Here is a 1153433-nt window from a genome sequence, read left to right as displayed (position 1 = left end):
CCGCATTGGTTAACATTGAAGCCTATGGGTTTCAGGAGCCAATGGCGAAGGGCGCCGGCGGTGGCGGTACGCACCGCCGCGGTACGCACCGCCGCGGACGTGACCGCCATTTTCTATCTACTTATCCACTTGCGACTTGAACTTTCACAGGAGAGGACCTATACTGCAAGTGTTGCTGTGACCTCGGTCTGGAAGGGACAATGGCTGCTGCGCCTGGGGAAAGGGCCCCTGCCTTCACTGGAGAGGAGTTGGAGAAACTTGTGGATGGGGTCCTCCCCCAGTATGCGCTACTCTACGGTCCTCCAGACCAACAAGTGAGTTTAATTCAATCTGGATTTGGGGCCACTGGCTGGCTTGGGGCCTGGCGGGGGGCCTGGCGGGGATGGGGGGCATGTTGGGGCTGGCGGGGGGCCTGGCGGGGGGCCTGGCGGGGATGGGGGGCATGTTGGGGCTGGCGGGGGGCCTGGCGGGGGGCCTGGCGGGGATGGGGGGCATGTTGGGGCTGGCGGGGGGCCTGGCGGGGGGCCTGGCAGGGATGGGGGGCATGTTGGGGCTGGCGGGGGGCATGGCGGGGGGCCAGGCGGGGATGGGGGGCGTTGGCCCACTGGCAACGAAAATGCAGACAAACTTGAACGTGGTATTTCTCCCTCCCTGTACGTGTCACATAGGTCCGCGCCCATGAGAAGATCGGGATTTGGCGTGCCATCGCCAAGGAAGTCCGGACCCTGGGGGTCCACCATCGACGGGGCACCCACTGCCGCAAGAGGTGGGAGGACATCCGCCGCGGGACCAAGAAGACCGCTGAGTCTCTGCTGGGGATGGCCTCCCAACGTAGGCGGGGTGCCTGCCGTCAACTGACCCCCCTGATGTTCCGGATCCTGGCGGTGGCCTACCCTGATTTGGATGGGCGCGTGAGGGCAGCACAGCAGACACAAGGGGGTGAGTCCAAGCATTATCTACTCTGTTGTCGCGCAGTGGAGGTGTCTGGGTGGGGGAGGAGGGCTGTGGGTCCCCCTAGGCCAGGGCGATATCTGTAGGCTGGGCACCCCCGTAAGCCCCTGTGTCCCCAGCCAACACCCTCAGTAGTGTGTCAGTACAGCCATCCCTGGTCCGTGTCATCCATGGGTGCACTTGTCAACTCTAGGCGTGTAGGGCATGTTCCACGGAATGCGTAACGGACCCCAAGTGCGCAACTTAGTGCAGGGGGCATCTGTGTCTGTCATGTCCGCTAACTGTACCGGAGATCCATGTACTCAATATCCCTTTATTTCTCTCTCCCCCCCCCTTTTTGTTTGTCTTTCTGTGCTTGTGTGCATCAGCATCATCAGGCGGAGGAGAAGTGGCATCGGGGCAGGAGGGAGCTGCATCTCACATGGCCCAGGAGGGCCATGCCACAGAGTCTGACTGGACCAGTGAGACGGAGGGCGAGGGGAGCTCCACAACGGGGACGACTGGACCCTGCAGCGACACGGACACGTCCTCGGAAGGGAGCTCCCTTGCGGGGGTGGCACCATCCGTGCCCCCCGCCATTACAGGTACAGCCGCCACCCAGCGCACCATCACCGCCCTCCCAGCAGCCCCTCAGCGTTCGCCCCGTGCCCGCTCTGCCAGGAAGCCGGGCATCTCCTTCGCCCCAGGTACCTCAGGCCCTGCCCCTGTTACCCCCGCTGCCCTCAGTGAGGAGGTCATTGACCTCCTCCGAACGCTCATTGTTGGGCAGACTACCCTTTTGAATGCCATCCAGGGGGTGGAGAGGGAGGTTCATCGCAGCAATGCGTACCTGGAGGGCATTCATTCGGGTCAGGCTGCCCATCAGCGATCGTTCCAGGCTCTGGCCTCAGCACTGACGGCAGCCATTGTCCCTGTCTCCTGCCTCCCTCTACTAACTCCCTCCTCCCAGTCTCCTGTTCCTCTGCCTGTCCCACCCACACCATCAGACCAGCCTGCACACACCTCAACACCCAAGAGAAGCTCATCCAAACATAAGCACCACAGATCACGCAGACATTCACACACGCAACATTCCGATGCAGACATGCCAACAGTCACTACCACCTCTGTGACCCCCACCTCTTCGTCTCCCTCCTCCCTCCCTGTGACGTCTACACTCACACCTCCATTCACCTCACCATCAGCCAGTGTTTCCATCACCAGCACACCCTCCAGTCCAGTCCGCACACGTGCAGTCACCACCCCCACTGCCATTTACACGTCCCCTGTGTCCTCTCCCACTGTGTCTGTCACCCCCTCTTCCACACCACACAAACGCAGCCACCCACCCACCCAACAGCCATCCACCTCACGACAGCCTATCCCTCCTGCACCTGCACCCAAAGACAGCAAACGTGACTCACCTACAACCACATCCTCTCCCTCCACTCCCATTCCCACTGTACCTACCACTCTCCATTGTCCCAAGAAACTCTTCCTCGCCACTGCTAACTTCTTTCCTGACCCTGAGCCCCCCCCTCCTTCTCGTCGGGGTAAGAAGAGCACCTCAGCCACCACCAGCCCTGCAGCCCCCTTGACAAGGGTGCAGGGGTATTGGAGCCCACCAGCCCGCATGTCTGGATCTTCGCCCAGCAGCAAGGGGACAGCCAGCCCACCCCCTGGGAAGAGGAGCAGAAGGCGGAAGGGGCGCCGCAGGAGCCCGGCTTCTACATCCCCCCCGGACACCACCCAGACACAGTCACCAGCCACAGCTCCAAAGGGAGGAAAGGGCCACAGACTCCCGACTAAGGAGGGCAAGGGCAGCAAGTCGGAGAGGTCAGGCTGCAGGCCTGCTGCCCAGGAGGAGCCCACCACCCCCATAGACGCTGGCCAGGGAGGACCCAGCCCAGCTGGCCAGGAGGGCCCCACCACCCACAGCCCAGGTGGGCATTGAAGGAGCACCATCCCCGCTGCCCAGGAGGGCACCACCAGGCAATGAGCAGTTGGCCATAGACCGGCCGCCGTCTCAAGAACCGCTGAACTGGGCCCCGCCGTCTCCAGCACCGCTGAACTGGGCCCGCCGTCTCAAGAACCGCTGAACTGGGCCCCGCCGTCTCAAGAACCGCTGAACTGGGCCCCGCCGTCTCAAGCACCGCTGAACTGGGCCCCGCCGTCTCAAGAACCGCTGAACTGGGCCCCGCCGTCTCCAGCACCGCTCCGCTGGGGACCGCCGTCTCAAGAACCGCTGAACTGGGCCCCGCCGTCTCAAGAACCGCTGAACTGGGCCCCGCCGTCTCAAGCACCGCTGAACTGGGCCCCGCCGTCTCAAGAACCGCTGAACTGGGCCCCGCCGTCTCAAGAACCGCTGAACTGGGCCCCGCCGTCTCCAGCACCGCTCCGCTGGGGACCGCCGTCTCAAGCACCGCTGAACTGGGCCCCGCCGTCTCAAGAACCGCTGAACTGGGCCCCGCCGTCTCCAGCACCGCTCCGCTGGGGACCGCCGTCTCAAGAACCGCTGAACTGGGCCCCGCCGTCTCAAGAACCGCTGAACTGGGCCCCGCCGTCTCAAGCACCGCTCCGCTGGGGACCGCCGTCTCAAGAACCGCTGAACTGGGCCCTTCAAGGCAAGACCCGCTGAACTGGGCCCTTCAAGGCAAGAACCGCTGAACTGGGCCCTTCAAGGCAAGACCCGCTGAACTGGGCCCTTCAAGGCAAGAAGCGCTGAACTGGGCCCTTCCAGGCAAGAACCGCTGGCCCTTTGGCAGACGTGGCAGGGCAGGATCTGTCTCGGGCAGGGCTGCAGGATGTCCTCTGGCCAACATGCCTCCTCCAGTGGCAGTGGAGTCTGTTGTGGACTGTTTGGACTGTGGCTTTGCTCTCCCCAGGATGGCCCAGTGGGCAGGCCACCCACTGTATGGACTGTATGGACTGTGGCTTTGCACTCCCCAGGATGGCCCAGTGGGCAGGCCACCCACTGTATGGACTGTATGGACTGTGGCTTTGCACTCCCCAGGATGGCCCAGTGGGCAGCCCACCCACTGTATGGACTGTATGGACTGTGGCTTTGCACTCCCCAGGATGGCCCAGTGGGCAGGCCACCCACTGTATGGACTGTATGGACTGTGGCTTTGCTCTCCCCAGGATGGCCCAGTGGGCAGGCCACCCACTGTATGGACTGTATGGACTGTGGCTTTGCTCTCCCCAGGATGGCCCAGTGGGCAGGCCACCCACTGTATGGACTGTATGGACTGTGGCTTTGCACTCCCCAGGATGGCCCAGTGGGCAGGCCACCCACTGTATGGACTGTATGGACTGTGGCTTTGCTCTCCCCAGGATGGCCCAGTGGGCAGGCCACCCACTGTATGGACTGTATGGACTGTGGCTTTGCACTCCCCAGGATGGCCCAGTGGGCAGGCCACCCACTGTATGGACTGTATGGACTGTGGCTTTGCTCTCCCCAGGATGGCCCAGTGGGCAGGCCACCCACTGTATGGACTGTATGGACTGTGGCTTTGCACTCCCCAGGATGGCCCAGTGGGCAGGCCACCCACTGTATGGACTGTATGGACTGTGGCTTTGCACTCCCCAGGATGGCCCAGTGGGCAGGCCACCCACTGTATGGACTGTATGGACTGTGGCTTTGCTCTCCCAGGATGGCCCAGTGGGCAGGCCACCCACTGTATGGACTGTGGCTTTGCTCTCCCCAGGATGGCCCAGTGGGCAGGCCACCCACTGTATGGACTGTATGGACTGTGGCTTTGCACTCCCCAGGATGGCCCAGTGGGCAGGCCACCCACTGTATGGACTGTATGGACTGTGGCTTTGCTCTCCCTAGGATGGCCCAGTGGGCAGGCCACCCACTGTATGGACTGTATGGACTGTGGCTTTGCTCTCCCCAGGATGGCCCAGTGGGCAGGCCACCCACTGTATGGACTGTATGGACTGTGGCTTTGCACTCCCCAGGATGGCCCAGTGGGCAGGCCACCCACTGTGTGGACTGTATGGACTGTGGCTTTGCTCTCCCCAGGATGGCCCAGTGGGCAGACCACCCACTGTATGGACTGTATGGACTGTGGCTTTGCACTCCCCAGGATGGCCCAGTGGGCAGGCCACCCACTGTATGGACTGTATGGACTGTGGCTTTGCTCTCCCCAGGATGGCCCAGTGGGCAGGCCACCCACTGTATGGACTGTATGGACTGTGGCTTTGCACTCCCCAGGATGGCCCAGTGGGCAGGCCACCCACTGTATGGACTGTATGGACTGTGGCTTTGCACTCCCCAGGATGGCCCAGTGGGCAGGCCACCCACTGTATGGACTGTATGGACTGTGGCTTTGCTCTCCCCAGGATGGCCCAGTGGGCAGGCCACCCACTGTATGGACTGTGGCTTTGCTCTCCCCAGGATGCCCAGTGGGCAGGCCACCCACTGTATGGACTGTATGGACTGTGGCTTTGCACTCCCCAGGATGGCCCAGTGGGCAGGCCACCCACTGTATGGACTGTATGGACTGTGGCTTTGCTCTCCCCAGGATGGCCCAGTGGGCAGGCCACCCACTGTATGGACTGTATGGACTGTGGCTTTGCTCTCCCCAGGATGGCCCAGTGGGCAGGCCACCCACTGTATGGACTGTATGGACTGTGGCTTTGCACTCCCCAGGATGGCCCAGTGGGCAGGCCACCCACTGTATGGACTGTATGGACTGTGGCTTTGCTCTCCCCAGGATGGGCCAGTGGTCATGGAGTCCCCTCGTGGATCTGGCGTCGTGTACTCAAGTGGCTGAGGTGCCCCCCCTTCCCTTCCCCCTGAGGTGCCTGTCCTATTTTCTTTCTGATGCCCCTGCAGTGTTCTCTCCGTGGAGTTCTTGTCGTGGGACTGGGCCTTGCCCCTTTGCACAGGACCCCTGTGGTCCACGGACAGTGGTTGGACTACATTTAGTAGCTGTATATATTTTGTACATAGTTTATTTATTTATTGGGATTACTGGTGTCCATATTTCAATATATCTGCCCGTTTATGATCTCTTCTTTTGGTCTTTGCATTATTTCGGAGGGGGGGGTTTGTGGGTTGTGACAGTGATCTGTGGGAATGCATTGATGTGTGTGTTGTAGTGGGTGTGGGTGGGTGGGTGTGTGCCGGTAATCTTTTCCCTCCCCTGTGTCGTAGGTGCAGTACTCACCGATGTCTTCCGCGCCGCCGGGCGTGCTCCTGGTACAGGAGCAGGTATAGGAGTGCGGAGATGACCTGCAACTCGGGTTCCATACTGCCGGAATCTCGCGTGGAGTGCGTAGAGGTGAGCGTTTTCCCGTTCGTAGTCTGTTTCCGCCGTGTTTTTATCGGCGGTGCTCCCGCCCCGGAAAAGGTGGCGGATTGGTGGGTCGTGATAGGGTGGGCGGTACATTGTCTGCCGCCTGGCTGTTGGCGGGGACCGCCGCGCTGTTTGTTTGTTCCGCCGTGGCGGGCGGAGTGTTAATGCGGCGGCCTGTGTTGGCGGTTCCCGCCAGGGTCAGAATTGCATATTTTGGACCGCCGGCCTGTTGGCGGCTTGGCCGCCGCATTATCACCGACCGCCAGGGTCAGAATGAGGGCCTTAGTCTTTATTTTGAAGTTTTTCTTCACCGGGACGAACCTGCCAGTTGAATCCGACCTCCTGGAGCCCTTGTCCGGATACGCGATGTGGGTTTCCTCGGTGGAGACTTTTACCTTCGGACTTAGTCGTTTTTTCGAGATGAAAATCCTTCGACCGGGGTAAACCTGGATCTTGATCCGACGTCCATGGAGCCCTTCTCGGATACGATGGCTGGGAGGTCCCGGTCAACTTTTTACGTTCGGACTTAGGGGGTTATTCTAACTTTGGAGGAGTGTTAATCCGTCCCAAAAGTGACGGTAAAGTGACGGATATACCACCAGCCGTATTACGAGTTCCATAGGATATAATGGACTCGTAATACGGCTGGTGGTAAATCCGTCACTTTTCCGTCACTTTTGGGACGGATTAACACCTCCTCCAAAGTTAGAATAACCCCCTTAGTCTCTTTTTTGGATGTTTTTCTTTACCAGGACGAACCACGAAGTCAGGCCGGGTCGCGGTTGAGGCAAGCCGGCTAGAATTTCCGCTGCGGGTCGGTCCCTCTCTGGAGCTTTTTTCCAAAAATTCTCAAATCTTTTCCAAACTTCTGGGGCTTCACCCAGATGTTCTTTTAAGGTTCTTTTGGGGTCCACAGCTCACCCCAAGGGTCCAGAAGTTCTGTGATGGTCCTTGGGGGGTGCGGACTTCAACTCCCAGAATGCACCTGCCGCAAACTCCTTTTTGGCCACTGGACAGTGGTCAGCTGGTCACTTTCTTCAGGAGTTGGTGCAGGGGACTCTGGTTTAGCAATTTTTCACCTGTAGCAAACAGGGAGTCCCTCCTTGAACCAGTTGAAGCCAGGCAAAGTCCTTCTTGTGGTGAAGCCCAAGTGTGCAGCTGGTGCAGTCCTTCTGAGTGCAGGGTCCAGGTGCAGGCCAGGAGTCCAGCAGGGCAGTCCTTCTTCTTCTTTAGTTCCTTTCTTGTTGAATTCTGGAGGGGATCTGAGGTGTGGGTGCAGGTCTGCCAGTTTTATCCTTGCTCCTGGGTGAAAAGCAAGGGGGCCCTGGTTCTCCAATCAGGGACAGGGTCGTCCCCCTGTGATGACCACTTCCTGGGAAGTGTGGCAAAAATCCATCCCAGAAGGCAACAGTCTCTAAAAATCCAACATGGATGAATCTGATTTTTGGAGGTTACATCTGGCTGAGCCCACCCACTGGTGTGGCTAAAAATCATAAACACACCCCTCTCCTGCCCTCTCCTAATCTAATCAAGGGGGCACCTAATTGTCTGGGGTTGCAGGATGTGGGGGTGTTGCTGGGTGCTCCAAATGTCCTTCTCTGCCTTTGAAGACCAGTTTGGCAGCCCTCCCCCTTCCTGCCTCACCATCTGCTGAGGGGAGATTCTCTCCCCCAAGCACATTCCTTTGTGTGAAGCCTGGCCACTTCACACCTCATCAAGGCAGCCTGGCAGAAGCTGCTGCAGGCTGGCCAATCAGAGCATAGCAGCAAAAACAATGCAGAGCTGAAATTGGCAACTTTTTAGGTAAAGTCTAAACTTTTTACCTGGACAAGTTATATTAAATCCAACAACTGGAAGTTGTGGGATTTATTACAACAATCAATTTGATACCAAATTCTTGGTATGTAACATTTAAGGAGACTTTAAAATTTAAAATAAAGTCTGCCCATTCTAGCCTATGAAGGCCATTTACTTCCATGAGGGAAAAACAAATTTGGCTGTTTTTACCTCCCCAGGGCTTATAAATCTATTTTTATAAAGTCCCTGCTTATAGTTACATGGCACCCACCCCTAGGGGCACATAGGGCACACCTTAGGGGTGACTTATATTTAAAAATAAGGTAGTTTAAGACTTTGGAAGTACCTTTAATTCCAAAGTCGAATTTGCATATAACTTTAATTTAAAAGCAGCCAGCAAGGCAGGCTTGCTTTTAAAATGACACTGGGCACCTCAGCAATGCACCTAGGTGTGCACCACCTATGCTGTGGTCCCTAAACCTACATGCCCTACCATATACTAGGGACTTATAGGTAGGTTAACTTAGCCACTTATAATTAGCCTAATTTGCATATCCATTTTACACAGAGCACAGGCCCTGGGACTGGTTAGCAGTACCCAGGGCACCTTTAAAGTCAGGAAAACACCAGCAAAAAGTGGAAAATGGGGGCAAAATGTTATGGGGCCTCTGCAATCAGCCCTGTTTTCTCACAAACGCTTCAAGAGAAACTGCTGGAGAGAATGAAGCGTGTATGTCAAAATATCCTCTCACAAATATCGTGTGTTAAATTGCATTTACGAAAGTAGCATTCCACCAGCTGTTGATTTTCTATTATTAACTCTAATGTGGCAATATTTTTGTACATAATGTTTAGGACATAATATTTATGTCGGATGTCATTCCAATTTCAACATTATTGAACCATACCAGAATGGGGAATCACCGGAGAAATCAGACACGGAATTACCAAATTCCTCATAATTGCTCAAGACGACTCCTCGATGGTTCAAACCCCCGCCTCCTCAACCCCCACCCCTTCCCCTATGAACTTCAGAATTGCAGAACTAACAACTCTGCATCCAGGGACCTCCTAATAGGGATTTAGCTTCTTTGGAGAAACAGACATCTAATTAATAAAAAAGCTAACGTTTTGCAGATGTATAGCTCGTAAAACTATTCTGAATTTTAAAAATGTATGTGGTTTGCATGGAATTAATGCTATGTTTGCTCTATTAAGGCTAAGACCACTCTTTGGGCGGAGGGTTCAGCAGATATTGCATAGGAGTTATCCATACTAAGAATGCGTGATACACTGTTGTTCTGGAAAATACCATAGTATGTTGATTTCTGGACTATGAGATATTTGCATAGTTTGTTCTACAAGTCTTTTTAGTTAGAATTGTTATGTCCCGAGAACATTGGTTCTGCTAAAAGGAATGGGTAACTGATTAGAGGGAAGCATGTATTAAAATATAAGTTTTGGTCTGTTTTCTTCTTTTAGGAGGTGGGGTCAGGCGAGTCACCCACAGATGATGAACAAAGGTTACAAACAAACAGAACAATACAGCAAACGAGACACAACACATGCAGGTGTTTGCTTTTTTAAATGGAAATGCAAGCGAGCTAGGCCCTTTGAAATGGGTAAAATATAGTTTTATGTGGTGTTTATTACTGTTTTTGTATACAGTACATGAGTACAGTTTAGAGCAGGGTAAACTATGACCAGTGCTTAATATGAGCCGGTGGTTTCCGGTCGGGCCCGCCGGCACTTATTTTTGGGGACCGGCACTTGTTTTTCGTCTTCAGACTCAGAGCAAGAGAGGAGGAAACACACAAACCGGAAAGGAGGACGAACAGAAATACAGAAAACCGTCACAAAGAGAGAATGCAGGGACCGGCTAGAGTGAGATAGCGGGACAAGGAGTGTCTGTCTGGAGGTGGAATAAAGAGGCCTAAGGTCGGTGTATTTAAAACTACACAGCGGTGGCGTTGATTGCGTCAATAGTTAATGGGATAGCAGCTGCTTCTGAGTAGAGCTTTGGACTCCCGCACCCATTCTTTTACAAATTAACTAATGACCATCACAGCGCAAACAGAAGCATCCTTTGCCACATGCGAACTGCCCTGTGAAGGAGTGAGATGATTAACCAATAAATTTACTGGATTTAGGAGGAGTGCAGGGAGGAGCGGAGCTTGGCCACGGGAGGGGGAGAGGAAAGGGAGAGTAAAGTGCACTAAGTGCGCATGTGTGTTTGGCCGGCCATCTGAGGCTGGCCGTAAACACACATACACACTTAGGTTTCTCCAACCCGGCTGTCTTGAACAGCTGGGTTGGAGAAGCGGCACAGACCCCAGTGCACTGTCTGAGCGGCAGTCCAATGTCTGAGAGGAATAAACAAGGTCCAACTACCAACTACACCTAGTCATGTGACCCTGGAGCAGGCTGCAGGCACTAAATAGCTGGGGAAGGAAAATGCCAACTTTCTCAAAGTGGCAATTTCAAAATTGTAACTTAAAATCAGTCTTTACCATTAAAGAGGATTTATACTTATAATAACTTCTCAGACACCAAACATAAAAATTTTACATGTTCCCAATCAAAAGTTAGGACTTATTAAATGTAATAAGGCAACTGATGTTATCCTCTAAAGAGAGGTAGGTTTCACACTAGTGAAAAACAAATTTGTGAGTTTTCCCTATCAGCACATGCAAAACTTAAAAGTAGATGTCCAACCTGTGAAGATTGTGGTGTATTATATGCTATGGTTGTGCAACCGTACCATATAATACACTTGCAAAACAGTTTTGGGTCCAATCAAGCTTGTTTGCACAAATCTCTAGCACAATCCTGGGTAGTTGTTGCTTTGAGCATTAAGACTTACACAAAGGAACTAGTGAAAAGCCTTTAGAAGCACCAAAAAACTAAATAAACTGCAAACAGCTAAATGAGAAAGTCACACAACACAAAAGAAATCCAACAATTTATAAAAATAGATTATATTTTTATTAATTTTTAGATGCTAAGATGAGTAAAATTCCACCAGAGGGTTCACGAGATATTGATTTTAAGGTATAAGGTAAATCTCAACATTTTAGTCCAAAGCACAAAACAAGTATTAGGTACCGTACAGTTTCGAAACGTTTGAAAAGTTTGAAAGAGTTGTAAAGTTTGAAAGAATTGTGTTGGACTACTCGGCCCAAGTGGGGCAACCAAATCCAGCAGGGAGAAAGTCAAGAGTGCCACTACAGAGTATTTGAACAGTTTTCTGTTCACAAAAAGCATCTCAAGTCCAGTTCCACTTGACATCAAAACTGCCATAGATGCTCACAAGTTAATGGAGTGACGCTGATGCTCGGGAAGAAGGATGCTGAGGTTGTTCCGGGTTTTGGGCAGTCAAGTGGGGTGTCCTTGAGGTTATTCGTCGATCCATGGATGAGGTGGCGCAACTTTAGTCACAGAGGTCGAGGTTCCTTGAAGTCCTTCTTGAGGCAGTAGAAGGCCAGCTGCTGCTGTGCTAACGGTCTCCGTACACACCGGGTGCAGTGATAAACTTTGGTTGAGGCTTGTGTCACTAGGGAGTGGCCAATCCAGATTCAGACAAGACTACTGTGTCTAGCAGGCTTGGGGGCAACCTTTGGCCATTGAGGACCAGTCTCTTGGGTGACCAGTGGCAGTTGGCGTTGATTCCAGGAATGTGGCTACCAACTTGCGGGATGAGGCTTCTTCAGCTTTGATGGCCCTGGCGCTGGTTCCAGGGTGTCAGTCAGTTGACCCTCTGAGTCATTTCTTTTGGGGCTCAGGAGCATCTTTTCCTTGAGCTAGGAGGCACAGTCCTCTTGCTGCTAACCCAATGGTACAGCATTAGAAGTCCCGCAGATGGTGTAGCCTCTCTTGACACATCCAGGGGTCAGCTGGGCAGTCCTTCTTCAGTGCTTTCTTTAGTTCTGTCATGACCTGAGGTTCAGGGTGCCAAGGGTGACATACTTATGTCCAGAAAGTGCCCTGGGGGGATGATGTTATCACTAGTCAATGGGCTACCAGGATCCCCCCACCCTGTAATGACTTCCGGCTATGTGTGGCATCTAGCAATCCTATGGTGCACTATTCTGCCCACTCCCAAGATGTCTGAACCCTTCCTTGTATTTTAGAAGCTCGGTAGACCACCCTAGAGGTGTGGCTACTTGTGGGCTATACACCCACAGAAAAAACGGTTTGGGCATTGGTCTCAGTCCTCTTTCCCACTGCCAGCCTGTCTACCTGAACCAAGGGGCAACCTTTCAGGACTATGATTGCCATTTGTCCCACCAACTGCGACTTCACTTTTGCAGCTGACCTTTTGGGCCAACACCGAGTGGTTTCCGACAAGGGGGAGTCATCACATCCCTCCATAGCAGCCTACCATTGTTAAGAAGCCTGGAAGTCATTCACACTACTCCCCAGGAGGGCAGAAGGCTGTCTGGTGGCCAGTGACTGTGTGTGGCCACTAAACAGACTGGGATACAGAGTGGCAAAATTGTAAAAGTTGCTTTCACATAAAAATTATATTAAATTTTACTTGGGCATCAAATCAGGTTTAATGTCATGATTAATTTGATACTGTGAAGTATCCATTTTAGTACTCCCATTCAGAAGCTACCTGGGCTGAGTGGTCAGCCGGTAACTCTGTGTAAACCAATGGGGCTACTAACTTCTAAACAGCAAAAACAAAAATTTGGAAATTTTGTTGTTAGGACACATAAAAAGTATATGCCCAACCTAAAAATACACAGCTCCTTGCCTCAGTGCTCCACAGACCTTCCTTAGGAGCGACTTACATATATTGTTAAGGGAAGTGGGGGCTTTGCCATTGGCTTAAATGGCAAAGTCGAACTAGCAGTTAAAAGCTACTCTTTCAAACTGCAGTGGCAGGCTGGAAGCCATTTTGTACTTCTTCACACAGTGTGGTACCAACAGTGCATCAGAACTGGGAAGACACTCTGGGGCTCATTAGGAGTTTGGCGTTCGGGCAAATCGACTGCCAAACTTGTGGGGATGAAGAGGCCGTCAGCCCAGCTGCCTCACCACAACCCCCAGTATGATGACATTCCCCCCTGTCAGCCTGGCGGGAACAGGGCTACGGTATTGGTCTTAGCTCCCTTAAGGAAGTAGAGGCCAATACTGTAGAACAACTGCACACTAGCAATGTGAACTGTTAGCAAAGCAGACAGTGCGCATTCCAAGGGTGCTGGGCAGGGGGACCCCCAGCACAGCCTTTCCATGGCAGTTGAACCACATGGAAAGGCTGCGGATAGGGGGCTGAGCATGAGTCAGACCATTGTCAGCCAGTCGGGAACCATGTTCCTGGCAGGTACGGAGGTCTGACCGCCAGGGTTGTAATGTGGCGGCCGGACCTCCTGGAGTGCAACGGTCCAACTGCGAGTCCGGCGGTCCCTGGACAGCCAGACTCGTAATAAAGCCCTCTGTCTTACTTGTTCTGGGAAGCCTTGTACTTATAAATAAGCCAGCATATGGAAATTGGGAGTAGCCAATTCAACTACACTTTGCAAGGGGTTATAACACTGGCACCAAGGTCTAGTCAGCATGCCTCAGTGCACTCTCTGAGGAAAAAAAACAGTAGTATTAGACCAAGACTTTGGAGGTGATCGTGGAAAAAAGAGACATTTCCTTACACAGCCTGGAAATGCCTGCCCAGTGGGTTACCTATGGCAGACCTTAGGGGTGGCTTCGAATAAAGGAGTGTAAGGCTTGGCACTGGGATATTTTGGCAAGTCCAACTGGCAGTTTAAAACTGCAATCAAGCTGCAATGGCAGACCTGGGACATGTTTTAAGAGGCCCCTTGAGTGGGTGCCAGAATAAGTCCTGCAGGTCCACAAATAGCATTTAAGTTACAGGCCCTTGGTATATGCTATACCACTGTATTAGGGACTTATAAGTACATTAAATATGCCAATCAGGTGCAAGTCAATTTTACCACATTTTATGGAGTGAGCAGTGGTAAAGAGTCCTACTACCAGCAAAAACAAATTCAGAAAAACAAGCACTGGCAAAGCCAATAGGCATGAGAGTTTGCTTTGCCAATTCTTGTTTTATGCTGCCAAGCTTTTGGCAAAGCTTTGTTGTTGGGGGAGCTGCTGGACCCTCATTAATCTAAAAAAAAAAAAAAGAATTGGCTAAAACAAAAATATTTTTAGTCTAAAAAACACACATTACCATATTAGTTCCTGACACTGAAGGGAACTGCTTTGTGCATGGATGTGCTCCTGGTGAAAGAGCAGCATGGTGTAAATCACAGTGAAGTCTGACAATGGCATAAGTGGGCTGACCCACTGCCTCATGATGCATCCCAGATTGAATGAAAGAAAAATGAGAATGGCAACAGACTAATGGATACTGTCTGGCTGAAAATCCCTAAAGCTATGTGTTACAGATAATTTTAGTAAAATCAAATGGTCTTTGCTAACAGTAGACCTAGAAAAGCCAATTGCTCTGGCATTGACTGCTAGCCTCTTGCCTTTGATAATGCTTTTCTGTCACGTTTTTGTAAATCTTTATTGCAAATCGAGGGTCAGGGGAGTAGCTTCATGGGGATGTCTGGGGTGTGATATCCCCCAAATAAATGCATTCTCAGCTTGGTAGCTGGATCGCAGACCCTGAGTCGAGTCTGCTGTCTCTGTGTTGTAAGCCAAGAATTAAAAACAAAACAGTGTCCTTTTGATGGAAACGGCAGAGAGAGAGAGAGAGAGAGAGAGAGACAGAGAAAGACAGAGACAGATATACCCATATGGTGGCTGAATTTCAAAACGTGAAACCCGATAACCTGGAATCAATGCTGGCTTTCCTGCTTGTCCAAATGGTGTGATTCTAGGCAAATATTGTATTTCACAAAGATTCCTTTATCTTTATTTTGACAAATGATCCCACATTTAAGTTCTTCAGTTTAGGATGTGTCCTGTACAAGCACCTTTTATGTTCATTTTAATAGACTATAAAGACGCTCCATCTACAATAAGAATCTAAGCCATATTTAAGGTGTACATGACTAGTGTCTTCCCTCTTAGTTCAATAATGACATTGTCACTGGGGGACAAGCCATAAATGTTTCTAAAAACTATTGCTTTTAATAACTGTCTACCAATGCAGTGATATAATCTGACATACTAAGGGTAAACACTTTCACATTATAAAGAAATATACTTTTATGAATGTTGAAGAGATTGTATCATATTTTTACTTTGCTTGTTGCACAATATACATTCTAAATGTTTTCGCGTCTCAGATCATGTATGAACCCTTAGAGCCAAGCCAGACCCCAGATCAGCATTGGCTTGTTTGTCCTATTATTTTTGTGCATCCCCTCCTTTATTTGTGACACAAGCTTAATATAAGGGGCTGTGAGTCACCTGATAAAATGAATGGACTATAAACATGAATGTTAGATCTAGCATCTTTAGGGTGGTCTTAGCCAATATTTTTTGTCTCTTACTTCCTGTTGTGCCAGTCGCAATCGCTCAGTGTAGCATCCCAACCTATTGTTGTTTGCCCACTGTGCCAATCCAGACAGTGGTCCACCTAAGACAAATCAATACTGAAAATGCTCCTCGTGGAAACATTTCATCCTGAACCCCGGTCATCTCACCTTTGCACCCTGTAGCCGACTGCTTTTTAGTTGGCAATTTGAGATTCACACTCCAGAATCTCACTGACTAAGCTATGCTCGATGAATGGATAGAAACATAAAGAGGCTTGAAAATACAGATAGGTATAAAGGGTTGTATAGAAAGACGGATAGTATTAGTGTTGCACAACTGGATAGATAGATAGATAGATAGATAGATAGATAGATAGATAGATAGATAGATAGATAGATAGATAGATAGATAGATAGATAGATAGATAGATAGATAGATAGATAGGAAGGATTTGGGTGTATTATATGGTATGGATGTATGACCTTACTCTGTAATACATACACAAACACCGTCTAGAGTCCAGTCAGGTTCATTTGTAGAACCTTAAGCTCAACCCTGGGTAGCTATGGCTTGAGCAGCAAGGCTTAACCAAAGTAACAAGTGTTAAACATTTAACAGTTATTAAAAACAAAATAAGAAAGCTACACAACACTAAAGAAACCAGTCAACAATTTATAAAACATTATGGGGGTCATTACGACTTTGGTGGGCGGCAGAGGCCGCCCGCCAAAGTACCGCCGTCAGAATACCGCTGCGCGGTCAAAAGACCGCCACGGTAATTCTGAGTTTCCCGCTGGGCTGGCGGGCGACCGCCAGAAGGCCGCCCGCCAGCCCAGCGGGAAACCCCCTTCCACGAGGATGCCGGCTCCGAATGGAGCCGGCGGAGTGGAAAGGGTGCGACGGGTGCAGTTGCACCCGTCGCGATTTTCAGTGTCTGCTATGCAGACACTGAAAATCTTGGTGGGGCCCTGTTAGGGGGCCCCTGCAGTGCCCATGCCATTGGCATGGGCACTGCAGGGGCCCCCAGGGGCCCCACGACACCCGTTACCGCCAACCAGGTTCTGGCGGTCAAAACCGCCAGAACCAGGCTGGCGGTAAGGGGGTCGGAATCCCCATGGCGGCGCTGCCTGCAGCGCCGCCATGGAGGATTCCTCAGGCCAGGGGAAAACCGGCGGGAAACTGCCGGTTTCCCTTTTCTGACCGCGGCTTTACCGCCGCGGTCAGAATAGGCCTGGATGCACCGCCAGCCTGTTGGCGGTGCATCCGCGGTCCCCGGCCCTGGCGGTCCATGACCGCCAGGGTCGTAATGACCCCCATATTTTTATTAATTTTCAGAGTCTACAAAGACTGGACAGAGGCACTGTCGGCACCTCAGGCAGCTGCTTTTGCAGCCTGACTCAGGCTGATCCAATTTGAATACCTCCAAAGGGTTTATTTCGCATGTCATAGACTCTGAAGTATGGGTTTGATTGCCTCCATGACCTGTCTCCGATGTGCTATTGGTAAGGGCACTTTCATTCACACTGTGTGGAGCTGTCCCGAGCTGCATAGATTCTGGCATGGAGTGACAGCTTGCCTAGGAGAAGTTCTCTCCGGGTCAATTCTGATGGGCCCCAAATTGACACTTTTTCATCTCACAGATGGATTGAGGAGCAACAGCTATCGACAATCCTATTTTTGGGCCTAACCTAGCTAACCGCATCATAGCAAGAGAGTGGTGGACTGAGACTTCTCCATCCCTAGCAGTTTGGAAGAGGGGACTAGATTATTGAATGGGGTTGGACATAGCAGTGTCCAAGGCTAGGGGTTGCCTTCAGAAACACCCTAAGATATTGAAGAGCTTGGCAGACTACAGGGGTATAGTGCTGGAGTACCCTGGAGTACATATGATCCAGGATGAAATCTGGACTTTTGAGGAGAAGAAGTGGGTGAGGGGTGCGCGGATGGTTTGTGCCAGGAATTTGCTGTGTTTTATTGCTGACCGTGGGATGTGCCATGGGGCAGGGTATATACCTGCAGGTTTTTATTTTTTTTCCTTGTGCTGTTGTCGATCATTTTATAGTTGTGTATATGCCCTTCAGGTCTCACCTTTTTTTGTACGCATCGCAGAATAAATAAAATGTGTTATTAAAAAACACTTTAGATTCTAAGAAGAGCAAAATTCACAGGAGGGTTCCAGAGATACGCATTTTTAAAGACAACTTACAGCCCAGTTTCACCGCAAACAAGCATTGGTAACCGTAGAGGCGGTACATTTTTTGAAAGTTTGTGAGAGGTGAGTTTGACTATTCTGGCTTGGGTAACTACACCCAACAGGGACAAGGTCTAGGGGGCCATAAAGGGGTATTTGGACGGTTACCTGGCCACCAAAGCATTTTCCAGTCCAGTTTCACACCTTACAGCATGACTATCATAGACTTTAATGAAGTAGCCCCGATGCTGCAGATGCAGGAGATGGAAGATGCTCAATGATATTCTGCGTGTTGTGCAGTCATCAGGGGGTGCCTTTGTGGTTATTTCTCAGTCCATGAGTCTGGTGGGGTGACTTTGGCTACCGAGATTGGAGTTCCTCAAAGTCCTCTTTCAGAGGGAGAAGGAGGCCAGCTGCCCGGGCCTTCCGGTCTCCATAGACAGCAGTCCCAGTGATATTCTTTAGTGGAGGCTAGTGTCCCTTTTGGGTGACCAATCGGGACTCAGACAACACTCTCTGGTCCAGCTGACTCATGTGCAACTTTTAGCCTTTCAGCATCGTTTCTCTTAGTGGTGATTCTCTAGAAGTGGCTATTAACTTGTCCAGTTGGACTTTTTCAGCTTTGGTGGCCCTGGTGTTGGTTCCGGGGGATCAGCCGACTAACCCTTGGATTCACTTCTTTGGTCTGGGGCTTAGGAACAATTTTTCCTCAAACCATAGGCACAGTTCTCTCTTCGTTATCCAAAGGTGAGGCAGGTGCAGTCCAGCAGGCAAAGCAACCTCTCTTTGTTAAGTCTAGGAGTCGGCAGGGCAGTCCTTCGGTCCTTCATCCAGTTTCAGTGTGATCTGAGGTTCAGGGTGCCATGGATGCCATATTTATTACTAGAAAGTATCCTGGGGGATGATGCAGTCACTAGCCAATGTGCTACCAGGTCCCCTCCCTCTTGGTGACAACTAGAGTGCACTATTCTGCCCACTCTCAAGATGTCAGGACCCTTGTTCGGATATTAGGAGCTTCGTAGTCAACCCTAGAGGTGTGACTACCTGAGGGCTACATGCCCATGGGACAACCGGCTCAGGCACTGGTTTCCCCTCTCTGTTCCCACTTCCAGCCTGTCTACCTGAACAGAGGGCAGCCCCTCAAGAGTGTCACTGCCATTTGCCCACCAAGGGTGACTTCGCCTTTAGAGCTAGCCTTTTGGGCTAACATCCTGAGTGGCTTCCTGTGAAGGGGAGACACTCCGTACCAGGCTGCTATTGTTCCTAAGCCTGGGAGTCAACTACACTACTCCCCAGGAAGGCAGATAGCTGTCTGGAGGCCAGTGACCATGTGAGGTCACCGGACAAAATGGGTCACAGAGTGGCATCTTTCTAAAAGTTGCATTCTTTTAATAGTGACATTCAATTTGCCATAACAACAAGGCCAGAGGTGTGAGGACAGAACATGCAAAGCATGGAAGTAACAGCTAAACTTGAATGGGGCAGCGGACTGTGCTAGCCACAGTGGGGGGATGCTAGGAGGGGCCTGGGGAGAGGTGAGGGGGTTGGTCCTCGGGTGGGCGTTGAGGCGTTTAGGTAGTGGACAATAACTGGCACCACAGCCACGCAAGGGCTACAGGGCCAGGGGTTGATTATGCTAGTCTGACCGGTAGGCACGCAGACAGGATCTGAGGTGCATTGTTGTAGATAGTCTGTTGTAAGCAGGGTAGCGGGCCTGCTGCTAGCCATGGAGGGAATGATGCGGAGGAGGCCAGGGGTGAGCTAAGTGTGTGTAATAAGGTGTAAGGGGGTGTCCAGTCATGTAGGGGATATGTCCTGGCTCCATAGTAGCGTCAAATGCATGTATTGCAGGGCTGTGTAAAGGGGTGTCCCTAATAACCATTTATGAAGAATCAACAACATGGGAAAAAAAACAATCAGTCAGTTTTAACAATCGGTTTCATGCAAGAAGATGTGGGCTGTAGTCCGGGTTAGAACTATAGTGCTCAGGAGAGTTGTGAGTAGAACCGTGTCTGTAGTAAGGGCTGTAGGGATAGGACCCAGTAGGATATCAGGAGGAGGAGGCAGAGGCACAGGTGACCACTATTGCCCCCCATGAGGAGGAGAGGGTGCAATAGAAAAAGGATATTGAGACCGGGCAATCATTAGCCTTGTGTATGCAATGGTTATAGACTTATCTGACCATTGGTGGGAGTCTGGAACTAAAGACTGCTGCAGAGGCAGTCAAAGCGGCCTGCAACCGCTTTTATTTGAGGATGGGGTATTCCGGGACAAGCTAGCTACCATGATAGATAATTACTTCATTGAGAATATCAGCACAACATCGTCACCACACACTGAATGGTAGGAGTTTAAGGTGGTGATAAGGGGGACATCAATTGGCACTGTGGTGCGGGCCCGTAAGACAGTACACTGAGAGCTTCTTTGAGTGGAAAATTATCTAAGCCCCGAGGAACCAGCAGAGCCAGGGTTGAATATGATAAACTGCTAGAACGCATACACATAATTGACTTTATGGCTTACTTACAAAAAACTCACTGTGAGGCTGGCAAATCTGGTGCATTACTAGCCCGGCTGGTTCATTCAATCCCACCTCCCACTCCTATATTATCAAATGCTATACCACAGAATACCCACGTCACTACCCACCTGGAAATTAATAAAGCATTTCATGATTTTTACACAACTCTTTATGCGGCCCCACACTATGTGCCCCCCAAGGATATCCAGTCCTTTCTACATAATCTGATATTACCCAAAGTGACAACTGAGGAACATGATTTCTTAGGGACCCCTATCTCCCCCAGTGAAATTAAGGAAGCAATTAAGGAAATGGCCTGGAATAAGACTCCCGGTACCGATGGTCTACCAATAGGATTTTATGCTGCATTTGCCACTTGTTTAGTCCCACACCTGAAATACCTTTACAAACATTCTCTATAAGTGGGTAGTCTACCTCTCACAGCAGCACAAGCCCTAGTCACCTCTCTATTGAAACCTTATAAACCCCCATCAGACATGACCTCATATAGACTCTTATCAATACTCAACATGGAATATAAAATCCTCAGTAAAATATTAGCCTGTAGAATACTTCCTATGATTCTAAAATTCCTCCATATCAGCCAGTGCAGCTTTGTTCCCAATTGTAATATCTCGCTCAACATACGCCGATTATATCATAATATTGATGCCGTCAAAGGCTGCCTCCTGTTAGCAGATTGCATCTCTTTAGATTTAAAACAAGCTTTTCATCCTCTTTTCTGTGATTTCATGGTGAAGGGCCTCCAGCGTTTTAATCTACATCCTACTTACATTCGCTGGGTGCAATTACTCTACACAAACCTCAACGCGAGGGCACAAATGAGCTATATATTTCTGACACCTCTCCGATTCATCGTGGCACGAGACAAGGCTGCCCATTGTCACCACTCCTATTTGTGCTGGCCTTGGGACTCTTGGCCTAACGATTGAGGCAAGATGTCCTCAAATGTAAAATCCCAATAGGGCCTAACACTCATGTAATATTGTTAAATGCAGACAAAAAGATAATATATATAAAGGATCTCAGCATCGATATAACAGATCTGGCAAGTCTACTAACTACTTTTTCAATGCTCTCCGGTCTACACGTTAATGTCAACAAATCATATGCTTTCTCATTTACTGATGCCTATACCATATCGTCTCTTGCACTGGGAGATATGAATTTACTGGTGACACCTCATTCTTTTCGCTACTTGGGGATCCAGGTATATTGAGACTTAAAAGACTTCCTGGAAAACAACCTTAAGAAAACTATAAAGGCCCTTCAATTACAGGTAACCTTCTGGAGTTCCCTACTGCTCTCTGTAGCAGGCTATTTGTCCATTGCCAAAATGGTGGTATTACCACGCTTGCACTACCATTTTGTTAACATGCCCACTGCAAACCCTGCTTCGACATTGAAACTACTTAATACCCTGCCACTTGATCTGATATGCGGCACCGTTTAAGATGGCAGGGAAATGGGCACCCCTGATTTTAAATCATATCGCATGACCGGACAACTGCAATGGCTCACCTATTGGCTGGCTGGTCACAGTCTGACCTAAATTGGTTATACTACTGTTATGTGAAATAGGGGTGAACTTCATTAGATATTCTGTCCAGGCTTTCCTCTAACAGCAAATATCCCATTGCTTTTTTGCGAATCACCTACTCATACTGGAAAATGGGATTGTGCTACTCTACCCCTTAGAAACAATACGCCCAAAACATACCATTACTAGGCCTGCCCACAGCACCTGGAACCCTCTCAGTGAGCAGGCTATGTCCCTGGATACAGGGTGGAGTCACCACCCTAGGGAACCTGTTGACTAATGGCCTCCTCCTCAATCAAACATATTTACAAATGTTCTTTGGCTTCAAGAGACACTCTTCCTAACCCATGCTAGTGTCTTTTGTTAGGTGTGTCTCCATTGCCTTGGATGGCGCTGAACCCCTATGCATGAACTAGTTCAGACACTACATACCATGGGGCATGGAAGACATTTAGGGCTATATGTATGAAGCCCTGCATTTGCGAATCCCAAAAAGTGATTATTACAGAATTGCTATTTGGAATTTGCAAAATGCAATGTAACAAGGCAATCGCAAAATATATTACGATTACCAAAAAATCACAATTGCACATAGTGATTCGGTAAAATAGCAAATCAGTATTTGGTAATCGCAAATTACGAGTTTTGGAGATGTTCCTGCACGAGATGCAGCAGAATCAGGGAGAAATGAGGAAAGCCAGCCATGATCTGAGACCAATACCATTGAGTCAATTACACCAGCACCACCCAGACACAGGGCAACAGTGGAACCACTCCATGAGTTTACTCAGGACTCTGATGACTTGCAAGAAGACGTGCAGACACCGCCTTCTGATGGTAGAAGCACCCACAGACATCAGTGCCTTTTCCAGCGCCAGTATACTGGCCTCAGGAGACATAGAGCAGATGTCAGACAGAGCTCAGAGGAAGGTCAGGGCCCATCTCTGTTTGGGGGTCTGGAGGCATCCATGTTAAAGGTGCAGTGCATACAATGTAAGCACATTAAATCAATGCACAGGCAGTTGGCGTCTCTAAATCACATGTCCCAGCTGAATGCAACAGTGCAGGAAGGACAGAAAGCTACAGCAGAAAATCTAAGGGAGCTGACAAATGCAATTAAGGAACTCTGCATTTTAATGCAGCAGGGCCATGTCATCCACCGTAGGTGCCATCACCAAATGATGGGTAGGTTGGATGGGTTCAATAGATCTGTAAATTGCCTCACTAATGCAGCTGCTTTTCTGTCACGACATGCAGTTAGCATGCAAGTAGAAATGGCAAATTGCAGTGGGGACGTTGCATGGGATTGGAGACAATGTCGACAGCCCAGAGTGCTGTGAACAGTGAGCTTGGTAGAGGGATAGTGAGGAGCTCTCTTGCCTCATTAGTGTCACAGCCCCTGTGATGGATCCTAGGCGCAGCAGTTCCAGACACTGTACTGTCTCAGAACCCGCAACAAGAGATGTAGCTTAGCACACTGAGGCCCTCATTATGACATTGGCAGTAAATCGCACTTACCGCCATGCTGACTGCCGCCAAAATACTGCCGCCGCGGTGGATATCCGTTCACCATATTATGACACACACACACCAATCCGTCACTATTCAGCCACAGACACAAGTCTGCCACACCAAAGGTCAGTGATAAACTGGCGGTATCAAAACCCACACTGTTACGTCAACAGAACAACGCCCGTCACATTATGATCCACGAATCACCACAGCAGACATTCAATGGTGGTAAACTATTAGCTGTACATACTGCCGCGCTCAAAATACACACACTGAAACAAAACAACACCACATTGGACAATTCAAACAACACAAACCTGACACCCATACACACACCACACCCACACCACTATAAAACACACACCAACATTACCCACAACCCCTTACGAATACAAACCATTGGCACGAGACAGACACCATGACTACAGACAAAACCAGAGCCACACACCACCTACACCTACACAATCACCCACGCACCCCACATCACACACACCAACACATCACCATACACACCCTCACCTACACAACTCACACAACACCCATGGCACTGTCGCGTGGGCTCTCATTATTCTAAATGAGACTACTGGATTTCTAGGTAGCAGGATCGATAACGGTGTGGGGGACTGAGTCTGACCCACGTGTAAAGAACTCTGTCACCCTAAATCTGTTTTTTGCTCCGGCTAACTAGCAGTGCCTCATTTCTCCCATGTGGAAGGAATGATTTGGCAGCCGAGCTCATGACATCTTTGGAACTTCTCAGGGAAGTCGTGGTTACTCAGATCCAAACCAACTCTCTTATTTCCAATATGATCTCATATACAAATGACAAAGACAGTATAAGTTTTATATAATGTTTTAATAAAACGACTGTATTTTAGATATTAAGGCGTGAGCCGCAATAACCAGAACGATACAACACAGTAGGATTGTAATAGTTACCAGGAGAGTAAAACATAAAAACAATGCTATCATATTGTCAAACAGTTTCTACTCTCCCTCTGCTTGTTCTATCTAGAGCACAGCATGTTAAGCTTCTAGCTTGCCTATTAGAATCACTGTGGAGATATCAGCCCTCATACCTGAGCAAAGACCTGTGATCTTGGTTCAGCATGTGCAACTAGGCAGTCAGCGTCAAGTTGTGGTTCCCTGGTCGGAATCTCCCTCTTGCGTGTATTGGGACAAGGAAGTGATTTTATAACTAACATGTCACCGTGATCACAAAATGTCCCTACGCAGGAATGCCAAGTCTAAACTCTTACCACGTCTATCGGCAATGTACCAGACTGTTATCCTTGACTGAAGCACAGAGTAAATATGTTATGGAGAACTCCAGTGCTGAAGTATGCAAAACAGTGTGATATGAATAAAAAACAACACCGTAGAACTGGCTATTTGAAAAATAACAGTACGAAGCCTAATAAAAAGCATGTAGAGCAGAGTGCACAGAGGCTCTAAGCTGTCAGCAAATGAATAAAATGTATTCAGGGCAAAATGCACAAAGGCCTAAAGCCTGAAGCTAAAGCGCAATGAATACGTAAAACTAACCACACTACACCCTCCCCTTGTCGGTAGCAAGTGGTTCCAATAATATAAAAGGATGCCCTAAATATAAATAATATCTAAAACAAGTATTTCGACAAGGTGAGAAGACAACAAAGTCATAAATTTAGGTAACATGCGAGCATAAATCCAAATTCAATATAGTGTCAATTTCGTAAAAATCCAATCGTCAGACAGAAGCAATAGAACGCAGGAGTTCCTCCACTTCGATATATGTCAATATCGGAAGATCCACGCCACAAAGTACCATGGAGCAGGTGTGATCCAAAGCCCCAAAACCATTCAGGGCGGCACCCCGTGCAGGGCCTATGAAAGAGACAATACCATCTTCCTCCAGGAAGGGAATCTCATAAACTGCCTCACGAAGCAAGCGCATCCGTAGTGCACAAGTCTGGGAATGAGCCCTAATCGGGAACATCAACAGATCAGTATCGACCATTGGAGGGCGCTGCAATGAGAGACAGAGAGCCAGTGCATGTTCAAACGAGCACCAAAGGCATCGAAACACGGGTTGCGCACAATCCAAAACCGGTCTGAATGACAGAGACCAGTCGCACTCCAAATGTCCCAGGAGTGTTGCTCCAAAATGCTGCATCATGCGTTCACGACACAGCTGCGCTGATGGGAGCAGCAGTACAGGATCTCGTTGTGACGGGACAGCCATTGCGAAAAAATAGCAACAACAGCAAGACTCCAGCTAATAAAGCCAAAGTAATCGGGAAACCCCCAAAAATGCTTCCGAAAATAGAATGTATAGCCGAAGGTATCAAACCGAATATGGAAGAGAAGGTATGAGCAAAACCAACACCAACGACTTTGAAAAAATGTGCAATACCAGCGGTGCTGGATGCATTAAATATACGTCCCACAAGTTCACCGAAGTGATTCGGAAAGTTAGTATTCAAAAGGGACTGTATCTCCGCCGACGACCTTGACACCTGAAGTGCGTAGGTCTCGCTAGCAGATGTAAGGGCCACATGCTTTTGAAACAATAAAGCTTTTAGCCGACTCAACTTGTCGAAATCAACCTTGGAAGTAGCAATATGAGGCCAGATGTCTGCTACCTCCCTAAATTGAGTGGGGGGAAACAACACATTCCCGCAGCACGTAACGGCCTTGTTGACAACGACGATGTAAACTATTCCGGCACGCATGCCACAGCAGCGTTCGCTGTTAAGAACAATGTAACTGCCGTTAGAAAGCACCTGGAAAGTGTTTTTAATAACTGGGACTGGAACTCCCTTCAGATAACAAGCTAAGTTAGCAATCGAAGCGTTACACGCCCCGTGCAAGGACAGCTGTTTACAAACCATTGAATGGATGACAGAAGCTTCGCATTCGCTGCCGCTAAGAAAAACCTCCTTCAAACCATTAACACATCTGTACTGAAAGGGAAGGTCCCACACCTCGTGTATGTAACTGTCTCCCAATAGTTCATATCTACCCACCGGAATGTGCTTCAAACACGAAGTAAATTGCAAAGTAGAGATAGGCAAATTAATACATAAACACGTTCAGAAAGGGTATGCATGCCATTATCAACAACAGACAAAGTCTGCATCAGATTTTCTTGATCAATCTGCCTCAACCGGGCTGCAGCCTCTTGTTGTGAAAGCTTCCAAATCTCATTATAAACCTTGTATAAGAACCTTTTCTTCCGTGGTACTCTGGGACCTGACAAAAAATCTTGTAAATCAGTATTATTAGACAGTAACATGAGATGTGACTTAACTGCATCCAGCGTGGATGACTTCAACCATTGCTGACAAAGCTTCCCCACACTGTATGTAGTTATAATATCAGCATGTTCTGGTGAAACATAACGAGGGTCTGCCCTACTAGTCCTGAACACCCCTGAAGAGGTGACAAAACGTTGATGACACTTATTAGTGTCTACAGGCCATAATAACCACCCGCCTGGATGTAACGATGAAGTGTTAAGCGTACCATTCTGGACCCAATGTGTAAAGTCACTGAAAGTAGCATTCACATAGTGCTGCCAATTTTTTAATTTAGAAGGGACAGGTATACTAGGCAAAGTTAACTCCCTAATCGTCGCTAAGCCCAAACAGTTAGTCTGTTGTACTGTGTCATTGAGGAAAATCATCTGCACAGGGATAATACATGCTCTAAATAACGTGTCCCTGCCTTGCATTTGCCAATTTTTCGTACCCCAAACACTTTTCAAGTCAACAGTTTTGAACCAGTATTCATATCCCTCGACCGACAGTTTAGATACAAACAAATTGGAATACAGTAATTTAGTATCGGTCAATAACATTTGCTTATTAGAATACGGTGTAACTTTAAAATAGTAGGACCTAGCATTACGTGGATCATGCCCAGCAAAATATGCAAATTTTTCATAATACGTTTTTGAACTCCCTTGTGGAGGAGTCGAGCAATGTTCCCATTGCACATAATTAAACATGGGCTTAGGGCTACTAGCTTTATGAATAAAGTGGTGTCCATAATAGTTGTAACAAAACATGTCACCATGATTATCTCTAAACTGGTAAGCATCTTCATCGTCATAGACCGTATAATATTGCAAATCCGTTAGCATAGAATCTACTGTCTTCACATCCCAATCGTCAGAAACAATGCCAGGTATAACAATATCATTCATTGATAATTTGAGGACATACGGTATTTGAATCAATTCAGTGGGACCATATATATCAAACATTACTTTATCCCACACAATTCCATCCGGAACTGGTATAGCAGAAATGTTCACTGTGGACAAGTCTCTTCGAACCATATGAGACGAAAAATGTGGTTTTAACACAGTCTCCACGTGCTCAATGTCAGATCGATCAGGAAGAAAATGACCATGTATTATCAGAAAAAAAGTAACCACAAATCCCAACCATAATAAAATAGTCATCACGGCCAAAAACAGCCAAAAATAGTTCCAAGGAAAAACAAAATATGTTCATTTAAGCCATCCCAGCAGCCGTCGTGGACCGTGGACAGAAGACATCGAAGACGAGGAGCCGGACCCATCATTATCAGCGTCGTTGAAGCAGCCAGAAGCAGTTCTAGCAAAAGGTGCAACTGTGAACGAAGAAGCAGACGGAGGCTCTCGCCGTGGCACGCTATAAACCACATGTTCAGAAACGTCAGTAGAACGTACAGCAATTTGATCACAAGATTCCATATTAATCGCCGTCGGTGGAACAATCGCAAGATCATCATCCACCCTCCCCAAGCTCGGAGAGGAAACAGTGTCGGAGAAAATCACCTGCAGCGGGACTTCTTCCCCAGTAGTGAGAGGGATTCCGGAACTACTGGGTGTCCCTCTTGGTCTGCTGTGCAGAATCTGCCACATGTTGTAACATGACATTATCAATGGAAACAAAGCGATTTCCTTTGGCCCCTCGCAGCGGCGGTAAAATCACAGTTCTCGTGCCGCTCACCCCCAACACAGGGACAGGTTCTCGATAAGAAGGACCAAATTCTTTTTTAACTGCTACCTTTTCACGCACCAGATCCCCAATCCTGGGTATCCAACCAGTAGGTGTTACTGGCTCATCCTTAATTCCTGAGGAGGCCGCACTGGCAGAAGAGTTAACTTCACGGAATTGTTGTAAATCCTGCAAAACAGTGACACGATCATTTATGTCAAAGGGCGTATCTGCCGCCTCCACACCAGGACCATCTAGATCAGGAACATACATTCGTGTTCCAAACAGGCACTCATATGAAGTACGACCCCCCAGTGACCTTCTAGGCAAGTTATTAAGTGCTCTCTGTACTAGATATAGGTGGGCTAGTCAACCACGACCCGTACCTATAACTCTGGCCGTTAAGGACTGCTTTAAATCACGATTTAAACGCTCCACGACAGAATTTCCCTCGGGATGAAATGGAGACGAGAATTGGAGTTGGACCCCCAACGAAGCCATGGTGTCCCTGAATGCATTAGAGGCAAAAGCAGGGCCCTGGTCCGAATGAAAAGCCGCAACTGCAAATATATTGACAAAGATGCGCAAATCTTTACTAACAGTTCGAGCGTCAGCCGAGCGTTGTGGCCATACCCATACAAATCTGGAGCACGAATCTACAGCAACCAATATATATTTGTATGCACTATCTGGTGTCAGCGGACCACAATGATCCAAGTACACACACTGTAATGGTTTGTTTGAAATCAGAAGGGGCGTCTGCTGCGGGCGTCTAGCCGACGATGCTTTAATTTGTTGACAAACGTCACAACAAAGGACATATTGCTTCGTCTCTTTATAGAGACCAGGCCACCAGTAACGAGCCTGTAAAAGTGAAATTGTGGCAGCCACCCCAGCATGTGCAGAAGCCACCCCCTCATGTGCTGCAGAAATCAATCGAGGTCTCTCAATTTTATTGGGAATTTCACGTACACCAATGCCTGGAATTGTAACAGTAGCATTTAGCGCACCATTCAAGCAGTAACTACATTTTGAAGGAAATCCTTTAGGAAAAGGCGTGCCATCAGCCGTAGCTTTTATGGCAGCTGAAATGTCTGTGTCTGGTTTGGAACTCGAACGAGTCACTGCGGCCACAGTGGCGACAGCCACTGCCGATTTCGCGGCTTCATCAGCCAAAGTATTACCAGCAACGTGTATTCCAACGCGCTGGTGTCCAAGTGTATGCACAACATGGACTTTAGGAAGCGTTTCCTTCAGATCTGCAACCTTACCCCACAACATTTTATGCTTAATGGTGTTGCCTTTAGTATCTCTGAACCCATTCATCTTCCAATAGTGTAAATATTCGTTGAAAGACTGCACACAGTAGTAGGAGTCACAGACCAGCAAGGTTAAAAGTGCCGGATCCGCGTGCTCCAACGCTAACAATAGAGCTTTGAGCTCAGCCAGCTGTGCCGTGCAATCTCCCAAGGTTTTAGTATAAGTATGTCGGGGGCAGAACACTTCCCCCTCAATAGTGCCGCTCACCACCGCACATGCAGCAGAATACTGTTGTTTAGTCCCAACCGCTGGTTGCGCAGAGCCATCAGTATACATGACCACTTCATATTGGTCAATAGGCAATGTACCAGCAGGAACAGGGTATTCTATTTTGTATTGAAGAAATTCTTGAGTCTGCAGTTTAGGGTCAAATACATAATCTACATCAGTGGCTGTCAAAGACGTAGCCCATTGTATCCATCGCGGGTGTAAAGCTTTTGAATTAGGAACACTCGCTTTTGTAACAGCCTCTAAGGCCGGAACCGGGGAAACGACAACTATGCGTTGACCCTGGGCCAGCGGTCTTTCTTTAATAACAGCCATCTGTACTGCAGTGAGAATTTTCTCAGTTTCTGCAAAACGTTGCTCTGCAGCAGAATACAAGTGAGACTTGTATGCAATCGGGACAGTCTCCCCTTCATTAAAGGTGACATAAGTAAACCCAACAGCCCCAGGTATCACCCTGATCACTAAATGTGTCTTATTGTCCCGTGTGTGTAAGTGTTTAACTGCTAAGAGATCACTCTGCAATTCTCGCAGTATGTGTGTATGTTCAATCGTCCAAAATGTACTCGAAAAATTTGCGCGAATCACCTCGTATAAGGGTTTTATACGCGTTGCATAATCAGGAATGTAAGTTCTGCCAAAATTCAGAAACCCCAACAATGACTGGAGCTTCCGAACCGTATTAGGAGGCTGCAATAAAGCACATTTCTCAAAAAAATGTGGCGCTAGGCTCTTGCCCTCACTCGACAACTCATATCCCAGGAAAATGACACTGAGGAAGGCAATCTTTGATTTCTTACAATTAAACTTATAGCCAATATCAGCAAACCCCACAACAATGCGCGATACATGCCTTAGATGTTGCAGAATCTCATCATCTGTCAGATATATGTCATCAACATATGATAATGCTTCAGGGTCGAACTCATGCAGCATTTCAGTTACACGAGCCGAAAACAGTCCTGGGCTATTCTTATACCCCTGAGGCAAACGTCAAAATTTTTTCTGAGAGCCAAACGCACTGAAACAGGTATAGTCCCGACTCTCGGGCGCAATATTCTGGCAGAAAAATCCATTCGAGATATCTAATGTTGTCTTGTATTTTTTACGCACTATATTATTCATAAGCGCTGCGCTGTGTGAATTCTGTATTGCATATGTGCGTGTATGACTATTTAAATGTCGGTAATCCACCACTATCCTATATGAATTGTCTGGTTTAGCAACCGGAAACAAGGGATTATTCATCGGCGAGACACTGGGCTCAATTACACCCTGATACTCCAATTGTGTAAGAATTTTCCTAACCGATGCCCTAGCTTCAAATTTGATAGGATATTGCGGTTGTGGCTGAGGTTCGCCCTGTATCGGTATTACATGATAAGGTGATTGTTTGTCCCACCCCACGTTATTTCGATACAAGGTGGGAGCCTGTGCTAGAGCCCATGATTTACTCTAGGACTCCGCGAGTTCTCTCGGAACAAGTGGTGAGAAGGAAGGTGTAATAACCTCCTCCCCAACTGGACAGTCGCGAACAAAGTCAGGTGGCCAATCTTGTTCGGCCAACAGAACATCATATGATTTTACCACATGGTCCCAAAAAATTGCCTTTATAACACGGTCAATGTCCCCTTCCAATCGCAGAGTCACTTCATATACTCTACCAGGATCAGAGACACGCATATCCGCCGTCTCGACTTGTATGAAGTCATCAGTTGCTTTCACCTCCAGATGCTCTAGAAGACTCCGGCGAACTATTGTGACCTCTGCCGCGCTGTCTAACAGTGCTAACGCCCATGTCTTGTTCGTCAAGAGAACTCTCTTCTTGAGCGGCATGTCTAACTGAGACAGCTGCCACTTTCTTCTTTTTAAATTGCTGTTTCTGTTGCAGCGGTTTCTCTTCTTGTTTAATAGAAACCTCCGCTGAGCGTTGTGAATCCCGTCTCGGTTTCACGTACTCCGTCCTCCGCTCTAACCGCCCACCTCTCTCACTTCTCTTTTCCGAGGAGTCCTGAAAGGAACGAGATTGGCGTGTATCAGTATATTGATATCTATCAAGCGTCTTCAAAGTATCCCTATTCCTGAGATTATATTTATTCTGTGGGGTCTCCGGTTGCGGAGACTGCCCACCATCATTCTTCGGTGTTTGCTGTTTCTTTTCCCAGCGCTTTTTCGAACCCTCAGGTTGTTGCTGTTTAGCATTTTCTTTATTATTTTTACCCTGTAACTGGGGTTTTTGTGGCCTAGCCCCTAGGCTATCACGATCAATACTAGAATATGTTTCCGCTATTATTCTCGGAAGCTCCCGCTCCTGATTAAGCAGCGGTACATCCCGAAGACGCATACGCACTGCTAGTGCTACTGCCTCTCCTTTGAGATTACTCAAAATAATAGAAGAAACTGTGGCAAAATTGCCCAGCAACTGCATGCCCAAATCCAAGGCAGGGGCAGCCCCATATTCATCCTGAATCTGTTTAAGTACGTCCGGTAAATTAGCTAATGTCGGTGTACCGTGTGCCGTAGTGTAGAGCGCGGCAAACACCGTGCCCCAGGTATTACAAAGGTCCACCGGAGGAACCATCCCGTACGGCAAACACATCGTCAAAATTCTATGTTTATCCTGAGGTCCCGTATGGGGAAATACTGCTTCCAGCGTATTAATTTTTTGCGCCAGCCAAAACGGAGTCTCCTCTCGTTTAGCCGGTACTTTACCCATAACCGAGTGTACAGTGGCCGGATTAAGACCCGGAACCACAGCCTGTGGGTTCGCTGGAGCAGCACGCGCTGCATTCGTATTTAATGTCTGCATCACAAACTGAACTAATCGTCTATATGTAGCCGTTAATTCTGTGTATAAACGACGAACTTCAACCACTGCCAATTGAGCAACCGCAGGATGTGGTGTATATGTAGCCAATAAAGGCCAGGTAGGACCATCATTACTCAGTGGACCTAACCTAACTTGTGCTATTGAGTGTGGGAGGGCGCCATCAAGCCAATTATGGTGTTCTTGATAAGATAGAGGTATTTCTAAATAAGCGTAAGCCCTGTATTGTCCAGGGACATTCGCAACTGTGTATTCGTGAAAAGTATTTGTTCCCCCATCCACTGCTGGAAATGAGACCCAAGAATAAAAAAGTTCCGTTCTATAGGCTGCATGGGCGTCCACCACAAAAGTGACTGGACCCCCCTGGACTGTCAGTCCATGTGTCAACAGATGTCCCGTGAGCGGATGTCGCATATTAATTGCTATGTTCACTACATTAGGATTCGCCATTTTATAAAAAACAGCTGCAGGTCAGAGAAGGCACACCAATATCGGGGTTTTTTCCTTTCAAAGTTCAAGCTTGAACAACCAACCACTAAGCAATAGGAAGCACCTATGCCGTGGCGGCGGAAACCCTCAGCCCCACGGACGTCTCCGTATACGGAACCGAGGAGTCAAAATATATATGAGACCAAGAGAGTCAGTCGGAGCTAATCATTAGAGCCAGGCCCCACGTTGGGCGCCATGTCGCGTGGGCTCTCATTATTCTAAATGAGACTACTGGATTTCTAGGTAGCAGGATCGATAACGGTGTGGGGGACTGAGTCTGACCCACGTGTAAAGAACTCTGTCACCCTAAATCCGGTTTTTGCTCCGGCTAACTAGCAGTGCCTCATTTCTCCCATGTGGAAGGAATGATTTGGCAGCCGAGCGCATGACATCTTTGGAACTTCTCAGGGAAGTCGTGGTTACTCAGATCCAAACCAACTCTCTTATTTCCAATATGATCTCATATACAAATGACAAAGACAGTATAAGTTTTATATAATGTTTTAATAAAACGACTGTATTTTAGATATTAAGGCATGAGCCGCAATAACCAGAACGATACAACACAGTAGGATTGTAATAGTTACCAGGAGAGTAAAACATAAAAACAATGCTATCATATTATCAAACAGTTTCTACTCTCCCTCTGCTTGTTCTATCTAGAGCACAGCATGTTAAGCTTCTAGCTTGCCTATTAGAATCACTGTGGAGATATCAGCCCTCATACCTGAGCAAAGACCTGTGATCTTGGTTCAGCATCTGCAACTAGGCAGTCAGCATCAAGTTGTGGTTCCCTGGTCGGAATCTCCCTCTTGCGTGTATTGGGACAAGGAAGTGATTTTATAACTAACATGTCACCGTGATCACAAAATGTCCCTACGCAGGAATGCCAAGTCTAAACTCTTACCACGTCTATCGGCAATGTACCAGACTGTTATCCTTGACTGAAGCACAGAGTAAATATGTTATGGAGAACTCCAGTGCTGAAGTATGCAAAACAGTGTGATATGAATAAAAAACAACACCGTAGAACTGGCTATTTGAAAAATAACAGTACGAAGCCTAATAAAAAGCATGTAGAGCAGAGTGCACAGAGGCTCTAAGCTGTCAGCAAATGAATAAAATGTATTCAGGGCAAAATGCACAAAGGCCTAAAGCCTGAAGCTAAAGCGCAATGAATACGTAAAACTAACCACACTACACCCTCCCCTTGTCGGTAGCAAGTGGTTCCAATAATATAAAAGGATGCCCTAAATATAAATAATATCTAAAACAAGTATTTCGACAAGGTGAGAAGACAACAAAGTCATAAATTTAGGTAACATGCGAGCATAAATCCAAATTCAATATAGTGTCAATTTCGTAAAAATCCAATCGTCAGACAGAAGCAATAGAACGCAGGAGTTCCTCCACTTCGATATATGTCAATATTGGAAGATCCACGCCACAAAGTACCATGGAGCAGGTGTGATCCAAAGCCCCAAAACCATTCAGGGCGGCACCCCGTGCAGGGCCTATGAAAGAGACAATACCATCTTCCTCCAGGAAGGGAATCTCATAAACTGCCTCACGAAGCAAGCGCATCCGTAGTGCACAAGTCTGGGAATGAGCCCTAATCGGGAACATCAACAGATCAGTATCGACCATTGGAGGGCGCTGCAATGAGAGACAGAGAGCCAGTGCATGTTCAAACGAGCACCAAAGGCATCGAAACACGGGTTGCACACAATCCAAAACCGGTCTGAATGACAGAGACCAGTCGCACTCCAAATGTCCCAGGAGTGTTGCTCCAAAATGCTGCATCATGCGTTCACGACACAGCTGCGCTGATGGGAGCAGCAGTACAGGATCTCGTTGTGACGGGACAGCCATTGCGAAAAAATAGCAACAACAGCAAGACTCCAGCTAATAAAGCCAAAGTAATCGGGAAACCCCCAAAAATGCTTCCGAAAATAGAATGTATAGCCGAAGGTATCAAACCAAATATGGAAGAGAAGGTATGAGCAAAACCAACACCAACGACTTTGAAAAAATGTGCAATACCAGCGGTGCTGGATGCATTAAATATACGTCCCACAAGTTCACCGAAGTGATTCGGAAAGTTAGTATTCAAAAGGGACTGTATCTCCGCCGACGACCTTGCCACCTGAAGTGCGTAGGTCTCGCTAGCAGATGTAAGGGCCACATGCTTTTGAAACAATAAAGCTTTTAGCCGACTCAACTTGTCGAAATCAACCTTGGAAGTAGCAATATGAGGCCAGATGTCTGCTACCTCCCTAAATTGAGTGGGGGGAAACAACACATACCCGCAGCACGTAACGGCCTTGTTGACAACGACGATGTAAACTATTCCTGCACGCATGCCACAGCAGCGTTCGCTGTTAAGAACAATGTAACTGCCGTTAGAAAGCACCTGGAAAGTGTTTTTAATAACTGGGACTGGAACTCCCTTCAGATAACAAGCTAAGTTAGCAATCGAAGCGTTACACGCCACGTGCAAGGACAGCTGTTTACAAACCATTGAATGGCTGACAGAAGCTTCGCATTCGCTGCCGCTAAGAAAAACCTCCTTCAAACCATTAACACATCTGTACTGAAAGGGAAGGTCCCACACCTCGTGTATGTTACTGTCTCCCAATAGTTCATATCTACCCACCGGAATGTGCTTCAAACACGAAGTAAATTGCAAAGTAGAGATAGGCAAATTAATACATAAACACGTTCAGAAAGGGTATGCATGCCATTATCAACAACAGACAAAGGCCCTCATTCTGACCCTGGCGGTCGGCGGAGAGACGGCGGTCGGACCGCGAACAGACCGGCGGTATTAAAAATGGCATTCTGACCGCGGCGGTCCCCGCCGCGACCGACCGCTACTTCTCCACTCCGACCGCCACGGCGGTCATGACCGCGGGGCTGGAGTTTGCGCACTCCGGCCCGGCGGTCGTCCCAAGACCGCCAAGGGTATTATGACCCTGCCTACCGCCGCGGTTTCTTGCGGGCGGGAACCGCCGTGCGAACCATGGCGGTAAGCACTATCGGGGCCAGGGAATTCCTTCCCTGGCACTGATAGGGGTCTCCCCCACCCCCCACTACCCACCCGAGTCCTCCCCCCACACCCTCCACCCCCCTGCCACCCCCCAGAGGTGGTACGAACCCCCTCCCCACCCCCACCCCGACATGCACATACATGTACCCCGACATGCACACACCCCCAACATGCACATATACACACCCCCTACACACACATACACAACGGGGACACATACCCGCACACATACATGCCGACATGCGCACCTGCCGAACAGCACACATTACCCATAGACACAGCAGCACCCCCCGCCCGCATACACGCACTCACACACCCCCTCTACACACTCACACGCACACCCCCATGCACGCCCACATCACACAACACCCCCCCACCCCCTCCCCTCACGGACGATCAACTTACCTTGTGCGTTGGTCCTCCGGGAGGCGACGGGAGCCATAGGGACGTGACCGCCAACAGAAGACCGCCAACAGAAGACCGCCACACAGAAATGTGGGTCGTAATTCTGTGGGCGGTGTTCTGCTGGCGTGGCGGTGGAGGTTGACCAGTCTCCACTTTCCCGCCGACCGCCAGTGTGGCTGCTGGCGGTTTTCCGGCGGAACGCTCCCAGCGGTCAGAATGCGCACAGCGGCACACCGCCGCGGTCGGCGGTCTTCACCGCAGCGGTAACTCAGCGGTCTTGCGAAAAGACCGCCAAGGTCAGAATGAGGGCCAAAGTCTGCATCAGATTTTCTTGATCAATCTGCCTCAACCGGGCTGCAGCCTCTTGTTGTGAAAGCTTCCAAATCTCATTATAAACCTTGTATAAGAACCTTTTCTTCCGTGGTACTCTGGGACCTGACAAAAAATCTTGTAAATCAGTATTATTAGACAGTAACATGAGATGTGACTTAACTGCATCCAGCGTGGATGACTTCAACCATTGCTGACAAAGCTTCCCCACACTGTATGTAGTTATAATATCAGCATGTTCTAGTGAAACATAACGAGGGTCTGCCCTACTAGTCCTGAACCCCCCTGAAGAGGTGACAAAACGTTGATGACACTTATTAGTGTCTACAGGCCATAATAACCACCCGCCTGGATGTAACGATGAAGTGTTAAGCGTACCATTCTGGACCCAATGTGTAAAGTCACTGAAAGTAGCATTCACATAGTGCTGCCAATTTTTTTATTTAGAAGGGACAGGTATACTAGGCAAAGTTAACTCCCTAATCGTCGCTAAGCCCAAACAGCTAGTCTGTTGTACTGTGTCATTGAGGAAAATCATCTGCACAGGGATAATACATGCTCTAAATAACGTGTCCCTGCCTTGCATTTGCAATTTTTCGTACCCCAAACACTTTTCAAGTCAACAGTTTTGAACCAGTATTCATATCCCTCGACCGACAGTTTAGATACAAACAAATTGGAATACAGTAATTTAGTATCGGTCAATAACATTTGCTTATTAGAATACGGTGTAACTTTAAAATAGTAGGACCTAGCATTACGTGGATCATGCCCAGCAAAATATGCAAATTTTTCATAATACGTTTTTGAACTCCCTTGTGGAGGAGTCGAGCAATGTTCCCATTGCACATAATTAAACATGGGCTTAGGGCTACTAGCTTTATGAATAAAGTGGTGTCCATAATAGTTGTAACAAAACATGTCACCATGATTATCTCTAAACTGGTAAGCATCTTCATCGTCATAGACCGTATAATATTGCAAATCCGTTAGCATAGAATCTACTGTCTTCACATCCCAATCGTCAGAAACAATGCCAGGTATAACAATATCATTCATTGATAATTTGAGGACATACGGTATTTGAATCAATTCAGTGGGACCATATATATCAAACATTACTTTATCCCACACAATTCCATCCGGAACTGGTATAGCAGAAATGTTCACTGTGGACAAGTCTCTTCGAACCATATGAGACGAAAAATGTGGTTTTAACACAGTCTCCACGTGCTCAATGTCAGATCGATCAGGAAGAAAATGACCATGTATTATCAGAAAAAAAGTAACCACAAATCCCAACCATAATAAAATAGTCATCACGGCCAAAAACAGCCAAAAATAGTTCCAAGGAAAAACAAAATATGTTCGTTTAAGCCATCCCAGCAGCCGTCGTGGACCGTGGACAGAAGACATCGAAGACGAGGAGCCGGACCCATCATTATCAGCGTCGTTGAAGCAGCCAGAAGCAGTTCTAGCAAAAGGTGCAACTGTGAACGAAGAAGCAGACGGAGGCTCTCGCTGTGGCACGCTATAAACCACATGTTCAGAAACGTCAGTAGAACGTACAGCAATTTGATCACAAGATTCCATATTAATCGCCGTCGGTGGAACAATCGCAAGATCATCATCCACCCTCCCCAAGCTCGGAGAGGAAACAGTGTCGGTGAAAATCACCTGCAGCGGGACTTCTTCCCCAGTAGTGAGAGGGATTCCGGAACTACTGGGTGTCCCTCTTGGTCTGCTGTGCAGAATCTGCCACATGTTGTAACATGACATTATCAATGGAAACAAAGCGATTTCCTTTGGCCCCTCGCAGCGGCGGTAAAATCACAGTTCTCGTGCCGCTCACCCCCAACACAGGGACAGGTTCTCGATAAGAAGGACCAAATTCTTTTTTAACTGCTACCTTTTCACGCACCAGATCCCCAATCCTGGGTATCCAACCAGTAGGTGTTACTGGCTCATCCTTAATTCCTGAGGAGGCCGCACTGGCAGAAGAGTTAACTTCACGGAATTGTTGTAAATCCTGCAAAACAGTGACACGATCATTTATGTCAAAGGGCGTATCTGCCGCCTCCACACCAGGACCATCTAGATCAGGAACATACATTCGTGTTCCAAACAGGCACTCATATGAAGTACGACCCCCCAGTGACCTTCTAGGCAAGTTATTAAGTGCTCTCTGTACTAGATATAGGTGGGCTAGTCAACCACGACCCGTACCTATAACTCTGGCCGTTAAGGACTGCTTTAAATCACGATTTAAACGCTCCACGACAGAATTTCCCTCGGGATGAAATGGAGACGAGAATTGGAGTTGGACCCCCAACGAAGCCATGGTGTCCCTGAATGCATTAGAGGCAAAAGCAGGGCCCTGGTCCGAATGAAAAGCCGCAACTGCAAATATATTGACAAAGATGCGCAAATCTTTACTAACAGTTCGAGCGTCAGCCGAGCGTTGTGGCCATACCCATACAAATCTGGAGCACGAATCTACAGCAACCAATATATATTTGTATGTACTATCTGGTGTCAGCGGACCACAATGATCCAAGTACACACACTGTAATGGTTTGTTTGAAATCAGAAGGGGCGTCTGCTGCGGGCGTCTAGCCGACGATGCTTTAATTTGTTGACAAACGTCACAACAAAGGACATATTGCTTCGTCTCTTTATAGAGACCAGGCCACCAGTAACGAGCCTGTAAAAGTGAAATTGTGGCAGCCACCCCAGCATGTGCAGAAGCCACCCCCTCATGTGCTGCAGAAATCAATCGAGGTCTCTCAATTTTATTGGGAATTTCACGTACACCAATGCCTGGAATTGTAACAGTAGCATTTAGCGCACCATTCAAGCAGTAACTACATTTTGAAGGAAATCCTTTAGGAAAAGGCGTGCCATCAGCCGTAGCTTTTATGGCAGCTGAAATGTCTGTGTCTGGTTTGGAACTCGAACAAGTCACTGCGGCCACAGTGGCGACAGCCACTGCCGATTTCGCGGCTTCATCAGCCAAAGTATTACCAGCAACGTGTATTCCAACGCGCTGGTGTCCAAGTGTATGCACAACATGGACTTTAGGAAGCGTTTCCTTCAGATCCGCAACCTTACCCCACAACATTTTATGCTTAATGGTGTTGCCTTTAGTATCTCTGAACCCATTCATCTTCCAATAGTGTAAATATTCGTTGAAAGACTGCACACAGTAGTAGGAGTCACAGACCAGCAAGGTTAAAAGTGCCGGATCCGCGTGCTCCAACGCTAACAATAGAGCTTTGAGCTCAGCCAGCTGTGCCGTGCAATCTCCCAAGGTTTTAGTATAAGTATGTCGGGGGCAGAACACTTCCCCCTCCATAGTGCCGCTCACCACCGCACATGCAGCAGAATACTGTTGTTTAGTCCCAACCGCTGGTTGCGCAGAGCCATCAGTATACATGACCACTTCATATTGGTCAATAGGCAATGTACCAGCAGGAACAGGGTATTCTATTTCGTATTGAAGAAATTCTTGAGTCTGCAGTTTAGGGTCAAATACATAATCTACATCAGTGGCTGTCAAAGACGTAGCCCATTGTATCCATCGCGGGTGTAAAGCTTTTGAATTAGGAACACTCGCTTTTGTAACAGCCTCTAAGGCCGGAACCGGGGAAACGACAACTATGCGTTGACCCTGGGCCAGCGGTCTTTCTTTAATAACAGCCATCTGTACTGCAGTGAGAATTTTCTCAGTTTCTGCAAAACGTTGCTCTGCAGCAGAATACAAGTGAGACTTGTATGCAATCGGGACAGTCTCCCCTTCATTAAAGGTGACATAAGTAAACCCAACAGCCCCAGGTATCACCCTGATCACTAAATGTGTCTTATTGTCCCGTGTGTGTAAGTGTTTAACTGCTAAGAGATCACTCTGCAATTCTCGCAGTATGTGTGTATGTTCAATCGTCCAAAATGTACTCGAAAAATTTGCGCGAATCACCTCGTATAAGGGTTTTATACGCGTTGCATAATCAGGAATGTAAGTTCTGCCAAAATCAGAAACCCCAACAATGACTGGAGCTTCCGAACCGTATTAGGAGGCTGCAATAAAGCACATTTCTCAAAAAAATGTGGCGCTAGGCTCTTGCCCTCACTCGACAACTCATATCCCAGGAAAATGACACTGAGGAAGGCAATCTTTGATTTCTTAAAATTAAACTTATAGCCAATATCAGCAAACCCCACAACAATGCGCGATACACGCCTTAGATGTTGCAGAATCTCATCATCTGTCAGATATATGTCATCAACATATGATAATGCTTCAGGGTCGAACTCATGCAGCATTTCAGTTACACGAGCCGAAAACAGTCCTGGGCTATTCTTATACCCCTGAGGCAAACGTCAAATTTTTTTCTGAGAGCCAAACGCACTGAAACAGGTATAGTCCCGACTCTCGGGCGCAATATTCTGGCAGAAAAATCCATTCGAGATATCTAATGTTGTCTTGTATTTTTTACGCACTATATTATTCATAAGCGCTGCGCTGTGTGAATTCTGTATTGCATATGTGCGTGTATGACTATTTAAATGTCGGTAATCCACCACTATCCTATATGAATTGTCCGGTTTAGCAACCGGAAACAAGGGATTATTCATCGGCGAGACACTGGGCTCAATTACACCCTGATACTCCAATTGTGTAAGAATTTTCCTAACCGATGCCCTAGCTTCAAATTTGATAGGATATTGCGGTTGTGGCTGAGGTTCGCCCTGTATCGGTATTACATGATAAGGTGATTGTTTGTCCCACCCCACGTTATTTCTATACAAGGTGGGAGCCTGTGCTAGAGCCCATGATTTACTATAGGACTCCGCGAGTTCTCTCGGAACAAGTGGTGAGAAGGAAGGTGTAATAACCTCCTCCCCAACTGGACAGTCGCGAACAAAGTCAGGTGGCCAATCTTGTTCGGCCAACAGAACATCATATGATTTTACCACATGGTCCCAAAAAATGGCGTTTATAACACGGTCAATGTCCCCTTCCAATCGCAGAGTCACTTCATATACTCTATCAGGATCAGAGACACGCATATCCGCCGTCTCGACTTGTATGAAGTCATCAGTTGCTTTCACCTCCAGATGCTCTAGAAGACTCCGGCGAACTATTGTGACCTCTGCCGCGCTGTCTAACAGTGCTAACGCCCATGTCTTGTTCGTCAAGAGAACTCTCTTCTTGAGCGGCATGTCTAACTGAGACAGCTGCCACTTTCTTCTTTTTAAATTGCTGTTTCTGTAGCAGCGGTTTCTCTTCTTGTTTAATAGAAACCTCCGCTGAGCGTTGTGAATCCCGTCTCGGTTTCACGTACTCCGTCCTCCGCTCTAACCGCCCACCTCTCTCACTTCTCTTTTCCGAGGAGTCCTGAAAGGAACGAGATTGGCGTGTATCAGTATATTGATATCTATCAAGCGTCTTCAAAGTATCCCTATTCCTGAGATTATATTTATTCTGTGGGGTCTCCGGTTGCGGAGACTGCCCACCATCATTCTTCGGTGTTTGCTGTTTCTTTTCCCAGCGCTTTTTCGAACCCTCAGGTTGTTGCTGTTTAGCATTTTCTTTATTATTTTTACCCTGTAACTGGGGTTTTTGTGGCCTAGCCCCTAGGCTATCACGACCACTACTAGAATATGTTTCCGCTATTATTCTCGGAAGCTCCCGCTCCTGATTAAGCAGCGGTACATCCCGAAGACGCATACGCACTGCTAGTGCTACTGCCTCTCCTTTGAGATTACTCAAAATAATAGAAGAAACTGTGGCAAAATTGCCCAGCAACTGCATGCCCAAATCCAAGGCAGGGGCAGCCCCATATTCATCCTGAATCTGTTTAAGTACGTCCGGTAAATTAGCTAATGTCGGTGTACCGTGTGCCGTAGTGTAGAGCGCGGCAAACACTGTGCCCCAGGTATTACAAAGGTCCACCGGAGGAACCATCCCGTACGGCAAACACATCGTCAAAATTCTATGTTTATCCTGAGGTCCCGTATGGGGAAATACTGCTTCCAGCGTATTAATTTTTTGCGCCAGCCAAAACGGAGTCTCCTCTCGTTTAGCCGGTACTTTACCCATAACCGAGTGTACAGTGGCCGGATTAAGACCCGGAACCACAGCCTGTGGGTTCGCTGGAGCAGCACGCGCTGCATTCGTATTTAATGTCTGCATCACAAACTGAACTAATCGTCTATATGTAGCCGTTAATTCTGTGTATAAACGACGAACTTCAACCACTGCCAATTGAGCAACCGCAGGATGTGGTGTATATGTAGCCAATAAAGGCCAGGTAGGACCATCATTACTCAGTGGACCTAACCTAACTTGTGCTATTGAGTGTGGGAGGGCGCCATCAAGCCAATTATGGTGTTCTTGATAAGATAGAGGTATTTCTAAATAAGCGTAAGCCCTGTATTGTCCAGGGACATTCGCAACTGTGTATTCGTGAAAAGTATTTGTTCCCCCATCCACTGCTGGAAATGAGACCCAAGAATAAAAAAGTTCCGTTCTATAGGCTGCATGGGCGTCCACCACAAAAGTGACTGGACCCCCCTGGACTGTCAGTCCATGTGTCAACAGATGTCCCGTGAGCGGATGTCGCATATTAATTGCTATGTTCACTACATTAGGATTCGCCATTTTATAAAAAACAGCTGCAGGTCAGAGAAGGCACACCAATATCGGGGTTTTTTCCTTTCAAAGTTCAAGCTTGAACAACCAACCACTAAGCAATAGGAAGCACCTATGCCGTGGCGGCGGAAACCCTCAGCCCCACGGACGTCTCCGTATACGGAACCGAGGAGTCAAAATATATATGAGACCAAGAGAGTCAGTCGGAGCTAATCATTAGAGCCAGGCCCCACGTTGGGCGCCATGTCGCGTGGGCTCTCATTATTCTAAATGAGACTACTGGATTTCTAGGTAGCAGGATCGATAACGGTGTGGGGGACTGAGTCTGACCCACGTGTAAAGAACTCTGTCACCCTAAATCCGGTTTTTGCTCCGGCTAACTAGCAGTGCCTCATTTCTCCCATGTGGAAGGAATGATTTGGCAGCCGAGCGCATGACATCTTTGGAACTTCTCAGGGAAGTCGTGGTTACTCAGATCCAAACCAACTCTCTTATTTCCAATATGATCTCATATACAAATGACAAAGACAGTATAAGTTTTATATAATGTTTTAATAAAACGACTGTATTTTAGATATTAAGGCATGAGCCGCAATAACCAGAACGATACAACACAGTAGGATTGTAATAGTTACCAGGAGAGTAAAACATAAAAACAATGCTATCATATTATCAAACAGTTTCTACTCTCCCTCTGCTTGTTCTATCTAGAGCACAGCATGTTAAGCTTCTAGCTTGCCTATTAGAATCACTGTGGAGATATCAGCCCTCATACCTGAGCAAAGACCTGTGATCTTGGTTCAGCATCTGCAACTAGGCAGTCAGCATCAAGTTGTGGTTCCCTGGTCGGAATCTCCCTCTTGCGTGTATTGGGACAAGGAAGTGATTTTATAACTAACATGTCACCGTGATCACAAAATGTCCCTACGCAGGAATGCCAAGTCTAAACTCTTACCACGTCTATCGGCAATGTACCAGACTGTTATCCTTGACTGAAGCACAGAGTAAATATGTTATGGAGAACTCCAGTGCTGAAGTATGCAAAACAGTGTGATATGAATAAAAAACAACACCGTAGAACTGGCTATTTGAAAAATAACAGTACGAAGCCTAATAAAAAGCATGTAGAGCAGAGTGCACAGAGGCTCTAAGCTGTCAGCAAATGAATAAAATGTATTCAGGGCAAAATGCACAAAGGCCTAAAGCCTGAAGCTAAAGCGCAATGAATACGTAAAACTAACCACACTACACCCTCCCCTTGTCGGTAGCAAGTGGTTCCAATAATATAAAAGGATGCCCTAAATATAAATAATATCTAAAACAAGTATTTCGACAAGGTGAGAAGACAACAAAGTCATAAATTTAGGTAACATGCGAGCATAAATCCAAATTCAATATAGTGTCAATTTCGTAAAAATCCAATCGTCAGACAGAAGCAATAGAACGCAGGAGTTCCTCCACTTCGATATATGTCAATATTGGAAGATCCACGCCACAAAGTACCATGGAGCAGGTGTGATCCAAAGCCCCAAAACCATTCAGGGCGGCACCCCGTGCAGGGCCTATGAAAGAGACAATACCATCTTCCTCCAGGAAGGGAATCTCATAAACTGCCTCACGAAGCAAGCGCATCCGTAGTGCACAAGTCTGGGAATGAGCCCTAATCGGGAACATCAACAGATCAGTATCGACCATTGGAGGGCGCTGCAATGAGAGACAGAGAGCCAGTGCATGTTCAAACGAGCACCAAAGGCATCGAAACACGGGTTGCACACAATCCAAAACCGGTCTGAATGACAGAGACCAGTCGCACTCCAAATGTCCCAGGAGTGTTGCTCCAAAATGCTGCATCATGCGTTCACGACACAGCTGCGCTGATGGGAGCAGCAGTACAGGATCTCGTTGTGACGGGACAGCCATTGCGAAAAAATAGCAACAACAGCAAGACTCCAGCTAATAAAGCCAAAGTAATCGGGAAACCCCCAAAAATGCTTCCGAAAATAGAATGTATAGCCGAAGGTATCAAACCGAATATGGAAGAGAAGGTATGAGCAAAACCAACACCAACGACTTTGAAAAAATGTGCAATACCAGCGGTGCTGGATGCATTAAATATACGTCCCACAAGTTCACCGAAGTGATTCGGAAAGTTAGTATTCAAAAGGGACTGTATCTCCGCCGACGACCTTGCCACCTGAAGTGCGTAGGTCTCGCTAGCAGATGTAAGGGCCACATGCTTTTGAAACAATAAAGCTTTTAGCCGACTCAACTTGTCGAAATCAACCTTGGAAGTAGCAATATGAGGCCAGATGTCTGCTACCTCCCTAAATTGAGTGGGGGGAAACAACACATTCCCGCAGCACGTAACGGCCTTGTTGACAACGACGATGTAAACTATTCCGGCACGCATGCCACAGCAGCGTTCGCTGTTAAGAACAATGTAACTGCCGTTAGAAAGCACCTGGAAAGTGTTTTTAATAACTGGGACTGGAACTCCCTTCAGATAACAAGCTAAGTTAGCAATCGAAGCGTTACACGCCCCGTGCAAGGACAGCTGTTTACAAACCATTGAATGGCTGACAGAAGCTTCGCATTCGCTGCCGCTAAGAAAAACCTCCTTCAAACCATTAACACATCTGTACTGAAAGGGAAGATCCCACACCTCGTGTATGTAACTGTCTCCCAATAGTTCATATCTACCCACCGGAATGTGCTTCAAACACGAAGTAAATTGCAAAGTAGAGATAGGCAAATTAATACATAAACACGTTCAGAAAGGGTATGCATGCCATTATCAACAACAGACAAAGTCTGCATCAGATTTTCTTGATCAATCTGCCTCAACCGGGCTGCAGCCTCTTGTTGTGAAAGCTTCCAAATCTCATTATAAACCTCGTATAAGAACCTTTTCTTCCGTGGTACTCTGGGACCTGACAAAAAATCTTGTAAATCAGTATTATTAGACAGTAACATGAGATGTGACTTAACTGCATCCAGCGTGGATGACTTCAACCATTGCTGACAAAGCTTCCCCACACTGTATGTAGTTATAATATCAGCATGTTCTGGTGAAACATAACGAGGGTCTGCCCTACTAGTCCTGAACCCCCCTGAAGAGGTGACAAAACGTTGATGACACTTATTAGTGTCTACAGGCCATAATAACCACCCGCCTGGATGTAACGATGAAGTGTTAAGCGTACCATTCTGGACCCAATGTGTAAAGTCACTGAAAGTAGCATTCACATAGTGCTGCCAATTTTTTAATTTAGAAGGGACAGGTATACTAGGCAAAGTTAACTCCCTAATCGTCGCTAAGCCCAAACAGCTAGTCTGTTGTACTGTGTCATTGAGGAAAATCATCTGCACAGGGATAATACATGCTCTAAATAACGTGTCCCTGCCTTGCATTTGCCAATTTTTCGTACCCCAAACACTTTTCAAGTCAACAGTTTTGAACCAGTATTCATATCCCTCGACCGACAGTTTAGATACAAACAAATTGGAATACAGTAATTTAGTATCGGTCAATAACATTTGCTTATTAGAATACGGTGTAACTTTAAAATAGTAGGACCTAGCATTACGTGGATCATGCCCAGCAAAATATGCAAATTTTTCATAATACGTTTTTGAACTCCCTTGTGGAGGAGTCGAGCAATGTTCCCATTGCACATAATTAAACATGGGCTTAGGGCTACTAGCTTTATGAATAAAGTGGTGTCCATAATAGTTGTAACAAAATATGTCACCATGATTATCTCTAAACTGGTAAGCATCTTCATCGTCATAGACCGTATAATATTGCAAATCCGTTAGCATAGAATCTACTGTCTTCACATCCCAATCGTCAGAAACAATGCCAGGTATAACAATATCATTCATTGATAATTTGAGGACATACGGTATTTGAATCAATTCAGTGGGACCATATATATCAAACATTACTTTATCCCACACAATTCCATCCGGAACTGGTATAGCAGAAATGTTCACTGTGGACAAGTCTCTTCGAACCATATGAGACGAAAAATGTGGTTTTAACACAGTCTCCACGTGCTCAATGTCAGATCGATCAGGAAGAAAATGACCATGTATTATCAGAAAAAAAGTAACCACAAATCCCAACCATAATAAAATAGTCATCACGGCCAAAAACAGCCAAAAAGAGTTCCAAGGAAAAACAAAATATGTTCGTTTAAGCCATCCCAGCAGCCGTCGTGGACCGTGGACAGAAGACATCGAAGACGAGGAGCCGGACCCATCATTATCAGCGTCGTTGAAGCAGCCAGAAGCAGTTCTAGCAAAAGGTGCAACTGTGAACGAAGAAGCAGACGGAGGCTCTCGCCGTGGCACGCTATAAACCACATGTTCAGAAACGTCAGTAGAACGTACAGCAATTTGATCACAAGATTCCATATTAATCGCCGTCGGTGGAACAATCGCAAGATCATCATCCACCCTCCCCAAGCTCGGAGAGGAAACAGTGTCGGTGAAAATCACCTGCAGCGGGACTTCTTCCCCAGTAGTGAGAGGGATTCCGGAACTACTGGGTGTCCCTCTTGGTCTGCTGTGCAGAATCTGCCACATGTTGTAACATGACATTATCAATGGAAACAAAGCGATTTCCTTTGGCCCCTCGCAGCGGCGGTAAAATCACAGTTCTCGTGCCGCTCGCCCCCAACACAGGGACAGGTTCTCGATAAGAAGGACCAAATTCTTTTTTAACTGCTACCTTTTCACGCACCAGATCCCCAATCCTGGGTATCCAACCAGTAGGTGTTACTGGCTCATCCTTAATTCCTGAGGAGGCCGCACTGGCAGAAGAGTTAACTTCACGGAATTGTTGTAAATCCTGCAAAACAGTGACACGATCATTTATGTCAAAGGGCGTATCTGCCGCCTCCACACCAGGACCATCTAGATCAGGAACATACATTCGTGTTCCAAACAGGCACTCATATGAAGTACGACCCCCCAGTGACCTTCTAGGCAAGTTATTAAGTGCTCTCTGTACTAGATATAGGTGGGCTAGTCAACCACGACCCGTACCTATAACTCTGGCCGTTAAGGACTGCTTTAAATCACGATTTAAACGCTCCACGACAGAATTTCCCTCGGGATGAAATGGAGACGAGAATTGGAGTTGGACCCCCAACGAAGCCATGGTGTCCCTGAATGCCTTAGAGGCAAAAGCAGGGCCCTGGTCCGAATGAAAAGCCGCAACTGCAAATATATTGACAAAGATGCGCAAATCTTTACTAACAGTTCGAGCGTCAGCCGAGCGTTGTGGCCATACCCATACAAATCTGGAGCACGAATCTACAGCAACCAATATATATTTGTATGCACTATCTGGTGTCAGCGGACCACAATGATCCAAGTACACACACTGTAATGGTTTGTTTGAAATCAGAAGGGGCGTCTGCTGCGGGCGTCTAGCCGACGATGCTTTAATTTGTTGACAAACGTCACAACAAAGGACATATTGCTTCGTCTCTTTATAGAGACCAGGCCACCAGTAACGAGCCTGTAAAAGTGAAATTGTGGCAGCCACCCCAGCATGTGCAGAAGCCACCCCCTCATGTGCTGCAGAAATCAATCGAGGTCTCTCAATTTTATTGGGAATTTCACGTACACCAATGCCTGGAATTGTAACAGTAGCATTTAGCGCACCATTCAAGCAGTAACTACATTTTGAAGGAAATCCTTTAGGAAAAGGCGTGCCATCAGCCGTAGCTTTTATGGCAGCTGAAATGTCTGTGTCTGGTTTGGAACTCGAACGAGTCACTGCGGCCACAGTGGCGAGAGCCACTGCCGATTTCGCGGCTTCATCAGCCAAAGTATTACCAGCAACGTGTATTCCAACGCGCTGGTGTCCAAGTGTATGCACAACATGGACTTTAGGAAGCGTTTCCTTCAGATGCGCAACCTTACCCCACAACATTTTATGCTTAATGGTGTTGCCTTTAGTATCTCTGAACCCATTCATCTTCCAATAGTGTAAATATTCGTTGAAAGACTGCACACAGTAGTAGGAGTCACAGACCAGCAAGGTTAAAAGTGCCGGATCCGCGTGCTCCAACGCTAACAATAGAGCTTTGAGCTCAGCCAGCTGTGCCGTGCAATCTCCCAAGGTTTTAGTATAAGTATGTCGGGGGCAGAACACTTCCCCCTCCATAGTGCCGCTCACCACCGCACATGCAGCAGAATACTGTTGTTTAGTCCCAACCGCTGGTTGCGCAGAGCCATCAGTATACATGACCACTTCATATTGGTCAATAGGCAATGTACCAGCAGGAACAGGGTATTCTATTTCGTATTGAAGAAATTCTTGTGTCTGCAGTTTAGGGTCAAATACATAATCTACATCAGTGGCTGTCAAAGACGTAGCCCATTGTATCCATCGCGGGTGTAAAGCTTTTGAATTAGGAACACTCGCTTTTGTAACAGCCTCTAAGGCCGGAACCGGGGAAACGACAACTATGCGTTGACCCTGGGCCAGCGGTCTTTCTTTAATAACAGCCATCTGTACTGCAGTGAGAATTTTCTCAGTTTCTGCAAAACGTTGCTCTGCAGCAGAATACAAGTGAGACTTGTATGCAATCGGGACAGTCTCCCCTTCATTAAAGGTGACATAAGTAAACCCAACAGCCCCAGGTATCACCCTGATCACTAAATGTGTCTTATTGTCCCGTGTGTGTAAGTGTTTAACTGCTAAGAGATCACTCTGCAATTCTCGCAGTATGTGTGTATGTTCAATCGTCCAAAATTTACTCGAAAAATTCGCGCGAATCACCTTGTATAAGGGTTTTATACGCGTTGCATAATCAGGAATGTAAGTTCTGCACAAATTCAGAAACCCCAACAATGACTGGAGCTTCCGAACCGTATTAGGAGGCTGCAATAAAGCACATTTCTCAAAAAAATGTGGCGCTAGGCTCTTGCCCTCACTCGACAACTCATATCCCAGGAAAATGACACTGAGGAAGGCAATCTTTGATTTCTTAAAATTAAACTTATAGCCAATATCAGCAAACCCCACAACAATGCGCGATACACGCCTTAGATGTTGCAGAATCTCATCATCTGTTAGATATATGTCATCAACATATGATAATGCTTCAGGGTCGAACTCATGCAGCATTTCAGTTACACGAGCCGAAAACAGTCCTGGGCTATTCTTATACCCCTGAGGCAAACGTCAAAATTTTTTCTGAGAGCCAAACGCACTGAAACAGGTATAGTCCCGACTCTCGGGCGCAATATTCTGGCAGAAAAATCCATTCGAGATATCTAATGTTGTCTTGTATTTTTTACGCACTATATTATTCATAAGCGCTGCGCTGTGTGAATTCTGTATTGCATATGTGCGTGTATGACTATTTAAATGTCGGTAATCCACCACTATCCTATATGAATTGTCCGGTTTAGCAACCGGAAACAAGGGATTATTCATCGGCGAGACACTGGGCTCAATTACACCCTGATACTCCAATTGGGTAAGAATTTTCCTAACCGATGCCCTAGCTTCAAATTTGATAGGATATTGCGGTTGTGGCTGAGGTTCGCCCTTTATCGGTATTACATGATAAGGTGATTGTTTGTCCCACCCCACGTTATTTCTATACAAGGTGGGAGCCTGTGCTAGAGCCCATGATTTACTATAGGACTCCGCGAGTTCTCTCGGAACAAGTGGTGAGAAGGAAGGTGTAATAACCTCCTCCCCAACTGGACAGTCGCGAACAAAGTCAGGTGGCCAATCTTGTTCGGCCAACAGAACATCATATGATTTTACCACATGGTCCCAAAAAATGGCGTTTATAACACGGTCAATGTCCCCTTCCAATCGCAGAGTCACTTCATATACTCTATCAGGATCAGAGACACGCATATCCGCCGTCTCGACTTGTATGAAGTCATCAGTTGCTTTCACCTCCAGATGCTCTAGAAGACTCCGGCGAACTATTGTGACCTCTGCCGCGCTGTCTAACAGTGCTAACGCCCATGTCTTGTTCGTCAAGAGAACTCTCTTCTTGAGCGGCATGTCTAACTGAGACAGCTGCCACTTTCTTCTTTTTAAATTGCTGTTTCTGTTGCAGCGGTTTCTCTTCTTGTTTAATAGAAACCTCCGCTGAGCGTTGTGAATCCCGTCTCGGTTTCACGTACTCCGTCCTCCGCTCTAACCGCCCACCTCTCTCACTTCTCTTTTCCGAGGAGTCCTGAAAGGAACGAGATTGGCGTGTATCAGTATATTGATATCTATCAAGCGTCTTCAAAGTATCCCTATTCCTGAGATTATATTTATTCTGTGGGGTCTCCGGTTGCGGAGACTGCCCACCATCATTCTTCGGTGTTTGCTGTTTCTTCTCCCAGCGCTTTTTCGAACCCTCAGGTTGTTGCTGTTTAGCATTTTCTTTATTATTTTTACCCTGTAACTGGGGTTTTTGTGGCCTAGCCCCTAGGCTATCACGACCAATACTAGAATATGTTTCCGCTATTATTCTCGAAAGCTCCCGCTCCTGATTAAGCAGCGGTACATCCCGAAGACGCATACGCACTGCTAGTGCTACTGCCTCTCCTTTGAGATTACTCAAAATAATAGAAGAAACTGTGGCAAAATTGCCCAGCAACTGCATGCCCAAATCCAAGGCAGGGGCAGCCCCATATTCATCCTGAATCTGTTTAAGTACGTCCGGTAAATTAGCTAATGTCGGTGTACCGTGTGCCGTAGTGTAGAGCGCGGCAAACACCGTGCCCCAGGTATTACAAAGGTCCACCGGAGGAACCATCCCGTACGGCAAACACATCGTCAAAATTCTATGTTTATCCTGAGGTCCCGTATGGGGAAATACTGCTTCCAGCGTATTAATTTTTTGCGCCAGCCAAAACGGAGTCTCCTCTCGTTTAGCCGGTACTTTACCCATAACCGAGTGTACAGTGGCCGGATTAAGACCCGGAACCACAGCCTGTGGGTTCGCTGGAGCAGCACGCGCTGCATTCGTATTTAATGTCTGCATCACAAACTGAACTAATCGTCTATATGTAGCCGTTAATTCTGTGTATAAACGACGAACTTCAACCACTGCCAATTGAGCAACCGCAGGATGTGGTGTATATGTAGCCAATAAAGGCCAGGTAGGACCATCATTACTCAGTGGACCTAACCTAACTTGTGCTATTGAGTGTGGGAGGGCGCCATCAAGCCAATTATGGTGTTCTTGATAAGATAGAGGTATTTCTAAATAAGCGTAAGCCCTGTATTGTCCAGGGACATTCGCAACTGTGTATTCGTGAAAAGTATTTGTTCCCCCATCCACTGCTGGAAATGCGACCCAAGAATAAAAAAGTTCCGTTCTATAGGCTGCATGGGCGTCCACCACAAAAGTGACTGGACCCCCCTGGACTGTCAGTCCATGTGTCAACAGATGTCCCGTGAGCGGATGTCGCATATTAATTGCTATGTTCACTACATTAGGATTCGCCATTTTATAAAAAACAGCTGCAGGTCAGAGAAGGCACACCAATATCGGGGTTTTTTCCTTTCAAAGTTCAAGCTTGAACAACCAACCACTAAGCAATAGGAAGCACCTATGCCGTGGCGGCGGAAACCCTCAGCCCCACGGACGTCTCCGTATACGGAACCGAGGAGTCAAAATATATATGAGACCAAGAGAGTCAGTCGGACCTAATCATTAGAGCCAGGCCCCACGTTGGGCGCCATGTCGCGTGGGCTCTCATTATTCTAAATGAGACTACTGGATTTCTAGGTAGCAGGATCGATAACGGTGTGGGGGACTGAGTCTGACCCACGTGTAAAGAACTCTGTCACCCTAAATCCGGTTTTTGCTCCGGCTAACTAGCAGTGCCTCATTTCTCCCATGTGGAAGGAATGATTTGGCAGCCGAGCGCATGACATCTTTGGAACTTCTCAGGGAAGTAGTGGTTACTCAGATCCAAACCAACTCTCTTATTTCCAATATGATCTCATATACAAATGACAAAGACAGTATAAGTTTTATATAATGTTTTAATAAAACAACTGTATTTTAGATATTAAGGCATGAGCCGCAATAACCAGAACGATACAACACAGTAGGATTGTAATAGTTACCAGGAGAGTAAAACATAAAAACAATGCTATCATATTATCAAACAGTTTCTACTCTCCCTCTGCTTGTTCTATCTAGAGCACAGCATGTTAAGCTTCTAGCTTGCCTATTAGAATCACTGTGGAGATATCAGCCCTCATACCTGAGCAAAGACCTGTGATCTTGGTTCAGCATCTGCAACTAGGCAGTCAGCATCAAGTTGTGGTTCCCTGGTCGGAATCTCCCTCTTGCGTGTATTGGGACAAGGAAGTGATTTTATAACTAACATGTCACCGTGATCACAAAATGTCCCTACGCAGGAATGCCAAGTCTAAACTCTTACCACGTCTATCGGCAATGTACCAGACTGTTATCCTTGACTGAAGCACAGAGTAAATATGTTATGGAGAACTCCAGTGCTGAAGTATGCAAAACAGTGTGATATGAATAAAAAACAACACCGTAGAACTGGCTATTTGAAAAATAACAGTACGAAGCCTAATAAAAAGCATGTAGAGCAGAGTGCACAGAGGCTCTAAGCTGTCAGCAAATGAATAAAATGTATTCAGGGCAAAATGCACAAAGGCCTAAAGCCTGAAGCTAAAGCGCAATGAATACGTAAAACTAACCACACTACAGCACCATAAATACACCCCACATTCTCAGAGGAGGAGCTAAGGGTCATGGTGGAGGAAATCATCCGGGTAGAGCCTCAGCTATTTGGAGCACAGGCGCAGCAGATATCCATTGCTAGGAAGAAGGAGCTATGGCGGAGGATCGTGGACAGGATCAATGCCGTGGGACAGCAGCCCAGAACAAGGGATGATATCAGGAAGAGGTGGAACGACCTACGGGGGAAGGTGTGTTCCATTGCCGCAAGACAACAACTGGCTGTACAGAGGACTGGCAGTGGTCCCCCACCTCTTCCCCCACAACTAACATCATGGGAGGAGCAAGTCTTGGCAATCATGCAGCCAGAGGGCCTGGCCGGAGTAGCAGGAGGACTGGACTCTGGGAAGTCAACTCTATACTACTATCGCCCCCCCTACCTGCATGCCATCACATATCCCAACCCTCACCCTCACTCCCATCACACCACCATCTCCCAAACCCCCCACCATCACATCTCACTCATCCCAATGCCAAGCCCTGAATGCCATACCCATACCTGGACACCACTCACAGACCTGCAGGGACACCTATCATTAAAGCATGCACACTAGACAGAACTAATCGTCCCACCATACACCAACGTATACAAGTGAAAGCTGCCAGGGCAAATACAAACAAAGAGGGCAACCCACTGATGCACACTGTGTCACACACAGAAACAATAACACTCCATTTACATCCCCACAGGTATCCCAGCCAATGTCAGCAATGAAGAGGTGCCAGCACAATCCAGTTCCCCAACTGAAGAGGCCCACAGTGATAACAGCAACTCTGGTCGCCTGGATCTGGATGACCAACCTGGCCCATCAGGGACCTCTGGACAGTCGGTTACCCAGGCCCAGTCACAGGAAACCACAGAGCCTCCCCCACCTGGAAACACCACCACAGCACCCACCCAGCGTACCCGTACCTCTGTCCCCAAGACGCGTCAATCAGCAGTGTGTCCACCACTACAGGGACCCCAGGGCACACCTCATACCCAAGACAATCAGGGACCTGGGGTCAGTGGGCACATGGTTCAGGGGACAGAGGCACAGGAAAACAAGGAAACTGGGAGGAGTGCTGTGCGCCAGTGGGAGGACAGGCCCAGGGAACCGACTCTCCAGGAGGCACTTGCAGAGATGCTGGGAGCCTATCAACATTCCCAGGATACGCTGGGCCAGATCCTGGACATCGTGCTGGAGAACAGGCAGTTGCAGGAGGGACAATACCAGGGGATTAGGGAGGACTTGCAGGCTATCAAAATCACTCTGGTCTTCATAGCAGGGGTGCTAGCAGACATGGCAAACATTATGAGGAAGGCATTCTCACAACAACGGGTCCCTGCCACTAGCCAGATATCTGAACTGCCTCCCACCTCCGCTGCAGTTAGTGGACAGGAGGCCCTGCCACAGTACCAACAGGCCGCCAGCACCCCTCCCCCTGTAGGAGGTGAACCACCCCACAAATGTTCCCTGAGATTCTGGCAGAAGCCAGAGACTATTGCCAAGACCCCCACCAGGAAAAGAGACTCTACTGATTGTCACCCTTGTGTCCCACTCTGTCACCCTGTCCATCTTGAACTGCCATTGCTCCCCTTCCTATGTCCCCTTGGACAATGCACCTGTGCACCAAATAGGCTGTTACAATACTATGGACTTTCCTCCAAGTATGGAGTATGTCACACTTATTTAAGTATGTATTCGTTTAACCCGGTTCAAACATTGAAATTCAACTGTACAGTAATGTTCACATAGGAAAGACCTGTAGTTGGCTGCAGTGATCACACCAGGAGCGATAGTGGGGCACCAGCATCTGCAAAATGAGTTGCCAAAGGGTACAGAGAGTGGGCATGGAAGTGGAAATAACACAATTCCAGTGCCAAAGATAAACTAAATAATGACAATGAAATGTGAAGTAACACTGTTTTACCTGTGTGTCATTGGAAGTATTGGCGAATCATTGCACTTCTGTTGTCCTCATCCTCAGCCTCCTCATCTTCACTGTCCACAGGGTCCACTGCTGCCACACGGCCATCTCCAGCCTCCTCCTCCTGTAGGAAAGGCACATGGTGTCTCAAGGCAAGGTTGTGCAACATGCAGCACTCCACAATTATCTGGCAGACCTTCTTGGGTGAGTAGCACAGGGAACCCCCAGTTAGATGGAGGCACCTGAACCTGGACTTCTGGAGGCCAAAGGTCTGTTCAATTATCCTTCTTGTTCACCCATGTGCCTCATGGTAATGTTTTTCTGCCCTTGTCCTGGCATTCCTCACAGGGGTCAGTAGCCATGATAGATTGGAGTAACCTGAGTCACCTCCAAATATCGAGGGACAATATTTAGGCCCACACTATCCTGTATGGCCCACACCATCCCATACACCAACATCTACTGGTTGGGAACCAGGGCTCACCTACTAGCTACACCCAGTGCTTCTGTAGTTGGCCATCACATTTGGGATGCTGCTATTCCTCAGGATAAAGGCATCATGCACCGACCCAGGATACTCAGCAATGACATGGGAGATGTACTGGTCCGCCAAGCATACCATCTGTACATTCATGGAGTGGAAACTCTTTCGATTTCTGAACACCTGTTCATTTTGCCGGGGGGGGGGGACAAATGCAATATGAGTTCCATCAATCGCCCCAATTATGTTGGGGATATGTCCCAATGCATTTAAGTCAGTCTTCACTGTGGCCAAATCCTCCACCTGGGGGAAAACACTGTAGCTGCACATGTGTTCAATCAGGGCAGACAACACTCTTGTCAGCACTATTGAGAACATTGGCAGTTACATTCCTGCTGCCAAGCCCATTGTCACTTTGAAAGAACCATTTACCAAGAAATGGAGCGCAGATAGGACTTGAATAAGAGGGGGTATCCAGATAGCAGATATCAGGTCAGGCTCCAGTTGGGCACACAGCTCTGTGATTGTGGTCCTGTCAAATCTATAGGTGAGGATAATGTGCCTGTCCTCCATTGTTGCCAAGTCCACCAGGGGTCTGTACACGGGTGTATGTCTCCATCTCCTATTCATCCGCAGCGGTTGCAGTCTAAGGGACATAAAAGTGAGGAACCGGTCCCAAACTGAACATCGGAGCTGCAACAGTACAATGCATGATGTTCATTTGTAATAATAGTTAAGTGGTATTTGTCCTATATGTCCTATTTTTAACTGTGACACAGTTATTATCCAGGGCCTTCCCTCCCCTGAAATGGTGTCTGCATGTCAGGTGGAAGTGAGGTAATTCCGCTGACGTTGTGCGCCGTGGCGGTAGGTGGTCAAGAACCGCTGTGCAACTCCTCATTGGTTAACATTGGGCCCTATGGGGTACAGTGGCCAATAGTGATGTACGCCATCGGTGACGGTATGCACCGCAAAGGACATGACCGCCATTTTCTATCTGATCGCTCACTTGCTACCTGACCTTCCATAGGAGAGGACCTACACTGCATGTGCTGCTGTGACCTGTGTCTGGAACCTACTGTGACTCATGTGACTGGGTAAAGGGCCCCTGCCTTCACCTCGGCGGAGTTGGAGCGACTGGTGGATGGGCTGCTACCCCAGTATAGACTGCTATATGGGCCCCCAGACCAACAGGTGAGTACACTGTGAGCACGATGCATGTGGCATGAATGCATGGAGTGGTGGGTGTGAAGGCCTCGTGTAGGGGGGGTGGGAGGATGTCCCCTGGGCGGCGTGCAGCTTGTGTGCTGAGCCATGTGTGTGCAGATGGCTATGTGAAGGGGTATGGTGGACCATAAGTGTAAGAAGCAGGACGGTCTGACTGATACCATTTCCTGTGTGTATTTCTCTGCAAGTCAGCGCCCATCAAAAGAAGGGTATATGGCGTGCCATCGCCAAGGACGTGCAGACCCTGGGGGTCTATGGCAGACAGAGCACCCACTGTCGGAAATGGTGGAAGGACCTGAGATGCTGGGCACGGAAGACGGTGGAGGCCCAGCTGAGGATGGCCTCCCAACGAGGAAGGAATGCCCGTTAAACCCTGACCCCCCTGATGGCCTGCACACTGACGGTGGTCTACCCGGAGCTGGTTGAGCGCTTGAGGGCATCACAGCAGCCACAAGGGGGTGAGTACAGTGCCCATCATTACAACCTACGCATGGTAGCGGGTACCTGGTTGGGGGATATGTGTCACTGGGTACCCCTAGGCTAGGCCTGACATTGCAGAGAAGGTCCCATGTTGGCCAGGGTTCTGAAGTGATAATCCTGCTACCCAGCTCGTAGGCATCCACAACTGGTCAGGGCTGTGTGGATCCCAGGTGTGCTGCATTTGCCGATATTTGCCCCTCCCAATGCCTTTGTGGCTAGCATTATAACTGGTAGTGCAATACATAGTGCGCAGGTCTGTTCCCTGTGTGTGACGGTGGCATGTAGGCCAAAGGTGGTGTTGGTGCAGCCATTGACCCAGTGTATCCTTTGTCTCTCCCCCCCCTTTTTGTTTTTTCACCTTGTCCTTATGTGCATTAGCATCATTTTGTCACGGTCTACTCGTCATTTATGTTTTGTGCCCACTGGAACTGCAGAAAGGTCTTGATACTTGCAGGTTCTGCCTTGGCCCAGGTAAGGGCAGCCCTTTCTGATAGCCACAGTGCTGCCAATGGAGGAACGCCAAAAAGAAGTCCATGCCCTCCAGAAGGAGTCCCAGAGGAAAAAGCCCCAAAGAGAAAAACCTCTAAAGCAGGAACACCCTGGAACAAAAAGAAGCAGAAAGATAAGTCTTCCAACAGGAAAATAATACTGGAAGAAGCTGGAACAGGCAAGGAATAAATAACTGGAGAAAAAGTAGCAGGAGCAAAGATCACCACCGAAGGAAGTGTTGCAGGGAAAGGAGAACAAGAATCACTCACCTTATGTACCCAAGAACAGGAAATGGCCAACAGGAAGCAAAAAGTCACCATATTGGATTGGGAAAGAAACATAGAAACATATAGAGAAAAGACACCATGTTGAAAAAGGTTTCTAAAGCATGCAAGGAAACAGAAGGCATGCTGGGAAAAAGAAAGAACATGGCTGCTGAATATGCTCCTAAAAACATGAGGAAAGGAAGAAAAAGAAAAGAAAGAAAGAAAGAAAAAGGACAGGCTCACCAGGTAAGTGACGGGTGTGGGGGAAGGTACCTGTGTTAATAATGAGGGGGCGTCGCACACAAGACTCGCTGAGGCCCCATGCCCAATTTGGGGCCTTGAGTGAGAAAATAGAGCACAGTAGGGGTGCAGCACACCCGACCGCTATGAACCGCGGCCGTGCCTCGAGCCGAATGCTCAGCTCGCGCCGCGGTCCGCAGCGGCGCAACACATCTGGCAGAGGAGCAGAGGCACCGGCGACGGAGGGAGCTGCATCCCACAGGAGCCAGGAGGCTGAGTCCACCGACGCTGAAGGCACCAGAGGGACAGAGTGCCAGGGGAGCACCACGGCGAAGTCAGGAGGGGACAGTTTGGACACAGATACCTCCTCCGAGGAAGCTTCCTGGTGGTGGCGGACACCTCTGTGCCCACCCCAGCTACAGGTACAGCAGCCATCCCGTACCAGCACCTCCCTCCAAGCAGCCTCTCAGCAGGTTGCCCGTGCCCGCTCACCCAGGAGGGTGGGCATCTCCTTCGCCCCAGGACCCTCAGGCCCAGCCCCAGTTAGCCCTGCTGCCCTGAGTGAGGAAGCTATTAACCTCCTGAGGTCCATCTCTGTAGGGCAGTCAACAATTGTGAATGCCTTCCAGGGGCTGGAAGCCCAGATGCAACAGACTAATGCATTCCTGGAGGGCATTAACACTGGCTTGGTGGCCCAACAGAGATCAGTCCAGGCTCTGGCCTCCTCTCTGATGGCAGCCATTGTCCCTGTTTCCACCCTGCACTCCTCCAATTTCCTCTTCCCAATCCCATTCCCCTCAACCCCAGCCTATCCCAAGCGCACAGGCAGACAAGCATGCACACAAGACAACACACAAGAGTGGCAGAGGCAAACTTAAGCACCACACTTCATCCCCCAGGCACTCACACAAACACCATCCAGATGCAGACATACCAACATCCACAATTTCCACTATCTCCCCTTCCTCCTCCTCCTCCTCCGCCTGCCTCCCAGTTGCGTCTACACTCACACCTGCATGCACTACATCCTCATCCACTGCCAGCATCACCACCACACCTAGCAGAACACATACCTCACTGGCAGACACCTCCACAACAGCCATGCACACGTCCTCTATGTCCTTTCCCACTGTGTCTGTCCCCCGCTCCCAAGATACACAAATGCAAGCACTCAGACACCCAACAGCCATCCACCTCACAACAGCATCCAGTCCATGCACCTGCACACAAACACAGCAGACAGATACCTCCTACAACCACTCCTTCTTCCTCCACCCCCAAACCTTCTCCCTCTTCCCACCCCAATGTCCCTAAGACGTTATTACTCTCCACCATTGACCTCTTCCCTACCCCTCCCCCCGTCCTTCACGTCTGGCCAGGGTGGCAAAAAGCCAGGCAAGCACCTCATCCACCCAGTCCATGGGCCCAGTAGTGTCCACACCCTCTCGTGGTGGGAAAGGATCCAGAGCACCAGGCAGCCTCAAGGAAAGGGTGCCTCTCCCAGCTGCTGCCCTGAAGGGCAAGGAGCCAGCCCCAGCTGCTGCCAGGAAGGACAAGTAGCCTTCCCCAGCTGCTGCCAGGAAGGGCACAGAGCCATCCCTAGTGCTGCCGGGAAGGGCAAGGAGCCATTCCCAACTGCTGCCAGGAAGGGGAAGGAGCTAGCACCAGCAGGCAGGAAAGACAAGAGGCCTGGTGCAGGAATTCAGACGGAGCCCCCACCACCAACCATGGTTGTGCAGCCGTCCGAGGCTATAGGGGATGGGCAGGAGCTTTCCCCCACCACCACCACCAGCAGCACCACCACTACCACCAGTGGGCATCCGTCCGATGCTGCAGGGGATGGGCTGGAGCCTCCCCCACCAGCAGCACCACCACCAGTGGGCAGCCATCTGAGGCTGCAGGGGATGGGTAGGAGCTTCCCCCCACCACCACCAGCAGCACCACCACCACTATCATTGGCCAGCTGTCCGAGGCTGCAGGGGATGGGCAGGAGCCTCCCCCCCACCAGAAGAAGGAGCACCACCACCAGTGGGCAGTCATCTGAGGCTGCAGGGGATGGGCTGGAGCCTCCCCCCACCAGCGGCTGCAGCAGCACCACCACTGAGCAGCCGTCACCGCTGGCGGACAGTATTTAGTCCTGCCTCCATGGGCTGCTGTGTGGCCTGCCCCCTGCAAATCCTGTGGGTATGACACCCAGCTGAGAGACTGTAACCTTGCACTCCCCAGGATCAATAGCACAGGGCACGATGCCTCCTCCAGAATCAGTGGGTAAGACACCCACCAAACCCAGCCTGCCCAGGATCAGAAGCACAGGCCACGATGCCCCCTCCAGAACCAGTGGGTAAGACACCCATCAACCCCAGCCTCCCCAGGATCAGAAGCACAGGGCACAATACCCCCTCCAGAACCAGTGGGTAAGACACCCTCCTCAAAGACTGTGGCCTTGCACTCCCCAGGACAGAGCACAGGGAATGTTGCGCCCTCCAGAGCATGTGGGCAAGTCACTCACTTGAGAGACTGTGGCTTTGCACTCCCCAGGACCAAGCACAGGGCATGTTGCCCCCTCCAGAATCAGTGGTCTTCTTCTATCTGCCGGCTTAGGTGCCCCCCCATTCCCCAACCCCCTGAGGTGCCTGCCTATTTTCTAATTGATGCCCCTGCAGTGTTCTCTCCATGTTGGTGCAGGTGACAAGTGGGACCTTGAACTTTGGCCTGTGGCCCAGTGGCCCACACACAATGAGGACTGGGCTGTGTCCCTTGAACTGTACATATGTATATACCTTTACATTGTATTTTCGTATTTCTAATGTGTTGTTATTATTACACTCACTTTTGCACATTCCTGTTGTCGTTACATTATTCCTCAGAGGTACGGGGTAAATATTTTTTATTACTGTAGCTGATTGTGTGTATCGTGTTGGGGATGGGGGGGGTGTGTTGCATGTGTGTGTCACTCTCTTTTTCCTCCTTCCCTCCCCTGTGTGCTAGGTGGCTATACTCACCATGGTTGTCTTCACCATCGTTGGTGTTCATGGTGGAGCAGGACGTAGAAAATCATTGGGAATATATGCAGTTCTGGCTCCATGGCCGCGTGGTTCTTGCCAGTGTCTCCAAAGGTGAGTTCTTTCCCTTCTGTGCAGTGTTTCCGCCAGGCTTTTGATGTCGTTGGTACCGGCCACGAAAAGGTAGCGTTTTTCAGGTTCTTAATATGGTGGGTGGAGCACTGACTTCCGCCTGGCTTTAGGCGGCTACCGCTGTGTTGCCTGTTGTTTCCGTCCTGGTGGTCGGTGTGGTAAAGTGGCTGTCTATCTGAGTTCTCACCACCATGGTCATAATTTGACAGTAGTTACTACCAGCCAGTAGGCAGTATTACCACCACTTTATCACCTACCGCCATGGTTGTAATGAGGGCCTAAATGTGATACCTGTAGCAAAAAAGAAACAAGACGTGTTGTTGTCATTACTTACATCAGAAATAGTTGTGTGTAATCTCAGCACGTCTTTGCCTGTCGCCTGCTAATCTGGATCAGCCTGCTGGGTGAAGGGGTGGTAATGGCTCATCCTACTCATCTGACTCTGTATCTGTGCGTTCCATTGGTATGCCTCTTGTTGTTGTGATGCTGTGCAACATAGCACATGTGGCCACAATCTTAAAGCAGGTTTGAGGACTGTAATATTGTAGTGCCCCTGCACTTTTGTGAAGGCACCAGAAGAAACTCCTCAGCAGGCCAAAGTTCTGCTAAATGACACTTCTCGTTCTTCTATGTGCAACATTTCAACGCCGTTCAATTAGTGTGGCTGGATTGAGGTATGGTGTAAGGATGAAGGACCGCACTGCATATGCGCTGTCTCCTACAATGACAGGAGTGAAATTTGAGTCATTGTGATCGCTGACCTTACCTGTACAATATGCTACATTGTTCTCTGTTACATTACCAAGTAGGTATCCCTCTCCAAACTCTTCAGCAAGAAGTTGTGGTACATTCCACTATGTCTGAAGATGTACGAATCATGTGTGCTACCAGGGAATCTGGCCACTAAATCAGTAATGATGTGTGAGGCACTGCAGATGACCTGTATGTTCATGGAATGGCTATTTTTTCTATTCCTGTACTCATTATCAGATTGCTACATGTGCCCCATCAATGCAGCCAATGACCAGTGGGAATTGGGCTACCCGGTAAAAATTTAATTTGGTGCGCTGCAATTCCTGTGGAGTGTTGGGGAATTTGATGTGGTGATTGATTTTAGGTAACATTGCATTGAGGAACGCATGGAAGAAGCATGAGAGCGCACTTTGAGACATACCTCCAGCTGCTGCTATAACCTCCTAATAGCCTCCTGAGGTTAAGATGTGTGGGAGCATAATACCTGCACATGAGTGGATATGGCATTGGTTCTGTGTGTGTGTGTGTGTGTGTGTGTGTCGCTGCAGTTGTGGTTGTAAATCTGCTATTAGGTCTAGTATCATGGCAGAATTCAAGCTTACTTATCAAATATCTCCTCCTTTGTTTGGTCAAAGTAATGGGTACTCTGAAAATGCGCTCCTGTCTCATCCTCCCTCTCCTCAAACCTGCCAGGATCCTCATCCTTCTTGTCATGACATAGAGTGCAGCCATTGTTGAAAAGGGCTGATGCACTCTGGGCCTCTTTTTATAGGTTGCACCTGATTGGCACCTGATTTGGGTTGGTAGTAAATCGCACATGCAAAATCCCCATTTTGCGACCATTCGCAATTTGCGAATGGTTCATACATGTAAATTGTGATTCCTTATTTGTAAATCGCAATATGCGATTCACAAAAATGATTCGAAATTGTAGGGAATCGCTATTTTAGCGATTCTTTAAAATTGCACTGTGAATGCCCTTAATACATTCAGTATGGCTATTTTGCATTCGCAAATGGTGGATTTTTGCGATTCGCACTGTTTGTGAATGCAAAATAGTTTGATATATCTGGCCCTTCGTTTTTTGGCTTTAATGCTGCATTCACACTCATCTGGGGGTCTCCCTATAACCACTGTGGACTAAATAGGAAGAGGAACCAGACTGTGACCTTAGAGATAAAAAAAGAATGAGCTTTCCTTTTAGAATATCCCCAAAACATTTAATGTAATTACCGTTTGAAGTTTATTCAGTTTTCCATCCTATATTGAGCTTATTTCACAACATACAAGCTCCACACCATCTTTCCCACAAATCTATCTACATGTCCGCGATGCCTTGCCACAGATGCCAAACTAATACATATGTTATGGGACTACCCATTAATCCCCTCTTGCGGAATCCACATCAGAGAGATCCTAGTTGATCTAATGGACCAGATCTCCTGGAACACTCTAGAACACTGTATACTAGGCCTGTTTCCTAGACCCAAAAGCCAAAGGGTGGTGACCCGATTCATGGATTTGGCACTGTTGCTGGCGAAACGCCTTGTGACAAGGTGCTGGAAATCCCCAACAGTGTCTCTGATCTCCCAATGGCGGAGGTGGAGAAATGGGAAGTAGGAGAGAGTGGATTGCTACACAGAGAGGAATACAGGGGACTGAGGAAGAGACCCCTGCACTGGAATGGGATGCGTTGCAGGAGTTCTTTGAAGCTATGGACCTCTCAGATAATTAATTAAATAGCATAACATTCACAACATTACACCATCCCTACATTCGAGGTATGATAACATTGACAAGTCAACACTACACCTACTCTCAAGTATTCTGTACTAGGACTTAACACCTCGACTCAGATACAGCTAGTGACATTGATTTAACTACAGTTCATAATGACAATGCATAGTTCAGAGAGAGGTGGTTTGGGTTGGGGTTTTGAGTGTTTTTTTGTCGCATTAATTGCATTCTTCTTGACAAGTAGTTTGTCTAAGCTACAAAATGGTTTATAGATTACTTGCATGCAAATATTAATATGCCATGTGACATGAACTACATTCCTTTCTCCTGTACTCTGTTATGATGTCTCAATTATTATGTATCATCGTATCCTATGACTAACAAGAATGCAAAAAAGTTTATGTTTAAAAAAAATCACACACAGGGTGGCACAATCAGTGTTGCAGCCCTGGGTGGGCACTCTGCCTTACAAGCCCTGGGTACCATATACTAGGGTCTTATAAGTAAGTCAGCCTCTGCCAGTTGGGGTAGGCAATTTGACATACACTTTGTAAGAGGTTAGAACACTGGCATGGAGGTCTGCTCAGCAGGCCTCGTTGAACTCTCAGAGTAAAAAAACAAGCAGCATTTGTACAGAAATGTGGGAGTCGAACATGCAAATAGAGACAGATAGATTTGAAAAGATAGGTTTAGATAGATGGGTTTGCACAGACAGACAAATAGATAGATCAATAGATAGTAAGATAGATGGATAGAAAAAACAGCAATGGAAATAAACTGCACAGCTTCAATAAATTATACATTAGCTAAATGTCGAAAACAAAGACATAAAAGGCACTCAGGGGTGTGGCCAGGCAAGATGGCTGCTTAGATGTGCCTCGTCGGAGCTCCCAACCCAACCTACATAATCCTTCCACCTTGTCACTCCCACCACCCTAAGACTCCAAGATGGGTGCTGAGGAGATGGGAGTCATTAGAACCCCAAATTTTATGGCCTGAACCCCACTGCATGCTACTGTGGTGGAAGCAATGTATAGTGGGGCCTCCTCAGCCTGCTGCTGCCAGACCTATGGGATGACATCAGTGGTGTATGGGGCGCTGCAACCCCGTGGCTGATAGAACTGGACCTCAGCAGTTGGTTGCGGCCCGCAAAGAGGAGGAGGTGATATCACATTGGAACTTGGGGTCCAGACAGTGCCCCCCCGGTGAGTAACACACCCTCTGCAAGCCAGAGCGAGCGTGGTGGTGGGGCACTAAGTGAGGGCTCAGGATCGCCAGTGGTTGTGAGCGGGGAGGCCCGGTTGCTATGTCGGTGGCTGGCTTGATGTTCTGCTTTCCCTCTTATCTCCTATCGGAGCTTACAGATCCTCTCTGGAATGCACTTCTGAGTTTAAAGAAGACATTTATTGTTGTTAATTCTCCCCCACCCACAAGTTCCTGAGAGACGAAATTAGTAGATTGGAAGCACACGTTTAAAAGTAGTCACAGCAATGAAAGCAAAATATATCAAAGTACTTCTCAGTTGCAATGTACACAGCAAATATAGGTGAAGACATTTATAGCATAACTGCACAGCAAAGCATAAAAGTCAATATTAATCACCATATGGGCAAGTAGGGCCTATATTCAGCTTCATATTTCTGCGGTCTGCAAGTTAATGACTCCGGTCAACTGCGAGAAAGAGATTCTCTACCCAAACAGGAGACTGGCAACTGATGTCTAGTTCCAGTCTGAAGTCAAGCAGATTCAAATCTAACTCACTGTAGCCCAGATTCATCCTTAAAAGAAAACTCAGTGTGAGAGCCGAATAACTTTGGAGAGGGTCCAGTTCTCCTGAGCAAATTCTCTCTCAGACTGGATTGTGAGGTAAACACAAAATCTACGTGCTCTTATCAGCTAAGGTCTGGTATGAAGAAAACAGCTTGATCCATCTTGTGGAAAAACACAGCTTGGAAAAACACAGACATCTGTAATGTCTCAACTGCAATGTCTAACCCTACGTTAAAGCCAATAGGCAGCTAACCTAAATATCAAATGTAATGTCATGTCAAAGCCAATAGGCAGCTAAACTGAATACAGAATGTAATGTCTAATGCCATGTCAAAGCCAATAGGCAGCTAAACTGAACAAAACATATAGGGGGTCATTCTGACCCCGGCGGGCGGCGGGAGCCGCCCGCCTGGAGGGAACCGCCAGAATACCGCTGCGCGGTCAAAAGACCGCCGCGGGTATTCTGGGTTTCCCACTGGGCTGGCGGGCGACCGCCAAAAGGCCGCCCGCCAGCCCAGTGGGAAACACCCCTCCATGAGGATGCCGGCTCCGAATGGAGCCGGCGGAGTGGAGGATGTGCGACGGGTGCAGTGGCACCCGTCGCGTATTTCAGTGTCTGCAAAGCAGACACTGAAATACAAAGTGGGGCCCTCTTACGGGGGCCCCTGCAGTGCCCATGCCATTGGCATGGGCACTGCGGTGGCCCCCAGGGGCCCCACGACACCCCTCACCGCCATCCTGTTCCTGGCGGTCGGAACCGCCAGGAACAGGATGGCGGTGAGGGGGTCGGAATCCCCCATGGCGGCGCAGCAAGCTGCGCCGCCATGGGGGATTCCCAGGGCAGCGGAAAACCGGCGGGACACCGCCGGTTTTCCTGTTCTGACCGTGGCCAAACCGCCGCGGTCAGAATGCCCTGCGGGGCACCGCCAGCCTGTTGGCGGTGCTCCCGCCGACCCCGGCCCCGGCAGTCCTTGACCGCCGGGGTCGGAATGACCCCCATAATGTTCTACTGGTGAACATTGAGCAACTAATATGCGCAGTGGCTAAACACAAAGTCATTGGTCAAACACAATTAATAGCATCACACTTGACTGGGCAGAAAAGCGAACACCATGCCCCCCGCAGCTTGCTGGTGGTAGCCAGCATTTGAAAGCATGGAGCACTGAAATTACAGTGACGAGATCCAGAGGCCTGAGACACCAGTAGAATAAAACATGCACTTACTTGTACCTGTATCCAAGAGGCTGGGTCATACATATGATTGGGGTCGGAAAATGGACAGCCATTGCTGAGGGGAACGGCGCAGCACTCTGAGCTTGACCAGAGGAGGAGGTAGGAGTCCCTCAGGCCAACAATCAGCAGAGGGGCAACAACTGGAGGCGCTTGGTGGTCCCGGCGATGGGAGAAGGCCGGCAACTGCTGAGACTGAGCCTCCGGCAGGACAGACGCAGTGGGAGTGCCCCCCATCCGACAGCTTCCTCCGCCCCTGAAGCCAAGAGCCAAGCACAATGAGCGTTGAGGTAGGCATGTTGCAGCAAGGACTGAGAAACACCCAAGGTACTTGATACGGGTGTTTCTCAGTCCTTGTATCCTTGGGCCAGAATTATCACACAGCTCCGTTGGAGAAACCTGACTAGCTGGGTTTCCGGTCAACGACGGTGGGCTGCATCGGGTGTCTGTGCCCTGGCGATTGCCTATCACGGGGAACGGGATTTAAGGAACTTTAGAGGTCCCCCATGCTACTTTGGCTCAGATACCCCTGGTGCTGGTTTTGTGGGGAGCCTTGGAGTGGAAGGGGTTCACAACGAGGACCTGCAATACACAAGGGGCCCGCAGCCGAGACTGAGCTTACCGGTGACAGCTGGGAAAGGGGCCTAGGGACTTGTTGGACACCATGATGAACGATAAACCCTCCAAAGGTACGCAAGCCAATACAATTCTGCAGTACACAATGACCGGTCGAGGACCCCAGGAAACAGATCCAGGGAAGCCTTTGTCTCTTGATCGGTGGGGGGGGGGCTAGGGTAAACAAAGCCAAAATGTTAGAAGCCATCCGGGGATCTCGTGAAGCACTAGAAAGCAAAATGGACACAATGGCAATGGTGTGGGAGGCTGGCCTGGTTTGTAGTGGGTACCAAATGTACTTACACCTGATAGCAGGACCAGTTATCCCTTATTAGTGAAATGTAGTCAGTGTCTAGAAGCCAGGCTGTCTAAAGGTAGCTGTAGACAGAGCAGCCAAGGCTGAACTAGGAGACATGCAAAGCTCTTGCAATACCACTGTAGTCACACAGTACTCATAAACAGAAAAGACAATACTCTGTGTTACCAAAAATAAAGGTACTTTATTTTAGTGACACAAGGCCAAAATACTTTAGAGACTATACTCCCTTAGGAGGTAAGCAAATTACACAATATATACACTAGTAACCAATAACAGCTAAGTAAATAGTCAGAAAATAGTGCAAACAGTGAAAATCACAATAGGTTGCAATGGGCCTGGGGTAACACAAACCATATACTAAAATAGTGGAATGCGAAAGCCGGTTTCCTACCTAGGCAAGTGTAGTGTGTAGAGGAGTGCTGGGAGTGTGAGAAAACACCAAAGGTAAGTAAAATACCCCACCCCAGAGCCCAGGAAAGCAGGAGTAAAACACAGCACGTTTCCTAAAACAGACTAGAAGTCGTGATAGAAGACAGTGCAAGAACCAGAAGAGACTGCAAGACACCAACAATGGATTACCGGATCTGAAGATCTATAGAAGAAGGGGACCAAGTCCAAGAAGCACTGAATAGTCCAGGGAGAACAGGAGCCCCTGCTAACCCGGATGAAGGTGCAAAAGAAGAACCACTGGTGAGAAGACAAAGTCAGTATTGCACCAAAGAAGATAGATGTGGGTTCCTGGTTGGTGCAGAAGATGTTCAACGCCGGATGGATGAATGCAGTCTGGTTTGCGTTGCTGGATCCCACCAACAAGCCTTGGTAAATGCAAAGCTTGTGGTTAGCGGAAAATGGCACTGCCGAGGATTAGGAGGGACCCGGTGGCCTCTACCCATGTGGGGGAGACAGAGGTACACTTAGAAACTCAGAGAGCCTTCAGAAGACCAGGCAGCGTGCACAGGAGTCCCACAGCATGGGGACAAAGAAGGTGCAAATGGAGGCCCACGAAGCACAACACAAAGGATTCCCACTCTGCCGGAGAACCACTCATAAAGCTGTGCGTCACAGGATGAAGTGCGGGGGGCCTAAGCTGTGCTGTGCATGAAGATCTTCTTGGAAGGTCGCACACAAGCCTGGCAACTGCAAGTTACGCACTGTACGGGGTATGGTCTTGCATGGGGAGGCAAGCTCTTACCTCCACCAAAGTTGGGCAGCTCGACGTTGTGACTGCCGGAGTCACTTTAGTCCACCTCCCGTGTTGCTGGATCCACACATGTCATCTGTTGAGAGGACCCAAGCCGCTGGTTGTCGCTGCAGAGAGGTGCCTGCTGAAACAGGGAAGTGACTCTGTCACTCCACGGGAGATTCCTTCGGTTCTTCTGGTGCAGCTGAAGACAGGCAGTCCTCAGAGGATGCACAACCTGGAAACTGTTGCAGTTGCTGGCAGGAGCTGAAGATACAATATTGCAGAAGTCGTCCTAGCCTCTTTGTTGCAGTTTTGTAGAGTTCCTGGAGCAGTCAGCGGTTGATCCGTTGGTAGACGATGAAGTAAAGGATGAAGAGGATTCCTGCTGGAGTCTTGCAATCCGAATCTGAAGAAACACCCAGAGGAGAGACCCTAAATAGGCCTGAAAGGGGAATTGGTCACCTAACCAGGTAAGCACCTATCAGGCGGGGTCTCTGACCTCACCTGCTGGCACTGGCCACTCAGATGCTCCAAGAGTTCCCTGACCATCCTGAAAACAAGATGGCAGAAACCAGGGACACTCTGGAGGAGCTCTGGGCCCCACCCCTGGGGTGGTTATGGACAGGGCAGTGGTCACTCGCCTTTCCTTTGTCCAGTTGTGTGCCAGAGCAGGAACTGGGGGTCCCTAAACTGGTGTAAACTGGATTATGCAAGGAGGGCACCATCTGCACCCTTCAAAGCATTTCCAGAGACTCTGGGAGGATACCCATTCCATGGCTGTAACACCTATTTACAAAGGGAGAGGGTGTAACACCCCTCTCCTAAAGGAAATGCATTGTTCTGCCTTCCTGGGATTGAGCTGCTCACGCCCCAGGAGGGCGGAAGCCTGTCTGTGAGGTGGCAGCAGCTGGAGCTGCAGTGAAAACCTCAGAAGGCTCGTATGGCAGTATTGGGGGTCCATAGTGGAGCCCCCAGAGTGCATGGAATTGTGCAACCAATACTAGAATCAGTATTGGGGTACAATTCACAGTTGTTAGACACCTTACATGGCCATATTCAGAGCTACCATTGTGAAGCTGGACATAGGTATTGACCTATGTGCAGTGCACACTTAAAATGGAGTTCCCGCACTCACGAAGTCTGGGAAAAGGAGCCTGGATGATGTGGGTACACCTCTGCTAGTACAGGGGTGCCCTTACACACAGGTACTTTGCACCGAGCCTTCAGGGTCTGAAGGCTTGACATATAGGTGACTTATAACTGACCTGGTGCAGTGAAAATGGCTGCGAAAAAGTGCATGCACTGTTTCACACAGGCTGCAATGGCAGTCCTGTAGAAACCTTTGTATGGGCTTCTTATGGGTGGCAAAAGAAATGCTGCAGCCCGTAAGGATCCCCTGGAACTCCAATTCCCTTGGTACCTAGATACCATACACTAGGGACTTACGAGGGGGGTCCAGTATGCCAATTTGGAGTGAAATACTGGGTTACCACTATGTAAGGACAAATTTGGAACTGGAGAGAGCATAAGCACTGGGGTCCTGGTTAGCAGGATCCCAGGGACACAGTAAAGCATACTGAAGAAAACAGTGAAACATACTAACAAGTAGGCCACAGACCATAAGCTCTGGTGTCCTGACTAGCAGGATCCCAGTGACACAGTCAAAACACACTGACAAACAGGCCACAAATGGGGGTAACAATGCTAGAAAGAGGCTACTTTCTCACATAAATCCCCCCCCAACGAAGGACAATAAGGCTAACCTTGGCTAGTTGAGACTTTATTGACTAATTGGTGATAAGTGGAGGGTAGATTTGCAATAGAGTGGTTACTCCCTTTATCATCCACTATATGGTTACTTTCCTCTGGGTAGGTGAACCGCCCTGTTTGGAGATTTTTACTTAGAAACCAGTGCATGTGCATACTCTTAGATTCCTTATTTGTGAGGATATTAAAAAGTTTTAAAGTGGGGCAGTGTAACTGTCCCTGTGATCCTATGTCAAGATAGTGCTGTTGTCCTAAGGATTGCAATTCTAGACAGGGATGCTGTCTCAGCAAGGCTAGAGCAGGGCAAAATGTTTGACCTCATGGCTCTAAGAGAGAACAGGGTTGCTGTTCTTCTTGGGTTGAAGCAGGACAGGGTTGCTGTCCTAAAGGCTCCACATAAGGACAGGGCTGCTGTCCTATGTCTATAGAAGTAGTGCAGGGCTGCTGCACTAAAGTTTCTCTGGTAGGGCTGGAGTGTTGCTCCAAATTTAATAAAGCAGTGCAGTTACGCTTATCTGTTTTAGTGATTTCACAGAAGTACTTTTACCTCTGGGAGTTTAGCTGAGGAAGCTATGGGCTCCCTTGGTACAGGTTCCACCCCAGGAGAGGTCTCTCCCACCACAGGAATGGTATCCTAAGTGGTAGGGTAGGGAAGGGATACTTTGATACCCTTTTTACCTGTGGAGCGAGGAGGATCCTGAGGCTTCAGGGCTCCTTCTCTTCATTGCTTTTTTAATTTCACTTAAAATGAGAGGAAGTAATTCCTCAGGGATACCCAGCATGGATGCATGGGTCTTAAACTCTACATTAGCCTAACCTGAGGCCTCCAGACCATTACCTAAGAGACAGTCTACAGGCAAGTTAGGTGATACCACCACCTGCTTTGGGCCCGTAACTCCACCCCAACTAAATTGCAATACATCTAAGGGGTGTCGAGACAGGGCCACTCACCTGAAAAGCAGGGTGTCTGCAGGGGCAATGGTATGCCCCCGACCTCCTGGAACACCTCTCGGCACTTCCTGGCGGACACAGAAACCCCGGCAGGTGTCCCAAAAGGAAACGGGGAGTGGAAGAGAAAGAGACAAAACACTGCCACGTCTTGACGGTCCAGCCAGGCACCCTGTATCTTCGGGGGCAGGTCGTTGTTCACAGAGTGATAGTAAAGTTAGTGCACTCAACTTCCTTCAAATTGAATATCTCTTTCTGATATGGGCATGGGAGCGGTAAAAGAACACTGGGATGCTCCAGCACTTTTCTTGGATAATATTAACCGTTGCCACAATTACTAACACTGCATTACTAAAAACCCAACCTGAATACCATAACAACAAGTTCAGCGATAGTAGGGCTGGCTTCACAGAGATTCACTGTTGCACACTACAATTACAACTGTGGTTGCACTTATCATGTACAAGAAAGACAAACAAGGGTATTAATTATGTCACGTATAACTTTCCTGCATGCAGAGGGTTAAACTAAAAGGAACAAAAACAATCCAAGAAATACAAATGGCCACTCTAGGTTTAAACAGTTAGGGTGGCACAGTTTGGTTTGGTTTCACTGTGTGTGTGAAAAACCCTTTAAAAGCAAATTCCTCAAACATGAAACACAGGCATGAATGACACAATTTAAATCCAAGAGTTATGCTATTAGAGAAAGAAAAGTCATGTAAATGCTCTTTTAAAATTGCAATGTCAGTTTTTGTAGTACTTGAGCTCAGGCAGATTTCCTGAAGCACATTTAGGCAAGTAACTACAATAATAATATAGAATGTTCAGAAATGCATTTGTCTCTTCCAGATAAGCATTCTACCAAAATACGAGGTCTGAAATACACCAGCTGTTCTAGGAAAGCGCGGCGCTCAAAGAACAAACTCCCTGGAGAATACTAGTCACTTAGCTGCAGTCTTTTCCTGAGTGCTGGAGGAATGCCTGGTGTCAGCTGGTACAGGAACGAAGAAATGAACTGCCTCAAAAGTCCTGACTACGAGGATGACAGCAGGGGCTGGACTGCCAAATAAGATGCTGATATCAGGAAGCAAAACAAAGCCAAGCAGGGAGGCATGCTTCACTCTGCTATTTATAGCCAATCAGGAAAGCAGTTGAGTTTCCACATGTGGATGAGTCACCACACCCAATTAGAAGCACATGTCTACACCACACCCAATTAGAAGCATATATCTACACCTGCTCACATTAGCAAACAAGCATTGGTAAAACAAGCATTGATAAAACCAACTGTGTAACACAGCACATTATGTTTACTTAGAAACATGAAGGTTGAACCGAGAACAGAGATATGATTTAACCCTAATCCCTGGGGATGCTGACAGATAACGCTGGAGGCACCTTGGGGATTCCTGACAGTCCGCCCCACCAAGGACCCTCTCAAAGGGCGGAACTTGAATGGGTGCAGGAGATGGAATTATTTTGTAAGACGTTAAGCATGAACTGTGGTCGCGGGTTCCCAGGAATTGTCCTCAGGCCCATAGCCTTTCCAAGCCAATAAATAGTGTAGAACACCACAGACACGCCTGGAGTCAAGAATTTTGGCCACTTCAAATTCCCATTGCCCGTGTACTTTTACCGGGGGAGGTGGTGGGGCATCGAGGGTATCAGGGGAATAGGGATGGAGTAACGACCCATGAAACACGGGGTGTAACTTGAAATCATCTGGCAATGTCAGTTCTACCACCACAGGATTGATGATTTTGGCAATAGGAAAGGGGCCTAGAAATCGGGGTTTAATTTTCTGGATCCTGCAAGATGGAGATTTTTTGATGAGAGCCACACCTGATCTCCTATCTGATAAGAGGGAGCAGGTATCCTTCTTTTGTCTGCTTGGTTTTTTTACTTGAGCTTGGTAGAGTTTTAAATGGTGTTGTACTTGTTTTTGAATCTCCTGTAACTCTTTATGGTGTTTCTGTACTGATGGGACTCTTGTGGATGTTTGGTACCCTGTTATAGGTAGCATTCTTGGGTGCAGACCAAACAAACAGTAAAATGGGGATACTCCTGTAGCCATGTGGACAATGTTGTTATATACAAATTCAACAAGAGGTAAAGCCATATCCCACTCAGTAGACCATGCGTCAATGTAACATCTCAGGATTTGCTCCAGCGATTGGTTGGCACGTTCCGTCTGCCCATCCGTTTGTGAATGATATGCAGAGGACAAGTGGACGTCCATCCCAAAAGAGGAACAGAAGCTATGCCAAAACCGTGATATAAATTGGGGGTCACGATCGGAAACAAATGTGGTGGGCAACCCATGCACCCATACAATGTGTTGGACAAACAAATCAGAGAGCTTGGAAGCCGTAGGGAGGCATTTTAATGGAAGAAAATGAGCCATTTTAGTTAGGTAATCTACAACCACCCATATGACAGTGTGTCCATTGGAAGCTGGGAAATCAAAAATAAAATCCATACTTATTTTATGCCATGGGGCCACTGGAATTGGCATGGGAAGTAACAATCCTGTGGCTGGAGTATGTGGGGTTTTAGCCCGAACACAGGTGGAACAAGTCTGGATGTAGCTTCTGACATCTTGCACAAGTGTGGGCCACCAAAACCATCTTTGACAGAGATCTAACATCTTTTTCAGGGGACCTGCGAGGACAGAATCATGTCCCCAATGTAACACTGTATCCCATAATTCTGTAGTAGGGACATACAACTGATCAGCATGGTATAGTAAACCCTCTTTTCCATATACATCAGTTGAACAGGGAACCTTGTGTTGGGCTACCCTTATTTTCTCAAGGAACTCTTGGGAAGTGCACACAGCCACAATTTGTTCTGGGGGTATAATGCTTCTAACCTGTTCTAGTGCAACATCAGAGGAGAAACCCATCCTAGACAACGTGTCTGCCTTTTGTTGTGTAGTACCGGGCTGATAGGTGATTACAAAGTCAAACTTGTTAAAGAATAGGAGCCAGCATAATTGACGAGATGTCAGGCCTTGGCCGCTTGAAAAAACTGTAAATTACGGTGATCTGTGTAAATAGTTACGGTGTGTCTAGCTCCTAGTAGGTGGTGACGCCATTCTTGGAAGGCAAGCTTGACGGCCAGAAGTTCCCGCTCTGCCACCGTGTAATTTTGCTCTGCGGGTAGCAATTTCTTTGAGAAGTAAGCTACTGAATGGAAATGCCCAGACTCAGGATCTCGTTGGGACAAGACACCACCCACTGCCATTTGGGAAGCGTCTGCTTCCATGCAAAATGGCTGAGCCGGGTCGGAATGATGGAGAATGGGTGCTTCAGTGAATGTGTTTTAAGATGTTGGAAGGCTTTCTCAGCTTCTGCATCCCAGGGGAACTTAAACCCCTTTCGTAGGAGACAAGTTATGGGAGATACCACGGTAGAAAAGTGGGGTAAACATTTTCGAAGCCCAAAAACTGTTCCACTTCCTTGATGGATCTTGTGCTACCCAATCCAGGATGGCCTCTACCTTGAACCTATCAATGGAAATTCCATCGGGAGTGATCACATATCCCAGGAATTCTACAGTTGTAGCGTGAAAAACACATTTTTCAAGCTTGGCGAAGAGATGATATTCACGAAGCCTTGTAAAACCGCTCTTACTGCCCTAAATGTTCCTCAGTGGAAGACGAATAGATAAAAATGTTGTCTATGTATACCACTAGACAAATATCCAGAAACTCCTGCAGAACTTCACTGATGAAAAATTGAAACGCTGCAGGAGCGTTACACAACCCGAAGGGCATCACTGTGTACTTGAACAGTCCGAATTTAGTTCAGAACGCTGTCTTCCACTCATCCCCCCTTTATCACTCGGATCAAGTGGTAGGCACCCTGGAGGTCGAGTTTAGTATAACTGGTCAACTGACGTACCGGATCTAAAAGTACCGGGATCAACGGAAGTGGATACTGATTTTTTTATGGTCACTTTGTTCACTGCGCGATAATCTACACAGTCGCACAACTCGCGATTCTTCTTGGGCACGAAGAACAAAGATGACGATGCTAATGACGTTGAATGACAAATGAAACCCTTAGCCAATAGATCATCCAGGTAGTCTCGAGGGTATCGATTCTCAGGCTCAGAAAGAGCATACACCCTACTACATTGTAGCGTTGCCCCTGAAATCAAGTCTATCCGACACTCGTATGACATATGTGGCGCCAGCTGGGTGGCCTTCTGTTCACTAAGGGCATCATGGAAGTCTTTATACGGTGCAGGAACGGCCATTGTGTCATCCGGCTTGATAGTCGTACTATGTGGGGACCCACAATGCAAGGGTGTCACTAGTAATGGTTTGTCTTGGTAATAGGAGTGCCAGCAATGCTTAGAGTCTAATGTCACTGTCCTTGCGGCCCAGTCAATTTTGTGATTGTGTAACTGAAGCCAGGGTACCCCCAAAATGGCTCCAAATACTGGGATATCTAAGAGGTCAAACTGAATTTGTTCTGTATGGTTGTTTGCACAAAGCATGGACAATGGTGTTGTTTGATAAACGATAAGCCCGGAGGAAAATTCTGAGCTGTCCACGGCTCGGACTGGTTCAGGGACATCTTTTCTGACAGTCATAATATTTAGGGATTTAGCCAAACCCAAGTCTAAAAGTCAAGCAATTTGGGAATGACCTTAGGAACCTGAGAGGACAACACTAATGGCACAATAAGAGTTAGATGTTGAGGTACTGGACTGGTGGCATTAGCCAGAAGATGTGAGACCATATTGAAAGAAGTGCTCGATAAAATGGTCCTTGGCATTTGCCGCCAAGGTCCTAATGAGGGTCCATGTCTAAAAACTAAATCCAACCCTCTACGGAATAAGGCAAATCCTGCAGTCCTGCTGAAGGGTCAGACACAGAAGCAATTATTTACCTTCTGGGGAAAGGAGAAAATCTCATCACCGGAAACAAATGGAGTAGCCCCCTCCAATATAATTTCTGACTTTGAGCATCCCAAGAGGGAGCCCTCAAGCAAGTTTTCATTGGAGTTACTTCAGGTGGAGAAAAGCCAGCAAAATGGTTTTGGAACAGGGTCACTCAGTGCCCTCTGTGGAGACTGAAGAAAATGTCCGGCGTGCTCAGCTTTCTCAGAGTCTGTCCAGGCCACCCTCCCTCCACACCCGCCCGGTCAGTCAATTCATTCTTGTTAGCTGGCATGGAAAGTGGTGCCATTTTATCAACAGTGTCTGCAGCCATTGGGCCTCAAGACATTACACTGCAGGATCTGGATTTAGATCTATACCAGAGATGTGGTAATAGCACCCCTTCTCTACATGACTCATTGTGCCCCCACTCCCATCTATCAGCCTCACCTGCTCTAGAAGTAAGTGGTATCCAGCCCATTCAACCCTTTGAATCTGAGGCTAGGCTCTCAGCCACACTGTTTAGCCTCGAAAACCTTCTTGCATCAATACTAAAGTTCCTGGAGAAATTTGTAGGGGGCTCTGATTGCATTCTTGACTCTGTAATAGCAATCTTATTGGAATTGCCTAAAGACAAACAGGGGGACTTTATTTCAGATCCTCTTCGGAACAGTGCTGCCGCCTCACAGTTACTTAAGGTACAGAGGTCTTCTAGTGTGATCCCTAGGGAGCCCTCAAGGGTGCGCCCGAGTGAGGATGTGAGCACGCAAACTGGTAAACCTCAAAGCAATGGCCCCAGCAAGGCAAACACACTGCTGGATATCCCTGTAGATTTAATTCGATTTATCTTTGATACTCCAATGTCGAAGCGCAAGCAATTAGTAACGCCTAATCAGCCTACATCCAAGGTATTCTCAATCTTCGAAAAAAATTCCAACCAAATTTATGATTCCAGGGAATCTCCTTCCAAATTATCTATGGAAGATGGCGTTAAGAAGGGAGACAATGTTAAAGGCAGGAAAAGAACCAAAAGATCGAGAAAGCTAAAATGACGGATTACCAAGAAAGGCTTTCTTTCCTGAGGTGCCAACCTCTCCTCAAATACGTATGGAGGAACACACGAAGTCCTCTTATTTGCTCCCACCTCCAAGTATCTAGCAAGGAATCTGGAAGGGTGCATAAAATTGACTTCTTACCAACTCCAGTGTTAAATCCAATAGCTACATCTTTCTTGCCTCCTAGGCCGGTGGACGACTCTTATGACATCAATGTCTCTTCAGCTAGGGAAGGAGCTCCTTTATTAGGTCATAATGCGGATACTCATAGTGTAGACTTGCTACCTATCTTTGATGCATACTTAGGGGGTGTAGGAAAGTACCATCTTGCCTGGCATGTGACCCCCATATTTCACTGTATATATGTTGTTTTAGTTGTATGTGTCACTGGGACCCTGCCAGCCAGGGCCCCAGTGCTCATAAGTGTGCCCTGTGTGTGTTACCTGTGTTATGACTAACTGTCTCACTGAGGCTCTGCTATCCAGAACTTCAGTGGCTATGCTCTCTCATTTCTTTCCAAATTGTCACTAACAGGCTAGTCACCAATTTCACCAATTTACATTGGCATACTGGAACACCCTTATAATTCCCTAGTATATGGTACTGAGGTACCCAGGGTATTGGAGTTCCAGGAGATCCCTATGGGCTGCACTATTTCTTTTGCCACCCATAGGGAGCTCTGACAATTCTTACACAGGCCTGCCCTTGCAGCCTGAGTGAAATAACGTCCATGTTATTTCACAGCCATTTACCACTGCAACTAAGTAACTTATAAGTCACCTATATGTCTAACCTTTACCTGGTAAAGGTTGGGTGCTAAGTTACTTAGTGTGTGGGCACCCTGGCACTAGCCAAGGTGCCCCCACATTGTTCAGGGCAAATTCCCTGGACTTTGTGAGTGCGGTGACACCATTACACGCGTGCACTATACATATGTCACGACATATGTATAGCGTCACAATGGTAACTCCGAACATGGCCATGTAACATGTCTAAGATCATGGCATTGGGGAGACAATTCCATGATCCCCCGAGCCTCTAGCTCAGACCCGGGTACTGCCAAACAACCTTTCCCGGGGTTTCACTGCAGCTGCTGCTGCTGCCAACCCCTCAGACAGGTTTCTGCCCTCCTGGGGTCCAGCCAGGCTTGGCCCAGGAAGGCAGAACAAAGGACTTCCTCAGAGAGAGGGTGTTACACCCTCTCCCTTTGGAAAAAGGTGTTAGGGCTGGGGAGGAGTAGCCTCCCCCAGCCTCTGGAAATGCTTTGATGGGCACAGATGGTGCCCATCTCTGCATAAGCCAGTCTACACCGGTTCAGGGATCCCCCAGCCCTGCTCTGGCGCGAAACTGGACAAAGGAAAGGGGAGTGACCACTCCCCTGACCTGCACCTCCCCTGGGAGGTGCCCAGAGCTCCTCCAGTGTGCTCCAGACCTCTGCCATCTTGGAAACAGAGGTGCTGCTGGCACACTGGACTGCTCTGAGTGGCCAGTGCCAGCAGGTGACGTCAGAGACTCCTTCTGATAGGCTCCTCCAGGTGTTGCTAGCCTATCCTCTCTCCTAAGTTGCCAAACCTCCTTTTCTGGCTATTTAGGGTCTCTGCTTTGGGGAATTCTTTAGATAACGAATGCAAGAGCTCATCAGAGTTCCTCTGCATCTCTCTCTTCACCTTCTACCAAGGAATCGACTGCTGACCGCGCTGGAAGCCTGCAAAACTGCAACAAAGTAGCAAAGACGACTACTGCGACCTTGTAACGCTGATCCTGCCGCCTTCTCGACTGTTTTCCTGGTGGTGCATGCTGTGGGGGTAGTCTGCCTCCTCTCTGCACTAGAAGCTCCGAAGAAATCTCCAGTGGGTCGACGGAATCTTCCCCCTGCAACTGCAGGCACCCAAGAACTGCATCACCGGTCCTCTGGGTCTCCTCTCAGCACGACGAGCGAGGTCCCTTGAACTCAGCAACTCTGTCCAAGTGACTCCCACAGTCCAGTGACTCTTCAGTCCAAGTTTGGTGGAGGTAAGTCCTTGCCTCCCCACGCTAGACTGCATTGCTGGGAACCGCGTGTTTTGCAACTGCTCCGGCTCCTGTGCACTCTTCCAGGATTTCCTTTGTGCACAGCCAAGCCTGGGTCCCCGGCACTCTACCCTGCAGTGCACGACCTCCCTAGGTGTCCTCCGGCGTCGTGGGACCCTCTTTTGTGACTTCAGGTGAGCTCTGGTTCACTCCACTTCGTAGTGCCTGTTCCGGCACTTCTGCGGGTGCTGCTTGCTTCTGAGTGGGCTTTTTGTCTTGCTGGACGCCCCCTCTCTCCCCTCACACAATTGGCGACATCCTGGTCCCTCCTGGGCCACAGCAGCATCCAAAAACCCTAACCGCGACCCTTGCAGCTAGCAAGGCTTATTTGCGGTCTTTCTGCACGGAAACACCTCTGCAAGCTTCTTCACGACGTGGGACATCCATCCTCCAAAGGGGAAGTTCCTAGTCCTCTTCGTTCTTGCAGAATCCACAGCTTCTACCATCCGGTGGCAGTTTCTTTGCACCTACTGCTGGCATTTCCTAGGCATCTGCTCACTCCCGACTTGATCGTGACTTTTGGACTTGGTCACCTTGTTCCACAGGTACTCTCGTCCGGAAATCCGTCATTGTTGCATTGCTGGTGTTGGTCTTCCTTGCAGAATTCCCCTATCACGACTTCTGTGTTCTCTGGGAAACTTAGGTGCACTTTGCACCCACTTTTCAGGGTCTTGGGGTTGGCTATTTTTCTAACCCTCACTGTTTTCTTACAGTCCCAGCGACCCTCTACAAGCTCACATAGGTTTGCGGTCCATTCGTGGTTCGCATTCCACTTCTAGAGTATATGGTTTGTGTTGCCCCTATACCTATCTGCTCTCATTGCAATCTATTGTGACTGTACATTGCTTGCATTGCTTTCTATTGCTATTACTGCATAATTTTGGTATTGTGTACATATATCTTGTGTATATTTGCTATCCTCATACTGAGGGTACTCACTGAGATACTTTTGGCATATTGTCATAAAAATAAAGTACCTTTATTTTTAGTATATCTGTGTATTGTGTTTTCTTATGATATTGTGCATATGACACCAGTAGTATAGTAGGAGCTTCACACGTCTCCTAGTTCAGCCTAAGCTGCTCTGCTATGCTACCTTTTCTATCAGACTAAGCTGCTAGACACCCCTCTACACTAATAAGGGATACCTGGACCTGGTGCAAGGTGTAAGTACCTCTTGGTACCCACTACAAGCCAGGCCAGCCTCCTACAGGGGGTCATTATGAACACGGCAGGAATCCCCGCCGTATTCATGCTGGTGGTCTAAACAAAGACCGCCAGCCCGTTGGAGACCCCGCCGGCCACATAAACAAAATTCTGCTGGGCCGGCGGGAGGAAACAGTGTTTCTGCCCACTGGACCAGCTGAATGCTGGGCCAGGACATTGCCGATGACTCCATGCCGCAGTGCGGCGGGTGCAGCAGCACCCGTCGTGCACATGACCTGCGCAACGGGGCTGTGCACGGGGGCCCCTGCACTGCCCATGCCAAGTGCATGGGCAGTGCAGGTGCACCCAGGGGGGCCCCGGAGCAGCCCTTCCGCCAGCCTTTCCCTAGCGGGGGAACAGTCAGGGACAGGCTGGAGGAACGCAGGTTCTTTATCCAGAGGGCAGCGCTGCTTGCAGTGCTGCCCTTTTGGATAGAGAACTCCCCAATTGTCAGGCTGCCTGGCGGCGGTAGCCTGGGGGTGGTGGAGGGCCGCCTGTGGCGGTCCCCCAGTGTTCGTAATATGGCGGTCCAGACCGCCATGCCGGTGGCGGTAATTTCCGCCACCGCCGGCATGGCGGTCTGGACCCCCATGTTCCTAATGCCCCCCTTATTCTTAAACAGATCCACTTTCTAAGATGCTTCTTAGATTCCAGCTCACTGAAACATATTACAAGCCCAGACATTGATTTTGTTTCCCTATTGCCGACTAACGCAGGACTTAAGGCAAGGATCACCTTCCGCTCTATGCGCTCGGCGAGCCTGGTCCTTTCACGTGCAGATTTTTTTCAGTGTTGTGGGATTGATGTTAGCCCTTGTTTGTCTTACTCTATTTTCCATGGGGATAAGGTAGTGAATCAGGACCTTAATAGCCCCTTATCTCCTGAGCATTACAAATGTATCGATCATGCAGTGTTTCGATCTAGAATAGATCTACAGGCTCTTAAAGCTTCCCTAATTGGGAAGGATAGGCAGGTGCTATTGCAAGAATTACGATCTGCACCCAAACAATTAGCCACTAATGCAGAGAATGACTGGGGTTGGCTTCCGGGTGCCCTTCCTCAAGAGCGGGGGCCCAAGCTCCCCTCTAAATCCGCCTCCTGAAAGGTTTAAAAATTATCTCCTGGAATGCAGCAGGGGTAAAATTCAGTAGGGAAAATTGATCCAACCTTAGCTCGTTGTCTCAAAGGGGGCATGCTAAAGGAGCATAGTCTGCCTATTGTCCAATATACTTAAATGGGATTATTTGGTGTTTGGTTATTCATCCCACTGTCTATTGGAAGATTTTAGGGTTATAAACACCTCCTATGGCGACCATAATGTGCTTTTAATTACATTAGAAATAAACATTCCATCTATAGAGTCTTGGAAGTTTGGTGGACTAAATCCAGAAGCCTGTCTTGACAAACTGACCAGGCCCTATCCATCCCTTTTTTAGGGTCCTTGCCATACTTAGAGAAAAATAGGACCATATTTGGATCAATAGAAGGAGTGGAAGTAATATTGTGAGGAAGAGAGGGACGGGGACATTTGGAACGTAATTTGTTTCTAGCGGATTTATCTAATGAATGTCTCAAATGGAGAGAAACATAATTAGCCCCATGGTCAGACGGGAACCATTCTGAAGAATTTGGGTGGTGTATTAAGGTAGGATCAAACATTGGTTCCCAATACAATCCCGAACAGTGAAATTTGCGTTATTGGATGAGTTATCCAAATCCGATAGAGACATTTTGTGCGTTTTCTCCAGAGGCCCTTGCCAGAGATTGTCAGAATCCTGGTCGTTATCATCATCTACATCATCAAAATCCATATCATCATCAGTGTCCCTCAACAGGGTAATATTCAGTTGTGAGGGACCTGTGTCCACCGTATTAGTCTCCTTACGGGGGAAGGACCGGAATTTTGGGAAGAACTTGTAGTGAAAAGGATAGATTGACTCTTAGAAAGGGTACGTTTCTTCCCTTTATTTAAATCGAAAATATTATAATTTTGGGAAGCAAATTTAACAATATATTTAAGTAAAATTAATTATGTATAAATATAAGTAAAGAAATAACATAAAAGTTGTGTAAAAAATATTATTAAGGAGAAAGGCTGAGGAGGGTTTAAGGAAAAAAAGAGACTGGGCAAGGGGCGTGGTCAAGGGGAGTGTTCCAGAGAGAGACACTCCCCTAAAACCACGAAAAAGGCTGAGAATAGGCGGAGTGAACAGAGCAGACTCTGCCTTGTGGGAGGGAAGGCCAAGAACTAGACGAATCGGGCAGAAGACGCGCTGAGAGAAGCGGCTTCAACCCGAAGAACGTCAAGCGTGAGGGAGCTCCGATGAGAAGCATTTCCTCAGAAGACGGTGAGCGCAGATAGGCGAACGCTCAAGAAGAGCGTTCGTCTCAGAAATAACAGGAGTGAAGCGCTTCTGCATCCAACAGACAGCACGTTTATTAATGAGAGATTATTAACACTTCAATGCAAAAAGTCAACACACCAATAAATAAATAATTACGAAAGCATGCACATGAAATATAGAAACTTATCTTGACTGGGAGCTGCAAGAAAAGTGGACTTGTTGCTCGCAGTTAAGACATTTATCGCATATGGGGCCTCCCTATTGATTATTTCTTTATTACTTCATTCATTACTTTTTTCTTTCATGGGTTCATGGGAAATGTAGTATACATTTTAATATCTTGGCTGCTATTTAAATTAAACCAAGAAAAGGAAGCATAATAGAAGCCTCCAGTCTTGTTATAAAATCTAAAATTCTTGACGCCAAAGCTAGAATATTTTTTAGAGTTGGTTTACGAGGAGCCGAGAACCAGTAAATAACGACATAGAAACAAATAAGGGACTAACCCGATCCGAAAAGTGTCGGGGACGTACACTAGTGATGTACGAAAAAAGGCTCCTCGCGAAACCAAAGAACGAACTGTTTTAAAAGAAAGGATGAAAATGCTAGCGGAGAATGCTGCGAAAATGTAAATATCGGATGAGGACAACAAATAGTAAAAAAAAAAATAACTATGTGAACCCATATTGAAATCTAAACAGCATTCATAATAACATTCTCACATTTTCGGATCTTATTAAAAAAATATACGTTATTTCGTCTGCCAAAAGTTTCCGTTCTTCTTAATAACAGGCAAAATACTATTCACATAAAGCTCCCTCGGTCCCGTGAACGGGTGTGTGGGCGGCCAGTTACATCAAAGGACAATTTTTAGTCCTTCCTCCATATCAACAGCTGAAATTGTGAGTGGAAGCAGCTTGCCGTAAATCGTTTCTATTTGCGACACGTGTTTAGAGTAGGTTGCTGTACTCCTGAGAAATTGACCTTTCAGAGTAACAGACAGAAGGGGTTGCACTGGCTTAGGGACCCGATGTATCACAGAGCCCCCTCCTAAACTTCACTTCACTTCACTGGATACTGCAGCTCTGCTAGTCTTACAATGGTAAGTTAGCTTCAAAGGCTAAACCTGCAGCGCATCAGGACAAAGAATGCGTGGTCTGTCAGCCTAGCTTCAGTGCATGTTTGGAGGAACTTTAAGCAAGAGCTGATGGCGAAGCATATGCTTCTATGACATGCTCATTTATTTAAATAACACTACGATCATTATTATTTTAGAAACAATAATATGATCAATTGTATTCATGAGTTTAACTCAGTTAGTACATAAGTGTTTGTAACTTTACATGTTTAAGAGAATCCTGCGTTTCCCTCACAAGCCGTGGAGTCTGAGGCCAGTGCTTCTACTGGACAACGCTGATATACTTTTAATAACTTGACCAGTGTTGTTGACTAAAAAGCCAACCCTTGCACAGAGATCAGTGTTCACATGTTGTTTTGTAACGCAAAAGCAAATAGTTATCCTGAATTTAAGCGGAAAGGATCCTGTCGGCTCGTCAACAATGAATAACTGTCTTTAGAATGGATCCCTATTGTGTCCTATATTCTCTTGGCTGTAAAGCCCTTTGAGATAATCCAGAAGTTCATTGATGCAGATCTATTAACTTTTTTTTCATGGTTTACTTCATTTTACATTCTAAAAAAGCATTGGCTTTTTCCAGATACTGTGTTTTTGTAGTTTTTTCTTACAACTTATGACTCTTGTATAGTGCGTACTATGAACGAAGTGGCTTCAAGTTGTCTGGCTAAGATCAGGCTGTGGCTAAGATTTCATTTCAAAAACATGTTTTTTGGAGTATGGCGGGTGATGGATGTTAAGCTCATTTATCAAAAATCAAAGTTTAATGTTTTTAAGGTATGCTGATATTTTAACCTACACAGCCGCATACGTGCCTGTAGTGTTGCTGTGGCAACACCGAAGCACACTCCCTGTTGCTGAGGTAGCGCGCATAGCCCATTAATGGCTGAGCACCTTTCGTTCATGCTGGCAAACGCGCTGGAAGCAGTAACGGAGACCACACAGTCAACTAGTTTCACTCGCGCTCCGGTGGGTCGCAGGCCGTGCTACTTATTCCCTCTTGTGGGCTGACCCGGGGTTGGACGCACCTTGGCTGAAACCGCAGGGGTGTTCCTGTCACACCCATGAGAGAGCTCGCACATGCGGCTCTCCCATGACGCACAATCAATGAGCTACAGCGCACAACATTACATTCCTGCCCAAAATAAATGTAACAAAAACTTTATGACATAAATGCGGGGCATAGGCTAAAGTCCCACAACAGAGTACCGTTTATAACACGTAGTGTCGTAGTAGAGAAGATGGTGTAGGGTTTGATCTCAGATTGTAGCGGGTCTTCTCACTCCGATGGACATGGGCTGTTGAATTGCTTCGGGGGCGCTATTTCTTCCACTGGAGCAAGAAGTCTCTTAGATGGCTCGTGGTCCTCGCTGGGCCTAGCCCCTTCGGAGGGTCTTACTGAGGAGGGGGCTTCTGAAGGACCATCTGAGGATCCCTCACCGTCTCCCTCCTCGGAGGGTGGCACCGGGCCGTAGAACTTCTTGACATGTGAGAGATTCCTGAATATCTCTTCCAAACCTCTCCTCACTGTCACTTTGGTACCAGAGAGACAAGCGATATTCCAACGGCGTTTTTTCAAAAGGAAGTTGGAATTTGCTGCTTGGGCATCGGCACTTCAGCAGCACAGCATCTCCTACTTGGAGTCTCAAAGATTTAGCTTTGCGGTGAAAACTTACTTTGCAATCTGACTTCTGACGCTGGTAGAAAGATCTTCGCGGATCCACTGCGGCGGGGGTCCAATTGGGGTGATGTGGGATTGAGTCATGTAGCACTCGACCCATTAACAGGTGCCCAGAGGCCTGACTGGTTGTGGAATGAGGCGTTTGTCTATACTCTGGTAGGAAGGTGTAAATGGCCCACTCATGTGGTTGGAGGCTGGCATGAGCAATTCTGATTACCTTATTCAGGGTGCGCATAAACCTCTTGACTTCTCCGTTTGCCTGCAGCCATCGCGTGTGATGCAGTGGTGGATCTTCCACGACTTCAAATACTTGGCCAACTCGTGGCTTTGGAATGGAGGTCTGTTATCAGTTCTCAATTCTTTGAGTAACCCACGAGTGGCCATTATCTTCTCCAGTTTGGGCAACACCTCCTGAGCTGAAAGTGACAAAAGGATTTCCACTTCGGGATACCTGAAGTAGTCGTCTATTACTACCATGGTGTGTCTTCCGTCCGGAAGACTGCCAAAATCAAGGCTGGCGCATACCCAGGGTTGTTGTGGTCCTTCTTCCATAATCACAGGTTCTGGAGGAGATGGCGGTCCGGTTACCTGGCACCGCGGATACGTCTGAACAAGGGTCTCCACTTGCTCGTCCATATAGGGGAACCATACCTTAGCTCTCAGTCTATTTTTAGTTTTCACCATGCCTTGGTGCCCAGTGTGGGCCGGCTGTACCACATTGGAGTGGAGGCTAGCTGGGATTACCAGTCTAGGGCCTCTTAAGACACATCCTCCGGAATCAGCTACCAGCTCTTGTCGAACATGAAACAGGCTATCAAGTATGCGCCGGGCTTCCGGGGACTTGTGTGCCCAGTCTTCCTTGAACTTATGCCACCTGTTGGTCTGGATGGTTTTCAGAACGTGTAGCAGGCACTCGTCTTGAGCTGTGACCTGTTGTATGTTTTCCAGAGACAATGGAATAGGGCGAGAACGGTCCACGACAAAGCAGACATACTCCTCAGTCTTTAGGGCTTCACCTTCCTCCGCTGTAGTAGCTTCTCGGAGATGGCGAGAGGGATAGTCGGGGGGGGGGGTTACTTGATCTGGAGCGATATTCAACCTGACAGTCATATTTTTGTAGCTGAAGCAGCTACTTCTCTATTCGCGGGGTGGTTTTGCGGCAGTGCCCCAGTACAGGGCTATCAGCGGCTTGTGATCAGTAGTGACGACAAAGGGCCGGCCATAAACATATAGGTGGAAATGCCGGCATCCCCAATGTACGGCTATGGCTTCTTTCTCGATTTGAGAATACTGTTACTCTGTACTTGTGAGCGATCTGCTCGCGAATGCCACTGGGGCCCACTCTCCGTCAGCTGGTTGTTGCATCAGCACTGCACCTAAACGTTTAGGTCCTGCATCCACTGCGAGTGTGGGTTTCTTCTGAGGATCGTAGTACAGCAGAATGGTGCCTGCCAAGAGGGCAGTCTTAGTGTCTTCAAACGCTTGCTGTTGTGTGGGACCCCACTACCATGGAGTGGGGTCTGGTGAGATTTTGCAGGGGTTGCGTCCTGGTCGTCAGGTCGGGGATGAACCTGCCCGCAGTAATTTACCATCCCCAGAAAACTGCGAACCTCTGACACGGTGGAAGGAGCAGCGGCCTCTTTGATGGCTCTGACTTTTTCTGGGTCAGGAGCTATTCCATCAGCTGAAAAGGTGTATCCAAAGAAGCTGATCCATTGCGTTAGGAACTCGTACTTGTCTCGGTGCAGAGTGAGTCCTGACTCCTGCAGATGTTGGAGCACTTCCCTAATCCCCTAAGTCGACTTTTGATCTCTGGGAAGGACTTTGCATATATCAATATATCGTCACTGACGTTGCTGACTTCAGGCAATCCCCCAAGGATCTCGCAAATAGTGTTCTGGAAAACTTTGGCAGCACTTGAGATGCCAAAATTCAGTCTGCGGTATCTTCGGAGTCCTTTGGTGCGTTGAAAACGTTGTAATGTAACACAACTCTTCAGCCAGCGTGATCTAATGGTATCCGGTGCGTAGGTCTACTTTCGAGAACCAACAAGCACCGTTCAGTTCCGATAAGAGGTAATCAATGGTGGCAGTTAGGTGTCGCTCTCGCTTGATGGCCATGTTGGGTAACCTCATATCTACACATATGCGAACCTCGCCGGGCTGCTTCGGTTTCTTTGCTACGTCGATGGGAGATAGCAACGGGGTGGGTCCGTCCACTCTCTCGATGATTCCTTCTTTCTCTAGTTTGGCTACCTCCTTCTCAACTTGGGGCCTCAGGTGGAATGCGATTCTTCCGTGCCTTTAGGCCACCGGTCTCACTGTCTCGTCAATGTGAAGGGTTACCTCTTTGTCTCTCAGGCATCCGATCCCTTCAAACACACCAGGGAATTTGTCCAGAACGTGCGTGACTGTTTCATGGTGTACCCCTAGGGCGACAGTGACAATCTTGAAGACTTCTGCCGTTTGGCACCCTAATAGCATTCAGTGTCCGTCTCCTGGGACGTAGATAGTTGAATCGCATACCTCCGACTCATGCGTGATAGGCGCACAGAACTTCCCGTACATGTGTAGAGATTGGCTCTGTCCATACGCAAAGACTTTCACTGCTGTCGTGCAGTTGAGGAGTAGGGCGTAAACTGTCATATTTCTTTGGACAGCAAGTTAATGGAAGCTCCTGTGTCTACAGTCGCCAACACTTCTTGGGTGCCCACTTGCAGATGGCACTGTGGGAGACGCAGGTGCTTCCCCATCTCTGTGCCTACAGTGAAGATGCTGTGAACTGTGTGCTCGAGTTCATCATCGTCCGTGTCACTTTGTTGGTCTACTGGCGAGTAGAGACGTGTCAGGGTGGCTCTCTTTTCCTTGGATCGGCAGACCTTGGCGAATTGGTTGAATTTTATGCAGGCCACACACTTTTTTCCTTTGGCAGGGCAATTCGTCATGCGGTGGGGGGCCGCAGTACCCACACAACTTTTGCGGTGTTGTCTTCATGGGTGTCTTCCTGGGCTTGTCTGACGCAATGGCATTTATGGTTTCCGTCTTGATAGGTTTGTTGAGGACGGCTTCCATGTGGGAGGCTCGGGCTTTTGATAGCTCTTTGTTCCTCCCCATCATCAGAATGTCAGTGAGGGGCTTCCCTGGTTCATCTAGGATGCGTTCCCTCAGTTTGGTGGAGGCACACCCTTGAATGATTTGTCCTCTTTTCTCCTCACCCTTGTCCGCGAAGCCACACGTGCTTGCTGGTTCTTTGAGTCTGGTGTGGAATACATCAAGTGACTCGCTCTCTTGCTGTCTGGCCTGTCGAAAAATGAACTGCTCGTAGTCTCGGTTCACCATGGGTGCAAAATACGCATTGATCGACGTTATAGTGCAACGTGCATCTTGGGGTCAGCCTCCGGGAGTGTCTTGGATATCCTTGCAGCACTTTTCCTCCTAGATGTAGGAGCAGGGCTCTCTTTCTTTCATCCTCAACATTCATGGCGTCAAAATACAGGGTAACTCTCTTTACTCAGTCTCTCCATCTGGAGGCTTCAGCTTATGGGGCCCTTTCAATGATGAATGGCTCTATGGGGGTTATATTTGTCATGATGGGCAGCCCTTTGCTTGTTTGCTGCCTTTGTGCACTGGTGTGTTGGTGCAGGTGGGTGTTGTACCTGGCTTGGCTTTTATTGGTGCTCCCTCGTTTCTCTTTGCGCTAGGGTTGATGACTCACTTTGTGCTCCTCTTGCTTCTGTTGCGGCCTGTATCAGCTCGTGCCACGTGTTGCTGCCCAAGTAGTCCGACAATTGTGCAGCAGCATGCGATCCCATCCTCGTCGCTAATTTGTAGTGTTGCCGTGACAACACTGAAGCATACTCCCTGTTGCTGAGGTAGCGCGCGTAGCACATTAATGGCTGAGCGACTTTCGTTCGCGCTGGCAAACGCGCGGGAAGCAGTAACGGAGACCACAGTCAACTAGTATCACTCGCGCTCTGGCGGGCCGCACTAACCCCCCACCCCTTCGGGTCACGCTATTTATTCCTTCTCGTGCGCTGACGTGGGGTCGGGCGCACCTTGGCTGAGACCACAGGGGTGTTCCTGTCACACCCCTGACAGAGCTCGCACATGCGGCTCTCCCATGACGCACAATTAATGCGCTACCGCGCACAACATTACAGTGCCAACAGACCCAGCTCAGACGGGAGACCCCCGATATTGTAATCCCAAAGTTGCTTAATTTTTGTTGTTTTCCCCTAAAATCTCATCCGCTTCAGTGTAAGCCAATGGGGAAAATTAATTCCTCTATTCCGATTCAAAGTCTCCCTCTTACTTGGTTCGAAATGTTGGCATGAATGCAGACTTATTACAGAATTATATTTCAGGTATAATTCATGCAGTGTTTTGAAAGCAAGAGGGCACTGGGGTATCTTCCTGTATATCACACGTGTGATTCCTTGTTTTTTTTGTATTTGCCTAGACTAGAGTGTTATGCTTAGAATGGTCAGGATCGCTACTTGTCAGTTACTCCAGTGTTGTGGTCCGCATCGATTATCCCCGTTGGAACGCTTAACTTTTGTGCAATAAAGCTGCTGCTGACACTACTTCATTCCACATCATGCCCACCTAACACTGTTGCTCTGTTTTATGATTTTTGTGACTGCATTTCACCATTCTTAGGTCGAGCGTGCAAGTGCCCTGGCCTTTTGTAATCTATCTGTGGGCTTTAAACTGTGCCCACCAAACTCACTGTCACTCGTTGATGGGCTTGCCTTTGAAAAATCCTTTGTTTACATTGGTAAATGTGTTACATTTGTTTGTCCTTGGGGCAGTTTTGTCACAGCCTTGGCCATCGACCTTGTTAGATGGATAATTACAGGTTTGCTGATACGTTTGACTGCGACCGAGCTTCTGCTCCCTTTGGGGTCTCCTTCGCACTCGTGCTAATAGCGGCCATGGTGCTTTGAATCGGCTTGCTGTTATACTTTTCATTTTATGTGACACGAAAAGTGCAGCTAGGAATTTACAAAGCTAATAGCTGTATTTCGAGCAAACGTGAGACCTGTTGCATTGCAAATGCTTGTTTTTAAACTTTCTAGGACAGTACTACTGCTGTGTCAGGCCCGACTACGTAAGGGTGGTGTAACCTGTTTGCTCTTTAAACCTGTAAGAATTATGAATGAGCAGTACTATTGCCATATGAGTATGTAGGATTTGTTTTGCATATTGTACACATTTGTCTCTGGTATGTATAACTGACATTTCCATAACATTTATTTTTCTACCCTTCCAATTTGCTTCTCAGTCATAACTTGTAACACATGACTGAGAAGCTACGCTTAGACATGACGAAAAAGTAGATCAGATAGGTGTAAACAGTATGTGCCCATTCATACACTCATTCATAAACTAAATTGTTCAACCGTTTACCATTGGCTCACCCGTTCTCCTATCCTGCTCTTCAGTCTCTCATCCAGCCATGCATTAACTCATTCTCTTGATTACCTACGAATCCACACACAAACTTGGCAATCAGTTAAGAAACTCTTTCACTTAGAAAATAGCATTACTCATTCACCTCACCGATGATTGTTTAAAGCAGTGGTTCCCAACCTTTTGACTTCTGTGGACCCCCACGTTATTACTGCAACCCAGGGACCCTCACTGGTTGGGAACCTCTGGTTTAAAGAGTTAGTGAGGTGAAACCAATTGGTTTCCAGGATGGAGACACTTTTAGATGCTGGGAGCAAAACCAGGGAATGACTGGTTAAAGATGGATTGCTTTTTAGGTCTGGGTTGACAACCCCACTGTTTCCATACCCTATATTATCCTGAGAGAAAGAGGTTTAAGAAATACTACTAAGAGAGGGGCTTAAGGTCAACTTCTTGTTGAGATTTCTCTCTACAAACTTATGATTGGGCAAAATGTTTGTGCATCCACGAAAAAGAATAACTTTTTTGCCTCATGGGAAAGCTTCTGCTCAATATAGAGAGTATGCCTCAGTTGATTAATAGTCGAGCCTGCAAGTGCATGTGCTACCGCACGCACTCACTTGCAAGACACTATTATTTACAACAAGCATTGGCAAAGCCAATAGGTCTCAGCAATGGGTGACCTAATGCCTTCGGAAATGGGGAAGGGTGGTGGACGGCGTGGGGGTGATGAATGGGGGAGGAGTGGGAGGGTGGGTAGGAGGTGAGACATGGGCACCCCATGTCCTTCGCTGTTGCAGTGCTTAGGGCAGAGCACATATGGGGCAATGCGGCAACACGGCCTGCATTTAGGCCCCAGACATAGTCATGCCTGTACCCAGTACTCTGCCGTCAGCATCTCCCTTCCTGTGAAGGGAGACCACAGAGGGAATGCAACAGTAAGGGGCACTTTACCTTTCCCTTACAGCCAGTGGTCAGAACGGCCAGGACCAATCTGTGAATAAAAGTGGCAGCAAGACGTGAACAGCACTCCCAGCCTGTGGCAGGACAGTCACCCATTTGCAAACAAAAAAAGTAGCCCCAAACAATGCCAGAAAATGCCAACTGCAAATGTTTAGCAGTAGTTGGGCGGAGCGCTTCAGGAGGGCTAAATCCTGGAAGAGGCATGAAGTATGCACGCTCTTGCCAAATTTGGAGTCGGAGAGCTCTTGGAATTGTCAATGTTAATGTCTTTTAGCCACGTGTTATGGAGTGTACTGGATGTATGTGGTGTTAAAAGGAATTCTGTGGGTTGGATTTGAATTATTTGGTGCGGAAATGTGTGGCGTGGAATTCCTGTGTGTGGAATTGTATGATGTTGAGGGGACTTATGTGTAGTGGAATTATGTGGCATGGTGTGCAGTGGAATTATGTGGATCGTAATTATGTGGTATTGAGTGTACTGGAATTATGTGTAGTAGGATTGTGTGACATGGAGTGGAATTATGTGTAGTGGTATTGTGTGGTGTGGTGTTGAATTTGGTGGCATGATGTGGAATTTTGTGTTGTGGATTGGAAATATGTGGTGTGGAATGGAATTGTGTGGAGTTGAAATGTGGTGTGTGGAACTGTGTGGCATTCAGTAAAATTATGAGTGAAATTATGTGGCCTAGTGTTGAGTGTATTTATGCGGATTGTTATGTGGCATTGAGTGGATTTTTGTGAGGTTTATGCATGTGGTATTGAGTTGATTGTAATTATGTGGAGTGGAAGTATGTGGTGTGGAATTATGTGGCGTGTGGAGTGGAATAATGTTGAATTTAATTATGCGCCAAGGTGTGGAGTAGTATGTGGCATGGAATTATATGGCATGAAGTGGAATGCTGTGTAGTGCAAGTGTGTGTAGCTGAATTGTGTGGTGTGGAATTATGAGATGTTTAAATGTGTTGTGTGCAATGGGATTATGCAGCATATATTTGTGTGAGGACTGCATGAGGGAAGTTTTTACATCCGACAAATGCACTATATCATTATACTGGTTTCATATTAATTTATTTATCTTTTCTAATCACAGTTCTGCCGGGGTCCACGCACCCTTTGAACTTTTGGGCATTGATTGAGTGCACATCAGTAATTATTGCAAGGCCATTGCAGCACCTAGAAGCCTGTGTTTTACAGACATTTTATATTATATTTATATAGAGAGAGAGAGATAAATAAAGTCATTACTGGCATGGGTTCTTTATGAAAGCTAAAATGTGGGGTTGGTTAATAGTGGTTTTACTACGTCTTGGACCGTGTGCATCCGGGTTCACTCGCGGCAAAAGATTCTGTCTGCAGTAGTACCTGTGGGGTCTATGGGCACATATCATACTCCCTGGACGGCAGCAAGATGATGGACTGCCAGAGACCTGGAGCAGTGGGGGTAATGGAGGAGCAGGGGTCCTATCAAATGATCAAATAACAAGCTGCTGGGAGAGGAAATGTAAGGGGAGGAGGATGGGCAGGGAGGGTGCAACAGGCAGACTGTCTGAAAGCTTCAGGGAGAGAGCTCTGCAACTAAATCAAGCTTGTGAAGGGGACTGTCAGTATCTATTTCTTTTTTTTTATTATTATTATTTTTTTTTTTTTTAGATAATGAAACACCATAAACAAGTAACAGAACAGAAACAACATGATTAGGTGAATAATAAAGCTGATCTTTTGAAGGAAAAGAAGCAGCAGGGTTGGGGCAGGTGGGGGACTTGTAAAAACAGCAGCACTTGTTGCGAGTGTCCAAAGAAAAAAGTAGCCCCTAAGATGGGAGGGGTGGAAGGACACAAGTACTTGGGAAAATCTCTATGGGGAGGGCTAAGCACAAGACGAGACATGACCATGCATGTCGTGGACAAATAGACACATAGAATACAAGAGCGACAATGGAGCAAGCAAATGGTAAGACTATGGACGGGCTGAAGCCCACAGATTGAAAACTACATGTCTCATCAAGACAGCACTTGCGCTGTCCAGCTGAGACCTAAAAAGGGCTTGTAGCTCACATATTGTTTACTGTTAGACCTCACAGCCTTAGGGTGGTCACCCCTAACTTTTTGCCTGTCTCCCTCCACTTTTTGGACACTGTTTTTACTGGTTTTAGGAGTCTGCACACTTTACCTCTGCTAACCAGTGCTAAAGTGCATATGCTCTCCCTTAAAACATGGTGACATTGGTTCATACCGAATTCGCTTCTTCAATCTACTTGTAAGTCCCCGGTAAAGTGCACTACATGTGCCCAGGGCCTGTAGATTAAATGCTGCTAGTGGGCCTGCAGCATTGATTGTGCTACCCACATAAGTAGCCCCTTAACCATGCCTCAGGCCTGCCATTGAAAGGCCTGTGTGTGCAGTTTCACTGCCACTTCGACTTGGCACTTAAAAGTACTTGCCAAGTCTTACAACTCCCATTTTTCTACATATAAGTCATCCCTAAGGTAGGCCCTAGGTATACGGCAGGGTGCTATGTAGGTAAAAGGCAGGACATATACCTGTGTAGTTTATGTGTCCTGGTGTTGTGTAGCCATTTTAGTTATAGCTCTATGCACGTTATTTTAGCATACTAGGCCTGCCGCTGTGCACTTTCACCAAGATATATTTTATTCAGCTTTGTTTATTATTCTTACATTAGCCACTTTTGCGGTCTTGTTTTATTTCTTTCTATCTAGCTGTTTTTGCTTCTGTGGGGAAAAGTAGCGGATCTGAAGGAAACCTACCAAATGCCCATGTTGTATATACACTTGGACACCAGCGCGTTGGAATGCACGTTGCTGGAAAACACATTGGCTCGTGAAGCCGCTATGGCCACTGTTGCTGCAGTAACCTGTTTAGGTGCAAAACCGGACAAGGACATATGGGCTGCCGTGAAAGCTACGGCTGAAGGTACCTCCTATCCAAAAGCATTTCCTGCTAACTATTCCTACTGAATGGGAGGCTGCCTCAACTCTGAGGTAAAATACCAGGCGTACGGGTTTGAGAAGTTCCCAACAAAGACATAGGACCAGAGTTGATTAAAGCAGCGCATGAATGGGAAGCATCTGCCCATGCTGGTGTGGCGGCTACAATATCATTGTTACAAGCCCGTTTTTGGTGGTCAGGCCTGTATAAAGAGGCTAAGCTGTACGTCCTTTCTTTGTGACATCTGCCAAAAATTAAAGTTTCCACTGCTAAACGCCCACCGCAGACACCCCTCCTTATTTCAAACAAACCATTAGAATGTGTGTACTTGCACCATTGTTGTCCCCTAACACCGGACAGTGCATACAAATACATCTTAGTCACTGACTCTTGCTCCAGATTTCTATGGGAGTGGCCACAACGTTCTGCTGACGCTCGGACTGTTATTAAAGATTTGCGAGTCTTTATTGGTACATATGCAGTTGCGGCTTTCCACTGGGACCAGGGCCCTGCTTTTGCCTCAAGGGCATTCGGAGACACAATGGCTTCGTTGGGGGTCCAACCCCAGTACTCGTCTCCATTTCATCCCAAGGGAAATAGTGTTGTGGCAGACCTAAACTGTGAATTAAAGCAGTCCTTCACAGCCAGAGTCTTGGGTACGGGTCGTAGTTGGCTTAATCACCTGTATGGAGTCCAGAGAGCACTTAACAATCTGCCTAGAAGGTCCCAGGGGGGGGTCGTACTTCATAACTTCATATGAGTGCCGGTTCGAAACTCAAATGTATGTTCCAAATCTTGATGGTCCTGGCGTGGAGGTGGCAGAAACACCCTTTGACATAAATGAATGTGTCACTGTCTTACAGGAATTGCAACAGTTCTTTACGACAATGCTTCTGCCAGTGCTGCCTCCACAGGCATTAAGGATGTACCTGTAACGTCTACAGGCTGGATTCCTAAAGTTTGGGATCTAGTACGTGAAAAGGTCGCTGTGAAAAAGGAGTTTGGTCCTTCCTATCGTGCACCGGTCCCAGTCTTGGGAATACATGGTAGCAGAACTGTCATTTTTCCACTGTTGGCTGGTGCTAAAGAAAACTGCTTTGTATCGATCGATCATGTCAAGTTACACCATGTGGCCAATCCTTCACAGCAGCCGAAAAGGAACAGCCAGTAGTTCCCGAAACCCTCTCACTACTGGTCAAGATGTTCCTTTACAAGTTGTAAGCAGCAGCACTGATACCTCTCCTAGCTTGGGGATGGTGGAAAATGATCTTGCATTGGTTCTACTGACATCAAACAATACAGAAATAACTGATCGATTTGACACAACTTCAACACAAACGGATGGCGTCATTTATTCTGGACCACCACGGGAAACACCCACTCCACCTACAAACACGGCTCCAGCTTTTGAACGAATTGCTTCTGGATACTTTGCCGACATCAGCGACAATGTCTCGGACTCATTGGCCTCTCCGACACCTGAACTGTCAAACATGTAAGCTGATAAATTATATTAAAGCAACTTACTTTATTCTTCCATGGGACTATCTGTGGCTTTCCTTGACTGTATTGGCTTTCCTGCTTTGGATTGGGTTTATTATAACATTCTTTTTACTAATACATGGTCATTTTCTTCTTGAAAAATCGACCGTTAAACTGGTGGATGAGGTCCTAAAACCACATTTTTGTTCTCACAAGGTCCATAGAGACTTGTCTTTTGTGAACATTTACGCCATACCAATTCCTGATGGGATTGTTTGGGATAAAGTAACATTTGATATATATACAGCCCAACAGAGGTCATTCAAATACCATATGTGTTTAAACTTTCAATGAACAATGTAATAATAACCCAGAGTTGTTTCTGATGGTGGGGATGTGAAAACAGTTGATTCTATGATGACTGAAGTGCAGTATTACACTGTATTTGAAAACAAAGATGTTTACCAATCTAAAGAGAATTATGGTGATAAATGTTGCTACAAATATTATGGGCACCATTTCATCCACAGAGCAAGTACCCCCAAAAATGTTTTTAATTACACACAATGGGAACATTGTCCAACTCCACCACAAAGGAGTTCTAAATCATACTCTGAAAAGTTCACATATTTTTCTGGGCACAATGTTAAAAATGTTGAGTCATATTATTTTAAATTGCCATCAATAGAAAATGTATGCATATTAATGACAAATAAGAAATTTATTTATTTGTATTCCTTTGTTTCCTAGTTGACTATAGAGGGCTATGAATATTGGCTGAAGTCGTCTGACTTAAAAAGTGTGTGGGGAACTAAACATGGGCAAATACGGGGGAAGGAAGCTTTTTATTAGAGCATGCCTAATACCTGTTCAAATGATATTTTTAAATGAAACTGTACAACAGACAAGTTGTTTAGGCTTAGCCAAGATTAAGGAATTAAATGTGCCCAGTATTCCTGCCCCTGCAAAGTTTCATAAATGGCAACAGTATATCAATGAAACTGAAGATCAGCTCAATGAATGGGTACAGAATGGCACATTTAATGCTTCACTGTCGGTGGTTATTGTGGCCAATAGATGGGTGTCATAAACGTTCTATGAACTCCACGGGAGGTTTTAGAACTAATAGGCTGGACCCTCACTATGTCATCCGAACATGCGGGTATAGTGTAGGGAAACTATGCCCCTTTGGTTAAAAAGTTCCTCACTAGATGCGGTTAAAGAACACCTCAGTCTCCTGTCCAATAACACTGACTTACAGGACTTCTTGTTAGGCTCTAGAGACACAATACAGAAAGCGCTTCTTATATGCAGTATATAATGAAATTTGGAAGCTTTCCCAACAAGAAGCTGCTGCCCGATTAAGGCAAATAGACGAGGAAAATTTTACAGAAGGCATTAGCTGTTGCAGATAATGGGATTAATACCCTGTCCGACCGGATATACACCCTAAATAACATTGTCTCTTCTGCAATAGACATAATACGACTGATATGTCTTGGTTACACCATGGACAGAGTTGGGTTGGACACTTCAAACATTGAAGGCAAGTCGTGTTCCCTGGCAACACGTTAGCGCAAGGGACATATTTTCTACATTCAATTTAACGCGACAGCAACAACTAACGGCTAAGAAAGAAGCGACTTATGTCATGGTAAACATTGAAAAATTAGATAAGTTGCCTTTTACTGTGGCTGAAATACCATCTGCTGAGTGGTTAATATCCGGGGTCATTAATCTGCCTATTTCCTCACTTCAATTCACGTCCTGTTTAAAACACATTCCGGTAGGCAAATATGAAAGGCTGGGAGATAGCTACATCTATGAGGTGTGGGAGCTACCCTTCTCCTACAAATGTCTTAGTGGCAGAAAAGTCTTTCTTAGCGGTAGCGAATGCGAGACTTCTGTCAGCTATTTGATGGTTTGTAAACAGCTTACTTTGCACGGGGTGTGTAGTGCGTCGTCAGCGAACTTGGCTTGTTGTCTGAAGGGAGTTCCAGTCCCCTTGATTAGACCTGCGTTCCAGGTGCTTTCAAATGGCAGCTATGTTCTCCTCAATGGTGAAGCCTGTTGTAGGATGCGAGCCGGAATAATTTGTTGTTCCGGTCTCTAAGATTGTTACATGCTGCGGGAACGTACTTTTTCTTCCCACTAGACTAAAAGAGGTAGCTGACATCTGGCCCTATATACTTCTGATGTGAATTTTGACAAGTTGAGCAGACTCAAGGCCTTATTGTTTCAAAAACATGTGGCCCTCACATCTACACGCAAGACCTACGCACTTCTTGTGGCAAGGTCGTCAGCAGAGAAACAGTCCCTTTTAAGTACCAACTTTCAGAGACACTTTGAACTCGTGGGACGAATATTTAATGCATCCAGTACTACTAGAATAGCAAATTTCTTTAAGGCTCTTGGTTCTGATTTCGTTCACACCTTCTCCTCCATATTCGGTTTAATACAATCAGCCATCCACTCAATACTTTCCAGTATTTTCGGGGGATTTCCAATAACTTTGGCTATAATAGTTGGCATCTTGCTGTTGCTACTTTTTCTGTGCAATGGCTGTCCCACTGCAACAAGGAGGAATGAAAGCGCTCCCACCAGCACAGCTGTCGTGAACGCATGATGCAGTATTTTGGAGCAACACTCCTGGAGGAATTGAAGTGTGACTGATCTCTGTCATTCAGACCGGTTTTGCATTGTGTGCACCCTGTGTTTCGGTGCCTCTGGTGCTCGTTTAAGCATGCACTGAAAGCTTGCCCTTCTACGCAGCACTTGCTTTCATTGGACGCTGATCTGTTGATGTTCTCGCTGAGGGTTCATTACCAGACATGCGCGTTGAGGTTGCGTTTGCTACTGGAAGCTGCTTATGAGTTGCCCTACCTGGAGGATGCGGCTCCGAACTCATTACTGGGCACACCATGGAACGCTGTTGCCTTGGCTCAGGCTCAGGCTACGGAGCACGACTGTTGCTTGGTCCTTCTCGGCGATGCCTTTCCAACCTTAACACCTGCCAAAGTGGAAGATTTCCTGTCGTCCATTGTCCTGGAATTTTCAAAATTACTTTGACTCTTGATGCAGTCCCTTTTTATGCCACATGTTAACATTTTAATTTGTCCTTTTATATATGCTCATGCGTCCTTTTAACTTGTCATTATTGACATTTTTTACATATATATCTTAGGTTGAGTTTTAGTAGCTTTTATATACACGTAGGTTTTGAGCCACCTTCAACCGACAAGGGGAGGGTGTTGTGTAGCCATTTTAGTTATAGCTCCATGCACATTATTTAACATACTAGGCCTGCCGCTGTGCACTTTAACCTAGATGTATTTTATTCAGCTTTGTTTATTATTCTTACAATAGCCACTTTTGCGGTCTTGTTTTATTTATTTCTATCTAGCTGTTTTTGCTTAGGCCAGCACTACGTTCTCAAACAAGACATTCTTGTTCACTCTGTGCTTCTTTCAAGGCTGCGGTAAGATAGGTTGCCGGTGAACGTGGTAAAAGCTTTTTCTCTGGTATTCATAGAAAAACACACATCCTTACATAGGGACTTTTTCTTAGAAAATCAGCTGTTTTATTATAAAAGCACTTCCTCGTCCCTTACACGTTAGAGGGAGATTCCAGCCAGAGAACCACGACTGTATGTTGATTGCGGAACGCTTTGCTACAGCTGCTTATGCAGACTTCAGTCCTTTGCTCATGTATGGGAATGATGTCTTCTCAGGGGAACCTGAAGGGCAGAACTAGAGCTTAACATTCTGTGCTCTATTATAGCCTAGGTAGGAATTAGTCTATTGACTCTAGTGACAATATGGTAGCGTTATTTCTATGCTTCACTCTCCTTGTCACAATTCTAATCTTGTCATGCTGTATGGTCCTGGTTACTGCAGGACATGCTTTGCCATCTAAGATGCAGTTGCTTCATTAAAACCTTATTGAAACATATACTGCCTCTGTTTGTCATTTTGTATGTGAGACCAATGTAACTGAGAGAAACAGATGAGACCTGAGTGACCTTGATTTCCCTGAGAAATCAACTATGTCATGCGCTCGGCTGCCCAATCATCCTTGCCCTTGGGTAGAGATGAGGCACTGTTAGTTATCCGGAGCAAAACCAGTATGAAGAGCGACAGGTGTCACTTGCAGTGAGTTAAGACTCAGTCTCCCACACCGTAGTTGATTCTGCTGCTTAAAATCCAGTAGTCTCATTAGATTAATGAGAGCCTACGCAAAACTGGTAGTGTAGAACACCTGAATTGCTTTTACACTGCTGTGAGGCATGCTCCTTTTATAGGCTAAAACTAGGGCTCCCCTCATATACTGTTTGAGTGGTAGATTCTGATCTGAAAGAATTAACAAGGTCATATTTAGTATGGCCAGAATGGTAATACAAAATCCTGCTGACTGGTAAAGTTGTATTTAATATTACTATTTTAGAAATGCCACTTTTAGAAAGTGAGCATTTCTTTGCACTTAAATCCTTTTGTGCCTTACAGTCCACGTCTGGCTAGGTTTACTTGACAGCTCCCTTGTGCATTTCACTCAGACAACCCCAAACACACGATGCTCAGTCACACCTGCACACATCTGCATACTCAATGGGTCTTCCTGAGCTGGGAGGGTGGAGGGCCTGACACTTACATGTCAAAGGACAGTACTGGGACCCTGGCAGACAAGAAGGAACTGAAAGGGGACCTTGTGCACTTCCGCGTTACTCTTTGAAGTCTCCCCCACTTCAAATGCACATTTTGGTATTTCAACAGGGCCTCTGACCCTACCAACTCGGACACTTCTGGACAAGTTACCACTGGTGAAGAAACTCTGAACCAGAACCTGCAACCTGCCAAGAGGAACTGCCTGGCTGCCCAAATGACTCACCTGACTGCTTTTCTGTAAAGGACTGCTGCCCTGCTGCCTTGCTGCCCTCTGGCTCTGCTGAGAAGGCATCTCCAAAGGCTTGGATATAGCCTGCCTCCTGTTCTTGAAGTCTCAGGACCAAAAAGTCTTCATCCTGCAAAGAACTTCTTGTGTGGCGAAAACTCGACGCACAGCCTGCCAGAAACTTCGCACAGCCTGTATCGCGGTGAAAAAATCACCACACGCCGAACCGGAACGACGCAGTCCAGCATTGCTACTGGAACTTTGAAACAAGACCCACTGGATCGAAGCATAGCCGAGCCGGAACAACGCACCCTAACTTCCTGCAAGAAGAATCGATGCAGCGCCTGCCATGCAACAGAAATTTCCCCGCATCGCCCACCAGATCGATGCAGCTCTTGTTGACTTCGTCCTGCACGCCCAGGATTTCTCTGCATCATTCCCGGGGCGTCCGAATACCCCACAACCCAAAGAGGATCCAAGACAGCAAACCAGAAATCGATGCAAAGCTTTCCCTGCGTGGAAAATTATCAACACATCATCCGTGTGCACCCGGAGCAACCGACGCACACTTCCCTGTTTTCCATGCATCTCCTCCTCTGCTATCCCTTGCAGAGAATTTGAACTCAAACCAGGTACTTTGTGCTTGCAAGAGACACTTGTTGCCTTTTAAAGATCAGAGACTCTTTTTTACCATTTTTTAAAGTGATATTTCAAGGTGTTCTTATCAAATCTTGATCGTATTGACCTGCATTTATCCAAATAAATATGATATACTTTTCTAAACACTGTGTGGTGTATTTTTGTGGTGTTGTACTTTGTTATTGCAAGATTTATTGCACACATTTTTTACACATTGCCTTCTAAGTTAAGCCTGACTACTCAGTGCCAAGCTACCAGAGGGTGGGCACAGGATAATTTGTATTGTGTGTGACTTACCCTGACTAGAGTGAGGGTCCTTGCTTAGACAGGGGGTAACCTGACTGCTAGCCAAAGAGCCCTTTTCTAACATTGGTGATCAGTGGTGAGGATAGGGCTTGTACTTGTGCAGTGACATACAATAGCTTCGTGTACACTACCTACCCACTGTTGAAGGTCAACTTGATTCTTTATCTTTTTCTGCAATTTTGTTTTTCTACCTTACATTTTAACTAAATCCTCATTTAACAAGTCTCTGGCTGGGTCTCAAGCAGGAGCTGATGATTTTTACCTAGCCAAGCTGGAGACATACACTGTTAACCAGCTGAAGAGGTTCTGCAAGGGGATGGGAGTATCTTCCCAGGGTGCCTCCAGAAAGGAGGAATACTGACAGGCACAGAGAGCCTGGGCAGAAGCCCATTCAGATAAGAATGTTGAGGAGGAGGGTCCAGAGGCGGGCCCCTCAGAGGATTTTTTGCCAGTAGTGGGGGATGTTACCCCTGAAATTGTGCCCCCTAGTAAACCAGGGAGCCGTGTCTCTAGCCATGGCCTGACCGCAGAGGAAAGGAAGAGGGAGGAGAGAGAATTTCAACTACAAATGGCAAAGTTAAACATGGAGGCAGAGGAGAGGAAAGTAGAGAGAGAAGCCAAACAAGCTGAGGCTGAAAGGGATTTGACTGAGAAGAAGATTCTTCTGGCTCATGAACTGAGTCTCAAGGAGCTGGATATTAAGGCGAGGCAGTCTGAGTCCAGCAGTGATAGTGGCAGCATACATGCACAACCTTCTGGGGAAAGGAAGGTTCGTATACCCAAAAATGTAGTTCCAAGTTATGTGGTGGGCAAAGACATTGATAAGTGGTTGGCTGCTTATGAAGTTGCATTAAGGGCTCACGGGGTCTCTGAAATGCAATGGGGGCAGGGTGGGCTGCCTTGTGGTGGTATGTACCAGTAGTGGGGAGGGGGACACTCCTTGCTTTGGATCCTAAGGATCAAAACAGATACGCACCCATGAAAACTACTTTGCTTGCCAAGTTTGGGCTGACACCTGAGAATTACCATCAGAGGTTCAGGGACAGCACCAAACTCTCCACACAGAACTGGGTAGACGTTTTTGATTTCTCCAGTAAGGCACTGAGTGGATGGGTGTGGGGCAGTAAAGTAAATGACTATTTGGGGTTATATAATTTGATCCTGAAAGAGCATATGGTCAGTGTTTGCTTTACGTAGTTGCGCCAGGACCTAGTTGACAGTAAGATGACTGGTCCTAGGAAGCTTGCTGAGGCGGCGGAACTCTGGGTTAGCACCAGAGTGTCCAAGAAGGTACCTGGGGGGGCACACCCACAAAGGTGGTCAGGGTTACCACCAGAAGAAAGTAGGGGGAGAAAACCCTAAAAATAAGGAGTTCTCAAAAGGACCCGAAAACAATTCCCAGGGGGATGGGGGTACCCAGTCCCAGCCTGAGTCTGAGAAGAGACCGGGATTCTTTGACAAGAAGAAAGGGAAGTTTTTCCGCAAATGCTTAGACTGCTTCAAGTTTGGACACTCTAAGGGCGACTCCCAGTGTCCCAAGAGGGCACAGCCCACCATTGAAGGGCAGACACCTGGGTTGGCTAGTGTAGCGCTCGGGGGGCAAGATGGTCCCAGTTAGCTTGGGGGAACTGATAGAGGAATCCCTAGTGTTCCTGGGAGATGAGAAAATGGGACCAAAATCCCACAAGCCTGCCACTACTTCCAAGTATAGGCAGTGGGCCACCATTGATGGGCAAAGGGTGGAGGCTCTGCGTGACACAGGAGCCAGTATGACTGCTGTAAAGGGTCAGCTGGTGTCAGCAGAGCAAGTCATCCCTAATACATTCCACCAGGTCATAGTCGCTGACAATCGTGAGAGCCACCTACCAGTCACTCTGGTTCCCTTTGAGTGGGGGGGATCTCTGGTACTCTAAAAGTAGCTGTGAGTCCTGCCATGCCTGTAGATTTTCTGTTAGGCAATGACCTTGAGCACAGTGCCTGGAAGGAGGTAGAGCTCAGATCCTACCTGGAGATGTTAGGTTTGCCTGAATGGGTCTGCATGACCACACGGTCCATGGCTGCCCGGGAAGGAAGTCAAGGGTGTCTGGAGCTTGGAACAACAGTCCAGACAGCTGCACAGAGGAAGGGCAAGGGGTGCGAGAAAGCAGCCTCAGATATTCCTGCAGTGGTTGACGGGATTCCAGAGGAGGAGGCCCTTGAGCCAACTAGGGAGGGTATTGCAGACCTGGGTAACCTGCCCGAGCTTGCTGGCTGGCAAGTGGAGGGCAGGCCAACCAGAGAGAAATTCTGCAAAGTGCAGAAAGAGTGCCCTGCTCTTGAGGGTCTGAGGCAACAGGCCTCAGCCCAAGCAGCAGGTTAAACCTCTGGCTATCACCACATATATTGGGAGAATGATCTCCTTTACAGTGAGCCTAAGGTACTGGCTGCTGGGGCAGGATGTATGCTGGTGGTCCCCCAGTGTTATCAGGCCTTCCTACTGGGCCTGGCTCACGACATCCCCATGGCAGGACATTTGGGGCAAGACAAGACCTTTGCCAGGCTTGTCACCCACTTGAATATGGGTGGCCTCAGATGCGTTCTGTAGGTCCTGCCCAACCTGCAAGGCTAGTGGGAAGACAGCGAAAAGGCTTAAGGCCCCCCCGATCCCACTCCCCGTTGTTGGAACCACTTTGAAAGGGTGAGCATCGATGTCATTGGTCCCTTGCACCCCAAAACAGCCTGAGGCAACATGTTTATCCTAGTTTCGGTGTACCATGCCACCCGCTATCCAGAGGAAATCCCTCTAAGGACAGTGACTGCACTGGTGGTGACCAGAGCTCTGATGGGGATATTTACCCGGGTGGGGCTCCCAAAGGATGTTGTCTGACAGATACACAAACTTCATGTCAGCGTACATGAAAGTCCATGTAGGATGAGTGTGGGGTAACCTACCGGTTTACCACCCCTTACCATACTCAAACCAATGGGCTTGTTGAGAGATTCAACGAGGTCCTGAAAAGCATGATCACTGGCCTACCTGAGGCCATGAGGCGTAAGTGGGACGTCCTCTTACCATGCCTTCTCTTTGCTTATAGGGAGATGCCCCAGAAAGGGATGAGGTTCAGCCCCTTTGAACTTCTCTATGGTTACCCGTCAGGGGACCACTAAGCATAGTGAAGGAGGGATGGGAGAAAGCTCCCAAGAAACCTTCCCAGGATGTGGTCGGTTACATGCTGGCCCTCTGCAACCAGACACAGCGTTTCTGTAAACAGGCCAACAGCAACCTTGAGGCCAGTCAAGAGGTGATGAAGGAGTGGTATGACCGGAAGGCCACTCTGGTAGACTTCTCACCTGGTGTTGGACCTGGCCCTTTTACAGGGTCATTCCCCAGACTTTTTGCTTTTGCCTCATTATTTTTCTGACCCTTGTTGGCTGACGTTTTGACTCTGAGCACTTGTTCACTGCTAACCAGTGCTAAAGTGCATGTGCTCTCTCTTACAAATTTGGTATGATTGGATTATACCTGATTGGCATATTTAATTTACCTATAAGTCCCTTGTAAAGTGGTATCCCTATACCCAGGGCCTGTGAATTAAATGCTACTAGTGGGCCTGCAGCGCTGTTTGCGCCACCCACTGAAGTAGCCTGTCAAACCTATCTAAGGCCTGTTAGCGCAGAGCCTGTGTGTGCAGTTTCCTGCCACAGGGACCTGGCATCTAAAGTTACTTGCCAGGCCCAGAACTCCCCTTTTACTACATGTAAGTCACCCCTAAGATACGCCCTACCTAGCCCTTTGGGCAGGGTGCCATGTATGTAGAAGGCAGGACATGTGCCATGTTGCGTGGCCTGTCCTGGTAGTGACAAACAGCCTAACTTGGTGTCTCACTACTGTGAGTGCTGCCCTCTCATAGGATTGCATTGGAAATGCCCTGCCTTATGTGTAAGGGGTATTGTCTGATTTATGAGGGGTAGCATAGGCATGTTTGGTATGGTTGTGACAGTGGTAGGAAATGCTGCTTACTGGTGTAGGTGTATTTTTTATTACTATCACAGAAATGCCAGTTCTAGAAAGTGTGCATTTATCTGTGCTTATAACTTGGGTGTTTTGCAGCTTGTCTCCAATCAACATCTGGGCAGACTGACAGTTGGGGATTTGTGCATACTTCTCAGACAGCCTGAACACAGGGAGGGTGGAGGTGACTCACAGGTGCATCTACATATTGTAAAGCCTTCCTGGGCTGAGAGAAGGGAGAGGCGGGGCACACCTGCATTTGTAAAGACTGTGCCCTGGCCTCACACAATAGGGTCGTTAACCCCCCACTGATGTTTGGAGCCTGTGCTGAAAGGAGAGAGGGGACACTCCCAGAACCAGTTGTAACTGGCTGGAACCTCCTCTCCCTACCATTGAAAAACACTGTAAAAATTGACTAGAAGTACAGGTGAATTTTCCCCACAATTGGAACATTCTTGGAACTTGAAACTACACAGAACGCTGATGAATGGACTCACCAGGAAACCACCTTTGACTGCTGCTGTTGTGCTGACCTGTGACCTGCCTGGTCACTAGGAGGAACTGCCACCATCTGCACCCCATGTGCTGGCCTGTAGCTGGGCCCCCACCAGCCCTGTGCACCTTCTTGTTTTGGTTTGCTCCCAGGGGCAGGGTGCTGTGGCCCCTCACCCCTGCAAAACCCTCTCTACAACTTTGCCCACAGCGTTGTTCCAAAGTTGCTCTTTATTTCCAAAGGAATATCACTGCCGCCACCCAGGCGGCAGGCCTGGCTCTAGCGCTGTGAGAAACGCGCCTTATCTGGCCTCCCGGATCACCGCCGCAGCCTGGTTCACTGATTACCTTGGAGCGCGGGGATCGCGCTCCTCTCTGTGCCCCCGGGGCACAGCAACAAAGGAATTGGAGCAAGCGTGCTCCTCGCGGCTCCCCGAGGCACCTCCCGCTTCTGGGAGCGACCCCGGGGCACCAGCCACCTTCCATTTTAGAGGAAGCCTCCCGGCGGCTCGGGAGAGGCTTCCCTCACTCGCGCACCACATCTGGTGCGGGCGAGTGTTCCCCCGGGCCCCCGGAGGGGTCCGAGAGTCATCCCTTACAGACGGCAGGACTCGGGGAAGGCGCAGGGAGCGCCCCCTTCCCCGGTCTCTGCACCAGGAGCAGGACGCTCCTTTTCTTTTACGGGGACATTTTGTTGCAGCACGAGTTGAGGAGGGAGACCACGACGGAGGTCCCTTACCCGTTTTTGGCCCCAACATTGTTTAGTGGGCAGTGCCCGGCCCCCACCCCACAGACGGGGTGTGCGGAGGCTGGCCCCCACCCCGAACGGAGGCCCCCGGAGGGGCCCGTTCATGAGGAGAGGATGCCAACCGCCCCTCTTCACCCCAAAACATCGTGTGGCCCCCTGTTTTGCGCGCCGGAGCGCCGGGGGCCCCCTACACTCCCCTTTAGGCACTGGAAGTGCCCACTTCTACCAGGAACCAGGTACCCTTTAGGAAAACTAGGCTCTAGTAGCCTAATACAGACTTACAACTGTTTACTGTTTCCTACCTGTTTACTGGTTAGCATATATGTGCTAATGTTCCTTTTTCTAGGCATGTCTAGCTGATATGTATGTATATGACTTGTGGTATATTCTCTAATGTTCCTTTCATGGGTATTTAGGAATGGTTCATGACAAGTGCATATACTCTTTACTATACGTCCTGACTACTGCTTATGTTACAGAATCCTGAGCACTTACATGTTCTAATGTGACAACTGCATATTCTTGCAGAGTATTAGTAACTTGTGTAACCCTCTGACAACTGCTAAGGTAGCAGGGTATTACTTACGTGTAATGTTGGTCTAATTATTTTTACATAGCTCAGTGTTGTGTTTACTTTATGGTGTACATTTTGCATCACGTGTGTTGGTTGATGGAGCCAGGAGAGCCTAGAGCTCTACAGGACCGCTGGACTGGCCCATTCGAAGTCTAGGAGCAAAAGGGGGAGGCCACTTGCCTAGTGGGCCTCAAGACCCCTAGCAACCCTGTAAGGGTTCTTCACCATAACAGACTGAAGCCTCATTTTTAGAGGTCTGACGTCAGTATGCTTCTTGTGACAGATGAGGGCATGGAAGTGGAGAGTGAACCTCTCCCCGACCTCCTCTCTGCCAAGGAAGGTGATGGGTCAGTGGAGTGTGTTAATCTCTCTGACTCCCTGACTCTAGGTCAGAGGGGAGACTGTTAAGAGTTGTTGGAGCAGTTCTCTTCCCTGTTCTCCCTCACTCCTGGGCTCACACACTTGTGTGTCCACGACATTGACACAGGAGACATTCCACCTGTGAAGAAAACAATTTACAGGGTGTCAGACAAAGTGAGGTCCAGCATCAAGGATGAAGTTTCCAAGATGGTGGCTCTTGGGGTGATAGAGAAGTCCAGTAGTCCTTGGTCCAGCCCAGTGGTGTTGGTTCCCAAGGCTGCTGCTCCTGGTGTCAAGCCAGAACTTAGGTTCTGCTTGGACTACTGGGGTCCTACCTCTGTCACAAAGACAGATGCTCACCCCAAATCCCGAGCTGATGATCTCATAGACAGACTTGGCGCTGCCAAGTTCCTTAGTACCTTTGACCTCACGTCAGGGTACTGGCAGATCGCCTTGACTAAAGAGGCTCAAGAGGGATCAGCTTTCTTTACTGCTTAGGGCCATTACCAGTTCAGAGTAATGCCATTTGGATTGAAAAATGTCCCCGCTACCTTCCAACGGTTGGTTAACGGGGTCCTAGCTGGCAAGGATGTCTGTTGCGCAACCTACATAGACGACATTGCCGTCTACAGTTCCAGCTGGGAGGAACATCAGCTCCACCTCAAGGAGGTGCGTCAGGTCCTGCAACAGGCAGCCTGACCATCAAGACCAGTAAGTGCCAGATTGGGCAGGGTTCCGTGGTGTACGTGGGTCACCTAGTAGGTGGTGGCAAGGTGCAGCCTCTCCAGGCCAAGATTGAAACTATCCAGGCCTGGCAACCATCAAGAACCCAAACAGAGGTGAGAGCCTTCTTAGGCCTCACAGAATATTACTGCAGATTCGTTAAGGGATATGGCACCATAGGAGCCCCCTTAACAGAACTGACATCCAAGAAACGACCTATGTTGGTGAGTTGGACAGAGGCTTGTCAGAAAGCCTTTGACTCCCTGAAGGAAGCCATGTGCACAGCCCCGTGCTCAAGGCCATACCTGTTTGGGACTCACTTCCGGGTTCAGACAGACCACAGGCCGCTCAGATGGCTCATGCAGATGAGGGGCAAAAATCCTAAACTCTTGTGGTGGTCCATTTCCCTACCGGGGATGGACTTTACGGTGGAGCACCGCCCGGGGATTGACCACGCCAAAGCTGATGGTCTCTCAGATACTTCCGCCTTAGTGATGAGAGCTCCTAGGAGGTTGGGTAGCTCTCCCTGCTTTCAGCTGTGGGGGACACATGTTGGACCTGACAGCCTTCGGGTGGTCACCCCTAACTTTTTGCTTTCCTCCCTCCACTTTATGGAAACTGCTTTGCTGGTTTTAGGACTCTGCACACTTTACCACTGCTAACCAGTGATAAAGTGCATATGCTCACTCCCTTAAAACATGGTGACATTGGTTCATACCCAATTGGCTTATTTAATCTACTTGTAAGTCCCCAGTAAAGTGCACTGTATATGCCCAGGGGCTGCAGATTAAATGCTACTAGTGGGCCTGCAGCACTGATTGTGACACCCGCATAAGTAGCCCCTTAACCATGCCTCAGGCCTGCCACTGCAAGGCCTGTGTGTGCAGTTTCACTGCCACTTCGACTTGGCACTTAAAAGTACTTGCCAAGCCTTAAAGCTCCCCTTTTTCTACATACAAGCCACCCCTAAGGTAGGCCCTAGTTAACCCATAGGGCAGGGTGCTGTGTAGGTAAAGGGCGGGACATATACCTGTGTAGTTTATATGTCCTGTTAGTGTAGAACTCCTAAGTTTGTTTTACACTGCTGTGAGGCCTGCTCCTTTCATAGGCTAACATTAGGGCTACCCTCATATACGGTTTGAGTGGTAGATTCTGATGTGAAAGGAGTAACAAGGTCATATTTAGTATGGCCAGAATGGTAATACAAAATCCTGCTGACTGGTGCTGTTGGATTTAATATTACTATTTTAGAAAGTGAGCATTTCTCTGCACTTAAATCCTTCTCTGCCTCACAATCCACGTCTGGCTAGGTTACCTGACCGCTCCCTTGTTCATTTCACTCGGACAACGCTAAACACAGGATGCTCAGTCCCACCTGCACACATCTGCATACTGAATGGGTCTTCCTGGGCTGGGAGGGTGGAGAGTCTGACATTTAAATGTCAAAGGACAGTGGCCTGCCCTTACACAATGGACTTCCAAACCCCCTCCTGGGACCCTGGCAGACAAGATGGAACTGAAAGGGGACCTGGTGCACTTCTAAGCCACTCTTTGAAGTCTCCCCCACTTCAAAGGCACATATGGGTATTTAAACAGGGCCTCTGACTCTACCAACTCAGACACTTCTGGACAAGATACCACTGGTGAAGAAACTCTGAACCAGAACCTGCAACCTGCCAAGAGAAACTGCCTGGTTGCCCAAAGGACTCACCTGATTGCTTTTCTGCAAAGGACTGCTGCCTTGCTGCTTTGCTGCCCTCTGGCTCTGCAGAGAAGTGCTTCCCAAGGGCTTGGATAAAGCTTGCCTCCTGTTCCTTGAAGTTTCAGGACCAAAAAGAATTCATCCTGCAAAGAACTCCTTGTGCAGGGAAAATTCGACGCACAGCCTGACAGAAATGATGCACAGCCTGCATCGCGGTGGGAAAATCACCACACGCCGAACCAGAGCGACGCAGCCCGGTTCCCCGAGAGGAGATTGACGCAGCGCCAGCGTTGCCACTGGATCATTGATGCATGGCCCACTGAATCGTCGCATAGCCGAGCCGGAATGATGCAGCCCAATTTCCTGCGAGAAGAATCAGCGCAGCACCTGCTGTGTGACAGAACTTTCTCTGCATCGCCCACTGGATCGATGCAGCTCTTGTTGCCTTTGTCTTGCATGCCCAGGATTTCTCTGTATCGTCGCTGAGGTGTCCGAATAACCTGCAACCCGAAGAGGATCCAAGACAGCGTGCTGAAAAACAACGCAAAGCCTTCCCTGCGTGGAAAATTATTGACTCATCGTCTGTGTGCGCCCAGAGAAACCGATGCTCACCTCCCCGTTTTTCCACGCATGTCCTCCTCTGCAGTCCCTTGCAGAGAATTTGAACGCAAACCAGGTACTTTGTGCTTGCAAGAGACACTTGTTGCTTTTTAATTACTAAAGACTGTTTTTTTATTAATCATTTTCTAAAGTGATATTTCAACGTGTACTTATGAAATATTGATAATTTTGACCTGCATTTATCCAGATAAATATTCTATATTTTTCTAAAAGATGTGTGGTGTATTTTTGTGGTGTTACACTGTGTTATTGCATGATTTATTGCACAAATACTTTACACATTGCCTTCTAAGTTAACCCTGACTGATTAGTGCCAAGCTACCAGAGGGTGGGCACAGGATAATTTGTATTGTGTGTGATTTACCCTGACTAGAGTGAGGGTCTTTGCTTGGACAGGGGGTAACCTGACTGCCAACCAAAGACCCCTTTCTAACACTTACGATTTCTTGACCACAGTAGCACTCTTAAATGCAACTTCTTTTATTAGGCAGCATAAGCCAAATGTCCCTTCCATGTAGGAGGGACCAAGCATATATTGATTAAGCTTACTCAGTGCCCGTCTGCTGCTCCTGATGTGAAGCACCATTTCTTCTCTCCTCACAAACCAGCTCGGGTTTCGCTGGCCTCCTCCTCGCGTACAGAGATTTCTTCTTGACAGCTTTCTTTTATAATGTCTAGCAACATGCCGAAAGTTCTCGATATGATACTTATTTACTGCCAATAGCTAGTTTTACGTCACAGACGAAGTCGGGCTATTTCAATGTAAACTGTTTTCTTCTCAGTAGTTTCACTTGCTGTCTTGCGATTTTCTGGCTCTAGCCGTCTAGTTGTTACGGCGCTGACTCCACTTGTGTGCTGTGCACAGCCATACTCTTGTTTATTTTTTATTTTATTTTATTATTTTGTTGTTATCGTGAGCAGCTGTGGATTCCAAACCAGCAAGGCAGAGCGATCCAATAGGTGATCGCATTGTGGCGTAATAGACATTTTCAGGAACCTATTTATTGGACAATGTTCACTTCAAGATGAAAAGCTGCAAGGAGTCGAATGCGGCACCAAGTGTCTGGCCTAACAGGTCCTGGTTCAACAGGGAAGATGTGGCCTTTGCATCAGACCGTAACAGCAGTACTTCGATTTCGTTTTGGCCATAATTCAGGCCATTGTGCAGGATGATCTCTCAGCCGTCATTACTGATTCTTAGGGTCGATAGCCGTACCAAGGGAGTACATACTCGCAAAGTCATTAATTTAAAACAGGCCATAGGTTAAATTGCATATCTTTCTTTAATGGGGCTTGAAGGTGCACCGTCCGCCATTATCCCATGTTTGGTTCCACTGCAGGGCGCAAGTTCACAGAAAGAAAATACATTATCTGACTGAAGACATGATAGGATATATGCTTTTGATGGGATCGTATTGGGGGGTTAGCAAAAGGACCCAATTCACAAAACATGCTTGAATAGTAATTCTGTACGTCTAACTGATAGCACACTGCACATTGTCCTACTAAATAAGCATTATCTAAGTCAATACACGATTTATTGGCTTTGTCAATATATTTTAACCATGTTGCATAGCAGTGTGGACGCTCCACAGCACCACTGAAAGTAAACAAGCATTGGTAAAGCAAATAGGTCTCTGTAATGCAAGAGCTATTGGCATGGTCAATGGATTTTAGCCATGTGGTTTAGCAGCACGGCTGCTGTGCAGCATGGCTGGAAGTTGAGGAAAATTACCAGTTAAAGAATATGTCATAGCAAAATTTAGGAATCTGGCCTCTTGTGTATGCTCTAGGCATCAAGGGTATGCAGGGAAGTGGGTGCATCTGATGAGTGTATTGAAATCTCTTACATCACTGCTTGCGTGCAGTTTTGCTGCGCTGTAGATATTTTTTTGATGAAGCGGAAGGAGACAGTTTGCTGAGGCGTAGATGAGAAATAATAGCTCAGTATCACTTGAGAACATAATATGAATCGAGAGGGGTGATCATGATCGGGCACAACATCAACTGTGTCGTAGCAGGCCTGCTACCTGGAGCAGAATCATAGCAAACACTCCATGGGGCAATTGCAAGGAATGTGTATACCTATGATTTAACCGGACCGTTTACATCATATTGACATTGACGGAAAATCCTCTATGCCCACATGCAGCTTAACCATTTTGAACAGAACAGCATCATATTAAACTTTTTAAAAGTAAAAAAAAAAAAAAGGTTAACATTTGCCTTTGAACATACGTGTATTTATTCTTGACTAACACATCATACGGTTGTTTTGGATGTTTGTTGGAGAATATAGCATGAGAGGCCATGCTGCAACTGCGAACTGTAAGCTTTCAAGCTGCTTTGTATACGCTTACCTTCTCCCCGATGCTACTCTCCTCACTTCTATAAAGAACACTTGAGTTTATTAGCAAAATTTGCTTTACTTAGTGATTATACTTCATGTACGAGAAAGACTGAGAGAAAGATAGACTGGTGTGGGAAGCAGTTATGAGATACTTGGAAGATGCACAGAAAGAGTCTAGGAGATACAAACGAGCATCAATCTGTGCTTTGTTCATGCACCGGAGAAGAAACAGGAAGTCTGACTGAGAGTGATTCATTTGCTACAAATTGTTCTTTGTGTGACGCTTGGATTAGTCACAGGTCATATGACTTCCATAATGTAACATTTATCACATCCCCCACACTCTTAAAATGGTTCTAGCACCCCTGCCTCTAAACTGGTCACCTGGCAGCAAGGCTTTTCTTACGATCAGTTGCGATGGGTTACAAGCCAGTGTAGAGGCTTCCTGCAAAGTCAATGTTCGCTTTCTCTGCTTTGGACGTTTCTGATGGTGGCTGTGTGTGAATCTCACACACTTGCAAATAAACAGCGACCGTTTCAATTTATGTATGCTACTATGACCTAACCAGAGATGGTAATGAGTGTTGGTCACTGCCGGCAAGTGGAGCCTCAGGATCTGTGTTATTGTAAGTTTGTTAGTATGGAAAATAGACAATTTCATTAAATTGCTAATCAATCAGGTATTTATAAAAGCGCGCTTATCACCCGGCGGGGCTCAAGGCGCTGGGGAGAGGAACATGGATCTGTCAAAGAGCCAGGTCTTGAGGTTCTTCCTGAACTGGATCAGCGAGCGGGATTGCCTGAGATGGAGAGGCAGTGTGTTCAGGTCTGCACCGCAAGATAGCTAGGGGAAGATCCTTCTCATGAGTTCTTACAGATCCTACAGGTGGAAGCGAGGGCCAGCTGTGCGGAGCAGAGCTGTCTGGTGTGAGTGCAGAAGGAAATGCAGTGATTCAAGTAGGCATTGATTGAGCTAGGCGGGTCCGATGTTGTGTAGGGCATTGTATGTGTGTGTGTGTGTGTGTGTGAGGAGCTTGAAGGTGATTCTTTTGTTGACCTGTAGCCAGTTAAGGTCTCTCAGGTGTGCGGTGATGTTTTGGTGCCCGAGGATGTCCATTATGAGTCTAGCCGTGGTATTCTGGATTCTCAGGAGTCTTGTTTAGAGTTTCTTAGTGATGCCGGCATAGAGGCCCTAATTCCGCCAGGGTCGCGAATGACGGAAGCACCGCCAACAGGCTGGCGGTGCTTCAATCGTCATTCCGACCGCCGCGGTCGCCCAGCCGGGTCCGGCGGTTTCCCGCCAGATTTCCCCCGGCTGGGAGAATCCTCCAGGGCAGCGCTGCAAGCAGCGCTGCCTTGGAGATTCTGACCCCCTTCCCGCCAGCCTGTTTCGGGCGGTTTTCACCGCCAGGAAGAGGCTGGCGGGAACGGGTGTCCTGGGGCCCCTGGGGGCCCCTGCACTGCCCATGCCACTGGCATGGGCAGTGCAGGGGTCCCCTAACAGGGCCCCAGCCTGCTTTTCACTGTCTGCCTGGCAAACAGTGAAAAGCACGACGGGTGCAACTGCACCCGTCGCACACCTGGAACACCGCCGGCTCCATTCGGAGCCGGCTTCAGTGTTGCAGGCCTCCTTCCCGCTGGGCCGGCGGGAAAGTTGAAATGTCACCAGCGGTCTTTTGACTGCGGTGCGGCCAAATGGCGGTTCCCGCCAGGCGGGCGGCAACCGCCGCCCGCCGGGGTCAGAATGACCCCCAGAGTGTGTTGCCGTGGTTGAGTTTGCTGCTGACGAGTGCCCCGGTGACTGTTCTTGCCTCGATGGAGATCCATTTGAAGATTTTTCGGAGCAGGCGAAGTGTGTCGAAGCACGATGATGAGACAGCATTGACTTGGTGGGTCATAGAGAGCGAAGAGTCGAGGGTAATGCCGAAGTTGCTTGTGCGGTCGGTGGGTGAGGGTGTTTGTGCTCTAAGGGTTGTGGACCACCAGGCATCGTCCCAGGCGGAGGGGGTACCGTACAGTCTGCAATGAAACAAAATGGCCAACTACCATAAGACGGTGCTTTAAGAACATCTAAACGTGAGATGAAACTAAAATGCTTACCTTGAAAATGACACACTAAAATGGAAACGGATCCGTAAATAATGTAGGGTTTCTCATTTCGCACCGAGAGCACTGACCGCACACAGTGTTTTTTTTTTGTTTTTTTTTTTAAGCCTCGTGCGACAGTGGTGTGCCCGCAGGCAGACTGAGTACTTGTATTCAAATGTCTTTGCGCAAAGTCTCGCCCCCGAAAACAGACATGCAGCCCTTCCTTAAAAGCACAAGCTTCGATGAGTGAGGCGCGGGGGCACAGAACAGGCGCCCTCTGAAAACAGTGACATTTGATCTCAGTCTTTGAATGCCCTGCAATTGTGAAGAGATAAGAACAAGATTCACAGGCCTATTTACAGAAATGGAGCGGAGCTCAGAGCAAGTGAAAGCAGGACCGATCGTGTGAATTGCTTTTCAAAAAGTAGTTCCTAAAAGAGATGCTAAAATGGAACCAGTGGATTGATATAGTAATTGGTTATGCTCTTGGGGAGGGATAAACACAGGAAAATGCATGATGCATGCATGCCATGGACAAATGGGGTGAAAGAGTAGGAGAGCAACAATGGAGCCAGAAAATGGGAAGCCTATGGGTGGGCGGAAGCTCACAAAGAGTATACAACATGTCTCGAAGAGAAAGCACAGGCTCTGTCTAGCTGAGACCTAAAAAAAGAATAAAAGCACGATGATGTGGCAAGTGTTGACTGCGTCATACCATTTTCATTTTCTTTACTTTCAGCCATGTTGCACAGCTGCCGAGCTTCTTTGCAACACGGGTAAAAAAATCTTGACAAAGACAATAGATCCCTTAAAAGCAAGACCCATTTGCATGGTCTATGCTTGATATGAAAAGTTATGCACCATGTCATAAGTCTAATCTGTTTATTATGAAAAGATACGACTAAGGCAAATGGCATGATTAATTTAATGTGAAAGCATATGTTACATAAACTATGCATTTAGGGGGATTATTATTACACTTTATTAAAGCCTGTAGACAAGTATTTAGTTGAATGGAATCTCATAGATTAATGTAATAGGCAAGGGTTTTGGTTCCTCTTTTCTCTCCCTGGATGGGTTATACTGTATATTGTTTTGCAACTGTTGTTTTGATTTGTGATTAAGCTTAATCTCGACACAGGAGGCCTGAATTGGTTATGATGTCAAACCAATAGTTAAGGCATAGTGGCCTGATTGGTGCATTAAGAAAACACAATGTCAGCGTATATCTGATCCTTTTATAATGAAAAATTAAACATAGTAGGGCTGGCTTATTTATTATGAAAAGCATCTGTTAAACCCAGTAGGCCATTAAAGGTGAATTTTTATTACATTCTAGACTGGTATTGTGTTATATGGGGGCTCACAGAATACTGTAGACAGGATTTTTAGGTCTTAGTCAGCCCTCCTAACAACCACCTGGTTGTTGAAGATTGTGAATAGGGAACTAGACCAGCCCTTTCAAACACTAGCTGTCTTGCACATCTGTCTGAAAATGAGTGCACTTCAGTGCCAGAACTGGTAAATCAGTTCTCTAATTTTTTATTTCCTACTTTTATAGGTTGCTTTTGTTTCTTTTATTCTTTTTTCCTATTCCCCGGACAGTTTTAACTGACAGTTTTCTCTTATTACTCATTTAATCTGCAGTGCTATGCATCTGGCATGGCCACTGATTCTAAACTTGGGATTCTTTTTAACTGTATAGTCCGAAGTGTATCATTGTATTAAGGTTAGACACTATTCAGGGGTCATAGGGTATACCAGGGCTATTGGACCCCAACTGAGGTGGTTGAGGTCATTTGACACTAGTTTCCTGGAATTGCTCCTAATGCGGCTCTGCAAAGTAGGCCACATGCACCCTTTCCGCACTTGGCTCTCAGGGTAGTAATGTCAGGGAGTCAACAGCTTCTCTGGGAGTTTGTTTGGGAGGCAAACTCAGAATGCAACAGTCATACAACAGATGAAACGTATTATTAGCCCACCCTATGCTCAGCTTTTACTTAAAATAAAGCTCTTTAATCATAGAACACAATGAAATACTGTACACCTCAAAGGTGGCAGAGTTACCGAATTGGCAGTACCCCTACAAGTCTAGTTAAATGCTGGTACCCTCTGTAGTTCATGCATCCTCTCTCCATTCTCTTGGGAGTTTCCTTCTATTTAGAGTAATAATGTAGGCAAAGAAGTGTGGAGTAGATTAGGCAGGGGTACAGATCACGGTTAACTACCCTAGTGCTAGCTCATAGATCAGTTATTTGTTTTTGTCTTTCAGATCCATAAATTTTATATTGGCACAGGTTAGTGTTCTAACAGCCATCTTCCTTTTTACACTTATAAGCCGTACATTATCTGCTCATGAATTGTGGGCACTCACTAACACAGGCCAGTGCATTTAGCAACTTCGTCCCGCAGGCTTCAGTATTGGTGACAGGACTGTGGACAGTGGTCTTATGCTTCTCTATACTGCTTAAGTTGAACAGCGCGTTCTGATGGCTCACCTGTAGTTGCAGCCTCTCGGCAGATGCAAGTAATGTTGAACTTCAGCAGCTGCAAACCCAGAGTGGAGACAGGCAGGCACTCGTCTTCAGCAGTTGTTCTTCATGGCTGATGCAGACAGGCACTTGTCTTATGTAGTTTGGCTTACAGGAGCATACATCAGCTCATGTAGTAGCAGCAACAGCACCAGGCCTTCTGGGTCAGCGATGGGAATGCCAGGGAGTACAATGATGATTTGCTGCTCAACGTCTGAACGGAGGATTGCTCACACTTTCTGTTAGTACCTGCTTCACTCTCTGTTGGTAGGCGGCTACGTTTTGGTGTTCCACAAGTCAGAAACATGCTGGGCTTCTCCTCCTTGACAATCTTTCCTTTTCAGGACCAGGCGCTCTTCACGCTCTAGGTAGGCCTGCCAGGCTTTTATGTGTCCCTTTGTCCTTTTGAAATTCTAAAGTCAGCCCTGTCTCCATCCTACCTCACTGCAGTGTCTGGATCTCTGTCATCCAGCCACAGTAATGCATGCAATTCACATGCACTGTTTGTGAAACCTCTACCCATTCTCCTTCTTGTGCAGTGCTACCCCAGGGGCTACAGAAAAGGGATCACACTGGCCTAGAATTCAGATTCTCACTACACACAGAGTCCTACTACTTCTTCACAGGTTACTTACCTATTACACATATATGCACGTGGAATGTCAAAACAAGGGCCGGGGTTCACATACAGAACTGACGTTTACACAAGTGAGGTAGGTAGACTGCTAATTCCCTTGACAGAGAGAAAGGGGTATGATCATAATAAAGATTCACAGTAAGTCGGTACACTTCCACCACCATTTTATGTGACTTACCCAGGACATGAACAGTAGTCATATGCACACTATTAGCGCATGCTTTGAGCGCCCCTCAAGGTCACAGAACCCGTTCTGGACTTCACATTACCAGGAACAGGCCTAGGACTATGTGCGCAAGTAGATTAGTGTGACACCAGGGCAAAAACTTCAGCATATTGTCAGCAGTTCCGGAGTCCGAGCAGGAGTCATCAGACCCTTGAAGTCGCATGCCTTGCGGATCGAACTCCGGGCTGAGAAAGTCAGGAACGCTGGCGTGGATGGTGTTGGGGCTGTGGTGCGAAGCAGGACGATGCAACCTGCAGTGCCCACAGGTCACGGTGCAGGCAGCGGCTCTGTGACGGCATCCAGCAGGTCGGTGAGACCAGAGCTGCGGTGTGAAGCGGGGCAGTGCGACGTGCGGTGTCACCAGGTCACGGTGCAGGCAGTGTCGTCGTCGTTGCTTGAAGCGCTGTCGTTGGTAGGCCCAAGCCAGCGTTGCGGGATGGGACGATGCTTCGTGACCCTCATGAGCAGTGTCCACAGGCCAAGGTGCGGACAGGATGTCTGGTGAAAGCACTGGAGTCGATGATGCTGGCGTGTGTGGACCGGGGCTGTGGTGCAGGACTGGACGGTGCTTCGTGTACCTCATGAGCGGGGTCCTCAGGTCAGGGTGCAGGCAGTGGCGTCGGTGTCAGCAGGAGCGGAGTCGTCTGGGATGCCCAGGCTGCGGTGTGAGCAAGCGATGCCGGAGTGCGGGGCCCATAGGTCGCGGTGCGAGCAGTGGCTCGGTGAAGTTGTCCAAAGACTGCGTCGGTGAGACCAGGGTCGCAATGCGAAGCGGGGCAGTGCGGCTCCATGCGGCGTCGGCAGATCAGCTGCGTCGTTGGCGGCGTCACAGTGGTTTCTCCTCTTGAACAGCACAAAACATACAGTTCCTGGTGTTTCAGGTCTAGGAAACTGAAGTCTTTGGTGTCCCTTAGACTTCCAACAGGAGGCAAGCTCTGCTCCAAGCTCTTTGAGAACTTTCTCAAGCAGGACACACAGCAATGTTCACCCTTTGCACTCTTTTCAGGCAGAAGCAGCAACTGCAGGCCAGTCCAGCAAAGCAACACAGCAAAGGGACAGTACTCCTCATGCAGCTCTTCTCCTGGGCGGAGGTTCCTCTTGATTGCAGAAAGATTCTAAAAGTCTGGGGTTTTTGGTGGTCTTCTTATACCGTTTTCTGCCTTTGATGTTGGCAAACTTCAAAGCAAAGTCTCAAGTGTTTGCAAGATCCTTCCTTGTCCAAGCCAGGCCCAAGACGCACACCAGGGGGTTGGAGACTGCATTGTGTGAGGGCAGACACTGTCCTTTCAGGTGTAAGTGACCACTCTTCCCTCCACTCTAGTTCAGTTGGCTCATCAGGATATGCAGGCTACACCCCAGATCCCTCTCTGTCACTGTCTACAGGGAATTCACAACTGCCCAACTGTCAAACTAACTCAGACGGGGAATCCACAGATAGGCAGAGTCCCAGAATGGTGTAAGTAAGAAAATGCCTACTTTCTAAAAGTGGCATTCTCAAACTCACAATCTTAAATCCAACTTTACTAAAAAGATGTATTTTTCAGTTGTGAGTTCAGAGACCCCAAACTTCATATTTCTGTCAAAGGGAATCTGCGCTTTAAAGTTATTTAAAGGCAGCCCTATGTTAACCTATGAGGGAGATAGGCCTTGCAACAGTGAAACCTGATTTTGGCAGTATTTCACTGTTAGGACACGTAAAACACAACAGTACATGTCCTACCTTTAACATACACTGCACCCTGCCCGTGGGCCTTAAGGTGCCTTACTTGTACAAAAAGGGAAGGTTGAGGCCTGGCAAGTGTGTACACTTACCAAGTCGAATTGGCAGTTTAAAAGTGCACACACAGACACTGCAGTGGCAGGTCTGAGCCATGCTTACAGGGCTACTAATGTGGGTGGCACAACCAGTGCTGCAGGCCCATTAGTAACATTTGACTTACAGGCCCTGGGCATCACTAGAACGCTTTATTAGGGACTTACCAGTAAATCAGATGTGTCAATCATGGCAAAACCAATCAACAGTACAATTTACACAGGGAGCACTTGCACTTTAGCACTGGTCAGCAGTGGTAAAGTGCGCAGAGACAATAAACCAGCAAAAAAAGAGTCCAATAAACCATAAAATCAGGAGGTTAGAAGGCAAAAAGAAAGGGGAGAAACACCAAAGAAGCAGCCGGGTCTAAAAGGTTCCAACATGGACACTGCATTTAGAAGCATCATGATGGCCTTCTTTTGATTGGTACAATTATAGACTGCACGATACCCTTACAAGATGGTATGGCACTGTGTTGCTTAATGAATGGCCATCTTTGAATAATATTGTGTATATTCTCATATTGTTTTACTGTCCACAATAGCCACCACATTTAGAAACAATTTGGAGGTTGTTTTGGAGCTGTAAATCAATGAAACATTACTGAGAATGTCTCTTGAAGAGGGCCATCCACTGCAAGGTTAATTCATTTAATTTATTGCTTTGGAAGGCATATACCTGTCACATTTAGTTAGCAGTATATTTCCCCTTTTCTACTTTAAAAATATATATATATTTTGCATATGTTTTTAATATTGTGTTTTTTAGTGGGGATGAGTGAGTGGGTGAATTTAAAGATGAGTGTATGCCTGTGTGTGTGGAGAATGGATTGATGAGTACAGGATTGAATGTCAAAGTACATTCATGATGACTTACTGAGTGCATAAGTTCACCACTGACTGAATAGGGACTTTGCGTTACAAGCTCGACCCTGACCCCAAGATATTTCCAATTCCTGATAAAAGTTAGTGTGTCCAACTTCATCACTGGGAATTAGATCTGTAAGTTTCCAGAAATACATGCCTGAAATGTAAAAATAAAAATAAAATAATATTCTTTCCTTTATTGCTTTACAGGCCAGTACTATGATAGCAGCAGGCCTGACCATTGCTGTGGCTGGATTTGCAGGTTAGAAGATGAAGATAATGGTTTCCTTACATTGTGACCCTGGTTATGTGTACTAATTGTAGTAACAATTTTGTTCATCTTGTTTTTCAGTAGGCATATTGTTCTCCACAAAGATGTTTAATAAGGACAAACAATCCATGTACTTACTTTTTGAGAAGTCATAGTTGGGACAAAAATAATATTGAGGGTTAGACATTGTGGGTAAATAAAGTAGAGGCCATGTTTGAGAATGTTGTAATGTAGTATGAGTTCTAGGTTGGTTACTGTCAGACTAAAGGTTAAAATAGGTTGACTGCATCACTGCAGTCTCTCAATAGGCACTTGTGTCTGACGTTTTCTGGTCACTCTACAGGAAACATCTCTGGGTATGTACTAGGGGCACTAACTTGATAAAGGAGGCTTTCTACTCCCTGTTCACTAAAATGGTAAGATCAGAATCCCTTAACTCAAATGAAATTAGTTGTGACCAATATTGAGCTGCTAGGGATTGCAGATCTTTCAATGAATACCCAAACTATGTTCTCACTCAAACTCATGCTGTCGCTAGATGGAAAGCGGTTCAAAAGACTCTGATAGAGAATGGTAATAAAATACAACATCACTTATAAAGTGCTCATCTGCCACACAAAGGCATCCAGGCGCTACAAACAAAAATATAGGCCAACCTCGTTGACGCTTACTGGCTGAGGTCTTAAATAGTTTTCTGAACTGAACGTCAGTTGAAATTCTACAAAGGGAGGGAGGAAACTCATTCCATGCCTTTGTTGCCAAATACCTGCAAGAACAGCCACCCCTGGACTTAAGACAAAATGTAGGGGGCATCAGCAGCAGAGCCTCCTTTGATCTAAGGGGCACAAAGGGGGTAAGCAGGTACATAGGGACAAAACCTCTAACAAACATACTTAAGAGCAACCCCATGAAAGGAGCAAAGAGCAATCACCAGTGCTTTAAAAGCGATATGCTTCTCAGTAGGAAGCCAATGTAATTCTTTGAGGTGAACAGTAATTGAATGGTTTCTAGGAACCCACACGCCCCCCCGAAGTCCGTCTAGCTGCAGAATTTTGAACCACTTGCAAATGTTTGATAAGATCACCTGTTAGACTGAAAAATAGAGCATTAGCATAATCCAGTCTTGAGGTAATTAACGCATGTACAGTAGTTTTCCACCTCTGAAAGGGAACATAGTTTAGTGGCTTCTTCAACAAATGAATCAGAGCAAAACTCGTCCCTGCCTGGGAAGTGATGTGGGGTTGGAAAAAAAAAACTATCATCAATCTTTACTCCAAGAGTTTTTTACAACAGATGCAGAGGTTAGGGCCATGTCCAGCTCAATTGGCCACCAGTTACTAGACTATCCAATTATCTTGTAGCCAAAAAGGAGAATCTGTTCTAGAGGAGTTACAATGTAAACTGTTCTGATGCATCCACTCCACCACCTTCAGTATACAGTGCTTAAAAGTCACCTGCCCCACTGCAGGGTTCTAACCTATAGAAAAAACAAGTTGAGTGTCATCCACAAAGTAATAATTGAAGCCAAATGTGACATATACACATTAGATAGAGTGGGACACTGGGACGGACCACGAGCATCCCTAAATTTAACGGCTGTAGCAGAGGAGAGAAATGGCTCCAACCTGACACTTGCCATCTGTCTGACAAAAAGGACTGGATCCATTGCAAAGCTGAGTACTGTGGGCCTCATTACGACTTCAGCGGTCCTTTCATAGGACCGCCGAAGCCGCTGCAGGCAAGAGACCACTAGTAATGGAGGTCTTTTGCCTGCCATATTAGGAGTGTTCCGCTGGGCCAGCAGAACACTCACAACAATATTGACGCCGCCTCGTAATTGACCAAGCGACAATGTTGTGGTGCGTCTGGTGCGACAGCAACCGTCGTGCATTTCACTTCCCCTAATTCGGGCAATGAAATGCACGATGGCTTTGTCCATGGGGGACCCTGCATTGCCCACGCCAAGTGCATGGGAAGTGCAGGGGCCCCCATAGGGCCCCCCAACACCCCTTTTCTGCCAGTGTCTGCATTGCGGTGAGACCGCCATGCAAAGGCTGGTGGAAAGGGGACTCATAATCCCCAGGGCAGCGCTGCTTGTAGCGCTGCCCGGGCGGATTGCGACCGCCAGGCTGTCGACAGGCGGCAACCTGGCTGTGCCGACGGTCGGACCGTGGCCCATATGCCACAGTCATATTCGGGCGGTCGGACATCCCTGTCTGCGGCGGTCCAACCGCCATTGCGAGTGTGGTGGTCTTGAGACCGCCACACTCGTAATGAAGGCCTGTCTCTCTGGTGAAATCCTTATTGAGAAGGACGCAACAGCTCATGGTGTTCGAAAAAGGTATTTAATTGCTGATTCACTAACTGCTCAAGCATTTTAGGAGTGGTGGTGAGCAACAAAATAGGTCTAAAAATTTCCAGACTTGGGACGTCATTATGACCCTGCCATGGTGGTATTTTGACTGCCACATTACGACCGAGTCGAAAGGTGGCGGGTTGTAGCATCATTCTTGGGTCTGGGGAACTCTTGAGGTACAAGCTTTCAGCTTCAAAAAAGCTTTTTGAACTTTAAAAGTTTCCTTTGTAGAGTTATCAGGTTCTCAGATTTTCTTAGAGAAATACACCACCCACGTTATGTTCATAGATAATTTTATCCTCTGGGAAGTAGATTCATCTCCATTTCCTTTACACCTGTTTACAATGTATTTTAATAAGCGGAAGTGCCAGAGAGAACCATGAGGCTGAACAGTGAGGAGAGTGAAGAACTCTGCTCGGCAAACTTTACCCATAGCTGCCAAGAGCCAGCCTGAGACAAGGGCCCATTCATCTTCCACACACTTGACAACAGAGGGCAGGAGGACTGTTTGGCATCATGAAAATCTGCTTTGTTCACAAACCTCCAAGAGCACAAAGACCTTGGGATAACTATCACTTGAATCTCCCTAGTTGATACAGGCAAGAAGAAAGGAATAGGCCAATGATCCATCCAAGCCAGCTCACAAGGGTGGGCTAACCCCATATGATCCAAGTTAGAGAAAACAAGGTTAATGGTATAATCAGTCTTGTGAGTGGGCATTTTAATGAGTTGGCAAAGATAGAGTGAAGCCAGCAAGTTAATAAGACAGCAATCCAGAGCATCCTTTGGATCATCCAGATGAATATTAAAATCCCCTGTCGCCATAAAATGAGTGGTCTTAAAACATAAAGGGGTGGGTGGACGAGGTCTAGCCACAGGGAAAATGGCTGCATGATTGTTGAGCTCCGCGGGCCGGTGTGTTCTTGGGGGCAGTGGCAGAGCTGAGGGGACATTGCGGGAGCCTCATCCTTTCTTCGGACGGGAACAGGGGCCTCCAGGGTGCTTGCAGCAAGACAGAGGAGCCTGTGGCCGACAACGTGCAAGCAGCCGAAGGCTCGATTTCTGAGTCAGCGGCATCTCGGCTATGTGCACTGGAAGAGGCCCAATGGGGAAGTCTCGCGTGCGGCTGCCGCAACCCACAGAGTGGCAACGGAGCCCAACTTTCAGCATTTTCAGGACTTTCAGGATTTACAGGACTTTCAGATTCTTCAACATTTCCAGTGCTTATCAGTGATTTTCTGAGTTCTTGGAAATGGCAGCGCGTACTGGACGAGGCTCGTCGGAGGGGTCTCACGTGTGGACGCTGTTGACACGCACCCCCTACTTCTCCCCCCGTTACTAAACACATCTCACACCTGGAGTGGTTTTGCTGGCTTGTAGCAGTGTGCAAAACAGCAGGCCAGACTTCTCTAACTTCTACCCACGCTTCCTTCTCTGTCTCTACCCGCTGGACAACACCTTTGCCTAGGGTGGACGCTAGCATAAGGGCTATCGGCTGGGGGGCTGACCGACAATCTGGAGCACCCTTCCACCTTCTTCTCCCTGCTGGTGGGCTGCATTGACCAATGCAACGCCACACTGGTCGCCCCGCAATGGTCCTTCATAGCCCTGAGTCAACAAGGACGCATCTCGCCAGGAGCACCACCCTCTGCCCCACGAACACGTATGTCACCCCACTGAAAGCCCCGATGGAGTAATAGACAAGCCAACTACATCCAAATAATTTTCAGGGTAGTGTTTTCCTACGCCTTGATCCACTCTTCCACCCTCAGAAGACGGTGTTGACCTATAACAGTTGCCGGGGGAACAAAGGGCGGCTGCTCCCATGCAGTAACTTGTCCATCATTGGACTGTGGACCAACGGCCCTCATATCCAGGATCTTAGTTTGTTACAGCTGCTACCTTCACCGAATGTGTGATCCTCAGTACTGGTGAGTCACCCTACCCAACCTTTTTGAGGCAGGACAAGTGTAGCTGGGTGACACAGCTGTGCCCTGCAGATATGATAAAGTTGGGATGTTTGACCAGACCTCGGACCCCCACTGAAGCTGCCATCGCTCTGACACTGGGCCTCTGGCTCTGGGCTCCGAAAGCCCTCTTGGCGCCATCAGTCCACCCCTTTGTGGAGATGCCCTCCGGCAAACCATCTCATAAATCTACGCAACAGCTGCTCAATGCCCTCATCCGCTGTCACTCTTGGCCCCAGCTCTAGGGATGCCTCAATGGACACCCGCTCAGTCACTGCCATGGAGTTTATTCTGCACGGAATTTCCGCAGTAGGCCGTCACCTGGACGCCATGGACTCCAAGATCACAGACCTGTCTGCAGACTCAGTCGATCTGTGCGGACATAGCTGGTTTCCTTGACAAAGTCACAGATCTGGACCATTGCATGAATGCTGTCGAAAGTAGGATAGCAATCCTGTCGAATAATGAACCAGAACTACAATTCCTCTGACACAAACTCACGGACCTAGAGGACAGGAGCCGGAGAGACAGTCTGTTTTTTGGCCTACCGGAAAAAGAGGAGGGTTCAGATCTGAGGGCCTCCCTTAAAGACTTAATTACTACTCTCACATGCCTTACTTTTTTCCCATGCTGGAATTTCAGCAAGTCCTCAAGATTGGCCCCCTCCACAAGAACACTGCCGGGAGGCCCCGTCCCATCACGGCGTGCTTCCTATGGCATGAACAGATCCGCCAGCTGTTACTAACTGCGAGGGCCCATGGCCCATACCACAACGACAGCCATGAAATCTCTATTGCTGCGGACTTCTCACATGAAACGAATGAAAAAAGAAAAGGGTTCTTCACACCTAGGCCCCAATTGCGACATTTGAACACTAAATTTGAACTCTTCGAGCCGGCCCGAATGTGATTAATAATGGATGGTAAATCCAGGGATTTTTTTGAGCCTACGGATCTGCGCTCTTTCTTGGATGGCCTTTCTGCCCAACTCATGGACCACGGGTCCGCAGACCTGACGTCAAGCCCCTCCACGCTAAGGGCCAGATTTACGAAGTTCCGATATTGCGAATCGGAAATTGCGAGTCGGTGTGACTCGCAATTTCCGAGTCGCAATATCGGATGCAGAACGGTGTCTCAGACACCGTCTGTGACTCGCTATGGGGTCGCAAAGACCCACCTCATTAATAATGAGGTGGGTCGCATTTTGCGACCCCATAGCGAGTCCCTTCACTCACAGGGATGGTGGCCTGCTGAAGTCAGCAGACCTCCATGTCTGTGACTGCTTTTTTAAATAAAGCAGTTTTTTTATTTTATTTTGCAGCCCGTTTTCCTTAAAGGAAAACGAGTTGCAAAATAAAAATAAATAACGAAACCATTTGGTTTCGTTTTTTCAGAGTAGGCAGTGGTCCATTGGATCACTGCCTGCTCTGAAAAAACATTTTTGGCAACATTCACAAAGGGGAAGGGGTCCCCTAGGGACCCCTTCCCTTTTGCGAATGGGTTACCACCAGTGTGACACTGGTGGTAACTGCGAATTGCTTTGCGACCGCGTTCGCTGTCACAAAGCAATTTAGCATAGCGATGCGAGTCGCAAATAGGAAGGGGACACCCCTTCCTATTTGCGAGTCGCATTCACAATTTGCGAGTCTGTACCCACTCGCAAATTGTGAATGAGCATTGCGATGGGCATTTTGCATGGGACAAACTGCGATTTTTGCAGTTTGCACCATGCAAAATGCTTGCTACATCTGGCCCTTAGTGCCTCTACTCTACACATGGACATCGACCCTGGTGCCCTCCACATTTACTCTGCAGCACAGAAAAGGGGATGGTTTTGTGACCACTGAGATCTCAGGATGGCAAAGACATGGCCCTTCAGGCGGTGGCAGACATCACTCAGGGGTTGCACAGAGACAAATCAAGGTCCCCTTTGAAACCTCTGCCCCCTGCTGACTGATTGATTGACATGTTTCCGGGGGATAATTGCTGGACTATCTGCTGATCACGTGCGGGCAACCAAAATGACCATCTTCTGAGCGTTAAGTGCCATGCATATATACCTTTGCTACCATATCATTGCTATAGCTGTTCTTACTGTTGTTGTTACTGATGTTAATGCTGCATCAATCGCCCTGGTGTGGATATCCCCCTGCACTCTATCTGGGCATCCCTAGGCCCGGCACATAGGGGTCATAGTGAACCTAACATTCTATTTGACACAAGTCTACTGTTTATTATTGTACTGTTCTCCTATGAGCACTATCTGCTTCTATGATCAAGGTTCTGCTTTCATATAAGGAAGGGTGCCCCTCAATCCGTTCGCTCCTGCTGGGCTATCTATCCCCTTGTCCTACCCGACCAGTGATTAGGGAGAGCCCCCTCCCCCCCATGTTCCTGAGAATTTGTCTACTTTTTCCATCCACGTGGCCCTATCCATCAACATGTATCTGTGAGGGCATTTATGCTGTTTACGAAACACCCTTCAGGACACACCCTTTTCATCCTGGTTTGACATAACCTCCATTATCGCCAAGACCGAAGGTCCCATCTGTGACCAAACCACCCCCCACCCTCTTTTCTCTTAGACCACCCCTTCCTCATCCCTTTCACTTCCCTGATAGTTTTACTCATCTTGCCACTGCTACCCCTAGTCTGCGTTCTCCTATAATCATCCCCCGATGGTGCCACTATCTCTGCGAGAGCTCAGAGGTCGGGCCTTCATACTCAGGACACATCCCCCGCCCCCTATCGTCTCCTTCCCTTGCCGCTCTCTTCTTCTACCCCTCTACCCCCGACTCTTGGCATCCCCACCCTTGTTCTGGTTTTGATATGTCTTAGTTTTCTTCTCATTGGCTCCCTGCCTCCCTCCCTCGTAACTGCCTGGCTGTGGGTTTCACAGGATTAGACCCACAGTTTAACAGAGTTTAGCTCACAAAAGGTACTCCTCCTGATCCCAAACCTAACCTCAGTTACCGCCTCCTTTTTCTCTGTGAGCCTCATAACTATCTCTCCTTCTCTCTCTGCTTCTAGCTTTAGTCTCTTCCCCCCCCCCCCTCTTTTCTTTCTTTTCTCTGACTGGTCTGCATCTTCTGAGTGCAACAGCGGTTCCCTCCCCCCATCCTCATTGCCATCTACTCCAACATAGATAGTCTGAATCGCCATTCCATGCTTCATAGACCCGATAGTAACTATCTTACCTCTGCAGACCCACATGACTGCTCCGAGAATGAGGACTGCCCTCCCATTGACTACTGTATCGTGGAATGTTCATGGCCTCACGCACTACATCAAAAGAAAGAAGGTCCTATCCTATTTACAATCCAAACGTACAGATGTTGCCCTCTTGCAAGAAACACATCTATCATCCTTAGAATCTGAAAAAAACGAGACTGGGTGGGCCAACCTGGCTGTGTCGCGGTTTTTGATGGGACGGGCAGATTGGATATCGGCAATAACGCTGTCAGAGCACTGTGGGAGGACGTACTGTCGGACCATGGGTTGATGGATCACTGGCGCCTTTCACATCGGCTCAATCTTGAGTATACCTTTATATCGCAGGTCCACGGGACGCAGTCTCGGTTGGACTACTTTCCTATTGCCCATAAATTGGTTCTCACGGTTAGGGACTCCTAGATACTGGAAGCAGCACTATCTGACGATGCACCGGTTTTCTTAGCGCTAGACTTAGGTTTTGCTTCCCAAGGATGTAAGCCATGGTGCCTGAATGTATCGCAATACCGTACGCTGCATGGCAAGGATCAACTACACGCCCACGTCTCTGCCTACATAACTGGCAATAAAGGCTCGGTCTCTTCTCCTCAGGTTTTCTGGGCAGTGGCAAAGGCAACACTAAGACGGCGACTTATGAGAGACGCCGCTCTCGCTAATGCCCAGAGACGCTCTCGCTAACTAGAGCTGGAGGGAACTACAGCAACTTGGACCCGCGACTACATCACAAGTCCCTCCCCGGCCTCAAAAATGGAGCTTAATGCTCTCTATACCTCCCAGGCAGAGTACGCACTACCAAGGTTGAAGGGTAGACATTAGGAGCACGGAGAAAAGGCAGGCCGACTCTTAGCAGCTCAACTACGTCAGCAAGAGGCAGCGCTAGCCATTCCTGCCATACGGGATGTTGATGGTACACTCCCCACACACCCACAGGATATAGCTGGTGCATTTGGGTGCTTCTACCGGACCCTTTATGCTCCCGAAAGGGAAGCGAACCATGGCATACTCGCTGAGTTTTTTTGAGGCGGCCCATGTACCTAGTCTCAGTGCAGAGGGAAGAGGGCTACTGAGGGGAGAGATCAGCATAGAGGAGATAATGCAAGCCATATCCAACTTGCCCTACCACAAGGCCCCTCGCAAAGACTGATTCCCGGCGAGAGCGTCAACAGTAGACTCACTATATGAAGCCTTCCGGGGTGCGGAAAGTACAGGCTCCCTGAACCCTATTTTTAATAGGGTGTCCATAACGGTCCTATCGAAACCAGGGAAGGACCATTATTGTGCGGCAGCTATCAACCCATTTCCCTCCTCTATGGGGATGTCAAAATAATGGCTGGCATCTTGGTGGCCCGCCTCAAAAAGGTTATATTGTCCCTTATCCACCACAACCAGGAGGGATTTGTACCTGGGCGGTCCTCTAGGAACCACCTCAACACCCCAGCACATGCACTCTGGACCACCAGAGACTCTAGCGAAGAGATCGTGGCTCTCTTCCTTGATGTTGAGAAAGCCTTCGATAGAATCAAATGGTGGTATCTCTTTGAGACCATGAAACGCTTCGGTTTGGGAGATGAGTTCATTTACAAAGTCCGTTGGTTGTATGACTCACCTCATCTGCGGGGGATTCCTCTCTGGCGTGTTTTCCGTTAAAAGAGGAACTCAACAAGGCTGCCTACTGTTGCCGCTGCTACTTCTCTTGGCAGTTGAGCTTTTGGCAGCTCTTATCTGACGGTCACCCCTCATAGCGAGCATCCCCATACCTACCTCTATTCTGATGACATACTACTCACTCTCACTGACCTTACACGCTCCCTCCCAGCGCTACGGGCTATTCTGGCAGAATTTGAAGCAATATCTTGGTATAAAATCAACTGGGATAAAAGTGAAGCTCTGCCCCTGTCCCCGGTGACTACGAGCGCAGCTCTAGTGGCCTTTCCAATTTCCTGGAAACAGTCGCACCTTAAATACCTAGCGATACTCCTCAATAGGGGCCTGGATGATCTGGTGCAAGATAACCTGGAACCACTGCTTGCTCCCATCAAATGAGATTTTGAAAAGATGGTTCCAATTGGGGCTCTCCCTTTGGGGGAGAGTGCAGGATGTATCATTGTTACCTTGCCACGATATACATGTGTCCTAGGGATATTACCGCTACAAGTACCTCTGCCAATGCTCAGGAAGGTAGATAACTGCATACGTACATTTGTATCGGGCTCCATGAGACCACGGCTCTCCAAATCTAAACTCATTGTGCTTCGGGAATGCAGAGGCCTGGGATTACCTTCTGTGGAACACTGTGCTCTGGTATTCCACCTTTCTCAGCTGGCCTTCATGCTTCCTGCTGTCCCAGACCTACCCCTGTGGGTAAAGGCAGAACGCACACTATCACATATGCCATGGGGCCTAGATGTGCTTTCTGGCGCCAGAGCTCCCCCGCCCCAACCCGCTCATCCAGTGATGCAGGACATGCTGCACTCTCGGCGCCGGGCTCACCCCCTTCTAGGAGTGGACCCTCAGATTCATACTTATGCGCCACTCTGGGGCTATGCTGTTTTACTAGTAGGTGGGGGAAGTGGTTGATTGGGAGGACTGGCGGACTAAGGGCAGCTTAACTTATCTATCGATCAACTCCAAGATAATGGGATGCTGAAGCCGTTTCCAGATTTAAAAGTTGAATTTGTGCTCCCCAGCCACTATTCCTGGCAGTACCGGCTGCTCTCACACTACCTTCATAGCGTATGGGGACCTGCCCATGGCACCTACAGTGTTCCCCAGTGCTCGATTTATGAACCTTGGGTTCCTTCCGAGGAGTGGTGTCTGGTCTGCACAACCTACTAAACCGTCACCTATTCGCTATGCCCCTCCTAACCTCCCTCAAGGCCAAATGACAAACCCATATCACATTCTACCTGTAATTGGAAGAGTGGACTGCCCTATTGGATGCACAGTAACGGAGTGCCCCGGAGGCCCGAATGAAATTTGTCCTTTCAAAACCCTGCATGACTGTTACTGGATGCCCCAGAAGTTTAGAGCAGCAGGACTGTTGCCACATACGACTTGCTGGTGCTGCCCCCACCCGCGTTGCGACCTACTACATATACTCAGTGATTATCCAAATATACAACCATACTGGGAGGCAGTTGGGGTTACGCTGAGGGGGGTCCAGGGCCTGCCCCGCACGCAACTCAGACTCCTGCATACGGCGCTGGCTACGGCTAAACTTTGTATTCTTTGACTCTGGCGAGTAGCATTGCCCCTTCACATGACGAATGGTTGTCAGCAATGTTCTAAACAGCTGCCCATGAATGCCTTATTTATACAGGATAGGACAGAGGTATTTCTGCAAACATGGGCCCCTTTCCTCCAGCTCACAGATAGCAGAACCTACAGCTCATTCCTTCATCCCTTTCTTCCCTTCTATGCCCCCCTCCCCTATTACCCACCGGTCGCTCTCTCTTTCTCCCATTCTCTCTCTCTCTCTCTCTCTTTCTTTCTCTTCCTCGCTCTATTTCTCCTTCTCTTCCTATCTATCGCTCTTACATTTTCTCTTTCCTTCTTTCTCTTTCTTTCTCTCTTCCTCTTTCTCTTTTCTCTTTTTTTCTCTCTCCCTGCCCTCACTGCTTTCTCCCCTCTATCTCCCTTTCTTTATCCCTTCCTTCCTCCTCTTCCCTCACCTCTCTGCACTTCTTTCCTCTGATCCTCTTCTGTCCCAACTTTGTATTTTATTTCTCTTACTTTCCTAGGAACCTGATCCTAATTTTCATTCCTCCCACTCTTCATCCACTGCATAACCATCTCCTCTCTCTCCATAATAAGATAAGAGCTCCCAGCGATTGCTGTTGTCCTTCTGACACGCCCTTGTTTGCACCGCTGTACTCTGCTGTGATCCCCTCCTACCAAGGATCCTAGATCTGTTAGTTACCCTCTCCTCCCATCAGGTAGGTAAACTAGAGATCCCTTGGGTCCACTGTCGATACACAAGTCCTTGCGTTGAGCCTTGCTCTGCCCCCCACCTGCGGTCGGCATTGACATCTTATGGTACCATGCCTTTTCCTCGGTTGGTAAAGCCTAGGGCCTTGCACATGCAATCATATATGCCCATGCTGTTAACTTCTTGTAAATTTGTGGCACTGTATATCACTGCTGAGGTTTTGGTTATTACTAAAGTGCTGGATGTACTAATGGAGAAAGCTCGTTATTCTCCTTTGTAATGTCATTGTTATGCATGATGCTGTTTCCATGCTTATAATTTTCAATAAAGAATTGCAAAACACAAAAAAAAAAACATAAAGCGGCAGGAACCTCACCAAATGAATTAACATCTTCTACTCCCGGCCCAGATGGACAATAAATGAGGGCTCCAGAAAGAGTGAAGTTAGGGGAGATCTTTAAAGAGAAACTCACCCCCTCCACCTGCTGCAAATTGTGTAAAGGAAAGGACAGCCCCTGATATAAGTATTTAAATATATTAGCAGCCGCTCCCTGCTTGCGAATGACCCCATCCAAATAGATTCTGAGGTAGCCCACAGGGAGGGGCAATGTAATCTCAGGATTTGAGGACTCACTAAGCCAAGTCTCAGTGAGGAATAATAGGTCAAGCTTCACATCAATAAAAAAATTAAAAATATCAATAGAATGTTTAGGAAGCGAAGAAGCATTGATGGGGAAGGCAAATAGCTTAATGGGTGTGCACTGAGCAGACTAAAGCCCAGTCAAGGAAGTTACTCACCCAGCAGACCTCTTCCATGACCTTTATCCCGTTTTTTCTTAAATGGCGTTGACTCTTGGGAATCCGCTTGCTTAAAGTTCACGGGACATGAAGATCCTTTCTATTGCTTGATCATACCCCAGCTGCCTGTAGTGATGTTCACAGGATAGCGCTCCAAGTAATGTAATAAACTATGTTTCTTCTTGTAACAAGCACTACCCTTTGTGAACCATGGCTTCAAAAATAAATGCATGGACATGATGCATCGATGGAAACTAACAACAGCAAAGACATCATTTATGTCTGGGCTGAAAGGGCTGTATTTGTATTTGACCACACACATCCTTTCCCTTTGACCTTATGTGTACACATAATTCATGACCTTGCTGGATGCAAATAATAACAGTGAAACTAGCTAAAAACATGCATGTAAAACACAGGCACCTAAAACAAACTGTTGTATCCTACATTTTAGATGGTAGGATCCGTTGTAGGAGTTGCATCTCCTTTGAAGCAAGGTATTTATTGTGTGTAGAAGCCATTGTTCATTTTGCTTCCGACATACTTGCATACCTAACATGCTTCGGTCTGACAATAGGCTATATTCTTACATTTTGTCCTAGAATATCTTTATAGAGCCCTTCTTTCAGGACAATATCAAGCCTAGTGATATTTCTGGCGAACAAACCCCATTTTTGTTGTTTACTGTTGTTAGAATGACTTAAGGCAAGTCCTCTATCACCTTCTAGTTAGATATATTTTAGTCATGTTATGTAGTTCTTGCCCAAAGCAAACAAGGGTTGGTGGCATATGGACCTGGTTACAGAATTGTTGCAGTAAGTGTTGAGTTTTTATTATTGTATGATGACATGCAAGGTCGGCATATTTTTTTCTTGTGTTGTCTTAAGGTCGGTATGCCTTACAGGCCATGAAGCAGATGGAGCCTCAAGTAAAGCAAGCCTTTCAGAGCTTACCAAAGTCTGTAAGTGATTCTTCAATATATGTGTCAGCTGTTGCTAAATGTACATGTTCTGTTTGACAGGTTGGAGTGTTGCATTCATTTCTACTGTATTTACCGTATGCAGTAAGCATCCCTATGAAAGGTGATATAAGTCTAGCTCTCCAGCGTATGTTCTCAATCTTCACTGGAACCTCTCATACCCATGGTGCGCTCAGCAGCTATGTTAGTCCACTCTGCCAGTAACGTTGATCACATTTCACCTATATTTCGCAAGTTCAATTAGCTACATATTTGGGTTAGAATCAAATATAATATCTGCTGCCTTTCCCACAAGGCGATCTGTGAAAGTAATCCACCTTACCTGTCCAGTGTGTTCAAGATCTCCAGCAGTCAAAGAAGAGTAAGAGTTTAATACATTTCTTTCTGAACCCCCAGAGTTGAGAACTTCTACTGCTCAAAGCAGTCCTTTAGTGATGCACCTTCTGCAGCCTGGCACTCTCTCCCTCCAGCCCTCACCCCTTTAAATAAAACGTATTCTCATTGTATTGCACAAATCTCATGAATTATATTTTCATATGCTCTGTTTTAAATGTTAAATTCATTTATTTAATGACCGGATGTTTTTCCTCTTCTCTGTCTCAATGTAACTTTTTATTCTAGAATGTTTCGCTGTAGAGCGCCCTAGTACTGATTCAGTCTAGGTGCACGATGTTAACGTTTAAAGTAAGTAAATATGTTTGAAGTTGTTTTATATCAAAGGGCATTTTTAGAATAACAGTCCAGATTAGAAGAATCCTTAGGTTTTGGTTGCTAAATGCACTCAAATACCTCACCTTCAGAAGAGAGAAAGGATACTTCCGAGTGTCCACAAACCAGAAAGATAAAAGTTTATTTTATGAGAACAGAGTTCTCCTTTTGAGTTCGTGTTGTAGAGGCGTGTAATTTCTTAACTGATAATAGTAATCTATATACTTCCAGAATCGGAAGGAAACTATAGCCAAAGGCACATTGTTCTGGTATAGTACTAGAGTCCATGCAAAATCCCCAGGCACCATTTGCTTTTGCAGGATTAAGGAAATTTAAAGTGACCTTTAAGAAAGCTTTTATGTTACACTGATGTCTCAGCTTGAAGATGACAGGCGGTGTTCTGTTACATCCTAGCGCGACATCAGTGAGTTGTTCAAGTTAAAACTGGTTAGTGGAACAGACCTGAAGAAATAGGTATCCTAGTTCCATGTTTAAACTTAATGGCTAGACTGATAAATTTTCTTTCACAGACTTGTAATTCATCTTCATTAAAGATCGAATGTAGTACAATCTCATTGACATACTGGTGCCTTAAAACATTTTTGTTTTAAATTGCAAACAAGTTTAAAATCCGAATAAATACAAATATTTTACCATTTAGAGAAATAAATAGTTTTTGATAAATTGCCTCTCACCAACTTCAGCACACTTCTTCTATCTAGACTTCTGTACCCAGGGTGTCCAACTTAGGTCTGGGGCCAGATTCATAAAAGGCTTTCAGGATCACCACTGACTTTCTGAATTATTTTGATTAAGATAAATTCTGTATAAACATAGTGTATGTCTATCCTGTAAATCTGACGTGGATCTAGCCGTCAAAGACCTACATTGTACTCTAAGGTGAATTGGCTTTGACAATTTGAGGTAAGAAACATTTCCTTTCCGTCGTTCAATCTTTAATAAAAGAGAACCTTTAGGATAGAATAGCAAGCTGTACTACCACAAGTGTAGGGAACAGGCTAAAACATCAATACCATAACGTAACTGGCTTTTGAGGGTAGGAGCACACCCTGATGGTTTGTTTTTGTTAAAAAGCTTTGCCAAACCGTCGATTGATCTCCTTGTAACATCCTGGGCTGTGATAACTGTTTTATCTGTAGTGAAAGCAGATTGACGTTTTCTGAGAAATCCCCACAAAGTACTGCTGACCTTTTAAAGCGCTCATAAGGCAAGTCTTTTCTTTAAAATGATTTTCAAATAATTAATGGGGGGCACACTTCCAAAAATGCCATCCAAGCACCTGGTTTTCTCAAGGTATTGTAGGTCACAGTATTCCATTTGTTTTTAGATTCTACCACGCCATACTTTACATTTCGTGCTTTAAGCTTTTCTCTGCTTCTGTAAGGTTTGGCGGCCACTAAACACCCACCAAGAGTATTCACCAACTCCTCCTGTAGAACCTCATGCAACTGATCGTTGTGGAAGAGATGTGAGAGACAGCATTTTCACAGTACACTTCCCAGAATCATTTCTGGACAAATTTACTTTCCAGATATTTATATCTGACTACCAGTTTTAGCTGTTAGCTCTCCTGCACTAAGTTGCTGATCATTTCTATCTATTGTTTCTTTGGTAGCACACATTCATTTTTAAGTAAATCTTCAATGATTTAATTTGCTTCCAGCAGAGAGGCATGTGCATTTTTATATTGCAAACAGAAAATCAGTTAATTGACCTCTGATAAATGCTTTAAAGGCTTTCAAGCACATCCCATATACTGCTGTACCTTGGTTTGATTTATGAAGTCTATTTTATTTATATTAGTTTTGAATGTGTCACCAGTTGAAAATTAATTGTCCTGATCCAACCAGTGTCTTCGTCACCATCTTAACAGCAATCTCAGTCCATTTATGATTTAGGCAATGGTATACCCAACCGCCTATCTTTGAACTTCATTGACACTATCTAGTTGAAGAGACATAAAGCAAATTCTTGAACATGATTTCCATCTGTGTGCAAGGACGTAATTCATAACGTCTTGTGTCCATTTCAAGCGACTTGTCTCCCAAAATCCTTGTGAAGGTTCTAGAACAGGAGAACAAATTGGGTACTAGCATCTCTCTCCCTGATATCTTGATGTCTTTTGATGATGGGAATGCTGAAAATAACTTGAGATACAGTAATGTTGTGTATATTATTTCCCAGTGATAATTAAATCAACCGGAAGTTTTATTTTACTACTGCATTCAACATTATTTTACTTTTGCAGAGAGGAGCTGCATTAAATCATCTTATACATTTTAAAAAGTAGGAGTTAGTTGTACAAATAAAACAGATACTCCTTAGTTTTCTTAGGTGTAAGGTCTCCATGAGGTTGAATAGCTCATGTGTTTAGATGGACTCCCCATGCTATTATGGAAGTAAACACTGCACATTACCCAAAATTGATCTTGCCCAACATCTTGTTTCCAAACTGTACATTTCTGATTCAACACCATCTGGTGGACCAAATTATATTGTTTTAAAGCATGCTGATGTCTCTGATTTAAAAGAACATGCTTACTTCCCAGAAAGAAAGAATACTATTTTGGAAATGTAGTAGGTTCCATTTATAGATAGTGGTTTACATCCGGGTTTACAGTGCTTTACATGGCTTTAATTTATGTTTTTCTTTTTTCCCCTTTAGGCCTTCAGTGCTTATTACAAAGGTGGATTTGAACCCAAAATGACAAAAAGAGAGGCTGCATTGGTACTAGGAGTGAGGTAACTAGTTATTTTCTATAAACCACAGCAGGTGTGTTTGCATATAGGACAGGCCCTTTGGAGCTTCAATTCTTCAATCTACTTCGTCAGCTTAGACCTATTCAGTTCACATGAAACTGCCTAAAGAAATGCCATTTCGATTAAGTGACAACTTCACATTTTAAAAAGTCTCACTGAAAATGTATTTACTTCCAAGGTTCTTTTCTTTCTCACATTAGTGTTGTTATATAATGGTGCCCTATGCTATTTAGTATCCAGTCAATATTTACAGTGTTCAGGTGTTAGACGGTAACGGCCAAATTAACTGAGATGTACTGTGTGGCATAATTGCACTTGATAGTCTGGGTTTAGCTGGGTGCATATCTGTATAATTTTATAGTCTGTGTGTACCTGTGTGGGGGCTGTTCTCTCATGTTTTCCTGAGAAAATGTAGATTTTCCTTAGCTCTGGTGGACAGAAAGTCTAGGTTTTTATTAAAGACACGTAGGCTAATATTGCAATCTCCTTTATTGCCACTACTAACAGCAGCTCCATGAAAGAAGATGGAACTCAACAAAAGTTCCATCATATTAGATAAGACTTTATTCAGTATGAAATAATTCAACCTTTAAATCACGTAGACAACAATAAATAAACTGAGATAGCAATGAAACAATAATATAACAATAATCATAAGATTAAAAACAAATAAAACCTCATTACCAAGGATAACAATCTAAAAGATTCTTAACAAATCTCTAAATTACTGTGCCAAGTAATGGCTCCCCTCAAGAACAATCCCAACCCCCACCACACCAATGCATTTGAAGCCATTTGCAGCCACATAAAAGCAGGACGGTATTGCACAAAACCCTTTGGCCTCAACATGGGTAATAAAAAACGTCTTCTAAAAGGTGCATAAAAGACACAGAATAATGTAAAATGGGACAAGGTCTGCAGGGACACCCTGTCACAAGGACAAGGTCTGATAGATTGTTCACCATACTGGCCTAATGGGAAACATAGATTACTTCTAATGATCCCCAAGCGAAATCGAGTGATGAGTCCTTTCCCTCAAATCATTTATCGCTAAGAGATAGGGCTCAGGACCCGCCCCTATCTTTAACATAACAAAATGCCTGACCGTGTTTTTTTTTTTTTTTCTTCCCCTAGTTCCTTCCCCTCTCTTTTAGCCCCCCGGATTCTCAAAAAATTATCCTTTACCCAATTTTTATCACACCTAGTCAGACCCTCAGGAGTGTCAAACAAGTCAGGCCGCCCCAAATCATGTGCTGCCTTTCTTATATACGTCAGCCAGGGAATATATTTTACATTGTCACAGGCCAAACAATCCCTTAAAATCTCTCTATAAAAAGTGGCATATTCATTACTCCAAATCGAGATCCATAGCAAGAGGGGAGCCAACTGAATAGTGTCTTGTACACACTCAAGATCTAGTTCTAGATGCAGGCAAAAAACAGAGGTATTTTGACCAACACCCAATAGCCTTCTACAGAAACGATTTTCTTCAACAGTGTGGGCTCGGGTATCCATATACGCCCAGAGTGCTGCACCATACAACAGGACAGGGAGACATTTTCGCCTGTAGATTTCAAGCAGAGGCTTAATAGGTTTACTTCCTACTCCTACAGCAAAATCAAAAGTGGCACCAACTGAGGCATGGAAGAGCATACTCCTTCTGGCAATACAGGGTTTGCATTAACCTTTATCATCAAAAATCACCCCTAAATGTGGGAATTCATGAACCCTGCTAATAATTTGATCTTCAACCTTTAGCTCCCCCACTCTACTCAAGGCTCTACCACATACCATAAAATGCAATTTCTTATAATTAATCTCCAGACCCAAGCCTGACATGTAAGAGGCATAAGCTCTAACTACTTTACGGAGGCCATTCATAGTGCGGGCCCTACAGTGTTCCACCAAAAATTCAGACAATCCATTGGTATATAAAAGGAACAGAGTGGGGGCCAAAACACACCCCTGGCGAACGCCTTTTGTGAGCTTACAAGCCTCTGAACAGTCCCCGTTTATCCCCACCCTCCCATTTGCAGCCGATCCTGAGTGGAGAATACCGGAGCAACTCTACAATATTAGGATCCATCCCTAACTCACTTATCCTTTCCCGCAGCATAGACCGATTTACCTTGTCGAAGGCACAACTGAAGTCCATAAAGGCAAGATAGAGGGTGCCCTTCCTGGCTTGCGTATAATTCCCAGTCATCATCATCAGAAGATTACGGCACTGTTCACGCGTGCCAAGACCTTCCCTAAATCCGTACTGGTCCCGGCTCAAAATTTCCTTTTCTGCCATCCAAACCTCAATACGCCTTAAGATGATCCGTCCCAAAATCTTCACAGAAGAGTCACATAGGGAAATGGGGCGCTAAGACTTATGATCATTTCGATCCCCCTTTTTAAAAACTGGGGGGGGCGTGGCCATCATGGCGGCGTGAGCAGACGTGTTCTGTCTGTGCTCCGCCGCCCGGGCCTCTGAAAATAGCTTTGCGGCCCCAGATGGGCTGACGCCGGGGGTCCGATGGAGTGTGTCGGATGCCCCAGACGGTGAGAAGCCCTAGAGGGCTCGGGACGCCTGCACTCTCACCTAGCGGAGCCGCAGGGCCTGTGCTGACGCCCGGAGTAGGCGGGCGTGGCCTGTGGCGGCTCGGGCTGCGCGGCGGCCCTTGAGCCTTGCGGCTTTGGGACCAGGAGCGGTGCGGCGGCGACCCAGGAGGGCGCCTTGCTGCTGGTGCCCTGCAGGGCTGCATTGAGCACCTGAGGAGTTCGGAGTGCTAGTGCCTGGGACGGTGGGAGCTGGGCCCACGGCAGGAGGCACGGGTCGGCTCCCGCTGAACCAGGCATCTGGATTGGGGTATCTAGCAGCCCTTGAGGAGGTGGGGCCCTGGGCCTGTGCATCGGCGGTGCAGGCGGCCCGCGGAGGATCTTACTTGCACCGCGATTTGAGGAGAGGCCGGGCAGCGAGGTGAGCCACCATTGTGAGAAGAGGTCAGTGGTGATTGGTGGCGGAGCTGAACCAGACATTTAGTTCCTGGGCGGTGGGCAGCCCCTGGTGAGACGGGACTCAGAGCCCATTGATCGTCGGGGTAGGCGGTCCTCGGAGGTCCCTGTTGGCGCCAGGAGATAAGGAGCGGCTGAGAGGTGAAGTGCCTCGCCACTTTGAGAGGAGGTTATTGGTGGTTGGCCCCTTCACTGTGCCTGAGGTGATCTGCGGACGTACTCCTGAAGAGGCTTAGATTGACCTCGACGCCCGACGCGGCAAGGGTGCTGGAGTGATGGCGTCTGTTAAGGGCAAGAGAGAGCGGACGGTGAGAGATATGCTCACGGGGCCCGTCCGGTGCCGGGCGGAGCTCCGGAGGAGCCACCTGTTGCGAGGGCTCCGAAAAAGAGGGGCAAGGTGGAAGACAACGAAGGGGCCCCAGTCACGAGGGGCTTTCTTGCCTCCCTGTTCGGCTCACTCAGGAGCGATCTTCAAGAGCTTCGTCGGGACATCTCCCATGAGGTGAAAGAACTGATAGCAGAAGTCAACTCCCTCGGTGAACGGGTGGCACAGGTGGAAGATGGTGAAATTTCCCGGGGAGAGGAGGTGGCGGATCTCCAACAAGAATGCATCCGCTTGCGGGAGCAACAGGATCTCCTCCAGCTTACGGTGGAGGACGCAGAGAACCGCTCACGCCAGCATAATATCTGCATTAGGGGAGCGCCGCCTGTGGCAGAGAAGGACGACATTGGAGAGATTGTGGTGGAACTATTTCGCTCAGTTCTTGGCCTAGAGGAGTCCCGAGAGATTACGTTGGATAGAGTGCACCGGGTGGGTCGGGCTCGGAGTTTGGGAGATCGCCCTCCGGACATCCTGGCTTGTGTCCACAATTATGGACTTAAGGACGGTATACTGCAACGGGCACGCAACCGGCCGCAGATCCAATTCAGAGGGCTCCAGCTTCAATTATTTCAGGACCTTTCGGCACGAACTCTGGAGAGACGTCATTTGCGTGCTCAGGACGTCTCATATTCTTGGGGTCACCCGTTCCGCCTTATCTTTCGCTGGGAGGCACAGCTCCATCAGGTGAAATCCATATCATAAGCAAACCGGATCCTGGGCCTGGCGGAGGGGGGCCAGGATTTGAGCATGCAACCGGGCCCAAGTGGAGAGGTCCGACCGAGTTGGAGGAGAAAGGAGAAAAGGAGGAAGCGACAGAGACCTACCGCGTCGGAGCAGTTATCGGAGCGGAAGTCGGCAGTGAATAATGTGGCAGCTGGGACTAATCTCTGAGTCTGGGGTGTCTGATGACGACTGCTTAGCACTGGGTCGCATACTTGTTTGCCTATGGGTTGACAGGGAGGGGCCTGGGCGGCGGGGTGAACGGGCTTGGTTGGTGAACTTGAGGGGGTTCCACGGCCCAGCCGAGACTTTTTCCTCTTTGGAGAAGAGTGTGAGAGGACTATATGGTTGTAAGCACCTGTTGTGCGCAATGGTTGTTTGTTGTTGTGCTTCCCTGGGAGTCCGGTCTGAGAGTAATCGTGGAGGTGCACCCTTGTGTCCCCTTGCCTTTGGGTGACCTACCCTCGGTGACGACATGACAGTTAAATGTATAAGTTTGAATGTTCGGGGTTGAACAACCCAACCAAACGGCTAGCGGTTCTTTTGAGTCTAGAGAAGTTGGGGGGTACATTTGCCTATTACAAGAGACCCACTTGTTACATAAAGATACGTTCCGCATGCGCTCACGATGGTTCCCTAGGCAGCTTTGGTCCTCAACTACTACGAAACATGCGGGGGTGGCGATAATGCTTTCGAGGACATTCCCGGGGGAGATAGTTTGGAAGATACACGAAATTCCAGGTAGGTTCCTGGCCATCAAAATGCGGCTTGGGGCGTTTTTCTTTACCGTTGCTTCCCTTTATGCCCCGAACGCCCAGCAGGAGGCTTTTTTGAGACAGTCAATCTCCCCGGTCCTTAGCTCGCCAGATAGCGCTATCTTAATAGGGGGGGGGTTTAATCTATTAATGGACAATGAGCTTGATCGCTCGGGCCAACGCTTTGGACAGACTGGGGCAGTGTCGGAGATGGGGCGTCAATGGTTGGCGGAGTGTGGGCTTGAGGATGTCTGGAGGAAGTCCCATCCGACTCTGAAAGACTATTCTTTCTATTCTGTGGCGACCAAGACCTATGCCCGGCTTGATCTTTTCTTGGCTTCGCAAGAGTTCATGTCGCGGGTTAGAGAGGCTACGATTGAGCCCCGGTCCTTGACTGATCATGCCCCTATTTCTGTTGAGCTGGCTATGGAGGTAGGTCGCGTCGGCACACCGAGCTGGCGCTTTAAGGACTCCTCGCTCCAGTGAGTCAGCAGTGGAGGCGCTTCGTCGTGCGATTGTGGATTACATTGCTTTTAATGATGACGGCAGCACCTCTATGGAAATTGTTTGGGAGGCCTGGTTTTAAAATGTATTACTTTGTTTTACTTTGTATTTATCAGGATTTATTCAATGGGAAAGATGAGAACTTATTCAATCTACGACATTATGTATTAAGTATGGAAAAGGAACGGCCCTGAGGAAGGCGGCTTTTCAAATTTGGTGGTCTCCGCCGAAACGCGCGTAGGCTTTGTTCCTACTATTATTTGTTTTTTGTATGGACCCTGAATTTATGGGGTTAAAATAGAAATTTTTCTCTTATCAAGGAAGATGGAGACATAATTAGGAATTGAATAACAATATGACATTCATGTGACTATCTTTTCAGCTTCAGAAAAATAAATTGTATATTCTTAATTTCTATTTCACTGTACTGTAAGATAATTTATGTGTATGTTTATGTAGTGTCATGGTCTGATTATCTTCATTGTTTTGTCTGATGTGTTAGGTTGTCTCCGTTTATTAATTCATGTATAGGTGTAAATATTTATGGAAATATTTTTTTGTCTTTCCATGTTTATCTTTATATAATTGTATATTTGAATATTGATTTATGCCGTTGTTTGACATACATTTGTAATAAATATTATTTTTTTAAATTTCGTTACAGCTTTTTTCTATGCTAGATATAAGTGAATGTTGATTGTACCTCATTGCTTTTTCTTGTATTCAAGTATTATTCCCTGGATGGGCTACTTATCAAACCAGGGACCCTCAATAGTCTTTTTTCCTTGGGAGGCACTGAAGGCAGTGGTGCGAGGAGAGGTTATAGCATTGTCGGTGAGGGATAATAGAGCGAGGAGAGAAGTGAGAGAAAGGCTAGAGCAGAGAGTGGCTGTCCTAGAGCGTTCCCATAAATCGACTGGTGCGCCCAGAATTTGGCGAGAGCTAGAGAAGGCGAGACAGCAGCTGAAGCGATTAGACTGGGACAGGGCGGAGTACGCAGTAGCACATCTTAAGCACAAGTATTATATTGGGAGTAACAGATGTGGAAAGCTGTTAGCCCACCGGTTGCAAGCGCAGCGCGCTGCGTCGACAGGTAAACTGATTCGTTCCCCCTCTGGTGATGTGGCCTGTGTGAGTGATCAGATTGCTGAGGCCTTCGCTGGGTTTTACCGGGGTTTGTATGCGGCGGATGCGCGGCACGAGGTGGCTCTGGACTCTTATTTGGAGGGTGTAGCGGTCACCCCTCTTGGGGAGAGGGAGGTGGTGTCACTGGATCAGGAGATAAGGCTAGAAGTTGTATCTGCGATTTCCCGCATGAAGAAAGGGATGTCCCCCGGCCCAGATGGGTTCACGGCGTTGTTTTATAAGACCTTTTGTGTTGAACTCGCCCCGGTACTCACCCGACTTTTTAATTCCTTTCGGACGACGGGGACCCTAGCGCCTAGCATGCTTGACGCCACTATTACTCTTCTACATAAACCGGGTAAGAACCCAGAAGATTGTGCTTCGTATAGGCCGATCTCGCTTCTGAACATAGATGCCAAATTATTTACGGGGATACTTGCCTTCCGCCTTAATCCTTATATGCCGGGCCTCATTGATCCAGATCAGTCAGGTTTCATTCCAAACCGACAATGTGGTGATAATACGAAGCGGCTTTTACATCTGATAGACAAAATGGATAGATCTCGTAGAGAGGCGCTTTTTCTTTCAATTGACGCTGAAAAGGAGCTCGATAGGGTCCATTGGCCATACCTTTTCTGGGTCTTGAAGCGTTTCGGCCTGGGTCCGGGCTTTCGATCTTGGATCCGATGTGCTTATCGCTCTCCTAGGGCGGGGGTTCGAGTCAATGGTGTGCTCTCTGCGTCGTTTCCAGTTGATCGTGGGACTAGACAGGGATGCCCACCTTCCCCCCTTTTATTTGCGCTATACATGGAGCCCTTTGCACAGCGCTTGCGAGATAGCCCCCTGGTTTCTGGCGTGATATTTGGTGGAGATCACCACCTTATTACTTTATACACAGACGATGTGATTCTCACCCTTTGCGGAGCCTCTTTACCTGCGTTTATGGAGTTGTTTGGGTGAGTTTAGCCCGGTTTCGGGATTTAAAGTGAATATTCAGAAGTCCCAGGTCCTTAGTCTGTTTTTGAGCACGGATCATGTGGAAGATCTGCAAGCGTGGTACCCCTTTATTTGGTCGTCTTCGCATTTTTCCTATCTGGTTGTTGAGTTAGCGACGTCTGCTTAAAAAACGGTGAACCTAAATTAGAAGAAACTGGTACGAGATATACAGCGGGATCTGGAGGTATGGGGGAAACACAAGCTATTTTGGCTGGGAATGGTGGCTGCGGTTAAGATGACACTACTGCCACGAATATTATATATATTTCAGGTGCTCCCGTTGACCCCGCCCCCCGGACGATTGCTACCCTCCAATCCGCGGTTTCGAGATTTATATGGGAGGGTCGCCCGCCGCGCTTGGCGAGGCAGGTTCTATACCGTCCCAAGAGCAATGGGGGGCTGGCGATCCCGTGCCTTCTGAGATATTTCCAGGCAGCCCAACTCCGATTTCTTGTAGAATCGAGTCGCCCACTTACGGAGAAACACTGGTGCCTTATGGACCAGGCGGTGGCTGGCTCTCATATTTGGAAGGAGCCTTGGCTCCGGCATAGACATAGGGCTAGAGGTCTCTATCCTTCCCCGATTACTGGGACAACGCTGCAAGTGTGGGATGCAGTGGCTTGTCGTTCGGAGCTGACTTCTTTTCCCTCCCCGATGACCCCCATAGGTGCGAATCCTGATTTTGAGCCTGGACTACGCCTGGAAGGCCTTAGACGTTGGTAAGAAGGGGGTTGTAGGAGAGTGGGAAGTCTCTTTGACGAACATGAGGTTTTGTCCTTTGATCAGATGGGAGAGGCCTATGGCTTAGTTGAGGCGGATAGGCTAATGTATTATCAGGTTCGGCACTGGGCTCTCTTGCCGGCGAACAGAGCGTTGATGGATAGACCTCTTACGCCATTTGAGAAATGGCTGTTCCTAAAGAAGGATGATAAGAGAATTATCTCGGAGCTCTATCGCCTTCTACAAGGAGCGGGCCGTCCACCGAAGTCAAAGGGCCAGCTGAGATGGGCGAGGGAGCTAGAGAGAGACCTCTTGGACGAGAAATGGGACTGTATATTCTATAGAACACACCATACAGCCTATAGCGCGGCAGGGACAGAGACATCATATAAGATCGCCTCCTACTGGTACTATACTCCGGCGCGGTTGCATGCATGGGATCATGCTAGGACAGACATTAGCTGGAGAGGCGGTGGAGCTACGTGCACACTGGTACATTTGCTTTGGCACTGCCCCAAGTTACATCGTTATTGGGGAAATATTATAGATGAGATAGATGTGGCGTTCCAGGTCACGATTCCGAGGTTCCCAGCGTATATCTTACTGGGACTGCCTAACCCCCTTACTTTTCCGTTACGATCTCTAAAGGGGAGGCAGATAGCTCTGGCGCTCAATGCAGCGCTGCAATTGATTCTAGCGCTTTGGGGAACATATAGGGTTCCGACTCGTGTCTCATGGCTCCAGAAGCTCTGGTTTATCCTCACAATGGAGAAACTTACGTTGGCCACCCAGCAGCGGTCAGAAGACTTGGGTGCACTGTGGAAGCCTTTTATTCAGCTTCTCTCTGTAGAATTTACTGAGCTGACATGCCCGACCTATCTGAGAGTTTTGAGGTTGATCTGAATTACAGGTTGGAGTGCGGGAGGGGGTGCTGGAGGGGAAGTGCGATTGATAGTATGGGGTCAAGGAGGAGAAGGACAGATGGACGACACAGTCTCTTGCGGAGGTACTGTTGTAATGTTTTTTCGTTGTTTTTATTTATGTTTGTGTGGTTCTTAATTGCGGGGCTGATATTATCGGGGTCTATTGGTCATCGCCATCGGATACACGACTTAGTAAGGAGGAGATCCTCCGGGGGTCCATACCAGCATAGTTTGGGGATTTAAGAGAGGAACCCTTGTATGAAACTATGATGTGCCATTGTGCTGATGTATATCATTTCGGCCCTGGGCTGCGCGGTGTTTTGTATGTTTTGATGTTTTATAAAACAATAATAATAAAAAGATTTGATCTTAAAAACTGGGATGATTCAAGCCCTTCTCCAGGAGGCAGGAATTCCCACGGTAACTGCTGCATTAAGAACATTTAAGAGAACAGGTGCCCATAGCTGGGGACAAGATTTGTACAAATCCATGGGGATGGAATCCGGGCCCGGGGCTTTATTACTAGCACTACCCTGGAGTGCATCAATAACCTCCTGGAGCGAAAACCTGATTGCTAGATTGGGAACCACAACACACTCTTTTTCCCAGTTATTTCTTAGGAGGATTCCCTAAAAAATTCTACAGAAATAATTTACCCAGGCCTCCGGGGCAATATTACAGCCCAAGCCCTCAGATGTCTCTGTTGCACAAGAACCTCTAATAACCACCTTCCAAAACAGACCAGGATCCTTCAGGACTGTAGCGCACTCCAACTCTTCCCAGGCCTTTTCTTTAAATTTTATCTTACTCTCCCTCACAGCCCTTTTATACTTAATCCTTGCTGCTTTCACAGCGGCCCTATCTCTGGGGTATTCCTTAAGGGCCGTTTTCATATTTGCCCTAGCATCGTAACAGGCCTTATCAAACTACCCACATCTGCGCTCGTTGGGACGACTGTCTATTGAAGATAAACAGTCTCTAACTACTATGTTTACTTCAGCTATTTCATCCATAACTTCCTTAGGGCTCGGAGTCTCTCTCAAAAGTATATCCATAAACGGGGGTAGGTTGCCCCCCACCACCCTCTCTATAACTTGTTGGGCATCTACCTGTTTCCAGCCAAGTCACCTACCCACGTCTCTTATCTCCACAGATGCAGGTCCACCCCGTCCTGATTAACTTGGAGCACCTGGGAGTTTAAAGCACACTGTAAGAGGATTATGATCCCTTATACATTCCACAAGCACCTCTCCTCCAATTATCAAATCTTTCAATAGTGGAGACACAAAAATGTAATCAATTGTGGTGCCAGACCCTCTACCCACAAACGTTGGGAGCTGATGAATATCTACTACTTCAGTGTCCCGGAAATTCAGAAGGCCCAACTTCCTAAGTTTCTTAATCAGAAACCTGCCTCTGGAATCCTAAACATCATCTGCCGAGTAATCCACATAGTCATACTCGAAGGGATTTACCACTGTACTAAGTCAACCCAACTTGGCATTGAAATCTCCCGACACAATGGCACAGAATTCCAGCCGCACCTCCTCCATTCTGCACTTCAGCACCTGAAGAACGGAGAAGAGGATCCCAATTTGACACCCCCATCCCAGCATTATAAAATTTACCAACAGAATATTAAAATCATACTAAAAAGTCAGAACACTGAGCCATCTTCCTTCTTTTTTTAGCGTACTGAATCATAACAAACATGCACAAAATAATTTCAACAAGCAGTCCTCCAGAACTTCCACCGACTTCCCTCATCCTCCGTAGATACTGTTGTGCTCGAACTACAAAATAAATAATAACAATTAACCCTGGGTTTGGTAAATGCGAGGGATAATTTTTGCCTCCGTGTCTTTAGTAACATTTAGATTTTCTGTCCACCAGAGCTGAGGAAAATCTACATTTTATGGCAAGACTGGAGGCTAACATTATTACTAGTTTAAAGCCTCCCCAACAAATAATTAGCCACACTTTCAGCAGGCTTAAAATAAAACCTTTGAAATATTGCATCATTTGACCAGTCTGCACACCTAAAATGTCTTGCAATGCACTCCCAAGCATGAAAGCTTTCAAAGCTGACACATCCCTCACAGAATATACACCAAACACGCCAACAAGCAAGTGTAGGTGAAGATACTGCTTTATGTGGATGTGCTAAAGAAATAAGCAACTTATTCTCAGTTACAGCCCTTAATTGTGCTGTTCTCCTTTTATACTCTTTCACACCATGTACCACACACAAATTCTCATGCTCGTCAATATATGGAAAGAAAATAGACATCAAATTTGTTTTTGTTCTTTTGTTCAAATGAAAACACACTCCCTAGGGGGAAAGTATCCTGCTTGGAATGTCTAGGGCTCTGACATCAGAAACCCTCCTAAAGGAAACTAGACAAAAGTTGACAACTTTGTTGTGAGACAACCCTTTTAAACTCAAAACATCATTGGCACCTAAACCCTGTAAATAATCCAAAACCTTACACAGATCCCTTACTAAATTAAATCTAGAACCTGGTGGTTTTGAAATTCTTATACTCGACAACCTCTTCACCAAAACATCCTGACCTACCGTGATTCCATTATGCAAAGCATGTAGTACAGCAGTTGCTGACCTATTCACATTAATAATCCTATAAAATAAAATTCTATCACAGAATTCCAACAAATAATTAACCACTTCCACAGCATCCACTGTAATGGGATCAAGATCCCTCTCCACACATCAGCAAACCCGTTTCTGCCATGACAATCTATATATCGTCTTAGTGCCTGGTGCCCAAGACTCTTTAATAAGATCTTTAGCTTTTCATGAAGGCCCCAGGACCTCCCAGACACTCTTCAAATTCTCAAGCCACAAGTCTCAACTCCTCTGACATGACAAATTTGTGTCTCTCTCCTAAAGGACCCAGTAGAATTTCCTGAAATGTTGGTGATAGGGATGGTAATTCCACTAAAATTTTTAGGAGTATTTGAATGCAAACTTGTGACTCCCAATGTGGCGTCACTAACACTAGTGTCTCCTTCCACTTGCACACCATCTAAGTCATACAAGTAATCAATGAAAAAGGTAGGAACGGATAAGGCCTGAGGCCCCTCCAATTCAGTCAAAATGCATCTAACCCTGCTGATTCCGGATCCGAACGCCAACTGAAATATCTCTGTAACTGGGCATTCATCCTATTCGCCAATAGATCCATCTGACATGGACCCCAGACATCCATCCATGGCAGAAACACTGATCTGTTCAGCGTCCAATTGCTAGAATCCCTGTAAATCCTTGAAGTCCAGTCTGCCTCTACATTGCTCAACCCTGGAATATGCTCCACTTGGAGCGAAATATTCTGTCTCAAGTAGTATTCCCAGAACACTTTCACCAGATCAGCAAGATCCTTTGGTTTTTGGACCTTTCCCACCCCCCCAAACCCGACCAACAGTTCTAGACAATTAGTATAAAATCTGCTCTCCTCCTCTGACAATACACCAGCTGTTGTAATTGTACCACAACGTGCTCCCCAGCCTGCCAAACTTGCATCTGATTCTCTAATCATTTCCCCAGAAATAGCTCTTCCATTCCATACCTCCATATTCCTTAACCACCAAACAAGTTCCTCTTTCGCCTCCTCTGTGAGTACAGTCTCCTCTGAATTCTTCAGACTACCCACCTAATGTTTCGCTTTTAATCTCTGAAGGGCCTGATAGTTCAAAGGACCTGGGAAAATAACCTGCATCGTAGAAGACAACAGTCCTACCACTCTTGCTTACGTCCTCAATAATATCTTTTCTAAATTCAGTACCTTCCCATCTGAACAGAAGAAACCTCTGATGTGGTTCCCAAATCTGAGTTGTCAGGTAAGCGTCTTTCAGATCTAACCATGTCAATCAGTCCCCTGTCCGCAGAACATCTCCTGACAATGGCCTGCCCTCAGTCTTGAAATGATGGTACTCCACCCAGTCGTTTAGACTCTTCAGGTTATTACTGGTCTCCACCTTTGTCTTCTCCATCAGAAATATATTGCTTACGGTTTTTTACTTCCACAATCGCTTTTTGATTCCAGTTCTTGAACCTCCTTGTGAACCAAGGCTGATAGTTCTACTTTGAACCTTATCATTCCTGGAAGATGTAGCTGTACAGGCTCCTCTAGAAAATCTTTATGATAACTTTCCACCGTCACCACGACCCAAGGGTCTCCTGTTAAGCGAGTCCAGTGGTTGAAAAATAGAGCAAGTCTGTCGCCCAATTTTAATGGGATAACAATAGAGACTAGTCCTATCTGAGCCTCTGGATCAACAGTTGTCACTTTCTCTTCTGCTTCTACATCTTTGCCTTTAGGGGTAGAACTCCACTCACCTCTCCTGCTTGATATGAGGTCTGATATGACTGGGCCTAAATGATACTCTAGTAATTTCCTGTCCATGGCCACAAAATCGACCTCTTGTTCTCCCTGCCCCATTCCCCCGCCCCCAAAAAACACGGTTATCAAAAACATTTTTTATCTCCTGTAGCGATGTCTGCAAAGAACTGAAATATCCTGCGTATTTGGACATTTCCTTAATAAAATTATCTCCAAACAGCAAACCATTTGCAGCCCAACCTGCTTTGTTATTTGCCAGCTCAACTAATTTAGGATTAATATTTAGTAATATGCTTTATGCTTTACAATATCGCTGTATTTGCATTACCAAGTAAATATACCGCACTTTGTATCCACTCCCTCAACTCTTCCACATTGAATGGCCATATCAAAAGTTTTTGCTATGGGAGCTGTCGGGTCCAACAACCTATCTTGACACATCTTAAGGCCCTTGTCAAGCCCTTTTCTGGTATCTTGTCCACCTTTGCCTATAAAGGCTAAAATCTTAGCATCAGGGTCTGGTGTCAACATAACCTTAATAGCCAGACTAGGACTCGGGCACTGCGACCTCAGTCGCAGCCTGACCTCCTTTGGGCTCTGCCTTCTCAACCATGTCTCCACATATTGAGCCACATGGGCTGCCGGGGCCACTCTGGAGAGTGTAAATGCGTTATAAGTGTAGGAGGCTGGCCTGATATGTAGTGGGTACCTAAGGTACTTACACCTTATACCATGTCCAGTTATCCCTTATTTGTGAAATGTAGTCAGTGTCTAGAAGCCAGGCTGTCTAGAGGTAGCTGTAGGCAGAGCAGCTAAGGCTGAACTAGGAGACATTCAAAGCTCTTGCAATACCACTGTAGTCACAGAGTACTTACACACAAGAAAGACAATACTCTGTGTTAAAATTAAGGTACTTTATTTTAGTGATACAAAGCTGAATATATCTTGGAGGCTATACTCCCTTAGGAGATAAGTATTATACATAAAACATACACTAGTAACCACAATCGGGTAAGTAAAGAGTCACAAAATAGTGCAAATAGTGAAAATCACCATAGGTTACAATGGGCCTAGAGGAAACGCAAACTATAAACTAAAATAGTGGAATGCGAATGTCGATAGAGTGCTGGGGACCTGGGCTAGGCTGTGCACAAAGGATTCCTTGGAGAAGTGCACAGAAGCCCTAGAAGCTGCAAAACATGCAGTGCACAGGGGTACTGTCTGGTATGGGGAGGCAAGCTCTTACCTCCACCACATTTGGACAGTTGGATCTTTGGACAGTCAGGGTCACTTCGGTCCACCACCTGTGTTCCAGGATCCACCCTCGTCGTCAGGAGAGGGGACCCAGAGTATCGCTGCAGAGAGGTGCCTGCTGAAGCAGGGAAGTGACTCCATCCCTCCACAGGTGAGTCCTTCAGTTCTTCTGGTGCAGGAGGAAGGCAGGCAGTATTCAGAGCGTGCACGACCTGGAAACTGTTGCAGTTGCTGGCAGGAGCTGGAGTTACAGAGTTGTAGTAGCCGTCTTGGATACTTAGTTGCAAGTTGTAGCGTTCCTGAAGCAGCTCTGAGGTTGATCCGATGGTATAAGGTGAAGCAAAGGATGCAGAGGAGTCCTGCTTGAGCCTCGCAATCCAAATCTGTGGAAACACACAGAGGAGAGATCCTAAATAGCCCCGAGAGGGGGGATTGGTCATCTAACCAGGTAAGCACCTATCAGGAGGGGTCTCTGACGTCACCTGCTGACACTGGCCACTCAGATGCTCCCAGAGTTCCCTGACCATCCTGAGAACAAGGTGGCAGAACCCAGGGACACTCTGGAGGAACTCTGGGCTCCACCCCTGGGGTGGTGATGGACAGGGGAGTGGTCACTCCCCTTTCCTTTGTCCAGTTTCGTGCCAGGGCAGGGACTGGGGGTCCCTGATACGGTGTAGACTGGATTATGCAAGGAGGGCACCATCTGTGCCCTTAAGAGCATTGCCAGAGGCTCTGGGAGGATACACCTCCCATGCCTGTTACACCTATTTCCAAAGGAAGAGGGTGTAACACACCTCTTCTAAAGGAAATGCATTGTTCTGTCTTCCTGGGATTGAGCTACTCAAGCCCCAGGAGGGCAGAAGCCTATCTGTGAGGTGACTGTAGCGGGGGCTGCAGTGAAAACCTCAAAGTTGGTATGGCAATACTGGGCGCCATGGTGGAGCCTCCAGACTGCATGGGATTGTACAACCAATATTGAAATCCGTATTGGGGTACAATTCCCATTTGTTAGACACCTCACATGGCCATATTCAGGGTTACCATTGTGAAGCTACATATATGTATTGACCTATATGTATTGCACACTTATAATGGCGTTCCCCGCACTCACAAAGTCAGGGAAAATAGGCCTGGATGATATGGGGGCACCTCTGCTAGTGCAGGGGTGCCCTCACACAGAGGTACTATGCACCTAGTTTTCAGGGTCTGAAAGTTAGATATATAGGTGACTTATACGTGACCTGGTGCAGTGAAAATGGCTGTGAAATATTGCTTACACTATTTCACTCAGGCTGCAATAGCAGTCCTGAAGAAGTGTTTGTATGAGCTCCTTGTGGGTTGCAAAAGAAATGCTGTAGCCCATAAGGATCTCCTGGAACCCCAATGCCCTTGGTATCTAGGTACCATATACTAGGGACTTATAAGGGGGGGTCCAGTATGCCAATTTGGAGTGATCTATGGAGTCACTAGACTATAGTGACAAATTTAGGAACAGAGAGAGCATGAGCACTGGAGTTCTGATTTGCAGGACTCCAGTGACAATTTAAAAAACTGGTAAGCAGGCCACAAACCATAAGCACTAGGGTCCTGACTAGCAGGATCCCAGTGACCGTCAAAACACACTGACAATCTGGCAGAATTTGGGGGTAACCTGCCAAGAAAGATGGTACCTTGCTACAATAAGCATAGGATTGAACATGAATTCTCCTAACGGATAAGTTAGAGATTCGGCTTCCTTGCTTCTCACACCCAACACGGGCTTTGATTTTAAAACATTCTTCCGTTCTCACCACCTGAGTCTAATTCAGACAAACAACTTAACTCCACCTCTCCACTGCCCGAAGACTCATCACGTAGGACGGTGGAATGCAATAGGCATGGGCCCCATGGCCAGCCCCGCTGCTTTTCAGACAGTGAACATCGCAACGGGTGCTAGTGCACCCTACTCCCAACAGCATTGCCGCCGGCTCTATCATGACAATAAGGAGACCATGCGGTTGTGCGTTTCTCGCTGGGCCAGCAGGCGGAAACATGATTTCGGCCCACTGACCCAGTGGGACACTCTTAATGGGGCCTGCGGGAAGGCAGCCACACTGGCGGCAACCTGCCCGTCGGGACTTCAGGGAACGGTGTAAACCATCCACCGAAGTCGTAATGACCTCTTTAATCTTTTAAACATGTTTGTGATCCTCCTTAAGGGGTTTCCTTTTTGTACTCACCTTTCCACTTTTTTCTCCATCAGACCCCCCTAACCGGCCAACCAAAACTTCTCTTCCTGCAAAATTTCTTTTGCCTGCAACATATCTTCCATTTTGTCATTAAAATCTGAGGAGAATTTATTTAATATATTTCAAATTCTCTTCTCCAATGAGGCCTTCATACTCCCCAAAGTACTTGGCTTAGAAATTCTCACATATCACAATATATATTCAAAATTATGATATGCAGCTTAAAATACCTCACTGCAGCAAAACTGCTTCCTTCTTTAACTTCCGTATCACCTTGTTGATATTGAAAAATTTGATGACGATGCACACAATGATGCATTCACATAAAAGAATGAAATTGCATCACTATCAGCAAATTCATCCGTAATGAACTCTATATGAACCTTGCCTCCGAAGTTCATGTTCAGGCAGGCTCTGAGACCTAGGCCTCAGGTTACTGATGACAGGTGGGGTGGCATGAAGCCGGCAGACAAACGTGCAAACGGGAAAGTCAGATCAGTCCCACAGACAGGCCCAGTGACACCACAGTGGTCCGAGGAAATTGGCCCCACTAAAACACACATGGCCAGAGGTGTGTGCGCATTCCCAAAACACCACAAAGTTAGATGCCACATGAAGTTAGGAACACTTAGCCAGTCAGAACACAGCAATCTGCAGTGATAACGCGCCCCTAACTCCGGACATCTGGACATGTTACCCTCTGGCCCACATTGTGTCCAAGCAGGGTCGAGGCCCACCTACACTTATCAGGACCTTATTTATGACTCCAAGACAACAGCCAATATTCCTTACCTACAAAGGAATGCTGACATTGTTTTATAGTGCTCAGAGAAATGTATAAAACACCGCTCAGATCGATTGTTCTTTGAGACATTCTTCAGACCCCTTTTCTGTAACTGTTCTCCCGGCTGTAATGTTTAATTAAACCAACTGTTTCTGTTTTGCCAAACGCCTTTTGCTTTTTGATTTTTCAAGGTAAGTTCAATTTAGAGCAACGTTTTGGAGAGCCAGCCAGGAGCTGATTGGTACCTCGAACCAGACCTGCAGCTGAAGGAAGGGGATCCCACCCAGAAGGATTCACATTTGTGCTACAAGGAAATGTGAGCAGATGCCACTATTGAGTGGAAGTTCTGCTGAGGGTTGGGTATCAGAGGATAAGAGACTACATCAGAGACTAAGTCCAGCGTTAGGCGTATGGCAAACTAGGAAGAAGCATAAAAATTTAACCTGAGTGCCCTGCTACTGACAAAAATCTGCCATATTACTTATTTTATGTGTTGATCTCCATGATTGCAAGGCGGCCTCAGGGGCGTTCACGCAGAAGTCACCTTTTTTTGGAATGCTAAGAAAGTTGAATGTTGTTTGTTTTTGTTCGCTTGGACCACTGGGCGTGACACACATGATACGCTTGTCCCCTGGGTGTGTTACAGGATTGAGACTCGTTTGCTTGAACCGCTGTGTGTGACACAGCTGGTACATTTGTACCCTGGGTGTGATACAGGGTTGAGACTTGTTTGCTTGGACTGCTGGGCGTGACACAGATGGTACGCTTCTCCCCAAGGTGTGATGCAGGGGTTGATACTTGAACCCTTGGGCCTGTCACAGATGGTATGCTTGTTCAATGGGTGTGAAACAGGAATTAAAGCCTCACTGCTTGGTTCGCTGGATGTGACACAGATGGTACACAAAGGCCCTGGGTGTGATATAGGGCCCGTACCTTAACCTTATTTTTTAGTCTAAAGTTTTTTTTTGTGCTATTGGTTTTCTTAACTCTGTTGGTATTTGAAAGAATTGAGAGGTGTTGTTTGCTTGGACTATTGGGCGTGACACAGATGGTATGCAGGACCCCTGAGTGTAATATAGGGTGTAATGCGGAAAGTAGGGAAAAAGATTTGGATCTTGGAGATTAGGAGTAGCCTGTGTTTGGCCAAGAATGTCCAGTGTATTTTGAGTTATTCCTTTTTTCTAAGTAAATTGTTGCTATCTTTGTCCTGGAGACGATATTGACAAGACTGTCTGGCTCACTTAGTCCCATGTATCACGCAGAGCTTCCCCTGGTCACAGGATAGCATGCACTAGGAGCAGGCCAGAATATGTTTGACAAGGTCATAATTTTTTCTCTGTCAGTTTTTCCTGTTTAAAATTGATGATAATTGAAGTATCTTTGATGTTATGGTGCTGTGTTTGTCAATGACTTATGTGCTATATGAAAGCGTTGCTATTTCTGACAGTCACTGTTTTTAATACCAAAGTTAAGTTGGCTATTTGATGCCAAATTTCATGATGTTGAATTAACAATTGCACTTTCTTCTACGTTGTGACCCTTTGCTATTTGTGTTTGTGAAATGTTCATGTTGATGCGTCTATAAATAACTCTGAGCTCATAATGAAGCAGTTAGAACTTGCAATCCCTGAGTATATAATTCCCCAATACCAGAGCAGAACTTAAGGTTCCCTAAAATCAGAAAATCTAAAAGCATCTGTCCCCTTAAAAAAAACACTGCCCACCTTATCATGGAATCTCCACTAAAGCACATGTAAACTAGGGTTCCCACACAGGCCAAAAAACGTAACAAGTTTTCCCATGAATGACACACACATACCCTAAGGCACACTTATTTCCCTGGCCAAAGGAGGGAACCTTTGGCACCAATGTAATCAAACACATGAGAATACGCATACAAACTAAATATGCAGGGCAACAGAAGGACAAGAGAGAAGCACTATTGAAATTATGGGCCATCTTCGAGGGAGCCCAGACTGATGACACTACCGCACAGTAAGCAAGGTGCCTGCACCTTCCCCGCCAAATGCAGGAATGGAGGTGCTCTGCCCAATGCCCGCTATCCCCTCAATAGGTTATACCAATCTGCCAGTCAAGGGAGCGGAAGGGTCCCCTACCGAACAACAAACTGTTAGGTCCAGGCATGACCGTCTCGCAGGCCAGTAGGCCCAGTCAATCCCAGTACCACCTCAGTACAGCATTAGAGCTCGCCAAAGTCTGACTCAGACCCCCTCACCCACACAGCCCCTCCCTCGGTCCATCGCAGTCAGCCCATCAAACCCTAGTGGCATGGAGAACATGCACTCCCACCATAGCAGATTTTCTGGATGGGATGAGGAAATGATGGGGACAAGACACAGGACATCCATGGACCCATATGGGCCACCAGGTTGCATTTTTATTTTATTTTTACAATATCCTCAAAAAGGGTCTGCCCACCGAAATACAAAGCGGGTTGGACAGAAATGTAGGGCTAGATAAAAAAACCCTGGCGGGAGATACACGCTCACATATTAAACAATCATAAAAAGATACAAGAAAAGGGCCGGGAATGAAGGGAGCAAGCCCAGAGAGAACCCGCTAAGTTGGTCCAACACAAATTGAAAAAGACCACGCTCTAAGGGGCCTCGTTGGCCTCGAGTATGCAAATGGTTCCAGTTTTGAAGGGAGTTCCACAACAAAACCCAGAGGGTTTCAAACTAGCTGGAACGGCAGAGATCAGGGAGTTTGGCAGCAGCCAGACCTTGGAGGATGTTACTATTGCCACAGAATGGGCCACGTGGCCGACGGATGCTGGATAAAGGCATATCACGAACAGAGGTCGACGACCCGGGGCCAGTCCCTGCAAAATTGCCATCCACAAAACCAAGCACAGGGAAACCCAAATGCACCTTACACTCAGGAAAGTCAGTCCACCGATGCACCACAGCACAGCAACAGGGGTCAGGTGGTTGGACAAACCCATGGCAACAGCAACCACAAAAAAGAAACCCAGCCCAACAAGGACACAGGACCACAACTCTGGCAGGGAGGGGTAAGTGTTTGGGGAAGCAATGTCTTCACACAGATGCAGATCCCAAATGTGCAGTAAGTTAAAACCCCCAATTTGAACCATCCATTTTACTCACACCTCAAAATTTGTTGTACTAAAACTCAAAAGAAGGATCAACGAGACAAAATTACAGATTCAAGCCTTTACTTAAATTCAGGAAGCTCAGAGCCGCTGTACTTGTTCTGTCAATCGGGTATCCTCACTAGAGTCCGCCATTAAAGGTGCGTTCAAGCACTTAAGTCCCACTCTGCTGCTGATACCCCAGGGTTGGGTTAGCTGGCCACACCCCAAGGGGAGGGCAGTCTATCAAAGAGGGGCAGGGCGGGTCCCCGAACAGTACTTAAATACAAACACCCAGGTCCCCGCACCCACAAGTCAGTTGAGACTGGTTCCAATGACCAAGTCAAAAGGTCCCCGTTCTCACGCACTCAGCCCGGGACCTCAACATTTCTTTGTGGCATGTGGTCCCTACAGCACCCCCAGAAAGCTAACTGCCTACAGGCAAATTGAAGTCCACTTCCAGTTCCAAAACAAAGCTGCCCTCCAGCATCTGGAGCCAGGTTTCCCGTATGCTTGGGATAGTGAATACACCATAACCTCCACAGCACGTACAAAAAGACCAACAGATTGTGGAGCACCGCATGGTGTTGAGTCAGTAGATGGGGTTCATCAGAACAATCAATCGTCCCAGTCCATTACCATAATTTTGGCAAAATTTGACGTGTTCTTGGCCTTGCATCAGACTCTCCATGCTGGGATATTTTGCCTCTTCCTTTTCCGCAAAGATATGTGATCCCCCCTTTTTCACGACAGTTAAGATAACAGATCATGTGAAGGTCTAGGGATGCACCCAGTAATCAGTATAAAAAAGCCAAAAGCTAGCTCAAAAGTAGGCCCTAGAAAAAGGGCTTATTCAAGACAGGTGGTGCCAGCAGGGAGGGTCAGGTTGCATGCGCATGCCAAGACTAGATGGTCATACACATGACCTGAGGGCATGCTGCAATCGTTAACAAACATTCAGTGCGACACGCCTACTTTTTATATATCATCCCGCGCATGTGCAGATCAAAAAACACCACCCACACTTATGGCATCCACATGCACACTAGGATACTGGAGGGCTGGCATCACCTACAGAGCACTAGTTAATAGCTAAATCACCCATCTGCCCATGAGAATAGCCTTTAAAAATGCTTTACTGCCGTGCACCTAGTCAATCACGGAGGGGGGGGGGGGGGAGGCCAGCAACCCATAAAATTAATGTGTGCTCATTATTTTTTAACTCACTTTTTGAAATAGTTTTCACAACAGATACCCCGAGTAGGGCCATCCTCCGGTGCCTCACTAAAAATTGTGCGAATAAAGCTTGAAAGACCCCCCCCTCCACCTTCCTCCCAAGAAAGGCACAGGAACTCCTAAGAAATGGTTGGCGACAAAACATGCAAGGATGAGTTTTTCTAAAATAACAAACCAAACCTAGCTCTTATCCAACAGGTCTGCAATCGAGCCTCCAAGTACACCACCTTTACAGCAGACCATCACTTTTCAGCGACCACATCAATAACCACAGCAGGATCAACCGCACATTAAACTTTTATCTTGCACTGCACCACATCCATAATCCCAACAAGATCAAGAACTTGGAACTGCACTGCAAACTTTTTAACTGATTAAAACTGAGAAACCCCTAATCATTAGAGGACTGCATACATGTCCCCTGGATTCATCCCAAGACCTGCAGTGCTAAATAAGTTATGTATTGTTGCACATTTGTATACCCTCTGTTTATTATGGGTGCTGCTGCATTCATTTATTGCCAAAGAACTGCAGAGTCAAATAGAGTCCATCCAGAAATTGTCACCGCGCTTTCGTAGGGACCTCTCCTTTGTCACCTATAGTTACACCGCACCCAACACTAGCATTCCATATGCACTACACAGTGCCCTCTTATACATCACATGGTATCAGCATATGACCGCCATGGGCTCCAAGACATCAGCCAGGTCATGTTACGTCGGTTCACTGAGACCACATGCAGTAGGGGCAGACAGGCTTTACTTTTCCCACAAGGTAGGCCCTGAAAAAGCAAAATACCTTCTCCATCTAGATCTATGTAGGATTAGGGCCAAGAAACAACCCAACAGAGTAGAACCCCATAGAATAATAGTGAATCTGATCCAATACAAGACTAATCCCGCAACACTGTACCTTCTCACCAAGCCTGCAAGTGGGGGTTTCCTGCTGTAAAAATGGAGTCTTCAAATTGGGCCGAATGCAAGTAGTTAGAGAAGTAGTAAATGACAAAGAACAAGCCCCCAATAATCTGACCGTCATGAAGTATGGGTTAGATGGTGTAGTTGAAAATCCAACAGGGGCGAGGGTGGGGGGGGTGGGAGGGGAATGTTAATATTGAAAAAGTTGATGTTGATGCACACAATGATATGTTCACATATAAGAACGAAATCACATAACTAGTAGTGAGTTCACCCCTCATGAACTCTCCATCAACTCTGGCTCAGACGTACGTGGTCAAGAAAGACCCCAAGACCTAGGCCTAAGGTTACGGATTGACAGGTCACAGGTGGGGTAGCATGTAGCCAGCAGACAAACACGGGCGCAAGAAAGTCAGATCAGTCCCCCAGATGGGCGCATCAACACCACAATGATCCAAGGAAATTGGCCCCATTAAATCACACATGTCCAGAGGGGTGCACACATTCCCAAAGCACCATAAAGTCCGATACCACATGAAGTTAGGAATATTTAGCCAATCAGAACACAGCAACACTCAGCGATCACTCATCCCTCAGGTTGGATATCTGAACATGTTACTCACTGGCCCACATTGTGTCCATGCAAGGTCGAGGCCCACCTGCATTTGTTATCACAACCTTATTTATGACTCCAATACAAAGGCCCACAGTCCCTACCTAAAAAGGAACACTGAAATTGTTTTATGGTGCTAAGATAAATGTATAAAACATTGCTCAGATTGATAGTACTTTGAGACAGTCCTCAGACCCCATTTCTGTAACTGTTCTCCCCCCGTAGTGTTTAATTAAACCAACTGTTCCTGCTTGACAAACACCTCTTGTCTTTAGTTTTTTCAAGGTAAATTCACATTCGAAGCTCAGTTCACTACCCTACACGCAACACCAGCTGACTGAATCCAAAGCGCAACCGTAAAAAAACTGCTCCCTACATCCCAACCTGTCAAGTATATTTTCTCCTTTACTAATACAATTGATTCCCAACTTCCTAAAATGGCCACCTTCATTTTGCGTTTTATGTGAGACGGCCAAGCTAAACAAGCCCTTCCTTTTATTCCACTAATCCATGCAAGCCGTCGCCATTTCGCAGTCTGCCCATTGATGTCAATGCCAGTCGGCTACAAACTGCCCAACGTGCAAATGCTGCATCTGTCGCCACTCTTCCAGTAATCGGAAATGCTGACCGAACCGTACGCCATGCCTGCCACCAACTTCAGCTTCAGCACGCATACACAACACACACCTAACAAGCGCAGAAGCTCTACTCCGCTCCACATGCTGAGAGCCCAGCATGCTAGCTAGCGCTCAGCGGTTGTATCCACCAACTAGTTTTTAAAACACACAAGTGGTAATCCTTATTTTCGTGTAATGTCATTACAATGAGATAAATAAATGCAAACGCTTGTGGAAAAAAACAGTTTTTAGAGGAAACAATAAATCTCCTAACCCATGACAGAATCATATAACCTTAACCACACAAACTTAAAAAACAAAATATGTATATGTATATATGTGTGTGTGTGTGTGTGTGTGTGTGTGTGTGTGTATATATATATATATATATATATATCTCATAGTCTCACATAAATTATGAACTAAGGTGAAAACTTCCAGTTCTCAGGTAGTCAAAAGCTGTACACACACTTCAATACAGAGCACTCATTAAAAGTACTTAACTGAATGAGCAGCAGCAAAAAAAGAAGGAAGATGGCTGGGTGTTCTGACTTTTTATTATGATTGAACTTTTGTTTGTGTTCCATATTCTTTAAAGGTACTGCTGTGAGTAGTGGCAATGAAGGACATTGAAATAATGTTGACCTCTAGTCTTGCCATAACACCCATTTGCCAGGATTTCAGATTTCATTTTTAAAGCATCCAGGCACAGGTCTAATTTGTGAGATGCACCGTGTCAGTTCGGACCAATCATTTCACATTCTTCTACTCCAAATATGATGCAAACTTTGTACTAAGTCTGAACTTATAAAGGGCAGATAATACGGAAGGTGGTTGCCCTCTGCAGGTCGAGAAACTACATGACAGTGTAATTGTCCATTGAAATCCTATCTTTGACAATTTTTTCATCAGAAAAACCCAGAGTGTTTCAGAGAGACGAAAGGGACCTTTTATTACAAGCAAGTGACATAACATGTTGTGTCCTCAAGATGCCAAAATCTGTGAGTTGAAACTGAATGCATTGACCTCAACTGGTTTTTAAAGAATTATTTTGTCATTGTCCGAAGGGAGGTTGAATACTGGATAAAGCAGTCTTACATAAAGAATCTGATTGAAGCTACCATAGTATTCACAGTCGAATTATCTGTGTTATCTCTTAAAATTCAATGCTCCCCTTTCCAAAAAGTAAGTTGCAATTATTGGTTATTTTTCTGAATTTCGCAAAGGCAACAACACGAGCACTATTACGCTAAGAATCCTCTGTAACCAGTACATAGCTGTAAATAAGCAAGTTTGAAAATGTAGTTTAGGGCTACAATTCCTAGCGGGGTGAGGCCTAAAGAGAGTCATACATTGTCTAATTAGCAGCATGTTTTGAGCAGGAAAAACCTAGGAATTTGGTTAATGGGAACCCTAGATTGAACTGTGTGCATCCCCGAAATATCTCTTAGCCCTCGTTATGTCAAAAAACGTATCGAAGGTCGACCTGCTTCAAACTCTTTACTGGACCGAAGGGAAGAAGTAGTCTCCCAGGGATAGTGCCCCTTTGAGCCGTTTGCAATTATGTAGGCCTGCAACCTTTTCGAACAGCTGGTAATGTTTTTATCTTTTTCTGTTATGACCCTTTCTGTGTATCTTTATTTTTCAAATCACTGATGGAACAGCCTAAAATGCACGTTTTTCATTTGTGCATAATTTTAGTAATCCGTGAAATTTTAGGCAAAACGTGTCTGACTTGTGTCGCCAATTTTAAAGTATAATTACCTCTCTGTAATCTGCCTTTGAAAAGTTGGTAGGGTTGGGGAGCAGAAAGTTTGCATAGAGGACCGAGCATCAGCCATGGTAGTCACAGCTAGTTCTTCAGTATTAATAAACAGCGATTCATATGCATAGACTTGAGAGCACACATGTATGACAAAGAGAAACCCTGAAAGACCCAGAAAGCAAAATCTTGCTGGCTGAAGAGCCGGGACAGGCTAAAGTTGTCATACATTCCCTGGGGAAACCTGGCAAAAAAATAATTTAGCTATGAGGATAATCTGTGAAACACAGGCAGATTTAGAGCACTTCCTGTCACGCTACAGCAGGAGTAAACAATAGTTGACTACAGATCAGGATTACTTATAAAGTAGTGCTGCGTAAAGGTCAGTTACATGCCAGGTTTGCATTTAGAAGTCTGGTGGTGATTCAATAGACCAGTGACTGAATTAGTTATAGTCTTCGGGCCACCATCAGTCCTATGTTGCTTGCATTTGAAAGAAAGATGGAGTTGGAAAAAGAAAATTGCGTTCTTGGCATTCTCAAGCATCTGAACGAATCCACCCTGACACAACTGCGTTACATGATGGAACTAGGATAGAAGTAAAAACAGAACACTGGTAACGGTAGCATGCACGTTCACCCAGCGAAGTTTCCTAGACTGTTGTCATATGATGAACCACTGTATCCGAGGTAGATCTCTGCATTTAGATTACTCCATCGAGCAATCAACCTAGGCTTACTACAATAATTTTAACAAAATGAAAACTCCGTTAACAGATTGAAAAACCTGTTTTGTTATATTTATTTTACTGGTACGTCAAGAAAGGGACGTCGAGCGGAGCCTATGTGGTCTTATAATTTTAAGTTATTGGAACTGTAGATCGAGTGGCAATTTATTGATTTTCCAAAGATAAGTGTGTGTGTCAGATTAGCTGAAGACATAGGATGACTGAGCAGAACAGGGTGCCGCCTACCAGTCCTCCAGGTAGGGCTAAAGGTGAATTTCCTTGCAGCAAAGATACACAACTCTTCAGAAACCACATTTGCAGAACCTTTGATTTTGAGACCAAATTGCTTAATCTCCACTTTTTAACAGTGGATTTTTCCATTAAATCCTCATTTATATAGAACAGTCTTTCATAACCCCTTCGCTGCCAGGCGTTTTCCCCCTCCTGTGCCGAGCCTTTTTTTGGCTATTTGGGGCACTTCGCGCTTATGCCCTCATAACTTTATGTTTACATAACCTACCCACTCCAAATTTGCGTCCTTTTTTTCCAACATCCTAGGGATTCTAGAGGTACCCAGACTTTGTGGGTTCCCCAGAAGGAGGCCAAGAAATTAGCCAAAATACAGTGAAAATTTCGTTTGTTTTTTTTTTTCAAAAAAATTGGAAAAAGGGTCTGCAGAAGAAGGCTTGTGTTTTTTTTCCCTGAAAATGGCATCAACAAAGGGTTTGCGGTGCTAAAATCACCAGCTTCCCAGCTTTCAGGAACAGGCAGTCTTGAATCAGAAAACCCAATTTTTCAACACAATTTTGCCATTTTACTGGGACATACCCCATTTTTACGATTTTTTTTGTGCTTTCAGCCTCCTACCAGCCAGTGACAGAAATTGGCATGAAACCAATGCTGGATCCCAGAAACCGAAACATTTCTGAAAAGTAGACAACATTCTGAATTCAGCAAGGGGTAATTTGTGTAGATCCTACAAGGGTTTCCTACAGAAAATAACAACTTAAAAAAATATATATTGAAATTGAGGTGAAAAATCTGCAGTTTTTCTCTACGTTTTACTCTGAAACTTTTTCCTGCAATGTCAGATTTTTGAAAGCAATATACTGGTACGTCTGCTTGACTCTTCTGGTTGCGGGGATATATAGGGCTTGTAGGTTCATCAAGAACTCTAGGTACCCAGAGCCAATAAATGACCTGCACCGTGCAGTGGGTTTTCATTCTATATCGGGTATACAGCAATTCATTTGCTGAAATATAAAGAGTAAAAAATAGCAATCAGGAAAACCTTTGTATTTCCAAAATGGGCACAAGATAAGGTGTTGAGGAGCAGTGGTTATTTGCACTTCTCTGAATTCCGGGGTGCCCATACTAGCATGTGAATTACAGGGCATTTCTCAAATAGACAGCTTTTTTACACACTCTTATATTTGGAAGGAAAAAATTTAGAGAAAGACAAGGGGCAATAACACTTGTTTTGCTATTCTATGTTCCCCCAAGTCTCCTGATAAAAATGATACCTCACTTGTGTGGGTAGGCCTAGCGCCCGCGACAGGAAATGCCCCAAAACACAACGTGGACACATCCCATTTTTTTACAGAAAACAGAGGTGTTTTTTGCAAAGTGCCTACCTGTAGATTTTGGCCCCTAGCTCAGCCGGCACGTAGGGAAACCTACCAAACCAGCACATTCTTGAAAACTAAAGACCTAGGGGAATCCAAGATGGGGTGACTTGTGGGGTTCTGACCAGGTTCTGTTACCCAGAATCCTTTGTAAACCTCAAAATTTGGCTAAAAGAACACATTTTCCTCACATTTCGGTGACAGAAAGTTCTGGAATCTGAGAGGAGCCACAATTTCCTTCCACCCAGCGTTCCCGCCAAGTCTCCCGATAATAATGGTACCTCACTTGTGTGGATAGGCCTAGTCCCCAATAAAGGAAATGGCCCAAAACACAACGTGGACACATCCCATTTTTTTGACGAAAAACATAGGTGTTTTTTGCAAAGTGCCTACCTGTAGATTTTGGCCTCTAGCTCAGCCGGCACCTACCAAACCAGCACATTTCTTAAAACTAGACACCTAGGGGAATCCAAGATGGGGTGACTTGTGGGGCTCTGACCAGGTTCTGTTACCCAGAATCCTTTGCAAACCTCAACATTTGGCCAAAAAAACACTTTTTCCTCTCATTTCGGTGACAGAAAGTTCTGGAATCTGAGAGGAGCCACAAATGTCCTTCCACCCAGCGTTCCCCCAAGTCTCCCGATTAAAAATGGTACCTCACTTGTGTGGGTGGGCCTAGCGCCCACGAAAGGAAATGGCCCAAAACACAACGTGGCCACATCACATTGTTTCCCAGAAAACATAGGTGTTTTTTGCAAAGTGCCTACCTGTGGATTTTGGCCTCTAGCTCAGCCGGCCCCAGGGGGGGCAGAAATGGTCTAAAATAAATTTGACCCCAACAACAAACAAACAAATTGCCCTGGCGCCTAGAGGTTTCTGCCCCCTGGGGGCAGATCGGCCTGATAACAATAGGCCGATCTGCCCCCAGGGGGGGCAGTAATGGCCTAAAATAAATTCCCCCCCACCCACCCCCCCAGGGAGCGACCCTTGCCTACAACGTCGCTCCACTTGCATGACGGCACGAAAAAAAAATCCCTGGTGCCTAGTGGTTTCTGCCCCCCTTGGGAGCAGATTGACCTAAAATCGGCCGATCTGCCCCCAAAGCGGGCAGAAATGGTCTAAATACAATTTGCCCCTCCAGGGGAGCGACCCTTGCCTAAGGGGACGCTCCCCATCTGTAAAACAACAACAACAAAAATCCCCAGTGCCTAGTGGTTTCTGCCCCCCTTGAGGGCAGATTGGCCTAATTAAAATAGGCTGATCTGCCCCCCAGGGGGGCAGAAATGGCCTAAAATAAATCCCCCCCCGGGGAACAACACTTGCCTAAGGGGTCGATCCCCTTACATGAAATTCACGAACAAAAAAAAAAAACTCCCTGGTGTCTAGTGGTTTCTGTCCCCCTTCGGGGCAGATTGGCCTCATAAAAATAGGCCAATCGGGGTAGAAATTGCCTAAATATAATTTGCCCCCTTTGGGAGCAACCCTTACCTAAGTGGTCGCTCCCCACCTCTAAAACAAAAAAACTAAACAAAAACATTTTTTTATTTTTTTATCCCTGGTGCCTAGAGGTTTCTGCCCCTCCTGGGGGCAGAAAAGGCCCTAAAAAACCTTTTCTGCCCCCCCTGGGAGCGACCCTTGCCCAAGGGGTCGCTCCCTTATGTCAATTTCATTAAAAAAAAAACATCCCTGGTGTCTAGTGGGCGTTTTGACAGCCGTATTGCTTTCAATCCGGCTGCCAAAGCGCAGAGAGAGACTTCAAAGGGAAGGAAATAACTTTCCTTCCCTTTGAAGCCTCTCTCAGCCTCCCCCACGTGATCGGAAGAGAAATGCAAAGCATTTCTCTTCCGATCGCGCTGGAAGCTGAGCTTCAAACGCGATGGGAGGAGGCTCTGTGACAATCAGCGCGTGCTCGCGCGCTGATGTCACAGGGGAGGGTGCGGGGGTCAGGGGTGGAAGGGGAAGGGCTTCCACTTCCATCCCTGACTTGGGGGGGAACCCCACAGAGGGAGCGCTAGCGCTCCCTCTGGGCTGTGTGCCCAGGACGTAATGGTTACGTCCTGGGCACAGCAGCACTGTGCCGCAGGACGTAACCATTACGTCCGCGGCACAGAAGGGGTTAATGGGAACCTGGAAATAAGCACTTCTCAGTGAACAGATTCCGCCATTAATGAATTGTGTAGGTTTTTAGTAGATGTATGGTGATCTTTTGAAGTAGTTCTGGTGTGACTATCTTTACATTTTAAGAATAGACTGCACTCATGGAATGAGAATAACTCTAATGAATAAACCATGAGAACCCAAGGATCTTAAGTGATCCGTGCCCACTGATTGTAAAACTTGTACTAGTCAGAAAACTTAAGATGTGTTTCTTAATGACAACGTGAGGAATATTTGTAACATGCTGGTTGTAGTCAAACATAATTTCTAAAGCCAGGATTAAAAATCACTGAGGAAGCAGTGGGCTTGGCCCTCTGACATGCTGCTTCTTTTTGTTCAAAACATTGTCGTAAAACGTGTGAATGGCAAACAGTATTGATTGATTAAGTGGAATATCTGATCACAGTAGTATATGCATTGACAAAGCCAATAGGTCTCTGGTGCAAAATGTTAGACAGAAGCTATTGCTGCTGAGAGAGCGTAGCTTACATACTTAGAAATGAACATGAAATGTTTATGAACTAATGCGTAATAATGCTGCATAGAAAATGTACGTTTAGCAAAGATATATTAATACATTTGAAATGTGCCCACGGGGACTAATGAAACTGACTAATAATGATGAAATGTTATGTTAAAATATGATTTTTCACTAATATTAAAATGTTATATGCTAAAGCTCTGCTAATAAATCATTAGGCCTTAGTTGGCATGAGTCCAGGCCTAGCTGCCCGGTTTCATATTGAATGTGTTTTTCTAACGTACAGTGTGCTGACTTACTGAAGGACATGAACTCGTATTTCTCCAGAAGTGATGAATGTAACTGTAGTAGATCCCTTCTCATAAAATTCGACTTGCTCAAGGAAACATTCTTGCTGAATGCAACAGTGTAGACTACTCGCAGGTACAAGGTCGCCTGAACCGGTACAGACAATGGAACCACTGACTAAAGTTGCAAAGAGGACCACAAGAAATTCCATCTGCTGAAGACGTCAATCATAAGGACCAATACACTACGTGAGGACTGTTATGGGGTGACAATTTTGATGAAATCATTCCAATTCCATTGGATGGAGATAGTGGGGTACCAACCCCAGCCAATCAAATTTTAGGGGACACTACAACCGAAAAGGGATAAAAAACCTATGACACAACGAGCCTTTAGGAGATGCTGTTGCGAACTTTTGCTATGACCCAGACACTTTGTCACTCTGCATAGAGATTTTGCTGTTTGGTTCTTCAACGATACTTGCCCTTATTTTGCCCGTCTTATACTTTTCTTCCTTATGAGGGAAGTGGCCCTTTCTTACCCATTTTGCTGAATTCTCTGTCTGATGGCGAATCAACTGATGTCCTGAAGACGAAGACTAAACCTGTATGCTGAGCCAAGATGGAGGGTAACTATATGATGATGAAATTGTGATTGTCTGTTTGCCTTTCCTTTCTAGGTACCAACTGCTTCTTTTAACAGAGACCATAGTTAGATGTTTTCCAAACGAGTGTTACCACTTTATTTTGCATGAAGCCCGACATGCCAATCCTAATTCGAGTTTAAACAAGGGGTCCACTAATCAGACGCAAATAGACAAATGACTGAATCTATGCTTTGTTGAATAATGCGATAATGACACTCTGCTAAGGATAACCTATGTTGACGTCGTGTTATGTTCTAATATTCGTGATTCTTGCTTTGATCAAATCTTATCAGAGTTGCCATATTGTGACTATGCTTATGTGTTTCTTGGTTTTGAGATTAATACATTTGCTAGTAGAATTGTAATCAATAGGGAATAAATATCACAAACACGTACTAGACTGATGTGGTTATTCATGACTGAAAGGTCATGGTGGTTTCTGAGTCTTATTAATGTCTTTGACTAATCTGAATTGTTTTATTATGGTAAATATTGATGACGTCATTGACCTGTGGATTGACATGTTAATCAGCTTTCTCGTCCTAAGGTGTCTTCAATCAACTCAAAAGATTCATTGGCCTAAAACGAGTCCCAGAGTGAATAAATTAGTCATAAAGGACGCGTTAACACTGCATTAAAAAATAGCAATTCTGTGCCTTGCGATGTACTTCCTGTGACCCTGTTTATGAGAGCGCCATGTACATTAGTGATGGTGCGTTCTTAGAGAGGGCTAAGTCTGTTTTAGGGTAAAGGCCACATATTTAGAGTACCGATGCCAGTGGCTCGTCTATTGTTGTGGTAGTTATGCCTAACTTAATACACAGTGCTGCTTGAACAGTATCCAAAGTGGTTATTTGTTTTGAAAAGAGAGTTGCTTCTTTGAAAGCATTGACATGTTTTATTTTGATTTTTATATGCTGTCCCCTTGTTCGAGGCCATGCTTTATTTTATAGCCTATGTTGTTAACACATGGAAGGACAGAAAGTTTTGGTGCTTCCTTTGTCATCTTGTAATTTCGAGATGGTAGCTTTCTTAAAGGTTTACCTTTGGATGCACGAACTTAGGTGGGTGTTTTTTTCAGTGTCTGCTTAGTTAGTGTAACTTGGACTGCATGACCCTGTAACCTCCCCTTGATTGGCTGTTGTTTTGGGGTCTCTTACTCACCCTCTTCTTGAAACCGACGTGGAATATTGCACAATGCTTCCAGCTGCTGTTTTGTAGGATTATTTCCTTTTATGACCAGATTTGAGATTATTTTTAGATACTCAGTAGGCATTAACTATTGACTGTTGCGCAGATATAAACATTAATTGATAACGTGACTTAGGGCCAGATGTAGCAAAGGTTTTTACCCATTCTGTGTCTATGGGAAAAAGTGTTCGTACATAGGGCAGTTAGATTCTTACACAGTATACGTTTATACATACTTTAAACAACTGTAAATAACAATTTTAATTGATATTTGAGATCGGTGTTTGTAAACTGACGAGCTTGAGTGTTTTGCCATACTCTCAATGTGAAATAGGTTTTAGCACAGTAGCGCATTTGTGTCATAAATTGGCGCTTTAGTGGTGGTAATGGGCAATGTGATGATGTTGGAGGAACAGTGTTAAGTGTAAAGTAAAGCAGTGGCGTGTTCCTATCACAAGATGGGGCTGAAGCGCTACTAATGGTGAACGTAGTACAGTGGGAAGAATAAAGAGACTGGAACGTGCTCATCTTGCACTTTTCCAGATGCGGGCCATTCTGTATTTAAGTAATTGTTGATGCAAAGTTAAAATAATATAAACAGATCTGCCAACTCTTTCGGTGCCATCCTTCTTTTTCTCGTCACAAAGTCACAAACCGAAGAGCCAATATAACATGATGTGAGGTGGAACGCCTACTCTTGGCAAGTTTCTGTCTCGCCTTTTGAGGCTCAGGTCTTTTGCAGCCCATTATGGTCTGCGGCACTTCCCTTGGACTCGTGAAGGGGCTTCAGAAGCATTTGTGCTCTTGGCCCAGGTGGGAGTAGCCACTTCTTATGTGAGAGTAGCCACCCCTTCTACAGCCCCGCTCTCTCCTTAACCGTCTACCCGGAATTTAAAGTAAACATTTAAAAAAACAGATAAAATTGGCGTGTAAAAGGACTCTTCCTTGTGATACATGAACTCAATGTACACGATCCCGTTCTGAATGGCGCACTGTATAGTAGAGAACAGGATGAGAGTTTCAAGGGAGAGTGTAGATTTTCCTAGTAATTTATGAAGGAAAGTCTTAATTTTATTAAAGACACAGAGGCGAGTATTATGCTGTTTCTTGCTTTTAATTTGAATAGCAGCACAGTCAAGAAATGAAGAACACCAATCCCATAAAGGCCCGAAAAGGTCTGGGCCAATGGGAAAAAATAAAGACTAGAATGGACCAATCAGAGCCCAACATAACCAATGTATACCTATCGAAACCACGAGCAGGCCTCTTTTCTTGAGCGAGAAGTCTAGTTATAAGAAAAAAACATTGGGAAAATGGAACTAACAATCAGAAAGGCCAAAGTCAAGGAAAAACAGTCCTGAACAAGGTGAATCCAATGGAGACCTTCATCAGGGAAGCGACGATGGTTTGAAGTGGAGATCTGTGAAAGGAAATACCATGATATGGTTTCAGGAGTACTCCAATCTTCATGCGTTGTTTGCTGAAGAGGCAGAAGGTGTAACTGAAGGGTGGGAAAGAGAAAATGATTAGCATGAGTTTTTGTGGTGGGATAATACTCGCCTCCGTGTCTTTAATAAAATTAAGACTTTCCTTCATAAATTACTAGGAAAATCTACATTTTATGTGAAGACCGGACGCTCTTATTATGCTTTTTCAAAGCGTATCAATCGCCACCGAAGTAACTGAATCAATAGGTTTGCAATAAAAGGTCCGAAAGGTATTGTCATTAGACCAATCTGCAGATCTTAAAATGTCCTTTATGCAAGATCGGGCCCAAAAGGCTTTAGAAGCCATAGCACCCCTGGAAGAATGAGCACCAAATTTGGAGGTATCAGTTCCAGCAAGGGACATGACCGACTTGACCCAACGGGCTAAAGTAGGAGATGAAACCGGCTTGTGAGTTTTTTTGAGAGATGAGAAGTTGTGAAGCAGAGGACGTTCTAAGATGTGCTGTATTTTGTTCATATACTTTTAAACAATTTCCTACACATAATTTAGGTTGGTTTGGAAAATAAGGATAAAAAACTGAAAAGATATTAGTTTTGGTCTGTCTGTAAATTTTAAAGAGGATACCTGTGGGTGTGAAATGACGATCAGAAATGTTTAATTCTTTAATATCATATAATTGTTTTATGGAAACTAAACTTAACAACATTGTCAATTTGGAAGAAAGCATTTTAAGGGATACATATGTATTTTCTGGCCAGGAGAGCAACAGTTGTAAAACCACATTAACGTCCCATAATTCACTATATTTGGGAATAGGAGGATTAGAGAATTTTACTCCCTTTAAAAGTCGGCAAATAAGGAGATGTTCTCAGACAGGTTTTCCATTGACAAGGTCATGATTGAGAGAAATTGCAGTGCGATAAAGATTAATGGTTCTGTAGGACTTACCTGAGCTTGATTGGGCTGCAAGAAAGTTAACGATTAGAGAAATAGCTGCTGAAAAGGGATCACAAGATTTTCCCACACACCAGCTATGCCATAAAGACAATGCTGATTTATAGGCCTTTGTGGTTCTGGGAGCCCATGCTTTAGAGATATAATTTGAAGCTTCCTTTGAAATTGTTGAACAAGATTGGGAAGGCCTGATATCTTCCAAGCAGAGAGGGTGAGAGAATTGTTGAGAATTAGATTGTGAGATTGGCCTTCGGGATTGAGGAGGAGATCTGGGAACACAGGGAGAACTATCGGAAAGTCTGTGGTTAGCTCCAGAAGAGGGGGATACCATACCTGAGATTGCCATAGAGGAACTACCAATATGAGCGAGTCTTGTTGGCGCCGGACCTGAGCTAGAACTCTGTTGCTCATTAGGAAAGGTGGGAAAGCATAATTGATTGATTGGGACCAATCTTGTTGGAAAGCATCCGTTGCCGGGGCAAGAGGGTCTGGTCTCCAACTGAAGAACTGAGGTAATTATGCATTTAGACGTGATGCGAATAGGTCTATGTGTACGGGTCCCCATTTGTGAAGTAGAATTCGGAACGCTGAAGGATGGCGCTTCCAGTAGCTGGAATCGATCAGAAAACGAGAATTCCAACCTGCCACTCGATTGAGGTTTCCCGGCAAGTATTCTGCCTGAACCAATAGTTTTTGGTGTAGACAAAATTCCCAAAAACCTTTGGCTAGTTCCGCCAAAGGTTTGGATTTTGTACCTTCCAAATGGTTGATGTACCGAACTGCCCATAGATTGTCCATGCGGAGGAGGCTAGAACATCGAACTTTGTTCTTTGCGAGGCTTTTGATTGCAAAGGAGCCCGCAAGCATCTCTAAACAGTTGATGTGCAATGAAGACTCCTGTAGAGACCATGTACCTCCAGTCGATATTTGACCACATCTTGCGCCCCAACCGGTCAGACTTGCATCTGATTTTAACACAAGATCTGGGGCTGATGCAAAGATAGTTCTGCCGTTCCAAGCGTCGAGGTGCTCCAGCCACCATTGAAGTTCTATATGAGATTCTTGATCTAGGAGGATAGAATCTGAATAAGCAAGACCCTTGCGAAGATGTCAAATCTTTAATCTCTGGAGGGCACAATAATGAAGAGGGCCGGGAAAGATCGCTTGAATTGAGGAGTAGAGTAGACCTACAATCCTTGCAAGAAACCTCAGGGAGATAGGAGGAAGGAGTAAAGAGCGGGTTATTTCTGATTTTATGGCTTTGATTTTTGATTCGGGTAACTGGAGAGTAGCTTCCACTGAATTTATGAAAAAGCCGAGGAACTCCAATTTTTGAGATGGAACGAGGACTGATTTTTCCCTGTTTATAAGAAAACCCAAATCTATGAGAAAGGAACAAGTCAGATGTATTTGGGAAAGTAGGGATTGAAGATTCTGACCCATTGACAGAATGTTGTCTAAATAAATGATGAGACGTATACCCAGGGTCCTGAGAAATGAAACCACAGGTTTCATTAACTTGGTAAAGCACCAAGGAGCTGAAGAGAGACCGAAAGGGAGGGAGGAAAACTGGTACGTTGAACCTTGCCATTGGAATTGAAGACATTTCCTGTGGTCTGGATGAATAGGGATGGTGAGGTAAGCATCTTGGATATCCAAACAAACCATCCAGTCGCTTTGTTGGAGAGTATCCTTGAGATGTAAGATGGTCTCCATTTTGAAATGACGATAGACTATAAAACGGTTGAAACCTCTTAGATTTATGACTGGTCTTTATTTTTTGTTTTTCTTGAGAACTAAGAAGATGGAGCTTAGAAAAGCACAGGGGTGTAATAGAGTGTGTTGAATTGCATGTTTTGAGGGAGAGACTGAACTTCTTGGGATACTAGAGAAGTTATTTCTGCCGAGAATTTTAAAGGAAGAGGAAGTGATGTTTGAAAAGGAGTGTCGTAAAAATCGATAGGATAACCCTGAACTTTACTTAGAACCCATGGGTCTGAACTTATCGATTCCCATTTGTGAAGAAAACATTTTAGACGACCCCCATCGGAAAGATGGGCAAAAGGTACACTTACTTGCTGGTTGAGAGGATCTTTAGAAGCGTTGATTCCTTCCCCTGAAACCTCTGGTTCTCTGGGGGTAAAACTGGGAACGGAATTCCTGACGGGAGGAATTGTAGGAGCCTCTGAAACCCTGAGATCTTGGGTAGCGGCCGGTAAAGCGACTCCTGCCTCTAACAGCCCTGGCAAAAACACGATTGGTAAAGACTTTCTTTAGAGATTGTTGGGCTTTATCCAGTGATGCAAAAGTTGTCACATATTTACTCAATTCCTTGATGGAGTTGCCAAATAATAGTCCATCAGCTTTGATGCCAGGGTCCATTGAAGCTAAATTTGCTAGTTTAGGGTCTAGCTTAAGGAGTAATCCTTTACGCCTCTCATGGGTCATAGCTGAATTGGCGTTACCCAACAAACAGAAAGCTCTTTGGACCCATAAAGACAATTCCTCCAAATCGATGGACAAATTGTCTAACCTGGCTGTTTGGGCCAAATCAAACATTTGTGCTAAAGGACCCACAATATCCAACATTTTATCCTGGCACACAGACCAGGCCCTATCCACTCCTTTACGTGGATCTTTGCCAAATTTTGTAAAGAAAGTTACCATAGAGGGGTCTATAGAGGGAGTAGCAGTTATGTGAAGAGGAAGGGCAGGCCTAGGGCATTCTGCTTTGAGTTTTGATCGGGTTTGTTTGTCTAAAGGTGTGCGTAGCTTTGCCGTTATATAATCTCCCACATGAGATGACGGAAACCATTCTGTGGAATTAGGGTGGTGGATAAGATTAGGGTCAAACATAGGATTACGCTCTGAGTCCAAAATGGATTTGGCTGAAGGGATATCATTGCCGACCACCGGCTTTTGTCTCTTAGGAGGAGGGGTAGACCAAGAGTCGGAGAGAACATTGTCCTCATCATAATTATTGATGTCTGAATCAGGAACAAATTCGTCATCCATATCATGGATGGTGGAATTTACAATCTTTTGTGCACTATTAGTGTGCTTTACTTTTATTTTGCTCTTTTCCCCTGAAATGTTCCCTTCCTTGTTTGGAGGCCTGGGAGGAACTTCGTCCTCAATCTCATGTGAGATAGACTCACCATCCAAAAGCACAGATTTTTTAGGAGTTTATTGATTTTTAGAAGCCACCCTGGCTTTGCGCTTTCTGCATTCCCCCGCAGATAGGCCGGTGTAGATTGTGACATAAGGGATAAAACAGAGCTTTCCAGATTTTTTGTGACCCTCTTCATAGATAGAGAAACGGCTTTGGCCACAGAGGACTGAATAAAATCATTTACGTTAGATTTAAACTCTTCCTCACTGTCATTGCCTTGGAAAAAAAATTGAAAAATCCATTCTTTAACAGGAAATGAGCAAAAACAAGGAAACCAGGAAGTAAAGGGTTAAATTTGAGGAGAAACGAGGAGCGGGCATGTTTAAGGGCAAAGCCGCGCCCTTAATGGGAAAAAATAAGGCTGGACACACCCAGCGATGCTGAGAATTTATGTGAAGTGTCGGAGAGGGAGCGACATGTGTTGCCGATAAGGGGAGCCTGAAAAAATAAATCAATGAAACGCGGCTAAATACAGCCGAAACAGGTGAATTTGACGGTGCATAGCGAAGGGGAGAGTGGCTCCCGAAAAGGAGAGTTTCTGTTTTGAGGTGTTTAGTACGCCGGCGACGAAGGAGTGGGGCAACGGGCGCCACCAAAAGAAGCCGCGGGCGGGTAAACAAAAGCGTACAAACTGAAAGTCAAGTTATGAACTATACGTATAATGAAAGGAAGAAACAAATAACCATGCATGCAAATAAGAATCAAAGCAGGCACGTTAAAGAGAAACATATAACCAATATGTACTTATCTTGACTGCGAGCAGCAAGAAAAGAGGACTGCTCATGGTTTAGATAGGTATATATTGGTGATATTGGGCTCTGATTGGCCCATTCTAGTCTTTTTTTTTTTTTTTTTGTCCCATTGGCCCAGACCTTTTCGAGCCTTTATGGGATTGGTGTTCTTCATTTCTTGACTGTGCTGCTTTTCAAATTAAAAGCAAGAAATAGCATAATAAGAGCCTCCGGTCTTGAAATAAATTGTATTTTTTCCTATATAAAGTTTAAGTTGCTGTTATCTATTGAATCGAAATGTGAGGGAACCAGTTCGCAGTACCCCAGCGTATGCAGGGAGCTCTGCTGCTACTCCTCAGTGTCATGCTCCCTGGTTAGCAAACGCAAAATGGCTGTAACCAGTGCTTAATTTGTGCTTGTTTCAGTCGCGGAGCAAGAACACTTATTTTCTGCCTCAAGCATTTACTGCGAGCAAAAGACACATATGAGAAACACGAAGGAAGAGAAAAAAGAAAAAGCGTCATAATGGGACAAAGCCGAAAGCTGCAAGAGTGAGCCGAAGGGGCAGTGAGTGGCTTTAAATGGATTGAAGAGGCCCGAAGTGGCCTCAGGATTACGCTGCCTCAGTATTCTGTGTTCACACATTTAATTGAAGCAGCCGCATGTTTAAGAGGAGTGCTTTGGCTACCGGCACATTTTTACTTACAAATTAAGCACTGGCTGTGACAGAAATGTCTACGAGATTATTTGCAGAGGTTTCGTTTTTTTTTGGTTCCATGTGGTGTGCTGAGCAGTATGGGCACTAATCAATTTAAATCCAGAGCTGTATTAAAGTGTTTGTGAGGTGGCGGGGGAAGAGAGCAAGGACACTAATGCACTGCCATAGTTCTGACAGACAAAATAAAATAAATATTCTCGTGGAGCGGTGCTAGGATACAAACCAGTCAGCCAGAGCAATGAGGCTGAAATGCCACTTGACAGGGCAAACACAAGACTAGGGTGGAAAGCCATGGAATCAAAATCAGAAACCTGAGATAGTCCACAAAGCCATTCAATTCTCAGCAAGTGGCAGGCCCAAAGCTCATGGTTTTTTTCAGAATATCTTGGATCGAAAGCGAAAATAAAATGTTGCCAAGGCAAGTCATAGTCCCCCCTCTTTATTATCTTTTTGACTGCAGCTTGTAAGAAAGCAAGAATGGCTTCCAGTATAAACTAGGTTTATTTGAAGTTGCCGTAAAATGGACTGTTTTTGAAAGCCAATATGGACCCATGTTACAGTTAAGGACGTTCTAGCAGGAAAAGCTGGGAGGAGCAATAATATGCTGGAAAGGTGAAAGCACATTAAAGTATGTAGTTTGCCAGGCACTCCTCCCCTCCAGTCCCCAGACTTAAAAAATAAAAGAGAAAATCTGTCGAGATGGGGTTTCTCTTTTACCCTTGACTTTTCTAACAACAGACTGGTTAAACTTTATAAGGGACCAAAATAATAACTCCTTAGGGGTCTTGTAATTCACAACCTTGGCTTGAACGTTTTACTTCTTTCTTCTTGCCCAATTGTACATTGTGATGGAATGGAAACGACCTGTTCACTTGGGAAAAGTGGTGCTATCCTGTTTTTTCTTTAGTTAATCTACTTAGCCCCCCTCCCTTTGCAGAGGATTCATGAGTTTTCAAGTCCACTCATAGTGCCCACCATTTGAACCAGAATTCCCCCAATCATAGCAAGGCAAGGGTAGCTACTGCGCCATTTACCAAGGCTATGAGGGGGACAGGTGGTGACAAAAATAACCATGTGGGACAGGTAACTTTATCTGCACCCCGAGTGGGTAAGCCACCAACTGGCAATCTCCTTTAGAGGTTCCAAGCTCCCATACTTGTGTTTTATTGGTTTTTTTTTGGGGACCAACTCTAATTGCCTTCCATATGGCACATACAGCATGGTGTAAATGAACCTTCCACGAGGTCAGGGACTACTGCTCACTTTGTTCAGGTTATACAGAATGGCGACTCACCTGTGGGTTTCTCTTTTTCCATTGTGGACATGACATTCTGCTTGCTCCTTTATCCTTAGCAACCTACCCAAAGCTGCTTGACTAGGGGGTCAGTAATCATTGCCCCTTCCGTTGTAGAACCTTTTTACCTCCTCTCCACAGAAACTGACCACTCTCTCTTTGTTGTGTTGTGCAGGCCTGGCACCTAGAGCTCTGTAGCATTACCAGTATATCTCTAATCCACAAACAATCCTGACGACTTTGAGGCAAAACTGTCTGGAAAAACTTACCAAGGTGAAGCCAAAGTGCATGCATTTGGCTTCTTATGACTGCAGAAAGATTTTGAAATTTAAAACAGTCTTGAACTTTGGTTGGCTCAGGCACGTTCTCTGTGCCCCAGAGTAGGATAAGGGCTAACCCCTTCTAGCCAGTAACATCTGCTTCTTATGAATTTAATGTAGACATGCTCCCCATGCCACTGGAGTCAAGCTAGCCTAGCTGATGAATGGTGATACCCTGAAACCGGTCCTAGGATGCTTGTGTCCAGTCCAGGGAGGTCCTGGCTTGGCAGTTCGGGCTGGACCGTTCCCATGGGGAACAGGGTCAAGACTGATTTGCATATAGGTGGGTCCAAACTGGAACGGCAGGGGTAGCAAACAAAAATGGATTAAGGCCCAGCATTCCGTCCATTACTTGTTCTTTTTCCATTTAAAGTAGACTCCACATAGATGTTTGGCACTAACAGAGCTTGCTGTTACTTGCCCTCCAGGAGGATGGAGAACTCTGGGAAAAAAAACCTTTCTATGATGACTAACCAGATAAGTAACACAAACTGCCCAGTATTCAATGTCAGGTTCCAAAGTGTAAGACATATTTGCATAGGGCCCACTGGACAGAAGTACTGTTAGAAGGTCACCTTGCTGGAGTGAGTTGCTCATAAGCCACAATTAGTTGTGAAATAGCTGGCCACGGACAATGAGGCAAAGATAATTAGCTGAGGTTGTGACAACACAGAGGGGGTCATTCTGACCCTGGCGGCCGGTGGCCGCCAGGGTTACCGACCACGGGAGCACCGCCAACAGGCTGGCGGTGCTCCCACGAGCATTCTGACCGCGGCGGTTCAGCCGCGGTCAGAAGCGGAAAGTCGGCGGTCTCCCGCCGACTTTCCGCTGCTCGGGGGAATCCTCCATGGCGGCGGAGCATGAGGATTCAGACACCCCCTACCGCCGTCCTGTTCATGGCGGGAAACCCGCCATGAACAGGATGGCGGTAGGGGGTGCCGCGGGCCCCTGGGGGCCCCTGCAGTGCCCATGCCAATGGCATGGGCACTGCAGGGGCCCCCGTAAGAGGGCCCGCAAAGTATTTCAGTGTCTGCTATGCAGACACTGAAATACGCGACGGGTGCAACTGCACCCGTCGCACCCCTGCAACTACGCCGGCTCAATTCTGAGCCGGCGTCCTCGTTGCAGGGGCATTTCCTCTGGGCCGGCGGGCGCTCTTTTGGAGAGCGCCCGCCGGCCCAGAGGAAATGTTTGAATGGCCGCCGCGGTCTTTTGACCGCGGTGCGGTCATTTGGCGGCGGTACCTTGGCGGACGGCCTCCGCCGTCCGCCAAGGTCATAATCACCCCCAGAGTTGCTTACCTTCCGCCATATGTACCAAGCCTGCAGTGGCCCCGACTGGTAGGATGGCTGTCAGCCCACCCAACCAGCCCTAGCAAGACAGTGGTCATCCCACTTCATCTATGTCACGGGGGATTTGTGCCATTAGCAGTGGCTGTTTAGTCTCAAAACAATCATACTGAATACAAATCAAGTAGAATATCGTAGCCAATCAAATAATCATTTATTCAAAGCAACATGTATTCCTTTGGGAAAATATACAATGGCACAGTGGGTTTGAGTAAAAGAAACCCTGCTTGGTGCTCTCTAAGAGCTGTGGTACACATGTAAAAAATGCCAATCATAAGCACTTATCAAAAGGAAAAGAACAGCACGACCCATTTACAATAAGTATACATTATAGTATAGGCTCCACCGATCAAGTCAACATTTTGATCTCCTTCTGATTGAGATTCTCTAGAGGATAGCACTATGGGCTGATGGATCAGTGTTTTACCCGTTTTGTACCAGTGAGGAAATTTGTTGATACAAAAGGGTATATGCTTCTCCCTTGCATTATTATGGAGCCAGTGTATGGCAAAGTATGGACAGAATAACTAGCCTCTGGATCCACGTGGTGCCTCCAGTCCGGCTGGTACCTATGCCACCCTAAAAGCGTGAACGCCACCAACTAGTTTGAAGCTAAGAGTGCTTGAATTTGGTCCTCTCTGCAATACCTTTAGGGCTCTTCATTCTCCCTGTTGTTGTTCACCACTGAAATTAAGTGAGTGCTTGAGACCTCTTGGGTCTAACAAGTAGCTATTGAGACCTTTATAGCACTGACTTTGACATCCTAAACTGGCCTCTTACCTGGATGAGACTTGTTTGGCTCACGTAGTGGGCTTTTGTGGCTCTCAAGTCCAAAGCCCACTAAGTTGTGTAGGCTTTCACTTAGACACTCGAGGGCAGACAGATCATATTCAAACTGTAAACATGGTGTTTTTCTGACTGTTTATGAGCATTGTAATAAACACAAGTAGTCCAGGAGGTAAGAAAACCTGAACATATTCCCATGGGGTGATATTAGCCTTCAGGCATAATGTTCCTTGAAACCGAATACATAACATATACCCACAGATAATGCGTTTGAAGTTCTTTCATAGCTACAGAATGTGATAGCCCCTTCTGATTTTTATGTAGATCATAATTTGACCCTCCCCCTTGCATCTACCTGTTAATAATGTCCCATTAGTCTCAAGTTAAAGTACTATCTGCGACTAAGTGTGTGTGTGTGTTATTTTCTAATGTTATGCTGTATCAAGAGTTTCTATCATTTACCACCTCCTGTGTCAGCCTAACCGCTCTTCTTTGCTACTTCTGGAGCATCAAGTGATGAAAGGGAGAAATATGGTTATCTCAGTGGCCCAGGGATACCTGTGGTAAACAGTGCTGTTCAGTAACCACTGAAAGAAAGACCCCAGGTCCCCAAAAGGTCCTTACATAGATAGAATTTGTGATGGTGCTGTTATGACAGGAGGCATTAATTGCAAAGTTTACTTTTTTTTGGATGATGATGCTAACCATGTTCCGGAGATGTGACTCTCGTAATCCTTCACTCTTTGGACTTAGTTGAAAAACCCATAAGGATGTTAATGTGATGCTCAATTCAATACCTTTTATAGGTCCTTCAGAAGAAATGCAGTAACTGTCCTTCTGTTTATCATTTTAAAAGGATCTGGTGATCAAGAAGCACAATGTTTTGATTCTTCCATTGCATGCAGAGTCCGCATTTAAGATCTCGGGTTAGGCAAAGAAAATGCAGATCAGTTAGGAATAGTGGAGGGCTGAGCTGTGCTACCAAGTACTTATGCTACCACTCGCGTCCAGGTTTAGATTGATGATGCCTCTGTGCTATTTTCATTAGTCTGGCATGGAAAGTCCCAGGGACTGGATGTGTGAGGGCTCTTGCTCCTAACATATAGGTTTCCCAGTCGTTTCTGTTTGGAAGAGTGTACTCAATTATTGAGACTGATTATACCTGGAGACAGTTCACTGGACCATTAATCTCCCTGTCCCTCGTCTTGCAGTATGTGTTGCCCAATGCGCATGTATGTGTAAGGCAGCTGATGGTAGCAAGTGCTATTGGGTTCCAAAATGGCCATTTCATTACATAGTTGGGCTTTCCTAGATGTATGTTCAGAGGTCTGTTTTAATGTTATTGCAGGGTTTGTGGTAGAAAGTTCTGGTATGAAAGTGGAGTAGAATGTTGAGCCAGAACGTTAGTTGGTCGGTGGGTGAGGTAAAGATTCTGTGGGGAGCAGTTGCTGCCGATTGTCATCTTTTCAGTTATTGATTGGATAGCTTGATAATGCTGTTGTGAGCACAGTGACACACAAAGATACGGTGCCACAACACTTGCATCCGTAATGTTGCTTCAGCGCATATGCCTAAAAGTGCAACATGTCATAATAAGAACTTTGCACAAGTATTCATTATGGCTACTAACTTTTACTGGTGTCTGGAACCATTTTGTTGGAGCCACTCAAATGCGCCTTTGTTTCTACCAGAATTTCTTTGACGATTTGTTCATAATTCTGTCTCTCTGAAATGGGGTCAGGGATGGGCGTTCTTCATCCACTGTATTTCGATAAGACCTGTAGGCAACTGCCAAGGTTGTCAATCTTCATCCATCTTCTTACCAAAGTCTCGAACAAATTACTGTTATCTGAGAGATGTGTGTGTTTTACTTTCTGTTGAGTGGTAAAAGTTGATATATTACATGATAACTAGAAAGAACTAGCAAACTTGTGTTGCATGAAATGTAATTCTTGTCAAGATTCCAATTATTTTCACTGTTACTACTACATCAGTGCAAATCTAACCTATTGTGACATTAATATCTAAGGCTGCTCTGAAGTCTCAAGACTTGCAAGGCTTATAAGAATACCCTAATGCATATACTTTACATTGAAAATACTTTCTTACTGCTTGTTCTGTTTTTGTGATTTCTTTTAGCCCCACCGCCAACAAAGTAAAGATCAGGGAAGCGCATAGAAGGATAATGCTTTTGAACCATCCCGATAAAGGTAATGAAAGGCAAACTTCGGAGGAGTTAATGTCCTGTGTGCAAAAAATTAACAGCTTCACGAAAATTGAGTATTTTATTCACTCATTTATTATTATACTTCTACAATGCAAAGATCGAATTCCAGTTTATCATCACAATTAAGAGAAATTGACATGAGAAAACACTGTTTCCTTTCTCACAGATTACATGTTACAATCACCTTACACATGGAAACAACTCGCCTACAAGTTAAAAGCTTCGTCAGTGTGATTTTACCTTAATGCCCAAATGTAACCCCTTAATTGTAGCTTTGGTTAAATACCTCTTTAAAACAAATATATCAGGAAAAAATGCCATGCTGTAAATCATATGCGCAGAAGTGCATAATGCAATATGCTATTTAATAAACTGTTCAGAGAAGGGGGGGACATGTTGACCCAGTCTCCTGAGAGTGTTGCCTCTCGTGAGTCAAGCCCTATTCCATCTCAACAATGGTAATCAGTAGTATATTACACTCTGCGCATCTGCATCTATAAATGCCCCCTTTCCCACTCACACAGTCATATTGAGGAGACGTTGAACTTTTCCTGCAAGTATAACAAGCATTTGTACTGCATTGGGTCTCGCATTTGCTCGACTTAGAGCTATTAGCGTTGTAAAGTCCTAACCAGACTTTTATTGCCACATAAAATGAAAATGAAAAGTAATACACCTTTACATAAGCGAGCCGATTTAAAGTGCCACACCATGAGTATGAAGGAGCACACAAAATGAAACAGAAGTTCGCTCGCAGTCAAATATATAGGCAAATGTGCAGCAAGATCACGCTGCGTAGGAAATAAAAAGAAAAAGTAGTCCAGAAACCATGCTGAAAACATGGAGCCTCGCATGTTTTCAGTAGTTGGCAGGTGCGCTCAAGGAGGGCTAAACACCAGAAAAGGCATGACATATGCATGCCTTTCAAAAATAAAATCAAACCTTTTTTAAAATGCAAGCCCACGAACCAACAAAACTGATGGGTGTGCGATGGGAGTGGTTAAAAGCCCACAGAGAGATTACAGCAAGTTAGAGTGCTTGCGCTCGACCCTAAAAAGAAAAAAAAACACATTTCCATTAACAAACAAACTGTAGGAGAAATAAAAGAATGGAAAAAGGAACATCATAAATCATCATAACACTTGTACATAACTAGATGGAAAAGGAACCACAAAGAGATGGAAAACACAATAAGTGGTTATAGCTCAGTTTATAGTTTATGCAAAAAAGATACAGTGGCCATCGATTCCTGCAGTCATCAAGCTAGTGATAAGGGATGTTTAATGAGCAACCCCCTGAGCCATTGAGATCTCCCAAATACCTTGCAGTAATTAAGAAAAGCAGTGAGTTTGCCTGGAGTTTGACTACTACAATCAACCCTAAGGCTGCTCCATGTCTCATTCCAGACCAAAGATGTATTGCATGTTGAGCTTATTTTAAGAAATATCTTAGACCACTAAGCGATAAAATGCAAACAAGAATATCAAATTGGCATCAGTGGTATGACACCTGGTACGTTTACCTGTTGCCTTCAAGTTTTGTTTAAATGGCTAACTTTTCATATAATGCATTCTTGGAAGAGTGCAGGGGCATTCCGTGTGCTGGTTAGCAGGTTTTATTTAACATACAATGTTACATAACATATATAACATAATGTCCCTAGAGGCACAAAAAAGTCTGATTTCTGCTAAATTGAGCAAAAAGAAACTTTTGCCCCACAATGGTAATTTTTGTGTCATTTTGTGAGCCCAGTTTCTCTGCACCCTAAACAGCGCAGTGAGTAAAAGTCAAAGAAGGTGGTAAGATCACGCTTGATAGAACAATTCTTGTAATTTTTTGTTTGTTTTTTAAGCGCTCTTTCCCTACCCGTGTGTGTTTATATTCCGATCCCTGTTTTTCTGCAAACTTGGTATTTTAAACTGCTGTTTTGTTCTACCCGTGACTATCTGAATTTACCTCTTGTCTATCTGCAAACTGGGTACCTTTAAACTGCAGTTTTTGTTCTATCCGTGAAGGTATGAATTTCCCTCCTAGTTTTTTTCAAAGACTGCATTAAGCTTCACCCCTCCCCCTTAAAAGGTTTAAAAAAGGCTAAATTTACCTCAGTAGCTAACCAGAGTGTGTTTAAGAGACTGCTTAATCTGCTTTGTGGTTTAAACTGTGCTTGGAAAGTGAATGCAGCACTTGTTTTTGGCTTGAAAAAGTGATTACTTTAAGTGCACGAAAATCAGTATCTCAGTGGTTTCAAAAGTGCCCCTTACCTGAGAAGGAGAATCTGGTAGCTAGAAAATGTGGATTGTGCCTGTCTGTTTCCAAAGAGATTCTGAATAGAGGAGCACCTCCCTGTCCCTTGACGTAGCAGTCTGGGCTTAAGGTCACTTGACCCTTATATACATTTCTATTGGTTGTTTCATCTTTTGCTGTGATTGGTTGCTAGTTTTTCAATTGGATTATGGGCTTAGGGTTTGAGTTGTGATTGGCTGTTCGGGCTAGCGTTCTGATTGGCTGCTAGGTATTCCACTGGACTAAGGGCTTAGGGTTGCAGTTCTGATTGGCCATCACTGCTAGGGTTCTGATTGGTTAGTAAGGCTGGTGTTCCTGTTGGATTTAAGGATTAGGACTTTAGTTTTGATTGGCTGTGAGGGCTAGGGTTCTGATTGGTCAGTGTTAGGGTTCCTATTGGACTTGGGGCTTTGGTTTTGATTGGCTGTTAGGGCTAGGGTTTTGACTGGTTAATCAGGCCAGGTCCCCCATTGGCTCTAGGGTTAGGATTCTGATTGTTTAGGGTTAGAGTTCCATTGGCCAATAGGGCTATTTAAGCCTAGGGTTCAGAGCGTCTCAGCCCGGGCATTGAGGAAAAAGGCGGAGAGGACTAGGGCAGTTGCCGGTTCGGGCATTTTGTGCCTAGGACCAGAGATGCGGCCCAATTTCTCCTTTATCAGCTACCACCTTAATCCCTCCACATCTGCCAGCTTCCAAAGACATTATCAACAAAGGCATTCTACTTATGCACCACAAATAAACCTCCTAAAGATTTCAGTGTCTCAACAACCACTACACAATCCCACAAACCACACTTATACACAATTCTACTACAACACTATGCCACCTTCATTCTCCCACAAAACACAACTCTATCCTATACCACTAACACATCCACACATCACCAACACAACACAAAGCCACATTATACATAACTTTAATGCATCCACACACACACACACACTCCCTGTTCATACGAAACAAAAGCTCTATCTTCTACTTGTTCCAAACAGACCACTTTTCATCATGACGAAATCTATACTCAGCCTTCCATTACACCATCTACCAGCACCCTCCTCTTTTTACCAATTACACACAACTATACAATCCTTACACTGAACCAACCGACATATAATATCTTCGAGTGATCACATCGAGCACAAACATTGATAACTTGTCCATCCCCTCTTAACCCCTTCGCTGCCAGGCCTTTTCCCCCTCCTGTGCCGAGCCTTTTTTTGGCTATTTGGAGCAGTTCGTGCTTGGGCCCTCATAACTTTTTGTTCACATAAGCTACCCACGCCAAATTTGCGTCCTTTTTTTCCAACATCCTAGGGATTCTAGAGGTACCCAGACTTTGTGGGTTCCCCAGAAGGAGGCCAAGAAATTTGCCAAAAAACAGTGAAAATTTCGTTTTTTTTCAAAAAAATTGGGAAAATGGGCTGCAGAAGAAGGCTTGTGGTTTTTTCCCTGAAAAGGGCATCAACAAAGGGTTTGCGGTGATAAAATCACCAGCTTCCCAGCTTTCAGGAACAGGCAGACTTGAATCAGAAAACCCAATTTTTCAACACAATTTTGGCATTTTGCTGGGACATACCCCATTTTTACGATTTTTTGTGCTTTCAGCCTCCTTCCAGTCAGTGACAGAAATGGGCATGAAACCAACGCTGGATCCCAGAAACCGCAACATTTTTGAAAAGTAGACAAAAATCTGAATTCAGCAAGGGGTAATTTGTGTAGATCCTACAAGGGTTTCCTACAGAAAATAACAACTAAAAGAGAAAAATATTGAAATTTAGGTGAAAAAAACATCAATTTTTCTCTACGTTTTACTCTGTAACTTTTTCCAGCAATGTCAGATTTTCGAAAGCAATATACCGTTACGTCTGCTGGACTCTTCTGGTTGCGGGGATATATAGGGCTTATAGGTTCATAAAGAACTCTAGGTACCCAGAGCCAATAAATGACATGCACCCTGCAGTGGGTTTTCAATCTATGCCGGGTATACAGCAATTCATTTGCTGAAATATAAAGAGTAAAAAATAGCTATCAAGAAAACCTTTGTATTTCCAAAATGGGCACAAGATAAGGTGTTGAGAAGCAGTGGTTATTTGCACATCTCTGAATTCCGGGGTGCCCATACTAGCATGTGAATTACAGGGCATTTCTCAAATAGATGTATTTTTTACACACTGTCTTACATTTGGAAGGAAAAAATGTAGAGAAAGACAAGGGGCAATAACACTTGTTTTGCTATTCTATGTTCCCCCAAGTCTCCCGATACAAATGATACCTCACTTGTGTGGGTAGGCCTAGCGCCCGCGACAGAAAACGCCCCAAAGCGCAACGTGGACACATCCAAATTTGTGAAGGAAAACAGAGGTGTTTTTTGCAAAGTGCCTACCTGTAGATTTTGGCTTGCAGCTCAGCCGCCACCTAGGGAAACCTACCAAACCTGTGCATTTCTGAAAACTAGAGACCTAGGGGAATCCAAGATGGGGTGACTTGTGTGGCTCGGACCAGGTTCTGTTACCCAGAATCCTTTGCAAACCTAAAAATTTGGCTAAAAAAACACATGTTCCTCACATTTCTGTGGCAGAAAGTTCTGGAATCTGAGAGGAGCCACGAATTTCCTTCCACCCAGCGTTCTCCCACGTCTCCCGATAAAAATTATACCTCACTTGTGTGAGTAGGCCTAGCGCCCGTGACAGGAAACGCCCCAAAGCGCAACGTAGACACAGCCAAATTTTTGAAGGAAAACAGAGGTGTTTTTTGCAAAGTGCCTACCTGTAGATTTTGGCTTGTAGCTCAGCCGCCACCTAGGGAAACCTACCAAACCTGTGCATTTCTGAAAACTAGAGACCTAGGGGAATCCAAGATGGGGTGACTTGTGTGGCTCGGACCAGGTTCTGTTACCCAGAATCCTTTGCAAACCTCAAAATTTGGCTAAAAAAACACATGTTCCTCACATTTCTGTGGCAGAAAGTTCTGGAATCTGAGAGGAGCCACAAATTTCCTTCCACCCAGCGTTCCCCCACGTCTCCCGATAAAAATGATACCTCACTTGTGTGGGTAGGCCTAGCGCCCGCGACAGAAAACGCCCCAGAGCGCAACGTGGACACATCCAAATTTGTGAAGGAAAACAGAGGTGTTTTTTGCAAAGTGCCTACCTGTAGATTTTGGCTTGTAGCTCAGCCGCCACCTAGGGAAACCTACCAAACCTGTACATTTCTGAAAACTAGAGACCTAGGGGAATCCAAGATGGGGTGACTTGTGTGGCTCGGACCAGGTTCTGTTACCCAGAATCCTTTGCAAACCTCAAATTTGGCTAAAAAAACACACGTTCCTCACATTTCTGTGGCAGAAAGTTCTGGAATCTGAGAGGAGCCACAAATTTCCTTCCACCCAGCGTTCCCCCACGTCTCCCGATAAAAATGATACCTCACTTGTGTGGGTAGGCCTAGCGCCCGCAACAGAAAACGCCCCAAAGCGCAACGTGGACACATCCAAATTTGTGAAGGAAAACAGAGGTGTTTTTTGCAAAGTGCCTACCTGTAGATTTTGGCTTGTAGCTCAGCCGCCACCTAGGGAAACCTACCAAACCTGTGCATTTCTGAAAACTAGAGACCTTGGGGAATCCAAGATGGGGTGACTTGTGTGGTTCGGACCAGGTTCTGTTACCCAGAATACTTTGCAAACCTCAAAATTTGGCTAAAAAAACACATGTTCCTCACATTTCTGTGGCAGAAAGTTCTGGAATCTGAGGGGAGCCACGAATTTCCTTCCACCCAGCGTTCCCCCACGTCTCCCGATAAAAATGATACCTCACTTGTGTGGGTAGGCCTAGCGCCCGTGATAGGAAATGCCCCAAAGCGCAACGTGGACACATCCAAATTTGTGAAGGAAAACAGAGGTGTTTTTTGCAAAGTGCCTACCTGTAGATTTTGGCTTGTAGCTCAGCCGCCACCTAGGGAAACCTACCAAACCTGTGCATTTCTGAAAACTAGAGACCTAAGGGAATCCAAGATGGGGTGACTTGTGTGGCTCGGACCAGGTTCTGTTACCCAGAATCCTTTGCAAACCTCAAATTCTGTCTAAAAAAATGCATTTTCCACACATTTCGGTGACAGAAAGTTCTGGAATCTGAGTGGAGCCACAAATTTCCTTCCACCCAGCGTTCCTCCACGTCTCCCGATAAAAATGATACCTCACTTGTGTGTGTAGGCCTAGCGCCCGCGACAGGAGACACCCCAAAACGCAACGTGGACACATCACATTTTTTCATTGAAAACAGTGCCTACCTGTAGATTTTGGCCTCTAGCTCAGCCGGCACCTAGGGAAACCTACCAAACCTGTGCATTTTTGAAAACTAGAGACCTAGGGGAATCCAAGATGGGGTGACTTGCGGGGCTCTGACCAGGTTCTGTTACCCAGAATCCTTTGCAAACCTCAAATTCTGTCTAAAAAAACACATTTTCCACACATTTCGGTGACAGAAAGTTCTGGAATCTGAGTGGAGCCACAAATTTGCTTCCACCCAGCGTTCCCCCAAGTCTCCCGATAAAAATGATACCTCACTTGTGTGGGTGGGCCAGGTGCCTGCAACAGAATAAGGCCCAAAACTTGTAGAGATAGAGGGGATAGCACAGCAAGTTTATAAGGACATATTCTTTTATACATCTTTAGACTGACTCTGCTTTGGGGACCCACATAAGTGAGGTGTCATTTTACTTGGGAGACTGAGGGGAACACTGGGGAGTAGGAATTTTGTGCTGGAGTGGTGATCCTACGAAGAAAAGTAAGGAAAATATGCTTTTTTAAGCACATTTTGAGGTTTACAGAGGAGTCTGGGTAAGAAAATGTTGGGGGATCCACGCAAGCCACACCTCCCTGGACTCCTTGGGGTGTCTAGTTTTAAAAAATGTCTGGGTTTGGTAGGTTTCCCTAGATGAAGGCCGCACACAGGACCAAAAACATAGGTGCCCTCTCTCCCCCAAACACAGGTAGTTTTGTAATATATCGTTTTGATGTGCCTACATACGTCTGTGATGTGCCAAACACTAACATTTTGAAAAGAAACACACTTAGGTTATGTGAAAAAGACCCCTCACCCACCAACCAAGTTGGTGGCATGCTTCATCATCGGGGTCCCACCTGAGGCACCTAGCGTGTCACAGGTGTGCTGCGACGCCTGATTACAGCGGAGCAGGTTTTGTCATTTTTACCACACATACTGGTTGGATTTGGCACGAGGGTGAGTGATGGTTCAGTGGATCAAATTTTACTAACAAGAGCTTTCACAAAAATGAAATGCACTGTTAGTAACTGAAAGGCAAAAAACTGAAGCAATGACTCACAGCTCGTGAGCTGTAAAGCCGCGACAAGGCACCAAGCGCTTTACAGTCCATTCACACAACTTTCATACATGACACACACAAGGCCATTCACACCGCCAGCCACGGGCCCAGCACATTACAACACTCACATCGACAGACAGCGCCACTCAAGGGCCCATCACTTACATACGCCCACATGCCTGATACAACAATCACACCAGCTGATGGGAGTGTGTGGACTGGTGTTTGGCTGGCAGTGTGTTGCAGTAGCCAACAGCAAGTCAATATGTACACTCTCAGCCAAGCCCCACTCCACACGCAATGTCATCATTTCTTTTTTTTTTTAACAGAGGAACCCCTAACTAAGTAGAAAGAATTACAAAACTACAAACACAAAAGCTCTAACTAAGAACATGACAGAAATGCTAACCATGAAACTAAACACATGAAAATACAAAACAGACATGAGTTTACACTCATGGTTGTTCCCAGAAATTCTTCTGGGTGTGGTAATTCTTAAAACAAGCACCGACACACAGTCCAGGCTTTGAAGGACAATCTGGGCAGTACATTCGAGTCTCCCTCCGGATACCTCTTCGAAAACACACTCTACATTTCTTAGCTGGAAAGTCTTTTGTGGGTGTGGGAGGAATGTGCTCAGCAAAGTGGCGATCTTTCAATCTAGCCACATCCTCCACCACTGCTCCTCTAGGAACTCTAGCCTGTTCCACCACAATAAGGCTCTCTATCACGGACTCCTGAAATTTCACAAATGTCATCTTTGACTCTGGAGACCTATCCCTAAACACAATAAAAGCATTGAAGGTTGCTAAGTGGAAGAGGTGAAGTGCTAACTTCTTATACCAAACGTAAGACTTATGAATAGCAGTATAAGGTTCCAACCTCTGGTCAACTCTATCTACACCTCCCATGTGCTTATTATAATCTAAAATGCACACAGGTTTGCGCACTTCAGCAACCTGGCCCCAAACAGTCACAGGGGAAGTACTCTCATCATGGATGGTACTTAGCATGTAGACATCCCTCTTGTCTGAAAATTTCAAAGCTAGCAGCTCCTCGTTCCGCAAGGCACAGCACTGTCCTCTCTCAAGTTTTTTTTACAGACAAGCTCCCTTGGATAGCCTTTCCGGTTAGAACGGATTGTGCCACAAGCAACTGTGTCCACTTTAAATAATTCCTTGAACAATTGCACACCAGTGTAGAAGTTATCTACATACAAATGGTGACCTTTATTGAACAGTCGTCTACCAAGATCCCACACAATTTTCTCAGTAACTCCAAAAGTGGGAGGACAACCAGGGGGGTCAATATTGGAATCCCTACCAGTGTACACACGGAAACTATACACATATCCTGTCCTACTTTCAGACAGCATATACAATTTAATTCCATATCGTGCCCTTTTGCTAGGAATGTACTGCCTAAAAACCAAACGACCCTTGAAGAGGACCAAAGACTCGTCCACACTTAACTCTTTGCCTGGAACATAGACCTCCGAAAACCGATCTACAAAATGATCAAGGACAGGCCTAATCTTAAAAAGACGGTCAGAATCTGGGTGATCTCGTGGCAAGGCTAATGCATTGTCAACAAAATGCAGCATCCTAAGAAGAAGCAAATACCGATTACGACTCATGGTCGCTGGAAATATAGCTGTTGCCATCAAGGGACTAGTAGACCAATAAGAAGCCAGTGACAGCTTCCTTATCAACCCCATCAAAAAAGTCAAACCCAAAAACTTTTTTAACTCCTCCAAATTTGTGGGAATCCACTGGGCAGCTCTAGAGTGTGGCCTAAGTCTAGCAGCGTTGTCCCTCAAATGCTGCTCCGCATACAAATTAGTCTGCTCTTCCAAAAACATATCATCCATGAATAACTCAAAGAAATTGATAGGCATAAAGTTCTCTGTATTGGCGTTACACCCCGGGAGACCAGTAAAGGTAGGCAACTCTGGCTGCTCCATGTTTGGGGCAACCCAGACATCAGGTCTTATAACGGGAAACCTTTCAGCCCCAGGTTGCTGCACTATTGGCACATCAATGTCCTCCTCTAAAACAGGCCCTTCATCTGCACTGAGTGTGGCTTCATCATCAGAAGATTCCCCTCCAACAGAAACATCACTGCCAGAATCTCTGACTTCCTTCTCTGCCTCAGATGCAGAGTCCGTCTCATAGTCCTGATCAGACTGTGACTCAAAAAGCATACCAACCACCTGCTGAGCGGTCATCCTGCGGCTAGCCATGATCTCTCCTGCTAAAATTAACTGGACAAATTCACCACCAACAACCAGCACTGTGTAAGACAAGTAACAAAGTGTAGCTTTGTTAGTAAGAGTTATAAACTCAAAAACTATACCGCTCACTTGCCTGAAAAAGCTTGATTCACCAGCAACTACACAGCAATCACCAATGATATCCCACTAAAAATAAAGAAAGAAAGGCAAATAAGAAATAAGACAAAACAAATATCATTGTGCACAAACCTAAGGACAATTTCACACACAATCCTGCATTTAGTCCACCCCCTACAAACATGTCATTCATGCATGGCAACAATACTCCTTTGGAGTAAATTGTTTTTACTTACCTAAAACATGCAACTGTGCAAACTGCAGGTCAACCACTGCCAAAACCGCAAGGAGCCACAGCAAATAAAGCAAAAGCTTTGAACTAGAACAAAAAGGAGGAAAACATTTTTTATCACAAATGCAAAGACTTCTTCAGTTGACAAACACCCCACCATCAAACATTTAGAAATTGGTGCCTAAGTGGATTCTGCCATAGGGGCAGATGGGCCTACTAAAAAAATAGGCCTGTCTGCCCCAAGGAAGCCAGAAAATACCTTTAGTAGTGTGTCCCCATGGAGAGCGACCCTTGCCAAAGGGGACAGCCCTCAAACAAACAAAAAAAGAAAAAAACACACACAACACTATCCCTGGTGCCTAAGTGGCTTCTGCCCCCCTTGGGGGCAGGTGGGCCTAAGAAAATAGGCCCATCTGCCCCCAGGGGGTGTAGAAATGGCCAACAGGTCAATGCCCCCCTTGGGGGGGCGCCTCGTGACCAAGGGGACGCCCCCCCACAAAAATAAACAAATAAAAAGAAATCCCTGGCGTTCTAGTGGTTTCTGCCCCCCTTGGGGGCAGACCAGCCTAAAAATAATAGGCTGATCTGTCTCCAAGGGGTGCAGAAATGGCCTGGGTACATGTGCCCCCAAAGTGGGGGGCGACCCTTGCCCAAGGCCCTCCCCCCCATCCACTAACACACACACACACACACACACTATCCCTGGTGTCTAAGTGGCTTCTGCCCCCCCTTGGGGGCAGGTGGGCCTAACAAAATAGGCCCATCTGCCCCCAGGGGGTGTAGAAATGGCCAACAGGTCAATGCCCCACTTGGGGGGGGGTGCCCCGTGACCAAGGGGACGCCCCCCCCACAAAAAAAAACAAATAAAAAAAAAAACTGGCGTTCTAGTGGTTTCTGCCCACCTTGGGGGCAGACCAGCCAAAAAATAATAGGCTGATCTGTCTCCAAGGGGTGCAGAAATGGCCTGGGTACATGTGCCCCCAAAGTGGGGGGCGACCCTTGCCCAAGGCCCCCCCCATCCACTAACACACACACACACACTATCCCTGGTGTCTAAGTGGCTTCTGCCCCCCTTGGGGGCAGGTGGGCCTAACAAAATAGGCCCATCTGCCCCCAGGGGGTGTAGAAATGGCCAACAGGTCAATGCCCCCCTTGGGGGGGCGCCCCGTGACCAAGGGGACGCCCCCCCACAAAAATAAACAAATAAAAAAAAAATCCCTGGCGTTCTAGTGGTTTCTGCCCCCCTTGGGGGCAGACCAGCCTAAAAATAATAGGCTGATCTGTCTCCAAGGGGTGCAGAAATGGCCTGGGTACATGTGCCCCCAAAGTGGGGGACGACCCTTGCCCAAGGCCCCCCCCATCCACTAACACACACACACACACACACACACTATCCCTGGTGTCTAAGTGGCTTCTGCCCCCCTTGGGGGCAGGTGGGCCTAACAAAATAGGCCCATCTGCCCCCAGGGGGTGTAGAAATGGCCAACAGGTCAATGCCCCCCTTGGGGGGGCGCCCCGTGCCCAAGGGGACGCCCCCCCACAAAAATAAACACATAAAAAAAAATCCCTGGCGTTCTAGTGGTTTCTGCCCCCCTTGGGGCAGATCAGCCTAAAAATAATAGGCTGATCTGCCCTCAAGGGGGGCAGAAATGGCCCTAAAAGACATGCCCCCCAAAGGGGAGCGACCCTTGCCCAAGGGGGCGCCCCCCCCATCCACTACACACACAATCCCTGGTGCCTAAGTGGCTTCTGCCCCCCTTGGGGGCAGATGGACCTAAAAAAAATAGGCAGATTTGCCCCCAAGGGGGGCAGAAAAGGCCAACAGTTCTCTGCCCCCTTGGGGGGGGCGCCCCTTGCCCAAGGGGCCACCCCCCCCCCACATAAATACACATAAAAATAAAAAACCCTGGTGATCTAGTGTTTTCTGCCCCCCTTGGGGGCAGATCTGGCTAAAAAGTAGCCAATCTGCCCTCAAGGGGGGCAGAAATGGCCCTAAAAGACATGCCCCCCAAAGGGGAGCGACCCTTGCCCAAGGGGGCACCCCCCCATCCACTACACACACAATCCCTGGTGCCTAAGTGGCTTCTGCCCCCCTTGGGGGCAGATCTGGCTAAAAAGTAGCCAATCTGCCCTCAAGGGGGGCAGAAATGGCCGTAACTAATTGCCCCCAAAAGGGGAGCGACCCTTGCCCAAGGGGCCGCTCCCCGCAAGCCAGAAACACACAAGTAAAACAAAAAAAACAAATCCCTGGTGTCTAGTGGGCATTCCTGCTGCCCGATCGCAATGCGATTGGGCAGCAGGAATGCTCAAAGAGACACCGGGGGAAAGGAAAAGCCTTTCCTTTCCCCCGGTGCCTCTTTAGCCCAAACCCCCCACCCACCGGGAAGAGGAACTCACCTCTTCTCCGCTCGCCGCACAGGAAGCAAATGGCTTCCTGTGCGGCGAGAACCCCATAATGAAGTCAGCACGCGATCGCGCGCTGACGTCATTATGGGGGGGATGGGGGGGTCGGGGGTGGCAGCAGAAGGGCTTCCCCTTCCATCCCTGACTTTGGGGGGTGGGGGGAAGCACACAGAGGGAGCGAGAGCGCTCCCTCTGGGCTGTGTGCCGAGGACGTAGTGGTTACGTCCTCGGCACAGCAGCACTGTGCCGCAGGACGTAACCACTACGTCCGCGGCACAGAAGGGGTTAAACACCGTATACACTATTCTCCAAAATACATCACCACCCCCTCTACTGTTCAAAACCACTCATCAGCAGTAACTCGCATACGAATCCTTCACAGAAAACCACTACATCAATATCTCCTCTCACTACTCCACAAACCAAAATACACACACACACACACACCAGCACATCAAAATCACACACACTTTCATAATACTTACCATCACACTCATTATGACTCTCATGACTGCCCAAATAATACAAATCCTGAACCAACTTTACTCCGAAATTCTCAATCTTCACCAACATCTACCACAAACATCCCAGCACTGCAACATTCATTCACCCACCTCTCAGTCATTGCACAATTTAGAGCCTTAAAAATATGATCCACCACCACCCGTAAACCATACTCTTTCCACCCTAAACAGACACAAGCAAAATAACATGCCACTCTTCATTATTTTGCATCCCCATGTCTATTGCACAACACGACTGCTCTACAAAAAGAACGCAACTCAGCATGTCCCTTTCAACCACCATCTCTACCACCGGCACACACAGACGCAACAAAATGCCTTTTAAACCTGCTGGATAAGGAACACAATATAGAAAAAAACACTATTGTGGCCCTCATACAGTTAATATCAGCACTAATGACACCTGCTACAAGTTAAAAACATAATGGTCACCTTTCTACAAAACAAAATCACACCACCACCAAAACACAATCTCTAAACTGCAGACTCATAAATGCATGATCACTCTCTAAAAACAAGTACCACATCTACAACTTACTCACTGACATACAACCTGACTTACTCTTCATTACTGAGTCATAGTTGGAAGATGATACAGCCCCAGTGTTGCATGAAGCCATTTCTCCAGACTATTGAACCATCACACAAAACTGTATAGGCAAAAGAGGAGGTGGACTAGCTGTTATATTCAAACAAGCAATACATCTCAGCAAAACAGACATCTCCATACAGTTTTTGAGGCCCTCATCACCAGATGCAATCCTACACAAACTTCTCCTGCAACTTCCTCCTCCTTTTCAGACACCACCTAGCAATCCAACATTCCCAGACACAGTTTCAAACCTTAAAACACTATACTCCAACCTATGCATTCTTGGGGACATAAACATTTGGTTTGACAAACCCAATATGCCCTCATCCAAAAGCTATCATCACCGGCCTCATCACATTGACCTACATCAGTTTGTACACAATCCCACACACATCGCTGGACACATCCTAGCTGTCATTTTTGCAAACCCAGAGCTAGTTACCATTCAAAGCATCACACCAGTTACATGGTCAGACTACCATTTGGTAACTTTCCAACATAAAACACCACAAATCAACACAGCGAAGACCACCTTACAGACATCCACCTATCGACCATGGAACAAACTAAATTTTGAATGCCTAGAAATGACAACAGCCAAAACAGATGTAGACACAATAAATTCTGTTAAAAAAGTTTGAGTGGCTATAGGAAGCTTTCAGCATCTTAATACCACTCAGAAACACAAAACAGGACAAAAAAACAAGCACCTTGGAAAAATACAGAACTAAAAAAGATAAAACAACAAATCAGAAGGCTGCAATGAACCTGGCTCCAAACAAACAACATTCAAGACAAACTTCGCCTACACAGTCTTAAAAAATACATACAAATCATCAATCATAAAAGCTTGAAAAAAGGTACTACTCAGACAGAATTCAAAATGCTACATCTGCAAATATAGAATTTTATAACATTCTTAACAGATTTCAAAAACCTAAGTGCATGGAAGGAACTCATCCCATTACACAAGAACTCACAGGCAAACTGGCAAATCATCACACAACCAAGGCAAACACATTGGACTCCTATTTAAAGCAATGGAAAATCACCAGCACCATCCCGTTTCCAAAAATCCCTACCATGAGTAAGACAACCCAGCCTCTGCACTCCTTCAAACAAATATCACAAAATGAATTTTTGGACCTAGTCAAAGCAGGCATGCATTCCAGCTGCCCTTTTGACCCTTGTCCTCCAACCATCTTCAAGAACATACTTTTATCTACCTCTGATGCCACACAAGTAAGAACCATCAATAATTCTTTAACTACAGGAATCTTTCCTTAAAAAGGCATACATATGCCAATTATTAAAGGAAACAAACCTGGACCCGCATGACCCCAACAACTACAGACCCATTACAAATGGACCTTTCCCAGGCAAACTGATAGAAAGAGCAGCTTTCGCCCATATGACACAGTTCATTGAAGATAACTCCATACTTTTAGACTACCAAAGTGTATTCTGCCCAGGAAGAGGTACTGAATCTTCCCTTATCGCCATCTGCGATGACCTTAAAAGTACAATACACCACAGTGGAGTTGCTGCACTACTTCTTCTGGGCGTCTCAGCTGCCTTTGACACAGTTGACCATGACACCCTAATACAAAGATTCTACGAAGTCAGCATAGAGGGGACTACTCTTGACTGGATCACATCCTTTGGTAAAAACAAAACAAATGTCATCCATACTCTCTCTTTCTCGTCCAAACCTTGCTTCACAAAAGCAGGGGTCCCTCAAGGCTCAATCATCTCACCCATGCTTTTCAGCATCTACGTGATGTCATTACCGCCTGTGATCAATGAATTTCAACTTACATGCTACAACTATGCAGATGACACACAAATACTCCTTAAACTGGAATGCCCCAAAGACATTGGAAACTCACAAATCTTCAGTTGCCGCAGAGCTGTTGACCAGTGGATGACGGAGCCATCTCAAACTGAATGCTTCCAAAATGGAAATACTCGCATGTGGGGAGTGGAAAAATTATGATCCACTCTGCATCTGGCCTGGCGATCTGGGACCACCTCCTAAAGTATCTAAGGAAGTTAGAAACCTTGGATTTACCATGTACTCCAAGTTAATGCTCAAGTGGACAAATTAGCAAGATAAAGCTTCATTACCATGAAAAATCTGCAGCGCATTTTCCCCATTGGGATTTCCACACACAGTGCAGGCTACTATCGCTCTTGTTCTATCTAAACTGGACTACGCCAATGGCCTCTACCATGGATCATGTCTATCTACTATGAAAAAACTACAACACATTCAGCACTCCGCTGCCATACTAATTCTAAATGTAAAGCTACAAGCCCACATCGTCCCTGCCTTGAGGGCCCTACATTGGTTACAGGTTACCAGAAGATTCACCCTCAAGCTGCTATGTATCGCACACAAAGCAATACATGGAACAGGACCGCTTTTCATCAGAAATAAAATCACCAGATACGTTGATTAAAAAAACCTTCGCTGAAGATTGGCACCCCACCTCAAAACACCACCATACAAGAAAAAGACAATAGGTAGTACATCTTTCTCTGTTCAAGCGGCCAAAACTATGGAACTCATTGGCCCTAAAAATAAGATGCACAGATAACTATCTTATCTTCAGAAGATTTCTAAAGAGTTGTCTCTTTCCTACATAAGCACCATGCTCAAACATCAAAGGACTGTATATCCCTATGTGTGTAAACATTTATAATGTCAGTATATGTATATATCTAGATATGTGTATTTCTTTGTACAAATATATAGAATTATTTTATCTTAAAATATATTCATATTCTTTAGGCCTGTTTAACAAATGTATATTTTACTTACTGTTAAATGTGTATATATATATATATGTGTAGGTGTATGTATAAATACATTATGTATATGTGTATGAATGTATATATATATATGTGTATATCATTTTATGCTTGACTTGGTCATTGCATAGTTTCTATTTAAGTTGTTTGATTAGATGCTTATGAGTCTGTTTCTATTTTATCTATCACAATGTGTAAATATTATCTTAACTATTTATTTACAAGCATTTCATTACTGAAGTATTGGGAAAAGATAAAATAATGTTATAAAAATACACAAATAAATTAACGTCAAATACTGCAACACTTGAAAGCCTGTTTTTATACAATACAACTTTAAATCTCAATATATTATATTCCTTCCACATATATTCCATTACTCCATATATTTACTACTTTACTCATCTGTACAAGAGGAAAATAAGTTACTCTCTCGAAAGCTTTACTCTCACTGTCACTCTATACCTCTATCTCCACTCTGATTCATCCCAAACCCATTCTACTACTATTATCTTCAAAATAATCCTCCTTAGACTCTTCCCTCCTGGGTCACCCCAAACCTTAGTTTACTGCTATGATCTTTCAGAAAACCCTACTAAATTCCTCTCATTTACCTCTTCCTTTGCTCATCCCAAACTCCATTTACTACTATGTTCTCCCAAATCCGTATCTACAGACTCTTCCATCCTCCATCTCTCCTTTACTCATCACAAACCTCATCTTACTACTATGATCTCCCAATTAACACTTCTGGATTCTTCCCTCCTCTATCTGTCCATTATTCTATTCGATCCAACTAACACACCCACAAGTCCTCTGCTCAAATGAACTCATACCTCCCTATTAAATCTCAATATATTATATTCCTTCCACATATATTCCATTACTCTATACATTTACTACTTTAGTCCTACTGTACAAGAGGGAAATAAGTTATTCTCTCGAAAGCTTTAATCTCACCGTCACTCTATACCTCTTTCTCCACTCTCTGATTCATCCCAAACCCATTCTACTACTATGATCTCCAAAATAACCCTCCTTAGACTCTTCCCTCCTCTACGGTTCCTGGGTCACCCCAAACCTTTGTTTACTACTATGATCTTCCAAACAACCCTACTAAATTCCTCTCATTTACCTCTTCCTTTGCTCATCCCAAACTCCATTTACTACTATGATCTCCCAAATCCATTTCTACAGACTCTTCCATCCTCCATCTCTCCTTTACTCATCCCAAACCTCATCTTACTACTATGATCTCCCAATTAACACTTCTGGATTCTTCCCTCCTCTATCTGTCCATTATTCTATTCTATCCAGCTAACACACCCACAAGTCCTCTGCTCAAATGAACTCATACCTCCCTATTCTAATACTGTACTCATATTTCCCTATACTAATCCACCACTAATCCTTTGAGTTCCGGAGTAGGGTGCTACTCGCCAACAATTGTTTTAACACCTCATCAAGGGGAGTAAGTAATATATATAAATATCCAGCTTCAGTCACAATGTATGCCTTCCTGATGGCCTGGCATCTGTAAAAATACTTTGGCCCTCATTCTGACCCTGGCGGTCGGCGGAGAGACGGCGGTCGGACCGCGAACAGACCGGCGGTATTAAAAATGGCATTCTGACCGCGGCGGTCCCCGCCGCGACCGACCGCTACTTCTCCACTCCGACCGCCACGGCGGTCATGACCGCGGGGCTGGAGTTTGCGCACTCCGGCCCGGCGGTCGTCCCAAGACCGCCAAGGGTATTATGACCCTGCCTACCGCCGCGGTTTCTTGCGGGCGGGAACCGCCGTGCGAACCATGGCGGTAAGCACTATCGGGGCCAGGGAATTCCTTCCCTGGCACTGATAGGGGTCTCCCCCACCCCCCACTACCCACCCGAGTCCTCCCCCCACACCCTCCACCCCCCTGCCACCCCCCAGAGGTGGTACGAACCCCCTCCCCACCCCCACCCCGACATGCACATACATGTACCCCGACATGCACACACCCCCAACATGCACATATACACACCCCCTACACACACATACACAACGGGGACACATACCCGCACACATACATGCCGACATGCGCACCTGCCGAACAGCACACATTACCCATAGACACAGCAGCACCCCCCGCCCGCATACACGCACTCACACACCCCCTCTACACACTCACACGCACACCCCCATGCACGCCCACATCACACAACACCCCCCCACCCCCTCCCCTCACGGACGATCAACTTACCTTGTGCGTTGGTCCTCCGGGAGGCGACGGGAGCCATAGGGACGTGACCGCCAACAGAAGACCGCCAACAGAAGACCGCCACACGGAAATGTGGGTCGTAATTCTGTGGGCGGTGTTCTGCTGGCGTGGCGGTGGAGGTTGACCAGTCTCCACTTTCCCGCCGACCGCCAGTGTGGCTGCTGGCGGTTTTCCGGCGGAACGCTCCCAGCGGTCAGAATGCGCACAGCGGCACACCGCCGCGGTCGGCGGTCTTCACCGCGGCGGTAACTCATCGGTCTTGCGAAAAGACCGCCAGGGTCAGAATGAGGGCCTTTGTGTTGAATAAAATTTTATTGACTTTCAGAAAATGAATGTGTTCTCTGTGGCAGCCTTGAGTGCTCTGTCCACCTTGACCATTCTCTCAGACCTGAAACAAGTGCTGGACTGAAAGATGCAGGTAGAGACTGCATGTTTACATTTGGAGACCACTTTGAATGCTCCAACCAAGCTAAGACACCATGAACAAGTGTGGTTCTTCTAGAAACCTGCTCTGCCAGCATGCTCATAGCATCGGCCCAGCAGTGCTCTCTGTAGCCTCCCTTTTAAAGTACAGAGAGGAAGTAGATGGAGAGCGATCACACAGTGCTATAAAGGAGGAGAAAATGGATGTCACAGCAAGACGACAGAGAAGGAATGGCAATTGGGGCAGCAGGGAAGCTTAAAACATGAGGTAGCGCTCTGCCTTTCATTTCTCATCCTACCCTCCCCCAGGCAACAAAGTTTAAATATAAGGGCATGAGATTTCACCCTTTTCCTTCCTCTTTTAGTCTCTCTTACTCTCCTCAAAATGTTTTTGTCTCATTTTCTGTGAAAATGACTATTAAAATTGTTTGTTTTTTTCATCAGAATTATTTTGAAGCAATACATTGAACTTGATGTAAAATGGTATTTTCAAATTCTTCTTTACATATCACTTTTAATTTAAATTTAATTTAGATTCTCCATAGAACCTATTTGGGTATGTACAAAGGGAATAAAGGAATCACTCCTCTCTAGCCAGGCCTGGAATAAATTGAACAAGCATTTAAAATCTTGCCTTGTTGCATATTATTAGGACCAGTGTTGGGCCCGTTTGATTTTAACTAGAGCCACTCTGGGTGCAATGGTTGTGCCATTTGGTATATATCACTTCGGCTTTGAAGGACAGATTAAAAGCATCACTCCAGTTTTTTTTGTTTTTTTTTTGTGTTTTTTTTAATTATTCACTGCATAATGTTTCAGACACAATTTCCTTGATCATCTCTACGAATAATCCCATCTAAGGTTTGTGTATGGCTGTTTGAAGCTCATGTAAAAAATGTACTGATCATTCGCCCACATTATAACCCCGTCTACCACAGCATCCAAGGCTACTCAGTCTTTTCACAAGTCCAAAATCATGCATAGTATCGAAAGCTTTACTATAGTTCAACTAGATCACAACAAATGCACCGTACCATGAGGAATTTAACGCATCAACAAATCAAAAAAGTAATCCGTTCTGTCTCATGAATATGTTTTGTAGAGCATTCTTATCTTTTTGTGCACCAAAGTCTTCAATGTTTTGTAAGTATTCTTTCTTTGCTAATGAACCAATTATTCATGTCAATTACTCATGGCATTGACCATTCTCTTGGTTAAAGGGTATGATGGTGGCGTGGGTGAAAAGCAGCCCAGAATCTCCAGACCTCCCCTTTCCCCCCCCTCAGGACTAATCAGCATTCAATAGGACTAGATATCCACTAGGAATTTGTGAATATATCATTGTGTATGTGGAATATGCAATGCTTTTTACAACCAGTTCGTATCAATCATATGTTAAAACGCATTGAATTGTTTGACTGAAAAATATTCACATACTTTATCGTAATACTTGCTTGTTCTTTTTTTTAGGTGGTTCTCCTTACTTGGCAGCCAAAATTAATGAAGCAAAAGATTTACTGGATGGTCAAGCGAAAAAGTGAAGAAGTCAGGAGAAGATCAACACCTAACTAATAAAAATGGTAGTCTCCTTGAACTTTTGTGAATGTCATAGTTAAACACGTGAAGAAAACGGATTCATTCTTCCACACAAGGCAATGAAGTAACATCAAGTGATACTTTTTGTTATTTTGTGATGGATTTGAGCTCCACTCAAAAACTTGGTTGCACGCTGTTGAAGATGTTAATTTCATTGTGTTGGAACTATTATTTTTCTGATCAGGATTGCTAAATCCTTCTGTTGGAGTAATTCAGATTTGATCACAGATTGAATGATACAGCACATAGAAACGTATTATTAAAGTCCAACTGTACCTATATTTTTTACTGAGCCAATTAAAATTGAGACACATGATTGTAAGAATTAATGCTGCTGTGGTTCTGTGCGCTGAAGGGAAGAAATGACCACTGGATGTAAAAAGCATTTTAAGAAGCCACACTTTTTAGGTGTTCTTATTTTTTAAGCTATTTAGATTAGCAGGAGGTGGCCCTTTACTAAAATATCCAAATGTAGTTCTGCCAATAAAGATAATACCAATCTAATGTTTCTCCAAACCCTCCCACACTTTATTGTATTATCCTCTCAGATTTTGTCTTGCAACCATGACTGACTGGAAGAACCAGTAAAGATGTAATTGACAATATAATTCCTGATCTTTAGTTAAAACAAAATTTAAGTTTGTGCTGCATAGGGAACGTTATCGCATAAGATTGGTGTTAGAAATGGTGTCTCTAGTTGGCAGTGGTTTGCACCCTGACCAAGTAGGGACCCTCACTCTAGTCATGGCCAGGGAGCCACACAGCTAAGATAACCCCTGCTCAACCCCTCCCCCAAGCAGTCAGGCTTATCTCAGAGGCAATTTGTAAGGGTTTTGGACACGCACACACACCCCACCCCCAAGGACTCCACACCAGTTTAGAAAAATAACCACTATTTATCGGAATTAAACAAGACCAAAACAACAAAAATCCAAACATTCACAAGTAAAGATATCACCTTTTAAATGTTAAAACAAGTCCTAATCCATAGGAATCCATGATTGTATCTTTTTAGCACAAAGTACCTGGGATGTGTGAAAAGCAAAGATGATGCGGCATGCAGGGGCCTTACAATGCAGGATAGGTGAAGCGTCAATTCTTTCATCATTGGAGAGGCGATGCGCCGCTTCCTTACTGGCAGGGGAGACGATGCTTCAATTCTTTCCTCACAGGGGAGGTGATGCATTGATTTCCAGGCATGCAGTCTTGGTTCCTTACTGCTGTGTGGGGCTGTTGAAGAATTGACGCCCCGGGGACGATGCATGGAAAATTAAGACATGCAGTGTTGATGCTGCTGTGGTGAAACAGGCGCTGTGTCGATTCTGCAGCCGCAAGACAGGTGCTGCGTCAATTTATTTTTTTCTCTCCTGCAATGGCACATCGGTGCATCGAATTTCTCTTTCAGGTCACCAGCTTACACATTCAAGGGCCCAGGGACTGGGGTTGGCACCACTTGGCAAGTCTGGACTTTCAGCAGAAGAGGCCAGGCACTGGCGAATGAAATCTTTGATGTCCCCGAAACTTCTTAACAGGAGACAAACTCAGTTCAAGCCCTTGGAGAACCTTGGAAAGCAGGATGTAGAAAGCAAAGTCGAGTATCCAGTCCTTTCACTCCCAGGACAGAAGCAGCAAGCAGCAGGCCAGTACAACAAAGCAATAGGCAGAGTGGTAGTCCCTCCTACAGCATCAAGCTCTTCTTTGTTGCAGAATGTCCTTAGTCCAGAAGTGTTCTAACTTTGTGGGGTCAGAGGTCCAGTACTTACACCCATTTCTGTCTCTGAAGTAGGCAGACTTTAAAGAGAAGCATTTGAGGTGCAGAAGACCCTGCCTTTCCCTGCCCTGTCCCCAGAAACACACCAGGGGGCTGGAGACTGCTTTGTATGAGGACAGGCACAGCCTCATTCAGGTGCAAGTGTCCGCTCCTCCCACTACTCAAGCATAGGAAGACCCTCCAGGAAATGCAGGGCACACCTCCGCTCCCTTTGTGTTACTATCTGGAGTGAATTAACAAACAGCCCAACTGTCGTCCTGACCCAGACATGTAGTCCCCATACAGGCAGAGGCACAGAATGCTTAAGCAAGAAAATGCACACTTTCTAAAAGTGACATTTTCAAACTTACAATTTAAACACACACTTCACCAAAAGATGTATTTTGTGAGCTCACAGACCCCAAACTCCGGTCTGCTCTGCTCCCAATGGGAAATCACACTTGAAAGATATTAAAAGGTATTCCCCATGTTAACCTATGTTAGATAGAGTCCTTACAGTAGTGAAAAACATATTTAACAGTATTTCACTAGCATGACATTTAGAACACACCAGTGCATGTCTTACTTTTTAAATACACTACACGCCGCCCAGGGGGTGGCATTTGGCCTACCTTAGGGGTGACCTACATGTATTAAAAAGGGAAGGTTTGGGGCTGGGAAGTGGGTGCACTTGCTAGGTCGAAATGGCAGTTCACAACTGCACACACAGACAGTGCAATGGCAGGCCTGAGACATGTTTGCAGGGCTACTCATGTGAGTGGCACAATCAGTGCTGTAGGCCCACTAGTAGCATTTGATTTACAGGTCCTGGGCACACCTGGTGCATTATACTAGGGACTTATTAGTAAATCAAATATGCCAGTCATGGAGAAACCAATCACCAGTTCATTTTAAATAGAGAGCATTTGCACTTTAGCACTGGTTAGCAGCAATAAAGTGCCCAGAGTCCTAAAGCTAACAAAAAAGGTCAGAAAAAATAGATGGAAGAAGGCAAAAGTTTGGGACTAAACCTGCAAAAAGGGCCAAGTCCAACAATTGGTGAGTGGACAGTGTCCTTCAAAATGGTCAACTGTTTGTGTGATGCTTATCTAAGGGAATTGTTGGGCTGCTGTGCAATGCAATGGAACAGTATAATCACAATGTAATAAATATGCAATGAATGTGCTGGAGAAGGTTCTTTTTATATAGAAAGTTGTCTGGCTTGGTAACAGTGGTTAATAGAACACTGGATTTCTGGGATGTGAATAATAGTGAAATTCACAGAGTGAAAACTAAATTTACCAAAAAAAATACACTAACTGTGTTAAATCTGGCTTGGACACAACTTTTAAAGCTGCAAGAGCTTGGACATTTTGTTCTAGGTGGCTTTTCAACTAAACAACTACGTGAAGCTTTATTGCCTCTTATCCAATACCTAGGGTCAGGTACCTCTCGGTAAGTGTATCAATGTAAGCTGTTCTAAATTATTTTTGGTATCTTTTCAAACATTTGGAATAAGAAGCACACATATTGACAATGTTTTTAAATTAGCACAAGGACTGAATAAAAATGACATATTTACGGAGTCCAAGAAAAATAGGACTTCAGCAGAACCCACTTTCCATTCTAACCCAGTCACTAAGCCAGTGTGATCACTTGATATATTATGGTTACCAGGACTAGTGGAGTTCTTGAAGAAGTTGAATGACAAATCAAGAGTGAGAGGCACCAATAGGGAAGAGGATATATTTTTAAACCTAAAAGTTAGTACATGTAGTTTTGTACGTGTACATGAATACCCTGTTTGCTTTGTCTGTGGCCTGGCCGCCGATGACAATGTCGTCTAGCTTCTGGTTCCTTAAAAGTAGAGTAAGAAATGCAATTCAAGTGGGTTTTGAATAGATGAATAAACCAAGGACCTGATTTCAGAAATTTTAGAGGCCACCAGGCCACCCATCACCCCAACTCCTTTTCATTAATGTGCGTCTCTCTTCACAAGACCTGAATATGGGGTCTCTTGATCTAAAGCGGGGGTAATTTGATTACTGTCCAGAAGACAGATGTGCATCTGTTTTGAATGTTGATTCCCTCAGGATGTGTCATGGAGGCTCAAGCTTTTAATGCATTCTTAAATTGGGCACAAACTGGCTACAGAGCCACTCGCCAGTAGGTTGCAGCCCCGTTTCTTTGCAAAGTGAACTAACAAATCATGCCACAGTGTCTGTCAAATAAACAGTCCCAGAGACAAAATCTGAGGCTTAACACTAAATACACTTTAGTGTTCCTCAAATTCATCTGCTCCAGTTGCTATGCAACAGGCTTGGCCAATGTGATGCTATAACTGCCAGGAAATTTGTAAGTTTGGTCTAGCTCGTGAGAACAAGTCTTAAAGCTGACCATTATTAATACAATAGTGTGCCAGCAGGAATAAGCATTTGGTATTGATTGCTGTTTAGAGGGATGCCCTCTTGCAGAAAGAATTTTAGCATTTTCTGATCTATGAAATTTAAGGCTGATGAGCCCACTTCTTTATAAAGTTTTGCAGTGCAAGCGAGGAAGCCCTGTGTGTGGCCCTTAGTTCCACCCACCCATCCTCTGTTGTCCTTGTGGTTGCCCTAGCCCCTCATCTAACCATCTGTTGTCCATCTGCTTGCCCCCCAAACCGCTCCCACCCTCTATCAATTGCCTGCCTACTGGCCACAGCCGCTCCCACTCATCCTCTGTTGTTCATCTGCTTGCCCCAGCCCTTCTGCCCACCCTGTGTTGTCCATGTGGTTGCAGCCCCCAGCCACCCTCCGTTGTCCGTGTGCTTGCAGCAGCTTCCCCTCAAACTCTCTGTTGCCCATCTGCTTGCCCATGCCCCTCCTGCCCACACTCCATTGTCTGTTTTCTTGCCCCAGCTGCTCCCACCCACCCTCTGTTGGCCATCTGTTTGCCCCATCCCTCGCGTCCTCCCTCTGTTGTCCATGTGCTCTACCATGCCTCTCACGTGTCTTCTCCCTCCAACAGTGTCCTCCCACCCTTCCTTTGTGTCTTCTCAGCAGCACACAGCTAACACAAAACCTATTACGCTTTGGCGTGGGCTGTTGTTGCTTTTCTTATAAATAATTTTAGCCATATTTCTCTACAGCATGGCTACAAAACATTGCCACAGCCATCAGCCCTCATATGCAAGAAATGTTGGCTTTTGCCAAAAGCTTGTTTCCACCGTTGTTGTGTTTGGGGAGTCTTTCTCTGAGGTTGTGGGACATCAGATCTCTCTGACAATGGACACATGTAGACATGTTTGTAGAAATCCCCAATATCCAAATCTGTGGACTTTTTTTTTCGTGTCACGGGTATTCCTTGATACCAGATAATCCCGACCGTCCCTCTTTATTAACGAAGACAAGGTTAAAATGCATCCAACATATCTTACTGAGACAGGTTATTGGGATATTACAAAGTTATGGGTAGGCTTAAGTAGGAGGTTGTAGTTGCTAACCATGCCTTGTCCTTCGCTACCTCTGGCTTTTGCTGCCCCTGGTCCGTGTGGTCATGAAAGCAAGAGGAGAAATAAAAGGAGCTCTCTTTATTTTCTGTAGATTTCACATATCGTGTTTGGTGGTACACCTTAGCATCAAGTTGGTGGCTTTTGACTGGCCTAGGGTAGACCAAGTTGTCAAGTCTGTGATGTGTTTGAGACATAGGGGGTATAATTTCATTTGTGCTCCCACTGGTATGCTGGTGGATCAAATAACCATGAATAAATACAAGATAATAAAATAGACAATCCTGCCATATAGGAACATTTTCAGTTTAAATTCTTACAAGACTGAATTTCTAAAGTTAGTATTGTAGCACCTACTGTTTTTTATGGCTCTCTTATTTTTTCGTTTAGAGTTTTACTGATTGGTCATTCAGAGCTTAATAGAAAAGCCATGTTGCCAAAGTTGTTCAAGTCTGTAATTTTTATTTGTTTCATTTGTCAAATCAGTCCACTTACCTCTTTTGATGTTAACTCTACTGGTTAATTTGGGTTGGATGATGGTTTTATTGTTACTCCAAATAGGTGACTGTCAATGGTGCTGCACTGTTGCTGGTGAGTGTTAAAAATATGAGTACATCAGTTCTCTTATGTTTTTGCCTCACTGACTTCTTGTGTACTTTTGCTCTTGCTGCTAACATGCTTTTAGGTCTAAGCCTACCGGACAGCACAGTTGTCTGGTTTGCTAATACATCTTGGGGACATTCAGAAAGCTTCCCTGGGCTTTGTGGTTTGTAACACTCATTTTCTGGCTTTATTTGTTTTAGGTTGTTTAGGTTCAGTTTGTTCCTCCCAAGGAGTAAAGCCTGTTCACGCTACTTCTCCTTGCACTCTTTCACGACTGCTCCTTTCTGTTACCAGGCCTGTACACCTTGCTGTATCTTGTTGTGCATTCAAAGACAGAGGACAAATGTCAGGCTCTATCTTTCAAAGGTGCTCAGTGTTTACTTTTCTTTCTCTAACTTTAAAGTGGGAGAATTTATGACAGTCTTGCTGGATACTGGAGGGAAAAAGGAAAGGGTTTCTTTCTGACAGACAATAACATTTAAATGAACTATGCCAATATTTCAGAATATATCAGAATTAAGCAAAGCACAAATGAAGCACATTTTTTGTTAATTCTGAAGTGTGTTGAAAACAAATGCTTTAATATGATCAAAACAAATCAGTACACTAGGTGATGCCATTTCCATATGTTACCATTTGCGCCCTGTATAGTTTTACTAGTAAAACTATTTATATGTGCAAATGTAATGGCCATTTTAATCAAGTTTCTGTTTGTAATGGCAGTGTGCTGCCACACCATGCATACTCCACTCTATGCCACTCCACTCTATTCTACTCTACTCTATTCTGCGCCACTCCACTTTAAATCACGCCACTGCACTTTACTCTACTTTGCACCCCTCCACTCTGCCACTTCAATCTATGCCTCTTCAATCTACTCTGCACCACTCTATTCCACTGCACTCTACACCATTCCACTCTACATGACTCCAGTCTAGGACACTGCACTCTGCTCTTGACAACTCCACGCCACTCTGCAACACTGTACTCTACACCACTGCACTATATTCCAATACACTGTATGGCAATACACTCTCCTCTGTACCATTCTACTCAACACCTTGCACTCAATGCCAATCCACTGTACACCACTCTAATCTACTCTGCACCACTGCGCTTTATGCCACTGCACTCTGCACTACGTTACGCCATTACTCTATACCACTCTAAGCCACTGAACCTGACCCTGCACCACTCCACTATACGCCACTCTCCTATACTCTGCACCGCGCTCCTCTAAGCCACTTCACTCTACTCTGAAACAATCTGCTTTATGCCTCTGCATTCTACTACATCTTGCGCCACTCAACACTGCCACTCTACATCACTACACTGCTCTGCACGACTGTAGTCTACGCCGCTGCATCACTGCTATCTTCGCCACTCTACGCCACTGCTCTCTACACATTGCCACCTCTATGCCTCCCTACACCACGGCCCTCTATGAAATTCTAGTCTGCAACACTGCACTCTCTGCCACTCTGCTCAGCACCACTGCACTCTATGCCAATTCACGCCAGTCTACTGTGCTCTGCTCCACTCTACACCACTGCACTCTAATCCTCTCTAGTCTGCACTATTCTGTGCCATTTGCACCACTGCACTCTATGCCACTGCACCCTTTGCCACTCTACACCACTCCTCACCACTGCATTCGACAATGTACCACTATAATCTATGCCACAGCATTCTAGGATGCTCCTCTGTATGCCGCTTAATTCTGTTCCGCTGCACTCTGTGGCACTATACTCTGCAACATTTGATGCCAACACACACTACACCAGTCCACTCCACGCCACTCCACTAAACTATATGCCACTGCACTATACTTTGCCACTCTATTCTACTGCATGCCACTCTACGCTACTGCACTCTATGTTACTGCACTCAGCTACTCTACACCACTGCACTCAACACCAATGCAGTATTACACTACTCTACACCAAAGCACTCTACGACACACTAATTTGTAACACTGCATTCTATGTCCATGCACTCTACTCAGCACTCCACTCTATACCACGGCACTCTGTGGCACTATACTCTACTCTGCACCACTCAACACCACTGTATTCTGCACCACTCTATTCTACTGCACTCTGTCCCACTCTACTCTTCTCTACTGCACTCTGCCACTGCACTTCTACTATGCAACACTTTAATCTATGGCGCTGCATTCTAAGAAGTTGCATTGTATGCTGCTGAATTCTATGCCTCTACTGTGTACTCCACTTTACAACACTCTATGCCAATCCACTCTACACCAGCTAAGTCTTCTCCACTGTACTCTTCGCCACTTCACTCTGACACCCTACACCACTCTCCTCTACACCGCTAACTTTTAGTCATGATGAGCAGTAGCCACACTGGTGTACAACATGGCTTAAACACATTGGCAAAGCCAAAGCTCTTTCAAAGGTGAGACCTTTTAGCTTTACCGGTGCTCATTAAATAGTGCTTTGGGTACTCTGCAGTGCACTTCCTCCGTTTAGTGCCGTAGGTAACAGGGGTTAAGGAAAACAGACAGCATGTTAAACTCGCTCAGCAATATTTGAATGTATAGCTCATTGAATCTGGCCTGACGTCTTGGAGACACCTCAGGAAGACAAAAGGAAACTTAACTCTTTCACCGTCTGGCTCATCAGACCAGTGCCACATGCTTTTGGTGTATTTTTGTATTTAAAGACTGCAATATATAAAACTGCAGTTGAAAACCATCAAGGAGACTTATCGGACCGTGATCACTATCACTTTAAATTGTTTTAAATTATTATCACTTTGTGTCATTTAAAGCTGACTACCCCTTGATATCTGAAATAGATTAACAATGGGCAAACTTACCTATAAACGTTTTTCCCATTGCTGTGTGTGATAATATCTAATTTAATGACACTTAAAGAATGATAGCATAAGAGTGTAAAACATTTTAAACAAATCTTTCCATTTCATGTCCATTTTACTGCAGAGCAAGTATGATCAAATATTTGTGTCTGCATAACTTTTAAATGTATGCCCATGCGTCAACTCAACATTGACCACTGCTTTTCAGTAACAGAACAATATGTGATGTATGGTTTATATACGAACACACTTAAGGACAACCGTACTCTGTGGCACGAGGAACTACAGGATAGCTCCCCCTGACGTCGTGCTGTGCTCGTGCCCGCCCACACGCTTCGGAAGCTGAGAACAGGAACTGGAATGCGGTGGAGTGCGCAGTGAGAGAAGAGGAGAGGAGCCCTGCGGACGATCAGTGGGGTTGTTGAGGGCTGGTTGCCGCTTTTTTCCCCCAAGGACCCATCACAGTTGTTGGCCTTTGCTCTTGCTGCACCGCATTCCAGGGTTTCTCTATGGCCGGTGAGTGCCTTTGAGGGCAGCGCAGTTCAGGAAAGGCTGCTGTTGTCTCACGGACGGCGCCATTGTTGGCTGTCTGTCTGCCGGTCCTTGTGTACCCGGTTCGCTCACAGAGACAGAGGTGGGCAGACACAGGTGTATGATAGGCGGGGAAGCAGTGGGAGAGCAGGATGGTGGGCGGGGCAGCCACGGTGATGCAGAATGGCGCTGATTGCTCCGCAGTAACTTACTGACACTAACTCTAGTTTGCTGTTGGTTGTTTCCAACATCTGTTTTTCTGCTTGCATCACCATTCGCCATCATTGGCTTCATTGACTTCAGCTCTGTGGGTGGAGGTGGTGGTGACTCAGTCAGATCAGGGGGAGGTAAGATGATCATCCTCATTGTTGGCTGTGCTGTACATCTGTTGTCTTGCCACTGCTCACCTCACCTCTCCTGACCAGACGTTCTGTATCATTGCACTACCGGTTCTGGGCATGTTGGGCAGAGAAGTTTATGTGGGATCACTGCCTGGGGGTGTGCTGCCCTAGCTTCACCCCGACTTACATACAAATATAGGAAAGCATGACATAGATAGGGAGCAGGATAGTACCCAGGCCAATATTTGTTGACATGGAAGGGGTATAGCAGCAAGATGGTGACCAATACGCCTTGGACCTCACTTTGTTCCTTGGGGTTCACTGAATAAGGCAAGAACTCACTCTGGTAGTACCGAGGGCCCCATTGTCGTGACTGTCTAGTCGCTTAGGTTGGAGAATAAGCTACACAGGGAGGCTCCACCAGAACCAACAGTGTGCAAATTTCCCCCAATTACTGTAAGGGAGGATACTAAAGCCATAGACTGGATCAATCCAGGAAAAGCGCCAGGCTTAGATAAAGTGCCTGGGGAACTGTTTAAGACAGACAAGGTAATTTGGGGTCCACACTTTGCTAAGTTCCTTCATTGCATTCTGGAAGACTTATCCACCTACGCAGGGGCTGAGATCGTACCAATTTACAAGAAAGGTTCACGATCCCTGCCATCTAACTATCAGCCAAGCAGCCTTATTGACAGTTTCAAAAGTTTTTCTGTTGTATACTGTTAGGCTGTGTGAGTGAGCTGAGGGCACAGGTCTTAAAAGCCCCCTATAAGCAGGGTTTTGACCAGGGACCAGTACCATCGACCAAGTGTTTCGACTACAACTTATCTCCCGGAAATATGTCGTTCTGGGAGATGGTCTGCTTAATATAGTCTTTGTTGACTTCCGCACTGACTTTGACCTTGTGCCAAGGGAGGCCCTGTGGAAGGTTGTAACTGAACAGGGCATCCCAAGTTATCTAGTTCATGTCATCAGGAGGTTGCACCAAAAGAGTTATGCGTGGGTCAGATATGCCAAACATGGGGAGTTGACAACATTGTTACCAGTCAAGAGTGGGTAAGACAGGGCTGTGTTCTTGCCCCAACCCTGTTTCTATTATATATTAATGATCTGGTAGCCCAATTAGAGAAGCGCATTCATGACGTCCTGAGCATAGGAAATATGAAAATCCCAGCCCTCCTGTTCACTGACAACACCTTACTGGTATCCAAATCCCCTATGGGTATTCAAAACCTCCTGGACCAGTTTGGTGTCTTCTGTGAGCAGAAAGGACTTGAGATTAACCTACAAAAGACTAAGTACAGGGTTTTTAATCCCAGCCATAGGGCTCGCACAAATCCGTCCCTGTACGGTACTCCTCTTGAGAGTGTCTGCACCTTCGAGTACCTGGGTCTCACTCTGAAGGACAATTTTGGCTGGTCCTCTCAGATCCACAAAAGCAAGTTGAAGCTTGAACATTATTCAGGGGGTGTTTTGCGAGTTTTTAAGGTTCCCGCTTTAGACTGGTATCTCCAGCCATACAAATTTTTAACCTGCAAGCATTAGGTGGGTCTTTTTATTGGGGAGAACTGTGGGGACACGAGAAGGTCACAGCACTAGAGGTGGGTGAGACCCAAGTCATACCATCTTTGACAAATCTCCCTACCACTACCTCACTCCTACCATTACGGCTGGACTTAGGCCAAAGGACCATTGCCCATAAAGCAGCCCTCAGACCTTTTCTATATTGGAGGCAGCTACGGGCGTCAGTGGACCTAGTTACGTATCAAGCAATATTGGAGGAGCTTCTTTGGCAGCTGGGGCCTCCAAGATTCCTTGGTTACAGCATATTAAGACCTTCCTTATAAAGGTTGGCTTGTGAACACCTGTGGACTAAGCCGGAAGCTATGGCCGGCATGTCAAAGGCTGCACTTAAGGGGATGTACTGGGGGTATATAGATGGAGAACTGAGTAGGAACAGGAGTTTGGGCACTTTGACATTAGCCTTTTTGGAATTCAATGACAGTTTCCGGATGTAAAAAATATTAACTTCATTGAACCCCCATTGGCAAAAACCTTGGACAGTGATCCAAACCTGACCTGCTCCCTTTGTCCCCAGGCGAAGGAGTACATTAATCACATATTATTTTTCTGTCTGTGCTGTTCCAACAATAGAAAGCAGTGGGTACTTCTGTTTTGTCAGAGTATGGGGATTAGGGACTTTAGAGTTGTTTGTAGGATCCTGAAATCTAACACAACACCCTTGACCGTATTTTCTCTGTCTCGCTTTTTAATGGGTGTATGGAGAATCAGACAGTTGTTGGGAATGTGACCCGTGTAAAATTTTAGCCCTACCTTATAATTTATTGTCCTCCCGCCTCCCTGCTAATGTTGTGCTTCTGGAATCCAGAAGTACCAGCAAATGGCTCCACTGTAAAATGTTATGACTAGTAATGCTTTTTTGACTAGTGTGTTATATAAGAAATGCTTATCAATGATTTTAACATGGTTTTAAGAATTTTACCAATTTTATTGTTTTAAAGCTTCATGTGGATTGTATCTATGTTTGCTTTTATGGCAGCATTTGCCAAAGAAAAATAAGATAGATGGTAGATGTTTGAACATGTATGTCTATGGTATGCATATTTATATGTATTCAAAGTAGATATCTATGGAACTTTGCACATCAGTTTCAAATGAAGGGTGAATAGGGCTTCAACATCTCTTCCTGTGCAATGTGACATCATTGTTCATTTACTAGACTAATTAGCCCCCCAAATATTTTATCATTTATTCACTGGTTTTCGGGATCGAGGTAGGGCAGTCTAGGTGCCTAGAGCTTGTTGGTGGGTGCTATAAACAATTAACAAATTAATGATTTACATATGATTCTTGGGATTGGAAGAGTGTGAAACCCATGGCATCCCCAAAGGTCAGGTAAACCAACTAGATCAAAGTAGCCATATACAGATAACTTGGTAATCCGGGCTTCCATGGTCAGTGTCTGCGTGACCAGTATTGTCAGGTACTCAGGGCAGCCTGGCCTATACTTCCCGGGCCTTGTGTTGCCTGGAGTTACATTGCAGAGAGGGGTAGGGAGGCTTGCACAGCGATCACATCACAGTTAACTCAACTTTATAGATAAGCGGCCTAAACAGACCCAGCATGTCCAACAAAGATCAGGAAGCTGCAGCCTTGGTGCTTTTACCTTTGATACATTTTTAGAAATATACGTTTCTCCCAGGAAGCTGCCAGAGTTGCATTCTGCCTCAGTGGTATGTTGAATGAAGAGGGTTGGGTTGATAGTGGGGGATTATTTGATTGTAGGTTTGAAGTCTTGCCGTCAATTCACATATTAAGCCATTATAAGTCATATTTAACGTGGCAAAATGTGAATGAAACCAAGCTGGGCGCTAGTGAAGGCACATTAGTGCTTCACCCATTTAAAAGACCAGATAAGTACAGAAGATAGATTTTTTGGGGGCATTTTATATGTGGTATCAAACAAATACATAGATTTTCTTTACCGCAAACTACAAATAAAGAGATATGTATTATTATTTTGCATTATGCATGGTCCTTACTAAAGTTAAATGCAACCTTTTACTTTAAACCTTGCATCAAATCAATGAGGTGCAATGCTCCTTAGGTAGCATTTTATCACCTGTGCCCTTTCACCCTATAGAGTACAGTATACAGTTCTCCTCAATATTAAAACTGAAATAATGTTGCATACTGTCAACATAACATCTGGCCCTTTCACCTGCTAGAATACTGCCCTTAATCCTTATTATAGACAAAAACTGCCTATTTTAAAATCCCCAATTCACTAACCTATAACATATGCTTACTACCCTACCCATCCTTAAAGAACAATTTCAGATGTGTCCTTTAACTGCATATTTATAAAGGCAGACACCAACTAATGGAGTTGGTTTACCTGTTTTAAAACCATCACTGTTAACATTAGAACTAAACATGGCTATGTGTATGGATCAAAACATTTCTGTCTCTATGCTGCACCGTTTGCTTCAGCCACAAGATTAGAACTAGGCTGGTACATACCAGCACTGCAAGTCTGATTTTTTTTTAAATTTATATATACACCACTCAATTTTCTGGACACAGCTGCTTAGCCTTTATGAAGTCTCTTATGATAGTCCCATATGACACAACCTACAAAACCCTCTGTGATAAGGCATTTGCTGACAGTACCCATCTACATAAATCTTACATCCACCAAATTCCAGATTTGAGTATCGACTCCGGCTGTTTCCATCTCTCTGAAAGTTTTCACTTAGCAATGGTGCATGAGAATTCTTGCTGCCTTCCAAATTACAACCTAAACAATTAGCTACATTTTGGCGATTCATATCAGTGCTTTCCTGCACAAAGAAAGTCAATACCGATAAAACCCCCTCATTATGTTGCTCACTTTGATATTCATATAGAATGCTGAGCTAAACTCAATACCCCCAGTGGATACTCCATAATCCCACCTTCCTTTTGGTCAAAAGTCTATAAGGGCAGTACTTCTGTGGATACCCCACATCTCTGTACGCATACAGATACACATCGTGGAGCTACAGAATCATACTTTGAACGTTTTCACTTAGCAATGATGCATGAGAATTCTTGCTGCCTTCCAAATTACAACCTAAACAATTAGCTACATTCTGGTTATTCATGTCACTGCTTTCCTGCACAAAGAAAGCCAATACTGATAAAACGTTAACCAGTCAGTCCCCCTTCCTACACATCTCCAGATAACTTTGTCCTCATTATGATGCTCACTTTGATACTCATTTAGAATAGTGAGCTAAACTCTAAGATCCAAATGGATACTCCATAATCCCACCATACATTTGGTCAAAATCCTATAAGGTCAGTACTTCTGTGGATACCCCACATCTCTGTATGTATGCAGATAAACATTGTGGAGCTACTGAATCATACTTTTCAGTGACCTTGCTCTAAACATTACTTGGTATTGGTACAACTTGTGTTTCATACAATTGAATATACAATTTTTCAAATAAATGTCACCATCTGTACCAATGAAATCACTATGTGATGGTCCTTCAAGTATAATGAACACATACTTGCACGCACAAACATGCATCAAAATACTGAGGCAGGGTCACACACAAATATGAACATACACAGATTTTCACAGTTCTGCGCACACACACTTACAAATTCAGACACACAAACACCTGTATACACATTTGCACAAACACACACAGACATGCACACTGCAAGTGTCCATGTTTATTCCACCCCCTTCCACCCCCAAATTTAACAAAAAATACTTTCATATCATCTATCACCCACCCAAATTAAAGTTAAATTAAGGCCTCACTTTAACTTTGGTGGGCCCACCACAGGACGACCAAGCCCTGTGGAGGATGCCATGGTGGTGGCATCCCCCCGCCCTATTACAATGTTCCCACTGGTTTGACTGACGGGAACATTGCAATAGAGCATTCCTGCTATTCAAAACGGCAGGAACAGTGCTACAAGATAGCACTCAGGTCCCCTAAAGGAGCTGAGTGCTACATTCCAGCACAGAGGGGGTCCAACCAGCACCCTCCAAATGCGCGCAGTGTCTGATAAGCAGTCAGTGCGCACTCTGATGGTGCTGGGCAGGGGAAACTGCCATGGAAAGGCTGGTTGTGGGGGGAGTTGTAATCAGCCAGGCGGCACTGAGTTCAGCGCCAGCTACGATGAGTACAATTCTGACTGCCATCGGGAACCATGTTGCCAGCGGGGACAGCTGTCCCATGGCGGATCCACCCTCCAGGGTTGTAACTGGGCAGTGGGACCGCCTGGAGTATGGCGGTCCGACAGTCAACGCAAGTGTGGCGGTCCTTAGACCACCACACTCATAATGAGGTCCTTAGTTTATTAACCAGATTGGCAAATGTTCTCTTCTAAAAACATATGCCTAAGAGATTTTAATATTGATCGCAGAAACTCAAAATGAAAAGAATAACACAACCTTTATAACCTGGCATGTACAACATCTACAGCAATGCTTCTTACTACCAATTCAAAATAAGCTCAAATACTTGACCTCATTTGTTTTGAACTATCACTACTAAAGTGTCAAACTCCTTTTGATGTCAGTTCATTTGCATGTACCATTTTTCATTCCGCCTAATAACCAATCTCAATCGAAATAATATCGGCAATATTTTTGATTCAGCTCACAATTAAAATTACTGAATCTATACTCCAGAAATTCTTATAACTGAATTATATTGCCGCGCCCATCATGAGCTCATACGACAAAAACATTCTGGACATTGTAAATTCTATTCCCCCTGTGAAGCTCAAAGCTGTAAATTGAGCCAACCAAGGATAACATAATCCATTTTCAAATTGAGAAAAAAGTCTACACAGAACAGAAACAGCTCAATGAAACTCATCCTCCCTTGTATTGCTGATCATATTCAAGGCTTCAGGAAAAGGCTACAAAATTGTTATACTGACAGCACAAGCTGATTGCATCCAGAGTGAAACCTCCTCCCAATCCAGCAGGCACTTTTTTCAAATATATCCATGAACATACACCTGCAGAATTCATGCCAGCTTCGTCAGGCAAATGCATTAAATTACTCTAATTCTTCACTGAGGAAATGAGTCTCCAAAGAAAAGAATACACTCATTTACTCAAAATGTTGACTAGATGGAACATTTTTCAAATTATATTATAACAATGAAGAATTATTAGAAATAATAAAGCCGCTTAAGCCCTTGAGCTATTATTACAATATCATTTTAACGCATATGATCAATGGAAGCTTTCACTTACTTGACAAAATGTGGTATTTCTTGATAAATACCTTTCTTTGTGAGGCTTTCTTTTTTTTGTAATTCCCTTAAAACTGGTTCAGGTCACAGCCCTCTTGAAAAACACAGACCTAGACATGGACATACAAGCAAATTTCAGACCTAGCACTAATTTATCATGGCTCTGAAAAGCCATTGAGAAGTACATGTCAAACCAATTCACCAAATATATATTTGAAAATTATCTCCTGCCATCTACCAATCAGTTTTCAGAGCTGGTTTCAAAACAGTGACAATTTTACTTTAATGTTTCTCAATACAATGGAAAAAATAAGGTTATCCCAGCCTACTCGTACTTGCTCTGCTTAGCAGCAGGATCTGACAGAGCTGGTCCTCACAAATTATTGAATCTAGAATGGGCTTCTGTAATTAAATCTTTCAAAATTTCTACACATTCTTGCAATGCTACCAGTCAGTGCAAGATTGGAAACCACCCCTAATGTATTGCATATTTGACTGTGGTGTCCTCCAAGTCTTCATCCTAGCACCAATACTATCCAATTTCTATCTAGAATCGCTCCCAAATTCTTTGGAATCTGAAGTAAAAATATAGTAGGAAATGCATGTCATTACCACACACACACACACACACACTCACTCTCACTCTCTCACTCTGCCAGGGCTGCGGTGGCAGTCTGACCGCTGCCAAAGCGGTGGTCCGACCACTTTGGCAGCGGTCAGACCGCCACATTATGACCGTGGCGGTTGGGCCACTGTCAGACCGCCAGCTTCCCTTTACTGGAGGATTACGACCCCCCCTCCACCATCTTTTACATGGCGGTTGCACCGCCATGTAAAAGCTGGTAAAGATGGGGTGCAGGGGGTCCCATAGGGCCCCTTCACTGCCCATGCACTTGGCATGAGCAAATCAGTGGCCCCCACGGACAGCCCCATTGTTCTTTTCACTGTGTGCATTGCAGACAGCGAAAAGCGTGACAGGTGCTATTGCACCCTACACACTGCAACATTGCCGCCGGCTAAATTATGAGTCCGCATCAATTTTGTGGGCTGTTCCCCGCTGGGCCAGTGGGAAACCCCTAATGGGACCCGCTAGAAGGCAGCCACACTGGAGCAACCTGACCGCGGGAGGCCGTTTCCACCCACCAAACTCGTAATGACCCCCTTTGTGTCTTGTTAAAGTTTAGCAAGGAATGTCTAATAACTTTCTTCAGCTAAAGCTGCAAAAACTGAAACCATCCTTCTCATCCCCCAAACAAACACAAATTTTTACCAAGCAGTGTTGAACAACCTCAGGTTTGAAGATTTTAAGCCATCACTCTCTCCCTATGTGAGTGTTCTTGGTTTCACTATCGATGATACTTAACTTTTCCACCTCACATCAACAAGTTAGTAAAATTCTCAATACTTTTTCTACATTAGCTAAAGAGAATCAAACATCTGTGGACACTAAGGTGCATATTGATGAGAGACTTGTGCCGGCCTTGGTCAGGTAGTATGAAAATAACACATCTTTAAAAATGCAGTTTTTTAAGGTTTGTGTGGGGCAAAAGCTGCACTGTATTCAGCTGTGTCACGCATTATTTAATATATGCAATGTAGGCGGTCCCCCACAAAATTCAATACAGATGTAATGCAGTGGTGTTTATGGGTGTAGCACTGCGTCACACGTCATGTGGAAGCGCAATGCAAAGCTAGAACTGCACCAAAATTGGTGTGCGTTGTTGAACCAGGTGTAGGAAATGACACAGTGGCTGTGGTATAAAAATATCAACATCACAAATCACTATGGCAAGCTCAACTACGGCTTGGTGGTCATCTTATTGCAGCTTGGAGTAGCTAGGAGACCACCACCACATAGGCAGTGAAGGAGGAGGTAGAATGTTTTTCTGCAGCGCAAATCACTCAGTGATCTGAGGGAGGAGGAGGTAATACAGTTCTACAGACTCAAGAGGGAGTCAGTCCTGGAATTGCTGGAGATGATTGTGACAAGTTGCTAGCCACCAACTGCAAGGCCCAATACCATTCCACCACATGTTAAATTGATGGCTGTGCACCACATGCTGCATCAGTGTCCTTCCAAGTCACAACAGCCAGATCGGCAGGAATTTCACAGGGAGCATTTTCTGCCTTTTTCCCCTTGTTGTGGATGCACAATTAAACTCACACCCACTGCCATCTCTTCCCCAAAATACAACAACGACTGGATACTAAGCAAGGATTCTAAGCCATAGCTGGATTTCCGAATGTTCTTGGTGCTATTGATTGCAAACACATGCAATTGGTGCCCCCTGCTGCAACATCCCACCTGTACAGAAACTTCAAGCACACCTACTCCATCAATGTCCAGGCCATAGTGGGCCATAGTGGGCCATCAGGGAAAGTTCATACATGTGCTGGCTAAATATCTTGGGAGTGCACATGATGCCTTATTCTTCCACTACAGTACACTCGATGATCGGTTTCAGAACGTCAGATATGGGAAAACCCTACTCATTGGTAAGGAAAGCAATAATATATATCATACTAACATATATTGTAATGTATGACATAATAGCCACCTCTGTGTTTGTGGATGGATCTTGTGTCGTGCACATAGTGGGAATAATTTATTCCAACATGTAGACACTGATGTACCATTGTGTTATTCCCTCCCTAATCCTGCAGTGAAAGTAGCAATAAACAACTTTTAGAAGTATTGTCATCTCACACTGTGTGAGTGGACAGAACCACATTTTCTGCACTGTTTAACAAATCAACACAATAAATCATGTGGTTCACAAGTAAAGTCAATATGAGTAGAAAGGGTAAATATTAGCTAAGTTTGGAATATGTGTATGTTCAAGGGTGTATCTAGTATCTGTAATTAGTTAAGTTCCACTAAAATAACGGGTATTGAACACATCATGTGTTCCTTAGTAAATGTGTCACATATGGCAGAAAACGTGTTTGTTGACCTAAGTATAAGGAGCACTAATGGAAGAAGACATAGTCAATTCCATTAGTGTCAAGCACTGTATGTGTAACTTCAAATCGCGTGTACATGTCAAATGTAGGTAGATATGTGGTACCAAAAGTACACATATGTCTCAATCATTTCTACACTCTAGCTCCAAACATACACATAGATAAGAACCTACATTGACATACTTTATTAATGTGATAGATGACAATTTTGGTGGCTCAAAGTGCCTACTTTTGCTGCATCTTAGTAGGCCATCAATGTAAAACAGACACAGTCAATTATTAAGCAGTCCGATATGTCATAAGCTAGTAAATAGCATCAAACGAAAAGCAATCAAGATAAGCAATCACAGTGTACTCCGTATCCTAAACTGAACACTCTCTTGCCACATCCATAATGTCATAATCAAGGCATATAAGTCCTGAATCACCTCCAAGGCAAAATCACATACGTAGATGTGGAATCCGAAAGTGTTGTTGATAGGTCTGTAGTAAAAAGCTGCCTTTATCAGCATCAATTTGTCCCATATGATAACAGCCTACATTGCCATACCTATGTATCAATCTAAGTTCAGTATGACACCTTGCCATACAAAAAGCATTAACTGTTGGAAATGTATTACATGTAAATAGCCTTGCTAAATTAAGTAAACAAATCAAAGGTTGTGCTAATGCCATATAGGCAAGCAAGGACATCATAGGTGACACAAGGACAAATGTATGCGGGTGTCAAACATGTTGGCACTGCCACTGCCTATATAGAGCTGAATGTATGCAAGAGATTCTGATCATAATTTTGTAACTTAGCAAACACAGTGAGTGCAAACTACAGATGTTAAAACATTCCGAAGTTCTTATCATAGTGATCTATTGCCTAAACGTGAAAGTCAGTATGTAGAAGTGTGACAATATGTGCAATGACACATAGAACTTGAAGGTACATGTGTAAATTAATGGTCAACAATACCTAACACATCTGTTAAAAGTGAAAGAAATGTTTGAGTTTGCCAGCATACATAACACACATGGTCAGTTGTGTCCAAGTAACTATGTACAAAATCATTTACTGTTGTTTTTCCCACTTTTCAGGTGACCAAGGATATGGGTTGCAGCCATGGCTCATGACCCCATTCAACAGTCCTCAGACGGAGGCAGAAAAACTGTTTAACACTGTTCTGACCAAGACAAGGAACATTGTCCAGACAAACTTTGAGGTCCTAAAGTCCTGGTTCCACTGAATGGACATGTCAAGCGGAAGACTATTGTACTCACTCCCTATGGTGTGTAAAATCATCCTTGTATGTGCAATATTACCCAATATCTGCTTAAAAATAGAAGTGCAGTGGGACTATGAGCCACAAAATCCAGAGGACCTGGAAGAGGATGCAGGCAATGATGGAGATACACAGCACACAATGACAGATCAGCAGAGACGCAACCAAATAGTATCCAATTTTTTGACTTAATCAATAGGATTTCATAGTATTACTGACAGAAAATATGTCAACTTATCATCCAATAAATACTTTTTTGGAACTCATACATTGTGTTGTGTATGTGTAAAAGTCAGTGTAAAATGTAGTCACTCACATCTTTACAACTACATGTAGGCCTCAACATGTATGAATCGTATTGTCTGAGCTATTGATCAACAGGAGGCCATAACTCCACATAAGACAAAAACAACGCACCAAGCCAATGTGATGCAATGCACTGCGTGAAAGGGACAGCACAGGATTGTCACATACCTAGATAGAGATGGGTAATTCCTGTCCTCATGCTCTTAAGCAGTTTAGTGCAGCACAGCAAGCTGTGTTGCTGTGTTCTGCAGTATCAAAGTATGCTCCATATGGTACTCAGCCTATGATAGCTCACAATTCGCCAAAAAAGTCAGTCCCTGAGGCTAGCTCCTAATTATAGTGAGTCTCACATATGAACTAGCATGCAGAATGGCAGCACTGTGCAGGAGCAAATGTTGCAGCATATACACTCACACATGGGTGACAACTGTCATGGCCAAAGGCCTAGTCTCAGGTGTATATGTCAAAATGTCATTTGTAAAGAATGCATTCATGCATGTGTGGAGATCCACAAAACCGCATGTTTCACCTTTCCTGGGCTCATTGATGTAAATACTACATCTGGCCACACTTTATAGAATATGCATCGACCATGCTTTGCACAGCAATGCAAGGAGAACCAAAGGTCTGTAACAAAACATAATAAACTGCTGAAGTAACAATGTGTGGTATTAACCAGAGAAGTAACACAAGAGAGATGTTTGCCAACCATCACATCCTATCATGAAGATAGAGATAGTTAATGTGTGAAGTGTGAATACACAATTTTATTGAACATGGTGCAATGGAGGTGTTGGGTAGGAAATTTACCCTGCATGGTAAGAGTAGTGAACCCCTGGCCTGAGTGCCCAACTGCATAGTTGTGTGGCTCACTAATTTTGATATATTCCCAAAGGGGAACATCAAATATGTATATGTGTATGTGCCATGACATACAAATATGTGTATGTGCCACAAATATGTGGAGGGCCACACATAGACTAGCCCTCATAGTTGATATAAGCTACTGCCTTCACCAGGAGTAAGACAGATAAAGTGGGGGCGGCATATTGTGTAGTGAACAGCAGTGATGAACATGATTATTCAACACTGATCCCTGCAGTGAGGCCTACTGGCTCACTCACATCTTCTAAAGTTCTGTTGATGTGCGTTTCACTCACCCCTGCCCAACATCAGGTTGATTTGAAAATGTGTGTATGAAAAAATCATGTGTAGAATGCATGTGACTGTGCAAGACATAAATGACATTGTCGCATGGGCTCTCAATATCCTAATGAGGCTGCTGGGTTCAGGCAGTAGCATCACGTGAATTGTAGGGGACTGAGTCCAATCTGACACCATGTGACAACTGTCACATGCGTAATATATGCTGTTCCTACCTAAGCTATGTTAGAGCACAGCACAATACGCTCTAATCTGCCCTTCAGGATTTCCTCCTGGGAAGACATCATCCCCCATACCTGAGCAAGGAAGCCTGTTGTCTATAGAGACACCATCCCCATGTAGGCCAGGGAACAGGTAGTTTCAGCAAGCAGCTGTAGCAAAATCAAACAGCATACGGTTGTGGTCATCTGGCTGGAATCTCCCTCTTACGAGCATGGGACAGAGAAGTTTTTTTTTATAATAAAAAAGCTGTTGTTTTGAGAAAATGTCCCCACATTTGTGTGTGTTTCTGTGAACAATGGAGGCGCAGTGTACCATTTGTGCTGGCTACCCTATCTCGCTGCAGCCTTAAGAAAAGTACAAAGTGCAAAGAATGTCTTGCTAAGAAGCGGAATGCTTTCCTAGGTGAAAGAACAACTGGATAAAGAACATAAAACAACATCACAAATGTGGCCTATTATGAAATAATAAAAATGAAGCAGAATAAAATGTAACTGGGCTAAAGAGCACAAGCGGCAGGCCTAGTTGCTAAAATAACATGCCCAGAGGCATCACTAAAATGGCTATACAACAACATAAGTTGAAATGTGGAATAGTGTGCAGATGGTTAATGTATGTGCTGGTAGTGTGTGTTCAACATGACACGCTAGTACGGTACACAAAGACTATAGAACTAAACAGTGTGTGCAGAATGAGTATTTGTGCTGCATGTCAGAATGCTAGTGGTATCGTGATACATGTGGATTTCATTATTGGTCATTGAATATTGTGTGATTGTAGACTAAGTGCATAAGTGGCTGCCCACTACATTACATGGAGGACCTTGGCTTTCTTTTTGTGTAAAACAGGGCTGCCTTGTCAAAACAGGAGGATTAGAGGAATTACAGCAGATGGCGTTTGAAAGTCCAGCAAAGTTGCAAGCTGAGTGGGACATACACTGGAGTATGGTAGAGCCAGCCGGTCTCTGTGTTTCCTTAAGTGTGTGTTGCATCCATCAAACATCACACATTGTGGGAAGAGAGAGACTGGGCTGAATTAGGAATCTTAAAAAGTGAGGCATAGGCCCCAAGGTCAAACTTTACGTGCATATGACTGTGGTGGACAACCAGGTGTGTACCCTGGTAACGCATATGAAGATTGATGTGTGAGCATTCAGCTCTGGATTCCTGCCTTGCTGCACTGCCTGCTGTTCCCTGGCTTGGTGATCAGGCCTGCATAGGCATCCCTTAAACCCAGAGTGACTCCAAGGGCAATGTGCCTGGCCTTCTGCATTGAAGTCTCATCTCAGCAACATGAAAGACTTCAAACAACCCATCTTCAGCACCTGGACAATGCCATCTGTCCCTCCACCTGCTAAGTGGTGCCACCCCAATCCTGGACCAATGGAAGTGTGCCTAAGGTGTTTGCCCCAGCTTCTACTTTTTATCCTGCCCCTTGCCCCTGTTGCATGTTTTTGAACCCACGCATTGAATCGGTTGCATGGATCTGAATCTGTGATTCACACCAGTTGCACGGCTCAGAACCCATGCATTGCTGTCATTGTGTGGAACTTACTGTGGCTGCAGAAGTGCTACTGCATAGTGCATCCATCACACACTGTACAATTACATGGCAATGTGTCAGAAAAATCAACACAAATATTGTAAACCTTCCAGGTACACCAGGGAATTGCACAATGGTTGTGGCAGGCTGCATCCTAGGAAGTGTGAAATTAGTTTCACTTTCTGTTAGTTTGAGCTGGTTGGTGGTGGTGTTTGGGGAGTCTCTCGTGGATTATTTGCAGTTTGTGGTCTAGTCAGTGTTTGGTGTATTCTTGTCTTATCTTCATTGTGTACTTTTTGTGTCTTTGTCTAGTAATTTGTATTTGTATTGTAGCACCTTTGCAATTGTTATCCCTTTTTGGGGCTTTTGGTTATTAGGGGTAGATAGTAGTTTAAGGGGTGTTATTTAATTTCATTTCATTTTAGGCTGTTAAGGAGGGATAGGGTCATGCCTGGAAATGGTAGAGGGAAGAATTACAGTGAGGGAAAGGTTGGAGGACTCATATCGCTGATCATGCACGACCTGCCACAGATAGTGGTGGCCGGGGGTAGGGTGAGCCAGGGTACCCCACAAAGGATCCGAAGGACAGATGGGCAAGGGTGCAGGCCAGACAGTCAGCTAGATCAAGCACCGTTGGGCAGATATGACAGCTTGTGAGGCGGATGTCATGGACCTTTTGGGTTTGGAGAACCTGCAGGTAGGAATTTAGTTAGCTTCAGCATGTAGTAATGTGTCTAGATTAGTCATGCTAAAATGTATACGCAAAATGTTGCTGCAATGTGTGGATGCCTTGTGACACATAAGCCATTAGTGAGAGTTACACCATGAGGCAAAAGTATCTAAGGATCACACTAAGCAGCACACCTTGCGTAGAACCTGTCTTGCATTAGATGGAGCTACCAGTCATGGGGCCAAGAAATGGCAAGCAGCACTTTCACCGACTGAGGGTTAATGTTCACTAGTAATCTGCCCTGATTAATGTATTGACATGTCAGTTAAAGGTATACATGATTTATTGCTGTTTTGGCTCACTGAGTTCACGCAGATACTGCACACTATGTCGGATAAACTTTGCCTATGGCTAAATTCACATTACATATCACCATCCACACTGCACACAGTATAAGGTAAGTGTGTGTGACAAGGCTAGTATGTATATGCCAAGTTTCATCTTTATTGTTATAACGCATAGCACAGCAACCCACCTTTCTGTGATGCGCAAGAGTGAAAGGTCAGGAATGTATCATATTCAACCTTAATGCACATTCCTGTCTTTTCCCATTGCAGGAACACTTTTGTATGGCTAGTGCCAATGGTTGCACCCTTGTGTCAAGGTGCAAGATGGCCAGTGATGATGCTGGCCAGCAGTACGTAAACATGACATGCCTGAAGCATGATTTTGCCGTGAGTTGTGAGATAACTCTGACCTTGTACCTACAGTCAGGACTGCCCTGCAAGCTGTATTCTGTGTTCTGGCAATGTACACGTATGTGCGTAAGACTGTTGAAATGTGCCATTACACTGGGATGTCATTGTGCTTACATTTGAGTTTTAACTGTGTGTGGTAGCACCGTTTGCAATGCAATTTCTAAATAAATGTCTTGCAGGTGCACATGTGTCTTTCACCCGGGGAGAGGCGGACAGCTTCCAGGACCCTAATGCGTCAAGTGAGTGTAATGAGTACTAGGTAGTAGCTTTTGACACCTGTGTGTGATCCATGATGGTTGTAACAGTGTGATGTGTATGTGGAGGTATCCATCACTATGCAGTTAATGCCTATCAGTGTGCTAACACAACAGTCCTTGTCCACATAATCTTTTGGAATTGAGGAGGCATGTAAATGTAGGGTCAATGTGGGCAGAGCCACTGGAGTTATGCAATTGTGCGCTGTGGCAAATTTGGCATATTTATAGATTAGACACATTTACAACATTAACCATCATTTGGCACATAATCGTCACCTGTAAACTATAATTCACATAGATTGGCATATCAGTGCTAGCCTCATGGCTAGTACATCCCCTTTGGACATTTCTGTGATGTACTCATACAATGCTAGGTGTGAAAAAAAGTTGCTGCACAGTGTAAAAGTAAAAATGCTGGATGCACAGTGAAGCCAGGATACAGCTCAATACTATGCTTTCCTTTTGGTGGTGTACTTTGGCCTGGCTAGCACCAACGCAGGCTTAGTTCTATTATGGTGCATTGTAAGCAACATAGTGTTTGGCCAGGTGAGTACTTCTGCCTGCATACACACATTCCTGAAATACGTTGTCATTTTCTTGGTGCACTGATGACTGCACCACTAGGAGAGTGGGTGTACAGAAAATATCAAAATCTAAAGTTTTGTCTGGTGTTGGTACTGGTACAGGATGCATTATGTCACATCTCCAGGTTAATAAATGAAGCTGAGTTGGTGAAGTGTTCAAAACGAAAATCTTGCAATAGTTAGACACCCATCCTCCTGCTATTATCGAGTGGCTTCCAGATGCAGAGGAAGGCAAGCCAGCAACATGTGCTGCCTTGCGTAATTCCAGATTCATAATTAAATGCAGGGTAGAGTTACAGGAGCTGGACTAGCTTACCTTAACACCCCTCACAGAGGTTTTGAGAAGGTTTTGTCTCCCTTTGTATGATGCATGAGCAACAACAAAAGCAAACATATCTGGACCATGGCTAGATTTTACCATTAACACATTGGAATGAGTGTGAATCACTGGTATGAGTGACATATGTAATCTATTTGTGACTACATAGATATATTGCACAACTACCTCACTTGGGTCAGTTTGACATATTGTATTAGAAGATGTCATTGTACTATAGGTATATTGTAAATATATGTAAATCAAGATTTGGTGTCAGTGTAGGTGGCCACCTATGATTGCATGTCAGTGTCACACTAAATTTGGAAAATGTCCTGTATATTTGCAACTTGAGCTAATGTGTGTTAACATTCATTCCCTAGATAACATGACAGCAGAAATGCTTAAAACATTTGAGGGTTGATAAGCAAGCTATGTCCACGCCCGGAAAATAGTTCATGGATTCTGAAAATGGCACAGATTTATGAAAAGGAAAAAGCGAGTGGAATCTGGGGATCTGGAAGGAGGGTCGGGCTACAGAAGACCCCTGTGGCGACAGTGAGCCAGGATGTCGGGCAGCAACTGACCAGCACACAGCTTCTGGGACCCTCAAGCAGATCAACCAAGACATTCTCTTACTGGTTATTATTATATTAGAATGTTTAATTTTATTAGTAGGCTTAGTGATAGCTAGGGTCTGATGTAGGTTTAGTTCAGATAAGTTTTATGTAAGTAAGTAGTTTATAGATAGTAGATTTTAGTATGTTCTTAGTAGAGTAGGATTGTTAGTGTGTGGGGGTTGATGTTTTGTGTGCAGGATAATAAATTAAAAAAAATACAGAAAACAAACAAATATATATTTGTTTAGGATAATATGTGTAGTTAGTAAATATTTCGGAAACAGTTAATATTTGTATTGTACTGATCTATGTGTATTATGGGGGCTGAGGGTTGATGTTTAACCTGTCATGTGTGAATAGTGGATATGGTTGGTATGGAGTGAGATAAGTTAGTATAGCCCAGTGGTAAGGATAGTTGAGGATATGTAGGTTTTAAATAGTAGTTTTACTAATTTAATAAATATCTTTCATTGTTTTCTAGTTGGATGTTATTTTTTAACAAACGTTAGCACCATTGTGTTAGCTGAGTAGAGTACATGAATGACAAGTTCATTGGTGGTATATGTGGCTTTGTCAGAGGCCCCTGGCCAACTGTAAGTATTCCTCTGATTTAAGTCCTGCATGGAACCATACCCACACTTAAGACACTGAAAGTGGGGCTGATAAAGTGAGATAACACACTGCAGAACATAGGTAGCCTCCTACTATAGCACTTTGTGTGAAAGGGAGTTGGGAGATAAGTGTTTAATTGGAATTTTGTGTACAGTTTGCTGCTCTTTGCCTGCATTGTGACCTAAACTGCTGCACAACACCAACGCTAACACCCGTGCACCATTGTGCAAGTAGGTCTTCATTGCTGTGTGGATTTTTAATGTTCAGGAAGAGGCACATGGCTGTACACTATCCAGCATAATTTAAAATTGCTGCTTGCTTTCTACGGCACATCATGGAGCTCTTTTATCATTTCGAAAAATAAATGCCATTCTTACCACAAGTCTTCCATTTACCCCTCCCCTGTGGAGGTGTAGCACTTATACAAGCTCACTAGTGTCCCACTGATTTGATAATTATATGTGAAAACGTTTTGCTATGTGGATGCAATCACACTCAACACGTGACAGATTCTCAGCATACATTTATTTGAGCCTGTGTTGAGTTATTCTGCACTTATCAGTATACACAGATGAGGTAAAGTTTACTTGCATATTTTGGGAACTGTCCTTTACAGTACTGACTTGCCCTTACACATCCTTCTGTGGCACAAGTACAATGCTAAGCCATGTCAACTATGGCCATAGCTCTCTGGCTAGTATAGGTACAATAGTTAAGACTTTGATGTTGTTTATTAACATTTTGTAGACCAGTGATGTTTACTAGTTAATAAATAATGTAGTGCTCTTGCCATTGCTTCATTATTAACTGTAGTTACACTGTTTTAGCTCACATGCCTCACACATCCCACGTATATGTGAAAATAATGTGTGTACTTTGTCAGTAGTTTTTCATTGTGTGTCTATCAAGAAACTCCATCTTGTTGATACATTCTGACATGACAATGCAAAATTACATATTACTAATCAGGACACTGCAATGGGTTGATCTGGTCTATGTGCACATACCAAGGCACCTTGTCTAAATCTGTGTAGATTCACAAATGTCATATTGGTGTATATCTTTTCATTATGTTTGGAGACTTTTGAGGCACAACCATACAATACATAACATGGTTCTGAAAAACGTATTATCTTGTAATATGTGAGTAGGTTTGGCCTCATAGAGTAGCACATACACATTGTTAAAAAGGATAGAATGTGGGTCTAGTTACAATTAATTTTACCTAAGGGATAAATTATTTACATTTGTGTCATGACTTTTATGAGGAGGATAGCATTGCCATTAGGGGGGTGATGCTTTGGCTTTTGGGGCCCAAGTAGACAAAAACACTTCTAAATCAATAAATAATACTGTTCTGGGCTCACAGGAGGGTGGCATGATGTCAAGTACAGGACATATCAGAAAACTGGCCAGGGGGCACTCACAAACGTTCATTTGGATATTCGCCTTTGAAAACTGGGGAGATCAACATCTTCCTCCTCTTGTGGAATTTGAATGGGAGGCCCACACACATCAGGGGCAGAGAATGTGACTCTGGTGTTCCCAACAACATTTGTGAATGCCAGTAAGGCAGCATGGTCGTCCTTGGCAAGGCTTGCTGGTTTGCAAACAAAGCAACATTGTTGCTGTTGAAGGCACCACTGTTGCTATGAAGGAGTCTAACTTGGCCTCCAGGGTCTGGATGGAATTATTATTACCCACTGCTGCCCAACAACCTCACTGGTGTCAGATGTAGAAGTTTGGTGGTGTTGTCCTTTCTGCATCATGACACCAGTGATGTCAGTTAGGGACACATCAATCCATGGAACCAAGTGTAGGTGCCTGTGGTGGCCGTTGACAAACCCCTAATAAGGCTAAGACACCTTTGGACTCCCTCATGAGTGCCCACTATGGTCTTCATCCCCGCCTGGATCTCACCAGCCATCTGCTGCTGGACTCCTACCACTCACGGTTGAAATGTAACTCGGGGGTCCTTGGAATCCTCAGCAGTAATGTCATTGGTTGATGGCCCATGTTCTGTGTGTGTCGGTTCATCTGGAGACTCAACAACGTTGACTACCCTTGTTGTTTCTGGAGCAGAATTGTCAAAAGAGTCCAGGTGCTTTTGGAAGTTGTCATCATCCATGGGGGCCCGGTGGTGTCCTAAACAGGCTGGTCATCACGGACAAGCTGATCTCCAGGAGGTGGTGTTAGATACCCTGGAAAAAAAGGTTATGTTTAGTTGATTTCCTAAATGATCATGACATGTTATTTCTGAAACATTCAGACAGTATTTGTCTTCACTTTGAAGTACACAGGGATATGTGGAACATATGTTTCTACAAGTGTATATGACCATGTTGTACTATAGTTGCTTTTCACATGGCAAGACGTGCGTTCTTCACGCAGTGTCAGTATTCACTATGGGGCCCATCTGTGTCACTTTCACGCAGCCCAACACAGATAACCAGCTTGCTGGCCTGCCCTGCCTGAATGAGTGAATGCAAGTATGGGACACATTGTAAATGTTTGTTCTGTCTGCCTGTACTGTAGCAAAATTGGCTTCCTGGCACCAGTGCAGAGACCAGTCCACTATGTAGCAAGAGTGCCTGCATTTTCGGTAACCGTCTGTTTGCAGGGCAGCACTGATCAAGACATTCCAATTGTTACTTCAACTCGCAATATCCTGCACTCTGCCATTCACACAGCACTACACACTAAGCTACCTTGGTGTAATGCCTTGCATGCAATATTTGACCCTAGAGTTCGTCTTTCAGATACAGCCACACAAAACTACACATCAAGCCACCTTGCTGCACTGCATGTAAGGGGAAGATCCTGCACAAGGCCTTAATCCACATTTGACTGGAGAATTCTGTAGTTTTACAACATACAGAGACACCTCCAGACTCCGCCACACTAAGAACTAAGGAATATCTCTCAAGTGAATAGCCTCTTTCATATTTGGTGGTATGCAGCAGCTCATGCTCAATCCATTTCCTCAGAACCCAGGGTTTTCATCTCCAGGGTCCATTACGTTGCTTCACTTTGCCCCAGTCTCGTGGACATGCAGATAATTCTTCTGGCAATCATTATTCAGACCAAGGCACTTCACTTCATCTCATACACTGAAACACCCAGATCAGACACTAACACTCATGTGACACAAACACCATCAACAGTAGTTAACATATGCCATTGATCAACATGGCTACCTGTATGTGAGATGAGTGGCTCATACTCAACATGACAAGATAGCAGTTTTAACATTCTGCAGCGTCTTCAAAGTGGTTGCCCCCATGACGACTCAAAACCCTCACCCTCCAACCACCACAGACACCTGTCCATCATCCTGGACACGTACCTCACCATCAAACTTCAGTTTGGCACAATCACCGCCACCCGCTTTCACTTTATTTTCATTGGCAGACATTTTTACATATGGCTACCTCGACACCTGTGTAACCATCACCCAGGCCTTCGTCACATGTTGACTGAAATACACCAATGACCTCTACTACAGAATCTCTGCATACTTGCTACACATGGGGCAAATATCCGAGACACCACTGCCAGACTACTACACAGCCTACCTTATGGCACACACATCACCTCAGCAATTTACATTGCCTGGCCATTCAGACACACTGGCAGTTCAAGATGCTCAGTCACACATCTACGCTTCCACCAAGCAATCATGACCCTCTGCTGTGTGTCACTTCCACTCAGCCTTACCCAATATTCATATAATCATACCAAGAGGTAAGGTGTTTTCATACATGGCAGGCTACACCTCGGACAACCTCCATCAGCACATCAGGTCAGCCTCGTCAAATATAGATTTATAGTAGTAGGTTAGCATGTGGCTATTTGAGTGATACTGCTTGCAGTGCATACACCTTCTCAGCACCTAGAGACCACCTCTACATAGACACAATGACTACTTTTACACTACATTACACTTTGGGCTACCTGTGCCTAACACAAGCACAATTGTGTGCTGGTAAAGGGGGCCTGCAATGGCACTGGCATATCAGCCGAGTTTCCCAGGTCCGTGCATGATGTGCTACTCCAGTCCAGGTTTTGTATTATGTAACTTGTAGTTCTGTTTTGTGAAGGAATAAATGTCAGTACAAGTCCCTGAGTTGAGAGGAAACCCCTTGACTGGGGAGCACATCACACATGGACCTGTGAAAGTTGGAAGGGCTGGTAGCAAAGATACTGTCCGTGCAAATGACAGTGATATGCAGAATAATTTGGCATTTGGGGCATTCCTTCCCTTTCCCTTTCACACAGCACAGCACAATGCAGCGAAGTGTATTGCTACATTAGCCTTGATGTCACTTGGTTATATATGATACCTTGTTTTGACTCTCCATATAGTTGTTCCTGGTCCTCCATTTCAGACTGTCCTGCCCTTCCACTCCAGCAACCAACTCTGTTGAGATTAGGAATGCCACCTGCTCTTCCATGGATCCAACCCTTCCTGGACATCAGGCCCTCTTCCGGTCCTCATGGCTACCTTAAGGTTGCTGGCCAATTTTTCTTTGGTCCTGCACTTATAATCATGCCACTTCTTCTTGCACTTCAGAATGGACCTCTTTGCCTGTGCTACACAGTTGATTTTGTCCACTACAGATCGACCAATGGCCTCCTTCCTCCCTAATGGCAATTTTGAGGTGCCAAAAATGGAGATGTTCATTTTTTTGTCTCATCACTTAATAATATCTGTTCTCCTCCTCACTGAGGTTTGACTTCCTCTTCCCCAGGAATGCTGGCAAGTCTTCTGGTTTGAGGCTGTTACCCTCCTGGCTTCCTGAGGCTCCTTACATGGTTGTGAGTATTGTGGAGTATTGCTGGGTTGAATGTGTCGTTTTTTACAGTGCTCCCGCGATGCAAAGCACTCCTGCATCACGCAGTACTGACTTGCGGCACCTGAAGGTGCTTTACGTCCCACGGCTCAGCTTTGTATGACATAAGGAATACTTGCGCTGTGGTACTTTGCACTATTCCCGACATTAGTGTCTGGAATCTCTGACTCGTCTTTGATCTTTGCCCTATGGTGGGCCATACCATAAACACGGTGCATCCACGGGGCAAGGAAATGCCGCAACAGCACAGTGCTGCATCACAGCGTTGCATCAGTTCTCATAAATATGCCCTTAAATCAGTTAAAAACTCCCCCCATGCACTAGCCTTTGTTACTACATTAGCTTACAGTCCAGGTAAGAATACAATTCAAAATCTGCTGCCTGATGTACAAGGCATTGTCGGGGCGCACCACCACAGCTGGCAAGATTCTTAAGCATAGCTGAAGGACTAAAGGGTCTCCAAAACAAGGACACTCTTCAATTGAAAATTCTGAATTTTAAAACATCTCTCAAACTGAAGCAGTCTTTCTCTCACAGGGCATCCAGGCTCCGTATCTCTCTTCTGCCCCAACTCAGAACTTAACCAGATTTTATTTCCTTTAGGAAACGGTTTAAAACACGTCTGGTCTCATCCCACCTGTTCTAATGTGCGTCATTTTTATTTATTTCATATTACCCCTCTGCCTTACTGCCTTTCGTCTATGCTTTTGTACTTCCTTATCAAATGGTAAACTTTATATTACTATTTTAATTCATTTTAGGTATTGCAGTGCTAGAGTAATATAATAATTAATAAATAAAAAACACCCCTGACACTGTTGACCTCACTGATGAATCTGGCCCCTATGACATGCTCAAAACAAGGTTTTGATTCCTTCACATGTGCTCTCAAGCATAAAAGCACACCTACATGAACACCCCGCCACACACCAATGAATAATCATTACTGATCAAAGGAAGGAACATGCACCTACATATAAAAGTACAGTTGCACAATCCAAACACACATATATAGCTGATAACTTTTGTACACATGTACACTTACTTGCTTATATGCAAGCACAAATAGACAAGTAATCAGGCATGCAACTGTTAACTTACAAAGTATGTGAATGGCTCCCATATTTACTGAATTGATGAGGCTGATAAATACGAGTCGCTTAAAGCTATAATCTGCAATTACTTCGTACTTGAGAAATATATTGACCATAAACATTGCATATTCCTCATCATGCACTAAAACACAGGACAGGCCATGGGCATTTGTTGAGTTTCCCCAAAGGCAAGCATGCAATACTGCAACTATGATAAGTACTCTAGCGAGAAAGCCTCAATTTTCCAGAAGCTAAGAAGGAAGAAAGCCTAGCAGTAGGTCATGCGGCCCAAGCAGCCAACATTTATTCTGAGGTCCGAGACAATTCCAAAGCTGTATTTCAACTATTGAGGACTGTGTATTGCATTCTGTGGCTTTGAATTTCCTCATTAACTCAGCTGCCCCAATGACCAATGGTGTGCTTATCTATCCCTTCTAGAGCTTCTGCAAGCCATCGAAATACGTAAAGCATGTCAAGAGACTCAACTGAATGATGCCCTTCAACTCACTTTAAAAAGAACATGTACCTAATCAGACACATACTTCGGAAGATGGAAGCAAGTGGAGAATCAAGCACTAAAACACGTTTTCCTCCATGAGTGGATGTCTTAGTAGAAATGGCTTTAAAGTATAAGCCAATAAGCTTTCAATAGATACTGTTATGAAGGCCTGATTCTCAACATTCACATATGAATAATGTTGTTCCACATTGATATGAAGTGAAGGTGAACATTACGTTGAAGCAGCATAGGACGCTGTTTGACCACCTCCTCTGACATTGAGCAACACCAGTCTCAATCTCTTGTCAAGTACATTTTGTTTTTTTAACTCAATCGCGGTACAAGGAACAAGGTAGAGACTGAAATGCATATAATTGCCGCTGTGGGAAACAGTCGCTGTGTTCTCGGCTTCAGGTTTGTCGGTAAAATGGGCCTACTTTCGTTGGTACACATTCATATCTACAGAACTTTGCTGAAGGCTGCGACAAAAAAGTTTTAGAAAGTTATTACTAGGTCTTGGAAAGTTCAGACAGGCAAATTATGTAGCAAATTGAAGAGTTTAAAGGCCTCCAGCACGACACTAGTGAGGGTTGTCCTTTAATATTCTAAAGTGGTTAGAGAAAAAAATCTACAATCTACGTGTATTCCTAAGAAAAAGATGACAGTGTAAACTTTATGTGACCGTGAAACAACCCACATTCTATCTGACACATGAGAACGTCTAAGGGGAGCCACAAAAATGATGATACAGAAGATTTAGTGCATCTCTTTGGATAAATAGGAATAACAAACCCTTATTGAGCATCTTATTTACTAGAAAAGCGGTTCTGGTGCCACTGAACCACTGCAAATATGTCTGTTCCCTCTGTGCATTTGGAAGATGTTTCTTTTTACTTCTTTGGTCAACTGCTTTCTGGTCTGTACTTACTTGTAGTCATTGATGAACATTCAGGATTTCCCGAGATATTGATAATTTGTAGCAGACTAGAGGTTGTTGTCATGTCGGTGCTTCTCTCTAGCTATGCGATACTTGTGGCATTAAAATTAGGTATTAATCCACTATTCAATAGCAGAGAATTTCAGTAGACTGCTAATTATCTATACTTAGAGCACAAGAAAATACCATCAAGCTGGCCTCAGGTTAAAAAAATGCTGAGTGTTTTAAGGGCACTCTGAAGAAGGCTGTACATATGGCTCAGCTCTTCAAAACAGTCATATCACAAGTGTGTCTACAAACTACTGTAATACCCTGCACAGCACCACCAACAGATGCTCGTATGATCTGATTTTTAGTGAGTACCTCAGATTCTCATAGAATCAGAGCTCCCTTCCCGAGCGGCTCCTGACCCCAAAAAACAACATCGAGAAATACTCCAAGATCTCACTATGCAGTCTTGCTGCTGTAAACGTTTTAGCGACACAAACATGCTGAAATGAAGGTTCTTCTTGGATAATCAGACCTCTTTCGACCGAAGAAGCAAGCTCAAGCAGGAGGCCATCTCCAGTCTTAAGATGGTGCCCATGACAGCTGTATGGCGCTCAGCACATGCCCAAGTCAAAAAGGAAGATCTTCCTGGAGTCATTCTGAAGTCATCCGATGACTTCAGCTGGGCTATTCCTGTAATTATCTGCTGAAGTCATCCCAAGCCATCCTGAAGTATGTGTATAGGGCGAAATATTTAAATGGGATGACTCCAGAGTAATCACAACAACTACTCCAGGATGATGTTGTGATTACTTCCTTGGAAAACGTGTGATTATGTTTAACTACTACAGGATGATTGCATGACAACTAGGGGATGACAGCAGATTATTTCACGATGACTCCTTGACATCTCAGGGATGAAAGCAGATCTCTTCACAATGACTCCATGACAACTAGGGGATGAGAGCAAATTACTTAATGATGACTCCACGATAACTAGGGGATGACAGCAGATTACTTCACAATGACGCCTTGACAACTCTGGGATGAAAGCAGATTACTTCACAATGACTCCATGACAACTAGGGGATGGGAGCAGATTACTTAATGATGATTCCATGACAACTAGGGTACGGGAGCAGATTATTTCATGATGACTTCATGACTACTTCAGGATGTATTTGCATTACTGTAGAATAAATTAATGAGTACTTCAGGGTGTGGTTTAATTGCTTCAAGGTGACACCGTGAGGACTTCTGGATGTGTTTTTTTCTACTTCTAAGAGAATCCAAGATGATTTCTTTAATTAATTCTCAGTGTTAGGTTTCGCTCCAACTGAAGCGTACTCTTATGCATAAACATACAAGGCCTCAACTAGTTCATGTCAGAAACCACCTGACATACTGTTGTACAATTCCACCAAGTGTATGCAAATTTCATTGGGGAATAATATGCTTTTAAGTGTGGTTTGAAAAGTCAGCCCCATTTAAAGTTGCATAGTTAGCAGCAGCTTTCAGTGAAGTAAAATAGTATCACTGAAATTCTAAATTAAGTCACATCACTTTACACTAAAATGAAATAATCATGTTAAATGTATGGAATTTCACATACTGCATAAACAACACGTTGTTTTGCACTTACAACAATTTTTACGGGGGCCAGAGAGAACTAAATATCTTTAGCATACTTATCTCAATCTTAATAACCATCCCCTCTTGTAGTTCTTGTTGGCTGACTGTGACCAGTGATGGGTAAATGGTAATTACAGTGGGAGAACATTGAGAAGCCATGAGTGAAAGGGTATGGATAAGCATTGTTAGTGGATATCAAATTACTTCTGAATTCGCCCAGTAGTTAATACTGTCAGTCTGAGTGGGGTAACAGATGTGAGTTTTGTTGTGAATAGCTATGGATGAGGCGCTGGTCAATTGACCTACAGGTTTCTGTGGTTAAGTGAGTTTATGGGGTGTAGTAAGATATGTGAAAAGCATTGTGTGTGTCTTTAAGTGGATAGCGTGAATAGGGAAAAGAGAATGGTAGTGAAAGTGAGGGATTTGAGTGGTCAGATTAGAAGAATGTGAATCACTGAAGAGTGGTCAGTGGGTATTTCATCATTGGGTGCTAGAGACTGGTGTGAATTAGTGGTGTTCAGAAGTTAAGAGAGATACTCAGTAACTGCAATGTGAGCATTGATGCACTGTTAAGTTTACAGACTGAGCGACTGAGGAAAATGGAGGTGTAGCGAGTGGTTATGGGTGTTTAGTGTGAATGGTGTGTTGTAGTAAATGGATGGAATGAGTAAGTAGCATTGGTGGCTGTCTGTTAGTTTAGAGTGTCAGGGAGTGGTACTGTAAGTACCTCTTCGCAAATGGTGATAAGAGTGGCCTATCAGGTAGTGCTGTGAGTGGCACTGCATTAGAATGAGTGAGTGGCAAGCATTTCACAGAAGTGGCTGTAGGTGAATATGTATTACATGTGAGTAAGGGTTAAGTACTGTGGGTGATGAGTAAGCAGCGAGAGTGCTGTGCAAGTACCTGACAGTGAGCTACGCTGTGAAGCGTTTTAAATGGTAGCATTTAAATGGTATAATTCTTTATGTGATCTTTACTCAAGACTTGGTTTTAATTGCAAGTGGATATGGTAAAGTGTGAATGATGATCTAGACAGGGTTTAAGATAAGAAGATGTGCTCAGAGATGCTTAGTAAGTAGTGCCTAGTACGTTAGCAGTAAACTAACAAGCATCTTTCCGACAAACTTACCGGCTTTAATAAAGATAGGAAAGTGCAATTACATTGTGCTGGGTGATTGCTGAACAACCCGCTTCTGTCTTATGGCTTCTCCTTGTAACCACGCTGAAGGCCTGTTTCAATCCCTAAGATAGCACCTATACTTTACTACGCTGCGCCCAACGAACTGAAAAATAGCAGCCCCTGTGGAGTCCAACGAAGGCTGGAGGGTACAATTTTTCTTTTACCGCTGATCAATCATTGCTTGCTCTACCGTCACCCATAACAGTTACTCTATTATTCTGCTGCATTGAGGGGAAGAAACCCTCACCTTATTTTACCTCAGAGGATATTGAGGCATGCTTATATACTGTATATGCCGTCTGATCAGCTACAACTGCTTTGCCACCCTCAGCTTTTACCCCACTACGTTACGATATATAGGTGGAGAGGCGTTCCCCTCTTTTCATCCTAGCCTTGTTGCTGAGGCCTACACACACCCACTACGCTGAGTGGACATGCGGTCAAAAAATGACATCTGGAAGTGAACCACCAATGTCTGCCAACTGAATGCCAAGGGAATTCATGATCACTGCACCTTAGCATAACACCAGCACTTTCATAGCTTTTTCAAATGCCAGCATAATTGTAGAACAATGAAGAGACAAGAGACAAGCCTCTATAAAAGAGTCAAGCTATATCTTGTGTATGGCAATAAATATATTTTTTGTTTGCTGCATTTTCCTTTACTGTTGCTTGGATTGAAGTTACAAGGGCTCTTGCAGGGTGATAATTGGGCAGCAACAATACTGAACTGTCTTAATGAGCTGGTTCAAGACATTTCTTAACATGGTGGACACGAAAGAAAAAGATTAAGGAGGAGAAGGTGGTGTCTCTAGAAAGAGAAATTTGTGTTGTGGAAGACAGAAACCTGAGTGGCAATCTGAGAATTTTTGGTTTGCCAGCGAACACGTTAGAAAATGGGTCTCTAGTTGGCAGAGGTATACACCCTTGTACTAGGAGGGGCCACAATCCTAGTCAGGGTACGTCACTACACAACCTAAATTATCCTGAGCTCGCCCTCTGGCTCCTTGGCACAGAGCAGGCAGGGTTAACTTAGAAGGTAATGTGTAAAGTATTTGTGCAGTAACTCATACAGTAGCACAGTGAAAACACCACAAAAAGTACTCCATACCAGTTTAGGAAAATAGATAATATTTATCTGAATAAAATAAAACCAAAACGACAAAAAAACAATATACACAAGTCAAGATATCACTTTTGAAAGGCGGAATCCATCAGTCTCAATCCGTAACAATCAATGGTTGCATCCTTTTAACACAGTGCAAGGGATGCGTCAAAAATAAGAATGCCCGGGGGCCACAGAGGAACAGATGCATTGAAAAATAAGGCACAGCGTCAGATTTTCTTGCATGGCACAGATAATGAGTCATTTGTTTCCACGCTGCAAGGCGATGCATCATTTTTCAGGAGAGCAGCCTTGGTTCCTCACTGAGATGAGGGGATATTTTGACACCCAGCGACAAGGTGTTGAAAATCCTTGATGCGCTGTTGAGAAGGATAGGTGCTGCGTTGATCTGGTAGGCGATTCAGCAATTTTTCAGCTGCAAGACAGGCACTTCATCGATTTCTGCATGAATTGCGTCGATGTTCCGAAACATGGAGATTTTCTTCTTTTTGGTGAAGTCTTTGTGGCCCTGAGACTTCAGAACAGAAGGCAAGCTCAATCCAACCCCTTGGAGAGCACTTGCGGGGAAGGCAGTGTCCTTCCAGCACAGTCAGGGGCCAGCAGGCAGCAACCCAACAAGCAGGGCAGTAGTCCTTCCAGAAAAGCAGTCAGATGAGTCCTTTGGGCAGCCAAGCAGTCTCTCTAACAGAGCCCAGTTGTGGATCCAGAAGTGTCTAATTTTGGAGGGTCACAGACCCAGTATATATACCCAAAAATGCATTTGAAGTGGGGATACTTCAAAGGGTGGTTTTGGAGTGCACAAGTTCCTCTTTCCCTCCAGCCCTGCCTGCCAGGATCCCCGTGGGGTTATCAGTCCTTTATGTGAGGGCAGGCCACTGGCCTTTGAAGTGTAAGAAAGACCCTACACCCTTCCTGCCCAGGGAGACCCATTCAGTACCCAGATGAATGCAGATGTGACTGAGTGTCCTGTGGTTATGGCTGTCTGGGTGGAATGTTCAAGTTGAGCTGTCAACCAGCTCACAACCAGACATGGTTTGGAGACAGGCTGTAAGGCACAGATGGCAGTAAGTGCAAAGAAATGCACACTTTCTAAAAGTGGCATTCCTATAATAGTAATATTAAATCCAAGAACACCAGTAAGCAGGAATTTCTATTACCATTCTGGCCCTACTAAACATGACAGGGTTTCTCCTTTCAGATCAGAATCTACACTTAAAAGTACATTAGGGCAGTTTAAATGCTGGCCTAACAAATTTGTGAGTTTTTCAATACCAAGACACATAAAACAGTATGGGGGTGATTCTGACTATGGCGGGCGGCGGAGGCCGCCCGCCAAAGTCCCGCCGACAAATGACCGCACCGCGGTCAAAAGACCGCGGCGGCCATTCTTACATTTCCGCTGGGCGCTCTCCAAAAGAGCGCCCGCCGGCCCAGCGGAAATGCCCCTGCAACGAGGATGCCGGCTCCGAATGGAGCTGGCGGAGTTGCAGGGGTGCGACGGGTGCAGTGGCACCCGTCGCGTATTTCAGTGTCTGCATGGCAGACACTGAAATACTTTGTGGGGCCCTCTTACGGGGGCCCCGCGGCACCCCCTACCGCCATCCTGTTCCTGGCGGGTCGGATGGCGGTAGGGGGTGTCAGAACCCCCATGGCGGCGGAGCGCGCTCCGCCGCCATGGAGGATTCTCCCGAGCAGCGGAAAGTCGGCGGGAGACCGCCGACTTTCCGTTTCTGACCGCGGCTGAACCGCCGCGGTCAGAATGCTCGAGGGAGCACCGCCAGCCTGTTGGCGGTGCTCCCGTGGTCGGTGACCATGGCGGTCACCGACCGCCAGGGTCAGAATGACCCCCTATATGTCCTACCTTTTACCTACATGGCACCCTTCCTTATGAGTTACCTAGGGCCTACCTTAGCGGTGACCTTTATGTAGAGAAAGGTGAGTTTAAGGCTTGGCAGGTAGTTTTAAATGCCAAGTGAAAGTGGCAGTGAAACTGCACACACAGGTTTTGCAACGGCAGACCTGAGACAAGGTCAAGGGGCTACATATGTGGGTGACACAATCAGTGCTGCAGACCCACTAGTAGCATTAATGTACAGGCCCTGGGCACATCTAGTGCACTTTACTACGGACTTACAGGCAAACAAAATATGCCAATTGGGTGGGAGCCAATGTTACTATGTTTAGGGAAGAACTCACATGCACTTTACCACTGGTCAGCAGTGGTATAGTGTGCAGAGTCCTAAAATCAGCAAATACAGGGTCACAAAAATGGAGGGAGTCAGGCACAAAAGTCGGGGGGTGACCACCCTAAGGCTATCAGGTCTAACAACACAAAACAGTAAAAAGTTGTGTGTGGTCTTCCTCGATTCATGGTTCTCATGGACACTGGAAACATTGTTTAAAAGAAACTTTGAAATAGAAAGGGCACACAGAATTCAAACATATGTGACCACTGCTCCATTTACTCACTAAGGGGCCCTTTTTTTTCAGACCGCTGAGGTATCAACACAGAACTAATTTTGGATTGCAAGAGAGCGATTACATTAATTGACTGGATGAGTCATAAAGTAGGCATTTCTCAGAACTATGCCAAGCCTACGGTGCAGCGGACGAAGAAAGTCCTTCCACTACATTCTGAGCTCAGGTATTTAAACATCACTTTTAATGTTATAGGCCCAGCAAGGATGAAGATTACCCACTGTGGCCACTCACAGATTATGATGACCCAGATATTTTAGGCCTTTGTGAAGAATTTGATTGACTCCAGTATAAGTCTCTGATTCTGTCCTCCATTTCATGGGTCCAGGCTAGGAGTTACACCTTGATCTTTTCTGTTACTAACTCACATTGGATAATATCCTTTCATTATAAATGTTGCTTCTTACCTCTGTTCAGATAATTTTAGATGAGGTATCAGTCATTTGCATGGAAATAATGTACTTGAGGTGACTCATAGTCACAGTATCTCACACCACCTTCATATCATCCTTGACAGAATAGTGCAAAAATGCAGGTTTTTTTGTCCTATATGAGTTCCTGAAGCTCCTGATACAGCCAGTTTTTGTTTATGCAAGTATTTTTACCTTTTAACTCGAAAAAGGATACACTGCCTGTTATACAATAATATGTCATTCAGCCTACTCTTGCTGTTTAGATATGATGTATTTAGCTAGGGGTTCTGTTGGTATTTTTCAGCACTTCAATGAATGTTTTTTTATAACCACTGTGCTGTCAGGGTCTAGAGACCTTTCTTTGGACCGAGCACCTGTTTTTTTAGGTCTTCACGGTCCCCTTTTCTCTTTTGGGGGGTGGGGGTGGGTTTTCAGGGCGATTTAGGGTCGTGAGGGTATGGTTTGAGGTATGGTGTAGGGTTTTAGATTTGTTTTCAAGCACTGTGAGATTATACTACATGATATGGTTTTTCTTGTCCCTTCTTTTTCTTTTGTTCTCTGTTTCTTTTCCCCTCTGTCACCGCTCTAATTTTCCTCTGCTTTATTCTTCTCTGAAGAGTGATATTATTCTCCTCCAGGAGACCAGGGCTGGGCAGGTACAGGCTCATAGTATGCAACACCCCTGGATTTCTGAGAGCTCGTGCTCCCCGGTACCCAATAGAAAGAATAGAGTATTTACCCTGGTTTCTAAACAAGCAAGGTGCTCAGTTGATACTCTTGCACACGATGATGAGGGTAGATGGATCCTGTCTAAAATCACAAAAGACGTTTTTTCATTTTTTTGGACAATCAGTGGTATTGTTTTGTATATGAACTACATGTCACATTTCCATATTATACCATTTGTACTCAAGGATTTCAACAACCACAAGTTACTTAGGTCCATCGACAAATATATATCCTGCATATCGTTCCTACTAAATCACGGCCCGACCTCTGTCTCGCCTTCTTGGGCTGCTGGGTCTTTTTCCAGCCCTGTACCATCCAGCCATTTGGACCAAATCTTAGTGTACTTCTGCGGGCAACCCGTGCCATGTAAACCAGCCGTTCCATCTGAGCATACCAGTCGATTCCATCTTACATCTCAAAAGTGCAGGAGGGGTGGGAGCCTTCCAGTGTGCAGCAATGTCTCTTTTGGCAACTAATATTGCTATATTAAATAACTTCTTGTCCGCTCTTGTCCCTCCCACACCTTTGTCTACCCCCAGCAAAACAACAAGAGGAGAAAGATCCTCACATGATTCAGATTGTGTCGCTCTCCAGTAATGTGGAATGATCGGGCAGACCCATGTCATGTGAAAGAAATCAGCTGAAATGTGTGAATTGGGGCAGAGGCCCTTTTGGAACAGTCTGTCAGGGGTGAGATAAGAGCAATGTCAATAGTACTTTTGAATAACTCGCAGTCTGGCGGAGATTGTGATCATTCTGGGAGCCATTAATATGTCTCACCAGTCGTCATCCTCAAGAGGACCAAGCCATGTCTCCCATTTAGATCTGAGAGCATGTAGCTTTGCATCTGCGTTCAATACGATTGAGCGGTATATCTGGGATACTCCTCCCTTGCCTTTGGCCCCCATCATCACTTTCACCTCAATGGGGCTGAATTTGAGTATTGGGGTGTCATGAGGAACATGAACCTTCAATACTTGACGTAACTGTAGGAATTTGTGAAATTGCGCTGCAGGTAGGGAGGAGGTCAGTTGAAGGTCTTGATATGTCATCATGTTTGAGCTGGACCACATGTCTCCAACCAGGGAGATCCCTATAGAGTTCTACCATGAGAAGCTCTCCAATTTAGTCACACCCCTCAGCCATGTCCCATACCATAAGGTAGTGTGTTGGGTAATTTCCCCCCACCACCCTATGTGTCGCAACGCAGACCTCCAGCTGTGAAACACCGCCCTAGTGACCTCAGGGATATTATAAGAGATGGGGCCCTGGTACAGCAGTTCCATTGCCCTGGAAAACTCGTAAGGGTGAGTTCTAGTCTGTACATGGAGCCGACCCAAGGGTGTGGAATTTACTAAAAAATCTATTTGTCCATGGGACAGGTTGCTTTATAAAACTACTTATCCTGTAACAAAAACCACCTGTCCCATTGGTGCCATGTAGTGTGGTTACAAATTTTGGCAACAATCTCATTATATAAGGGCTCTGATAATAGCCTGTCTGATTATGTCAGGGCTCATACTATAGTAGGGTTTGAATGCTAGCAAATTCCTTATTTTGCCACCTTTCCACAGATGTACATACTGCGGCTGAAGGTAGCAACAGCTCCCACAACAATAAAGTTTAATAAAAACCAAATAAAACACGCATTGACAAAACCAAAAGGCTGATGACCAAGATTGAACCTACTGGCTTTGCCAATGCTTGCTTATTTTCATGTTTCCCATAATATTGTTGAAATTGGTTACAATGATTTTTCCATTATGGATATATTTTTGAAAATACTAGCATGCATTAAAAAAATTTACTAAATGATAGTTCAAAGAAATGGTTCCTAAAATTTCACAGTAGTTTAGCAAAACTTTTGTTTCCTAGTTGCATTTTTTTTTAACGCTACGATTTTAAAAGCAAAGAATATTCAATATTGCTTTCAAGCTTCTGCAAATATTTGCATCTAATTAAAGAGCATTCTGTGAGCATTATAGGTAGCCTCATGTTGTTCAACTTTGCAAATGTGTCTACACATTTTTAGGGTTGAGCGCAAAGCGCTCTGTCCCTGGTGTAATCTCTCTATGGGCTTTTAACCACACCCATCAGATAGGTTGGTTTGTGGGTTTGCCTTTCACAATTCGCTTCATTTCATTAGTGAAAGGCATTCATATGTCATGCTTTTTCCGGTGTTTAGCCCTCCTCGAGCGCACTGGCCAACTACTGAAAACATGCGAGGCTCCATGTTTTCCGCATGGTTTCTGGACTACTTTTTCTCTTTATTTCACAGGCAGCGCGATCTCCTTGGGCAGTAGTCGTGCACTTTGCATGACATCGTCCCTGTTACATGGCTAATTGCACTTTTGCCGGTTACATGGCTAATTGCACTTTTGCCGGTTCCATGGATTATTGCACTTTTGCTGGTACGTTTCACTGCAAGCTAACTTCTGTTTCCTTTTGTGTGTCTCTGTCACGCTTCATCGGGGATGTGGGCTCGCTTATGTAAAACTGTTTTACTTTTCAGTTTATGTGGCAAGAAAAGTCCGGTTAGGAGTTTAAAATGCAAATAGCTCTAACTCTAGCAAACGCAAGACCTGTTGGATTGCAAATGTTGTTTATACTGGAACTACTATCAGTAGTGCAGTCTGAGCTTACAGCATTTACTTAGTCTACTCACTCTAATTCATAACAGCTTTCCATTAATGAACCATAAATACAAGTTCGAACAGCATTAACATATGGACACAAATGTTACCAACATACAGACACAAATGTTACCTTTACTGTAGACAATGTCCTTCCCTGATCCATAATGTGGCAGTGTAAATGGGCAGAAAAACGGTTTGTGCTGAAGGGGGTTCGGTCTACTTGTTCCAAGGAAGAAATAAATATGAAAACTTGTTGCCCTTGACCCCAAATAATATGTCCTGGGCATCGGCTATAGGAATTCCACATCAGTCATTAATGACTAGGATCTGGGAAGCCAGATAATGATAATGAAGGTTAGATAGACAGAGCCCCCCTTCGTATGTGTGACATTGGCAGATGCTCAGAGCCAGATGTCATCTGCCTGCTGCAAAAGAAAGGTGCCAGTCAGAGAGTGCATCTCCTTAAACCGGTGTTTCAGCATGTTAGGTGGGAAGTTTTGAAGTAAATATGAGTAGCGCAGTAGTAGATCTTTATTAAGAGTGCAACGAGTCTCATGATATTTAATGGTAATGACTGCCATCTTTTAAGGTCAGCCTTGACCCTGCAAACCAAGGTGGTTACATTGAGGGACCAAATCCTGAATGGTTCAAGTTCTGCGGTGATACCTAAATATCGAAAGCTTACGCATCAGATCGGAATATTAGATTACAAGTCTGTAGTCTTGCGGTTACCCACCTGGGGCACCAGAAAGGACTTTGCTGGGTTGATGATCAGACCTGAGGCTTCCGCGAATATTTGTAACAGACGGAGGTGCGGGGACTGCTGTCCGCCAGGTTTGAAAGGTACAGCAGGACATAATTGGCGTACAGAGCTATACAGTCTTCGTGTCCTGTCCCTCATCTCCGTTCCATTACCTGGACGTCACTCTGCACAAACTGAGCCAGAGGTTCTATGGGCAATCCAAATAGGATAGGAGATAAAGGGCAACCTGGCGGGTGCCTCTAGTAATGTGGAAGGCCTCAGAGACCACCCCATTGATCTGTACCCATTCCACTGGCAAGGCATAGAGTAACCGTATCATACGCCTTAACTGAGGGCGTATGTCCATCCTCTCAAAAGTGCTGAACATGTACTCCTGTCCACCACATCGAACGTCTTTTTGAAGTCAAGCAGAAATAGATCTAATGGGTCTGAAATCTTGTGGTGATGAGCTAGTGCCACATGTAGGCATCACAGGCAATGTTTGGTGATTCATGCAGGCATAAAGCCACATTGATTGGAGTGGTTAAGGGTCCCTATGACTCTCAGTAAGCAGGCCGTCAGGACTGAGGCATTTTTATCTCTCCATTGACAAGAGAGATAGGGAGATACGTGGCACAGGAAGTGAACGGGGGTTGGGTCTTGGGTCAAACCACTGTGGTCACCTAGTCAAGGTCACTGAGGAAGGTGCCCTTTTCAATCGCCTCCTCATATAGGTTGAGAAAATGGAGATGGAGGATGTCCTGGACCTTAACATAAAATTCTGTATGGTATCCGTCTGGGCCCGGTGCTTTCCCCGTTTCACATAGCAGAAATTGCCTTTTGGTGCCCACTGTTAGATGTGGCAGCGAGTATCTCATCAATCAGAGGGATGGCTCCCTTAGTTTCAGTCTGAGACTTGGCCTTGTACAGCTTGGCATAGTAATCAGCAAATGCTGAGACTATATCCCGGTAGATGGTTTGAATGGTACTATTGGCATCTGCTACTTCCTGTATGATGTGCCTTAATCGTGGACCGTTGGTGAGCCAATACAACATTTTGCTGTTTTTGTCTCCCAAGCCATAGATACGTGCCTGGGAGATGCACCAAATCTGTTTTGCCACCTCTAATGATTGGGCTCTGATTTAATTGTACACTAAGGCTAGGGTTCTGGCAATTTCAGATTGGTTAGTGGAGTGGAGTTGTGCTTCGAGGTGGGGACGCGGGCCTCCAACTGGGTCAAGTAATCCTGTTGAGCCCTTTCTTTGCACCTGTGGAGCGCCTTGGCATGTCCTCTCACTATAGTCTTACAGTCCGCCCATAGAGTTCCTTTGGAGGGCACTGAACCAGTGTTGTTAGTCAAATAGGTTTCAAGTTCCTTCCCAAAATCTTTAATATAGACATTGTCCTGTAAGTGCCAGACACAAAGGCGCCACATGGGGCGTCTCGTACAGTTTGGGGAGCCAATGGTGAGCAGTAAAGGGGCATGATCCGAGATCCCTCAGGCTAATATTTTTATTTGCTTGACTGCCAATAGGTCCGTGGCTGACATAAAGATTGTGTCTATGCATGCATGTGTATATGTTAGGCTGCCGAGATGTGAATATATTGCAATGTTCTGGGATACCAGGCCCTCCATACATCCCAAAGACCCAGGTTCCCCATCCAGCCACACAGTAAGACCCATCTGGAGTGATGCGCAGTTGATGGGGGCCTGGCGGAATCCCGCTCAGGTTCAAGAATGGCATTTTAGGTCAACTCCAATGAGAGTGAGGCCGGCAGGGAAATCAAATATGATCTCTGAGAGTGAAGTGAGGAAGGCTTCAAGCGCCGCGTGATGGGCGTAAACGTTCAGAATATTTATTGGTCTCCCCTCTAGCACTCCCAGTAAGGCTAGATATAGGCTTTGGGGTTCGCCCTCCAGGGGAAAGGAATGGCGGATAAATATAGCTACTCCTCGGGCACCACGTGTAAATCCAGCATGTTACACTCAGTTGAACCGGTAACGTGGCAGAAATGGGCAAGAAGCCCCATGAAATGGGTCTCCTGGAGTAGTAAGACTGAGATAAGGAGTTTTGGTGCAATTTGAAGGACTGCTGAATGTTTAATTCAGTCTAAAAGGCTGTTTACATTCCAAGATAGTAGTGCGTATGGTGCCATGATGGGTGGTGGCCTAAATATGTACAGAAGCGGTCCTGATGTGGTAACATTGGGAAATTCAGAACTCAAGTGTCATGCATAAACAGGTGAGTATGTGTTTGATACCTTGGGCATTGTGACCATGTGATGAAAAAAACATACGTAAGCCAAGAACTGCAAAAATTCTGTGTTAACAAAACAGTAACAAACCCAGGAATCCCCCCAACTGCCCTCTCCCTATACTTCCCCCTTTAAAGCATCTTCAAGCGGACTCCTCGTTTTAGGATCAAGGAACCAACTTTTGTGTCAGCCAGGGAGTGTATGAGAATTACTCTTCCCTAAGTGGGAGCGCAAATTTGTGTTGTGTTATTTCTGATGTGGAGTTCCGGTGGACCTAGAGAGGAGAAGATGTCCAGCTTAGCTGATCTGTCTCTTGGGTAGCTTTCTGTTGATCTGTGTTGGTGGCTGGAGACTGCTCACCTCACTTTCTGGTGGGGGGACTGAGGAGCCCAAGCTCACTGACCGAGACCCTGGACGTGCTCGCATTTTTCCTCTTTGTTTTCGGGATCTTGTTTGAGCTCATTTGAATCAATCGTTAGTTGTGCCTTAGCCTGTCAAGGCAAATTCAGACCGAGGTGGGTAGGATAAATGCGACCAGCTCCGTGAATCCGCCTCTCCTCATTCCCAGGTAGCCTCCGGAGTCTCAAAGAAATGAGTCTTCCCTTCGTATATCATTTTAAGTTGGCCAGGAAACAAAAGCTTGGAGGATATATATAGGGCTTGTAACTTCTGTTTCACCGTCTTGTAGGTGCCGCGGTGGGCTTGAAACTCATGAGTATAGTCCAGGAAAATAAGGACCCTTGAGTTTAGATAGCGAAGATCTGGGTGTAGGCGTGCCACCTGTAGGATACTGTCCCAGTCTTTAAAATTGAGGAGGTGTGCAACTATGGGCCTGGGTGCCTCGTCTGGAGGGGGCTTGGATAGAAATGCTCTGTGGGCCCTTTCTATAGTGAACCAGGGGGAAAGTTTGTTTTTTGTTTTGGTACCCAGGATGTCAGCCAGTTCTCAAGGAATTCCGTTGACTGTGTGCCCTCCTGTCAGAGTCACCAGATCCTCGGGGTCTGTGCACGTTCCCAACACGTCCACCATTGAACAGCTCCAAGACTCTGATAGATGAATCACAGAGACTGAGAGAGTTCAAGAGGGGAAGAGGTGATTAGGAAGGGAACAGCTGGGAAGGAGACCTGTAGTAAGAAAAAGGTTAGAACACACAATATGAAAATTATATCTCCTGAAATCAATACTAGACTATGATTCTAAGCCTAGTCACTCTGAAAACATGAACAATCTAAGAGTTCAGTTTAAAATAACTAAGTTTCAAGATGGCTGGATACCTGTAGGGGAATCAAGATGAATTAAATGAAAACTTTCTTATTCAAGTACTTTCCTTTACATGAGAATCAGAAAAACATTCTGACTACATTTTAAACCAGTCATATAAATCCTGTTTTGAGAATGTATACTAGGACCATACAATATTGCATCTAGAAACTCTGGCCTTCTGTATACTCTTAAAATGTTTCAACACAAAGTGCGCATATTGCAGATATTTATATATATATATATATATATATATATATATGTATACTAAACACCATAAAAGGATTGTGCACCATGAATAACACAATATGGATTCAGGAAACAAATCACATAACTTGTCAACTCGAATATTACATAATAAATATCTTAGAATAGTGGCATACAATAAACAACATGAAATAAACTCGAGGAGAGAATCGCGCGTCTTGCCGATTCGAGTGTTACCATGTAAAATACCAAGAAATGGTAGCACGCAATGAATATCAAAGTCAAATCATCATTAATCGAATCGCGCGTCTTGCCGATTCGTAAAACACGATGTAAATGTCAAGAAATAACAGCTCACAATAAATAACAAGATCAAAGTACAATGAAACGAATCGCGCTTCTTTTGCCGATTCTTAAGCCACCATGTAAATGTCAAGAAATGGTAGCGCGCAATGAACAACAAAGTTAAATCCTCATGAAACGAGTTGCACGTCTTGCCAATTCGTAAAACATCCTGTAAATGTCAAGAAATAGTAGCGTGCAATGGACAACAATATTTAAACACCATAAAACTAATTGCGCGTCTTGGCGATTCTTAAGCCACCATGCCAATGTCAAGAAATGGTAATACGCAATGAATAACAAAGTCAAACCTTTATGAAACAAATCGCGCGTCTTGCCTATTTATAAACTACCATATAAATGTCTAGAAATGGTAGCGCAAGTAATCTGTTACTCATTTAAGAATTAAACCAAGAATATTAAAATTCTCAATAACGGGCTCAGGACAGTCCAACCACCGTCTTACCGCCTGGAACAATGATCACCAATGAAGGATGAAGGGCAGAAGACAGGAAGATCCAAATAGGCCGCCAGGACAGGAGCTCAGGAAGAAGCTGCTGCTCTGCACCGGGACCTCTGAATAGTGAGCACTGGGAGTTGGGCTGGCTCTCTTTTATAGAGTCTTGGCCCAGCCCAGAACCACGCCCAGGAATGTTGCAGAGAAAGTCTCTGGAAAGCCCTGGAAAGGGGCCACACCCTAACACACTCTGAAAACCTGCAGCAATACATTGCAAAGAAACAGTATTTGTAAGCATATTAAAAATACGTTTTCAGGATTGAACTCTGCAATGCAAAAGGTTAAACCACAACATATCAGCACAATGCATAAATTACGTTGTTTTGAAAGTGCTGGGTTTTTGTATTTTTGTCGCCAACAGAGCGCGTACTGCTCTGGTGTTGACAGTACTCCCCTCTCCCAGACGCGCTCTAGGACCTGGTTTGCTTGGATTAAGACGATGAAAGCGTCTCACAAGTACTAGAGCATGAACATCAGATGCGGAAACCCATGAGTTACTTTCAGGACCATAACCTTTCCATGAGATTAAGTACCATAGATTACGCCCTCTCAGTTTAGAATCCAACAGTTTCTTGACTTCGTATTCTTCTTCCCCTTATACTAGAACAAGAGCTGGATGAGGGTGGACCTTTTGGACTGCCTTTTTCAAGAGGGAAGTGTGGAACACTGGATGAATCCGTAAGGATCTGGGCAATTGTAGTTTATAGGTCACCGGATTGATTTGCTGAAGGACAGTATAAGGACCTATGAATTTGGGGTTAAACATGTGCTTCTTCTTGATGTCTATATGTTTTGTGGAAAGCCACACTTTGTCACCTGGTTGATATTGCGGTCCCTCACAATGTTTCTTGTCATAATGCCTTTTATATTTTTGTTTGGCTTTTTCTAAATGCTGTTGAATCAGTTTCTGGGTTTGATGTAAATGCTGAAAGGTTTCTGACACAGCTGGAGTAAGAGAACTTTCTTGAGGAATTGTGATGGGCAAGGTGTCAGGATGATAGCAAATAAACAAAAAAGGGTGTAACGCCAATAGAAGTGTGGAATGAGTTATTGTAAGCTAACTCAGCTAACCAGAGCATAGATGTCCAAAAATGAAGTGCCTTTTCAGCGTAGGCACGTAGGTATTGTTTCAAAGTCTGATTTAGTCTCTCCGTTTGACCATCTGTTTGAGGATGGTGACTATTTGATAGCGTAGATGTCACTTGGAGTGTTTTACACCATGTCTTCCAGAAATTGGAGGAAAATTGTGACCCCCGATCGGAGAGGATAACCTTTGGCAGTCCATGATAACGAACCACTCTGTTCAGTAAAGTAGTTGCCAATTCACTAGAAGTGGGCAATTTTTTACAGGCGATGAAATGTCCATATTTCGTGAGACTATCTTCTACCACCAGAATTACTGAATGCTGTTGAACCACTGGCAGACCGGTAATAAAGTCTAAAGAAATGTGCTCCCATGGACGACTTGGGGTTGGAAGTGGATGTAACAACCCTTTTGGTTTTGAATGACTTGTTTTAATGCGAGCACAAACTTCACAGTTGTTTACCATTGCTTTTACATCTTTTGTTAGGGTAGACCACCAAAAATAGCGTTGGATCAGTTCAAGAGTTTTAGGAGTACCTGGGTGACCTGCCGTAGGTATAACATGCAACCAATGAAACACTATCTTGCGAAGTTTGGTAGTGGGTACGAACAAACGAGCGTCATGAAAGGGTAAACCTTGCTTGATTGACCTTTTGGGATCTGCTTGGGCCCAGGTTTGCCATTTTTCAACAGTGAAAGAGTTGCGAATTTCTTCAAAGAAATCTTCAGTTTTTATGATACATAGAACCTTGTCAGGAGCAATGATAGCTCTGGAGGCTTGAAATGCAGGCAACGTAGTAGACTCTTGACGGGACAAGACGTCAGCCTTGCGATTATCTTTACCAGGCCGGAAGGTTACTACAAAATCAAATTCGGCAAAAAAATGCATCCAGCGTAATTGCCGAGCGGTCAAAAGTCTGGCAGAACTCATGAATTGAAGATTACGATGATCAGTATATACTGTGACAGTGTATTTGGCACCCAACAAATGATGTCTCCATTCTTTAAAGGCGTCACAAATCGCCAGAAGCTCTTTTTCAGCAATTACATAGTTCTGTTCGGCTTCGTTCAACTTCCGAGACATATAAGCTACAGGATGAAGTTGACCAGTGTCTTTATTTCGTTGTGATAAGACGGCTCCTATTGCTACATCTGAAGCAGCAGCTTCCACTATGAAAAGTTGATTCGCATCAGGATGAGTCAAGACTGGGGCAGTGGAGAAAGCTTCCTTCAAAGTTGAGAAGGCTTGATCACCTTCTGGGGACCATACAAACTTTTCTTTCTTTCTTAGTAGCTTAGTGATTGGAGCCACTGTCTGGGAATTTGCAAACCCCAGGAAACATTGTACATCACGAACAGTCTTTGGGGTGGGCCAGTCAGATACAGCTTTTACTTTCTTTTCTGCCATCACCATACCTTGAGGGGTAAGAATAACCCCTAAAAACTCAACTGTGGTAACATGAAACTCACACTTGGTTAGTTTGCAATATAAATGGTGTTTTCAAAGGGCTGCAAGAATTTTCTTGACATGTTGGACATGTTCGTTTTCATTGTCTGAGTAGATCAAAATGTCATCGATGTAGACTATGGCAAATATGTTGAGGTACTCTCTAAGAACGTCATTCAAGAAAAATTGAAATGCTGCTGGAGCATTACACAGACCAAAAGGCATGACGGTGTTTTAAAAAAGGCCATATCTTGTCTTGAACGCTGTTTTCCATTCGTCACCCTCTCTCATTCTGACCAAATGATAAGCACCTCGAAGGTCAAACTTCGTGTAGATTTTTGCTCTCTTTACTTGTTCCAATAAGACCGGAATTAGGGGTAAAGGATATTTATTCTTGATGGTGACTTTGTTCAAACCCCTATAGTCGATGCAAGTTCGAAGTTCTCCATTAGCTTTTGTAACAAAAAACAAAGGCGAAGCTGCAGGAGACTTAGAGGGGCGAATGAAGCCATTCTCCAAAAATTGATCTAGGTATTTTCGTAAATGTTGATTTTCATGTTCTGACAGGGCATATACACGACAGTTGGGAAGTATCGCACCTGGGGCTAGATCAATTTGACAGTCCTAAGATTTATGAGGGGGTAGAGTCTCTGCTCCTTTCTCATCGAATACATCTTTGTAAGATGAATACTGTTTGGGCAGCTGAATTTCTTTCTCTGCGGCAGTAGCTATGTAAGAGTTGCAAACTTTTGGTACTTGAATCTTTTGGAGACATTGACCCTCATTACAACATTGGCGGTAAAAGGGGCTTACCACCGTGCAGAAGACCGCCAAAACACCGCCGCGGAATTCCCCCACAGCTATTATGACCCACAGCTTGGAATTCGCCGAAATTCAGACACCCACACAAGACCGCCACACCAAAGGTCAGTGATAAACTGGCAAAAACAAAACCGCCAACAGAAACACGCCCATGCTATCACGACACACGAATCCACGCGGCGGTCTTTCAACCGCGGTATTCCATTGGCGGTACACACCGATGCGCTCAAAATACACACATATCTCCAAAACACCGCGACATTGGACAATTCCAAATACACACACCTGATACACATACGCACACCACTCCCACACACCCAACACAATATAAAACACACACCCACATCACCCACAAACCCCTATGACCAAAAATTAGAGACGAAGGCGACAGAGAGAGCACAGCAACAGACAACCCCCCACACAGAGGCACACCACACCATCACCCACACAACATTACACGCACAATACACCACACACCACTACACATCACCACACACATCAACACTTACACCACCCCACACATCACCCACACCACCCCATGTCACGCCAAAGACACCCCAGGTTTTCGGAGGAGGAGCTCAGGGTCATGGTGGAGGAAATCCTACGGGTAGAGCCACAGCTATTTGGCTCACAGGTGCAGCACACATCCATAGCCAGGAAGATGGAGATATGACAAAGAATCATGGACAGGGTCAACGCAGTGGGACAGCATCCAAGAAATCGGGATGACATCAGGAAGAGGTGGAACGACCTACGGGGGAAGGTGCGTTCAGTGGTATCCAGACACAACATCGCGGTACAGCGGACTGGCGGCGGACCCCCATCTCCTCCCCCACAACTAACAACATGGGAGGAGCAAGTCTTGACCATCATGCATCCAGAGGGGCTCAGAGGAGTCGGTGGAGGAATGGACACTGGTAAGTTAAATCTCAACTATTATATCCCCCACCCTACCTGCATGCCATCACACACCCCCTCCCCTATCACTCCAACTCCTCACTAATGTACTCATAACACAAACCACACATCCCAACACCAAGCCCTGCATGGAAAAACAAAGCATGGTCAGCCCTCACCAAAGCATGCTCACTGCACATACCCATAACAACCCCCTAACCATCATCACACAAACCCACACACAGGAATGCTTGCACTGGGGTACACAAACATCCCCCCATTGCACACCATTACTCACACACATGCACTAATCATGCTCTTATATCCCTGCAGGACCACTACGGAACGTCACCACACCGGAGGGTCCAGACAACTCCACTCCATCCACAGAAGAGGCCCACAGTGACGACAGCAGCTCTGCCCTACTGGATACTGATGACCAGCCCGGACCATCGGGGGCCTTGGGACAGTCGGTTCCCCTTGCACAGGCACAGCCCAACACTGACCTTCCACCCTCTGGTAACACCATCACAGCACCCACCCAGCGGGCCCATACCTCCTTACCCAGGACACGTCAATCAGCGGTGTGTCCACCACTACAGGGAACCCAGGATAACCCACCACCCCAACAACAACAGGGACCTGGGGGCAGTGGTAGTGGTAGTGGACACACGGTCCAGGGGACGGAGGCACAGGAACACAGGGGAACTGGGAGGGCTGCCGTGCGACAGGGGGCGGACAGGCCAAGGGAACCCACCCTCCACAAGGCCCTCTCCTCCATCATGGGAGCATACCACCACTCCCAGGAAACGATGGCGACGGTACTGGCCAAGTTTCAGGAGACCCAGCGCCTGCAGGACGAACTGTATTTGGGGTTCAGGGAGGAGCTCAGAACCATCAGCTCCGCCCTGGGCACCATTGTAGGGGTGCTGAAGGACATACAAAAGACCATGAGGGACACCGTGGCACTCCAAGGGGCCCCTGACACTAGCATGGACGATGAACTGCCCACCACCTCCCCGGCGCTAGTGGACAGGACGCCCGCCACAGGACCACCACACCAGCACCCCACCCCCTGCAGACGGACAACCACCACGCAAGCGGTCCCTGAGAACCAGGAACAGGACAGAGCAAGATGACAAGACCCCCGCCAGGAAATGAGACCACCCTGATTGTCCTCCCACTGTTTCACTTTGTTACCCTGTCCCGATTGGAACTGCCCCATCTCCACTTCCTATGCCCATATGGTCAGTGCACCTGTGTGACTAATGGACTGGACTCTGCCATGGACATTCCTCCACCGTCCCCCATCACCATATCACTACCCCCCTCCATTTGTGAGCACTGAAATAAACACCCTTGAACCACAAAACAATCTGGAGTCAGTCTGTGATTTGGTAAATATGTATAATCAATGACAGTGTCAACATGCTTTCCATTTTTATAGCCAACATACCTATGTCACACATCACAAGTCCTTGAAAGATGCAAGAAGATGACATACGTTGCTAACCACACCTGTGAAACCGTAATGGAAAGGTACAACTCAGTGACCAAATACTGCTATGAAATGACAGACAGGTTAGAGGTAGAAGTGTGAAAGTGAATGTAATGGTAAAAAGAAAACTGTTCTCACCTGTGTGTCACTGGAAATATTGCCGTATGACTGACTCCCTGTTGTCTATGTCTTCTTCCTCAGCGTCCTCCTCATCACTGTCCACAGGCTCCACAGGCTCCACAGCTGCCACAACACCGCCATCTGGACCATCCTCCTACAGAAAAGGCACCTGGCGTCGCAAAGCAAGATTGTGAAGCATCGAGCAGGCGATGATGATCTGGCACACCTTCCTTGGTGAGTAGAAGAGGGAGCCACCTGTCATATGCAGGCACCTGAACCTGGCCTTCAGGAGGCCGAAGGTGCGTTTGATCACCCTCCTAGTCCGCCCATGGGCCTCATTGTAGCGTTCCTCTGCCCTGGTCCTGGGATTCCTCACTGGGGTCAATAGCCAGGACAGGTTGGGGTAACCAGAGTCCCCCAATAGCCACACCAGGTGCCTCCGGAGTTGACCCATCATATAAGGGATGCTGCTATTGCGCAGGATGTAGGCGTCATGCACTGATCCAGGGAACATAGCATTTACCTGCGAGATGTACTGGTCTGCCAAACATACCATCTGTACATTCATGGAAAGATAACTCTTCCGGTTCCTGTACACCTGTTCACTCCTGTGTGTGGGGGGGGGGGGGGGGCAGAGCTACATGGGTCCCATCAATAGCACCTATGATGTTGGGGATATGTCCAAGGGCATAGAAGTCACCTTTCACTGTTGGCAAATCCTCCACCTGAGGGAAAACTATGTAGCTCCTTACGTGTTTCAGCAGGGCAGACAACACTCTGGACAACACGTTGGAAAACATAGGCCCCAGCCATCCCTGATGCCATGGCCACTGTTGTCTGAAACGATCCACTTGCAAGGAATGGAGCACTGACAGCACCTGCACTTGAGGGGGGATTCCTGTGGGATGGCGGATTGGTGACATCAGGTCTGGCTCCAACTGGGTACACAGTTCCAGGATTGTGGCACGGTCAAACCTGTAGGTGATGAGTAAATGTCGCACCTCCATTGTCAACAGGTCCACCAGCGGTTGGTACACCGGAGGATTCCGCCATCTTCTCAAATGTCCGAGCTGACGGTGCCTAGGAAGGACAACAGCGACCACAGAGTCACCACAATCCCAGGTATGTACCCACAGATACACAGAAAACGACACCAAAGACAAAAATCTTACTGTATGTGTGTCGAGTGTAGGCCCAGGTATGTGTGACGCAGTTGCAAATTAAGCCATGTGGGCCCCTGAAATGGCAGCTGCCTGACCTCTAAACTGGGACAGTGGGATGTGAGGTAACTGCGCTGGCGTTGTACACCGTCGCGGTAGGCGGTCGAAGACCACGGCGCAAAGCTGCATTGGTTAAGATTGGACCCTACGGGTCCCAGGAGCCAATAATGAAGTGCGCCGGCGGTGATGAGACGCACCGCTGCGGACGTCACCGCCGCGGACGTGACCGCCATTTTCTAGCTGTTCAATCACTTGATACCTGATCTTCGACAGGAGAGGACCTACACTGCAAGTGCTGCTGTGACCTCGGTCTGGAAGAGACAATGGCTGGTGCGTCTGGGGAAAGGGCACCTGCCTTCACTGCTCAGGAGTTGGAGAAGCTCGTGGACGGGGTCCTCCCCCAGTACAGGCTACTCTATGGTCCTCCAGACCAACAGGTAAGTACACAGGGAGCACGCTGTATGGGCTATGCCTGGGCAGAGAGGGCTGGTTGTAAGAGGGAAGGGGGCAGAGTGCAGGGAACATGAAGGACTGTGAATGCATGTGCCACATGGCAAGGGCAGGGATGGGGGCCACTCACTTCGACGGTGCTCTTGCTAATGACTTCTCTTCTTCCCCTGTGCATGTCATGTAGGTCAGCGCCTACCAGAAGAAGGACATTTGGCGTGCCATCGCCAAGGACGTCCGGACCCTGGGGGTCCACCAGAGACGGGGCACCCACTGCTGTAAAAGATGGGAGGACATTCGCCGCTGGAGCAAGAAGACGGCGGAGGATCAGCTGGGGATGGCCTCCCAACCCACCTGATGTTCCGGATCCTGGCGGTGGCCTACCCTGAGTTGGATGGGCGCTTGAGGGCATCACAGCAGACACAAGGGGGTGAGGACACAATCATTCTGGTGACTTTGCGCGCAGTTGAGGGGTCTAAGTGTGGGAGGAGGGCTGTGGGTTTCCCTAGGCAAGGGCGACTTCCATAGGCTAGGCCCCTCCGTAATGCAGGCCATGTGGCACTCCACCCCACCGCAGTAGAGTGCCAAGTACAGGTATACATGCCCCTGTGGCATCCATGTGTGCAGATGTTCACCATAGCGATGTAGGCCATATCCCAGGAATTGCATCTGTAGAGGCCAGGAGCACGGCGTAGTGCAGGGGGCTGCTGTGTCTGTATTATCCGCCAACGGTAGCGGTATGCCATGCACTTAACCTGTCTTTCTTCTGTCGCCCCCCCCCTTTTTCTGCTCTCCATGTTCTTTTGTGCATCAGCATCATCAGGCGGAGGTACAGAGGCACCGGAGCACGAGGGAGCTGCATCCCACATGGCCATGGAGGGCCACACTACGGACTCAGAATGCACCAGTGGGATGGAGGGCGAGGGGAGCTTCACGTCAGGCACCGGATCACCAACCAGCGACACGGACTCGTCCGCTGATGGGAGCTCCTTTGTGGTGGCGGCATCATCTGTGCCCCACACTTCTACAGGTACTGCCGCCACCTCCCCTCCCAGAACCGCCCTCCCAGCAGCCCCTCAGCGTTCGCCCTGTGCCCGCTCACCCAGGAGGGTGGGCATCACCTTCGCCCCAGGCACCTCAGCCCCTGCCCCTGTAACCCCTGCTGCCCTCAGTGAGGAGGCCATTGACCTCCTCAGGTCACTCACTGTTGGGCAGTCTACCATTGTGAATGCCATCCAGGGTGTAGAAAGGGAGTTGCAACACGGTAATGCATTCCTGGAGGGCATTCATTCTGGTCAGGCTGCCCTTCATCGAACCCTGCAATCTTTGGCCTCAGCACTGATGGCAGCCATTGTCCCTGTGTCTAGCCTCCCCCCTCCAACTTCCTCCACCCAGACCCAATCCCCTGTACCCCAGCCTATCCCAAGCACACCAACAGACAAGCATGCACACACCTCAACACACAAAAGTAGCTCAGGCAAACATAGGCACCACACATCCCACAGGCACTCACACAAGCATCAGACACATACAGACACAGCAACATCCACTGCCTCCACTGTGTCCCCCTCCTCATCGTCTCCCTCCTCCCTCCCAGTGTCGTCTACACTCTCACCTGCATGCTCTACACCTACAGGCACTAGGACTCGCACCAGAACACCCAGCACCACACCCCGCTCACCTGCACTCACCACCCCCACTCCCATTTACACGTCCCCTGTGTCCTCTCCCAGTTTGTCTGTGACGCCCCCTCCCAAAGTACACAAACGCGGGCACCCACACACCCAACATCCATCCACCTCACAACAGCCTCCAGTACCTGCACCTGCACCCAAAACACCTAAAGTGACACCTCCTACAACCACCTCCTCTTCCTCCACTCCCAGACCCCCTCCAGCTACCCATCCCAGTGTTCGTCATAAACTCTCCCTCAGCAACATTGACCTCTTTGCCCCCATTCTCACCCCTCCAATTCATAAGTCCCGTAGTAGCACCTCAGCCAAAAAGACTCCAGTACCAGTGGTGCGTGTTACAGGTGTGTGGAGTGCACCGGCCACCAGGGCAGGCAGTGTGACACGGAGCCAAAGCACTGCCAGTCCACCCCCTGTAAAGCATCTCAAGTTGGAAAGTGGCCGACGGGACAGGGTGAAGACTCTGGGCGGCAAAACTGCTCACAAGGGTCACAGGGGGATTGCAGAGTCAGCTGTGACTCCTCCAAAGGTGGTGAAGGGCCAGAGGAAGTCTGCACAGTCTGGTGAGAGCAGCACGGCGGAGAAGGGCGCCATCCTCCCCGGCGGCCGCGATGCCACCGCCAGCACCGTCGTCACTGGTCAGGAGAACACCGCCAGAGTCATTGCCCAGGAGGGCACGAGTATCGTCACTGGTCAGGAGACCACCGCCAGAGTCATTGCCCAGGAGGGCACGAGTATCGTCACTGGTCAGGAGACCACCACTGGAGTCAGTGCACAGGAGGGCCCCGGCTGCCACAGCCCCGCTGGAAAATGAGGGACCGTCATACCACACACCAATGCACAGGTCAGAGACCGCCATGGCAAAGCACCACTGAACAAGGGATTCACTGCCATGGTAAAGACCGCTGAACAGGGCACAGCACCGCTGAACAGGGCAGAGAACCGCTGAACAGAACAGAGACCGCCATGGCAAAGCCCCGCTGAACAAGGGAATCACTGCCATGGTGAAGACCGCTGAACAGGGCACAGCACTGCTGAACAGGGCAGAGAACCGCTGAACAGATCAGAGACCGCCATGGCAAAGCACCGCTGAACAAGGAAACACCGCCACATCAAGCATCGTTATCTCATGTACAGCTGGGACTTTGACGGTACAGGAACCGTCATGGGGAGCTAAATGCAGTGTGGGCACCATTCCCCCTCCAGAACCGTTGGAGACTGTTATCCACTTGAGAGACTGTGGCTTTGCACTCCCCAGGATTGTTCAGTGGGCAACCCACCCACTGTAAAGACTTGAGAGACTGTGGCTTTGCACTCCCTAGGATTGTTCAATGGGCAACCCACCCACTGTAGAGACTTGAGAGACTGTGGCTTTGCACTCCCCAGGACTGTTCAGTGGGCAACCCACCCACTGTAGAGACTTGAGAGACTGTGGCTGTGCACTCCCCAGGATTGTTCAGTGGGCAACCCACCTACTGTAGAAACTTGGGAGACTGTGGCTTTGCACTCCCCAGGATTGTTCAGTGGGCAAACCAACCACTGTAGAGACTTGAGAGACTGTGGCCTTGCACTCCCCAGGATACATCAATGAGCATGGAGCCCCGTCGTGGATCTGGCGTGGTGCTCCCCCCTTCCCTTCCCCCTGAGGTGCTTGTTGTATTTCTATCTGATGCCCCAGCAGTGTTCTCTCCGTTTGTGGACAGGTATCTATTGTGGGCCACGCCCATGCATTTTTTGACCAGTGGTGCACGGACATTGATATGTGCATACCTTCACTGCTTCTCGTAATGTATATACTTTTGAAGGTGTATATATATATATATATATATATATATCTGTATATATTTGGTAACTGTATTTTGATACATTACAATTTTTCGACTGATTTCCTTTGGTCTTTGCATTCTTCCGGGGGGGTTGTGGGTTGTTACTGTGATGTTTTGACATGCATAGCTGTATGTGTTATAATGTGCGAGGGTGGGGGTGGGGGTGGGGGTTTTGCGTGTGTGTCCCCCTGACATTTGCCTCCCCCCTCCCCTATGTCGTAGGTGCAGTACTCACTGTTGTCTTCGCCGCCGCCGTTGCTGGTGTTCATAAATGAGCAGGAAGACAAGAGCAGGTAGGATTTGTAATTCCGGCTCCATGGTGTCCTCCTTCCTCGTGGAGTGTGTTAAGGTGAGTGTTTTCGCATTGCAAAAGCTGTTTCCGCCGTATTTTTTTCCACGGTGAATCCGCCCCGGAAAAGGTGGCGGATTGGCGGGTTGTGATACTGTGGGCGGTACATTGTCTTCCGCCTGTCTGTTGGCGGTGACCGCCGCGCTGCTTGTCTGTACCGCCGTGGCGGTCGGAGTGTTAAAGTGGCTGTCTATGTTGGCGGTTTCCGCCACGGTCATGATTCCCTTTTTTTGTCCGCCGGCCTGTTTGCGGTATTACCGCACCTTTAACACCGTCCGCCAGGGGTGTAATGACCCCCATTGTTCGTTACATAGCGCAGATGAGAACACGATTTTTCGCTCTGCCCAATTGATCTCCGGATTGTGATGAGTTAACCATGGCAAGCCGAGGATAATCCCATATTGGGGAGCATGGATCACGTCAAGGATGATTTTCTCTTTATGTTTCTTTCTTTGATTCTTATCTTCACAAATCATCGACAAGGGGATAGTCTGAAGAGTTACCGGACCTCCAGTCAAGAGTTTTCCATCGACTGCCTGGATGATTTCTGGGGTCTTCTTTTCAATACATGGGATCCCCCATGCACGAACCAATTGGACATCAACAAAGTTCCCAGTAGCCCCAGAATCAACAAGAGCTTTTTTGAAATAGATCTTTTTCTTGACCTGAACTCTTATTTCCAGTTTAAGATGTCTAGATTGTGAAGGGTCCACGGTGACACCCAAGAGCAACCCTTCTCTGCATCTTGGGTGTTTTAGTTTTCCAACTCGACTGGTGCATTGGCTGCGACCTTCTGAACTGGACCTTGCTTGTTCTTTGGTTTGATTGGACAATATTTGGCAAAATGACCTTTTCGTCCACAATAAAGACATTGTCCATTTTTTCTGCGTAGGTCCTTTTCATCTTTGGTCAAAGGTCTTCTGATGGTTCCAATTTCCATTGGTTCCGGCGTTCTTTCTTTCGGAGTTCTTGAGTCTCTGTTATCATGAACGCGCCATGAATATTTTTCAATCTTTTTGCACGTTCCTTTACATTCTGCTAAATGATGATCAAGTCTCAAGACAAGATTTATTAATTCTTGACAGTCTGTAGGTTGTGGGTCGATTTGTGCTAAGATATCTTTTAGTTCCTCTTTGAGTCCCTTGTAAAACAAGACCGCTTCTTTTTCCTCAAGCCAGGATGTCTCGGCAACCAGCCGGTTAAAGTTGGCTAAATACGACACTAGGTCTTGATTCTCTTGGCGTAAATCTAATAATTCACGATCTGTTGAATGTGTTACAGTTCTACGATCAAAAACTCTCTCAAATTCACAAACAAAATTTCTCCAGTTGTACAACAAGGGACTATTTTTACGCACAAGAGGAATTGCCCAAGTAGCTGCATCCCCAGACAGATATGATAACAAGAAAGCTACTTTGGACTGGGCATCGGGGAAAGTATTTGGTCTGCAGGTGAAGTGTAGTTCCACTTGAACCAGGAAAGATTGCGCTTTCAAAGGGTCACCTGAGAAACGTTCTGGGGGAGCTAAAGGAATTGCAGAAGGAACATTTAGGGAAATCGGATTACTTTGAAGAAGCCTGAGAAGAAGTACCTGGCCAAGACACACCTGTGGGACTTTGTTCCTTCTTCTCTACCTTATCTTGCAAGTGACTCACTCTCTCTGCTAAGCTAGTTGTCAATTCTTTGGATGATACCACCTCTGCTTGGAGCTGGGTGATAGCCTTGACTAACTCGTCTAGCGTGGCCATGCTGAGAACATACACAAGCCAGGAGGATAATAATTTGTGGGCTCACTATTCTGTCAGAGTCACCAGATCCTCGGGTCTGTGCACGTTCCCAACACGTCCACCACTGAACAGCTCCAAGACTCTGATAGATAAATCACAGAGACTGAGAGAGTTCAAGAGGGGAAGAGGGGATTAGGAAGGGAACAGCTGGGAAGGAGACCTGTAGTAAGAAAAAGGTTAGAACACACAATATGAAAATTATATCTCCTGAAATCAATACTAGACTATGATTCTAAGCCTAGTCACTCTGAAAACATGAACAATCTAAGAATTAAGTTTAAAATGACTAAGTTTCAAGATGGCCGGATACCTGTAGGCGAATCAAGATGAAATAAATGAAAACTTTCTTATTCAAGTACTTTCCTTTACATGAGAATCAGAAAAACATTCTGACTAAATTTTAAACCAGTCATATAAATCCTGTTTTGAGAATGTATACTAGGACCATACAATATTGCATCTAGAAACTCTGGCCTTCTGTATACTCTTAAAATGTTTCAACACAAAGTGCGCATATTGCATATATATATATATATATATATATATATACACACATATATATATATATATATATACTAAACACCATAAAAGGATTGGGCACCATGAATAACACAATATGGATTCAGGAAACAAATCACATAACTTGTCAACTCGAATATTACATAATAAATATCTTAGAAAAGTGGCATACAATAACCAACATGAAATAAACTCGAGGAGAGAATCGCGCGTCTTGCCGATTCGAGTGTTACCATGTAAAATACCAAGAAATGGTAGCACGCAATGAATATCAAAGTCAAATCATCATTAATCGAATCGCGCGTCTTGCCAATTCGTAAAACACGATGTAAATGTCAAGAAATAACAGCTCACAATAAATAACAAGATCAAAGTACAATTAAACGAATCTCGCTTCTTTTGCCGATTCTTAAGCCACCATGTAAATGTCAAGAAATGGTAGCGCGCAATGAACAACAAAGTTAAATCCTCATGAAACGAGTTGCGCGGCTTGCCAATTCGTAAAACATCATGTAAATGTCAAGAAATAGTAGCGTGCAATTGACAACAATGTTTAAACACCATAAAACGAATTGAGCATCTTGCCGATTCTTAAGCCACCATGCCAATGTCAAGAAATGGTAGCACGCAATGAATAACAAAGTCAAACCTTTATGAAACAAATTGCGTGTCTTGCCTATTTATAAACTACCATATAAATGTCAAGAAATGGTAGCGCTCAAGTAATCTGTTACTCATTTAAGAATTAAACCAAGAATATGAAAATTCTCAATAACGGTGTCGGGACAGTCCAACCACTGTCTTAACGCCTGGAACAATGATCACCAATGAAGGATGAAGGGCAGAAGACAGGAAGATCCAAATAGGCCGCCGGGACAGGAGCTCAGGAAGAAGCTGCTGCTCTGCACCGGGACCTCTGAATAGTGAGCACTGGGAGTTGGGCTGGCTCTCTTTTATAGAGTCTTGGCCCAGCCCAGAACCACGCCAAGGCATGTTGCAGGGAAAGTCTCTGGAAGGCCCTGGAAAGGGGCCACACCCTAACACGCACTGAAAACCTGCATCAATACATTGCAAAGAAACAGTATTTGTAAGCATATTAAAAATAAGTTTTCAGAATTGAACTCTGCAATGCAAAAGGCCTAAACCACAACATATCAGCACAATGCATAAATTACGTTGTTTTGTGAGTGCTGTTTTTTTGCATTTTTGTCGCCAATAGAGCGCATACTGCTCTGATGTTGACAGTACTCCCCTCTCCCAGACGCGCTCTAGGGCCTGGTTTGCTTGGATTAAGACGATGAAAGCGTCTCACAAGTACTGGAGCATGAACATCAGATGCGAAAACCCATGAGTTACTTTCAGGACCATAACCTTTCCATGAGATTAAGTACCATAGATTACGCCCTCTCAGTTTAGAATCCATCACTTTCTTGACTTCGTATTCTTCTTCCCCTTATACTAGAACAAGAGCTGGATGAGGGTGGACCTTTTGGACTGCCTTTTTCAAGAGGGAAGTGTGGAACACTGGATGAATCCGTAAGCATCTGGGCAATTGTAGTTTATACGTCACCGGATTGATGCTGAAGGACAGTATAAGGACCTATGAATTTGGGGTTAAACATGTGCTTCTTCTTGATGTCTATATGTTTTGTGGAAAGCCACACTGTCACCTGGTTGATATTGCGGTCCCTCACAATGTTTCTTGTCATAATGCCTTTTATATTTTTGTTTGGCTTTTTCTAAATGCTGTTGAATCAGTTTCTGGGTTTGATGTAAATGCTGAATGGTTTCTGACACAGCTGGAGTAAGAGAACTTTCTTGAGGAATTGTGATGGGCAAGGTGTCAGGATGATAGCCAAATAAACCAAAAAAGGGTGTAACGCCAATAGAAGTGTGGAATGAGTTATTGTAAGCTAACTCAGCTAACCAGAGCATAGATGTCCAAGAATGAAGTACCTTTTCAGCGTAGGCACGTAGGTATTGTTTCAAAGTCTGATTTAGTCTCTCCGTTTGACCATCTGTTTGAGGATGGTGACTAGTAGATAGCGTAGATGTCACTTGGAGTGCTTTACACCATGTCTTCCAGAAATTGGAGGAAAATTGTGACCCCTGATCGGAGAGGATAACCTTTGGCAGTCCATGATAACGAACCACTCTGTTCAGTAAAATAGTTGCCAATTCACTAGAAGTGGGCAATTTTTTACAGGTGATGAAATGTCCATATTTCGTGAGACTATCTACTACCACCAGAATTACTGAATGCTGTTGAACCACTGGCAGACCGGTAATAAAGTCTAAAGAAATGTGCTCCCATGGACGACTTGGGGTTGGAAGTGGATGTAACAACCCTTTTGGTTTTGAATGACTTGTTTTAATGCGAGCACAAACTTCACAGTTGTTTACCATTGCTTTTACATCTTTTGTTAGGGTAGGCCACCAAAAATAGTGTTGGATCAGTTCAAGAGTTTTAGGAGTACCTGGGTGACCTGCCGTAGGTATCACATGCAACCAATGAAACACTATCTTGCGAAGTTTGGTAGTGGGTACGAACAAACGAGCGTCATGAAAGGGTAAACCTTGCTTGATTGACCTTTTGGGATCTGCTTGGGCCCAGGTTTGCCATTTTTCAATAGTGAAAGAGTTGCGAATTTCTTCAAAGAAATCTTCAGTTTTTATGATACATAGAACCTTGTCAGGAGCAATGATAGCTCTGGAGGCTTGAAATGCAGGCAACGTGGTAGACTCTTGACGGGACAAGGCGTCAGCCTTGCGATTATCTTTACCAGGCCGGAAGGTTACCACAAAATCAAATTCGGCAAAAAAAAGCATCCAGCGTAATTGCCGAGGGGTCAAAAGTCTGGCAGAACTCATGAATTGAAGATTACGATCAGTATATACTGTGACAGTGTATTTGCCACCCAACAAATGATGTCTCCATTCTTTAAAGGTGTCACAAATCGCCAGAAGCTCTTTTTCAGCAATGACATAGTTCTGTTCGGCTTCGTTCAACTTCCGAGACATATAAGCTACAGGATGAAGTTGACCAGTGTCTTTATTTCGTTGTGATAAGACGGCTCCTATTGCTACATCTGAACATCAGCTTCCACTATGAAAGGTTGATTCACATCAGGATGAGTCAAGACTGGGGCAGTGGAGAAAGCTTCCTTCAAAGTCGAGAAGGCTTGATCAGCTTCTGGGGACCATACAAACTTTTCTTTCTTTCTTAGTAGCTTAGTGATTGGAGCCACTGTCTGGGAGAAATGATTTATGAACCTCCGGTAAACATTTGCAAACCCCAGGAAACATTGTACATCACGAACAGTCTTTGGGGTGGGCCAATCAGATATGGCTTTTACTTTCTTTTCTGCCATCACCATACCTTGAGGGGTAAGAATAACCCCTAAAAACTCAACTGTGGTAACATGAAACTCACACTTGGTTAGTTTGCAATATAAATGGTGTTTTCGAAGGGCTGCAAGAATTTTCTTGACATGTTGGACATGTTCGTTTTCATTGTCTGAGTAGATCAAAATGTCATTGATGTAGACTATGGCAAATATGTCGCGGTACTCTCTAAGAACGCCATTCAAGAAAAATTGAAATGCTGCTGGAGCATTACACAGACCAAAAGGCATGACGGTGTATTCAAAAAGGCCATATCTTGTCTAGAACGCTGTTTTCCATTCGTCACCCTCTCTCATTCTGACCAAATGATAAGCACCTCGAAGGTCAAGCTTCGTGTAGATTTTTGCTCTCTTTACTTGTTCCAATAAGACCGGAATTAGGGGTAAAGGATATTTATTCTTGATGGTGACTTTGTTCAAACCCCTAGAGTCGATGCAAGTTCGAAGTTCTCCATTAGCTTTTGTAACAAAAAACAAAGGCGAAGCTGCAGGAGACTTAGAGGGGCGAATGAAGCCATTCTCCAAAAATTGATCTAGGTATTTTCGTAAATGTTGATTTTCATGTTCTGACAGGGCATATACACGACAGTTGGGAAGTATCGCACCTGGGGCTAGATCAATTTGACAGTCATAAGATTTATGAGGAGGTAGAGTCTCTGCTCCTTTCTCATCAAATACATCTTTGTAAGATGAATACTGTTTGGGCAGCTGAATTTCTTTCTCCGCGGCAGTAGCTATGTAAGAGTTGCAAACTTTTGGTACTTGAATCTTTTGGAGACATTGTTCGTTACATAGCGCAGATGAGTACACGATTTTCCGTTCTGCCCAATTGATCTCCGGATTGTGATGAGTTAACCATGGCAAGCCGAGGATAATCCCATATTGGGGAGCATGGATCACGTCAAGGATGATTTTCTCTTTATGTTTCTTTCTTTGATTCTTATCTTCACAAATCATCGACAAGGGGATAGTCTGAAGAGATACCGGACCTCCAGTCAAGAGTTTTCCATCGACTGCCTGGATGATTTCTGGGGTCTTCTTTTCAATACATGGGATCCCCCATGCACGAACCAATTGGACATCAACAAAGTTCCCAGTAGCCCCAGAATCAACAAGAGCTTTTTTGAAATAGATCTTTTTCTTGACCTGAACTCTTATTTCCAGTTTAAGATGTCTAGATTGTGAAGGGTCCACAGTGACACCCAAGAGCAACCCTTCTCTGCATCTTGGGTGTTTTAGTTTTCCAACTCGACTGGTGCATTGGCTGCGACCTTCTGAACTGGACCTTGCTTGTTCTTTGGTTTGATTGGACAATATTTGGCAAAATGACCTTTTCGTCCACAGTAAAGACATTGTCAATTTTTTCTGCGTAGGTCCTTTTCATCTTTGGTCAAAGGTCTTCTGATGGTTCCAATTTCCATCGGTTCCGGCGTTCTTTCTTTCGGAGTTCTTGAGTCTCTGTTATCATGAACGCGCCATGAATATTTTTCAATCTTTTTGCGCGTTCCTTTACGTTCTGCTAAATGATGATCAAGTCTCAAGACAAGATTTATTAATTCTTGACAGTCTGTAGGTTGTGGGTCGATTTGTGCTAAGATATCTTTTAGTTCCTCTTTGAGTCCCTTGTAAAACAAGACCCCTTGTTTTTCTTCAAGCCAGGATGTCTCGGCAACCAGCCGGTTAAAGTTTGCTAAATACGACACTAGGTCTTGATTCCCTTGGCGTAAATCTAATAATTCACGATCTGTTGACTGTGTTGCACTTCTACGATCAAAAACTCTCTCAAATTCACAAACAAAATTTCTCCAGTTGTACAACAAGGGACTATTTTTATGCACAAGAGGAACTGCCCAAGTAGCTGCATCCCCAGACAGATATGATAACAAGAAAGCTACTTTGGACTGGGCATCGGGGAAAGTATTTGGTCTGCAGGTGAAGTGTAGTTCCACTTGAACCAGGAAAGATTGCGCTTTCAAAGGGTCACCTAAGAAACGTTCTGGGGGAGCTAAAGGAATTGAAGAAGGAACATTTAGGGAAATCGAATTACTTTGAAGAAGCCTGAGAAGAAGTACCTGGCCAAGACACACCTGTGGGACTTTGTTCCTTCTTCTCTACCTTATCTTGCAAGTGACTCACTCTCTCTGCTAAGCTAGTTGTCAATTCTTTGGATGATACCACCTCTGCTTGGAGCTGGGTGATAGCCTTGACTAACTCGTCTAGCGTGGCCATGCTGAGAACATACACAAGCCAGGAGGATAATAATTTGTGGGCTCACTATTCTGTCAGAGTCACCAGATCCTCGGGGTCTGTGCACGTTCCCAACACGTCCACCACTGAACAGCTCCAAGACTCTGATAGATAAATTACAGAGACTGAGAGAGTTCAAGAGGGGAAGAGGGGATTAGGAAGGGAACAGCTGGGAAGGAGACCTGTAGTATGAAAAAGGTTAGAACACACAATATGAAAATTATTTCTCCTGAAATCAATACTAGACTATGATTCTAAGCCTAGTCACTCTGAAAACATGAACAATCTAAGAGTTAAGTTTAAAATGGCTAAGTTTCAAGATGGCCGGATACCTGTAGGGGAATCAAGATGAATTCAATGAAAACTTTCTTATTCAAGTACTTTCCTTTACATGAGAATCAGAAAAACATTCTGACTACATTTTAAACCAGTCATATAAATCCTGTTTTGAGAATGTATACTAGGACCATACAATATTGCATCTAGAAACTCTGGCCTTCTGTATACTCTTAAAATGTTTCAACACAAATTGCGCATATTACAGATATATATATATATATATATATATATATATATTAAACACCATAAAAGGATTGTGCACCATGAATAACACAATATGGATTCAGGAAATAAATCACATAACTTGTCAACTCGAATATTACATAATAAATATCTTAGAATAGTAGCATACAATAAACAACATGAAATAAACTTGAGGAGAGAATTGCGCGTCTTGACGATTCGAGTGTAACCATGTAAAATACCAAGAAATGGTAGCACGCAATGAATATCAAAGTCAAATCATCATTAATCGAATCGCGCGTCTTGCCGATTCGTAAAACACAATGTAAATGTCAAGAAATAACAGCTCACAATAAATAACAAGATCAAAGTACAATGAAACGAATCGCGCTTCTTTTACCAATTCTTAAGCCACCATGTAAATGTCAAGAAATGGTAGCGCGCAATGAACAACAAAGTTAAATCCTAATGAAATGAGTTGCGCGTCTTGCCAATTCATAAAACATCATGTAAATGTCAAGAAATTGTAGCGTGCAATGGACAACAATGTTTAAACACCATAAAACGAATCGCGTGTCTTGCAGATTCTTAAGCCACCATGCCAATGTCAAGAAATGGTAGCACGCAATGAATAACAAAGTCAAACCTTTATTAAACAAATCACGCGTCTTGCCTATTTATAAACTACCATATAAATGTCAAGAAATGGTGGCGCGCAAGTAATCTGTTACTCATTTAAGAATTAAACCAAGAATATGAAAATTCTCAATAAAGGTGTCGGGACAGTCCAACCACCGTCTTACCGCCTGGAACAATGATCACCAATGAAGGATGAAGGGCAGAAGACTGGAAGATCCAAATAGGCCGCCGGGAAAGGAGCTCAGGAAGAAGCTGCTGCTCTGCACCGGGACCTCTGAATAGTGAGCACTGGGAGTTGGGCTGGCTCTCTTTTATAGAGTCTTGGCCCAGCCCAGAACCACGTCCAGGCATGTTGCAGAGAAAGTCTCTGGAAGGCCCTGGAAAGGGGCCACACCCTAACACACTCTGAAAACCTGCAGCAATACATTGCAAAGAAACAGTATTTGTAAGCATATTAAAAATACGTTTTCGGGATTGAACTCTGCAATGCAAAAGGTTAAACCACAAAATATCAGCACAATGCATAAATTACGTTGTTTTGAGAGTGCTGGGGTTTTGCATTTTTGTCGCCAATAGAGCGCGTACTGCTCTGGTGTTGACACCTCCATCTCTTCTGGAAAGCTGATGAAGCACAAGTTGTTGTGCCTTGAGCCTTTCTCTGTGTCTTTCGCCCGCTGTTGAAGTTCGTGGGTGCGTGAGTAAGTGGTTTACTTTGGTTTTGAGGTCTGCAGCGTTGTCTTCAGTTGTGGAGATTCTCCCCTCTGCCTCAGTAAAGCAGCTGTTTGCAGTTTTGAGGTCTTGACGCAGGAAGGCTATGCCCACTCTAACCTCCTCTATCCTGGTTTCGACTGCTGATTGGGAGGCTTGAATTGCTTGCAGGATTTTGTTGGTGGCTTCGTCTGACATGGCGGGCATCACTGTAGACTCCTCACCCTGTGTGCTAGTCAAGGTGGTGAAGCGGTCAATGCGAGACTGGAAGGAGGAGGGCTTTGCTGGTTTGTTTTTGCCCATGATGGCGTAGTCCAGATGGGAATGCCAGATGTAACCACCCAACTCCCCCTCCTCAGTGGCGCAACCTATTAGGGGTCTGAGCAAGACCACGGTTCTGTTACTACAATCTCAATGTGTAATGGGAGTAGACCCAGAGCCCGCCAAGTGTTTATTGGTCTGAGAGGGCGCTTCTTCAAGAGCATGTGGTCATGAATAGGTCTGCACTAGGTTGGTACGGCTAGATGCCCCCCTTTGTGTCTGAGCCAGCTCTGGCCCCCCAGTGCTTCACAGCAGGCACCTTTAAGCGGGTGGCCCGCAGTGTGAAGTAAGCTGTCTCTGGTTTGTAATATGGTTGTTCTCCTAGGAGTCCTGCAGAGCTCCACCCTCCTTTCCTCCATTGGGAAGGGATTCACTCCGCATTGACGCTTTGTGGAGTTCAAAAGCTCTGCGGGCCATAAGTCATACACGTTGGGCACCTCAGGTCTTCTCAGGTGTGTGTCTCACCTCCAAGGGGCCCCTTACCCTTGGTGTGGTGGCGGTAGAGCCTTCATCACCTGTGGAAGTGAGGAAGTCCAGCCGCAACCTGTTTCTAGATGCAGCGCACATCATCCTTCCTTAAATGTTCGGCCTCGTGGCATCCTGGCCAGACTCACCCCCAAGCCCTTGCAGCCGGCTGGGGACCAGTGGGCCCCCCTGCTGAGGTCTCGAATTCAGGTCCGTATCATCTCGATAGGCCACCCTCGTACAATTTGCCTGTCCAGCATCTCAGGGGCTGCACTTCTACAATGGAGTGGGCCTCAGCGCTGCCTGGCCCTTGATGTTCATTTGATTTGGGTTTGCATGCCCTCTCTTGGGGCACTGAGGGCTTCAGCTGCCCATTCTCAGTGGCAGTCTCGGGCTATGTGCCTTTCTGTTCTGTTTCAAGTTCTATGCCCGGCCTGTAGGAGGCTGGCCTGGTTTGTAGTGGGTACCTTCGGTACTTACACCTTATACCAGGTCCAGTTAACACTTATTAGTGAAGTAGTATTGTTCTAGCAGCTTAGGCTGATAGAGGTAGCTATAGCAGAGCAGCTTAGGCTGAACTAGGAGATATGCAAAGCTCATGAAATACTACTTATAGTTACACAGTACTTATACACAAGTAAAGACAATACTCATTGTTACCAAAAATAAAGGTAGTTTATTTGGGTGACACAGTACCAAAAATATCTTAGATGCAATACTTCTTCTGGAAGTAAGTATTATACACAATATATACACTAGACACCAAAATAAGGTAAGTAAATAGACATAGGATAGTGCAAACAGTAAGAAATGCTATAGAATGCAATGGGAGAAAATAGGTCTAGGGGCAACACCATATACTAAGAAAGAGGAATGCGAATCACAAATTCCCCCCTAGACAAGTGTAGTGTGTGCAGAATCGCTGGGAGAGTAAGAATACTGCAAAGGTAAGTAAAATACCCCACCACAGAGCCCAGAAAAGCAGGAGTAAGGTACTGCAAGTTTCCTTAAGACACACTACACCTCATGATTGGTATAGTGCAGTAACAAACCAGGTCTGCAAACAACAACTGTTGGATTCCTGGACCTGAAGACCTGCAAAAGAAGGCGACCAAGTCCAGAAGTCGAAAGAAGTTCCAGGAAGGACAGGAGCCCTTGCCAACCCAGAAGAGGGTGCAAAAGAAGATTCCCCACTTGGACGAAGACTGCAGGAATGCACCCTAGGAAGATGCCAGCAGGTTCCTGTGTGATGCAGAAGATGTCCCATGACGTGAAGATAGATGCAGACATGATTTCGTGTCAGAAGTCTCCAACAAGCCTTGGTTATAACAAATATGCATTCCGTGTCAAAATGGCGCTGGCTGGACCCTGGAGGGACCTGGGGGCATCAACTCTGTGTGAGGAGGAAGAGGGGGCTCTTAGCACTTTAGAGAACCCTCAGGATGCCAGACAGCACCCATGGGAGTCCCAGTACAAAGGGACAAAGAAGGTGCAAAATGCAGTTGGTGCAGCACATCAAAGAAAGGTCCCACGCCGCCGGAGAACAACTCAGCGAGTTGAGCGTCGCAGGATTGAGTGCTGGGGACCTGGGCCAGGCTGTGCACAAAGGAATTTTGCAAATAGTGCACAGAGGCCTCAGGAGGTGAAGAAGATGCAGTACATAGGGGTACCGTCGCTCTCAGGGAAGGCATGGTCTTATCTCCTCCAAATTGCATCAGCAGGACCTCAGGACAGTCTATGTCAATGGGGTCCACCCTCTGTGTCCTTAGGAGCATGCATGTTTCTATGAGAGGAGTCCAAAGGTACCGGTCGTCATCTTGGAAGGTGTCTGCGTGAGCAGGGGAGTGACTCCGTCACCCCATGGAAGATTTCTTCGGTCCTTCTGGTGCAGGATGAAAACAAGGAGTCCCCAGAGTGTGCACACCATGGAAACTGTTGCAGTTGCTGGCTGGAGCTGAAGTTGCAGAGGAAAAATAATCCTTGTGGATACTTTGTTGCTGTTACAGCGGTTCCTGGAGCAGGCTGCGGTTGATCCGAGGTCAGAGGATGAAGTAGTAGTTGCTGAGGATTCCTGAAGGAAACTTGCAAGCAGAATCTGAAGAGAACCCACAGGAGAGACCCTAAATAGCCCTGAGAGGGGAATTGGCTACCTTATCAGGTAAGGACCTATCAGGAGGGGTCTCTGATGTCACCTGCTGGCACTGGCCACTCAGCTCCCTCCAGGGTGCCCCAACACCTTGCAAAGCATGATGGCCGAAGTCTGGGACACACTGGAGGAGCTCTGGGCACCACCCCTAGGGTGGTGATGGACAGGGGAGTGGTCACTCCCCTTTCCTTTGTCCAGTTTCGCGCCAGAGCAGGGGGAAAAGGGGTCCCTGAACCGGTGTAGACTGGCTTATGCAAGAAAGGCACCATCTGTACCCTTCAAGGCATTTCCAGAGGCTGGGGGAGGCTACCCCCTCCGCAGCCTGTAACACCTATTTCCAAAGGGAGAGGGTGTAACACCCTGCTCTCAGAGGAAATGCTTTGTTCTGTCTTTCTGGGACTGAGCTGCCCAGACCCCAGGAGGGCAGAACCCTGTCTGTGAGGTGGCAGCAGCTGTAGCTGCAGTGCAAGCCTCAGAGAGCTTGTTTGGCAGTACTGAGGGTCTATGGTGGGGCCCCCAGGATGCATGGAACTGTCTCCCCAATACCACATTTGGAATGTCGGGACAATTCCATGATCTTAGACATGTTACATGGCCATATTCGGTGTTACCGTTGTGAAGCTACATATAGGTATTGACCTATATGTAGTGCATGCATGTAATGGCGTCCCCGCGCTCACAAAGTCCTGGGAAAATGGCCCTGAACTACGTGGGGGCAACTTTGCTAGTGCAAGGGTGTCCTCACACTTAGTAGCTTTGCAGCTAACCTTCAGCAAGTGAAGGTTAGACATATAGGTGACTTATAATTTACTTAAGTGCAGTGAAAATGGTTGTGAAATAGTGTGTGCACTATTTCACGCAGGCTGAAATGGCAGGCCTGTGGAACAGTTTGTCTGAGCTCCTTATGGGTGGCAAAAGAAATGCTACAGCCCATATGGATCTCCTGGAACCCCCAATGCCCTGGGTACCTAGGTAGCATATACTAGGGACTTATAAGGCGGGTCCAGTGTGCCAATTGAAATTGGTAAATGAAGTCACTAGCCTACATGGAAAAATTTAAAAGCAGAGAGCGCATAAGCACTGGGGTTCTGATTAGCAGAGCCTCAGTGACACAGTTAAGCACTATGAAGACACTTACATTAGGCCATAAACTATGAGCACTGGGGTCCTGACCAGCAGGATCCCAGTGAGACAGGCAAAAACATACTGACATACAGGTGAAAATGGGGGTAACATGCCAAGGAAAATGGTACTTTCCTGCACGGCCTCAGTCTTCTGCGCCAGGGGCAACTTGTCACTCTCTTTGTCACCTGGGGTGCCCGCTTGGGTAGTGGGAGGCTTAGTGGTCTCATGTGCTGAGGTCTTATGGGGCGGTGCTCCTGGTCCAGCTGCCTCCTGATCCAGCTGCATTTCCGCTGTGTGTCTCTCCACCGAGGGGGCCTCTTACCTTTGGTGATGGGGGGGCCACCGGTGAATGCAGAGGCCCGGTTGGGCAGGTCTCAGTCCGTCTCCAGGAGCCCCAGGCGTCTCTCTCTTCAAACTCCTAGTTGCTCGGTTTTCGAGCCCTGCACACCTTTGGGTCCATGTGGCCGGCCGGGGCTTAGGGCATCCCCTCTCATCAGACCAGGCCTGAGCGGGACTCGTCGCAGCCTGGTCTGCAATCAGGTAGTCTGGGCTGCATTCTCTCTCTGGGTGTCGAGGGTCCTCACCACTGGCCCCCAACCACTGTCGGGGGCCTGTGTCACTCCAATGCCCCGACACACGGACAGGGCCCTAGTTGTGGTGCGCGTCTGCCATTTTGAGTGACCGCGCCGCGAGTGTCTTCTTCCCTGCACTCAGCTCTATAACACCCCGGTGCATGTCCACAAGCTGCCCGGTATATGCTATAAGTGTAGGAGACTCCGCACAGCCGGTTGGGTTTCTGCTGGAGGCTGAATGTTGGTGTGGATTACGGTGGATGATGCAGGGGTCCGGAGCACTCTCAGAGTGCGACTGCCATCTTGATGCCTAAAACCACACACATTTTTTCATTTTTTATTGCACACATGTATGCTCTGATGTCAGGCAACCCCTCCTTCAGGTCTTCTCTAAATCATAAATTACACGACCTCCCTAAGGACAGTAGACTAATTCTGGTGGGAGATTTTTATCTTCCGTACAACAGTACTCTAGACAGAATCTCATCATCTCCTTACAGTCTTAATCACTCCCATAGATAGCATCATACATTATCTAAGGATAAAGAACTGGTTGACATCTGGAGACTTCACAATCCGATGGGAAGCAATTTCCCCTTTTACTCACACACTCACAACACCATGTGCAGAATTGACCCTTTCTTTGTGAGTAAAAAAGTGGTCCACTCAACCACTGATTCCACTATCGAGCCAATCCTCATTTCGGACCATGCATGTATCACACTAACCATGAATTTATCCATACAGCAGCCTAAATCATGTTCATGGAGAATGAATGATGACATACTCCCCGATCAAGATTCTAAACACCAGATTGCCAATGTTCATTTCACTTCTTTAAAGAAATGCCACCATAGGTATGGATGTTATAACAATATGGGACGCTATGAAAGCAACTATCAGGGGTAATATGATTAGCATTAAATCCATCCAAAATAAAGGGCTAAATGCGAGACTGAGGCCCTCATTATGACTTTGGCGATATTTTTCAAAGACCACCGAAGCCACAGGCACCTTCAAACCGCCAGTGCTGGCAGTATGATAGCTGCCCTTTTAGGAGTTTTCCGCTGAGCCAGGGGATGAAAACAGCTTTTCAGCCCGCTTGCCCAGCAGAAAACTCACCACAACATTGAGCTGGTGGCAATGTTGAGGTGCGTGGGGTGCAGTAGCACCCGCTGTACATTTCACTGCTCGTAATTCATGCCAAGTGCATGGGCAGTGCAGGGGCCCCCAAGAGCCCCCAAACCCCCATTCCACCAGCCTTTCCATGTCAGTGTTTACAATCATGGGATGGCTGGCAGATGAGGACATGTAATCCCCACGGCAACGCTGCTTGCAGCGCTGCCCTTGCGGATTACAACCACTGGGACCGCCAGGCTGCAGGCTGGCTGAAGTCTGGCGGTGTCTGCGATATAACCACGGTGGATCAGCCAGGGTCATGATGGGGCAGTCGGACCACCCTGTCTGCTGCAGTCCAACTGCCAGCCTCGTAATGAGGGCCTGAATCTTTTAGAGATACAAATCACAATCTTGGAAAAAGGTAGGATATTAACCCCTTCGCTGCCAGGCCTTTTCCCCCTCCTGTGCCAAGCCTTTTTTTGGCTATTTGGGGCAGTTCGCGCTTAAGCCCTCATAACTTTTTGTTCACATAAGCTACCCACGCCAAATTTGCATCCTTTTTTTCCCAACATCCTAGGGATTCTAGAGGTACCCAGACTTTGTGGGTTCCCCTGACGGAGACCAAGAAATTGGCCAAAATACAGTGAAAAGTTTGTTTTTTTCAAAAAAATGGGAAAAAAAGGGCTGCAGAAGGCAGCTCGTGGTTTTTTCCCTGAAAATGGCATCAACAAAGGGTTTGCGGTGGCAAGATCACCATCTTCCCAGATTTCAGGAACAGGCAGACTTGAATTGGAAAACCCAATTTTTCAATACAATTTTTAAATTTTACTGGGACATACCCCATTTTTACTATTTTTTGTGCTTTCAGCCTCCTTCCAGTTAGTGACCAAAAAGGGTGAGAAACCAATGCTGGATCCCAGAAAGCTAAACATTTCTGAAAAGTAGACAAAATGCTGAATCCAGCAAGGGGTCATTTGTGTACATCCTACAAGTGTTTCCTTCAGACAATAACAGCTGAAATAAAAAAATATTGAAATTGAGGTGAAAAAAACTGCCAATTTTCTCCACGTTTTACTCTGTAACTGTTTCCTGCAATGTCAGATTTTTTAAAGCAATATAACGTTACGTCAGCTGGACTCTTCTGGTTGCGGGGATATATGGGGCTTGTAGGTTCATAAAGAACTCTAGGTACCCAATAAATGAGCTGCACCTTGCAATGGGTTTTTATTCTATACCGGGAATACAGCAATTCATTTGCTGAAATATAAAAAGTGAAAAATAGGTATCAAGAAAACCTTTGTATTTCCAAAATGGCCACAAGATAAGGTGTTGAGAAGCAGTGGTTATTTGCACATATCTGAATTCCGGGGTGCCCATACTAGCATGTGAATTACAGGGCATTTCTCAAATAGACGTCTTTTTTACACACTGCCTTACATTTGGAAGGAAAAAATGTAGAGAAAGACCAGGGGCAATAACACTTGTTTTGCTATTCTGTGTTACTCCAAGTCTCCCGATAAAAATGGTACCTCACTTGTGTGGGTAGGCCTAGCGCCCACGAAAGGAAATGACTCAAAACACAATGTGGACACATCACATTTTTTGACAGAAAACAGATGTGTTTTTTGCAAAGTGCCTACCTGTGGATTTTGGCCTCTAGCTCAGCCGGCACCTGGGGAAACCTAGCAAACCAGCGCCTTTTTGAAAACTAGACACCTAGGAGAATCCAAGAAGGGGTGACATGTGGGGCTCTGACCAGGTTCTGTTACCCAGAATCCTTTGCAAACCTCAAAATCTTACCAAAAAAACACTTTTTCCTCTCATTTCGGTGACAGAAAGTTCTGGAATCTGAGAAGAGCCACAGATGTCCTTCCACCCAGCGTTCCCCCAAGTCTCCCGATAAAAATGGTACCTCACTTGTATGGGTAGGCCTAGCACCCACGAAAGGAAATGGCCCAAAACACAACATGGACACATCATATTTTTTCACAGAAAACAGAGGTGTTTTTTTTACAAAGTGCCTACCTGTGGATTTTGACCTCTAGCTCAGCCGGCACCTGGGGAAACCTAGCAAACCAGCGCATTTTTGAAAACTAGACACCTAGGGGAATCCAAGATGGGGTGACTTGTGGGGCTCTGACCAGGTTCTGTTACCCAGAATCCTTTGCAAACCTCAAAATTTGACCCAAAAAAACACTTTTTCCTCTCATTTCGGTGACAGAAAGTCCTGGAATCTAAGAGGAGCCACAGATTTCCTTCCACCCAGCGTTCCCCCAAGTGTCCCGATAAAAATGGTACCTCACTGGTGTGGGTAGGCCTAACGCCCACAAAAGGAAATGGCCCAAAACACAACGTGGACACATCACATTTTTTCACAGAAAACAGAGGTGTTTTTTTTACAAAGTGCCTACCTGTGGATTTTGGCCTCTAGCTCAGCTGGCCCCAAGGGGGGCAGAAATGGTTTAAACACAATTTTCCCCCCAGGGGAGCGACCCTTGCCTTGCCTTCCAACAACAAAAAAACACAAACAAAATTTGCCCTGGCGCCTAGAGGTTTCTGCCCCCCTGGGGGCAGATCGGCCTAATAACAATAGGCCAATCTCCCCCCAGGGGGGGGCAGAAATGGCCTAAGATAAATTTGACCCCGCCTCCCACCCCCCGGGGAGCGACCCTTGCCTATGGGGTAGCTCCCCTTGCAAGACGTTGGCACAAAAAAAAAAAAGATCCCCAGTGCCTAGTGGTTTCTGCCCCCCTTGGGGGCAGATTGACCTAAAATCGGCCAACATGCCCCCAAAGGGGGCAGAAATGGCCTAAATACAATTTGCCCCTCCAGGGGAGCGACCCTTGCTTATGGGGTTGCTCCCCATCTGTAAAATAACAACAACAACAATAAAAAAGCGGTGCCTAGTGGTTTCTGCCCCCCTTGGGGCAGATCAGCCTAATTAAAATAGGCTGATCTGCCCCCAGGGGGGCAGAAATGGCCTAAAATAAATTTCCCCCCCAGGGGAACGACCCTTGCCTAAGGGGTCGCTCCCCTTGCGTGAAATTCGTGGAAAAAAAAACCTCCCTGGTGTCTAGTGGTTTCTGTCACCCTTGGGGGCAGATTGGCCTCATAAAAATAGGCCAATCTGCCCCCAAGGGGGGCAGAAATGGCCTAAATATAATTTGCTCCCTAGGGGAGCGACCCTTGCCTAAGGGGTCGCTCCCCACCTCAAAAATACAAAACAAAAAAGAAACAAAAAAAAAAATCCCTGGTGCCTAGAGGTTTCTGCCCCCCCCCTGGGGGCAGATTGGCCTAATTATAGGCCGATCTGCCCCCGGGGGGGCAGAAAAGGCCTTTAAAAAAATGCCTCCCCTGGGAGCGACCCTTGCCCAAGGGGTTGCTCCCCTTGCGTGAAATTTGTGGGGAAAAAAAAAAACTCCCTGGTGTCTAGTGGTTTCTGTCCCCCTTGGGGGCAGATTGGCCTCATAAAAATAGGCCAATCTGCCCCCACTGGGGGCAGAAATGGCCTAAATATAATTTGCCCACTACGGGAGCGACCCTTGTCTAAGGGGTCGCTCCCCACCTCAAAAATATAAAACAAAAAACAAACAACAAAAAAAAATGCTCCCTGGTGTCTAGATCGGCCTAATTATAGGCCAATCTGCCCCCAGGGGGGCAGAAAAGGCCTTTTAAAAAAAATGCCCCCCCTGGGAGCGACCCTTGCCCAAGGGGTCGCTCCCTCATGTCAATTTCCTAACAAAAAAAAAAATCCCTGGTGTCTAGTTGCTTGCAATCCGGCTGCTAAAACGCTGAGAGAGACTTCAAAGGGAAGGAAATACATTTCCTTCCCTTTGAAGCCTCTCCAGGCCTCCTCCACATGATCGGAAGCTGAGCTTCCAGCGCGATGGGAGGAGGCCTTGTGACAATCAGCGCACGATTGCGCGCTGAAGTCACAGGGGGGTGGAGGGGTCGGGTGGAAGGGGAAGGGCTTCCCCTTCCATCCCTGCCTTGGGGGGGGGGTGGGGGAACCCCACAGAGGGAGCTCTAGCGCTCCGTCTGGGCTCTGTGCCCAGGACGCAATGGTTACGTCCTGGGCACACGAGCACTGTGCCTCAGGACGTAACCATTGCGTCCTGGGCACAGAAGGGGTTAACTTTAGACTCCTTAACTATGTTCAAAATTAAACAAGTTAAATATGAATATAACAAAATCTTATGTGAAAGCGCCCACATATGGTCTTCCAAAACTAAAGCTAAAAATCATATGGAAAGTAATAAAAAGGGCAGACTCCTTGGGTTAACTCTTAAAGATGCAAAAAATATATTATTGTTCCAGCTAGTAAAGACGGTATTGGTTTGTTGAAAACAGACCAATCAAAAATAGTAACAGCCTTCCAGGATTTTTATACTGGGCTATATAACCCCCTCAGACTGGGAATAAGACTAATTTGGAAGCATGTAGATCGTTCCCGAAATCCCTCCAGCTTTCCAGACTTGCAGCAAAAGATGTAGAAGCTCCTAACAACCCAATCACACAAGAGGAAACTACTTAAGCTGTTAACTCCCGTGAAACAAAAAAGGCTCCGGACCCTATGGTTTCCCCACCTCTTTTTATCAAAGATACCAGCACATATTATTACCCCATTTGTCTGATCTTTTCAATACCTTTGAAATGCGAAGCAAACTTTCAGGTTGTACTTCGGAGTTTTAAATTTGGTGATACCAAAATAGAGTAATGACCCATTAGAGATTAAACATTTTCCACCCTATTTCTTTACTTAATATTGACTACAAAATATATACTAAACTTCTGTATCTGAGATTAGAAAACGTTCTTCCATCTCTTGTTCATTCCATACATACAGGCTGACTTTAAGGGGAGACTGGCGGCTGACAATATCAGATATTTTTGCAATGTGATTGAGAAAGCTAAACAGATCCCTTCAACCACTATGGCTATGGCCGTAGATGTGGAGAAGGCCCTTTATTTTTTATAAGGTCCCTTTGACTTTCCTAAGGTCAGCACTAGAGAAGGTCAATTTTGGTAATCATTTTATACAAATGGCCATGGCAGTTTATCAGAAACCATTGGTGCATATATAACGTACAAGTCAATTATCAGATACATTTTGTTTGTCACTGGATACCAAACAAGGATTCCCCTTGTCCCCTCTCCTGTGCTTGCTCTCAATTGAACTGTTCCTACACTCCATCAGGATTAATGATAATGTTAAGGGTATCCCCTTCAAGAGTGGCTCCCAAAAATTAGTGTCCTACGCTGACAAAGTTTTGATCTTTTCTACTGAAGCTGACACTGCTGTCCCGGAAATTCTCAAGATCATTGCCACTTGATGTCTCAGGATACCCTTTAAACAAAGAAAAAAACTGAAATCCCTTTGTCCTTTGTCTACCTCATGTAGCCATCAAATCTAATTTAAAATGGCAACTGATTAGATTGAAATATCTTGGTCTTCAGTTTGCAGGCACAGTAGAAGCTACCAGAACCCATATAGAGAAGACTTTACTGGCCAAAATTGGAAAGCTGAATGACGCATAGGCCCCAAAATTTATCACATGGTGGAGTTGGGTTGAAATGGTTAAAATGATGCTTCCTCCACAAATACATTTTTCTTAAGTATGTTTCCAGCCAGCCTTTCGACTTCTTTCCATAAGACAGTCAATGCAAAATGATTATCTTTTATAGGAGGGGTAAGAGAGCGACGATGTTGTTGTGGAAATTACAAACAAATAAATGCCAGGGTGGCTTACACCTACCTAATTTTAAGAATTATCAAATAGCATATATGGCCAAACAAACCATCTTTTGGCTTCACCCAAAGACTGTCAATTGTCCTGTATGGGTTGATATTGAATCAACCCTCTTTTGCTTATTAACACTTTGATAATTAAACAACTTAAAGTCTCTAGTTCTTTTCTGATAGTTAAGGACTCCGTTTTAGCTGTAAAATACCTGGTGTTTTCTTAACCAAAATTAAGGGTTCACAAATTGCCTCCTTATGGTTTAATAATGCCATAAAATTAGATCCTATTGTATCCTTTTGGAGAGAATGGGAATCCCTGGGTATTCTCTATGTTAGAAACATTGTTTTTCCTGATAGCCCTATATCTTTATCTATGTTAAAGTCGGTTTAAGGGACATCAGACACCCGCACCCAGCAGACTACTTACTCTTTCTTGAGAAACTTTTTTCCAAGACTAATGCTGCTTCAATAATTTACAGGACTTCACAAAAAACTTCCAAACTGGAGACGGTTCGGATTCAGCGGGTATGGGAGGATTTGTTTTTTAAATCTTTTTATTGAGTTTTTCTATCTCATGCAACAAACATAAGATTATGCCAGCAATTGTCATATATTTTGTTACAGATCACAAGTGTTGTACCATTACAGAGATGCAAACACATATAGATTTAGCTAGGTCATCACTTCCTGGAATGTCAGGGTGACGAACATACTAGGACTCCTCAGGGAGTGACAGTAGATAGACAGTAACTGGCTCCGGGTATGGGAGGATTCAGACATAATACTGAACCCATTCCCTCCACATTGTGGGACAATAACTGGAACTCTCTTTTGCATCACAAAATTTCCCTTATTATACTACAATGTAGGTTCTGGATAGCTTATAGATTTTATTGGCCCCTGAGCGTTTACACAAACAAGGGCTCTTGTCATCAGCTGCTTGCTGGCAATGTGATCACCCTATAGGTGACTTTGACCACTTGCTATTTTTCTGTAAACATATTGTAACAGGTCGACTGTGACGGGGTCGGCCTCGCAGTACCCCTGGGGCACCAGGGCGTCCAGTTTCTTTGACCCAGATGCAGTCCTGTCGGGAACCAATTGGAATCAACATCCGGGTGACGAAGGGGTCTGTAAACCCCTTCTCGACGTAGCCCGTAAGAGACCAGGGGAGATGGGAGCAACGGAGACAAGGAAGGAAGCTGTGGCAGCAGGAGAGACAGCAGTGGGCCCTGAAGCCACAACCAGGGAGAATCCAGAAGCAGTGGACTGAGGAGAAACGCTTAGAGATGTCGGACGAGCCGTTCAGATTCCAGCCGGCCCAGCAGACACCGAGCGACGCTCTACGAGAGCGGATTTTTCTCCGCTGCAGCAACCAGAGGGTCAGGAGGCAGCAAACTGCAAAACCCGGACACGCTCAGGGGAGAGCGTGGCCATGGCAGGTGCCTCCTGAGACCTCATCTGCAAAGCAAAAGAGAGAGAGACAGAAGAAGATGAAGCAACTGTGAATCCAAGAGACAGTGAAACAAGAATCAGAGACTCTAAACTATACCATAATAGCACCTCAAAAATAAAGACATTTTTCACCATATATCGCTGGCTACGGATCATCATTATGGTATCCCTTTCACAGTGGTGTCAGAAGTGGGATTTTTTAGACTTTCCCAATTGACAAGGAACCGTAATGAAAGATAAACCCTCCCTCGTCGATGATAGCCCAATTGGCAGAAGGACAGAGGCACCTCCAGTTGGTCTGGGAGCAGCAATTGAAAGAGGCGAAGGAAGAATGAGAAGCACTGCAGACTGCTTTAAAGAGGCAGGCCACAATTATTGCAAACAACCAATTGGTACATTAAACCGCTCTGGGAAAACTGACAGAAACCATAGCTAATACTAGGGTACACCCCAATGTTCCGAGCAGTGTCCTTCAAAAATACCAAGTTAGTGAGGACCCGGATTCATTCTTTACGAATTTCGAGAGGGTCGCCAGCTCAGCCAATTGGCAGACCGAGAAATGGGGCCAATATATTGCCCCATTATTATCGGGCAGTTTACAGGCGGCATATCAGGCCGTCAACCCGGGAGGAGTAACTCCCTACAGCGAAATCAAGAAAGCTATACTGGAGAGAATTAGGTTGGACCAGGAAAGTTATCGTGTTCAGTTCCGCCAAACAAAATGGATACCACAGGAAAATCTCCGTACTCTATATTATAGGGTTTATTATGAGGGAGGGAAACGCCTAAACCCAACCGAGACTTCTAAAGATGCAATGTTTGAAGCAGTTATTTTGGAACAATACTTAGGTGCCCTCCCTCCCACCACCAGAAATTGGATCAGACAGCATCCTGACCTCAGTAATCGTACTACAATAGATCTCGCCTGTGCTTTCCATCGAGCTCCTGAATTCAGAGGGGCTCATCCGAAAAATACGCCTACAGACTCATGAGTTCCCATTCCCAAGCCCCTCAATACCAAACCGATAGTGAATCCTATTAGTGACAGGTCCAACATCTCTCATCCGGCCCCATCCAAAGAATTCATGACAGGTCCACAATACTTTCATTGAGCATAGTGGGGCCATATAGCCAGGCACTGTCCTTTGAAAAAAGAACAGGAAGAGCCAATGGAGATAGGGATGACGAAGGGTCGTGTCTTATGGTTGGGACACAACACGGCAAAGTACACCACATCTATGTGGATCAATAAAGAGAAGGGGACTGTTCTTATTGACTCCGGGTGCAGCCAAAGTGTAGTGAAACAGAGTCATGTACAGCCAGAGCAGTGGGTCCCCAATACCCAAGTGTTAATTACATGTGTTCATGGAGACCGGAAGACATTCCCGGTGGCTACTATCACGATTAATTGGAGGGGGCAAGAGGAGGCCCTATCCGTAGGGGTAATTCCAGAGTTAGTGGAAGATATGATTATAAGAACAGATTATTATGCTTTTTTTCACCTACTAAACAAGGTCACTCAGGACCACATAGCAGATTCGTGGTGGAAGGAGGCCCCTTTCGTAACCTCACATATAGAGGAGCAAAGTCCCAGAAGAAAACTTAGTAAAAGCCAAAAACGTGAACAAAAAAGGTCATATCTGAAGGAGATTGTTTCTACTACAACCCCTGTCTCTGTTTTTCCAAAAACTGTACTGTCCATAGCAGGAGAATTCCGGCAGGCTCAAAGAGAAGATCCGACCCTGAAAAACTCATGGCAAATTGCATTGACCCCTGATAATTCGTCGGTAGGTCCTACTTTTACCCTTACCAATGAACTGTTGTATAGCATATGCCCCGACATCCCTAAGAAAAAAACCCAGCAAGTAGTACCTCTATCCTACCGAGAACAAGTCCTCCACTTAGCACACGGGGACAATGGGGAAGGTCACCTAGGGAGGGAAAAAACCGAGGAAGCTATCATCAAACGGTTCTTTTGGCCAGGTGTATACGGCGATATTAGAAACCATTGTATTGATGATGCCCAAAATGTCAGCTAATAAACCCATCCCACGATCGCACCATTCCCCTACAACCCTTACCTATAATTGATGTCCCATTTACCCGGGTATGGATGGATTTGATGGGTCCATTCATGCCATCCGTAAAGGGACACCAATATTTGCTAGTGATAGTCGACTATGCTATCAGGTATCCTGAGGCCATTCGCTAGCCAGCATGACCACCAAAACCATAGCCCAGGCCATGATCGAGTTCTTCGCACAAGTAGGTTTTCCCAAAGAGATCCTCACCGACCAGGGTGCTCCTTTCATGTCTAGACTGATGTCCGAGATATCTCAAACACCTGGGGTGAAACAAATTCGGACATCCGTCTATCACCCCCAAACAGATGGTTTAGTGGAACAATACAATAAGACTATTAAAACACTGTTAAGGAAAGTCATAAGCGACTCAGGAAGGGATTGGGAGAAAAAATTACCCTTAGTCTTATACGCACTACGAACCCATATTCAGTCCTCTACCGGACACAGTCCTTTCGAGCTTCTATTTGGTAGACAACCGTGCACTTTATTGGAAATGTTGGCCGAGCAATGGGAAGATTCAGAGGATGAGATAAAAAAAATTCTGGCTTATATAAGGGACCTCAAAGGAAACGTACACAAAATATGGGAGAGGGCGCATAAAACATTGAGAGAAGCCCAAGAGAAACAAAAGACGCATTATGATGCGCACAGTAGCCCCCGTAGCCTGACAGCAGGACAAAAAGTATTGGTGTTATTTCCCTCTGCCGAGAATAAACTGCTGGCACGTTGGCAAGGACCCTATACGGTCCTGGAACAGGTCACGCCCACAACCTATAAGATTGAAATACCAAACGGGTCTGGTAGAGAACAAATATATCATATTAATCTGCTTAAAAATTGGTATGAGAGCACAGAATCCACTACAGATATGTATATAACCACTGGAGGTGAAGGCGAAATACAATTTTATCCCACCGACGCATGTACCGAAACTGAGAGGATAATGCCCCAAATGAGTGGGACACTCTTGGTAGAACAAAGGACCCAACTAAGGGATTTAGTTCAGAAAAGCGTAGATGTTTTTCCAAGACACCAGGCAGAACACACCTGATTCAGCACCACATACGTACACTTGGGGATAGAGTGGCCCGACAACGACCATATAGAATACCAGGATCCAAATGACAGGTCGTAGAACAGGAAGTCAGGAATATGCTACAAGCTGGTATTATTGAACCATCCTCCAGCCCTTGGTGTTCTCCCATAGTCTTAGTGCTGAAACCGGACGGGACCACCAGATTTTGCATTGATTTTAGACAAGTGAAGGCTTTGTCTCATTTGGGTTCTTATCCAATGCCCCGGATTGATGAATTAATGGAACGTTTAGGACAAGCTAAATATATGTCAACCTTAGATTTAACGAAGGGATATTGGCAAATTCCCCTTAAAGACAAGGATAAAGAGAAAACGGCTTTCGCCACCCCCTCAGGTCTTTATCAATTTACAGTCCTACCATTTGGGCTCCCTGGGGCACCGGCTACTTTCCAGCGCCTTATTGATATGGTCCTACGGCCCTTTCAGGAATATGCGGCCGCTTAGTTGGATGATATTGTAATTTATAGCCCTACATAAGAAGAGCATATCGTCCATTTAAAACATGTATTACAAGCCCTCTGCACAGCCAATCTCACAGCCAATCCTGAGAAATGTAAGTTAGGCCACAGGTCCATTAAGTACCTAGGGTATATTATAGGAGATGGGAGAGTACGGCCCCAAGTGGAGAAAGTACAGGCTCTCACGCAACTTCAATGTCCACGTAGAAAGAAAGACGTCAGGGCTTTCCTTGGAATGGTAGGTTATTACAGATGTTTTATACCCCATTTCTCGGAGATTGCTGCCCCTCTCACTGATCTATTGGAGAAAAAAAAAAAAAACATATCTCCTCCCTCACAGACGAGGAAAGATCCAGTTTTGAGCGTCTGAAGACCCTGTTCACCACCAAACCCATGCTCTGTTGCCCTGATTTCCATAAACCGTTCCAGGTTCAGACAGATGCTTCTGAGCTTGGGTTGGGGACTGTCGAGTCCCTTTGGTATTATTTGGCTGGGTGCCCCTTCACCTTGCTTACTGATCACGCTCCTTTTGCCTGGTTGGCTCGTCATAAGGATTTGAATACTAAGGTTCTCCGGTGGTTTCTGTCACTGCAATCTTTCTCCTTTCAGGTTTGCCATTCTCCGGGTTCCCAGCAGGCTCATGCAGATTTCCTCTCCCGATATCCTTCAGCTATGTGGCTCTATCAGCCACATTCTAGGGGAGGTGAATGTAACAGGTCGACTGTGACGGGGTCGGCCTTGCAGTACCCCTGGGGCAACAGGGGGTCCGGTTTCTTCGACCCGGATGCAGTCCTGTCGGGAACCAATTGGAATCACCTTCTGGGTGATGAAGGGGTCTGTAAACCCCTTCTCAACGTAGCCCGGAAGAGACCAGGGGAGGCGGGAGCAACGGAGACAAGGAAAGAAGCCGTGGCAGCAGGAGAGAGAGCGGCGGGCCCTGAGGCCACAACCGTGGAGAATCCAGAAGCAGTGGACCGAGGAGAAACGCTTAGAGACGTCGGAAGAGCCGTCCAGATTCCAGCCAGCCCAGCAGACACCGAGCAATGCTCTACGACGGTGGATTTTCCTCTGCTGCAGCAACCAGGGGGTCAGGAGGCAGCAAACTGCAAAACCCGGCCACACTCATGGCAGAGCGTGGCCATGGCAGGTGCCTCCTGAGACCCCATCTGCAAAGCAAAAGAGAGAGAGAAGAAGATGAAGCAACTGTGAATCCAGAGACAGTGAAACAATAACAAGAGACTCTAAACTATACCATAATAGCACCTCAAAAATAAAGATATTCTTCACCATATATCGTTGGCTACGGGTCATCATTACGGTATCCCTGTCACACATGTACAGCCTCGATAGAAGGATATTGAGTCCACTTAACTCATTTGGTCGTCACAATGAAAATACATGCCTGTTCCGACAGGTCTTTGGTAGAGTCTTTATCTAGCTGCGATTGCTTCCTCATTGACATTTTGCTCTCTATTGTTATAAAGACCATACTCTCCAATTGAAAAAACTACAATAACATTTCCTATCATACATGGTGGGCATGGGTCTGTTTTATTAGGAGTGTGGATAATACCAAACACAATGTTATTTAACAACAAATCCTCACGCCTCTTGTGATCGAAACTGGGCCTATATTTAAAAAAACATTAATCCCCTTTGAGCTCTCAAGATGCTAGTGACGATTGCTTACTTGATCCTGCATCCTCGACTCTTCTTTCTATTCCCTTTTTTGTTGCTTTCTTTTTCATATTCCTTCTTCTTCTCTTTCCTAGGCTATGAGGGACTCAACATATACTTTTGTTAATATAAATTTATAAGCATCTTTCCAAATGATTTGACCAGTGACATGATGTAGTTAACTTACCATATATGCCATTAATATTGTAGTGTATATGGATGAATTTCCTGTACAGTAAAAAAATTGAAGTTAAAAAATAAATAAATAAATAAATGGGAAAGCAGATCGAAGACCTAGCTGTCTCATCTCACTTTAGGTTGCCAACACGGATTTGTTGAGAAGGCTTCTGTTCAATAAGGTTACATCATATTATTAGCATTATCCAGTTATTGACACAGAAAGCAAAGGAAGTATGATCACTTTGCTGCAAGTAGCACAACTATATGGAAGCCCAATGTTAGTGATTAGTCAGGCATAAGGGTTGTAGTTTGTCATTACCATCATCATCATAATAACTTTATTTCTGCCAAATACTTGTGGCCATAAAAACACAGAATAAACATTGAACACATAGAATTAATAAATATAAATATTTCTTAAAATACATCATAAACACCATAAGAGGCAGAACATCCTGTTATACAGTTAAGGCACACATGTTTCCTAATATTTGAAGCAGCAACAACATAGCTAAGAACAGCAGTGCAGACTTCAGGCGTTGCCAGGCTTTTGAAAATAAACCAGCCCTTTTCTGTGCGATGTAAAGTGCTTGTGTAAAAGGTTTGGGCGCAGAAAGGTCTTGAAGTGAGGTATAGTGTACAAAAACAACATAAAGTGCACAGTGGATTGGGCTGCAGCAGCATCGCAGGGGCAACATGGGAGTGGGGCAAACCAAGTGCCTACTGCAGGAAAGGCCACTAAAAATGGACCATACTTAATCTAAACCTAGTCAGATAAAATCTACACTCTGGGCTGGTGATCCAGGATAAATATGGGTCCATATCAGAAGTGGTAGAAATCTGCATGTAAGTGATGACTGAGCTCATGGCAAGCAGTCTTTAAATTCTGTTTTACTATCTGTGTGGTACATAGCTTTGTTTCCCCTCTTCTTTAGATTGTAGGCCAATACTATCAGGTGAGTCAAAAAGATGCTTATGTCCCAAACTTTAAAAGGTGTGCTTAACATAAGTCAGTCAAGGAATAGCATCCATGTTGTCAAGGTTTAATCAGTCATCCAGCACCTGCCTTGAAATCCATGCCAGGGAGCTACCCCATAACTTTTGCCACAGTAATAAGGGGCCTTGTTGACTTTGTCCTCCAGGGAGCCCATAGCCAGTTCCAGATGTGATATGAAACTTGATGTACTCTTGGGGATGGCTCTTGGGGATGGATAAAAGTCTGCACAAAAACGTATTTTCTACAGCCTGTAATTTCCATGGTGCAGTGTGGCCCCACACTCCTGCCCCTTATGTGCTCATAGAGAGGCACTTACTCCTATGAAGCTGTGTTATTTCCTTGATTGGTTTACAGCCCAGCCTTTTTGCAAATCTAAAGATCATGTCACCAGCTGCCTCAATCTTTTGTGATCTTTGATTGATTAACCTATTCCAAATCCCATTAGCGTCCAACAAAATACCTACCTAATTAAAAAACTTAACCTTGTCTATCCATGTTCCCCCCCAATATGGGACTTTTTAGACTGTGCTTTTGGGGCCACTGATCATTACAAATGATTTTTGCTGATTAACCCTGAAGTTTAGATGCAGCATGAAATTGTTAAAACCATTCAGCAATGTCTGGAGACATTACCTGTTAATTCTAAAAGGATGGCGTTGCCGCTGTAGGAGGCTGGCCTGGTTTCTAGTGGGTAACACAGGTACTTACTCCATATACTATGTCCAGTTACCCCTTATTAGTTTATGTAGTCAGTGTCTAGAAGCCAGGCTCTCTAGTGGTAGTGTGGATGATCAGTCTAGGCATAGGAGACATGCAAAGCTTGTGCAATATCACTACAGTCATACAGTACTTACACACATTAAAGAAAATACTCAGTTGTACAAAAATAAAGATACTTTATTTTGGTGACACACTTGCCAAATTTACCTTTTGAAACTATACTCCCTTAGGAGGTAAGTAATATACACAATATATACACTAGTATCCAAAAACAGGTAAGTAAACACTCAGAAAACAGTGCAAATAGTGAAAATCACAATAGTTAGAAATGGGCCTGGGGTAAAACAATAAGAAATGGAATGTGATAGTCAGTTACCCACCTAGGCAAGTGTAGTGTGTAGAGGGGTGCTAGGAGTGTTAGAAAACTCCAAAGGTAAGTCATAGAACCCACCCCAGAGCCCAGGAAAACAGAAGTAAATTATAGTAAGTTTCCTGAAACACACAAGAAGTTGTGAGAGAAGATTATGCAAGAACCAGAAGAGACTGCAAAACACCACCAATGGATTCCTGGACCTGAAGATCTGTGGAAGAAGGGGACCAAGTCCAAGAAGCACTGAAGAGTCCAGCCAGAACAGGAGCCCCTGCTAACCAGGATGAAGCTGCAAAAGAAGAACCACTGGTGAGAAGACTAAGGCCCTCATTACAACCCTGGCGGTCGGTGATAAAGCGGCAGTAATACCGCCAACAGGCCGGCAGTAAAAAAAATGGAATCACGATCATGGCGGAAACCACCAACACAGACAGCCACTTTAAAACTCTGACCGCCACAACGGTAGAAACAAACACCGAGGTGGTAACCGCCAACAGACAGGCGGAAGACAATGTACCGCCCACTGTATTATGACAGGCCAATCCGCCACCTTTTCCGGGGTGGTACCAACGCCATCAAAAGCACGGCAGAAACAGTCTTTGGAACGGAAAACACTCACCTCTCGACACCCAACGAGTAACCAGGACGCCATGGAGCCCGAGTTACAGGTCCTCCCCATGTTGCTTTACCTCCTCATCTACCAGGAATATCAAAGACGGCGGCGACGACGACGGTGAGTTCTGCACATAGCACACAGGGAAAGGGGGGAGGAAAAAGAGAGTGACAAACACATGCAACACCCCCACTCCCCACCCACAACAGACACACACACACATCCAATAACATCACAGATACACCCGTCACTCCTTGGAAGAACACAAGGACCAAATGAAATGAGTTTAACCAGTGTAATATTCGAACAATCAGGTAGCCCAAGATAACTTTAAATTATCAGTATATACAGATGTTTACAGCAAGTACACAAGTCTGTAGACTGTTCCATGAAATGTCCGTGGACCAGTGGTCCCAAAAAGCATGGGCAAAGCCCACACATGACACCTGCCCCAAAACGGAGAGAACACTGCAGGGGCATCAGGTTGAAAAAAACACAGGCACCTCAGGGGGAAGGGGAGGGGGGGGCACCTCAGCCGGATTATGGGGCGATGCCACTGCTCCTCGAGGGGGCTCCATGCCCACTGCTTGGTCCTGGGGAGTGCAAAGCCACAGTCTCTCAAGTGGGTGGGTTGCCCATTGCTTGGTCCTGGGAGTACAAAGCCACAATCTCTCAAGTGGGTGGTTTTCCCTCTGCTTGGTCCTGGGGAGTGCAAAGCCACAGTCTCTCAAGTCTCTCAAGTGGGTGGTTTGCCCACTGCTTGGTCCTGGGGAGTGCAAAGTCACAGTCTCTCAAGTCTCTCAAGTGGGTGGGTTGCCCACTGCTTGGTCCTGGGGAGTACAAAGCCACAGTCTCTCTCAAGTGGGTGGTTTGCCCACTGCTTGGTCCTGGGGAGTACAGAGCCACAGTCTCTCAAGTGGGTGGTTTGCCTACTGCTTGCTTCTGGGGAGCGCACAGCCCCAGTCTCTCTAGCGGATGCTGTTCTCCACTGGTTTTGGAGGGGGCTTTGTGCCTAGAGTGCTTCATCCTGCCAAGGACTGGGGTAGTGGATGCTGTTCTCCACTGGTTCTGGAGGGGGCTTCGTGCCCAGAGTGCTTCATCCTGCCAAGGACTGGGGTTGTGGATGCTGTTCTCCACTGGTTCTGGAGAGGGCATGGTGCCCAGAGTGCTTCATCCTGCCAAGGACTGGGGTAGGTGATGCTGTTCTCCACTGGTTCTGGAGGGGGCATGGTGCCCAGTGATGCTGCACCTGGGGTGTGGCAGTTCCCATTCCCTCACCCGGGTGTCTGAGCCACGAGATTTTCAGGGAACAGGTAGCATAATACTCCATGGAGGCAGAGCCACACTCCACCCTGCGGCGACTTAGCCTGCCAACTGCTGGTAGTGCCAGTGCTGGTTGTGGTGCCTCATGTAGTGTGTGCAGGGTCCAGGACGTCTCCTGCAGCCTCAGGCGGCTGCCCACTGGGGATGCTGCTGATGTCCTATGTAGTGGTACTGGCTGGGCATGTCACGGGCAGGTGGCGGTGTCTGCAGCGGTATCTGTGGCTGAGATGCTGCCGGTGGTGCAGGTGTCTGCACTTGTGGAGGGAGACACCAGGCCATCTCCTGCAGTGTCGGAAGGGTGCCCACTGTGGATGATGCTGGTGACTGTAGTAGAGGCAGCAGCTGTGCAGGTGGTGGCCACCGCCGTACAGGTTGCTGGTCTGTCTTGCAGAAGGGGTGACACCAGTCCCTCACCCGGAGGCTCTGTGCCCTGAGCTGACTTCCCTTTGCCCGTGTGTCCCTTCCCCACCTCGGAAGTCGCTGCTGGGACCTTGGCACTGTCCTCTTTGGTTCTAGAAGAGGCCTTGCTGGGTGGTTGTTGCGGCTTTTCTCTTCGGCATGCTGACCCCTTCTTTACCTTGGCAGGTGGCGGAATAGGGTGGTCCTTAGCCTCACTAGGTGGCACACTGGCAGCCCTGATGGGTGCCCCCTTCGATGTTCCCAGACTTGCACGGACCACACTGGACGAGGTTTTGGTTGCTGAGGTGCTGGGCTGGGATCTAGACATCCTGGCCCTAGGGGAAGGACGGTGGGGGAGGTGTAGGGAAGAGGTCAATGGAATCTAGGAAAAGTTTTTTTAGACACACTGGGAAGGGAAGATGGGGGGGTTTGGGAGTGGAGGAAGAGGTAGTAGTTGTAGGAGGTGTACGTCTGCTGAGTTTGGGTGAAGGTGCATGGGCTGGAGGCTATTGTGAGGTGGATGGCTGTTGAGTGGGTGTGTGCCAGCGTTTGTGTACTTTGGGAGGAGGGCTCACAGACACACTGGGAGAGGACACAGGGGACGTGTGCATGGTAGTGAGGGTGGTGATTGCATGTGAGCGTTGTGTGGTGATGGGCGTCCTGGTAATGGAGGTAGTGGCTGAGGATTTAGTGCATGCAGGTGTGAGTCGAGGCGAGACTGGGAGGGAGCTGGATGATGTGGAGGAGGGGGACACAGTGGAGACAGTGGATGTTGGTGTGTCTGCATGGCTATGGAGCTTCTGTGAGTGTCTGTGAGTGCCTGTGGGATGTGTGGTGCAGATGTTTGCCTGTGCAACTTTTGTGTGTTGATGTGTGTGCATGCTGCTCTGATGGTGTGCTTGGGATAGGCTGAGGTAGAGGGGATTGGGTCAGGGTAGTGGAGATTGGAGGGGGGAGGCTGGACACAGGGACAACAGCTACCATCAGTGCTGAGGCCAGAGCCTGAAATGCTCTCTGTTGGGTCGCCACGCCAGAATGAATACCCTCCAGGTATGCATTTGTTTGTTGCAAATGCCTCTCAACACCCTGGATGGCATTCAAAATGGTTGACTGCTCAACAGTGAGGGATCTCAGGAGGTCAATAGCCTCCTCACTGAGGGCAGCAGGGCTGACTGAGGCAGGGGCTGAGGTGCCTGGGGCTACGGAGATGCCCACCCTCCTGGGTGAGCGGGCACGGGAAACACACTGAGGGGCTGCTGAGAGGGCGATGCTGGTAGGGGGGGTGGCAGCTGTACCTGTTGTTGCGGTGGGCACAGAGGTGCCTGCCACCGCAAGGGAGCTCCCATCAGAAGAGGAGTCGCTGTCGCTGGTGTCCCCTCCTGTCCCCCGTCGTGGAGCTCCCCTCGCCCTCCATCGCACTGGTGCCTTCAGACTCCGTACATTCACCCTCCTGGGCCATGTGGGTTGCAGCTCCCTCCTGCTCCGGTGCCACTGCTCCTCCGCCAGATGATACTAATGCACACAAGGACAGGGTGACAAAACAAAAAGGGGGGGGGCGAGACAGAGGAGACACATGGTCAATGCCAGCAACACCACTACTGTTGGTGGACACAACACACAGGGAGCAGCCCTATGTACTAGGCCATGCACTAACAGTTCTTAGGAAAATCACCTGCCCATGGGGGACTATACCTAAGCCCATTTGCTGCACACCCGGAACCCACAGGAGCCTGACTAGGTGTAGATGGCCACTACCACTATTGGGGTTGGAGTGCCACAGAGCCTGCCTAATAAGGGACCTACCCTACCAAGTTCGCCCTGGCCTAGGGGAACCCACAGCCCACTTCCCCCACCCATACACCTCGTAAAGCGCACAGAGTCAGCTGAATGTGACTGTACAGTGATGCCCTCAAGTGCCCATCCAACTCCGGATATGCCACCACCAGGATCTGGAACATCAGGGGGGTCATGGTGCAACGGGCACCCCTTCCACGTTGGGAGGCCATCCCCAGCTGGGCCTCTGCCGTCTTCTTGCTCCAGCAACGCAGGTCCTCCCTTCTCTTGCGGCAGTGGGTGCTCCGTCTATGATAGACCCCCAGGGTCCGCACTTCCTTGGCGATGGCACGCCAAATACCCTTCTTCTGGTGGGCGCTGACCTACAGGAAAGGTAAAGTAAGAATGGATTTTACTCCCCCATCCGGTTATTCTTACTCATTGGCCATAACTTCCCAACCATGCCCTGAAACACATACACTGACCATCCTCACATGCAGGCCACTGCCCCCACCCATGTATCTTCTATCCATGCCACTCCATACATTAATGTCCATCCACCATGCACACAGTGTACTCACCTGTTTGTCTGGAGGACCGTAGAGTAGCGTGTACTGGGGGAGGACCCCATCCACCAGGATGTCCAACTCCTCCGCGGTGATGGCAGGGGCCCTTTCCTCAGACACTGGAGCAATTGTCGCTTCCAGACTCAGGTCACAGCAGCACTTGCAGTGTAGGTCCTCTCCTGTTGAAGTGAGTGAAGAGATAGAAAATGGCAGTCACGTCTGAGGCGGTGCGTACCATCACTGTCGGCGTACATCGTCATTGGCTCCTGGAGCCCATAGGGCCCAATGATAACCAATGATGAATTGCGCAGCGGTCTTCGTCCACCTACTGCGACGCTGCACAACGCCAGCGCATTTCCCCTTGTCCCTCCTTACAGGTCAGGCAGCCACCATTTCAGGGGGGCACATGGCAGGGCACCTAACTGTGTCACAGCACTTTTGGGCAGGAATACAGACAGACAGCGCCACACACCGATTAAATCACAATAGTGCAAAACACCCTTGTGCAACCTATGTGGTATATGACCCTCTGCTCACCATTCTCCTCCATAGGGCACATCCGCTGGGGCAGATGATGAGATGGTGTCATCCTCCATTGTACAGACCCCTGGTGGACCTGTCAACAATGGAAGATAGACACATCATTATCACCTACAGACTTGATCGTGCCACAATCCATGAACTGTGTGCCCAGTTGGAGCCAGACCTGATGTCAGCTATCCGCCATCCCACAGGAATCCCCCCTCTAGTGCAGGTCCTGTCAGTGCTCCATTTCCTGGCCAGTGGTTCCTTTCAAACAACAGTGGCCATGGCATCAGGGATGTCTCAGCCAATGTTCTCTAACGTGTTGTCCAGAGTGTTGTCTACCCTACTGAAACGCATGCGCAGCTACATCGTTTTCCCCCAGGTGGAGGATTTGCCTACAGTGAAAGGTGACTTCTATGCCCTGGGACATATCCCCAACATCAGGCAGAAGAAGAAGATATTGACAACCGATACAACATCATCATGCAATACTTCCAGTGAGACACAGGTAAGAGACTGGCACTGCTCCTCTCATGTCAGACTCCTGTAGGACATTGCATGATTCTGCCTTTTCACCTCTGTGTATGGACCCTGACAGTTCACTTTGCCTTTCCTTTTCACAGATCTGGGTACCACATTCTGGCTTCTGCTATGTTTACTGCTGCCCAACAACTGTCATACTTTGGTATGTGCAAATGAACATTGTCATTAATATTTGTCAAAGAGGTTGCAATTAAACATTTGTGAAAGTACAGACTGACTCCAGATTGTTTTGTGATTCAAAGGTGTTTATTTAAGTGCTAATCAGTGGAGGGGGATCTGCAGTGGGCTGGAGTGATGGTGGAGGAATGTCCATGGTAGAGTCCAGTCTCTTTGTATCACAGGTGCATTGTCCAAGGGGGCATGGGAAGTGGAGCAACGGCAGTTCAAGGTGGTTAGGGTGACATAGTGGGACAGAAGGTTGACAATCAGGAGAGTCTTATTTCCTGGCAGGGGTCTTGGCAATGTTCTCTGTCTTGTGCCTGGATCGCAGGGACCGTTTGCGGGGTGGTTCTTCTTCTGCAAGGGGTGGGGTGCTGGTGGTCTGTTGGTCCTGTGGCGGGACCTCCTGTCCACTAGTGCCGGCAGACGTGGAGGGCTGTTCATCGTTCCAGTTGGTGTGCCACTGTCTCCCTCATGGTGTTGGCCATGTCTGCCAGCACCCCTGCAATGGTGACCAGGGTGGTGTTAATGGACTTCAAGTCCTCCCTGATCCCCAGGTACTGTTCCTCCTGCAGCCGCTGGGTCTCCTGAAACTTGGCCAATACCGTGCCCATGGTCTCCTGGGAATGGTGGTATGCTCCCATGATGTTGGAGAGTGCCTCGTGGAGAGTGGGTTCCCTGGGCCTGTCCTCCCCCTGTCGCACAGCAGTCCTCCCAGTTTCCCTGTTGTCCTGTGCCTTTGTCCCCTGAACCATGTGCCCACTGCCACTGACCCCAGGTTCCTGATTGTCTTGGGTTAGTGGGTTTGCCTGGGGTCCCTGTAGTGGTGGACACACTGCTGATTGACGTGTCCTGGGGACAGTGGCATGGGCCCGCTGGGTGGGTGCTGTGGTGGTGTTTGCTGAGGGGGAGGTTCAGTGATGGTTTGGGACTGTGGCAGGGGAACCAACTGTCCAGAGGTCCATGATGGGCCAGGCTGGCCATCTTGATCCAGGCCTGCAGAGCTGTTGTCGTCATTGTGGGCCTCTTCTGTGGGGGGACTGGATATGGCTGGCACCTCCTGTCCGGTGACGTTGGGTAGGGGTCCTGTTGGGGTGTGAATGCATAGTTATTGTATCTGTGTGTGCCATCTTGTGCAATGTGTGAGTTTCCCTCTACTCCTGTGCTTGCATTATTGCCTTGGCCCTTGTGCGAGTGGTGATTTTGTGGCCTGGGTGAGTCTCTCTACTGGACATGCTTTGGTGATGAGTGTCCATGCAGGTCGGTAATGGGTGTCAATGCATTGGTGTTACATGCAGGGCTTGGTATTGGGATGTGTGGGTTGTGAGAGTGGGGTATCTGTGAGATGTTGGGGTGATGGGTGTGAGGGTAGGGGTAGGAGTTTGTGATGGCATGCAGGTAGGGTGGGGGGGATATATTAGTAAAGATTTGCCTTACCAGAGTCCAGTCCTCCTGCTACTCCTGCGAGGCCCTCAGGATGCATGATCGCCAAGACTTGCTCCTCCCATGTTGTTAGTTGTGGGGGAGGAGGTGGGAGTCCACCGCCAGTCCTCTGTACGGCTACCTGGTGTCTGGATACCACGGAACACACCTTCCTCCGTAGGTCGTTCCACCTTTTCCTGATGTCATCCTGTGTTCTTGGGTGCTGTCCCACTGCGTTGACCCTGTCGACAATTCTCTGCCATAGCTTCATCTTCCTTGCAATGGATGTCTGCTGCACCTATGATCCGAATAGCTGGGGCTCTACCCGAATGATTTCCTCCACCATGACCCTGAGCTCCTCTTCAGAAAACCTGGGGTGTCTTTGAGGTGCCATAATGTGGTGTGGGTGATGTTTGTTGTGCTGTGTGATGTGTTGTGTTGGGTTGTGTTCTTTGAGGTGCGTGGATGTTGTATGAGTGATGGTGTTGTGTGCCTGTGGATGCTGGTGCTGTGTTTGCTATTCTCTCTCTCTCTGCTTCTTCCAAAAATGTCATTGTAAGGGGTTGTGGGTAATGTGGGTGTGTGTTTTATAGTGGTGTGAGTGTGTGGGTGTGGTGTGTGTATGTGTCTCAGGGGTGTGTATTTTGAATTGTCCCATGTGGTTGTGTTTTGTAAATGTGTGTGTATTTTGAGTGTGGCGGTGTGTACCGCCAATGGATTACCGGGGTTGAATGACCGCCACATTGATTTGTGGGTCATGATACTGTGGGCGTACTCCTGTTGGTGTGACAGTGTAGGTTTTGCTATCGTCAGTTTATCACTGAGCTTTGGTGTGGAGGACTTGTGTGGGTGTCTGTATTGTGGCAGAATATGAGATGTGGGTCATAATACCTGTAGCGGATTTCCGCCACGGTATGTTGGCGGCCATCAGCACGGCGGTAAGCGGGATTTACTGCCAGGGTTGTAATGAGGGCCTAAGTCAGTTATGCACCCAAGAAGACAGATGAGGGTTCCTGATTGGTGCAGAAGATGTCCCACGCCGGATGGATGATTGCAGTCTAGTTTGTGCCACTGGAGCCGGCCAACAAGCCTTGGTAAACGCAAAGCTCGCGTTTAGTGGTAAATGACGCTGCCCAGGCCCAGGAAGGACCAGACTGACTCTACCCAGAAGGGGGAGACAGAGGGGGCTCTCAGCAGTACGGAGAGCCCGCAGAAGACCAGGCAGTGTGCACAGGAGTCCCACAGCACGGGGACAAAGAAGATGCAAATGGAGGCCCACACAGCACAAAGGGATCCCACGCCGCCGGAGAACCACTCAGGGAGCTGTGCATCACAGGATGGAGTGCTGGGGGCCAGAGCTGTGCTTTGCATGAAGAACTTCATGGAAGGGCAAAGAAGCCTTGGCAACTGCAAGTCACGTGGTGCACGGGGGTACTGTCTTGCATGGGGAGGCAAGCCCTTACCTCCACCAAAATTGGAGAGCTCGACTTCAGGACCGTCAGGACCACTTCAGTCCACCACCCGTGTTGCTGGATCCACGCACTTCTTCAGGAGAGGGGTTCCAAGCCACCGGTCGTCACTGCAGGAGGGTGCCTGCTGAAGCAGGGAAGTGACTCCGTCCTTCCACAGGAGATTCCTTTGTTCTTCTGATGGAGGCTGAAGACTGATTATCCTCTGAGGATGCACGACCAGGAAACAGTTGCTGTTGCTGGCAGGAGCTGAATATACAAGGTTGCAGAAGTCTTTTTAGCTTCTTTGTTGCAATTTGTAGAGTTCCTGGAGGGTCCAGATGCAGTTTCTTTGGTGAGAAGGTGAAGTAAAGGACGCAGAGGATTCCTGCTGGTGTCTTGCAATCTGAATCTGAAGAACCACCCAAAGTAGAGACCCTAAATAGCCCTGAAAGGGGGATTGGACACCTAACCAGGTAAGCACCTATCGGGGGAGGCCTCTGACATCACCTGCTGGCACTGGCCATTCAGATGCTTCCAGAGTTCCCTGCCCAACCTGAAAACATGATGGCAGAACCCAGGAACCCTCTGGAGGAGTTCTGAGCACCACCCCTGGAGTGGTGATGGACAGGGGAGTGATCACTCCCCTTTCCTTTGTCCAGTTTCGAGCCAGAGTTAGGGAGTGGGGGGGTCCCTGAACTGGTGTAGACTGGATTATGCAAGGAGGGCACCATCTGTGCCCTTCAAAGCATTTCCAGAGGCTCTGGAAGGCTACCCCTCCCATGCTTGTAACACCTATTTTCAAAGGGAAAGGGTGTAACACCCCTCTCCCAAAGGAAATCCTTTGTTCTGCCTTCCTGGGCTTGAGCTGCTCAAACAACAGGAGGGCAGAAACCTGTCTGTAAGGTGGCAGCAGCTGGGGCTTCCTGGAAAACCTCAGAAGGCTGGAATGGCTGTCCTGGAGGTCCACTGTGGAGCCCCCAGAGTGCATGGGATTGTACAACCATTACTGGAATCAGTATTAGGGTACAATTCCCCGTTTTTAGACACCTTACATGGCCATATTTGGAGTTACCATTGTGAAGCTAGACTTATGTATTGACATATGACTAGTGCATGCATAAGATGGCATCCCCGCACTCACACACTCTGGGAAAATGGGTCTGGACTATGTTGGGGCACCTCTTCTAAAGCAGGGGTGCCCTTACACACAGGTACTTTGCACCTATCCTTCAGGGCTGGAAGGATAGACATATAGGTGACTTATAAGTGACCTGGTGCAGTATAAATGGCAGTGAAAGGGTGCATGCACCATCTCACACAGGCTGTAATGGCAGTCCTGTAGAAGCCTTTGCCTGGGCTCCCTATGGGTGGCAAAAGAGATGCTGCAGCCCATAGGGATCCTCTGGAACCCCAATACACTGGTTACCTAGGTACCATATACTAGGGACATATAAGAGGGGTCCAGTACGCCACTTTGGGATGAAATACTGGGTTATCAGTATGTAGTGACAAATTTGGGAACAGAGAGAGCACTGGGGTCGTGGTTAGCAGGACTCCAGTGACACAGTCAAGCATACTGGCAAAAACAGTGAAACACACTGACAAGTAGACCACAAACCATAAGCACTGGGGTCCTGGCTAGCAGGATCCCAGTAACACAGTCAAAACACTCTGGCAAACAGGCCAAAAATGGGAGTAACCATGCTAGGCCCTGGGCCAGGACAGAAGCCATATTGAACTATTGAAAACAAAGAATTGGCCCCTGCCCAGATCTCTAATTTTCCCAAGCTGACCCACATACAACCTTTACTGTTGAATCAATTAACGAGATTGGATTGTAACGTGAGAGAATTCCGGTCACCTTTTTTAAAGACTGGGACTATGATAGCCTCTCTCCATGAATCAATGAGGTCACCACTATCTGCTGCTCTAATGGGGCCCAGAAATCTATAAATTCAAGTAGCCGGCACTTGTCAAAGGGTACTGTTAGAAATCGGTTCTCTAGTTGGCAGAGGTTTGCCCTCTGTCCAAGTAGGAACCACAATCCTAGTCACAGCAAGTAAGATATACACTAAACGTTTACCTATGCTCATCCTCTGGTAATTTGGGAGAGAGCAGTCAGGCTAAACTAAACTAAAGACGCAATGTGTAAAGTATTAGTACACACTCACAAGAAAAACACCACAAAAGGACTCCACAACAGTTAAGAAAAATAGCCAATATTTATCGGTCAAACAAGTCCAAACAAAAAAAAACCAACATACACAAGTCACGTTATGAATTCTCGAAGATTAGATCAAAATACAGTGTTTAGAGGCCAACAGCTCCAACCGGAACTATCTGGTTGTGCTGGAACGGGCCAAATCAAAAAGTGCAGTCACATTGTGATGGAGCGTGGGCCGGGTACAGGAGTCACGTAGACCCGCTGACAGTACCTTTGTTGTGTTGATGCTCAGTGACGAAGCGTTGATCCAGAGAAGGGGATGCATCTCACTTGCAGGCGATGCTTTGTTTCCTGATTGGGCAATGTCGTTGATACGTTGATGTCCAGAAGCAATGAGTACTGGTTCTGATGCGTTGGATCTGTATCAGCCAAGCCGGGGCTGCATTGTAAGTTGGGGTCATTGTGTCCCGCAATTGGCGAGCGTTGTCTAGTGCAGCCAGCGGCAAAGCAGCGTTTCTGCAGCTGGATGCATCGGTTCCGATTGATGCGCCATTGTTATTGCATCAGTGCTTTTGCTGCAGAACCACACTCACCTCAAAGGACAAAGTACTGGATTTGGCAATACTTTGCAGCGCAGGACTCTCAGCACAGGAGTCCAGGTGCTGGTAGGAAGATGATGCAGGTGAAGTCTATGATGTCCCCGAGACATCAGAAACAGGAGGCAAGCTCAGTCAGGCCCTTGGAGAAACTTTAGCTTGCAGGATGTAGAGAGTTAAGCCCAGTCCTCTCACTCCCAGGCAAGAAATGGCATGCAGCAAACAGCAAAGTGGTAGTTCGTACTGACAACACTGTAATTCTTCTTTCTGGTAGGATGTCCTCAGGCCAGATGTGTTGTCCCATGTGGTGTCAGAAACCCAGTACTTATACCCAAATGTGCCTTTGAAGTGGGGGAGACTTCAAAGAGTGGGTTTGAAGTGCCCCAGTTCCCCTTCAGCTCAGTCCTGTCTGCCAGGATGTCTGGTGGGGGGTTATCAGTCATTTGTGTGGGGTCAAGTCACTACCCTTTGAAGTGAGTGAGAGCCCATCCACCCTTCCTGCTCAGGAAGACCCACCAATATTCAGATGGAATGCAGGGGCAGTGGAGTGTGCTGAGTGTTACGGCTGTCTGGATGGAATGCACAAATGTAGCTGTCATCTAAACCTTACAAAGGCCAACAGTGGATTGGAGGCAATCTAAGGCACAGAATGGTTGAAGTAAGCAAATGCCAACTTTCTAAAAGTGGCACTTTTAGACCAGCTATTTAAAATCTACCTTTACCAAAAGATGTGTTTTTACATTGTGAGTCAAGCGACACCAAACTCCATTTTTCTATCTTTTCCCTGCCCTGGACACTCCACTTAAAAGATGTTTTAAGGCAATCCCCATACCAGTCTATGGGAGAGAGAGTCCTTGCATTAGTGAAAAGCAAATTTAAGAGTTTTGCACTACCTAGACATGTTAAACTTAAAATCACATGTCCAACTTTTTAAATACACTGCACCCTGCCCTTGGGGCTAACCCGGGCCTACCTAAGGGGTGTCTTACATGTAATAAAAAAAAGAAGGTTTGGGCCTCGCAAGTGGGTACACTTGCCATGTTGAACTGGCAGTTTAAATTGCATACACAGGCTATGCAATGGCAGGCCGCAGACATGTTTGACAGGCTGCCTTAGTGGGTTGCACAAACACTCTACAGGCCCTCTAGCAGCATTTGACTTATAGCCCTGGGCCCACGTAGTTCACTTTACTATGGACTTACTAGTAAACCAAATTTTGCAATCATGGAGAAGCCAGTGTCGCCATGTTTTAGACGCAGAGCACATGCACTTTAGCACTGGGTAACAGTGGTAAAGAGCGCAGAATCCTAAAGCCAGCAAAAAAGAAGTTCAACACACAGTCAAAACAGGGGGTCAGAAAGCAAAAAAATCAAGGGAAATCATGCTAAAAGATGCCTGGTCTAACAGGTATGGAACCTGCCCCAGTAATCCGAGGCTGCACACCCTCTTAATTATTTGGGTTAAAAATTAGGGAGAAATGATCGAACAACTCCTGCTCTGGGATATTACACTCTATACTGGGTTAAGGGCTGTCGAAAAAAAGGGGAGGCTTACAGTTTCCCAACAGACACTACTGTCTTTTAGGCTAGCCGCTTTTTCTGAGTTATCCCATGCTTTAAATCAAACTTCTTGCTTTCTTTTCTCAATGGCTCTCTTATATATGTGCCTCGCTTTCCTAAAATCAGCAGGATTATGTGGGAATTTATTAGTGACAATTTTGAGGGCTTTAAGCCCTGCAGTACATTCAGAACTAAACCACGTGTGGGTGGGACACTCTTTTGATGCTTTATTTGAATAAAGGCCACATGAAAATGATTTACAAATTCCTACAAAGATGTCTCGAATTTCTTTTAGGATCAGCGTCCTAAGAAAGACAACATGCAATGCCATTGGGAACCTCATTGATCAATTCTTTCAGGAATTTGTTAGGGTTGATGGAGCTCAGTTTAGCCTAACCCCTTTATTTTCAGGGTAGGTAAATGCGGGCTTTGTCATACCTGATGTACCATGGGGGAGAAAAATTTAAAAACGTAAAATAATGGGGGGGTGATCGCTGTAAGGGAGGGGGCATACTTCATAACATGCAAGATTATGTGCCAGATCAGTTGTAAGAAGGATGAAGTCTTTTGTGCTACCTGTAACTCTCCCTGTAAATGTGTCGGAGGGGGTTAATCGCCTGGTTCTGGGTGTCTGAAGAAAAAGTCAAATTGTATGTTAAGATTATCTGATTTAGGGCCTCGCCGTAAGTCGAGTGTATAAAGTGGGTGATGTCGAACCCTTGACCATTAGAAAACCCACATATACGGCGCCCACTGTGGGTACATTGGTAATACTAAAATCGCCCGCCTATATAATTGAGATACGGTGTCCCTATGCATGTACAAATTCTGAAACTGACTTTCCCAGTTCCTGAATAATGCCTACAGGTTGTGCAGCGAAAATGTTTAAATAAAAGTTTATTAAAACTATAGTAAACCTTTTTACCAATCGAAGATTTTAACTTTGATAGTGTGGTTTTCACGCTAGAACCTTCACCTTCAGGTTTCTAATACAGCATGACACAGAAGTGGCAGAGGCCCCTTGCGTGTTCCAGCAACTGATGAGGTAGCTGCCAAACAATACGATTTAAACCCATTTATAAAAATAGGGTCAAATGCCCAAGTTTCCTGGCAACATATTATATCAGAATCCTAAATAAATGTCAACCTGTCTTCATTAGAAAGTTTCTGGTGAATCCCCGCTATGTTCCAAAATATAATTTGCATGCCTTCCCCATATGCATTGATGGTGTGTGAGTGAACGTTAGCCCCAGAGCATGCTGTGGCAAGAGGGCAATTGTTCTCCTGTCTGTGTAGTCAGTCTATTTCTTCTAAATCGGAGAGGGACATGAATCCATTTTGGAGAGCAAAAACCCTCACCAAAAAAACTGTCTATCATAGTACATAAGTGTGGCTGAGGACCCGTGGCAGCCATTGGGGTAACCTTCCTTTTGCCCATGGTGATCTCAAAAACTGAAAAAAATAATACTTCACACGGTACCTTGTAATGGAGGCAATCAGATCTTCCAGCAGGGGAAAATGAGCAAGAACCAAGGGGCCAAGAAATTAGGCTCTGCCCGGCCTCTTCCAGCCAATGACGGGCAAAGATAGGCCTGCTCTTGGCTCAGACTTCGCCCAGGAGTGTCCCGCACTGAAAGAAACTCGCGATCACTTTGTAGCGTGATGAAGTAAGCCCCTCCTCCTCAGGGCTCAGGCAGTTATGGGGCAGCGAGTACCTGTTGGTTCTAGCACCCCTGGCACAAACAAAAGTCCCGCTGGAAACTCATGAGCACTTTGTAGCGCAATGAAGTAAGCCCTTCCTTCTCAGGGGTCAGGCAGTTATGGGGCAGCAAGAGCCTGCTGCTTCCAGCGGCTCCGCACAAACAAACGTTAGTTAGTCTTGCTGTTGAGAGACTGAGCAGGTTCTACACAGAATATGAATTTCATCTACTGGATGCTTTATATTCAGAAGAGCCATGACATCATACACTTGGGGAGGCCTCTGCAGCAGAAAGGGGTGAAACTAGACAGTGGCGCAGACAATGTGCAGGCGTGTAGCTTGGGGGTGTGGGGGGTGTTACACCCCCCCTTATAAATGTATTTTCTGCTCAATAGTTGGGTACAGCTGCCCTCAGCCAGGTATTTTGAAGGGTCGGTGATTTCACAAGACCTTTTTTCTGTACACACACACACACAGACAAAAATGCACACTCACTCTCTCTATGTTGAAAGTCTTCAAAAATGTTGTTTTTTCTACCAAATATTGTATTTCTCTCACTTAGTACCCACACCATACCATTTTCTTCTACCTTTTCACTGACCTTAAAGCACCTCTCATGCTCCCTCCTTGTCAATAATGTATGCTAACAAGATAAGCGGGAGTGATTGTTGGGAAATCTGAAGCTCACCCAAATCCCACCTCCCACCCATCTTAGTGACCAAGCTGCGCCCTTGCCAATATGTCATGGGCTCTTGTACAAGGAAGGAATTCGGATCCCTGGCTACTGTTTGAATTGCAAAATGCTTCAAAAAACAGGGTTCATTTGGCCCCTCCGAACTCTGGGCCCCGGAGCGGCCTGCACCAATGTAAGCTACCCCTGAAACTAGACACAACTCTGTGGGAAAGCCATGAGCCGAACTGGTGCGCCTGAGATCAAGGTGACTGATTATTTAATTTAAAAAAAAAAAAAAAAAAAAAAAAAAAATCCGGTTAATTTTAAACCATTTGAACGCTGTACATAATAAATAAAAAATACAGTTATTCCACATTAATAATAACCATATAATACGTTGGCTGGATTTACGTTGTGTACGTAGCCGATTCATAACACATTATACATGTTGGATATTTGAACAGAGGTGTCGTTTTCCTTTTATAACATTAAATATCTAAAATAATCAAATTCCTAAATGGTACATGTATCTGTTACATTTATTTTTACTTCGTATTCCTCCAGCGCTTTAAGTATCGTAATTGTAAGGACTCTAAAACAACACCACAACACAGTACTTGGTCTGGAGATTTACAGAGTAGGGGAACACACTAATCGTAGACATGAAAGAAACGTTTTACAATAGGCTCTGGCTTGCAGAGATCCCGGCTACGTGCATTCTTGAAGTAACCAAATGGGGGACTTCAATAAGCTCTGGTAAGAATAAACAGATGATAAACAGCCACTCTGCCTTGGGGGCAGACAGTTAAGTGCTTCAGCACCCGGAAGAAGGGATCATTGCTCAAACTAACGGAGGGTTTGTAGGTTAGGAATTGTGGACATTAACAAATGTAGGTTCTAATAGAAGCCTTTGCCTACCTCGGTCCTTCAATGTCATACTTACCCAAACTGGCCACTGAGTGGTTTGTATCAACTATACGTTGAAACACAGTTACAATTCTGTTACCTAAAAATGTGTTCAACAGCTGCAGTTTTTCAGAAGTCCCGTTTTTTCTTCGGACTATACCACTACGCGTGTATTTAGCGGGGGGATCTGGTGGATGTTATAAACACTGCAACACCTTATTATGTTAAAAGATACTTCGCATCCGTTTGTAGATAAGAGTCCACTCTTTTCTATGGACAGAATCCGATATCGATAACACAGGAGACTACTTTTTCATTGAACCAATTTATTTATTTTGAATCCCATCCCTGTCCTACTTGGCTGCCCTGCATTGACACGGTGTAGCAAACACACACTGCTCACAATAGTCTGCGTGCGTTGGGAGGGGTAAGTCGTGCTTTCTGTTATCGTTGCTCGTGAGCTTAAAGTATAAAGTTAATGAATTGAGAGCAATTTTCTAGTTTCGTAATGTTTAATTGTGCTTCTGTGTTAGCTGGTTGATAATAGCTTAGGCACACGCACGGAATGTCCAATTCTAGAAGATGGCTGCTTCATAGATGTGCTGTTAGCACTGTGGACCCGTTGGTTCGTAATGAGACGGCTCCTTTTCTTTAACCACAGCCCTGTACTTAATCGTTCATTTTGTGTGTGCGCACGGTCTACCTCTTCGCCGTCTAACTTCCGTAGTTACTTGTCTTGTAAAGCCTGCATCTATTCTTCACAGACTCTCATCTTCTGGGGCATATTTTGGCGCAATGTGATATAGAAGGCAAAAAACACGCTCTATATGTAAATCGATGTCCATCGAATTTAGTCCAATGTAGGGTATGTGAATGACGTCAGCCACGTTTTATATACTAGCCATGTGTAAGATAATCAAACTTGATTCATGGCCCTCCCTTCAAAAATGAAATACTTTTTTATGGGCACCGCACGATGCTTATATTCCTTACAGATATATATGTCACCCTTATAATTTGTTCATGTTTTCCGGACCCGGAAGTGCCATAATCTGGCTCTTGATTGAGACGGAGCTTTTAAGTTTGCGAGGTCCATGCTTGAGCACTTCACCCAATCCATGTTTTTGGTGTGCTTTATGGGACTTGCAGTCCTGATTTTGCAATGTCATAAATAGCAGTAATAGTTCCAGAATGGCAAGTCAAAATCTGACCTGGATGAGCTACACATGAACTCGAGAGAACGTGAGTGATCTAATCAGAATTGGGTAGAATTTTCTATTTTAAACATGCTGATTCGGCCTCTGTTTGTTTTAATAATCAATTAGAAGTAGTCTGACTAGCTCAAATACATTTGTAGTGGTTTCTTAACGTGTTTTCAGCATGACATTTATACTTCATTAATGCACTTTTTTTTTTTTTTTTTTTTTTTACCGTCCTGTACTTTGGTTCTTCATATGTTGCCCTAATATTAAGGTGTATTTGTTATTTCCGTTGCAAAATACTTTTGTTTGCAGATACAGTTTTAGACCTGTTTTACGTGGTTGTCACAATATCTTTTTGAGACCTTATTACACTTTATAATGAATACACTACTGCTAGTTAACATCTTCCGCTTGTATAATATGAGTGGTTGGATGAGTGAGAAGGAGATACCAAAGAACAGCTAAGGTGTTTGTACTGGGAGTTGCCTAGGTAGATTAAAATGCAAATCCTCACACAAACAGAATAACAGTGAGAGGTCCATTCTTTATAGTAGGCACACTAGTCTGGCCCCTCACACACGAGATGCAGCCTTTTGGACAGCTCAACAAAAAATAAAATAAAAATAAAAAGTAGAATTCCATTAAAAAAAATGAGAGGCTTTATCATATAAAGTGTGTGACCGATCAATGAAGGAATTTGGTTATAAGTGAATGAACTACAATAAGCATCAGTTAAAGCAGCAAACTCATATTTGCTGGAGGGGATGCAGTCGAGTCCATTATTTGAAAAAAGGCAGGTCTTTATTCCTCCGATTAGTACAGTAGAAGTAGATAGGGCGTGTTAGGGTGGATGCTTGAAACTATGTGGAATACAAATAGAGCTTAATTGTTGAACCAAACTAGTATCAGTATTCTTGACCAGTAGGCACAGTAATGGCATAAAGCAAGTACAAGACTTGATGGGGGAGGTTGTCATTTCACCCATCAATCCTGCATTCTTCTTAAATCCCAGTCTCTCACTCTTTTGTCCCTTTCCTTGACTTTCTCCCTGAATCCCACATACAGTCTCCACTGACCTCGCACTAGTCATTGTTGCCTGAGTTCTGCCTCTCCATGCTGGAAAGTTTTGCAGCTGGTACGTTCCCCTTGGATTGCTTTTCATCTGGTTTGTAGGTTGTATGACTTTACTGCATATGCCATTTCCATGCAGCCTTCATCGGATAGATGTCACAGATGTCTTTACCAGGCATGTCTGTACCATGCATGGTAAGTGCATGTAAGGTACATTTTAAACACATAAAACTATATATAAACAGTCCGCTGCATCCCGTGCTCCCAGTCAGTAGTGACGCATAGTGTCACGTGCGGCTACCGACTTTTGACTACCAATCTACTTCCAAGGTAAGTAGTTATGTATAATTTTACTTGTTTAACTTACCTTACATACACTTACCACGCATGGTATAGATATGCGTGGCAAAGTCATCTGTGACATATATATATATATATATATATATATATGTCACAGATGTCTTTGATATTACATTTACCCCCTTGTTTTTAATATATCCTTACACCTCTTTACTGCTGCCCACTCCTAAACCTTACAATTGCCTCCCTTTACAAATTAAAAAAAATGTATACACACACTTACCATGTCTGGTGAAGGCATCTGCGTGGTAACAGATCCGTGGTAAGGCATATTTAGTTTAAAGTGTATTTTTTTTTTTTTTTTTTTTTTACCTCCTCACTGCACTTTCCCATCTCTCTACTGGTATTTTGATGTCCCTTAATTTTGAAGCCTGTTTTCAGTGTGCTCCAGTGGTGAGAGACACTGTGCTTTCCTGCCTTCTGAGATGACAAGACCGCTCTGCTGCGAAGCAGTTCAACCACTTTTTTTATTCCTTTTTTTAATCTCTATTAAAACTGATGAAATGCATTTCCCTGCTTAACAGGAACTTCATTCTTATGAAATTTTGTTTTCTTTTGTTCTGACTGAAGGTGGTCTAGATTGAGCATTTAACACCTGTACAACTGCTAATTTGATATCATTACGTAAGGTTTACATTCCTCTTTTTTCCAAACCAATCTCTCCATTTTATATGTGTATCTGATGGGCTCCTATGTAAAGAGTTCTATTAACCTGCATGGTTTACAATGCACAAAACATCAGTTAAATAATATACCGCAGATTGTAACAACTAATTTTAGCTCTAGGAAATCGTATTTATATTTTTGTACAGTAGAGGACCTCTTTTACATTCAACATTGCATACTTGGCCCCTGTGTCTCACACACAAAAACTGTATCCGTGTATGTCACATATTTCTTTCTTAGTTTTTCTAGTTTTCTCAGTATTTGGGACAAGATCAACACATATAATCCATGAACTCCGTTTAAATAATGGTTTGTACTCATTTATCGTGTGTGACAAACATGCTAGGTGGCATACATCTGTAGGTTGATGGCTAATTATGACTTTTCCTTATCTAACGTCTCTACTGGCCCACCTCCCAACTGTCCATCTCCCCTCTGATTTACCTTCCCTCTGACTCAATTTTTCTCTTATTTCCTTCCTACTGCCGCATGTCTTCACAGGCTCACCTCCCTCTTTGCCTATCTTCTTTCCTCCTCACTAGCTCACTTCCTCCCTAGCTAGCCTCTGACTCCCCTGCTCCTGACCCAGCTCTTCTTTGGCCCACTCTCTGGACCAGTGTCTCCTCTCGCTCATCTCTTTCCTCAGCACACTTTTTACCTGGAGCACCTTAAACAATATTCTACCCTAAATGTGTGCTTTAAGACCTTGGCAGGACTAATAGTTACTTTGCAAGATTTTTCATTAGAGTAGAAAAAGGGTATTGATGGCTAGACAGTGGCAGATTTTGTCCATTGTCCAACCCTTTATTTTTATAAGAGACTAGAAAATGAGTTTTTTATATATATATATATATATATATATATATATATTTTTTTTTTTTTCTTTTTTTAACTTTGACTCAGTTTCACCAGGCAGACCCTTGTCCAGGCTAAGCCACCCACGAGTTAGTGAATGAATCAGAACCATAAACCTGATGGGTAGTAAGGTGGAATGAGCTTGATCAAGGCTCATAATAGTTTGCTGCCACTTTGGTAGACGACAGGCAATAAAAATGCATGAAGTGCAGTTTATACATCCACTCAGAAGTGTTTGTGCTACCAAAATACTACTATTCTATTACGAAATGTTATGGGCTTGAAAATGTCTTTTATTTTTACCTTTAGTGAATGGGGCACTTTAACCTACATTATGTTTCTCTTTGCTCTGCTCGCATCTCTTGGCATGGGTTCCAAACGCCACTTAATTAGAAGTTGGAGTATAGAGCAGTTGCAAAACAGTGTGCTCTTTTCCTACAAATCTTAATAAAACCATTGCAAGATGTCTGTTCTGACTTCATCATCACCTCCCAACAACTGCAACATAAATTGGTGAGGATTGGACAAACCCTTTCGAGGTACTCTGTTCAAGGAAATACTGAAATGTCCTTCGTATTACTTTGCGCTCTCATCATCAACACATAGCTTTATTCGGTTACTTTCAACCATAAAAGCAAAACAACCAACAATTGAATGAAAAAGGAAATAGAAATTAGGTTAAAAAGGATAAGAATAAGATAAAAACATATATTTCAGCCTTAAAACACATAAAATTATTTTCCTTAGAAAAAACACCTAACCCCCTAATACCTAACATTTAAATTAAACATGGGGTTTTATTTCAGTCTAGGTGTGTAGTTAAAATTTAGCAACTAAAACACTTTTTTTTTTTTTTTTTTTTTTAAAACATTTGGTCCTCATCATCATTATTTCCCCAAAAGTTTGGTACGTATATGCCAAGCAGCTACAATATACTTGCTAACCGCACAAGATAGAGGGAGAGAAGTTTCCCTCATCATGATCCTTAAGGCAACAATACAATGTCTTACCCCCATATTACTGCACACAGGTCGTAACCACTTCCGTCACGCAATCAAATAAGCAGGGCATATAAACATAAAATGTACAATAGATTCTGAAATTTGATTGCAACTCGGACAAGTATCAGGACTCGGGGTCGCACTCCGCGTACTGCCATAGGATTTAAGAGGCAGACAACCATATCTGAACTGAATATATAGACTCTTACTTAATGGATCAAGAATTGTATCCATAAATGGTTCCAGATATGGATACCATTTAAAATCAAAGAATTGTGACGTCAATCTACCGTGTGTTGAGCACAGCAGGTAGTTTTCCCTGACATGTATCCAGTAAACAGTTTTCAGATGATTCTTCTGATCCTTCCTTATACTTTCTGGATGACTCCAAAACTCACTAAGACCCAATCTATGAAACCATTTTGAGATGTGGTTAAACCAGGAAATGGTAAGGACATTTGGTCTATCTAGAATGTCTTGAGTAGACTCCTTGTATGTGGATAGCTCAGGGGTGGTCCATACACGGACCCAGAAAAGCAATGGTCGTAGGGCAATTACATCTGAGATGCGTGGAAGGCCAAGGTCCCAGAACATTGGCAGCAGTGGGGTACTGCGAGGACAGGCCAAGGTTGACCGTACAAAGTTGTTTTCCCCCACTGCTAGCTTGCCAGTGTTCGAGGACCCCCAAATTTCTGCCCCATAGACCGCAGTGCTCTGTGCCTTTGCTCAGTAAATTTTAATAGTTGGAGTAATCACTCTCTCAGAGGTAGACTTGTGGAAGCGTAAAATGGCCCCAGATCTCTGTGCCAGAAGAGCTAAGCTTTTATCGATTTGGGGCCCCCAATGCAGGTTGTTGCTAATTCTCACCCCCAAATAATCTATGGAGTTTACCATACCTAGGGGGGTTCCATTATAGAAAATTGAGTATCTCTTAGTGGGGCCACAGCCCAGGGTCATAAGTTTAGTTTTGCTATGGTTGAGTTCAAGTCCATAATCAACACAAAACGAACTAAACTTATCCACAAGTACCTGGAGACCCATAGGAGTTCTGGAGATCAGGAGGGAATCATCAGCAAATAGCAAAATTGGAATTTTGTGGTTATTCAAGGATGGAGCATCATTTTGGCAGTTGGTAACGACTTGCACCACCTCATTGATAAACAATGTAAATAGCGTTGGGGCAAGAACACAGCCCTGACGCACTCCTCTCCTAATATCTATTTTGTCGGTGAGTTCCCCCTGATTACCCCATCTGACTTGTGCAAATGTTTTTTCATGTAATCTTTGAATTAAATGCACTAAATTTCCTGGGATACCGATTTTGTTTAATACTCCCCATAGTTTCTCTCTTGGGACAAGATCGAATGCAGATCTCAGATCTACAAAGGCAACATAAAGTTTTTGCTTGGATAAGGTAACATACTTCCAAAATAGTAATGACAGTCTGAAGACTTGGTCCATGGTATTAGTTTTAGGCCGAAAACCGGCCTGTAAGGGGGATAAAATTTGGTTGTCTTGGATCCAATCGGTAAGCCTATCTAAGACTTGCTTAGCAAACGTCTTCTGAAGGATATCAATAAGGCTGATTGGTCGGTAGTTTACAGGTGAACCTACATCACCCTTTTTATAGATTGGTATTATTTCTGCGCCACGCCAAGAATCTGGAATAGGGCTACCAGCTGCTATGGCATTAGACAATAAATTGATGTACCATGCCCATATCTTTGGTTCTGATTTAAACAGGTCCCCTGGGATCTTATCTGGACCAGGGGCTTTAGCTGGCCTCAAAGAATTGATTGCAGCTGTTGTTTCGGCTAAGGTAAAAACAATGCTCTCAGTCGAAGTCATGTTAACAGCCCAATACTCATTGTATCCAGGATCCTCCGGAGCTTGCGGTGCAGGCAGAGCGTATATTCCAGAAAAATAGGACACCCATCTTTCGGGCTGTATGTACATACCAATGTCATCATTACCCCTTTTCGAACTAGAGGTCAACAGCCGCCAAAAGGAACAATCATCTTTGTATTTGACTGCTGCAAGCAGCTTCTGCCATATCTCATTATCCCAGTCTTTTTTTGCTTGTTTCAGGGCATTAGCATACCTACGTCGGGCCTCTTTAATAGCCACTTGGGTAGAGTTTTTTACAGCCTCGTTTAAATTAGATCTTGCTCGCACACAATCCTGATTATACCAATCCCTACGGGGGGTATCAGCAGGTCTCGGTTTGGAAGGGATTTCCCTATAAAAGATACCCTGTAGGGAATCCACCAATTTAATGTGGATAGCCATAATGGGAATGTCAGAGGCTTCTTGTTCCTCATAATCTACGAAGAGTTTTAAAAATGATGAATATATTTCCCCAATCAAGTACGGATTGGATTCAACCTTTGGCCAACAGACCCGAGAACGTCTATGGTTCAGGTAAGGGAGTGGGACATTAGTGATCGTTGTGTGCTGGACTCTTAAAAATGCATGGTTGGTCAGTACAAGGCACAGAGGATTATGATCGCTATCCAAGCGAGGTAAAATTTCCATGTCCAGTGAACTTGACCATAGCCTAATGTCCACCAGAATATAATCAATAGTACTAAAGGAAAGCCCTCTCTTGAAAGTGATGGCTCGCTCTGAATCAGATTTAGTGCGGCCGTTACATTCTCTCAGGCCATATTTCAGGCAAAGGGTAGACAACTGAGATGCAACACAGGAAACGGGAGAAAAAGCCATTTCCTTAGATTGGGGAATACCCCAATGTTCGTCCTCTTCAGTAGTCAGATTGCTGATGGTGTTGTCCAACACAAAGGAACAGTTAAAATCGCCTGCTATAATCAGAAGATCTGAAGGGTCCAGAAGCTCTATGTAGTCCGTCAGCTGGGTGAGAACAGTTGATTCTGACCCACGGGGAACGGATCTTGCATAGGTATTCAGAACTATCAACCTGAATCCAGGTCGGAATGTGAGTTGCACACCCAGCAGATCATAGGAATTAAACTTTATCATAGAGTGGTCACATTCTAGCTTGTTGTTCAATAAAATCATTAACCCTCCTATCTGTCTTCCAAAGCCACCGGAGGCAGGTTGGGCAGCAGAAAAATAGGTTGCAAAGCCTTGTATGGATAACTGTTCTGCAGTCCATGTTTCTTGAAAAAGACAGATATCTTGTTTATTAACAAGGCTTACCCATTCCGTGTCATCCAACTTTGACTTGATTCCTGCTACATTCCAAGATATAATATTGATTTTAGGAGGCGTAGTTATTAATTTGGATTTCATTAGAGAGGCGCTCTCATTTTCAGGTGAGTGGCGCATATGGAATCCCTGAATTAATTTTATTGCAATTTCGTCACCGTACTTGCGTAATGAGGCAGCACAGATACTTTGACTGGGTCACCTCTGAGCTTTCTCTGCACGTTAGCTATATGCTCACAACAAGGAAACTACTAATGTAGGCGACTCTTTACTATTGGCTGAAAGGACAAGAAGGATTAGATGATAGCATGTTTGCACCTCCATGATTGGAGGATGATTCTGGCTCAAGATTTGACAACAGGCACTGTTTTTTTCTTTCCATTGTTTGTCACACCACCTTCCTTGTTAAAGGTTTTCCTCTACAATTTCTTAAGTGATGAATGGCTTGTAATTTTAAAACTTCCTTTGCCCGATTTTCAGCAGTCTACAGTTTCTCTGTCTCTCCTTTAAGCATCTCCCTTCTAAAGACTACAGAAAGCGTTCAAGATGTAGGCAAACTGTAGTAGATTACATTCAAGAGTTGCTGTAAACTACGACATGGTGTCCTTGGTAGATCTCAGTGGTACACTAACAAGTTTTAGACATATTATCATAAAATGAAGAATGTAAATATAATATTCCAAGTTCATTGTTTCTCTGTGTGCTCTGCACAGCAGAAGGGGAGCAGAAGAATCTTACCACATATTGCGACGCAGCATTTGGGCTTGCACCTTCTGTGGGCCATTGGGGGGCCCAGTAATTGCCTGTACGTAGCAGAGGAGCCCCGGAGGAGACCCGCTGGTGCTGACATGCCACCTTGCTGCCTCGCGCCCCATGCCAGTGGAGACTCCTGTGAAGATCGGTATGTTGCAACCCCCTCCTCCTCAGGAGGGGCTAGCAACAGCAGCAAAGGCACAGGGTGCGGTGGCAGCAGTGAATAAATGGCTCAAAGTGATAAAGCAACAGTGGAGCATGGTGAGGCGGCCTTCCTGGCCCGCCCTCACCAAATCAGCAATTAAGTAATTTATCTGCGGCCTAACCCTCCCGCTCCCTCTGTAATTTCTGCTCCATATGCTTTATAGCGTAGAGACTTTTATTTTGGACAGTTTGCAATTAAAGGGCTGGACAAGCCCGACAAGAAGTCTTCAAGAACTTAAATAGGCTTTGAGAAGGTAAAGCTCAGACCTGTGGGTCCATGAGGTGGAATGGAAGCAGCTGGCATTAGGCCAGTGTGGCCTGTTCTTCTCAGGGGGGCTGCCCTCTTCAGACCTCTTCTAAAAGTCCCCTTTGCCTGGTGCTTGGAGCATTTGTTTCCCTGGAAAAGATTTAAAACGCTCAGTACTTTTTATATCAGTTTGTTGGCTAATCCTTCAAGGCGTTCAATCTATCAGGGTCTCGGTCGAGGAAGACTCAAATTTTTTAGCATGATGGCCAAACGCCTCTGAATGGGTAGAGCTTTTCTTAACCGGGCATGCAAAAAGACTAAGTCTAATCCCCTTAGAAATAAGGGTATCCCTCATTTGAAAACAGAAAGCTCAAACTCCATTCTTCCTCTTTTTCCAAAAGGAGTCACCTGATGAACCGGTCTCCAAGGAGGAAGCTGGTTCAACTGCTGGAATCTCGGACACAATTAAAAAGGATGTGAATTTTAAACTCTTTGGCTAGAAAGCCTTTCTTTTTTCGGGGACTCTGTGTACAACATTTCTCCCTCAACCAATGTGATATGCATTCCTGGAACATGGAATTTTACCCTTCCCGATACTGAGGTGAATGGTGCTAAAGGTGGCAGGAGTCTTTCTGACTGTTGTGAGACCACACCTTTGGATGGTAGAAATAAATCCCCCGGTCTAAGGCTCTTTAGTACTCTTTCTCATCAAGCATTCTCTCCACTTCTGTCATCCTTGACCCCTGAGAACTTCCCCAGTGACCCTCCGGACCAATATATAGTAATTTCAGAGTCCAATAAATGCCATGAGAGAATTTTATCGTCTATTTTGGCGCTATTAGAAAAATAAACAAATAACTTTGATCATACCCAAGACATACTCCTGGTTATATTAAGTCTTGATGGACCAAAAGGAGGACGGGTCCGTTCTGGATGAGAAAGTCTTGATGGCCACAAAGGAAGATGATAAAAAAAAATTGTGGTGCCGTGGTTCCAGGTTATCTTTGTTTACCCATAATACATGCTCAAATGCAAACTCATTTAAACAACCTTACCGCACAGACTAGGGAACCCAGGCTGGCAAACCCCAAGTGCTCCTTAAATCTCCGAACTTCAAGGAAATCCTCTACCAGGATAGTGTTGATTATTCTCTGGAAAATCTCTTTTCAAGTCCCCTCATTCCTAGTACTCCAGATCCTGTCATCCCGAAAAAAGAACAGAACTCCATGGTGTCCCCTTTCCCATATTGCGACCGCTCTCTAATGTACAATGTGATCATTTGATTGCAATGAATAATGGGAATCTGGCCACTGAGGTAGACAAAGAGAGGACAATGGGAAAGGAAAAAAAAGTGGGGGGAAAATGGTGAATCTCTGAAAGGAACCCAAGAAAAGTCAAGTTCGAGGACTTGGGATCTGCAGGAAATTCCTCTACCAGATATGAACACAAACCGGACCCAAGAAAGGACAGGTTAGAAGACTTGGGAACTACAGGCACTTCCCCTTTTAGGGAAGAATATGATCAGGTCCCCTTGTGGGCTCCATACCAGGATAAGCCCCTTGTTGTTGTAAAGAGGGTTTTGTGTTCCCTAAATCCATGCGCTGATTCATTCTGCAATGTGAAATCTAATTCAGTGTTACCAAACTCTATATCTGATCATTTAAGTTGTGTAAGGAGGAGGATTACTTATGGTATACTGAGACTATTGCATGTCTAGAGTTTTCTGTATTATTTGATCCTATTTAATTGTGCATCGCTAACTTTTAATCTCCTGTTTTACAGATATAGATGAGTTAAAATTAATTGAAAGCAGTGATATCTCCTGTGTGTATCTAGTACAAGGTTTAGGAGCAGTAAAGACAAAAGTCTGATTTTATCCTAAAACCTTTGCAAAATTGATTTTAGTCAACTGTGAGCAATTACAACATAGAGGCATAGATGAGTGGTCCCGGTATGGGCAAAAGACCCCACTTTTAATAGGCAGCAGCCCCCCTTTGCACAGTATTTGAACGGAAGTAGCTCCCACCTCGTGCGTGATCCAACTTCTTCTCCTCTGGAAAATGTTAAGGTTTCTCTCTTCCATGGAGAAAGAGTGGTGAAGTTTGTGGAAGATGTCCCTTCTCAACAGTTAGGTTTTAAACAGGACAATTGGAGTTGGCTGACGGGGGCTTTAACTAGTACTCGGGCAAAGGGTAAGGCACTGCAACCAGGCCATTAACCCTAACTTCCATGTAGTCTCTTGGAATGCTGCAGGAATAGGGAACCAAACTAGAATATTTTATCATATTCGTTCTCGACAGGCTGATCTAATCTGCATTCAAGGGACCTCAAGTTTAACTGATTTCTCTTGTTCTGGGTACACGGTACTATGTCAAAAGGCACAGCTCTCTAAGAAAGGGCATGCAAAAGGGGGAATTGCAATGCTTTTAAGTAGTAATCACAAATAGGCGTATGAAAGCTTTCCAGTCCCACTAAACCTTTACCAGGTAGTGAGTCTATCCAACTATGGAGGATGGTAGGAGAACGCCTATGTTAATAATAAATGCCTATATTCCCCTTGATAAGGACCATGATAAAATGTTATTACACATGTTCAATTGCATTTCTTTCATCTGTTCAAATCCACATGAAAGCATATACAAGGTATTGATAATGGTAGATTAGAAATTTTACAGTTTAAGTCCATCTCTATCCATATTTTGTGACATAGAGAGGGAATCTGTTTTCAATATTCCTCCCATTTTATTCCCTCGAAGAATTTGGATGGAAAAAAGGGGTTGCATTCAATTAAAAGGTCTGAGGGAACTCTGCTACATAATCTTAAATGGGCAATTCACTTGGACTCCCCCTGCAGCTTTTACACATAAATCTCTACAGAGTAGTTCCATTATTGACAATTTTTTGGCTTCTTATGCTATTGCCTATCGGTGAAGGACATGATAGTTGGTGATACCGCATTCAGTGACCATAAGATACTTAGGGCCAGATGTAGCAAAGGGTTTTACCCATTCTGTGTCTATGGGAAAATGTGTTCATACATATGGCCGCAAGTCTCATGATAAAACTTAATTTGTCCTAAATAGAGACATGGAATTTTAAGGGCCGGGATATCAACTTTAACGGGAAAACAGTTAGAATCCATTGGTCACCTTCAATAATGTTATCTGTGAAAGAATTGTTTGAAGTGACCATGATAGATATTGATGACTGGAATGGGGACACACTTAACTGCTTTACTGTATTTATGAGAAATATAATTCAAAGCGGTCAGCCAAAGTGTATTAAGCCACCACAAAATAAATTAAGGCTATCTGTTTTAACCCCTTCGCTGCCAGGCCTTTTCCCCCTCAGGTGCCAAGCCTTTTTTTGGCTGTTTGGGGCTGTTCGCGCTTAGGCCCTCATAACTTTTGTCCACATAAGCTACCCATGCCAAATTTGCGTCCTTTTTTTTCCCAACGTCCTAGGGATTCTAGAGGTACCCAGACTTTGTGGGTTCCCCTGAAGTAGACCAAGAAATTATCCAAAATACTGCGAAAAGTTTGGTTTTATTTCTAAAAAATGGGGGGGGGAAGGGCTGCAGAAGAAGGCTTGTGTTTTTTTTCCCCCTGAAAATGGCATCAACAAAGGATTTGCGGTGCTTAAATTACCATCTTCCCAGCTTTCAGGAATAGGCAGACTTGAATCAGAAAACCCCATTTTTAAACAGAATTTTGGCATTTTACTGGGACATACCCCTTTTTACCTTTTTTGTGTGCTTTTTGTCAGCCTCCTTCCAGTTAGTGGCAGAAATGGGTGTGAAACCAATGCTGGATCCCAGAAAGCTAAACATTTCTGAAAAGTAGACAAAATTCTGAATACAGGAAGGGGTAATTTGTGTAGATCCTACAAGGTTTTCTTACAGAAAATAACAGCTGAAATAAAAAATAAAAAATTGAAATTGAGGTGAAAAACAGCCATTTTTCTTCACGTTTTACTCTAACTTTTTCCTGTGATGTCAGCTTTTTGAAGGCAATATACCATTACGTCTGCTGGACTCTTCTAGTTGCGGGATATATAGGGCTTGTAGGTTCATCAAGAACCCTAGATACCCAGAGCCAATAAATGAGCTGCACCTTGCAATAGGTTTTCATTCTATACGGGGTATAGAGCAATTAATTTGCTGAAATATAAAGAGTGAAAAATAGGTATGAAGAAAACCTTTGTATTTCCAAAATGGGCAAAAGATAAGGTGTTGAGGAGCAGTGGTTATTTGCACATCTCTGAATTCCGGAGTGCCCATACCAGCATGTGAATTACAGAGCATTTCTCAAATTGATGTATTTATTTACACACTGTCTTACGTTTGGAAGGAAGAAATGTAGAGAAAGACAAGGGGCAATTATACTTGTTTTGCTATTCTGTGTTCCTCCAAGTCTCCCAATAAAAATGGTACCTCGTTTGCATGGGTAGGCCTAATGCTCGCGACAGGAAACGCAACATGGACACATCACATTTTTACATTGCAAAAAACGTGTCAGATTTTTAAGTCCCTAGCTGTAGATTTTGGCCACTAGCTCAGCCAGCACCTAGGGAAACCTACCAAACCTGTGCATTTTTGAAAACTAGACACCTAGCAGTATCCAGGATGGGGTGACTTCTGGGGCTCTCACTAGATTATGTTACCCTGAATCCTTTGCAAACTTAAAAATTTGGCCAAAAAATACTTTTTCCTTACATTTTGGTGACAGAAAGTTTTAGAATCTGAAAGGAGCCACAAATTTCCTTCCACCTAGCATTCTCCCAAGTCTCCCGATAAAAATAGTACCTCACTCGTGTGGGTAGGCCTAGCGCCCGCGACAGGAAATGCCCCAAAACACAATGTGAACACATCCCATTTTCCCAAAGAAAACAGGTGTTTTTGGAAAGTGCCTAGCTGTGGATTTTGGCCTCTAGCTTACCCGGCACCTAAGGAAACCTATCAAACCTGTGCATTTTTTAAAACTAGACACCTAGGGGAATCCAAGATGGGGTGACATGTGGTGCTATCACCAGGTTCTGTTACCCATAATCCTTTGCAAACCTCAGTTTGGCCCAAAAAACACTTTTTCCTCACATTTCGGTGACAAAAAGTTCTGGAATCTGAGAGGAGTTCCATACAGGGAAACCTACCAAACCCAGACAATTCTGAAAACTAGACACCTGAGGGAATCCCAGGAGGTGTGACTTGCGTGGACCCCACAGTGTTTTCTTACCCTGAATCCTCAGCAAACCTCAAATTTAGCTGAAAAATCAAATTTTCCCACATTTCTGTGTGGGATCACCTCACTGGGACAAATTTACTACCACCCAACGTTCCCTTCATTCTCCCGGTAAAAATGATACCCCAGTTGTGTAGGTGGGTCAAGTGTCAGTGACAGGGAAGAGCCAAAAACATGTCGAAATCAAGGGGGAACCAAAGCAGGTCCAAAGGGAAGTTTTGGAAAAAAATAAAAAACACATTTTTAGGCTGACAAGTGGGCAGCATTTTTATTGGTATAGGCGAGACAATGCTAGTTGGTAGGAATTGTGTGGATTCCTGCAGCTTCTAGAAGGTTTCATCACAAAAATGTGTGATTTCCAGCAAAGTAAGAGGTTTGCAGGGCATTGTGGGTAAGAAAAAGGGTGTGGGGTGCATGTGAAGCACACCACCCTGGACTCACCCAGATGTTTAGTTTTCAGATGTGTCTAGGTCTTGTGGATTTTTCTAAATGGCAGCGTCCCAAATTCCAAAAAGTTCAGCCCTCACCATTCCAAGCTGGACGATTTTGAGTTAGCCAGGCTGTCATGGCCCAAATGTAAAACCAAAATAATCAAATGTCCTCTTGCTTGCCTGGGATAAGATGTTTTGGTGTGCGGGGGGAGAGCTGAAACACTGTTACCCCCTTCAGTTGTAGTGTGGGCATAACCATGCCCATACAGGTTGGTCAGCTTTGGCCCCATTTATTTGGGGTGGGGGTATGGCCATACCCCACCCTCTTATTTTGAAAAACATATCTTCCCTGGTGGGTTTTCTGCCCCCCTTGGGGGCAGATGGGGACAGATATGGCCAACAGTAATGTGCCCCCATGGTGAGCGACCCTTGCCCAAGGGGCTGCCCCCTAAACAAAACACACACATACATACACACACCAGTCCCTGGTACCTAAGTGGTTTCTGCCCTGGGGGAAGATCAGCCTAATAGAAATAGGCCGATCTGCCTCCAAGGGGAGCAGAAATGACCTAAAATAAACTTGGCCCCCCAGATGAACGACCCGTGCCTTGGCGCCTCAGCGCCGCAGCCAAGGACGTAACTGTTACATCCTTGGCTGCGATGGGGTTAATATTGAATAGGGAATTCAATACATTGGTTAAGCTACAGTATGTGTGGAAGTCAAAGGATAGGAGTAGAAGAATTTCCCTATTAAAGAGAAGAAGAGTGCGAATGAAGATAGGCATAAGGAAGTTAGGAGGCCGAACAGAGGTGGGTAGCCCTGAGGGAAGCTGCTGCGACTAAAAATGCCTGCAAATTGTGGACAATCTTTTCTGAAGGTTGCGGGTCTCGTAAATCCTCTCTTGCCCCACCGATAGCCAAGGCAGAATGGAGGGAGTACATACTCTCCCTGTATGCGGAAAACAGGGACACTGAGTCATGTGAAATGGACCTTATTATAGGTAATAAGGCTGAATCTGATAGTTACGGCCCCCCTTCAGTGATTGAGATTGAGGGGTTTATAAGGTTAATGCAGGCTTCAGGAGCAATGGGCCCTGATGAGGTCCCTATGGCAATAATTAAACAAGATCCCCTGCTTTGGGCAAGGATCCTCTACCCCGTATTTTATTTCAGCTACTTAAAAGGTATAGTCTTGGACTGGGAGTGTCATAGTTCCCCTGTATAAAAAGGGCAATAGATCTTTACCTATAAATTATCATCAAATAGTTCTGTTGGATGCAGCCGCCAAGATTTTTGCTAAAAGTATACTTGCGCACTTAACGTCCCGGGTTGAGGAAAACTCGATTGTTCCCTTGGAACAAACCGGTTTTAGGAAGGAACACAATACCTTAGATAACATCCTGTTGATGCAAATTTTAAATGAAAAATATGGGCAGATCACGGGTGGAGTGGTATATGCTGCATTAATAGACTTTTCAACAGCTTTTGACAGGGTAGATCGAAATAACCTATGGAAGAAATGATTTAACTTGGGCGTCCCAGCAAATTTGTTAGTTTGGTCATAGCCTTCCACTCTTCCACTTCTTTTAGGCGAAGAGCAGGGTCTGCCTTCAGATTTCCCCACTAAAAATGGATTGAAGCAGGGTTGTCTGTTGCCGCTGCTGCTTTTTTCACTATATGTCCATGATCTGCCTATCGCTTTAGGGAACACTGAAGGCTTTGCACCCAAAATCGGAGGGCGTCCGATCTCCTGCCTTTTTAAATGCTTATGATATAGTGGTGATTGATCTCACCCGAAAGGTCTAAATAGGCACTTGGCTGCTCTAAATTATTACACTGAGCAGCATCACTTAAAAATGTATGCATTAAAGTCTCAAGTGGTATGCTTTTTAGGGGAAAATCATGTAAAAAATTAAGTTCTCTTGGTCCCTGGGTCAACATTAGCTGGAGCGGGTAAAAACGTATTGCTTCTTCGGAAAAATCTTATCCTGTTTACTCAGCGACCAAGATCATATTCACAATAATGTCAGTAAGGCTCTCTCTCAGGCACAAGGTTTAATGGCCTTTTATAATGCAGCTGGCCGGCGGCATTTTACTCATTAACTGACAGTTTATCGAGCGAAGATCCCGGCCACTCTCTTGTACACCATGGAATGGATAGAGATTTCCAAATGGGAGTTTTTAAATAAGTTAGAAGGGCATATTTTAAGATGCTTGGTTTCCTTTAATAACTTAGCATCTGTGGCAGCCTTAAGGCTTGAGTTTGGTATTAAGAGTGCCTATGTACAAGGCCTAGCGGCGGTAGTCCGGAGGGCTTATTGCCTAGTACACAGTGCAGAATCTACTCCAAGATATAAATACATTTTTGGCACGCTAAGAGAAAAATCAGATCTCCAGAAATTATAACCTTGCTTTGCAAATGCTTGAGTTCGACTCTGACCTTACTTTATCCCTACCGCCCCTTTTATTTAAAAAGAGCCTAAAAGAGGTTATAATGCGTAAAGGTTTCTCACTGGACATAGAGTTCTGTCGCCAAAAGAGGAGACTTGTGGCCTTAACTAAATCAGTGATCTTTAAACATTCTCAACCATACTTATCTTGGAACTTACCACATAGGGTGAGGCGCTTCTATATTGTGTTGAGAATAGATAGGCTGCCACTCAAAGATGTAACCTTCAATTGGGATGGATCTTCAAAAATCTGTGATTTCTGTCAGTTGGGGGTGCAGGATTTTAAGCATGTTCTATTCGTTTGTCCCTATTTAGTTACATTGAGGAAAAAATGGCTGAAACCGTTTTATCTGAATTGCAACATTCACTCAGCAGGAGAGGTTTTAGAATCGATGTATAATCCATCGAATGAAATATTCTGTTTTAGGACTTTCACATTTTCTAAGTCATTTTTAAAACTATATTGATTTTATCATTGATTTTATAAGAATGTATTTTCCTAATGAACTATCTTTTTACACATCACAAGGCACTGTATAGAAATTGCACTCAGAAACAAGCATGAGTGGTTGAGATTGGAATGCACTGTATAGAAGGTTTTTTTTTTTTTAAAGGATTGGTACACTATATGTCCAAACACTAAATGGGAATGACTTTGTAATACATTATTGGGCAGCGATTTGGAAGTATTGAATTGTACAGATAGCTCATCTTTAATATTCTATTGTGGATTTTATCCCTATTTCATGTATTGTACTTTATGAATCTCTTGTGTATGTGGACCTCTATGGAGTTCCAAATCATGAAATAAATACATTGAATTGCCTGAACCAGGAATGCTTGGAGTGCATTGGAAGCATTGGTACCAAACCTTTGACAGCCACACAGTAGCTATTCATTGTGCAATATTTGATCCAATAAGGAAAAAATGCAATGTCGTATAAATGCCTGGGCACAGAGGGTCAAATCATTTTGAATCACTTATCAGAGGTGACATCACCCACTCCACTCATATTGTATGCGTTTGTGGAAGTCATAAAAACGCTGTAGAATCACTTTGAAGATGATCCAGTTCTAATTGAAGAACTACAAGGGTCTTTACAGAAGGTCAACTCCAACATGACAATTTTCCTGCAGTATTGAGTTTTAAACTCTACTTGTGAGTTGTAGGGAACACTGGATAAGTACATAAAGGGTTTGTTGGTGATTAATTCTTATGACAGTAGAACATAAAGGCTATTTTGCTGCATTAATTCCTACACTTTGGGAAACAGTGGAAATTGCAAAAGACATTGAAAGATCAGTGTTACCAGTCAGCCTTAAAGTGGTCTTCCCCCAACTTTTGCCTTCCTCCTCCATTTTGTTTTGTGCTGATTTCGTTTTTGCTGGCCTTAGGACTCTAGCACTAGTTAGCAGGGGTAAAGTGCACAAACATAATAACAATGGCTTATCCCCAATCAGCATATTTGATTTACTTCAAAGTCCCAAATAAAGAAGTACTATATGGACTCAGGACCTGTAATTTAAATGCTGCTAGTGGACCCGAAGCACTGATTGTGCCACCCCCTTAACTAGACCTTTAAACGTATCTCAGGCCTGCCATTGCAGTCTGTGTGTGCAGTTTAAACTTCAATTTTGAGCTAGCAAAATAAACCTTTTGCTAGGTCCAAACCATCATTTTTAGTACATACGCCACCCATATGGAAGGCCCTGAAAAGCCCAAAGGTTAGGGTGCAATGCATGTAAAAAGGTAAGACACACGCTTTTAAGTTTTACATGTCCTGGTAGTGAAAAACTCTTAAATTTATTTTTCACTACTGCCAGGCCTACCTCTCCCATAGGATAACATTAGAGTAAACTGATTACACTTTAGAAGGAATTTCCAAATGGAAATAAGTACCCAAGTCACGTTTTGTGTCTCTGGATCCTAATTTACAATCCTAACATATGGTGTTTGTTTTCTTTCAAGATGTCCATTAGATATCATTTTGGATGGTCTTTGTAGAGGTGGAGTTTGTGACTGGACTATTGATGGTGTGTTTGTCTATTGAAAATGTAATTACTCAGCAAGAATGGGAACAATGTTGTGTAAGTGTTAAGTGTAATACGCTACTCAAGAAATGTATCAGTCACGGTTGGCCCAGAGAGGATTGTGTGGCTAATGAAATAAAGGCATATTAGAAAGTAAAGAATGAATTGAGTGCGGAAGGTGCTGTTTCTCCAGGGCAACATGTTTATTTTCCCAGCAGAACTGAGAACACATTTAATCAGGTTTGCTCATGAAGGGCATGTGGGGTCCTACGGGCCCAAGAAGAGGCTTAGGACATGTTCAAGGCCATTGATATTATGCGAGAAGGGAGGACCAAGTTATGTGGCAGGGTTGAATAATTATGCAACAGGAAAAGAAAAATTATGTGGCATAGTGCGGTAATTTTGGTGATAGCATTAGTTTATTATTTTTTAATTTTTAAACTTGTTAACAGTGTCTGGGCATTGGGTGCTCCTCATTGGTACCAATGTAACACCCAAATATAGCAATAAGCAAATAAATGTAACTAGTCAACCTTTGTAAAGGGCCTTGCACTGCACAGTAATGCGTGCCGCTCCGTTTTTATTAACTTTTGGACTGTTTGAGCTAGAAGCAATTTTTTTAATAAGATTTGCAGATTATGTGGGAAAAGATGGATAATGTGGCAGAAAGTATAATTATGCGAAAATCTCCACACAATCTCATAATTCCAGTGGTCCTAGTCATACTGTTTATCACCCAGGATTAATGCAGAGGTGGAGATGTTATGGCAGGTTGTACTGAATGTAATAAGGCATTTAAATCACTTCACACATACAATGCCTTATGTATCCAGAGGACATTCTGAATCCCAATGTAAGAAACTAAGCCTGGACTTTGTGGGACCTCTGTACTGTTTGAGAGTGAACCTTGGTATGCTCTGGTGGTTGATGACCATCAGTCACAGTGGGCTTCATATACATGTTTGAAAAGAACTGACCACTAGTAATGTTATTGAGTTTTTACGATATTTATTTTATTGTGAATGAGATCCAACGTTCTTGGCAAAGAATAATGGAGTGCAGTTTATATCTTATCAAATAGACCACTTCCTTTCCTCCTTAGGCTTTAAGCATCTATCGGCTGTTATATACAGCCCTAAAGGTAATGGCGTTGTGGAAGGAGTCAACCGCATGCTAAAAGCAACCATCCGGTTGACTCTCAAGCCAGGACTGAATGTACAGGAGGTGGTGTCTGAAAGATTATGGTGTTGTCATAATACTCCTCAATCGACTACTGGATGGCATATTTCTTGTTGTGGGGAAGGCACACGTCAAACTGTTGCTGAGTTGGGTCCTTAAAAAGACATATGTAAATGATGTACATCCATGTTTGAGTGAAGTGGGTAATGGAGTGAAAGTTAATCAAGGAAAGAACTATATGAGGTATGGCAGACTGAAAAAGTCAAGGGAGTGAATTTTCAGGTTGTACGTGTAGTCCACATCAGAAGCCCCAGCCCCCCCTAAAGATTTGAGGAAAGGCTCCTAAAAAGTCTACCCCAGCACAACCAATATTCAGTTGCAGTATGCAGTTATGGTAGAAAATGGGAGGTGGTGGAGCAAGTGGAGCATGGCTAGAGCTCCGAGTGCTAGCTTGAGTGAGTCAGGAGAAGGACTAATGAAAGATCAGTCAAGGATGTGGCAAGTGTCCGCAGGGTTGAGTCTAGTTGTATTTAGGCGAGCGCACAAGCGCTCTGGCCTGTTGTGATCTATTTGTGGGCTTTTAACCATGCCCACCGCATGCCCATCACTTTCACATGTGCATGGACTTGCCTTTCAAAAATCCCTTGTTACCATTGGTAAATGCTTTACGTTTATACCTCCTTGGAGCAGTTTTGTTACCGCCTTGGCCATCGACCCTGTTACATTGATAATTGCAAGTTTGACTGCAAGCAAACTTTTTTTTCCTTTTGTGTGTCTCCTTCACCCTCATCCTTATGGTGGCCATGTCATGTTGAATCAGCTTGCTTATGTCAACTGTTTTACTTTTAATTTTCAATTAATGTGGCAAGAAAAGTACAGTTGGGAATTTTACAACGCTAACAGCTCCAACTCGAGCAAGCCCTAGACCCATTGCATTGTAATTGCTTGTTTAATATTGCCATTGATGATACCTTGGTGAGAATCTTGGGGGCTTGGTCTTCTCATGTGCATCGCATCATCCAGTAGTGATTTGGTTGAAGATCAACACTGACATAACGCATCCTAGTTTCACAACAGTCTTGACTTGGACGTTATACTCACTATTACTTACCCTTCTGATTGAAATTATCATGAAAGCTCTTGATGAGGAGAACTATTTGCTGTGGTATGCCATGGTCTCTCGGTATATGCCAGATGCTGTCATGGTTAATGCTGTGAAAGGATTTCTCAAAATCAATGAAGTTGATGTATAATGGTCTCTCCCAATTGGTGCACTGCTGTATGGTGTTGCGTAGAATAAGGATCTGCTCAACATAACCTCTGCCCTTGTGGAACCCAGCCTATTCTTCCCTTAACTGCTTGTCCATGGTATCAGATGTGCTGTACAATGAGTTTTGCTTTGATTTTACTTGTGATTGAAAGAAGGGTGACTCCATACCAGTTTTTAGAGTTGGTTAATGCTAATTTCTTTCTAATCTTGACAATGACGTCTTGGTTCCAGTGGTCTTGTACTTTTTCTAAATCTCAAATCGATGTCAACAGTGGTTGGAGTATCTTAGTAGATGTTTCATGGTCCAACCTGAACATTTCTGCTTTCAGGTTATTTTGACCCAGAGATTTTCGGTTCTCAAGAGATCGAATGGGAGTCAGAATGTCTTCTTTCTATGTTGTGATGGTGTTCACATCGAAATCTCTCTTCTTTTTCTTGTTGGTACTGGTCGGTTGAAGACTTCTTATAAGTGCTCAGCCCAGCATGCTTCCTGTCTGTCCATGATAGGGGTGTTGTATGTTGTACATGATTTGCCATTGACTGTTCTCGTGATCTTGAAGACCTTTCTGTGTACTCCTCTACTTGGCTAGCAAAGTGATCCATGTACACCCACTTGTCTGCTTTTGTCTTTCTTTTGGCTATTCTGTCTGCTTCTTTATAGTCTTGCTTGTACTTCTCCTGCAGCCTCTTAGATTTGGTATCCATGAATTTTTATTTTACTGCTCTCCTGTTGTCAATATCTTTCAATGTGTCTTGTGTTATCCATTCTTTCCTCTTTATTGTCTTTTTTGCCAGGCATGTTTCACTGCTCTTCACATATATTGAAGAAACCTATATCCATTCTTGTTGACTGCACCTGAAACTGGCTCAGACCAGTAGTCTGTGTTTGCCACAAGTTAGAACCTCATTTTGATTTGTAAGACGTATGTTTGCTGGGTCTTTGAGTTCTGTAATTTTGCCACATCGAGGTACTGTCATCCTCATTTTTGCATTCTGTTTTTTTAAACTTCAGCTTTACAAGAGTGGCCACTAGTTTGTGGTCAGTGTCAACATCCATGCCCCTCCTCACTCTGACCACCTGAGGACACATACTGCAAGATGTCAGTCTGGTTTCTGTCTCTGTCATTGGTTGAGCACCAAGTTAGTGTCTCAATATTACGGTGGAGATGGGGGAGGGGAGCAGTAGAGCCCATTTTATAACTAGATGATTTGTGATGCAAAATTACAACAGTCTTTTACCATTGTCACTCATTGCCCCACACCCTACCTTTACAATGGCTCTGTCATGGTTCGTGTTGTGATTTCCCACATTATTATTCATGCCCACCCCCATCACAGTCTTCAAGTTATGGTTTGGCACTGCTCCAATCTCAGCTTGCATCAGTTGGTAGAATGTGCCCTTGACTGTTTCCTCTGCATCATTTGTTGAAGTATATCACTGAATAATGGTGGTGGTGATGTATCTGCCTTTTAAAGTGGCTGTCACGAGTCTACTGTTTACTGTCTTGCACTCAAATTATGCATTTCTTCTTGGGATGATGTCTACTCCATTGTGATGTCTCAGAGTAAAGTACAATTTCTCCTGTGATGTATTTAAATTTTCCAGATCCGGTCCTCCTACTTTCTCTGACCCCCAGAATGCATTTCAGATGTTACTTGAGCCAGCATTCCTATGGCACACATAGTCCGTACTTTTCAGAATCAGATTCTGGTCTTGCACTAGGCACTCAGAACGTCTGTCATCCTGTCAGTTTATATGCATTTCACATGAATATGAATATCAATATGGCCCCCGTCTTGAACTTATGACAGCATTGCTAAATGAAATCAGACCGTACTGAGATGAAAAGAAAAAGTTTAGTGATTTGTGTGAACCGGCTGAGTAAAAACAAATGGTTCAATGCGTCTAAGCAGCAGGAAACTATACCATGAAAGACATGGTTCATGTAATATAAATGCATGCATTGCTCACGAATCTGCATGCCATGGCACAAGATGTCTCCAAATAGAACTTATAGCGGCACCTTGAAGTGTGAGTACATAAAATTAAAGACTGAGTACTCAAAAGAAAAATTGAATGATCGAACCGAACACTAAAAGGATAATATACGGGGTTGTGGAAATGAACTCCGTAAAACAAAATGTGTACAGTTATGTCTGTCACATGGTGCTGCTGTCCACCTTAACGACAGACCTATTGGAATGTGTCGTACGTGAGTTAACGCACGAGGCCGGAGGGACAGAGCTAGTCTGTCTTCTATGTTTAGACGCCTCATGACGCCACGACCAATCTGTAACGAGGACGGTCGTGACGTCAGGGGGCGGCGCGGCGGAAAGGCAGAGGCGCGAACAAAGCGCGGTGTTGCGGCCGGCCGGCTGCTCGTGGGCCTTATTTCTTGTGGCAAGAATAAAAGATATTAACATGAAATCTGCCTCCCTCGCATCCTTCATACTTGCCACTACAAATGGCGACGAGGGTCACAGCTTCTACCAAGGCCCACGAGTGTAGCCCACCTTACCTGGTGTTTCGGGAGGCCAGTGGAAAGCGCTGATATCTCTTCACTGGGGACTACGTGCAACCCCTAAGGCGCTGATGCTGCGGCGAGTGGTGGTATGACATGAACCGGGAAATTGAGGCAGAATCTGATGAGAGATTGAGAGTCAAAGCAAGAATAGTGGCCAAACAGGAAAACAATAAGAGGTACGCTGACATGGTGAATAGAGCCAAAACTAAAAATATAGCGCAAGGGGATTGGGTATTGGTGAAGAAACCCAACAGGGTGATGAAGGGGGAGTCTGTGTTTCAAACCCCGGTGCGTGTGCAAGGAGTGACAAGAGGGGCAGTCTGCCTGGAAGGAGCGGGGTGGCGGAGCAAGGACGACATAGTTAGGCTCAAGGCTGAGCAAGAGAAAATCATCATGAAAGATGTCCGTGTGGATGGGGCCGAAGGCACGGATGATGTTGATGAGTGGCAAACTCACGAAGCCAGGGATGTAGTCATTGATGAGGAGGAATGTGTGAATACGCCTTCCAGGCCAGGAATAAGTGGACAGGCGAGTGCGGAGCGATGCGAGAAGGCATGGCGTGGCTTGACGGCTGCCTCAGGACAGAATGGCTGCAGGCCCGAATCTGTGGAGAGCGACAGTCACAATGTAATGGGGTCAAGCCTAGAGGATGCGTGCGCCGTCAAGGCGAATTCACTTCAGTATGTTACTCCGAGCAGGCCAATTAGGCGTATCCGAGCACCCAAGAGGTTTGAAGATTTTGTTATGAGGTGAAGTTCCTTAAGTTTCTTGTTCTGTTGAAAAGGGAGATGTCGTACGTGAGTTAACGCACGAGGCCGGAGGGACAGAGCTAGTCTGTCTTCTATGTTTAGACGCCTCATGACGCCACAACCAATCTGTAACGAGGACGGTCGTGACGTCAGGGGGCGGCGCGGCGGAAAGGCAGAGGCGCGAACAAAGCGCGGTGTTGCGGCCGGCCGGCTGCTCGTGGGCCTTATTTCTTGTGGCAAGAATAAAAGATATTAACATGAAATCTGCCTCCCTCGCATCCTTCATACTTGCCACTACAGAATGGTACCTTACAAAATAAAAATGCTAACTGAACGGACGTGTGATTGAACCCGCCTTCGCATTAACCGCAAGGGACAACGTATCAAGAAAAAAGGTAAAAAATCTCTTGGAGGTGCGTAATACCGTTGATAACCATGTTTACTTAGCATTCTCTCACCCCAATAACCAACCCCACCCATACATAGTTCTTTCCATTCCTGGCAAATAGACGTCAGTACTTGCAAATGGATATTTCCAATGCCCCACCCTTTCCTTTTAAAACACAGGCTCCATGTCTGCACTCATTTTTTGTGTGGATCGTTTTGCCTTCGCCTGACCTGACAAGACGTATTCCACTAATATACAGCAGCTAAGCCATTATATCTTCTAGTATTCTCATAATTAAATGACAAATGAAAAACTTCCTATATTTATTTCAGTCATGGATTCCAAAAGCATACTTAAAACTGCTACTCATAAAAACGAACAGCATTCTCTTTTGGGGGAGTAGATTATAAATAGAAATTAAAAACTGTCTAGGTGCCGTGCAGATTAACAGATCGTCATGCATTGTTGCTGCAAATGCCAAACCCCTATGCTTCCTAATTGACTTCTGCCTTTCCTTCGAGAAATGTAAGCTATTGAAATTCCAGCTTTCATGGTAAAGATCAACCTTCTGTGCAACTTTATAATCACCCCTGTGCTAGTGAAAATCCTTGCACAATTCTGATCGGTTAATGCCTAGGTCAAAGGACTTCCTGAACTTCAGCTTAACTCTACTGAAATCCACCTTTCCCACATGATCACTGTTCAATGCAAACACAATCACATCACTCTCGCTCAATATATGTCCACTTGCTCTAAACATGCATGCAATTAAATTCATTTGCACTATTTAATTAAATTCATTTGCACCATTTACACAGCAGCCCACACCAACAAGCTCAACCAGCAAGCAAAATCTTTCACAGGACGTGCTCTTTGCAAAGCAGTAATGTATGGGTATTAATACGGCACAAATATATCTAAAGCAGTGGAGCACGCAAAAGCAGAGAGAGGGAGTAGAACTTGAGGGCAAATAAAACTTGCACTTAAAAAATAAATCCAAGACAAGCATGAACAGTCCCTGCTTACCCTTCCTCACACCATTGTGCAGGAGAATTCCTGGTTCATTGTATACTTTTTGTATAATTGCTTTTATTTTTGTGCTCCTCCTAAAGTTGCATGCCTGTACATGTATAATTAGGGCGAAGCCTAATGGCCAGCGGAGCTGGCTGGTTAGCTAAAGACATGCTGGGCACATTCGGAAAGCGTCCCAGATAATCCATTCCACCCGTTGCCTATTGGCTTTGTATCTCACATGTGCATCTTTTTATTTGCGGGCTGTAGTTTATTTTAGGCTGTCCAGCTTGAGTTTGTCCCTCCAGTGGGACATAGACTATTTACTGTATTTTTCCGCAGTGGTCACTTTCTGTAAACAGGCCTTTAAATATTGTTCTTTTCTTGTCACTTTTGCTGTGCTTAATGTCAGGTCTAATGTCCGGCTCCGTCTTCAGATAGAGCTTGATGTTTACTTTTCTTTCTCTGACTACAAAGTGAAAGGCCATATGTGACAATTTTTTGCTGAGAAAGGAAATGCTTTTTTTCTAGCTCACAACACAATTGAAATGGCTAAGTGAACTGTGTAGATATTTCAGAATATATCCATGAAAGCACATATGAAGAACTTTGTTTGTGATTCTGAAGTGTGGTGAAAAGAAATATTTGAATACGATCAAAACAAATCAATGCTTTAGGTGATGACATTTCCATTATTGTTTTTTCAGTTTCCGGTGAAAATTAGATGTCTGTAATGGCAGTGTTGTGCCGCACCATGCATACACTACTGTACAGTACTCAACTCAGCACCACTCTATGCGGCTGCACTCTACTCTGCACCATTCCACCCCATGCCACTCCACTCTACTGTACTTCTAATGTTTATACTCTTTGCCAACAAATGCTTTGCCACTCACATCTGCACTCTTCACCACTCCAATCTAGACCACACCACTCTGCTCTGCCTCACTGAACTCTGTTTTGCAACACTACACTATAAGCCAAAGCACTGTATGCCACTGCACGCCAATACACTCAACAATGCACTCTACTCTTTACTACTCCACTTTACCTTGCACCACTCTGCCACTTCAGTGTACTCTGAAACAATCTATTTTACGTCACTGCACTCTGCTCTGCACCACTCCACGCCACCCTAGTAGTACCATTATATCCTATGCCAATGCACCTTAGGCCACTCTAACCTGCATCACTGCACTCTTTGCCACTGCACTGAACACCACTCTAGTGTAGGCCAATTTACTCTGCACAACTCCACTCTATGCCACTCTCCTCTTCAACACTGCACTGTATACCACTGCGCACTCTGCCACTGTACTCTTTGCCACTCTACACCAGTGAAATCTACGCTGCACAACACCACTCTGTGCCGCTCTAGTCCATTCTCTACTTTATGCCATTGTACTCTACAACAGTGCATTCTACACCACTCTACTCAAAACCAGTGCGCTCTATGCCAATCTACTCTGCACTCAGCGCCACTACTCTACTCTGCCACACTCACTCCACCCCAGTCTCTACTCTTCAATGCTTTACACCAGTATGCTGCATTCCTCTCATGCCACTCTATTCCACACCACTCCACTGTATGCCACTCTACACCACTCCACGCCTTTTCACTCTACACAGTTCCACTCTGTGCCATTCTACCAGAGACCACTCCTCACAATTCCACTCTACTCTATGCAGCATCACTCTACACTGCTCCAAGCCATTACTATACACCATGCCACACCACTCTACTCCAATCTATGCCACTCAACTCTATGCCACTCTACATCACTCTATGCCACTGCACTAAATGCCACTCTACTCCACTCCGTGCCACATTACTCCACTCTACTGTATTTCCCTCCACTCTGCTGTGTAACACGGCTATAAGACATTTGGAAAGCCAGTAGCTCTTGAATGGACAACACCTATTGGCTTTGCCAATGCTTGTCTTCTTTGTAAAGCACTTGAAGATAGTACATGTTTATCTCCCTCCCCTGTAAGCCTCTCTACCCATTGTCCCTGTATTGTACCCATTGCTGACTCTTACTCCTGTGTTTCTTCGGCGACCTCCATCCTTCAAAATCTTCTGTTTTTTTTATTTTGTTTTTTCCTTGCCATCCTGTTGCTTTAGCCCTTTCCTTCACCATTTTTGCCATGAAAATGTTATTTGTAAAAAAATGTCTCTGCACTATTTCACTTTTTTGCCCCTCCTGCAGAACAACTATCTTGCTCTAACAAGAAGTGTATGGGGAATTCTTTTGTCTTAGTGGTTTTAGTGGGAAGTCAGGCTTGTACAAGCCTTGCTGGAGGTTAATGGGCGAGAATTTCCGACCTCCACACTATTCTTGCAAGAGACCTGCATAAATCTCCATTATGCAGCAGTCCTTTTTTTGGTTGGATCCTATTAGACACCACAGCTGTCTGGTTTGCTAAAGACATCTTCTGGGCATTCTGAAAGCTGATCTAGGAATGCATTTTGCTTGTCATTGGCTTTGCGTTTTGTTACTCACATTTGCTTGCTTTCGGTTTGCTGGCTTCATTTGTTTTATTATGTCCAGCACACATTTGTTCCTTCTATGGAGCTCCGTGTTTACTATATTCTTCCCAGAGTGCTCTCTCTCTCTGTAAATAGGCCTTTAAATTGTGTTCTTATCTTGCCACATTTGCAGTGCATTCAAAGACAGAGGCCAAATGCCAGACTCTGTCTCCTGAGGGTGCTCAATGATTACTTTTCTTTCTCTGACTTCACAGTGAGAGGATTTATCTGACAGAAAGAAGCCTTTCCTTTTACACATCAGACTAACACCCAACACAATTTAAATGTATATTAAAAACTGCAAATATTTCAGAATATATCAGATTTAGGAAAGCACAAATGAAACACACCTTGTGATTCTAAAGTGTGATGGAAACACATATTTTAATACAATCAAAACATATCGGTACACTAGGTGATGCTGTCGCCACACGTTATTGTTTGTGTGCTGTAGAGTTTTATCAGTAAAACTGTATGTCTGTGCAAACGTACTGATTATTTCTATTGAAAATGTTTGGTCTGTAATGACAGGACACTACCACACCATGCATTCTCCACTCTGCCACTTCACTCTGTGCCCCTCCACTCTACATACTCCATGCCACTCCACAATAGTATAGTTTTATCAGTAAAACGGTTTGTCTGTGCAAAGTAATGGTCATTTTAATTGAAAATATGTTATCTGTAAAGGCAGTGTGCTACCACACCATTCTTACTTCACTGTGCACCACTCTACTCCACTCTGTGCCTCTCCACGCTACGACACTCAGTGCTACTCTACTCCACAATACTATATGACCCTCCAGTCTATGACCCTCCACTCTGTGGCACTCAACTCCACAGTCTATGCCACTCCATGCCACTCGATTCTACAACACTCTACACCCCACCTCACCACTCTACTCTACAACACTATTCCACTTTGCACCACTCCACACCTCTGTGCCACCCAACTCTGACACTCTACGCCCCTCCACTGTCCGCCCCTTCTTGCCACTCTACTCTACAACACACTACCCTGCAACAAACACTTCTCCATTCTACTGCATTATACTCCATGTTATGCCACCCCACTCTGACACTGTGCTATCTCACGACACTCTTCCCCACTCTATGCCCCTTCAGTCCACACCCCTCCAATCTATACCCCTTCACACCACTTCACTCTCCAGCACAACACTCCAACCATGACATTCCATGGCCTTCCACCTTACGGCACTCCACTCCACTCTTTGACGCCCTAATTTACGCCATGTCACTCTGTGCCACTAACATGAATAGCAGCCACACTGGTGTACAACATGGCTAAAACACATTGGCAAAGCCAATAGCTCTTCCATAGGCGAGACCTATTGGCTTTGCCAATGTGTGTTTTTGTGCTGCTCTTGTAAACACGCCTGTATATCTGCAACCTGTACAGTGCTTTCTTATTAAGGTCCACACTTTATGAATAAAAATACAAAAGTAGATTGTGGCAATTTTGCTGATAAGTGAAGAGAAGAAAATGATTTTTTTTAAATCGCATTGTCTACACTAAAGTCAAACTGCTTTCTTTTGATGCAATGTATGAGAATTGATCATGCATACTTATCTAGTTTTGATATGTTATTTAATCATTACAGTGATGTCCACAGACTTAAGGCTTCGACGAAAGGAAAGGGAGCAGAATAATGCTGCACCAGAAGAGAAAAGAGGCAAAGAAAAAAGTGAGGAAAAAAGATCATGGAAAATGTGTTCTTTTGTTATACGCTTCTTCTTTCTGGTTTTTCTCATTATGGTCCTTATGTTGGGAGTCAAGTTTTATTATGATGATCAGACTATACGGCGGCATGAGGCAGCTCTGCAATCCCTGGGGACGGAAGGATTCTTCTTGTTCTCATCACTGGATGCTGACAAAGATCTCTACTTAAGCCCTGAGGAGTTCAGGTCAATAGCAGAAAAGCTGACTGGTGTTGCTCCTGTTTCAGACTACGAAGAAGATGACATTCTGGATCCTAATGGGGAGACGCTGTCTGTAGTTGCTAAATTTCAGCCTCTAATAATGGAAACTATGACAAAGAGTAAAGACGGCTTTCTGGGAATTACTCACAATGCCTTATCAGGACTACGAAATTGGACAACACCTGTGACACCTTCCAGTGTTTTTTTTGTCAGTCAGTTCAGAGCCTTCCTTCCTCCAAAAAACAAGCTGAACCTGGGGGATCCCTGGTGGGTGGTCCCCAGTGAACTCAACATCTTCACTGGGTACCTTCCTAACAATCGTTTTTACCCTCCAACCCCCAGAGGGAAAGAGATTATTATCCACAAGCTCCTGAGCATGTTCCACCCACGTCCTTTTGTCAAAACCCGATTTGCCCCTCAAGGAACTGTGGCCTGCATCAGAGCTATCGACGGCTTCTATTATGACATTGTTTTCAGAATACATGCTGAGTTTCAGCTGAATGAGCCTCCAGACTTCCCCTTCTGGTTCTCGCCTGGACAATTCACAGGTCACATTGTAATTTCCAAAGATGCTTCGCATGTAAGGCAATTCCACCTTTTTGTCCCTAACAACAGGTCACTTAATGTTGACATGGAGTGGTTGTATGGAACAAGCGAAAGCAGCAATATGGAGGTTGACATAGGATACCTGCCCAAAATGGAATTGCAAGCTACAGACCCTTCCATCCCTTCTGTGATTTATGATGAGAACGGCAATGTCATTGATAGTAGGGACCCCTTGGAAGACCCAATTGAGTTTGTGTTTGAAGAGATAAACTGGCAGTCAGAAATCAGCTGGACGGAAGCAGCAAACAAATTGGAAGTGGCCATGTATCCATTTAAGAAGGTGCCATATCATCCTTTCACTGAAGCCTTTGACAGAGCTGTGGCAGAAAACAAGTTGGTCCACTCCATTTTGCTTTGGGGGGCATTAGATGACCAGTCCTGCTGAGGTTCCGGGCGAACTCTCCGGGAGACAGTCCTGGAAAGTTCGCCCATCCTCGCCCTGCTGAATGACAGCTTTATCTGCAGTTGGTCCTTAGTGAAGGAACTAGAAGTACTACAGAGTAACAAAGACAATGGCCACTATGCAAAAGTGGCAAAATTACACCTAGAGAAATACAACTTCCCTGTAGAAATGATGATCAGCCTACCCAACGGGACAGTTGTTCACCATATTAATGCCAACTATTTCCTTGACATCACCTCTATGAAGCCAGAGGAAGCAGAGAGTAGCATCTTCAGTTTTACTGCTTCATTTGAAGACCCCTCCACTGCCACTTACTTGAAGTTCCTGAAGGAGGGGCTGGAGAAAGCAAAGCCATTTATGGTTACATAAACTGCTGAGTATAACAGATCCAGAAATCATGTATTGACATTTGTATGGTCTTCATTTCAGCATATTTTTCAAATACCTCTGCAGATATGCACATTATTTGCCCAGCATTGATAGTGTGACTGCAGAAACACTCAAATATACAAATAGATTTTAATCCACTTTTTCCTTGGCCTACCAAGTACAACATGGCAATTTTTTTTTTTTAACACTTGATATTTTTATTTTTGGTTTGATAATTCCCACATAGTATCAAATGTTTAAGTAAGCTGCAGCAAACTTACTGTAAATAAGAACATCACAACAAAAATGTGATCATTTTGTTTTTATTGAAAGGTTTTGTGCACAAAGATTTATGAAATAATGGAAAGTTTCAAAATCACTCCAATAGCTGAGTTGATACTGATCTTTAAATTCTGCACTGAGTAATCTGGGTTTTAGATTTTCAGCCATCTCCTTTGTAAAAACCTGTGATCACCAGCTTTCTATCATTCAAAACAGTGCAATTTTCGAAGACTGTCCTTGGATTAGGACATGAGTGGGCGAGCAGAACAAAAGAATAAAGGAAGCACATATTGCTTAATAAATGATTAAGAAATTTAGATATTAAGTATGTTCCTGCTGAACATAGCAGACCCATTCAGGCTATGACAAAATAAATATATATTTGGAAGAAGAGTATTGAGTAGAGTTAATTTGATAAAGTTTGAAAGGAAAATCTCAAATCTGAAGAAATGTCAACAATTAATTATGAAGTCTGTTGAGAAATATGTTTTGTAGGGGAATAGCCTCATCTGTAACCATTTTCAAAGGACATGGCACAATACTATTGTTTATCCTGTTCCAAAGCACTCCCAATTTTGTTAGACAACAAAACAGAGGTTCCGGGACGTAACACAGTTTTTCAAAACCATACAGTTCCATCAAGTTTACAAGGCCACATCAGGTTTGCATGTCATCTGCATCCATGGTTGACAACTAGATTAGAAGATTCTTGCTTCATGTACTTAACACTTTTCCTTTTTTAGAACCCAGTCGCTAGGTTAGGTAGCTTGATGACAATAGGAGCGTAATATGAAAGGCAAATAACCCTTTGAATTATAATCTGTGCAGCCTGCAGCTGCATTTTATTCTACAATTTCATGAACAATTTAGAGCCATGAGGAAGACAGAAGGCACAAGAGAAGCTGAAAAGGCTTTATTTGCCTCTGATTTCCTCATGATGGGTGAACTCAAACATTGCCTTAAACCTGAAAGGCAAAAATTACTGCGCATCAATTATTTTAAGAACTCCCAACTCCTCCTGTTGTTTTTGATTAATTATTTTAACGCACAAAGAGTTTTTAATTTTGAAATTAGGAAATGCTAAATGATGCCGGGCCACATGATCAGTTCCTTATTTATTGTAACCATCTGATGCACCGTGCCTTTGAAAGTGTCACAGTGAAATCTTATTCACAGTTTTGAAAATGTTAAGTTGGAAGTCAGTAGAGATGGTTGTACAAAGATCATTAGATACAGTGGCTGGAAAGGCAAGTATTAAGAGAGCACTGCAAATTGACATATGCCTTTTTTCACATTGACAGTTTGCCAAAATTGATTCACAAAATGTAATGAAAATGGAATTGCAGTTTTCCATCATCATACTCTGAGCAGGATTATTGCCAGACAATTTAGAACTGACAGCTGTTAAACACCAGCCTAGTTTTGCTGTTCTTTCAGTACACTTTATGGTGGGTGAACCAGAATGCAATGCCACTACTCTGTGCCTTATAGTCTCCTCCTCAGGTCTTGAGATTACCTAGAGTTATTGCCAAATTAAGAAGGCACGTTTACTGCTCTATTTTGTGCCAGTGGTAGACCAAGATTATTATAACCAGGCTTATCTGACAAAGTAAGTGGGTACATATGGGGTGGACCAAAGATGCACATGTTAACTGGCGAGACATGGGCTTGGCAGATACGGCAGCCCAGCACGGTTTGACACTACAATGAACACTACATTGCTGAATTGCGTGAGGAAAGAGGTGGTGTGGCAGGTGTTAAAGGCCCCTGTCAATCCACACTGCTAGCAATCTTCATGTAAGCAGGGAAAGAGGATGAACAACAGGAAAGGAGGGTGTTGTGGGCCTATCCCTAATCAGATACAATCGTGAAACAGAAGGAGGACCAAAGAAAGGGTTAACTTTACCCCTCACCCCAAACCTGAAAATAGGTCAGATTTAGACCTTAGTGAAAGTGGTGGGTGGAAGTGCCCCCTTAATAGGAGTGTAAGAGGACAAGATGAGCCTAGTGGGTCACAGCCAGTTTTAAAAGTGTTCCTATGAATAAAGTAAGATATTTATTTCTACCTTAAATTGACTACTGTCTACTTGCACTTATTTCCCAACTTGCACACAAAAGTTGAGTATATTTGGAAATTAAGCAGCAAGTATGGACATAAAAAACTGTTTCCTCCACCCAGGATATTCAGCACATGAGAAGGCATGCAGAAAATAAATTAGTAATCAAGGCGTACCATATGACACCAACAAATCTTGGTTACATTCTACCAATATTAATTCTTCTGTAGTCAGTCAGTCAAATGGAAATAACTGATACTTGAACCATGCACTATTCCATTGTTATTCACTGTGGGTGCTAATTGCTGTATTAAACATTAAAAAATTGTTTAACTAGTTAACGTAGTGAATCTTTATCAATAAGCTGAATGGCTGTATTGCAGTGTTCTTGTACACAGGAAAGTCTAAACCATCATCTGATTATAATACTTCATTTGCCATATTTTACAGCTAAATAGTTGAAGTGGATTAATGGACACTTTCTGTGCATGTGTGTCACAGTTTCAAGATCTTACTTGTACTCAAAGTCAGAATATTGACTGCCAGCATATCTTCAAACAAAACATGCATAGTGAAGTATAGATTCTCTATTTCTAACTCCACGTGTACTTAATTTTGACAATGTTGGTAGTCTAAGTTGTACATAGCAAATATGACGTGCGATAGTAGAGAACAATAAAATGAAAAAATACAGTACAAGATTTTTAAGTGTTTTTGCTTATTGTAAAATTCTGTCCAGTTGACATCTTGGCTGTACAAGATATTACACTTCTTCAAATATTATCTAATGTTTTAATTTGTTTAAAGTAACATAACAAGGTAATTGATGTCTGCCAAACATTTCACTGCACAAACATAAGCCATTGTATGCATTTTATTTGTACATGTTAAAAATGTTTTTATTGTAGTTGAGGACTTTTTAAATGTTGATATATTTGTAAAGGAGGAGGGACGGAAATGCATTGTTTCTCTTGACCTTCTGTTTTTCATGATGATTCAGTCTTAAAGTTAAGTAATTAACAGGCCGGGTCTGATTTCCTGACAGTTGCACTGCAAGAGACAAATATGTTTCTGTCTCTCCTCCTCGGTAGTGTCTTGCTATTTCTATTGTCCGTATTTACGTACACTGCCACTTCTGTTTTTTCAGACCAAAGTTCTTAATTCCATTTTAAACATGATCTCAGATGGGTGTGGAGATTCTGTCTAAGAAATATGTTTTACTCTCTTGGGGAGCCATCAAAAATTTAATTTCAATCTGATCAATGATAAGTACGTATTTGTCTAATCTGCCCTTCCTTCATCTCGAAAGAGGCTTTTGAATATTGCTGCTGTATTTTATATTGCTATTTCACCGCAACTGCAGATCAAAATACTGTACCAGAACCTTTAAAAGCAGTATTACGAATAAAAATGCATTGGTACTAAAACGCAACTAGACACTGTCTAGATAGCTTGCTTTAAGCCCCAGTGTCAGAAAAGATTCCCACTAATAAAAACAAGATGGCATTTCACTGCCAATATACCCATCATGTCAGAAAGTAGCATATTCATGACCACATAAGGGTGTGTTTTTCAACATCAAGGTTCGGCAGGAAATATTTGCGATGTGGATTATGTCAACCTGTGTAATACTGAGTACTTAGTTTATCTTTCTGTGATTCTCTTCACCTCGGACCAAAACCAAATAAGGTGTTTGAATCAAGTACACCTCTGAGCAGACGTGAGTAAAACAATTGTTGATTCAAGTAACAGAGAATCAGTTATGTTGGATGCTAATTCCTCACTTTAAAAATTCCCTTGTGTCCAAAATGAACATACTAACTAGAAATCCTTCACATGTTCTTGTGCCATTTTCCTTTTAGGTTGTCTAGAGTGGCTCCACTTTGAATTTGATTGAGACTGATGTAATATGGGTCCCTGAGAGATTTACAGTCATCCTAAGTACATATAGGTTCTCAATGTGAGTGGCCCAGGGAATTATGCCCCCTGCATAAATACCTGTTTGCGTAAATAAGTTTGTCTGAGTTTACCACACCCGGTAATTATTAGGTATGACACAAATCAAACCTAGTTCAAACTTGCCATTATTTAAGAAGTAATAAATGCCCCCTAGACCTGAAACATTGGGATTTTTAAGAAAAGCACAAAACTTGGCATGTTTTCCATTAAGACGGTGATCCGTTGTAATAGATAGATACATAAATAGTGTGTCCCCCACTGGGCCACTCGTATTGAGAGCTATAGTGTATCAGAGAACCAATACCCAATGTTAGACAGCCAAAATGGATATTTCTAAACAGTTTGAGCCACACTTATCTTTTTCCATTTCCCATTAGGCTTAACTTGGCAGGGGATAGATGTTCTCATCTGCTCAATAAAATGCCATGCTATTTTATTTTCATACCATAAAACCGTTTCCGCAGTCTTGCCTGAAACAAACGTGTTAAATAAGGACTACTGAGTGAGACATTCAAATGGATAAATGAAAAACAAACTTTAATCTGAGACGTAAAATGGTCGAATGAACATCTCATACTTCCTTGTAAACAACTAAAACAAACATTATACAAATCAGTATTGTTTTTGGCTGTATCTGCAAATGTCTTTAATTTATTGAACATTTCTGTATTTAGATTGCATACTAAAAGACATACTAATGACAATCAGGTGAATCTTTGCATCACCTAGTGCCATTTACATGTGTACTGTTTTTACATTTTGTATCGGTTTCATAAAAATATATTAAAATTTTAATTTAAAAAGTCTATTTTTTTAATTCTGCAAATGAAATCAGTTTTTATGCATTATATGTACATTCTTTTTCTGCCTTCCTCCATCAACTGCACCCCATATCATTATTTTCTACATTTTAGTCACTCTATCATTCTTTGTCTGCACTGTCCCTCTCTCTACCTTCATTCTTTCTGTCTCTCTCTCTACCTTCATTCTTTGTCTCATGCTCTCCCTGACCTGTGTCTGATGCCACTCCATATCCCTTGTCCTCCTTACCACCGTCCTGTCTTAATGATGGTCTGTGGTAGCTGCAGTTTCATGTGTGGTGATAATGGGTGTAACATGTGCCCTTTCTACGGTGGAAGTGTGTGAAAGGAGGTTACTTAAATTGCCATTATATACTGACAATTGGGAATGTCATGGGAGACGAAGGCATGTGGAGGGGTTCTGTTGATTTATTGGTACTGGTGGAGGTCTTGACGTGAGTAATATTTGAAGTATCATGTGGGAGGAGTCTTTTTAAAATAGCAGGATAGCTCCACGAGTTGATCGATAATTGATCGAGATGCCTCCCTTGTGGAGGCATAGAGGCAGGATGTCAATCAATCAGGGAATTCTTAAAGTGCACTACTCACCAGTGAGGGTCTCGAGGCGCTAAGGGGGGGCTGCTGCTGCTTGAACAGCCAAGTCTTGAGAAGTCTCCTGAAGGTAAGGAGGTCCTTGGTCTGACACAGGTGGGTGGGAAGAGTGTTCCATGTCTTGACGGAGAGGTGGTTCTGCTGATGCATGGGACGGTGGCGAGGAAAAGGTCGGTGGAACGAAGCTGTTGGGTCGGTGTGTAGAAGGAGAGCTGTCTGTTGAGGTATTCTGGTCCAGTGCCTTGTGAACGTGGGTGAGGGGTTTGAAGGTGATTCTCTTGTTGACCGGGAGCCAATGTAGGTCTCTCAGGTGGGCTGTGATGTGGCGGGGGATGTCCAGGATGAGGCGTGCTGAGGCGTTCTGGATGCGTTGCAGTCTTTTCTGGAGTTTGGCTGTGGTTCCATTGCTGTAGTCCGGTTTGCTGCTTACAAGGGCTTGGGTGACTGTTCTAATGGTTTCAGTGGGGATCCATTTGTAGATCTTCTGAAGCATGTTGAAGCAGGAGGAGGAGATGGCGTTGACTTGCTGGGTCATAGCTATTGAAGAGTTCAGGATGAATCCCAGGTTGTGTGGGTATTGGTGCGGTTCCCAGTGTGGCAGGCCACCAGGAGTCGTCCCATGCGGAGGGGGTGGAGCCGAAGATGAGGACTTCAGTCTTGTTGGAATTCAGTTTAACGCAGCTGTTCTTCATCCATTCTGCAATGGCCTTCATTCCTTCGTGGAGGTTGGTCTTGGTGGTGTCCTTGGTGAGGGAGAAAATCAGCTGGCTGTCATCGGCGTATGAGATGATGTGGAGGTTGTGAGATTGGGCGATGTTAGTGAGCGGAGCCATGTACATGTTGAAGAAGGTCAGGCTGAGGTATGAACCCTGGGGTACGCCGCAGATGATTTTGGTGGCTTCAGAGTGGAATGGAGGGAGGCAGACTCTGAGTTCTGCTGGTGAGAAAGGAGGTGATCCAGTCCAGGGTTCTGTCACAGATTCCTGCGTTGTTGAGGCGTGTGCGTAGGGTATGGTGGCAGAAGGTGTTGAACACAGCTGAGAGGTCCAGGAGGATGAGGGCCGTGGTTTGGCCATCTTCCAGTATGGTTTTGATGTCGTCGTTGGCGGAGATGAGAGCAGTTTCGGTGCTGTGGTTGCAGCAGAATCCGGATTGGCATGGCTCCAGAGGTCTGTTCTCCTCGAAGAAACAGGACAGTTGCTTGTTGACAGTGTTCTCTGATTTTTGCCATGAAGGGGAGAAGGGAAATAGGCCAGAAGTTCTTGACTTCCTTTGGGTCCGCTTTAGGTTTCTTGAGGTGGGCGTTGATCTCTGCATGTTTTCACCTCTCCGGGAAGGTGGCGGACTCAAAGGAACTGTTGATGATCTTGCAGAGTTTGGTTGCGATGACGGAGCTTGTTTTGACGAAGATGTGGTGAGGGCAGGGGTCGGATGGTGTGCCAGAGTGGATGGTGTTCATGATTTCGATGGTGTTGTTGACTGGGGTCCAGGAGAGCAGGAGGCTGGTGAGTATGTGGTGTCGGTGGTTGACTGGGGGGGGGTCTGAGTGCTGAAGCTGTCATGGATGTCTGCGTTCTTGCGGTGGAAGAAGGTGGCTAGGGAGTCGCAGAGGTCTTGTGATTGGGGGGGGGGGATGTCGTTGACGTTGAAGCCGGGGTTGGAGAGCTCCTTCAAGATGTTGAAGAGCTCCTTGTGACTCTGTGCGTTGTTGTTGATGCGTTCTTTGAAGGCGGTTCGGATGATTTGGTGGTGTCTGCGGATGATGTTTTTGAAGGCTTTGTGGTTGTCCGGTGTCTGATCTTGGTGCCACTTCTTTTCGAGTCTTTGGCATGTTTGCCTAGATTCTTGAAGGTCAGCGGTGAACCAGAAGGCCTTTCTGTCAGTGCCTCTGTTGGAAGGATTTTTGATTGGGGCGAGAGTGTTGGCACAGTCATCGATCCATTGCCTGCGGTTGTGGGCAGCTGTGTCCGTGTCGGTGGTGTCGATGGGTGTGTTCTGGGAGAGGGTAGTGCTTAGTTGGTCTACGGTGACCTTGTTCCAACTGTGTGGGCAAGTCAGTTGCGGGTGATGGTGTGTTGTGGGTTTCTCGAAGGAGAAGTGGATGCAGCGGTGGTCGGTCCAGTGGAGTTTGGTGGTGTGGCTGAAGGAGACGTGTTTGCTGGCGGAGAAAATGGGGTCGAGTGTGTGTCCTGCAAAGTGGGTGGGTGTTGTGATGAGATGTTTGGGGCTGAAGTTGGAGAGGTTGTCGAGCAGGGTGGTAGAGTTGTTATCGTTGGTCTTCTCGAGGTGGAAGTTCAAGCCCCCAAGGAGTATGTAGTATGTGGATGCGAGAGCGTGCGTGCTGATGATGTTGGTGATGGAGTTGCTGAATGCTGTCGCGTCTGTAAATGAGGGTTCCTCGAAGGGTGGTGTTTGGGTTGGTGTGGATCTGGAAGTGCAGGTGTTCGGCGGTGATGAGGGTGTCTTCGGTGTTGGTCGTGATCCTGAGGGTGTTCATGTGGGCGATGGCGATGCCTCCTTCTGGTTTGATGGAGCGGTCCCTGCGGGTGATCTTATAACTGTCCGGGATGGCTATCGCGATGTCTGGTGCTGAGGAGGGGTTCATCCAGGTCTCTGTCAGGAAGGCGATGTCTGGGGAAGCTGAGTCGAATAAGACAATGTTAGCAAAATGGGTGTTTAGTCACCACCTTCTCTCCTTACACAATTTATTGCAGTTCGATCACCTGCTGGCTACACTCCATTCACCTTCTCCCTATGTCCTGCGCACCACGCTCTTCCAAATTATGCCTTGCTCTGGATAGCACTGTTGCGTCCAGACTACTAACTCTATTATGCGAGAGAGAGCCAGAAGGTTTTGAGAATGTTCTTTTTGTTTCTGAGAGATCAGGCTGGGAAGGGAGCTGGAGGAGTTTGGGGTGCCAGTTTATCGATGCAGAAGATCACGTGTTGTGAGTTGTACCCAGAACTCGTACTTAAAAAGAAAAAATAAAAATAAAAATACGGAAAATAATAACACTCCATGATCATTAAGAGGCATACAGCTGTAACACTGTGCAGAAAGCCTGAACTGTTTTGTGAGGCATGGTGGGCCCTTGCTCTCTTGTAACTTTGCTAGAGATCAGCTTCTCACTATGAAGTCCACACTGCATTATGATTGGCCTTTTGGATGAATTATACAGTGTCTTTGATGTTCATGATGTATTTCGCTTCTCTATGGCAATCTTGCCCCATTGTGCAGAGGGACACATCTGATGGTTAGCACACAGCATAGTCACCTTGTTTCTGCCAATAGCCTTACCTGCTGTGCGAAAACGCTTACCCTGGTGAGCTGGCAGGCTGAGCAACTGTTAACAATACAGGCTACATCCAATATTATCAAATTCTTTAAGGGCAGGTGAAAGCTCACTCCTTGCAGAATAAAGAAAATGAAAAGGGATAACATTTCATGGTATTTGAACATTTGCTTAGGAAACCACCTGTATGATTTGATTACACCTAACTACTTTTCACTTCCAAACTAATCTGCCCAGGAACATCTCATCTCCAGCACTCAGAAATCCTTCACACCTCCATTCATTCTTTCTACCAAACCTCCTCCCGGTCTCTCCTGCCATAGAGTGGTTCGTATGAGCCTCTTGGATTACACATGACTATCCGAACAATGCCCATACAAATGCATAGAGTGTCCACAAAGAAGTGGTCACCTTTGGCTTTTTGTAGCCAGAGGCCAGGGATTAACCACTACAAGACTATCCTGGTGTGGGTGATGAGAAGCCTAGATCTGGCCTTAAACTGCCGGTGCACTCAGCCCTACATTTCTCAGATTTAAGATTTTGTACTTCTCACATAGGCTATTTAAGTAGTCGTTTCCCCCTCGCCCTACAACCTTCCGACCATCTTCCTTTCTTCTCCTTTCCTTCTCAATTTCCTCTCTCCAACAGTGTCTCTGCCTTCCTCCTCCCCTTCTCCCCTACAGCGCTTTGCTTTTTTCCCTCACCTCCATCTTTCTATGTACTACATTTTTAGAGCAGAGCAAGAAAGAACAAAAGTAACACCCTGAATCCTCAGTACATCCACTTGTGCTAACATGAACCCTAAATTGACAACACCAAGGTACAAAGCTAACACAATCTATGGCACATCTGGAATCCACACCGAGAACTGTTTTGCTCAGCACTTGCATTGTATTTTTTTTTTAGATATCTTTTATTGATTTTTAACCATGAACAGTAAATCCCCAAATTCTCGCTGTTAAACCCCCCACCCCCCATATTGCTCTTAAATCAACACATTATATTACTGAGCTGACAGTTCTTGATGGTTTAAGCAGAGTATCAATCGCTACCAAAGTTCTATGTTGTGGGTGTGGGGACTGCTTCTGGTTCGGAGTCTGAGGCCGTCTGATCCTTTTCAGGTATCGGGGAGTCTAAGTTTTTCAAACTTTCCAGTATTGAGTCCCATTGTGTAGCACCCTCTCTCAGCCTCCGGCCCTGTAGCGCTTCTTTTAGCAGCACAGACCCCTCCACTTCCGCCCATTTTTATAGCGCTTCTTGCCACCTCTTAACTTGCGGGCCTACTGAGTCTTTCCAGTGTGAGGTGATTTCTCTTTTGGCCAGGACTAGAGCCAAGTCAATACATTTATTGGACATTTTGTGGGCAGTAGGGCGGGGGAAGTCTCCTAGCAGGGCCTCTAGTGGGGACAGGGTGATCTTCCTGCTAGTGCTGTCGGAAATTCTCCTAAATATCTCTGACCAATATGATTTGAGTTGTGAACAACGGCACAGCATGTGTACCAGACCTGCAGCTGTTTCGGTACATCTAGGGCATCTCGCTTCGTTTGTATTGTATATTTTAGTTATTATTTGCGGGGTTAAGTAGGCCCTATGATAAATGTAAAGATTTATTAATTTGAATCTGGCGTTTCTAGATACAGAGTAAGGATGAGAAGTGATCTTTGTCCATTGCGCATCTTCCATTGTTGTGTTTAAATCAGTCTGCCACTTGTCTCTGAGTTTATTTAGGGGTGTGCATGAACTGCTTTGTAATGATTTATATATTTCTGAGATCATTCCTTTCCTTTCTCCTATTGTGCAGAGGATGTTAAAGCCACTGTGAGTTGGAGGTTCGATAGCTGCCGACCCCCAAATTTTTTGTGCGGTTCTGGTGACTGCGTTATATGTAAGGAACAAACCCGATGGGAGATTAAATTGATCTTGGAGCTATGAGTAAGTGCGGAGTCTCCCGATATTGTAAATGTCACCTAGTTTTGTGATGTGTTCTTCCAACTTATTGAGACCCCTAAGAGTGTGGTCTCCCAAAGCATAATTCAAGCATCCCAGGGGAGCCTCCGGTGTGTATAGGGTTTTTGTACGGGTTCTTCTTAGGAATTGCTCCCAGCAGTGTCTAGTTGATTCCCATTCCACTGGTAATTGTGACCTAGATTTCCTAGGAGTCCGTACTATCCCTAGTATCTTTTTAGATGGACAGTTCAGTGGAATCCGTAAGTCTGTCGCACCTGGGGGTTCGCTGATACGTTTTGCTAGCCATTGTAGTTGACCTGCCCAGTAATAGATTTCTAGGTCTGGGGCAGCAAGGCCCCCTTCTGCAGTGGTTCTCTGCAATGAATTTAGTGCGATTCTGTGCCTGCTCGATCCCCATATAAAGCTCGTGATCTTAGAGTCAGTGCTTCTGAATACTGCTTTCGGGATTACCAATCGGATGGTAGAGAAGTAGTATAGCATTCGGGGTAGCACTATCATTTTAAGTAGGGCAATTCTGCCGGACACTGTTAATGGTAGAGTCTCCCAGAAGCGCATGCTAGCTCGGACTCCTCTGATTGCTCTATAAAAATTTCCTTCTAGGAGGTCTTCTGCAGTATGGTATATGTTTATTCCTAGATATTTAAAAGTGTTAGGAGAACAGGGTAACTCGTCTCATTCGGTTCGGGTGTGCTACTTGACATGGGGAATATAGTGGACTTCCTCCAGTTGATCCGGAGGCTATTCCGTATTTCTCAAGCATGGTTATTACACCTGGTAGATCATCTCCTAGGTTACGGAGAAAAAGCACCATATCGTCGGCATAAAGGGCGATATAATGTGTCCAGTCGTTGATTGAAATGCCTTGGCAGTGCTGCCCGGTTCTAGCCATTTGGGCCAGGGGCTCCACTGCTACTGCGAAAAGGAGAGGGGATAGTGGGCAACCCTGTCTAGTTCCTCTGCCAATCGAAAATGAATCAGATATGGTGTTACCTGTTTTCACCCTAGCAGTGGGATTTGAATATATCAACCTAGTCCAACATGTGAATCCCTCTCCAATCCCCATTCTCAGCATACCCTGTTCTAGGTAGTCCCATCTCAGGCAGTCGAATGCCTTTTCTATGTCGACCGAGATAATCGCTGCCTGAGTCATTTCCGGAGGCATAGAATGAAGAACAGACACCAGGCGTCTAATATTTTGTGCGGTGCTACGTTGCGGGATAAAGCCAGACTGATCCTGGTGGATTACCGAGGTCATGTGGGGCAGTAGTCTGTTCGCAGGAATCCTACTTAATATTTTATAATCTATATTAAGCATGGATAATGGACGGTAAGAACGGACATCCGTTGGGGGCCAATCGGGTTTTAGTAGGGTAATCATGATGGCTTCATTAGTAGATTGTTGTAGGTTGCCCCCGCTCCAAGCCTCAGTATATATTGTGCTGAGATGCAGGGCTAACAGGTCCTGGTACAGGAGATAGAACTCCAGGGGAACTCCATCGGATCCTTGGACCTTACCTTTAGCCATGCCTTGGATTGCTGTTTTAATTTCTGCAATCGATATTGGGGCTGCTAAAGCTGAGCTCTCTTCTTCCCCAAGTTTGGGGAGGGCAAGGTCTTCTAGGTCATGTAATTGGAGGTTAGTTAGTGTCTCAGTGGGGGGCACATATAGGGGGTCATTCTCGCCCGCCAAAGTCCCGCCGTCAGAATACCGCTGCGCGGTCAGATGACCGCTGCGGTAATTCTGAGTTTCCCGCTGGGCTGGCGGGCGACCGCCAGAAGGCCGCCCGCCAGCCCAGCGGGAAACCCCCTTCCATGAGGATGCCGGCGGAGTGGAAGGGGTGCGACGGGTGCAGTTGCACCCGTCACGATTTTCAGTGTCTGCTTGGCAGACACTGAAAATCTTGGTGGGGCCCTGGTGGGGCCCTGTTAGGGTTTCTGTACCTTTCACTGTAGGGGTTGGGGGTTCCTCCAGTGTCTCTCGCTGGAAGATTTAACCTCACGGCTCTTCTTTCCGCTGCAGGTAAACCATTTGTGGGCCTCGGCCGGTTCCTCCAGGGCCACGGACCAAGATGATTCACTTCGGGCCGACACTCCGCTGGGCCTCTGCTATACTGCCTTGTTCCGTGGGAGCAGGGGTAGCCGCCGGGTCGCTCCTGGGGTGCGGGTGATCTCATCTCGCTTCATTCAGGTTTTTGGTCTCTCCGCTTCGGGGTCCGAGCTCAGCCGTGCCAGGGCCCAGAGGCTGCTGCCATCTTGGTTCCTCGAGGTCGTCGGGGCGAGACGGCGTTCACCTCCTCAGCCGCTATTCTTTTCTTGCCAGAGTTTACACCGCATTTATCGGGCGGGACTCCGCTCACCGGGGCCTATCTTGCCGATCATTTTTGGGGTTTGGAAGTGCTATTATTTCGGCCGAGCCCCGTTTACAGCACCGGAGCACCGCGCTAAGCGTGCAGCTTCATCGGCCGCAGGCCACGCCCTCCCAGCACTTGCATTGTACTGTATAAATCTATAGTATTCTGACGATTCCAAACTCCCTTCTGCATAGAAGTGACTTCACTTAACCACCAACTCCCCGATATGCCCATCTAATCCCTTTACAAACCCTCACTACATCATTCCACTGTAGTAAAGCAGGATACTCCACCAAAAAAAAAAACCTCAAACCTGAGCCCACTCCAGCTCCTTAATGAGTGCACACATTGCTGTGCCAGGCTTCTAAACAATCAGCAGTTTTTTTTTTTTCTTTTTCCTCCACTACTAGTGCTGCCCAACCTCAGAAGTGTGGCCTTTGTCATCTTTACTATTCATCCTTGTGCGCATCAGGGCAAAAACCATCTTCCACATCAGAACCTGGAAATGGCCTGGTTCCTAAGATCCTGCTCTTCAAGCCCCTCCTTTTCCCTGACTCATCATCAGTTGATTTTTCCCTTTCTCACAAATCCAGATACATTGGTTACATGGGTTCCAGAATTTCACCGCACTAGTGGGTTGCACCTACCACAGCACCTGGATTAAACCCATGGACCCTGTAGAGGTGTCTGACTTGCACTACCACCACTGCTGTGTGTTACACCATAGCCCATCTACTTGTGAAAGAGAATGTCCCCATCTTGATGCGGTGAGACGAGGTATTGTAGTCCACTGCCTTTTTCCTGCCATTGTGCGCTTATTGACAAGGAGCGCATCTTTTCTAATCATGCGTCTGCTAGGATTATGTTCCTTTTAACATGCAAACTTCACAGATTCCTGAAGTGATTTTGCCACAATACTGAGTCAATTGGGGTTATTACAGGGCTGCTAGGACCAGATGCAGGTTCTCCCCATTATGCCTTTTGGAGTCAGTTGTTTGGGGTGCAAGTCCCCCCGTGAGTAGATTCTATTTATTTGCACTAGTGGTGTAGTGCACTTGGCACTTAGGTTCGTACTTTATGTCCTGCCTTTTGCCTACACAGCACCCTGCCCTATGGGTTACCTAGGGCATACCTTCGGGGTGTCTTATATGTAAAAAAAGGGGAGTTTTAGGCTAGGCAAGTACTTTTAAATGCCAAGTCGAATTGGCAGTGAAACTGCACACACAGGACTTGCAATGGCAGGCCTGAGACTAGGTTAAGGGGCTTCTTAAGTGGGTGGCACAATCAGTGCTGCAGGCTCACTAGTAGCATTTAATCTACAGGCACTGGGCACATATAGTGCACTGTACTAGGGATTTATAAGTAAATTAAATAGTCCAATTGGGTATGATCCAAGGTTACCATGTTTAAAGGGAGAGAGCATATGCACTTTAGCACTGGTTAGCAGTGGTAAAGTGCGCAGAGTCTTAAAACCAGCAAAAATAGTATCCAAAAAGTAGAGGGAGGTGGGCAAAACGGTAGGGGTGACCACCATAAAGCTGTACGGTCTAACATTTTGGAAACCTTTATTTTATATATGACATTTTAATGTATATTCCTTTTGTAGATTGTTGGTTCCCCTCTGCTTGGGACATTTCACAATTTTCAATGAACTTTGCACAAATATATAGTTTTAAAGATTGATTATTGGGTCTGGCCTTATTCTTTATACTAGTGTGTGAGACAGACTCCCCTCCTTATCTTTCTACTATGTTGTTACTTATGCCATTGAGCTTTTATTTAATTGAAAATATATGTATATTATTGACAAGAACCAATGTTTTTTTTTTAGAAGATGAGAAGAGTAAGAACATAATAGCAGTGAAACCTGAGAGTAAGTGTGCTTCAATCATGCCTAAACCTGACAAGCGGTTTTATGAAAATCGTGTCTTAGTTTCTATAATGCAAACCTCTATCTTGGTATTAGGTGTGGGCTTATGCATTAATAAACTGAATACGGACTACTGCTGCAGGTGATGTGGTTAAATGGTTTGGCATTTTACTGGGACATACCCCATTTTTACTATTTTTGTGCTTTCAGCCTCCTTCCAGTTAGTGACAGAAACCAATTCTGGATCACGGACAGCTAAACATTTCTGGAAAGTAGACAAAATTCTGAACAAAGCTAAAATAATAATATATTGAAATTGAGGTGAAAAAAAGAGCCATTTCTGTCCACATTTTCTTCTATAACTTTTTCCAGCTATGGAAGATTTTCGAAAACAATATACCATTACGTCTGCTGGACTCTTATGGTTACAGGGATATATAGGGCTTGTAGGTTCATCAGGAACCCTAGCTACCCAGAGCCAATAAAGGAGCAGCACCTTACCATGGGTTTTCATTGTACACCGGGTATACAGCAATTCATTTGGTGAAATATAAAGAGTTAAAAATAGGCATCAAGGAAACCTGTGTATTTCCAAAATGGGCACAAGAGAAGCAGGGGTTATTTGCACATCTCTGAATTCTGGGGTCCCCGTACTAGCATGTGAATTACAGAGCATTTCTCAAATAGACGTATTTTTTTTTACACACTGCCTTACATTTGGAAGGACAAAATTTAGAGAAAGACAAGGGGCAAGAACACTTGTTCTTCTATTCTGTGTTCCCCCAAGTCTCTTGATAAAAATGGTACCTCACATGTGTGGGTAGGCCTAATGCCCGAAATAAGAAACGCGACATGGACACATCACATTTTTACATTGAAATCTGACGTTTTTTTTTAAAAGTGTCTTGCTGTGCATATTGGCCTCTAGCTCCGCCGGCGCCTAGGGAAACCTACCGAACCTATGCATTTTTTAAAACTAGACACGTGGGAGAATCTAGGATGAGTTGACTTGTGGGGCCCTCACCAGGTTCTGTTACCCAGAATCCTTTGCAAACCTCAAAATTTGGCGAACAAAATACTTTCTCCTCACATTTCGGTGATAGAAAGTTCTTGAATCTAAGAGAAGCCACACATTTCCTTCCACCCAGTGTTCCCCCAGGTCTCCCGATGCAAATGGTACCTCACTTGTGTGGGTAGGCCTAGTGCCCGTGTCAGGAAATGCCCCAAAACACAACGTGTACACATCACATTTTCCCAAAGAAAACTGACATGTTTTTTTGTAGAGTGCCTAGCTGTGGATTTTGGCCTCTGGCTCAGTGAGCACCTAGGGAAACCTTGCAGACCTATACATTTTTTTAAACTAGACACCTATGGGAACCCAGGATGGGGGTGACTTGTGGGGCTCTCACCAGGTTCTATTACCCAGAATCAATTGCAAACCTCAAAATGTGGGCCAAAAATAACCTTTTCCTCATATTTCGGTGATGGAAAGTTCTGGAATCTAAAGGGAGCCACAAACTTCCTTCTACCCAGAGTTCCCTGAGGTCTCCCGATGAAAATGGTACAGCACTTGGGTGGGTAGGCCTAGTGCCCGTGACAGGGAAGGGTCCAAAACACAACTGGGACATAAAAAATTATCTATTACAAAACTACCTGTTTTTGCAATGGGGGCACTTGCGTTTTTGGTCCTGGGCTTGGCAGCAATCTAGAGCAACCTATCAAACCCAGACATTTTTGAAAACTAGATACCAGGTGGAGTCCAGAGAGGTGTGAGTTGCGTGGATCGCCCAACATTTTCTTACCCAGAATCCCTTGCAAATCTCAAATTTAGCTAAAAATCAGGCAGTTTGCCCTTACGGTAGTTCCCAATAATTCTTTTGGGTGTGGTAACTCCTGAAACAGCCAGCCACACACAGCCAAGGCTTAGAAGGACAATCTGGGCAGTACATACAAGTCTCCCTCTGGATACTTCTTCGGGCACAGACTCTACATTTCTTAGTGGGAAAGTATTTTTTGGAAGTAGAAGGAATCTGATCAGGAAAGTGGCGATCTATCAATCTAGCCACATCCTCCACCACTGCTACTCTGAACTCTTGCCTGTTCCACCACAACAAGGCTCTCTATCACGGACTCCTGAAATCTAACAAATTTCATTTTTGGCTCAGTGGAACCATCCTTGAACACAATAAATGCATTAAAAGTTGCTAAATGGAACAAATGAATAGCCAACTTTTTATACCAAATGTAAAATGTACGAACAGTATTGTAAGGTTCCAACCTCTAATCTACTCTATCGGCAACCCCTGTTTGATTATTGCAGTCCAAAATGCATGCAGGTTTGTGCACTTCAGCAACCTGATCCTAAACAGTCACAGGGGAAGTACGCTCATCATGGATGGTAGTCAGCATGTACACATCCCTACTGTCTGCAGATTCCAGAGCTAGAAGCTCATCACTATGCAAGGCACTGCACTGTCGCCTCTCTTTTTTTTTTTTTTTTTTTAACAAGCAGGCTCCCTTGGATATACTTTCCGGTTAGAGCAGATTGTGCCACAAGAAACAGTGTCCACTCTGAACAATTCCCTGAACAACTGCACTCCAGTATAGAAGTTATCTATGTCAAATGGTGACCTTTGTTAAACAGTCTTCTACCAAGTTCCCACACAATTTTTTCGCTAACTCCAAAAGTGGGTGGACAACCAGGCGGGTCAATGCTGGAATCTCTACCAGTGTGGACCCAGAAATTATAAACCTATCCTGTACTACTCTGACAGCATATACATCTTAATTCCATACCATGCCCTCTTGCTAGGAATGTACTGCTTAAAAACCAAACGCCCCTTGAACAGGACCAAAGACTCACCTACAGATATTTCTTCCCTTGGAAGATAGATCTCTGAAAACGATCTACAAAATGATCAAGGACAAGCCTAATCTTAAAATGACGGTCCGAATCCGGGTGATCTTGGGGCAAGGCTAAAGCATTGTCAACAAAATGCAGCATCCGAAGAAGAAGCAAATGCTGATTACGAGTCATGGTTGCATGAAATATAGCCGTTGCCATCAAGGGACTAGTAGACCAATAAGAAGCCAGTGACAGCTTCCTTATCAACCCCATCGAAAAAGTCAAAGCAAAGATCTTTTTAATCTCTTTCCAGAATTGTGGGAATCCACTGGGTAGCTCTAGACTGTGGCCTAAGAAATTGACAGGCAAAAAGTTTTCTGTATTCACTATACACCCTGGGAGACCAGTAAAGGCAGGCAACTCTGGCTGCTCCATGTTTGGGGCAACCCAGAGTTCAGGTCTTCCAATGGGAAACCTTTCAGCCCCAGGCTGCTGCACTACTGGCACATCAGTGTCCTCCTCTAAAACGGGCCCTTCATCTGCACTGAGTGGCTTCCTCATCAGAAGATACCTCTTGGACAGAAAATTGACTGCCAGTATCTCTCACTTCCTCCTCTGTCTCAGATGCCGAGTCAGTTGTCTAATCATGATCAGAAGACAACTCAAAAAGCATATAAACAACCTGCTGAGTGGTCACCCTGTGGATAGCTATGATCTTTTCTAAGAAAAGTAACTTGACAAATGTGCCAACAACCACCAGCACTGTCTAAAATAAGTAATAAACAAAGAAACATACAAAAAAATCTTGCCCTCAGGGCAGTGACCCTTTCCCAAGGGTCACTGCCCTAAAACCTAATTATAATTTTATCCCTGGTGGCTAGTGGGTTTCTAACCTAAACAACGGCTGACCTAGTTCCCAGAGGGGGCCGAAACACGGATCCTTGGTTACCCCCAAGGGAGCGATCCTTGCCAAAGGGGTTGCCCCCCTAAATCAACTACAAAACATCTCTGGTGCCTAGTGGGTGGATTCCTGCTCCACGGGCCTCACCCATGATTGTTAAGCAGGAATCTATTCAAAACAGGCACAGACAGAAAGGAAAAACTCTTTCCTTTCCCCAATGTCTGTTTCCCCCCACCCCCGAACAACCCCCAGAGAAGGACTCATCTCAAAGGCATCCTCTCTCCAAACGAACTGGAAGCAAATGGCTTCCGGCGTGTCCCCGGCAGCACTTGATGTCAGTGCAATCGTCGAGGAGGGATCTGGGTGGAAGGGGAAGCGATTCCCCTGCCATCCCTGCCAGTGGGAGGCCCACAGGGGGGGCACTAGCTCTCCCCCGTGTTACAGGTGCAGGTCGAGCTGGTCTCATCCTCTGCACACGGCAACCGTGGCCAAGACAAGTTTGTCCTAGGCACCCGAGGGGTTAAAGAGAAAATTGATGTTTCAAGAGGCGCTTGATGCCTCTCCACCTCCAAAGAAGCCCACCAAAGATAAGGCTCCCATCTTTTACTCAGCCTTCTCCTCAATCCTCTCCAACTCCTTTTCCAGCTCCTTCTCCTCCACGAACACACCGCCCTCCCTTGGGATTTACACTAGAAAGCTCACCCTGCACATGGGTCTCATGATCTACGAGACAGGTTAGATGACCCAGATCCGTGGGACACATATGATCTGGATCCTATTACACCCATTCATCCAGATCTCTACCCTGCTAAACCATCACCACCTGAGAATTCCACCATAACAGCAAGTCAGAGCTAGAGTGGCAGGATTTTATAATAAACCAATGCACACTGATCCTATTAAGGAAGACTTTCTATTTGACACCCTTGCCACAACAAATGAAGAAAGTCAGTTCCTTCCCATGATCTGGCACGTTGATGAGATCTTTAAGGAGCCAGTAAGAGCACGTGTTATCACTCCCCGAGTTGATAAAAATTATAAGGCTGAGCCCACAGACCCTTTGTTCATAAAGGCTCAGATTCCTCCTGATTCTATTGTTTACTGCCTGCAAAAGAGCCAATAGTCAATCTACAGGAGACACTCCACCTCCTAACAAGTAAAGTAAAAAGTTAGCTGCAGCAGCTAAAAGGGTTGCAGCTCAGGCATATTGCTAATGCACAGGTGTTGCTAGCACAATATGACAGGGTACATTGGGACGCCATAGAAGAACTCCTCAGTATTTCACTGAGCAGCATCGTAAACTGGGTTGCGAAATTGTGGCAGAAGGACAAACTATTACAAATAATTCTATTAGTTGTATGCTGGATGCTGCTGATACGGCCGCATGCAGCATTGATACCAGCATAATTATAAGAAGACATGCTTGGCTGAGGTACAACAGGCAGTGTTGAACATGCCTTTTGATAAAGAGCACCTGTTTGGCCCACAAGTCAACGCTACCTTGGAAACATTTTAAAAAGGTAATGAAACCGACAAAGCTATGAGAGCACTCCAAGCCACTACACACCGTAGTACTTTTCATCACCCAGGTTTCAGAAGAGGGTTTAGGTCATCCTTTACAGACCAGTCTCCCACACAAACCAAGGCCACTTCTCAATCCCATACCAGAGGTTCTTATAGAGGTTCCAATAGAGGGAATAATAACCGAGGCAGAGGAAATTCATCCACTTCTAGAGTCTCCGCCTCCACTGTCAAACAATGACTGCTTCCACCTTCCACTGCCACACACCTCTCCTGTAGGGGGGAAGACTTCCAGCATTTTTACCCACAGTGGTCAGATACCAACACCAACCAGTGAGTTCTTTCAATTATCCAAAATGGTTACTCCCTGGAGCTCATTGCCACTGTCCCAAACATACCACCTTGCACTCACAGACTTTCACAAGAACACCTCACTCTTCTCAAAGAGGAAGTGCAATCTCTTCTCCTCAAAGTGGCCATAGAGCCAGTTCCATTAAAACATCAATGTTCAGGAGTATACTCCCTGTACTTTCCTATACCCTAAAAAGACGGTTCACTTAGACCAATTCTAGATCTCAGACCGTTAAACCACTACATTATATTAGAGCATTTCCATATGGTCACTCTTCAGGATATCATTCCCCTTCTTCAGCAAGGTCACTTTATGACAGTGTTAGATCTAAAAGACACTTTCACATTCACATCCATCCAAAAATCCACAAATACCTCAGATTGGTCATTGCAGGAAAGCATTACCAGATCAAGGTCTTACCTTTTGGGGTCACAACTGCTCCCAGAGTATTCACCAAATGTCTTGCAGTAGTTGCTGCACACCTCAGGAGACAACACATTCATCGCTTCTCTTACTTGGATGACTGGCTTATCAAACCCAGCACCTTAACAACAATGTCAACATCACGCTCAACTCACAATCAATCTCCTACACACTCTGGGATTCGCAATGAATTCTCTCAAATCTCATTTCCAACCGCTTCAGGTACAACCTTATCTAGGGACGGTTCTCAATACACAATTGGGGCTAGCGTTCCCTAGCTCAGCCCATGTTCAAACATTTGGCACATTGATTTCTCTGTTAACAGAGAACTATTCAAATGCAGTGAGGACTTCCATGTGCCTGCTAGGGATGATGGCTTCCTGTATTGCCAAAGTACCACATTCCAGACTTCACATGTGTCCCCTCAAACGGTGTCTCTTGTTGATTTTGTCAGGCACAGTGTCAACTGGAAGTTCTAGTCTTGTTGGACCACCAAGCTCTTCACTCTCTGCAATGGTGGAACACCACCAACCTTGTAAAAGGGTGGCCCTTTTTGGACATTGTGCCTCAGATCATTCTCACTAAAGACGCATAACAAACCGATTGGGGAGCTCATCTCCACAACCTCACAGTGCAAGGCCTATGGGATATCACTCAACAGTCCTTACACATCAATCACTCGGAACTGCAGGCAGTCTTCCTAGCAATGAAGGCGTTCCTTCCTCATTTGCAATACAAAGTAGTGCTAGTATGTACAGACAACATAACTGCCATGTACTACCTTAAAAAAACAAGGGGGGGGGACACATTCATCTCAGCAGTCCAATGTTGCACAGACAATATGGAAATGGGCAATTCATCACCACATTCACATAGTGGCACAGTAACTCCCAGGAATGGACAATCAGTTAGCAGATCTTTTTGGCAGGATGCAGCATCAAGTCCATGAACAGGAACTCCATTCACAAGTCATTCAATAGTATTTTCTAAACTGGGGAACACCTCAAATAGACCTAATCGTCACCACTCAAAACACAAAATGCCAACTCTTTGCATCCAGCTGCCCTCACTCTCAATCCAAGGGCAATGCTCTATGGATGAGTTGGTCAGGGATATTTGTTTATGCTTTTCTGCCTAGCCCACTCATTCCATTTCTAGTTCGCAAACTCACAGGCTTCCCTCACCATGATACTTCTAGCTTCCACATGGGCACGTCAGCCATGGTTCACAACACTTCTGGATCTCTCAAGTCACTCAACCTAGCAATATGGCTCCTGAGGTCATAGAATTGGGATACTTAGAGCTACCGAAGGTATCCATGCACATTCTTAAAGAAGTGCATAGACCCACAACTAGACAGTGTTATGTGGCAAAGTGGGAACGCTTTGACTGCTACTGCCAACCACAAAACATTGACCCTCTCAAGCCAACGGTTCAAAAGATTATTGTTACTTACTCCATTTACAAAAAAGCTAATTTAGCTTACACATCCTTTTGACTTCATTTAGCAGCTACAGCTGCGTTTCTTCAAAGCAGACAGCATACTTCTTTATTTAGGGTTCCAGTCATTAAAGCATTATTGGAAAGACTTAAGAGTCATTCCACCAAAGGTTCCTCCGGCACCATCCTGGAACCTTAACATTGTTCTCACAAGGCTCCTGGGTCCCATTTTGTAGCCACTACATGCATGTCCCTTGCAGTTCCTATCATGGAAGGTAGCTTTTCAGGTAGCTATCACTTCCATTAGACGTGTGAGTGAGCTCCAAGTTTTTACGTTGTAAGAGCCAGTCAATAGAACTACCAGTTTTCTTTTCCCAACCGGACTCTGTGTTGGAAAGGGCTGTACACACTCTTGATGTAAAAAGGGCTCTTGTGTATTATATAGATAGAACCAAACAGTTTAGGAAAAGTAAACAACTTTTTGTGGCCTTTTCATTGTCCTACAAAGAAAACCCAATATCAAAAACTGGTATAGCTAGGTGGATAATTAAATGTGTTCAGACTTGCTAAAGAAAAACAACACTTCCCTGTAACACCTACAGCATACGCTTCTAGCAAGAAGGGTGCTTCAATGGCTTTTAAAGAGGCAGATATTTTTGAAGCAGCTACATGGTCTATACCACATACCTTTACAAAAAACTATTGTGTAGATGTACTAGCAAGGCAACAAGCCAATGTTGGCCAAGCAGTGCTTAGGACACTTTTCCAAACAACTGCGACTCCTGCACGCTCGCCATCGCTTTATGGAGGGACTGCTTTACATTTTATGCACAGCATGTGTGTCCACAGCCATACATGCCATCAAACGGAAAATGTTACTTAGCTGTAGACATCTGTTCATGGCATGTAGTGCTGTAGATTCACATGTGCCCTCCCTCCTCTCCGGACGGCTGCGGCCGTTGCAATTATGTTAATCTATAACTATTATTTATTTATATATGTAAAAACATTGTGTTGACATCTTTCTCCCTTACTCTTTTCACACTACTTTACTCTCCCACCTGCAGAGAAAACAGTCTAACAAAGGACTCTATGCCCATGCGCAGTATCACCGAGCGGAGGAGTCACTCGATCCTGTGACTCGAAAAAACGTATTTGAAGAAAAACAAGTTGTACCACTCTGAACCCAAAACAAGATGGCGAGCTTATGCTCGGCATGCATGCCATGAACAGATGTCCACTGGCAAGTAACATTTTCCTTAACAATCCCCTCCCTTATGTGCTTCACACAATCTTTAACTCTTGTATATTTATTTAATGTTCTGCCCTTCATCTTGCTCCCTATCAGCTTTACACTTACATTTGTGTCCACATCCTTTGAAGTAAGTGATGATGTCCTATTCCAAGTACCATTTGTTCAATCCTTTAAAACCTGAAACAGAAAATAAGTGACTAGTGTAGCCTGCAAGTTCTGAACATAACCATTCCTGTTTTTACTACAGTTGCACTGATTAATGTCTACAATGCAAAAGCCTGTCCACATGAACCTTACTTCTTTAATCACTGTTGTGAGCTCATTGATGGCCAATAGGCAAGGCCTTGCAAATCTAATTAAAATTAAAGTGGGAGACTTCAATATCAGTCTTTGTGAGAGCCCTCTTGAACCAATAAACAACTTATCTAAATGTACTGTAGTGAAGGGGTTACACATGGATCATTCCAGGGAGAGCTCAAAACTTAATGAAATCCTAAATAATTATAATCTTGACTTTTACCTGGATAAATTAATTAGCTCTGCATGTTGCCAACCTTTACGGAAATGGGCTGTTCATCAATAATTGGTTTTATTTTTGTATCGGCATCCCTCTATATGATAATTCCCTAGCTCATTTAGTGACCATAACCCACTTTCTCTATCATTCGTGACTGAGGTGGTGAAGTGGAGCCGAGGCACTTTAAAAAAAAAATAAAAAGACAAATAATCTCTTTGCGACGTTCGGCCTGTTTCCTGGAGCTTTTTACTTGCCTTGATCTGTTCTCCTCTAGTGGGGCGGTTCTAGCCGCCTAAGAAGGCATCTCTCACAAGGTGTTCGCTTTACTTAACACTCCATCTGTTAATACTGGTTCATCCGACCCAAAATGGTTTGATCACAACTGCTCTAAGGCATTAAAAAGATTATAGCAGGTGTTAAACATTCTTCCAGAGAACATGAATCTATAGCTGCCCGCAGAACGTCTTATAAAATGGAACTCAAAAAACGTAAAGCTACCTTAAGAGTGGCATAGTATGACCTATGCAAGCATGCACCAGTAAAGATAGCTCTTAGTTATGGCACATTATTAATCAGCAGTGTTTTTATCATCTTACAGCTAGCCGGGGGTTGCACGTTTTGAAGAAGGCTTTTATTGCTCACCTATCATTGTAGATTGTAAATTGCATTTGCCCTTGCTACTGAGATCTAACTTCATCTTCACTCCAGACGTAGTCAATAAGGGTATTTTAGCTTTGTCATGAAATAAGGCCCCCTGCCCTAATGGTATTTCTCCCGGATATATTAATGGGAGATATTGAAATCTGGGGCCCAGCTCTGATGTTGGTTTTGAATTCAGCAGTTGAAAAGGGCTTGCTTCTCTCATGGCCCACCTCGGTCATTGTCCCTGTTTTTAGGATTGCGAAATCTTTTGTCGATTTAAAAAAAAAAAAAAAAATAAAAAAAAAAAAAATCTGAAAAGGGCTATGAAATCCGCCCCTTATTTTCCTAAGTTGGCCATTGGCTTAGTTCAACGTTGCTCTAACTTACGTGCTTCTGATGATTGGCCAGCAAGTCACCTGCTTTGACTTCCTGTTCTCTGGTTTGCTGTCATGCCATCCATGTCGTCCTGCCATCCATGCCATCATGTGGAGCTGGGACCAAGTACTCCTTCAGCCCACTGGCTACTGGTCAGTGCCCTTCCACTGACCACATGCTTCCCAAGGACTTTTATTATTATTATTATTTTTTTTAAACTTTTACAGTGTACGGGGCTGTGTGAAGTACATCCTGGAGGTGCTCAAACCTCCACCAGGCTGCTCGAGACATTCAACTGGGCTGCTTGAGACATTTCACTGCACTAATAGTGACAATTCAGCCTGATTGCTCAAGACACGAGAAGCAATAATGTAGAGTACTAATTACTTGTGAGAGAAACACAACTGCAGGAAACATATCAACCGGTTAGTGTTTTTACAAGTTTTTAGGAAGCATTCTGAAACATGGCGAGGTAAACCTCTCTGTCAGATGCACCCTGGCACCCGGCATTTTTAAACAGATGGCACATGAATTTAAACATACACAGATACATGTTTCTAGTATAAAACAGTCATTTTGATATGAATTATCATGAAGGGCCTGCCTCCTTCAAAGCACAGCCGAGTGAACATTGTTACATGGCCACTGCACTTGGGGAGAAGTCATACTCCATGTGAAAGAAAATGATTTTTACAAGTTATGGGGTAAGTTTAAAAAAAAAAAAAAAAAATGGGTCAGGTTAAGAGATTTTGATATGGTAAGAGAAGTCTTCATGCAATTAGCTTGGGCATGCAAGTCTATCCGTTGGCATTGGACAGATGTTGAAAATGCCCAGAGTTAAATGACTGATACCAAACTCACAGCCTGATCCTTACTCTCTTAGAATACACAAACCACCTTGGCTCTTTGTTGTAGCACTAACATTATTTTCTTGGAGACGCATTGCTTGCCGATGGGATGGGGGAGAGCTCCTAAATTCAAGGAATGGCAAACTGAATTAGTTTATTACAACAACCCGTTAGATCTGTATGGTGAGACCCTACTGCTACAAATCCAGACCAAAAGATATTTGAAACCCCCTGCACTATTTGTTAATGCATGCACTCTACTTTGGACACAGTCAATGTCGAATCGTAATTGACACTAGAGCGGGCTTATGTGTTCACTAATTAAAATTCTAGGATGACACCTCATTAACTACAAAAAGGCAAATGGAGATGCCACGTATATAGCCCAAGCATTATACTACTTCAGCTCATATTATGGCATATATACCTCCACCTGATAGACTTGTCTAGCCAACATACCACTGCTTTTCTATAGAATTATTTTAGATTGTTAATGCAGATGTGATGAGATGGTATATTCTCAGGATGCACAGAATATAATAATTTATTGGCGTCTGTAGTGACGATGTAAGCTATCGCAAACCACATGATGCACTTGTGACCTGTTTTTTTTTCTTTTTTTTTTATATGTTAAAATTTATAAATAAATAAAAAAAATAAAAAAACGGTCAGGTTGCGTTAGCCTTTAGTCGTTATCTATTGTATTTCCTTCACTCCCACATCTTTTACACCCACAAACGCACAGCAGAAACACAAGTGTCCTTGCCCTTTTAAAATCTGCAACATGCTGGAAAGATTTGTGAGGCACATGAAGTCACGGTGGCCGAGTGGATGAAGTCTGCCTCTCCGTACATCTTAAATGGCAAGCCATGTCTGAACATACATGGTGGGCTCACATGCTTCAACCCTTCACTCTACCTTCTGCAGTCTCTCCCTTTTCCGAATCCATACTTTCTCATTCACTCGGACTCTCTTCTGTCTTGCTCTTTATGCTTCTCTCTCATAAAAACGCACAATATTTCTCCCCTGTTTCTCTTTACTTCTCTCTCCCCTGTTTCTGTTTACTTCTCTCTCCTACAGCCCTTCTTGCTTTGTTACCCCTTTTTTATCTTTATCTCTTTCTCGGTTTTTTTCTTCATCTTAGTCACCCCTAGCTGTCTCTCCTCTATCTGAATCTGGTCTAGTGGAATGTATGAAACCCATATATATGAATCATGTTCTTACTATTATCTTATATGTAAAAAGGGTACTATTTAACCAATGTCTGCCACAAACTGATATTTGACTTGAGTATGGGTTTCTGGCATGGGAGTATAGAAGACCTGATGGAATTTTCATGGAGCACCCTCTCAGTGAACTGATGTATGGTATATCAGATACATCTGATAGAGACTTCTAGCTGCAGCTTCCTTACCTTAGAATTCCCTGGCGTCAGCTTCGAATTCGGAGTTTTTTCTGAGCAGTACCCTGTGCGCGCGTTGTCGGGCGGCATTGATCGGATCCGCGTGCGTCGTCTGCGTCGTTGGAGCCGTCTATGACGTCATGGTTGTCTATATAGACGCCGTCTCGGCACGCGTACGTCAGTTCTTTTCCTTCCGCGCCAGTTAAGCGCAGTTTTGGAAAGAGCTACCCTGCTTCGACCGTTTGTTGACGCTTTTTTGGCTGTTTGGAGTCATGTCTTCGAGAGACAGGATTCAAGCCGTGTGGTGCGTGTCATCGCACCATGTCGGTGACGGATCCGCACCGAGTTTGTCTTTGGTGTCTGGACAAGGACCTCGATTCCACCTCGTGCTCTGATTGTCGGGCTATGGCGCCGAAGGCCTTGAGGGAGAGATCCCTTAAGCTTCTTGTGGCCCGACATTCGTCTTCGGTCGGCGCGACTCCGCACAGTAGGAGGAGGTTGCGGCACCGCTCCCGGAGCCCCAAGTCCCTTTCCTTGCATTCGAGGTCATCGCAAGGTAAGAGGCACAAGAAGAAGTTCAAGCGGACTTCGTCTTCGCCATGCCTGTCGACCGACGAGGCGTCTAGGGAACGTAGATGTTCCAAGCGCGGTTCTGCGGAGCCGGCGCCAGAGTCAACTCCGCGTCTTCCCCCTTTTCCGGGGACCGGATCGACCCCCGCTCAAATAAAATAACTCTACGAGGCCATGCGTCTCGTTTTTGAGCGGGCTGTACCCTCGGGTGGGTCTTTTTGGTCAGCAGGGGCCCCTTCGGATTCGGCGGCTTCGGCGGCTTCGGCCTCGGCGCCGTTGGGGACCTCAGGATCCGATAACGGATCTGGACTGGCGCCGGTCTCTCACAGTCGACCTCCTTCGGCGCCGGGTCCGACGTCGAGGATTCCGCCACCGGCGCCCACCGATGGTAGCCCCATCCTTATTTCGGATGATCCGGAGCAGGAGCGACGTCGTACGACGTCGACTTCGACGGAGCCGATTCGGCCCAGATCATTGTCTGAGCATTATTTGGAACAGCCAGACGCAGGAGAGGAATGGGAGGGGCCTGAGGACCCTTTAGAATCAGGATTGCAGAAGTACTGGTATGAGGATCTAGGGGAGGCCAGTGGACTGGACACATCTCCAGATACTGGTATGCTCTCGCCTCCTAATGTGGCTACGGAGGAGGGGGCTTCTTTCGCTATGGTGGTGCGTAGGGCAGCTGAGGTCTTGGACCTAGATTTGCCTACGGTGCCAGTCAGGACGAATAGCCTGACAGAAGTGCTTCAGCTGGGGGTGTCAACATCGGAGCTGTTGTTGCCCTTCAATGAGGCTCTTACAGACGTCCTTCTGGGTACATGGTCCAAACCCAGCACAGGGGCTCCTGTGAATAGGACGGTCGGCCGCCGCCATAGACCCGCTCCCAGCGACCCTAGTTTCCTGACACAACACCCCACTCCTGAGAGCTTGGTTGTCCCAGCCTCTACTTCCCGGGGTGCCTTCCCTTCCGCTCCCCCGGATAGGGAATCCAAGAGGCTGGATCAGCTTGGGAAGGAGATGTTTTCTTCCTCCAGCCTGGCATTGAGGTCTATAAACACCTCTTGCCTATTGGGCCGTTATTCCCATACTTTATGGGATACGGTGGCCAAGTGCTGCCCCAGGTCCCGGAGGGCGTACAGGACACTCTCACCCAGGCTGTAAAGGATGGGAGAGATGCAGCCAAGTTTACAATCCGGTGTGGCTTGGACACGACCGACTCGCTGGGCAGAGCGATTTCATCGTCAGTGGCCCTACGTCACCACGCCTGGCTACGTTCTACTGGTTTTTCAGGGGATATCCAGTCCAGCTTGATGGACATGCCCTTTGATGGCTTTCGCCTTTTTGGTAAAAAGGCAGACTCCGCGCTTGAGAGGTTCAAGGATTCTCGAGCCACGGCCAGATCCTTGGGCCTTTCAGCGCCGGCACGACAGCAGTCGACTTTCGCCCCTTCCGAGGCTTCGGGAGGGGCTTGGTACCACGCCAGCCACAGTTTAGCCACCGTCCTCAGGCTTCACAGCATCCCGGAAGAGGACGTGGTCGTGGTACCATCAGACCCAGAGGGTCTGGCCAGAGGTCGGCCGCCACACAGTCCCCCTCCACTGTGCCCAAACCCTCCTAGTGTGGTTCTGCGGGATCATGTCCGTCCAGTTGAAGGGAGGATTCATTTTCATCTCCCTCACTGGCTTTCTATCACCACGGACAAATGGGTCCTGCAGATCATACGGAAGGGCTACTCCCTTCCCTTCCAGTCTTTTCCTCCTTCTATCCCTCCGACAAAGGAATGGCTGATGGAGGACCATCTGGCTTTGCTACGCCAGTAAGTTACAGCTCTCTTGGCCAAGGGAGCCATAGAAAGAGTCCTGATATCAGAAGTAGGCAGTGGTTGTTATTCCCGCTACTTTCTGATTCCCAAAAAGAACAAAGGCCTTCGCCCTATCTTGAATTTAAGGGACGTCAATCTCTTCCTCAAGAAGGAGAAATTCATGATGCTCACTCTTGCTCAGGTTTTGTCTGCCCTAGACCAAGGAGACTGGATGGTAGCGTTGGATTTGCAGGATGCATATTTCCATATTCCTATCCTGCCAAGCCACAGGCGTCACCTGCGGTTCAAGGTGGGCCACAAGCACTTTCAGTTTACCGTGCTTCCTTTCGGTCTCACCAGTGCCCCTCGGCTGTTCACAAAGTTGATGGTGGTGGTGGCAGTTCATTTGCGCAGGTCAGGGATTTCAGTCTTCCCCTACCTGGACGATTGGCTGTTGAAGGCTCCTACGCCCCAGGCTCTCGTCACCCACCTCCAGATGACGGCGGACCTCTTGCATTCGCTGGGGTTTACTATAAATGTGCCGAAGTCACATCTGACTCCCTCTCAGAAGCTCTCTTTCATCTGAGCTGTTCTGGACACAGTGCAGTATCGAGCTTATCCGCCCGATCAGCGGGTTCAGGATATTCAGGTTATGATTCCGATGTTTCGGCCTCTATCCTGGATCTCGGTGAGACAGACTCTGAGGCTGCCGGGACTCATGGCTTCCTGCATCCTGTTGGTCAAGCATGCCAGATGGTGCATGAGGGCTCTGCAGTGGGACCTGAAGTTCCAATGGGCACAGCATCAGGGAAATCTTACCGATGTGGTTCAGATCTTGGAGAGGACTGCGGAAGATCTGCAGTGGTGGTTAGTGAACTGCGAGTGGGTCAAGGGCAGAACCCTCTCCCTTCCCCAACCAGATCTAATGGTAGTGACAGATGCGTCACTCCTGGGATGGGGCGGCCATCTGGCGGAGGTGGCGATCCGAGGTCACTGGTCTCCGGCGCAATCCGGGCTCCACATCAACTTGTTGGAGCTTCGGGCGATCTGGCTAGCATTAAAAGCATTTCTTCCTGTTGGTAAAAGGAAGGTGGTGCAGGTGTTCACGGACAACACTACCGCAATGTTGTACTGCAACAAGCAGGGCCGTGTGGGGTCGTGGACCCTTTGTCAAGAGGCTTTACGTCTCTGGACATGGCTGGAACAGCAGGGCATAACCCTGGTGGTTCAACACCTGGCAGGTTCTCTGAACGCCAGAGCAGACTAACTCAGCTGAAAATGCTTAGAGGATTACAAATGGTGTCTCCATCCGGAGGTGGCGAAAGGACTCTTTCAGCAGTGGGGAGAGCCTTGGTTAGATTTGTTCGCCTCTGCAGAGAACACGCAATGTCAGCAGTTTTGCGCATTGGAGTTTCCAAGGGGGCTATCACTAGGCGACGCTTTTCGTCGCAAGTGGAGTTCAGGCCTCCTGTACGCCTTTCCGCCTATACCACTTCTGCCCAGAGTTCTCAAGAAAATCAAGAACGACCGGGCCCAAGCAATCCTTGTGGCTCCGGATTGGCCACGGAGAGTTAGGTGTCCAGAGCTTCTCAAAATGAGCATCGGTCCTCCAATCAGGCTGCCTCTTCGGCAGGATCTTCTGTTGCAGCAGCAGGGGAAGGTTCTCCACCCGAACCTGTCAACTCTGCGCCTTCATGCATGGAGATTGAGCGGCGACAGTTGATGGTTTATGACCTCCCTCCCGAGGTCTGTGATGTCATTCTGGCAGCCAGGCGTCCCTCTACTAAGTTGATCTACGCCTGCCGTTGGAAACGTTTTGTTTCATATTTTTCAGAGAGGTCTATTTATCCTCTTTCTTCTTCTCTATCTAACATCCTTTTGTTTATTTTGTCTCTCGCCCAGCAGGGTTCCTCCTTGGGGACTCTCAAGGGCTATCTTGCAGCCTTATCGGCTTTTCTTCAGTTGCCTGATAAACCATCTCTGTTTAAATCACCTATAGTACAGAGGTTTTTGAAAGGGCTTGTCATCTGTTCCCGCCTGTGCCTTTCGTTATGCCCCAGTGGGATCTTAATTCGGTTCTTACCTTCCTTATGTGTGCTCCTTTTGAGCCTTTGCATAACTGTCCTCTCCGGCTGTTCACTATTAAGACAGCATTTTTGGTGGCAATTACATCTGCCAGGAGAGTGAGTGAGCTGCAGGCTTTATCTTCTAAGCCACCTTATCTCATGATATATCCTGACAAGGTGGTGTTAAGAACTTGTGCCTCTTTCCTCCCCAAGGTGGTGACCCCTTTCCATCTGGATCAAAATATCACCCTGCCCACCTTCTTTGCACCCCTGCATCCCTCTAAGGAAGAGGCGCGTTTCCATCGACTGGACCCAAAAAGAGCATTATCGTTCTACCTTGACCGCACTAAAGAGTTCCGGGTGGACGACCAACTCTTTGTGGGGTACGTTGGTGCAAAGAAGAGTCAGGCAGTACAGAAACGATCCATTTCGCGCTGGGTCATTCTCTGTATTAAAAATATGCTACGCTTTGGTGAAGAAGCAGCCTCCCGAGGGCTTGAGAGCTCATTCCACTAGGGGGAAAGCTGCTACCACTGCGTTAGCACGTGGCGTACCAGTGGTGGACATCTGTCAGGCCGCAACGTGGGCTTCTTTACACACGTTTGCGAAACACTACTGCCTGGATAGCCAGGTGAGAAGAGAGGGGCATTTTGCCCATTCTGTCTTGCAGGACTTCCTAGTATAAAAAAAAAAAAACTCCTTCAGACCCACCGCAATGGGTTATAGCTTGGGTATCTATTCTAAGGTAAGGAAGCTGCAGCTAGAAGTCTCTATCAGTTACTTGCCTCCGGTAACGAGGTATCTGGTAGAGACTCTATCTAGCTGCAGATTCCTTACACCCGCCCAAGCCTCCCCACTCTGGGGAAATTCTTTCTCATGTGGATATGTGTTTATATATGTATATATGTTTCTGTGTGTACATATGTATATTTTTGATTTTGGCAACTTTTGCCTTTCTTTTAGGCATGAAAGTGTTTTTACTCCAAACAGTCAAAGAGGTTAAATGTATATTGGTTGGTTCTTCCATGACTCTGCGCTTCTGGCGTGGGAAGTTGTGGAAAAGGACTGAGGTACGTGCGCCGAGACGGCGTCTATATAGACAACCGTGATGTCATAGACGGCTCCAACGACGCTGACGATGCACGCGGAGCTGGTCGACGCACGCGGATCCAATTGACACCGCCCAACGGCGCGCGCGCAGGGTACTGCTCAGAAAAAACTCCGGATTCGAACCTGACGCCAGGGAATTTTAAGGTAAGGAATCTGCTGCTAGATAGAGTCTCTACCAGATACCTCGTTACCGAAGGTAAGTAACTTGTTTTACTGGAAGGCTGCAAAATAGTGACATAAAGCATAATATTCTTAGGAAAGTCTTCCCCACCCACCCATGCGATTTGTCTGCCCCTCCCCTCTTCCTCCCCGTTGTTTCCTCGCAACCCCCTCCCCGGGGCTATTTTTCTTTTTATTGCACAGCAGTGTGGGCTGTTGTGCAACATGGCTTAAAAGGAAAAAGTGATATGTCACTGTCAATGCTGACCTCATCGAAGTGCTTTTTAGGTCGAGCCTAGGGAAGCTCTGTTCGACATGTTGTAATCTGCTTTTTGGGCTTTCACCACACCTGTCACTTTCATTCCTTCCTTGGCCTGCCTTTCAAAATTCCATTGATTTTGTGGGTAAATGCTTTGTTTGTCCTGCCTTGAGGCGGCTTTGTTACCATCTTGGAGACTGACCCTGTTACATGGGTTATTGCACGATCGGCCATATATCTTAGTGTGGTGCACTACTTTTTAGGTTGAGCGTAGGTGTTCGACCTGCTTTATAGTTAAGTATACTTGTACTGAGAGTTAAATCGATTTCATTTGTTGGTTGCATTGTCCTTTAAAAATTCTTGCTCGCTAGTAGTCAGTTCTGCATTTTCTCCCTTCTTTTTCTGTTTCAGAGCAGTGACAACTACTGTATTTTTAGACTTTAGTTTCTTTATCTTTTGCTGTGATGGACTATTTTTTTTTACATTTCTTTGGTGGTCCCCTTTCACTGTGCGCGGTTTAGGCTGGTAGCTACCTGCGTTTTATTGCAGCATTCATTCCTCCTACCTCCTCCCATGTCCCTGACATTTGTTTTGTCCTCATTTACACAGCACCTAAAATATTTTACTAAATAAATACCATATGCCCTCGCATCGCAGAAAGTCTCTCTCTCCAGGGCCCCTCCCTGCCAGCACTCATGACATCCCACACAGGGCATTGCTTATCTCCTTTATTGGTTCATAAATCTTAGGCTGCTCTGCTAACTTCACTAGAGCTTTGTTGAAATGTGAAGCAAAAATGCTTGCAAGACTATTAATTAAGTTAACATACACTTTAGAAGCGCCCAAATGGAATTTACCAACAATGGCACTAGGGAAAAATGACCCAGGATAAAGGTGGGGACCAAAATTAATCTTCAGTCTCAGAGCAGGACAAGGAAAGAGGCTGTTCTTATCAGGCTTTGCATCCTACTATAATAATTTGTATTTTACCCCAGCTCCATCTTGACCACTGACTCCATTTTGTGCTTAGCTTAGCATCAAACACCGTCTTATTGGTGGTGCAGGTATTTTTTCTACACACAACTTATGCAACATGTTTTTCACTCCTCTCGCTCTCTTTCTCACCAAGGCAGGGACATAATATGGAGGAGTGAGGGAGAGATAAGGATGTACCAGAGAATGTTTATGGTACGGCAGGGAACAGTTTGGTGTTAGGCCACATACCAAGGTGTGCTCCAATCTCTAAATGTGCTCTTCCAACACAGAGCTGGTACAAACAGCATTTGAACAACAAACGGAAGGGGGGAGTTTCTAGAATTCTCCTCTCCAGCTTGTTTAAACTATACAAGAGGAAGCTTGGCGATCGGGGTTAGACAGAACTCCTTTCCGGGAGGGGGTGCCCTTGCCTCGATTCCAATTGTGGGTAGTTCTGTCTTTTTGTGGTTGTCTAGGTGCACGGCATGAAGCTGGCAAAGAGATGATGTCTGTGACACGTCCCAGGGTGAATCATTTTTAATTCTTATTTTCATCTTTGTATTGTGCATGAATATATAACCACTATATAAAGATATATTCTCCATGGTTGAAGTAGTATATTTTCTTTGTTTGTGTCTGTGATCATCATTATCCTACTGCTGTGATTATTTTCAGAAGTGTACTTGTGTTGCTGCATTTGACCTACAAGCTTTCCCTGTGCAAACCTTGAGAAGCACCTTAATAACTTCATTACTCAGACTAAGAGTGCTGCATTTTGGCATTCCTTTCATTTTGTCTTCTCTCAGTCTGAAGTATAGCAAAACACTTCGGAGTAGTCAGAAAGGAGGGAAAGGTTGAAAAGGGTAAGATTTAAAAGAGAAATATATTTGGTAAGAAGTCAAAAGCAGCTTCACAAATCATTCCTAAAATTGCATGTGAGATTACAGGGTGGATCAAAGAACCTTATAATGTTTTGGTGAAAGAGTGGTCTTGTTTTTCTGGGCTTTCTGAATCCTGGGATGAATGTTTTGGAAATGCAGAATCCCAAAATGTGCTTCTATGTTACAAAAAAAAAATAAAGGTACCTTTTGAACAAAGTGGTGATTTATCTATTTTAGGGCAGCGAGGGTGGATACTGCTCTCTGTCTATAGAAAAATGCATGAGAAATGCAAGCAGTTAGAACAGGAGAATCAGCAATTAGAAAGGCAGGTAGTTGAAACTAAAAATACTGTAACTATGCTGTCTTGTCAAAATAAGCTATTGCAAGATAAGGCCCATACCGAACAGCCTGTGGCAGAGAAAACCACTGTCAAAGTTGCGCAGAACAAATTTCAGAAACGCAGAGGTAAAATAAATAAAAAGATAGTTCAAGACGAAAAATACAGGGCACTCCACAGAACCCGGGAGTAATTGAAACGCATTCCTTAGAAGATTACACTCTGCAAGAAGTTAATGATATTATGGACAGTTTTAAACAGAAAAGTGGGGAAGCACTGCTTACATGGATGATGAGGTTATTTCACACAGGTGCTTCAGGGGTGACATTCGATTTGGGAAATTCAAGGAAGTTTTATACTCAGCACTGACCCCCCTAGAACAAGCTCAATTTAGGAGTTACGGGAATCAAGAAGCGCCCAATTTAGTACAATTGGCAGTCATGGTATGTAATCAAAAATACCATACTGAATCAGACCGGCCGACAAATTAGGTTTTCGTACTCATTGAGAGATGTTATGCAAATATTTAAGGAAGAAAGTGAAATCTGCTATTCTATTAGATAAAGCTCACAATTTGTTAGAGGTTCCACTGAACATTTCAGTGCGAAATAAAATAATTTGCCTTACTCCTCCAGCTTACATGCAAGTAATAATGACTCTCCTAATTAATCAGACAGGGCAGAGAATAAAAGAGGTGCTGGAGGCAGTTTGCGAGCTAGGAGATTTTGAGTAAACCAGAGAGAGCCTCGAAGTCAAAGGGTCGCACAGATTACAACTGAGTATCTAGGAGAGATATGTTCATGGGATTACTGAAGGACGGTGTCAGTAAGGAGCAGATTGATGTAATAGATACCAAAAGCCTGTGGGAGATGTACCCTAAACGAGGCCTGGGCAGAAAAGAAGGTAGCAAGTGGGTTCACAAGCAAGATAATAAACGTGCAACTCTGAGCCAGCCCCAGAAGCAGGAGGATGGAAAGGAAAGGGAGAAAAATGTATCTTCACAAGGGAAAGAGGAGGAAGATTGGGAGACCGAGGGGTTAAATGTTAAAAGCATGGAAGGAGGAGAGCCTGTTCGCAGATATCCAGTCCTGACTTCAGCAAAAGTTGACAGGTTTAAATCAGTCTAGGAATCTGGCCACGCTCCTGTACAGGGATGGGGTAGTAAAAGATAAGACCCCATGTTTATTTAGAAATACAGTGGAAACACAAAAATGTGCAAAGAGTCTGAGTATTAGTTGACACTGGAGCTGAGGCCTCTTTAATTTATGGAAATCCCCAAAAGTTCACTGGTTAGCACTACATCATCACAGGGTTGGGTGGAAAACAAACCCCTGTCATGCAGACAACTGTTCAAATGAAAATAAGGAGAACACCAAAAAGAGAATACACTGTTTTGATTGTTCCCCTTCTAGAATAAATACGGGAATTTACATTTTAAGGGAATGCCTTTGTGTTTGGATGATGGTTGTTATGAATTTGGCTCAAAGAGATACACTTCAGTGGCAGCTATGAGGGTGGGTCATGTGAAGATGCCGACAGTAAAGGAGCCCCCAGCAACCAAGGTAATCCGCTTGAAGCAGTATTGCGTTCCAGGAGGGCAAGATGAAATAAGTAAAAGCATCCAAGAAATTATTGAGGCTGGTGTAATAGCTCCAACCACCACTGAATGGACCAACCCTCTGTTGCCCGTATGCCAAGCTGATGTGCGCTATGAAATGACCATTGATAACAGCGTCCTGAATAAATATACACCCCCCATTGACAGCTGTGATCCCTGACACCATCACTTTGATTGAAGGAATACAGAAGCATGCAAGGACTTGGGCTACAACCATCAATATTATTAATGCTTTCTTTTCTATACTATTGGCCCCTGAATGTCAAGCACAATTTGCTTTTCACATTCTGGCAGACCATTCCAAATGTTATCCTTGCCTATGGGGTATATACATAGCCCCACCATCTGTCACTGGCTGGTGGCAGAGCACCTGGATGAAGTATCTGTCATTTCAAGAGTGCAATTGACCCATTACATTGATGACGTGATGATTCAGGGAGTGATACATGAACAGGTGCAGACTCAGTTGGAGCGGATTGTGGAGCTTTTGCAGAGTCAAGGGTGGATAATTAATCCAGAAAAGACAGAGGCACCCTTTCAAAATGTTACATTTCTAGGAATTCAGTGGAATTGGGGACTTACAGAGGTGTTGCTGCAGGCAATACAAAAGATTTTGGAGTTTGCCACTCCCTGCACTAAGCAGGAGACGCAGCGATTCATTGGATTGTTTGGTTTTGGAGACAGCATATTCCGCATTTGAGTCAGATTCTAGCTACTTTGTATAAGATAACAGGAAAGAAGCATGAGTTTGAATGGGGTGCACAGCAGCAATGTGCATTTGATTTGGCAAAGTAGGCGATTCAACAGGCTTTAGATTTATGGCCAGTACAGGAAAGAGACATTGAGTTGCATGTAACAGTTCAAGGGCAATATGAAAATTGGAGCATGTGGCAAAAACAGGGAAGAACGAGGGTGCCCCTGGGGTATCTGGACTAAACATTTACCTGCTGTGGGGAGGGATATACTCCCTTTGACTTACTTTCATGCTACTGGGCTCTAGTGGATACTGAACTAGGTCATAATGTGATTTTGAGACCTGAGATTCCAATAATGCAGTGGGTGATGAGTTTACCTAAAACTCACTGTATAGGACATGCACAAGAAGCTATCATACGTTGGAAATGGTACATACAAAACAGGGCCCGGGTGGGACCAGCAGGCACAGCAGCTCTACATGAACAGGTGTCACAAGCTCCTGTGCAGGATGAGGAGAGGGTGCAGGAGGTACCACGAGAGTCACCAGTGAGATGGAATGAGCCATTTGAATCCTTGTCCCCTAAGGATAGGAAGCATCTATGATTTACCAATAGTTCAGCCAAATATGTGGAAGCTAAAACACATTGGAAAACAGTTTCATATAACCCAATCACCGAAAAGTTGTTAACTCTTACGGGAGAAGGAAAGAGTAGTCAATATGCCGAATTGTATGCTGTGTATCAAGCCCTAAAACAGGAATTACTTGGAGTATGTAATATTTACACTTATTCTTGGTCCACTGCAAATGGGTTAGCCACCTGGCTTCCCACATGGCATGCACATAACTGGCAAAGTCATTCCAAGGAGATGTGGGGCAAAGAATTGGGGCAGGAAATTTGGGAAATGCTTGAGCAAAGTAGTTACTGTGTATCATGTAGATGCTCACTGTCCCATTGATTCACTAGAACCATGGTTGAAATTGCTTGCAGACAACAAGGCCAAAATCTCAGAGGCAGAAGTGGTGACACAGGATTCTGACTTGGTGGGGATGGCTAGATGGGTGTACCAAAAAATGTGGACACCTGGGAGAGAAAGTCACTTACAGGTGGGCAGTGATTAGAGGGATGCACATCCCCCTAGATTTGATGAAAACTGTAACCTTGCAATGTCCTATTTGGCAACACACACAACAGAGATCAGTCCCTCAAACTGTCAAAGGACAGTTAGGAAGAGGGAAGTTACCAGGACAGTTATGGCAAATTGATTACATTGGGCCACTACTGATTAGTCGTGGGTGTCAATCTATTCTAGTTACCTGATTGCTGTCCCTTGTAAATGTGCCACTCAGGACAATATCATTCAAACTCTGGACCTGCCAATGTTATATTATGGAGTCCCATTCCCGGTCCAGAGTGACAATGGGTCACACTTCAAAGGACAATTGGTGCAAGATTACTGTGTAAAACACAATGTGGAATGGATTTATCACATTCCATATTATCCACAAACCTCAGGACTGATTGAGAGAATGAACAGCTTGTTAAAAGCCCAATTACGAAAATAAAATTGTCAGATGGAACTTTGAAAAACTGGACAGATCATTAAATGAAGCCCTCCAAATTTTGAATACCAGACCACTAACAAATGCTGAGACTCCCTTGATGAGGATGTTAATCCCTGAGTTACAGATACAGCCTCATGTGGCAACCAACACCATCATGTATTGGGAAATAAAAGCTCCTTACAGAGCCACACCAGAGTCTGCAGGTCTTGACCTACATGCCTTAAAAGCTTACACCTTGAAACCAAGAGACATGGCACTCTGTGAAACAGGTGTTGGAATACAGATTCCCCTGGAACATTTCTAATTGATTGCTCCCAGATCTGGGTTGGCACTCAAAGGTATTCAGGTCTTGGGAGGTGTGATTGATGCAGAACACCAAGGAGAAATTCGGATTATCCTCTTGAATAGTGGAGTCACTGATTTGATGCTAGAAGCAGGAGATAGAATTGCTCAAATGTTACTCATCCCAGTGTATGGAGGAAAAGTGAGAAAGGGGACTGTCCCTGCCCTTCTTTTAGTACCTGGGGAGGGAGGTTTTGGTTCAACTGATGAAAACCCTGGTGCTAAAGTGTGGGTGGAGTCCCCAAATCGTCGTCCTGAACCAGCAGAAATCATTGCAAAAGGGAAGGACAATATTCTTCTGGTTGTGAAGCTCGGGGAGAAAAATGGGAATATGTTCCAGCTGACAAATGTTATTTGCAAGAATGGCCATACTTCTCTCCTTTACAGATCATACTGAGAGGTGTCTGTGAGCTGACTGTGCAGTGTGGTCTCCTTTTGGGTGTCTGGGGTCAAGAGGGACCAAAGACACCCAACTACAAAATAATTGATCGACCACGTTGAGTGACACCTTTACTGTACTCGACTGAAACTGTGTAGACCCACCTGGCACGAGTCGTACTCAACAGGTCAGACCTCCATGCAGAGCAGGGTGAATGTCATTTCCACCTGCCTTGTGGCTGTCCCTGCCCCGGCAAACATTCTACTGGATATCTTAAATTTCACCATTAAAGACAGAAACGTGCAACAGACTGACGTGTTATCCCATTTTGCACTCTGAGTTTTGTAGGTTTTGCAAGATACAACGGATGAAAAGTGGGACAATCTCATGCAACTAATTACCTACAACATCAACCCCAGTGACGTATGTTTTAATTTCACCTGTAATTCATGTCAAATTGGAAAATGCGCTCAACTGCTCCTTGATGCAACAACTGGATCTCCTCAAGAGATACAGTGAGAACAAAAAATACTCTGTCATTACCCCACAGATAAACATTGCAAATGGATGGATAATCCAATGTCCTATCTTCACATAGTGACTGCTACCAGTCACATCAAGCATGTTAAATTACCAGTGGGCTAGTTATCATGTGGAAATCTCACTTTCACCAACATTCCCGCTAATATAACTGGTGGACTGTGTAACTTCAAACGATTAGGACTCATGATGTTTCCATTTCATTCTATCATACTCGTTCGCCAAGGAAAGCTATTCAGTTAAATGAAGACTGTGATCCTGATATGCAATTATTAGCTAAACCAGAATATATAAGCTTGAGTCTCTCTATTGTAAGCGTGCCGGGATTAGCCGTTTATAATACTCGAATGATCAATAAGTTGCCATGCTTAATAGTTAAGAATATTAATCATACTTCCATTGCTTCATCTGGATTTTTACTAGATATACGTGGTATTAGAAAAGCTGCATTGTAAAACAGAGCCGCTATTGAATATTAACTGCTAAAGCATGATCACGGTTGCTCTGAATTTGAGGACACGTGCTGTTTTAATTTGTCAGATCATTCTAAATCTACTCAATCCCCTATTGCCACTTTACTTGAATTAAAGAAAAGAGTAAAAAAGATATAGACAAAGGGCGATGGGACTGGTTGTTCTAGTGGTTACCCGATTTTGGACAATTACGCAATGTTTTGGGTGGGATACTTGTAGTAATTTCTATAGTTATAACTTCGGGTTGCTGTGTACAATGCATACCTAATTTGCTTACAATGTTTAGACCAGAAAGAGTTAATTTCACACCAACATTTTACGGAGTCACTGGTCAAAGGGTGGAGCGTTGTACCCCCAGCTCCATCTTGACCACTGACTCCATTTCGTGCTTACCTTAGCTTCAAACGGCATCATATTGGTGGTGCGGGTATTTTTCCGCGCACAACTTATGCAACATGTTTTTCGCTCCTCTCGCCCTCTTTCTCACCAAGGCAGGGACATAACATGGAGGAGTTGTGGAGAGATAAGGATGTATCAGAGAATGTCTATTGTACGGCAGGGAACAGTTCAGTCTTGGGAGCGCACCTTGGGATGTTGCCAATCTCTAAGGGTGCTCTTTCAACACGGACCTGGTACAGCCAGCGTTTGACCAACAACAACTTACTGTATGGGAGGGAGGAGTTTCTAGAGTCCTCCTCTCCAGCTTGTTTAAACTATACAAGAGGAAGCTTGAAGACCAGGGTTAGACAGAACTCATTTCCGGGAGGGGGATGCCTTTGCCCAGATTCCTATTGTGGGCAGTTCTCTCTTTTCGCGGTCGTCTGGGTTCATGGCTTGAAGCTGGCAAAGAGATGATGTCTATGTCACACCCCATGGTGATGCATGTTTAATTCTCATTTTTATCTTTGCATTGTGCATGAATATATAATCACTATATATAGATATACGATCCATGGTTGAAGTAGTGTATATTCTTTGTTTGTTTCTATGATCACTATTATCCTACTGCTGTGACTATTTTCAGAAGTGTACTTGTGTTGCAGCATTTGACCTAAATGCTTTCCCTCTACGAACCTTGAGTAGTGCCTTAGTAAATTCATTACTAAGACTAAGAGTGCTGCATTGTTGGCATTCCTTTCATTTTGTCTTCTCTCATTCTGAAGTATAACAAAACACCTACTTTCTGTGAGGTTCTGACAGCTATGCAAACACGACACTCCGCATGTCACGAGAGATTACACAACAACCAGGTAGTACTGTAGTCCAAAGACTAGGAATTATTTATTTCTATAGTATCCAGTATCTAAAATATTCTCTGTCAGGAGCGCTGAGGGGAGGAACATGAGCAGGGAATGCACCCGACGTGAGTCGGGAAGGGAGGAGCACTGCTGAAGCCTTGTGCTACCCTGGACAGGTCAGCCAAGCTTCAGTCACCTGAGCTGTCACTTGAATATGCTTGGACGCTGCACCTGGCCGTCACTGTCAGCACTGCCATGGAGGTACTTGCATGCTTCTTCTAATAGAAGGTGACCGCATCGATGCAGTTTCAGGTTAAAAGTACTGCTCTATGAATTTTTTGGGAAAGGGCTATATTCTTAATAGCTTATTATAATGACGAACAACTCCTTTCCCATTTGCTAAAATTATAGTCCCAAAAAACACTTTACGTTGCTGTGATAGCAGTGGGGTGTCAGCTGATAGTAATTGTATTGAGCTCTCGTAGTACTTCAGCATAGCAGGCCTCTGCTAGTTTTTTTTTTCTTGTAAAGTTGGGTAAACACATTGAGAACTAAATGCTAAGCAGGGTGGGAAATGTAATTACGACAGGGTGCGAGTCCCAATCCTAGTCCTAGGATGAGAGTAGACCAGTGTTTAATATGTGTGTTTTTTAAGTCAGTAAAAACAGCAGCTGAAGAACTTTGTAGCATGAGCTGCGCCGTCTTGAGCTCAGTGTGCAGGGGCACTGCAAGGTTTGAAACTACAAGTTGTCCTTGCGTTCCAACTGTTCATTCTTGCTTTAGTGAATTTGTGCTCTTTGACTTATTCTACTTAACTTGGTAAATATGGGAGTGAAGTTTTTGATGACTCCTGCTAGAAATTCTTCTGTCCTTTGAGCTCTGTTAAAGATCTACCCCAATTAAGAAAATGGTCTTTACTCTGAGAAAATGGATAGAAACAATTACTATGAAACAATGACCATGACAATGGCAGCTTTAAGAAGAAAAGGAAGGCCGTTAAGAAACTGATCTGGAAAATACAGCCAAGCTGAAGTGAACACTAATGGCAAAAAAGGGAATGGGTGGACGGATTTCGAATGCTTCAACTTGCAACAGAAGTACACCAAGAAACAAACACCCATACTGGCTCATACATGGCTTCATGGGTGAAGCAATTACAAAAGCCCTAATTCAAAATCATGAGAAAATGTAATTTACTCCTCTAAATCTAGGAGTAATTCATAACCAAATCAGGAATAGGTCACATTTTCATGAAAAACATTGTCTTTCAAACCTAGTGTGTTTAAATGGGTAAAAAGGAACCTCATTTAGGGGTCGGCGACCCCCCTGGCTTGACCCTTGCTTTTAAATGTATGTTGTGTGTGTGCTAAATGTATGTTGTGTGCGTGCTTGCAGGTGTGTGTGTATCAGTCATGGCTCGCGCTAGCTGAAGGGGCGGGGCGGCATGCACAGGGGGGTGAGGAGAATTAAATTAAATACAAAAATAATCAATAAAAAAAAAAACCACCTCCTCCGCCACTCCTCTCTCTGTCCCTCGCCGACTGCAGCTCCCAGCCTGCCCTGTGGCCAATCCTGACACTACTTAAAGCAGCATCAGGATTGGCTGGGAGCTCCCAGCCTGGGCACTCCCAGGCAGACTGGAAACTGTGTTGCTGGGCAGGAGAGAGCCCTGTGCGCATGTGTGTTTGGCTGGCCCAAGACGGCCGGCCAAATACACATGCCCTCAGTGCACGTCACCCCGTGGCCCCACCCCTTTCCCCCAAAAACAATCATAAACACAGTTTGTGATCTTTTTTTGGGAAAAGGTTTGCAGCTGCTGCTGCTGGCGTGGGTGACCTCCTATGCCCTTATGGAGGAGCCGCCCCTGGTGTTTAATGAGAGAGTGTGTGTGAGTGTGTTTAAGCACATGTGTGAGAGTGAAATTTAAGGACAAAGGATGAGTGATGGGTGTGCGATGTCACTTCCGCTACCCCGGCATTTTGATGAACTTACGTTAATGAAGGAAACTAGGGTGAATAATTTAGAAATAATTTTAAAAGCAGGCCAAACCTTAAGATCTGCATGCTTATTAAAAAAATAAAAAGGAAAGTCAAGTGAGCCAGGCTTTCCCCACTGAAGTGCTCTATTGGCCTCCCTTTCTGGTCATATTGGAGTAATCACTATTTTTTCCTGTCTTTCCGGCAACTGGATGAAAATTCACTAAACTAATCTGCTGATCCTGCTGTGTTTTTTAACAATACAAATACATATACTACCTGCCGCCAGGCCCCTTTTACAACTGCCTGTACCTGTGAGGCCATCATTTTAAAAGAGTTGGCTGCAGGTGGTTCCCAAGACAATGCACTGATCTTAATGATCCCTTTAGATCACTTCTCTTGATGAAGCATCAGACAGCTCAGGGCAGTGGTACTTTCTGGTTTTCTGCTACGCTCAAAGTAGCTCTTTCATGTAAGGGATGCCTTTTGGTGACCTAAACAAGTTGGGATCAGACAGACCTCGAACAGTAAGATATCTGTTCAGTATTCGGGCTGATCACAATGATCCTTCACTCACCTGCTCTCTTGCTGCTGTCCTGTATTTTAAGTGTGTCAGTTGTGAAAGGGGCAAGTTTTCGGTACTGGTTCCACAGTTTTAGAGTCAGTTACCCATGCCCTTTCCTAGCTAACAACTCTTTTTACCTTTTTCAGGGCACTCTAGAATGAACTCTTTTAATCGATATCCATTTTTTTCCCCTGTGGCTTTTGGGCAGTTCATGTACCACTATGCCTTTTGGAGAACACTTGCAATTAGAATGTCTTTTCTCTTTTACTCTGCTAGGGGAGAGGGGCCTTAAAAGAGACATTTTCGAGGTAAAAGTAGAACGAGTGTCTCGAGAATCTTTGAGACTAGATCTGCTCTTTGTGGTCAGGATTTTAATAGATGTGGGTGCTCACTAACTTACTGCTCGAAGCCTATAAAATCTAGGGAGTATTTGTACTGCAGTGCTTTGACAGTTCTTTTCCCCACTCATGGCAAGAGTTGTCTTTCTTATGTCATTATTGGGAGTTCAAAAATAAATTTTTCCCCTCTTTTAGGTCGAGCGTGCAAGCGCTTTGTCGTGTTACAATCTGTCTGTGGGCTTTTAACCATGCCCACTGCATGCCCATCACTATCACTCGTTTATGGGCTTGCCTTTCAAAAATCCTTTGTTATCATTGGTAAATGCTTTACGTTTGTCCAGCCTTGGGGCAGTTTTGTTACCGCCTTAGCCATCGACTCTGTTAAATGGATAATTGCATGATTGTCGATTCGTTTGACTGCGAGCAAACTTATTTTTCCTTATGTCTCTCATTTGTGCTCACGCTCATGGGGGCTGTGGCACTTTGGACTGGCTCGCTTATGTCAACTGTGATCCTCGCGGCGAAGCGGAGCGATGCGACGTGCAGTGCCCACAGGTCACCATGCAGTCAGCGGCTCGGTGAGACCACAGCTGTGGTGTGAAGCGGGGCGGTGCAATGTGCGGTGTCCACAGGTCACGGTGCAGGCAGCGGCGGCATTGTTGCAGAAGCACGGTCGTCGGTAGGCCCAAGCCAGCGGTGCAGGACAGAACGGTGCTTCGTGACCCTCATGAGCAGTGTCCACAGGACACGGTGCAGGCAGGGATGCCTGGTGATGACACTGGAATCGATGGTGCTGGCATTGGTGGACCGGGGCTGTGGTGCGGGACGGGACGGTGCTTCATGTTCCTCATGAGCGGTGTCCACAGGCCACGGTGCAGGCAGCGGCGCCGGTGTCAGCAGGAGCAGTGTCGTCGGGTAGGCCCAGGCTGCGGTGTGAGCAGGCGATGCCGGAGTGCGGGGCCCACAGGTCGCAGTGCGAGCAGCGGCTCGGTTCAGTCATGTGATGAAGGCGTCGGTGAGACCAGGGTTGTGGTGCAAAGCGTTGCAATGCGACTCCATGCAGCGATAGCAGATCACGGTGCGGGCAGCGGCTTCATTGGCGGTGTCACAGTGGTTTCTCCTCTTGAACAGCCCAATACACACAGTTCCCAGTGCTGCAGGTTGAAGAAACTGCAGTCTTTGCTGTCCCTGAGACTTCCAACAGGAGGCAAGCTCTACTCCAAGCCCTTGGAGAACTTTCTCAAGCAGGACACACAGCAAAGTTCAGCCTTTACACTCTCTTAAGTCAGAAGCAGCAACTGCAGCCAAGTCCAGCAAATCAACACAGCAAAGGGACGGTACTCCTCCTTCAGCTCTTCAGCTCTTCAGCTCTTCTCCTTGGCAGAGGTTCCTCTTGGTTCCAGAAAGATTCTAAGAGTTTGGGGTTTTGGGTCTTCTTCTTATACCCTGTTCTGCCTTTGAAGTTGGCAAACTTCAAAGCAAAGTCTCAAGTGTTTGCAAGATCCTTCTTTGTCCAGGCCAGGCCCCAGACACACACCAGGGGGTTGGAGACTGCATTGTGTGAGGGCAGACACAGTCCTTTCACGTGTGAATGACCTCTCCTCCCTCCCCTCTAGCTCAGATGGCTCATCAGGATATGCAGACTACACTGCGCCCCCTTTTGTGTCACTGTCTAGAGAAGAGGTGTGAACAGCCCAACTGTCAAACTGACCCAGACGGGGAATCCACAAACAGGCAGAGTCACAGAATGGTTTAAGCAAGAAAATGCCTACTTTCTAAAAGTGGCATTTTCAAACAATTTAAAAACCAACTTCAATAAAAAGTGTATTTTTACATTGTGAGTTCAGAGACCCTACACTCCACATTTTTATCTGCTCTCAAGGGGAATCTGCGCTTTGAGGATATTTAAAGTCAGTTGCCATGTTAACCAATAAAAGAGAGATAGGCCTTGCACAGTGAAACTGAATTTGGCAGTATTTCACTGTTAGGACATATACAACAGACTAGTATATGTCCTACCTTAAATAAACACTGCACCCTGCCTATGGGGCTACCTAGGGCCTACCTTACGGGTGCCTGACACATAGTAAAAGGGAAGGTTTAGGCCTGGCAAGTGGGTACACTTGCCAAGTCGAATTGGCAGTTTAAAACTGCACACACAGACACTGCAGTGGCAGGTCTGAGCCATGGTTATGGGCTACTAATGTGGGTAGCACAACCAGTGCTGCAGGCCCACTAGTAGCATTTGATTTACAGGCCCTTGGCACCTCTAGTGCAATTTACTAGGGACTTACCAGTAAATCAAATATGCCAATCAAGGATAAACCAATCAACAGTACAATTTCTATAGGGAGCACTTGCACTTTAGCACTTATTAGCAGTGGTAAAGTGCACAGAGACAATAAACCAGCAAAAACAGACCTGAAAAAATAGGAGGAAGAAGGCAAAAAGTTTGGGGATAACCCTGCAAAAAGGGCCATTTCCAACAGGAATTTACAACGCTAATAGCTCTAACTCAAGCCAATGCGAGATCCATTGCATTGCAAATGCTTGTTTCTTTTGTCTCTCCGCTTCGCACTCTGTGGTTGGATATTGTTTCTTCCTGTTTTTGGGCATGCCGATGTTTCTTTGTGGTGTCTGCACCCAAAGGCTGCAAACTGGAGGGGGATTCTTTATTTTTATTTTATTTTTTTAAGTTTCATATAGTGCGAACTCGATCAGAGGCGTGCTTTACATGAGCACAACTTACATATGTGAAGTTTCATATAGCGCAAACTCCATTGGGATAGCGCTTTACATGATTATCACTTGCGTAAAAGTATAGGAGTTGAAAAATAAACTAACTGGTGCATTTAAAACTGGAAAAAAACACCAAAATCCTCAACGTAGCACTCTCGGCACAGCGGCGAGCCGATACTACAATATTCACTGCACTTGGGAAACTCACCACATAATGCTTTGCGGGACATATCTTTTTCAAAACATTTTGGCATAACTCAGCCTGTGGTGGTCCTACCACAATGGGACCACCACCAAACCGTTCAGCACAACACACTCTTTCTGCCTAGGTCATCCCTGGGAATCCACACTAGGTTGGGGGTACCCCAAAATAGTAACCTCTCCCAGCACTCAGTGTCTTTTTAAGCTCTCTCTTGGGTGGAACTTTTGTTTTACTGCAGGGAGTAGTTTGTGTTTTTAAGGGCCTTCTTTGTAATATTTTGCACTAGGCATGCTAGGCCTGTTAATGTGTACAGCACTACTCCTTCTAGGGGCTAAATATATGGTTACATTGAATTAATTTCTGCCATTCTGTTTTCATGTGGTTATACCTCTAGGGGCGGACTATATGGTTACATGACCATGTTTCTTACAAATGCTATGTTTATTGTGGTGTTCTCTACGGGCTATTCTTAGCATTACAGTCAAGATACTACAATATTCCCTGCACTCAGAAAACCGCCCCATAATGATTTGCAGGGCATTCCTTTTACAAAATATGGTTGCCAATAACTTACTGTGTGGTGGTCCTTGAACAATGCAACCACCATCAAATTGTTCCACACACCTTTTTTGTTTAGGTCATCTCTGGTCCCCACTCTAAATTGGGGGGACCCCAAAATAATAATATAAAATAAATATAATAAATAATGGCAATATTTTTATTTTTTGCTGCAGATAGAGGAAAAGGGTAAATGGAAGTGCTTTAGTTATATGCAGGGTCACTGGATTTATATGGCAGAGAGGACTAAATTATGCGGCAGGGTTGACCAATTTATGTGGCAAGAAAAGTCTAGTCATGCATTTACAACACCAATAGCTCTAACTCAAGCACATGCAAGACCTATTGCATTGCAAATGCTTGTTTTCTACTTGAAGCCATGTCGTACAGCAGGTCACGCTCTGTACAACACGTCTGAAAAACATTGATAAAACCAAAAATTTTATATAGGCTAAACCTATTGGCTTTGCCAAAGCTTGTTAGGAAGGATGACAAAGATAATCCCCAATGCTACTGACTGATATCTTTGATTGACTCTGTTGTGAAGGTCATGGGAAGGGTACTTTTGGATAGGATAGTGTAGGAAGAGGAGAATAATATGGTGCAGTATGGCCTCAGGCCTGACAGATCTACAACCGATCAATGCCTGAACTTGTATATGCTTATCAACAATTGTATGGTGTGTATGTATGTGTGTGTTGGAAAATGGGTTATTGGTAAGGGCAGGTAGGTACCTACACCTAGCAACAAGCCACTAACCTCCACCTAGGTACAGTTAGGTCTCAGTAAATTAATCCCAGCTCAACCCTTGGTAGCTTGGCAACGAGCGTCAAGGCTTAACTTAGGAGACAGTGTGTAAAGCATTCAAATATCACAAAACAGTAATCAAATAAAACACAGGAAACAGTTTAAAAATTCAAAACCAATTTATAAAAATAGTTTATATTTTTATCTTTAAAATGACACAAAAACGAATAAAATCGGATAAAGGGAACCGGAGATATGAATTTTTAAAGAATTATTACTTTTCTAGCGCTTAGAAACAAAAAGCGCCAATCGGGTCATCTGGTTGCACCAGGACCGGGGCAAAGTCAAACTTTCAGGCCGACCGCGATGGAGCCCTGCTCGGCTACAGGTCGCGGGAGGCCTCGGTCAAAAAGTTACCTTCTGACTTAGTCTTTATTTTGAAGTTTTTCTTCACCGGGACGAACCTGCCAGTTGAATCCGACCTCCTGGAGCCCTTGTCCGGATACGCGATGTGGGTTTCCTCGGTGGAGAGTTTTACCTTCGGACTTAGTCGTTTTTTCGAGATGAAAATCCTTCGACCGGGGTAAACCTGGATCTTGATCCGACGTCCGTGGAGCCCTTCTCGGATACGATGGCTGGGACGAACCACCAAGTCAGGCCGGGTCGCGGTTGAGGCAAGCCGGCTAGAATTTCTGCGGCGGGTCGGTCCCTCTCTGGAGCTTTTTTTCAAAAGTTCTCAAATCTTTTCCAAACTTCTGGGGCTTCACCCAGATGTTCTTTTAAGGTTCTTTTGGGGTCCACAGCTCACCCCAAGGGTCCAGAAGTTCTGTGATGGTCCTTGGGGGGGTGCAGACTTCAACTCCCAGAATACACCTGGCGCAAACTCCTTTTTGGCCACTGGACAGTGGTCAGCTGGTCACTTTTCAGGAGTTGGTGCAGGGGGACTCTGGATAGCAATTTTTCACCTGTAGCAAACAGGGAGTCCCTCCTTGAACCAGTTGAAGCCAGGCAAAGTCCTTCTTGTGGTCAAGCCCAAGTGTGCAGCTGGTGCAGTCCTTCTGAGTGCAGGTTCCAGGTGCAGGGCAGTCCTTCTTCTTCTTTAGTTCCTTCTTCTTGAAAGTTGGTGGGGATCTGAGGTGTGGGGGCAGGTCTGCCAGTTTTATCCTTGCTCCTGGGTGAAAAGCAGGGGGGTCCTGGTCCTCCAATCAGGTACAGGGTTGTCCCCCTGTGATGACCACTTCCTGGGAAGTGTGGCAAAAATCCATCCCAAAAGGCAACAGTCTCTAAAAATCCAACATGGCTGAATCTGATTTTTGGAGGTTACATCTGGCTAAGCCCCCCACTGGTGTGGCTAAAAATCATAAACACACCCCTCTCCTGCCCTCTCCTAATCTAATCAAGGGGGCACCTAGTTGTCTGGGGTTGCAGGATGTGGGGGTGTTGCTGGGTGCTCCAGATGTCCTTCTCTGCCTTTGAAGACCAGTTTGGCAGCCCTCCCCCTTCCTGCCTCACCATCTGCTGAGGGGAGATTCTCTCCCCCAAGCACATTCCTTTGTGTGAAGCCAGGCCACTTCACACCTCATCAAGGCAGCTTGGCAAAAGCTGCTGCAGGCTGGCCAATCAGAGCACAGCAGCAAAAACAATGCAGAGCTGAAATTGGCAACTTTTTAGGTAAAGTCTAAACTTTTTACCTGAACAAGTTATATTAAATCCAACAACTGGAAGTTGTGGGATTTATTACAACAATTAATTTGATACCAAATTCTTGGTATGCAACATTTAAGGAGACTTTAAAATTTAAAATAAAGTCTCCCCATTCTAGCCTATGAAGGCCATTTACTTCAATGAGGGAAAAACAAATTTGGCTGTTTTTACCTCACCAGGGCTTATAAATCTATTTTTATAAAGTCCCTGCTTATAGTTACATGGCACCCAGCCCTAGGGGCACATAGGGCACACCTTAGGGGTGACTTATATGTAAAAATAAGGTAGTTTAAGACTTTGGAAGTACTTTTAATTCCAAAGTCGAATTTGCATATAACTTTAATTTAAAAGCAGCCAGCAAGGCAGGCTTGCTTTTAAAATGACACTGGGCACTTCAGCAGTGCACCTAGGTGTGCACCACCTATGCTGTGGTCCCTTAACCTACATGCCCTACCATATACTAGGGACTTATAGGTAGGTTAATTTAGCCAATTATAATTAGCCTAATTTGCATATCCATTTTACACAGAGCACTGGCCCTGGGACTGTTAAGCAGTACCCAGGGCACAGCCAAGAGTCAGTAACCACCAGTACCTATCCAAAAAGTGTGGGGGTGATCAGGCAAAAAAGGAGGACTTTCCTACAGTATATATATACACATATAATAGTGGCAGTCGCCACTGGGTAGTAGTAGTTAGGTCAGCTGATCCATAGGAAAAATGCTTTTTGTGTGGCTAATAACTTTGGTCCTGTTTAACATATGTTCACAAAACTTTCCGAAAGAGTGCCACTTTATGACTAGTTTGTGCATGGAGAGTTGCAGGGTGATCCGTCAGGTAGGGGCTGAGAAAAAAGGGAGTACCAAAATGCAAAATTCCCATGCTTTTTCAATAGACTTCTTTAAAAAGGGCTACAGTGAAAAAACTGCTTAACAGAATTGCACCAAATTTTGCAGGAAGCTAGATCTTGGTCTGCAGATTGAGCATTTTGTGATTTGGCGTAAATCCATTCAGTAGTTTTTAGAAAGGAAGGGTAAAATATGTTTGGTTATCTGGACGGTTGGGTCTGCAAAAGGCTCAAGAGAGACTCACAGGTGCACAAATTTAAAAATGGAGCATTCTGATTGACCCAGGGAGCTTTTTTCTTTGGGCCAATTCACTACTGACTCTCAGGGGAGCAAGCACTCTAATTGGCTGCCAGCAACATCAGAAAAATGTTGCTGTCAACCATTACAGGACTCTGGGACTTAGTCCCCTGTCCTAAAGTAATAAATTAAATAAATATAAGGGGGCAGGGTAGGGATACCCTGCACCCTTTAAGCCCCATGGGGAGGACCTGGAGGGACCCCCGCCCGGGGCCAATAAAAAAAAAATTGCATTTTCTGCCACGATCCGATGGGACTGGAAACAAAACCCTCAAAATTCAAAGGTTCAATAATTAAGTGAGGGAGGCACGCAGTCTCACTCCAAATGCCATGATAGGCCCCTGGTGAGTCCATTCCTGGGGACTCATTTATTAAAGGGAGGGGGCACGAGGTCCTCCTCCCCAAGCTATTATAGGCCCCAGGGAGCCCACCCTCTTGGACAAAGTCCTTTTAAAAGGCCCCCATTCCGAGCCATAATTGACCCCCGGAAGTTCATACCTGGGCTGAAAATCACCAAAAGGGGGAGGGGCTGTGTGACCCATCCCCGAATCTTGAATAGGCCCAAGGGACCACACGCACCAGGGCAGCTAACTCTACAAAAGGGGGGGGCACACTGCTGCCTTCCCTGAGCGATTAATGGCCTGGGTAACCCATCCCCTGGGGCCGGCTCATTTGCTGTGTCCTGGGGAGCACACTCTCAGGACACGTCAGTTTTCCTGTACGCACCAGTCTGGGTAGGGACACTTGTGTTTACTACCACCTGTCAGAAGCATTTTTAAAACTCCTGCAAAACTGGAGCAAACAAAAAATCTGGTCCCAGTAGGTGGGAGCTTTAAAAAACACTCCTGCCGGCTGGGAGCAGACTTGTATTGTTTCAATTTTCTTTTGCCCAGAAGGACTAGCTATTTATGCTGCTCCCTCTGCGTGAGACCAATCGGTAAAGACTATTAAATGTTAGCCTTTTTTTTGTTATTCAAAGAGGACATATTTGGTCTTCAATCCCTGGCACCAAAGGGGGACCACTTTATTTTGCCTATGTGCAAATTGTGTTATAATGCCGTCACTTACAGTGAGGGGAAATGGATGACCCATTGCCTTATCCTGTGGTGGGCAGAAGCAAAATGTGAATGACATTGCAACAGACCAGAGGGATGACTGAAAGCGCCTGTATTCATATATGTATTTTTATAATTTTGAGGAAAAACAAATGGTCTTGCCTGAAACTAGATATAAAAATTTAATTGATGAACAGCTTAAGAGCTGCCAAACTGATAGAGGACTAAGCTTTCCAAAAAAATCTTGAGCTTTCGCAGAACATATTATTGTGAAACGTATTAACAGAAAGGCCGTAGTAACTGGGCAGAGCCTGCTACCTGGCTCTATCCTAAAAATACTTTCCTCACAATTGCACACTATTTTGGGAAAATGTCCTGATTTTCATGTAGGACAGTCTACCTCGCTTGCGTAACAGGGTAACTTGAACAATAAAGCCAGGAGAACAAAGTGAAAAACAAAGGAATGGAAAGACAACTAGATAAGATAACTGAGTGAAATAGAAGGCATTAGAAAAGAGAGGAAATTATTAAATAATGTATGAGGAGCGAGTTGGGAGAAGATAGAAAAATAAGGTAGAAAGAGTAATGACAGTGTGTAAAAGACCGGCTCCAGCAGAAAGAAAGATAAGGCAGAAAGAGGAAAGTCAATGTGTGATCAAATGGAGAGCTAGGGGCACAAAAGTAAGAAGGCATGAGCGGTAAGAGAAAAGCAATGAAGGATATTAAGGGACAGAATATGTCATAAGTGTTGTACTTGGACCTTTTTACAGGGTCATCCCCAAACCTGTTGCCCTCCTCCTCCTATTTTTCTGACCTCTTTTTGTTGGCTTTAGGTCTCTGAGCACTTTACCAGTGCTGATCAGTGCTATAGTGCATGTGCTCTCTCTAAACTTGGCATGATTGGCTTACTCCTGATTGGCACATTTAATTTACCTGTATGTCCCTTGTACAGTGGTATCCATTATATCCAGGGCCTGTAAATTAAATGCTGCTAGTGGGGCTGCAGCGCACCTTGCCCCACCCACAGAAGCAGCCTTTCAAACCTGTCTCAGACCTGCCACCGCATGGCCTGCATGCGCAGTTTACTGCCACAGTGACCTGGCATCTAAATTTACTTCCCAGCCCGGAACTTCCTTTTTACTACATATAAGAGGCAGGCCCTATCTGGCCCTCTGGGCAGGGTGCTGTGTATGTAAAAGGTAGGACATATGTCTTTGTCACTACTAGGACATGTAGTACATAAACAGCTTTTTTAGTTTCTCAGTACTGTGAGTTCTGCTCCTCTCATAGGATTGTGTTGGAAATGCCCTGACATGTGTTTGAGTGGTATTCATGGATCTAGGAGGGGTGGCGTAGGCATATTTGGAATGGTAGTGAGAAATGCTTCTTACTAGTGTAGGTGGATTTTTTATTACCATTGTAGAAATGCCACTTTTAGAAAGTGGGCATTTCTTGGTGTTTAGCAGCTTGATTCCAATCCACGTCTGGGGAAGAGACTTTGCAGACAGCCTGTACACAAGGGGGGGGGGGGGGGGAGAGAAGGTGTCACAAGAGTACATCTGCATCTTGAATGGTCTTCCTGGGCTGGGAGAGGTAGAGGCCGGGCACACCTACATCTGTAAAGGCTGTGCCCTGGCCTCATACAAAGTGTTCATTTACCCCCTACTGATGTCTGGAGCCAGTGCTGGAAGAGAAAGGGAACATTCCTCATACTCGTTAATGCTGGTTGGGACCCCCTCTCTCCCTTTGTGGAAGCTGCACAAAATGAGTATAAGTACTGGGGGTCCCTCACATTTTGAGACACTGATGGATAATGAACTGGACACAGGATGCTGCTGGCAGGACTTGCCAGGAAATGCCTTGGGACTGCTCTGCTGTGGTGCTGACCTTTGACCTGCTAGATTACTGAGAGGGACTGCTATTCCCTTTGAACCCTTATGCTGACCTGCTGCTGGGGGTGCCTGCAGCCTAGTGCCGCCATTGCTGTCTCCATGGGCTGGGTGGTGTTCCTGCTTTCCCATCTGCCTTTCTCCTTTCTCCAGCGCAGAAAGGGCGCTTTATGATTTACTGCCCAAGCGCGAGGGAAGCACTGGGTGGGCTATTTAGGAGCCCGGGGAGCATTCCATTCTCTCAATTCAGCACGTGAAGAGCGCTTTATTTCCTTTCATTTATAGTAAGGGAAGAGCGCTCCAGTCTTTGTCCCTACAGCGAATGGAGAGCATTTTTTAAACTTTCATTAGTGTCCAGTGTGAGTGCCAGGAAGCGCCTGTGTCACCAGCCGTGTGGCGGCCCCCTATCCCCCTCTGCCGAAGGAGAAGCATTAAGCCGGAAGGTTGCCCCACAACCAAAGAACCGCCACAAGGAACCCGCGTTTCCAGGCTCAGCCCCGGGGAGCCATCCACATCTGTGTTGCAGCTGATTGCCACTCCCTTGACTACCTGAAGGAGGAGACCAGCATTGCCCCAGTTTGCCGGCTTGGTGGGAGCGAGCATGGCATGGTGCCCAAACCCAGGGAGGCCTTCTTGCCCGGTCCGGTGTGTGTCCCTGCACTCCTGACAGGTACTGCAGGGCATGGCTGGCATGGCCCCTAGGGAAGGGAGTAGCTGCTGGGTTGAGGAGCTGCACGGCGGGGAGAACCAATGGAGGCCTCTCCCGCAAGGAATCCACAGCTGCCCCCGCTTCCTTATCTATTTTTTGCATACAGGGGACCTGCTGAGGTTTCCACCACCAACTGAGCATGAGTTGCCCTCCTTTCTCCACCCCCTTTTAGTGGAGGCTCCCTTAGTGCAGGAGCCCCGGTGTGAAAAGGATAATACGGGTCCTGGGTGTTCACTGACCCCCGGACAGGGTATTTTCTGGGTCGCGACCACCCGTGTCGGAAGTGATAGAGCGTTCCGTACTAATAAATTACCTGTATTTGGACGCTCTTAGGTCGATGAATCTTTTGACCAAGTGGGACACTCTTCACCCGAGATTAGTCAATTTAATCAAATCAATAATCAATAACGAACATAAGCAATGCCCTGATCAACATAACACTTCACAATTAATCCAGAAAACATTTCGGCGAATCATGACCTTCCGGCCATAAATAACCACACCAGTTTATTCAAAGTTAATGCATTTATTTCCCTATATTAACAAAGCTAGCACAATATAAATGTGTCTCAACACCAAATGATATATGTAAATGAACATTAATAGCTGTCCATAACGGCGGAAAAGATGCAATCTATGCAGCATTTGAATAACAATGCATTCGATGATAGCAACGCAAACCACTAAAACTATAATCTGTAATGAGCTAATTGCATACATTAGTCAGCATAACAAGGTCTCAAATTGCATCGTGCGACAAATGAATCCTCATCTAACCTCAAATTAGCATCTGCATGTGGGACTTCATGCAAAAACAATTTAGCAACATTAATTTGGAAAACTCCTAACTAGGGCTCTTATCAAAAATCAGCAGTTGGTTACCTAAAAAGAAACACAATGCAATTGTACATTTTCCTTTCATATTTACCAAATTCAATCAGCATTCAAGGAAGTCTTCGTCTCACATGTACCGGTTTCGATCAGCATGGGTACCGGTTTCGATCAGCATGGGACGGGGCAAAGGGGCAGGGTGGACGGGGCAATTGCCTCACAGCGGCAAGATAAAAGGACAAAACTACTACTTCATGCAAAGGGGCAAATCGAAGTTAAAGTCTCTAGGGCGAGAATTACTTAAAGTCTCTTTCTCTCGATTAGAGAAAGCATCAAAGTTCTTTTCAAAATGGCGTCGCAGCAAGATGGGCCATAGTCTGCAATATCCTGCAAAATGGCGGGTAAAAGCTGGTAATGGCGGGTAATGGCTGCTTTCTCCTTGTGCACCTGGTTTAAATAGACAACAGTTCAAGTCCAGTAGGGTCTTCCATTGGAGGGTTCATAGGTTGGCTTCAAATTGTCCAATCAAAAACAACAGTTCACAAGCTTCTACCTAGGCATACATTATCCTTGGAGTCGGGAACGTAAGTTGCAACATATTTTACCAATTAACTCACTTTCAGAGCTTCCATTGTCTGCACCTGCAGATTGACCTTGGAGCAAAGAAGAAGATGCCAGGCTGGCACGAAACCTTAAAGATAAGCATGTGAACCGATCTCACTGGAAAAGTACAGCTTCAAGCAAGAATACACGTTTTATTAGCACATTGGAAAAACACGAGCATCTAAGCCGTGAGACAAGGCAACTAGGCCAAAGCCTCCACTAAAGTTATGCTAAGCTAAAACATTTCAAACAAGCAAATCATGGCACACGTTTACGGTTATGCCAAATTAATACAATTCTAATACATCACGTTATATAAAGCACGCTTATAAATGTTGGCGAACTACTCTGAGGGCACATTTGTCCCCGTACAATCTTTATTATTTTGGTTAAAGCCACACTTGATTATTGCAGTACTACGTTTATGCGCTAATAAATGTAAAACCTTCATTTCTGCGTCATCAATCCCTCCTCTGATGACTACTTGTCATCACACAAAACCATTCCCACAAATTTTATTCCATTAAAATTCTGTCAATTCTCTTTGCCTTTTAGTTCCCCTTGTTCTTGCCTTGTATTCTTCTGCCATTCTTTTCATAATTTTCTCTTCCTTCCTTCTTTTAATTCTTTCCATTATCATTATTATTCCCCTTTTTATTCCCCAAATCCCAAAAATGCAAATCAGTACTATTAATATTCCCTGTATTATTTTTAGCAATATTCCATTCCAAATGCCACCAAGCCAATTTCCCACTGAAGCAATTCCCTTTCCAACCTTCTCCCAAACTCCTGGTTCTTTCAATTCCTTCAAGTCTGCACTCTCTTTCGTTAAATTTGCAAGCATTGTTTTAATTTTCACACTGTTGTCTGGTATATACGTGCAACAGTGACGCACACCAAGCATTTTGCAAACGCCGCCATCCTTTGCTAAAAGAATGTCTAGGGCAAGCCTGTTTTGAAGAGTCATAGCTCTTTCTGCTGCAAGTTCAGCATCCATCAGGATTATAGCACCTGAAAACTTTGTCAACATGTTATCCACTATAGTAGACAACTTTCTTATTTTGATGGAATTCAACACAACTCCCAGTGAAGGAATCGTGGCTCCAAATATATCTCCTACCACAGCAGCTGCGGTCTCTCTTTTCTGGATACGATGAGATCCAGACGTCTTTGGAATCACCGATAGGTCATCCAGTTGATAAACCTTTGGGAACACTATACCCAAATAACATCTCCCCCACCATCCCTTTGGAAGACGATAAGAGGCATTATGCCCGCAAATGTAATATACACCAGGTATGACAGGGTCAAGTCCGTTCAGCATGAATGTCCATTTGGCCTTAAAGATAAACGTATGTTTACATTCACTCGCTCCCACGAAAATGTTATCATAATAAGATTCACCACGATATATACAAAATTTCCCTACATGCCAAGCATCTAAAGCTATTCTCCCTTGTGTTTTGATTGCGGCAAATGCATAATTATCTACTGAAGTCCTCTTGCTTAGCTCTTTTTCTAATTTCGCATTCATTTGTGCCCTTCTATCATCTGTGCGATCTAAAAAGTTTATTTCTACTGCAGTGAGCGAGCAGGTAAGATTTTCCCTATGAGCGTGAGCTGTTTCAAAAGGTTGCATTGGCTCGAAAAATTCCCTCATTATTTTAGCATCCCAATCTTTAGCAATCTGGCTTAGCTGCGTGATTATAGGAACATATGCAAAGGTAACATCATAATTCGAGTAAAAATACTGTATGTTGGTTTGACCATAAAATCTAGAAGCTACTATACTACATGTAATCCCATATGTAAGAGGCATGTGGTGATAAGTCACCCCTTCCTTTACCGATGTCGGTATCTGTGTACACACATAACAATCTTTCGCATCCATAGTCTCAACATATTCTGTTAGCAGGCGATAGAAAACATTATACGAAAGCTCCTTCTTATCATGCAAGTGTCTCTCATCTAATTCTAGTCTTTTCAATGCGGTTAGTTCAGTGACAGTAACAGGAGCAGAAGTAGAAGCATCAATTTTCTCATTCTCACCCTTACCACGCGTTGCAAGCACTATTGCCATTATTATTAGTACACATGCAGTTATCAAGCCTATACACGCATATTTACAATATTTCACTCTACTGTTTTGTGTCATGATCTGTATAGAATCAGAGAGCTAGAAGCACCTATAAAGAAACGATTTAGCAATCAGTTACAAAGCTGGACGAGCGCAATGTTCACACAGTTTTCTTCAGGAGCCCAGTCACTTATCGGTTAGCAGCATTTGTCTCAATTCGGCAATAACTCAGTCTTTTTTTTTTTTTTCCAAAGATCAATATCTCTCCCCTTTTTTTTTTTTTTTTTTCAAAGTTAGCAACGTTGTCTCAAATCGGGTTTAAGAGTCAATCAGGTTATCAAAGTCTTATCAAGTTAGCAAATGTCTCATCCGGTTTAGCAATGTCTCAGCTGGTTGTATCACGTTAGATTATAGCAAGCAATGTCATTTATCAGTTTTTCAATCAATAGTGTCCATAAAACTTTTCTTTTCTATTGGTATCTCTTCTTCTTCGTTCTCGAGGCTAAGAGATACAAATTCGTCAGTCCAATCGTCATTAACTACATATGCCCATTCTGGACCGGAATATCTCCTGTTTGGTATCCTTTTTCTTTTCAATTTTGCATCTCTCTTTGATTCTGCCTCACTGATACTTTCCTCTTTGGCCAAGTCTTTTTCTTCACTTGATGTTGGTATCACGACAGACACTTCCTTTCTTTTCTCTTTCACTCTTGGCCCTTCACCGTCGTTCAACGTTTCTCTAGTCCTTATTTTTACTGGTGATATACTTGGTCTTCTCTTTGCACTGTGTCCACTTGATGGACCTGCGATCTCTTCTGAAGAAGTTTGAACAGTTTCGTTCTGTTCTGCTTTGTCCCCTCCTTCCGGGGAGTCAATCAGGTTTTCCTTTTCTTTTTCTGTACCGTCTGCTTCTGGGAAAGCCCTCCTCTGATCAGGCTCTCCTGCTTCTCCACCTCTTTCGAGCCCTTTGTCACCGTTACTTTCTTCAGGCTCTTTGTCACTTTCAGCTGCTTCAGGCTCTTTGTTACCCTCAGCTGCTTCGTCGCTGTCTGAGGTTTCTCCTTGGTCTTCCCCAAGTGAATCGGTTGCTTCGTCCTCAGAGAATATTTCTCTCTCCTCTATTTCTGCCTGTTCGCTTCTAGTTCTGTTTTGCTCTGTCTCAGCGCTTGGCACTGCGTTATCAGGTACTGGCAGTTTCAGCGCTTCAACTTCCTCATCTGCGGGACACAACACTTTCTTTGTGTGACTGGCATGGATCCAGTTGGGAACTCCCGCACACTTCACAGCGGTAGTGGTCGTCAGGATCACTTGGAAAGGGCCTTTCCAATGGGGTTCCAGACACGACTTCCTCACGTGCTTCTTTACCACGACCCAGTCACCTGCTCTCAGTGTGTGTCCTGGACCTTGGATCGGTGACAAGGTGGTTACTTCCACCTGGTGAGAGAAAGAGCGAACCACGTCAGCCAGACCTTTGCAGTAGTCTAACACCATATCATCTGTAATATTCAAAAGCGCGTTTTCGGGAACTGCAGGAAGTCTCATGGCCCTGCCCATGAGAATTTCGTGCGGGGACAATCCAGTCTTTCTGTCAGGGGTGTTTCTCATTGACATTAACACCAAAGGCAATGCGTCAGGCCATTTCAAATTTGTCGATGCACATATTTTCGCCATTCTTGATTTCAGTGTACCATTCATTTGTTCCACCAGTCCTGAGGCTTCAGGGCGATAGCTACAATGCAGTTTTTGCTCAATGTTCAGCGCTGCGCAAAGTAACTTTATCACCTCGTTATTGAAGTGACTTCCTCTATCTGATTCTAAAGAGATCGGGAATCCGAAACGTGGTATCAACTCCCTCAACAATAGTTTTGCGACTGTAAGGCTGTCATTTCTACGTGTGGGGTATGCTTCAATCCAGTGACTAAAAATGCACACAATCACCAACACATACTTCAGACCTCCATGCACAGGCATCTCAATAAAGTCCATCTGCATTCTGCTGAACGGGCCACCTGCCCTACCGATGTGGCTCACGTTCACAACCGTTCCCTTTCCTGGGTTCATCTGCTGACAAATGACACAACGATGGCAAACTGCTTCTGCAACTTGACGGAATCTGGGGTTAAACCAATCAGTTTTGAACAATCTTATCATGGCATCTCTCCCTAGGTGAGCCTGCCCATGATAGAACCGCGCTAGCTGCGATAAGAGACTATTTGGTAAAACACATTTTCCCTCATTTGAAACCCATAACTCATCTGGTCTCTTTGTACATTGTGACTTAATCCAGGAAGCTCTTTCCTCCTCCCTGACGCTATTCTGTAATGCTTTTAGTTCATCCATTGTATCCACGACCTTCAAGGCAAATGCTTCAGCTGGTTCGAGCTCTGGCTCACTTATCAAATTCCATTCATCCCTGAGCAATATACAGTTCAAGGCACAAAATCTTGCGACCTGATCTGCATATGCATTTCCCAGGGAAACATAGTCCTGTCCTTTTGTATGAGCACTACACTTTACCACTGCAATTTCGGCTGGCATCTGAATGGCGTGTAACAATTCCCTTATTCTCTCCCCGTTTTTCACTGGGGACCCTGAAGAAGTCAGGAAACCTCTCTGTGACCATAGTTGCCCAAAGTCGTGCACAATTCCAAACCCGTACTGACTATCAGTGTAAATGGTAACCTTCATCAATGAAGACAGTTGGCATGCTCTTGTAAGGGCTACGAGCTCTGCTACTTGTGCGGAATAAACTCCTTGAAGCCAGGATGCTTCCAAGACACCTGTTACAGTACATACAGCATATCCTGCTTTCAATATTCCCAATGCATCTCTTAAACATGACCCATCAACAAAAACAATTTGGTCATTTTCATCAAGCTTAGTATCCTTAATGTCAGGTCGGGGTTTTGTGCAAAATTCAGTCACCTGAAGGCAGTCATGCTCGACGTCTTCAGCGTTCTCAATTTCAGCATTTTCACCGGGAAGCAAGGTTGCTGGATTCAACGTAGTGCACCTTTTCAGCTGCACATTCGGTGAGCCCAGAATTATCGTTTCATACCTTGTGAGTCTTGCTCCAGTCATGTGTTGCGTTCGGGAGCGGGTCAAAAGTATCTCAACTGAGTGAGGGACCATGACTGTTAATGGGTGTCCCATCACTATTCCTTCACTCTGAGTGAGGCTGATACCAACTGCTGCTACGGCGCGCAAACACCCGGGCAGTGCTGCTGCGACCGGATCCAAAGTAGCTGAAAAATACGCTACTGGTCTGTTTATGCCTCCATGGGCTTGGGTCAATACAGACAAGGAACATGCATCACGTTCATGACAAAACAATGTGAAAGGCTTTGTGTAATCAGGCATACCTAAAGCTGGAGCCCTGCACATGCATTCTTTCAATTCAATAAAAGCATCCATCTCATCTCCTTTCAGCTCAATTTCATCCAAGGCATCCTTCTGGGTCAGTTTCAGTAAAGGCTTTGCTAGAGTTGAGAAGTTGGGAATCCACTGGCGACAGTAGCTCACCATCCCCAAAAACTTCCTCACCTCTCTCCTCGTCTTTGGTGGACTCATTTGAAGTACACTTGTTATTCTTTCCTTCATTATTCTCCGTGACCCTTTCTCTATTTGATGACCCAAGTATTTCACTTTCTTCTGACAGAACTGCAACTTTGAAGGAGACACCTTGTGTCCATTCCTTCCCAAATGGTTCAATAGGGCAATGGTGTCGGCTGTGCAGCCACTTTCTGTCTTAGATGCAATCAGTAAGTCATCAATGTACTGTACTAGGGTTGACTCGAATGGCAATTCTAACTCTTCCAAGTCTTTCTTTAGAATCTGATTGAAAATTGACGGTGACTCAGAAAACCCTTGAGGAATTCGACACCAACTGTAAACTCTGTCTAAGAATTTGAAACAAAAGAGAAATTGGCTGTCCTCATGAAGAGGCACCGAAAAGAATGCTTGTGACAAGTCGATGACTGAGAACCACTCGGCATCACAAGGGACTTGAAACATTATCACAGCTGGATTCGGTATTACAGGGCAGCATTTAACTATGATGTCATTTATTTTCCTCAAGTCCTGCACGATTCGGACCTTTCCACTCGGCTTTATTAGTCCCATTATTGGTGAATTACATGGACTGCTTAACACTTCTTTCAATACTCCCTGTTTTACAAACTCGTCAATGAGTTGGGCGACTTTCATGAGGGTGTCTTGTGCCATGTGGTATTGTGGGGTCTGGGGAAAGGTTACATTGGGTTTTACGGTCACTTTCACTGGTTCCACTCCTTTCACCAATCCCACCTCTTTTCCTGTCATATCCCACACTTCCTTTCCGACTGTTTCTCGTAATTCAGCTGGAATATCTGCTTCAGTTATCATCGGAAAAAGGTTAATCAGAGGATATTCTTCATCAACAGTTTCCATCTCATCCCCTTCTACACTGTCCTCTTCTTCCCCATCACTGCTCGTCTGAATTCTAATTCCATTGTTCGAACACATAATCGAACATCCCAATTTGCACAATAGGTCTCTCCCTAACAGTGCTATCGGGCTTGAGTCACATACCACAAAATTATGTAACCCTTGATAGTTACCAATTTCGACTTGTACTGGATCTGTGATTGGGTTCGTCAGGTGCCTGTTCGCTACTCCCACTACTTGAACTGTTCTCCCTGAGAGTGGCAAATTTGGTACTTCAATGCTCCTAACAGTTGAACGTGTGGCTCCTGTGTCAACCAAGAATGAAACACGATGACCCATAACTCTTCCCTCCACATACGGACCCTTTTGATCAACTTCCAAGGATGCTGCAAGCACACAATTTCCCTCCTCTTCTGAACTTTCACTCTCCCATACATTGTTTATTCCATTCTCACTGTGTAGTGGGAACTGTTGTACTGTGCCATTTGTACTCATCACCTGACCCGAGACCTGTGGAGGAACCATCACTTGCTGCTGACTCACTGGTGCCAAGGGTATTTGCATTTGCTGATTAGGTACCATGGGAAACTGCTGTTGCATTGGCTGCATTTGCGTCATCTGCATACGGGGCATCTGCATCTGCTGCGGCTACATGGGCTGTAATCCCTGCAGCTGATTTATGGTCTGAAAATTTGGGTTTGGACCTCTCATTTTCGGTCCCCTCATTGTCTGGAATGCATTGACATCATTGTTTTGCTGACCAACACCTGCACCTTCCTGCACCACCATCGGGCACTCGCGTTTCCAATGACCGACTATTCCGCACACGTGACACGGCATCACCCATTTCATTGCCTGCACACCATTCGGAATCACAACAGTGTTCAAATCCGGACCATTACTCCCAAAGCCTCCTCTGCCTCTGCCTCTCGCCTGTGGCTGAAACATCATATTTCCCTGTGGCTGCGGCTGCGGCACCTGCTGTTGGAACCCTTGCAACCCTTGCAAACCTGTCTGAGCTGCTTTAAGTTGCATCACCATCACTTTCTCTTTCAACCTTTTCTGTTTCACTTCGATTTCGTCACTACAGTATTTCACATAATTCAACACCTCATCAATCGGTTTCGACTGCCAACAAATCAAATGCGTCTTTATCATCTGACTTATCTCTGGTCTCAGCCCTTCCACAAATCTAAACACAAAATGAAGCATGTCCTTCGCCTCTATTGTTTCCGTACCACTGTAGTTCTTGAATGCCTTCAACAACCTCTCATACTAACCATGAATCGACTCTTTAGCTTCTTGGGCAGTTCGATCAATCTTCTGCCAATCCACATTTTTCGCGGGAACCTTCGTCTTCAAATGCTCAATCACCTTATAGTACAAGCTCATCACCATAGGTGATGGTGCACCCGTATCCCTGTCTCTCTCTGGTTCACTTGTCGGCCAACCTACAGCCCTTTTGCAGTCTTCCCACAAATCTGCCGGAACCACAATCTCAAAGAGGGTGTTCAGGTCTTCCCAAAGACATTTTGCAAGCTTCACAAACCTATCAGTCTGTTGATACCATTCAATCGGTCTCTCTCTCAGTTTGGGAAAATCATCCGTAAAAGACTGAATGTCGCTTCTGTGCCACGGTACATGTATTAATTTTCCCCCTGCTGTCTCCCTCATTGGTAACATGGTTATTGCATCACTACTCTGTGGTCTTTTCTCGTTGTGCTCTGGGACACTGTCTTTCCTCTTTTCCTTTTTCTTTGCCCATCTGCTTTCCCATTTGTCTAAGCACCTCCACACTTGTGCGCTCTGCAACAATTCTCTAAGGTGCGTTTTCATGCCTGCTGACCTCATGTGTTCAAAGTCTGTGGTCCCGAAATCCAATCTATAGCTCCTGCTCAAGTGTTTTGTCTTGTCTATCTCAACCCCGTTTTTGTCAGCTATTTCTTGCAACCTTCTATGTACCTTGTTCACTTCTCTCGTAATCCTGGGACATAGATACCTCAGCTCTTCTTCCGAGTAAGACTCTAACCTAGTCAAACCCATAGTCCCTTCCACCAATTCTTCTGCTTCCATGTTCAACCGTACCCTATTCAGATAGTCTTCTCCCTTCCCACTGGCTGGGCTTTGTGTGGAATGCAGGCTGTTGAACCACTGTGTTAGCTGTTGCGCATTCAACCCCATCAGTGTAGTATTCACATCGACTGCCATTGATGGTTGCGGCAACTTTTCAGTGTTCGATGATAGCGGTATCACCAGTGGGGGACTCGACCTTACCAGTGTTGACTGAGCACATATGGGACTGAACTCCATCAAGGACCCAGATCCAGTTGGCTGAGCCGCTATCGGAGTTGTCTCTGGAGTGTTTTCTATGCACCTCCTTTCCGTCCCATTCTGCACCACTGATCCCTGACCGCTCATACCTGAGTTAGGCTGAAAGTACAAAGGTACCGGTGGACCTACAGTAATGGGTAGGGATATCGCATCTGGGTTCTGTCCATTCCCCAGGTTCTGAGGCATGTTCATTCCCACACTATGGGTCATCATTGCCGGCATGCCCGTCTGACTCCCCGTCATCTGAGCATGTGCGGTTCCCCCCTGCATCTGCTTTTGAGGCATCAAAAACTGGGTTGATTCAGCTTGTGCCAATATTGGGTTGCGACCATTCTGTACTCCCATTACGGTTGGATCTAGAATCATTCCCATACTGTTGTCACTGCTGTAGTACCTTGGGACCTGCGGCTGATAATTTTCTGCTGTTTTCAATATAGGCACATCTGGATATATTCTCCTAACCTGCGGTATCTGCGGGGTGAACAGTAAACTCGGGTCCTTAGATCCTGATGGCGTTTCTGAATTCGGAGTTCCATTATTCTGTACCGGTGCCAGAGGGGCAGAACTGGTACTTGGACCTTGTTCACTCTCTGCATAAGGTGGTGGACGGTCGTTCAGCAATTGTATGATGAACTCCTCATCCTCTGACTCGTCTTCCTCTCTATCTTTGGAACACCTCCTGTTTGTCTTACAGGTAGCTTTCTTGCCTGTCGCCTCTTCTTCCTTAGCAATTGCGGGAAACAATTTTATCCCCTGCAATATATCTGACCTCCACACCTTCTGTGCATTATCCCACCTAGCGTCCGCTAGTGTCTTTTCTACCTTTCTTATCCTGTTCTCGAACTTCTTTTGCTGTTGCTGTCTAGCCATTAGTTCCCAAATCGCTAGAGCCTCAAACTGTGCTGGCCTTGGAGGTACCTTCATGTCGTACATCGCAAATCTCAAATTCTCTAGGATCCTTATATTGAATGTCCCATGGATCGGGAACGCTACGCTCCCATGTTTCTCTGTCAGCTTGTGCCATTGCTTTAGCCAAAGGCACGGAGCTACCCCCCTTTCCTCCATTACAATGTAAGCGGGTGTACCTTCGGGTGGCGTCTCCTCTCCTACGCTCGCTTTAATGTAAGACTCCCCTTTCATCGCACTCTTTAATGCTTTAAAAAATTTCATTTTCTCGTCTTTTATTTCACAAAATTTGTAATCAATAAGTGACTTTAATTCCCGGAATACTCTTCGCTTGCCTTTCCCCTTCCAATCGAGCCCCACCGACTGCGTCCAATCCGTGCGCGACCCTTCTCTGCAACCAACCTATCCCAGCGCGGCTCCTAGTGACGTCACACTCACACACACTGCGGCTGACAAAGCCTCGCGGCTAGTCCTCCTTCACTCAGCTCCTCTCGTAACAACTTCTAGCATGTATCGCGAGCAACCAAATAATAATAAAACAGATCTGTCGGTTTACTACAGGAAGGGTAACACAATCGCTTCAGGACCTTAGGGATTTTTCACTAGCCTCTGCAGTTATTCCATCTTTCTCGGTCCCCACTTTCGCAAGCAAATCTGACCCGCAGACTCTGCTCTCAACTTGTCAATGATCTATTCTAGTGCACTTAGAATTTGTCAAAGCCCGAAGTCGAAGTTTCTTTCACTCCCTTAACACACGTACCGACCCGTTGACCACGCCCGGTCAACCTATTAAACCGACCAGACCACAACATAAAACAAGTGTCTCATACACTTTTCAACATACTCCGGAGTCTCTTGACCTCGCAGGGCCCGTCTCAACAACAACAACCACGTGGACCTTTTTCTGCACAAAGCGCCACATGCACATGAAGTTCGACGACTTCCCTACTCTCACACTCGGAGTCGCACCTCCGCTATTCTCTAAAATCCTCGTAACCTTTTCAAACAATCTGCGGCAATAAGCTGTGCAAGCGCAAAATCCTAACTTCACTCATACCATCACTAGTACCGCCAACGCCGATTTCACACCTCCATTCTCTCCATTCGCAAGCTCCGAGATCCCGGGAAAGTCGCGGGGGACTTAGGGCATTATCATTCTCTCAATCTGTTTTACCCAAGAAAAATCTAATTCAACACCATATACCTCTCGAGTGGGGTCTCAAAGAGCGCAACCGTTACCTCTCGAGCGGGGTCCCAAAAGGCGTAACCGTCAATTCAACACCATATACTTCTCGAGTGGGGTCCCAAACGGCGAAACCGTCCTCTGCTACCATCTACTGATAGAGCGTTCCGTACTAATAAATTACCTGTATTTGGACGCTCTTAGGTCGATGAATCTTTTGACCAAGTGGGACACTCTTCACCCGAGATTAGTCAATTTAATCAAATCAATAATCAATAACGAACATAAGCAATGCCCTGATCAACATAACACTTCACAATTAATCCAGAAAACATTTTGGCGAATCATGACCTTCCGGCCATAAATAACCACACCAGTTTATTCAAAGTTAATGCATTTATTTCCCTATATTAACAAAGCTAGCACAATATAAATGTGTCTCAACACCAAATGATATATGTAAATGAACATTAATAGCTGTCCATAACGGCGGAAAAGATGCAATCTATGCAGCATTTGAATAACAATGCATTCGATGATAGCAACGCAAACCACTAAAACTATAATCTGTAATGAGCTAATTGCATACATTAGTCAGCATAACAAGGTCTCAAATTGCATCGTGCGACAAATGAATCCTCATCTAACCTCAAATTAGCATCTGCATGTGGGACTTCATGCAAAAACAATTTAGCAACATTAATTTGGAAAACTCCTAACTAGGGCTCTTATCAAAAATCAGCAGTTGGTTACCTAAAAAGAAACACAATGCAATTGTACATTTTCCTTTCATATTTACCAAATTCAATCAGCATTCAAGGAAGTCTTCGTCTCACAGGTACCGGTTTCGATCAGCATGGGTACCGGTTTCGATCAGCATGGGACGGGGCAAAGGGGCAGGGTGGACGGGGCAATTGCCTCACAGCGGCAAGATAAAAGGACAAAACTACTACTTCATGCAAAGGGGCAAATCGAAGTTAAAGTCTCTAGGGCGAGAATTACTTAAAGTCTCTTTCTCTCGATTAGAGAAAGCATCAAAGTTCCTTTCAAAATGGCGTCGCAGCAAGATGGGCCACAGTCTGCAATATCCTGCAAAATGGCGGGTAAAAGCTGGTAATGGCGGGTAATGGCTGCTTTCTCCTTGTGCACCTGGTTTAAATAGACAACAGTTCAAGTCCAGTAGGGTCTTCCATTGGAGGGTTCATAGGTTGGCTTCAAATTGTCCAATCAAAAACAACAGTTCACAAGCTTCTACCTAGGCATACATTATCCTTGGAGTCGGGAACGTAAGTTGCAACATATTTTACCAATTAACTCACTTTCAGAGCTTCCATTGTCTGCACCTGCAGATTGACCTTGGAGCAAAGAAGAAGATGCCAGGCTGGCACGAAACCTTAAAGATAAGCATGTGAACCGATCTCACTGGAAAAGTACAGCTTCAAGCAAGAATACACGTTTTATTAGCACATTGGAAAAACACGAGCATCTAAGCCGTGAGACAAGGCAACTAGGCCAAAGCCTCCACTAAAGTTATGCTAAGCTAAAACATTTCAAACAAGCAAATCATGGCACACGTTTACGGTTATGCCAAATTAATACAATTCTAATACATCACGTTATATAAAGCACGCTTATAAATGTTGGCGAACTACTCTGAGGGCACATTTGTCCCCGTACAATCTTTATTATTTTGGTTAAAGCCACACTTGATTATTGCAGTACTAGGTTTATGTGCTAATAAATGTAAAACCTTCATTTCTGCGTCATCAGAAGCGAGGTCGCAACACTTGCCACAAAGGATGTACCGCATGGAAGATAATAGGAGCACAGGAGCTCCAGCTTTGGGCGTATGAGTCCTGGGTTTACTGCCCATGTCTTATATAAGCACAGGTGCGCTGTAGTCATGCACTGAGTTCAAGTGTGGGGCGGTATCGGATGATTCCCAGGCCATTATTGTTACTTGCTGCACATCCATGTTCCAATATTGATGCATGTTGTGCTTCCCACAGAAAGAAGCCCTGAATACGGTTGTAGGTGCGGAAATAATGTGTGCAGTAAGGTTTCATTGGTGATGTTTTTATCCTGACGTGTGATATGGATATGTTTCTTCTCATTTGGCATTCATGATGATGTCTTGGCATTCATGATAACGTGTTTCTCCTGACAGGCGCATTTACTACGGCGATGATGCTAATAATATTTTCATGATAATGCTGATAAGATTTTCCTGATATGTGCACTTCTGGCGATATTGATGACCTGACTACTGCTTGTGTTGCAGAATCCCTGTAACAGTTGTTTACCTGACTACAGCTTACTTTTGCAGAGTACAAGTAACCTGTGTGATGTGACAACTGCCTGACTGCGTGTGCCAAACTACCAAGGTGGTGAGCAGGGGTTGTTTTGGGTGTGTAACTCCCTTATCTTGCCTAAAGTGGTGGCCCCTGCCTGGCTGAGGTGCTTACCCTAGCCAATCACGAACCCAGTTTCTAACAATAAGCGTAAGGGATAACAGCGAAGAATGTAGACAAGAGGGGCATTTTTTTAAGGAAAGAGTTGGTATGAGGTAACAGCAGACGTAATGTGAGGCACAAAGGTATAAGAGCAGAATTAAATGTCAAAATAATTTATATCTAAAAAAAACAATGAGAGAAAACATTAATATGGAGAGACAAATTATGAGAATGGAAAATGAAAAAGGAACAGTAATAAAAGTAAACAGAAAGAAAGAGTACAATAGCAAACAGAAAGAGATGGACGGACATATCACAGCTAGTTGAGGAGAGGTGATTTTAAAAGATGGCAAGAAAGTAAAGAAAAAAGATAAAGGAATTATATAACCAGAGAGAAAAGAATAGAAAGAGAAATTAGGAGAGGACCACGCCTCCCTGACAATCCCATGCTCCTTTCCTGCCTAGCAGATGTTCTAATTCCTGCGCTTTACAGCACCGAGCATCAGCGTTTGAGTACGATTTCAGCTTTCCTGAACAAGCGTGACAATCATTGGAACTTATTTTACCGTCTATTAAATAATATACTAACTGTAAAATGCCACTGCTAAACGTAGCTATGTGGCAAAACTCCCTGGAGCTGAGACTACTATACTGGCACCACGTGAGAACGGTAAAGGGGGAGATTCAGAATATAATACATGGAGAATTCAATTTCCCCATAACTTGCATTGAACTGCATGAATCATTAAGTAAGAGAGAGATAAAGTAAAGCTATTGTAGCTTTGAAAATTGGTTGTTTCCGGCCTAAATCGAGCTAAAGGTCAATATAATATCTCTTATTCTAATCTATCGATTATGCTTACATGCTCAGGGTTGCTGTAGTTTTGCTAACCCCCCTGCATTAGTGGAAGTGTATGCAGATTGAGCGGGTCATTATGCTGGGTGGAGGTAGGGTGGCATGCCCTTTTAGTCTGGATTTAGGTCAGCGGCGCAACAAGTGTGCAAGGGGTCCCAAAGCAAGCAAGGTAAATGGGCCCTCAAGGTAAATGGGCAAGCAAGGTAAATGGGCCAGCAAGGTAAATGGGCCCTTGATGTGGTAGTAAAAACAATAACATCTACAATGAGCGTGCGGTGTATCCCCAGACACGCATCGCCCGGTGCCACTGCACCTGCTTCACTGCTCGTAGGACATGATGGTCTAGATTGAATTTACCGTTGCAAAGCATTGGGCAGCAACATGAAGTACAGAGCAACAAAAAGTACTGCTTTTTCTGAATACCATGAGAAAATACTGATTGTCAGACCACTTGCTCTGTACTCAGTGGAGAACGCTATTTGATCCTCAATTAAATTAATATGCAAGCATCTCCGCAGGCCAGTTTCTTTAAGTGCAAACCGGGCACCACAAGAGTCCTCCTAGAAGAATCTTTGAATGCTACATAAATACCATGAGCACCTTTTTAAATATATCAGAACGGTTAAAATTCAAAGCAGGGCACGTATTGTCAAAAATTGACAACGAAGGCTATGTTAACAGATTGCATTCCTCTGTTCCTTTTCCTGCCAGGCCATCTCAGCTGTGGCGGCTCCCAGACTACATTCCCAGACTGAGACTGACACAGTCAGCAAGGGGAGGAGCTCCTCCTCCAGGAAGCCGTGCTCCCTTGGAAACAGAGCCATGACAACCCTTCCGACAACAGCCGTTCAAAGCTGCAGTTCGAATCTGCTTCCTGGAACACTGCGGCCTGCAATGGCCGCCCCCAGAGCTGGATAGTCACCTGGCATGACTTGAAAGATCAATGTAAATGAATGAGAGAGCCCCACACGCCTCTGGAGATGACGATGGATAATGCCTTTGTGGAAGAGGTCGCTGCGTCATTAGTAAGAGAATTTCTCAGTAGGAAGGTACTGTAAGCTCACGTATTTTTTATATCTCGCTACTCGAATGTCTAAAAGGACAGTGATAGATAACAGGCAGAGTCGTAATCGACCGACCCCCGTTTGCATGAAAGAGCATCAGGCACAACCACTAGTAGTTTTTTAAAGATCTTTAGTAATTTTGTTCATGCAATATTGTAAAACGATAGCTAGTATGACAAGAGAGGGCGAGCCGACTACATCTCCCAGAAGGCAACATGTTTTGAACACGAGAGGCGTACCTTCATATTCCAGTCAACAAATCGCCAGTTTATGTTTTTGAATGGGTGCATAGTTGTGTGTTTGGAAAATAAAATTCCTTAGCTGTATCTGAAATGTGTTTTTTCTGTTTTGGCTTGAGATGTATAAAGCCCTTGGCTGTACCTGGAGCGTGGTTTTTTCTGTTTTGGCTTGAGATGTATACTACCGAAAAGAAGTTGTGGCCTCGTATCTAAGGGCCACATGTACTAACGTTTGGAATTGCGATTTCCTAATTGCGATTCCAATTGTGCGAAACTCCATTGAGTTTATTTTGCGGTTCCCAGTGGGTCGCAAATAGACATAGCTGATTATTATTAATGAGGTAGGTCAATTTGCGATCCACTGGGAATCGCAAAAATCAAAGGGAAGGTGGCCTGCTGGGGTCTGCAGACCACCATGTCTATGATCGCTCTTAAATAAAGCAATCATTTTTTTTTAAAATTCAGCCCGTTTTTCTTAAAGGAAAAACGGGATGCGTTTAAAAAGCAAAAAATTAAATGTTTCATTTTTTACGAGTAGGCAGTGGCCTATGGGACCACTGCCTGGAAAGGGGCTCTTGGGGACCCCTGCCCGTTTGTGAATGGGTTAACACCAATTTGAAATTGGTGTTAACTGAGATTGTATTGCAACCAAATTCACGGACACAAAAAAATCAGTACTACTACGAGTCCCAATTAGGAATGGGCGCCCTCGGGATGCCCATTCCTAATTGCGAGTCGCAGACCCATTTTGCGAGTCGGTAAATAGATGACTGACTCACGAAATAGGTATTTGTACATAGGGTAGCAAATTTTTTTGGTCGCAAATGGGCCGATTCTGCAAATCATCCTGTTTGCAACCAACAAAAAGCTACATGCATGTGGCCTTAAGTTCTCAGGAGATTCACTCTTTTAGGGTCACGCGCTTTTCCCTGCGTTACCCATCCCTGTTTTGCTAAAAACATCTTGTTAAGTAGCAGATTACCGGACATCACAGCTCTTGGGGTTTGCTAAAGACATCTTGGGGACTTTCAGAAAGTTGACTAGGAATGTATTCCACTCATTGATTACCATTGGCTTTGTGGTTTGTAACTCTCTCTTTCTGGCTTTCCTTTTGCTGGCTTTATTTGCTTTATGCTCTCCAGGTTCAGTTCATCCCTCTCATTGCTTAACCGTGGTTTCTGTATCCTTCCATGAACTCATTTCTAGTCACATGCCTTTGAAACTTGTTCTTATCTTGTCACTTTTACTGTGCATTCAAAGACCATGGTCAAATTTAAGGCGCAGTCTTCCAAGGATGCTTGTTTACTTTTCTTTCTCTGACTTCCAAGTGAAATTCTTTCTCTTACTTCAAAGTGAGAGGAGGATTTATGTGACAATCTAGATGGATACTGGATGGTAGGAAAGATTTGTTTTCTAGCACATAACATTGTTTAAATGAACTGTAAGTATTTCAGAATACATCAGAATTATGAACGCACAAATGAAGCACATTTTTTATTTCTGAATTGTGTTGGAGGAGCATACTGTAATATGAGCAAAACAAATCAATAAACTAGGTGATGTAATTTCCACATATTTTTGTCTGTGCACTGTATAGTTTCCGTAGTAAAACTGTATGTCTGTGAAAATGTAATGGTCATTTCAGTTGAAAATATTTTGTCTGTAATAGCAGGGTGCTACCACTCCATGAATACTCCACACTATGCCACTCCACTCGACTCTGCACCACTCCACTCGACTCTGCACCACTCCACTCTGCACCTCTCCATATTACACCACTCTATGCCACTGCACTTTGCAGGACTCCATCCGCCACTACACCCTACACCTCTACCGTGTACCACTCTACTCTGTTAGTGCACTCTTTGCCACTCTACTCTACACCACTGAACCCTTAGCCACTGCATTCTACACCACTTCAGTCTAGGCCACACCAATATATACTGTGCACACCTCCACTCTACGCCACTGTACTATACGCCACGCTGCAAAACTGAGCTCTACACCGCTGCACTCTATGCCAATACACTCTATGCCAGTTTACTTTACACTCAATTTTATGCCCTTGCACTCTACTCCAGTCCACTGTAATCTACACTACGCCATTGCACTCTATGCCACTCTATGCAGCTGCACTCTACCCTGCACCACTTCACTCTAGGCCACTTCACTTTACACTGAAACACTCTACTTTACTCCACCGCACTCTGTTACTTTACTTTGCTCAACTCCACTCAATGCCACTGCACTCTACTCAGCCACTGCACTTTACGCCAATGCTGTCTACACAACTGCACTCTGTTATTGCATTGTGTGCCACTGTACTGTGCCCTGCATCACTGTACTCTGTGCCACTATTCTCTATGCCACTCTACTCCACTCTACACCTCTGCACTCTGACACTACGCTATCCGCCACTGAGCTTTACACCACTCTACTCTTCACTACTCCACTGCAATATATGCCACTGCACTCTGTCACTATACTCTGCACCACTCTGCTATACTGCTCTGCACCACACAAAGCCACTGACTCTATGCCACTTGAATCTCCTCTATGCCACTGCCCTCTGTATGACTCAACTCTATGCCACTCCACTCTGCACCACTATATGCCACTGCACTCTAGGCCACTCTATTCTGCACCGCTCCTTTCAAATATGCACCACTCTATTATATGCCCCTGCATTCTACGATGCTGCATTGATTGTACAATGCTGAATTCAGTGCTACTGCATTCAATACCACTGCACTCTACACCACTGCACTCTACACCACTATACTCTGCAACACTCTACGCCAATGCACTCTTCACCTGTCCACTCTGCTGTATGCCATTCCAGTGCATGCCACTGAATGTGACTCCACACTATGCCACTCCAATATACGATACTCTCTGCCACTCCACTCCGCAACACTACCCCAGGTATCGAAACCTCTCTGGCTGTATCGACAATCTGGACGCCCATGTTGTGTTTGTCGGACAGGCGGCTATTGGGTAAATCACTGATTTGGGGGATTAATATGTAGCATAGAGTACGTACCAGACACCTCTAGTATCTGCAGCACCCGAGGCCCAGCCGATTCTGGAGCCCCCCAAGTACAGGAGCACATTGTCCGCATATAGCTGTATTCTGTCACTCACTGTATCCTCTCATTGGAAACCTCTATACAGGGCATCCATGCGTACCTATGCAGCTAAGGGTTCAACCTCCGCCAAGAATAACAACGGGGACGAAGGGCAGCCCTGACATGTGCCCCTTAGCACTGGGAACCAGTCTGATACCACTCTCCCCATGTGTACCCTGGTTCTAAGGTCTGTGTGTAAGAGCTGTATAAATCTGATAAACCTGGGGCCACACCCAATCCTTTCAAGTAGGGCAAACATGTACACACAGTCAACCAAATCAAAAGCTTTCTGGAAATCCACTTACAGTAAGGCACTATGCTCCTCCACCAATTCAGCTGCGGCTATTGCGTTATGCACACACCATAGGCTGTGCAACATAGCCCGTCTCAGCATGAACCCAGATTGGTCCGGCTGGCCCAGATGTTGAATGACTGTTCCTAGGCGATTAGCCAGTGCCTTATCCTGTGCCTTTACCTTGGTATTCAATGATGAGATAGGTTGAAAATTCTCACATCATGTGCCATCCATGTCCAGCTCGGGCAAGACCACAATATCTGCAGTACTGAGATCTTGGGCCAAATTGTCATTCCTCAGTGCCTCCATGAACATTTCTAGCATCAACTGACCTGTTTGTGACAACACCAGGCACCAATAGTCGGTGGGAAACTATTCTGTCCCAGTGCGTTGCCCAGTGTAGTTGAGCCAAGGCCCTCCCCAATTCGTCAGTGATTATTTCCGCCACCAGCGATGCCCTGTCCTCCGAAGACAGACTAGGGACCAGTCCTCAGTGTGGACTGGAGGGCCGCTCCATGTTTAATTTGATCTAGGACCCCATTTACATTTCACAACAGCATTTTGAACGTTGCTGGTGAGATGGAAGTTGAACTGTCAGTCCCCAAGAAACTTGTATCCACCAAGAGAAGATGTGCCTATAAATTGTGTCTGCCGCCATTGAGTAGGTGCTGTGTGTCCGTGTTGCAGTTCCCTAACTAACCTGTTCAGGAGAGACCCTCACTTCCATCAACCCGCCCTTCACCCACTCCCAATTCCCTCCTCATACTTCCCAAACAAGAAATACCTGTTTTGGTGCATCTAGGGACCTAGCCAACTGAGCTTACCAGTGATGGACAGCTCCCCTTTCACCAAACCCCCCCCCACTCCCGACAACACTCAACCCCAACATAACAGATAGCATAGCAATCATTACAGTTGTACTTTGACCCCCCCCTTTTTAGAATTGAGCCTGTGTGAATCTTCCATATCCCACTCAGTCTGCTTGTCACGCAATGGGCAGCGGTCCCTGCACTCGCTTCTTAGTATCTGCATCTGAGTCTGGACTTGCCAGGGAGGTGGCTGCATTTTTCTCCACCACCCCTAAGGGACTGTGTTCCTGTGAGCATGCTCTCCTCCTCCTCTCCTCCCCCTCTTCCGTGTTTGTTACAGCACCGCCATTCCTTCAACTCCCCACTGTTGCTGTCATCTTGCACCGATTGTTGGGAGGATAATGGTTGTGGAGATTGCTCCTCTATCCAGCTTCAGACTGCCTCTGGTGTGTCAAAGAAGAGCGATTGTCCTTGAAATAGAACTTTTAGACGGGATGGGAATTAGAGCATATATCTTAGGCCCATAGTCCACAACGTCATTTTAGCTTACAGAAAGGAGTGCCTCTGTTGCTGGACTTTAAGCATATAGGCCCTCAGTACAACCCTGGCGGTCGGTGATAAGGCGGCGGTAATACTGGCAACAGGCCGGCGAAAAAAAAAAATTGAATCACGACCATGGCAGAAACCGCCAACACAGACAGAACACTCAGACCGCCACAGCGGTAGAAAGAAACACCACGGCGGTAACTGCCAACAGACAGGCGGAAGACAGTGTACCGCCCAGTGTATTATGACAGGCCATTCCGCCACCTTTTCCGGGGCGGTACCAACGCCATCAAAAGCATGGTGGAAACAGTCTTTGAAACGGACACCGCTCACCTCTCGACAACCAACGAGGAACCAGGACGCCATGGAGCCCGAGTTACAGGTCCTACCCATGTTGCTTTACCTCCTCATCTACAGGAACATCAAAGACCGTGGCGACGACGATGGTGAGTACTGCACCTAGCACACAGGGGAGGGGGGGAGGAAAAAGAGAGTGACACACACATGCAACATGCAACACCCCCACCCCCCACCCACAACAACAGAAACACACACACATCCAATAACATCACAGATACACCCGTGCCCCCCTGGATGAACTCAAGGACCAAATGAAATGAGTTTAACCAGTGTAATAGTCGAACAATCAGGTAGCCCAAGATAACTTTAAATAATCAGTATATACAGATATTTACAGCAAGTACACAAGTCCGTACACTGTCCCATTAAATGTTCGTGGACCAGTGGTCCCAAAAAGCATGGGCGAAGCCCACACATGACACCTGCCTTAAAACTGAGAAAACACTGCAGGGGCATCCTGGGAAGTGCAACGCCACAGTCTCTCAAGTGGGTGGTTTGCCCACTGCCTGGTCCTGGGGAGTGCCAAGCCACAGTCTCTTCAGTGAATGCTTTTCTCCACTGGTTCTGGAGGGGGCTTTGTGCCCAGAGTGCTTCATCCTGCCAAGGACTGTGTTAGTGGATGCTGTTCTCCACTGGTTCTGGATGGGGCATGGTACCCAGTAATGCTGCACCAGCGGTGTGGCAGTTCCCTTTCCCTCACATGGGAGTCTGAGCCACGAGATTTACCGGTAACAGGTAGCATGAAACTCCATGGAGGCACAGCCACACTCCTCCTTGCGATGACGTAGGCTGCAAACTGCTGATAGTGCCAGTGCTGGTGGTGATGCCTCATGCAGTGTGTGCAGGGTCCAGGACGTCTCCTGCAGCCTCAGACGCCTGCCCACTGGGGATGATGCTGATGTCCACTGTAGTGGCACTGGCTGGGCACGTTGCGGAGCAGGTGGTGGTGGCTGTGGCGGTGTCTGCGGCGGAGATGCTGCCGGTGGTGCACGTGTCTTCACTTGTGGAGGGAGACACCAGGCCGTGTCCTGCAGCCTTGGAAGGCTGCCCCCTGGGGATGATGCTGGTCACTGTAGTAGAGGCAGCAGACGTGCAGGCGGCGGTGCAGATGACGGTGCAGGTGGCGGTGCAGATGGTGGTGCAGGTGGCGGTGCAGATGGTGGTGCAGGTGGCGGGCGTTGTGGTGGTGCCAGTGCTTAATTTGTAAATAACAAGGTGCCGGTGCTCAAAGCCCTTCTTTTAAACACGCGGCTGCTGCAATTAAATTTGCGAACACGGAATACTGAGACAGCGTAATCCCGAAGCCATCTTGGGCCTCTTTAAGCCATGTAAAAACACTCCCTAACCCTTCAGCTCACACTTGCAGTTTTCTGCTTTCTCTCATGGTGACGCGTTTTCGATTTTCTCTTCCTCCGTCTATCCCAAACGTGTCTTTTGCTCGCTGCAAATGCTTGAGGCAGAAGACTAAGCACCGGCCTTCAAAAATAAGTGCTGTTGCTCAGCACCGGAAACAACAAGCACAAATTAAGCATTGGGCGGTGCCCACCGCTGTACAGGTTGCTGGCCTGTCTTGCAAAAGGGGTGACACCAGTCCCTCACCCGGAGGCTCCGTGCCCTGAGCTGACTTCCCTTTGCTTCTGTGTCCCTTCCCTACCTTGGAAGTCACTGCTGAGACCTTGGCACTGTCCTCTTTGGTTCTGGAAGAGGCCTTGCTGGGTGGTTGGTGCAGCTTTTCTTATCAGCATGCTGGCCCCTTCTTTACCTTGGCAGGTGGCAGAATAGGTTGGTCCTTGGCCGCACTAGGTGGCACACTGGCGCCCTGATGGGTGCCCCCTTTGATTTTCCTGGACTTGCAGGGTCCACACTGGATGAGGATTTGGTGGCTGAGGTGCTGGGGTGGGATCTAGACATCCTGGCCCTAGGGGAAGGACGGGGGGGTGAAGGGAAGAGGTCAAAGTTAGCTAGGAAATGTTTTTTAGACACACTGGGATGGGAAGATGAAGGGGGTTTGGGAGTGGAGGAACAGGTAGTGGTTGTGGGAGGTGTACGTCTGCTGAGTTTGGGTGAAGGTTCATGGGCTGGAGGCTGTTGTGGGGTGGATGGCTGTTGAGTGGGTGTGTGCCAGCATTTGTGTACTTTGGGAGGAGGGCTCACTGAAACACTGGGAGAGGACACAGGGGATGTGTGCATGGTAGTGGGGGTGGTGATTGCATGTGAGCGGTGTGTGGGGATGGGCGTGCTGGTGATGGAGGTAGTGGCTGAGGATGTAGTGCATGCAGGTGAGAGTGGAGATGAGACTGGGAGGGAGGTGGACGACGTGGAAGAGGGGGACCCAGTGGAGGCAGTGGATGTTGTTGTGTCTGCATCAGGTATGGTGCTTGTGTGAGTGCCTGTGGGATGTGTGGTTCTTATGTTTTCCTGAGCCACTTTTGTGTGTTGATGTGTGTACATGCTGGTCTGATGGTGTGCTTGGGAGAGGTTGAGGTAGAGGGGATTGGTGCCTGGGTAGTGGAGGTTGGAGGGGGAGGCTGGACACAGGGACAATGGCTGCCATCAGTGCTGAGGCCAGAGCCTGACATGCTCTCTGTTGGGCTGCCACGCCAGAAAGAATGCCCTCCAGGTATGCATTTGTTTGTTGCAAATGCCTCTCGACACCCTGGATGGCATTCAGAATGGTTGACTGCCCAACAGTGAGGGGTCTCAGGAGGTCAATAGCCTCCTCACTGTGGATAGCAGGGCTGACTGGGGCAGGGCCTGAGGTGCCTCGGGCGAAGGAGATGCCCACCCTCCTGGGTGAGTGGGCACAGGGAACACGCTGAGGGGCTGCTGGGAGGGCGGTGCTGGTAGGGGGGGTGGCGGCTGTACCTGTTGTTGCAGGGGGCATAGATGTGCCTGCCACAGCAAGGGAGCTCCCATCAGAGGAGGAATCGCTGTTGCTGGTGTCCCCTCCTGTCCCCGTCGTGGAGCTCCCCTCGCCCACCATCCCACTGGTGCCTTCAGACTCTGTACATTCACCCTCCTGGGCCATATGGGTTGCAGCTCCCTCCTGCTCCGGTGCCACTGCTCCTCCGCCAGATGATGCTAATGCACACAAGGACAGGGTGACAAAACAAAAAGGGGGGGAAAGACAGAGGAAACACATGGTCAGTGCCAACAACACCACTACCGTTAGTGCACACAACACACAGGAGCAGCCCTATGCACTAGGCCATGCACTAACATTTGTTAGGAAAATCACCTGCACATGGGCGACTATGCCTAACCCCATGTGCTGCACACCTGGAACCCACAGGAGCACTAGTTGTTGATGGCCATTACCATTATTGGGGTTGGAGTGCCACAGAGCCTGCCTAACAAGGGACCTACCCCAGCAAGTTCGCCCTGGCCTAGGGGATCTCACAGCCCACATCCCCACCCAGACACCTGGTAAAGTGCGCAGAGTCTGAATGGCTGCTGTGATGCCCTCAAGCGCCCATCCAACTCCGGATATGCCACCGACAGGATCCGGAACATCATTGTGCGACGGGCTCCCCTTCCACGTTGGGAGGCCACCCCCAGCTGGGCCTCCGCCATCTTCTTGCTCCAGCAGCGCAGGTCCTCCCATCTCTTGTGGCAGTGGGTGCTCTGTCTATGATAGACCCCAGGGTCCGCACATCCTTGGCGATGGTACGCCAAATACTCTTCTTCTGGTGGGCGCTGATCTACAGGAAAGGTGAAGTAAGAATGCCACTGTAGACGGGTCCCGGAGGCCGCATCTAACTCACCTCGAATCCGCCATCTTTCGGCTGGCTCCACAGAAACGGCGCGGCGTTCCCCTGGCACGAGAGACGAGAAAGCCGCCACGACCCAGGAGGGTCGTGGCTTGACAAGGTACGGTCCCTCCTAGGGACAGGAAGGGTCACGGGGAGTCTCGGGCACGGGGAAAGGCACCAGGGAAGTGGGAGGAAGTACGGGGAGGGTGAATAAGAGACAAGGGAAGGGGCACGAAGGGAACCAGGCACGTTGTGGACCCCAGGAACCCTAAAGCCCACCACTGATCAACCCCTCACGAACTTACCCGCTTGCTGCCTTTTCCCCTCACGAGCACAAGACCCCACCCAGTACCTCAGAAATACTTACCTGTTCCTTTTCTGTGATTTTTCATTTCTGCCGGGATTCGAGGGAGACGCCCACATCCTTTCACAGACCGGAAGAGACCAGGGAACGAGGAAACCTAGGAGAGAAAAGAAAGGAATTGAGGAAAGCAGAAACCCCAAGACTTACCAAAAAAAACTTCGAACAATGATTAAGAGAATAACCTGTGAAAAAACAGAGAATAAAATTTCAAACATAAAAGAACCCCAGTCTTTTGACTCTACTTGATACGCTCGTAAGACAGCCTGCCACAGTGGTGTCAGAAGTGGGATCTAGTCCTCAGGTGGTCTTACGAGCGTTCAATCATGAGTGAAGTTCCATCCCTTGAGGATATGATTAAACAACTTGCAGAAGGACAGAGGCATTTGCAGTTGGTGTGGGAAGCACACCAAAGAGAGGCCAAGGAAGACCGGGAGGCCTTACAATCAGCTTTAAAAAGTCAGGCTACAATCCTAGCCAATAATCAACTAGTACATGAGACTGCATTACAAAAGTTAACCGATACGATCGCGACCAGTAAGGTACATCCAAACGTTCCCAGTTCGGTTCTCCAAAAGTACCAAGAAGGGGAAGACCCAGACTCCTTTTTTACGAATTTTGAGAGGGTAGCCTCATCTGCTCAATGGCCAGAGGACCGCTGGGGTCAGTATGTGGCCCCCTTGCTTACGGGATTCCTGCAGACTGCCTACCAATCCGCAAACCCTGATGGTTCTACCCCCTATAAAGAGATAAAAAAAAGTAAACTGGGGCGAGTCGGGCATGATACGGAATATTATCGTTTACGATTTAGAAAAATAAAATGGAGTACGAATGAGGACCCTCGCTCCTTCTACTTTAGGGTGAAAGACTTGGCTATAAAATGGTTGGGACCCATAGGGACAACCCGGGAGGATGTCATCAAGACAATTACTTTAGAACAGTATTTGGATTCCCTACCCCTGAGTACTAAGAATTGGATCCGACAACATCCAAAGGTGGACACTGAGATTTCTATTGATTTGGCTTGTGCTTTCCATCGCTCCACAGAACTTAAACCCGTGGCCCGAGACCTTTCCAAAAAAACCCCATCCCTCCACCAAAACTAGTTCCCAGGTATTTCCCTGAAGAAACACGGTTCCCTAAACCCGTAGAACATCACCCTATGCAGTCCCCACAATGTTTCCACTGCGGAGAATGGGGACATATTGCCAGAATATGTCCCAGGAAATCCGAAGGACCAGAACCCATGGAAATTGGGGTCACACGACGTAGAGTTCTATGTACAGGGAAAGGGAATGAGAAATTTAGATACCTGGTCACCATAAATGGACGGGTCATTTCGGCACTAATTGATTCAGGATGCAGCCAATCTGTAATCCGGAAGGATTTAATCCCTGGGGATACTTCGGTCACTAACCGCTGGGTATCCATATGTTGTATACATGGAGACAAAGGAACTTATCCCCTCACCACGGTTCAGATAGAATGGGGTCCCTTTCAGGATATGGTTTCGATAGGGGTTATGGATCGACTAATCGAGGACTGTATTATCGGGACTGATTATAATCGATTCTATGACCTATTAGATCAAGTCCGTGGACCCGCTGAGACTCCCGAGTGGTGGACCGAAGCCCCTTTTTCCAATGTCCCCATAGAAATACCACCGCTGCGAAAGAAACTTACACGAAACGAGAAAAGACAATATCAGGAAACCCGAAAGACAAAGGATATTCCTAAACTAGTAGCAGAGATTAGTAGCAGGCCCATCTCCTTCCCAAACAGCCAGAGAGAAGATCCTACCCTTTCCCATGCCGGGAGCTCGGCCAAAACAGAGATCACTAATGAGGTGGGTCCCTATTTTCTTATCAAGAAACACCTCCTATACCGAATAACTAGAACGGTAAAAGGGGAAACCAAGCAACAATTAGTAGTTCCAGAACCATTTCGAGCTCATGTACTGTTTTTAGCCCATAATCAACCCGGGGGAGGCCATTATGGTCGGGACAAAACTGAAGAATATCTGATGCGAAAATTCTACTGGCCAGGAGTATATGCTCAGATACGCAGGTACTGTTCCCAATGCCCTAGATGCCAATTAACTCAGCCAGGAATGCCCAGGAAAGCACCATTATACCCTTTGCCCATCATTGATATCCCTTTTAAATGGGTGGGCATGGACCTGGTAGGACCCCTCCTTCCCTCTTCTAAAGGACATACCTACATTTTAGTCATAGTTGACTATGCAACTAGATACCCAGAAGCCATACCCCTCTCCAGCATGACCACCAAAACAATAGCCCAAGCCATGATAACAATCTTTTCCCGAATAGGTTTTCCCCAGGAAATCTTGACGGATCAAGGTACACCCTTTATGTCAAAACTCATGAAACAGGTATGTCAGTTATTGGGGATCACCCAGCTACGCACCTCGGTCTATCACCCCCAGACAGATGGGCTGGTAGAACGATATAACCGTACAATAAAGACACTGTTAAGGAAAACCGTGGATGAATCCGGTCGCAACTGGGATCAGAAGCTTCCCTTGGTCCTATATGCCATAAGAACCCACGAACAGTCCTCTACGGGACATAGTCGCTTTGAATTGGTTTTCGGGAGGCAGCCTCGCAGTCTCCTGGATATGGCTGCCGAGACATGGGAGGAAGAACAGGAAGAAGGGAAACCCCTGATGGACTATATCCATCAACTTAGAAGTCAGTTACAAACCCTCTGGGAAGATGTTCATAGTCATTTAGTCACGGCTCAGAAGCAACAAAAATCACACTATGACAAGGGAAGCAAAATACGTTCCTTTCTCCCTAATGAACAGGTCCTCATTATGCGACCTACATCTGACCATAAGCTGATTGCTAAATGGCAGGGACCCTATAGGGTTATTAGATCAGTCTCCCCTGTTACCTATCTATTAGAGATGAGTACCAACCCAAGGAAAACCCAAATTTACCTCATAAATTTGTTAAAACAATGGAAATCTGCAGAAGAAACTAAAGACCAGACAGATATCGGCTGTTTGGTCTCTTATACCAAAGAACGAGAACTAGAGATATGTCCTATAAGAATAACACATCCAGAAGAAAAACCCAGTATTAATCAAAAGCTAACTGATACAAAAAAAAAACAATTAGACACCCTAATCGAGCAACACCCCCATTTTTTCTCCAAAACACCAGGAAAAACTTCATTAACATATCATCACATTAACACTCCTATAGGACACGTAGTACGTCTTTGTCCTTATCGCATCCCTGAAGCACGAAGACCTATCATTGAAGCCGAAGTCGAGGCAATGTTAGCCTTAGGGGTTATTGAACCCTCCAATAGTCCCTGGAATTCCCCCGTAGTGTTGGTTCCTAAACCAGACGGATCGATAAGATTTTGCATTGATTTTCGCAAACTTAATGAGATTTCCCTTTTTGATACATACCCTATCCCCAGAGTGGATGACATCTTAGAGAAATTAGGAAAGGCTCGTTATTTATCCACCCTGGACTTAACCAAGGGATATTGGCAAATAACCCTCCACCCCGATGCCAAGGAAAAGACAGCCTTTTCAACCTCTTCCGGCCTTTATCAATTTACGGTTTTAGCTTTTGGTCTTCACGGCGCTCCCGCGACTTTCCAGCGTCTGATGGATCGAATCTTAAAACCCTTCCAGGCTTTTACCGCCGCCTACCTAGACGACATAGTCATTTTTAGTGAAACCTGGCAAGATCACTTAGTACACCTAGATACGGTCTTCTCCGCTTTAACGGAAGCCGGTTTAACTGCCAACCCCAGGAAGTGTTTCCTAGGAAACACTGAAATCTCCTATCTGGGTTGTATCATAGGAAGTGGCACTCTACAACCACAACAAAACAAAGTTGAGGCCATATTACAAACAGCTAAACCCAAAACAAAGAAAGACCTACAGTCGTTCCTAGGCTTAGTAGGATACTACCGCTGATTTATCCCCAATTATTCCACCATTGCTGCCCCTCTGACTGACCTCCTGACCAAACAGAACCCCACAAAATTGGCTCCATTTACCGACTCCCAACAGAGTAGCTTTGAACGATTGAAACAGTCCCTTATCTCAGACCCAATACTAAAATGCCCCGATTTCTTCAACACTTTTCACTTGTATACTGATGCATCGGACGTAGGTCTCGGAGCCGTACTCACACAGCCCGACGACGAGGGTTTTGACCACCCGGTAGTTTTTCTAAGTAGGAAACTGTTTCCACAAGAGACCCATTACCCTACGATCGAAAAAGAATGTCTCGCCATTAAGTGGGCTGTGGAATCCTTGCAGTATTATCTTTTGGGTAGGTCCTTCGTTCTGTTCACTGACCATGCCCCTCTCACCTGGCTTGCCTCTCACAAAGACTCCAACTCCAGAATCTTGAGATGGTTCCTAGAACTGCAACCCTTTACGTTCCAGGTTCGCCATATCCCTGGTTCCATGCAAGGTCCTGCCGACTACCTCTCCCGGTTTCCTCCTTCATCGGACCTCGAACAGCCCCGATCAAGGGTAGGGGATTGTAGACGGGTCCCGGAGGCCGCATCTAACTCACCTCGAATCCGCCATCTTTCGGCTGGCTCCACGGAAACGGCGCGGCGTTCCCCTGGCAACGGGGAGACGCCACGTCGTTACAGCATCGACGACTTCCGGTCAAGGGGATTGAAGAAGGACGCGGATCCGGAAGAGAGACGCGCGACGGACAACCAGAGAGGAGAAGAGAGGAGCACGACGAGAAACCAGGAAGGAGAGAAGAGGACAGAACCTTTGGCAGCCCCGGCGAGAAACCAGGAGGAGGTCCACAGGGGAAGCGCCGAAACGCGAGAACCGGAGAAGCGAGGGACGTCGGAGAGACAAGAAAGCCGCCACGACCCAGGAGGGTCGTGGCTTGACAAGGTACGGTCCCTCCTAGGGACAGGAAGGGTCACGCGGAGTCTCGGGCACGGGGAAAGGCACCAGGGAAGTGGGAGGAAGGACGGGGAGGGTGAATAAGAGACAAGGGAAGGTGCACGAAGGGAACCAGGCACGTTGTGGACCCGAGGAACCCTAAACCCCACCACTGATCAACCCCTCACGAACTTACCCGCTTGCTGCCTTTTCCCCTCACGAGCACAAGACCCCACTCAGTACCTCAGAAATACTTACCTGTTCCTTTTCTGTTATTTTTCATTTCTGCCGGGATTCGAGGGAGACGCCCACATCCTTTCACAGACCGGAAGAGACCAGGGAACGAGGAAACCTAGGAAAGAAAAGAAAGGAATTGAGGAAAGCAGAAACCCCAAGACTTACCAAAAAAACCTTCGAACAATGATTAAGAGAATAACCTGTGAATAAACAGAGAATACAATTTCAAACATAAAAGAACCCCAGTCTTTTGACTCTACTTGATACGCTCGTAAGACAGCCTGCCACAGCCACTTACTCCCCCGTCCGGTTCTTCTTAATCATTGGCCACAACTCCCCACCCATGCCCTGAAACATAAACACCGACCATCCTTGCATGCAGGCCATAGCCCCTCTTCCCCCATGTTTCTTCTATCCAGACCACTCCATACATTCATGTCCCATCCATCATGATCACAGTGTACTCACCTGTTTGTCTGGAGGATCGTAGAGTAGCTTGTACTGGGGGAGGACCCCATTCACCAGTTTGTCTAACTCCTCTGCGGTGAAGGCAGGGGCCCTTTCTCCAGACACTGTAGCTATTGTCACTTTCAGACTCAGGTCACAGCAGCACTTGCAGTGTAGGTCCTCTCCTGTTCAGTGTCAGGTATCAAGTGAGTGAACAGATAGAAAATTGCAGTCACGTCCGCAGCGGTGCGTACCATCACCGCCGGCGTACATCGTCATTGGCTCCTGGAACCCATAGGGCCCAATGATAACCAATGCTGAATTGTGCAGCGGTCTTCGACCGCCTACCGCGATGCTGCACAACGCCAGAACAGTTACCTCATGTCCCCTTGCCCCTCCTTATAGGTCAGGCAGCCGCCATTTCAGGGGGGCACATGGCAGGGCACCTAACTGCATCACAGTACATTTGGGCAGGAATACGGACAGACAGCGCCACACACCGATTAAATCACTATAGTGCAGAACAACCTTGTGCAAACTATGTGGTATATGACCCTCTGCTCACCATTCTCCTCCATTGGGCCCATCCGCTGGGGCACCTGATGAGATGGCGTCATCCTCCGGTGTACATCCCCCTGGTGGACCTGACGACAATGGAAGACAGACACATCATTATCACCTACAGACTTGATCGTGCCACAATCCATGAACTGTGTGCCCAGTTGGAGCCTGACCTGATGTCAACTATCCGCCATCCCACAGGAATAGCCCCTCTAGTGCAGGTCTTGTCAGTGCTCCATTTCCTGGCCAGTGGTTCCTTTCAAACAACAGTAGCCATGTCATCAGGGATGCCACAGACAATGTTCTCTAACGTGTTGACCAGAATGTTGTCTGCCCTGTTGAAACACACGTGCAGCTACATCGTTTTCCCCCAGGTGGAGGATTTGCCCACAGTGAAAGGTGACTTCCATGCCCTGGGACATATCCCCATCATCATTGGTGCCATTGATGGTACACATGTGGCATTTGTCCCCTCCGCAGGAATGAACAGGTGTACAGAAATTGTAAAAGCTACAGTTCCATGAATGTGCAGATGGTGTGTTTGGTAGACGAGTACATCTCTCATGTGAATGCCAAGTATCCTGGCTCTGTGCATGACGCTTACATTTTGAGGAATAGTAGCATCCTTTATGTGATGGGCCAACTCCAGAGGCATAGTGTGTGGCTAATAGATGAGCCCAAGGTCCCCACACAGTTTGAATAGGTGTCTGGGTATGGTGGAGTCCCTAAGGGTCGGTGTATGTCTAACAGATGCCCGTCGATATTTGCAGGAGACTCTGGTTACTCCAACCTGTCATGGCAACTGGCCCCAGTGAGGAATCCCAGGACAAGGGCAGTGGAATGCTACAATGAGGTACAATGGGCGAACTAGGAGGATTATAGAGACGACTTTTGGCCTCCTGAAGGCCAGATTCCGGTGCCTCCATCTAACAGGTGGCTCTCTATACTACTCACTGAAGAAGGTGTGCCAGATAATCGTGGCATGCTGTATGTTGCACAACCTGGCTTTGCGACGCCAGGTGCCTTTTCTGCAGGAGGATGGGCTTGATGTTGGTCTTGTGGCAGCTGTGGAGCCTGTGGACAGTGAAGATGAGGAGGCAGAAGAAGAAGATATTGACAACCGAAACAACATCATCATGCTATACTTCCAGTGAGACACAGGTAAGAGACTGCACTGCTCCTCTCATATCAGACTACTGTAGGACTTTGTATAAGTCTGCCTTTTTACCTCTGTGTATGGACCCTGACAGTTCACTTTGCCTTTCCTTTTCACAGATCTGGGTACCATATTCTGCCTTCTGCTATGTTCACTGCTGCCCAACAACTGTCATACTTTGGTATGTGCAAATGCACATTAACATTGATATTTGTCAGAGAGGTTGTAATAACACATTTGTGAAAGTACAGACTGACTCCAGATTGTTTTGTGATTCAAGGGTGTTTATTTAAGTGCTAATAAGTGGAGGGGGTGTGCAGTGGGCTGGGGTGATGGTGGAGGAATATCCATGGTACAGTCCAGTCTCTTGGTATCACAGGTGCATTGTCCAAGGGGGCATAGGAAGTGGGGCAATGGCAGTTCAAGGTGGTCAGGGTGACATAGTTGGACTGAAGGGTCTTATTTCCTGGCGGGGGTCTTGGCAATGTTCTCTGTCTTGTGCCTGGATCGCAGGGACCGTTTGCAGGGTGATTCTCCTTCTGCAGGAGGTGGGGTGCTGGTGGCCTGTTGGTCCTCTGGCGGGACCTCCTGTCCATCAGCGCTGGCGGACATGGAGAGCTGTTCATTGTTCAGGCTAGTGTCAGGGGCCTGTTGGTTTGCCACTGTTCCCTCATGGTGTTGGCCATGTCTGCCAGCACCCCTGCAATGGTGACCAGGGTGGTGTTAATGGACTTCAAGTCCTCCCTGATCCCCAGGTACTGCTCCTCCCGCAGCCGCTAGGTCTCCTGAAATTTGGCCAGTACCGTGCCCATGGTCTCCTGGGAATGGTGGTATGCTCCCATGATGTTGGAGAGTGCCTTGTGGAGAGTGGGCTCCCTGGGCCTGTCCTCCCCCTGTCGCACAACAGTCCTCCCAGCTTCCCTGTTGTCCTGTGCCTCTGTCCCCTGAACCGTGTGCCCACTGCCACTGACCCCAGGTCCCTGATTGTTCTGTGTTTGTGTGTTTGCCTGGGGTCCCTGTAGTGGTGGACACACTGCTGATTGACGTGTCCTGGGGACAGTGGCGTAGGCCAGCTGGGTGGGTGCTGTGGTGGTGTTTCCTGAGGGGGGAGGTTCAGTGGGGGTTTGTGACTGTGGAAGGGGAACTGACTGTCCAGAGGTTCCTGGTGGGCCGGGCTGGCCATCTTGATCCAGGCGTGCAGAGCTGCTGTCGTCACTGTGGGCCTCTTCTGTGGGGGGACTGGATATGGCTGGCATCTCCTGTCCGGTGACATTGGGTAGGGGTCCTGTTGGGGTGTAAATGCATAGTTATTGTATCTGTCTGTGCCATCTTGTGCAATGGGTGAGTTTCCCCCTAATCCTGTGCTTGCATTATTGCCTTGGCCCTTGTGTGAGTGGTGATTGTGTGCCCTGACTGTGTCTCTCTACTAGACATGCTTTGGTGATAGGTGTCCATTGCGGTCTGTAATGGGTGTCCATGCATTGTTGTCACATGCAGGGCTTGGTTTTGGGATGTGTGGGTTGTGATAGTGGAGTGTCTGTGAGGTGTTAGGGTGATGGTGGTGAAGGTAGGGGTTGTTGTTTCTGATGGCATGCAGGTTGGGTGGGGGATAAAGTAGTGAAGATTTGACTTACCAGAGTCCTTTCCTCCTGCTACTCCTGCAAGGCCCTCAGGAGGCAGGATCGCCAAAACTTGGTCCTCCCATGTTGTTAGTTGTGGGGGAGGAGGTGGGGATCCACCGCTAGTCCTCTGTACGGCTCCCTGGTGACTGGATACCACGGAACACACCTTCCCCGTAGGTCGTTCCACCTCTTCCTGATGTCATCCTGTGTTCTTGGGTGCTGTCCCCCTGCGTTGAACCTGTCGACAATGCTCTGCCATAGCTCCATCTTCCTAGCAATGGAGGTCTGCTGCACCTGTGATCTGAATAGCTGTGGCTCTACCCGGATGATTTCCTCCACGATGACCCTGAGCTCCTCCTCAGAGAACCTGGGGTGTCTTTGAGGTGCCACTATGTGGTGTGTGAGGTGATGGATGATGTGATGTGATGTGATGTGTTGGGTGGTATGGTGGGGTGTGTTCTTTGAGGTGCGTGGATGTTGTATGAGTGATGGTGTTGTTGCCTCTGGATGCTGGTATTGTCTTTGCTATTCTCTCTCTCTCTTCTTGTTCCAAAATGTTCGTTGTAAGGGGTTGTGTGCAATGTGGGTGGGTGTTTTATAGTGGTGTGAGTGTGTGGGTGTGGTGTGTATGTATATCAGGTGTGTGTATTTTGAATAGTCCAATGTTGTTGTGTTTTGTAGATGTGTTTGTATTTGAGCGCGGCGGTGTGTACCGCCAATGGATTACCGCGGTTAAAAGGCCGCTGCGTTGATTCGTGCTTTGTGATAGTGTGGGCGTATTCCTGTTGACGTAATGGTGTGGGTTTTGCTATCGGCAGTTTATCACTGACCTTTGGTGTGGCAGACTTGCGTGGGTGTCCTTATAGTGGTGGATTTCTAGATGTGGGTCATAATACCTGTAGTGGATTTCCACCGTGGCCATGGTATGCTGGCGGCCGTCAGCATGGCGGTGAGCAGGATTTACCGCCAGGGTTGTAGTGAGGGCCATTGTAGTCGATTGATTCTTTAATGGTTGTGTTTTCCTTGCAGCCTGGAGGACTGCATCCCTGTCAGCACAGTTGAGTAGTTGTACAATAAATGGTCTTGGCGAAGCACCAACTGGTGGCTTGGTCGTGAGGGCTCTGTGTGCCCACTGTACAATGAAACAAGCTGAGGCGTCATCGTTCAGAACCTAGCTTTTCAAGCAGACCCACTTGAGTTTTGTAGGTGTGTTGCCTTCCGCTTCGTCAGGGATGACCACACTTAGGTTGTTTTGTCTGGACCATCCCTCTGCATCCTCTGCCTTAGCCTCAAGTTGACTAACCATCCATGTCCTCCGTTTCCAATAGGCGGCCTTCCACCTCCATGACTGTGTGCGTTCTGTTTCATAGATCCTGTCTGATCAGGGCCAGGTTCGCTTGGAGTTCCCTCATTCTTCCCTCCAACTGTGACCTTCAGATCGTTGGTGGCCTTCAATATAGCTGCCGTTGGGAGGGACTTCTTCCTGCACAGGTGCTCTGCCAGCCACTCCCTGTCCTCCCCAGACATACTCTGTTTAGCATACTTGTCAGTCTTTTGTTGTGCAGCTGTAGAGGGCGCTTTATCCTGTACTATGGTGAGGGCAGGCCACTCAGGTGTCTTTCTGTTCTTTAATGCAGCACCCCAGGCTCTGGCCAGATAGCTCTCAAGCACCTCTGTGACCTCTACACCTATCAGCAGATGAGGGCTTGACAAAGTGTATGCAGTCCTAGCCCAGCCAGAAGGTTTCAGTTTGCTCTTTCTGCACAGCTAGCAGTCCAAAAAAGAGTGAGTTCACATCACACCAGACAGCCCCACAGGAGAGTGTTTTCCCCAGCAATTCTCCTCAGAGCCATCACTCCTGGGCTCGATGAGACAGGCCCAGCAGAGTGATGTAGTGTCAATATGACATCTAAGTCAAGGTATCCCCCATGTTGCCACCCAGCGTGACGCTAACCTGTGACTTCATAAATGATGGGGGAGACAAGAGGCTCCGGGCTCCAGCAGTGACTTCAATATAACATCCTCAATCCAAAGCTCCCCATTTATTGTGTCGCTCACCTCCTGGTGTTGCCTCCAAGTTGTCCAACTATTACAAAGCAGGCCTCTCCTGCCGCCTCCTGGCATCCACGTCGAGCCAAGCAGCCAATATCCCATGCATTGTTTCACCGCCGCAGCCCATCTCCTTTGACATAAAAAGCTCCTCCAATTTATGGGAGTGTCACCTCTCCCCAAGCCTTATGCCACTCTTGCTGTTCTTCTTGCCAATCTCCTTTCCAGTATTGATGTGTTCTACCGTGCACAGCTCTAGTCATTGTCCCACAGTTTCAGCCCCGGTGGCAGGTAAGGCCTGAGCCGCTCCAGGCCACTCACCCACGTGGGGTGCTAGATCTTCAGCCCAGTGTGCCACCCATTTCAGGACACTCCTTCTCTTGCTGCAGGGAACGCCACGCCATATTTAAGTCTTTCGGCCTCCGGGTGGTATCCAGCGATGGCGAGGGAATCACTGGGCCTCGCCAGGGTCTGTCTTAATCTGCACCCCAAGCCTGTTTCAGATGCCAAGCCCTGTGGCCAGGATTCTCACTAAGCCACGTCACTGGGCCGGATCAGGCATACACGAATCCGGTGCCGTTCAGCAGGTCCAGGCCTTATCCCACGAATCGGGCCCGGCATACCCTAGGCACTTAGGCTTGCCACACAGGGAGTTAAGTTTCAGCAAACGGCTTACCTAGTTCATCCAGTCTTGCTGTGTTCTGTGTGGTCAATTACAGGACATATTAATGGATAATATTATGGATGGTGGGGGATAGGGTTATTGTGCCACCGCCAACTTTCTGGGCAACTAGCCACGCCCATCATACTACTTCTTAATGCTACCGTTAACTGAACCAGAAGATGACTTACAACCCCTTGATGAAACCCTTTGCTTATCCGTAAAAATACTTAACTACTGCTTAATGCTATTCGTCCTTCAAACCTTAAAACATCTTACTACCCCTTAACGCTGTTCTTCTCTAAAACATATAAACCCATATTACCTCCTTTTTCCACACATCCCTTAACCATAAAGACCCTTACTAATATTTAACACTATTCATCGCTGAGCCCCCTGTGCTATTTTGCTACCCTTCCCTAAACCCTAAATATTTCTTACGACCCTTTAACACTATGCTTACCTCAGCCTTGGAAACCTTTACTACCCCTTAATGCTATCCTTCTCTGAACCCTAAAACTCAGTGCTATCACTTAACGCTACACTTTCCTAAACCCTACAAACCCCTTATTATCCTTTAAAACTACTCATTCCTTAATGCCACCCTCCCTTGAAACCTAAAAGCTACTTACTACCCCTTAATGGTACCCATCCCTGAATCTTGAAAACCTCCTACTTTCCCTTAACACTACCCATTTGTGAACACTTCACACTCCTTACTATCCCTTAACGCTACTCCTGATAACTTCAAGCCCCTTGTTTCCTCTCAATGTTACACACCGCTTAACCATAAAATCCCTTGCTATTAATTAACACTACCCTAATGTGAACCCTAATAACGACTTGCTACCCCTTAACACCACTCTTCTCTGCACTTTAAGAATCCATTACGCTCCCTTAATTCCACCCTTCTCTGAAACCTAAAACCCCCATATTACCCTTTATGTTGCCGTTCCCAGAAGCATAAAACCTCTTACATTTACCTTTCCCTAAATGCAAAAAACTATACTACTCCTACTGAACTGGTAAAACTTAAGACCCCTTAATGCTACCCTTCATTTAACTCTAAAATTCCTAATTACTCCTTAATGCTACTCATCCCGATAAACATCTTACTACCTCTGAGCAATGCACTTCCCTGAAACCTACAAATCCATACTACAGCTTAACGCCACTCATCCCAGAACCACAAAAAAAACCTTGATCCCATTTAACGCTATCCATCCCTGAACCCTAATAACTGTTACTATCCTTTTTGCTACCTGTTCCTAACCCTAAAAAATCTTTACTAAACCTTAACACTACCTTTCTCTGCTCCTTATACCGCTTTACTACCCCTTAATTCTACCCTTCCCTGAACCCTAAGAACCCTTGATACCTCTTAATGCCATCCTTCCCTGAACACTAAAAACCCCTTACTACCCGTTAACGATGCCTTTCTCTGAACCACACAAAACCCTCAACACAGCCTTGCCCTGAACCCTGCAAACTCATCCCCGAAAGCTAAAAACCCTAACTACTTGAAACACTACCCTTCATTGAACTGTAAAATGTCCTTAATACCTCTTAACACTATCTTTCCCTAAACCCTAAATGCCCCTTAATGCTTCACTCAAGAACTCTCCCTGATGAAAGAAGTGTGGGCCTAAAGTGGAAGTCTGGGATGAAATGGGAATCAGACTAGTGTTTTCCCAGTAATTCCAGATTTTTATGGTGAACCTTATAGTCCCACTTGTGATCTCTGTTAGTGGTGTCCCTACCTCCTTTCCTGCAGTTTTCAATGCCCCTGGTATCGGGACCTCTAGGGAGGAGTTACTGGGTGATACCATGCATATTACTATAAGGCTATTTGTGGCTTTGGGCAACACAGAAAAGCTTACCTCTTTAAAGAGTTTGAAGAACTTTTTAGGGCAGCGGTGAAACCACTTTCAGGACTACTTTCTGCTCTTTACATAAAGTGGTGCGATGCTGCATTGCCATTTGTTAAAATGAACATCGCCCCTTTAGTGGAAGTCGTGTACAGAATATCGTATGTTGTTCCACAATTTGGTAACAGTGTTACTACTACCAGTTACTATGACATTCCTGCAAATTTATGGATAAACATGCAAGTATTGCTTCTTCCTCTTTTTATGTAATTATTGGTACAGACTAAGCACCAGTGTTTTGCCTTTTTGCTTGTGCTGTGATACTGATAGGCACGAATACAATAATGATCTCTTAATTTTCATATAATGTTAAATGCATCGAAAATCACTTTTCATACTTTTCATTGCATTTTTACAGCTTCCTCACAATTTCTAAATTACCCCAAAGTAGCCTGTTCACCAATTACAAAACATTATTGCATGACTATTTTTTTTCTCTTCATAATGGCCTATCTAGGTAAGGTAAACCTTCCTTTTTAGGCCTGGCTTAACAATGCAGCGGTCTGAATAGTTTATTTTTTAGCAATTATTGAAAATATGCATGGAGTTGGCTTCGGTTTGACTACATCCACAGGAGTAATACTCTCTCACCTCATACTATCGTGATATGTGTCATTCTGCCTTCTTGGAAGTGCTGGCATTAAAATGCATGAGAGATTATTCTAAATATGAAAAAACAAACTCAACAATGCAGTTTGTCCAATTCAGTTATTTTTCTCTTGTATGCACTCTATACAGCATGCAACGTTTTTTGCTACTTTTTCCCCAGCATTGTCAAAACACATAGGGCAGGCATTAATGTGATCAACAACATTTGTGCATGCAATGCTCACAAACTGCATTTTCAATGCTTATATTTGCATTTGTTGGTACACCCCCATAAGTGCGGGTGTCCTGCATACTCTCCCTGGTGCTGGTCACCCCAGGGAGTGTGTGTATGTGTGTATATATATATATATATATATATATATATATATATATATACATATATGTATTTATTTTTTTCAAAAAAGAGAGTTGCTAAAATCCTCTCGCCACAGCGCAGCAGACCAGGACAGGGTAGCAAACCCCTATTTAATACACGGAAAAGTTTCTTACTCCCAACGACAAAATATCCGCCGGTTGGAAAAAGAAAGTCATGGTCACATTGTTGCTTGTTGCTGTTGATTTAATGGCACACATACCACTCAACGCATTTCGGAAAATCACTTCCCACCTTTTTCCAGCCGGCGGATATATTGTCATTGAGAGTAAGATAATTTTGCGTGTAATATATATATATATATATATATATATAAACCATACCCACATATAAAAGTGATCTCTTTTATATATATAATTATATATATATATATATACATGCCACCAGTTCTCTTGCAGCTTGCGCTTCAAAGCAATGCACATACTTCAACTGACGCTGTTCAACTGTAGCTTTTAGGCAGTAATAAAAAATCAAGTAACTCTTGTGATTATGTTTCTGCTAGGAAAAGGATCTTACTTTTGTCTGGTGGCAGTTTTGATGCCATAAAGTAGCACAGAAGGTTATACTGCAAAGATCAATTCTGTATTTTATGTGAATAGCTGAGTGGATTAGTAAAGCCTGCCATTACCTGCGCTATATTACAAATGAAATGTATGTGCGAGGGGGGCTATGGAGAGATGAGGGCACTTTTGCTGGGTGGTAGTGAGGGAATCCGAGGAGGAGGTCATGGGAGTTGGAGCACCAAAAATGATTGTTGGATTGGGCGCCAGAGGCGCTAAAGACTGTGACAATTGGTATGTGTAGGAAAATGCCACTGTTGGCATGGTTACCCCTTAACTTTTTGCCTTTTGTTGATGCCAGCTTTGATTGAAAGTGTGCTGGGACCCTGCTAACCAGACCCCGACACCAGTGTTCTTTCCCTAGAACTGTACCTTTGTCTCCACAATTGGCACAGCCCTGGCACACAGATACACCCCTTGTAAAAGGTACCCCTGGTGCCAAGGGCCTTGTGGCCAAGGAAAGTCTCTAACAGCTGCAGCATGTATTATGCCACCCTGGGAGCCCCTCAATCAGCACATGCACACTGCCCTCACAGCTTGTGTGTGCTGGTGGGGAGAAAAAGACTAAGTCGACATGGCACTCCCCTCAGAGTACCATGCCTACAACCTACTGCCTGTGCGTAGGTAAGTCTCCCCTCTAGCAGTCCTTACAGCCCTAAGGCAGGGTGCACTATACCACAGGTGTGGGCATAGCTACGTGAGCCCTATGCCCCTACAGTGCCTAGGCCAATTCTTAGACATTGTAATTGCAGGGTAGCCATAAAGAGTTTATGGTCTGAGAGTTTGTCAAACAGGAACTACACAGTTCCATAATGGCTGCACTGAATACTGGGAAGTTTGGTATCAAACGTCGCAGCACAATAAATCCACACTGATGCCAGTGTGGGATTTATTGAGTAATGCACACAGGGGGCATCTTAGAGATGCCCCCTGCATGCCAGCCCAACTGCTAGTGCTCGGCTGACCGGTCTCTGCCAGCCTGCCACTTCCAGACCAGTTTCAATAATGATGACTGTGTGACTGTAAAATGCTGTCCCAGCTACAACTTTTCATAAAAATAACCAGAATTAAAAAATAAGTTTATCAATAAAAGCTTTGATGTTTATTGGTCGACAATTTAAAACAAAACAAGCATTGGCAAAGCCTCCAAATCTGGCTTTAACCCCATAGCTGCTGGGCTTCCCAATTCACCAACCCCCTTCCCTCACCCCCCAGTGCTGAGCCCTCTTTTGGCTATTTGGGGTACTTCACGCTTAGGCCTTCATAACTTTTTGTCCACATAAGGTATCCACGCCAAATTTGCATCCTTTTATTCCAACATCCTAGGGATTCTAGAGGTACCCAGACTTTGTGGGTTCCCCTGAAGGAGACCAAGAAATTAGCCAAAATACAGCTAAAATATCATTTTTTTCAGAAAAAATGGGGAAAAGGGCTGCAGAAGAAAGCATGTGTTTTTTTACCCTTGAAAATCGCATCAACAAAGGGTTTGCAGTGCTAAAATCACCAGCTTCCCAGCTTTCAGGAACAGGCAGACGTGAATCAGAAAACCCAATTTTTCAACACAATTTTGGTATTTTACTGGGACATACCCCATCTTTACGATTTTTTTCTGCTTTCAGCCTCCTTCCAGTCAGTGACAGAAATGGGTGTGAAACCAATGCTGGATCCCAGAAACCTAAACATTTCTGAAAAGTAGACAAAATTCTGAATTTAGCAATGGGTTATTTGTGTAGATCCATCCTACAAGGGTTTCCTACAGAAAATAACAACTGAAATAAACAAATATTGGAAATGAGGTGAAAAAAACTGCAATTTTTCTCCACGTTTTACTCTGTAACTTTTTCCTGCGATGTCATATTTTTGAAAGCAATATACCATTACGTCTGCTGGACTCTTATGGTTGTGGGGATATATAGGACTTGTAGGTTCATCAAGAACCCTAGGTACCCAGAGCCAATAAATGAGCTGCACCTTGCAGTGGGTTTTCATTCTATACCTGGTATACAGCAATTCATTTGCTGAAATATAAAGAGTAAACAATAGGTATCAAGAAAACCTTTGTATTTCAAAAATGGGGACAAGATAAAGTGTTGAGGAGCAGTGGTTATTTGCACATCTCTGAATTCCTGTGTGGCCATGAATTACAGGGCATTTCTTAAATAGATGTCTTTTTTACACACTGTCTTATATTTGGAAGGAAAAAATGTAGAGAAAGACAAGGGGCAATAACACTTGTTTTGCTATTCTATTTTCCCCCAAGTCTCCCGATAAAAATGGTACCTCACTTGTGTGGATAGGCCTAGCACCTGCAACAGGAAATGCCCCAAAACACAACGTGGACACATCACATTTTTTCAAAGAAAACAGAGGTGTTTTTTGCAAAGTGCCTACCTGTGGATTTTGGCCTCTAGCTCAGTCGGCACCTAGGGAAACCTACCAGACCTGTGCATTTTTGAAAACTAGAGGCCTAGGGGAATCCAAGATGGGGTGACCTCACTTGTGTGGGTAGGCCTTGTGCTTGCAACAGGAAATGCCCCAAACCTCTATCTGGACACATCAAAATGATCAAATACTAAACTACCTGTTTTTGCGGGGCGGGCCATCTGCGTTTTTACTCCTGGGCTCAGCAGCCATCAAGGGAAACCTACCAAACCCAGACATTTCTGAAAACTAGACACAGAGGGAGTCCAGGGACGTGTGACTTGCGTGGATCCCCCAATGTTTTCTTACCCCAAATCCTCAGCAAAACTCAAAGTTAGCTAAAAAATCAAATTGTTCCTACATTTCTCTGTGGGATCACTGCACTGGGACGAATTTCGTACCACCCAATGTTCTCCTCAGTCTCCTGGTAAAAATTATACCTCACTTGTGTAGGTGTGCCAGGTGGTTGTAACAGGGAAGAGCCAAAAACATGTCGAAATTGGGGGGGAACCAAAGTGGGTCCAAAAGGGCAGTTTGAAAAAAAAACATTTTTAGGCTGACAAGTGCCGCATAATTTTTATCGGTATAGATGAGACAATGCTGGTTGGTAGGAATTTTGTGGATTCCTGCAGATTCTGGAAGGTTCCATCACAAAAATGGGGAAAAAATGTGTGATTTCCAGCAAAGTTGGAGGTTTGCAGGGCATTGTGGGTAAGAAAATGGTGCAGGCTGCATGTGAAGCACACCCCCTTGGACTCACCCAGATGTTTAGTTTTCAGATTTGTCTAGGTCTTGTGGATTTTTCTACATGGCAGCGTCCCAAAATTCAAAAAGTGCAGCCCTCACCATTCCAACTGGGACGATTTTGAGAGTTAGACGACCTCTCATTACCCAAATGTAAAACCAAAACCTAAAATAATCAAATGTCCTATTGTTTGCCGTGGGATAAGATGTTTTAGTGTGCGGGGAGTGCTGAAAGACTGTTACCCCCGGCACCGATCAGCACATTAATCCTAAACCTATTAGCACCTATTGCACCTCACTACTGTGAACCGAATCAGACAGGGACGCTAGAACGTCATGTAACCGCTGTGAACATCATCTGAAGGGAGGAAACAACTGCTAGAAGTTCCATGCTGTGGTCCTGAACCAGCTGTGATGTTTTAACCAAAGGCGCTAAACTAAAGAGAGACTGCCGCAATACTGAGATGTGCACGCTGTGCCACCTCACCACCTGATCTGCGTAAATGCATTGTGATGTGTCACTGCAATCTGAGCAAAAAGACTAAGATGTGCTTCATCAGTGTTGAGATTAGTGCCTTGAGACTTTCTGGTCAAATTGACCAAGGGGTAAGAATAACTGAGGTGTGCTCGAAGCTCCACGGAGTAACAGTGCTAATCAATATCTGTGCTTAATTCATGCCTCCACGACAAGACACGACTGAGTTCTTAAGGTCACTTGGATGGAGATAATATATTTAAGCGGGCAGGTGTAGTGCCTTCTGTAAAACGCAAGTGGGATACAAGCCTATATTTGCTTAATATAAATTGAATTGTGTAGTGTTTAATTTTGTTTTGTGTTTAAAGTACTTGCTTTGTCTAAAATACCAGCACTGAGGTGTACATTACGTTACTGTGTCTGATTGTCGATTGTTCTTTTCCGAGCCCTTGACACTCACACTATTTCTCTGAGAAGTCTGTGCCTATTGGCCCTGGCTGCCGTAAGAGTTAAGTGCTGAAAGGTTTATGCTCGGCCCAGTTTTCATAGCCCTGTAACAAAGGGCCCCAGTACATCAGTGGTAAAAGGCCTCCATTATCATGGTTAGGTACCAGTAGCCACTGACTGCCTTGTAGCCCCACAAATGGGGTCTGACAAAATGTAATGACCTAGTGTGGATTTTTCGAATTTCAAAATGGCCATGAAACTCAGTTTAGAAAGAACATGTCAAATGTGAGGACTTCAAATTCCTGCAAACTTGGCACACATCTGGAGGGCTTTAAATGCAATTCAGATTAATGAGTGTAGCTGAAAATGAAATATAAGCAATATTTTCAAACAATAATTTTTTACTGTAATTTCTTAATGTGTCTTACATTTTTTCGTTTTTTGAAGTATTTGTGGTTAGCACTACAGATGCATGAACTAAAGGTTCCCTGTGGAAAACAAAGAGCCTGAGAGTGTGGCAGATGGGATACTCTGTCAAATCATGACAGAAATCCAGTTCTCCTTATTGCCAGTCAATTATATGTCGAAGCCCATGTTATAAGACGGACAAGATATCCATCACATGTGTAATAGAGTGCCAAACACTAAATCACACTTTTGGTGTCACAGAAGGAATACAAAGATTATGTTGCCAGTCATTAACTTATTTTGTATTTGATCTTGTTTTTAACAAATTCTTTGTATTTGGAAGAAAGACATTGAGGAGCAGCCACAGCTGCAGGTCTTTCTTTACTGGCGTTGATCCCTTTCTCAGGAGGCTTTCTATATTACATGAAATACTGAACTTTAGTCAAAAAACTGAATAAGCCATGAATTGCACCTCACTTACCTGCTCAACCACCTTCTCATCATCCTCTAGTGCCCTGATGTTTTACCCACCCACTTGCTTTTGAAAGCTCATTTACTCACTGAAGCATGTCTCCCTGTTCTCTCACCTGCATTATGCATTTACCAGGAGGTGTTAAGAGATGGCAATTGAGGCTGCATCTATTGCTTTGATCTGGGAGGTATGTTAACTGCTTGTGCTTCTTGTAGGTGCTTGTTTTTATCGTGTGGCTTCCTTTTTCTGGGCATAGTTGGGGATACTCAAGAATGTTGGGTGATACTTGATTTGTGTCCCCCAGTCTTCTGTATAGCACAGGTGTGTTAGTAGTCTGATCCTGTTATCTCTGTGATTTGCAGTTACATTGCTGTATGAGCTTGGACCATTGGGGAAGGTAAGGCTTGTCAGGCAATCCTCAATTATATTGGAATATTTTATTTGTCCGCTTGAAATAAAATTATTGTTATACAGCTTTTGTGAAATGTTTGCTCTAAGAAGTACTCTTTCGCCTCTTATTTGTTCTTAGAGATAAGGAGGTCAGGCTTGCATATTTCACTACGTCAACTCGAGAAAAGTTATTTATGCCTCACACACCCCCAGAGCCTTTATGTTCCTGTAGTGGTTTGCATTTTTTTTTTTACTCTGGTGTTAGACAAGACCCTTTGAATTTTATAATATTATGTACATAATATACTTTTTAGTCACCTTTCTTCATCCATTGGTCTGGAGTTATGCCGTTGACAATTTTATTCCTCCCTCTTCTGCATACAGCATAAGGCAGTCGATCAGCCCACTTCAGCCATTGGCTAACTTCACTGTGAGCAGCGACATTCTGCTCTTTCTCAAATAGCACAACCTCACACGCGTTTCCCTTCGGTACCTGGGACTACTGTTGAAAGTATGCTATGTGTGGCCAAAAAATATTTTTGTTTTTAACCTATGTACATTTTTTATACTGTTGTGGTCTCGGCACTCCTCAAAACTAAAGCTTCACAAAAACCATAACAAAAAAAACCCACAAACATTCACATTGCCATTAGATTGTCAGCCTGTGCCAGGGCTATTGGCTTTGCCTATGCTTCTTTTAGTTTTCTCTTCCTTTTCAGAATGTTCATAAAAATAAGTCTTCCCTCTTCCAGCAGCTTATCGTCTCATCCCAATACATCCTCACTGTTTTTATTTCCTGTTTAGTTGATACCTTCAACTTTGGAAGTGGCGTTTTAGCAATCTGAAAGATTTGAATCAAGAATAATTCTTTAGTTGCTGAAAAACATCATTTATTGACTCTCTTTTTTTAATCCTTGAATTTTCTATGTGCTCTAGAAACTCATAGTCCAATTCACAAAAGCACACAGTAACAAGTAAGAAATCTCCTCATCTTGCGACAGCTGCTACACCTGGAAAAGGTTTTGGCTTTACTAGGAATCGTGAAGTAGTCCAACAAATCTTCAAAAGCCATAGATATCCTGGGGCACCTTACATAATTTATTCCTTCGGCAGCTGGCGTTTGCAATTGCTGTTTGTGCCCGTGGGCCCCTTTGGTACTATAGAAGGGGCACCGGACACTTGTGCGGCCCCTTGTGTGAAAAAGATTACATTGGTGCTAAATGTGCGCTGGTGCAGCCCTAAGGCAGAGTGTCCTTAGAGCCTCTGAATAAATCGAGAATAATTAGACAATTCAAGAGTGTTACGTGACTCATCTAGAAGTGCCAAAAAGAAGGAAAAGCATAAAAAACGAAAAGTCTTTTCTCATGGATTGCTCTAACTGAGTCAAAGTAGACTCCAGCATTTCGAGATTTGAAAAGATGACATGTGGCACGCGCAAGAATCAGTTCTCTCACCTGTCCTTTTAAACCTGTACATCGAACCGCTGAGCTTACTGTTAGGAAAGTCCAATATAAAACTACATCAGTATGCACACAATACCCACATCTACTGTAACAAACGTCTTAACATACTCAAAGATGGCCTTGATGCATTTTTCAGTTTCAAACGCAGTGAAACTAAACCCTCAAAAAACTGAGCTCATGCTTCTTTCATGCAAATCAGCCAATGACTAGATCCTTCTCTCATATCTCTGCAGGTGAACTATGGGTGCTCACCTTCTCCTGTTTTTGTGATCAAGTCCCTAGGATTCCTCATAGACAGCAAACTTTCTCTCAAACCTCATGTTCATAAACTAGCCCAAGCAGCAAACTTCCACCTAGACAACTAAAAAGAGTAAAACATTCTCTCTCCAGTGATCAACTGAGAACTGTATCCCAAGCCTTAGTGATCTCCAGAACTGACGGGAAGGAACGGCATACTCTCCGGGCTGCAAGCAAACAATATCTGCCCATTGAATGTGATTCTCCACACATTTCGCCCATAAAAATGACCTACACTGGCTTCCGTTAGAAGCCTGGGTAAAATTAAAAAATGGTTGCATTGCATTTAAAGAACTCCATTCATGCTGGCAGGCTACCTCTTGGATCTGTTGAAAAGTTTGGGTAGTATCAGAAAATCGCAGAGCACAGTCTACCTCCTACTAGAACATATGAATTTCAAAACATCTTTAGCTCAAAGACCATCTTTCTTCAATGTCGCTCTCATTTTATGGAAGTCCTTACCCACCCAATTAGGACTAGTGCCCAACATTCTTTCCTTTAGGGGCAACTTCAGACTTTTCTATTTAAAATATTTGTCGGCCAATACTCAACAGCTCTATCCCCTTCCCTGTTATTTTCCACCCCTTTAACTCAGGAAATGCATCACCCAAACTCTTAATATATTCTTCACAGTGAAAAATATATTCACTTTTTTATTTTTATTTAGCAAGACCCCTCAAGGCCCCCCTCATTTGTTTATTGGAGAGACCCCTCGAATTTTTAATCATGTTAAAAATATATATTTTCTTTTTGGCAGCAGTGGCCCATCTTTAAGGGTGGAGGGGCCACTCCCCTACCCCCTTTGCACATAAAGAGAGTCTTGTCAGGTTAAACAAAGGTCAGCCTGAAATACACTCTTTATTTTCAAGTCAGACAGCCAGCAGTGGGACATATGCTAAATGTGCAGGCTTCTGACTGCCTGAGCTGAACTTTGCTGGGCTGAGGTGGTCGCAGCTCCTGTGGGTGTGACCTCCTCAGCTTAGCTAATGTCCTCAAGGTCCTCCCGCTCCTGACAAGGGGGAGCATCAGTGATAGCCTCATACCTGGGAGCTTCAGGTTGAAGCCCTGAAGTGCCCAGGTCCGAGCGTCTATCACTGACAACTCGCCACAGAGTGGGGCTGGGGGGGCAGTAGTTTCTCTGATCCCATCCTACTCTGTGACAAGGTAGGGACTACTGCCTCCCCGCATTGTCTAATCTAAGGTTAGCCAATGAGGGGAGGCAGCAGTACTAACCCTTATGGCACCCCTGAGACTTCTCTTTCCGAGCTGCAGTGCAGGTAAGTGTTGGTTTTCATTGACTGTTTGGTGCAAGCGTGTATGTTTGAATGTATTTGTATTTGTAAGTGAGTGTTATGAATGAGTGTTTGTACGCATATCTGCATGTGAATTCATGGGTGTAAGTGAGTGTGCATATGTGCCTCCCCACTTCCAGCCCCCTCTCATTTGGACTTACCGACTGCCACTTCTTTGGTAGGGAGTCCCCCAAATCCTCCCCCCTTTTTTTTCCGTATCTTTACCATCCTGTTCCCTTACCCACCCTTAAACCCCCAAAATATCCTTACCACCCAATACCCTTACCAACCCCAAAACCATAAAAACACCCTTACCACCCAATACCCTTACCCACTCCTAAACCCTAAGTCACCCTTGTCACCCTATACCCTTATCTGCCCCTAAAACCCTAAAACCACCCTTATAGTCCTATACCCTTACCCACCACTTAACCCTAAAAACACCGTTACCAAGCTATTTAAAACCCTAAATTACATATATCCACTCTCTCTCTCTGACCTTTTTTTCATTGTAAAGTCATGTGTGATAAAGGCAATGTGTGGTAAAGGCATTGCGTGGTAGAGAATGCATGGTAAACGCATATTGGTGTAAAGACAGCACTATAAAAGCTGTTTTCCTGGTTTGTAATATGTATCTGTTGTTACAATATAAAGTGCATTAATACCACTTGGTGAAGTAGTGCTGTAGAAAAATACTATAAATAAATAAATCTGTCGATAAAACTAATACCTCCAAACATGATGTGTCTGCCCTAAAGATCCTTATTTCAGTTGATACATAATTGCATTTTTGTGCTACTGAACATCCGTACAGAGTGGCTGAAAAGGTATCACTAGATACTTTTGTTGAAGATTGCTCAATTTGATTAGTTTCCTCACATGATACTGCAACCCAGATAAATTATTTAATTAGTGCTGTGTTGTTGCACAGAACACTGGTATGTATCTCAATTTATCCATCCGTAGTCATGGAAATATTAAGCCTGACATGACTCTGATAGCTGCTGTTACTCTAATTAGATCTCAAAGCTTAAGTTCAGTGGAAAACTACATGATCGCAATGATAATTATGAGCATGACTAAAAATTACTCCAAGGTGGAAATTGTTGATATGAATTTGACTCCTCCTGCACCCAGTTTTCTTTTAGGGTAGTACTGATCAGTGTTACCCAGGGGCTAGCACAAAAACATAAAGACTACTCATTTATACATCTTTTTACCTCACAATGGGCCAGATGTAGGAAAGGAAAATTTTGCGACTTGCAAATTGCGAGTCTGACCGACCCCATAGCGAGTCCCTGCACTCACAGGGATGGTGGCCTGCTGTAGTCAGCAGACCTCCATGTCTGTGACTGCTTTTTCAATAAAGCAGTTTTTTTTTCTTTTTGCAGCCCGTTTTCCTTAAAGGAAAACTAGTTGCAAAAAGAAAAAACTTCCGAAACCATTTGGTTTCGTTTTTTTCGGCATTCACAAAGGGGAAGGGGTCCCATGGGGACCCCTTCCCTTTTGCGAATGAGTTACCACCAGTGTGACACTGGTGGTTACTGCGAGTTGGTTTGTGACCACATTCGCGGTCACAAAGCAACTCAGCATGGCGATGCAGTCGCAAATAGGAAGGGAACCCCCTTCCTATTTGTGAGTCGCATCCTCAAATTGCAAGTCGGTACTGACTCGCAATTTGAGGATGAGCATCGCATTCAGCCTTTTGCATGCCGCAAACTGCGTTTCTCACAGTTTGCGACATGCAAAAGGCTTCCTACATCTGGCCCTTTATTTCTAAAGGTCAGCACAATATTTTAGATAGACACTTTTATAGTAATTCTAAAATCTTGGAACAGGGGACACACTTTTTAATCAAAAGAATCTCTGTCAGTGGGTTTTCTTACTTCGGAAAACCCACAGCATTGAGAAATATTGTGTGTTAAATTCCACTTTCAAGTCCTTCGGAATCAGATACTGCCAACAGTGTGGCCTTCAGAATTTGGGTATGACAGTGGTAGAAGACGGGTTCCAGTCTTAACTTGCGTTTATCCATTTGTCATCTACGGCAAAGAAATACATCTCTGCAGAAAAATTCATTTCTTATAATTCATTTGATAGCAGCAGTGCACACATGTCCTGGGAGGTGTCCAGAAAAAATTTCAGGAACAGGGATCCTCCTATCCATTACTGCGTAATTCATTATATCACCACGTCTGGTCTCATTCAAAGGCTGCACTCAAACAATGGGAACATTAGTTGGACCTGGGTAGCATTCTAATTGACTAACATGCAACATCTCAGACTCTTGTTCAAGTTATTTAGAGTGACACAGCCAACACCTTCACAAACTATCTTGTTAATCACTAACACACATTTCTAAGTCAATTTAATCTATTGCTGTTTGGAGAGTTTTATCACAAAACATTACCAGCTTTAGGAGTTCACAATTAGAGCCATCATTACCAATGAATGAGTTGTAATATCATGTTGTTTGCCTACTCGAAATATCAAAGGATTACATGCTTTAAATTATAATTACTTGGGGCAACCTCTTGCTACTAGTGTGTAATTTAATTGGCACTCACTAACTTCAGCCATAAAAATCCGATAACTCACTCTACAGAGTTGGTTTAAAAATCTGCTAACTGACGTTATAGCTACATTATATTTCTTGGGAGAAAATTGCATTAAACTCTATGGTTATTTTTTATTTTTCATAAAGGGAGCGTCCCTTTATTATTGTAGGCCATTTCTGCCCCCCTTGGGGTGCCTTTTTTATTAGGCCCATCTGCCCCCATGGGGGGCAGAAACCACATAGGCACCAAGATTGTTATGTGTGTGTTTTGTTTGGGGGGGCGGCACCTTGGGCAAGGGTCGCTCCCCATGGGGGCACAATACTGTTGGCTGTTTCTTCCCCCCTTGGGGCAGATCAGCCTCTTAGGGACATAACACTTAGGCACCGGGGATTGTTGTGTGTGTGAGTGTGTGTTTTATTTGGGAGGGACAGCCCCTTGGGCAAGGTCTCAGTCCCCATGGGGCCACATTACTGATGGCAATTTCTGCCTCGGGGGTAGATCGGCCTATTTTTATCAGGACCCTCTGCCCCCAAGGGGGCCAGAAACAACGTAGGCACTAGGGATTGTTTTGTGTGTGTGTGCGTGTGTGTATACTGTTTGGGTGGGCGGTCCCTTGGGCAAGGGTTGCTCCCCTTTGGGCGAACATTAATTTTGGCAGATCGGCCTATTTCTGGAGGGCCCATCTGCCCCCAAGGGGTTAGAAAGCCCAGTTTAAACCAGGGCAATAAAAAAAAATTAAAAGAGAGTGGGGGTATGGCCATACCCTCACCCCAATAAAAGGCGTTCTGCCCACTGGGGGCAGTTGGGGTAAGGTAAATACCTCCAATCTGCACCGCAGGGGGGCAGAAAGGCCACTAGATGCCAGGGAATTAAAAAAAATAGAGGGGTGGGGACTGCAACCACTATGGGCATGGTTATGCCCTCACCCCAACTGAAGGGTCTAACAGTCTTTCAGCCCACCCCTTCAAACTAAAGCATCTCACCACAATAGCAAGCAAGAGGACATTTGACTTTTGGGTTTTGATTTTACATATAGGCCGAGAGAGCTTGGCTAACTCCCAATATTGTCCCACATGGAATGGTGAGATGCTGCACTTTTTAGACGTTTGTACGCTGCCTCCTAGAAAAACCTACCAGACGTAGACACTTCTGCAAACGAAGCATCTGGATGAGTCCAGGACGGTCTGTTTCACATGCACGTTTTCTTCCCCACATTGCACTGCAAGCCTCCAACATTGCTTGAAATCACTCATTGTCCCTACATTTTTGTGATGGAGCCTTCTGAATTCTGCAGAAATCCACAAAATTCCTGCCACCCAGCATTGTTGCATCTATACCACTAAAATTTCTGCCCCACTTGTCAGCCTAAAAACATTTGGAAAAAAAAGAAAAAAACTGCCCTTTTGGACCCGCTTTGGTTCCTCCTCAATTTCTATATGTTTTTGGCCCTTTCCTGTCAAAGGCACTTGGCCCACCTACACAAGTGAGGTGTCATTTTTATCGGGAGAGTGAGGGGAACGCAAGGTGGCAGGCAGTGCTTAATTGTAAACAAAAACATGCCGGTGCTCAAAGCCCTCCTCTTAAAAATGCGGTTGCTGCTATTAAATGTGTGAACTCGGAATACTGAGGCAGCGTAACCCTGAAGCAATCTCTGGCCTCTTTAATTCATTTAAAGCCACTCCTGCCCCTTCAGCTCACTCTTGCAGCTGTCTGCTGTCACCCTTTGTGACACTTTTTCGTTTTTCTCTTCCTCTGTCTTTCCCATATGTGTCTTTTGCTCGCAGTAAATGCTTGAGGCAGAAAATATGTGCCGGCCCTCAAAAATAAGTGCCGGTGCTCTGCACCAGAAACAACAAGTTCAAATTAAGCACTGGTGGTAGGACATTTGTGCCGGTGCAGTGATATCACACAGAAATGTGAGGAAAATTTGATTTCTTTTTTTTTTTTAGATAAATTTGAGGTTTGCAGGTGATTCTGGGTAAGAAAACGCTGCGGGATTCACGTATCTCACACCTCCCTCGACACCCTTGGGTGTCTAGTTATCAAAAATGTCTGGTTTGGCAGGTTTCTCCAAATGGCTGCCAATCCCAGGCCTAAAAACGCTGGCACATCCTTTGCAAAAACAGGTAGTTTTGTAATAGATAATTTTGATGTGTCGATGTTGTGTTTTGGGCCCCTCCCTGTTGCGGGCACTAGGCCTACCCACACAAATGAGGTACCATTTTTATTGGAGACATGGGGGAATTCTGGGTAGAAGGAAGTTGGTGGCTCCCTTCCGATTCCAGACCTTTGCAGCACCAAAATGTGAGGAAAAAGTGTTTTTTAGCCACATTGTGAGGTTTGTAAAGGATTCTGGGAGACAGAACCCAGTAAGAGCCCCACAACTCACTTCATCCTGAATTTCCTAGGTGTCTAGTATCCAAAAATGTATAGGTTTGCTAGGTTTCCCTTGGTGCTGGCTGAGCTAGAGGCCAAAATCCACAGCTAGGCACTTTGCAAAAAACAGCTCTGTTTCATTGGAAAACTGTGATGTGTCCACGTTGTGTATTTGGGCATTTCCTGTTGCAGGCACTAGGCCTACCCACACAAGTGAGGTACCATTTTTATTGTGAGACTTGGGGGAATGCTGGGTGGAAGGAAGTTTGTGGCTCACCTCTGATTCCAGAACTTTGCAGCACCGAAATGTGAGGAAAAAGTGTTTTTAGCTAAATGTGGAGGCTTGCAAAGGATTCTGGGTGACAGAACCCAGTGAGAGCCCCACAAGCCACCCCATCCTGGATTCCCCTAGGTGTGTGTAGTTTCCAAAAGTGTATAGGTTTGCTAGGTTGCCGTAGGTGCCGGCAGAGCTAGACGGCAAAATCCACAGCTAGGCTCTTTGCAAAAAATAACATCTGTTTTCATTGGAAATATGTGATGTGTCCACGTTGTGTTTTGGGGCATTTTCTGTTGTGGGCACTAGGCCTACCCAGACAAGTGAGGTACTATTTTTATCGGAAGACCTGGGGGAATGCTGGGTGGAAGGAAGTTTGTGGCTCCCCTCAGATTCCAGAACTTTGCAGCAACCAAATGTGAGGAAATACAGTTTTTTTTAGCCAAATTATGAGGTTTGCAAAGGATTCAGAACCCAGTGAGTGCCCCACAAGTCACCCCAACCTGGATTGGCCTAGGTGTCTACTTTCCAAAAATGTACAGGTTTGCTAGGTGTCCTGTTAGAAATGGGGTCTCTAGTTGGCAGTCGGTTTGCACCCTGTCCAAGTAGGGACCCCTCACTCTAGTCAGGGTAAGGGAGATACCCAGCTGAAATAACCCCTGCTCACCCCCTTGGTAGCTTGGCATGAGCAGTCAGGCTTATCTCAGAAGCAATGTGAAAAGCATTTGTACCTAACACACTGTAATACAGTGAAAATACTACAAAAGGACACCACACCAGTGTTAGAAAAATAGCCAATATTAATCTGAGTAAAACCAAGACCAAAACGAGAAAAATCCAACCTACAGTAATGAAGATGTGAATTTTGCAAGAATTCCTTTAAAATACAGTTCCTTGAAGTCTATAGCTCCATCTGGGTCGATCATGGCATTATGAACAACGAATCCAACAGTTCAGTCCAGCTGCGGCATCATGTGGGGATGACCCACAAACAGTACCTTGGAAATGCAGGGTGTCGTGATCCTTGCAATGAGATCTGGAGTGTGGCGTCGCTGGCGTTGGTGAGGGGGTCGTCGGGCGCTTGAAGTCACATGCATTTCAGATCGAACTCCTGGCTGATGATGAAGTCAGGAGCGCGGGCGTTGATGGCATCGGGGCTGCGGTACGAAGCGGGCCGGTGAGACGTACGGTGCCCACAGGCCATGGTGCAGGCAGGGCTCGGTGACCGCATCCTGTGGCGTCGGTGAGACCGGGGCTTCGGTGAGAAGCGTGGAGCATCGCCGTCGGGAAGCCAATGCTGCGGTGTGAGCAAGGTGATGTGGAGTGTGGGGCCCACAGTTTACGGTGCAAACAGAAGCTCGTTGACGGTGGCAGGTGGCGGTGGGACCAGGGTTGCGGTGAGATGTGGGGCACGGCTTCGTGCTGTGTCAGCAGGTCATGGTGTAGTCAACGGCGTCGCTTGGTGGCGTCACTGTGGTTTTTCTTCTGTTGCAGCACAAAACACACAGTTCCCAGTGCTGTAGTCAGATGAAGCTGAAGTCTTTGATATCCCTGAGACTTCCAAGAGGAGGCAAGCTCTACTCCAAGCCCGTGGAGAAACTTCACAAGCAGGATACACAGCAAAGTACACAGCAAAGGTCAGTCTTTGTCCTCTTTAAGGCAGAAGCAACAATTGCAGGCCAGTCCAGCAAAACACACACAGCAAAGGGGCAGTACTCCTCCTCCAGCTCTTCAACTCTTCTCTTTGGCAGAGGCTCCTCTTGATCCAGAAGTGTTCTAAAAGTCTGGGGTTTTGGGTCCACTAATGTATACCCCTTTCTGCCTTTGAAGTAGGCAAACTTCAAAGGAAAGTCTCTGTTGTTCACAAGATTCTGCCTTGCCCAGGCCTGGCCCCAGAAACACACCAGGGGGTTGGAGACTGCATTGTGTGAGGACAGGCACAGCCCTTTCAGGTGTAAGTATCAGCTCCTCCCTCCCCACTCTAGCCCAGGAGACTCATCAGGCTATGCAGGCTTCACCCCAGCTCCCTTTGTGTTACCGTCTATGGGGAATTCACAACAGCCCAACTGTCAGTCTGACCCAGATGTGGAATACACAAGAAGGCAGAGGCACAAAATGGTTTCAGCAAGAAAATGGCCACTTTCTAAAAGTGACATTTTCAAACTTCCAATCTAAAAACCAACTTTACCAAAAGGTGTTTTTTTTAAATTGTGAGTTCAGAGACCCCAAACGCGCCATATCTCTATATGCTCCCAACGGGAAACTGCACTTAAAAGGTATTTAAAGACAGTCCCCATGTTAACCTATGAGAGAGATAGGCCTTGCAACAGTGAAAAACGAATTTGGCAGTATTTCACTGTCAGGACAGGTAAAACACATTAGTGCATGTCCTACCTTTAACATACACTGCACCCTGCCCATGGGGCTACTTAGGGCCTACCTTATGGGTACCTTACGTGTAGTAAAAGGGAAGGTTTGGGCCTGGCAAGTGGATACACTTGCCAGGTTGAATTGGCAATGCACGACTGCACGCACACACTGTAGTGGCGGGTCTGAGACACATTTACAGGGCTACTCAAGTGGGTGGCACAATCAGTGCTGCAAGCTCACTAGTAGCATTTGATTTACAGGCCCTGGGCACATGTAGTACACTTTACTAGGGACTTATTAGTAAATTAAATATGCCAGTCATGGTTAAACCAATCACCAATACAATTTACATAGGGAGCACTTGCACTTTAGCACTGATCAGTAGTGGTAAAGTTCCAGAGACAATAAACCAGCAAAAACAGAGTCCAGCATACCATAAAAACAGGAGGTCAGAAGGCAAAAATATAAGGGAAACATGCCAGAAGGCGCCAGGTCTAAAATTTCCCTAGGAGCCAGCTGAGCTACAGCTAGGCAATTTGCAAAAAACACAACTGTTTCCATTGGGAAAATGTTGTGTCCATTTTGTGTTTTGGGGCATTTCCTGTTGTGGGCAGTAGGACTACCCACACAAGTGGGGTACCATTTTTATCGAGAGACTTGGGGGAGCACCGAATAGAAGAACAAGTGTTATTGCTGATTGTCTTTCTCTACATTTTTGCCTTTGAAATGTAGGCCAGTGTGTAAGAAAGAAGTAATTTTGAGAAATGCCCTGTAATTCACATGCTAGTATGGCGACCCCCAAATTCAGAACTGTGCAAATAACCACTGCTTCTAAACTCCACATCTTGTGCCCATTTCAGAAATACATGGGTTTCCTTGATACCTATTTTTTCACTCTTTATATTTTACCAAATGAATTGCTGTACACCCGGTATACAATGAAGACCCACTCCAAGGTGCAGCTCATTTATTGGCTCTGGGTACCTAGGGTTTTTAATTAACATACAAGACCTGTATATCCCTGCAACCAGAAGGGTCCAGCAGATGAAACACTATATTGCTTTCAAAAATCTGCCATAACTGGAACAAATTACGGAAGAAAACGTAGACAGAAATGGCTGTTTCTTTTTACCCAATTTCAATATTTTATTTATTTCAACTGTTACTTTCTATAGGAAAACCTTGAAGGATCTACACAAACGACCCCTTGCTGAATTGAGAAATTTGTATACTTTTGAGAAATGTTTAGCTGTCCGGGGTTCACCATTGGTTTCACACCCATTTCTGTCACTAATTGGAAGGAGGCTGAAAGCACAAAAATAGAAAAAAAGGGTTATGTACCAGTAAAATGACAAAACGTTGAAAAAAATTGGGTTTCTGATTCAAGTCTGCCTGTTCCTGAAAGCTGGGAAAATTGAGATTTTAGCTCAGCAAAACCTTTGTTGTTGGCATTTGCAAGGAAAAACACAGATGCCTTCTTCTGCATCACTTTTTTCCCATTTTCCTAAAAAAAATAAAGTTTTAGCTGTATTTTGGCTAAATTCTTGGTCTCCTCCAGGGTAACCCACAAACTCTGGCTACCTTTAGAATCCCCAGAATGCTGGGAAAAAAAGATGCAAATTTGGCGTGGATAGCTTATGTGAACAAATAGTTATGAGGACCTAAGCGAGAACTACCCCAAATAGCCAAAAACATGCTTGGCACACTGGGGGAAAACACCTGGTAGCGAAGGCGTTCAAGAGTACACTGGACTCAATCTCGAGTTAGGGTTAGATTGGTGCATGTGCTACAAAATACTTAGATATTGTTGTAAGGAGATTAACAACTGTTTTTCAAGTAGGGATCAAACATTGTGGGGTTTCTAAGATACGTTTATTATTATACTAATTTGCTGTTGTTTTATGGGCCCAATGCTAATTTACTGTTTGGTTACAAATCTTTTTATTGAGATGCTAATGTACTAGATGTATATACTGTCAAATCATACATTAGATTTTTTTAATGTATCCTTTTATGTTTTTGTTTGCCTTTTTTTCCTAAACAGCGTTCATAAAATTGAATCAAATTAAATCACAGAACCGACAATCATGGATCAATCTGCCTAAGCAACCTCGGTTGATTCATCCCTTGTCAACCGAATGCCCCATTTACCCCTACACATCAAATCAGTACTGTTTGCTGAACTGTAGTTCTCTGTTGTAACTTCCATATCAGTCCTCAGCGAAGACTGTAACTGTGATGCTATTGCACTCACGGAAATCTGTTCCTGCTCATCCTCCATGCCACAATGTTAAAACTAGGATACCATTTCCTGCACCTAGATATAGGAGAAAAAACAGTACGAGGGTTGTCTTTATGCACAATGAGTCATATAAATGCAAATTGATTAATCCCTCAAACAATTCTTTGAATAGCTCATTACAAACGCAGCACCTAAAGAGCCGAGGCTGAACATCTTATATTGGCCTGAATTGTTTTATTGCTCTGATCAACACACCTTTGGTGATTACATTTTCTTTGGAGATTTTAAATTCCACTGCAAAAAACAAGAGGAAACCCACACATCCACTCAAATCCTTCCTATGGGAAAACAACTTTCTACAAGATTGTATCTTTCCGATCTACATTTAAGGCATTACGCTGGACCTGAGTTTTATAAATAAACATCACATACACATATCTAAGCCGCTCAAACTGGATTAGGTAGACCGCTCTTTCATTCCTTTCAAATTTCTGGCCTTAATGCACCATCCGTTTGCTTAACCAGAGTCAAGAACTGTAAAATATACAGCCCACAAACATATTGATATCAAGAGTTGGCAAAGCCATTAGGTCTGGCGCTAATGTGCTAGCATATTCAAATACATACATGCAAATGTGTGTAGACTATTTCCGCTATGTCTGTGTTCAACCAGCATCTTTTGGTGCCACCAATGTATGCACCCTGTTTTAATTCTCTAAGCTTACAGTGCTGCTTTTTGCTCTAGAAGCTTGCAGTCCTGGTGCTGTAAAGCACTGTAAAGTGTAGTAAATACAATTAGGATTCAGACATAAGAAATACAAAAAGGATGAGGTTCATCACAGAGGCGCAGCACAAATGGTCTGGGTGCATTTATGCATATCTGTGTGTTCACATTAACACCAGACTGATTGGCTTTACCAATGCTTGGTTTTCTTGGGTTTGGGTACTTTTCGAAGGGTCATAAGACAAATGTCTCTGTTGTTTGTTTTATGATAAAAATTAGTTGCAAATGTGCAATATGTCTATATTCCCAGCAGATGTGGTTTGCTGCGCCATTTCATCTGACAATGACAGGCACAGAGACTCCACACCATAGATTTTCTGATGAACGAGTAACATTGCAACCAATGATGATGGACAATTCAAAGGATAGAATACACATTCTGATAGCATAAAAAAACATTTAATCTTGCCCACACTTTTTCTGGTAGTAGAACATTTAGCATTGATCTTTCATGATTTTATTATTATTGTGTGCAGCGTAAAGTGTTATTGTGCTTTGTATGATCACTGATCTCTGCGCAAGCTGCTTAGCTCAGCAAATGTGGGCTACAATGTGAACGTCTCCTAAACAGATACACACATTCATGCACCATAGCCATACGATGGTGAAAGAGAGACTTACATTTGTAAAAGTGTAATGGTGGCTCAGACAGCTTTCTAGGAAGATCCCACCTGAGAAACAAAATTAATAACCTTTCCCAACTGTTATAATTGCACGGATGCGAATGGTTAATGAATAACGTGGGTCAAGGTTTTTTTTTGTGGTTTGCAGGGTTTAAAAAAGACTATTGACGTCATGGACCAAGAACTTCCACGTTCAGATCGGAGCATCAACAATAGAAACGAACTAAGAAAACTGTTGAATATGGAGTTCCTGTATAAACAGAACAAGGTAAGGAATATGCAGTTGGTACATCTACCAAAGCATGTTTCCCCGCTAACGTCTAGATATATGGTGGAAGGTCGGCGACATAGTTCATAACTAGAGATGTTAAAAAATCTGCTTTGTTGTATTGCTCCAGGATGGCATGATTTGCGCAGCCATAGGTTTTCTAGATTTAGTCAGTGACAGCGCTAATATTACTTATGGAAACACCCCAGAGATGTTGCTTGTGTTAATTATTAAGGAAATACCCTTATAAATAGCCAAAGTGAAGATGAGATTAAGGGAAAATGTATTTTACATACAACTGATTAGAAAGAGTGATTTTCTCTTAATTCTTAATTTGACATATGGTTGATTTTGTTTGATTGTAGCCGCTACTGGAGTTTGAGCTGTTCAGCGCCTGTTAAAAATGAGCGAATGTGGTTATACAGCAGTCTGAAAAGTGTTTTCTTTTTCAGTTGATAGGCTCCCATGCCATCTAATCATGTTTTTTGGATAATTATCAAAATAAGTTGTTTTTATATAGTATTAAAGCAGATAATACCCAACTTATTGCAACAATATGCCGTAATGTCCCCAAATAGTTTCCTTTGAAAGTGTGCATCATTGTTAAACGTCAGACGATGCAACTGTACCCTAAAGCAATATCTTCAAGTCAAAAACTCATATGCCATATTGAGTTGGTCGTAAGTTTATTCCAAAACATTGTCTTACAGAAACTACTGAACTGAGTGAAAAACAGCTTACTATAATGCTGGAGTGGTCCGGCATAGATTCCTGTCTGAGTAAAGAAGGCTACTTGTATTACAACTGCTGTATGAACACAGGAGTACGACCCAAAGTCCGACCACTGTTATCATTCGTACATTTCCTGCACCCTGTTTCTGTGATGGATGATGAACACCTAGACTGTGTTTCCTAGAGAATAACGTTGACCATCTAAGACAAGCGCCTAAATTCGACATGGAAATATGAGCAATATAATAATTTGTCACGGGTTAAGGTGCAATCAATGTGTTAAGTCGGTCTTAAAAAAAAAAAGACAGAAAGAAAAAAACGAGTATGCCAGAATAAATACAAATAATCAGAACCTTAGTGGAATTTCTGCCATGTTTGAGATTTCATATTATGAATAAAACTGGGTAATGTGATCAGTGATTAAAATTAAATATTACCCATAGTGGAACAAGCGACTTTCACAGCAAAATCATAATAAGCTTCGCAGGATATCACACATACCCTCTTTTTAGGTTTTGCCTGCATGCGCGCTTGCGTGCTGCTTGCAAAATCTATTATTAATTGTTCATTATGTTTACTTTTCTAATATTATCTTGATTAAGACGGACAGACTGAAATGCACCAGTGATCTGAAGGGTGATTTATGAATCCCATAATACAGTTAAAGAACGTTTAATTGGAACAAGTCTTGAGTTTCACTGGCATATTTACAGTGCATGTAGAATGCATAAGCATGTATTCTAATTTTCCAGATTTTCAGACCAGAGCATGTAAATATATGACTTTCACGACTTGATGATCCAAACTTGTGTCATGCTATTGGGATTCTAGCGGTTGTTTCCTAATCTCCAGTGGTTCAGAATAACTGTCTATCTCCCCTTTCTGTTTTTCAGCATCTTTCTCGGTTCTTTCTGGACGTATCGCATTCTCTCCAGTCTGGGTTTCTGTTTTTTTTAGTTTCTGTTTTTTTTTAAAGTGTGTGGTCTGTTCATATATTTAGATATAAAGATGTATAATCCACCCCTACTACCCAACAATCTCTTGCCCTCTTTCACTTGATCTTTTAGCCCAGACCACTACGATTGTTCTGCGAGTGCCTCAAATGAGAATTCACAATTGTTATTTTAGTGTATTATAATTGCATTTATGTAGTGCTTACTACCTCTGATGAGATTTTGAGGTGACTGTAGGCACAGTTATCTGTAAACCCAAGGTTAATGGTTAATCAAGTGGTTAACTTTTCATTATCCTAACATGCTAACCAAGGGAACATTTGGAAGAACTCACAAAGTGATGTGTCCATACTGGTGCAATATACGAACTGCGAATGTGTGTGCGTTCCATACAATGAGCAGTGTTCTGTGTAACACTGCACCACGGTTTCTCACAATCTCAACAGGCAATGACAAAGCCAGTAGGTTTCACCTTTATTTTTTCTTTTGCATTCGATCTTACTATCTAACTGGATGATAAATATTAGTAAAAGGTTATAATAATGTTTGTTTTAAATTTGATAACCCTTAATTTTTGTTTACATCGTGATGTATGTTGAATTAATAAACATCATAAACCACTATTAACGGTTTATGAAATTTAAAGCAAACATTACTATAACCTTTTCCTAGTATTTATAATTCAGTTAGATAGTAAGATAGAATGTTAAGAAAAAACAAAGGCAAAACCTATTGGCTTTGCCAGTGCTTGTTTACATGGTAGATAACTAGGGCAGGCAGTAGTTGAATTGGAGTTCAGTTATGTCTGAGTTTTACCCTGTCCTCCAAAGGTTAAGATTTTGATTACTCAAGGTGGACTGTTTCAGCATGCCTTTTATATTTCTTTACCTGCTGCTCACTGCTCTCTGCTCTGCTATGGTGTTCTTTGTACAGCTGTCTTGCAAAGATAATGTATACTGAGTCGAGGAAGGAGATGGCGATGAGTTGCTATCTAGCAGTGACATTTCCAGAAGGTCCTTGCCTGCCAGAAGAGTCGCTATTGGGTAGTTCTTAATCTCCTTGTCCACCCTTGACCCAGTGGCCATCTTCTTGACAAGGAAATGTGTTGGTCCTTCGTTTCACAATTTCTTTTGCCGTCTTACATTCAGTGGCAACTTTATTATAATGATTGCTATTTACTGTTTGTTTTCCTTTGTTTGGCAAGACAATCACTATTTTTCCTTGAGATGTTGACATGTTTGTTCTACAGTACATTTGGAAAATAATATAGCGCATGCACTCAGTACAGCACAGATGTGCCTTAAATTATGGTGATGGGGCTCCAACAGTGTCAACAATAATACAACTTCTGCAGGACACATTAGCTAGAACTTTGAGCACATAACACAATACAGACATACCTTATATGTGTGTGTTCAAAATAACAGTGCCACCAAAGACATACCATGCCCCACCTTCCAACAGCCAACCTTAAGACATAAACCTGAAAATACATTCAGCACAACCCAAATATGAAAATAACTGTTTGTCAATGAGTACTAGAGCTACTTGATGATATTTGTGAATGTTTTGGTACTGATCTCTCGACGTACCTCCCAAAAATATCACAAATCTTTAAAGCTAACATACTTATCACTCCAACCCTAACATACTTATCACACCCCCAGAACCACTTCAAAATGCAGTCCGTTTTTTAACCATTTGGAAAGCCATACACAGACAAACTTAAGGTGTTATGGTTCCATGATAATGACTGTGTGTGCTATACATGTGCTAATTATCAGTGTCAATAACATTAAACATTAACAGGCAGGAGAAGGGATTATAAACCTTAGATTGAAGTCAGATGTTTTTAAGTGCCACTTGTGTTTTCTTAGGAGGGAAATGTGGATATAGAAATTTTTTTCTTAGGTTCTGCTGTGTCTTTCACAGAAAACTGGCATCTTACCTTGCAACCGTAGAGGAGATAGGTGCATACCAGCAAATGCTCATTTTATGGCCAAAACCTACGAGACAGCACAGCTGCCTGGTTGCTAAAGACTTCTTAGGAAATTCCGAAAGCTGACCTAAGAATGCATTCAGCACCATGCTTTCCAGTGGCTTTGTCGATTGTACATCACATTTGCTTGCTTTCTATTTGCTGGCTTTATTCGTTTTAGGTTGTCCAGCGTTTCTCTGTCCTGTGTAGCACAGCCTGTATTCTTCCACGAGATATCACTTTATATAAACAGGCCTTTAAATTTTGTTCTTATCTTGTCACTTGTGCTTTGTAAAAGTCAGAGGTCAAATGTCAGGCTCTGTCTTTCGAGGGAGTTTGGTGTTTACTTTTACTTTCTCTGACTTCAAAGTGAGAGGTTTTATCTGACAATTTGGGGGTGTGGTTTTCTAGCACGCAACACAATTTTAATGCCTTTCAATAAACTGTGCAAATATATCTGAATAAGGAAAACACAAACTAAGCAGATTTTTGTTATTTGGAAGTGTTCTGGATTCAAATATTTGAATATGATCAAACCAGTACACTAGATGATGCCATTTCCACACATTATTGTTTGTGCGCTGTATAGTTTTATCAGGAAAACTGTATGTCTATGCACATGTAATGGTCATTTCAGTTGAAAGGCAGTGGAAGTGCACTACCACACCGTGTATATTCCACTCTACGACACTTCATTCTACTACGCTCTATGCCACTCTACAACACTCTATGGCACTCTACCCTACTCCACTCCAGGTTGCTCTACTCTACACCACAGCACTTTAATCCTGTCTGTACCACTTCATTCTAGGACACTCTACACCCATCCACTCTGCAACACTTTACTGCACTCCACTTTACGTCCCTCCTGTCAGGTAGGGAAGGCAGGACAAGAACAAAGTACGATCAAAGTAACTGTGTACTGTATATGAACAAGAGATGAACAAGATATCTCTCGGTAATTTAAGGAAAGCCCTTCGGACTGACACCAGCAGACTCCCTTAACAACAGTCATACTGAGAAGTCATAGTGAGGCTTGCTGTATAGAGACTGTTGTACACAGTGCAAAGTGGATCGAGACTGAAAACAGCACTGAGACAGGTAAGACTCCAAATGAACTGGGCACAACAACAGAAGTCTTTTCCTTACCTGATCGTAACAGAGACCAAGCCAGAAGCCATACTGTAAATGGATATGGACTGCAACAGACAGTGGTCCGAATTTGGAATGGAACAGAAAACCTGAGTGGAAAGAATACCCAGAATACAGGACAAACAAGACAACAGTCAGACAAGGAAACAAATAAGACAAGGATTTATGAACAGGGCTTCAGAAATCAAGAACAGGAATACAGGAATCAAGGGCAGGCTGTACCCAACAGGCACTGGAACACGTTATGCCCTCCTGGTACATGAGATAGACACAGGAGTTTAGTACAAGGATAGAACGGAAATTCAGAACAAGGAAATAAAGGGAACCACTGCCATCTCATGGAATACGTGGTCAGAAGTTCAACAGGGAAAACACCAAAATCAGGATAGCAGGCTAGAAAGGAAGATAAGTCTGAGAAACAAGGGAAACACATAAGCACAATGCTCCTCAGAGCAGCCGCAGTAAAGTAGGACACAGCAGTAGCAGGAATCAGGAACTCCTCTCAACATTTCAAGGATTCAGCAGTGCAGGAAACTGGAAAGGAAAGCAGGATCTTCCAGCAGTGGCAGTTGAAGCACAAGTCCTGAATGCAGAAGACAGGCTTAAATCCCTCCTCCCAGCTTGCAGCTACAAAGGGTGATTGAAATTCAGAACAGGTGTGAGCAGGCTGCATCACAGTGCAGATGAGAGAAATGTCCGTTACCCAGCTCTCTGCCTGAAGGAGTGCACAGATGTTCCAGGAAGCAACCAGTAGGCTGAATGAAAATCCGGAGTGTAGCATAGATCAGATCTAGTTTAGTAATATGACCGGAATTTGTGCAAAAGAGAACATGATTATGCTGTAAGAGGTAAGACAAAGTTCCAAGTATAATATGATTCACAAAAAGTCTCCTCTCCACCACTCATGGTAAGGTAAGGCATACAAGTATCATAATGCTTTAGTGGTTGATGATTAAACCCTGGTATGGAATATGGAGTGGATCTGATTTCCAAGACAGTTCAAATTATAAAATTCAGAAAAGGGTCCAAACTAGTATTCATGATGGCATCAGGCTTGCAGAAGGTCCTCATGTAGCACCACCCGAATGCACTATTCTCACACCTCCACTCTGTGACGCCCAGCTCTATGACCCCCTGACCCTCCACTCAACGACACTCTACAACACTCTTCTCCACTCTATGCCACTCCAGGTCACTCTACTACCATCTACAGCACTCTACTCTACACTCCAAAATGCGACACTCCATGACACTCAACTCTATCCCACTCCACTCTGACACTCCATTCTACAACACTTTAGTCCACTCTGCTCTGCTCCCCACCACTCTATGCCCCTTCTCTCCATTCTACACCACTCCACTCTGACACTCCACTTTGTGCCTCTACTCTACACCACTCTACAATACTTTATTCAACTCTACAACACTATAATCCACTCTACAAAACTTTTCTCCACTGAACGAAAGTTACTCCTCAACACTCTACGTACTCCACAGCACTCCGCTCTTTCCATCTGCACTCAGCACCACTCCACTGTACCACCCAAAACTCCACTACATGCCACTCCACTTTACCACTCAGTATTCCACTCTATGCCACGTCTCTCAACAACACTCTGCCCCTCCACTCTATGCTTCTCTGCTACTCCTCTGTATGGCACTGTACTCCACTCTACAACACTTCTCTACTCTGCACCACCCTACACTACTCCACACTATGCCACTCTATTGCACTCTATCCCAGCCTACTCCACACCACTCTACGTCACTCAATGCCACTCCACTCTATGCCACTCTATTCCACTCCATGACTCTCTACGACCCTCCACTTCACTGTACGACACTCCACTCTGACACTCCTCAACAGTCCATGCCACTGCTCTCCACTGTACACCACTCTACTCCATTCTGCAACTTTGTAGTCTGTTACTCCACCGACTCCAGGCCCCTCCACACCGCAACACTCTGCTTTATTCTATGCCACTCACTCTACTCCACTTGAAACCACCTTATTCCATTCCTCTCTACAACACTTCACTCCATTCTACAGCACTTTATTATACTCAGTGAAACTTTATGCCAATCCAGAACACACCACTCCACGACACTTCACTCTGTCCCATTCCACTCAACATCACTACACTCTACAACAAAACACTTCACTTCACTCTATGCCATTGTACCCTGTGGACTCTACAACACTTTAATCCACTCTACAAAACTTTTCTCCACTGAACGAAAGTTACTCCTCAACACTCTACGTACTCCACAACACTCCACTCTTTCCATATGCACTCAGCACCACTCCACTGTACCACCCAAAACTCCACTACATGCCACTCCACTTTACCACTCCGTATTCCACTCTATGCCACGTCTCTCAACAACACTCTGCCCCTCCACTCTATGCTTCTCTGCTACTCCTCTGTATGGCACTGTACTCCACTCTACAACACTTCTCTACTCTGCACCACCCTACACTACTCCACACTATGCCACTCTATTGCACTCTATCCCAGCCTACTCCACACCACGCCACTCTACGTCACTCTATGCCACTCTATTCCACTCCATGACTCTCTGCGACCCTCCACTTCAATGTACGACACTCCACTCTGACACTCCTCAACAGTCCATGCCACTGCACTCCACTGTACACCACTCTACTCCATTCTACAACTTTGTAGTCTGTTACTCCACCGACTCCAGGCCCCTCCACACCGCAACACTCTGCTTTATTTTATGCCACTCACTCTACTCCACTTCACTCCATTCTACAGCACTTTCTTACACTCTATGAAACTTTATGCCAATCCAGAACACACCACTCCACGACACTTCACTCTATCCCACTCCACTCAACATCACTCCACTCTACAACAAAACCCTTCACTTCACTCTGTGCCATTCTACCCTGTGATATTCTACTCTATGCCATGACTCTCTACAACATTTTATGCCCTTCCACTCCATGACACTGCACTCTACAACACTTTACTCCTCTCTACGGCACTCTACAACACTCTTCTCCACTGTACGTCACCATACTCCACTTCACACTACGCAACTCTACTCCATTCTACACCGCCCTGCTGTACACCACTACGCTACTGTACACCACCCCACTCTGCACCACTTTTCCACTCCACGATACTCTGACCCTCCATGCTACAACACTATACTACACTCCATGCTGACATTTCATGACACTCTGGGGGTGATTCTGACTTTGGCGGGTGGCCTCTGCCGCCCGCCAAAGTCCCGCCGTCAGAATACCGCTGCGCGGTCAAAAGACCGTCGCGGTAATTCTGAGTTTCCCGCTGGGCTGGCGGGCGACCGCCAGAAGGCCGCCCGCCAGCCCAGCGGGAAACCCCCTTCCATGAGGATGCCGGCTCCGAATGGAGCCGGCAGAGTGGAAGGGGTGCGACGGGTGGAGTTGCACCCGTCGCGATTTTCAGTGTCTGCTTGGCAGACACTGAAAATCTTGGTGGGGCCCTGTTAGGGGGCCCCTGCAGTGCCCATGCCATTGGCATGGACACTGCAGGGGCCCCCAGGGGCCCCACGACACCCGTTACCGCCAGCCAGGTTCTGGCGGTCAAAACCGCCAGAACCAGGCTGGCGGTAAGGGGGTCGGAATCCCCATGGCGGCCATGGAGGATTCCCTAGGGCAGCGGGAAACCGGCGGGACACCGCCGGTTTCCCGTTTCTGACCGCGGCTGTACCGCCGCGGTCAGAATGCCCATGGATGCACCGCCAGCCTGTTGGCGGTGCATCCGCGGTCCCCGGCCCTGGCGGTAGTCAACCGCCAGGGTCGGAATGACCGCCTCTATGCCACTCCACTCAACACTTTTCTACTCCACTCTTCTCTACTGTATGCCACTCCACTCTATGCCACTGTACTCCACTCTAGGCCACTCCACTCTGAAACACTCTCCTCCACCTCATGCCACTGCATTATATGACACACTACTCCATTCTACTCAGCTCCGCTACTCCAGTTTACTCTACTCTACTCTGCTCCACTCTACTTTGTGACAACCTACTCCACTCTACTTTACTACTCCACTCTACACACATCTTAGCCATCCCACTCTATGAGACTCTGTGCCCCTCCACTCTGCTCCATGGCCTTGCCATCTAGGCCCCTCCACTCTTTCATACTACACCACTGCAGGCTACACCACTCACATTTACTCCATGGCACTCCAGCTCTACTCCACAATAATCCACTCTACTCCATGACACTCCATGACCTTCCACTCCATGACACTTCACGCTACTTCACAATACTCTACTCTATGACACTCCACTCTGCGACACTCCATGACACACCTATCTACTCAACACCACTCTACAACCCTTCACTCCACACTATGCCAAACGCGGACACTCTATGCACTCCACTCTACACCACTCCACTCTGACACTCCACTCCACGCCACTCTCCTCTGTGCCACTAACTTTTATCCATGCTGAACGGCAGCCAAACTGGTGTACAACATGGCTAAAACGCATTGGCAAAGCCAATAGTTCTTACACAGGCTAGTCCTAATGGCTTTGCCAGTGCTTGCTGTAGTAGTTTAACCCTCAGAATGTAGTTTACCTGGACTTCTTTTTAGCTGTTAGGCTGGCGTTTGCTCACCTGATGCCTAGGATAAATGAGGTGAGCTGGTTTACAAAGATGACTGCCTGTTTATTGGTCATGTGAGACAGTTTTCTTGTAGACGTTAAACATTATGTGAAGTACTATGTGACACCTGATCGCCCCAAAAATGAATACAGTAGCTAGCACTGGCTTGTGAGCACGAAGAGCATACTGAGTTTATATTGTTTTTTTTTGTATTTGCAGACCAGGGAGAGTCCTTTAAAAACTGCAATTGAAATAATTACAAGATACTTCCTTGAACAATTTGGAAAAGCTGCATTAGTGGGAATACAGAATTCAGCAACTTCTCTAATGCACAAGAAAGCATTTTCGGTGAATGAACCAGATAAATCTAACCTGAACATTTATGATATCTCTGACAGTGAGGAAGGGGGAAGCACAGCAGTGTCGGAGACAAGTAAAACAGAGATTTACAGGTATTTTCTTCAGAGTTTGAGCTGAATGACATAAATTACTAATAATTAATTATGTTCTTTCCATTAGTGCATAAAATAGTACATGCCAACAATTACAGAAGCTCAAAACAGAGGCAAGAGGTGAACAATCACTGATATGTTCTTATTCACTCTGATAAATTTAGATGCAGTATAGATGTTCCCAGATATCTATCAAATATCGCAGGTTATGCCTTTACCCTGGTCAGACCATTTTGTTCCTATCATTAGATCCTCCTTCCTTCGGGCAATCATTCTTACAGACAAAATTCAGTCATCTATAGACCTTGTTATAAAGTCAGTCCCCATCTGATCTCAGATGCCTTTGCAAATCCCCTCCCCCACATTGCTTTTTAATCAGAAGTAAACAGAAACATTCTGCCTTGTTTACCTCCACTTTATGTAGTATGGAATGCGAAAGCAGAAAGCAAATGGCGCCCATCTTACACTTGAAATTGCAGAGCAACTTACAAAGACATACATGTATAGAAAACAGCCATTTCCTCTTACCCGGAAGAATATTACTCATCACATTCTAGCTGCCATTCCAAAAAACATACCAGAAATTCTGCCCTGTTCCCAGACTCTTTTCCCTCAACAAAAAAACACATTTTCCACTCTTTGCATTGCCTCGGCAATAGATACTATTAGTCTGTCTGCAAATTAGGCTCTTTTTTACACCCTAATCCTATTAAGATCTTGCACCTTAAACCACCAGATCTAACAGAATCCATACGAAATATCATCAATCTTGCCATGACCTTTGGAAGTGCCCTGTTTGAAATGAAAGGGGGATTGTATAGATGCTTATCAAAAATCCGATTTAGACCTTACCATTCCATGTAACTACAGACCCGTCACATTTCTTCAAGCAGTTGCTAAACTTCAAGTTTGACATGTTGCCTCTCAATTATATTGCTTTTTATTAGCAAGCCACATAATAGATGATGTCCAAATATGTTTTACACCCAGTAGAAGTTCGAAGTTGGCCTTAACTGTTACAGTCGATCTGTGTAACATCTGTGTAGAGACTTAAGTAGCGTGAACAAGGCCTTAGGAATCTTTGAAAGATGCTCATGCAAATTAGCTCATTCAAAAGTACCTTTACCAAGTAAAATAATGGAAGGGACTACAGATGCCTTAAGATCAACATGGACAAAACAAGGGTAATGATTGCAGGTAAGCAATCTCTTTACCTTTTACTCTACATTCGTATCCACTTCGTACATTTCCTGCCCACTTCCTAGTAACATGGATAAAAGCCTAGGAGTTAAAATATCGTCAATACGTAAAATCGAATCTCCTTTCTCAACAGTTATTTCCTCCTGTTACCTTCAGAAGAGGGAAATTAGACATAGTCTCTCCTCCCTTACTCAGGAAGGCAGAAGAACATCTGCTCTGATCAGTACGAGCTTGGATAATTGCAATGCTGCCTATATAGGCATTAATAAAACCTTTTTACGTCATCAATCTAGTCAAAACCAAGTCACCCGTCTTACTGTTCCAGCTCCTCGCTTCATGAGAACCAACCCCCTTCTAACACAGCTACTCTGGTTTCTTGTAAATTCCAGGGTGTGATTCAGAGTGTTATGCTGTGCACACATTTGCCTCTTTAGAGCTGGGCTGGCATACCTCAACTTCAAAATATGCAGTTTCTACCCCGTATGGAATCTCAGCTCCTCTCATCTTAATCTATTAAAAATACCCTCTTTTGGAAACCCCTCCTATAAGGAACTTGCTATTTCAATACTTGTCCTTAAACTTTGAAAATGGTTGTCACTAAACATTAAATATATGAACTCGCACATAATATTCAGAAAAAATAAGAACTCCATCCTAAGTTCATTATTCCTTAAGCACCAAGAAATCTTCAGGTGAAGAAACACTTCTATAAATGCCACTTATCTTAACATAATCCTTCATACAGATTCCCCATCATGAACCAGCTTCCCAGATTTCAGAATGGATCTTTTAGCAATGCTAATGCACCAGTGCTACATAGAGCTGTGTGGCAGCACATTTTCAAGTTATCAAACCAAATACAATGAAAATGTTCATAAACAAGATGACTTGTTGTTTCCCAGACTCATGTTACAACACGTTACAGGGATGTGGAATTTTGTCCTCGGGACAAGTAGGCTCAACCCCCTGCAGCACAAACCCTTTGGCTGCCAGCTTAGAGAGAAGAGTACTGTCTGCAGTTAAAGTAATATGTGTGCCCATAAGTTAATGCTGTTCAAACTTGTATTTATGGTCCATTAATTAAAAGCCTTCATTATTAGTGTGAGTGCTGTAAATAAACGTTTTAAGGTCACACTGCACTACTGACAAGTGGTTCCAGTAAAACAAAATGAAAAAATGTAGACAAGTTTGAAAAATTTAACAATATTAGGCTAAGCATAATGCTCTCAGAATGCTCTCTGATTAGATGCAAATGTTTGCCCATGCTTGTAAGCAAGAGTGATGATTCTTGGCTTTCAAAATAAAATGTGTAGGAAAAAATACAAGTAGGAAAAAAAAAGGTTTCGCTACTATGAAATTATAGGTTCTGTTTCTTTGAAGCATCATTTAGAAAATGTGTTGATGCATGCTAGTATTTCCAAAAAGTATTCCTAATGGAAAATCAGTGTAACCATTTTCAACAATATTATGGGAAGCATGAAAATGAACAAGCACTAGCAAAGCCAACCGATCCCACATTTTTGAGAGTCTTTTGATTTCATCAATGCGTGTCTTACTTTGACATGGCCTTTGTAACACTTTAGTGTTGTGGGAGCTGCCAGGCCCTTGCTATTGTAACAAACGCTGGCAAAAAGAAAATGGTTTTAGTCTCAATAGGCACACATTGCCACCAGTGAAGTAACAAAGGCCCCTCAGCCCCTCCATGTTCTTTGCAAGGGGGGCCCCTCCGGTTTTGTTACGCCACTGATTGCCACCATAGTTCCTGCACTGAACAAAACTACTTTGTGTGCCAATGTGCTCCTTGTGGAAGTGTGGAATGCGATCACTTACAGTAAAGCCAGCCGATAGATGAAGAAATGGAAGTTTAATAAAAACAAAATGTCTTTGTTAAAGCCAGACCGAATTAGGGACCCAATTCTTAAAGAAAGTCACAAAAGTGCACCCATGGTAGATGTCTTTGAATTAGTGGCTTTCATGAATTAACAAGAACTTGCAGAAGTAGACCAGGAAATCGTACTCCTAGAAAATATTTGTGAACTGTATTTCCGAGCGAGCAACTATGCGTGTGTGGACATGCTCATGTGAAAATCTGTTGAGCGTTTACAAGTTCACTTTCCCTCCAACTACTTTTTTCCCGACCTTGGAAGAACTTCTACTTCTGTCGTTGTCAGGAGTAAATCTCCAACCTTTCTCATTATGGGAAAAGATCAGAGAAGAGCTGGTGAAAATCCTTAAAACATGCAAGTTAGTAGGTTTTCAGACTCCAAGGCATTCCAACTCCAGAACTATTGCTTACTGCTTCCTCCAGCCCAAGTATGTAGAGCTGCAGAAAGGTGGCAAAATAAGGAAATTGTCATAGTAGGGCTTTGATATTGCAAGTATTCAAGCCCTACTATAGTAGTAGCCCTGGCATAATCAGAGAGGCTATTATCAGAGCTCTTACATAATGGGATTGTTGTCCTAATTTGTCGCCGCACTACATGGCACCAAAGGGACAAGTAGATTTTTACAGGACAAGTAGATTTAAGAAGCAACCTACCCCATGGACAGGTAGATATTTAATTACATTCCACACCCCTGCATAAAGAGGAACTTTGGGTAATCCCCCTTCAGCCACTGGTTTGCTTTGAGTTGACCTCCTTCACCCATTACCTCATGAAACTCTTTTAAATTTGGATCACATCACCGGGGTATTGCACAGTTTTATCTTTTGCTTTGCTGATTGGGGAAGTAGTCCTTGTCTGCAATCACACTTGTAGTATTGCAGTTGGTAGCTAACAAGTCAGGAGCATTTTGCACGAGGAGCACTGAACATACTTCCTCCATGTGATTGAACTAAGCACTTTCAGACAGTGCTGAAGTTTGCCGTGCATGCCAAAATGCCTCTTGCCCATTGACACAGAGGTCTAGGAACATCACATTGCTTTGGAATGATAAACTTCTCCTTTGTGCATCATGTTGTTGACACAATGGGCATCTTAGATGAGGAGGGTTTTAATGTTGTCTCATGAAGCAGCATGCACCACGACATGCCTCACTCTGCCTTGTTGTTTGTTTCCCCTAACAGTATAGTTGCCTCTGACAAAATAACTTACATAGACGCAAATACTAAAATTACTTAAATACTTTCTACCAATATGACAGCTTTTACTGCGTGACCTCACATACACAAATACATTCTGTTGTGACATTTCTTTTAACCCACTGCATCAGCTCCCCACATAGCTGTTCAAAGACATTGTGTGTTGTCAAAAGGTAACTTTTGTACACAATGAACACCACACCTGCCACATGATGTCAAGTATGGTAAACTGTGTTACTTTTTGCATGTGTATCAGAGTTACATTTTGGGCCACCCTTTGCAATTGGTTCCTAGATTGCATGGTGACATGTGATCAATGGAAGGATCTATAGATCAATATAAGGTTCTGTAGACCTCTCAGTTCCCCATATCTATTATAGCTGCTATCAGAATGTTCAATAGGGAGCATAGATGCGGGTTAGTATTAATTTTGCATCTGTCCATCCTTTTACTTGAAGGGCTATTTCCAGATAATGTTGCGTATTTCATACAGACGATTACGGAGGTCAGTTGCCAATCTTGCACCTGGCCACACATCAACACAAAAACTCTCTCCAGTGCTAAGTTTTGGAAGGCTGTGGACTTCAATTTTCTCATGTAGGCATGCATTCCAGTTTATTGTGGTATATTCATATGGTGTGATAAAAGAGCAATTACAACTTGAAACATGCAGACACATTTTTATGGAGAAGAGAACACTAGAGAAAAGTTAGTGTTCTGCTTGGTCTTTATATTCTGTGATGGTGGCATGCACTGAGTCGTGGGGGGGAGAGGGGTCACATCACCTTCTTGTAGGGTCTCTATCTCTTTGTCAAGAGGAGGGCACAGAAAAAAACTCCCAAAAGAAGAAGTGCAAGGAGAAAGAGAACACAGCAGTCAGTTATTAGTAGAGATGAACCATCCCTCTAGTACGACGGACACCTAGATAAAACATAAATACAAATATTGAACGTGTGCTATAGTGTGTATAATAAATATATACACTTCTTGTTACTCATTATTCAAACAATCAGTCGGTCAGTAGATTTGTAAAGCGGTTCTTGTCACCCGTCAGGGTATCCAGGTGCTGGCGCGGTCCAGTTGTTTAGCCAAACTGCCAGGTCTTGAGGGACTTTCAAAACTATGGAAGAGATGGGAAGGTCTGAAAGGGTAGCTCGTTCCATGTCTTCACTTTTTATGAAGGAGAAGGAGTGACCTCCACATCTGCTATGTCGGGTGCAGGAGGTGAGGGTTAGAGAAAGGGAAGTGGAGCGGAGGTGTCTGGTAGGATGATGTTAGTTTAGTCGGTGGTTCAAGTAGGCAGATCCGCAGTTGTGTAGGGCCTTGTATGCAGCTTGTCTGCCTGTATTTTATTTCTCATCTCCCTGTTTTTCTTTACCTCAGAAAGTATCTGAAAACAATCTGAAAATACATAAGAAGACCGATCTACAGCCAGTGAATAGTTTAGTGGTACCAATTGAGAAAATAACACAGGGGATGTCGCTTTCCATTGAAAATGTATTTTCGACTTACCTATAACTTTTGACCCTTTGGACAGATTTCAACAAACTTTTACAGATCTCCCGTTCAAAAACAAATAAAGCGAAGGAAAATGAAAAAAAAAAACAGTAGATAGTAAATAATTATCCTACATATGACCTTTGATGAAAGGTTCATTTGTTACAGCGTTTGTGCCAATGAACTTTATTTTGAAGTAGATTTACAATTTTTTGTGAGGAATTCAAAATTGATATATTTGTTTCTCACTCATGTTATCACGTCAAAAGTAACAGTGCCTTTGAATTTTAAAAATGTTACTAGCAGCCAGATTAATACATTATAGATGCCAGCACCTGACAGAGACTGCAAATCCCAGGATCCTTTTGCACTGCAAACCTTTGGCCTGTTATTTGGACCACCTAATTCTCTTCTTAGGAACCTGGGAATGTGATGCAGATACTGCCCAGTTGACTTATAAGATATGCATGTTCCGCACTGCTTACCTTAAAAGTTTTTACCTTGTATTGGGTAAAGGCTACCGGCAGTGTTCGTAGCCATTAAAGTAATTTGAGTGAGACACTAAAATGGTAACAGTTTGAATAATTTGTTGAAAATGGGGAAGAGGAAATCAGTCACTAGTCCCCAGGATGAGCGAAACAAAAATAAAAAACAGCCAAGCTTTCTTCAAACAACTGTGTGCTGGATGAAACTGAGAACTTAATCAAGGAGGTAGACATCGTGCTGTGCACTAAGGGGAAGCTCTCTAGGCATAATGTAAAACACAATAAAGTCACAAAAATCTTTGAAAAAAAGAAATGGGGTGCTGCTTACAAAAAGGTTTATTCCAGTGTTGCAAATATTTTTCTAAAGCCCCCATGTTTCAATAGATGTTAACTGCCCCCAAAGAATGCTCCGCCCAGGTTATAAATGTAGTTTTCTCAAATAGATTTAGACTTTTTGCAGCAGGAAGAAGCTTGCCTTACACAGGAGACGATGCTGAGCGCCATGTTGATAACAAACAGTGTAGAGACTCAAACTGAGCTTATAAATCAGGGATTCTTCATTGCAAATTTCAGTGAAACTGGTAACTTGATCATCTTGTTGAAAGCAGAGATTGAGGCACTATAACAAATAGTAGCAAATTTAACTGGCCTTTTTATCAAACATGATTTAAGAAGTGCACAATATCCTGCACTTTCAGAGGGTTTTACATCTTATTCTCGACCCAATACTTTGACATCTGATTAATCTACTATACCCAATGAGGTGGACGGGTGATTGGCAATGGAATATGTTGCTAGAATACTTGGAAGCCTCCCAGTATTACCGAGGATAATCCTATAGCATAACAGGGTAATATGCGTATGCATAGGACAACCCACGTGCTTGAAGGAAAATTAGTTGATGAGACAAACCCAGAACAGTGGGGGAGGAAAAGAGTATTAACCCATACTTGAAATGTAGACAGCCTGCTAGTGTGGTTTCCTCGACCTCTGGATTAAAATGCCCTAACCCACAGTATGATAAATGGGGTTTTAGGAATGCTGAAATCTAATGCGATAACGTCAGCTCACTATGTGACATGGGTCAAAAGTTCTGTTCTAACTGAGAATCACGTCGCTATAACTAACGTTCCAAAATTACGCCCTAGAATGCATGAAAATCCCAAATCCCTAAAGAATAAGGATGTACACCTGATACCACTGGAGATTGAGGCTATATCAAAATTACCTTAAAAGATGCTAGATTGGTGAAAGGGTTGATAGCCCTTAAATTAGGGCAGATCCTCCTCAAGGCTTGAGCATTTAATTCGAAAAGAGCACCAAGTAATACTAGAGAAAGAGGGAAAGGGGATGAGTCCTCAGAGAGGCTCCTACCACCCCAGGCTAGCCTTGAAAGATTCCTGGCAGTTTGGTAAAGGGTTAGTGTGACTCAAACTAGTGGTTAGTATATTTCATAGCAATAAAGTGTTTCCACCTCAAACGCAACTCTCCTATCCCAGTCAAAAAATATTTATACTTGAAGATTGTTGTCAACCGAGTAGATTCATAGATTAGATTCCACCACTATACACCACCTAGCTGACTCTGGTCACCTTTTGACTAATCAAAGTGTGTTGTTGGATGTTTCCTTTATAAACTGTGTTTTATCTCCTGACTCACTTATAGATCTTATGGGGGAGGAAATAAAGGCCATAGACCCCCCCCCATACTCTGCAGAAAGAATAGTGTCTATTCTTAGTTGGAACATATCAAGCATAAAGACTACATTGGTCCACAAAGACTTGGCAGCTTTGATAGAGTGCTTTAATGTATGCATATTACTAGAAATGTGGGCCACTAGTGAGTTACATAGACTATGCTACGGAAATTACCAAGTGCTTGCTAAAAAGTGTACTATGGGCGGACCGTCAGGTGGCTTAAGTACATGGATAAAGAAGTCTCTGCCTTGCAAGCCCTATGGATTATTCCCCGAAACTAGAAAACTATTGTCCTATTTAATGTATATAATAGAAGTACTGCTCACTCGTTAGTCAGAAACATTAGTTCATTTGAGAATTCTTTTAAGTTCACATAGAGGGAAATCGGCAATTATAATTTGGGAAGTTTTCAATACTTCCTTTGAGCCAACAGGGTTACCAATAGAGATAACTAAAAAAGAAAATGACTGTTGGGGTACCCTGGATTTGCTAGCATCCTCGAGAAAGAAGCCACCCAAATTGGCCTAGCAACTGGTTAATATCTCCTTATTCTTTGCTGTTCGTGCATGCAGCTGCAGTACTTCCTCAGATAGCATAGCGGTTCCCAGGTTTAAGAGAAGATCGTATAGAAACAACATTGATTTTATATTATTTGATGTGACCTTATGGGATGAAATGAAGGATATGACGGTATTAGTTAGACATAAGAGTGACCATGATCCTTTAACGCTATACCTAAATGAATCCCTAAATCCCTGATCTGATGGAGGGCGGTAGATCGATATTAGACCCCGTAGTTGTTTGAACTATCATAATAATGTAGAATGGGCCAGAATTAGTAGTACAAATTCTGTCATGCGTTCCATTTATGAAGTAGCTAGCAAAAAACTGGAAATCGTCCGTGCTAATATAGACAATCCCGTGCTTTTATTACATGTACATGACTTATTGTTCTAAGACCTCAAATGCTTTTTGAAATCGGGATGCCGAAGAAACTAAATGAATGGTTCACAAAGGACTATCGAAATAAGAAGTTAGATCGTATTGCCACTATTCTATCGGGTGAAAGGGACCAAGTAAAAGTCTCTAGGACTTTGTATAAAAATATAACAGTTGCTGGAGCAAATTGGAAAGCAAGGATTTGTGATAATCTTCTCGAAGCTGTTAAATGCAAAGATTCAAAAACATTTTGGCACATAGCATCCCATGGAGGGGCGTAATACGCTAATGACATCAGAAATACATGCACAAGCAGATGAATGGGTAACTTACTTTGGAAACCTTTGTGGTGACATCGTTAGCACAGCCATTTCTGAGTCCAGCCTTGACACTGCCCACCATGGATTTGGTACTTCAAATAAGCATACACGTCTTTTTGTCCTTAAATTATATAGTGAAAGCTATAGATGTTAGGTAAGCAAGTAAAGGGCCAGGCATTTTCAAAATCCCGGTTGATCTTTTTAAATCCAAAATAGATATGTGGGCCACTTACATTAATGCCTTATCTAATACCATAGCTGCAGGCGTTCCAATCTCTGAAACATGGAAAGGAACATTTATTGACCCCATACCACAACAAGCATTTTCAATTCAAAGCGGCTCGCATTTGTTCGAATTAGAGCTATTAGAGCTGTAAAGCCAAAAAAACACGCAGCGCGATAGATAAAGTAGTCCGGACCCCAGGCTGAAACCATTGAGCCTCGTATGTTTTTAGTACTTTACCGGTGCTGTGTAGGTGGGCTAAATACAGGAAAAGGCATGATGTATGCATGCCTTTCACAAATGAAAGCAAGCGGATTTTAAAAGGCAAGCCCAAAAACCAATGTAAGTGACTGACGTGGCATCGGCGTGTTTTCAAGCCCAAAGAGAGATAACAGAATGGACCGAAGGGTTACAAACTAAGCCTATAAAATACACCTAATCAGCGCAATAGGTAGCCTGCAAAATATCTTCTGTAGACAGGTGTTGGATAAACTTACAGCTTGGCTAATTGAACAAACCATCATCAGTCAATTTCAAGCTGTGTTTAGACATAACTACAGTTTGTAGGAAAATAGAGTATTATGCAGTGAGGCTCGTTAGGTCTCCCTATGCAATACAGTGCCCCAAACCAGGCACTTTGGTTTTAAAATAATAAATCCCTAGCTCAGTCATGGTTGTGTGGCACTCAGCAGCCAGGCTTTACTAGAGGCACATGTGTTAAGCTTTTCAGAGTACCAATATGGACGATAAGTAATTGACACAATTCGAAAGAAATCTGACACCAGTTTTTAAAAATGGAGCAGATTTTTCTATAAATTTAGACACCAAAACGAACATAATCAGAAATGTATAACCGCGGTTATGGATTTTAGAATGAAAAACAAATCAGTGCATTTCACTACTGACAAACATTAGGATTGCGGTCAATGAAGAAAACAACTAGTGACAATTGGTAATTAGCAATTTTATGGAGTAAGATCGGGGAGTCAATTTTTAGATTTATTTATGTATATTTATTAAATTGGATGCGTGATTCTAGTTCTTACTCTATAGGATATAGATATGGGTTCATTATATTATTAATCATTTACTGATTTATGGAACCAGTCTTTTGCGGAGTGGACCTTTTTTATATCAAGAGGTGTTCATCTGGCTGTTCATTTTGTTTGATTCTTAAACATTTTTATTATCTTTTTATAAATTTCCATTGTGTTCTTATTTTTAGTATCCTCTTGCTCTCAAAAAAGTTCTTTTTTTTTCTTCCTTGATGTGTATTGTACTTTTATGGTATGTTTTTTACTTACCGAAATAAAGTTAAATGAAATGATGATGACAATTGGTAACTTGCAGGTTGAGGCCAGCGGAAACCGATGGGTCCCAGGGCTGGGGTTCAGCTGTAAGTACAACTTTACCTGGCTGTTAGGGCCTGGGTTCATAGTGGCTAGATGTCTTTGGTGCTAAGAACGGAAGCCGCGAATGCTGGAAAAACACACTTGTAATACTCGGTCACTTGCAGTTCGAGAACGGGGGAACCCACTGTAAGTTAAGCTGGTGTTGGTCCCTGGACCAAGGTTCACAAGATAATAGAACTTTACCTGGCTCGTACGGCGCAGGTGCAGAGTAGTTCTTCCTGTCCTTTGTGCTGAACAGAGGAGCAGTTGGTGCCGGATTTACCACTTAGATGGTGCTGGAGAAGAAATTGATGCAAAAGCTTGACAACTGAACCACTGAGATGGGTGTTTGATGCTACTGCGGGCTTCCCTCGAGGAGCAGCGTTGAACAAAAGTGGAGTTAGCCTGGCTGGCCACTGACGAGCCTTGGCAGCGGCAAACATAATAATAAAATGCCTTGAAGTCCAGGGGAAAACAGTAGCGGCCTCAAACTTGCTGGAGGTCAGGACTACATTTCCCATAATGCACCAGGGGCCCGATTGTACTATGGCCTTTGGCGGTTGCAAACTGTAAAAATCTCCGCTTGTGACTGCAAGATGGGAAGATACAATGTACCATCCATATTTTGTGAGTCATTCGAAATTACTGACTCGCAAAATAGGAATTTGCAACATGCAATTAGGAAGGGGCGTTCTGAGGGTGTCCCTTCCTAATTGGGAGTAGCCGGAGAGTGTATGATTGTTTTATGACCCCAGTTGCCACCGCAAAACAATCGCATTTACCACCAGTTTCAAATTGGTGGTAACCTATTCGTGAATGGATGCAAAAATATTTTTTCAGAGCAGGCAGTGATCCCATGGACTACCGCTGGACCACTGCCTGCTCCGAAAAAATGAACAAAAGCAGTCACAGACAAGGTGGTCTGCTGTCCCCCGCAAGCCATCATTCCATTGAGTGCACCCATTCCTAAATGGGTCGCAAATTGCAACCTACCCCATGAATATTCGTGAAATAGGTCATTTGCGACCCCACTGGGAATCGCAAACTATGTGAGGTACACTGTTGTACATTAGGTTTTGCAACTCGCAAATGAGTCGCAAATTGCGAGTTTCAAAACTCTGGGTCGTACATCTGGCCCCAAACCATTTACATTTAGGAGATCCCTTGACAGGCCCGATTGCCAGTGATTCTTTGGCTGCGGAGTGCGTTGGTTACTGAGGACTGCAGGGGACTAGTATCTCTAGTACAAGGGTGTTCTGGGGTTGCCTTTGGTGCTCAGAGAAGTTCCTCTTCCACTGGTCTCTGGTCCAGGATGAGTTGCAGTTGTGCAGTCGCATGGTGGATGCCACAGGTGCAGAGTTTTTTGCTGTTTCTTTGTGCAGGTCCTGAAGAAGCAGAGCCAGGTATCTTCTACGTCCTTGGGTGCAAGTTAAATCAGATTTGAGGTTGGGTTGTCAGGGGTGCCCCTTAAAATCTAGATGTAAGGGCATTATGTGTGTGGGGACAAGTGGCCAATGGGTTACTAGCCCCAGCGGCTAATTCACCTCAACACCTCATCCGCCTGTGAGGTGACCACATCCGTGGGTGGATGTCACCTTTTCTACCCAGAACCCTCTATTTTGCCACTTTTCAAAATGGCAGAACGCATCCTTGGCTGTTCAGACCAGGTAGCCCACCCTAGAGGTGTGGCTAGCCTTCTAGGGTGTACCTCTCCTGACTACCTAATTTTACCACCTGCCCAGGTGCAACTGTGCCTGGAGGCAGGGGGGCGGCTTTGTCCTCCTTCTACTTGCATATCAGAGGTGGTATGCTCTTTGAAGCTACTTCACTAGCCATCCTGCCAGGAAAGGAGGTGACACTTCCCACCCAGGCAGGCCTTTTTTCTGACACCTGGGAGTGTTCACACTTCCTTGTAGGGGGTCAGATTCCTGTCTTGGCAGCAGCAGCTGCAGGATGTCTGCAGAGGCATAGGAAATGCTGAGGCAACCAGGTGGGCATCCTCTAAGGTAGCCCCTTGGGTGCATGTCACATTGAATATGGCTTTGGATATCAGTCAGGTTACTGAGCCAAGCTGTTTGATGCCAAACGCGACATACTTCAGCAGAGCCATAAAGGAGTTGTCGACCTCGGGATGAGCAAGTGCCAGTCCTTGTTAGCCTATAGACCGCTGGCCACTTACAGTGGCCTTTAATGGAAAAGGCTGCTGTAGGGACCTTTAAGCTTACACTTATATGTTTATATGTTTTATATGTTTCACACTTCTGGCTGGACCAAACTAGAAAAAGCAGATCCCTACTGAAGCATAGGGCATCATCATTAATGAGTTGTGCAAGGAGAGTCACTAATCACCCAGTAGTGCCGACTTTAGAGGTTTATAGCCAAAGAAGTAAGTGCAGTTATGTATGGTTCCTATCTGTGGGGTAACTGTGATGCTAAAAAGTTAGAGAGGGCACAGAATGGTTTTACTCAATCTATTTTGAGACTTCCACAGAGTACCCCTGTGCTGCCAATTTGATTAGATTGGGCCTTCAAATCTATAGCAGATTATGTGAAACTGATGCCAATTTTAATTGACTATAGGTGTGGATAGTGGAAAATCTTCTGCCCTATAAAGTGGGGACTAATAGATATAATGGGTAATTTCAGTATGTTTAAGATACCCTGGTTAAGGTATGTAAAGAAGTCACTCTTAGAGATGGGTCTCGAAGACTTTTGGTCTAACATAGTGTCTCTAACAGCTAGTGCTAACCATGTCATCCAGGAAAGGTTTTGGCACTGGGCCCTGGAAAACAAGACAGTCAGCATCCCTTATGGGTAGATTGGCAAATGAATTCCTATTAATTAAGTGGGACTACATATTTGAGGATTCTTATGTAAAACCCTGGTTACCCATAACTCTTTATATTTAATTTAGGTTGGTAATCTTACTAATAACTTCTTGTACTAGTTAATGACTGCTGTTTGGTCAAATGGTTAGTAAATGCCCAGCCTACATGTCCCAAGAAGAGTCAGAGGGTTATATTTTATTTGTTTGCAAAGCATATAATAGACCAAGATCCAAGTGAGTAAAGCCGCTTTGCAGCCTATATGGGATTAGGCGTTATCATGTTGCTTAAGAATATACTTAGACTGACACAAATCCTACTGTTGTCTTTGCAGTTTCCAAATTCTTATATTCTGCATGGTTCATATGAAACAAAGTACTGAATACGGGTACATGGAATGATCAATTTTAATAGTTGTATTAATAATGAATTATTGTATGAGGGTTCGTTTATGGATGAAGGAGGTTCTGTGTCTTTACTTATTCTATATATACTTTAAAACTTTATATTTGTGTTTTTACTAGATACTTCACTGTTTTCATTTTTGTTGGTGGGCACTTTTGACTGATCTGGCTGTGAATAAAAAAAACTAAGGGCCGTATGTACGAAAGCTTTTTCCCATAGACACAGAATGGGTAAAATCCTTTCGTACATCTGGCCCTAAATTTAGTAATTTCACTAGACTTGGAACATGTGCAGCAAATTCATTGCAGAAACACACTAAAGTATTATTGTAAATAGTGGATAAATGTATTTTTCACAATGTTCATGAATTCACAAATGTAAGAAGAGAAAATTAAGCATTAGTAGACCTATTTAAAAAGCTGTGTTTTATTATCAGACAACCCTTCACAAGAATTCTAATTCACTCTTGCTAGAATACTTCATGAGGCTTCGAAACAAGGATGGGTTACTTCAATAACAAAGAGATTTCTCACAAAACACATCAAATGATCCAGATGTACTAAGAGAACCACAATGGGCTTATGACTGCAAAATCTCTTTTATTATGAATATTATCCTGTGGTACTACTGCCTGCTCCCCCCGCCCCGAAGTGTTTCAAACTGGAACAACAGAACTCTAAAAAGATGTTTTCCGCTTTGTATTGTAGTCGCAGGGATGGTGATCTGCTGTCCCATGTGATTGTAAAATCACTTTTGCTGTGTTTTCAGCCAATCACAAGGGGTCGCAAAATGCGTAGTTATTTGTGAATATTAATTTGGCATGTTATTTTGCAGTCCCCTGTGAGTCATTATTTTATGAACCAATATATTATTAGTAAATAGATGGGTTATAAAAATTCTGATTCGTTTTGCAAAACGTCTGTGCTTGGTGTTCATTTTCTGACCGTTTTTGTTCAAATTGAATCCTAATAAGTCAATCCCTTATTATTTATGGCCAGAAATGCATAGAAACGTAACTAACCTAACGTGCACTTGCATAATTTCGTCATTACAGTTGTTTCATCAATCGGAGAATACTTGGATTATATTTTGTAACGAGCAACAACATGTGAAGTAAACTCCTGGGTGCATTGTACCTACTGCAGATATCTTGACAAAAATAGAAGAAAGGTATTTTTTTAGGATGGTACTGCGTGTGCTAAGGGCATAATGGCACTATGTTTGTCTGCATCCCATGGTAAAATAAAGTGATATAATAGTCTTTATTAAATCATGGCTTAAGTGAAACAAATGCAATATTTATTCTGCAACTGCTAGAGTTAACTTTATACTACAACTATTTTAGAAAGATGAATATTAATTCCAAGTTTCATGGACCTGTAAGAGTTCACTGGCTGCACCATTGTATGCAAGTTTTTATGAGGAAATGCAAAGCATTTACAGAATTAGGAGTAGTGAAACGTTTAACAATCTTAAAGTCCAGGCCCAGCTGGTGGCTTGGCTTATTTTGTTACAGACATAAGTAGCTTTAGCTTGAGTCAAGCATTGTTTAAAATGTTTTAGCTGATTCGGGTCAGTTCACCCTTTCTTGAAATAATAGTTGGAGCAAAGCATCAGCTGTGTGTTTCCGAGAGGCCTGGAAGTAAGAAATACATGGTCAAACATGGTTTGATGACAGGCTGTGATCCTTTGAGGCATAATTTCTTGATTTGTTGATTCCTCAGCAAGGCACAAATTCTCAAACACTGAAGCCACATGTTCCTCAATAAATTTGTTCTGGGGGTTTGTCTTGCCAAACCTAGGCTAATGACCAAGTGCGAAAAATTGAATTGGAAGACATATCTCAAACTGAATGAAAAACTAATCTATCCAAACCACTATTATCAAACTTTTAACATGTAAAAGCACAGATAGGACAAAATCAGATCCAAATTGTTCCAGGTGTAGTTTGTTTTCCCTCCACCCTCTGAAACATTTCAAGGTACTGAAAAAGCCCTGGGACCATTCGAGCCTCCTTCAAGGAGTAGATTCAGTCCAAAAGTTAAAGTTCCCCAAAACGTGGACCTTATATAACTTAGCAACAAAACAGTTCACCAGGTCTAAATATTTGTGTTGCTAATCTCAAGAGGTAGAAGAGGGCACTAAAACAGTATTGAGGGCACTTAAGAAGTTGGCAATGCTGTCTTGAGCAAACCAGAATCTCCGTCAGACTTACCTCTACATCATGCTCTGGGGAGATGACTAAATGTGATTTTAAAAAAAAATGCCTCCTGCAGATAATGGCCCTCTCTATCACTTCACAGGGTCTTGTAGTCCTCTTTGATGATTGGGCCAGCATCAGCATCAGAATTAGAAAATGTATTCAGTCTTTCTTATGTGTGAATTAAAAGAAGCAAATCTGTTTATGATACAGCAGAACCATAGATGTTCTATTTCCTGCTTCCTAGAGTTTCTTAGCAAAGGTGCTTTACCTTTTCTTATTATTTATTTTATTTAGCATATTTGTTTAGAGTTGACCAGTCCAAAGGTATCACCTTTATCCAGTAGAAATCTGCTCAGTATATACAAATGTAGGATAAACTGAATGCCCAACAACACAAAAAGACTGCTGTAAAAATTAGAAGAGTAATCAAACCAAGCTTCAGTTTGAAAATGGATCAAAAAGACATATTTTGTAGCTATATAGATATTATTAACATTAAATGGTAATTCAGCCTCCACTCCCCGTGCTCTCACATTCCTCTGATTCTCAGGGTGATAAAATCTTTTTTTGAGTATGTACAGCCCAAATCATACTTGCGAAATTGAACCTCCAAGGGATCTCCTGACAATGCTCTTTTGTCCTATGTGTGTTGGATGTTATTCAATGCCAAATTGGAAATCAAGGTCAGCCCTGGCAAAAATGTTTAATCCACCCCACACCACACGAGGTTGCAACTAGAATGGGTGAAGGGGCAATGGCAGGCCTTTGTGCTCTGAAGCCTTCTACTTAGCCTGCAGCCCACTGGAAAAATGCTGGGGTGACAGAATCACCATTCTGTCTGAGACAGTATTCCTTGCAAATATGCATACTGTAAACCAGCATTCTGAAAATAAAAAGGAGGACACTCAAGATTTACATCCTATTACTGGAGATCCTGAATGTAGTCTGACTGCCGAGAGACCTTTCAATGAGTTGGTTTGCTTCATCAGATTTTTTGCTGTATGGTATGTGTAAAGTAATAATGATGATCTGGCTAGTAGCACCACCTCTGTATGGTTGTGCTGCCTGAATATTGAAAGCAGAATTTTGATGACACAGAATATTGATGAAAACATATTGAAAATGAAATATCAGCAAGTAAGTAAGTTTAGATTTTGTTTTGTACCTCAGCTCTATATATATATATATATATATATATATATATATATATCTTCAAGGCATGTAGATGTGAAGTTAGCAATAGTAGATCTGTACTTCCCTAAATGGACTCGCCTTTCAATATTTTTTCCCTCGCTATTCTGTCCATGATATTTTTTGTAGACTGATATCAGTCGATATTCAGTAGTCATCCTTCTGTTATTAAACTTGCAGTTTCCTTTGCTAGCAATAGCCTTAATGTTATGGCCAAAAGCAGTTTGGCTGCATTTCACACATTCATTGTCTCCTCCAAACTAAGATTTTTGTTCGACCTTTCCACCAACAGATTCTTCTCATCATTTCCAGTTCCCACTTGAGATATAAAGATGATCTTTGGATATCTTCGGGTTTGCCTTTGAGCCTGCGCATTTCCTGTTCAATTAAAAATCTGGAATTTGGAAGATAGTTATTGCTGTTGCTATCACCTCATCTATAGGAGTAGGAGCATTGAAGGCACTTACTGAATGTCCTCCATTTATGACCTGTAGCCCACATTAGACACTAGTTAGAGTCCAGCCTTTCTTTTTCCCAAAAGTGACATGGGCATTCTGCATCCATCATAGGATTTCTTTGCCACCCTTTTCTATCTAAATAACATCCAACCAAGATGGAGAAGTGTTTTGGTAGCTTATATCATAGAAGGGCAATGAACTTTCACTCTGAGAGAACAACATATTTTAAGATTGAAGTCCAGGTAGTTATTTGTGCCCAAAATGCACCACCTTTGTGCACAAACAGACAACTTCAGTGTGGGTAACCCTATGCTAGAATAAGGTTACAAATTTGCCAATGACAAAATCCTGGAGAGGCTTAGTTCATATCCTTCAAGGAGAAATTGCCTCATTGGCCCTGCGAAGAGGGCTTGTAATGTGCATCTGTTAGCATTGGCGATACTTCAAAAGAGCATGCATATCTTACTCTAATTCCATACAGCCATTTGTGCAGAGTTAAATCAAGTGAATTCTCTATGCATATCTCAAATTGAGAAACAGAAATTCTATAATTTTCAATGTTCATTCATTTTATGTGCCTTTAGGGGTATTTTACTATAGAAATGTGTTTAAGGATAAAGGATTCTTTCGCATTATAGCTACAGATGGGTTTATGTTGTATCTCCGCCATTTTCCATGTAGGAATATGTACCTCTACTTAAACTATTTTGTGTAGGTTAGCATGAAACATTTGTGCGTATGAGATGGGGTGGGAGCTTGCAACATCCACCTTTTTGTGGATTTTTTTATTAACAGAAAGCCCCAGCTTTGTTTATGATGTCTCTCTGCTTTGTACAATGCTCAGTAGTTGTGAGTGAGGCAGTGAAAATAGATGAAATACTTAACAATGCCACAAGATAGAACTGACATCCTTGCTGTGATTGCCCCCCAAACATGTTGCCTTCCCTCCTCTAGTTTGAATTTGTTTTTGTTGGCTTCAGGACTCCGCACACTTTGCCACTACTAGCCAATGCTAAAGTGGTTGTGCTTACTCCTCTAAACATGGTAAAACTGACTAGGACCCAGTTGACACATTTAATTTACTTTTAAATTGCTAGTAAAGCAGCACTACATGTCCCCAAGGCCTGTGTTTAAATGCTACTAGTGGACCTGCAGCACCCATTGTTCCATCAACTTAAGTAGCCTTTTTAAACATGTTTCAGACCTGCCATTGCAGCCTGTGTACAGTTTTAAGATGCCAATTTGACCTGGCTAAATAAACATTTTGTCAGGCCTAAACCTTCTTTTTTTTACTATATATAAGTCACTCCTAGGGTAGGCCCTAAACAGCCTACAGGGTAGTGTAAGAAAATGCCTCTTTGGCATGGTTACCCCCTGACTTTTTTGCCTTTGCTGATGCCAAGTTATGATTTGAAAGTGTGCTGAGGCCTGCTAACCAGGCCCCAGCACCAGTGTTCTTTCCCTAAAACTGTATCTTTGTTTCCACAATTGGCACACCCTGGCATCCAGGTAAGACCCTTGTAACTGGTACCCCTGGTACCAAGGGCCCTGATGCCAGGGAAGGTCTCTCAGGGCTGCAGCATGTCTTATGCCACCCTGGGACCCCTCACTCAGCACAGACACACTGCTTGCCAGCTTGTGTGTGCTGGTGGGGAGAAAATTACTAAGTCGACATGGCACTCCCCTCAGGGTGCCATGCCAACCTCACACTGCCTATGGCATAGATAAGTCACCCCTCTAGCAGCCCTAAGGCAGGGTGCACTATACCATAGGTGAGGGCATAGGTGCATGAGCACTATGCCCCTACAGTGTCTAAGCAAAACCTTTGACATTGTAAGTGCAGGGTAGCCATAAGAGTATATGGTCTGGGAGTCTGTCATACACGAACTCCACAGCACCATAATGGCTACACTGAAAACTGGGAAGTTTGGTATCAAACTTCTCAGCACAATAAATGCACACTGATGCCAGTGTACATTTTTAGTGTGAAATACACCCCAGAGGGCATCTTAGAGATGCCCCCTGAAAACATACCCGACTTCCAGTGTGGGCTGACTAGTTTTGCCAGCCTGCCACACACCAGACATGTTGCTGACCACATGGGGAGGGTGCCTTTGTCACTCTGGGGCTAGTAACAAAGCCTATACTGGGTGGAGGTGCTTCTCACCTCCCCCTGCAGGAACTGTAACACCTGGCTGTGAGCCTCAAAGGCTCACCCCCTTTGTTACAGCGCCACAGGGCATTCCAGCTAGTGGAGATGCCCGCCCCCTCTGACCACGGCCCCACTTTTGGCGGCAAGGCCGGAGGAGATAATGAGAAAAACAAGGAGGAGTCACTGGCCAGTCAGGACAACCCCTAAGGTGTCCTGAGCTGAGGTGACTCTGACTTTTAGAATCCCCCAATAGGATTAGGGATGTGTCCCCCTCCCCTCAGGGAGGAGACACAAAGAGGGTGTAGCCACCCTCAGGGCTAGTAGCCATTGGCTACTAACCCCCCAGACCTAAACACCCCCCTAAATTGAGTATTTAGGGGCCCCCAGAACCAAGCAAGATAGATTCTTGCAACCTGAAGACGAAGAAGGACTGCTGACCTGAAGCCCTGCATAGAAGACTGAGACACCACCTGCTTTGGCCCCAGCCCTACCGGCCTGTCTCCCCACTTCAAGAAAAACTGCAACAGCGACGCGTTCCCCAGGGTCCAGCGACCTCTGAAGCCTCAGAGGACTACCCTGCATCTAAAAGGACCAAGAACTCACGAGGACAGTGGCTCTGCTCCAAAGAAGAAACAACTTTGCAATAAAGAAACAACTTTTAAAGGACTGCACGTTTCCCGCCAGAAGCGTGAGACTTTTCACTCTGCACCCGACGCCCCCGGCTTAACCTGTGGGGAAACAACACTACAGGGAGGACTCCCCGGCGACTGCGACCCTGTGAGTAGCCAGAGTTGACCCCCCTGAACCCCCCCAGCGACGCCTGCAGAGGGAATCCAGAGGCTCCCCCTGACCACGACTGCCTGCTTCTAAGAACCCGACACCTGGTAAAGACACTGCACCGCAGCCCCCAGGACCTGAAGGATCCGACCTCCAGTGCAGAAGCGACCCCCAGGTGGCCCCCTCTCTTGCCCAGGTGGTGGCTACCCCGAGGAGCCCCCCCATTGCCTGCCTGCTTCACTGAAGAGACCCCTGGGTCTCCCATTGAACTCCATTGCAAACCCGACGCCTGTTTGCACTCTGCACCCAGCCGCCCCGTGCTGCTGAGGGTGTACTTTTTGTGCTGACTTGTGCCCCATCCCCGGTGCCCTACAAAATATATTTTTCTATACAAAAACCTATTGGCCTGGAATTGTCTTTGAGTGTGTGTTCCTCATTTATTGCCTGTTTGTGTTCAACAAATGCTTAACACTACCCTCTGATAAGCCTACTGCTCGACCACACTACCACAAAATAGAGCATTAGAATTATCTCTTGTTGCCACTATCTTACCTCTAAGGGGAACCCTTGGACTCTGCATGCTATTTCTTACTTTGAAATAGTACATACAGAGCCACTTCCTACAGGAAGGGTGCATTTTCTAAAAATATTAGACATGTAGTTGTAAGTTTGACATGTCCTGGTATTGAAAAACTCTTCAAACTTTTCAATACTGCAAGGCCTACCTCTCCCATGGGGTATCATTGGGTTACCTTATTACATTTAATAGAGAAGCAGGCTCTGGAATAAAAGAGAGTGGTTAATCAGAGGAGCCTGAAGGTGCTGTCCCTGACAGCCAAGCACACAGCAGAGTCCAGCAGCAGTGGTGGCAGTAATACCCCAGTGCCCGTTGGAGACTGGAGCGTCCACATCCCCGAGGACCTGGTGCCTAACTTCGGTGTGGGGGACGACATAGATAAGGGGTTTGAGGCCTGTGAGGTTGCCCTGCACAGAGTCTCTGTGGAGGATTGTTGGACCAGTCTGTAGAGGCTCATTCCAAATGACCAGAGGGGTGCACTGCTAGCCCTAGGGAAAGGGGACAGGATGAAGTATCCACTCATGAAGGGCGCTCTTACTAGGAAATATGGTCTCGCACCTGAGAAGTACAGTCAGAAACTTAGAGTCAGCCAGAAGTTGCCCCATTGGTCCTGGAGGATTACGTGGATTACTTTAGTAAGGCTCTAGATGGTTGGATGAAGGGCAGTGATGTGAGCAATTACTATGTGGTGTAACAATTTATTCACCAGGGAGAACATGTTCAGCAATTGTTTTCTAGAGCTGCGCCAACAACTAATGAATAGTAAGATTGCTAACTCCCAGGGAGCTTGCTAAGGAGAGGGACCGCTGGCTCAGTTCCAGAGTCTGCAGGAATGTATTTATGGGGAATCACCCAAAGGGTTGACAGTGTCTCCAACAGAAGAAAGAGGGGAAAGGAAACCCTAAATTTAAGGAGTTCTCCACAGGCCCCCATAATAGTTCCAAAGCTAAACCTAACTAGTCCCAACCTGATCGGAAAACAGGGAGGTTTGTTCCCCAGTATGCTGAGTGCTATCAGTGTGGGTATGTGAAGGGAGACGCCAAATGCCTCAAAAGGGTAAAGACCCCTACTGGCAAACATTGGGGTTGCGCAGTGTAGCACTTGAGTAGATGGTCCCAGTTAGTACTGGGTAGAGAGCAGAATTTACCTTAGTGTCCAGCGGTGACAAGGAGATGGCCCCTAAATCCCATATTCCTCCAGATACTTCTGAGTACCGGAAGTGGGTCACCATCAGTAAGCAGAGGTTGGAGGTTCTAATGGACACAATAGCCAGTATGACTACTGTAAGTTGTCATCTAGCATCCTCAGCACAGAAAATACACAATACATTCCATTAGGTTGTAGTAGCAGACAACTGTGAGAGTCACTGTCCAGTGGCTCTGATTCCCTTTGAGTGAGGGGTGGTCTCAGGTTCTCTAAAGGTAGCTGTAAGCCCTGCCATGCCTGTAAAGTTTCTGTTAGGCAGTGATCTGGAGCACACTCTGGAAAGAAGTGGTGCTCAGGTCACACCTGGAGATGTTAGTGTTGCTTGAGTGGTTGTGCATGCCCATACTGTCCATGGCTACCCAAGAGGGGAGTCAAGGAGTCCTGGATCCTGGAAAAATGGTCCATGCTGCTTCCAAAAAGAGGAGGAGCAAGGGGCGTGGGGAGGCAGCCCTTGATACAGACATGGTAAAGAAGGAAGCAGAACCCTGGAATGTACCAGGGAAGACATTGCTGCCTATTGAGACCTGCCTGAGCCTGCTGGATGGCAAGTTGACGGTGGGCTCACCAGGTAGAAATTGTGTAAAGCACACAGAAGTGACCAAATCTAGAGGACTTGAGGTGGAAGCTGAGGCCCAGGCAGCTGGTGGCACCTCTGGAGATCTCCTCAACTATTGAGAGAATGACCTCTGTAGAGAGCCTAAGGCTTATGGGCCTTGAGCAACTCGTGTGTTGGTGGTCCCTCAGTGCTATAGAGCCTTCCTACTGGGTCTGGCTCATGATATACCCCCGGCACGACATCTAAGGAGGACAAGACCTTTGCCAGGCTTGTCACCCAGTATTATTGGCCCTGGTTGCATCTGCCTCATATACCTTTTGCAAGTCATGTCCCACCTGTCAGGCCAGTGGGAGGACCGAGGAAAAGCTGAAAGCTTCCCTTGTTCCCTTGCCTATCGCTGGCACCCCCTTTGAAAGGTTGGGCATCAACATTGTTGGGCATCATGACTGCCCTAGGTAGCAGATGTATCCTGGTCTTGCTAGACCATGCCAACAGATAGCCATTGGCCATACCTGTGTGGTGTGTGACTGCACCCACAGTGGCCTTTACGGATATTTATCCGAGTGGGGTTACCCAAAGAAGTAGTCTCTGACAGGAGCACTAACTTCATGTCTGCATACATGAAGGCCAGGAGGAATGAGTGTGGAGTAACTTACAAGATTTCCCACCCTATCACCCTCAGACTAATGGGTTTGCTGTGAGAGGCAACAAGACCCTAACAGGCATGATTTTGGGACTGTCTGAGCCAATGAAGCAGAAATTGGACATCCTCTTAACATGCCTGCTTTTCACTTACATGGAGGTGTCACAGAAGGGAGTTTAGTCCAGCTCCTTCATACTCCTCTGTCTCCACCCTGTTAGGGATCTCATGGTTTGGTGAAGGAGAGGTGGAATCAAACTCCCAAGAAGCCCCACAAGATGTAGCCAATGGCATGCTAGCACTCCAAAACCAGATGCTGCTCTTCTGAAAGAAGACAACTACCAGTCTGGAAGCTGCCAGGACGTGATGAAGCTCTGGTGTGACCAAAAAGCCACTTTAGCTGAGCTTCCACCTGGCCTATGGTATGCGTTATGGAGCCCATGCAACCCAGGGCCCTACATAACCACTGCTCTGGGCCGTATAAAGGGGAAGGAGTGGAAGTTTGGGGTCACCTACTTGGTGGTCCTCAAGATCTCTAGGTACAACTTAAAGGTGCTCCATGTAAACCGTCTCAAGCCACATTATGAGAGGTCTGAAGTTACTATGCTCCTAGTGACAGATGATGGGGTGGAAGAGGAGAGTAAACCTCTCCCCGACTTCTTATCTTCTAAGGAGCAACATGGGTAAGTGGAGGGTGTCAACCTCTCCCCTACCCTGACTACAGAATAGCAGGGGGGACTGTCGCCAATTGCTGGGGTATTTTGCCTAACTAATCTCCCCCACCCCAAGGCTTACACTTCTGTCAATCACTCAGGCACTTGTAAAGCGCAGTTTATTGTCCATGGTGTCTCAAGACGCTGTCGTGGGCGTGCTGATCACTCGAAAAGCCAGGCCTTGAGATTCTTCCTGAACTGCTTCATCAAGAGGCCTGTCTGCGGTTTAGTGGGAGTGTGTTCCATGTCTGGACCTCAAGGTAAGAGAATGATCTGCCTCCATCTGTGCTGTTCCTTATTCTGGGGATGGTGGTGAGTGGGGAGGATCAGAGTTGCCTGTTGGGGGTGTGGAAGGTAAGGTGGTAGTTGAGGTATTCCGGTCTGATGTTGTGCAGTGCCTTGTAGGTGTGTATCAGTAGCTTGAAAGTGATGCGTTTGTCAACTGGGAGCCAGTTAAGGTCTCTGAGGTGGGTGGAGATGTGGCAGATGCCAGGATGAGTCTGGCTGCTGTGTTCTGGACTCTGTAGTCTTGCTTGTAGCTTCTTTGTGATGCCAGCCTAGAGTGCGTGGCCATAGCCCAATTTGCTGCTGACAAGAGCGTGAGTGACCATCCTTTGTCTTGGTGGGAACCCACTTGAAGATCTTCCAAAGGAGACACAGAGTGTGGAAGAATGACGATGAGAAGGCATTGACTCTCGGTCAGAGAAAGCATGGAGTCCAGGATGATGCTCAGGTTGCATGCTTGGTCAGTGGGGGTGTTTCCTAGGGTGGTTGGCCACAATGATTCGTCCTGGGTGGAGCTGAGACTGAGGATCTCAGTGTTCTCTGAGTTGAGTTTGAGGCAGCTGGTTTCCATCCAGGCGGCGACTGCTCTCATTCCGTTGTGAAAATTTCTCTTGGCTGTTTATGGTCGTCGGTCAGGGACGGGACCAGTTGGGTATCCTCTGCGTAGGAGACAATGTTCAGGCTGTACTGTCTATTGATTTTAGTGAGCGGGACCATGCAGATGTTGAAGAAGGTCAGGCTTAGTGAGGATCCCTAGCAGCAGCAGGTTTCTTTTGGTGCTGAGGTGGACAATGGAAGTCTGACACTCTTGGTTCTTCCTGTGAGGAAGGATTGAATACATTCCGGTGCTTTGCCGCAGATGCCAACGATGTGGAGTCTGGTGCAAAGTGTGGAGTGGGAAACTGTGTCGAAAGCGGCGGAGAGGTCGAGGAGGATGAGGGCAGCCGTGTCTCTGTGGTCCAGTATGGCACAGATGTCGTCGGTGGCAGCGAGGAGGGCTGTTTTGGTGCTGTGATTGCTCCTGAATCCGGACTGGGAGTGGTCTAGGATGTGATTCGGCTCGAGGGATTCTGTGAGTTGCATGTTGATGGCATTTTCTGTTACCTTGCCCTGAAAGGGGAGCAGAGACCTGGGTCTGTAATTCTTCATCTCCCATGGGTCAGCAGAGGGTTTCTTTAGGAATGGGTTGATCTCTGCATGCTTTCAGATGGATGGGAAGGTGGCGGTTTTGTTGGAATGGTTGATAGTCCGGCAGAGCTCCGGTGCAATGGTGGTGCTGGCTAAGCTGAAGATGTGATGTGGGCACCCGTCCGAGGGTGCCCCTGAATGGATGGTGTTTCTGAGTTTCTGGGTGTCTTCTGTGGAGATAGAGGTCCAATGGTTAAGGGACCGGTGCGGCATGGGGGTCCGTGGTGATGCTAGTGAGGCGGGTTTTGGTTCTTGAATCCTTTGTATATGTCCTGGATTTTCTGGTGGAAAAAGGTGGCAAGGTTGTGGCAGAGGTCTTTAGAGGGAGGGATGTCTGAGGTGTCTGTTCCAGGATTTGTGAATTCATTGACTATGGTGAATAGCTCCATGCTGTTGTGTATGTTGGTACTGATGCATTCTTGTATTTCAGCTTTCCTGGAGGCTCTGTTGGGCGGGCTGGTGGTGCATGGTGACTGCGTCCGTGTACCCATGATATAGATAATGGAGACTGCATGCCTATAAAGAGCAAAATTTACAGACTGTCAGACAAGGTGAGGGCCAGCATCAAGGCGGAGGTATCCAAGATGTTTGAGTTAGGGATGACCGAGTACTCCAATCATCCCTGGTCCTGCCCAGTGGCGTTAGTACCCAGACACCCCACCTAGAGCCACCCCACAACTCAGGTTCTATGTTGATGAGATGGGGCTCAAATCAGTTCCCAAAACTGATGTTCATCCCGTCCCCATGAGCTGATGAGCTAATCTGGAGGCTGAGAGCTGCCAAGTCACCGAGCACCTTTGACTTGACTTTAGGGTACTGGCAAATTGCCCTGACTGAAGGGGTCAAAGAGAGGTCAGTATCTTCTACCCCTAGGAGACACTTCCAATTCAGGGTGATGGCTTATGTGGAAGAATACCCCTCCCATCTTCTAGTGGTTAATCAACCGGGTGCTGGCTGGGATCCAGGCATTCTGTGCCACCCACCTGGTTGGCATAGCTGTCTTTAGCTCCAGCTGGGAGGAACAACTGTTTCACTCCAGGAAGTGCTTCAGGCCCTACAGCATGCCAGCTTTCAAGGCCGGCAAGTTCCATTTAGGGCTGGCATTGGTGGTGTATCTGGGACACATAGGGGGCGGAGGCAGTGTACAACCCTTCCAAGTCAAGATAAAGACTATCCTGGCATGGGAACATCCAAAACACAGACTGACGTGAGTACCTTCCTGGGCCTCACTGGAATTTATAGACGGTTTGTCAAGGGATATGGCAACATTGTTGCCCCCTTCACTGGGCTAACTTTCAAGAAGCAGCCCAAGAATGATGCTAAAGAGCATGGCATTGAGACTGTTCTGTCACAGTTAAACGAGGAGGGCCTAGCCCATCTTGTAGTGTTCATCAGTAGGAAGTTACTTCTCAGGGAACAGAAGTGGAGTGCTATTGAGCAAAAACCGTTTGCTGTGGTCTGGGCACTGAAGAAGTTTGAGACCATACCTGTTTGTGACTTCTGGGTTCAGACAGACCACTGACCCCTCAGATGGCGCATGCAGATGTGGGGTGAAGAATCCCACATTGTTGAGGTGGTTGGTCCACCTCTCTGCAGAGAATGTACTTCAGAGTGGAACGCTGCCCTGGCATTGACCACATCAGTGCACATTGTCTTTCCAGGTTCTTCTGCCTTAGTGATGCGAACATTTTTCGTGAAAGTTCATTTTGTGTACAAGGTTATTTACCTCTGCAAATGTGCTTAAGACTAATGGTTTCTTTCATGTTATAGTTGCGGATGTGTCTATGGTATATGGTCTATGTCTATGGTATAACCCTGCCATTTCCCATATAAGAATATGCAGCTCAACTTAAATTATTTTGCATAGATTAGCATGAAACCTTTGTGCCTATGAGATGGTGTGGGGGCTTGTAACATTCACTCTTGAGTGGCATTTTCTTAGCAACAGAAACCACCACCTTTGTTTTAGATGCATCTCTGCTTTGTAGCAATGGTCAAATGGGGTGAGTAACCTGTGCTTAACCAGTGGTTCAAGTCCAGGTTAATTTAGTTACTTTTTGTTGTTCACCTTGTCAAGGATTGGGGCTGTTGCTTGAGAAGGGCCCACACCCCCTTCAACCAACAACCCAATTTCGCACACCACCTGAAGGTGCAGATCCAGTATTTCATAAAATGATGCCAGGCTTTGCTAATGATGGGCACTTCGTTTATTTGATGCTTCCAGAAACATGTTTTGCAGTGTAGCACATATAATAGCAGTGGCAGTGAGATGAGGGTCACACATTGCCTATTGGTGACTTTATCATGAAACCATGCAACTGCTTGACGTGTCAGCTGCTTTTCCACAAGATGGAGCAGAATGACCAATCCCCATAGCACAGGGGCTTAATGAGACCATTGTGGGTAAGATACAACAGCCATGGTCACTGACCTGTATCTCAGTTACAAGGAGCCTTTGAAGGATGACAACTTCTTCCACCCCAGTCTAGGGAGGGCATAATGACCCTTCTAGTCCACTGCCAATTCTGTAGTAGTTCACACGAGTTACGTGACTCAGGGAATGCTATTTCTACATTTCTCCCAGACTGGACTACAAAATATGTTTCTGAGACAGTGTTTATTGCAGTGGCATAAAAGCTGGACAGCCTTGAATGAGGAAACACCCCATAAATATACATATGCTGTAATATTACATACATAAAAAAAATAAAAAAAATCAGTATTGTGGACCGTCCTGCACCCTGTGCACGAAGAACAGGTACAGAATAGCAAATGCATCAGGTTTGCTTTTGACTACATGTTGTGTGTCATTGACCTCCATAATCATTTGTAATCTGTTCTGTACTGAAAAGGAAACCTTGTGTACCTTACTAAAGTTATAATCAATACAAACAGATTGAACATTGTACTTTTATAATCTTTTTTATGATAGATCTGTTGGTGATATTTCTGTCCTGTCATTGAAAAGCCATGCTACAATTAAGGAATCTACAATAAGTGCAGTAAGCAGTGGCTCGTCCTCAGAAGGAGAGACAAAGGAGAAAACTAGCATTAGGAAAACCACAGAAGATAACTTGAAATCTATGGAACCCTCGGTAGAGATGAAGACAGCAGATATTCCTAAGCCAAGGTCTGGCCGGATCGTTCGTGGAATGATGGCAGGTCCCATTTCCAGTTCACAAGAGGTGCCCATTTTTTCCACACTTAATACAACCATTTGTACAGTCAGTGTGGCATTTCATCTGTGGATATATTTTTCTGAACTGTTACCTGTTGTTATGAAGAGATACACCCCATTTCTAAAATGCATGATTTTTATCTTTACGTTGGTACTTCGCACAGCTAACTTTGGGAATAGTGGCCACTCTAGATCCTCTTGGGGACAGACAATTCAATAAAGTTCTTTCTGTTTTATTGTAAGTAAGTCACAACTTTGTTTTTATTACATATTTACATTTATTTTTATGTAGAAAATTAGTTAACCTCTATTTGTCTGTTCATTGCTGGAAATATTTTAATGTGATGTTTTGAATATATTATGTAAGCCAGTAAAGTGTTCTTGTGCTTCTCATGCTATAACAACTAAATAAACATAAAACCTCACTAAGCAGCTTATCACTTGGGGCAGTCTTGCTGCCAGGATGAACATGTAGCTGCGCATGTATTTTTGGGTCCTGATTTTGAATATCCTTGAATGCTGACCCTAATGTCTGCGATGCCACGAGATGCTGGGCCCTATTTAGAAAGATTTGCTGTGTCCTACTGTTGCAGTACTCCTGATTTACTCCTGAACTTCAAGAGCAAACGTATAATTCAGGATTAGGCTGGGAGCGAGTCGCACCTATTCATACCAAAATGCTTGTAAATCTGTCCCTAAGTGTTGGTGCGAGGAGGCAGGGTTGTACACACAGCCACCTACTAACATCATGATTTTTGGGACTACCTAATATTACATTATTTTTTAACTTGCTTTGCTAAGAGGATTTCAGAGCAGGAGTTTGAAAGACATTGGTGACCTTTATTAATTTATTGTATCAAATGTAAAATTAATAAGTAATAAGTCATTGTTTTAGACATGTATTTTGTTATCTCTTACAAATGTAACTATTGTATGTGATAGAGACTTCTAGTTGCAGATTCCTTACCTTAGAATTTCCCCCAGGTGTCCGACTGGATCTGGAGATTTTTCTTCGAGCAATACCCTTGCGTGTCGGTAGGTGGCGTCGGTCGACTCCACGAGCTTCGTTGGCGTCGTAGTCACCATGATGACTTTGTTAGTAGTACATAGATGCCGGCTCAGCCCAGTGACGTTAGTTCTTTTCTTTGCACGCACATGCTGATCCGAAGAGAGCTACCCTGGTCTCTTTTTGACTGATTTCAACCGTTTTGTCGAGTTTTGTAGTGAGTTTTTGGTGCATATAGGATGTCCCTGAAGACCGGGTTCAAGCTGTGTGAGAACTGTCACCACATGATGTCGGTAACTGATCCGCATCGGGTTTGTTTAATGTGCCTGAAGCACGGAAACAATCTGAAGTCATGCTCTGAGTGCCGGGCCATGCACCCGAAGGCCTTGAGGGAACTTTATCTCAAGCTCATGGTGGCCCGGCGCTCGACTCCGTGTAGATCCCGGTCTCGCTCGAGAGGAAGGTCTGGAGACGATTCGCTAAGCCACCACCACTTGTTTTCCTCCAAATCCAAGGGTACAGTTAAGAAAAAGAAGAAGTCAAAACGGTCTCATCGCACTTTGACTATGCCCCGTCGCTCGGCTGATGCGACGCGGGAGGAGCATCGACGCTCAAGGCTTCTGTCCTCGAAGCCTGCTTCTGGGTCTGCTCTGCGCTTCTCTGAGTTTCCAGGAGGCAGAGCGACCCCCCCAACCTAAAGAGTTCTATGAGGCCATGCGCCTCATTTACCCCGAAACAGCGCCTTCGGGCACAAGGGATTCGGTTGAGGGCCCTTCGGGTTCCGCACCGGCGGCTTTGGCTCTGGCCACCAAGGTCCCCTCCGGATCCGCTCGCGGATCTGCACCGCTCGCACCACTCGCACCACTGAGACCTTCCCCTGCGTGATTGTCGACACTCCCAACGTCGGTACTGCCCACTATCGACGTCGACCTGATCCTTATCCCGACAACTGTGAGTCGGAGTGGTGTCTGCTGACGCCGTCTCTGTGTTCCATGGGGCCTACTCACTCCAGGTTGGATTTGGACCCTTTTTCCTATGGGTACGAATTTGGGAAGGATTGGAGGGTTCCCTGGACCCTTATGAATACCAGGATGACCCATCTTTGGACTGGGGACAGAAATTGAGCGACGCCACTGGACTGGACACTTCTCCAGATGCTGGCATGCTGTCTCCTCCTACCGTGGCTCCAGTGGAGGGAGCGACTTATGCTATGGTGGTCAGTAGGGCAGCTGAGGTCCTTGGCCTTGAGCTACCTACTGTAGAGGTCAGGTTCAACCTCCTGACAGAGATGCTTCAACCAGGGGCTTCCACATCTGAGCCCCTTTTACTTTTCAATGAAGCCCTCACCAATGTCCTTTTGGGTACTTGGTCCAAACCCAACACAGGGGCTCCTGTGAATAGGACTATTGCACGCCGCCATCGGGCCGACCCCAAACTACCCTAAATTCCAGTCCCAACACGCCACGCCTGAGAGTCTTGTCATCTAGGCTTCCTCTTCCTCAGGAGTATTCCCCTCCGCACCCCCAGATAGGGAATCAAAAAGGCTGGAACAATTTGGGAAGAAGTTGTTTTCTTCCTCCAGTCTTGTGCTGCAGTCTGTGAACACTGCATGCCTTTTGGGCCGCTACACCCACTCTTTTTGGGATACGGTTATGCAACTTCTGCTGCAGATACCGGAGGAGGCCCGTGCTATTGTCTCCCAAGCTATCAACGATGGGAGAGATGCAGCGAAGTTCACGATCCGATGTGGGCTGGACACGACCCACTCTCTGGGCAGATCGGTTGCTACAACAGTGGCCTTGAGACACCACGCCTGGTTGCGTACTTCTGGTTTTTCGAGGAATGTCCAACATTCTCTCATGGACATGCCCTTTGATGGCTCCTGTCTCTTTGGAGACAAAGTGGACTCAGCCTTGGAGAGATTCAAAGATTCCCAGGCTACGGCTCGGTCCCTTGGCCTTTCCGCTGCCCCTCGCCCCCAGCAATCCACTTTTCATCCCTTTCGTTGCCACGGAAGGGGCTCCCTGTCGCATCCCCCACCCAGCCACCATGCCACCCATGCTGTTCAGCCACTGTGTGGCAAAGGACATGGAATCCTACGTGGGACAGAGTACCAGAGGTCTGCCCAGTCCACCTCTGCCCTCGCTGCAGCCTCCAAACCCTCCTAGTCCGTCCCCTAACTCCCATCCAGTTGGCGGCAGGATTCGCTATCACCTGCCCCACTGGGAATCCGTCACTACGGACAGGTGGGTTTTTCAGATCATTCGAAAGGGCTACTGCCTCCCTTTTTAATCTGCCCCTCCGGCCATGCCTCCATCACTCAGCCAACTCCCGGAGGATCATTTGGCACTTCTCAGCCAGGAAGTCGAGGCTGTCTTGGCCAAGGGAGCTATAGAGAAGGTACCTGTGCCAGAAGTAGGTTGTGGTTGTTATTCCAGCTACTTTCTGGTGCAGAAAAAGGACAAAGGCCTACGTCCTATTCTAGACCTTCAGGACCTCAACTACTTCCTCAAGAAGGAGAAATTAAAAATGCTCACCCTGGCTCAGGTTCTGTCTGCCTTAGACCCAGGAGACTGGATGGTAGCGTTGGACTTCCAGGACGCTTATTTCCACATCCCCATCCTGCCTGACCACAGACGTTACATATGATTTGTGGTAGGTCACAAGCACTATCAGTTTACCGTGCTCCCCTTCAGCCTTACCAGTACCCCTCGGGCGTTCACGAAAGTGATGTTGGTGGTTTCAGCTCATCTGCGCAGGTTAGGGGTATCAGTCTACCCCTACCTCGATGACTGGCTGTTAAAGGCGGACTCACCCCAGAAAGTTGTCTCCCATCTTCAGACTACGGGAAGCCTCCTGCACATGCTGGCGTTCACTATAAACATGCCGAAGTCACACCTGACTCCCTCTCTGATGCTTCCTTTCATCGGAGCTGTTCTGGACACAGTGCAGTTTCAGGCTAATCCTCCCGAAAAGCGAGTCCAAGATATTTGGGCTATGATGCCAATCTTTCAGATGTCTTGGTTTTTGGTGAGACTGACTCTGAGGCTGCTGGGACTCATGGCCTTCTGCATCCTGCTAGTGACACATGCCAGATGGCATATGCGGGCTCTGCAGTGGGATTTGAAGTTCCAGGGACCCAGCATCAGAAGAATCTCTCCGACATGGTCCAGATCTCGGAGGGGACTGCAAAAGACCTGCAGTGGTGTCTTTCGAATCTGCACTGGGTCCATGGCAGATCAATCTCACTTCTCCAACCAGATCTATCTATAGCGGCAGATGTGTTGCTCTTGAGTTGGGGCGGCCACCTGGGAGAGGCGGAGATCAGAGGCCTCTGGTATCCGGCAGAGCCTGGGGTCCATGTCAATCTTCTGGAGCTCCGGGCGATCAGGCTTGCATTGAAGGCATTTCTTCCCTCTCTCAAAGGGAAGGTAGTGCAGGTGTTCACGGACAATACTACCGCCATGTGGTACTGGAACAAAGAGGGTGGAGTGGGGTCCTGGACCCTTTGTCAGGAGGCACTACGTCTCTGGACATGGCTGGAACATCAGGGCATAAATGCCAGAGCGGACGAACTCAGCCGTCGATGCACAGCCGATTACGAATGGCGTCTCCATTAGGAGGTGGCACAAGGTCTTTTTCAGCAGTGGGGTGAGCCTTGGTTAGATCTCTTCTCCTCCGCAGAGAACGCTCAATGTCAGCTGCTTTGCGCGTTGGAGTTTACAAGGTGGCACTCAAGACACTTTTCATCTTGAGTGGAATCCTGACCTCATTTATGCCTTTCCGCCTATACCACTTTTGCCCAGAGTTGTCAAGAAGATCATGAACAACCGGGCCCAAGTCATCTTGGTGGCTCCAGACCGGGCACAGAGAGTATGGTATCCAGAGTATGATTATCGATCCTCCACTCAGACTGCCTCTTCGGGCGGATCTTCTGTCGCAGCAGCAGGGGACAGTTCTTCACCCGAACCTGTCCAATCTCCGCCTTCATGCGTGGAGATTAAGCGGCGCCAGTTGACGACTTTTGATCTTCCACCCTAAGTCTGTGATGTTATCTTGGCAGCCAGGTGTCCCTCCACCAAACGGTATACGCCTGTCGTTGGCATAAATGTGTGGCATGGTGCACCAACAAATCTGTTGTTCCCCTCTCTGCCCTTCTATATGAGATTAATTTGTTAATTCTTTCTTTGGCTTAGCAGGGCTCTGCTTTGGGCACCCTTAAAGTGTATTTATCTGCCATTTCGGCCTTTCTTAGATTACCTGATCAGCCCTCACTCTTTAAATCTCCTATTGTGAGTAGATTCCTAAAAGGTCTCACCCATTTATTTCCTCCAACTCCATTTATCATGCCACAATGGGACCTCAATTGTATCCTTACTTATTTAATGTGTACTCCCATTGAGCCAATGCACAATTGTCCCTTACGGCTCCTCCGCTTAAAAACTGTCTTTCTTGTTGCCATCACTTCTGCTCACAGGGTGAGTGAGCTTCAGGCCCTTTCGTCCAAACCTCAATTCTTGTCTGTGCACCCTGACAAAGTGGTGTTGAGCACTAAGGCTTCCTTCCTTGCCAAGGTGGTTATGCCTTTTCATGTAGGCCAGTCCATCACCCTGCCTACTTTTTACACACCTCCACATCCTTAACATGAGGAGGAGATACTCCACCGTCTGGACCCAAAAAGAGTGTTGACGTTCTATCTTAATCGTACTAAAGATTTCCAGGTGGACGATCAACTGTTTGTTGGGTATGTGGGTGCGAAGAAGGGGAAGGTGGTGCAAAAACGAACCATCTTTCGATGGGTACTTCTTTGCATCAAGATGTGCTATGCTTTGGCCAAGAAGCAACCCCCTGAGGGCTTGCGTGCTCATTCCACCAGAGTGACTGCTGCTTCCATTGCGTTAGCACATGGAGTTCCTGTCCCGGATATCTGCCAGGCAGATACGTGGGCGTACCTGCACACGTTTGCTAAACATTTCTGCCTGGACAATCAGGTCCGTTGGGACGTCTACTTTAGTCATTCGGTCCTGCAGGACTTTCGAGAATGATCTTGGTTCGCAGCCCACCTCAGAGTATGGCATTGCTTGGGTATCTACTCTAAGGTCAGGAATCTGCAACTAGAAGTCTCCATCAGATGTAGAAGTTACTTACCTTCAGTAACAAAATATCTGGTAGAGACATATTCTAGTTGCAGATTTCTTACCGACCCACCCATCCTCCGCTGCGACTACGACACCAACGACGCCCACGGAGTCGACCGATGACACCTAGGCAAGGGTATTGCTCGAAGACAAATCTCCGGATCCAGTCTGACGCCTGGGGCAAATTCTAAGGTTAGGACTCTGCAACTAGAATATGTCTCTACCAGATATTTTGTTACCAAAGGTAAGTAACTTGTACAAATGGACTGAGGAGATAATTCATTTGCCTTCTTTTGACATTTGTCTACCTAGGATTCCTTAAAGAAACGGACAGTAAGAAGACCCCCAAGTGCCACGAGCATCACACCTTCTAAATATGAAGCCCAATTAAAAATGAATTCGGAGGTTCCAGTTGCAATTGTTCAGGATCGTGTTGAAAGCTCTAGCCATAGTGGCAGCTCCTCAAATACTGCCTTCAACCTCGGCAAGGATTTTGCTGCTAGAGTCCTGGCAGAATCTCTACCGAACAGTGCCTCAGAGAAAATGCGAAGAGTTTCGCTGGGGAGAGAGGATCCACTTCTGAGAAAAACGTCTGAAAGGGATAGAAGTGGTACAGATGATTGCTTCAAGAAAAATCTTGATCAGACAGAGGTCAATGAGGGAAGTTTCAAATATAATTATTCTCTTGAAAGTGCTGGAGATGGACAGGAGAAAAGAGCAAGGGGAAGCAAAAGAAATGAAAGGTGAGTCTATTGTGTAGAACATTGGTTGAACCTGTAAAGCCGCCTACATGCACATAAAATAAAGAATGTCCTTTTGCGAAATCGTTGAGAATGACCTACTAATATTACATGTTCTAGGTTTTAGAAGGTGCTCTTTATACATTAATTTCCTCTGGAAACGTGCTCTGTAAAACTACAAAATATTAAAATATTATTAATGTAGATTAAGTACTACTCAGTCACCAAGGCACGTCTCTTTTTTGTTTTTGACAATCTTATTATTATGGCCAAGTTCCGTAGTCGTTCTCAGCCTCCAAAAGTGATGTGTGCTCTGCACGATCACTTATTGGTGTGCCACTGGGTTAGATCCAGACTTATTCCGAATAGTCCCAAAAACCAAAGGATGCAGCATAGAATAATTTATGCTTGGATGATGATGTTTCCACATGGCATCTGGAACAAATGTTTGGTGTGTGGAACAGAAGTCATTTGTAAGTGCTCATGGATGACGGCCAGATATGGAAAACCATCTTCGCCACCATCTTGCAGTGCCTATGTTTGATGGCTGGGCTGAGCCAGGGGTCGGAGCTCTCCATTGCTGAGTGGAGACACCGAGAAGGAAGATGCGGCATGACAACTCCGTGGGGGCTTGTTTATCATGCCTCATACACATGAAGCGCCCGGCTACAATGGCTAAAATTAAAAACTCGTTATAACTGCCATTAGGGCATGAAACGCTAATACACCGAGACCTGGTAGGAGGGATATTTAATCCCCTTTGTTTTCCTCTCTCTTTGGAATGGACGCGTGGGGAGCGGATTGTGAACAGGGAGCAGGGAGCAGGTGAGGAATGTAGACTGTGGGATCATTAAGAGCGGCTGGCTCAATATCTTGTCTGCAGCCCCCGCAACGGTGACTGAAACCAGAAAATAAAGGAGAAGCACCCAGTAGCTGTGACTGCTGTTGGAGTTATTATTGCTTGATCGGGTGAGTGAAGTGTGGCCCCCTTTTCTTTTCTCGACTCCCTGTTTTATCACCTTTTTCCATCCACATATGAAACCAACAACGCGGCGCAATTACCCATGTGGGAACAAGCTCCATACAGACTCTAAAAAGCTAGTAGGCTTATCTGGCAGTGAGGAAGTGAATTTTAGGCTGGTGACCACAAACTAAAATCGAAAAGACTTCTCATGCACTATGCAGAGATGTTGAGTCAGGAAAGTTTTCTGAATACCAGTCCTGCTGCAGACCTGATAGATCATCACATCCTATCGCCTACATTACTGATAACTCAGAAAGGAGGAAGCTGATGAGCTTAAAGTTCAGGGTGAGAAGCAGCCCAGAGAAAGGCAGGAAAGCCAGGCATATCTCCATTCACTAAATACTCAGATATGATGACCATTAATAAAGACAGAGACAAAGACAAATGCAAAGACTCTGGTACTGCTCAAGCCTCCTGTTATATTTATTGCGGGTGCTTTGGTGTTGAATTGGCTGCATGTTAACATTCCATTAGAATTGGAATGTGGTACTGCGATCGTTCTTATCAAGTCAGTTGAAGTATGGCTGGCTGAAGGTAGTAACGCGCTTGTTCCAACAGGAATAAAACTTCAATTTATACATTTATCACAAGCTCTGGTGTGTGGCTCCCTTACTTCATCTCCTATAACTATCACAGCTTCATTTACAAGCTCCAGCACCACAGATGACTCAGTACTCCTCAGAAGGCAGGACATCGGCCTATCCCGTCTACCCTGACTACCTCTGCTAACTTAATGCCCTGTTCGGATTAATGGATTTAGCCCTGCCTCGGATCCACACAAGTTTAATAGAGCCTGCCAAAGACTCCTCTCCTGCTCCCCAGTTTTCCACCCAACTGTTGGAGATAATTCTACGGAAGATCAGAGTGCTCAAGACTTCGTACGAGCTGAAGTGGGCAAATATAAAAGATCAACTGGCTGGGATTGAAGCTAAACTTTTGCTTATCACAGTTCGGCTTGAAGAAGTAAAGCAGATAATATCTGATCTCATAGATCAACAGGGTCAGTTTATGAAAAATACAGAATACTTTCAAAAGAATAATATGCTTTGAAGGAAAAGCAAAAAGAAGAGGATAATCACTTGTGCCACTCCATTTTATGTTTCATGGAAGGGCTGGAAAATATTGAAGACCTGGAAGGAGCTGCCCCGCTGATTGAGAAATTGTTTGAACATATATTTTGCCTTGACTTTGCAATGGACCTCACAAATATGAGTTGTGTTCCCGGACAGATTCGGAATACACAGTCAAAGTATCTTCGAACAGTCTTGGTGAACTTTTTGGATTTTCGTATAAAAGAACAGATTTTATTTAAAGCCAGGCAACAGAACTCCTTTGGTGCACCAGAAGTGTTCTCTTTTCATGTTTTTCCAGATATGATAGCAGCAGCTTTTAAGATTCACTGAGATTTTAGAAACCTGTTAGATCCATTTAAGTCAGTAGGCGTACAGGCCCAACTTGTGCAGCAGTCTAAGATGAAAGTCTTGACCCAAGGGCAACTTTGAGATTTTCTTCTCAGAAGAGCACCCACAAGCATTCTAGAAATCGATTGAGAGTTTTGAGAGCTTGAAGGAACCTCTAGAAATGGTTAACTAATTATCTCTAACTTGACTGTTAGAAGATTTGAATGACTAGATGGTTGTTGAAAATAGAAAGCGCCAGATACAAGGACCTGTCAACAATGCTAGATATTTACAGCAGATGGTTTCAAAGCCAGGGAGGGCATTATGCTAAGTTCACAATAATGGTTGGGTAGCCCCTGCCCTTTTGAGAGGCCCAGGGTGCAGTGCCAAGGCATCTGCTAAAACAGAGAACCACCTCTACCCCCAGGGAGAAAGGCAGGCATCACGCCTCAGGTGTTTTTAAAGGTCAGGGTGTGCCGGGGTTCAATGGGATGGGCAGGACAGTTGGGAGGGGAACACCTTAAGGAGATGACATGGAGACATTTTTCAGAGTATGAAGATACATAGAGGGCCAAAGACACAGAAGGTCCCTTTAGCACACACAGATAAGAACCAAGATAGATATCAAGTAGTCAAATGTTTGCCGCATTTAAGCACTGAAGCACTTTGCAAGCTCGTTTGCACTTTTTCCCACTTTTTGCACTTTTTCCCACTTTTTGCACTTTTACACATTGCACATTTTTCACACCATTATCAGGGATTATTGATCAGAGGTAATTGCGCTTTTAGGATTATGATTGGCCCTATGCACTGTGCACTTTTTAATACCCTGATTATATATCAGTTGGAATGGGGTGAAAAAAGATAAAGGTTCTTTCACTTAACACATATGGACTAACTAACAAGAATAAGTTGGCAGTAGAGAGTCAGATATTGGAGCACCCCGTGGTTATAATTTTTATACAAGAAACTCATATTCTGAGAATGAAATTGTCAAATTTTAGTATGTTCTCCAAGTGGTCTGGATTTGTGTGTCACTCTCTCTCCAATTCCGCTTAGAGGTGTGAATATCTATGCTGATATGCATTTACAGTTAGAGATTCTCGCCACACAAGGTGATAAAGATGGTAGATGAACCTGGGTTAATGGCTCAGTTGCATGCTTTAGTTGTACATTGACAACAGTCTACGCACCTATTTTAGATTGTCCAGAACCATTGGTGGAGCTGTTTCCATCACTCATGGTTCTTCCGGGTCCAGTTATCTTAGGTGGCAACTTTAATGTCCATTACAATCCAGGTTTAGACTCCACAGCAAAGAATCGTAGGCAAAGTAAAATGAGAACTGTAGAGGTCTAATCAGAGTGTAAGAAAAGCCTGATTTTGCTTGATCCCTGGAGGGCGAAATTCCCCAAGCAGCATAATTACAACTGTTTTTCAGCTAGATATGGATTTGCAGCTAGACTGGATCTTTTCTTAATTTGTGAGAACCTGGTGCTTCAGAAATAGATGTAATCCCGGTGGTTTTTCAGACCTAGTGATGCTAGGTATGCATATAACTAACATTGAACAGCCTTCTCTTTTTCATAGGTGGGTCTTCCCTAAGTGATTACTTGAGGATGAGAAATTGGTGAAAGAAATGGGGAGTGAAATCTCAGTTTTTTCGGTCAAATACAAAATTGCCAACCTGGAAGTGGTCTGGGATGCCTTTAAGGCAACTCTAAGGGTGATTATTACATCTAAATATATTGTTAGGCAGGAGGATTTAAGAGTAGAAAGACAAAGCTTGGTGGATCGCCTAAGATACGCTCAAAAGACTTTAATTCATAGTAAAAATAGTCATACTTGTCATCTATATGAGCAGGCTGAGGATTTTTACTGTAAAGTGAATAATACAAATAATAGAGCATGTTAGCAACAAGTGTATGAAGAGTAAATATGTGGGGCATTTTTTAGCATGACAGGCCTGGGATAAAGATTCTAGAAACATAATCAAAGTGTTAATTGATATGGAGACTAATACACGCTTTGTTGATTCTAAGGGAATTCAAAATAAAGTGTTTCTGTGTTATAGACGCATATAAGATCACGCAAAACTTCAGATTTGGATAGGATGCAAGCCTTTTTTTAAAAGAATATTTCCATACCCGCTTTAGATTAAGAAGGCAGACGTTCTATCGTATCCCCAATAGAAGAATTGGATAATGTGGTTAAATCTTTAGCAAATGGCAAAGCATGTAGTGAAGACAGATTACCTGCTGAGGTTTTTAAGAAACTTGCCAAGATCTTGAATCCATAGATTGTATTATTAGTGAATCATATTTTACGAGGTTGGGGTTATTCCTAAACCTTTTAATATGGCAGTGTTGAGCTTTTTTAAAAACAAATAAAGACCCAGAAAATTTGAACTCACAGGTCAATCAGCCTACTCAACTCAGATTACCAAATCAACAGGAAGTTCACTCTATTTTAAACCCAATTGCACACCAGTTGATAAATAGAGAGCAAAGTTAATTTATCACAGGCGGGCAGTTATCAACAAATACACATTTTTTTAATTGAGGCTCTTGACTTTTTTTTTTATACCAAACAGATTCCACCTTACTTTTTGTTCTCAATGCTGAACTGTCTGCTGAGAAAGTCTCTTCTACATTTTGGCAAAGTTTCAGCTTCCAACACAGTTTATTACCACAGTGAGCCATTTTTATGAAGGTGCATGTGCACAACTTATTGTAAATTCTGTGGAAGCTGATATCTGTAAAGTGATATGAGCGGCACAACAAGGATGCCCACTCCCTTCAATTTTATTTCAGTTTTTTTATAGAACCATTGGAAAAGCAATTAGAGTAGACAATCAGTTCAAAACTCCTTTTAATTGAATCCCTAAAATTAAGCTGTACACTGATGATATGTTAATTTTAGGTCCCAGGGTGGAAGTTCAGTCCTGGGTCTTTGAGTTGTTTGCCCAGTTTCAGGAATTAGGTGGGTATAAGATTAATAAAGGGAAAACTGAGATTTTATTATGCAATTGCACTCTAGAAACATTAATGTCAGAGCTACTACCATTAATTATCCCAAATCCTAAGCCCTTTTTAGTGATTGTTACAGTGGTCAATATGGAGGATTTATACAATTTGAATTTTACTGCTTTGGTTCATCATATTAAATCCCTATACTCTGAATGGAGCCATCTTCCCCTCTCTGTTATGGGTAGGATTGCTTTAAAAACAATATTGTTAATCCTGTTATTTAACTTCTTATTCTCGTTCTTAACCTGTTTTTTACACAATACATTTCTCAAGCAGATGGAGGGTCTAATTTCCACTTTTATCTGGAATAATAAATTCCTGCAGTTGGCTCGTGATATAAGTGCTAATCGAAGAGGGAGGGCTTGGGCTTCCTGACTTAAAGCTCATTATAATTAAAAGCATGGGTCAGGTCTGCCTCCCATTGCACTCGCAAGGGGTCTAGAGAAACGTGTAGATGGGTAGGTAACCCTTTATAGAGCCATTTAATTAACTATATACCAGAACCCATTTCTTAGATGGCTTGGATCAGTGTATGTGGTTCAGGTTCAGACCCCGAAGGCGACCTGTGTATACGGACATAACGTATTATATTAGCATGCGTTAGAAAAAGGGAATTAGAGAGCCACAAAGTTGTGTGAAGTCCTGATGGATCATCAATACCCCCTCTGTAAATAGATCATCTATCGTCGTGATGCACTTATCCCCCCACAGTCTCAATTTGATGGACGTGAGCGTGCCCACTGGTGTAGGCAGGCCCCTCAACAGTATGTCAGGGGAGAATTGCGAGGGTGAGTTTGCATAACGGAGAATATTTCTCCAATATGTGATAGCATTTTTAAGCAGATGTAGGAGATGACAACAGTTTATGTAATGTGCTCAAACTCAACTTTCAGGGAGTATAGCCAACTTTGTGTAAGTGAATCCCTGCTAGCCAGTAGGATAGCCATTGGCAGGCACTATACTCGAATGGTACAACACTCCCATCTATCAGAACATTGCCCATTTCCTTTAAATAATGCTGCTATGGGTTCACATAAGAGGGATGGACCACCTTTCCTCAAATCCAAATACTGAAAGAAGAAATTGGTTAACCCAACCAACAGTGAGACATAACGATTTAATTTTCACGAATGAATCAATCAGTATTCAGAGTTCTTGAAATAAGTCCAATAGTTTTTATTATATGCTTCAAAAACATTGTTTTATGAGACCTAAATAGGGTTTTGAATGAAACAGCCTCAAGTGAAGCAGTTGACACATGTTTTGCCCCTTAAACGGTTTGTGCACCTGGGGCTTCTTCAAGGCTGAAATCGTATAAGCAATAGGTTAACCAAGAGCTGGATCTTAAAGAATATGACCATCACCCAAGAAGTTTAAACCGTGTAAAAATGTGAAAAACTACTAGGAATTTGTGCACATTAAATGAGTAGTGGACATAAAGACACACCTCCTAAGTAGCATGATTAAGAGAAAAAACAATGGGAACAGCAAAAGGAGTCCCAAAGAATAATTCAAAATTCACGGATTGGCTGAAAGAGGGATACTAAGAATAATTATAAACAGAGATATCTTATTGTGATAAATTAAATACCCAAGGAAGCACCCCACTGTGCAGAAGATTGTGATAAAAAGATTTGTGATAAATGAATCAACAAGTCAAAGAACTATTTAAAGAGGAACCTCAATTCCACACATATACCTCCAGTATCATACCTCATGATATACATTATAATGTAATTCATTTCTGATTTGCACAGGGTATATGGAAGACTGGTCAAAGTTGCATCTGTACTAGCAAACAAATATGGTGGTATAACATTAAGGTTCAACTTACTTATCCAACATAACAACCAATGAAAAAGGAAAAGCTAATTTCAGTAAACAAAAGTTACCAAATTTGTTAATAATCTAACCGTGTAGCTCAACAAAGAGTCAGTTCCGAGTACAACCACATGGTACCAAACTTCTGGCACCACGAATAAAGGGAATCCTTGGTGACCAGTAGGGTATTTTTATTTAGACCTCAGTAGGATCTATCCTCCCGTCAGCTGGTTGAGCCCACCCTGGCCTCTAGGAACTAGGGAGGACCCAGTGATGAAGCATGCCAATGCTAGAGTGGGTGAAGGTCACTAAAAAAGAAAGAACTTATTTCTTCAAGTGGAAGGGGACCACGTTGTGATGAGTGGTCATAATTGTGACTGGTGACTAGGTCCAGGATTATTTATTGTGATTGGTTATTGAATTGGGAGGGTGTATCCCTGGGTGGGGAGAAGACCCCCCCCCCCCCAGAAAAGAAGAGTTCCTTCCAGCCCTTCGGTACTTGAGAATTAACTGAGTGTGGGTGGTTTCTCAATGCTCTACGTATAAATAATTCCAATAATGTGCACATTATTGCGGCGTGCACAACCCCTGCATCTTTAGCTCTGTCTTGCAGAATAGTGAGTTGTTCACGGAAGTCAGCAATAGCAGTAGACTGCGATCTTTGTTGAGGGGCCAGCATTGACAGTGTTGTTTCAGCTTTATTTGATTAAAAATAGTATTTATTGATTTTTTTTTTTTCTTAAGTAGAAGTACAACAAAACTTCCATCACATGTACAACATTTCAAATTATAACCCGGGGAGAGCATACATGTCGCTTCACAATCAACATTTTGATGAGGGGCTGTGGTTTCATTCAAGTATGTCCACATAATACACAGTTGCTTAACCTTGCAAGCTGTTCCGCTGCATATAATTGTACACTGGTCTTTCTGTCACAGTCAGGAATCCAGGCTTGGATCAAGTTTATAGTAAGCAATCCAGGAATTCCATATTTTCTGAAATTTACACGGGCACCCCCGGCTACTATATACATTTTTCTACCACCATATAGAAGGCCATCCCTCGTTTCCACTCCCTCAGGGTTGGTACCTCAGGCGCCCCCAGTGCCTCGGCAGATCCCTTTTCGCTGTTGCCAGTCCAGGGTTACACAATACGAGTTTCTTCTGCGGTAAGTCTACATCATTAGAGATGCCCAGTAGCACATTCCTCGGGTCCTCCGGGATCTCTTCCTCATGTATTTTGCCCATTTCAGTCAGTATGGTTGTCCAGTATACACGTATCACTGGGCATCCCCAAAGGGTATGAAGGAAGCTCCCCTCCTGCAAAGAACACCGCAGGCACTGCGGGGAGGACGCCCCTCCCGTTCTTTGCAGACGCACTCTATCATAGAAAATTCTATGAAGTATATTGAACTGAATGAGGCGGATTCGGACTTTGATTGCCACTTCTCTAGGGAACATTAGTGCCGCCGTCCAGTCAGCCTCCTCCAACTCACCCACATCCCCCTCCTAATGTCGTCTGAGTTTCTGCAGGTTGTCAGGCCTATTGTTAGTGAGGGTTTTATAGATTGTGGAAACTGCTTTTTCATGTATTTCCCCCATCACTAGTCTGCTCTCGATGGGAGAGTGCTTCGGCAGCTCATTCGGTAGTGTTTCCGCTCCCCGTGTGTGCTGTAATTGTATGTATTTAAAGAATTGTGTGTCAAGGAGTTGGTATTCTTGTTGGAGCAATTGAAAGGTTCTAAGGTCACCCCCCTCCCAAGATATTCCTGTGATATCCCACTCAGTGAAGCCATGTATTTTCCTGATTTCCCTTAATTTCCTGCCCTCCCCCAACGGAGTTTCTCTTGTTATTTTATTTGCCCAACCTATCCACTCATTGGCGCTACGCCACACCTCTATTACCACTTGCATGGCCGGTAGTAGACTTCTTACTCCTGCCCCTCCATAGAGATAGTGTATATAAGAACGCTTCTCAAGTTGTGTTCTTCCAAGTGCGTAGGTGGGGTGAGTTCCCACCACACATCCCCAGTCATTAATGACCATTAGATGACTAGTCCAGTAGTATGCCCTGAGGTCCGGTAGTGCCAGTCCCCTATCGTAGCAGTTTTGCTGTAATGTTTGCAGACTTATTCTGGGATGTTTTCCCATTCCATAACATCAGAGGGAGTTCTCTTTCCACCATATTAAACAGATCATCCAATAGTTTATAATATGTATTTTTCAGGATATATAGGAACTTGGGAGGCTAATCATCTTAAACAGGGCCACTCTGCCCATAAGCGTAAGGGGGAGCGCTCTCCATCTTTTTGTATCTGCCTGGAACCCTGCTGTGATCTTGCCTATATTTTCTGCTAGGTGTCGGTCAGGGTTGCTAGTTGCATAAACCCCTAAATACTTGAAAACGTCTGTCATAACTTTTAGTTGCCCCACCAACTCACGGACCGTGATGTTATCTGCTGCAGACTGATGGGGTGAGTAAAGTATAGATTTTGTTCCCCAGTTTTTTCCCCAGTTTATGGTGTATCTTGAATATGTCCTGTATGCCTCAAAGGTCTGTAGCATGGCTGGAAGCGACCTAGCCGAGCAGGTGAGGTACAAAAGTATGTCATCAGCATATAAAGAAATCTTTTCCTCTCCCAATAGTGAACCAGTGGCTCTAAAACCTTCTATGTCAGGGTTTTTACAGACTGAACAGTCTAACAGTTCCAGCACAAGGGGCGAATAAGAGAGGGTAAAGAGGCAAGCCCTTCCTTGTGCCTCTCCCTGTTGAGAATTCATCTGATAGCTTCCCATTTACCCAAACTGCTGCGCAGGGCTCTGTGTAATCCAGGTCCAAGTCGCATTCAACGTAAGACCCCCATTATGTTAGGCCAATGAACAGTGTCAAATGCCTTTTCCGCGTCCAATGAGACAAAGACGTGCAAGTCAGGGTGGGAAGCCACCAACTCCATCCAGTTATGGAGGCAGCACAAGTTTCCTCTAGTTGAACGCCCTGGCGTAAACCCTGTTTGGTCATTGTGTACCAAGGGTGTCATTACCTTTGCGAGTCTAGTGGCAAGTATCGTGGCCAAAATTTATGTCTCCACATTAAGCAGTGATATTGGATGAAACGATCCCCAGCTTGTGGGGGCCTGCCTAGCTTTTGTATGACCATTATTGTGGCCCACCTTTGGTCTGGTGGTAGAATTTTCTGTTCTTTCGCTGCCATATATAGGTTTAGGAGCTCCGGGGCCACTAGATCTGCCTGTGCTTTAAAAAAGTCCGCTGGAAACGCGTTGGGTCTTGGTGACTACCCATTGGATAATTTAGTGATGGCATCTTTCACCTCCTCAAGGGTTAGATCCTCATCTAAAGATTTTGCATCTTCCGCCAAGAGTACCGGCATATCTATGGCATTAAGCTGTGTGTCTATCTGGGATCGAGTGATTAACAGTCGCTCGCTGTAAAGAGCAGTATAGAAGAATGCAAACTCCCTTGCCGCTCCTTCATCCGTGTCCCATGTCTACCCCTCCTCACATTCTATCCGCGCCTCCCATCATGCCTCGACTTCTCTGTAGCTTAACCATGCCAGGAATTTCCCTGCCTTATCTCCTGCTTCGTACAGTCGGTGCTGAGTGGCCAGGAAGCAGGAATTGATTTCATCAGTGGCTAACGTCTTATACTCTGCCTTCAAGGCATCCATTTGCCTTATTGTCAAGGGGGATGGGGTCACATACATTTACTGCCTCTAGGGCTGCTAATCTATCCTCTATATCTTTTTGTGCCTCGAGCTTTGACCTCTTTTTATAGGCTACCATATTCGGCGTTCTGCCTCTCATTACTGCCTTATATACTTCCCACAATGTTGCTGCCGAGATAACAGTAGTTTTTTTTTTTAAAGTACAGTTCTGTTTCAGTTCTTATTTCCCACAGGATTGAGGCATCCTGTAGCTCCCAGGCATTCAGTCTCCACCTATTCAGGCTCCTTATGTGGCGCATAGTAACCCACAGAGGGTAGTGGTCAGACAAGCCCCTTGGTAGGTATTCTACCCTTTGTATCATTCTCACTTCTCCTGCCACTGTGAAAATATAATCTAATCTGGAAAAAACTTTATGGGCGCCAGAAAAATAGGAGTAGCCTCTTACAGTGGGGTTATGGCGCCTCCATAAAACGGTCAACCCCAGTGTATCTGCTAGTTGCTGCAGTGGTGTTGTTTTAGCCGTTGCTGCGGCTGTGCCTCCTGTTGTTCTGTCCAGTACAGGTGCCAGTACGTCATTGAAGTCGCCCCCGCTAGGCAAACCCAGCATGTTCTAGCAGTATGTATATGCCGCGGGCCAGGAAGTGACAGTGGTTCGCGCGGAGGTGCGTCTCCTGCAGGAGAACTAAGTCTGGTTTCCCCACTTAATAAAGGTCGTTACTATTCCTTTCTCAACTTTATTTCCCAACCCGTTAAAATTCCATGTAAGCGCAGCTCTTGCATCTATCTCCGTATTATGTGTGATCATAGCAGCAGATGTAACCTGATTTCACATGTCCCCTCAACATCTCAGTGCATCTTATGCACAACAGTGTGACTCCCAACTTCTTGTCAAACCAGTAACAATACTGAAGAAACAATATGTACATCAACCAACTATCCCTTCCCAACCATCCATCTGCATCCCTCACACCACTCCTGCACGTGTACTGCCACATTTTCTCATGTGATGATCCCTTCGCCGGGTCAGGTTCAAGGGGTCTGTAGACCACCCAATCCCAACTATACCCTCTGTTAAACAGTTTAATTTGAACAAATACTGTCACTCCACTCAGTCCTCCCTTTCAAAACTGTCTCATAACATCGGTGTTCTTTAGCCAGTGCCCTCTGTCGTGTATTGCTTCTTGGCTCGAAAAGCATGCACCGCATTCATACGTACATGCCCTGAAGGAAAGAGAAAGGAGGAAAGGGGGGGAAAAGAGAAAGGAAAAAAAAAGGAATTGGGAAATGGTATACGGAAGGGGCGGAATGAAAGAAAAGGTGGTTTTTAGGGGAAGATTAGGCGGGACACCCACTAAGAACCAAGTGGAGGAGAAAGGGGGAGGAAGGAGCACCCGGGCAAGGCAATTTCTCCAGCCGGCCTTCTGTGTCTCAGAGCCCCGGCGGGGCACCTTCAGTAATAGAATTGGTTGCCTTCGACATCTTCTCTATTCAGAATCTCCATTTATCTCTTTAGTTGACTTTGCAGTTTTCTGTGCAGTACATGGTAGGTGCATCTCCTCTCTGGAGGGGTTCTCATCTACTTCCAAGTCTGTTTCACAGCTTCTTTCTTCCTGGATTTGAAGGGTTCGGCGGCCCTCCCAAGGACGGGCTGGCAGCCTCCCCTTAACATCAGTGTCTGCTCCTGAAGATAGATTATCTGCTATGTGCTTTCCTGAACTGAGCCCCTGGGAGCTAGCTCGGGCCCTTTTGGGATTTGTTCACCTTTTACGTATTGTGGTCCATTTCTTGGGCTTGGCTCCCAGACGTTGTCTCCATATTCCTAAGGGGGTGGTCGTGATCTGTGGCCTCTCTTCCACCCAGTTCCATGCCTCCTCCGGGGTGTCAAAAACATATGCTTTCTCTTAATGGATCACTTTGAATTTGACTGGGAATAGCAACATGTATTTGAGTTGCATTGCCTGAAGCTTAACTTTGACTGCATCAAAGGATCAGTGCTTCTTTTGTACATCACAGGAGTAATCTGGGGGGGGGGCGTGGCTAAGCCACCAAACATGGCGGGCGCGAGCTGTTGGAGCTCCACGCCACGGCTGGCCAAAACAGAGTTTAGGGGGAGACGCGGGGGTATAACACCGTCGCTGGTTGCACGGGAGCGGGGGACACGCCTGTATCGTTTGGAGCATTGTAGCTCCCCGGGCGGCCTTGGCGCTCGGACCTGCGCGGCGAGCCGTGCGCTGGAGCCGGGCCGCGGGGTGGTGCCCGGGTGAAAGAGAGGACGACTGGCACGGCCGCGACTACATCTAGGAGCTGAGACGACCTGACGCACCCACGCGGCGGCCGAACACAAGCTGAAGGGAGGCGGTTTGTAACCCACTGGAGAGCGACGCTGAGGCGGTGAGTGGGGACAGGGGGTGCTGACCGCCCCCTCCCCTCCCCCCCTTCTTCCCTCTCCAGCCCCACGCGGGGGAGACAGTGAGACCGTGAGGACTGGAGGCCCCGTTGGGCGGGGAAAAACCACTGTCTCGGCTGAGACTACGTGCCAAACCTGTGGCGACCCCCCCGGGGCCGGTGACGCCCAGACCCAGGCTGCGGCGGTGTCCCCCAGTGGCGGGGACTGGTCTTCTGGCGGCCTTACTGGCGGACTCTGGCTACGGCGCTATGACCGCGCCTGGAAACCAGACCCCGGGGAGGCGGTCGCGCGGGGAGGGGGAGCACCTGGAGCGGCGCACTGGAGCCCGGACGCTCCTCTCCCATCTACAAACCAATATATCCATGTGAAGGACGATAGACCGGGCCTGCCGGGCGGCCGCTGAGGGACCCAGGTGCTGCGGGGAAGGGGAATGCCGCGACCGCAACTGGATTGCTGCTGGCGGTGGAGGGGCGAAGCGAAAATGTAGCCCACTTGCACCCTGCGCTGCATATAAAGCTGGGTCCTGATGACACACAAAAACATCTACTTGCACTGATGTGACTCGAAAGACCCGGCCCCCCACCAGCAACAGAAACGTTTCGAACGAAGGAGAGTCCTCCCTGATAACTGGGGAACAACGCGAAGCAACTGGAGAGACATAGTTTGGGACCCCCCCTCAGACCTGCTGAGGCCGCCCGATGTAAGTGGAGCACCACGAAAATAGCGGTGAGCGGCGTAGCACTCGCAGAAAGAAAGGCTGACCAACCGGGCTGCTCGTGCTGTCGTGGGGCTGTGATCCAGTGACCCCTGACAAGCGGGCCCGACCCTCCACGCATAAACACTGGTACATAACTGAGGTGGAACAGCACTGAAGCCATGAAGCCTGTTGATGATTAAAGACAAATGAAAAGCTCCCGCGAAGCCTATACTAAGCGCAATCCTACACGAGACCAGACACGGTGGGAATGCCACACTAAAGATCTGGGAATGACCACCGACAGCTAAACCTCCCACCAAACAGTTGAAAAACACCAAAGAACAATATACCCGTCTCACACCATCTTGACGGAAACTGATACTTGTCCTGTACTGCGAGTGAAGACTAGTCAAACGGAAAGTGCTGGCCAGAAACCAAAGAGCTCTCATTAATAATCCGGACCCTGGCTGGAACTGGACGTCTCCACTCCGGAGCTGGAACTGGGAAAACGCAAGACCCCCCCAACCCAAGACAACCAAAAACTAGATGCAGTGCTTGCTGCAGTGGAACGGATTGGAGACTCACTGGAGCGTGCCCGCATGTCATTGGAAGCCAAGATAGACTGGGTGGCAAGTGATCTTATCCTTCTGCACGCGGACCACCGCAAACTAACAGACAAGACTAACGAGATCGAAGCCACAGTAAAGGAATTAACGCCTGCGACCACCCAGCTGAAAGCAGGAATAGAAGACATACAAGCTAGAGTGGCGGAACTGGAACGCCGAGCGGAAGATGCGGAAGGCCGCTCCAGAAGAAACAACATTCGCGTGGTAAACCTGCTGGAGGGCACGGAGGGCCGAAACCCGATGGCCTACTCGGAGAACTGGCTGCGCGGGCTGGTCCCAGATGATACACTTACCCCCTTTTTCTCTGTAGAACGCGCGCACCGAGTCCCGGCTCGGGCGAGACCGCCGGGAAGCGCTCCACGCCCATTCATCATTCACCTCCTCCACCATGCAGACAGAGATATAATACTGAGGACTGTAAGGGCTGCACCACCGCTCCGGATAGACGATACGCAAATACTGTTATTCCCAGATTACACCCTGGCGGTGCAAAGAGACCGTGCCTCCTACCTCCTGCTGAAGCGTAAGCTACGGTCATTGGGCCTAACCTACTCTCTGCTGTTCCTGGCCAAATTGCGAGTAGTGATGGAAGACAAAACGCACTTCTTCCCCGTGCCGGAGGTGACCTGGGAGTGGCTCGAATCGTCAGGGCTATCCACTGTAGATGCCCCGGAGCGTGCTGAACAGATGCCCCGGACCAAGCGCAGCCGAAGCAGACGGGATCGGAAAAGAAACACAACCCACACAGGGCCAACAAAATGTGCACCGGACCTGGAACAACTAATCCAGGAGAGAAGAGAGGCGATCCACACTGCGGCGGCGATGGGTATGTCTCCCCCGGGCTCGAGATCTGACACCGAAATCTCGCAACAGATCAGCGACCGTCCCCCCACACCGGATCGCCTATCAGAATTGGGCCTTACGAGGGGCTACCTGCGACACCAGCCACTGCAGACGAAATTTTCTAAAAAGTCTCTTAAACAAAGCAAAGAGTTAAAACACCGCAAGAAAAATCCAACTAGAGACGTCCACATAAATTATCTTAAAAAACGAGCAAACAACAAAATAACAAAGAAATACCCACGCCGGCCACGTGGGAGCTGCGATCACGTATATAGAAGCAGTGCAGGACATTGCATGATGCGTTCGCCCCTTTCCTTCTTTTTTCTTCTGATGAGCAAACGCGGCTGAGGCCCCCGTGCTCCCACCTATTATCTTAATTATCTGTCACAGCCGGACAAAAAGGCTCTAGGCTACACCATTTCCCGCTACATTTGGTCTACCCCCATACTCCTATCAGTGGAGCCACATAATGTACAGACACCCAACTGCAAGTTATTATTATTCTTGTTGTAGTGTTTGGGCGGTGACCCGTTGTCTAACTGCTCTGATGGTATTGATTGTGTTTTGTTTTTGCCGATGGTCATGCAATATCCCCAGAGTCTTAGCTGGAAAGGTAAGGATAAGGAAATAACGCAGTGCAGGGTGCGCAGGAGGGTAAAGGAGAGGGAAAAAGTCCCAATGCCCATGATATAGCTACATACACAACAATCACCTGGAACGTAAGGGGCATACATACCCCCAAGTGACGCTATGCTATCTACTCCTACCTTAAAAGACACTCAGTTCAACTGGCGCTTTTACAAGAAACACATCTATCAACTCATGAGATCCCCCGGCTACGCCAGCGTTGGAGAGGGCAACTATACGCAACAGGTCACTCGGCCTATGCCAGAGGCGCGCTTATCTGGATTAGGGCAGGCACTCCCTTCACGGCTGAAGAACAGATTATAGATCCGCAGGGTAGATTCGTACTCGTTAAAGGAAAACTGGCGGGTCACACAATTGTATTGGGCTCTATATATGCCCCAAACACAGACCAAACTACCTTCCTACATAGTCTATCACACCACTTAGCAAACTGGAGTACAATACCGTGGCTACTGGGGGGAGACTTTACTAGCGTACTAGACGTCGAACTAGATCGTTCCTTCCCACTGCTGCCCACATCCCCAGTGGTAACTGCCTCACGCGGTCTGACAGACTGGACACAGTGGTGGCAGCTGGTGGATGTGTGGCGGCAGAGACACAGAGAGGAAAGAGTCTACTCCTTCTACTCCGCCCCACACTCCTTACACGTACGCCTAGATAATATATTTTGCACTGCGAACCTTGCTCCGGTGGTGGTGAGCTCGGAATACATGGGTCGCACACATTCAGACCATAACCCTCTGATAGCACGAATGCGCTGGGGATCCCCTCGTGCGCCCATTCCCACGTGGAAGTTGAGAACGGAGCTCCTAGAGGACACTGATTTTAGAGCATCATTAAGTGCCGCAATTCTGGAATATTTTGAGCAGAACGAAGGCACGGCCAGCTCGAGGTTGATCGAATGGGATGCATTCAAGACCTTTACTCGAGGGCACTGTCTGGGAGCCCAGTGTAACATGCGACGTTCTATCGAACGCGACCTGACCCGAATAGAACGGACTTTACCGCAGTTAGAAGACAAAACTACTAATAACCAAACTGAAAAAGCAAGACTAGCAATAATACGTGCAGAACATCAGACACTACTAGAACGTCTGAGATGTCTTAACTACACTGCGCACTCCGTGAGAACTCATGCATCAGCAGATAAAGCAGGTAAATTACTGGCTTGGCTGATACGTCGTGATTGTGAGCGAATTTCCATTATCGGTTTCCTCTCACAAACAGGGGAGTTAGTATACACGCCCATGGAGATACAGGCCGAATTTACAAGACACTATGAGACACTTTACACCTCAAGGACAACCACTGGAGGAGACCCCAGTGCTGAACTCCTTGACAGGGTGACACTTCCACACTTAGAAAATGACCAGATTGAGGCACCCCTCGACCTTGAGGAGATTAAAGCCAGTATTCGAGAACTTGCGTCCGGCAGGATGCCGGGCCCAGACGGGTTACCGGTCGACTTTTACAAAGCCTTCGTGCTACAGTTGGCACCTAAGCTACTTCAGATATATGAGAACGCTGAACAGGAGGGCCACTTGTCAATCACACAAAGGGAGGCACTACTGATATCCCTTCCCAATCCTGGAAGAGACCCAACAGACATGGGGTCATACAGACCGCTGGCAATTTTAAACACCGATTATAAAATATTAGCCAAAACCCTGGCGACAAGGCTAGCGCCTAACGTGTCAGAACTAATACACCCCAACCAAAACGGGTTTGTACCAGCTATAGACACTTCTCATAATATCAGAAGACTATTCCGGGTTATGCAATATGCGAGACGTGATTGGCCGCGGGCGGGCTGCCTCGTCCTTGATCTAGAGAAGGCCTTTGACTCTCTGGAATGGCCATTCCTGTTCAGGGTTCTGCAACAATACGGCTTGGGACCATCCTACATTCGTTTAGTTAAACTATTATACACCAGACCAACGGTAAGGGTGGGACTGGGATCCGAGCTATCGGGACCAATCCGAGTGTGTAGAGGTACGATACAGGACTGCCCCCATCACCATTATTATTCTCACTTGCAATGGAGCCCCTGGCGGCGGCCCTGTGCAAGGAGGGAGACAATTGGGGAATCCCTCTGGGAGACGGCTTACACATAGTGTCACTGTACGCTGATGACCTCTTGCTATATTTCAGAGATATTACACCGATCCCACATAGAGCCAGTTCGCTCCTACTTCGCATCAATATCAGGCTTGAAGGTCAACTGGTCGAAATCATGCCTCTTTCCATTCGACCCGGGCTTGCCGGACCCGAGACTTGTGCTGGCCGGAAATCTGTCCCATGGCAACCAAATACATTCAAATATCTGGGCGTCCGAGTCTACCATAACGAGGAAGACATATTTGAGGGCAACCTTGTAAGGGCGGCAACCTCGGTTAGGTCCCAAATGGTGTTCTGGAGGACATTGCCACTATCCATTGCAGACAGGATAGCACTCCTAAAAATAGTGATACTCCCACGGCTTCTGTACTTCCTCTCTAACCTCCCACACTACGTCCCCCCCAGTTTCTTCAGGGCACTAGAGACAGGGCTAAGGGAATTTATATGGAACGGCAGCCGCTGTAGGGTCGCCCTTAAAAAAACTGTACCTACCGCCTGATCAGGGCGGGCTTGCAGTCCCCAACCTAGAACAATACTATCTGGCAGCTCAACTTCAATGGATATCTAAATGGCTGGCTGGTATGCACCTCGCAGACACAGCAACAGAGGAAGGGCCACGCCTGCTCCAACAAATACAGCATTTATTCCATCCGCTCACACGCGCACAGACCCCACGGCAACTGTTTCTGAAAACAGCTCATAAATGTTTCCGTAGATCGCTCTACCTCACGAGATCAATGGTCCCATTTGCGCCTGCCTTGGCGCTGGCGGGTACACCAAGGGGCCCTAGGATCACGTCAGACGCCGTACTACGTGCATGGCACGAATTAGAAATACATACGCTGGGTGACTTTTATGAAGAAAACCAACTGCTGCCGTTCGCTAGGCTCCGGGAAATGGACTCCCGTCTGGTCAATTCCTATTATACTGCTCACTGGTGAGGGATCTGAACTCCAAATGAGATATCACAACAGCTCCACCTACCCACCTGCTGGTCCAATATCTACAGGTGGTGAGCTGCGGCCAACACCAGATCAGCTGGCTGGCGGACGCCTTGAGAATCCAAACTGCCTCCGTCAACGATGCGCTACGTGTAGCGTGGGAAATGGACACAGGTGATCACATTGCGATTCCGCGATGGAGATCTGCTATCTCAAGTCATCTCAACATACCACGTAACGCGCGATTCAGACTAATCCAATATTATATAGTGAACAGAGCCTACCTTACACCTGCACGAATAAACAAATACTTTGCTCGTCAGGACGCGACCTGCCCCAGATTCCGCAAGATTGGGGCGGATATGCTGCACATGGTGTGGTCCTGTCCCAGCTTGGACACCTATTGGAGGGCGGTAATTGACAACCTATCTAATTGCATAGCACAACAAATACCATTCACATGGGAGACATGTATTCTGGGACTATTCCCAAGAGATAAACAACACAGAGCAGAGACGCGATTCACAGATCTAGGACTCATTGTTGCGAAGCGACTAGTGACCCGAAGGTGGAAGTCCCCAGACCCCCCGCCAATACAGGCCTGGAGACGCTCGTTTGAGGTATGGGTGGGTGCGGAGGGCTTAGTACTTACACGAGAAGAAACTCTGGGACTACGACAGTTTCCGATCTCCACCTGTTGGAAGGGGTTCTTACTACAGCTAAATAACACAGAAGCACACCTGATGGAAGAGGGGCTAGATTAAGGCGAGCCAGTATTTATGGGTGAGAAGACCACACTATATAGGAAGACAGAGTGCAGAACATTACTGGATACACTATGGCATTGAGGAAGTGGAAAACAGCATGCACTAAACCTGACACACGACCCCCTCCCCCACCTGCAAACAGATCTGTCACAATAGACCCACAACCTGACATGAAACCAGCTAAGCCTGAAATAGCCACATAGATTTTGACCTCGGCACACAAAGTTACTATAGATGTTTTTTTTTCCCTTTTCCTTTTCCTGTTCTTTTGTTAAGGTTAACTAATATAAAAATCTTATTATCTGCTTTTATCCCCCTTTAACCACTGCAATAACCAGATATTTGCGACAGTAAAAATGGTATCCCAATAAAAGTTGCGAATATGTTGAAAAACTGAATAACTACAGAAGAACTATGTAATATATGCAATATAACCATGTTGTCGTTATTCCAACATCGTTTAATAATGTGAATACTACAGACTAAAATATGCTGTACTGAAACGAACCCCAACTATGACAAAATGTAAAGCTTTAACAAAAACCTAATAAAACAGATTTATGAAAAAAATCACAGGAGTAATCTGGGAAGATCAGTATGGTGGTGGCTTCATAATTGATTTTGTCTATTTTACGTGCCTCTTGGAGAATAATGTCCCTGTCATGGTAATTTAGGAAGCGTGCAATCAGGGCTCTCGGTGCTGCACCTACTGGAGGTTTTGGAACCAACGCTCTATGGGCCCTCTCTATCATGAAGCATGTGGAAAAGCCTGCAGCGGGGAATTGTGTTTCAAGCCAAATCTGCAAGAATTCAGGGGCATAACTCCCCTCTACCCCCTCAGGAAAGTGCAGGTTGTTTCACTGTGTGGGTTTTTCTGCATCGTCTACCAGCCAGAGGAGGTCTTTCGTCATTGCATGTATCGACTGCAGTTCCACCCCATGTTCATTAGTTGTGTCTTCCAACTCAGTAATCTGTTCCTCCATTGCGGTAACTTGCTCTGCGACTTTGCGCAGGTCATGTCTCAGCAGTGAGACCTCGGTTGCCACCCTGGGGCTACACAGAGGAGTCAGTTCGAGTAGGCGAGCCCATTGCCTTGGTATATTTGTCTATCTTACCTTGCTTGGTTGGCTTCAGCTCCCTGTCCTTGGTCATATCACAGTGTGGCATATGAAGAGGGGTTGCTGCCGTTGTGTCAGGTCCGCCTCAAGCTGAAAAGTGCCTCTCTCGGGGATCTCGGTCTCTTTGCCCTCTAGGATGTCATGTTCATTTCTTGATGACCTCCACAAAATGCGGCAAGTCAGACCTCCTATGAGCCACCCCGGGCGCAGGTGCCTCCTCCAACGGTGTACAGATCTCACCCTCCGCTGCCGCTTCGCTTCCTTACCGGAACGTAGATCCGAGTTCTGGATCTCGTTCACTATTGGCCTCCCTTCGCGCTCTGTCTGCCACCTTCAATCTTCTGCCTCCGTTTTCCGCTCTCACCGCTCCTGATTAGGATGAGTGAAGGCCTCCTCCTCTGTCTCGGATGCAGTTCCGTTCCTCTGGCTCTGCACCCTGGAAATCTCCTGCGCTCCCCGCTCAGCGCCCTAATCACTCGCTCCCCCACCAGTCTCACCTACCAGCAGCACCACTTTGAGCCTGTGGCGACCGCTCGAGGCAGTGCAAAGGGCGGCCCAGCTGTGCTGCTCCTCCACTCCAGTCTGTGACCTCTCATCTCCCCAACCAGTCGACTGATTCAGTCCCTGGTGCAGTTCCCGTGTTTTACTCTCCTGGCGGCTGGCTCCTTCCAGACCCTAACAGCCTTCCTGCGTCTTGCCGCCATTTTCCTCCTGGGACTGCAGCTTCATAGGCGCTTCCTTCCCCCTGCTCCCATATCTGCGCTGCCAGTCCTTCGCTTTCTTCCCCTGATTGCCACCTCCAGGGGCTTCGGTCAGGGTTGCAACTTATGTGTCGAAGGCAAGGATTACTGCAGGATATCAAAAGGCCCGTCCGGAGCTCATCTCGGACACGTCTAGCCTGCCATGTTGTCAGCCACGCCCCCCCTTGTTGCAGCATTCTGTCAATGCGATGCTAAGTGGCAGATGTTGTGGAGGAAACCAGCATTCACAGTATCCACAATATGTTACTGGGTTCCCAGCAGGTCCGACCAGGCTGCCAGAAAGCCAATATAGTTCCCCAGGGGTGGCACCTCTTGCCCACTGCAGTCGGGGACTCCCGGCATCTCCCTCGCAGGCCGTACTGCTCCTGTAGGTGTGTACCAGCGCTAGAAGGCCTCTTCTATTCGCAGACTGGGCAGTAACGTGTCTGGGGAAGCCAGGGATGGTCCTTTGTGGATTGCAGCGACAGTAGTCACTCACCAGGGTTCCACAATGCCGGGCAACAGGGAGGAAAAAATGTGGTTTGCCAAGGCTGATTTGCGTATTTCTGGACCGCTCTCTGCATGGCTCATTCAGTGCATGGTTTCTCTCCAGGCTTTTCTGTGGGCAAGCATTCAGAAATGTCCCCAGGGGGCGTAGAGTGATGTTCCCCCTGCAAGGGAAATATCACAGCCTCTGTTGCAGCATTATTAATGCTGGTTGATGCATATTTCTCAGGCACCTGGTGGGAGCTCTAGGAAGATGCCACCGCCATCTGTGGCATTTAGCATGCCCCCCAAGGAAGACAGCTATATATTTGAAAGTGGCCCAGAGGTGGGAAGCCCAAGAAGCTATAACAGTCTTTCCAGGAGTATGGAGAACAATCATTAGGTTTGACTTCATGATTTTAAAAGCAGCATAGTTTCACCGGATGCAATTTTACACAGAATGATTATTATGTCGAACACCAACATTTTTACTTAGGATTATGCCTCAAATTTTACATACCTGCTTTAGATGTGTGTAAGAAGGGGTAGGTAATTGGAGGCAGATTGCTTTTCATGTCATAAAAGAAAGGCATTTTGGCAGGATATTTAACATTACTGTGGTATTCACCTAGGCCTGCCGTATCCCTCAGATCCTTAATTAATTCTACTGGGATATTCGCAGCATTGGCATATTATAATGTATATAATAACTTTAGATGCATACTCTAATTTTGTAACATTGGTGGTCTTCAAATATTTCTTCCATTGAGCAATGGAATGTCAAAATGTTGTAGGTTAAAGAATGTGAAAAATTATATGCTTTAAGGTCTGGGTCTATGCAGAGATTGGCTGAGTTGTGGGATTCTTTCATGTGGAGAACTTTAATGCTTAATATAAAATAGAGAAGGATAAGATAAGCTTTTAAAGTTTTATGACTCTTCTGCCCATGGATTCCTTTTTTATGTACATTGAATGTTATTTTTGATTTCTCCAATAAAACATATTTAAAAAGAAATAGGCGAGGCACAGAGAGCAAATTGTATTGATTTCACTGATTTCAGTATACTGATCTATAAGCATGTATTGTATATACAAATAGTCAGATGTAAAATTTTGATGATGCAATCTTTGCTTTATTTTCAGTGGTCACTTCCATAATTTATTTATACTTTTTTATTCATTCTTTGTTTTATCTATCGCTTTGCTTTATTACAGTTATATAGCTTTTACTACCCCTATGTGGGATGCTGCAGCGCTTGCCTATATGGATTTCACTCTACTCTGTATAGAGTATATGGTTAGAAAGGTGTTGTGTTTGTTTTGACGCTATGTGGGAAATGTTCCCAAGTAGTGCATAATGATCTCTGAGGTGCGATTATCATGCTGGTTAGGGGCATGGCACTCTGTACCCTAATTACACTCCCCTTTTCTACCTTCTTGAGCTATATCAACTTTTACTATTACACACTGCCCCACTCCTGTCTGCTATAGCGTTTCAGTGCCTCTCTGATGCAATGCACCATAAATAACACAATTATGCAACTCTCTCATTGTGGATTGTGCTGCTCTTTAAGATGGAAACAGTTCTTTAACTGAGGCATCAATCACTGGTCTTATTTTCACTATTTTTGTTAAGCAGTGTTGTCTTCGTAGCTTAATTATTTAAGTTTAAATACAAACATGTTACTATGCCTAAATAATAGTTGTGTATGGAAAAAGACAGATTTGGGTGCCAAAGTTGCATGTAATTCTCAAAGCCAGTTTTGCTTGAGAAAGTGTCACTTAGCATGAAGAAATATCTGTATTTTGTAAATGGAATCTGGAACACCAGTTGTGATAATTTCAGAGTGGGTGCATTGAGGATTGCCTCATTATAAATGTGACACAATTGTTGCATTATAAATATGCTTGTTGCATGCAATTTATTTATAGCAGTGTTTTATAATTATTTAACGTAGGCATGTGCCCAGACATTTACTAGTGAATAATCTATTCAATGAAAATTAAGTGGATACCCACAAACTCCTAACTGTGAATGCAACCAAATATTGCAATGCCTTCCAGACTGAATGCCTCAGGAGTGTGTCTAAAGAGTTTTAAAAAAAAATATAGACCAGACATGCGTAGAGTCCCATCTCCATAAGACGTCTAGCTTCTGAGGAACACCATGGTCCCTGGAGTGAATGAATGCCGCAGCGCTGTTATAAAATCTGGCCCTATGGGCCATTATCGCCTTGTCAACGAACAAGGAGGTCTGCAGGGTGCTCCTCCCACCTCTTTGCCTTTGTGTGGGGGAAATCAGTGCACCTGACCTGTATAGAGAGTTGATGCTGCTCCTTCTCCCAGCCCACAGGAGTGGGAGCATATAGGGATGCCGGCTCCCACGCTGTGTGTATGCAGAAAGGCAATAGGAGCTGCAGGAACTGTGGGCACCTCCTGCGGCCCAAATGAACAATATTGCTGTGGGTGTCCTGGTTAGGATCGCAGCATCAATTATAGCTGCATCACAGGACTGCCACAGGGATAGGGTCAGCTGGGGCCTAGAGCGTACTGTAATCCCTTGCAAGGGCTACTGCCTAATTTGCATATTCCGTTTTAGTGCCTTAGGGCAGGGCACCACAATTACGTTACTGAATTTTTGTGGGTCTTCCATGAGTGCAGCAGTCACCACAGGCGCCGCATTAAAGTTTTTTTTAAATTCACCCAAATTCTTCTTGGGTGATCAATTAGTGGTCCCAAGGGAGATTTTTTACAGTCTTAATTACACCTTTTAGCGTATGCCCAGACGATTTAGGGTGGTAGGATCCAAGGCTGCACTTGCAGCCTGTTGAAGGCAAAAGAAATGCTCATATTGTTTTGCAATGCTTTATTATCAATGACAATATTGATAGTCATGCTTTATACATTTAAAAAAAAGTCATAAGAATGTTTTATCAAATATCACCAGGTTAAAAGTGAGTCATTGTAAGGTGGCGTCACCCCTTAGTACTTTTAATGATGTTGCATTTGTCTTATATAGTATGTGTCTGATTTTATGAATGTGTTGACACCCTGACAAAGTCAGTAGGTCTGCCTTTTGATAACTACATCCACTTGTATTGTGTCTATTGTGAGAGGAGTCCTCTTTTTGCATGGTTAGCCCCCACTTTTTGCTTGATTTTGATGTGCTCTAGAAGTTGGTAGTGCCCGGGGCCCCTGCTAAACAGGTTCCCTGGGCCAGAGCTCTTTCCCTAAATCTGTTGTGATGCTTGGCACAATTGGATGCGCTCTTAAATACCCCTATAAGTCTCTAGTAACTGGGTCCCCCAGTACCCAGGGCAAGAGATATTAACAGTAGAACCCAGAGGGCAGCAGCATTGATTGTGCCGCCCCCAGGGGTCCTGCACCCAGATGCACCCAGCACTGCCATTGCAGGCTGAGTGTACTGGGGCAAACCTAAAAAGACAAATTCAACATGGCACACGCTCTGTGTGACCTGTCAACCCTATACTGCATATATTATGGATAAGACACCCCTCTGGCAGGCCTTCCAGCCCTAAGGCAGGCACCATGCTGTATGTAAGGGCATAGCTGCATGAGCAATATGCCCCCACTGCGTCCCTGCCAAACCTAGGACATAGTGAGTGAACAGAGTAGCCATTTTAAATGCATGTACTGGACACTGGTCGAAACACGAGTTTCCCAGTTACATGATGGCTACTCTGCACCCTGGTTTGTTTGGTATCAAACAACTCAGAATGATAAATCCAAAACTGGTGCCAGTATTGGATTTATCCCTAAATGTACCCAGGGGTCACCTTAGAGGTGCCCCCTGCAAAAGCTAACCCTAACTGACAGAGTTGCTGACTGGTTTCATCTAGCCTGGCACTCCAGACACCCAATCTACAAACCTGGGAGAGAGCCATGGCTCTTTGGTTTGTAAGACAATGCCCTTCCTGGGTGGAGGAGCAAACCCCCCCCCTCCCTCAGGAATGTGCAACACCCTGGCGGTGAGCTTCAAAGGGCTACAGCTCCTGAAACTCGAGCTCCAGCCCTGCTGCTAGCAGCAGAGGGCTTCCCCCCCCTTTGGGTAGGAGCCAGGGCAGGAAACCAGACAAAGGGTAGGAGGAGTGGCCTCACTGAGCATGCACCATCCCTCAGGGCAGGCATGCAAAGTGGACTCTCTGATTCAGTTTTCTTCATCTTGGAATGGAGGAAAACGGTCAATGAGGTTTATGGAATTGACCCTTCCCACAGGAAGGGGTCACTGTAGTGGTTGTAGCTCCCAAGGGTAAGTGTCTCATTGGATACTACCAAGTTCCCCCTAAGACGCCCACTAAATTCAGTATTTATTGGGCTCCCCTAGACCAAGGATTTAGATTTGAAAAGGATCCCAAGAAAACGAGAAGACCAGCCCCAAAAATCCGCCAGGAAGAGAACAGAGAACCTGCTGCACCATAAGAGGCTCCAAGACCCCTGCTTTCCGCCCTAAAAGTCATGACAATCGCGACTGCGGAGGAGCTGAACACTGGACGGACCCCAAAAAAACTCAGGGGTCCTCCAGGCATCAAAGATCACCCCAGATCTCCCTCCGAAGTTGAGGCACTACTCAAGAAAAGCAAGAAACCTGCAAAGGACCAACACACCAGTGAGGGTCACTTCACTGAATCGACGATATCTCAGCGACCGGGAGTCACAGCCAGACTCGATGACACATCAACGACCGCCCGAAAGTGCCCCACAACTCTGCCAAGTTTGGTGGCACTGTGCCCTCTAATGGCTGAGATACAGCAATACCCTGGGTACTGGTCAGCTGACACTGGACCAGTGAAAAACCAACTCCCCCAGAGCTGAAAAAAGGATCAGGAGGAAGCCCCACTCGAGGGACTTCAGGAACACCCTGGACCTCCGACCAGAGTGCCCCGGTTGTCCTGTAAGTCGCCCACAAAAGAGACTCACCTCTGGCTCCAGTGGACTTCGTTGCGCACAGCATCCAAGACCTCGAAAACACCCTGCGACTGGCCGCCCTGGGCCTTTCTTCGTGGGATCTGCTGTGTGCCCCATGTCCCCAACCTCTTGCGACCTCATCAGCCCAAGGGGAACCCCAGGCACCACCTTTAAATCTTTAAATCAGCTCCTTCTCCAAGTGGCCCCTCCAGGTGGCCTTGTACCTGTGCCAAGAACCTCTCCAATGCTGCTCCTGCCGGAACCGGGAGCTACTTGAGACTCTCTAGTTGGCACAGTGTGCCCACCGACTGTTGCGACCACCCTGCAAAAGAAGAGACTGGTAACTTAACTGTGCAATTTTAATGCATTTTTAAAATTGACTGCCTATTGATTCCTATGGTGCGTAATTACGCACAGAAAGACTAACTTTGGTAAAACTTTCAAAAGTCATAACAAGAAAAGTACTTAACTTATTCTAAATATCTTGGTCTTAAAATGTATATAAAAGTCTGAAGTATTTTTTATGAATTCTAGTCTTGAGTTATTCATGATTGGATTCGTGAGTGCAGCAAATACTTAGCACATCTCCTGGATTAGCCTAACTGCTCGACCAGCTCCCTTAAAAATTGGAGCATTGGTGGTGTGATTTTTACCTCTGGAAACCAACGTGTGGTTGCTGAACCCTCTGGATAGTGTTCTCGATTTGGTATGCTGCATAGAGGGCCAGTCTCCAACAGTGACACCCTGACAAAGTCAGTAGGTCTGCCTTTTGATAACTACATCCACTTGAATTGTGTCTATTATATGTGGGGTTGTGGCAGCTTTCTGGTTCAGGGCCCGCTAGGTGTACTGTCTGTTACAATGATGTTTTGTAAATTACTATGTAGTAGTCCTTGCATGGAGATTTTAAAATTTGCATATTCTACTTGCAGGGCCCCAGACAGGGTAGGTTCACCACTGATGTGTTCCTAATTGTTTACAGGGCAGCAGTTCCGATTGTTTCCAGGCCCCACAAATTTATTTTTCCTTTTAACTGCCTTAAGCCTTTTCAGGGGATTAATTAGTGGCCATGGCAAAGTTTTTACACAGTTTAAAGCACACCTAAAACCTCAGCTTTTGCTCCTCAGAGGCTGTGGGGACCCTTGTTGATGGGTCCTGTTCAGCCTGTTGAAAGTAATAGAAAGACATATGCTCGGGTTTTATTTAAATTGTAGTTCTTTGTTGAGAGTGACAAAATTAACAGTGTTTCTTTGTATGTCTTAATGAAGGTCAGTGGGATCTTTTCATTATCATCACCAGGTTAGCAATGAGTCATTGCAAGTTCTAATGAAAGTCATTGTCTTTTGCAGCTTTAATGGTGATGCACTGGTCTGTTACGATGTTTCTGCTTTTATGAATGTGGTGACACCCTGACATACCCAGTAGGCCTGCCTTTTTATAATGCCACCCCTTTATACTGTGTCATATTTGAAGGGTGTAACATGATCTTAGGGTTCAGGGCTCCCTAGGGTTGTGGACTGTTAGGAGAGTGTCACCATGAATGTTTCCACCTGCTCACATGTACATATTTGTGAATTACTACTTAGTGTGTGCATAATAAACTACTTTTTATTTTTCATTAGTTAAATGACTGTCTGGCCAATGATTTATTGAGTGTTGTTTGTTGCATTCCTGTAGACTTTGGGTATTAACCTACACCATTTCCCTCAAGCAGGACTTGGACTGCTCTGCCTTGATACCCTGAGACAGTCAAGTGCTACAATCTGGCACTTGGTTTCCAGTAGATGGAAGGTTGCAATGTATTACCTGAGAAGGACTCCCACCCTTCCCAAAGAATACCCATTTTATTACATTGGAGGGGGCTGGGTGCCCTGCGCCTCTAATCCCTGCTGTGCCAGGGGCGGGGGGGCAGTTGCTTGAGGGCTTTTGGTATATGCTCAATTTAAAATATGATAAGAAAACACATAATATTACTGAAGAAAACACATTTTAGACTGACGTTTTAGTTAGATATGATAATAAGATCCTAGCTTACATTTATAACAAAAAAGAAATTCACTGAAAAAAACAAGGATTTAAGTGACATTATAGTTAGGTGATAAGAACTACCGTTTAAAAACTGAAAAACCACGGAAACTCACCAGTCGTAGTTTAGTGAACTAACTATAACTTGCACCACTCCGTCATACTCTTTTAAAGCTTAGAGGTACTCTGTGTACACATGTGGGTGCAAAGAATGTAAACAGCGTAAACCCTGAAGGGGACATGGTTGTGCTTGTTGAAAGTTATATGCTGCTCCCTTTACGAACCAGTTAACTCGTTGGTGCAAGTAGTACACTGTGTTGAACAAGGTACAGACTGAGCACACCTAATGTGAGTTGCAGAGGCATGTTTCAAATTAGGTTGTGGCGTTAAAGATAAAGCATTTTGCAAATAATCTGTGAGAAAAGCCAAAGCTTCTGTTGACACTAGATTATTCACTAGTGGATGTCTAGGTACATGCTAAATAGTGTAATACAGTGCTATAAATAACTTGTATGTAACAATGACATTTATAATATGTGGATGTTTATTTCCAAAACGTTGCTGAACATTTTGAGGCGTTACAGATTGTTGAATAATATAGAATGTAGGATAAACCTACTTAAAGGTAGTTTAACTCATGACCTTACAGCCATGCTTACAACCCACTCTGTGACATGGGCTCATCCTAAACATGTGTGAAGTATATTGTACAAAACTATGGATGGTGGTCCATACGACCTTGCAGAAAACATCTTCAGTGGCAAATGCATACATGTCAACTTCTTTACTTAAATTTGTGGGTCATGTGAAGTCTTTGAGAGAATGATCCTGTTACGGTAAATAGAGTACAAATAACATCATTAGAGGGTGTTCAAGGTTTCAAAAGGGGGTGACCTCATTAAATTCTACGGAGACACTTTGTTTGTTTAGTAGGCGAATACCGGTATGAGGGTAAAACCCACCAAATGTGGGTAACTTGACAGATATGCCATGTGCCAAGCATGTGGTCAAAGGTTATGTCAAACATTACTTGATTGGTGAGTTAAGCGGAGCTCATTTCTTCTGAGTGGTCACAGAGGAAGCACTCTAAAAGTATAGAACTGTGCAGAAGCATGTTTTTTGTTTTTTTAAATTGTGACCTTAAGAGTTCCAGTTCCCAAAAAAGCTTTATTCGGTACTTAGACCATCAAAGTTAATACCGTGCATCATATTACATAATTAATCACACTATAACACATATAAAAATCTTACTATTAAAATTCAAAAAATGTATTAATGAAACCACCTTAAAAATCATAATAAGAACGTTTCAAGATGCTTGATACCAGTACACCGGGGATACCTACACAAGATTTAAGAAATGTATCAACTAGACGTCTTGTGTCCCTCACTCGTTGATCTTTCTCTGGGGAAACAGCCATGACAATAATTCAATTCATCAGCATCATTCTAGTTGATAATAATTGCAAAAAGGTATATGCATTGTAATACCCATATTAATAATGCCTTATACAGACTAGTTTATATTGCTCACAGTTAATACACTACTACAGTAACAAAAATAACTTACAAAAATCAATCAATGTTATTCTCATCATCAGAAACACAGCTATAATGACAATTTTAGTTAATCCTTAAGATACACACACAAGAATAAAAACCAACATTTGATAAAACAACTAAGACACATTTGATAACCATACCTAAAACTTCAGTCAAAACCCATTTATCAATAAGGAACACGCAGATAAAGCACATTACACAAAATAATATCCTTTTTGCATTTATCACAACCTGGGAACACAGTACGTTGATGTAAATGATTTTTTAACTCCACGCGCTTTATCCAGATATTAAATAGAAATGATTGATGGAAAATACACCTGGAATTGATGCACCAGGCCTCAAAATACACTGGGTATCATAACGTTGGGTGACCCTAGCCTTAAACATAATGGACAAAGCCATTTCCTACGCAGATCACTGTACTCTGGGCATACAAATATTACATGCTCTATTGTTTCGGGGGCTGATCCACATACCGGGCACGATATAGATGCTGGATCTCCTTGCTACTTTGCTGTAACTGCTCTAGTTGGAAAGCTACCAAGTCTAAATCTCACATATAGGCACTTAGCCAGTGATGGAGTAATGAGATCCAAATTGGGTTCAAAAGCCGAGGCTGCTTTAAATACAAATGCCCTATTGTCTCACTATTATTAATATAATTATTAACGTAAGACCAAAAACCCGTTTTAAAAAGTCTTGCATCCCTTTTGAAGTAGACCGTGGGGCATCCCAAATTCTAGATAATCCCAACTTCGTAACCACCCTTGTATAAAACTTAACCCTGGGATCTTTGCTGCTTCCTTATGGGCTAGCAGATCTTTCAAAGAGTCCCTCTAATCCTTTAATTCAGGAGTCGACCATATCCGGATCCAAAACTGCAATTGAGCCAGATCAGCCACTTGTCTCAGACCCAGATCAAAAAACAGTGGAATGACAGGGGTACTTACTGGTACAGAAACCAGAGCTCTAAATAAACGGTTTTTTGCCACCTGCAGCTTTTGCAAATCAACATAACCCCAGATTTCTGACCCATATAGGACAGCACTATGGACTTCAGTCCTATAGGCCTCTATTGCTGGAGAAATTGAATGGGAGAAGGTATTCTTTTGAAATTGAAGTCTGGCTTTCATCTATTTGAGATTAACAATGAGCCTTTAATGATCTGCGACCCCCAATCATATTTATCTATCAGGGCCACCCCTGTACCAGCTTTAACAACATGGCTTCTGCCTGCATTTTTGCCGTAAAACATAAACTTGATTTTGGTCGTATTTAATTATAGACCCCTGTTTTCACAAAACTCCATAAATGTATCCAGCAGAATTTGCAGGCCCAATGGGAATCTAGGTATTAAAGCCAAATGATCGGCGAACAATAATATGGGTATTTTAGTCCCATTCAAAATTGGAGAGTTTTAATACATTCCAATAGCGCCTTAACCACATCATTGATGTATAATGTCAACAGGGTAGGTGCCAGTACGCACCCTTGGCGCACCCCCTGTGAAATGGCAATGTGCTTTGTCAATTCTCCATTACTTCCCCACTTCACCTACGTAAAATTCACCTCATGCAGTCTAATTATAAGCACTAATAAGCTCTTCGGGACCCCCAGGCGTTCTAATACACTCCAGAGTGTTTCACGCAGGACCCAAAAGTTATGACCAGCAGAGGTTGTTGCAAGGGCTAGTGCTCACCACTAGAGGCCATGTGGAGTGGTGTCGTAAGTACTTAATTTGAGATGGTGGTTGTCAGCGGGCGGCACCACCACTTACTTGTGGGAGTCAGCACTCTTACAAATTGGGCCCAAGGGCAGCATTTTCCTGTCCTCTAATGTGTAAGTTTAAAAAAACGCATGGTTCTTTTTTTGGCCCTCTGGATAATGAAGATCTAGCCATTATTATTACAGGTGTTGTCCTCATCTCTGGGTGTGTGCAGCACTGTAGAGTCTGTTAACTTCAGCCAAAGTTAATTGTACAAACCGTCACTTGTGCAACAGCCTTGGTCTTGAGTTTTAGTTCCGGTCTGTGTCCCACCAGCTCGGCAGCATATATTGCACAGTGAAACCCTGCGCAGTATGAAGCCACATCGTGCTGAAATACCAATATCTGCCTCTGCCTTCACCATTTCGCGAATGTTGTCACTCATCAGACGGGGGTTAGCACTGTGGGCTTAGGACTTGACACAAATGCTCACACACACAGAGGAAGCTACAGAGTAGTGCAAAGAGCAATTTTGTTCTTCTCCTCCAATCTACTAGAGGATTGGAGATCCCTGGACATTCTCCATTGCCTAGCCTCCATTTCATCACGAGGTTATCAGCAGGTGATCACTGCAAGTCAGAGACCGTAAACAGTAAGTGTACAGATCAGAGAAAATGAAAAGACCGGACACTCGAAAGTGTTTGATTCTCTTTGAATTTGCTTCAGCACTTACTTTTGTCTTGTATTGTTTTCTTTAGAGGAGTAGGTGCATGGCTGCATTTCACTAAAGACCTTGAAACCAGTCTCCCTCGCCCTCTTGAACCAGAATGTATAATCCTCGAAAGCAGTGGTTCCCAACCTTTTGACTCCTGAGGACCCCCACAGACTCTTGACTGGAAGCCGGGGACCCCCAAGCAACTTGTACAATTTAAATTTCAAACATTAAAACAATAATTTGCAAACAATACACAAACAAGTACACACCAAACAAATACTCGAATTATGAAAGATATCATGATTTTATATTGAAAAAATATGCAAAAATGTAAACATTTTAATGGAAAGGTTGGTGCTGCATCTCCACGACTAACTTTTACATGTTTGGTTTTATTGACTCCTCTTGGTGCATTTCCCAAGTGATTTCTGTGTTTATCTTTTAGGTAGATAAGATCTCAGAAAGTTTTTTTTCCTATGTGGTGGGGAAAGCAAGTAAAACCATAAGGATCTTTCATCTCTCCATAGACTCTCTGTCACATGTAATTCATTTGTTTTATCGCACCTCTCATATCAGTGTGGGATTTCGGAGTACTTTACAAGGGACTACAAGGTGTAGGATTCACATGTCATCCACACAGGTAGGCATTTTCTGAGAGTGCTTGATATGAAGAAGCACAAACTCAGGATTCAGAACATAACACAATAGTTAGCATTGCCTTTTAGCAGCATAAGGAAAATGAAAGACTGGTAAGAAACATAACTTTCCAACTTGTACCATGCAGTTTGCATGCAACTCTTTGATGGCAATTAGTAGCTCACTGTGCTAGGTTACAATTGTAACTGAAGAACTGCTCAGTAACAAAAGAATCTCTGTGGCAAAAACAGTAACCCACAGTGCTATTCATACTAAATAATGTTCTTTGCATTATACATGTTCTTTGCAGCAAGCATATTAACCATCTGTGCTACCTTAGACGAGTCATAACTGCACTGGACAAAACTCCCATCTCTTTCCAGCATTAATCACCAGAGTTATCTTGACGCTTTTATTTTTGCCCAAACGATGCTTGATGTACAAGGAACTTTGCAGTGCTTTTAACACTGCTGTACTAAGGAAGTAATAAATATAAAATACACACTTTTCTGTCAGGGGTCCCAGCTGGAGAAGTGCCTTCCTGCCAGCCCAGGCCTGAAGACCCCCTGGGAATATGTCACTGGCCCCCGGAGGAGCCACGGACCGCAGGTTGGGAATCGCTGCTCTAAAGCAGTGGTGCCCAACCTTTTGACTTCTGTGGACCCCCACTTTATCATTACTAGTACCCGGGACCCCCACTGAATCATAATTGGAATCCGGGGACCCTCACGGAGTCATTACTGAAAGCTGGGGACGTAATCTGTTAATATTATTTAATTTTCTAAGCAGTCGCTGAGCCCCTGAGAAGGTTTTGTGGACCCCCAAGGGTCCCCGGACCACAGGTTGGGAACCACTGCTCTAAAGCATCGAGCACTGCTCTTCTTGAATCTGCCCACCTAGGATAGAAACATTTTGGAGAAAGGAAACTGTCTTATAGTACCCAAGAGAGAGGCAGATAGAAGTGAAGAGAGATAAACAAAGTGAGACAGAGAGAAAAAGGATGAGAGAGAGGGGTGAAAAAGATGGATAGAAAGTCAGGGAAGAAAGCAGCAGAAGAGGAAATAATAGTGGCAGAGAGGACAGGAAAGAGAGAAATGAGGAAAGTGGCAAGGGGGAAGTAGGAGATTTAGAGGCAGAGAGGCAAGCAAGTGGGTAGAGAGGAGAAATGGAGGGAAAAAGGAACACTTGGAAAGACAAGGATAGAGGGAAAGAAAGAGAGAGGAGTTGTACGTTTATAGTGTGCATGTTGAAGGTAAAATGTGCATTTCAGTGAAGTATTCAGACATCACTTCATTTCTGAGCAAAGAGTTGGGAAAGAGGGGTGTTCCTTTCACAAAATAACTTTGTTTTAATATAAATTCAGCTTTAATATTTTGACTAATAGGCCCTTGGTTTATCTGAAAGGGAACTAATGAACTCTTTCAATGCTTTTCATAGCTCCCACAAACACTACTTCCTAATAGCAACAACTCATTCATGTGTATACTGAAAAATTAGGGACCTGATGCAAACACAAGATCAGTCAAATGAGTTTGCACCAAACGGAAGCAGTCCTAATCTATTGTATTTCAGTAAATTGGAACAGAAAGGGCTCTTTTGCACATGCACTGAGGACCGCCACCCTTAGTTATTAACAAGCAGCAGCAGGCAGTTTACTCTGCTCTCCTATCTTTCATGTTATGAATTTTGAAGCTGAAATGTTGGTCAATGTGGCTTGAGAGTGTACAAGGTTATAATATAAAATACATAAAAAGAAAACCATTAAAACCCATAACCATACCAAAATAAAACCCACCCGGAGGCTGAGGGTACACAATACAAAACAAAAGTCGAGTTAAAACATTTGAGATTGCCTGAACTGTAATGCACATTTAAGGATGATAGCAATACCCAAACAGACCTTAGGATTTGGGAGGGACTGTAAATACAGGAGAGCCAGGATATGGCGAGAGATAAAAGCATTCCTTCTCCTCAAAAGAAACAAAAATCTCCTGGCATAGCTGTTATAAAACCCACAGAAAAAGGTAAAATGAGCTAGGGTGTGCAGGGATTGCACATCACATCACAGGGACAGACCAGCATTTCCTTTGGGTTGAAAGGGCCCAGAGGGAGTGAAAGCTGACAACTAATCTGGCCCAGCCTGAACCTGGTGCGGAGGAGCCTATCTCTAGTGTTTGAAACCATAACCAGGTATGGTTCCATGCCCGGAGTTGTTTGTGCAGAAACGTACTCATTGGCAGGTTTCTGTAATTCACAGGCTTTGCTTTCCTTGACCATACATTCCCTAAAAGCATCTTTGAGCCATTTTTATCCATTGCCATAAGTTGATTAGGCAAGATAAATATATCTGGCCTGCCCAGCCTATGACACTTGTCCCTCACATAGCTTACCCACGGGATGCAAAGGCCCATGTCACAGCCTGGTCAGTTCAGGATGATTTCTCTATCCAGCTCACCTCGTGTGTAAGCCTAATAGAGCACCATAGCATCAAGAGGGCAACTTAATGATATCCGCCACAAACGACAACCCCAGTTCTTCTTGAATGGTGTAACTGGATGTCTCTGGGTACACACCAAGTAATCACCTGCAAATCATGTTCTCTTCAGCTTGGAATCCATTGATGGCTTTATAACCCCACTATCCAGCACCAAAAGTGAGGGTCGGAATACATTTATTACCATATATCTCAGCTAAGGTAGTCACTGACTTCTTATTTTGGACACCAGGCCAAAGGGAAAACCCGCAGAGTTACAATGCTTCACACGCCTATGTTTTAGGCATGGTCCCCAGGATCCATATTAATAAAAAATGACATCAGGGTAGGGAAATTCATAAACTAGGCCCCAGGGAGCACCCTGGAGTGCACAATGGCGAGATTTCACTTGTTTCCTCCCTCATGACATAACAAATGTCTTGGTGTGATTCATGCGCAACTCCAAACTGCTCATAAGGACAGCAAAAGTGTGCTTTAAGGCCTGAGGCAATTTGGTGTTTGAAACATTAAAACAGCGTGGTCAGTGCACAAGAGAAGGAGACACATCTGCCCTTAACAGTTGGTAGGTCCCCGCCCCTAGCTGTCAGCTCTGTCTCCATTAATTTATAAAAGGAACAAGATAGGAGCGAGTACACACCCCTGTCGCACCTCATGTCCCAACTCAAAGCTTCCTGTGCTTTTGCCCCCATGCCCAAACCTGACACAAGAAATTAAATTGTGATGATGAGCACGTAAGAAAATTACCAAGCCTGAATCAAGCCCCGGGAGAGACGAACCTCCCGAAGTTTGGACCTGACAACACTATCAAAAGCACAACATGCCAAGTCCATGAAAGCAAAGATAAATAGGACCATCTTTAGCCACAGTGTATTTGCTGATAAGGAGGTAAAACATTACTCCTGAGTTCCCAAGCCAAGTCTAAAGCCGTACAGAATGTCAGCAATGATTTAGTTATCCACGGTCCAGGACAAGAGCCTATCCATGATGACCCTACTGATAATCTTGACAGCAAAATCGAGAAGGGATATGGGCCTATAGCAACAAGGAGAGGCCCTATCCTTTTTCTTGAAGATAGGAACAATTATAGTGGAACTCATGTCCTAGGCAACCCTACCTGGCAAGCGATGTTAGCGTAACTTGCTAAAATCGAGGCCCAGATGTCAACCGCCCCGTGGCTTTTGCGCTGGACTATTATTAATCGCCACCACTGTTTCCCCAACTGTGAACTTGATATTCAGTGGAAAAGTGGGTGAAGGCACCTCAAGTTCAGAGCAATCATCTGAGTGGTAAACCTGCCTAAAATGTTTGACCCATAAAGCTGCACTTATATTATCACAGAGATGGTTACAGTTGGTGCTAGGCCGGTGAAGATGATTAACCATCTGCCAAAATAAGCCAGGTTTGCCTGATCTACTGGCCAATGCCAAAGTATCCCAGGCCTCCTTAAGCTCGACCTTCCTTCTCTGAATAGCTAACTTATAATCTCTTCTGCAGGCCGCGACTACAGCTGCGGCCTGAGGAATAGTTTTCAAAGCCTGCATTAGGCGTCTGCTAGTTTCCCTGCAGTTCTCATCAAACTAAGAATTAACTTGATTTTTATGGAGAAAAATCAGCTTAAACAGAACACCTTTGATGGTAGACCTTAAAAGGTCAAAAACACGGGTTCTACTGGCTAAGGGATAGGATAAGTAAAGACAATCAAGGATCCTACCCAAATGATCCTTACAAAGGCTATGCATTACCTCACTCATATCGGCTGACTTCCAAACCAATCAGCCCATCAGAGCTTGACTGCGAGTGCACCCCCCCCCCTCCACACTGCAATATCTCATTCTTCAGATTTTGGATAAAACAAAGTAACGGCAAGTTGGTTATAGTCATTAAACGAAAAGGGGATAACATTACCCTCACTCACTCTGTCACAGAATCTCCTACCAACTGAAATATTGTCAATAACAGACCAACAAAAGTGGGAATTAGTAAGCAATGAGGAGCAACCAGCTCGAATGTGTTACATAGATCGTACCTGGCCAGATAGAACATGAGCTGCTGTCCTCTGTTATCACTAGGCCAGATGACATCTTTAGTGGTACTGAAGTCTATGAAAAAGGCTTCAGATTGAACAAAAACCTATACACCCCAGAGCCAAGTTTGGAATTAAAGTCTCCAGCTAGGACAATATGTGTATCTCCATCTTGTGCAATAACCAATTTCTAAATCACAAATAAAGTCAAAAAGTGTGATTAAAATTGGGTTAGCCCTAGAAGAAAAATTATTGTTCTAACAATTAACCAACACGGATTTAAAAGACGTTGACCACTTGACCAGAAAAGCTTGAATTAACATATTATGTGGGGTTTGGGACAATATTACAATTGAGGGAATCTTTAACCCAAACAGCCAGCCCAGCCCGAGCCCTGCCCACTCCTCACGAAACAGCGGGGAGGGAATAGCAGATAAAACCATTGCAAAAAAGTTCCCTGGGTGACCAAATATCTTGTAGCATCACAATATCAAAAGAGGAAACAAAGTCAAGCCAAGATGGGTCGAGAATCTTGGCTGCTAGGCCATGTTCCAGCTCAACATTTTTACCCCCAGGATAGAATCTGGCTCAGTAAGTGTGGGCACCATACTGGCGTCCCTTTGGTGACTCTGAAGTGAATAGGATCAGGTATAATATCCCTACATGGTAACTCCAAGCCACGGTTATTTGCAGGACAGACTATCCCCTCAAGGCTTTCGAGGTACATGCACTTTTACAAATTAAGCACTGGGGAGGGTATACTGTCATGGAAATTGGAAGCAGTATATCATTAAAAAAAAAACAGAAATGCGATGAAAAACTAAGATTAAGGTGATGTTATTATTGTTTTTGGTTATAACACCTTAACATGTGCTTAACGAAACTGCAGAAATTCAGTACAAATCAATGGTTAAGGTAAAGTTATGAGAACAAAGTAAAACCAACAGACCATTGCCATGCAAAAAATAACTTGCACACTGAATGCAATTCTTATGATCTCACAAGTTTTCTACCAGTAATTAACAACACCTAGAAGCAGACTAATTAAATAACAAGACATAGCTCAATCAATAAATAACACTACATTTGTAGTTGCCCCTTTCACAGTCTTAAGAGGAGTATAATACATAATTTCATCTGTAAATCTATTTAATGTATTTGCAATACATCTGTCAAAACAATGAGTACTGCGCAAGTCATGGTTTGCAAGCAAATAATAATGTGCAAATGCCAGTGCCTTTTCATTTGTAACTGTTAAAAATGGGGTTTCTAGTTGGCAGAGATATACACCCTTGTCCAAGTAGGGACCACAATCCTAGTCAGGGTAAGTCACACACAATCCAAATTATCCTGTGCCCACCCTCTAATAGCTTGGCACTGAGTAGTTAGGCTTAACTTAGGAGGCAATATATAAAGTATTTGTGCGTCAAATCATACTGAAAACACCACAGAAAATACACCACACAGGTTTAGAAAAATAGATAATATTTATCTGAATAAAATAAGGTCAAAACGACAAAAATCCAGTAAGCACACGTTGAACTATAAATTTTAAAAAGTTTAAAAGAGTTGAAATCCTTAGAAATAAACAGTTGTCTATTTGTTGCACACAGTACCTGGCGTGTGCCAAAAATAACTTCACCCGGAGACTGCAGAAATGAAGATGCGTTGAAAAATTAGGTGTGTATTGGATTTTCCGATGTGGCACAGACGATGCGTTGTTTCTTTACACAGCTGCAAGCGGTTTGCATCGTTTTTCGGTATGCAGTCTTGGTTTCTCACTGCAATGTGGGGATATTTTCACACCAGGGGACGATGCGTGAAAGTCCTTGATGTGCTGGAAGAAGGCACAGGCGCTGCGTTGATCTGGTAGACGATGCATCAAATGTTTCCATTGCAAGGTAGGCCCTGCATCGAATTTCCAGTTGGGAAGTCATCCTGTATCATTCTAATCGGCTGTGCAGCAATTTATCGGTCGCAATGCAGGCTTTACGTCGATTTCGGTAGGCCTTGCGTCAATTTTTTGACACACAAGGAATTTTTTGAAGAAGTGAATGAAGCCTTTGTTGGCCCTGAAACTTCAGAAACAGGATGCATGCTCAGTCAAAGCCCTCGGAGAGCATTTTCGTGGGGAGGCAGAGTCCTTCCAGCAAGGTCAGAGGCAAGCAGGGCAGCAGGGCAGTTGTCTTTCTCAGCAAAGCAGTCCTGATGAGTCCTTTGGGCAGCCAGGTAGCTACTCCGACATGGTGCAGGTGTAGGTCCAGAATTGTCTGAGTTGGTCCGGTCAGAGACCCCGTTTATATACCCAAAAATGCCTTTGAAGTGGTGGAGACTTCAAAGAGTGTCCAGTCCTGTCTGCCAGGGTCGCAGTGGGGGGTGGAGGGGTTATCACTCCTTTGTATGAGGGCCTGCCACTGGCCTTTGAAATGTAAATGTCAGGCCCTCCACCCTTCCAGCCCAGGAAGTCCCATTCAGTATGCAGACGAATGCAGATGTGGCTGAGCGTCCTGTGTTTGTCTCGGTGAAATGCACAAGGAAGCTGTCAAGCTGTCAACCAGCACAGACCAGATGTTGATTGGAGACAGCCTGTAAGGCACAGATGGTTGTAAGTGCAGAGAAATGCTCACTTTCTAAAAGTGGCATTTCTAAAATAGTAATATTAAATCCAACCTCACCAATAAGCAATATTTTCTATTACCATTCTGGCCATACTAAATATGACCTGGTTACCCTTTCTTTCAGATCAGAATCTACCATTCAAAAAGTATCTAAGGCAGTCCTAATGCTAGTCTATGAAAGGAGCAGGCCTCACAGTAGTGGAAAACGAATGTTTTCAGAACCAGGACCTATAAAACACAGACATACATGTCCTGCCTTTTACCTACATAGTACCCTGCCCTATGGGTTACCTAGGGCCTACCTTAGGAGGGGACATGTGTTGAAAAAAGGGGAGTTTAAGGCTTAGCAAGTACTTTTAAATGCTTAGTCGAAGTGGCATTGAAACTGCACACACAGGCCTTGCAATGGCAGGCCTGAAACATGGTTGTGTGGGTGGCACAATCAGTGCTCCAGGCCCACTAGTAGCATTTAATTTTCAGGGCCTAGGCACATGTAGTGCACTTTACTCGGTACTTATAAGTAAATCAGATATGCCAATTGGAGATATACAAATGTTACCATGTTTAAGGGAGAGAGCACATGCACTTAAGCACTGGTTAGCAGTGGTAAAGTGTGCAAAGTCCTAAAACCATCCAAAGAGTGTTAGAAGAGTGGAGGGAGGCAGGGAAACAGTTGGGGGATGACAACCCTAAGGCTGCCAGGTGGTCTAACAGTAACCATAACTATACTTTAAACTGTAATTTTTAAGTAAAAAATACATATATATGTATAAACAAGTATACATGTTAAAGGGGTATGGCACTAGAACGCACCTGTGACTTATCAGATCATGTGTAGGTATGGAATTAGAAGTGTACCCTAATATTTCATTTCCTGTCTGGAATACATGATCAAGGTGAAGGGGACAACAGTGATATAAAACTCAATTACTCTATTGGGACACCTTATTCTGCTCTAATTAGTGTACGTTTCCTATCTGCTGCATTCAAATCAATCCTCAATTCCATAAAGGCAATATTGAGTGGCATGTTTTATATAATTCACAGGTTTTGCAGTAGTATTTAGATGTTTAGGTTTGACTGGATACTGCACTAGTTGTTTTGCAAGTTTATACTACCTTCAGACAGAAAAGGGCTAAATGCCTTCTTCAGTCATTGGTTGTTGTAAGTGCATTCATCAACAACCATCAGCCATTTCTTGATTGTAACTCATTGCTGCCTGCTTCTGGGATGGGGAAGGCTGGTAGTCCCATTGACTGAATCCTTGCTTTGTAGGAACCTCAACACAACTAAAAAATAATGTCGTATGAAAACAGAATTACACACGTTCTGAAGAACTCGTTTTCCTACATTTAAATCTCCCTTGTAAAATTAATTACAGAATTTTTCCAGTGCCGGATGCTCTGACTAATCAGAGCAAATATGGTTTCTGCTAATGCACACCACTAAATCTTCCAGCTTTGCCTGCTATGGTGAGAAACAAAATGCCGGCTAGAAAAATCTTTCTCTTGTTAACTAAAAACGGTTATAACAAAATAGGAGGCAAGCTGATGCTTGCCAATGTTGATTTATTTTTACTAACAACAGTATATTGGTACTTTGATCCCTTTGCATATTTATTCTAGAAAAATCATATATTTCTCTGTGCATCGATTAAGATGTTGTTCCCATGCCACGTTTGACCAATCTGTTTGTTTCATATATTGTTTCCTTTCATCCACTTCTTAACTGTGGGGTTATAATTTTGTAGTATGTAGAAAGACATGATTACAAAGTTAGTGTAGTTCACTGTAGGAAAAAACGGTTCTCGTTAAACAATACTGCGTTTCTAACAATCACCGTCAGCAAACGTTCTAGAAGCACAAAAATTGCTTAAATTTTCTGATTTGATCAATAATAGTAAATATATTTTGTCTAAAATGGCTATACTCCGCGTTTTGACAGGATGGCTATGGATGCTGTGCCTTAGAAATTACTGCTGGATACAGCACTGGATTATCAGCATTAAAAATAGGTCATGTGGTACACGATACCAAAATAGCAAAGTCGACTTTGACCAAGCACAGTTGCACTAATATTCATTGTATTTTATGGCAATATAAAAAGGTGTATAAACTCAGCTACACCAATTTCATCAGTGTTGTTAATCGAGTACTTTAGTAGCTCCCAGGTTAACATATAAAAATACTCCGGGATGTATGTGTACATGAAAATAAGTGGTGAAAACTCGAAAGTCGGACATACTTAAAGATAATTCAGTATGACCAACACTCCTAATTGATTTATAGGCGAACACTGCCACCAAGTGGTATAGCTAAAAAACGCTCATTGACAAAAATGGAATAGCAAGCAGCTGAGTACAAATGTTTTGTTCCCAGTCGGTCCTTAAACCTGCAATATTAGAACACAATCTCAATACATAACATTACACCTGAAACGTGCTATTTAATATCTGTAAAATAACTTGGGAATGACCTTTCTATATAGAAGAACAAAAGGAAGGAGTATATTTTGTTTTAAAATAAAATATTTTACAATGATAGTGCATGTTCATATTGTAGGTTCCTGTTCACACCTTCAACGTGCACAAAAACATTATTTAAAATATTATAGTCTGTGCTGTCCTATCACTTATATAAAAAAAAAAAGTCAAACCTTACTCACAAAGGCAAAGATTTAGGGCAGCGATCATTGGAGCTGCAGGCACAACGCAAGAATTTTATGTAAAGCAAAAAACACTCGGTGTGCTCTGCAGTTGTGTGGCAGCCAATCGTGGCTCGAGGCTGGTCTGGACCGCGTATCTGGATCTGCCCCGGGCCAGGGACTGGTGAGCTAAAACAAAACCAAGTGAAGCAACCAAGGCAGGGTTTGGATTTTTGGTGGCCTAGGCAGAAAGGGAGTGTGCGAGGACCCTCTAATTTGCATACAACCTGACACGTTCAGGGCTGTTTGTATCTCTATAGATGACTCTACTCCTGCAGCTGCTTTGTACAGACCCCTCTTAGCGCAGACCCCCCTCAGCCATCTGCAAGAATCTCTTTTACAGCTTATAATGGACTAAAGGTGTGAGGTTTGCTTGTAGGCTTAAAACTGCTGGGACACTTAACTGTGGGAGGGTGGGCGTCCCAAGGTGCAGCAGGACAGGAGGCTTGACTGCAGGAGAAACCTGCAGAATGTGTCTCCTTCAACTGGGATCATGGGGGTCTCGCTACACCATAGCATCAAGGCCCAGGGGAAAACGGGGGCACGTCCGTGGACACATTTACAATAAGATACTTTGCTCTCAATTAGTTGAGCAAGAGGACCGGTGTGCCGTTGTCTGGCATTGGCATACGGTGTACTGAGTGTGGGGCCCTAGGCAGGTGCCCACACTGCCCGTGCCTAGAGCTGGCTTGCACCGGGGCCTTTTATTTTCCCTCTCTTACTCGGTCTTTAGAATGTAACAACTATTAAATAGTGCAGATGAATATAATCTAAAAGGGTGTTTTTCTGATGTAACTAAAAGCAGAATATGCAAGTGAATGTCAGAAGACAACTGATAATGGCTCGTGTTGTGAAGGTCTACAACCCCAAGAGCAGTTTCACTTGGATCTCTAAAGCTGTTTTATCTAATTGGGACATAAAATACCCAATTCTAACGAAAAAAGAAAGAACATTCTCTGTGACGTCCAAGTGCACAAGCAAACCAGACATTGCATCCTTCACCATTTGAGTTGTAGCTGTTTCATTATGAAACCCTAGTTAAAACCTAACTGATAGGACAGGTATAAATGAAGCTAAGGCACTACCCATCTTTCAAAACACTTGCAGAGAAAGCAAAATGCAGTCATTAGGTGGCTGTTTTCCAGATCTGAGCACTCTAGTATTGTTTTTATTGTCTAGCTTGACCGCACCAATTGTCGCCAGAAAACTATATGAGAACCGCGCAGACAGGGCCTTTGACCAACATGTTGGGAGCCAGGAGTATATGTTTTGATTGGCCTAAAGTTATGTGCTTCTACAAATAGGCGCTTTCCCTCCACACAGCTGTGATCATTTTGTCTGTTATCAAGCTGCCTGAGCTTCAACTTTTAGGGACACACATGTGACATTGAAATTATATTAAAGTGTATTAGATAACTAGGTAATTTAAGGTGTTTTTCTCTGGCAGCAACCCATTTTGGAGGAGGATAATCCATAACCTACTTTAATAACAGCCATATGCTTGATTGGTGTGCAGTAAATGTTATGCCTGGTTCAGTGTTCTGGCCTATGAAAAGTTCCTACAAAGGCATCAGACCCAACCTATTTATTTGGGAAAGCATATGGGTAAATCCAGTATGCCTCTAAAAGTGGATTGTTGTAATATATTACAGGCTATAGAAAGGTATTTGGGGCCATATGTACAAACACATTTTCCCATAGACACAGAATGGGTAAAACCCTTTTGTACATCTGGCCCTTGGTTACTTGTAATCTCATAGATTACCATTGTAGTCTAGGGTCATGGTGTTGGTCACCCACTCTGATAAACCCCAGGAGTCAAATTACACTGGATGATTCTTGTTAGGCCTTCTTGAGAGGGGCCCTATATTGTTCTGGCAACTTTAATTTTGTACATCTTTGTCATTTTATAAATGTATGCCAGATAGTTGCCAGCATCTATGCAGTTTTGCAGACCTTTGTTGTATATCATTTCAAGCCATTGGTATAGGATAGAGGCCTTATCAGTTCTCTGGGAAAAGTTATGTCCGATTCCGTAGGTGTGATCTGTTCGTAATGGAAGATCATGACAAAGCAAGTGAGCCTTACGTGTTTATTATGAAAGGTTGTGTTAATGCCTTAGCTTTTAAGTGTTTGTTGTTATTACTTTGTGCTAAAGCTTGTAGGCAGGCATTTCGTTATGTGGAATCTCTCTGAGTACTGTAGGAGGCAAGGGTTTTGGTGCTGTTGAACCACCTGAACAAATTATGAGGAATGACGATTTGCACTGTAATAATTCTTCATTAGGATCTGTTAGTAGGAGGCTTGTATTGTTTTGACATCTGTATTTTGTACATATTAGTCATTGTATTACAGTATACGTGATGGTTGCCTTGAGGGAAAGCTTATTAACCAACACAGTCGGTCCAAGTTGCTTATGGTGACAAGCCAATGATAAAGGCTATAGGTTTGATTATTTATAATAAAAAAGATATGACAATGGCTGTAGGCCTGACATTAATTGTGAAAAGCATATGTAAAGGTCAATAGGCATTTCAAGCTGGATTGTTATTACTCTGTATAAAAGCCTACAGATAGGTAGTTTGTTAGATGGAATCTCACAGATTACCATAGTAAGCAAGCATTTTGCTGCTGGTTAAACCCTCTTACAAACTGTGGATATAGAAGATTAGTACTGTGAGAATCCTTGTTAGGCCCTCTCAGGAGGGTTAGTATTTTGATTTGCCTACTGTAATTTTGTATCCTGTGTAATATTATGACAGTATGCCTGATGGTTGTCTTGCAGGAAAGCTTATGCTCAGTACAGTTGGTTATCCCCTTCTGTGCCCAGGACGTAATGGTTACTTCCTGAGGCACAGTGCTCGTGTGCCCAGGAGGTAACCATTACGTCCTGGGCACAGAGCCCAGAGGGAGCGCTAGTGCTTCCTCTGTGGGGTTTCCCCCAACCCCCCAAGGCAGGGATGGAAGGGGAAGCCCTTCCCCTTCCACCCACGATCCCCACCCTCCCTGTGACGTCAGCGCGCAGCACGATCGGAAGAGAAATGCAAAGCATTTCTCTTCCGATCACGTGGAGGAGGCTGGAGAGGCTTCAAAGGGAAGGAAAGGAATTTCCTTCCCCTTGAAGTCTTTCTGAGCATTTCAAAAGCCGGATTGTAAAGCAATCTGGCTTTTGAAATGCCCACTAGACACCAGGGATTTCTATTAAAAAGGAAATTGGCCTGAGGGGAGCGACCCCTTGGGCAAGGGTCGCTCCCAGGGGGGGCATTTTTTTTTTAAGGCCTTTTCTGCCCCCCCGGTGGCAGATCGGCCTATTATTATGACGATCTGCCCCCAGGGGGGGGGGGGGGCAGAAACCTCTAGGCACCAGGGATCATTTTTTGTTTTTGTTATTTTTTGTTTTTTTAGAGGTGGGGAGCGACCTCTTAGGCAAGGGTCGCTCCCCTAGGGGGCAAATTATATTTAGGCCATTTCTGTCCCCCTTGGGGGTAGATTGGCCTATTTTTATGAGGCCAATCTGCCCCCAGGGGGGACAGAAACCACTAGACACCAGGGAGGTTTTTTTTTTCCGTGAATTTCACGCAAGGGGAGCGACCCCTTAGGCAAGGGTCGTTCCCCTGGGGGGGCAAATTTATTTTAGGCCATTTCTGCCCCCCTGGGGGGCAGATCAGCCTATTTTAATTAGGCCACTAGGCACCGGGGATTTTTGTTGTTGTTGTTGTTTTACAGATGGGGAGCGACCCCTTAGGCAAGGGTCGCTCCCCTGGAGGGGCAAATTGTATTTAGGCCATTTGCAGATCAGCCGATTTTATGTCAATCTGGAAACCACTAGGAACCAGGGATCTTTTTTTTGCGGCAACGTTACGCAAGGGGAGCGACCCCGTAGGCAAGGGTTGCTCCCTGGGGTTTGGGGGGACAAATTTATTTTAGGCCATTTCTGCCCCCCCTGGGGGCAGAAACCTCTAGGCACCTGGGCAAATTGTTTTTTTTTTTTAGAGATGGGGAGCCATTAGGCAAGGGTCGCTCCCCTAGGGGGCAAATTGTATTTAGACCATTTCTGCCCCCCTCGGGGGCCGATCGGCGGATTTTAGGTCAATCTGCCACCAAGGGGGGGCAGAAACAACTAGGCACCAGGGATTTTTTTTTTTTGCGCCAATGTCACGCAAGGGGAGCGACCCCGTAGGCAAGGGTCGCTCCCCGGGAGGGCAGGGGGTGGGGGGCAAATTTATTTTCGGCCATTTCTGCCCCCAGGGGAGGCAGAAACCTCTAGGCACCAGGGCTAAAAAATGTTTTGTGTTTTTTTTTTTTTTTTTTTTTTTTTTTTTAGAGATGGGGAGCGACCCATTAGGCAAGGGTCGCTCCCCTGGGGGGGGGGGGAATTGTATTTATACCATTTCTGCCCCTCTTGGGGGCAAATCAGCTGATTTTAGGTCAATACAACTAGGCACCGGGGATCTTTTTTTTTTTTGCGCCAATGTCACTCGGGGAGCGACCCCGTAGGCAAGGGTCGCTCCCTGCGGGGGTTGGGAGGGCAAATTTATTTTAGGCCATTTTTGCCCCCCTGGGGCCGGCTGAGCCTGAGGTCAAAATCCACAGGTAGGCACTTTGCAAAAAACACCTCTGTTATCTGAGAAAAAATGTGATGTGTCCATGTTGTGTTTTGGGCCATTTCCTTTTGTGAGCGCTAGGCCTACCCACACAAGTGAGGTACCATTTTTATCGGGAGACTTGGGGGAACGCTAGGTGTAAGGAAATTTGTGGCTTCTCTCAGATTCCAGAACTTTCTGTCACCGAAATGAGAGCTAATAGTGTTTTGTTTTGTCAAATTTTGAGGTTTGCAAAGGATTATGGGTAACAGAACCTTGTCAGAGCCCCAAAAGTGACCCCATCTTGGATTCACCTAGGTGTCTAGTTTTCAAAAATGCGCTGGTTTGCTAGGTTTCCCCAGGTGCCGGCTGAGCTAGATGCCAAAATCCACACGTAGGCACTTTGTAAAAAACACCTCTGCTTTCTGTGAAAAAATGTGATGTGTCGACGTTGTGTTTTGGGCCATTTCCTTTCGTGGGCGTTAGGCCTACCCACACCAGTGAGGTACCATTTTTATCGGGATACTTGGGGGAACGATGGGTGGAATGAAATTTGTGGCTCCTCTCAGATTCCAGAACTTTCTGTCACCACAATGAGAGGGAAAAGTGTTTTTTTGGTCAAATTTTGAGGATTGCAAAGGATTCTGTGTAACAGAACCTGGCCAGAGTCCCACAAGTCACCCCATCTTGGATTCCCCTAGGTGTCTAGTTTTAAGAAATGCACTGGTTTGCTAGGTTTCCCCAGGTGCTGGCTGAGCTAGGGGCCAAAATCCACAAGTAGGCACTTTGTAAAAAACACCTCTGTTTTCTGTGAAAAAATTTGATGTGTCCACGTTGTGTTTTGGGCCATTTCCTTTTGTGGGAGCTAGGCCTACCCACACCAGTGAAGTACCATTTTTATCGGGAGACTTGGGGGAATGCTGGGTTGAAGGAAATTTGTGGCTCCTCTAGGATTCCAGAACTTTCTCTCACCGAAATGAGACGAAAAAGTGTTTTTTGGTCAAATTTTGAGGTTTGCAAAGGATTCTGGGTAACAGAACCTGGTCAGAGCCCCGCAAGTCACCCCATCTTGGATTCCCCTAGGTGTCTAGTTTTCAAAAATGTGCTGGTTTGCTGGGTTTCCCCAGGTGCCGGCTGAGCTAGAGGCCAAAATCCACAGGTAGGCACTTTGTAAAAAAAAACCACCTCTGTTTTCTGTGAAAAAATGTGATGTGTCCGCGTTGTGTTTTGGGCCATTTCCTTTCGTGGGTGCTAGGCCTACCCACACCAGTGAGGTACCATTTCTATCGGGAGACTTGGGGGAACGCTGGGTGGAAGGAAATTTGTGGCTCCTCTCAGATTCCAGAACTTTCTGTCACCGAAATGAGAGGAAAAAGTGTTTTTTGGTCAAATTTTGAGGATTGCAAAGGATTCTGGGTAACAGAACCTGGCCATAGCCCCACAAGGCACCCCATCTTGGATTCCCCTAGGTGTCTAGTTTTAAAAAATGCGCTGGTGGTAGGCACTTTGTAAAAAAAAACCTCTGTTTTCTGTGAAAAAATTTGATGTGTCCACGTTGTGTTTTGAGCCATTTCCTTTTGTGGGCGCTAGGCCTATTCACACAAGTGAGGTACCATTTTTAACAGGAGACTTTGGGGAACACAGAATAGCAAAACAAGTGTTATTGCCCCTTGTCTTTCTCTACATTTTTTCCTTCCAAATGTAAGGCAGTGTGTAAAAAAGATGTCTATTTGAGAAATGCCCTGTAATTCACATGCTAGTATGGGCACCCCGCAATTCAGAGATGTGCAAATAACCACTGCTTCTCAACACCTTATCTTGTGGCCATTTTGTAAATACAAAGGTTTTCTTGATACCTATTTTTCACTTTTTATATTTCAGCAAATGAATTGCTGTATACCCGGTGTAGAATAAAAACCCATTGCAAGGTGCAGCTCATTTATTGGCTCTGGGTACCTAGAGTTCTTGATGAACCTACAAGCCCTATATATCCCGCAACCAGAAGAGTCCAGCTGACGTAACAGTATATTGCTTTAAAAAATCTGACATTGCAGGAAAAGTTACAGAGTAAAACGTGGAGAAAAATGGCTGTTTTTTTACCTCAATTTCAATATGTTTTTCTTTCAGCTGTTATTTTCTGTAGGAAACACTTGTAGGATGTACACAAATGACCCCTTGCTGAATTCATAATTTTGTCTACTTTTCAGAAATGTTTAGCTTTCTGGGATCCAGCATTTGTTTCTGACCCATTTTGGTCACTAACTGGAAGGAGGCTGAAAGCACAAAAAATAGTAAAAATGGGGTATGTCCCAGTAAAATGTCAAAATTGTATTGAGAAATTGGGTTTTCCAATTCAAGATTGCCTGTTCCTGAAAGCTGGGAAGATGGTGATATTGCCACCGCAAACCCTTTGTTGATGCCATTTTCAGGGGAAAAAACATGAGCTGCCTTCTGCAGCCCTTTTTTCCAGTTTCTGTGAAAAAAACAACATTTTCACTGTATTTTGGCTAATTTCTTGGTCTCCTTCAGGGGAACCCACAAAGTCTGGGTACCTCTAGAATCCCTAGGATGTTGGAAAAAAAGGACGCAAATATGGCGTGGGTAGCTTATGTGAACAAAAAGTTATGAGGGCCTAAGCGTGAACTGCCCCAAATAGCCAAAAAAAGGCTCGGCACAGGAGGGGGAAAAGGCCTGGCAGCGAAGGGATTATAGTAATAAGCCATTGATAATAGCTACAGGCCTTTGGGCCCATTCTGTTCTGTCATTGGTCTGTCTGAGTGTCACTTACACTCTACTTCTATCCATGACAGTGAACTGCTTGTGGTAATAGTTCAGTCTGCATAAATAATTGGCTCTTTTGCCCTGGGAATGATGGTATTTTCTGATCACTTCTGCATATCCACCTGAAAATGAGTGTGCTTCAGTATAGGACTGATTGGCCAGACTTTAATTAGATTTTTCTTCTGTTACAGTTCACCTTTCATTTCTTTCCTTTTACTCTTGTTATTTTAATATTTCCTTAGAGGTTACTACAGCATGACAGGCAGGGCCAATGGGTTGCTTGCGTGCCTCTCATTTCATTTGCATTGCACCACATTCCATGTTCAATCAATCAATCAATCATAGTATTTATAAAGCGCGCTATGTACCCGTTAGGGTTTCGAGGCGCTGAGGTGGGGGGGGGTGGAGAGGCTGTTTAGCGGTCGAAGAGCCAGGTCTTGAGGAGCCTTCTGAATGTGAGGAGGTCCTGGGTCTGGCGTAGCGGAGTGGGGAGAGAGTTCCAGGTTTTGGCGGCGAGGAAAGAGAAGGATCTGCCGCCGGAGGTCTTGCGCTGGATTCGGGGTACGATGGCTAGGGCGAGGTTGGCGGATCGGAGTTGGCGTGTTGGGGTGTAGAAGTTGAGTCTGGTGTTGAGGTAGGAGGGTCCGGTGTTGTGAAGCGCCTTGTGAGCGTGGGTAAGGAGTTTAAAAGTGATCCTCTTGTCTACTGGGAGCCAGTGGAGTTCCCTCAGGTGTGGGGAGATGTGGCATCGGCGGGGTATGTCGAGGATCAGTCGGGCGGAGGCATTTTGGATCCGTTGGAGTCGTTTGATGTCTTTGGTAGGGATGCCTGTGTAGAGTGCGTTGCCGTAGTCAAGTCTGCTGCTGACGAGGGCCTGGGTCACCGTCTTTCTGGTTTCTGTTGGAATCCACTTGAAGATTCTGCGGAGCATACGAAGGGTGTTGAAGCAGGAGGAGGAGACGGCGCTGACCTGTTTGGACATGGTGAGGGCGGAGTCCAGGATGAAGCCGAGGTTTCTTGCGTGGTTGGCAGGGGTGGGCGGGGGACCAAGGGCGGAGGGCCACCAAGAGTCGTTCCAAGCCGAGGGAGTGCGCCCGAGGATGAGGACTTCCGTCTTGTCGGAGTTGAGCTTCAGGCGGCTGATGTTCATCCAGTTGGCGATGGATTTAAGTCCCTCGTGGAGGTTGGTTTTGGCGGTGAGCGGGTCATTGGTCAGGGAGAGGACGAGCTGGGTGTCGTCGGCGTAGGAGATGATGTTGAGATGATGTTGGCGGGCCAGTTTGGCGAGGGGGGCCATGTAGACGTTGAACAACGTAGGGCTGAGGGAGGATCCTTGGGGGACGCCGCAGATGAGGTTGGAGGCTTTGGAGCGGAACGGGGAGAGGCGGACTCTCTGAGTTCTGTCGGAGAGGAAGGATGAGATCCAGTGGAGGGCTTTGTCTTGGATCCCAGCTTCCTGGAGGCGGGTCAGTAGGGTGCGGTGGCAGACTGTGTCAAAGGCGGCGGATAGGTCGAGGAGGATGAGGGCTGAGGTTTCGCCCTTGTCCATTTGAAGTCTGATGTCATCTGTGGCGGCGAGGAGAGCAGTCTCAGTGCTGTGGTTTCTTCTGAATCCGGATTGTGAGGGGTCCAGGATTGAGTTGTCTTCGAGGAAGTGGGTGAGCTGAGAGTTGGCGATCTTCTCGATGACTTTGGCTGGAAAAGGGAGGAGAGAGATCGGTCGGAAGTTTTTGAGGTCGTTGGGGTCAGCCTTGGGTTTCTTGAGAAGGGGTTGGATTTCTGCGTGTTTCCAGCTGTCCGGGAAGGTGGCGGAGGAGAAGGAGAGGTTGATGATCTTGCGGAGTTCGGGGGCGATGGTGGCGTTTGCCGAGTTGAAAACATGATGAGGGCAGGGGTCCGTAGGGGAGCCTGAGTGGATGGTGTTCATGGTTGTTATGGTTTCTGCATCGTCCACGTGGGTCCAGGCGGTGAGGCGGCAGTCGTGGGAGGAGACGCCGGGGGTGGGGTCTGGCGGTGGGCTGGAGTTGAAGCTGTCGTGGATGGTAACGATTTTCTGGTGGAAGAAAGTGGAGAGGTCGTCGCAGAGTTTCTGGGAGGGCGGGATGTCGTTGGAGTTGGCTTTAGGATTTGAGAGTTCCTTCACGATCCCGAAGAGTTCTTTGCAGTCGTGGGCGTTGTTGTTGATGCGTTCGGTGAAATGGGTGCGCTTGGCGACGCGGATCCGTTGGTGGTGTTCACGGTTGGCGTTTTTGAGGGTGGCGAGGTTGTCGGGTGTGCGATCTTGGATCCATTTCTTTTTGAGCTTCTGGCAGATGCTTTTGGAGGTTGTAAGGTCATCTGTGAACCAGGCTGGTTTTTTCTTTCCTTGGATGGCGGTGTGTTTCTTTAGGGGGGCGAGGGTGTTAGCGCAGTCGAGGATCCATTGATGGAGGTTGATGGCGGCTGTGTTCGGGTCGGTTGCGTCGGGTGGAGGGTTGTTGGTGAGGGTGCCTGCCAGTTGGTCCTGGGTGATTTTGCCCCAGCGGCGGTGGGGAGGTGGCTGGATGCGGTGATGTTCTGTGATTTTCTTGTAGGTGAAGTGGACGCAGTGGTGGTCGGTCCAGTGGAGTTCGGAGGTGTGGCTGAAAGCGATGTGGTTGCTTGAGGTGAAGAGGGGGTCCAGGGTGTGTCCGGCGATGTGGGTGGGAGTGTTGACTAGTTGGCGGAGTCCGAGGTTGAGGAGGTTGGAGGTCAGTGAAGTAGTGTTGACGTCGGAAGTATTTTCTAGGTGGTAGTTGAGATCTCCCAGGAGGATGTAATCAGTGGATGCTAGGGCGTGGGAGCTTGCGAGGTCTGCAATGGTGTCGTTGAAGGGGGCTCTTGGTCCTGGAGGGCGGTAGATCAGGGTTCCTCTGAGGGTTGTTTTGGGGTCCGTGTGGATCTGGAAATGGAGGTGTTCGGCTGTTTTGAGGGTGTCGTCCGAGTGGGTGTGGATTTTGAGGGTGGCTTTGTGAACGATGGCTATTCCGCCGCCGATCCCGTTGGTCCGGTCTCTTCTGGTGATTTTGTATCCGTCCGGTATGGCGATGGCGATGTCCGGAGCAGAGGAGTCGTTCCACCAGGTTTCGGTCAGGAAGGCCACGTCAGGTGTAGTGGTGTCGAGCAGGTCCCAGAGCTCGATGGCGTGTTTTCGTGCGGAGCGGGTGTTGATGAGGATGCAGTTCAGGTGATTGGGGTTGAAAGTTTTTGTAGTTGGATTCGTCGTTCTGGTGCAGGAGAAGTTGCAGGTGCGACAGGAGAAAGGTCCTTTAGTGAGCTTCGGGGATGCTCGGAAGCATTCAGTGGAGGGCCCGGGGTTGAGGGCGCGGAGCTCTTCGGCCGAGAAGTGGGCGCGGGAGGCGCGAGGACCAGGGGGGGTGGCGCTGGGCGCGGTACAGGCGCGGACGGGCGCAGACGGGCTTGCCTCTGGCGCGCCCGCTGCGCGCGGACGCGCAGCGCCAGCCATTAAGAAGGGAGGGGGGAGGGGGGAGGGAGGAGCAGCTGGGAGGCGGGAGGCGGGAGGGAGCGGCAAATGGGGGCGCGAGGGGGGCGGGGCCGCAGGGAAGCAGCGGCTGGGGTCGAGGAGCGCACAAGGGGCGAAAGGCACAGAAATCGGGCAAAAACAGTCACAAATGCAGGAAAAAACACAATATGGACACAATACTGGCACTAAATACGATCGGGGAGACAGCAATCAGGGGGGCACAATGGGGCAAAAAGCGCCGGCGGCGAGGCGCAGAAAAGCGGAAAAAAAGCTGAAAAACAAACTTACGGGACGGCGGAAGCGGCACTCGGGTCAAGTGAGCCCACTAGCCACCAGGGATGAGGCGCAGGAGGATGCCTGCGGGTGGAGGAGGGCCTCGAACACGCAGACGGCAGCGTGGTCGTGGGGCAGAGGCAGAAGGCAGCAGGTTGGTGCTGCGGTCGTGAGGGGCGAGTTCAGGACCTGAACCAGGTCCGAATTCGCTCACTGGCGACGCGCAGCGCCAGCCATTAAGAAGGGAGGGGGGAGGGAGGAGCAGCTGGGAGGCGGGAGGCGGGAGGGAGCGGCAAATGGGGGCGCGAGGGGGGCGGGGCCGCAGGGAAGCAGCGGCTGGGGTCGAGGAGCGCACAAGGGGCGAAAGGCACAGAAATCGGGCAAAAACAGTCACAAATGCAGGAAAAAACACAATATGGACACAATACTGGCACTAAATACGATCGGGGAGACAGCAATCAGGGGGGCACAATGGGGCAAAAAGCGCCGGCGGCGAGGCGCAGAAAAGCGGAAAAAAAGCTGAAAAACAAACTTACGGGACGGCGGAAGCGGCACTCGGGTCAAGTGAGCCCACTAGCCACCAGGGATGAGGCGCAGGAGGATGCCTGCGGGTGGAGGAGGGCCTCGAACACGCAGACGGCAGCGTGGTCGTGGGGCAGAGGCAAAAGGCAGCAGGTTGGTGCTGCGGTCGTGAGGGGCGAGTTCAGGACCTGAACCAGGTCCGAATTCGCTCACTGGCGACGCGCAGCGCCAGCCATTAAGAAGGGAGGGGGGAGGGAGGAGCAGCTGGGAGGCGGGAGGCGGGAGGGAGCGGCAAATGGGGGCGCGAGGGGGGCGGGGCCGCAGGGAAGCAGCGGCTGGGGTCGAGGAGCGCACAAGGGGCGAAAGGCACAGAAATCGGGCAAAAACAGTCACAAATGCAGGAAAAAACACAATATGGACACAATACTGGCACTAAATACGATCGGGGAGACAGCAATCAGGGGGGCACAATGGGGCAAAAAGCGCCGGCGGCGAGGCGCAGAAAAGCGGAAAAAAAGCTGAAAAACAAACTTACGGGACGGCGGAAGCGGCACTCGGGTCAAGTGAGCCCACTAGCCACCAGGGATGAGGCGCAGGAGGATGCCTGCGGGTGGAGGAGGGCCTCGAACACGCAGACGGCAGCGTGGTCGTGGGGCAGAGGCAGAAGGCAGCAGGTTGGTGCTGCGGTCGTGAGGGGCGAGTTCAGGACCTGAATTGGAATTTTCTCTAAAACAGGAGAAGATTGTGGGATGCTTTTGTCCAAAGTGTATCATTGTTGTACCATTCCAAGATGGCCAAGGCACTGGCTATAAATATGATGCTGAATCTTGAAATGTAAAACAATTATAGACTATTTAGAATACCTTTGCAAGATGCACATCTGCTGCTTAGTTTAGTTTTGTTATTCCGAACGTATGCCCTATATGTTTAGAAGGTAGTATGTTTCCTTGTTTTCTACTTGTATTCTTCTAATGGATCTCGCATATGTTTTTGAGTTTGTGTGTGTTTTATTGCAATCATGTCAGATGGTGAATGAGAGGATGAGTCAGTGGATTGATAAATGGATGCATCATTGCAAAGATTAGTGACAGCGCATATACATAAAGCCTTATTGAGGGTCTCATTACGAGTGTGGCGGTCTTCAGACCGCCACACTCACGATGGTGGTCAGGACCACCGATGTTGCGGCGGTCCAACCGCCAAATTAAAACCCTAGCCGTCAGACTGCCAGGGAACCATAAGGATCCATGATCCTGGTGGCGTATAGGTGGCGGGGATCGTAATCTGCCAGGGCAGCATTGCATGCTGAACTGCCCTGTGGATTAAGGCCTTGTTCTCCACCATCCTTTTCATGGTGGAAATACCGTCATGAAATGGCTGGCGGAGAACAGGTGTGGGGGCCACAGTGGGGCCCCTGCACTGCCCATGCACTTGGCATGGGCAGTGCAGGCCCCCCCTGCCCAGCACTGTCACAATGTTCACTGTCTGCTTTGCAGACAGTGAACATTGCGAAGGTGCTGTGCACCCTGTGGGCTACAGCATTGCCGCTGGCTCGATCATGAACTGGAGACAATGCTGTAGCCTGTTTCTTGCTAGGCTGGTGGGCGGAAACTGAGATTTCCGCCCTCTGGCCTAGCGGTAAACTCTTGATAACTTTGGCAGAGTGGTCGCACAAAGGTAGCGGCAAACATGTCGGGAGTTTGGGGGACGGGCTTTCCGGTCTGCCAAACTCAAAATGAGGCCCTGAATGTCTATACATATCAGTGACACAGAAAGGCACTTTCATTCGTAAGCCTTATCTATTTGCATTGCCAATGCTTGCCTAAGAAGTGTTTCAACCTAATTAGAATTATAGACATAAAGGATGTATCGATTTGTCAAAGAAGAGTTAAGTAAAGGGAGAGAGGTAAATGAATTTGCAGATTAATAGCTTTTGTGAATTTTACAAGAATATGACCAGCACTGTGTAAGTTGGCTTTCGTGAAAAACACGAGAGGCAAAAAAGTGAGATGAAAGTGAAAAAAAAACATTTTAAAGGGAACTGTTCTACGTGAGTGAGATGTAAGAGGGCAAGGGTAAGGGGGAACACTTACATTCAATTTATTATAACAGAATTATTACGCTTTTCTTTACTTTCTTTAACAGATGGTTTAACAGACTGATTTAAGATATTAAATGAGGACAGTTGGCAGGTGTAGATTTAGACAGCAGTTGGCAAGTGGAAATGCTCTTGGTCAATTCAAATAATAAAGTGAAATGTTTTGGCAGCCCAGGTTTCATATATTTTCTCCACAGACAAGAAAATGTAAAAGAAGCGCTTTCACCCCGCTACGCCAACTGCTCAGCACATCATTCTGCCAGGGAGCTGATGACATTGCATGTGACTTTGCAGCTTGTAATAATGAGATTTTATCTGCAATGATGCAAGCTCCTTTTTGACACTGCATTTTGGCCTATAGGAACTGTTGCGTATGCTCTCATTATTCTAATGAGACTACTGGATTTTGGGCAGCAAGATCGTCCACGGTGTAGGAGACTGAGTCTGACCCACTGTGGGTGACACCTGTCGCCCTAAATCCGGGTTTTGCTCCGGCTAACTAGCAGTGCCTCATCTCTAACAGCAGATAGGGATGATTAGGCAGCCGAGCGAGTGACATATTAGGCTTCTCAGGGAAGTCGTGGTCACTCAGGTCTCATTCAGTTCTCTCATTCACACTTCGGTCTCATATATAAATGACAATAAGAAGCAGTATAAGTTTTAATGACTGGTTTAATAAAACAACTGCATTTTAGATAGCAAAGCGTGAGCTGCAATAACCAGGATGACACAACATGACAATATTAAAATGGTGACGAGAAGAGTGAAGCATAAGAATAACGCTATCATATTGTCACTAAGATTTATGGACTATTTCCTATCTAAGTCATAATCTGAGCACAGCATGTTAAGCTCTAATTCCGCCTTTCATGTTCTCCCGGGAGGACATCAACCCTCATACCTGAGCAAAGGCCTGTAGTCTGCGTTAGCATCTGCAGCGAAGCATTCAGCAATCAGCATACAGTTGTGGTTCCCTGGCTGGAATCTCCCTCTTAACGTTTAATGGGACTAGGAAGTGTTTTTATAACAACACAGCTGATGTTCTAAGAAAATGTCACTACGTAAGGCTGTGTATTTTCTACGAATGTTGGAGACTAAACTTCTACCATGTTCACAGGCCATGTACCAAACTGTAGCCTTGACTGAAGCACAGAGTGGACTAGTGTGTTAAACTAACGTGCATGGAGCTATAACTAAAATGGCTACACAACACCCTCCCCTTGTCGGTTTAAGTGGTTCAAAGCGAAAACTAAAATTTCATTGCTAAAAGCTCAACCTAAGATATATATAAAAACCAGGTAAATTTTGACAAGTTAAAAGGACACACAAGCATACTACGTGGCAATTTAAAACATGAGCATGTGACTTATAACCAAATTCAAAGGACATGTCAATTTAGAAAAGTTCCAAACTAAGTACGAGCCATGGAGAACAGGAGATCTTCCACTTCAGCAGGTGTCAGAACCGGAAAGTCCGCTCCAAAAATGATCAAGGAGCAAGTGTGTTCCATAGCCCCAGTGTCAACGAAGGCAGCTTCCCGTGGAGTGCCCATTGATGAGTTGTCAACAACTTCCTCCAGGAAGGGTAACTCATAATTAGCTTTACGTAGCAAACGCAACCTCAGTGCGCGTGTCTGGTAATGAACCCTCAACGAGAACATCAACAGATCGGCATCTATTGCTGGGGGGCGCTGCTGTGAAAGACAAACTTCCAGTGCATGTTCGAAAGAGCACCAGAGGCACCGAAACATAGGCTGCACACAATACAGAACCGGTCTGAATGACAAAGACCATTCACACTCCAATTGCTCCAGGAGTGTTGCTCCAAAATGCTGCATCAAACGCTTATGACACAGCTGCGCTGATGGGAGCGCCGTCATTTCTCCTCGTTGCGGCGGGACAGCCATTGCGCATAAACAACAACAACAGAAGGATGCCAGCTAATAAACCCAAATTTATCGGAAAACCCCCCAAAATAATACAGAAAACTGAGTGGATACCTGAAGGTATCAAACCGAATGTGGAGGAGAAGGTGTGAACGAAACCAGAACCAACAGCTTTGAAAAAATGTGCGATTCCAGTCGTGCTGGGCGCATTAAATATTCGTCCCACGAGTTCACCAAAGTGCCTTGTAAAGTTTGTATTTAACAGGGACTGTATTTCTGCTCATGACCTTGCCACTTGAAGTGCATAGGTCTCGCGTGCAGATGTAAGGGCCACATGCTTTTGAAACAGTAAAGCCTTGAGTCTACTCAACTTGTCAAAATTCACGTTTGAAGTAGCAATGTAAGGCCAAATATCAGCTACCTCCTTAAATTTGGTGGGGGGAAACAGTACGTTACCGCAGCATGTAACGACCTTAGAGACCGAAACAACGTAAACTATTCCGGCCCGCATGCCACAACAGCCTTCACTATTGAGAAGGACATAGCTGCCATTTGAAAGCACCTGGAATGTGGGTCTAATCAAAGGGGCTTGGACTCCCTTAAGGTAACAAGCCAAGTTTGCAGCTGAGGCTTTACACGGCCCATGCAAAGGCAGCTGTTTACAAATCATCGAATGGCTGACTGAAGTCTCGCATTCACTACCGCTAAGAAAGACCTCTTTCATGCCATTAAAGCATTTGTACAAGAAGGGAAGCTTCCACACCTTATGGATGTAACTATCTCCCAGCTTTTCATATCTGCCTACTGGAATGCGTTTTAAACAGGAGGTGAATTGTAGTGTGGAAATAGGCAGAATAATAACCCCATGTATTAACCACTCAGCCGATGGTATTTCGCCCACGGCAAAAGGCAACTTTTCTAATTTCTCTATGTTAAGCATGACATAAGTCGCTTCCTTTTTAGTCATTAGTTGTTGTTGTCGCATTAGATTAAAAGAAGAACATTTCTGATGGATACAGCTACCTGTGGATTCCTCACCTAAAGAATTTCCCCCACGCGCCAGCTTTCAATGGAAATTTCTTCTAGCTCTGCACGTCGACAATGACATCACAATTTCCCGACTCCCACGCAACGCCGTATGACGTCATCCAGGCAATAGGAGGTCCTCGTCGACGTGCAGATGTCAGTTCCCTTTTTTCCGTGCCGTCGAGTAACGTTTTTATCTTTGAGGCTACCAGGGAGCTACAGTTTCTCTTTGGTGCAACAATGTCGCAGCCAAGGAAGTCAGGTTTTAAACTCTGTAGGGAGTGCGGAGGTCGGATGTCGGTCACGGACCCACACGAGAATTGCTTGTGGTGTCTCAGTTCTGACCACGAAGTCGAGGCGTGTGGTTCATGTCAACGCATGAATCCAAAGGCCCTGAAGGAACGGTAGGCCAAGTTGTTCCTGGCACGGTCCAAGAAGAAGAAGGAGAAACATCATCACAGGAAATCTTCTTCTAAGTCCTCAAGATCTCATCGGCGTCATCGAGACTCTCGGCGTCGGCATGTATCACAGCGCCGATCGAGCAAGGACCGCTCCTGTTCGAGGTCGGCATCGGCTCGATGTCGACCGACTTGGGAGGTCAGCCCAACTGTTACGTCTCCGCCTCTGACGACTCCAGCTTCACCGACCTCTCCTCTGTCAGTTTATGAGGTTGATCCGCATCAGGAGCCGAGGTCTTCTCCGGGGCAGATGGAGATGCCTGAGCCGACGCCTGCTTCACCCCAAGCACCAGCTCCACAAAGTTATCCGGCGTTCCCGGTGCCGGGCACAGACCTGGCTGCATTCCCTAATTCAATGTTTAATAGCTTCGCCACCCTGGCGCCGGGAGGTGTTCATGCGGGGCCGTCAGCTCCATTGGCCTTCGACATGGGTGTTCCGACTTCTTATAGACCGACGCCCTTCATGCCCTTTCTTCCTTCAGGGAGTACTGGTTCGGCGCCGGTACCTATCCTATGGCGTCGCCTAGAAGACCGGTGACACCGATGACATCCGCCGCCCCGGCGCCGAAGAGTTCGCCACAGATCCAATCGACATTAAAGATGCCTGTGGCACCGAGGGATCCGGCGTCGGATGACTCCGAGGATCAGCACCGTCGGAGGTCTTTGGCGTCGGGGATCCAATCAAGGCTCCGGTCCAGAAGTTTGGCTCTCAGGGTGTTAGAGGAGCAGGAGTATGAGAAGCAGCACTTGGAGGAGGGAGAGATTATGGAGCCGTCAGGGGACCTGCAAGGATTGGACACGGCAAGTGGCCTAGACACTTCCCCGGAGTGGGACTTGGCTTCTCCGGGGGAGTATTCAGAGGAGGCTGCCTCTTTTCATGCCGTGGTGCGAAAGGCAGCTGACTTTTTGGACCTTCCTCTTCCAGCTGTGGATGTCAAGACCAACATCCTTACTGAGGTGTTACATCCAGCATCAGCTGTGGCGGAGCCACTTCTTCCATTCAGTGAGGCACTTATGGACCCTATTAGGGAGGTGCAGAAGAAGGCTGTGACTTCGACTGCCGTGAACAGGTCGGTGGCAAGAAGATATCTAGGTGATCCAGCGTTTTTGTCCAAGCACCCGACTCTGGAGAGTTTGGTTGTGCAGGCTTCGTGTTCCTCTCGCTCTGCTCTGGGATCTTTTCCAGGAGTTCCCGCAGATAGGGAGTCTAGGAGAATGGACCAGTCAGCTAAGAAGGCGTTCTCTTCATGTAGCATGGCTCTGAAATCCACAAATGCTACTTGTATTTTAGATTCAATCTGGAAAAGACACCTCGGACTTGGTGGCCAGGGCTATGGATACGTCCATAGCGACGAGGCGGCATGCCTGGCTGCGATCGTCAGGGTTCTCTCCTGATGTACAGACAATACTGCTTGACCTGCCATTTGATGGAGACAAACTTTTTGGAGCGAGCAGCACACTGCCTCTTCCTCTTCCTCTACCACTACCAGTTTGCGGTCCTTCCATTTGGTCTTACTTCGGTGCCTCAAGTCTTCACAAAGGGGATGGCGGTATTTGCAGCAGAGCTCAGAAAAAAAGGGATAGCGGTATTTCCTTATCTGGACGATTGGTTGATCAAAGTCAGGTCTCCAGAGCTCTTGCGGCATCACTTGCAGTCGACAACTCAGTTGTTGTTCGATCTGGACTTTTCAGTGAACGTGCCCAAGTCTCACCTAGAGCCCTCTCAACGCCTCCTGTTCATAGGGGCAGTACTGGACAAAACATTGAATCAGGCCTTTCCTCCGCCGCAGCGGATTCAGGACATTCAGGCGTTGATTCCAATGTTTCAGAATGGAGCAGTTGTTCCAGTCCTCAAGGTCCTTCGTCTGCTCGGTGTGTTCGCTTCTTGCATTCTGCTGGTCATTCATGCACGCTGGCACATGAGGGCTCTTCAGTGGTGCGTCCGCAGGCAGTGGTTTCAACACAAAGGAGATATCGAGGACTCAATAAGGATCTCCAGAGACGCTGCAGCGGATCTTCAGTGGTGGGCTGTGGTCGGCAACCTTTCGCAAGGAAGGCCGTTCTCGCTGCCTCCTCCGGTGGCCACAGTTGTAATGGATGCCTCCACCCTAGGGTGGAGAGCTCATCTGGGGAACCTGGAGGTCAAAGGTTATTGGTCTCCAGTGGAACAGAGGTTTCACATTAATCTGTTGGAACTGCGGGCGATACGTCTGGCTCTCAAGGCCTTCCTCCCTTCCCTTCGCAGTGAGTCGCTTCAGGTCCTGAAGGAGAACACTACCGCGAGTTGGTATATAAACAAGCAGGGAGGAGTGGGGTCGTATCTTCTCTGCAGGGAAGCTCTACGGCTCTGGTCCTGGGTTCAGGGCCATCGGATTTGCTTGGTAGCAAATCATTTGGCGGGATTTCTGAACGTGCATTCGGACGATCTCAGTCAGCGCATCTCAACCGATCACGAGTGGCGTCTTCATCCAGATCTGGCCCTTTACATGTTCCAGAGGTGGGGATACCCACAGATAGATCTGTTTGTCACTCGGGAGAACGTGCACTGCCCGTCGTTTTGCAGCCTCCAGTATCCGATGCAAGGAGCTTTGGGGGACGCGTTTCAGATGTCCTGGAAGGGTCAGTTGCTTTACGTGTTTCCTCCCATACCCTTGATTTCTCGGGTTCTGAGGAAGATCCGCCAGGACCGGGCCCAAGTCATCTTAATAGCTCCGGATTGGCCAAGAAGGGTGTGGTATTCAGACCTTCTCCAACTCTCTCTGTGCCCTCCGCTCTGTCTCCCTTACAGGGCAGACCTCCTCTCGCAGTCGCAGGGGCAGGTTCTACACCCCCACCTCCAGAGTCTGCACCTTCATGCCTGGAGATTGAACGTGGCAATCTGAGTTCCTTTTCTCTCCCGCCTGAGATGGTGGAAGTTATTTTATCATCCAGGCGACACTCCACCAAATCGAACTATGGAAGCAGGTGGGCCAGATTTGTGAGTTGGTGTGGAGAGAACCAAATTGATCCCTTGAGGGCCCACTTGTCTGACGTCTTGTTATTTGCTTTATCCTTGGCACAGAAGGGTTGTGCAGTTGCCACTGTTAAGGGTTATTTATCAGCGCTGATGAAACGAAGGTAAGATCCCACTTGAAAAGTCTTTTTAAAGTCAATATGCCATGGGTTCAATCTATGCAACTTGCAAAACAAACAGTTGTTTAAACATTATTCCATTCTGATTATCTCCCGGGGGGCGGCAGCGTCAGTGGTGGAAAGCACTTTTGCAAGTTGCATACTGTATACATGCCTTGAGAAAGCCCTGGCTTACGCGCCTTGGGGCGAAACACGTGTTGGCTGACCCTCCATTTCTTCAACAAAAAAAATAAAGAAATCAAAATCCCCATTGGAGCAACAAAGGCTCTTTTTTTGTTATTTTGTGCACAAATCTCATTGAACCCATGGCATATTGACTTTAAAAAGACTTTTCAAGTGGGATCTTACCTTCTTTTCATCAGTGTATTTCTTTCGGAGGATTTGGGCCCACGTCCTCTGGCTAAGCTCCCACATCAACAAAAAAGGCATTCTACACAGGAAGTTTGTATCTTTGGACCCTCTCCTTTTCTGGAGTACCCCTTGGTTATTTATCAGCGCTGTCAACTTTTCTGTGTCTTCCAGATCAACCCTCCTTGTTTAAGTCGCCTATTGTATTGAGGTTCATTAAGGGTCTCACTAATAAGTTTCCGCCTACTCCGTTTGTTATGCCACAGTGGGATGTTAACTTAGTATTGGCCTTTCTTATGGGATCGCAATTTGAGCCAATGCACTCTTGTCCATTGAGGCTTTTGGTTTTTAAAACTGTTTTTCTGGTGGCTACAGCATAAGCTAGAAGATTGATTGAGCTCCAGGCTCTTAGTGTAGAACCCCCATATACTTCCTTTTACAGGGACAAAGTGGTGTTAAGGACCAAGGGGGCTTTACTTCCGAAGGTAGTTACACCCTTTCATTTGGGACAGTCCATTACTCTCTCTTCCTCTATCCTCCACCTCATCCATCCAAGGAGGAAGAGAGGCTTCACCGACTGTATCCAAGAAGAGCGTTGAGCTTCTTCGTCGACAGGACGAGGGAGTTCAGACAAGACGATCAGCTCTTTGTTGGTTACGTGGGGAAGAGGAGAGGCAAAGCTGTCCACAAGAGAACGCTGTCCAGGTGGGTCATTCTTTGCATCAAGTTATGTTATTCTTTAGCAAAAAAAAGAACCTCCTGTGGGGCTCCGAGCTCATTCCACCAGGGCTAAGGCTGCTTCATCGGCCTTAGCTAGAGGTGTTCCTGTGGTTGACATCTGCAAAGTGGCAACTTGGGCATCCTTCCACACTTTTGCCAAGTATTATTGTTTGGACTCTGAAGTTAGGAGGGATGGTCATTTTGCACGCTCAGTGCTGCAGGATTTCTTGGTTTGACCATTCAGGTACCCACCTCCGGGGGAGGTACTGCTTTGGGATTCTATTCTTTAGGTGAGTTATCCACAGGCAGTTGTATCCATCAGAAGAACAAGTTACTTACCTTCGGTAACGCCTTTTCTGGTGGATACACTAGCTACCTGTGGATTCCTCACGGTCCCACCCGCCTCCCCGTTACCTGACTGGTCTTACCACGAATTCCTTGGGTGAGTGCCCGTATATTGTACATCTGTATATACTGATGCAATTATTTATATATTTATTTATATAGATATATATATATATAGTTCTTTCTGTATATATAGTTTTAAAAAAAAAGAGAGAGAAAACGTGTATGTATGTTTATGCACACATTTCGTATTGGTTATGTTTCATATTCTTGAAATAAATGTTGGTATATAAGTTTCATTGATGTGTTCATATCACATCTGTAATGTCAATGTTCTCCTGTTCGCCTCAAAGGCACGTAAAAAATGGTGATAACTGACGTCTGCACGTCGACGAGGACCTCTTATTGCCTGGATGACGTCATACGGCTTCTCGTGGGGGTCGGGCAATTGCGACGTCATCGTCGACGTGCAGAGCTAGAAGAAAACTTCAGTCAAAAGCTGGCACGTGGGGGAAAATTCTTTAGGTGAGGAATCCACAGGTAGCTAGTGTATCCACCAGAAAAGGCCTTACCGAAGGTAAGTAACTTGGTAATCTCCATTGCACTGACGTGCTGCCATTGAACGCGACCCGCCTTCAGTGTTTGAATCGTCCACCCCAACTGCATATTGGACCTGATCTGACTCTGTCCATAGTGTAAGGAAGACATATCGGATTGTATAATGTCTATAGCAGAAGAGGCAATATTATTAGTGGTATATATCCGGTTGGACAAAGCGTTAATCCCATTATCCACAACAGCTAATGCCTTTTTAAAATTTTCCTGGTCTATTTGCCTTAACCGGGCAGCAGCACCTTGTTGGGAAAGTTTCCAAACCTCATTGTATACTGCATATAAAAAACGCTTCTTACGTGGTGTTCTAGGGCCTGACAAGAAATCTTGTAAGTCATGTGTAGTTAGACAGGAGATTGAGGTGTTCTCTAATCGCGTTCAGTGAGGATGATTTTAACCACTGTTGGCATAATTTTCCCACACTATGGCCCTCATTCCAACCCTGGCGGTCTCTGACCGCCAGGGCGGAGGGCAGCGGAAGCACCGCCAACAGGCTGGCGGTGCTTCCAGGGCTATTCTGACCGCGGCGGTAAAGCCGCGGTCAGAAAATGGGAACCAGCGGTTTCCCGCCGGTTTTCCCCTGCATGGGCTGGATTTCCATGGCGGCGTTGCTTGCAGCGCCGCCATGGGGATTCCAACCCCCTTCCCGTCAGCCTGTTTCTGGCGGTTTTCACCGCCAGAACCAGGATGGCGGGAACGGGTGTCGTGGGGCCCCTGGGAGCCCCATACAGATTTTCACTGTCTGCTCTGCAGACAGTGAAAATCGCGACGGGTGCCACTGCACCCGTCGCACCCCTGCAACTCTGCCGGCTCCATTCGGAGCCGGCTTCCTCGTTGCAGGGGCTTTCCCGCTGGGCCGGCGGGAGGCCTTTTGGCGGTCGCCCGCCGGCCCAGCGGGAAAGCCAGAATGGCATCCGCGGTCTCCTGACCGCGGAGCGGCCATTCGGCAGTGACCAGTCGCCGCCCGCTGCGGTCAGAATGACCGCCTATATGTTGTAAGTATATCTGCATGCTCTGGTGATATATAGCCAGGGTCTGGCCTACTCATCCTAAACCCCCCGAGGAGTTAATAAAACGTTGGTGACACCCATTTGTATCTATTGCCCACAATAACCATCCGCCTGGACGTGTCAGTGAAGCATTAAACGTACCATTCTGGACCCACTCATCGAGCTCATCTTCAGTGGCATTTATACATTTTTGCCGTTTGTAAAAAATTTTGGGGCCGGTATACTGGGCATGTTTAATTCCCTGATTGTTGCTAAGCCTAAACAACTCGTTTGTTGCACTGTTTCATTTAAAAAGATCATTTGTACAGGAATGAGGCATGCTCTAAACAATGTTTCTTTTCCCTTAATTTGCCAATTTTTTGTTCCCCAGACACTTTTCAGATCAATTGGACCAATATTCATAGCCTTCTATCGATAACTGGGAAACAAAGGATTCCGAATATATAAATTTTGTATTGCTCTATAACATGTGTATATCCTTAGTAGATGGTACCTTAAAATAATGTGACTCAGCATTCTTTTGATTGTGCCCAGAAAAATATGCAAACTTTTCAGAATATGTTTTGGAACTCCCTTGCGGTGGAGTTGGGCAATGTTCCCATTCCGTGTAATTAAATACAGTTTTGGGACTGCTCACTCTATGTATGAAATGGTGCCCATAGTAATTATAGCAAAACATATCGCCATAATTTTCTTTAAATTGGTAAACATCTTTGTTTTCAAAGACAGTATAATATTGCAATTCAGTCATCATAGAATCAACTGTTTTCACATCCCAATCATCAGAAACAATGCCTGGCATCACTATATCATTCATTGATTATTGGAACACATACGGTATTTGAATAACTTCAGTGGGACCATATATATCAAACATTACTTTGTCCCAAACAATCCCACCAGGAATTGGCACTGCGGAAATGTTCACAAAGGATAAGTCTCTTTGGACTTTATGTGAAGAAAAATGTGGTTTCAAAACCTCTTCCACCAGTTCATCTGTCGATCTTTCAGGTAAAAAATGACCATGTATTAACAAGAAAAAGGTAATGACAAAACCAATCCATAGTAGAAAGGCTAGGACAGTCAAAGAGAGCCATAGATAATTCCATGGAAAAATAAAATACGTTTCTTTAAGCCAGTATGTTATCTTACGTTTACTTGACAGATCAGCTGTCGAAGAGGCGAATGAGTCTGAGAAATCATCGTTGAAGTAGGCAAAATAACCAGAGTCAGTTCGTGCAAATGGTGGAGCCGTTGTCAGTGGTGGAGTTGGTGTTTCCTGTGGTGGCACATTTTAGAGAGCACCATCCGTTTGGCTTGAAGTCGAGTTGACTTGGTCAAATGTTTCTAAATTAGTTGACGTTAGTGGAACTAATGCAAGATCATCTTCCACCCTCCCCATGCTCGGAGAGGTGTTGGTGTTGGTGTAAACAACTTGTAGAGGAACTTCTTCGCCAGTAGTGAGAGGAATTCGGGAACTACTGGATGTTCCTCTTGGACGGCTGTGCAGGATTGGCCACATGGTGTAGTTTGACATTGTCAATAGAGACAAAACGATTTTCTTTGGCACCTCCCAACAGTGGTAGAATAACAGTTCTGGTACCGTGTACCCCAAGTACAGGGACTGGTGCCCAATAAGAAGGGCCAAATTCCTTTTTTACTGAGACTTTTTCACGTACAAGATCCCCAACTCTGGGAAAAATTCCTGTAAGACAGTGACACGTTCATTTATGTCTAAAGGTGTTTCGGCTGCCTCCACGCCAGGACCATCAAGATCCGGAACATACATTTGAGTTCCGGAAAGGCACTCATATGAAGTACGACCCCCAGGGACCTTCTAGGCAGGTTATTTCGTGCTCTCTGGACTCCATACAGGTGATTAAGCCAACTAGGACCTGTACCTAAGACTCTGGCTGTTAAGGATTGCTTTAAATCACGGTTTAATTGCTCCACAACACCATTTGCCTCAGGATGAAATGGAGAAGAGTACTGTACTTGGACCCCCAACGAAGCCATGGCGTCCCTGAATGCCCTTGAGGCGAAAGCAGGGCCCTGGTCCGAATGGAAGGCCGCAACTGCATATGTACCGATAAAGATTCGCAAATCTTTAATAACAGTCTGAGCGTCAGCCGAGAGTTGTAGCCACACCCATACAAATCTGGAGCATGAATCAACAGCAGCTCAAATATATTTGTATGCACTATCTAGTGTTAAGGGACCACAGTGGTCCAAGTACACACATTGTAATGGTTTGTTTGAAATTAAGAGGGGTGTCTGCTGCGGGCATTTGGCAGTGGAAACTTTAATTTGTTGACAAATGTCACAACAAAGGACATACTGCTTAGTCTCTTTGTAGAGACCTGCCCACCAATAACGGGCCTGCAAGATCAAAATTGTAGCCGCCACACCAGCATGGACAGACACCACCCCCTCATGCGCTGCTTTAATCAATTGTGATCTTATGTCTTTGTTTGGGGTGTCTCGTACACCTACGCCTGGTATCTTAACCTCAGCGTTCAGCATACCTCCCATACAATAGTGATATTTGTTAGGAAATCCTTTAGGATAGGACGTACCATCAGCTGTAGCTGTCACGGCAGCCCAGATGTCTGCGTCTGGTTTTGAACTCAAATGAATCACTGCAGCTACAGCGGCCACAGCCACTGCTGACTCTGCTGGTTCATCAGCCAGTGTATTTCCAGCAACGTGTATTCCAACACGCTTGTGTCCAAATGTGTGTACAACATGGACATTCGGTAGCGTCTCTTTCAGGACAGCTACTTTCCCCCACAGTAGTCTGTGTTTAATGGTGTTGCCTTTAGAATCTCTGAACCCATTCGGGCGCCAATAATGCAGGTATTCATTAAAGGACTGGACACAATAACATGAACCACAAACAATCAGCGTAGGCTGTGCCGGATCTGTGTGTTCCAGTGCCAATAGCAGAGCTTTTAGCTCAGCCAATTATGCTGTACAATTCCCTAAGATCTGTGTAAAGGTATGTAGAGGGAAAAATGTATCTCCCTCCATATAGTCACTTACGACTGCACAAGCTGTAGAATATTGATGCTTAGTTCCAATTGCAGGTTGTGCAGAGCCATTGGTGTACATGACTCTATGATACTGATCAATATGCAAAGTATTTGCTGGAACTGGATATTCTATTTCATATTGTAGAAGTTCCTGAGTTTGTAGCTTTGGGTCAAAAATGTAGTCTACATCAGTGGCTGTCAAAGATGTAGCGCATTGTATCCAACGTGGATTTAACGCTTTTGCGTTTGGAACGTTAGCTTTTGTAACAGCCTCTAGAGCTGGGATCGGATAAACGACAATAATGCGTTTTCCTTGGGCAAGAGGTCTTTCTCTAATGACAGCAATCTGTACAGCAGTAAGAATTTTCTATGTGGGAGCAAAGCGTTGTTCTGCTGCAGAGGATAAATGCGATTTATATGCAATCGGGACTGTCTCACCTTCATTAAATGTCACATAGGTGAAACCGATGGCCCCAGCAATTACTCTGATGACCAAATGTGTTTTGTTGTCCCTTGTGTGTAAATGTTGTGCTGCAAGCATGTCTGTCTGCAACTTTCGAAGAATGCGTGTATCTTCCATTGTCCAGAATTTACTTGAAAAATCGGGACGTATTAAGTCATATAAAGGTTTTATGCGTGTAGCATAATAATGAATGTAATTTCTGCCAAAATTTAAGAAACCCAATATTGATTGGAGTTTTTGGATCGTATTCAGTGGTTGGAACTGTGCGCACTTCTCGAAGAATTGTGGCGCTAGGCTCTTCCATTCACTTGACAGCTCGTATACTAGGAACAGGACGCGGAGGAAGGCTATTTTTAGTTTTTTTAAGTTAAATTTGTAGCCAAATTTGGCAAACCCTACAACAATGCGGGCTACCCGTCTTAAATGTTGTAGTAGTTCATCATCCGTGAGGTATATATCATCTACATAGGACAATGCTTCAGGGTCAAGCTCGTGCAATATAGCAGTGACACGAGCTGCAAACAGTCCTGGGCTGTTCTTATACCCCTGAGGTAAACAACAGAATTTTTTCTGGGAGCCCAGTGTGCTGAAACTTGTTAAGTCTCTACTCTCAGGCACTATATTCTGGCAGAAAAACCCATTGGAAATGTCTAGTGTTGTCTTGTATTTTTTACACACTATGTTGCTCATTAGTTCTGTGCGAATTTTGGATAGCATAGGTGCGTGTATGACTGTTTAAATGTCTGTCGTCTAAGACTGTTCTGTATGAATGGTCTGGTTTAGCTACTGGGAATAATAGGTTATCATTTGGTGAGACACAGGGTTCAATCACACCCTGGTACTCTAATTGCGTTAGTATTTCTCTCACTGGTGCTTTTGCTTCATGTCTTTGTAGGATACTGCGGTTGTGGCTGAGGTTCGTTTTTAATTGGGATTACATGGTAGGGGGATTCTTTATCCCACCCACGTGATTTCTATACAATGCAGGTGCTTGTGCCAAAGCCCAATTCAATGGAATAGGATTTAGCGAGTTCCTCTGGAACAAGGGGCGAGAAAGAAGGCTTAATGGCATCTTCACCATATGGGCAGGTACGGACAAAGACAGGCGGCCAATCTTCTTCGGCCAACAAGACATCATATACTTTTACTATGCGATCCCAAACGATTGCGTCTATTGTGCGTTCAATGTCTCCTTCTAACTTTAGATTTACTTTGTACACCCTATCAGGCGTGGAGACATGCATGTCCGCAGTTTCTACTTGTATAAATTCACCAGTTGCTTTCACCTCCAGATGCTCTAGAAGATTCTGGTGAACTATTGTGACCTCTGCCGCGCTGTCTAGCAAGGCTAGAGCCCAATTCTTGTTCTTCAAGAGGACCCTCATCCTGTGTGGCATATCGGACTGCGACTGCTGCCACTTTTTTCTTTTTAAATTGTTATTTTCGTTGGGCGGGTTTCTCTTCCTTTTTAACAGAAACCTCCGAAGAGCGTTGTGATTCCTGTCTTTGTTTCACGTACTCTGTTCTTCGCTCTGATCGCCCACCTCTCTCATTTGCATGTATCAGTATATTGATATCTATCAGGCGTTTTTATATTATCTCTGTTTCTGAGATTATACCTATTTTGTGGGGTCTCCATACACTGAGATTCTCCCCTCTCTTTCTTAGGAGTTTGTTGCTTTTTATTCCAGCATTTCTTATTACCCTCAGGTGCTTGCTTCGGGGTATCTTTGTTTAATTTACCCTGAAATTGAGGTTTTGTGGTCTGGCCCCTAAGCTATCTCAACCAATATTTGAATAGGTCTCCGCTATTATTTTAGGCAGCCCTCGTTTTTGATCCTGCTGTGGAACGTCACGAAGCCGCATGCACACTGCAAGTGCGACTGCTTCCCCTTTAAGGTTACTTAAAATGATTGAGGACACTGTGGCAAAATTGCCCATCAATTGCATCCCCAAATCTAGGGCCGGGGCAGCCCCATATTCATCTTGAATTTGTTTCAGCACTTCCGGTAAATTAGCAAGTGTCGGTGTACCGTGTGCGGTTGTGTAGAGTGCGGCAAATACCGTGCCCCAAGTATTACAGTTTTCTACTGTAGGGACCATCCCAAAGGGCAGGCACATCATTAATATTCTATGTTTATCCTGAGGTCCCATATGGGGAAACACTGCCTCCGGCGTATTAATTTTCTGTGCTAACCAAAACGGAGTTTCCTCTCATTTGGGGGGTACTTGACCCATAATTGAATGTACGGTTGCAGGATTTATACCTGGCATTACTGCATGTGGATGTGCTGGAGCAGCACATGCTGGGTTTGTATTTAGTGTTTGCATCACAAATTGTACTAATTGTCTATATATCGCTATTAATTCAATATATAAGCAACGAACCTCAGCTACTGCTAAATTTGCAGCCGCAGGATGTGGTGTATAGGTGGCCAATAAAGGCCAGGTAGGACCGGCATTACTTTGTGGACCTAACCTTACTGGTAATATTGTGTGGGGTAGGGCGCCATCAAGCCAATTATTATGTTCTTGATAAGATAGAGGTATCTCTAAATATGCGTATGCTCTGTATTGTCCAGGCGCATTCGCAGGTGTATATTGGTGAAATCTATTTGTGTTCCCATCAACTGCTGGAAATGTGACCCAAGAGTAAAAATGTTCTGTTCTATAAGCTGCATGGGCGTCCACCACGAATGTGACTTGACCTCCCTGGGTCGTTAGGCCATTTGCTAGTAAGTGTGCTGTTAGAGGTTGTCTCATATTAACAGCTATTTGTACCTGTTGGGGATTCACCATGATAGTAACACTATGAGTTCAGAGAAGGCACACCAAAATGGGGTTTTCTTTTAAAGTTCAAGCTTGAACAACTGCCAGTTGTAGTAGGATTACCTACACAGCTGTGGTTGAAATCCTCAGCACCACAGACGTCTCCGCATACGGCATTGAGGTGTCATTATATATAATGAGACAGAGATACTCCAGAGGACTCGAAAATTAGAGCATGACCAAACGTTGGTGGTGACATGTTGCATAGGCTCTCATTATTCTAATGAGACTACTGGATTTTGGGCAGCAAGATCATCCACGGTGTGGGAGACTGAGTCTGACCCACTGTGGGTGACACCTGTCGCCCTAAATCCAGGTTTTGCTCTGGCTAACTAGCAGTGCCTCACCTCTACCAGCAGATAGGGATGATTGGGCAGCCGAGCGCATGACATATTAGGCTTCTCAGGGAAGTCGTGGTCACTCAGGTCTCATCCGGTTCTCTCATTCACACTTCGGTCTCATATATAAATGACAATAAGAAGCAGTATAAGTTTTAATGACTGGTTTAATAAAACGACTGCATTTTAGATACCGAAGCGTGAGCTGCAAAAACCAGGATGACACAACATGACAATATTAAAATGGTGACGAGAAGAGTGAAGCATAAGAATAACGCTATCATATTGTCACTAAGATTTATGGACTATTTCCTATCCAAGTCATAATCTGAGCACAGCATGTTAAGCTCTAATTCCGCCTTTCAGGTTCCCCCGGGAGGACAACAACCCTCATACCTGAGCAAAAGCCTGTAGTCTGCATTAGCATCTGCAGCGAAGCAATCAGCATACAGTCGTGGATCCCTGGCTGGAATCTCCCACTTAACGTGTAATAGGACTAGGAAGTGTTTTTACAATAACACAGCTGATGTTCTAAGAAAATGTCCCTACGTAAGGCTGTGTATTTTCTATGAATGTTGGAAACTAAACTTCTACCACATTCACCAGCAATGTACCAAACTGTAGCCTTGACTGAGGCACAGAGTGATCAAGAATGTCTTGTTTGAGAACACAGTGCTGGGCTAAGCAAAAACAGTTAGATAGATGAAAATAAAACAAGACCGTAAAACTGGCTATTGTAAAACGAATAATGCAAAGCCGCATAAAATATATCTAGGTCAAAGTGCACAGCGGCCTAGTGTGTTAAACTAACGTGCATGGAGCTATAACTAAAATGGCTACACAACAGAACCAGCAGAAGATTTGGAGCCATTAGAAAGGAGGCCTACTTCAACACCTTTGTAACCATTAAACATATACTACACTTCCTAACCTTTAACCTACAACACAAGGAGACGTGATTCTTCTGGTGCTTTCTCAGTGGTAGGTGGGTGGATTGAATATCCACTGGAGCCTTCTGTTTGGCAAAGGTTGAGTGAGCCTTCCTTCAAATCTAATGAGTTCATCATGTTAATCAGGCCAATTAATCAGCCAACTCATCTTCTGCCTGTAAATTTTAAATCTGTTCTCCTCTGCTTTATGCATGTCCACTGGCCCAGAATTGAGCTAAGATACTTTGCCTTGTGTAAACATTTTGTTCTGTATAAACTAGGATCCAAAGTCCTTACCAAGGAGGTAGAGCTAAACCTGCTTTGCAGATGCCAAAGTCTACTACCTATGACGTAATTTGGAGCCACCTGGCACGATGCAAGAATTCTACAAGCATTTGCAATACAATAGGTCTCACATTTGCTTCAGTTAGAGCTATTGGCAATGTAAATTCATACCTGGACTTCTCTTGCCACATAAAATGGTTAACCCTGCCTCATAATTTTGGTTCTTTTCCTGCCATATAATTCCAGTGGCCCTGCATATAACTAATGCACTTCCATTTACCTTCTTCCTCTATCTGCAGCAAAAACGGAAAATGTTGCAGTTTAGCATCCTAATTTAAATCTGCCATGCTAATACCAATAGAGTACTACTTTACCACCCCACCATCAGAATTGCTGGCTGGCTAACACAACCCCCCCCCAAAAAAAAAAAAAACACGAGCCAGCCACAGAGGAGAAATAAACTAGAAGGGTCACCCAAACATATCAAGAGTGTTCAAACAGTCATAGTGTAATAAGGATATTAAGTTGGCCTGAATTAAGGTCATAATTGTAATAAGGAGAGATTATTAAAACATACAATTATCATATAAACCTTTATCAGAAATTAACTTTCGGCATTAGACTGTAATGCTCAAAACAGCCCCTAGCGGGCAACATAACGAAAATATCATTTGTAAGAAACATGCTCATGTAAAAATATTGTTAGCCCCTAGAGGGGATAGCCCATGAAAAAAAACAGGAGAAAGTAATGCAGTGTAACTGTGTACTTAGCTCCTAGAGGGTGATTTTAGGGATGGAGGCCTACTACAATGATATTTCGAACAAAGCCTTTAAAAAATAAAAAAAAACTTATCCCAACTGTAAAACAAAGGTGGTAGCCATGATAAAGCTTAAAAGACATTGAATAGTTGGAGGGGGTTGTGAATTTGGGGTCCCCACTAACCTAGCCCAGAGATGATGTAGACAAAAAAAGCATTTTGAAGGTGGTCCCTTTGTCCTAGGACCATAGCAGGCGTTTTTTTTAGCAAAAATGTTTCATAAAAGCAAGGACCTGCAAAGCATTATGGGGAGAGTTTTCATGCCTCAAATATTATAGTATGTCAATCAATCAATCAATCAATCCAAAAAATGTATAGAGTGTGCTACTCACCCGTGAGGGTCTCAAGGCGCTGAGAGGGGGTTGGGGGGGTGGGGGCAGGGAGGGTCAATGTTCGAAGAACCATGTCTTGAGGTTCTGTTGACTTCAATGCTCAGAACACCCACTATAGGACACCACAATAAAAATAGCATTTGGACGAAACATGGTCATGTAACTATACTGTCAGCCCTTAGTGAGCATAACCACATGAAAAAAGAATGCAAGAACGTAATGCAGTGTGACCATAGATTTACCCCCTAGCTGGCATAGTGCATTACACAATTTCAATGCTAGCAGGACTATTGTAATGACATTACAAACAAGACCCATAAAGTATAACTTTTCCCCACTGTAATACAAAACTTCTAGCCATGAGAAAGCTTAAAAAGATAATTAATGGTGGTAGGGGTCATTATTTTGGAATCCCCACTAACGTAGTGTGGGGACCCTGAGATGATGTAGACAGAAAGAGCACATTGTGGTCAATGTTTGGAAGGTGGTCCCATTATCCCAGGACCACCACAGTTATGAGCAAAAATGTTTTATAAAAGTAATGCCTTGCAAAGCATTATGGGACAAGTTTCTGTGCCATGAATATTTTAATATGTTCACTGTAATGTTTAGAACATCCTCTAGAGAACACCGCAATGAAAATAGCATTTATAAGAAACATGGTCTTGTAACTATATAGTTAACCCCCAGAGAGCATAACCACACAACAAGAACATTTAATAAATAATACAGTGTAACCATACATTTAGTTCCTAGACAATATAGTGCATTACATATACTCAAAGATATCACACTACTATCAGCTACAAAACGATAGTTCCAGCCACGACAGAGCTTAAACAGACACTGAACAGTGGGAGGGGTTATTATTTTAGAGCCCCCACTAACCTAGTTTGGGGATCCAACGATTACAGACGATAGACAGAAAGAGCACATTGTCGTGAACATTTTGGTGATGGTCCCATTGTCCTAGGACCACCACAGGCTGAGTTATGAGCAAATTTTTTTGTAAAAGTAATGCCCTGCAAAGCATTATGAGTCGCGTTTTCCTGAGTGCAGTGACTATTGTATTATCAACTCTCCCGCTGTGCTGGGAAAGCCACTTTTACTTTGAGGATAACTGTTTTACTTAAAGCATTTACCAATTTCAAGTGTTTTAAGGGGAGAATCACAAGAAATTACTCTGATTAGGTAACTGTGAACAATGTGACCAGCGCTCCAATACTGCCGATCGAGTTCATGCTGTTGTGCCTTTTCGTGTGGTGAGCACCATGGCCGCCATTCAGCACCAAGGGGAGAGACAAAAAAAATAGTTCGCCCACGCTGGAGTATATTGGCAATCGTGTAATAATACATGTAACAGGGGTAGTCTGCAAGGCGTGAAAAATGTAAAGCAATTACCAACAACATCAAGGGACTTTTGAAAGGCAAGCCCAGGAACGAGATAAAGTGATGGGCATGAGGTGGGCATTGTTAAAAGCCCACAATACTTACAGTAGGTCAAAGCGCTTGCACCTTTGACCTAAAAAACAGCTGTGTTCACATGCTTCGATGCTCTCAGCATATTTTTTTCATTAACCACCTAAAATCCTATGTGGCAAGTAATCTCCTAACAAATCCTACATTTCTTAGAAGGGCTTCCTGCGAATGAGGCAAGGTAAAGAAAGAGTGGAAGGTGCATGAAATTTGTAGTTACCAAATGAATTATAAGTTTAATATTAAAAGTTGTTTTGAGACCAACTCTACCATTGTCTTTTTGGGCTTTTGTTTAAAATATTTGGTAAATATGGAGACTCAGCAGTTTATGACTTGGGGAAGAACTCGCCTGTCAAATCAGTAGGCAGCATTGGAGTGAAATATGAACATGAAAATCCAAAATAGAGAACACTTGATCTATAGAAAGCCCCTGACTTCACCAAATGATTTAGATGATGAACTCATGCAAAGACAACAATGTGCTGAAAGTAGCTGAGAGCGGAAAAAATCTTACTAGTGTTATTGATGTAATTGGGGCATTAAATGGATGGTAGTGCCCATCTCTTATTATCACGTTAATTCATTTTTGAGTACTGCCCTTTTTTCTATTGCGAAAAAACGTGCTTATTCTTGCCTTAATACATATATGTTGTCTATGAAAATGCTAATGTTCATGTCTGCGTTAACCTGCACTGTTAAGTTATGAATCAATTCCAGTTTTTTATACTAACCTGATCAGTGCTTAATTTGTAAATATAAAGGTGCCGGTGCCCAAAGCCTCCTCTTAAACACACGGCTGCTGCAATTAAATGTGCCAGCACAGATTACTAAAGCAGCCTAATCCTGATGCCATCTCAGGCCTCTTCAATCCATTTAAAGCCACTTCCTGCTCCTTCAGCTCACTCTTGCAGCTTTCTGCTTTCTCCCATTGCAACGCTTTTTTGTTTTTCTTTTCCTCCGTCTTTCTCATATATGTCTTTTGCTCGCAGTATATGCTTGAGGCAAAAAACATAAGTGCCGGCCCTCAAAAATAAGTACTTGTGCTCCGCACCGGAAACAAGCACAAATTAAGCACTGAGCCCGATAGTCACTAAAACCTTAGTATTGTTGCACATTTATCTGCATTTTAAATGTAATATGGCCCTGTTACTCCTTTCATGTTGTACATTGCATATTTCTGCTGAACCTTGTTGGCAAAGCCTAGCCTCGTTTTGAAGGTTGCATAGCGAAGCAAACATTTTAGAAAGTTGTTGAGTCAACTCCTGGTATGTTAACTGTAACTTCTTCCAAAGGACTTCTCACATTGCTTCATGTGGGAAGATTCTGGCACCTGCTCATTAGTTGCTTCCAGTTGGTTCGACTCCTGTGATGTCTTCTTGCTTCCAATCACATGTATTGAGAAAAATTGTATAAATATGATTAAACCATGTATAGTTTTTAAAGTTGCATGTTCCAGTGGATCAAGAAAGAAGCTCTAATCCATTGAAAAGGCAGTTCACTTACGTTATTTTCGATTGCTTGCTGACTATTTTACATTAAACGCATGTGTAACTCAGTGTTTAGTTTGTAAATGAAATCGTGCCAGTGCCTAAAGCTCTGCTCTGAATCATGGGGCTGGTGTAATTAAAAGTGCGTGCACGGAATTAAAAAGCTCTGTATTCCTAAATCCACGCCATTCATCTTTAATTCACCAACAGACCTCATTCGCCTTTATATTACTTCTGCGGGGTCTGCTTTCTCCCTTTGTGACAGTTATATGTCTTCCTCTTCCTCCGTCTTCCCACTTTTTTTATTTTCTGTTCTCATGCTTTCTGTAAACCTCTAATGCAGACAAATAAGTTCTGGACCCCAAAAACAAATGCTGGTGCCCCCGCCGGCAACCACCAACTCATATTAAGCACTTTTTAAACTGTTTGTCATCCCCAGTGATGTGTTTATTTTATCTCAGCATTGGAGTGAGCAAAGATGGTGTTGTACAAGCAATGGGTGGCATAGCAAAAGGAGGGAAGGTGTGGGTGCCTGGGTAAAGGCAATACCAGAAATGAGTGGGCTAGAGCTAGAAAGGGATTGTTGAAGGTGATGAGATGCACGGTAGGGAAGACATAGGCAGTATGCAGGTACAAGTATGGAAAAGAGCTGGCATGGTGTAGCCATAGGTGAGGGTGAGACAACGTAGAAGGACACAGCTAGAAGTGAAATATGCTTTCCTTCTGGACATCTAGAGATAAATGTATGTGCTTCTCCCCATTCCAATGTTCCACTGGACCCCACAGCAAGTGATAGATAATGCTCGTAGCCTCCAGGAGGCCTTATTTTCTCACCATGCATGATACTCAGGCCTGCGTTTTATCTCACTGCACCTTCCTGTAACTTCATTAAGTTCCAGATTTCCTTGTTTAAGCTTTCTTAAAGTGATTTAAATTAAGACTGTGGTCTCTGAGAAGCTATGCTGGGGAGGAATCACTCGTTGCCAGTAGCACGAATAAGTTTGACTTTGCTATGGGTGCTTGAAAAATATTAATTCCCTTAGTGGCAGCGTTGCATGGTGCCTTCTGTTTTGTTACTCACCTTCTGATTGGGCGATTTCTGATATCTTACTAGGTCTCTGTCTCATCTATTGCACCCTATATCAACAGGCCGATGAAAGAGGCCATGAGGAGGCTTTTCGTTGTTTGCATGCATTTACTTTCACTTAAAATGATTGTTGCTCCTTACTTTAGTATTTGCCTTTTCTGTGCATAATAATTTTCAATCATCTACTGCCAGTGACATGGACCTACTGAAGGACTGGAGATCCCAAAGTTGTCTCTTGTACAGACCCATTTACAGCCTTCTGTAATGATGATTGTCATTTGAATATTTCCTTCTTTCATTTATGTTATTCTCTTAATTCTGAATAAAACTGAGACATTATTTTGATTTTGCCTTCTAGACCTCATGCCTTTAGTGAGAGGGAACAAGTTCCTTCAGAATTTCCAGCAATCTGTACTGTACTATCCTCTGACAACAAGGCAATCGCCTTTGAATTTCCCAGGCGTCAAACTGGATCCGGAAGAATTTTTGTGTGAGCATTACCTCTGCACACCGATTGGTGGCGTCTATCGGATCTGCATGATGTCAGCACCAGAAGTGATATTGCGGTCACCTTTATGGGTGCCACCTTGGAATGCTCGCATCAGTCCTTTTCCTTCTGTGCCAGTTAGCACTGATCTAGAGAAGAGCTACCCCGCTGTCATTTTTACAAGCTTTTTTGACATTTTGACAAATTATTTTTCTCCCTCCTGGTGTGTCGAGGATGTCTTTAAGGAAGACATAAACAGTGTGGTGTCTGTAACCATGCCATGTCAGTTACGGACCTCCGTTTGGTCTGTTTGTGGTGTCTTGAGTGCGACCTCGACTCCAAATCGTGCTCAGACTTCCAGGACATGGCACCAAACACTTTGAGGGAGCGATCCCTGAATCTTCTAGCTGTCTGGCAGCAGACACTGCATCGCATGTCTCCTAGGAGGTCTCGGTCCTGATTGAGAGGAAGGTTGCGAAATCGCTCCAGGAGGCCCAAGTCCTCTTTTTCCCACTCCAAGTCATCAGGACATTTGGGAAAGAGGCATAAGAAGCACAATAAATCGAAGGGTGCTTGTGTTCGGAATATCGGCGATCAAGTGAAAGTTCTGCGGAGCCATCGCCAGGTTCGACTGCCCGCCTCCCTGCTTTTCTGGAAACAGGAGCTATCCCCGCTCAGCTTAAAGAGTTTTATGAGGCCACGTGCCACATATTCGAGCAGGCCGACCCCTCTAGAGTGACTTCGACCCCAGGGAGTTGGAGGGGGCCCCATTGGGTTCCCGCACCCGTGGCTTTGACCTCGGCTCCGATGGGCTCCCATGGAACCGATCACAGATCCAAACCGATACTGTCCATGTCACTGCAACCTTTCCCTACGCCGGTCCCGATGCACCTGGCAGTGCTGCCGCTAGCCCCATTTGAATCCCCGAATCCGCCACGGAGCCAGAACAGAGTTGACCAACGCCAATTGCAGCATCAACAGGACCCACATATCCTAGGTCAGCACCGGAGCCTTATTCTGAAGGGCTAGGCTCTGCGGAAGAATGGGAGGAGCCACTAGACCCTTTAGAATACCAGTTGGAAGGCAAGGAATCCATGAGCTGGTGTGAGGAACTGGGAGATGCCAGTGAACTGGATATCTCTCCAGATACTGGTTTGCTTTCTCCCCCTATTGTGGCTACGGAGGAGGGAGTAACAAATGCTGCGGTGGTGATGAAGGTGGCTGAGGTCCTAGACCTTGAACTACCCTTGGTGGCAGTCAAGACAAACATCTTGACAGACGTTCTTCAGCCAGGAGGTTTCTCATCCAAATCTGTTCTTCCCTCTAACAAAGCACTGACTGATGTCCTGCTGTGAACACACAGTCCAGCACAGGGGATCCTGTGAACAGGATACTTGTCTGTCACAATCACCCCACCCCTGGGGACCCATCTTTCCTCATCTAAGTCCCCACCCCCAAGAGCTTGGTTGTCCAAGCCTCTACGTCTTGTAGCACATTTCCTGCTGCTCCCTCAAACAGGGAAACCAAGAGACTGGATAGTTTAGGAAAGAAGATGTTTTTTTCCACCAGCCTTACATTGCAGTTGGTGAACACCGCATGTTTATTGGGCTGTTACTCCCACACATTGCGGGACGTGGTTGAGCAGGTGCTGCCACAGGTCTCGGAGGAGGCCTGGGCCTCTCTCACCCAATCAGTCAAGGACAGGAGAGATGCATCAAAGTTCACCATTTGATGCGGTTTAGACACGACTGACTCACTGGGCAGAACGGTTTTATCAACTATAGCACTTCAACGTCACGCCTGGCTGAGAACTTCTGGCTTTTCTGGGTATGTCAAGGCTAATCTCACCGACATGCCTTTTGATGGCACACGTCTTTTCGGTGAAAAGGCAGACTAAGGAATTGTGGGCTTCAGCCAAGGTTTTGCCCCACGTCCCCAGTCTGCCTTTTGCCCCTTTCTTGGATACAGAAGAGGCGTTTCACTGCACCAACCCTATGCCAGCTACCGTCCTGCGCATGCTCCCCAAGCTATGTGTGGGTCAATCAATCAATCAATCAATGAATTTATAAAGCGCGCTATGTACCCGACAGGGTTTCGAGGCGCTGGGGAGAGGGGGGCTAGCATTCGAAGAGCCATGTCTTGAGGAGTCTCCTGAAGGTGAAGAGGTCCTGGGTCTGGCGTAGTGAGGTGGGGAGAGAGTTCCAGGTCTTGGCGGCGAGGAAGGAGAAGGATCTGCCGCCAGAGGTCTTGCGCTGGATTCGGGGGATGATGGCGAGGTTGGCAGAGCGGAGTTGACGTGTGGGGACGTAGAAGTTGAGCCTGTGTTCAGGTAGGTGGGTCCGGTGTTGTGTAGTGCCTTGTGTGCGTGGGTGAGGAGTTTGAAGGTGATCCTTTTTTCCACGGGGAGCCAGTGGAGGTCCTTCAGGTGGGGGGAGATGTGACATCGGCGGGGTATGTCGAGGATCAGGCGGGCGGATGCGTTCTGGATGCGTTGGAGTCGTTTGATGTCTTTCGTTGGGATGCCTGTGTAGAGTGCGTTGCCATAGTCAAGTCTGCTACTGACGAGGGCTTGAGTCACCGTCTTCCTGGTTCCTGTTGGAATCCACTTGAAGATCCTGCGGAGCATGCTGAAACAAGAAGAGGAGACGGCGTTGATCTGTTTGGACATGGTGAGAGCGGAGTCGAGGACGAAGCTGAGGTTTCGTGCGTGGCTGGCTGGGGTGGGTGGGGGTCCGAGGGCGGTGGGCCACCAGGAGTCATTCCAGGCCGAGGGGGTGCGTCCGACGATGAGGACTTCCGTCTTGTCGGAGTTGAGCTTCAGGCGGCTGTTGCTCATCCACTCGGCGATGGATTTTAGTCCCTCGTGGAGGTTGGTTTTGGCGGTGAGCGGATCTTTGGTCAAGGAGAGGACGAGCTGGGTGTCGTCGGCGTAGGAGATGATGCTGAGGTTGTGTTGACGGGCCATTTGTGCGAGGGGGGCCATGTAGACGTTGAACAACGTTGGGCTAAGAGAGGAGCCTTGGGGGACGCCGCAGATGAGGTTGGTGGCTTTGGAGCGGAAGGGTGAGAGTCGGACTCTCTGGGTTCTGTCGGAGAGGAAGGATGAGATCCAGTTGAGGGCTTTGTCTTGGATGCCGGCTTCGTGGAGACGGGTTAGCAGGGTGCGGTGGCAGACTGTGTCGAAAGCGGCTGATAGGTCGAGGAGGATGAGGGCTGAGGTTTCGCCGTTGTCCATTTGTTGTCTGATGCCATCTGTGGCGGCGAGGAGTGCGGTCTCAGTGCTGTGGTTTCGTCTGAATCCAGATTGAGAGGGGTCTAGGATGGAGTTGTCTTCTAGGAAGTGGGTGAGCTGTGCGTTGACGATCTTCTCGATGACTTTCGCTGGAAAAGGGAGGAGAGAGATCGGTCGGAAGTTTTTGAGATCGTTTGGGTCAGCCTTGGGTTTCTTGAGGAGGGGTTGGATTTCTGCGTGCTTCCAGCTGTCCGGGAAGGCGGCGGTGTTGAAGGAGAGGTTGATGATCTTGCGGAGTTTGGGGGCGATGGTGGCGTCGGCTTTGTTGAATACGTGATGTGGGCACGGGTCCGTGGGAGAGCCTGAGTGGATGGAATTCATGGTTGTTAGGGTTTCGGCGTCGTCTACTTGGGTCCAGGTGGTGAGGCGGCAGGCGTGGGAGGAGTCGTCGGTGGTGGGGTCTGGCAGAGGTGCGGTGTTGAAGCTGTCGTGGATGGCTGCGATTTTCTGGTGGAAGAAGGTGAAGAGATCGTCGCAGAGTTTCTGGGAGGGAGGGACGTCGTTGACGTTGGCGTTAGGGTTGGAGAGTTCCTTCACGATGCAGAAGAGTTCTTTGCAGTCGTGGGCGTTGTTGTTGAGGCGTTCTGTGAAGTGGGCGTGCTTGGCGAGTCGGATCCGTTGGTGGTGTTCACGGTTGGCGTCCTTGAGGGTAGCAAGGTTGTCGGGTGTGCGCTCGAGGATCCATTTCTTCTTGAGTTTCTGGCAGGTGCGTTTGGAGGTGGTCAGTTCGTCTGTGAACCAGGCTGGTTTTTTCTTTTCTTGGTTGGCGGTGGGTTTCTTGAGTGGGGCTAAGGTGTTGGCGCAGTTGAGGATCCATTGATGGAGGTTGATGGCGGCGGTGCTCAGGTCGGTGGGGTTGGGTGGTGGGTATTTGGCGAGTGTGCTGGTTAGTTGGTCTTCGGTGACTTTTCCCCAGCGGCGGTGAGGCGGTAGAGGGATGCGGTGGTGTTCGGTGTTTTTCTTGAAGGTAAAGTGGACGCAGTGATGGTCGGTCCAGTGGAGTTCGGAGGTGTGGCTGAAAGAGATGTGGTTGCTTGAGGTGAAGAGTGGGTCAAGCGTGTGGTGCATACTTGCCCAGTGGGTCAGGTAGCAAGAGGTCTACTACAACCACCAAGCCTCCGGTAGCTGGAGCATCCAAGCCCTTCTAATCTTGCTCTACAAGATCACGGGTGTCCAGTTAATGGCAGAGTCCGCCATCACCTCCATCACTGGCAGTCATTAACATCGGACAGGTGGGTCCTATAGATCATTTGGAGGGGCTACTTCCTCCCCTTCAAATCCCCCCTCCCTTATACCTTGTGCATGCTATGGGCTGACAGAGGATCATCTGTCCTTGCTCCGCAAGGAAGTCAGAGCTCTCTTGACCAAGGAAGCCATAGAGCGGGTTCTGATATCAGAAGTAGGCAGTGATTTTTATTCCTGCTACTTCTGATACCCAAAAAGAACAAAGGTCTTTGGCCTATCTTAGAACTCCGAACCCTAAATACCTTCCTCAGAAAGAAGGATGCTCACATAAGCTCAGGTATTGTTTACCCTAGACCACGGAAGCTGGATGATAGCGTTGGACTTCCAAGACGCATATTTCCATATTCCCATCCAGCCTACCCACAGGCCTACCTGCAGTTTACGGTAGGCCACAAGCACTTTCCATTCACCATGCTTCCCTTTGGAATGTCAGTCTTCTTCTATCTCAATGATTGGCTGTTAAAGGCAGGTTTGCCCCATGCAGACATCCCCCAACTCCAGACTACGGCAGACCTCCTACATGTGCTGGAATTTACTATAAGCGTGCCCAAGTCGCACCTGAATCCCTCTCAGTCTCTCCCTTTCATCGGAGCTGTTCTGGACACAGTGCAGTTTCGGGCTTATCCTCCAGAGCAGTGTCGCCAAGATATTCAGGCTTTGATACCGATGTTCCAGCCTCTATCATGGATTTCAGTGAGAATGACTAAGGCTGCTGGGCCTCATCACCTCCTGCATCCTGCTTGTGTCACATGCCAGATGGCATGTGCGGGCTCTGCAGTGGGACCTGAAGTTCCGGTAGGTGCAGCAACAGGGGAATCTCTCCAACATTGTCCAGATCTCAGAGGGAACTGCAGAAGACCTGCAGTGGTGGCTAACAAACCAAGATTGGGTCAGAGGCAGACCCTCTCTCTTCCCAACCAGATCTCACAGTGGTGACAGATGCTTCATTCCTGGGATGGGATGGCCATCTGGGAGAAGTAGAGATCAGAGGACTCTGGTTTCAGGCAGAATCCGGACTCCACATTCGTTTGCCGGAGCTCTGAGTGATCTGACTGACATTGAAAGCCTTTCTACCCTCCATCAAAGAAAGGCTAGTGAAGGTGCTCATGGATGGCACCAACACCATGTGGTACTGCAACAGACAGGGTGGGGTAGAGTTGTGGACCTTTTCTCAAAAGGCCCTGAGTCTCTGCACATGACTGTAACAGTAGGGCAAATGCATGGTGGTTCAACACCTGCCAGGTTCTTTGAACTCCAGAGCGGACAAACTCAGCCAGCGATGCCTAGCGGATTACAAATGGCGTCTCCATCCGGAGGTTGAGCAAGGTCTCTTTCAGCAGTGTGGCTGCCAAGAACGTCTAATGTCAGCAGTTTTGCACGCTGGAGTTTCCAAGGCAGCTATCGCTCAGAGATGCTTTTCATCCTGAGGGAAGTTCAGGTCTCCTGTATGCCCTTCTGCCCATACCACTCCTGCCCAGAATTCTCTAGAAGATCAGGAATGACCGGGCCCAAGTTGTCATTGTGGCTCCAGGCTGAGCACAGAGATTCTGGTATCCCGAGCTTCTGCACATGAGCATCGATCCTCTGATCAGGCTGTCTCTTCAGGGGGATCTTCTGTAGAAGCAGGGGAGGATTTTCCACCTAAACATATCAACTCTCCACCTTCTTGCATGGAAATTGAGCAGCGACAGTTGACAGCTTTCAGCTTTCCTCCTGAAGTCTGTAATGTCATTCTGGCAGCCAGGCATTCCTCTATCAAGGCTAAATACACCTGCCGATGGATGGAATTTGTAATATATTGTACAGAGATATCTATCGACCCTGCTTCTACTTCTCTATCTTATGTCCTCTGTTCTGCTTTGGGTACTCTTAAGAGTTACCTTTCTGCTCTGTCTGCCTTCTTGTGGCTCCCTGACCAACCCTCCTTATTTAAGTCCCCAATTGTAAATCATTCCACCAGAGCCAAAGTTGTGACCACTGCGTTAGCGCGTGGAGTCCCAGTCCTGGATATCTGCCAGGTAGCAACGTGGGCATCTCCGCACATGCTTACTAAGCGCTACTGCCTGGACAGTCATGTCAGCAGGGACAGTCATTTCGTCGGGTTGGTCCTGACGAACTTCTTAGTTTAGATACACTTGTCCACAGCCCACCGCCGCAGATGGTATTGCTTGGTAGTGACAGATGCTTCATTCCTGGGATGGGATGGCCATCTGGGAGAAGTAGAGATCAGAGGACTCTGGTTTCAGGCAGAATCCGGACTCCACATCGGTTTGCCAGAGCTCTGAGTGATCTGACTGGCATTGAAAGCCTTTCTACTCTCCATCAAAGAAAGGCTAGTGAAGGTGCTCATGGACGGCACCAACACCATGTGGTCTGCAACAGACAGGGTGGGGGTAGAGTTGTGGACCTTTTCTCAATGGGCCCTGAGTCTCTGCACATGACTGTAACAGTAGGGCAAATGCATGGTGGTTCAACACCTGCCAGGTTCTTTGAACTCCAGAGCGGACAAACTCAGCCAGCGATGCCTAGCGGATTACAAATGGCATCTCCATCCGGAGGTTGAGCAAGGTCTCTTTCAGCAGTGTGGCTGCCAAGAACGTCTAATGTCAGCAGTTTTGCATGCCGGAGTTTCCAAGGCACCTATCGCTCAGAGATGCTTTTCGTCCTGAGGGAAGTTCAGGTCTCCTGTATGCCCTTCTGCCCATACCACTCCTGCCCAGAATTCTCTAGAAGATCAGGATCAGGCTAGAAGATCCTCTGATTAGGCTGTCTCTTCAGGGGGATCTTCTGTAGAAGCAGGGGAGGATTTTCCACCTAAACATATCAACTCTCCGCCTTCTTGCATGGAAATTGAGCAGCGACAGTTGACAGCTTTCCTCCTGAAGTCTGTAATGTCATTCTGGCAGCCAGGCATTCCTCTATCAAGGCTAAATACACCCACCGATTGATGAAATAATATATTGTACAGAGATATCTATCGACCCTGCTTCTACTTCTCTATCTTATGTCCTCTGTTCTGCTTTGGATACTCTTAAGGGTTACCTTTCTGCTCTGTCTGCCTTCTTGTGGCTCCCTGACCAACCCTCCTTATTTAAGTCCCCAATTGTAAATCATTCCACCAGAGCCAAAGTTGTGACCACTGCGTTAGCACGTGGAGTCCCAGTCCTGGATATCTGCCAGGCAGCAACATGGGCATCTCCGCACACGCTTACTAAGCACTACTGCCTGGACAGTCATGTCAGCAGGGACAGTCATTTCGCCGGGTTGGTCCTGACGAACTTCTTAGTTTAGATACACTTGTCCACAGCCCACCGCCGCGGATGGTATTGCTTGGTATCAATTCAAAGGTAAGGCATCTGCAGCTAGATTTCTCTGTCAGATGAACAAGTTACTTACCTTCAGTAATGGATTATCTGGTAGAGACAATATCTAACTGCAGATTCCTTACCGGCCCACTCATCCTCCCTGCTCTGCAGACTGATTGCTAAAGCTAGGGATACTCCATTTCAGGGCCCTAGTTTGGAATTACCAGTGTCAGTGCACTTTATGGCTCCGTGCTCCTGGCATTGAAAATTGTGAGAAAGTAACTGATGTCAGCACGCCAAGGTGGTGCCTACATAGGTGACCGCAATGTCACTTCTGGCGCAGATGCCATGCAGAACTGATCAACACTATCTACCATCTTGCAGGGGTGCTTCTCACTCAAAAATCTTTTGGATCCATTCTGACGCCTGGGAAATTCAAAGGTAAGGATTCTGCGGCGAGATTTTGTCTCTACTAGATAATGCATTACTGAAGGTAAGTAACTTGTTCTCAAGGCTCCTTCTGCCAGATGAATTGCTACTTCCTGTGATGTTAGAGGAGCCCAGCCTTCTGCAAGTATTGCTGCTCATTCTCAATCACTTGAGAAGGAGGATGATAGAGTGAAATAGTGATTCCAGCTTGAATCTTTATTCTTAGGCTTTGCTTTTCCTCCATGACAACACCTGACCAACAAACCGGATGGAAAGCATATGTCCTGTGCCAACATGCATGTCAGAAAGGCATATTAGGAGCTGGGAAGGAGTGGCTGGCGTTACTTAGGTGCTGGTGGACATGGCATGTAAAGGTGGGCAATTACACTGGGCTCAATCTCAAGTTCTTAAAATGACAGCATAACTTTAAGAAGCTTTTCCCTGTCCTGCCGGTGGAGCAGGCACTACCAGGCTACTTGTGTAGTTTTTAGAGAACACGGCAAGAGTGGAAGGATCACCATAAATTCATTTTCACACTAAAAATATGGTTACTGTGGGAAGGATTAGGATACAAATGGTGGGAGTGGAGCTGATGCTGGAGAGTGGGAAGAAGAGAGCAGTTGAAGTAGAGAGTGGAAATGAAGGAGAAAGAGATAGAAAGGAATGGAATGGAATGGAAAAAAAAGATAGGAAAACCCAGACAAAAGGAGAAGACAGTGATGAAATAAACCTTGCAATAGTGTTGATAATGTAAATGGCAGTCTGAGTTAAGCTTTGAACTCAGCATTTTAATTAATACCGGGGCTATTAACGTGCCAAGACGATGTGAGATTATCCTATTATCGCCTAAGCAATCTCGAAAACCTGTTTGACTTCAGCTGTGCAAATAATGATCTGCACGGCAGGTGGCAGCAGGTCCGCACAGAATTAACACTGCTGTATGTAAAGTAGAAAGGAACAGTTTGTCTTTTCTGAAAAAAAACCATACGCGCGCGCGCACACACTCACATTCACTTAATAATTTACAGATGAGGCGAAAATAAAGTGAGAGGATGAAAGTCACCTAAAACATCAGAGTATTAGAACTTTCAGAGGGCTTACTAGTGCCATAGCAAAGACAACACACACTAACAGTATCAATAGTTTTGCTTTGGAGTTTCTTTCTTGCTGGAGCATGATGTTTGAATGATTTCAGTGTGTGGCAGTGTAGATGGAGTGAGGTAGTTGCGAGTCACAAATGGGATCAGGAGCTGTTACAACCAGCTGAAGACATACCTTTCCATCCATGCACATGTAGACAACAGACATAGGGACACAAAGACCTTCCTTGTGAGTGACCAGCTATTGTCCCCGTAAGATTACCTTGTAGAGTTACCGATACCTTGGGTACTGGTAACTCCAGAATGCAAAGTGAATAATGAAAAAAAGGCAGTCCATGATGGTTCCCTGAGAAATGAGGAATTACCTTGAAATTTATAATTCCTGATCTGATTACCCAGAATATGCCTCATTTTGTCCCTGAGTTTCACACAGATAATGAAACTTCCATTCTCCATGCTCGTAGGTGCCATACTTAACGATCCATTTGGCCATTTGAGTCCAGTATTGACCACTGGAACTTATGTGTATCAACATTTTAATGTATTGTGCAATTTCTACTAGAATCTCTCTCTCTCACTGTCTTTCTTTCTTGTGTAAATATATATATATATATATATCACTTAAAAAAACAAAGGTTACAGGGAAGTTATTGTTAGGTTCACATTTTATAGGTACGATACCATAGAAATTCACCTGTTATAGTTAGTTATTTCAAGCAACTATAACTCGTGCCCCAAGGTAACTATAACTTGTGCCCTCGCTATGCACAGTTTTTTATGAATAATTTTACAGCAAAAGTTACAGTGATATTATCAATGATGATTATAAAAGTTGTCATTAGCGCTGTAATATCTGGCGAGTGATCCTAGGGAATCCTGGCCCACCCACATGCGGTGGGTTCCGCAGACCCAGGTCTCAGGCCCTCAGCAAGGACATGTCTCCTTATCCGGTCCATCATCCTCCGCTAACTCACTTGTAGTCGTTGGTAACTCCCATCCATCCACCACTCTCTTCTTGACTCAGGCCCAGAGGGTGACATCCTTTGTCCAGGTTTCTAGCCTAGTTGCCCCAGGGAATTACAGGACATGGCAATGCATTGTTTGGCCAGGGCCAGTGCCAGGTCAAGAAACCTGTTCCTTACCTTCTTAGGGCTTGGTCTGGGGAAAATACCCAGGAGGCAGACTTCTGGAGTTTTATTAAGGATCTTGTTAAGTTTCATCACAACCTCATCACAGAACCCAGAGAGTCTAGGGCAACCCTAGGTCATGTGTCCGAAGTTAGAGTCTAATGGTGCATATTAGGGGCACATCAAGGGCACCCTCTGGGGTCCCCACCATAATGGCCCTGATCCAATGTGGGGTTAGGTAGGTCCTGAGAGTGTAATTGTATTGAGTATACTTGAGGCATGAATTAGGGGAAACTTTTTGGGAATAGGCCAACACCCTCCCCAACTCAGCATCTGTCAGATCCCGATCCAGGTCCTCAGTCCAGAGGGCATCAAGTGGTCTCAAGACCGGATCGTTCCGTGCCTTATAGAACCATGTGATTGAGTGTGTGCCGGATCCCAATGTCAGTAATCATTGGAAGATCATGTCTGTGAGATTCCATTAAAGCCAACCCCCACAAGTCTTGGAAAGTCTTGTTGCCTCACCCGCCTGCCGCACTCCGCGCCACCAGCAGAACAAGGCCGTGGCAAAAGAATACCTGGGTGGGGAATCCTCATGACTGGCTTCAAAAGTTTGGCCAGTAACATCCCTTGGTTGGGCTCAGTGACCCTTGGGCCACGTTTTGCCAGCGCCTCTCTTTCCAATCATTTGGTTATCCACTGGAGTTGAGCCGCTAAGAAATATAGTTCAGAATCCGGCACTCCCAGATTCTTCGAGTGGGGGCCGGCAGATTGTGGCCAATGTGGCACTGTGGTGGCCGCATCCCAGATCAACTCCTGAAGGAGCACATCAAGTCTCTTGAATTAAACTGCCGGAACTCTCACCGGGAGCTTTATGAAGAAGTAAAGGAGCTGTGGGAGCATGATCATTTTAGAGAGCGATATGCGAGCCATGAGGGCAATTTTGAGTGTGCACCAAAAGGCTGCACAAGACTTGAGAGATCTGAGAGCCTTCCCCTGGTTACCTTCACGTAGGTCCACATGGTTGTAGAAAATCTGAATGCCTAGATATTGAAAAGTGCTGAGTGCCCAGAGTCTTTCGGGTGGGCAAGAGGTGGGGCAGCTTGTTCCACTGACCACTGGAAACACACAGATCTTGCCCTGGTTTGTCCGAAGACCGAGTAAATGTCAAATTCTTTGAGAAGCTGCAGCACCTGAGGGATATCCCTCTTGCCGTTCTGGAGATAAATGAGTAAGCCGTTGGCATATGGTGAGATGACATGAACCATCCCATCCACCTCTATGCCCCATCCCATGCCCTCTGCCCAGATCCTCTCCACCTGGGACCCAATGGCTATGGTAAACAATAAGGGCGACAATGGGCATCCCTTTCTAGTATCCCAGAACACCTTGTAAGCCTCAAAGACCATTCGCCCCATTTTAACCCTTGCCATTGGGCAGGTGTAGAGCAGGCACACCCTTCGAGTTCATAGAGCGCCCAGTCCCCTTCGCAACATGGTGGCCTCTAAGAAGTCCCACCTCACTGTGTCGAAGGACATCTTGAGGTCCAACGATATGATCATTGCAAGAGGGCTGAAGGGTCGGTTGCGGGTGTAAAGGACAGATAAAGTTGATGGAGGTTAAGGGAAGTATTACGAGTCAGTATGAACCCATTTTGATTTTCATGGATCAATTCTTGCATGTGGGGCAATAATTGAGAGGCTAGCACCTGTATTAATCATGGAGATAAGTTGACAGTCAGAAACCAACTCTTCGAGGAAACAGCTTATGCAGGGGGACCACCAGGGCTTCCCTGGTCGTGGCTCGGAGTGTTCATGCCTCGTAAACCTCTGTATACATTTCTTCTAGTCTCAATGCCAGTAAGCTGGCGAACACCTAGAGCTCAGAGGAGAGTTCATCAGCTTCTGGAGCCTTCCATAGCCATGGACTTAATGACACTTCGGATTTCCAATTCCATAACCAGGGCCCCCCAGCATCTCCTGTTCAGCAATGGGGATGCTCCAGAGTGACAGGCGGGTTTAAAAATGGGCCAAACATCATGGGAAGGCCAGCCTCTGGTGGCCGATAAAGGGAGACATAATAGTCCTGAAATGCCCATTAATTTCTTTTGGGGAGAAAAGAGTGGCCCTTCCCAGGGTCAGCAGGTGGATAATATTGCCCCCCCTGCTCTCAGGGCAGACCAGCCAGGCCAGGATTCCCCCCTGACTTCCACTCCTCTTCATGGGCTCGACTCACATAGATCTTATAGTCATGGCACCGGAGGCACTCCAGGGCCACATTGTATAATTCTCGAGCCTCCAGCAATTGCTGGAGAGCATCCAAGTCAGTGCCCTGTTCGTTGTCTTGCGCATGGTGGTCATCCTCCAAATTTAGAAGTCCTGTTCAAGGTCTTGGCGGATATATATTGACTGACCCAAACAGTGCCCCCTCACCACTACCTTAAAGGCCTCCCATTCATATTATTGGCTTGGTGCCGTCCTAGGGTCCAAGGCAAAGTACTCGGTCACCTGCTCTGCTGAAGCATCTCTGAAGGGAGCATCCTCTAGGGCTGCCTAGTGCAGCCGCCATGGTGGGAATAATCGTGCACTTGTCGGTCAGTTGTAGGAGGAGAGTGCTGTGGTCTGAGAGGGTACGGCCCAGGTACTGTGTGCGTTACGCAGCCAGTAAGGGTCATGGAGTATTGCAAGTGGTCAATCCTGGTGTGTATCAGAGTAGAATGAGTAGTCCGTGTCTTCTGGGTGTTGGGTGTGCCATTGGTCCTCCATGTCCCAGTGAGTTAGCCAGCTGTTCAGGTTGTCAGCCGTCCTATGGGTCACCGCCCCAGGCAATGTGGAAGTAGAGCGATCTAGTGTGGTGTCAAGTACGCAGTTGAAGTCACCGTCAAGAAGAACCCCACCCCACCCCCCTTTTGGCAGGCTACTTAGCCATGCCGGCAAGGCATGGAGAAAGGAAGCCTGATCCTTATTCAGTGCATATATGCTACCTATAACTAGGGGTCGATGGCAGAGCTGTCCCTCCACCAAGACGTAGCGGCCCTCCTTGTCTATCTCAGTAGCTAAGGCTATAAAGGGGGCTCCCTCTCTTACCCAGATCAGTGCCCCTCTTCCAATAGGTAGTGGCATGGATTGGACCCCACCATCACCATTGGAGGTGTTCAGCCTCCATGCTTGTGAGGAGCATCTCTTAAAGAAGGGCAATTTGGACCATCCTTCATCTAACATACATCAGGATTTTGTGAGCTTGGCTGCTGACCCCAACCCACGTACATTCCATGTCACCCGTTTGTAAGTGCTAAGTGTGGAAGTCATGGCGGGTGTGGTGCTCCTGCCAAAAGCATAGCAATCCACAAGTCCTCCCCCTCAACCCCCCACCCAACAGTCACCCGCCATACAACCCTTTCTCTCCCAAGTTAGTATTAAACAACAAAGAACAACAAGAGTCCCAACTTCCCGACCCTTGCGCAGCCCATAAATGGCTGGCCACCCAAACTACTTTCATGAAGGCTATAAACACACAGCACCACCATTCTGGGATAACTGGAACAGTGAAATGGGCGATGGGGGCAAGAGCAGGTTTGTTTTGTGGCCCCTGGTGGCCATGCGTGGCACAGGCATAGTACTCAATGCCCACACTGGGGATCAAGCAAATGCAGTAGAGTGGCATAGTTTAAACTCTGTCTTCTGCAGTGTGGGGAGTCACCCTCTGCATTTCTTCAACTTCAAGTTGCATTGAATCCGAGTCAGAGGTGCCCACTTGGTGCTCCAAGACACTACTATCATGGGTGTTGAAGGCCCCCACCTCACAGAGTGATGCCACTGCATGCAAGGCTGCCACGTTATAAATGTCCAATTGTGTCTAAGTGGGCTTTGTCAGTACCCATCTCTGGGGGAGCCCGGCCCCATTGCTTCACCTATGTTGTTCCATGGTCGGTCGGCCCTGGCCCATCAAGTCTCCAGCCACAACCAGGCCTTGTCGGGGTCCAGACAGAAGTAGGAGTTATCATCCAGCATGAACTTCAGCTTGGCTGGGAAAGTAAGTGACATCTGGATCCCCTCTTCTAGAAGCATCCATTTCACCTCCAGGAAGAAGGCCTGTGTGCCCTAAACAGCAGCTGTGAAGTCAAGGAACTTCAAGACCTGGCCGTTCCCCATCCGGAATGGGCCTGCCTCCCTTGTATGTTGCAGCAGCAAGTCCCTGTCTTTGTAGTGCAGGAGTCTGGCGAGCACGGTTCTAGATGGAGGTCCCTGGGCTGGTGGTCGAGCGGGGACCCGGTGTGCCCTCTCCAGGGCGAAGAAAGGTGTGAGCTGGGTTGGGGGCCACCACAAAGCGCTGCCAGGGTTCCAGGTGGGTCACTATGCCGGACCCCTCAATGCATTCTGGGAGGCCTACTATATACAGATTGTGTGTTGTTCAGGGTCTTTTCCTTGGCATGCCAATTGGTGCAACTGGTCTGTTAAGTGACTAAGTTGGGTCTTCATGGCTTGGTGCAAGAGTTGAAGGTCAGTCAGGGAGGTTTCAGTGTCTTTGACTCTGTCTGCCAGCTTCTGATGGCTAGCACGAGCATGGCCAGTTCAACGGTCACCATCCTCATCTCCCTTTGAAGGGTGTGTTTTGAGTCATTGATGAGCCCCAGTATTTTGTCAAGGTTAACTTGCAGGGCCTGAGGGAAGGGATCAGGCGGCATCTAGAGGTCAGACAACTCTTGTTGCAAATCCTGCAGTACCGGACGTGTGCTGTGTGCCCTGGCTTTTAATCTGCCCATGATGCTGCCTAGTATTGTTCCCAGGGGGAGGCACTTTCTTCTTGCTCTGATTGGAGTCCCTGCTTCAAGGAGCACTTCCCACCAATCCTGTCTGCTTGGGTGTCCCTCCCAGTGGATCTGTCAGGTGAGTTGAGTTACATAGCCCATGGCAAGTAAAGAGGATGGACACCGCACAATAGGCCTCAAGGCTTTGCTGATCTTCAAACATCCCTCATTAGTGGCAATGCAAGGGAGTGAGGGGGAGAACTATGGAACACCATGGTCCACAGCCACAACGACAAGTTAAGCAGTATGTTGGCTGCAAACTGCTGGATAAGAAACTTCCGCAGGAGCCACTGGCTGGTGTCACAGTGTAGGTGAGCCTTCCTCCACCTACAGTAAGGCGGTACTGCCAGGAGGGTGGCGGGTCACCTGAGCTGCAGTGACACAGTAAGTGTCCACTGATACAAACTCCTCTGGGTTTTCTGCAGCATCCGCTGTGAAGGCCAATGCAGGGCTGTCTACCCCAGTCGTGCAGGTCCTGGGGCCCTGGATTGCTACCGTTGACTTAGGTGCAGGTGTCAAGCAGGGGCATCTGACCAGATGGGCCCCTGTGAGCCACCTATAGTTGTCAGATAGCTGGCTCATCACTCGGCTCCAAAAGCAGGGTTTCGTTATCTCCCCCAGCAGTCCCAAGCAAAGGCCCCAGCCCCACCAGTTTTTCACACCTATAGGCCTGCGATCTTCAGCCTGCAACATTCACTAGAAGTGGAGGGGGACTTACCTCGTGTCACACTTGTTCCTGGGTCGTCCGTGTCCTAAGAGTCAATGGCGCCAAGTGGGGAAGCAGTCTAAACAGTGACCCACGGGGCCGCAGGTCCTGGGTGCAATGCAGGCCTGCCAGTGAGGCCCACCGTCTTGTGCTGACTGAGCAACACTGTTGAGGGCCGCTACCTGCCCAGTACATCTGGTACCTGGGGTGCTCATGCCCCACTATCAGGAGCTCCAGCGAGGAAGGCTGCCCATGGGATGTCTCACAGGCGTAGGTTCAGGTAGCAAGTGTGTGTCGGCACTGGCCTCTACCATGCACCAGTCGCGCCACAGAGGCGTGGGCTGCCGCTCATCTGTCTCTCTCCGGGCCAATCTCTCACCCCCGCTGACTTGTTCGCTCATGTATGGCAGGGTTGAGGAAGCCGGAATGTCATGGCTGCCTCCCTCCAGAAGTTGTGGCTGAATATGGGTTGCTCCATGTTCTATAGGGCCTCAGGCCACTTCTGGCGCCAGCTGCTGCAACAGGGGATGGACACCTCGCGCACGGCGACTTCTAGCCTCCCCTCTCTGGAAACGCTGGCAGAGGAGAAAATGCCCCATATGTAGGGCAGATAACCCCTCGATAATTTGATGCCAGCACAGAGCACTAAGCTCACACACCCGTCCTGTTGGCCCTCTTGCCCACGCCCCTGGCCTACATATTGTTTTTTGTAGCTTTGGGGTTGGCACTGAATCACATAAATAGTTCATGTTGAATGAAATGTAAGATGCTATCTTATTCCATAAGTCCTTCTTGAAACAGAACTAGTTAACATGTGAAATATTTTTTTATTCTTTGGTGAGTCCATTTGCTTGAGTCACTTTTTGTAGGAGGCTGGACTGGCTTGTAGTGAGTACCAAGGGGTACTTGCACCTTGCACCAGGCCCAGTTATCCCTTATTAGTGTATAGGGTGTCTAGCAGCTTAGGCTGATAGATAATGGTAGCTTAGCAGAGCAGCTTAGGCTGAACTAGGAGACGTGTGAAGCTACTACAGTACCACCTAGTGTCATATGCACAATATCATAAGAAAACACAATACACAGTTATACTAAAAATAAAGGTACTTTATTTTTATGACAATATGCCAAAGTATCTTAGAGTGTACCCTCAGTGAGAGGATAGGAAATATACACAAGATATATATACACAATAGCAAAAATATGCAGTTTAGTCTTAGAAAACAGTGCAAACAATGTATAGTTACAATATGATGCAATGGGGACACATAGGGATAGGGGCAACACAAACCATATACTCCAAAAGTGGAATGCGAACCACGAATGGACCCCAAACCTATGTGACCTTGTAGAGGGTCGCTGGGACTATTAGAAAATAGTGAGAGTTAGAAAATTAGCCCTCCCCAAGACCCTGAAAAGTGAGTGCAAAGTGCACTAAAGTTCCCCAAAAGACAAAGAAGTCGTGATAGAGGAATAATGCAGGAAAGACACAAACCAACAATGCAACAACTGTGGATTTCCAATCTAGGGTACCTGTGGAACAAGGGGACCAAGTCCAAAAGTCACAAGCAAGTTGGAGATGGGCATATGCCCAGGAAATGCCAGCTGTGGGTGCAAAGAAGCTTCTACTGGACAGAAGAAGCTGAGGTTTCTGCAGGAACGAAAAGGGCTAGAGACTTCCCCTTTGGTGGACGGATCCCTCTCGCCGTGGAGAGTCGTGCAGAAGTGTTTTCCCGCCGAAAGAACGCCAACAAGCCTTGCTAGCTGCAAATCGTGCGGTTAGCGTTTTTGGACGCTGCTGTGGCCTTGGAGGGACCAGGAGGTCGCAAATTGGACCAGGAGAGAGAGGGGACGTCGAGCAAGACAAGGAGCCCTCTCAGCAGCAGGTAGCACCCGGAGAAGTGCCAGAAACAGGCACTACGAGGATGCATGAAACGGTGCTCACCCGAAGTTACACAAAGGAGTCCCACGTCGCCGGAGACCAACTTAGAAAGTCGTGCAATGCAGGTTAGAGTGCCGTGGACCCAGGCTTGGCTGTGCACAAAGGATTTCCGCCGGAAGTGCACAGGGGCCGGAGTAGCTGCAAAAGTCGCGGTTCCCAGCAATGCAGCCCAGCGAGGTGAGGCAAGGACTTACCTCCACCAAACTTGGACTGACGAGTCACTGGATTGTGGGGGTCACTTGGACAGAGTTGCTGGATTCGAGGGACCTCGCTCGTCGTGCTGAGAGGAGACCCAAGGGACCGGTAATGCAGCTTTTTGGTGCCTGCGGTTGCAGGGGGAAGATTCCGTCGACCCACGGGAGATTTCTTCGGAGCTTCTAGTGCAGAGAGGAGGCAGACTACCCCCACAGCATGCACCACCAGGAAAACAGTCGAGAAGGCGGCAGGATCAGCGTTACAGAGTTGCAGTAGTCTTCTTAGCTACTTTGTTGCAGGTTTGCAGGCTTCCAGCGCGGTCAGCAGTCGATTCCTTGGCAGAAGGTGAAGAGAGAGATGCAGAGGAACTCGGATGAGCTCTTGCATTCGTTATCTAAGGAACCCCCTAGAGACAGAGACCCTAAATAGCCAGAAAAGAGGGTTTGGCTTCTTAGGAGAGAGGATAGGCTAGCAACACCTGAAGGAGCCTATCACAAGGAGTCTCTGACGTCACCTGGTGGCACTGGCCACTCAGAGCAGTCCAGTGTGCCAGCAGCACCTCTGTTTCCAAGATGGCAGAGGTCTGGAGCACACTGGAGGAGCTCTGGGCACCTCCCAGGGGAGGTACAGGTCAGGGGAGTGGTCACTCCCCTTTCCTTTGTCCAGTTTCGCGCCATAGCAGGGCTAAGGGGTCCCTGAACCGGTGTAGACTGGCTTATGCAGAATTGGGCACATCTGTGCCCAATAAAGCATTTCCAGAGGCTGGGGGAGGCTACTCCTCCCCTGCCTTCACACCATTTTCCAAAGGGAGAGGGTGTAACACCCTCTCTCAGAGGAAGTCCTTTGTTCTGCCAACCTGGGCCAGGCCTGGCTGGACCCCAGGAGGGCAGCTGCCTGTCTGAGGGGCTGGCAGCAGCTGCAGTGAAACCCCAGGAAGGGCAGTTTGGCAGTACCAGGGTCTGTGCTACAGACCACTGGGATCATGGGATTGTGCCAACTATGCCAGGATGGTATAGAGGGGGCAATTCCATGATCATAGACATGTTACATGGCCATATTCGGAGTTACCATTGTGAAGCTACATATAGGTAGTGACCTATATTTAGTGCACGCGTGTAATGGTGTCCCCGCACTCACAAAGTTCAGGGAATTGGCTCTGAACAATGTGGGGGCACCTTGGCTAGTGCCAGGGTGCCCTCACACTAAGTAACTTTGCACCTAACCTTTACCAGGTAAAGGTTAGACATATAGGTGACTTATAAGTTACTTAAGTGCAGTGTAAAATGGCTGTGAAATAACGTGTACATTATTTCACTCAGGCTGCAGTGGCAGGCCTGTGTAAGAATTGTCAGAGCTCCCTATGGGTGGCAAAAGAAATGCTGCAGCCCATAGGGATCTCCTGGAACCCCAATACCCTGGGTCCATCTACTAGGGAATTATAAGGGTGTTCCAGTAAGCCAATGTAAATTGGTAAAATTGGTCACTAGCCTGTTAGTGACAATTTGTAAAGAGAGAGCATAACCACTGAGGTTCTGGTTAGCAGAGCCTCAGTGAGACAGTTAGGCACCACACAGGGAACACATACATATAGGCCACAAACTTATGAGCACTGGGGTCCTGACTAGCAGGGTCCCAGTGACACATAACAAACATACTGAAAACATAGGGTTTTCACTATGAGCACTGGGCCCTGGCTGGCAGGATCCCAGTGAGACAGTGAAAACACCCTGACATACACTCACAAACAGGCCAAAAGTGGGGGTAACAAGGCTAGAAAGAGGCTACTTTCTCACACTTTTTTCTTAGATATCTGATTTCTTTGATTTTTTGGGGGACTCCTTGTATCCTTTAGGATCCGGATTTTTGCCCTGGCTGGCTGTTGCGTTCTTGTGATTCTTCATATTCTTGTGTGTGTGTGTATGTACATATATATGTATATATATGTGTGTATGTATATATATATATATACAGAGAGAGAGAGAAAGAGAGAGAGAGTCACTGAAAAAACAAAGGTTAGGTGAAAAATTCAATAACAACGTAACTATTTCAATTAAAAAAAAAACTACTGAAATTCACCAGCTATGCCAGTTATAGTTATCTCAAGAAACTATAACTCGTGCTCTAAAGTAACTATCCTTGCCTTGCTTATTGTCACAGTTTTCAGTATATTTAGAACAAGGGACTGTGTACTCAGTGTTCTGTAATAGTCCCAGCATTTTCTTTCATGTTATGGCCTGCTAATCAGAGTGTTTTTTTCCAAGAAAGCCTCACTCTTGCAGGAGTGAGGTACCCTAAGGGAAAAAAGTTAACTAGGCCAATCAGAATGCTCTATTTTTTTAAGTTGAGCTTGCTGGACTCTTGCAAGAGTCCCTCAAACCCAGCTGTCCATATGTACAAATATTTTTGTATATTCTTTTCTTATAAACTACTGAACTGATATACACCGAGTCACAAAAACACACTTTTTGTACTAATGTTCCTGCCAAATTTCTACCTCCCCGGAACAACATTAAAAAAATCTATGGGGTGGCTGCAGGGACCCCTCTGGGCTCCTGGGACCACTGCGTTCCCGGGACTATGTTTTATAAGAAACAGAATAATACAAAAGGGGCCAGGGTACGAACACCCTGGCCCCTTAGCTCTGGTGCTGGGGTCCCAAAGGAACAACCCCCCGGCTAAAAAGTATTAAAACAAAAAATTACAGCAAATTCGCGCAGGGTCTTTTTTAACTAAGCCCCTGGGTAGACCAGGTCCCCTCGCTATGCACTGCTAATTACCCCATATCAATGATAATATAAATGTAATATTTGCTGTCAAAGTTTTTACAAAAAGCTGTGCATGATGAGGGAGAGAGTTATAGTTACCTTAGGGCACGAGTTATAGTTACTTGAGGTACCTTTAACTATAACTGGTGAATTTCAATGGTTTTATACGTTTTAATGATGCATGGTGGTTACACTGTAGAAAACACTAACTTTAATTTAGCAGTACAAAACATGAAAATTAACTGAGCTATAAAATTTTCACAACAGTACACACATCTTCCTATGCCATCAAATATTAACACACAACATATACACCTTTTGCAAAGAAAATGTAATGTAAAGAATAGCTAACATTTTCAATTTAATCCAATGCCATCCCTGCCCCAAATGAAGTTTTTAAAACATGCGCCATTTCATGCACTTATGACTACTAGTACTGGGCCTACTGGCAAGATAGCACTCTGGAAATCTAGGCCACATAGTAAAATAATATTGTAAATGTTACAAACATGTTGAAAAGGACAAGTATAAGCTGTGCAACAATTTTCCTTCACAAAAGATGAAAAATCAATGAAACACAAAATAAGTAATTAGGCCCATAATTAAACTCCAGGCCACCCACCACTCTAAATCAAGTTAATGTGCAAAGAAATATTGGTTCATGTCCAAGCAAACAAAAAAAAACCTTATTCAATAGTTTTGGAACATACTTGTGTGATTTCACCAAAACTAAGTCCTTAATCCCAAAGGTATATCCAGGAGACCAAGAGAGTGATCCTTTCACTCCGAAATCCAAGTGAAACATGGACAAAGCACTGGAAGGAGCCTGCTGGACATGAACAGGAACTTGAAATCTCTGGGGCCTTTCCATCCTGTTTGGAAAAAAAAGGCTTATCAATCTAAAAAACAACTTGAATGGTCTATTGGAGAAGAAAATCGACTTAAAAAACACTTTTTTACCTGATTTAATAGTATCTAGATTAGAAAAATCTACTCCAGGTCCATTTGCGCTCACGAGCGGGACTGTTGTGGCCGTCCTCACAGCCAGAAGCTCCACGATTAAACGTGAAGTCTTGCGTGCGTGGCCAGAAACAGCACGATTAAATCTCCACAAGGCAATTTTTTTAAAAGTTGTTAAAATTGACACAGGTGTTCCTGGTGTTGTTTTATATCATTTGGAAGACATTGCCTTGTGGGGACCTGATTTCAGGACCCCACAGTGCAATCAAGTCCCCACAGCGTGAGTGTGTTATCACACCCAAGTCCCCACAAGGATAGTAACACAAACACATACACACACTTTATCTCTCTCAAGCTATGTCCCTCTCTTTTCCCCATATCTGTCTCTATTGATGCCTTTCTCCCGCCTCTCCCTTTGTAATTGAATTAAAGGTGCCCAACCTTCATTCCGCTGCATGTACTGTAGTCGAAATATAACTTTTCTAAATTTTACTCTGGATTCCTTGACACTTAGGGCCTCTAAATGTTCAAACTTCATTGGCTTATGCCATTGATTATTTTATTAATTCTCTCTTTGAGATTTTATTGGTCTTTGACAGTGTACCTGGTGTATTTATGATTGCTTCGATTGTTTTAAATATGGCTTTGTTTCTGTTTAAACAAATTCTCCATGCTGTTTCTTCTGTAACTGCTCTACATACCTCTGGAATCTGCTCTACATACCTCTGGTATCATCGCAGTGCCAGCACCCTTTCTTCTGCGGGGTCTAGTTTCGGCTCCACCTATCACCTATTTCCCCAGCATACACATCCATCTTACATGGACCACTCCTGCCACATTCTACACAGTTAAATAATGTACTTTTTTTAATCTTAGTTTTCGATTAATGAGAGAGCAAGACGTAACGAAAACAATGATGAGTGTGACTACAGTGAAAATTGAGTAACCTCAATTTAGGTTGCTGCTTTAATGATAAAACCCTGCAGCAATTTATGACTGCACATTTCTGCCATTAACAGATTTAAGGGATGTAGTAATGGCCTGGTTATGTTGCATCACATTCTGGAAGACTTTTGTTTATGAACTGTAAATAGAGATTGAAATAAGTTTGGTAGTGTTTTTACTATACATTATTCCACATAAACTTTCAACTCCAAATTTGTGATAAGATTACTGTGACAAGTGGGTATACCCTGGGATACAGCATTTTAATTAGGCCCCGGCAAAATCTATCTCCGCCGTGTGATTAGCTTAATTTCGGGAATTTCATTTTCTTCTTGTTACACGAAATTCCCGAAATTCTGCTATTATGCCTATTATGCCACATCACGTAATTACTCGCCATTATTCTCCATTCGTGATAAACCTGTATTGCCAATGACAGAGCACTGCTTTATAATTTATGCACTATTTTTTAAGCAGGAAATGTGTCCTTGGGTCCAAAATAGACATGAGGACGAATTGTGCGCTAAAATGAACTGCTAAATGGCAGTTTTGTGTAACTACGCGTTATTGCACATATTTTTTTGAAATTCTGCTAAATGATGCAAAAAGTAATTGCATGAATTTCACACACCTCTAATTCTAACTTGCATAAGGACCAGAGAATTTACGTGCTGTTGCTGATCGTCAGTTTAGCCCTACATTAAGGCTTGTGTGTGGAAACAATGTAGATCTTTTAAGAATAGGTGGAAATTGAGACAATGTAGAAGAGGTTACTTTCGCGGTAACGAATTCTTCCATTGACATAAACAACGTGCCCTTCGGACTTTTGTGTCCCAGGCAGAGACAAAAATTTCTTCCACGGTGTTGCTTTGCTTCCCTGGCAACAGCTAGATTTCTCTTGTTTCTGGCACTTCAACAGTGTCCTGAAATAATGTAGTATTATTTGGGAGTGATATTGCAGAAGATTGCTTAACCGTAATTGCCTTTAAGGTGAATATCTTTCATTTTTAAATTCACGAGAGATAAAATTAAGAATACTTTAAATTTTTGGCTTCAAGATCTACTAATGTTTAAGAGAACACCCCGTGGTGTTTTAATGTCTAAATTAGAACCAATGGATTCATCTGTTCGCCTGTGTAATTAAACAGGGCATCTAGTTTTATTACAGAAATTAAAATTCCTTTTGGCTTAAATATATATTTGATGTGGATCGTATGGTACAATGGTCAGATTAAAGCAGCAGTTTTATAAAAGCATGAAAGTGATGGAAATGCCTATTTACTTGTCCAATGTTTTCTTTGATGTAGCCACTCATTATCACTCAGTTACAAAATTTAGCAGTGGAAATGTTAATAGTTTGTTTTTATTTTGGAGCATACACTATCATATTTTAAATGACAAGTCTCTGTGAGTTTATCCAGCCATTAGATTTTGGATGTAATCTCACCATACTTGTAGAGTTAGCATTTAAGAGAACGCGCACCATTGAAATTGCAGCCAAACTGAATGTCATGAATGACTGATCATTAAACAATGGATTTACACATATTGTGGCAATGGAGGATGTAGGAATTTACCTTTTTGGATACTCCGTTTTTAATGAAACCCAACAATTATCAAATGTATGTATATGAGTAGATTGGAATAATTGGACATTGTCGCCAAAGAGGAAAACCTATATTTTTAGGAGTTTGTGAAAAGCTTCATATTGCCAGATCCTCACATTCATGGCAAACGTTTGCTCATATGGGCTTAAAGTCCAGTAACCAACATATTGCTGGACAGCTACGTGAAATAGTCTTTTTAATCTATACATTTGTCCACTACTACACTCCCTTAAGGAAATGCAAGTTAGAATAAATAACTATGCAAATTATATGCAGTTGCTATTTACCATTAATAACTCTTTTGAATCCATGGAAACCTTTCAAGACACCATGTTGTTCATACGAGACTGGATAAATAGCTACCACTAAAACTTAACTTTGATAAGACAGAGACTGTCATCAATCATAATAAGCTTGATCTGTGGAGTTACTCATTCTGGCCCCATACAATGAGTACACCCCCATAACCCAAGAACTCTGTAAAGAGTCTTGGAGTCCTCATTGACAAGAACCTGTCCATGAAACCACAATTAGGAGTGGTCATGTCCTCCTGTTTTTTTCATAGCTGTGTAAAATTAGGAAGATTAGCACATTTTTCACGTTTAAATCCTTGGTTGAGGTAAATATGGCTATAGTCATTTCTAAGTTAAATTATGCTAACTCTTTCTCTTGGCCTTCCCAAAAGCCTCAATCGAAGACTTTAATTGGCACAGAATCAGGCAGCTAGACCAATCTTTCAACAGCTTGGATGCTCCCACATCACCCTCTGTTGAGAAATCTTCATTGGCTACCAGTAGAACAGCAATCCATTTTTAAAACAGGCTGTATCGTTTTTAAATCCCTTCACAGCAAACACTCTACTTTTATATCATCCAGAACTAAACAATACACCCCCAGTAGTAACCTAAACTCCACTCACATAAGTTGCCTTACAATTACCTTATTTAAAAAGAAGAGATTGGGAGGTTCCAGATTCTTTGTTCTCATCCCCAGTCTCAAACTATATGAGATTTCGGAAACTCCTGAAGACTTGGCTCTTCAGATAAGTCTGTGATTAAGCTTTTGCAAGCAATGTGCAGTGTCTGTTACCTAGCACCAAAAAACCTACCAGGTGAACAAGCGCTCTATAAAACCTAGTAACATGACATATTAATATCTGCAACATCCTAGAGTTATACCTTCTTTCATACCTGTTTTGTAGATCTGCGGCCATATTACAGAAAGTGCCTTGGGCATAATGGGTGTTTATGTCCACTTTGCATGCCCCCGGGACACTTTGTTATTACACAGGTAGCGCCCGCGCTATTGAGAGAGGGTGTTCTCTCATTTGCATGGGAGCATAGCTCCCATGCAAATGATGGAATCACTTTGCCTCTCCTCCATGCTGTATTACTGATGTGGGCACAGGGACAAACATGCCTTTAGGAGGTGCACTGAAAGTTTGCCACAAAACGTTAGAACACTGCCAGTGTGCCCCCTGAGAGCAGCCCGTTCAGGGGGTTAAAGGGAGTCCCCTGCTCCACACCCCAGATATCCCCCTGCAGGCGGGGCAGTCATTCACTGCACCCGCTTGCAAGGGGATCTCTAATCCCTTTTGAAAATGCTGGTGGGTTGTCGCCTGCACAGAGTTACATGAAGCAGCTTTTAAACAGTTTCTCCGTATTTAGTTTGCGGCTGCCCTGAGTACAGTGCATTCTTCATAATAGGGCGCTGTTTCCCTTTTTGCACCTGGCACACCTGCTTAAAGGTGCACTGTGGCACAAACAGGGAAAGTACACCCTTTCGGTAATACGGGTCCTGGGTGTGGTACACATGTATCCTTTCTGAGATTTAATCCCTTATGCTAAGCTAAGTACTTATTTTCTCACTATGTTAACTGGTCAGAGCAGAAACATTCAGATACCTTTATTTACATCAGTTATTGTATATGAGATTGTATTTTCCAAACACAATAGAAAAATATTGGTAATAAATGCATGCACATTCAATAACATTAACTTACATTTTTTATTCATTTTCGAAAGGTGACTGTCGTAAAAAATGAAAACGGCACAATTTGCAATTGTATCTGATTTACATATGCTCTTTTTAGTTCTTACCTACAGACAGTAGTACCTGTATGTAGGGGACCTCATTTTACCACAAACCATATATAGAGAATATAAGAGTGGAGTTTAGGGAACTCTCTTTGGCCATTGGCTGTTGCCATTTTTTCAGCCATTTGTTACTTGCATTTTTTTTTTTTAAAGTTACCTTTAACAGGATGAAGAGACCTTAAACCCATGCCATGTTGTGGACTGTTACATGGGTTTTTATTTTAGTTACCTGTGGTAGTCTCTCCATTTTGTTACCACCTCCCTCAATGTCTCTTTTTGCACTCCCCCACCCACCCATTTTAGCTTTGTAAGTGCTTATTAAATTGATTTACAAGCATTGGCAAGCCAAACCATTCCAGAATGGCCCCCATGCAAGTGTACGCATATGCACTGACCATCTTTTTATTGAGTTTTAAAAACATATGTCACTCCTTTAAAATATGTCTGCCAAGCATTTTGTAAAGGAGTTTCTCATTTTTTAAAACTCTGTTACAAGATCGCTACCCTGCATTCGCACACAAGCAAGGCTGACATCTTGTAATGGAGTTTTAGAACAAAACACATGTGGAGAGGGGAAGAGAGGGGCATGGCAAAGCCGTTAGATTTCTGCCTGGTAGCAAAGGCGAAACGAACAGCCTTCACATTGCTGGTTTTGTCTTTTATTTTTGAGGCGATTAATCATGCTAACAGAAATTGCAAACAGGGCTTCTCAGTGACCCTGTACACAGGACAGGGACCCTCATTAGATCCAACCCAACATCACCCTATAGGAACGATGGAAGAAATATGTCCTTCACTCAGCCAGACCAGACTATTGTCCCTTTCATCAATCAAGATCAGATCTTCTCTTGTTTGATATAGGGGTGAAAGTTAGGAGTTCTTACAATACATAAGACCTGGTGGTCTTGTTCACCAACAAGCTCTGAACTGTTAACTGATCTAAAGTTTCTATGACCGCTGACAAAGCTTACATTCTTTTAATGCAAACTATAATTTTGATAATCCTTTGTGGAACCATGCTGTTGGGATGGAAGTGTCCCTTGCATGGTATACGGGCATCTTCCCCTGCCGAGTGTGCCTGACTGCATGTATATTTGGCATCCTCTCAGTTATTTTGGTCTTGTGTCATGCTAATCTTCAGTGTGAGCCGAGGCCTAGGCCTGTCCCAGACTATGCAAAGTTCTTGGAAAATAGTTATAAGGGGATTGCCTGTACCAATGAGTGTAGCTCAAGCAGGGAATGAACCAATGTAGCGAAAACTACTATATGAGCTACTCGAATACATATGAAGATACCATGATCTTCATAAAAACAACAATAAAGTTAAGGATAATACGACCTAAGTATAATAAGCCAATGATACACATATGATATCGGACTGCTATATACTTATTATTAGTTACAGATAAAGTAATCCCATTATATGATTTTATATATATTTTTTATTTTTGTTATTTGTCATTCAATAATAATACAATTATAAAAGAATTATTTTTAATTATATACATCATTTAATAAAGAAAACAAAAATATCTAAATCAGACATACCACTCACATACACTAAACACAATAGGTAAGAAAAAAGTCTTATAAACTAATGAAACATAATATCAATGAGGCTAATCCTAATATCATAGTGAAGCTAAAACAATTTTTAATAATGAAGATATATTGACATAAATTCTTCTAATATATTATTGATAGTCTAATACATAAAAGGAAAAGATAATGCTAACGTGGTTCTATCTGAGTGGTACCGTAGGGACCAAAAGGCCTACGCGCGTTTCGGTGTTTCGTGATGTTATAGGTCATCTTCTTCAGGGCCGTTCCCAGTGGTACTGTTCAATAGTGATCTAGTCTTAGCAGCCAAATCTTCTGATATATTTGATTTTAGATGTGTAGTATGTTCCTTGATAATGTAGTCACAGAGTCTGATAAAGAAAATTATATGGTAATTTATATAAATGATAGTGCTAGCATATTAGGAGTCACCTATCTCTATTTTTAGATATATATCAATCAAAGGTGACGTGTCATCATCTCAGGATGAATGCCCAAAAAGTCCGAATGAGCTTTAGGTAGTGTAATTAGTAGTAAAGCATAAAATATAAAGTGCTAAAAGGTGCAGACATTTAGTTAGAAAACATAGATTGGCAGGTATTTTAATAGATGACAATAGTATATCATGAACATAGCTTACAAAGCCAGTGATTAGTAAGTCATAATTACATGGTGCCTTCCTTTGTGTTACCAGCATTCTTTAATTCCCCTCGGTGGGTACATGCATCTTGGTGTATGTTAACTAGTACAAGTAATAAGTTCACATGCAGAAAAGTCTTACTTGAAAGATCTCTTCTAGCTATTTTGCATGGCAAATGTTGTCCCGGCTGTCTCTATCTCTTTATAGGGCAGATATTAATTGGTAGACCAGGAGATTAGCTAAATAAATGACCGAAGCCACAGGATAGATAGATATATCAATTGATGTTAGAAATGTTCATGGTATAAATAGATAAATGAATGTTCCTGGTATTGTTTGTAAAAGCCAGAATTCACCTGTACACCTGCTGGTAGCAGTTGTTGAAGTTAGGTCCTTGTATTAGGTTTTGGTAAATCCTTAAGATTGTAACGATATAAAGGGTGAGTCCAAGATATATTTATCTAGGTATAGTAAACAAAACCGTCATTAATGGTAGAAAATAAACAAAGAGTAAGAAAACTCAAACTATATGCTATAAACCACATGGATCGTTTGATTGTATACTACAATGAAGTAAAATGAAAGCAATATGGCTGGAAAAGGAAAAGATAAATAGTTAGAAAAAGTACCGATAGCGACGCTCGATCGTGTCCCTTCTGCTGACTAGGGTCGATTGCCGCAGCGTCTGAGCGTTTTTATACGGCTACCAGATGGAGTAATTGGTAGCACTGGACCGCAGATGTATGAAATAATTGGGCGGGCTGGTACGGGCGCCATATTGGAAGTACGTCGATGACGTAAATAGACGTTTAGCACGTTATAAGTGAATATGTTATACACTGTCGAGTCTAGATACAATGAGGCTAATGATACAATGTTCAACGATTCTTATTGTCTCTGATAGTTCCTTAAGATGCATACTCGGGTCTGCTGATATAGCATAGTAGTTACCAGAGTATGTTGATATACTAATAAGAAATGAGCTCTAGTAGAAACGTCTTCCAGTTTATGGTATAAGCTACTAACCCGGGTATTAGTAGAGAAAAACTGAAGAAAAGATGAAAATGAATAAAAAAATGAAAATATTAATAACAGAAATATGAATATACATGAAAATAGCAATGGAGATAGAAATAATACTGAAAGATAATTACCGTAAAAATCTCCTGGTCTACCAATTAATATCTGCCCTATAAAGAGATAGAGACAGCCGGGACAACATTTGCCATGCAAAATAGCTAGAAGAGATCTTTCAAGTAAGACTTTTCTGCATGAGAATTTATTACTTGTACTATCTAACATACACCAAGATGCATGTACCCACCGAGGGGAATTAAAGAATGCTGGTAACACAAAGGAAGGCACCATGTAATTATGACTTACTAATCACTGGCTTTGTAAGCTATGTTCATGATATACTATTGTCATCTATTAAAATACCTGCCAATCTATGTTTTCTAACTAAATGTCTGCACCTTTTAGCACTTTATATTTTATGCTTTACTACTAATTACACTACCTAAAGCTCATTTGGACTTTTTGGGCATTCATCCTGAGATGATGACACGTCACCTTTAATTGATATATATCTAAAAATATAGATAGGTGACTCCTAATATGCTAGCACTATCATTTATATAAATTACCATATAATTTTCTTAATCAGACTCTGTGACTACATTATCAAGGAACATACTACACATCTAAAATCAAATATATCAGAAGATTTGGCTGCTAAGACTAAATCACTATTGAACAGTACCACTGGGAACGGCCCTGAAGAAGATGACCTATAACATCACGAAACACCGAAACGCGTGTAGGCCTTTTGGTCCCTACGGTACCACTCAGATAGAACCACGTTAGCATTATCTTTTCTTTTTATGTATTAGACTATCAATAATGTATTAGAAGAATTTATGTCAATATATCTTCATTATTAAAAATTGTTTTAGCTTCACTATGATATTAGGATTAGCCTCATTGATATTATGTTTCATTAGTTTATAAGACTTTTTTCTTACCTATTGTGTTTAGTGTATGTGAGTGGTATGTCTGATTTAGATATTTTTGTTTTCTTTATTAAATGATGTATATAATTAAAAATAATTCTTTTATAATTGTATTATTATTGAATGACAAATAACAAAAATAAAAAATATATGTAAAATCATATAATGGGATTACTTTATCTGTAACTAATAATAAGTATATACCAGTCCGATATCATATGTGTATCATTGGCTTATTATACTTAGGTCGTATTATCCTTAACTTTATTGTTGTTTTTATGAAGATCATGGTATCTTCATATGTATTCGAGTAGCTCTTATAGTAGTTTTCTCTACATTGGTTCATTCTATGCAAAGTTCTTGACCTGTCCTGTGACCTGAAAGGGTGCACCAAGTGTGTGACCTCATAATGATGGCAATCACACATAAAGGGGTGGTGGTGGCATGCTGGGTTTTTGAGTTTGATAGTATGACTAGACATTTTTATCTTAAGGAGATTGTGTCCTAATGGCCCCTCTTGTGTGAAGTTTTGCTGTTAAGCCCAGAACACTGCAGATGCATACTATTTGTATGTTGAATTTGTGTATTTGTCATGTGCTGTTATAGGGCATTGCGTGTGAGTGAGCTTGAGTACTGAAGCCACTGGTCCCATTTTAGATGACCTGGCTTGTCATGACACAAGTTGGACGATGAGGAAAGCTCTCCCAGATAACCCAGATAATGGATGTCTATTGCTTGTATTTCTGTAGCTATAGGTATAAATCCAGCCACTGAAGTGAGGAGAATGAAGGCAGAGCTCTACTTTGAAATTCAATGAGGACTTGTTTTTAGCAAAGAATTGATCATTAGTTTTTCCTGAGCACTGCCATTTGTTTGATGGTGGAGTGAGGGGTGGGACTGAAGTTTATAATGTGCAGGGTGTGGAAGTTTCTAGATTCGACTTTCCTCTTTTGTCTATCCCGGATTACTGCATCCGAGAGCCTGATGACAGCCAAGTGCCGAAACCTAACACTCCATTGTGCCTGTACTATGGGTGCTCCAGTTTTCAGGCAGTAACATTGCTACCTCATATGAGAAGCATCATTTTATGCAAAACTGTGTCTAGAGCATTGCCTCAGAAGGACAATTAAAAGAGTATCAATGTGCTGTGTGACAAGAGCTAGTGTCCACCTGACTGCAAGTCTCCCAGATTAGTGGATACATCCTGACGGCTGCAGTTTCTTCTGAAGGAGCAGGTGGTGGCTGTGGTGCCTAGAAACACTGGCCTGCCTTCTGAGAGACAGAAGACGTCTCACTGACTTTGCAGGTGAAGAGACTGTTTACGAGGATAATCACAGCATGCTCCCTGACTGTGGGACATCTGTATGAAGCGTACTACCTGAGAGCATGCCAGAGTGACCTGAGCTGCAGAGTCCCCTTGGTCTCTTGAACCTGGTCCCTGATGGGAACAACTGTAGACAACTGCCTGTTTCAGTCCAACTGAGGCTGTGTCTCCTTTGTTGATGACAACAACCTGATCAGGCTACTGCTGTGTTTTTTTCATCCAGTTGGGGATGTACCTGTTATATTGACAGTAGTAACTACCTGCTTTGGCTTGATTGGGGCTGCACCTGCCGTTAAATGATAGCCGCCTGATTGGTGATACAGTTGCCTGCTCCAGCCCAAGTGGGCCTGCACCTGCCGTATAGATGATAAATGCCTTATTAGGACTCAAATTACCTATACTGGCGCAGTTGGGTCTGCACCTGCCATATGGACAATGTCGGCTGCATCTGCTCTCATAACCGGCAAAGCACAGTCATTGGGCAAAACATGCTTTGAGGTTGAATTGAGCCTCAGCTGCCCCACTTGCATGTTAGTGCCACCAAAGCCACTGCACCAGGAAATAATAACCTTGGTAGCTGCACACATAGATGCAGCCATGTCTTCCCTTTCTCAGCCACCCCCAAGCCCGTCCTTGCTCACTGTGGGTCAGCCTGCAGATGGAATACAAGGTTGTTGGATACTCCCCAGGGCTGTACATTTTAGTTGCTGGGGCTGTTGGGTAGTTGAGCTCTTGCATCCCTACACTACCTCTCTGAGAAACATGTCACTGTTTGTCTTCACTACCCCGAGAGTCAAGTACTTAAGGGGTTGTGCTCATCCCAGTTTGTAGAACCATTGTAAAACAGGCCCCAGGACACAATGGGCAAATGACCTGTCCTACCACTGTTGGCGGCCAATAGCCCAGCGCTGGCCTGTGGCCCCCAAACATTGACTTGACACCTACCATTTTTAGATCATAAAGGGCATTTTATGGGAATGCTTTGCTAATTAAAATTAATTACTGTACCCTGGACATTGTGGCTGCCTGAGCTACCTGAAGTTTTTCAGTTCCTTCCCTTGTCTGGAGGTGTGGGTACATCTTTTATAGCTTATAAAGTTAGATGTTAAGTGTGCCTCTTTTCTGCATTGCATCCCACAATAGCCCATAGGATATTACCATGACATTTTGTTCCCATGTACTCATTCATAATGGCTTTATTATATACCGGGGGCACTTTGAAGGGACTATTTGCAGAAATAGGCTGCTTGGGAGTATGGTTTCCGGGATGCTGCCATTCTGTTAAATCAAATCGCCTGAATCCATCTCTACTCTTTTCTTACAGTCTCTGACTGGCATTCTATCCCTTAAAGTTAAGGATGTTTTTTGCTCTTATTATAAGTAGTGTTGCTCGACGGATGCAGATTTTTTTTTTATATTGAATGGTGACAAAACAGAAGTTCTGTGGCTTCCCCAGAAATCCTCCTTATGAATGCTCTCCTGTTGGCTCATTGAACTAGATGATCCACTGGTGCCTGTGTCCTCAGTCAAGAACAATAAGATCATATTTGATCAAGATCTTTATTTTGCCCTTCAGATTAATCAAGTGGCAAGGCATTGTTTCATTTGTTTTAGGATGCTAAGGAAGATTTTGCTTCCTCTCCCTTTGTTGGCCCACAATTCAGTTTTCCACTGTTTGGTTACATTATGCCTCAATTGCTGCAATATCTTATTCCTTGTACTCCCCAATTGTCTCACTCAACACCTTCATATCATTAAAAACTCTGCTGCTCCACTCATTTGAATCCTTCCTACTGCTGCTTCCATTTGTTCACATCTAAATTACCTTCATTGGTTAGTTTTCAAACAACGCTCCAAATTCAAAGCCCTATGCTTAGTTCGTATAACTTTATGTGATATGGGTCCTTCATATCTTAGAAACAAATTCCAGCCGTATCTTCTGCTTGCCGCCTCTTCTCCTCCTCAGCTAAGCATATTTTGGTCCCTCCAATTAGAAAACCCTTTGGGGCCTGTTCCTTTTCTCATTGAGCATCCAAGCTACTGAACTCTGTCCCTCTGAAATCTAAATTGGACCTGTGTCCTTTCCACAAAATACTAAAAATCTGCTTCTTTCTCAAATCTGACTCCAGTTCCTGAGGTCTGCCCTAGTTCCCAGTACCTAACGTTTAGTGCTAGAGTGTCCATTGGGCATTTGCTGCATTCTAGAAGCAACAATAACAACCTGGGACACTTTGACAATGAAGTCTCATTTTGCAACGAATTTTAGAATATCGGAATATGCACACATAAAACAGCACAAAGTAGACTGCAGCCTGCCCCATGCCACTCAGATGATTTTAACCCTATGTAAACTTTCCTTCTTTCATATGTTGCGTCATAGCTAAATTAACTGAGTAGCACTTTATTCTTTGTATTATGCCCACCTACATCATCGTCCTGTCTAGGAAAAGAAACCCCACCAATCATGCTTCACGTTCACAATAACATAATAACACACTTAATTGTGGTTCCTCACTGTCACATCATAACAGTGGATTCCTCTGGTTCTACCAAGCTTATTGGATAGAGAATACAGAATTGATTTCATCCTCTTCAGGCATTGAAGACAACTATGGCAATTTAGTTGACAGTCAGTTTAGAACAAGAAAATGCAAACTTTCTATAAGTGCACTTTCAGAACTGTGACTTAAAATTTGACTTTACCATTAAAGAAGATTTTAAAGTACAACTCCTTAGAGACCAAACATGACATTTCTACTATCCCCAAGCAAGGTTATCACTTATTGAATGTAATAAGGCAACCCAATGTTATCCTATGGGTCAGGTAGGTCTGTTTTAGTGTAAGAGGAATTTAGAGATTTTTCAGTACCAGGACACGTAAAACTTAAAATTACATGTCCAGCTTTTTAAATACAGTGCACCCTGCCCTATAGAATGTTTGGGGCCTAGACTAGGGTGACTTTTATGTATCAAAAAGAATGTTTAGGCTTCAGAAGAGGTTTATTTGCCAGGTCGAAATGGCAGTTTAAAACTGCACACAGACTCAATGCCAAGACTGAGACCCATTTTGAAGGGCTACTTAAGTGGGTGGCACTATAAGTCTTGCAGGCCCAATAATAACATTCAATTTACAGGCCGTAGTACATATAGTACCACTTTACTAGTAAATTATCTGTCGATTAAATGTGCCAATAAGCTTTTATCCAATTTACCATGTATAAAGGAGTGAGCACAAGCACTTTAGCACTGGTTAGCAGTGGTAAAGTGCACAGAGTTCTAAAGCCAAGAAAAACACATTTCAGCAAAACAGGAGGGGAGAAGGCAAATAATTTGGGGGAATTTAACCTTATGGTTCTCCATTAAAAAAGAGTCTAGTATAAAAGAACATTGCTGGAGCTATTCAAGTAAGCAAATTGCGACCCACCTCCTTAATATTTTAGAGGTGGGCCTTTGCGACCCCCTTGCGACTCACAGCTGGTGTCAGGGACACCATCCTGCATCCGGCATTGCGACTTGTGAATTGCGAGTCGCTCAGACTCGCAATTTGCGAGTTGCAATGCCGGAATTTGCTACATCTGGCCCATAGTTCTTTCAAGTGAGAAGAGAGACCCAGCCTGGACTTTCAGTTAATAAATTGGTGCCTTCGAGGAGCTGTGATCGTCAGCCAGCGGAAGTAATGCACCTCATAATGATTTGCAAGGCGAATCACCTGGCGTGAAAACATGCTAGCTCCACTACCAGGACACTCATCAGTGCTCGAATGTGAAGGGAGCCAATTTATAATCAAAGCCTTATTCATATTATTGTCACCCAAATAACCCTGTGCACTAATACACACTACACGTCTCCTACAACAGAATTCATAGAACTCTGCTCACACATCCAACACTGCCCGAATATATAACTACTCGAGTACTAGGAATCCCAATAATGTCCTCATTATGAATGGGGAGAGGCTGGGGGTATGGTGGCAGCCACCATGATGATTAACTGTCACTCCAAGTCTGTGCTTTCAATGGAAATATGGCAGTGCAGGTACTCACTATTTAGAGTATATGTTTGCTCCTGAGAAGTGCAAGTACTCTTCCATTAAATGTATTGTATCTGTGCTGGAAAGTGCAGGTACTCTTTCTTTCAAATTAAAGAAAGTGCAGGTACTAAGTACTGGACAGTACCTGCCCATTTAAAGCACTGCTCCTAGTGAGGACCAAAGTTTTACACATTCATTTAACAAAAACACATTCCTTACCCTAATGTTATCAGACGTTTGCAATTCTATTGAGACTTTGGTCTGCAATGATAATCCCATACAAATTTGGAAATACAATGAATGTGCTGTAGTGCCACACTACTGGCCGAGTGCGCACTATGTAAGTTCCAAATAACCATACCAGTAGTGTTCAGTGAAACATTGGAATGGTGCAGCCACAGTTTAGAAACGCAAATACCTAGAAATATTGCTTTTTCAAACAAGCAGGGGCGGCTGCCGCAAATATCATGGGGAGGGACAGGTGGCGACGGGGACAGGGAAACAAATAATACAATTTTAAAAAGACTTACTGTTCCTGTCACCGTTTCCTGTTGCCTAGCTCGTCGCTCCTTTCCTGTTCTAATGTCCCTGCATTTACTGGGACACTAGAACAGGCTCAACGGCAATCCTGGCACTACTTTCATGCTAAACCTAGCATGAAAGCAGCATCAGAGTTGCTCTGAGCTGCTCGGGCTGCCGCTCAGACACAATCCTGGGGCCTGTGCAGTTTCTCCAGCTGGGCTGTGTACACAGCCAGGCTTTAGAAACCTAAGTGCGCATGTGGGTTTGGTCAGCCTGAGACGGCCGGCCAAACACACATGCGCACTTAGTGCAGTCCATTCCTCATCCTACCATCCATAACCCAGCCCCACCCCTCCCTTCACATGCTGGCTCATAGCCAGGGGGGTGACACTCCTCCGCCATTGCAGAGGAGCTTCTCCTGCAAACAAGCAGAGTATGATGGCTGCAGTTTGTGAGTGCCACAGATCTGTCTAGTATAAAAGAACATTGCTGGAGCTATTCAAGTAAGATGAGTGCTGTGGAATAACATTGGTCCAGCCAGTAAAACCTCTGAATGTCCAAGTTGACTTTGTCCTCTTTAGGGGTTGAAGCATCAGTGACAAGCATCTTACTGATACCATGTCACCATCTAAAGACAGAGAAAAGGAACAAAATTAGTTAGTCACTTAATTGAACTGTTAGAATTGCAGATGGAACTAAACGTAAAGCTCAAGAGGAAGGCAAGGATTTATCTTGAACATGAATTTAAAAATTATTTATTTAAAGACTGAAGATACATGTATCTTAATACAAGACACAAATGTAACAATATAAAATAAAGAAGTCGAAGTTAAACATCATTGCTCATTTTTAGGTGAAATATCTAGAGAGTGTCCCAACAATACCCTTGAATGCTAACCGTGGCTGCACACTTTTTTAAATCACTAGAATACTGGCTATTGTGTTCCCTTTCTGCTGCAGTTCATCAGAGAGCTATGAATAATTCTTATGTCTTTTTCTACTGCTCTTCAACTCAGCGGAATGTCAACAGATATTTTTCAAAACCTTGTTGATTCATAAAACAAAGAAATGTAGACACCCATTATTTATAACCAAACATTTTTATTTTATAATGCCTTTACATTTGATCATATAAAAGTTCGTACTGCAGTAATTGAGTGAGGTCGACGGTTTTACTACTGTTAGTAATGTCTTCAAGTTGTGCATTGTCTTACATTCCATATGTAGTGATCTTGACAGCGATGACACAACCGGGGGCATCTACAAACATAGGGGCCTACATGTAGCAGGGCTTTTGCGCCTCGCAAACAGCGAAAACCGCTGTTTGCTAGGTGCAAAAGCCACCTAGCGATGCCCATTCCCATTTTGTGAGTCGGTAACCTGGTTACCGACTCGCAAATAGGAAGGGGTATTCCGCTTCCTATTTGCGAGTCGCATCACGATGCAGAATTGCTCTGTGACCGCGGTCACAAAGCAATTCGCAGTTACCACCAGAGTCACACTGGTGGTAACCCATTCGCAAAAGGGAAGGGGTCCCTATCGGACCCCTTCCCCTTTGTGAATGGCCCTGAAAAAATTAAACTGACAGATTCATTTTTTCGTGTGTAATGCAACTCGTTTTCCTTTAAGGAAAACGGGCTGCATGACAAAAAAAAACTGCTTTATTTAAAAGCACTCACAGCATGGTGGTCTGCTGTCTCCAGCAGGCCACCATCCCTGTGAGTGCTGCGACTCGCAAGGGGGTCGCAAATTGCGACCCACCTCCTTAATATTTATGAGGTGGGCCTTTGCGACCCCCTTGCGACTCACAGCTGGTGTCAGGGACACCATCCTGCATCCGGCATTGCGACTTGTGAATTGCGAGTCGCTCAGACTCGCAATTTGCGAGTTGCAATGCCGGAATTTGCTACATCTGGCCCATAGTTCTTTCAAGTGAGAAGAGAGACCCAGCCTGGACTTTCAGTTAATAAATTGGTGCCTTCGAGGAGCTGTGATCGTCAGCCAGCGGAAGTAATGCACCTCATAATGATTTGCAAGGCGAATCACCTGGCGTGAAAACATGCTAGCTCCACTACCAGGACACTCATCAGTGCTCGAATGTGAAGGGAGCCAATTTATAATCAAAGCCTTATTCATATTATTGTCACCCAAATAACCCTGTGCACTAATACACACTACACGTCTCCTACAACAGAATTCATAGAACTCTGCTCACACATCCAACACTGCCCGAATATATAACTACTCGAGTACTAGGAATCCCAATAATGTCCTCATTATGAATGGGGAGAGGCTGGGGGTATGGTGGCAGCCACCATGATGATTAACTGTCACTCCAAGTCTGTGCTTTCAATGGAAATATGGCAGTGCAGGTACTCACTATTTAGAGTATATGTTTGCTCCTGAGAAGTGCAAGTACTCTTCCATTAAATGTATTGTATCTGTGCTGGAAAGTGCAGGTACTCTTTCTTTCAAATTAAAGAAAGTGCAGGTACTAAGTACTGGACAGTACCTGCCCATTTAAAGCACTGCTCCTAGTGAGGACCAAAGTTTTACACATTCATTTAACAAAAACACATTCCTTACCCTAATGTTATCAGACGTTTGCAATTCTATTGAGACTTTGGTCTGCAATGATAATCCCATACAAATTTGGAAATACAATGAATGTGCCGTAGTGCCACACTACTGGCCGAGTGCGCACTATGTAAGTTCCAAATAACCATACCAGTAGTGTTCAGTGAAACATTGGAATGGTGCAGCCACAGTTTAGAAACGCAAATACCTAGAAATATTGCTTTTTCAAACAAGCAGGGGCGGCTGCCGCAAATATCATGGGGAGGGACAGGTGGCGACGGGGACAGGGAAACAAATAATACAATTTTAAAAAGACTTACTGTTCCTGTCACCGTTTCCTGTTGCCTAGCTCGTCGCTCCTTTCCTGTTCTAATGTCCCTGCATTTACTGGGACACTAGAACAGGCTCAACGGCAATCCTGGCACTACTTTCATGCTAAACCTAGCATGAAAGCAGCATCAGAGTTGCTCTGAGCGGCTCGGGCTGCCGCTCAGACACAACCCTGGGGCCTGTGCAGTTTCTCCAGCTGGGCTGTGTACACAGCCAGGCTTTAGAAACCTAAGTGCGCATGTGGGTTTGGTCAGCCTGAGACGGCCGGCCAAACACACATGCGCACTTAGTGCAGTCCATTCCTCATCCTACCACCCATAACCCAGCCCCACCCCTCCCTTCACATGCTGGCTCTTAGCCAGGGGGGTGACACTCCTCCGCCATTGCAGAGGAGCTTCTCCTGCAAACAAGCAGAGTATGATGGCTGCAGTTTGTGAGTGCCACAGATCTGTGTTCACCCTCTGTTGCATGCCATTGCTTGAGCTGTGAACATGTCGGTGTGGCTTACAGTTATGTGTAAGGTTAGCACTTGAACAGGAGGATCGGGATGGCAGCGGTCAACTGCAGAAGTGGCGCTGCGTGACTTGCTTGGCACACATTCCGACTCAGCTAATTCTCCTGGTACTCTCTTTGAAACAATGGTCACCCGACATGCGCTGACTTACTGACACAAAGGACACGTTTCTCTTCAAAATGTTGCTATTAAAAGTTATACAAGATTCTGGAAACTCCACCTGGGCAGCTCGTTAAACAATTAGTTCGATTCCCTTTCCGACTCTATTGTAATGAATGCGTGGCCTTTCTAAAATGGAAACCTCAGGACAGTCCCACTGTGGAAACTAAAACAGGGCGGGCGTTATTATTAAGCAGTGGAGCCGCGTGGCATGTTTCCAAACGTATTTCTTCACTTTTAATTAATTTTAGAACAGGACTGCGTGAATGACATGGTGGAAAGTCGTAATGTTAACGTATAGTCGTGTGAAATGGTGTTGGGGTGCAGAACATTTGAAATGGAATGGCTCATAGTATCTTGCAGGGATACTTTTTGAGCCCAGTTATCAGCTGTAGCACGAAAAAATGGAACAGGTGCAGCATGAAATCTGGCAGGCTCTGGGGTTATGAGTGCAGAAACGTTTGGAAGTTGTTGTATTTTTGGTGTGAGTTAAATGTTGTCACCTATGTAACGGCGATATATTCTTGACAGTGATGAGACCTGTAAACCAGAATTAGCTCTGTCATGCCTGAGGCACGGAGCACTCTTGGCATCTGAAAGCTTGGTTTAAAAAAACTGCGATACTTGTAGATACTGTGAAAATGCGTTGAAACTTTTTAGGGAAACCTGTTCTCGGTTTCTCCAGCTGTCCTGAGCTTATCCCGTCACTGCTTATTAGAATGGTAAAGCTAATGGACATTTGACCATTTTAGGAAACTACTGAAATGAGTACACATTTGTGTGCTACCTCTCCTCAGGGAGCTTGACTTATATCCCCTACTCAGTTTTTGTATCACGTCTTTTAAGAAATACACTGTGAAACTGAAGCGAAAGCTGATTACTGAAGTTTTCTTTGGAACTGGACTTTAAAGGTTGTGTAAAACATGCATGTATGTACGACTTTGGTATTGTCAGTAAGATTTCCCGTTTGAGAGTGATCGTGTCTGAGGTTCACGTGGAGCCAGCAGACTTGTGATTTCCTCACACCTCGAGTAAGATGAATTCCACTCACTCAATTGCTAAAAGCCCCATTCGAAATCAGCCCCAGCACTTGGCTATAATTCGGAACACTGATATTCATAAATGGGTATAGGTTATGTTAAAAGGATCCTTTAAAGTGCTCTCTAACCATAGCAAGTCTGCTGGTGCTGAGGGCACCGTTGGAAAGCTTGAGAGGGAGCAGTACTCCACCTTCTGTATGACGCAGAGAAAAGATCTCGTCACACTAATGACTCACAAAACTATGCACGCTTCTACCACCTATAGTCTTATATGGCTATGCCCCGCTTTATGCACCTTCTCAGGTCAGTACTGGTTCTGAACTTGCATTATGAGGCACAAGTCTTGGCTCTATGCACATGCTATATTCGCGTGACACTGGAGCCAAATGAAAAGTCACAATACTAGTTTCACATGCTGTCAGGCACTCAGGGCGGGGATACACGTCTGATTACCATGCAGGGTACATTCCCATCCCAAAGATGGGTTTTACTGCCAATAGTTCTGAAATAGGACAATCTTCTTGTGTGTAGGCCTTGTTGGATCCCAGTGCATCCCACCCCTTGAAATGATGATGTGGGTTGTAGCTGTTCCTCCCCAAAGCCACCTGACACTAGGCCGGCATTAAAAAGTGTATTGAAATAAATAACCGACATACTGTAATTTATCTGCCGAAGTGCATGTTGCAACACTACACAGTTATTGAACTAGAAAGCATAATATTTTATTCCACACTTATAATTTATCTCTCTGTGTTTTAAAGATAAGAAAAGTAAACTATGGGCTAATGGCTTGTTGGCTGATATCTCAAAATAACATATCTAAAAGCCTAAGCATTTACGTTTTAATTGTGGGATCTAGTGACTTCATATTTAGACCTCAAGTGTAATTTTTCAAAACTAGATTTAAATGTTTCTTTTTTTTTTTAGTTATGGGCTTTTTAATAATTCCTTTGTGTCCAACCATAACTGAATTGAGGAGAATAATTATGGGCCAGGTGTACTAACATTAGAAATACTGATTTCCTAATTGTGATTCTCTCCAAATTGCAATTAGGAAATCGGTATTCCTCTTTTCAGCTTCATTAGCGATTCCCAGTGGGTCGCAAATAGACCATTATCATGCATATTAATGAGGTCAGTCGCAATTTGTGACCCACTAGGAATCACAGCCATCAAGAGATAGTGGCCTGCTGAGGTCAGCCCTAATCACTGTGTACCATTCTGAATTCCCAGTTTATGCCTCGCCAGACCAAGCACTCTTAAAAAATGCCTACCAGTATGGATGACATGTGAATCCTACTCCTTGTGGTCCCCTTTGTCTTATGTAACATTTTCAATAGACTCATTCAGACACATATGATTCATTGTCTCTGTATGTTTGTGATGTAAAGTGCTACACCCTATGCAGGTAACAGAGGTGCTATAAAACAAATTAAATACATGTGGGGGATGGGCTATGGAGAGGCCAGAGGCACTGTTACAGGGTTATGGTGAGGGAATCATTGAAGAACCCCAATAAAGTTTGCCATATCTTGGTGCACCATAAGGTCAACATTTACTATGCTTTAAAAAAGTAATACAATTGAATGTATAATGAAAAATGTGTTGTAGAATGCACAGTTTTCGCCATTTTGTCTCACATTTCTTGTGGGGGGAAATCCTCCCTCCCAAGGCTCGCCCCCTACGCACCCTATAGGGGCTGGGCTGACCAAATTTGCCAGGTCTGCTTTAGGTTTCAGTCCGGCACTGTCACTGATACCTACCCTGGTGTATCATAGACTAGTATAGATTTGATCATTGTTTCCCAGGAGATAGTGTGGCCTGATACAAGCCCCCGCAGTCCCCACAGTACACTGGGTAGCGGACCCCTGGCCTCAGAACTCCTGACTGGGTCAGGGAGGAGGGGCACCCCTTCATGTACTTTGCTGTAGGGTCCCCTCAAATTTAATTACGCCACTGAGAAGATACTGCAATGTTTCCTCTTCGTAACATTTACTTTGAGATCCAGAGAAAGAAAGCACTTAGCATCATTCTTGCATACTGAGTCTTAACTCATGGAGCCCAAAGTTACTCAAAGGCATAAATTAAGCATTGAAAGGGTGGTGCTGTGTTACCTTTACTATCAGCTGCTGTAGGGTGGAAATAATGAGTGCACCTCCTGCTCTTCATCTTCTACCGGTGTTGCATCCTGCTTGTAATTTATTGGTGCTCTGCACAATTCAGACCCCATTGTCACAGTCACCAGAAGCCTGGACCTTTGGTGAAATGACTTCATTAAAAATCAGTGGGAACCATGCTTATTAATGATCTCCTGAGTAAGGTGGTGCAGGTCATTTCAAACACCTTTGGCAAGAAAGTGAACATGTATGTGAAGTGATGAATGTGTTTGAGATTTGAATATATGCCACATCTGCTGTGTACCTATTATGTTAGGAATGAGTTGGACCCTTTAGCCTGATCCTGGAATATTAAATTCTGACACTGTTTTGTGGAATCAGGTGTTAAACCTGAGTTTCCTCCAAAATGACAGCTTCAGGAGGGGAAACCATTGACTATTTCTGGTATTCTGGTATCTAAGTAGGCACCCTCTTGATGGCCCTGCATTGACATGTGCCTCATCAGGGTCAGCGAGTGGGCTTTGTTCAAATTATGGGATGCACTACACACTAAAGGATAATTATGTGGTATATATGTGCCAAGTAACAATTGAACCATGCTTATATGAGTTTGTTGCAGGTATTGATGCACATTTTTAGGTGGTTCTGGTGCCTCTTACGTGTCCCTTACATGGCGCACTGTTGCCTAACACCTCTTTAGTGCATGCATTGCTGCTATTCATATTTTCATTTGGCAGGAAATCTGTTTTCCATCTAGGTAGACCTACTCCCCTGTAGATATTTCCAAGGACATAGATCCGGGGAACTCTGACGATTAGAAAGATGCACTTTGCAAAGTGCAGGGGACCAACCATAAAAGTGCCCTGGAGAGTCAGTGGTCCTGTGTGCAAGTTGTATTTGCCATTGGATCACTTTGGTATTACAGAAATGGCTGCAAATGCTTGAATGGCCTCTTTTATGATATGACGGATTCAAAACATGTGCCTGTGCTTTCATGAGTGAGTTTTACTTCATTATCATAGAAATAAGGAAACCTTTTGCTATTGTGTTCATACTATATTACAGATGCAAACACAGTGACAAAGAAGCTGTTAGGTGTGGTCCACACTGAGGTGGTTCATAGTCAGTCGCTTTCAACTGTGCCCCTTGGAACATGAGAAAGGAGGACCTTGTACCCTCCAGAAATCCCCTACAGGGTGGGGCAGTCACTCTGCCCTTGCCTGCAGGAGGATCGCTGCCCCTTTCCAAACTGATGTCAGGTCTCTCTGCAGTGGCAGCAGACTTGCAGCTTCAAACAGCTGGTCCACCTTTCGCTAATATGCTGTCCAGAGTCCAGGCACATGTTTGCATTGGCACTCTGAACAGCTCATTGACCTTCATAGGGTGCACTGTCCCAGTTTTCACCCAGCATACCCAGTTAAGGAGGTGGAATGGTGCAGACAATTATGGCCTTCAAGAATATGTCAAAAACAGGGCACCATGAACTGTCTGGAACCTTCTAGCACAAAGAAGGGGCTGCCCCTGGGCTCACTCATACAAGTGAACTTAAAGCGTTGATGAGAATTCATCTCATCTTCCAGAGTCCCGTACATGCCAAGTTGCGCAGGTTGTGTTTTTAACATCAGTTAATAACATCAATCAGTTCACATCTTATATACTTTGAAGTGCACTTCACATCATTTGACATAAATCCAGACCATCACAAGCAAGACCTACATAGTGTCTCTCAAGAAAAGGTCTTATGAGACCTTCTTCATAGGACACTTTCTCATCAAGACAGACCTGATGCCTAAGGCATGCTGTTGCCTCCTGAATTCTGACCTTGAGTCTTGCTGACTATATTCACAAGCAGTTCAAACCAATTATGTCTTACAACTCTAGATTCCTTTAATGGAAAACAGTTTTTCCAGTGAGCAAAACATAAGCCAAGTGAATATGGAGCTTCAGGTTCCTTGCACTTCGGAACCATCAATTTTTCACATGGACATGTTGGTTCTCAGAATTTAACCCTTCTTTGTTTCAAAATTATTGTTGGACTTCCATCTAAATGGGAAAAAAATATTCTCTCAACTTTCTCTCCACACTCTGCCTCCTCGGCTGAGGATACTGCATTATTTAGATGTCAATGTGCTTAAAGCTTTTTATCTGGATTGGACCACAGACTATAGGTGTTTTACCAGCTTTTCAGGACCTCTAGGATAAATAATGATGGCTTTGTAGCTGCTAGGGCCACCATTGGAATGGATAACCACTTTATTCACCCACACTTACTCTCTTCATGGAGCACATCGCCATCTGATGTGAATGCATACACCATCAAGGTTGAAGAGGTGGTGGTGGTAACATTCTCCAGGCATGCTTCTGCCACGTATGCGTGCTTTGTGTCTAAGTGGGCTACTCCACATGCGTTCTTCTGTCACTACTCTCTTGAGGCTCCTTTCAGAGCAAAGCAGAATTAGGCAATGAAGTTTTCCAAAACCTATTCATTTAAATCTAAGGTGCCTGATGCTTGGTTTCACCCTTTTCTTTTGCTCATTTCCTCTGGCATCTACCCAGATGTTAAGGATAGGTGGGGGGGGCAGAATCCAGGAGTAGGATAAAGCTTCCATCATGATGACTCATTCACTCTTAGTCCATAAATGGTTCACATTATCAAATTTCTTCTGCTGACCCAGGTGTAGTCGATCGGAAAATGCTCACTGACTGGCGCTTGAATGCTGTCTCATCTGTCTGACCTAGGGCGGCCTTCCTCCAAACTTTTTGCCTTCACTCCTCCTGTTTTGCTGAAATTTGTTTTTGTTGGCTTTAGGACCCTGTGCACTTTACCATTCCTAGCCAGTGTCAAAGTGCTCACTCCTTAAAACACTGTAAACTTGGTTTCCACCCAATTGGCACATTTAATTTACTTATAAGACCCTAGTACAGTGGTACTACATGTGTCCACGGCATGTATATTAAATGGTAATAATGAACTTGCAGCACTTATAGTGCCACCCATTTAAGTAGATCTTTAAAACATGTCTCAGGTTGCCATTGCAGCCTGTGCGCAGTTGTAATTTTCCAGTTTGACTTGGCAAAATAAACCCTTTGCCAAGCCTAAACCTTATTTTTTAATGCATATACACCAGTGCTAAAGTAGGCCCTGACCAGCCCATAGGGTGCAGTGCGTTGTATTTAAAAAGTAAGATGTTTGAAAAATTCCTAAATTAGTTTTTCTGTACTGTAAGGCCTATCTCTCCCATGGGAGAACATTGAGTTACCTTATTACTTATATTAGATGCTAACTTTTTATTGGGATAAGGTAGAAATTTCATGTTTGGGCTCAAATGGTTTGTAATGCCAAATCCTCTTTAATGGTAAAGCTGGATTTTAGAGTACTCTTTTCAAAATGCCACTTTTAGAAAGTTGGCATTTTAATGTCTGACATTTCTGAGGCCTTTTAGGAGTTTCCAGCTTCCTGGGCCTGCTAATTGCTCCCCAATCAATAATGCATGTTGGGCCCAGACAGTGAACAGTAGAACCTGGGTGTAGCTGGGAGAAGGCCCTCTTGCCAGAATGTGAGCTATGCGCTGTTCCTGCTTGACTTATATTTTAGCAGAGCTGCCTCAGCACACTCCAAAGAACTTGACACTAGACTTTTGTCACCTCAGACATGTTTGGGCCTGGACGGGCAGGAAGGAAATTTCAGAACCATTTGTGGGAGGGAAAACTCCAGAATTTTATTCCACATCAAAGCTGGCACCAGGTATAAAATAGTAGATCCACTCTTCTGTTTCGCACTGGATCTGTGAAAGACTACAAAATAACTGTCTTCTACTCCAGAGGAATGCCCTGCAACTTGAGACCTGCCTTATTTCTCAGAGGACTGCCCTGCTTCTTGAGGCCTGCCTTATTTCTCAGGGACTGCCCTGCTGCTACCAGAGGACTGCCCTGCTGTTTGTGGCCTACCTTGCTGCTTGGAGAGAGGAGTATCTCCTTGAACCCAGGACTACCAGAGTGACTCCAAGGTTCAGTTAGGTGACCTCCTGTTCTAAGCTACAGGGGCACAACAAGCCCCTGAGTCCTCCCTGTAACTTCCCAGCTGACTTGCTGCAACTGGTGCTGCCTGAACCTGTAACTAGACCCACTCAAGGCCTGCTTGCCTCTGCTGAAGTGAGGTCCTGATCCTCAAGAGGTAACTCCCCAGCTGCTAGGCCCTGGCATTAATTGAGCTCTTCCTGTGAAATCCTGAAGTTTTGAACTCTGTGCGCAGACTTTGAGAAAGTAAAGTTTTCAGCAGAACTAACCTGGTCCTGGTATCCAGCCCTCACTCCATCATGATTGGCCTGAACTTATGACTTTGCCCTGGTCTAGCACGACCAGAAGTCCACAGTTAGCGTTTTCTGCTTTTTGGTCCTGTTTTTACTTAAACCTTTTTTTAGTTGAGGAGAAAATCACAATATACAAATGCAAACCACAGACAAAAAGGAAGCTCATCAAATTGTATAAATTACATAATGACAGTAAAGATGATGCTCATAAAGTGCAGGGTGCATAAAATAAAAAGTGCAAATAAGTATTGAATGATACAGTACCTTATGCTAATGAATCTTGGCCAACAAAAGCCTCAAACATCCAGACTCTAATCAGATCCCATATGCAACTCAGACTAGCCCATCTCTTATCACTTTCTAAGATAGACATTTCAAGGAAGCAGGCACTTAGAAACTCCTGCCAACAGACTTGTGGGTGCAGTGTTTCAGTAGACAGTCAATATCGCACCGGAAGCAACCTAGTCAAAGAAATGGCGAAAACATAAATCCCTGCTACCTTTAATGGGATCAGTAGTGAATGTCCTCATATAATCATCCTATGATTCCACATGACTCCCCATAAGACAAATCCTATTCAGTTTCCAGAAGATACAATCCCAATACTCACATACACTGCGACAGGAGGCACAAATATACACAATATGTGCCCTGTTGACACACAACAGAAACATTTTCCATCTTGCCTTACCTTAATTTTAAATAGGTGTTTTGGCGTGCAATACAGATCATTCAGGAATTTAAAGTGATGGACCTTGATACGAGAGACATTCAGAACCGTCTGAGCGAGGATATTACTGTTCTTGATTTCATACCCTGTAACTGCGCCCCCACCCCCTCAAGTAACTCCTAATTTATCCACTATAAATTGGAGTTCATCTACTTTCCCCTAATTCTCGGCGGCAAGAATAATTTTATAAGGCAGAATTATGTTACCATTAGAGGTTGCTCTTATTAGATAATCCAAATAACTATTCTGAGACCAGTTAACATTCCCTGCTGGCAGCTGTTATAAACAATTGCATAGTTGAAGATATCTAAAAAAAGCCCTGACGAGGGATGGAAATCCAATGCAGAAGTGCTTCATATGATAATAATGAAGAACCCCCGAAGAATTGTCCTAACACATAGATGCCCAACACAGACCAGCACTGGAGAAAACTATTATGGACCGATAGTGGTACATTCAGATCATAAACCAGAAGAGTGTACTGATTGTAAAGGGGGATGCTAGGAAATAATTTCTCTAACCACGACCAGATTTGACAATACACCCGTAGGGCCTTAAACTTTGTCCTCTTAAATACATAGTGCCAGTTAACCCAATACTGGCTTGGCAACATTACCTAGGGGTAAATGTTAGACCTGACAGCCTTTGGGTGGTCACCTCCAACTTTTTGCCTGCCTCCCTCCACTTTTTTTACACTGTTTTTGCTGGTTTTAGGACTGCGCACTTTACCACTGCTGAATAGTCCTAACGTGCATATGCTCTCTCCTTTACAACATGGTGAAATTGGCTCATACCCAATTGGCTTATTTAATTTACTTATAAGTCCCTAGTAAAGTGCACTACATGTGCCCAGGGCCTGTAGATTAAATGCTACTAGTGGGCCTGCAGCACTGGTTGTGCCACCCACATAAGTAGCCCCTATACTATGTTACAGGCCTGCCATTGCAAGGCCTGTGTGTGCAGTTTCACTGCCAATTCGACTTGGCATTTAAGAGTACTTGCCAAGACTTAAACTCCTCTTTTCCGAAATATAAGTCACCCCTAAGTTAGGCCCTAGGTAACCCATAAGGCAGGGTGCTGTGTGGGTAAAAGGCAGGACCTGTACCTGTGTAGTTTATATGTCCTGGTAGTGTTAAACACCTAAACTCGTTTTACACTGCTGTGAGGCCTGCTCCTTTCATAGGCTGACAGTAGGGCTACTGTCATATACTGTTTGAGTGGTAGATTCTTATCTGAAGGGAGTAACAAGGTCAAATTTAGTATGGCCAGAATGGTAACACAAAATCCTGCTGACTGGTGAAGTTGGATTTAATATTACTATTTTAGAAATGCCTTTTTTTAGAAAAGTGAGCATTTCTCTGCACTTAAATCATGTGCCTTACAATCCACATCTGGCTGGGTTAGTTGACAGCTCCCTTGTGCATTTCATTCAGACAACCCCAAACACAGGATGCTCAGTAACACCTGCACACATCTGCATACTGAATGAGTCTTCCTGGACTGGGAGGGTGGAGGGCCTGACACTTACATGTCAAAGGACAGTTGTCTGCCCTCACACAGTGGACTGCCAAACCCCCTACCAGGACCCTGACAGACAGGATGGAACTAAAAGGGGACCTTGTGCACTTCTAAGTCACTCTTTGAAGTCTCCCCCACTTCAAAGGCACATTTGGGTATTTAAACAGGGCCTCCGACCCTACCAACTCAGACACATCTGGACAAGATACCACTGGGGAAGAAACTCTGAAGCAGAACCTGCAATCTGCCAAGAGAAGCTGCCTGGCTGCCCAAAGGACTCACCTGACTACTTTGCTGAAAAGGACTGCTGCCTTGCTGTTCCCTGCTGCCTTGCTGCCTTCTGACTGTGCTGAGAAGTGCTCTCCGAGGGCTTGGATTGGGCTTGCCTCCTGTTTTCTGAAGTCTCAGGGCCAAAAAGACTTCATCTCTGCAAAGAACTCCTTGTGTGGCGAAATTTTGGCGCACAGCCTGCCAGAAACTACGCACAGCCTGCATCGCGGTGAGAAAATCACTGCACGCCGATCTGGAACAATGCAGCCTGGCTCCCCGGATGGAGATTGACGCAGTGCCAGCGTTGCGACCGGAACTTCGACGCACGGCCCACTGGATCAGCGCATTGCTGAGCCGGAACAACACAGCCTGAATTTCCTCTGAGAAGAATCGACGCAGCGCCTATCGTGCAACAGAAATTTCCCTGCATCGCCTACCGGTTCAACACAGCTCCTGTGACTTCGTCCTGCATGCTTAGGATTTCTCTGCATCGTCCCCAGGGTGACCAAATACCCCGCAACCAGAAGATAATCCAGGTCCGCGTACCGGAAAGCTATGCAAGGCACTGGCTACGTGAAAAATATTGACGTATCATCTGTGTGCGCCTGTAGAAACTGGCGCACACCTCCCTGTTTTCCACGCATCTCCTCCTCAGCGGTCCCTTGCAGATATTTTAGACGTAAACCAGGTACTTTGTGCTTGCAAGAGACACATTGCTTTTAAGAACTTAAGACTCTTTTTAACATTCTCTAAAGTGATATTTCAATGTGTAATTATCAAATCTTGATTGTTTTGACCTTATTTTATCCAGATAAATATTCTATATTTTTCTAAACCTGTGTGGTGTATTTTTGTGGTGTTTATACTGTGTTATTGCATGATTTATTGCACATATACTTTATACATTGTCTTCTAAGCTAAGCCTGACTGCTCAGTGCCAAGCTACCAGAAGGTGAGCACAGGATAATTTGGATTGTTTGTGACTTACCATGACTAGAGAGAGGGTCCTTGCTTGGACAGGGGGCAACCTGACTGCCAACCAAAGACCCAATTTCTAACCGTAAATAGTCATAGAAGATTGAACTCAATGGCCAGGGTTCCTAACCCATAATCACAGTGACTTGAGGTATAATGGCAGTGATATAATAGTGATAGCGATATAATACACCTGCAATGTGTAGAGACATACCTCCTATATCCCCAGGTAGTTGGACGCACTGAATCTTGCACCGGGCTTTCTGATAACACCAGATAAACTTCTGCTAACTGGCTCTCACCTCGTTAAAAAAAGGTTTTGTCGATATATAGTGGTATGCACGTGAGTACGTACAATTAACAGGGCAAGATAACCATCTTAATAATAGTACATCCCGTGATCAAGTCCGTAGGGAGGCGGTAAGGCGCATTGGGTAAAAGAAAAATTGGAGCACCCCTGTCTTCTCAGCCACTAGCGGCAGGTACTTTTGTTGCCCTCTCTTAGGCAACTACTGATCAGTTTATACGTCCCAGTAGCTCCTCACAGGTACTTGATCTGGGAAGGACTGAGAAACAAAACACGACTTATCAGTCTAATAGTATTGGTGCCACTGGTATAGAGGTCATCAGATCCGCCTCGACTCCTACTCCTGTATCGATACATGTGCTTGGAGCCACAACCACGCTTATGGCTTTATCAAATGAGATTGTATCTAGTAAAAAGCTCTCTGACCACAAGGTTCCAAAGATCTGTGAAGGGGTTGGGAGTTTTGCTGATGAGGACAGTTCTAGTGATGGCACATATTTGGTAGCAGGGCAGTCGATTAGCCCTGCTTGGGAGTTTTTGGGGGGTTGGAAGTCGCAAGCTATACAGCAGGGTGGAGATTCTCATAAAGGAGAAGGGGGCAGAACATGGTCAGTGGAATAAGTCATAAGTTCGACCCTAACTCACTGGAAACTGTTGAGGCTTTTTGAGGCTGACAGGGTGTCTGATGGTGAGGATTTCGAGCCCGGTTCAGATGACGTTACAGTGAATTTTAAGGAATACCTGTTCGCAGATCAGATAGCCCAGCTGGGAGGGCTGCTGCCGCGACCGATCTCAAAGGAGTGGGCTTCTGACAATAATGCAACTAGAGGTTTTGGTATCTAACGTTTTTAGCCAGCAAGACCTGGACATGAACGGAAATGTCTATGGCCACTTACAACTGCTTGGGGTATTGGGCTATTAATAATCAGCTCAATAGTCCTCATTTTATTGACCCCAAAGGGATGTAAAGCTTAGCTGGTCCCTGCTGGATTCGAGTTTGAAATCATTAGGTGCCACAAAGACCTCGGCAGCAACATCTGTAGACAGTGAAAACAACTTTATTGTTCTGTATTTCGGGAAAGTGCAGGTCTGGAAACGTATTTCCCACGCCCAACATGCGTGAGACAGTCTGAGCGGATGAGTTCGATCTCTTAGGAACACATACATGCGAATAGGGAATTTCGCATAAGCTGCCAGTACAAATCGTGCTTCACACGTTTCCTTTGTGGGTATTTTCGTCCAGGAATACCTTGTGGGACACATAAGGAAAGCGATCTGACACCAGACGTCAGTGTCTGTCAACAGAATGATTGATGTCCCGGAAGTCCTATGTAAACCGCTCCCTCCGCAGCACCTGTGAGATTACTTAAATACAAATTGGAAGTCGCCTTCAAAATATCTCCTTTAAAAGAGTGTTATCTTATTTTGACAAGTATGACATGGTGAGATAAGCATATCCCCGCGCTCTAGTGTTTATTTTTTGTTCTGTTTTTTCAGGAAGATGATCTGTTTGCCAAAGTATAGTAAAGATGCATTGTTTTCAGTGCATTTGCTCCAGTGCTTACAGGAAACCCCTGTTTGGCTCTCCACACAGGGCAGGGAACAGGGCAATTTCCCATGTCCGTTAGACGAATAAGCATTGCAGAGGATCAAATGAAGCCAATGACAGTCTCTCGAAGAAGGAAGGTGGTGGCATTATTTAAAAGCTCCTTTAATGCTTTTCAAGAAAGGGTGGAGACGCTAAGGGAAAAGTTTAGTAAATATGTATATTTTGGGGCAAATGTCAACAGTGAGGCGTTTATTCAGCACACAGCCACCAGCATAACTTAGAAGAGCTGACTCTTTTCTAATTGTTTGTTTCACCTCACATGTTAGAGCGTAATACCCTACTCACAAAGAACATCCTCTAATTTAAATTAATCAAAGTTTTGAATTGTAACAGCTAATAGGGGACCGGGTGACTTTTGCGAAATCTTTCGTGGTGTTCAACTACAGTTTTATTAAATTTTGATCCATTCGAGCTGTTATTTTTTAACAAAAGTTTGCAAATTAAGTAACAAATGGTGGCTTAAACAAGAGGTGCGGCACATATGGAAAACGCTTCCAAAGAAAAATGCCATAATTAAAATGTTCATTCATGTCTTGTACTAACCATAAGTAGACAGTAGTAATCAAAACGATTTATTAGGAACATTTTGAATGGTATACACGCAAAACTTAATAATCTATGAGAACAGCTAATCAGCGATTTTTCAACAACGTAAAATATTGATATGGCATGGACATTCATAATTGTGACATCATGAGCACCCACGCACTGCCAAGCGATGTATTTGTTGAGTATTTTGAGCCAGAATGTAAGACTTAGCCTTTGGCACACTTATTTTTTTGGACTTTCCCATGACTTTTGGGGACCATCACAGTTCAACCCAGGGTGTAAAATCCTAGCAGTAACCCCACCACTTGGTAGTAGCCTAAACATTGAACTTGACCTTTTTCACACCGTTGGCACAAGGGTTTGAATGTAGCAACCTGGTGCATCGACCTCAGTTCACGAGACCAGAACCTCAAAGAACGTCATACATTGTATTACACGTTATCACCCATATGTGTGTCTCTCATACTTTCTTCTCTAACAGTCACATTACGTTAAGCCATATTTCTTAATCAAGCCACAATCCACAGTATACCACGATATTATAAAAAGCATAGCGTCACACAATCGCCTATTTTTCTCATGTTCACATTTAGAAACTGTAAAAGTGCTGTATGATGTGCGTCATAAAAACATATTATAATTTGACATACCTTCAAATTGCAGATAGTACACATCACACGTCAACCACCGCATTTCCATACACTAAATCATACATCAATTACCACACTATATTCCACCCGTATCAATCAACATCACATTTTACATCTTGCCTTGTGAACAACAGAGCATACCACATCCATATATAGAGGACTCTCTCATTCTCCCGAATTTTAGGATACTTAACTTTCTGTTGATGTTTTCACCTGTCACCACATTTGTCCCACGTATTGTTTTTGAGAAGGGATTGTGAGATTAGAATTTGAACTTGAGACCAGTAATTTAAAGCATGTTTTTTGCAACTCTTATATGTTTATTGATATAAAAAATATATTGTTCTTTATTGTATCTACGGTTTGGTTTTTCTTTTAGGTCTGGTTTTTTCTTCTCTTTTATTTATTCGTTATTTTAATCTTTTCTCTTTGTTATTTTATCATTGATTGAATTGCTTTAGCCAAACTTTTATACACCTTCCATAGAACAAATGTAAAAAATATCGCATAACATTACACATTTGCACACAACACTGCTTCACATTTCATTCTAGCACAGCACACACCACATCACCAATAGGGTGACATATGTAATAATGACCCCTCATTAAACACCTCCATATGTCTTGTCACTCCATCCATCTTCCCTTATGAGATTCGATGAGGCACCTTAAAAACATCCTACCATATTTAACACCCAACCCTCTTCAGTTCCTCATTACAACAGCCAGCATTAGCAAGAGTATGCCATACTTGACTGTCCGCCATCCCACACTAGAGCGCACAGCCTATCAAAAACCTTACAGCACCTTACCACATCAAGCAATAGCATACCCTACAGCTTGCCATAAAATGCAAGGCACTTGCAGCATAACACATCACACCATGACATGCACACTGCACGATATTACATTTCACACCTTATCCAGTGTAGCACCCCATAGTGCAACATGTTTCCGCGCGTCAGCTTGCATTGTATGACACTGCAACTTCTACTCCTAAACCACAAAATACCTGAACACCCAGCACAAATCAGCACTTCAAATTCCCCGAAATCTCACTTTACATAACCAATCTAACACCATTACTTCAAATCACACCTAAGTTCATGCTGCTCAATGCTACTCCAGTCACACCAAGAACATCTCTTACAGTTCATTCCAAACAGCTCTAAATCATAGTGCACTTACAACGAGTCAATCGCTAACTCCTCACTGGAGAGGAACACCATGCTGCTCACCCCTCCCTCCCATTCCATAACAAGAAAGAGGAGGCAGACACCAAGGTGTGTTTTCTACCAAGACGTAGCTGTTTAATCTATTAAAATTCAACCCAGGAATGGAATACATACATCAGCTATTTCGGAAGCAAATAAATGCATCATACAAATTGTACGTCAAGTGACACTTGACAATATGTTAGATCAAAATACATTCCGCCATGACTCAGCAGTGGTCCACAATTCAGTATTGAGGATCAACTCCCCCAGTTACATGCTCCTACCAATGGTTGCAAGGTAGACAAGTCATCTTCTATTTACATCCCCTACGGGTATAGGCAACTCTTGCTACAATTTACCCTCTCTGCCAAGAGTCAGAGGCAAATAAGTGCATCAACATTCACTTTTAGAAGTCCTCACTTGACTAGATGAGCTTTGAAAATGACATACAAATTAATACAACACCAGGGAACTGCATAATGCACGCTACCTTCCAGGGCAGCTGTGCCCTGACCAAACTCCAAGTGAAGTCTCCATCAATACTCAATCCCAGGCAACCCAATCTAGGGCTGAAAGGTCCAGGTCCACCAGCAGGTCAGTCCCCCTCCAGCCAGCCCCATGCCCAGATACTCATTACCCCATCAGGTAATCAGGTGGGCAAAGTAGCCAAATGTGTCCGGTATCCCCCTTCTTTTCTGCAAAAAGTTACATCTCTTGCTCCGGGTGAGGGTGAGTGGGTGGGTGTTTCGCAAAGCGGCTTCCAGCTGTCGGGTCTGTGTGTTTGGATCCTCCATCCATCGAATTGCTTGGCCAAAGAACAAAGAGATGGCTTCTCGATCCTGTGGTGTTTTTAAGCTCCTGTTGTGCCCCGCCCCCATGACATCACACCTTGTACCTGCGCAAAGCTGTGGATGGAGCACCCAGAAGCGCACACTGAGAGAACTTAAACACAACCATTATGGCCCCCACCGCTCCACCTGTGGATCGGACTAAAGGTGACCCTTTGCTAAATGCAGGGATCTGCATCTCAATTCATACAGCCTGTTTTGCCTGCACCACAATAATATGTTTTATAAGTGAAAGAATGCGAGGAGCACTTGTTAGATTGTAGTTGAAGATGAGCAATTCAGTACTCATTGTTCCTGCTTGTACTTGCTTAAGTTAGGCAAAGAAGGGCAGAGAATTTATACAAGTACTTAAAAGAGCAAAGAGAAGGTTCTATTGCAGACAGTGGTGATTTATTACAAAACCTTGCTCTGAATGCATACCATACTTCAATGACTTGCATGCTCATAGATAGATTTATATTTTTTTTTAGGGAACAAGATCGTTTTGAACCATTGATAAAAATGCATGTTTAATGAACTGGAATCCTTACTTTAGGTCTGTAGGCCTGCATGAGGAGTTGGGTAGAGAACGCATTTTTATGATGCTGTTTTACAGGAGAGGACTGGAGATTTTCTCTGTACAGTAGGATATTACATTGCTGACAGAGTCGGACTCTCCTTCTTTTGTGCCAAGACAGTGAGGGGAAACTCACAGATGTATTATATAAACCAAATGATTTAGATGTGGAAAATATTCCTGTAACCACAAAATAGAACAAGTGTTGGCCGAGCCACTAGACCTGGCTTCGGCAAGCTGTTGAGATTTTTTTTTAAATCGCAAACATATGCCACAAAAAATGAAAACATGCTGTCCTGTAAATGTGTCCGCCAAATGCTTTCAATAAAAAATGTAAAGTTAAAAAATCCACTGATGTTGCCCTTTTAGTAATTATGTTTTTAAATAACAAGTCTTCCAGCTATGCCATATCGCTTGTGGAGTAGACAAGAATAAATCACTAGCTAACGTAGCATTCACCTAAAGACAGCTACAATTGCACTTTACCACATTTTAGCAGCAGCTTTTGTAAAGAGTTGGAAAAAAATCACCATAGAATTGGGCATCGAAGCGTAGGCAAAATAAATGGTTATTTACATAAATTATGAACCAGGTTTGTTACTAAAGAGAAATTAACTATTTATTGATGGTTGTGAACAATGTACAGATCGTTTTAAAGTCACTCAAAGTGAAGGAAGTCAGTGGTCCAAGGGTGATGACCCCTTGCTCCATGCTGTATCCTGTGGTGGGTAGATACAAAATATGAATGACAATGTAACAGACCAGTGGATGAAGCCCACTGACCAGAAAACCCTAATGAAGATATATTATGTGTGATTAAAAAATAAATAAATAGTGTAGCGTGGCAGCTAAAGATGTCTCAGAGGGCACATATAACAAGCATTGGCAAAACCAATAGGTTTCACCTTTGGGAAAGCTCTTGGCTTTACAATTGTCTTTTAGCCATGTTGTACAGCAGTGTAGAGTGAAGTACATAGAGCAGAGTATAGTGGCATGTCGTAGAGTGGCTTGGAGTGTCATAGAGCGAATTGACATAGAGTAGAGTGAGGTGGCGTAGAATAGAGTTCAGTGGTGGAGAGTGGACTGGCACAGAGTAGAGTTGTATAGCATGGTGTACAGTGGAGTGAGGTAGACTAGACCGGTGTAGAGTGGTGTGGAGTAATGTAGAGTGGCATGGACTAGAGTGGCTTGGAGCAGCATAGAGTAGAGTGGTGTAGAGTGACATTGTATGAGTGGGATAGAGTGGAGTGGTGTGGAGACGAGTTGAGTGGACTGGCGTAGAGTGCAGTGGCACAGAGTGCAGTGTCATAGAGTCGAGTGGTGCAGGGTAGAGTAGAGAGGCATAGAGTAGAGCGGCACATAGTAGTCCAGAGTAAAGTGGCATATAGTGCACTGTGGTAGAGTGCAGTTGGAAAGAGCAGAGTGGTGTAGAGTAGAGTGATGTAGAGGAGAGTGGCATAGAGTGTGGTGGCGTAGAGTGCAGTAACATTGATTGAGTGGTGCAGAGTAGAATGCAGTACCGTATAGTGGTCTAGAGGAGAGTGGTATGGTGTTGAGTGGTGCAGAGTGAAGTGGAGTAGCGCAAAGTGCAGTGGTGTAGAGTGCTTTGGCACAGAGTGTAGTGGTGTAGAGTAGAGTGCAGTGGCGTAGAGAAGAGTGCAGTGGCTCATAGTGATGCAGAGTGTCATACAGTGCAGTGACCTAGAGTACAGTGATGTGGCATAAGGATCAGTGGCCTAGAGTAAAGTGTCATAGTGTGCAGTGGTGAAAAAGTGCAGTGGCGAAGTGGATGATGCAGCATAGGGTGGTGTAGAGTGCAGTGGCCTAGAGTAGAGTGATGTGGAGTAGAGTGCTGTAGTGTAGAGTGATACAGAGTGAAGTATCGTAGCGTGCAGTGGCATAGAGTTGTGCAGTGTAGAGTTGAGTGATGCAGAGTGCAGTGGTGTAGAGTCCAATGGCCTAGAACAGATTGGTGCTGGGATGAGAAGAGTGGCGTTGAGTGGTGTATAATAGAGTGGTCAGAGTAGAGCACAGTGGCATAGAGTGCAGTGGCAGAGAGTAGCCTGCACTTGCATTAGGTGCAGGAAAGGAGGTGGGAGTGAAAAGAAACAACATGTTAGTGGGACTGATAGGAGGGAATAGAAACTACATGGATGGGGATATGGAAGACGGACTGAAAACACAGACACTCATATGAAGTGCTTGAGCACAAAGAAAAAAGTTGCTCCAAGAACAGGAGCAGTGGATGGACACAAGTATTTAGTCTTTGCTCATGGAAAAACCCAAGAAGAAGACATGACACCAATATACTGTGACCAATGGGAACAAAGGAAATGAGAGCAGGGCTGAAGCTGACAAATGGTAATCTGTGGGAGGCTGTAAGCACGCTGCATGTACACAACATGTTTTACAGAGGCAGCGTATGCGCTGTCTAGGCAAAACCTAAAAAGGACAATGACTACAAAAGGTAGGGGAAATCAGTCGGGCATTCCCTGTGTGGAGGTGGCAATTGGTAATGTAACCACGTATATACAAGCAATAAAAAGGTAGCCCTAATGCAAAGTATGTGAAAGACAGGGAATCTGTTAGGGGTGACAGTAAGGATTCTTGTACTGAATACTAAAGTTGAAGAAAGAAACAAGTCATCTGATAGTTGAGTGGAAATTGGAATCATTAAATCAATTTAATTTCCAAGAAGGTGCAATGTGAGAAATATGCAAGGAAATGAGTTAGAAAATTCACCCTGTGTCAGATGCTAATCCAGATGCTAAGAATTTAGGCAGAAGAATGATGTTTAATTACAGACAATGTAAGGGGGAGAGTCTATGAGCAAAATGTAGGCTGCACAAAGAGAAACACACTTCTTATGCTGGTCCCTAACACTCATTATCAAGTGAAAGACTATAGACAAAGCTTTATTGATGCACAAAAGCAGTAGGTAGTGGTCAGTCTGCTGGTCAAGGGTGCAGAGGTCAGACAGGAGGGAGGAATCTATGGATGATGATGGATGACCAGAGCTCGCTGGTAAGTTAGGATTTATACATAAATTTATATTTAAATTGGGTGTAATCTACCCAATAAACAAGGTGAAGGATACTCTGATTAGAATGTCACATGGTTGGATGGCATGAAATTTATAATCTTGTCCATGGCGGGCTCCATTAGTCATGGCCCAAAAGGCCAGTGCAAACGTAAGGCCAAGCATGGATTTTAGCAACCTTGGTGGGTGCATCCCAATTCATAGCCTTTTCCAAATGTATCAGAATACTGTACTGACTGACAGTGCCACAGTATTAAGATCTATAGCTGTAGCAGCTGTGTCTCAACAGATACTTTCTTTGTCCAAATGAATCCTCCATCTTAAAAGACCATGCTTTATTTTTAAGATGATGTCCTGGTTCTGGGGGCTTCCATGAAGGAACATAACAGGCTGGATGAGGTATCAAGAGCCATGCTGGAAAAAATATTTTCAATAGAAATTACAGAGTGGAATTTTACCAGGGTTTTTGAGACATGAGAGTTGGGGAGATGGAATAGAAGCAGAGGAAACTTTGGTGGAAAAGTTATTGAAAGCTGATTTGATGTGCTTTCATAGTTTCACAGAATTATATTTTGCCTGGGTCTCAAACTTTCCTTCAGTAACTTATCCTGGGCAAACCTGGATGAAGAAGAATGTGCAACTTCAACACTTGTTGGCAAACTTTTGTTCAGGGTTAGTTTTCCATAAGTCCTAAAGTGGAGCGTCAGTGTTTAAGGGATTTGGTTCAAGTTCGAACACAGACAAAATTGTGATATTTTCTTCTAAGGCATGAAGTCCAGCTAAAGAAAGCTTTTCAGTTATGGAAAGGGAAACATTTCCATGTGTGTGTAGGGAGTTAAACATTTTCATTGTTTCATTTGGAGCAGTTAGCACATATTGAGGTATGATCTCTCAACAATGTGTGGTATGTTGGAGGTATTAGAATGCATTCATTGTATGCATGTTGATGTGACTGTCAGAACATCTCTACAATGTTCAGAATGTGCTGGTGCAGAAACTTTATTGATATGTTTTAGTCAAGGATACTGTTCCAGGAGAATTGTGTGTTAGAAGAGAAGATTGGGATACATGCCTGTTTGCACTAGTGAAAAGGGATTGTGGAATGCTGTCACCTGTGAGGGTTAACCCTTCCAAAGGAGGTGTTGTGTTGGCCTGTGTCATTAAATGTACTACAAAGGGAATGTCTGCAAATAAAAGTTTTAAAACCAGCATAAGGTCACACATCCAGTTGCACAACTAAGAGATGAGTTTTATGTTAAATTCTGGTACCTTACTATCAACATTTTAAAGGATCAATAACTGAAGGAGGACTTACACGGTGAGACAGTACGCAAGTAAAAAAAATCACTGAAGTAAAACCAGGTTCCAGTGAGGTGCCTATGTATGTCTTAGGAGAGGTGTGCCATTGATAGCTTGGGGCCTGTACATTCTGAATTTAGTGGTTACAAATTTGTGAGCTTACTGGTGCATTATTTGAGTAAGTGGCCCAAGCTGAGTGTGGCAAACAGAATTCCTGTAACAAAATTCATAACAGAGGTGTTCCACATTCAGGGCTTTTGAGAAGACATTTGTCACCTGGAATGCAACATATTTATTCTGTCAGGGACAACCCAATACCCTGAATGGGATGTGGCCACAGAGTAGAAAAAGAAGGACATTGGCTACAAAAGGAAAGAGACACAGACACAGCATAAAATAAAGAAGAAGTGTGGTATTTTTTATTTATGAGGCCTTGCATTCTGTAACATTAACACATAGATATGACTAGGCCATTTGAGAGGGGAAGTATAAGAATTTGATTCCTTGGACACTTATTTTAGTGAAATTAGTACTTCTGCGCTGTAGGATCTTCATTGATAGTCATGAGCTTAGAATAATTCCTAGCTGCTTGCGCAGCCCCGGAACACCTCCTCAATATACATAAACAGTTCAGGAAAAGGGCACTGAAGAATGTTCAGCACTGAAAGTTATTTTCTATATAGTCTCATTGTAGACTGTCAGTGGTGTATTTTCCTGCTGAGTTCTGTAGGAGAATTGTTAGACAAAAATTAGAAGAGCCTCTGAATGATCAGCATTTTGTCATGGAAAAAGGCTGTCTGTACATAGAAACAGCATGAAGAAGGAAAACAGCATGATAGGTTATCACTCAGGAGATTTGAAAAGAGGCCTACACCCTTATGAACCACAGAAGCACCCTATTCCACAATGCACTATAGTGGCAGCTTGCCTGAGAGTGTCATTTCTTTTTTACTGGAATCCACCAATATAACTGTACTCTGACAGCCAGGGAGGGTCATTTATGACTTCAATGAAGATTACTTTGATGTAGAACTAGGACTATCAGTACGTAACTTTCCATTTTGCATCACTGGATCTTCGTCGTTAGTCAAACTTTGAATAGAGTAGCAAGCTGATAGAAAAAAAACACAACGCGGTTTTCAGGTATATTTAAGCTGTGGATACATAATGCGCTTTAGCAGATGAAAGGTCGCACTTCAGTGGATAAGTGGCAAAAAAAATCTATTTGAACAGGTTTCTCAACGTTTCCTGTCCAACTTTTGTCTCGGCCTGAGTATCGGTGTCTAGACAATAGTGTCTTGTAAGTGTGTGGTGGAAAGATCTCCAAGCAGGTGCCATGCAAATATCTAAGATTGGAACTTGTCTGAACCAAGCTACGGCTGCAACCTTTACCCTTGTAGCGTGAGCTTTGGGTTTGCCTGACAAATGTTTGTTTGCAATTGATAGCACAAAGAAATACATGAGATTATCCATCTTGCTACGGGTTGTTTTCAGATAGCTAGTTCCTGCCTTAAAGGACCATAGTTTATGAATCAGTGGTTCGATTTTCATATACCTTTCAACTTATCTAGATAAAGCCTCATAACTCTTAATGTCGAGAGAATGTAACTCGGCTGTATTTGCAGGCTAAGTAAAAAATGTAGGGACTGTGGCAGATTGGTTAACATGAAAATCTGATATCACTTTGGGTAGAAAAGAATGGTGTCTACGCAGAACTACCCTATCATGAAGGAAGCAATTGAATGGTTCTATAGATGATAAAACCTGCAACCCACAAACTCTATGTGCAGAGGTAACAGCTACTAAAAAATGAAGTTTTCCATAACTAATGTTGCAATGTTTACTTATGGATGTGTTCAAATAGAGGTCCATCGGTTTTAAAAAGACCAATTTCAGTTCCCAAGGAGCAGAAGATTTCCTTACTGAAGGAAAACCTTTCTTCAGATCTTCCAAAAAATCTTTGACTGTTGGACTTTTGAAGAAGGATTGTTGTGTTGGGGATTTCCTGTATGCAGTAATGGCGGCTAGGTGCACTTTAATGGTTGAGAATTGTAGGCCTGACTTGGCTAAGTGAAGCAAGTATTGGAGGATGACGTTCCCTTGTACTTAATAGGATTGTATCCATTGGTATGACACCATATAAAAAGCCTTTCCTCTTCAGGGCACAACATGATTGTGTAGATTTTCATTCCTTTAAAATGTTCATACAATCTTCAGGAAGGTTCCGATGTCTGTATTGAGTGATTACAGAACCCATGCTGCCAGTTCAAGGTTTGGATCATAAAATGTAAAATTTTGTCTGAAGCCTGGATAGGAGATACGGCCTGAGTGGAAGGTACCTATGACATATTATGGATAACTGTAGGAGTGCCCTTTTCCTGAATTGTATGTGTATATATATATATATATATATATATATAAGTATATATATATATATATATATATATATGTGTGTCTTTCTGTATGTGTATATATATATATATATATATATATATATTTATATATATAAATAAATAATAATATGAAGATTCCTGTTATGCAGAACTAGGACTACAGGTATGTAACTTTACCATTCATAGTACCTATCAGTGCTGATGTCTTTCATTTGACGAATCCAAGACCTTCACCCACTTTGTGTCATGCTACATCATTGAGCCTGCTCCTTACACTGAACTTGATATTTTTAGAAGGTGTGCTCCTGAATGATGCAGATTTCTTTAAAGGAGACTTGTTTAATGATTAGGCAATAACAGAGCCTTCATTCCTATTTGTAACCACCTGCTGAGAAGTTGTCCTTAAATCTTCCTTGCTTTTGAGAGCTTTGGAAACTCTAGTATTTGTTGTAAACAACCTTGTGGAATACAGTGATATTTAATTCTACTCTCCCTACAGTAAGGTTAAAATCAAGTGGGAAACAAGAGGTAGAAATTATCCCTCAATTTCTAGGTTACCATTTCAGCCATATTGCAAGCCAGAAAGTGGATCCTTGGCTTTCTTCAGGACCAAGGCCTCAACTATTCTCCTTACCACTTGCCCATGAATGTACGTTTCTAGGTGGAGCAGGATGCTGCGGTAATTTGGCACAACCTATAAACAAAGTATGAAAAAGAGAATATGCCTAGAAGTATTAAAATGATAGACCATATTAGGTATGCATTTGTTTGCTTCTTGTCAAACAACATAGCGACAAGACGTCTTCAAGACAGCCTAGCCATGAAATATTTTTCTTAATAGAAAACGGTCATCCTCTTCAGTAAAAAGTTTGCTAATAAACCCCTTTCAATTCGCTATGCTCCAGATACTAATAGCAATTGTAATTTTCTTAATTGACAAGGGGACGTGTGGCACGTGCACCCACCTGGCACAGTACTTCTCTATGGCTTTGTGCACCGGATGATCACTGTTTGTTTTGCAAGGTGTTGAAGAGTATTATGCTTTGACCATTTTTTCCTTGATTGTCTCTTGCTTTGAGATGCTACTAGAGTAACACCTTCTGATGTAATCAGGGGCGGCTCCTCCATTAGGGCGGAGGAGCATTGCCCCCCCCGCCAGCAGCAGCAGATGCAAACCTTTTACCAAAAAACAATAATAAACTATGTTTATTATTGTTTTTTGGTCAAAAGGACGGGGCCACAGGCTGTGACGTGCACTAAGGGGGAGTGCACAGCACTCCCCCTAACTGTGCATGTATGTTTGGCTGGCCGTCTCGGCCCAGCCAAACACACATGTGTAGTAGGGTCTATCCAGCCTGGCAACACAGTTGCTGGGCTGGTAAGAGCCTGCACAGGCTCCCAGTCTGCCTGGGAGCACCCTGGCTGGGTGCTCCCAGCCAATCCTGATGCTGTTTTGAGCAGCATCAGGATTGGCCGCAGGGCAGGCTGGAGGCTTGTGTCTGCAGGCTGTCGCAGAGGAGAGGAGCAGCGCAGTCGTGAAGGCGGCGGTGGCACAGGTACCTTTTTTTTATTTATTTTTATTAATCACCCTCCTCGCCACCGGTGCGCTTGCACCACCCTGCCCCTTTTAAGTATTGCAAACCGCTCATGGATGTAATGCATGATTGAGCCATTTTTTTTTTTTTTACCAGAAAGCATGTTCTGATCCCTATAAATAGATGCTGTCAATAATTTTGAAAAATCCCATTGTTAAAACTGGATCTTTAAGCTGCACTTGGAAATTTAGAGAGCCCAAGTCACATACAGTATGTCACTGCAGGTATTCATTGTCTTGTTTGGTTTATATAATATACTATATTTTTCTTTCTGTGACTCCTTTCTCTATGGATTTGGTAATACTTGAGTTTCCTTGTATACCACCATCTGCTGTGAAAGGACTGCTTCAGAGTATTTTGTTGATGCTATAAATAATGTGGGCTTTAGTCACAGAAATGGTGCCACCAATTTATTGTAGACCTTACTAGGAAGGTTGCTCAGCCTTGCCTTGAGTGGTGCTGTCTGCTATGGGAATGTGCCTGTTCAGGATTTTACATCCTAGCTAGGCACTGTGGGCCTGATTATGAGTTTGGCGGGCGCCACTCTTCTGCCTGCTGTCCCTATTATGAGTTTCCGGCTCGGCCAGCGGGCAGCATTTCTGCCTGCTGCCTAGCGGCAAACTTCCCACACATTGACGCCGGCTTGTAAGCAAGCCGGCAGCAATGTGGCGGTGCGTCGGGTGCAAAAGCACCCTTTGCGCTTTCCACTGCCTGTAAGTCAGACAGTGAAAAGCGTTACAGGGCTGTCCTGTGTGTCCTGATTGACGCAGTGGCCTGTGTGGGTTTATGGATTAAGGAAGGTAGAGCTGGAGTAATTGAGAGAAGCCTTTGTATAGTAAATTCTGTGTACAGAGCGGGGAGCCTTCTTGGTGTGACGAGAAAAAAGCTGACCGTGAGAACTCCTCCTGTGAGGTATCTTCCAGATAATTAGGGCATTATGGTTTAGCAGAAATGCGGGGTCCTATGCTAATTCTTGAATTTATAATGGTGTATTGCCTGTTGAATAGGACATATCATTTTTGGTAAATTTTGAAGCAAAACTTGGTTTATTTAACCTATGTGTTTCCAATTCTGACAAAGAACTTCGGAAACGTGACTAGATTGCAATCAAAATACATGTCCACAATAAATGTAGGGTCTCTTTCACTGAACCATCATTAAAAATAATTTGGATTGGAGGGAGACATGGTTCTGATTAATGTTTGCTCAGATATGCTGTCTATAAATTTGTGGCTGGACCCTTGTTGAACAGTTTTGGATCATGTGTAACTTTTCAGAATAAATGAGGAAACCCAACTATGTGGAAAACTGAATAAACATTTTAAACCATAGATATATTTGTACGTGACAATTACATATGGCTTCAAATAATGCTTTTTCAAAGTTAACAATAGCAAAAAGCAATGGCTGTTATTTCCTTGTGCTTATTGCGCTGGGTTAATAGGCTGCTCTAAATATTATCCATATCAATATTAAGTGGCAAGAAGAGACTTAGGAGAGGAAGAGTCCACGGTGTACAGTATGCGAATGGGAACGGGAAGTTGTTCTTTGAAGTAACAGGTCTCCAGCTTTTCTTTGAACTACACGAGAGGTGGTTCAAGCCTGATATGGGGACCTTTCATCTCAAATATCAACAATGCCCATTTGCCAGAGCAAGGTGAAGTAGGCCAAAGCAGAGTTTTCATTTTCATCTGAACAAATACAGGCATGAGTTAAAATATTTATAATGTCAGGCCTACAAACATATTTTTTTAGTAATATGTGTATGACATGGAAAATACATTGTCAGTTGTGTTTATTATATTTGTGTGTCTCAGTTTAAATTAAAAGTAATTGAATTGCGCATCCAACAGTGTTTAATTTGAACTGGTGGAGCCCACCAGCTCTACTTTTTAGGGACTGACACGTATTTTCCCTAATTAGAAATTTCCAGAGAGCAAGAGAGAGACAAATGCACAAAGTAGAAAGAAGAAGAGAAGAGAAGGACGGAAAAACTATTGCAAAGGGAGAAAGCAGGAGGAGATAATATTGAGGTACAGGAGCAAGCATTGTCTGGTAGTGGATTAAAGCAGACTGTGGAGGATTCAAGACTATGTAGCTTTGTTATTCAACATGCTGTCATTTAATAACGCTGACCACAGGCCTCGAAGTAGAGGTTTGGGCATCGTCACGTATTCTTTTACAATTTACGCACTAGAATCCAACGTGAGGCTAAAGCACAGCAAGAGCCAAGCATTGCCGATGAGTTCATTGTTGTATGAAACATAAAGGAACAATGGCTAAGCCTTCACACAGTTTACCAATCTCACACAGTGCTATGCAAGGAAATAAAATCCTAATCTAAGTTTATGAAAGACAAACAAGATGTCAATACAATCTTCCCATTGTCAAAAGGCAAAGAAGGGGCCCTCTTTTTAATGGTGGAGCCACGTTTCTTTCTTTGTTCTGTAAATGTTGCCTGGAGAAAAGTCGTACTTACTGAGCAGTTTAGTATGACTATGTAATCATCAAGTTTGTTTGGTATTTAGGCAGTTATTGTATTTTTACTGATTCGCCATCACGGTGCTTTGATGAAAGCTCTTTCATTTGTTTTCTTCACAGTGCAAATTCATAGCGTTGATTTGGGCCAACATCTCATGGATTTCAAGCACTCATTACAACTTCAGAGGAAATCCTGATTAGGGTGGAAACAAAAGTTTCCACTCCAATCGGTATTAAGAGTTTCCAAGGAAAACCTGACACTTTCAGGTTTTCTCTGGATAACTTTTGCCATTGAAAACCTGGTACAGTGTATTTGGGAAAAGGTGTGTGGAATAAATGTAAACATGCAGAAATGAGTGCACAAACACTGATTTCTGTGCTTAACCCCTTAGCTGCTGGGCCGTTTCCCCCCCCCAGTGCTGAGCCCTTTTTTGGCTATTTGAGGTAGTTCGCGCTTAGGCCTTCATAACTTTTTGTCCACATAAGCTATCCACGCCAAATTTGCGTCCTTATTTTCCTAGGGATTCTAATGGTACCCAGAGTTTGTGATTTCCCCTGGAGGAGACCAAGAAATTAGCCAAAATACAGTGAAAATTTCGTTTTTCAAAAAAATTGAAAAAAAGGGCTGCAGAAGAAGGCTTGTGGTTTTTTTCCCTGAAAATGCCATCAACAAAGGGTTTCTGGTGCTGAAATCACCATCTTCCCACCTTTCAGGAACGGGCAGACTTGAATCAGAAAACCACATTTTTCAACACAAATTTGGCATTTTACTGGGACATACCCCATTTTTACTATTTTTGGTGCTTTCAGCCTCCTTCCAGTTAGTGACAGGAATGGGTGTGAAACCAATGCTGGATCCCGGAAAGCTAAACATTTCTGAAAACTAGACAAAATTCTGAATTCAGCAAGGGGTCATTTGTGTAGATCCTACAAGGTTATCCTACAGAAAATAACAGCTGAAATAAAACAAATATTGAAATTGAGCTGAAAACAACAGCCATTTTTCTTTATGTTTTACTCTGTAACTTTTTCCTGCGATGTCAGATTTTTGAAAGCAATATACCGTTATGTCTGCTGGACTCTTCTGGTTGCGGGGATATAAAGGGCTTGTAGGTTCATCAAGAACCCTAGGTACCCAGAGCTAATAAATGAGCTGCACCCTGCAGTTGGTTTTCATTCTATACTGGGTATGCAGCAATTCATTTGCTGAAATATGAAGAGTGAAAAATAGTTATCAAGAAAACCTTTGCATTTCCAAAATGGGCTCAAGATAAGGTTTTGAGGAGCAGTGGTTATTTGCACATCTCTGAATTCCGGGGTGCCCATACTAGCATGTGAATTACTGGGCATTTCTCAAATAGACGTCTTTTTTACACACCCTCTTATATTTGGAAGGAAAATTGTAGAGAAAGGTAAGGGGCAATAACACTTGTTTTGCTATTCTATGTTCCACCAAGTCTCCCGATAAAAATGTTACCTCACTTGTGTGGGTAGGCCTAGCGCCCGCTCCAAAACACAACGTGGACACATCCCATTTTTTGACAGAAAACAGAGCTGTTTTTTGCAAAGTGCCTACCTGACATCGCGGCGCGCTGATGTCACAAAGGGGCAGGAGGGGGGCGGGATGGAGACGCGGAAGATCTTCCGCGTCTCCTACGGGTAAAAAAAATAAATAAAAATACTCTGGTGCATTGCACTGGAGGATTTTTAACCCCCTCCCTGGTGTCGGCCACTGGTCGTGACCGCACCAGGGAGGGAGTGTGGGCGTTGGCCAGTGGCCGACGTCCGCACCGAAAAGGTTAATCCTTTTATAGGTTTCGCTTTTCCCTGTGAAATCTGTTGTTTCAATATAACTCTTAAAAGGGTCTCACATCCCGCCCTTGCTTTTCATTGGTTCCTGTGCTTGCCACTTATTTTCCTCCCGTTTTATTGGCTGTAGCATATTTCCTGCATTTACCAATGCTTGTTCCTCGTGTGATTGCTATTGTCAGTGTCCTGAGGCCCAAGTACTGTTTTTCTGTGCTTTTGGGGAACTTTTTTTTTAATGTTTTGCCTGCACAGCGCTTGTGCTGTGCTTCTTTAGATAATCTCCCCATGGCTGCACGCATTTCAAGCATGCTTGTTTTCATTTCATGCTGGCACGTGATGTCCACTGGCATGTGATGTCCACTGTTACAAAGTCTCCTAGTTTTACTTCCTGACATGCACACTGTACTTGTTCTTCTTATGTCACTACACTCCTAAATTGCTGCTTCTTCCCAGCAAACCCCAACAGACAGCACTGCAGATTTGAATGACAACTAGGAAACTCCCTCCTGCCAAGTTCATACTGTAATGAGAACACACAGGTCCCTCTCATCCTACCTCCATTTTTACATGCTGTTGGTGTGCTCCCTACCCCTTGCCATATGTAGCACCGTCTTGCTCACAGGCTGCGTTGGCATTTTAATTCAGATATGTGCCGTACTCTCAATACTAACTTAAAATTGCAAGGGCGGCTTAGGACCCATGTGTTCCAACCTGCACACATTGCAGTTGTTTGATAAGGTTGAAAGAAGAAGCCCTATTGTGCGCTATTACATGAAAAGGCATACGTACAAGGTGACTATCCTATAACCCATGGGTACTTGAACACATTTTCCCAGGGGCCAAAAAGTTTGGTCTATGATGTGCCCGGGGGCCGCACTGATGCCAGGGCAGTGGCAGTCGGTGGGGTGGCTGGGGGGATTGGTGGCAAGATAGGTGTAGGAGAAGCGAAGGATATACATCTAGTGGCTGAAATAAACAATGGGAAACCAGAAAACCTGGAATTAATCCTGGCATAGCCACTTTTCTAAATTGTGTGTGCCTAGGCAATTGTTTAATATCACTTTCCCTCCTTTTTCTGCAATATCACATATAAGAGGACCTCAAATTACCTGATTTCATGGTGTGCGCTGCTTCTAACCTACTTCTATGTTTATTTAATAAACTATAATGTTGTTCATGTATGATAGGAACCCAGGCCACCCCTAAAGTGCACATACCAAGTGACTTGCCTCTTTATTTTACCATTGGTGCTGTTCTCAGGGTAAGGGGATGAATTAATGTTTCCAAATTTATATTTGAAAACTATCACTTTTAAATGAATAAATCTCAATGCACTGATAAAAATAAATTGTACTAAGGTGAAAAGGTTCTGTATGTTAACTCAATACACTTTTTTCATTTTGAAGAGACGTCTTAGTTTATGACACTTATGCTGCAAGATGTCTTTAAAAATGAAGGTGTTTCTAAAGTTAAGTGCAGGAGTCCCTAGTTATTTCCTTTCTTTTAAGTTTGAAATAAATGATTGTGTGTCTATTTAATATTTTTGTTGTTAGTGTGGAGTCCAGCAAACAGGCATTTACACGAAGGGGAGATAACGTGGTGTTACTGCCAGAGCGGTCTACTTTGAAATTTGGGAATCGGGTTCGATTTCTGATATCTACTCAATATCCTGTGATTCTGGGAAAATCACTTAATCTCCCTGTACATCAAAAAACAAAAGTAAACTTGTGCCTTGCGTAATGTAACTGGTGCTCGTGTAAAACACTTCAATACACTCGGGTCGAGTCAGTGCTGTATAAAAAAATGCAAAAATAAAATAATAATAAATTAAGGCGGCCGGTCATGCTGCCATGGCTTCTGTGTACAAACAACGCTAGGTTACTGGATAATACTGGGCACAGGGCGAATTAAGACGAGAAGTGAAAGCTCCGGTCCTTTTAAATGGCTTGGTTCATCTGGATTTTTGTCTTTAAATTGCATTTTTTCCAGCAGTGATGATCGAAGCTGAGCATTGCACAACTCTTCTGAGAGCCCAAGGATGATGTCAGGGCCTGCGTCAATGTACAGCAGCAGGCAAGATGAGCCACTTAACCAAAACAGATGAAACGCTTCACTTCGGCATTTCATGTCTACCGTCCCTCAGCTCACTTTCACACAGGTGCATAAGAAGCTGAACCATGGAAATAAAGGGGCTTGTTTGTTTTCATGTACAGTATTGTGATTACTTCAGCAAAGGGGCGGACATCCACATGTTTGCCTAAGATATGTTTACACCATCGTTTTGTTAAGAAGGCCCACAGCTTTCACGTTTGCTTTTGTGCCTCATTTAAACATATTTTATTTATATTTCTGTTTAGTGTGTTAATATGTCCTAATTGCACACTTATAGATACCTCAACCCCTCACTTTGCATACTTTGGGGACAAAGTTCTCTCTGTTGTGATTCAGAGTGCTAAAGAGAGACGTGCAGAAGTTTCATTCTTTGAACGAGCATAGGCTTATAAAATGTTGTAGATGTTTGTATTAAGCAAGTGTACATGTCCCAGTGTAGAAAAAAGAAGTAGAAACTCTTTGGTGGGACTCCTCAATTGCTTATGTTCCTTTTTCCCACGGTATCCCAAAGGATCAGTGTCATATGATCGTTCCCAACCAGAGAGCCCGCCCCATATTATATATAATATGTATAGTCTTCTGCGGTCAGCTTGACATTTTTTTGCAAATTTTTTATATAGCAAGTACTTGACCCGAAGGTGTTGGGGTGCTTTACATGAGCACCGGTTACATTACACTTTATTTGTTTATGCAAGGGGAGATTATGTGATTTGCTCCTAATCCTCAAACAATCATTGGCAATGCCAATTGGTTTTGCCTATGGGTGGTCTATAGGCTTTGTCAATGTTTTTCGTTATACATGTTTCTTTGCAACATGACTTAAAATAAAGGAAAAAGTATATGAAAAAACATCATGAGGCCACCAGGATTGAATGCGTCATAGCGCTATTATTTTCTTTACTTTTAGCCATGCTGTGCAACATGTCAACAAAACATTGTTAAAGGCAATAATAGATCTCACAAAGGCAAAACATATTGGCTTTGCCAATGCTTGTTATGTATCAGAAGGTGTGGGAACCCTGATGTCCCGACTTTCGAACTGAGGAACCTAGTTATAGTCTAGGCATCGGCTCAATAGCCTATGAATGCATCTCATTATCAGGAGGGAACTGAGAACCCTCTAACCACCGGGTGTCAGATTTTAGACCTGATTACCTTTGGTTATGTTTCTTCCCTGTCAGGAATGCAGAAATAAGGTTGATATGGGTCTCGTTGTACAAACTTACGAACTGAGATGCAGACATAGTGCACTGTTGTTTTACCCTGGCTCAACGCTCCAACCTTATGAGTAGTTGCCCATGGCCCATGAGCTAAGGTGTCTACTTTATAATGGCTGGCTTAGGTACTGTGAGTAGCGATTTCATCCACCTTGATCATTTCAGCTTTGGCCTCTCTGAAGAAACTGAGCTAATTCTGTGGTGATTGTCATCATACTTGTATGACAAATAGAATAAGAGAATGTATGTAAGACATTGTAGCTTGTCCTCTGGTTGTAGGACATTGATGAGGGGTGAGAATCCCCATAAGTCAGATTTTTCGCAGGCATAATGAAGAATAAAACATATCACCAAGAATGGTTTTCTATACTAGTGTAACTATAGAACAAGCATAGGCAAAGGCTGTCTACTCCACTCTATGCACCTTCACTCCCCTACACTATTCCACTTGTAATCAGACTTTTCTCAATGTAAAGAAGAACATTATTTTTCAGCACAGATTTTGTTTAGAACGATGTTCATCCTTGAATGTATTTCTTTACAGTTATTAAGCAATCCAGCTCATATCATGTCATCCAAATCTTTCGAAGTAGAACATCTCCCTAGTTCAAGCTCTTGAATCCTACTACAACTGACAAAAATATTGCTCTGTGCCTGAGTAATCATAGTAAGAGAGGAGAACATAGCTAAGTTCTCAGTATTAACGTGTGTGAAGTGGACAGCACTCATTTTACCTGCATTCATCTGTAAGTGTAAATGTCCCAGCCAACATTGATGGCTGCACCTAAGAACTGTTGTAGGAAAGTACCATCTTGCCTGGCATGTTACCCCCATATATTTAACTGTATATATGTTGTTTTAGTCTATGTGTCACTGGGACGCTGCCAGGCAGGGCCCCAGTGCTCATAAGTATGTGCCCTGTATGTGTTCCCTGTGTGATGCCTAACTGTCTCACTGAGGCTCTGCTAACCAGAACCTCAGTGGTTATGCTCTCTCTGCTTTCCAAATTTGTCACTAACAGGCTAGTGACTAAATTTACCAATTCACATTGGCATACTGGTACACCCATATAATTCCCTAGTATATGGTACTGAGGTACCCAGGGTATTGGGGTTCCAGGAGATCCCTATGGGCTGCAGCATTTCTTTTGCCACCCATAGGGAGCTCTGACAATTCTTACAAAGGCCTGCCACTGCAGCCTGCGTGAAATAACGTCCACGTTATTTCACAGCCATTTACCACTGCACTTAAGTAACTTATAAGTCACATATTTGTCTAACCTTCACCTGGTGAAGGTTGGGTGAAAAGTTACTTAGTGTGTGGGCACCCTGGCACTAGCCAAGGTGCCCCCACATCGTTCAGTGCAAATTCCCCGGACTTTGTGAGTGCGGGGACACCATTACACGAGTGCACTGTACATAGGTCACTACCTATGTACAGTGTCACAATGGTAACTCCGAACATGGCCATGTAACATGTCTAAGATCATTCTGGCATTGGGGGGACAATTCCATGATCCCCTGGGTCTCTAGAACAGAACCCGGGTACTGCCTCCACTGCAGGAAGGCAGAACAAAGGACTTCGTCTGAGAGAGGGTGTAACACCCTCTCCCTTTGGAAATAGGTGTGAAGGCTGGGGAGGAGTAGCCTCCCCCAGCCTCTTGAAATGCTTTGATGGGCACAGATGGTGCCCATCTCTGCATAAGCCAGTCTACACTGGTTCAGGGATCCCCCAGCCCTGCTCTGGCACGAAACTGGACAAAGGAAAGGGGAGTGACCACTCCCCTGACCTGCACCTCCTAGGGGAGGTGCCCAGATCTCCTCCAGTGTGTCCCAGACCTCTGCCATCTTGGAAACAGAGGTGTTTGTGGCACACTGGACTTCTCTGAGTGGCCAGTGCCAGCAGGTGACATCAGAGGCTCCTTCTGATAGGCTCTTACCTCTCTTGGTAGCCAATCCTCCTTCCTAGGTAGCCAAACCTCCTTTCCTGGCTTTTTAGGGTCTCTGCTTTGGGGATCTCACCAGATAACGAATGCAAGAGCTCAGCAGAGTTCCTCTGCATCTCCCTCTTCACCTTCTAGCAAAGGATCGACCGCTGACTGCTCAGGACGCCTGCAAAACCGCAACAAAGTAGCAAGACGACTACTAGCAACCTTGTATCGCATCCTGCCGGCTTTCTCAACTGTTTCCAGGTGGTGCATGCTCTGGGGGTAGCCTGCCTCCTCTCTGCACCAGGAGCTCTGAAGAAATTTCCCGTGGGTTGACGGAATCTTCCCTCTGCAACCGCAGGCACCAAAGGACTGCATCACTGGTCCTCTGGGTCCCCTCTCAGCACGACGAGCTTGGTCCCTGGAACTCAGCAACTCTGTCCAAGTGACTCCCCCAGTCCATTGACTCTTCAGTCCAAGTTTGGTGGAGGTAAGTCCTTGCCTCCCCACGCTAGACTGAATTGCTGGGTACCGCGTGATTTGCAGCTGCTCCGGCTCCTGTGCACTCTTCCAGGATTTCCTTCATGCACAGCCAAGCCTGGGTCCCTGACACTCTAACCTGCAGTGCACAACCTTCTGAGTTGTCCTCCGGCGTCGTGGGACTCCCTTTTGTGACTTTGCGTGGACTCCGGTTCACTCTGCTTCCAAGTGCCTGTTCAGGTACTTCTGCGGGTGCTGCCTGCTTCTGTGAGGGCTCCCTGAGTTGCTGGGTGCCCCCTCTGTTTCCTCCTTCAAGTGGCGACATCCTGGTCCCTTCTGGGCCACAGCAGCACCTACAAACCTCTACTGCGACCCTTGCAGCTAGCAAGGCTTGTTTGTAGTCTTTCTGCGTGGGAACACCTCTGCAAGCTTCATCGCGACGTGGGACATCCGTCTTCCAAAGGAGAAGTCCCTAGCTCTCTTCTTTCTTGCAGAACTCCAAGCTTCTTCCATCCGGTGGCAGCTTCCTTGCACCCTCAGCTGGCATTTCCTGGGCTCCTGCCCACTCTCGACACTGTCGCGACTATTGGACTTGGTCCCCTTGTCTTACAGGTACTCAGGTCCGGAAATTCACTGTTGTTGCATTGCTGGTGTTTGTTCCTCCTGCAGAAACCCCCTATCACGACTTCTGTGCTCTCTGGGGGTAGTAGGTGCACTTTACACCTACCTTTCAGGGTCTTGGGGTGGGCTATTTCTCTAACCCTCACTGTTTCCTTACAGTCCCAGCGACCCTCTACAAGCTCACATAGGTTTGGGGTCCATTCGTGGTTCGCATTCCATTTTGGAGTATATGGTTTGTGTTGCCCCTATACCTATGTGCTCCTATTGGAATCTACTGTAATTTTACACCGCTTGCATTACTTTTCTTGCTATTACCTGCATAATTTTGGTTGGTGTACATATATCTTGTGTATATATCTTCTCCTCATACTGAAGGTACTCACTGAGATACTTTTGGCATATTGTCATAAAAATAAAGTACTTTTATTTTTAGTACTTCTGTGTATTATGTTTTCTTATGATATTGTGCATATGACACCAGTGGTATAGTAGGAGCTTTACATGTCTCCTAGTTCAGCCTAAGCTGCTTTGCCATAGCTACCTTCTATCAGCCTAAGCTGCTAGAAACACCTCTTCTACACTAATAAGGGATAACTGGACCTGGCACAAGGTGTAAGTATCTCTGGTACCCACTACAAGCCAGGCCAGCCTCCTACAACTGTCCAATACATTGGCTGAATTTTTAAGTTCTACTGTTTTTCGGAGGAAAATCTAAATCTGTGGTGTGTGGTTTTCGCTGCTCATTGGTGAACCAAGGAAAATGTTTATCATTTAGACGTATGCAGTAAGTGGATGATCTCCCCTCTCTCTTGACCTTTGACAGTTGTAGTAAAAAGGAAACTGTAGAGGAAACATGCTTTCTGTATTCCAGCATTATGGTCTTTCTATGTGTTTTGGAAAGGCCGTGTCGATTTCTTCAAAAACGCATTTAGTATCCAAAGTTCAAAATGTGATTTACTGCTACTAAAGACAATGCAGCTCATTTTTTTAAATTAAATAATAACAAAAGAGGTCTCGGGATTTTGAATCTTGACACTGATTCAAAACTACATCCTTCTAAATCCATTTTTGGAAGCAATTATATTTCCCTAGATCTCATTAGCAGTACATAGGTGTTAACAGAGTGTGTCACGTGTTTTTGGTAATTCTTGAAGGCTTTGCCACTGTTAGATATCTGTTTTGCTTTTTGTGGAAATTAAATAGTTAAGGTACCTTGATCGATCATGTGAAAAGAATATAAGAAAAAAAGAAAAAAAGTATGGTTGGCTGTGTGACTCATTGTAGCCTAAAAGAGAATAGTTGCTGATGGCTGGGTACCAAAGCTTTCTTATTTCTGGAGAATGCCGGTTAAGATTGCACAAGAAATGTACCTGCACAGATTCACATGAACGGGTACTTCAGCCATAAGCTGTATACAAAACAAGCATTAGATTGATGGTTTGCACACCAGTGTTCCACACAATGAATGCCATTTACATGTGTAGTGATCACAATTAGGTATTCTTTAGTTACATCTTTTCTCAAATATAACTTTTCTCCTTCCTACAGGAATTACATTCCATTGGTGTAGTCAGTCAAATGGACTTTCACGTCTTAATTTTTTTATGGTATTGAATGCATCCAAATACAAAGTAAGCAGTCAAATCAAAACCCAGCATGTTCTTTATTGTGAGATTTCGTTTACTATTAATTTTGCAGTGAAAACAAACATTCTCTTGTGATCTACTGGTGGTTAGTACCAAACAATTTCAATGTCAGGGTTAGTAAAATGTGACCAATATCCTCTCCAAAGTGCTCTAGAACAATTTTATTCCCGTAATCATCCAGAAACCATACCTCAATACCAAAGCTTAGCTAGTGTCAAAACATTTTAAGGCTATTACACTGATTTATCCCAAAAAGGCTGAAACGTATTTGTATTTGCTGACACCTTTCAAAGATGTTTGTCTTTGGCAGATATTTTATCAAGTGACACATGTCTGGGCATTTACTTTGATTCTGTGCTGTTTCTAGGGTGAAATATCTGTTTGAAAACTTTTAGAATGCTGTAAGGTCGGAGATGGACACTTTGTAATCCACTTCTTATAGGCAGTAGACTGATGGATTTACTCACCTCAAAAATTGCTTTAAGTTAGGGGAATTTTGAAGATACACTGGCTATTTTCTGTTGCAATTAAAAAGCTACACTGACGATCAACTTACATTTTAAAGATATCTGGAAAGCATATTTTTCATTGAAAATACATTTATTAAAGACAGACAGAAGAAAGGTGATACAAATATTTTTATCTATGCTTCTAACATAATGCATGCTGTTATCTTCATCAATAAATGACATAAATGGGAATGTCATTGTACAGATACAAATTGACCCAGGATTTGGGAATCAGCATTGATAAAAAGATTTGGGAAGACTTTGTGAGAACTTGCTCTATAGCTAGATGAACCTAAAAATTGGATTTCATCCTACAGATATAATATTCTGCACCTGCTGGCCACTGCTGGAATTGTTAGTATCTAATCGACAAAGATAATGGCATTAGCCATCTTTTGTGTATTATAGAATTGTCCAATAGTTTAGTGTGTTTATACATTAAACAAGTTCATTGGTACTAGGGAGCCCCCTAAAAACCAAATTGCTTCTTTCATTGAACAGCAGTTGCAAAACAATGGGTTCATCGGGGATTCAGTGTTGCTAAAAAATATAGGGGGTTATTCTAACTTTGGAGGAGTGTTAATCCGTCCCAAAAGTGACGGTAAAGTGACGGATATACCACCAGCCGTATTACGAGTTCCATAGGATATAATGGACTCGTAATACGGCTGGTGGTAAATCCGTCACTTTTGGGACGGATTAACACCTCCTCCAAAGTTAGAATAACCCCCATAATGTATTAACAGTTGAGAATATTGTGTAGGCGTTATTAGTAATTCCCCAGTCAGCCCATTGATTTTAATCTTTGTGCCAAGCCAGCAAATCGAGGCTGCTCTTGCACATTGATCTTCTGTGAGAAGTTAATGCAAATGAAAAAAGCACATTTCTTCAACACGAACTGTAACAGAATGCCAATTTGGGAAAAGCAATATACCAATTGAAAGTAGCACTACAACAATACATAAACATAATCAATAATAAATGAATTGATTTTAAAAATTTAAATCGTATGTCCATCAACCCCATCAGTTTATCCATAGATGTGCCCACGTCTGTTATCCACCTATTCACCCATGTAGTCATTAGCCCATTCATCCACCCTCAGGCAGCCATTCTTCATAAGTGCTTTTAAGTAAGCTGTGTGTTCTTGTGTGCTTTCTTGGGCAGTATGCATTGGCATATTTCTCTGTGTTGTACTGTGCGCTCCTGTGTCTGTGTGCATATTGGTACGTGTTCGCATTGATGTCTTTAGCTTTGCCTCTGTTGCCATGTACAGTTTGTCTAGTGTGCATGACGTATACATAGTCAAATCTACTGTCATTGCCACTGAATGTCTGCGTCAATATGTCAGATTTGTAGCTTGATCTGGAAAATGAGCGTGTTGAAATTTGCAATGAATTTAGCTTGTGGTGCTTTTGGAGACGTAGGACTTCTCCTTAAGTAGATTTGGACTTGCTTCCAAACCATCATTTTTACCCTTGTTTGAAAAAACTAAAATGTAGTTATTGACATTTGAACATTAACTCTTGCTGGCTTATTTTTATCCCTTTTTCAAACTCAAAGACACATATCCATTAGCAGAGACTTCGTGTACATTTTTCTTTCACGTTAAATTCGCATATTGTTCACGACTTCAACAAGGCTGATTTAATTTCGTCATGATCACCCATCGTCGTGGAAACGTACACCTGTTGTTCGGTTCATATTAGTCAGTGCATAGGTTTAGGAACAAAAAGCCTGAAAGTATTGTTCATGGCACTATGACAGTCATGACTTTCAATGAAACAAAAACAAACCAGTGGGTTTGGTAAAAGATGCAGGGCAGGAACTGCTGCTGATTCTTTAAAGTGAAGTAGCCCTGCTGTAGCACTCATTTCACTTCACACGTTCAGAGAAGGAAACTCGTGTAATGGAAAGTGTTCTGCAGAGTGGGCATTGTTGCTTTAACAATATCTTGGTTTGGAAGGGTGTTGGTGGGAAACTGATTCTACACGACTTTTCTACACATTAGTATATAGAACACACCCATTTACAATAGGTGACAAATTATTAATGATGTTATATTGTTTCGGTGAAATGTTCATGTTCCCTGTAATGTGACAGCACAGATCAATCAAAGTCTGACATTTCAGAAAGCTTATGTATACATCCTTACATGTTGGTGATTTATTTCTTTTGTGGCAAAACTTCAGTTGAAGCAGGCTAAATGCACGTAAATAGCAACTTTTAAATCCGAATCCAGTCTTTTTGTGTTCCGTTCTCATAACCTTATGTAGTACATTTCAGTGGAAGACATTCTGAGCATCGGAAAAGAAATACAAGTGCTCTTTACGGCAGATGTGACTTTGAACCTTTCATCCGTTTATGTGTAAGACCGTATTTGCTATGTTTACCATTCCAAAAGGTTATTTTTTGCAGCCCTCCATATTGGTTTGTATCCATCCCAGGGATCCTAGTTTTGGCCTCACGAGACTTACAGGTAGATTTAAAATTTCTGATTTTGCATAACTCTTTAAGGCAAGGCTGCGCACAAATACACCGTAGCTCTAATGTACCACCCTCTTCCCCCGTGAATGATGGTCGCCCCCCTTTGGGTCGGTTCCCTGCCTCTTTATGCCCTCTATGGGCTTCTGCATGCTGTCTCCTCAGTTACAAAGCATGATCTGCCGTTGGGAACATACTTTGTATCGACTTAAGTTAACATGCCTCTCTGTTTGATCTCTGTTTTTTGTGCAGATTGCCTCATTCATGACAGGTAACTTTTAGGTCGCAGCTGTAGACAGCTTTAGCTGTTTGTTGGGAAGATCTGCTCTTTCCAATATATATCATGTACATAGAGTGAACTTTGGGTTGGCCCCTTGCTCTTTTCTAATGAGCTTTATTGTCTCTCTTACGTCCAAGCTACTGATTCATTGGCTCTCCTCCCTATTCTTGTGTTTGTTACACCAAGGAGCATTTCCGTCTTATACTGTTTTTATTGCATGATGTATCCTTCCATTGGTGATGCCATACCTTGGTTGTTTGCAGTCCATAGGAGGGGCTAGTTCCTTTCCCGTTCTGTCCCCTTCTTCCCCGTCCCCTTAACTTCCTCCCATTTCCCACCTCAGCAGGTGTCCTCTGCCACTCCTAGTCCTTTTGTTGTTTTTTGTAAAAACTTTTTTTCCTTGCACCTGCAGTGCTGTTGATATTTGGCCATCTTAGATGGATATTTGACCAGCTCAAGATGGCCTCCCACGCATTTGCACACATGCGCGGTCAGCATCTCTCAATGGGTTTTGTTTCATTTTACAAATCACAAATACATATAGCCAACACAAATGTGAAAACATACAGAGTGGCTACATTTGATCGGAATTTGGTAAAACCTATCGAAATGTATTAAAAAATGACTGCTGTGGATTCACATGCATCAGCCAATGCCATCTCTTATTGTATTTTGTTAGGTTTTACTAATCCATTCATATATGGTTCCAGTGGACGCATGCACATTCGCAGCAGCTTTCTAAGACAAAAAATCATTGGCAATTGGCTTTGTTAATGCTTGTTCCTGTCTGGTGACTGTCTCTTCCCATGTGGTATTTTTCCCAAATTGGAGACTTTCATTCCCTTAAATTAGGGTGTCTGTGATGAAGGCAGGCACTCCACTCTTTTAGTGTCCTTCATTTTAAGATCAGATTCTCGCCATACAGTCTAAGCACCTGCGTCCCTCCCAGTATGTGCTTACCCTTGTAGACTGCCACATGACCTTGTTGCAAATTTTCACACCAAGACCCTCTTTCATTCAGTTGTCATCTCCGAATGACAAACGGCGAGTGGAGACGATTATGCAACAGTTGTTGACATGGGCTGGAGTGTGCAGCCAATGTACATCATCTTCTTATATCCCCCAGTGTCTGGGAGATGCGCTGCTGGTCCACAGAAGATCTACATGCTCACTTAGTGCAGCATGTAGCAGCAGGTTCTCCCATTGCCTATTCAAGAGGCCTTTTCAGTACATGTCAAACAGTAGGGTGGTGACCTGGTACTTATAGGAGGGATCAGTGACAGATGCTGTACTTTTGCTTTGCTTTTTTTAAATATTTTTTTTATTTTTATGTAAAAACTGAAAAGAAAATACATAATAGTGTATGTACGTACTCAGAGGAAGTACCCAACAGTGCCAATATCCTCATACACAGTTTTTGAAACATCCATTGTGCAATGATAAGAAAATAATAACGTTCAGTTCACAACCATTTGCCCATTATTTCGTATGTACCTCAGTAAACTCTGAGCTGGAAGCAGGCCCTGGACAGCACTCCACACACCCCATTCCATAGTAGTCAATTCAAAACCCCCATATCTTGTTGAACTTATGGGGGAAACCCCTGCTGCGGCTGATGGCTTACTCCCCCACTATATAGAGATTCATCCTCCACCTACATTCTTGGATGTTTGGTACTTTTGGTGCCTCCCATAAACTGGACACTTTTATCTTGGCAACCACCAGGCACTAAATGGAAGCTTAAGGCCTGGGGCGTCTACCTCATTGGGGATCCCTAGCAGGACATATTTCAGATCATGTGGGAGAGTAACCTCTAATATAGCATTGAGTTCTTGAATTATCACTGAAAAATATGTCTGTATGAGGGGGCACCCCCACAATGTATTTAGAAAGTCCCCTATGTCCTCATTGCAGCGCACACAAGTCAGGGTAGTGGCCTTCCCCATGCGATATAACCTGTGGAAAACGTAATATCCTCTATGTAGTATTTTTGAGTGTATCAACCACAGTTGAGACTTTATGGCCAATTCTCTAGAATGCATCAGCGCCCTATGTTCTCTAAGTCGACCGCATCTCACACCCATCTTCCTCTAAGTAGACCCAGGGTGTCTGGCGTATTATTATTTAACCTTTTGTATGTGAGGAAAATGGCTCCTTTTCCCATCTCTGGCATAACTAACCTCCCTTCTAGGGGTTATATTCTGGGATCTCATTCCTGTCAGTCCCTCGGTCTGACGGCGTGCCACAGGTGTGCATATTTTAAAAATTGGTTTGGGTACAGTTGGTAATCCCACCGAAAAGAGGAGAAGGGCATAACATTTCCATTCTCCAATATATATCCCACTGTGGAGATGCCAGTTAGTTCCCATGCCCTAAACCCGCGGAGTTTCCCAAGTTCACCAAGCCATGTTCCTGTCCAAAGGGGTGTTGGCTTAGTGATTCTGCGTTCCCAACTAATCGTTTTTGTAGCCTTTATCAAGGCCGCCAGGGGTACTTGGATTGCTGGTGGCAACCATTGGGCCCCCTTCCCACCGTAAAGGTAATGTAAGTATGATTGCGGTGCAAGGATAGTCCTCTCCAGTCTAAAGGTGGAGTGATCTCGGGGTGGAAAAATCCAACCGTTAATGTTAATTAAGTGGGCTGCACAGTAGTATGGCTCGATATCAGGGAGGGCTATTCCCCAACCGTTGTAAGGGTTGCACTCCAATGTTTTAAGCAACACCCTGCAATGTCCCCATTCCAAATCAGGGCCTCACTTCCTCCTCTAGTCTGGTAAATACCTCTTGTGGGATGTGGTAATACGTGTTCTGAAAATGTAGAGCAGCTTAGGGAGCGTGATCATCTTGAAGAGGGCCTCCCATCCCAATAGAAAGAGGGGCAGCTCCCTCCACCTTCTAGCTTGAAAATTGGATACCACTTTCTCCAGATTTCTGCGGAGACCCATTCCTCTTTGTTTTTATCACAAAGATCCCCAGGTATTTAAAACCACCTGAGGGTAACTCCAGTCTCTGCAGGAGGATTGACAGGTCTACCTGCCCTTGTGGCTGATTTAGTATTGACTTGTTCCAGTTAATCCTATAGCTAGAGTGCGCCCCATAATTATCAAAGATTTGGAAGAGCGTCAGGATCGTGGTTGTTGGCTCTGTAATATATAAAAGGATATTGATTGCATAGAGCCATATTTCCTCCTCTACATTGTCTGCAGCTGGGATATGCCGAACTCCTTGAGCCCGGGATGTGCTCTCACTGTGCATGCCAGGGACTTGTCTCTGAGTGCAGATAGAAGCGGGGACAGGGTGTAGACCTGTCTGGTCATCCCTCAATTGGAATATCGGATGACAACACCTAATTCACTTTTACAGCTGCTACTGGATCACAGTACAGCACTGCCACCCACTTCCTATAGATGAGGAGGAACCCAAACATCTGCAGTGTCTGTTTGAGAAAGGGTTCTTGTACCCCATTGAATGCCTTTTCGGTGTCTAATGAGAGAATTACATGTGGAGTCTGTCGGTCCTTTACTTGTGCCAGCCAATTATGTGTGCGATGCAAGATGTACTTGCCGGGCATGAATCCCGATTATTCCTTATGAATTAAGGGTGTGATGACCTACAAGAGCTTTGTAGCTAAAATTGCGGCCAGGATGTTGACCTCGATCTTCAGCAACAAAATCAGGTGCTATAACTCGTATCGCTCCCTGTGATTACTGTAACAGTGGGTCTTCTGAGATACGAGGGTAGATTCCCCTGCTCTCCTACCTCTAGGAACAAATTCAGTAGACGGGGCCCCAGTTGTCCAGTATGCCATGTATAAAACTTGGCCGGGATGCCATAGGCCCTGGTGACTTGCCTGGCCTTAGTTTTGAAATAGCCGTCTGAACCTCACTCAGCATGAAATCTTCCTCCAGGGCCTCTCGGGATTCTGTGTCTAGTACCAGGGTGGGTACATCGCCCAGGCACTGCTCAGTACTGACAGAAGCATGGAGGGGTCGGGCTCTGTGGAATTATTTGTAAGAACGGGCAAATTCCTCTGCAATATGCTCATCGGTGTTGCTGGAATCCCCTGTCTGGTTGATAATGGTTCTCACCCAGCGAGCCTCCATTTCCCCACTACTCAGCCACTCTAGGAGCTTGCTCACTTTGTCCCCTGTTTCATACAAGCAGTGCTATGTGGCCATCATTTGTTTTCTTGCCTTATCCTGTGCCAGATCCTGATATTCAGTTTGTTTAGCAGCTGTCTGCCTAAGAATATGGGAGTCCGTTGTGAACCCTGGCGCCCCTTTCATTGTAGAATCTGGTTCTCCAGATCTTCAAGTTCTGCTACCTCCCTTCTCTTCTACTCCGAGATCACGTTTTGCATCCTATCACAGAGCATGGTCTTGTATGCCTCCCGCAATGCCACTCTAGATGAAACGGTTCCCTCATTTTCAGTGAAGTATAACTCAGTGTCTACCCTGAGTCCCCAGACAACCTCCCAGCCTTTCAGATCCCTCACATCCAACTTCCACCCAGTTGTCCCCCGTCTCCGCAACCGCCTCATCCACACTAACAATGGTGAATGGTCTGACAGTCTTCTTGCCATATATTCTGTCTGTGTGATTTCCCCAACCTCTTCCCAGAAGCAAACATGTAGAACAGCCTAGAATAGACCTTGTAGGCCCCTGAAAAGTATGAGTACCATCTATCAACTGGGGGTTTGTGTCGCAACAAATGTGTCAGCAAAGTGCCCCAATGCCGTGCCCTGGGGGGGGGGGGTTGAACAGGGGTCCCAGAGCGGTCAAGATTTGTGGCCATAACATTGTTAAAGTTATCACCTAGTATGTGGAATGAAGATGTCACCTCAAGGAGTATGTCAATGATCTTGACCAAGCTGGATGTTTATAATCTAGGCAAGGAATACACTCTCAATATGGTCATCTCACTCTGTCCCCAGTGGCCCTCCACCCCCACAAATCTACCATTGGGGTCAGTCCATGTTTTGGAAACGTGAAATTGGGAGTCCTCTTGAAGAGTATGGCTGCTCCTCTTGATCCTGAGGTGTAACCTGTGTGAGCTTGGATGGTGTAGGCCAACCACCCCAGGAATGGACAGTGTGTCCCCTGTAGATGTGTCTTCTGGAGGAAGACCATGTCGAGTTGCAGCTATTTTATATGTTGCGCTAATAGGGGATCGCTTGACTTTGTTACCCAGGCCATTGACTTTCCATGTCAGGACAGTGAGGCTTGTATCCCCTAGGGGTCTGGGCACTGCCATATTGTAAAGGTGTTGAACTGTATGTACGGTTGTGTCTCCCTCTGGGGCTGCAGATAAGCCATCTTATCAGTGTCTCCGTTCCATAAACAGTGGTAATAAAAAAAGAACAACCCCAAACTACCCCTCACCTCACCCCTACTTCCCTCCAGCGCAACCGCAAGGGGAGTATGAGAGATGTGTAGCCCACCACCCTCCTTAATACTCAAACCCCAACAATATCAATACTCAGACTTCAAATGTTCCCTCTCAATTCCTCCTGAGAGTGCTGGGTGCATAAAGACAAGTCTTCCCTGTCCTCTTTGGCTCTGGTCTAAGTTGCCATCTCAGCGGTGGTGTCCCCCTGGGTCTGGGACTGGGTCTCACTGTCTTGCTGGTTTGTGTTTGTGTTCCAGGATAGCAATCACTTCAGCAAGCGGATGAACTCTATCCAAACCCAGCGTCCATTCCCCGTTCGTGGAGCCAGGGGATAGGTCCCCCAGAGGTCTGTGCTTTCTGGGCCTTTTAGATGCCAGACCTAAATCCCCTTCAGTGTTGGATGATGCCCCCAGTCTCCTATTGTGCAGCACCTCTGGCAGGTGCTACCCGTGCTGCAACTCGGCCCCTTCTCCTCCTCACCGACAGTTTGTCCTTTGGCCTAGCCTCCTCCTCTGGAGGTATGTCCTTTGTCTTAGCCTCCTCCCCCGGAGGGGGGCACAGGCCCAGCCGCTCCCCCTCCCATATCGTCAGTCATTGGCGGTCCTCCAGCCTTGCCCAGACCTCCTCCTGCGAATGGAAAAAGAGCGAGTTTCCCTGGTAGCGGACTTTAAACTTCGCTGGAAATAACAGCATATATTGCTCTGTAGGGCCCCAGCTTTGTGTTCACAGAGTCAAAGGTACAGTGCTGCTTTTAGACTACTTGTGTGTAATCTATGAATACCAGGTGTTTTGAGTTCTTGTGGCGGACTTGACCTTGGTGCCATACTTCCTGTAGAATCATGTTGCGGCTGAGAAAATGTAAGAATCTCACAATCACAGGCTGTGGAGAGGCCGGGGGAAGGGGGGGGATGACTTCCTGCCCAGTGCCCCGTGCACCCATTCAGTTATAAAGCATGGGGAGAAATGTTCAGGACGGAGGGTCGCTTTCAGTGACCAATCCAGAAATGAACCCATGATGGTGCCCTCTACCCCCTCTGGGAAGACCACAAAGTGTAGGTTATTGCATTGTGTGTGATTTTCAGCATCTTCCAGCCTCCAGACCACATCCTTGGCCACGGCCCACACACCGCCACATCTTTCTGGAACTGCTGGACCGCATATTTCGGTTCCGCGATCCTGGTCTCTGCTGCTGTGCCCTCTCAGGCACATTGCGTAGGTCCTGTCTCAGGAGAGACAAATCGGATCGCACCTCTCCTATCCTCCCCTCCAGTATTTATCAGGAGGACTGCATCACTAAGAGCAGTGCTGCGTTGTCAAGCATATTGTGCAACTCTGCCCCTCTGGCTCCGCGGGGAGGGTCAAAGGGGGGTATGGGGGCACTACTTTGGTATACTGGCCCATTTTCCCCTGTCTTGGGAGCCTAGGCTCTTTATCTTTGGCCATCGCCCTGGGACCACTCAGAGCAGAAAGTCAGCTTGCAGGGCCCCTCTCCTAGGCTGGGTTGTGAAGGTCGGGCAGGCTTACCCCTCTTTCACTGCTGAAGTTCTAACAAATGCTAACCAGTCTGGTATTGGCCGCTAGCGCAATGTAGCTGTACCATGCCTCTAAGTAAGGATCTCTTAATACCTCTTGGTCCCATCAGTCCAACTGTACTCTGCTGGAAAAAAGGAGGGTAGAGGGAGGAGAAACCAAAGAGGTAGGGGGATCACTCCGGCCACCCGGTTGAGCTGCCGTCCTACAAATTATGTCTGTACGTTACATGTTTGTTTTCCCCCTTGTTTGTTGTCCTGGTTGCTGCTTGTGCAACACACAGCTTCACTCACTCGGGGCCTCCAGCCACTGCTTCAAGAAATGAACAACATGGTGGGTGAGTCCAGCAAGGGGTCTCCCCTCTGCACCTCCCAAGGGGGCCCTACCTGCCTGCCGATTCAGCTCCCTGCTGACCCCCGAGGCCTGCCTGCTGCTCCTCCCAGATTAAGAAATCCTTTGCCACCTCAAGAGAAGTGCAGTACAGCGGGTGAGTTGAGCGGGGGTCTCCGCACCATTTTGCCCCGGGGAGCTTCACCTGTTCGGCTGCTGGTGCGGGTTCTACAATTCTGTGCCGCCTCCCGCTGTTAGGACCGCAGCACAGTTCCTCCTCTAGTGCTTCCCAAAGGCCAGTCAGGACAGTAGCTCACCCGTCGTTGCACCAGGAGCAATGTGAGGTAGGTGAAAGGGAGCAAGGCAAAGTCTGCCTTTGGATCATCAGACTACGCCGATCATGCTGCAGCCACTCCATCTCGACGTACAGTCCTGGCCAGTGGAAGGACTCACCAGCCGGCTGCCGCCATTTTAATGGGCGTCAGAGCTGCCGTGTCTTCAGAGCCGATCACTACAACGCTCCCAGTTCCTCGATGGGGCCAAAAATGGACCCCCTGCTCCTGCCAGTGTCTGAGCAGGGTGCCGGGGACAGCTTTTGTCAGATCAATGGCAGGATTAGTGATGGATATCTTTCAGGCCGACGGTGCCAACGGAAAACACTACTAGTTGGCCATCTTGCTGGCCGCACCCGTCACTTCTGCTTTTCTGATCCCAGCCTTTGAGGCCATTAGAGTCATTGTTGCTCTGCAACACCTGGGCTACCAGCCAGCTTTCTTTGAGTTTACACTTTACAGGTTTTTTCGTGGCTGTCCTGTTCGTCATGAGAATTCAAGCATGAATTTATAGTCATAATCTAAAAATGTGTTTATTAGCACAAGTGATCAGGATAAATAAACTGTGTTTTACTACTTAACAATGTCATCTTCTAATAAGATATTATTATATTTGTTGAGATCTTCCTCACCTTTTGTCTCAAATTTTTTTGTATAACTTGCATTCACACTGATAGAATTTACCTGGGTCGTTATGCTAAAATGAGTACTAGCTATTTGTAAACAGATTTTAGTAGCCCAATTCCTCATTTGAATTATCCTTTGACTCATTCAGTATCTGCCGGCGAGTTCACAAGGAGCATGGGGTACCATGTAGTCTCAGGTCAAAAAGGAGCTCACTGGCTGCAACGATGTTCTTGTGACCAGTTTAATTTCTTTAAAAAGCAATACTCACAATTTCTTTGACTATGTCACTCCATTCCTCCTTTTTAATTGTGTTCCCTCTGGAGAAGGTGAAACTCACCTGGTAGCCTTGCCAGTGATCTGGCTGTTGTCCTGTCATCAGGTCGCAGCAATTTTCCTTTCACGGGCATCCTAAAATCCACCACTCGTGATTGAACAGCAACTAAAGAACAAGCATTGGTTAAATCAGCATATCTCTGCACTGAAACCTATTGGCTTTACTAGCACCTATTCTTTGTTATGTAGCGGCTGTGGATGTATTTATGGTGGCTATCTTTCAATACATCTGTAATATTTGAACAAGCCAGTTCAAAGATGGACATGGTTGATGGGCGCTCATCAGTGGCAATCTTCTTTGGATGCATTTGTAATTTGTGAATACATCTGTTGCTTGGTGCCTGACATACTTGCAGGGTGCCGTAATGAAGCAAGGAAAGCTATGGATGGGGGCAGCAGAATCAACATGGAGGATGAACTGGAGAAGGAGTACAGAGAACAATACAGGGAGCATGGGTAGGCAGAGGGCATGATGATGGAGAAGCCAAACATGGGAGAGTGAGCAAGAAAACACACTTCCATGGAGTGCTTAAAGGGAAAGAAAAATGTAGTTCCCTGAAGGCAAGCAATGTCAGTGGTGGAAGTATACAAATCACAAATCAGAATAGTGCTTGACTTATCTCCTCCTGGTTGGGGTAGCCGTAAAACTATTGAAAGAAGTCAATGAATCATAAGGAGACAACTGAGATAGACAACACACCCATCTAATCATGAGCAATGGACTGACCTCTAAACCAACTGTATGTATATTTGAAACAATAGTTCTGGCCAACAAACAGGTAAAGCTGTTTATACATGTATAAATGACTAATATGGATTCTTCAGGTGTTACTATGGAAATATTTAGCTAGTACATAGTCCTTAAGCCCAGCTGATAAACACATGGACACAGGAGTCGTAATATTTGCAAAAATGTGTATTCCTTGGGTGATGATATATAGTTTTCAGTTTTGCATTGGCGCTTTTCGATTTGAATTCCCATTGCCTTAGATGCATTGCACGATTGTCTGAAAGAGCTGTGTCATGTGCTGTTTTGCTTACATCACAGGTGAGAGAGTTTGGTATAGTATTATTCTGTTAGACCATTGATGTGGGTGATGCCTGCAGTTAGAGTGTTACTCTGTCATACGACCACTCACCAGCATATGAAATGTGAAATATTATTTACAGTATGTGGACGAGATGTTTTCATTTCACTACCTCTGTTCCTGAAAATCAGTTGTTACTACTAAGGAGATCTTGGATCTGTATTGAAATCTATAGATCCCGATAGACAGAAGGGGCACGCTTCCATCTAGTACTAGAAGCAATGGGCATTGATACATTTACCTTTCGCTCAAGAAACTATGAAAGCGCTCAACAGTATGTAAATGAGAGGACTCGAATGCCTTTTTAATCCCCAACATTGAGATGTTGTGCATGGCTGCTGTGTGTATCTGAAGGACACTCTTTTAAATGCAATGTGTCTGTTGACAATTAGCATTTGTTTCATATTTCAGTATTTTGATTAAAGAAGAAATAAACAATAGTACACACCCAAGTGATCTTTGTGATATTGTTCCATATTGTTTGTATACGTTGTATTCTTTTTCCTCGCCTACACGTTTTTTGATGTTTAAATTGCAGTCTCAGGAATGCCACACACGTTATCCTTTCTGTTTGAACAGTGATGTTAACGCAGTATTGAATATTGATTTTCTTCTTTGGTTTAGAGTGACATCTATTTCAAATGACAGACGGAAAGAGGACATCAAGCTAGGTATGTGTTTTGTATGAATGGGGAGCTTTCTTTAACGTTCTAAAATTACGTGGTAAATAAAAAAATGTACGATTATGAAATGTATGATAGGAGATTCAGGTGTCGGGCGAACAAGAGTGATTTGGTATACCAAGGTGTACTGTTCTTGTTTCATCTACAGCAGGTTAACTTGATACAACATTGCATCCAAAATCACCTGTTTGCATCCTGTGTTGTTTGATTAATTCAGACTTCTTTCTAATGCATCAAATGCAATACAATGCAAACCCTTATGATTTATAAGCAACCCGTTAAACGCACATACACACTCAGACGAGGCATTCCTCTTTTACTCCCTCGTTAAGCATTCGTGGCTTACTATGGGAGCAGTATATCCGTTTTGGGACTCCCTGTCAGCTGCATTATCTCTGCAGCATCTTTCCCATGGTGTTGTACCCTAGTTTAGCGTCTGGATTGCGATGCCTATGTTGTAGAACAGTGGTTTCCAACCTGTGGGCCGGGGACCCCTGGGGGTCCGCGAAGCCTCCTCAGGGGTTCCGCGGCTGCTTAAAATAATTTAATAATATTAGGTCCCAGCTATCAGTAATGATTCCTCGGGGGTCCCCGTGTTCCAATAATGATTCAGTGGGGGTCCCCGGGCTCCAGTATTGATAAAATGGGGGTCCACAGAAGTCAAAAGGTTGGGAACCACTGTTGTAGAATACTACGATTTAGTTATTCGTCATCTGCATTTCCCTTATTATTCCTTCCTCTTTATCGTTCTCTGTAAGGTGAGTCTGCGTTGCTTGGCAGGTGCCCTATTGATAAAATCCTAAAGCTCTAAAATAAAGCCACTTGTTTTTCGGGGAGTGTAGTTAAAAGCTAAGATTTCCTTCATTTCCACCTGATTTTGGTTGCACACTTCACTCCACTTAAAATACAGGAAACCATCATGTAGAAGGGCCAATTGGTTGGAAGGACTTCGATAAGGGATAGAAAATCAGAGTAATGATGATTAGCGGCAATCAGTACCACATTTCCCCCTCATTCTTTCCCTGTCTCAAATCTGTGCATGTGAGGACTTGCTTAAGAAGTGTTACCATTCTATTGTACTTTCTTAAAGTGTCGTACATTATGATTTGTATAACAGCACATCATCTTTTGTTCAGATGCCAACCATAGCTTCTCTACACAAGAAGCCCCTCAATCCTCAGAAAGCAGCCATCACATTCTCCAGCACTCACGACAGCCATCCCTGCAGACTTGCAGAGAATGGCTGATTGAACTCCATATTGGTGCAGGTCATGAGAGTTCCTCCTACAAACTCAATGGCAAACTAGAAGTAATCCAGTGACTCGAGCTATTTCATAGCCTCTGAGGCTAAAACCTCCTAGCTCCTCTATCCCCCCACATACCCACACTTCACACAATAGTAAATACCCACTCCCACGATATGCAGAAGAGAAGCATGAACACTGTTTTCTACTGCTATTATAATCTGATAGACTTCTATCTGCAGATTCCTTACCTTTGAATTCCCTGGTGTCAGCTTCGATTCCGGAATCTTTTTGCTGAGCAATACCCTGTGCGTGCCGTCGGGTGGCATTTTTCAGATCTGCATGCGTCTTCTGGCTCCACGTGGCTTCATCAGCATCGTTGGAGCCGTCTATGACATCACGGTCGTCTATAAAGGCACCACCCCGGCACACGTATGTTAGTTCTTTTCCTTCCGTGCTGGTTAAGCCCAGGTCCGGGATCGAGCTACCCCTGCCTTTTTTGGCAAGTCTTTGTCAACCGTGTGGAAGATTTTTTCATGCCTGTGCGAGGTATGTCATCTAGGAAGGACGAGGTTTAAGCCATCGCGCAATGTCAGTGACGGACCCCCACCAGGTATGTCTCTGGTGCCTCGACAGGGACCATGACTCGAAGTCGTGCTCCGACTGCCGGGCCATGGCCCCAAAGGCTTTGAGAGAGCGGTCTCTAAAGCTCATGGTGGCCCCAAAGTTGACTTTGGTCGGCGCGACTCCTAGGAGGTCACGGTCCCGCTCAAGGAGGAGGTCGCGGGACTGCTCAGGAGCCCCAAATCCTCTTCTTCCCACTCGAGGGCCTCGGGGACTCGAGGAAGAGGCACAAGAAGAAGAAGTCCAAGTGGACTTCGACTTTGCTACGACCATCGGGCCGACGAGGCGTCACAGGAACATCGACGTTCCGAGCACGGTTCCGCGGAGCCGATGCCAGGGCCAACTTCACGTCTCCTGCCTTATCCGGGAGCCGGAGCACCCCTGCTCAAATTAAAGACTTCTACAAAACCATGCGCCTTGTTTTTGAGCTGACTGCCCATGTGGGTGGGTCTTTGGACTCCGCGGGGACAGCAGGGCTCCATTAGGTTTGACGCCGTCGGCTTCGGCACCGTTGGGGACCCCAGGATCCGATATCTGATCCAGACCGGCACCAGTTCCACAGAGTAGGACTCCTCTGGTGCCGGTCTGATGACGATGCTCCCCCCACCGCTGGCGCCCACCAGTGGTGGGAGCCCATCCTCATTACAGATGATCCGGAGCCGGAACAACGTCGCACGATGCTGATTCCAACTTCAACGGCGCTAACTCGGCCCAAGTCAGTGCCTGACACTTATTTTTATCAGCCAGGCACAGGTGAGGAATGGGAGGTGTCTGAGGATCATTTCAAATATAAATTAGAGGAGCAGGACTGGTATGAGGGACTAGGGGAAGCCAGCGGACTGGATACTGGTATGCCCTCACCTCCTTCTGTGGCTACGGAGGGTTGGAGCATCATACACCATGGTGGTGCGTAGAGTGGCTGAGGTCTTGGACCTGGAGTTGCCTACAGTGCCGGCCAGGTCTAACATCCTGACAGAGGTACTTCAGCCGGGGGTTGCTACTTGGGAGCTGATGTTACCCTTTAATAAAGCCCTTACTGATGTCCTGCTGGGGACGTGGGCCAAACCCAGCACAGGGGCTCCTATAAATAGGACAATTGGCTGTCGCCCATGGACCAGCTCCTACAAACCCTAGTTTCCTCACCCAACACCCCACCCCGGAGAGCTTGGTGGTCCAAGCCTCCACTTCCCATGGTGCCTTCCCTTCCACTCCCTCACATAGGGAAACCAAGAGGCTGGATACTCTTGGGAACAAGATGTTTTCTTCTTCCAGCCTGGCATTGAGGTCCGTAAACACCTCCTGCCTATTTGGCCGTTTTTTCCCATACTTTATGGGATTTGGTGGCACAGGTGCTACCCCGTTTACGGGACACTCTCACTCAAGCTGTCAAGGATGTGAGAAATGCAGCCAAGTTTACCATTCAGTGTGGTTTGGACACAACCGACTTGTGAGCAGGGCAATTTCCTTGACAGTGGCTCTTTGTCGCCACGCCTGGCTGCGTACCACTGGCTTTTCGGGGGATGTCCAGGCAAATCTGATGGACATGCCCTTCGATGGCTCACGCCTTTTTGAAGAGAAGGCAGACTCTGCACTTGAGCAGTTCAAGGACTCTCGAACCACGGCCAGATCCTTGGGCCTCTCGGTGCCCGATAGCTGGCAGTCTGCCTATCGCCCCTTTAAAGGCTTCGGGAGGGGCGGGGTACCACGCCAACCACAGGTCAGCCACTGTCCTCCAGCTTCACAGCATCCAGTGGGAGGATGAGGTTGTGATACCTTCAGACCCAGAGGGTCTAGCCAGAGGTCGGCCACCACCCAGCCCTCCTCTTCCACAACGCCCAAGCCCTCCTAGTATGGTTCTGCAAGACCATGCTTGTCTAGTTGAAGGGAGGATTTGATTTCATCTCCCTCACTGGCGGTCCATAACATCGGACAAATGAGCCTTGCAGATCATACGGAAAGGCTATTCCCTCCCCTTCCAGTCTGTCCCTCCCTCAATCCTTCCATTGAAAGAACAGCTGATGGAGGATCATTTAATCTTGCTCCGGGAGGAAGTTATGGCTCTATTGGCCAAGGGAGCCTTAGAAAGGGTCCCAATGTCAGAAGTAGTCAGTGGTTGCTTTTCCTTCTACTTTATGATTTTAAAAAAGAACAAGGGTCTTCTCCCTATCTTGGATTTAAGGGACGTCAATCATTTCCTCAAAAAGGAGAAATTCAAGACGCTCACTGTTGCTCAGGTCTTGTCTGCTCTTGACCAATGAGACTGGATGGTAGCGTTGGAATTGTAGGGTGTGTATTTTCACATCCCATCCTGCCCGCCACAGGCGTTACTTGCGGTTCAAGGTGGGCCATGAGCACTTTCAGTTTACCGTGCTCCCCTTCGGTCTCACCAGTGCCCAAGGTGACGGCGGTGGTGGCAGCTCATCTGCGCAGGTTAGGGATTTCAGTCTTCCCCTACCTCGACGACTGTCCATTGAAGGCTGCTATGCCGCAGGCTCTCGTCGCCCACCTTCAGACTACTGCGCACCTCCTGCATTCGCTGGGGTTCAGAATAAACGTGCCAAAGTCACACCTGACTCCCTCTCAGAAGCTCCCTTTCAAAGGGGCTGTTCTGGACACAGTGCAGGTTCGGGTTTATCCCCCAAGCAGCGAGTCCAGGATATTCAGGTAATGATACAGATGTTTCGGCCTCTGTCCTGGATTTCGGTGAGAAATACTCTGAGGCTGTTAGGACTCATGGCGTCCTGCATCCTGTTAATCAAACATACCAGATGGCATATGAGGGCTCTGCAATGGGACCTGAAGTTCCAGTGGACACAGCATCAGGGAAATATTGCTGACATGGTTCAGATCTCGAGGGAACTGCAAAAGACCTGAAGTGGTGGTTAGTGACCTGTGATTGGGTCAGAGGCAGACTCCTCTCCCTTTCCCAGTCAGATCTTACAGTAGTGACAGATGCGTCACTTCTGGGATGGGGCAGCCATCTGGAAGAGGTGGAGATCAGAGGCCTCAGGTCTCCAACGGAATCCGGACTCCATATCAACTTGCTGGAGCTCCGTGCGATCTGACTGGCATTGAAAGTATTTCTTCCTGTTGTGAAAGGGAAGATAGTGCAGGTGTTCATGGACAACACCACGGCAATGTGGTACTGCAACAAGCAGGGCGGTGTGGGGTCGTGGACACTTTGTCAGGAGGCTGTGGCTGGAACATTAGGGCATGACCCTGGTGGTTCAACAGTTGACAGGTTCTCTGAATGCCAGGGCTGACAAACTCAGCCGTCGATGCCTAGCAGATCACGAATGGTATCTCCATCCGGCACAAGGACTCTTTCAGCATGGGGAGAGCCTTGGTTAGATCTGTTTGCCTCCACATAGAACGTGCAATGTCAGCAGTATTGTGCATTGGAGTTTTCAAGGTGGCAATCGCTCGGCGACGCTTTTCATCGCAAGTTGAGTTCAGGCCTCCTGTACACTTTTCTGCCCATACTACTCCTGCGCAGAGTTCTCAAGAAGATCAAGAACAACCAGGCCCAAGTCATCCTAGTGCCACCGGAATGGGCAAGGAGAGCCTGGTATCCCGAGATTCTCAAAATGAGCATCAGTCCTCTGATCAGGCTGCCCCTTCGAGAGGATCTTCTGTCGCAGGGGAGGGTTTTCCACCCGAACTTGTCAACTCTGCACCTTCATGTGTGGAGATTGAGCAGCAGCAGTTGATGGCTTTTGACCTCCCTCCTGAAGTCTGTAAAGTTATTTTGCCAGCCAGGCGTCCCTCCACTAAAATGGTATATGCCTGCTGTTGGAAACGCTTTGTATATTATTGTACAGAAAGATCTATTGATCCTCTTTCTGCTTCTCTTTCTAATATTCTTCTCTTCATACTTTCCCTTTCCCAGCAGGGTTCTGCGTTGGGGATTCTCAAGGGCTATCTTTCTGCCTTATCAGCATTGCTTTGGCTGCTTGATGAGCATTCTCTGTTTAAATCCCCATTGTACATAGATTCCTCAAAGGGCTTGTACATATGTTTCCCCCAACGCCCTTTGTTATGCCCCAAAGGGACTTAAATCTGGTCCTCACATTTCTGATGTGTACTCCCTTCGAGCTTGTGCACAACTGTCCCTTCCGGCTGCTCACCATCAAGACAGCCTCCTTAGTGGCAATAACATCTGCCAGGAGGGTGAGTGAGATGCAAGCTCTGTCATCAAAGCCACCGGATCTCACAAGCTATCCAGACAAGGCGGCACTCAGAACTCGTGACTCTTTCCTCCCTAAGGTGGTTGACCTCGTTTCATCTGGGCCAAAACATCACCCTACCCACCTTCTTTGCTCCACCACATTCCTCTAAGGAAGAGGAGCAACTCCACTGACTGGACCCAAATAGAGCCTTGTTGTTCTACCTTGACTGCACAAAAGAGTTCCGGGTGGATGTTCAACTATTTGTGGGGTACTTTGGGGCAAAGACGGGTTGGGCAGTGCAGAAGCAAACCATTTCGCGCTGGGTCGTTCTCTGCACCAAGATTTGCTATACATTGGCCAGGAAGCAGCCACCTGAGGGCTCATTCTGCCAGGGGCAAAGCTGCTACCACTGCATTACCTTGAGACTTTCCAGTCCTGGAGATTCGTCAGACGGCAGCGTGGCATCTTTGCACATGTTTGCAAAGCATTACTGCCTGGACAGTCAGGTACGGCGAGACAGGCACTTTGCCTGTTCAGTCCTACAGGACTTCTTAGTGTAAGCAGAAACATCCACAGCCCACCGCCAGGAGGTTAATGGCTTGGGTATCTATTCAAAGGTAAGGAATCTGCAGCTAGAAGTCTCTATCAGATGCACAAGTTACTTACTTTCGGTAACACATTATCTGGTAGACACTCTATCTAGCTGCAGATTCCTTACACCTATCCATGCCTCCCCGCTCTGCGGATATGTCTCGTAGGGTTAGGGTTCATCCCTTTCAGCGCCCTAGTTTTGCACGGACAAAATATCAGTTCTATCCATGACTCTGTGCCTCTGGCATGGAAGTGTTGTGGATAAAAGAACTGACATCCGCATGCCGGGGTGATGCCTTTATAGACGACCGTGACATTATAGACCATTCCAACGACGCTGACGAAGCCACACGAAGCCAGACAACGCACGCGGATCTGAACAACGCCTCTTGACGGCGCGCACAGGGTATTGCTCAACAAAAAGGTTCCGGTTTCGATAAGGCCTTACCTAAGGTAAGTAACTTGTCCGTTCATTTTCTTTCAGAATGTTTAGTTGTTCGTCGTGGTCAGAGCATCTGACATTGGGTTTCCCTCCCTCCTTGACCCCGATCCAATTCCCCTCCCTCACCATCCCACATTATAATACCTCTCCCTCATGTGCCCCCTTGCATTGGTAACATTTGGAGGGATCATCCATTGTCTATGCATCCTCAATGTTGTCTCTTAACTGATTTTGTACCCCCCCCCCCCCTTTTTTCTTGAAAGAAATGTTGAATAAATAAATATTGCAAAATAAAAGAAAGCAGCTATCACCCGAACAAGACAGATCCCTCCTTGCCTTAAAATACTACAATACTTCTGGGGAAATCACCATATTCTCCCATGTTCTTCATGTCTAGATGGAAGGCTTGGGACCCTTTGTGCCACTCTAAAAATAGAGAAATGGCTGTCACTGTGTTTGAACTCACCTGATCATTCCATATCCTGATTCCCAGCAGGTGAAAAAGCAACTCTGCTTAGATTAATTAGAAAAATACAAGGCTTATTTTGTTGGTGAAAGGAAGATGTTACCTCTGATTAATACTTCTACCTGCAGTTTAACCCTTTGATGCAGATCATAGGTGCTCTCCATAGAATGCTTTATTCTCTTTTCCTCTAGCAGTGTCTGCAGGATGCCACACCCCATAAAATCTCGATTTACGCAGTGGTGTCCTGCCACAAACGTGTCCATCCCCAACCCCCATGGTTTGTTTTGGTGCCTGAAGCCTGAGCACAGTTCTGGGCTGTGCAATAAATGTGGCCTTGTGCACAAGAAGGCTATCAAGGAGCCAGAGGTCAATCTGTTTATGGTGACAACCACTGGGCTCGGCATCCTTCTAGATCAAGGCCCTACTCCAGGTCTTTCAATTCACCATCAACCAGCAAATCCTTGTGGGTCAAACCCAAGTAAAAGCACAAGACGTATCCCAAATCTGCGTCGTCAGCACTCCAATTTTGCAGTAGGACTGCAGGTTGTCACTATATTTTCCTGGCAGGTTTATCAATGGAACCTGATCTCATCAATGTCTCTCTGTCCCTGACACCGGAGCTACGTCTGCACAATTCGGAGCCGTCAGGCAACTGTGCTGACCTTATTCCATCAAGACTATATGTAGCCGCTGGACTGTGGCTGATCGGGCCAAGTTGGAGGACGCTCTTTGCTGAGCTTCCAACCATCTCATCAAAGCGGCTGGAATCTTCGGTGCTGATTGGGGTTTCAGACTCCAACTTCCTCTTTGTTACCCTCCCAAGCCCAGGGAAGTATCCTACGTGCGCTTTCTGGCTCAACTAGGAACCCAGCAGCGGCCTGCACCGGAGGCCTCTATCAGACCAGTTGTGGGCGCAGAGGGTGGGCCTCAGACCCCCTCCGATGGACTGTCTGAGACCAGTGGGCGCCACTGAAGGCGGGCCCCTGGGGATTCAAGGTGAGTCTGCGCTGCGGGAGCATTGATGTCAGCCTCTCTGCACCTCTTACTGCCTGGGGCCGCAAAAGGATGCGACTGTGCCTGGCCCGAGTGGACTCACTAAGAAGCAGACACTGCCTGCTAGGCCAGATAGATCAGGACATTGTGGCCAGCCCGACTGGCAGGGTCCACTGCGCATGTGGCCCATGCCTCTGCACTCTTTATCAACGCTGCCCGCTGTGGTGGCGACCTCCCCCACCCAACTCCCTATGGCCTTGGGCTGAGCATTGGGGAGATTGTAGCAAGAAAAATCGCCACAGAAGAACACAGGAGAAGGGTTGCCTGGGCACACAAAGGAACAGCCTGTGAGGAGTGGGAGTAGGGTGCCCCCCTTAGTCCCGGTGGACTGTCTGTTAGCCTGGCTCCCCATCCCACCCTCGGGATGACCGGAGGACCAAAACTGGGTCTGCACCCTCCTCAGGGCTCTATTGATGATGCAGTGTCCACGGCTATGGTCTTCTATGGACTCTTTGACCGGTCTCTTGCTAACTGGGCCCAAGAGGCGGAGGGCCCCATCTGCCGCCTTTTATCTTTGGGGATGAAGACACAGACCCTCTGAGAGACATTACCACACTCTGCCTCCTCCCCCACCGGCTCTCCTCTTACTTCCACCCCACAGGAAACTGTAGCCTGGCTACTCGTGCTCCTCCCCCTTTCCCCTGTTTGGACTTGTGTGGGGGCAAGCGACCCAAGATGAAGGTGAGCAAGATCCTTCATGTGCTATTTGGAGGCCCATCCTTTCCTCTGTTTGGTGCTGCACAAGGCCTGGTGATTGGGTCACCAATAGAGGAGTCTCTTGGTTTTCTGGAAGCCTACTATTTGAGGAGAACACATCGCCCTTACCTTGCCCCCCCTTTTTCATGGGGGGGGAAACACCTCCTTCAGGCCTTTGCCCTTCTCTCACTCATCTGTGGGTGCACCTGAGATTTACCTGTTGGTTGGATTCACCTCATCTAATTTTCAAGGCCACCATAGGCAATGACAAACTCTCGACCTCCCAGTCAAAGACCACAATCGACCACCATACAGCCCCCACCACAGCTGCCCAGAGATCCTCAAACCCACTGGCTCGATCTGCCTTGTCTACAATCCCTGATAACAACCTTATCCCACAGGCCATCCAAGCCTCTTATATCCTAAAAACTCAGATTTGCGAGGGAAGATAGGAGGTCTCATTTTTATGCCAAGACCCTGGGGGAGTGGCAGACAGGGTCACGGAAACAGAGGGCTGGATCTCCAAATTGGAGGACACTGCTGGGGAAGTCCAGTTGACAACCCATCACCTTTTGATGACATCTACAGCTTTGCAAACCTGGGCTGAGGACGCTGAGGGTCAGGTCCGTTGATGCAACTTTTGCTTTTTTGGATACTCTGTGGGAATGGAGAGGCAATCTCCTGGATGCCCACCTCTTCCTTGTCAACTTGCTTTGTGGCGGAGAGCACACACTGATCTCTTGCACAGCGGCCTTCCCACAGGCCTCACCGCATCATGTGTTAATCAAATTCTTGAACTACCGCTACCAGGACACTCTACTTCTAGAGTGCTAATGGTGTGGTGGAAGTCCTCTTTCAGGTAAGCTGTGTGATGATTTTCCAGACTGCACCCATGCGATTCAGCAATGGCACAGAACCTATGAAGGACTCAAGCTACATCTTTTGTCCAGGGAGATCTGCTACATGCTCTTTTTCCTGGTGTGAGTTAAGGTGCTACACAACTCCAAACCCTGGTTCCTCAAGACCACGGAAGAGACCCTCATCTGCAAAACTTCCACTTAAATGCAATGCTCCATCCCCATGTGGCTCTACCGATGTGAGGGTACGGGGATTTGGACCCCCACCCTTCCAGGAAGTGCATGGAATCGACACTGCAGGGCTGCCGGAACTCCTGAAGGTGCCCCTCTTCGGGCCCGAGGTGGGGAGGGGACGTTAGGGAGTGCCCTCTCCCACCCTTCGATCCATGCATCCTCCAGCTGTTGTCTGACCGGACCTGGCAACTTTTACTGTTTCCTTTCCTCATTGTAGCCGCCAGCACTGCTATATCCATTTACCAGCTATGGTTCAGTTGGGCTGTTACTCTGGGGTTTCTTTTGACTTCTTTTCCACCTAGTTATTGGTTGTTGTGTAACGGGGTGACACATCCCTCTGGGGTGGAAGTGTGGAGGAGGAGAGAGTTAACTTGAGAGGTTCTACTGTTCCAATGGCTTTGTATTCTTCTGCTTTTTTTCCAGTTGCTCACTGCACACCCCACCCAAACCCCCTCTCTTGTTACTTTAGAGCTTATTCCCCATGTCAGCCTCTGTTAAGTTGCTCACTGTCCTATCCTGGAATGTTAATGGCCTCAATTACCAAATTAAACATGGGGTTGTGTTCCACTCTTCTCTTATGGTGCTCCTGCTGGAGACCTACCTGCTTGGTAATCACTGCCCCGTCCTACAGTGAGGGGGCTGCATCTGGGTTTACCATGCTGGCTATACTGCCGCCTCTTGGGGCATGGCCATCCTCCTGCACAAACAGCTCCCCCTGCTTGTCACAAGATCCCATTGTGATGCCCAGGGCTGTTTTGTTCTAGTGTAGGGCGATATGGAGGGCATCCACTCGACAATTGGTTCCACCCTCCTGGGGGAGATTTTAACTCTGTGTTTGACTCCCAGATGGACTCCAGTGACCCCTTCACACACTGCATGTATGACTTGGCAGCATGGGCCTCCTCCTTGGCCCTGTCCGATAGATGGCTTCTTCTCCAACCCCAGGCTAAAGAATATACTTTCCATATTTTCTACTCCCACTCTCTTAACTCCTCTGCCTGGCTTGATTATCTTTTTATACCCTCCATGGATGTGACTGGGTTGATTGACTCCTGAATCCTCCCATGCACACCGAAAGACCATACTCCAATCACCCTGGCCTTCAGACATGTTGACTCTGGAGCCTTAGCGCTTGGTGACTGACAGATGTTAGCTTTACAGAATTCCTCCAGACACAAATCTCTGACTGCTTTGAGACCAACAATCACTGAGTGGATTCTCTTACCATGCTCTGTGGCCAGATAATACCTTACAAGACAGCTACCCGGACCTGCAGATTCAAGGAGGTTGTGTCCCTCTAACACAAACTGCGCTCAGCGGAGGAGGCCAACGCTTGCAAATCCAACCACTCAATTGAGACACACAGTTGACCTCACCAGAAGCAGTTAGACATGCAGCCTTAGCACAGCTTGCCTGACAAGGCAGGAATTGTGGCACCTCCCTAAATCACCCTGTTCAAAACCGATTCATACTAGGACACATGAACTTTGGCCCCTTTTTCTGCCGCTTGGTCGCTTTACTCTGGGACCTGAGCAATGGTCAGCATAAATGGGATAACCTCCCAGATCATCCCAGTGGCATGAGGCACAAGGCACGGCTGACCCCTGTCACCCCTTTTATTTGCATTTGCCTTTCAGCCTTTGGCTGAATGGATCAGATGAGATGCACAATTCTGCGGATTCCACTGGCATGATGGACGTGAGGATGATGTCTTGCTCTACGCAGACGACCTGCTGTTCTATATTAGCAAACCTGAGACCTTTGTCCCACACCTGTTACACATGTTACAGATCTACGCTGAGGCCTCAGGCCTCACAGTGAACTGGCCCAAATCCACCTACATTCTCCTGCGAGGATTTCGCAAGGTCATAGGGGCCACGACCCGCTCCAATGGCCCTCTGCCACTTTAGATACTTAGGGATGCATGTCTCCTTCTCCCAGCAGCAAACCTGGGACCTCAGTGTAACTCACGTGGTTACCAGGAACAGGAGGTACACGGCCTACTGGGCAGCACTTCAACTAATGTTGCAGGCAGAGGAGCTCTATTCAGAATGGTTTCACTGCAGAGGTTTCTTTAAACATTGCAGAACTTCTCTTATTCCATTCCACCCACCTTATTCCGTACACTACAATCTGAAGTGTGCTTTTTTTGGGCGGGAGACCAGCCACAAATTTCTTTGCATAAATGTGTGATGAACCCATATGGCGGTGGGATGAGGTTTTCAGACCTCCATTTATATTACTAGGACAGCCACCTCCTTCCCATTACTGACTTTGTTTGCGCACTGAGATGACCCCTCCATAGCTGCGGAACTCTATGAGTCGGAACATCACGGCACACTCAGCCTTCATTGCGTATGCACCATCCCTACAAACCTACAACCTGGGTGACTCTGCTTGGCTGGCATCAGGTGCTGCAATAAATCAAGTGACATGGGGTGCTGACAGCACTGACAGCACTTTAGTTTGAATCTGGGCTTGTCAAACAGTCTCCTTGGAGGTCTTCCGAGCGTGGGACTCCATAAGCATCTCAACTGCGAGAGACATCTGGACAGGCACATCTATGTGCACTTTTCAACACCTCATAGACACGTACATTATACACAAGACACAGTTTTACCACTTCTTACAGCTGCAACATACACTTGAAGCCTCCCTCGACTCCTTAAAACCTGTTTCTCAATTTAACCCCCTGGAGGCACACCTTCCAGAATCATGACTCGGTAGAAAGGGCATCTCTTGTGGCTTTCAATCATTAGTAAATAACACTCCGGACCCCATGACTTCACTGTGGGAGAGGTGGGAGGGAGATTTGGGCCCCTTAGAGGAGGATGACTGGGTAGAGCCTAAAATGGCCTGTAGGACATTGGCAATATCGACAAAACTTCACTTCATCCAGTTAAAATACTTACACCATGTATACTTCAGTCCCTCATGGCTACACAGGATAAGGGGTGCCCGGCCACGGCAGTGCTGGAGGTGCTGACGCCCAGCAGTCAGTTTCTGATGGATACAACTACCTGTGGATTCCTCACCCAATGAATACTCCCATGGCGCCAGCATTAGACGGAAATCTTCTTCCTAGTCTCTGCACGTCGACGAGGACGTCACTCTAGCCCACGCGACGCCGTCTGACATCATACAGGCAATAAGAGGTCCTCGCCGACGTGCCGACGTCAAGTTCCCTTTTTTCCGTGCATTCGAAACGGTTATCTTCGAGGGAGCTACTGTTACTTTAGTAGTTACAGTATATTTTCTGCTGCGTAGTTCTTCTCTGCGGTAACAATGTCTCAGAGAAAGTCTGGTTTCAAGCCCTGTCGAGAGTGTGGTGGGGCAAGATGTCCGTTACAGATCCTCACTCCGACTGTCTCTGGTGTTTGAGCTCCGACCACGACGTCGTGACTTGCGATTCATGTCGAATCCGAAGGCCCTCAAAGAACGTGAGGCTAAACTATTCCTGGCGAAGTCGAAGAGAAAGGAAAAGCATCACAAAAAGTCTTCCTCGCCAAGGTCTCATCGGCGCCGTAGAGATTCACGGCGTCATTCCAGCAAGGAGACTCGTTCGAGGTCGCCTTCGGCTCGGCGTCGGAGGACTTGGGAGGTTAGTCCCACGGTCACGCCGCATCCATCGACGCCGTTGCCCTCTCCGGCGTCACCGACTTCGCCTGGACAAGCGTCTGTGGTTGAGGTGATGCAGCCTCGGGCGTCGCGGACGTCGAGGCACCTCAGTATCCGGCTTTTCCCGCCCCTGGAGCCGATAGTACCGCATTTCTGAATGCGATGTATACCATCTTCCAGCAGATGGCTCCAGGAGGTGCTCCGGCTGGTCCTTCGGGGCCTTTTCATTGGGTGATCCTGCGCCTCTTCGGCCGGCACCCTTTATGCCCTTTCTCCCTTTTGGGAATGTGGGCTCGGCGCCGACACCGCTCCGGTGGCTTCAGAGGGATTGGCTCCGGAGGTTTCCATCCCGTTGACGTCGGGATTTCGTCCTGTGACTCCGGTGGGTCCACCGGCTCCAAGATCTCTTCGTCCTGCTCCTTCATCGGCGACGAAGCTGCCTGTGGCGCCGGATGCGGCGTCGGATGCTTCTGGAGATCGGCGCCGATCTTCGACTTCGGCAGAGGCCATGTCGACTCCGCGTATTGAGCAGAGACTACATTCAAGGAGGCGTGCTCTCCGTCTTTTGGAAGAGCAGGAGTACCAGCGAGTCCTGGAGGAAGGAGAGGTTGAGGACTCTGGTGATGGACTGCATGGTCTGGATACGGCCAGTGGGCTGGATACTTCCCCTGAGTGGGACCTTTCATCTCCAGGGGAGTATACGGAGGAGGCTGCTACCTTTCACGCAGTGGTGAGGAAGGCGGCTAACTTTCTGGACCTGCCTTTGCCGGTGGCAGAGGCGAAGCAGAATTTATTGACGGAGGTGCTGCATCTGGCCTCTGCTGCAGCGGAGCCTCTCTTGCCGTTTAATGAGGCTTTGCTTGATCCGGTGTTGGAGGTGTGGAAGAAGCCTGTATCTTCCTCAGCAGTTCATAGGGCTGTGGCCAGGAGATATCGGGCTGCACCATCTGACCCTGGTTTTCTTTCAAGACACCCTACGCCGGAGAGCTTGGTGGTGCAAGCCTCCTGTTCATCGAAATCAGCGCCTGGATCTTTCCCGATGGTACCTGGAGACAGGGACTCCAAAAAACTGGATGCGCAATCCAAGAAAATATTTTCTTCTTGCAGTTTGCCGTTGAAGGCCACCAACGCAACTTGCATTCTGGGGAGATATATCCATGCTCTTATGGATGATATTTCATTTTCTTTTACGGAGCTTCCCCAGGGACTCTTGGATGTTGTCTCGGACGCCCAGGCTGCCGCAACCCAGATTATCCAGTCTGGGCTGGACACGACCGACTCGGTGGCTAGGGCGATGGGCACGGCTGTGGTGGCGAGGAGACAGGCCTGGCTCCGTAATTCAGGGTTTTCTGCGGACGTGCAGTCGACCCTATTAGACCTCCCGTTTGATGGGGACAAACTGTTTGGAGCAAAGGCAGATTCGGCCTTGGAGCGATTTAAAGAGAGCAGGGCCACAGCCAAATCGTTAGGGCTGCAAGCTCCTTCTTCCTCTGCTTCTTCCAGGTTTTTCAGGAGGTTTCGTGGATTTGGGCGTGGCTCTTCCTCCTCTTCCTTTCGGGGGAGGTTCCAGCAACCCGCCTCTTCTCACCCCTATAGATCATTTAGAGGGACAGACAAAAGAATACAAGGGTAGTGAGTGGTAAGGATGCCGCACTTCCGTTCCGTTACAGTTCTTATTTGAGCAACACAGTGAGTCAGATGAGAAAAAAAAGGTGCCACTAGGTCAGGTGCCCCACTACCCTGGTGGGCACAAAGAATTGTGTACCGGGGTACACAATGACAATGAATACAGGTAGACCAAGGCACACAGAGAGGTAAGAGTTCATCAATGTTTCTGGGACGAGAGTAAAGCCCAAGTGTTGTAAATCCAAAGGCGAAGAGTAAAGCGATGAATCCGAGTTGTTGTTTTGGTAGAGTCTTTATTCACAGGTGTGGGTTTGTGTCGTCTTACAGGAAACAGCCAACACGTGTTTCGTCACGCAAGTGACTTTATCAAGGCTGTAAAGAAGTAATAAAAACATACCGATATGTACAGGAAGATGTATAATAATTGAATGTTAAATAACGTAGTGGTGAACCCGTGATCCACTTCGGAAAGATGCATGTGCGATTACAAGCAAGTGAGTAAGGCGTCATGCGGCATGGCAAAAAAGATGTTGTCGTGTAAGCTCAAAACCAAGTGCGCGTTACAGCAGAGACTACGTCCAGTGAGTTGGGTGCAGAGAGCGTCTGTTTTGGATACCCAGTAAGCCGAATACTAGTGAATTAAGTGCCAAAGAGGTAAAGTAACAGTGGTGAAGTAACAGTGGTGATTGTGCTGGTGGAATAGGGTTAGTAACGCCAGGTGAGTAGGTATACACGAGGCACCCCTTAAAGATAGTAAAGAGATGGATAGAAAGTTAGGTACCCGATAGGAATACAGTTGAGATAAAAAAAGAGACGTGCTATGGGGTAATGTCGGAGCTAGCGCAGAGATACTTGGTAGTGAGACCATACCTGGGCCCGTCCGGCCAGGGGCAGAAGAAAGTAGTAAGTTCAGAAAGTCAAAATGAGACGATGGTCAGTCCCGGGTGGGACTGCCGCGGGTGTTCGATGATTCCAGTGGTCAAATGGATGGTAATATGGTAGCCCTGATAAGCCCGAATTAATGACCCTAGTTGGAGAAACAGAATTTGTGTGAATAAGTGTTGGAGGGGTTTGGACCTCCAAGAGAGACTGCGTGCACAGCAAATCTAGCGAGAGGTATGATATCAGGGGAGGACCCAAATCCCGAATGTAACCGATTATGGGCAGTGCACATGGGACCGCCGATAAGTGGGTTACGAGGTAGCATTAAGGTGATCTAAAAATATGGGGCCGGAGCCAATAAGTAACATTGATTAACAGCGTGTCAATAGACCTAAGCGTAGGAACGGGCAGGTCCAACATATTCATAGTGGAGCATGCCTATGCTGGAGGCAAGTGTGTACATCACCTCGAGCAGCCAGAGAAAGGTGCTTAATGGTTTGTACACGGACGCACGCGAGAACCGCGTTAAAGCGGGAGCGGAGTGTCGATTTTCATACCAATGGTTATTAATATATGGCGACGGGCTTGACTGCTGGTAAACAAAAAGATAAAGGTCGAACATTGGAGAATCCCCCGAAAAGAGTAAACAACGTTAAAAGGGTTCCCGAATACCTGAATGTCAGTACGGAAGCGTCCAGTCCATCAAGCGAAGCGAGTCTGTATGCTCGGTGTCGCGCGATCGTTTTGAACCACCTCCCAATCAGGTAAAATAGAAGTCTAGGGTTCTGCAGACTGGTCACACTAATGTGCTTTTGGGGCTCTGTGTCTGGGGGTTTGGACATTCTCTAAAGCAATTGACATTAGGATTCAGGAGTGGCGCCTATATAGGCTTAGCACTTCATTTCCAGAGCAGAATGGCATCACTTTAGAGCAGCACAGCACCAACAACTGGCATGCGGAGGTAATGCTGAAAAGTTTCTGAATCCAGTCTGATGCCTGGGGAATATTCAAAAGGTGAGGAATCAGTGGCTAGATAGAGTCTCTGCCAGAAAGAGCGTTACTGAAAGTAAGTAACTTGTTCTTTCATTCCACTACAGAACTTCAGGCTAGGATAACATCTTGTTACTTTTCACTTGGCGATGGAGGGCATTCCAATAATATGGTGCAAGGACTAAAATCACTGTCCTTGACTTGTGTGGTGTAGTTAAGGACAGAGGTTAGTGTTGCATTTACCACGGCCTCGACTGCACTTAATGATCATGGCTATCTTGCATGTTGGTTGGAGTTTATTTAAAGTCTTTAGAGAAAGGTTTGATTTGATCTGAAGTCTTTATATCAGTGATGGGTGTTCCATTGTGTTTTGGGTGCAATAGAGCTTGGCCATAGTGAGCTATTTCATGTGGTTCATGCTTCATCTCAGAAGGAAAGACATGATCAAAGAACTATGACGGTGGATGAAATGAATGGCATAATGTTCTGGCCATGTTAAAGTAGTAATTGGAGTATGTTATTGGTGGTTCCCCTTGTTCTTCAGAGACAATTTAGTGCCAAATTAATGAATGAAAATTTCTGACTGAGTTAACTACAGGCTGAAGTTCACTGTATGTATCCGACCATTGACGTTACACTGAGGTTAGTTGTGAAATATTGATAATTCGAATCTGTGCTTTGTCTTAATTGATTACGCATTTATTTTTATTCACCAAAACCTGTAAGTCTTTAAGGCAAGATGGTATGTCCTCAAAGAGTGGTATGGCCCACTATTGCTGTTAATTGACTATATCCAGAGTGTCTGTACATGAACATTATTAGCATTCATTTGGAAGTTTAGGCTCAGGAGACCTCAGCCAATAGGTGCAAATAGGCATTAACAGAAGTGGAGACTGTGACGATCCTTGATGGGTGCCACAATCCATGGTGTGAACCGGTCATAGAAATGTGTTTGACTAAACATTCACTTGCATATCCCCTTCATACTATAGATCAGTATGCTCCTGTCTCTGACATCTTATGCCCTAAAGTCTCTCTCGAGATTGTTTAGTTTGCATTCATACTGGGGCCTACCCACAGTGTTTTGAGTTGAGTTTAGGTGTACTAACTATACACAAAACATTGGTGATCCCTCCTCCTCAAACCATCGTCTGGTGTCTCAATTATCTTTTTTTCTTAAAAACAAATAAAAACCTTTACTCTCCCAACAGTCTATTTACAATTGGGTGCTTCACTCTTTCCTTACCCACCTTTTTGGAACATCTAATTTGACACTTTAATCTCCTTTTCCACTTTTCTTATCACCATTTGCAGGGATACAAACATTTTCTTCTCTTTCCCATTTCTTGCCTACAGTACCTCAGTGAAGTCAGAACTGTCTCACTGCAGATCACTACTGGGTCACATTTTTATACCTAAATCACCCAAATATGATGTCCTTTTTTTCATAACCTTTCATACATAAGATTTATTTTCTATTTTATAGTCTAACCTCCCATTGCCAAAAATGTAGGTTTTACGATTGGACTCCACAATGCAACTCAAATCATTCTTCTGTAGCTACAGCTGCCATATTTCAGCTACCTAATATCAAACAGATCTTCCCAACCTTTCATTTCAGAATTGCAAAGTATTAGTGTATGCACTTGTCAAGAACAACGTGTACTACTTCAATGGCTTGTTTTGGAGTCTTTCCAAGTACTTTTTTGCCTGAATCCACAAAGTGACAAACTTCACCACAAACATGCTTTACAATTTCACACATAAATAGCCTACTCCCCATTACTGATTAGAGGCAAAATGGTTGTTTAGTAGCAATAAAGCCATGTTTAACCTCCTAATTTTGATTTTTGACATGATGTGCAATTTTGCCACACCCTACCCGCCAACTCCCATGCTTGATATTCTTCTATTCAAATGCTCAGTACTGCTAACATCACGCCCCACTCCTAACCTTCCATTTTGGCTGATGTCTTGGCTAACCTAATTTTACCATTGTTTAAGACTGCACTAAACGTGTTCCTCCTTTAAGCTTTGCTCTGAGTATGCCATTTGAATTGATCTGCAACTTCTATTTCATATAGTAACGAATGGTTCTTGTCTTTATCTACCATTCAGAAATGCCACATACAATGCTAAATGTAACTACCTAAACCTTATTACTAAACTATATATTAACAAATATTGGTGAGAGACTTCTGTTCTAAATACTGAAGTTTCCGAATAAATAAACACCTAAAAACATTAACGAAGATCGTAAGTCTTGGAATCACTTAATCTGTCACTGCAAACTAATGTGTTGATCAACTGTATCAAACCTATCCGACAGATCTAGAAGAATGAGCATCTTTGTATTGCTATTCAGTAGATTCATCAGCAGACACACCCTTAAAGGAAAATGCTGATTCAGTAGTTTGCCAAGATCTAAAATCTTGAAGGAATCCTTACACGTCGACTGTCGTTACACCGCTTGTGAAGATATTTACAGACCATGGTTTCTGTTACCTCCTAAGTATTTGAGAGGAGACTGAAGTTCATATCAATTTGTGATTCTAATGGTGATTTTAAGTATGAGTTACCACTTCTGGTAAGATCTACTTTATGTACAATAATGGGCATCATCGAGCTAAGTTGTTCAGCTGGGCATGGTGCCGTAGGGTGAGGTTGAGTGCCTCATATTATTCATTGTCATTTGGATAGCAATACAGTCATAAGACTTATTTTTATGTCTTTCAAACTACTAAGACTGATTGATTTGGCTAATTATAAAGTGTGGACAGCTACTTCCTGGGAAGTGACCTGGTGCTATCAGGGGACATATAATCCTTGAATCATACCTAATGCAGTAAACTTGGAAAAATGTAGCAGGAAAAAGCGAAAAAACAATGCAAGATGGAGGTATTACTTCGAAGAGATATCAGTGTTAGCCTTTATAAGAAAAAAAAGTTTTTAATGTGTTTCCTAAAAGTATGAAGTTTAGATTGCGCACGTATTGCTAGTGGCAATAACATCCATTATTTTTGCAGTTGTAAAGGCCAGTGAGCGCCCCCCAACCCCTTCTCTAACTTTTATAAATTTTGGAGTCACAATTAGCGATCTCTATTTGGATCTAATCTCTCGAGGCGGGACATACCATTAAAAAAGTGGTGACATTTAAATGCCCAGACTGGTGTTTTAAATGGTTTTGTGATAAATCTCTCCTTAGGCCCAAAATCAGCCTGGCGTCTGTATTTTACAGCAGCTGAAGACAGCGGATGCTTGAGCAAGGTGGAGTGTGAGATGGCGACAAAAGTGTCTGATAGATCTCATAACATCAGTGTGCACAATCCATCATTGTTTTTGATCTGTTGAACTTTATGATTTTGTTAGTTACTTTAGCTATAACGGTTTCAATGCCCAAGCCTTTCTGAAACCCTGATAATGAAAGAAATCAGATATTTTGTTGCAAAACTCCTGTAGTGGAATGTTCGTATTGCGTTCAGCAGCCAGGTGTGCTGTTTTTAGAGCTTAATAGCCTCTCTGTATTTTTCGATCTTAGAATTTTCTTTTGAATAAATTCAGCTTTGGTGGACTGAAGTAGACGGTAATTTACTCTTGTAGGAAGATTTATCTAAGGTCAGATAATTCATCTGTTATATCCTTTCTGCTACTTTGCAATCATGTTTATAGCTTTCAAATCTGCATTGTAGTACGGACCTAAGGTGAGTGTTCTTTTGGGATTTTGTTTCGTATTTGGGACCAGAGTGTACAGTGAGCTCAAAATCCATGAGTCTACTTCTTTCGAATTGCAGATAGGATCACATATATTTAAAGCAGGGCAGGAGCTTACGGAAATGGCGGCCTAGACTAAGACTAAATCACACCGAAGTGTTTAAGATTTCATCAAACAGATGCTAATTTCATGCATATGTTGGCAACGTGGCCTGTGGTGTAGACAGATGTTTGCTCAAATAAGCAAACGTAAACCAAATGTGCTCAGACTGAATCAGAAGGCAACCGCACTTTACTTAAAGGAATCAAAGATTGGATCAGTTGATCTACTGATTTGAGTCTTTACAAATATTGAACCATTGATACTTGCCCATTGTGGCCAATGTGTGGCTAAATCAACATGCTTTGCTTGCAAAAGATTGGGGTCAAGAATTGCAAACTTCCTTCTATGCTGTGCTTTTATATAGTGCAACTTTATAAAGTTCTATATCGTTCCTCAACTCCTTTTACAGTTTAGGAAAGAGTGTTTAGACAGTTTACATTTACTATAATAAACCCCTGCATGAAGGTGGCTATGTTGTATGTTTACTTTGCATTGTAAGAGTTAAGAAACATTTCAAAAGAATGACCTGAAAGATGAGGAAAAAAATTGAGCTATAAGGAAGGACAGTTATTCTTCATGGAAGTCAAGAAGGTGAGCACTGTCGCTTTTTGATTATGATGACCACGACATTTCAAGGCATAAATCTTGAAGGTTTTCCATTGAGTCCGTGAGATGTGAATATTTGAGTGCAAATCAGCTTTTTTTAAATAATTAATTGAAAACTCAGAAATTATAGATTGTGTTGTCTGTTTTTGTTACATATACGAGAAATGTTTTTTTAGCCCTAAGAGTGGGTTATTGGCAGACTTTTTTTTTTGTATCTATCTAATTATTGTATTTGCACAGCACCATCTTGTTGCCCTTCCAGCCACTGTGTACTAGCTGGGAATCACAATGAACATAGTGCATAGTTTCCATCCAAAGAAGCAGCAGCAGTTTGAATCACTGCCTAGGAGATTTGCTGCCCCTGATCTTTGTTGGAGGCATTTCTATGTGGTTTGTGTACACTGTTTTGTGGTGTCACATATAATCTTGATGTGAGCTTTGGGCTTGTGGTGGTGGTAAAAAGTGCCAAAAGCCTTCTTAAACAGGTATTTCTTTATAGCGTTCTTGAAGAATGAATGATTAGGAGTAAAAAATTGAATGACTATTTTTTTTCTATCATCATTTGCCTGGTCTGTAACTTATTCCTTTTGTTGCTGTTTCACCGGTGAACCATTTGTTTTGACATCACTATAGCTTTGTATATGGTATGAAGTGGTAGGGCCTCTATGTGGGACAAACAGAAATCCTATTCTAGGAAATCTGCAACTGGAGCTCCCATGCCCAGAGGTATGGTTTATTTTCAGGTACAGAATTACCGCACAATTAAATGTTTTTTGCCTAAAAAAGTGAACAAACCTCCAGAATCTGTGATTTTGCATGGATTCATGCAGGGGTTTTCAAATTGGCATTTTTCCTGCACACATTTCACCCTGTTATTCCTTGTGAAACATGTATGAGTAAGAAATGTTCCTATTCCTGCATGAGTGATTCCAGTTCCTCCTGTGATTTCCCTGCTTAGAATGAAGGCTTAACTGCACTTGTGGCATTAGTTGAAAAGACGACTAATTAGCGTGAGTGATGTGAGTTCATTCAAGGAATTAGACTATATGCAGGAAGGTATTATCTGTTAAACTTACAGCCTTTTGTGTCTTTTGCACGATTAATATTATTACAATTATTGTATAAATGTTAATTTATTTTAGATTTTTCTTGTTGACTAAAGGCAACCTGGTGTAAAGATGTCTTTAGAGCTGGCAGATAATTATCACTTAGAGTGGTCTCAACGGCAGAGTAGATTCGTTTTCTCTTTTACTCTCCAGGCTGATATTACACAGGGTCTAAGATAATGGAGGCTGATTTCCCATTTGCTCTGTGATCTAAAGTGGGTGATGAAGAATGAAGGGAGGAAATGATCACGCCTGGAAGTTGGGCTTTTAGAAAGGCGAGGCTGTGTGAAAGCACAGGGTCCAATGAGTAGTCTTTCAAAAAGTGGAGCTTGGAGGTGGCTGAGGAAGTTTTAAAAATATTAACTGAAAGTTTTGCTTGTACATGCAACCTAGATGTTGAAATCACCAATAATGAGAATTATATTAAGGAAGATATTGTATGTAAATGTTTAATAAAGTAATTGAAGAAGAATGGGTGTAAGGAGTCCCCTGACACATCTAGGAAAAAGAGTTGCTAAATGGCTTTTTTGTGCTATGATTAAACCCCCACAATATTTTGTCTGCGGTAACTTAAACCAAAGGTTCATAAACTATTATTGTCTCACCTTTGACTGATGTGTGACAACCTTAAGACTTACTTCGATAGGGGTGTTGTGGAGAAGGGATTTGAGGAACAACAAATCATTTATAAACAAGGTGGTCAAAACAATGAGTACCGAGGAATCCAAACTCAGGTCCTCATTATGGGGCTGGCTGCCCTATAGAGAGGAGACTGCTATGGAGCAGGCAGCCCCCCTCCCCCCTCACCAACCGGGCCCATTGTGAGGTCAGAGGTTTCCACTGGTCAGCCCAATGGAAACCATGTGGTAGCATTGGCCTCAGCTCCTTATGGAGCCAAGTCCAATGTCTTCGGACAGAGGGTGCCCCCAGCACCCTCGGAATGTGCACTATCTGCTGTAGCATACAGTGCGCATTCTGAGGGTTCTGGACAGGGGCATGGGCAGTTCAGGGACCCCCATGTGTCCCCTGCACTGTGTTTCCATCAGCCTTTTCATGGCTGAGTCCCCACCATGGAAAGGCTGGCGGAAACTGGACTTGTGATAGTGTGGCAGTGCTGAACTCAGCGCGGCCGTGACTGACCACAACTCCGACTGCTTTCAACCCGTCAGGAACCATGTTCCTGGCGGGCATGGCAGTCCGACCGCCAGGGCCGTTACTTGGCGGTTGGACCAATGGAGTAGAGGCATTACGGCGTTGGAGGTTCTCGGAACGCCAATGTAGTAATTAGGACCTAAGTTCATATATAGTTGCAAAATAACTACCACAAATGTTGTCCTATGGGCTAAGGTAAAAAAGTCTGACAAATTTAGTAGTGGGATTTTTTCAAGGATGCCTTGTCCAAAGTTATGCAGACTCACCATTACAGGTTGTCAAGGCTTGGACGTTGGCACAGTAAACACAGTTACCCTGAGTCGTAGGGATTATTTTGAAGATGCATTATCGTAGATTGATCTGAGGCTGCGTCTCTTGAGGTTTTCATGAGGTCTGGCAGACTAGTTGGGTATGTGTGGTAAATAAAAAGAAAAAATAAATAAAAATCCATGTGGTAGAAAGTGCCTTTTGATGGGAAATGTTGCATACAGTGTCCTCAACTGTCGAAAGCTAATTCTCTGAGCTAATTATTCTTTAGCGGGACATAGAGCTCACTTTTGTGGCCCACAGTGACATCTAATGTATAAGGGAGTGTGTGGTGAGAACAATCAAAGATGGGGAATGCTCTGCCAAGGTGTTAACACAGGCTGGGAAAGTTCCCTCATCCAGGGATTGATTGCTTTACTGCACCCAGGCCCCGCTCATCTTTCAACCTCTCCATGTTGAGGAATACCGCTTTTTAGGAATCTTGCAGTTGAGGTTTTGTGGACATTATTAATGCAAATCTGGGAGGACTCCCCTGGCACATCTGCCATGCCACAGTCAGGCACAGGGCTTTAGATCAAACTCCCAGTTGCTCGAATTGTCCCTGGGTTATATGGATCCTCGTATATGCCTTTACCTAGCCAGTAGCTCACAAATGGTTCTTGAAACTGGAAACACCTGCTTGTGAAACGCCCCACTAGTCCCAAAAGTCACTTAGTGAGTCACCTTCAACTCTTGTAGGCAAGTTCAGTCCGGGAGCGGAGAGCAGCTCTTCTCTTATTTTTGGTTCAGAGATTCGGAACTGAATTAAAAATTACTTCAGTTTCAGTGGCCCCAAGCTTGTTACTATATAGGAAAAGGTGCAACTTTGATTTGTGGACCTTTCTAGTATTGTGTACAAATCCTAAGCTGTTTCCAAACTGGTGAAGTTGCCAGAGACAAGGAATGCCCTACATGTTCCCACCGTTAAACTCTATCAGAGTATTAACAATCATGTTTGCCTAGTTACTAATTATAAGGATCAAAGACAGTGCTCATTTTTTATATGTTATTGTGATGATGGTACATACTTGGGGAAAATTCAGACTTGAATCTTTGGTCTCACATACCCATGGCTGAATTTACTGTTGGATGTTATATCCACGTTATTGAAACTCCCAAATTAAAACTTTTTTGGTTACCTGCAAGACCAGCACGCCTTAACACATATTTGAAGGTTCCCATACGTTAAGAACAAATGTACTATTCCTAAAGATAATTCAAAATGGACATATATAAGACTTTTGCAATTAGCTCATTTCAGCAGACCACTGACTGGGGTCTCTGTTTCTGTCCTTTCTTTTCAGCCTTAAGAAAGCGTCACATATATGGTGAAACACTTGTCAACTGATGAAGCAATGGTGTAGAATTAGCATTCAATTTGAATGTTGGATTCCTAAAGAAGTGAAGTAGTACAGATGATGTCTGTTTTCAATAGCATCTAAATCAGAAAGATTTAATTTACAAGCTGCCATCGTATTTTGACAATTACATAAAAACTATATTAAACAATTTGAATTGATAGTCTCTTCTACAGTTTCTTTCTTCCTTACCCCTAAATTACCATTTTCAGCCTCTAAGTTGACCTATACCCATTTTAATTCAGATAGAAAATAAGGTGGGGCGCTTCCCAAGTCTTGCATGTACAAAATCAAAATGACAAGTGATTCGTGGTCGGTAGAAAGAGTTGAGTCTTCTTTTCTTTCTCCACCCTCCCCTTGTACTTCAAAGGGTTAGGTCGCTAAAGAGACTAAGGGATAGTATTGGAGATACATGTCTACTCCCCTGCCTTTTAGAACAATGTCTCTGTTCCTTGGCCAGTTACAAAGCTTATGATTTAGTTGTTAGATTGCCACCAGGCCGTCTGCAGAGAGACTCCTTTTCATTTTGTACTACCTTTTAAAGTCAGTCTCTTATAAGCATATGACTGCTGACTTGTTTTAAAAAGTGAACGGAATCTCTAATTTCAAAACGAATAATTTTGTTTTGTTATATGTAAGTGCCACCACCAATGAAATGTATATGGGCTTTAGAGAACGTCGTGGTCCTTTGCAGAAAGGTCCATCACTATTACAAAGATGAGCTAGATAGAAAAAATCTGTACAAGAGGGATGGGGTGGCCTTTTTAAGCAGAAGCACAACAAGCTTCAGGCAAATCATGTTTTAGGGCATTGCTCCAGGGCAGATATGATCGGTAGACATGCTAAATGGGCTCTAACCAACCTCTTGGTTAATATCCATCTCTCCTAAGACTTGAAAATTCTGGAAAAAACATCTGCATTGGTATGTTGAATTACCAGACTTATGTTCTACAGTTAAGTTTACATTTTCGACAGATGTGAACTACAAACAGTGATTTAGACCTTCATCTGCCTAAGCCATAGTAAGGGTCTCTAGTGAGATAGGACAGTGAAGTGGTTGCTAAAGGGATATACTAAACGTTTTTGAAGACCAGGTCACAGCAACCATTCTTGGTCAATTTTGCTAAGTTAGCTTGGAAATACCAACCCTTTTTATGATGTGGTGCAGAATGTTTGAATTCCCAACATAGTTGACTAAGTAGAATGCTGCCCTATCTGTATATTACTTGCCTTAACAGTAATGTTAGCCTTTTAAAGCTATTGAAGAACTTTGTGTAGGAACATTAGGGGTCCTCACTGGTGGCACTGAAGAAAGCTATGTCATCAAAGTATGCAGCACAATAATGCTTCTGCCCTAGTATCTGAAACAGGACAAAGAATATTCTAATTTATCGAATCACTCCAAACTGAAAGTTACTCTCAAATATTTGGGTATGCTGACCCCTCACTTGAAACTTCACATAGAGCATTCCGCCAGTTTCTAGAGCCTATTCAATATACTCAGGAAATAGGTGATGCGCAACTTGTCAAAGCATGTCTCATTGTAGCTGTGAGGGGGTTGTCTGTCTTGGTGTCTGCTGGAACGGAAAAGTCATCTGCATGGTTGAAAACGTTTACCCCTGCCCTGAATGCCCAACTTGATTGTGGTCAGGATCCCAAATGCTGACTTTTTGTCATAGCTGAAAACGGACCATGCATGTGCACCATGACATATGCCTGTGTCACAGATTATGGTCGTTGGACCTGGAGGGGCGCCCAAAGCCCTACCCTTGCCACCTTCATCAAGAGTCTTGCAGCACCCGTGTGGTGGTGGCAACATACCCTGTATTGAACAAGACCGTTATACACGGTGTCACTGGAGTGAGTGCTCCAGGCTCACTCATTATTTTAAGAGTTCTGCCAATATGTGCTTAACTCAACCCTTGACCTACATTAGGTAGATGTGGAGTGCTGCGTAGTGCGGGAGTAGTGACTCTACATTGGGGGTTTCTGTGCCTGGGAAGGGTGCTGTTCATTTATAGAGCAGTACTATGCAGTATGCATGTGGTTAGTGCATTTACTGTGTGCATGTATACCTGTAAGGAATATATGGTATATTAGTACTCTACAGTGATATGGGCACTGAGAGCATGTGCTGGGTGTATGTGTGCCTGTGTAAAGTACAGTACATGAAGGATGAAGTGTTGTGTGTTTGCTAATGGCACATCTTGGTTACTTATAGAAAAGTGTCATTGCTGAACAGTGCGCATAAACTGAGTGTGTACATGTAAGGGTACAATAAATGGAGGTACTAGTGGTGGACAGTAAGTGTGCTATAAATGTACCTCCAATGTTGCATTACATGGAGGACCATGGGTTCCATTTTGGGAAGCCCAGGTCTGCCTGAAGAAGTAATTAGGAGAAGAATCCACTCAGACTGATTTGTGTTTTGTTGCATTCCTGTGAGCTTGATAGGACACGCACTGCAGGGAAAAAACAAGAGACTCCCTTTACACTTTAAAATACTGCTGTTTGATTCAGTGATGAATCACAAGCAAGGGGTCCGGACACATTTCAGAAAGGGAGATGGGGCTGATAAGGGAATCATAAAGAGTAGAGTTTTGGGTCTGAGATTTAACCTTTTGATGCACATACAAATGTTGTGTAATGCTTGAATGTGAGAGAGAGAGCAGTTTGAACTAATTGTGTTTATGTATCAGGAGCCAGTAGAACTCACTGAGGTGTGATGTATATTCTACATGGGAGGTTGGGGATGAATATGGTTGCAGAGTGCTGGATGGCTTAAAGTCTCCTCTGGTGAGATTCTTGGTGATTCTGGCATAGAGGGCGTTCCTGTAGACCAGTTTGCTGATGACAAGGGCCTGAGTGATGTTTTTTTCTGGTATTCCTAGGGAGCCATTTGAGGATCTTCCTCAGCATCTTCATGGTGAGGACGCACAAGGCAGTGATGGTGATGGCTTGTGCAGGAATGTCCATTTTGTTGTCAGTGATGATTCCGAGGTTCCTGGTGTGGGTACTAGGGGTGGGTGTTTAAACAAGTTAGGCTGGCCACCAGGTGAAGTTTGGGCTGGACCTTTTCCCATAGGGAGTAGGATCAGTGCAGATTTGCAAATGGCTGGGTCCAAACTGGAATGGTGTGGCTAGCAAACAAACAATAGATTAAACACAGATTTGTGACTGGAGTATGATTGTTTGACAATGTTGAGCATTTCGTCCATCATCTTATTGTGTTGTATTTTTGCCCTAAGTGGGAAGGGTATGCCCAGATGTGGGTCCTGTGCTCGCTACGCCACTGGTTTCAAGCTAGCCTGGCTGATACCTCGAAACTCTTCTCAGGATGCTTGTTTTCCGGTCCAGGGAGGACCTGAACTGACAGTTCAGGCTGGACTGTTCCCATAGGAAGCAGGGTTAAGGCTGATTTGCATATGGCTGGATCCAAACTAGAATGGTGTGGCAAGCAAAATAACAATGGATTAAACACAGATCTGTAACTGACGGTGAATGTTTGACAATGTTCAGCATTCAGTCCATCATATTTTTGTGTTGCATTTTTGCCCTAAGTGGGAAGGGCATGCCCAGACATGGGTCCCATGCTCGCTGTGCCACTGGGTTCAAGCTAGCCTGGCTGATGAGAGGTGATACCTCGAAACTGGTCCCAGGATGCTTGTTCTCCGGTCTAAGGAGGACCTGGCCTGGCAGTTCGGGCTGGACTGTTCCAGGTAGGGAGCATGGTCAAGGCTGATTTGTCCATGACTTGATCCAAACTGGAATGGCATGGCGAGCAAAATAACGATGGATTTAACCCAGATCAGTGACTGGGGGTGAATGTTTGTCAATGTTCAGCATTCCGTCCATCATCTTTTTTGTGTTGCACCTGATGAAGTACTATGGTGAGGTGTTCTATCCAAAGGTAATGACTTCTGTCTTGTCAGGGTTGAGCTTGAGACCGTCGGAGTTCATCCATTTGGAGACTTTGGTCATGCAGGAGGTAATCTTTCGCCTTTTTGCCATGGTGTTATCCAAGAGGGAACGTATAATGTGCATTTCATCGGCATTGGAAAGAATTTTGATTTTGTGTGGCCAGATGATGTTGGTCAGAGAGATTACGTGTGTGTTGAAAAGGGCAGGGCTGAGGACTATCCGTGAGGCACTTCACATATTAGTTTGTCCTGTTTCAGAGGAGTATGGTGCTAGGCTCACTTTTTGCGTTCTATCCAATAAAAAGAAAATCCAGGGGAGGGCGGGTGGTTGCATACCAATCTCATGAAGGCGTTTGATGAGCATGGGGTGTGAGACTGTCTCGAAAGCTGCAGAGAGATCCAGGAAGATGAGGGATGCTATGTCTCCTCCGTCCAGGATCATGCAGACATTGTTAGTTCAGTACTCATTGACCTCAGAGCTTACAAAATGGATCATCTTTACTTTCCTGAATGTATTTGAAATATTCTGTCTACTGTGTTCTCCAGTATTAAAGTACTGAGCTTTTCAATATATTTCTTACAGGTTTCATATTGTCACATAATTTTGGATGTAAGACACTTGCCAAACAATTCACCATCTACCGTATAATCGGCAGATTTCCTTTAAAAATGTATGTCTACCTCAAATGGAAAAAGTGACTAAAAACACATGGTGCCAATTAGTGACAAAACCTCTGCAAAGGTTAAGTTCATTCATTGTGAGGCAAACTGGTGCTCTTATTTTGAAATTTGGACTGTCCTTTGGGGACCAAGGAAACAAAGTGGATTTTACATTACCTAACCAAGATAAATATATCTGAATTACAACAAGCACTGACGGAATTCATGTAAAATATTTTATCATTTCTTGAGCTTCTGGTATGGGCAGATGAATGGAGAAGTGCACTGGCGTACGGAGACACTATAGCTAAGTCTGATCATGCACTGTTTGTGTTGCACCATGTTGACTGGGTGGTCAGTTTTACACATAGAGGCACAGGTTTCTGTTGAGCAGATGTGGTGTCCCAATGGTTCCAAAAATAGCCTGCGAAGAGAAATCCGTGTCTAAGAGCAGGGGATGTAAAAGGAATTTGCCGTCATTGTTTAGTGTAAGACGGTCCCAGGAGGTGCAGAAGCCGTGAAGCCTGGTTTGACAATCTATGTCCAAACATTAAGAAATTTCCTTAAACCACAGAGGGATGTGATGGCCATTTAGTCTGTTGTTCACACTGTACTATTTAAAAAAAAGGTTGGATAAAGAGATACAGAGGGCAAAATGGTTGAATTAAGTGATATAGATTATTTAGAATGAAGAATTGCAGTTTGAGTGGATGCTGTGTCTATGTGTACGGCCATCTTTGCTGTGAAAGCTCTAAATGTAATTCATAAACAGTTTGTAACTATCTTTTTGGTGACGGACCCTACTAGTCTGTACCACTAGAAAGTTATGTACATGGGTATTGAGTGCAGTGTGGTCCATGAGAGAACTATATATGCTGGGATAAACGAATCTAGGAAACACTGCTCAGATCATTCTCGTACCGAAACTCTCAATTTGATATGATGGACATGATACATCATGCAGCCATTTGATTGATTTTACTTCTGCTTCTTGGACTTTAAAACAGGTGCTAATTAAGCGGGAAGGTTAATTCTTTGGGTCAAACTAAAACGTTGGAAGATTGATAGCTCGTTTTGCAAATCATTACACAGCTCCTTACCTATACATGGTGCCAGCTTAAAAAAAACATTTGTAAATCTTTCTGGAAAATGACATGTGGCAGTATTGTGCTTTTCCACTGCTGCACTTCTGTTTATATCTGGTGGATTTGTTGATGGTGCTGGCTACTCTGATGCCAAGGACTTCCATCCAAAATTAAAAAAGAAGCACTTCTCAGTTTTCCCCCAAAGCAGATTACTCAGGAATTTGTGATCACACTCAGTAGGCCTGCAGATGCTTGAGCGCGTGTAGGGAATACTTTATTAATTACAAAGTGCGCCAGACTGGTTAAAACAGGATTCTGACCTCAGGTAGGACAAATTTGGCAATATGTCCTACCTGTATGGTTTGGTTAAAAGTATGAAAGTTTAAGTCTATACTCGTATTTGGCAGTGACCTTCAGAAGAGATCTGTGTTGGGATAATTAGAAGTACAGAGAACTAACGAATGACCCTTAGCAAATACCATTTTAACTTCTTAAAATCTTTAGGGAAATGTGGTCTTGGTATTAAGACTTCTGCTGAAGTCCTGGTGTTTGAAGTTGTTTTATTCGTTCCACTGTGGGGTACTTCTAACCTATTTAGAAAAAGTAGAGATTTATGTCTCTTTACAACTGTCTGAGAATGAGTACACTTGTAGCAGCACTTAGAAAGAAATTGCCGCTTTGTGCTGTTCTATATTCGATCATTCATTATCATCTTATTAATTGTTTATCTTAAAAAGGAAGCCTAGCTAATGTTTTGAAGAAGCAGTCTACTTAGAAGGAAGTATTCAGTTGTGAACTTTGAGGTGCTTCACTGTTCTGCCTAATTTTTAAAATAAATTCCAAGAGAAGGGTTACATATTAATACATTACATAATATTTAGCTGTGTTCTTTATAAGGACATAAAGATGAAGCTCTTAGACCTAGTGCTACACAACATTAGTTTTGCTCCAGATAATGATACATTCTTATTTGCAGTGATTCTGTCAGAGAAATAGAATGTGCTTTTTATGGGTCTGCTAGTAGTTAGAGGTGTAAACGGCACTTCTTTTTTTTTTTTGCAAATTAGGATTTATACTGTTTCTATTCACTTAGGACTAAATATATGGATTGCATAATTTGTTCCATGAAGTGATGTATATGAATTGCATAATTTGGTTGATAAAGGGATGTTTTGCTAATACACAATGTTGTTTTTCAGAAATTGGTAAGTATTGCTTGGAGGTAACTTAGGAGAAACATGACATACAATAGTACCTGGCTCTGGCCTCTTTGATCTTGCATCCTCACCAGAGGCAGCGGTTGAATCCAATTTTTGTGAAGGTTTGTGGTCAGCCTCTGATATTGTCTTTCTTTTCCACAGCCTTACATTAATCTGTGTACTTTTTCCATCTTGAGACTGTAGGACACTCCTGCCCACCCCCACTTCCTTGCAGAGTCTTGTCTTGCAGAATGTTGTAACAAAACTGGAGCACTCCCCTGCAAAGTACATGGAAGCTCTCCCTCCCGACCCACCGTCAATCACTTTGCCCCATCACCAAAAAACTGGTATACTTTGAACTGTGTACTGCGCTGACTGCTCTGCCTACATTTCTGTTGGGATTTTGCTTTAAATGTGGGACATGCACAGAAATTGCCTAAAGACAAGTAGCACTTCAGTTCTGTTATCTTTGAAAAAGTGTTTTTAGCGAGAAAACACTAGTTTGCAGCACGCAAAAAAATGATGATCTGGTTAGGTGTGAAATCATTAAAATCTAAAATGGGATTAATGTGGAGTGACAGCATAATATTGTTGTGGGGCGTGGGAAAGCAATGCCCTGTGCGTGGTACAATAAATATTGCATTCTTACACACAAAATGATTTAAAAAACATATGGCTGTGAAAAGATCAGGATAAACTGTATGAAAGCCTCATCGATGTTTCTTTCATAGGTGGCTTTGCATGCACAGGTCTAGACCATGTTTTCTTGCACAGGGGCACTGGACAGATCAGAAAGTCCCCCATTGATTGGTGCAGCCTTGACACACATCAATGCAATGCTCAAAATATTCAAGTTTTCTGTAGATTTTCTGCTGTTGTCACACAACTGAGTGCCCCCCCCCTGAAGCTCAGTGGCTGCAAGGGCTAGTGTTAGGCCACTGGTCTTGCAATCATCACCTTACAGCAGCATAATGTGTGTTTGTGTCTCTGTAGGTTAGCTTAATTAGGCATACCTAATATGATAACCAGTTAATTCCCACACTAGAATTCCAGCATTTCCCTCTATGATACGTTGTAAATGACAGTTGCTCAATCTGTGTCAAAGTATACTGGATCAGATGGGCATTGAAAGGTCATTTGACTCCCTCCCTTTTTCCCATGAGGACCCTCCGTTAGTTACACCAACAGTCATAGATATCACTATGCCAAATTATCCAAAACGTCAATTTCAAAGAATTTGAAACTGATGGGTGAAAACACAGCTACTATTTCTGGTCTCCTAACAAATTGAAAAGCACTGTTTTGTTGCAAAGACACGGACTTCTGATGTGAATTACTGTTTGGGACATTTTCTATCAGTACATTTTTGTATCTTGTATTCATGAAGCCTCAATTTAATAATATTTGCATTAAAGAACCCAACATGTCAGAACAATGCACTTGGAACTTGGAACTCTTATCCAATAATTGTTTTCTTTTTCAAAACCAATTGCAACACAAAATATTCCTTTTTGCTCATCTTCTGTTTATCTCTTCAGTTGTGACAAGTAATACTCAAGTATGCAATGGATGTGAGTGAGTATAGTTGGCATGAGTAGGTGAATACTTATCAATGGCTACACGCTCTTCTGAAATTATAGTTATGTAGCTGTACCTAGTGGAAGCAAGACTAGTTTGGGGAGCTGCACAGTGTGCCACAACCTGCGCTGATTGGATTGTCTTTAAAAAAGAAAAGCAAAGCCCCATTAGCAAGGTATGGGATGACGGAATATCACTACACCTCTTGCGCCAAAACTCTTTTATGGATTCTTTGGAACACAGAATATGAAGTAAGATGAAGGAATTTGTCTGATCAGCCAGTACAAGCTTCTCTGTGAACCCACTGGCATAATTCTCCTTTAATAGACAATTACAAACTGACAATTTTAAACAGTATCACTCTGTATATATTACAAGAAATACATCTTGTTTTTCAGATGATGTGGATGATGAAATGCTAGTTGGGGAAATCCATAGGACCCCAGTCCATTGTCCAGTCAGTAAATTTAAAGTAGAAGCAAAGGCGATTGACTTCTCCCAAGCTAAGGTAAAAAATGTCTATGAAGGTTTAATGAACATGTGTTCAAACTTGATTTTGTTCAGAGCATATACTTATATCTTGTTTATTTGTATGTTTAAAAAGGAGTTAAATGTAACTCAAACCTTGTTTTGCTTCATTATGTGACAGAGCTTCCAACAGTCCAGTAGTGTTGGTAATTGGTTGGCCCAAAAGGGAAGATGTTTTGTGTGGTGTTTTGTTCTCATGTACTTCAACTTCAACCAGTTATTTTGTGCTTGTAGCTCCATTTAATTGAGAATGGTGTTCTTTTTGTTTGAAAATACTTTGGAGATTGTATATTCTTGCTCCTGTTCACTATATGCTTCTGGTCTTCATGACTGTCATGTACTAGTTGTGGGTTACCATCACAGAAATCTCTCTGGGGCTAGAAGCAGGTGTGATGGGCTTTTGACTTATCTTACAATGATACAGAAATGTTTGTATTGATGTAGATTTCTTCTTTTTTGTAAATAGCTCAAATAGCAGAACATATTTTTTTCAAATGTTTTGTTAGTTAAGGGTGTGGCATTTCCCTCTCTTGTTGAATGGGAAAGAAACAATTCTAGGTAATTTAGTAGAGAGTCAGTAGTGTGAATTTGTCATGCTAAAGTATGTCCCAGGCAATGTACTAATTTTAAAACATTAGGGAAGAAGGGAAAAAGTAATAAAACCCATATCACCAAATTGTATTTATTTTGCTTCTGCTCATGTCGAATGATCTCACAATATCAGCAGCATCATGAGAACCTTGAAAAGAATCCATTTTTATTTTGTTTGGAATCTCAGAACTTTCCTGTTCATCCAAAAGACCAGCTATTTGATTATCTCTTCCTGCCACCAGTGAGGGGTTGATCTGCAATTTTAATCTGACTGATTTGCTTCTTGCTGAAAATGTAATTAGTCCTCCATCGTGGCTGTCTCTGATTCCAATAGTGTTGATACTGTGCCACTTTATAGTGGGATGTAACTGATGAGGCCCTTCTGTGTCGATCCATTTGCCATGCCACAGTAGGTTATTAACTTGCTCTTCACGTTTCTTATGTATACTTCCTTCGAGTTGATGCATCCCTGCCTGTTGCGTCATCTGAGTCTAAAGACTGTTCTCCTCTTTGCAATCAAATTAGATTGTCATGTGAAAGAACGTCTGGCACTGTGAGTGCAACCAAATTACCCTACCTTTCTTCTGGACAAACTGGTGCTTAGGGTCGGGCAGCCTTCTTGCCTAAGTTGTAACTCCCTTTCAAGGTATGAAAACCATCACAGTGTCAGCATTCTTTGCCCCACCTCATCCCTCACAAGTGGAGAAGCGGCTTCATCGGCTGCACCCCTAAAGAGGTTTGAGTTTTTATATTGGATGTACCAAGGATGATAAGTTTTTTGTCAGCTTTTCCAATGCGAAGTAACTGAAAGCGATGTAGAAGAGAATCCCTATGGGGTGGATAGTCCCCTGCATTAACATTTGTTATGCACAGGCCAATAAACAGCCTCCGAAAGGTCTGAGAGGCCATTTCACCATGGAGCACCTGTCCTTAATATTTGCCATGTTATGATGTGGGCATTGGTGCCTATGTTCTTGAAATACTACTGCCTTTGTCAGCCAGATCCAATGGGAAGCACATTTTACCCATTTGACCGTGCCGAATTTTTTGTCTACACCGCAGAATCTCCGCCTTGGGAATGCACTGCTTTGGTATCTATTCAAGGTATTCTAAGGTGAGGAACCTGTGGTTACATAGTAAGCTTGTTATATTGGGTTCACCAAGGAAGGATATTGAAAATTTGCAAAAAAGTTCAAAAGGCACCTGTTGGACTTGGCCCTTTCTGTAGGGCCATCCGTCAAAGTTTTTGCCTTCAATGTCCTGTTTTCTGAACCTGTTTTTGTTGGCTTTAGGACTCTGATCACTTTACTACTGCTAACCAGTCTTAAGTGGCTGTGCTCGCTCTTTTAAACATGGTAGTCGGCTTACACCCAAATGGCTTATTTAATTTACTTGTAACACCCTAGTAAAGTGGTACTACATGTCGCCAATCCTGTAGATTGAATGCTACTAGTGGGCCTGCAGCACTGATTGTGCCACCTCCCTAAGAAGCCCTTTTAACATGTCTCAGGTCTGCCATTGTGGCCTATGTGTGCAGTTTTAAACTGCAATGTCGACCTGTCAAAATAAACCTATTGCCAGGTCCATATCTTTCTTTTTATAGTACATATAAGACACCCCTAGGTAGGCCTAAACTGCTGGGACGTCAGAGTACAGTGTACTTGAAAACTTGGACATGTACTTTCAAGTTTTACATGTCCTGGTAGTGAAAAACTTTGCAATTTGTTTTGCACTAGTGTTTAGACAAAAGATTAAGTTTAAAATATTGGGAGACATAAATATCGGAAATGAAATATACTGACACACAAATATCACGATGCTCAAATATGGTTTACAAGAAAAGATATCTATGTTTTTAATATTGTTTGCAGAAACATAGTTGCTGAAGATATTGTTTTTAATTAGGTTAATGTGTTATAGTTGATGTATTTTTATTACTGTTGTTATAGAAAATGTTATTCATATTTTTAAAAAATATAGCCTGTAATATTAAGTGTTTTATATTTTTTTTAATTGATTATTATTAGTAATTTATAGTGTCATAGCAGGTTGTTGGATCTGTATGGGGATAGGGCTGAAAGTTAATTAGATAATTATCTCGAATTGTTTAATATATTTTATTTAATTATATGATTGCTATTTATTATGTAAATTATGTAATTCTGATTGTTTTTCATTCTAAGTTATTTGCCGGTTTTTAAGCAGTTTGTAATGGTATATGGGCAGAACTTAATTAAGTAATTAAAAATGAATTATGAATTGTTATTTATTTATTTGATTTTTCATTATGTAGAGTATGGAACACTTAATTATTTTACTTATATTTTTAGCTGCAGGCTGCTAGGTCTGTAGGGAGTCTAGAATGGAAAGTTTAGTAACAATTAACATTTTTTATTAATTGTAATTATTTATTTGCTTTTTAATTATGCACAATATGGAGTAGTGATTTTTAAACTTATTTTTTGGGTGCTGGATGCACGGTTTGTGGGGGTCTAGGGCGGGATAATAATCAACAGTTAATTAGTAATTGTAAATTAATAATTTGATTTTTCTTCATGTAAATTATGAATTATTGATATATTTCATTTTAGTTTTAGTTGCTGCTTAACTTGAAGGTATATAGTAAGAAAGTTAAGAAATAACAGCTAATTATGTGTAAATTAATTATTTATTTGAATTTTAAATATGTAAATTATAGAATACTTATTTATTTTACTTATATTTTAGTTGGAGGCTGGTAGGTTTGTAGGGCTCTAGGGTAGGACGTTAAGTAATTAATAATTAGTTGTTTATTATTTAATTTGTTTTAAATATTTTAATTATGGAATACTTAGTTTTCTTTTAGTTATTTTTTTAGTTGCAGGCTGCTTGTTTGTAGGGGTCCAAGGTGGGAAGTTAATTAACAACTGAATAACAATTATTTATTAATTGACAGTTATTTTATTGAATGGTAATTATGTAAATTGATTGTTTCATGTTGATAATGTGCATATTATGATTTTGTTTCATGTTAATTAATAATGTTTATATTAAGAGATTCATATTTTTAACAGTCATGGGTTTACTCTTATGTGCAATACGTTTATGTGTTTGAAGTGAAATATTTTCCCTACTTTTGCTCAGACTGCAGTAGAAATTCTAAAATTACTGTCTTCGCAGTTCATCTCTTTTGCTACTGTTGTGCTGCTTGGAGTGAAAATAGTACATTGCATCCCTCTGAAATCCAAGGCTTTCCCTTTTGTTGCACAGACTGGATTGGGAGTAGTACATTTTACCCCTCTGAAATCCAACCCTTTCTCTACTGTTAGCACATATGGAGAGAGAATAGTAAATCTAACCCCTCCAAAATCAAACACTTTCCCCATTGTTGTTTTGTTTGGAGTGAGAATATTAAATGTAACCCCTCTGAAGTCCAACACTTTCCCTATTGTTGCATAGACCAGAGTGGGAATAATATATTTAATATTGTTATTCTCCAGTAGTTTTCATAATATAGGTTAAATATATTTTATAGCTTTTTTAATAAATATTTTATACTATTTGTTTTTATTTTCAAATTTAATTTATTGTTTATATTATTGTTAGTATATGTGTTTTTTTCCAGTTTACATTTTTTTATATTGTATTTATTGCCTAAATCAATTAATATATTTTTTATTATTGAATTGTTGATTTTTTTATATGGTTTGATTGTGTATGTATTGTCTATGTGAGTGTATATATATATATATATATATATATATATATCAATATAAAAATATATAGATGTTTACACACCATAGTAATACATTTAAAAGTACAAAAAATATGTAAAACAAATATTTGTATTAATTTTTATTTTATATATATATATATATGTATATATATATATATATATATATATATATATACATATATTATTAACATTTATATGTGTGTGTGTTTTTATATGAGTATGTTGTAAATATTAGAAGAATGTATTTAATTTACATCTTATAACACGTCTGGGAGGGTTCCTGTGACTGTACCACATGTTGGATATGTACCAATGCTTCTGTTGTTATATGCACATGTTTCACTGTGATAAAATAATAATGATAGTTTTTAAAAAACATTATATTAACTGATTTAACATTTACTACTTTAAACTCTGTTTATATTAAAAATAAAATGTGTGTACTTTTGGATGATATTACTGTCAACGATATTTTTTCCCTATATATTGGTACTTACCATTATATGTATAGCAGCACAATATTATGGTAAATAATATTTTTGACACAATAATTTTGTTCAGTCAGTCAAACTTGTTAAAAAATAGTTTACCATGATATTGTGCCTCACTCATAGGATAACATTGGAGTTACGTTATTACATTTATTAAGCTGTAACTTTCAATTGAGGGCAGGTACAGATATCGAGTTTGGTGTCTATGGACGTGTAATGAAATAGCCCCCTTGAATCTTAAAGTCAGATTTATAAACAGAATTCTGAAAATGCCACTTTTAAAAAGTTGGCATTTTTCTGTCCCAACCATTTGGTATCTACTGCCTGTATACTTGAAAACATGACTAGGTGTACTTGGCATTTGGTCTTTGTGTATTGCTCCCAGACAGTGAGTAAAAGCAAACCTACGTGTTGCCAGGGTGGGCCACTCTAAGTTAACAAGGGAGAGGAGCTGACACCTACCACACTTCCGCATCACAAAGGCTCTGCCTGAGCACCCTCCCACATGGTTTGTCACTAGTATACCCTCGCCCAGCGCAGCCTGTCAGAGCCACTGCTGTGCAGTGGATCTCCACGCAGGACATCACTTTGCCCAACGCCGCCCATTGGAATTGCAGGGTCATGACACATCTCCACACAAAGACCTTGCATTGCCTTTGCTGCTTGATGCATTCTTGACGTGGGATTCCACATCTCTTCACAACCAGGATTAAAGTCAGTGCTTAATTTGTAGTTACTAAAGTGCCAGTGCTGTAGTCAAGAGACCTCTACAGCCTGTACCACACCATTGCCCCTGCTGCCAATAACCGCACCAACACAGCTACTATCAGTCAGACTCCTGCAAGTGTGACAGTTCACACTTTTCCACTCTCCTAACGTTATAAAAATGGCTTGGGTGTCAGGTATTAGTATTTTTTAATGTTTCCTGAATCAATAACCAACTGTTGTTGTGCTCATCTCTTAATTAGACAGACAGTGGCACTTTCATAAGTGCTGGTGTTGAAAATTAAGTGCTGATTGCCGAGCCCTGGAAACCACCGGCTGAAATTAAGCACTGATTAAAATCCTTTATTCAGTGGACCTAATTCGGACCCTGTACCCAGCCCGTGCTCCATCGCGGTCAGCCTGAACTTATGATTTTGTCCTGGTCTACCTGAACTTATGACTTTGTCCCGGTCTGGCAAGACCAGATAACCTTAGTTGGCGCATTGTGGTTTTTGGCGCTATTTTCACGGAAATCTTTAAACTTGCAGTTCTCCGGTTCTATTGATTGGATTGTTGTTGTTTTGGTCTCAAAGTATATGTTACATTTTACTTTATTTTTCTAATTTGGTGTGGGATTTTTATGGTGATGAGGTTTCACTTTATTAGTGGCCAAAGTGCTTCGTAAAGACATTACACATTTCCTCTAAGTAAGCCTGGCTGCTCTGTGCCAAGCAACCAGAGGGTTGAGCACAGTTAATTTGGGGTTTGCTGTGACTTCACCCTGACAAGGATTCTGGTTGCTGCTTGAGTAGAGTTTCATGCCTCCTCCCCAACCAGTAATCCAATTTCGTACAGCACCATTTCAGATATTATTAAAACTCGAACAATTTAATTGTGTCTTCTGCTTTACAAATTGTGCATTGGTTGCATGTACTTAAACAGAGGGAGATGATAATACCTTGATTTGGGTACAGTGCTTATTGTGGAATTCCTACAGAAGAAACTAATTTAATGGACTCTTCTGATCTTCAGCACACTGGCAGAAGAGGTTTTGTTACAAACATGCAGTAAGTGAGGGAAAGTATTCTGGCAATTAAGGTCATGTTGACCAAAGCCTTGTTGTTTTAGAACAAGGTTTGAGATTACCTGGGGAGTGTTCCGTTAAGGTTTCTCAGAATGTTAGTGTGCAGAAGTAGGAGATGTTTTCCCCTTCAAAAGTTATGGGGCCATGAGAAGTGGCTTTGCAGCTAAGAAAAGTTGGCGGCCTATGATAGTCACTTTCCTGTGTGCAGCTATAAAGAGAGCTAGTTATGCGGCATATGACAAGCCTTTCTTTGTAAGAGACATCCCACATTCCCCCACTGTGGAAGTAAGTTACTGATTAGGTTTTGCAGCTAAAATTCAAGAGGGTCGAGGAAACACATACCATCCTTGATTCTTATTTGAGGCTTAAATAGAGGATGAAACCAGATTATAAGATGAGGTAGAGAAATGGTCAAAATGATCTCCTAGATTTATCCATATGCATTACTGTAGGTAATACCACAGTATCTAGGCCCCTATCAAAACATTCCATCTATGCACAGACAATTGCACCATAGAAACATATTATTTTCTTGCCACAGGTTGATAGCGGAATGTCAAACGCTGTTTTGCAGACAAATCAAAGTATTTAACACTACCTTTCCCATCACTAAACCCTAGAATCCAATATAATCTCATACCGTTACCTATACCTAAACCCTTAAACCTCATAGACCCTTTACTTTCTGTTAATCCCCTTATTAAAATGTAATGTATAAAGATGCTTACCTCCATAGTAAAGTTCTGCATTGTAAAGTACCACAAAATGGCATGTGCCGCACATACCTGCATGGTAATGGCCATATTGTAAATTTAACACATGGTAACGGCCACATTGTAAAGATTGCATGCCTTTTTGTCTAGCTGCTTGAATATTAAATTGTGGCATGTTGACATTGGGTAAAAATCTACTTGTGTGCTTGAGTAGAGAATGAGCCAGAACATATTTATATAACTGATACTCATAAGCAGCAATAGGAAAACTATTTTAATAGTTTATTTTTGTGAGCTTAGGCACAATGTTTGGAATGAATGTAATTTTGCTTATACAATTCACAGTTTGCTTTGTTTTAGGAAATGAAAACCCTCCTTTTTGGATCAAGCCTTTGCTGTTTCAACGAAGAATGGAAAATGCAGAGTTTCACATTTAGTGAGAGAACTCAGTTAAAGTACGGGATTGTCCAAAAAAAGGTACAATATAGTTATATGTCTTTTAGCTAAATTGCTATTTAAGAAAAATATTGGCCTATGTAGACCATTCAAAAGGGACATCTTCCTTTATAATGCCCATCTCCCTTCCTCTCCTAACACCTTATGATGGAACTAGGTCTTTCCTTCATAGTTTAAAAGTGTGAGACCAGAGGATTTTCTAACAACGTATACTCTGGTCATGGCTCATTGAAATCCTCTGTGATCTCCCTTCTGTTTGGAAATGTTTGTCAGTAGACAAGGACTACTGCTGCATCGCTTTTCACCCAAAAAGCTTTTAAATGATTTGATATTTTGTTTTTGGAGCTTTGTGGCCAAGCTTAAGGTACAAATATTGAAAGTGTACTGTCTGACTTTTAATCCAAGCGTATTGAATACTCTACCTTTGCCCCTCCATAGGCAAGTGAATTGCAGACACTAAGGGGGTCATTATGAACACTGCGGGAATCCCTACCGTGTTCATGCTGGCGGTCTTATCACAGACCGCCAGCCCCCTTGAGACCCCGCCGGGCGAATTATGAACATTCTGTTGGGCCGGCGGGCGGAAACAGTGTTTCCGCCAGCCGGCCCAGTGGAATGTTGGCCGGGACATTGCTGACGGCTCCACATGGAGCCGTCGTCAATGCTGCTGTGTGGCGCGGGTGCAGCAGCACCCGTCACGCAGATCACTGCAGTAAATCGGGCAGTGACCTGTGCGACAAGGCACTGCACAGGGGCCCCTGCACTGCCCATGCCAAGAGCACCCCTTTCGCCAGACTTTCTCTGGCAGGTGAACCCGCCAGGGAATGGCTGGCGGAACAAGGGTTCTTTATCCGCAGGGCAGTGCTGCCCTGTCGGAGAAGAATTCCGCCATCGTCAGGCTGCCTGTCGGCGGTATCCTGGCTGTGGTGGAAGGCCGTCTGTGGTGGTCTCCACTGACTTCATATAGTGGCAGTTGAGACCGCCATGCTGGTCGCAGAAATTTCTGACGACACCGGCATGGCGGTCTCGACCGCAAAGTTCAGAATAAGGGCCTTAGTAACGTTAGTACCTGGTGAGGCAACAGTTTTGATATACTCGCCATTAACTTCTTTCACCAGTTGCAATCTTCACTAGACCATTCTAACACGACATCCATATGAAGGGCTTACTATGAATTGAATAGTGTCTTATACTGTGGAGGTTGCATACCTTACTGTGACCCCTTTGGATTATTCTACCACTTCTGAGAACTTAGGTGTGACATTTAATGTACCATATACTACTGAATGACAGTTTACTCAGTTAGCAGAGGAGTTAGATGAGAGGAAACTTGCCTCTTACTGCAGATAAGCATGTTCATGTGGAAGAAGACATGCTGTCTATCAGTTCCATGATTGCAGATTTAGTTGACTTTGTGGAGAGCCACGTCTGGCAAGCTGTTGACCAACCAGCACATCTTATTTCTAGAATGCTAAAAGGTAATATGTCTCATGAATGGTTTAATGCTGAGCTGGAAGTAAAACATAATTGGTAAAATCTTCAGAAGGAATAGACTAAAACCATTTTGCCATAGGCTAAATTGGAACTCAATAGCTTTTGGGAATGTTACGGTATTGCCCTATTGACACTAAAGTGACTTTCCTAAATTAATCAGTAAGTGAAATCATTCTAGCGGCGGCTGTTTCTAAGATGTTAAAACAGGTGGAGGAACCATCTCCTCTGATATGCTTCCCTTTCATTCATAGATGTGGCTTGAGGAATTATTAATCCACATCTAATAGAAATTATGAACGATTTGAACTTCTGTTGACATGGTGTACACAGCTAATTCAACTATGATGAGTTTATTCTTCTCAGCAGATGCATTGCTGAATCCCAGGTCACTGTTTATGTAAATATCTGCTTTAGTCCAGTCCAGCTGACGATCTTATTTGATAAGTCTTAAGCAAGGTGGCTTTTTTGCCCCACAGATATTTACTATACTTCAGCTGTGAAACAGCTGACCACTCTTGGTCCCATCCATTTTTTATTCGGTGAATGCTATCTTCAGAACTGCCAACATACCAGACTCCTTGAAGACGTCTTGGATTATTTGACTGCTAAAAAGTAACCCTCCTTGGACCTTGTCTAGTTTGTCAATTGTGGCCTGAATTCCCATATTCCACTTTTAAATTAAGAAATTGGAAAAAGTGAACTTCGGTTAAATGTAGGCCCATATTTCACATTTAGATCTGCTTGAGAATCTCCCATTGGAGTAGCATTTCAGTACTGGCTTCAAGATCAGCCTTAGATTACTTAACAACTAACAAAAATCCTTCTTGGATCTAGACTGGTTTGCCAGTTATGGTCCAAACTCCAATATTATGTTTTTAAATTAAGGTCTTGGAGAAAGAGTAAGCTGTTCAATTACAACGAAGACCAGCTTGATAATCTCCATTTAGGCTTAGGATTGTATCCCAGTATAGGCAACAAGAAAGACCTGGTGAAAATGCAGTTGCCATTTGTAAAGAGTTTGGATGGGCGTCTTTACTCCTGCTCAAACTCTTGGACCTCACTGAAGCTTCTCACATCCTTGACAACCCAGTCCTGGTGGACCTCTTGCATAAGTTTTAAAATTGTGTAGTGCTGCAGGAGCGTTCTTTGGATCCTTTATATCTGGTCACTTGAGTTGTGTGGCATGGATGATCTTACTTGTAAATGGTCGTATTTAGTTTTTGAGCTGGTGCAAGGGTCCTGTCTGCCTCTACCATTGTTTAATATTTATGTTAGGCATTTCATGAGTTTCTGTAGTCAGAAGGCATAAAGTTTCGAACTTTGGCTGACAACCTGAAAATCATTTTTAAACTCAGGTTGAGAAGTGACCATCAAACTTTTGCGGTTCCAGAATATCTAAAAAGAAATTTGGTCTTGTATGATGGTAAATTGGCTAAGTCTTAACAATATCAAAACAGTAAGTCAGAATTCACCCTTTGACAGTGGTTCAGCAGTGTTATATCCTTTAATTCACTATTGTTAAAACCTTAGGGGCATACTCTGACTATTGTGTCTTAATGGAGGTTCTGTATAATCTGGTGGTGATCGCCAATGTGTACAGTCTCAAGTCCTTTGCTAAGATCATATATTTTCTATGTGTGATCCATTTAGCTTTTGGTGGTTTGTTTATTGTAAGTACCCAGCTTGATGCTCTTTAGCATTGCTCTGCGGGCCACATACATGTCAGTGAAGCCACAAAAGTATCATCATATAACCCCAACTGTGTTGAAACTTCACTGCCTCTCCTGGTGCATCCACCATGCATAGCTCGCTAAGACACTAGCCAATCCTGCCATACAGAGCCTCGTCAGACGCCAAGAAATTGCCTGGCTGGAAACTTGACACTAAAAGGAATAGAAATCCAGACTGTGTAATCTCTCCTGGGATCTGGAACATCGATTCACATCACCAAGAGGAATACCCCAATTTTCTTGTGACTCAAAAAAATCCTGGGATGCCGCCTCTTAAGAGAACACTACAGCAGAACACTTTGGTTCCATCACTCATATATGTTGTGCCTCATTGTATGCAATCTAAATCTTGCCCTTGGGCTCCTGCCCATGTTCAGTGCTCTGCTGCTCTCCAGAACTGGTTTGTGCTATAAACACTCTCCTTTCTACATACATACATCAACTCATTGTACACTTCACAGCCTGCACTGTCCAGCCTTAAATGGCTTATATTTAAAACTAAAATTCACCCAAACACATAAGCCACCTGTGTTGCAGGAACTTTAGTTGTTCCTTGTTGAGGTCCACTTTTTGCTGAAAATTTCTGCATATGACTCATGTCATTTTACATAGCAACACTTGATTATACATGAACAATAGAATCTCTTCCCACCAGCCTTTCACATCTTTACACTGCATTTCTTTTTCATAGACAAGACAGCTCAGTTCTTTTCTTAGTGCCTATTAGACCTGGCATCCTTGGTATGTTTTCCCCTAATGTTTTGCCCTTTGACCTCCTGTTTTGCCGACCTTGTTTTCGCTGGCTTTAGGATTCTGGGCACTTTAACACTGTAAACCAGTGCTAAAGTGTAGGTACTCTCTTCTTAAAGCATCGTAACATGGGCTTATTCACAATTGACAAATTGAATTTACTTATAAGTCCCTAGTAAAGTGTACTACCTGTGCTCAGGGCCTGTAACTTAAATCCTACTGGTGGGCCTACACACTGATTGTGCCACTCACTTCAGTAGCCCTTTAAACATGACTCAGGCCTGCTATGGCAGAGCCTTTGTGTGCAGTTTTTATCTGCCATGTCGACCTGGCAAGCTAACCCTGTCGCCAGGTCCAAATCTTCCTTTTTAATACATATAGGTCACCCATAAGGTAGGCCCGGGAACACCCCAAGGGCAGGTTGCGGTGTATGTAAAAAGTTAGACATGTGCTTTTACGTTGTCCATATCCAGGTAGTGAAAAATCTTAAGTTTGTTTTTCACTACTACAAGGCCTATCTCTCCCATAAGTTAACATTGGGATTGCCTTTTTACATTTTATATGTGTAATTTCCAATTGGGAAGAGATTGGACCCCCAAATTTGGTGACTCTGGAATTATAATTTAAAATCACAACTGATGGTGAAGTTTGATTTTAAATTGTAATTTTGAAAATGCCACTTTTAGAAAGTTCAGAAACAATCAAATGATGGATGGAATGCTTGAATTAATCTCAGCCACTGGCAATTGCTTAGGCCGCATCCCAATCCATTGTTTTTTTTTCCCACCATGCCACCCCAGTTTGGACCCAGCCATATACAAATCAGTTTTGATCCTGCTTATAGAAAGTTGACATTTTCTTAACTGAAACCGTCTAGTGCCTCTGCCTGTCTCTGAATACATGCCTGAGTGGGTGTCAGCTGGGTTTTGTGCGCTCCCTCCAGACAGCCACAGAGAGAGAGAGCTTAGGTGTGACTGATAGGTCATCAACATCTTGATGGGCCATCTTGAGCGGATGGGAGAGAGGAGCGGACTCTTACACCTGAATAGACTGTCCCTGGCTCCACACAAGGGCTGCATACCCCTCTGTAGTGAGTCTGGAGCCACGGCAGGAAGGGCAGCGACCCTGTTCACTTCAAAGGCCTCTCTTTGAAGTCTCCCTGACTCCAAACGAACAACTGGGTATAAGAATGGGGCTTCTGACCTCACCAGATCAGTACACTTCCAGACCTGAGGACATTTTGAGGACATTCTGCAAGGAAGAAGGACTGCTGTGCTGCTGAAGGGACTGTCACTCTGCTGGGAGTGAGAAGGATTGACCTGCATCTCTACATCCCCAGAACCAAAGTGACTCCAAGTGCTTGCTGGCTTGCCTCCTGTTCTGAAGTCTCAGGGACATCAAAGTCTTCACTTCATCCTGCAACAACGACTGGGCTTTGCTTCAAGCAAGTCTTGCCCTACCAAGTGGTGCCAATCCAGTCCTAAGCTCTTGGAAGTGGGTATAAAATGCTGGAACTGTCAGAACCTGCGCATTGCTAATTGCACCTGTCGAAACCAACTGATCTTCTCTCTATACTGATTCATCGCATTGCCGTTTGCATGGACCGGAACTGAGGCATCTCACCTCAGTGCCAATGCATCGCTCCTTCCGCCGAGGTCATCACATCACCAGCTGCGTGGCTCGACGACAACGCATCACCTTCATCCATGGCTGCCTAACAGCAAAGCATCCCTAGTGCATGGCTCTACAATGATGCATCATCTACGAATCCTGAAGGATTGGATCCGACGGTGCAGCTTCTCGCTTCTAGCCCCTCAATGTCGGTGCAACCCTCCAACAAGGTACTGTTTCAGAGGTACAAGATTGGTCCTGAGGTCGTCCTGTGCTCCATCGCGGTCGACCTGAACATCTGGATATAACTCATTGAAGCGCGACCAAACAGCCCTGGTTGGCTTTTTTTGCATTTAAGAACTATATTTCGAGATATTCTTTAAAAATTCACATCTCGACTTCTATTACTTGACTTCTTATTGGAGTGTTCACTAAATTAAGTTATATCTTTCTAACCTGGTGTGGTATACTTTTGTGTAGTGATTTCACTGTTTTAAGTGTTGCACAAATACTTTACACATTGCCTCTTAAGTTAAGCCTACCTGCTCTGTGCCAAACTACCAGGGGTGAGCACAGATTAATTTAGGGTGTGTATCCAACCCTGACTAGGATTGTGGTTCCTGTTTGAACAGGGTGCATACCTCTGCCAACCAGAAACCCAATTTCAAACAGGACCTCATTACAAGAATCGCTAAATGTGGTGCTCGTTGCTGGTTAGGGTCAGAATCATCAATTCTGACTGCCTTTCCTGCACCACGTACCAGAGATTACAAGTTTTGCCCCAGAATGTTGACTAACTGCTCATACCCAGTAATATCAGTGTTTTTCTGGGCAGTGTTTTCTAATTGCAGATGAAAATTGTAGACTTTTTCTGTTTTCTGTGAGCAGACAAAGTGTCCCTGGGAGTACTGGTGGGGACATTGGGTCATGGTTGCCAGGCAGGCATCTGTCTGCCTGCGCATTGTCGGCTGCCCTGTAGTACTGCAGAGGTCGGGCAGAAGCTGGGCTGTACTGCTAGCTGCAGCCCCTACAGCAGCAAAGTAAGGCAGAACCTTCAGCCCTGGAATTACTAAATCCAAAGGTTTCAGACCCAATATTTCTACCCCCGGTGTGACATGCACTTGCAAGATGCATAGTTACTGCTCCTAGCTAAATACCACAGCTTGTAATGAGGCCTGAACATTGATATATATATAATTGTAATACTTAAGACAGCTGCTTTAGCTGCTTGCAAGCATTGCATCGTGGTAGAGCTTTCACCATTATTAGACAAGAGCTATAAAGCACATAGATACAGTTTGAAATGATAGTACCACAAAATATATGTATAACTAATCAGTGCCAGCTCTACCTGATATTGTTCTTTCAATTGTGTAGGATGAACTGAACTAATTTAGTAACCTCTATATTGTTAGTACACCCCACCATCCCATCATGTCAAAGATTTTGCCGTTTGTGAAATTTAGCCGGACACCGACTGTTAAGGGAAATGATGGAAAGTTGCTTACTAAATACAGTGGCATGGACACCGTGGCGCTGTGGCGCCAAGCCAGCATTGTTAGTTGCGAACCATTATTGAATCTTTCCCACCTGTTTCAAATCCGGAAGATCTTTGAGGTTCGGTCCTAAACTGTGGACTACCCATAAATCTGTGTACAGGGCTGTCTTTTGAGCGGTGCAGCCGCACCGGACGCTGACCTCAGTGGGGGCGCTGTGTTTAACAATAACTAATGCAACTTGCGATTTAAAAGCAGCTGCAGAAAAGTTCCTTGTCTGTCCAGTCTTCAAGAAACAATTAAAATGTCAAGATACCTCTTGTGATTAATGTTCCTGCTAGGGAGATAGATGGGAGTTTTTCCTAGTGGCAGCTTTGACTCAACATAAAGTAGCATAGGGGGTTAATATGCCTGCTGCAAAAAACAGAACTATAGGGCATATTTAAGAAAAGTGGCGCTGCACCTTGTGCAGCGCCACTTTTCTTGCACCCCTTAGCGCTCCCCTAATGCCACCATGTGTACGTCATATTTAAAATATGGCACACCATGGCGGTAGTTAGGGGACTAGCATTAGAATTTTTTACACTGGTCTGGCACTTTGCAGGATTAGCATAAAAAATGTTGATGTTGATCTTGCAAAAAGCCCAGAGGCCCATTGTAACCAGTGGAAGCTTCCTTTTAATGCCTGCTCTGAGCAGGCTTTAAAAGTGCAGGAAAGAAATGACGCAAAGAAATCTGACAGATTTCTTTGCGTCATTTCTTTGCCCCCCCTAACGGGGGGATGCCCCCTTTGCATACATTATGTCTGGGGCAGGCAGAATGTAGCGCAAAGGTTTTGCAAAGTGGCGCAGTGCATACATTGCACCACTCTGTAAATATGGTGCAGCGTTTTTGGCCTTCTAACACCACATTAACGTAAAAAAATGAGACTAATGAGGCGTTAGCATGGCACTAGGGCCTCTTAAATATGCCCATGCACCACTTTTCTTACGTCCTTAGCTCCCCCCTAACGAAACAATGTGTGCACTGTATTTAAAATACGGCGCACCATGGTGGTAGTTAGAGGACTCGTGTCAGAATTTTTTACGCAAGTCTGGCGCTTTGCAAGATTAGCATAAAAATGTTTTATGCTAATCCTGCAAAGAACTTAGAGGCCCATTGTAACCAAAAGAAGCCTCCTTTTAACACCTGCTCTGAAAAGGTGTTAAAAGTGCAGGGAAAAAATGACGCAAAGAAATCCGTCAGATTTCTTTGCCCCATTATTTCCCCCCCTCCCCCCTAACGGGGGAATGCCACCTTTGCATACATTATGCCCGGCGCAGGCATAATGTAGCGCAAAGGTATACAAAATAGCGCAATGCATGCATTGTGCTATTTTGTAAATATGGCACAGCATTTTTGGCCTTGTTAACGCCACATTAGCGTAAAAGAAATGACGGTAATGTGGCGCTAGGGGCTCTTAAATATGCCCATATGTTTTATGTGGATAGCTGAAAAGGTTAATAAAGCCAGCCTTTACAAGTGCTTTAAAACACATGAATGTATGTGAAAGGGGAGCGATGGAGAGATGAGGGGCACATTTGCCGGGTGGTAGTGAGTGAAACCGAGGATGAGGTCATGGGGTGGGGGGCGCCAAAATAAATTGTCACAGAGGGTGCCACCGGTCCTAAAGCCGGCCCTGTCTGTGTAGATCAGAGAACACGTTTTTGCATTTCAGCATTTTCACTCATTAAAATGTTTAGAGCATGGAAAGGGAGAAGACATTTTCAGTAACGTTTAATTGTACTGTCAGTTAACCCCTTCGCTGCCAGGCCTTTTCCCCCTCCTGTGCCGAGCCTTTTTTTGGCTATTTGGAGCAGTTCGTGCTTAGGCCCTCATAACTTTTTGTTCACATAAGCTACCCATGCCAAATTTGCGTCCTTTTTTTCCAACATCCTAGGGATTCTAGAGGTACCGAGACTTTGTGGGTTCCCCAGAAGGAGGCCAAGAAATTAGCCAAAAAACAGTGAAAATTTCATTTTTTTAAAAAAAATTGGAAAAATGGGCTGCAGAAGAAGGCTTGTGGTTTTTTCCCTGAAAAGGGCATCAACAAAGGGTTTGCGGTGATAAAATCACCAGCTTCCCAGCTTTCAGGAACAGGCAGACTTGAATCAGAAAACCCAATTTTTCAACCCAATTTTGGCATTTTACTGGGACATACCCCATTTTTACGATTTTTTGTGCTTTCAGCCTCCTTCCAGTCAGTGACAGAAATGGGCATGAAACCAACGCTGGATCCCATAAACCGCAACATTTCTGAAAAGTAGACAAAATTCTGAATTCAGCAAGGGGTAATTTGTGTAGATCCTACAAGGGTTTCCTACAGAAAATAGCAACTGAAAAAGAAAAATATTGAAATTGAGGTGAAAAAAACATCAATTTTTCTCTAAGTTTTACTCTGTAACTTTTTCCTGCAATGTCAGATTTTCGAAAGCAATATACCGTTACGTCTGCTGGACTCTTCTGGTTGCGGGGATATATAGGGCTTGTAGGTTCATCAAGAACTCTAGGTACCCAGAGCCAATAAATGACCTGCACCCTGCAGTGGGTTTTCATTCTATGCCGGGTATACAGCAATTCATTTGCTGAAATATAAAGAGTAAAAAATAGCTATCAAGAAAACCTTAGTATTTCCAAAATGGGCACAAGATAAGGTGTTGAGAAGCAGTGGTTATTTGCACATCTCTGAATTCCGGGGTGCCCATACTAGCATGTGAATTACAGGGCATTTCTCAAATAGACGTCTTTTTTACACACTGTCTTACATTTGGAAGGGAAAAATGTAGAGAAAGACAAGGGGCAATAACACTTGTTTTGCTATTCTATGTTCCCCCAAGTCTCCCGATAACAATGATACCTCACTTGTGTGGGTAGGCCTAGCGCCCGCGACAGGAAACGCACCAAAGCGCAACGTGGACACATCACAGAAAACAGACCTGTTTTTAGCAAAGTGCCTACCTGTAGATTTTGGCCTCTAGCTCAGCCGCCACCTAGGGAAACCTACCAAACCTGTGCATTTCTGAAAACTAGAGACCTAGGGGAATCCAAGATGGGGTGATTTGTGTGGCTCGGACCAGGTTCTGTTACCCAGAATCCTTTGCAAACCTCAAAATTTGGCTAAAAAAACACATGTTCCTCACATTTCTGTGGCAGAAAGTTCTGGAATCTGAGAGGAGCCACAAATTTCCTTCCACCCAGCGTTCCCCCACGTCTCCCGATAAAAATGATACCTCACTTGTGTGGGTAGGCCTAGCGCCCGCGACAGGAAACACCCCAAAGCGCAATGTGGACACATCACAGAAAACAGACCTGTTTTTAGCAAAGTGCCTACCTGTAGATTTTGGCCTCTAGCTCAGCCGCCACCTAGGGAAACCTACCAAACCTGTGCATTTCTGGAAACTAGAGACCTAGGGGAATCCAAGATGGGGTGATTTGTGTGGCTCGGACCAGGTTCTGTTACCCAGAATCCTTTGCAAAGCTCAAAAATTGGCTAAAAAAACACATGTTCCTCACATTTCTGTGGCAGAAAGTGCTGGAATCTGAGAGGAGCCACAAATGTCCTTCCACCCAGCGTTCCCCCACGTCTCCCGATAAAAATGATACCTCACTTGTGTGGGTAGGCCTAGCGCCCGCGACAGGAAACGCCCCAAAGCGCAACGTGAACACATCACAGAAAACAGACCTGTTTTTAGCAAAGTGCCTACCTGTAGATTTTGGCCTCTAGCTCAGCCGCCACCTAGGGAAACCTACCAAACCTGTGCATTTCTGAAAACTAGAGACCTAGGGGAATCCAAGATGGGGTGATTTGTGTGGCTCGGACCAGGTTCTGTTACCCAGAATCCTTTGCAAACCTCAAAATTTGGCTAAAAAAACACATGTTCCTCACATTTCTGTGGCAGAAAGTTCTGGAATCTGAGAGGAGCCACAAATTTCCTTCCACCCAGCGTTCCCCCACGTCTCCCGATAAAAATGATACCTCACTTGTGTGGGTAGGCCTAGCGCCCGCGACAGGAAACACCCCAAAGCGCAATGTGGACACATCACAGAAAACAGACCTGTTTTTAGCAAAGTGCCTACCTGTAGATTTTGGCCTCTAGCTCAGCCGCCACCTAGGGAAACCTACCAAACCTGTGCATTTCTGAAAACTAGAGACCTAGGGGAATCCAAGATGGGGTGATTTGTGTGGCTCGGACCAGGTTCTGTTACCCAGAATCCTTTGCAAACCTCAAAATTTGGCTAAAAAAACACATGTTCCTCACATTTCTGTGGCAGAAAGTTCTGGAATCTGAGAGGAGCCACAAATTTCCTTCCACCCAGCGTTCCCCCACGTCTCCCGATAAAAATGATACCTCACTTGTGTGGGTAGGCCTAGCGCCCGCGACAGGAAACACCCCAAAGCGCAATGTGGACACATCACAGAAAACAGACCTGTTTTTAGCAAAGTGCCTACCTGTAGATTTTGGCCTCTAGCTCAGGCGCCACCTAGGGAAACCTACCAAACCTGTGCATTTCTGAAAACTAGAGACCTAGGGGAATCCAAGATGGGGTGATTTGTGTGGCTCGGACCAGGTTCTGTTACCCAGAATCCTTTGCAAAGCTCAAAAATTGGCTAAAAAAACACATGTTCGTCACATTTCTGTGGCAGAAAGTTCTGGAATCTGAGAGGAGCCACAAATTTCCTTCCACCCAGCGTTCCCCCACGTCTCCCGATAAAAATGATACCTCACTTGTGTGGGTAGGCCTAGCGCCCGCGACAGGAAACGCCCCAAAGCGCAACGTGGACACCACCAAAATTTTGGAAGAAAACAGAGGTGTTTTTTGCGAAGTGACTACCTGTAGATTTTGGCCTCTAGCTCAGCCGCCACCTAGGGAAACCTACCAAACCTGTACATTTCTGAAAACTAGAGACCTAGGGGAATCCAAGGAGGGGTGACTGGCGGGGCTCGGACCTGGTTCTGTTACCCAGAATCCTTTGCAAAGCTCAAAAATTGGCTAAAAAAACACATGTTCCTCACATTTCTGTGGCAGAAAGTTCTGGAATCTGGGAGGAGCCACAAATTTCCTTCCACCCAGCGTTCCCCCAAGTCTCCCGATAAAAATGATACCTCACTTGCGTGGGTAGGCCTAGCGCCCGCGACAGGAAACGCCCCAAAGCGCAACGTGGACACCACCAAAATTTTGGAAGAAAACAGAGGTGTTTTTTGCGAAGTGACTACCTGTAGATTTTGGCCTCTAGCTCAGCCGGCACCTAGGGAAACCTACCAAACCTGTACATTTCTGAAAACTAGAGACCTAGGGGAATCCAAGGAGGGGTGACTGGCGGGGCTCGGACCTGGTTCTGTTACCCAGAATCCTTTGCAAAGCTCAAAAATTGGCTAAAAAAACACATGTTCCTCACATTTCTGTGGCAGAAAGTTCTGGAATCCGAGAGGAGCCACTAATTTCCTTCCACCCAGCGTTCCCCCACGTCTCCCGATAAAAATGATACCTCACTTGTGTGGGTAGGCCTAGCGCCCGCAACAGGAAACGCCCCAAAGCGCAACGTGGACACATCACAGAAAACAGACCTGTTTTTAGCAAAGTGCCTACCTGTAGATTTTGGCCTCTAGCTCAGCCGCCACCTAGGGAAACCTACCAAACCTGTGCATTTCTGAAAACTAGAGACCTAGGGGAATCCAAGGAGGGGTGACTGGCGGGGCTCGGACCAGGTTCTGTTACCCAGAATCCTTTGCAAAGCTCAAAAATTGGCTAAAAAAACACATGTTCCTCACATTTCTGTGGCAGAAAGTTCTGGAATCTGAGAGGAGCCACAAATTTCCTTCCACCCAGCGTTCCCCCACGTCTCCCGATAAAAATGATACCTCACTTGTGTGGGTAGGCCTAGCGCCCGCGACAGGAAACTCCCCAAAGCGCAACGTGGACACATCACAGAAAACAGACCTGTTTTTAGCAAAGTGCCTACCTGTAGATTTTGGCCTCTAGCTCAGCCGCCACCTAGGGAAACCTACCAAACCTGTGCATTTCTGAAAACTAGAGACCTAGGGGAATCCAAGGAGGGGTGACTGGCGGGGCTCGGACCAGGTTCTGTTACCCAGAATCCTTTGCAAAGCTCAAAAATTGGCTAAAAAAACACATGTTCCTCACATTTCTGTGGCAGAAAGTTCTGGAATCTGGGAGGAGCCACAAATTTCCTTCCACCCAGCGTTCCCCCAAGTCTCCCGATAAAAATGATACCTCACTTGCGTGGGTAGGCCTAGCGCCCGCGACAGGAAACGCCCCAAAGCGCAACGTGGACACCACCAAAATTTTGGAAGAAAACAGACCTGTTTTTAGCGAAGTGCCTACCTGTAGATTTTGGCCTGTAGCTCAGCCGCCACCTAGGGAAACCTACCAAACCTGTGCATTTCTGAAAACTAGAGACCTAGGGGAATCCAAGGAGGGGTGACTGGCGAGGCTCGGACCAGGTTCTGTTACCCAGAATCCTTTGCAAAGCTCAAAAATTGGCTAAAAAAACACATGTTCCTCACATTTCTGTGGCAGAAAGTTCTGGAATCTGGGAGGAGCCACAAATTTCCTTCCACCCAGCGTTCCCCCAAGTCTCCCGATAAAAATGATACCTCACTTGCGTGGGTAGGCCTAGCGCCCGCGACAGGAAACGCCCCAAAGCGCAACGTGGACACCACCAAAATTTTGGAAGAAAACAGACCTGTTTTTAGCGAAGTGCCTACCTGTAGATTTTGGCCTGTAGCTCAGCCGCCACCTAGGGAAACCTACCAAACCTGTGCATTTCTGAAAACTAGAGACCTAGGGGAATCCAAGGAGGGGTGACTGGCGGGGCTCGGACCAGGTTCTGTTACCCAGAATCCTTTGCAAAGCTCAAAAATTGGCTAAAAAAACACATGTTCCTCACATTTCTGTGGCAGAAAGTTCTGGAATCTGGGAGGAGCCACAAATTTCCTTCCACCCAGCGTTCCCCCAAGTCTCCCGATAAAAATGATACCTCACTTGCGTGGGTAGGCCTAGCGCCCACGACAGGAAATGCCCCAAAGCGCAACGTGGACACCACCAAAATTTTGGAAGAAAACAGACCTGTTTTTAGCGAAGTGCCTACCTGTAGATTTTGGCCTGTAGCTCAGCCGCCACCTAGGGAAACTTACCAAACCTGTGCATTTCTGAAAACTAGAGACCTAGGGGAATCCAAGGAGGGGTGACTGGCGGGGCTCGGACCAGGTTCTGTTACCCAGAATCCTTTGCAAAGCTCAAAAATTGGCTAAAAAAACACATGTTCCTCACATTTCTGTGGCAGAAAGTTCTGGAATCTGAGAGGAGCCACAAATTTCCTTCCACCCAGCGTTCCCCCACGTCTCCCGATAAAAATGATACCTCACTTGTGTGGGTAGGCCTAGCGCCCGCGACAGGAAACGCCCCAAAGCGCAACGTGGACACATCACAGAAAACAGACCTGTTTTTAGCAAAGTGCCTACCTGTAGATTTTGGCCTGTAGCTCAGCCGCCACCTAGGGAAACCTACCAAACCTGTGCATTTCTGAAAACTAGAGACCTAGGGGAATCCAAGGAGGGGTGACTGGCGGGGCTCGGACCAGGTTCTGTTACCCAGAATCCTTTGCAAAGCTCAAAAATTGGCTAAAAAAACACATGTTCCTCACATTTCTGTGGCAGAAAGTTCTGGAATCTGGGAGGAGCCACTAATTTCCTTCCACCCAGCGTTCCCCCAATTCTCCCGATAAAAATGATACCTCACTTGCGTGGGTAGGCCTAGCGCCCGCGACAGGAAACGCCCCAAAGCGCAACGTGGACACCACCAAAATTTTGGAAGAAAACAGAGGTGTTTTTTGCGAAGTGACTACCTGTAGATTTTGGCCTCTAGCTCAGCCGGCACCTAGGGAAACCTACCAAACCTGTACATTTCTGAAAACTAGAGACCTAGGGGAATCCAAGGAGGGGTGACTGGCGGGGCTCGGACCAGGTTCTGTTACCCAGAATCCTTTGCAAAGCTCAAAAATTGGCTAAAAAAACACATGTTCCTCACATTTCTGTGGCAGAAAGTTCTGGAATCTGAGAGGAGCCACAAATTTCCTTCCACCCAGCGTTCCCCCACGTCTCCCGATAAAAATGATACCTCACTTGTGTGGGTAGGCCTAGCGCCCGCGACAGGAAACGCCCCAAAGCGCAACGTGGACACATCACAGAAAACAGACCTGTTTTTAGCAAAGTGCCTACCTGTAGATTTTGGCCTGTAGCTCAGCCGCCACCTAGGGAAACCTACCAAACCTGTGCATTTCTGAAAACTAGAGACCTAGGGGAATCCAAGATGGGGTGATTTGTGTGGCTCGGACCAGGTTCTGTTACCCAGAATCCTTTGCAAACCTCAAAATTTGGCTAAAAAAACACATGTTCCTCACATTTCTGTGGCAGAAAGTTCTGGAATCTGAGAGGGGCCACAAATTTCCTTCCACCCAGCGTTCCCCCACGTCTCCCGATAAAAATGATACCTCACTTGTGTGGGTAGGCCTAGCGCCCGCGACAGGAAACGCCCCAAAGCGCAGCGTGGACACATCACATTTTTTCATTGAAAACAGTGCCTACCTGTAGTTTTTGGCCTGTAGCTCAGCCAGCACCTAGGGAAACCTACCAAACCTGTGCATTTCTGAAAACTAGAGACCTAGGGGAATCCAAGATGGGGTGACTTGAGGGGCTCTGACCAGGTTCTGTTACCCAGAATCCTTTCCAAACCTCAAATATTGGCTAAAAAAACGCATTTTTCACACATTTCGGTGACAGAAAGTTCTGGAATCTGAGTGGAGCCACAAATTTCCTTCCACCCAGCGTTCCCCCAAGTCTCCCGATAAAAATGATACCTCAGTTGTGTGGGTGGGCCAGGTGCCTCCAACAGAATAAGGCCCAAAACTTGTAGAGATACAGGGGATAGTACTGCGAGTTTATAAGGACATATTCTTTTATACATCTTTAGACTGACTCTGCTTTGGGGACCCACATACGTGAGGTGTCATTTTATTTGGGAGACTGAGGGGAACACTGGGGAGTAGGAATTTTGTGCTGGAGTGGTGATCGTACGAAGAAAAGTCAGGAAAATATGCTTTTTTTAAGCACATTTTGAGGTTTACAGAGGAGTCTGGGTAAGAAAATGTTGGGGGATCCACGCAAGCCACTCCTCCCTAGACTCCTTGGGGTGTCTAGTTTTAAAAAATGTCTGGGTTTGGTAGGTTTCCCTAGATGAAGGCCGCACGCAGGACCAAAAACATAGGTGCCCTCTCCCCCCCCAAACACAGGTAGTTTTGTAATATATCGTTTTGATGTGCCCACATACGTCCGTGATGTGCCAAACACTAAAATTTTGAAAAGAAACACACTTAGGTTATGTGAAAAAGACCCCTCACCCACCAACCAAGTTGGTGGCATGCTTCATCATCGGGGTCCCACCTGAGGCACCTAGCGTGTCATAGGTGTGCTGCGACGCCTGATTACAGCGGAGCAGGTTTGGTCATTTTTACCACACATACTGGTTGGATTTGGCACGAGGGTGAGTGATGGTTCAGTGGATCAAATTTTACTAACAAGAGCTTTCACAAAAATGAAAAGCACTGTTAGTAACTGAAAGGCAAAAAACTGAACCAATGACTCACAGCTCGTGAGCTGTAAAGCCGCGACAAGGCACCAACCGCTTTACAGTCCATTCACACAACTTTCATACATGACACACACAAGGCCATTCACACCGCCAGCCACGGGCCCAGCACATTACAACACTCACATCGACAGACAGCGCCACTCAAGGGCCCATCACTTACATACGCCCACATGCCTGATACAACAATCACACCAGCTGATGGGAGTGTGTGGACTGGTGTTTGGCTTGCAGTGTGTTGCAGTAGCCAACATCAAGTCAATATGTACAGTCTCAGCCAAGCCCCACTCCACACACAATGGCATCATATTTTTTTTTTTTTTTAACAGAGGAACCCCTAACTAAGTAGAAAGAATTACAAAACAACAAACACAAAAGCTCTAACTAACAACATGACAGAAATGCTAACCATGAAACTAAACACATGAAAATACAAAACAGACATGAGTTTACACTCATGGTTGTTCCCAGAAATTCTTCTGGGTGTGGTAATTCTTAAAACAAGCACCGACACACAGCCCAGGCTTTGAAGGACAATCTGGGCAGTACATTCGAGTCTCCCTCCGGATACCTCTTCGAAAACACACTCTACATTTCTTAGCTGGAAAGTCTTTTTTGGGTGTGGGAGGAATGTGCTCAGCAAAGTGGCGATCTTTCAATCTAGCCACATCCTCCACCACTGCTTCTCTAGGAACTCTGGCCTGTTCCACCACAATAAGGCTCTCTATCACTGACTCCTGAAATTTCACAAATGTCATCTTTGAGTCTGGAGACCTATCCCTAAACACAATAAAAGCATTGAAGGTTGCTAAGTGGAAGAGGTGAAGTGCTAACTTCTTATACCAAACATAAGACTTACGAATAGCAGTATAAGGTTCCAACCTCTGGTCAACTCTATCTACACCTCCCATGTGCTTATTATAATCTAAAATGCACACAGGTTTGCGCGCTTCAGCAACCTGGCCCCAAACAGTCACAGGGGAAGTACTCTCATCATGGATGGTACTTAGCATGTAGACATCCCTCTTGTCTGAAAATTTCAAAGCTAGCAGCTCCTCGTTCCGCAAGGCACAGCACTGTCCCCTCTCAAGTTTTTTACAGACAAGCTCCCTTGGATAGCCTTTCCGGTTAGAACGGATTGTGCCACAAGCAACTGTGTCCACTCTAAACAATTCCTTGAACAACTGCACACCAGTGTAGAAGTTATCTACATACAAATGGTGACCTTTGTTGAACAGTCGTCTACCAAGATCCCACACTATTTTCTCAGTAACTCCAAAAGTGGGAGGACAACCAGGGGGGTCAATATTGGAATCCCTACCAGTGTACACACGGAAACTATACACATATCCTGTCCTACTTTCAGACAGCATATACAATTTAATTCCATATCGTGCCCTTTTGCTAGGAATGTACTGCCTAAAAACCAAACGACCCTTGAAGAGGACCAAAGACTCGTCCACACTTATCTCTTTGCCTGGAACATAGACCTCCGAAAACCGATCTACAAAATGATCAAGGACAGGCCTAATCTTAAAAAGACGGTCAGAATCTGGGTGATCTCGTGGCAAGGCTAATGCATTGTCAACAAAATGCAGCATCCTAAGAAGAAGCAAATACCGATTACGACTCATGGTAGCTGGAAATATAGCTGTTGCCATCAAGGGACTAGTAGACCAATAAGAAGCCAGTGACGGCTTCCTTATCAACCCCATCAAAAAAGTCAAACCCAAAAACTTTTTTAGCTCCTCCAAATTTGTGGGAATCCACTGGGCAGCTCTAGAGTGTGGCCTAAGTCTAGCAGCGTTATCCCTCAAATGCTGCTCCGCATACAAATTAGTCTGCTCAACAATCTCTTCCAAAAACACATCATCCATGAATAACTCAAAGAAATTGATAGGCATAAAGTTCTCTGTATTGGCGTTACACCCCGGGAGACCAGTAAAGGCAGGCAACTCTGGCTGCTCCATGTTTGGGGCAACCCAGACATCAGGTCTTCTAACGGGAAACCTTTCAGCCCCAGGTTGCTGCACTATTGGCACATCAATGTCCTCCTCTAAAACAGAACCTTCATCTGCACTGAGTGTGGCTTCATCATCAGAAGATTCCCCTCCAACAGAAACATCACTGCCAGAATCTCTGACTTCCTCCTCTGCCTCAGATGCAGAGTCCGTCTCATAGTCATGATCAGACTGTGACTCAAAAAGCATACCAACCACCTGCTGAGCGGTCATCCTGCGGCTAGCCATGATCTCTCCTGCTAAAATTAACTGGACAAATTCACCACCAACAACCAGCACTGTGTAAGACAAGTAACAAAGTGTAGCTTTGTTAGTAAGAGTTACAAACTCAAAAACTATACCGCTCACTTGCCTGAAAAAGCTTGATTCACCAGCAACTACACAGCAATCACCAATGATATCCCACTAAAAAGAAAGAAAGAAAGGCAAATTAGAAATAAGACAAAACAAATATCATTGTGCACAAACCTAAGGACAATTTCACACACAATCCTGCATTTAGTACACCCCCTACAAACATGTCATTCATGCATGGCAACAATACTCCTTTGGAGTAAATTGTTTTTACTTACCTAAAACATGCAACTGTGCAAACTGCAGGTCAACCACCGCCAAAACCGCAAGGAGCCACAGCAAATAAAGCAAAAGCTTTGAACTAGAACAAAAAGGAGGAAAATTTTTTTTATCACAAATGCAAAGACTTCTTCAGTTGACAAACACCCCACCATCAAACATTTTAGAAATTGGTGCCTAAGTGGATTCTGTCATAGGGGCAGATGGGCCTACTAAAAAAATAGGCCTGTCTGCCCCAAGGAAGCCAGAAAATACCTTTAGTACTGTGTCCCCATGGAGAGCGACCCTTGCCAAAGGGGACAGCCCTCAAACAAAAAAAAACAAAAAAAACACACACAACACTATCCCTGGTGCCTAAGTGGCTTCTGCCCCCTTGGGGGCAGGTGGGCCTAAGAAAATAGGCCCATCTGCCCCCAGGGGGTGTAGAAATGGCCAACAGGTCAATGCCCCCCTTGGGGGGGCGCCCCGTGACCAAGGGGACGCCCCCCCACAAAAATAAACACAAAAAAAAAATCCCTGGCGTTCTAGTGGTTTCTGCCCCCCTTGGGGGCAGATCAGCCTAAAAATAATAGGCTGATCTGTCTCCAAGGGGTGCAGAAATGGCCTGGGTACATGTGCCCCCAAAGTGGGGGGCGACCCTTGCCCAAGCCCCCCCCCCCCCATCCACTAACACACACACACACACACACACTATCCCTGGTGTCTACGTGGCTTCTGCCCCCCTTGGGGGCAGGTGGGTCTAGAAAAATAGGCCCATCTGCCCCCAGGGGGGGCAGAAATGGCCAACAGGTCAATGCCCCCCTTGGGGGGGCGCCCCGTGCCCAAGGGGACACCCCCCCACAAAAATAAACACATAAAAAAAAATCCCTGGCGTTCTAGTGGTTTCTGCCCCCCTTGGGGGCAGATCAGCCTAAAAATAATAGGCTGATCTGTCTCCAAGGGGTGCAGAAATGGCCTGGGTACATGTGCCCCCAAAGTGGGGGGCGACCCTTGCCCAAGCCCCCCCCCATCCACTAACACACACACACACACACACACACTATCCCTGGTGTCTACGTGGCTTCTGCCCCCCTTGGGGGCAGGTGGGTCTAGAAAAATAGGCCCATCTGCCCCCAGGGGGGGCAGAAATGGCCAACAGGTCAATGCCCCCCTTGGGGGGGCGCCCCGTGCCCGAGGGGACGCCCCCCCACAAAAATAAACACATTAAAAAAAATCCCTGGCGTTCTAGTGGTTTCTGCCCCCCTTGGGGGCAGATCAGCCTAAAAATAATAGGCTGATCTGTCTCCAAGGGGTGCAGAAATGGCCTGGGTAAATGTGCCCCCAAAGTGGGGGGCGACCCTTGCCCAAGCCCCCCCCCATCCACTAACACACACACACACACACACTATCCCTGGTGTCTACGTGGCTTCTGCCCCCCTTGGGGGCAGGTGGGTCTAGAAAAATAGGCCCATCTGCCCCCAGGGGGGGCAGAAATGGCCAACAGGTCAATGCCCCCCTTGGGGGGGCGCCCCGTGCCCAAGGGGACGCCCCCCACAAAAATAAACACATAAAAAAAAAACCCTGGCGTTCTAGTGGTTTCTGCCCCCCTTGGGGGCAGATCAGCCTAAAAATAATAGGCTGATCTGTCTCCAAGGGGTGCAGAAATGGCCTGGGTACATGTGCCCCCAAAGTGGGGGGCGACCCTTGCCCAAGCCCCCCCCCCATCCACTAACACACACACACACACACACTATCCCTGGTGTCTACGTGGCTTCTGCCCCCCTTGGGGGCAGGTGGGTCTAGAAAAATAGGCCCATCTGCCCCAGGGGGGGCAGAAATGGCCAACAGGTCAATGCCCCCCTTGGGGGGGCGCCCCGTGCCCAAGGGGACACCCCCCCACAAAAATAAACACATAAAAAAAAATCCCTGGCGTTCTAGTGGTTTCTGCCCCCCTTGGGGGCAGATCAGCCTAAAAATAATAGGCTGATCTGTCTCCAAGGGGTGCAGAAATGGCCTGGGTAAATGTGCCCCCAAAGTGGGGGGCGACCCTTGCCCAAGCCCCCCCCCATCCACTAACACACACACACACACACACTATCCCTGGTGTCTACGTGGCTTCTGCCCCCCTTGGGGGCAGGTGGGTCTAGAAAAATAGGCCCATCTGCCCCCAGGGGGGGCAGAAATGGCCAACAGGTCAATGCCCCCCTTGGGGGGGCGCCCCGTGCCCAAGGGGACGCCCCCCACAAAAATAAACACATAAAAAAAAAAACCCTGGCGTTCTAGTGGTTTCTGCCCCCCTTGGGGGCAGATCAGCCTAAAAATAATAGGCTGATCTGTCTCCAAGGGGTGCAGAAATGGCCTGGGTACATGTGCCCCCAAAGTGGGGGGCGACCCTTGCCCAAGCCCCCCCCCCATCCACTAACACACACACACACACACACTATCCCTGGTGTCTACGTGGCTTCTGCCCCCCTTGGGGGCAGGTGGGTCTAGAAAAATAGGCCCATCTGCCCCAGGGGGGGCAGAAATGGCCAACAGGTCAATGCCCCCCTTGGGGGGGCGCCCCGTGCCCAAGGGGACACCCCCCCACAAAAATAAACACATAAAAAAAAATCCCTGGCGTTCTAGTGGTTTCTGCCCCCCTTGGGGGCAGATCAGCCTAAAAATAATAGGCTGATCTGTCTCCAAGGGGTGCAGAAATGGCCTGGGTACATGTGCCCCCAAAGTGGGGGGCGACCCTTGCCCAAGCCCCCCCCCATCCACTAACACACACACACACTATCCCTGGTGTCTACGTGGCTTCTGCCCCCCTTGGGGGCAGGTGGGTCTAGAAAAATAGGCCCATCTGCCCCCAGGGGGGGCAGAAATGGCCAACAGGTCAATGCCCCCCTTGGGGGGGCGCCCCGTGCCCAAGGGGACGCCCCCCCCCACAAAAATAAACACATAAAAAAACATCCCTGGCGTTCTAGTGGTTTCTGCCCCCCTTGGGGCAGATCAACCTAAAAATAATAGGCTGATCTGCCCTCAAGGGGGGCAGAAATGGCCCTAAAAGACATGCCCCCCAAAGGGGAGCGACCCTTGCCCAAGGGGGCGCCCCCCCATCCACTACACACACAATCCCTGGTGCCTAAGTGGCTTCTGCCCCCCTTGGGGGCAGATGGACCTAAAAAAAATAGGCCGATCTGCCCCCAAGGGGGGCAGAAATGGCCAACAGTTCTCTGCCCCCTTGGGGGGGGCGCCCCTTGCCCAAGGGGGCACCCCCTCCCAACATACCTGCACAGAAAATATAAATCCCTGGTGATCCAGTGGTTTCTGCCCCCCTTGGGGGCAGATCCGCCTAAAAAGTAGGCCAATCTGCCCCCAAGGGGGGCAGAAATGGCCGTAACTAATTGCCCCCACAAGGGGAGCGACCCTTGCCCAAGGGGCCGCTCCCCGCCAGCAAGAAACACGAGCAAACAACAAAAAAAACAAATCCCTGGTGTCTAGTGGGCATTCCTGCTGCCCGATCGCAATGCGATCGGGCAGCAGGAATGCTCAAAGAGACACCGGGGGAAAGGAAAAGCCTTTCCTTTCCCCCGGTGCCTCTTTAGCCCAAACCCCCCACCCACCGGGAAGAGGAACTCACCTCTTTCCTCGTCGCCGCACAGGAAGCAAATGGCTTCCTGTGCGGCGAAATCCCCATAATGAAGTCAGCGCGCGATCGCGCGCTGACGTCATTATGGGGGGGTGGGGGGGTCGGGGGTGGAAGGGGAAGGGCTTCCCCTTCCATCCCTGACTTTGGGGGGGTGGGGGGAAGCACACAGAGGGAGCGAGAGCGCTCCCTCTGGGCTGTGTGCCGAGGACGTAGTGGTTACGTCCTCGGCACAGCAGCACTGTGCCGCGGGACGTAACCACTACGTCCGCGGCACAGAAGGGGTTAAAGCAAATCTGTAGTAATAATATCATGACTGAAATCACTACTCCACAGCAACATTTTGAAAGGAAATTAGAAAGTAGGCAATGGTGCGTGTGCTTTAATAGTTACCAGAATGATGATGGAATTTTAAATATTCTAGCTGGATCAGGGCCCCGTCTTGTTCAGTTAGGCGGTTCCTTTTTGGAGCTCGGGTAGATTAAGGGTCTGGTCAGACCTGTATGTTCCTGGTCTACAGAGAGGCTGGTGTGAGTTTATGAATTCAGAGCGGTTAGACTTGAGGGATAATTAGTATTACAAAGTCCATCCTGCCATTCTTTCTGATACTCCTACATTGTAGAAAGTAGCCAAGATATCCACGCACCTCCTTGACTTGTCATGCTCCCTTTTCAGTCTCCCACTTCTATAGAATGTCCCTTTAGCCTCATTAGTGTTATAGCGAAAATCAATTTCACCCATTTAACTAACCTGGGGCCCTAATATATTTGGTTCAAAGCCTGACACGTGAAGTCCCATTCTGCTGAATCCAGTGCTTTTTCAGGATTAAATGACAAAACTGCCTAGTTGTTAGCATCTCTGCCTCACAGACTGCATGCACCAAGTGTCACAAATCAGTGGCCCTACTTCAGCCAGCCTGACTGTCCAGGTTTCGCCATACACTGTAATTAAAGACTCGGCATCCTGATAGAGGCTACTGAAACTGCATGACAAAGGACAGAACACCTTGGGCGCTAATTCACCAAAATGCCAAGGGTAGCGGAAGCCACATTACATGCCACTTGCCCTTTACTTTCACTCACACACACATGCTTACACATGCATACACATTCACACATGCACATACTGCCTGCCATATACACACACTCTCACCCGCAAGCACACACATGTTTTACTTAAAAGCATTTTTACTTACAGCAGATGCGAGGGAGGGTCATATTTCAGCCCATTGTAGTCCATTTTTATTACACGCATAGTGAATAATAGTTAGTTTGTATTATTCACTATTAGTGTTAAAAAATACAGAAAATGAGGAAAGTGCAGTCAGGGCGTTCATAAAGACGTGCTGCCCTGTATTCCTGGCATTGATTTTGCCACCCCTGAGGCCAGGGGTCGCAAAGGCAGTGCTAGGGGTTGTTAGGGACAAGCCAGAAATGACGTCCGTGTAGAACACTCTAGGCTGCACAGCCTCTTGGGCCCTTCGCACTTTGCAATAAAAGATCTATACCCCCGAAATGAACTGTAGAATGATGTGCTTTCCTTGTGCTTCCTCTTATTCTTGTGACAGCTTATCAATGAGCATATTCCTATATTCCTGGTAGAGTTCCACTATCAGGATGATCCCATTTCAGCATTTTACCCTACCTATTGTGCATATAGCAACCTTCGCCTTCTGGAGTGTCTGGGATTATTTAGTCTAGCCCTGCGTACCACTGGTGTCTTGAATATTATGCCTTGATCAATTGTTCTCTCTGCTCTGTGCATGGTACTAGGAACTAAGCGTAAAGTTATCTTTAGTATGCCTAAACTGCAACGTTTATACTGCTGTTTGAGTTTGCTCTAGTCCTGCACTCCCTATCTCAAAGGAACAAGGGTCGGCTGAAGGTAAGTTTGAGCCTATTTCAGATGGATGTTTCCCCATAGTATATCTGGTCATATTCCAGTGACAGACGTGTGCCACCAATAAAATATATAACAACATTAAAATAAAAAATACTGCAAAAGGCAGGTTAAAAAATCTATTATCATCACACTGTGAGCACCCGGTTGTAGAACAAAGTATAATGAGTACTCCAGTCTGCTTTTACTAAAGATGTAGGCCCCAAGCTTTCTTTATCACAAGGACAGACTGCCTTGGAGATCTGCGGGCTCTGTTTAGTGAAAGGGTCAAAATGCCCTGATGCCAACACTGAAAGATAGCCAACCTCACTGGGACTGTGCTGCTTATGACTGTCACTTTTTAAAAACATATCCCATTCAAGTCTTCCTTAGTATATGCATCGTTAACGCGTTAGCCGTCCTGCGACCACTTTCACGGCTTCCAAGTTTATTCCCTGATAACTCAGAGAGCCTTCATTCTTCTGAAGTATTTGAACAAAACGTTTTTAATGCTGCAGCCATCATCCAAAGGCGCCTTCTCATCTAGTCTCCGTTTGGATGCGCTGGGAATCCCGATTTCCATATGGCTGGAACATGTCTGTAATATTATAGTGAGCAAAAAATGGTGGAATGGTATCTTTTCTAAAATAATCACCAAATGTTAAGCCTTATTCAAGCATTTTCATCTTCGTTTTTTGCTTTTGTCACTTTGAATGCTGAACTATGAAAAAGTTTTTTTCTGCTTATTTTGAGACATTATCCTAAAACCCGTATCAGTCTTTGGACTGCAGGTCTCCTTGATTGGTGTTTCAGCATCTTTCTCAGTTTAGTAAATCCCTGGGATTTAGCCTAGATTCTTCCTTTACCTTTTACAAACGAGTTGAAGTTTTTGTAATTTTAGCCAACTACATATTTTTTTTCTCCCTTTTTATTTTTCTGGTGTTTGTCTTGTGTTATTTTATCTTCCATTTCAATATTCTCTCCGACGACAGTTTTTTCTTGCTGTTATTTAATCAGTTGGCCACTGTGTGACTAATTTGGTGTGTTGCATGTTTATTTTGAAGAGCTACTCCTTCTATATTTCTGAGGTGATGGCGGGTGGATGTTTCTAAAAAAAAAAAAATATTAAGATAAAATCATAGGTTTACTCATTCCTGGCAGTGCCGAGTTTTGACAGGTGTACAGCTGATGAAACCACTCCTTTTGTAATTTTCCAAACCTATGTCGGTTAGCCCAAACCGTACAGCTACAAACTGTCGTTAGAGTGAACATCCCACTGTTTTAGAGTCACTGTCGATGGGCAAACGCTCATTTTTTAACCGCAAGGCAAATCTTATTCCCTGTACGGAAATGTTTTACCTTGTGGAGAAATCCTTTCAGTATCCCACCAAGTGTATGAAGGTGTTACCGGGCCTCTTTCACCCTAACTACGCTTCTTATAACCCCTCCCCCCTTAAAAAAAAAATGTAAAGGCACCTGTGCCCTGAAGGTTGTAAATACTTTGTACGAAAACCCGTGTTGCCGCTTTGTCAGTTTTCACCACTTGAGTACTTCGGGGGTAACGGTAAAGAAGGGAAAATATTGTTCTTGTTTGAAGGAAAGGTTCCTTGCTTTCGACGGTAATATTCCCCTTCATTTTTATTTTACTCTGGAGACCGGAATCACGCTTGTAGTCTGAGGATGTAGTTTTAGTATTCCAGGTTCTTTCCTTCTTCCTCTACATATAAGGACACCTCCATCAAAAAACACGAACCTGCAGGGAACGAGGAGCTCCCCTTTAAGGGGAAAGCAGCCCACATTGGTTCACACAATTGGGTCAATTTGAGTAGAAGCCCTCCGAAAAAGCATGACACCTTTGGGAAGGTGAGGGTTTACACCCTGAGAAAGGACTTTTTCCTCCATATTTCAACATATAGGGGCCTATTACCAAATTGTATTTTTGGTAAATGAATTAGGCCTAGACTATTACTACTCACAAACTATAAAATGCTACTAAATAACCTACAAGCGGCATTCTCTACCTCTGGCTCTCCCATCTTTTCTATGCCATAACTCTGCCCTGGTAAGTCGACGTTTTTGTAGTAAACATGTTTTCTGGGACCAAGGGGGGTGGTTGGATAATGTTGAATACTCATTACAAAACAGGAAGGGTTTATTGAGTGGTGATAATGAGTTTAAGGGTGGGCACATGCTACACGGACACCCAAGTCTAAAAGAGTCACCCATAGGTATTCACAATCACTCCTAAAGTTACTACAGCCCAAAACGACACAAAAATGTATAACATGAATAATTAACTTATTTTTAAAACATAATTAAATCACACTTTTAACAAACATGTAAAATGTATTTAAATTAATTACACAAATACCATGTATTTAAGTTTAGTGAACATTAATTACATATGCATATGCTATTATGGGTAGCATTTTTTATTTTTTGATCAAAAAAGAATATTAATGATTGGTTTATTTTAATTATTTTAATATTTAATAAGGATTACGTTTTACGAGTTCATATGCTGTAACATTTTATTTTATTATTTCTAGGTTATCAGTATTTATTTTAAATTAATTTGCTGTGTTATTGTACATTTAAATATTTTTTCTAATTTTTTTAATAAATGAGCAAACTTTCTTACTTTTCCCTATACTTTACCATTGGATGATATTCGCACCGGTGATTGAGATCTCCGCCTACATGGGAAAAGTTACTAATATTAACTTTATACTCATAAATGTACTCTTTGATGTCTCTACCCCTTGGCTTCAGGGTGTGGAGACATGTAAGTCTACACCCAGGTGTAAATCTACATTCGGAAATGGTAAATAGCACAAAAGTGTAGGTTTGCCCTTGGGTTCAACAGTGCCTTTATAAGTGAAAAAACGACGTGTGAGTCTATCTTTGTCACTAAGGCGAATAGATTTTTCCATATTTGCAGTTACGCCTTTACCCCTTGAGTACTAGTTGTCACGTAGTTATAGTTAAGGGAAGGTGAACTCTGTGTATACCTCCCCTTTCGCACTTTATTTGTTCACCACTTTAGGAATAGCAATATGCACTTACGCTGCCCCGCCTACCATCCTACCATAATTGCAAAAATTCCGCCCACTTCACTTATTTTTCAGCGTAGTCAGTATGCGCAAATGTTAATTATGTGGATGAGGATCTGCCATTTGTGTGCTCATCTGACACTTTTTGCTGTTCGTGTCCCGTAGGTACATAAAACGTTTTGTGAATGAGGTCAAATGCGAAAACACAGAGATCGAAATCATATGCAAAACCATAATTGAACACATTCCAGAGAAGCGTGACCATTTCTCTGTAGATACCATGTGTTTACTGTGTAATCCAGCTGTTCTCTGGTCCTCTTTTTAGGGTGGCCCATGTGGAGTGTTGGCAGCGGTTCAAGGCTGTGTCTTGCAACGGCTTATCTTTGGAGAAGGTAGCGATTCTCGGTAAGTAGGCGTAGTATCCCAGAACAGCGTGTCACAACTGAAAGTGCTACTAGGTGTTCTTCAGCGTGGTAAAACAAGTGACCTTTACGGCGAGAAAACCACTCGCATGGCTTTTCCGGTGCCTGTGAAATTGTGTTAGCTGATTTATTCGTGTTCATTCAGGCTAAACGCATTTGCTTTTTAACTCACAGATTTTATTGCCTTGCATTTCCACCTTGGAGTCTCGTGACCTCATAAAATGCTTTCATAAATAGCTTTTAATGCTGACAAACATTACTTCTATAAAGGGTGTCCCATGGAGAAAAGCAGGTTTCCCAAAAAATGCAATAAGGCATAGAAAGGCCACTGCTGGCATGAGCTCTTTAATAGAAAATACTTGTGAAGTGCACATTTAGATGTAATGTTTTAAATTGTTCTTAGTTTAGCAACTAATTTTACACTTCTGAGAATTCTGAAATATTCGTAGCTAAAACACATTTGAAGATTTAAGAGCACTATTAACATACTGTTTACAGTAGCCGTATGCACAAGTATATATTTGTGTGTCTGTCTTTCTCCTGTTGGACTAATTCCTTATAATAGTCTGCGGTTTCCACATGAAGTATCCTTATCTCAGTTTTGGATATGTAATGTGAGAAACAATGGAAAGGGGGAAGCTTGAATTCACTGTGCTGGACTTAATTTCCCACGGTGCCTCTTACAGTGCCTCTTACACGGAGACTCAGCACGCCAGGATCCGAGGTACCTACAAAGCCACAAGGGCTTCCTCCGGGTGCTAAAGATTCCACCCCAGGGCCTTCAGAAGCACCACTCTAGACTCTTTCCTGGCCCGGGCGGTTGGTGTTATTTCAAAGGAGATCGATTTGGCGGTTCATAGGCTCTCGTTGGAGTTGGAGGGTGGGCGAGGACATTTGTTGGTTCCTCAACTGGTTCTACCAGGGGAGATAGCCCCACAGGCCCACTTGAGCCTTACAGGTCTGTCGTCTCTCCCTAGTCCTCCTTTTGAGGCCCAGGACCGGCCGCTTAAGCGTAAATTACCTGATGCCCTCAATAACAGTGCCTGCCCGCCCTAAGAGAGGAAAAAGCGCCAACAAAAATGAGATGGAAATGTTAAGTGCCAAATCCGTCCTTCAAGTAATCTGGAACCTCCTGGGGTTGAGTTAGGTTTCCCACCCCATGTAATGTATGATTGGGACCGTGCCTTTGACAACTAAAGGACATCATTGTACAAAGTATGTTTCCCTTATTGGAGATGCTGACTAGTTTAGAGACCACCGATTTGGTACTATGTAAATCCATCTCTTCCTTTAATGTGAGAAATGGTGCCCATCCATTTTCTGGTATAGCCAGTTCGTAAAGCCCAGCCCCAACCCGAGTTTCAACCCATCTTGCAGTGGGTGCTCTGCTTGTTCGGCTGTTGGCCTTCCACCAATTGCTTTGATTGCTACTCAGCCTACTGTGCCAATTGTGGCAGCCCCTTTGACAGCTAACCGTGATGGGTGTGGACCCTCTGTTATTCAGGATGAACTGACTAATAGCAGGCTCAGTGGGGAGTGAGGGGAGGGGCCAGGCTATCTAATGGGTTACCCACTTTAAACTTACCACCTGATTGCAGCCCCCATGTGGCGATTCTGATGGGGGTACCCCAAACCTGTGACATTAATAATGAAACAACCACCAAGCTAGACCACAGGGTTTGTCACTGGTTGTGTCTAAACACAAAATTTAATGTTAGGGAACATAGTGACATTTCGTTTGTAAGGAGGTGGGTTGGGTGGGCCCTGCTGTGAAAACTATAAGACGGGACTGCATTGCAATCAATTGTAAGTCACCCTCACTGGCTAGGTGACTGGTCAGTTGTGCAAAATTACCCCATGACAGGTATCTGAATACTAAAATGTATTTGCTTGTTTTTTTTCTACAGTTACCTGTATTCTATGCCCCTATTTCCTGATTCTGTGGGTGTGTAGGGCGTGAAGCGACCTGATGTGCCCACATCAAATAGATTTCTCCCCCTTTCAGCCTTAGACCAAAATGACTGACTACCGGTCACTTTTGTTCCATCCCCTAAGCCCTTAGTCAACAGGTCACTATCACCTGTACCCCCGCAACCTGTGGAGGAGGTCAGGCCAACACAACTACTGGGCCCAACTTTAAAGATTCTCTGCTGGAATGTGGCTGGTGTTAGGGGAAAGTGTCAAGACCCCGACTGGCTAAACTTTGTTACAAAATTTGATGTTGTTATGTTTCAGGAGACTTGGAGCCAAGAATTGATTACCTGGGATGGCTTTGAATGCTTTTGCATTGCAACGACCCCTGCCGCTGGCAATAGAGCATGAGAAGGGGTTCGCCACAATGGTTTGCATCTCTAAACACCTCAGGATTATCCCCTTCCCCCTTAAACACACTGGGATCCAGATTCTTTGGGTAGCTGTCTCCTGTGAGTTCCATTTCTTTGTAGTACATTTTAATAACTCAGGGATCCTGAGTGTCAGATCAAGGTCTTATTCCAAGCCTTATCAATTCTCGAGGCTAGATCTCTTAACCATCTCAAGCATTTTAATGTTATTTTGAGTGGCAACTTAAACGTGAAGTTAGGCACCAGCCAAATCACCAGCAACCCCTTTTCAGGTGGAGACGTGTAGTTTTCTCAGCTGTCACCTGACCAAAACGGGAGGAAGTTGTTGAATGCCTTGGGACATGCGGGTCTCTGTAACTTGGTATCCTCGGGGACTGACTCGCTGGCCCAACTTTTCACGTTTGTTGGTAGGGGGGAGGCAGACCACCACTGACTATGTGTTTGCCTCTTGGTCCTTAATAAGCATTATCAGCCCGGGGGTGGTCCTTGAGAATGTTATAGTGACCATAATCCTATTGAAGTAAGTGTGGCAATTCTAATTTGGTTCTTGGCTTAAGGACTTGATCTCCCAGGACAAGGGCTTGAGGGTAAAATGGGGTAGCCTTTCAATCCAGATATTGGCAGAAACTGTAGCTAAGTCAAATCAAGATATTATCTTAGAACCTCTACTATTCATTGATCCTTTGCCTTTTCAGTTCTGGAAGCTTTCAGTGACTTAAACACCTCTATTACTGCCATCATGAGGGAAATGTCTGAAGGTCAGAGATACGCTCGCACTGGCTGGTTTAATAGGACCCTTAGGGTGCCAAATGGGCAGCTCTGTGAGGCTCTAAATTCAAACCCTCGTAATCAGGTTGATATTGCAGCAGCTAGAAGGGCCTACAAGAATGCCATCCATGAATGGAAATTAGCCCTTAAAGAAGCATCCTAGGAGCCACTAATATCTACTTGTAAATTGGGGGATCTAGGGAATCCTGGCTTATTGTCAACCGGAAGCAGCTTTGTGCGCCTGCACCTGACAACATCAGTTTCTCTATTTCTCCTGATCAATGGGTGACCAATTTCCAGATGGTCTACACGCTAAATGAGGCTGTGTCGGGGATAGCCAAGGAGGAGGATTACCCCTTTCCTTTCAACATCAGTTTTGATGTGTCGAAGGTGTGTGCTGCCATCTTAGCCAGACCCTCAAATAAAGCTCTCATCCCAGAAGGGTTCCTCTGGACCTCTGTATGGGTGAGGTCTCCTTCTGATTCCCTGTTTTGACTAATGCTTTGATTGTGACTGCCCGGGTTAAAATCGCCCACTCTTGAAAATCTGCAGTGATTGTCGATGTCTTTAAAAAGGGTAATCGACAGCACTCTAGGTGTTACCGCCACCATTTCCTTGTTAGATTCAATTGTAAAGGTACTGGGGCGTATTATTTTGCCTGGAATAAGGTCTTGAATTTGTAACCGTTTGGGCATTGTTTTAACTTATGAGTAGAAAGGATAGATAGGTATTTATTTCTTTTTGTAGTTCTTTTTACATTTTTTTAACCTGCTGAAATGTTTAATGTGTCTTTTTAACATGTCTGGTTTGATTGTGAAATGTTATTCTTTTATGATTATTTTTTATAATCAAATAACGATGAATGAGATGAGGTGAACAATGGAAAGAACGTGTAATGGGTCACAGTTTACAACACTGTTTTCAAATGACATAAGAAACTGTAGGTCTAGCTAAAAGACAAAGATTACATTAAATAAAGTAGGAGCATGATCAGAATTGGATCAGTGGATCAAGAGTTAACAATAATCAAAACAACTCTCCCAAAAAATAAATCGTGTCACCGTGAATCTTTTTATTAAAGATGTTTTTTATTGAGTCAAATACAAGAACATTAACTTAACATTGCCAGGACAGAGATATGCAGTTGTGAATATATATGCATAAGGAATATTGTACTTATAAATGCATATTAAACATGTAAATGAATTAGGCATATACAGCAATATAGTATCAAAGACTCCAAGTTTGAATAAAGAAAGAAGAGAGGGAGAGGGAGAAGAGCTATAGGGATAGAAAAGGGAATCAAGTGATAGCCATGTGGAGAGAGGGGTAATAGACATTAGTTACTGCGAATGTAAGATGAAATAAGTATATATAAGAAGAAAAACAGGAAATATATTGACATTTTTTTAAAAAGGAGGAGAAAAATAAATTTCCTTCGCAGTGCGTGAGAGATAGTTACTTAATGGCAACCATAGCCCTTTAAAATCAGAACAGCGCTCCCGCCGCCGCGGGAAGCGCGTCAGTGTTGGGAGGAGTGTCCAGGGCAGGAGCCCTTTAAAATCAGAACAGCGCTCCCGCCGCCGCGGGAAGCGCGTCAGTGTTGGGAGGAGTGTCCAGGGCAGGAGCCCTTTAAAGCCAGAACAGCGCTCCCGCTGCGCGGGACGCGCCCGGGCAAAGCCCGGGCCAAGGGCGGGCCCATCTTGCGCCCGTCATCGCCAGGAGGAGACTGGGCTGGGCCACCCCCCTAAAGTTTTTGTTTGTTCTGTTACATGGACTTGGTCTAGAGGTCTCAGGAATTTTGACTGTTTAGTCTGACTAGTTTTATCTGATCACGAGCTTCACTCGGCATTAAAGGGGCCAGTGGAGCAAGTCTTTCGCTCCTAGGGGCTTCTTTTCCCCCTGATACCATTTGTATCCAATAGTAGGAACTAGGGCTGGGCCATTTTTCCAGACGTGTTTGAAATATTTAGCTGGGCCATCAGATAGACGATATGGGGAAGAGGAAGGCCGATGATGTATCAGTACCCCACTCTCGGGTTAAAAAACCCAAAAAACGTTCTGCTGGGAAAGTGGAGGGATGTTCTACCACAAATCTACAGCAATTCAAAACAATTGATTCATTGTTTGAAGAGGTTGAGGCTATACTGAGGAGTCCTTCTGTTGTTGGCCCTTCTATATTGGACACTATTCCTTCCAAAAAGATTCCTGATCTCTTCAAGAAATAAAACACAGATGCATAGAGTAGAGGTCAAGGCGGATTTACACCCTCCTCCTCACTCCCAGGGTGTAATTCCTTCACTTTTGGAGACTTCACCATCTTTGGTGGAAACAAATGGATGTTTACCTGTAGAAGGTGCACCTTTCTTGAGGTGCATGTCTCCGCCTCCTATTTTTATTCCTTGTTCAAATAGGTTTTCGGTTTTGTCTTCTAATTCTGTAAGTCCTGGTCATTTACAAACCTTATTCGTAGAAGGAACTGACAAAGACTCTCTGGATAGTAAGATGGGCAACAATGAAGCTTCTCAGTTGGCTATCATTTCTCAGAAACTAGATGATGTTAAGTGTCTGTTGGCATCTTTGATGAACAAAATTTCTGGACTCTATGATCAAAAGTCTGGTTGTAATTGTATTGTGCCGTATAAGTCTGTTCCTTCCTCTGAGTCACTGATGGAAACCAAAAAACCTAGTTTCCTTACCTTAGGTGACAAATCGACATCTCTTTCTACACATAATATCGTAAGGGGAAATAACGGCAACCCTCCAAGGCATGGCAGGTCTGTTTGTCAGACCATGTCTTCCATCCATGAGCGAGTTCCAAAAGTAGGTGTAAATAAGTGTGGATCTACCTCTGGACGGGGGGATAAAGGTATTCCTTGTCCAAAAACTTCTCAGTTAAACTTAGGAGGAATGCCCTCTGCAGCAAGCTGTCGTGTTAGTCCCCGTTCAGCTACACACCTTGATTTTTTAACACTCTCGCAGACCCGTGACTTCAAGGGAAGGTCAAGAAGGAGGAGGGAAGACGCCATTATATATTTGACTAGGGTGCCAAAGTTACCTCAGGGTAATAGAGTGTCGAGTGACTCTCTAATTAATAAAGTCATTCATTGGATACGCTCCCAGAGGAACTGTCTTTCTGTTATCCGGTCTGATATATGTGAGGTCCATAGATATAATCAGTTAGGGTCGGAATTTGATTATATTTCGATTCTTTTTAATGATAGTAGTCTAGTTAATGATCTCCTGGCCTTCGACACACGGACAGGTACATTATGTACAGGTAGGGAATCGAATCTTAGACTTAGTAGTCAGCCCCCTGGGGTCCCGTTATGTAGAGGATGTTGTACATCTGGAACTATTGTAGCTGGGGTTATTTCTTCTTCAGACAACTCTTTAACATCCAAATCTGAGAACCTTTCCCCTCTACTTTCTGAATTGGACTGACTGATTGCCCCCTGCACAGTACTTCCTAAAACAGTAAATGATGAGTGTCAACTCACAGGGACTCCATTTACTGCCTCCCTATTGAGAACTAAGTTAATATCCACGCCTCCCAAAATTAATATTATATCTTGGAATGTTGCAGGAATTAAGTCAAAGTTGGGTGATCCGGAATGGGTAAGCCTTGCTAATAAACAAGATATCTGTCTTTTTCAGGAAACTTGGACTGCAGAACAGATATCCACACAAGGCTTTACAACTTATTATTCTGTTGCCCAACCTGCCTCTGGTGGCTTTGGAAGACAGATAGGAGGGTTAATGATTTTACTGAATAACAAGCTAGAATGTGACCACTCCATGATAAAGTTTAATTCTTATGATCTGCTGGGTGTGCAACTTACATTCCGACCTGGATTTAGGATGATAGTTCTGAATACTTATGCAAGATCTGTTCCCCGTGGGTCAGAATCAATTGTTGTCACCCAGCTGATGGATTATATAGAGCTTTTGGACTCTTCAGATCATCTGATTATAGCAGGTGACTTCAATTGCTCTTTCGTGTTGGACAATACCATCAGCAATTTGACTACTGAGGAGGACGAATATTGGGGTATTCCCCAATCTAAGGAAATGGCGTCTTTACCTGCTTCCCGTGTTGCATCTCAGTTGTCCTCCCTTTGTTTGAAATATGGCCTGAGAGAATGTAATGGCCACACTAAATCTGATTCAGAGCGAGCTAATACTTTCAAGCGAGGGCTTTCCTTTAGTACTATTGATTATATTCTGGTGGACATTAGGCTATGGTCAAGTTCACTGGACATGGAAATATTACCTCGCTTGGATAGCAATCATAATCCTTTGTGCCTTGTACTGACCAACCATGCATTTTTAAGAGTCCAGCACACAATGATCACTAACGTTCCACTCCCTTACCTGAATCATAGACGTTCTCGGGTCTGTTGGCCGAAGGTTGAATCCAACCCGTACTTGATTAGGGAAATATATTCATCTTTAAAAAAAAAAAATGGAAGTTTAAGAGGAGCAAGAAGCTTCTGATATTCCCATTATGGCTATCCACAATAAATTGGTGGATTCCCTACAGGGTGTCTTCTATAGGGAAATTCCTTCCAAACTGAGACCTGTTGACCTCCCTCGTAGGGATTGGTACAATCAGGATTGTGTGCGAGCAAGATCTAATTTAAATGAGGCTGTAAAAAACTCCACCCAAGAGGCTATTAAGGAGGCCCGACGTAGGTATGTTAATGCCCTGAAACAAGCAAAAAAAGACTGGGTTAATGAGATATGGCAGAAGCTGCTTGAAGCAGTTAAACATCAAGATGATAGTTCCTTTTGGCGGCTGTTGACCTCTAGTTCGAAAAGGGGTAATGATGACATTGGTATGTACATTCAGCCCGAAAGATGGGTGTCCTATTTTTCTGGAATCTATGCTTTGCCTGCATCGCAAGCTCTGGAGGACCCTGGATATGATGAGTGTTGGGCTGTTTCCAAGACTTCAACTGAGAGCATTGTTTTTACCTTAGCCGAAACAACAGCTGCAATTAATTCTCTGAGGCCGGCTAAAGCCCCTGGTCCAGATAAGATCCCAGGGGACCTGTTTAAATCAGAACCAAAGATATGGGCATGGTACATTAATTTATTGTCTAATGCCATAGCAGCTGGTAGCCCCATTCCAGATTCTTGGCGTGGAGCAGAAATAATCCCGATTCACAAAAAGGGTGATGTAGGTTCACCTGTAAATTATCGACCAATCAGCCTTATCGATATCCTTCAGAAGACGTTTGCTAAGCAAGTCTTAGATAGGCTTACTGATTGGATCCAAGATAATCAAATTTTATCCCCCTTACAGGCCGTCTTTCGGCCTAAAACTAGCACCATGGACCAAGTCTTCAGGCTGTCATTACTTTTCTGGAAGTATGTCACCCTATCTAAGCAAAAACTTTATGTTGCTTTTGTAGATCTAAGATCTGCATTTGATTTTGTCCCAAGAGAGAAACTATGGGGAGTATTAAACAAAATCGGTATCCCAGGGAACTTAGTGCATCTAATTCAAAGGTTACATGAAAAAACATTTGCACAAGTTAGATGGGGCAATCGGGGGGAACTCACCAACAAAATAGATATTAGGAGAGGAGTGCGCCAGGGCTGTGTTCTTGCCCCAACTCTATTCACATTGTTTATCAACGAGGTGGTGCAAGTCGTTACCAACTGCCAAAATGATGCTCCATCCTTGAATAACTACAAAATTCAAATTTTGCTATTTGCTGATGATTCCCTCCTGATCTCCAGAACTCCTATGGGTCTCCAGGTACTTGTGGATAAGTTTAGTTTGTTTTGTGGTGACTATGGACTTGAACTTAATCATAGCAAAACTAAACTTATGACCCTGGGCTGTGGCCCCACTAAGAGATATTCAATTCTCTACAATGGAACCCCCTAGGCATGGTAAACTCCATAGATTATTTGGGGGTGAGAATTGGCAACAATCTGCGTTGGGGGGGCCCAAATTGATAAAAGTTTAGCTCTTTTGGCACAGAGATCTCGGGCTATTTTACGCTTCCACAAGTCCACCTCTGAGAGAGTGATTACTCCAACCATTAAAATCTACTGAGCTAAGGCACAGAGTGCTGCGGTCTATGGGGCAGAAATTTGGGGGTCCTCGAACACTGGCAAGCTTGCAGTGGGGGAAAACAACTTTGTAAGGTCAACTTTGGCTTGTCCTCGTAATACCCCACTGCTGCCAATGTTCTGGGACCTTGGCCTTTCACGCATCTCAGATGTAATTGCCCTACGACCATTGCTTTTCTGGGTCCGTGTATGGACCACCCCTGAGCTATCTACATATAAGGAGTCTATTCAAGACATCCTAGATAGACCAAATGTACTTACCATTCCTTGGTTTAACCACATTTCAAAATGGTTTTATAGATTGGGTCTTAGCGAGTTTTGGAGCCATCCAGAAAGTATAAGGAAGGATCAGAAGAACCATTTGAAAACTGTTTACTGGATATATGTCAGGGAAAATTACCTGCTGTGCTCAACACACGGCAGATTGACTTCACAATTTTTTGATTTCAAATGGTATCCGTATCTGGAACCATTTATGGATATAATTCTTGACCCATTAAGTAAGAGTTTATATATTCAGTTCAGATATGGTTGCCTGCCTCTTAAATCTTATGGTAGTACATGGAGTTTGACTCCAAGACCTGATCTTTGCCCTAGTTGTAATCACACTTCAGAATCTATTGTACATTTCATGTGTATATGCCCTGCTTATATGATTGCGCGACGGAAGTGGTTACGACCTGTGTGTAGAAATATGGGGATAAGACACTGCATTGTTGCCTTAAGGATCATGATGAGGGATACTTCCCTCCCTCTATCCTGTGCGGTTAGCAAGTATATTGTAGCTGCTTGGCATATACGTATTAGTTCCCTGGGGAAAAATGATGATGAGGAACAAATTTTAAAATTTTAAAAGAAAAAAAAAAAAAAGTGTTTTAGCTGTTATATTTTAACTATGCACCTAAGACTGAAATAAAACCCAATGCTTAATTTAAATGATAGGAACTAGGGGGTCAGGTGCATTTTTTAAAGAAAGTAATTTTATGTGTTTTTAAGGTTGAACATATGTTATTCTATTCTATTTTTATCCTTTTTTAACTAAATTTCCTTTTCTTTTTCATTTAATTGTTGGCTGTTTGCTATTATGGTTGAAAGTAACCGAATAAAGCTATGTGTGTAAAAAAAAAAAAAAAAAAAAAAAAGATGAAATAAGTATATATAAGAAGAAAAACAGGAAATATATTGCCATTTTTTTAAAAAGGAGGAGAAAAGTCCATTTCCTTCGCAGTGCGTGAGAGATAGTTATTTAATGGCAACCATAGCTGATGACGTTTGAAGAAAGTTCCTGTTGAATCAAGCTTGTAGCTGACAAGTCTATGATGATAACATACAGAATTCCACCACTGTCTGAGAGTAATGTTCTCCGAAGATTTCCAGTTAGAAGTAATAATAGAGATTGCAATAGAAAGCAAAAGGTCCACCAATTTTCCAAGAGGCCTGAATGAACTCCAGATATCGTGTATGCCACCCAAAAACAGTAATTTATATGACATTGGTAAGGAGATCTGAGCTATTGCTGAAATGCGAGACCATATTGAGGACCAAAAAGTAGATAGGGATGGACAGGAAAAAAACATGTGAAAGTCAGTACCCTGCTGGGTGTGGTAGCGCCAACAATTGTCATTTTGTGCAAGTTTGAGTTTGTAAAGGCGTACAGGAGTGTAGAAAAGTCTATTATTAAAAAAATATAGGGTCTGTGTGAGGCTTGCAGTGCGTGCAGTGGAATGTATCTTATACCATATTCTATCCCATAAAAAAGTTGGCCAAACAACACCAAGATCTGATTCCCACAATGTCTTAATAGGTGATTTGAGTCTAGGTGAAACAGACGTTCTTAAAAGTTTATAAATTCCAGCTGCCCTAGGATAATTAGAAGTTACAATCGGGTGTGGAGATGATGCAAGAGAAGAATGATTATGATGTATAAGTTTATTGAGGGTCTCTTGGACTAGAGTAGAAAGAATGATATATTGGGATTTCATGCGAATAGGGAGATTATAAATTGCTGAGAGAGTAGTAAAAGGGATGATAGAGTCTTTATGATATAATTGGGAAATGAGAAGAATACCTTTAGTCATCCAAGCCTTCCAACACATGGTTTTACCTTGTTTCCTAAGCGAACTATTATGCCAAATAGGACTGTTACAGAATTGATTAATGGGGGTAAGATGCGAAATAAAAAAAGGTTTCAGTAAGTTGACTGAATGGGAGATAGTGCTGGGCAACCAGAATTTTGGGGGGTTAGACATAAATATAATGTGTTTATGGGAAAAGGGAGAAATACATGTTTCTTCCAAAGAGAACCATAGCTTTTGAGGGGCATCATTGAGTGTAGAAAAATAGGGATGTATTTGCCTAATGCCAAAAGATTTGTGATAAGTTATAAAGTCAGGAAAATTAACTCCACCTTGTACTTTAGGAAGTTTTAATTTCGAGAGAGAGATTCTGGATTGTTTACCGTTCCACAGGAACCTGGATTGAACTAAAAAATAGTTTAGGTATCTTAATAGGAAGCATCATAAGGAAGAAGTTAATGATAAGGAGAATCATCATCTCAATGGTGTTCAAGCGCCCCCACCACGTGAGATATAACGGAGACTATTTCTGTGTGAGATCTACAAGCTTTGCAGATAAGATTTCTAAATTAGTCCTTAATGTATACTTGAGAGTAGTGCAGTACCATACCCCCAGGCATTTAATCTTAGAAGAATTCCAAGATAATCCTGCATCAAGGAATACAGAGCCAGTGCAATGAGCATTAAGTGGTAAGACCACTGTTTTGTCTATATTAGATGCAGGAAGAGAAGTGTCAGGGTGAGACATGAACAAAAGAATATCATCAGCATATGCCATAAATTTGATGTGTACATTATTAAGTTGAAACCCCGTAAATTGTTCAGACTTTTTTAATTGGTATAGAAAAGGTTCAAGAGCCAAAATAAATAGTAAAGGAGATAATGGGCATCCCTGATGAGTACCCCTTTTAAGAGGGAAAAAAGGAGATCGGATACCTTTTATTATAACCGAGGAACATGGTGAGGAATAAAGAATGGATATAAAATGTCGGAATTTATTACCTAGTCCATGCCATTCCAATGCTTTCGACAAGAAACCCCAGTAGACCCTATCGAAGGCCTTTTCCGCATCCAATGATAAAGCTGCCAGAGGAATCTTACGTTTAGATGCCTTGTTAATAATATTTTAAAAAGTACGTGAATTATCTGCTACATTTCTATTAGGGATAAAACCAGATTGATGAGAATCAATAAGGTCAGGTATATGTGGGAGTAAACGGAGAGCTAAAACTTTGGCATAGAGTTTACAATCAGTATTAATTAAAGACATGGGTCTATAATTTTTACAGTCAGTCGCATCCCGATCTTTTTTGGGAATAAGACAAATCATGGCCTCCGTAAATGAGCCAGATGCAGAACCTGACATTATGAAGTGATTTCGTAATTGAAAGAGTTTAGGGAAAAGAGACTTAGCAAACTGAATAAAGAATTCTACTGTGAAGCCATCTGGGCCTGGAGCCTTACCCTTGGGGAGAGATTGTAAAGCTGTATATAGTTCGGTAAATTGTAGGGTTGGTCTAAAGATGAGAGGTCAATGTGCAATGGGTCTCTTGGTTTGAGATTAGAGAAATATTGGTTGAGAGATTCAACTGTTGGTATGTGTTCTGGAGTGTACAGGTCCTTATAGTAAGAAGCGAAACACAATGCTACATCTTTATCTCTAAAGTGTTTAACACCATTGTTATCTGTGATAGATTTAATAGTTGTTTTTTCTTTGTTTCAAATATCGAGCTGGAAGAGAACCAGCTTTATTGTTACCACCATAATATCTGGCATTTTTTTTCAGGAGGCTGCTGCATGCTTGTTCAGTGATATATTGGTTAAATTCCATTTTAGCTGAGACTAGTGCTTCAAGATGTGATTTACTAGTTTTGTGAGTATAGTATTCATGTTCTAGGGACTTTATATTTTCAAGGATGGAAGTCGATTTTTGTTGAGCAGACTTTTTTTTGAGTGAGCGTAACTTATGATGAAACCCCTAGAGGCTGCTTTGAATGCATCCCACTCAAAATGAAATGATAGTTGATCACTATTGTTGATGTGAAAGTATTCTTCTATAAACTTACTGTAGGAAGGCGTAAAAGTAGCATCTGAAAGTAGAGAGTTATTAAACCTCCATGAAGATGTTTTAGAAACATTAAGAAAAAGATCAAGGTCAGTAATCACATGTGCGTGATCTGAGATCAAAATAGCATTGATTTCAGAGTTTACCATATGTTGCAATAAACCTTTACTTAGAGAGATATAATCAAGCCTAGAATGGGAATGGTGGGTAGGAGAATAAAAAGAGTATTCCAAGAGGTCGGGATTGCATACTCTACAGGAACCAGAGAGAGAATGCTGTAAAATAACGTTTTTAAAAGCTTTGTGGGAGGCATGTGGAATGAAACGTGACGTGGAATGTCTGTCCAAAAATGGATCGAGAATTTGGTTGCAGTCACCACCTATTAGTAAATGGTTTGAGGAATGTTCAGAGACAATATGTGAAAGATGCTTCCAAAAATTTGGATCTGGATGTGTCGGGCCGTATCTATTTAGGATAGTAAGAGAAATATTGTCAATTGTAAATGTAACAAGTACCCAGCGACCTTCTGTATCTTGATGCTGTGAAATTATGGTAGGTTAGAGATTTTTATGACAGCTTATAATTACCCCATTTTTGTTTGTGATGGAAGGGGAGTGGAAAATGTCCCCCACCCGTTGTTTTTTAAGCTTAATTACCTCAGAGTCGTTGAGGTGAGTCTCTTGCAACAAAGCAATGTGGCATTTCAAACAAGCTAGGTGAGATAAGACATGCTGACATTTAATGGGGTGTTTAAGCCCCTTAACATTCCAAGTAACAGTTCTAAGTTGCATAACAAGAAGTATTAATAAACAACTGCTGTAACAAGGAAAAAACTAGGCATATCAATTTTACAAAAGCAAAGAAATGGGAGAGAAACAAGATAGTAAAGAAAAAGAAAAGGAGGAAGATGACCTCCAGAAGTTGTATATGCATGGATGTGGCACTACAGGGACTAAAGTCCATGAAAACTAAAGAAAACAAGATAGAAAGTGAATACCCCGAAAGGTAGAGGGACAGCGGAGAACCTGAAAAGACAAGCAAGAGTGGCTTCAGCACAAGAAAAGTGATATTAGATATTAAAACATATTAAGGCGAGTTTCATGGAAGAAAAAAAAAACATACAAACGAAAAATGTACCATTCAGGAGACCAAATAACGTAATAACTACAGTAAAGGACTGTGACATGAAACATAATAAAAATCAAAGCTTAACAGTGGAACGTGTAGGAGAACAATTTGGATGGTGAGAAAGGGATACGGTTGGGAAAGGAACATGAGGATTGCACAAAGAACACTATCTAAAAAAAATATATATATATAAGAAAATAAGAAGATGCAAAGAAGGAAAACCATGGATATAAATATTAAACATAACCATTACTATTAAACTGTCCAGAAAAAAAAAAAGAAAGAAAGGACATTAAAGACAAATCAAATTATATCTTCAAGTAATTGCAGATGCTCCTAGTTCCATTGCTTCTGTTTTGTGTTGGTTAATAAACGTTTGTAGTGCTGAAGGTTCCTCAAACGAGTAAGATTTGTCCTTGAATGTAATTTTGAAAAGGCATGGGTGAAGAAGGCCATATTGAATATTCAAGGATTTGAGTTGTGGACGTAAGTTCAAAAACTGTTTGTGATGTGCAGCTGTAGCAGGAGAGAAGTCTTGTGTGAAAAACACTTTATGAGCTGACCGTAGCAAAGAGCCCATCTTTTTGGCTTCAGAGAGTATTTGCATCAAGTCAGTAAATTGGAGAAAGAGAATAATAATTCCTCTAGGATGTGCACGAGGGCCAGTTGAAGTCTGTGGACCTAAACGATGTGCCCGTTGGATAGAGAGGGGAGAGGTAGAAGGCAAGCGAAGAATTGAAGGTATTGTTGTTTGAAGGAATGCAATCATGTTAGAGCCTTCTGAACCTTCTGGAATCCCGAAAAAGCGAAGATTATTTCTCCTATTTCTGTTTTCTAAGTTTTCAGTAAGCCTTTTAAGTTGAGCTATGTCCTTAGAGATCTGAGGATTGACAGTGTTACAATCTTCAAGGTTACTAATTCTCTGTTCCAGAGTACAAATTTGTTGTTCGTGTTGGGACCATTGCTCCTCAATACGTTGCAAAGAGGCATTAGTGTCCATCATAAAGGGCTTTAGTGCACGCAATTCCCCCATGACATCATCTAGAGTAAGATGTGTAGGTGATTTTGAGGGAGAATCAAGGTCTTTTTTTGGGCGCTTGATGGAGGAGGTGTTAGATGTTTTTTTCGCAATTGCGCCAGCAGCATGAGATGAAGAGGTGCTGCCTTTAAAAAGACTGCAGCACTATCCATTGTTAAAGCTGATGGTAGAGAAGATTTAGTTATATGTGTGCGCACCACTCGAAGAGGATTATTAGACTTGGAAAAAGATGATGACTGGCAACTCTGAGAATTATGTGGTCTCCCCATAAAAACCAGCAGCAATTGGTAATAGGAAGCCAGCAATGTGAGGTGTTGATGAAATTATATTACGATGAAAAGCTGCTGCCAGACGTTTCCAACAAAAGAGCAAAATATAATAAAAAAATATATAAATAGAAAATCCTAAATTATTCTCTCATAACAGCATGACAGAATACCACAAGAGCAAAGCACTTTACTGTGCATAGTCAAACAATTGGTGACTAGTTTTAAGGGAACCTTCTGAAAAGGAAAAAAATCCCCTCCATCAAAGGAAAGCATTTACCATGTTATGAAGAGCAATTTGAAAGAGCTCCTTGACAAGAGCTGCCAGTGAATACTGAAAGTTGAAAACCTCAGCTAAATGTGTTTGAAGAGAGAGGTCAAAAGTTCAGCTGGCTGTCAGAAGGTAATAAATATTCCATTGCAGAGGAAACTAGATTTGTAGAATCCAGGCAAGCAGTTAAAAGTCAAATAGAAACATCTCTGTGAAAGTTTAGGTTTGTGCAGAGGCTTATGTAGTGAAACACAAATGATGCAGATAAATAATTACCTCAGGCCCTCACATGAAGTCTCTGAAATGACTTCAAAACTCATGTCTCTGTAAGATAAAGGCATATTTATGCAGCGGCAGAGCTCAGGTGCTCAAAAATGCTAAAGAAATTATTCATTTTGATGTGAAAACATCTCCTTCTTTCCAGGAAGTGCTGAAGCCTCACAGAGCTCTAAAGAGCAGCTGCCATCTTGCGTGACCTCCCGCCACGCCCCCCTCACCTTGATTCTTTTTTAAAGTGCCTTTGTATCAATAGTTGTATCTTGTGAGGTATGTTCACACCAGCCGAAAGATATCAAACCAAGAATGTGAGAAGCTCATACCTGGTGTTGGAACGGATAAGTCATGAAAGTTAACAAGCTCGGCAAACTGGTTTGACGTGTAAAAGTGTCTGGAGTAGAGTTGATCTGTGTAATTCAAATCTGGTTTTATAGATGTCACACCATGTTGAAATCATGTACTAGCAATGTTAGTTTTCTTTGTGCCTCCACCTTGTCCTGAAGCAGACTTAGAAGGTTCATTCAAGCCTAAGGATCTGAGCCTGAATGATTGTGTCAAGGTCTTTCGAGCGAGAAGCTTTGGTTCAAGTAAGCTGTTCAAGCTGGAAACTGTCTTCCATGGTGCATGAAACTGCACTTGAAGGTCCTAAGTCTGATGTTTAATCCTGTTTTGTTCCCTGGAGAGCCATTGTCATAATTTGGTACAGTGACTAGACTTGAAGAAATGTTGCCAAAGTGGTTACAAGACCCAACTACTCAGGCTTATAGACTCGCTCCACGATCATTGTGTCTGCAAGAGTGGAGAACCTCAGTAGAGGCAGGACCTCGTCAGTCCACTTCCAAAACCTCTTACACTTCTTTCACCACAGTAAACATCACAATCAAACAATAGGAAGCAAGTTCGAATTATTCCTTTTTTGTTCCTTTTCGATATTCCCGCTGGCTATGAGGCAAAATGACAGTGACAGTGGTATTTTAGATATCCTTAATGCAATTAAAAATGACTTTAGTTGTGAGACAAGTGTACTTTGTGCTATGTGTCTGCATGATGATGACAAGAGTAAAAAAAGTCCATTTTGACCGATTTCTTTAAGTATTACATATGTTTCCTGTGATTTGGTGTCAAATAGTAATTGAAATCACATATTCCTCTCCACCCTTTTCTCAATAGAATCGGGTTAGTGATCAGATAGTGACCCCCTCCTGCCCAAATTATGAATTGCTTCAGCACTCCTGAGACTGCTATCACCTTCATTTTAATTTGCCTCCTTTTGTTTCAACATTACTTCCTTTTAAATCCACAGGTGGATGAGGGTAGAAGTGAGAACCAAAATATATGTATTTAAAATATTTATACTGGTTCAGTTCTATAACAGAAATATCTAAATTAGTATATTGTCAAAAATGCGTGACATGTCTGTTAAATTTCTTGGAGAGAGAGATTGCATGACCCTTCTGAGAAGGAGATCTTTGAGATATTGTGATCCTGACCTGACTTGTATTTATTATTTTCGTATTTATTTATTTGATCTTAGTCCTGTGCTCATGCAGGAGGAGCAGCTGTTGTAGATGACGTATTAGATGGAAGCTTGAAAATGAGGCTGTAGTAATGGCTTGTTTGCTGGTCAGACATAGATGGGAGCGCCACAGTGAGCTCAGTGCTGACAAAGAAACAGAAAGCTAGGTAAACAGATAAAGTACTGCCATTCTTCCCAAACTGGAGTTCAGGTTAATCACAGCCATTGTGTTAAAGAAAGCTTCAGTGCCAGGACTTTTGCTGAGAAATTGTAGCCGCTTCATTTTTTCTGGCATTCCTTCTACTTACAGGAGTTTGGTGTTCGGTGACATAAATAGTCTTGGAGGAGTTTGCGGATCCAAGACTGTAGGAGTAAACTACTACCTCAATTGAGTGCATCTGTACATGATGTAAAATATAAACCTTTACCACCAATCAGTGTAACTCATCCAAGGCTTTACTGGGGTAATTTCGAGTCTTCAAATTGAATGTGAACCTGGCCGCTTTATTTTGTACGGTTCGGAGTTTGGAGACTTACGTTTCCTGCGACGTGACTTTAACATGAAAAAAGAAGAAAATGATAAGGTTGACCAGCAGAAGAGGGTTGTGCTGAAATAATTTTACTAGAAACTTCTAGTGAAGATTGTTGAAATGCAGAGCTCCCATGATTGAAGTTTGCGGAGGCTGAAGGCCTAATGGGCTGGACAATTTAAAAGCTGAGCCACAGAGCAGGGCATGCCAAACTGTGGAATTTACTTTGGATTTCATAGATATAATTCTGTGCCCTGGATCAAAATTTCAGTTTTATTCTAAAGGTTCTCCTTTATTTATGTTTTTTAATTAATCTGTTTTTCTTTCATTATTACAAGATATATGTCTGCGATATTTGGGTCCCCCTAATCCTTGATTATTCTTTTCCTGCTGTTATATCCTTCATTCATCACAATATTGTGTATGCCTTTATTATGTTCTTATTTTTTATTACATTGTTTTTTTTTAAACCCACATACTCAATCCCTTCAAGTTATGACATTTGGCAACTTGCAGTTAAATAATGTTTTTCTCATATTTCATTGTTGTTTAAAATAGTTATATGCATGCAATTCCGTTACTCTTACTTCCAATCTCAGAAAGACTATAATGGTGGATGGTAGCAGCTGCACCAATTACCTCTAGTACTGATATTTCAAACGAAAGAAGCACAAAATACTTGACTCAGGTAAAACACTGAAGAAGGCTTAGGAAAGGGAGAAGCTCTGGCCGTAGTTGTGTCCTCTCCAGCACCCCTTAAGGCAGTACCATCATCTAAAGGGCAAGTGATACTTCAATGAATACCATAATACTACATGTACTTGATGGATGTATGAATTTAGGCAATCAGCCGGTATGTACTCACAATTGTAGATTAACAGGAGTACTTGCCAACACAGGGTGCATTGGACTCTTTTTTACGCGGAGGAAATCAGAGAAGAGGAGCAAAGATGATCTGTTGACACTAAAGGCCCTAGTCACAAAAGCAATTTTGAAGTACTTAAAGTAGTCCTATTGTATATATTCCAAGATACAATTCACAAACATTCAGTCAGAAGTCTCTGCCTTCACCTGTCGTATCTTCACAAGTAAGCATACTTTAGTGGTGAATGTGGGAGGGACAATGGGGGTAGTGGGAAAATTGGTAAATCATTACTACAAAAAGGCTGAACTTAAGGGAATTTGAATAATTAGGTTAAGGAGCGAAATGCAAATGTAAAACGGACACCCACATAACACTTGCAGTTCACCAAATACATATTTATATATACCACAGTTGTGGTAATGACAAAACGGCCTTAAATGTACTCCAGCCCTGTCTTGAATGAGTCAATCACCGCACATGGCCAACCACTGCTACTGCAATACACTCCCATAAATTATATGGAGGCACGGAATAATCCTAGCACATAGGGAAATTTATAAAATAAAGTAAATGAGATAACATTTTACATAGAACCTTATTTACATTTATTTTACTTTTTTAGTATACGTTTAAAATCTTATTTTTAACGTACATAATTACATTTAAATACAATATATTGTAAAATATGTTTTTTTTTAACTGAATCACACAATTATCCCTAACTTGCATCCATCATGGTGACACATTCACCACAAATGTGTCTATCAGGAGTGGGGGAGGGAAATGGAAATTATTTTGTTTAGTTTAAAAAAATCTCTAAATATGAAAAACATTTAAAATATTTTAACACATCACTGTTTAGTGCAGGTGTGCTGTCACTTGTTACTGTAGTAGTCCTAGGCGTATTGTCAGGCTGACTGGCGTGAGGTAAGTTTGTTTAAAGACCACAACAGTTCGTCAGCGCTACTTGATTCTCCCAGCACCTATGGTGCACAGCGAGAAGCATGTCACGCCTGCCTGAGGCAGACTCAGAAGCCGATGCGGGTAGGACACTCGGCACCACAGCCGCACAGCAGCCTCCAGCACCTTCATTGTTGGGGTGGCATCATATAAGTGTACATCTAGATGTAAATCAACACACAGAAATGGTGAATTCTCTCCATCAGAAGATTTACACTGGGGTTAGGTCTACACATAAGGTGATGTACTTCTGCAAACCTACCTTTGTGAACAGAGCTGTCTGTGGCCAGCTGGTATTTGGAGGAACCGTTCTAAATATTCAACACTTCTGATTCAGTGGAGAAAAAGTGACAAGGCAGCGGAAAAAATAACAAAGGTTTTTTTTTGTGTGGATGGGGTAAGGATGAAGCCGAGTGCGATCTGGGACAACCAGTGGAAAAACGAGCAATGTGCAGTTATCATCCAACAAAGGAGTCAGTGTGTCTTCCTTTATGTTTGTAATGCCATTCTTGATGCAGGAGAGATCTGCAAAGTATCCAGTGATATCATGCAATTGGAGACAGAAGATTTCACTGTATTCCATCTTGGAATGGTCGAGATGCTGATCTGTTGTTCTGTGGAAGAGGGCGTGTAGGATGGGTATGCCAGACCTTGAAGACCCAGCTCCTTTTCCTTTCAGGAAACCATAGACACCAGCCCCAAAACAGTGCCATCCAATGTTTAATCCTCCTATGCTGCGCCAATGGTAGGAATGAGGAGCCCAATCTCTTGAACAAGTGGTAAGTACCTTGAAAAGTCCTGTCAAACACATTTTCAATATGGCTCTTATTCAAAAAGCTGCTCAGCAGTACTTTGCATGTGTTTTATACATGGAGTATTCTCTACTCAAGTGTAAAAGACTTTCAGATGAATACTTTTAACTGCAGATTCCTCACCATTAGAATGTTTGCCAGGTGCCATACTGGATCTGGAAAAAATCTAAACCAGTACTCCTGTGTGCTGGTAAGTGAAGTCATATGGCTCTGCACCGACTTCTTGTCATTCCGGAAATGCTGAATAGAGTCACATATATGTGATTCCCATACGCTATTGTCAGTTCCTTTCTTTCTGTGCCTTGAAACTCGGATCTGGAGCTCTACTGCTTCCGTCTGTGACAAGATTTGTCTCTATTTTTTCTTTAATAGAATAGGAACTTCCGGCCCATCTCCTTGCTCCCATTCCCGGCAAAGGTCATTGAGAAAATCGTCAACACACAACTCACCCGATATCTCGAAGACCACAACATCCTCAACCCCTCCCAGTCCGGCTTCAGGCGAAACCACCGCACCGAGACCGCCCTCCTCGCCGCTACAGACAACATAAGAAGCCATCTCGACAATGGAGAAACATCAGCCCTCATCCTCCTAGACCTGTCAGCTGCCTTCGACACAGTCTGCCACCACACTCTGAAAATCTGCTTCCACGAAGCAGGGATCCAAGAGCAAGCCCTCGACTGGACCACATCCTTCCTCTCCGGAAGAACCCAGAGAGTCCGCCTCCGCCCGTTCCAATCCGAAGCCACCAACATCATCTGCGGCGTACCCCAGGGCTCATCCCTCAGCCTGATGCTGTTCAACATCTACATGGCCCCCCTCGCACAAGTGGCCCGTCAACACAACCTCAACATCATCTCCTACGCCGACGACACCCAACTCATCCTCTCCCTCACCAAGGGCCCACACACCGCCAAAACCAACATCCACAAGGGTATGAAGGCCGTTTCCGACAGGATGAGAAGTAGCCGGCTGAAACTGAACTCGAACAAAATGGAGGTTCTCATCCTTGGGCCCACCACCTCCGCCTGGGACAACTCATGGTGGCCAGCCTCGCTGGGTACCCCCCGACACCAACCGACCAAGCACGAAACCTCGGCTTCATCCTCGACTCATCCCTCTCCATTTCAAAACAAGTCAACGCCATCTCCTCCTCCTGCTACAACACCCTCCGCATGCCTCGCAGAATCTACAAATGGATCCCAACCGAAACAAGGAAAGCAGTAGCTCAGGCCGTCGTCAGCAGCAGGCTCGACTAAGGCAACGAACTCTATGCATGCATCCCGTCCAAACACCTACAACGCATCCAAAACGCCTGCGCCCCACTCATCCTCAACATCCCCTGCCGCAGCCACATCACCCCCCACCTGAGAGACTTACACTGGCTCCCTGTTGATAAGAGGATCACCTTCAAACTCCTCACCCACGCACACAAAGCACTTCACAACACCGGACCAGCCTACCTGAACAACAGACTCAGCTTCTACACCCCCACCCGGCAACTCCGCTCCGCCAACCTCGCCCTCGCCTCCATCCCCTGCATCCGGCGCAGATCCTCCGGCGGCAGATCTTTCTCCTACCTCGCCGCCAAGACCTGGAACACCCTCCCGTCTGACCTAAGACAGATCCATGACCTGCTCATCTTCAGAAGACACCTTAAGACCTGGCTCTTCGAGCAGTAGCAGCACCCCCTCCTCCCCAGCGCCTTGAAACCCTCACGGGTATGTAGTGCACTTTATAAATAGATTGATTGATTTAAAAAATGTACAAGTGTGCAAGGGAAATGTCCCCTCCGAAAATATCAGTGTTTAAACTGTGTAGGAAATGCTGCAAACGAATGTCTGTGACAGATCTCCACCAGATATGCCTCTAGTGCTCGGAGTCAGAACAAGACTCCATAATCTGTGATGACTGCACCCACATGAACTCGAAGGCTCACATCACAAAACACACTAAACTTTGCCCTGTGACCAATTGAAGTAAATAGTATTGCCTTGTTTCGGCTTGCAAATTCATTCCTGTGGAAGATCTTTGACACAGTTGAATTCTTTCGGTAAGTTAGAAAGGAAGCACAGGAAATCCAAGCGGGAATTAGGGCCTTGCCACTATTTTCCATCTCCCCAGAAGGCACATGATTGTCAGTGTGTCACCCGGTTTCGCTCCCAAACTTTTGAGTCTGGTTGATTTTAAGTTTGGTCCCGATGCACCATGACTTTCTGGGTCAGTCTGCGCCGTCACAGCAGCTGTGAAGGCCTTTTACAGAGGCCATGCTCTGCATTTTTGGCATGCCTCTGGTTGCTTCTGGTGCATCTCTGGGCCCCAAGGATCTGCAGGGACCTCCTTTCAGGTCCTGCCAGTGGATTTGCCCTTTGCGTCGTCTGTCTTTATTGAACCTTGGATTTTGCACCAGCTTCGGTGTCAACTTTGATCCTGGTGCTACATTCTGCAGCGGTTCCTTCAACATTGACACTGGCAGTGGCAGAGAATCCACAACCCACAATAGTCTCTGACTCTGAGCCAAAACGTCTGAACCTCAGCCGAGGCCATGCGTCTGAGATCATCAGGGCACAGCCTTTTCGCATTTCGTCCAGTTCTGACACATTGAATTTTCTGCAGGATGCCAGTGGCCTGGAGACTTGGCCAGACACAGGGTTAGTCTCTCCTCATGATCCTGCCAGAGGGGAAAGTGCACCTATTCCAGAAGTGATCAGACGGGCTGCACAGCATGTTGACCTGTGGTGCCCGATTAAGAAAGTTAAAAAACAATGTCCTTACAAGATGCTTCAGCCTGACCAGGCACCTACTGAATCTCTCTTTTCCTTTAATGAGGCTCTTATGTACTTGCACTTAGGCACTTGAGGAAAACAATCTTTTGGCTGTCTGGTCAACAGACAGGTTTCTCATCACCACAGACCAGCTCCAGGTGACCCTGAGTTTCTCACACAGCATTCAATGCCTAAAAGCTTGGTGGTTCAAGTGTCTGCAGTTAGGCAGTTAGGTCAATCGTAACACCTTCCCTGCAACCCTTGCTGACAGTGAATCTAAAGCATGGGAATGTTAGGCAAGCACATGTTTTCTTCCATCAGCTGTGCTCTACGTTTAGTAAATTCTAGCTTCCCCTCCCGGTTGCTACACGCACGCACTGTAAGACATAGTCTTTCAGATCTTATTGGCAGTCCCTGACAACCTATAGAAGTCTTTAGCCCAAACTATTCAGGATGGCCGATGCTGGATCTGGTCCTTTTTTGTGGGGTTATCCCCAGACTTTTCACCTTCTGCCTCCTATTTTCTCTTACCTGTTTTTGTTGGCTTTAGGACTCTGGGCACTCTACCACTGCTAACCAATGCTAAAATGCATATGCCCTCTGCCTAAAATGTATTGGTGATTGGTTTATCCATGACTGGCAAATTTGATTTACAAGTAAGTCCCTTGTAAAGTGCACTATGTGTGCCCATGGCCTGTGAATCAAGTGCTACTAGTGGGCCTGCAGCACTGATTGTGCCACCCACATGAGTAGCCCTGTAAACATGTTTCAGACCTGTCACTGCAGTACATGTTCTTGCTTAACCATTTTGGGCCTCTGCCTGTCTATGGAATACATGTCTGGGTCAGGATGACAGTTGGGCTGATTGGGGCTTCACTCTAGACAGTCACACAAAGGGAGCTGAGGTGTGCTTTGCATTTTCTGGTGGTTCTTCCTGAGCTAGAGCAGTGGTAGGAGCTTGCCCTTACACAAAGCACTCTCCAACCCCCTGAAGTGTGTCTGGGGCCAGGGTATGGGATAACAGGGTCTTTGGCACCACAAAGACTTCTCTATGAAATTTACCTACTTCAAAGACAGAAATGGGTTTAAGTACTGGACCTTTGACACCGCATAGTTAGAATCCTTCTGGACTAGGGACATTCTGTTAAGGAGAGGAGCTGGATGCTGTAGGGAGGGACTGCTACTCTGCCCGTTGCTTTGCTGTGCTGTGCTGACTTGCTGCTTCTGTCGTGGGAGTGAAAGGGCTGGACTTTGCTTTCTACACCCTGCTTCCAAAGGTTCTCCGAGGGCTTGGGCTGAGCTTGCCTCCTTTTAAGAAGGCTCAGGGACATCAAAAATTTCATCTGCCAGCACCTAGGTTCTCTTGCTGAGAATCCTAACTTGCCAAGTGGCGACAATTTGTGTTTCTGGGCCCTTGGGAGTGTGTTCTGGTGCAACCAAGAAGAAACCAGGCACATCGACTGTCCAACCCCGCATCTGCACTGGAGCCGTGGTCCCTGCTGATTGCAACAACCATGACTGACACTGCAGGCCCGACACCGCAGCGGTGCAGCTGAAGTCCTGCCGCAGTGTGAGTCCTGAGTGCTCTGTCACTGACATCCATGACACCTGACTCCACCGCAGCACCTGTGGCCCCCTGGTGTGACCATGACACCACAAAGTCGACTCCTCACGTATTGACTTGCTGAATCTATCGACCCGCCTTGTCAAAAGGAAGCAACGTCTCACCACCAATGCTGCATCACCTCCCCTGCAACCATAAGGAACTGATGCTTCACCTCCCCTGTCTAGCAGTAAGAAACCAACACCTCATCTCCCTGTTGGCAGTAGGGAACCGACGCCGTTCCAGCTACAGCAACACTTCATCTCCCTGACTCTGTGAAAAATCTTTGATTTCTCATTGTTTTCCAAGGTACTGTAACCGCTGTCCGTGCGACTCTGTGGCTGGCCCGTACTCTCTTGTGAGTGGTGTTGGACTGCTGGAGATGACCCCCTCAAGCTGTTGTGATAGCCCCAGTTGGAGCTATTGTGTTTTTAAGTGCTTTACTGCATTTAATCTTTAAAAATTAGTATCTTTACTTGTGAATGTTGGATTTCTGTTGTTTTGTTCTTGTTTTACTCAGATATTGGCTATTTTTCTAAACGCTTTGGAGTACCTTTGTGGTGTTTACACTGTGTTACTGTTTGTGTGTACAAATACTTTACACATTGCCTCTGAGATAAGCCTGACTGTGCGTACCAAGCTACAAAGAGGGTGAGCAGGTGATATTTTAGCTGTGTGACTCCTTACTTGAACAGGGTGCAAACAGCCGAGATGTACGGCAAAAAGACAGATGCTTTATACCTATTTTAGGTCTTCATCCTTTCATTTCATTAATGCAAGAGGACAAATTCAGGATACATACTGTAGCCCAGGCTCTGTCTCCCCTGAATCCTGCAGTCTGGATGGTAACTTTGGACATGCTGGATGCTTTTTTCCAAATGCCCGTCATGGATGCCCACAGGGATTATCTGAAGTACACAGTGGGCCAGGAACATTTCCATTTTGCAGTGCTCCCTTTTGGGCACACTGATGCCCTTCAGTTGTTCACAAAAGTGATGTCAGTGGTTGCTGCAAATCTTCAAAGGATGAGTGTTCTAGTGCTTCTCTGCCTCCACAACTGGCTGTTGAAAGCGGACTGGCTTCAAGCAATCTTAGACCACCTTCAGACAATGGCAAACCTTTTAAAATCTTTAGGGTTCACTATCACCATGTCAATGTCACACCTGACTTCTTCACAAACACTTGTGTTCTTCTGATTCATCCTGAATATCGTGCACTTTTGTGCCAGTACCCCGGAGTGGAGAGTCCAGGACATTTGGGTTTGATCCTGATGTTTCAGCCCCTATCCTGGATTTCATTGAGGATGACTGAGGCTCCTGGTATTGTTTCCTCCTGCATTCTGCTGGTCAGACATGCCAGATGGCATATGCTAGCTCTGTACTGGGATCTGGAGTCCCAGCGTGCGCAGCACTGTGGGAACCTATAAGAGTCTATCCAGGTTTTGGTGGAAATTACAAATGATCTGCAGTGGAGGCTGTTCGGCTGTGATTGGGCCGGTGACAGATCCCTCACCTTAACACACCCAGAGCTGGGTGACAGATGTGACAGATGTGAAGGAGGCATCCCTGCTGGGTTGAGGAAGCCGTCTTGGAAAAAAAGGAGCCCAGACTCTGGTCGCTAGTGGAATCCCAGATCTACATCATTCTGTTTGATTTTCAGTATTCTGCTTGGCGTTGAAGGCCCTCCTACCAACCATCAAAGGGAGGCTGGTACAGGTTCTCAGGTAAAACACCACTGCCATATGGTACTGCAAGAAGAAGGGCAGGATGGTTGTATGACCGAACCATGCATACCAGAACAATGCATGGCTTAACAATGCGGTCGGAATCACAACCGCATCTTTTCCACACATGTCTTTACCATGCATGCCTTTTCAAAAAATGTAGTTGTAAAAGCATGCCTAGTAAAGGCATATGTGGTAACAGCATGCATGATTCTGTCATACAACCCCTCTTAACCTAAAAAAGTACCCCGCCCGCCCTGTGGCCTAAAACTACCCCCACCCCTAACAGGTAAACTACCCATACACCCCCACCTGGCCTGAGCCCTAAAACCTTCCCCCACCCCTAATAACTAAACCATCCCAACCACCATACACCCTAAGCCCTAAAAATAAACTACCCCAAACCCCCATGCCACCCATAAAAGCTAAACTACCCCAACACCCCCACCCGCCCTGAGCCCTAAAACCTTCCCCCACCCCTAATAATTAAACTACCCAGACCCGACCCACCGTAAACCCTAAATAATAAACTACCCCGACCCCCTCCACTCCCGTCCCTAACAAATAAACTACCCTGCCTCCACACCCCTTAAATATAACCTAGCCCTGTGTCCTCTCCCAGTTCTTCCTCCTCTTCTCTTGTACCTCCTCCCACCCTTCCTTATACCTTTCCCACCCCTAAAAAATAAACGACCCTGCCTCCACACCCTTTAAATATAACCTTGCCCGATCCCTCACCCACCCTAAGACTTTAAAAAAATAAAATTTGCCCTAACTACGCACATGGATAGTTTGACACATACATGGCTAAGGCAGAGAAAAAAGGCTTGCGTTGTTCCGCTTGCGTAGGAAACGTCCATGTTGTTTGGGATGTTTCCTGAGTAGGATGGGGTCTTGGTGGTGTAGGACATCCCCCAGCAATGGGGAGACCCCTGGTTTAGTTGTTTTGCCACCTCTAAGAATGCACAATGTCAACATAAACAAGATCAGGACCGACAGAGCCAAAGTTATCTTAGTGTCTCCAGATTGGGGCCAGAGTGTGTCAAATCATGAACCTCGGCCTGTGTAACTTTCACCTCCGAGCACAGAGACTGAACCGCATCAGTTAATTCCATTTGATCTTCCTTGCAAGGTTGTTGATGTTATCTTGGCAGATAGACGCCCTTCTGCAAAGTCAGTGTAAGCCAGGTGCTGGGACTAGTTTGTGGATTGTTTCAGCATCCACCAAATGGATCCATTACAAGCCAAACTGTCCTATGGTTTATTATTTCTTTTAAATTTGGCTCAATGAGGACTTGGACCGGACACTTTTAAAGGCTATTTTTTGGCTCTTTCATCTTTTTGCGTTGTGATGATATTTCTAATGTGTACCCCTCTTACCGAATGCGTGGTTGTCCACTATGCCTCTCGAACCTGAAAGCATTTTTTTCCTGGTTGCGATATCAACTTGTTGTGAAAGTGAGCAGCAGGGACTCTCAGTCCAGCTGCCTTAAGCAACATTCTTTCCAGACAAAATGGTGTTCAGAAGTCAAACTGGATATCTGCCGAAATTGGCAACACCTTTCCATGTCTGGCTGACTACCACCCTCTGGTATTCTTTGCCCCGCCTCATACCTCAAAAGAGAAGACACTGCATCGTTTGCATCCCAAAAGAGGCATACGTTTTTACATGGACCACATCCCTGTCAGAGACTTAACAGAGATGAGCTTCCTTCTCTCTGTTCAGGACATAGCTGCATTGGAAGGAATCAGCTGAACAAAGGCTGGGTATATAAGCTGCCACAAATAGCACAACAGAGGAAAGAGAAGGCATCATATTTTCTCTGGGGCTCCCGATATGCCTGATACTACCTGCCCGGCAACACCCAAGGTCCTTGACCATAGAGGAGGAAGTACATCAAGTGAAACAGAAAAGAGACTAGAGGAACAAGCCCTGTTGAATCAAGGCCCGGGCAGAGTGATGAGATTAGTGGCTGAAAACTGGACAGGACTAACAAGCTGTGGCAAAATCAAAGGTCTAGTCTGTGAGATGTATTGGCTTTGACAGATACTTTTAGCCATGCTGTATAGCTCCGCTGCTGTTGCCTAAGAAATTAAAAGAAAAATCCCTATGATGCAGCGCTGCGTAATTTTGTAGACTCACAGCAACATGTCTGTGCTTAGAAAATGAGGCAACCCTATTTTTATTTTTATTTAACAATCTGAGATGGATTAGTAAATAAAACGAAGTCCCGAAATGACTTGTTTTTAAAAAAATTCAGAAAAGTGCTTTAAAAAGGTACAATAAAGCTAGTGAATAGAAAGCAGGTAACTGTGAGTGACAATTCATTTTGTGGAGTTGGCTGGCTCTATTAGCGGTGGGCACCATATTTTAGCAGGTTGCTACCCATTTGTTTCTTTTTATGAGTTTGTCTTTCGCACCTTTATTTTAATTTGTTTTAATTTGCCAGTACCTGCTCTTCAATCAGGGGAGCCTGGGGAGATAGGGAGGGGTTGCTGAACTCCAGTTCACTATTTTCTTTCACGAGCTTTCACCACCTGTTTGTTATCTTGTTGTGACTCACTGAACTACAGCGGTTCAGCGGGCATGCCTCCTGGCCATGCCCCTTCTCTTGGCAGGCTATTTCAATATGATGATAGTGCGTCTGTGCCGCGGACACGCCTAAGGCTCTCCAAACACAGGCCCATCTGTGCCTGGATGGCGCCAGGAACCCTGATCCTTGTGTAGCGTACTCCCGTGATTTTCTGGTGAGGATGAACACAGGCAGGTCCAGTCAGTGCAACTGTTTTCACTTTGACCACATTAAGATTAAGTATGTCTGTAATAATTGTTTACTTCAGTGTCACCTGGTTGCAGGTGCTGGTCTTAAGCTGGTGTTAATTTCTCAACCTGGCTACTTGCATAAACCAAACTGTATTCTGTTGAATGTGCGTTCACTTATAAAATACAAATTTTACGTTTTTGAGTATTCAGGCTTCCATAACCCTGACATAGTTTTTCTGACGGAGACCTATGCGGATGGAGCCTCAGCCCCAGTCTTTGTGGCAGCATTGCCAACTGGATATGTTATCTCCAGAGTAGATAGGCTCCTGAGGAAAGGATAAAATGTTTGAATTTAATAAGAGAGTATAAAGAACTGATCATGGTGGGAAAAACATTATTCTATCTGCCAGTAGTTCTTCCAGAGAGCTGTTTCTTACGATTCAGGAGTTATCAACTCCACCAGCTATAGCGTCGTGATAGAAGCTATGTGAAGATTTAGCTAATTTTTTGGAAACAAAGTAGAGACCATATATCAGGATCTTATGTCGGATACCCATGAGGCACTTAGGGCTAGTAGTGAAGACCTACGTATAGAGGCTGTCTTGATGGAATATTGCCACCATACACTCGAGAAGTTTCCTCTTCTCTCAGTATTAGAATTAATGAAGCTAACAAAATCAAGTTCACCATTGGACCCCTGCCCGGCAAGCATATTCCAAGAAGTCTCAGGACATATTGTAGTTCCGGTCACTAGTACTTCTCAATACCATCTTCGTCAAGGGTCTTTTTCCCAGAGAGTGGAAAATGGGATCCATCTTACCTCTATTTAAAAAACCCTCTCTTGACCCCCAAGAGGAAAACAAATTATAGACCGATCTCTAGCCTCCCATTTTTAGCCAAACTCTTAAAAAGTCATCTTAACTTCAACTTAGCTGATTACCTAGGTGGTCATAAGATCTTGGATACTGCTCAACTTAGCTTTAGAGAAGATCACAGTACTGAAACAGCACTTATCGCTGCTACCGAGGAAGTCAGATATATCATGGATAAGGGTGGCAAAGCAGAGGTGATCTTAGTAGATCTATCCGCAGCCTTTGACATCGTGGGCCACCTTATTTTGAAATGCGTTTAGCAGACATTGGTGTTCTGGGCTCGGCTTGGAACCTTCTGAGCTTTTTCTTATAGGATAGAAAACAGATTGTGGCACTGGGAAAGTTCTCTTTTAAACCTTTCATATTGCCTTAAGGTTCATCCCGGAGTCTCACGTTATTTAACATATACATGATTTCACTTCTGAAGCTGATTAGATCCTTTGGCTTTTCAACCACATCCTAGGCAGATGACTTGCAAATTGTGGAACCCGTCACGGAGGATATGGGGGAGTTAGCCTCGGGTTTTAGAAGCTGCGTGATTGAAATCGTCAACTGGAAGAGTAGTCTTTGCTTTAAATTAAACTCAAATAAAAAGGAAATTCTCCTTTTTTGGCTGAAATACAAACTTTTGGAATGATTCTTGGTGGCCTTAATCACTGGGAGCTTTGCGTTCTTCCGCAAATTCTTGCTGTTTATCCCTCATGATCTACAAAAAACTGTGGTTACCTCGTCAATATTGTCCAAACTGGACCATTGCAATTCCCTTTACATAGGGTACAGCGGGGCATCATAAAATACTACACAGACTACAAAATGCAGCAGTTAGGCATTGAAAAATATTAAGAAATTTGACTCAGTCTCTAAGGCCAGAGAAGAACTGCACAGGCTCCCAATTAAAAAAAAAAGAGTAGCTTTTAAGGCCCTCTGCATTCTGCACAAGACCTTGTACCAAGCAGGACCCAAACCCCTGGAAAAAAAATATTGCATTGTACATTCCCACTAAGTCCCTTCAATCCATATCAGCGTGGAAAGTGATAATCCCAAAAATACGTAAAGCTACTTGGGGTGGAAGAAGTTTTTCACATTCTACTTGCTTGCTTTGGAATCAATTACCGGGTTACTTAAAAAATCAGTCCAGTCTTCTCATGTTCCAGAAACATCTTAAAACTTGTTTTTCTTCTGCTTAACTGTACTCGTACTAGCTGTAGCCTTTGTATTGTGCAGCAGTTCCCAGACGCCAAGGGCAATTGTGCATTTAATAAAATCAATAACACAACATACTTTCTTGTTGGCAAGAGTGTAGCATACAACTTCAAATTTCCCAAGTAAAAAAAGCACTGGAATGCAGGATGGATAGTTGAGACGACCAAGGTTCAGGATGGATTGTGTCCATGAGGAACCAAATGATTTGCATTTGATGGGCCTCCCTTCAGAATAGCACAGTGGGTGAAAAACGATGGGTTGGAGGGCAATTGCTACACATTAGACTTTTTTTCAAGTATTCGTCCTATCACGTTTTGATTGTTTGCTAGTAGTATGGCTTGAAATCTGCACTGGTGCAGCTTTCAAAGTCTACTATTGCCAATGTTTGTGAATTCTAAAGAGCAGTACATTTGCACCCGTTCAAGGAGTACTTGTATGTGTCCAGATTTGCTATTTAATTTTTTGGGTATACTAGTCACTATATATATATATATATATATATATATATATATATATATATATATTTACGTTTCTGCTGCAAAAGATGAACAATCTAAAAGCTCTTAGTGAAATGAAAATAGCAAGGAAAATTACAAAGGCATAGCAGAACAGAGGCGGGGTGCCCAGACTCGACTACCAAGCCAAGATTGATTTGGAGGGTTTCACAACCCCAAACACCCACTTGAATTCAGCTAAACCCCTCTATGTCCCACCCAGGCCTGGTAGTTCTCCCTGGGGGATAATGGGTATGGTCACATATAACACATCACCCTTGATTCCCTGTTCTGGGCTCACTTCATTTAAATATATTTTCATTTCATCATGTCTGCTTCAAGAAACCTTGATAATGTCATTATCAAGTTGGTCCGTGTATTTAGGGCTTCATGTTTCCATTCTTGCCTTTTATATATCATTTTACCAATTATCTGATGTCCACATGTACTAAGCCCACGTTGCAAATAGAAGAGGGTATACCAGCAAATTAATAATGGCAGCAGACCTAGAGCTGAGCCAAGGGCCCCACTTGGCTATGAGTCCATGCATAAGCCAAGCCATGGAATTGTTTGGAATGTATATCGTAAAATAAACACAGTGTAAAAATAAGATGTAGTCTCTGCAAAAAAAAATTAAAACGTGCAGGAAGGATTTCACCTTAGTACATCTGATTACACCACTGCATCAACAGACATATATTAAAAGTGATGTTTTTAAATATGACCTTCGAAACATTAATAACTCATCCCCCAATGAAAATGCCATTAGTGAATTAAGAGGCAAGTCAGTAGTCATGTGAACCCTAAATGAGCACTATATTCTAGATGGAGCAACATCACAGTCTATTAAATCCAACATGAGCGAACTTTCTGAACTAAAGTTATTTAAAAGTGTTCTCGTAATGTGATAATAAAGGAAAAGGAGACTCTGAAATAAAATGTTTGCCTAGGATCACACAATTTTGCCAAACAGGGAAGTCGGTATTGATTCCAAATTATCTGATTTCACATTTTGAAATTCAGCCACCAGATTGTTTCTCTGTCGCTCGCTTTCTCCTGTTTTCCATCAAAGGTCACTATTTTGTATTTTATTCTTGGTGGGGGGAAAAACTGACACAGACATAGCAGACCCAACTCAGGGCACCCATACCCAAATGCCAAGAATGCATATATTTTTGGGAGGGAGCTGTCACATACCCAACACTCCCTCTCCTCCCCTGAAGCTACGCTCCTGCTCAGAGGCTTCGACCTAAAAAGGATTCAGGACCAGTCAACTTTCAAATGCTTAACATGTTAATTTTTGCATGCTTAAACTGAAACTCTTTCAGCTTTCATAAAATGTGTTTTTTCAGGATTGATACCACCACCAGCAAAAAAGGGTGTGGTCCATGTATGACTAGTTGCTCCAGTCCAAGTTTTTTCCTTTGAATTTTGAGACTTTTAATCTTGTGTAATCCATTATAAAACCAGGACTACAAGTCCCATAATTCAAAGGAAACCCGTTACTGGAGCAGTTTATTATGTGTTGATCTAGGAAAGTTGGCAGCTAGGCTGTGCAGTTATTTATTGTGCAATATTTGAAAGCACAAGAATTTGAAAAGAAACGTACTAGTGGTCTTGCAAGCATTTTATTCTAAAATAAGCAATTATTTTAGATTTTTTATTGCTCATAAAAGGTTTCAGCAAATGTGTTTTGCAAGGAACTTATAATACTAACCAGAACATATTTTTCTTCGAAATGTTATTGTCAATGAGAGTCCAATTAGAGCCCGCTGCACATGTCACATGTCACACTGGCAAAGGCAGCGTCTAGACCCAGAGCATAGGCCATGAACTTAAATAAGGGAATATAACAGTGTATACATTGAAGAAAGAAGAGGGTGGAATAGAGTAGGAGCTGACGAGAGAGGTTCGACATTTTGGGGACAGGTCATGCTGAGATGTAAACGTGAAAACGCCATTAGGTGTTCATCTTAAAGACTCGCACTTGAGCCCTGAGAAAAACATCACAAAAACCTAATACACCAAAAAAAACAGTTCTTTCTGCATACCATACATGTATATGAATGTGTAATGGCTGATGGTATTTTTTCGAATGTACAGTAGTCCTCCAATCATTTGAACAGAAGCACACCATAGGAGTTGGAATGATATACCACACAGCCAATAGCATATGGTGAGAGGGTAATAGCTACCCCGCTGTGCATGTTGTATATATATTGAAGCAGGCCCCCCCACAACTCTGCTCCTCCTGTTTGTGTTTCGGCGATGATGTGTTGGGCCTGCTAGGAACGACTGGAGGTTTTACTTGAATACAAGCTCATCGCCAGTTTATTCCCTAAATTCAGGTCTGTTCTGCACTTCACTGTGGGCCTGAAATAACAGAACCAAATGTGCTGATTTTAAACTATTACAGTGTAGACATAGTGCTGTTACTCCCTTGATTCTGTTTCCGCAGCTGAAGCTGTGATCCGAAGTCAGGGTCGTGGTTTATGTAATGCTTTCCCCTATTCCACGTCAATTGGTTATCTGCCACTCTCTGGCAAAACGGTGAACTGATTCTTAAGGCTCTAAACCAAAGCTGCACAGAGCCCTCTGCAATGCAGAACTACACACAGTGCATATATACACGCTCATCAATCATCTGTGCTAGTGCACAACCTCACCAGAAATCTCTCTGTCTCTCGATCTGGATGATGGTAGAATACTTTTCAGAGCGTTTTGGAAGGGAGAGAGAACATTAGAATAAGATAAACAGTATACCATAAAGGTGGCATTCTTGTTTCATTCACTCACAGTGAGTAGATACCTCTCAGCAAGAGGTGGGATGAAAAGGGCGGCATTAAGCGGCAGTATATAAAATCCTTAAGATTGTGTGGACAAAATACACATCGAGGTTACCTTAAGAATGTACTACATATAGCTAGCCAGTGTTGCTCTCCTACGGAGTCTCCAATATGCCAATGCACAGAATATGCAACTGAAGCCGCATTAGCTATGTGCATTTTGTAAAATGTTAGCAGGAGGAGACTACTTATGCACCTGATGCTGAGTGTGTATTATTATCCACGGGCACGTAAAGATTTTATTTTGTGGCTCGGGCCGTGCGCAGCACCAGTCCACAATTCATCTCCAGCTTCCTCCCAATCATTGAAAAAAATAATGTGTGAACCTTCGGTATGCACCCATGTACTGAGGTGTTTTTTTGGTGTGCTAACCCGGAAATTACAGCAGGAGGGATTCGCCCTTGAAAATTTGTTCTGGCAGCCATTTTCAACTATTAGGTGCGTTCGATCCTGTAACTGTGATCACTTAGAGCTAATAGTTTTATATTTCGAAACATTATCACTATTTGCTTATACTACTTAATGGAAAATATTGGTCGCTTAACTGGATATACATGCAAATCAAGATACTGGCTTTGTTACCAGTATCCCATGGCAACAGAAAGCATATTTGTTATGTTTACAATTCACCAACCAACAGCTTTAGAGCGAGGCACCTGTTCAAAGACAATGCCCATGAACTTTAACTTTTTTCTTTAATGTTGTTCCTCTGTTTCTAAATGTTGATTTTTTTTATTTTACAGGTGTTTAAAACCTTCAAATCACCAAAGAACGAATTGCCTTTCGATGGCCATTGCTGATATTTTGTGGCGTGCAGGGAACAGAGACCATGCCGTTGTTGCATTGTGAGTTAAATGCAGTGTACTAACAAAATAACGGTGCATGTATGCATTTTTAGAAAACAGTTGTGTGACCTTCCTCGATTTTCATTACATGTTAACGTTTGTATCTTTAGTGGCTTCTTCCACTTAAAAAAATGTTATTGTTATATCAATGTGTCTGTATAACAGAATGTATTACGGGACGAAAATAAATATGCTCATTTTAGAATCTTAAAAGAAAATAATATGAGCAATTGATTTATATTCCTACATAAAGGTCAAATCATTTACAGATATGCAGATTATTACATTTGATCATCAGTGCATTTACAGATATGCAGATTATTACATTTCATTATCAGTGCATTTAATCTTGATGTTCTTAACACACATGATCTATTATAAAGCACTGTAGACTCAGGTCCTGATTTATATATTAGCAGATGGCTCACAATGGTGACGGATATCCCGTCCTCCGAAATGTAAATCCCATAATACATAATGGGATTTAGATTTCGGCGGACGGGAAATCTGTCACTGTTGTGACAGAGTAACCTGTCCACCGAAATCTATATCAGGCACTTAAACTAAATAATAATGATGCTGCTAGTCAGAGTATCACAATGTTAAAAACACTCAAATTTATTAATTGTCAACTTGCTTTCTAATCTTCAGGTCTAATTTCAGGAATAATAAAATACATGAAATATAAAAATGCAGCAGTGTCAGCAACATGCAGTCTGCCAAAGCACGTGAACACTTTAGAGTAAAGCTATGCTTAATACCTTTTGCGGTATTGTGTACTTTCTGTTAGAAAATCCAGACCAAAGGTGCACTGCTTGACTCTTCAGAAGTAGTAATAAGCGAGAAGTTATTGTCATTGAAGTACTGTAGAGTGAACACTGGAACTGCAGTACAGATCTTTACAATTTCACATAAATCTCACAGTCCGGATTAGAAAGATAATTGCAATGACTTCCTGTCACACACCTTTTACTTTTATCATAAAAAGGTGTCCTTATTGTGCACTTAGATGTTTGTTAACAATAATACACATCAAGCAGTCATCACTGGTTTCTATTTGCTCTATTCATATGTGTTTTTATTTTCAAAAGGTGGGTGTAGGAAACTGGCCCTTGTTGCAGTTACCCCTCCAGAGCTGAGGTGACCCCCTCCTTGCAAAATCCTCCATCTTGATTTGGAGGACAGGGACCAATAGGGTTAGGTTTGTGTTCCCTTCCCCACAGGGAGTGGACACAAGAAGGGAGTAACCACCCTCAGGGACAGTAGCCATTGGCTACTGCCCTCTGACCCCTAACATGCCCCTAAATCGAAGATTCAATGGCCTGCCTGAATCCAGCTCACCACATTCCTGGTGACCTGACAAGAAGAAGAAGGACTGCTTAGCTGAAGCCCCAATCAGAGAAGAAGGAAGACGACAACTGATTTGCCCCAGCCGTACTGGTGTGTCTCCTGCTTCAAAGAACCTGTAAAAGAACAGTGACACATCCAGTGGGACCAGCGACCTCTGCCAAACTCCAGAGGACTGCCCTGCACCCAAAAGGATCAGGAACTCCCGTGGACAGCAGCCCTGTCCAAGAAGAAACCAACAACTAAGGACTCCAGCCTCACTCCGAATTCGTGAGTCCTAACCACTCTGCACCTTATGCCTACAGTCGGTGTCCAGGTGGCCCAACCAGCTAGAGAGGATCCCCAGGTGATTCTGAGCAAGTGCCCACTCTGGGTTGACCTCTCCACCCCACCACGACAACACCTGGAGAGGGAATCCCGAGGATCACCCTGACCGCGAAAGCTCTTGACAAAGATATCCGATGCCTAAAAGGCCACTGCACCTGCAGCCCCCAGGCCTTGGAGGACCCAACCTCCATTGCAGCTACGTTCAGCAGGCGGCCCACCTCCCTGTCCAGCCTGTGGTTTTCCTGAGACGACCTCCTGGCCTAGCCTGCAGCCTCTGAGTGATCCTGGGGTCACTTCTTAGAAAACCATTGGAAACCCAAAGCCTTGTTTACACCCTGCACCTAGCTGCCCAAGCGCTGCTGCTGGTGTATGTTTGGTACCTACTTGTGGCCACCCCAGTGCTCCTCCAAACCCCCCAGTTCTGCCCTCCAACACTTTTACTTACCTGCCTGCAGATCTAAAAACGAGTGCCCCCAGCCTCCACAGGAGCCCATGTTAATTTTACCTCTAGTTTGACCTCTGCACCCGTCCGGCCCCGTGTTGCTGGTGGTGGCTGTTTGGGTTTAACTTGAACCCCAACCTGTGGACTTCCTAACCCCTGGAGCCTGGAACTGTAAGTGTAGTGCTTACCTACAAATCGATCTAACTTTTCTTCCCCCCCAGGAACTGTTTCTGAAAATTGCCCTGTCAACTTTTAAAACATATAATTGCCAATATTTCAAAAACTGCATAACCTATTGATTTCAAACAAAGTGCTATTGATACATGTATGAAATACAAAACTATTGAAGTACTTACCTGCAACTTGAATCTTGTGGTTCTAAAAAAAAATTAAGAAAATATATTTTTGCTATATAAAAACCATTGGTCTGGAGTTGTCATTGAGTGTGTGCTTCTTCTATTGTCTTTGTGTATACAACAAATGCTTTGCACTACCCTCTGATTAGCCTAACTACGTGACCACACTGCCACAAAAGAGAGCATTAGTATTACCTACTTTAGCCTCTGTTAAGCCTCTGGGGAACCCCTGGACTCTGTGCACACTATATCTCATTTTGATGTAGTATATGCAGAGCCAGCTTCCCAGAGTGGGGCTTAAGGAAACTGTACCAGTTAGTATTTAGCAAGCTAACAACATTAAGAGAGGAGACTTAAACAGAGTTGGTGTGATGTAATATAGGCAGGGAAGAGAGACTTGTGTAATTGTGCTTGTGGGACAAAGGTCTTGGGTAACTCATAAATGTGTCTTCTACCAACATACCTTCCAGGAATGTGCCATAAGCTTTATCTCATGTGATCCAACAATGCCCCTTCAAGAGACTAAAGCATAGTGGCCTGCCTCTGGGGATTCAGAGGCTGAGACTCTGTAACTGTCATAGCCCTCTCTGCTGGCCTCACACCAGCTCTTTACAATTCCAAAAATAGTCTTGGAAATGTATTTATGTTCGATAAAACACCAGCCACACTAAGTGATGTTCTACGAATGATGGCAGATCTGAGGCCTAGCCCCATTTCCATCTAGACACCACTGCCCAATATTCTTCTATTTTATTAATCTCTATATTTCTCATTTCACTCTCTAGAGTGTTCGAGGTGCTGTGCAGCACTGTTTGAAACTCCTTAGTAAATTGAGTAACTAATATTTTAAAACATTTCTTAGAAATTGGGTATGTGGTTGTCAGAGTATGCACTCTGTACAAGCAGGAGCCACAATCCTAGTCAGGGTAAGTCAGATATACACTAAAAGATTACCTGTGCTCACCCTCTGGTAGCTTGACACAGAGCAGTTAGGCTAATCTAAAAAGGCAATGTGTAAACTGTTTATGCAACACACAGTAATGCTATGAAAACACCAAATAAATAATCCACACCAGTTTAGGAAGATAGACAATTATATAAATAAATCAAGATCAAAACATCAAAAATCCAATGAATAGAAGTCGAGTTGTGCATTTATAAATAATAAAAAGAGTTCTAGCACTTATAAGCAAACAAACAAATAGGAGTTAACTTGTTGTGTTCAATTGGGGGCAACGTCAACAGTTCAAGCCGACCATGATGGAGCACAGACCAGGGAGAAGAGCCACGCAGTGCCAGTGAACAGAGTACCTTGATCCTGGTCCCAATAGTGAGATGAGGGGTGCAGTCGAGCGATGCATTGACCAATGTGTCGGTGTTGGGCCCACAGTTGAGGTGATAAGCCGATTTTCTTAACGCTGTGGTAGTGATGCATCGGTTATGAAGACGAACGAAGTGCTGAGTCGAGGAGATGCATCGATCTTTCCAAGCTGCTGCCACAGCCATGCGTAGTTCTGAGTGTCGGGCTGTCAAAGCAATGCGTTAGTTTTGAAGCAATGCACCAATTCTGTTCCTGCAGCAGGGTCGATGTGCCAGTTCTGTGCCAAGCAGACTGAAGATATGTTGCTTTTCCTGGTGCAAGTGTCTGAGACCCCTGCCAGTGAACCAGGCACAGGAACAGGGGTAGAGAATTTGATATCCCTGAGTCTCAAGCAACAGAAGGCAAACCAGCAAGCCCTTGCAGATCACTTCAGTGGCAAGGAAGAGTCCAGCTGTCCCTCAGCAGTGTCAGAGAGCAGCAGGGAGCAGGGCAGCACAGGAGAAAAGCAGTCCTTCCAGGTCAGTAGTCTAGCAGAGTAACAGTTGTTGCCGCACAGCACTTCTTCTGGCAGAGTCCAGTTGCAGGTCCAGAAGTGTCTGATTCAGAGGGGTCAGAGACCCAGTAATTATACCCCGTTGTGCCTTTGAAGTGGGAGTGACTTCAAAGAAGTGTCTTTGAAGTGAACAGAAGCTGTATCTTCCTAGCCCTGGCTCTAGACTATCAGGGGATAATCCGTCCTATGTGTGGGGACAGGTGCTGCATATTCAGGTGTATCAGCCACTCCCTCTTTTCCTGCCCAGGATAAGCCATTCAAATGTAGATGAATGCTCAGACCCACCTAGCCTTTCTGTGTTTGTGGCTGTCTAGAGGGAATGCACAGAACATAACTGTCACCCACCCCAGATGCGTAATGGAGACAGGCTGCAGGCACACAGAGCCGTAAGAGCAGAGAAATGCCCCTTTTCTAAAAGTGGCATATCTAAAATAGTTATGTTAAATCCAACTTTACCAGTAGAGAGGATTTATTATTATCCTTCCAGTGATATGAAACATGACATAACTACTTCTTCAAATTACAGCTTAAAATTGTAGTAAGGAATTTCCAATGTCAGCCTATGACAGGAGTAGGCCTCACAGTAGTGAAAAGGCTTTTTTGGGTGTTGTTCACTACTAGGACATGCAGAACCTAATAGTACATGACCTACCTTGTACTTACACAGCACTCTTTCTATAGGCTACATAGGGCCTTCTTAGAGGGTGACCTTTGTGTAGTAAAAGGGGAGTTTAAGGCCTGGCAGAGAATCTTAAATGCCGAGTCAAAGTGGCAGTAAAACAGGCCCTGCAGTGGCAGACCTGAGCCATTTTTAAAGGTCTAATTGTGTGGGTGGCACAGGTAGTGCTGCAGGCCCACTAGTAGCATTTACTTTAGAGACCCTGGGTATATGGTATACTACTTTACAAAAGTCTTACAAGTAAATTAAATATGCTAATTGTGTATTTTTGCACATTACACTTTTCAGCCATATACTTATGTAGTGTATAGCGAGAGATAAATGAAACAAAATAAATCAGCCTTTTATCAGTTGATATATCATAAGTAAAACAGAACGCACTTTATGCCCTGCTATTATAAATATCTCTTATAAATAGCGCAGCAAGAGGAAGTCTAACCTAGACCTGTCATACATTGCCCTTGTTTATATAAGATACCATCTATCCATATTTCTGGAGAGAAGACACATTTGCCACTGCATATAACATTGTATCACAACCTGTGGCAACAGCAGGCCAATCTTTAGTACACTTCTCACTTTTTGGCGAGATGGGCTGAGGAGTTCCCCAGCCAGCCTATTTTTTCAGATGGTCTCTCTCACCTAGTTAATCTGTGTCCAACATATGTGCTTCTCTTAAAGGTATTTTTCAGTGCAGTCTTCGAAAGACCCACTGATCTATAGGATGAGAGGATGCCACATTTTGAGAATCTTTAAAGGCAAGCTTCCATTAATTAATAGGTTCGGTTGTTTTGGCAAAGATTAATAATTACTTGAAGAATGAACGTTTCTTTCATCTCTAGACGCAGGCAGCCCATGTTCTTGCAGCTCTCTACCCATGCCAGGCTCTTGCTTGTGCCTGGGTCTCTTATGTTTTAATAAGGAGATATATTAGTCTGCTGTAATTTATTCTATTTAACCTTCTTAGTTCTTCCGTTTACCGTTTTTGACTTGAAGCACCACACTCACATTATCTTAAAACCATGTTATATGATAATAGTAAGAACGCTTCCACCCTTATTGTAAAGAAAAAGAGAGGATGTGCATTTTCAGTCTTTAATGACGTAAATCATCTTCCTCTTGACCTTTATCAAAATAATGCAGCAATTTAACACTACATAATGGTGCAGCTAACACAGAACACTGCTGTGAAGCCTAGTCAGATTAATCAATTATATTGCACCCACCCTATACATTTAATCACATGCACAACATCATAGGTCAAATAGGCCAAGAACTCTGACCTACCACAGTCTACTGCCTATCATGTGGGGGTGACAGCTCTACACACTGCTGTACATCGTACAGACTCAAGGTCACCCCATTGCACTACATCATTAGGATGATAACACCTTAAGCTGCACTTAATCCTATGGATGCTGATTCACCATGTTGGACTGGATATTACAGGCACTAATGCACAACACTGCCGTGCAACATCGATATATTAACCCAACACACTGCACTGTATCTTGCAGACATTATTTCTCCTCTCTTTGCTGCAGTTTGAGTAGTTTAGCAACCTTCACTGTATCGTAGGGCGATGCTGTCCTACTTCACTGGAATTAAGGTCCCCTAACTCATCAAACTGCACTGTATCCTGGAAACTTACTGTATCTAAGGAATGTGGTACACAGTACACTATGTCCAAAATACATTATCCAGCTGTTGTGTTCTGCATCCTGAGGACACAAACGCACATCACTGCATTCCAGTTGTGGTACCACCTTCACCTGTGAAACACTAACCCTTTACATTGCACTACATCATAGATACACCAACCCTACACACCACACTGCATCCTAGGAACTTTAGCTCAGGACACCACAATTGATCATAAATGCCTAATACCACTATCACACCTAAGGAACAATAACCCATCACACTGTGTTCCATATCAGAACATTATTCCTCCATGCTGCACAGCACTTAATATTTTCACTTACCTATGACATTTTACTGAATTCTATGGATGCTAACCCATCGTAGCGCTCTTTACTGTAGGGAAATGCACCCACACTATTTCAATGCATCTTATGAACACTAAACCACAGGCTTTATGTTATTTTCTTAAAACTACAACCTACCTTTCATCCTGGGGACACTAATCGACCACATTTACACATTTACATCATCGAGTGGTTATTAAAGCACTACCCTTTCCTGCATGTTAGGGGCACAGCAGTATTACAAATGATTGAACTGCATTCTGTATGCATTAGCATTACATATACCACAATGCAGTCTAGGGATAGGAACTAGTCTTTGGTTTCAGAGGGTAAATTGTGTATAGCATAATACTGACTATCAATAAAGTAAGCTGCTCATGATTGTTGTCCCCTAGTTGAAGTTTTTTTACGGGATTTGACTTTTGGATTACTTTATTTTGTCATTGATTGGATAAACTGTTGAGCTATGGGGAAAAATGGCTGTGGATGCTCTTTCACACAAAGCCACCGAGCCAAAGGCTGCAAGATTTGCGGCCTAAAGATGTATTGTACATGATATGGATGAATTGATCGTGGATGTCGACGGTATATTTTATAAAGAAATGAAACAGCTACCAAATGTCATTAAAATCACTCACTTCTGTACAGGTACCTCCAAAGCTAAAAGCACACCCCTCGAGAAAACCTCTCCTGTTTATAAAGGAAAATCAGAGGCTACCTCTTCTACCGACCAGAATACAGGACTCTAATCCACCTGGATTTCACCTGGATTTCACTTTCCAACAAAGTCCCTTATGCAAACATAGCTATCTTACAGAAAGGGACCATCTTGCAACTCGACTTAGATGGCCCAGGCTGTATCGATTGTCATAGCTTGCAGACACATTGAAGCTAATGTGCTTGTGGCTGTTCATGTGGTGGGAGACCTGACACTTGGTATTCCAGAAATTACAGCCATAATGGACTGCTTGAAATTTGAGTCTTCTTTAAACAAAGTAATTTCTTAATTAAACTGCAGGCTACAGTATATTCAGGAAGCTGTAACTTTAGATGTAGCACCACTTACAAGTCAGGGGGACCTAGGCACATACGAGTCTCAAATAAGCCCCGCAGTCTCTCGGTCTCTGAAGCCATTGTCTCTGACTGTGTCTAATTATATTCATATGCAAGGTAACTAGCTAACTCCGTGTATTGGAGGCCCAAATAATGATCTAAGGATGACCCAAAAAGGAAACTCAGGACTGAAGGGCAATACAAACGTATGCAGCAGCAGTAGGGAAAAGCCATAGTCATCTCAAAGCCACAGCTTCTCGCTGATAAATCTCCGGTATCCTTGTGCAGCCTATATTTATTACCCTTCGAGTAGTGCGGGGGAAGCGCTGTTTACTGCCGGGAGGTGTGTCACAGGGCAGGAGCCCTTTAAATTGACTTCGCGCTCCCGCCGTCGCGGGAAGCGCTGTTACTGCCGGGAGGTGTGTCACAGGGCAGGAGCCCTTTAAATTGACTTCGCGCTCCCGCCGTCGCGGGAAGCGCTGTTTACTGCCGGGAGGTGTGTCACAGGGCAGGAGCCCTTTAAATTGACTTCGCGCTCCCGCCGTCGCGGGAAGCGCTGTTACTGCCGGGAGGTGTGTCACAGGGCAGGAGCCCTTTGAATTGACTTTGCGCTCCCGCCGTCGCGGGAAGCGCTGTTACTGCCGGGAGGTGTGTCACAGGGCAGGAGCCCTTTAAATTGACTTTGCGCTCCCGCCGTCGCGGGAAGCGCTGTTTACTGCTGGGAGGTGTGTCACAGGGCAGGAGCCCTTTAAATTGACTTCGCGCTCCCGCCGTCGCGGGAAGCGCTGTTACTGCCGGGAGGTGTGTCACAGGGCAGGAGCCCTTTAAATTGACTTCGCGCTCCCGCCGCACGGGCGGCGCCCGGGCCAAGCCCGGGCCAAGGGCAGGCCCGTCCTTGCCCGTCATTGCCAGGAAGAGGCAGGGCAGGGCCACCCCCCTGACATCTACCCAAAGACGTGGACCAGACAGCAAACTTGTTTATGGCTGCCTGAAGGAGATCTCAAGTTCCTCTCCTCGGTGCGTGGGTAGTCCTCCCATAGAGCTCCAGGCCCCATCAAGCACGTGGAAAACTATTAACCTAAACCGTATTCTTGCAGGTTTCTCCGCGTACTCAGTTGAATTTATCTCAGTTCATTTTTTACTGCTTATTGAATTACGTTTCTTGGAGGGTGGCAGGAGACGGCACCATTCTTCTTCTTCCAAGGGCTGGAGCCCATAATTCATTACCCGCTCTGTGCCTGTCTGCGCCCGATAAGTGGTTGGGCAAGGCTATATATATACGCTTTGGGCATCTCACTGTGGTCTTGTCTTTGGGATTTGTTAACAGTAGGGTCTGAGAAGCCTATTAATCACACTATAGTGTCAGTGGTTGGGTCCCAAAGGCCTACATACCCCTATAAGCCGGAGGCTCACTAAAGGCCCCTGATTTGAAGAATAATGGGCCGTCGACGTGGGGGTGGGTTGAAAGGAAAGCAGCATTCTAACAGAACCTTAGATGGTTTTCTGCAAAAGGCTGTTGGGGAACTTGAAAAAGAAATAGAGTTAGTGCAGCGACGCTTAGCTGCCCCCCCTTCTTCAACCAATAGCCTAGTTCATGATAGCTCAGCCCCACAGCCCCCCGCGAACAGAATTACAGTCTGTACTGACTACCCCTTTCCCTTCCCCCTCTAAAAACTCCCAGGAGAATCAGGACGAAACCCCAATTGTAATTACCACCCGTGCTGCACCAATTCTGCTGGCCCAGAGTCCCCCAAATGAAGGCCCCCTCACCTTAGCAGATCCCAATACCAAAGGAAAAAGGAAACGAAGGGAACCCGCTTTTAAAAACAAACGATCTAGGACTTTGAGCCCCTCTAACATGCCTCAACATTCTAATAAGGATACGGTATTAACCCCCTTACACAACACAAACGAGTGCCATGCAAATGAGTACACCAGGGATTTCATAAGAGATGAGCTTTCAAAACTATTTCTTCCAATTTTAACCCGCCTCCAATCAATTGAGGACAAATTGGAAATCCTTATCAATAGCCAGCCACCTAAAATTGCTGCACCCGTAGAAATTCAATCCCACCCCCTTGCCAACCATGACCTCATCACTGCCAACAGACCCACTGGCCAAATAGCCAAAATCCCTTTTTCCTCTTTAAACCAAGATTGACCCAGCTCCGTCAAAACAGCTAGTATTTTAATGAATAAGCCCCATATGGTTTCAGTTCCCCTTTTAAAAGGAACCGCCCCATGGAATAACTCAGTAACTAATCCGGGAGATGGCAACCCCATTTGGGAGCACCCGCAAACAGAACACCAGAAGAGTGATAAGATCAGGGGTCTGCCAGATCCAAAAGTGCTCCATTTGCCACCTGAATCATGTCATTATGTACTCATTATATCGAATGTTCCTGAACTCAAACCTCATTCCACTGAATCTTTTACCGAACTTAAAAACAAGGTTATCCATTGGTTGCACGCGAATGCAGGGTTCGCTTTTTCCATGACACCCTCAATACTGATGGTGAGAAGGGTAGGGTGGGTGGGTTCCCTAGCGAAAGTCGGCTCAGGGGACTGCATAGTCATCAACTTCAATTCTCCTGACCTTGTCCAACGGCTCTTTTTAAACGCTAATAGACCTTATCCTATAACTGAAAAAGCCTCCCTTTGCAGGTTACAAGTGTTTTATCCACCTCCCATGCCAGCTTGGAGTAGACAACTGCCAATGCTATACGGGGCTCCCCCGGCTATCCACACACAGTCTATCCCTGCGATTGGCCCTAGACGCCCTTCGTCATCTCTTTCTGAGATAGACTGACTAGGAGATGACCTTTCGGAAGTGGCCCTGAGCAATGGAGAGGCTGAGGACATTCACTCTACTGCCCTTAGCATCTCTAACTCTGTTGCCCCTTCGATCTTGGCAGATCCTGTGAACCAGGGATCACCCACAAGCACCACAAGCCAAGCCAGCGAGGAATGTATTCCGTTCCTGCCAACTGTTCCACACATTCTGGGATCCACCCGTATGGCCAACCTACCCAATTCATATATAGCCGGGCCCACATCCAGCGAGGTTCACAAGACTCATAGCGAGAAAGACACTGGTCCTAATATACCTGAGGGAATTAGTATGGTTCCTAACCGTTCCTCCCCCTGTAGGAAATATCCTCAGACTAAAGCAGGGTCCATAATAACAGAGGATCTCGATAAGATACTCAGCTGGAATATAGCAGGGTTGGAAAGCAAATTACAAAGTCCAGGATCGGGCACTCTTATTGATGATCACCTGATCTGCCTCTTCCAAGAAACGTGGGCATTAGAACCAAAATATGGACTAGGCTTTAAAAGCTATTGGGTTCCAGCACGCAAGTCATCTTCTGGGAGACCATCGGGAGGGCTGCTTGTGTGGATCAACACTTCCCTTAGGTCCAAGATAGAAGAAATAGATACGGGTTGCCCTGACCTGCAAGTCCTATCAATAATGATTTCTGAAGAGAGACCTTTACTTTTAATTAATATCTATAACAGGAATGTGAGCTCCCATGCTGATTCTGATGTCCTGTCCATTTTGGACAGTTTTCTTAAAAACAATCCCTCCTTCTTTATTTTGATTGGAGGGGATTTTAATGCCACTTTTGAACCTAATTCTCTAGTCCAAGGAATATGTAAAGAAGAGGATGCCCATTGGGGCATCCCTCAGCTAGTCTCCAACAAAAGACCAAGGTTGAATAAATCTGCGCGCTTACTGGCCGACATCACACTAGCCCATGGCCTCCGAGCTTGCAACGGTCGCTCGCGCTCGGATGTAAATTTGCAAGCTACCTTTAGGCGCGGAGGGCTCAGTAGTCGTATTGATTACGACTGTGGAGCCACATGTTCGATATGAGGGTCCAAAAGCAAATTGAGAGCGATCATGACCCGTTGATTTTATCGACCAGAGGACTTTTTCCTTCGTTTAATGTGCCCTATTCTAAGATCCATGCCTCCCAGCTGGCTCTAACTAACAACAGACGTAACCTAAAATGGGAAACCGTTAATTCTTCCCCTAAACACCTGGCATCTATTTACAACCTGCTTGCCAACCAGATGGAGTGTATGATCCGGCTAAATGAGAAAGGGGAGGGTGACAGAGTCTTAGCAGCCCACACTGACTTGTTCCAATCTTTAAAGCATCTTTTTACAAAAAAGTTTTTTAATAATCCTAACAAAAAGCACTGCGCTCCTTGGTTTGACAATTGTTGCAGAGAAGCACAACTGTCTCTCCTGGAAGCAATAAAAGATGGCCATGTTGGGCTGTTAAGAACAGCCAGAAAAGTTTATAAGAAAGAATGTTCTAAGGCACGCAGAAGCTGGGAAGAGGCCAGATGGGTTATTATTTTGGAGACTGCTAAATCCAATGACACATCTAGGTTCTGGAAACTAATAACTGATGACTGTAGCAATTCCCCTGCCGCACCTGGCTCCTCAATTCTCTCAGCATCATGGGTAGAGCACTTTGGGCAACTATACGATGGGCCATCTGAAGCATCTCTGTGGGCCCCTGATGCCTCAATAAACCATGAGATCACCCCGATCACATTCTCTCTAACCGAAACAAGAGCAGCAATAGACTCATTGAAATGGGGAAAGGCCCCTGGCCCAGATAAGATTCCAGGTGATCTATACAAATCAAGACCAGACATATGGGCACCATATCTCAACCTTATCTGCAATGCAATTGCAGCAGGGGCCCCCGCTCCACCTACTTGGAAAGGGGCTGAAATAGTACCCATTTTTAAAAAAGGAAATCCGAACATCCCTGCCAATTATCGTCCGATTAGTCTCCTTGATAACTCCCAAAAAATCTATGCAAAGCATCTTCTGCTCCATCTCGAGGAATGGATTATGGAGTCCGAAGCTCTTTCTGACCTACAAGCAGGATTTAGACCTGCAGTGAGTACAGTTGACCAAGCCCTAAGATTCATGTCAATAAAATGGAAGAATGTTGACCTGGGGAGGGGTAATCTCTATGTGGTCTTCATAGACCTCAGAGCCGCATTCGATTTGATCCCCAGGAACCTGCTGTGGTCAACATTATCAAATATGGGAGTGCCATCTGGTCTCCTGAAACTCATTGCTCAACTGCATGAAAACACCTTCGCTCAAATTAGATGTGGCCAGGGGGGCGAGTTGACTGACCCCGTAGCTATTAAAAAAGGAGTTAGACAGGGATGTGTTCTGGCACCCACTCTTTTTTTGCTATATATCAATAATTGCATCCACTACTTAGAGAACTGTATAAATGATTCACCTAAACTGGTTGGGAAAAAAATCCCGTGCCTGCTATATGCAGATGACACAATTTTGATGTCTAAATCGCCAATGGGAATCCAAAACCTGATCAATCAATTCTGTGTTTTTTGTAGTGACTATGGTTTGGACGTAAACATTAAGAAAACAAAACTCATGATATATAGTACCTCCAAGAAACGATCGCGCGTTAGCATAGAAATGAACTCGATTCCATTGGAGAAAGTAGAAGAGTTCGACTATTTGGGTTTCAGACTATCGACCATAGGCAAATGGAAGGCAGCCATTGACAAAGGGGCTCTCATTATAAGCCAGAGAGGTGGGGCCCTTGTCCGTAGATCGAGAAAGGCTCCGAGTCCCCCCTTCAACATCCTTGCAGAGATTTATAATGTCCAAATCAGAGCGGCAGCCCTTTATGGAGCGGAACTTTGGGGGTCCCATAAAAACCTCGATACTCTGCAAACCAAGGAAAATCATTTCCTTAGGCAGATTGCCCGGCTAGGTATGGGCTCACCAATGACCCCTCTAAGGCTAGACCTAGGTTTAAACAGTATTAAAAACACAGCAGCCCTAAGGCCTCTCTCCTATTGGATTCGCTTATGGAAATCTGTTGAACTCAAACCATATAGGTTAGCTATAAGAGAGCTCATAGCCACCCCCCAGGCATTGGAGAAAATTCCATGGTTGAAGGAAATGAAATCTGCCTGGGTCAAAATAGGTTTTCCTTCCTACTGGAAATATCCGCATCAAATCCCCGATAATGCAAGGAAACTTGTCACAAAAAGATATTGGGAGAAAGTAAACGAAGACTCTTTGCACCAAAAAGGGGCGGGCAGGCTAACAATGGAATTTCTCCAACTCAAGCACAAGCCCTGGCCTGAGAACTTCTTGAACCTTCCCATGCCTCCGTACGCCCGTGCTTTATATCTCCAACTAAGATATGGTACACTGCCTATTAATGGTTTTACGGCTCACTGGTCATCTAACATCGCTTCAAATGATAGATGTATCTCTTGCCAAAATTGCAAAGAAACAATAGAGCATATACTATTTTTCTGCCCTTTGTATAAGAGTCCCAGAGTGAGGTGGATCATTCCCCTCTGTAAAAATATGTCATTACATGATAGAGCAAACGCCACCAGAATCTGTACATACGACTCATCCTCCGTGGTAGTTATCACAGTTACCAAATTTTTAGCGGAGGCCTGGTACATCCGGCGTAGGCTTATTGTTACAAAGGGCATGTGAGCCATCCTGTCATTGGTCGACAGAAGGAGTCTCAATTGTTATTTTTCAGTAGTATCAGTAGGAATTTTCCAGCAGGAACTTGCTGCCCTCTATATGAGGATTGACGAGGGTCAGGTCTTGCGGGAAAAGATTGTACACACTGGTATGTCAGATAGAATTTTATATCCTAGCTTTTATCTTTTTTCTCTTAACATTTTTAGCCATGTCTTATTTTTTGTACTTTTTATCTACAACTAAATACCTAGTCTTGTTGATCCTATTGTTATACTGTCCTGATTATTACTGTTTTTATATTGTTATTTTGTTTTTTAACACTATTTATCATGTTTGATTGTTATCTTTGTTACTCTAAATGGTCTAGATTTCTAGACCGAATGAACTCAAATAAATAGTGCGGGGGACATGCTACTCCTCATTTTACGACTCGGGATGCATCTAAGGGGAAATTTATTTACAGCTGATAAATATGCCCCTGATTATCTTGGCCCTACCCTGCAGATAGGCCTCAACAGACAGGCTGAAATGTATTTGCCGAATATATGTAAGTTGAAACTAGACCAAAGGGAAAGCAACAAAGCAATTAATTGGAATTGTTACAGTCAGCAGTGCTGTTCTTTAATTCACAAAGATATAATCATTACCCAGCTTCTCTCCAGCCAATTGCATAGGTTTGTAAATTATTACTAGACGGGCCTGACTTAGTAGACGGCCTTCTAGTGATGCCCCCGATGTGATCAAATATCCAATTCAAAAGCCATTTGAGATCTTGTGATTTAATAGCATTAGCCCATACGGATTTCTACCAATCAAAAATTAACAAGTCATTGAATTCTAATACACTTCTTACAGGGCCTTTCCATCAAAAACTACAGATTCCCAGAAGACTGCTGCACTTTTGGGCCCTTCTGCTCCTGTCCTAGTTGAAGTGTACTCAATAAATTGCTCATTCTAAGAGAAAGGACCAGGAGACTTCTCAGCATCCTATATTCTACCTCCCCTTGATGTTGTGGTCAATGCCATCAATAAGAATCAGCCATCTGAATCTCTGTCTTTGTCTCCTTCATATGATTTATGTAAATACAAAGACAATATAAATGATCACAGTAGCCCATAGACTTTTGCATACTAAAAGCGGTCATAGTTTTATCTCCCAAAAACCATTCATTTTATGTTGGGCAGGGTTATGCCGCTCCTCTGGTTTCCAGCTACGGTCATGAAAAGCAGCAGGGTTATGGGCTAAGATTATTCATTTAGATTGGTTACATTTTATTGGCCTGTTTGATTTCAATTGCTGGTGACACTGATCTCAGAGTTGTTATTTTGTGTCTTTTAGAAACCCCAGAGGCACCATGCAGCAAGGTAATGATGTAATGGGTATTTGGTTGGGTAACTCTCCTCGTGTTCCCCACCTCGCTTGGGCAAAATTGGCCTTGAGTAATCACAAAATTGTGTCTAACAATTCAGGGTGTATGCCTATTGACCTTTAAGAGGACCACAGATTTTGGCCTCAATACAAGTTTTGCAGGCGGCAGAGGTCTCCTGCCAAACTCTTCCCTTTTCAGGCCGCCTGAGGGCCTGAAGCCCGCTGGCCTTATTAGTAGTTCACTGCAGGGATGGCAGGCGGAAACAGCATTTCCGCCCACCAGCCCTGCGGTGAACAGGGCCTTAACATTGATGCCGGCTCCTAATGGATCTGGCGCCAATGTGGCGGTGCGGCAGGTGCAGCAGCACCCATTGCCTATTTCACTCCCCGTAATTCGGGCAGTGGAATGAGCGAAGGGGCTGTGCATGGGGGTCCCTGCACTGCCCATACCAAGTGCATGGGCAGTGCAGGGCCCCCCGACACCCTCATTCTGCCAGCCTTTCCATGGCAGTGTAAACCGCCATGGAAAGGCTGGTGGTATTGGGACTCGTAATCCCCAGGGCAGCGCTGCAAGCAGAGCTGCCCTGGCGGATGACAATCACCAAGACTGCCAGGTTGCTGGTTTGTGGCAGCCTGGCGGTGTCGGTGGTCCTGCCACAGTCGTAATGTGGCAGTCTCACGACCAGCCTGTTGGCGGTGGGACCCCCACCGTGAGTCTGACTCTGTCTACACAAACTACAGCATTAAAGCCACCACATGTAGACCTGAGCATCCATCTGGTTGCATTTTAATTTGGATACACATTTCTTTAAATTTGTCGCTAAAGTACTTGCCAGTTGACTTCCCTGATGTGATTAGATTGATCATAAGGGAGACTAATGGTGCAATTGTGAGCATATAAAACATCTATAATCGTTCTGTGGGACCAAATAAGGAATCCCCTCTGTTGGTAAAGCTTGACCACCATTTGTCTAATAAATTGTTACTTCCTCCACTAATCATTGACAGTGATTTCAATGTACCAATCAAACCTATGCTTTTATTTGTTCCATCACCGACTCCGAGGATGTGGGCAGAGAATTTCAAACTTTGGAAGCAGAACCACTCAAAAAATAGCCAATTACTTATATCTAACTGAAGTCCCTAACATTGAAGTTTGGTATGCATGCATGTAGTGGTAGATCTAAATTGGACAGCCATCAAGAATACACCTTCTCTAAGGGAGGAGTAAAAACAGGATAGTTTACATTTTACTGGATTTAGAAATGTGTAACTTCCAAAATGGTAGTTGTGGGTCATTCAGAGTTTTTATATTTTCCTGGCTTAGCTCAGGATTAGAGCCCAGCCCTGTCGTCACCATGCTGTGTCCAGTAATTAAATTGTCTCCAGCAGCAGGAACAAAGGCTGCCCACCACACAAAAGGAACAATCAGCACTACTTCTTCTTGCTCCTGAAGAGGAAAGGGGTGGGGCAGAATGACGTGTATCAATCACCGAGCTGTCAAATTGCACCAGGCATGGGCCTGCCCAAGCCCACTGAACAAAGGAGAGTCCCAGATAATTGGAGCCAAACCACTAGGGGTCTGCTTTTGAAATTCTTGCATGGCAGTCCCTGGCAGTGATGTCAGTGAGGGGTGCAGCTGAGACCTCAGGAGCTGATGTGGCCAGTGGCTCCTTGAGGATGTCATTTTGAACAACATACTGTGCAGGAGGTTAGGGACTGGGGTGGAAAGATGATGTGGCACCCCAGGATTGGATAGGGGGTCTGTCTTCTGTAAGCTTTCTCTCCTCTTTATAAACTCTTTCACCAGGGGAAGACTCTCTTACCTCAAAAGTTTCTACCTGCTTCGCTACTGGGTCCTATGACTGCCATGAAGAACTGGAAGGAGGAATCCCCTGACTCCCACTTAGGACCCAGGACTCTGTCCACTTGACTCCAGGACCAGTGGCTGTCCCCAAGGGCCAGTGAAGCTGGCCCCCTTACTCCGCCTGAGGACTAGTTGCCGGAAGTCCTGGACTTTTTTGCACCCACCAACAAAGCCCCAAAGGAGAACTGGCACAGGGAGCCAGGAAGCCCAGCTTTTGGTGGACTGCACCACTTTGGAGATGGAGAGGGTTGTTGCACCTGCCCTGGTGGATAGAGCTTGCCACCAGGAGTAAAATGAGCCCAGGATTGTCTAAATCGGTTCAACAATGCCCAGTTCATGGCATTTTAAGTTTTGCAACTTTGACCTACTTTCCTCCCTCAAAGAGCGTGTGGCTCCACATCCATGTTGATGCAGTACCCCTGGGAGGATGAGGGCCCGGGGATGCTGCAAGGAAGTTGTGTCACAAAGTTTGAGAGACAGGGTTTGCCCGGGGACCCAATCCCCTGGGTGGATTTGTGCTGCAGGGGCCAGTATCCCATCCCTGACCCCTGAGTACTCTCAACTACGGTAAAGTGCTGTTGCCCTTGACTGATATCCCTAATATCCCCAGGATGGAGGAAGGGGCCCCATCCCTGGGTCTGTTGTATTCATTGAGTACGGGGGAGTGGTGCCACACACCCTACATGGCCATACTCCCCTTGCCTGTGTTTGGGGGGAGTGGGAGGTGGCCACCACTACACGTGTCTGCCTGCTGGAGCAGGCAGACACAATAAAGGATTTCTGACTCCCGCTGCTGCATGCAGGAGGGGAAGCTGCGTGGGGAGCTGGCGAGGACTGCCAGTGTTGGGCTCTCCAAGCTGCCATACAGAAATGGGCTTTCCAACCTGCCCGCCAGTAGTGGCCATATCTGGGACACCCCCTAAAAAAGGGAGGAGCAATGACGTGCGAGGCTGTCTTATAAGGCAAAACATTGGAAAACTGCCCTGCTTCTCTCCCCTGCACAACTGGACAATGCTACTATGATATTCACTGCACTCGGGAAACTCTCCCCATAATGCTTTGTGGGGCATTCCTTCTAAAACACATATTTGGTCTGTGGTTGTCCTAGGATTATGGGTAACTACAATGTGCTCTTTCTCCTCAGGTCGTCATCTGGGGCACCACCCTATGTTGGGACGGATCTCAAAATCATCACCTTGCCCACTATTCAGTGCAGTTTCAAGCTCTCCCATGACTGGAGTTTTTGCTCTACAGCTGGGAGTTGTTCACCCTCTAGCGGCCTTTTGTATGATAACATTTTAAAAGGCCTAGAGAGCCTAAAAGTGTATAATGCACTACGCCCTCTAGGAGCTAATTGTATGGTTACATTGTAATGCTTTTTCATGTGGTTATTCCCTCTAAGGGCTGAATATATGGTTACACTGCAATGCTTTTCACCATACTGTTTTGCTGTGACACCTTCTAGGGATTAGTTCTGATTACTACAGTTCACTGTCAAGTATTTAAAATTATGCAGAAGCACAAAGTTAATTCCTGATAAATGTTTATTGTGTTTTCATGATGACTGCATATTTCTTATTGATTTATCCTCATCACAATTATGACAATGATTCATGCCAGAGTGATATCATTATGACACAATGACTGTTGAAACTCACTTGATATGTCTGGGTGATCCCTCTTGGGGTTGCACAAGGTCATCTATGGCATGTTCCATCCTCCAATGTATACTTGTAAATTACTGAGTAATATTTAGTAGTGTGTGTGTAATAACTGTACTCCTTTTCTAATGAAAAAGTACTGACTGGATAATCATTTATTGAGTGTTATTGTGTGCCAGTGAATGTTGATTACTAGCCCACACCACCTTCCTTGAGTAGGTCTTGGACTGCTCTGCCTCGCTACCCTTGTGAGACTCAAGGGCATGGTGTGTATAGTTCCCACTGAGGACAATTGAGGAACTATTACTTGTGCTGGCCACACAACTAATAACCCAATTTCCAACAAATGCTAACTAACTATAGGAAGGTTGAGTCGGAGCTAATTATGGCCGCCAAGCAGTGAGATTCACAAAAGATTAGAGATTCCAGAGCCAGGTACAAGACAACCCTTTCTGATGGATACAACTACCTGTGGATTCCTCACCTAATGAATACTCCCATGGCGCCAGCATTCGACGGAAATCTTCTTCCTAGTCTCTGCACGTCGACGAGGACGTCACTCTAGCCCACGCGACGCCGTCTGACGTCATACAGGCAATAAGAGGTCCTCGCCGACGTCAGTTCCCTTTTTTCCGTGCATTCGAAACGGTTATCTTCGAGGGAGCTACTGTTACTTTAGTAGTTACAGTGTATTTTCTGCTGCGTAGTTCTTCTCTGCGGTAACAATGTCTCAGAGAAAGTCGGGTTTCAAGCCCTGTTGAGAGTGTGGGGGCAAGATGTCCGTTACAGATCCTCACTCCGACTGTCTCTGGTGTTTGAGCTCCGACCACGACATCGTGACTTGCGATTCATGTCAGCACATGAATCCGAAGGCCCTCAAAGAACGTGATGCTAAACTATTCCTGGCGAAGTCGAAGAGAAAGGAAAAACATCACAAAAAGTCTTCCTCGCCAAGGTCTCATCGGCGTCATCGAGACTCCCGGCGCCGTAGAGATTCACGGCGTCATTCCAGCAAGGAGACTCGTTCGAGGTCGCCTTCGGCTCGGCGTCGGAGGACTTGGAGGTCAGTCCCACGGTCACGCCGCATCCATCGACGCCGTTGCCCTCTCCGGCGTCACCGACTTCGCCTGGACAAGCGTCTGTGGTTGAGGTGATGCAGCCTCTTGTGATGTCTCCGGCGTCGAGGCCGGCGTCGGGGTCGCCTTCAATCCAGGCACCTCAGTATCCGGCTTTTCCCGCCCCTGGAGCCGATAGTACCGCATTTCTGAATGCGATGTATACCATCTTTCAGCAGATGGCTCCAGGAGGTGCTCCGGCTGGTCCTTCGGGGCCTTTGGCCTTTTCATTGGGTGATCCTGCGCCTCTTCGGCCGGCACCCTTTATGCCCTTTCTCCCTTTTGGGAATGTGGGCTCGGCGCCGGTGGCCGCTCCGGTGGCTTCAGAGGGATTGGCTCCGGAGGTTTCCATCCCGTCGACGTCGGGATTTCGTCCTGTGACTCCGGTGGGTCCATCGGCTCCAAGATCTCTTCGTCCTGCTCCTTCATCTGCGCCGAAGCTGCCTGTGGCGCCGGATGCGGCGTCGGATGCTTCTGGAGATCGGCGCCGATCTTCGACTTCGGCAGAGGCCATGTCGACTCTGCGTATTGAGCAGAGACTACATTCAAGGAGGCGTGCTCTCCGTCTTTTGGAAGAGCAGGAGTACCAGCGAGTCCTGGAGGAAGGAGAGGTTGAGGACTCTGGTGATGGACTGCATGGTCTGGATACGGCCAGTGGGCTGGATACTTCCCCTGAGTGGGACCTTTCATCTCCAGGGGAGTATACGGAGGAGGCTGCTACCTTTCACGCGGTGGTGAGGAAGGCGGCTAACTTTCTGGACCTGCCTTTGCCGGTGGCAGAGGCGAAGCAGAATTTATTGACGGAGGTGCTGCATCTGGCCTCTGCTGCAGCGGAGCCTCTCTTGCCGTTTAATGAGGCTTTGCTTGATCCGGTGTTGGAGGTGTGGAAGAAGCCTGTATCTTCCTCGGCAGTTCATAGGGCTGTGGCCAGAAGATATCGGGCTGCACCACCTGACCCTGGTTTTCTTTCAAGACACCCTACGCCGGAGAGCTTGGTGGTGCAAGCCTCCTGTTCATCGAAATCAGCGCCTGGATCTTTCCCGACGGTACCTGGAGACAGGGACTCCAAAAAACTGGATGCGCAATCCAAGAAAATATTTTCTTCTTGCAGTTTGGCGTTGAAGGCCACCAACGCAACTTGCATTCTGGGGAGATATATCCATGCTCTTATGGATGATATTTCATCTTCTTTTACAGATCTTCCCCAGGGACTCTTGGATGTTGTCTCGGACGCCCAGGCCGCCGCAACCCAGATTATCCAGTCTCGGCTGGACACGACCGACTCGGTGGCTAGGGCGATGGGCACAGCTGTGGTGGCGAGGAGACAGGCCTGGCTCCGTAATTCAGGGTTTTCTGCGGACGTGCAGTCGACCCTATTAGACCTCCCGTTTGATGGGGACAAACTGTTTGGAGCAAAGGCAGATTCGGCCTTGGAGCGATTTAAAGAGAGCAGGGCCAAAGCCAAATCGTTAGGGCTGCAAGCTCCTTCTTCCTCTGCCTCTTCCAGGTTTTTCAGGAGGTTTCGTGGATTTGGGCGTGGCTCTTCCTCCTCTTCCTTTCGGGGGAGGTTCCAGCAACCCGCCTCTACTCACCCCTATAGATCATTTAGAGGGAGAGGTAGGGCCCGCACCAGAGGAGCCTCTCAACAGCACTCTGCCTCTTCCTCGTCCTCTGGAGGGGTGCAGCAGGGAAAGCAGCCTTAGGCTTCCACCATTTCCCACTCACTCCTCTCCTGTAGGGGGAAGATTACGGCATTTTCTCCACAAGTGGGAGACTATTACAACGGACACTTGGGTTATCAGTATCGTGGAAAAAGGCTACACCCTTCCCTTTCGGGAGTTTCCGCCCCCCCTCCCGCCCTGCCCATCTTATTGTTCAGAAGAACACCTCCTGTTGCTAGAACAGGAGGTTCAAGTCCTCCTTTCAAAGGGCGCGGTGGAGTTGGTTCCAGAGCAGGAAAGGGGTCGAGGTTGTTACTCAAGGTACTTCCTGATTCCCAAGAAGGATGGTCGGTTGAGACCGATCCTGGATCTGAGGATCTTGAATTGGTTCCTCAATCAGGAAAAGTTCAAGATGCTGACCCTAGCACAGGTGCTTTTGGCGTTGAACAAAGAAGATTGGATGGTGTCTGTCGACTTGCAGGATGCTTATTTTCATATTCCGATACTCAAGTCACACAGGAGGTATCTCCGGTTTGTGGTAGGGTCGCAGCACTATCAGTTTGCGGTCCTTCCGTTTGGTCTTACTTCAGCACCTCGAGTCTTCACGAAGGTGATGTCAGTGGTTGCGGCAGAGCTCAGAAGGAAGGGGATAGCAGTATTCCCTTACTTGGACGACTGGTTGATCAAAGCCAAGTCCCCGGAGCTTGTGTCGTATCATCTGCAGTCAACAACCCAGTTGTTGTTCGACCTGGGCTTTTCGGTGAACGTGCCCAAATCTCACCTGGATACAACATTGAATCGAGCCTTTCCTCCGCCTCAGCGGGTTCAAGATATTCAGGAATTGGTTCCAATGTTTCGAAATGAAGCAGTAGTTCCAGTCCTCAAGGTCCTTCGTCTGCTCGGTCTGTTTGCCTCCTGCATACTGTTGGTCACGCATGCTCGCTGGCACATGAGGGCTCTTCAGTGGTGCCTCCGAAGGCAGTGGTCTCAACACAAGGGAGATCTAGAAGGTGCGGTCAAGATCTCCAGAGATGGTGCTGTGGACTTGAAGTGGTGGATTGCGAGCAACAATCTTTCGCAAGGAAAGCCGTTCGCGCAGTCGCCACCAGTGGCCACGGTCATAACGGATGCTTCCACTCTAGGGTGGGAAGCTCATCTGGGGGATCTGGAGATCAAAGGACTTTGGTCTCCAGAGGAACAGATGTTTCATATCAATCTGTTAGAGTTACGGGCTGTACGTCTGGCTCTCAAGGCCTTCCTCCCTTCCCTTCGTGGTCAGTCGGTACAGGTCCTGACGGACAATACTACCACAATGTGGTACATAAACAAACAGGAAGGAGTAGGGTCGTACCTTCTCTGCAGAGAAGCTCTTCGACTATGGTCCTGGGCAAAGGACCATCAGATTTGCTTGGTAGCAAATCATTTGGCCGGGGTCTTGAATGTACGTGCGGACAGTCTCAGTCGCCAATTCTCGGCCGACCACGAGTGGCGTCTCCATCCAGATCAAGTCTGTTTAATCTTCCAGATGTGGGGGTTTCCTCGGATAGATCTGTTTACCACTCGGGAGAACGCGCATTGTCCGTTATTCTGCAGCCTCCAGTATCCGGTGCAGGGAGCATTGGGGGACGCGTTTCTGATAACCTGGTGCGACCAGTTGCTTTACGCGTTTCCCCCCATACCCTTGATTCCTCGAGTGTTGAGGAAGATTCGCCAAGACCGGGCCCAAGTCATCTTAATAGCTCCGGATTGGCCAAGGAGGGTGTGGTACTCCGACCTTCTCCAACTCTCACTGTGCCCTCCGCTCCGTCTCCCTCTCAGGGCAGACCTCCTCTCGCAGTCGCAGGGGCAGGTTTTACACCCCAACCTCCAGAGTCTACACCTACATGCCTGGAGATTGATGGGGCAACCTGATTTCCTTCTCTCTCCCGCCTGATGTAGTGGATGTTATATTAGCGGCCAGGCGACACTCCACTAAATCTATCTACGCTAATAGGTGGTCTAAATTTGTTATGTGGTGTGGGGAGAGACAGATTGATCCCTTACATGCTCATCTGTCGGACGTTTTGTCTTTTGCTCTGTCTCTAGCGCAGCAGGGTTGTGCAGTGGCTACCATTAAGGGTTATTTGTCGGCTTTGTCAGCCTTCATTTGTCTTCCAGATCAACCATCGTTATTTAAATCCCCTATTGTTCTCAGATTCTTGAAAGGTCTTCTAAATAAATATCCTCCAAAACCATTCGTTATGCCTCAATGGGATTTGTCCTTGGTCCTCACTTTCCTTATGGGGTCCCCTTTTGAGCCTATGCATTCTTGCCCCTTAAGGTATTTGGTTATTAAAACAGTCTTCCTGGTGGCTATAACATCTGCAAGGAGAGTGAGTGAGTTGCAGGCCTTATCGGTAAAACCCCCTTATACAACTTTTTATGGGGATAAGGTGGTGTTGAGGACCAAGGCTGCTTTCCTCCCGAAGGTTGTTTCACCCTTCCATTTGGCCCAGAGAATTACTTTGTCCACGTTCTATCCTCCGCCTCATCCTTCAAAGGAGGAAGAGAGACTATATCGCTTGGACCCAAAGAGGGCGTTAAGCTTCTACATTGATAGAACGAAGGACTTCAGGCTGGAGGATCAGCTGTTCATCGGATACGTGGGCAAGAGGAGAGGAAAGGCAGTCCACAAGAGAACACTCTCCAGGTGGGTTGTTCTTTGCATTAAAATCTGTTACTCTTTGGCAAAGAAGGATCCTCCTGATGGCATTAGAGCTCATTCCACCAGAGCTAAGTCGGCCACTTCGGCCTTGGCCAGGGGTGTTCCTGTGGTCGACATCTGCAAGGCCGCAACTTGGTCATCCCTTCACACTTTTGCGAAACATTACTGTTTGGACTCTGAGGTCAGAAGGGACGGCCATTTTGCACGGACAGTGCTGCAGGATTTCTTGGTTTGACCATTTCGGCACCCACCACCGGGAGTGGTACTGCTTTGGGACTCTATTCATTAGGTGAGTAATCCACAGGTAGTTGTATCCATCAGAAGAACGAGTTACTTACCTTCGGTAACGACTTTTCTGGTGGATACATTAGCTACCTGTGGATACATGATTTGCATATATTTGTTGGTTTAAAAAAAAAAAAAGAGTTATATTAAATCTACAGCCATTTTATTGCAATGTTGTGTATTTTACAATGTTATGGGATGTTGCCTTGCTCTTTCATTGCATTGGGTTGTTGTTCTCATGCACGTAAAAAATGTTGGTACTGACGTTGGCACGTCGGCGAGGACCTCTTATTGCCTGTATGACGTCAGACGGCGTCGCGTGGGCTAGAGTGACGTCCTCGTCGACGTGCAGAGACTAGGAAGAAGATTTCCGTCGAATGCTGGCGCCATGGGAGTATTCATTAGGTGAGGAATCCACAGGTAGCTAATGTATCCACCAGAAAAGTCGTTACCGAAGGTAAGTAACTCGTTCTTCTAGTTCTAAACAGAATTGGAAGCCTCCAAAACTCGAAATACAGAAACCTTTTGGCATATTATAGCTCATGAAGTACATCAGTCACCTGCTTCAGAGGAATTAGTATCCAGAAAGTTTGCAGTTTACCCAGGGCCTATTTTGGAGCCCACTGTTAACCAGAGATTCACCCAACAGACCCCTTTTTTTCACTCTGAGGGCACACAAAGAGCTAAAACTATTTACGACCTGGGAAAGTGCCTGGCCCCAATAAAATACCCCGGGATCTTTATTTCTTAGTCAGCTGTATGGCCTCTTACATTAATAAAATGTCATATAGAATCATTTAAGGGGATTGTGCGCCCGCTTCCTAGCGGAAAGTGGAAAATATATCTGTGTACAAAAGGGAGTTTGGGCCAGCCCTGGGAACGTCTGCCCCATCAGTTTGATCAATAACCTCCAGAAGGTGTTATTCCTCCATCACGTTTTAGACAAACTGCAAGATGGGATAAGTGAGACTAAGTCACTGTCCCCCTTATAAGCAGGTTTTCACTACATAGCAAGCACTATAGATCAGATAAACCAATTTACTTTAATCTGTTGACAATATCTATGGCTGACAAAGGACCACCTCTCTCTGGTATTTGTAGATCTTAGGGCGGTCGGCATTAGTCTTGGCTCCAAGTCAAAGGCCCTCATTACGAGTCTGACGGTCGCATGACCGCCAGACTCACGGTGGCGGTCCCACCGCCAACAGGCTGGCAGTGAGACTGCCACATTATGACCGTGGCAGGACCACCGACAGCGCCAGGCTGCCACAAGCCAGCAACCTGGCAGTCTTAGTGATTGTCATCCGCCAGGGCAGCACTGCTTGCAGCGCTGCCCTGGAGATTATGAGTCCCAATACCACCAGCCTTTCCATGGCGGTTTACACCGCCATTGAAAGGCTGGCAGAATGAGGGTGTCGAGGGGCCCTGCACTGCCCATGCACTTGGTATGGGCAGTGCAGGGGCCCCCATGCACAGCCCCTTCGCTCATTCCACTGCCCGAATTACGGGGAGTGAAATGCACAATGGGTGCTGCTGCACCTGCCGCACCGCCACATTGGCGCCAGCTCCATTAGGAGCTGGCATCAATGTTAAGGCCCTGTTCACCGCAGGGCTGGTGGGCGGAAATGCTCCGCCTGCCAGCCCTGCAGTGAACTACTAATTGGGCCAGCGGGCTTCAGGCCCTCAGGGGGCCTGAAGGAGGGAAGAGTTTGGCGGGAGACCTCTGCCGCCTGCAAAACTTGTATTGAGGCCAAAATCTGTGGTCCTCTTAAAGGTCAATAGGCATACACCCTGAATTGTTAGACACAATTTTGTGATTACGTAAGGCCAATTTTACCCAAGCGAGGCGGGGAACACGAGGAGAGTTACCCAACCAAATACCCATTGAGAGAGTATTACGCCAGGGGTCTGTGATGGCTTCTATCCTGTACCCTTTACATCAATTATGTTATTAGTTACTTGAATGATTGTACTTACAAATCCCCAAGATTGAATGATATTGTACTACCATCTCTTTTGTTTTCTCATGATACCCTCCTAATCTCCCAGACCCCTATGTTTTAGATAAATTCTCAGATTTTTGCTATGAGAAGATTTTGGAGGTTAATACAGCTAAAACTAATTATATGTTTATCAATCCTCATAAATCGGTTAGAGGCAGCTTTGAGATTAAATGTTCCATGCTGCAGAAGGTGGATAGATTGAATTAACTTGAAATTTAGTTTGGATATATCCTATTCCTGGTCCTCGCAATTACACAAAAGCATCATTACCTTGCTGCATGGTGCCTCTGGGGTTTCTAAAAGACACAAAATAACAACTCTGAGATCTGTGTCACCAGCAATCGAAATCTATCCTGCCAAAGTTCAGAGCGCTGCTCTGCATGAAGCTGAAACCTGGTGGCATGGGAATGTGAAAGAGTTAACTGTAAAAGAGGATGTGTTTTTAAATTCCCTGTTTAGCCTACCCCTAAGTACACCTATAATCTCATTATTTTTTTATAGATGGCTAGAGAGAATAGATAATTTTTCTGCCATAAGTCCACTCTTATTTTTGTTAAGATTGTGGGCTACTCCTGAATTAGAACCATGTAGGAAAGCTCCAATTGAGGTCCTAGGTACGGACAATTTGCATTCCATTCTTGCGTCAATCTTTCAGACCCTAGGTTTGGAAATACTTTTGAGTGACCCTTTTGAGTGACCCTTCTAAAGGGGTGAAACAAGAGATACTGTTAAACTGGCCTTCTGGTTAGTGTGACTAAGTTATATCATAGAAACAGTTGAACTCTACATGGATGCTATTGTTCCTTACCATGCCAGAACTGTGTAGATCAAACTGAGGATGGACTCCTTACAAGTAGGTCTATTGTTTAGCAAATGGAAGCAGACTATTGATGTACAGAATTGTTGTTAGTTTTGTAGAGATGTAACAGAAGACATCGACCATCTTTTGTTCTTTTAGTGATTCAGAGCTTTTTGTATAAATGTAGGCATTAGGCATTATCTAACTGTCTCGAGGATAGTTCAGGCTAACACCAATCCCCTCATTGTATGTGTTCTAAGCCATATCTCTATGCCGTATGGCTGGTAAGGAAGCAACTGGGGTATGCCTTTTACATAAGGCCACCTGTGAATATTGTATATCTTATGTTCTATTACTGGTGCATTCTTCTGAATTTGCATAATAACTGCAAAATGTATCTAATGCTTTTAGTTTTATGGATATTGATGGCCACTTTTTTCTAGCACGTAATATCGCATATCCTTAGCTTCGGATTGGAACCATCCGTTATGTGACTCGTGTTCTCTATCCGGCTTGACAAGGCCTTTGCTTCTTATCTTTTGTTCACCATGGATCTGCTGATCTATTAAGGCCCAATATTTTAGGTAGTTAGATGTTCATTGTTTTAAGTTCACAATATTATCCGTGGATGGAGACACGTTTTATCTACTTTTTTATAGCAAAATGATCATGTCCAACAGATTACTTTTTATCTGGTATAAAGTCTTGAATCTTGTACACGAATTGTGATATTATGAAAGTATGTAAATATTATGTCATTTTTTTATTATGATTGTTTTTCTCGATCATGTTATACATTCACATACTATGTATAGTGTTACTGTTTTATGAATGCCTATGTATGTTCTATAAGGTTTTGTCTTCAAGATACATATGTTGAAGAAAGAGAAAAGAAAGAGTGCCACCATTACAAAATTGAAGACCTCTCACCATCCAGTTCAATCCTTAGAAGCCACTCTTTAAAATAGTTTTTGTGTTGCAGTTTGCAAAACGCACACCACTTGATGAATGCATGAGTGCATCTTTAATACAGGGCCACATATGGGGGGTAAACTCATTCTCTGGGGCTGGGAGCTTTTAAAAACACCCAGCTAAATGAGAAAGTGAAAGCATCGTGAAATTTACAGCAAATAACAACTTCACTGGTAATGTTTATTAGACTATGTAAGTTCACACTCCACATAGCTGCACCCTAGGAACAAAAAAAGTAAAAACCCAATGTTAACAAATTATATTCCCACTATTTCCCTGGTTTTACCTGTGTGTTCCCTAATTCAAATGTATAGTAATGTGCTACTAAAATAAATTAAAACTATAAAATGCTTCACTGTGCTATTTTACACAATCAGCCTTCGACAATTCTCCAAAACAGCAAAGCCTATAGGCTTTGTCAATGCTTACATAACTGAAAATTAGACCAGTTTATGATATGTGCATGTCCATGTATTCCATTGCACTGGCGAACTGATGTTGTGCTTCTATTTTAAACAGATATTCGGGGAGACAGCAGTTCAGCCCTGTTGGGAGGTACAAAGCAGACGGGATCTTGGAGATGGTGAGCTGTGTATTCTATACTTTCACAGTAACTTTTAAACTGATGACTAACTAGAGAGAAGATGTGGCCTTGCAGCTAGAGCTGCTGACTTTGGAACCTGGGAACCCAAGTTTGCATCTCAGTCTTTGACTCCACATCGTGTCATTCATGGCAAATCACTTTATCTCCCTTTCATAAACATGTGAATGGTAATGTATGAATTGTATTTGTGTAATTTCCCACTTAATGTACATGATCTTGTAGTTTGCCTTCCATTATCCCACATAACGTACACCTCCCGTTGCTTCAGTGCAAGGTTGGTGTGATGTAAATACCACTATACAATGATTACAACTTTATCACTTTCAAAGTAAATGTAGTACTGAATGCTGGTGACTTGCGTGATGAGGACGTAGGTGTGCAGATTCTGTTTCTCAGTGAACAGTGTACTGTGTGCTGTAAGATACTGTCTCACCTTTCCACCACACACCATGCAGAATTGAGCTATTGACAGGGTACACCAAGGCACTTGCCCAGGGCCATAGGAACTAAGAGGTGGCAAAACCTTGTAATCCTAGAAAAAACATTTCCTCCAAAACCAGGTGCAGTTTTGCCCGGATGCAGGGTTAATAAAAGGACATGAAATGTTATTAAGTGGACTGTTGATCAGACGTAGTGGTTACTAATGAGGCATATGAATAGCAGTAATCGATTGCCGGGCCTTCCTCCTACTCGACTATTATAACCAAACCATTACACCTTCAAAAACCAAAAATGACATATTTTCTTTACTTAGTCTAAACAGAAAATCTCCTTTTAAATGGGCTAACCAACATAACGCGAGTTATCAACTGATTAACAGAATTGTGTATGCATGCCTAATTGTGCTTGTGTGTGTGTGCGCGCGCGAACGCATGTAATATGCTCAAGTCGTCCTTGAAAGTAGATCAGACCTGCATCAAACACTTAAAATAAACATTCATTAAAAACAATGTGTTGTAGTCCTAGTAAGAGTTCAGTTTTGAGGTGATAGTTATGATAATGTTATCGACTACAATATATGAGAAACTGAGTTACGTGTCCATTCACAAAAGAATCATAGCGACAACCAAATGAGAATCAGAAGTCGAGTGATACATTTAAATCCCTTCCTGTACTTTTATGTCATTTAGGTTAACAGGTACTTTTAAGTGTCATAATCTCCTGAGTAAAAAGTTAAGCATCACGTTCGATTTCGCTGGTCGTTTTTCATGAAACTTGAGAAAATGGCCCTTTTGAGGCAGATTTTCAAAGCAGCTTAAATAGCTGCTAAGTTAAATACAGTAATTGTTCCTAAAATATATATGTGTTGATCCCAAATAAAAATGCTTTCTTTTTACCACCCCAAATAAACACATGAAATGTTTTCGAAAGTATTCATATTTTACTTGAAAATATGAGATTGGCTTTCTGTTCAAAAACCTCGATTTGACTGCCAATTGCAGGTATCTAATATTTTCCAGAGTAACTCCGTTTCTTCCCATTCTGTTAGTTTATAATCCTTTTCAGTGTCCCAGAAAACAGGGTGCTACTTATGTTGCTTGAATTTTTGTACTGCCTCATGTTATTAAGGGCCAGGTGTACGAAATTTCTCTTTTGCATTTCCTAAATACAGAATCCTAAGAAATGGCTATTTAGAAAATGTAAAATGAAATGTACAAAAATAGAGATTTCCTAATAGCGATTCCTACAGACTAGGAATCTCTATTAGGAAATCGCTATTTAAGAAATGCTACATCATTCGTTCCTATAGGTTTAAATGTATTTGCATTTCCAAATTTGCAATTTCCTAATAGGAAATCACAAATTAGGAAATGCAAACACAAGGGTACAGAGGGCTCTATGGCCTCCCCTTGATGGCGCCCCCCCCCTCTCCCCCCCCAAAAAAGAAAAAAAGTGTTGCACGTGTAAAGTGCACAAATGCTCCAGGGGTATTTGCATGATTGATGATGCTTTAAAAATGCTTTTGAATGCATGTTTTAAACTTGCACATGGTACCCATTTCACATTTAGGAAATGCTTTGTACATGTGCTAAGGGAATCGCAAAAAGGAAATCCCTATTTTTGATTTCCTATTTGGGAATCACAAAATGAAATTTCTACTAGGTAGAAATCACATTTTGCACTTCCCTGTTGGCCTCTGTATGTCTGTTACGGCAAATTAGCATTTCTTAACAGACCGAAATTGTGATTCGGTCTGTTAAGAAGTGATAAATCTTTTTGTACTTCTGGCCCTTTAGTGCCTTGAAATTTCTTCCTAATCATCCCATCTTGGGACATGTTACAATAATCTCCTCCTTTCATTTCACCAGCACTCCTCCAATGACCTGCAAGGTAAAACTGATTGGGAACTGAGCACCAGTAGTAGTATCTTTTGTCTGTCTGAATCCGATTGTTAACATTTTCATCTCGTTTAGTGGCAGGTCTTCTTGCTTCCATATTTATTCTCCTTTTTTATCAATAGAATAATTATTGTCTTCCATTACTTTTTCTCCTCATCTGTCAAACTGTGATCTCAGCCCTCAGAGTTTAGACACCTATTTACTTCTTTCCTTGACATATCCCTTCACAAAGTCCTCTCTGCCTTTCATTTTGCTTCTTCTTTCTTTCCAACTCACTTCCATCTCACCATCCTCTAGTTTCATCTACTTCTCTCTGTCCATTTCCTCTCACTTGTTTTCTATGTTTTTTCCTAATTTCAAGATGTTCTCTCAGGTTCCTTTTGATTTATAGGTCGGCGGCGCAAGCAATGATGGGATTCTGAAAACATTCTTTAAAAGATCGTCGTCCTTCCCACAGTGTGAGAGGGATACCATCTTTTATAAATCAAGGGCTGCTATGAGGGTTTTGTCTGGCAGTGAATATATCTTGCCATTTAGTTGCTATCCATTCCTCCATGTTGCATTGTAAAATATTAATTAATTGACAGGAAACATCCTACCTTGCTCAGCAGGAGGTCCTTTCAGCCTTGAGCTATAGTGGAATAGGAAAGGATCCATTACAGCTGTAAGGATAAATGTATTTCACCATTCACAAAAGAATTCAAGATAACGTTATGACCAGTTCTGCCTATACAATGCCTAAGCACATTCTTATGTCTAAGCAATTCTTATTATTGGATTTCTGTTCTTGATTCCTATATTTCTAAAACTCGGTAAGGATAACGCAAGCAAGGGACAGGTGATTAATTTGTTAAATATTATTGCTCACTGTGCATGGCAGCATTAACTCTATTTATTTGTGATCAGGTGCCTGCATTGTGTTCACGTGGAGACATTCCATATAACTGTTTAAACCTCATTAACAACCCTCTTATCTATGCTTCACCCACGACTGTGCACACCAGAATAACAACACCCTTAGCTACACTGCACCAAATACTTCCTATTTACAAAAGGAAAAATGCACATGAGTAAATCTACACGTGTAAATTTACTCTTATACTTTGTAGTAACTTTACAACTTATGGCTTTTCACTATAGCTGAGTGCAAAGTTACTGCAAAGTGTGGACTTACACCTCAGTTTAGGAAGTGAAAGCTGAATAAATGTAAAATTCGACTGTAAAGTTACTATAAGTAATCTGAGAGTCGTATTTTACATTCTCCACACTTGGCAGAGACCTCCACAATTGGAGCGAGAACTCCATATGGTAAAGGGCAGGACATTTTTTAAATGTTAATTAAACTTTACAAAATAGTAAAAATACTATATATCTTATGAAATTATATATTAGTTAATTCTATATGTTTATTAAAAATGCTTGAGCCCTGTTAATTCAATATTTAACTTAAAAATAATATATAAAAATTATCAAAATAATTCCCCAAAGTTAAATGTTTATATTTATTATGATTTAAAATTAGCAAAACGTATGTTTAGAAAAAAACAACAAATGGGTGTATTTATTCTTGAATTAAGAAACAGTTGTTATATATTTTATAATAAGTTGCATATTTTGTTTATATTTAATTTTTTTAACATCAAAAACAATGTATATATTTTTTAAAAGGTTAAAACAAATGAATTTTATTTAACATTATTTCCTATGAGTTGGAATTTATTTTAAGTCTTTGCTTCCTTTATCTTCTACGGAAGGGTGTTGCAGTACAAGTGGTTGGCGCTGTGTGGTGCTGAACTTACTCCAGGCCTGAGTGGGAGTACATTTACTAGTTGTTTGAGTCCTTTTGGGTTGCAGTAACTATACAAATGTAGTTTGTGATTAGCAATGGGCTCATTCTTTTGTGGGTGGGTTCATGCCCCCTCCCAATTTCCTCCCTAGCCCTCTGTTGACCCCTCCTTACTCTTACCTTAAACTCTCCATACTCCTCCCAAAGCTGCTTCCACTTAGTAGCAGACATTTCCCATTTTCCAGTCACTCCAAACTGCCCCTCCCTCATTTATTACTACAAGTTAAGTGTACATGCGCAGAGCTCTCTGAACAGAAAAGGTAGAAGCGGTCGGAGAGCAGGTCTTCCCAAGTGACTAGTGAATACCATTTGTAGTAAATGAGTAGTACTATTGTATTACTACTAAACGTACTATAAAATTCAGTGTGTGACTGGGTCCTAATGTGTCCATTTCAGTGATTGCTTGCTGTGCAGTGGATATCAGGCCTATTAAAGCCTGACATTTCTATATATGCAGTGATATCATTCTGTCTTCCAGCATCTAGCATATTTGTGATCTCTCACGCTCTGGGCCTGATTAGGAGTCTGACGGTCAACAGACAGGATGGCGGTGGGTGCAGGTTGGAATCAGCCAGGGCTGCACTGAACTCCGCACTGATTACACCCTGGTTCTCTGCCAGCCTTTTCATGGCGGTTTCACCACCATGAAAAGGCTACCAATGCAGGTGTCCCCCTGCCCAGCACCCTCGTAACATGCACCAGTGGTTGGCAGCATTGCCGCCGGTTTGATTGTGAGCCGGCGACAATGCTGCTACCACTTTCTCGGTGGGCAGACAGGCGGAAACCTTGGTTTCCGCCCCTCAGCCCAGCGGGAAAGTCGGAATGGGGCTGGCGGGACGTAGCCAGTAAAGTGTCAACCTCACCGTCGGAAATTCGGAAGATGGGAAGACCACGTAATCAACCCCTTAATCTTGCATGCGAATTTGTAGTCATTAAAAACACTGCGATTGAAAGGAGAAGGTGCTGTAAAAACGTCACACTTAATCCCTGATTAAATTGTCATATATCACCAGTTAATGACATATTTCAACTAACTGAGGCAATCAGCCCTGAACATTCAAGCAGACTTTTCCTAGTCTCCTACAGGTGACATGTTTCATTGTGATGCAGAGAGCACTTATGTTGGTTTAATATTAGAGTTCTATTTAATTAGTACAATCTAAAGTGACCATCTAAAATGTTTATGTCTGCTTCTGTTACTTTCATGACATTGCAGGTTTTGTATTGAGGCGCGTCCAATTTAATTTTTCATCATCCTTTGTACTCTCTTATTCTGCTGTACATCCTTTTCATGTGACAGTGAGTTGCCTGTAGCTGATGCACTACTAAAACTGTTCTCCTAATGAAAGCATTACTTTTCAGTTTAATGCGATTGTAAGTGACCTTTATAGCCTAAAGGTGGTCCTGTGCCCAGAAGGTACCTGTTAGCCAAAGGTAATGCACACAGTGAGAAATGGGAAAATAGGTATTGTGCAATGTGGTTGACTATACGGCCTGCACCCAGAGGTCTCTGAGCACAGTCTAAAGTTATACTCAATGGTATTTTTTTGGAGGGTTCATAATCACAGACCTTGCAACCAGCTATCACTTGACACCGTTGAAGGCCATTTCTGAGGGTGTTGAGAATTGGGTTACTTAATGCAGGCCTAACATTCAGACCCCAGTGGATGTTGCTCAATCACCTCTAGGACTAAGAATCGTTGGGCACAGGATGGAAGCTGGGCGACGCACACACTCTGAGTACCCCATACATGGGCTCTGGGCTTGGAAAATGTACACACTTAATCCAGGAAGTCTTCAAGCCCAAAGGTGCTGCTGCTGCCAAGTAGAGTCTGGGGCTCAGGAGGCTTCAGCAGCTTCACTAATATCATCACTAATATTGATGGCGATGTAATATGACCAGTGAAGTTGTTGATAATGTTCTTTTTGATGTCATCTGTGACCATGTGTGAGGCCAGAAGCAGTATATTGTGGGGAGGTATGAAAGTGTTGTTCACCATAATTGGCAATTTTGTTAATAGTTTTAGGTTTCAATCAGAACCCTAAAGGCTGTCCAACTGTTAGAAATAGGGTTTCTCATTGACTAGGGTATGCACCTAAGCCAGGCAGAACCCACCCACTCTAGTCAGGGCAAGGGAGTAACACGTCCAAGAAAACCCCTGCTCACCCCCTCGGTAGCTTGGCACGAGCAGTCAGGCCTACCCCAGAGGCAATGTGTGAAGCGCACACAACACTAGTGACACACTATCCCCACCACAAAGGAAACACAACACCAAGTTATATAAAAATAAACTGTATTGTACACAACATTATTAGACCAAACACAACATGTCAGTAATACCCTGCTACTCAAGCAGTTGTCAGAAAGTTACACAATAGTAACTCTGCAGAAACCAGCAGTAGTCTCACATAACACACAGGTTACTTATTATTCTGCAACATAAGCAGTAGTCAGGAATCACATTACTTGTCAGAGAAATATCATAAATGCCCTTACCAGGAAAATTACAGAACAAATGACAAGTGATAAAAACATATCAGCATGTCATGCCCATAAAAGGAACATCAGCACATATGTGGCAGCTCATCAAAAGAAAACCCAGGTTAAAATAATAATCCACAGTGTCCATACCAGGAACATATGAAATCATATGTCCATTAAGAGTACCTGTTTTTATGATGGCACAACAATTCTAGTGCCATAAAGCACAACAATGGGGGCCCCCGGTGCTCCTCTGCACAAAACAGGGGCCTTGGGCTGATGTGAGGGGGAGAGGGTTGGCATGCATGTTTTATATTGGGCCCCTCCTGGGGCCCATGATCCCTGGGTGCCCCTCCCGGACCACGACTTGCCCTCCAAAGGAAGAGGGGGCCAAAGCCAGCAACAACTGTTGGGGCCAAAAATGGGGGACCTTGCAGCACGGGGCCTCTGGTGAGGCTTCCACCCCACCCACGGTCTCCAGGGACGATCCTGGCTCCAGTGGGACGGTACAGCCTCCGATGAGGCTTCCCTTCCCCACCAGACTACAGCACAACAACAGGGATCCGGTGGAGCAGGGAGCCTCCGTTGAGGATTCCTTCCCACCGTCCAATTCGGCAACAACAGCAAAGGGGTTCCGGTGGGGTGGGGAGCCTCCGATGAGGCTTCCTTCCTCGCCCAACTTCTCCAGACAACAGAGAAGCCCGCCCGGCCCGCAGCTTGTGCCCCGGGGACGCTCCTGAGAGCGTGCCTCACCCGGGGGCATGCTAGGAACATGCTTCCTCCGATTTCATTTTCTTCATGCCATGGGGGCACCGGGCAGCGAGCAACCCTCGAGCTTCACATAAAAAGCCCGCCCGGACGGCAGCGGTCATTTACAGCACAGCAACACACCTACGAGCGCTGGGGGCACCAATAGAAGCGCTCCTCAAGGCGCTTTTCATTTAAAAGACAAGGCACTCTCAGGGTGCCTCAGGACCAGGAAATAAAGCGCACTCTAGGTGCTGTGTGATGAAAATGAACCACTCCTCGTGCTTTAGGTAGTTGCAGGGGTCAGGGGCCACAGGGCCCAGCAGCAGACCAGCACAAGGGGTTGCAGGTAGTGGCAGTTCCTCCTAGTGACCCAACAAGTCACAGGTCAGCACAGCAGCAGTCCATGGTGGTTCTTGGTGAGTCCTACCAGCAGCATTCTGTGTCCAGTTCCAAAATGTATTCCAAATGTGGGGAAAACTCCCCTGTACCCATACTCAGTTTTAGCAGTGGTTCAACAAAGAAGGGGAGAGGAGGTTCCAACCAATTATAACTGGTTCTGGGAGTTCCCCCTCTCTCCTCAAGTACAGGCTCCAAATATCAGTTGGGGGTTGTGTGGGGCCAAGACACAGCCTTTACAGATGCATGTGTGCCCCGCCTCCCCCTTCTCTCAGCCCAGGAAGACTATTCAAAATGCAGATGCACCTCTGTGACACCTCACCCCTCCCTGTGTACAGGCTGCCTGGGAAGTATGCACAAAGCCCAGCTGTCAAAACACAACAGTCATAAGCACAAAGAAATGCTCACTTTCTAGAAGTGGCATTTCTGTACTAGTAATAAAAAAATCCACTTAAACCAGTAAGCAGCATTTCTCACTTCCATTACAACCGTACCAAACATGCCTACGTTACTCCTCATAAATCAGACAATACCCCCTAGACATACGGCAGGGCATTTCCTATGCAATCCTATGAGAAGGCAGCACTCACAGCAGTGAGAAACCAAATAGGCTGTTTGTCACTATCAGGACAGGCCCCTCTACTAGGCACATGTCCTGCTTTCTGCATACATAGCACCCTGCCCATAGGGCCAGCTAGGGCCTGCCTTAGGGGTGACTTACATGAAGTAAAAAGGGGAGTTCTGGGCCTGGCAAGTACATTTAATGTCGGGTCCTTGTGGCAGAAAACTGTGCATGTAGGCCCTGCGCTAGCAGGCCTGAGACAGGCTTGAAAGGCTACTTCGGTGGGGGGGCGCAAGCAGCGCCGCAGGCCCACTCATAGCATTTAATTTACAGGCCCTGGGTATAGAGATACCACTGTGTACAAGGGACTTACCGGTAAATTAAATATGCCAATTAGGTATAAGGCAATCATATCGACTTTAGTAGGGAGAGCACCTGCACTTTAGCACTGATCAGAAGTGATAAAGTGCTCAGAGTCCTAGAGCCAACAGCGAGAGGTCAGAAAAAATAGGAAGAAGGAGGCAAAAAGTAAGGGGATGAACCTGCCAAAGGGCCAGGTTCCATCACCAACTGATCTGTTTTTGGGTGAATTTCCTAAATATAAAGTATATGTATGAGTATATAAAAAAATATACAGGAAGAGGGAGTGCAATAATGTGGGCATTTCAGTACTGTAATAAAGATGGAAGTCTGATTGATCTACATAGTTTTGGGAATGTGTACATAAATGTTGTTGCAAGTAGATGACGAAAAAGTTATTTATTGACATGCTTTCAAATGTAAAGCATCACTTATGGTGGCAGAGTTTGTACTTCAAATAAATTAATCTTTCTCATTCAAAAGTTTACAGTCTAACAAAATTAAACAATTTGAGACTTGGACTTGCTGTAACGTGGCATTTGCTGTTACATGGTATGGGACTCAAATGCAAAAGAATGTCCTGGCTAGTCAGTCATCAAGTTCATTGAACACATTATCTCTGGTCAAACCTCCATACTGTCTTCATCCTCTACCCCTAAATCCATTTGTATTTGGACTACAACAATAAATATGCTAGTGTGAATTGGGAATAGGTGGTACAGAATTGTTGCGAGAGCTTACTTTAATTTAATTGGCAATTACTTGTTTAAACTTTCTGTACGAGTTGATCCTTGCATGTATACTATGTTCTGGTTTTACACAGAGTACATTATAAAACCATTTCCTGGTAACACCTACTCCTTTAGCATGTTTTCAATTTGATATAAAGTGATGCTAATCGCAGAACTGAGAATAAATCAAAATGTATTGACTTAAATAAGAAACTTTAAATGAAAAGGATGTGGGGAAAATATTTTATCCACTTAATTATATCTTTAACCTTTGTCTTTCTTTCAGATTTTATTGTATACTTTAACTAAATATGAAGATCTTAAAACATTTCTTCTTCAAAACATTCACCAGGTATGACTTCCACTCCATCATCTTCCTCTGCAACCTCAACCTCCCTTTTGACTTCTTATCCTCCCGATCCTTCCTACTTCCAATGTCTTTATTGCCTCACTTATGTATGATCATTCAACTTTTTAAATTAATCCTTATCACCCTACATCCCCAGATGCCTTGTTTCACTTGTGTATATTTCATCACTAGCTTTATCTTAATCCTTTTATTTTTTATTATATCAACCTCAGCCATACTGTATTCTATTGTTACACGCATTGCATATAACTTCTCATCTATGTACAGCACACTGGTACCCTTAGATAGAGCATGCTTCATAATACACATATATGAATAAATAAATATTTTTCTACATTTGAAGTACGAATTGAGGATCTGAATCAAAGGTCGCATTTTATATTGAGTTTAAAGTTTTTTTTATTGTAGGAAATTCACACTGAAGTCAGTGTTTAATGTTGTGCTCTTCTAAGTATATTGTATCTGCTTGTGCGATGAATTTCAGTGCTTTGAGAGTTCTGCAACACTTTATACAGAAAGGTGGCAATAGATTAAAAAACAGTAATCTTATTTTGCTGCCTAGTATGGCTTTCATGCATTACATCCATCTTGTAGAACTAAGATTACGTGTTTAGGTGCATTGGAACGCATTCCAACATGTTGAAAGTTTTAGATGAACATTGAGGTGGGACGTCAAGAATAGTGAGATTTAAAAAAAGGACTAAGAAACACTTTTGAGACAATGGAAATATGTTGATCTTTTGAGTACTGTTTGGTGGGTCATGGGGGCTGGCAGAATGAAGGTGCAAAACAGGAATCGCCTGCATACAATCAATTCAGATCAATCTTTTCATTACCACAGATGAATCCCTAGGGAGGGCATTCGGTATTCTAAATGTTTAAGGTAAACTATGGTTGTAAGGGATCATGCACTAGCATTGCAGTTTTAAATTAATGTTGTAAAAAACTGGGCAGGTTTGAAAAATGCTTCAGTCAATTTAAAGTGAAATAAATTAAAGCGGCATCACCAGATCACATATGTTTTCACTGCTGAGATACATACCTACGTGCCATCGTTTAATGAAGATCAAAACCCTCAAAGTGATTATTCCATGTCGTCTGCCTGCAGTGCAGAATTAAAATATTTCTTATTCACTGTAAAAGTGTCAAATTCAGGGGCCTTCAGTTCGTCGAGGCAATTAAACATACACAAGTTTCATGAAACTGCTTGGAACTTTAAACAGATTTCCTTTTCCATGTTGTTTCAAGACATAAAACTCTGTCCATGTTTCAATGAAGTCATAATATATTTAAGTGATAGATACAATTAGTACGGAATTGATTTCCATAGGTTTCTTTATTAGAAAGTATAAAAAACGGACTTTTAATTTATAAAGAAATCCTAAAATTGCCGTCCTTTTTTCATGCCTTGAACAAATGCATGATTTTAAAGTATGGGTCACCTCTCAAAAAATTCTCTTCTCTTCTCTTCTCTCCTGATCTATTCTGTATTCTGTATTAGAGTCTCCATTCCAATGAGTATTTTCATTGTGAAGACATTTTTATTAAGATCTTTTCCGAGTTGGTCCACATGCCAAATATGTAATTTTAGAAACGTTTATGAAATATAACTGTGCTAAAGAACAGTTTAACAGTACATTTGTTCCTTTGCTCCTTACATTAAAGTTTGCTGATTTGTATATATATTGTGGTATGTTTTGCAGTTTGAAATCGGTCCTTTCGGATGTATTCTTCTCACTTTCTCTGTAGTCTTCTCAAGATCCTTTGCTTTGTAAGTATTCTCTTCATGTATGTATTTGTACCCTGCCCAATGTGCTTACCCTGAATATATTCCTGATTGTCTCATATGTTTACTGGTATTTGGTTTGTCCTGTACCCACTACTAAAAATAGTAGGATGCTGATTATTTTCCTCAAAAATATTACATCTATGGGACCAGAAAGTCCCATAGACTTTGGGCACATAAACCCTGCTTCCCTCTTGAAGCCTATTATTTGTATTTTACATAGACCAGGCATTGGAGCATTCTGGCCACTGCATGTTTTCAAAAAAGTGTTCAGCTGAATTGTGGTGCACATCACCTAATGTTCTTTTGTGAACTATTGTTGAAACATTATTTCTCTTGTCACCCATTAAATAATGGCTCCCAGTCAGGAATATGATATGGCAGCTGTAGATTTATTGGATTTATTTATTTATAGTTCCCAAACCAAAGGACCAAAGCCTGTGGGGTGCACATCATAGCTGTAATTGTCTAGATGCCGCCTACAAATGGCCAACATGTATGAGCCAAAAAGACAGGGAATTTACTAGAAACCAACTCTTTAGGCACTTCTGGAAATACAACAATGTGCTTTTCTCTTTGAGTTAGCGTGGGAAGGCTTTATAGAGCCTACAACCCAACACTGAGGTTCTTTGATCACCTTGAGATTTACAGTTAGGCCAAGGTATTACTAGGAGACTCAAAGCTCCAAACCACAATTGGAGGTTGGGCTAATGCTAGTTGATTATTTGTGTAAGAGAGAAGAATGGTTGTGGCAAAAAATTGTCATTGCAAAAACAAAGGTTAAATGCGTTATCCATTTCAGTGCCTTAGGAACTCTATCTCTTTGAATTGATTAACCTGTTTTATTTGTGTTAGATAGCCAGTTTTTAGACTTTTGACCTACAAGATCCTGCTAAACAGCTCTCCCCTGCTCACTGCTCCTTTTCCCCCTCAAGCATGGAAACCAATTGTGTTATTAACTTTACATATTCAACATGTTTGTAAGTCAGATATTTATCAGGCACAAATCATTCAAGTTGCTTCATTGTCGAATTTCAAAAGCGCATCTGCTGAAAATGTTTTCTCTTTCATATTTGGAGCAATTTCTAGGATCTGATCTTAAGAACATCCACGAAGCACTCTAGGCTAGATCTGGACGTTATAAGAAAATGTAAACCCTTTGTTCGTTAAATACCAGATTAAGCACTTTGTAATTTAGCTGTACTTGGGCTTTCAGAAGTTATGTCTAGTGGTCTAGCTCTTCAGTTAGAAAGGTAAGATGTGCGCACACTACATTTGAAAAGGTAACATGAGTTTGAAACTACCGAGTAAATAGGTAGAAAAGTAATTGTCACAGCAAATAGCAAATTAAGAAATATAAAAATCATTTTTCAATGTGGGTTTTTATTATATACACTATAATGTTGACTTTTCATAATTCCTGTTTTTGAAGGAAACCTTTCGTGGTGGTGGCCGAGCATCTTTCCTGTAGTTGAGCCCCCTTCGGCTTCCTGGTAATTGGACCTTAACAAACCCTCCTCACTTCCTGGAAAGGGAGACAGACCAACATTCATAAAAATCTTCTCTGATCAGAGGTCTTCTGGCCCTTCATTTGTAGTTTGTTGTGACAGCCAAGGATCATTTATAACACAGAACAGTTTCACGTGCCTGCACTGAAGGAATGGAAATTAGCAGACCTCGGAAAAACAGATGTGTCTATGTTGATGTAATTTTCCTATGCTCCTTTGTGGACCAGAGTGGGTTGGCTTCAGTAGACTTATGAAAGAGACAGGCACAATATGAGAGGGAATACTTTACTGGTTTCAGAGCTGCCAATTTAGAGAAACTGGAAAACAAATTATTGTCTGCCTACCTGAGCAATACGTTGTGGAAGCTTAGCTGGGACATGGTGCTGTAAATTATATAAGAAGAATAGCTGGATTTACTTACATACTTTTGCTAGTCTGTGCTGTGGATATCCCATTAGGATTGGGCAATCATTGTCAAGACAGGGAAGCTTAGTTGGGACATGGTTCTATAAAATGTACAAGAAGAGTATGTGGGAATTGTGAAGACCGGATAGGGGACCAGCCTGAGAATACACCTACATGGAGGAATTGCCATCTGCATAATGACGGACTAAGAAGTAGAGACTCTTGCTTTGTATTGAATATCTAGACTTGAACAAGCTGCTCTGAGTGCCAGGAATGCCAGCTGCTCTGAGGGTCAGGAAGGCAGGTCTCTAGCTCTCCATAAAACTCTGGCTTGAGGAATTTTGCCTGCTGGTGAGACTGGGAAACGTGGATGATTCCAAGAAGAGACAGCCGTGTCCACCTGGAAGAAGAGCTTTGGCAGTTAACTTGTTCGGCAGTGGTTGCAAGCTTTTTTACACTTCATCCCTTAGTCTGTTGCTTGTGAAGCCTTTCCTGAATGTTTGAGATTTTTTTGGAGCATCAGGAAACAAGTTAAAGAACTTTTAAAATAAGTTAGGTCTGGGAACATTTTTCATCTCTGGTGGGATGGGACAAGTTGATTTCATTTGGAGCTATCATGCTGCAAAACTTCAGTTTAAAGACAAAATTAAAAACAAGATACCAAACTTGTGCAGCTCACCAGGCCAATCAACTTTTAATAGCACAGTCTTGTCTCGTTAATGGAGCTTAATCCCAGGGAGAGTTTGAAAGTCCCAAGGTAAAAGTTAAGAGTGGAAAAAGGTCCCAAAGTGTACTCAATTAAGACACATCCTTGTCAATTCTGATTTCTAGGGTTGCCCCATTTGGAGTTGTTTGTACTGTATTTTGCAGTGGATTACATTGGTGCAGCAGGGCCATGAAATATCTGACCATTTAAAGCAATTTCCATCCAGAACTGTTTTCTTGGCCCCCCCTGATGACGTTAAGTTTCAGAATGCAAACTAAGTTGAGAGGTAAAATAGATGACAGTTATGAATTGGCACACCATGCCTGGCCTTCCTTCCTTGCTAGTAAGCTGCAATACAAGCCTAATTCTTAGTCCTCTAAAAATTCTGACCAGGGCAAACCAACCACCTCTATCCAACCTTGTTCATTTGCTGATCAGCCTTGGAGAATGGCTATGATCTGGTCACCTGTATTGTATTGTACTGTACTAAGTTGGAGTAGTTTTAGTTCCCTTTTGTGTTCCATGGACACTTTCTGAACATTTTATGACTTCTGATCAGTAAATCATATTTTAATCTATTTGGTATAAGTTTAATCATAAACCGTTATATTGTCTCTACTAAATTGTTTTGGAATATTCACATATTTGTTTCTTAACTCTAATGTTTTGATGTCGCTGTTCATGTAGCATGTGCAGTTTCTCATAAGACTAAGGGCCAGATGTAGCAAAGAAACATTTTGCGAGTTGTAAATAGCGAGTCATAGCTACTCGCTATTTGCAGCTCGCAAAATGTTATGCAGAACGGTGTCTCAGACACCGTCTGCGAGTCGGTATGGGGTCGCAATGACCCACCTCATGAATATTCATGTGGTGGGTCGCAAATTGCGGCCCCATACCGACAATGGGCACTCGCAAACATGGAGGCCTGCTGTAGTCAGCAGACCTCCGTGTTCGTGACTGCTTTAAATAAAGCAGTTTTTTTTTTTTCAAGTGTAGCCCGTTTTCCTTAAAGGAAAACGAGCTGCACTTAAAAAAAAAACCGAAACCTTTAGTTTCTGTATTTTTTCAGGGCAGGGAGTGGTCCCTTGGACCACTCCCTGCCCTGAAAAAATGTTTTTGGGTCCAGTCACAAACTGGAAGGGGTCCCATGGGGACCCCTTCCAATTTGCGAGTGGGTTACCATCCACTTGAAGTGGATGGTAACTGCAACACCATTTGCGACCGCATATGCGGTCGCAAATGGTATTGCATACCACTAGGAATCGCAAATAGGAAGGGAACACCCCTTCCTATTTGCGATTCTGAAATGCATTTTGCGAGTCGGTCCGACTCGCAGAATGCATTTCTGCATAGGAAAATGCGATTTGCAACTCGCAAACGGTAGTTTTTGCCGTTTGCGAGTTGCAAATCCTTTCCTACATCTGGCCCTTGATTCTTTAATCAAACTACCACGGGTAAGATGCAGTTTCCTACAGAAACCTTTTTACTTATTAGCAACTAGATTGGTTTGTCTTTGTAGAAGCTAACATATGCAGTATGAAGAAGTTAGAAGATTTTTGCATGTCATTGCCTATAATTAATACTACAGTGCGAAACAAAAGGATTATTTTTTCAAAACTACCCCATTTCATGGGTGATCCACAGTATTCATCCCCTTCCCTTGCAATTTACATGGGTACCCTTGGGTTAGTAGTTGCCCTAATATTCATTTATTTTTTGTGCAAAAATGAACTCAATCCATTCCAGATTCTTTACATTTTCAAAACACAAATCCCAATTCCTTGACAGGGGACATCACATCAAAAAAGTAGTAAACATAGGGATCCACAACAATTCCTGTGTGAATACAGAATAAAGCTTTCTGTGCACCCGCCCCAACTGTTTTTATAACATCTCCTAAGTGTTTTTTTGTAAGTGGAATTATAACCAGAGTAGCAGATCTCTGATCTCTTTAAGGGATGTTTACCCATATCTTAATGTGTCTTACTGGATACATTGATAGTGTTAGCCAAATGTTGATGTGTATTGCTATTAACCTGAGGTGGCCTCTACCTCCACAAATTTGTGCAGATTACTTTAATAGTGACAAAAAAGGGTCCATAAGTCTTAAATCAAGACGATTATCTGATCAGTGTATGAATGAATTCCTGTTGATACATGGGTAGCCACTCTGTCCCAGAGATTAATGAGCATGGGCATACAGAATGCAAACACTTATTAAGTAGTTAGTCTTGGATGATTATAGTAATATACTCAAAGGTGACCAGGGAACACAAAGTATGAGGATTTCTTGTTGTAAGCATTTATTCTGATGTTCAGTAGTTGCAATTATAATCACACCTTGGTTGGCCGTGAGACAATTCAAGTTGGACAGCCAACATATGTTTCATGCACACCATGACATGCAGGCCTTGGTCTTTTGGAAGGTTTTTGAGGAAAACATTCTAGTTAGAACAGGATGTGGTTGGTGGTAATGTAAGTGTCACTGATTTGTAGGTATCCTAATAGAAAAAGAAACAGTTGGTAGTAAAAACAGCATCATGTTGATGGTGAACTCAGAGCTGTGCCATTTAGGCAAAGGTGAAGAAGCAGGTCAGCATGCTGTCCTAGGAATGTGATGGGTACAGTTGGCTTTTTGGACTTCCCTAACAAGGACTACACAGACTGCATTTTACCTTTTACCTGCTTCCCATTGATAATCATTCAAATAACTATTTTGTTGCCTGGTTTCAGAGGTCTGTATTTGGCAGCATAAACACAAATGTGTTATTTATCAAGGCCCTAATACACAGCATAAATACTTGTGTGTTATTAAAGGATATACTTGTACAATTGTACATTCTTCTTTTTCTGTGCCAGTCTCCACCCCTGTTTGGAGACAAAAAACAAAACTATTGCTGTTGCTTTTATTCCAAACATAATTTAGTTTCAAAACGAAATTCTATCCTCCATTATGGCTAATTTATCTTTCAACAGTATCCCCCACACATAGTTTTCAATATATGTGTGAGAACGTAGTGCCTGGTTGCAAAGCTATTTCTTTCAGCTCTCTGTTATTAAATACTTGTTGTTCTGTTAAGTCACATTCTCATCACATCTTTTTAGTAGATGACTCCGTTTTCTGCACTAAAATCGATGAAAAATGCAAAACCCTTACATTTAATTCTCCTTTCATTATACTCGTCCTTCTTCATAAGAATCATCATGGTGGATACTTCTAACAGCGAATTCCTCACCTTTAGAATATCCCTAGACACCATGCTGGATCAGCAGAATTATTCAGCAATGATCCAGCGTGCCTTGTAGCTCAGCAGTGAATCCATATCGGCCCTAAAATGATGGAGTGCAGATGCACATTTAAGCGCCACCCCTTCCGCTGATGCCAGAACCTTTCTTTCTGCACCCTTGATTGCAGATCCAGAGCTCCACTCCAGCTTCCTTAGTTCTCCCGAGGACTCCTAAAGCTTTTCACAGTGTGCTAGAGAGTGGTGGAGAACCAGTGGTGTCCACCAAAAATCACAGGGTCCTAGCTGTGTCGTGACTACAGGAAGCAGATGTCCCTCTTGGTCCGGCAAAAGCAAGGTCTTTGAGGCTTTGGGCACAAATCTAAGTTGTTCAGCATTTGAAAGTGTTGTCTAATGCACCTGTGGGATTTGGGACCACTGTTAAAGTATAGGTTTCAATCCTTCTCCAGGTTACAGGCCCTGACCCACTCCCGGTCTGAAGGTCAGCTAAAGACTTCAGATAAGTCCAAGTCAAAGTCTTACACAAGCACAAGATAGTCAAATGGGACTCACTCCCATCCTGCCACTCAGAGTCTAGCCGCCAGACCTAGGGACATCAAGATGCAGATCGCAGTCCTTCAATGTCTCCTGAATCTGAACCAATCTCGCACTTGCTCAAGGCATGCCGCAAGTTTTCTTAAAACAACAGCGAATACCACAATCAAGGAGGCCATGCTCCAGCTCTTTGGTGCAATTCTGGCACTCTCTGGAGTGCCTTTTGGTCCTAAGGAGCCACATGGGCCTCAAGTTGACTTTCAGATCGAAGATCTGCCCCCACCACCGTCTGTCTCCGCAGGACCTTGTAACAGGCCCTTACTGACTCTGACAATTACTCCTTCCTGGGGTCCGAGGTTCCTTTATACCTGAGCTGGCACTAACTCCACAAGCGCCACTTGTAGATCTGATTTGGATGCTGATCACTGACCCCAGATCGACATCGGCCTAATCCAGACCTATTTCAGATTATGAAATTATAAAAAGCACAACCAGTTGTCACACAGCCAGATTCCATTTCAGTGCTTCTGACCAATGTCGTTATAAGCAAAGGATTCATGCTATTTCTGGTTCAGACTGGTTCAATTAAAGAATCACTCAATCCGTCATGATGAAGAGGATGAGGGCAGGTTTCTCCTCCTTTTCATAGTGAGCATTCATTGTATGCAGATATACAAAACGTCAGTGGGCTTGATACATCTCCTGATACAAAGCTAGACTCACCACTTATGTCACCAGCAGAAGAAAGCCCTTCACTTGCAGTGTTGTTCGGAGAGCAGCTGCATAGCTAAAATTGCAGTTGCCCACTATAGGGAGGAAAAAAATGTACTGACTGAGATTCTTCAATCATGTCTGGCTTCATGTGAGTGGATATTGCCATCTAATGATGCCAATAATGAGGCCCATATCACATGATATAAGCAGTGCTCATTCCCACCAGCCAGTTGGCCTTTGGTTTGGTGATTTAAGGTGGCCCTTGGTGACCCAGACTTCCTAACTAAGCACCAGACACCAGAGAGCCTGATTGTTCAAGTTCAACAAGTGAGGTCAATCCAAATTGCTGTCTGACTAGCCCTCTGTATAGGGAATCAAAAAGAATAGTTGCTTTTGCAAAAAGGATGATTTATAAGGGAGGTACAACCATGCACTATTGGACATGACCAACAACATCTTGCTGGCCATCCCCAAGGAATCTCGGACCTCACTGGCCCCAAACTGTATGTGATTCTCAGTATGTAGGCAAGTATGGCTTCACGCTAGCCTGGACATTAGACTGGCAAAGCTATTGGCATTAGTGTTGTGCTCAGAAGGCATATCTAGAAATGATCATCCAGGTTTTCTGGCGACGTGAAAGCATCCTTAAGAGAAATAGTATTTGACGGCTCCAGGTATGTGGAGAAAAGGCTGATTTAGTGCTAGAACAATTTAAGATATTTGTACCTCAGTGCAGTCTTTTGGGCTAATGACTCAAGTTAAGCATTCCCCCCGGTCTTGTACATTAAGAGATTATTACAAAGGGCTAGCTTACAGACTATGCCAGGCTTCCCACTCTGCACCTCACCAATCAACCCAGTCTTTTTGAGGTCTCAAATTTGGCACTGGCAGAAACCATTCAGTTCAGTGGGGACAGCAGTTCTCAGATTCTTCCTCCCCTGTTGCAGTGGCTATTATGCCACTTCAGTTTGCTCTCTTAGGCTCATGACTAGCCGTTAAAATGCAGAATATGACATATTCTTCTTGGCTGGAGATCAATCACATCAGATAGCTGGGTCTTATACAATGTTCAATGTGGTTATGCAAGCCCTTCATTTCCTACCCACCCCATCTTCCTCCCACACCAGAGTGATTTTCAAAGGGCACTCTGCAATTCGTATGCATGAAGTCCATCTTCAATGGTCCATGAGTGGCATTGAAGCCTTGGAGAAGGAAGGGGGATGCTACTTGCATTACTTCCTTGTTCAAAGAAGACTAAGGACTAAACACATATCAATAGATAAATGTATAAACTGACATCAATACATAAATACAAAACAGAGAATTGGGGGGGATAGTAAAGGCTGCTATATAGACAGAGCACATCGACACCAACTCGGCAAACTAATTGCACAAAAGAGCGAAGTTTTAAAGTCAGATGAAAACCGAAATATGTTTGGCTATACTATCATCTGTATTGATATCTGTTGGATGTGTGGTATTCATGCTTCATAGTCCATTGGTCTATATGTTAAACCTGCTTTTGTATAATAACACAACTGTGTTTGTATTGAAAATGAAATTCCAGGCTCACGATCCTTTCTTGTAGTTAGTCATGTATGCATAACTGTTACTCGTTGTATAAGTTTTCTGTGGAAGCACTTTACCATATTCAGCCATAAAAGGGTGGCTGGTGCAGGTTCTCACAAACAGTATGGTCGCCATGTGATACTGCAACTAGCATGGTGGAGCGGGGTCCTAGATCCTGTATTGGGAGAATCTGCGCCTACGGAGGTGACTGGACAAGCAGAATATCTTTCTGTTAGCCCACCATCTAGCAGGATCTCTTGGTCTCCAAACAGGGGTAGGGTATCTAGTTGCCAGAGCAGACAAACTAAACAGACATTGTTTGGCGGACCACGACTGCTGTCTTGATGCTAAGGTGGTGCAGTGCATCCTTGATCAGTAGGGTACTCCTGGCTAGGTCTGTTCATCACCCTTGAGAACGTGCAGTGTCAACAATTCTGTGTTCTGGAGATACCTCCAAAGCACTACTTACAATGTGCACTCTGGCTTGTGGAGCAGGTGGGGTTCTTTAAGCGGGGAGAAAGCTCCACGAATTCTTTCTGGATGTGAGTTTCAGTTAAGCCAACATCCCTTTACATGCCATGATCACTGAATTTGGGCCCGATAAAGTTTTTCCTCAGGAAGGAACAGTCTGATATTTCATTTCCGGACGGACCAGATGCTATTAGCTGAATACATTTAAGAACTGAAATACTCCTATTAAACAGAAATGGAAGGATTTGAAATAATATGTTTGCTTTTACTAAACTGTAGTGTCTAATGCACAAATATGTTATGCCTTCAGCGAGTGGAGGAATTTGCGCTGAAGAAACCTTAAGTGCTTGTGTAGATTAGATAAAGTGCTTTGTAGACATTTTGTTTATTTCGTTTACATACCTATCACCTGCAACAAGTTGTCCAATAAAAGCATGTTCTCTTTCTAACATGAGCTCTGACCCATTTTCTTCGAGTTTCTGTGCCAGTTAGTTGCTGGTACAGGGAAAGTCCGTGGCTTTTGTTTACATACCCGACATATTTCTGGCTTCACTTGAAACATTTGAAAAGAACACTCATGTTCCCTTTGGTTCAGATTTATTATTTGTACATCGGGTCAGGCTGGTCGTAAGCATTTATTATAAAGACTCACACAACAGACTAGCTAAATGGTACATTAATTTTCTCAATGCTTTCAAAATATTTTTTTATATCAAGGCATGATTTCAACACTCAAATAGAAGCATTTTTATTTTAATTGATGTTCTTTGTTACCTTAAGTGACCCTTTGGTTTTAAGCCAGCTTAGGGCTCTGTTTGTTTGGAAAGAAAATATGAAGAGCGTGGAGGGGATGGGTGGAAATCACATAACAAACAAGCATTGGCAAAACAAGTAGTAAAAAATGCACCTTCACTGACTGAAGGTTTTGTATGTGTGATTTTGTACATAGTTTGGAAGGGTGATTAAGTCAATGGGAAGATGAATAAACGTTTGGATTCGATGGGTGAGTGCGATACTAGATGAATGTGTGAGTGACTGCCCATGTACGTGAGTGGGTGGGTGAGTTCATGAATGAATGTTTGAATTAGTGAAGGTATAAATGGATGGGTAAGTGCATGAATGTATAAATGGTTGTGTGGGTGGGTAGACCAATGCAGACAAATGATATCAACATCTCAAACAACAGTGGTGATACTATTACCAATATTATTCCCACGTAAGCATTACACCATGGCAGGGCACCACTGCCCTAGGAGTGTTCATAATATGCGAAGAAATGCTTTCATTGTGCCAGTACAAGCATTAGTCCAGGGTGGCCAACATTATGCTCGGGCTGCTTTTAATATGTTAAGAATTATCACTATCATGTCAATGTAAGAACTGCGCAAAGTAATGCAAGAATTATGAATGTTATTATTTGCAGCGTTACTCAGTATTCATAAAATCATGTTTAAATGTGTACCCCTCAGCTTTGTAATATAACGAAAAAGAAAAACTATAACCTGCTGTTGTGCATATAGCTTACAAATGTAGCCCTTTCATCAAATGTTATACTGTAAACCAGTACCATATTTTCAGATTGATACTTCTAACTGCAGATTTCTCACTTTTTGAATTTGACCCTGGCATCAGACTTGATCTGGAAAGTGTTGAAGCATTTGCCCCTTTGTAATGGCAAGGGGCACCATTAGACTCTGCAGCCACCCTATAACACCCCTGGAAGTGACTGTACACTGACGCCAGTTCTTTTCGCACCATTTTGTGTGGACCCGGAGCACTACCTGCAACTTTTGTCAGTGTTTTAACTCTCCAGAAACATTTTAGAAGACAGTGTTCTAGGTAAAATGTCTCGCCTAAAGACCAAAGGCTTCAAACCGTACTGCAGAGGTCAGTCACGGATCTACACAACATCAGCCAGTAGTGTCTAGGGTGTAAGTGTGGCTTAAAGTCCTGCAACAAATGCTCTCTGATGAACCCACCTGCATCAGGGAGCAGGAGGCGAAACTATATGCCACTGAGGACAACAAAAGGGTAATGTCACACATCTAACAACTGGTTCTCTCCAAGTTGTGGGCCCGTTCTCCGTTTTGCTCCAGGTCGGAGTTCCACTCCAAGTCACCAATCCCAAGTATAGTTGAAGATGAAGTCCTGGGACATGTCCCTGCATAAATGAAAGATGCATAAGCGGGTCTCGACCGATTCATTCACTCCCACTCCAGAGAAAAGTCTCTCAGTCACCACTGAAGGACCTGACTCTGCACTCCTGATCCAGCTTGGAGCTTGTTTAGAGTCTGTTCCCAGTATATGCCAAGTTCCTTGGGCCATTGCCAACCCGGCAACAGATAGAGGCCTTCATGGTGGCCAGGCTGCAACTTCTCCAGATGATTCCAACCTCCCCTGAAGTGTCTATGCATCACATGGAGCATTAGGGGCTCCCCGTCTAACTTCTGCTGGAGGGTCCTCCCCTTATGCCAACTGGCCTCCACCCAGGCCACTACTGGCGCCGCTCCATGCCTCCACTCTTGTGGCAGATGCCTCGTCGGTTCCACCTGCTCCGGCACTCCAAAAACAACATTCCAGGTACATTCCTGAAACATGTTTCCGATCTGGAGCTGAAGTCGGCTCATGCTAGGTCTGTGCCTTGTTATGAGATTACTCAGATGCAGCCAACTTTTGGTTGAACTCCAGGCTCTCCCTTTAAGGCAGTAGTACAATAGGTTGGAAACGTTTTTAGATTGATTCATATGCTATTCTTGGGCTTCAAAATGTTCCACATAACAAGGCTGATGAGAAGGAGGCTGAACTGAGAGCAAGTTGGATTCCCCACTTGTGTCTGCCACAAAGGAGCGTGCTCTTTTACTGTAGTATTCTGCATAGCAGCTGAAGGGCTTCAGCTACATACAGTAGAAACTTAGGCTAATCTACTGATTAAAATTTTCAACCTGGTCCTGATATTTCAGAGCCCTTACTTCCCCTTAATGAGAGATTGTTAGCAGCATTGATGGTTGTGTGGTCTAATCCCTGTTTGTCTCTCCAGTGAGTTGTCCAGTGGCTAGGCATCATAGGTCCGCTCTTGGGGACTGAGCTTGTCTGACATAGCCCCTTGTCTTCTGAGAGCTTGGTAGTTCAAACATCCACAAACAAAGTAAATCCCAAAGCACTCCCAACTGTGCTGACAGGCTGCAGTCAAAGTGCATTGACTCAATTGGGTAATGGTTTTTTCCTCAACCAGTTTGGCTTTGAGGTCCCAAACCTCCGTCTGCCTGCTGGGATTCTGTACACGTGCCCCTTCTGATATGGCTGTCTAGCTCTTGCCGGCTATTCCTGTTAAATTCGAGAATACATTTACTCAGACAATCCAGGATCGGCATGGTGTGGTTATGTATTTGTTTCGGGCTGGTGTGGACAAAACGGACTGTGTTGATCATGATGTGGTCACCAATCTAGTGATTATGTGACATGCCTGGAGTCACACCATAGGATTTTTGGGGGATATGCAAGTATACTTTGTGGATGTGCCATTTGATAGCTGCAGGCTCTTTGGTGAAAAAGCTGACTTTGTGTGGCAGCTCTTCAAAGACAGCAGTGCTACCACCTGCATTCTGGGTTTACTATCCCCAGCCCATCAATTCCACTAGCAGTAATGAGATTGTCCCTCTGTTCTTTACCAGAAAGTTCACTCTCCGCTGACCAAAGGGATCATAGTGAGATATTCTCAGAGCAGAGAAAGTCAAGGGATAGTATTCCAGATATTGTTTGGTACTAAAGAAAGACAGATAACTCAAACAGGCACAAGATCTTCATCTTGTGAAAACTTTCCTTTGGAAGAACAAGTTGTTGATTTTGACCCAAGTTCTATCTGCCCTGGATACATATGACTGAATGTTGTCTGTGGACATGCAGAATTTATACTTTCATGTACCTGTCCTGCAGTCCCACAGTTGCTTCATTTGGTTGGTGGTGGGGTCGGAGCACTTTTAGTTTACTATCCGATCCTGGCCTTAGGCTTTAACTCAGCGCCTCGGGTGCTAACAAACATGATAGCAGTGATTGTGACCCATCTTCACAGGCTGGGGATACACGTATTCTGGTAAATCAATCAGTGGCTATTGAAGATAGGCTTGCCACAGTAAATTGTGAACCACAGGTAGATAACTGTCTTCTGTTATCCATCAGATTTTTCATCAACAGGTTGAAACTTTCTCTGCATTCTGCACCGATTATTCCCTTCATAAGGTCCATACTCGTCACCATTGTGTTCAGAGTCTTTCTGCCCCTTCAACAAGTTCGGGCAATTGAGGCTATGATACTGATGCTTTCGCGTCACACCTAGGTTCGGGTGCAGGCATTTCAGAGGCTTCTTGGCCTCCTGCCCTCATGCACCCTACTGCTTCCGCCTACCTTTTCGCACCTGTGGACCATGCAGTGGAACCTCCACCTACAGTGGTCACAGCCCATGGGACTGTCTCTTAGACAACATCTGCATCTTACAAGAGGCAGCCTGGGATCTTTGATAGTGGCTGGCAGTCACCAAATTGACCAGCAGAAGGTCATTCTCCTACCTCATCCAGAGCTCACAGTGGTTATGGGTGCATTGTCACTGCTTTGTGGTAGTCTCTTGGAAGTGGTGAGATCAGGAGTATTTGGTACCCAGTGGAGCTGAAGAATGACATTATTCTTCTGGAGCTTCACTCAGTTCCCTTAGCTTTGAAGGCTTTCCTCCCGTTGGAGGAAGTTGGGAGTGGGAGGTGTGGGGTCCCTTGTCCGGTGCCAAGAAGTGATGTAACTCTGGAGGTGGCTCCACCTCCAATTGATCTCTCTGATGGACAATTATTTGGCAGGATCACTGAATGCCAGGGTAAACAAGCTCAGTAGATGTTATCCGCTGGACTTTGAATGGTGTCTTCATCCAGAGTTTGTTCAAGGTGTCTTCACACAGTATGGCGTGCCATGCCGTAGATTCATCTTTTCATCACAGCCCAGAATGGGTAGTGTCGTGGTTAGAGTGCTGAAGTTTCCATCTCAAGGTTTCCTGGGAGATGTATTACAATGGGACACTTGTCTTCTGACTTCCCACCCTTCCTGTTCTTTCCTTCGATCTAAAGAAGGTCAGAAAGGACCGCACTCAGCTCATTCTAACACACTCAGATTGGGCCAGGAGAGCACGATAATCTGATCTACTGAGAGAGTTTGCACTGTTATCTGTCTGTCAATTCAGGAGTCAGCTGTCAGCAACTGGGCAGGGTCCTGCACCCAAATCTGAACAAAGTACAACTCATTGCATGGAGATCAAGCAGGCCAAACTATATGGGTTTGATCTACTTACTGCAGTAGTGGGTGTTATTCTTGAAGCTAGATAGCCCTCAACCAAACCTGTTTGTTCAGTTTGTTAGATGGAGTTAATGGCCTGCTATGGAGACTGTCAAGTTGATCCTCTCTATGCTAAACTGTCTGATGTTCTGATGTTTACTTTATCTTTTACTGAGCCAGGCTTTATAGAGGGCACTGTTAGAAAGTTTGTTGAGCCTTTTAGAAATTTCTACATTGCCCTGACCAACCTTTGTTATTCAAGTCATCAGTTTTGATGTGTTTCTTGAAGAGGCTTGTATATATGTTCCCTCCTGTCCCCTATAAAATGCCTCATTTGGACCTTAATTTAGTACTCATATTCTTGATTTGCATGCCCTTCGAGCATATGGAGTGTCCCATACTGAGATTGCTGACCATTAGGACTATATTTCTACTTGCAATTATTTCTGAACGCTATGTCATTGAGTTACAGAAACTACCATTATAGCCCCCATATACCACATTATTTTGCTGGACACGTTGGTGTTGTCCACTGTGTTCCTTTTTTGCCCAAGGTGGTGTTTTCCTTCCACGTGGGTAGTCTGTCAGTAGCCCTGCCTTTTTTTTCTCTGCTTCCATACAGTAAGGAAGAACAGAGGCTTAACTAGCATTTATGGTGTGCAGTCCTAATTGCAAGAGCAACTTTGTATCTTAAAGAAACAAAATAAACAATATAAATAGCAGGTAACATTATCTTTCTAAAATGGTTCTCTTACCCCCTTCCAAATAATAGTAGCACAGCAGACTAAAAACTCATAGGACCTGATTTAGAACTCGGCGGACGGGTTACTCCCTCAAAATAGTGACGGATATCCCATCTGCCGAAATCTAAATCCCATTTTATCCTATGGGATTTTGATTTCGACGGATGGGGTATCAGTCACCATTGTGACAGAGCAACCCATCGGCCAAGTTCTAAATCAGGCCCTTAGTTTCATCTTTCATTAATTAGCCCTAAATGTTTAGTTCATTTGTTTGGTCTGCAGTAGAATTTGTAGGTCTGGTGTTAGCCACAACATTTTGATTTTACTAAAATGATATACATTTTATATTTCTCTTACAACCTTCCAGCTACCCTTATTCAGCCACTGATCTATTGTTGTGTCATTCATATTTTTCTCCTCCATCCGCCCTGCATATAGTGTTTGCAGTGGGTCAACCCACTTCAGTCATTGCCTAACTCATTGTGAGATATGGCATTCTACTCTTTCACAAAGAGTACATTGACACACAAAGCAGTTCACAACAGTGCCAGCACTGCTATGGCAATGTGTGCTTTATGAGGCTAATTAATAGTTATGCATTTAGACATTTTTTCATACTGGAGAGGAGCCAGCAGCTTCCACAATAATAACGTTTTACAAAACCATGACAAAACAAAATGAGCTTTAACAAAGCCAAAGTGCTGGAAATCAAGACCAAACTGTCTGGCTTTGCCAATACTTTTTCCAGGTCGATGTTTTTTTTTTATTTAGAATTGATTTTTATTATAGTTCAAGGCTGTATCTATTTTCTCCTTGGCAACATGAACAGTTCTCATTTAACAAAATAAACTTCAGAAACATTGACATTTCTCACTTCTATTTGCTTGTTTTCTTGAATTTTCTATACATTCAAAAATACTGTCATTACAGAGTGGCATTAAGATTTGTTTTACATTGTTCTAAATCAAGAGAACCACTAGTTTCAAATATTGTTCAATAATCATATATCAATGAGGTTATTAAGTTGAATGGAATGTACATTTCTCTAGTATTGGATCTTCCATAGATTCACATGTTTGAACCATTTCCTGTCGTTGAAGTGGGAATCCCACGGTACCATATAAGGCAATAGTGAAAAACCCCATATAGGTTAATTTTAAAAACACTCACTTTATTAGCTTATTCACATCTTTAAAAACAAGTCTCAAAGTCCAGCCAATCGGACAAAAGCACCCTTTAGAATCTTCACCACAGAGGCTCCAGCCTCTCAGATTTTCAGCTGCACACTGTTTGATGGGAGTCTCCCTGAGCTCGACTCAGTTTTTCCAGAAATTACTCAACTTTTGAAAGAATACTCCTCAGGATAGGAGTTATGTCCACTGTTCCAGACTCTAACTGTGAGAGGACGATTCTGACCATCTGGTCCGCCCTGATTTTTTGCTTTTTGACCACCTGGTTTTTTACCTTTTACTGTGAGGGAGCCTCCTAGTTAGGGACTCCCCCACAGTAAACATATGGTAAAATGGACTGCTTGTTTGACCACCCGTGCCCCCTTGCTAAGGAGAGGCTGCTGTGATGCAGCAAGAGTAGGAGGCTCCGGGCTGGTTACACAGGATCATGTGTACACACGCATGTGCACCCATGTAAGGGCTCTGTGGGGAGGGTTCCTGGCATGCGCAGCGCAAGAACTGCGCTTAGGGAGCCTGGCACAGAACGAACTTTGCCAGGTGGGCGGTAACCTGGAGTAGGCCTCATGAGATGGGTGTACAAAGAGGAGGGATGGTCAGTGTGCTTACTGCATTTTTCCTGTAGGGACACTCCAGTACATGTCAACATCAGTGTGCTTATTGTCTTTTCACTGTAGGCACACTCTATTCAATGTCAATGGGAAAGAGTGGCCTAGGGAATAACTCAGGTCCCTTAGGGCACACACGACCAGAGTCACATCAATGTACACTGTAACCTGTATGAAAAGAATGATGCAGTAGGGTATAAAAGCATAGTTGTACAAATTTTGGATCATCCAGGAATGTCATCTTTCTCTGACTCAGCTCAGTATTAGGGTCAATTACTGCTCTATCCAGCTGCCCGAGCAGGGCCATGCATCAATCAGCCAGCTGTCAGCCCCTGCCAGGAAATGGGCTGAGAAGCCCTGAAGGAATATTAGGAAGGAGGGGCTGAGTTTCAGAGCCCATGTGCACCAAGCTCTTAGATGACAACATTTTGAGCTATCCCAGAAGGCTGTGCAGGAAGGAGGGTACAGGGGCAAGGAAGTGATGTGGCCCTTCTGGATTGGCCAGAGGTGCAGGCCTGCTGGAGACTTCTTCCCCCATTTAAAAGGTCCTGCACAAGGGAGGGCTCTCTCTTTTGGCTGTGCTTTACTACTGGACCCTGAGACTGCAGATGTGTGTCATGGATAACTGGAAGGAAAAACACCCTAACTGCCCCCTGGGGGAGGGACTCTGCCCCTGAAGGACTTCAAGCCCAGCGAGGCGCATGCCAGGGCCAGGTAAGCTGACCCCCTCACTCCCCCTGAGGACTAGTTGGTGGAAAGACTGGGCTAGCGCAAGGAGTGTGCGCTGCCCAGAAGGAAAGCAGGGCACTCAGACGAAGTGGTGACCCAGGGAGTCAGTAAGGCTGGCTCCCTATAATCTGGGAACCTTCTAGGCCAGGAGGCCTAAGGAGAGTGCTCCTGGTGGCAAGGGCTCAGCATCAGGAGCTACACAACACCAGAACCATCCAAATAGGCCCTTGGGGGCCTGAGATATCCAAAGCAGAAGGTCTGTGGCCTTTGCCCTACTTCTGAGCAAGCAGTGAAGCGTGTGGAGCTCTGCTGCTGCTCTGGTTGATGCCCCCTGGATGGGGCAGGACCCAGGGGCTGCCCCCAAAATGACGCAAAGTGGAGGCCTCCGTCGCAACACCCGTGAAGATGAACTTAGAGGGCCCTGGACCCCATCCTGGGGTCCCACTGAGAAGGAAGATGAGGGGCGTCATTGTGCTCCCTGTGAAAATGGCAGAAGGGGACCCCGGACCCCATCCTGGGGCCCAGCCAAGAAGAAAAGTTGGGGGACGCCGTTGCATCCCCTGCAAAATGGCCGCCAGATGAGGGCGAGCAGGCGGGCGAAGACTAAGCCAGGGACCGCTGCCACAATCCCTGTGAAGGTGGTGCCGGGGCCCCACCAGAAGACAAAGTTGGGTGGGTACCATGGCGCCCCCACGTGAATATGGCCAGAGGGGCTCAAACCCCATCCTGGCGCCCCACGAAGAGGTCGAGATGGGGAGCAGCATCGCACTCCCTGGAGTGGCGAGGGGGACCCTGGACCCCATGCCGGGGCCCCAATACCAACGGAGAGGAGGGGCACACTCCCCCAGGTGACCCATCCAGCTGGCCAGCAGCACGCGTCTGCCTGCAGGAGCGGGCAGACACCAAAGGAAAGGCTAGCTCCTGCGACAGCACCTGAGGTGCTGGCCGTGCAGAGAGATAGTGGGAGTGGCCAGGGGTGGGCTTCCTGAGCCACTCCCCACAGCACTCACATGACCGGGCTGTCCGGGTAGGACCTGAAACTCCCCAAGCACATCGGCAGCTGGGGGTAGGCTCCTCGCACTGCCCTCCAACGAAGCCAGCATTCGGGCCGAGCCTGGGCCCCCCCAATACCAAGAGGAACGTGTTCGCGCAAGGCCGCATGAAAGGACGCAGAACGGTTCTCCCCAGCACAGTGGGAGAGCCGCTTATTAGATATGCATACCTCCCACAAGGTCTTGCGAGGCCCACGTCATTCTGAGCTGAGTGCTCAGATCGTGGTGGCCCCAGGCGGATAGGGTCACCACCAGCCCAGCAACCCATTGCCAGGGGGAGCTGCAGGAACAGTGCAGCATTCAGCCCTCCCCCCCCAACGCAACGTTTCTGCCTCCACCCTAGGTTGGGTGGGACAAAGGAATCATAACCCCTCAAGGGTTCCAGCATATTGCTAAGCACACACCTTTTACAACTTTTGTTCTTTGTTTGTGGGACTGCACCCTCTAGGGACGTAGGATGGTATTACACCAAATTAATCAATGGTATGATATCACACCAGGTTAATCCAAGGTTATCAAGAAGTAATCTAGCAATAATCTAAAAGTAATCCAAAAGTAAACTTCACTGTTTGAAGTATTTTAACCTGTCTCTATGTTTCTTGTAATGCTGATTTGTGTAATGAGACTGATAACCGCTCTCTTGCACAGTAGATGTGCTTATTTGCCAGATTTTGTTGCTTTCACTCTACATTACAGGCAACTGCTGCATTAGATACCCAGGATTACTTTGCCGTGTGGGTTGTTGATTACATTTCCCCTAGAGGGAGATATGAGAGATTACACAATGTCATCCAAGGGTAATTCCATCAATTTGTGTATATTTGTAAATTGTTGCATAGTATTGAGTAGTGTGTGTGTGTAATTAATGTACTTTTACTTGATCAAAAAAAGCACAGACTGGACAATCATTTATTGAGTGCCATGCTTGTGTGTTCGTGAATGGGGATTACTAGCCCACACCACCTCCCTTGAGTAAGCCTTGGACTGCTCTGCGACGCTACCCTATGAGAGTCAAGCTCTACAATGGGATGTTTGATTCCCAGTGGTGGTCATGTGCGGACCAACTACTTGTGCAGGCCACACAACTAATGACCTCCCCTTCCAACACTAAATACTTTACATTGACAGTACCAACCAAAAAGGCACTGTTCAGACCATGTGGGACATGTGGGAAAACACTTTGACAGTACACTCTGAAGATTCACACAGAGAGTGCATTCATCCTGAACATAAACCTTAGGACTTATGGTATGTCACACTTTTTCACAGAAAAACACTGAAGGGCGGAGAGGGAGGATGACTGATTTGGCTGCAGAGACTAAAAGCTAAGGAGAACCGTCAGTCTGAGGAAGATAGTGATGACTTCATAGGTCGCAAACGCCAGGTAAAAGGGATAGATCTCCTGAAAGTGTGCCTCTTCTTGACATTCTAAAAATTCTATTGAGTATCCACATACCTTTAAAAACATTATTCTCAAAGAAAGTTCATTAAAGAACATACAACTCCTTCTCTGAAGGAGCAGGCAACCAAAAGGCCATCTAAGTCCCTACCGTCAGTGACAGAATTGTCAAGAACTGCATCTCAGGTACCAATTCGCTTCTAGTCGACTACACTGTTGACAACATCCTTGTCGATGGCAGTATCAGTGGTCAATACCGCCACAGCCATATTCTTGTCTGCAGTGCCTCCAGTGTTAATGTTGTCATCGCCTCTAGCCTCAATGACGATTATAATGTCAAAAATCCTCTCAACGACGACACCATCTACCAAGAAGGTCTTGATGAAAATCACAAAAACATTGTTGATGACCATGACACCATCAATGCCGGCCCCGCCGCTGAAACTGTCGATGGCAGCAGCGCTGACCACAACAATGCTGACGACAAAACTGAGGGACCCGTTGACGGCGTCTTCACCTTCACGGATCTCATCCATGAAATTGCCAACGATAGCACCATCGGCGACAAAACCACTGACACCTCTAATACCTACATCAGTCATCTCTGTAAAAACAAAGGGCCTGATTCTAACTTTGGAGGACGGTGTTAAACCGTCCCAAAAGTGGCGGATATACCACCTACCGTATTACGAGTTCCATAGGATATAATGGACTCGTAATACGGTAGGTGGTATATCCGCCACTTTTGGGACGGTTTAACACCGTCCTCCAAAGTTAGAATCAGGCCCAAAGTCACCTACAGAGATAATACTGCCAGTACCTAAAAAACCTACCAAGGTTCTACATTTCCCTCATACGCATTTGTTGGACAATGACGAATCATGGGATAAAGACCCCTTTGGGGTAGCACATGGCCTTCTGAATTTCAGATCAAGTGTCAGGAGGGCAATGACAAGGACCAATACTAGGGAGACCAATTGTACGCAGATGAACAAAAACATTATGTAGATGACTATGCTACCTATGGTCTACAAGAACAGGGACATTCTTTGCAGATGCCATAGGAGTTAGTCAACAATATCCAACATATGCCTCAGGACTACTAAAAAAGATTTCCTGATCTGACAGCCTCTTCCTCTCCACTACCACTGCAACCACCCATCCCATCTCCGCAAGCTTGTACGCCGGTTGCTCGGCTGCACATTTTTCCACTGCCAGTAACTCCTCTACCCACACTGGCAAGTACATTAGTGGAGCCTCCAGAGGATGATCCACCTTCCTCGGATGAGGACAGAGAAGAGGGTGACATAAGAGATTCCTCTGCCATACCCAATGAGTGGGATGACTATTTAATTCCAACACTGTCTCCACCTATGCCTCCACCAATAGAGTCACCACCTGACGACATCAGTGGTTTCAAGATTCCAGCTTTCCCTTACCACCCAGGAGTCTGATTACTTTCATTACGATTTTAAGGAGCCAACAAAGAAATTTAAAAGGGCCATCCCAATCGTAGATTTCATTTGGGAAGAAGGAATCAAGGTAATGTGAAATCTGGCTACTTGGCATAATTGCTGCCTAGACTGGACAAGAAATATAAGGCACTGGTTGATTCCCCAGCATGCTTATTCAGCCATCCCCAACCGGAGTCTGTAATAATGCAAGCGACTTAGTGGCGCTTAAGAAATCCACCAACCCCTATCACAACACCACCTGATAGAGAGGGGTGCCATCTAGATAACATCGGCAAGCGCTTTTCCACCATGTCAGCCACCACTGTCGGGACGGCCAAACACACATGCTCTCTGAGGGGAGTGCTCTGTGCATTCCCTTCAAGTGCTCGTCTCCCCCAATGCCCTACCCTTTTTCAAGAAAACTATAGTAAACAGAGTTTATAATTGTTTTCTTGGAAAGGTTTTGCACCTGCTGCTGTGGGTGGGGTGGGGGGGCAATGCTCTTCCGCCCTAATGGAGGAGCCTGCTGCAGAAGTGACTTGCAGAAATTGCCTCTGATGGGCCCCCCCTAAATTCAACAGCAGCTCAGATACTATTTCAAGTTGAGGTCCAGTCTGCCTAACTGGAGGAACTCATTTGGAGCATTGTGAACTGACAACCTCAAAATGGGTTGTTAGTGCAAGCAGGACTTCTGTCGTAACAGGACTTCTGTCCTTTTTAGGCAAGTCTTCTTATCACCCTCAAAATGGAACCATGTTATTTCAATTTGCGTAGGCATCAAACACCACATGAAACCTCTCCTTTGGCTGTTTCCTTTTGCACAGTGATCCACATCGTTTCCCCCAATCTCAAACTAACTCAACAAATATTCAGAAAACGTTTTCCAAACTATTTTTTATTTAAGACTTTCAGAACTATTGGCTAATCCTTCACAAAGTTTAGAGTAGTCTTAACTGTAGTTTTATACTTCAAGGCCTCTAAGGGCTTTCCAAGGGCAGCTGACGTGATCCAAAGCCTTGCCCCAGAACACTCACTTTCCAGCAATAATATACCTATAAAATAGTGTTTATTTTAGAATTAATGGCACTGTAAGGGAGAAGACGTGATTCCGAGTCCATTACACTGAATGGTATACATCAACATTATCTTTTGGCGCGAGTGCGGACCATGGTGTGTGGGGAGATTGTAGTACGAGACCTGTGCTCGGCACATTTGGAAGAACATCTGCGTCAAAGAGTAAATACTGAAAAACAGGTAGGTTTGCAGGGTTTTAATTATTTTGAAAGTAAGAGGTATTAACAGATCGCGCAAATGGAGTTCAGGTGAAATCGGGTAGTTCAGTATTTGTAATGTCGGTATTTGTTTTAGGGAACGTTTTATTTCATAAAGTGTGTGAAATGAGCCTGAATTCCGATAAGCCCTGCCTCATTTCTATGTTCGTCTTATATGTGCCATGGCTCGGAATTTTGGCGTTTATTTATTTCTTGGTATAGCGTGAACTGAGACCTGCATTAAGCTTACCAAAGCGCCTTAAAACATAGTTTCCATAAGAGTGGATCGAAAAAACGTTAGAATCTGCACACTAGTTTCAAATATTTTAGTCAACAAGAGGTGGTAAATCATAGCCCTAACAGCATGTAGGGGATGCTCCAACTGATAAAATGAGCTTTACGATTGCTAGAGGGCCGTGAGGTAAAAATAAAAAAAAATCGATAACGAGAACGTGATATTGTTCCAGAGTTTGGAGGTGAGCAAGAGGACCGAGATGATAGGCGAATATTTACAGCCGTGAGAAATATAACATGGAGGTCGGATGCCTGTGAAGGGGTGGGCCTGCGCTGACCATTTAGCTTAGAGGATTTCTCAAGATAATTGAGAAACCCCGAGAAGAGGTGTAGTTAGAGGTCTTTCTTGAGTAGTGAGATTGAGGAAGTGGTCTTTATGATGTCCGATGAAAGAGCCTCCCAAATCTTGGGGATCATCCAAGAAACAATGTCAGTGAGGAAGTCTTCTAAAGTATGGGTGCCAGTCTTGCACTCGGCATAACTCTTAGTACTCTGTTTCTGAAGAACATCTTCAGTTTTTAAGATTGGAAACAGAGTTAAAAAAGAGTTAAAGTTGTGCACATGCCATTCTGCGAAGGAATGCCCCCTTCGCTCACACAGTTTATTCCACCTATTTGTGTTAAGTGGGTCCACCTTCCTCTTACTCAGCATTTATGTGTTGGCGGCCACCCCTTACCAACCCGTTTTCTTTCACTATTTTCATAAGCTAAAGGGTCTCACAGGAGCTGAAATAAGTGAATTAAAGATAGTATTCAATGGGGAGTATAATTATAAACCATGAGAGGAGGGGAACTGCAGCCAACTGACAATAATAAAACATTTGTCGGCGTCTCCTTCTAATAAAGAACACCACACAGCAACATAGTTCTTGAATATGATTCATCCCCATTCGTTATAGTGCAACAAAACAAAGGAAACTCTAAAAGGTGCAACAAACTGTAAAATATTATTTTCTTGTGCCTATCTATATCCAAAGGAACAGGTAAGTAAGCATGTGCTTTCAAATCGCACCATGCTTTATGTAGATCTGCATTCACTCAGGGGGACATAACGATTGATTATACCGACCATGATGCTTAGAGGTTCCATGCACACACTCCTTAGTCATGTGAAACATATTGTCCCTGACTGTGATAGCAGAACTCTTGTACTTTCACAGGTTCATTGAGCTGTTCACCATCTTGCTTTTGTTCCAGGCATTCCGATCAAGCAGCCCAATGTCTTCCATGTTTTTTAAGTGTCAACATTTTAGAAAATTTGCGGAAAGCCTTTCATATAGTCCTTTGTAGTTTCAACCTTACTTCATCTGTCACCCAAAAGTCACGTCTGTGTCAAAACGCTTCAACCTCCATCCCTATGTTTGTTCGCTCTCTTCCCATCCAAAACTATTTCAAAATCAAAAAGATTCCCACGTTCCTACCCACCTCCCCTCAAACATGGAGCTTTCACCACTCTCGGGAGATGTGGTACAGTAAGCCCACAGTGTGTCTTCCACACTCTTCCTCAATGTCCTCCATTACACAATGCCAATTGCAGTCCCTCTTTTAACACCCTGTTCTACTTTCTCACAATTCCATTACTTTGAGGAAAATACATGCAAGTGTTGCCTTATACGGTAAAGTTTAAGATACGTTTATAATTCTGTACCCAATTCTCTTGGAAAACCATACTTCATTCACAGTTTATTCAGAAAATAGAGTACTTCGGCAGTACTGACAAACAAAAGGAATTTGACTCCAGCCATTGAAAATAATGATACACCACAACCAATGCACGTTTAGGTGATGCTTCCAACATTTAAAAGATACCAAAAATGTCCAAAAGTATCTTCTTCCATGGTCCCCCGCCAATTCAACCACCTTGCATGTATATTTGACATTCTTCTGAGATTCTCCACTCCAAGCACAAGCTAGGCAGAAATGCATTTTCTCTTCAACACTCAGATCCATGTCATGCCAACAAAAGTCCATTCTCACCCTTCCCTTAGTGCTAGTCTTACTTTCTTTGTACATGGCTAGGATTCTTTCCCACAAGTCTCTGGTGACCATAAGTAATCCACCGCTGTACAATCTAATTCATCAGTGACAGATCATCTTGCAAGCAGTAGAAAATCAGCATTTTCCCAGACAGTTCCAGCATCCCTGGCCAGCTCTTCTTCTTGTATTTGGGTATCATATAAATAGACTTCTCATACCTAACAGCCTCAAGCCATCATCAGTTGAAATACTACCTGATGCATCTTACAGTGACACTATGACCACCTTCCCATCATCATCCAAAATCTTCCTTGCCTTGACGAATTAGCTTACAAGAATGACAGCCAGCACATTGCTGTTTTCCCAAAACATTCTACCTTGAAATTGAGTTCCAAAATCTGATGTTGCCACTTGGCTTTTCACAGGATTGCCTTCCACCAGCCTTAAGTAGTGAGCAGATCCACTAATCGTCGGTGGTCTGTGGGAAATTACATCCTGGACACACTTTCTAAAATAATTCATGCTCCAGGAGCATGCAAGTGAATACCATAACCACCTAACCTTTCCAGCTTGGGTAACCTGTTCTGCAAAATACCATTTCTGTTGTCCCACAAATAGTTTGTTGCAGTGACCTTCACAAGTACTACCTGATCTGCTCTACTTATAACCCTTTGGTCCATCTGATCCTTATGATTTCCAATCTTGACAAGAACTCCAAAGCACTGCCTGCCACATATACTGAGTAGGGGAGGCCTTTTTCTACCAGTAACCTTTGATTTTAAACTGAAAGATTGAAGAGCTCAGTTATGGTACCAAGCACTTCAAAATCCAGTGCAGTACAGAGGTACCTTATACAATTGCCCTCATCCATCTATGTGGAGATTTACACTGTCATGCCAAATGTATTACAACTTGCCCTCAGAAGGCTGCAACCAACAGGTTGTGTGACCATCATCTGCCTGGTGCATTACAACTTGTTTCACATGGATCCACTTTGTACGGTCAGGAAAAGTGCCAGCTCCTACGTAGCAAAAGAAGGCCCTGCAATCATTCTTGCACTTAAGAGACTGAGACCATTGTCAAACTCCCTTTCTTGATATGGGTGTGTTAGTTACAAGTTGAATTGTGGAATCAAGCAATTCATCTCTTCTAGTTTATATCGCTGCAGGCTGACTTTCTTTGTTGGCATTAACCAAGCCATTTTGCACATGAGAATCAGATCAGTATCCTCTTGGGAAAGAAGTGCAGGTCTCTGTATCTCTCTTTAAGTGACAGTTGAGTGTACCTCCTGCTTGGTAATGACGATATTAAAATGAGTTGAGCCTCCCTGTTAGAAATGGAGTCTCTAGTTGGCAGTGGTTGGACCCTGTCTAAGTAGGAACACTCATTCTAGTGAGGGCAAGGGAGTCACATAGCTAAGATAACCCTTGCTCACCCCCTTGGTAGCTTTGCTCAAAAAGTTAGGCTTACCACAGAGGCAGTGTGTAAAGTATTTGTACACACACAGTGAAAAACACCACAAAACGACTCCACCCCAGTTTAGAAAAATAGCCAATATTTATCGGAGTATATTAGGCCCAAAACAACAAAAATACAACTTCACAAGTAAAGATACAAATTTTGAAAGATTAAATGTAGCATAGCGCTTAGAAACACAAAAGCTCCAACTGAGGCTATCATAATTGACGGAGTTGTTCCAATTATCCGATGCCACTCATGAGGGAGTGCGGACAAGTCATGAAGTAGCACAGACCGTGGTTACAGTACCTTGGAAATTGATGAGGAAACAAAGTGTTGCACAGAGTCGGAAAGTGAGGCGTTGCTAGAGCCGGTGCGATGTCGGTTCCTTACTGCCACTGGGGAGGTGAGGCATAGGTTCCTTACTGCTAGGCGGCAGAGGTGAAGCATTGGTTCCTTATGGTTGCAGGAGAGGTGATGAGGCGCTGGTGGCGAAGTGTCGGTTTCTTACGACAAGGCGGGTCAATGGATCAAGCAGGTGAAGACATGAGGCGTTGACTTTGTGGTGTCATGATCACACCACAGGGCTACTGGTACTGCAGCAGAGTTGGAGTTGGGTGCCACAGACGTCGGTGACCCAGCACTCTGGACTCACGCAGCCCCCTAACGTGAAGGTTGCAGTCATTGCACTCAGAGGGGAACATGAATCTGATGCAGGCAGCGGTGCAGGATGAGGGAGCGGCAACAGTCCTGAAGTCGTTCTGGATGTTAATGCTCTAGTTTCTTCCATGTTGTACCAGAACTCACCCCCAAGGGCCCAGGGTCTGGATTTGGCACCACTTGGCAAGTCAGGACTCTCAGCAATAGAGGCCAGGCGCTGGCAGGTGAAGTCTTTGATGTCCCTGAGACTTCTTAACAGGAGGCAAGCCCAGTCCAAGCCCTTTGAGAACCTTTGGAAGCAGGATGTAGAAAGTCAAGTCCAGTCCTTTCATTCCCAGGACAGAAGCAGCAAGCAGCAGCCCAGCACAACAATTCATCAGGCAGAGTGACAGTCCTTTCTGCAGCATCCAGCTCTCCTGCCTGGCAGGATTTCCTCAGTCCAGAATGATTCTAGCTATGTGGTGTCAGAGGTCTAGTACTTATAACCATTTCTGTCTTTGAAGTAGGCAAACTTCAAAAAGAAGTATTTTTAGTGCACAAGTCCATGCCTTTTCCTGCCTTCACCCCAAGCGAACTCCAGGGGGTTGGAGACTGTTTTGTGTGAGGACAGGCAAAACCATATTCAGGTGCAAGTGTCAGCTCCTCCTACCTCTCTAGCTCAGGGAGACCCAGTTGTGAGACTGTCTAAAGTGAATGCACAAACAGCCCATCTGTCATCCTGACCCAGACATGTATTAATCAGACAGGAAGGGACACAGAAAGGTTAAGCAAGAAAATGCATACTTTGTAAAAGGGGCATTTTGAAACTCACAATTCAAAAACCAACTTCTCAAAAGATTAATTTTTAAATTGTGAGTTCAGAGATCCCAAACTCCATATCTCTATCTGCTCCCAATGGGAAACTGCACTAAAAATATATTTCAAGTTAATTCTCATGTCACCCTATGGGAGAGATAGTCTTTGCATAGTGAAAAATGAATTTAGCAGTATTTCACTTTCAGGACATATAAAACATCAGTACATGTCCTACCTTTTAAATACACTGCACCCATCCCATGGGGATGCCTTGGCCCTACATTAGGGGTGACCTACATGAAGTAATAGGGAAGGTTTGGGCCTGCCAGGTCCAAATGGCAGTTTAAAACTGCACACACGGACACTGCAGTGGCAGGCCCGAGACTTGTTTGCAGGGCTACTTATGCATGTGGCATAATCAGTGGTGCAGGCTCACTAGTAGTGTTTGATTTAAAGACCCTGGGCACACACCGTGCACTGTACTAGGGGCTTACTAATAAATCAAATATGCCAATCATGGAGAAACCTATCATCAATAAACTTTACACAGATAGCATATGCACTTTAGCACTGTTAGCAGTCCTAAAGTCAACAAAAACAGGACAGAAAAAATAGGATGAAGAAGGCAAAACATTTGGTGATAACCCTGCAAAAAGGGCCAGGTCCAGCGCAACCCCTTCCACTCTAAAGCCAGGGTAGACTAATCAATACCTTGATGGACTTCCCTGCTTCAGATGATAGAACATGGAGCCTGGACCGCAACAACAATGGGCTAGTTCCAGTTCTATGCCTTTCTGAACCCAGTTGGATTCCTCTGTCCATAATCCCAGGGCCTGCCAAGATAACCCATGAAAAATCCTTCTCCGCACCTGCGGATCCCATCTGTGCACCCCCTAACCTTACTTTGTTTACAGATGTATCCCAGTAGGCCAACAGTAACACCATGGTCAAAGTAGTGCTGTGGCCCATTCTACCCTCGGGGTTTGACTCATGTCCCCAACGCCAAGGACACCTCACAGCAATCCACAGTGGCCACTGACAGCTGCCAGTGATAAGAGCCACCATCAGCCCTTCCAGGGCTCTCTAACCTCTGTAGTTTCTCAAAATAGTGTGGGGGGGGGGGGCCGTAGCCCAGGTGACTGTCACCCTTTGTTCACTCTCCCTCCCACCACTTCTGGGGTGGTATCCTGAGACTGGCCCTCCTGCCCAGGATCTGTACCCTCAGGCTGAGCATGTTCCTGTCAAACCAGGACTTCGTAGAGAGTACAACCACTCCCCCAAGGGAAACACACTCCTCATGTGGTGTGTGAGAGTTTGCCTTGCGCAGGTCTTCATGTCCCCTGTCCATCTGACAGAGCATCAAGCCCTCCCATGTCTCCCGGGGCCTCTGCCCACTACCACCCCTTCTCCTACTCTTGGAAAGGTCGTGCAACCCTTCTCCCCCCCACTACACTGGGACCTGTGTGGGATACTGCAACCTTCTCACTCACTCTCATGGGGAAAACCTGAGCCACTTCCCTTAGTACTACTCCCCAGTGCCTCTTCAGACCCTTTGGCCCTCACCCAGATGTCTGCCTCCAGTGCAGGTTCTCTGGGATCAGAGAACTCACAATGCACCAGGTGTTGGCATAGCTCTGGAAAACTGTGACTGAACATATGTTCTCCAGCAATCAAGCAGTACAGTCCTTTATGTGTGTTCACCACCCTACCTTTCACCCAACCGTCCAGTGCCTTGAAAAATTACCCCTAATAATCCCCCTTCTGGTTAGAGAGTGTCTAACTGTCCCTGAAACTCAACCTTCCCTCCTCTGGGATGACTCCATACTCCCATACCTTGGATTCCTTCATGGAAGTACACCTCTCCTGTAGTGTAGCCATTTTTAATGTAGCTTTATGCGTGTTAGCCTAATGTATTAGGCCTCTGTGTACTTTGCCCTAGATACATTTTATTCAACCTTGCACTGTTATTTTACAATAATCAGTTTCACAATCTTGTTTTTATTTCATTCTATCACACTGTTTAGCTTACTTCAGCTCTGTGTTCTCAAACAATACATTCTTGCTCGCTCTGTGCTTCAGTCAAGGCTACAGTCTGGTACATTGCCGGTAAACGTGGTAGAAGTTTAGTCTCTAGTGTTCGTAGAAAGTACACATCCTTACGTAGGGAAATTTCTTAGAACATCTGCGTGTTAGTTATAAAAACACTTTCTAGTCCTAGTACAGGTCAGAGGGAGATTCCGACCAGGAACCTCAAACTAGATGCTGACTGCCCCGTTGCAGATGCTGATGCAGATTAGAGGCCTTTACTCAGGTATGAGGGTTGATGTCCTCCAGGGGGAACCTGAAAGGCAGGCTTAGAGCTTCACATGCTGTACTCAGAACATAACTTAGAGAGAACCTAATATAGATGCATGATGATAGCCTTATTCTTGTGCTTCACTCTCATCGTTACTATTTTAATCCTACTGTGTTGTGTAGTTCTGGTTATTGCAGCTCACCCTTTGCTATCGAAAATGCAGTTGTTTTATTAAACCAATCTTTAAAACTTAAACTGCCTTTGTCATTTCTATATGAGACCGTACTGTGTATGAGAGAACCGGTTGTGACCTGAGTGACCACGACTTCCCTGGGAAGTACTAAGGTGTCATACGCTCAGCTGCCCAATTGTCTTTTCCCTCCGGGAGAGATGAGGCACTGCTAGTTAGCCGGAGCAGAACCCGGATTTGGGGTGACAAGGATCCTTCACCGTGGGTCAGACTTAGTCCCCCACACTGTGAACGATCCTGCCGCCCAAAAATCCAGTAGTCTCATTAGGATAATGAGAGCCTACATGACATGGCGCCGCCAACGTTTGATCTGGTTGTCGGGTCCACCGGTTTATCTCGGTCTCATATAATATAATGATCCCTCAGTTCCTTCTGCGGAGACGTCCGTGGCACTGAGGATTTCCGCCACTGTGGTATAGGTAATCCTAATTACAGCGGATGGTTGTTCAAGCTTGAACCTTAAAAGGATATAGAACCCATTTTGGGTTCCTTCTCTGAACTCTTGGTGCTTTTATAATGGCGAATCCCCAGGTTGTACAAATAGCTCTTAACATGAGACAACCGCTCACGGCACATTTGCTAGCGAACGACCTCACGGCCCAGGGTGGTCCAGTCACGTTTGTGGTGGACGCCCACGCAGCCTATAGAACAGAACTTTTTTACTCTTGGGTCACATTTTCAGCAGTTGATGGAAATACAAATACAGTACATTCCATACATATACAGTAGCGAACGCAACTGGACATTACAGGGCATACGCATACTTAGAGATACCTCTATCTTATCAAGAACATAATAATTGGCTTGATGGCGCCCTACCCCATACAATATTACCGGTAAGGTTAGGTCCACTAAGTAATGATGGTCCTACCTGGCCTTTATTGGCCACATATACACCACATCCTGCGGCTGCAAATATGGCAGTGGCTGAGGTTCGACGCTTACATACTGAAATAACAGCAATATATGGACGATTAGTACAGTTTGTGATGCAGACACTAAATACAAACCCAGCGCGTGCTGCTCCAGCACAACCACATGCAGTAACACCAGGGATAAACCCGGTGACTGTACACGCTATTATGGGTAAAATCCCAGCAAAACGGGAGGAGTCTCCATTTTTGCTGGCGCAAAAAAATTAATACGCTGGAGGCAGTATTTCCCCATACCGGACCTCAGGACAAACATAGAATACTAACTATGTGTTTACCCTTTGGGATGGTTCCCACAGTGGAACATTGTAATACATGGGGCATGGTGTTTGCTGCGCTCTGTACAACGGCACATGGTACACCTGCATTAGCCAGTCTACCAGAAGTGCTTAAACAAATGCAGGATGAATACGGGGCTGCCCCAGCCTTAGATTTAGGTATGCAACTGATGGGCAACTTTGCCACGGTTTCTTCGATAATCCTAAGCAATCTTAAAGGGGAAGCAGTAGCACTTGCAGTGCGCATGCGTCTTCGTGACGTCCCGCAACAAGATCAGGAGTGGGAACTGCCTAAAATAATAGCGGAAACATATTCCTGTGTCGAGATAGCCTGAGGGCTAGACCGCAAAAATCTAAATTTCAGGGAAAAATTAATAAAGATAATGCTAAACAGCAACCTGAGGGTAATAAGAAGCGCTGGGAGAAAAAACAACAAACACCCAAAAAAGAAAGGGGAGAATCTCCACGTACGGAGACCCCGCAGAATAGGTATAATCTCAGAAATAGAGATAATATAAAAACCGCTGATAGATATCAATATACTGATACACGCCAATCTCGTTCCTTTCAGGACTCATCGGAAAAGAGAAATGAGAGAGGTGGGCGGGCAAAGCGGAGAACAGAGTACGTGAAACCGAAACAGGAATCACAATGCTCTTCGGAGGTTTCTGTCAAGAAGGAAGAGAAACGGATACAACAAAAACAACAGTTTAAAAAGAAAAAGGTGGCAGCAGTCTCAGTTAGACATGCCACTCAGGAAGAGGGTTCTCTTGAAAAACAAGACATGGGCTCTAGCACTGCTAGACAGCGCAGCAGAGGTCACAATAGTTCGCCGGAATCTTCTAGAGCATCTGGAGGTGAAAGCAACTGATGACTTCTTGCAAGTAGAAACAGCAGATATGTGAGTCTCCGAACCCCATAGGGTGTATACAGTGATGTTACAATTGGAAGGAGACATTGAACGCACTATACACGCAATCTTTTGGGATTGTGTAGTTAAGATATATGACATTTTGCTGGCCGAACAAGATTGGCCGCCTGATTTTGTCTGCACCTGCCGAGCTGGGGAGGAGGTTATTAAACCTTCCTTCTCGCCCCTTGCTCCAGAGGAACTCGCTGAGTCCTATTCTATAAAATGGGCTCTCGCACAGGCACCTGCGTTATATAGAAATCATGTAGGGTGGGATAGGGATTCTCCATATCATGTAATTCCTATTAAAGGTGAGCCTCAGCCACAACCACAGTATCCTATAAAACATAAAGCAAGGGCACCGGTGAGAGAAATACTTACACAATTAGAATACCAGGGGGTAATTGAACCAGGTGTATCACCAATGAATAATCCCTTATTTCCTGTAGCTAAACCGGACCATTCATATAGAATAGTCTTAGACTACAGACATTTGAACGGACATACACGTACATATGCTATACAAAATTCACATAGTGCTGCACTAATGAGCAACATTGTGCAGAAAAAATATAAAATGACTTTGGATATCTCAAATGGATTCTTCTGCCAGAATATTCACCTGAAAGCCGAGATTTAACAAGCTTTAGCGCGCTAGGCTCCCAGAAAAAATTCTGTAGTTTGCCTCAAGGGTATGAGAACAGCCTAGGACTGTTTGCAGCTCGTGTGACTGCTATTTTACACGAGTTAGACCCTGAAGCGTTGTCATATGTGGATGATATATATCTCACGGATGACGAGTTGCTACAACATTTAAGACGGGTGGCCCGCATTGTTGTAGGGTTTGCCGAAGTTGGCTACAAATTTAACTTAACAAAATCGAAAATTGCCTTCCTCAGCGTCATATTCCTGGGATATGAGCTGTCGAATGAAGTTAAGAGCCCAGTGCCACAATTTTTTTAAAAGTGTGCACAATTGCAACCACCAAATACGATTAAGAAACTCCAATCATTATTGGGCTTTCTAAATTTTGGCAGAACATACATTCCTGATTATGCTACACGCATAAAACCTTTGTAGGAATTAATACGTCCTGATTTTTCAAGCAAATTCTGGACAATTGAACATACACATACTCTTCGGGAGTTACAAGCAGATATGCTAGCAGCGAAACATCTACACACACGGGACAATAAGAAGCATTTGGTCATCAGGGTGATAGCTGGGGCCATTGGGTTTACTTATGTCACATTTAATGAAGGTGAGACAGTCCTGATTGGATACAAGTCACACTTGTATTCTGCTGCTGAACAACGATTTGCACCACAGAGAAAATTCTCACTGCTGTACAGATGGCTGTTATTAAAGAAAGACCTCTTGCCCAGGGGAAACACATTATTGTCGTTTCTCCTATTCCGGCCCTCGAGGCTGTTACTAAAGCTAGAGTTCCAAACGCAAAAGCACTTCACCCGCGATGGATACAATGAGCTACGTCTTTAACTGCCACTGATGTAGACTACATTTTTGACCCAAAGTTGCAAACTCAGGAATTTCTACAATATGAAGTTGAATATCCAGTTCCCGCTGACACGTTACCTATTGATCAATATGAAGTAGTCATGTACACCGATGGCTCTGCGCAACCAGCGATTGGAACAAAACATCATTATTCTGCTGCATGTGCGGTAGTGAGCGGCCATATGGAGGGGGAGAAATTCTGCCCCCAACATACTTATATACAGACCTTAAGGGATTGTACAGCACAGTTGGCTGAGCTAAAAGCTCTACTAATGGCACTAGAACATACAGATCCGACGCAGTTTACACTGATTGTTTGTGATTCGTATTATTGCATCCAGTCTTTTAATAAATACCTACATTACTGGTGCTTGAATGGGTTCAGAGATTCAAAAGTCAACACCATAAAACACAGACTACTGTGGGGGAAGGTAGCAGACCTGAAAGAGACGCTACCCAAAGTCCATATTGTGCATACACTTGGACACCAGCACGTTGGAGTACACGTTGCTGGAAATTCTTTGGCTGATGAAGCCGCAAAGTCGGCATTGGCAGTTGCCACTGTAGCTGCAGTGACTCGTTCGAGTTCCAAACCAGACACAGACATTATGGCTGCCATTAAAGCTACGGTTGATGGCACGCCTTATCCAAAAGGATTTCCAAATAAATATCAATACTTCATGGGAAGTATGCTGAACGCTGAAGTTAAAATTCCTAGCGTAGGCGTACGCGACATCCCCAATAAAGATGTAAGACCACAATTGATTAAAGCAGCGCATGAGGGAGTGGCATTTGCACATGCTGGCATGGCAGTGACAATTTCGCTATTGCAGGCCCGTTACTGGTGGCCTGGACTCTATAAAGAGACTAAGCAGTATGTCCTTTGTTGTGACATCTGTCAACAAACTAAAGTATCAACAGCTAAACGCCCGCCGCAGACACCCCTCTAAAATATCCAATAGACCATTACAGTGTGTGTACTTGGATCATTGCGGTCCCCTAACACCGAATAGTGCATACAGATATATACTAGTCACTGTAGATTCTTGCTCCAGATTTGTGTGGGTGTGGCCACAACACTCGGCTAACGCTCGGACTGTTATTAAAGATTTGCGAGTCTTTGTCGGTACATATGCAGTTGCGGCATTCCATTCGGACCAGGGCCCTGCTTTTGCCTCAAGGGCATTCAGAGACACCATGGCTTCATTGGGGGTCCAGCTCCAGTACTCGTCTCCATTTCATCCCAAGGGAAATTCTGTCGTGGAGCGATTAAACCGTGATTTAAAGCAATCCTTAACAGCCAGAGTCTTAGGTACGGGTCGTAGTTGGCTAACCCACCTGTATGGAGTTCAGAGAGCACTAAATAACCTGCCTAGAAGGTCCATGGGAGGTTGTACATCATATGAGTGCCTATTCGGAACACAAATGTTTGTTCCGGATCTTGATGGTCCTGGTGTGGAGGCGGCGGAAACACCTTTTGACATAAATGATCGTGTCACTGTTTTACAGGAATTACAGCAGTTCCGTGAAGATAACTCTTCTAAAAGTGCCGCCTCCACAGGAATTAAGGATGTGCCAGTAACACCTACCGGCTGGATTCCCGGGGTTGGGGATCTCGTGCGTGAATAGGTCGCAGTAAAGAAAGAATTTGGCCCTTCTTATCGTGCACCAGTCCCTGTGTTGGGGATACACGGAACGAGAACTGTTATTCTACCCCCGTTGCCAGGTGCCAAAGAAAATCGCTTTGTTTCTATTGACAATGTCAAGTTACAACATGTGGCCGATTCTACACAGCAGACCAGGAGGAACGTCCAGTAGTTCCAGAATCCCTCTCACTACTGGAGAAGAAGTTCAGCTTCAAGTTGTCTGTACCAACACTGTTGACTCTCCGAGCTTGGGGAGGGTGGAAGAGGATTTTGCATTAGTTCCACTAACAACATCCAACTTAGAAACATTTGATCAAGTCACCATGACTACTAACTTGACGGATGGTGCTGTCTACAGTGTACCACCACGGGAAACACCAACTCCTCCATTGACTACGGCAACGCCTTTTGCACGAACTGCCTCTGGTTACTTTGCCGACAAAAACGATGGTCTATCAGACTCGTTTGCCTCTTCGACTACTGAGCTGTCAGGTACACGTAAGCTGATGCGTTGGCTCAAAGATACGTATTTTGTTTTTCCATGGAACTATCTGTGGCTTTTATTGACTATGCTAGCACTTTTTCTTTGGGTTGGGTTTGTCATTACCTTTTTTTCTGTTGATACATTACCCATTTTCTTCCTGAGAGATCAGCGGTTGAACAGGTGGAGGAGGTGTTGAAACCACATTTTTAATCACATAGGGTTCGAAGAGACTTGTCCTTTGTGAACATTTCTGCAGTGCCAATTCCGGATGCGATTGTGTGGGATAAAGTAATGTTTGATATATACGGTTCCACTGAGATAATTCAAATACCGTATGTGCTAAAGTTATCTATGAATGATATAGTAATACCAGGCATTGTATCTGATGATTGGGATGTGAAGACAGTTGACTCAATGATGACAGAATTACAATATTATACTGTCTATGAAAATGAAGATGTTTACCAGTTTAAAGACAATTATGGGGACATGTTTTGCTATAATTATTATGGGCACCACTTCATACATAAAGCAAGTAGTCCAAAGACGATATTTGACTATACGCAATGGGAACATTGCCCAACTCCCCCGCAAGGGAATTCAAAAATGTATTTTGACAAATGTAAGTATTTTTCTGGGCATCATCAAATGAATGCTAAGTCATATTATTTTAGGTTAACTCCGACTAAAGATAAACAAATGTTGTTGACCAGTACGAAATGTATATATTCAGACTCCTTTGTTTCCCGGTTATCAATTGAAGGTTATGAATATTGGTAAAAAAAATTGGATTTGAAGAGTGTTTGGGGTTCAAAAAATTGGCAAACGAAGGGTAGAGAAACATTGTTTAGAGCATGTCTCATTCCTGTTCAAATGATTTTTTTTTAAATGAAACAGTACAACAGACTAGCTGTTTAGGCTTAGCTACAATCAGAGAATTGAACATGCCTAGTATACCTGACCCTGCAAAATTTGATGACTAGAAAAAATACACGAATGCAACTTTTGGTGAGCTTACTGAATGGGTCCAGAATGGTACCTTTAATGCTTCACAGACACGTCCAGGCGGGTGGTTATTGTGGTCAATAGATACCAACGGGTGTCATCAACATTTTGTCACCTCCTCGGGGGGTTTCCGAACGAGTAGGTCAGACCCTCGCTATATATCACCAGAACATGCTGAAATAATTACGACATATAGTGTGGGACAATTGTGCCAGCAATGGCTGAAATCATCCTCGGTAGATGCAGTTAAGACACATCTCACTCTCCTGTCTAATAACACTGACTTACAAGATTTTTTGTCAGACTCGAAGACACCACGTAGGAAGTGTTTCTTGTATGAAGTGTACAATGAAATATGGAAACTTTCCCAACAAGAGGATGCAGCCCGGTAAAGGCAGATAGATCAGGAAAATCTGAAAAAATCATTAGCTGTTGTGGATAATGGAATTCACACCTTGTCCGACTGGATATATACAATTAACAACATTGTTTCTTCTGCTATAGACATTATACAATCTGATATGTCTTCTTTATATCATGGACAGAGTCAGACCAGGTCCATTAAGCAGTTGGGTTGGATGCTTCAGACATTGAAGGCGGGTCGCATTCCGTGGCAGCATATCAGTTCCAGGGAAATATTTTTTTCCTTTAATTTAACACGAAAACAACAACTAATGGCTAAGAAGGAGGCGAATTATGTCATGCTCAACATTGAAAAGTTAGAAAGATTGCCTTTTACCGTGGCCGAGATTCCCTCTGCAGAGTGGTTGATACACAGGGTTATTAATCTGCCTATTTCTATATTACAATTCACTTCTTGTTTGAAACATGTTCCGGTAGGCAGATATGAAAAGTTGGGCGATAGTTACATCCATGAGGTGTGGGAGCTTGCCTTCTTGTACAAATGCCTCAATGGCATGAAAGAAGTTTTTCTTAGCGGTAGTGAATGCAAGACTTCAGTCAGCCATTCGATTATTTGTAAGCAGCTGTTGGCTTGCTATCTGAAGGGAGTTCCGGCCCCCTTGAATAAACGCACATTCCAGGTGCTTTCAAATGGCAGCTACGTCCTTCTCAACCATGAAGACTGTTGTGGCATGCGGGCCGGAATAGTTTACGCTGTTTCGTCACTAAGGTCGTTACTTGCTGCTGGAGTGTGTTGTTTCCCCCCACTACAATTAGGGAGGTAGCGGATATTTGGCCTCACATTGCTACTTCCAAGGTGAATTTCGACAAGTTAAGTAGACTGAAGGCTTTATTGTTTCAGAAGCATGTGGCCCTTACATCTGCACGCGAGACCTACGCACTTCAGGTGGCAAGGTCATCAGCAGAAATACAGTCACTGTTAAATACCAACTTTCCGAGCCACTTTGGTGAACTCGTGGGACGTATATTCAATGCTTCCAGCTCGGCTAGATTAGCACATTTTTTCAAAGCTGTTGGTGTTGGTTTCATTCACACCTTCTCTTCCATATTCGGTTTAATACCTTCGGCTATTCATTCAATTTTCGGAAGCATTTTTGGGAGATTTCCGATAACTTTGGCTTCATTAGCTGGCATTTTGAGGTTGCTGTTGTTTTTCCGCAATGGCTGTCCCGCCGCAACAAGGACGAATGTGGGCGCTCCCATCAGCGCACCTGTGTCGTGAATGCATGATGCAGCACTTTGGAGCAACACTCATAGAACATTTGGAGTCTGACTGGTCTCTGTCATTCAGACCGGCTTTGGATTGTGTGAAGCCCGTGTTTCAGTGCCTTTGGTGCTCTTTTGAACATGCACTGGACATTTGTCTCTCACAGCAACGCCCCCTAGTGGTTGATGCTGATCTGTTGATGTTCCCGCTGAGGGCTCATTACCCGACATGCACGCTGCGGCTGCGTTTGCTTCGAGAGGCTGATTACGAGATACCCTTCCTGGAGGAAGTTGATATTAACTCGTTCACAGATTCTGCACGGGATGCCGCCTTGGTTGACACTGGGGCTATGGAAAACACCTGCTCCTTGATAGTCTTTGGCGTGTATTTTCCGGTTTTGTCATCTGCCGAAGTGGAGACTCTCCTGCTTTCCATGACCACTGTTTGATTTGAACTTATTCTAAATTGTCATTGTCATTTGAATTCGGCATTTGGCCACATGCTCATTTTTTAAATTGAGGATTAATATGCTTTGGTGTCCTCTTAACTTGTTGAAATTTGATAGGGTTTTTATTATATTTTAGCTTGGGGCATTTTTAGCTTCAGCTTAAACCACTTTCTACCGACAAGGGGAGGGTGTAGTGTAGCCATTTTGAATGTAGCTTTATGCGCATCAGCTTAACGTATTAGGCCTCTGTGCACTTTGCCCTAGACACATTTTATTCAAGCTTGCACTGTTATTTTACAATAACCAGTTTCACGGTCTTGTTTTTATTTCATTCTATCACACTGTTTAGCTTACTTCAGCACTGTGTTCTCAAACAATACATTCTTGTTCGCTCTGTGCTTCAGTCAAGGCTACAGTCTGGTACATTGCCGGTAAACGTGGTAGAGGTTTAGTCTCTAGTGTCCGTAGAAAGTACACATCCTTATGTAGGGACATTTCTTAGAGCATCTGCGTGTTAGTTATAAAAACACTTTCTAGTCCTAGTACAGGTCAGAGGGAGATTCCGAGCAGGAACCTACAACTAGATGCCGACTGCCCCGTTGCAGATGCTGATACAGATTACAGGCCTTTGCTCTGGTATGAGGGTTGATGTCCTCCTGGGGGAATCTGAAAGGTAGGCTTAGAGCTTCACATGCTGTGCTCAGAACATAACTTAGAGAGAAGCTAATATAGATGCACGATGATAGCCTTATTCTTGTGCTTCACTCTCATCGTTACTATTTTAATCCTACTGTGTTGTGTAGTTCTGGTTATTGCAGCTCATGCTTTGCTATCTAAAATGCAGTTGTTTTATTAAACCAATCTTTAAAACTTAAACTGCCTTTGTCATTTTTATATGAGACTGTACTGTGTATGAGAGAACCGGTTGTGACCTGAGTGACCACGACTTCCCTGGGAAGTACTAAGATGTCATGCGCTCGGCTGCCCAATTGTCTCTTCCCTTCGGGAGAGGTGAGGCACTGCTAGTTAGCCGGAGCCAAACCCGTATTTGGGGTGACAAGAATCCTTCACAGTGGGTCAGACTTAGTCCCCCACACTGCGAACGATCCTGCCGCCCAAAAATCCAGTAGTCTCATTAGGATAATGAGAGCCTACGCGACACTCCCTGTCACTCCTTTCTAGAGTGTCCCTCCCACCATCAGGAATATGGCTCCCCGTGCCAGTTCTTCAATCCTCCTCAGGGACCCTGCACACCTTTGGAGCTACTTCATATGCCTGAGCTCACTGTGTATGTTACCCCCATCTTTAGAAACCCAGGTCCAGATGTATCAATTATCTGGATAGGGATTACCTAATTGCGATTTTCTGTGAATCGCAATTAGGTAATTGCTATTTGAATGTATGAAACTCCAATAGTTTCATATACCAATTCCCAACAGCTCGCAAATCAACCTACCTCATTAATATTCATGAGGTAGGTCGCTATTTGCGACCCATTGTGAATGGCTACAATCACAGGGATGGTGGCCTGCTGGGCTTAGCAGACCTCCATGTCTGTGATTGCTTTTAAATAAAGCAATCTTCTTTTTTTAAATGGGACCACAGCCTGCTCTTAATAAAAGGTTTTGCATTCATTCACAGAGAGGAAGGGGTCCCTTGGGAACCCCTTCCCGTTTGTGAATAGGTTACCACTTACTTGAAGTATGTGGTAAAATGGGAATGTTTTGCAACCATATTTCAATCACAAAACATTTCTACATACCTCTGCGATTCGGTATTAGGAAGGGACGCCCTTGATACGCCCCTTCCTAATACCGAATCGGTATGTAGTCGCAATTCCAATTTGCAATCCGGTAATAAGTTACAGAATTGCAAAGTGGGATTCATACATACTAAAATGCATTTTTTGCGATTGCAAACGGCCCAATCAGCCCAATCGGACTGTTTGTGATCACAGAAATGCATGATACATCTGGCCTCAAGTCTCAGGGTCTCTGGACTCTGGACTCTGGTCCCTGGACCTTTTCTTCAATACTGAACATGGTACGTAAGCTGTCACCATCTGAGCTGAACACAGCCCTCTTGGCTTCAAAGTTCACCTCTCAACTTCAGTTTATGAGCTAACGTAATTTCCTTTTCCTGGGCTAAGGTTCTCTCCACCTCAGCCCTCCTCTCCTCCACTAGGGCCGTGTCAGCCTCAGCTCCTCTCTCCTCTGCATCTGGTTGAGCCAGGGCTTAATTCGTGCTGGTGGTTTCCGGTGCGAAACATTTTTTCTCCCTCGCTTGGAAAACCCGATATCTATTCAAAATAGATTTACCTAGCTGGGTGACGGCCTGGCATGCCTCCACAGACTGGCCCACACTGGTTTAGGCATAATGAAGGTGTATTGTTCATCACAATTGTGATGCCATCTTGCCTTGTTGTCACGGCATTGGTCAATTACTAATAATTGTGCTGTTCTCTCTCATCTGTTAATCACTGGGCTTGATGAATGCAGCCTGTCTGAGCCTCCTGTTATATTATTGCAGCAGGGGGTTGTGAGAAAGTAGCCTCTTTCTAGCATGGTTACCCCCATTTTTGGCCTGTTTATTAGTGTTTGTCAGTGTGTTTTTACTGTCTCACTGGGATTCTGCAAGCCAGGACCCCAGTGCTCATAGTTAAAACCCGATTTGTCAGTGTGGTTTGCCTGTCTCGCTGGGATCCTGCTAGGTAGGACCCCAGTGCTCATAGTTTGTGACCTATGTGTGTTGTCAGTATGACTATGTCACTGAAGTTCTGCTAACCAGAACTCCAGTGCTTATGCTCTCTCTACTTACCAAATTTGTCACTACAGTTTAGTGACTCCATATTCCAATTCTGATTGGCACACTGGATCCCCCTTATAAGTCCCTAGTATATGGTACCTAGGTACCCAGGGCATTGGGGTTCCAGGAGATCCTTGTGGGCTGCAGGAGTTCTTTTGCCACCCATACAGAGCTCATACAAACACACTGTATCACAGCCATTTCACACTGCACTTCACTTATATATGTCTAACCTTCATTTACAGAAGGCTAGGTGCAAAGTTACTGGTTGTGAGGGCACCCTTGCTCTAGCAAAGGTGCCCCCACGTTGTCTAGGGCCAATTCCCCGACTTAGTAAGTGCGGGGATACAATTATAAGCGTGCACCACATATATGTCAATACATATATGTAGCTTCACAATGGTAACTCCGTGTATGGTCATGTGAGGTGTCTAAGATCATGGAATTCACCCTCCAATCCAAATCTGGTATTGGGGGGCCAATCCTTTGCACCCCAGGGGCTCCACCATGGACCCCCAGTACTGCCAAACCAGCTCTCTGAGGTTTCCACTGCAGCCCCAGGGGCTGCTACCTCACAGACAGGTTTCTGCCCTCCTGAGGATCGAGCAGCTCAATCCCAGGAAGGCAGAACAATGCATTTCCTTTAGGAGAGGGGTGTTACACCCTCTCCCATTGGAAATAGGTGTTACAGGCATGGGAGGAGTAGCCTCCCAGAGTCTCTGGAAATACGTTGAAGAGCACAAACGGTGCCAACCTTGCATAATCCAGTCCACATTGGTTCAGGGGCCCCCAGTCCCTGCTCTGGCACAAAACTGGACAAAGGAAAGGGAAGTGACCACTCCCCTGTCCATCACCACCCCAGGGTTGGTTCCCAGAGCTCCTCCAGAGTGTCCCTGGTGTTAGCCATCTTGGATTCCAAGGTGTGGGGACCCTCTGGAGACCTCTGAGTGGCCAGTGCCAGCAGGTGACATCAGAGACCCCTCCTGATATGTGCATACCTGGGTAGGAAGCCAATACACCTCTCAGGGCTATTTAGGGTCTCTCCTCTGGGTGTTTCCTCAGATTCGGTTTGCAAGATTCCTCCAGGACTCCTCTGCATCGTCTGCTTCAGCTTCTAACCATCGGACCAACCGCAGACTGCTCAAGGAACCGCTGTAAGTACAACAAAGTATCAAGGATGACTCCTGTGACCTGCAACTTCATCTCCAGCCAGCTTTTGCAACAGTTTCCAAGGTGTGCACACTCTGAGGACTGCCTGTCTCCATCCTGCACCAGAAGAACCAAAGGAATCTCTTGTGGAGTGAAGGAGTCACTTCCCTGCTTCTGCAAGCACCCTTCCGCGACAACAACAGGTACTCTGGGACTCCTCTCCTGACGACAAGCGTGCTCCTTGGAACACTGGTGGTGGACTGAAGTGACTCAGACTGTCCAAAGGTCCAGCTGTCCAAATTCGGTGGAGGTAAGAGCTTGCTTCCCGTGCTGTGACAGTACCCCTGTGCACCGCGTATTCTGCAGCTCCTTGGGCTTCTGTGCACTTCTTCCAAGAATCTTTCATGCACAGCATAGCCCAGGTCCCCAGCACTCCATCCTGTGATGCACAGCTTCCTCAGTTGTTCTCCGGCGGTGTGGGACCTTACAGTGTAGTGCTGCGATGACCGCACTTTGCATCTTCTTTGTCCCTGTGTTCTGGGACTCCCGTGGGTGCTGCCTGGTCTTCTGAGTGCTCTCTTAAATGCTAGGACCTCCCTCTCTCTTCTCAGTCTGAGTTGAGACCCCCAGGTCCCTCCTAGGTCCAGGCAGCTCCTTTTTGATGCAAACTGCATACTTGCTTGAACCAAGGCTTGTTGGCGGAATCCAGCTATGCAAACTGCCTGCATCTAACAACTCGACGTGGGACATCTCCTGTAACAAGCAGGAACCCACAAACATCTTCTTAGGTGCTCTAATGTACCTTTCTTCTGACCAGAGAATCCACTTTTGCACCTTCGTCTAAGTTGCAGGGGCTCCTGTCCTTCCTGGACTCTTCTTCGACTTCTGGACTTGGTCTCCTCTTTCCACAGGTCTTCAGGTCCAGGAACCCATCGTTTGTTGCTTACAGTCTTGCTTGGTTCTTGCAAAATCCTTTATCACGACTTGCAGTGTGTCCTGAGGAAACTTGCTGTACTTTACTCCTGCTTTCCTGGGCTCTGGGGTGGGGTACTTTACTTACCTTTGGTGTTTTCTTACACTCCCAGTGCCCCTCTACACACTACACTTGCCTAGGTGGGAATTTGAGATTTGCATTCCACTATTTTAGTATATGATTTGTGTTGCCCCTAAGCCCATTGCAATCAATTGTATATTCTACTCTTTGCACTATTCTATGACTGCTTACTTACTTGATTTGGGTTACTAGTGTATATATTGTGTATAATACTTACCTCCACAAGGAGTATTGCCTCTAAGATATTTTTGGCCTTGTGTCACTAAAATAAGGTACCTTTATTTTTGGTAACACTGAGTATTGTCTTTTATTGTGTATAAGTACTGCGTAACTATAGTGATATTGCAGGAGCTTTGCATGTCTCCAAGTTCAGCCTAAGCTGCTCTGCTACAGCTACCTCTAGGCAGCCTAAGGTGCTAGAACACTGCCTACATTTCACTAATAAGGGATAACTGGACCTGGTATAAGGTGCATGTACCTTAGGTGCCCACTACAAACCAGGTCAGCCTCCTACAGGGGTTGGCTCATCGTTGAACTGAGCTAGGCAGGCTATGAAAGCACGGGCACAAGACAGATTTGTCAGGGAGGCCACGTGAGGAATAAATGAAAGTGCATTCTTTGTTGTTGTCTTGCTACCTAGCCCAATGCACAGTACTGAACTTAAAACTGCCCTCAATGTGACATAGTCATGATCCATTGTCTGCCCCACTCCTCCTTTCAGCAGTGTGGAGGACTATGTCTGCCATTGCATGCTCCCCAGTTGCTAAGCTGCATGAATCCTGCACTGTTATGGGGATGTTTTGCTCCCCATTTGAGTTTACATGCTGTGCTCTTGGGAGTGCTTTAGGAATCTTCTATTGTTTAAATGGCCTTTGGCCCTGTTCTCTGTGTTCATTTCAAGTTCCTTCATTAGTTATGGTGTGGTAGTTTTGAGTGGTGCCAGGAATGTATCTAGGCGGGCAAATGGAAAAAGTGGCGGCAGCAACCGAAGAAAGATTTTGAGCATGGAGATATAATCTTTTACAAATTAAGGACTGCTCTCAGCCTGCCTGTCTTTGAACTCCTCAGGGGACAGGATGAGGGAGGAGACACTGCTCCCAGCAGTAGATCCAGCAGTGGACTCCCTCTCTAGTGGCTCTCCTATCTCCTCTGGAGCCTCTGCAAAGTCTTTTTTTCCTACCCTGCTTCTTTCTCAGGGCCACTGCCTTCTAGGGTTGCTGGTTTGGGATCCTCTAGGAGGTTCCAAGGCCGTACCTCCTTTAAACTTCCTTAGGGATTCTCCCCAGAGTCACTTGATAGTGCTTCTACCCAGCGTGTTTCAGCACAACAATACAGGGCTGAAGATCCCACCTTGTGGTTCTCCTCTTCACAGCCAACTCCCTCTCCTTCCAGAAAACTCTCAGGTATTCATAGTATAGATGTTTAGGTTCCAGAAGCTAATTTCTATTCTTTCAAGGCTTCACTGGTAAAACAACCACACAGAGTTCCAAATTGATTAAGATGAAGATGAAGTAACTTTAGAAAAATGACCAATTGAGAGAAAAAGGAGAAACAGTATATTGGTATGTAATGGTCTGCAATGTGGAAGTAGTGTACACCAAGTATTGTATGGCAAGTACAAATACCGGTCCTGTCCTCACCACTGATCACCAATATTAGAAATGGGGTATCTAGTTGCCAGTGGTTTGCACCCTGTCCAAGTATAGACCCTCACTCTAGTCAGGGGAGGGGAGTCCCATAGCTAAGATAGCCCCTGCTTACCCCCTTAGTAGCTTGGCTCAAGCATTTAGGCTTTTCTCAGAAGCAATGTGTAAAGTAATTGTACATACACACAGTAACACAGTGAAAACACCACAAAAGTACTCCACCCAGTTTAGAAAAATAGCCAATACAACAAAAATCCATCATTCACAAGAAAAGGTACTACTTTTTAAAGATTAAATGTAGCATAGCACTTAGAAACTCAATAGCTGCAACTGGCGCTATCATCACGTCTTGGCAGAGTTGTTTCCAACAGCTTGATGCCAGGATGCAAGGGTGTGTGGGAAGGTCATGGAGCCGAATGGACCCCAGTTACAGTACATTGGAAAACAGTGAGGAAACAAAGACATTGCATGGAATCGGGGAGGTGAGGCATCGCTGGAGCTGGTGCACCATTGGTTCCTTACTGCCACTGGGGAGGTCAGGCATTGGTTCCTTATTTCTAAGCTGGGAAGGTGAGGCGTTGGTTCCTTACAGGTGCAGGAGAGGTGATCTGACTTTGGTGGCGAGGCATCAGTTCCTTACAACAAGGCGGGGTCAATGGGACCAGCAGGTCAAGACGTAAGGTGTCGACTTTTTGGTGTCGCAATCACACCAGGGGGCACAGGTGCTGCGGCGGACTCAGTCGGATGCCTTGGACGTCCATGACATGGCACTCTGGACTCATGCTGTGGCAGGACTTCAGAGGGACTACGGCGGCATTGGGCCTTCAGTGGAGGTCACAGTTGTTGCACTCAATGGGGAACATGGCTTCAGTACAGGCAACGACGTGGGGTCAGAGAGCGACGCTGGTCCTGAAGGCTTTCTGTACGTCAATGCTCTAGTTTCTTCCTTGTTTCACCAGAACACACTCCCATGGGCCCAAGAACTGGATTCGGCACCACTTGCTGGGTCAGTTCTCTCAGCAATAGAGCCCAGAGGCTGGTAGGGGAAGTTGTTGATGTTCCTGAGACTTTTTTAACAGTAGACAAGCTCAGTCCAAGCCCTTGGAGAACCTTTGGAAGCTGGATGTAGAAAGTCAAGTTCAGTCCTTTCACTCCCAGAACAGAAGCAGCAAGCAACAGGCCAGCACGTCAAAGCAACAGGCAGAGTGGCAGTCCCTCCTATAGCATCCAGATCTTCTTCCTGGCAAAATATCCTCAGTCCAGAAGGATTCTAACTATGTGGTGTCAGAGGTCCAGTACTCATACCCATTTCTGTCTTTGAAGTAGGCAAACGTCAAGGAGAAGTCTTTGTAGTGCACAAGACCCTTCCTTTCCCCTTCCCTGGCCCAGGCACACTTCAGGGGTTTGGAGACTGCTTTATGTGAGGACAGGTACAGCGGTATTCAGGTGTAAGTGTCAACTCCTCCAACCACTTTAGATCAGGAAGACCCATCAGCCTGGTAATGGGCCATCAGGATATGCAACGCACACCTCAGCTCCCTTTGTTTGACAGTCTAGCGTGAATGCGCAAACTGCCCAACTGTAATCCTGCACCAGACATATATTCAGAAGACAGACAGAGGCACAGAATAGTAAGGAAGAAAATGCCCACTTTCTAAAAGTAAACAAACACAAATGATGGATGGAATGCGGAACCGATCTAACATTCACCCCAATGACAGATCTGGGTTTAATCCATCAATTCTTTTGCTTGTCATGCCATCCCAGTTTGGCCCCACCCATATGTCATCAGTCTTGACCCTGTTCCCTATGGGAACAGTCCTGCCCGAACTGCCAGGCCAGGTCCTCCCTGGACTGTAATCAAGCATCCTGGGCTTGGTTTCAGGATTTCACCCTTCTTCAGCAAGGCTAGCTTGAATCCATTGGCATAGTGAGCCCAGGACTCATGTCTGGGTACACACGGACATGACAACACAAATCATGGATGGAATGCAGAACCAATCAAACATTCACCTCAGTGATAGATCTGGGTTTAATCCCTCAATGATTTTGCTCACCAGGCCACCCCAGTTTGAGCCCAGTCATATGCAAATCAGTCTTGACTGTGTTCCCCATGGGATCAGTCCAGCCCGAACTGCCAGGCAAGGTCCTCCCTGGACCGGAAACAAGCATCCAGGGACTGGTTTCAGGATATCACCCTTTAGCAGCTAGGCTAGCTTAAATCCAGTGGCATAGTGAGCCTGGGACCCACGTCTGGGCATACCCGGCGCACTTAGGCCGACAAATGCCAAAGGAACAGATGATGGTCGGAATGCAGAACAAATCAAACATTCACTCCCCAGTCACAGATATGGGTTTAATCAATCAGTGTTTTGTTCATCATGCCTTCCAGTTTGCACCAGGCCAAATGCAAATCAGTCTTGACACTGTTCCCCGTGGGTACAGTCTAGCATTAACTACCAGGCCAGGTCCTCCCTGATCCAGAAACAAGCATCCAGGGACCGGTTTGGGGGTATCACCCCTCTTCAGCTAGGCTACCTTGACTCCGGTGGCATAGCGAGCACTCGACCCACGTCTGGGCATACCCTTCCCACTTAGGGCGACTAATGCAGAAAGAAAAAATAACAGATGATGGACAGAATACAGAACAAATAAAACATTCATCCCCAGTCACAGATCTGGGTTTAATCCATCAGTTTTTTTTACTTGCCATGCCATTCCAGTTTGCACCCAGCTATATGCAAATCAGTCTTGACCCTTGTCCCCATGGGAACAGTCCAGCCTGAACTGCCAGGCCAGGTCCTCCCTGGATCAGAAACAAGCACCCTGGGACCGGTTTCGGAGTATCACCCCTCTTCAGCCAGGGTAACTTGACTCTGGTGGCATAGCGAGCATGCGACCCACGCCATGTCATTCCAGATTGCACCCAGTAGCTAATGAGGCAATACCTTTGTCCTTGCATCTATGCCATATAACAGATCCACGTACAGAGGTAATCTGGGTGATATCTTGGACTTCAAGAGATGCACTGATTATGTTACACATATGAAGTGATGAACAGTCAGTGCACCTTGTAAAGTACCTGTCGGGAGTGAGGAATGCACTCCAACAGCATTACGCCTGGCACCACTGTGTAGGTGAGTACAGTAACACAGCAGTAGCCTACAAGGGGCCTTTGCTCTATCCCCAGAATGCTGCTGGTCCCACTGGATTGAAAGATGTACCAGTAGGACTTTATTTATGCCTCCAAAAACATTTTGTATTTTTTTGTCAAGTTTGCTGTATTTAAAGCTTCAAAAAGCAAAGATGCAGTCATTTAGTATGAGGCATCCTTGTGACCTATATATAAAGATTATAACAGATGCCATCTATAGTTTACTTTGTTTTACTGCCTTTGGGGGGCCTCATGGCACCTTCCAAGGCACAGGAGTCTGGATAGCCCACTACTGGCCATAGCTGTAGCACTTTGATGGTAGTTTTTTTTCCCTACCTTTGAGGTGCCTAGTATTAGCAATGCAATAAGACATCTGCCCATGGATTTTCGACATGACCATGAAAAAAATATATTAAGGACAACTTGGGTTCATATAGGGACAGAAATTAGGTTTTACTACCATTCAGTGTTGGATATTCAAAGCGATGTTTCTAATATTCAAAATTAGAAATTAATTTATCAAAATCATAATGACGCCGTGGGTGGTGAGCCAAACCTGACATGAAAAGTGATACATGTGACTTCAAACTGCAATGTTTGTATCACAGTTAAATCAATAAGAATACACCCCCTCGGTTTACAATGAATGAATGCATAGAAGGATCTGTATGTAATGTCATTGGTGTTTCGATTATTTTCATATAATAGGTTTCATAAGCTGACAACAAGCTTATATATAGGCCTTAGTAGTTACATATTCTCAAGAGGGAAAAGAGAGACATTGTAACTGGGAATGAATGAACCCATTCAATCTGCAGTATAGTGGTGATGAATTTAATAGGTGTAGAGTCAAGCTATGGCCGGTTCGAGGCAAACTCTAAAAGTGAGTCGCTTTTAAGAAATATAGAAATGGAGAATCAATTCAGCCAGAAGGCTCTGTAAATACAGATAAAGAGTTGCTAACTGTGCACCAGAGACTCTGAGCAATTCCAAAGGTGCCAGAGACCACCATTGAGAATGCTAGGCAGATAAATTCACCTAGTGAATACCAAGTACATCATGATTGACAACAAAATTCAGAGGTGGCACAGGAGGTATTTACCTTATGGGGAGTGTCCTGGATTAATCTCTTTGCCACCACTGAGAAAGCGCATTGTTAATACTTTTACACGTTAGAGTTCCCAAGAAGGTGCTCATGCAGAGGTGCATTCTGTATACATTGGAGCTCGGGACTCCTGTATGCCTTTCCATCACTATCTCTTCTGTCCTGAGTTCTGAAGAAGATTACAAATAAAGTGGCTCAAGTAGTTCAAGTGATTCCAAATGTGGCACGAGTGTGCGGATCCAGAACTTCATGACCATCTGTCCTCTGATGAAACTGATTCTTCAGGAGATGCTTCTGTCACAGCAGTAGGACAGAGTCAGGCTCCAGAGCCTGCACAGTCTACACTTCTATGCGTGGACATTAAGCAGAAGCAGTTGACCGTATTTGGTCTACCGCCCAAAGGAGTGGATGCCACCTTAAAAGCCTGCCGGCCTTCTAAAAAATCAGTTTATGCAGGATCCTGGGACACGATTGTGGCTTTGTATAGCACCTATAATACTGACCCATTACAAGCCAAACTGTCTGTTTTGTTACTATTTGTTCTGCCTTTGGCCCAGAAAGCGCTTGCACTGGGCACTGTTAAAGGTTATTTGTCTGCCCTTTCAGCCCTTTTTGTGTTTTCCGGACCAACCATCCTTGATCAAATCATCTGTTGTGATAAGTTTTTTCCAAAGGTTGGTCCACATGTTCCCTCCAAAATCTTTTGTGATGCCACAGTGGGACCTTAACCTCGTCCTTACTTTTCGGGAAGCTTATTCTCATTGCTCCACTACACAGCTGTACCCTACATCTGCTGAATCTGCTCATTGCGATAACATCAGCTCATTGTGTGAGTGCAGTACAAACTCTCTCAGCTCAGCCGACTTATACCACCTTCTTTCTGGACAAGTTGGTCGTGAAGACCAGAGCAACTTTTCTCCTAGAGATGGTGGCCATTTTTCACATCGGTCAATCGATTACTCTTCTGATGTTCTTTGCCCCTCATCACCCCTCAAAAGAAGAGGAGAGAATCCATTGACTAGATCCCAAAATGGTGCTCAATTTTTACATCGATTGTACCAAAGACCATTGCAAGGAAAGGCAAAGCACTGCAGAAGCTGACTTTGTCCAGATGATTGCCCTCTATATTAGAATCTGTTACGCGATGGCAAAGAATCAGTACCATAAGAGTTGAGGGGCTGTTCCTCGAGGGACAAGGCTGTGACCACTGCTTTGGCATGCAGAGAATGTGTCCTGGGAATCTATGTGACTGCAACGTGGGCATCAGTGCACACATTCATGAGACACTATTGCCTCGATAGCCAGGTCCACTGCGAAGACCATTTTGGCCATTCTGTTCTGCAGGCCCTTTTGGTCTGAGTCCTTCCACATACCAACTACCTGGAGAGGTACAGCTTTGGTATCTATTCTAAAGGTGAGGTTCTTGCCTTCAGAAATGTTCTTTGTGGTGTATACTCTTTCTAAACCCAGATTCTACGCCACCCTTCCACTTCCAGGTTCTGTGAAACTGACCCTTTTCCATCAGAAAGGGTCCCAATTTAGAGATCTGCACACTGGCGTAATTGAGGACTGTTGAGTTATGCATCCAAGGGTGCTGATGAAAGCTAGAAAAAAAACTTGCATCAGCACACCCATATATATAGCTCTAGTCATCACCTCCAGGGAGGAGTGAAGTTACCACAGACCCACAATCTTCCAGATCCAGTCTGACACCTGGGAATATTCTGAAGGTGGAGGAACAGGCAGTTAAATAGAGTATCCACCAGAAAGAGCATTAACAAAGGTAAGTAACTTCTTCTTTTCTCTTGTTTCTCTATGGGGATGCCTTGAGAGGGGCCTGGGGGACTGCAGACTACACTCCCCAGACTCATAAGCGGCAGGAAGCCGTTCTTGCTGTGATTTCGCGCCCGGAGGCGCTTATCATCGGTTCTCTTCACCGGCTGCGCGGGACGCCTTGAGAGGGGCCTGGGGGACTGCAGACTACACTCCCCAGACTCATAAGCATCAGGAAGCCGCTCTTGCTGTGAATTCGTGCCCGGAAGCGCTTATCATCGGTTCTCTTCACCTTCTGCGCGGGACGCCTTGAGAGGGGCCTGGGGGATCGTAGACTACACTCCCTAGACTCATAAGCGGCAGGAAGCCGCTCTTGCTGTGATTTCGCACCCGGAGGCGCTTATCATCGGTTCTCTTCACCCACTGCATGGAACGCCTTGAGAGGGGCCTGGGGGACCGCAGACTACACTCCCCAGACTCATAAGCGGCAGGAAGCCGCTCTTTCTGTGATTTCGTGCCCGGAGGCGCTTATCATCGGTTCTCTTCACCCGCTGCGTGGGACGCCTTGAGAGGGGTCTGGGGAACCGCAGACTACACTCCCTAGACTCATAAGCGGCAGGAAGCCGCTCTTGCTGTGATTTTGCAAAAGGAGGCGCTTATCATCGGTTCTCTTCACCCGCTGCGCGGTACGCCTTGAGAGGGGTCTGGGGGACCGCAGACTACACTCCCCAGACTCATAAGCGGCAGGAAGCCGCTCTTGCTGTGATTTTGAGCCCAGAGGTGCTTATCATCTGTTCTCTTCACCCGCCGTGCGGGACGCCTTGAGAGGGGCCTGGGGGACCGCTGACTACACTCCCCAGACTCATAAGCGGCAGGAAGCCGCTCTTGCTGTGATTTCACGCCCAGAGGAGCTTATCATCGGTTCTCTTCACCCGCTGCGCGGGACGCGAGCGGGCGTGCCCAGGCGAAGATCGGGCCAGTCTGCGCCCGTCAGAGCCCGGAGGAGACTGGGCTGGGCCACCCCTCTAATATTATTGTTAGAAAGTGTATCTTCACTAAAGGTTATCGAATATTTGCATTATGTCTGACTAATATTAGCACCAACGTTTTTGTTATTTTTGTTCTGTTTAAAAAAAAAAAATTATTGGCTCAGTTCATTAACGGAGGGCTAGTGAGGAAATAAGTGTAACAAAGTACCTTTGTGGCTATCCTAGCGAAGGTTTAGAACCCAGACATGGGTAAGAGGAAGCAATCAAATACAAAAAATACACCTCCCCATAAAGAGCACACATCAATACTAAAGTACATCTCGGGGGCAATGGGGGCTATAGAAAAACAGATTACAAATGCAGAAGAAAGGTTATCACTACAAAGGAGCCCTATTGAGGTTATACCCAGTTATAACAACCCCCTAAACTTAGACCCTGACTCCACACAGTTACAGGGAATAGAAATTAGGAATCAGGATAACACTTAAAATGGCTGCATTCAATATGTATATGAGTCTACATCAGAAGTTGATGATCCCCCCCCACCTAAACGCATAAGGAAGCCGTGACCACTGCAATGGGGAAGGTCATAAAGCCCTCTGATAGCTGAACCCTGCAACAAGCCCGATACAAGCCCTCAGCCTATAGGACAGACACATAATAAAACCGATAATAAGAAGCGCCCGAGGAAAATAACTGAAACCTCTGTAAAAATTCAAGCAAGAACCCTGGACACGATTAAAGCATTAGAACTTACATTCAAAGCATCAATTGATATTCTTCTAAATCACCTAACCCAAATAGAAAATAATGTGGCATCTATTCTTGATTTAGTGAAGACACGAATGGTCGATCCAGTCTCTACAACCCCCCAATTGAATGGCTTAGCTGACTCAAATCTACGTCCAGTAACGGAGATGCAAACTTTGTCTTCAGCCAACCAGCTTCCTGTAGAGCAATGTATATGTCCAGGCCACACCAATAGCATACACCAAACGATGTGAATGCAGATAAGCAAAAGGAGTTTAGAGACCTATAACACGTCTCATCCCCCTTTGGACACCTCACTTTCACCGAGCAATATCTTACAATTACCCCCTGCAGTTACACCTTATGTAGTGGTTCTTTCGAATGTTCCCATCCTACCCTGCGAGAACTGTGAAACCTGGAGAGCGCTAAGAAACAAATCCTTAAATTGGATAGGGTCCCAAAAGGAACCTGGCATGATTGACACACAATTTAAAGACATAAAAATGGTTAGGAGAGTTAAATGGGTGGGTAGGAGCCAAAAATCATTAATGGGAGACTGTTTGGTACTCTCATTTAAATCGCCGAAGCTGTTGGAAATATTTTTACGGGGATTAAGGGCCAGATGTAGCAAAGGGTTTTACCCATTCTGTGTGTATGGGAAAATTAGTTCGTATATATGGCCCCAAGTCCTCGATGGGTAGCCAAAGACGGCATCTCTTTACTCCCATTAGGTTTTTTCTACCAAGATAATAGAGGCCATGTTCATCACATAAATAGGACCCCCCCTACCACAGAAGCTAACTGAGCACAACAACGCTATCCCCACCACTAATAAATTCCAACCTCTCTCGCCTTTAGAGGACTTGGACTGACGGTTGGACGGTAGCAGGGCGGTTACCCTTATTGAACCTTCACCTGATCATCAAATCAATAACAGCAGGAGGGGTAATTGTAGGAAAGTACCTGTGGGAATTAATAATGAACAGGATAACACTAGATCTGGAGAGTATGGCAGAGGGGATTTTGCCCACCCAATTAACTATCCACTCAGTCCCTGTAATGAGATAGGTCACCCCCTGATCTACCCCCCTGATCTACCCCTGATCTATATGAGGCTTTGAACTTCTATTTTGGAATGTGGCGGGTCTTTGTAGTAAAATTGATAACATTGAATGGCTTTGCTTTATCAAATCATTTTCTTGCCTGTGCCTTCAAGAGACTTGGTCTATTGACTGCATACATATTAACGGATATAGGACATTTCACACTCCTGCGATCCCTTCCATACATGGCAGGTCTAAGGGGGGGCTTTGCACTTATATTTCAAGTAAGTTGGATCTGATAAAGGATATTAGTTTAATTTCTAACGTCTTTTTTCAGATGATTATATGCAAATTGCAAAAGCTATGCCAGATAGTTATTGTACATTTTTACAATAATTCCCCTTCAGATAAAATTTCTAGTATAATTAGACAACTCCAGGATGACCTGGGATCAGTGTGTAATTCCTCTGGGAGAGAGTCTTTGTATGGGGGGGTGATTTCAATATTCACCTGTGCACACACTTGACAGATAATGCTTGTGGCCTCTATGTAGGGGAGTACGAGGACCAAGCTAATTTCTTTCATAATCTCTATGGTAGCATATTGAATGACACCATGTATATATATATGATCTTGCATTTGTAAATGGAATTCATGGTAGAAATCTGCAATTTAAACCAACTTTTAATGGACGACGCGCAAATACCATAATAGATTTTATTTTAATATCTAATCATTTTTCCTATAGCATAGCCAATCATCAGATCCATGATATTGCCCTTAGCGATCATTACCCTCAAAGCATCCACCTTGCATTGCCCTTAGGGAAAAAACAGCCCACGGGAGAGGTGGAAAATCTTAATAATATAGAATTGGGCTCAAGAAATTGATATTTCCTACGTTGGTCCCAAATCGAACCAATAGGCTTCATGAAGCAGTTGCTTAGTGATTATGCAAATGACTTCGAGATCTATCTTAGTGATAATATTAACCCACAAGAATGTAACAGAGCCTTCACAGCAATCACCTGTGGGATTAAAAAGTCACTTAGCGTTAATATGAAAACGCCAGGTCCCCAGAGGGAAAAGGGCTGTTTCGACTCTGAATGCACACGGGCTCACAAAACACTTAAAAAGGCCTTACATAATCCAGAAAGAAACAGGAGTGAGATCTCCACCCTCAGACAGGAATATAAGGAGGCTGTAAAAAATAAGAAGAAATTTCTAAAAGAGCAGGCTAGGAACACCTTGTATGAAGCAAGCGTCCAAAACAATAATGTCACATTCTGGAAGGTAGTAAATTCCCCGTTGTTGGGAGAAAGAGATTCTCCCAACATAGAAATCGCTATTACGGAAAAAGAGTGGATAGCCCATTTTTCAGAAATATACAGTTCACAAATGGTAACTTCAGATGCCAGTAGAGGTGATGTACTGACTATTACCCCACCGTTTAGTGTAGATGAGGTCACTGAAGCCATTAACAAAAGCAAGAGTGGGAAAGCACCAGGTCCAGATGTAGTCCCAGTGGATATATACAAATCCAACATTACTCTATGGGCCCCCTTATTGACACAGGTTCTTAGAGCATGCTGTTCCGCAGGTTTTATTTCAACCTGGATGGAGTCCATTATTGTACCAATATTCAAAAAAGGCGATCGCCACAATCCTGCCTGGTATAGACCAATCTCGCTCCTTGATACCTTTGCAAAGATAGTTGATCGTATTATTTTGAATAGATTGCAGGAGTGGGCTGAAACTAATAACATTTTAACAGATTTGCAATATGGCTTCCGTGTAGGGATAGGAACTGTGGAACAGGCTCTAAACCTTGATATCCTGATTGGCAAATATACTAAGGTCAGGAAAGGAAATTTATATATGGTCTTCGTAGACTTCACCTCAGCATTTGATTGTGTGATCCATAGTAAATTATGGTCCATCCTGCTCCAATTGGGGGTAGATGAAACAATTGTCCACTTCATAAGGGAGTTATACTCAGGAAGCAGAGCAAAGGTACGGTTCGGAGTGCATGGGGAGTGCACTAGCTCATTTAACATAAAACAAGCGGTACGACAAGTCTGCGTATTAGCGCCTTTTCTATTCTCACTATATATAAAAAATACTTGAGTCAGTGTTAGTTAAAGCATGTAAGGATTTATCACAAATTGGACACCAACCAATACCAGCCCTTATGTATGCTGATGACGCTGTCCTTATGGCACGAACCCCAATAGCGGTACAACACCTTTTGGCAACCTTTGACAATTATATGGGCGAATTAGGCTTTAGAGTTAATCGCTTTAAAACTTTAGTGATGAAATGTGGCACTAAGCCTATTAAAAGCTGCCCTATCACAATAAACAGAGAGAAGATAGATGTTACATCGGCATTCTCGTACCTAGGAATTTTGTTTGATATCAAAGGCACCTGGAATCAATGTATTAACTCAAGGAAACTACAATTTATTAAAACCAATATGGCTATAAACAACTTCTCTAAAAGAGTTGGGGGGATCACTCCAAAAGACATGTTGACAATTTATAGTGCCAAATGCGTCTCTGTCGCAAAGTTTGGGGGGGGGCTATGGGGACAGAAAAAGTGTAATGTTCTGCAGATAGCTGAAAACTATTTTTTAAAATTACTTATGAATGTTCCCAAATCTACCTCATCATTTGTGTGCCATTCAGAACTGGGGCTCATGTATATCACTGACTTAATAAGGCTACAACCAATACTGTTATGGCACAAAGTATGGACATCAGAACGTGCATGTTTGAATAGGGCAATCATAAAAGATTGTCAAACATCAAATTATTCACTACATATTTCTTGGTTGAAATATATTAAGAATTTTGTTTATGGATTTGGGTCATCCAGATTACTATGACACTCCAGAGTTAATGGAAGTACTGACCAGGAAAGAACTAAAAAAGAAATGCCTCACTCATCTGGCTGATCTAAGGTGGCGGCGGAAGCACAAAAATCGAGTGTCATGAGTAATCAATTGATGCAAATGTCTGATGGCATGGAACCATATTTGCGGTACGTTCTGAACCCTAGGCACCGCTTTGTCCTTACCCGCTTAAGACTAGAGATATTTCATCATTAGGTCAGTTTCCCTCTAATGAATGATTGGAGCTCTGAATTGGAGAATTGTCCTTGCGACTTAATCTTTAAGCAAAGCACAATACACTCAGTTTTATTTAGCAAAATGTATATTAACCTGAGAAAGACATTTTTAATACCAATTCTAAAAACTTTACAAATACGACAGTCTCATCTGGCCTTCCCGTATCTACAAACTCTCCCATCAATCCAAATATGCAATGGCCTCGCAGCCTACTTATGCGCAGTTCTCAAGGCCAGAAAGGGGTTGTAGATAATTCCACAGATGCTTTCAGCTACCTTAAAGGTTTCAAGATTTTTCGTTCTAATACATTGATGTAATTTATGCTGGATTTTAAGTTAATAACCACTCTCTATTTTTTAATTTTGCTTTGTGCTGTGACGGCCTCTGATAATTAACCAAATAAGGTATTTCTAGAACACAACACACTTAGAGAGTTCGAGATATTTGCAGTCTGCTGTTTTAGCAGAAATCTGCTGTGCTGTTGTGAGTTTTAGCGGATCGGCCATAAAATTATAGAGGGCCTATGGGAATTGAGATTTGATTCTTTAAAATGTTTTATTTATACATGCATGTGTCATTGTCTAGAATAATTGCACACTCCATCTTAGGCCGTCAAAATTAGAAGTACTTTTTATGAATGGATTGGCCAAAAATGCGTTTTTAAGGCTTTTTAATTTTGTTTAACTATGTATTATTCTTTGGAATAGGACCACATTGCACTTTAGATTGTCAGAACCAGAATCATTCCACAAGGAGGGGAATTGGCCAAAAACTGTGTTTTTAAAGTCTTAACCTCGCACTATTTTTTATATATATATTAGATCGACAGAATCAGAAGCATTCCACAATGCATGGAATTGACCAAAAACTGCTTCTAATGTTTTTGACTTGGTACTATTTATATATATATATATGTGCCAATTTTTAAAGGCACACTGCACTTTACGTTGATGAGATTTGAAATGTCCAAGTTGGTCTTAAGATAACACTTCTAGGAAGGTCTCTTGTTATTTTTTTAAAATTACATGGAAGCTAATTGTTGCAATTGGCTTTATCATTTGCCATGAGACATATTCTGTTTGTATTTATTAGGTGTTTTTATTGTACTTTTATGGTCTAAATTTAGACCAAATAAAGATATCTTTGATATCTTTGGGTCAGATAATTCTGGCTATCAAAGCCAGGTGGTGTTTCTGGTGACTGCTGTTTTCTGTGATGTAAGGGTTTCTCTGCGGTAATAACAGTCTCTAACCCACTGTATTTCGTTTTAAGATTCTAAGCTTTGGTTTTGGTTCCTACAGGTTTTTTTCTCTTTTTTTAGGTAATATATCAAGAAATAGATGTCTTTTTTTTTAGCAAGACATTTAACACAACGTTTCACTTTTCTATAAATCAAAGACAGGGGGACCTGTTTACCAAAGTAATTTTATCTGTACATGTGGTTATGGCAGAAAATATCTTAATATATACTTGCCAGGAATTCAAAGACAGGTCCCTGACAGGCGTAAATGTTTTTATTACTTGTGCAGTTCTTCACCACCAGTACATAGAAGTTTACCTACTAATTTTGTGAATGCTCATGAGCGTCACAAAATTGGTGATCATTCACAAACTCTGATCCAACCCCTTCCCACTATGGAAAAGCTCTATGTTTTACTTCAGCAAAGGGCTGAAATAAGCTTCCCTTCCCACCTTTCTAGAGAAGTTATAACTCCCATCTTGGAGGAGATGCAGGGGTAGGTGTAGGGAATACTGCATGGGTAAAAATTGTTTTTCTGTGGAGACAAAGAAAAAGGAAGCATGTATTTGAATATAGGGCTGCATTTTCCGGTGTAATTTTAGACCATGAATAGTCACCCATTGTGTTCAATCACACTCCCAGTAACATATCATGCAACCCGCCTGTGGCACAGCTTCTAAGTGTACTATTTGGATTGTTTGTGAATAGCAAAAAAGTGCAAAACTACATTCAAACTGAGATGCAGTTCTTCACACGTACTTATACACTTTATTTTGTGAATCAGGCCCAAGTACTATAGTAGTGCATATAGTGAATTTGTGTATAGTAAATATGTGTTGACTGTTGTTAGAATTGGCATCCTTGGTATGGTCTCCCATAATGTTTTTCCTCTGTTTCCCAGGTTGTTGATGTGTGCTGGACTCTGTTTGTACTGATTGTGATACTCTGGTTACTTTACCACTGCTAAAGTGCAGGTGCTCCTGTGAAAAATGTATGTGTATTTGGCTACCATTGATTGACATATTTGATTTATTAGTAAGCCCCTACTAGAGTGCATTAGAGGTGCCCAGGGCCTATAATTCAAATGCTACTAGTAGGCCTGCAGCACTTGTTGTGCCCCCCACATCTGCAGCCCCGTAAACATGGCACAGACCTGCCACTGCAGTGTCTGTGTGCACAGTTTTTAAGTGCCAATTCGACTTGGCAAGTGTACTCACTTGCCAGGCCTAAAGCTTCCCTTTTTATACATGTAAGGCACCACTAAGGTAGGCCCTAATTAGTCCCATGGGCAGGGTACAGTGTATGTTAAAGGTGGGACATGCACTGATGTGTTTTGCATGTCCTGACAGTGAAATACTGCCATATTTGTTTTTCACTGTTGCAAGGCCTATCTCTCTCATAGGTTAACATGGGGACTGCCTTTAAATATTATTAAAGTGCAGATTCCCTTCGAGAGCAGACAGAAATATGGAGTTTGGGGTCTCTGAGCTCACAATTTAACAATACATCTTTTAGTGAAGTTGGTTTTTGGATTGTGAGTTTTAGAAAGTTGGCATTTTCTTGCTTACACCATTCTGTGACTCTGCCTGTTTATGGATTCCCTGTCTGGGTCACTTCGATAGTTGAGCTGTTCGCACCTCTCCTCTAGACAGTGACTCAAAGGGAGCTGGGGTATAGCCTGCATATCCTGATGAGCCATCTGTGCTAGGAGGGGAGGGAGAAGTGGGCACTCACACCTGTAAGGGCTGTGCCTGTCCTCACACAATACAGTCTCCAACTCCCAGGTGTGTGTCTGGGGCCTGGGCAAGGCAGGATCTTGCAAACAAGAGAGACTTTGCTTTGAAGTTTACCAACTTCAAAGGCAGAAATGGGTATAAGTATTGGACCCAAAACCCCTGCAAATCAGACTACTTCAAGGATTCAAGGGGAACCTCTGCCTGGAGAAGAGCTGAAGAAATGAGAAGGGCTGCCCTGGTCTGTGACTGTTCTGTGTTGGGCTATCCTGCAGTTGCTGATTCTGCCTGTGCAAGGGGACAGAGGCTGGACTTTGTTTTGCATTCCTGCTTGAGAGGGATCTCCAAGGGCTTGGAGTAGAGCTTGCCTCCTGTTTAGAAGCCTCAGGGACAGCAAAGGCTTTACCACCCAGTTCTGAGTCTGCCTCCTGTGGACTCTAGCTTGCCAGAGGGTACCATTCCAGTTACTGGGCCCTTGGAAGTGAATTTCAGGAGAAACACCTATCCAACGATGACTGACGATGCCGTGCGACTTCGTATAGAACATCGAGGCTGCCGGCCCCGAGGCCATGGACCTTGGAGAAGTATGACAACCCCGATGGCTTCGCATCGCTGAAGCTGCTGATCCCGGCCAACATTGCTGACTTTGGAGTATCGTATGTCCGATATCCGTGACATCCGACGCCATTGCAGCGCCTGCGTCTCTGTGATGTCATCGCGACCCCGTGAGGTTGCCCCGCAGCATCATGTCTGCACTGGACTTCGTGCCTGCTGGAACCAAGGGACCGACTTCACAACCAACGCCGCTTTACCTCCACCACTCTGCAGTAAGGACCTGATATCGCTGTGCAATGCCTCTTCCCTTCTGTCCTGCAGCACCGGAACCTACGCCGCATTGGATCCAGCGATGCCTCGCTCCCCGACTTCATGCTCCGGCCTGTTTTCTACCTTTTTGCTAAGGTACTGTACCTGGGGGTCGAACAATTCTGTAAACGGTGACATTGGCATCGCATTGTAGGAAACGACTTCGTCACAACGCTGCTTAATATCATCTTGCAGCATTTGTGCCTGTAGGTACTATTTTTGTGCTTTTAAGTGCTAAATTCATATCTTTAACTGTATGTGGTGGATTTTTATTGTATTTGGTCTTGTTTGTTTAGATAAAATAATAACTATTATTCTAAACCTGTGTTGGGTCATTTTATAGTGGTTCACTGTATTACTGTGTGTGTTTGTACAATTACTTAACACATCTCTGAAGTTAAGCCTGCCTGCTCGTGCCAAGCTACCAAGGATGTGAGCTTGGGTTAACTGAGTATTATTCTCCTTTATCCTGACTAGAGTGAGGTTCCTTGCTTGGACACTGGGTAACCTGACTGCCAACCAAAGACCCCATTTCTAACAATTGTGTGATGTTAAGATATAAATGTCTCTCAGTAGTAATTTGCTTTTTGGCTGAGCTCCCTTTGGGCATTGGCTCAAGGGGCTGTCCATTACGTTTTCTATTAGTCCACAGCACTTTGCGGATATTTTCATTGTCACATACTAGTCCCTATTTGTAATTGCAGTTAATGAGCTACAAGGGCCAGAGCTGAGGAAACCAGTCATAGCAATAACCTATGATTATTGAAGATCGGGTAGTCCCCAGCAGCATAGAGCCTCTGTAAAACCATGTTTCTGAACTAGGACTCTGGCATGCATTCATGGGTGGCAAGATACCATGGTGTGGCACATTTGTGTAGGTGGGGTTATATTTACCAGGAATGCATTTATGTTCTTATGCTTCATAAAAGGGCATCCCATTCACTCCAGGAAGTGCTGCTTCAGGGTTAGACCGGCACAAGAACTCAGGAACTCTCTGGCTTTGTCACCATGATAGCTGACTGTTCTGGCTCTGGACCACTTTCTTACCTTGCAATACTGTTTCACTGAACCAGCTCATGCCATGATTTGCTACCATGGTAGCGCACCAGAGCTGTACCTCCATTCTGTTGCTCAAAGGCAGAGTTGCAGAGCTACTCGTGCCTTCCTTCATCCAGGGCTGAAGTTAACTAACTTTGTGGTACGCAGCAAGTGTCAGTGCTGCAAAAGGGAATCTTCAAAGGCTTTTGAAGCGGGCCTGCTCCTGCCCACTGGTAAAGATATGCATATGAGCCAGTCCTTGTGAGCTGGCTCTGTTGCCCAAGCCCTTTGACAACTTGCAGGTTTGCAAGAGTGGAGTGTACAGTGCAACAAGGTATTAGGACAAGTTCAGTTGTAATTCTGACTTGTGCTCTCTCTCAGCAGTACTGATGTTTTGCTGTGAGACAGTGCAAGAGCTTCTGTCACTGTGAAAACACATCAATTCATGCTGGTGCCCTATTCTTGAATACAATCTGCAGACACTCATCTCCCTGAACCACATGACTAGGACTCAAAACATCTCATCTCTGTCTTCCCCTCTTCGATACATTTGCTGCCACATTCTATCTTAATTTATCCTTCACTATTTTGTCTCTCTTGTTTCCAGTCTCTCTTCACTCATCTTGTTTCCCTTACTTTTTCTTACTCACTCTCTGTTCCATGTACCTCCTCTTCTTAAGACTATTTCTCCCTAGCATCTTCTGCCCTTGCCTTTTCTCAACTTTGTACCCTAGTCTTGCCTCCCCTATATTTTACACTCAGTGGTTTATATCAACCTTCACTCTATGTTTTTGCCCTTTTGTCTGTCCAACCATGCCTGGCAAATCACCTCGCTTGTGTAACACCGTACTTGGATGACATTACACCTCCTACCCGCCAGCCTCCAACTTTCACCTGCCTTTCTGTTGGGTGAAACAGACTTTTTGCTGCAATATCAGATAATAAGCAGCAGTAGTCTTTAACAATACTTTGTCTCTTATACACTGCTCCCTGGTTTGTAGCTATTATGACACTTAATTTACTGACCTCTGGGAGGATAAAACGCTGAGTAGGCTCTGCAGAAAGTCAGACTTGTGACCTGTAGCTCCACACATTCGTCAAGACATAACCATTCAACTAGTTGAGCTATTCCTCCCACATCCTAGTCATAGTTTCACAGCAGGTAGAAGAGTGCCACAGAGCCAATTTATAAATGAACAGTACTTTGATCATTGTGATGTGCACTTGGATCACTGCTTATCCAGTTTTTAAAACATACAGATCCAAATATACAATTCACAGGTAAAATAGTGTCATTCTACCTTAACCCCTCCCTTTTTATCTCTCTTAAAGCCTCCCGGTGTCTGTTGCAGTTAACCTCAGGGAGCTGTTGAAAGTGTCATAGGTACTAGTAGTGCCCAGGCCTTTCAAAACCGGCCACCAAGGGCTCCAGCACACTGGGGAAAGCCCGGTGGAATAATGGCCTGTATAGTTTTGCTCCACCAGAAAAGTACTGCAGAAATATTAAATTTTTTTAAATAAATAATTTAAGACCAAAAGGGCAAAAATTCAACCAGGAGACCCTGAGATATGCAATTTTAAAGATTTAAGGGAAATAAAAGCTCCAAAAAGCACAAAGTGACAACTGTGGTTGTCTGGTCGCGCTAGATCAGGACTATGCCACATGTTCAGGCCAACAGCGATGGAGCACATGCGGGTTATAAGACCAAGTTAGGCCCACTAACAAATTAGCTTAAATCCTCTTTGCAGAGCAATGCAGAGTTCTGCATCGAGAATGCTTCGTGCAGCAGAGGTGATGTGAGGTCCTGGTGCAGAGATGCATTGCACAGTGGCGGCTTTGTGAAGCTGTTATGGCACGTTGCGAAGTCCTGCGCCGGGCATGCATCGCATAGCAGTTCAAATGCACAGTTTTCTGATGTGGCGCACTATGTCTGTTCTGCTGGGGTGGCAGAGCACCTTCAGGCCCACTTCCAAGGGTATGGGACTGGGGTGGCACCACTTGAGAGAGCACGATTCTGGGTTGGCAGAGTCCAGGTGATGAGTTAAAGGTTCTTGGGGCCTATTCTTTCACTGAGGTTCTGATCAGGATGCCAGCCAACTAGCCCTCTGAGTCACTCTGGTGGTCCTGGGTTCAAGATGCAGGCCCAGTCCTTCTCACTCAGGCATGAGGGCAGCAGGGCACCACAGCAAAGCAGCAGAGTGGCAGTCCTTCTTGCAGCACAGCGGTCCACCTTCTCAGTCTTCCACAGGTCCCGATCTGTATTGAGGAGTTGGGTCTGAGGGTACAATATTTATACCTGGTGCCAGCTTTGAAGTAGGAGAAGGTTCTTGAGGTTTCCACCCCCAGAGATGTATGGAATTTCCTGCCCCCCTGCTCTGGCCCCAGCTTCTTTGGGGTCACAAAAGACTAGTGTCAAATTCTTTGTGAGTATGCCCAGGCAAAGCCTTTGTGATGTGAAAGTGTGGTAGGTTGCAGCAACTCCGCCTCTTCAAGTAAGAAATGGCCCATCCTGCCACTGCTTCTTTTCACTGCCTTTTCCACTGTTGGGAAGCAATACACAATGGCCAACTGCCAGCTACCATTAGTCATGTGACCCAGAATACAGTCTGCAGACACCAAATGGTTGTGACAAGAAAATGGCAACTTTCTAAAAGTGGCATTTGCAGGTTTGTGACTTAAAATACAAATTTGCCATTAAAGATGGATTACAGTTATTTAGACACCAAACTTGACATTTCTAATGCTCCTAATTGGAAGTTATCACTTATTAAATGTAATAAGATGACCCTTTGCTATACTATGGGAGAGGCAGGCCTTGCAGTAGTGAAAAACACATTTTAATAGTTTTTCACTACCAGGACATGTGACAGTTAAATATTCTGCAACCTGCCCTATTGGTCCTTTTGGATAGTTAGGGCCTACCCTAGAGGTGAATTACGTGTATTAAAAAGGATTGTTTAGGCCTTGCAAACTTTTTTTTTTTGATAGGTCGAAATGGCAGTTTAAAACTGCACACACAGGCTGTATTCGCAGGCCTGAGGCATATTTAAAAAGGCTACTTAAGTGGGTTACACTATACCGTCTCCAGGCCCACTAGTAGCATTTAATTTACAGGCCCTGGGTACATTGAGCACCACTTTACTAGGGACTTATAGGTAAGTTAAAGATGCCAACTGGGTGTAAGCCCATTGTACCATGTTTACCCGCACTTTAGCATTGGTTAGCAGTGGTAAAGTGCCCAGAGTCTTAAAAGTCAACAAAACTGGTTCAGTTAACAAAAACGTGAGGTTGAAAAGCTTGGGGATGACCCAGCAGGCCATGTGTTGAATCTGTTTGATTTATGCATTATTTATTGCACACAAAACTGACACTATGAGTTTAACAAAGTAAAACCGAAAAGATACATTTACCACAATGATTACATTACCACTCCGCTCCCTGGGCCCTTCATTGGATATAGCCCCAAATGTAAACAGAAACTACTTATCTTATAGTAAGGGGCCATTTCATTGGTGAAAGTCTGTGCTACTCAACTACATGTGTTTGTGAAGCAGCCCAAGTGCCCAGTGCGGTCTCCTACACCAGTGGTTCTTAACCTACGATCCCCAGGCTCATGGCAACCCACAACTCCCAATCAGAGGGTATGTGAGGGTTCAGGGTATTTAAATAACATTATCATATTAATAAGAAATATATTAAGGAGCAAAATGCAAAATCAAAATTTTTAAAATGGGTTGTATATGTGGAGGATTTTGAAATTTGAAACTCAAACTTAAGTTACATATCCTTAGCTTTATATCTGGGAGCAGCACAAGTACAGAAAACACAATACAGTATGAAAAACGGGTGACCTCAATTGGAACCCAGACAAAAAAATAAATGTATAGAAGCTAAAAAGACACAACAATATGTTAGACTCTATCATATCAAATAGTCTTCTAGAATTTAAAATCTAACCTTCCCATTAAAATACAATTTTAGGGGCGTGGCCAAGATGGCGGCGTGAGCGGACGCGTTGGTCCATGCTCCGCCGCCTAGGCCCTGAATGAGCATTCGACCCCGTCTGGAGAGGCCCGTGGTGTCCCTGCAGAAGGTGCAGTGCTGTCGGGAGCCGGCACTTTGACGGCGCCCCGAGTTCGCTTGCTGACGTGTGCGGGGCCGCGTCTCCCCGGACGGCACTGGTGGATGGTGGTGGCGGCGGCCTGCGGCCTCGCTCGGATGACGGGCTCGGAGCCGAAAAGGGTGCCAGGAGGCAGCAGAGGTATGGCGGGCCCTCAAGAGAAGACGGCGTGGGGCGAGGACCCCCCTGGGTGACTGTGCCTTGCGGCAGTGGGGACGCTGAGAGCCCGGATGCCGACTGGAGGTGCAGACGGCCTGTGGCGACATAGCCGGGTGCAGAGGCGAGCTGCAGTGTGGAGTGACCCCGTGGAGCCACTACAGAGCAGTGACTGGCGGCTATTGGTGCGGAGCCCATCTTGGGGGTATAGCGTCCGGTGTGGGTGTGCAGCGGGCTGGCTGAACTCCTGAGCAGCGGCTGTTAGAGGTCATAGATATGGCAACCTCTAAACCTAAACGAGATCGGACAGTGCGCGACATGCTGACCAGGGGGCGCCCGGGGCTGGGGGGGGGCCCCTGAAGATCCGCCGACCGCAAGATCCCCGGAAGCAAGGAAGGAGACATCGGAGGAAGACGCGGCCCCGGTTACGAAGGGTTTCCCCACCTCTCTGTTTGATTCGCTCCATGGGGACTTGCAGGAGCTCCGTAAAGATATATCTCAGGTGGTGAAGGAGCTGCGGGTGGAGATCTCGTCCCTGGGTGAGCGAGTAACCCAGATTGAGGATGGGGAGGTGGCCCGTGGCGAGGGGTTCGCGGTTCTGCAACAGGAAGTTCTGCGTCTGCGGGAGCAGAAGGACCTCCTTCAGATGACAGTTGAGGACCTGGAGAACCATTCGCGAAGACACAACATTCGCATTAGAGGAGTGCCGATTGGAGCGGAGAAGGATGACATTAGAGACTTTGTGGTGGCATTGTTACGTTCAGTGCTGGACCTGGAGGCGTCGCAGGAGATTCTCCTGGACAGAGTACATCGGGTGGGCCGCGCTGGCGGTGTCGGGGATCGCCCGCCGGATATCCTGGCGTGTGTCCATAATTATGGACTGAAAGAAAACATTTTGCAGGGGTCACGCAATACCCCACTGGTCCACTTTAGAGGTCATCAATTGCAGTTAATCCAGGACCTGTTGGTTCAGACCTTGCAGCGGAGGTGGGAATTTAAGTCCATCACAGAGCACTCACGGGCTCAAGCTGTATCCTACACATGGGGACATCCGTTTTGCCTTGTTTTCCGCTGGGAGGACCAGCTTCGTCAGGGGAAGACGGTACCGGAGGCTTGCCGGATCCTGGGCCTGGAAGGTGGCGCTCAGGGCTCTGACACAAGTCTAGGTCCGACAGGAGGGGATCGGCCGCGCTGGAGAAGGAAGGAGAGAAAGAGGAGGCAACGGCGCCCTACGGAGTCGGAACAGATACTGGAACGTCAGTTGGCATTGAGCAGTGTAGCGGCTGGGACAAGTGCCTAGGGGGGATGGCCAGATGCCATTGCTCAATAAGGGGTCGCTTATAGCGGGCTTATGCCCTTGTGGGTGGGCCTGGGTGGCGGAGGCGGTGGACTCAACGGGTGGTCTGGAGTGGTTTTACGTTCCTATGGAGACTTTCCTCTCGGGGATAGGCGCGAGAGGACTTTTTTGTTATGAGCACCTGTTGTGCGCTTTAGATAAAGGTTTATATGCCTCCCTGCGGGATAGGCCATCATGGGCTTTATTGGGTCGGTTATGTTATTTGGAGGGGTGGAGAGGCTGTTTTGAGTTCCGGCCCCTTGGTGATTTTTCTCTCATTCTGAGCGATTCTCTTCCCTTGATGGTATGACAATTAAGTGCTTAAGTTTGAATGTCCGGGGGCTTAACAACCCAACTAAGCGGCTGGCGATACTGTCTGCTCTGAAGAAATCAGGGAGCCATATTTGTCTATTACAAGAGACCCATTTGTTATGTAGAGATACGTTCCACACGCGATCCAGATGGTTCCCCAGACAGCTTTGGTCCTCAACAACTACGAAACATGCGGGGTGGCAATATTGCTTTCAAGGTCATTTGCTGGGGAGATAGTCGGGAAGGTACACAAAGTCCCAGGCAGGTTCCTGGCTATTAGAATTAGGCTGGGGGCCTTTTCTTTCACCATTGCTTCTCTCTACGCTCCGAATTCCCAGCAGGAGACCTTCTTGAGACAGTCAGTTTCCCCTATACTTAGTTCGCCTGATAGTGCCATATTGGTAGTGGGAGATTTTAATCTGGTGATGGACAAAAAACTCGACCGCTCAGGCCAGCGTTTTGGGCAGACTGGGGCCTTGTCGGAGATGGGGCGTCAGTGGCTTGCGGAGTGTGGGCTGGAGGACGTATGGAGGATATCGCATCCCACGATCCGGGATTACTCCTTTTATTCTGCCGCGACCAAGACATATGCTCGGCTCGATTTCTTTCTGGCCTCACATGAGTTTATGTCCCGGGTTCGGGAGGCTACGATTGAGCCTAGGGCACTGACATATCATGCTCCAATCACGGTCGAGCTGGCCATGGAGATCGGTCGTGTTGGCACGCCGAGCTGGCGCTTTAGAGACTCCCTGCTTCAGAGCGAGATAGCGGTAGATTCGCTTCATCGTGAGATTAAGAATTATATCAGCTTCAACGATAAGGGCAGCGCCTCTGTGGAGACTGTATGGGAGGCGCTGAAGGCAGTAGTGCGGGCGAGGTGATAGCATTGTCAGCGAGGGATAATAGAGCGAGGAGAGAGGCGAGGGAGAGGCTTGAGCAGAGGGTTGCTGTCTTGGAGCGTTCCCATAAATCTACTGGTGCACATAGAATCTGGCGCGAACGAGAGAAGGTACGGCAGCAGTTGAAACAACTGGACTGGGATAGGGCGGTAGCACGACTTAAGCACAAATACTATATCGGGAGCAATAGATGTGGGAAGCTATTGGTGTATAGGCTACGAGCGCAGCTAGTGGCGTCGGCGATCAAGCTGGTTCGTTCTTCCTCGGGCGAAGAGGTTTGCGCGAGCGATCAGATTGCAGAGGCATTTGCGGGTTTCTACCAGAGGCTGTATACGGCGGATGTGCGGGATGATGCGGCCTTGGATGCTTACTTAGAGGGCATAGCAATTACTCCTCTTGGTGAGCGGGAGGCATCTCTGCTGGATCAACAGATAAGGCTGGAGGAGGTAATTTCAGCTATCTCCCGCTTAAAGAGTGGGAAGTCCCCTGGACCCGATGGGTTCACGGCACTGTTTTATAAAACCTTTTGTGCTGCGCTCGACCCGCTTCTTATGAGGCTTTTTAATTCCTTTCGGTCGACGAGATCCCTGACGCCGAGTATGCTAGACGCTACCATAACTGTTATACATAAACTGGGCAAAGATCCGGAGGAGTGCGCTTCTTATAGGCCGATCTCGCTTCTGAATATCGACGGTAAGTTATTTACGGGGATCCTTGCTTACCGCCTTAATCCTTATATGCCGGGTCTTATTGATCCGGATCAGTCTGGTTTTATTCCGAACCGACAGTGCAGCGATAATACGAAGCGCCTTCTGCATTTGTTAGATAAAATTGATAGATCCCGTAGAGAGGTGCTTTTTCCCTCTATTGACGCCGAAAAGGCGTTCGATAGGGTTCATTGGCCATACTTATTCCGAGTTCTGGAGCGTTTTGGTTTGGGCCCGGGCTTTAGATCCTGGATCCAGTGTGCCTATCGGTCCCCTAGAGCTGCAGTTAGATTTAATGGCGTGCTTTCTACGCCGTTCTCGGTGGGGCGGGGGGCTAGGCAGGGGTGCCCGCTTTCCCCCCTTTTGTTCACGTTATATATGGAGCCCCTAGCACTGCACTTGCAGGACAGCCCCTCAGTTTCTGGGGTGAAATTTGGCGGAGATCACCATCATATTACGTTATACGCCGACAATGTTATTCTTACACTCGCGGAGCCTGCGACCTTTTTGCCTGCGCTTATGGAGATACTAGATTACTTCAGCCAGGTTTCGGGATTTAAAGTGAATACGCAGAAATCTCAGGTTCTTGGTTTGTTTCTGAGCGCTGATCATGAGAAGGATCTGAAGGCTCGATATCCCTTTTCCTGGTCGTCCTTACTCCTTTCCTATCTCGGGATTGAGTTGGCGACGTCTGCCGTTAAAACGGCGAGTGTGAACTATGCGAAGCTGGCTCGCGATGTACGACGGGATTTGGAGTTGTGGGGGAGCCATAAACTGTCGTGGTTGGGCAGGGTGGCTGCGGTCAAGATGACAATCTTGCCGCGAATACTGTATATGTTTCAGGCTCTTCCACTAGCCCCACCTCCTCGGACGATTGCCACTCTGCAGTCGGTGGTCTTGAGATTCATTTGGGAGGGTCGCCCGGCACGCCTTCCCCGGCAGGTTTTATATCGTCCTAAAGGCAGCGGGGGTTTGGCGATACTAGGCTACACAGCTGCGCTTTCTGGTGGAGTGGAGTCGCGCTCTAACGGAGAAACATTGGTGTTTTATGGACCAAGCGGTCGCGGGCTCCCATATATGGAAGGAGCCTTGGCTCCGGTGCCGACATAGGGCGGGCGGCCTTTATTCTTCCCTGATTACTGGTTCAACGTTATGAGTATGGGACGCGGTTGCTTGCCGTTTAGGGCTGACTTCCTTTCCGTCCCCTATGACACCCATAGGCGCAAACCCTGACTTCGAGCCGGGACTTCGGGTGTAGGGCTTGAGACGCTGGTATGAAGAGGGTTGCAGGTGAGTAGGGAGTCTTTTAGACGAGCGAGGGGTGCTGTCCTTCGATCAGATGCGAGAGGCTTATGGACTACTGGAGGCGGATAGATTGATGTATTATCAGGTTCGACACTGGGCTCTCTTACCGGCGAACAGAGATCTGATAGATAGGCCTCTTACGCCATTTGAGAAATGGCTGTTCCTAAAGAAGGATGATAAGATAATCATCTCGGAGCTGTATCAGCTTTTGCAAGGGGAAGGCCGCCCGCCTAAGTCAAAAGGGCAGTTACGTTGGGAGAGGGAGTTGGAGAGCGAATTTTCAGATGAAGAATGGGACACATATTTTATAGAATACACCACACAGCATATAATGCAGCTGGGACAGAGACATCATATAAAGACGCTTCATATTGGTATTATACTCCAGCGCTGGTGCATGCATGGAACCGCGATAAGTCGGATCTTTGCTGGAGGGGGTGTGGAGCGACCGGTACGCTTACGCATTTGCTTTGGCACTGCCCCAAGCTGCATCGTTATTGGGAAAGCATATTAGATGATATTGACGCAGCGTTCCATGTCAAGATACCGAGACTCCCATCGTATATTTTATTGGGGTTGCCCAACTCCCTTACCTTTCCTTTGCAGTCCTTAAAAGGGAGGCAGATGGCTTTAGCTCTTAACGCATTGTTGCAACTGATCCTGGCTCTTTGGGGTACGGACAGAGTGCTGACGCGTATTTCATGGTTCCAGAAACTGTGGTTTATCTTGGCCATGGAGAAAATTACGCTGGCCTCCCAGCAGCGAGTTGAGAGCTTGGGCGAGTTGTGGGGGCCGTTCCTTCGAATTCTCTCAGCAGAATTTGCAGAGCTGACATGCCCGTTATACCTGAGAGTCTTGAGGCTGATTTAAATTTTTGCCCGGAGGGCAGGGAGGGAGGTTGAAGAGGGAGATGAGCTTGGTTAATGGAAAGGGGTGCGGTGAGGAGAAATAGGAAGATGGCATGGTTCGTGGAGGGAGGCATAGTTGAAGTGTTCATGTTTTTATGTTTATGTGTTTTAATTTTCGGCCTGGGACTTCGGAGGATCATTGGGTATTACCGGTGGGCACATGATTTCTCATTGAGAGGATTGGTTGGGGGCACCGCCGGGTGTGATCTTCCGACCTCGAAAGAGACTGTTGCTTGAAGAATTGAGACTGCTCATGTGCTGATATTAGCATTACGTCCCTTGATGAGCTGTGTTTGTATGTTTTTGCCTTTAAATACAATAAACAGATTTGATTCTAAAATACAATTTTATTTTTCTATATTTGTAAATTAAATAGTATTTCATCATTTCTGTTTTTGTTTAATGTATGCTTGTTTCTTTTTTTGTGTGTATTGTTTTGAGGTTCGAATTGTAGAAATTGGTTAGGCAGGAGTCCCCTGCTCCCATTAATGACTCAGCGGGGCTCCTCAAATTCCAGTAATATTTTAGTGTGTTTCCACAGAAGTCAAAAAGTTAAAAACTGCTGTCCTGCACTGATTGTAGTGGGAAACATAGGGGCTTTGCATCATCCCTTCTACAGGGAGAGGGAGCAACACCATCTACTCACTTGTACACTTAAATAACTCATGCAACACATCACAATATGTCAGCTGGAATATTCTTGTGTAGACTGCAGTGTCTGTGATACTCCAGAAGAGTTTGTCGATGCTTATCTAAAACTCTATTTTATGTGCCTAAACAGGCTCTCCTTTGTAATACTGACAAGGCACTGTAGTTGCCCCAGTGTGTGTTAACAGGGTCCCATCCAAAGCATCATGAAATGAAATAGGAAAACCCTACTCCGTTGTTCATATGCTTAGACAGACTCTGCTCTGTAATACTGACAGGGTACTTTGGTTGCGTAAGTGTGTATACGATTAAGGTGTCTCTGTGGGTTCAGGGAAGTCTGGAGTGCAACAAACAGGATTCCTTCACTCTACATCCCTTCCCCATACTTTTGCCCACATCATCAGATGAAGGAATACCATGGTACTCTTACTATTGGGGAGTAGCGTTGAGGAGGTTGGATGCTCCTAAAACTTTGCACATCAGTGGAAATTATGTTTACTGGATGAGTATGTGAGTAATGTGCCTCCTTCCACAACACTGTTGTGATTTGTTAGCCAGGACTTGAGGTTTGTCAGCCTTTTCACAAACACACATACCACAAGCATGGCAATAACTTTCTCTACAATGATTTCTTATCATTCTTATTATGTACAACATCATTGATTCAGCAAAGTATCAGGCAAAAAGACAGGCCAAATTTGTATATTTAATACTTAGGGCCTTTTTAGAATTTGGTGATCAGTGGTTAGTCCATCAGTATGACAGTACTTTACTCCTGCCATACTGAGGGTCCTCCACCTGCCAGATTTAGAGTTGTCAGCCAACACTGAACATTGGCAGGGATCACCGTCATGGCAGGTTCTGTCTATGTATTAATAGTTTGATGAATGGTACTGACAAAATGATGGTACTCCCCACCAAACTTTTAACATATTTTTTGTTTTTTCAAAAACAAAAGAGGGATATTGTTTTGAAAAAATCAATGCCCTCCTCCCCCCACCATGGGAGCCTTTAAATGACCCCCACTCCCAACTCTTTACTGGAATTTTCCACCATATTTTTTTGTGGCTGCAAGTAATAGAAAAACTGGCCATTCAACTGCACACACAAAATCAGGTGGGCAGTTCACTGGACAAACCTCTGACGGCCTTTACTCCATCGGAGGGCTGTCAGCAATGGCGATCGAGTAGTCTCCCTTGCTGACTTTCTTAATGTCCATCCGTCCGTAAATTTGGCATGCAGTCCTTAAATCTGGCAGGTGAAAATTCAGTTTGGTGGAGAAGGCACTCTGTTACCATTTCGATAGAGCTCCTTTTCTGCCAAACACCACATCAGCCTCATAGTCTAAAGACATACAGTTTACAGAAGTGACTGAAGGTTTGTCAAAAATGCATGCCTTTTTTTAATCCATGCAAAAGTCTCTGATTTTAAATTTCTTCTTTCTTGCATAGCTTTGCCTTTATAATTAGGCAAAAGGCATGCTAGTATTACAGTCTAACAAGAACAAAACACGTTTCCTTATATGCCTATCCCCAGCACACATGTAAATAAAACCTTGGGTGTGGAAACAGCATTTTAGCATTTTTTGCTGTTCTGTGGCTTTCATGAACTCCCTCTTTCATATGAGTTGTACATTATACTTTAAGCCAGTCAAGAGGAGGGGGAATTCTACACATAAAATGTGTCCAAATCTACAAATACGTTTATCAAACTGACAGTTTAGTGGTATGCGCTAAGTGCTTTCTACTGCTGTTGAGTTTCTAAGCCATCTTGTATCATTACAGTTTCTTAAATTGATGAATTTAAGCAATTTCTTATATACATCACTTACTAAAGGTGCATAATACAGTGCTATTAAAAAACTCTGTAGTATAATTTTCTTCTATCTTATTGGCTTTAGACAAGTCTGGGCTAAAAATCGGTTACCGGCACTTTCTGTTGGACACATCTACCTGTGAATTCTTCACCTTCACGGAATTTGTTTCTTTCTAGCTCTCCACGTCTACGAGGATGTCACAATTGGGCGGCTCAGCACAAGACTCCGTCAGACATCATCAGAGCCATAAGTCTTTGTGGGCATGCTGATGTCAGTTATCTTTTTTCTGTGCCTTCGACGCTAACGGTTTTTCTACCTCTCCAGGTGGTTACACTGTGTCGAGGGAATTACTTTGTCAAGTATTTCTTCGTGCAACGATGTTTCCACCAAACAAGTCGGGCTTTAAGCCTTGTTAAGGGTGTGGAGGTCACATGTCGGTCACTTATCTGCATGAAAATTGCCTCTGGTGCCTGAGTTTCAACCACAACGTCGGGGGATGCTCTTCTTGTCAGAGTATGAACCTGAAGGCACTAAAGGAAAGGGAGACTAAATTGTTCCTGTCAAAGTCTAAAAAGGAGAAGCAGGGCTGAAGAAGATCCGGCCACAAGAGCAGTCTTCGAGGCTGCAAAGAAGCAGTGCTGCCACAGCTCTCAGCATCGTTCATCCCGAGATACTAGCCCTCATTCATTGTCACCGGTTCCATGTCCCAGCACCGTTTGACCTGGGAGGTGAGTCCCACCTTATCTCCTCCACAATGGGAGTCACCTTAGGTGTCACTGGCGCCGTCTTTGGTTGAGATTTTGGCATTGCCTACGAGTCCTGTGGCACAGTTCTCGCCCGTTACTCCACATGAACAGGAGGTTGAAGAGCAGGATTCAAATCAGGCTCAGCCTCCACATGGATATTCGACCTCATTGTTCCTGGGGCGGTCCCATCTGAATTTGTAAATGCTGTGTTCATTATTTTCAACAGAATGATGGCTCCAGCTGATGCGCCTGTGGGTCTCATGGGTACTTTGGCCTTTAACATAGGAGGTTTTCCGGCATCATATAGGTAGGCTCCATTCATGCCTTTTATGCCCACAACTCATATAAGTGGACTGGAACGGCGCCGAAAGAGGTACCTTCACCTTCGAGGTGGCGCAGATACCAACGTCAGATAAATCTCGTCCAACGTTGAGTCATTCTACTCCTGCTCTGGGTAATATCCTGGCGCCGACTCCGGCTTCACCGGTGCTGCAAAATGCATTCTCAACGTCAGTGTACTCACTGTCGATGCCACAGCTGGAATCCAGATTGAGATCTAAGAGAGAAGCCTTGCAGCTTTTGGAGGAACAGCAATATTTAAAAGAGCAGCAAGACCTTGAGGAAGGAGAAGTCCCTCTGCCTTCTCATGACTTTGAAGGCATTGAGGTGGCAAGTGGACTGGACACTTATTCTTACTGGAAGTTGTTATCCCCGGGGCTATTCCTCCTCTGGCGGTTACTTCATATCATGGAGTAATCAGGAAGGCAGCTGATCTTTTGGACTTGCCACTGCCCATGACGGACTTGAAATATAACATTCTAGCTAAGGTTCTTCACTCAGCCCCTGCTGTATCAGAACCCCTGCTGCGTTTTAATGAGGCTTTGTCTGAGCTGATCCTGGATCTGTGGTGGAAATCTGTGACTATTCCTGCTGCTTCAAAAGCCGTTGCCAGAAGGTATAGTGCTGTGCCAGGTGACCCGCAGCTTCTGAGCTAGCATCCGTCACCTGAAAGCCTGATGGTGCAGGCTTCTTGTTCTTCGAAGGCAGCTCATGGTTCCTTCCATTTGACTCCAGCTGACAGGGAATCAAAGCCAATGGAACAATCTGCTAAAAAGATCTTTTCCTTAGGTAGCATGGTAATGAAGTCAGTAAATGCTATATGTGTGTTGGGCAGATATATCCATGCACTGATGAATTTAGCCAAGGAGGTTATTCCCAAACTGCAGCAGGCTGTCCAAGAACATTTTAAAGAGCTGCTTCAGGATAGTCAAGTGGCAGCTAGGCAGGTTATCCCATTGGGCCTGGATACAGCAGAATTTGTTGCCAAAGCCATGGGGACATCGATGACACTATGCATAGCTTAGGGTGTCGGGGTACTCTCCTGATGTACAATCCATTTTAACGGATCTCCCTTTTGACGGGTCCAAGTTGTTTGGAGAGAAGACAGACTCAGCCTTAGAAAGGTTTAAGGAAAGTAAGGCCACTGCCAAATCATTATGTCTTCCAATGCTCTCCTTGACCTATAGACCTTTCCATAGGTTTTTATGGGGTTCAACCATAGCTCCTCCTTTCATAGGAGGCAGCACTTCCAAGGTCAGCAGTCTGCCAACCCCCTCTATAAATCCTACAGAGGTCATGAGAGACCTAGGCAGCGTGCTGCCATTTATCAGCCTTCCGTCTCCTTCACTTCATCCTCCATTGGAAACCTTGCAGGAAAGCAGCCCTAGTTTTCTCCCCTTTCAAGAGCATATGTTGCCCGTAGTGGAGAGGTTAATTCATTTTCTCAAAGAGTGAAGTCAATAACAACAGGCTCTTATGTGTTAAGCATTGCAGTAAATGGGAATGCCCTTCCCTTTCAGGAGTTCCCCCTCCATACTCTCCCCAGCAAACTTTTAGTTTGGAAGAGCTTCTGCTACTGCTTCAGCAGGAGGTACAAAATCTGATTTTAAAGGGTGCAGTAGAATTAGTTCCGGAGGAGGAAAAGGGTTAGAGATGTTGTTCAAGATATTTCCTGATCCTCAAGAAAGATGGTAGTTTGTGGTCTGTCCTGGACCTGAGGATTTTGAATTGGTTTCGCTTTCTCAAACAGAAGATATTCAAAATGCCGACCCTAGCTCAGGTGCTTCTTGCTCTGGACAAGGAAGACTGGATGGTTTCTGTCGGCTTGCAGGATGCATATTTTCATATCCCCATGGTACAGAAACACAGGAAGTATCTCTGATTCATGGTGTGGGACACAGCAATACCAGTTTGCAGTCCTTCCTTTTGGTATTATTACTACACCTGGAGTCTTCACAAAGGTGATGGCAGATGGCAGTGGTTGCCGCACATTCAGAAGATGGGGAATATCAGTATTTCCTTAGTTGGATGATTTGTTGCTCAAAGCCAGGTCTCTGGAGTTTGTGCGGCACCATCTGCAGGTGACAATCGAGTTGATGTTCAGCATGAGATTTTCGGGAAACGTGCCGACGTCTCACCTGGAGCAGTCTCAGCATCTACTGTTCATAGGGGCAGTACTGGATAGACACTGAATCATGCCAATGCTCCTCCTCAGAGGATTCGGGACATTCAGGCTATGAGTCTGTTGTTTCAGGATGGATCGTTTTTTCCACTTCTAAAAGTCCTACGCCTGCTCGGTCTGTTTGCTTCCCAAATTCTGCTGGTCACTCATGCACACTGGCACATGAGGGCTCTCCAGCATGCAGTGATTTCAACACAACGGAGATCTCAAGGAACCAAAAAGAGTATCCAGGGACACTGCAGTGGACCTTCAATGGTGAAGTGTGGACGCCAATCTTTCATAAGGGAGGCTGTTTTGCCCTCCATCTCCATTGATTGCAGGAATAACGGATGCTTCCGCTTTAGGGTGGTGAGCACATCTGGAGGATCTGGAGATCAAGGGAGTTTGGCCTTCAGAAGAACAGATGTTTCACATCAATCTGTTGGAATTACGAGCAATACGTCTGGCTCTCAAGGCCTTCCTCCCTTCCATTCGTGGTCAATCGGTTCAAGTCCTGACAAACAGAACTACCGCGATGTGGTACATCTTCTCTGCAGAGAAACTCTGCGACTCTGGTCCTGGGCTCAGGACCATCGGATTTGCATACTAGCAAACCATTTGGCCAGAGTTCTCAACCTACATTGGGACAGCCTCAGCCAGCACTTTTCAGCTAACCACAAGTGGTGTCTCCATCCGGAGGTGGTTCTTCTAGTTTTGGGTGACACCTCAAATAGACTTGTTTGCCAATGATGAGAATGCGCACTTCCCGTCCTCCTGCAGCCTTTAGTATGCGTTTCAGGGAGTACTGGGGGACCCATTTCAGTTGGACTGGACCCGTTAGATGCTATATGCGTTTCCCCCCGTACCTTTGATTTCTCGGGTTCTGAGGAAGATTCGCCAAGCCTGGGCCCAAGTCATACTAATAACTCCGGATTTGACAAGAAGGGTGTGGTACACATACCTCCTTCAGCTTGCACTGTGCCCTCTGCTCTGTTTCCTTCACAGGGCAGATCTCCTCTCGCTGTTGCAGGGGCAGGTTCTACACCCAGACCTCCAGAGCCTGCACCTCCATGCCTAAATATTGAATGGGGCAATCTGAATTAATTTTCTCTCCCGCTGGTAGTGATGGATGTTATTTTATCGGCCAGGCAACACTCAACTAAAACTGTCTATGCTGGTAGATGGGCCAAATTGGTTAAATGGTGTGAGCATGTTGATCCTTTAAAGGCCCCTTTGTCCAATATTTTGCAGTTTGCTTTTTCCTTGGCACAACAAAGTTGAAAGGTTATCTTTCTGCATTGTCGTCATTCATTTGCTCACCTGACCAACCCTCTTTAATTCCCCTATAGTTCTAAGGTTTCTTGAGGGTGTGCCTAATAAGTTTCCTCCCACTCCCTTCATTATGCCTCAGTGGGATTTGAATTTAGTTTTGACATACCTGATGGGTAAACCGTTTGAACCATTGCATAGTTGCCAGTTGAGGCACCTTACATTTAAAACTGTTTTTCTCATAGCAATCAGGTCGGCTAAGCATGTTAGTGAGCTGCACACTCTAAGTGTAATACCCCTGTTTACCACTTTCCATGCAAAGAAGGTGGTTCTGTGAACCAGGGCGGCTTTCCTGCCAAAGGTAGTAACTCCTTTTCATTTAGGGCAGTCCATCACACTTTCGTCCTTTTACCCTCCACTCCATCCCTCTAAGGAGGAGGAAAGGCTGCACTGTCTGGATCTAAAGAGAGCATTGAGCTTCTATATGGAGAGGATGAGAGAATTTTGGACGGATGATCAGCTGTTTGTCGGCTACTTGGGGAAGATGAACAGCAAAGCCATCCTCAAAAGAACGCTGTCAAGGTGGGTCATTCTTTGCAATAAATATGTTATGGACTAGCAAAGAAGGATCCAACTGAGGCCATTAGAGCTCATTCTACCAAAGCTAAGTACTCCTTCTGCTTTGACTAGAGGAGTACCTGTTGTCGACATCTGCAAGGTAACAACTTGGGCTTCCCTCTACACTTTCGCAAAACATTGCTGCCTGGACTCAGAAATGAGGAGGAACGGCCATTTTGCCCGTTCTGTGCTGCAGGACTTTTTGGTATAGCCTGACAGGTGCCCACCTCCGAGCGCGGGACTGCTTTGGGATTCTATTCAAAAGGTGAGGAATCCACAGCTAGATGTATTCATCAGAAGAACAAGTTACTTACCTTGGGTAATGCTTTTTCTGGTGGATACTGTATCTACCTGTGGATTCCTCAGTGTCCAACCTGCCTCCCCATTGCCTGTCTGAATATGCCACGAAGAAAGGTATATATATATATATATATATATATCATCCTTTATCTTTCGCGTCGGGCTGCGCCCATAAGGCAGACAGAGACGGGATCGCGAATCCCTTAAGTATATCTCCTCATGTGTAAAAAAGGTCTCTGTCACACGATGTCAACATCCAAAATTAGTTTATTCCGGCAAATCTACAAATCGCCCAACGATTTTGGGCGAGGTTGGGCAATTTGTAGATTTGCCGGAATAAACTGATTTTGGATGATGACATCGTGTGACAGAGACGTTTTTTCTATGGAAGAAAACATGAGATATATATTGCATTTTATGTATATTTTATACAGAATGCATTTTTTTATATAAGTGTGTATGTATGTATATCTATATATATATATACATATTTTTTTAGTTGAGCTCGCACATGTTATGCTTGTGATGTTGGTGTTTACCTGTTCACCTTGAAGGCACAGAAAAAAAGTGGGTGAAATAGTCGTCAGCACGCCGGTGAGGACTTCCTATGGCTCCGATGACATCAGACTGAGTTGTGAATGGAGCCGTTACATTGTGACATCCTCGTCAACGTGGAGAGCTAGAAAGATAAAGTTACTGTGGAATGCTGGTGCATTTGGAGTATTCAAAAGGTGAGGAATCTACACTGTATCCACCAGAAAAAAACTTTACTGTTACAAAGGTAAGTAACTTGTTCATCACCACAATATTAAAGCTGAAGGGACTTTATTTTGAGAGGTAACTCTTAGGCCTGGGCAAAGTTCTGCTACACGGAACTCTGCAAAGTGCCAAAAAACTCCAGTGCGCTCCTCAGAGTTCTGCAACTGTCCGTAAGTCATGCTGCTCAAGCTGATTTTTAGTGCCAGGAGTTTGTCTTGTGCTGTAAAAACAGCACAAATGGCACAATGTGCTGCGCAAGAGTCCACTGCTTCTTTCTGCCACTCAAGTAGATTTTCTACTTGAGCAGCAGCTTCCTCAGTGCAAGCAGCAGGTTTCTCAACGTGAGTAGTAGCAACCTGCTGCTTGGAGAAATCTCACTGGGAGGTGGTCTAACATATGATTTTCCTTGCTGGACAACCTAATGTTGGCGCGCCGCAAGAGAGGAAAAACTCTGCTCTGCAAAATTTGACTGAACTCGGAGCGCAGAGTGGGCAAAACTCTGCAAACTCCGCCAGAAGAGCAGAATTGGTCACTCACCCATAGTGACTTGTCACTTTTTAGAAAACAAACTAGAAAGCTTTCTTGAAAAGTGGTGAAATACTAAAGCAACTTAATGTGCTAGTAGCAAGTTCCTGTGTCAGAACCTTCATGTGGCTGGTTCAGCAATTCACTTGTAAGTGACAGATAAAATAAGCACTGCTGAGTGGGTTAATTGTAACTCTTTGTGCTTGATTGTGGAAAGAGCGACCTCTGAGCACTTGAAGAAATAGTCTAAAACATGATATCCATAGTGTTATGAGTGAGCAAGACTCTCAGAGGCGTATGTGTTGCTCCTTGTGTGACTTGATGACAGCAGAGGCTAAGAAGGAATCTGATTTAGATCGACAAAGAATATAGCACATCAGTCAACTAAGTGAAAAAAATACTCAAACCTTTCAAAACACTTACTGATAACTACAGCTTCTTGTTTTAAGAAATGTAAAATAAGCCCTACACTTTTCAGTAGAAAAGGACGCCTATTGGCAATGTCTGAGTTAATTGCAAGATTTTTTAAAAAGTAGACAAAAAAGGCATGTGACATTTTTCTCTCTTTCAAAACTATTCTAAGAATATTTGAACTAAACAAAAGTGAGTGCACCTGTGAAAACTTGGTAAATATTCATGTTGAGACTGAACAACTGGTAAGAAGGTATCAAAGCCCCAACATAACAGCTTGAATTCGAGTTCGGGGTGACCAAGGATTATTCACTCTGAGTGTCATTTTGGGATTATCCGAGGCTGTAAATATGACAGACTACGATTTCACCAGCAGCCTCTTTAGATATCAGTACTGGGGTCTGGGCCACCCACTCAACCACTCATATGTTCCCGGTGGACTGCAGGCTAGGGGCTGCTTTTAGAGATGGATGGGCTGCCATGACCCCAACATGTGAACCACCATAACCCCATCTGTCCTCGGCCTCCTGCAATTTAAGGCTAGGTTGAATACTTTTGCAAGGGCTGTTTTTGCTTCTCATTCTTGCCGTGCTGTCTGTGAGAGAGCACGAGCAAAAGAGAAGGGAGTTGCCGCCTTTTACGGAAACAGATACCGGGCAGTTGGTTATGTTTAGTTAATTTGGAAGTGTTAGAAGCACTTGAATATGATTTCGTGTAGATTTCTCTTTTTTAATATGCCAATTCTGCCTATGTTTTCATTAATAATTAAGAATGAATACTTCTGAAGTGATTTCTTAATGTATTTGCTATGTTAATTTTATCGTTAAAAGTGGAAAAATTAGGCCTTTGTGTATTATTCCTAATATTTTTACCATTGTATAGATATACATACTCTCCATGCCAGTAAAATAGAGTGCAGGTGTAAACTCTAGAAGGAAAGGTACCCCAAACCTATCTCAGAAGCTAAATCAGTCTGCTTTTGTCTCCTCACCTGCAAACCTTGCAGCCTGGGTGGCATCCCTTTGTGGCCTAAGTGAGCCTATCCTGGCGCCCGTCTCCTCTACTGCCTTTTGCCCGTCATTTCCCCTCTAGATTCAATGGTGGTGGGAGTTGCGGGGAGCAGATCCAGCTATGATCCTTGTAAAAACCAACAGATTGCTTTTTAACTTAAAAATGCATGGCAGACCTATTGGATCTGTCAGTGATTGTTGTAATTCGGTATCAACCAGGTCCTAAAGAGCTAATGTCCTCTGCAGGCTTAAATGGTCCTCGTGAAGCACAGATGTTCTCTTTAAAGTGCTGTGCTATTCATTGCATCTTGGTTTGCTCCATGACAGATAACAAAAATAAAAATATACCCTTGCTGAAACATTCAAAGCCATTTGTAAAGTAAAAGAAATGTTTCAACCTATCCACTTGCCAATTGTGGACGATCCAAATATTTTCCACATGGGAAAGGTTACCAAGTACCAAAGTATTGGTATATGTAGGGAAGGATAGATTTATTATTCTCATCTCTACATCTACTTACTTTGAAGTAATTGTGAAGTAGATGTATGTGCAGATAAATATCAAAATGTAATATTTTGGTGGGAACGCCCAAGCATCCTTCATTGATTCGCCAAGGGGAATCCTTGTGTTCCACTCCATTGTTTCTGCTGCCACAAACACATGCGCCTCCAATAAGTTGACTAGACAACACCCCGTGTATTGCATACGCACAGCCTACCAAAACAGATTTAGCTCAGTAAGCGCTCTTTAGTCAGTAACCCTGCATACCTTTAAAGCCGTTTGGCCCAGGAGAATAATTTATGTTCTTGCTATAGATAAAAAAAAAGACGTTTCTCATTTCTAATGAATGAATATATTGTGAATCAAGAAAGGGACTGGGCTTATGATAACCACGTAAATAGGACTACGTTTCGAAAAATGTAACGAATGGCTGAAGCAAAAGCAAGCTATTTGAGTGGGATTTTTAGATTAAAGTTTGTTGATTAAACTGTATGTGTCCAACTAAGGTCTACCCATGTGTTAAATCACATTTATTAATATGTTATGCTATCTAACATTCGTATAGCATGCTATACATGCTATGGCTGCTACTAATGTTGTGTTGTAGTGTTCAACTCCTTAGAGCGATTACATATGCTCTGCAAACATAGATGCCTTGTGTTTCATGTATTACAGAACGGGTAAAGTAAAAGGGTTGCAAAAGTGTTTTGTTCTCCCTGTGAGATTTTACCACATCATGGACCTGATTTACATAGGTACAATTACACTGTGTATTGAATTTAGTACTGTTTTGGTATTCACAAACTACCAGTGTAAGTTTACTATTAGTAATGTTACAATTGTGGTGACGTTACGATTGTGGTGTCTTTGCCATGGGGCTATGTATCTTTAAATTACCAAAACAGTGGTAAACTTACTACAAAGTGAAAGTTTACATTTGTGAATCAGGCCCTGAATATTTAGGGTGACACTAAACCGTATGGTTTACATGTTCCATTGGATTGCAATACAGGGGAAATGCTACATTGTCCGGTAAAAGGCGAAGCATATCACTTTTCCTGAGGGGAGGATATTTTCATTTCACCATAATTTTCCTTTGTTGGGAGTATAAAGATGATTTACTCTAGCTGCTGTTTTATTTTCTTCCCTTATCAATAAAGAGAGTAGGGCCACAAGAGATTAGTTTGAGTGATTGTGGGTACCACTAACCCAAATCTTTCAAACAAAATGCTTTCATGAAATGTGGAAGTTACCTGGTTGCTATCTTCCCTTAACCGAGAAGGGTTTCAGAAAATGCTAGGTGCTCCTTTGTCTCTCTTCTTTTTTGTGCACATTGCAAATTGATGGTCGCACCCCATTACCGAACGAGACATTACTGCAGATGTCCCATAAGAGCGTATTATTTTAGCACTTGAAATTAGTCTTTTTTCTCTCTGCTGCAGCAAGGAAGTGAGATTGCCTAGAAGTATATTTGACCCATCACAGTACTTAAATAAAAGGGAGCCGAAGTATACTCTTAACAAATGAGAAACACATCCAGCCACTGCCAAGGCAATGAGCAACAGATCGTAATGCTTTATTTTTAAGTATATTCCACCACCTTCCTTGCTACTGTGTGCCCTAAATGTTTCCTGTCTACTAGTGTGACATACATCACAACTCGCCATTGCAGGAAACCGTAGGCCCTCCAATAGTCACATGGAACACAAGAAAGAAGTGGCCATCTAGTAAGCCACTTGTAAAACATTGTCCTCCACAATATCTTTCATGACCATAGACTGACGATTTGTCAGCGTTCTGCATTTGTTTGGTACCTGGTTAAAATGTATTTGTTATTGTTCTACCATGCTGTACAATATTATGAATCCACCTTCAGGAACAATGACACGTCCCCGTCAGTTTAGCAGTAGTCATACTGATGACAGTCAATGTTTAATAGTCCTTCACTGCATGAGGAGATGAACATAGCATTTGATAAAACCGCTTACCGCACAGTAACTATTTACCACCACTACAAGCATGTGTCAGATAGTGTCCTCTTGAAACCAGGAAACCTTTAAAGAATGAAGCTCCTACAGAATGTTATTTTTTAATGACTAATTGATGATTCATATTATATGTCATTTTGGAAGTAAAATGCAAGCAAATGCTTGATTGTTGCTTCCTTTAGAGAGGCGTGATTTGAAAGGCAGCTGTAATTCTTATTGTTGAAAGTGGACTGCCCTTTTAATACCTTATAATGCTTTTACCTAATGATGCAATTAGGACTTCCTTCCATTGTCTACTTTGTTTTTCCCGTTGTTCCAAATTGATACATATCTTCGTTAATTAATCCTCAACTGGATTACTTGGATTTCAAGATGCAAGTTCTTACTTAAAACAAAAAAGTGGCCAAACTCCAAAGATCAGAATCTTGAAAGCAACATACTCTTGAAATAAGAAATCAGATCATGCACTTGTATACATAATCAGGAAGTTCGTAGTACAAATTTGGCGTTGCCTTAGGAATGATAAGAAAGGCATCCATCATTTATGACTAATCACTTGTCTAGCTTGACTTTCTCAAATGCCCATTGCCGTTTCCCGCCTGGTTTTTAATTGTGTTATGAAGAGTCGGATAGTCTCAACTCCCGGAAACTGTAACTACATTAGCATGTAAGTGATACAGATCACCATTGTATTTCTTCTCATAGTATGACCTGACCTGGTGAACGTATGAACTGGATCCAGTTCTTACCACATCAGACTTGTTTGGATATTTTTCACATTTCTTGGGAGATTTATTTTTGTCCTGCTTTGGCTCAATCTCGAGGTTCATCTGTCACAGCACATAAACGAGTTCAGGGGCCGGTGAGTTTGATCGCCTTGTTCATGGACATATTTGCATGCGGACACTTCTGTTTAACTACTCCATGTAGCAATTGAGAGGTACGAGACTTAATTATGGTACACGTAGGTGATATTAGGGATTCATACTAGGGCAAAACTTAAATTGTGCGTGTTTAAAGGGTTCACATCCATTTACTATAAATTCGTATTTTAAGAGGGCAAGGGCCATATGTGAGAACTCTGTTGTCTATTGTATAATAAATGGAGTATTTGGCACATTAATATAATGATTATTTGTTCATTTCTTTAATTCCTACCTTCTTGTTGTTTCAAATGAATCATGTCTTTAAGTGCTTTATTCTCTAGGTCTCACGTAGGATAAAGAACCAGCCAATCTCTTTTTTAAATGTAAGACTCATTACCAGTACTCCTAAAGACCAGTAGTCTGTTTCCCAAATATACTGCTTCTATCTTCGTTGCCCCATGAGAAGTGCACCATTTTTCAAGAGATTATTTAACCGCATAGTGATTATTATAATCAACATGATGTTAGTACGGTTATTCGTTTCTCTGGTGGAGCTGATCTATGGAGCTTCTTTCTCCATATCAAATGTTTGATTGAAAACTTGAATGATTAACAGTAAGGGTATTTGTATATTTATTTTATTTATTTTATTTAACCTATTCTTTGGTATGTAAAGTTCATACATCTTAGTTACGCCACAGTTGCAGTTAGGGTTTACTGATGAAGTAATATTATGGGCTATGATTTTTAGCAGGAATAGTTTGTACTTACAATAAGTCTATCTCTCTATTTCTACAGGATGGAACTTGATGATTGTTTCTCAGCCACAAGACTTTTCTCTGTAGCTTTATCACGTTTATTTGGAAAAGCAACGTTTTTATTCTACTCTGTGCACCCAACGAATCAAACATGTTCATGATCTATATGTGTATCATTTTCCAAAGTCAGTCGCCTATGATTACAAAAGCTTTCTTTTCAAATCAAGTTTGCGTGAAAATGTACTGTAATTTCTTAAACCTCCAAACTCATTTGACTAAACTGTAGTCAGTAACAGAATTTCACACTATAATAGATGAATGCCATGCATGTGTGCCTCATTCCAAACCCATTACTAATCCTGGCCTCCTGTGCATCATTTTATTAATTACCTGGGTATTCAAGCTCCTTTGAGCTCAGGTCTACAGAAGAACACCAACATTATATTGCAGAGACTGGGTGACTGGAATTTTGAAGTTAGCACAGATTTTTGTGCTCTGCATTGCTGCAGGTATTTTAAAATCGGTATGACATTGAATAATAAAGGCACTTATGGGTAATGAAAGGCTACTTGCTGAAGACAACATTTAAAGGGTATTATATCAAAGCAATACCTTTTCAGGCATAGAGTGTTGCATAAAGTATGAAAAAAAGCAACTAGGGAACACCGGGTGGTTCCCATGGTTAAGGTGGAGAGCAGATACTTTATATGAAACACTCCAAACACCACCAACACGCTAAAACTGCTCACCTCAAATGTCTGTTTTTTTTCACAGAGTTTTTATTCATAGGATTAGCATAGTGCTATTCATTCTGAGCTAGAAAAGTGACAAATTAATTTGTCATTTTCGCAGCAAAGTCTTTAAACATTGGATTAGCTAGTTCCATCCATGCTGATCTGAAAAAAGACAAAATCCTTTTACAGCTCTAAAAGCGGCATTACAGTTTTGGACTGGTCATATACCATCAAAGCCAACCTAGAATGAATAAGACTAGCCCCAACCACATGTGTTTCACTCTTATTAGAGCTTGTCACACCACAACGAAGTAATAGTCCACCTCCACTCTCAGAGCCCAGCTTGCACTGCACTCATTGATTAAATACTGTGCCTTTGACCCTACATGGTGCTGTGCTGCATTTTGGATCAGTTCTGTATACAAATACCAAAGACATACATGCATATAGATATGCTTGTAACACATCACAAATGAAGGTCCATTATGAGAATGCACCCACATTTGAGATATATTATTGGATTAGTTAGCACTCCCCCTTTATTATCAGTTTCTTTTCACCGGAGAGTGGTGTGCCCTGGATCAGTTGCTCACCTCAAATAAGTCATCCAATATGGCAACCGAGGCAGGTTCCACCCCGAGTTGGGGTTGTGGCATCGCTCCCCAGAATACAATATAAAAATCTTCCACACTGAAAAGGCTTTTCTGTTGGACTTGCAACTTCATATCCCTGTCATATCAATATTAGTTAGCCAATAAGTTAGATCTTTCACTGGCGGGTAATTGCTGCTTTAGGATCGTTTCTAAGGTGTAGACTTGATCAAATGAGAGCTTGTTAAATAGGTGACAAGTGATATGTCTTATATGAGGAACCTATGCACTGTTGCTGATACATCTATTGAATATTAGACAGGATATGTCTGCAAGAGCAGCCATAAGTGGGTATTTGTTGAACATGATAGAGGTTTCACTTCTCCTAGAAGTACTTTTTATTTTCACTAAAGCAAAGCATGGTAAAATTAAAATAAGGGAGTTGTCACATTCATTGGCTGCATATTTGAGCCATTCATTGTTTTACCTAGTGAGTATTTCAGTTGTAGGTACCTTAGTTGTCTTCTTTTATGCATTCAGTAAATACATATAGCTTTGTACCATCTATTTCTGGTAGCCAATCACCAAGGTTATTGACCACATAAACATTTAAAGGATGTCTGCCACCTATTAATCTCAAAGACAGATTTTAATTGTTGATGTTAGTCAATTCTAGACTGCCAGTGGTATAAGAAACAGCTGTTGTGGGAGCTGCATGAAAGATTTCCTTTGTAACATTTGTTTGTTATTGAGTCCATCATGGTCATGCCTAGGTTCATACATGATTTCACAAATCTCCAAAAAATCTAATACAGCCGTTCAATACTTGGACTGCTACATGGACCCAGAAGGAGTCTAAAACTTGTGATTCCTTTGTTTACAGGGTACGTGCAGATTTTGATGTACCAACTAATAGTTTGATTGGAGCCCATGGGTACTGTACACAGGTGAGTATACCTGGTTTGAGATATATTTTATTAAAATACTGATGGCTCTAGCATAATGCCATATTGTGCTTGTCTGATGACTGTTGTGGTCTTACTAGTCATAGTTCTCATTACTTGTATGTGCATGCTTTGTTTGCTCGTATTTACCTGTAAATACATTTTAGCTCTGCTCTCCCTCAAGAGATCAGACTGGATTTGATGCACAGATCTAATCTACTCCTGAAAAAAATGAGAGCCTAGTCACATGGACCCATTTTGGACATTAACACATGGATTGCATAGAGTTATGGAATAGTGACCGGATTCCGGTGAAGTGCACAGACCCATTTGTTTGCTCTGTTTGTCTTTAAGACATTCAGCAGTGACTGACCTGAGGCACTTTGTACAAAATAGCCCTCTCCAAAAGTGAACCCAGGCTGGTTCCCGGAACATTCTTATTATCTATGATTTACCCTTAACAAAACCACAGTCATCCATGGCACTGTAATGTATCTAACTCTCAAAACCAGGAAAAACATTCTAAGAGTGTTCATGATGGCATATTATGGTGTCATCATCTGAAAATGAAAATCGTTCCTATGCCTTGCTAATTGATTACTGTATTGCTTTGCTGTATGCATATCTTCACTACTGACACACTGCATTTGTAGATGTGTTTGTACAGTGTAATCAAATGCATGTCCCCACTCAATTGTTAACTCTCCATCCCATGTCTTCCTCCAGTCTTTGCAACCACAAATATCTAGTCCACCACCTGAAAGTGCAATAGGAGCCTTCATCTACCACTTTCTTGGTCAAATTTATTTTCCCAATCTTCTAAGCCACACCCACCAGTAGACCCAGTCTACCAGCCAGGCTTTCCAATAGGTGCTGCCATCATTTAAACAGTCGCTATCAGAGTCACTACTGTACTAAACATCTATTCTTCACCTCAGCTACAAAGCATGGCTGTCTAAATTTCTCTGTTCTTCTCCTCCACCTCGAATCCCTCCTGTGCTTCTGCCCCAAAGCACATCACACATTTCTTATCCCCTTCTCTTACATGTTGATCGTAACTACTGGCCAAATCTTAGTTTGGGGTGATTTCAGTTTCTGTTATGGTTTCACAGAACCTACCCTGCTTCAGAATTTAGAGGCTCCGTTCTCCTTTATCCCCTATGCTTTGATATTCCATACACTAAGCTCTACTGTCTGGCCTTTGTGTTGGAGAGTATGCTGCCAACCACAGTAATTCTTTGATTGTGACATGAGCAGATCACTCAATTTTCTTCTTTTTGATATTAGTTTCCCCAGTGTGCATGAAGGAGACCAACCCAAGAAAACCCAATGCCAAACACTTCTCTGAGGGTTTTTCTACTCCCTATGACTTCACATTCACCATGCTTAATGAATTACTTAGCAAGCAATGAAGTACTCATAAAGGAAGCATATAGTGTCTACTACTTACTCCGCAACTCAAAAGTATTACTCCTTCTAGTTCCAACTCAGCCTCACAAAATAGCAACAGACCTACTATTGGCTTGAAAAAGCTTGGCACAAATCTAGATTGACCTGAGTTGCCCTTCCGCACTAAAAAGGACCAAAGGTCCGCATCTCCACCAAAGTCCAGAATGCCATAATGAGACTCAGAAATCTCCAACAGACTAGTTCAGATATCCACAAACCTGTCTGCATTGTACCCCCAACCCTTGCGGCTTAGGGACAGTTTGGAAATATTCAGGAAGATATGGCTGGAAATGTACTACTAGTTCCTTTCCCATTCCAAGGTTTCTAAAGCTTGGCTCTTCCAACTCTCTAGAGTTCAACTTTTCCCACGTCCTTCTGATCCAACATGTAGCTTTTCTCTCACAGTCCAATCGTCATAAGTCTCAGAAAGTGTCTTTCACCTTACTCTTGGAGAATAGCATACCACCAAATAATTCCAGCTGCCAGCATCACCCGTGGTTCGCTCATGGCACGGCCCATATCTACACATTTCCTGCTAAAATATTAACAGCCCTTCTTCCTCTCCCATCTGAAATGATCTCCTTCATAAAAGCATCCACACAACCTCCTTCCCTAAGCTGGCTGCAACTTGTGTCATTTATTTATAATGGATTTCCATACAGCATGTTATTTAAGTTCTCAAAGGCTAAATGGCCAAATATGTTTATTCTATCAACCTGTCTGATTCAAGGGTTAGCCAGGGTTGCCTAGCATCAAAGCTGCCTTGTCTTCATTCCACCTCTGGCCTCTTTCTTCCACCACTCCATACTCTCCTTCCTCCTTTTGTCAATGTTTTTCTATCTTTCCCTAGCCCTTTCTTCTTTTTCTTCTGTTGTCTCTCTCTTGCTCTGTGTTAAAGTAAGATTATGAAAATTAGGCCCTGATCCCCCAAAAAGGATTGCTGATGCACATCACTTTGAAAACACTTGCACTGGCTATTGGAAAAAGGATCTAGCTGCTCCGGCAGTGCTTGGCTTGTCAGGGGTGCTTTTTGTCCATCATGCTCAGAGTAATTATATGATGACAGTACTATTTGACTTGTCTTAAAATGTGAGTAAATACCCAAATGTATTGTACTTTTTTACATGTAGCCCATTGTGAAATTTCAGCTGTTAAATTTGTGACATTAGAAAAAGCTTTGGGCCTATTTACAACCTGCACTTTGTTGTACTTAAAGTTGCACTACAGTAATACTAATCATGTACCACAAAATGCAAATCACAACCTACTGTCAGAATCCCCCGCTTCCATCTTTTCTATGCAGAGGTCTCCAACAAGGTGGCAGAGATCTCTGAATATGTAGCCATGCTTTTTTTTTGCAGTAAATGTTGGAGAGACCAGGACGGATAGTTGGAAATGGGAAATGCTACTAAATGTGAGAATTTTATGGAAATTTAATGAAGGGTTTAAGGAGAGACATGCTAAGAGAAACATGCAATCACAAAACAGTAAGACCATTGCTACTCACAAATTACACTTATAGAGTTAGTACACCACTAAACATATAATACAAGCTCAAAAGAACCCCTGCCTAGGCTTGGAGTTAGTCAGGCAATGTGCATGGCCAACCACAGGTACATCAACCCTCTCCCATATAAAACAATGGCAGCAGGGAAATAAAATAACACCCCATTGGAGCTAAAACTAAATAGGTTACATTATTTTGACATTGATATTGTCTTTTTATGTGTTTAAACGAATATACCTTGTTTATATTATTTTAAAAAGTATTAGTAAAGTTCATTAAAAAATCAACTTTTAAACTTTTATTAAAAAGTTAAAAGCAATTTCAATTAATGCAACCAACGTTTAACGCAATTGACTACATGTTAAAAATAAAAATGTTAGTGAAAGTGGATTTAAAAAAAAATGTTTATAAATGATCTAAAAGTTCAATTAATATACTTTAAATAATTATTTAGTACACATTTTACTTGATATGTTAATGTGCTGTACCATGTTATTTTATTAGATCTACACAATAAATATTTTAAATTAATGTATATTTATATTATACATCATAATATTTTTAATATTTTTTAAAAAGAATATTACAGTCTTTGGTTATTCCCTCAACTCTCCGCCACTGTAGTGGAGGCCTCCACCTAGTTATGAAAACCTACTAGTAGTAACTTTACAGCTTATAAATTCTGTTCTATGGTGCTCCCCCCCACCTATTTTTGCAGAGTTAGAGATGTGCAAGACAACACCTAGACGTAACTCTACGCTCAGAAATGGTGAATATCAAACAAGTGTAGAGTTGCACCCAGGTGTAGTAAGAAATATACACGAGTAAATATATATTTGTATATTTATATTTGTGAATAGGTCCCTTGATTTGTATCACTATAAGTCACTGAAAAAATGTGTGCACTTCCAAAACATTCAAGCCAAAGTTGTCAGAAGTTTTTTTCCCGCTTTCTTTAATAGCTGGCAGCATTTTAACATTATCAACTACTTTCCATGTAAACAGGAACTTGTGAACCTTTTGCTGACCGGTAAAGCTGTGTCTAATGTGTTCAACGATGTAGTGGAGCTCGATTCTGGGAATGGCAATATTACTCTGTTGAAAGGAATTGATCTTCGGAGTGACATCGGTTTCTTGTCTCTCTTTGAACATCACAATGTGTGCCAGGTACAGTTTTGGATGGTTTTATTAGACTTTTTAAAAATATTTTTCACAAATATGAAAAGCAGAACAAATAAAATCCACTGGTTTACGGTATTCATTCGGTACTGCAACTGACCACACCTCATGCAATGTATTAGGAAAATAACTAAACATGTCGCAACTGTAAAATAATCCTTTGCAAGAACTGCTTCTTTATATAATTGTTAGTTATTTCTCGGAAGTGGGGAACATCTGTGCAGGGCAAAGGAGAATGCGCAAAAACAGTCTTCTGTTACCTGCTCACCATTTGTTTTTATGTAAAGCCTTGACAACGCGCATGCGCTGTATGGAAGACCTGTTAGGGATACAGGCATTTTTGTCCCACCTGCCGCTGCCTGCCACTTCCAATAGGTTGAAGGCAGTGTTGCTCTTGTTGTGCTGTCTTCGAAGTGGTTTGGCAGCCGATACATCACTTCCTGTACTTGGCTGAGGAGCACCGGCCAAGTACAGTTTACTTACGCCTCACATGTTTTCATGATGTTTGGATGGACTATTTTGTTTTGTTTCCTGCCTTTCGTGTTTGTTCACATACGCAGTTCGTTTTCTGTGTTTCTTTCCGCTCTCTCCTCACTTGGGCTTTTGTTCCTATAAACGTTCACCTGATATGCGTCCACTTAACGGCTTGAAATGGTTGGGATTGGCATTTGTAAGGCACTTGTAATTTTTGGTTTTACCGTTGTTTATTAATTCTGTTTCTTCAAACTGGCTTATTTTTTGTAGGCACGGGGAGAGCAGACGCAGAGACTCGAACCCGTTCCACAGTTGACACCTCCATATGTTACGTCACATCCTCTCACTTGTTACTTTAGGGTCCAAGTGTTGCTTTAAAGGGTCAGACTCTGGTGAAAACCCATTGAGGCACATTAATGTTTCTGAAATTGCTGCTGTCCACGGCCAGCCACTTTTGGAATTTCTTTTCTGTCTGGGAAAGTGGCAGCAGGGCTTGTGGTCAGGACAGGGTGCTCTGGCTCATACCCTGGGGTCAAGGACTACCTGACACTCATCTGGGTTCTAAAACCATTTCACAGGAATGCTCAATGTAGTCAGTGGCTCCCAGGTCAGAATTCTGTATACAGAGCTGTAATGCAGTTTGGTGCCTGACGTAGCAACATAGATTACCATCATACGCTTTCAATCATGTGATTTTTTTTTATGATGACCAAAAAAAAGTTTGAAGACCTCTGCATGTGCTTTGCATTCAGTTCCGGCAGGCCTAGACTGACAGATAAATCACATGTGATTATAAATGTAAATTGTAAAATTGCATCTTTCCAGAATAACATGATGTCAATTCTTTGTATGCCCTTAATGTCGTGATTTGGTGACGTTGGTGTTGTTTTTTTTTTTTTTTACTTCCCCACTGCATGTCTAACGGTCGGACCAACGTTGCCGTGGATCACAGCAGCCCCTTCTGAGCCCAGCCTCACCCGCACACTGACAATGACGAGAGTTGACATGCTGTTTTTCAACTTAAGTATACCGATTTATCAAACATAAACGTGAGCAGGATGGGGAAGTGGCTTGAGTACGGAGATGGCTCAGTGTGAGGTGCCCTGACACAGGCATGGCGTGTCTTCTTAGAGACACACAGACAGATCCCAGCACTACTGCAAAGACTCAAGTCCTACTTTCACAGTGTCCTATAAACTATTCAACCATCACCTACCACTCGCAGACTCGTTGTCCCTAATCACATGGCTTAAAAGATCAAATACCGCTATCTTAAGCACACAAACTGCTTGTAATGCCTCAGATGTGTTTATATTCTCGTCAGTGTAATTAACATACTTTTAAAGAAACTAAAATGTATGTGTTCTTTACTGTAAAGCTTCACAAATTAATTCACTGGTTTGTACATTACACCCGCTTTATTACTTTCCACATTATGGGGGTCATTATGACCCTGGCGGAAGGCGGAGAAGCGGCGGTAAGACCGCCAACAGGCTGGAGGTCTTTATTTTTGTATTATGACCATGGCGGTTACTGCCATGGTCATCCGACGGTTCTCCGTTCCGCCTGCCGGGCTGGAGACCAGGGTCTCCAGCCCGGCGGCCGTCACCATACTGCCACCGGTATTTTGACCCGGCTTACCGCCATGGATTTCATGCGGTTTGAAACCGCCATGAAATCCATGGCGGTCATGGCGGTCATGGCGGTCATGGCGGTAAGCACTATCAGTGCCAGTGAATTCCTTCCCTGGCACTGATAGGGGCCCCCCCACCCCCACCCGACTCCCTCCCCTACCCCCCGACCACCCCTGCCACCCCCCAAAGGTGGCAGGACCCCCTCCCCACCACGACCCCCAACATCTCATACACACACAACACGCACGCAGGCACCACCAACACACACACACACACACACACCGACATACATGCAAACATCCACACACAGTCAGACACGCACATCCACATTCAAACATACATGCACACATCCATTGAGACATAACTACAGACATACATGCACTCATTCCCATACACACAACACCCCTGCAAGCATACACGCACTCACACACACCCTCTACATACACCCCCACACCCCCCCACGCATGCACACAACCCCCCCACCCCCCTCTCCTCACGGACAATCGACTTAACTGGTCCGACGATCCTCCGGGAGGGGACGGGAGCCATGGGGGCTGCTCCGCCCACACCACACTGCCAACAGAACACCGCCACACTGAATCACAGGACGTGATTCTCTGGGCGGGGTTCTGTTGGCATGGCGGTGGAGCAACCTCCACTTCCCCGCCGCCCACCAGTATGGCTGTTGGTGGCTCTCCGTCCGTATAAGGACGGAGAGCTGCCAACGGTCATAATAGGCCGAGCGGCAAACCGCCACCACTGGCGGTCTTCCGCACGGCAGTCCCTCAGCGGTCTTGGAAAAAGACCGCCGAGGTCAAAATGACCACCTATATTCTTTCACTGTTGACTGTTTTTGTAAAAAGGACTTCATAAAAATATAGAAAACGCAGTTCCTTTGTACAAACAAAATGGACCACTTCAACAGTGTTTTTTTTGTCCGTTGCCTCCTTTTTTGCTGCTGCTTGCTACTGTCATGGTTGCCGGTTGCCCCCAGTGTTGCTGTAGCTTGCCCACGTGTTTCTTACTACTTGCCCATTCTATGTCGTGGCACCAGGGACTGTCCTACCCACTCCTCTCTCACTCTCGTTGCTTGCACTACTATGAATAGCAACCTAAAGGGAGCTCCTTTTTATCAGCCTTGGCAGCATGAGATGCCAGGTCAGAACCTATGCCCTTTAATAATTCACACGTATCTAACAAATACACTCTGCTTTCATGGGCCCTTTCCAAGCTTCAAGACCAGTTGCTTCTTTTCAGCATTGACAAGCAAATCCAAGAGCCACAATTCAACACATACAATTCCAATCCATGTGCATCCACTCCAAACCAAAACACATGGGTGAAAGACATTGTCATTTACAATGCCAATAGCTCTAACTCTTGCAAATGCGAGACCGATTGCATTGCAAATGCTTTTTCTTTAAGTTGCAGTGAAAACGATTCATTGGCATGTTTTGCAACAGTAATCTTAGAACTATGCGCCTCTTCCTATTGGCTTCCATGTAATGGTGCAAAACGATACTAGTTAGTGAAGTTCATTGATACATACTATGTAGAAGTGCACAGTAATTTCCTGTTTATTACATTTTTGTATGGTTGTAATAATATTGTGTAGTTACTATTACTTGTAAGAGCCAGAGTTATCCTATGTGCTGTTCTTACATAGGGTTATACTTTGGGAATCTCTCTGCACTATTAAGTGTGATCCAGGTAGACTTTATCCATACTGATTTCAGGCTACAGTGTAAAGCGCATTCCACTACCATTTCTGCAACGTGGCAGCGTGTTATTTATTTATATACTTACCATTAGGAGAGAACACTCGGGTGGTGTGTGTTGCGCTGCTTCTGGAGGTCCAGTTACCTCAACATTTGGGTTTTTGGATCTTTCGTAAGAAAAGGGAATTAAAACTAGTCCCTGAGAAAATCACCTGCCTCTACATCCAATGAATCTTTAGGCTGGGATGGGCAGTACTTGGGGATGAGCAGATCAACGAGTACAATGGGGAACATCATTTGTGATTTAATTTGTCCAGCAGTAGAGTGGCCATTTTTGATAAGCATCCCTGCCATCTTTTAAAATGAAGTAGCCAATTACCACATTTCTGATCTGATTCATTTGAGGATGGGAAATATGTCTTCTCTTGTTACTGTTATGAAATAGAGCTAATTGGTGGTACCCTATGTGGAATAACTAGTTCAATCGTCTCTGTTACCTGATGTCCCTGAACATAGGACAGGCTTGTTAATTCTTGTGGTTCTGATGCATGTAGACCTTCGCTTTACCTGACCATATGAAGGAGCAACTGGGTGAGACTGTACAGTTTTCGTCCAGCGAGTGTGAGCGTTGCACCTGTATGAACCTTTCCTTGTGACTTTTACAAGAGCATGCACAATATAGACCCAAAACATAGACATGAGATTAGCATCACTTAGTGCACTTCTTTGTTGTTAGTAGCAAAATGTGAATTTGCATTTGTAAAGGAATTTACTAACACTTGTATTTCATGTGTGAGTAAATATCTCAAAGGCCTGTCATGAAGGTTCGAGGGTGAATGCACCAGCAAAAAATTGGAGAAAGCCTATATGCTCCAATGGATTGTGGGTACTTACAAAACGTTTGCTGGTAGTTTCCCACCGTGAAAACTGTTGCAGATTTACTTTTGCTAAGAGCAAGTGTAAATTCATATTTATAATAAATATTTCCCAAATTAATGTTTATGCATTTCATTACTTCTGTCACGATTCCGCCAAGGAGAGCCATCCCAGTCAATGCAAAATGCACTTGAGCCATTAAGGTTCTGCAAAGTTCGCAAGCTGGCTTTTATTCAACAGATGGTCCCAGGTAGACATGTTCACACCACCTAATACATGAATACATTATCTTTTTGATTTCCAGGCATTGTAAATTGTTTTAATAATGCAGTTCTAAACACGGATCATTCCTATGCCTGCATAGGAGGTGGTGATTTCTTCTTCCATTTTTTAAAATATACCAATTTTATTGATTTGAAATTGAGTTGGCACACAACAAAAAGAAAATAATTGCTTTCCAATCAGTTGTTACCATCCCACCTCCCCCAGTCCCCCAAAGTTACAAAGGAGCCAGAACATTTGCGGATGCAGTCTCTGGTGTCGAAGAAAAGCAATACTAGTACCACCAATTACCCCAAACCCTAGAAAATGTCTGACAACAGCCTTTGGGAAGATAAATTAGTTACCTTTGTTCAGCATACAAGACCATGTTGGATCTCCGCAGTGCCAGTTGAGGTGCCTGGGGCAACTTCTAGTGTCTCGCGATGTCCCTTTCAGCCACTAATGTTGCTATGCTGACCATCATTCAGACGCCCTGCGCACCCTCCCACATTCATCCAATAGCCCCACAAGAGCCAATTTTGGTGTCAGCATGACCGGTCTATCTTAGACCCTAGAGAGCGTTCTACCTATTTGAAGACAGTACCGGAAGATTGGTGGACAACACCACACCATGTGGAAAAAATCTGCCTCAGGAGAAGAGCATCATGAGCAATGAGGGTCGGGCGTAGACAAGAGTGTCTAAGCCTCTGCGGAGTCACATACGTGAGATATAAATTATGTAGCTGAACTAGCCTGAGCTGTGCAGAGATAACAAGCTCCCTAGTAGCCACAAATTGGATTCGCCACTCCATGTCGTCTAGCTCACTGTTAGAAATGGGGTCTTTGGTTGGCAGTCAGGGTACCCCCTGTCCAAACAAGGACCCTCACTCTAGTCAGGGTAAGTCACACACAATCCTAATTATCCTGTGTCCACCCTCTGGTAGCTTGGCACTGAGCAGTCAGGCTTAACTTAGAAGGCAATGTGTAAGGTATTTGTGCAATAAATCATACAGTACTACAATATAACACCACCAAAATACACCACACAGTGTTTAGAAAAATATATAATAAGTATCTGGATAAATGCTGGTCAAAACGATTAAAGATGAAATACACAAATGTGGGGATATCACTGAAAGTGATATCAAGTGCCTTAGAGTTAAAATATTACTTTAAAAGTAATAAAAAGTGTCTTAACAACAAGTGTCTCTTGCAGGGCAAAGTACCTGGTGTGCATTGAAAAATCCTCGCAAGGGAGCGCAGAGGAGGAGGTGTGTGGAAAACAGTGAGTGTGCGTCGGTTTCGCCCCGTCGCACACAGACTTGCGTCGTTATTTTCCACATGGGGAAGACGTTGCGTTGATTTCCGGCGTGCAGACTTGAATCCTCTTTGGGTTGTGGGATTTTTAGATGCCCCTGGACCGATGCATGGAATCCTGGGCTTGTGGAGCGAAGTCACAGGGGCTGCGTCGATTCCGGTAGGCGATGCAAGGAATTTTCTTCCGCACGGCAGGCGCTGCATTGATTCCTCTCAGGAAGTCAGGCGTCGTCGTTCTGAGTCAGCTTGCGTCGATCCAGTAGGGCCGAGCGTCAAAATTCTGGTCGCTGGCGCTGCATCGTTCTTCTGTAGCGAAGTCGGGGCTGAGTTGTTTCAGTCTCGGTGTGCGGTGAATTTTTCACTGCGAGCAGGTGGTGCATCGTTCTTGGCAGGCGGTGCGTTGAATTTTCGCTGCTCGGGGATATCAGCTGCAGGAGAGAAGTCTTTTTGGTCCTGAGACTTCAGGGAACAGGAGGCAAGCTCTATCCAAGCCCTTGGAGAGCACTTCTGCAGCACAGCAAGAGAGCAGCAAGACAGCAGGGCAACAGCAAGGCAGCAGTCCTCCTCAGAAAGAAGTCAGGAAAGTCCTTTGGGCAGCCAGACAGTTCTTCTTTTCAGGGTGCAGGTTCTGGTTTAGGTATCTTCTCCAGGAAGTGTCTGAGTTGGCAGGGCAGAGGCCCTGTATTTATAGCCAAATGTGCCTTTGAAGTGGGGGAGACTTCAAAGAGTGCCTTAGAAGTGCACCAGGTCCCCTTTCAGTTCAATCCTGTCTGCCAGGGTCCCAGGAGGGGGTGTGGCAGTCCTTTGTGTGAGAGCAGGCCCTCTACCCTCCCAGCCCAGGAAGACCCATTCAAAATGCAGATGTATGCAAGTGAGGCTGAGTATCCTGTGTTTGGGGTGTGTCTGAGTGAATGTACAAGGAGCTGTCAATTAAACCCAGCCAGACGTGGATTGTAAGGCACAGAAAGATTTAAGTGCAGAGAAATGCTCACTTTCGAAAAGTGGCATTTCTAAAATAGTAATAATAAATCCAACTTCACCAGTCAGCAGGATTTTGTATTATCATTCTGGCCATACTAAATATGACCTTCCTACTCCTTTCAGATCAGCAGCTACCACTCGAACAATGTATGAGGGCAGCCCATGTTAGCCTATGAAGGGAGCAGGTCTCACAGTAGTGTAAAAACGAACTACACAGGTACATGTCCTGCCTTTTACCTACACAGCACCCTGCCCTAGGGGTTACATAGGGCACACCCTAGGGGTGACTTATATGTAGAAAAAGGGGAGTTTTAGGCTTGGCAAGTACTTTTAAATGCCATGTCGAATTGGCAGTGAAACTGCACACACAGGCCTTGCAATGGCAGGCCTGAGACAAGGTTAAGGGACTACTTAAGTGGGTGGCACAATTAGTGCTGCAGGCCCACTAGTAGCATTTAATCTACAGGCCCTGGGCACATATAGTGCACTCTACTAAGGACTTATAAGTAAATTAGATAGCCCAATTGGGTATGAGCCAATGTCACCATGTTTTAAGGAGAGCGCATATGCAATTAAGCACTGATTAGCTGTGGTAAAGTGTCCTAAAGTCAGCAACAATTAGGTCAGAAAAAGAGAAGGAGGAAGGCAAATAGTCTGGGGCTAACCCTGTAGAAAGGCCATTTCCAACACTCACCAATTCTCCCATTGCCATTGGAGCTGGCTCATCATCTCAGGGGCATTGGAAACCAAGGATCAAGAGAGCTAGGAGCCACCCCCCCGCCCAAGCTGCCCATCAAGAGTCTTGCCTCCAAAGAGCTATATTCAGGTAAGCCTGTCATATGTGTCTTGTAACACGTCTCAATTGCAGATACCTATGAAATTGGGTATGAGAAAGCTGGAAGTGGCTTTGCATGTCTGCAAAGGTGCACATGTGAGTACCCGTCCAAATGTTTCCCACACTGTAACCTCAATCAGGCCCCACTGCCAACAGCCCTCCAGCCATGCTGTGTGGTCCATCCAGCGTCCTTTCTACAGAGGGGTCTGCTGGGTCATTTTCCTGTCCCAGCCAAGAAATCTATTGACGTGCTATAGAATACAAATCATTCTAGTTAGTTAAGGAATGCGTAGAGGCATAGCCCTACCATAAAAATAGTGCATCCGCCCCACCGAAACCAAGACAGGTTAGTTTGAGTTGATATGCCGGGTCCTTCCAACTTCCGGTCACCCAATAATTGATGATCATTGATTATCAGGAAATTAGACACCCAGTTATATAAGCAGATATCCTCTGCTGTTATATCACCATCATGTACAGAGTGACAACACTTGGCAAGGGTGATGTGTGGTGGTTGACCTCTCCAAAGTAACCTCAGTTCACCAGGCATTGGGGATATGGAGAGAAACATTTTGCAGGGCATATAAAAGCATGGAAGTGTCATCATATTTTATAAGAGTTTTCGGTCTCAGAACATTAAGGGTCATGGACGACCAGGTAGCTGGGAGAGTCTTGGTACTGGTCCAATTGATATAGGAACTCCTAGATACTTAAAGGTGAGGCGACAGACCAGAATATCAGATTGCCAGCCCAAAACTGCAATGTTCCCTAGTACAGGATCCAGAAGTGATTTACTGTGGTTCACCCGAAGCCCCGAGGAATCCTCAAAAAGGTGCAAGATAGCTAATATGTGAGGGGCTGACACAAGGGGTTTGTCAGGAAACGAAGGATTGTGTTCACAGATAGGGCAATCCTGTCCTCCATTGTTTCACTACATCTCCATTCCTGCAGCTGAGCATCACAGTGAATCACATGGGCCAGGGGGTTCTGTGGCCTACCTCTGAAGTACTTAAAGGATGAAGAGAGGGGCTAATAAGAGGGGATCAAGCATCCTGTGACCTGAGATAGGACAGCAAGGGGGCTGAAACATGTTGATGAGCAGAGTGGAGGACAGGGTAATAGCCTTGAGTTCACCCCATATTTAGGTACTAATCCTGCCAAGGGGGACCTATAAAAAGTGTAGATGAGCATCCCCTTAGACAGTTTTAGATAAGCTGCACAGAGGATCCCTTTGAAAACCATTGCCTTTACCCTCACTACCTACCCTTTTTCTCCACTCTGAAGTGTTGGTCTGCACCAGAGTGTTGTAGCATCCCTATGATGAAGCATACCATTGTTTAGTGGTTGAGGGCATTTTTAATAATGTGTAAGGGACCCTGAACCCCTAGTCAAGGAAGAATTACTTTCATATCAGATCTCAATAACACCCAACTTTTTAGCTTAATTTCAGAGGTGCTCAATTTCATTTAGTATGGGAGGCCCAATACCATAATTGAAGGTTATTTTAATTGCCCACCTTCATCAGTTATCTGCACAGCTTCTTCAAAGCCAAAATGTCTTTTTAATCCTTTACAAAAATATATAACTGGAATTTCTATTTGTATTTCATTACAATATGCAAAGTAATGATTTCAAACATGACCCTAACCCATTACTTCAAATTGGATTTAACCTATTCTGTTATTCTCGATAAGTGTCCCTAAATGAGGCTTGACAGCTGAGAGATTACTGCTAGTCTACGTTGCCAATGTTTTACTAAACATAGTACAACATGATATCACTACTCTACACCATCGTCTGAGATTCGTTGGAATTTAATTTATAACCTAACACATATCCAAATTCTATTAATGCTCTCACGCTAAGGTAGATCAGTCTCCACATCGATATGTGCACCCCAGGTCATCTGTGTACAGAGCAAGCTTTTTAAATAGCTAATAAAAATAAGCAGTTGCATCACCTCATCTCTTTTGAGCTTGTAAACTGAATACTCAATGTAGAGATCAAATGTTTGGGAAGATGGGGCAATCAGGTATTTTGTTACATTCTATACTTAACTCTCAGGTAAAATCTTGATTTACCACCTTTACAGTGGGGTTGGAATAGCAGTATTTAACTGCCACAGTTATATTTTCCCAGACTCGAGCCTCTGTACCACCTTCCAGAGACAGGCCCAGGTAACTTGTTCAAAGGTATTGGCCACTTTAACTGTGTAAATGGTCAGTGGTCGAAAAGTTACAGTTGCCAATATTAGGTATCAAGAGCAGAGTTAGATGACATGCACTAGGTATGGTGCCCCAGCTGCAAGACAGCGGCATGTGTTATGGGTCTGCCCACAGATCCGTCCTTTAGGGAAGTGGTACTGCAGGGTCTTGAGGTAGTCATAAGCATGGGTATTCTTAAAAGTTCTTGGAAAGACAAGACTGCAACCCATTGTTTGAATCTCATCCTTCGCCTGGTTGAACAATCTATTATAATGAGATGGAAGCTCCTTACACTCCCATGTTTAGAAGCCTAGGAAATAGGTAAAATCTGAGGCAACTGCAGGAAATTGGTAAAATCCAAGGCAACTGCATTTCATCAAGAGGATGTGAGGGGTCTATGCTGCTGCCCAATAGCCAGGACTGGAAAAGTTTGTTATCCCGCCAGACTGACCCTCCAGATTCCAACAATCCTTTGATCATAGCCACTAGCCTGGACACGTCCCCTAAGGGGATAACATGGCCTAGGCATCATAGGTGGATTCTAGGGATGCACATAATTCCCATTCAGACTCTCACCCCCAGTGGCCATTCTTCCATGCCTTGCTTCTCCCAAACGACAAAAGACTCCCATACCAGCCACTGTGCCCCATCTGCCAATGCCTCCTATTCCCCACTCTGTGGTTTACTCCCTAGTTCTCCCTTATGTCACAAACATGAGTGTCAGGCGCAGAATTAAATCCTCCTTTAACTGTCTGTATATCTCAAATTGTAAACCATTAGGTCTGATACCTTACGTAACTCAAGATCCTTAATTGATGCCCTTGATTTCTATACCTTAATTTCACTCTTTAAGCCTTTTAGTTGTAATGGGGATAGCAATGGTAAGTGCATCTCCTGCTGCCATCTTTCCGCCTCCCTGGATTTTCGACTAAACATTATAAGTATTGGATGACATCCTGAAAAATGAGGATTTTAAGAATTGCATTATTATTCCTAAACAGTGGAGCTGAAATGAACATGCATGGGCTAGTTTTAAAATGTGAGTGCGAAGTAGGAGGAATCAAGAACCTAAACACAGTATCTGACAGGAGGAGTAATCACAGCAAAATATCCAGAGGATGGCAATGCAGGAAACAAATGAAAAAGATTGAGAGGAAGCAAGCTTAGTAAACTCACTTAGTTTTTATGAGACTCCATCTTAGCGAGTGACAAACATTTCACTCCTCGAACCGGGGTCTGCCATGTATCTCCAGGTAAGGTCAAATGGTATTAACAAAATGAACATTGGCCATGATAAGCCTCAAGGTTCGTGAACAGAATAAACGTGCCGGTCGCGTCGGGAGTAATCAGTATGTCACGTGTATGCTCCAACCGTACTCACATATACGTCTTGTACATCTTAAGCCTTGACAAAGTCTTGAAGACGAAACACGTGTTGGCTGTTTTTTGCTGCATGGACTTATTGTTACATCTAATTACTGTATTGTAACTCTGCTCATTTGTTACCATCTGGCTGTTCTGGATACTTTGATACTCTGTACTACGCAATCTCTGTGATTGAGACTTCTACTACCTACTTGCATCTATAATAAATTTCTATCGGACCGGACATCTAACAATTCTTGAACATTTTCTGGATTTACAACACTAGTGTGCCCTGGCCACTCTTTTTGCATTATATAGGCAACCACCCACTTCTTAGTGAGTGGCCCTCCAACACCTGTGGTGGCAGGTGTTTTGGCTAGCCTGGCACCCACTACTACATGGTTCACTTATATGACTATTCTCTGATCCTAGGGCTGTTATACTTTTGCAGATGTGCGAGCACCTGTTGGCATTCTCCACCATCTTCACTTGACAAACATGCAAGTTTATTAATAACTCTCGTATCATACACTGCGAGCCCTGGCACCCCTACGATAGAACCAGCTAAACTGACATATTCTGTTTTGGAAAGCAATGATATTTCAGAATCACAGTCTGCAGGCAATTGAATAGTGTCTCTGACATAGCGAGGGTGTAGAGCTGTATCCATAGGAATCATGAGAAAGCCTAAGCGTGTCCAGGCACAAGGCCCTCCGGTTAGATTGGCTGGGATATAGGTAAAAGAGATGTTACCACATGAAAAGAGCCAACCTTTAGGCAACTTAATGTTTCGAATGTGGCTGACAGCAGGCACCACATTCTGGCAGAACATTTAATTATTTACATTCAAACAGGTCATGTCATTTCGTGAGTGGCAGAATGTCTGTTGTGCAGCAGTTAAGTTTTTGTTTCTTTTCTCCAGTTTAAGCTGAGCACATTTACCTATTTTTATAGGATGACAGGTCAATGAATAGCACACATCTCCATTTGAGATGTTAAACGTGAGTATGGATGTCATGTTCCTCCACAACCGACTGCCCACCTCCGGGCAATGACGGCAGTACTCATAGAGTGACAGAAAGGAGCGAACGTCACTCACATCCACCATTCCATCCTGGTTTGTATTGTTAAAGATGTGCAATAATACCGCAGCAGGAGTGGGCACCGCCACTAGACAAGTGGTAATCAGATCTTGAACGCTTCGCATGTAACTCATACAGAAGTGAGATACATTCAGCACTTCCTGCGGCAGATGAATCCAAACATTGTTCGGTTGATGCAATAGCGTTGGCATCTGCGGCTGACGATTGAATCTTTGGGCTATGAGCCCCTCCCGCTCCCCGGTGGAGCCTCCCGAAAGGGCTCCATACACCACACTCATCGCACAGGCACCCCATAGGATGATCAGAAAAGAACAAAAGACAAAACACGTATTATCATTCTCGCAAATAGCATTTGTCAGCAGGAACATGTTCCCATTTGTCTTGACCAGGTCGCATAACTACCAGGACATTATCTGGTCCAGTGGCAATGACATCAGCGGTAGAGGAGTGTTATTTGGGGATTCAATCCACACTTTGGCCCCTGGGTTCTTGTCAGTAGATCCAAACCATCCTTTGCCTCTTACAGTGAGAAGGGCTGGGGCACTCCCCTTCTTGACAACACCTCCATAAACCGGCATGATGACAATCTGGGCAACGCGATCACCGGGTTGCACCACTAGGTCTTTGTCACCACTGTTCAAGAGAATGACTTTCAACTCGCCCTGGTAGTCTGCATCTATCATGCCTCCTAAAATTTGGATGCCTCTCAGGGCGAGCCCAGATCGAGGGGCGATTAGACCATAATGCTCAGGGGAAATCTGAATTCCAACCCCTGTTTCAATCAGAGTGATGTCTCTATGCTTATTCTGGTGTAGCCCGATATGGGGCCAAAGGTCCTGGAGCTGTTTCCCAATACACGATGGTATTGCTTGCTGTAAATGGATTGATCTGTAAAGCAGGCGTGAGCATTCTCATGAGAGGTGTCTCGGCATTCGTAAGGGTTCGGTTGTTCAACATTTGCAAAGCATCGTACAAATTATCCCTCCACCCCTTCAGTGTCCCATCAGACAGTTTTGCGCAATTGTTCCTTCAACAACCCATTCATTCTCTCTATCAGTCCTGCTGCTTGTGGGTAGTAAGGTATGTGAAAAATCCACTCAATGTTGTGCACAATAGTTCTGCACTAGTCTGCCCTTGAAGTGGCTGGCGTTATCACTCTGAATTTTGAGACGCACTCCATAGTACAGAATCAACAGATCTAATGTTTTCACATGCACTGACGACATCAGGACCAAAGTCGACAAAGGCGAGACCGTTGCACTCATCCACCTAGACCTCTTTGCAGCCTTTGACACCGTCTGCCACCACACTCTCCGCACACGCCTCCACAACATAGGAATTTGCCACAAAGCCTTAGACTGGCTCACCTCCTTCCTCACGGACCGGACCCAGAGAGTCTGCCTTCCACCCTTCCACTCCAACACTACCAAGATCACCTGCGGAGTCACCCAAGGGTCCTCCCTCAGCCACACACTCTTCAACATCTACATGATCCCCCCTAGCCAACATCCTCCGAACACACGGAATCACTATCCTCTCCTATGCAGATGACACCCATCTCATCCTCACCCGCAACCCCACCACCGCCAAAACCAACCTACACGCCACTCTCCTTGACACCGCCAACTGGATGAGCACTAACCCCCTCAAGCTCAACTCAAACAAAACCGAGATCATCATCTTCTGCCCCAACAAAACCACATGGGACGACTCCTGGTGGCCCACCGCCCTAGGCCCCACACCCACCCCCGCAAACCACGCACGCAACCTCAGCATCATCCTTGACGACTCCCTCTCCATGACACAGCAAATCAATGCTCTAACCTCCTCCTGCTTCCACACACTCTGCACTCTAAAAAAAAATTCCTTCAAATGGATTCCCCCAGAAACCAGAAAGACAGTCACCCACACACTCATCAGCAGCAGACTGGACTACGGTAGCGCCCTCTACGCCGGCACCACACTCAAACTCAAACGCAAACTCCAGAGAATCCAGAACACAGCCGCACGCCTCGTCCTGGGCCTCCTCCGCCACGAACGAATCTCACCACACCTCAAATCCCTTCACTGGCTCCCCATAGACAAGAGAATCACATTCAAGATCCTCATCCATGCACACAAATCCCTCCACAACACCGGCCCAACCTACCTCAACGAAAGAGTTAATTTCCACACGCAACCTCCGATCAGCCGACCTCGCCCTAGCCACAGTCCCCCGCATCCAACGCACCACCACAGGAGGCAGGTCTTTCTCCTACCTTGCTCCCAAAACCTGGAACTCCCTCCCCATCGACCTTCGCAAAACCAAAGACCTCCTGGTTTTCAGAAAGACCCTCAAGACATGGTTGTTCGACCAGTAACCATCCCTGCCCCCCCGATTCCCCCTTCTCCAGCACCTTGAGACCCTCACGGGTGAGTAGCGCGCTATACAATTTTTTTTGATTGATTGAATGTTTTCAGGGTGCTCTGCTGAGTTGCGCGCTTGCAGGGAAAGGCTATGAGATAACCAGAGTAAGTATCCACCACTGTGCAGGCCTACTGACATCCTCTGCTCATTGACATTGGTCCAATGTAGTCAATCTGCCATATCTGTCCTGGCAATTTACCTCTGCCTAGCCAGCCCCTCGCCACTGGGGGGCCGGTCTGTGCTGTGTACACTGACAAATGTGACAATCAATGATTGCTGTTTTAATTAAATCTAGGGGAAGATGCATCCCTCTAATCTCTGCCCACCTGTGAGTAGCTTTTTCTCCAAGATGTCCACATTTCTGGTGTGCCCATTTAGCCATTCCCACCAAATCAGAATTCTGCACCTCCACTTCAGACTCTTGAATCTTGGCTTGATCGTCTGCAAGACAATTGAACCATTGGTCTAATGAATCAGTCGGACAGTGAGCGTCCACATGATAGACAGTCATGGTGCTTTGAGGTAACATTTCCCAGATCTCCTGCCATAACTCCTTCCCCCATACCTCCCTGGTATGGATTTTGTACTGATGTGCATGCCACGTGGGAAGGCAAGTAGCTAACCCACTGGCGGTAGACCAGGAATCTGTATAAATGTGACATTTTCAGGGTAGCTCTTGTTTCAAAGCTTGATACACAGCGTAAAGCTCTGCAAACTGACTACTTCTTCCCTGTCCTGTAGTTGTTAAAAGCTTCTTTGTAACAGGATTATAGAGCACTGCTTTCCAGTGCTTTTTCGCTGCCACATATTTTGCTGAGCCATCTCTGAACCACACATGTTTTTTGTCATCTGCAGATAAGTCTGTGAACGGCTGGCCCCATCCTACCGGAGATTCACAAACCGGAGGTACATCGTGCAGCATTTCTGAATTCTTCACGGGAGCCTGCGCTACCTGCTCATGCAAAACAGCGGTTCTTTTTGGACCCACTCGTGCCCTGTCCTGGACATACCATTTCCATTTTATAATGCTGGCTTCTTGCGCATGCCCAATTCTGTTAGTCTTAGGAGAACTCATCACCCACTGCATGATGGGGATTTCAGGTCTTAAAATCACATTATGTCCCAATGTCATTTGTTCGGTATCAACCAGAGCCCAATAGCAAACCAGCAGCTGCTTCTCAAAGGGAGTGTACAGCTCTCCTGCCTCGGGTAACTTCTTTGTCCAAAATTCCAGGGGCACTCTCTTTCTTCCGTGTTTTTGCCATAAACTCCAATTAGCATGCTACCCCTGGACTGTCACATTCAGCTCGATGTCTCCCTCCCAAATCGGCCACAAATCCAAAGCACGCTGAATGGGTTTTTCGCTAATTCAAACGCACGCTGCTCCTGCTCTCCCCATTCAAACGCATTCTTCTTTCGTGTAACTTTGTACAGTGGGGCCAAAATCTGAGACAAATGGGGTATGTGTTGTCTCCAGTACCGAAATAGTCCAATAAAACACTGGGCTTCCTTTCGATTTTGCAGCACTGCAAATTCCTTAACCTTTTGTTTCACTTTTGGCAACACTTCTCTGTGTCCCTGATTCCACTGAATGCCCAAAAATTTCACGCTCTGAGACGGTCCCTGCACTTTCTCGGGGTTAATCTCCCACCCTTTATTCTGCAAATGTTCCACCACCCTGTCTAGCTGAATCTGCACCTGTTCTTTTGTCTCTCCCTGCATCATCACGTCATCTATGTAGTGGGAAATTTGCACTCCGGGAACCACTGGTACTTCATCCAAATGCTCTGCCACCAGCCGGTGACTGATAGTGGGGCTAATACCCATGGGCAACCTACAAAAGGTGTACTGGCGCCCTGCCCACTGGAATTCCAGCTGGGGCTGGCTCTCAGGGGCTATTGGTATCATGGAAAACGCATTGGCAATGTCAATTATCGCATACCAAGTCCCACTGTGTTTCTGTATGTTTTCAATCAAGGTAATGGTGTCTGGGACCGCCGCAGTCAGAGGAGGGGTATATTTATTCAACTGGCGATAATCAATGCAAATCCTCCAACTGTTATCACTTTTGCGAACGGGCCAGAGGGCATTATTCCACGCAGTGGTGATGGGAATTACCACCCCGGCCTCCAGTAAGTCATGTATGGTCTGGCTAATCTCTTCATGCCCTCCCGGTATTCTGTACTGTTTCATTTGAATCACCTTGCTGGCTTGAGGAAGTGTTACCGGAGGAATCTTCAACAGCCCCACCCTCGCGTCGGCTATTGATATAAATCTCTTGGAACCAAATTGGTAACATCCATCTTCTAAATGTAGGGTCATCCCTTTCAAAATGTCAATCCCAATAATGTACTAGGGAATGGGCACGATCAAGACAGTGTATTTTCTCTTTGGGAGTGCCCCTATTTTCATGGGAACCACTATCTGCACTGTTCTGGGGGGTTTTCCGCCCAATCCCGTAATGGTGAAGTACTGTCCCTTGAATTTTCTTGGGTTTCCATGAATTAAAGAGGCCTCCGCTCCGGTGTCAACAAGGGCTCGAACTTTCTGAATATTTCCACGTTTCCCAAAAATGTCTACTTTAACATATGGTCTGTTATCTTTGAGAGCCCATCCCTGCACCGGAGTTTGACCTATTTCCTAGTCTATTTTCACTCTGCGCACATCGGAGTCTGCTGAAGTCAGATCTGGATACAGTCTACGGTAATTCTCAGGGAGCTCCTCCTCCCTGTCTCTGCCTCGCAATCTCTCTGAGCTTACTAGCTCCCTCTCCCACTCTCTGCCTCGAGTTCTCTTGGGACCTGTGGGTTCCCTCTGAGCCCCTATGCTCCTACTCCCAATCTCCCTCATCTAGGGATCTCTCTCTGCTGCGGGGCTCTCTCTCTCTCTCTCCCTCTCCATCCTCGCGCTCCTCCCATCCTGCCTTTCACTGGTTCACCTGTTTGTTATCTTTCTCGTTCCCTTTCCTGCTTCCCTCCTTTTATCCAAACCGCGTTTGCGGTACATCTCCCACATATCCTTGGTGGTTATCCCATCAGTGTCATCCCTGGCTACCCCATCTTTCAGCAAGGCCAGAAACATGTCCCGCCTTGACACCCTGTTGTTATCAGTACAATTCTCAGACTGTGAATTCCTCTCTGGCTTATGCCACTCGCCTAAATCACTTAACTCACGCATGGCTTTTACCACCTGAGACAGTGGGTTACCAGTCTGATTAATCAACAGAGTCATGATGACATGCTTGTATGCAGGAGGAGCGGACCTAATCAGCCGGTTTCGCACAGACACATTTAAAATTCCATTCATACAATTATGAGCATTACCCAGAAAGATAGCTGTGTTCATCCCTTCCTCCTTCAATCTCTGTACTGCATCTCTCAAAGTATACCAAGGTTTATCATTCAGTGGCCAGTCTGACTCTGTCAGATACTTCTGACCCCACCCGTGTGCCGCTGACTCCAACAGATTGGTCATGGGACCATTCCCTGAATAAGTTCTAAACTAATTTTGGATAACTGGGTCCGTACTTAAGATATAAAGCCTCAGGGTGTCGCCGTGATCTAATTGGACCCCCTGAGCCCCAATATCATGCACTTGCACCATCCACGTAAGCAATGTTTCCCCTCACCTCTGTCGAAATCTGTCTATCACATCACTTAGTTCTTCCTGTGTGTAGTCCTCCAGAGCATCCAGCATCACCCCTCCAGGGTTAGCTGTGCTATGCTGTAACTTTCATCGATATATTGGCTGCGCACGGACAACATTCCTACGCTCTGTCTTTTCCTGACTAACATCTTGACAATTATCACCCCCGGACTCATCCGAAAAATCAGACGTGTCCCAGATGTTTGCATCTCAAAATTCAGGGTCAAAGGCTAACCCTGCCTGAGAGATAGCTAAATGTACCTTCTTTTTATTAACTTTCCTTCTTCGTCTTTTGTGTTTATATTGAGCGACACTAACTGCTGTACCCTCTCTGCAACCAGCTGGTACATTTCAAGCTTATCACATAACAATTTATTTTGACATGCTAACATGGTAGAGGAATTTCGGGCTTCTACTAACTCCTTCTCCAGTTGCTCGTGGTCTTTCTGTAACTGTAAACATTTTTCATGCAACTTTCTGTACGCAGAGAGCAAAATTCAGCCTCGCCTCCCTAACGTACAAATCTCTTTTCCCTTGTCCATTGACACTTTTTGTAAACATGTTAAAACATTTTCAGGTTTTGCATTCAACATACACGCATTCCAATTTTCACACAAACCAGCACAACGTGACCATTCCTGAGCTAAAAGTTTATACGGGGCAGTTTCCCACCCCGGTATGTCTATGTCCGGATTTGATAAATGAGAACTTGCTTTTGAGCTTGCCTTGATCTTGTTAAACATTTCTATTTTTTTCGAATCCTGCCAACTACACCAAAATGTGTTGCTTCACTCTTCAGAATAACCAAGCTATGCACTTCAGGATAGTTTAGGGCACAATGTGAAACAATCACTCTCACACACCTTAGTAAGTAGAATAATCAAGTTTATTTATGGGGCAAGTTCTTATATCTCAAAACTGACCACACTAACACATCATGAAAAATAACATGAGAATAACTGCGAGAATATAAACACACAGTGATATCATGAAAAACGACACGAAAATAGCTGCAAGAATAAGTGCATATTACACACACACCCACACAAAATGCTTCAAAGCTTATAAATTGAAAGGCTTCACCTAAAAGAGATTCTGCATCCCTCCACCGCACACGAAGCCGGGGAACCCAAATCGACTGGCGCAGGGAGTCTCCTTCGGGACAATCAGTCCCCCCTACGCAACGTACAACCCAGAAGAGAGTTCCTAAACCAGTCCATTAGGCTCCTGACCCTTATAGTATTTACTATCGCCCAGGAGTCTTTTCTAGAAAAAGACCCCCTCCTTTACAAATTGTGCAATCGGCGTTACCTTGTTCACCCTTCGAGACGTCTCCTCGTAACGGGCCAGGTTCCCAGAAGAGGGCTCCAAGGTGAAGCTTGCATTCCTCCTTGAGTACAGGGGCATCCCCCTGTTGTCCTAACTGATAGCTCTTGGAATGAAAATAGCGCCCTTCGTACCAGGCAGATGGAGCGAAGTTGAGCAGAAAAACACCCCACCCTGCAGCTTGCAGAAGCTTGTGGAAAAACACAGAACAGTGCTCTACTCCCAGAACCAGACTCGACAAAATGGAGTCGTGAACCAATGTAAAATGGAAGCAGAGGCCAATGGTCCATAGTATATTTCATTGCCCTTACCCTGCACCACTGTTCACCTTGCACGTAGTGCATGTAGCAATACACTCCTGAGTCATATAAACAAATAAACACACAATTAGCTGTGTGCATTTATTGGGGACTTATATGTTACTCAACTAATAAATCAACTCTTTAACTAAAATGAATTATGCCCTAGAAACAGGATTATTAAACACTTCAGAGTTAATTTTTGTATTTCACTGGACATTGACATCACCTACAAATGTAAAATTCACTATGAAACAAGTCAGGACACTTTAAAGAAAATCCTTTTAAGAGACAGTGAATTATATATACAAGTACGTGTAAAAATGGGATATGGAAAATCACGTATGAAAAAATTATTCGAAAGAAAAAAGATTTAGTTGCCATACTGATTACAAGTCATGTACTGGTTAACCATACATGGCTGGATAGACAAGGTCCCTACAAACTCCTGATATGACAAACAAGTCACATTATGTATGGTCTATGGACAGCCTCCTCTGTCTCACTAAGAGTTTTGTTACTCTCATTTGTTCCATTTTATTGGAGTTGCCAACTAGTCTAACAATATGATTTGATGCATTATTCTATAGATATATCTGCCTCATATTGTCATCTGTGCCTTAGTCATCATTGCTAGTGGAGTTTGCACAATACATGGGTTTGAGTGACACTGCTGCCCCCAGGTGACACTGCTGGCCCCTGAGGGTGGTTTCTCACTCTTCTCTGGTGTACATAGATCATCATTCTTTCTTATCAATTACTTCCTAATGCCCACTTCTGTTTATTATACAAATGTGCTTATCAGGTACCCACTTGTGGCTTGGCAACCATTAACGGAATTTGCTTGCACACTAGGGAATATCATTTCAAGACTGGAGGCTACCATTATACATTAATCTTTTAATTGCTACTCCTGCAGCACCTTTAAAGAACTTACAAAAAATAAACCTTCCATCTAGAACTAAAACACCATGGTCCATAAATAATCCCCTCATAGAACACTTTTCCTCTTTTAAATTTTGCTCCTAAAGAGATAAGTACTATGCATTATAAGTTGATAGTATGATGTGTCTTTATACAGTAGGTATGAATTTAAGCTCCTGATTTATAGAAGTGTTATATATATATATTTATTTAAGAACAAAGAAATAGGAAATGGTTATCTTTTGTTTAGAATATGATTGTTTAAATATATAACCAATGACAGGTTCAAACGTTCAGTTTTTAGGAATGATTAGGCAGCAAATATCTGAACGTGTATTTGCTTTTACGTGAGGGAAATCATTACCAGCAGTTAGGTGAGGCATTGGTGAGAGCACTGGCTCGCGTTGAAGCAGGTAGCGGCAGTCACTTCTGTTGTGCTTGTGTTCCCGCTGTATCCTCAGGAGAGCACGTGTAGTTCAAGTCACCTAAGCCTTCCAGGGTTCATGTGCAGCCGCATTTGAATCGCACGAGCACCAACATCCTGTCTTGTGGTGTGAGGCAATTCGGAAGTTACTGGCAACACTGGAAGTTCGAGCACCACAGCGGGAAGTGCAGCATTGCTTATATTGAAGTCCTGTAACCAGGGAAAACACATAATAACCTTGTGCAATATCTTATGAGATGAAGGAGACCATTTGTAGTTGGGCACACAAAGATAACTTTGACAGTAAACATGCAAGCGCTCTAAAAAACACTGTTATTTAATGGAGAGCACACAAATACGGAGTGTTGTACGGAGAAAAGTGCTTTATGTTAGTGGGGAGTATATAGTGATATTTAAAGGTTTTAGAAGTATTTTTATTGTATGTTTGTTGTATATTTATTGATATTGATTAGTATTGGTGTGTCAGAATTTAGAAGTTTTGTATAAGTGTTTTTAGTTATGAATTCACACCAGGGTAGTAGTATATAAAATCTGGGGCAAAAATGAGTGAGGAAGTAATTAGAAAATGAATACAACATGACATGAAGGCACACATTAAGGTGACTGTAGATAGTACATTGGAAAATAAAAGGAGAAAGGATGTGGAGTCAGGTGATGAGCTTTGATCCTGGTCAGTAGAGGAGGAGATAAGAGATGAAGAAGGTGGAAAAAATTAAGGAGGAGTAAACATTTGGGAGGCATAAATGTGTCAAAGAAAGGGTAGGATGGATTAAACTCCATAAGAAAGAAGGGTGCCTAAAGCGACACGCAAAAGAAAGGTGTCCTAAATGACACACAAGATGACAAATGTTTTGAATTCGAGTTGGGACAAGAGGTTCCTTGACAGTTGACAATAAGGATTTTGATGAGTATGCGTTTGGTATTCAGTGGTGAATTCAAATATAATGAGGGTACAACTTTGAAAGAGGTGCTACGAAATCCTTTAGGTGAGGAAATGTTCTCACCATGTAATATTAGACACCCAGGAGTGGTGACTGGTGGCCAATGGAGCATGTAAGCAAACAAATAACGGTTGTGTGACAAAAACCTTTGATACAAAAGTAAGAAAGTTTCTGAAAGCAGAGTGCTCAAGGCCCTTGATTGACGAAGAGGTATGTTGCACTCCAAATTTGGATCCTGAAATCATTTGCTTTCTGTTTAGATTGGGTAGAGACCCAAGCAAAAATCTGAAACAATCACTGAAACGGTGCCAGAAAAAGGTATTAGATGTCTTAGGACCTGCTGCAAGAATATTTGACATGGCAGAGGAGGCGCATGTTAATGACTGAGGTGGACCTTGAGTTCCTCTGGGGATGGAGTCAAAGAGGGATCATTTGATTAGGTAATGCAAATGCTGGTTTTGTGCAGAGAGGAGAAACACTATTTTGATGAAAATAAGCCCTATACAGTGGCATTCCAAAACTTGAGAGGGCCCCGTCGCAGAGTATATGGAGGAGGACCCCTCTGAACTCACTCTTCTTACTTCTACCCAAGTAGAGGTAGAGTTGGATGGATAGGCAGAGGAAGTTTTTTTTTGACAAAGCCAGAGTTACTCAGGATCACAGGGTGAGTACGAAGACTATTTCTGATTTTTCCCAAGGGAGAGTAGGGGGTGAGTTAAGACATTACTTGAAAGAATGGGAAAATATAACACAAGGCCTATGGGTATTAAAGACAGTACAAGGTTATGAAATAGAGTTTGAGGAGCTACCACATCATTTAAAGGAACAAAGAGAGTTATGCTTAACGAAAGAGAAAACAATGCGGTATATTCAGAGATATACTCAATGTTATAAAAGGGTGCAATAAAGCATATAAAGGAGAGTGCCCAGACGTTTGTAAGCACACTTTTTTCAGTAGAGAAAAAAGACAAGGGATGGATGCCGTTAATATATCTGAGAGACTTGAACAAATATTTGGTGTACAGACATTTCAAGATGGAGGTGATCCATTGTTTAAGAGATATGTTATTTAAAAAGGAAAGTTAGTCCTGAAGGAGTTTTATTTCAAAATTCTTATGGAGAAGGGGAGCTAGATGTTTTTACAGTTCAGCCAGAGAAAGAAATTGTATCAGTCTCAATGCCTACTTTTGGTTTGTCTTCCGCCCCTGGTGCTTCACAGACGTGATGATGGTAGTGATGGCTTATTTGAGAGAGATGTGTGCGATTGATAGTGTACTTAGAAGACATATTGATTATGTCATAAGATATGGATGAATTGAGGAACTTGTCAGAGAAATCATTTTTTTTTTAGAAGCAAGGAGAAATCAGTATTATCACCTTCACAAAAGATTTTGGACTTTCAAATAGATACAATAGAGTTTATGCTCCAACTTCTGAAGAGGAAAGTGAAAATGATAAGGAAGTAAATTTTACATGTTTTGAGGAAGGACACAATGGCGGTCATTACAACCCTGGTGGACGGTATTAAAGCTGCGGTAATACCGCAAACAGGCTGGCGGAAAAAAAAAGGGAATTATGACCATGGCGAAAATCGCCAACATAGACAGCCACTTTAACACTCCTGTACAGACAAGCAGCGCGGCGGTCACTGCCAACAGACAGGCGGAAGACAATGTACCGCCCACAGTATCACAACCCGCCAATCTGCCACCTTTTCCGGGGCGGATTCACCGTGGATAAAAACACGGTGGAAACAGACATTTCGAAGGGAAAACGCTCACCTCTACACACTCCACGAGGAAGGAGGCCACCATGGAGCCGGAACTACAAATACGCCCTGCTCTTGTCTTCCTGCTCCTCTACGAACACCAGCAAAGTAGGCGCCGAAGACAACGGTGAGTACTGCACCTACGACATAGGGAAGGGGGAGGCAAAAGCCACGGACACACACACGCAACACCCCCACCCCGACCTTCACCCACTACAACACACACACCAATGCATTTCCAAACAGCACAACAACCCACAACCCCCCCGGATGAATGCAAAGACAAAAGGAAATCAGTTCAAACTTTGTAATGTATCAAAATACAGTAACCAATGATATACAGATATATATAAACATTGTAAAAATCATACATCACGATTAGTACTGCAGGTATGCACATATCAATGTAAGTGGACCACTGGGCCCACAATGCATAGGCGAGGCCCACACTAGATAACTGTCCACAAACGGAGAGAACACTGCAGGGGCATCAGATAGAAATACAACAGGCACCTCAGGGGGAAGGCAAGGGGGGGGCTCTCAGCCGGATGACTGCACCACGCCAGATCCACGACGGGGCTCCATGCCCATTGATGTATCCTAGGGAGTGCAAAGCCACAGTCTTTCAAGTCACTCCAGTGGGTGGGTTGCCCACTGTACCATCCTGGGGAGTGCAAAGCCACAGTCTCTCAAGTCTCTCCAGTGGATGGTTTGCCCACCTCTTTATCCTGGGGAGTGCAAAGCCACAGTCTCTCAAGTCTCTCCAGTGGGGGGGTTTCCCACTGCTTTATCCTGGGGAGTGCAAAGCCACAGTCTCTCAAGTCTCTACAGTGGGTGGTTTGCCCACTGCTTTATCCTGGGGAGTGCAAAGCCACAGTCTCACAAGTCTCTACAGTGGGTGGTTTGCCCACTGCTTTATCCTGGGGAGTGCAAAGCCACAGTCTCAAGTCTCTCCAGTGGGTGGTTTGCCCACTGCTTTATCCTGGGGAGTGCAAAGCCACAGTCTCTCAAGTCTCTCCAGTGGGTGGTTTGCCCACTGCTTTATCCTGGGGAGTGCAAAGCCACAGTCTCACAAGTCTCTACAGTGGGTGGGTTGCCCACTGCTTTATCCTGGGGAGTTCAAAGCCACAGTCTCTCAAGTGTATAACAGTCTCCACTGGTTCTGGAGGGGGACTGGTGCCCAGAGTGCATCACGCTCCCCGTGACGGTCCCAGTTCCGTCACTGTCCCAGCTGCACATGGGCTAACGATGCTTGATTTGGCAGTCTTTGCCCTGTTCATCGGTCTTCACCATGGCGGTCTTTGCCCTGTTCGGCGGTGCTTGCCTTTGCTGTCTCTGACCTGTTCAGCGGTCTTCACCATGGCGGTCTTTGCCCTGTTCAGCGGTGTTTGCCTTTGCTGTCTCTGACCTATTCAGCGGTGCATTGCCATGGCGGTCTTTGCCCTGTTCAGCGGTGCTTTGCCCTGTTCAGCGGTCTTCACCATGGCGGTCTTTGCCCTATTCGGCAGTGCTTGCCTTTGCTGTCTCTGACCTGTTCAGCGGTCTTCTCCATGGCGGTCTTTGCCCTGGTCAGCGGTGCTTGCCTTTGCTGTCTTTGACCTGTTTAGCGGTGCATTGCCATGGCGGTCTTTGCCCTGTTCAGCGGTGCTTTGCCCTGTTCAGCGGTCTTCACCATGGCGGTCTCTGCCCTGTTCGGCGGTGCTTGCCTTTGCTGTCTCTGACCTGTTCAGCGGTCTTCACCATGGTTGTCTTTGCCCTGTTCAGCGGTGCTTTGCCCTGTTCAGCGGTGCTTGACTTTGCTGTCTCTGACCTGTGCAGCGGTGTGTGGCATGACGGTCCCTCAGTGCCCAGCGGGGCGGTGGCTGGCGGGGCCCTCCAGGGCACTGACGCTGGCGGTGGTCTCCAGACCAGTGACGATACTGCTGCCCTCCAGGGCACTGACTCTGGCGGTGGTCTCCGGACCAGAGACGATACTGCTGCCCTCCAGGGCACTGACTCTGGCGGTGGTCTCCGGACCAGTGACAAGACTGCTGGCGGTGGCGTCCCGGCCTGCGGGGAGGGTGGCGTCCTTGTCCACCGTGATGCTCTTACCAGACCTTGGAGACCTCTTCTGCCCCTTCACCACCTTGGGAGGAGTCACAGCTGCCTCGGCACTCCCCCGGGACCCTTGTGAGCTGTTTTGCCGGCAGGAGTCTTCACCCTCTCCCGTGACTTTCCAACTTAAGGTGCTTTACAGGGGGTGGACTGGCAGTGCTTTGGCTCCGTGTCACACCGGCTGCCCTGGTGGTCGGTGCACTCCACAGAACTTTAACACGCACCACTGGTATGGACTTTTTTTTGGCTGTGGTGCTACTACGGGACCTATGAATTGGAGGGGTGGGGGTGGTGGGAAAGAGGTCAACTTGCTCAGGAAGAGTTTCTGACAAACACTGGGACGGGTAGCTGGAGGGGGTCTGGGAGTGGAGGAAGAGGAGGTGGTTGTAGGAGGTGTAACTTTAGATGATTTGGGTGCAGGTGCAGGTATTGGAGGCTGTCGTGAGGTGGATGGATGTTGGGTGTGTGGGTGCCCGCGTTTGTGTACTTTGGTGAGGGGGCGTGTAAATGGTAGTGGGGGTGGTGAGTGCAGGTGAGCGGGGTGTGGTGCTGGGTGTTCTGGTGCGAGTCCTAGTGGCTGTAGATGTAGTGCATGCAGGTGAGAGTGTAGACGACACTGGGAGGGAGGAGGGAGACGATGACGAGGAGGACACAGTGAAGGCACTGGATGTTGGTGTGTCTGTATGTGGGTGATGCTTGTGTGAGTGCCTGTGGGATGTGTGGTGCCTATGTTTGCCTGAGCTACATTTGTGTGTTGAGGTGTGTGCATGCTTGTCTGATGGTGTGGTTGGGATAGGCTGGGGTACAGGTGATTGGGTCTGGGTGGAGGAAGTTGGAGGGGGAAGGCTAGAGAAAGGGACAATGGCTGCCATCAGTGCTGAGGCCAGAGATTGCAGGGTTCGATGATGGGCAGCCTGACCAGAATGAATGCCCTCCAGGAATGCATTAGCGTGTTGCAACTCCCTTTCTACACCCTGGATGACATTCACAATGGTAGACTGCCCAACAGTGAGTGACCTGAGGAGGTCAATGGCCTCCTCACTGAGGGTAGCAGGGGTGACAGGGGCAGGGGCTGAGGTGCCTGGGGCGAAGGTGATGACCACCCTCCTGGGTGAGCGGGCACGGAGCGAAGGCTGAGGGGCTGCTAGTAGGGGGGGTGGCGGCTGTACCTGTAGAAGTGGGGGGCACAGATGGTGCCGCCACCACAAGGGAGCTCCCATCGGCGGACGAGTCCGTGTCGCTGTTTGCTGATCCGGTGACCGACGTGAAGCTCCCCTCGCCCTCCGCCCCACTGGTGTATTCAGAGTCTGTGGTGTGGCCCTCCATGGCCATGTGGGATGCAGCTCCCTCGTGCTCCGGTGCCACTGTACCTCCGCCTGATGATGCTGATGTACAAAAGAACAGGGAGAGCACAAAAAGGGATGGGGAAACAGAAGAAAGACAGGTTGAGTGCATGGCTTACCGCTACTGTTGGCGGACAATACAAACACAGCAGCCCCCTGAACTACGCCGTGCTCTTGGCCTCTACAGATGCAATTTCTGGGATATGGCCTACATGGCTATAAGTGTCATCTGTCCACATAGGTGACAGTGGGGCATGTATACCTGTACTTGGCACTCTACAGAGGTGGTGTGGGGGCCACAGGGCCATGCCTTACAAAGGGGCCTAGCCTACGGAACTCGCCCTGGCCTAGGGAAACCCACAGTCCTCCTCCCCCACCCAGACCCCTCCACTGCGCGCTAAGTCTACAGAATGAGAGTGTACTCACCCCCTTGTGTCTGCTGTGATGCCCTCAAGCGCCCATCCAACTCAGGGTAGGCCACCGCCAGGATCCGGAACATCAGGGGGGTCATGGTGCGACGGGCAACCCTCCCCCATTGGGAGGCCATCCCCAGCTGAGCCTCCGCCGTCTTCTTGCTCCAGCGGCGAATGTCCTCCCATCTTTTACGGCAGTGGGTGCCCTGTCTCTGGTGGACCCTCAGGGTCCGGACGTCCTTGGCGCTGGCACGCCAAATGTCCTTCTTCTGGTGGGCGCTGACCTACATGACATGTACAGGGGAAGAAAAGAAGTCATTACCAACTGCACCGTCAAAGTGATTGGCCCCCATCCCTACCCTTGCCATGTGGCACATGCATTCACCGTCTTTCATGGTTGCAGAACTCTGCCCCCTTCCTACTGACATCCAGCCCTCTCCACCCAGCATAGCCCATACAACGTGCTCCCTGGGTACTTACCTGTTGGTCTGGATGACCGTAGAGTAGCGTGTACTGTGGGAGGACCCCGTCCACGAGCTTCTCCAACTCCTGAGCAGTGAAGGCAGGGGCCCTTTCCCCAGACGCAGCAGCCATTGTCTCTTCCAGACCGAGGTCACAGCAGCACTTGCAGTGTAGGTCCTCTCCTGTCGAAGATCAGGTATCGAGGGATTGAACAGATAGAAAATGGCGGTCACGTCCGCGGCAGTGACGTCTGCAGCGGTGCGTATCATCACCACCGGCGTAATTCATCATTGGCTCCTGGGACCCATAGGGTCCAATGTTAACCAATGCAGCATTGCGACGCGGTCTACGACCGCCTACCGCGACGGTGTACAACGCCAGCGCAGTTACCTCACATCCCATTGTCCCAATTTAGAGGTCAGGCAACCGCCATTTCAGGGGCCCACATGGCTTCATTCACTACTGCGTCACACATACCTAGGCCTACACTCAACACACATACAGGAAGAGTTTTATATTTGGTGTCGTGTTCTGTGTAGCTGTGGGTACATACCTGAGAATTTGTTGACTCTGTGGTCGCTGTTGTCCTTAGGCACTGTCAGCTGGGACATTTGAGGAGATTGCGGAATCCTCCGGTTTACTGACCGCTGGTGGACCTGTTAACAATGGAGGAGCAACAATTGATCATCACCTACAGGTTTGACCGTGCCACAATCCAGGAACTGTGTACCCAGTTGGAGGCAGACCTGATCTCACCAATCCGCCATCCCACAGGAATCCCCCCTGAAGTGCAGGTGCTATCAGTGCTCCATTTCCTTGCAAGTGGATCATTTCAAACAACAGTGACCATGGCATCAGGGATGTCCCAGCCTATGTTTTCCAACGTGTTGTCCAGAGTGCTGTCTGCCCTGCTGAAACACGTGAGGAGCTACATCGTTTTCCCTCAGATGGAGGATTTGGCTACAGTTAAAGGTGACTTCTATGCCCTGGGACATATCCCCAACATCATAGGTGCTATTGATGGCACCCATGTGGCCCCGGCCCCCCCCCGCAGGAGTGAACAGGTGTACAGGAACTGGAAGAGTTATCATTCCATGAATGTACAGATGGTATGTTTGGCAGACTAGTACGTCTCCCAGGTAAATGCTATGTTCTCTGGCTCAGTGCATGACGCCTACATCCTGCGGAATAGCAGCATCCCGTATGTGATGGGTCAACTCCAGAGGCACCGTGTGTGGCTATTAGGGGACACTGGTTACCCCAACCTGTCATGGCTATTGACCCCAGTGAGGAATGCCAGGACCAGGGCAGAGGAACGCTACAATGAGGCCAATGGGTGGACTAGGAGGGTGACGAACGCACCTTTGGCCTCCTGAAGGCCAGGTTCAGGTGCCTCCATATGACAGGTGGTTCCCTATTCTACTCACCAAGGAAGGTGTGCCAGATCATCATCGCCTGCTCGATGCTTCACAATCTTGCTTTGCGACGCCAGGTGCCTTTTCTGCAGGAGGATGGTCCAGATGTCGGTGTTGTGGCTGCTGTGGAGCCTGTGGACAGTGATGAGGAGGAAGCTGAGGAAGAAGACATAGACAACAGGGAGTCAGTCATCCAGCAATATTTCCAGTGACACACAGGTGAGAATTTTTTTTTTTACTATTACATTCACTTTCACACTTCTACCTCTATCCTGTCTGTCAATTTGAAGCAGTATTTGGTAACTGAGTTGTACATTTCCATTATGGTTTCACAGGTGTGGTTACCAACGTGTGTCATCTGCTTGCATCCTTCATGGACTTGTGATGTGTGACAAAGGTATGTTGGCATTACATTTGAAAACGCATTTTGTCACTGTCATAGCTAATACACATTTTCAAAATCACAGACTGACTCGAGATTGTTTTGTGGTTCAAGAGTGTTTATTGAAGTGCTAATTATTGGAGGGGGTGGCAAAATGGTGATGTGTGGTGGTGGAGGAATGTCCATGGCAGAGTCCAGTCTATTAGTCTCACAGGTGCACTGCCCATATGGGCATAGGAAGTGGAGCTGGGGCAGTTTAAGTATGGACAGGGTGACAAAGTGGGACAGTGGGATGACAATCAGGGTGGTCTCATTTCCTGGCGGGGGTCTTGCCATCTTGCTCTGTCCTGTTCCTGGATCTCAGGGACCGCTTGCGAGGTGGTTCTCCGTCTGCAGGGGGTGGGGTGCTGGTGTGGTGGTCCTGTGGCGGGGCGTCCTGTCCACCAGCGCCGGCGGAGGTGGTAGGCAGTTCATCGTCCAGGCTAGTGTCAGGGGCCCCTTGGAGCGCCACGGTGTCAACATGGTCTTTTGTATGTCCTTCAGCACCCCTACGATGGTGCCCAGGGCGGAGCTGATGGTTCTGAGCTCCTCCCTGAAGCCCAAATACTGTTCCTCCTGCATGCGCTGGGTCTCCTGAAACTTGGCCAGGACCGTAGCCATCGTCTCCTGGGAGTGGTGGTATGCTCCCATGATGGAGTAGAGGGCCTCGTGGAGAGTGGGTTCCCTTGGCCTGTCTGCCCCCTGTCGCACAGCAGCCCTCCCAGTTCCCCTGTGTTCCTGTGCCCCCGTCCCCTGGACCGTGTGCCCACTACCACTGCCCCCAGGTCCCTGTTGTTGTTGGGGTGGTGGGTTATCCTGGGTTCCCTGTAGTGTTGGACACACAGCTGATTGACGTGTCCTGGGGACGGAGGTATGGGCCTGCTGGGTGGGTGCTGTGCTGGTGTTACCAGAGGGTGGAAGGTCAGTGTTGGGCTGCGCCTGTGCGAGGGGAACCGACTGTCCCGAGGGCCACGATGGTCCGGGCTGGTCATCTAGATCCAGTTAGCCAGAGCTGCTGTCGTCACTGTGGGCCTCTTCTGTGGGTGGGGTGGAGATGTCTGGACCCTCCTGTCTGGTGACGTTACGCAGTGGTCCTGCAGGGGTATAAGAGCATGATTATTGCATATGGGTGTGTCATGGTGTGCAATGGGTGGGTGTGCGTGTACCCCAGTGCAAGCATTCCTGTGTGGGGGCTTGTGTGATGATGGTTGGGGGGGGTGTTATGGATATGTGCAGTGAGCATGCTTTAGTGATGGGTGTCCATGCTTAGTTGTGTCATGCAGGGCTTGGTGTTGGGATGTGTGGTTAGTGTTATTAGTACATTAGTGAGGAGTTGGAGTGATAGGGGAGGGGGTGAGGGTGGGGGGGTGTGATAGCATGCAGGTAGGGTGGGGGATATGATAGTTAAGATTTGACTTACCAGTGTCCATTACTCCACCGACTCCTCCGAGGCCCTCTGGATGCATGATGGTCAAGACCTGCTCCTCCCATGTTGTTAGTTGTGGGGGAGGAGGTGGGGGTCCGTCGCCAGTCCGCTGAATTGCGATGTTGTGCCTGGAGACCACTGAACGCACCTTCCTCCGTAGGTCGTTCCTCCTCTTCCTGATATCCTCCAGATTTCTTGGATGCTGTCCCACAGCGTTGACCCTGTCGACGATTCTTCGCCATAGCTCCATCTTCCTGGCTATGGAGGTGTGCTGCACCTGTGATCCGAATAGCTGTGGCTCTACCCGTACGATTTCCTCCACCATGACCCTGAGCTCCTCCTCGGAAAACCTGGGGTGTCTTTGGCGTGACATGGGGTAGTGTAGGTGATGTGTGGGGTGGTGTATGTGTTGATGAGTGTGGTGATGTGTGGGGTGTTTTGTGCGTGGATGTTGTATGGGTGATGGTGTTGTGTGCCTCTGTGTGGTGGGGTTGTCTATTGCTGTGCTCTCTGTCGCCTTCGTCTATAAGTTTTGGTCGTAGGGGTTTGTGGGTGATGTGGGTGTGTGTTTTATATAGTGTTGGGTGTGTGGGAGTGGTGTTTGTATGTGTATCAGGTGTGTGTATTTTGAATTGTCCAATGTGGCGGTGTTTTGGAGATGTGTGTGCATTTTGAGCGCGGCGGTGTGTACCGCCAATGGAATACCGCGGTTGAAAGACTGCCGCGTGGATTCGTGGGTCGTGATAGCATGGGCGTGTTTCTGTTGGCGTGACGGTGGAGGTTTTGTTATCGCCAGTTTATCACTGACCTTTGGTGTGGCGGACTTGTGTGGGTGTCTGAATTTCGGCAGAATCCGAGATGTGGGTCGTGATAGCTGTGGCGGAATTCCGCGGCCGCAGCGGTGTGTTGGCGATCTTCTGCACGGCGGTAAGTGGCTTTTACCGCCAATGTTGTAATGACCCCCATTGTCTTTAAGAGATTTGGCTTGGATGGTAGGATTCTTACCATCTTGCATTCAGACAATTTTCCCTTGTCAACTGCATTATCAAGCATTACAGAGAATAAAAGCAGATGTTTTGAGTAATGGTTTGTAGTATTGAGACAGAGCAATACTGAGCCAGGAACCGAGGGAAGAGTTGGATTAGTGGTTACACATTATGGATGCGAGGAATAGTCAAGCAATATTTGGATGTGTACTGGAATTTGTTTTGGAAACAGATGCCAGCTTGAGAGGTGGAAGGCTTTGTTAGGAGAGCAACAGACAGGTGGATTATGGAGAGGAGAAGATAAAGCACCAATCTTGTTTGGAATTAACATCAGATTTATATGCCTTGAAAACTTCTGGGAGATTTTGAAAGTTGAGCAGTGTTAATGCAGATGGACAATGTGTCGGCTTTAGCCTATTTAAATCGACTAGGAGAGAGCAGATCCTGTGGTCTGTGAGAGCTAACGAAGGAATGTCATTTTTTTTGTTTGGAGCACGAGATAAAAATAAAGGCAAAGTACTTACCAGTTCAATTGAATATGGTAGCAGATTGGAATGCAAGAAACTTCAGGGATCACAGTGATTGGAAGCTAAATCAGTGGTATTTCAGGGAAATAGAGAAGATATGGGGTCCTCTGGAGGTGGATCTTTATGCAAGCAGACTGATATTCCAAATAGAAAAGTATTTCAGCTGGATACCAGATCCAGGAGCATCCTCAGTGGATGTATTTGAGCAGATTTGGAAGGGGATGAGAACCTATGCTCTTTCCTCATTTGCAATAATTCAGAGGGTTCTTTTGAAAGTGAGAACAAAGGCATGTCAGTTAGTGCTGGTGATAACATTTTGGGTGTCTAAAGTGTGGTTTCCATCAGTGATGGAATTGTCATGGGCAATAGCTTTTATGATTCCAGCAACTGAAGGCCTGCTGAGGACTGTAGAAGGAAAAGAGCATCCTTTAGTGCAGGACAAGGTTTTGAATCTTCTTGTAAGGAAAGTGTCAGGAGATCTGAATGTTTCCAGGGACTTTTGAGCAGAACTGTTAAATTGCTTGAGGACTCATGGGCACCAGGAACAAGATGGAGATATGATGAAATTTGAAGAGTATGGACTTGTTCGTGCATGGAGAGGAGTTTGGATCCCATGGTAGCTCCTGTTGTAGAGATAGTGAATTTTGTGGTTTAGCAAATAGGATTGAGTTGCAAAACTATGAACTGTTATAGATCGGTAACTTCAGCGGGACATATTCAAGTGGATGGAAGAACAGTGGGGAGAAATGCTATGTTGTGTAGAATTTTGAAGAGTATGAGGCTGAGAAGACCACCTAGAGGTAAGTATGATGTGTTTTGGGATGTGAATGTTATACTGTCTTTATTTGAGCCCTGGACAGTGAATAGATATTTGGATTTGAAAAAAACTTTTGGTTAAGTTTGCAACATTACTGTATTTGATATCTTGTAGAAGGTTATCAGATGTTAAAGCAGGTGAGTAACAAAATGTATGGGCAAAATGGAATATATTTTGAAATATGGAAAAGAACAAATACTATAGAAGTCATTATGACTTTGGCAGACGTAAAAGGCCGTCTCCCGAAGTCCCGACAGGCAGGTTTCCTCCAGTGTGGCCGCCTCCCTGCAGGCCCCATTCCGAGTTTCCCGCTGGGTCAATGGCCTACAGCATTGACGCCGGCTCGTAATAGAGACGGCGGCAATGCTGTAGTGCCTAGGGTGCACCAGCACCTGTTGCAATGTTCACTGTCTGCAAGGCAGACAGTGAACATTGTGACAGAGCTGGCCAAGGGGGGCCCTGCATTGCCCATGCCAAATGCATGGGCAGTTCAAGGGACACCCTGGGGCTCCCCTCCACCCCGTCTCTACCAGCTGATTCATGACAGTGCCAGGAGAAGGGACTCATAATCGGATTAGGACCGCCAACACCACCACACCATCCTGTGGCGGTAGAATGGTGGTGCTCGTGGTCAGTCCGCCGCGGTTGTAATGTGGTGGCCCGACCTCCACTGTGACCCTAGTGGTCTTAAGATTTCAAGCTTGTAATGAAGGCGCTATGTTTGAGTCAATCTTTTATCCAAGTGTTTCCCTGAATGTGAAAAGGTGTGTGTTGTAGAATGCTTGAATGCATCTGAGAACAGAATGATGGAATACAGAAGAGATTGGTAGAATCAGTTGTTGATATATGTAAAACCATATGATGCAGTGAGTAATGCTACTATCTAAAGATGGATAAAATCGGTATTTGAACAATCAGGAATAGATGTACAACTATTTAAAGCACATTCAGTAAGAAGTGCAATGGCAAGTAAAGCTTTTTTATCTGGTGGGATATTGGAGGAAATTCTGAAAGCAGCTGATTGGTCAAATGCAAACACCTTCGCAAAGCATTACTTTAGACCAGTAAAGCATATGGAAATTGTGGAACTGAATAGCTTTCAGCATGTATAATGGTAGCCTCCCGTCTTGAAATGAAATGGTGATTCTCCAAATAATATGACTAGAGAATCAACATTTCATTAAAGACACAAAGACTAACATTATCCTTCTCCCACAATACTTATACAGTGATGGATAGAGCTGATCACTTGTTTGTTATTCTTAGGTTCACAATAAACGAGCATTTGCAATGCAATAGGTCTCGCATTTGCTCGAGTTAGAGCTATTAGCGTTGTAAATTCCTAACTGGACTTTTCTTGCCACATAAATTGAAAATGAAAAGTAAAACAGTTGACATAAGCAAGTCTATTCAAAGCACCACAGCCGCAATGAGAGTAAGCTCTGAGGAGAGACACAAAAGGAAAAAAAGTTTGCTCGCAGTCATACGTATCGGCAAACATGCAAATAACAGGGTCGATGGCCAAAGCGGTAACAAAACAGCCTCATGGAGGGACAAACGTAAAGCATTTACCAATGATAACAAAGGATTTTTGAAAGGAAAGCCCATTAACAAGCGATAGAGATGGGTGTGCGGTGGGAGTAGTTAAAAGCCCACAGATAGATTACAATACGTCAGAGCGCTTCGTGCTTGACCTAAAAAAGGCCTCCACTATGAGTTACCCAGAGTTGTATTCTCAGAGTGGGAACAGCTTTCAGCAACTACAAGTGGTCAACTGTTCCAGACCCAAACGTTCCTATATGGAAACAGCCGACCAGTTTGACTGGGTGCAGATCTGGATGGACAAGGACAAAGCTGAAGAGCAGATGCACCGATTGCAGCCTTCTTTTACCTCCCAAAATGCTTCCCACACAATTGCTATAGCCTCACCATCCCGAGTCTCCCACACAACACTGAGAGAGCCGCACAGAGCCCACTGCAGATATTTACCACTTTCTCAAAGCAGGTGGGAAATATATGCATTAAACACCACAAAATCGAGGTTAAAAACTGTCCAAAAGTGTCCGGTAAATCTAGACTGCAAGAATATTCCCATTCCAGTGTGTTTTTCTTGAAAGCTCCATTAACTCAAGGGGAGCTACCTGTTAATTCAGGTGCTGGGATTTCTCTACGGAGCTAATGGGATGGTTGTAATGGAAAAGTCCCGCATTCTATACACACATGCTGGTGAGTGAATCCGTGAACATGGTTTTAAAAGCTCAGAAGAGTATCCCGGAGCTAAAATGAATAAAGCACATGCCATCTGCAAGGATCTGGGGGTTGGAAGGATAATATGAAAGATGTTTTGATCAAAGACACGCTTTCTAATTAATTCCGCCTTTCCCTTTAGAATATATTTGGACAATTAGAAAGAAAAAGTATTGTAAATCTAATATACTTATTTCTAGATGAGAATGCTATGAGCAAGCAATGTAGTGCTTATGGGATGCCTGCAGGTAGCTAATGGCTTACGTCGTTGGACAGGTATGATGCTGTCCAAAATGCAAAATCAAGTTAGATGGACATATTTTGAGGAGAACTGTGGTCATTATTGCAAATGTGGTATTAAGATTTCCATCTTCTGACCCCGCTATCACTTTTGGATTCTAACAACCCCGCTCTGCTCATGCCATTTTTTTCTGTTCCAATCCCCAAGGAAACACAAGCACTTTCCAAAGCTCCCAAAGAAGTTGACAAAAATAGCAAAAAACAGTTTTGAGTGTCCTGACACCATCTGGAAGAGACCATGTGGGGGTTCCCTGTGAATTCCACAAAGAATACGAGGCAAACTCCCACAGACAAGTCAGGGTTTTTGGTGTTCCCTTATATTTGCATTGCTCCCTTTAAAAAAATGTTTGCACTAATAAACATAGGACAAACAAACCAGGCACAGGTGGTGTTGAAAGTTCCTAACACAACCCTCTATTCAAGAGTGAGGTAGGGAACAGGGCACAATATATCGCATGCGAAGAAAAAAAAAAAGATTTCTGCCTGGAGTTTTACAAATAGGCTAACTTTAGGTATGTAAACATTTAGTGCAGACAATCCACACAAGCAAAGTTGGGGAAGATGCGCTACGGACATTACAAAAAACATGAACTTCCCTTTTTATATGGTAGGAACGCCTCTGTATAAGGTGCATGGTAGGTTAGCCTAATACTTCTTACTGCACTTTCTGGAGCTGTTTTATCCAATCAGTAGCTGTAAATCCAAAGCATAACACTTACTTATGCAAATCAGCAAGACCTTTTCTTAAGAAAAGTGGTTGCAGAGAAAATGTAAATCACCTGACCGAATATATTTTCTACCGAAAGCGAATGAAATGTTTTCATACCTATTTAGATGACAGTGACGCCTGTTCTTAACACACACAAACGAATATTTTATTTCTATAATTCCCTTACTTCCAGTCCCTTGACTGCTAAACTGCTCCGTAGCTGTAAAAGGTGGGGCAGTAATTCCCTAGAGACTTCGGTGCAGATCGTCATGGTCCAAAAAAGTACGTGATCCTTCCTGATGCGATCACAGCTACTAAACCAAGCTGTTAAACAAAGTCATCCGCGTACTCCCTGGGAAATGCAGTGGGGAAGGAAAACACATTTACATTTATGGAAAGGAACTGGGGCAAATGAGGCATCATAGGCCATTACTATTCCTGTCCTATCAACGGGGAGCTCTTCATAAGACATTCTGTGCACATAACATGTATGATAAACAACAGGTAAGACGAATCAAAACAATAGCAAACCAGTTTTAAACTAGCAGCTTTTCATGTATGATAAATGGGCCCCACATGCAGCACTCATGTCTCTGAGGGACCAGGGCTAGGGTGACCAGATTTTGAGATGTAAGAACCGGGACAGGCCAGGCATAAATGTAGGACTAAAGCCATGTCTGCCCTGTCCCGATTTTTGCATGGGGCAGGAGTGGAGTGGGTGTGTATGTGCATTTGTCTGTTTGTGTGTGTATATATATCCTCCTTAATCAGTTATACACTATATTTAAGCAATTTCTCTGTTGCTTTCAGGTAGTGCAGGGAGAAGTCGGCTGCAAGCTCCCATGAGAGGGGAGACGGAGTTGGGGGGAGGACAGGGCCTCTCATGGTAGAGGTACTATCATAGCTAATGTTATATAAATCCCTGTCCTCCTCCTCACTGTGTCTCCCCTCTGCTGTGAGCATGCGGCTGACTTCCACCTGCACTACCTGAAATAACAGGAAATTTGTTAATAATAGTTGTAGGAAAGTCCTCCTTTTTGCCCTGGTCACCCCCACACTTTTTGGACAGGTACTGGTGGTTATTGACTCTTGGCTGTGCCCTGGGTACTGCTTACCAGTCCCTGGACCAGTGCTCTGTGTAAAATGGATATGTAATTTAGGCTAATTATAATTGGCTAAGTTAACCTACCTATAAGTCCCTAGTATATGGTAGGGCATGTAGGTTTAGGGACCACAGCATAGGTAGTGCCCCCATAGGTGCACTGCTGAGGTGCCCAGTGTCATTTTTAAGGCAGGCCTGCCATGCTGGCTGCTTTTAAATTAAAGTTATATGCAAATTCGACTTTGGAATTAAAAGTAGTTCCAAAGTCTCAAACTACCTTATTTTTACATATAAGTCACACCTAAGATGTGCCCTATGTGCCCCTAGGGCTCGGTGCCATGTAACTATAAGCAGGGACTTTATAAAAATAGTTTTATAAGCCCTGGTGAGGTAAAAACAGCCACATTAGTTTTTCCCTCATTGTAGTAAATGACCTTCATAGGCTAGAATGGGGAGACTTTATTTTAATTTTTAAAGTCTCCTTAAATGATGCATACCAAGAATTTGGTATCAAATTAATTGTTGTAATAAATCCCACAACTTCCAGTTGTGGGATTTAATATAACTTGTTCAGGTAAAGAGCTTTAAACTTTACCTGAAAAGTTGCCAATTTCTGCCCTGCATTGTTTTTGCTGCTGTGCTCTGATTGGCCAGCCTCTAGTAGCTTGGCCAAGCTGCCTTGATGAGGTGTGAAGTGGCCTGGCTTCACACAAAGGAATGTGCCTGTGGGAGGGAATCTCCCCTCAGCAGATGGTGAGGCAGGAAGGGGAAGAGCTGCCAAACTGGTCTTCAAAGGCAGAGAAGGACATTTGGAGCAACCAGCAACTCCCCCACATCCTGCAACCCCAGACAACTAGGTGCCCCCTTGATTAGATTAGGAGAGGGGTGTGTTTATGATTTTTAGCCACACCAGTGGGTGGGCTCAGCCAGATGTAACCTCCAAAAATCAGATTCAGCCATGATGGATTTTTAGAGAATGTTGCCTCATGGGATTGATTTTTGCCACACTTCCCGGGAAGTGGTCATCACAGGGGGAAGGACCCTGCACCCGATTGGAGAACCAGGACCCCCCCTGCTTTTCACCCAGGAGCAAGGATAAAACTGGCAGACCTGCACCACACCTCAGATCCCCATCAGATTCCAACAAGGAAGAACCAAAGGAGAAGAAGGACTGCCCTGCTGGACCCCTGGCCTGCACCTGGAACCTGCACTCAGAAGGACTGCACCAGCTGCACACTTGGGCTTCACCACAAGAAGGACTTTGCCTGGCTTCAACTGGTTCAAGGAGGGACTCCCTGTTTGCTACAGGTGAAAAATTGCTATTCAGAGTCCCCTGCCCCAACTCCTGAAGAAAGCGACCAGCTGAACACTGTCCAGTGGCCAAAAAGGAGTTTGCGCCAGGTGCATTCTGGGAGTTGTAGTCCGCACCCCCCAAAGACCATCTCAGAACTTCTGGACCCTTGGGGTGAGCTGTGGACCCCAAAATAACCTTAAAAGGACATCTGGGAGAAGCCCCAGAAGTTTGGAGAAGTTTGGACAACTTTTGTAAAAATGCTCCATAGAGGGACCGACCCGCCGCGGCAACTCTAGCCGGCTTGCCTCAACCACGACCCGGCCTGATTTGCTGGTTCGTCCCGGTAAAGAAAATCTCCGAAAAAGAGACTAAGTCCGAAGTTAAAAAGTTGACCGGGACCTCCCAGCCAGCGTATCCGAGGAGAGCTCCATGGACGTCGGATCAAGATCCAGGTTTACCCCAGTCAAAGGATTTTCACCTCGAAAAAACAACTAAGTCTGAAGGTAAAATGCTCCACCGAGGATTCCAGCATCGCGTATCCGGATAAGGGCTCCAGGAGGTAGGATTGGACTGGCAGGTTCGTCCCGCTGAAGAAAATCTTCGAAAAAGAGACTTAGGGGGTGATTTTAACGTGGGCGGACGGCGGAGGCCTTCCGCCAAGGTACCGCCGTGAAATGACCGCACCGCGGTCAAAAGACCGCGGCGGCCATTTAAACATTTCCGCTGGGCAGGCGGGCGCTCTCCGAAAGAGCGCCCGCCGGCCCAGCAGAAATGCCCCTGCAACGAGGACGCCGGCTCAGAATTGAGCCGGCGTAGTTGCAGGGGTGCGACGGGTGCAGTTGCACCTGTCGCGTATTTCAGTGTCTGCAAAGCAGACACTGAAATACTTTGCGGGGCCCTCTTATGGGGGCCCCTGCAGTGCCCATGCCATTGGCATGGGCACTGCAGGGGCCCCCAAGGGCCCCGCGGCACCCCCTACCGCCATCCTGTTCATGGCGGGTTTCCCGCCATGAACAGGATGGCGGTAGGGGGTGTCTGAATCCCCATGGCGGCGGAGCACGCTCCGCCGCCATGGAGGATTCAATGGGGCAGCGGTAAACCGGCGGGAGACCGCCGGTTTACCCTTTCTGACCGCGGCTGAACCGCCGCGGTCAGAATGCCCTCGGGAGCACCGCCAGCCTGTTGGCGGTGCTCCCGTGGTCGGTGACCCTGGCGGTCACCGGCCGCCAGGGTCATAATGACCCCCTAAGTGTGAAGGTAAACTTTTAACCGAGGCCTCCCACATCCTGTAGCCGAGCAGGGCTCCATCGCGGTCCGCCTGAAACTTTGACTTTGCCCCAGTCGAGGTGCAACCAGATGACCCTATTGCTGCTTTTTGTTTCTAGACGCTAAAAAAAAAAAAAATCTTTAAAAATTCATATCTTCGGTTCCCCTTATCCGATTTTATTTGTTTTGTGTCATTTTAAAGATACAAATATAATCTATTGTTATAAATTGGTTTTGGATTTTTAAACTGTTTCCTGTGTATTATTTAATTACTGTTTTGTGATATTTGAATGCTTTACACTCTGTCTCCTAAGTTAAGCCTTGACGCTCGTTGCCAAGCTACCAAGGGTTGAGCTGGGTTTAATTTACTGAGACCTAACTGGACCTAAGTGGAGGTTAGTGGCCTATTGCTAAGTGTAGGTACCTACCTACCCTTACCAATAACCCATTTTCCAACAATAGTATACATTTCAATTGCCCTTTGAAGGCTGACTTGACCTTTGTCCCTAAAGCTGTGTCATTTATTTGAAATGAAGGAAAGTGACGGATCACCGGGGCAGTGCTCTGAAAACTGGGACTGCCCAGGGAAATCTGGGACGTCTGGTCACCCTAACCTGGGCGGGATGGGGGTGAGCTGATGACCCACGCTGCCAGCCTGTACACCGTGTCCCAGTTAGAATTCACCTTGACTCCTTGTGTGAGCGGACACTGCTTTGAATTAACCCTTGGTCTGCTGGGCGAGCTTTTAAACAATAAGAATTGCCTGCTTGGCCTTGCTGCAATTAGCCACGTCCCTGAGGAAGGGCTGAGTCAGTGGACCGAAAAGTGCCAATCAGAAACAAAATTGTATAAACAGCAAGACTCCCCCGCACCCTCACCCCTTAATACTGTCATAAAGAGAACAGGCCGGGAAGAACGCCCGGACCCCAACAGAAGTGGAAAACTAGTGCTTTCACTTTCACATACGGAGTATAAAAAAATAAAATGGCATTCTTACTTGCACATATGAAAAAAAAGGAGTGCTCTCACTTTCACATACACACAGTAAAGAAAACACTGCAAACAAATAACCATCCTCGACGTAACAGCGCATAATAAAGGCACGCACGATGGTCAAATGTTGAAGAGCTGTGAGCTGTTGACTCATTTCCACATACACACAGAAACACCGCACAACAAGAACCATCCTCAAACATAACAAAAGAAAGGCAAGCACAAAGTCACTAAAAACACGGTCAAATATTGAAGAGCTGTTTAGAATTAACAAAAGTCCCTAAGCACAGTGAAGAAGAAAAACATACATTCGAACGTGAAGCATGGCGCCGAGCCACAAGAAGAAAGGATCACGTCTGGGATGAAAGGCAAACTGAAACCAGATAGGAAGAAGGGCCATCACATGGTGTAACAGGAGGAAGCGTGAGGTAGTACAATGGGCAACAAAAATGTTCACTTAGTGAAATTGCTGGGGAGGTAACTCAACACACAAAGGAGGGACATTCCACAAAATGCACCAATAAAAATGAAGCATTTAAAACAAGCACAACAAAGAAGAATAGCAAGAGTGGGCATGGTTAAAAGCCCAAAGAGAGATTACAACGGGCCAGAGCGCTTGCACGCTTGACCTAAAAAGGCTGAAGAGGGAAAGGAGCTGGATAGTTACAGTTTACAGAGTAGAGAAGAATATGGGGACAAGAAGAAGGGTTCACCCCATTTAAAAAGGAAGAGTGATCTATTAGGGGGTTATTAATGGACTTTGGTGTTCTAGTTCTAGATTGAAGGTTTATTGTCTGTAAGTTCCTTATTGGTGCTTCAGGAGTGGCAATTAAAACATGAAAGCATAACTATAGCCTCTGTCTCTTTAATGAAATATTGATTCTCTGTTCATATTGTTTGGTAAATCAACATTGTCAGACCATGTACCTATTGAATTACAATTTTTTGCAAACACCCTTAAATGCAAATACCATAGTGATTAGCCCTTGGTGAGTCACGATTCAGAGATGCGGCATTAGGGGACACAAAACAATACTTTGAAACAAACCCAGATATTGTAGAATTCACTGCTGTCCTTCGAGAAGCGTACATAACGTCAGTAGCCACATAATCAGCAAAGTATCCCTCCATTAAAGTAAACAGACAAACAAAATAAATGAATTAGAGACAAAAGTAATGAATATGGTTCCAATAAACTGATGATAATCTGCACAATTTAACTCAAGCAAAAATAAAGCACAAGCAGGCTATACTGAATGCCACCTATTAAAGCTGGTGTGCAGCTTAAAGTAAAATGTACAAGCAAGGTGACAAGTCATGTACAATGAAACACAGGTTGAGACATAGGGAAGAGGAATTTAGGCGTATCAGTCAGCTATGCTTTGGAAATTGTACTGTCCTAGTCCAATTAATAGATATTGCAAACACACTTGCAGGCTGCTAAATAAAACCCTAAAGGGGCTAACTAAATCCTGTTCACAGGAACACATCTTTGAATTCTTGCCCCCCATACTGATGGCGATCTTGTCTGCTGGGGACGTGTGAGAAAGTAGCCTCTTTCTAGCATTGTTACCCCCACTTTTGGCCTGTTTGTGAGTATATGTCAGGGTGTTTTGACTGTCTCACTGGGATCCTGCTAGCCAGGGCCCAGTGCTCATAGTGAAAACCCTATGTTGTCAGTATGTTGGTTATGTGTCACTGGGACCCTGCTAGCCAGGACCCCAGTGCTCATAAGTTTGTGGCCTGTATGTGTTCCCTGTGGGATGCCTAACTGTCTCACTGAGGCTCTGCTAACCAGAACATCAGTGGTTATGCTCTCTCTGCTTTCCAGATTTGTCACTAACAGGCTAGTGACTACATTTACCAATTCACATTGGCATACTGGTACCCCCATATAATTCCCTAGTATATGGTACTGAGGTACCCAGGGTATTGGGGTTCCAGGAGATCCCTATGGGCTGCAGGATTTCTTTTGCCACCCATAAGGAGCTCTGACAATTCTTACACAGGCCTGCCAGTGCAGCCTGAGTGAAATAACGTCCACGTTATTTCACAGCCATTTACCACTGCACTTAAGTAACTTATAAGTCACCTATATGTCTAACCTTCACCTGGTGAAGGTTGGGTGCAAAGTTACTTAGTGTGTGGGCACCCTGACACTAGCCAAGGTGCCCCACATTGTTCAGGGCAAATTCCCCTGACTTTGTGAGTGCAGGGACACCATTACATGCGTGCACTGTACATATGTCACTACCTATGTACAGCGTCACAATGGTAACTCCGAACATGGCCATGTAACATGTCTAAGATCATAGAATTGTCACCCCAATGCCATTCTGGCATTGGGGTGACAATTCCATGATCCCCCGGGTCTCTAGCACAGAACCCGGGTACTGCCAAACTGCCTTTCCGGGGTCTCCACTGCAGCTGCTGTTGCTGCCAACCCCTCAGACAGGTTTCTGCCCTTCTGGGGTCCAGGCAGCCCTGGCCCAGGAAGGCAGAACAAAGGACTTCCTCTGAGAGAGGGTGTAACGCCCTCTCCCTTTGGAAATAGGTGTGAGGGCTGGGGAGGAGTAGCCTCCCCCAGCCTCTGGAAATGCTTTGATGGGCACAGATGGTGCCCATCTCTTCATAAGCCAGTCTACACCGGTTCAGGGATCCCCCAGCCCTGCTCTGGCGCGAAACTGGACAAAGGAAAGGGGAGTGACCACTCCCCTGACCTGCACCTCCCAGTGGAGGTGCCCAGAGCTCCTCCAGTGTGTCCCAGACCTCTGCCATCTTGGAAACAGAGGTGTTTGTGGCACACTGGACTGCTCTGAGTGCAAGTGCCAGCAGGGGACGTCAGAGGCTCCTTCTGATAGGCTCTTACCTCTCTTGGTAGCCAATCCTCATTCCTAGGTAGCCAAACCTCCTTTTATGGCTATTTAGGGTCTCTGCTTTGGGGATCTCACCAGATAATGAATGCAAGAGCTCACCAGAGTTCCTCTACATCTCCCTCTTCACCTTCTGCCAAAGGATCGACCGCTGACTGCTCAGGACGCCTGTAAAACCGCAACAAAGTAGTAAGACGACTACTAGCAACCTTGTATTGCTTCATCCTGCCGGCATTCTCAACTGTTTCCAGGTGGTGCATGCTCTGGGGGTAGCCTGCCTCCTTTCTGCACCAGGAGCTCTGAAGAAATCTCCCGTGGGTCGACGGAATCTTCCCCCTGCAACCGCGGGCAACAAAAGACTGCATCACCGGTCCTCTGGGTCCCCTCTCAGCATGACCAGCATGGTCCCTGGAACTCAGCAACTCTGTCCAAGTGACTCCCACAGTCCAGTGACTCTTCAGTCCAAGTTTGGTGGAGGTAAGTCCTTGCTTCCCCACGCTCGACTGCATTGCTGGGTACCGTGTGATTTGCAGCTGCTCCGGCTCCTGTGCACTCTTCCAGGATTTCCTTTGTGCACAGCCAAGCCTGGGTCCCCGACACTCTAACCTGCAGTGCACAACCTTCTGAGTTGTCCTCCGGCGTCGTGGGACTCCCTTTTGTGACTTTGGGTGGACTCCGGTTCACTTTTCTTCTAAGTGCCTGTTCAGGTACTTCTGCAGGTGCTGCCTGCTTCTGTGAGGGCTCCCTACGTTTGTGGGCGCCCCCTCTGTCTCCTCATCCAAGTGGCGACATCCTGGTCCCTCCTGGGCCACAGCAGCACCCAAAAACCCTAACTGCGACCCTTGCAGCTAGCAAGGCTTGTTTGCATGGGAACACATCTGCAAGCTTCTTCACGACGTGGGACATCCATCCTCCAAAGGGGAAGTTCCTAGTCCTCTTCTTTCTTGCAGAACTCCAAGCTTCTTCCAACAGGTGGCAGCTTCCTTGCACCCTCAGCTGGCATTTCCTGGGCTCCTGCCCACTCTCGACACTGTCGCGACTATTGGAGTTGGTCCCCTTGTCTTACAGGTACTCAGGTCTGGAAATCCACTGTTGTTGCATTGCTGGTGTTTGTTCTTCCTGCAGAATCCCCCTATCACGACTTCTGTGCTCTCTGCGGGTAGTAGGTGCACTTTACACCTACCTTTCAGGGTCTTGGGGTGGGCTATTTTTTTTAACCCTCACTGTTTTCTTACAGTCCCAGCGACCCTCTACAAGCTCACATAGGTTTGGGGTCCATTAGTGGTTCGCATTCCACTTTTGGAGTATATGGTTTGTGTTGCCCCTATACCTATGTGCTCCTATTGCAATCTACTGTAACTTTACATTGCTTGCATTACTTCTTTTTGCTATTACCTGCATAATTTTGCTTTGTGTACATATATCTTGTGTATATATCTTATCCTCATACTGAGGGTACGCACTGAGATACTTTTGACATATTGTCATAAAAATAAAGTACCTTTATTTTTAGTACTTCTGTGTATTGTGTTTTCTTATGATATTGTGCATATGACACCAGTGGTATAGTAGGAGCTTTACATGTCTCCTAGTTCAGCCTAAGCTGCTTTGCCATAGCTACCTTCTATTAGCCTAAGCTGCTAGAAACACCTCTTCTACACTAATAAGGGATAACTGGACCTGGCACAAGGTATAAGTACCTCTGGTACCCACTACAAGCCAGGCCAGCCTCCTACAGGACGAGTCTACACTCACAGGACCACTGTCTTCCAAAGAAATCACGGTTGCTGTTAAACAACTCTCCTCAGGTAAACCTCTGTGTCTGAACAGTTTCATGTTGAGTTTTTCAAGTGTCTTGCTACCCTGCTAATGTAACCACTACATGATTTATGTGAAACTGCAAGAGACGCAGGATGATTCCCTTCAAAAGTAGAACTGGACCAGCCTCCAGATATATTCCAAAGTTATAGGTCTATTTCTTTAATAAATATGGAAGCAAAGATCCTTGCAAAAGTACTGGCAAACCACCTATATGCAGTTTGCGGTTATCACTGTCCTTGTCTATCCTGACCAAAGTGGCTTCAAGCCACACTATCCCATCAGACATAATATATGGAAAGCAATAAATTAGCTTGCTACGGACGCATGCTTAATGAGTTTCTTGCACTGTTAGTGATTAACTTTGAAAAGGCCTCTGATAGTCTCTTTTGGGACTATATATTTGCATTATTGATCCATTTGGGCTTTGGCCCCAGTTTCATCACTTATATACATTCACTCTGCACAAACCTAAGGGTCTGAGAGAGGCCTGCGGGCCCTTGTACGGACCCCTTTCCCATGGTATGTGGAATGAGATATTAATTTCTTCTGTCTCTGCTGTTATTCGCCATGGCAATAGAACCTCTGAGGAGAAGAATTACACAGGATACACAGATCACTGGCTTTTGATGGACCACTAAGTTTGAGGATAAAATATTTCTATATGTCAGAGACCTAATATACATAAGTAACCCCCTGGCATGTGGCCCTGCAGTAATGCAGGTATTAAGCAAAGTCAGCTGTTATTCCATGTTGAAGATCAATTGGGATCAGACAAGGCTCCTCCACTTGTGCTTCATTGATTGACTGGTTTTATGGAGATTCTCAAAGTTTTGTTGACTTTACCTCTGTCAGTGTTGGGGAGAGCTGTTCTACTAAGAATGATCACATTCCCCAAAATCCTTTATACTTTCCAAAACCACCCTTTCACTCTCTCAGGGAGTCTTCTAAACCACTTAACTTCTTTTATCAGAACATTTCCATGGATTAATAGATACCCTAGAATATAACTAATCAAATGTTGTAAATCGACATATGATGAAGGGCTGGATATTATAAACCCCACATCGTACCTTAAAGCTTAACTTCTGCTGATGGTGAACAATTGGACCTATAATTCACATATTGGATTCTCCACTGACCTAGCATACGCAATAGAGCCATTGGCAATGAGAGAGAGTTTCCCCATTCATTATTTATATGGCGGTAAACACACCCAAGGAAACAACATACTAGGGTCATAGCATAGTGACATTTGCAGTTGCGAATCTCAAATTTCCCAACTAAAAAGCAGCGCCCTGCAGGGTGGAGGAGCGAGACGACTAAGTTTCGATATGGTCTGTTTCCATTAGGGTCAGTACAGATTTGTATTAGCTGGGCCTCTGTCTAGAGTGAAACAGTGGGGGCAAAAAATAATGAACAGAAACGGCATACTGAGCTATTGCCACTGGTTAGATTATTTGCAAACATTCATCCCACCACCTTTTGGGTGTTTGATTGCTGGTAATATGTCCTTAAAGTTGAGACTGGTGCAGATTTCAAACCCTACTTCTGCCAAATGTTGTGAATTCCAAAAGTTGTAAATTTGCACCAATTCAAGAAGTACTTCTAAGGTTGCAGATGTATTACTTTTTTCATAACCCAGTCACTATATATATTTAAGATCCTGATCCCAAAAAATGAACAATTTAAAATCACAAACCTATTTGTGACATGAGAACAATGAGAAAAGCAGACGCAGACATAGCATACCCAACTCAGGGCCTGATTTAGATTTCGGCGGAGAGGTCACTCTGTCGCAACTGTGAAGAATATCCTATCTGCCAAAATCAAAATCAGGCTCTCAGAGTTACCAGACCCAACTATCAAACCACGAATGCATTTTAGGGATGTCACACCCCAAACACCCTTCCTGAAGCTAGACCCCCACCTGTCCTACCTAGATAGTTCCTTCTAGGAACTGATGGCAACGGTCATGTACAAAACAACAGCCTGGAGTCCCTGCCCTGTGATCACTTAATTTAAATGTATTTTAACAGCACACAATCATCTTGGTCTATGCTACAAGAAGCCTTGATGGTAGAGTCGAAAATCAGTGAATATGGACAGATTTACATGTTTCTAGCGCTTGTCTTTTACAAATTTCCATCAAGTGACTGACGGTCCTGTGTACGAAGCTTGAGTCGCAAATGGAGAAGGGCACATAGTGTCTTCAACTCAGTAGTCATACTGCGTTAACTATAACTCTTCACTCTACCATGCACTGTGTTATCGCAAAAGATTCAATTTGCGATGTTGTATATAATATTATTTTTACATGGTATAAGCAAGATAATATGAAATGGTATAAGCAGTGCATGGAGAAGGCTGGAGTTATAGTCAATGTAGTGTAGCTACCAAGTTTAATTCACCGTATGAGGTGCACAAATTATAATAATTTGAAGGTGTCACTTACATTATAGATTAAAGGTATGATGATAAGTTAAGATATTTCAATTTTTCTGTACTTTAACTTTTGTTGGTAGCTAAAGAATAAATAAGGTTATATCATTTTAAATATGGTGTGCAAATTATACATTTAAGGTATACCTATAACTTGAGCATTTCTAAAGTTTGTGAATTTTACTTTTGGTTTGCATAGAAATAATAGATACAATTTTCCTAGCAATAACAAAGGCCGAACCACTGCTTTTAAATTGAATTTAAATGTTTTTTATTGTTAATAAAAAAGCATTTTTGTAAATCGTATTATTTACTGTCATCGAGTGAAGTGTCACTAAGTGGAGTGTGGGACACTAGAGTGGAGGATAGTGTTGTAAAGTGTACTGTGTTAGAGAGTAGTGTCAGAGAGGAGTAGATCAGAGTAGATTACATGTGATAGAGTGCAATAGCAAGGAGTGGAGTGTTGTAGAGTCGCGTGGCATACAGTAGAAGTACAGTGGTGTGACGAAGAGTGGAGTGGCATAGAGTGTTGCGTGGTAGAATATAATAGCGTACAGTGCAGTAGTATTGATTGGAGTAGTGTACAGTAAAGTGAGGTACGTTGTAGTAGCAAACAGGACAGCAGCTTAGGCTTGAATATCATAAAGAGGAGTGGCATTGGGTGGAATAATGCACAGTGGAGTATCGTAGAGTGTGGTGGTGTACACTGGAATAGGGCATAGTGGAGTGGTATACAGTGGTGTGGCATAAAGTGGAGTGGTGTAGAGTGAAATAGCATAGAGTGTAATGAGGAGAGTGGAGTTGCTTATAGTGGAAAAACGTAGACTGGAATGGTATAGTGTGGAGTGGAGTATAGTGGAAAAAGGGATATTAGAGATGGTAGTCCTGATATTTGGCAAGAGCAACAACACATGGAATGACTCCTGGTTGCCATCAAACCTAGGACCCACAAACGCCAGCAACCTCAGAATGATCATTGGTTACAAGCTCACCATGAAATCACAAATAAATGCTGTCTCTGCATGCTTCCTCACCCTGCGCATGCTACATAAGATCTTCAAGTGGCAACCCCCACACACGAGGTGCACTGTGACACAAGCCCTAATCATTATTCGACTCGACCATGGCAACGCTCTACATAGGAATCGGCGCACACCTCCTACAGAGATTTCAAACTGTACAGAATGCTGCAGCCAGACTCATCCTCAACCTCCGCCGATGAACCCACATCACACCCAACCTCAGGCAACTCCAGTGGCTCCCCGTACAGAAGAGATGCCAATTCAAGCACACAAGGCTCTACACAACCAAGGACCTGCCTAAATGAACCACCACTTGAGCTCCACCAACCATCGAGAAGACTACCCTCTGCCTACCTATCACTTGCCCACACTCCCAGCACCTACTGAAGTAGAAGTGGAGCACACACCTTCTCCTACATCGCAGCAAGGTCCTGGAACAGCCTCCCCAGACAGCTCCGGACCATCACCTCACTTCTAGAATTCAAAAGGGCCCTCAAAAACCTGGTTGTTCAATTGAGCCTTCCGTACCTGCAAGCACCTGGATACCCTATTGGGTGGTTAGTAGCACATTATAAATCCGGATTGTTGAAGATTGACATACAGCGGAGTGGGGTACGGTAGAGTGGCAGAGAGTGGAGTGGCGTACAGTGGAGTTGTGTACTTTGGAATAGTGTAGAGTGGATTGGCATACGGAGTAGAGTGGCGTACATTGAAATGGAGTAGGCTTGAGTGGCATGGAGTACAGTGGCGTACAGAGTAGTGGCTTAGAGTGGAGTGTTGTAGAGTGTGATAGCATAGAGTGAACTGTTGTGCAGTGGAGTTTGATAGAGTGGTGGTGTAGACCGTAGTGGCATACAGTCTAATAGTGTACTGCAGATTGGCGTAGAGTGGAATGTTGTGTAGTGGTGTACAGTAGAATAGCATAGATTGCAGTGGCGTAGAGTGGAGTGGCATACAGTGGAGTGTTGTAGCGTGCAATAATGTTGCTTGTTACTGGTGTACACTGTAGTGACATAGTGGCATATAGTGGAATATTGTATAGTAGAGTGGCATAGAATGGAGTGTCATGCAGTGGCATAGGCTAGAGTGTAGTAGGGTAGACTGGATTTGCATAGAGTGAAGTGACATACATTGCAGTGGTGTAGACCGGAGGGACATAAAGTGGAGTGGCAAGGAATAGGGTAGGCTAGAGTTGGCTACAGTGGAATAGGGTATATTAGAGCAGCATAGAGTGGAATAGCCTATAGTGGAATGTTGTTCTGTGGAGATGCTTGCAATGGCATAGTGTAGAGCGTATTGGTGTATAGTGTAGTAGCATACAGTAGAGTGGTGTAGTCTGGTGTGTGATACAGTTGAGCAGCATACAGTGGAATAGTGCACAGTGACGTATTGTGGAGTGTGTTACAGTGAAGTGCCATACAGTGGAATAGCATAGAGTGGCATAATCTGGAATGGCATGCAGTGTAGTATTGCAGAGTGGACTCCCACAGAGTGAAGTGAGGTACAGTGTAGGGATGCACATTGGCTTAGCGTATAGCGGAGTGGTGTCTACTGGAATGGTACAGAGTGGAATAGAGTACACCACATCAAAGGCACCACTGAGTATAAGAACTGAAGCTCAGACACCACCACTTCAGTACACTTCTGGACCTGTGGATATTCTGCCAGGAAGAAGGACTTATATGCTGCTGAAAAACTACTGCTGCCTTGCTGGACTGCACTCTGCCGGACTCCTGCTTTGCTGACCTGTTGTCTGTTGCCCTCTTGCCTGGAAGTGAGAAGGATCAGAACTGCATCTCTTAAACCCCGAATCCAGAATGACTCCAAGCGCTATGTACCTGGCCTACTAATCTGAAGTCTTAGGGACATAAAAGACTTCCAACCATCCTGCTTCTGCCCCTAGACACTACCATCTGTGGGCCTATCCTATCAAGTTGTGCCACCCCAGTCCTGGACCTTTTGGAAGTGGGCCTAAGGTGCTTAACAGCGGAACTGGCGCATCCTTCCTGCTGAGCAGCACTCCAGAAGTTATGCACTTCCTCGGCTGAGCTGCGCATCCTTGAGCAAAACGTGTGCATCACTGCTGCTGCGTGTATTTGACTTGTCACAAAAGGCCCACATCCCCACAGCACCCTGGGTTCAACGCATCACCTCTGGTACCTCCCCTGCCCGACGTTTACCCAGAGTAGGTCCTTGTATGCCTTGCTGTCAGCAGCCTTGATGTCAACAAAGAAACTCTGCATTGCAACGTCACTGCTCATTGAGACTGACGCATCATTTTGACTGTGCAACGTTTCCCCGACACCAGCCTTCTCATTGCAAGCCTCATTAAGGGATCCTCAGTGTCAATGCAATAGAACCCCGCGCCACATCTCAAACCCAATGCATCTCCTCGGCTGCGTGATGCTTCTTTGACTCAGATTCAAGAAACACTCCGCAACCAGAATTTAAAGGTACTTAAATCAGCATGCCTAGCTGGGTCCCTGGAGCGATCCTGCTCTCTATTGCAGCCGCAAGGACTTGTGACTTTTGTCTCCATCCAATGCAACCAGATAGCACTGGCTAGTGCTTTATGCTTTGAAGTGCTTCATAACTCAAGTTCTATTGATTGGATTTTTGTTGATTTGATCTTGTATTTATTAAATGAAGCTCTGTTTTTGTAACCTTTTGTGGGATAATTTTTGTGTGGTGTTTTCACTGTTTTACTTTTTAAAGTGTTGCACAAATACTTTACCCATTGCTTCCAGGCTACCAGGGAATGAGTACATGTTAATTTGGGGTTTGCTCATGTTTTACCCTCAAATTGTGGTTTGCTTGTGCTTTACTCTCACAAGAATTGCAGTTGTTGCTTGCCCAGGGCGCACCCCATTCAACCAAGAACCCGATTTCTCACACATGTACAGTGTACTAGTGTAGAGTGGATTGCTGAAGATTGGAGTTGTGTATAGTGTAGTGACATACAGTGGAGTGGCATAAAGTGCAGTGGTGTAAAGAGGAATAGCGTAGAGTGCAGTTGTGTACACTGAAGTGGCATTCAGTAGAGTAGAATAGAGTGGAATAGCGTTGAGTGTAGTGTCATAGAGTGAAGTTGTGTAGATAGGAATAGCATATTGTGGTGCAGTATACAGTGGAAGGATTTACACTGTATTGGCATATATTGGAGTGTCATAAAAAGAAGTGGCGTAGATTGTAATAGTGTAAACTGCAGTGGTGTAGTATGGAGATGAGAGGGATAGAGTAAAGTGACATAAAGTGGATTAACATAGAGTCAGGTGACTCATATTGGAGTGACAGAGTGGAGTAGAATGTCATAGCATAGAGTGTAGTGGTGTATAGTGGAGTATGGTAATTGAAACAGATCTAGGGTGAAAGCATGTTAACAGATGTAGATGTAATGTGGCAGGCAAACAGATTATTTGTTGTAAATTGTATTTTTTGGTACTATGTGTAATATTTGTAAATAGTAGAAGTAGTTTTAAAGGTATAATTTTTAAAACAGTTATATTTTGTACTGCTGTAAGTTTTCACAATATTGCAGTACATGTGCATTATAAGGCAGTATGTGATTAGCTAATGACTGTGTTTACCAAACATAAAAGGTAGCCATGTCATTTTCAACACATTTTGCGTCCTGGGTTATGGTCCTAGATCTAGGTAAGGAATATGTTTTATTGTTGTTTACTGCCTATCACTGCTTTAATAAAGTATTAATAGGTAGAGAAATATATTTATAATGTTCTACATATTTCCAAAGCAGTTTAGGGAGAACTGTGTATTATTTTTAAAGTAGGTATTAATTAGTAGGTATTTCCATGGTACTTTGTAGACCTTTAGTGAAGATTTAAATATGTTAAAAATGGAAAATATAGGATACTACAGTGTACAGTTTTGTAATTTTTTAACATATTTATTTATTTTAATTTATTTTTGGTACCGCAGAGCTCCCGAGGTAACATCGCGGGTCTCTGTACATTTTTTTTACATATAGAAACATATAAATATTTTGCCTGCCTGTTACCACTTTACTAAAGTGGTAATAGGTAGGTGGAAAATATCAAACCTAATACTTATCTACATCAAAGGGCAAAACGCAGAACACAGGCAAAGTATACCCAAAAACAACATGGCTGCCTTTATCTTTTGTAAAGGCAGTTATTAGCCAATCACATAATGACTTGTCATTGCTATGTACTATGGTACTTTCAATAAATTAAAGTGCCTTATAACAAAAATACTTACCCTGCTTACCGGTAGTACCCAAAAGGTTAATCTTTGCTCCAGAATGTCTAATCCTGCTCAAGTTCATGTAAGGTGGGCACGAGTTATTGTTACCTTAGGGCACAAGTTATAGTTACTTGTGGTAACTCTAACTATAACTGGTGAATTTGTATGTTTTCATAAATTTAAAATGTGAGCCTAACTATAACGTCCCTGAAATCTTTGTTTTTTAATCTATTTCCTAACTATAATGTCATTGTAACCTTTCTTTTTTTTTCAGTGAATTTCTACTTTTTTTAACGTAAAGTTATTTTCATTACTATACGTTAATCCAAAAACCACCGCACACGGCCTTCGTCCGTCCGCTATGTGGTTGGCTGCAGAGCCCGGCCTGCGACCAGGCCCTGCAGCCAACCCCTTTAACAACCCAGCCCCACGCTGTGCATGGCCTTTGACCCTGCGCAGCAGGGGTTGGTCGCAGGGCAATCACACAAGCCTGCGCATCTACAGCCTTTGGCCGTGCGCAGTCGGTGTTGCCCGCAGGGCCTGGCCTGTGGCCAGTCCCTGAGGCCAAACCCTATCTCAACCAAATCCCACATGGCCACTCCTCCCCAGGCTGATCTCGGCCCCGGGGACCCCATCCCGCAGAGTCTGTCCTAAATTTTTCTTCTTTTGTGGGGGACGGGGGTACATGTGCCCCCAGACTGATCTTGGGCCGGGGTATACCACCCTCGGGGTCTGGCCTAAACATTTAATTTGTTTTTTGGGGAGGGGAGCTGCATGTCCCCCTCTTCAACCCGATCCTTGCCCCGGGACCCCATACCTTGAGTTGCAGCCTAAATATGACATTTGTTTCAGGAGGGGGGCCTTGGAGCTGATCTTGGCCTGGGAACCCCATCCCTTGGGGCACGGTCTAATTATTATTATTTTATTTTTTTGGTTGGGGGGGTCGTGTGACCACCCTCCCCAGGTTGATCTCGGCCCCGGGGAACCCATCCTCCAGGGCCTGGCCATGTGACCTGGGCGCTTGATGTGGTCTCTCCAGAAAAAAAAATTTAGGCCGAGTCCCGGGGGATGGGGCTCCCCGGATCGAAGATCAGCTTGGGGATGGGGGGGGAGGGGACACAATTCTATTGAGATCAAGCCTGCAGATAAAGGAGGAAACATTGTGGTGCTGAGTATTGAAAACAAAATTTATTGGCGAAAAATGTATTTGAAATAACAATGCAGTAAAAGGTCAGCAATCTGACACAAGTTTTGTAAATAGCAATGAGACACAGGGGGTCTATAAACTGTAATATGAATTGAGGAATTGAGTGGTGGAAGGACAACTCAAATGAAGTATTTACTTATCCACCAGGGGCTAGAACAACAGTAAGAGGGAATCATAATCAATAGGCAGAAGTGAATATCATACTATAACCCCCAGTGAACAGTGAAATTAAAACATGGTGAAATAGAAATATATTGAGGAGAATCATATTTGAAACAACAGTGCTGGAAAATGAAAAAACTGCTTGTGGAGGACAAGAGATGACACAAAATGTATATGCGCAATGACAATGGACTTCCTAATGTTTTTTTTATTGTCTTTTCATGAAGTTCAAGTTTTTGTAAAATTGTAAGGTTTTTATTCACATGAATCATTCACATGGTAACAATGGGAGAGTAAGGAAAATAGATGAACTACATCTCCCAGAAACCAGAAATGAGGAGAGTGAGAGGTGTAATAAAAATAGTGGTAGGACTGTGTTAGGTATTCTGTGAGCAAGATCCATGGGACCAAAATGGGTCAGAATATTGCCTTGATCCTGCATTTTATGTTTTTGAAAGAACAATAAAAGCTTATTAAACTGGAGCATGAGTGTGACTCAACTTTTGTGATACACAAAATTTGAGGACATTGGCAGCGTGATCTGCGCGGAGGAGTCTGACAAGGGATCATCACTGGGTATATATAGATATATAGATATATATATATATATATATTGTCGTGTAGGCTCTCATTCTAATGAGACTACTGGATTTGAGCGGCAGAATCGCCTGCGTTGTGGGAGGCTGAGGCCCTCATTACAACCCTGGCGGTCGGTGATAAAGCGGCGGTAATACCGCCAACAGGCCGGCGGTAACAAAAATGGAATTTTGACCATGGCGGAAACCGCTCAGACAGACAGATGCTTTAGCACACCAACCGGCATGGCAGTATCAACAAGCGCCAACAGCCAGGCAGAAGACAATGTACCGCCCACAGTATTACGACAGGCCTATACTCCACCTCTTCTGGGGTGGTACCAATGACATCAACAGCACGGCGTAAACAGAACACAGAAGTCAAAGGACTCACCTCTGGAGATCAGGGAACAACCACGATGCCATGGAGCACGAGCTGTACATATTTCCCATGCTCATCTACCTTTTCCTACATTATGAGCAGCAACGTCGGCGAAGATGACCACGGTGAGTACTGCCGCCTAGCACACATGGCAGGGGGAAGGAAAAAGAGAGTGACCCACGCACGCAACACCCCCACCCCCAACACCATACACACAATCAGATGCACAAACATTACAGATCCACCCCGTACCCCTCAGGAATAATACAAGGACAAAATGATTGGAAGAAAGTGAGGGTAATACGATAAATTGACATGAATAAGTGCATCAAAATACAACCGTATATACATATTTACAAATGTAGGGACACTGCCCAGTCCTCAGTGTCCGTGAGCCACATCACATAGGCCAAGGCCCCACCTCACTCCTGCAACAACACGGAGAGAACACTGCAGGGGCTTCAGGTCGAAAATACACAGGCACCTCAGGTGGAAGAGGAATTGGGGGGCACCTTAGCCGGAAGATGGTACAACACCACTGGTCCTTGAGGTGGGCTACATGCCCTGCGCGAAGTCCTGGGGGTGCAAGGCCACAGTCTCTCAAGTGGGGGATTTGCCCACTGCTTGGTCCTGGGGAGTGCAAGGCCACAGTCTCCCAAGTGGATGGCTTCTTCCACTGGTTCTGGAGGGGGCATTTTGCCCAGTGTGCTTCATCCTGGGAAGGTGTCACAGTGTCCTTTCCTCGGGATCTGCACGTCGCTGAATAAAAGGCCCACCTTCCGGCGTCACCAACTCAGAAAGCTATTATAGCACAGAGTTATGATGAAGCCAGTCGGGGGGAGGGAATTAGGGTAGGGAACAGCATGGAGAGAAATATGAAAAGAAAAGGTTAGAAAAAATATGCATTTACTCATTCATAAAAATGTAACTCATCAATAGACTCTTGACTAAATGCGTCTCCAAGATATCAGATGGAGACCCCTTTTGAAATGAGGGCAAAGCCCCTTGTTTGAAACATGGAACAAGAATAAACTACGACCTCAGAACCAAGAGATGGCAAGAGCTTTGGACTATGATTATACTCCGAATATCAATCCTGTAACATCTATTCATTCACAACATAAACCTTTGATCATGACCTAGAAAATCTCAAAGAATTAAATATGCTTTTCACATCTTAAGCTTTTCAAAGCACAATGAAAACTATGATTTGCTTATCTCCAAAAATACTTTCACATTCACAACTATAAAGGCTGAAAAGTTTTTACTCATTGAACTTGAAGCGCTTTACTTATACTACCAGGAAACGCTTTTACTTGTCTTGCCTTAAAGCGCTATGCTCATTATTCTAAGGGGCGCTTTTACTCAAGTGGCCTGAATCATTTTGATTGTTGTGCCAAGAGCGCTTTACACCTGTGGGCTGAAGCGTTCGAATTGCAGTGCCAAGAGCGCTTTACACCTGTGGACTGAAGCGCTTGAATTGCCGTGCCAAGAGCGCTTTTCACCTGTGGACTGAAGCGCTTGAATTGCCGTGCCAAGAGCGCTTTACACCTGTGAACTGAAGCGCTCGAATTGCCGTGCCAAGAGCGCTTTACATCTGTGAACTGAAGCGCTCGAATTGCCGTGCCAAGAGCGCTTTACATCTGTGAACTGAAGCGCTCGAATTGTCATGCCAAGAGCGCTTTACATCTGTGAACTGAAGCGCTTGAATTGCTGTGCAAAGATCGTTTTACACCTGTGCTCTGAAACGCTTGAATTGCTGTGCAAAGAGCGTTTTACACCTGTGCTCTGAAACGCCTTTGATCGTTGCACCAAGGCCGCTGTACCCTGGAAACTGAAAACGCTTTGCTAGTTGTGCTAAGGGGCGCTTTACCTTTGGAAGTAAACAACGTCCTCCAAAATTGTATTCATCAAGATTTTACCTCAACGAGTACGACCTACTCTTTTTTTAATGCACCATGGAAACAAGGATACTTAGGTTGGATGTCACTCCGCCATTCAGGAACTCTGCTCTTCTTCAGAGAAACCCCCACGAGGTCTGACTGCATCGAAGTCTTCACAATAGTGAGCAACGTGCTTGGGTGTGGCTGGGCGTTATAGGCCTGACACACCCCAAGATGGCTGCTGCCTTTAAAAACATGGGAATTGTAGTCTCTTCATGGAATAGCACTGATAAGTGCATCTTGTCCACCAATGTCTTGAACCTGCAGCTCTATGAACTTTGCCACAGGGCAGACAACGCTGATGGACATCTTTGGAACAAGAGTGGATGACAAGTGGTGCACAGAAAGTGCCGCAGAGCAGCGCAGTGGAGGTTCGTGCGAGACCTGAACCGTGCATGGCCTTATTCCTGACAGAAGGATGGGGTGAGTGGATGGCTTCACCACTGGCTCTGGAGGAGGTCTTGTGCCTAGTGTGCTTCATCCTGCGGAGGATGGGTTGAGTGGATGGTTCTTCCACTGGATCTGGAGGGGGCCTGGTGCCCAGTGAGCTTCATCATGGGAAGGTTGGGGTGAGTGGATGGCTTCTTCCACTGGTTCTGGAGGGGGCCTTGTGCCCAGTGAGCTTCATCCTGGGAAGGATGGGGTGAGTGGATGGCTTCTTCCACTGTTTCTGGAGGGGGCATTGTGCCCAATGTGCTTCACCCTGGGAAGGATGGGGTGAGTGGATGGCATCTTCCACTGGTTCTGGAGGGGGCCTTGTGCCCTGTGATGCAGATCTTGGGGAGTGGAAGGTCACAGTCTCTCACCTGGGTGTCAGACCCACAGGATTTGCAGGGGCTAGGACGCATAACAGCTCTTGGAGGCAGGACTACACACAGTCCGCCGGTGGTGACGGCTGCGCAGTGGTGGCAGTGGCTGTGCTGGTGTTGGGGCTGGCAGTGGTGGCGGGATGCTCCAGCCCATCCCCTGCAGCCTTGGATGGCTGCCCACTGGGGCTGCTGCTGGCAGTGGTGCTGGTGGCAGTGGTAGGGGGAGGCTCCAGCCCATCCCCTGCAGCCTCGGACGGCTGCCCACTGGGGCTGCTGCTGCTGGCAGTGGTGCTGGTGGCAATGCTGGCAGTGGTGGGGGGAGGCTCTAGCCCATCCCCTGCAGCCTCAGACGGCTGAACCACCATGGTTGGTGGTGGGGGCTCAGAATGAGTCCCAGCACCAGGTCTCCTGTCCTTCCTGCCTGCTGGTGCAGGCCCCTTGCCCTTCCTGTCAGCAGCTGGGGATTGCCCCTTGCCCTTCCCTCCTGCAGCTGGTGGTGCCTCCTTACCCTTCCTAGACGCTGCTGGTGGTGCCTCCTTGCCCTTCCTTGATTCACCTGGTGCAGGCACCCTGTCAGTGTTTCTGCCTGGTGCCCGGGATCCTCTCCCACCTGCACTAGCTGTCGACACTACTGTGGCTGTGAACTGGGTCGCTGAGGAGCTCGCCTGGGTTCTGACCACCCTGGCCCAACGAGAAGGACGTGGGGGGGGGTGGTTGGGTAGGGAAGAGGTCAAGGGTGGAGAGGAAAAGCTTCTTATGGACATTTGGGCGGGAAAAGGTTGAGGGTTTGGGAGTGGAGGAAGAGGAAGTGGTTGTAGGAGGTGTCTGTCTGCTGTGTTTGGGCGCAGGTGCATGGGCTGGATGCTGTTGTGAGGTGGATGGCTGTTGGGTGTCTAAGTGCTTGCGTTTGTGTACTTTGGGACGAGCGGGCACAGACCCAGTGGGAGAGGATACAGGGGATGGGTGCATGGATGTGGGAGTGGTGACTGCCAGTGAGGGGTGATGGTAGTAGTGGATGAGGATGTAGTGCATGCAGATGTGAGTGTAGACGCCACTGGGAGGGATGTGGACGAGGAGGAGGCGGACACAGTGGAGGCAGTGGATGTTGGTATGTCTGCATCTGGATGGTGGTTGTGTGAGTGCCTGTGGGATGATGTGTGGTGCTTGTGTTTACTTGAACCACTCCTGTGTGTTGTCTTGGGTGCATGGTGGTCTGCCTGTGTGCTTGGGATAGGTTGGGGTTGAGGGGAATGGGATTGGGCAGAGAAAGTTGGAGGGGGCAGGCTACAAACAGGGACAATGGCTTCCATCATGGAGGAGGCCAGAGCCTGGATTGATCTCTGTTGGGCCGCCATGCCAGAGTGAATGCCCTCCAGGAATGCATTTGTTTGTTGCAAATGGGCTGCCAGCCCCTGGATGGCGTTCACAATGGTTGACTGCCCAACAGAGATGGATCGCAGGAGGTCAATAGCCTCCTCACTCAGGGCAGCAGGGCTAACTGGGGCAGGGCCTGAGGTGCCTGGGGCGAAGGAGATGCCCACCCTCCTGGGTGAGCGGGCACGGGAAACATGCTGAGGGGTTACTGGGAGGGCAGGTCTGGTACGGGGGTGGCGGCTGTACCTGTAGTTGGGGTGGGCACAGAGGTGTCCGCCACCTCCAGGGAGCTTGGATCGGAAGATGTATCACTGTCAGAACTGTCCCCTCCAGTCTCCGCCGTGGTGCTCCCCTCGCCCTCTGTCCCACTGGTGCCCTCACCGTCGGTAGATTCGGCCTCCTGGGCCCTGTGGGATATAGCTTTCCCTATCGCCGGTGCCTCTGCTCCTCCGCCATATGATGCTAATGCACATAATGGCAGGGTGACAAAACAAAAAGGGGGGGGAGAGACAAAGGATACCCTTGGTCAATGGCGGCAACAACACCACCGTTGGCGTACACGACACGCACACAAAGAACAGCCGTACGCACTAGGCAATACACTAACAGTCACAATCCTAGTCACCAGTCCATGGACAGGGATACCTAACGCCAATTGCAGCATACCTGAGACCCACAGACACCTTCCCAGTAGTGGATGCGTACTAGCTTGGTTGGAGGAGGTGTACATCAGACCCTGCCCAACATGGGACCTACCCTGCAATGTCCGGCCTGGCCTAGTGGCACCCACAGGCCCACATCCCCTACCGGGATGCCATCCCACCATGCGCAAGTAGTATATTGGGGCACTGTACTCACCCCCTTGTGGCTGCTGTGATGCTCCCAAGCTCCAATCCAGCTCCGGATAGGCCACCAGCAGTATGCGTGCCATCAGGGTGATCAGTGTTCGACGGGCACCCCTTCCTCGTTGAGAGGTCATCCCCAGCTGGGCCTCCACTGTTTTCCGTGCCCAGCGTCTCAGGTCCTCCCACCATTTCCGACAGTAGTTGCCCCGCCTGCCGTAGACCCCCATGGTCCACACGTCCTTGGCGATGGCACGCCATATTCCCTTTTTTGATGGGTGCTGACCTGCAGAGAAATACACATAGGAAGAGGAATCAGTCAGACCGTCCTGCCTGTTACACTCATGGTCCACCATAGCCCTCACATCCCCTTACGCACAGACACTGCCCACCATACATGCAGGACGCTGCCCAGTGCCCTTCCACCAACCCCCCCTGCACGAGGCCCTCACACACAGCATTCCATGGATTCATGCCCCATGCATCCTGCTCACAGTGTACTCACCTGTTGGTCTGGAAGCCCATACAGCATTCGGTAATGGGGTAGGACACCATCCACCAGTCTCTTCAACTCTGCAGCGGTGAAGGAAATTTCCTTTCCCCAGTGACACAAGCTATGGTCAGTTCCAGACACAGGTCACAGCAGCACTTGCAGTGTAGGTCCTCTCCTGTTGAAGGTCAGGTAGCAAGTGAGTAAACAGATAGAAAATGGCAGTCACGTCCGCGGCAGTGCGTACCGTTACCGCGGCATACATCACCATTGGCCACTGTAATCTATAGGGCCCAATGGTATCCCAGTAGGAGTTGCACGGAGGTTTTCGACCGACTCCGCAATGGCGCACAACGTCAGCGGAATTACCTCATTTCCACCTGTGCCTCCATACAGGACAGCAAGACCCCATTTCAGGGGGAGGGGGGGGGCAGGCCATGGCACCTAACTGCGTCACAGTACACATAGGCACCATATGGGCCTATACAACTATATACTGTTACAGTGACAACATGCAATGCATTGTAGTGTTTGGAAATATGGAATACTGACCAGCTACTCACTGTTTGCCCCCTATTGCAACCACTGCGGATGAATAGGAGATGGAGGCATCCCCCCGTGTACAGGCCCCTGGTGGACTTGGCAACAATAGAGGACAAGCACATTATCCTCACCTATAGACTGGACAGGACCACAATCACAGAGCTGTGTGCCCACTTGGAACCTGACCTGATATCTGCTTTCCGTCAGCCCACTGGGATCCCCCCTCTTGTGCAAGTCCTATCAGTGCTTCATTTCCTGGCAACTGGCTCCGTCCAAGTGACAGTGGGCTTGGCAGCAGAAATGGCTCAGCCAATGTTCTCAATAGTTCTGACCAGAGTGTTGTCTGCCCTGATTAAACACATGTGCAGCTACTTCGTGTTACCCCAGGTGGAGGATTTGGCCACAGTGAAAGCAGATTTCTGTGCAATGGGACATATCCCCAACATTATTGGTGCAATAGATGGTACACATATTGCATTTGTCCCCCCCAGACAAATGAACAGGTGTTCAGAAATCGAAGAGCTTTCACTCTATGAATGTGTAGATAGTGTGCCTGGCGGACCATGTCAATGCAAAGTATCCTGGGTCTGTGCATGATGCCTTTATCCTGTGGAATAGCAGCATCCCATATGTGATGGCTCAACTCCAGAGGCACCGGGTGTGGCTAATAGGTGAGCCCTGGTTCCCACCCAGTAGGTGTTGGTGTATGGGTATGGTGTGGGCCCTATGGGTTAGTGTGTGTCTAACAGTTGTCCCTCGATGCAGGTGACTCTGGTTACCCAAAACCTCTCATGGCTACTGACCCCTGTGAGGAATCCCAGGACAAGGGCAGAGGAACGTTACAATGAGGCACATGGGCGAACAAGAAGAATAATAGAAAGGACATTCGGGCTCCTGAAGGCCAGGTTTCATTGCCTCCATCTAACAGGTGGATCCCTGTACTACTCACCCAAGAAGGTGTGCCAGATCATCGTGGCATGCTGTATGTTGCACAACCTTGCCTTACATTGCCAGGTGCCTTTTCTGCAGGAGGATGAGGCTGGAGATGGACGTGGCAGCAGTGGACCCTGTGGACAGTGAAGATGAGGAGGCAGAGGATGAAGATGAGGACAACATAAGTGCTATAATACAACAATACTTCCAATGACACACAGGTAAGACACTGTAATTTCACTTTACATTGACAGTTTTGTGTTTGACATTGTCACTGGCAGGCTGATTTTCCCACTTCTATGGCCACTTACTGTACCCTTAGGCATCTCTATTTTCAGATATTTGTGCCCCACTATCTCTCCTGGTATGTTACCTGCAGCCAACTACAGGTCATTCCTATGTATACATTACTGTACAGTTCTATTGTAGTGTTTAAAGCTTGTAAACAAATACATAGTTCAATCATTTGACAGACTCCATATTTGCATTTATTCAAATGGTGTTTATTTAGATGCTAATAAGCAGATGGGCTGGGGTGATGGTGGAGGGATGTCCAGGTAAGAGTCCATTCTATTTGTATCACAGGTGCATGGTCCAAGGGGGCATAGAAGTGGAGCAATGGCAGTTCAAGGTGGACAGGGTGACAGAGTGGGACACAAGGTTGACAATCAGGAGAGTCTTATTTCCTGGTGGGGGTCTTGGAAATAGTTTCTGGCTTCTGCCTGGATCGCAGGGACCGTTTGCGGGGTGGTTCTCCTTCTGCGGGGTGGTGGTGGCCTGTTGTTCCTGTGGCAGGGCCTCCTGTCCACTAGCGGGCCTCCTGTCCACTAGCGACAGTGGAGGTGGAAGGCTGTTCATCGGTTTGGCTAGTGTCAGGGGCCCCCAGGTGTGCCACTGCCTCCGTTATGGTGTTGGCCATGTCTGCCAGCACCCCTGCAATGGTGACCAGGGTGATGTTGATGTCCTTTAAGTCCTCCCTGATCCCCAGGTGATGTCCCCCCTGCAGCCGTTGGGTCTCCTGCAACTTGTCCAGTATCTGGCCCATCGTCTCCTGGGAATGGTGGTATGCTCCCAGGATGTTGGTGAGTGCCTCCTGGAGAGTCGGTTCCCTGGGCCTGTCCTCCCCCTGTCGCAAAGCAGTCCTCCCAGCTTCCCTGTTGTCCTGTGCCTCTGTCTCCTGAACTGTGTGCCCACAGCCACTGACCCCAGCTCCCTGATCGTCCTGTGTTTGTGGGGTGGCCTGGGGTCCCTGTAGTGGTGGACACACTGCTGATTGGCGTGTCCTGAGAACAGAGGTATGGGCCCGCTGGGTGGGTACTGTGCTGGTGTTTCCTGAGGGGTGAGGCTCTGTGGTAGTATGGTACTGTGCCTGGGTTACCGACTGTCCGGAGATCCCTGATGGGCCAGGGTGGTCTTCCAGATCGAGGCGTCCAGAGCTGCTGTCATCACTGTGGGCATCTTCTTGGGGGATACTGGATGTTGCTGGCACCTCCTCTCCGGTGACGTTGGATGGGGGACCGGTGGGGATGTAAATGCAGTGTTATTGTTTCTGTGTGTGTCATCTTGTGCATGGGTGTGTTGCCCTCTATGGTTGTTATTGCCCTGTCAGCTTTGCCTTATGTGAGTAGTTATTTTGTGGGCTTGGTGATTATCTCACCCACTAACTGTGCATGCTTTAGTGATGGGTGTCCTTGCTGGTCTGTGATGGGGGTCCGTGCATTGGTGTTACATGCAGGGCTTGGTATTGGGAGGGGTGGGTTGTGTTGATGGGTTGTGTGTGAGGTGGTGGAGTGATGAGAGTGAGGGTAAGAGAGAGGGTTTGTGATGGCATGCAGGTAGGGGGGGTGATAGTAATAGAGAGTTGACTTACCAGAGTCCGGTCCTCCTCCTACTCCTGCCAAGCCCTCGGGATGCATGATTGCTAAGACTTGCTCCTCCCATGTTTAGTTGTGGGGGAGGAGGTGGGGGTCCACCGCCAGTCCTCTCTACAGCTATTTGGTGTCTTGGAGCTCCTCCTCTGAGAATCTGGGGTGCCATGGCTGTAGTGTGAGTGCGTGGGTGAGGGTGTGTGGGGTGATGTGTTGGGGTATGTTATGTAAGGTGGGTGGATGGTGTATAGGTGATGGTGGTATGTGACTCTGGTTGTCTGGGTGCTCTTGCTGTATCTCTCTCTGTTGGCAATTGTTTGTATTAGTAAAGGGTTGTGGGTAGTGTGGGTGTGTGTTTTATAGTGGTGTGGGTGTGGTGTGTGTATGGGTGTCAGGTGTGTGTTATTTAAATTGACCAATGTAGTGTTGTTTTGTTTGAGTGTATTTATGTTGACTGCCAATGCTTTAGCGCCATTGAATGTCCACCGCGCGGTCACAATGCTCTAGGCGTTGTTCTGTTGGCATAACGGTGTGGGTTTTGCTACTGCCAGCTTATCACTGACCTTTGGGCTGGCGGACTTGTGTGTGTGGCTGTATAGTGACGGATTGCTCTGTGTGTGTCATTATATGGGTGGCGGTAATCCTCTGCGGTGGCGGTATGTTGGCGGCAGTCAGCATGGCGGTAAGCGGTACTTACTGCCAATATCATAATGAGGGCCTGAATCTTAACCCACTACAGGTGACACGTTTCACCCCAATCTGGATTTTGCTCGGGCTACCTAGCAGTGCCTCATCTCTACCCAACAGCAGGGATGATTGGGCAGCCGAGTGCATGACACAATTGACTCCTCAGGGAAATCGTGGTCACTCAGATCTCATCTGTTTCTCTCAGTTACATTAGTCTCACATATACAAGGACAAACAGAGGCATTCTGGGGGTCATTCCCGCCGCCCGCCAAGCGGGAACCGCCAGAAGACCGTACCGCGGTCAAAAGACCGCAGCGGTCATTCTGAGTTTCCCGCTGGGCTGGCGGGCGACCGCCAGAAGGCCGCCCGCCCGCCCAGCGGGAAACCCCCTTCCACGAGGATGCCGGCTCCGAATGGAGCCGGCGGAGTGGAAAGGGTGTGACAGGTGCAGTTGCACCCGTCGCGATTTTCAGTGTCTGCTATGCAGACACTGAAAATCTTTGTGGGGCCCTGTTAGGGGGCCACTGCAGTGCCCATGCCATTGGCATGGGCACTGCAGGGGCCCCCAGGGGCCCCACGACACCCGTTCCCGCCAGCCAGGTTCTGGCGGTCAAAACCGCCAGAACCAGGCTGGCGGGGAGGGGGTTGGAATCCCCATGGCGGCGCTGCCTGCAGCGCCGCCATGGAGGATTCTTCAGGCCAGGGGAAAACCGGCGGGAAACCGCCGGTTTCCCTTTTCTGAGAATTGGCCTGGATGCACCGCCAGCCTGTTGGCGGTGCATCCGCGGTCCCCGGCCCTGGCGGTCTATGACCGCCAGGGTCGGAATGACCCCCTATATGTTTCAATAAGGTGTTAATGAAGCAACTGCATCTTAGACAGTCAAGCATGTACTGCAATAACCAGGACAACAAAGCTTGATAGGATTTAAATTGTGACAAGGAAAGTAAAGCATAGAAATAACACTACTATATTGTCACTAGAGCCTATAGACTAATTCCTACCTAGGCTAGACTAGAGCACAGCATGTTAAGCTCTAGTTCTGCCCTTCAGGTTCCCCTGGGAAGACATCATCCCCCATACCAGAGCAAAGGCCTGAAGACTGCATAAGCAGCTGTAGCAAAGCGTTCAGCAATCGGCATACAACCGTGGTCATCTGGCTGGACTCTTCCTCTAACGTGTGTAGGACAGGGAAGTGTTTTTATAATAAAACAGCTGATGTTCTGAGAAAATGTCCCTACGTAATAACGTGTATGTTTCTATGAATACCAGAGACAAAATGTTACCACGTTTACTGGCACCCTATCTTACTGCAGCCTTAAAGAGAAGCACACAGAGAAAGAAATGTCTTGTTTAAGAACACAGTGCTGGCCTAGGCAAAGAACAGCTAGATAGAGAAAAACAAGACCGCAAATGCGGCTATTTTTAAAATAATAAATGAAGCTGAATAAAATATATCTAGATTAAAGTGTACAACGGCAGACCTAGTGTGCTAAAATAACATGCATGGAGCTATAACTAAAATGGCTACACAACAATATATATATATATATACAGGGAGTGCAGAATTATTAGGCAAGTTGTATTTTTGAGGATTAATTTTATTATTGAACAACAACCATGTTCTCAATGAACCCAAAAAACTCATTAATATCAAAGCTGAATATTTTTGGAAGTAGTTTTTAGTTTGTTTTTAGTTTTAGCTATGTTAGGGGGATATCTGTGTGTGCAGGTGACTATTACTGTGCATAATTATTAGGCAACTTAACAAAAAGAAATATATACCCATTTCAATTATTTATTATTACCAGTGAAACCAATATAACATCTCAACATTCACAAATATACATTTCTGACATTCAAAAACAAAACAAAAACAAATCAGTGACCAATATAGCCACCTTTCTTTGCAAGGACACTCAAAAGCCTGCCATCCATGGATTCTGTCAGTGTTTTGATCTGTTCACCATCAACATTGCGTGCAGCAGCAACCACAGCCTCCCAGACACTGTTCAGAGAGGTGTACTGTTTTCCCTCCTTGTAAATCTCACATTTGATGATGGACCACAGGTTCTCAATGGGGTTCAGATCAGGTGAACAAGGAGGCCATGTCATTAGATTTCCTTCTTTTATACCCTTTCTTGCCAGCCACGCTGTGGAGTACTTGGACGCGTGTGATGGAGCATTGTCCTTCATGAAAATCATGTTTTTCTTGCAGGATGCAGACTTCTTCCTGTACCACTGCTTGAAGAAGGTGTCTTCCAGGAACTGGCAGTAGGACTGGGAGTTGAGCTTGACTCCATCCTCAACCCGAAAAGGCCCCACAAGCTCATCTTTGATGATACCAGCCCAAACCAGTACTCCACCTCCACCTTGCGGGCGTCTGAGTCGGACTGGAGCTCTCTGCCCTTTACCAATCCAGCCACGGGCCCATCCATCTGGCCCATCAAGACTCACTCTCATTTCATCAGTCCATAAAACCTTAGAAAAATCAGTCTTGAGATATTTCTTGGCCCAGTCTTGACGTTTCAGCTTGTGTGTCTTGTTCAGTGGTGGTCGTCTTTCAGCCTTTCTTACCTTGGCCATGTCTCTGAGTATTGCACACCTTGTGCTTTTGGGCACTCCAGTGATGTTGCAGCTCTGAAATATGGCCAAACTGGTGGCAAGTGGCATCGTGGCAGCTGCACGCTTGACTTTTCTCAGTTCATGGGCAGTTATTTTGCACCTTGGTTTTTCCACACGCTTCTTGCGACCCTGTTGACTATTTTGAATGAAACGCTTGATTGTTCGATGATCACGCTTCAGAAGCTTTGCAATTTTAAGAGTGCTGCATCCCTCTGCAAGATATCTCACTATTTTTGACTTTTCTGAGCCTGTCAAGTCCTTCTTTTGACCCATTTTGCCAAAGGAAAGGAAGTTGCCTAATAATTATGCACACCTGATATAGGGTGTTGGTGTCATTAGACCACACCCCTTCTCATTACAGAGATGCACATCACCTAATATGCTTAATTGGTAGTAGGCTTTCGAGCCTATACAGCTTGGAGTCAGACAACATGCATAAAGAGGATGATGTGGTCAAAATACTCATTTGCCTAATAATTCTGCACTCCCTGTACATATATATATCTCAGAGTTCCATTTAGCATTTCCTAAATAGTAAATTCTAGGTAATTGCTATTAAGGAAATGAAATGTAACAAAATAGCTATTCCCTAACAGCAGAGTCGCATTCGCTATTAAGAAATTAAACTCCATTCCTTCCTATGGGCCTTGAGGCCCATAGGTGCGAATGCTTTCGCATTTCCTAATTTGAGATTTCTTATTAGGGAATCGCAAACTAGGAAATGCAAAACCAAGGTTGCCGAGGGCCTAAGGCCCCCTTGGATGCACCCCAAAAATTAATTATGCACATGTGAAGTGCACACATGCCCTAGGGGTATGTGAGCGCTACATGACACTTTTAAAAATGAATTTTAACGCATTTTTAAAAATTGCACATGGTTGCCATTAACTTAGAATTGATGGTAATAGCATTTCCTAAATGTCGATTTTGCCTTTAGGAAATGCTTGATTGATGCATGTGCCTATGAAATCATAAATGGGTAATCCCTGCAATTTCATATTTAGGGAATCGCAAATTGTGATTCCCTATAGGGAATTGCAAAAAATGGGTATTCCCTAAAATGGGACTGCCTTTGCCTTTCATGCATTCGGAAAGGCTATTTTGCATTTGCAAACGGTGGAATTTTGCGACTCGCACGTTTGCAAATGCAAAATACTTTGATACATCTGGCCCCTAGTTTACATATTGAAACAGTTTTTTTTTTACCAATAATAAACTCGTACCTAGTTCCCCAGTTGCTAAATCTGCAGTTCTGACTGTAACGCCACATACTGTTCCCTAAGTGTACCATTTAATGAAGTGATCAACTGCATAAACAAATAAACATGGACATTTATTTAAAAGGGCCTTGTTGCGATTTGAGAACTCAGAAAATATGTCCTCATGTTAGTTTTTTAGAACACTACTCAGAATTTCAATGGGAATTAGACTCTCTCATTTTTATGATTTCTAAAAGAAATGCTTTAGGTATTACAGTTTTGATTACATCAAGATGACTTCAGGCATGCCACACTTTTGTAATAAATATTGAGAGCTAGCAATCTAGTTGTTCGTTAGAATATTGTGGGTAGGCAGAGCTCAGGGGCACAGGGTTGGATAATTGAGGGCAGGAAGAAGGGTGCACAGGCAAGAAGTTGACCAAATTGGGTCTGGGCAGGCAGGAGGGGCAATGACAGCTCAACGGACCATGGGCAGCAAGGTAAAGGAGGGCCGGCGTAACCAACCATGAAGGAAAGGCAAGAGATGCTGTGTCAATATAACAAACCATTGAGGGCAGAAGGAAGTGGTAGTGGCAGTACAACCATACATGCCAACAAACCCAGTTCAGGTAGAAGACTCCTGTTGGTTTTAAGCCCAAAAGGACTTTATTTTACCTGTCACCTGCCTAAAATCTCCTCTTTTTCAATGTAAGTCAATGGAGAAAATCAATTCCCCAGATTTTCCTTTTCAAAATCTCCCTCTCACCAAGTTCAAAATATTGACAAGTATGGTACATTAAACCATGGATGGCAGGAGGAATGAGGAAGGGACAGGGACTCGGGTAACAGAGGGCAGAAGAGAGATGGGCAGGGGCACCAAACTAACTTACAGGCAGGCGTCAGGGGTTGCAGCAGGACAGTATACCTCACAGGGCAAGTGGGATGGCAGTGCAGCAAACAGACCATGGAAAGCAATAGGGAGGGTACAGGCCTTGCACATGGACAACAGAGAGCAGAGGGGAAAGAAACAGGGGCAGCAAACTGACCATAACGGACCAAGAAGATGGACAGTTGCAACATAACGGATCATGAAGGACAAGAGAGGGGTTGCAGGGGCACGAAAATGGATAGACAAAGCAGGAGGGAGGGTATAGAGGCCTGCACATGTAAAAACGGAGGGAAGGGGGCAAGGGGCAAGGCAGGAGCAGCAAGCGGATCATGGAGGGATGGCGCGATGGGCACTGGAAGCACAACATGCCATGGAGGGAAGAGTGAGACTATAGAGGCATACACAGAGGCAACAGCGGGAATGTGGGAGTGGGTCAGGGGCAGCAAGCTGACCACACAGGGCAGGTGGGAGGGGCTGTGGCAGTACAGAAGACCATGCATGGCAAGCTTGAGGGTTAGTGGCAGTACAGCAGCCGTAATGGGCAAGAGGGTGGGGGAAGGGGCATGCACAAAGGACCATGGAGGAGAGGATTAGGGGCTGGAACAGACAGGAGTGGGCAGGGAAAGGGGTTTCACAACAGATCATGCAGGCCAGGCAGGAGGAGCAGTTGTGACACGACAGAGCATGGAGGGCTGACGGAGTGGCAACAAAAAGGACCATAGAGGGCAGGAGGGAGGGGATATGGGCATGAAACTTGGACAGGCAGGGCGGAGGTGGCAGGGACATGAGGCAGCCTTCTGACCATTCAAGGCATGTGGGAGGGCCATGGCAATTCAATAGAATATGGAACATAATGGGCAAAAACGAGGGAGCAGGGGCATGCTCACAGACATAGGAGGGCAGGTGGAAGGAGGGGAGAGACAGCAAGCTAAGCACAAATGCTAAGCAGGAGGGCAACGATGGGGCATATAATTGGGCAATGTAGGATTGGGCAGGGACATCAAGCTTAATGGAGGGCAGGGGCAGCACATCAAACCATGCGGGCATGAGGGAAGGGGCTGGTGCATGGACTTGGACAACAGAGGGTGGGGAGAGATAAATGGGGAAGCCAGCTAACTGTTCAGGTCAGGTGGGAAGGGGAGTGGGAGAACAACAGCCACACAGGGCTGTAATGAGGGAGAGGGGCATGGATATGGACAATGAATGGTAAGGAGGAGAAAGGCAGGAGCAGCATGCTTCGGTGGGGTAGCCCAACACCATGCCAGGCCCTTCATCCAACTTCCCCCACCCCCCCTCACTGTGCATTACAATGGTCATCTTTCTAAAAGTTTTAAAAATTCTAGAAATTCACTGAAATTAATAACGGTTACAGAGATGTTATAGTTAGGTAGAGATTTTACATGCACAAAACCTCGCCATGTACTGCTAATTACCCAGGATTTTACATCACTCATGACAGACTTCATTGATAATATCACTGTAACATTTGTAGTAAAATTATCGAAGAGAAAACTGTGCATGGCGAGGGAGCGAATTATAGTGACCTTAGGTCATGAGCTATAGTTACTTGAAATAACTCTAGTTATAACTGCTGAATTTCTATTGCTTTGTACTTTTAAAATGTGAGACTAACTATAACATCCTTGAAACCTGAGACATCTAGCTGCAGATCCCTTACCTTAGGATTTACAGGTGTCAGCTTGGGATCCAGAACTTTTTGCTGAGAAATATCCCTGTGCGCCGTCAGGGTGCTCCATTCGGATTTGCGTGGCGTCGGAGTCTTTGGAGCCATCTATGATGTCACAGTCGCCTATAAAGCACCACCTAGGTGTGCGTACGTCAGTTCTTTTCCTTCAACGCCGGCAAAGCGCAGATCCAGGATAGAGCTACCCCTCTGTCTTTTTTTACTTTTACTTTTTTTTAAACTTTTTGTCAAAGTTTTTTCATCTGTACGAGGAATGTCGTCGAGGAAGATGGGTTTCAAGCCCTGTGGTGCCTGCCATCCCGATATGTCTGTGACGGATTTCCATACAGTATGCCTGCTAAATCTGGAAGCTCTTGGTGTGGTTTCCCTGTACTTTTTGTCTCTGACCTCCTGTTTTTGGATTCTGTGCTGTAATTCGTTTTTGCTGGTTTTAATACTCTGGGCACTTTACCTCTGCTAACCAGTGCGAAAGCGCTAGTGCTTTCTGTCTAAATTGTATTGGTAATTGGCTTCTCCATGACTGGCATATTTGATTTACTAGTAAGTCCCTAGTAAAGTGTACTAGAGGTGCCCAGGGCCTGTAAATCAAATGCTGCCAGTAGGCCTGCAGCATTGATTGTGCCACCCACGAGGATCCCTGTAAACATGTTTCAGACCTGTCACTGCAGTGAATGTTAGTGCAGTTTTTACCTACAATTTTGACCTGGCCTGTGTACACACGTGCCAGGCCCAAACCTTCCCTTTTAGTACATGTAAGTCACCCCTAGGTAGGCCCAAGGTAGCCCCATGGGCAGGGTGCAGTGTTTTTACAAGGTAGGACATGTACTGGTGTGTTTTACATGTCCTGATAGTGAAATACTGGCAAATTAGGTTTCTACTATTACAAGGCCTATCTCTCCCATAGGTTAACATGGGGATTGCCTTTAAATACCTTTAAAGTGTAGTTCCTAAGTGAAAGCAGATAGAGAAAGGGAGTTTGGGGTCTCTGAGCTCGCAATTTAAAAAAACATCTTTTATTGAAGTTGGTTTTTAGATTGTAAGTTTGAAATTGCCACTTTTAGATAGTGGGCATTTTCTTGCTTAAGCACTCTTCGCCTCTTCTTGGCTGTGGAATACACGTCTGGGTCAGACTGACAGTTGGGGTGTTTGTGAATTCACCCTAGACAATGACACAAAGGGAGCAGAGGTGGGTCCTACATATCCTGATGAGTCTTCCTGGGCTATAGTGGGCGGTAGAAGCTGACACCTGCATTTGAAAGGGCTGTGCCTTCCCTCACACAATACAGTTTCCAACCCCTTAGAGTGTGTCTGGGGCAGGGCAAGGAGAGGCAGGGTCTTGTGCACTACAAAGACTTTCCTTTGAAGTTTGCCTACTTCAAAGGCAGAAATGACCGTAAGTATTGGACTGTTGACCCCACCACTTTAGAATACTTCTGGTTCAAGAGGAACCTCTGCCAAGGAGAAAAGCTTGTTTCTTGAGGAGGACCTGCCACTCTGCTTGTTGCTTTGCTGTGCTGGCCTGCTGATGCTGCTTCTGCCTTAAGAGGGAAAGGGCTTGACTTTGCTTTCTAAAATCCTGCTTGTGAAGTTTCTCCACAGGCTTGGACTGAGCTTGCTCCCTGTTGTGAAGTCTCAGGGCCATCAAAGATTTCATCTGCCATCACCTGGGCTCTCTTGCTGAGATGTCTACCCTGCCAGGTGGTGCCACATCCAGTCTCTGTGCCCTTGAAAAGAGAAGCTGGTGGTGAAAATCCACGCACCGAAGCCGAGTAGCAGAAAAATCGATACAGCACCTGCACAGCGGCAGAAAAATCAATGCAGCACCGTTGAAGTCGACACATCGCCAGCTCAGAACATCCGGATTTTCCATGCATCCTCCCTGGTCATTAAAATGCTCAACACCACCGCACGGGCCCGAAACTGCTAGTTTGGAAATCTATGAGGATAGAATTGATGCATCGCTTACCCGGCCTCACTTGCAAGTAAGGAGTCAACGCATTACTTGTTTTTTCGATGCATGCTCGCCCTTACGCCTTTATTTTTTACGCATCCCAGGTACTTTGTGCTAAAATAATGTATCTATTGATTCTTATGGATTAAAAATAGTTGTACTTCAAAATGTGATATCTTTACTTGTGTATGTTGGATTTTTGTCATTTTGGTCTTGTTTGATTTAGATAAATATTGGCTATTTTCCTAACCTGCTGTGGCGTCCTTCTGTTGTGCTTTCTCTGTGTTACTGTATGTGTTTGTGCAAATACTTTACACATTGCCTCTGAGATAAGCCTGACTGCTTGTTGCAAGCTACTAAGGGGGTTAGCAGGGGTTATCTGAGCTGTGTATCTCCCTTATCCTGACTAGAATCATGGTCCCTGCTTGGATAGGGTGTAAACTGACTGCCAACTACAGATCCCATCTCTAACAACGCCTTTGGTGTCTCAAGCCCGATCACGACTCAATGTCGAACTTGGACTGCCGGGCCATGGCTCTGAAATATTTGAGGGAGCGGTCCTGTAAGGTCCTTATGGCCTGGCAGTCGAAATCAGCAGGCGCGACTCCGAGGAGGTCTCGGTGGAGCAGAAGGTCGCAGGAGCTCCAAGTCTTCTTTGTCCCACTCGAGATCCTCTGGGCACTCGGGGAAGAGGCACAAGAAGAAGTCCAAATAGAATTTGACTTCACCTAGCCTGTCGGCCGTTGAGGTGAGTAAGGAACGTTGATGTTCCAGGCACAGAACTCCAAGCCTCCTCCCCTTTCTGGGAGCTAGAGTGACCCCCGCTCAGTTGAAGGAATTTTCCGAGGCTCTGCACAATGTGTTTGAGCAGGCCAGCTCTTTTGGAGCACCTTTGGGCCCTGCAGGGTCATAGGAGGCCCCATCAGGTTCCCTGGCGGCAGCTTCGGCCTCGGTTTTGATGGGGCCTCAGGGATCGGATTCCACATCTGGAACAGCACTGGCTGCACACAGTAGACCTTCTCTGACACTTCCAGCACCAGCGATGTCCACCAGTGGCACCAGCCCCATTTTGATCGCCAATGATCCGGAGCCAGAGCGGCATCTCACAATACTGATTCTGGTGCTGGCAGGTGCCAGATCATTGCCTGAGCCTTTGTTTGACCAGCCATGCACTGGAGAGGATTTGGGGGGGGGGGGGCTCTGGACCTCTCCAGATTCTGGCTTGGTCTCTTCCCCCTACTATGTATATGGAGGAGGGGGCTTCCTATGCTATGGTGGTGCAAAGGGCAGTGGAGGTCCTGGACCTTGAAATATCCTCGTGCAAGTCAGGACTAACCTCCTGACGGAGGTGCTTCAGCCAGGGGCTTTCTCCTCCAAACCAATGTTGCCCTTTAATGAAGCCTCACTTATGTTGTGGTGCTTTCAGACCCAGGGGGTCTAGCAGAAGTCATCCGCCACCAAACCCCCTACCTCCACAGCATCCAAGCCCTCCTAGTTTGATTCTGCAAGACCATACTTGTCCAGTTGGAGGGAGAATAAGTCATCATCTCCCTCAATGGTGGTCCATGACATCGGACAAATGGGTCTTGCAGATCATACAGAAGGGCTACTCCCTCTCCTTCCAGTCTTTCCCTCCTCCAGTGCCTCCCTCAAAAGAAAGGCTGATGGAGGACCATTTGGTTTTACTCCGCGAGGAAGTTACAGCTCTCTTGGCCAAGGGAGCCACAGAAAGGGTCCTGATATTAGAAGTAGGCAGTGGTTGTTATTCCTGCTACTTTCTGATACCCCTAAAGAACAAGGGTCTTTGCCCTGTTCTGGATTTGCTGGATGTCAAGCTCTTCCTTAAAAAGGAGAAATTCAAAATGCTCATTCTAGCTCAGGTCTTGTCTTCCCCAGACCAAGGAGACTGGATTGTAGCATTAGACTTACATGATGGATACTTCCACATCCCCATCCTGCCTACCCACAGGCATTATTTGCGTTCAAGATAGGCCAGAAGCACTTTCAGTTTACTATGCTACCCTTTGGCCTTACCTGTGCTCCTCGGGTGTTCACCAAGGTGATGGCAGTGGTCGCAGTTCATCTGCGCAGGTTAGGGATTTCAGTCTTTCCTTACCTCAATGATTGTCTGTTGAAGGCTCCTTTGTCCCAGGCTGTTGTCTCCTCCCACCTCCAGACTACGGGGAACCTCCTGCATTCGCTGGAGTTCACTATAAGCATGCCGAAGTCACACTTGACTTCCTCTCAGACGTTTCCTTTCATTGGAGTTGTTCTGGACACATTGCTGTGTTGGGCCTATCCTCCCGAGCTACAAGTCCAGAATATACAGGTTATGATTCTGATGTTTTGACCTCTATCCTGGATTTCTGTGTGACAGACTCTGAGGCTGCTGGGCCTCATGGCCTCCTGCATCTTATTAGTAAAACATGCCAGATGGCATATGCAGAGTTTTGCAGTGGGACCTAAAGTTCCAGTGGGCACAGCATCAGGGGATCTCTTTGACATGGTCCAGATCTCAGAGAAAACTACAAAAGACCTGCATTGATGGTTAAAGAACTACGATTGGCCAGATGCAGACTACTATCCCTTCCCCAACCAGATCTCACAGTAGTGATAAATGCATCGCTTTTCGGATGAGGCAGCGTCTGGGAGAGGTGGAGATCAGGGGACTCTGATCCCCGGCAGAATCTGAACTCCACATCAACTACTGGAGCTCTGGACAATCCGGCTAGCTTTGAAGACATTTCTTCCTTTTGTTGAGGGGATGATAGTGCAGATGTTCACGGACAACACTACCACGATGTGGTACTGCAACACGCAGCAGAGTGGTGTGGAGTCGTGGACCCTTTGCCAAGAGGCCTTGCGTCTCTGGACATGGCTGGAACACTAGGGCATAAATCTGGTGGTTCAACACCTGGTAGGTTCTCTGATCACCAGAGCAGGCAAACTCAGCCGCGATGCTTAGTGGATCATGAATGGTGTTTCCATTTGGAGGTGACGCAAGGACTCTTTCTGCAGTGGGGAGAGTCTTGGTTAGATCTGTTCGCCTCTGAAGAGAACGTGCAATGTCAGCATTATTGCACGTTGGAGTTTCCTAGGCGGCTATGGCTAGGCGACGATTTTCATCGCAAGTGGAGTTCAGGCCTCCTGTATGCATTTCTGCCCATACCACTTCTGCCCAGAGTTCTCAAGAAAATCAAGAACGACTGGGCCCAGTAATCCTAGTGTCTCCAGATTGGGCACAAAGAGTCTGGTATCCAGAGCTTCTCAAAATGAGCATCAGTCCTCCAATCAGGTTGCCTCTTCGGGAGGATCTTCTGTCGCAGCAGCAGGGCAAGGTTCTCCACCCAAACCTGTCAACTCTGTGGCTTCATGCGTGGAGATAGAGTGGCGGCAGTTGATGGTTTATGACCTCCCTTCCAAAGTCTGTAATGTAATTCTAGCAGCCAGGCGTCCTTCTACTAAGACGGTTTCCGCCTCCCATTGGAAGCGTTTTTTATTATATTGTACAGAGAGATCTACTGATCCTTGTTCTTCTCTTTCTAATATCCTTCTTTTTAATCTGACACTCGCCCAACTGGGCTCCTCCTTATGGCCTCTTAAGGGCTATCTTTCTGCCTTATCGGCTTTTCTTCGTTTGCCTGATCAACAGTCTTTGTTTAAGTCTCTTATCGTACAGAGATTCTGAAAAGGGCTTGTTTCCACCTACGCCTTTTGTTATGCCCCAGTGGGACCTTAATCTGGTGCTCACTTTTCTTATGTGTCATCCTTTTGAGCCTTTACATAATTGTCTTCTCCGGCTACTCATTATCAAAACAGCCTTCTTAGTGATGATCACATCTGCCAGGAGAGTAAGTGAGATGCAGGCTTTATCATCAAAACCGCTGTATCTCACAGTATATATTCATAAGGCAGTCCTCAGAACTCATGCCTCTTTCCTCCCCAAGGTGGTGACCCCTTTCTATCTGGGTCAAAACATCACCCTGGCCACCTTCTTTGCTCCACCACATCCCTCTAAAGAAGAGGAGCCACTTCACCGGCTGGACCCAAAAAGAGCATTGTCGTTCTACCTTGACCGCACAAAAGAGTTCTGGGTGGATGACCAACTCTTTTTGGGTACGTTGGTGCAAAGAAGGGTCGGGCAGTTCAGAAACTAACCATTTCGCACTGGGTTGTTCTCTGTATTAAAATCTGCTATGCTTTGGCTAAGAAGCAGCCTCCTGAGGGTTTGAGAGCTCACTCTACAAGGAGGAAAGCTGCTACAATGGCGTTAGCTCGAGGCGTGCTGGTCCTAGACATCTGCCAGGCGGAAACGTGGTCTTTCTTGCACATGTTCGCAAGGCATTACTGCCTGGATAGCCAGTTGAGGAGAGATGGGCATTTTGCTCGCTCGGTCCTGCAGGACTATCTTGTATAAAGTATATGTCCGCAGCCCACTGCCAGGAAGTTATGGCTTGGGTATCTATTCTAAGGTAAGGAATTTGCAGCTAGAAGTCTCCATCAGATGAACAAGTTACTTACCTTCGGTAACAAATTATCTGGTAGAGACTCTATCTAGCTGCAGATTCCTTACACCCATCCATGCCTCCCCGCTCTGCGGATATATATACTATGTATTTACAGATTTGTACCCTTTTTTCCAGGGCATGTCATTTTTCACAGACAATCAGAAAAAGTTGGTTCTTCCAGGACTCTGCGCTTCTGGCGTGGTAAGTTGTGGAAAAGAACTGACGTACGCGCGCCTGTGTGGTGCCCATATAGAAGGCCATGACATCACAGACAGCTCTAATGACGCTGACAACGCCACACGGAGCCAGATGACACACGCGGATCCGAACGACGCCACCTGACAGCGTGTGCAGGGTACTGCTCAGTAGAAAAATTCTGGATTCGAAGCTGACGCAAGGGAATTCTAAGGTAAGGAATCTGCAGCTATATAGAGTCTCTACCACATAATTTGTTACCGAAGGTAAGTAACTTGTTCATCTGGGCCAGAACGGCCTAGCATTTTAATAATTTTTGGGGGATGGGGAGGGGGCCCCCCTCCCCTGGCCGAATCCAGCCAGAGGACCCCATCTCCTGGAGCCCCACCTCACCATATACTTTTTTTTATAGGGGGGGCCCAATCCCCGGCCATCAATCCTGGGTGCCCGCAGGGTACACAGTGTACATTGGGGACCGCGGGGGAGCTTGAAGGCCCCTGCAGTTCCAGCCGGCTCCCCGCCTCCTGCAGGAGCCAGCATTGCTTTTCCACATATTGAGCTGCTAAAGATGCAGGTCCCAGTCTACAGAAGCAATTCTTTCCTCTATTTGAAATCAAGAAAACCTATGCTCGCAGCGACTGAGAGCTGTTTGACAGATCTCACTTGCTGCAAGTGGAGTGTTTGCTCTGACTTGGCAGGATCTGTCAAAGTTCCCCCCAAGTCACAGCAAACAGCTGTAGCAAACATAGCAGAAGCCGGCGGGGTGGCAGTCCCCAGTGCCATTAATGGGTCCCTGAGGGACCCATTCCAGCATGTAAATAGGCCTGGGGATTTGGCAGTGCCTGGCATGACACCTCGATAATTTAAGTAAATTGCCCCAGGGAGATTGTGGTCACTGGGGCTGCGGGAGGGGGTGCGTATCGCCCCCGGATTCATCATTACTTAAGCCCGGGGAGGTGGCAGTCCCCAGGACATGGTGGTTCTCAGGACAAATACAAGCCCATAGGAAGGGGACCCTGTGCGCTTCTTACCTATTTAAAGCCCTCAATGCACCTGGCCCACCTGGGGCCAATAAAAAAAAAAGGACTAGAGACCTCCCTTTTTTTTTTAAATGTTGAGAAATCTGTGGATCCGAATCAGTGGATTTTCCCGACATGTTTTTGCTTTTTAGCCTCGGTGGGGTCCATGAGGAACCCCTAGACCAAGGCTAGGAGCATGGGGTGACCCTACCCTAGCTACTTTTTCTGTCATTTTCACTTTTTTTCTAGGACTTGGCTGAAGTCGAGTCCCAAGATGGCTGCCAACATTTCCTTGTTGAAGTGTTGGCAGGCAATCAGATATCAGCAAGGGCCAGTTGAGGCCGCAGAGTATCCGCTTTCCCAAATATGTATATTTTATGCCTTCAATATCTCTAAAACGGATTTACACCAATTCACAAAAATCACTCTTTCTGAACCAAGAGCTAGCTTTGTGCCAAATGTTGTGTAATTACATTTAGTGGTTTGGGCTGTAGCAGTGTTAAAAAATGTGAAAAATCCCTTTGATGAGGAATGGGGAAAAAGTGTTTTGGGACCTCTTTCCCCTCCCCCTTTTTTTTGACGGCAGCTGAACTGACCAAAGTGTGAGTTTTAATATTTTTGTTAAGATTCATCAAGTGCCACCAAAGTTATTGGCAAAACAAAAATGCTCTGTCTGTGAAACAAAATGGTCCTATTTAAACTACTTACCAGCAACCGCCAGTAGTTTTTTTTTTTATATATATATATATATATACACACACACACACACATATATATACATATACACGGGTGCTTAGTATATTCATTTTTTCATGTCATTGTTTGGTTTGAAACTTTGTAGTTGCATTAGAGATACAGCAACTATTAATGGATATTTTCATTCTCTAGCCAATAATATTCAAATTTTCTTACGTTACAGGTCGGTTCTTACCTGAAAACCCCAAAGTATCCTATATGGGTAGTGTGCAGTGAAAGCCACTTCAGTATAATCTTTTGTTTGCGGAAAGAACTAATGAATGACTGGAAAATGGAACGGAAGTTTGATCTTTATTATTATGATGGCCTAGCAAATCAGCAGGAAGAAATACGGTTAACAGTTGGTAAGTACTGAAAGGCAGTGTTCTCACTTTTTGAGCTACAGATTGTATTTGCATTAAACATTGGTAAACCACTGAGATAAGTGAACATTTATGGTTCACTGATTTTAACAGAAACACCCAAAAGCCATAGCCTTTATTTAAGCTAGGTAGTGGAAGCTAGTCAAGTGTACAATGACCTGTGAGTAGTTGTCCAACCTTTCAACCGTAGGACAAATCCGAGGAGTGAAAATAGACGGGATTCCTGTGATTTCCTCTAATTTATGCATTGACACCATAAAGACCTAACATTGCTTTCTTACAGACACCATTGCTTGCTTTTTGGTAGTGTGTGGAGCACAAGGTTTCTTACAGAACCTGATGGGAAGGTGCGCTTCAAGAAACAAACTACATAAAATAGTTGCTTTTGTGAAATAATCATGCTTCTAGTAATTTTTGTAATGAAGAAAACTTGATATATGATGTTGAAAATGTGGGATGGAATCATGGAAGAGGCTAATGAGTAACACTATGTGGAGAGGTGTCACCGCTAAAGAATATATAAAACTGTTTCTGATATCTGGAGACACAAATTAAATCATAGCAATGTTACGTTATTGTTGTTGAAATGTAGGTCACTTGACTGTGATTTGTACATTGTACTTTTCTTGGAACATTTATCAACATTGAAATTTGAAGAGTTGCTTGTAAATTAATGTTTAGAGCATGCCCTTATGATTCCTGTTCAAAAAAATAAAAGTCCTTCAATATATATATAAAAAATAACAACTAGAGTGTGTGTATTAGTTTGTTCTTATTGGCGTGGCTCTTGAGGGTTTTCTTCAAAGGTGTGATGCTTTTGGTTTAACACTGAAGTTTCAATAATTGGAACATAGTGTCCACTTATGGTACAGACTCGATGTTTACCAAGTATTAGCTGTACCCCGATATGGTGCCACAAACGTCAATCATTAAAACATAATACACTAACGCATGCATGAAAAACATGCCTGGTGCAAAAGACAAGATGAGGAACTGTCCTCTTCAAGCCTGACTCTCCGCCAGGGCACACTAGAAACACAGATTTCACTGTTCATGCCCAATGCAAGCATTAATTATTAATGTAAACTGAAAATAAATATATATATATATATATATATATATATATATATATATATATATATATATATATATATATACATTAAAGTATAAGAACACTTTTTAAACAATTTAAAAAATACAATAAATAGTAATTCATTTATAAATTAGTATTGAGTTATATATAACTAAAAACATAACCCAAGTGCGATTTAAAAAATAAGATAATAAAAATCACAAATACAATGTAAATAAAACATATAAATAATTTAAACAATGAATAAAATTACAAAAATAAAAATAGTAAACCCCCCCAAAAAAAGAACTAGAGAAGGTTTTTGAATTTGAATGAGTCAGATTTATTGTTCTAACACCAGTGTAAGCAAAAGTAGGGAACGAAATTGGACTTTAGAGGGGTTAGATTTACTATTCCCACTCCACTGCAGGCAAAATCGGGGAAAGTGCTGGTGTTTGGAGGGATTAGGTTTACTATTCCCACTCCACTCTAAGCATACACAAGGACACACGGGCGGCACCATCCCCATTGTAATCGCCAACTCCAACATGGAGCCGAATGTTGTACAACGCCAACTCGGGTGCCAGCAGAAGCTTTACCTCCTTGCTTGGATCCTGAACCTTTTTCCTATGGGCTATGCTTTGGTGATGAATGGGAGTGGTCGCTGGACCCTTTAGAAAACAAGCCCCATGAGGAAATGGACTAGTGAGAAGATTTGGGTGAAGCCAGTGGCCTGGATGCTTCTCCAAATACTGGCCTGCTTTCTCCTCCTTCTGAGACTACAGAGGATGGAGCTTCTTATGCTATAGTGGTGAGGAGGGAGGTTGAGGTCCTGGACTGTCAACTGCCCTCGGTGGCCGTCAAAACTAATCTATTGACAGAGGTGCTGCAACTGGGAGCTTCTACCTCAGAACCCCTGCTCCCATTTAGTGATGCCTTCACTGATGTCCTACTGGGTACCTGGTCCAAACACAGCACAGGGGCTTCAGCGAACAGGACAACTGCCTGCTGCCATCACCCCGCACCTGGAGACCCAAGTTTCTTAACGTAACACCTCACCCCTGAAAGTTTCGTAGTCCAAGTCTCTACTGCCCATGACCTGTTCACTTCCGCTCCCCTGAATAGGGAATCCAAAAGTTTAAATTCACTTGGGAAGAAGATGTCTTTTGGGCCGTTAGTCTCACATGCTGTGGGACAGGGTTGTGCAAGTGCTGCCATAGGTCCAAGAGGAGGAATGGGCTGTACTCTCTCAGGCTGTTGCCAACTTGAGAGATGCAGCAAAGTTCACAATTCATTACGGACTGGACACAACCAACTCGATATGCATAGCAGTTCCTTCGACAGGGGCTCTGAGGTCCCAAAGCTGGTTAAGGACATTTGGCTTTTCAGAGGATGTCCAAGCTTCTTAGATGGACATGCCCTTTGATGACACCCATCCCTCTGTATACAAGGCAGACTCGCCGTGAGAGCTCTTCAAGGAATCTTGGGCCACGGCCTAGTCAGTGGCCCTCGCATCGCCCCCCGTCCCCCTTGGCTGCCTTTCCCCCTTTCGTGGCTATGGAAGGGGCCTCCAACTGCACACATTCCTTGTCAGCTGCCATGCCGGGCATGATGCCCAGTCTCTGCGCGGCCGAGGTCGCAGGACCCACCAGCCTTGTGGGTCAGGTGTTCAGCAGTCTGGCCATTCCACCTCCACCCTGCAGCAGTCTCTAAACCTTCCTAGTCTAACTCACACCTACCATGGGCCAGTTGGCGAAAGGCCTCACCATTACCTGCTCTGCTGTCAATCCATTATGTCAGATAGGTGGGTTTTGCACATAGTCCGAAGGGGCTATTCCTTCCCCTTCAAGGCTACCCCTCCATCCATGCCACCATCCTATGATCGATTAACAGAGGTCAATTGTCTCTTCTCTGTGAGGAAGTTAGGGCGCTTTAGGCCAAGGGAGCCATAGAAAGGATTCCTGTGCCAGAAGTAGGGTGTGATTACTATTCCCTCTACTTTCAGGTTCCAAAAAAGGGCAAGGACCGTCGTCCATGTCCTAGACCTTTCTCCCCTCAATCTCTTCCTCAAGAAGAATAAGTTCAGGATGCTCACATTGGCTCAGGTTTTATCTGCCCTGGACCCAGGAGACTGGATGGTAGCTTTGACTTTGCAAGACGCTTATTTCCATATTCCTGTCCTGTCAGCCCACATACATTACCTGCGGTTCACGGTAGGCCACCGTTCTCCCCATTGGCCTTACCAGCGCCTCCAGGTGTTCATCAAGGTGATAGCGTGGTTGCAGCTCCTCTGTGGAGATCAGGGGTTTCAGCCTTCCCGTATTTTGATGACTGGCTATTGAAGACAGGTTCACCCCAGGCTGTTGTCTCCCACCTCCAGACTACGGCGGACCTCCTTTATTCACTGAGGTTCACTATAAATGTGCTGAAGTCACACCTGACTTCCTCTCAGATGCCCCTTGTCATCTGAGCTGTTCTGGACCCACTGCAGTTTTGGGCCTGTCCTCTTGAGTGGCGAGTCCAGGATATTCACCCTATGAAACGGATGTGTCAGCCTCTGTACTGGATATCCGTGAGAATGACTGAGGCTGCTGGGCCTCATGGCCCCCTGCATCCTGCTGGTGACACAGGCCCGATGGCAAATGCAGGCTCTGCAGTGGGACATGTAGTTCCAGTGGATGCAGCATCAAGGGAATCTCTCCGACAAAGTCCAAATCTTGGAGGGAACTGTCAAAGATTTGCAGTGGTGGTTAACAAACCTTGCTTGGGTCATAGGCAGATCCGTCTCCCTTTTCCGAACCAGATCTGACAGTAGTGACAGATGTGTGACTCCTGGGCTGGAGTGGCCATCTGGGGGAGGTGGAGATCAGAAGCATCTGGTCTCCTGCTGAAACAGGCCTTCACATCAACCTGTTGAAGGTCCGTGTGATCCAACTGGCATTGAAAGCCTTTCTTCCCTCTATCAATTGAAAGGTGGTGCAGGTATTCACAGACAGTGCCACCGCCTTGTGGTACTGCCACAAGCAGGGTGGAGTGGGGCCATGGACCCTTTGTCAAGAGTCTATGCACCTCTGGATGTGGCAGGAACAGCAGGGCATATCCCTAGTGGTTCAACATCTGGTGAGCTCTCTGGACGCCAGAGCAGACTAACTCTGCTGAAAATGCCTAGCAGATCCGGAGGTGACACAAGGTCTCTTTCAGCAGTGGGGAGAGCCTTGGCTAGATCTTTGACTCTGCCAAGAATACTGAATGTCAGCAGTTTTGTGCGTTGGAGTTTCCAATCTGGCAATCTTTCTGAGACGCTTTTAGAATCGAGTGGATTTCAGGCCTCCTGTACGCCTTTCTGCCTATACCACTCCTGCCCAGAGTTCTCAAGAAAATCAGGAACGACTGAGCTCAAGTAATCCTTGTGGTTCTGGACTTGGCGCAGAGAGTCTGGTATCCCGAGCTGCAGAGCATGTCCATCGATCCTCCTATCAGACTACCCCTTTGGGAGAATCTTCTGTCGCAGTAGCTGGGAATGGTTCTGCACCCCAGCCTGTCCACTCTACACCTTCTTGCATGGAGATTGAGTGGCTGCATTTGACAGCCTTGGATCTTCCTACCAAAGTCTGTAACATCATCTTAGAAGCCAGGCACCCCTCCACCAAAACAGCACGTCTTTCATTGGAAGAAAATTGTGGCACGGTGCACAGACAAGTATGTTTACCCCTTTTCTGCTCCTGTCTCTATGGTCCTGTTGTTTATCCTTTCCCTTGCCCATCAGGGCTCTGCTGTGGGCACTCTTAAAAGATATTTGTCGGCTATTTCTACTTTTTTGTTGCCTGATCAGACCTTTTTGTTTAAGTCCACTATTGTACATAGGTTCCACAAAGGTCTTTCACATCTTTTTACTCCATCTCCATTCATTATGCCCCAATAGGATCTTCTTTCATGCCTCTTCACAATTGTCTTCTCAGGCTTCTCACATTGAAATCATCCTTCCCTGTGGTGATTACATCTGCCCACAGAGTGAATGAGCTGCAGGTCTTGTCACCTAAGGTGCCCTACTTTTCTATCTATCCTGACAAATTGGTGCTTCGCATTAGGGCCTCTTTTCTGCCAAAAGTGGTCATGCTCTTTCATGTAGGACAATCCATCACCTTGCCTACTTTTTCTGAACTCTTACTTCCTTCTAAGGAAGAGGAGAGACTCCACCTCCTGGACCCAGAAAGAGCATTGGCAGTCTACCTTGATCGTACAGTAGAGTTCCTGGTGGATGACCAAATCTTTGTAGGGTATGTGGGTGCGAAGAAATATTGGGCAGTGCAGAAGCAGACTATCTCCACATGGGATGTTCTCTGCATTAGGATCTGCTACGCACTGGCCACAAGGCAACCCCATGAGGGTTTGAGTGCTTATTCTAACCAAGCTAAAGCTGCGACCACTGGGTTGGCACAAGATGTTCCAGTCATTGACATCTCTCAGGCAGCAATGTGGGCGTCTTTACACACGTTTACCAAATACTACTGCCTGAACAGTCAGGTCTGTGGGGATTGGCACTTTGCTTGTTCGGTCCTGCAGGACTTTCTAGGCTGAACTTGGTTTTCAGACCTACCTCCGGGGATGGTATTGCTTAGGTATCTATTCAAGGGTAAGGAATCTACACCTTGAAGTATCTGTCAGTTGGACAAGTTACTTACCTTTGGTAACACATTATCTGGTAGAGACTATGGTCCTCATTATGATCTCGGCGGCAAAACCCTCCGAGTTTGGCACTGGCGGTCTACAAAACACCGCCAGCGCGTTGAAGACACCGCCGGCCACATTAGGAACATTCAGCCGGTGGGTGGAAACAGTGTTTCTGACAGCAGGCCCAGCTGATTGCAGGGCCTGTATATTGACACCCGCTCCACATGGACCCGGTGGCAATGTAGCAGTGCAGCAGGTGCAGCAGCACCCGTCGCGCATATCACTGCCCGTAAATCGGGCAGTGACATGCACGACGGGGATGTGCCCGGGGGCCCCAAGGCACCCATTCCGCCAGCCTATTCCTGGCGGGGTAAACCGCCAGGGAAAAACTGGTGGAATCAGGTACATTATCCGGCGGGCAGCGCTGCTTGCAGCGCTGCCCTGTCGGATATGTAACTCCGCCTTCACCAGGCTGCCTGGTAGCAGAAGCCTGGCAGTGCCGGAGTTACACCAGTGGCGTTTTTGCCACATCTATTATATGGCGGTCTGGGCCACCATGCCGGTGGCAGTAATTACTGCCACCGCCGGCATGGCGGCACAGACCGCCATGTTCATAATGAGGGCCTATATCTGGCTGCAGATTCCTTACCACCCTACCCACCATCCCTGCTCTGTGAACTTATTTCGAGGGGAAGGGACTTCCCTTTCAGGGCCCTGTTTTGATGCAGCAATAGTCTCGCTTGTAGCGTGGTAAGTCATGAAAAGAAAGTGACATCAGCGCATCTGGTTGGTGCCTATTTAGGACTGCAATGTCATAACTGGCACAGACAATGCTGATAACGGACCTGGAGGCAATTGACCCTACCTAACAGTCCTCAGGAGCACTGCTCACGAAAATCTTCCAGATCCAGTCTGACGCCTGGGGGTAATTCAAAGGTAAGGAATCTGCAGCTAGAAATAGGGCCTGGTTACATCCTTGGTGAATGGGATTACTCTGTCACATTATCCCGCACGCTGTTATACAAATACCATAGGATATAATGGAATTTGTAATACGGTGGCCGGGATATCCATCACGTTTGTGATGCAGTAATCCCCTCCGCCAAGGTCATAATCAGGCCCACAGTCTCCACCAGGTAAGGTTTTATGAAAGGTAAGTAACTTGTTCATTAATTATCTAGAAAAAACCTGTATATTATCTTCCACAATATTTTTGACTTGACTATACTTTAACATGATATTCTTGTATCATGATTTTTTTCCCACTTTATTTTGTTCATTCACCACTTCCAGTAGTGGTTGCTCCCTGACCCTCTCTGACGTACTTGTGAACAACAGAGAGGAGCAAATGCTCTCCCCTCATAATTTTTGCTCTTGTGCCAACCTGCCTGCCACCTGCACCTTGATAATCAAAAAGTCTACTAACTCATTTACCATGTGCTCCTTGCAGCTGGTAAATGGGTGCTGTAATATATCCCATTCCAGGGGGAAATAACTTGTGAACCCTAGAACTCAGTGCCAGATCCCCACCAGAATAGGAGATTCTGGCCCTGATAAAGAGAGCCATAGCCTTTTGAATCTAAGTCTTATGAACACTGCTAGTATGCTCTCAAGCGCAAAGTAGGAGTTGGAATCACTCACAAGCATCTGAAAAAAGGAACTGGTCAGCATCATTTCAAACCCAAATTCTTTCAAATGCTATTTCGTCCCCATGAAGTTATGTTATGTTGCTGAACAGGAATCCCAATCAGCCAAACAGATTTGGAAAAGAGTTTGTTTTTAAACGTTTCGATGAGTTGGCTTCCCTTTCAGCAAAAGCAGGGGGCGGAGTCCAAACGGCCATCTGTGAACCAGGGAGTATTTTAAAGAAGCTATGGGAGTGCTGCTGATGAATACAGACGGGTTGTTACACAGTGTTCCCTTTGTATGTCTGTAACTCTAGCTTGCAAATGAAATATTCTGATTGTCTGGCACGCTGCCTCCGTTTCATCCAGTGCGTTAGTTTGGCTTTCTACACTGCTTTGTACTGCAAGTCTGTAGTTTCAAGACATTGTAAACAAAAGCATTTGCAATGCAATAGATCTCGCATATTTCGAACAAGTTAATTGTCATCTTTTGACAGTAGCGCCCACAAGCAAAAAAAAAAAGAAAACATGAGTGGAAACTGAGAAAAGACGACTTAACAAAATAAAACAAAGTTAGCTTTAAAAGAATACAACTTTGCAATTTTTTTTGCCAGTCATAAAAGCTTCTGTTTGTTGTGCACTGGAAGTTTGAACAAAATATTACCTGGCCATAATTAAGTTGAAATCAATTAGTGCTTGATCCTTACTCCACACAGAGGAACAGAAATAATGCCAGGCATGCCTTGACTAAATACGAGGCAGTAAAGAGTGACGTGCAAACCAACAAATGGTGAGCGACAGGCGAGCTCCAATCCCTTTACCGAACACAACAGCGTCTCTAATACGGGATGCATGCGCAAGCGCATGCACTCACAGGCTCGACCCTAAAATGAGATTTTACTAATTAGTGTTAATCAGTTTACTGATCTCTGGAGGTTGGAAGGATTCGTTGCCCTTAGAAAGCTTAGAAATATGTGTCAGAAAACTTTAAAATGTAGTATTAACTATAATTGTCAATGCCAATGCCAATGTGTCAATGTCAATGTGGTTATCAATTTACTGATCTCTGAAGGTTGGAAGGATGAGTTGCCCTTAGAAAACCTTAAATGTCAGAAAACTTTAAATGTCAGTGTTAACTCTCAGGCATCTTGCCAATACATCAAATTATATTTTACAGTAAGCGAATTCTGAAGTCAAGTTTTCATTCTGCTAGCAAACGTCCAGGACGTGATGAATGATGATAATGTGCTACATAATCATCAGTCAGGATTTAGGGTAAAGGGAAGACACAAACAACAGCCTTGAATTTCAGGAAGGAAATTCTGCTGGCTGTAGATACTAAAAAGAGAAGAAACTCAATATTATTGAACTTTTTTATAGCCGTTGATATGACTGACCATGACATAATGTTGGCCAAACCGATGGACGTGGCTGGGCTAAAGGATGAGGCAAGAGTTGTTTAAAATCTGTGTTTTCCACATGGGTTAACCATAATTTTAAATTGGTCAGACCATATCCTACTTTCACCAACTATCCTGCTGATCCCACAAGAATCAGGTTTTTACATGAATCTCTTTAACATCTGCTTGAACGTTTTTGATGATGTAATCCTCCAAAAGTTATTTTTATAAGCATGGTGACATGTAGGACTGGCCTTGGAAATCTGCAAGTGGGTGTCTCAAAGTTGGCCCTGTCAGAGCACCACAAAATAGAAAATCCTAAAAATGGCCACTAGCATTTCAAGAAACACCTGTAGAAATGGCCTTTTACTTTGAGACCTCGTCCAAACCTGGTGAACACAGGCATTTGGGCATGATTCCTTCACCACTATTTTTATTTCATGCCTCAATATATGTTACAAATATATTCATCATTACATATGGGTAAGCAAAAGTCTTCTCCCTGTATTGAGTAACATGGATTCATTTTTTACAGCACAATAATGTAATTGTCATGCTGCGAAATGCCAAGAACCATGTTGCTTGACTGCCACTGATACACAATGTCAGTCACACATTTGTGTGGTGTTGCATCAAGTTAAGCATTTACTTGCATCATTCAGAGTTGAACCTGAGATATAGAGCTCATATAATTGAGGGAAAGGTAGATTCAGTATTAACCTGACACATCACTCAGGTCTGTCTCACATTATAAGCTGCTTCTGCTGACAGTTAAGAGAAAATATCTATAGGCAGTTCTCACCTTTCATCCTTTGTAGTTGCTGATTAAAACCTGGTGCAGTATTTTATAGTAATACATGTTGAATTAGTGTCTTTGTTACAAGTAACTTTAATTTTAGAAAACACCGTTGATATCTTCCTATTAAAAAGAGATTTGGCTGCATACACAACGATGAATGTATTTGCCCATGTACCATAACAATCCCTGTGCCTTGTCTAGCTGAATGCCACAATATCACTTTCCCACCGATCTCCTTAGTACAGATTATGTTTTCCCGTTCTTCTTAATATTAGATATGTTCATCTTTTGGTCAGGTTACTCGAAATTGCTGCTTCTGATTCATTACAAGAGCATTATTTAATAAGTTTATGTTTCACTTGTTACATTAACGTGTTTTTTATCTTTGTAGATACAACAGCAACCTATGAAGAGGGTAAAGATGATGAATTAATTCCGCCACTAGATCACTGTATAAGGACAAAGTAAGCCAACTTCTTTCAGACACTTGCAACATGATTACATTTTATGAACAGAATTCATTTCTGATTAAAAGGGTGCCTCACAGACCTGAAATATGTGGCAGTTTTTATTCAGACTGTGTACTGATTAGACTTCTTGTTAATTTATTGAAGTGTGTTGAGGAACGAAAAACTAAGTTTTTTTCTGTAATCACTTTATTACTTTCTGAGACACAAGAAGTAGACCAGCAAACAGAATGTTTTGTGTACAGTAGATTCGCAAACACTAATTTTGAGTAAACAGTAAGTAAACGCTATGCCTCATGTAAACGCTGTCAGTACAGCCTAAGGTGGTGGAGGCACTGGATCTTAGAATTTGCCATCTGTTAGAAATGGGGTCCTTGGTTGGCAGTCAGGTTATCCCTTGTCCAAGCAAGGACCCTCGCTCTAGTCACGGTAAAGGAGAATCACCCTCAGTTAACCCCCGCTCACCCCCTTGGTAGCTTGGCACAAGCTGGCAGGCTTAACTTCAGAGTCTAGGTGTAAAGTATTTGTACTAAAACACACAGTAACTCAGTGAAAACACTACAAAGTGACACAACATAGGTTTAGAAAAATAGGTAATATTTACCTAAACTAAAGAAGACCAAAACGACAAAAATCCACCAAACAGAAGTCAAGTTATGAATTAAGAAGCAAAAAGAGTCTTAGGGCCAGATGTACGTAATTCCTAAATGAAATTTTGCGAGTCGCAATTCAGTATGCAGGATTGTGTCCCTGACACCATCTGCGACTCGTATGGGGGTCATAAAGCCCCACCTCACCTATTAATATTAATGAGGTGGGCCGCAATTTGTGACCCCCTTGAGACTCGCGGCACTCACAGGGATGGTGGCCTGCTGGTGACAGCAGACCACCATGTGTGTGACTGCTTTTAAATAAAGCCGTTTTTTTTTTTTTTTTTTTAATGCAGCACGTTTTCCTTAAAGGAAAACGAGATGCATTACAAAACGAAAAAATGAAACTTTTTCGTTTCATTTTTTCAGAGCAGGCAGTGGTCCATAGGACCACTGCCTGCTGTGAAAAAAATGTTTTCCATGCCATTCACAAAGGGGAAGGGGTCCCCTGGGGACCCCTTCCCTTTTGCGAATGGGTTACCACCAGTGTGACACTGGTGGTAACTGCGATTGCTTTGCAATGCAGCATCGCTCTGCGACTCGCTATTAGGGAGGGGAACACCCCTTCCTAATTGCGACTCGCAGTCCCGTTTTGCGAGTCGGTAACCAGGTTACTGATTCGCAAAACAGGTATTGGGCATTGCGATGTGCTTTTTGCATGTCACAAACAGCAAAATTTGCTGTTTGCGATGTGCAAAAAGTTTGCTACATCTGGCCCTTAAATCCTTCAGAAAACAGTGCTAACACTGTTAGCATGCAAAAGTACCTGGGTAGTGTGAAAATAACACCGCACAGGCGAGTGTACGTTGGAAAAGGCAAGCGATGCGTCGATTTCTCACTCGCAAGCAAGATTGTGCGTCGTTCCTCCTCTGGTCGGGTCAACGTGCGTTGTTTTTCCTCTCTGCAAGAGAGCAATGTGTCGATCCGGTCAGGCACCTCGGGTCACATTGGTTTTCCACACCCAGCGAGGTTTGCGTCGAAAATCTAGCCTCGTGGTATCAGAAAACCGCGCTATGTGGTGTTGAGACGTTAACAGCCTCCGTCAGCAGGTGTTGCGCGTCGTTTCTCCAGCCGTGTGCATCAGTCTTCCAGCCACGATGCAGTTGGAGCGTAGATTTCAGCCACAAAGCCAGCAAGCGCGTCTTTTCTCAGCAGTGTCTCAGAAGGTGTGTCGAAAATTTCCCCGCACGGCGGTCTGTGTGTGGATTTTCAGTCTTTGGCTGCCAGCTTCACCTTTCAAGGGACCAGGAACTGGATAGAGCAGGAGTCTCAGCAGAGTCCAGGTTCTGGCAGGGGAAGTCTTTGATGGCCCTGAGACTTCAACAACAAGAGGCAAGCTCAGGTCAAGCCCTCAGAGATTTCTTCACAAGCTAGAATGCCCAACAAAGTCCAGTCTTTGTCCCCTTTCACAGGCAGAAGCAGCAACTGCAGGATAGCTCCACAAAGCACAATCACAGGCAGGGCAGCACTTCTCCTCAGCTCTTCAGCTCTTCTCCTTGGCAGAGGTTCCTCTTGATGTCCAGAAGTGATCTAAGTTTCAGGGGTTTGGTGCTCTTCTTAAACCCATTTCTGCCTTTGAAGTAGGCCTACCTCAAAGAAAAGTCTCCCTTGTTTGTGAGATCCTGCCTTGCCTAGGCCAGACCCAAGACACACACCAGGGGGTTGGAGACTGCATTGTGTGAAGGCAGGCAAAGCCCTTTCAGGTGTAAGTGACCACTCCTCCCCTCCCTCTTGGCACAGATGGCTCATCAGGATATGCAGGCTACACCCCAGCTCCCTTTGTGTCTCTGTCTAGAGAGAGGTGCAAACAGCCCAAATGTCAACCTAACCCAGACAGGGAATCCACTAACAGGCAGAGTCACAGAATGGTTTAACAAAGAAAATGCCTACTTTCTAAAAGTGGCATTTTCAAGCACACAATCTCAAAACCAACTTTACTAAAAGATGTGTTTTTAAATTGTGAGTTCAGAGACCCCAAACTCCACATGTCTATCTGCTCCCAAAGGAAATCTACGATTTAATCATATTTAAAGGCAGCCCCCCATGTTAACCTATGAGAGAGATAGGCCTTGCAACACTGAAAACCGAATTGGGCAGTATTTCACTGTCAGGACATATAACACACGTTAGTATATGTCCTACACATTATTATATGTCCTACCTTAAACATACACTGCACCCTGCTCATGGGACTACCTAGAGCCTACCTAAGTGGTGTATTACATGTAAGAAAAGGGAAGGTTTAGGCCTGGAAAGTACTTGCCAAGTTGAATTGTCAGTTTAAAACTGCACACAGACTCTGCAGTGGCAGATCTGAGGCATGATTACAGGGCTACTATTGTGAGTGGCGCAACCAGTGCTGCAGGCCCACTAGTACCATTTGATTTACAGGCCCTGGGCACCTCTAGTGCACGTTACTAGGGACTTACTAGTAAATCAAATATGCCAATCATGTATAAACCAATCAACTATACAATTCACACAGAGAGCATATGCACTTTAGCACTGGTTAGCAGTGGTAAAGTGCCCAGAGTCCTAAAGCCAACACAACAGGTCATAGAAAATAGGAGGCAGGAGGCAAAAATATTGGAGATGACCATGCAAAAGGAAAAAAGTCGAACACCATCCAGCTGGTCAAGATTTTTTCACCGAAGCCACTTCTGCCTAGGTTGTGGGACATACTTCCAGTACCTGAAGTATGTGTCAACTGAACCCTTCCTTGGTTCAACGACCTCCTTTGCTGCTTTTTAAAACCAATAGGAGCTCCTTTTGGTTCTGACCTATGTAGATTGTTATATCATTAACATTTCCAACTTGCGGTTTACACCATTCACATATCCTGGCATCCCCAGAAATTCCATGTTCACGGAATGATCCTTGCTCTACCATTTCGGTAGCAGACTAAATCCAGAATTCTTCCAGTTACCTTTTCAAGGTCCTGGCATCAGCCTCTGTCTATTCCGACTATTAGTGGTTTGCAAATGCACCTAATCTGCCTTTTCCAGTTGCTATTCGGACTCATTAACCTCCAACTTATTTTCAAATAAACAATCCTGGCGTCTGTGGTCTATGTATGTTATGAGTGTTTCCATTAAAGCCTTAAGGGGTTTATGTGCTCTTGTGCGACACGCTATTTCTACATCTGCTGCACCTGCTAAATACCTCTTGCTGATTGCTGTTGTTCGGAGGTCAAAGAAAGAAAAGTTTTCTTCTTAGGTTCCCATGTTTTTTTTTAAAGTTTTTTTTTTATAAAGAGTATTAATTGATTTAGCAAGGAACAATGATACATACAATTAACATGATGCCAACGGGCATCGAACATTGGTCGAACCCGTTGTCCCCAGCAACACATTGTAGATGAGAGTTGTACACAGTCTAGAAGCCTGCTACGGCCTCCCACTTCCCCCATATCCTATTATATTTATTTAAGCATCCTCTGGCCTCATATACAAGTTTTTCATGCTGCGCACACCAGTCCACCCCTCGTCTCCATTTAGTCAGTGCCGGTGCATTCCTGGCCTTCCAGTCCGCCATTATATCCCTCTTGGCCACCAGGCTTGCCAGCCCTAGGAAAGTTCGATACGCACTTCGCAGCCCAGTGTCTCCCATGACCCCCAGCAGGAGGGGCAAAGGCACCCTCTTTATATCTTCCTGTAGGACCCCAGAGACTTCTTGCAAGACAGCTTCCCAGTAAGTCACCATGATTGGGCAAGCCCAAACCATGTGGAAGAAGTCAGCCACGGGGCTCCCACAACGGGGGCACTCCGCTGTGGAACGGAGGCCCGCTCTGTGTAATTTGGTGGGCGTGAGATAGGCTGTATGAAGAAAGTAGGTTTGTATTAATCGGAAGCGAGTGGCCATTGTAAGGGCACGCGGGGCCATCAATGCTTCTGCCCAGTCCATCTCTTCCATGGGGCCTACCCATTCCTCTCATCTTTCACAGAGCCCCCCAGGGAGCCCGCATTGATGGTGATTAGGGTGCGATATATCTGGGAAACACCTCCCATGCCCAGGTCTCCCATCAAAGCCTTTTCCTCCATAGGGCTATACTCGGGTATGGTGTCTCCTGTCTGGACATGCACTAGCAGGGCGTGGCGAAGCTGGAGATACTGGTGGAACTGTGTCTTGTTTAGTGAATAGTGTTTCTGAAGATCTTGGAAGGACCGCATGTGTGACCCTCCCCAGATGTCGCCCAGTGTGGAAATACCTATGCTATCCCAGTTTTGAAAACCCTCCAGGCCCGCCACCTCTACCAACTGCCTCCCGTGCCATAGCGGGGTCTGCTGGGTGAGACGCCCCCACCACCCCGTCAACCTCTGAGCTGTCCGCCACCCTTGTAAGACCACTTTGGTCACGTCTGGGACATCTCGGGAGATCGGATTCCCGTAGAGGGCGCCGAAGATCCGTGAGTAGCCCATCGTCTGTAGTTCCAGTTGATATGCTGGATCTGTCCACCCACCCAGTCATTAATCACAAGCAAATGCATCTCAAGGTGGTAGTATTGGATATTGGACATGCCCAAGCCACCATCGTATATATCTCTCTGACAAGTTTTGAGCGCCAGTCGTGGACGGTTGCCGTCCCATATAAATTGGCGCGCTAAAGAGTCCATCTCTCCGAACCATCTCTTGGGGATGGGAAGTGGGAAGTTTTGCAAAAGGTAGAGGAGCCTGGGGAGGATCATCATCTTGTACAGCGCTATTCTGCCAAGTAGGTTCAAGGGGATGGTCCTGCAGCGCAAGAGATCAGTCTTGATTTTCCTTGTCAGCGGTGAAATGTTGAGTTCCCATGCCAACTCGGGAAGAAGTGAGATATGTATACCTAGATATTTAAAACTGTTCCTTTGCACTGGGATGTTTCGTTGCCAATCCATACAGTCTCAAGAGCGATGTAGGGGAACCAGCAGGGACTTGGCGGGGTTCAGGATCAGTCATGAGGCTTCCGCGAAGAGGCCCAGGATATCTAGAACGCGAGGGCCGCTCTTGGGCGGGTTAAAAATATACAAGAGAACATCATCTGCATATAACGCCACCCGGTCCTCCAAGCCGGAGGGCCAGGGCCAACCCTCAATCAGTGGGTCGCCCCTCAGCAGTATCGCCAAGGGCTCCATTATTCGCGCAAAGAGTAGGGGGGATAGTGGGCATCCCTGTCGGGTCCCACGGCCAATAGGGAATGAGTCAGAGACCACTCCATTCACCCGGACTCGGGCAGTTGGGTTGGAATATAGGAGTTTCACTAGGCCTCGAAATTTGGACCCGAGTCCGTTTTTTTGCAGGACCTGTTCGAGATAAGACCAATCCACAGTGTCAAAGTCTTTTTCAAAATCAAGTAGGAGAAGTGCCAAAGGTGTATGTGACAGAGTTTTGTGGTGTGCCAGGGCCAGATGTAACCGCCTGATGCAGTGCCTAGTACCACGAGTGGGCATGAAGCCGCATTGGTCAGGGTGTACCAGCGTGGGCATTACCTCCTTCAGTCTGGAGGCAAGGATCGAAGAGAGCACTTTGATCTCGATATTTAGGAGTGAGATGGGCCGGTACGCCGAGCAGTGTCGCGACGGGGGTTGAGTTTTAGGGATCACTACAATTGTCGCTTGGTCGATCTCAGTGGGGAAGCGGCCCAGGTTTTCAGCTTCCTCATACATGTTAAGCAGGTGGGGACCCAGGATATCGCTGCATTTGATATATAACTCTGCCGGGAAGCCATCAGGGCCTGGGGTCTTGCCCGATGCCAGATTGGATATCGCATTGGAGATTTCTGCAAGGCTAATGGCCTCCTCCAACCTGCCTCTTGCCTCCAGGGACACCCTGGGAAGGGTAATGTCGTTTAAGAGGGGAGTCTCTCTCTCAATAGCGGGACAAGGGTGTTTGACATATAGACGGGTGTACTAGGAGGCAAAACTTTGTGCGATTTCGACAGGTGATTTGGCGAGGGAGCCCGAGTCCTCTAAAATCTCGGGAATAATCCTGTTGGCCAGAGGGCGGGTGGCCAACCAATGCAGAAGCTTCCCATTTTTGTCCCCCCATCCATAAATTCGGGCTGCTGAGGCTCTCCACATGTGTTTGGCCGAGTCCAGCATTATGTGCTTAATATCATCTCTAACCCTAATCAGCTGTCTCATGATGGAGGCCGACGCCGAGTTCACATGCTGGTGTTCCAGTCTTAAGGCCTTGGTCTCCAGCTCGGAGACCTGGGAGTTCCGGTCTCGCTCGCGGGATCGGAGAAGGTGTTTGGCGTGCCCTCTGAGGGTAGCTTTACAGGCGGCCCATATTGTTCCTGGGTATCGAACCGATCCTAAGTTCAATTCAAAATACTGGTTGAGATGGTTCCTGATCTCCTGAGTGTAGTCTTTGTCTTCTAAATGCCATGCGTTCAGACGCCATATTGGGCGCCTGGTGGGATCTGCTCCGCCCAATCGGACACGTATTGGCGCGTGATCTGAGACTCCCCGAGGGAGTATCTCTGCCCCCGTGACGTTCGAAAAGTCCAGGCCGGGCATGAACACGAGGTCTATTCTGGATTGCGTCTGGTGGGCAGCCGACGTATGTGTGTACTGGCGCTCCCTGGGGTGCCAGGTGCGCCACACCTCACATAGGCCGAGGCTCTCCGCCCAGCTGTTTAGGGCTGAAGCCTGGTTGGATCTACCAGCGGTGATCCCACCAGACACGTCCAGGTTGGGGTCAGGAACAGCATTAAAGTCTCCCCTCAGCAGGGTGGTCCCCTGGGGAAGTCCTGTTGTCACCCGGTGGAGCGAAAGTAAGAAAGCATCAAGTCCTGACGGAGGAGCGTAGGCACACACAAGGTTTATCGGTGACCCTTGGAGAGTCCCCGTGACTACTACAAATCTGCCCTGCGGGTCGGACTGCGTGGTTGTGATCACAATGGGTAAAGACCGATGGAGTAGGATGGCCACTCCTCTAGAGCCTCTGGAAAATCCCGCGTGATATACTCTGTCGTATCCTCCTCGCGCAAGCATGGGGCACCTAGTCCCAAGGAGGTGGGTTTCCTGTAGGAGGACCACTGAGGGGGAGTATCTATGGAGAGTGCTAAATACTGCTGATCTCTTGATCTTGTCTAACAAGCCGTTTACATTCCAGGAAAGGACCTGAGTCAGTGAGGGCAAGGCGTGGGTTGTGTAGGTGTTATACAATGCTGAGTGTGTGGCTGCGGACCTAGGGATGACCATTTCGAACATATCGGTGGAATATTAAAACTACAAACAAGGCTAACTAACTCATTGCCCTCTAAAACTATTTCAAACTCCCCCCCCTAAACACCCCTCTCCACATACTCCCACCCCAGAAGCATCTGTCGTCCAAATACCCAACCAGAACCAGACAGCCAATAGGACTGTCATTGGGGTGGAGTGGTGGACCCCTCCTTTTTCTTGGATCAATTGCAATTAACGGTCACCAGTCGAGCTTTAGGCACCATGTAGTAGGAAGTCTCAATGCCATCAATGGTAGCCCCTTTGGGCCCGTGCGAGCAAGTCAAACAAGGTGAGTCCCCCTCGCTTCCATCGAAGGGGCCATACACGTCATGTCAGCCGAGCACCGGGGATTGGCTCAAGCGATTGTCTTCCGCCGTCTGGGTCGACGCCTGAGGCCCAGGGGGAGCAACGGAGATATTCTCTGCCTGTAAACCAGAGTCCCGGGCCGCCTCACTGTCCGCAGGAGTATCCGGGTCTTTCTGCCTACCTCTCCGGGATCTGGTACGCCGCCGGCTCCTCCGGGGCCTTCCCGGGGGGGAGGGTTCGATACGTGGGGACTTCCCAGCGGATCCCGGGGGACCCCTCCGGGCTCCGATGCCCTCCTCTGTTAGCCAGTCCCATGCGTCCTCCGGTGTTTCAAAAAAGTACGCTTTCCCAGCCATAAGGATTTGAGCCGCGCGGGGAAGAGGAGCATGTACGAAAGTTGCATAGCTCTAAGTTTTTGTTTAACGAGCTCGTAAGACCGGCGGCGGGTTTGGACCTCCCGGGTGTAGTCCGTGAAAATTAGGATTTTGTGGTTCTCCCATTGAAGGTTTTCCGACCGCCTAGCTTCCTTAAGGATATTGTCTCTGTCTTTGAAGTTGAGGAAGCGTGCAATCATCGGGCGTTCAACCATAAACCAGGGCGAGAGGGACTGGTCCGGCATCCAGGTTTTGATCCATCTCTCCAGGAACTCGGAGGCCTTGTCATCCTCTATAACCTCAGGAAAACCGATGAAGCGCAGGTTATTGCGTCTTGACCGATTTTCGGCATCCTCCGCATGGCGGTGTAGCTCGCTGGTTCGGGTTTACAGCTGGGCCACTTTGGCTTTGAGGTCAGACAGATCATTTTCATTCTGGGAGACTCGGGATTCAACCTCGGTGATTCGGTTCACCGCATTCCTGAGGTCTTCCCTATTAAGGCCCATATCCTCACGCACTTCTCCGATTTTGGTCTCCATGGCCGTCTGCGATGATTGGATAGCCTGGAGGATAGTGCTCACTCCGTCCGGCGCTGGGCCGCCACCAGCCGTGTCCCCCCCTCCTCGCTGGCCCGTCGTCGTTGTGAACTGGTCGATCTTTTGCTGGCGGGGTGGGGGTTGTTTGTTCGCCTTATCCTTCCCCATCGTGGCACCTGGGACAAGGGTCAGGCACGTTGCTCCCACCGTACCTCGATTCAAACCCAAGTCCTCGGTGTGCTTTCGGCTATCATGGGTCTAGGGGGGAGACCTCATGGTGTGATCCCGCCGTGACGGGCCGATCCAAGAGGTCTCGGTGCTCAGCGCAAGGAGGTCAGGGGTTCACAGTCTCAAGGGCACCCTCCAAGCTCCTCCATGTTCCTCCAGGCCCCACGAGGGCAGCCCCTCTGCCTGCTCCACGGGGGGCCAAGTCGCCGATCCTCCCCCGACAGTCCCCTCTCCGCGCAGGGGGGAAAGGAACTCGTCTATGGGCCAACTCCCCTCATTCCCGGGGTCCAGCTTTTCTGCAGTGGGTCCAATCTCACCTCAGGCAAGCCGGGTTATCTGTGGTTCGGAAGTCATGATTTTCAGGCAGTTCTAGGAAGCCATCCTCTTCAGCCCAGATCTTGGTCTGTTGCCTGCCGCTGTTGTGGGCTATGGCGAGCCCCATCCGGTCAAGGGCCCAAGGGGGAGCGGAAAACAGGCCACCGGGTCTCCCATATGTTGTTTTAGGGAGGGGAAGGGGGACTCCCTCCATCTCCGCTTTTCTCCTTCTCCTCTCCCCTCTCTCCGCCTTCAGGCTGTGTCCGCGCCCCCAAGGGGCCGCGCCCGACCCTCGGCTCAGCCCCGGTCCTCCACGTGTCCCCAGCACTCTCCCGGAGCCAAACGGGGCACCGGGCAGGGAGAATCAGCCGCGGCAGTGCTCCTACTACTTCCGCCCGGCCGCCCCAGCTCAGGTCCGTAGGCTCGCTCCACAGGACGGGCGGGCGCCACGGTCTCCCCGGCCGGCGCCCGCAGACAGGCGCGTAGGGGCAGCGCCGCTCACCCGGCTCACCTGGCGCTTTCTTCCTGGGTCGGGGCCGCGCCGGCCCCCCAGCCCATGGGGGTCCGTGGCCGGGGCACGGGCCCAGATTCCCCGGGGACCCTCGCCGCTCCCTCAGCCCGCAGCGATCCCCTCCAGAGGCGCCGCCTGCCCAGTCTCAGCCCAGCCAGGCGCATCCAGCCGCGGCCGCCATCTTGTCTCTCGGATCGGTCGGACCGCCGCGAGGACACAGGGTCTAAGATCCTTGATCGCTCATCACTCCAAGCCCTCCAAGGGATCCTGGGGCCACGAGGATGTCCGGAGCGGCGTCTTTCATTCAGCCAGACCGCATTAACCACGGGCAGATGACGGAGGGGTCCAGAGCACTCTCAGAGTGCGACCGCCATCTTGACGCCCAAAGCCACGCCCCCCCATGTTTTATTATTTTCTTTTAGCCAAGCTCTGTTTCAGCTTCATCATGGATCACCTTTAGTTAATTTAGAGACAGGTGTTGAGCATGTGTTTGAGTGAAACTCCTCTACACGCATAAACAATACACACAAGTCAGCATAAAAGGGAGTCGATGCAAGTCTTGCCCGCCAAGCTGTCTTGCATTGCACTCCTGTCTTTGTTCTGGATTCACCTATACAGATGGCCTCTGAAATTATGCAATGGTGCGGCCATGGTGAGTTTTACATAATTGGATATTTACTGCATTTGCCACATAATCCATCATCTACCACATGATCTGCTAATTTGAACAAAAAAAATTGTTTCTAACTCAAACGGTTCAAAAGTTACTAAAAATGCACGTATGAATTGCCGCTCAGTGGATGTCCCTTAGCAAAGTTACATTTTGGTTGTTATATGGCTTTATTTGGCTGTTAAACTGGCAGTTATGGGGTCCAACAATGTCCAGACAATGTTCAAAAGTTTGAAAATGACAAAATAATGACATAATAATGTCACAAAATGTACTACATTATGCCACATAATTTACTCAAATGTACTCCATAATTTGTCCCTCTCCTGCCACATAGTTCTAGTGGCCCCGCATAAACACACCATTTTTTGACCACACCGCGCCCCTACGGGGGGCAGGCAGAACCCGAATGATAATAGAGTGAAGCAGTCTCCATCTGCACCCTTCAATTCCCCCCTCACCTGTTTTCTGCACCTCAAAGCGTCCTAGGCTCCCAATCCACCAACATGTTTAGGACATCAGTTCAATGCCACACAAGCATATTAGGGCTCTTAATGTGGGTTTCTGATTATTTTATAATGAGTGGAACTGCGCACCAAATAGCAACACAATCTCAGTTTGAGGGCTTCGTTCTTGACAAATAAGCCATGTCAAACTCCTGCATGTTCTGACTGTGCACGCGTCAGTTATGCGGTTTCAGTTGTGCTGAGCGCACTGAGCAAATATGTCGGTTTCCTCAAGCACGATCGGCCAAGCCCCCACAGAAAGTATTACTAGGGGCATAGCTTCAGGGGGCTGTTTGGGGTGTTACAACCTCCTAATAAATTATCTTGTGATACATAGTTGGGTGTAAGTGCTTTCAAGTCGAGTGGGATTTCACTAAGAATGTTTATACACAGTCAAAAACTCACACATTCTCACTCTCTCTGTTTGGAAAGACTTCAAAATGTGATTATTTCACAAAATAATGTGTTTACTCCCACTTAATACCCATACCGATTCGCATTCCACTCCCTTTCTGTTGCCGCTTGAACCCCTCCTGGTCCACTCTGCCTGTCGTATAATGTATTTTAAAATTATGCGTCAGCGTGATTGTTGAGAAATCTGAAGCTCACACCCCTCAATCTTAAAGACCAAGCTATGCTCCTGAGTATCACATTTTACGTTAAGAAATTACGTTTTTTTTCCATGCTCATTGAGACAAGCATTTTCAGTTCGACTCTAGCCTTTTACATTGCTACCAAATTGCTTTGATACAGCAGGCGTTAAAATCAAAACCATATGGAATCCTGATTACATAGCCCAGCCGGTTCTTTCTGTTTATTTACAACTTGCCTCATACACACAAAATAACAGACATTTGTCTATTTCCATTCGAAACATACGTCATGATCAGAAGCACGTTTTATTGTTCTTAGTAATAGTGTCGGAGATAATCCCTCTTTTAGGAATGAGTGTTTGTGTTCGAATGTGATAACTTTCAGCATTAATATTGTAAAATGCCTGAACTCCCACAAAAGTACTTAATAACACCTCTGGTTAAGTCCTCTCATGGCCAAATGTTGGTCAACATTTCTTTTTAAAATCTGTGCAAACTTTAATCTGGACCGTTATCAGTTTTTTACTTTAATGTATTAATCCAATTCCAATTCCAAACCATTTTTAAATCCAATTTATGTTGAAGAAACATCAAATGTGTTTGATAAAACGTTGGGAACAGATGGCTGATTTTCCCAGTTTATTGTAAGGAGTCTGGGAGGAGAATTCTATTTTAGGTCTAGCGTTGTATGTCTTTTGGGCTTTTAACCACACCCACCGCACGCCCATCACTCTCACTCATTCATGGGCTTGCCTTTCCAAAATCCTTTGTTAGCGTTGGTAAATGCTTTACGTTTGCCCCTCCTTGTTTGTCTGGTGATGACTTCTTAAGATGCAATGAAGTGCTAAAGCTCAGCCATGCTGATTTAAGCTGTGATAACCTAATACCGCACTTCATTTAGTACTAAACATTAATACTTAGTGAAAAAAGGGTATACTGCTTGTTCCCAACATATAATGAAGGTAAGTACAGTGTGAAAGTGGTTACGGATTCAAGCAGTAATATTGCTAGGTTTAAGGGTAGAGGGTTTGATTGTATACAGGTTTAGAGTATAGGGATAGATGTTGGAATATAGCGTTAAGGATTTATATAGGGAGATATGAGTACAGTATTAGTGTCAATCAATCAGTTTTTGTAAAGTGTGGCTGCTCACCGTGAGGGTCTCAAGGCGCTTGTGGGGAGGAGGGAGAGGGGGGGTTAATCCAAAGAGCCTCATCCGAGGAGCCACATCTTGAGATTCTTCCTGAAGATGGTGAGTGATGAGCTTTGTCTGAGGTGCAGGGGGAGGTTGTTCTAGGTGAAGAATCATCCTCTGGCGGTGGTTTTCTGAATGCGTGGGATGATGGTCAGGGCTAGCTGGGTGGAGCGGAGAGATCTGGCAGGGGTGTGGAAGGAGACACAGTTGTTCAGGTAGGCTGGTCCTGCGTTGTGTATGGCCTTGTACGTGTGGATGAGTATCTTGATTAGTTTCTGAACCGGGAGCCAGTCGAGGGGCCTCAGGTGTCGGGAGATATGTTCTCGGGGTGGGAGGTCAGGGATGAGTCTGGTGGTGGGGTTCTGGATGAGTTGTAGGTTTCTTGATGTTTCTCATTGAGTTGCCGGCTTAGAGTGCGTTGCCATAGTCTGGCTTGCTTGTGACTAAGGCTTGGGTGACTGTCCTGTGGCAGTCTGCTGGGATCCATTTGAAGCTTTTCCAAAGTTTGCGGAGTGTGCGCCAGCAGGAGGAGGCAACTGAGTTTACCTGGGGGGTCATGGATAGGGAAGAGTTGAGGATGATACCTAGGTTGCAGGCGTGCTCAGTCGGTGCAGTGGGGGCGCTGAGGGATGTGGGCCACCAGGAGTCATCCCATGCTGAGGTGGCATTTCCGAAGATGATGAGCTCCATCTTGACGGAGTTGAGCTTGAGGCAGCTTTTTCTCATCCAGGAGGCAATGGCTTCCATTTGTGAGTGGAAGCTCCTTTTGACGTGTTCGGGTCTTCGGTGAGGGAAATGATGAGTTGTGTGTCATCGGCATATACCATGATGTTCATTCGATAGCTTCTGACGATGGCTGTGAGAGGGGCCATGTATATGTTGAACAGTGTGGGACTCCGTGAGGATCCTTGGGGGACTCCACAATTCACTCCTGTGGGCCTAGATGTTTAGGGTGGGAGTCTGACCCTCTGAGTCCTCCCAGAGAGGAAAGAGTGGATCCATTCAGGGCTCGTTCGTGGATTCCTATGTCGTGGAGTCTGGTGTGTCGAGTGCTTTGGGAGACTGTGTTGAAGGCTGCTGAGAAGTCGAGGAGTATGAGCGCTGCAGTGTGGCGACGGTCTAGGAGTGATCGGATGTCGTCGGTGGCTGCCAGAAGGACTGTCTCCGTGCTGTGGTTGCTGCGGAATCCGGACTGGGAGCTGTCAAAGGAGTTGTTGGACTTGATGAAATTCTGTAGTTGGGCGTTGATTGCTTTCTCCAGTACCTTGGAGGGGTAGGGAAGCAGCGAGATGGGACAGAAATTCTTTAGTTCTGTTGGGTCGGCCGAGGGTTTCTTCAGGAGAGGGTGTATTTCGACGTGTTTCCAGTTCTTGGGGAAGGTGCCGGTGTTGATGGAGCAGTTCATCATATTTCGGAGCTCGGGGCGTTGGATGTGCTGGCTCTGATGTATGTGTGGTGCGGACAGGGGTCCAATGGCACTCCGGGGTGGGTGCTATTCATGATGTTTACTGGTTCCTCTGTGGTGAACGTGGACCAGCAGTGGATAGTCTGGGTGGGTTCTGGTGGGGTGGGTCGGTTTCAGGTTCCGGTGCCAGGTTTTTCCGGGAGAAAGCTGTCGTAGATGTCCTGGATCTTGCGGTGGAAAAAGTTGTCAAGTTTCTTGCAGAGGTCCTGTGACAGAGGAATGCTAGTGGCTTAGGAGGGGGGATTTGTGAACTCATTGATAACTGAGAAGAGTTACTTAGTGTTGTGTGTGGAGGAGTTGATGTGATCCCGGAGTGCGTCCTTCCTAGCATTCTTGATGTTATGGTGGTGGGTGGCAATTGTGGCTCTGAAGGAGGTGAGGTCTTCGCTGGTTTGGCTGTTCTTCAATTTTTTCTCTAAGCGTCTGCGGGTGCGCTTTGATTCTTGGAGTTCAGTGGTGAAGCAGCTGGCCTTCTTACGTACATGTTTGGTCCATGTCAGCCGGAGGAGGGCTAGAGTGTCGGTGCATTCGGTGATCCATGCATTGAGATTGCATGCTGCTGTGTTGGCATCATTGGAGGGAGGAATTTGGAAAGGGTCCTGGGGGGGGGAGGGGTCCTGGGCGTGTGGGTGTTGCTGCTGGGTGCAGTGATTGTGAAATGTATGCAGCAATGGTTGGTCCAGTCTTGGGTGGAGATGGTCTTGATGGTGATCCGGTTGCTTCAAGTGAAGATGGAGTCAAGTGTGTGTCCTGTGATGTGTGTGGGTGCGGAGAACAGCTGTCTGTGCCGAGGGTGGCGATGTTGTCAAGTTTAGCGGTGGTGTTTGGGTCGGCGCAGTTCCTCGAGGTGGAAATTCAGGTTGTCTGGAGGAGGTAGTTGCCTGACACCAGTGCCTGGGAGTAGCGATGTCTACAGCGTTGTAGGAAAATGCCTTTTATGGCATGGTTACCCCCTAACTTTTTGCCTTTTGTTGATGCTAGGTATGATTGAAAGTGTGCTGGGACCCTGCTAACCAGGCCTCAGCACCAGTGTACTTTTCCCTAAACTGTACTTTGTCTCCACAATTGGCACAGCCCTGGCATACCGATAAGTCCTCTGTAAGTGGTATCCCTGGTAGCAAGGGCCCTGTGGCCAGGGAAGGTCTCTAAGGGCTGCAGCATGTATTTTGACACCCTGGGGACCCCTCACTCAGCACATGCACACTGCCTCACAGCTTGTGTGTGCCGGTGGGGAGAAAATGACTAAGTCGACATGGCACTCCCCTCAGAGTGCCATGCCAACAACCCTCTGCCTGTGGCATAGGTAAATCACCCCTCTAGCAGGCCTTACAGCCCTAAGGCAGGGTGCACTATACCCCAGGTGAGGGCATATTTGCATGACACTATGCCCCTACAGAGTCTAAGCCAAATCTTAGACATTGTAAGTGCAGGGTAGCCATAAAGAGTATATGGTCTGGGAGTTTGTAAAACACAAAACACAAACCTCACAGTTCCATAATGGCTACACTGAATACTGGGAAGTTTGGTATCAAACTCCTCAGCACAATAAATCCACACTGATGCCAGTGTGGGATTTATTGAAAAATGCACACAGAGGGCATCTTAGAGATGCCACCTGTATTACAGTCCAAATGCTAGTGTTAGGCTGACCAGTTCCTGTCAGCCTTCCACATCCAGACGGGGCACATGGGGTGAGTGTCTTTGTCACTCTGGGGCCAGGAACAAAGCCTGCACTGGGTGGAGGTGCTTCTCACCTCCCCCTGCAGGAACTGTCACACCTGGTGGTGAGCCTCAAAGGCTCAAGCCTGGTGTTACAGCGCCCCATGGCACTCCAGCTAGTGGAGATGCCTGCCCCTCCGGACACTGCCCCCACTTTTGGTGACAAGTCCGGAGGAGATAATGAGAAAAACAGGGAGGAGGCACCCACCAGTCAGGAGAGCCCCTAAGGTGTCCTGAGCTGAGGTGACCCCTGCCTTAAGAAATCCTCCATCTTGTTTTGGAGGATTCCCCCAATAGGATTAGGGATGTGCCCCCCTCCCCTCAGGGAGGAGGCACAAAGAGGGTGTAGCCGCCCTCCAGGATATTAGCCATTGGCTACTGCCCCCCCAGACCTAAACCCACCCCTAAATTGAGTATTTAGAGGCGACCCTGAACCCAAGAAATCAGATTCCTGCAACCTGATGAAAGAAGAAGGACTGCTGACCTGAAAGCCCCGCAGAGATGACGGAAACAACTGACTTGGCCCTAGCCCTACCGGCCTGTCTTCAGACTCGAAGAACCTGCACAGTGACACATCCAGTGGGACTAGCGACCTCTGAGGACTCAGAGGACTGACCTGCACCTAAAGGATGAAGAACCTCCCGAGGACAGCGGCTCTGTCCAAAAACAGCAACAAAGAAACCAACTTTAAAGAGACTCCTGCCTCACTCCGGAAGCGTAAGTCTTCACACTCGCCCCAGCTCGAGCTCAGGAGAACCAACACCGCAGAGAGGACTCCCAGGCGACTCCAATGATGTGGACACCCTGAGTTGACCTCCCTGCACCTCCCCACAGTGACGCCTGCAGAGTTGAACCAGAGGTTCCCCCTGACCGTGACTGCCCAGTAACAAAGGAACCCGACGCCTGGACAAAGCACTGCAACCGCAGCCCCCACAATGGAGAGGAACCAACCACCAGTGCAGGAGTGACCATCAGGAGGCCCCCATCCTAGCCCAGTCATTGACTGGCCCAAGAAGCCCCCCTGTGCCCTACCTGCATCACCAGAGTCACCCCTGGGTCCCTCTATTGCTTTCAATGCAAAACCCGACACCTACTTTGCACACTGCACCCGGCTGCCCCTGTGTCGCTGACGGTTTGTTTTGTGTGCCTGTGTGTCCCCCCCTCAATGCTCTACAAATGCACCCTGGTCTGCTCCCAAGGGCGCAGGTACTCTACCTGCTAGCAGACTGGAACCGGAGTACCCCTGTTCTCCATAGGCGCCTATGCTATTTGGGCCCTACTTTGACCTCTGCACCTGACCGGCCCTGTGTTGCTGGGTGTTTGGGGTTAAATTGAACCTTCAATGGTGGGCTGCCTATGCCCAGGAGACTGAACTTGTAAGTGCTTTACTTACCTGAGAAACAAACTATTACTTACCTCCCCCAGGAAATGTTGATTTTTGCACTGTGTCCACTTTTAAAATAGCTTATTGCCATTTTTGCCAAAACTGTGTATACTATTGTTTTAATTCAAAGGTCCATACTTACCTATGTGAAGTACCTTATAATTTATGTACTTACTTAAATTCTGAATCTTGTGGTTCTAAAATAAATTAAGAAAATAATATTTTTCAATTAAAAAAACCTATTGGCCTGGAGTTAAGTCTTTGAGTGTGTGTTCTCATTTATTGCCTATGTGTGTACAACAAATGCTTAACACTACCCTCTGATAAGCCTACTGCTTGACCACACTACCACAAAATAGAGCATTAGTAATATCTTTTATTGCCACTATCAACCTCTAAGGGGAACCCTTGTACTCTGTGCACACTATCTCTCACTTTGAAATAGTATATACAGAGCCAACTTCCTACAAACGTCATCTATGAATGCTGTGCGTGGGCTGGGTAGCCTTTACACCAGGGTGCCACAGTTGAAGGAGTTGTGGTTGGAGTGGACCAGGAAATGAGGGTGTTCCATGGTGGTGCACTGTTCTTCTGGGATGGTCTTGACACAAAGTGTGGACTTGTGTACGATAGCGAGTCCTCCACCCGGGCGGGAGGGCCGGTCCTTCCTTAGGATGCTGTATCTATCAGGAATGGCGATGTCAGGTCCTGCAGTGAGGTTGGCTCCAGTCTCGGTGAGAAAGGTGATGTCCAGCCAGGCGGTGTCAATCAAGTGCCAGAGTTCTGTAGCATATATGTGGAGGGAGCGGATGTTCAGGAGGAGGCAGTTGATGGGGTTGTGGAGGGTGATGGTATCTGTGTGTGTGTAGAGTACCTTCAGCTTGTTGAGGCCAGTGCTAAAGTTGCAGTTCCTGCAAATGAATAGTCCGTGGGTATCCTTGGGGGATATGGTGCAGCAGTCGTTGAGATATCTGTTGTTAAGGCGGTGGAGAGTCTCAGTGTTGTAACGTAGGTTGGCCAGGGGGTTGCTTGACAGAAATCCAGGGTTTCTGGCGCTGGGCGCAGGCGGGTTTGCCTTTGGTGTGCGGCCACCATTAAGAAGGGAAGGGGTGGGGGAAGCGGTCATCTGGGAGGCGGAAGGTTGGGAAAAGTGCTTCATGGGGAGGCTGGGCCAGAGCAGGGCGGGAGGGAAGGCGTGGACAGCGGGGGAGAGTAAAAAAGGAAAAAGAGATGGAAGAGAAAGCAAAAGTAAAAATGAGTGAAAAGGCAGAAAAAAAACAAGAGAGATAGAGAGAAAGATACTTACTTGTGATGGCCTCTAGACCACCAGGGATGGGGCACAGGGAAGAGCCTGAAGGTGGCAGATGGCCTTGAACTGAGAGTCAGCAGACTCTCAGTTTGTCCCAGTCAGAAGGCAGAGGCAGCAGCAGACAGAGTAGCTGGGGAGGGCAGCAGATGCTGACCGGGAGGTCAGTTCAGTTGCCCTCTCACAGTGCTGCAGATGCCATTAAGAAGGGGAGGGGTGGTGGGGGGAGTGGTCAGCTGGTAGGTGGGAGGGTGGGAAAGGGGCCTCGTGGGGGTGGGGGGTAGGGCCGGCATAGGAGGGAAGGCAGGAGAGTAAAAAGGAAAAAGAGATGGAAGAGAAAGCAGAAATAAAACCGAGTGAAAAGGCAGTTAAACGCAAGAGGGAAAGATAGAAAGAAAGATACTTACTTGTCAAATCAAATCAAATCAAAAACATTTATAAAGCGCGCTACTCACCCGTGAGGGTCTCAAGGCGCTAAGGGAAGGGGGTTACTGCTGCTCGAAGAGCCAGGTTTTGAGCTGCCTCCGGAATGCAGGGTGGTCCTGGGTGGTCCTGAGGTTGGCGGGGAGGGAGTTCCATGTCTTGGCCGCCAGATAGGAGAAGGATTTCCCACCTGCCGTGGTGCGGCGGATGCGAGGGACAGCGGCGAGTGCGAGCTTGGCGGAGCGAAGTTGACGGGTGGGCGTGTAGAAACTGAGGCGACGGTTGAGGTATTCGGGTCCCTTGTTGTGGAGGGCTTTGTGTGCGTGGGTGAGGAGCCGGAAGGTGATCCTTTTGCTGACGGGAAGCCAGTGCAGGTGTCTCAGGTGGGCGGAGATGTGGCTGTTGTTGCGGGGTATGTCGAGGATGAGGCGGGCGGAGGCGTTTTGTATTCGCTGCAGACGTTTCTGGAGTTTAGCGGTGGTTCCTGCGTATAGGGTGTTTCCGTAGTCCAGGCGGCTTGTGACGAAGGCGTGGGTCACAGTTTTTCTGGTGTCGGCGGGGATGCAGCGGAAGATCTTTCGGAGCATGCGGGGAGTGAGGAAGCAGGAAGATGATACAGCGTTGACTTGTTTGGTCATGGTGAGAAGCGGGTCCAGGATGAATCCGAGGTTGCGTGCGTGGTCTGAGGGGGTTGGTGCGGTGCCTAGGGCCGTGGGCCACCAAGAGTCGTCCCAGGCGGACGGGGTGTTTCCGAGGATGAGGACTTCAGTTTTTTCTGAGTTCAGTTTCAGACGGCTGAGTTTCATCCATTCTGCGACGTCTTTCATTCCATCTTGCAGGTTGGTCTTGGCGCCAGTGGGGTCCTTGGTGAGGGAAAGTATCAGCTGAGTGTCGTCGGCGTAGGAGGTGATGTTGATGTTGTGTTTGCGTACGATGTCGGCGAGGGGGCTCATGTAGACATTGAAGAGAGTCGGGCTGAGCGAGGAGCCTTGTGGGACGCCGCAGATGATCTCGGTGGGGTCTGAGCGGAACGGAGGGAGGTAGACTCTTTGGGAGCGGTTAGAGAGGAAAGAGGTGATCCAGTCCAGGGCCAGTCCTTGGATACTGGTGGAGCGCAGGCGGGATGTTAGGGTTCGGTGGCAGACGGTGTCGAAGACAGCCGAGAGGTCGAGGAGGATGAGGGCGACTGTTTCTCCGTTGTCCATCAGAGTTCTGATGTCGTCTGTGACTGAGATTAGGGCGGTTTCTGTGCTGTGATTGGCTCGGAACCCGGCCTGAGAGGGGTCGAGTAGGTTGTTGTCTTCAAGGAAATTGGTCAGTTGCTTGTTGATGGTCTTCTCTATAACTTTGGCAGGGAAGGGGAGGAGCGAGATGGGGCGGAAGTTCTTCAGGTAGCTGGGGTCCGCCGTAGGTTCCTTCAGGAGGGCGTTGACTTCCGTGTGTTTCCAGCTCTCTGGGAAGGCGGCAGAAGCAAACGAGCTGTTGATGATGGTCTGGAGATGCGGGCGATGATGTCGTCAGCTTTGTTGAAGAGGAAGTGTGGGCAGGGGTTCGAGGGGGCACTGGAGTGGATGGAGTTCATGGTAGCTTTGGTCTCCTCCGCGCTGATGTGAGTCCAGGAGTTGAGGGTGATGGCTGGGGTAGTAGGTTCTGTGGTGGTTGGCTGGGTCTGGTGTCCGAAGCTGTTGTGTAGGTCGGTGATCTTACGATGGAAGAAGGTAGCGAGGGAGTTGCAGAGGTCTTGTGAGGGCGTGATGGAGTTGGAGTTGGAGTTGGCGTTAGGATTGGAGAGCTCTTTGACGATGTTGAAGAGTTCTTTGCTGTTGTGAGTGTTCTTGTCCAGTCTGTCTGTGAAGGAAGTTCTTTTGGTGGCGCGGATCAGCTGATGGTGTTCGTGGGTGGTGTTTTTGAGGGCAGACATGTTTTCTGCGGTGTGGTCTTTGCGCCAGGCTTTCTTGAGGGTGCGGCAGGTTTTTTTGGATTCCTTGAGGGTGTCTGTGAACCATTGAGGTTTCCTGGTGCTGGTCTGTCTTGGGAGGCGTCTGAGAGGTGCGAGGTGCGATGGCCACTTGACCACCACGGATGAGGTGCAGGGAAGAGCCTGCGGGTGGAAGAGGGCCTCGAACTGAAAGTTGGGAGACTCTCAGTTCGTCCCAGGTAGAAGGCAGAGGCAGCAGCAGGAGAAGCTGGGGTGGGCTGCAGACGCTGACCAGGAGGTTAGTGCAGTATGAGTTGATTTGAGCAGAGGATATGTGAGTTTGTTAGTAGGTTTGAATTGAATTATGGAGGGATAGGGGAGGGAAGAATCCAGAAGTGTTAATTGGGAGTTTATAGTAATAGGATGAGTCTTGGGATAAGTAAAATAGAGAAGGAGGAGGGAAGAGTCTGTAGAAATGGGTTACTGAGATCATAGTAGGAGAAGGGGTTTTGGATGAGTCAAAGGTCAGATAAATGATGGAGAATTTAGTAGGGTTGTTTGGGAGATTATAGTAGTAAACTGAGGTTCGGGTGAGCCAGGAGCGGTAGAGGAGGGAAGATCTTAGGTAGGGTTAATTTGGAGATCATAGTAGTAGAATGGGTTTGAGATGAGTCAGAGGGTAGGGGATGGAGGATAGATTGATAGAGGGATAGGGTGATGGGAAGATAGAGTAAAGTTTACAAGAGAGTAATTATTGTTATTTCTTCCCCTGTGTACAGTAGGACTAAAGTAATAAATAAATAGATATGTAAATCCATAGTAAGGGACTATGGCCCTCATTACGACCCTGGCGGGCGGGGGAGAAGAGGCAGTAATACCGCCAACAGGCCGGTGGGAAAAAAACTTAAATTCAGACCATGGCGGTTACCGCCATGGTCATCTGCCGCTTCTCCACTTCGACCGCCAGGGCGGTGCCGACCGCTGGGCTGGAGACTTCGGTCTCCAGCCAGGTGGCTGTCACCAGACTACCGGCGGTATCAGGACCCTACATACCACCATGGATTTCGGGTGGTTTGGAACCGCCATGAAATCCATGGTGGTAGGCACTATCAGTGCCAGGGAATTCTTTCTCCCCCACTCCCTCCCCCAACCCTGAGTCCTCCCCCCACACCCTGACCCCCCTACCAACCCCCAAAGTGGCAGGACCCCCAACATCAACATACACCCCCCCTCCCCACCCCAACCCTCACTCCCAACATCAACATACACACACCACTATACGCACACATACACTACAACACATTCCCGCACACCCCCGCATGCATACACGCACTCACACACCCCCTCTACATACTCACATGCACACCCCCATGCACGCACACAACACATAACTCCCCTCCACCCCCCTCCCCTAATAGACCTTACCTTGTCTGGTGATCCTCCAGGAGGGGACGGGATCCATGGGGGCTGCTCCACCGCTAGCTCCCCGGCACCAGAACACCGCCACACCGAATCTTGGGTTGGGATTCGGTGGGCGGTGTTCTGATGATGGGGCGATGGAGATGGAGCAGCCTCCACTTCCCCGCCGACCGCCAGTATGGCTGCTGGCGGCTCTCCATCCGAAAAAGGACAGGGGGCTGCCAGCAGTCATGATTCCATTTGCGGAAAAACCGCCTTCATTGGCGGTCTTCAGCACAGCGGTACCTCGGCGGTCTTGGATAAAGACCGCCGAGGTTGAAATGAGGGCCTATATATGGAAGGAATATAATAATGGATATAATATTTTGAGATTTAAAGTTGTGTTGTATAAACACAGACCTTCAAGATTTGCAGTATTTGAGGTTAATTTATTTGTGTACATTTCTAATGTTATTTTATCTTTCCTTAATAGCGAAATGCTTGCTGATAAAATAGTTTAGATAACATTTCCTCATTGTGAAAGATAAAATGAAACCAGGGATTTATAAGTATCTAAACTAACAATTTATCTAAGAACTATGCCATGACCTATGAACATGTTAAGCATAGAGTAATGTATTTGTGTGTCATCTGCATAGTTGTAGCATGTAAGTATAAATTAATTGATCAATTCTGGTAATGACATCATGTAGATGTTGAAAAGCATAGGTGAGATGATTGATCCTTGAGGGACCCCTGCGTTTGTGAATTAGGGTTTGGACAAGAAAGGGGGAGAATATATGACATTTGTTCTGTTTTGGAGGTAGGATGTGATCCAATCGAGAGCAGTTCCATCTATGCTATCTTTGTGGAGTCTTTGAATTAGGGTGTTGTGGTCAACAGTGTTAAAGGAAGCTGAGAGGTCCAAGAGAAGTAGTGCAGCAACTCCATTGCAGTCAGCTCTGTTTTTAAGATCATCCCAGATTGCAATGAGAGCCGACTCAGTTCTTCTTCCTGGGCGGAATCCAGTTTGGTAGTCTGAAAGTATGGAGTAGTCTTCAATGAATTGTGACATCTGGGTGAGTGCTGCTCTTTCCATCAGTTTCCCCAGGAAAGGTCCATTTGTAATCGGTTTGTAGTTGTTCAGGTCCTGTGGGTCCAGATTTGTTTTATTTAATAACAGACACAGAAAATGGGTGGTGGTGTGGAGTTTAGGAGAGACAATGTTTGTGTGGCTGCAGAAATAATTGTCCTCTGTAGCATCTATAAGATAGCCTTGACTCAATAGTAAAAACGTGTATGCTTTGGCCTCTCTTTAGATCACCAGATGATGAATGGAATGGTCAGGTGTTAAGTTTGATTTGGCATGACTGGCTTGCAAAACTAGGCAGAGAAGAGTATCTACTGTTAGATAGAAGTGTTAAAGATGGAAGTTTTAAACTGCTTGCCATATTGCCTGGTTTGCATAGTTTGAATTTTTAAAACATGAGTCTTCTTGTCACTAACCTTGTAGGTTAATTACATTTTTTAAATATGAAATGCTTCTTTCATAAGAAAAATAAACAAAAGTTGTCTAGTTTCTAAATAGGGTTTTATTTAAAAAAATATAGCTTTCCTAAAGAAAAGTGTTACAGTTAATTGTTTTAGAAAAATTGTTCCAAGATTCCACAGATGGGTAGAACTTTTTAGTGCCCATGATCTCAGTGGAGAGTTCCATTATTGAGACCTAAGATAACAGGTATTTTTCCTTACATTTCCTACTGGTTGCACCAAAGTGGTTTCACTTTACAGTTAAACACCAGTAACTGAAATTCCAGGATCAAAATTGAGCAAGAATAAAACAACTGAGCAAAGATTTGTAGAAGGTGCCCTAATCCCACATTCTGTCCTGTAAGTGGGGGCACATCAAGTCTGCATGGCACCTGGAGATATCTCCTTTGTGTGCTACCAGTCAAGTAAATTGAATGACTATCGTTGTCCTAGTGGGCAGAAGTGAGTCTTAGTCTTAAATGGAAAGAAATGCATGAATGAGGCACATGTTGTCTGATACACAAGAGCAGGTGATGAGCTGTGCCATGTCCAACTGAATCTGGAGGCCACCGGCCATGCCTCCTTCAAAAAGGTTGCTTCTTAATTTTGGCACTTTCACAGGTTCTTGGAAGGATAAGGACAGACAGCATCTGAGTCAAAGGTAGACATGCTGGTGATCAGGCAGAAAATTGATTCTTGATTTGCTCAAAATGGAGTCAGGCCTTAGGGTCTTTACATCAGACTCTCATCAACCTACAATGTCAATGGTGATGATGGGGATAATGTACCTCCACACTATGATGATAATATTTACATGGACTTGGAGAAGACCAGTTGGCTGGATACTTCCCAGGACACAGGGTTGGTGTTGCCACTTGGATCCCTTCTGGAACAGAGCTCATCCTTTGCTGCACTGTTTGAATTTGCAGCTGAGGTACTGGATTTACAGCTGCATTATGTGTTAGTCAAGACAAATATCCTTACAGAAGGTTTGCAGTTTTCCTAGTTAATGGGATTACTGTTTTCGACAAGAGTAGTGTAGTCCTCTGTAGTCTCAATTTGGATCACAAACAGCAAATTTATCATCAGTTATTGTTGTGTGTAACATGGGTCCTTAGTGTTATCACTCTAATTTCTTGTGTAATTTGTTTTTGTAAATTTGTTTATGGATTTGAGTGATTGGCATCGCTTGGTTGCTGTTATTACCATATATATTTCTCTGTTGAAGGTGTATTATTATATTATTGTTCTTATACAAAAGTACACTGCTGGCCGTACATTTCTTATTATGTGCAACTCTTATGATTGACATACAGCATCTTGTTTCTGCCTTGACTGTAGCGCTAATGCGGTACAACAAAATAGTGGGACAGTGCAAAGTAGTTAGCTTTGCACTTTAGACCCATTATAGGGATTAGCATAGAACGCATACCACCTTTTAAACTTTAGCTCCAATTATAAACACATAATTTGATTCTTTAATCATGTTGCAGATTCTGCTATAAAAATTAGCTGAGATTTGTGGAGAATGACTAAGCGTCATTCCCTTAATTAATGACACTGGGATCATATGCAAGAGGGAGCCACTGCCCGCTGCTTCACGTGAATAATCTAATTGGAGACATTACAAGGGCATATTCATGTATAACCTTTCAGCTATATGCTGTTCCCGCTGACTTCCACAGCAACAGTAATTACTTAGGGAAGTTTAAATCTCTATTTTGTGTGACAATCTCTGTCTTTGGTAATGAGTTTATCTTATTGCTCACTTAGGTGGAAAGGAGCCTCTGTGGATTGGAATGGCACAGAACCTATACTCTGAATGAACAGATGGGATTTGTGACCCGATGAAGACATTGTTCAAGGACATGCCTGCATTCCTGTGCATGTTTATAACGATTCCTGTACAGCTTCTTATATTACAGAAGGACAACCCGAGCATCCTATGATTTGACCCAGTGCTTTAATTATTTATTTTTATGCAATCACTTAATTGGCCCATGGAACTAATTCGTTTAAATTATGTTTCTGTACATTGGGGACAATTAAGGTATCTGAAGAAAGGATACGGCGAGACAGCACTGTCACTCACTTTAGGATCCATTTCCAGAAGCTTTGGTTGTTTTTAGAAGTGGCAAATTAAGCAGTTTGGAACATGGTCATACTGCTTATATACAACTGCTTAATCTTAAAGCTAAGAAGTGAAGACAGGCGATTTCAGTTCTCAATAAATATATTAGAAAAGTATCGGTGCCTCGTGGAACTATCTTGAGAGTTACTTAACTGTGCCTTGGAATGTGCTTTGTCAGAGACAAATGAAGAAAAACACAATGGACTCAATTAACAAAATGTTTGCCAAAACACACCTACAGAATTATACTTTTTGGTGGTTCGTAATCATTTAGAATTCACTTGCACACTTCATATATTGAACAGTATTTATCTCAAAGAAATAATTGCCATAGTGAGAAAGGATTAGACACCCAGGACATTGCCTTACCCCATACATACGTCATATAGGTATCGTATAATGTGAGTATGCCTACAGTTAGGGATATTATTCTAAGTGCTTATACATGTGTAGACATCGTTTATAAAACGTGTACTGTTCTCGAGGCATGGGCCAAATAAACGTGCACGTTATTTAAATTGTTCATTTTTCTCTAACCTGTTTGAATTTTTTCCAAATGTTTTTAATTGTTTGAAGTAGTCTAGTAGGCATTATTCTCAAGGTAATTTGGTTCACGTATCATGGTTCAAATGATCAAGTCTGTTAATAGATCATTTAATAATCCGTGTTTGAAAATAGCATGGTTTTACAATCATTAATGGCAAATGAAACGTGTTATCACAGTTTTGAAGCAGGAAAACTAATATATTAAAGTACACAATGTTTCTAGGAGTTCTCCAACGTTCCACACTTTTTTGCTCGCCCTCTATTTACTAACATTCAATACTTTCCAGAGTCACATAGCCAGCACAAACTAATGTTATGTCCTCTCCATTACAGTGCTGTCACATATTCTGTGTATTTATAGGGAGAAAGATTCTTAAACAGTGACATTGGTGGTTTTAACAATAGAAATCAATTATAAAACCAGAGTAACACGTATTGTTGATTGTTGGTGTGTGTTTTACACCTCAACAAGAGAGAGTGTGGGCTTATGGAGACAACAATTGAATATGGACTTGTCTAGACACATCCTATCAATATAAAATAGCTCCCTGAACAACATAAAAAGAGTAACACTGACCGGTAAGGCAAGGAGATGAACAGTTACTTAGAAGTAAAAAGACTCTTAAAGTGGGGCTATGTTTGAACACCCAAAGTCTGGCTGCATTTACTTTCTCTGTAAAACAATGTGGCAGGTATTAAGGAAACCTCTTAAAGAATTGTTTAAAAATTACTTATTTGATTGATATTGTGCCCTTTTTAGGCTGTACAAGCATGTATGAAAACATAAAACATAGGTGAAAGCAAAAAAACATATATAGAGATTATATATAAAATCGGCTTCGTTCACAAAATCCCCACTTATGAAAACCCCACCTCTTTACCATTCCTGTAAAAGCATTGTGACGGGGCACAATGGGTGCGAGTACCGGGAAGACCGCAGAGTACCCGGGGGGCACCCGCAGGAGTTCCCTTCCGCCTGACATGTCTATGCGGGATGACGTCAGACCCAGGATTGGCATCCAGGGGCACGACATCGAGGAAGTGGGGAGGCCGGACAAGAGGGAGAGAGAGACCAAAATGGCGACGGAGGACGTGGAGAGAGGAATCGGGAGAACCACGCAACAGAAGCCGGACGACCTGAAGGGAAGGAAAGGAGATCCCCGCAAGAGAGCAACTGGTCCGGATCGCTGAGAAGATGAAGACTATCCGAGCGAGAGAGAAGGAAGAGGACAAATGGAAAGGCCAGCCAGGCTCCCGAAGGAGCATGGCGTTCCCAGGTACGGAAACGTGTGGGCGATGCACAAATGACTTTAAGTGGGAGGAGAGGAAGGAACGGAAACTATACGGAGGGTTAGGAAAATCAAGATATGAATGGAAAAAGGGTGGACAAGGGAAATACTACAGACGCCATGGCTGCCAACCTTGTTATTATTTTTGCGTTTATTTCTGGGATGCATGCAGTATTTGGTCACACTCCACAATGGTAACCGTGCATGACAGGAGAAGACCTTCTGGGGAGTACTACAGAAAAGGAAATTCTTACTAAACGAAAACAGAACTACTACCAACAATATTTGTACTAAACTCCAAGGGACTGAATGTACTAACAACAACTGCACTATGAGCACAAACAAAAGGTGATAAAGGAGTACAACACAAGAAGATGAAACACCACAAAGAGATAGAAAAATAGAAAGAAAAGCGAGACAAATCGATTACGTACCTAATAGAGGTCTTGTATATTTCTTCCTTCCTTCTCTCTCTCACTCGGACTCCGTGGGAGCACCCGTTGAGCCACGACACCCTACCTGCAAAGAGGAAGAAAAGAAGAAAGCATAAAATAAAGAATAAAGTACAACAAGGAAAATACCCAAGAGGAAGACATCGAACATTAGAGACTTATCGGGAGTGGGTGGGAAACAGACCAACTCAAATCTGTTGACTATATTGAGAAAGGAAATAAAACGAATAGTATCTGGCGTTTCACATACACTGGTATGGAGTCGTATATGGAAAGGGGCACCTAAGAGCCCGACTAATCCCTACATATTACTTACCTGCCACAAACATTAAAGCGGTTTCCCAATTTTATCTTAGACCTATATTTTCATATTGCATAACATGTGACATATGTTCCTGGACCTTTCTTATATGTAATTTTCTGAGAGATGGAAGTAGCAATATTTTACCTTGATCTTTCATTCCTACACTGACCAGCTCTGCATGACTGAAAGGGAAATTTACAGACTGACACGCCTGGCGTTTCACAGCAGGATTCTAGTCTGTCTTACTACACTCATCTTACGTGAAGAGGTATTTGGCCCATTCTTATTTGAAGCATCTATCTTTGCAATTCTCTAGAGTGAATGCTTGACAGATATGTGTACGGGATGCCAGTCAGTACTGATTTAATTATAAAGGCATAAAGAGGGCACCCAAGCATCACTGTTGACCTGATTCATGGAAAGCAGTTTTAACTACATTTTCAATCATTTTCTCCCCTCAGTTATTGGTACACATGATGTCATAGCCAGTTTTTTTGTGATTGGGTCTGATCTGAGAAGATTTGTTATATGTTGCCATTCCACAGAAAACTTTTTTATTTCTCTGTTTTTCACTGTGTAGTGAAGGGAACTTTATATGGTTGTTACAATACAATGTCAATAGTGCATACACTTTTATGTACGTCAATATCATACTGATTAGACATAGTTCTAAGTATGTGGTTTCACTTTACGGTAAATCACCTGAAACTGAAATTCCTGCATCAAAATTGAGCAAGAATAAAAAAACTGAACAAAGCGTTGTAGAAGGTACCCCGAACCTGCACTCTGTCATGAAAGTGGGGGCAGATCAAGTCTGCAGAGCACCAGGAGGTATCTCCTATGTGTGGCATCAGCCAAGCAAATTGAATGACTAAGGTTGTCCTAGTGGACGGAACTAATTCTTAGTCTAAGATGGAAAGAAATGCAAGAATGAGGCATGTGCTGTCTGATAAGCAAGAGCATGTGATTAACCATGCCATCATCAATTGGATCTGAAGGCCAGTGGCCATGCCTCCTTTGCAAGGGCCGCTTCTTGATTTTGCCACTTTCACAGGTTCTTGGAAAGATAAGGACAGACAGCATCTAAGTCAAAGGTAGACATGCCAGTGATGAGGCAGAAAATGGAGTCTTGACCTGCTCAAAATAGAGTCTGGCCCGAGTGTCTTTACATCAGACTCTGATCATCCTGACCATGACAAGGATGATGATAGGGATAATTTACCCACACACCATGATGATAATATTGACATGGCCTTGCAGAAGGTCAGTTGGCTGCATACCTCCCGGACCAGGGTTGGTGTTGCTCCTACATCCCCTCTGGAGGAGAGCTCATCCTCTGCTGTCACGTTTAAATTTGGGGCTACGGTACAGGATTTACAGCTACATTAAGTGTTAGTCTAGACAAATGTCCTTACAGAGGTGTTGCACCAGGGGCAAGCCTCTTCTGAGCCATTACTTTCATTTAATAAAGATCAGACTGACACCCTTTGGAGTACTAGGACAAAGCCAAGCACCATAGACTGGCACTGGATAATCTGGACTTTCTTATACAGCATCCAATTGCTGAGAGCTTGGTGATCTAAACGTCCACCAATAAAAATAACCCCAATGTATTCCCTGCAACCCCACAGGTCAGGGAGTTGAAAAGGATTGAGGGAGTCAGAAAGTGGATGTATTCCTCCACTAGCTTGGCATTGAAAATTGACAATCCTGTCTGCCTATTACATACCCCCCTTTGGGATATCACTTGCAGGATGTTGCTGGGAGTCTTGAAGGAGGAGGGCCTCTTTGACTCAGATCATGTGGGACAGTTAGGATGCAGCAAAGTTTGCCATTAGGGCAGGCCTGGATATGACTGACTGCTTGGTGCATGCAGTGAGCACTAGTGCAATGTTCTGCTGCAACACATGTAGGCGATCCACTGGCTTTTCTGGGGACGGGTAAGTATCTCAAATGGATATGTTAGTTGCTGTGATCCCCCCTCCACCCTTTTAGTGAAAAGGTTAATTATGCCTTCTTGTGCTTTATGAAAGGCAGACCCATTGCGTGTTCCATGGCTTTTCTACTCCTGCCCGGCTGGACTGTTCCCATGGGGAGCAGGGCCACGATTGATTTGCATATGGCTGGGTCTAAACTGGGGTGGCGTGGTGAGACATAAACAATGTATTAAGCCCAGATCTGCGACTGGGGGTGAATGTTTGATTTGTTCAGCAATCTATCCATCATCTGTTCTTTTTGATTCTGTCTGTAAGTGAGAAGCATATGCCTAGATGTAGGTCTTGTGCTTACTGTGCCACTGTATTCAAGCTAGTCTGGCTGTTGAGGGGTGATAACCTGAAACAAGTCCCTGGATGTTTGGTCTGGGTCTGTGTAGGACTTTGCTTGACAATTTTGGCTGGACTGTTCCCATGAGGAGCAGAGTCAAAACTGATTTGGATATGGCTAAGTCAAACTGGGGTGGCATGGTGAGCAAACAATGATGGGTTAAACAATCCGTGGCTGTGACTGGGGATGAATGTTTGATTTATTCATCACTGCATCCATCATCTTTTTACTTTTGCCGCCCTAAGTGGTAAGGGTAAGCCCAGACATGGGTTCCGTGCTCACTGTGCCACTGGAATCAAGATAGTCTGGCTAATGTGGGGTGATACCCCAAAACCAGCCCTAGGGTGCTTGTTTCCGGTCTAGGGAGGACTTAGCCTGGCATTTTGGGCTCGGCTGTTCCCATGGGGAGCAGGGTCAAGACTGGTTTACATTTGGCTGGGTTCAAACTTGGGTGGCGTAGTGAGCAAAAAAAATAATGGATTAAATCCAGATCTGTGACTGGGGGTGAATGTTTTACTTGTTCAGCATTCCGTCCATCTGTTGTTTTTGCTTTTGTCGCCCTATGTGGGAAGGGTATGTGCTTACTGTGCCACTGGATTGAAGGGAGACTGGCTGTTGAGGGGTGATATCCTGAAACCGGTCCAAGGATGCTTTTTTCTGGTGCAGGGAGGGCCTGGCCTGGGAGTTCGGACTGGACTGTTCCCATAGGGAGCAGGTCAAGGCTGATTTGCATATGGTTGCACCCAAACTAGGGTGGCATGGTGAGCAAAAAAACAAACAAAAAAACAATAGGATTAAACCCAGATCTGTGACTGTGGATGAATGTTTGAATTGTTCAGCATTCTGTCCATCATCTGTTCTTTTTGTGGTAGTTTCCTTAACAGACCTGTCCCTGATGAGACTAATTCAGGGGCTGCTGTATAGGCATTGCAAGGCCCTGCCACCATCTCAGCAGTCATCCCAGTCCTTTTGGTGCCAAGGAGGGGGATCTGGCAGGCAGTGTGCTGCTCCCCAGGGACACCACTCCACTCAGTCCCCTGCCCCTTTGGTCCACACAGTCCCATCAGACTCCAGGCTACTTTAGTTGGTTCTTAGTGGCACACAACCACCCTGTGGAAGGCAGGATCAGACATTTGCTTCCAGGGTTGCAGGCTCTGACATCCGACAGGTGGGTCCTCCAGATTGTCCAGCAGTGCTGTGATGTACCATTTCTTTGCGACTCACCTCAACTTGCTCCCACTTCAGAGCGGCTTTCAAAGGAACACCTATCCATTTTGTTGAAAGAGATGCAAGGTCTGTTTAACAAAGAGGCCATCAGATGGGTGCAAACCCCTGAAGCATAAATGGGTTACTATTCCTGCTATTTCCTTTTGCCAAAGAAGGATGGAGGCCTTCCCCCTATTCTAGAATCTCCCCTTCTGAGTTCCTTATTCCTGAAGGACAAATTCAAAATACTCACTTTGGGCCAAGTTTTGTCTGTCTTGGATCAAGGCGACTGGAATGTCACCTTGGATCTGCAGGATGAATAAGTTCATGTGACTGTCCTGAAATCACACATCCATATCCTACGGTTCAATATTGGTCATGAGCATTTTCATTTTGCCGTGCTCCACTTTGGCCTTACCAATGTCCCTTAGGTGTTTACAAAATTGATGGCAGGGTTCGCCGCCCATCTTTGGAGGTTGGGAATACCATTTTTGTCGTACCTTAATAACTGATTTTTTTAAAGGCAGGCTTACCACAGTAAATTGTAGACCACCTCCAGACAACCACAATCCTCCTGACATTGTTGGGGTTCTCGATTAACGTGCCAAAGTCACACCTGACTCCTTCACAGGGCTTACTTTTCTAGGGGCTCTGCTGGACGCTGTGCAGTCCAGGTCCTTTACTTCAATGCATCAAAGACATTTGAGGTATGATCCCAAAGTTTCAGTCATGAGCCTGGATCTCAGTGAGAGCAGCTCTAAGACTTCTGGGCCTGTTGACCACTTCACCAGGTGGCATACACAAGCTCTGAATTCTTAGTGGGCCCAATACCAAGGAAACCAGGTTTCGAAGGAGACTGCACAAGATCTACAATGGTGGCTTCTCGACTGCAACCTGACCAGCACCTGACCCCTCTTCTTCCCCCACCCAGAGTTGATGTTGGTGACGGATACCTCCCTGCTAGCTTCAGGCATTTATATGGGATTGTAGGTGATCAGAGGACTCTGGTCTCTGGCAGAAACCTAGTTCCATATAATTCTGTTGGAGCTGCAGGCCATTTGCTTGGCATTCAAGACCTTCCTGTCATTCATAAATGGAAGACAGGTTCTCACGGACAACACTACAGCTATGTGGTACTGCAGCAAACAGGCTGGAGTGGGGTCCTCGGTTGTGTACCAAGATGCACTGAACCTCTGGAGATGGCTGGAGCATCAGGGCATTTCCCTGATCGTGAATCACCTGATGGTTTCTTCTTCCCAGGACAGATGAGTTCATCTGGCAATACCTGGCTGGTCACACATGGTGGTTGCAACCACAAGTGGCACAGGACATCTTCCAATAATGGAGAAAGCCCTTCATAGATCTCTTTGCCACCGTTCACAATGTGAAGTGTCATGACGCGTGCAGGGTAGAAAAAAGCATTGCACTCCATTATGCCTTTTGGCCTCTGCCTTTCCTGCCCTGTGTTCTGAAGATGATCAAGAACAACTAGCCTCAAATCTTCCTAGTAGTTCCTGATTGGACCAGGTGTGTGTGGTACCTGGAACTTCTGGGGATCAGGCTACTGTTGCAAGAGGATCTTTTGCTGCAGCAGCAGAGCAGGGTTCTGCACCCAAACCTGCAAATCTACGCCTGCATGCATGGAGATTGATTGGCAGCAGTGAACTGCAAGCAATCTGTTACCTGAGGTTGTAGATGTCATACTCACAATCCAGGCATACTTTCACCAAGTCCATTTGCACTGGATGCTGATAACAAATGCGTGGCCTGGTGTGTAGTCCGCAACATCTTACTAGCCACACTGTTGGGTGTATTACTGTTTGTTTTGTCTTGGTACAGCAAGGTCTCACAATGGACTATCTTACATGTTATTTGTGGCCCGTTCTACCTATTTGTGTTTGCCAGACTAACCGTCCTTTTTTTAATCACCTTTGGTGATGCCTTTTATTAAAGGTTTGACACATACGTTCTCTTCACACCATTTGTAATGCCAGAGTGGAAGCTCAGTTTGGTTCTGACTTTTGTTATGTGTACTCCTTTGGACCCCTGCACAGGGGATCACTGTGCTTTCTCACTCTCAAAACAGTCTTTCTCATTGCAGTCTCTTCGCATTGTTGTATGAGTAAGCTCCAAACTCCATCTGTGGGGTCACCGACACCACCTTTTTCCAGAGAAGCTGGTGTTGAGTACCAGGACAGCTTTCTTGCCGAAAGTTGTAACTCATTTTGGGCAATCCATCAACAACATTCTTTGCTTCACCTCACTTTAAAGAAGAGGACAGACTTAATTAACTGGATCCCTAGAGAGCTCTGAGCTTTTATGTAGATTTCACCAAAGACCATTGGTTGGATGATCAGCTTTTTGTGGTATTCCCTGGGGCAAAGAGGAAAAGTGGTGCAGAAAAAGACTCTGTAACCCATTCAACCAGATTGAAGCTACTGGTCTGGTATGCATAGTGTGTGTTCTAGACATCTGCCAGGCCAAAACATGTATCAGTGCACACGTTGACAAAGCACTACTACCTTCATAGCTGGTCCAATGGTAAGTGCATTTTGCCAGTTTTGGCCTTTTTGGTCTGACCGTAATCCACAGATTTTCCACATTTGGGAGTTACTGCATTGGTGTCTGGTCTAAAGAAGAAGAATCTGCAGTTAAATGTAACCATCAGAAGAAAAAGCTACTTACTTTTGGGAATGCTATTTCTGTTGGATACTCTGTCTAACCGCAGATTCCTCACTGCCCTCCCACCTCCCCGGTCTGTGGACATATCTCCTTTTTGTCATCTAAAAAAGTCCCAAATTAGAGATCTGCACACCTGTACTTTTGATTGTTTTTGTGCGCCTGATCCAAGGGCACAGAAAGAGTCAAGTAAGAAACTGACTGGCATGACGGGTATGCTGCTCCTCTCCATCTCTTCAGGGATGGAACAAGATCAGTGTAGCACCACAGGATGCCACCTCGTTGCGCACAGGAGAACTGCTATAAAAACTTCCAGGTCCAGTCTAGCACCAGGGGAATATTCTGAAGCTGAGAAATGTGCGGTTAGCTAGAGTAGGCACCAAAAACAGTGTTACCAAAGGTAAGTAACTTGTTCTTCTGTATATTGCAAAGGCATCTAAAGAGCAGTGCAGTCCAGTAGGAGTTAGGTGAAAAATAATGGTATCTTCTGTATAATACAAGCTATGTATATAGGGTGGCTGCCTAATTGAAGGCCATTACAGAAACTGTCTTCAGATAGGATCAGAGATGTACAAGTATTTCTTAGTCTGATACATTCACCAGATCACCTGACCACACTCGTAACCAGAACGTACATAAAGATAGGACTAAACAAACTTAAAATTCTTGACCTGCTTTCGCCTACACAGCTCCTGGCACTGGGATTACTGCAGGATGAAAGCGTGACACCGGTTTTAAGCCAAAATGAAAGAAACCCCCTAAAGAAAGCTTTGGTTAATGCCCGAAATGCCTTGGGGATTTTGTAGTCATAACATGAAGAGATCTAATGAGGAATTAATACAAAAAATGGAGAATATAAAGAAACATGAAAATCTTATTGAATACTGGGAGATTGTGCTTTCACAAAAGCAGTATAGAAAGGCAAAACTATGACAAATCACGAAGTCAGCTGACTCACAAATAGTAGAGCAATAAAAGGAGGGCACTAACCCGAGACTGGGATAGTACTTAAATTAAATGGATTTCAGTATCGAGTGATCAGTGGGCTACACCTAGCTATTGCACGCAAAATCATATACAATTTAATAAAACAGGCTAACAATGTTTAAACTGGAAGTAGACATAGAGAGTTCTTCGGAAATTAGGACACTTCTGGCCTATTTTAAAGCATCAACCATGCTGTAAGAAATCCATATCCCCCTCATGGTATTTTTAGTTTTAGCCAACTTTATTTCCTCAGCAGCTACATCAAACCCATTAATCCACATGTTTTCAAAGTCATTGTATAATATAACTCACAATAAAAGTGGAGTAGAGAAAACAACTGGGCCTGACCTCCACAATACTAAAACAAAACTCACAATACTACTCAGTTAAAATGCAGATTAGGAAATGGAAGAACGATCTCTAACTTTCTGAATGAAAACTGTGGTCTCTGTTATTAAGGACGAAACCGTCACCCATTCAGTGGTGGCAGATTTCCTGGTGCAGGAGAGGAATGTAAACTAGGTTTAAAACTACCTACTGGTACACTAAAGACTGTTTTTAATCCTACACACTAGAGGCATAAATTGTGAGGAAAGGAAATCATTGTCCCTTTCTTAGTAGTTCGATATGTTAAAGACTTTAAGCTGCCCAAGATAGGTGCCACGGGCTTTCCTCAGGATTTTATCATAGGTTTTGAAATATTAGATGTTTGCTTGGTCTCCCTAACGTGTATTTGTACAGGTGATAATATTTGAGCTAGGCCTTTTCCCTTAAAATTTTAAGTTGGAAGCAGACTACTTGCTTGGAAAGTTAAAGCAGAAAATTGTTGTCATGATAAGATTTCTGCAAAATAGTTGAAAGACCTGAAAGCTACAAAAGTATTAAGAAGGAATTTGTAATTATAAGTCCAGAAAGTCAGTAGCAGGACTTTAATTTAGGTAAAAGTTGGAATGGCATATTGCCACATTTGCATGATGAAATTTCAGTGACACAAATATTGGTGACAATATTGGCGACAAAAATATCAAGGTCACAAATATCAGATTTACTACATTTTGATGCACGGCAGGGCATCAAGGTTAGTTTCTGTGCTGTGGTCCATCAAAGGAAAAGAGCAGAAAGGCGTCATATCTACTAAGATATGGTAGAGTTCTGCTCTCCTGTAGCGCTAACATACTCTGCCTGCCTAGTACCAATGCAGACACCCATGCGTTACGACCCAAGGGTATTTGAATTGGGGTCAGAATGCTTTTGGTGCAGCTAGGGATACCTTCCTGCACAATAATTATTTAAAAAAATTAATGTCTCTTTGAATGTGTGCTGCACTTATGCAAAGAGGAAACCGTAAGGAGAATTAAAGATACTGCTCCTTTTTACGCTCACTTTGGGTAAGCACACCATTTTGATGCAAACCCATGTTTACTGTCTTTAGTAAATATATCTTTGTTTCAAAATACATGGGTGGATGCAAAGATATGCCCGTGCTTCACCCATGTAATGCCTCCACAATGCAAGGCACAGTTATGCGCTGCCTTATGTTAATTTTGAGATAAAATCCCATGCATACCCATGATTTGTGTGGCTTCATAAACCCCAACATGGATTTTGTATCAGGACGCAACCCTAACACAATATCTTAGTTATTCTGGGTCTTTGTGTGAAAGTACAAAATATTGACAACAAAAACAAAGATCACAATATCATGAGATAGGTAAGCATATCAGATTTTAAAATGTATACACTATATTAACTTCAAAACATGTATCTGGTAGAGACTTCTAGTTGGAGATTTCTTAGCTTAGAATTTCCCCCAGGTGTCAGTCTGGATCCGGAGATTTTTATTTGAGCAGTATTCTAATGCACTGTTAGGTGGCATTGGTCGATTCCACGTCCGTCATTGGCGTTGTGGTCACAGAATATGACACTGCGAATCATATATAGGTGCCACCCTGGCACGCTGGTGTCAGTTCTTTTCTTTCAGCGCCAGCCTTCATGCACATCCAGAGAGAGCTACCCTTACAGTCGCATTTTGACTAGCCTTTCAACTTTTTGTCTAGGTTTTTTTTACTTCTGCTGTGTCAAGGGCTGTCTAGTAATACTGGCTTCAGACCCGGCAACTCCTGCCACCCCATGATGTCGGTGACGTTTCCTCACCTGGTGCGTTTGTGGTGCTTGAATCGCAAGCTCGACCCAAAGTCGTGCTCTGAGTGCCTGGCCATAAACCTGAAGGCTTTGAGGGAGTGGTCCTTAAAGCTGCTTGTAGCCCGGCGTTTGGCTCCTCATCACTCTCGGTCGAGAGGAAGGTCCCAAGACCACTCGTGGTTCCATCACCTCTCCTCTTCGTCCCATTCAGAATCTTCGGGTCATTCATGTAAGCACAAGAAGAAGTCGAAGACGGGCAAACATTCTTCTACTTCACCCTGAAGTGGGACGACACAACCTGGGAGAAGGAGCATCCTCGCTCTAGGCCTCCATCTTCGGAGCCTGTTTCTGGGTCGGCTCTGTGTCCCCCAAATTTCCAGGAGCCGGAGCCACCACTGCCCAATTAAAGGAATTTTACAAGGCCTGGCCTCATCTTTGGACAATCCGGGCCGGTCAGGGAGACTTTGGGCACTGCAGGGTTGGAAGGGGCCCCTTCAGGTTCTGCTCTAGCAGCTTTGGCCTCAGCTCCGAGGCCCACCCAGAGACCCGCTTCTGGATCCGGATAGGCATTGGTCATACCTTTGCGACCTTCCCTGACGAAGGTTCTGATGTCGACACTCCTGACGTCGCCTAGTCCTGCGGGCGTCAGCGATCCTTTACTCAATTCCAACTCCAACATGTAGCTGGAGCTGTGTCGCTCATGCCTTTTCCTATTCAGCAGGGTTTTGGTCCCTAGATTGGATTGTGACCCTTATTTTTAGGGAGACGAATTCGGTGAGAGTATGGGGGGGGGGGTTGCTGGACCCTTTAGAATTCCAGCTTGAAGACTCTATGGGTTGGGCTCAGGAACTGGGTGAAGCCAGTGTTCTGGATACCACCCCTGATGCTGGTATGCTTTCTCCCCTACCGTGACTACGGAGGAGGGGGCGTCCTACTCCATGGTGGTGCAGTCAGCAGCCTTGGTCTTGGGCCTTAAGCTGCCTTTGGAGTCTGTCAGGAGCAATCTCCTGACTGAGGTGCTTCAACGTGGGGCTTCCACATCTGAACCCCTTTTGCCCTTCAATGCAGCCCTCATGGATGTCCTGCTGGGGACCTGGTCCAAACCCAGCACAAGGGCTCATTTTAATAGGACAATAGCCCATGGCCATAGTCCTGCGCCTCACTACCCGGCTTTCCCGACCCAACACCCCACCCCAAGAGCTTGGTCATCCAAGCCTCAATGTCCCATGGTGCATTCCCTTCTGCTACTCCGGATAGGGAACCAAAGAGGATGGACCACCTTAGGAAGAAGTTGTTTTCTTCCTCCAGCCTGGCATTGCAGTCTGTGAAAACCACATGCCTTTTGGGCTGCTACGCCAATACTTTATGGGACACAATTGCGCAAGTGCAGCCACAGGTCCTGGGGAGGTCCGGCCATTCTCTCCTAGGCTGTTGCTGATGGGATAGGTGCAGCCAAGTTCACAATGAGATGTGGGCTGGATAAGACCGACTCTCTGGGCAGATTGGTTGCTTCGACGGTGGCCCTGAGGCGCCGTGCCTGGTTACTAACATCTGGCTTTTCAGGGGATGTCCAATCTACTCTGACGTAAACAAACACAAATGATGGACGGAATGCGGAACCAATCAAACATTCACCCCCAGTCACAGATCTGGGTTTAATCCATACATTTTTTGCTCACAATGTCACCCCAGTTTGGACCCAGCCATATGCAAATCAGCCTTGACCCTGTTCCCCATGGGAACAGGCCAAGTCCTCCCTGGACTGGAAACAAGCATCCGGGGACCGGTTTCAGGGTATCACCCTTCATCAGCCAGGCTAGCTTGAATCCAGTGGCACAGTGAGCCCGGGACACACGTCTGGGCATACCTGTGCACTTATGGTGACAAAAGTAAACAAACACAAATGATGGATGGAGTCCGGAACCAATCAAACATTCACCCTAGTCACAGATCTGGGTTTAATCCATCATTTCTTTTGCTCACCATGCCACCCCAGTTTGGACCCAGCCATATGCAAATCAGTCTTGACCCTGTTCTCCATGGGAACAGTCCAGCCCTAACTGCCAGGCCAGGTCCTCCCTGGACCGGAAACAAGCATCGGGGTCCGGTTTCAGGGTATCACCCTTCATCAGCCAGCCTAGCTTCAATCCAGTCGCACAGTGAGCCTGGGACCCAAGTCTGGGCATACCCGGCGCACTTATGGCGACAAAAGTAAACAAATACAAATGAAGGACGGAATGCAGAACCAATCAAACATTCACCCTAGTCACAGATCTGGGTTTAATCCATCAATTCTTTTGCTCACCATGCCACCCCAGTTTGGACCCAGCCATATGCAAATCAGTCTTGACCCTTTTTCCCATGGGAACAGTCCAGCCCGAACTGCCAGGCCAGGTCCTCCCTGGCTGGAAACAAGCATCGGGGTCCAGTTTCAGGATATCACCCTTCCTCAGCCAGGCTAGCATGAATCCAGTTGCACAGTGAGCCCGGAACCCACGTCTGGGCATACCCAGTGCACTTATGGCAACAAAAGTAAACAAACACAAATGATGGACCGAATGCGGAACCAATCAAACATTTAATCCCAGTCACAGATCTGGGTTTAATCCATCAATTCTTTTGCTCACCATGCCACCCCAGTTTGGACCCAGCCAAGCTCAATCAAATGTGGGCTGGATTTGACCAACTCTCTGGGCAGCTTGGTTTCTTTGACAGTGGCCCTGAGGTGCCATGCCTGGTTATGGACATCTGGCTCTTCAGGGGATGTCAATCTACTCTGATGGGCATGCCCTTTGTTGGCACAAAGCAGACTTGGCTCTCGAGTGCTTTAAGGAGTCGTGGATTACGGCCCAGTCCCTTGCTGATGCCACTCACCCCACTCATTCTGCTTTTCACCTTTTTCGTGGCTATGGAAGGGGCGCCCAACCATGTTTGTTCCCCGCCAGCCACTGCACATGCTGCTCAGCCCCTGTGTGGCCAGGGATGCGGGATCCAAGCACCCCTGTGGATCAGGGAGACAGCCGTCTCATCAGTCCATCAACCGCCCAACCCCCCCTTCAACTGCAGCCTCCAAACCTTCCTAGTCTGGCTTTTTCCCACCAGGGGCCAGTCAGCAGCAGGATTCGCCATCACCTGCCCCACTGGCATCACTACAGACAGGTGGGTTTTGTAAATAGTCTGAAGGGGCTATGCCCTCCCAATCAAGACTACCCCACCCGCCATGCCACCATCCTACGACCAGATGATGGAGGATCACCAGGCACTTCTCTGTGAGGAGGTTACGTTTCTCTTGGCCAAGGGAGCCTTAGAGAGGTACCCTTTGCCAGAGGTAGGTAGTGGTTGTTATTCCCACTATATTCTGGTGCCCAAAGAGGAGAAGGGCTTCCGCCCTATCCTCGACCTCCAGTCCCTCAATCTCTTCCTCAAGAAGGAGAAGTTCAAAATGCTCACTCTGGTTCAGGCCTTATCTGCCCTGGACTTGGGAGACTGGATGGTAGTGTTGGACTTGCAGGATGCTTATTTCCATATTCCCATCCTGCTGCCCACAGGCATTGCTTGCGATTTGAGGTAGGTCATGAGCATTTTCAATTCACTGTGCTCCCCTTTGGCCTTACCAGCGCCCCTTGGGTGTTCACCAAAGTAATGGTGGGGTCCCAGCTCATCTGCGCAGGTTAGGGGTTTCAGTCTTCTCCTACCTCAACGACTGGCTGTTGAAGGCGGGCTCACGCTAGACTGTCTCCCACCTCCAGACTATCATGGACCTCCTGCATTCTCTGGGGTTCACTATAAACATGCCGAAGTCACACCTGACTCCCTCTCAAATGCTCCCTTTCATCTGAGCTGTTCTGGACACAGTGCAGTTTCAGGCCTATCCTCCCGAGTGGCGAGCCCAAGATATTGAGGCTATGATACCAATGTTTCAGCCTCTATCCTGTATTTAATTGAGAATGACTTTGAGGCTGCTCTGGCCTCCTGCATTCTACTAGTGACACATGTCAGATGGTGTATGGGGTCAGAACTGACAAATTCAGCCATCAGTGCCTGGTCGATCACGAGTCACCATCTGGAGGTGGCACAAGGTCTCTTTCAGCAGTGGGGAGAGTCTTGGTTAGATCTGTTCACCTCCGCAGAGAATGCACAATGTCAGCTGTTTTGCACGTTGGAGTTTCTGTGACGCTTTTCATCTCGAGTGGAACTGAGGCCTCATTTACTCCTTTCCACCAATACTTCTTCTGTCCAGAGTTCTGAAGAAGAAGAACAAGAATGACCACACCCAAGTCATTGTTGTGGCTTCAGACTGGGCACGAAGAGTATGGTATCCCCAGCTATTGAACATAGCCATCGATCCTCCAATCAGACTTCCCCTTTGGGAGGACCGTCTGACGCTGCAGCAAGCAACAGTTCTCCACCCGAACCTGTCCAGTCTCCGCCTTCCAGCAGGGAGATTGAGCGGGGCAGTTGACAGCTTTTGACCTTCTGCCCAAATGTTATCTTGGCAGCCAGGTGTCCCTCCACCAAAACGGTATACGACTGTTGTTGGAACAAATTTGTGGCATGGTGTACAGACAAGTCTGTTGACACCCTCTATGTGCCTCTTTCTGAGGTTCTTTTGTTTTTTCTTTCCTTTGGCCCAGCAGGGCTTTGCTCTGGGCACCCTAAAGGCTTATTTGTCTTTCATCTCGGCTTTCCTCCTATTGCCTGATCAACCCTCCTTATTTAAATCTCCCATTGGTGGACGATTTCTTAAGGGCCTTACCCATCTCTTTCCTTCTTCCCCGTTCATAATGCCCCAATGGGATTTGGACTTAGTTCTTATCTATCTAATATGTGCTCCCTTTAAGCCACATCACATCTGCCCCCTTTGCCTGCTTACTCTGAAAACAGTCTTCCTTGTTGCTGTCACCTCTGGCCGCAGAGTGAGTGAGCTGCAGGCTCTTTCTTTTAAGCCACCTTCGATCTCCATCTACTATGACAAGGTGGTGCTTCATACTAGGGCTTCTTTTCTACCTAAAGTGGTGATGCACTTTCATGTAGGCAAAGCGTTCACCTTGCTTACATTTTACTCACCCCCACATCCGTCGAAGGAAGAGGAGAGACTCCACCATCTGGTCCCAAAAAGACTTTTGGCGTTCTATCTTGATCATACAAAAGAGTTCCTGATGGATGATGAACTCTTTGTGGGTTAGGTGGGTACGAAGAAAGGTTGGGCAATGCAGAAGAGAACCGTCTCTAGATGGGTAGTCCTCTGCATTAAAATCTGCTATGTATTGGCTAAAAAGCAACCCCCAGAGGGCTTGCGCGCCCATTCTAACAGCTGCAACCATTGCCTTAGCACACAGAGTTCCAGTCCTGGACATCTGCCAAACAGTAATTTGGGCATCCTTGCACACAGTTACTAAATACTACTGCCTGGACAGACAGGTCCAAAGGAACAGGTATTTTGCCCGTTCGGTCCTGCAGGACTTCCTAGTAGGATCTTGGTTCACAGACCCACCTCTGGAGATGGTATCGCTTGGGTATCTGTTTTAATGTAAGGACTATGCAACTAGTAGTCTCTATCAGATGAAGCAGTTACTTACCTTCGGTAGCAAATTATCTGGTAGAGATATATTCTACTTCCAGATTCCTCTCTGACCCACTCATCCTTCCTGCTCTATGAACTGATTTCTAGGCACAATGACTTCCCTTTCAGGGCCCTAGTTCTGGCTCCAGAGTCAGTGTTCTTCATGGCTCTGCACTTCTGGCGTGGAACGTTGTGAAAAGAAACTGACGTCAGTGCACCGGGATTGCACCTATATATGACCTGCAACATCATATCCGGCGACCACGACACCAACGACGGACTCAGAGTCGACCAGCGCCACTTAATGGGGCATACGGGTACTGCTCGATGAAAAATATCCAGATCCAGGCCGACGCCGAGGGGAAATTCTAAGGTAAGTTTTCTGCAAATGGAATATGTCTCTGCCAGATCATTTGTTACCAAAGGTAAGTAACTTGTTCATTAACTTTAAAAATGATATTACATTAAAAAAAAAAAATACTTATAATATAAAAATAGATTTTCTAAATCCACTGCAAACTGAGAAACAGTGGGGAAAGTATTGGAATTTAGAATGGTTAGATATAATATTGCCACTTTGATCTTAGCAATTGTAGGGAAAGTGTTGGACTCTGGAGGGATCACATTAAGTACTTCCACTCCAATGTAAGCAACCAGTGGGCAAAGTGTCACACCTTGGAGGGGTTAAATTTACCATTCTAACTCTGGCATAAGCAACCGTAGGATAAGTGCTGGATGTTGTAGAGGTCAGATATGCTATTCGCACTCCAGTGTAAGTAAAAGTAGGGAAAACATAATACTTTAGAAAGCTCTAATTTTCTATATCCTAAATAACAGACAAATTACATGTTTATAAAATAAATAAACATTAAATATATTCCCATAATATATAATAATATTTTTAAAATTATGGCCCTCATTGTGACTTCGGGTGACTTTTTCTCACACCACCAAAGTCACGCCCGCCACATGATCGCCAGTGTTGGCGGTCTTCAGATCGCTATATTATGGCTTCTGGCTGCTGTCCGCCACTATTTGGCAGGGAAGCCCCAGCAGCCATACTGGCGGTTGGCTGTCTAGTGGAGTCTGCTCTGTCGCCACCAGAACACCACCTGCCATATTACTACATTGTAGTTGTGTGTGTGCAAGTGGCTGTGTGCCTGTGTGCCTGTGTGACTGCGTGTATGCGGGGGTGGGGGAAGTATGTGTGCATGTATGCGGGGGTGGGGGAGTGTCGTGCCCATGTGTGTGTGTGAATGAGTGAGCGTGGATGTGTGCGTGTATGTATGTTTGTGTGGTGCATGTGTGCGTGGATGTGGGAGGTGGGGGTACAGTACGGGGATGGGGAGGAGGGCATCGCTACTTGCGGGGGTGGAGGGCTCTGACATGGAGAGGGTGGGGGTTGGGGAGTTCTGTAGTGGTGACAGGAATGAGTATTTCTGTCCCCAATATCCTTACGGCAAGAGATTTTGTGGCGGGACTGCAACCACGGAATCCCTGGCAGTAAGGATACTCAAAATTCCGCAGGCGGTGTTAGGTGAAATTCTGTGTCGAAGGTGGACAGCTTTAGGCCAGGCGGTCCTACCCACCCTGGCGGTACAGGTGATGAACTGGCTGCAGTGCAGCCAGTTCACTACCATTGTCATAATTTGGCGGTCCTGCACCATCTCGCTGTCGGCGGTCTGGCCGCCACCGCTGGCTTGGAGGGTCAGGACCTCCAGGGTCATAATGACCCCATATATAATTTATATAAATTGTTAAAAGCTACAAACATGAAATTAACACATAAAATTATGCATACAATATATCTAAAAATTATATTAATTATAATTTTTATAAATAGATATATAGTACTTCTCACCCTATAACCTTCACATTTGAACAACCACAAAAACAAATCAAATTAATAGAAAAAAAGTTCAAACTTCGGTGAAGACGTTGAATAGCTCTGGATCATGGTACAGTGGACTCAAATCAGGAACCAGGCAAATTCTGAAACTATGTGCTAACTTGAATGATTCCATTCTCAGAAAGCTGTTCAAATCTGGAATAGTACACAGTCAATTCCTAGGTCATTGTTGCTTTAGTAAACTAGAGCAAAAGGACCTCTGTATTTAAAGTAGAAATCACCTACTTTTGTGACATCCTCAAGATTATCCAAGAATACGTACTTTTTCACAAATAGGCCCCTTAAGTCTGAAACAGCATAAATCTCCAATTAGATAGATAAATTTAGCCCTAATTTTGTGCTAGACATAATAATAGATTTACCAAACATTACATGAAATGCATAGACAGTCTGAGACATGAAGTAAGATTGAATCACTGGCTCCAGCATGTAAGGCAAGTAGACTCGACTGTCCGGCTTTATCACTTTCACTATCAGCTCTCTATAAAATACCTACAGAAGACTAACAATGAGGTAATATGTTCCTCCTGAGATCATGGATGAGGGATTTCACTTTAAGTAAGAACGGAGCAGCCCAATCAATATCCCAAGATTAGCAGAGAACTTTATGGCCTTGGCTTAGGGCAACCAGGTAGTCGAACTGCTCAAAAACAGGATGAAAGGAAGAACAGACTGGGCAACGGTGACAATATTGATTCATGGAGTCTTGTGGTAAATAAGAAAATCGTCAATCTAAAACTGATCACTGATGCTGGGTCCCATTCCTGATTTTCTTTGTTTGAAGGGGAACAAGATCCAAGTGTGTACATTGGTAAAATCCTGGAGAATTATGTGGTTGTGCTGAACATTAAGCAGTACACTCTGAGTTTTAAGTAGGTTATGGATTGAAACAAGGCTGTTTATTGGTCCTAAGCTTGTTTAAATGTGTTATTAACGAGATATCTGATCGAATTCTGAACAATGGATGGCCCGAAGATCAGAGGACAACATCTGTACAAGAACTTTATCTTCTGAGACAACTGGATTTTTTGTTACAATGTAGGTAGTAGTCAACGTAGTTTATTTTGTATGCAATCCATTAAACGTGCGACATGATCAAAACAAATCGAAACCCAAATTAGTGGTGTAGTTGCTGCCCCCAAATATTGTACAAAAAATAAATTTCAAGGCTTTGTACTCATGCTTTGAGTGCACCAGATCATTTAATATAGGTCAATATGCACTCACCTGGTTCCAACTACAGAGGTGATGCTGGACCTCTTATCCCTCTGGAGGGGAGCCCATGATCAAGGAACTCTAGACCCTCAAATCATACACTGCCCTCCAGGAGAAGTGGGGCTGGGACAAAATAAGAAAAAGTAGACTTGCAGCACCTGTCCTGCTCTGCTGCATTGTGACACAGCGTAAGAGATTCTGCACTCCCTGGACCTTTTGTGTTAGCGTGGATGCAGTGCACTGGAATTAACAAGAACAATAGTTTACCAACAATTCTCAGCATATAAAGATTACATAGTTATTCACAATATTGTACACTTACATGCTTTACCAGAAGCACTGTATGAGAGCAGGTACAAATCAAGACTTAAGGCTGGAGTTTCCAGCACTCCAAAGAAACATTTCACATTCAGTTCTCTGTACAAGTTTGTGTACATATATAGTGCACTCTAATGAGCCCACTCTTGATCTTATTAGAAAAATTTGTCAAGAATTACTGGTGGGCAGATTTCAGTTATGGTATAATTCAAGTCTGAGAGGGTTGGGCACCCACTCTGTAAAGGAGATCAGAGCGATAAAGTTATTGAAACAAAGGTAGCGTCCGAGTACCGGAAAGCGAGCTTTCTCTGTTCAGGACTCAGTCTTAAAGATAGTCTTAGTCTTAATGTAAGTAGCGTGTGCACTAACCTGTGATGAAGTACTTAGCCTTGTCTCTCCAACTTAAAACTGGAATCCAGAGGAAGTCTTTGTAGCAGTATCACAGGGAGCCAAAGAGGAATCACCACATTGGAAGCGAAGACAGCAGAAACATCAACGGCATCAGGATCACAGGAGCTGCAGGGAGGCTTGGGCTGCAGAAGACGAGCACTGGAAAAATCTGATCCACTCAGAAGCGGAGTGTAGGGACGAGGCCAAGCCCCCACTCGAGTTTCGGGTGTGGTTTAAATACTCTATGTTTTGGCCAACTCCTGAAAGGCACGTGGCTCACACAGGAGACTGGAAGGTTCCAACAGTCCCTGGGAGGGAACACCTGTCAGCCTAATGGTTTTGACCTTTAATGCAAGCAGGTGCAATCAATTAAAATTAGCAGGTAGTCAATAGGTCATTGCAGTTGGAACCAATAAACAGAAGCAGGCGGAATCAATTAACATTAGCAGGTGGAGTGAATAGGTCATGGCAGTTGGAACCTGTTGGACCTGGCCTGTTTTACAGGGTCATTCCCCAAACTATTTGCCTTCTCCACCTTATTTTTCTGACCCTTTTTGGCTGACGTTATGATTCTGGGCACTTTACCACTTCTAATCAGTGCTAAAGTGCATGTGCTCTCCCTTGTAAACTTTGTATGATTGTGTTATACCTTATTGGCACATTTAATTTACCTGTAAGTCCCTTGTACAGTGATATCCCTATAGCCAGGGCCTGTAAATTAAATGCTACTAGTGGGCCTGCAGGGCTCTTTGTGCCACCCACTGACGTAGCCTTTCAAACCTGTCTCAGGCCTGCTACCGAACCAGTTTGCTGCCACAGGGACTTGGCATCTAAATTTACTTGCCAGGCCCAGAACTCCCATTTTACTACATTTAAGTCACCCTTAAGGTAGGCCCTGGGTAGCCCTATGGACAGGAATCTATGTATGTAGAAGACAGTACATGTCCCCAGTAGTGTGGCCTGTACTGGTAGTGACAAACAGCATATTTGGTTTCTAACTGCTGTGATTGCTGCCTTCTCATAGGATTGCATTGGAAGTGCCCTGTCCTATGTCTAGGGGGTATTGTCTGAGTTTTGAGGGGTAGCTTAGGCATGTTTGGTATGGTTGTAATGGTAGTGAGAAATGCTGCTTACTGGTGAAGGTGTATTTTTATTATCATTACCGAAATGCTACTTCTAGAAAGTGATCATTTCTCTGTGCTTATAACTCTGGTGTTTTGCAGGTTGACTCCAATCCACATCTGGGCAGAGTGACAGTTGGACTTATATTTCCGACAGCCTGTACACATGGAGGGTAGAGATGCATCTGCATACTGAATAGTCTTCCTGGGCTAAGAGAAGAGGAAGGCGGGCATACATGCATCTGTAAAGTTTGTGCCCTGGCCTCACACAAAAGGGTAGTTTATCCCCAACTGATATTTGGAGCATGTGCTGGAGGAGAGAGGGGACACTCCCAGAACCAGTTGTAGCTGGTTAAAACTCCCTCTCCTCTTCATTGGAAATGCTTTGCAAAACTGAGTATAAGTACAGGGGATTTTTCCCCACAATTTGAACAAGAAACATACTTGTAACTTGACACAGAATGCTGCTGGAACTCCTGCTTCCACCTTATGCTGGCCTGCTGATGGACCCTATCACCCTGTGCTCCACTTTGTTCTGTTCTCAGAGGCTGGGTGCTGTGGCCCCTGACCTCTGCAACCTGTGAAATTCCACTGTTTAAGCGCACAAGGATCACTTTTCTTTCAATGGGAAAGCGCCTGGAGAGTGCTTTTCTTTTTGCCCCTAGCGCTTTGGAAAGCATGTTGTTCTGCAGCTGTGGATATCACTGCCGCCACCCGGACTCTTTAAATTGCCCCCAGCACTTTGAAAAGCGTGTTCTGCCATGAGGAATTCACTGTCGTGACCCGGGCATTTGTGGACCTCAGAGCGCATCAACAGGTCTCCCCTGGAAGTGCCCCCAGGGCATCTGGAAGTGAGGAAAGGAGCGAGCCTGCTCTTACAGTGCCCCCAGGGTGAAGCACACTCTGAGGACCGCCCCGGTGCACAAGAAGAAACCTACTCTGGTGCCTGCCCTCTGCTGCGGCCCTGGCGGGCCTTCCTGTGTGTGCTTGAAGCCGGACGGAGAAGTAAGCCTCATCAGAGGCTCCCTGTCGCTCCGGGCCCCCTTGGCTGCTGTGTCGACAGGCAGGGTCAGGGGTCGGAGGCTCCACCTGCCTCAACGGAACCCTGATATTGTCCCTGGAGACCGAGGGCATGGTGGAAGCCACGCCGGAGACCCCCGCGCCGCCAGGCCCCTGTGTTGCCACCAGTGTTGTTCTGGCTTTGACCCCCCTGTGTATGGCCAGTTGTGGTCCAGGGGGCCCCCCAGAGATCACGGGCTCCAGGAGGGGCTCGATATAAAAGTTGGAGAGGGGTGCGCGTCACCCTCCTCCTCCCAAATTACCACAAGATGCCCGTTTGGTGCAATGGTGGGCTGGGGACACCCAGCTGCTTCGTGGCAGTAGAGGTGCCTTCACATCAGTAAACAGGTACTCTTTTTGGGGACATATGGGCCCATATTTATACTTCTTTAGCGCCGCGTTAGCGTCATGTTTTGACACAAAAGCGGCGCAAATGCAGTGCTAAAAAAGTATAAATATGGGCCATGATTTCTAAATGATCCTGATATGGCATTATAGATTAATACGTTTTCCTGTATCTTCTAATGATGTGCCATATGTCTGCTGATGTTCCTTTTATGGACATTCTACGCTGATATGTTTTCATGACTTGCCATATGTTTTATAATGTTCCTGTTATGGGGATTTATGATGTGTTTATGACAAGTGCATTTCTTTGGTATTGTGATTCCTGACTACTGCTTATGTTGCAGACTAATAAGTAACTTATATGTTCTATCATGACTGCTGCTTATTCCGCAGAGTACCATATGATGTTCTGCCAACTGCTTGGGTAGCAGGGTATTACTGACATAATATGTTTGGTCTAATGATATTTTGTGCAATTCAGTTTATTTTTACATAACTTGGTGTTGTGTTCCTTTATGGTGTGTTTATTGCCTCGCGTGTTGTGTGTGTTGTGCAACGCTTTATACATTGCCTCTGGGATAGACCTGACTGCTCGCGCCAAGCTACCAAGGGAGTGAGCAGGGGTTATCTTGGACGTGTAACTCCCTTGCCCTGACTAAAGTGGGTGGGTTCTGCCTGGCTTAGGTGTATACCTTAGCCAACCAGAAACCCCATTTCTAACCAAACCAATAAAAAGAAGCTGGTGAAATCAATCAACATTAGCAGGTGGAGTCAATAGGTCAAGGCAGTTGGGACCAATAAACAGGACACACATGTCTATTCCTCGCAAGTGTGCAAATCAAAAAACTATTTGAACAACGGTACCAGAATGTTTAAATGCGTTCATGTGATCTGGGAAGGGGCCTGCAAAGGGGTTAAGTGTAGTGGAACCATGGGGCCTGAGGTGTGTTTATCGTGGTGTCTCAGGAGGCCATGAAGTGCCACAGGGAAAATACAACATGAGAGCTGTGCACCAGACCCAATGTACAGAGGGTGCAAGAGGGGGTTGTGACATTTCACCCTCCCAGACGGATGTGCTTTGTGTGGGTGATGAGCATGGAAGGAACGGGCAAGGTGAGGGGCATGAAAATTGCTGGCTGGTTCCCAAGACTGTTCTACCTTTACAATCAGGGATGTTCAAGGATGTGCAAATACTGCACCAAAATTGGGATATGAATTGCAGGCTTCTGTTGGAAATTATGTCTGAGGGAAGACCATGTAAGTGCATGCTGTGTTGAACAAATTGCATGGAGACTCTTGGCAGTGGGTATCTGTTTAAGGGCAATAAAGTGTGCCATTTTGGAAAATAAATCTACTGTTACCCAATTAGTATTATAGCCATTGGAGCTGGATAAGTCTGTGATAAAGTCCATACTAATAGTCAAGGCAATTCCTTGGCAAAGAATGGATGCAGCAGTGCCCATAATAAACAGAGAATATATACACGTGCAACAATATTATTTAACATTTCAGGTCTTGGGATAATTTCCCGGGGAGAGGTCTGGAGCCCTTTGGTGGTTGGAGTTTCTTAGTTTTGACAGTTAAAAAAAGGTTGTGATGCAGTTCATAGTTCTTGATTTGGTTGAGATTGTTGATGTGGTACGGTTCTGAAAAAAAAGTTCATGATGCAGTTGTTCCAGTTGGGATATTTGATATGGTTACTGAAGGTGATGGCTCGCTGTAAAGGTGGTTCACCTTGAGGCTCTATTATGGAGCTAATGCATAAGAGCTAGGTTTGTTTTTTATTTTAGGAAACATTGCATCCTTACTTGTGCCATCACCAATAATTTACTAGAGATTCCTGCATTTTTCACAATTTTAGTGAGCCACCAGAAGGTGGCCCCACTCAGGGTATCTAATTTGGTAAAAAATGGGTTGTTCATAAATGTATTAACTTTATGGGTTGTTCAGTCCCCCTTCAACATGCCTGACTAGGTGTATGGTTGTAAATCATTTTTTATAGGGTGATCTTGTGAGCATGTCGGTAGTTTTAATTATTAACTGGTCCTTTTTGGCATGGGGGTGCCATTGGTGTGGGCAGTGTTTTCGACCTACACGTGCGTGGGGTGATGTATAAAGGGGAGGCGTGTCACAACCGAACGTTGTTTGGTGATGGCAACATGCCCTGAAGTCATGTGTATTCCCTCTAGTCCATGCATGTGGCAAGCAATGTGACCCCAGTGGCACCAGGGGTCTTGACTACACCCTTTTTCTTGAGATTATTTTGGGGCTAGCTTTGGGTGTTTTTTTAATGCGCATTGGGTGCTTTCCTAGACCTTCGCATGATCTGCTTTCTCAATTGTCGTGAACCCGGAGGGGGTCGGAGAGTTGTTCCGTGGCCCCCATGTGGCCTCTGATATGTGATGTCTGAGATTGGGATTATGGCTCCCTCCAGACGGTATATAAACTCTTGTGTGCTGGCTGATTGCTAGGCCTGATGCAGGAGTGAGTATATTTCTGTGTTTCACTCTACTCTGAGCTGTGATGGTTCTTTTTGGGCTCCCTGTCCCCAGCAACCCCCTCTCCCTCTGACTTATTTGTATCTGCTGTCCCCAAAACTTTGAGGGAAAGGAGGAGGCAAAATTGCTGCATGAAAGTCCGGAGCAAGGCCAGGAACTCATTGAGAATTAGTTGAAGTTTGCCCAAATGATGATAATGGAATGGACTGGGATGGCCAGTTGCTCTGGTGAACCCCTCTCTACCGACTTGGTGCCATGCGGTGCTTCGCAATCTTTCGGCTTTTGTGCATGTGCTGTGGATGCTATGGGGTCTTTACTATCTCAAGCATACAGTAAACCTTGCCCCCAAAACTGGAGGACAGATTTGTTTTGGAACTAAAAACAGGACCTCCATTTGGCTGAAGGCCACTAGCCTTCTTGGGGCACTACAGCTGTTGGGACTACATGCCATAAAGACATTTCAGTCCCAGGCTGGGTACCTGAGAATGGGGACCTTTTGACTTGATTGGAACCCGCCCCAATTGACTTGTGGTTACAGAGGACCTGGTTGCCTGCTTTTAAGCACTGTTCGGGGAGCCACCCTGCCCACGTTTGTCAGACCGCTCTCCAAATGGGGTGTGGCCAACCAACCCTGCCCTGGAGGATCAGCAGCAGAGTGGGGTTTAGGCTCTTGTAGGCACCCCAAATAGTGGACTCTAGTGAGGATACCAGATCTACAAAACATGTACAACAGCTCTGAGCTTCCTGAATAGAAATAAAGGTTTGAACCTCGTTGTTTCTTCTTTTGAGCATTAGTACAGCAAATTTTGAGGTGTGTGTGAAATAGAAGCTTTGCGTTGTTTTTTTTATTTTTAGCTTAATGCACATTTGGGTTCTGCTGTGTGCAGGCATTCCTTCCATAAATAGTTACCCCTCCCTGCCTTGGTGGTGCCCCAGTCCTTGTTGGGCCTGGTCCAGCTTCCTGACCCTTGTTGCAGTGGTGAGGCGGTGGACTGACTTCCCTGCGGTTGAGTGTAGGGTGCATTTGGGATTCCCTGTGCTTGGTTTCGTGGATGGAATTTGTGTGGGGAATGGCCCCCGGCTCATCAACCTCTGTTCGTGTTATGCCTTTATCGACATCTGTAGACCATGTGGCCCATTCTGTGACAAGAGTAACATTCTCTTGCTGCCAACCTTCCTGGTTTCTGTCATCGTAGCTTGGGTGAAACTCTCTGGAGTTTTGTGATGGAGCTCACTTCAGAACTAGTGCCATTTGCACACTCACAGCCAATGCGGACCCCTCAATGGCGGCCTTTTTCATTTTGTGTTGAACCAACTTAGTGGTGTCTCTCGGGGCTTGCGCCTGCGCTTTTCTTGTTTCCTTTTGTGATGGTGTAATATGTGAGCTTGTATCTCCCACCAGGGCTTGGTGTCTAGCCCTACTACGCTGCCCAACCCTCTTTGTATTTTGGTGGGCAGCCCCTTTTTGAGAACATTGTAAAAGAATGCGACCTGGAGGCCCGTATTGGTCCATAGCTGTCCAGTTTCTTGTCCCCATCCTTTCCTCAACCTATCCAGAAAATCAATTATGGTCTCCCCAAGTTTGATAATTTCTGCCATTAGTCCTCCTATATCTGGGCAGCCATGGAACATTTCTCTCAGGGCTGCCCATATTTGGTGCCTGTTCGAATTGAATGCAGCCCTGTCATGCTCAATGTTTGTCATATGATTGCTGGGATACGAGCTCTGGTGAAGACCGTGTTAGTCTTCTCTCCCATGAGACTACTTGGCAGGCTTTTGACATCACCTATAAGTAGGTTTATTTCTGTGGTGCTCTTCTCAAAACATGAGATCCATTTTCCCTGCCCCATTCAACAATGGTGGCAACTTGGTCCTTATCTGTTCTTTTTCCATCTGAGCCCATGGCACATTAATGGTCCCTGACGTGATCTTCCACAGTAGCGGGCATATTTTGTCCTTGGGTAGCTTCACTGGTTTCTCCCTAACATAGTGTTCCCATCTTCTTAGACAATCCTGCATGTAGGAGACGTTCCACTTGGGATCTCCCCCTCCATGCCAGATGCAGTCTTCCGCAACAGCTATGTCCTCTGGTTTGAAGGATCCCTCATCTGGCCAGGATCTGTCATACTGACCACTTCCCTCGGGCCAGCAGGCTAGCAGGTGATAGAATGGTCGAGCAAAGACCTTGCCTTCCTCTCAGGCCACTGTCTCTCTTGGTGTTAGTCTGTCCTGCGTATTGGGAGGAATAGCAGATGTCTTCATTGCTTCTCGCCTCGGGCGCACGCAAACATGCCATCTTGATTCTCCTGCATCAAAGTTTAATTTGCACCAGGCTCTCTCTTATGTTGACGGTCTGGTGAGGCCCGGATACCACAAAAAGCCTCTCCTCTAGTTCAACCTCAGACTCTTCTTCAAACGGGACTCTGTACCTACCCCTGCTTTCCTCAGGTGGAAGGCATGCTGCTCCACTCACTCATGCTTCCAGGGTGCCCTTTCTCTCTCTCGCTCTCTCTCACTTCTTAGTTTGCCCCTTTCCTCTAAATTTCACTTAGGTTGCCTCCTTCAATCTGAGCTATGCGTTGTTCTTTTGGCTCTAAACCTGCCCTCAACCTTGCTTTCTGTTGTTTCTTTGGCTACCTGAACAAACCCTTTGGCTCCCCCTCGTCATTGGATCCCAGAGGACTGGGACCACTTTGCTCACCTCCCGCTAGTTGTCTCACTGTCCAGAACTGCTATGAATCTCCCTGTCACTCAAGTGCGTTCACCATAACCTGTGGGAGTGCGTGATGGGCTGAGCGCAACGGACGGGGGGGGTCGAATGTCAGGGAGCTCTAGCGCTTGGCTGGTGCTGGAATTGCCTAGGCCTGCTGGTCTGTTGGCCTATCTTGCCTGAACCTAACAGTTCATTGTTTGGTAGGGGACCCGTTGGCTCCCTCAACAAGCAGATTGGTATAACATAATGCGGGGATAGCAGGCATCAGGGAGAGCACCTCCCCACCTGCATATGGCGGGAGAAGTGCGGACGCCGTTCTTGCTTACAGTGGGGTAAGATTGTTGGTCTGAGCCCCCTCAAGGATGGCCCATAATTCTAATAATGATTCTTTCCTGTCCTCCTTTTGCATATTTAGGCCCATATTTATACTTTTTGATGCAAAACCGCACAAAAGCAGTTTTGCGTCAAAAAGTTTAGCACCGGCTTGCGTCATTCCAGAGTTCCAGCCAGGCACCAAATTTATGGAATCTCGCAAGCCGGCGCAAAGGGTGAGCTAACGTCTGGGAAAATGACATTAGCCGGGTGGGGGTTTTGCACCAAAAAATGATGCTTGGCTGGTTAGAGGCTAAAAAAAATATTTAACCAGCCTAGCATCAGTTCCACATGCAAAGCCATCCATACCACATGACTCTTGTCACAGGAGTCATGCCCACCACCCCAATGGCCAACACAGGGGACAAGGGTCCCCTGGGTATGGCCATTGCACCCACTGCCATGTAGGGGGACCCATTTCAGGGCCCACAATGGCACTTAAAAAAAATTCTAAAAATACTTACCTGGGATGGGATCCCCCATCCTCAGGTGTGGGTGGGGGTGTTCCTGGGGCTTGAGGTGGTCACCTGTGGGCTCTTTCCATGGTGTGACCATGGAAATGGGTCCAAAGGTCCCCTAATTCCCGCCCGGACCCAGGCGTTAAATAATGGCTCCAAGTAGGCTTAGCGCCATTATTTAGGTCTGCATCCCTCCCACACACTATTTTTGCACAGGTGAATAAATAAGGCACTAGGGGCTTTGAGTCATTTTTATGGACGGGAACGCCTACCTTGCATGTCATTGACGCAAGGTAGTTTCACACATCCAAAAAATGACTTTAAATCCAATATTTTGATGGGTCTAGCATCAAAATATAAATATGGAGTTAAGTTTGCGCTGAATTTGCGTAAAAGAAATGACACAAATCTGGTGCAAAAATAGTATAAATATGCCCCTAAGTCCGTATGTGTGTCCTCGTGTGTTTAATTATGTTAGTGTCTAAGCTTCCCTCTTTTGGCCAGGGAAATACATGTGCCTTAGTGTGTGTGTGCATTTAGTGGAAAAACGTGTTTTGTGTTTTTTGCCTGTGTGGGGAATCTGGTTTGCACATATGTTAGTGGCAATTCCATGATTAGTTGGGTCGTTTTTTGTTTTATGGGACTGATACACTTCTAGCTTTTATGATTTTAGGAAATCCTAAATTTTACTCTTATAGTGGGGAATATACATGGGATTGCTAGTTCTAACTACTTCACTCTAAGCTCAGTGACATTTACAAATGCATCAACATGAACATTTCACAAACACAAATAACAATACTTATGAAGGGTAACAACCTAGAAGAAAGTCCAGTTTTTAATTCAAGCATCATGAAATTTGGCATCAAAATAGCAAACTTTATTTTGGTATCAACTAGCAATTTGTGAAAAATACCAATGCCTTTTTATAGCACAGCACATTGAGTCAGCGAAAAAACACAATTGTTAGAAATTGGGTTTCTAGTTGGCAGAGGTATGCACCCTGTCCAAGTAGGGACCACAATCCTAGTCAGGGCAAGTCAATGACATGGCATAAATTAGCTTATGCTCACCCTCTGGTAGCTTGGTGAAGAGTAGGCAAGCCTAACTTAGAAGGCAATGTGTAAAGTACTTGTGCAACACACACACAATACCCACAGGAGGTACACCATAAAAGATCCCAAATGAATGTAGAAAAATAGAGCTTGTTTATCTGGTGAATTTACGATCAGCATGATACCGATCCAATGCATAAATGGTGACATTTTTGCTTTGCAGACTCATAATAAAACAGGGTTTATTTCCAACAATGAGATCAAAGAGTGGTCCAATGACACCTCGATATGATTATGCAATGATTTTATAGAGTACGGTCCTATCCTGGCTGTGCTCCTCTGGGGGAGCAGATGAGTGATTCTCAGGTGCGGTCACTGAAAAAGCAGGTGGGACTATGGGAGAATAGTGCGGTTGCCGGGTTGAGCAGGAGAGCTGCAGATGCAGGAAGACTACTGGTGGGGACTGCTACTGGGGCTGCTTCAGGTGATGGAGGCAACAAGCCTCTAAGGTTCAGCAGGGCTGCTCTGGGTGTTCACAGATGCAAGCAGCAGAGTTTGGCAAAGCTGCTCGGGTCTATTGAAGCAATGAGAGGCAAAGGCTCAGCAAGCAGGGCCGCTCTGGGTGATTAAAATTGCAAGCAGCAGAGTCTGGCACAGCCATTTGCGGGTGATTGAAGCAGCAAAGATTTAGCAGGGCCGCTCTGGGTGATCAAAGTTACAAGCAACAGAGTTTCACAAAGCCGCTCACGGTTGATTGAAGCAGCGGGCACAAATGTTCATCAGAGCAAAAAAGCCTCTTGGAGTTACTCTGGGTTTGAGTTTGGGTAACGAGCCTTGGGCTACCAGGCAGAGATCATCAGGGACGCACAGCAAAGCAGGGCAGGAGTTCCTGGGAGCAGTCAATCCTGGCAGAGTGGCAATCCTGGCACACAGCAATCTTTACTCCAGCAGCATTTCCTTAAATCCAGAAGTGTACTCTTTTTATTGCCTTTTTCTAGCACATTGAGTCAGCGACAAAACACAATTGTTAGAAATTGGGTTTCTAGTTGGCAGAGGTATGCACCCTGTCCAAGTAGAGACCACAATCCTAGTCAGGGCAAGTCAATGACATGACATAAATTAGCTTATGCTCACCCTCTGGTAGCTTGGCGAAGAGTAGGCAAGCCTAACGTAGAAGGCAATGTGTAAAGTACTTGTGCAACACACACAATACCCACAGGAGGTACACCATCAAAGATCCCAAATGAATGTAGTAAAATAGAGCTTGTTTATCTGGTGAATTTATGATCAGCATGATATCGATCCAATGCCGCTCTGGGTGATTAAAATTCCAAGCAGCAGAGTCTGGCACAGCCACTTGCAGGTGATTGAAGCAGCAAAGATTTAGCAGGGCCGCTCTGGGTGATCAAAGTTACAAGCGACAGAGTTTCACAAAGCCGCTCACGGTTGATTGAAGCAGCGGGCACAAAGGTTCATAAGAGCAAAAAAGCCTCTTGGAGTTACTCTGGGCTTGAATTTGGGTAACGAGTCCTGGGCTACCGGGCAGAGATCATCAGGGAAGCACAACAAAGCAGGGCAGGATTTCCTGGGAGCAGTCAATCCTGGCAGAGTGGCAATCCTGGCACACAGCAATCTTTACTCCAGCAGCATTTCCTTAAATCCAGAAGTGTACTCTTTTTATTGGGTCAAGGACCCAGTACTTATAATAAAATGTGCCTTTGATGTGGAGGTTGACTACTTAGGGTTTGTGTGAAGGGCACAGCTCCTGTTTCGGGTCAGCCTTGGCTCCAGACTAACAGTGGAAGGTAATCAGCCCCTATGCAGATGAGTGCAGATTTAGCTGAGTATCCTGTGTTGTGGGTGTCTGAAGGGAATGCACAAGGGTAGCTGTCACCTAGCCTAAGCCAAACGTGTATTGGAGATAGGCTTTGGGCATACAGGGCTGTAAGTAATGCCACTTTTTAAAATAGCAATAATAAATCCGACTTTACCAGTAAAGAGGATTTATTATTACCATTCCAATGGTACTGAACATGATGCATCTTCTCCTCTCAGATCAAGGATCACAGTATAAAATTATTAAAAGGAATTCCCAATGCTGGATCTATGAGAGGGGCAGGCCTCACAGTAATGTAAAACAACTTTTGGATTTTTTTCATCACCATGACATAAAACTTAAAAGTATATGTCCTGCCTTTTGCTCACATGGCACCTTGCCTTATGGGCTACCTAGGTCCTACATTCGAGGTGACATCTGTATAAGGAAAGGGGAGTTTAAGGCTTGGTAAGAGATTATAAATGCCAAGTTGGGGTGACAGTGAGACTGCATACACAGGCTTTCCAGTGGCAGGCCTGAGACATGTTTACAAGGCTACTTAAGTGGCTGGCACAATCAGTGTTGCAGGGCCACTAGTAGCATTCAATTTACAGGCCCTGGGTATATGCTATACCACTTTACAAGAGACTTACATATAGTTTAAATATGCCAATTGTGGCTACAGCAATGTTACTATGTTTTAGGGCAGAAGCACATGGACTTTAACACTGGTTAGCTGTGGTAAAGTACCCAGAGTCCTAAGGCCAACACAAAGATTGTCAGAAAAATAGGAGGAGAAAGGCAAAATGTTAGAGGTTAACCCTGCAGAAAGGGCCATTTCCAACACAACCCGTCTCCAGCCTACCTTGATGGGCTACCCTGTTTGGTTTGAGAGAACGTGGGCAATAGACCACAACTGCAGGGGCAACATTTGCTAGTTCTACACCACTCGGTACCCAGTTGGATCCTACTGTCTATGTTCTCAGAGTCTACTACGCTAGCCCATAGAGAATGCTTTTCCTCAGCTACTGACCCCATCTGTGAAGCACCAAACTTTAACCTGCTCACAGATGCATCCCAGTACACAGACAACACCCCCATGGCCAACAAAGCGATGTGGGCCACACCACACCCTTGGGTCTAACTTCTGTCCCCAACCCAATGAAAATTCTGCCCACGATACCAACAACCAGCAGAGTCCAATGATAGAGGTCAGTGCTCAGGGAAAGGCCCCCGGCCATCTAGGGGCCTCTATCCTCTGTGGTTTGGCAGAGTGGCTGCAGTAGCCCCAGATGCATTGCATTCTTCCTCCAATTCACCTCCCACCAGTTCAGGGATTCTCCCCTGTAACTGGTCTCCCAACCCAGGGTCTGCACCCTTTGGTTGAGCCATGGTCAGAGGAGAGTCCTTCCTCTCCTGCCACCTCTTCTAGAGTTCCGCAACCTCCCACCAGGAGTGATACCCCCAAAAGACAAAATGGTAGGGGTGCTTGTGACAGCTGCCCTTTATTCCAGGTCAGGGAATACCCCGAACCTGGCCCTCCAACCCAAGATCTGCACCCTTAGGCTGGACAGGGGTTAGGGGTGAGTTCCTCTACCCCCTCAATCTGGCTTTTGTACCCTCCTTTGACGAGTGGTACTACCAGACAGCGGAACTGGTTGGGCGCTGGTACTAGTCGCCTCCCAAGTTCTCCTGACACTATGGGGCCCCCTCAATGGGTGGTCTTCTGGTACAAGCTAGATTCCCTCCCTGGGACCCCCTTGGGGTACTCTCCAGCTTCTGGAGCTTGGGCATAGGGCACCCTGTGATGTCCCCCTCGTCGACCTCTCCTCTTCTGAGAAGGGACAAGGGATCCTGTACCCATCCCACTACATGGGGATCTGTCTGGGTTACTCTGAACCTCCCCCGCTCTCCGTTGGGGGAACCTGCGCCACTCCCTTTAGTGTCACTCCCCAGTGCACTGCCAGACCTCCTGATACTTACCCATTGGTCTGCCTCCTTTGCATGTTCACTGGGGCTAGAGAACTTACACTCCAACTGATGTTGGTGTAGCCCTGGAAAACAACAATGGAACATGTGCTCTCTGCTAGTGCAATTGTCCAGCCCCTCTAAATTGTTTGCTGGGCTACCCTTCACCCTGCCCTTCAGTGCCTCAACAGCATAGTCTGGAAAATCTACCTGTGTTTGTGTGTTGATTTTGTGACTGACTCTGACCTTTTGCCTATGCTCTTAAGGTGTCAGACTAAACTCCTTGACTAAGATGATTTTCAGAGCAGGGTAGTTGGTCTGGTCCCCCACCTCTAAAGTAAGAAGGGTGTCCCTCCCCACTGGGGGCAAGTACCACCAAAGACTACCTCCCCAGAACTCCTCTGAAACCATGTGCACTTTTAAATCCTCTTCATAGGCTGCTAGCCACTTATCCACGTTGTCCCCAACACTGAAACTGGGCACCACATTGTTTGGGATGTGGATTTTGGACTCACTTGAATACACTGCAGGTATGCTGCCACCATTTCCATTGCTGGACCCTAATTCCATAGATCTTCTATCCAGCTGCTCCTCTGGGATGTCTTCCAATGCAACCTGGGCCTTTGCTCAGACCCTCAAAGCCTTCTGTAGTTCCACCTTCCTGGCGAAACCCCTTGTAGACCCTCGAAAGTCTTTGCAGAAATCTCAGCAGATGCACAGTCTAAGATTCCAAACTGGCCAGGTCAAAGTCAATTCATGTTTGTGCAGGTACGGCTTCTTCAGAGCAACACATAATTTACCAGACAATTTCAAAAAGGCCAATCTGATGGAGATATCTAGCTGCAGACTCCTTAATTTAAAATCCTCCCCAGGCACATGACTGGATCTGGAATTTTTTTTTACTAGCACGTCGGCGCATCAGAAGAGGGCATTGCTAGACTCTGAAGCGATGTTATCCACCAGATACGATGTCGACGGAGTCCATATAACTTCCTCTCTGACACAGCAGCATAAGTTCCTACTTTTCTCTACTTGCAACGAGGATCCAGTAACGGGTTATCAGGCTGTTTTCGGCCAACTTCGAAGTTTTCATTGATGGAACAGATTGCTTTTTTCTATCTATGTCTTCATGGTTCAAATCTTGTGGGTCTTATGGATCACAAATGGTAGAAACAGACCCCACTTTATTTGAATGTGGTGCCTGGGTGAGCACCATGGCTCAGCAGAGTGCGAGAACTGTCATCAACTTTGGCCGAAGGTGCTGCAGGAGCATTGTATGAAGCTTCTGGTGTCTGAGCTTCCCAGGCTTCCCATCGACCACTGTCTCCTTCTCATACTAAGGTCCATTGCCGGGCACCTTCTAGGAGTCGTTCTTGTGGATGTCATTCTCCATTGACTTCATGCGGTAAGTCATGACGCAAGCGGTCAAAGTCATGGCATTGCTCAACTTCATCACGTACGGCCTCCCTCTACTCTTCGGTTGAAGTTCCTCTCTGGCTGACATGACATGAGGTGGGTTGCTGTGGTTTTGGATCTGATACTACCCTCCGTGGAATTGACTACTGATCCTCTGACTTATGTCCTCCATCAAGGCCAAACAGGGGTTGAGCAGGTGCTTCCTTATAGTGAGACTTGGACTAAGCCTGATGTAGGGGCTCCTGTTGATTGGGCTTTATATCATAGGCACAACCCATCCCTAGTGATCCGGCCTGAATCCTCGGGAATCCTACTCCTTGTAGTTTAGTGGTACAGGCGGCTTTGGCATCCAATGATATTGACTCTCTTCCACATGTCTCGTCTGACAGAGAATCTAGGAGTCTTAATGCTTGAGGTAGGCATATTTTCTCCTCCACCAGTTCTGCTGTGCACTCTCTTGAAACCTTGTGCGTTCTTGGACTTTTTTCCCATTAATTGTGGGACTCATTGGTATGCATCTTGCCATTGCTTCCGGGTGACACCTAGAACAATCTTGCCCCTTTGATCCATGATGGCCAGCAGCCAACTAAATTAATCATTAGCTATGGTATGGATACACTGACAAGGTGGGTCAGGCTATGGCATCTTCAGTGGCACTGCGTCACAGTGCCTGGTTACGCACCTCTGGATTTTCCGAGGCTGTTCAAGCCACTTTGATTGACTTGCCTTTTGATAGCACACATTTATTCGGTGCACAGGCTGACTCTGCTTTGAGGCATTTTTGCAACATTCGGTATAGAACAGTGAATTCGCTCTGTTCCTCTCTATCATCTGCCTCGCCATTTCCTCCTGTACTGGCTTGTAGAAGGGGTATTTGGCTTTGCTTTTTCTCACTGGATAAGCCATGCCATGGCAGTGCCCTTGAGAATTTTTCTATCCTATGCCTATTCCACCTAATGGGGGCACCCAGTGGGGTGCTCCTGCCTTCTGCAGGGGTTATGCTTTCTTATGCTGTTAATGGCAGTTTTTTTTGTTTTTTTGCTTTCCCTGGGGTGTATATTGCCTTAGAACCCTATGTGCATTTACATGCCTGCTGTTTCAAGGTTTCCTTTCTTTCTGATATTGGGCTCTACCCAGTTTTACTTTCATAGTGGATGTTTTGCTTGCATTGTGCGGATGCACTGTTGCCTTGTTCCTTGTCTATGGCTTTCATTATTTTTATTTATTCTTTGGTACAAACTAGGTGGCTTTCCACTTCAGGTCTGTCGATGACAGCTCTCAAGCTGTTTATTTCTTTTTTGATTCTTAATGAAACCTGAAATACAGGTCATACAGTTTCTTTATTATTAAGAAGTTGATACCTTCATTGTATGTGCCTTGCTCTAGGTGGAGTATATGTTGTATGACTGGTGAGCATTTATATAAATGCTGAGTTAAGATTGCACATCTTGTGAACTATTAGACCCTAATTTGTGGGTACAGAGTTTCTCGCTTTGCAAAGTGTTATTTTTTCTAATTTATGATATCATACATTTATGAAATGTAATATCTTTTAGATGGAACTTGTAATATATGCAGCTCCCTGAGAGTCTCAGTATATTATTTACCTTCTGATAAGAGTTATTTAAAATATTCCTCTTATTAATCATAGTTATTATGTAGAAGTGTCTCTTATACTTCTATGTGGTATTTGTGTGACCGCATGCTTTATTTATGGGCGTTCATCTGCAGATTGATGTTTCATTGATCAGATTTTACAGCACTGAGGGTGTCTGTCTCATGAGATTGCTTATGTGTAGTAGTAAAAGGTTTCTACTTTTGCTAAACTTAGTACATTATAAACAGGAAGTCGTCATCTTGTGGGCCTTAAGACGTTATTTGTTTTGGTTTACAAAGCTTTGTGTTATAGCCATTACAGTTTGGTGGCTATTCTACACCTTTGTGTAGACATTTGTTACTTTATACATATTCTTTGAACATTATTCTTTCATTTTCCTGGCACTTTGTCATGCTATCATGAGTCTCCATTGAGACGTAGTCTTCTGTAGATTCTATTCCCTCTATTATACAGAGTAATTAATATTCCTGACTCTTCAGCGGTTGTTCCGATGCTTTTGTGTTATTATTTAAGATTTCCTTCTTTTCTGAATGAATTTCCCTCTACTGGTATACTTTTATTTCTCTTATGTTCATATCTCTTGTACATGAGGGGAATGGGTGTTTGCTTCACATATTTATATGTTTTGCAGAATACTTTTATTTCTTAATTAAAGGATTGCTGCTCTTCTAGATGACAATTATTTCCATCATTCAACTGACTCTAGTTGTTGATGGCTTTGATTCTCAATTTGCAGAGTGTTGTCCTTAGATGGAATGTACAAATCAATTGGTTTCTTTTTTATTATAGAATCCTTTACATTTTCCAGTTTAAGTATGGGAAACTTTTTTTCAGATCATCTGTAGATGGGATTCGAGTCATACAATAGGGTCACGTACTGACCTTGGTTTTCGCTAGGCTATCAACGTATCTTTTTCGTATTTAATATGTAATTCAACTTTATACTACTAGTGCTTAGTGGTTGTGTCACAGGCAACTTGCATTACTCCAATGGGTTGGATGGCTGTTGGTCTCCTAAGTGGTATGATGCCCACTATAGTTTCCGTACTGTTATGTCAGTATTGTATGAATGATTACTTGACTTATATATATATATATATATATATATATATATATATATATATATATATATATATATATATATACACATTTTCTTTTCTTAGTACATAGGATTTATTTATTTTACTCCCATGTCAGTCTATATATTAGGGATATCCTAAAGGTATTTGTATCATCTTTAGTAATTTTCCTAGGGAAAAGACTGCTTCTATGTCAGTAATTGCTATTGTTGCCTTCGATTTCTTTATGCGTTATCCACAAGAGATGGACCTTTCTCTGTGTTTTTACACAATAGGTCTGGCTGGGACAGGTCTTTCTATGGCATTGAGGTATTGTTAAATGGCTCTACCTGCTAATCTGTGTTTCCAAGTATCAAGCACACTTTTCAGGTCTGGATGTAAGAGTAAATAAATTAATATTCATAGGGCCACTTGGCAAAATTGTACTGCTGTCATGAGTAATGTTATGCCCATGTTTTCAAGATCTTTATGACTTTTATTACAGTGGTCCTTTCCATAGTTCTTATGGGGTGAGCATGTGTAGGTTAGGATCCCATTAAGGGTGAGAATATTTTTATATTCATATTGTTGGTTGGCTTCTGACATAGATTTGCCTACTAACATGAATATTTTATTCCCTTGCTTTCTCCTGTCTTATGACATTATTTACCTGTGGTTCCTTCCACAGATTTTTATGTTGTAGAGTATGTTATTATTCACCTAAATTAATAGGAATGGCTGTTCTTCTTGTTTTGTTCTAGACCGGTTTTGTTCTAGTTAGAGACTCTTAATGGTCTCAATTCTCAGACCCTCCTTTGGTGTTGGTATGACTTTGAAATCTGATTCTAAAGTAAGGGATCTGCAACTGGTCTTTATAAGATAAATAAGTTACTTACCTTTAGTAATGCATTATCTGGTAGATACAGAATCTAGCCACAGATACCTTAATGACCCTCCCATCCTCCCTGCTCTGCGAACTGAGTCATGGAACTTCATACCCTGGAATAGTTATTCGACACAAGGGTGCCTTTTATTTTAACACACTCTCTCTATGGGCAGTTTCTATATGTGGCTCCACATTTTGGGTGCTGAAAATAGTCACAGAAGAAACTGACGTTGGCGCGTCCGAGTGGAGGTTACATGGACTCTGTCGATGTCACATCCGGTGGATGACATCAGTGCAGAGTCACACAGCACCTTCTGCCGATGCGCATGCGAGCGGGGGAAAGAAATTCCATATTCAGGCCCTCATTACAACTTTGGCGGTCTTTTTACAAGACTGCCAAAGCCGCAGGCACCAGAAGACCTCCAGTGCTGGCAGTCTTCCGATGACAATATTATGAGTACTGCAGGATTTCTGCCACATTTTGGCCAGAAATCCTCCAGTAGTTGTGCTGACAGTCAGAGGCGCATGGGTGGTTCCACCACTGGCCCGCCCACCAAAAGGACTCCACCGGCCATACAACCTGTAATACGGCCTGGCGGTGTCCTGATGGCAGGGAGCTGCCGGCGGCGGAAGTGCCTGTTCCCTGCCAGACGACCTCTCTGCCGGACAAAGTAAGTTGATCGTCCAACAGGGGAGGAGGGTGGGAGAGTGGGGGTGTTGTGTGTGCGTGTGTGAGTGGGTGTTGTCTGCATGTGTTAATGTAAGTGTGTATGCTTGTATTATTGTTGAAGTGAGTGCATGTATGGATGCTTGTAAGTGAGTGCGTGTATGGATGCTTGTAAGTGAGTGCGTGTACCGATGCTTGTGGGTGAATGCGTGTATAGATGCTTATGAGTGAATGTGTGTATGTAAGTGTTAGTGAATGAGTGTATGAGGGGTACGTGAATGAATGTATGCGGGGTGCGTGTGGGTGTCTGTGTGTGTGCATGCAGGGAGGGGGGTTTGGGCCCTGTACTGGTAGGGGGAGGGGCGCTGTACTGGTAGGAGGTGCTGTACTGGTAGGGGCAGGGGTGCTGTTCTTGTGGGGGGTGGGGAGGATTCTGGTATAGAAGGGGGGCTAGGGAGGTATTGGGCTTGCAGGGGGATGGGGGAGTCATCTGCCAGTGACAGGAAAGAAATTTCCTGTCACCAGTAATCCTTTCTGCCAGTGTTTGCGTGTTGGGGCTACCGACTTGGAAAGCCTGGTGGAAAGCTGACTCCTAGTACCGCCGGTGGTCACTCATAATGTGGTGGTCTTCATCGCCAGCCGGTCGGCAGTGAGACCGCCACTGTGTCCCTGGCAGTCAGAAGACTGCCAGGGTCATAATGAGGGCCTCAGTCTTGTGCCTGCAGAGAATTCTAAAGTAAGGAATCTGTGGCTAGATCCTGTCCCTACCAGATAACGCATTGTGAAAGTAACTTGTTCATTAGGAAGAACTGAGAAAAATCTAAAAGAAAAATGCCAATTGGTACAGGTCAGGCAAAAATAGGACAATAGGTCTAAGTATTGTGTTGTAGTGTACACTGAATTACTATGTGGTATTGCACAAACACAAGCCCTATACCACCGCTGCCACAAAAGTTAATAATTGGGTCTTTAGTTAACAGAGGCATGCACCCTGTCAAAGTAGGAACCACAATCCTACTCAGGGCAAGTCAATGACATGACATAAATTAGCCTGTGCTCACCCTCTGGTAGCTTGGCACAGAGCAGGAAGGCCTAATTTGGAATACAATGGCGTTCATTGCAACATTGGCGGTAAAAGCCGCTTACCGCCGTGCAGAAGACCGCCAACACACCACCGCGGCCGCGGAATTCCGCCACAGCTTTTATGACCCACATTTCGGAATCCGCCAAAATTCAGACACCCACAGAAGTCTGCCACACCAAAGGTCAGTGATAAACTGGTGACAACAAAACCGACACCGTCACGCCAACAGAAATACGCCCACACTATCACGACACACGAATCCACGTGGCAGTCTTTCAACCGCTGTATTCCATTGGCGGTACACACCGCCACGCTCAAAATACACACACATTTACAAAACACAGCCACATTGGACAATTCAAAATACACACACCTGATACACATACACACACCACTCCCACACACCCAAAACAATATAAAACACACACCCACAACACCCACGACAAAATATTCCGAAAGAAGGCCAGGGAGAGAGCACCAGCAAGAACATCAGCATCCACAGGCACACAACACCATCACCCACAGAACTTCCACGCACCTCACACAACACACCACTGCATAGCAGCACACATATAACCACACACTCCACCCCACACATCACCTATGGCACACCACCCCATGGCACGGCAAAGACACCCCAGGTTCTCGGAGGAGGAGCTCAGGGTCATGGTGGAGGAAATCGTCCGGGTAGAGTCACAGCTATTCGGAGCACAGGTGCAGCACACCTCAATTGCAAGGAAGATGGGGGTATGACGAAGAATAGTGGACAGGGTCAACGCAGTGGGATAGCACCCAAGAAATCAGGAGGACATCAGGAAGCTGTGGAATGACCTACGGGCGAAGGTGCGTTCTGTGGTCTCAAGACACCACCTGGCGGTACAGCGGACTGGCGGCGGACCCCCACCTCCTCCCCCACAACTAACAACATGGGAGGAACAGGTCTTGGAGATTCTGCATCCTGAAAGCCTCGTAGGAGTTGGTGGAGGAATGGACTCTGGTAAGTCTAATCTTAACTATTACAACCCCCACCATACCTGCATGCTATCACATACCCCCACCCTCACCCTCATCCCCAGCACCCCAACTCCTCACATATGTCCAAACATCACAAACCACCCATCCCAACTCCAAGCCCTGCATGCAACAACAAAGCATGGACACCCATCACTAAAGCATGCCCACTGCACATACCCATACAACCCCTTAAACCATCCTCACACAAGGTCTCACACAGGAATACAAGCACTGGGGTACACGGTCACCCACCCATTGCACACCATGACACACACAGATGTAATAACCATCCTTTTATACCCCTGCAGGACCCCTACCCAACATCACCGGACGGGAGGGTCCACACCACCAACAGAAGAGGCCCACAGTGATGACAGCACCTCTGTCCAACTGGATCTAGATGACCAGCCCGGCCCATCGGGGACCTCGGGACAGTCTGTTCCCATCACCCAGTCACAGGCCACTACAGACCTTCCACCCTCTGGAAAAACCAGCACAGCACCCACCCAGCAGGCCCATACTTCCGTCCCCAGGACACGTCAATCAGCAGTCTGTCCACCACTACAGGGAACCCAGGATAACCCACCACCCCAACAACAACAGGGACCTGGGGGCAGTGTAGTGGGCACACGGTCCAGGGGACGGAGGCCCAGGAACACAGGGGAACTGGGAGGGCTGCTGTGTGACAGGGTGCGGACAGGCCAAGGGAACCCACTCTCCACAAGGCCCTCTCCTCCTTCATGGGAGCCTACCACCACTCCCAGGAGACGATGGCAACGGTACTGGCCAAGTTTCAGGAGACCCAGCGCCTGCAGGAGGAACAGTATATGGGCTTCAGGGAGGAACTCAGAACCATCAGATCCACCATGGGCACCATCGTAGGGGTGCTGAAGGAACTTGTGAACACCAGGAGGGACACTGTGGCACTACAAGGGGCCCCTGACATTAGCATGGACGATGAACTGCCCACCACCTCCGCCGGCTCTAGTGGACAGGACGCCATGCCACAGGACCATCACACCAGCACCCCACCCCCTGCAGAGGGAGAACCACCCCCTGCACGGTCCCTGAGATCCAGGACAAAGACAGAGCACGATGCCAAGACCCCCGCCAAGAAATGAGACCACCCTGATTGTCATCTACTGTCCCACTTTGTCACCCTGTCCATACTGAAACTGCCTCAGCTCCACTTCCTATGCCCATATGGGCAATGCACCTGTGAGACTAATAGACTGGACTCTGCCATGGACATTCCTCCGCCATCACCCCCTCCAATATTAGCACTTAAATAAACACTTAGGTGGTCATTACAACCTCAGCGGTCTTTTAAGAAGACCGCAGAGGGACCGCCAGTAGTGGCGGTTTGCCGCTCAGCGTATTATGACCGTTGGCTGCCCTCCGTCATTTTTCTGATGGAGAGCCGCCAACAGCCATACTTGTGGGCGGCGGGGAAGTGGAGGTTGCTCCACCTCCACCGCCACGCCAACAGAAGACCGCCGAGCTAATCACGTCCTGTGATTCTGCGCGGCGGTGTTCTGTTGGCGGTGTGGTGTTGGCGGAGCTGCCCCCATGGCTCCCGTCCCTTCCCGGCAGATCGACGGAACAGGTAAGTCGATCGTCCGTTAGGGGAGGGGGGTGGGGGTATTGTGTGTTGTGTGGGTGCATAGGGGTGTGTGTCTGTGTATGTAGGGGGGTGTGTGAGTGCGTGTATGCTTGCGGGGGTGTTGCGTGTTTCGGAAATGTGTGCGTATCTGTCTGTATGTATGTCTGTATGGATGTGTGCGTGAATGTGTGAATGTGGGTGTACGTGTCTGTGTGTGTGTGTACGTGTCTGAGTGTGTGTATGTGTGTTGGTGGTGCCTGCGTGCGTGTCGGATGTGTATGTGTAAGGTAATGTCGGGTCGGATGGGGAGGGGGGCCCTGCCACCTTTGGCGGGTGGCAGGGGTGGTGGGTGGTGTAGGGGAGGGAGTTGGGGTGGGGGCGGGTGTGGGGGAGACCCCTATCAGTGCCAGGGAAGGAATTCCCTGGCACTGATAGTGCTTACTGCCATGGATTTCATGGTGGTTCCTACTGCTGGAAATCCACGTCGGTAAGCCGGGTCACAATACCGGCGGCGGTATTGTCACAGCCGCCGGGCTGGAGACCCAGGTCTCCGGCCCAGCGGTCGTCTCCGCTCTGGCGGGCGGAACGGTGAAGCGGCGGATGACCATGGCGGTAACCGCCATGGTCATAATACTAAAAAAAAGACCGCCAGCCTGTTGGCGGTCTTACCGCCGCTTTAACACCGTCCACCAGGGTTGTAATGACCCCCTTAAAGCACAAAACAATCTGGAGTCTGTCTGTGATTTCGAAATAGTGTATTAGCAATTACAGTGACAAAATGCTCTTTCAAGTTTAATGTCAACATACCTATGTCACACAGCTCTACTCCATGAGGAATCTAAGCAGATGTCACAAAGTGGGACCCACATCTGTGAAACGTAAGGGAAAGTGACAACTCAGTGACCATACACTGGTGAAAACGACATACAGTAGAGAGGTAGTAGTGTTAAACTACATGTAGTAGGCAGGATTGTATTCTTACCTGTGTCTCACTGGAAATATTGCTGGATCACTGAGTCCCTGTTGTGCATGTCTTCTTCCTCTGCTTCCTCGTCTTCACTGTCCACAGGCTCCACAGCTGCAACAACACCGCCATCTGGACCATCCTTCTGCAAAAAAGGCATCTGTCATCGCAAAGCCAAGTTATGAAGCATAAAGCAGGCCACGATGATCTGGCACACCTTCTTTGGTGAGTCGAATAGGGATCCACCTGTCATATGCGGGCACCTGAACCTGGCCTTCAGGAGGCCGAAGGTCCGCTCGATCACCCTCCTAGTTCGCCCATGGGCCTCATTTTAGCGTTCCTCTGCCCTTGTCCTGGGATTTCTCACTGGGGTCAGTAGCCGTGACAGGTTGGGGTAACCAGAGTCACCTGCAACTGGCGAGGGACAACTGTTAGACACACACTAACCTGGAGGGATATCCCAGACCCAGACAACCATTCCCACTGACTTGCTTCCAGGTCCTCACCTAATAGCCACACACGGTGCCTCTGGAGTTGACCCATCACATAAGGGATGCTGCTATTCCACAGGATGTAGGCGTCATGCACTGAGCCAGGAAACTTGGCATTCACATGGGATATGTACTGGTCTGCCAAACATACCATCTGTACATTCATCGAATGATAAATCTTTCGGTTTTTGTACACCTGTTCACTCCTGTGGGGGGGTACCAAAGCCACATGGGTCCCATCAATGGCACCTATGATGTTGGGGATGTGTCCCAGGGCATAGAAATCCCCTTTCACTGTAGGCAAATCCTCCACCTGAGGGAAAACGATGTAGCTCTGCATGTGTTTCAGAAGGGCAGACAACACTCTGGACAATACGTTGGAAAACATAGGCTGGGACATCCCTGATGCCATGGCCACTGTTGTCTGAAAGGAACCACTTGCAAGGAAATGGAGCACCAACAGCACCTGCACTTGAGGGGGGATTCCTGTGGGATGGCAGATTGCTGACATCAGGTCTTGCTCCAACTGGGTACACAGTTCCTGGATTGTGGCACGGTCAAGCCTGTATGTGATAATCAAATGTCGCTCCTCCATTGTCGACAGGTCCACCAACGGTCGGTACACCGGAGGATGCCGCCATCTCCTCACATGTCCCAGCGGACGGTGCCTATGAAGGACAACAGTGAGCACAGAGTCAAACAACTCAGAGGTGCGTACCCACAGTTTACACAGAATACATATCATACACAAAAGGTGGCCTGTATGTGTGTTAAGTCTAGGCCTAAGTATGAGTGACGCAGTTGGAAATGAAGCCATGTGGGCCCCTGAAATGGCGGCTGCCTGACCTGTAAAGTGGGACAATGGGATGTGAGGTAACTGCGCTGGTGTCGTACACCATCGCGGTAGGCGGTCGAAGACCGCGGCGCAATACTACAGTGGTTAACATTGGACCCTATGGGTCACAGGAGCCATTGGCGATGTACGCCGGCGGTGACGGTACGCACCGCCGCGGACGTGACTGCCATTTTCTATCACTTCAATCACTCGATACCTGATCTTCGACAGGCGAGGACCCACACTGCAAGTGCTGCTGTGACCTCGGTCTGGAAGAGACAATGGCTCGAGTGTCTGGGGAAAGGGCCCATGCCTTCACATCGGAGTAGTTGGAGAAACTCGTGAATGGGTCCTCCACCAGTACACGCTACTCTACGGTCCTCCAGACAAACAGGTAAGTACACAGGGAGCATGTTGTATGGGCTATGCCTGTGTGGAGAGGGCTGGATGTAAGAAGGAAGGGGGGAGAGTGCTGCGTGCATGAAAGACGGTGAATGCATGTGCCACATGGCAAGGGTAGGGATGGGGCCCAATCACTTCGACGGTGCAGTTGGTAATAACTTCTCTTTTTCCCCTGTACATTTCATGTAGGTCAGCGCCCACCAGATGAAAGATATTTGGCGTGCCATCGCCAAGGACGTCCGGACCCTGGGGGTCTACCACAGACGGAGCACCCACTGCCGTAAAAGATGGGAGGACATTCGCTGATGGAGCAAGAAGACGGCGGAGGCTCAGCTGGGGATGGCCTCCCAATGTGGGAGGGGTGCCCGTCGCACCATGACCCCCCTGATGTTCATGATCCTGGCGGTGGCCTACCCGGAGTTGGATGGGCGCTTGAGGGCATCACAGCAGCCATAAGTGGGTGAGTACACTCTCATTCTGCTGACTTTGTGCGCAGTGGAGGTGTCTGGGTGGGGGAGGAGGGCTGTGGGTTTCCCTAGGCCAGGGCCAGTTCCGAAGGCAAGGCCCCTCCGTGTGTCAGGCCATGTGGCACCCCAGCCCACCTCTGTAGAGTGCCAAGTACAGCTAGTCATGCCCCTGTGTCATCTATGTGTGCAGATGTCGTCCATAGCCTTGTAGGCCATTTCCCAGAAATTGAACAGTGGAGCCCAAGAGCGCAGCGTAGTGCAGGGTGCTTCTGTGTCTGTCGTGTTCGTCAACGGTAGTGGTAATGCATGCACTCAACATGTCTTTCTTCTGTCTTCCCCCCCTTTTTGTGGTCTCCCTGTTCTTGTGTGCATTAGCATCATCAGGCGGAGGAGCAGTGGCACCGGAGCACGAGGGAGCTGCATCCCACATGGCCCTGGAGGGCAACACTATGGAGTCTGAATTCACCAGTGGGACGGAGGGCGAGGGGAGCTCCACGGCGGGGACAGGAGCTGACGCCAGCGACACGGACTCGTTCTCTGATGGGAGGTTCCTTGTGGTGGCGGCAACATCTGTGCCCCCCACACCTACAGGTACAGCCGCTACCCCCCCACCAGCACCACCCTCCCAGCAGCCCCTCAGCCTTTGCCCCGTGCCCGCTCACCCAGGAGGGTGGGCATCACCTTCGCCCCAGGCACCTCAGGCCTTGCCCCAGTCACCCCTGCTGCCCTCAGTGAGGAGGCCATTGACCTCCTCAGGTCTCTCACTGTTGAGCAGTCTACCATTTTAAATGCCATCCAGGGTGTAGAGAGGCAGTTGCAACAAACCAATCCTTTCCTGGAGGGCATTCATTCTGGTCAGGTGGCCCTTCACCGAGCTTTTCAGACTCTGGACTCAGCACTGGTGGCAGCCATTGTCCTCGTCTCTAGCCTCCCCCTCCAACTTCCTCAACCCCGACCCAATCCCCTGTACCTCCGCCTATCCCAAGCACACCTACAGACCAACATGCACACACGTCAACACCCAAGGGAAGCTCAGGCAAACATAAGCACCACACATCCCACAGGCACTCACGCAAGCATCACACACATGCAGACACACCAACATCCACTGTCTCCACTGTGTCCTCCCCCTCCTCCTCGTCTCCCTCCTCCCTCCCAGTGTCGTCTACACTCACACCTGCATGCACTACCTCTACAGCCACTACATCCCTCTCCAGCACACCCACCACCACACCCCGCTCACGTGCAGTCACCACCCCCACTACTATTTACACGTCCCCTGTGTCCTCTCCCAGTGTGTCTGTGATGCCCCCTCCCAAGATACACAAACGCAGGCACACACCCACCCAACAGTCATCCACCTCACGACAGCCTCCATCGCATGCACCTTCACCCAAAGTCACCAAACGTACACCTCCTACAACCACCACCTCTTCCTCCACTCCCAAAAGCCCTCCAGCTACCCATCCCAGTATCTCCCAAAAACTTTTCCTGTCCAACCTTGACCTCTTTCCCACACCTCCCCCACCCCATCCGTCTCACAGGTCCTGAACTAGCACCTCAGCCACAACATCTCCGGGACCAGTGGTGCCTGTAGTCACCGGAATGTGGAGTGCACCGGCCACCAGGGCAGCCAGTGTGGCACGGAGCCACAGCACAGACAGTCCCCCACCTGTGAAGCATCAGAAGTTGGCCAGTGCCTGGCGGGAGACGGGGAAGACTCCAGCCACCAAAACCGCTCCCAGGGGTCCCGTTGGGAGTGTGGAGTCAGCTGTGACACCTTCCAAAGTGGGGAAGGGCCACAAAAAACCCGGCAAGTCTGGGAAGAGCTGCACGGCGGAGAAGACTGCCATCATCCCTACTGCCCAGGAGGCGACCGCCAGCACCAGCCCAGCTGCCCAGGAGGCCACCGCAAGCACAAGCCCAGCTGCTCAGGAGGCCACCGCCAGCACAAGCCCAGCTGCCCAGGAGGCCACAGCCACCACCAGCACCAGCCCAGCTGCCCAGGAGGCCACCGCCAGCACAAGCCCAGCTGCCTAGGGGGCCACCGCCAGCACCAGCCCAGCTGCCCAGGAGGCCACCGCCAGCACAAGCCCAGCTGCCCAGGTGGCCACCGCCAGCACAAGCCCAGCTAGGCCATGAAGGACCACCAGCAAAAGGCCCGCTGGGCTATGAAGGACCGCCAGCAAAAGGCCCGTTGGGCCATGAAGGACTGCCAGCGCCAGCCCCGCTGGGCCATGAGGGACCACCAGCAGCTGAGACCCTGCAATGGAGACCGCCACCTGAAGCACCGCTGAACAGGGCACCACCATCTGAAGCACCGCTGAACAGGGCACCGCCATCTCAAGCACCGCTGAACAGGGCACCGCCATCTGAGGCACCGCTGAACAGGGCACCGCCATCTCAAGCACCGCTGAACAGGGTACCGCCATCTCAAGCACCGCTGAACAGGGCACTGCCATCTCAAGCACCTCTAGCCCATGAGCGGCAGGGGCACTGCCGCAACTGAGGCCGTCATGGTGTGAATGATGCACTCTGGGCACCATGCCCCCTCCAGAACCAGTGGAGACTGACATCCACTACCTCTGTCCTGAACAGGATGAAGAACTCTGGGCACCATGCCCCCTCCAGAACCAGTGGAGATTGTCATCCACTACCTCTGTTCTTAACAGGATGAAGCACTCTGGGCACTATGCCCCCTCCAGAACCAGTATAGGCTGACATCCACTACTTCTGTCCTTAACAGGATGAAGCACTCTGGGCACCATGCCCCCTCCAGAACCAGTGGAGACTGACATCCACTACCTCTGTCCTTAACAGGATGAAGCACTCTGGGCACCATGCCCCCTCCAGAACCAGTGGAGGCTGTCATCCACTTGTGAGACTGTGGCTTTGCACTCCCCAGGATTGAACAGTGGGCAGACCACCCACTGCAGAGACTTGAGAGACTGTGGCTTTGCACTCCCCAGGATTGAACAGTGGGCAGACCACCCACTTGTGAGACTTGAGTGACTGTGGCTTTGCACTCCCCAGGATTGAACATTGGGCAGATCACTCACTGTAGAGACTTGAGGGACTGTGGCTTTGCACTCCCCAGGATTGAACAGTGGGCAGACCACCCACTGTAGAGACCTGCGAGACTGTGTCTTTGCACTCCCCAGGATTGAATAGTGGGCAGACCACCCACTTGTTAGACTTGTGAGACTGTGGCTTTGCACTCCCCAGGATTGAACAGTGGGCATGTGGCCCCCTCGTGGATTTGGCGTCGTGCACTCAAGCGGCTCAGGTGCCCCCCCTTTTCCTCCCCCTGAGGTGCCTGTTTTCTTGTTATCTGATGCCCCTGCAGTGTTCCTTCCGTCATGGTCGGGGATCTTTTGTGGGCCTCGCCCATTCCGTGTGGTCCCAGTGTTCCCCGGACTATCTTAGTGCACTACCTGGATTACTATGCTTGGTATTTATTTTGTACATGGTGTATATATATATATATATATATATATATATATATATATTTCTGCCTACTTGTTTTTAATATATTACAATGGTTACACTAATTTTCTATTGTCTTTGCATTCTTCTGGGGAGTTAGAGGGGTGTAACTGTGATGTATTGATATGCATTTGTTTGTGTTGTAGTGGGTGAGGGTGGGGGTGTTGCGTGTGTGTGTCCCTGTTTTTTTCCCTCCCCCTCCCCTGTGTCGTAGGTGCAGTACTCACCGTGGTCTTCGCCGCCGGTGTTCATGCTCCTGGTAGAGGAGCAGGAAGACTATCGCAGGGAGAATTTGGAGTTCCGGGTCCATGGTGTCCTCGTTCCTCGCGGGGTGTGTAGAGGTGAACGTTTTCCCCTTCGAAATTCCTGTTTCTGCCTTGTTTTTATCAGCGGTGAATCCGCCCCGGAAAAGGTGGCGGATTGGCCTGTCATAATAGTGTGGGCGGTACATTGTCTCCCGCCTGTCTGTTGGCGGTGACCGCTGCGCTGTTTGTTTGTACCGTTGTGGCGGTCGGAGTGTTAAAGTGGCTGTCTTTGTTGGCCGTTTCTGCCACGGTCGCAATTGCAATTTTTTTACCGCCGGCCTGTTGGAGGTTTTACCGCCACTTTAACACCGTCCGCCAGGGTTGTAATGACCACCAATGTTTAAAGTACTTGTGCAGCACACACACAATAACCACAAAAATACCCTATATAGATGTAGAAAAATAAAGCTTGTTCATCTGGTTTATTTATTATCAGTACAATACACAACCAATTAGTAAACGGTTAAATATTTGCTTTGCAGCCTCAAAATAAAACAAGATTAATTTCCAATGATGAGAGTAAAGAGGTTGTGCTGGGGACTCCTCGGCACAAGTGCACAATGATTTTATAGACTATGGTACTGTCCTAACTACACCTCTCTCAGGGAGTGGATGGGTGATTCCCGGGCACGGTTGCCAGAGAAGCAGGTGGGGACTGCGGGAGAACTGTGCAGTGGCCGGGTTGAGCAGGGCCCCTACAGATGCAGGGAGAGTACATGCTGTGATGGTTATTGGAGCTGCTCCGGGTTGATCAAACTTTCAAGTGGCAGAGTTTGGCAAAGCCAATCAGGGGTGATTGAAGTAATGGGTAGAAAAGGGAAGTAAAAAGCCTCTTGGATTCACTCTGGGGTTGGTGAACGAGTCTTGGGCTACCAGGTAGTGATCAGCAGGTCAGCACATCAAAGCAGGGAAGGAGTTGCTAGGAACAGTCAATCCTGGTAGAGTGGCAAGCCTGGCACACAGCAGCCTTTACTTCAGCAGTGTTTCCTTGAGTCCACAAGTGTACTTTTTTAGTGGGTCAGGGACCCAATACTTTTAATAAAAAGTGCCTTTGATGTGGGGGTGACTACAAAGACTTTGTGTGAAGTGCACAGGTCCCCGTTTCAGGTCAGCTCCAGAAAATAGTGGGAGGTAATCAGCCCCTTTGTATGGGCTCTGGCCACTACCCTTTGAGGTGTAAGAGGGAGCCCCTCCCAACGTCCTCCCCAGGAAGACCCATCAGTATTCAGATGTAGCTGACTATCCTGTGTTGTGGGTGTCTGAATGGAATGCACAAGGGTAGCTGTCACCTAGCCCAAGCCAGACGTGTATTGGAGATAGGCTGTGGGCATACAGGGCAGTGAGTTCAGAGAAATGCCCACTTTCTAAAAGTGGGAATTTCTAAAATAGTAATAATAAATCTGACTTTACCAGTAAAAAGGATTTATTATTACCATACTAATGGTACTAAAGATGATGCCTCTACTCCTCCCAGATCAGGAATGACAGCTTGAAAGTATTATAAGGAATTCCCGATGTTGGCTTATGAGAGGGGCAGGCCTAACAATAATGAAAAATGACTTTGGGAGTTTTTCATTACCAGGACATGAAAACTTAAAAGTATGTGTCCTGCCTTTTGCTTACATGGTACCCTGGTCAAGGGTTACCTAGGACCTACTTTGGTGGTGACATATGTAAGGAAAGGGGAGTTTAGGACTTGGCAAGAGGTTTTAAATTCCAAGTTGGGAGGCAATGAGACTTCACACAGGCTCTACGCAGGCCTGAGACATGTTTACAAGGCTACTTAATCGGGTGGCACAATCAGTGCTGCAGACCCACTAACAGCATACAACTTACAGACCCTGGGTATACGGTGTACCATTTTAAAGGAAATAGATTAAATTAAATATGCCAATTGTGGCTACACCAATGTTAGTGTTTTAGGGGAGGAGCAGATGCACTTTAGTACTGGTTAACAGTGGTAACGTGATCAGAGTCCTAAGACCAAAAAATAGATGGTGAGAAAAATAAGAGGAGAAAGGCAAAACATTTGATGATAACCCTGATGGAAGGGCAATTTACAGCAGCAATACTCACGACAAAACACAGTTGCATTAATTTATCAGTGCCACAATATCAAAAAGACATCATTTTTTAACTGGCACAAAACAATCTGACAAAGCATATAAAATGTGAAGACTTTGTCAACAATAGCTTAGCCCGCTGCTAACGCATGCTATCCTGTGACCTGGGGAAGTTCTGTGCAGTACACAAGACTAAGTGACCCTGATAGTCTTGTCGATATCAGCTCCGGGGCAAAGATAACAACAATTTATGTTGAGAAAATAAAGGAATAACTTGACAATACTTGGCCCTTCTTGGCCATACACAAGCTACACCTAATCTCCTAGATCAAAATCTTTTTTTTCCCTAACGTCCGAATCACCCCCCAAATCACATCCAGGGGTCATGCATGTCATCTGTGTCATGCCCAGCGGTCCACGTGAACAACACCTCTCACTTCTTTCAGATACCAACAGTGTTAAGAAACCTGTAGCACAGAGAAACCCTTTAAGACTAAAAGTAAGACTGAGGTGCGAGCCCTATATCACAGCCAGGGTGTATGCATACCATTTGTGTCATGTTCAGCGGTCCAAGAGACAAACAACATTCATCTTTACTATCGCGCTGACTATAAAAAAAAAGGAAACTTCCACAGGTTACGCTTCTTCCTAGTTTGCCATACACCGGATGCTAGAATTTTAGGCTCTGATGAAGTCTCTTACCCTTCTGATGGCAGTTTCAGGATGGTGCTCTACCCCGCAGATTCAGCAGAACTTCCAATCAATTGCGCCATCTGCTCTTCTTTGTTGTGAAAATGTGAATCCGTCTTGGTTGGATGGTCTTCCTTTGGTCAAAGTTGAGTCTGAGTAAGCATTCAGTTCCTATCTGGCTCACCAAAATGTTGCTTGAGTGTGAATGTACCTAGATAAAAAGCAAAAGACAAGAGGCATTTGAAAAATTAGGAATGGTTTGTTTAATTAAACACTACGGTCCGGAGAACGGTTACAGAACCGGGGTCTGAGGACTGTCTCAAGGTACATTTGATTTGCGCAGTGTTTTATATTTTTCTCAGGGTACCATAAAACAATTACATCACTCCTTTTTTAATAAAAAATGCTAGCAGTTGTCTTGGAGTTATATATAAGGTCCTGATAACTAAGGCAGGTGGGCCTTAACCTTGCGTGGACATGATGTGGGCCAGTGGGTAACATTTCCAGATGTCCGGCCTGAGGGGAGCATGATTGCTGTGGGTTACTGTGCATGCTGTGCTTGATTGACTGTGTTTTTCTAACTTCATGTGGTATCTGACTTTATGGTGTACTGGGGATCTGCGCATCCCTCCGGCCATGTGTGGTTTATTGGGGCCAGTTTTCTTGGACCACTGTGGTGTTGCTGCGCCTATATGTGGGGCTGATCTAACATTCATCTTTGCGCATTTGTCTGCCGGCTACACACTACCCTACCTGTGACATGTCAATCTGGAATGTCAGGGTTAGGTCTCAGAGCCTGCCTGACCACATACATTTAAGTCAGGGTTGATGGGAAGTTCATGATGGGTCAGTTTGATAATGGTGATGCAACTTTGTTCTTAGATAAATGAATGTATCACTGTGTGCATCAGCATTGATTTCCACATCTGGTCTACCAAGACCTGGATTAGAAGTAATGTATATCCATTCTTCATGGTCGCTTTATTAAATGCTCTATAGCTGATGCATGGCCGGAACTCATCATTCTTCTTCAGAATGAATAAGAGTGATGATGATGCAGTGGAGGTGGAGAGAAAATGAACCCTAGGGCTAACAGCTCATCTAGGTATTTATTTGGGTGTTTTGTCTCCGGTTCACAGAGAGCATAGACATGCCCATAAGGGAGTAAGCTCAGAACTAAGTCAATGCAGCAATCATATTCCCTATGAGGAGGTAATTGCATGGCCTTTTGCTTGTCGAAGACATGATATTCTGAAGGAAGTTGCGTCATATATACTTGTTTTAAGGCTGCACATGTCAAGGGAATTAGAACTTCCTCTGTCTCTTTATAACAATGTGTTTGACACTAGTGAGAACCCAGGGTGACCAGGTGGAGGGCACAGTCAATGATGGAATTATGAAATTGTAGCCAGGGGACCCCTAACATTGTGCCAAAGGTGGGTGTATCAATGAGATCAAAGGTCAAGATCTCGGTATGGCCATTCGAACATACTAGCGTTATTGGTGCAGTTTGATATGTGATCTTCCCAGAAGAGACCTTGGAACCATCCACAGCTCTAACCTGTTCAAGTTAGCTTTTCTTAATGTTTAGATTATGTAAAGAACTGACCAAGGCTAGGTCTGAGATGTTTCCAGTGGTCCGGAAGTCTAGTTGTAAAGTAAGACCTTCCGCTGCTGGGACTAAAGTATAAGGGTGACTAGTATTGTATCATGTCATGGAACCTTATGTGAGGTGTTTGCCAAGTAATGTGGAATCTGTTCTAGTACCACACCTGACTGGTTGACCTTGTGTCAGCCAGGCTCCCTAGTTTTCCTGCACCAAATCAGATGTCACAGCAAAATTGTTTTGGATTCCTTTTGGTTTGACAGTACACTCTTGAGTAAAGTGTCCTGTCCTACCACAATACAAACACAAATGTAACTTTTTTCTATGTTCTTTTTTCCTCAGCGGTCAGAGAGCCGAGCAAGCCCTCTAAATGCATAGGCTCTGTATTATCCTGATGCTTGGACTCTGCCTCTTTTCTCTAAGTTTGTACAACTAATAATTTGGGCTCCCCCAGGACATTCTCTTTTTGGTTCGATTAACCTATGATCCAACCGGTCAACTAAGTCAATTAATTCAGGGCAATCCAACAGAGCCTCAATAAATCTTTTAAGGCATCTCTTAACCCTCTATAAAAGAGGGAGGTTCTCTTCTCTTCTGGCCACTAGGTTTCTGTAACGAACTTACTAAAGGTTGTAATGTATGTCAGAAGATCCTTGTTGCCATGATGGAAGATTAACAACTCATTATCACTAGCTTTAACAAAGTTATGTTTCACAAAGAGACAGCACATCATCGCTTTAAACCTTCCAAAATCATGGAACACCAGGTCATTATTTTCAATGGGTGGAGTAGCCCAGTTAGCAGCTGAGCTGTGCCTCTGAGATAGGATATGATAAAGGCAATTCTGATGGATACATCTACCTGTGGATTCCTCACCTTTTCAATATCTAAATGCGCCAGCATTCCACAGAAACTTGTCTTCGTAGCTCTCCCACGTCGACAAGGACTTCACAATGCCACGGCTCTGCTTGCGTCACTGTGTGACATCATCAGAACCATAAGAAGTTCTCATTGACGTGCTGACATCAATTCCCTTTTTCTGCCCTTTCAATGGGTAACAGTTTTTTCATCTCTCCATTAGGTTTGCAGTTGGGGACAGTGTTCCTAGCTTGAAAACAACAGAGAGCTGTTTTTCTGCAACAATGTCTCAACCAAGAAAGCCCTGGATCAAGTTTTGTTGGGAATGAGCGGGTGAGATGTTTATCACTGACCCTCATGAAGACTGTCTCGAGTGTCTCAGTTAGAACCATGGGATTGACGCCTGTTCTTTGTGCTAGATGATGAACCCGAAGGCTTTCAAAGAAAGAGAGGCAAAGCTCTTCATGTCCAAGGCAAGGAAGGAGAAAATAAGTCATTGGAAATCTGGACCTTGTTCAGAGTCCCCATCTCCTCACTCCACAAAGTCAACAAAGAGGAAGCACAAAAAGAAGCGACGTGACAGTTCCTGACATCGATCTTCGAAAGCTGTTTTTCCTACATCGCTCTTTCCGAGTCCAAGGTCATAGGAAGGCTCTCCGGCTCCATCTCCTGTAGCTAGTCTGGTCTCGCCTTCAAATCCTGTGAGACATCCGGAGTCACCTGTGTGTTCTGATCTGGAACCAGAGGTGGTTCCTTCGATTCCTGTTTTTCCTCCGCCTCCTCGACAGGAGTAAGAGCATCCAGCCTTCCCTGCTCCTGGAAAAGATTCTTTCAACTTCCTAAATGTGGTGTAAAACATTTTTGGCAGGGTTGTGTCTCCATCTGGTGCGCTTGCGGGCCCCATGGTCCGATGTCATACTCGCTGAGAGGCTTTCCAACACAATACCAGCCGATGACATCCCTGACATTCAAGCAGATGGCCCATGTTTACTGGCCTTCTCCGGCACCGAGGACAGTGACTCCTTCACCAGTTGAGACTCGGCAGGAGTCAACGCCGCCGATTGCACCCTCACTGACGTCTAATGGCTTTCTGTCGGCATCACATATTTCGACTCCAGGTCCAGTGGTCTCTCTGGCTCAAGTATCGAAGTCTCATGCGCCACTACTGATGTCACCAGTGCTGATTCAGACTTATCCTAATCTGTTGATGGAATTACTGCATTCTGCTTCCTTTGTGTCAGAACCACTATTGCCTTTTACTGAAGCTTAACTGAACCTGTGTTGGACATTTAGGAGAAACCTATGTCAACCCAGGCAGTGTCTTGAGCCATTGTCAGAAAGTACAAGATTGCTCCAGGGGATCCTGTGTTTTTGAGTAGTCATCCATCACCCAAAAGGTTGGTGGATCAGGCTTCCTGTTCCTCGAAGTTGACGCCAGGGTCCTTTCCAACTTCTCCAGCAGACAGGGAGTCTAAGAAAATGGAACAATTCACAAAGGTGTTCTCTTTAGGGACTATGGCTCTTAGGATGGCCAACACTACTTGTCTGTTGGGCTGATATATTCATACCTTGATGGATTCTGCCACGGTAGTGGCTCCAAAGCCGCCGAATGATGTTTACTAGAACTGTTAAATGACAGCCAGACGGTAGTGAGGCAAATTATTCAGTTGGGCCTGGACACACCTGATTTGGTGGCTAAAGCAATGGGGAGCTCTATTGGCGAATGGAGATATGCTTGGCTGAGGGGGTCTGGATTCTTACCTGAAGGCCAGTCCACTCTGATGGATTTGCCCTTCGATGGTGTGAGATTGTTTGATGCCAAAGCTGATTCTGCTTAGGAGCGATTCAAAGACTACAGCCCGCTTTACAAGTTCAGAGGGTTTGGTAGGAACTACTCCGATCGTGACAGATAGCAGTTCCAGCAGCAGCAGCAGTCTTCCAATCCACTTTACAAGCCTTACAGAGGGTGTGGCAAAGTTAGACAACGAGGAGCTACCCATCAGTCTTCCTCCTCCTCTTCCTCCCCGGCCAATGTCACAGGAAAGGAGCTACAGTTTCACCTTCTTGGAGCATGGTTTGCCAGTGGGAGGAATATTCTCCCATTTTCTACCACAGTGGAGGTCTATAACATAGGACCTGTGGGTTTTGAGTATAGTAGAAATTGGGTACGTCCTGCCCTTCCAGGAATTTCCCCCACCCTTTCCTCCCCAACAAAGTTTTTGTTCAGAAGACCATCTTCTGCTTCTCCAATAGGAGTTACAAACCCTACTTTAAAAGGCGCATTGGAGTTGGTTCCAGAGCAAGAACGGTCTCAGGGATGCTATTCACAGTACTTCCTGATTCCCAAAAAATATGTTTTTTCACATCCAATCCTATAACTCAGGGTTTTGAATTGGTTCCTTAAACAGGAAAAATTCAAAATGCAGACCCTGGCACAAGTGCTTCTTGTGCTGGACAAGGGAGACTGGATGGTTTCAATTGATTTGCAGGATACATATTTTCCCATTTCCATTCTGCATTCTCATATGAAGCATCTCGCTTTATGAAGGAGTCTCAACATTACCAGTATGCAGTACTTCCATTTGGTCTTAATTCCGCACCTCAAGTCTTCACGAAGATGGTGGTGATGGTCGCAGCACATCTCAGAAGGTGGGGAGTACTGATATATTCTCACATGGATGATTGGCTGCTCAAAGCCAACTATTTAGAGTTGGTGTTGGGCCACTTGTAGTTGACAACCCAGTTGTTATACTAACAAGGCTTTTCCATCGATGTGCCCAAATCTCACCTAGAGCCCTCCCAGTGCACCCTGTTCATAGGGGCAGTATTGGACACTACAGTAAATCATACATAACCTTCTCCTCAGAGGATTCAAGACATTCATGCAATGATTCCAATGTTTCTTAGTGAAGTACTGGTTCCAGTCCTAAAGGTCTTGTACCTGCTTGGTCAAATAGCCTCCTGCATTCTTTTGGTCACTCATGCACCCTAGTACATAAGGGCCCTCCAGTGGTGCCTCTGCAGGCAGTGGTTTCAACACAACAGAGATCTCAGAGAGTCAGTCAGAATCTCCAGAGTCACTGGAGTGAATATTCAGTGGTGGAGTGTAGACGGCAATCTATCTCAAGGGAAGCCGTTTAGTCTTCCACAGCCAGTGGCCACAGTGATCACAGATGCCTCCACTCTAGGGTGAGGAGCACCTCTGGGGGATCTAGAAATTAAGGTACTTTTGTCGCTGGAAGAGAGGTTATTTCATATCGATCTATTGGAATTGCAGGTGATACGTCTGACTCTCAAGGCCTTCCCCCATCCCATTTGTGGTCAGCTAGTGCAGGTCTTGACAGAGAATACTACCACAATGTGGTACATCAACAAACAGGGTGGAGTAGGGTTGTATCTTCTCTGCAGAGAGGTTCTACGATTCTGGTCCTGTGTTCAGGATCATCGGATTTTCATAATGGTAAATCACTTGGCCGAAGTTCTGAAATTATATGCAGACAGTCTTAGGGGGTGATTCAGACTATGGCGGACGGCGGAGGCCGTCCGCCATAGTACCGCCGCCAAATGACCGCACCGCGGTCAAAAGACCGCGGCGGCCATTCAGACATTTCCTCTGGGCCGGCGGGCGATCTCCAAAAGAGCGCCCGCCGGCCCAGAGGAAATGCCCCTGCAACGAGGACGCCGGCTCAGAATTGAGCCGACGTAGTTGCAGGGGTGCGACGGGTGCAGTTGCACCCGTCGCGTATTTCAGTGTCTGCAAGGCAGACACTGAAATACTTAGCGGGGCCCTCTTACGGGGGCCCCTGCCGTGCCCATGCCATTGGCATGGGCACGGCAGGGGCCCCCAGGGGCCCCGCGGCACCCCCTACCGCCATCCTGTTCATGGCGGGTTTCCCGCCATGAACAGGATGGCGGTAGGGGCTGTCAGAATCCTCATGGCGGCGGAGCGCGCTCCGCCGCCATGAAGGATTCCCCCGAGCAGCGGTAAGTCGGCGGGAGCCCGCCGACTTGCCGCTTCTGACCGCGGCTGAACCGCCGCGGTCAGAATGCTCGTGGGAGCACCGCCAGCCTGTTGGCGGTGCTCCCGTGGTCGGTGGCCGCCAGGGTCAGAATGACCCCCTTAGTCTGCATTTTTCAGCTGACCACAAGTGGCATCTCCATCCAGAGGTGGTGCTTCATATCTTCTGGCTTAGGGAAAACCCTCAGATAGACCTGTTTGCCACTCACGAGAAGTTATGCAGCCCCCAGTATCTGATGCAGGAGGCATTGAGGGAAGTGTTTCAAGTGAACTGGGGCTCCCAGCTGCTTCATGTTTTCCCCCATACCCTTGATTCCTCAGGTTCTGAGGAAGATTCACCAAGAATGGGTCCAAATCATATTAATAGCCCCAGATTTGCCAAGAAGAGTGTGGTACACAGACCTTCTTCACCTTTCACTGTGCCCTCTGCCCGGTCTCCCTCACAGGAAAGACCTCTTCTCACAGGGGCAGGTTCTACACCCCCACCTCCACAGCCTGCACCTACATGCCTGGAGATTGAACAGATCAACCTGAGTTCTTTTTCTCTTTCCTCTGATGTGGTGGATGTTATTTTGTCAGCCAGGCCACACTCCACCAAGATGGTTCATGGTGGCAAATTGGCTAGATTTGTAAAGTGTTGTGAGGAAAATTTGATTAACCGTGTAAAAGCCCATTTGTCTAATATTTTATGTTTGGTGTTTCCCTGGCACAACAAGGTTGCACGGTTGCAACAGTTAAGGGTTATTTCTCTGCCTTTTTGGCATTACTTTGTTTACCTGACCATCCTTCTCTGTTTAAGTCTCCTGTAGTCTTAAGATGTATTAAGGGACTTACTAATAGGTATTCTCTCACTCCGTTTATCATGCCTCATTTGTATCTTAAGTTGGTACTAACTTACCTTATGGGTACCTCGTTTGAACCCTTACATAGTTGTCCTTTGAGACTACTTACTTTCAAGATTGTTTTTCTGGTTGCAATAATGTCAGTTAGACCTTTAGTGAATTGCAGGCATTAGGTGTGAAACCCCCTTTCATGACTTTCTATGCAGAAAATCTGGTGTTGAGAACCAGGCTGCTTTCCTACCTATGGTGGTTATTCCCTTCCACTTGGGCCAATCTATCACCCTCCTTTCTTTTTTATCCTCCTCCACATCCATCTAAAGAGGAGGAACAGCTTCATCGTTTGGACCCTAAAAGGGCTGTGAGCTTTTATATGGACGAACTTGTGATCTCCGACTGTACGATCAGCTGTTTGTTGGCTATATGACCAAGATGAAGGGAAAAGCAGTGCATAAGAGGACATTGTCTGGATGGATTGTCCTGTTTATAGAGATCTGATACACCATTGCTAGCAAAGAACTACCTGGAGGTATTAGAGATCATTCTACTAGAGCTAAATCTTCTACATCTGCTACAGCTAGAGGTGTCCCTGTAGTTGACATTTGTAAAGCAGCAATGTGGGCCTCCCTCCACATGTTTGCGAAGCATTATTGCTTAGAATCCGAAGTGAGGAGGGACAGTCACTTTGCCTGTTGTTCCACAAGATTATTTGGTATAGGTAGATAGGCACCTATCTCTGAGTGCAGGACTGCATGGGGATTCTATTCAAAAGGTGAGGAATACACAGGTAGATGTATCCAACAGAAGAACAAGTTACTTACCTTTGGTAATGCTTTTTCTGTTGGATACAGTATCTAGCTATGAATTCCTCACTGACCTACCTGCCTCCCCGTTGCTTGTCTGCATGTGCCAAAAATAAATCTGTTTGTATATTATTTATGCATTTCCTATTTCATATAAATATTTGTGAATATATATGTGGATTGTGACATGTTGCATTTGTGATGTTGGTTTCACCCGTTCGCCTCGAAGGCATGAAAAAGTGGGTGGAAACTGACTGCAGCAGGCTGACGAGGACTTCTTATGGCTCCGATGACATCCCATGGATTTGAGTGTGGAGCTGTGGCATTATGATGTCCTCGTCGACGTTGGAGAGCTATGTAGAAAAGTTTCAGTGGAATGCTGACTCATTGGGATATTCAAAAGATGAGGAATCCACAAATAACTACTGTATCAACCAGAATAAACGTTAGGAAGGTAAATAACTTGTTATTTTAGCTGTGTCTGAAGGAAAGGCTCTTGGTGTTGCAAGACATTGCAATTGCCACTGACTCTAGAATGCATCAAACTTATTACTATCCCCAACAAAACTTTCTGGTAGAGCCAGAGGCACAGGAGCTGGAGGGGTTACAGTGACATGAACTGTACTAACAGTTCTGGTAGGGGAAATATCCATTTGATTTCCCAAATTGTGAAAATGTGCAGGTTGGAGAAAGGACGTGTACTTTTGCGAGTCGCCCCAGCATCAGATAACCAGGGCTAATGGCAGGGCGATATTGCACTAGTTCATCTTTGAGCAACAGGTTTTCCTGTTGTGAGAACTGAACTTCATTTTTCACATCAGATAGTGCCCTTGCTAATTCTAACACACTTGAAGTGTTTTCTGACAATGCCTGAACTAGGTCTTGAACATTTAATTGGTCATCCATATTTTCTGAGTGGTGGAAGAAGTGCGAGGCTTGGCCTACTGTCATGCTCTCACATGGTTCTGACAATGGAAGAGATGCTGGAGCTCTTTTCCTCCCAGAGAACAGCCCACGATGAAGAAAACCTAAACTCTTCAATTATACACTGCCCTCAAGGGGGAAAGGGGGTTGGAACAAAATACAAAAAGTTTGCCTTGAGGCACAGCTTGTGCTCCGCTGACTTACAACACTGCGTAAGAGGTTCTGCACTCCCTGGACCTTTTGTGTTAGTGTGGATGTAGTGACTGGAAATAATAAGAATAGTTTACCAACAGTTCTCAGCAAACAAAGATTATTTGCAATATTGTACACTTAAAGGCTTCACCACAAGTACTGCATGAGAGCAGGTACAAATCAAGATTTAAGGCAGGAATTTCTGGCACTCCCAAGAATCATTTTACATTCAGTTCTCTGTACAAGTTTGTATGCATATACTGTGAGCTCTAGAATGTCCTCTCTCGTTCTCTTTACAGCAATTTGTCAAGAATTACCGCAGGGTGGATTTTAATTCTGATATAATTAAAGTCTGGAGTGCCCACTATGTAAAGGAGTTCAGAGTGCTAAAGCTATTCAAAGAGAGGTAGTGTCCGATTTCCGTAAAACAAGCTTTCTCTTATAAGAACTCAGTCTTATAGAAAGTCTAGTCTTATGCTTAGTGAAAAAATTAGTGCTCACTAACCTGTGATCAAATACTTAGCCTTGTCTCTCCTACTTAAAACAGGAATCCCGAGGGGAACTCTTTGTAGCTGTAGTGCAGGGAGCCGAAGAGGAAGAGAAATCGCCACACTTGGAGTGAAGACAGAAGCGTTGATGACATCAAGATCACAGGAGCTGCACGGAGGCTTGGGCTGAGGAAGACTAGAGAGGTGGTGGAATCCTGGTCAACTCCAGAGGTGAGCGCAGGGATGATGCTTGCTCAGGACAGGAACCAGAGCAAGTCCTGGCTCAAGTTTCAGGCGTGGTTTAAATACTCTATAGGTGTGGCTGACTCCTGAAAGGTGCGTGGCTCACATAGGGGACAGGAAGGTTCCATTGGGCCCTGGGAGAGAACACCCTCCAGCTTAATGGTTATGAACTTTAATGGAAGCAGGTGAAATCAATTAGCAGGTGGAGTTGATAGAATATGGCAGTTGGAACTAATAAAAAGAAACAGGTGGAATCAATTAACATTAGCAGGTGAAGTCAATAGGACATGGCAGTTGGAACCAATAAACAAAAGCAGGTAGAATCAATTAACAAGCAGGTGGAGTCAATAGGTCATGGTGGGTGGAACCAATAAACAGAAAACACGTCTATTCCTCACAAGTGTGTAAACCGTAAAACTAATTGAACAACAGTACCAACATGTTCTAATGGATTCATGCATTCTGGGAAGGGGCTTTGCAAGGGGTTAAGTGTAGTGGGGCCATGAGGCCTGAGGGGTGTTTATCCTGTTGTTGCAGGAAGCCATGACGTTCCACAGGGGAAGTAAAATATGATCCCTATGGGCCAGACCCACTGTACAGAGGGTGGAAGAGGGGGTAGTGACACAATGCTGGTTACATATGAACACATAAGTGTTTACATATGTAAGTCAGCAGGGTTTGTATTTACAGAAGTTAAAACAGGCCAGAGTGTACAGTTTGTTTGTATATGGCTAGTAACTGTACAGTTTTAAATATGTGTGGCAAAAACCACCTATGCTAAAATAATGCATCCTAACATAGTGACCCTGAACAAGTATTTACAAAACGGGGGTTGGAATGTAGTAGTTATAATCTTCATCCAGGCAAAGTGACTTTGAACCAACGCAAGGGTCACACTGGAAGTCGTGTCTGACAGAGAGTGCTCTTACTTGTTGTTTTAAAACAACCAATAGAAGTCAGCACACAAGTAACCTAGATCAGGCTTAGATCTATCATGTAGATTGGACAAAGTCCTTTTGTCTACTCCTGAATTGTTCATTGCTTAAATTGCAATCGCAAATGGTAAGGGGATCCAATGGGATCCCTTCACCTTTGAGAATGGAAAAATATATTTTTTAGGGCAGACATTGGTCTTATGGACCATTGCCTAGTCTTAAAAATAACACCTTAAAGTTTAATTTTCTTCTTTTTAAACACTTCCCAGTGTCCTTTAAAGGAAATAAACTGCATTAAAAAAAAGACTGCTTTATTTAAAAGCAGTCACAGACATGGTGGTTCGCTGACCCAAGCAGGCCACCATCACTGCGATGGCTGTCATTCTTAACAAACTGTGACCTACCTCATTAATATTCAGAAGGTAGGTTGATTTGAGACTTGCTATTTAATACTTACAATATTTTTTACATTAGGAATTGTGATATCCTAATTGTGATTCTTAATTGTGAATCCATAAGAATCGCAAATAGGGAATCACTATTCCTAAATTTGGTACATGTGACCCTTAATTCAGTTAGCAAGCACCATGTTGCCTACTTTTCCAGCATTTACTGCTTGGTAATCTATTACAACATCATGTTAATCAATAAAAGAACCAATAGTGGATTAAAGTACAGATTAACACACAGCTCACACTGTCTCATTAGTAGTAATATTTTAGCGGGGTACTTCTCAGAAACTGACTAGGATGATGTCTGAGGTGTTGTCATTGTAGGGGTGTGTGGGCGAAAGTAAGCTCTGCTATGTTTGAGGTTATTTAAGTGTTATTTTTATGTTCTTTGCCCTAGAGTTTCAAGCTCGGTTTCAGGGACTATTCAAATAGCAAGTAAATCTCACTGCCGAAATTCTATATTTAAGAGTAGGTGTACATTTTTATTAGGAGTCCTAAATGGCATAATTATACTATTTTTGTGCTGAATTTGCATCATTTTTTTTACGCAAATTCAGCTCAAACTTAACTCCATATTTATTGTTTGACACTGGACCCGTCTACCATCAAAATATTGGAGTTAGTCATTTTTTGGAAGCGTGAAGCCACCTTGAGTCAATGAGATGCAAGGTACGTGTTCCCGCCCATAAAATGACTCAAAGCCCCTAGTGCCTAATTTATCCTCCAATGCAAAAAAGGTGCACGGGGGAGGTGGGCCTAAATAGTGGCGTTAAGCCTGCTTAGAGACATTATTTAATGCCTGGGTCAGGGCAGGCGTTGGGGATCTGTGGACCTATTTCAATGGTCAAACACCATGGAAAGAGCCCACAGATGCCCACACCAAGCCCCAGAAACACCCTCACCCACACCAGAGGACACCAGAGTAAGTAGCGGTAAGTATTTAAAAAAAACTTTTTTTAAGTGCCATTGGGGGCCCTGAAATGGGGCCCCCTACATGGCACTGGGTGCAATGACCATGCCCAAGGGACCCTTGTCCCCTGTGCTGGACATTGGGGTGGTGGGCATGACTCTTGTCTTTTATAAGACAGGAGTCATGTGGCATGGATGGTTTTGCATCAGGAAATGATGCTAAGCTGGTTAAAGGCATTTTTTTTTTGCCTCAGACCAACCTAGCATCATTTTGTGGTGCAAAACCCCCTTTCCTCATACCACTACGCCCACCCGGCTAATGTAATTTTCCCAGACGCTAGCCCACCCATTGCACTGGCTTGCAGGGTTCCATAAATTTGGTGCCCAGCTTGCGCTCTGGAATGAGGCAAGCTGGCGCTATACTTTTTTAGGCAATACTGCGTTTGTGTAGTTTTGCGCCAAAAAGTATAAATATAGGCCTAAATTTCTTAGTCACATTGCTTGTATAATCACTATTGTTCCCACTGGTTCTGGGCACACACAACACTTCTGTCAGGAAGCAGGGATGTACTGGGCAGGTGAGGAGGCGCGTGGAAAAGTAACTTTGGGGTTTCATAAAGAATACTTCATAACAATGTTTTAAGGGGCAACTCCCTTGAGGAGGCAGGGGTCCCTGCCACATCGAAAAGAACTATTAGGAGGGAGCTTAAGAATCGGCGTGATTAAGGGCAATTACCATTATTTAATGCAGCTGGTGTAATCTATTAGAAACGTGAAGTTTTTCCTGGCAGCAGCAATGAGTGATGTTCTTTTAGCTGGTGCCCACGTTTAATTTATCTGGCTTGCAAGGCGTTGTTTATTGTCTGCGATGATGCTATTGGGTACTCGGGCGAAACAATATTGTTAGAATTCCCCTTGTTTCCCGATTTTGAACCTGTCTTGCACGTTATGTACTTCGGAGACGGGAATGATTTATTCCAGGCGCTAGAACACCGTGTCCCAAGACATTAAAAACATGTTTGTTATTTCAGGAAACTGGAAGGAAAAGGGGGCCAGTGATATTGTAAGGATACATGTCAAGCTCCTAATGACTTCCGATGTGATTCGAAATGGTGGGCTAGTAAGAGTGTAGTCGTGAATTTTTAAAGTTTGCTATGCCAAAACAATTAAGTCATACTACGAGGGCGGGAGTCATCCGTGTTTCTTATACACTGCTTTGAGGTAGTACTCTATGTAAACTACAGTTGCCTTTCACAGCAGGGTTACTGTAAAAAGATTTCCTGTACAGTACTTTAAGACTTGTATGTATTTGTTTTTATTGGCTTAGTGATGTCGAGCCCAACTACGAATTCCCAGCCCGAAACAAAGAAATAGCTTCCTCTGTATAATGCAGCAGGACTCTCATTTCGACACCATAAAGAAGGCCGTGTAACTTTGATGACTCATTGATGCCAATACAGGGAACGTATTTGCATTTTGGGGTACATTTAGCAGAGTATGACGTCTGCATTTTCTACATTTGTTCTCGTCCATATTTTAATATTGATTTTTTTTATTTTTAAATTGTATTATGTAATGTTTTATTATTTAAATACGTCCCTGCAGACATCAGGCCAGGGCTGGTCAAAATATATTTCTGCACTAGAGATTGTAGCATCGGAACATGGATTTCAACTCTCCATAACATGAAATGGAAATGATTGTGTTCCTCCATGTTTGTGGTAGAAACCATCACTTAAAAAAAATATATTGACTTTTCAACATGATTAATTACAACTTGTCACTAGCAGTGTCCTTGAATAAAGAATAAGCAGCAGCACCAGATAGCGCCTACATTCCTGACATGCACAGGCTCTTTTCCAGTTAGATCCATACCACCCTGGTTGCCCTTTAACCTATCAGTATCAATCCTTATTATTATACTATACAGTTATGTGTTTTCCTCTAAAAGGCTGACAGATCACCCACATTTTTGCCCATTTCCTGAGACAACATCTGCCTTCATAGACCTGCTTATCAGCCAACATGGACCAGTCTATGTTCATAGATCTGGTGGCCCTCTTGCTCCTCAGCCTCTTGTAATGTTGCGCTTTGCAACTATCAAACAAAGGGCCATCCACAGCTTTGTGTACGTGGGTAAACACCCCTCTCCCCAAAAGTATTTAACAGAAACACCAGCGTAGCGCTGTCAATCTGTTGCCCAGTTACCCGTGACCTGTCTCACAATAACAAAGTATTCAGCACAGAACCACAGGTTGTGTAAGAAGAGCCCCCTACTGAGTGTAGCTTCTAATAAACGTATCCTTATCTGTTATGCTCATCTTTGTGTTTTGCACTACTCTGGAGTAATGGAATCTATGCCGAATGTGTAATCGTATGAGCCTAAACCAGCCCCTCATTGACGCTTCGCGAGGAGCTCCCAACACTTCTTCCCATTTTCCTCCCTGAAGGGCACCAACAGCAATTTCCTAAATAGATTTCAACTTCTGCAAAGTGTCCATAGAGATATTAAAGATTTTCTTATGAATCATGGAAACAGCTTTTTTATGTAGGGCATCATTTGGTATTCTTGTTTTCCAATAGAGAAGATTTGGAGATTTTTCTTGTCCTTTTAAGTGAGACACTAAGGCCCTCATTTTGACTTCGGGGGACGGAAAAGCCCGTCCACCGAAGTACCGCGGTCAGGTCACCGCCAGTGAGGTGACCTTTTTGCGGCCCCTATTACGAGTTTCCCACTGAGTCAGTAGGCAGAAACAGAATTTTCGCCCACTGGCCCAGACGGAAACAGCCCACAACACTGACGTTGTCTCATATTTGAGCCGGCGGCAATGTTGGGGTGCTTTGAGTGCACCAGCACAGTGAAAAGCTCAACAGGGCTGGCCATGGGGGCCCCTGCACCCCGTCTCTACCCGCCTTTACATGGCGGTGCAACTGCCATGTAAACGCCAGCAGAGAGAAGGGTCGTAATCCCCCGGGGGGCGCTGCTTGCAGCGCCGCCCTGGCGGATTGAGACCGCAAGGCCGTGGACCGCCAGAAACTTGGAGGTGCCGGTGGTCCGACCATGGCACGTTCACCACAGTCATAATGTGGAGCCTGGACCAACACATTGGTGACGGTCCAACTGCCACCACAACAATGGTGGTCTCGATACCGCCAGGGTCGTAATTAGGGCCTATGATATATCTGAGCTAATGCTATCTAAAAACTCAGGCCCATATTTATACTCGGTTTGTGCCGGATTTGCGTCATTTCTTTTGACGCAAATACAGCGCAAACCTAACTCCATATTTATACTTTAGTGCTAGACCCGTCGAGAGCCAAATTTATGGAGTTAGAGTCATTTTGTTACATTGGAAACCTACCTTGCATCAATGAGATGCAAGGTAGGCATTTCCGGGCAAAAAATGATTCAAAGGCATTTGCGCCTTATTTGTACTCCGTGCAAAAATGACTCACAGGAGGAGGAGGGCCTTAAAAAATGTCTCTAAGCCTGTTTAGAGTCATTTTGTAACGCCAGGGTCAGGGCAGCCGTTAGAGGACCTGTGGGCTCATTTCCATGGTCTCCGACCATGAAAGCAGTCCACAGGTGCCCTTCCCGGCACCCAGGGACACCCCCTGCCAACCTCCCCCACCCCTGGAGGACACCCATAGATGGGGGGACCCATCTACGGTAAGTACAGGTAGGTAGAGGTATGTATTTTTTTTTTTTTTTTAAGTGGCATAGGGGGGCCCATTCTGGGCCCCCCTACATGCCACTGTGCCCAATGGCCCTGCCCAGGGGACATAAGTCCCCTGGGCAGGGCCATTGGGCAGGGGGGTATGACTCCTGTCTTTGCTAAGACAGGAGTCATTTCCATGGGGGTTGTGCGTCACAAAATGACACTAGTCAGGTTAGAGTCAATTTTTTTTACTCTAACCTGACTTGCACCATTCTTTGACGCACAACCCCAAGTCTTCCCTACGCCGCCCGGTTAGCATCAATTATTTTAACACCTAACCAGGCCGCAGCACTGGCTACTGTCAGTTATTAAATATGACGCCCATCTGGCGCGTGGGAATGGTGGTAGCCAGCGTTAAACTTTTTGACGCAAACCTGTGCTCGCGCAGGTTTGCCTCAAAAAGTATAAATATGGGCCTCAGAGTCTGCCAGTTGGAATTCTTGCTAGAGGGTCTCTAGGGAGGTCATCACATTGCCCGACCAAATATCGCTAGTTTGATGATACCTGTGAGGAATCCCTTGAGTTTCTCCACTTCTATCAGTATAGCCTAATCCATACAGCAAGGCTAATATAATCACAAATAAACAAGTGTTCTGCGAGAAGAAAATTCAATTAAAAATACAATGTATGCTTATGGGTTCCAAAAAAACGTGTTTATTTGTGACACTTTTATCAGCGTGCCACTTTCCTACAAGGGTGTCTGTCTGGTGAGCATTCTTTCCAATCCTAGAGATTTTTTAGCTTCTTTCCAGACTTACACTATTGTTCATGATGGGTAGGCAGGGTCCGATGTGATCTATTTTTATACAGTGTCACTAAGTAGCCCTGAATTGCCATTTGTCCTGTGGCAAAAGGAGCCAGTCATTAATGGTTGCCAGCTGCATGGCCCAGAAGTAGTTTGAAATATCTGAGAGTGCTATGCTGCCATCACACACCCCTCTCCTCAATTTATTAAATGCTACACAAGGTTTCAGATTTAAGAAAAGTCAGCTATTTGTGTGTTTTATTGACCTCAGGTCAGCCTTCAACCTCGTTCCCAGAGCTGGGCTATGGGAAAAATTGAAAGGTTGGGATCTCCCCAGTAGCTTGTTGAGTGCAATTATTGAATCACATTCGGACACCTGTGCACAAGTTAAAATCGGAGATGGTGGTAAAGTCACTAACAGAATTCTAACTGCCAACGTTCTTAAGCAAGGGTGTGTTTTAGCCCCAATACTGTTTAACGTATACCTTTCAGACTTGGTGGACGCTCTTTCATTTGAAAACTGTCATCCACCCATTTTTGCCTCGGAAGCAATAGCATGGCTACACTATGCAGATGATATTGTATTACTTTGTCAAACACCAGTTGGTTTGCAGCATGACTTCAAAGCTCTTATTGGTTATATAGATAAGCAAGGCCTGGAATTAAATTTGAACAAAACCAAGGTAGTCCAGCTGGTTGAGTCGAAATTCAAATCTTTTGCATGGTTTATTAAAGGAAATCAGGTGGAGGTTGTCCCTTCATATAAATATTTGGGATCATCATCTGACTTTTAAACCACAGCTTGCTGCAGCTCAAGCAAATGCAAAAAGAACAGATGATGGATGGAATGCAGAACAAATCATACATTCACCCCCAGTCACAGATCTAGGTTTAATCCATCAGTTTTTTTGCCTGCCATGCCATTCCAGTTTGGACCCAGCTATATACAAATCAGTCTTGACCCTGTTCCCCAGGGGAACAGTCCAGCCCGAACTGCCAGACGAGGTCCTCTCTGGACCGGAAACAAGCATCCTCGGTCCGGTTTCCGGGTATCACCCTTCATCAGCTAGGCTAGCTTGAATCTGGTAGCATAGCGAGCAAGGGACCTATGTCTGGGCATAGCCTTCCCACTTGGGGCAACAAATGCAAAAACAACAGATGATGGACGGAATGCAGAACAAATCAAACATTTACACCCAGTCACAGATCTGGGTTTAATCCATCAGTTTTTTTGCTTGCCATGCCATTCCAATTTGGACCCCACCATATGCAAATCATATGGTATTCAAGGAGAAACTAGGAAACGTCGAAGTTGTTGAGAGTAAGACACTTTATTGGACAGCATCCACCACCAGACAGGTTCTGAAATGACAAGGCAACTGACTACTCCCTGTGCATTCCAGAACCAACCCAGTGCCCCAATGTCATCATGACTCCCACAGTGTTACAAGCATATAAAAGAAGCATACAATCATAAGAACATAAACCAATGCAAGAGCATACTACAACCCTTTTTTCCTTTCTTCTCCCCTGCAATTAACACAATTACTTGACACCTGGCTACGGTCTTATAGGCCTCCCTTAGTGTAAAACTAGAATCCACTAACTCTTTGTTTTCTTTAAAGTACTGCTATGATCTGTTGCTCAATTTGGCCATAATGTCTTTATTTTTTTAAATATTAGGTATTTATCCTCCCCAATGGCTCCTTCTCAACTCACAGGAGATTCCCCTTGCCATATGTCTGGCTCAAGTAAAAGGTCCTGAGTGCATGTGGTGTGTTAGGAAATAGTTAATTCACAAGAAATTGTTGTGAGCTCCTGAACAAAAAATACATAGGACCTAATTTTAACATTGGCGGAAAATTCCCAGGAAGACCACTCAGGGTGTTAACCCAAAAAGCAAACTTCAAAGGAGAAGGCACCTTTTTGACAGAAGTAGCAATAACACCCCTGAGCAGGATGTTTCTTGTTCCTGCAGACAAAGTATAGACCGGGCCAGAGATGGAAAACTCGTCCCTAAACTGTTTTTTCCGTGCGCATGTTGCCCTCTGGTAGCCACATCTCTAGGGTGGCCTATCAAGCTCCTGATGACTAAAGAATGGTGGTGTCATCTTGAAAGGAGCAATAACGTTGCACTCTGGGATAGCCAGGTGCCACACAACACAGGAAATTCTTCACTAGGTAGACCAAATAGCCCATTGACTAATGACCGCTTGGTCCTCATAGGGCTCTTTCCTGGGATAAAAATGGCACCCCTGACACCCTGCTCCTCAGATCACATTGGATTTGGTAAGAGGACCAAAGAAGGGCTGCCAATCTGCCCTGGGAATCTCACAAAGAAAGGCTGCACTATCAAAAGGACATCACCTCCTCCACTTTCGGCAAGTGAAGTTTGGACTGTGCTTGTGGCTCCTGCACAGGAAAAAGTTAAGTGCCATCCCCAGATCAAAGTAGTGACTCTAAGCATCATTTGGCTGATCTCCTGGAACCAGATCCATGGACACTAGAGCTGAAGAAGCCCAAACCAAGATGTTGGGATCCACCACAGCTGTTTTGCCACTACAAGTTGCCAGGCACTGAAGAGGACAAGTCCGAGATAGCCAAAAGCTGCACAGAGGCTGCCTTCCAAAACCAGATTTGTTGCACCCAAAGAACACTAGTCCCCACCGAAGGATTCTGCCCCAATTGTGGTGTAGGAGACCTGTAGCCCAGCTTTGGCTGGCCTGCCACTGCAATGTAGAAAATTTCGAGAGACCCCAAGCTTTGTAGCCAAAGCTGCTTCTCTTCCTACGTGGACTGAGGAGCAACCACAAGGTCACCCTCATTGACCGCCCCACAGCCGGAGCATCTTTTGAGTATCTTTTGTCTGTATCCTCAGCATCAGGGCCACTCCATTGATATATAGGGCTGTCGTCCTGTAAAGTTAGGAACTTGTCTTGAAAATGCTCTGGTGGGCAGGTAAGTGTCTAAAGGGTCCACTCTGGCACACTAGACCTCTGTCCATTCAAAACTGGTTGCCCAACTCGGGCTGGAGTAGTTGGACTAACTGTTTCAAACTTTTCAAATGTTTTCTATCATTTGTTGACCAATTCTTGTTTGTGGTTGCATTTAAAAGTGATAGATTCTAAAACCTATACTCCCGGAACCCTCTGGTAGATTTTGTTCACTAAGGTCTCTAAGACTTCATCCAAATGTAATCTATTTTTAGAAATTGGTGTCTGATTTCTTTCTTGTGTGATTTTCTCATTTCATTGTTTAGTGCTGTTTAATGCTTTACACTAAGGCCCATGTTTATACTTTTTGACACAAACCTGCATCGACGCTGGTTTGCGTCAAAAACTTTACCGCCGGCTAACGCCATTCCTACGTGCCATGTGGGCGCCTTATTTAAGGAATGACGTTAGCTGGTGCTGCGGAATGGTCAGAGTAAAAACAAATTACTCAAACCAGGCAGCGCCGGCTTAGGGGAAAATAGGGGTTATGCGTAAAAAAATGGTGCAAGTCAGGTTTGAGCCAAAAATCATGCCTCAAACTGGACTTGCGCCATTTTTTATGCACAACCCCCATTGAAAGGACTCCTGTCTTAGCAAAGACAGGAGTTATCCCCCTTGCCCAATGGCCATGCGCAGGGGACTTCTGCCCCCTGAGCATGGTCATTGAGCACAGTGGCATGTAGGGGAGGCCTAATTTTCATGCCACTTTAAAAAAATAAAAGAAATACTTACCTCAACTTACCTGTACCTACCTGGGATGGGTCCCCCCATCCATGGGTGTCCTCCAGGGGTGGGCGAGGGTGGCAGGGGGGTGTCCCTGGGGGCAGGAAAGGGCACCTCTGGACTCCTTCCATGGTCAGAGACCATGGAAGTGAGCCCACAGGTCCCTTAACTCCTGCCCTGACCCAGGCGTTAAAAAACGGCGCACATCCGGCTGTGCGCCGATTTTTAAGGCCCGCCCCCTCCTGTGCGTCAAAATGACGCAGGAGTATAAATAGGGCACATAGGCCTTAGTAATTTTTTGGGCGGGAACGCCTACCTTGCATGTCATTAACGCAAGGCAGTTTCCCGCATCCAAAAAATGACGCACACAGAGGAATTTTGAAGTTCGCGGGCTCGGGCGTCAAAGCTTAAATATGGTGCACGGTTTGCGCCAAATGTGCGTCAAAATTTTTGACGCACATTTGGCGCAAACAGAGAATAAATATGCCCCCAAGTTCCTTTGCCAAGCCTTACTGCTCACAGCCATAACTACCTAGGGTTGAGCTTAACATTAAGTACACAAGGCTGACTTGACCCAAGATGGTATTTGTGAGTAAACTGCACAAGAAGGCCCAACGGCCATATCACACAGTAGATGAAAATCCTCACATGGTGCCTTTCCAGCACTCTGCAGCTGTTACCTTTCAAATGAGTCTCTTTGATCCTAACAATATCTGGCCCATGTCACTCGAAGTGTTGCATTACAATTTCTCTAATTATTTTACTGCCAAGACCACTATAATTCCAGATCAATATTTTTAGTGGAGTGGTTGTTGTTATTAAGGTCCTGCTTAATAATGCCCTATTCCTTTTTGCACTTTTTAAATTTCATCACCAGCATTCATGTTACTGTAAGGTGACATCTGATAAAGACATCTAGCCCCAGATTCCTTACTTTAGAATCCTTCCCAGATGCGAACCTGGACCCGGAAACTTTTCCCCATAGCACCTCTGCACGTCATTAGAGGGGTTGCACGACTCCGTATCGATGTCGTCCACCAGATGTGACATCAGCGGAGTCCATATAACCCCTTCACTGATGCGCTGACATCAGTTCCTTCTTTTCCACACTTGCAATGTGGATCCGGTAACAGTTAGGCTGTTTTTGGCCTACTTCGATGTTTTTGTCGACGGAACAGTGTGTTTTTTTACTGTCCATATCTTCAGGCTTTAAGCCATGTGGGTCCTGTGGCCTACAAATGTGGGCTACAGGCCCCCACTCTGTTTGTATGTGGTACCTGGGAGAGCACCACAAGAGTGCTACTTCTATTAGCATCTCCGGCTGAAGGCTCTGCGGGAGCACCGTATGAAGCTTTTAGCAGCACAGATGTCAGAGCTGGCCCATTTTTGACGTCGTCACAGTCTCCTTCTTGTACCGAAGTCCGTTTGCAGGCCCAGTCAAGAAGTCGTTCTCTTAGACGTCCTTCTCCATCAGCGTCACAAGCAAAGTTCCAACATAAGCAGTCAACATTGCAAAAGTTACTGACTTCGCCGCGTTCGGCCTCTCACTATTTGTTGGCTGAGGAGTTAAGGCCTGAGTCTGCCCTGCATTTTTGTCCCTTTCCTATGACCCAGATATGTAAATTCCACAAATTCCCTTCACACTATCTTTGAGAAATCAGCTTCCCCTGGAGCTCCTGTGGGCCACAAGGAGGTGCAAGACTGTGTGTCCACGCAGTCTCCCTCTTTTCAATGCGAGTGGAGCTCAGGCCTACTGTATGCCTTTCTTCCCATACCACTCCTTCCCAGAATTCTCAAGAAGATCAAGGACGACTGATCTCAAGTAATCCTTGTGGCCCCATACTAGGCACTGAGAGTCTGGTATCCTGAGCTTCTGAAAATGAACATTGATCCTCCGATCTTCTGTTGCAGCAGCAGGGGAGGGTTCTCCAGCCGAAACTTTCAACTCTGCACCTTCATGCGTGGAGATTGAGCGGTGAAAAGTGACAGCTTTCAACCTTCCTCCTGAAGTCTGTAACATTATCTTGCCAGTCAGGTGTACCTCTGCAAAAATGGTATACGCCTGCTGTTGGCAAAGATTTGTAAAATATTGTACAGAGAAGTCTACAGAGCCCCCTCTGCTTCTCTATCTGATATTCTTCTTTTCATTATTTCTCTTGCCCAGCAAGGTTCAGCCCTGTGTATCGTGAAGGGCTGTCTCTCTGCTCGGCTGCCTGATCTGCCCTCTCTGTTTAAGATTCCTATTCTAAAAAGATTTCTGAAAGGGCTTGTACATGTTTCCACCTATGTCCTTTATCATGCCTCAATGGGATCCTAACGTAGTTCTCACTTAACTTATCTGTGCTCACTTCAAGCCACTGCACAATTGTCCCCTCCAGCTCCTTACCATCAAGACAGCCTTCTTAGTGGCAATTATATCTGTCCAGGGTGTGAGTGAGCTACAGGTCTTATCATCCAAGCTGCCATATCTCACAATATTTCGAGACAAGTTACTGCTACGTACCCGTGCCTCTTTCCTTCCTAAGGTGATAACCTCATTCTGTCTGACTCAAACTGTCACCTTGCCTTCTTTGATTCTTCACATCCCTCTAAGGAGGAGGAGTGACTCCATTAACTGGACCCAAAAAGAGCATTGTTGTTCTGCCTTAACCGCACAAAAGAGTTCTGTGTGAACAACCAACTCTTTGTGAGGTATGTGGGATCAAAGAAGGGTTTGGCAGTACCAAAGTGAACATTTGGTGCTGAGTCGTTCTCTGTATTAAGATCTGCTATGCCCTGGCTAAGAAGCAGCCTCCAGAGGCCTTGGGGGCCTTTCCACCAGAGGAAAAGTTACAGCCACAGCGTTAGCATGTGGTTTCCCAGTCCTGGACACCTGCCAGGCAGAAACATAGGTGTCACTGCACACATTTGTCAAACACTACTGGCTGAACAGTCAGGTCCACAGGGACAGGCATTTCACCTGTTCAGTCCTGCAGGACTTCTTAGTCTGAAAACAATGTCCGCAGCCCACTGCCAGGAGGATATGGCCTAGGTATCTAATCAAAAGTAAGGAATATGCAGCAAAAAGTCTCTATCAGAAGAAGAACTTACTCACCTTCGGTAATGTATTATCTGGTAGAGACTCTATCTAGCTGCAGATTCCTTACACCCATGCATGCCTCCCTGCTCAGCTGACTTGTTTACTAGGGTCAGGGTGATCCCTTTTAAGACCCTAGTTTGGACACACAGATATGACAGTTATTGTCATGGCTCTGTGCTCCCGCTGTGGAAAGTCATGATTAAAGTAACTGACACCAGCACACCTGCATGGTGCCTATAAAGGTGACCGCGATGTCACATCTGGCACCAACAATGCCAACGACGACAAGCGGAGCTAAATGGACCACCTGATGGCATGTGCAAGGGGTAGTGCTCAGCAAAAGTTTCTGAATTCGGCCTGCCTCCTGGGAAAATCAAAGGGAAGGAATCTGTAGCTGGATAGAGCCTCTACCAGATAATGCATTGAAGGTAAGTAACTGGTTAAGTTCAGTTGTTACTAAAAAGGGTTTGCATCCCCTCAGGAGAGTGAGAAGTTTAATATTCATTCTGTTAGTTTGGTCACGTTAACATGGATTTTCCTTATTCCATGTTTTTGAATGTTTATGATTCCTTGTATGTGGTTCCTCCCACGAGTCTTATTTTGTGATATATGTTAGGGCTCACCTACATAATTATTAATGCCCGGTCTTTTTGCTTTGCTCTAGCCCTAGACCCTGTCCTAAGGACGGGTTTTAATGCTGTCAGTCATGGGTGATGCTATCTCCATGCTCTTAAAGTTTTTACAACATTTTCTTACTGTTGACCTTTACGACATATTTTGATTGTCTGGTCTTTTTCTCTTGTTTTAGACCATTTTTGTGATACTTAGAGACTTTGTCAAAGATCTCAGTTCCTCCTCCAGGTTACTATTCTTTGGTATCTGATTCTAAAGTAAGGAATCTGTGGCTATATTTCTCTACCAGATAAGCAAGTTACTTACCTCTGGTAACGTATTATCAGATAGAGACATGATCTATCCACAGATTCCTTAACGATCCTCCCTTGCTTTGCACCACAGTACTCTTTGGTCTCAGAGATTGCATAATGAAAATCAACACCTTGAAATAAGCATTGGTGATTATTTGACACATGGCTGTCTTTTGTTCAAAGCACACTGTTTCGATAGACAGTTTCTGTGTGTGGCTCCACTTTTAGAGCACAGAAAATAGTCATGGACGAAGCTGACATTGGTGCGTCAGCGAGGGAGCTATATGGACTCCTCTGATGTCACGTTCGGTGGATGAAATTGATACAGAGTCGCGCGACACCCTCTACTAATGCACAGACATGCTATGGGAAAAGGTTTCCGGATCCAGGTTTGTGTCTGGGGAGGATTCTAAAGTAAGGAATCTGTGGCTAGATCCTGTCTTTACCAGATAATGCATTACCGAAGTAAGTAACTTGTTCATAATTAACATGATAACCATATCCCTTTTCCCAACCTTCAACTCCTTTCTCCCTGCTGCCCTGCTTTTCAAGCTCACTACTTAGTACCTCCCCAGCTTGCAGAGTGCCTGTCATCCTAGCCTATGTGCATAGGTTACTTACAATGTAACTACTCTTGGCTGTCTACCACTAGCTTTTTCAAACCTTTTTTACCAATCTGTGTCTTGGACATTGTTCCTTATAGCTCTTAATGTCCTGCGTTCCTATCAGTATGTACACTCAGCAATCTCACTCTTAGGAATCCCATCCCTAATATGTAAACATCTTTTCCTGTAGGTTTCAATAGGACTGGTTGGATTTCCATGACTCCCCGCCTCATTAACAATTATATTGTTTCTGTCTCTCTATCTCTCATTTAACCTTTCTCTCTTATGAAGAGGCTCTTAGTTCCTTGGACTCTTCTGAGGATCTGCAGCTGGTCTTTGTCATTCCCATATCCCTCCATCCATTGTCCTTAGTTTCTGGTTGGCCTCAGTCTTTCCAGCCATTCCCAGGCTTCATCTGGTGTGCCAAAGAGCCATGATTTCCCTTCCACAAGTATTCACAGCTTTGCGGCAACATCATAGTATATTTAATTTCTTTGTTTCTCAGGACTCTTGTTACCTCATCAAAACTACGTCTCTCTCTTTGGACTCCTAATGGAAAGCTGTGAAAAATGAAATTGTTATATTTTCGTATTGTAGCTGTCTTGCTGCCTGAAAAGTGACATCTCTGTCCCAATGATTAAAATTCTTGCTATGATTGTTTTCAGCAGTGCACCTGGATGCAAAGGTGGGATTGGTGCCTATGTGCTACACAATGGAGAAGAAGTTAGAGAGATCTTTAGGCTTCAGTGTATTCAATATACAGGCCCTCATTACAACCTTGGCGGGCGGTGGAGGCCGCCCGCCAAGGTTGAACCGCTGAGCGGCCGCCTATGCAGCTGCAAACCCGCCGGCCGCATTACAACATCCCCGCTGGGCCGGTGGGTGGAAACAGAGTTTCCGCCCACCGGCCCAGCAGGGATGGTGGCCATAACATTGCAGCCGGCTCCTGATGGAGCCGGCGGTGTTGCACCCGTGCGACGGGTGCAGCTGCACCCGTTGCGCTGTTCACTGTCTGCTGTGCAGACAGTGAAAAGTAGGGTGGAGCTGTGCCTGGGGGCCCCTGCACTGCCCATGCCGAGTGCATGGGCAGTGCAGGGGCCCCCAGGGGCCCCACAACTCCCCTTCCCACCAGACTTTCCATGGCGGTCTCTACCGCCATGGACAGGCTGGCTGGAAGGGGAGTCATAATCCCCAGGACAGCGCTGCCCTGGCGGATTATAACCGCTGGATTAACGATGGCGTAAAACCACTGGTCCCGGCGGTGCGACCGCGGCGCTACTGCCGTGGTCAAAATATGGTGATTTGTACCGCCAGTCTGTTGGCGGTACGATCGCCAAAACAACCCTGGCGGTCTTTGACCGCCAGGGTTGTAATGAGGGCCAAAGTCTTCTAATAGGAGTTGAATGCTGGATCACTCTGCCTATTCCGGGACCACAACCACCCCTATGTTGTTTCCTCTTGACTGCCTTTCATGGGATTCTAGTTTCACTTGTATTTGTTTGTTCTCTTTTGAGACTCAGCCTACAATGTCTCTTAAGAGCTTTGTGTCACCAGTCAGTGTCCCCATGGATCTTTAGGTCACTGTAACTCTCACACCCATTTTCTTAATATCTGCTCTCATTAGATTGACTTTCACTGGCACTGAGTCAATCTTAGGTTCCAGTGTGTGCTGAACCTTGTGTATCTTCGACATTATTTATTTTAGCGAGATTCCTCCTGTGTGTCCTCACAGGATTTCTCCCATGTCCATCCACCATCTGCTCCGCTCTATCTGTAGGAGTCCTAGGCACCATGCATTTGTCCATTTTGTTTGGTTGGCCTCATTTCCCTCCTCCACCCCACACCACAGTGTCTCAGTTTTGTCTGAGTCACAGTTGCAATGGGCCTGTTGTATTCAAAGCCCAATGTGGAAGTGTGCCACAGACAGAACTTTGGGAGGCCAAGAACTTTGCTCAGGTTGATAGCGGGTGCGGGAAAGGCAAATCTTACCGCTGCCTACCAAGGAAGGATCACCATCTGTCTTGCGCTCTTAGAGATACTTGAAGCCCTGGTCTCCCCCTCCCTAAGTATAGGGGCAGCAGTCCTCAAAAACCCAATGTTTTTGATTGCCAGGTTTATAATATCTTCTCAGGGTAGGGGGAACAGGGAACACCAGGTCCTCTTTTTTTGTTACTTCCTATCAGCACCCAAGGTGTCAACTATAAGATTTGTAGTTGGAGAACTCCGTGTTTCATCACCACTCCATTTCGGGAAGGAGAGGACGAGGGTGTTCACCTAGTTTATGGTTAATTTTTTTTTTTTTTACCTTACTGCTGCTATGTGCGGTCTTATTGCCATATAGTCTCTATTTCTGTCACTGGCTGGGGTGTCCTCCAAAAGCATCTCAGTGGTCTGCCCCTTGAGGGTTTGCTTTTATGGTTGACTGCTTGTCCACCTTTCACACCAGTCGATTCACTATTTGAACCCACAGTCCTGCAACGGAAGTCGTAGCCCAACTTTTCATCTGACCACTTCAAGCCAGGAGTTGCAACACAGTCATAGGCCTTATCATTTTACCAGTCCAGAACTGCCCAATTGGCAGACATTTTTAATCTAGAAATTGCTTTTTCAGCAGTGCAGGACAGATACTGTTTTGGATTTTAAGGTGATTGTGCTAACAGATTACAGGAGTCTTACTATTTGGCAGCCATCTTTGCTGTTTCTTGGCCGTGCCTCTGTCACCAGAAACCATCATTGAGGCTCCTAAAATGTCTCACTGTAAAATATTCTCGATGTCTCTCAAAATAACACATTCCTCCTGCTCTAACAAGAGCTATTTCCAGGATGGTAACAGCTCTTACTTCTTGCAACAACACTACCCTACAGAGACCCTGGATTGCAGCAACTGTGCTCTCCAATACCTCTCGCAGTGACACTTCTCAAAACCTCACACAGAAACAAATGTCAATGTATGGCATTAATACTCTGTCTATCTTTCACAGTGACAACTGCGACACCTCATGTTTCATGTTCCATCAAGCTTACGACCTAGTGACCACCTCAGCCTTCAGTCTGGACTTTTTGGAACGGCTGAGGGCTGTGATCTGTCCTCAATACAATGTATTTATAGTACATGTATGGTATGTGTCAGTTTACTGCAGGACTAAACTTTACACATAGCACTTCTTTGTATTTGTGTTAGTGTTTTGGCGTAGTTATAAAGCACACTCTTGCAATTAAAGGCAACCTGGCCCAAAAAGATAAGCGTGTGGTGGCTGAAAAATTGAAAGACTTTACAGTGAACAGTTCGCAAAAGTACAACCAAGATTTCAGGGCCTACTGAACAACAGTAAATGGGCTGTTTTGTCAAAGATAATGGCAGATTGGGAACTTGGAAAGGTATATTATTACCAGCTCCCTCAGCTTTACTGACAAAACCTATTTTAAGAGCTGTTAATAGTTAGATGTAGAACCCAAACCTTCCTGGTATTAGCCTGTTGTAGTCACCACTGTAACCACATCATAGCCACTGATCAACTACAATAGAAAGAACCACATATTATAATAATTAAATAGGGTACAGTTGTAATGAGGGAGGGGGTAAATGTCCTTTTACCTATCTGCTGAAAGCAGATGTGAAACTGCAGGCAATTTTGCCATTTCTCTATCCCCCAGTACGCTGACCCCAGTTCTTTCTTTCCACACCATCATCTCAGATTCACATGAAGGTCCCCTTAGTCATTTTTTGACTGAATTTTTGCAACTTTTTGTCGACACCTATCACCAATTTGTCTTTTTTCACATATTTTTATTTTATTTTAAACTTTGTGGTGTCTGTCACTAACAAATGTCTGTGACAGACCCCACTTAATAGGCAGTTGGTTCCTGGAGCCGGACCATGACTCCAAGGACTGCTTGGAGTGCAGGACTATGCAGCTGAAGACAATCCTCTAGTGAGCCATGAAGCTCCTGGACACTCGACATGTGACTCTGTACCACTCCAGGTCCTGTTCGCAAGGGAGGTGCTGGGACTGCTTTCAGAGTTGTTCATGTTGGTCATCATCATGATCCAAGATTTCTTCAGATAAGTTACACAAGAAGAAGTCCATGAAGTAGGAGTGCTCTTTGACTTCTCCCTGCTAATGCAAGTCATGGAGGAACATCGCCACAAGTCTTGGCACTGCTCCAATGTTTTCCCCATGAGCCTGAGCCCAGAGTCAGAATGACTCTGCTCAACTGCATGAATTCTATAAGTCCATGCACCTCATTTTTGAGTGACTGGACCCTTCAGGAGTGACTTTGGGCCCGTGGGTTTAGGAGTGAGACCGACTGGATTTCTGCCGGCGGGTTCAGCATCAGCATCAGGCAGGTTCTCAAGATCAGCTATTGGATCCTGACCTTCCACAGCATCACATTCTCCTCTGTGGTCCGTACCAATGGCCCTGTTCCCAGCACTACCGCTGCCCATAGTGATTACTGACTCCAATACGGAGTCAGACCGATGGCACATGAAGCTGGCACTGGTGCCGACCGGATCCAGGTGGTCTGAATTGGAGACAAAGCCTTATTTTCCTGAAACGTCCAGTGAGGCGGACTAATGGAAGTGATCTGAAGGACCCTACAGTTAACTCAACCTCTTGAAGAGTACACGGGTGAAAATTAACTAGTATGAGGAGGTGGCTGATGGCAGTGGTCTAGATATTTCACCAGATACTGGTTTACTCTCTCCTCCCACAGTGGCAATGAAGGAAGTGGTCTCCTTTGTGATAGTGGTCCAGAGGGCATCTGAAGTCGTAGACCTGACTCTACCCATAGTGAAAGTCAAAGCCAACATGTTGACAGAGGTGCTTCATCTTGAGATATCCTCCTCAGAACTGCTACTCCCCTTTAATGAAGCCCTCACTAATGTCCTGCTCAGGGCCTGCTTCAAGCCAGGCACTCCTGTGCACAGGACCATCGCCTGCCACCTTCTTTACCCAGCACTCTACCCCTGAGAGCCTGGGGGTACAGGCCTCTTCCTCCATAATTAACCATGCCTTGCTCCCTACCACACCACCTGACAGGGAATAAAAGTGGCTAGATACATTTGGGAAGAAGATTTTCTCTTCCAACAGCCTTGCACTGCAGTCTGTGAACACCACATGCTTATTGGGCTGATATTCCCACAGTGTATTAGATGTGGTTACACAAGTGCTACATGTGGTCTTGGAAGAGGCTCGGGCCATACTATACCCAGCAATGCTGTTGGCAGCAGAGTTCACTATTAGCTGTGGATTCAATATCACCAACTTGCTGGGCAAAGCCATTGCATGTGTGATGGTGAATAGACATCACACCTGGCTGATGACAACTTTCTTTTCAAGGGATGTCTTTGCATCCCTTAAGGGAATGGCCTTTATGACACTTGCCTCTTTGGCGACAAGGCATATTCAGAGCTTGAGCATTTTACGCTAAGCAGGGCCACTGCTAAGTATTTGGGGCTCACCATGACCCCAGGACAACCATATTCTGCCTTGCACTCCTTCTGTGGCTATGGTACAGGCTTTCCTCTGCGTCCCTTCACCCCTAGTCACCACAACCAGCAGTCGCCTCAGTCCCTTCATGACTGCGGATGCAGCTCCCACAGATGCCATGGGACACAAGACAAGAGGTCTACACAATCTGTTCCCCCTCTGGCAACCACAAGCTCAAAATGCCTTTAACATGTCTTCTCAACACATTGACAACCGTTTGGTGGTAGGATAAGACACCACCTTCCCCATTGGCTGACAATAACATCGGACAAATGGGCGCTTCAGGTTATTCAATGGGGTTAGGCATTTCGTTTGCAACAAACCCTGCCACCTTTGCCACTTCCTCTGTTCGGCTGACAGAGGACCGCCTTTCCCTCTTACAACAGGAAGTGCAAGCTCTTCTCACCAAAGGAGCCATCAAAATGGTGCCTCCATCAGAAGTAGGTTGTGGTTCCAATTCCTGCTACTTTTTGGTCCGAAAAAGGATGTAGGCCTCCTTCCTCTTCTAGACCTGTGGCTTCTCAAATACTTCCTGAAAAAGGAAAAGTTCAAAATGCTCACACAAATGGATCCTGGAGACTGGCTGTTAGCAATGGACTGGCAGCACGCATACTTCCATTTTCTGTCCTGTTGCCTGTGGTTCATGGTAGGTCAGAAGTATGTTGAATTTGCTGTGCTCCTCCTTGACCTTGCCACTGCTCTGTGGGTGTTTACAAAGGTGATGGTGGTGGTGGCAGCCCATCTGCGGAGGCTGGGGTTTCCAGTCTTCCCCTACCTTGACAACTGGCTTTTGAAGGTGAGCTTCGCCCAGGCAGTAGTGTTCCCCCTCCAGGCTACAGTGGACCTCCTACATTCACTGGGGTATTATCAATGAACCAAAGTCACACCTGATCGTTTCTCAGATGCTCCCTTTCATCTGAGCCATTCTGGACACAGTTCACATTTGCACTTACACTCCGGAGCAGCAAGCCCAGGTTAGTCATATGATAATGATGTTTCAGCCTATATCCTAGATTTCGGTGAGACTGGTTCTGAGGCTGTTGGGCCTCTTGGCCACCTACATCCTGTTAGTAAAACATGCTTGTCAGCCTATGCAGGCTCTGCAGTGGGGCCTAAAGTTCCAAAGGACTTAGCATAAGGGGACTCTCTCTGCTCTGCCTCAGATAAAGGAGCGAATTGCAGAAGACCTGCAGTAATGACTAACAAACACAGACTTGGTTAAGGGCATACCCCTTTCCCTTCCCCAACCAGGGCTCACAGTGGTGACAGATGTGCCAGCACCGGGTTAGAGTACACATCTTGGAAAGGTGGAGATAAGAGGACTCTTGTCTTCGGCAGAGTCTCAGCTTGACATCAACTTATTGAAGATGAGAACAATACACTTGGCATTGAAAAATTTCCTTCTATCCATCAAGCCATCAAGGAAAGGCTGGTTCAGGTGTTCTTGGACAAAACCACCACCATGTGGTACTGCAACAAACAATGGAGTGGCATCCTTGGCCCTGTGCCAGGAGGATCTGCAGATGTGGTTGGAACATCAGAACATCTTGTGGTCTCCTTAAATTATGGGGAGAATAATTCAGCCCGCAATGCCTTGCTGATCGCAAATGGCTTCTCCAGCAGGAAGTAGTTCAAAATCCCTTCCACGATTAAGGAGAACCTTGGTTAGATCGGTTTGCCTCCACCAAGAACATGCAGTGTCAGCACTTCTGCAAGCTTGAGTTTCCAAGGTGGTTCTCATTCAGAGATGCATTTCATTTTGAGTGGAACCCAGGCCTCCTTTATGCATTTTTGCTGATACCGCTCCTGGCCTGGTCTCTCAAGAAGATCATGACCATCTAGGCAGAAGACATTCTTGTGGTTCCGGATTGGGCACAGAAAGTCTTGTATCCTGAGCTCCTGAGCATGAGCATTGGTCCTCTGTTCAGGCTGCCTCTTCGAGAGGACCTCTTATTGCAAAAACAGGGCAGAGTTCTCCAACCGAACTTGCACACACTCCGCCTACATGAGTAGAGGTTGAGTTGAAACCATTGAGAGTTTTCAACCTCCCTGCCAAAGTGTGTGATGTCATCTTGGCAACCAGGCATCCCTCAATTAAAACAGTATACATCTGCAGATTGACAATTTTATGGCATGGTGTGTGGCAAAACAAGTTGACCCTCTCTCTGCACCCATCTCTGGAGTTTCATTGTTTGTGCTGTCACTAGCCCAGCAAGGTCTTACTTTGGCCACAGTTAAAGGGTACCTATAGGCCATCTTGGCTTTCTTGTGGTTGCCAGATCAACCCTCCATGTTCAAGTCACCTATTCTGAAATGCCAGGAAGGTTCGTGAGTTGCAAGCACTGTCAGTCAATCCTCCATGTACTAGCTTCTTCCCGAACAAACTGGTCCTTGGGGCTTGTGCCTTGTTCCTCTTCAAGGTTGTAACAACATTTTACAGAATACCACGCTTTCTTTGCTCCACCTCCAAAGAAGATGAGAGAGTTCACTGCCTGGGTCCAAAAATGGAGTTCTTGTTTTACATTCATCGTAATAGCGACTTTCGAGTGGACAATCAAATCTTTGTTGGATTTTTTGGAGCGGAGAAAGGTTAAGCAGTGCAAAAGAGAACTATCTCCAGACAGATTGTCGTCTGCATCAAAATCTGCTACACACTGGCCTAGAAGCAACTGCCTGAGGGTTTAAGGGCCCCTTCCACCGGAGACAAAATTGCTACCACTGCTTTAGCTTGCATAATACCAGTAGTGGACATCTGTTAGGCAGCTGCGTGAGCATCGCTGCACACATTTGCCAAACATTACAGTCTAGACAGTCAGGTCCAGCATGATGGGCATTCCACTGATTCAGCCCTCCAGGAATTTTTAGTACAAGCAGTCTGCAGACCCACCTCTGGGGCCAGATTGCTTTGTTATCTATTCTAAGGTGAGGAATCTGTGGCTATAAGTCTCCATCAGATTCCACTTCATGGGCAGAAAAGAGGTGAAATCCCAGCTTTATGCTTTCTATGTGATAATTTCACCCAATACTAGTTGCAACTTTAACAATAAGTTGCAAATGTCAATGGTTTTTTATTTGTAGTTAAAATTTAAATATTCCTCCGAATAGGTATGTACATGAATATAAAAACATACACACACAAATACACTTCCCTCGCATTAAAAACTCCACCCGTTACGGTAGTGGTCCAAAACACCCAAAATTGACTGAAATATACCAGCTATGATGATCTACACAACCATAACTTTTGGGCCTGGCCCTTTTTGCAGGCTTATCCCCAAACTTTCTGTCCTCTTCCTCCTATTTTTTTCTGACCTGTTTTTGTTGGCTTTAAGACTCTGGTCACTTTACCACTGCAATCCAGTGCTAAAATGCATATGCTCTCAGTCTAAAATATATTGACGATTGGTTTATCCATGATTTACATGTTTGATTTACTAGTGAGTCCCAAGTAAAGTGCACCATGGGTGCCCAGGGTGCATAAATCAAGTACTGCTAGTGGTCTTGCAGCACTGATTGTGTCACCAACATGAGTAGCACTGTAAACATGTTTCAGACCTGCCACTGCAGTGTGTGTGTGTGTGTGTATTTTTAAACCGCCATGTTGACCTGGCAAGTGCACCCACTTGCCAGGCCAAAACTTCCCCTTTAACTACATGTAAGTCACCCTTAAAGTAGACCCAAGGCAGCCCCATGGTCATGGTGCAGTGTATTTAAAAAGTAGGACATGTACTGGTGTGTTTTACATGTCCTGATAGTGAAATACTGCTAAATTAGTTTTTCAAAATTGCAATGACTATCTCTCCCATAGGGTAACATGGGGATTGCCTTGAAATATCTTTCAAATGTGATATCCCATTGAGAGCAGATAGAGATTTGGAGTTTTGGGTCTCTGAACTCACAATTTTAAAATACATCTTTTGGTGACGTTCGTTTTTTAATTCAAAGTTTGAAGATGCCACTTTTAAAAAGTGTGCATTTTCTTGCTTAACCATTCTGTGCCTCTGCCTAACTGCTGAATACACATCTAGGCCAGAATGACAGTTAGCCTATTTGTGTATTCACTCTAGACAGTCAGGCAAAGATAGCTGAGGTATGCCCTGTATATCCTGATGGCCCATCAACAGGCAATGTGTTTTCATGAGTTAGAGTGGTGGGAGGATTTGGCATTTGCACCTGAATAGGGCTGTGTCTGTCCTCACACAAAGCAGTCTTCTACCCCCTGGTTTGTGTCTGGGGCCAGGGCAGGGAAAGACAGGGTATTGTGCACTACAAAGACTTATTTTTGAAGTTTGCCTACTTCTAAGACAGAAATGGGTATAAGTACTGGACCTCTGACACCACATAGTTAGAAGACTTCTGGACTGAGGACATTCTGCCAATAAAAAGAGCTGGATGCTGTAGGAGGGAGTGCCACTCTGCCTGTATCTTTGTTGTGCTGGCCTCCTGCTTCCGTCCTGGGAGTGAAAGGACTGGACTTTGTTTTCTACATCCTGTTTTGCAAGGTTCTCTAAGGGCTTGAACTGAGCTTGTCTCCTGTTAAGAATTCTCAGGGCTGTCAAAGGCTTCACCTACCAGCACCTGGGCTCTCATGCTGAGAGTCCTAACATGCCAAGTGGTGCAAAATACACTTCCTGGGCCCTTGGAAGTGAGCTCTGGAGCAACCAAGATGAAACTAAGCACATCGACTCCAGATCGACTTCAGAACGGGCACGGATCTCCAACTCCACAGCTCCTCCTGCATTCGAGCCATGGTCCAGGCTGAGCGCAATGACCGCAACCTGCAACATAGGCCTGGTGCCACCACAGTGCCTCTGAAGTCCCGCCACAGTGTGAGTGCGGTGTCACCTATGTCTGTGACACTCAGCTCCAGTTCTGCCGTCGCATCTATGGCCCTATGGTGTGATCGCGACACCGCAAATGTGACGCTTCACATCTTGGCCTGCTAGATTCATCGACCCTGCCTTGTCATAAGGACCCGATACCTCACTAGCAACACCACATCACCTTCCCTGCAACCTTAAGGAACCAATGTCTCACCCCTGTGTTAGCAGTAAGGAACCAAAGCCTCACCTCTCTGGTAACAGGAACGAACCAAAGCTCCGCCGTCTCCAGCAATGCCTAACCTCCCCAACTACATGCAACATCTATGTTTCCTCATCGTTTTTCAAGGTACTGTACCAGGGTTCCATGTGACTCTGTGTGACTCTGCGACTGACCAGCACTCACTCGTGAGTAGCATCGCACTGTTGGGAATTACTCCATCAAGATGCTATGATAGCTTCAGTTGAAGCTATTGTGTTTCTTAGTGCTTTTCTAATTTTAGTCTTGGCAAATTTGTATCTTTAATAGTGTGTCTTGGATTTTGTTCATTTTGGTCTTGCATTACTCAGATAAATATTCACTATTTTTTTAAACAGGTGTGTAGTACTTTTTGGGTGTTTTCACTGTGTTACTGTGTGTACAAAGTACTTTACCCATTGTCTCTGAGATAAGTCTAACTGCTTAAATCAAGCAACCAAAAGGGGGAGCAGGGGTTATCTTAGCTGTGTGACTCCCTTACCCTGACTAGAGTGAGGGTCCCTACTTGACATGGTACAAACCACTGCCAATGAGAGACTTTGGGGGTCATTATGACCCTGGCGGTCACCATACCGCCGCAATTGTGGTGGTCCGACCTCCACATTATGACCGGTCCAACCGCTGACAGTGCCAGGCTGCCGCCAGCCAGCAGCCTGGCGGTCCCAGAGGTTGTAATCCACCAGGGCAGTGCTCCAAGCTGGAACCTGCCATGGAAAGGCTGGCTGAATGGGGGGCCCTGTACCCATGCACTTGGCATGGGCAGTGCAGGGGCCCCCATGCACAGCCTCGTTGCGCATTCCACTGCCCGAATTACGGGCAGTGGGAATGCATGACAGGTGCTGCTGCACCCACTGCACCGCCACATTGCCGCCGGATCCATTAGGACCCGTCTAGCGTCAAAATATAGGAGTTAACATCATTTTTTGGATGCGTGAAACCACCTTGCGTCAATGAGATGCAAGGCAGGCGCTCCCATCCAAAAAATAACTCTAAGCTCATAGTGCTTTATTTATCATCATGTTGCAAAAAAGGTGCACGGGGGTGGGCCTAAATAATGGCACTAAGCCTGCTTAGTGTCATTATTTAATGCCTGGGTTAGACCAGACGTTAGGGGACCTGTGAACCCATTTCCATGGTCAAACACCTTGGAATGGGTCCACAGGTGCCCACCCCAAGCCCCAGAAACACCCTCATCCACACCCAGAGGGACACCAGAGGATGCGGAACCCCATCCCAGGTAAGTAGAGTAAGTATAGATAAGTATTTTTTTTCTATTTTATAAGTGCCATTGGGGTCCCTGAAATGGGCCCTCTGCAGGGCACTGGGTGCAATGGCAATGCCCAGGGGACACTGTTCCCCTGTGCTGGCCATTGGGGTGGTGGGCATGACTCCTGTCTTTTATAAGACAGATGTCATGTGGTACGGTTGGTTGTGCGTCAGGAAATGACACTAGGCTGGTTAACAGCATTTTTTTGCCTCTAACCAGCCTAGTGTCATTTTGTTAGGCAAACCCCCCTTCACCAGTACCGCCGCCCCCACCCGGCTAATGTCACTTTTACTGACTCTAGCCTAACCTTAGCACTAGCTTGCGGCATTCCATAAATTTGGCGCCCGGCTGACGCTTCTGAATGACGCAAGCCAGCGCTATACTTCTTGACGCAAAACTGCATTTGTGCAGTTTTGCGGCAATAAGTATACATCTGTGCCTGGATGCCTGCAGTTGGCGGATTTTTTTTGTTTTGGCATCAAATAATGTATTAACATTTACTCTATTTTTCTAAGTTAGTTTGGTATTTTATTTGTGTTGTGTCTTTACTTTATTACTGTCTAAGTGCTGCATAAATACTTTGCATATTGTTTCTAAGTTAAACTTGACTACTTTTGCACAAAGCTACCAGACAGATAAGCACAGGTTAATTTAGACGTTTCTGTCAAGGATTGTGGGCCTACACCCCAACAACCAGTAGCCCAATTTCCCACCATCACAATTACCTATCACACATGCTATGGACCATAAGTAACCTGTACACTAACATGATTTGCCTGTGGATCCAAGGAACTAGTTGTTATTTCCTTCATTTGTGTGTTTACAATAGCACATTCATTGGAGACATGAGGTCTCATTCCTGATGTTACCCACACTTGGAACACCCTGCCAGCCCCTTCTGCTCCTGAAGACACATATGATAAAGAGTTTTGAAGTAATGTTTCAAGCATCATGATTGCCATGTCAACTAAGCTCCTTGTGGAATATTTATGTTTTTTTTAATAAAGATGTTGTTTTCTCACCTTAGTAAAGAACCATACCTCCCACAACATATTTGTCAGTGATTGTTTTGGTTTGATTAGGAAATACCCTGTCTCTGTACCACTGGCTTAAGTATCCAATGGTTGGGGTGTAAAGTATTAGGCCACACCCACCACTCAGTCCCATTGCCCACTCATATTACTTATAAAGTCTATGACCACACACCAAAAGGTTTAGGTGCAAAGTGTGGCCTTCTACCACACCCTACATCCAGTTTAGCTAGTCTCATAGCTTCTATACAATGCCTACCATGCTCTGGCACTGTGTCCATCCTTTCATTATGCCTTGCGCAAGCCCATTCCACCGCCATAAACATCTATCTGCTTTAGCTAGCAAATTCAGTGCCCTCATATGTGAGGTCATGTGCAGTGCACTGTGTAGAGTTATGGTTGTATTGCCCACCATAACTGCCAAATTTGAAAGTTTTTGTGTATGGCATTGTTATCAAAAGATCCTTTAAACTGAATTTGTTTATATAAATTTCTGTAGGTTTATATCCTGAACTTAATTTTTTCTTCAACGTAAAGAACCCTAGCTTACCTATAATAGTAGATTTTCAAATACTTTTTTTATTTTAGTTTTTGCACTTGGCCCCTGGAAACAGGAGTAACCCATGCATTTGGCCACTAGCCATCTATTATGTCATTTCGGCACAGGGTGTCACTGCAGGACATGCCAGGTTCGCAATCACCATAAATTTAGAAAATAATGTAGATGGGCTTTGAACATGTGCTAAATGATCTATGTAGAATCCATTTTTTTCCCTCTTGCCTTGAACCTGACATCTGTGCCCCATAAACCATAGTACACAACCAAAGTCTGTGTGCAGCAGTCTATAGGTGTACGATAGGGCCAAGTGCAATAAACTATGGATGTATGTCATGGCCATTGGATATATTCTGGCTGATGACGTCACTTGTATCACATAGGAAAGTGTTTCATAACCACTTTGTAGGTGCAAAACTGCTTGTAAATATTTAGGTTTGCTATCCCTACTGTAACATTCTCCACCAATGTAAGCGTGACTAACAGAAAAAGCATTTTCAAGACTGAGTGCAGAAATGCTATTTGTTTGGTTTTTATGGTACACTTTAAAAAAAAAAAAATGAGTAATGAGATTTGAGCATGTAGTGGAGTTTGTAGGGCAATTATCTCACTATATTACCCATGCTAGGGTGTAATTGAGCCAGTCCATGAAATGTGAAATTAAATGACAATGACTGTTTGGTTAAAGATTAAGGCCCTGATTTATACTTTTTGGTGCAGTTTTGCACCAAAAGGTCTAGCACCAGCTAGCACCATTTCTGAGCACCAGCCGGGCACCATATTTATAGAATGGTGCAAGCAGGTGCAAAGGGTAGGCTAGCGTAAAAAAAGAAAAAAAAGTTAGCCGGGTGGGGCTGGTGGTATGGAAGAAGGGGGTTTTGCACAAGAAAATTACGTTAGGCAGGTTTGAGTAAAAAAAAAAAAAGACTACCCAGCCTAGCATCACTTTCTGACACAAAACCATCCATACCACATGACTCCTGTCTTAGAAAAGACAGGAGTCATGCCCACCACCCCAATGGCCAGCACAGGGAACCAGGGTCCCATGGGCATGGTCATTGCACCCAGTGCCATGTAGGGGGGGCACTTCAGGGCCCCCAAAGGCACTTAAAAAAAAAAAAACAATCTGTGCTTACCTATACTTACCTGGGAAGGGGTTCCCCATCCTCTGGTGTCCCTCTGATGTGGGTGGGGGTGTCCCTGGGGACTGGGGAGGGAACCCCATGAAATTAGGCCCACAGGTCCCCTAACGTTTGCCCTGACCCAGGTGTTAAATAATGGCGGAAAGCAAGCTTTGCACCATTTTTTGACCCCTCCTCCCCCTGTGCATGATTTTAGCACAGGGGATAAATTTGGCGCTAAGGCAATAGAATCATTTTTTGCATGGGAACACCTACTTTGCATCTCATTGACGCAAAGTAGGTATCCACATCCCAAAAATTACTTTAACCCCATACATTTGGCGGTAGATGGGTCTAGAGTCAAAATATGAATATGGAGTTAGTTTTGCACCAAAATTGCATGAAAATAAATGACTCAAATTCGGTGCAAAACAAGTATAAATGTGCCCCTAAATCTATAAACTATCAGATCTGTTGTCTAACGTAACAAAGCGCAAAATGAGTTTTGTGAGAATGAAAGTAAAAAAGAAACACAACATTTCCAAAGCACTTGCCTAATATTTCAGTGAATCAATTTATCCTAAGATATTTTGCGTAGTGAGAATTAAATATTCACACAATAAACAAATATTTTTGGGCTCAAACCTTTTTATTTGTGAAAAACACACAATTTAAAATCTGTGTCTTTACGCACAAATCTAGTTTGAATTTACAATATAGTTAAATGTGTTATAAATCACAGCTTTTTTCAATATCCATTAACATCAACTCTGTAGCTGCAAATGTAGTGGGCTTCATGACATAATAACTTACATGTGTTTTGCGTATTTTGAAGACCCGTTTCGCCAGGGCTGTATTGATGGTTTAGTAGCAACCTTTAATTTGTTCATTAATGATTATCATGAGGAAATCACACATGCCTTTACAAACATAGCACAAAAACAAAACAAAAGATAAAAAAAATACCAATAACCCAGTAACACATCTTAATTCAATTTTCCTCAGTAGTCATATATATATGGTAGTTCTATATATATATATAGTAATTACAGTTAGGATCACCTTTTGTCATAGACAAAGCGTTTTTGGTTTTGCTAATAACTTTGGCGTTGTTTGACAAATCTTAACAATTGTTTCAAAATTCATATGCTAATTAGTTTAGCTACTGTCTGGAAAGTTTCAGGGTGATTTGTCGAGCGGGGCAGAGAAAAGGGGGGTCCCAAAACACTTTTTCCCCATGTTATGTCTATGGGGATTTTGCAATTTTACAACACGACTACAGCCTGAACCGCTGAACGAATTTGCACAAATTTGCCAGAAAGGTTGATCTTGGTCTAGAAAGATCTCTGTTTGCTATTTGGTGTAAATCTGTTCAGGACTTTCAGAGTAATTATAGGAAATAAAAAGATAGATATCTATGGACACAGATCCTCTGATGATCCGGGGGCACCCTCATATCCGAAGTCCAATGGTAAAAAACACAACTCACCCACTCACACACCATACGCAAGCTGCGTACTGCCAGAGGCTGTGCGCAGGGTGGGGTTGGGTGCATGTGGGGATACATGGGAAGTGGGGGTTGGCCTGTGGGGGTTGTATTAACATACAATAATTATATATAACTTTACTTTAAAAAAACAGAAATTCACTGAAAAAACTAAAGGTTACAGGGATGTTATAGTTAGGTTTACCTCTTACCCACACAAAACCATAGAAATTCAGCAGTCGTAGTTATACTTAGAGTTATACGTATCTGAAGAAACTATAACTTGTACCAGAAAGTAACTTCAGGCTGCAAATGATAGTTTCTTAACATAAGTAGAACTACAAGTAGAACTTTAACTGCTAAATTTCTATTGATTTATGAGGTAAAACGTGAATCTAATCACAACATCCCTGTAACCTTTGTTCTTTTCAGTGACTATGTATATATATATATATATATATATATATATATATATTCGTTTACATCCGTCCTACCTCCAGGGTCAAATTCACAGCACTGCTGACACCGTCTCCAGTTTACCAAAATCGTTTATTTATTTATATTTTCTTGTCCATGCATTTCATAAAGTGCAAGCAGTGCACATAATTGCCAAGCGCTGCAGTGCCCAGGCAAGGGTGGTGTTGGTCAAAGGGTTTGAGTGCCCCTGCTATAGAACATGCAGAGTCCTGCTGCTACAATAAACAGCCGGACGCTGACACTTCTACGGTGACTGCATCATTCATTACTCCAAAATATCCACAATGGCGCGTTTCATCATTAGAGGAAACAACATCAGAGGATACGTTTTTGTGTACTGACATTTACATTCTTACAATAGACATAGAAGACATACTCTGTCCCTGCCAAGCAGTCTTAAAAATTGTGTAAACGTGAATTACAAACTTTCAACTAAAAATACATCACAGTTCATCATGAATTAATATCAAAATATAGATGTGTGCAGAACGTGATATGATCAAAAGACATGAAGATTAATCCAGCTTTCTGCCAAATTTTCACATGGGGACTATTCAAAATCTGTGATGAATACATCATCCTTCCAAAGTTCATTAATACTTTTGCTGTAGATGTCAACGAGCTAGCTTATTGATTGAAAAGTTGAAACACAGTGTCACCGTATGCAGACCTACAAATTATAATGTGTTAAGATGAAAGCCTAAAAAGGTAACACGATAAATAAACATGACAATCTTGCCCAGGTAGGCTACCTGATTGATTAATTACAAACAATGATAACTCTGAGTTTAGTTTCTAACAAGCCAATGATGTCCATTAACAATATATTATTCTGAACAGGGGAACCACGGCCGAAGTGGGCTTTCATCATAATCAAACCTTACACAGAGCCTTCTCCTACTGGTGTACCCTGGAAAACTATGGTCATATACACAAATGAAAATCTAAGCTGGATCAGTAATTACAATCCTAATGAATGCAAAATTTTACTTATAATCAACCTTAACAACAAAACTAAACAAAAACATAATACTAAAAAATGCTTCCCCTAAAATCCCACATAATAAGGGAGCCAATTAAAAAAGCTGGATGCAGCAAAACAAATACGGAGATCTCACAATGTGTATACAACTCCTCATCTATATTAAGGCCATCTGAGGACTTGGTGTTAAGCCTGAGGATGTACCATTCTTCTCAGCCTCCTCTCCCTGTCAACTCCCATTAGGGTACTTGTAACTGCGTCAATGACAAAATATTTGAGGTCTGAAACTTTGCTGCAATGAACCTCAGCAAAGTGCCTGGCTACAGAATAGACTCTGTCTTGATGTTTTTTTTGGCTTTCTCCAACAAATAACATATTCTGTGTAGCATCTCTCTTGGAATCTCTGAGCCAACTGATCTGAGCTGATTTAAACTCTTTGTCTTCACTACAATTTCTGCAGGTGCGTGGCGCTTCGCTGTATCGGATATGTATTTCAAGATGGCCGAGTGGAAACTGTCTGCGTGAAGGACAGTATTGCCCACATTGGGCTTTCTGTACAGAATTCACAAATCACCCCACCAGCCTTGCACAACCAAAGGCCCTGTGCAGTGAGGGGTTGGCTGTCTTTAAATGGTTTACCACAGGGCCTGGTCACAGGCCAGGCCTTGTGACCAACCCCCTTAATGAGCACAAAACCAAAGGTAAAAGTAACGTTATAGTTAAATGTGGTAAAAATATCTGTTTTTGTTTTTAAAAAATCTTAGAAATTCACTGAAGAAACAAAGGTTAAAGTAACATTAGAGTTATTGAATTTGTCAGTGACAATGTTAATATTTTGAACTAAGAAATCCACAGAAATTCACCAGTTATAGTTAGCACAGTTAAATATAAATTGCATCCCCACCATGCACTACTTATGACTACATATATATCACTCAAGACATGTTCTATGACATCATTTATGACATCACCGATGACATCATCCAAGCTTCTTTTGTGCACATTGGTCTATATAAGGTAATACCATTAGAGCCATGACAGTCAGTGCAAAATAGCTCAAAACAATCTCAAGCACCTTTACTGCTATTATACAGGCAACCCCCATAGGTAAAACAAGTTTGTGTTATTTGTAACATTGACCTTATACCATACCCTTCATGGGGAGCTGAGTTCATGTTGACTATGAACCACAGATGAAAGAGCAACCTATCCTGCATATGGTGTTCAATCTGCATACAACCGTTCAGGGAAAAGCAAGTCCCTCCATATACCCAAGCTCTGTTACATAACTAATGCCCTACTACGGACAGTCTTTACCAATATCAAACCCCTGACAGTCACTGAACCTATATTGGTCATTGAAATGAATATGAGTAGAAAATGGGTATTGTTAACACTGTTTACTCTATGGAGAGAGTTAACTCTGTTCACACTGTTTGCAGATAGTGATACTCTCATGACAAATACATCACAGAGCATTAGAGAGTGTCTTCTAAGAACCGTGTACACTCTTTGCAAAACTTGTCCAAAGAGTGACTATTTACTTACAACAAGCAATGTCTGACGGAGCTCAAGATCATAATATCTGCAGCTTTCATACTGTGGTGAAAACTTTACAGATAGTCCAGCTGCTGAAGCAAAATTGCACTTGTACATAGGTTTGGACCTGGTGCACAAAGTCTTCTGTGTTAAGTACAAATTGTTAAGCTGAGACGGTTATGTTTAATACCTCAAGACTGATACAATACTTAATATGCAGTACATAGAATCTTTGCCTTGCAAGAAACTTTTTCTGCGGTACCAAAGAATTGGTGTGGAACATAATGAACACAAGTCAACTGCCACCTGCACACAGAGTTACTCTTCAATACAAAGATTATTTTATGAAGTGTTCAGTTCCTCTACACACTTGTGGTACATTAGGAGCACATGCATTTTGTAAACACTTATAGCAACTAGCTGGACACGGGCTATACAAATTATGGAGAAAAGTGATATAGTTCTTACCCGCCACTGTTTAAACTGTAAAATGAACTAACACACTCATTGGATGTTGTTATCAGTGATTTCATCAATTATGTCATTTGATATGTCATCAGTGATGTCATAAATGATGTCATAGAACATATTATACATGAGTTCATAAGCAGTGCATGGTGGGGTGGAAGTTATAGTCATCTCTTCTAACTACAACTGATGAATATAATGTTACTTTAAACTTTGTTTTTTTCAGAATTTCTAAGTTTTTTAAAAAACAAAACATCTTTTTTATCACACCTAACTATACAGTTACTTTAACTTTTGTTTTTTTTCAGTTAATATACATAAATAAACCTCGGAAGTGCAGCAATGAGATTAGCAAGAAGTTTCTCCAATGGATAATGCCCTTCACAGACCAACCCCAAATGAGAGACAAGCATTTGCCTCCTCAATAACACCAGTGAAGGTAATCAAAAAATAAAAAAGTAACTGAGGGGCATACTTATACGTTTGTATGCAGTGAAGCGCAGCAAATCACCTTGCTTCGCTGCGTAGTAGGGAAAGGACAGGAATACTCTGTATTCAAGTCAATATGGTGCATTCCCGCCTTTTACCCTGTGCTGGTGCCCATTTGACAGCCTATCGCCAATGCAGGCACCCTTGCATCATGATGCAAAGGTGCATCCTTTGCATGCAGGATTGCTGTTATGCAGAAAAGGGGACACTCCTGCACAACAACAAACCCCCATGACTTTTTCCTCTTTTTAAATGTGCTGCAGAATGCAGCACACTTAGAAAGAGAAAAAAAGAGGCGAAATAAAGATATTTCTTACCTGGGGAGATGTAGGTTTTTGGCTATTCCTGGAACTACTGCTTCTGGTAGATCTGGGAATGCATCAAATCCATGGTTGCTGTGTGGAAACACTGACGCAACACCTATGGGGATGCCTCACTAGTGCAGAGTAATGCAACACTAGGATTTGCAATGCATTGTATTACTCAAACTTTATGAAGCCACTCGGAGCCTTGCACGGTGGCCCTGCGTGACCCCATAAATCAAATTTTTCAGTTGCATCTCTCTTGCATCACGTTACGTGGTGCAAGACCAACGCGAAGGGGCTCGTAAATAAGTCCCTACGTCATGCTCCATTACAATTTACAGGCTACTTTTGCATGACCTTAACTGCTACTTCAAGTGTCCCACTTATAGAATGCTTTAATTAATTTTCTATTTATCTCTAGCAGTTTTCTATAGCCCACTAGAGGGCTGTACAAATGAACAGAATAGATAAGTATTGCATGCTGAGAAACAAAAACAAGTTGCAAGTTAAAATTAGGGTTAAACAAGGCCACATCCAGTCATCAATTTAGGGCTCAGACATTAGAATAGGTGAAAAAGTTCTCAGTCTGAAACAAAGTGTCTTTGGAGCAGTACGAATTTAAACTTCTTTTTGAATGGGACCCGCACAGAAAGTTATTAATCGCGGCCTCCTGATATACCTTCATAAAAATGTTTTGTCAAGAAATTTACATTTTTGATTTGGGTTTTTGTATTATTAGAGATGTAATTTAATCTGGGTAGACATTTCTGATCTGGGCTGAATTTTTCAGGATGATGTTTTAAAAAATGGTGGATGTGTTGCACATATGATGTAATATTTCAGGAATCATGAGACCTACATACTTACTTTTGGTGTCAAAACATAGGTTTTGGGGGTCAAGTAGTCTTATACAGACAGAAAATAACTCCTCAGAGCAACCCTTCAACCATTTAAAAAAATGGTGAGTATAATAGCAGAAGAGGAGACATATATAGAAATTAAACAAATAATATTGGTATTTAATCCTTTTATGTATACACCAAACAATGGCTCTCATTATGACATTGGCAGTAAATCCCACCTACCGGCACGCTAATTTCCGCCAACATACCACCGCGACGGTGGATATCCATTAGCCATATTATGAGAATCACACCAATCCGTCACTATTCAGCCACAGACACAAGTCCGCCACACCAAAGGTCAGTGATAAACTGGCGGTATCCAAACCCACATAGTTACGCCAACAGAACAACGCCGACCACATTATGACCCACGAATCACCACAGCGGACATTCAACCGCAGTAAACCATTGGCGGTACATACTGCTGTGCTCAAAATACACAAACAACATTACTTTGGTCAATTTGAATAACACTCACCTGACACCCATACACACACCACCCCCACAGCACTATAAAACACACAAACACATTACCCACAATCCTTTACGAACAAGAAAAAAAGCTAAGAGACAGACGCCACGACTACAGACAAAACCAGAGACACACACCACCTACACCTATACACCACCCATGCACCCCACATCACACACCCCAACACATTACCCAACACACCCTCACCTGCACACCTCACACAACAACCATGGCACCACAAAGACACCTCAGATTCTCAGAGGAGGAGCTAAGGGTCATGGTGGAGGAAATAATCAGGGTAGAGCCACAGCTATTTTAAGCACAAGTGCAGCAGATATCCATTACTAGGAAGATGGAGCTATGGCAGAGGATCGTGGACAGGGTCAATGCTGTGGACAGCACCCCAGAACAAGGTACGACATCAGGAAGAGGTGGAACGACCTACGGGGAAAGGAGCATTCCATAGCAGCAAGACACCAACTCGCTATCCAGAGGACTAGCGGTGGACCCCCACTTACTCCCCCACAACTAACAACATGAGAGGAGCAAGTCTTGGCAATCATGCATCCTGAGGGCCTGGCCGGAGTAGCAGGGGGACTGGATTCTGGTAAGTCAACTCTATATTGCTACTACCCCCCTACCTGCATGCCATCACATACCCTCACCCTCACTCCCATCACTCCACCACCTCCCACACACCCCACCATCACATCCCACCCATCCCAATGGCAAGCCCTGCATGCACCACCAATGCATGGACATCACTCACAGCCCTGCATGGACACCTATCACCAAAGCATGCACACTAGAGAGAATCAGCTAGCCCACCATATGCCAACCTACACAAGTTAAAGCTGCCAGGGGAAATACAACCAAATAGGGCAACCACCGATGCACAATATGTCACACACAGAAACAATAACACAGCATTTAGATCCCACATGTATCCCAGCCAAAGTCAGTGTAGAAGATGTGTCAGCACTACCCAGTCCCTAAACTGAAGAGGCCCACAGTGATGACAGCAAAGCTGGTCGTCTGGATCTGGATGACCAACCTGGCCCATCAGGGACCTCTGGACGGCCGGTTTCCCAGCCACAGTCACACACCACCACGATGCCTCCCCCATCTGGAAATACCACCACAGCACCCACCCAGCGTACTCATACCTCTGTCCCCAGGACATGTCAATCAGCAGTGTTGTCCACTACTACAGGGACCCCAGGCCACAACTCATACCCAAGACAATCAGGGACCTGGGGTCAGTGGCAGTGGGCACATGGTTCAGGAGACAGCGGCACAGGTCAACAGGGAAACTGGGAGGAGTGCTGTGTGCCAGGGGTAGGACAGGAGCAGGGAACCAACTCTCCAGGAGGCACTGACCGAGATCCTGGGAACCTACTAACATTCCCAGGATACGCTGGGCCAGATCCTGGACAACGTGCGGGAGAACAGGCGGGTGGAGGAGGGGCAGCACCAGGGGATCAGGGAGGACTTGCAGGCCATGAACCACACCCTGGTCTCCATAGAAGGGGTGCTGGCAGACATGGCCAACATTATGAGGGAGGCAGTCTCACAACAGCAGGCCCCTGCCACTAGCTAGACATCTGAACTGCCTTCCACCTTCGCTGCCGCTAGTGGACATGAGGCCACCAGCCTCATGAGGACTCACAGGCCACCAGCACCCCTCCCCTTGCAGAAGGAGAACCACCCTGCAAACGTTCCCTGTGATCCAGGCAGAAGCCAGAGACTATTGCCAAGGCCCCACCAGGAAATGAGACTATCCTGATTGTCGTCCATGTGTCCTACCCTGTTACCCTATCCACCTTGAACTCCCATTGCTCCCCTTCCTATGTCCCCATGGACAATGCACCTGTGCTACAAATAGACTGGAAAAATACCCTGGACTTTCCTTCATCATCACGCCATCCCCTTGCACTTGCCCCTCTTCTTCTTATCACCTCAATAACCATCTCTTGAAAAAAATACAAGAATGGAGTATGTAAAAAAATTTAAGTATGTATTCGTTTAACCAGGTTCAAACATTGCAATTCAACTGTACAGTAATGTTCACATAGGAAAAACCTGTAGTGTCCTGCAGTGATCATACCAGGAGCGATAGTGGGTCACCAACATCTGAAAAATGAATTGCAAAAGGGTACAGTGAGTACAGTACCATGAGTGGGCATAGAAGTGGGAAATTACAGCCTGCCAGTGCCACAGATAATCTAAATAATGACAATGACATGAGAAGTAACACTGTATTACCTGTGTGCCATTGAAAATATTGACGTATCACTGCTGTTCTGTTGTCCTCATCCTCATCCTCTGCCTCCTCATCCTCACTGTCCACAGGATCCACTGCTGCTACACGGCCATCTCCAACCTCCTCCTCCTCCTGCAGAAAAGGCACATGGCGTCTCAAGGCAAGGTTGTGCAACATGCAGCATGCAATGATTATCTGGCAGACCTTTTTGGGTGAGTAGCACAGGGATCCACCAGCTAGATGGAGGCACCAAAACTTGACCTTCAGGACGCCGAAGGTACGTTTGATTATCCTTCTTGTTCGCCCATGTGCCTTATTGTAACGTTCTTCTGCTCTTGTCCTGGCATTCCTCACAGGGGTCCGTAGCTATGATAGGTTGGGGTAACCTGAGTAACCTGCAAATATCGAGGGACAACATTTAGCCTCACACTATCCTATATGGCCCACACCATACCCATACACCAACATATGCTGTGTTGAACCAGGACTCACCTATTAGCCACACCCGGTGCCTATGTAGTTGGCCCATCAAATTTGGGATGCTGCTATTCCTCAGGAGAAAGGCATCATGCACAGACCCAGGATACTTAGCATTGACATGGGAGATGTACTGGTCCGCCAAGCACACCATCTGTACATTCATGGAGTGAAAACTCTTACGATTTCTGTACACCTGTTCATTTTGTTGGGGGAGGACAAATGCAATATGAGTACCATCAATTGTCCCAATTATGTTGGGGATATGTCCCATTGCATAGAAGTCAGCTTTCACTGTGGCCAAATCCTCCACTTGGGGGAAAACAATGTAGCTGCACATATGTTTAATCAGGGCAGACAACACTCTTGTCAGCACTATTGAGAACGCTGGCTGTGACATTCCTGCTGCCAAGCTCACTGTCACTTGGAAAGAACCTGTTGCCAAGAAATGGAACACAGATAGGACTTGCACAAGAGGGGGGATCCCAGTGGGGTGACGGATAGCAGATATCAGGTCAGGCTCCAGTTGGGCACACTGCTCTGTGATTGTGGCCCTGTCAAGTCTATAGGTGAGTAGAATGTGCTTGTCCTCCATTGTTGCCAGGTACACCAGGGATCTGTGCACAGGGGTATGTCTCCATCTCCCATTCATCTGCAGCAGTTGCAGTCTAAGGGACGAAAGTGTGAGGAGCCGGTCACACACTGTACATTGGAGACACAGCAGTACAATGCATGATATTAACAAGTGATGGGTAAGTGGGATTTGTCCTGTATGTCCAATTTTTAACAGTGACGCAGTTATTATCCAGGGCCTAACCCCTCATGAAATGGCAGGACAGGTGGAAGTGAGGTAATTCTGCTAATGTTGGGCACCGTTGCGGTAGGCAGTCGGGAACTTGTGTGCTACTCTTCTTTTGGTTAACATTGGGCCCTGTGGGTAACAGTGGCCAATGGTGATGTACGCCGGTGGTGACGGCATGCACCGCTGCGGACTTGACCGGCTTTTTCTATCTGATTCCTCACTTGCTACCTGACCTTCAACAGGAGAGGACCTACACTGCATGTGCTGCTGTGAGCTGTGTCTGGAACCTACTATGGCCCGTGTGACTGGGGAAAGGGCCGCTGCCTTCACCTCGGCGGAGTTGAAGAGACTGGTGGATGGGGTCCTACCTCAGCATGGACTGCTGGATGGGCCTCCAGATCAACAGGTGAGTACACTCTGGGTACGATGCATGGGGCATGAATGCATGGAGTGGTGAGCGTGAAGGCCTCGTGTAAGGGGATTAGGTGGATGTCCCCTGGGCTGCGTACGGCTAGTGTGCTGGGCCATGTGTGTGTAAATGGTGAGGGAATCTGGATATGGTGGGCCATAAGTGTAACAGGCCGGATGGTCAGACTGATATCATGTAATGTGTGTATTTCCTGGGCAGGTCAGCGCCCATCAAAAGAAGGATATATGGTGTGCCATTACCAAGAACATGCGGACCCTGGGGGTCTACGGCAGGCGGAGCACCCACTGTCACAAACGGTGGGAGGATCTGAGACGCTGGGCACGGAAGACGGCAGAGGCCCAGCTGGGGATGGCCTCCCAGCAAGGAAGGGGTGGCCGTCGAACCCTCACCCCCCTCATGGCCCGCATACTGGCGGTGGCTTATCCGGAGCTGGATGGGTGCTTGGGGGCATCACAGCAGCCACAAGGGTGAGAGTACAGTGCCCATCATCACAACTTACGCATGGTAAGGTGGTATCCGGGTGAGGGATGTGTGTCAGTGAGTACCCATAGCCCAGGCCTGACATTGCAGAGTAGGTCTCATGTTGTCCAGGGTTCTGAAGTGATAATTCTGATACCTAGCTTGTAGGCATCCACAGCTGGTCAGGGCAGTTTGGGTCCCAGATGTGCTGCATTTGGTGCTGTGTGCCCCTACCCATGCCTTAGTGGCTAGCATTATAACTGGTAGTGCAATACATACTGCGCAGGTCTGTTCCCTGTGTGTGTGTGCTGTGTACGCCAATGGTGTTGTTGGTGCAGCCATTGACCCAGTGTATCCTTTGTCTCTTCCCCCCTTTTTGTTTTGTCACCCGTATGTGCATTAGCATCATCTGGTGGAGGAGCAGAGGCACCGGTGATGGAGGGAGCTGCATCCCACAGGACCCAGGAGGCAGAGTCCACCGACAGTGTGAGCATCAGTGGGAAGGAGGGCGAGGGGAGCTCCATGGCGGAGAATGGAGGGGACAGTTCGGACACAGATACCTCCTCTGCTGGAAGCTTCCTGGTGGTGGCGGACACCTCTGTGACCACCCCAGCTACAGGTACAGCCACCACCCCGTACCATCACCGCCCTCCCAGCAGCCCCTCATCGAGTTGCCCGTGCCCGCTCACCCAGGAGGGTGGGCATCTCCTTCGCCCGTGGCACCAAAGGCCCTGTCCCAATTAGCCCTGCTGCCCTGAGTGAGGAGGCTATTGACCTCCTGAGAGCCATCTCTGTAGGGCAGCCAACCATTGTGAATGCCATCCATGGGCTGGCAGCCCAGATGCAACAGTCTAATGCATTCCTTAAGGGCATTCACACTGGCTTGGCGGCCCAACAGAGATCAATCCAGGCTCTGGCCTCCTCTCTGATGGCAGCCATTGTCCCTGTTTCCACCCTCCCCCTCCAACTTCCTCTTCCCAGTCCCATTCCCCTCAACCCCAACCTATTCCAAGAAAACAGGCAGACGAGCATGCACACAGGCCAACACACAAGAGTGGCACAGGCAAACACAAGCACCACACATCATCCCACAGGCACTCACACAAACACCATCCAGTTGCAGATACAACAACATCCACTATTTCCACTGTCTCCCCCTCCTCCTCCTCCTTCTCCACCTCTCTTCCAGTTGCGTCTACACTCCCACCTGCATGCACTACATCCTCATCTACCACCAGCATCACCACCACCCCTACCAGAACACACACCTCACTGGCAGACACCTTCACAATAGCCATGCACACAGCCCCTGTGTCCTCTCCCACTGTGTCTGTCCCCCCCCCTAAAGTACACAAACGCGAGCACTCAGACACCCAACAGCCAACCACCTCACAACAGCATCTAGCCCATGCACCTGCACCCAAACACAGTAGACAGACACCACCTACAACTACTCCCTCTTCCTCCACTCCCAAACCTTCTCCCTCTTCTTGCCCCAATGTCCCTAAGAAGCTCCTCCTCTCCACCATTGACCTCTTCCCTACCCCTCCCCCTCCTTCATGTCTGGTCATGGTGGCAAAAACCCAGGCAAGCAGCTCAGCCACCCAGTCCACGGGCCCAGTAGTCTCCACACCCACTCATGGTGGGAAAGGATCCAGGGCACCTGTGCAGAGGTTTAAGGAGCCAGCCCCAGCTGCTGCCAGGAAGGGCAAGGAGCCAGCCCCAGCTGCTGCCCGGAAGGGCAAGAAGTCAGCCCCGGCTGCTGCCTGGAAGAGCAAGAAGTCAGTCCCAGCTGCTGCCCAGAAGGGCAAGGAGTCAGCCCCAGCTGCTGCCAGAAAGGGCAAGGAGTCAGCCCCAGCTGCTGCCCAGAAGGGCAAGGAGCCAGCAGCAGCTGGCATGAAGGACAAGAGGCCGGGTGCAGACAGATCCCCCACTACCAACCATGGTTGTGCAGCTGTCCGAGGCTGCATGGGATGGGCTGGAGCCTTCCCCCCACAAGCAGCAGCAGCATCACCACCAGCACCACCACCAGTGGGCAGCCATCCGAGGCTGCATGGGATGGGCTGGAGCCTCCCCCCACCACCAGCAACAGTGCCACCATTGGGCAGCCATCTGATGCTGCAGGGGATGGGCTGGAGCCCCCCCACACCACCGCAGCAGCACCACCACCACCAGTGGGCAGCCATCCAAGGCTGCAGGGAATGGACTGGAGCATCCCCCTCCACCATCAGCAGCTGCAGCAGCACCACCACCACCAGTGGGCATCCATCTGAGGCTGCAGGGGATGGGCTGGAGCCTCCCCCCCCACCTGCAGTGGGAGCAACCAGCAGCACCACCACCAGTGGGTAGCCATCCGAGGCTGGGGGGGATGGGCTGGAGCCTCCCCCCACTACCACCAACTAGCAGCAGCACCACCACCATTGAGCAGCCATCGCTGCCGGTGGACGGTATGTAGTCCTGCCTCCATGGGCTGCTGTGAGGTCTGGCCCCTGCAAATCCAGTGGGTATGACATCCACCTGTGAGACTGTGACCTTGCACAGGATGAAGAGCACAGGGCACAATGCCCGCTCCAGAACCAGTGGGTCAGACACCCACCAACCCCAGCCTCCCCAGGATGAAGAGCATAGGGCACAATGCCCCCTCCAGAACCAGTGGGTCAGACACCCACCAACCCCAGCCTCCCCAGGACCAAGAGCACTTGGCCTAATGCCCCCTCCAGAACCAGTGGGTCAGACACCCACCAACCCCAGCCTCCCCAGGATGAAAAACACAGGGCACGATGCCCCCTCCACAACCAGTGGGTCAGACACCCACCAACCCCAGCCTCCCCAGGATGAAAATCACAGGGCACAATGCCCTCTCCAGAACCAGTGGGTCAGATACCCACCTGAGGGACTGTGGCCTTGCACTCCTCAGGACTAAGCAGTGGGCAAGTCACCCACTTGAGAGACTGTGGCCTTGCACTCCCTAGTGGGCAAATCACCCACTTGAGAGACTGTGGCTTTGCACTCCCCAGGACGAAGCAGTGGGCAAGTCACCCACTTGAGAGACTGTGGGCATGCACTCCCCAGGACCAAGCAATGGGCAAATCACCCACTTGAGAGACTCTGGCCTTGCATTCCCCAGGACCAAGCAAAAACAACAAGTGATGGACGGAATGCTGAACATTGTCAAACACTCGCCCCCAATCATAGATCTGGGTTTAATCCATCGTTCTTTTGCTCACCATGTCACCCCAGTTTGGACCCAGCCATATGCAAATCAGTCTTGACCCTGTTCCTCATGGGAACAGTCCAGACCGAACTGCCAAGCCAGGTCCTCACTGGACCGGAAACAAGCATCCTGGGACCGGTTTCGGGGTTTCACCCCTCATCAGCCAGGCTAGCTTGAATCCAGTGGCATGGGAAGCACGGGACCCACGTCTGGGCATACCCTTCCCACTTAGGGCGACAAAGCAAAAACAACAAGTGATTGACGGAATGCTGAACATTGTCAAACACTCGCCCCCAATCATAGATCTGGGTTTAATCCATCGTTCTTTTGCTCACCATGTCACCCCAGTTTGGACCCAGCCATATGCAAATCAGTCTTGACCCTGTTCCTCATGGGAACAGTCCAGACCGAACTGCCAAGCCAGGTCCTCACTGGACCGGAAACAAGCATCCTGGGACCGGTTTCGGGGTTTCACCCCTCATCAGCCAGGCTAGCTTGAATCCAGTGGCATGGGAAGCACGGGACCCACGTCTGGGCATACCCTTCCCACTTAGGGCGACAAAGCAAAAACAACAAGTGATGGACGGAATGCTGAACATTGTCAAACACTCGCCCCCAATCATAGATCTGGGTTTAATCCATCGTTCTTTTGCTCACCATGTCACCCCAGTTTGGACCCAGCCATATGCAAATCAGTCTTGACCCTGTTCCTCATGGGAACAGTCCAGACCGAACTGCCAAGCCAGGTCCTCACTGGACCGGAAACAAGCATCCTGGGACCGGTTTCGGGGTTTCACCCCTCATCAGCCAGGCTAGCTTGAATCCAGTGGCATGGGAAGCACGGGACCCACGTCTGGGCATACCCTTCCCACTTAGGGCGACAAAGCAAAAACAACAAGTGATGGACGGAATGCTGAACATTGTCAAACACTCGCCCCCAATCATAGATCTGG

General features: G+C 45.4%; 3 protein-coding genes across 7 annotated transcripts; all 3 read left to right on the top strand.

The window, feature by feature from the left end:
- The first annotated feature begins 85342 nt into the window (after positions 1-85342).
- DNAJC19 (DnaJ heat shock protein family (Hsp40) member C19) lies at positions 85343-228393 on the top strand. 3 transcript variants are annotated; one of them, XM_069211046.1, is made up of 7 exons: positions 85343-85517; positions 123797-123848; positions 137024-137097; positions 140510-140586; positions 186641-186711; positions 207416-207525; positions 227943-228393. In XM_069211046.1, exons 1-6 carry the CDS (start codon positions 85515-85517, stop codon positions 207484-207486), a joined length of 348 nt encoding a protein of 115 aa, XP_069067147.1. In that variant the 5' UTR covers positions 85343-85514; the 3' UTR covers positions 207487-207525; positions 227943-228393. The 3 variants fall into 3 exon arrangements, with proteins under 3 accessions (XP_069067147.1, XP_069067148.1, XP_069067146.1); XM_069211045.1 differs by lacking the exon at positions 227943-228393 and having other exon boundaries at positions 85344-85517; positions 207416-208045; XM_069211047.1 differs by lacking the exons at positions 123797-123848; positions 227943-228393 and having other exon boundaries at positions 207416-208045.
- An 88093-nt stretch (positions 228394-316486) lies between these two features.
- On the top strand, positions 316487-353956 carry SELENON (selenoprotein N). Of its 2 annotated transcripts, none has more exons than XM_069211043.1 (2): positions 316487-316617; positions 347159-353956. In XM_069211043.1, the coding sequence occupies exon 2, from the start codon at positions 347161-347163 to the stop codon at positions 348853-348855; it is 1695 nt and encodes a 564-aa protein (XP_069067144.1). In that variant the 5' UTR covers positions 316487-316617; positions 347159-347160; the 3' UTR covers positions 348856-353956. The 2 variants fall into 2 exon arrangements, with proteins under 2 accessions (XP_069067144.1, XP_069067145.1); XM_069211044.1 differs by lacking the exon at positions 316487-316617 and adding an exon at positions 339345-339433.
- Positions 353957-364030: 10074 nt separating this feature from the next.
- Positions 364031-1044850, top strand: MINDY4 (MINDY lysine 48 deubiquitinase 4). Of its 2 annotated transcripts, none has more exons than XM_069211042.1 (18): positions 364031-364050; positions 466312-466431; positions 476096-476328; positions 505271-505523; positions 511973-512403; positions 684044-684090; positions 718777-718886; positions 726566-726682; positions 754908-754987; positions 791018-791119; positions 820663-820726; positions 830500-830565; positions 832287-832354; positions 921994-922057; positions 926016-926177; positions 1007730-1007910; positions 1017887-1017959; positions 1043970-1044850. In XM_069211042.1, exons 2-18 carry the CDS (start codon positions 466336-466338, stop codon positions 1044016-1044018), a joined length of 2196 nt encoding a protein of 731 aa, XP_069067143.1. In that variant the 5' UTR covers positions 364031-364050; positions 466312-466335; the 3' UTR covers positions 1044019-1044850. The 2 variants fall into 2 exon arrangements, with proteins under 2 accessions (XP_069067143.1, XP_069067142.1); XM_069211041.1 differs by lacking the exon at positions 364031-364050 and adding an exon at positions 421516-421916.
- Positions 1044851-1153433: the final 108583 nt, after the last annotated feature.

Source organism: Pleurodeles waltl, chromosome 10 (assembly GCF_031143425.1).
Source record: "Pleurodeles waltl isolate 20211129_DDA chromosome 10, aPleWal1.hap1.20221129, whole genome shotgun sequence".
Taxonomy (NCBI): domain Eukaryota; kingdom Metazoa; phylum Chordata; class Amphibia; order Caudata; family Salamandridae; genus Pleurodeles; species Pleurodeles waltl.
The sequence above is the reverse complement of the archived record's forward strand: the minus strand, read 5'-3'. Positions and strand labels throughout refer to the sequence as shown.

Excerpts from the sequence above, each read along its gene's own strand:
- DNAJC19 (XM_069211046.1), top strand. Across the intron at positions 123,849-137,023 it reads TGCTGTGGCTGGATTTGCAG|GTCGGTATGCCTTACAGGCC; the intron begins GTTAGAAGATGA and ends TGTTGTCTTAAG. Across the intron at positions 140,587-186,640 it reads GCATTGGTACTAGGAGTGAG|CCCCACCGCCAACAAAGTAA; the intron begins GTAACTAGTTAT and ends GATTTCTTTTAG.
- MINDY4 (XM_069211041.1), top strand. The coding sequence starts at position 421,821 with ATGAGAGAGCCCCACACGCCTCTGGAGATGACGATGGATAATGCCTTT. Across the intron at positions 476,329-505,270 it reads AGTAAAACAGAGATTTACAG|ATCTGTTGGTGATATTTCTG; the intron begins GTATTTTCTTCA and ends TTTTTATGATAG. Across the intron at positions 1,007,911-1,017,886 it reads AGAAATACGGTTAACAGTTG|ATACAACAGCAACCTATGAA; the intron begins GTAAGTACTGAA and ends TTATCTTTGTAG.